This window comes from Myiozetetes cayanensis, unplaced genomic scaffold, assembly GCF_022539395.1.
Source record: "Myiozetetes cayanensis isolate MyiCay16 unplaced genomic scaffold, myiCay2020 scf5-8, whole genome shotgun sequence".
NCBI lineage: Eukaryota > Metazoa > Chordata > Aves > Passeriformes > Tyrannidae > Myiozetetes > Myiozetetes cayanensis.
The window spans coordinates 7741638-8855047 of NW_026087742.1; the positions used below are offsets into that span (position 1 = coordinate 7741638).

General features: G+C 38.2%; 1 protein-coding gene and 2 long non-coding RNA genes across 4 annotated transcripts; 2 read left to right on the plus strand and 1 right to left on the minus strand.

Moving 5' to 3' along the window:
- The first annotated feature begins 142535 nt into the window (after positions 1-142535).
- On the plus strand, positions 142536-845675 carry ROBO1 (roundabout guidance receptor 1). Its single transcript, XM_050332388.1, is given in 32 exon segments — positions 142536-142599; positions 233478-233618; positions 482510-482593; positions 589289-589615; positions 733621-733778; positions 759921-760041; positions 763779-763917; positions 765209-765336; positions 783485-783609; positions 785676-785847; positions 788444-788649; positions 790041-790122; positions 790292-790460; positions 790559-790725; positions 794347-794468; positions 796843-797074; positions 798325-798446; positions 801865-802036; positions 809231-809428; positions 812853-812879; positions 815532-815574; positions 819267-819421; positions 822756-823091; positions 825560-825667; positions 828260-828404; positions 828713-828964; positions 832092-832501; positions 834202-834354; positions 841586-841626; positions 841628-841895; positions 843153-843355; positions 843968-845675. Coding segments are annotated over 31 exon segments (4968 nt in total). The 5' UTR covers positions 142536-142599; positions 233478-233530; the 3' UTR covers positions 843983-845675.
- A 96818-nt stretch (positions 845676-942493) lies between these two features.
- LOC126649262 (uncharacterized) lies at positions 942494-946370 on the minus strand. The gene is made up of 3 exons (XR_007630998.1): positions 946295-946370; positions 944513-944689; positions 942494-942926 (listed from the first exon to the last, which is right to left on the minus strand). It is a non-coding gene; the product is annotated as an uncharacterized LOC126649262 (long non-coding RNA).
- A 10461-nt stretch (positions 946371-956831) lies between these two features.
- On the plus strand, positions 956832-978247 carry LOC126649263 (uncharacterized). Of its 2 annotated transcripts, none has more exons than XR_007631000.1 (3): positions 956832-956882; positions 968895-968968; positions 978154-978247. It is a non-coding gene; the product is annotated as an uncharacterized LOC126649263 (long non-coding RNA). The 2 variants fall into 2 exon arrangements; XR_007630999.1 differs by lacking the exon at positions 978154-978247 and adding an exon at positions 970129-970211 and having other exon boundaries at positions 956842-956882.
- Positions 978248-1113410: the final 135163 nt, after the last annotated feature.

A 1113410-nucleotide genomic window follows, 5' to 3' on the forward strand; every position in this document is an offset into this window, starting at 1 on the left:
AACATTCTCATTTTTGTTAAGTTAAAAAAATTATTTAAATAAATAAACATTTTGTTAAATAAAATCTCTCGTGTGTGGAATCACACTGGACTTCATGGAAGAGTATTTGCAACCTGGGACTTGTTCCATGTTCCAGTATGGAACTCAGGCACTTTTTTGGACACAGAAAGCAACTGATGTGTTCAGATTTATCAAAAAAACCCCATTCATTACACATATAAATATAAAACTTAGAAACTTCAGTCTGGAACAAGCTTTCAATTAGTTGTTTTATTTTTATTGTTATTTGATTGTCTAGTTAATGCACTCTTTTTAAAACTGAATTTAAATAGATGATTATGCACACTTTTGCATGCATGCACTGACATAACTTTTTGTTTGGTTGTTTCTTTAATCTCACATGTACAGTAAGCTCTGCTGTCTTTCAGGCCATTGGAAGATGTCCCTAATCTGTTGTGACTTCTAACAGAAGATGATATGCAACTTGGTAGATGTGGTTATATCCACAGCGTGGAAAAAGGGTAAATCCAATACTGGGCTGCAGTGATGGAAGGAGGAAAAAAAATTGACACAGAAACTCATCAAAGAAGGAAATGCTTATCTGTGGATATTATATATTATTAGCAAGTATCATGAGAAAACATATTAGCACTTTTCCATGTCATACAATCCTTTATTATATGAGAAGCATATTTTATCCTGCCCTGTAGGTCTCACCTTATGAAAAGTCAGTGGCAAAATTCCTATTTAATAGGTTGAAGTAGGGAGAAACATCCTCCAAACTGTAAGTTGTACTGCTTCTTGCATTCTGTTCCACAAAAATCTTCTCCTCCTTGATTTCTTTTTCCCTTGGATTATGACTTCAAAGAACATGAACCGGGTTTCCTTTCCTTGCATACACAAGATTTCCCAGGGGAGTGGTGAAACTTCATTGTAAAAGTCAGATGTCTGGAACAGTAACAAAACATTTGTAGAGGTGCAGCACCTGGAGTTGAAGACCTCAAGGGTCTATTTGTTTTTTCTGCTTTTGTGGAAATCAAAACATCCACAATCCCCCTTATCACTGATATACAAGTTCAGGAATAATAATATGTATGTAACCTCACTCAGAAACTTCTTGGATAACTTGCACAGTTCATCCAGAAAAAAATAAATGTTTTCTTTCATCAATCTCAGAGGAAGAATGATTACACTCATGAACCACACCAGGATAAAAAGATTTAATCTAATTAAAAATTTCCTTTAATCCTAAATCTCCTCTCTCGTGGAGATTTTATCAAGAGCTATTTTTCCTTCTTAGAAAAGATTCATTACTTGTACTCTAGCAATAACATTTTCTTTTCAACTTTGCATGTTTGAACCATAAAGAAAAGTCACAGAGGAACTTTTTCCCTGTGTTTCAAGTGCTAGTATGGCATCTGAGACATCTCAATACACATAAAGCCCCACTTTCCTAGCGTAGATTTTGCTCTAGTAGATGCAAAAGTAATATTAGCTATAAATGTCTCAAGCTCAAATTGTATTTTTTGTGATAATTCTATTTACACATTTACACCAAAAAAAATCATACACAGACCTTTATGTATCATTGTTTAAAGCCATAAATAATTCCTCACTTCCTAAAAATTCTGGGTGTGAATTGCTTTTGGAGCATGACCTTTTGTAAAACAGTAGCATTTTTGGCATAGCTTATGGAGCTTCTTCAGAGGGTCTCTTCCCCAGTGTCCAGCTATCCCTCCAGTCTGAATTGCCTCTCTAGTTTCAACTTTTTTATTGTTCAATCTTGTTGAAACTTTGAAACACTCCCAGTATCTCTATTTAATTATCTGTATGCAAATAGGATTCAGAAAACTAAGGCTGCTCAGTCTGGGGATCTTTCTAATTAAATTTAAAATGCTGTGTGGGAATAATTGGGAGTTTTCTTTTTCCTGTTTCTTCCTTGAGAGGAAAACCGTGCAATGGCACAGTCTGGAATCCAAGGAACCTGACTTAACCATATGAAACCCCTTTTCTGCTGTGAGGGTGGTTGAGCACTGGAACTGATTGTCCAGGGAGGTTGTGGGTCTCCATCTCTGGAGGTACTCAAAGCCCAACTGGACACAACCCTCAATAACCTGCTCTGGCTGATCCCCTGATCCTGGTTGGACCAGATGATCTCCAGAGGTACCTTCCAAATTCATGTATTCTGTAGTTCTGTAATTAATGCAAAACAAGGGAGAAAAAAGTTTTCTCTCTTTCACTTTATAAAAGGAAATGGGTGCAGTCACAGCTAGGGTGGGTGGCATTTAAATCACTGATGAGCTAATACATGTGCTTGAAAACACTGCATTTTGGCCTCAAAAAAGTTTACTACTATAATAATTTCCACAGGATATTTTAGTTTACTTTTAAAGTGATGTTCTGCAACATATGCATATATTCAAGTCAGCTGTCATGAAAATAAATTCCACTTAATCTTAAAAAGCAAAGAATATTCTCTGATTCTATTGTTCCAGGGTTCACCACACTGAATGCTTTCCACTGAGATGACCTGGCCAAGCTGAGAAATAAGAAGGAAAAAACATCAGTATGTTCTACTTCTGCTCTGCCGTGAATTTCCAAAATTGTATTCAGTGTTATTCTGTGTTCTATTCACAATAGGAAAAATTTCAAATTGAGAAGGAAAAGCAGATGCAGCATTACCTTTGTTAGTTTTATACCTCAAGAATTCCTTAGGCATACTACATTTTTCACAAAGCCAATAGTTTTATTAATGACAGTAATCTTTTATTACTAGTTGAAGAGACACAATTTAACACACTTGTTATTTCTGACAGCAAGACTTTCGAGCAGCAACCCTGAATCCCAAAAATGGCTATCCATGCCACACATAAGAAAAATTGTCATTAGAAATGTCCTTTTGAAAAAAAAAAAAAAAAAGAAAAAAAGAGGAAGAAAAAAGCCTGCCTTTCATTCCCAATAACTAAACTAAATATAACAATTAACCTGTTACCTGGCAGATCTACAATCATCGTCATCTTTTTCAAATCTCACCACTGTGCATTTTAAGCTCCAACATTAATGTGTTCCAAGAACATACCAAAGAATAAAGGTACTTTGTGGCTGTCTGGTTTTAGGCATCCTCCCATCATCCTAAAGTGCAATCCCCTGGAGTGATTATGTGCGAATAATTTAGAAAAGTGCACAGTGCCTGAGGTTTGTAGGCATAATGTAATCCAATATTTGTTCAGTGGTATGTCCATAGCGCTCTGGATAGACTGTAATGATCTTGCTGAAGGCACAGCAGATAGTTCACATGTATATGGACCAATTTTTCACCTGAGAGACTTGTTTTTCTTTTCATAAAAGCAAGGACTGCACTATAATGACTATCAAACTTCTTTCCTAGCATACATTAAAAAAAAAAAAAAGAAAAAAAATCACCAAAATGTAACCTAATAAAAAAATTATGAACTGCAAAAGAGAAGCTGAAAAAGCCTACAAATAAAAAAAAGAATTATAATGTCCAATTTCCAATGTCTTTAACACTTAGGAGCTTAAATGTCATTGACTTCTAGAAAGATTGTTCAAGTGCTCAAGCCTCTTTTGAAAGTGATATGTGACCTCCTATGTCATGCAGGAGACATGTTATGTATTTATTATCTTTCATTCTAAGCTGAAATTTGCACAGTGATGTTGTATTATCATCATGCCACTAAAAATAGCTCATTTCTTTTCCTTTCTCTCCTAGATCCCTCTTTTGTGGAAGAGCACTTTTTTCCATATAAAATGTATTTCCTTCAGAAACATCACTGAGAATCTCATCTCTACAGGTCCTAGAAACACCAAATTAAATCTGAGTTGTTTATGGATCTGTGGGAAATTAACATTAAAGGGCAGTAGCAGAGTCAAAAAGCAAATTTATGCTTGTGAGGTTACAATCTAGAATGTTTGGGAAGACTGATATTTTTCCAGCTCTATTTAATGTCTACATCAAATTTTCTTTGTGTGAAATATTTTAGTTATTTTTACAGTAAGTCTCCTGCCAAGATTTCATTTAAAAATAAAGTCCTATGTCAAAAAGCTTTACAGATGTTTGGTTGTTTTGGTTTGGGTTTTTGGTTTTTTTTCCCCCGTTGCTTCACTGTGGTCATTTCTTTTGACATATTTTCTTGTCCTTTGGGTGATCTGGAATGATTAATTTCCCTCATAAATTTAAAGGAAAAGAACTAAAGTAAAATTTTACAATCAAAGTTATTGCTGAGGAAGGAGGAAGAAAAAGAAATCTATTAAAATAATTTTCCGTAGTTCTGGTTTATCAGAAACATGAGAATTATCTCCATAATGGTAAAAATGTTATTCTGTTAAGGACAGGATGTTTGATTCCACCCCACGGAAGAAACTCTAATGGAAGCAAGTGAAATACAGAGGTGTAAGCCAGATGTCACATCCATGGCCTTCTTGTGCTAAAGCAAATTTAGATCTGAATCTTAACTTTTTTTTTGAGAAGCATTGGCAATTTTAGTCTAGATTGGTTATTATTGTTAATATTTCACTGTTTGTACTGGACGATTCTGGGTTGTAGGATCCTGTATCTTCCAGAGCCAGCTTCTATATTCCAAGGTAAAGCAATATTCAAAGAAATTGAGTTAACTTCTTCTGTAAAAAAAAAAAGGAGTGAAAAATCTGGATTCAGGTAAGGTTTTTAAAAGCTGCTCCCAATTTTGCATTTACTGCTTTCCCTAAAGGCTCATATTTAGCTTTTCCTACCATTTAGCATTTCTATTGAAAGTAGGACTTAAATTTCCCCCCTCAACATCTACTGAATTAAGATCAGTGCTGATTATTTATCTCTGGGTTATCTACCATAATCTTTCGGAAAGGAGACAAGATTTTAACAGGCTGGTTGGTGTTTTCTCTGCATAATTATCTTCACATTTTATTTAATACTGAAGTTCCACTATGACAAAATGCTTAAATCGATTTCTTCAGTATTCCTGCATACATTCTACTTTCTACATTTATCTTAATAAAACTTTAGAAATGTTAACAGAGGTTAATACATTTATAGATGCTCCCAAGGTGCCATTTACATGCTAACAATGAGATACTGACTGTGCTTGTTTATTCCTATATGTAGAGTACATAATTATCACAGTAAAACACTTACATTATATCAAAACAATTGTTTATATCAGAAGAGAATCAACTAAAAGATATATCTGACCTTCCTTTCCCATACCGTGCAGTGCCTTCTGAAGTTGGTTTTAACTCATTGTGCTGGTTTTAGATGGGATAGAGCTAATTTTCTTCACAGTGGTTAGTACAGGGCTTTGGTTTTGGGTTTGTGCTGAACACAGCGATGATAATAAAGATGTTTTTGTTATTGCTGAGCAAGGCTTGCACAGACAAGGCCTTTTCTGCTCTTCACACTGCTGTGCTGGTGAGGAGACTGGAGGTACGTGGGAAACTGGGAGGAGACACAGCCAGGACAGGTGACCCCAACTGACCAACGGGATATTCCAGACCATAGGACATCATGCTCAGGATATAAACTGGGAGGAAGAAGGAGGAAAGGGGGAGATGTTTGGAGTGGTGATGTTTTTCTTCCCAAGTCACTGTTACACGTGATGGGGCCCTGCTATCCTGGAGATGGCTGAAGGAAAAAGAAAACTTCAAACACTTGTTTCAAAATAAGGTAGCTCTTGGCTGCATAATTTTATGTTTTACTTATGTATCCTTTTGTATTTAATATTTTGTATTTATTGAGTTTCTGTAAAGGACAAGAGTTACTAAAAGAAATGGGCAAATATTCTTTCTGAAAAACAAAAAATTTTAATGATTATTAATTCACCTCTAAGTTTTCCATTTCCACATCACCTATTTTCAAAGGTATTATTTGTAACATTTGGAATCCATTTGTATGGTTTACTTCAATTTTTTTTTCTCTTTGCTTTGTCTGTCCAAGCAAACAAATGAAAACATATTCCTTTTTCTCCTTCACATGAATCCAGTTTTTTCTTCTCTTCCTTTGATGGACTCTATTGAAAAGAGAATTTTTGAACTGTCATCAGCTCATTTCCCTTCTCTTCTGTTAAGAGATTTTAATCAATACATGCAATTCCTTGCGTAACAATGGCACTTGCAGTTACAAAGGGAATCTCATGCTGAATTATCTACTTTTGCTTTAGAATCTGACCAGGGAGAAATAATTCCAGCCAACAATGTTGGCTGCTGAATACTTTATTAACTTTGCTCACTATGGCTCTGCTCAGTAGAGTCACCAGGTTCAACGCACCACAGAGCTGAGCCTTGTGCAGCACAAAGAGAGCCCCACCTTGGAGCAACCTCCAAAGCCCCACACTGGCTCCTAAAAGCTGCCAGCACCCTAAACAGACAGATCTCCAAGGTGAGGGGCTTTCATCCACAACTCCTCCATAGCAGCAACGATGGTGGAGGATTCTAAATACTGGCCCTGAACCAGCAAGTCAGCTGCAGGTCAAACTGGCAATTATCCCTGGCTTTGACGTGACAAAAAGACACCTTTTTTTTTCAACCCCCAAGCAAAGGACACCTGGAAGAGGACAGAGCTCTTGAGATTTACCCCAGCCTGTTACTTCTCAGTGGTGCTGAATTCTAAGTTCAGATCCCAATCTGACTTTCTTACTATGGACTTTAGTGAGTGCAGGTTCGTGCCGATGTGCACCATTGGTTGGATTTGTAGGGGCTCTCTTAACATCCTACAGTCTTCAAAAGGGAGCTGTGACCCCGAAAATCAGACCCACTAAAACGTCACTGCTCTAGGAAGAGAGTAGATAGGAAATATAAAAACACCTTGGAGTGTACTTTCAAGCCTTCTGATAAAGTCCACCCAGGAGCAGCTGTGAACGGGCTGGATAAGATATATAAAGACAGAAGCTGTGTATCCCAGTCCATTGAGTTACAGTTCCTAAGAGTGTTCAACAATAACCACTCCTTTTTCAAAGGTATGAGTAACGCCAGCTTTGAGCACGGATTTATGAAAATATGGGTTGATCCTTCCCTTGAGAGATGTTTGCCTAAGAAAGCTTATTTAAAGACCATGTGGCAACACTTCAATCATTCTCTTATGCAAAGCAAATTGAGTTCAGAAAGCTAATTCCCCCATTGTTTGGGTTACTTTTCAAAGGGCCTGTTACGTTCTAAACACAAAAACTTGGATTCAATCCAACTTGCACCTTCTGGGCCTTGAATTACAAAGCAGTCAAACTCCAGCTTCCCTCAAAGGTCAGCTTATACTCTGATTCTTCAAGCAGTGCAAAGGAGCACAGTGTATGCCAGAAAGACAAGAAAAAAAAAAAGGAAGAGACAAAAAAAAAAGCAACAAAAGAGAACACAACAATAATAAACTAAACCCGTAACAAACAAACAAGCAACCCTTTGATCGATATCAGGCAGAAACAACTTTTCAACATTTTGCCATACAACACAACATTTTGAGAAACAGCAATTTATTTTGAATTTTATTTTTCTCTTGCCTCTTTTCTAAGCTGCTTTATCTGTATGTTGCAGTAGCAGACAGATAGCTCTCACAAGTGTCATCCCATCACTCACGGGGAAGAAAAACCCTGCAAAACACTTCAAAGTTTTGTTGTCTCAGACATAGAAAATACAAATCCATTAACTCTGATGGGGTTTGAGTAGCACACAGTAGGATAATACTTTGTATGTTTTGGTAAGATCTATGAATGACTGAAATACATTGCTGTGTCTGCTTATATGCATTACAGGAACACACAAGAATAAGAAATGTAAGGAGAAAGCTATACACGACAAAAAAACCTCTTTTGTTTTTCCTAGAAGGTTTTCAGCAATACCTCAAACCTGATTAGATAAAGTAATTAATTAATGACATTTCTAAGCTTCAAAGTAAAATTGAGAGTTAAATCAGTTTCAATAGGTTTGCAGTAATTGTCATTACAACCACGAGGAGTGCTAAAATGAGCACTTACTATTCTGTGCACCTACACAACTTCTTTCTTTGTACAACACATTTTATTAAATCCTTGATTCAACCTTCTGATCTTTAGCATTATAAATCTTTGAGCGAGCTACAGGAGAAACTCGGGCAGAAATTTAATTAGCCAAGATGCTTAAACACAAAATACAATAACACAGTTCAGAATTTGTAACAGCTTCAAACTTAAAAGGTAGAGCTCAGCAAAGACTGATTCTCTGTTTTCATTGCTTTTGACAGAAAGCTAGCTGGGGTCTTGTTTATTTTATTCAATGGTAACATAATATAATAGCAATATTTAAAAAAAAGCATCTCAAAGTCAACAAAATATGAAGCTGTAACAAAGGAGAATTAAACATAGATCAGTCTGAAGAGGACCCAGGCCAATTTATAATTTATGTGTGGAGTAAATGAGCTGTAAACACACACACACACACACTAAATACTCCCAGATTTAAGGAATGAACTTGATGATTTCTTGCTGTACCGCCTTTGCAGAAACTTCCTATGTTCTCACTCTCACACTATGGGCATCATTTTTCATAGTCCAAGAAACCTACAAAAACCTGGGCTGCAGTCCTGGCTGGCACCCACTCCCCAGCACACTCAGGTGTGGCAGCCCCTGCTCACCCCATGCACCCATGTGGTGCTCGGCAGCACCTGGAGCTCCACAAAGTCACCTGTCCTGCCCAGGGACCCCAGAACCAGGCTGGGGCACAGCACTGCCTCGGCGAGGAGGAAGAGTTTGGGTCACCCATCAGAGCCACAGACACAGAATGGACTTTGTTACCTTTCTCTCCTGGCCCCACATGCTATTTTGCTGAAACCTGTCTTAAATCCTGTAACACAGCTTTTAGTTTCTGAAAAGATGAGAGAACTGGTGAGCATGATATTTATCATCCCTCCCATACCAAGAAGAAACCAGATTTTATGGTATGCTGCCTTATCAAATGACTATTTTATTTTATGGGGGGGAGGGGGGGGGGAGAAAAAAAAAAGGAAAAGAGTTCATGACAATAGAAACAGAGGCAGATATAAAACCAGAATCTTTGACATCCATATACTAGACCCCATGCAGCTCTGTAATAGCAATTTTCTCTATTTCTGATTGTTCCCCTTTCCCTTGGTACTCAATCTGAAAGTCCAATTTGCCAGAATAATATATCTGGTGTGAGAGACAATTTCTACGACTGAAGTAACTGTTCCTTAGCAACCAGAAATGCTCTAGGAACAGCTTTCATTTTCCTCCATACCCACTGAGATACAGAATAATTGTCGAAATAATTATAACGCATTTGTGATGATTTACATTGTTTTTATATAATTAATTATTTATAGTACTAGTCAATGAAACCAAAGGGTTAATTTCCCACAGCCAAGATCACACGGTTTATAGATAGCCACCAGAAATGAGAATGAATTGCAGTTGGCCAAGCTCAGAGATTTCAATCCCTGTAAACACATTGCTATTTCTCATTTGTGTCCCTGTAACAGTGAGAGATATCCTTGACTTCTTCCTCTCCCCTCCTCCCCTGAGGTCACAGTGCTGTTGTGCCAGGTGCTGCAGACAGACATGCACCTCACCTGAAAACCCGACTGTAGAAATACAGCAGCCATACAAAGCACCAGGAAAGGAGAGCCTGGTCCTTCTCAGCTTACAGAGCGGGAAACCAGGAGAACGGAGCTGAGGTACCAGGATTCAGGAGTTCTTGGACACAAATTTGGCGTGGTTTGGTTTAGGAAGCTTCACAGTTCCAGTTCTCGCTGTTGGAGACTGCCCATAACACAGTCCTCAGTCCCACGCCATAGCCAGGGTCATGCGGTTGAGGCTGTGTCTCCAGGACACTGTAAGATGATTTTAGCCCCAGCTGCCACCCCCTCCTGTGCTCCAGTGGAAGGCACGTTCCCTTCCCCATCCCCTGCAGCCAGGTGGCTGCGTGGTAAGCTGGTTTGAAGGTCTGTTAGACTGTTTTACAGCCAAAGAGAGCAAATGCAGTGCCAGGTTGGCAAGGTGATCTAATGCACTGCAGAACTAATGCTGGCACAGAGGTGAGGCTGGAATGTCTCATGGGAAGGGCAAGGGAAGACAGGCAGGTCCACCCCTTTATGTGCCAGCCCAGCTTCATCATTCAGGCAGGTTATGAAGCTGGAGCTCTCCAGAGGAGATCCTGTACCCCGAGTGCTGCAAGGGCTGGCTCATAGGTGTCTGCAAATACAGATCTGCCTCATCAGGAGTTGAAACCCCTCTGAAATAAAATCATTTCAGGTGACAGAGTGGCCAGCCCTTCTACATTCCCTCCTGTTATACAGTTTTTCAACACTAAAGCCAGTATAAAAAGTGCATCTTACCATTAAACCATATTTCCCCAATTCCTTCTAATTAAAAGAAAAAAAAAATTGAAAAAGAGACAAGATGCAAACAAAAACTTCATCAGCAGTCACAAAATTTACAGGACACAACAACAGCCGTTAGCAAGTGCCAAGGTGAAGCTGCCACTAAGAGATGAAAAAAATATATTTCCTACTGTCAAAACACTGAAGATACATATTGCATTACTAACCTACAGTAGGGAAGAGTTGTTAAAATCCAGGAGAATTATGTACACAAAGCTGTTTTATTGTCAGAGCTCATAGTGGGGACCTCCTTACTATGACAGGAATTGTTCCTATGTCAATGTTTGCTTTCTTTTTTGTATTTTTTTTAGCCAGTGCAAATCTCCAGGATTAAGCTAACATAAAGAATGCTCACCCTCAGTCTACAGGATATTTACTTTTACAGGTGGATATGACAGCTTGTCATTCCACTGCCTGTGGAAGACAAAAGACTCTGACAGTGTCATTGCATCAGTGTTATTTACTTTAAATTAGTTGCCTTTCACATGTTGACCATTTCTGCCACCTTCTGCCTTCCAAACACTTCTGTTTTGATTGGATCCCAAAACAGTGTATTACTGCATTACAGTTTCCCTCTAGTTTGAGTGCCAAAATGGCCCTAGGCTCTGGTCTCCCAGGTAGCTGTAATATCCTTTTGTAAACCTTCCGTGAATGATTATGGTAAATCTTGCTTGCAGCAGTTTCTGTTCCCTCCAGCACTTTTTCCACCCACCTGTCTGTGCTTTTCTTTTTCTTTCTGATTTTCAATTCCCTACTTTACCCTATACCCTACAGCCTAACAGGCTGTCATAATACACTTCTTTTTCCCCTGCTGTGTCTCCCTATGTCAGTGAAACAGTGTGATTTTCAAACCTCTCAAGATAAGTAATTTTTGCGCTAAAAATATCAGTACTAAGTATTTACCAAAATCAAAATTGCATTAGTTAAATCATTTTAGAAATAGATTAGGTGTTGCTATTCATCTGAATTGCACTTAAAAATGTAACTATTGTTCTTCCTTTCATTGAACTCCTATAACAAAGCCAGTGTTTCAAACGTTGAAATAAAATTGATGCCCAAGTTAATATCAGGCTTTAAAGATACCAGAAGAACTTAATAAGGCTAATAGTGTTTAACTACTTATATGGATTGTTTGGGTGAGTAGTGACTGGATTTTAGCTGGAAGTCCCAGATTAAACTGTGTCTTTTGAAACCATGCATGGGAAAACAAGAATGATTCTCAAACTGAAATTGAGAACTTAAGTAGCCAGTAAATAAGAATTTGATTATTAGCTCTGTAGTACAGAAATCCAAAGTAATATTGACAGTGGGATTTCGTTTTGGAAATGAGGACTTCATCTGATTTTTCCTCCCCATTTCAAAAACTAGCTCCACAATATATATATGAAATTGTAATTTAAGTAGCTAGAATAGTTGCTTTTTGGGTGCCTAACTTATTTTAACTAGTCAAAATTGACTGCTGACATCTCTTTATTTATTCTGTTGACATGAATTGCATGTTGTTATCACAAGCAAGGGACTTCATCCAAGCAGAACTTTAAACTAACCCTATTTTTGTTTTCTAAAATATTTTTTCCTATGAACTAGTTCTGCCAGTTTCTCAATTCTTCAAAAAAAATTGAATTGTTGAAGTTTTTCTGTGGTCTTTCAAAATGTGAGTGATATAGTAAGCAGTTAACTACATTCACTTCTGTATAGACTCCAGAACTGGGGTTTGCTTTCCTCTACTGGGCAAATATCCATTTGCTTTTCAAGAAAAAGCAATCTGAATTCTAGATTGTCAGTAGAAAACTGTATATTTTCCTTTCTTGGGCTTTCTATGAGAGCAAGAAGAGCATAATTTGAATTACTGTACCATCAGGAAATAAGGTTTGTAAAATCTAATATTGAACTCCTCACACTCTGCAGTCTATATAATACATATATATACATATACATATATAATACATTTACTATCACACTGGAGGAGGAGGTGACTGGGGAAATATCATCAGGTAAAACTTTTTCCATCAAGTTTTTACTCCAGATGCTTGGTCATGTTAATGGAAAGTAGTCTTCCTCTCCTGAATGTTGTTAGAAAGGTGGTTTGTTTGGTTTGGGCTTTTTTCCCTCCCCTAAAGATAATGGATTTTGTATGATTTCTCCCTATCTGCTCTTTTGTTTTTCCTTTTTTTTTTGTTTGTTTTGTTTTTATAATGTTTGTAGTCACACACAATCCATTCTTGTTCTTCCTTAAGAGTGCTGCATGTGGGTCTTCAGGGTTTTTTTGGTTGGCCTTTGCTGTGGTTTTATTTTCCCTCCCACAGGAAGAAGCCATTATCCTGGTTGAAAGTCTCTTCTTGCCTCTGCATCCCTATATCAACAAAATTGCACTGTGAAAAGGTTTGTTTTCTTGTTTCCATATTTATTATCAAACTATGGAAGAGTTTATCATATGAATCTAAATATTATTAAAATATCAGACACTAGTAGGTTTAATGTAGCATGAAACATGTCATTCAATCCCGCTAACTCACAGACATTAACCAACCAGCATAAAATGAGAACCATAAAATGCTAATTTTCTTCTTTCTACTTTTGTTTGTTTGTTTGTTTTGTTACAGCACAAGATCCAGTCTTGTGAACATACAAGATTAATCTCCCTGGGGAAAAAAAAAAGCAACCCACAAGCTTAAAAATACAAAGTCAAATGCCTTCAAAATTACAGTTCAGCTGGAAATGCTGGGTTTTAACAACAAAAATTTAAATCCAGGTGTTTAGTTGCTTTCCATTCTGCTGCAAGCATCATGGTTTCTCTTAGTTTGGGCTCCCTTGTGTTTCACTAGAATTATAGCTAGAGCCAGAAGCAGAAAGAGAGTAAATAGGGAAAGATAACAGGTCCCAGCTGTTTCACACTACATGATTAGCAACACCAGCTGCACCAGGTAGTCCTAACAAAGTGCTAGTGGAACTTACCTTGATGAGATGATGGTTGGTGTTTCCTTGCTGTATTTCAAATGCAATCTTTCAAGAAAGCAACATGAAAATGAAATCACAATATTCCTAAAGCTGTACTAAAATTGTCATTTCATATGGTATATGTTTTCAGTATTAATAAAAAAATTCTTGATCTTCTAAGGTAGTTGTTTTGCCTCATTATTTTACAGTTCTATGTAAACTCCCATTTCCTTCTGTGAGTGGTTCATGGTGGTAGAACATGGTCAAAAGGCCCATTAAAAGACCCAAGTTTGTAAAGCTTAAACTGAGAAAACCCTCTGTGTAGTTTAGTTCCTTGTTCATCTCCAAGAAAAAAGTAAAGCTTCCAAATATTCACAGGCATGACAAAATGAGCAGAGGATGGGTACAGAAAGCTGTCATAAGAGTACTCCCAGTATCAAGAAAAAGACATACTATTTTCCCCAACATAATTCTGAACAGATACCTCATCTTCCAGAACAGTAGGAACAGAAATATGAGGTTATGAAAGAGTTAGGACTGGTTATTCTGAAGAAGCTGAAAACTTGACGAGTCCCTAGAGGTCAAATGCTACTTGTGAGTATTAGCGATATGAAAAAGAGCATGAACCCATGGTTGTTTTGTTGGCTGGAGTTTTTTTTTGTCTTAAAATATATTGTATTTTTCTGCTTGCTGGAGCAGGTGGACATGCCCTGAAGGAGCTGTGCCCAGTGAAGAGCCCACACAGGAGCAGGTTTATCCTGAAGCAGGGGATTACAGCCCATGGGAAGTCCAGTCCACACTGGAGAAGGGAAAAACCTTCATGATTCATCCCCCTTTGCCACTCATGCTGGGGGGGAGAGAAAGAGGAATTTGGGGATGAAGGAGTGAAGCTGACCCTGGAAAGAAAAAAGGGGAATGGCAGAAAGCGTTTGTTTAATCTTACTTTCTCACTGTCTAATTCTCTTCTAATTCTCTGTTAATTAAATTAATTTTTCCCAAGTAAAATCTGGTCTGTCCATGACAATAACTGGTAAGTGACCTTCTTGTCTTTATCTTGACATGAGCTTTTTCTTCTTATTCTCTTCCCCTGTCCTGTTAAGGAAGAAGGAGAGTCCAGCTGGATGGGCATTTGGTAGCCAGACACGGGCAACCCACCACAGCACCAGAACAGTGTGGGTGGTTGTATTATGGACCAACTTTCATTACATGGCTATTTTCCAAAAAGAGGCTATTTCTGTAACCTTTATTTCTTTCACCAGGTTAAATCACTGCCCTGGCTGTGTGCATGGTGGAGCTTTATACATCTGAGTTTTCTTCCTCCTTTCCACTCTGCATGCTGTTATCATAAGCAAAGTCTGGGGCTGTGTGTACTTCTTAAAAGACATGCAGAAGATTGATATCTAAATGAGAATAGAAGTTCAACATCATTACTGAGTCATAAGCTAGATTTAATCAAATGACATTTTCTTTTAGTCGCTGTATTGGCTTCAAATGTTTCATTTATAGAGGCAGAAGGAAAGCCACCAATTTATGTGATGGAGACTTAATTTAACACTTCTTCTATAAAACCGCAGTTTATAAAGTTAGCTACATAAATCACTGGTGCTGGAAATCTGCTGAAATATCACAGTGGAAATTGTCAGTACCTTAAAAGGTCTCCATCGTGTACTCCCATCCATGGTAATACCAGATTGGATGGGATATAAATTTTTCTTCTGTGCAGTCAAACTCAAGCTTGACAACATCAACCACATATTCTACAGGTGCAGGCTGTTCCCAACAGAGTGCATTAAGGAAATAATTAAGGAAATGTCTCTAGCACTGGGATGCCAAAGCCAGAGAAGCAGAGTACAAAGCCAATAGCTCTTGAAACATGGTTGCTCTACTGTTGAAACAGAACAAAGCCAAACCTCACAAAGTGCTCATCCTTCTTCATCCCAAGCAATAGACTCCAGAGTGGAAGAAAGAAGGAAGAAAAGAAAGAAGGAAATTCTTGGCAAATAGCAGAATAAAGCCATGAGACCTCAAATTCCTTGAGGCTCCAGTTACAATGGGCAGCATTATGCAGATATGTTGAGCTCTCAGGGAAGAGAATTCATCACCAGATTCCTCTCAGGAAGAACGGTAGGTATTTCTAATTACCATATGTCCACTCAACTTCTTTTTTGGTTTTTGTTGAACTGTGATACTCCAAATATACTGTATTTAAGCGTTTATCATGTTCTGCAATGCAGGAAATATATGACAAAAAAATACAAAATGGAGTCAAGAACAATCCCAGAGATACGAAATTCAACAGAGCAAATGTGTAGGAACTTCTAAATTATCATAAAAGCTATGAAATTTAACTCACTGAAAGTACCCAAGAGATAATTTATGCAATGAAGACTCAGACAACTCTGTGGAGGCACAAAGTGAAATCTTTGAGAATACTTTCCAAGTGACAAAACTTGGCTACTCAGACTACTCCTGAACATTGGCACTTTGTAGTTATATGATATAATGTCTACATTAATTGGTCTAAGTGCATTCTCCCCTGACAAAGATAAGCTACTTCTCTTTTAGCACAGCTTTGATTTTCCTCTTTAGCCACTCTGCCAACAGCTATCCATTTTCTATAAACATTGAGGCAGTCATGAGTAAGATATGGCAATTTTTAGTTTTCACTCAATAATTTCCAGTGCCATGAATATTCAGCTGGGTTTTCTCTCATTCGGCTCAGCATTTTTAGTGAGGTTTCTATTTTTCTTCCAACCATTAATTAATTTAAAAAGATCTACCCTCACTCCTTATCTATGACAGAATATTTTTTTAAAACATAAAAGACATAATTTATTTTTAATTTAATTAAATTCCATTATACTGACTATTTGTATGTTATCCTAGTGATAGCTGACTCCTTCTAAGAACTTGGACATATGTGTGAGTGCTGGCTTCCCTTTACAGAAGTTGTGTTGATTCTCAAGCAATATTATTCACCCTTACTGGCCTCTTCTCAAGGCTTCAGCTGTAAAGAGCTCTGACTCCTTTCTAAAAGCCGCTCCACATTGTCTCATTCTCAGCCTGGCTACTTTCTTTCACTCCAGCTGTTTCAGAGGGCTCATTTAAAAAAAAAATGGTGTCCCTTCCTGCTTGTCTGGTGAGGCTTTTCCACAAGCACGGAGCCTCAGGGATCAGCTCTCAGATATCTGAGATATTGTCTTCCCAATACCCACAAGAGGGGCCTTCCAGGCTCACTGTTTGGTTCTGCAACATTCATTCTGAAGATGTTCTCTTCACCTTTTTGAACACACCATAAAGGAATTCAAGAAACCACAATTGTGTTTGAAGCAATAACATTTTATATCAAAAAATTTAGGTAAGGCAACAATTGTTATTGTTTTAGAGGCACTGTCTGTGAGTGACACAATGAAGTCTTCCCACATCTGAGAGCTGCAGGGACCTTCTTGCAGGCTTAAAACTCCAAGCACAGATGATATCTCATGCTCTGAGTGCTTCCTTGGGCAGGAAAGGGTAGTGAAGAGGAAAACAACTCCCAAAATTAGGGGAGGAAAAGTGAGAGAAAAGAAAACCATGACCTGACAAAAACGTAGCAATGGGAAGCAGAGAGAAGTAGGAGGAGAAATGCTTAAATATTTGAATTAAAATAGCTCTTTGCAAGGGAATTTCCTAAGCATTTGACATTCAGGAAATATTAGTTCTTTCCAAAGTATTTCAAAACATTGGACATCGATGCATTTCTCCAGTTTATAAAAACATGCCTGTTAAATGAAACAAGGAGTTAATGCAATTAAAGATATTTAAATAATAATAAGAAAAACATATTGTCTCTCTTTTTTAAAAAAATCCAAATTAATATAGGAAAATTTGTGGTTTAGACCCACTAAAATAAAGTATTTGAATTATTATAAAAATCTGTTCTTAAAACTGAGACTGGTTTTTTCACCTAGACTCTTCTGTGGTGATCAGTTCCTGTTTTCCTTATAAACTAACTTTTATTATTTTAATGGCTTTAGTTTGCAAATGTCCTCCTAAGAGCTGTGCTTCTTTTTGCTCCGAGGTACTCGGATTATCTTATATTCATAAACATGCATAAGGATATGTGTAATTAGCAGAACTATTAACATTGAGTTTATTTTATGCTTCTGTGAATATCAGTAGAAAATAACTGATTTTGTTTCATAAGTACGGTTGCATAAAATTATCTCTATATTCCTCTTAGAATGTTCATCCAAACATACTGCACATTCTACAATTATACCAGTATATGCTTCTGAAAACTGTAGGCTTTGAATTTATGTCAGAGCAGAAGATATTAATTGATTCACACCACACCCTAAAAGCAATTTGGAATTGATGCTCATCAGATTTCAAATGCACTACGGTTTCCAACTGTCATTAGTAGAAAGAACAACTCATGCATGAAAAATGCTCGCAGAAAACTCTACATGGAACATGAAGATATAATTATATGTCCTCCACTCTGCAGCAATCTCCTGCCTATCCATACAGCGTGTATAAAAATAATTTCAAATTATTTTTGTAATTTTCTCACAACTTGCACATCAGTTTTGCATCAGCCTAGCTGTAGCTAAATCAGTGATGATGCATCAAATCTGTTCTTAGTTCCTAAGCAAACTAAGCTTATTTTCTGGTTTCAGTTCAAGTTTAGTGCCATTGCAAGAAGTGATATAAAGACCTAAATTTTGTATTTTTCTCAATGGCTGTTACAAGTGCATTGTGGTTCCCAAGGATCTGTTGGAGAATACAGTAGAAAAAAGAATAAAATTCCCATAACTCTTAGGTTTTGGGTTGGTTTTTTTCATGTTTCTGATCAACAGTTTGCTCTATTCTAGGTAAGTTTACTAAAATTATTGTATCTGAAACAAAACCAGCTACAGATGGACTGGGCTGTGAAAAATTGAGAAGGAGGCTCAGACATTTATCTTTAGCCTTAGAAGAAATATATGGACTTGTCTACTGCTGCTTTGGTTTAGGTAAGACAACTAATTCCAGGTAGAATATAATGGAAAAAATTGGTTAGAAAACAATTAAGGTTTTTTGGGGGTTGGTTTGTTTGTTATTTTTAACGTAGTCCAGAAGAGGGAAGGATTCCTTCTTTTTCCTGTGCGTGTATTTGTTAGCACAATAACTCAAATAAGCCTGGCTTTCACATTTCTGAATGTTCCCAATAACCTAAGCATTCTTCAGGATTCATTAACACCTATGCAACTCTGGCATCAGTATTTTGGTGCATTAGTGTTTTTCTTTCTCCATTATTAAAAGTAGAGTCGTTATTCCTCTTCACTTCCTCCCACCTTTATGCAGTTATTCACAGATCCCAAGGTCACACGGTGTCATGGAGTATGTTGCAATTCAATTGTTCTAAATTTGCTATTGTTTTACCACTGGACTGCATTAACCTTTATTTTTTTTATTCCAAATGGTGTGCCATGCAGCAGATTTCTGCCTAGACGTAAAACAGTAAGAAGATTTGACAAGTTTTTGGGGACTTCTCTACTCAGCAAATGCATTCACATTGGAAAAATGGGACAACTTAAGTAAATGAGATAATGACAGCCCATAGCCAAAATTCCAACTACACTGATTAAATGAAGCCCATGGTTAAAAATAGACCACTTTGGTTTTATTAAAAGAGATGGCAGCCACTCAACACATTTCTGGAGTCAACTGTACAGAATTTAGATTCAGCCTGCTGTGGAGCTGGAAAGTCCCAGCACCATTATCTTGAGATTTAAGATATCAGGCAGTTCCAATACTAGTATTTTCTGATGATTGCTTGTAGGGAACAGCAACATCCTGAAGCTGACCTTTTTCAGAACTGTGAAGGACAACATATCTGCTTAATAAATCCCAAAGGTAGGAACCATCATTTTGTGAAGTCCATCTAGGATAAGGTAAAGGCCTGAGGTTATAACAAAGGCACCTTAATAGCTGGAGATGTGAATCACACAGTCCACTTGCTATGGTCATAAACACATAATTGAAAGATGTATCACTACCATCATCCTCCTTCAAACCATAAAATCTTGTGAATTTATAATTGTTCTAAATGAGACAGTTTAAAGATGTGTTAAAAAAAAAAAAAAAGCCTAACAATCATTTAGCTAAAGAGCTTTTCAGTGTTGTTCTGTGCCACAAAACTGATGGTGACTCTGCACTGTACCTGTGTAGAAATCTGAACAGCTTGTTACATTCGAGGTTTGTGAAATAGTGATTAATTCAGCAACACCTTTTAAATCATGTGGTAGTATATTGCCTCAATAAATGTGAGACTGAGTTTAATATTTCTGCTCATTTTTGTAAAGAACTCAGAGTTAGCAAACAGCCTGTGGGAAACTGATTTTCATACTATTTACCACTGGCATAATAATACATCTACAGTTTATGATTCATATGAGTTATCAGGTGCTGGATCATATTGACCCAAGAAAGACACGATGCACTTCTTTCCCCTGACAAAGTGGCAGCAGAACCAACTTTCTGTGCCCCAGGGTACTTTATACTCTATTTGTTAACACTGGAGGAATTAGTCAGTCATGAATGAGTAACTCTGCTGCTACTGATGGGATATTTGTTACATAGTTAACCATAGCACTGTGTTATTAGCACCAAATAAAAAATAATAATAAAAAAAAATTTAGGTGATGTGAAATGGCTTGATGGGTCCTCAGGACTGCAACGTCTGCTCTTGTCCTCTGAGCTCCCATGTCAGTGTCTGGAAGAACAGCTGCCATCAGCATTCATTTCCCTCCCCTCATCTCTTTAAGGCAGTTATTTTATTTTTTTTTTCCCCTGTTGTTAAACATCTTTGGTTGCATACCAACAATTCTGTTAGTGAAAGAACAAAGAGTGAAGCATGAATGATGAATCTCACCTTTTGTGTTGCTATCAGCACATTCCCTTACATTTTTTCAATATGTTCACAGAATAAAGAACAACAGGGAGAATTTTGAATAGTAAATGAAATCTAAAGAAGGATCATCATGGAAAAAAAGCCTATACCTGAAAAATGAGTCCTTCAGTACAGGGAGGACAGGCGAGGCAGTGACTGAATCAGGAGACTAACAACCTAATTTTTCTTCTGCCTTGTCTTATAACTAAATTTCCACCCAAACTACAAAGCCTGGAAGCTTCAGAAAAAGCAGTGACAGTTTAATGAGTAGCAGGTCAGATGCAGAAGATAAGTACAAATCAGACAGTACCTAAAGGATGGGGTGGGGAAAAGGCAGGGAAAAGTAAAAAAAAAAAAAACAAATACACACAAACAACAAAAACCAAACCAAACAAACAACCAGTTTTTGTTTCAAAATCTCAGAGAAATTTCCAAGTCAGACATTCTCTGTTAAATTTTGCTCATTCCCCTCATACTTTACTTTCTTATAGCGCAAGCAGTAGGGGGGAGGAAATTGATATATCTGTTTGAACAAGTAGTCTGGTGCCTATTTCACTTATGTTTCTCCTACTTTCATGTACATGACCTCTTGACTATATTGCACAGACAATAGGAGATACAGAAGTGGCTTGCTGAATTCTTGATATATTGGTTTTATTATTTTAGTTGCTTTTTGTCTTTTGTACAGTGAAAATTTCAGGAGCTAGCATGGGATCCATCAAACAAGGGGATTAAGTTCACTAATATAGGCATGGGTACCCGAGTTAGCTACTTCAACTTTCCTCAGTAGGTAAAAACTGCTACTTTAAGGTGTGATTCCTTTCACCCCACAGTAGGCAGCAATCTTAGAACAAGAAGTATCATCTAAAATTTTTGTTTCTCCATTGAGTATGAAGAAAATCTGACATGACTGGCTCAGAGGTAGGTGCTGCATTGTAAATATCTGAACTATCTCTACAAAGAAAATAACAATTTTTATTCTAGGATGAGATCCTTCATCCTGAACATTAGTTATTTTATTTTTATTTTTTTTTTACAATAGGTCTTATTTTGTATTAGATAGGCTGTATTTTTGGTATTGTTTTGTATTAGACAGGCTATTCCCTGTTAATCTCTTTGTTCCATTGGAGCTGTAATAATTTTTGCACTCCATTAAGCACAATCTTCATCCATAAGTACTCCTACAAGCGTTAGAAGAATAACTCTCAAAATACATGACTTTACAGTGTGAGCAAGATTAACAAGACTACGCCAAAGTTCAGGACTAGATTGTTTGCACAGTTCATTCAGGTGAACTCAGTATTACACATATGTATTACTTTTGCAGTTGTCACCATGAATATCCACTCTAATCAAAATCAGACAAGTAAAGATGTAACATTTTAAAAATTTATTGTTTCCTTTCTACCTTCACAGGGTTAAGAAACATTGTATACTGGGATGACTTTCTGACTTCTAAATGAATATGTTTAAGCATCTTTTTAAATATGGAGAGACATTTTTTGACCTGGTGCTGTATCACTCTATAATTACTTCCATTAGGAAAAGAATAATTAGATCAGCAAAAAGCACAAAAACTGGAAGCCAGAATTTAAATACTAAATAATGAAGGCCAACTATTAATTTATAGTTAACGAACTAAACTGTCCCAATCCACATATTAATATTTCATATACATTTTGAAGAAATTAAGGAAACATTGAGCATGCATAAAATTTACAGCTAGCTATTAATATCAAAGCTGAGTATTTAATGCATAAATAAATCAATCTAGAAGTCTGTGCAGGAGGCACAGGGAACATTTTTGATATTTTGAACATATAATGTGTTCAGTCGCTGCTCAGGGATTAATTTAATTTTAAAAATGTAAAGAGGTTTTCCATGGTGCCACCGAAGCAACAGAAAAATTAATTTTTCCAGCCTTCCAGTTTTGCACATAAGGTTGGGGAAGCAGGGAGCATGTTCTATTGAGGTAGATGACTAAATCTGAAATGACCTTTTTTGGCTATTCTACCTGCATACTGCACCCCTACATTTCCTAAAGACTTGCAAAATAGAGGTTTGCTTGCTCTAGCTGGATATTAGTGCATGTTTGAAATACAAAGAGATTTCCAGAGAAGCGAATTTCAGGGTGAATGACAGGAACAGGGATGCATTTCTGGATGGAGATGCAAGAAACAACAGAAAACCAGCATAAAGCCTGGTTGTGTCCAAATGGATCCTACTGAGAAACACTAGGTGAGGAAGGTGAAAAATGAGGCCACAGTGATCAATTCACACAGCAGACCTTCCTGCCAAGGAGAGTGTATAAGTGGATGGTAATTTGCTGCTACAGGGGCTTATGTAGACAAGGGAATCACAGAGAACCTCAAACCTTGTAGATTTTCTGTAGTATTGTTCCAACCTTGATTTTCCAAGTTTAAATCTCCCCATTCAGGCAAGAAGTGTTCAGTGGAATATGTCCCTGCCCATAGCAGGAGACTTGGAATTAAGTGATCTTTAAGGTCCCTTTTAATCCAAACTATTCTATGATTATCTGATTCTATGAAATTGATTATCTATCACTGACTAATTACCAGTGAGTGTAAACTGCTGATGTAATGGCTGGTGACCAAATAGGCTTTGAAGGCTTTTTCTGCTCCTGCTCTAGAGCTGAGGGTGTGGAGTGTGGAAGGGACAGGAGGGAGGAAGATATATCCAAAGAGAAAGGTGCTGCAGAAGGAGTCACAATCCATTACCTATTCTGACAGCTGTCCTGATGACCTGTGTGTGCAGGTATAATAAAGAATCCAGATGGAGTGAGTATCCAAAGCAGAAGCTAAATTTTCAAAATTCCTGCAGTGCTCATGCACAGCATTTAGTATTGACCTAGAATTTGGAGCAAATGAAAGGATTATGCTGATTTTACCACCCTTAATAACTGGACCCAAAGCCAAAGAGAAAAACAGCTTTGTTTATCCATCTGTCTCCTTAATAGCTTCTACATTTAATAGGTCGGATTTTCACTTTTGTTTCTGCTAATTAAGTAAATCTTTCCAAATTGTTTTTTACCCTGCCCAAAAACATGAGCAACCTTTGCCCTGCTGAAATGAACTAACACACTTTGAAGCTGAGAAATATTAATAACCTGCCAGGTTATATGGAGGATGTAACTTGGAAGGTTTTCACTAAAATACCACTGATGTTATGTTATACTTCTGCATTTTGTTTTTGCTGCACATCACTAAATATTCTGAAATGCAAAATTGGAATTTAGTGACTTAAAAAAAAAAGCATAAATGACAACAATAAACCAATATCAGCTAGGATGCCAAATCATCTACACAGAGGATGAATGGCTGATATCAGAAAAGGATATTACTTTTGGTTCTGTTGGTGCATATGGAAGCAGAAAAACCTGAGCTTGGATGTTTTGTAAAGAAAATAATGGGCACAACATAATGAGACAGTAACCAGAGTTACATTATTGCAATAGGAAGATCTGACAGCAATATTAGCAAGGTAGAAGGAAAGAATAGTCATTACTGCATTTAAAATGTAATAATACATTTCTACATAGAAAATACAGGTGAGATGTGAGGAGACCTGCTGTTCTCTGCTTCTCACTGAAGATCCATCTTTCCTTGCCTTCTGCACACAGAAGATAGATGCAAAAACCCCCACGAATCCAATGGTTCTTAAACCCCACTCTGAAGTTTCACTGGATACTTAGTGCACCTCTCTGTCAAAGTGATCTGTACTGGAGCAAGGAAAGGTCTCACTATTTCTGTTGTTATTTATAACTGGACTATATCATGGCTTGATCAATAGAGTCTTCTGTTGAGGTTTCTGGCTTCTTCAAAAGAAGGAGATAATAACACAAGGAACAGCTCTCAGTATTTCTAGGCACAGAGCATTGACCTCTGTATTCCTGCACCATACATCAGCTGAACTGGAGTTTTTAATTCCAGGGGAAGAACTCCATATATACCATAGATTCCCTTCTCCTCTAATGATTCAACTTTCCCCTTTTCAGCCCTCTTCAATCCTGCCTTTTCTTATGATGTGCAGAAGTCATTTGGCTCTCCTAAGAGCTTCTTCAGTCTAATTTAAGGTCTTGATCAAAAGTTCATTGCCCAAAATAATTTAGCAATAGTCTTTATTAATAAACATACCATACACTCACAGATACATTCCAGGTGACCAGAATTATAACAGTCTGGGAAATATTTCACGTTTACTCATTTAAGTACTACACTGAACAAGGAGCTCCATCAGTAACTGTTCAGAGAAAAGGTCTTTCCAATAAAAAGGAGGAAGGAGAATACACACCACAAAATAATGGTGCCTGTTAATTCAAAATTCTGAATGTGACATTTCAAACAATAGTTATGGCTGCAGCGGTTGCAAATTGCAAGAAACTTGTGATATTGACACTATAAAATTAAATTATTTTGCATATTTTTTTTTCTGTGCTCAAAATGAGAATTCTAGCAAATCATTTCAGGTTATAAAAAAAACCAGTGTCTATTTTTTGTGTTGCAAAAAGGACAGCACTCACATGAAAGAGAACTTTTCTGTACTATGGCTCAAACAATCATAAATAAAAAGAATTCTGTAACAAATATGAATGTCATTATGTTTGAGCTTTTTTCATCTTTATTTGTTCCCAAACCTAAAGACAATGACTGATGGATGTGTGAAAACAATATTCCCACAACCAGGGCTGCCCTTTAGCAATCTCTCTGTACTCTTGTGCTATTTCAAACAATCACAGACTCTGGTGAGATATTAATGAAGATGTTTATGGTTGCCTTAAACAAAATGCAATATTTTAATTTAAAACCTATAATAATTCTCATTGCAATAGAAAATGCAGATCTCCAGCCTCACTTGATCCACAGAACCAGATATATTGGACTAGGGAACTGGCTTCTAATACCCCATGTAATTTTTTTCCTTTTTTTTTTGCCCTAAGCATAGACTATGATGAGCTTGGAAAAACATGAAAGGATGGGCAGAGCTTTGTCTTTTCCAAGAGAAAAACAGTCTAGTAGGAGTTATGGCTTTGTAGACTCTTCATGTGTAAAAAATATTTTTCTTTTTTTTTTTCAATCATTCCATCTAGAATCAATGCTAAAAATAGGGAACTTCAATCATAACAGCAAGACTAGTTGTATCAGTGAGATAACTTGCCCTCATAAGACAGGATCAAGTTTTGATCACTGTAGTTTAAGGATGATGACATTATAAGATCTATTATCAGCATCTGCTGCAAATAAAAATGTCCTTTGTTGGAATTTTAACTTTTTTTAATATTATCTGAAATTACATTTAAAACCCAAATATTGTGTTTCTCATTCAGCTTCATGTCAAACTGGCAGACAAAAATAGTTAAATTGTTAATTCAATTAAACTTCTTTCTTTTCAGCTGCAAAAAGTTTAATTATTCAAAAATGTACTTTTTTTTTTTGTTACTAACTTGGAAATTACCTGCCTGGTACTTTTGAAATGCAGCCAAAATGTAAGAAGGTCTGCACATGTACATGCTGATGTCTTAAAGCCTATTTTTTTCTCATAACATACTGAATGGGTTTCATGCCTTTCATGTCTTGTAAGTTTTGCTGCCTGCATCACAGGAGCAGTTAATGGCCTGTCTGTGCTACAAACCACCTTGGATTATAAAATCTTCAGTGGGACAAGAAAATAAACTAGACTTAAAACAGAGAAAAAGAAAATTCAATATTAGCAGGTCAACATTCGTTTACACTTCTCAGAATAGCATCAAGCAACTGGAGAGGCTAACCAGAGTCTGCATGTAAGAAATATATAAGAGTTTAAATGGTAAAAGACTGAAGGATCCAATATGTGACAGTCACAAAGAAATAGTAAAATGAACATTCTGAAGTGATACTTTCACTTCTTCGAGCATTTTGATTTTGTCATTTGTTCTACTTTTCATGGGCTTTTTCTCGCTTATGAATTTAAGTTTATAAGGAAAGGACACACTGAAAAAATACAAACAGAACTAATAACAATAGCCTGAAGGGCAAAATACACAAATGGATGGAAAGAGGCCAAGCAGATCTGCAATACTGAGTGGTTTATACGTTTCACCTTGACTGAGTTCATGGTTTCCAAGGGAATTGATCCAAAGTTGTCTTCCTTAATAGTATTAGAAGAAAAATATAAAACACACATCGTAAATAAACCTGTTGGTCTAAAATAACTTAGACAATTACAAACAAAGGATGCTATGCTATCTGTAATACTCTTCTGTTATTTTAGATCCTCTTACTAAAAGTAGTACCCTGTCTATTTACAAGAGGCACAGCTTACATTTTCAAGGGCAGTGCCGTAGAAGTCTGAAGGATCTTCTTTCTTTTCTGTTCCTCTACTGCCAGGCAATTAGTTGTAGGAGAAGAAATGGAGAATGTAATTCTCCTTGAAACACGCCAAGATTCACAGTGTGAAGAAGCAATTTTGCAATCCTGAATTAGGAACCGATCACATGGCCTTGGAGCTGCCTGAGTTGGGAGGCAGCTCCCATTAGCAGCTGACGAAATGTCATCTTTGTCTCAGAGCAGCAGCAGAAGGGCGAGATGTAAACGTTCCTTTGCAGCAACCAGCCCAGCCACTCATGATCTGAGCAGGTCTGATTCTGCCCAGGACTGCAGGAGCTGACAGCTGGATGCAGAGGTGCTGCTCACCCAAAAAAAGCATCTGCTGTACCTTTGTGAAGGTTTGGACACGTCGCCTTCTCCCAGCAAACGAGGCAAAGCCTGAGCTGCCGGTGTCACTGTCCCAGCATACCAAAAAAAGTAGGGTCACAGCCAACCTCAACAAAATGAACAACTTCAGAAGATCTAGTCCCAGTGGTGGGCATGTTTGCATAGGTTTTCAAGATCAAGAGTTATATCTGAAAATGAGATTTCCACAGAGAAAAGTGCTCAGCTTAATAACATGAGTTTTATTAAAAAGAAAGGGCCTAATTCCTGAGTTCATCACTCCAGGATTACATTAATGAATTTCCATAGAGTTATATCCAGTGAAAAACTCTTCAGATTTGCACCCTCCTAAACCCAGAGTAATGGAATTTTTGCCCATTATGTCTGGGGAGTGAGTGAATAGGAGGGCACTTTCAGTGGTGGAAAGCACTTTTCCACCTTCCACTTTTGAACAGTACGACCACCTTCTTCTTTTTTTAAATAATATTTTAATATATTTAATATTTTTAATATATTAAACACTGTTTGAAATTAATTTGCTGATCAAGTGCCTGATGCAAATATCATTTTAGGTAGTCTGGAGGTTAAGTTACATACTTGTATGAACAATTTTTCACAAAATGAAAGACAGAAGGAACAAATGGAGAGTGTAATAATATCTACTTATTATTATTACTGATAAGATTGACATTCACTGAAATTTTAGACTTTATGACTCAACTGTTTTAATAAGAAATTGTTAATGCAAATCAGTTAATGTTTTATTTTGAGGACTTAGAAAAACCACTGGCTTGCAAATCTGTTGTTAATGTTTAGCTTTGTAATCAAATAAAGCTCTTTTTTTAACTACAACAGTTTCACTTACTGTACCAGAAAACTTTGCTCTTCATCTACAATGTGGAAAGAAGAACTACATATTTGCCATCTGCAGTGGTTTTATTCATAGCACTAAATTCAACATTTATGAGATTGAGCCATAGCACAGAATCCTACCAATCAGGTCAGAAACAGCAGGGAACAGAGAGGAAAGGGTTCTTGACTGCACCAAATCCACAGCAGTAACTTCTCAGAGCAGTGGAATTAGTGTCCACATGTACTCATGAGTAGCTTTACAGATACATTGCTTTTGTTTTTCATTATAGCACACACCCAATAAAATTAAACTACTCCTGGAGTTGGTCAGACCAGGAAATGAAAAATGTTTCCATTAGATGCCAGGGAAGGTAAGATTAAGATAAAAGGTTTCATCCATTTTTGGGCAGATGAAAGTGTGTAAGTGAAAGTATAACTTTTATTTTGCCCTCATGTAGGGAAACTTCTAAGGGCTGAGCCCCTGAGCTGTTGTTGCATGTTGCCCACAACACATGTGAATATAACGAGGTTAAGGATAAAGGAAACTCTCAAAAGTGCTAAAAGTGCACTCAGGGAATTTCTCAAAAGAATACAGTTCTTACTGTAAATCTACAGCAGGAGTCTTTCCCTTGCCTCTTTTCCATCTCTGTGCAGCAAGACAGGAGCAGTTTAGGAGCAGCCCATAAGATGCTGAGAATTGTTTTGGCTCCTAATAGTTCTAGATTTAGCCAAATAATATTCAGTAAGTCTCAATTTTACTAGAACTCATGAAATAAAAGCAAGTAGACTGAAGAAAGAGTTAATTAAATAAAAATTCAGTAAAAAAGGAGAAGGAATTCTAACCAGAAAATGGTAATAGAGAAGCAATATTCTGTGGTTTAACATAGAAATTAATACTGCAAGGAACCATATATTTCTATCAAGTTCCAAGTGCTCTGAACTTTTTAGGCTTACACCATTGATAGGATGGGAATCAACACCTTTTAGAAGCAAAACAGCAAGGGAAATATCCAATATGCTGTAAATAAACATTTAGTGACTTGACAAAGAAAATTTTAACATGGTTTCATCTGTGTAGACAAGAAAATATCACCAGCAAAGAGCAGAGTCCAGATTCTGTTGTGGTTATGGGCATGTGTGGATGCTGTTAAACAAGTAATTGTTTAAAATGGTATAAAAAGCATTTAAAACAACTGGCAAAGAAGAACATAAATACTTGGTTTATATTAGTAGATAGAGCCAGGGTTAAATATGAGTCTTAAAAGGAAAAAAAGTTTCCAGTGAAATTGGGATGGCAAGAGACACTGCTAAAAAAAATCCTAATACTACAAACAAACAAAACCCCAACCACTTCTCTTTGCTGAAAATATAGGCAGACATAAAAATAATAATAAAAAAAAAGCCCAGAACATACATTAATTCTGCCTGCTGAAAAGATAACTCATAATGTTTTCAGTATTGAGACATAACAGCTCAGAGGGACTGCTTACTGAAATACTGTAGGCAATAGAATAAGAGCCAGTAAATCATGGAAAAAACATCAAGTTTTAATCACTTTAAAACAGCTGAGATTCTGACTCTACCTGGAAATACACAGAACACATTGGTTTATATATTCAAAGGAGTCCCACATACAGCAGCACACCTGTGACACTCACAGAGTGCTTTGTGGCATGCTTTGAAAGATGGGCCTCTTCAAGACTAATGGATGACAAAAGCAATCTAACTCAGATAAATGAAGAGTTCTGCTGACTTTGATGAGCCTTTATCATGGGTTTTCACACATCATGCAGTATGAGAAATGATAAGGAAAAGAGCACACTGAAGCAAGGGTGTGTATGTGTGTCTGTCATCAGCAAATACAAGGCTGGAAACACCAGTGGGTGATTCCTAATGGAAATATCTCAGCTTCCCAAGACAAATTTGAAAGTCTTTGACAAACAAGACTCTTAGTCAAAAATAATATATAGTGAATAAAACCAAGTAAAATAATATAAAAGTTGAGGAAACCAAAGCTTCCAGAACAAATGATGAGTCAGACAGGTGAACTATGGATAACTGAGTGAAAAATAGGGCAAAGTAGAAAGCTACCATTACTCCAGAAGACACTGGTCAAGGCAATAAATATCAGGCCTGTGTTCATTCCAATAAAAGCAAATAAACTGTATTTTGACCAAAGCTGAGTGATACAGCCTTGCTGTCTATAGCTTGGAGCAGCATTATCACTCTCATGTGAATGAGAGGCACAAACTTTCCCCATTAGAGGAGGAGTATTAAAGGGAAACATTTTATGTATTGTGGGTTACAGGAAGGCGATTTAATTGCAACATAAAAATCTTCTACGCTTACATAACAATTTACCAACAGGTGCAGACAAAGCTATTTCGTGTTGTTTTTCTGGTCAGGCATCACCAACTCCCTCAAGGGACAGTGAGCAAGTCCCAGCTCTGTTCTCCCTCCCTGTTTAGTGCCTGTCAAGTATCATGTGAATAAGCATATAAATGGCTAATTTTCTTTGCATTTTCCATGGCATTTAAAACTCTGTTTGATCAGCATTAAAAAAATCTAACAGAAGTCAGGTTGAAGTTAATGACAATTAAGCTGTTCATTTTTGCACTAGGTTAGAAATATGAAGTGTGATCAAAGGCTACAATAAAGGCAGTGCCCTTCAGATGTGAGTGATTTTCCTCCTTCACTAGTAAAGAATGAGATGTAAAAGGGTTTTTCCCTATTTGTTGGTAGTATTAAATTATTGCTAAAATTCTATTACTATCTATTACTAAGCAATTATCAAAACGTTCCCATGAAAAATAATTCCTCTGTGTTGCAAAGCACTCCATGTTACCACAGAATAACACAGATTACTGATACCACAGCATTCAGAGAAATCATTCCTGAAGTCCTATTCAACTTCAGCAGAAGTAGTGTGTGTGTTTGTTTGTCCTTAATGAGCATGAAGCAAAACTGTGACTGTTTTAATACAAACAAATGTTTATTTTTATCCCAATTTTATACCTCTACTACATTAAGTTAAAAGAAAAAAAGAAAAGAAGACAGGAACAGGTGTTAAATGCTGCAAGAAGAACTTTTTGGGATTTCTCTAGGGTGAAAAATGAATAAGCCAAGAATGAGTTTTCACATTTGTTCATGCGTCAGCAAAAACACAAGCTTCAAATGTCTCAAGAATACAGTTTAAATGGATATGTTACATAATTTTTGAACAAGTTATTTCTAGTATTACTGACATGTGACTTTTTGCCCCAAAAAACCTAATAACTTTTTGAGTGCTTTTTTAATATCTCATAACTAAAACATAATTAATTAAAAAATAACCCAAACATTATTACGCTGTCATTTACTTCAAATTTAGTACAGTCTAATGGCCTTTGATGCTCCACCACTTTTTAGGTGGTTGTGTTTTAAATCATTACCTTCTGTGAGCACACAGTACAGTTGTTCTTTAAGTCTGCCTAAATAGCAAGACCACTACAAAAGATTCACCTGCTCTGAAGGGAGCAGAAGAAACAGCAGCAACCAGCAGCTCCACTGGGGTCTAGTTCTTTCATGGCTGGGAGATAAAATAAACAGTGAGGAATCAAAGAGCTAAAACACAGCCAATCTCCATTTCAGGCTTCCCCTGTAATTGCACTAATTACTAGGCTGAGCAACTCCTCCAGTCTGGCCCAATAAGCACTCAAGTAATCGTTGCAAACAGCACTTAAGGGCTTGCCTCAAAGTGCCACAGTTTGTTCCGTGGGCTGGGAAAACCATGGAGGTAAATCTTTGTTGCCGTTCAGCCTGAGAAGGCTCATCTCGTATTCCTGAGCTGGAAGGGACTCACCAGGATCATCAATTCCTTTACATTGGACAGCCCCTTGAACCTTGAACCTTGAGTGGGGACATTCTGGTCCATTCTTTTCCTCCACTCTAGAACCCAGAGAGACTCATAAGCATGAATAAATATTACCTGTCCAGTTTTAATGCTGATATTACAGAGTGCAAATGTGTTTGCAGCAGACAATAAAGATTTTCATAGGAGAAGTGGGTGCAAATTCAAAGTTTTTTCATCAGATTTCCTATGAAACCCCTGGAAAGGCCCTTCTAAGTTTTCCTCTTCAATGTGGAATATGAATATGCAAAAGGAATAAGAGTCTTAGGAATTCACCCAAATCTCCTTCCTTTATAAACAACCAATCAAAAGAAGAATAAAGAGAAAATTAAGCAGCACCATTCCACTAGACATTATCTTCAATATTCTTCTTTTTTTCCCCCATACAAGGAGACAATAATGAGATAAAGCAGAAACACAGAACATTCAAAGATGAGGGAAAGAAGAGGATATGTGAAAAAAGGCCTGAAAAATAAAATAAAATTAAATAACCAAAATAAAATAATTTAGTTGATGTAAGAAGGGTTAGCTTAGAAATGTTACCAGAAGTAGATTTTACTCAAAAAAGTAGATGGTGCCAAGATGGTCTCTAACAAAGAGACCTCTTCTGCTAATATCCATAGAAGGAACAGTAAATTAACTTAAACCAAAGGGAAGAATTTAAAACTGATAGCAATTGCCCTTTTGTACAATACATAATTAGCTTTCATTAATGATACCTCCTTTCATCTATTTCCATAAAAATAATAAATAGGTTCAAACCATACCATACAAAGAGTCTAAGGTATAACTATCTCGTTTATGAATGAACATGTCCCCTCTAGTAGAGAAAAAAAAGATGGACGTGACTGAAAGGAGTTCCTAATGGAGAGGAATCATCATTGTCCACTCTGAGATTTTTGCTATAACCTTGGAAACCAGTGATGCTGCTCTCTAGCCTTGAAAATATAGACCTGAACTGATGGGAATTGGCTGAAAAATGTCTCCATCCTTAATGCAGCCTCACCGAAAAAAAAAAAATCTAAAATTTGGATCTTCCTTCTCCAACCCGATGGAAACATCACAATTGAGTTTGCTTAGAGCTGAATAGGAGCTTAAATATGGATTTTCTTATCGGTCATGAATTTTCACTCCTGAGCTGCATGAGTTTCATAAGCAGTATATGCTGAGAAGCTGAGTCAGTAGGGTTGCTTAACTGTTTTAAAGGCCTAAGTTGCCTGAAAGTGCAACTCTGAAATAAGAGTAATTTGGACAGCAATTTTAGTGAAGCTAAAGGTCAACCTAATGAACTAACAATTTTTTAAAAAATTAAAAGGTATAGAGACAATATATTTAATTACAATAAAACCATACATTCATGGCAAAACATGGAGAAGGCAGGGTGCTTGTTATTTAAATCTACAGAAAAATTACAAAGACATAAAATGCCTGCATGAGTCTGTCACCTTGGGTTCTGGGAGAGCTGATCCCTCTGTACATTTGGATGAAGTTACCTTGTACACTGCAGTCTAGTACTTGCTTTTGATACCTGTTTAATACTGAATTGGTCTTTTGAATACTTAGAAATTTTAAAATCCTCTGCAGCAGCGAGGAAAAAAGAACATGTTTCACCACAGCAAGGAAAAAAATTCCTTTTCTATAGTAATTAAAAGAGAGGCTGGGGCACTGAGAAGAGGGGTGTTAAAAAACCATCCCTTTGTTTCATATCTTTTCCTATTGATTTTCAAGCACCTTATAAAGATAGAAATATTTTTATTTTGTACCCTCGAAATATAGTTATTCTGAGAGATAACAGCATGGATCTAACTTTTCAGTACTAAGACATGTTAAATTTTATCTCCAAAACCACTTTATAGTATAATTATTAACTGACTTAATGCTTGTTGCTATAAATAGATTTCTTCACCTTATATACACATATGCATGGTACAAGCAAATACAGAATATGACTTGCTGGACAGAGCACAGAAGAAGAAGAGGAAGAAAAAATAAAAAAAATATAAAGTTTAAAAAGGGTGTTGTACTTCAAATTCCTGAACTGCTACTGTCATCAGACAGGAATCAGATCAAGCCTATTTTCAATGACATGGTAAACTATAATCTCAAAAGCTGATAGGCACTTTCTCCCCAAATTCTTCCCCCTAATTTCATAGTGCTTCCTTTTTCTTGTCTTCATCTGACCTATTCCTGCATCCACAATAAAATCTCCACAACATTTTCCAGCTGTGATATTGTATTTTACTGTTCTGCACTTCCTTTGGGGCTTTTTCTTTTCTAATTATCACACTAAGTAGATCTGGCTTTCTTGCTCACAGCTTGATCACTTTTTTCATGTGTGATACCATCTGCCTAATAGGCTTTCTTATCTGACCTGGGGGAGGGGGACTGCCATTGTAGATTCTGCTGTATATCCCCAGAGATTTTAATCCATGTTTTCTTATCATTAAAAAAAAAAAAAAAAAAAAACAAAAACAAGCAAAAAAACAAGCAAAAAAACCCCAAAACTCTTCTCATTTTATAGCTGATTTCAGCAACAAGTTTCTTACCCACATGTAACAGAATATGCCTTTTCTGCATCATATTCATACAAAACTCATAGCCAGTTATAATTTTTTTCTATTCAAATGTGTACACCCAAATAGAGATAGTCATCACATGCGTGCCCTAAAAGAAGCATATTTCTTTTTTTCTGTCAGCTGGTAGAGCAAAGATCTCACCTAGCACAAATCAGAGTTGATCTGATTGATTTTACAGATATTAATAACGCAATTATGAGAGCAGACCTAATAATTTTATGAGGATTGTTTCTGTTAGACAAATTAATAATAGAAATGCACCAAGAAATTAAGTACTCGGCTGCCAGTGGGGAGAATACATGCCCGGGGCTGAATGGAGATGAGCTTGTACAATTCCACATCCCTTCTGGAAGGAGGATCCTGCTCTTTGTGTGCAGCAATGCCCAGGGCATAAGAGCCAGAATATCACCTCTAATTTATTTACTGTGTGATTCATTGATTAATCATTTCTTTGCATTCCATGACACGGAATACTGCACAGAAATATTTGCTGATGCACACAGAAACACCTCCTCCCCAGTACAACTGTATCAAGAGAACTGTGGGAAAACTAGAGAGACAATAATAGCAGAACAAATTTGTTCTGCAAATTTTACTTTCACGGGGGATTGTCTTAGTGTTTGACTTTGTGAAGGAAGTTATAATTGATTCTTGGAGGTAAAAGACAAAATAATTCAGTCTGTGATAGAAAACAGGAAAATAGTGAGTGGCATCCTTATTTTCTGAGGCTCGCACTAAAAACCAACACTTAGAAAGTCTTGTCATACTTTTCCTCACACTTTATGAAATCCTGACCATCTCAGATTTCATGGCCAAGTACCTCTTGATTTCTAGAGGACCAAAAATGTATTCACAGTAAGCCACTGATGTGTTGAAACCTTTGCATAAATGGCATCATGCTTATATAAAATCTGTGTTAAGAACGTGGCTGTGACCATCTAGCTTCAAACTGAGCAATCCTCACTTTTTTCACTTGAATGTTCTATTTCTTGTTACACCATAGAACCTACTAGACAGAACACCAGATATACATGTAACTTGATGAAATGCCAGTGACTTCACTGATTTTACGTGTGCAAGAAGTTAGGCCTGAAGTTTTGGGACATATCAAAATATATATGCAAGGAAATGGTACTTAAAATCATGCCAATTTATCACATCAACAGCCAAGCAGCAAAAGATTTTGGAAGCCTTTCTGCAGCTCTGATAGACGAGATAATAATTGTTGAAGTCTCAGTTGTGTGGCACATGTCTCACATACGCTTGCTCTGGTTAGGGTCATAACAGGTTAAGACTAACTTCTTACCTTTGACTAGTAAGTATGTATAGAATCATCATTTTCTGTTTCAACTGATGCTTTCATGTTGGAAGAAATCCATTTACCACATTTACCACCAAATTTAAGCCAAAGTTACCTTGTCCTCATTGCTATTTAAACTTAAATCAACCACCCCAAATAGACACACGACAGACAGGATGATCTGCCAGCCCAGACAGCACAGAAATGGTGTAGGGACCACACAAGAATTTGATGAAGCTAACTATTTCTTCACCTGAACGGGAAATGCAGTTGTATTCCAGTCACCTGAGTGCACTACTGTTTCAGCTGAAATAGCTTCACTGCACCACACAATTATTCAGCCACCTGCACAATGCCAGTGCAACACACAGGGAACGTGGATATAGCCACAAATACATTAATTGTACTGGTAAACCTTTTTCACAAATCAATACCGTTCCTCTACACTAACCTGGCTGCAAAGCAACAAAAGCCAGTAAATCTCAGTTATTCATTAGTTCTGTCATCAAAGCTTCCATACTTGGCTCCATTTTCATTACTGTTGCTTTATTTGATACCTCTGTGGATATTGAATAGATTCTCACCAGTATTCTGGTCCACTCGACTGAACTGTTTGACTTTTCACCCATGTTTCTTAAGAGACTACAGCCTGACACAATTCCATATCTATTACCTGTAGGATAGGCTGAGTACCTGTGAAAGACATTCCTTCATTTAAATTTGACTTAGAGGAGCCTGTTAATTTTAGAGCTGCACTGTGAGTAGGACATCTGGTAGGAGACAGCACAGCTGTTCAAATACTGGACACCCAGCTGTATATAACCTTATGGTCATGTCCAAATCATTCTTGAATTTATCCACCATCATGCAAAAAACCAGCACTTTTCTGTCTCATCAGGAAGATTGGACTAAACTTTGACATGGGAAGATTGTAGTAGGCAAAGGTAAAATAAAGTTATAATGAAAGCATAAGAGAGAAAAAACCCACAAGTAGCTTAAAAAGTAAAAATCAAAAAAGAAATGCAAGAGCTAGATTATCAGCATCTGTAAATACAGTATGCCTCAATTAGTATTGAATTTTTCAACAAAATTAAAAAAAATAGGGTGGGAGAGAGGGTAAAAAAAAAGATAATATGGGGAGATTCCGATCACTCTACTACCTTATATGGAAATTCGGCTATATTTCAAAATATTGATATCAGTACTGTTTTGTAAGATAAAAGGAAAGTTTTTCCAGAAATGTCTTAATTTTAGAAGCTCTTCTGCTTTTCAGAATGATAGTTGAAAGTATGGTGATAGCAATAACTAGAAAATAAAGTATAAAAGATAACACTGCTCCTTTCTTCTACACTTTCCTATTTAGTTCAGTTATAATATATTCTGCTGTAGTTCTTCTCCTCTTTTTGGGACACAAATAAATATTCGAGATAAAGAAGGCTGCAAATTGTGCATCTCTTTTTTCCAATGATTACCTTTTAAATACAGGATTTTATTCCTCTCATTGCCTTCCCAATCTGATAAGTTTTACGTAGGGAAAAGTCCTAGTCCCAACAAGGGAGAAGGCCAGAGAAAAGTGTTCTGTCTGAACTAGGAGAAAGTAATTTATTGCAAGAATCCTGCAGGCATTGTACCCTCTGATACACAGCAGTTGCATCAGGTTCTAAAATCTTGAAGGGTACCAGCTGAAAAGCTAAAATTAATCTTTGAATCTATTTTGAATTTCAGAATATTTTTCTGAGGTCTTTTCCTAACCCAGAGAAAGATAGTCAACTTTATTATTCAGGCTTAGAGAGGTGAAGTATTTGAGACAGCATTATTAAAAGCACATAATTCAATCAAACATTTTTAATTATCTTAATGATGACGAATGTGAAAGAAAAAAATTATCAAAAACATTATAACTTCATTATATCTCTTTATAACATATTGAAAACTAAAAACATGTTTGATTTTTAGCACTAGTTAGGTAGAAGAATTTAAGTGCTGATTTTCTTTTTTATTGGTTTTTTTTTGTGATTTTAACACTTATTCAAGCAACTTAATGAGATGTCCAATCTCAAAGAGTCCCAGAATCAAATCTCAAACAGCACTAGCAACTGAAAAAAACTGTGATGTGGACAGCAGGCATGGTGTTAATAACTTAGACCCCAGAGTGAGAGTTTAGCAAGTATGGAAACCACCTGGAAATGAGTGGGCACTCCCAGTGCAGGTGACGTTACCTGCACCACCTCAGCCTGAACAGTGTGGTGCCTGTTGCTGCCAGCCCAGATCCAAACTTGCTCCTCTGAAGCTGAGCCTTCTCAGGAAGCCAGTTCTGAGTGAATCAGAGCTGCTCACACAGGTACACATAAAAAAATGCTAAGCAACGATCTCTGGTACCAAAAATATGTTGGTGTATCATAATAATCAAGCCTAAAAACCCAGCAAAATGAGACTTATGAAACAGGTGGGTTTGTGTTTTTAGGGGTTTTGGGGGGAGAGGGAGGTTGCTGGCTTGTTTGGTTGCCTTGGTTTGCTTTGTTGTGTTGGGGGTTTTACACCAGGAAACAAAAAAACAAGGTTTTTTACATTTCTCAGACTGTGGTAACTCACTAGCTGCCACAGGCAGAACCTCGTCCCAGATTTAAAGGGCAGTCTAAGAAGGAGGATTTCCCTCCTTTCCCACTGAAGTTCTATTTAAAGATGAAGTGGGGAAGGCCAATCAGGCCAATCAGACAGGAATTCTGCTTCTGTGTGACCTGGGAGACACTGGTCCCCTGGGCTGCCCTGTGCATTCATCATCAGAGCATCTTCTGAGACTACAGATATTATCATTAAAACAGAGCAAAGGGGACAGAGAAGCCAGGACTTCTCTCCCTGTGTAAACCCCTGTGCTAGAAAGTTATATACTCTTCCTAAATCCTGAAAGGTTTATCTAAATCTTATATCTAATGCAGGTCCTCTCTACCATGAACGTTATGCTGCTGTAGCACATATTAAGAAAAAATATCACTTATAAAATTTAACAGCCAAAATAGATACTGTTAGGCCAGTGAATATTGGTCCTACTGAGTGAAACAGCACATAGGGCTGCATGGAGCACATCCAAGAACTTTTCTAGAGGAATTATAATAATCATCATATCTGTACCAGTGAAAATTTGCTACGTAATCCTGCAGGTTTTACAACCTGTGTTAGGGTCTGGAACACAGGCTCTAACTGCAGTCCTGACATTGCTTGTAAGCAGATTGATGGTTAGACTCAGTCTTAGGGGTCTTTTCCAACCTTGATGATTCTGTGATTCTATGATTCTGTGATAACACCACAGTCCCCCTTCCAGGGGGAAGTCTTGCATAATTTTTTCCTTAGAAAAGTTCTCAGATGACAGCACTTCTGTGCTGTCATCTGAGAACTTTTCTAAGGAAAAAATTATAATTATTTAAAATAGAAAGAAAGAATGTAAAATTTGTTTATTCTGGTTTTTTTTTTTTACCATATTCAAAGAGATTGTTGGGGGAAAAAAAAAGGCAACTAAAATGTTGTTTTCATTGAGTTTAGTTTCTTCAAAACATTCTATATATTGTAGGGACTTCGATCTGCTAAATGGACCCACTTGCCAGAATCTCCACCACACACAAATGGTAGATAGGCAATGTTACCATAAAAATGGGACAACACCACAGAAAAAGACTGATAATCACATGTGTATCTTGAACAAAGACATACTATCTATGCATGGGAAAGCAGCATGCTGGGATCACTTCCTAAAATGATGATGGAGTTGCCTTTAAAATTGCTGTTCATGATATGTGCAGTGTTTACAGTGACTGACTCCGAGGCACAGTGCAAATAGGAAACAAAAGAAAACCTTCACTAAGACTCCCTGCAGAGGATACACATGGATCAAGTGGGAAAAAGCGGTGTATGTATACTGAGCAAATCATAAGAGTAGAAGAAGGAAAAAAAGAGACTAATTTAAAGAATGAGAAACTGAAGGAATTATGAGTGAAGTGAAAGGGAACACAAGCGAGACCTGGAGGGAGAGTGGAGGATGAGAAAGTTGACAACAGAAAATATAGAGAAAACAGACTCAAATGGGAAAGAAAAATGAGAAGCAGTGCTGGAAAGTGAACAGAAAGAGGAAAAGCAACGATAAGAATAACAAAGAGAAAACCCCTAGGAGAAAATAATAGAAAAAGAGGTATTGACAAGAAAAACAGAGCAGGAAATGCCAAAATTTAAGAGGAATTGGAGCACCAGCTGACGGTGAAGACTGTACACATTCCATAATTTGAAAACATAAAGCCCATATTTTTTTAAAAATATTAATAACAAAGCAATATTGTGTCTCACAGTATCACTTTGTTTTCAGAGTTCACTAATATTAATAACCCAGTAAGGAGAGTTTACAAAATTTAACCACATTTCTGGAAAATGATCCTTCATTTTTTATATAATATTTACCCATGTCTCTGTTTTATTATGTTTCCTCATTAGAGGAAAAAAAACCAAACCAACAAACCACAAGCAAAATCTTGGCCTGAGATTAAAACCCTAAACCCATGACAGTAAGTACCTGGCCAGGTTTTCAGACTTTTGATGGATCCTAATAGGAATTGACAGCAGGATTCTTCTTGCTTATTTACATGCCTAAATAAAGGACATGGGCTCTCTGGGGGGTGTTTGTTTCCTTTTTTTTTTTTTTTCAGTTCAGGTCTAAACTTTACATGGACAGTTCTTAGTGAGGATAAAAGAGCTCATATAATTTTTACAGACAAAACCAAATGTGCTAGTTTAGCTTTTTTTGTTGTCATTGAAGTTTAACATCTTTACAACTTTTCTCTTAAACAGTGGTATTTATTCTTACTCTTTGAAAAATTAGGTTGTCTATATTTTTTTTTTTGGAGGGGGGGGAAGAAAAGCTTATGGTTATTTTACTTTTTAGCTTGACAAGTCTCTGAGTTCTTTTGCCAGACGAGAAATTTTATTAATCCTTTTTAAAACTTTTGTATCTTTCTAATGTGTTTCATAATGAAATAGTGTCATAAAAGACTTTTTTAAAGAATTGAAATAATTTGAAATTGTAAATAGCATAAATTTACAAATGCTTTAAAAACAATAATAAAACGAGAATCAGTAATCAATTTACTTGATTTTACTTAATCCAACCTATTTACCTAAAAAAATAAAGATATATGAAATTCAATAGCCCTAGCTTCACAAATTTAAAAAAAAATAAATAAAACCCCACTTTCTCCTATTATTTCTATGAAAAGATATTTCTGCTCCTTTATAATGATTTCTTCTTGTTTTGACACAACACAGTGTGAAAATTAAGTCCAGAATATCAGACAATGAAAAATTCAGGATTAAAGCATTATGTACCTGAAGGCCTGACAAATGATAAATTAGGAAGGGAACCAATCTGTTAACTTTTCCCATGCTACACTCAGGGACAAATCTCTGAAGGCACTTCCACTGTTGTCAAAGTTTCATTAAGACACAGAATCTTTCCCAGGGTTCTCCAGGTGCCAGTTTGATGGATGGGCACTGCACTATCTGTTTCTGGGCACTGAAGTGGGTTGCAATACCTGCTCTACAGCTGTCAGGTGTTTGTTAACTTGAGCATTTAAACAACAAAGACCATGTAAATACAGGCTAAAAATTCAGAGTAAACAAAGGCATAAAGCTGTGCAAGAAAAACACCACCTGGAGAAGTCCATAAGTCTGGAGAATTAAGATTGCTGTAGGGAGAAATTAATTTTCTGTTCTCTTTCCACTACACTTACATGACTTCCAAAAACAGAGTTTCTGGAATGACTTTTTACAATTTTTATACAGTTTTCAGAAAATTGAATTCATTTGCAGCCCAGAATTATTTCTCAAAAGCATAAATTTACTCTCGTTCCATTTTTATCTTGCTATAGTCTCATTATAAACCCAAAAATACATATAATAAAAATGTTTTAAAACATTAGGTCTAAGTGACAAGTCATTTTCCATAGGCATGAAAATAAATTGTCAGAAGGAAAATCAGCCTAAAAATACATAAATCTTTTTGTAATGTTAATTATCTTACTTGTAACATAGCCTCTGTCAAATTCCCAAAGAGAATATAGTGATAATGAAGGTTTGACCTTCTGCTTGTATAACCAAATATGAAATAGCAATATTCCTTTTCTCCCATACCTATCACTTTAATGTCTATAATTGAAAATACATTTGTTCATTTAGAGAATGTGGTTACATTATTAAAGGTTGAATTGAAAGCCTTATAGAAAGACAGTGCATCAGTAATATAGTTGTCATTGCAATTCCCTGTGAATAGAATTCATTGCAATGCATAAATTAGTTTGTAACCATTGTTATCAACAGCATCCTGATGAAATCACAAATATATTGGGCAGAATTAACAACTCTGGAACACATAGCAGTTATGGTAGTAGCCTTGTTATGCAATTAACTTGCCACTCGAAAGAAATTATATGAATATCTAAAGAGCCCTCAGTAATCTGAAGCTTTAGTACTAGCAAGGTATACAAATAAGATTTACTCAAAGTTTGCATTTGAACAACAGATTACTTTGCAGAATGATGATAGCCTTTAAACTTTTAACCACCCACTGAATGTTTCAAAAATCTGCTCACAGGACATGTTTATGACCCATGCCAAGAAAATACATTTATTAGTGTCACATAACTACGTTTAGTGTATTGATCTATTTAAATGGAAGTGGTTAAACTCTACAAACTTAAACATACACATATGCATTCCAGCTTTTGGGAAGGCAAACACAGCCACTTCTGCTGAAAGATGAAACACTGATTTCCAAAGTATTCATCTTAAATACTCTGATGCAAGTTCAAACTCTCAACAAAATGGGAAATAGGATGAAAGGGACCTTCTCCTGTATCAGGTGAGTACACCAAACATTTGCTTCTGCAATCCTGCAGCAGAACTAATATCGCAAGCAGTTACAATTCCCAGCATACCTTTTTTTTTCTGGATCTTACTGTTCTGAGAATTTGGAAGCTGCTTTTAATTTTCCTCATAAATTCATATATTCTGAGGTTACCCTCATTTATTTTTTGACAAGTGCTATCTGTTAGCTGAGTGAAATTTCCCCCTGCTCCATGCTTGCCTTTTATACATTTAAGCATTGCTTTTATTTTGCTAGGTCCTTTCTTTGCCCCTGTAAGCAAGGCTCCCACTTCCTCAGTCATTCTAATATTCTTTCACTTAATCTTCCTGAACGCAGGCAACGAGAATTACACAAGGTGCTACAAGTGATATCTCTTCTGTCTCCCGTATAAAAGAGAAAAAACCCCTCTGTTTATACTGGAAATAGCTCACTCAGTGCAACTTCCACAACCAGGGGAATAACCTCCCATTTGCTACCCCTGGCTTCAATCCAGAGATAGGGATCTCTGAAGATCTCAAAATGCTGAGCAAAACAATACCAGTTTGGGACAAACCCCTGAATCCTGGGCTGTTTTCTTCCTCTCTGATTGTTTTTTGCTTTCTGAAACTGTAGAAAGAGGCATTCATCCCATTCTTTTTAAGTAGAGGGTGTTTTTTTTCTATCACCCAGTAATTTGCTGTTGGTGAAGCTTCCCTGAGCTTGGAAAATATCTGCATTCTAATTCTATGCACTGTTCATTCTATACGTTTCGTATCATGCTAATTCTATAATTCTATGTGACTTCCTATGTATTCTGCTCTCAAGATGTTCAAGATAAAATTAGTTTCCCAAAAGTTAGTTAAATATTACACTTATTTCCTTATTTATCTCTGATGCCACTCCACATCTGCCTACTTTAGTACACAATGAAAAGATTTGGTGGGACATGTGCATATATTTTATTGTCTTCCAGTCTGGAGTAATTTTGGCAACACCTGTCCATCCTGAAGGCTTTCTGCTTCTACCTAAGAGAAGATGATGTTACACACAAGAACTCTGTAAAGAATTACACTGAAGAACTTTTACTTCTTCAAACATTTCTGCTGGATGAAGACACTTCATAATTCTGAGCTGAATGCACTGTCCCCCAAAATTCACATGGGGTAATATCAAATGCTATATGCAAAAGGAACCATATTTTCCGCCATTTATATACATATACATACAGACCTGTAAATATATATAAATACTTGGAATATTTGAACCTTCCGTTTTTGTTCAGAAGCTTTTAGATTTGCTACTTCTTTACATTGATGTCTGATTTATGATCTAAGGAATGCTGAAATTATTCTGTAAATTTTATGTATAGCTTGAAAATCAAAAAGGGCTATACTGTTAGTTGCCTGTGGCTTCATATTGGCATCACACTAGTTTATTAAAAATCAGGCGTTTTATAGCCCTTGGCTTCCAAAAATTCCTTCCTCCCAAGTATATTGAGCACTGGCTGGAAATTGTGTTTGAGTTGGCAGGTCTTTTCCTGGCACCAGAGGGAAGGGGGCAGGGAATGCCCTTATTCCTCCAGCCTCACTTGTCCCCTGCTTGCTGAAGCAACTTTGAAATGAGAAATGGGGTAGGGGAACTCTGAGATAGATAAAACTTCCCATTTCCTGAGCAAATACTCTAAACATTATGAAATCCGATAAAGACAACTTTGCATGGATAAAGCGTGTGTGTTTATAAACACAAGCACCACATTTTCTTAACAGTGGTCTCATTTTAAAGGGAAATGTGATATTTGGTTATAGCTGTGGATACCCCATGAAGAAGGCTGGGATCTGTCCTAATTCAAGTGCCCATGAGAGAGGGTACACTGCACAATTTTTTTATTATTATTTTTTAATTTTATTTTTAATATCTCAGCTTATAGGGGTGGCAGGGACAGGCCATATGAGTAAAATAATACCTTAGATCACGAATAGTGACCCAGGGCAAGAACTTATTCTCTCTTTGGGATCCTGTTTCCAGCTGTGAACAGCAGATGTTGCTCAAAGTGCCTCCTGACTGTGGTGCCCAAGACCTGTAGATAGACCGACCCACCATGAATCTGTCTGGGCTAAATTTCTGGGTTGCTTAATCCTCAACCTCGGATATCTTTAAGGCCAAGTAGGTGTTGCAGCACTCAGCCAGTAGATTTCTGAATCTTTCAGTGCCTAGCTCTGGGATGTAAGTGTTGGGGGATATTTTACCTTTAGCAAATATTCACACACAAAAGTGGTCTATGCTTCATGAAACGTTCTCTTACCCATGAAAGAAAAAAGCTGCAGGGCAAAAAATGTTCTGCTTCTTTGAGAACGTACAAAGTGTGATTTTCTGCAGGTGATCATTTCTTGCAGAGCTGTAGCCACTGCATGCCCAGCAGAAAGATTTCCCTAGCCAAAGCTCAAGACTTTTGCTGTGCAAATCCATCTCTCTTTTGTTTTCTTTATACTTTACTGTAAATACATATTTAAATGTGCTTTACCCATATCTCTAGTATTCCCCAACATCATTATTTTTGGATAGTCTCATTAGATGGCAGGAAAAAGGATGCCATACATACCATCATACTTTAAAAAAGACTCACATTTGCTTTGCAATTTCCCTTAGAGAAGGATGGATAACAGCAGTGATATGAAAATTATGGCTTCCTATTTTTCCTAATGATCAGTCACCACAAAAAAATTGCTTATAGTCTGAGTCGTAACTGGCCTTAAGTGTGAGCAGAATGGTTCTGATCTGTAAAACGTCTGATTTGTGTCATTTATCCGTGCCTCTCCTACTGTTTACTTTTAAGCTTTGGTACATTTACTGTAAAATAATAAAATTAAATATCATAAACCCTGCTTTGGAAGACCATTCTCCCAGCGGTTTGAATAAATGATCTGAGTCACACGCAGCATTTCGTAATTCAGCAAGAGATGAAAAACAATAAAACTGATAAGAAAGCTAGGCATTCTAGGAACATTTTTGTTCTGTTACAGTCCATCACGGTGGTATTACGCACATTGATGTTACTCAGTTTTAAAGGAGTGACATTTTTATCTAGGCAGTAAGGCTCAGTCAATTTGTGCCAGTAGATTTTTCTGCCTTCTTAAACAGGGACAAAAGTTAGAATTTAAGCTCTGACTCAAGTATGTCAAACATAACGCCCTGCAGATTTAGTCTGCTGCAGGGAATTAGAAGATCTAAATTGTGATAAAACGGGATCAATTTCACTGGTTATAAGGAAGAAAAGTTACTTTCTGAAACAAAAATGAGACGAAAGAGAGAGAAGAAATCACTCTGAGAATTGCTTTTTTCCTGACATGATCATTGGAGTCTTGGAAAAAGGCTTGCAGTTCTAAGAGTAGTACATGACACTTTTGAGTTTCACAGACACTCTTTCTTCATGTTCTACAATTCTACACATGGAAGTCAAAGAGAAAAAAAAAATTAAGTAAAATACTCTGCTGTTGCATATATCCTGGGGAAACTATTTAGAAAACCATGGTAAGTTGCTCTGAAATTTTAACATTACTTATTTCTTCAGGATAAGAACAATTGTATTTTGGAGGACATTTGAATAAGACATTAGTTAACAACACTGGATTTGAAAGAGAATGGAAACATGATGTTCCCTACTTTTTCCTTTAGGTGGTCCCTTCATCAAGACTAATTCTCAGCATCTGTAAACTGCAGTCAATTTGCTTAAAATATGTTACAAGTTTTAACATGAGGGACTCTGAATAGGGGAGTGAATAAGAAGTGAGTGCAACTGAAACATAAGGTTATTTGTAGGATATATTTTCTGCAAAACAAGAAAGTCGTGAAATTAGTGACGGAAAGCTGAATGTTTAGTTTTTGTTTTGTTTTGTTATTAGGTTTTACCTCTGTTTTTATCTGAGACCAAACACTCCTTTAAACATGTATTTCATCAATTACAGATTTATCTTTGGGCAATGTTATATTCAACATTTACTGGAATAATACATGTGTTCTGGAAATGGAAGTAGAAGGCTAAGGTTTACTCTGTGTTTGCAATATTGCAGCTGATGATGAATGCATATATTTAGTATGTATAAAAATTAAGGGAAGAGAGGAGTTTCTTTTGCATATAAATACATAAATTTGTAAATGCATAAATATACAAGAATTATAATAAAAAACAGAAGTACAGGGAAATTTCTGATTGTGAGGCTTATGCTTATCCCCTCAGGTCTCCAGTTTCATCACTATGATAGAGTTTGCTCACAAACCATTGAGTATTTGAGGACAAACATACAGTGGGGTTCATAGTTAAAAAGAAAAACTTCTGGGTCCTTTTAGGTACATAAATTTATAGAAATTTGTATATAAACAGATACAAATATTACTATGACATTCAACAGCCTATTAAAAACCAAAATTGGTTTAAATATTATGTGTAGATTACCTCCTTAACATGCCTGACCCCACTGACTGTGGCCAGAGAAATTATGTCAGCCATTCTCTGTCCTGGAAAGCCTGTCCAGGTCTCACTGCTGTAACCCATACCAACATGTTCCTGATGTATTTCCAGTATTATATGTTGTAAAACTATGCCCTGTGTCACAGCAAGATGGTAGATGTTAGCACTAAAATCTCTGATAATTCTATAAACCTGTTCATAAGTAAACTAGTAATAATAAATAAAATTAAGTAAACCAAAATAAAAATACTAAGAGTGGCATTCATAACCACTTTGAAAAACTGTATCTGGAATAGATTTCTTATAAGTATGTTTTGCAGAAGACAAAATCTTTTGATTTTATATTAGAAATGCATATTCTAAGAAATCACAAGCAAATGCTTGTTTACAGAAAAATACAGTAACTTCTTGCAATTACCTAATGGAGAACATTAAAAAATGTTCTAAAACCCTCTAAAAATAGAGTACAAATGTTCAATAGATAAGAGAAGCGACCATCAAAAAAATGCTGGTATATGAACCCCAGGAAGCTGCAGTAGGTGTCTGAAGCAGTTGATGATTTTCAAAAGAACAAAGAGAATGTGAGGGGCTGTTAATAAGTCTTTCAGGAGAGCTGGACATGAGCCACATAGTGCTTGGTCTGCAAATACTATGTTTAAAAATCAATCCTTTGCTTCACAGGAAGCCAATGTACTTTTGTCAAAATTAGAGCAACATGAACATCTGTCTTGGAGCCAGTTAACCATCTCACTGCTTGTACTTTTCCAGTGTTTCCCTTTCCTCCCGTAAGAGGAGGAGAGTAAAATTATACACATCTGCAGAAACCCAAAGGTTAATACATTTACAGCAGTGTGTCTGGATGAACACACTTTAGGATGAGTGATAGAAAACTCAGGCAGTCATCAGGGCAAGACAGAACTTGAGGATGCAGGGCCTCAGATCAGAGACTGAAGCCTGAACAAAGTTAGAAGCAATAAAATATTTAGGATAAGTGAGAAGAAAGCAACATGAGATGCCAATTCACGTCTTCAAGGTTACCTTTCAAAATATTTCAAATATGCTATTAGAAAGCACTAACTACAAGGTGTTGATACCAGCATTGAACTTTTAATTTCTACCTTCAGTGAGATTTTCTGCCAAACACAGGTTTTGATAGAAAATTTTTTTGTTGTATTTTGTTTGGATTTTATTTTTCCTATTCATAGAGACATTAATACTGTAGGGGAAAAAAAAAAAAAAAAAGAAAAAGAAAAGAAAAGAAAAGGTCTTCCTACCAGGAATATTTTTTTTTTTTCAAATTGTTTCCATACAGAACCATTACTTTCCAAAAGATTAAAGGCCTGCTGCTACAACCATTTTTCAATGGATGAATCCATCTCTTTCTTGAACTCATATGTGACTGCAGGTGACTTGTACAGGGGAGCATGATCAGGTTCTGCTCTGCCTTCTGAATTCTGCCCTGGGGACCACCTGACAAAAAACTTGAATTTGACTCATTCCCTCCAATGGCGTTGCTACTTCCTTCCCTGGGGCAGGATTTCACCCTGGCTATTTACAGAACCAACTGATGTCATGTAAAAAAATCTCATTACAGCATCAGAGAGAGAGAGACATGCAAGTGAAATACTCCTACAGCAAAGCCTGTCACTCTTGGGACTGGAATAGACTGGAATACTGATCCCTGCCTGAACCTCACCCTGTTAACAGGTCTCAAAAACCCTTCAGCAAGCTGCAGATTAACTATCTCAGCCTCAGTGGAGCAGACCCATCATGAATATTGTGTAACAGTGGGCATCCAAGCAGAAGAGATGAGATGCTTCATCTCAAAAACACATCCAATTCTTTTGCAGCAGTGCCTGGCACAAGCTGAAGTTTGCAACAGGCACTGCCACATCTACCAAAGGCATGCTTATTTACCATTGCCCAAGCCTTTGTAAATCACACTTACACACCTGGAATTACATTTGTTAGGGACCTTTCAGTGCTATGTGGCAGGTTTCATCTTGGGCTAGAAATAATAATATTTAAAGTTCTTACGAGAAATTAGCCACACCTTAAGATACAAAATCCTTGTGTAAAGAAAAAAAAAAAAAGGAGTAGGAAAGACCCCTAAGAAAGAATTACAGCTACTGGCTGACTCAGTTGCCCCTTGAAACTAAGAATAGCCAAATAAAAGAACCTTATGGGCTTGCAAGCTCAAGATTAATCTAATGATCATTTTCAATTTCATTTCCTGTTTGCTGCTATTAAGGAGCAGGGTTGTTGTTCTTTTTCAAGAAGGTGAAGAGAATAATGAAACTGAATGTGGATTTTGGTGTTTTGCACAACCCTTTCCTCTTACTGGAGGGAATGAATTGGAAAGACTGCACTGAAAACCACGTAAGTCCATTCCCACCCATGCACACTTGGAAGGAAAACCTATGCAGTACATTGATCACACACCAACTCTTTCTGAGTAAAGAAGAAAGTCAATGAAACAAGGAAGGTGAAAATACAGACCCTTGCCTGCTCTAACATAATTATGTTTTCTTATGGTAAGACACAGTACTTTCATTTCTTCCCTGGGTAGTGGCTCATTAATCATTTTAGAGTATTCTTTCTAAGCTAAAATTCAGCCTTATAACACACCTTGTGGGAGAGTCCCAGGACTTTAAATCTTGGTGCATTAAGGGTCAATAATAAATGATATTAATTTTTCCTCAACACACAAATAAGAGGCACTTTAATAAGTAGAGAAAGCAATAAACAAGGCTGAAAGGAATGTGATTATGACAACTTGTCAGGGAATATTAAATAATGTAACGTTGATACAATTAAGGATCAGAGATAGGGATACATCACAATAACTTATGCTAATTATTTCATTTGAGAGTTAAGAAATATTGCATATGTATCTAGACCCATATTTGTGTCCTTATTTACATATTTATAGCATTTTAACTATACTAGGACAATGGCTATTTCCATTTTGCTCCTTACAGAGCCTCCCTGCAGTGCTAATCAAATCCTGACATCTGACTCCAACTAAGAGTTTTAAAATAATTAAGCACTTTAACCTAATGAACTTGCATTTTAATCCACTGTATTTATTTAGAGAAAACCCAGGAGACCAGTAATGAGATATGGGGTTTTACACACATTTATAGTGAACGTTCAGATTAAGCCCAGGTCTAGAGCAAGACAGATCTGAAACTTCATCTTCACTCATAACACAGCAAAGTGGTGGCAGAGCACATTATATGAGATTAGATTTTCCTTGCTCTAATAAAATGCATTAGTTGTTCCAATAGCACTGCTTGCATGCAGCTCCCCAAACTGAAAACTCCACTGCAGTTGACTTAAATTGATGCTTGCAGCAGGCCAAATACTGAATGGAAATGAAGCCTGTGCAAGAATTTTATGACCGTGGCTGTGCCAGAAAAGGGTGAGCACGCGGTTGAAATGGGGAAGGGGAGCTTGCAACTGCCATTGTCGTGTCTTTGGACATCAGTCCCAATGCCTGTTTTATCAGCACTGCATTCCTTTACCCAGAAGGATAATGCCAAGGGCTCGAGGCAGCCTTCTGGCGTGCTCAAATCCATGTCAGTGGGCAGGTGAAGAGATCCACAGAGAAACACATTATCTGCCTACTTACAGAAAGCCTCACCAAGGGAGCCTCACAAGCTGGCCATGCTTCCTCTGCTTCATAAAAGTTTAGCTCTCAAAGAGGTTAAAAAGTTCCAGGAAAGAGATAGCTTTATAGATTTACCATCCATACCTACTTTTTTTTTTTTTTTAAACCTTGCATCCCACCAAAAAATTTAGGAATTAATTTTTTATATTCTTTGGTACCACTGAAGCAAGCCAAGACTATCAAGCAGGAAGGTAAGAGGCTATCTGCTCTCCAAACAATTACTTCTCTGTATAAGATTCAGAGAGAGGAGTTAAACCTTAGTCTTATAGAAGTATCTCCTAGCCAAGAGGATTTGTTTATTCCTGTATAAACACTCTGGAGATTTCCTGCTCGGAGCTCTTCTCTTTTTTTTATAACAATAAAACACTTTCCATCGTCATGGCTCTGCAGCCCCTTAACACAGCAATGCATCAGAGATTAAGATGGAGACATTGGGGCTGCAGGGTGGGATGACTCCTATGGGACAGATTGAGACATCTGCACTACTGAACACCCAACAGCCTGACAGCTAGAACAGTTCCCTGGACTACAGAAAGCTGGTTTAAGTTTCTGTGCTCCTTCAGCGTGTGCTTTGAGGCAGCTGATGTACCTCTGATGGTATGGAAATGAAGACACCAAGTCATGAATGCACAGTACAGCTTCTAAGCATTCAAAGCTGTTCCCCTCTCCTAAGCATCATAGCAGTACTCATGTCACCTGTCCTGGTTTTATAGTTTCTCCTTTTAGTTACATTTTCACCACACTCATGAAGAGTGGAAGATTTGGGAATTACTGCATTTGCCAGCCTAACCTGTTGAGAAATTTCCTGATTTTTCATGATGGTTTTTAAAAAACACTAACAAATATTGTAGAGCCTGTAAAGAAGACAATGATGCAAATGTGAGCTGGCAACACCAAATGCCAAGTTACCCCTCTAGTAGCACAATACACCATCAAAAGTGGGATGCAGTGGGAAGTAGTAGAGACTACCAACAGGTGAACAAGCAGTAAAAGCAGCAGAGAATACCCAAATCATCAGGGATGTGGCTCTCCTTCCCTTCAAATAAAATAAGCTGATGATATAATATGCTTTTCATTACCTTCCAATACATTTTCCTTTGATAATTTTGAAGCAAACATTATCGCACTAGAAAGGGCTTCAGTGAAATAACAGTCAAAAGAACCTTTTTCATTCTGTTTGATAGATCATAGCAATAAAATAGTGAATTTAATGCAGTTCATTGTACTAATTTTAGATGCTTTAAAGTCCTGAGATGAGACTCATACTGTACTAGTAGCAAGTTTCTTTAAAGTTCTGAGATGAGACTCATAGTATCTTTTGCTCTTCATTTTCAATGTTCTTTATTTTTCTAAAAGATTATTACATCACTTCCATATATTTGTGATCAATACTTCATATGAGAAAAGCTCATTTTGTTTCTGTAACTCTGCCTGGGTACAAGCCTACTGTTAAACACTCCCTTTAGGTTTTGAAAGCAATGAGCAGAAAGATCCCCAAAACTATTCACAAAATTAACCCGCAACAGAGGCAAAGCAGAAAGTTAAATATTTGTACATGTACCTTAAAAAGCCAACATTAACTGATTTTTTTATTGTTAATACAATCACTGAGGTTTTGGTGGAGGAATTGTAGCCTACTGAGATCACTACACAGAGTCAAAGGCTTCTGATAAGAGCACTTATGTGGATTATCCATTTATACTGCAGCTCAAACAGGTTATCTAGCAGAAATATAATCAAAGAGCCCTCCAGCCTGAGTTGCAGATTTAGCTAAGATGTTTTTTTTTCCAACACACTTTTAAATTTTTTTCTCATGTAATCTCAGCATTCTGGTTGCCACCCACAGTCACCATTGTCATGAGTTTTCAAGGCTAACCCAAGTCAGAAATCGAACATGCATGTGAAAAACTGATGCTAAGAATCACACACCACTACATGCACCCTTAAAGCATGCAATACTTTCAGTAAGAAATGAAATTACTCTTTCTGTATTATACAATCATCTCGTGTTTTCAATAAAAAAATCAGAAAAAATATGTTGTTTCTTCCTGATGTTTTTTTAGTACAAACACGAGACGATTTCCAGCTAAATATGAAAAATTGCATCCAATTTAACTTATGAAAATAAATACATATTCTAGATGAAGCATGTAGGCTACTGGCATCTGGTATTTATATATATATGTGTGTGAAATTTTTTGTTTAGGAGCTTTAAAATTGCAAAAATTGTAAGCTTGAAATTAACTTCCTTATGTCATCTCCAGTTGAAATAGTTGAAATACACAGATGAAAGTTGTTTTGTAACACTTCCTTTTTTGCAACAAATCATTCTACTAATGAAACAACGCTATTGTATATTGAATTTTACATTAAACATTGAATTAAGACAAGTCAGTGGTACACATTATCAGAATAATTTCTGACATACTGTGGAGAAGGTAACGTATTTAAAGCGTAGATGAAACTGAACTCCTTGCAGATTAATGATGTGGCAAACATTGATTCCTATTTGATGGTGATCCCAAGAAACCATTACAGATTGAGCTCTAGGTATCAGTCACAGTTCAGCGGCAGTGGAGCTCCAGGAAACCCAAGTGCAACACATCCTGGTGACATTCTGCACTGAAGACCTGATGAAATATTAATCACTCGGGCTCCACATGCAAAATGTAACAAAAAAGAAAGTCAGAATAAGAAAAAAAATAGCTCAGCAGGGGTGCTGTATATTAACATCAACAAGCCACTTTGAAAGGCTAAAGCAAAATGCAGCAACCCCAACCCCACACGTCTGTAATTTTAAAACTCTTGTTGTAGCTAAGTAATAGCATGGTCACAGCAGGAGACACCAAAATTGAAGGTAAAAGCTCTCCTAAGGGGTGAAGAGAAGACGTAATAATACCAAAACGGCACTTAGCTATTTTTTTTTTTTTCCTCCCGAAAGGGAGAGAGAGCACAAAGCAGAAGAACTAGATTCATTACAAAGATTCATTTGATATAATTATTACTCCCTCTGTGACTCCTGAAAGCCTTTGACTATCAGCTGGTGTTGCAGTGATTGGCTGTGGTCCAGACATTTGGTCACTCTCACGTGTCAACTCTTACCAGAGCAGTGCTCTGCAAGTGCCACTGGTCTTCCCAGCTCAAGGGGTCTGTCGAATGAAAGTCTTCCAGAATCTGTGAAGACTCACACTAATAAATCAATCAATCAATCAATCAAATAGTTAAAGGGAATAAAAAAGGAACACAGAGGTTCTGGTTGTGAAAATGGTTGTGTACAAGAGAAATTTTGCAAGTCTTTGCGTTTCCTAATGGTTCAAAAATTTTCTCTCATGGCAAAAAAAAGAAAAAGAGAGATAAAAATGCTAATTTTCACCTTGGCTCTCTCCTCCAAATGTGCTTCTAACACAACATATTTCAAGATCAGGTTAGTATCAATCTCACTTTGATTTTACTGATTATGTAGTCCAGCAATTAAACTATCTTGGATTTTCTGTAGCCTTGGATGTCAGGAAAAGCCTTCAAAATATCTTCAGAAGACACCCTTCATTTCACTACCTTCATTAAAATTTTATTAGATATTGTACAATTATTACATTAGCTAATAGGCTTATATCACATTATAAATTATGTATTAATTATATAGATTATATATATATTATTATATATCAAAACTTATATAATTAAATTTAATTTATATATTTTATATTTAATTTATATATTTAATTATACCCTTCTAGGTAAAGGTCTCCCACGGCAGGAGGATAAGAACTAGATGATCTTTAAGGTCTCTTCCAGTATGGTGATTTTTTTCCCAAATACCAGCCTTACTGACTCATCAGTAGTAAGGAGACAGTAAGCATTGCACCACTGAGGCCATCACCTTATTCCTTGTGTCCACCACAGTTTAGTACACAGGCTTGTTTCTCATATTGTCTGGGCAGCATATTTGCATTAGATGCATGTCATTGTTCTCAAATTATACTTAGATTCTAAAACAATTTGTGTACTTGGAAGATTTCAGCCATTCAACATCATCAGGGTTTCCAGAAAGTAATATTACCCATTATCTGTGAATCTTCCCTCTTAACAAAAAGCTACAGCACATTTTTCTGGATGTGATCATCAGCTGGTGAATTAGATGAGCCAGTGTGTTTTTTCCAGCTGCAAAGCTACATGAGATTATTTGTACATTAATCTCTTACTTAAATACTGATCCCAGTTATAGAAAACACCATTAAGTGAGAATTTTATAGCCACGCATTGTCATACTGTGGTCATCAATTCTTATCTTTGTGTCTTTACATAAAGTACCAATAAATAGAAGCAATTTCAGTTTAGGATTATTGCTGGTGCCCATTGTTGCTTGGAAGGTCTTTACTTATTGTGAAATTCCAACTACAGTAGTCAAGCTGTCAATGCTATGAGCAGTGACACACAGACAGCTTTTCACTCAAAACACAGATTGTTAATTGACCTTGTGGATTTTAAAAACTTTTTCAGGTTGCAGATCAAACCTACTCACTGCTAATGAAATTTAAAATATATAAAAATTATCATTGATGTGAAGGAGGGAAAAAGCAAACATGAGTAGCACCTTTGTCTTTGTTAAATTATGCATTGACTTAACCAAAATCTGGAAGAAAAAAAAAATAGAAAGAAACAAGACAATTAAATCACAGAGGTTGATATTATTTTTTTCTATTATTTGACTTCATATTGGTTGCTAAAGTATAACAAAGGAAGGGTGAGAGAAAAGTGGCTGGACAAGTAATAATTGAGGAGCATCTTGGAGTGTCCAGTTAAATTGCACACAACAGTGAAATTCCCTTTTTCTCTGATGCAGCCTCAGTCAGTTCTGTAGTAGCTGATTATGAAGCCTTGCTGCATCTCGTACTAGATTGATTTTTGTGCCAAATGCATGAATGAAATGGGAGCTTTCAAAAGAGTGAAAGAATATCAGTTAGGGATCAGCCAAAAAAATCATTACAATTCCCATTTTTCTCTAAATTGAAACTCTTCTACAAACAGCACACCAAAGGCTCCAGCCATCTGACCTCCACCCTGTCAATACCAAAAGAGAGATTTTGCAGGCTTCTTGTAGCCCACAGATGCAATGTTTTATACTTCCTAATGAAAGCCCCCCAGGCTTTTTATTCACCTGACAACACAGGGCCACAGGACAAGCATGGGTTCATCCCAGAGCACCCAAGGCACGGTGCCAGGCTGCCATGGAATTTGCTCCTGGCAGGACAATGGTGACTTGCTGAAACCCCTTGTACCCTGTCCTGCTGAACTTTTGGGGTCTGGAGGAGAGGAAGAAAAGCAGAAGAAAGAAGGATCGGTAGTAGCAAATTTTTCCACAAAACTTTAAAACCTATTATCAAAGAGATTTTTCTGCATTAATTACATAATTTGGCTGCAGGCATTAATACTATTGCTACTGGACTGGAAGTAACTGACTGTATTGTCTTGATCAATCTGCTAATATTTTAATTAGACTTAGAATAAATTCTTATCTCTGCATATAAAGTGTTTTTTGCCATAACAAGATTCTGAAATTAATATCCTTTCCCACTTTTCAGTTTTATTTTTAGTAGGTTTATTTACCATCCTTTGTTTTCGTACGACACTGCACCTTCTCGTCCTTTTGTAAATGTCTATCGACTTTCCTGCTTAGAAGACTCATATAGCAATTCTCCTCAGTCAGCTCATGCAAGGCAACTGCCCTGTTAGTGTTTATGAAATCAGGAGTGGCTGGAGATAACTTCTAAAAAAAATTATAAAAGGGAGAATTATTTGTGCTTTTAGGATGACATGACTTTTTTCGAGTTCTTTGGGTTTGATTTTACATTTTTAAAAGGCAAATATTGGCCCATGCTGGCAATCCTATGTCATAAGGAAAAGCACAAAGATTTAAGAGAAATTCACTGAAAGACTCACCATAATGAAACCTATTTTATGAACAAAGAAAAGTATCCCAAATGTGCCAGTCCTGAAAACTAAAGTTTGCAGGAAAGAGCTTTTCAACTTCTTTGTGATGCTTATTATTGTCAACAGTAAAAAAAAATATATATATATATATATATATAAAAAGTAAATCCCACCACAAATAAAACATAAGTAACCCAGTTCTAGAATTGAACCATAATTTGACTCATCACTTTACATTGATTAGGCGTAAAAATTAGCAGGCAGAATCATAATCCACTTATAAATTTATCACAGTACAAGTCTAGGTGGTGAATGGGATTTTGTGATGTTCTATCCCTACAGATTATGCAGACTTCACCACAGTCTGAGTCCTCTGAAATGGAGCAGTTCAGTGAAATTAAAGATTGGCTGTTTTCCTTTGGCAAAGATTCCAGATTTTTTTTTCCCAAATGTGCCATAAAATTATCCCAGCAACTTACAGAGTAAAAAAAAAAAAATTAGTTGATAATTAAATATTACTTATATCCTTCTCTTTTTCTTAAAATACAATAAATTAATCCGTTGTGCTCCTCATATTAAAATTACATATGTACCTAAGACCATCTGCAAAGAAATTATCCATTTTATAAAGAACTCTATGAACAGAAAATAGTACACAAATTCTTATAGGTACTCTTTTATGCAGTGATTTACACCTATACTTAAGTGCAAGTTTCTTACATATCCTGTACATGGAATATTATCTTTAATAATGGTTATGAATCTGTGTGGGTTTTTTTACCAGTTTCATAACCATCATATGTTTATATGATTAATTTTTAAACATCAATTTTGTGATAAAGACTGAGTAGTGAACACAACACCTAAAGATCTCTCAGCTTAGAGGACATGGAGACCCCACAACTAGGAATATGGGAAGTTTCACAAACAAGAGTTTTAGATTGACCAGGGTTATACAGCTGGGCAGTGGTGCAATTAACCAGTAAGGCAAACAAGAGATATGTTACCATAACAGATAAGAGATAACAGAAGAGATAACAAATGCCTCACAGGTACTGGTAAATTCAGAAGCCTGGAATAAACAAAAGAATATATCATTGCTATATGCAATAAATTCGGGTTTATGTTAAGAAAAACAGTAATAAAGCACAGAACTTACCGTTTTCCATCAGAAGAGTCTTGAAAATATAACAAGTAATATTTTTACTAAACCCACAAAAATGGTAATCAAATTAAGAGTACATAAAGGATTTTCTTCATTTGAATGTATAAAAGCTAGCAAATATTTGTTTTTATATAATAGCTATTTGTTAACATTTAGATACTCAGCCTGGAGTAGGTCACTGTGCTTAAGAGCAACCAAAACACCAGTTTTTAGCCATGAATTGTGACAGTGGGGAATCATGAGTAATACCGTTGAAGTTAACAGGATTTTGGTTTCATTTGATTTCTCCATAAACCAAGAATGCAATATTTTCTCAGTTTGTTACCATCTAAAATTGGACATTTCAGTAGAAGAAGCATATTTTACTGTGTAAACTGACCAAAGGGATATTCCACCCCACATGGTGCCATGCTCAGCATATGAAGCTGAGGAATAAGAAGAAGGAAGGGGGAGATGCTGGGACTGATGGAGTTTGCATCTTCTCAAGTCACCATTACCCACAATGGAACCCTGGAATGGCTGCCCATGGGAAGCAGGGAATGAATTCCTTAACTTATGCACAGCTTTTGGTTTCCCTATTAAACTGTCTTTAATACAGCCTATGAGTTTCTGCACTTTTCCCCTCCTGATTTTCTCCTCCAGTCCAATGTGGGGAGGGTGAGGGAGCGGGTGGTGCTTGGTTGCTGGTTGGGGTTAAATCACAACAGACAGGCTCCATGGTGGAGGGAGTGATGAAAAAACAATCTATTGGTCACATCAAGTTTGCATGAGTGGAAAACAGATTAATTTGTCTCTTTGAACTCCTGTCTACAGAACAAAGAGAGTGCTTGCTTGTTCTTTTTTTTTTTTTTTTTTTTTTAGGTAATTTGCATTTTCTCCAGAATCAAAGCAGCTTCTCCCTCTCATGTCACAATACAAAAAGGTTGATCATCTGGAGACAATATACGTGTGAGACAGAATATATCGTTCACAAAGTGTTATTTAATAATTCATTCTGGGGTTGTCAAAGGGAAGCCAAAGCTTTAGAAGTTCTTTTTTTGTGCGTGGCTGTCAGTATAAAACAGGTAACACTACGTAGGAAGAACAACAACCACTGAGTGGGTTCTCCTGAGTACTGAAATTAAGCCTTTTTCTGGTTTTCTTGTCTATATCAGGAATTTACCTGCAGTCCACTGAGTCAAGAATTATAATGAGCTGCCCATGGAGGTGATGGAGTCACTATCCCTGGAAGTGTTCAAGAAATGACTGGAGGTAGCTGTGGTTTAGTTAATAAGTGTGTGTTCAGTCAAAGGTTGGACTTGATGACCTCGGAGGCCTTTTTTACTGTAATGGTTCTATGATTCCAAGTCAGAACCAGATGAACAACTGCACATTTACAAACAGATTGGTGTGTCCCCAACGTCAGATCACAGCTTGGAGGTTGCATCTACAGCCATGAGTTTCTGGTAGGGTCTGCAGCAGAGAGGTCCATTACCTCTTCCTTTCTCATTCTGGACTCAACACACCAGGGCAGCTTGGGGCTCCTCAGAACCTCTTGGCCCAACAGCAACTCCTCCATGAAAGTGGAAAAAGAGCAGCCATCAGCCCACATGGATGCTGGGCCGACTAGTGCTGCTGGCACTGGAGCCTGGAGCCACCCCAGAAAGCTTCTGGTTAGAAGCATCAATGAGAGATTATGACCCACACTCTTCCTCAGGACTGCTGCTGCTGATGTGCTGTAAGTGCTATAAAACCTGCTCCTCTCAGGGCAGCAAAGGAGGAATATGAGAAAACAAGAGACTTTTGATGCTTGTTTCCTGGGTAGGCAGACTATTGCTGACCATATTTGGGACATATTTAGCAGAAGGCAAAAGGAGCAAAACACAAGCTGAAACAGCTGTAGCTTTTATTGCACCAGCTCAGTCCTGCTGCATGTGGTAAATAAGGAATTTTATAAGAAAGACTAATAAGCAGAAAGACTGGTCACATAAAATAGAACAGTTAAACTGGTACAGCTTCCTCTCTTGAGCCATGGTTGTACTTTAATAATAAAAAGAAACTGTAAAAATAAAATAAGAATTGTAGTCTAGAACATGTGAGATCACATTCTAAAACATTTATAGAGAAATGTTTAATTTTTAAACATATAGGTCCTGGGTTACTTAGAAAAAATGGCCTCATACAAAATTAGCAGATAAGGTATAAAAATGGCTGTTTCAGTGAATGGCTCTCTAGAAAATACTGTATAGTAGTGACTAAGAAGTAGTTTTCCACACCAGCACTTTACAGCTCATTGGAGAGCTTTATTATCAGTTATTAAAAAAAAAAAGGAAAAAAATATTTTTTTTAATGTAATGATACATTCACATAAACTTAACATTCACGTTTTTATTCCCTATAAAATCACGTATTTTCTTATTAATATCTTAGATTCCTGGGACCAAGTAAATGGCAATCAGAAATAAAAATGTAACAGATGCAAGGAAATTAATCTAAGTGGCAGTATATGCGGGAAAAAACAAACCAATAAATAAAAACTGTGACATCACTTAAAATAGTCAATGCAAAAGCAGAGAAACAAACAGTAAACAAAAAATTTATTTGGGACATGGGCTAAAGCACACTGAAATCTATAGAAAGACTTCCTTTGACAATGGCCATTTTATTCATGTACCTAATAGGGACAATAGTGGGAACCTTATTCTGGATATATCATTCAAAACTACTTCACTAAATTGAGTCTGAGTAAAATCACTAGGCATTATTCAAGAGAAAATACTGTTTGATTTAAGATAGACAAAACTTTTCTGAAGATCACTAATACTTGAACTATTAAAAACATATATACTGAAAGGTACTTAAAAGTAAAGAGAGCGATTAAGCTGCCTGACCTCTTATGGAAAACAGATTGTTTTCAATATCTGCAAGTACAGCCTATTTCATGGAATTTTGCCAGCACTGAGAGGAAAAATTTCAACTTGGACCAAGTAAAGTCATTTAAGTAATTTACTTTTACTGTTTTTATATATTCGTTCCTGATTTACTACAAAGTCTATGTACACAGTTGGGAAGGGATTTTTTGCCTGTTTAAGGAATTGTAAAGTACAAAAATACAGCTTTAAGTTTAAAGTACACACAGGTTAAATCTGAAACTGGTCTGTTATTTTAAAAATCTATATTAGTCAGACAAAAAGTTTGACTTATTTGTAAGTCACTGAGGATTGATGAATTTTCTTGCTGAACGGGGTAAGCAAGGGCAAGTATGACCATTCATCAGAAGGCAAAATCTCCAACCAAGACCAAGGATCCAAGATCTGGCATTCCTCAAGGAATGCTAACTTGGCTTGTAACTGAAGTAGAAAAGTTGTCCTATTATGTTGTAACAAAATACTGAAGTGAAAAAAACTGTTGTCAATTTTTACTGTTTAAAAATTTAATTATTTACACACCTAAAAGATTCCTAGTCTAAATTCACAGTTCAAATTTAGATCTAAAGGCCTCTCATCAGTAACACCAAACATAAGCTCCTAAAGAGCCTGCAAGCTGCGAATATGTGCTTTGAAAGTCAATATGTTGCATCCAGGGTTTTAAGGATATTGTGATGCAAGACTTCAGCTCCATGGTACATATAATACTTCAAAGAGTGAGATCAGATTTATATCCAGCACCTAGGGGTTCCCACCTTTGGTAAAAATCAATTGTCCTAAAACAAATGTCCTTATGTCCTGCAAAAATTAAATAAGGACATAAATAAGTGCATCTATTTGGTGTATCTATGAGAAAGTACTATAAAATAAATGTTTCTTTTTTCCACTGAAATATGGGAACAAACTCAGCAGTGTGGAATTATTTCCTCCCATTAATTCCAACTCACAAGGCAACAATTTCCTTCTGTACAACCAACATCAACCTCTTCAGGGGACTGCAGCACATACAGTAAGAACAGAGTCCTCTCCTGGTTCAACTTTCTACTATGGGCAATGAGATGGGTTGGCTGGAATCACTAAACTGTATGTTACAGGACAGTGACTCACTGATTATAAAGCGTCATAACATAAAAGAAACCATAGTTCTGTGTCATCTAGGATACCTATTCTGGCCTTAAAATTTTGATAGGTTGACAAGTGGTGTATACAGCCCTCAATTTTCAATAAAGGGGTAAAACAAAGTCATTATAATAATTCTTAATTATCAACAATAGGATATTTAAAAATGGGTTTTCCAAGTTTTGTCTTATGCCTTTCAGAAAAACCTTTTGTTGTGGCAGCTCAGCCTCACATGGATGCTCGCTCGCTTCCCCCCAGTGGGACGGGGGAGAGAACTGGGTGTGTAATAGTGAGAAAACTCATGGATAAAGACAGTTTAACAGGTAAAGCAAAAGCTGCACACAAAAGTGAAACAAAACAAAGGATTCTTGCTGCTTCCCACCAGCAAGCAGGGGTTCAGCCATCTCTGGGAAAGCGGGGCTCTGCCACGCATAGCGGTGATGCAGAAAGAGAAAAGCCATCACTCCCAGTGCCCTTCTTCCTTCTCCTTCACCAGCTTTTATTGCTGAGCAAGAGGCTGTATGGCATGGAATATCCCTTGGATCAGCTGGAGTCACCTGTGCTGGCTGTGTCCCCTCCCAGCTCCTCGTGCCTCCCCAGCCCACCCACCAGCGGGGCAGTACGAGAGGGCAGAACAGGCCTCAGCTCTCTGCAAACGCTGCTCAGCAGTAAATAAAACATCCCTGTGTTATCAGCACTGCTTTCAGCACAAATCTAAAACACAGCTCCATTCCAGCCACTGGGAAGAAAATTAACTCTATCCCAGCCAAAACCAGCGCAACTTAAAACAAAAAATAAATCACGCTTCTGACATGTACCTTCTTAATTGTAACGAAATTTATTTTCCCCTGTAACAGCAGCAGCAACAAGAAGAAGTTACAGACAAACAGATGAGGAAATTAAATCCAAGAGTTATGTTAAATATAATTAACGTCGTGGCATAAACTGACAAAAGCCAGGAAATTGAAAGCTGAGGCTGACACTCTATCTATAACACTCTGTTTTTCCATGGCATGACTTAAAGCCAGAGTTACAGCCTTAACTTTAAATTTCCTGTCTTTTGTCAGTTTGTGTCACAACCTTCATCTTACTTAAACATAGGGTTTGTGCATTTGCCCTTTTATTGAAATGAGAATCAGCAGGAAAATCAGAACCTTTTGAAAATAGTTTTCAAAAAAACCCTGTATGAATTTGAAGTTGCCCAAGCCTCGCATTTGACCTTCACTACTTATTTTGTTCAAATAAAAGTTAGCTGTAAATCTTAATTCCCTACTAAATTGTGAAAACAAACAATTTCTGTTTTCCAACAAAGATATTTCATTTATAAAACTACATGGGATCAAAATAAATCTCTAGGAGAAAATAGAAAAATCTATTTCCATTGGAGAAACTATTTTTCTTTATCATAATTGTTATTTATTGCATCTGTAGATCCATCACATACTAATAATTTTATTTTCTGACGTATGGCAAAAAGTTTCCAGTAACTGTTTCTATGGAGTTCAACATATGACTGCAAATGCTCTGCACTGGCCTCAGATTGCTTGTGTAAATAAGATAGTAACTTTCAAATAAAAATTATTACTGTTGCATCATTTGAAAACTGCAGAAGTAGGTGATATATGTCTCTAAACAACATCAGCAGTTGCAAAGCACTAAAAAAAACGCAGGAATGTTTGTGTATATTCTATTTCCTTCAGAGAAATAAAAAAAGCAAAACCAAATTAATTCCTAAGATATATCTTGCTGCTTGTAACTTTCTGTTTTATTCCCAAGGTTTATGGTTTTCCCACCTCTTTGCAGATATTAGGTTAACACATAGAGGTGATGATTTAAAAGATAAAGAAGATAACTTTGTCAAACTACACTACAGACTGCATTTACAATTGTTTGGTACAGGTATATATATATATATTTTCTAATAAAAACTCCTAAAGATTTTAAGTATACTGAGACAAGCTAACCTTTCTTTACTGGTAAAATATTTCATTGTCTTAAAAGTAGTATAAAGCAACAAAGTAATAATAATGTCTGTGTAAAAGAAGAAAACCAGCTGAAATAATCTTATTAGTTTTAATTCAGCCAGTGAATACATAGGAAAGAGCATATTAGAAATCTCTTTCTGCAAGACAGTGACATTGTATATGAAGAAGCTAGATTATTTCATATATGATTAAAGGGACACATTTATTCAGTGAATTCACTGGAATTACACCAAGAATCTTCCTCTGGGAATAATTTTACCTGGTGGAGCAGATCATTCTCTGGTATAAATCCCCCAGACTACTTTGACTTGATTTATGACCACTAGTAATGAAACCCCTTTATTCTATTGAGCAAAATTTTTGCTCCTCAAGAAGAACTGCCAAGAAAAGTAAAGGAATCTTAGTTGCAGCACTTGATGAATATTTATTGTCTCCATTTATTTATATAGTCAATCCTTTTAAAATAAACATTTTCTGAAGGCCTACAGAATATTATACGTATTTTAAAGAGTATCCTATCACATAGTGTAATAAGTTAATATATTTCCTGAGGAAAAATCTCTTTGACCTTAAAGGAAATTCACTTACATCCTATCTCTGCAGAGTCCAAAGGACTCATCCACACAAGGTGTGTCTAATAAACAGGCAAGTCTAATAAGATGGTCCCAGAACACACCCAGAGCCAAAGATGAGTCTCTCTGTAAATCATCCCATTACTCAGATGAACATGCATGTCATTTGACCTGGGCTTGACTCCTGGCTGCTGAATTCCAGGACAATTTACACTCTCTGAAGGGGATCATGTGTGGAGTAAATAAATTAAAAACAATTAGGCGCACTGTCTCTCAGCTCATTTGTGTCCACAGTATAAACTCTGTAGCGTGACACACCCATGGCTGTGGGAGAAGGATTCTACTGGATAATGGAAACACCAAAATCTGAGTATGCCCTTCAGGCTGCCTGTAGCATCAGTGGAAAAACAGAAACATTAGCAGTTCTCCTCATGCATTGTAATCACCAAAAACAGGTTACCTGGCTTACTAAAGGTGGCAGCTCATCTCTCTTCACTTAAAGGCAGGTCAAGGTGCCAAGCTTAGATACAGATGACAAAAATCCCACCTTAGGTAACTGAAAATACACTTTTTTTTTTTTTGTCCCTCAAACATAAGTCATTGAAAATCAAAAGTGCAGAATTTTTGACTGTTCATCTCATCTTGTTTTTGTCTTCCAAAAAGTCCTATAGATTAGAATCATAGAATCAACTGGGGTGGAAAAGACCTCTGAGATCATCAAGTCCAGCCCTTGCTCCAGCACCGCTGTGGTTACCAGACCATGGCACTGATGCCACATCCAGTCTCATCTTAAAAACCTCCAGGGACGGTGAATCCACCACCAGTCCAATGCCTGATCACTCTCTCTGTAAAAAATTCTTCCTAATATCCAACCTAAACCTCCCCTGGCAGAGCTTAAGACTGTGCCCACTTGTCTTACTGATAGTTGCCTGGGAGAAGAGTCCAACCCTCACCTGGCTACAACCTCCTGTCAGGGAGCTGCAGAGTGATGAGGTCATCCCTGAGCCTCCTCTTCTCCAGGCTAAACAACCCCAGCTCCCTCAGCTGGGCTCAAGTCCCTTGTGTTCAAGTCCCTTCCCCAGCCTGGTTGCTCTTCTCTGGACCTGCTCCAGTCCCTCCATGTCCTTCCTGAACTGAGGGGCCCAGAACTGGACACAGCACTCCAGGTGTGGCCTCACCAGCTCTGAGTACAGGGGCAGAATCAGTTCCCTGCTCCTGCTGCCACACTGTTCCTGATCCAGGCCAGGATGCCATTGGCCTTCTTGGCCACCTGGGCACACTGCTGGCTCATGTTCAGCCTCCTGTCAATCCAACCTCCCAGGTCCCTTTCCTACCTGGCTGCTCTCCAGCCACTCTGTGCCCAGCCTGTAGCGCTGCAGGGGTTGTTGTGGCCAAAGTGCAGGACCCGGCACTTGGCCTTGTTGAACCTCATCCCGTTGGAATCAGCCCAACTCTCCAGCCTATCCAGGTCCCTCTGCAGAGCCCTCCTTCCTTCCAGCTGATCAACACGCTCCCCCAGTTTGGTGTCATCTGCAAATTTACTAATGAGGGACTCAATCCCCTAATCTAAATCATCAATAAAGATGTTAAACAGGACTGGGCCCAACACAGATCCCTGGGGAACACCACTGGTGAGCAACTGGATGCATCCCTGTTCACTACCAGTCTCTGGGGCCGGCCCTCCAACCAGTTCTTTGTTACATGCCACAAGAAGACTCGAACTCTTTATCTGTTGCTCCACAGCATTTGAAGTAATACCATTGTAGAAACAGATATGGGTACGGATTAAGCAAATGGCTCGTTTCAGATACAAACTGCAATGTATGTGAACATGCTTTCTCCAGTCTGAAACGGAATTACCTTTGATTTTACATTAAGGACACAACTGATTTGTATGTAAAACCTATGCTGCTTCTCCCTACAGGCTGCTGTTGGATAACTCGCTCTTTCACAATTTTTGCAAACCTTGCATGTGCAGTAAAGATTTTTTGGCAATAGTTTAGAGGCTTTCTCCTCCACAACTTCTTATGAACTCCATCTGGCCAGAATGAAAGAATCTAAGTTGAACAGTACATCAAATCCCCAAGTGATATACTCCTTAATCCATTGTTTCTCATAATGTTTCAAAGAATTATGTCTGAGTAAGGAAATTGAGGGCTTAGTAATATATTGGTAATTAACACAGCAGATGTTGTATAAGTCTAGGCTGCAACATCATTTCTCTCTGAAAAGAAAATATGTATATTAAACAACAATAGAGACATTTTAGTGTCACTATTTTAGAGGTTTTTAAAACAGTTTAGCCTTATAAATGGCCTATTTCATGTCTGAAATGAAAATATCCAGCAATCCTCACAATCTGCTCTTTGCTTTTATTTTTTTTTTTTTTTTTGCTTTTTGCTTTTTTTCTTCTTTTCTTATTTCATTTAAGTTCAAAATGAATCCATATTTACCGTGATTTATTGGGTAACACTGTAAGAAATGCAAGACAGTAACCTCAGGCAAACCATATGTAGTGAACAGGTTCCAGAGACATTTTATTGCTTTCTACCAGTGGTAGGTTAGCACTGGCAGCCTTCCTTCTGAATAGGTTACAACTGCTATCAGATACATCTGTTCAGCATTTTACTGCAAAGAGAATGTAATGCCAAAACAATGCTAAACCTCGATTGCCCATTTCCTGAGATTACTGCTCTCAAAGAGTTCACATAAAGTTTTTGTCTCTGTAATTTTAACATCTGACAGTATTTTAATTTCATACATTATCCATAAACTTCTGCAGAAAATCTAACTATAATTAGTATAATCACTGTCATCTGCCGGCAAAGGAAAGAGATTCCAGAAATAATTTATGCTGGTTTATTTGGGCTTTTTTGTTGTTGTTATTTTATTTTAATGTGGAAATCTTACTTTGTTATACTCACCTTGCCTGTTAGATTTTCCTTGACAAATTTTTATCCTTTTCTAATGGAGAAATCATTTTGATTTCAAGTTGTAAAGGTTAACTATTTTCAATAACGTTTTGACAGGCATTTTGTTTTGCAACTGACAATTTTAATAGAGACTTTCTACTCTGTTTCCACAGCACAAGCCTGTTCAGCCTTATAACATACACCTGAGACAGTCCTCAGGTGCTGAGACAACCAAAAAAAAAATTACCAATACAGACAATCATCACATTAAACTCAATCTCACTTAATTTTTCTTCCTCAATGTCAATGTTATTCTATCTCTGTCGATAATCACAACAAAGAGACTGCTTTGAGGTGTGATGGGGGTGATGCCCTGAACAAGGCAAATGAAGGGTCAGGGTACATTTCTTAGAGCAGATTTCTAATGAATTTCTGTGCAGTGACAAATACCTGAGCAAACTCTGAGAATTACTTTCATTTCTTTATCACCATGATCATGTTTCTCCTCTGATTCCACCACCCAACCCAATCAAAGCTGTAACTATCTTTTTTTCATCAAATAGATAAATATCAGTCTCTGAATCTAAGAAGTCAATAGACATTTTACCACTGCCCCTGAAATGCTCAAATTCAACCTATTTCTGTTGCAGCTGAAGAAACATCCAAGAAAGATTTTTTGTTGCTCTCCTGTGAGAAAATATCCATAAATTCTCTCTAACCCTACAATTACTGGCAAACTCATACGAAGCAATTAGCACCTTCAACTTCTTTCCAAATCAGTGCAACTCAAAGCTGTTATTGAGGGAAGCACATTAAACAGGCACTCAAACCATAAAGAAATAAGTTGTGCTTAAGCACATAGTTTCAAGGTTTTTCTGAGTGTTTGATTTCTACACATCTTGGCCTCAGAATTTAGTTGAGTCAGGACCTGAAAAAATTTCACAGTCACTTTTGTACTACTCAACATGGCTCTTAATTGATGGCACTCACCTATATTCTAGTCCAAAGCAACTCACACTCATAAAAACTGGGATGAAAACCAGACTGTGCTCCACTCTGAGTTAACATAGTTGTTCATAAGTGAAAGGACAGTGACACTGTCCTGCAGCCACACATTAGATGGTGGCAGTAAAACAGAGACAGGCTATGATGATTCTGAGTCACTGAACCCCAAAACAATGCTACAAACAGTAGCCTAGTAGAAACTAAGACAAAAAGCTTCACAATGCAACAAAAGATAGTACTAGAATGGCTGAAATTACATTAATAACTCCTGTGATAATGCATATTGATTCATTTGGAAAAAATTACATGTGTGATCTACTCTGATCTACCCTGAACAATGTACCTCTTTTGTTTGTGGGAGATTTAGAAGAGGTTAAATCTTTTACATCATGAACTGAAATGCTTTCTCCAGCAGCAAGTGATTTTGGGCAATAGCACACTCTAAATTTTAGGTTTAAATGCCAGAACTGTTGAAAGTTCATTTGCGTACTGAGTAAGGAAGTAATAAATTCTATATATGATCAGGCATGGACCTAGTCTGATTTATTGTGCATATTTATGATTTTCTTGTTTTCATAAACAGTGATTATCTTAATGTTAAGCAGAACACTTTGTGAGTGAAACACATCAACAGACGTGAGCCTAGTCTAATCTCAGCCACTGGACAAGCTGTTAACAGATATTCAAATCTCAGTGCAGCTACACTTACTTTCCCCTGCTAAGTATAAACCTGTTTGGTATTCACTGCAGCTGGTGTTACTAGAATGATGCTAATGATAGTTTATCTGCTTCCCACTCTTGCATAGCTCAATTCCTATATTTAAATCAGCGATGCCAAAAAGAAAATTATACAATATGTCCCTGATCCAAAGTCAATCTTCAGTTCTGGTATCACCCACCTGAACATGGAAAAGTATTCCACCTTTTGGCAGATGCAATTGCTGTCATAAACACTCATACAGATGCCTTGATTATTTCCTCAGTCACTGACTTTTACTCCACAACAAAAAATTCTTCTCTTTGTGCAAATAAGAGGTTGGTTTTGTTGCTCTTTATTAGTAAAACTGGCTTGTTGCCTTACACAGTACGTAACTAATGGTAATTTGATTTTCATTAGTAATTTCAACACCTCTGAACCTCCTCATTAACTCAGTGCCAGGGATCTTCCTGCAACAGAATCCCTCTCCAGCACCTCAACCAGCTCTACACCATCAAATGACAAACTAATCAATAATTTTTGTCTGTCATCAAACCAGGTTTTCATGTCAATTTTGGTGAGGTACAGAATTCTCCCAATAACATAGTTGAAACCCCTTTCATTCAACCAATGCTGAAGTAGCTGCTTACTAACATATGGGTAACTACTAAACCCAGCTGGAAAAAAAAAAAAAGTGGAATTTTCTGTCTTCTCTATATCTATGATCCTGAATGAGCAGAATTTAACTTCTGAAAAGTTATTCCAGATCCAAGGAATGTTCAAGTGGAATACTGGCTCATGAGTGGAATAGTGGCTTATGCTCAAGTCAGCTTGGTTTTGTCAAAGCTAATACCATCCCTACAGAACAAAGACAAAGAGGACATGAAGAGAGATCTAATTTTCTAGGCCTCTGATTCTGTCACAGTGTAAAAATGTGTCTTGGAATTTTAGGAGAACTTGTGATTTCTTAGCCTTACCTGTTACATGCCACTCCAAGCCCAGGACGCCGCTGGAACCATCCAAGTGCACAGAGGTGCATGATGGAGAGCTGGGCTTTGTAACAGGAAACTTCCTCCATTTCAAATCGTGCTAAACTTGGCACAGAAACCTAAATCCTCCACAAAACACCACTGCTTGAATCATTAGGCCAATATCCAAATGAATAAAACAAGAACAACAACAACAACAAAGGTTAATGTTCTCAATTAAAATCAATTTTAGGGTTTTGCTGTATCCTAATAAAGTTCTCCTACCAAAAATTCCAGCAAGGTTTTTGGATACCCAGTCTGTTCCTGGGATGCAAAGTTGTATGGTGAGCTATAGAGGTGTTTCAGCTTTCTCAGAGCCAGCTGACTATGGCTGTTACAACATGAAATATTTCTTGTATTGTTTTGTGCTGTGCACTCCAGGAATAATGTTAGAGCAGCAAAATTATCATTAATCCTCTTCTCTATGAAATCCATCCAGACCTACCTGTTAGTCCCACATCTCCAATGCAAGCATAAATACAGAGAAATGAGTGAATCACTAGCACTGAACAACCAATGTGACCTGGATTTAATTATGATAACTTTAATTTATGAGAAAAATGCTACAAATCTGTTATTAGAACTCTAAAACCTACAAATTTGCCCTATCATGTAACTAAAATTAGTATTATTTATGCCTGTAACATTCCTAAAATTAAAAAAAAAACAAAGAAAGAAGTTTATGCACTTCACAATTGTCATTTTTATGTAATCTTTGTGCATTCTGTTTCAGTTTCAATGTTGATTATATTCCAAACACACGAGAAAGCTACAGAGCTACAGCACACGATTTATTTACAAAAGACAAGTATACAGAAATATGTATTTATAGCATAGCAGTTTGGTAAATTTTTTTTCATTCAACTTGATGAAATTAATAGTATTTTGCAATGCAGTGAATAAAAATCACTAATTCACCATGATGATTGATTACTGTGAAAAAAGGGAAACAAATATACATTTGCATCTCTAACAGTAAATTTTCATGACAATTTTGCAAGGCTATATTATGCAGTAACATTAAAACAGTTTGTAGTAAATAATTTTCTACTCTTCCCATTAAATTAGAATTGGGTGAAGCCAAATACTTTCTTAACTTACACTTATTGACATACTGGGTCACAATGAGTTAGTAATTTTTTCTGTATACCACCATGTATATTCACTATTTATCCACATTATGTGTTTCACTGTAGCCAAAGGAATTTGCCTTCAACTGGAAAACTTGTGTTAAAAAAGAGAATTAGATGTGGATAGTAAGCCATAAAGAGAAAAGGAAATGAAAATTCATGTGTTGGTTAGGTAGCTCTACTCAAGTAAACTTGAGCAAAATATTTTTTCTAATACTAATTCCTAACAGTTTTTGGTTTTCTCTCAAATATTCATCTCTCTTCTCAATCATAGTATAGTACCTTGTGTTTAGTGCAATATTCTTTGGTTTCATCTAGCAATGGAGAAAGACTACTTTTGCTCTTCAAATTTCTCCTTCTACATATTCTGGTATTCCTTTGTGGATAAACTTTTTTAAAATTTTATTTTAAATATCCAACATTTTATAACCCCAATGAAATTATCAAAGTTGAATATGAAAAAAATCTCATGGCAAGCATCAATATATAACAAACAAAATATAAATAACACGTATTTATACAAGGATGTAGAGTATCAAACAGTTTATCATGAAAATGTATCCTTTGAATGACATTTGGAGTCTGGGATTCCAGCCAAAAAGAAAAGGCTTTTAGGTTATGTTGTTTCAAGATCAAAAGATCAAAAGTTTTTTATAATTTATCAAGTAAGAGCCAACAGATTTACAGTATGTTTTGTCCTGTCCTTTCAGCCTTCAAGAAAATATTAGACCAGAAGACAACAGGAACAGTCAGGGAAAGAAAAGTATAATTCAATAAATATATTAGAGATATAAAAATATGTTATAACATTTATTTTACTGAATGATTGTGTAGATTATAAGAAAATAGGTAGCTCAAACAAACAGGGATGCCTTGCTAATTTATTATATGTCTATTCAGACACACATCTTTAGGAGTGCTAATGCAGTTAAGTACATGGGGGATAATTAATTTTATGTCGTACAACTTTGTTTCATCTTGAAAATGGCAACATGAAAGATAAAATAAGAAGTGCAGATGCATAAAACTCAGGTCTAATTGTATAACTTTATTAAGCTGGACTTATGTATCCTTTGTACTCTCATATATTAGTTCATTTGGCTATGGCTCAATGCAAATAAAATACAATTGGAATTGAAGACCCTTATTCTGTCTTATGCTTTCAAGATAACTCAGCAATCCATGCTAGCACACATGAATGAGGACATAATGATTTTTGGGGCCTATGTGAACACAGCATTTGTTCCTTAGTAGGCTGAGGACCGCTCTGTTCAAGGCTTCCATTCCCTCACCCAACCTTCATATGTACCTGGGCTAAGTCTAACCTTCTCACTTCCAGGTTAGATTGTCTTAACAATGGAGAAATCATTAGCTAGCAAATCCAACTTCTTTTCAGACCAAATAAAAGATTCAAGAGAAGTCCTGGCCTAAAACAAACAAACAAAAATATTTAGTGTAGTAGTACAATTTTTAATAATTACAACAGCTTTCAAGACAATAATAATAACTAGGCTAGAAAGGAAAAACTGAAACCTGTAAAGTAAGTAACTTTTTTATAACAACATGCATGCTACAGTAGTTTTAAATGTCTTCTTTTGCTGGTTACTACTGTTTTAATCTCAGACAGCTACAGATGAATTTGCTAGCCAAGAAATATGCTTTCTGCTTATGTACTTGATGACATGGCTTAAGGCTGAAACTGAGAATTAACAATGGGAAGCAATACAAGGGCTGGAGTCTGAACAAAGGGCAGGTACCAGCCCAACTAATCATCTATACTGCACAGACCGTGTGTATATCATTCCCATACCAGGAGTGTTTCATATGGACAGCTCAGGAACAAGCTGACTCCCAAAGTCTTGTTCTTTGTGCAAATTTTACACTCGTGGTGTTAAGGTTATAAGCTCTCTGGTTTGAGGTGTAAATGATGGTCCATGACAGTGGTCTAGGAGATCCCTAACCCTTCCCAGACTACTCTGTTTCTGCTTCTCTTCCCTGCCCAAACTCCCCCAGGAGCTCAGAAGCAGGATGGTGGCATCTTCTGTATTTAGAATGCTCACAGAGCAATAATGAGCCATATAATACATATTTAGCATACTTTACTGGGATTTATTTTTTATGTCTGCCTGTATATTTTAAAATAAGATGCTGCTATGAAAAACAAGTTTGCAGTGAATATAATTGTGAGAGGTTTTTAAACTTTAATCTTATACAGGCAGATTCGAAAAAGATTTCTCTCTGCAGTGTTGTCTTTATCTAGACAGCAGGCTCTAATTCTTCATGTGCTGTTGTCATTTATGTTAATGAAATCTCTTCCAGTACTTTTCTGTATAAAATATTTGTATGCAGAACAAAACACCAACAAACCTGGAATTTTAATTTACATTACACATTAGCTCATTTGTGCCAGATGATGACATCAAGACAGCCTACTAAAAGCACAAGATTTACTTACCCTGGTGTCTAGGATGTCAGAAAACATATCTCAGATGTTAGGGTATATTCCTTTAAGTCCTAGTTCAGTAATTTTGAAATGGTATGGCCATTTCATTATGCCTTAGGCTGGCAAAAGCAAGGTTTGCAAAATCCACCTCTGTGTTAAAAGATGTGATGGAGTTATCAGACCTTCAGCCACATTTCTTAGAATTCAGTTGGAGCAAAAGCAGTCTTTGCAAAAAACAATGTTCCTTTGGCTGTACATTCACAGGTTGGGATCCTGAGAGTGAAAGGAAATGAGCAGCAGTGCTGGAGAGCAACTGAGGAGCATTAAAATGCGTGGATTCCACTTAAAGCCCCTCTGCATTCTTTCATATGCTTTATGTGCATAGGAGACCTCATGCCACACTAGAATATAGTGAATAAATACCTGTTTGTGAAACACATCTCCAATCATACATATAGAATATATATAGAATATATAGATATAGATATAAGTATCAGCTGATTTATTTAGCAAAGGAGGAGAAAATTGAAGGAAAAACCTCATTAAAAAGAATCACATCCTTTCATTTAAACTTTGTTATCTGACACTTCTATTATTTATTGGCAAAAAAAAAAATCAGAATTACTAAAGCCCTTTTAGGTCTTGTTAGGATTTTTAAATGCCATTCTAAAGGGTAAAAGGCAAGCAATGCTATTGACTAGTGAATGCAGTGCTCTGTGTCTCTGTTACATAATCTATAGTCTTTTGGTTACAGTTCCTCTGGTATCTGCATTCAGTATAAACTTATAGAGTATGTGATAGATATACTCACTGCAGCTAAAAATAGCTACAGCCTGAATCAGAGAATCATTCTGCTCACTCTTTTTGTGTACAAGTGGATGAATCAAACCTGGTAGTAAAATAGACTGGTAGCAGATACTTCCTTTCCTTTCTGTGTATTCTACCTGTAAATGCAGAAAATACCTCCTCAGACTAAAATTTAAAACAAAAAGTAAAATTACCATCTTAAAGTTCCGCAAAGCTAAAAATAAGTCATTGTTCTTCCACTGGTAATTCTGTGTTTTCTTTCTTTATATTTATTTTCTAACATTGGAATGTGTATTTTGAGGACTGTAGGATTTTTTTTTTTTTTCCAAATAGAGCCAGTAAGAACTCTTTGGAATTAATTTCTTTTCATCTATAAGTCATGAAAACACAGACATAAAACATAAACCACTTCATGTTTGGTCAGGGAAGTCTGTGAAAGTAGTGATCAGCCTAATAGGTCTCCTCACTTTCTTATTAAGGTAATGTTCTCCTTTTTACTCCTTCATTTTGTTTCTTTTTTTGTTTTGTTTTGTTTTCCAAGGTTCAGTATGTCCAACGTGCCTCTGTGTGCCCAAACTTTTCAGAAGGTGCCAGAGATGCAAGATGCCTTCTTGGTCGTACCTGTACTATGTTGATGTCTAGACCTAAAACCTCATCAAATAGGTTGCATTAGTCAGGTGTCTAAAATTCTAACATAACTATATACATGAAGCAGCTGTGCAGTGTTTGAGATAATCTGTAGACAAAATTTAACTAGACATTTCTCCTTTTAGAGCAAATTTGATAGAGAATAAGAAACTAGAAGGGATAAATAAAGTGAGAAAAACATCCATAAAGGGACTCTGAAATACAGGATCTAGCCAAAATATAGTAACTATTCTAACAGAGAGCAGGAAAACATGTCTCATACATTGCAGAGGAAGCACTTGTAGACTTTAAGACTCAAAATATAGGACCAATCTTAGAAAGTGAAGTTCTGTACAAAAAGCACATGAAAACTAGTTTTATTTGTACAGATTCTAGACTTAATTCTGCTCAGCTGGCAGCTTAAGGTATTACATCCTCCCTCCCAAAACAGCTGCTATTTTTCTTTGCTTTTCCCCTTCCTGATGAACAAGGTGGATTTCTTTTACATTAAAATCCAGCATTGTGGAGGTTGATATGGATTGTCTCTGGCAGCTCAGATAGGGTTTTCTTAATTAGTTGTTTGAAGGTAGGTCCTTAACATCCTACCCTAATTTTTAAATCTGTTGGATGAGCTGTATTTTCTCGTATTAGTGTTACACTTCATGGGCTTCCAAACCTAGGCAAGATTTTTCCTATGTTTTGTTGTTGTTGTTGTTGTTTTTTTTTTGGTTTTGTTTTGTACAGTTGCTAAAGTCTTGCCTTAAAATCAGTATCTAAGGTGACAAAGAATGAAAGGACAAGTCTTAAAATATACTTCAATAAGATCAGTGGAGATGCTCACTTTAGAACATGAATATATCAAGTCATAACCATTTACTGAGATTCCTATGGTATTAATCTCTACAGTCTAATAAAATTAAACCCTGCATTTCTGTTGGCACAAGACCCAGCAGTAAAAATAATACTGTACATTGAAGTGTCCTTCCTCCTTTTTGCAGATCATAAAGGGGGAAGGGAGGGAACCCTACTTCTTTAAAGGGAACTACAGAGTTTAAAAACCTAACTCAAACAAACCAGATCTCCAGAGCAGCAACTTCCTCTGGCTGCTTGTCAAATACTTGAATATTTACGCAAGGTCGAAATTGCGTGGTGGGAAGGGATTTACTTTTTTTTTTTTTCTGTATATTGGATTGGATATTTAAATTCAAGGTCTAGACTTTTTCATTTACATCTGCAGTACCCCTGGCAAAGAAAACAACATGTTCTTTTTCACAGTTTATATGAACATGTACATACTGTTACATTTCAATAAACTGGTGTTTACAAGCAGGCAGTAAAACACTAAGAAAACAATGTTAATAACGGTCCAGATATCAGATTCTGTATTAAATCTTCAGTTATTAGAGCTTGCTGCGGAAACACAGCAGTTTAACTGTTGAGTATTAAACAGTTCATGGTGTGCTATAAATTTCAGATGCATTTATATTATATAGTACTGTGCAAATCATAATCTGAAAGTCACTTTCATTTGTGCAATGTGTGCTTTAGTAGAAGAAAAACAGTTCAAGCATGTGCGTCTTCCATTTTTATTAGGATTTTAAAGGATTATTTAAGCTGAATGAAAAGCAGCTTCTAATGAAATCTGAGCTATAGCATGAAGCAAGGATCACAAGCAATAGCTGGGCTGGTTAAGCACTTAGTAAAACTCCAACTGTCCCAGGTTTATGACCAATGTAAACATTTTTTTTTTTAACATTCCATTGGTGGAGGGGCACACAGCTAAATTGCCTTATGGAGTACTGGGAGCAATGCTATCACTTAACCTGGTTCTGTGTTAGGGGATTTGAGTTCAGTCAGTTCTCAGCTACTGATGACTTCAATTCACAATTACTTCAGCAAACAACGTAGCCACGTTTGATTTGGCCACAGGGAAGGAGTTCCTTCCTTGGTTTTGCCTGCAAATGAAAAGCAGTGGGGAATCTGGAAAGAGAAGGGAAGGTGCAAAGGGAGGAAGGAGAACATTTGATTCACTGCTTGCTCTTTGCTTCTCAAGAAATCTCTCAGTCGAGACAAAAAGAATGGATCCATCAAAACTCTAGTTTCCACAGGAGGCACAAAGAGGACTAAGCCCTGTGCTGATATGGTTGGATGTTAAAGGAACTTCAAAAAGCAACTCAGGAATTGTTCTGCCTGTTGCAGAGATGGATTGTAAAACATACTTTTCTCTGGCAAATATAGAGCATTCTCATCTTTTCCTTTGACAAAATCTAATATTCTTCAAATTCTGGTGCATAATAGATTGAATAAAAAATAACAATAAGAAAGAAAATAAAGGGGGGAAAAAAAAAAAGAAAATGTGGGAAAAAGGGAGAGCAGAAAAAAACCAAACCAGAAGAACTGGGGGAAAAAAGAAAAACAGAAAATAAAACCCAGCATGACTTTTTGTCAAAAGATCATCAGCCAGTGGTATGGGAAATGGAAAAGTTTTATCATAAGATAAGTCAACAATCAAACTGCCAGCCCCACACAAAAGCATTTAGTGTTTCTTGTGGCAAGACAGGAATTAACCAGGAATTAACTACTGACTGAAGTAATCAGGTAATAACCAATTTGTTCACTTAGTTTAAACATATTTAGCAAAATACTGAAGTAAAATTTACCAAGGCATAAATTAAATAGACTGACAGTGCCGGAACTGTAGCAGTACTGGAGCTCCCTGGAGGCAACAATCAGGTTGTGAGGAATGAGGGAATAAAGACCTGCAGTCATAGAGATTTGAGAGGACATAAAGGTACCTCTACAAATAAGGGGTGGGACCAACTAGAGAAAAGCTGTGTTGGAGACTCCAGCAAATAAAAACTGATTTCTAGGAGGGTGCTCTCCCTTCTCCTCCAGGCCACCCTTACAGCCCAGCTGGGGTACTTGTACCTTGCAACACTTACGCCATTAAAGGAGTACTGACACCTGCACTTTTAGTGAACCACAATCTCTTTCTTCTCTGGATGATGCCATTCTTACTCAGCTTTTTGCCAACATCCACCTTTATGAGTTATTCTTCAGCTAGTAATTTCAACAACAACAAAGAAAAAAAAAAGAAATTGGTTTATAATTTGTATCCTCATTCATTATTTCGAAAAAGGATGTGCTTTCCCATGGACAGGAGTTCTGAACTTTGCCTCAGGTACAGGATACGGCCAAAAGAATAGGATCCTGAATAAAATATAGGTTGGCAGACTTCAGAATTAGGCTGGTTTATTTACTTTGAAATAGTATCCAGGGCTCTTTACAAGAAAGAATAATACAGCACTCAGTAGAGGATCCAGCCTGACTGTTAGATCTGAAACAGACCACAAGAATATTTCTTTTATCCTATACAAGACTTCTGATGTTTTGGGATTAACAGATACATTCTAGCAAACTGTGCTGTAGAAATTAACACCTTCCCACTTTTCTTTGCCACAGCTTACCAGTATCACAAGAGAGTCAGGAAGAACTCTCAGTGACAGAGTATTTGAGCTAAAACAATATACACGTTTTCTCCTGCTAACATCGCTGAGAGGCAGAAAGCTCTTGGGACAGATTTCAAACCTGGGGTTAAAACCCCAAACTGCAATAGCAACGTTTGACAGTGCTCATGAACAGCAGTAAACACGTTGGTTCAAGAGCTGTTTTGCCACAAGGTGAAAGTATTGTACATATTAAATGCGGATCGAAATGTAGAGTTTTAACTTGAGGGCTAGTTCCCTTGAGTACAAAAGAATGCAACACCTTCTGATAACTACCCATCTAGCAACACTTGAGAGGTAACACAAGGGCTGACCCTTTGTTGAACTCACCCGACCAGGTTGTCAAAGTCACAAAGAAAATGAGAAGGCAAAGGACCTCAAGGTGGTTTGAGAAGCCAATCCTTTTTTTGGAGAACAAATGCAGCTTAGGAATTTACTTAAGAAATTGCACTCAGATAAAGATCACTCTTCCAGTTTATAAAAAAACCCAAATTCCTAAGTTCCAAGGCAGGGTGGGACAGACTAAAGCAAAATAATGAATATAGATATTTTGGCCGTGCAAACTACCCATAGTTAGTGTATTGTGGTCCCATCATTAAACAATACTTTGATACACCTGTCTGGTCAGCATTTTTGCCACCAGCCATGAACTCCCAAAGCAACGGTTGGAGTTTAAACTGATCCAGGTGGAAAAACTACAAGAATTACAGGTGGAATTTCACTGTCTGTCAGGATCAGTGACAGCCCAGACCTGAGCCTACCTGAGGTATGATCAAAATTAGAACAAAAGTAAAAATAGCCCTGCAGAGAGAAATGCAGTTCAGTAAATATTGGTTTGATAGTACATTTCTTCATGGAGAATCACCTTTAATAACACTACAGATCCTATTCTTAAGTTATGCTTGCCTACTTAGAGTTTATTTATCTTATACAATTTAATCTAGAAAAAAAATTACTTGCCAGAACAGCCTACTCTACTCATAGCAAAATTCCTCATCAACACCACTGCTTATTCTTCTAATAAAACATGTTCTCAAGCAAGTCTGCTTTAACCTGAAGATTAAGGCTGCTGATGGTCTACATACTGGAGTTATCATCACTTTTTATACTTGGGGAATGCACAAGGTATCCTATATTTCCATTGTCCACTTGGCACGTAAGCCTTTGAAAAACACCTGCAAAGTGTGAAATGATTCCTGTGTTCTCAAACAGATTTATCACTGCAGCAATGGTAGATAACAAAACAAGTGGTTAAGGAGTCCAATTTGATTTAGATTCTTCTAATCTGACTTGTTTTGTTTTCTTGACAGGCAACTTCAACAGAGGTAGTAGATTTGTTTCCAATTAAATCACCTGTAATAAAAGGTCACACACATTCATGATGCCAGGCAAGAAGTGTCTAAACTGAACATTAGATACAACTGATTCTCAACTCATGTAATTAAAAATAAGCTAGCTCCATTCTTGGAGAAATTCCTCTGCTGGATGGCTGTGTTTTGGAGTATTTCTGATAACCAGCATCCTGTGACAGGCCAGGGAAACAAGGCTGATGTTACCCATCCAAAGGCTTGGTGTTTAAAATGGCTAGGCCAGACAGCAAAAAGGCTCCTCATCAGACTACAGAAAAACAAGAACAGACTGTTAGAAATGCTTTGTCTCTGCTCCCATCCAAGGGCAATCTGATACCCAGAACTCTCTGTACCCAGCAAAGAATCTCAGAATCTTTTTTTCTGGGGAGAGTCGGGCTGAATGCCCGTGGAAGTCAGTGAAGATTTGCCACTGACACTCTTACTCATGTTTTATGCATTCATTTAACATCACCTAGGGTGCTTTTTTAATACCTACATTGTTATGGCCATAAATATTTTTACACCTAAATATATCTGGAAACACACAAATGCTTATAATGACTATATAGACATGCCATATTAAGAGGTAGTTCTGTGATATAGCTTATCTTTTGCATGCAAAGACTTGATTGCCACTGGGCATTGGCAGGGACAGATCTCTGGAAGCTGCATCTCCTTCCTGCAGGAGGCAAGGCAGCACGGCAGAGAATGACCTGGTGAATGATTAATCCTCCTGGGTCTGCAGAGCCTGTTTCACAGGAGAAAAAACCAGTTTTAAACCAGGAAGAAACCTCTTTTAGTTCTCTTTCAGTGACAGTTGGCCTAGTAGAAAAATTTGGCAATACCCTTAAGAGAGCTACAAAAGTCTCCCACACAGAGGGAGATTTAACACACAGAGGCTAGGCTGCAGTCTGTTCCAGTCCCATCATTATTTTTGTTTATCCAGTGAGAGTTCCATGTAAAAGGCAGCAGCAATCAAAAAACAAGGACACAGATCTCCCCCTTTCCTGTTTGAATTTCCTCCTTACTGGGACACGACACAAAGTCCTGCCCTTGGCCTACAGTTTGGGTCATCTCCTGGAAAGCCAAAAGAAAGGAAATTAAATCCTTTGAGAATGAAGAGAGCACTGAACCTGTCTTCTACTATATAGAAGACAGATGACTGCAGTGGAGTTTTGCTATGACTTTGCTGTGTGAAGAACCCAGTCATAGAGGCACACATTTATTATGCTTTGAGTAGGTCTGTCAGTTTAGTCCTGTTGACAGCCTTCATCACCAGTATGTTTGCTTTTTTGAATAATCCCCAGTGCCCAGAACCCCCACCTGCTCAGGCTGAGCAAGAAGATCAATGGCACTGAGGAAACTCCTCAGTGCTATGAAGCAAGGAAGTGGAAAGATTTGGTGTAGTTTGGCAATAGGGCACACAAAGTCCAATTGCACTTTTGCCAGTCACTGCAACAGGATATTGATTCAATCCTGAGACTGCAAATAAAAGAGTGACTCACTTATAATTAATAGCAGTTCACTGTAGATATTGACTCTTAGCACTATGTTAATGCAGTTATTATAAAATAAACGCTTAAATCTGGCCTATGGATTCTGTGGGCTTAGGCTTGGACCAAAGCCATATTACTAAAATCTCACCTTTAGCAGAGTAGATTTATGTATTTTTCCAGAAAATTAAAAAAATTAGAATTTCAGCCATAAATCAAATCTCTTCCTTGGTAACGCACCTACTGGACTTTTACTGTTCAAATTCCTGAAACTTAAAAAAACCCTCCTAAAATCCCTTCTCTAAAAGTTGTTAACTGCTTTGTAGGTAAATCTCCAGTACCTGGATCATATTTTTTGCTATCATTTGGGACTGAAGACACTGATAAAACAACACAGAGCTAATGAAAACGGCCTCACACCTGGGCAGGAGGACCGAATTCCCAGCTCCCGCAACAGGCAGCGTTCAAATCCTGCAGTGCTGATGCACATGTCCCTGGCTCACCCCATTCAAAAACAATACCAAGGGTTCTGGCACATCTTTTGTAGCAACTCACAGTGGTTATTACAATATAAAAGTGAGCAACTGACTAAACACAGAAGCCAGTTGCTGACAGATGATAGGAATAATTTTTCAAGCAAATCTTTGAATAGTGAAGTCTTGAATTATAAACTGTCGAGCCTGTTTTCATTGACTGACAGTTTTTGGTATTTGAGTAGGTAAAGAGCTGTGAAAATTCTTCACTTCATAAGCATTTTGAAAGTGGTTTCTGACATATAAACTTTTGGCAGCAATTTTCAAGGGGGTCATCTAAAATGACTGATATAGTAGTTAGTGTGATGCAGGCGTAGCACATTTAACAGTCACTGAGCTTCGAATATGACACAGTGTGATACTAATTGCAGCACTGCAAGCAAGGCATAAAGGAGTTGCTCAGAGTGCTTGACATATACTTTATGACTTTGAAAAAAAGAAAGAGGCTTCAACTGGTAAAATCAGGACATGGTACAATACCTCCACTTCATTTTACAGATGAGAAAATGCCATTTCCTAGCATGACCAAGACCGTTGAAAAAGAAAAATAAGATAAATCCCAGCTTATTTTACCTTTTTTTTAGATCCCAGGTCAAATTTATTCCATTCTCAAATGTCACAAAATTATTACAGCATATTGTAGTTTAGATTTTCCTCCACATTATGAAATATGGAAGCTGAAGCAGTAAGGTTTGGATTCTGGGACCAGCTCCCATGCCAAAAACTCAGTGGTGTGAAGAATTGCTTCTGTTGCATGTTGTTTTATTATAGCAATGTAAATGATTTATACTAGGAGAGGCCTTGGCTCTATGGTTTTAATTCAGCTCCACTGATAGATTTTCACTTGAACTACTCAATGCACACGAACTTAGTGAGCTGGTTTTAAGAAGAGTCTGGCAGCCACAAAAGGGCTAATTGGATTGAACCATGAAATTCTTCCTGGAAATAATCTTTCTGAAGGGAACCTGCCGAGCCTTCCTATCATGTTCTGTACAGGTATGCAAAGTCTGATCAAGAAAAACTACCTTAGGCTTTAAACCAATAGATGGAAAATATTTGAAAACTGACCTTCTCTTCTTTCACACAGCTATTGTCAATGAGGTCTCCACAGCATTTCTATATTTTTAAAAGCTTATAGTGCATTTTCTGAATTTTTTTTTTTTTTTTTTTTAAAGAAATCAAATACTTACCCAGAGCAGGTTTTCAAGTCTGGGGTTTTTTTCCTGTCTGCCTCCTAATGAATTTACTCTTTAAAACTCTGAGTTCTATTCTGAATTTTTTAAGCTTTTAGAGTAAGCAATACCTCAAGTCTTAGATTCATTAATCATTTTGAGGCCTGATGTTGGTTTAGCCTGCCTGACAGACCTGCAGGATGTCGTGGCGGTAGACAAAGTATACATTTTATATCTTTCTAGTTTTATCCTAATTCTTCATGCTTCTGTTTACCTTTAGGTGTTTGAGGCTTAATAAAACTGTGGGCAATCACCTTTTCTGTTTATCTTTTGATTGTTTTTTATAAACTACTTTCTTTCTGTGCTAAAATATCTGTTCAGTACAGGGTTGGCCCAATCATTTATTGCATGTAGGGTATGTGATTATCTTTCATCCAGAGGCTCTACTGCTCTAACCTGTGAAGCAGCAGCTCCAATCCTTGCTCTTTCTCGTGGACACCTCTATTTGCTCTGCTAGAAATCTCAGGGGTCGTGTTTAGTGTTTGCTGTTCTGCATGACCCACGAGTAGGTGGCACATGTACATCCATGTAGTTCAGCTCCAGAGCCCGGCCTAAGGGTCAGGGAGCAAGACACTGTTCACAATGATGAAGTGGCAGCAGATCACAGCAGCATTTGAGTGCTGATATGACTTCAGTTTGCTATTAGGGGATTAAAGCCTTGACCAGTGATAAACCAAGTGCAGCAACAGAGCAAGGCTGAACAGGAACTGCATCAAAAGGCAAATAGCAGTGGAACAGGCAAGTGAATTGGTTTGAAATGCCTACTGCTGGTTAATTTATAAAGAATCTTTAAGGTCTTTTCAAGGATTCATTGATTTTCAGCTTGAAAAGCACAGTGTCCTAATCCTTCATGATGGTATTTTTTCCTGGAATTACCACATCTCTGAAGTGGTGAAGACTTAACAGAGTACAGTCTTAACTCTGCCCTTCCAGTTAGTCGTCCTCAGAACAGTGCCTGTGAGCGCTTGTTCATTCACAAATTTGGAGACATGCCTCTGCTGCATCTCACTGTCCTGCCAGGGTGAGAGCCAGTTTGGCACCATGACTCTACATTTATGCCAATTATTACAAAATAATAAAAAAAAGAGACATAAGCCAATAAAACATACAGGGACTGAATGGAAGATCAGACCCTCATCAAGAGAGTGAAGAATCAGGACCCTAAAACATGCCCCTGAGAGCTCTTTACATCCAAGTCCAGGCTCAGCCAAGTCCTTGGTGGTCAAAGTGAGATTTCAACCCTCTTTCCAGCAGAAATTGGGAAACTGTGCACTGTCCTCTCTGTCTGACAAGAGATCTCACCAACCACATGAACAAACAGGTTTTGTGTTTTAACAGAGCTTCCCACAACATGCAGGAGGTGCTGGGGCAGGGCCTGGACCTGGGGCCAAAGCAGTTCTGCAGTGACCAGAGAGACACTTCAGCTGCTGCAGTCAAGGCAGAAATGAAGTTTGAGGTGGTTTCACCTATCAGACAAAGCAAATTTATTCAACTGTGCTTTATCAAGCACACAAATTTCTGTTTCATTCTTTAACACATTTATATCCGTGACCAAGGTCTTAGCATATGTAAACCTGATTAGACTGGAATACTGCATAAGAAATCATTTTTTTAATGATGTTTCTGATTACAGACTGAGCATATTCGTGCACTAATAGCAACAAGGAGCACCCAACCATGTGTCAGGACACTGTGTAAACAAAATGTCCTCTCCCTCAAATTAAATCCCAAATGAGGGTGGGGACAGAAGAGCAAAAACAGTGAGCTTTAAGGAATTATAAGTCACATATAGAGTTTCATACTCTTTTTCCACATGCACTTTAATGATTATTTTCCAGTGCTGTGGAAGTTGCTAAAAAAATGTAGGTTTGTTCATTTTAATATGGAGAAGGCTTTTTTACACTCCAGGGTGATCCATTAGATTAAGCTGTATTTTAATGATCTGATTTACTCAGAGTATTTGAAACACCATGATGACTTTCCATCCATCCTATTAAGCCCAGTATCCAACATTAGCAGCAGAAGCACATGGATAAGCAAATCAAATGAAAGCTGTGAAGAAAGTTGCACAGAAGCTGCATAAATGAGATCTGTGTATCTGAAAGGCTCATGGGAAGGATAAATTATTTCAAGATTGATTTAATGCAAAGACACAAGTTGAACAAGCTGAATGATTTTTCTCATTTTTCAGTTCTCTAGAATGAGGAACAGTGTTGACTCATTAATTTACCTGAAGTGATAGACACATGGAAAAAAGTGAAAGAAATCAGCCAAGATGAATAAAAACACCAGCCATTAATTCAATGCAGAGGAAGGGTAGATGGATGATGTTACTCTTGCCAGTAGTAACCAAAGTTAACAGCCTAGTCATAATATTTAAACTTAAATAATAAGCCTGCTTTAGTCATTTGGCTTTATTTTTCCTTTTATAAAGAGCAAGATATAAATTTTATGGAAAGCAAGGGAGAGAAAATTAACTGAAGTAGAGTTCTGGAGCTGAAACCGATAAAAAATTATACCATGGGACACACTGAACGAATACATCTATCAGCAAGTTTCTCTTACAAACCTAAGTGAGATTTGCTGTGTGGACAGCCTGGAAGATTTTTCAGAAGGCAGGCTGGGAGGCTGTCACTGACACAACAGAAAGACAACAGTGCTGTGGCAAACAAAGCTTTGGGTTTACTCAGAAACAAAGCCTGAGCCTACATCAAGGACTGTGTACGCATTTCCAACCTTCACATAGCTCACAAAAAAGCCTCAAGTCTCGTATACTGTAGAAAGATTCAATAATAAAACCATTAACATTTTCTAATATGTCTTTTGGTTCTTAACACAGGGCTGGAAAAATAAGAAAAATTGGCTTCTTACAGATTCTGGGAGAAGTAACAGAACCTGATGGCAAGAATAGAAGAATCTAACACAAGCACAAATAAAAAGAAACGTGTTTCCAAGGCAGATTGACTTAGTTATGATCAATCATTATTTCATATACTCCTTGTTACACAGAGATATCTTTAGCTTTTTTTAATATTTGGAATCAAAAAGAATTTGAGCATTAGCATCCACTTCAAATATCTAGTTAACAATCCTTACAACCTAATATATGCATTTAATATGCATTTGTGTATGCTTTTACAATACAATTGCTGATTATTTCTTCATGAGATCTTCTATGTTCTCTTCTGGACCTATTTTTTTTTTAAGATGCAGCCTTCACTGACCTTAATTTATCTTAATCTGGGAAAGCATTAATAAACAACCACCAAGTAATTTCTTATGTGAAAACACCATTATTCTGCCTATATGTATGGTTGTTTCCACTGACAGACCCATAATTCTACTAACTGAGAGTTACCCAGTTGCATTTACCCAACTGAAGGGAAGTTATTGATACAAATTTATGGTATTGATTTCCAGATTGTTAATTAGCATTTTAGGAATAGTAGGTATATATATTTCTGCTGGAATTTCATGCATATTGAACAAAGGAGATTTTATCTTGATATTACAATATCTACCATTTTAAGAAACTGAATGTTTTAAGATATTTTCCTAAAAAATAAACTCATTGTTTTCAGTAGCTCGAGAAACCACGCTTAGTGTAAATTGGAAATGAGGATCAATAAATCCAAGCTACCAAACCCAGTCAAAATTTAGACCACTTCCCAAATCAGCAGCAGAATTTCAGGCCTCTCTAGGACTCCTCATATGAGACTAAAATTTTGAAAACTCTTGTGTGCCTGCCCCACCATCAAGCTTCCAGGGTTAAGTTTAAGAAATTAACTCCTGCACAGGCCATTGCGGCCCCTTCTTGCCACGTTTCCCATCTGCTCATCTGCCCTGCTTGAGAGTTTTAGGGGCTGGATTTCTCAGTCACCACAGTCACATCGGAAACCAGCCTTAAATTATTCCATTAATTATGGACTGATGGGAGATGCAGTCTTTGTAGCAAGAGCTCACTCAAAGGTCCTCATCTGAAGCCATGGCCTGTGAGCCACTAGGTTCCAAAATGGATTAAATCCTAAAAAAATTAATGCTTTTCATTCCCCTGGTGCCCTTAGGAATAACAGGCTTTCTTCTCCTTTTCAACAGGAGTGTTTAACAAACCCCTATTTAGCTTAATTGACCAGCTAAACCTGATCCAGCAAAACTGTTCAGGAAACAGAATAGAAGAAAACATATACAAAAGTTCCCTAGTAAGAAAGCTTCCTTTCAACTGTTTAAAATATCTAAATAATTTATTTCAAGTACTGAACGTAAAGAGCTGGTCTTTAACCAGGTAATGCATCAATAAAACAACATCCATTTTCTTGTCAGATTCATCGTTTTCAGTAAAACTAAAGGTAATGACAAAAAGCACAGCTCTAGGCTCGCTTGAACTGATAGACAATGAGAAAGAGAAATTTGTCATGGTGTCATTTTGTAATATTTTATTTTTTTTTATTTTATTTTGTTTTATTTTATTTTATTGGAGGGGGAGGGTGGCAGTCAGCCAGTTCCCCATTTGATTGTTTTTCTTGTTTACCTGGCAACAGATCAGTGTAAAGGCTGGCAGGACTAACTTTCTCTATCACTGGTGAACCTGCCAAAAAAAGGAAGCCATGTCATATCACATCAATAGGTCAGCAGCAATTTCTTTATGGAAAAGCAGATTTCCAATCCCACAAAACCACCCCAGGAGAATTCACCGACCAGATGTCATGTTTCGTCAAGAGTTGCCACAAATGCTGTGCAACAGTCCCTAATCCAAAGTATTTAATGAATTTCAAAATCACTATTTATTAGATTTCTGTTTTCATAATAGAGAAATTTTTCATAAAAGAGTTTATACTGCCTAGGTAACTAGTTTAATGCTATATTAGGGTCTGTATCTTAAGTGACCCAAAGGGTTTGGGGTTTTTTTTCAGAGGTTTTTTGGGTTTGCGTTGTGAATGCAGGCAAGTAGATAAAGGCACAGACACGCAATAATTATGTAGCATTTCATCCTGCTATTGATCTGTGCTCAAAACTCCTATTGATATGCAGGATCAGGCACGTCTTTGCCGGATGGGATTTGTCCAGACTAACCCCTTGAAATTTCAGAGGGCTATGTGATGGCAACGCTTACCACCTTAATTGAAAAAGTAACACTGAAAATTCATTGTAAGCTCAGATTTGATCAAATCCACAGCAAGACAGTCCAGGAGAGAATGATACAAGGTTCCTGTGTACCATTATACACGATACCCTCTCCCTATCCTAACACAGTCAGAAGGATTACAGAGCAGTGTCTGCCCACATGACACTGGCCTGACTCACCAAAACAAAGGAATATTTTATTTTCATGCCTATTTACTTTGTCTGCCTGTCAACCTGTCAAACAGGAACCATCTGTGACTATAAGGAAACCCAGTCCCCTGATCAAAGCACTGAAATACAGTGAGCAGAGAAGTAGTAACATCAAAATGATGATTATGAATGTCCCCATAATCTAGCATGAACCACCTGTGAATTTTCTGGATTGAAATGAGAGTGGGAATAGTTCAGCAGGTGCATTTAGGCTTAGAAGCCAGCACAGATGAAAAAAAAAATAATAATTGGTCCCTTTGAGTTCACATGATTCCAGTGCTCTATTTAAACAGTGCCATCTTTTTGAGCATGCTCCACTACAGGTGCTGAGATGAGCCTTTTTCCAGGTTGTTATGCTACTGGTCTGTTGTGGTGACTACAGTCCTGTGTTTTCCTCGACACTCATTTCTATTAAATCCCAAAGATACCTGGAAATAGGAGGTTTTTCACCTTCCCATAGGTTTCTGCTTTGTCCAGAACATACACCTCGTGCTGAAACAAAAGACATTGTTTCCCATACCAATGCACCAAATTACCATTCCTGGTGTACTACTATTTTTCATTAGTAACACCAGCTGAAGTATTCTGTAAATCAAATTATCCCAGTCCTGTTTACACTTCCTTCTATAGCCCTCCTCCTGCCTTTTCAAAGTTATATCCTTTCCAGATTCCCTCTTAGAGTCCTTTGCTTCCTGCTATTCATGATGGCAGTGAAAAACCCAATAACTTATTGCAGTGGATTATGATTAGTTTAAGTATGAACAGCATACCTTTTCTAACAAACGAAAATCTATATGCCACTGATGTTCTCTGGCCCAGTAAAGAGAGAAAGAGGCACTCCAGGGTGCAGTTCCCTACCATATGATCCCTTTTGACTGCAATGCAGTTGTTTACATCGGCTGCACAGAACCAGACACAAAAACTGCAGACTCTGAATTCCTCCTGTGCACTGTTCTGCCCCAAGGGAAGAGCCAGGCCACGGGAAAACCAAACAAGTGATGAGAATCCCAAGGCCAGGATCACCTTCTACTGAAGCAGGACAAATAACCCACACTTCTGAGGCTCTGTCTGCAGCAACCTGAGAGAATCCATTCCTCCTTCCCATCACTTACTAAGGAACCGGGACAACAATGGCTTTTGCTCTACCAAGAGCCTGTATGGCATCACTGCACCAATGCCGTGTTTTTTCTGTCCATACAATTAATAATTAAAATAAAATACCATCTGCTTAATAATAATTCTTCAGCAGAGGATCTGAGAGTTCTTTTTCTTAACTGTATTCATACCACTTTTGGCATACCTAAAGATATATAGAATCTGTGCAATGGGGGAGCGCAAATAAAGCAGGTACTCAGGTTGGAGGAGATTTGAGCATATTAAAAACACACGGTTCAGTGAAGAGTCAGAAGCATGAATTTGGAAATAGCACATCATACATCACCACAGAATTAGCTGCATAACTCCCAGACTCACCTACCTCGTACAGAAGCATCCTGTGCGTTCAGTTTTGAGGATGGTTGAGGTTTCTCTGCTGTCTCTGCTTGGAGAAAAACTTCCTCTCTCCAGGGAAAAACAACTATTCAGTACCAGTGCCTTGGTAATTGCCAAAGAGCTTTTCAAGTCCTATTATTTAGCCTTTTTCTCAGCCACAATCAACTGTCCCAGAGATCAAAAGACTAAACACAATATCCATGACACCAGTATAATAAGACCCATTCACAGCCACTAATGATGGTTGGTTCAACAAATAAACAGGAATTGGCTGATAGGTACCATTATGCCGTTTTATACCTTATTTACTTACATGTGTAAGTCCAAGAATAACATTTCTCTGGTAGAGTACAACCCAACTAATGTTTTTTTTCCAGGTAAAATAAACAAAACAAAGCAAACTCCTGCACACATTCATGACCAGTGGTAAATATCACTCTGAAAAGCCTGATATATAGAGAATAAATAAGCACTGAGGGATTTTTTTTTTTTTTTTCTGAACCAAACAGCCTGGAAAAGTAATATTGGCCTTTTCTTCTTGCATTCTCAAAACTGTAATCTGTTATCCTCTACTTTCTAATTTTCGATAGCACACAAAAATGTTTTCCTGGTTTTTCCATTTCTCTTCAGAACTGAGAGCCTGTGTTGCAGAAAGCCCTGGGATCACGATTTTTCAGGGATTGAATTGTCTTCCATATTTAAAAAAGTGTTCAATCTGAAGCTGGGATTAAGGTCTCAGGCAGGGCAGGATTCAAAGGATTCAGTGGCTGTGTATCACTCTGGGCTGGTTTTGTGCTGCTGCTAAGATTTTAGTTGCCATTGAGACAGTAGGTTTTCCTAGTTTTAACTCACAACTGGAAAAGGAGAAAAAAGAACAGGGGAAAGAGAACTTATTAAAAGGGATTACCAGGTTAAAAAGAAAATTGACTTAGTTACACCCATATGGAATTGTAGTGTATGAAAATGTGTGTATGAAAATACATTTATTATTAATAGTACTCTAAAGTCCATTTTTACAAATCTTAAAAACCTTCAGCAAGTTCTTTTTCCAAAAAAAAAAAATCCTCATATAAAATCTCAAAGACATACTCATGGATACAAGTAAGTGAGATGCTATTTCACCCTCTCTGAAAGCTATTTCCTTTCATCTTTCTGAATATATTTTTAACCAAGGTGGATCAGGTCTGCACTCAGCAGTGACACGGAAACAGAGGCTAAAAGCTCTGGAATAAGAAATAGCCTGGGCTAGCAAATGGCACTGAAACTTATATGACTGCAGAGTGCTCGAAAAACTCAAGCTACAGCATCAAAATTGCGTGCTGTGCTATTAACAGCCCGGGTCATTGTCAGCTCTGGCTCAGCTCTGAGGTGTAAAACTCACATAGCAAGGCAAACAACACCCCAAAGACCTTGTAACACTGAGAGGTCAACTGGTCAGCACAACGATAAAGGCTGTCTGCTAACTTAGAGGTGCACTGCACTGTTGTGGAAACAGCATTCTGAATCGTTTCCCCAATGCTGTATTTTAGTAATGGTAATTTCTGGTAATGGAAAGGCAGTAGAAGGCCAAAATTATCCAGAGATTACCCTTATATTCTTGAGATAATATCACTGTTTCCAATTGCTCTCTTTTAAGCAAATACAGAGGCAGAGGGAGTGAGTTTGCATGCCCAGGCTTTCTTTCCTGTCCATCACAGCCCTCCTGGACAGACACAGCTATGCCAGAAGAATCAAAACTGCAGACTGAGAAAGGACCAGGCTGACTTTCCCGATGAGCTGCACCAGATGCTCCTCAGCTGCAAGCTGCAATTACAACCTTGCAGTATAAATTCCTGTATGTACCAAAATAATCTTTGCACAACACTAATTAAGTCGGGGGGTTTTGCTGTCTGTCTTTTCACATTATTTTTAAGCTACACTCAGCATATTTAGCTTTTCTGAGTTTCTGAATGGTTGTGAGACAAAGATCACTGTGAGACACCAAGCACTGGAGAAGTTTGGAGCAGGTAGGGGAGAGCTGAACCAAGGAGCAGTACCAGAACATCTGCCTACCTGAGCCTCAAGGCCAGTGCTCCCTCATTTTCGAACTTCTTCCTTGTTGCCTTCCCAACATCTTTTTTTATAGAAGAGCATTAACTCTAACTCCACAAAAATCCAAGCTGCTTCAGTAAAAACTACCAAGAACAACAAAAGGTATAGAAAAGGACTTTACACTGGAAGCAGAGGAAGGCTGATAATGGTATCTCAAGAAACAGATATTGAAGTTAATGTTCTTTGATTATCAATACACTTAAGGATAAGGATAACTAAACAGAAACAGAAGAAATCTGTTTTATCTGTTGAAATCAGCCAATAAAAGAAGGGGGGAAGGCAAGGCAGTTTTAAATCTCAGTATCACTCTAATAAATCCTACTGCAGCCTCCAAAAAGAAATAATAAGATGCAATTTGTGCTTGGAATATAAACGTATAGTTGGGTGAAATATTTGCTGTATTAAAATTAATAGGAAACATCAAGGTCTGTATTTCACACGGTGTGCACAAAACAGATTTACATTACACAACCAGTGACCAAATGTGCTTGTGAATTTGCAGCATTCCTGGGGGATTCTTTCTTTGCTATAGTATTAACCTTATGTTTTTATCCTGTGTTTGTGGAACACCATACAGTTTGTCATTACTACGTTGTGTACTCTTACAAATGTGATTAAAATCTAGAAGGAGATGGTAAACATCAGTATTTATATATTTCATCAGTATTTATACCTTTTTTTTTTTTTTATTAGCTACCTGTCTAGAAGCCTACCTTCTATTACTATCCCACTGCAGCTTCTAAACTCTTACAAACCCTCACATATTCTGACTCTTAAACATTATATGCATCTGTTGCCACATTCCTTCTATCCAGCACATGCAGGTGCAGTGCTGCTCATCCTGATGTACCTTTGCAGAACCTCTGAAAACCATTAATGAAATGTTGGCAAAAGAAAAAAAGACTGCTTAAGAAAGACAGAAAATTTGCTTTTTAATCAAACACAGTTTACTCAGTGGGCAGCTAAAGTCTGTAAGACACTATTACTTGTATAAGAAAAGGTTTATCTTAATATTTTACATGTGTGTCCTCACCCCGTTCTAATCTCCAAATTGCAAGGCTGAAGACTTCTGCTGCTGGTCATTAATTATTTACCTGTTACGAAGTGGAACACCAATACCCCATTCATTAGGTTACATAGGTGCAACCTCAGTAGCATTTTGTCTGCATAAATAAATAGATTACATGTTTTGACATTCTTGCACGCTTTGCCTTCCTATCCACAGCTGAATGAAAGGCAGGAAAGGGCCCTGATCTCTCCCTGTCTGGAGAATACAAACAGATTGAGAAGTGCATCATCTGCACGTGTTACTGCAGCAGCCTTCCCTTTGTTGTCAAACTCAACGCAGATTCATTCCAAAATATCCAAGTCCAAACCTAATTTCTGGCAGGACCTACGGGATATGAGATGTCTCCTTGGCATTCATTTGCTACAGGAAAGCCTCGGAAGGACAATGAATGACAGCCAAAGTGATTACCAGTTTCAGTGAGTGAAGGTCAGCAAGTGTAACATCTGCCTTGCTGGTGCTGGCCTACATATTCATGTGCAGTGTTCTGCTCATCCAGAGGTCACAAAATCTCACAGAATGAACAAGATCCCACTGGAACACCCTGCTTCCATAGACATGCAGGCACATCATTTTTTTGCTCATTCAGTGAGTTGTTTTTTTTTAAAACTGGACAGACTGAAGGAGCCACATTGCTCAAAATTATTCTTTTTTAACTTTTTTTTAAATTTGATGATTCAAAGGGAGAGGAGGACAGCAAGTGTGGTGTGTGTGTATATATAAATTTATATATTTCTTCTGCCTTTCACAGCACATACGTAGATTCACTCAGAAAAGTTGCTATAACTTTCAAAGTGCCTTTCCTACCAAAAAAAAAAAAAGAAAAAGGTTGCCTCAAACTTTTTTAGAACATTATGTTATCTAAATTAACATAACTCTGTCACAGATTAACGCTGAATACCTGTCCTCTATGTTTATAAAAAATAAAATTTTTAAATGACAGTTGTAAGCCATACAACTGAATAAGTAATTTCTACAACAAATCTCAAATGCTTTTGAAAGTGCACTGCTCCCCATGCCATGATCCAGGAGAATGATCTAGTCCCACCATGAAGAACCTGAAAAAATTGCATTCCAAGAGTATTTTTAAAAATTTTTATCGTGTATTGCACTACTTAATGAATCCACATCCAAATTTTACAACCTGAAAAGATAATTTTACATTCAAAGACACAAAATACCAGTGAGCTTCAAATTACATTCTACAAAGGTCAGACTCTTTCCTCTGGAAATGTGGAAAGATGGGACACAGTGGGCATGAAATTTTATAACAGAAAGAAACTAACAAAAACAGGTATTTCTTCAACTGACACCCATTTTCATTTCAAAAACTGGTTTCATAGTTTGAGACAATCTCCCTGAAGTTTGTTACAGAATTTCTCTTTAATAGACTATACAGAAGTCATTTAGTGCATCGGTACTTTCACCACACTTTAAGTAAATTAGTTTTCAGGGTTCAACAGCCCAGACACAGATTTCCACATAGCAGGCAGTGGATTCAAAGTGTCCAAGTTAAAACTGCTCTGAAGGGAGTACATTTTCCACCACAATCTTGGAAAGAATCCTCAGCAACCCAACAGTGACAAGCAGCCCTTCAACACCATGAAAGACGATCCCTGTTAAAACCAGGAAAGACTACAGTGTTCTAACTGCATGTATTTTTTCTAACAGCCTTTCTTGAGTTATCACCACATGGTCTCATTCCATTTCATGCTTTCATGGTATTACTACCATGCATCAAAATTAGGAGAAAAAAATTTCCTCAACACAGGACATAAAATGCTTTGGACTTTTGATGAAGACTCTAAAAGAGACAAGACAACATCGTATGTTAACTAAAACTGAGCACTTAACAGCCAGAAACTTTTCATACTTAAACTTGTCATAGTGAAGAAACAGAAGGAGTACATCCAAGTGTAATTAGAGCATTACAAAAACAGACTGTGAAAGGCACAAGCAAAAGAAGGCATTAACAGTTGTGTAAGGTAACTCCAGCAGATAGGCTGCAGAAATCAGTTTCATAGAGATGGGTGAAAGTTAATTTGAGCTGTGCCTGAGGGCAACAATAGAAAAAGTTACATTCCCTTCTCAGTCCAATTTTGTATTCTTGTAAGAAGTTGGTATTTACTGGTTTTGCATGATATTAGCTAAACACAACAGAACCAAGAGACACCAAAATGAGACAGGGAGATAAGGTCACACCTCCATTGCTGTAAACAACGCACAAAAAGCATAGCAAGAGGCATTCTTTCTATGCAGACAGTGTGAAAAAGAGAATAGTTTTTATTTGCCTAATACAATTTCACACATACACCATACAGCTTCTGAGTGCTCTGACTGAAAATTAAGCAGTGAAGTTTACTCATTAAACACCTGTAGCTTTCCACTCACAAGGTCCTTAATGCACTATGCAAAGTTTCATGAAAATTTCAATTCCAAGGGAAGATATTTTTGTTCTCCATTTACAGTAAATTACAGGAATGGTCTGTTCCTTTAATCCTTATCCTTCAAATAAATAAATGAGCAGCTTTGATTAATTAGCAAATACTAAGTGTTTGTTATTAATGATCATTCTCTTGACATTGTCCTGGATTATATCAACAGTTTATAAGAGCAAAAAATAATGAAAGTCATGATTAATAGTTGTGTTTATTATAGTACATTCTAATTAGTCTACAGATAACGTGCTCTACTGTTGTAGTTGCTTATATAAATATAGCATAAAAGAAAGATGTATAACATAAATAAATTGAAGAATGCAATTGCAGGAGTCATTATAGCTCCACAATATTTCAGGAATGCTCTATTTAGCAAGGATTACCCAGCTGGAAAAACAACAAAAGAAGAAAGGGTGACTACTTCAGAGGAAGAGAGAGGAAGGAGAAGAGAAAAAAGTTGTCGAGTAGGACTCAAGAACAGAGTCAGGCAAAGGACAGGAAGGAGAAACAGCTGCAAGAAGCAGAAAAACTTTACACAGCAGAAGTGTCCAAAACCTATTGATTTCTCTATCTTCTAACTGATACCTAAAACCAATTAACTACACTGCCATCTGATGAATTCCCCTGGTTTCTATGCCAAATGTTGCAAGGTTTGGGGGCAGGAAGTGAGTTTTCTGAAAAAAGTCCACAAGAGATTTAAGCATGCTGGAGGGAAGATATTACACGTGGCCCATTTTGTTAGTCATTCCTGAGACAGGGAAAACGTAGCTTTGGCTTGATTCCCCTTTGCCCACTTTGTTGTGTGCAAAAGCACATTCTAGCTTAGGTTGACAGCTGACTTGCTAGAGACCAAAGACAGACTTCAGGTTACCCACAGGCACAGATAACACCGCTACTCAGAGAGCTGGCTGAACATCTTTTACAGAAAAATTTATTATACAGAAAATGGCTTCTCTGCCAATTTTTACAGTGAAAAAAATTGCTTTCAACGAGCCTCTGAAAAGATAATTTTATATCACTGATTATCCAGTGGAAAAAAAAAAAGGTATTTTATCTCTTTTCATATAAATCTCCATTTTCCGATATCGTTGAAAAAATGTAGCTTCTGAGTAACATGAGTAAAGGCAGGGAAGATGTGCTCCTGAGCAATGGTCCACTGAAAAATGAAAAAGTAGATGAGTTCGCCACTCTATCGAATAAGAAAGCCCTCTCCTTCTGTCTGAGAGAAATAGAGCAGTCACAGTCATTTGCCAGCTTTCAGAAAACAGTTTGCTTCCGTTACTTGAAATTAGATTATTAAGTGTTTCTGTCCCAAACCATCACTTCGGGGACCAAACTCTATGTACTCCAGCTTCAAGGCTTTGTGTAACAGCTACTTTTCCTTTAAAACCAGAAAACTAAAAATATTTGTTTGATCACACATTTCTAGGACCGGAAGCTTTGCTTCAAAATCCTTTTACAAAAATTGCTATATAGTTTTTTTTATACTCCAGCCATTATTTTTTAATCACTGAAGTGCATGGGAATTGAAGCTTTTTGCCTGGAGTAGGTAGCAGAGAGGAAATCTTGCTCTCTCCCAAGCCTTTGGGGCCAGGTATGCCTGACAACGAGTCTTGTTTAGGCAGAGTTTTTGCTCTAAACTTTGAGACTCTCGCTCACATGCTTAACTTTAAATATTTCAGAGGAGTTGGGGAGATTACTGGAAGTATATTTTTCCCTGATAACTCATGACCAGCACAGGAGTCAATGCAGGAACAAGGTGGTGTATCAGATAAAGATATGCTGTGTACTCTTAGGAAGTGGGTTTAGGTTTTTCAGTAAGTAATTTAGCTTTCAGCTAAATAATATATAAGGAAAAATTACTCTAAGCTAAGTATCTTATTAAATCTAAAAGTCTTTGGATGAGTCATTTATATGCAGTGAATTAGGTCAAACAAATTATTTTTTCATTTTATTTTTTATTTTTATTACTACTTCTGAAGGAAACTGTAAGGCCTTCATATTGTGTGTCTGCTAATAATTACCAGTAATGTGATTAAATTCATGTTTAATGCTTATCTAAATTAGCTCATTAGCTTGTATGGATGTTTCAAAACCTCCAAAGACTGAAAAATATTCAGTTTCCATTATAGTCCTGATTGTGATCTCACTGACTGTGGCTACCATGCTCATTACTCTCTGTATACATGGTATTGTATGGAATATCACTTGTTTCAAGCCAATTATTATGCAAATCCCAAGACCTTGCTTGCCACTCCCCGGTGACAACGAAACCTTGTTTGGCTTAAATAATCATTTGGGAGCCATTTACACACACTGTGAATGAATATTACAGATCTTTTATAGCAAGGAACTATATTTTCTTTCAGCAGATTGTAACAGCAAACCGTCAACTTCAATCAGAAGAATTATTTGTTTCCCTGTAAATACATTCTGATGCCTCAATACCTTTTTCTTGACTATGTGGTACTAGATGAAACTAACAAGATTCTATATATTAGTCTTGTTTATCCTTCCTATTTTTCTTATACTGAGAAGCTTCTTACCATGGACTGATTTCAGTGGTATTAACTTGCCTCAGCTTTGTTGCCTTCCTTCCCCATAAAGAGAGTATAAGAAAATACTAAGAGATAAATATTTTCAGAATCTATAGCTATAAAAAATAAACTGATAAAACAACTTACCTCTTCTAAAACCATAACAGATGCATAGTTATATACCAATATCATATAAAACTTTTTTTATAAAAATGTGCCAATACATACCTATATAACTTTAAAATTATTACAATATACAAAATCTATTAATTTTATTTTCTCTCTTTCTTTTAACATACCAACTAGATTTTTCATTCTGTATGACTTTTTGAAGAAGATCTGAATTTTATTCTCAACTTTTATGGGACCAAAGTTTAATCTGTGTGTGAAATCCAGTCTTAAAATCCAGAAAAAAAGCCTTTCACATTTTTTTTAGAGGAATTGTTTAAAGCATAGATTATGATCACACACTATTTATCAACATACTATAATATTCTTTTTTTTTTAGCATAATGCACATTGTAACTTCATTTCTTGGAATGTACTGTACAGACAAAAAAAGAAAAAGCAACAACTTCACTGAACTCATTAAAACTACAAATTAAGGTGTAATTAAGGGGATTCCTGTTGGCAAAGCACTGAAACAAATTGATAGAGGGAAGGTTTTTGCTCTAACTCCTCCGTGGTGAGGAAAACACTAACTGTATTAATAGTGCTCCATTAAAATATCTAACTGTATAAAACTGCCATCATTCAGACCTGCTGACACAGGAGTTTGTTATTAGGTAAGCCTCTAAACTTTTATTTGCCCATTCTCCTCTCTAGCCACTGCTGCTCCTCTCATGAACAAATTTAGTAACCAGTTCTGAAATCCATACTGAAGTAAAAAGAATTGCTAAATCTCTTCCTCTTTACCATCAGTGGTTCCCACATTTCAGTATTTTTTTCTTCAGAATAGCTATTGTATGTAGCATTTATTCAATAGCTTGAATCATTTCAGATCCAAAATACAAAACCAAAAAAGACTGTAGTCGGGCAGAACAGATTCTGTTATCTAGTAACCATTATACTTCCAGCCATTACAATTCAAACGTGATCCACATAACCATGAAAAAAAAAAAAATCAGTCAAAATTACTCCTCTATCTCTTGAAGGTGATTTGTTTTCAATACCTGTAAATTTCAAATCCAGGACCATTCCCTGTCTATGAGAAACCTCTTTCCCAAGTGGGTATCAAAACCAAGGCTTCTTATCCTCTATTCTTGCTGTGGAGGTCACTGGCACTTCAGGTAATCGGGAATTACTCACCTTTGCCAATCGGGAGCAGCCTCTTAAGCTTCTTTGAAACACTTCTATTTAGATGCAGTGATTATTTCAAGAATTAGTGGAATTCATATTGGTATCTTCTTGTCTCTCCCCGTAATATGAAATTTTATAAAATGGAAAGACTGGAAACTTGTGGTGCTTCCCTGGAAAAGATAATTTTTATCCTTCTCAGTAAAACATTCTCAAGCAGCATTCGTGGAACCTAAACCTCTCCCCGAGGAAAAAAGTCCATCTATTTGTTTTCCAGGTTCAATTTTCACTGTAACCATAATTTGGTTATGCCCTCTTTTTGCTATTTGTACAAAGTAATCTTTTATAAATTAGAAATACCATATATATGTTATCCTTCAAATAAATTATTCCAAGCCATTCCATTTGTATGTTTATGCACCCAGGAAAACCCGTAAATAAAAATAATGTATTCTACAAGGGATGTAAAGTATATTGGTCTCACTCAAGCTTGCATTTGTATTTGGATGGAGTCATAGAATCACAGAATAGTTTGGATTGGAAGGGACCTTTAAAGGTCATCACATCCAACCCCTCTGCAATGAGCAGGGACAGTTGCTCAGAGCCCCATCCATCCTGAGCTTGAATGTTTCCTGGAATGAGGCATTTACCAGCTCTTTGGGTAACCTGTGCCACTGTTCTCACCTTCACTGTAAAAAATTTCTTCTTTACATAAAGTTTAAATCAACCCTCTATCACTTTGAAAAATTACATCTTGTCCTGTTGCAAGAGGCCCTGCTAAAAAGTCTGTTCCCATCTTTCTTATAAAGTCCCCTTCAAGCACGGAAAGGTCCCTGTGGGATATCCCCAGAGCTTTCTCTTCTCCAGGCTGGACAACCCCAGCTCTCTCAGCCTGTCTTCATAGGGGAGGTGCTCCAGGCCTCTGATCATCCTTCTGGCTCTCCTCTGAACTCATTCCAACAGGTCCTTGTCCTAGAGATTATCCATTAGAAAACACTAACAAAGTGTTTTGTAGGTTGAAGAAAAATTTCAGCTACAACCAGATACAGATATTTTCATGAATATACTATGGCACTTTTTAGAAAGAGTTGTTTGGCTTCTTCTTGGCTAATGAACTTATATCCTGGTGCCTGGGGAACTTCCTTGGCCTATGTGAGGGGAGGAAGTTGGCTGTTACATGTACTGGAAAGTCTACTTGGATTGAGTGTGGCATAGAGAGATGCTCAATATACATTGTGAAATACCAAAGAGATGCATGGAGGCACAGGTTGGTGTTATAACAGAGGAAATATTTCAATTCATTTTGGGAAGTTGACACACAAAAAAAATTATATTTCTGTTCATTTGAAATGTTTTTTTTTTTCCCTCAAGAACTATATAAATTATACATTAAGAATTTCATAAATATTATTAATACAGTTTCAAGAAACCTTTCGATTTTTATGATAAATATGAATCTTAATTTATTGTCCTCTCTGAAAGCAATGCACCTATTGAAAAACTAGTTTCTAGAAAGATTATAATTTCACTATTCAAAAACCTCAATGATTTTTACCTTTTAAGATAAATACTTCTTCCAGAAAGATCTTCGTATATTTTCTGAAAATTATTCTTTTTATACACTGGTAATAAAAAATGAGTTAGCTTGACTTATTTCCTTATTTCTAAAATACTATATTTCTATTGCCAGAACAGGATTGTAAGGAGATATATTTTAGAGGCTGACTTCTCTAGTTAGTTTTCAATTCCATCAGCGTTCATGTAAAGACCATTTGTACTGAGCTGCCAGAGAACACATCAAAGAACATTTCCTGCTGTTACCAGCAAGAATATTTATCTTATCACCTTACTGAAGCCTGGAGTTTACCTTTTGAATGGAATATCTTGTTTTCACTTCTAAAGCTTAATCACCTGCTATACACTTTTGCTACAAAATGAGACCTTAGGTTCACATTTCACTAATGAATATGCAGTACTACATAGAAAATAATGTTTTCTCTAACCATGTGCAGTAAGTGTACACACTTTAATTGCAGTGAAAGGTTTAAATTATTTTTAACTTGTCTGAAAATAATACTTTTTATTTGCTATTATCTTTTTTAATCAGTCAGAACACCAGTATGTTAAAGATTAAGTAGTTTCCTATTTTATTCCAGGAGACAATTATATGTTTAATGCAAATAAGCAGATTTGGAGAGGAAACATGATTTTTTTTATCTAAATCACAGGCAAACAAATGTTAAGAAAAGAGCTGAATTGTATATGAAAGAAAACGTAAAACATATAAACATGTAAGAACACCTTAATTTTGGATCCTTATACAGGTGTAGTACATACATTTTCCTAAACACCATATGAAAGTCAGGAAAAATATTTATGCCTTTATGTGAAAAGGAGTTTGGTACAGCTGACAAAATCATTAAGAAAGACGTTTGCTCTGTTAATTGTTTCCACTTCTGCAACTATGATTGTAAAAGAAAACAAGAGAATTCAGCAATGTCACGCTATATCTGTGTGGCTGGTGGCTATTTGGCTCTGGTCTGGTGTGTATTAACAGGTCCCAAAGACATGCACCTATTCATTTGAAATTCAAAATGTCTGCAGAACAGTACCACTCTGTAGGAAATACAATCTGTTATAATAAAATATTATTCAATAATGACTTTGATAGTTTAGGACTGTTGATTAATGAGCCCTCTGTCTAATTAAAAAAAAAAAAAGAAGTCAAATTTTGGTCATTATTCATTTACAGGAGCTGTAAGAGACTATGTGTGTGACTATATCACCTAGCCCTTCTTTTGCAGGGAGAGGTTTTCATTTACTCATCACTGAGGTAGGGCATCTACCAGCAATTCTGATATCTCAGTACAACATATTTGTGTATCTAAATGAATAACACCCGGCACAACAAGCATACCCAATGACAGATGTGCCAAGAAGAAAAATTTAAAAAGCCAGTTTACTGTGGTAACTTTAGAAGGGATCATTTAATCTGTTTTGACTCTTAGGATCTCACTATTTTGCCAGTACATGAGCAGGTTTTCTCTTTGATTTTCATAATAAGTAACGGGATCTGCAGCTGAGAAAGGAACACCTGCTGGATTGTGCTGTGCACTCCAGAAAGTTCAAAATATATGCACAGATAAAAGACTACAGGCAAGCTCTGTCTAGCTATGTATCTGAAGTACAGATACAAGCATTTTCCTTTCCATCTGTAGAAGAGAAAGTACCACAATCTTACGGTGCACTTTATATGTTATCCTGCCACAAAGAGGCAACCTGCTGGGATTAATTGGAAATGCATAGGAAAGCTGCCTCAGCCTCGTAGCACTGCTGAGCCTTGTCATCCTAATGCCAGCAAATGTGGAGCTGCTACTGGCAATCCTCCACACTTAGCAAAAAAAAAAAAAAAAAGATACCCTTTGGATGCTGACAGTGTGATATGAAACAGAATAGCAGAAACAAGCCATACACTTCTGCCACCTGCTTCAAACTTGCCAAGTTGTTATTTTCTTCACAAGCAATATCACTTCACCTAGCAGAAACACCATAAATGGGATAAAAAGGAAACAACGTTATATTTACTGGGGTTTTCTTAAGTTGTCTGCATCTCCAAGGCATTTGAGAAATGAATATCCTAATGGAAAATGGAATAGCAGCCTCATTTGCAAAAGTTGCATTTTGCGAAATATTCCGCAGCCCTTTGGGTGATAAGAGAGAAAGTGGTTGTTGGATTTGGATGGGAGTTATCAGAAGAAAAACAGGATTGGCAGCTGGTGTGAAAAGATGGGAGAAAAGATCCATGGATTTGGTAAATACAGGAAATTGGGAGGGGAAAAAAAGTAGTAATTGAGCAAGCATAAGATGACGTTCATGTCTGAAGTTTCAGACAATACTTGAACAAAGGGAAATAAAAGGGGAGGAAAGAAGGAGGGGAATAAAAAAGAGAGGTCTATCAAGACAAGGACACTGTGTGCAAAAATCCTGGAACAAAAGCTGAGATTAAGAACCTTATAGGGAAGAATACAAGCTGAAGAGCACGACAAGGGACCTTCTGATTTGCTCCTATAAACACTGGGCTGCAGAAGCCAGCAAGGAAGTGGTGGAAACAGAAGGTGGCTGGAGTAGGCAGAGACAACAAGTTCCATTTAGCAAGGGCAACAGAAATAGATGTCCACAACAGCATAGCCCATTCAAGTGTTTGGCATGAAATCTTGAACTTCCCACACAGGTCTAAATTGCTACGCCCAGGATTTCTTTCTAGCTCCTAGGTTCATGTGCGTAATGCAGGTGCATCCCAGGCAGTCACAGGACCAAAGTGGCATGTAAAATAAAACCATTGTGTACAGTTATGGCAGAATCCCCAGGATGCACAACACAGTCAAAAAGGGGCAGCACAAGGATTGCTACCATGGGGTACATCGAAGAGAGCAGCAGCCCGACCTCAGCTTCGCGGCATGGAGAGCCTAAGTAATACAGATCCTATAGCACAGAACTGGTGTAGAGTACTCATGAAAGAAGAGTTACATAAAAGGGAAGAGGAGTGTAAAAATTATGAACACACCTAAGCCTGCAATTTTCTATGCAACACATTTTAGCTTTATTACAAGATTTAAAGTGTGCAACCACCAGAACATGCGCTTAAAATGCTTCAAAGGGATGCTTACTGTAGCATTTGCCTAAAGCTATCAGCAAATATTTATGAAATGCACCAGCTGAGTATGTCCAAGCATACCAGTAACAGTTTGTACACAAAAATGGTGAGCTGCTACTCTTATTAGTTATCCTGTTAGGGCTGGTAGCAAACATCCATATAATGGCTTTAGTATGTTCCAGCTGTGCAGGTAAAATATGAAATGTCACTTCTTTTTCATTTACTTTTTTAAAAGACTCATGAAATTGAACCTCTCCATAAAATTTAGGTGGTTTTTTTGGTTTTTTTTTTTTTTTTTTTTTTTTTTTTTAAAAAGAGGAGAAGTGTTGTGGTTGGACCCCAGCCAGTGACCAAGCACCACCCAGCCACTTGCTCACTCTCCCCAGAGTTGGTCTGGGGGAAAGAACAGAAAGAATAAAAGTGAGAGCATTCATGGGCTGAGATAAAGCCAGTTTAATAGGTAAGGCCAATGCTCAGCAATAACAAAAACATCTCTGTATTATCAACACTGTTTCCAGCACGCCAATCCAAAACACAGCTCCATCCCATATCAGCCACTGTGAAGGAAACTACCCCAGCTAAACCAGAGCAAAGTAGGAAAACCCAGACAACAGCTCATCACATGCTTAACAAAAACACTAGATCTCTAAGTGATACTAAGCCAATATTAAAATATTTAGAAGTACCAGAAATCTGTGTGGAAATTGTCCATTATTCTGCATTAAAAAGACGGTGTGAATAGTATACAATAAACACTGTGTACTTAATGGTTAATATGAGTGTTAACTCATCATAATGATCCACCAGTTAGGAACAGACAATGAATGAAAACCAGAGAGCCTTTAAAGGGAAAGGAAATGCATATCAATCTGAAGAAAGGCAAAAAAATCACAAAATACAGGGTGCTTAATCACAAGAGTACTTACCTAAGCAAAGTATGTTTTTACAAACACATTTTATGCAAATGCTATATATGTTTTAAACAAGGGTTTTTTTGTTTGGGTTAGGAGTTTTTTTTGTTGGTTCATTGTTTTTGTGGTAATCTTTCTTTATCTTCCTATCTTGCTATCAATAATGGGAATATTTTAGCCAAGAGAGGTAGAGAAAAGGAAAAAAAGTAAAAGCCACTGCAACTTTTTTAGGATTGGGGCATTTATGGTTGAAAGTTATATCTATGTATGCACACAAAGGGAAATGGTTGAATATTTACCTCATCCAGATTGATGGAGTATCATTTTGGAATTAGAGGATAATACCACCTCCCTTCTAGTCACACATTCTTCTTCACAAGAACAATTCTAGCATGAATTAATGTCAAGCACAGTGGAATGGGTCTCACGCAGAAATTTATTTGTGTTCATATTTTCAGATCAGATACTAAAAAAAGCAGATGCTTCTGAATAAGTTCTCACACTAGTATCAGAAGAATTAAAGGTGGTAAATAGACTTACTGCATTGAAAGTCTAAAGAAGTCTCTCTGTATTTCAGAAAGGACAACACTGTAGATGAGAACAGTCTTGTCCCCATCAGTCATTCATTCCCAAGCTGCTTTCATGCATGTAACTGGCCAGAGATCAGTTTCTTTAGTTTCTGTACATGTAAAGGTCCAGAAATCAGAACTGAGTTTTATATTGATTTTTTCCACCTCTACTTGTTCTTCAGTCAAGATTGTATGACTTCATCAAGAGATAAAGATTTGCCCCCTTGTTGCCTCTCTCTTCAGCTTGTTTTATTTTGTCCTTAGCTGAGAAACTTCCACTTGAACAAACTTCCCTCCTCTTTCTCACTATTGGTTACAACTGAACTGTGACAGCTCTGTTAATTTTCCCAGCACAGCTTTCTTCTTCAGCAGTTGTTTATAACATCAGTTGCCTCTTTTTTAATTGTTACTGTCTGGTTTGGGTTTTTTTTGGTAAGTCATTTATTATGAGTAGTTACGCCATGTAAGAGGCAGAGCACTGGGTATCATGTAGACTCGTTAGATACACACAAACCCCACAGACTCTTTCAGAATTGTTTAGTTGCAGATATCTATAGCCTGAATCATCACAAAGTCTAATTTAAGCAAAGCAAAACCCGTCAATATACAAAGCAACAACTGTAATAACATATATCAGAAAGGGTGATCTTCCTTACTGCTATCAACAGATACAGTCAAATGTAAAAAGTACCAAAATTACCATGGAGTGAAAGAACCTTTATTTTAATAATGCTGAAGTATTACATTTTGATTCATGTTTCATTTTGTTTAATTTTAAAACCAGGATTTAAAGATGATTTATATTATAGTTACCATAAAATTATTATATCATAAGTAACCCAAACATTTGTTTCTCATAGTAATGTACTATCAGTATCAAACATTTTGATATTATTGACACATGGTATCTTAATATAAAAATATCTTTTTCCCACTTCACCACCACCAAGGAGTTTTCTTCACATTTTACTTGCTTCTAATCCATATTTAAATATCCTTCCCTTCACTTCTTATTTCACATCAGGGACCACCCGGGGTAGGAACAAGTGCCTACACTTCTCTCTGATTTCAGCTATTATAAAAAATATAGTATTTCACAGGTAAAAACCTCAACTGGATATTTTTGTTCCATTTAAATCTACTTCCAGCTTTCCAGCTGGTGCAAATGGAATGCATCAAACCAAAGATTGCATTGAACGTGAGAACAGTCACAGTCACTACCCACAACATTAAAAGATGTGCAGAACTGAAGAGCCACTGCCTAAAAATTACTTTTACTTCAGTCTTATGGTTTAAAAAGAATTTATAAGTTAAAGATGTTTACAGAGCAAATGTGTATAAGCTTTACTGCATGCTCTGAGTGAGACCAAGCACTGGAGTCATGAAGCCCAGTTCCCCAAACCAAGACTATACTCGAAGTCAGCTCAATAAGACAGGTCAGATTTTTATACTCTTTATCTTTTACAAGCCATAGGAGACTTGGGCTTTCCACTTTTCATGATATAACTAGGCTGGATATACCGAGTCTACTATTATTCTTTTCTCTCTAACTCTGCAGCCAGCGCTCTATAAATCATGTCAAAATGCTCCTTTTAAACTTAGTATCTTTTAAAGTATTTTCCCTAGGTGTCCATCCAGCTTCATGCAAAAAGGTTTTGAAATTTTTAGTCTCTTCTTTTCATGTACCTAGTATTAATGCTTTTCAAGGTACAAGTTTCAGGAACCTGAGATTCAATCAAATGGTAGGTGAGAATGATTTTTCTCCTAGAGTGCAGAAGTAAAAACCAAACTGTTTTCCTATTCTTAGCAATCTGTCTTCAAATCATGTCTTCTTTGAGAATTTTTGGGAGAAATAAAAAGGGAATGTTTCCTGTTTAACAAAACCATTTTCCACAGAGGAGCATTCCAGTTACTTTACGTCCTATACAATCATTTTTAATACTCAGTAGTACAGTCATTTAGATCAGCAAGAATTGTTCCTACACATAGTTCCCTTTATGTCATGAAAGTTTCTATGGTGCATAATTTAATAATATGACAAGAAATAGGAAATATTTCACCATAAGTATAATCAATAGGATTAACTACATTAGCCTGCTGTGAACACTTGTGATTGAAAGTATTCAAAACTGCTCATTTGAAAAAGAAAAGCTAATACATTTGAGGTGGAAATTGGCTAATACAAGGCAGTATCACAAGTCTATAGAAACCCTCTGCCCCTGAAAATAGGGTGAGATAAGGAAAAAAAATTAATTGAATCACTCTTAACAATGCAGTTTAATGACTCAGGTTATCTACACCATTTTCCTCTGGGTATTCACCTACTTCAAACCAGTTTTTTTCTATTCAGTAAGTGTTGAAGCATGACATAACTTCTAGTCTTTTCCTAACATTTCATTTTGTAATAAGTCAGAGTGGATACTTATTAAAGATTCTCATCAATTTATTTGCAAAGATACAGGCTTTATCAAGTTGTTAGTAGAGAAAAAAAAAGGCATTATAATATTATATTTTGCTGATTGGTGAGTTTTTGCTTTACATTTTCTGCACCTACATTTATGACACTTTTAAAAAATGTATTTTTCTAATTAATAATTTTATATTATTATATTCATTTCTTTACCAATTATTAATAATATTCTGAAGTTCCTTTGCTCTGGACACTGTAAATAAATTAACCCTTTCCAGAAGAATATAAAAGTTGATTGTATGGTTTCACACCTCAAGTGTACATCTTCAAAGTTACTTGACCAGAATGAAAAGAAACCTAAATTTGAAAGAATTTTTTTACACTATATTTGAAAAAAAATGCAATCAAAATCAGCTTTACTTCTTACCAGTGACTGACTTTTCTGCTGAATAGACTTCTGATTTCACTGTGTCATTAAAGTAGAGTATTCACAGGTGTAAAGAACAATTGTTTACAGAAATAATCTGCTTTTAATTCCTTATAAAAGTCCTGTCTTGTCTGTTAACCACAGGATAAACTTTGGCCCATGATGCCCATAGGTATTCAGATTAATAATTCAAAGACTTGACTTTCTTTATCATTCACTGGGAAAGAAGAAAATCAATGCAGATATGGAATTTGAATATCAAGAATGAAGAAAAAAAGAAGAGTTAGTGATGATCACAGTTGGTAAACAGTACTGTGTTGGAAAGAAAAATATACATTTGAAAATTTCAAAAATTATGAGCACAAATGACACATAGAAGCAGAAGGATTATCAAAATTCATTATTGGTTGACAAAGACTATGACAGTTTCTGGTTTGTATATGTAAGCTTTTTTTTTTAAAATCATTTTAGTGACAGCTACAGATGCATTGGAGGGCAACTGCTGTCTTACAAGGATGTTCTTCGATAGTTGTGCTTTTAATAGTGGTTAAAAAGGTAGGTCAGTGTACTTATAAACAGGAAATTTTATCAGTGGCCCAAGATATTTTCTTCCTATGTTTTCCCTCTTACCTTTGCTTTACCATGAGCAAAATGTGCATGCAGAAATTGTGATACCCAGCACAGCAAGAAGGTACAACTCAGAAGATGACACACCACCAATCATTATTGTGTTATGACCTAAATACATTATCTTTAAAATAATATCCTTATGAATTTGAGTAGAGTAATTTAAAAGCAGTTAGCCAAACATTTCATTTTCAAAATGCCTCTCAATAGCAAAGGTTTCATTCTCTATTATAATTCTCAGTCTACTTTATTATCCCAAGACAGAGACCATATAATTAAATTAACTGTGACTTTGCAACTAATTTTCAGATTTTAAAAAAACATATGCTACCTTTCATGGGACATTTAATCTGTTCATTCATTAAAAACTTTGACCCCACAAGTATTTTCCTCAGTTCAATTAAAAATCTATTAGAATACTCATCCATGCATCAGTGTCATGTCATCATCACCACTCAACACAAGCTGAACACAACGAGTGAGAACTGAGCAAACCTCAGTGTTAATTTCAGGATGAAGTTTTTATAGTGAACATTTTTTTTTCCCAATTTCAAATGTTTATTGTTATTTTCATCTTTCTGAGCACATACATGTTCCAAACCCCCATTGGTGAGCATCAAAGCTTAACAAGCCTGTAAGAAAGCACAGGTCGAATATTTGGAGCTAGAAATTATGTTGGACTACAGAGGAAACATGGGTGAATGCCCCTATATGTGTTTACTTCATCACTTTGATTTGGTCCCTGTTATACTCTTATTTGCCAATTTCAAACTGTCCAGAGGCTGTTGTACCCAGTCTGATATTCTCTTTCTGTGTACTTTTCCATGTTATCACTCCATGGCCACTGTGCAAGAATTACAAACATTTGTTCTCCCGTTACAGAAAGAGAAATATGGGTTTGTGAAGCAGTCTTCTCCTTATTCAAGATACATGTCAGTATTAACAATAAAACTACTGAAAACCCCACTGTTTTTAAGTATATCTTATATACAAATATTGTGGCAGCACAATATTGCCTAGTCAGTTCATTTTGAAGAGATTAAACCAGCCTGTCCGGAGATTAAGGACATCAACCCATCAAGGAGTGTAATGTTTGCCAAATAGGCGTATATTGTGCCTCACAGTGCCACACTTCTGCAGATGCAGGGCAAGGAGAATTGACAAGAGATAAATATTATAATCAATATATTCTAAACAATATTATTGAGATAAACAGACTATTATTTAGGGAGATAGTTGATAAACATTTCAATAGAAGCTTCCTCATGAAATGTGCCAGAATTGAATATATAGAAAGTTCAACATAAAGTGCCAAATTTTGGTTTTGTGTGTTCTGATTTAGTTAAAGAATATTTGTTTTGCTCCAATAATTCCTCTTCAAGAAGGAAGTGGAGTGTCCTTACAGCTGCCTTACAAAGGGTCAGTCAGTGAAAATGTGACGTCTTTGAAAGGGTAAATCAAATGCAGATGCAGAAGAAGTTCTCTGGTATGAAAATTCTTACTATCCAACCAGTCACAGGTAAATACTGAAAAGGAAAAAAAAATCAATAGAAAATAATTTGAGACCACAGGGTAGATGAATCTGAAATACTAGAAACAAAGGAAATATTAAAATAGATAAAGCAAAATTGGAAGGCGGGGAGAACAAAACCACATTTAGTTCTGGCAAATATCTGCAGCCAGGGAGGAGACATTGCCAGCTGGCTATCAGCTGTAAATGGAAATATGTTCTAACAACTGTTCTGGGTGGTTTCACAGTGAAACAATTTCTTCTCTCTTCTAAAATGGTACCTATCTTGGGTAGAACCATATGTACAGATCCACAAAAATCTTATCATTTTAGAGAAAACTTACATTTTAGGAATGTTGGATAAAATGAAGAGAGAGTCATTAATTCAGGGAAATACAGGCAGCCAGTGAAAATGGTGTGCTTACAGCAAACTTACAAGCTCTCACTTGAAAGGATTCTGTGGAGATTTCAAAGTTTCCCACAGAATTTTACCAGAATAATATACAACATGACAAGCTGGTTTCTAAACCTAAGCGCATATGATGTGGACAAGGACAACTCTACTGTTTTCAACATGATTTCCAGCCAGGATTGTGTTCAAGAAAAAGGAAGTTTTCTTACCGTTTTCCAACATGGTACATTCTTGGAAAATACAAAATAAAACAAAACGTGAGAACGAAAGTTTGACGCTACTGAAGAATAAAAGGAAAAACATACATCAATAATTACTGGATTATTTACAATTCTGCAAGTAGATAACACTCTAGAATTGTTCATGGACTTTACCTTAAAATTGTATGTCGTACACTGCACACAATTTCTTTTTTTAGATGATTTATACATTTCTTAAAAGTTTTATTCAGAAGTATATTTTCAAAAGCATATAAACACCTATAACCACCCCATTTTCTGAAGTCCATTGAAAGTGTGTTATTTAAATTCTCTAATGAATTTGATATTTGTCCTTCACTGCAGGACTGAGGTACCACAAGAAGCGTTTGACTTGTTGATAAAGCATCTTTGAACAATCAGTATTCAAAGATATTCACCAGTGCATATTCCTTTTTATAACTGACAGACTTCTTAAAATATATAAAAAACAAAAGTGAAGACCTACAGGACAATCATAGTTATTTCCACTTCCCAACTATTCTCAGATCTATTCATGGTCAACGTCCTACTATTATTCTCTACTTTCTTAAAGACACATTGGAAATCACCACACTGAAGAGCAGTAAGCTTCACTTTTTTTGTAGGATTTGAAGTCATTGTGATGCTGGTGCATGCAGGACAAAACTGTCTTTACTTTTCACAGGAGTCTGGGCTTGATATTCAAGGAGCCTCAACTGGTTTGGCTTCAGGGAAAGCAGATCTTTGTAAACAGACTTGGCACATTGAATACTGAGCACTCAGGAAATTCTGACCAATTTGCAAACATTGAACACTTGCAAATCTGCTTGTACAAATTAAAATCTGGTATAGAGGAAAGAGTTCACTGCTCTGGTTAAGGAAACAAGTTTTTTGTGATCATGAACTGATAAAATGTTCCCTGGGTCACCTCTCTCCAACCATTGCATCTGAAGAAGTTCTATTTCTGTCTCACCCTCAAATCTCTCTGCTTGTCATGTAGTTTCAGAAGCACCTTTGATATGAGCCACAGGACAATCTTAAGCAACTGTTGTTTCTTTTCCATAACACCTGCTTAAGGCTGCCCCTGCTTATTAAATTGGAAGGGGAAAGCATAACAAAGGGGAGAATATTGTCTGCTTCCTTGTCCAGTTATGGAATTCACAGAAAAGCAGAATAAGAGTTCGATAAACAAGTTCTTGCTACCCTCTATAAAAATGAGATTGTTCAGATAAAGAAAAGAGAAAAAGAAAAAAGTTGCAAATGAATGACTTACTTACAATTTTCTTGTTCTTTGCCCCAGTCCTTGATTACCTAAAGGGCTGAAGTAACACACTCTATTTTGCAACCGCCACTGTAAAGCACAAGGAGGGGAAAAAAGAGGTATGTTATGCTTTTCTTCTATTTTTCAACATAAGCGTTTTCCAGAGGTTACACAAAATGCAGGTATTAAGTTCTTGGTTTTAACAGCAGTACAGTAGGTGGCTCTTCTGCAAGAAACTGCAAATGTTCTCTGTCTACTTTATAACACCCAGTTTTCAGAAAAGGTGGGAAGCAGAATGTGATGAAGGCAGCTAACAAAGTTTGAGCTACTGCGAAAAAATATAAAGGGCTTTTGATATTTGCAAGACAGCAAACTCCTCTCACAGTAAGACTGAAACAGTTTGAAGGTTGAGCTTCCACCTCAGCACAAATTTCATAGATTTGTGTAATAGATGGCTAGAGACAAAGCTAACACAAATGGCTTTCTTCTGAATTCATACTTTTAATGAGGGTTGCACGTACTTGCAAAACGTACAAGACACACTTAATTGCTAGAAATGCTCCAGCAGGACTAATGCTTTCCAACTGACCTGTAGTTCTGACACACCTCTGCAAAGGAATAGTCTTGCTTTTCATTTCATTTTCCCCCACACCACCCCTCAGCTGCTGACTCAGGAAGACATCACTACTTCAATTACATGCTGGAGATGCTTTCAAGCCTCATTCCTTTTCCTTCACAGAGGTGAGAATACAAAAAAAAAAACCTATTAAAAATGGAAGTTAAGGATTTTTTTTTTTTCCCTGTAAGTTCAGGATGTTGGCCCTGGATATATTTATGTTTCAAGCCTTAGTCTGGACATCCCCTTCCCTCCCCGCTCCCATGAGACACGTATTAGTTTGCTATATGCTTTGCTTGTGAGCAGGAAAGAAACTACCAGTTCTGCCACTGTGATATTATCCAAGAATTTAAGATTTATTTATTTTTTTATATAGCATTCACCCAACTTATCTCCACTTCCCAGCCAGTCCAGGACACTATCAGCAACCCTCATAAGTCTCTCGTCTTAAAACAAAAGTGTCTTTTTCCTCCAGTTTGTCTGGGTATTTTTTATACTTCTTTCTTGGACCACTTCCCAGGCTCGTGTATTCTCCCTGCATTGCTTCACTTAATTACTTATATTTGATGGCCACCTCTGCGAGCACTATTACTTATTGCCACTTGTGAACCGCTGTAATGTAGGGTGTTTGTCACTTACAACCAAGGTCACAGCCAGCCCTGTTATCGTTTGCTTGCATTCCCTATCTGGTAATATTGATGATAGCATAGTATGAAGCATTTTCGGCTCACGCTGACCCTGCACGAACACGCGCCGTGTATTCACCTTACGTTCCTTCTGCTGAGTAAGCCTTTAGTCCTCAGCAGTGCAGTGCTGCAAATGTTAATTGTAAGTCATCTCGGTGAGCTGGGAAGCAGCATAAAAATTCAGTTGCTGCAGATTTTTTTTGTGGCTTGAAAGGTGACATTGGTCATTTTCCCCCTTCGAGTTTTCGCTGCTTACCGCTAATCTTTTCCATCTACTGGTCTTTGCAAGTGGGAGTAGAAATAAAGTGTCTCATTCTTTAATGACAAATATGACACAATCTCTTTTTTTTTTTTTTAATTTAGGAGGACATTGCTAGCACTTTTGCATTCTGGAGATGCACCTTCTTACATTTTCAGGGTCCTGATTACCAGAATTCTACTTTGGTCTACAAATAATATTAAAACAGCTATACTAACAGTTCATAGTTAAAAATTTGAGAGATTTGACTTCAGATGGACTTGCCATGCTCCCACCTGCTTTTATCCTATCCTGCTGCTGTGCTTTAGCAAGCCCTTATTAACCCTTGTATGTATTTTTTTCTACATCTGACTTATACACTGTCCCCAGTTCCTGGTATTCTCCAGCTGTCTGCTTGTTTCATACAGAGTCTCTTTCTCAAGAAGGATGAGGGGTATATAAAGCTCCATTTTTTTCGTGTTTCTTGATACTAGCAAGACAGCAAGCTGGATAAGATCATTCAGAATTTTTCTGAATAAAGGAGGAAAAAAATAAAAAAAAAGAGTCAACCCTCATGGAAGCTGCAGACACCGTTCAGCTCGTGGCATGCTGGCCAAGCAGATACCTTGTCTGGCTCTCAAGTACAGCACCCCTGTCAGCGCTGTTGGACTGACAGGGCTGTGGCACCGGGCCAGTCTCCAGGCTTCCTCATGCCTCACTTTTCCCATCTGAAAACGGAAAAGACAACGACCCTGAATTCCTGCTTTGGATTCCCACCCCAGTCAGCATTTAGGAAAAAAGCACAAAGCAACAAATCACCCTCACAAAGCAGTTTCCATACAAAGTCGTAGCACACGACCTGTGTTCTCAGATTACTTCCCTCTTCTTTAAGGTGTGAGATCTTTAAACAAGTAATGCATTTCAATTTGTTTCAAAAAACATTAGTCAAATAAAATATAAGAATCCACACTCTTAAGAAAAAAAAGGTTTCAGGCTCTACAGATAGAGGAGGATTTTTCTATCTTTAATCAAGGCTACAGGAAAAATGTCAAAAGCAAAGACAGATATGAAATCAGGTTTTTCCAAATTGCAGTCTTATCCACAGGTCACTAGGTTGTAAGTTTTATCTAAAAATTCAAGGCTTTTTATCCATATTCCAGCAGAGAATATGGCACAAAAAGTACAAAGTGAACTCAAATCAAGGGCACGCAGATTATTTAGGAAGGAATATTGAGAAGTTCACTAGTATAAACAGACAAAAATTATGTTTAGTGTGTCTATGGTGATTTAGAAAATCTCAATGTGCCTGAAGAACATTAAATAGACTTTAGAAAGTGCTACTGGAAATATATTATTAAAAGTCAGTTTAAAATTTGGTTGGTACAATGCTTTCCCCAAAATTCAATCATTGTTTAATTTAGTAGTCCACTTAGTTTGAATAGAAGCTCAAAATCAAAGTTATCTATATTAAAAATAACATTTGCTCATTATTCTGATCACTACAGCCAGATATTATTGGATAATTTAATCTGTAATGGTACAAAGTATCTTTTAATATATTTAATTAAGAAAGACGGGAGAACAAAAAGACTAGAACAGATACTAGTGAGAAAGATAGTCAAGGAATTAATAAATAGACATTATTTAGACTATGGTGGTAGCAGGTAAAGAGGATTTGGGCTCAGGCTCTGAAGAACACTGACTTGGGCAATGTGTACCCCTGTACCTATTTAGATTAAAAAGAAGTAAAAAAATTTAAAAAATCAGACCCTGCAGCTGAAAAATAAGTTAACTTTATAATTAGCAAACAGTTTGTGACAGATACAGCATGTAGGCACAACTGTGCCATAAAGAAATGGTCTTGAAAACCCTGGTCATTTTGTTGAGTCACATCTCACTCTTTTAAATAACTTAGGAAAGTTATATTATTCCCTACCATGTTATTTCCTGCATATATAATCAAAGAGACAAAAGGCATAGTTTAGAATAATTCAGGCTGATTTAGAGCAGACCTGTCAACCCAGACAAAGTTCCAGCTACGGCAGCACAGTGACCAGTGTATTGAAGAAATACTTTTGTACATAAAACAAAATGTCATGTTGGCAAACTTTATAATCAGGAAAAAAAATAATAATTTACACCTACAAGGGAGAATACTAGCCACAAAATAACTAGGTTATAATTCTAAAAGTTAACTAATTTCTTTTTTCCAATAACTACTTCTGATTAAATACTACTTTTTTTTTTTTTTTTTTAAGCAACAATAATGTACCAAAATGTTGTCAGACATTAGGCAGAGAGCAGAAATAGAATGACAGAACTCAGTCCCAAAATTATATAGAACTGTATCTCTCTACAAAGCACAAGAAAAAAATATTGGTTACATATTTGCCTAACTCCAGACAAGAGTTCATTAAAGTCTGATAACATGCCTGATTTTAAGCCCATAACTGACCTCAGTCTTATTCACAAAAACATTTTGAATTAGCATCTCAAATACCTAAAATGATCACAAGTATATGGTGGTAAATCTCCAACAAAACACTACTTTGTCATCATCTGTGCTTAGAAAAGTCAAAATTTCCACTCAAAAATTTCCATTTATTAGATATTACACATTCTATCAATAAGAAAATATTAAGAGTGACAAGAAGAACCCCATCAGTAAACATTTATAAAGTTATTGTACATGGTTATTTGAAGGTCAACTTGTTAATATGAGGGCTTTTTCACTGGCTTAGTTATCTTAGTGTATTCTTTATTTCCTCAGTTGGGGTAAAAATGAAGGCATTCCCCCAAAACTCCTAGTGGTGAGTTTGAATGAATACTAACACATTCTTAAGGTTAGGTTGAGCTTGCCCTTTTTGTAATTTGTTTTCTAATCTTGTCAATTATACATGCATTCTATCCATGTCTTCAACCACAGTCAAACTTGCTTAGTTAAATAGAATTATTATTTAATTAACTTTTTTTATGTTTGATGTTTTATTTAATGAGACATGAGGTTATGAATTTACTCCTTGTTATTTCCCTCTTACAAGGTGACATAAGCAGAATATAATTGACCAGATCCTTAACCAATATAAATTAGCTCCATTGAATCAAAACCATTCTACATCAGCTACATCAAGAGTCTCAACATGAAAGAAATGTATCTAGAGCAAGATGACACATTTAATTAGCCACAGTACAATTGTATGTATCATCACATAAAATTAAGACCATTGCTCACTCAAGTAAAAGAAAAATAAAATCTAGTGATGGTGTTTTGCAGCATTAGATTTCATCCTATTCCTGATAAAGTAGTAGCTCCCATCAGCTAACTTGATGTATAGGCTGCTTCCCAAAGACACGCATGAGTCACTGTCTGGAACTCGTCCTTTTAAAGAAAATCATCAACACTTGTAGAGAAAGCCATCTCTATCAGTGTTTCCTTCCTCAAATTAAAGATAGCTAGCTTGGCAACTGCTCAGAATTGGTTGCCAAAGGGTTTGACAGACTTAATAGGGCTACAAACTGAGTGCCAAAACAAAAATGAATGGGAAGATTACAGCAATTTCACTAACTAGAGTGGAACCAGACCCGTCATACATTCTAGGAATACATTACAGAAAATAAAAATCATTTACAATAGGTAATTAGAGGTAGAGCTATAAACAATATAAATCCCAGGTATTTTTTTAAAGTTCCTTGTAGGTCTTAATCTATCATTCCAGGAAAAAAAGGAACACATCTTACAGTCTTGACCTTAAGCACCAAGAAGAACCTAAAGTGTTCCCAAAGGTTCTGTTACAGCTTGTCTTCAGCTTTAAGAAGGTTTGAAGGCAAACAAAACACCATGAGAGCAGAAGAGGTTATTGTTAACTTGAAGAAAATTCTCACTCCTGGTGGATACCTGTCCACAGCTGCTGGCTCTTCACATTAATATCTTTCAGACCACATGAAGGCAAACTGTTGTCAAGTTCTTCTATTCTCACCTGTTTAGCAACTATAGTAAATCCATTTCCTTTGGGTTTTTTGATACTGTTAGTTTTTTCCCCACTGCCACTACCAGTGGGACTTGCTATTTCTGCTGCAAAATACCATCATCAGCAATATCTGTAACTATCTCCAGGAAGGTTAGTTTGATGTCTATCTTGGTTTTCTTCAAATGGTTGCTATTCCTCCAGATGGCCTGATGTTTGTTTGCACTTACTATAAAAATCTTGTTAATTAAACATAGGGAAAAAAATATTAAACCACACAACTATAGACCTTGTGGTCCTTATTCTTCTACTCTGTGAATACTGGACTTCTGCTCAATTATAATGATGATGCCCCACTGGCAGTGTAAAGCCCTGACCTTACTGTAGAGAAAACAGTTCATAACCCTTTGCTTCCATGATTAGGATGTTCATCTTAATGAGAGAGGAAGACTGTAATTGCAACCCTACTCCAAGGACTGGTTTATGTGCTGTAGCTAATATGCAATCATACAGAAAGTAGATTACCAGCATCTCCATCACCTCCCCTTCTGCTGCTGCCTGAGAGGCGTATTTTGGGCTGACCTGAGAGCTTTGCATGGACAAGAGGTGTGCTGGCCTGGAGAAGAAGATTTTCCAGTGTCCAAGTGGCTTTGGCCCCACAGCTCTCACTACACTGGAGCCCTGGGCACTCCCAGGAAGTGCTGTAGGAACCAGGAGAGGCTGCTCCTCACAGAGCCACTGTCACCTTCACCTTCCTTGTCAGCAGGCCAGCAGAATCCATTTTCTCTTTATTTTTCCTTCTCACACAGAGCTGTTCTGTCCCCTGGTCCTTATTCATGAAGAAAAAAAAACAATTAAAAATCTTAAAAAAACCCAATCCCGATATAACATACACTTCCAGAAGAGTTGCTCTGGTGCTATTCAGATAGCTGAGCTCAGAACCCATGAAACATGCTGATCTGTTCAGTTCTGCCAAAGCAGCATTGGTTTAGTGAAGCACATAAATAACAATACTAGATTCTTAGGGATATTCACCTGATAAAACTTATGTTCTTCAAGACTTTAGGAGCTAGAGGACTACTAATTCTTAAACTCACAATACTGAAATTAAGCCCTAAATTTCACCTCTCTGCATGTTAAAGCATCTGTGTCCTTTTGTTAGGATTGTTCAAGAAATATGGATTTCCTAAATGGGGATATGCACTTTGGGTTTCACTGCCTTTATCTGACTAAGCTTACTAAATGATGAGGTTAAGATTTTTGCTGTCCATGTAGAGTTGCAAGTTTATTAAGCAAATTTTATACTCTAGAATGTGTTAATAAAATGGCTTCCTAAATTCACTGTTTTAAAAGTAAAGCAATAATAGTTGTACTGAATTTTTGCTATCTCAGTTTGAATGGGGGAAGCTAAAAGATGTGACAAAAAAAAAGGAAAAAAAAAAGCAGACCTATGATTTCCAGGATGTATCATAGAATCTGTTTCAATCACATTTTAATATCTTATTCAGGATAATGATCCATGTTAGAAGCAGATTCCCACTCAAGCTAAGACAGGATTTACAGAAAAAGAGCCTATATTAGGAAAAGAAAATAGACTTCCAGGCACACAACCTCTTCAGGTTTGAAACAGAGGATATTTCAAAGCTGCATACAAATTGCAAACAGTTAAGTTTAACTGTATGTATTAGTGAGATCATCTGAAAGAAAGATGTTTTCTGACTACAGAGCAGAAAGCACTATAGAAGAGAAAAAGGTTGTTATCTTTCAGGGAGAAAATCCATACTGTCCATAAGCATCAAACAGTAATTAAAGTAGCAAACAAAAGAAGGGAGATAGTAATCATGAAACGGAAAGACTACATCAGTGAGGCTGACAAGAAGCTCTGAGATTATCCACTACAACAAACTTTAAAAGGGTGTTATATCTCTATCCCTCCTAGGGTGCTGTACTCAAACTGTCATTCTAAGGACATTAAAAAACCCTGAGGACACTGAGGAGCCTCTTTTGTCCCTTTTAAATGACAAGCTTTAGCAGAAAACAGTCAGGAGTTTGCCCAGACTAATTTCCATCTCCACAAACACAGCAATTTTTCCAACAAGATGAAAAAGAATTCAATAGATGTATGATGAACCAAGAATTATTACTTGTTGATACTATTACTATAAAAGTTGCAGTAGTAGGTGTACTAATTAGTCATTATAAAATAATTTTTAACAATATAGGTAAACAATAGAAATTATAGAGACATCCCTTTAAATATCACCGTATCTTCCAAGGAGAGTTGTTGTGTTACCACTCAGCTACCTAAAGAGGATTTTTACCTGACTAGGGGAGTGTTCTGGGAAAATACCTCCTACAGACAATTCTTCTTTACAAAAATACAGCACTTGAAAAGTTACAACCAGTGCTAGAAGAAGTTTCAATCTTAAAAGTATATTTCCCAGAAACTTCCACATTTCAAACATGTTTATCATTAACATCCCCAGATACATGATATGCATCAAATGTAACCTGCTCACACCTTGGGAAAAAGCACAAATGTAGACACCCCGCAGGAGATGCCTCTCACAGGGGAAAAAACCACTCCACACCCAGTCCAGACCCTTTCCAAAATGCAGGGTACTTCATCCAAAGCACCAAAGAGTGTTCCCCAGATAGCTTGCATGAAACAGCCTCACAGTGACCTTGCAGAGACAGCTGATGAAGGGCACACGCACCTGGGGAAGGGCATTTATCGTGAGTCATCTCTGACTCCCATCTCCTCCCCACCAGGGAGGCTCCCGAACCTGCCTGCAAAAGATGAACTAATTCACATGTGAACTGGAAACTGGAATTCATAACACTAGAGGATACTCAATTATGTACTCAACAGAAGAACTGCTACATGGAACATTGCAATTTCCCTCTGTTAACCAACAACATCCCACAGACGGTAAATTCACTATCTCCCTTTCTTGTAAGTCAGGAAAAAAGGTAAAGACATGGTTAACACCTCTGTACAGGCGCAGATGCCAATTATCTATTATCCCATGGTCTAAGTAACACAGCTAATTAAGTTGGAATAATTCTTTTCAACTGGTATTTAGTTTTAAAGATTGCTGTTTCTCTTTCAGACAGGAAGAGCACGTATTCCTACAAGCTGCAGGTTTTTTTTCCAGACTACACTGGTTGGTCTCAGATGCCACCTCCAGCCAAAATATTGTAGACCATAACAGCTACAGTAGTCCTGCTGCTGCAACCAAGTGCTACATAAATTTCGGAGACCTAATTGACCTGATGATGTTGTATTTCAAAACATACAGCAGTAAGAGAGACATCTGTGAAAGCAATTTTAGACCAAAAGGGAAATGAAAGTAAATATAAACTGTGAGTCATTGTTACTATGCTAGTCTGCTAACAGACTTGGGAGAATCAGATGGAAATGGATGAGAAGGAAAAAGAGAGAGCAAAACCAATTTCTTAAAGTAGAAAAGATACATCAACTAAAATTAAACTCTTCTTGTGATAAGCTCTCACTATCAGAAGGAAGGAAAAAAGGTAAATGATAGAAAGAAATAGGAGTGAATGAAAAGATAAAATTAGAGGACACAACAAACAAAAGCCTGTATAACTAAGATTTATTTCACTATCCTCCTACATTTTGCTACACATTTCTGGTAGGAAATTAAAATGAAAGCTATTACCTTAACTGATGAAAATTATTTATGTAATTTGTCTTTTGGGCCACAGAGGTTTAAAGTCCTGGGGTTTGATAAAAGAAAATTCTGTCTGGTTCCTGAAAATAGGCAGGTCCTCTCAAAAAAAACACAAAAACCTAAAAAACAAACCCTCACCAGTAATGCTTACATTTGCTAAGATTACTTTCTCTGTTACTGTCTTTGCCCCTTTGTCAAACCATTACATATAGTGGTAATCTCGCCAGTGCCAGTTCTGCAGTATTAAAAAAAAATTCTCAGGACAGTAAAATTCTAAGCAGGACAGATTTAGACTAAATGAAGACAGTTATACTCCCCTCATTCAGACCACTACCCCCATTAAGATCTCATTAGCCAACCAATTGCCTCATCCTACTTAAAATATTAAAGAAATGAGTGGGTCATAAAACTCTCATAACCATTCATTTGTATCAGTGTATCTTTGCAAAGGTATACTTCATACCCTCTGATGAATAACAGAGCCAACTTCCCTGTGCACTCCATTAAAACAAGGTCATTTTTGTTCAAAATTGTAGTTCTGTTGTCCGTCAGATTGGGTTATATAAGATTTCTAGACTTTTCAGGTAACTGTATCCTAGGAAACACAAGTATTTAAGAGAAGGACAAGGGCAAAATGTCTCCAAATCCCAGCACCCTCCTCTTACTCATAAATAAAATGTAGAGCAGGTTCAGTCCAGAACCTGCTGTGCTACTGACCATGAGTAACCTTAAAGAACTAACCTAAGCCCCCAAAACCTCACAACTGGCAAATAAAACCAGCATTTCTCTTTTATTCCCCCTTTCTTTCTTCCCTTGTTTCGTCCCTATTTGGGGAAAATTCTAAGCTTTACGGTGAAAAAGTTTAGCCTCCAGTATAAACCAAGCTTTACCTTGCACCTTGAGTGATGATCTGTTTTTATAAAGGTGTATGTACCTAAAGACTTGTACATCTAGTGGAGTGTTGAAAAGACACGTTGAAAAGGGCTGATTCTATTTCAAACAGAATCACTGATGAAAATCAGTTCTCTGCCTGTGATTTAGGCAGAGCTCTAACAGCCTGACTAATCTACTCCAGATGCTTCAGAGGAAGGAACAAGGGACTCCTAACATATACACACAGTGGATTAGTAGTACAGTGAAAAAGGTAAAGGCAGGATGAAAAAAATAAGCAGCAAAATGGATCATGCTGAGAAAAAAATGAAAGAGAAAAAATAAAAGCAGAGAGGCAGTTTTTAAAAGTGAAGATAAGTACATGGAAATTTCTACCTTTTTTTAGACCTCAAAGATCCCTTATGGGAGCTTCTGCAAGTACTACAGAGAGCCAACCTAACACATGAATATACACTGCAAACAAAACGACAAAATTTTAAGGTTGCTTTTTATGTACACAAAAACTAAGACAGCATTATTATGGATGTTCTAAAATTGCTGAAAGGTATGTGTTCTACCTAAAAATCCCACATAGAATAAAATGGAAAGAGAAAACTGTAGTTACCATGAGAGAAACATTCTAGACATCAAAACCCAAGGAATGTGTGTGTGGGGAGTTAATCCAAAAGGATGTTAAGAAAGTATCAGACCTACCAGATCTCTTTTAAAAGATAGAGATTTTTTTTTTGTTGGTATGCTTGTTTGTCTTGATTTTTTTTTTTTTCATGCCACAAGGTCAACACCACAACAAGCCTTCAGGATAAAAATATTTTAAGAACTGTTCTTGAACTGTCTGAACGTGTCATTAACATGTCAAGGCAAAGGGCATTAACACCTTCCAAAGGTGCTAGCAGTTGCTTCAGAGCATTCCAATCACCTACTGTTCAGCAGGGCAAAAGGCTCCAGAACAGAAACAAACCCAGTTATCCCACAGGAGAGGGAGGAGAATTCATCCTTCAGGAAGATCCTATATATCACAGACTTGTCCAGGTTTTAGCCTTAAAAAAAAGAAAAAACAAAACAAAACCAAAACCAAACAAAACAAAACCAACACACACACACACACAAAACAAACTCCAAAACAAAACAAAAACCCCAAACAAAAACAAACAAACAAAACCCCAGTGGCCGCTCAGGGACAGTCTGGGCATCGGACAGTGAGTGGTGAGCAATTGCGTTGTGCATCACTTGTCTTGATGCATTTTTATCTCTCTCCCCCTCTCCTTTGTATTCCTTTTATTACTATTATTATCATTAGTATTTTTGTAAACTGTTCTTATCTCAACCCACAAAGGTTTTTTGTTTTGATTGGCTGGGTGGTTTTCCCCCCCTGTTCTCCTCCTCATCCCAACAGCAGAGGGGAGGGAGGGAGCAAGTGGCTGTGTGGTACTTAGTTGCCGGCTGGGGTTAAACCTCAACAAGGCCTTAGTTCCCTCTTCTATGATTTTAACTTATAACTAAATAGGATTCAAAATTATCCTTTACCAGTGAGCATTTAAAACACTGAGAGCATTACAGAGTTAACAAAATCCAATGACTTTCAGCAAACAAAGATTTTTCTGTTGCAAGTCTGTTATATGTCTAAATTGTTTGCAAAGCTTCAGCAAATAAGTTTGAGTTTATCCTTATTCTTTTGCTCAAAATGAACTTTTTTTTTCCCTGATCAATAGCAATTTAAATGTCATCCTTCCAAGAATAAAAATGCCAAGCTTGGTTCTCTATTTATTTCATGAGATAACCAATTTTCACTTTTAATCTGCAAAGCAATCAAGTTTGTTTTTTCAGATTTTAGAATCACACAAAGAAGAGAAAGTGTGTGCAAGAAAAAGGAGAAAAGAAGGCCTGAATTTAAATTGAGATGACTTAAACAGAACAAGTCAAGCCTGATGTGTTTAAGATGATTTATAACTTAAAACCACTACAAAATTAATTTTAAAAAATACAATAGATAGATACAGCTCACCATGTTAAGCATTCCCTATATTTTTTTTTCCATTGGTAAATGTAAAAGGAGGCATATGTTAGAGAATACCATATGAAAAGGAGATATCCTTTTCCTGGTATACCCATAAAAGAGAGAGTTCATAGAAATGTTTGACTTATCATTGTAATGGAACTGTATCTCAGAATTCTACCACAGTGCTGTGATCTAGTGAATAAATGTCAGGGTCTCATAAATGCAAACTTTATCCCTGGCTCTGCCTTTGATGAGTTCAGAAAAAATCATTTAATCACCTTTCAATTCAATTTCCCAGTGGAATAAAAAAAAACACCTTTCCTATAAGTTTTTTTTGAGGCTTCTGACAAAAGCTAGCTAAAAGTTATTAATTAACATTGCACATACAAAAAATGACAAAAGTCATGTTAAATTAATTGGACCAGCACAAATTTTCATATTTCCATCTTCTTTACACCTGCACTTGCTGCTTCTTTCCCGCTTAGCACATGAGGTGACTTTTATTCCTGAGCTCCTTGAAGAACATTGGCCACAACCAGAAGCCAACTCAGATGTGGGAGTCTCAGAAATGCTCTAAAACACTGATCATCCCAAAGCAGATGTCATGAAAGCCTCTTCAAAGCATGGGCTCACCACACCTGTATCCTGCGCTCCCTGAAGGTCACTCAACCCATCACATGCACCACAGCACACTCATAACTGTGCTGCTCATTTAAACATCATAGAATGGTTTGGAATGGTTGGAACCTGAAAGATCATCTTGTTCCAACACCCCTTGCCTTGGGCAGGGACACCTTCCGTTCGACCAGGTTGCTCAGAGCCCCATCCAACCTGGCTTTGAACAATTCCAGGGATGAGGCATCCACCACCACTTGTGGCTCAAGGGAACCTCTTGTTCCAGTGCCTGGTCACCCTCATAGAGACCTTGTTTGCCTTGTAGGCCATCAAGCAGTTTTAACCTCTAACTCATGACCTTTTTGTGCCATTTTTGCATTTCTCTAGCCCTCTGCTTTGGAGCAACAAGGAGAAGAGATCTGGACCTCACGCCTCTCTTCTTCCTGCCCTCACCTTCACCTTTCAACTCTTTGCAGCACCTGATTATTAAAAGAGGGAGAAACCCAACACCAGCCACAACATCCTCGTCTTGAGTGGGTGCTGGGACACTCATAGTCCTGCCACAAAGATGACTCCTGGCAGTCCTGCTCTATACTTTACATCTTTCTCTCAAACACTTCACAGTGTCACAGAAATGTGAGTGAACAATCACCGCAGGGACGGATGGAGGTATTACAGGAATAACACAGATTCACAGCGACAAATAAGGTAACATAACAGGCAGGTAGAATGCTTTCCTAAAAAAACATAATTTCCTCTATTTAACAAATAGGGGAGCAGAGCCACCAAGAAATAATTGTAATTATCCAAATCTCACTGGGTAAAAAAATGCAAATTTATAGGATCAGATCTTCTAGGTTTGCAGGTGTTTTATGGATAGTTTTGTGCCACAGTGCTACAGTTTGTTCTGTTTGAATCTTATGGGCTACATTTAAATAATTTATACATGTTATTTAGAAAAATCTTCAGTCATTGCTGCAGCTGACACAGAGAAAACATGCAGATACTCTTGGTGGTCCATTAGATACTCCATTAAAATTTGCAAGTCCTGAATTCTAAAGCAGCTTAAGTACTCTTACACTGAAATATTGTTTCCCTCTTACAGCCTAAATCCTTTCCTATTTTTTTTGCATTATAAAAATGTAAAATGAATATGGAAATATATAACAACTATGATATTGAAAGTACAAGAAAGTAAAAATTAATACTCAGCTACAACAAAATATACCTTGAAATTCTCATAATATATTTTATATCAACCTAATGATTTTTACTAATGTTTCTAAACTATTTTTCTTGCAAAAAGCAATTGTTTCTGACTTAAACCCACAATTTTCTTTTCTTTATTTACAACATTTATATTTTAAAACTATTATACAATACAATAGCATAGCACATAATACAAGTGGAAACACTTCAAATTAATAATTACAACGAGTGTCTTAGGGATTTCTCTGTTGTCCAAAGTAGGAAACCAAACGCTTAGATATGTTTTGGCTCCTACTGAACCCTCATTTAATGTAAATGGTAAACAACATTTCCTAAAACCTTTTTAACAGGTTTTACCAAGAATGGTAACTTTTATGAACCTGCAGAGAGATGTCTGGATATTGAGAACTCATGTTATCCAGGTTCTCAATTTATTTCCTATGCAACAGAAAAAAAAAAAAATCACAAGAACTCATAAAATGGTTCTCTCCATGAAAAACAAAATACAACCAAAAAAATCCCAAACCAAATCAACTAACCAGACAAAAAAAAACCCAAACCAAATGACATGCTGTCACATGTTTAAGTGTCACCTTTAAAAAGAAAAGTTCACATAGAATCCAAAACATGGCAGAGATTTATCAATCACTTTTAGATTAAAATTTTATTTTTTAAGTTGAAGGGGTAAAACAACTCTGAAAATGCTACAAGGCTTGCACATAGATCAAAAGTTTATAATAATTGCCCAATATGTTATACACATTCAAAACCCTGGCTTACAAAAGATTTGATAATAATTATTTCAAGAGGGGGTTTATGGAGGTTAAAGGATTCAAATGCTGCCCAGGACAGACACTGGCAGGGTGTTCATCACAAGTTACCGGGTTCTTTGGAGTCACACTGGCCAGAAGGCTCTGTTCTCTGCCCCAAAGCAGAGATAACCTTTCTACTTTGCAAAATATTCCTGAATTTAAACACTAGGAAATGCAGTTGTGTGTGGTTTTGTAATTTCTGCACAAATATAGGAGACAAACAATATGCTAAATTATTGACAAGGATGGTCCAAACACTCAGTTTTAAACCTACCTTGTTCAGAAACTAAAAACATTTTCAGAAAGTTCAACTTTCTTCTGGCTAAACAGCACATATTAATATCTCAGAATATATGGAAACAAAACACAGAGATTTTCTTATAGAGACCCTAATAACAGCAACCAGCACATTCTGCACAAATCTACCTCCATTTACTTTCTCAAAAGTAATATCCTACGTGATTTGTTATGTCATTTGTTTTCCTTTCTCCAAGGAATTCAATGGATATTCCTGATACAAACACTGAAGTTACAGATATGTAGAAAAATGAGGAGTTGCTGTAGAGCATGTTACACACTTCCCAAAAAAATTTGGAGGCACGAGATGCGAAAAAACTTAAAATAAAGGCACCATGAAACACTTGTGCTTTGTTCCAGCTCACCAAGCTCAAGATCACACTTAGTGATTCACCAGAATGACAGTTCCTCTGAGCTCACTGATAGTAAAACATCTGCTGCCACAACACCTGGAATTTGTTCTACTCTGCAAACAGAAAACTAACGCAGCCCAGTGAGTACCAAGGAAGCTTTCAAAAGAAATCATTATACAATAATTAGGAATTCTGCACCTTTAGCAGAAGTTACTAGTTCTTTCTAACCATGTTATTGGCAGATAGGTGAAAATATATGAAAATACTCTCTCCACACAGCAAAAAAGTTTTAATAATTGTAATGAAACACCAAGCTCCAAAAAACAGTGCTGCCAAATATGGTTCTGTTTTGATATATGATTTCTAAAAGGAGTTACCCATTATTTCTTGTGAATAGCTTGTTTCACTCTTTCCACTATCCAAGGTTTCATAGCCACATTATAAATGAAAAATATTTCATAATGATGGAATGGATGTAGCCTTCCATTGTACTAATTTTTCTGTCTTTCTGTTATTTCTTTGAAACACAGGTGGTTTTCCTTAATAATTTAACTTCTAAGACTGAAAAAAAACCCCATCTCTAATAAATCTAGCAGCATTTTAAAGTGAAATTTAAATATTTGTCTCAAAACAGACAGCATGCTATTCATTCCTTTAAATAAGCTTATGTTGGCAATAAAATTCCAGAAAGAGAAGTGTAAATGGTGGTGTAATGCCTGAGGGAATATTGAATTCAGTTGTGAAACAATAAGATTTCTTTCCCTTGTGACTCTGATTAAAGGCTTTAGGGTTTTGTACAATAGCCATGAGTAATGCATACAAGTGACTTTTTTACTGCATGAGATTCTCCTCATGCACATCTCTTATTTCTTCAAGATAATTCAGACAATCAGCAAGGCAAAGACAATGGATCACATTGTTCTGAGTGTTAAACAGATAATCAATAGTCTAAGGCAATAAAATTAAATGTTTGAGCTTTATTAAACTTGGGAGACTGCTGGTGGGTAGCTGGAAAATAAAACGACATTAAAAGTCAATTAGCATAATCATTATAGCAAAATATTTGCTTTTAGTTCCACTACAATACTGAATTATAATGTAAAATAAGTGAGCCTGTAAACTCATTGTTACAGCCATGTGAGTATTATATATCCATTTAACACCAGTAAGAATAAAAATTTGTTATGCAGATGCAGACTGAGGCAATCTACATAAAAATCCAATAGAAGTTTGGCCATATCAATGAAGTGAAAAAAAACAAAACCCAGTTCATTATGCTGCTTTGTTTCAGTTGTTCTTTCATGTTCCAGAAATTCCCAGGTGATTAGAGGTTAGTATGTGCCATGTAGTCCTGAGTTATTAAGGTATGCAAGTAGTCTATTAATATATATTAATTGGAACTGCTTAGTGTGCACAAATAAACTACACAATCAAGCATTTTAATAGATTTAAGCAAAATGTTTAACACTACAGGCTTGAGACCCAAAGGCTGCAGATCTCAGATAGCTCCCAAATACAGTGGTTACACTTCTTTTTATGGTTGGTTATTGAAAAAATGTTAAAATCACTGAACTGAACAAGTCCTACCATGTTTAAGATTGGAATTCAATTTGAATTGAATCACCTGGTGTAAATTTATATATATATATGTATATTTTAAAAAAAAGTAGTCAAAAAAGGTTTTACATTAAATGCTTAAAGTATACTCAACTATATATTAAAGCTTCAAAATGCTTCAGTCTTCACAGGTTTATTTCTACTGTCTGTAAAATCAAAAACTGAAGCGTGAGAGTGACAAAGATTAACCTGTTTTGGGCAAGATTAAATGTGAAGTTCTTGTGCCAAATATGCTTTTGTATCTTCTCTATGAATCCAGCTTTTCACAACATCTGGTTTTTCAAGAGCTACTTTTATCCATATCCAGATATTGTCCAATGCTGCATAAATAATAATACACATGAAAAATAGCTGCAGAGGTCTCTGAGGAGCTCCCAGAAAATGGTGGCTATAGAGGATGCTGTGATTCAGGAGCTGTTACAGCATCACAGAATCAAAGAATGGGTCAGGTTGGAAGGGATCACAGTGGGTCATCTGGTCCAACCTCTCTGCTCAAGTAGGATCAGGGTGCTGCTTCCTCATTTTAGGTGCTGTTGCTGACAGGTGGTGGAAAATATGAACCTCCCCACTCAAAACTGAAGTGAGTTTTTTAGCTAGATACATTATGATTTCTTTTTACAGAATAAAAAAGAAGGTTTAGATTTAAATTAGCATGAAGAAAATGCACCTTCCAAGGATTTGAAAAGTGACATAAAGACAGCAAAATAGATTTTAGTGCTGTTCCACCAAACAATGGAAGTATCAGCATTGATGCCAGGGGTCTCCAGTTATGCATCAAAATGGGACACCTATTCTTGCAAAATTCATTGTAAAACTGTGGAAACCTGACTTTCCATAAAGGTTTTCCCTCTTCTGTCAAAATTTTTATTCAAATGGATATTTCAAGTTCTATTGTGGGCCTTTGTTTAACAATTAATTCAAGGATTTCCCAGATGCTTTATTCAGTCATTTCCTCATCTCCAGCAACACAGACAGATTAGGATAGGTGAGTCTGAACCTTATAAAATAGGTTGATATGGTTGTCATTAAAACACATTTACCTCAACGCTGAAAACACCTGTAAAATTCAAATGAGAAAAGTTTTGGAAGAAAGCTTTCTTAATTTAAACATTAGAATTTCAGTATAGCTAATATTTTTTTTTTGTAATAGTGGATAATGCTAATCACTTCACATCAAATTTCTTTCCTTGTTTTTAAAGTATTTTAGCTTTGCTACCATAATTCTTGCATACAAGTTTAATTAAGGTATAAGTCCCATATATATAGTTAATACTTTTCTTGATGTCATATGCCATTTTAGTTGACCTAACTTCCCTGAATTGGTGCAGAAGAGGGAGGGAATTGAGCTAATAGCAACTTTTCCCAGACTACTCACTGAGTAAATAGCAAAATCTTACTTTTACATATTTATATGGATGGAAGCTTTAAATTCAGCAACTGTGTAGGAATTATATTTGCATTACTTTAAAAGTAAATATAAACCTTATCGATCAAAATATTTCTATGACATTTTTCTCTGATAAGACTCTACTAATTCATCTTCAGTCATGGTCCTCCTACTTCACAGCAGAACTCTTGAAAATAACCTACTCTTCAGGCACTGCAGTGATGTGCTTATTTCCCAATTTACTAACTTGAAAGCCTGTCTCAAAACAGAAAATTGTTACTCCCCCCACACACACACAAAATATTCACTGCAGAAGACATTATTAGGATTAGCATTTTCATCATTTATTGTATCTGTGGTTTTAAAAAGGAAACTCACTTGTATATCAGGTGCTACCATGGGCTTCACATCACGCTCCATTTTCTTCCATGGTCTGGACATCATCATTTCTTACCTCCTCAGACTCTGGGATTCAGCTTGTCAGTGCTCCTCACTGCTCAGTTTTCCTGCTGAGGCCCAGAGAGATCATGTTTGACTCTCACTAGTCATTATTCATCTCTTCAGTCTGTGCTCTTTCTCTGTTCAAGTTTGACCTCTGAGAGCAGTCAGCCCACTGGCCTCCCTGCCTGCCACAGCTCCCTCACTCTCATATACTGATGTTTGCCTCTTTTTCTTTTTTTTTCCCCCATTTCTTTGATTTTTTTTTTTTTTTTAAATTTTAACCCCTGCCTGTTACCCCCTGTTTGGGATGCCTTAATTTCTTTCCTAAAAAACCATGGGCTGCTTTTACTCATTTCCGAAAACACCCTGAAAATCTCATATGAGATCTGGAGTTTCAGTTCCCCACTTCCAAAGAGCTTCCTTCATCTTCCCAAGTTGTCAAGTCTCTCATCACCAGTATTAACTGTCAGTGGGAAAAGCACAAATCATTTTTTTATTGTGTCAGGGTTTAGATAGTTTTCCCGTAAATCTTCTCTGCAGAAAGAGTTGTGTATTTGTCTGGCTCAAGAACAGATGGGGCAGACTCTGTCCTTACTACTGAAAGCTCCACACTGGGTAACATTCACCTTACAGAAACAGAGCATGGGAGATCATTCCACAGTTGTGAAATCTGAATGGTTCTCAGTTTCAGACAAGCTTACCCCATAAAGTTTTCCAGAAGCCTTTCAGGTAACACATTTCTTTTCCTTTGGATCCCCTTGCTACACTAGGTGATCGTTTTTAAAAGTTCAAAAAGACCAAAAGTGGTAGTAAATTAAAGACAACAGAAAAACAAAGAACACTGATTAGTCACTCAGATTCAGTTGTGTCTCATTTTCATACTATGTCTTCTACTCTCACTAAAAGCAAAAGGATGATATTCAAACAGCAAAGTGGAGCAAAGAGAAATTTATATTTATTCTCTAGAGACTATCATGAGAGGAAAGAAGAGAAGAACATCAGAATGCGCAACTACAGAGTAGTATCATTTGGAAATATGCATTTTTTTCCTTTAAAATATCACTGAGGTTTGTTATTCACATTCTGCCCATCCTCAAAAGCAACCAAACAAGCCTAATTACGAAGAAGAACTAACGAAACCAATCATCATTCTTCTACTGAAAATCAACTGGTAAAAATAGCTTCAAGTTTTGGCAAGCTGATAAAACATATCTTGTGAACTCAAAGAGCTAATGCCTTCACATAACTGGATAACAAGGAAGCTTAACAAGGAGAATTTAATTGAAGAAAAAGGGAGAAAGCAGTAGGAGAATAAACAGGGGAATATAGAATAATTAAACATTTTCTGAAAGCCAGCTCTATTTCAAAAGTCACTTGTTTCATTAAGGAGTATAAAAAGGAAAAGAACATCAGGCTGCTCCTCTCCTCCCACACTAACACCATCCTCAGCACAGGCAACGGGATAAACTCAGGATCCTACCTTGGTGAACCTGTTGGGAGAGCTGAACTGCCTTTCATGCTACTCCAAGTCAAGTTCCTCTCCATTTAGTGCTCCCTCTCTCTGCCTGCTACAATAAGATGCCCTTTTTACATGGTTTTCTCTGGTTAGTGACTGCAGCTCTGACAAGAGCTTGTGTTCCCCATAAGGAGTACATAGGTGAGTGCTCTAGGTCCAAAAATCTGACATGTTTTTTGGTACTCTCATGGGCTGTGCATGGCACAAGTCTGCATGTCACATGTCTCTGATTACATACTAATAACTACATCCCTTAGATACAACCAGTTGGCTCAGGCCTGATTACACTCACATGGTTCTCTCCATATGAAGAACTTTTTTGTTTTTTAAAATCAATTATTACAGCAGGTATATGAAAAGGCATGAAATTCACAGTAAATATTTCAACCTTGTAATGTACATTTTTTTTCTTTCCATGTGTCAAAAGAATGTTGGTGTTTTTTTTTTTTTCCCTCTGTAGTTTTCATCTTGAAAATACCTATTAGGAAATAATAACCAAATAAACAAAGGTATATTTTAAAAAGTAATCTTAATATTATTTGTACACATAATTTTGAGGTTTGTTTGTGCTTGGTATATCACCAAAATAGATACCTTGCCACTATGTTACTACCCCCAAAAGTGTAGTGAAAACACAAGAAACCTTTCTTCTTTTAAACTTATTCCTAAAACTGGAGGAAACTGAGAACACAGTCTACAGCCCCCATATGCTTCTCCATACAGGCCAAATGAAGTCCGGGCACTCTTTCCAGAAACATTAATTATCATCCAATACACCAAATATGATACCCAATAATAATGTCTAATGCTTAAGCAACACTTGTGCACCAAGCACCGTTCAAACACTCACATTTGTAAGCACTGGTATCAAAGGAATAGAGATAAAAGGTGTGGAAAATAAATCTAACCTAATCCAATCAGCTGACACAGATATAGAGACTGTTTACTGATTTCAGTTTATGGTAACCTTAACTTAAAAAAAAAAAAAAAAGCTAATAGGTAGGATAGAGAACAAAGCCAAAAATACAGTTCTGAGCTTTGAAGAAACAGCCAGTGACTTTGTAACCACAGCACAGCAAATGTATTTTAGTGGGACGGGAAAAAAACCCAAAACAACAAAACAGAAAGAAAACAAAAATGCATTTTGGTGGCTCAGTGTAAGTTTCGGTGGTTTTTTTTTTTTTTTTTTTTTTTTTTTTTTTTTTTTTTTTTTTTTTGTTGTTGTTTTTTTTTTTTCTTTTTTTTTTTTTTTAGATGAAATTAAAAGTTATGGTTTAGGAATGGTTTGGCTGATGACCAAACCATACCAATTTGCTTTCAGATTGTTTCAGTAAGACATTTTAAGAGTGAGGTTTGTTTTTCCCCAGCACAGCAGTTCAGAGTCATCTTCAGAAGAATTCCAAATCACATTTTTTTAAAAAAAGCCAACCCAAGTTTAATTCTTAGCTTTAATGTTTCCTCATCAGTTTATTATAAAGTGGATTTAATGTTCTCTAAGAAACATCACTTCTCCCAAGGTACAAGTCAGAGATGAAAATCAAGGAAGCATTACAAAATAAATTGGAAGGCCCCCAACAATTCATCATGAAAAAAAAGAAAATTAAATCTAAAAATCTAAGTGATTGTAAAAGACAATAGAAAAAACATAAAACTCAAGAAAAGAGAAAAATTCCTAGCATCACACATGCTACAACTCACAAGTAGTAATATTATAAAATCTCTATACAAATGTAGAATTGCTCTCTATCAAATATTTGTTGTCATTTGCACAGAGATATTTGTGATGGTCACAAACATGCCAAATTAAGAAACCTTTTTAGTTTGTTTTTTTTTCAGTTCCTATTTCATCACCTAACAGAGCCTAGTTCATGGGAAATCCTTCAAGTCGTTACATTGCTCATTTTCATCCTGTAAAACATATTCATAGCCCTTAGACACTGAAATCCATTTGGCAGTTTATTAGAACTCTTAACATAAACTAAATTGAACAAATTTAGCTAAGTTAATTTCATCTTCTAACCAGAATGAGTTTCTCCTTTCCTGTACAAAACAGCAAAGAATTCACCCCTCAAAGTTTCCAAATTCAACAAACTCTTGTATACCAGAGTAATTTAAGAAAAAAAGCTCATAAACTGCTTGAATCACCTGTATACTTACCCATCCATGGTCTCAGCATTTTTTCCACAAAACCTCTCCCACTTTCCTCAGCCCATCCATCCTGTCTTTTCCCTCTCAAGGGTCTCTCTTAAGGCTCCCCAAACAAAAAAGGAAACACCTGTGCACAACAGCAGTAACTTAATCAGCATTTTCCATCAGTGATTCATCTCAAGAGTTTGGTCAAGAACTGGCAGACCCTTTACTATCATCCAGTTCTGGCTTTATTCATCCTATGTGTTACACAGTGCAGCTAAAAATAAATTCCAGGTTTTGAAAGAAAGAGGGTCCTGTAAAGGTAGCTTCCCACAACAAACTCCCATCCAAACCAGCCTTCCTATTGCCTAGAATAATTTCCTCCTACCTGCAAAAACCCTTTAAGAAAACCCAAAACATTGCCCTCTCTGATGTGTAAAGACCCTGGAGCTAATAAAAATTTAGTTTACATTCAAAAATTTATTTCTGTGTGTAAGGAATGTACGATGAAGCATGGCTGAGAAACCAAGACCAAAATGATGCAGAAGCACTACAGCTGTACTAGGCAGATACAAAGGCAGTATTTCTGAATTTAGGCATTCAGTTAATTTTTTTTTTTTGCTTTTCTAGAGTTCATGTGTTCAATAGGAAATTACTGTTTCCCTAAAAATATCTCCTGTTTTAGTTAAAACACTCAATTCCCTCCACAAAGTATTGCCTTAACAAAACATTATTGACCAACAGCTAAACATATACATTGGTGGAGAAAGAACTGCCTTCAAAATTTATCGTAGTTCTAATGAAAAACTTCCTTTGCTTTCTCTACTTCTGAGCAACAAGGATCTGAAACAAGATAGGGCTTTATAACCAGCAGTAAACTTGCTGACATAATTACTTTGCATTCTAGCCCCTTGGTACATGCACACACACAAAAAAACCCAACCAAACCAAAAAAAGAAATAAAAACCCACAAAAACTTCACCAGCTTTTTAAGTGTGGTATTGAGTTCCTGACAAACTCCCTTTTGCCACACACCCACTTAGAGGTCTTTCAAATAGGATCAGCTGTGGCTGGGGTGAGTCATCCTTTACAAATCACTGATTAACGGGGCGCAGGAGTGCAAACAACACAGGCTGTTTACTCTCCGTCAGCAAGAAGCAAGAATAAAAATAACAGAGAGAATATATCTGGAGTTGCCACCCTTTTCATATTCCCTTACTGCTCCAGAAGGAATACAGATTTTACTGAAATACCACATTGGCTTGTTAGCAGTGGCAAGAGATGCCTACAGTCCTCCCTGCCCTGGGGGAAACTAATCCTGAGGTTCAGACACCTGCAAAATTCAAAATTTTATGTGTACCTGAAACCTTGTGCCTTTATAATGGATATTGTATATGCTTCTGTACTGTTATTTCAGGTCTTTATTGAAGCCAATATTATCTGCATCACATAAAACAGATTGCACTACTTGAGTTTTGTATTTCAATTTACCATAATACACTTTAAATTGGAGGACAATTGTCAAGATTTCCTCTAATGTAGGAAGGTAGATTTGATGGCCAAGGAAGCACTTTTCTAAGTTCATGTTTCAAACAAAAATGTGATTTTTCATGTTGCCATAGCTGTTATGGTCTATGGATGTGAGTGAGACAAATTGCATTGGAGAACTTGTATGTTTTACAGGCTCAGCTTCTCACTCCTCAGCTGCACCAGTACTTTATCTTTCTGTGTTGACTTTCTTAAAACCAAATGTCATATAATCCAGAACTGATATCTTCCATAGATCTAACTCTTTTTTTAGGCATGCTTTTTAAATTTTTTGTAGAAGCTCCATCAAAACTATTTTCAGAATGAACTTTTAGTTTTCTTTATCAGAAGGAAAAAGTATATAGAAAATTAAAGACACCAGTGTCTGGGTCAATTTTCTTTAACCTCCTTTTTACTCCTCATTTGGCAATAGGAACAGTTGCTCTCTGACAATTTGCTTTCCTCTGATAAACACTTCTGAAGTTTTTATTCTCTCCTATAGTTTTTGGAATGTACTAACTCATTTAGCTTTTTGCTGACATTATCTTTCCCCTGCAGCCCTCACTAAGGGGATATATGTAGCTTTCCTATTTTTCACATTTACTTCAAGCTCATTTTAATGTTCAGCCTTTGTGAACGCTCAACTACAGCATATGGGCTTAGTATTTGGTTTTTATATACTTATTTGTTTTTTTATTATTAAGCTCTGAAAAAAACCCACTAAGCATGTAGCATATAGAATGACCTTTCAGTGGTCAGGTCTCCAATTTCACAATACATTTCAAAAGATAAAAAAACCCATCCAAATTGTTAATTTCTCCTACACCTTAGGAAAAAAAAAAAAAAAAAAAAAAGGAACAGAGAGCTTTCACTCTCCCAAAATGTAGGAATCCCATTTTCCTGTGCTTCAGGAAGAGTTTGGGATATCAGGAAGTTTTTCTTCATGGAAAGGGTTGTTAAGCACTGGAGTGGGCTGCCCAGGGAGGTGGTGGAGTCACCATCCCCAGAGGTGTTCAAGAAATGACTGGACGTGACAGTGCTCTGGTCTAGTTGACAAAGTGGTGCTCTGTCAAAGGCTGGATTTGATGATCTTGGATGTCTTTTCCAACCTAAATGATTTTGTGATTCTGTTATTCTGTGTTTCAGCTCTGCATGTCTTCGCATTCAACGAAATGAAAGTGCACATTTTGTCTCTGCTGCAATTTGTTAATCCAGGCACAAAAAGCAAAACACAGATCCTGAGATTGCGGACTCTGGTCCAGGGCCACCTGAAAGCATAAACATGCCAGCCCTGCTGACAGGTACATCACATCCGAGATGCAGGCACAGTGGGTTTGTGGAGTCACGCTGGTTTGCATATACAAAGTGTCCTCACGTTACCTGTGCAATGAGGGCAGACACACACACTACTCAGGGGCTCACATCTCCTTCAGATGCCACTGCTTTGGTCACAGAGGGTGTTTACACAGCTAATGGTTCCCCTCCAGTTAACTCCATTTCCTCTCTCTTTATCTCCCCTGTTTGTGTCCCTTCTCATCTCAGATATCGTTAGTCACGAGTGTGACTGTACTGTATGGATGGGCAAAGCCGTATTATCCACCTACTGGGAGCACCTCATGTCTTTACTAACTGCAAGCCCAAGAGCATCTGGAAAAAAATGCCAACAGTAACCACTCTTATCTGGTGACAACAGTTGTCTAACAGATTGAAAGTGTCTTGAGATTTGGAAAAATAGGATTGTATGGGGGGCTAGGTATGGGACTGTATAAGAGGATAAGGTGCTGAATGACTGTTCCTCTTCAATTACACTCCTTCATGCACCGCAACAAAGATAGCTGCTGCCTTGAGTTGCATGAATGTACTCAATCTTACATTTGTCTTACTTTTCTATTATAAGAAAACTTGGTTTTTATTATTGTCTAATCTTATAGACCAGTGGTTTTGTTCAATATAGAATAATTTTTTTATATATGTGGGTTTCTACTGTTTATCTTCATCTCCTTTTTGAAATCTCGTTTTAGTCATTCTAAATTTTCCTTTTCCCATTCCCTTTCCTTCCTTCCTACATTGCCTGACAACTCATCACTCGATGTCCTGGATGCTGGGTAACACAGAGTACTTGAGAAAGGTCCAGCCCATTATTCTAGAAGGACCTCAAAATCCAGTTCCATGCTCAGATGTCGTTCCCACAGATCATTCTACTGTTTTCCTTGTAAAACTTCCCTATACTGAATTTCTGCCTCCATCAGTATATTCTTTCTGATAGTCAGAAGGCATCTCTTGCTTTTATAGATGGGAAAGGTAAAAGGAAGGAGTTTCCACTTTCCAAGTTGTTTCATACAGAAGTGATGAAGTGACAGTAGCCTGTCAGACTTTTCTTCAAATAAACCAGCAAATACAGACAAACAAGGATAAAAATTACCTGCAAGAACAGAAGTGAAAGGATTTAATGTAGATGCTACCTGCACTTGGGGTAAAAACAGGACATGAGATCTGGTGACGTCAAACCCTGCTTTTGGGAGAGCACAGATTCTGCTCTCTCATTAGTACACTCTAGCAACACCTACATATTAGCAACATACACCTTGCTCACTTTAAGCATGTTCAAACTGTGTATGTTTTCTGATTAGTCTTGCCCTGGGAAAGGCAAAATGAGTTTGCCAAATATATGTAATGTTTTTGCATAAGACAAAGCATTAAAAATGTTAAAAAGAAATCCTAGACACAACTTTCTACAACTGGATATAAGAACTACTTGCCATTAATTTGCATTTTAGTACCTGAGAAATTCACTGAAGCTCACCACGAGCCTGTTTCTTCTCAAATCTTGCTCAACTTTTAACAGAATCTGTGTTGTTACTAGTCAATAAAAGTACATAACTTTTTTCCCATGATGAATAATCATCACAAAATATTTGTTCCCCATGTATTCAAACTATACTATGTCAATACTTCCACAGATAAAATAAGTATTGTACTTGACCAGGGCTTTGGATCAAGGGGACAAGCCTGCTCATTGTCATTGACTTTGGATCAGGCTATCCCAGGGTGCTCATACTATACATCAGAAAGTTATTTGCCTTTGTACACTAGATTTTATTTCATACACACGTATGTGTTAGCACTTCCCTTCCTGTATAGGAATGCACGCTTTGCTGATTACTAGATATAAAAATGTAATGCTGATATATGACAGTCACAGTTTGCTTTGCTACCACCCCGTGTCCACATAAACTCAGGTTATTTTCCAAGGGCAAGTTGGAAACCGACATGTGCCATCACATAAACTGGCCTGGGAAACTGTTCCAAGGGGAAACTCTTCCAAGTCACCTTTGGCTGGTAAGTATGTAAAACAAGGAGATTCTCAGAGATCTAGAAAATATCGAAGTGTGTTGTATCAGTTATCTCACCATGTGTTAGCCATTTACCCACTGCATGCATTATCATGATTATGTATTATTGATGTTTGCTCATATACTGCAAAGGAATAGCTGAACACATTATATACAGCCTTGCTTATGTTCTGCAATGCACTATACATGTATAAATGCATAAATGCATACAATTAAGGAGTATATAATTATACAGATATTATTATAATTATTACTATACTTCAAAGAACTTTGGTTAGCATAATGTTTTATTTATTTGCTTGTCCTTCATCAAGCCATTAGCTAGTGATAATTGATCAAGCAATTGCATTTTAATTGTGGTAATAGAGCAGCTTTGTGATTTATTCCTCTTTGTTTTGTTTCACTACAAAGTAATCATCGTTGCTCAGATGTTTAACCACCCACCCAATTTATCTATTAAAACAGTTTCACAGCCACATTCCATTAATCTCTGTAGGCTCTACAACGGGCATGACAATTTCTCTCCTTCACAGAGTAATTTCTTAATTGTGGTGGTGTTGGCTGTTGCCTCCTTCATTTGCACTTATACTAATTTACTATTTTTGTTAAATTTGCAGATGATGTTAGTGATTTCACATGATTCCCTTAAATAAAACAGCCCAGAGCCTGTTCTTTTTAAACTGATGTTAAACAGGAATCTCCTTAAGGCGATAATGGTGAGTGTAACAGAAGAAATAAACTTAGAGAGGTATATCCTGAACTCTCAGGTAAACACAGGTTGTCCTAAGTAGATCTAAAGAGAAACAAAAACAAAACAATGAAACAATATTAGGTCAAAACTGCAAACAACTACAACATCTTCCTTTACAACTTGTATTTACTGGTGCAATAGTCACCTGTTTTCAAAGTAACATAACTATAACTTAAATTTCTTCTATTTAATAAGAAAAGAATACGTATGTGTAGCTGCAATGACAACTGAAGATATGCATTCATAGAAGAATTTTATTAATTGTTCTAGTGTATCTCCTCTGACAACAGAAAGCTACTGGTTTGAGATATAGTTGTTATCTAAAGGATTAAATACCCAAACCAAAGCAGCAACAGAACTCAAATGACAAATAGCAGAGACTTCTTGCTATGAGATGCATGGCCTTAAAGGTGCAAGCTGTCAGGTAGATCTGAAATGCAGCACTGAAGACCTGATTTTGAACTCATCAGTATGTCTCTTGTCATAGCCTGCTGATGCACAAAATGCTGATTTCCTCCTGTCCCCTCGGTTGCTCTGCTCCAAGGTGTGCGAAGTACTTCATTCAGAGAGTGATCCAGCTGCTACTGTTGATTCTCAATGTGCAAGAGCTGCTTAAACACTGTTTTCTTCCATGTTTTGCTTTAAACTTATTTTGTCTCTTTCTATGTATATACTTGGTGAAATAATGGGCTAGTGACAAGCAAGCTTGAGCTGTGGATATGACTTTTCAATAATATTTGCAATAATATCTGTATTTACTTTGTTAGCTCCCAACTACACCGTAAGGACCTCACCATATAATCAATGCCCTACACAATGGACCTTTTGAACAACGTCCCCTTGTTGCTGATTTCCATTCTTCTATGGAGGACAAGTGAGCATGTTTATACGTCCAACCACATCGTGCTTTGCAGTATATTGCAGGCTCTATTTCCAGATAATCTTCATACACTATTTAAAAGATTTCATTGTATACACAGTTTTAGGCCTATTAACGTTTATTATCTAGATGTATGCTTACATTGCAACGTACATAATCGACAGACAGTAATAGAAGTACTCTTGCATATATATGTAAGTGCTTATGTTGTTTTCAGTTCTCAGTCAGGTTGACCTATGTCGTCATTATCTCATGTTTACTCTCCATGTAGCAGTTGATACATAAAAACTGAGTCTGGGTTTTGTTCTTTTTTACTGCCCTTTTGAAATGGGATACTTTCTCTAGTCAAACGATTCCATACATCCAAAAAAGGACCATACTTTATATACCTTAAATACTACAAATATAATAAATTGTATTTTGTAATGGAGAAAACTTATCCTGATAACTGGGGTTTTTTTTTGGGGGGTGTTTTTTTTTTTTTACTTTACTTTGTTTCTCTTTTTATTAGGAATAAGTTGCTTAATTTTAAAGAATTTAAAATTAAGTCTCTTTTCACAGAGGAGCAGATGTGCCCTCAGAAAGCCTTAACTTGAGGGGGGAAAAAAGCATAGGTAAGTGGAATTCAATTAATAATTGATTACTGTACCAACTACATAATTATCAGGGAAGACGACAGATAATTTTAAAAGGGGGGAGGTTGTAGACAAATAAAGCCCATTTTTTTAAAAAATCAGACACATTTCTCTCACCAGACCGCACGATAGCCCTGCAAGAGCAGCCGCGAAAGAGGAGATGGCACGACATCCCTTCGCAACGCGCCTTTCTCCCGCTTAAACGCTGCAACGTGTACCACAATGGGCGAGGTAACGAATCAATTAAGGGGGGGCTCGGCCCCCGGGGCCGCCCCCGCCCCGTCCCCCAGCCCGTGCCCGCCCCGGAGCCGGAGCCGCCGCTCGGCTTTGTGGCTGCAGGACCCGGGGGGCGCCGCCGCCGCCACTCGCGGCCGCTGCCGGGCTCTGCTCGTGTGCGATGCCGCCCGCTCCGCAGGGTAACGCAGACAGCGCGGCCGACAGAATTCCCCGCCGGAGAAGGATTTGATTTTTTTTTCCTCCCCACCCCCCCCTCCTCCAGGATCCTGATAACTGGGGAGAATCCGGTTTCCTCCTCCCTTTTTACTCGAAAGTCTGCTGAGCGGCTTGTCGACTTCAGCGCGCTTCCTCTCTCTTTCTCTCTCTCTCTCTCTCGCTCTCTCTCCCTCTCTCCATATAAATACGCGGAGCTCTGTCCTCGCTCTATGCAAAGAAAGTTGGGAAGGACTGCCTGGATGATGGAACCGCTAGTTTTCTGAGAGCCTTCTGACCCCGGAGGGTGAGTCCCCCCAAGTACCAGAGTAGCTGCCGGTGCCAGGGAAGGGGTGGCCTCTCCCCCGCTCCGCCGCGCCCGGGCACCGGCACCGGGAAAAGGCAACAGTTTCCCGGAGGCGCCGGGAGAGGTCACCGCGGGAGAAGGGATGCGAGAGTCGCGAGCGCGCAGGGATAGCGGTCCAACAAGTTTCTGTGCGGGTGCCGGCGCCGCGCGTACGGTCGGGAAAAGTTGCGTGGGGGCTCCGCGGGATGCGCTCCCCGCTCTTACCGCCGCCCCTTGGGCTGTGGGGGAGTCACTAACAAAGAAGTTTGACCGCTGAGCAGCCGGTGTTCCCTCGCCGTGCCCGCCGGCCCCGGGGCGATGTCGGGGTGCCTGTCCGGCTGTCCTGCCGCCGAGCGGGGTGGAGGTGTGTGTGTGGGGGGAAGATGCGGGATCCGCACCGCAACTTCTGGCGGGGCGGTCCCCGCAGCCGGGGCGAGCATCGCTGGCTTTGTTTTCGCCGCGCTTGCAGTAACCTTTTCCCTTCTGGCGGGGATGCCGCCGGCGAGGGAGCAGCGCTGCGGGGGGAAGCGCCCTCCTCTGCCCCCGCCGGCGCCCGATCCCCGGCGGGGCGGAGAGCGAAGTTCAGCGGGAGGGGGGTGATGTGTCTGTGCGTTTGTGTGTGTGTGTATATATATATGTGTATAAATACCCTCAGAAATGGCAAGCGCAGCGCGGGAGGGGGGACTGTGACAGCGCGTCCTCCAGCCCTGGGCGGGGGGAGCGCCCCTCTACGCGGGGGCGCTGAGGCGCTCGGAGGGGGATGCGCAGCCCCGCACAATGGAGGGCCCCCAGCACGGCGGAGGAGGAGGAGGAGGAGGAGGGAGGTCGTCTCCGGCTCCTCCGCTGCAGCAGCTGCTCCTGCTGCGGCACTGCCGCAGCCCCGCGCCGCCCCCGCCCCGCGGGGCAGCGCCCCCGCGGAGGATGCTCGGCCCGGCCGGCCAGGGGGTACCGCGCAACCGAGGGGGGAACCGGGCTGACACCCCCGGCCACCACCCGCTCCTTCAGTGCAGGGTCGGCACCAGGCGTGTTTCAGCACCTGAGTGTGAAGGTATTAAAAAAAAAAAAAAAAATAGAAGGGGAGAGAGAATAACGCGGAGGGAGAACGGCAAAACACGTGAGCTAAATTCAGGATGCAATTAAACTTACCTATGACACGATCAGAATCCGTTGGTTTTTTTTTGGTTTGTTTTTTTTTTTTCTTTTGGTAAAGGGTTAATTTTACAATTTTTTTTTCCTTCTTATGTTGACTGGGGCGTATTAAGGTTAATTAATGATTGATGACTCAAAAAAGGATTTAAATAGAGTCAAGGTGTTTTTCAATTTGATTTCACATTTTTGTTATAAAAAGGAGATTTTTAAGTTGCTGACGGTTCTGAGTACATAGAAGAACTTTAGAGGCGTTTCTTTTTGAGGTAAAAACGTTTTGTGGCATACCCACAGTTCAACTACATGAGGATAGAAGGGACAGTTCTCTGATCCTAGACCATTGTGTGGAGACATACTGAGGTTCAACTGAAAGGCAAGAACTGGCATTTGAGAAGATTTCTTATTAAGCTGAAGTTCACCCTCTTCACTAAAGGAAAAAGAAGCCTTTGTTGGATGCAGTTTGCAGACAAAACAGGTTAAGAATTCCCTGTTATATTATGGAGTAATAAGGCTGATGTCCAAACATTATGTCTTAGTTTTACTACATGCTCCTTCTCTACATTCACTTTATATTTGTCTGTATGAACGTTTTCTACTTACATCTTGCACTGCTGTACATTGCAGGGACGTTACACTGGTGTAAACAGGCCATAGGAGTGTAGAGATGTAGCTTTTGGTGATTAGGGGCAAGGAAAGAAGGCAGAAAGCTAATAAAATTATCCTAGTGCTTCTCAGAGTAGTTAATTGCTTTTCAGTCTTTCAGCAAACATGGTCAAACTTCTGAAAATTGTGTAGCAATTTTGTCCCAAGCCCCTGCAATAACAGATTCCTGCAAGCATTTTTGGTACCATGGCTGACGCTTGCCTAGAAGCTGCACTGATTTCCATAAGAATCCTCATAAAAACAAAGGATACCATTGTGGAAACGTGAAACAGCTTGTTTGTTGTTGATTGACTTTTTAGTTAGTGAAAGGAAAATTCAATCCTTTCCTCTTGCTTTCCTGAATCCTCAGGATTGAATATTGACCAGTTGAATATTGGAGAAACGGGGAGGACTCAACCAATTTTGCCACGAGGCATCCACAGGTGTCTTCATCAAGGCATAAACAAAGGTTTTTAAAGAGAACTAGATTCTTAATAAGATGGAAGGCTGTTTGAGTTCTGTTGCTTTCCTTTATCATGTTTATTTTGGGGGCTCTGTGTGTGTGATTGTTTGGTTTGGGTTTTTTTCCCACTTTATGGACTTTTCATATTGTCTCTGCTGTAATTGGATTTAGACCACAATAAGCAACATATTCCCCTTGGACCTTATACATATAAAGTATTTCCTTCAAGTAACTTTTCAGGGCACTATGGGCACATCTGAACTTTACTCTGAGCAACAGTCACGTGTGTTAGTCACAGGGGGCTCAGATTTTTCTGAGGAAACCATTGGAAATTTCAATGTATGCAGGGGAGCAAACGCAATGTGCTTTACTCATGTGTAAAGCATTAAGTAGAACTGAGAGTTGAGATCTGCCTTCTTCTGTCTGGATTTCCCTGACTTGTTTGCTGTGGCACGTGGTTAGGTATGAATTTAGCAGACTTGTATAGTTCAGCAGGTAAGTGTGTAAAAGAGGAGAGGGGAAAAAAAAGAAGGTTGGAGGAGGGAAGGGATTTATATTTGCTCGACCTTTTATGTGAGAGGAATTCCATGGGCTGTGATGTTTCTGGGGTGGGATCAGCTGGCAAGCAAATGAGTCCTTAGGTCAAAACTTAAAAATGAGCAGGAAACTTTGATTTTTCTTTGCCCAAATTTTGCACTTGCCCATCTGAGTGTGTTCTGTGTCATCAGAAACATGTAACAACCTTGTGTTGCTTTGCTTAGAGCCAGACATGGACTCTCAGGTAGCAGGCTGCAGCTGTAATGTGTTAAACCATCAGAGGCTACAAACCTGTGCTTGTGAAAGAGAGATGAATAATTTAATAGTGGGCTTAAACTTTACTTTTTCCACCATTATATTTTTTTTAGATACCATTTTCTGTGGTTTAGAATGCAAATTGTAATCTTTTTACCTATATAGTGAATGTCCTTGTACTAATATAATTCTGTATGTTCTTTTTACCTACATCTTCGTTAAAATATCATGAACTTTCCACATTTTGATCTCTTCTCTTGAGGAAAGTACTAGAATAATTGCATATAAATACTCAAGTTTCTTGCTAACGTTATTTGTGAGCACTTTGTTTTAACATGCATTAGGCAAGCCCTGTGGAAATATGAGTTCAGCACTTGGTTCTAGACTCAGGAGGAGCTTATGGTCTATTGTTTTTTCCATCTCTTTCTGTGTTCCATAACACCATAACTCGACCAATTTGAGTGGATTTGCACATGTATTTGCCTGTGTTGTAGGGATGCATGGTCTCAAGCTGTGCCAGGGGAGGTTTAGGTTAGATGTTAGGAAGAAATTCTTTACAGAGGGGGTAATCAGGCATTGGAATGGGCTGCCCAGGGAGGTGGTGGATTCTCCGTCCCTGGAGGTATTTAAGAAGTGACTGGGTGTGGCACTTAGTGCCATATTCTAGTAACTGTGGTGGTAGTGGATCAAGGGTTGGACTTTATCATCTCAGAGGTCCTTTCCAACCCATCTGATTCCATGATTCTATGAAAATGGCCTCTTCAAGAAAAGTTTAGACACTTCCAAATTTCTAGGTTCATCAAAGGGGGATACATCATAAAACAGAAGCATCAAGAGAATCATTGTGTGTTCTCCTCAGCAATTATCATAGAATCATAGAATCATAGAATAGATTGGGTTGGAAAAGACCTCCAAGATCATCAAGTTCAACCCCTGATCCAACTCTAATTACTATATCATGGCACTAAGGGCCATGTCCAATCTCTTTTTAAAAACCTCCAGGGATGGTGAATCCACCACCTCTCTGGGCAGGCTGTTCCAATGCCTGATCACCCTCTCTGTAAAGAATTTCTTCCTAACATCTAACCTAAACTTCCCCTGGCAGAGCTTGAGCCCATGTCCCCTTGTACTGTTGTTGGTTGCCTGGGAGAAGAGACCAACTCCACCTGGCTATAACTTCCCTTCAGGCAGCAGATTATAATAGGATAGCCTTTAAAAAAATAAATATATTTAAAAAATAATATATGTTTAAAAAATAAATAAATAAATAAGCTGTAGAAAGGGCAGGGAAAATGAATAACCCTAGAGCCCTTGAAAGAATTATAAAGCAAGTACACATACCTTGAGCATGTAGGTTAAACAGCACCATTAGGTTTCATAAAACTCAAGTAATCCTTACCCAGCACATAATGAAATGTTTCATCCAACCTACAAGAGACTTAATAGATTATCCTATGTTTCACCTGTAATACTCTGTCTAAACTACCCAGTCCATAAATCTTTCATTCCCTATCCATCCTCTAATCATCAGTCCCATCAGCCCTCTCTCATCATTGCCAATTTATAGTCTGCCAAACACATCAATCCTTTGCCTCAATTAAGTCTCTCTGTCCTCCAAACTTCTTTACTCATTAATCTGCCCTTGTCCACAGAGAGGTCCAAGTGTCTACCATCCTTCTGCCTCCTCTCTGTGACTTCCATAAGGGCATTTTTGTTTGTTTGTTTACAGTCCTGTATCACCCATTTCCAGGTCTGTCAAGTCATGTTTTCATACAGTAAATTTATTTCCCCAGGGATCCTCTGGCTTTCTTCTTTGTCATTAGTGAACACACTGAGTGTATTTGTCTTCTTTCCATACTCAACTCATCTCTTGCTCATGAGAGTAAGTTGATCCTTACACCATCAAAATGAGTGTGGCAGGAGAGAGAAAATGAGTTGACAGGCAACAGCAGTGTGGATTGGTAACCTCCTGGTTGTCCCCAGCTGAGGGGAGGTATTGCTAGTTCTGGTATGACTTCTCGGTTATACAGCTGGCTTCAGACAAATATCACGTGGTTAAAAGGTTAAAAATTGGTCTAAGGAGTGGGAACCAGAGCCCAGAAAGTCTGATATTTAGTCAAGTGCTCGAGTTCTTAGGCCACAGACTTTTCTTATGTGCTATTTGGGTCCCATAAATCATCCTTTTCTCCTTTCAGCGTGGCAGGGTAGGGATGGAAGATGTCACTTGCCTACCTGTCTTCCTTGAAGCTTCCTTGAACCACAACATTGAATAGTTGAAGTTAGGGCTGAGGAGGTATCAGAGACCTGAATAGAATCATCAGACCTGAATTTCTGGCAAGAGCGTAGCTGGAATGGAGGTCCCTTACTTCCAAATGAAACAATTCCCTCACAATATCTCATTCCTTCTTTTTCTCCTCAGTATTCTGAAGTAAAGTAGCTTCCATGGTTTTTATTGTAGTTCCTGCTGCCTGGATCTTCACCTGTCTCAGAACACAGGGCTTCCTTCCACCAAAGTGTGTCACTGAGTTCGAAAGTCCTTTCATCCTGATTCTCTGTTGCTGAGAGGGTCATCTAAATTCCTTAGGTGAGGAAGTTTTGCATCATCCCCATCCCTCCTGAGAAATTTTCAGGCTGAAGAAAGAAACACCTTAAGTAGCTTTTTCTATATCACTTGCTTCAATTTAGGGGAAATAATTCTTCATAAATTCCATCGTGTGTTCTGGATTTCCCCCTCACAGCCCCTGTATGACAGAAGAAATGGGGAGGCACGAAGAAAGAACTTTAATGTGCATTTTTGTTATTCCCCGTAACAATAAATCTGTTCTGCTCCTAAAAATGGCATTAGAAAGAATTTGACTCATTTGTTAAGTTAGGATTCACTTGCCAACAGTGATGATTTTTTCACACTAGCAAGTTTGCTGTAAAGGTGGCTCTATATTCAAAAAGAACCATAGTTGACTATGTGATCTAATATATCACAGTTCTATGCTTCTAGTATTTTGTGGGCCTGTTTGACATCAGACATGATTATCAATTAAATCTTTGGTTTGTTTTAATTTTTTGGGTTTTGTGGGTTTTTTTTTTAGCTCCTTTTTTTTCTTAAAGTAACTGTAGAAAGGTAATGGAAGAAATTTTGTTAATTCACACTTTTTTGGGGCCTGCAGTACATGCTAGAAAAAACCCCAAGGCTTAAGGAACTTCTTCAGTCTTCATTAAGATTTCTACACTCAAAATAAATTAGTGTTAGAAAGCGCCAAAAAAACCTGAACATGAAAGGTAAAGTGATCCTCTAAATAAATAAATAACATATAAACAATAAACATGTAAGCACAGATCACCTCACTACAGGAGGAGATTCGATGCATATGGTGCCGCCCCTGGCAAACATGGAAATCTAAACAAATTGCAGCAGTGTTTGTAACTTGCTCTTGTTCCAAGAATGCAAATACTTAAGAGTAGGATTTTACTCAGAACAGCTGGACAAAAAGAGTTGTAAACTCATTTTGATTCCTTATAAAACTTTCCCAACTTACTATACTTTTTCTAACTGCAATTCCTGCCACACCCAAATTAATATGTGAAGGTCAAATGCTGTTCTTTGCTCTCATTTGTCACCAGTGGTAGCTGTGACTCAGTTAAGTTACTCTTCAAGTTTATGCCTCAAATCCACCCCAGTTGTTTCAAGAATTTTTCTTACTGATAAATGCATTTAAGGGTATGACTTGAATCTTTGAACCCATAAGTGAGTTTTTATAGCTGACAACTGAAAAAAAAAAATCCTTACTGTGTTAAAAATCTAACAGGAAAATTAAACAAATCGTCTGAAGGCAGACAGGACTGCAGACAGTTCTAACTGAAATATTTAAATAAAATAAAGCCAACTTCAGTCCTCGGATAAGCCCCTGATGCAGCTAAGTATTTTTGGCTAATAACCCTGCGGAATGTTTTTCAAAACAAGAAAAAAACTGTTATTGAGAACATTTCCCCCATAAAGCCTAAGAAAAGTTAAATTGTATCACTGTTTCCCATATCATGGTACTGTAATCAAGTTTGGCTGCCCACAGTGATAAAATGAAGAGCTGAAAAAACTATTTCAAATAACTTCATAGATTGGGTGTGCTGTATATGGATGAAAGCAAGGCATGCTTTTGAACTATCTACATTCTGTTATGCAAAGATAGGAACACTTCCTCTTGGTGAAATAGGAGAGGAATGAGAGAATGGAAAGTATGGCAGAAGGAATTACAGGGTCCAAATATTCTTCATCTTGCATGGAGATCTGACACTGCAAGTTAATTTTATCTCTGTTTGCTGAAGTCTATGTGTACATGTGTATAAGCCTGTGTGTGTTAGTAAACCTCATCTCAGAAAACAGCCCTGGTAAGGAGAGGACCACCATATGAATAATGTATATCTAAATAATGACAATGACTAGATGGTAAGCAAAACCAAGAGGCTTCTAAGCCTCTTCTTTTCCTCTTCTAAGAGGAAATGAGGACGTTTTCCAAAATTTTACAGCCATGGTGGAATGATGGATGTTACATCATCTGAGTTGTGTTTGACACATTACCCAAACCAGGATTTTAATTTTCTGGTTCCTAAATCATATGTAGCATAAGTGGTGTTTGTCTACCCTTGAAGCATTATCTCAGCTGAAAAAGATCAAAAAAATACTTTAATTGAAAGAACAGAGCTCTGTCCAAAACATTTCCACTTGAGAAATATATATACATTTCAAGACTGAAAGTTTTGTAAGGTGTAAGGTGCAAAGTTTAGCTCTGGGACATGTTTTGACATGGTGAGGTTTGTTTTCATCTTAAAAGTTCTGGTAACTAATAAAATGTACCAAGCATGAATGGCTAAGAGCAGGACAGATATTTTCATACCTTACCATACTTAAATATCATCTACATTCAGCCTTACTTGATTAGGGAGGGGTGTTATGTTTCTATCAGTAGCTTATGTAATTAAAATATTTTTGCTTATGTTGCATGTAGATTTCCAATGTGTGATTTCTGTTTTTTTTTTTTTTTATTTTTAATTTCTCATATTATGTTCATAAAATGAACAACCATCCTGATTGTGAACTTTTTTTTCAAATAAGTATTAATTCTTTCAAAATCTTTACTAGGAGAAATTTGAAGTAGGTGGTCTGAATGGTTTTCTCTGGGGGCCATAACTCCTCCCTCAATACCATTCCTTAAGTTCATGTGTGACAGAGTGAATGTGCAACTACACAACAAATAGTCCATTCACATTGACAACATAGTTCACAACTGTATTTCTGTAAAAAAGATGTATTTAAATATTTCAACCTCTTTTTAAGGAAAGGCTATCTTAAATCTGCTAGACTAGATTTTTACTGCTATTAATTTGTTTATTACCTGAGGTATCAGATCTATATATATTTGTAAGGGAAAAGTGCCTACAGGCTCAAAGTGGCTCCCTAATTTTTCACTGATGGAAAGCAACCCCCCTTGGTTATTTTGGGAAAACTCATAATGGGTATGCATTCACTTCACCTGATAAATTACTTCAAGTGCAAATACAATGTTTCTGTTGTACCTATTCCCATTGATTTTGTGCCAATGAAACGATTTCACTTTATGCAGCTCACAGCAATAAGCAGCACTTTAAGAGATGAAACCAGGTGAAACCGATCTTGATCTATGCCAAGATATGCAGAATACTGCAAAGAAAAATGCATCAATTTTGCTGTGACACTTTTTGTAAGGCTGCACAGTTCATAATCTGCTGTTGCTCAAGTGCCCTCCATGCCCAGCGTCACCCAGCTCTGACTAATGAGACCACGAGTTCTGTGCTAATCGACAGAGATCAAAAGAGGCAGTGGCTGTAACCTTGCATTGATCCAGGGAGAGCCCAGCCATAGGTGGATGTGGATGATATTATTCAGAATGTTTTTTCTGACAACAGGAACCAAGTGTGAATCCTACAGCTCTTCTGCTCATCTGCTTATCGTCACAGATCAAGACATTTAGAAGGGAAATCTGTATATTTTAGGAATAGCAGAATAATGCAGATTTCTTCTCACTGACCTCTGTACGACACTGCAATGCATTTTGAATCTCAGACTACACACGTCTTCTTGTCCTGATGTCAGGAATAACCTATAATAAAGACAAGCAATAAATATTTATTGCACTTTGGTACAAGGCAGTACTGCTGTTTTCTACTAAGATGATCATGGATGACTCTAAAATTCTTTCTGGATTTATTCTTACTGTAATACAACATGTTGCTCTGGAGAGTGGTCCAAACCCTCACACATCTCTGGGAAGACAGAAAAATTTCTGCTGACCTCAGTTACTGAGATTTTCATTGATTCTTGGTTGAGCTACAGTAACAAGAAGCATGAAAGACTAAATATTTAGAATAACAAGGCAATATAAAATAACACAGCACATTTCCTGTTGGGGCTACCACAAGCATATTGACCCTACTCTTTGCATCCCATCAAGTTCAAGGCTTCTGTCTGAATATCCTGGGAGTTTAATGTCTTCGGTCAAGGAGAAACAGAAATTTGTCAAGCTCTGTAGGTGATGTCTGTGTCTTTCTGGCCTGGTGGAATGTGCTACAGTAAAACCTCTGTAAGAGACAAGACCTTCTAGGGGCATGTGCAAAAACATTATGAACATGATTGCCTGAAGAGTTAGGAACCAACATTTACCTGCATCTTCCTTTCTGAATACAGCACTCCTCTTTGTTGGAGCCTTGTCTAGGTTGATTACACAACAGAGAGCGGGTTTGTCTGTTTTCAGCCTGTCTTTTAGTCATCAGAGAGAAATTCCATTGTGACAGCAGCTAGTTAAACCCAATCAGAAGACAGTAATATGCTGCTGTGCTTAGTACTGTATATGTTCCTTGGGTGGATGCCATTCCAGAGGCTGGTACCTCAGTCTGTACCAGGGAGGAGGAAAGGAATGCGTGGCAGGTTCCAGCTCTTCCTTGAATGTCCTCCTTTTTTGCTACGGCTATTCTCTGGCAGGTAAGATGGATCAGTTGGACTAAAGCCATGTCTCCTTGTAGCCTTGCTTGTCTGCAGAAGATACAGCTGCTTCTTTGTTTCCACTGTGCTGCACTAAATAGTGACTGGACTTGACCCAACTGAAGTCTCTAAAAATAGTTTCAGTAGTGAATGACCTTAATCTTTTTGTGGCAGTGAGTTGGCAATAGTTATATGCAGGTGAACTGATAGAAGCTCTGATGTGGGGGCTTTGTAGTTCTTGAGTTTTCTTAGGGAAAATTGAAACTTTGAAATCTCTAGGTCTGTTCTATCTCAACTATATTTCAGGGAAAAACACGGAATTAGGAATATTAATATCTTAGAAGAGAGGAGATAAGCTACAAATTACTACTCTGTTCCAGGTAGCTTTATCCTTCTGTCAAAGACAAACATGCTCTAGAAATCTAAATATAATATGAAAGACATGATTTGTAACTAAGCCCACATCACACTTTCAGGATAAACGGGAACAAAATAAGAGAATGAAATGTACCTCAAGTGAGATTCTTCCTTTTCATTTTTTTTTTTAAGATTTTTATTTTTGTTGTTACAAGACTTCCTGTCCCAGTTTTGCCTTTTCAGCACTTTCTGACAACAGACCATCCTTCACGTTTGAATGAGCCTGTTGTTGTAGGTGACATTGGAACACTAGTTGGAAATTCAGTTCCTGAGCCTGCTCCTCCCTCTAGTGGAACAGATACTCTTCTCATCAGTAATTAAGGAGAAAAATGAAGGAAACACATAACCTTGCCAATGTATGTTCCTTCTTCTCAATGGCTTCTTAAAATGGCTCAAAAACTTGAATGGATAAGAGCTGCTTCTACAAAGCAGCTAAAACAACTTAAATGCTGCTCCACCTGGGCCACCTGCTGGCTGGAGCCCCTGCTGGAGTGCAGGAGTGAGGTGCCTGTTTTGCTCTGCTTTGTTTGAGAGCCTTTGGTGCCAGGGAATACTCTGGGGGTGTGACAGCTGATCATGTGTCTGTAACAGAGATGTGGAACCCATCTCCATGACTCTGCTTCAGCAGTAGTACCTTTTTTAATTGGTTTGTACTAATCATCTTGAGTAAAATGATTGTATTTCAGAAGTAAAATGACCATATCAGTCCTTTTCAGTGTGCTTCTAGATTAAAAAAACCAAACAAACAGAAAACCAAAAAAAAACCCCCACCCAAAACAACAAACTGTGTAATTGTTTGTGTAAAGTATTAAAAATGAGCTCAGGAAAGGCAATATCAAGTATTGCATAACCCATTTTTCTGTTAATCTTATATGGGTTCAAACATAGCATTTCTGTTTGTTTAGCAATAAACTACTGATAAAAAATAGAGGAGATTTGCTGTGAGAATGGAGAATGTGCACTTGCTTTAGGTTCATATAATGAATGTAATTTAAAGAAAAAAACAAAGCTGGGTGTACAGTTGCATTATTACCCACCAGCAATTTTCAGTTGTTTCCATGAAAAGTCTTTGAATAATACATAAAGCATTTGAAGAGATGGATCTGAAGGCCTGTTACTTGCCTGGCTCAGCAGTGGCTGGCAAACACTCATTTGTGACACTGAAGCCTCTTCCCACACCTTCATGGCTAATATCTGTCTACAGCTTTCCTTAGACAGTTGGAGACTAAAGGTTATCACAGAATTAAAGACTCAAAAATGTCTGTGTATGTTAATGCATTCAATAATACGCTGTATTTTCCTAATACCACATGATTTTGAAATGTTAGTGTCTTTTTCAGCTAATTACACGTGTTACAATTTTTTTATTATCTTACATAGTAGTAACACAGTAAATAAACACCAGCATGGTGGTTTCAACCTGTAACTAAAGAACCTAATTTTGTTTTTTTCTAGGTTAGCAGGAATATATTCACTAGAAATAGATCATCAAGAAACACCAAGGATCTAGATTCTCTAGATCAGCAAAAACAGCACAAACAGGAAAAAAAAGTTTGAATGTTCCTGAATTTGGCTCATGCCTTTAAAGTTTGTTCTGAGCTTTTGGAATACCAACTTTTAAGGCATGAACATAAAGGTAATAAATAGGAAAGGTATTGCACAGTACTTTGTGAATGTTTCCTTAAGTATCTTTTTCTTTAAGTGGTATATGATTTATGGAGTCTGCCTGTGTGAGTTGTACCTCCCACCAGTAGCTTCTCCACAAGGAGAAAGAACAGCTTATTGCAGCTGTCAGCTAATGAAATGACTCCTGCAGTTCAAGTAGTTGCAGCTTTGGGCTGAAAACCGTGGTTCTGACATTTTTGGCAATGTACACTGATGTCCTGTGGCAGAGGGCTTTTGTTTTGCTGTGATGTACAACTGCTGCAGTGCGCAAAGACCATGAGGACTGGAGTATCAGAAATCATTTTATCATTAATCTGCTGTTAATGTTTTTGCTGAGAATCGGAAAGTCTGCCAAATTTGTGCAGAACATAATCTTTCAGGTCAGTGCAATTTCAGCATGTATGATTACTTTCTTAAAATGCTAAGCTTAAAAAAAAAAAAAAAAAAGGTAGTGAGAAGGAGCTGAGATTGCCTTTACAGAGATCACTTATCCATGTTGGAGCTTCGGCTGTCTGGGCACAGGAGGAAATATCTTCCATATGATATTAGTACTTCTATTTGTAAGGCCTTTGGGTCAAGGGTTGTATCATCTTGAAGGTATGCTTCCCTCAAATTTTTTTTAAATTAGCAAGTCCAAATATCATGCAAATGAATGGATAAAGCAGCTGGAAATAGTCTTATTCATTATTGTACAGTTTATGGCTGTGCATGTAACTCAAAAAGACACCATGACAATCCTAGCATTTATACCTTATTTCTCTGAGTGCAAATTCACCTACAGACCTCTTATTGCAGTCTAACTGGAGGGCTGGTGAATAATCTCAGCATGGTTGAGCAGCAAATGTTGGAGGATAATTGGATCTACAGGCTAAGATAGTATGAATGTGAAAAGTCTGGTAGGAAAGATTGATAGGCAGTTATTTTACGTCGTGTTTGAGATCCACTTTTTGTTTGTAATTTTATGTGAAAGATAAGTTGCCTTTAAAAGTTTAAAATTATAAGTTTTGATTCAAATGGAAGATTGAGGTTAATGTTCCCTAAATAATGTCTTTGTAGTCATAAGCTGGTGAGCAGAGCGTGCTGAAGAGTCCATTCAATAAAGCTTATAAGCCTTTAATTAAATTGTGAAGCCATTTATGCGATGCTTTAAAAGTGGATCTTTGAATGTAAACTTGAGACATGAGGTTGAGGATACTCAAGCATTGTAAGTCCTACAGAAACAGCACACTTGCTTATAGCAGTCTTTTCCCTCTCAAGTGAGATTTTAATGAATTATTGTATATTAAAAGAAAAAGGAAAAAATACAGCTGAAGAGCTCAGGGTGCATTCTGGCCTTTGTCATCTTTCTACAACACTGCTAGTGGTTTGTTGGGGTTTTTTTTTGTTTGGGTTTTTTTGTGTGTTTTTTTTTTTTTTGTTTGGTTTGGTTTTTTTTAGTAAGGATAACAGGCAAGTGCTGCTGCAGTAAGTCCTTAATAATATTATTATTATTATTATACCTTTGTCCCTTGTCTGTCCATTTAGTCTCCTCTTGGTAAGAAATCTGTTCTTTTATTATTGTTTATCTTAGGTGTCCTAACAGGTCAGGGTAGGATACATTCTGCTTGCTTCTTTGCAAAGTTATTTTGTTGAAGCCACAGTCTTTAAGATAAAACTTGTCTAAGAGGAGGGGACTCAATCACACTGTTCTTTAGGATGGGCTTCACAGTGGTGTTGGCCAACATAGGTATAATTCCAATTATACCTATAATTGGAATAATTTTAAATTTCCTCTTCTCACATGCTTCAAATAGATAAAGACAAAACATTTGAGCAATTACCATGACAGTCATTCTCTGTAGCTAATCTTGGAATCTGCTGTCTGACTCTTCAGTTCAATTTGCTAGTGAGACTGGGGTCTCAAAGATATCCAAGTTCCTACCAGTAGCAGAGGAGGAGAGGGAGGGAGACCCAAATTAATGTCCAGATTACCACAATATTTCTCTATTTTTTTAGTCTTACTGAATGACTGAGCAGTGTGTGCTTCTTGCCTAATGAGAAGCAAGCTGCTCCAGATCAATCCCAGATCCTTTCCTAGTTTGTCCCTCTGAGCAACTTTGGCATGTGCTGGTGGGAAATTGGGAAATGTGGAGTTGACCTGATGATGTGCACCATTTTCCACTCTAACTGGAAGGAAGGGGAATGAATTGTAACTGGCATTGTTGTAATGGAACTGGAGAAGGGATTTAGGACCTGAATCTGTAGGAAAGGAGGTTTCACAGCACAAGTTTTTCATTGCAGTCATCCACAGGGCCCGCCTTTACATTTTGCAGAAGCAGCTGAATGGCACAATATTCAAAGGGAGAAAAAGCTATCCATAGTAGTTCCTGAAAATGTGAGAACATTCCCTAGATTTACTGTCTTGAAACAAATCCATGAATTGGCTGTTGCTTTGTTCCTCACAAATGTAGCTACTAAATCTCTCCAGTCCAATAAAAGAATTCTTATGAAATAATTTTTGTTCTGGGTTTGATAAACTATGTGGGACTGAATAAAATGAGACGTATTTAGCCTTTATTACCAGAAGAAGGGAGAATTAGTATGTCTTTAGCTGTTATCATTCATTCTTAGTATTTTAAATGAGTAGTGCAAAACACATAAAGGTGATATTTTTACTTTAATAGACATATTTAGCAGCTGGCTCTGAATCCTGTGCTGTAGCTGCAGATAAATGGCAAAAATTTTGAGCAGTCTGATGTAGAATATTATACTTCTTTTGCCTGCCATAGAAACTTTTCTTTTACTAGTGTTTAAAAAAAAGAAAAAAAAGATAAAGTTTGAGATGGAACTATATACTTCCACCTCTATAATTATGGTCCGTACATTTCAATTCCAGGAGATTTCAGTGTTGTTCCTTCCAGGTTTCAAAATAAAAAGCTCAAAATACTTCAAACTGTTGAAATTGTTAGTCATGAATAAGATTTAGAGAATATGAGAGAGGGAAAATGAGCTTCAGCCTAACTTTGAATTCCTGAGGCAGTAACCTGGGATTCAATTCTTGGTTTCAGCCTCACCCATTACACACTAATTGGCACCCAGGACTTTCTCCTTTCTGGGAATTTAATTAACCTGTGGCTGAAGGACTCCTGTTGAAAAATGTATAATCCATAATTCCCTACTGTTGTACAGCACTGTCATGGAAAAGGCCTAAGCGAGTTTGGTACTGTTCCTTGGTGTTTCACAAATCTCTGCCACATTAGTAATCCAAAGGTGATTCAAAAGGCCTGCAGCAAACTCACTTGAGTTTACAGAAAAAATTTGGTTTCCAGTTGGATGTTAATTGCCATTTTGCTTTCAGGCTTGTCAAGCAACAACCTCCCCTCACTGCATACACTTGTAGTACTCACTGATACTCCCAGTCTGTTGTAAAAGTACCATCTGCAGGGTTATGGAATCTTCAGTCTAATGAAAAGCTAATAGTTGTGTGTGGGGTTTTATTTTGTTTTATTGTGGAATTTTTTGGGGTTTTTTTTGGTTGGTTTGGTTGGTTGGTTTTTTTCCCTCCAAGAATTAAAAGTCATTACACTGCATTAGAAAATGATCCTGTAGAACTGATGTGTTAGAACCGAATTAAGTGAAAGTCTGGAGACAAATATCTGTACGCAGAAATTGTAGCTGGATGGTTCAGTTCACTTACAAGCAAAACATATCAGTGTGATAAAAATCTGCCAGGTATGGGCAATCCCCTAATAAACATCCTGCCCACTAATCAGTATAGGCAAATTTGGTTGGTTTTTTTTTTTTTTTTTTTTAAATTTTCCTGCATAGCATCTTTCCTGTCTTGCCTACGCTTACCCACAACCGTGGCAAACAGTGCTACTGAGTCAGCTTGCCATCATGAAGCCTGATACAAATCTGTACAACTACACGTGCCCAAGGACAACAGTTGCAGGTCCAGCTCTTTTGTCTGGAGGTTGAACTGAGCACTGTTATGTGCAGTCCAACAGACCACAAAAATTTAAGACATACTAGTGAGAACTCGTATGGCTTTGAGCACGATCAGAAGGAAAGTAATGCTGTCACAGATGTAGAAGGATGTGTTACATGTTTGACGGAGGCTAAATTTTTAGATTTTGTTCATTTTGAGGGACAAATTTTGAGAAAACTCAGTGCCACCAAAGACGTGATGATAGTGTCTGGCACCATGATTACCGTGATGTAAAGGCCCATTCCTTGTGCAAAGCGGTTATGGATAACAGTCTGCTGATTTCCATTGATCTCTCTGGAAACAGATCAGTAAGGATGAACAGTTTTCATGAAAAGAGGGTGATAATTGCATTTTTCCACATATGAAGAAGTTGTCCTATTTCTTTTTTTTTTTTTTGGTGGTGTGGTCTTGAGAACTGACTGCTGGAGTTCACAGAAAGAATTGCAGAAAATAAGATAACTGAAAAATTAAAAAAAAATAGAAAAAAGACACAGCAACATAGATTAAAAATTAAAGGCGTACCAGTCAACACTGGACATATACAATGAATATATTAAGCAAATTTAATGGAAAAAAAATTAAAAACCAGTCAGCTCTTTCTGTGCTTCATAAACAATTGAAATGTTTATCTTTGAGGGCAAAAAATATAAAAAGCTGGTGTACCGTAAGTGGAAAAATCAAATTGACTTTGAGTTTATAATTATTGAAATTTATAATTGTTTTCAGTGTGACAAAATGATGAGCACTGTTTGTAGCAGCAAAAACATATAATTTCTAACTTCTCAGCTGAAAGAAGTCACTCTCATTATATGCAAGTTAACAGCTGCTAATCAGAATACTGGAGTTTACATGAGGGATGTTGAAAGACATCATAGTTATTATAATTAGTGCTGAAAGAATAGAAAATAAATAAGTAATCCCATTATCTGTATTGACAGAAATGAAAAATCTTAGACTAAATTATTCCTGTTTTCCAAGTTTAAAATGAGTAAGTGTGGCAATCGATTACTTCTTTTTGCATTCCCTCTGTTGTACCACCAGCCTTATTGATTGGTTTCAATTAATGTATGCCAACAAGTAAATTAACGTAGCACCTGAGGCAGAATTCTCTGGTGGTTCATGTACACTGACTTCTTAGCATTCTTGCTGTTTTAACTCCTACTGAGCATATTGCTGGGAGCTACAATATTTTTCAGTCTGGACACGGACATTACCCATGGCTTTAATGACAGGTCATTTACAGCAAACCCATGTTTCACTGCAGAGATGTCTCTTTAAGTGACATCTTATCAATGGCAATTCAATTAGTCAGCCTTAAGACTTTGAGATATATCTCACACTGTGTCACACAACACTGGCTGCTTTGCATTTTAAATGTTAGCTTTTGTCATTGCCCTGCTCCTTTGGTATACATAAAAAAAAATGCATCTTCAGTGCAATTCTTCATTCAGAACTTTGCAGAAAACATTTTCCATGTTAAAAGCAACTGCCTTCCTTCCCAACAATGCTGTCAGCTGAAGAGACCTGTGGACTTGTACTGTGGACAGGAGCTTTTCAAAGCTGGTGCTCACCCTATCAACATATCCCACTTGTCACTGATTGCTACTGCAATATAAATTGGGAGATGATGCATATATACATATATAAATCCCACTGTGGAGTACACAGTCTGTAGTAGAGGCAGAAAAACAAGCTATTTTAAGGTAGCAGAGTATCAGAGAATTCAAAGCCAGGTCTTGGTTTTTCTGAGGTGCTTACTCAATGAAGATATTCTACTAAGACATGGCCTTACTCTGCAGCAGCCAACTGAACTCCTTAGGGAGTCTTTAAGAAGAAGGTGCTTTCTAGGGTGCCCACTATAGCAACAGTGCAATTACATTTTTCGTTCTTCAAAGTAAAGTCATGGATGTGCTCAACATACACTACTGAGTATGCAAAAAAATAAAGCAAAGGAGATGTGTTCACGAGTTGTGCTGTGTAAAACCCTGAGCAACAGAGCACACTTAAAAATGGAATACTTTTCAGTTACCAAGCGCTCTAGATGCTTACTGCAAACTGTCTGGTGGGAAATGAGCAACACACCCGAGTTTAAAAAGAAATCCAAATGTTTGCTGGTTGTAATTGAGCAAAGGGTCTTCTAAACTAACAGAGAAATCTTGAATAGCAGGCATTTTGTCTCCCTAAATTGTGTCTTCTAACTTTGCTGCTGTGTGAGTGAGAATAAGTAAATACAGAAGCCCTTCTTCCCCTGTATTATATGAGAAAAATTATGTTTCTCAGTCTTTTCAGTAATAATGAAATGTTTTGTGAGTCTGTACTTTCTTATTTCTAAATGAGTATTTTCACACAGTCGTCTTCAAGTCTACTGTTGTAGAGTCAAAGAATCCTGATTTAAAGCTGTTTTTTCCATAGTTGCTGAAAAATAAAACACACTTGTTATTTACATGGAGAAAGTATTGACAAGGCAAATCAACTGGCATATTTGGCAAGACTGTAAGCTAAATGTACACAGATAGTTTCCCTGATAAGCTACGTGGCATTACCAACATGTTTAACACACAACATTTATTTTACCAGTGCAACATCTAATTCAGTATTCAGAATTCCATGCTAATGAACAATTTTATCTAGTTTCAAATTATTGAATCGCTATTTTGAGACCGAATTTTAATGGAGGAAAAAATTGTATGATAAGGTTCATTAAAAGGTTTTAAAATTTAATTAGACTGAAGTTTAAAAAAAAAATACTGGGCAAATTAATCCTGATAGAGCTGTGCTGTTTTGTAGTAAACAAAGAAAATGAATTCATAAAGAAAACAGATAAATTATATCCACCATTTTATGGTAGAAATGTTTTGGGGGTTTTGATGTTAGTAATACATACATGTTTATGTGCATATGCGTGTGGGCTGAGATATGTGTATGTATTTTCAGGGCACATCTTTGTTAGTGTGTTGGTTTGAATCAAGAGCATGCTTTTGAAGTGCATATTTTTCTTCCTTTCTTATTGAGCTTTGGTTGATGTCATGTGGAGCTTTTGCAGTGCCTCAACTTGATTCCTTTCAGATGAAACTAGGATTCAGATTTGGAAGATTTAGCACACTCCAGGAGTGTAACTAATGCACTCCAGCTGCAAATGGGCATTCAGTCCAGAGGGCCAGACTAGAGTTAATCTGAAATGAAAAGCCTTGAAAGGTGTATATTATAGACACGTGTTGTCAGCATCAACTGTTTCTCTCTACAGGGTTGCCACTATCCATCTACAAACCATCTGCTAACCTAGAAATGGTCTTTGAATTCTTCTATGTTCTTTATTTTATTTTTTGTTTATTTGTTTTATTTATGGCTCTCTGTAAAGGATAAGACACTGTTCCTACACAAGCATAGCAGGCACTGCTGTAGCAAAGCACAGTCTATACATGTATTCAGTGAGATAGCCAGTTATAACAGCTTCACTGCTCTATAATATTAGTATATTGCAAAACCTGCATGATCCCTCAGCAGAAGCTCACTTCTCTGGCCTGAGCTCTCTCTTCCCTCTGCCACTGGCTTTTAAACCCTTATCCTGAAGTTTGTATAGGTTAATTATGCAGGTTGCTTTACAATTCTACTAAGATAGTTGGATGCTGTTGGAGTACGTATGAGATGACAGCCCTGAAGTTCACCCATATGAGCTCAATCCCTTGCTCCACAGTATAATTTCAAATATGGATAATATTTCCTATTATTACAGTGAGAAATGTTATGAATTTAAAAGCAGTTATAAGTGTGAGTTGCTTTGAGAGCATTTCTGAGATGTGGCAGGTTCTTCACATTTGCACATGCACAAAGTTTAAAACACCACTGTGCTCCCTTCATGTCCCTCTAAAGCAGTTGGGTTTGTTACTGCTCTGTTCAACAATGCTTCGCTCTTATGCATTTGATTAAAAGTGAACCACTGGGGAATATTAGCCCACATGACAAAATCATCATGTAGTTTGGCAGAAGCACAGCACAGTTGACAGAGCTTGCTTAGGGAGAGCCCCAGGACAGAGCTAGCAGAGGGAATAAATTCACCTTTGACCAGAAGAAAAAGCAATGCCTTTTGGATGGAGAATTAAAGCCTTGCTATAAAACGTTCCATCTGCTCCAGCACCAAACATTCAAATGCTTGCCACAGGAGCATTGAAATCTGAGCTTTTCAGAAATGTATAATAAATTATACTGTTGTTTGTATCCTTAAAATGAAACTATTCAGCTACTCTCGTATTCTGAAAAACCCAACTGCAAGCTTAACTTGATCTGTGTAAAGGGTAACCTGGTGGGCCTCTGCAGTAGGAGAAAATATTTCTTATTACTTTGTCTGATTCTCTAATTAAAGTTGTAGGAGCATGTACTCCTCTAGTTTTGGATATCTGGTTCAGGATAAGGTAACCATTTAAAACAAAAATTTCACTATTTTCCAAAACCAAGATTTTTCAAAATTCACAACTTTACTTTATCAAAGAACATGAATTTATTTAAATTTAGTGACTTTCATTTGTCACGCTGTCTCATTTTGTAGTCAGTATTTTGGGGTAACATGACATTACAGTGTTGTGACTTTCTATTTGGAATTTGATTTAGTGTTATTTTCTGAGACAATTTATAGATATACTTGCTTAGGGTTTGGTTTTTGCATGGTTTTCTTCTCTTGTTCCTATGAATAGGAAATATGAAAACCAGACAAGAAGGATGACATGCTGTTAAAAAGCAATACAGGATAAACCAGCAGTGTATTGGCAGGCAGAATCAGCAGCCAGAGGCAGTGTAATGAGAAAACACTGCTTTCATACAATAGGAGGAAAGAACTTTTTCCTGCTGTTTTTTTTTTTCTTCTCTCTCTCTCTTGTCCAAATCATAGGCCTTTAAATGACATGAAATCAGTTTCCTTCATTGCAGCTTTCTAGGATGTATTTTGCCTATAAACTTCATTTTGTGACTTTGAATTGTTCAAATGGAGCCATGAAAACCTCTGGCTTTCGGTCTTCTGTAAGACCACTTAGAAAGGAAAACATTGGCATGCCAGAACCATAAAGCTGAATATCTGTGGGGGATTCTACTGAATGACTTAACCTGAATGAATCCCCACTTAATCTCTATCTAGTCATGAGCTAAAGGGATACATCTCAGGAGAAAGATGGTTTATGAAACAAAAGCCTCAGCACCAGAGTATGTACATTAAGACACGTGTGTCGTATTTCATGTTTAATTTAATCAAGATGTTCAATAGTGGTAGTACAAGATAAAAATACACTAGTTTTAGCCAGAGAAGTTTCTGGAAGTGATCGTGTGTATATGTCATTTTGTCTTCCAATAATATATTCTCCCAATAATATAGGTCTCCCAAGTTGCTTTTCTCAATGCTTGTTGAGCAAAAGAATAGTTTTCGTAACAAAATAGTTCATGAAATCTGATCATGATTTGTGAAATTCTTTTCCATCGATTGATCCATCCATCCATCCATCCACCAATCTCAGATGATTAGCTTGCTAGAACTACAGGACCATTACAAGTTTAAGAAAACCCAACCACAAAATAAACAAACAGACAAAAAACCCCAGTTAAAGTAGAAAAAGTAGTTTGGCTAAATGGGTATTTTTGAAGTCCACTTGATGGCCATATATATTGCAGGAGCTATACCATAGTATGCTTTATTTTCTAAATGTTTAGCATTTCTATCTTGCATCAGAAATGTGTGTGTTTTTTCTCTTTGTGATATTCACAAGAATTAGAAACTGTACTGCTGTGGAAGTAAATCTAAACAAATAAGTAGCTGAGTAACTGTATAAACATTCACTTCAGTTAGTGCAATACACATTCTCACATCATTTTTGAAACAAATCTGGAAATATTTTCAATTTAGACAGTAAGTTCTCTCAGAAAATCAGTTAAATGTTGAAAAATGTTCACTTTGGAAAAGAAAAAAATCACAGACTACAGCAAAAGGTATAAAAAACTGGCTTATTTGTGCTAGAACATGAAAATGAAGACATGCGTCTGTATTTCTGACAAAAAGAATTTTTCATCTAAATAGGGAAACTTACCAATAAGTATGCAAATAAGATGAAGCTGAGGAAAAAAATCTTTTAAAAATCCCCTCAACTTTGCCTTTGCAGAGGTTTTATCTGAATAGAAAATTTCTATCTTACATATAGGATCTAGCCTTCTTTGTTGTGTTTTGAAAAATAATAATATATGAAAATATTTTACCTCTTCCCCTTCTTTTCCCCTTATTCTTCATATTCAGCTAAACTGCTAATTTTCTTAATAAGGGATTCCATTTGGGGCCATGCTCTGCCAAGCTGTGTTTTGCACAGCATTCTTTCTACAATGTGATTCTATGAACCATGGTGTCTGGACTAAAAGAAAAACTTACGTGATGAAAAGAATGGAACCCAGATAGAGAATATAATCTGTTGAAGACAGAAGAGACAGGAGTCATAGAAACTAAATGAATGTTGTTCCGAGTTAAATTCTGGTTAGGATTTAAAAAAATAATAATAGAAATGTACCAAGAGGACCTGAATTTCTTGCACTTTCAAGTTCTGTTAAGGAGGATGTGTCACAGTCATATCCTATAGCGCTCTGCTGTTGGCTGGATAACCCACACATGTATGACATCAGATAGTGCAGATTCTGTTTCTGGCAAAAGCCAGAAGAAATTTGAGAGTGAATCAGACCTCTCTTAATGTGGGCTCCAATTGACTGCAAGAACATAAACATTGTCAAAGAGAATTTGATAGAAATACAGGTTCACAAATGTTTAAAAGAGGGAAGAAGGGGTCAAGAGGCAGCCATAAGGTAATGAAGGAAAGAGAGAAAATACAGTTTTTAATTAACATCCTTTTATATGTAGAACTTGTGTATTTGTGTAAGTTATGCAAAATAATGTTGTTTTTCCAGGAGAATGACTTTGATCTTTAGTGGTCATAATAAATAAACACCAGTTTTGTAATTTTTAAAAGTTATTTTAAGATGATCTAAGTGCTTGCAGAGGAGTCATCTAAGTAGAAGAAAAAGAAGTCCTAATTTTGAGAGTAGATAACTATAAATTACTCTAGACTGAGACAACAAGTGTTAGAAAATTTTTAACATAGAAATGTAACTTACCCATGAAATTAATTTCTTTTACATTCAGCATGTAATTGATCTGGACAGTAAGTAGCTTGTCTGGGATATTGCTCTTCATGATCATGAATTAACTATGAATAAAGTAAAAACAATCATTTTTTAGGTAATTAAGGTATTATATACTGTTTTAAAACACGAGACAGAATCTGACAGTGGTCTCTGATTCTGATCTAAATGTTTCGTAGATAGACCTGGCTTTCCTATAACAAACACACTCATGTAACTGAAAACTGTTGAGGTTAAGTGAGGACAGAAGAGGGTCCTACGAACATAGGTTTTGACTGGTTTTCATCATAAATCTGTACAGTCAGTGTCTAATTTTTGACAGAGAAAAACTGAGAAAAATTTTCAAGATTAAAAAAAATTATTTTAATATTCAGAACTTGAAGCTATTTTGCTTTGAATTACTTTCATCCACCTTGTATAATGGAGGATATAAGTCCTCACATGGTTTTTAAGCAATGTGTTTGTTGATATCATCTTTTGCTCTTCACATTAGATCATGTTTCCTATTCAACAAATAAAATCACATGACTCCTGTGACAGGCATGACATGTACACGTATCATGGTAATCATATCACTCCCTCCATAACCTCAGACCATATGAAAAGGAATTCAACATCAAGAGTCCCTTGGTATCCCCTATAGTAACAACTGTATTCCAGGAACCTTTCAGGGTTTTGCTAAATGTTTGCTCCTATATTTGAGCTATTGTTAGAGTTGATGGTCAGGAAAGACACATGAAATATACTGGACTTCACCTTCTGTGTACAGATTAGGTTGGTCTTGGCTTTATTCATGTGCTGTCACGTCAGATATTTTAAAAAACAAACAAACAAGCTCTTAAGCTTGCAAAGGTTCTGTAAAAAAACCTTCAGTGTGATATTTCATTTATCCTTCTCAATACCAATGAACAAAAACCCCAAACAACTCCCCTACCTCCCACCAAAATCTGACACTGGTATGGATAATAGTATCCCTTAAATCAGCTGGCCCCATCTCTTAATCCTCATTGAAGTCAGTTGAAAGGCTTTGTCTTCCCAGTGGAGCATTTGTGGTTTAGTGACACCTCCCAAGATAAAAGGTTTCCATCCTTATGGGGCCCAGATTAAGGAATAAACCTGCTGTGTCTTAGTTCAGCTGGTCAAAAATCTATTACTGGATACTTAGGTGAAGATATTATTTTATATGTCCTTATTGTAATTCATTAAAAAATTAAGTAATGTGGAAAAGATAATAGCAGAGATGTCCTTTTTGACTATGAAACTCTGGAATAGTTTTCTGTGAAAGAGTCCTGATGTTTTCTCTCCAGTACAGAATATTTACAGTGCTAATAGAAATGTCTGAGTGGGGAATAGTTCCTCCTGGATGTGTAGAATCTAAAGCAGAACTTTTTGGAGATATGCCAAAGATCTGAGCACTCCGTAGCAGTAGTTTTTGTGAGCCACACAGCATTTAGATCAGGAGAGTATAAATAAAGACATGGTGAAACCAGTTTGAACGGCAATTTACCGTATACTCAACTATAGTCATTCGAGCCAGCTAGTGCTGAAATTTATTTCCCTAAGAGTTTATTTTTTTAAGCATAGTGTGTTACTGTAATTTTGGAACAGACTCTTTCAAAAGTGCATGCAGCTCGTGTACTTGTCAGACATCGCCAACAGGTTGGTCTCTTGGCTTCCCACATGGTTGTGGCTCATGGGATGGCTCCGCCTTTAGGCATTGCTTAGTTATGAATTAAACTGAGGGAGGTAAAAAATGTAGGCCTGTTTATATTTCTTATTAAGCTTTGCTGCTGGAAATGTTCAACAGAGATGTTCAAAGTCAATATATTGGCTGAATTCTGGACTGAGAGAATGGTGGTTGTTCAAATTGGATCAAACACCTCACCTTTCTTATTTTGCTGTATTTTGCTGTATTAGATAGCGTAGTAACTGGTATAACTGCTCTCAAAACAAGTTTTCAAAACAGTCTTTGTCTTCTGTTGATACTAATAAAATATTCCTCCTGTAAGGCTGATGTGTATTTTGTTTTTGTCCTGTCACTTATTTTAGGATGGAGAACTGAAAGGTTGTAGTGTATTAAATTCAACATGTTTGACACACTGTGTATTTCAGAGCTTCATAGAGATCTGCTGCTCTTTTAAACAAGCTTAGTTAAATATTTGGCTTTTATTTCCATCTAAACATTTGAACTGTGGAATGCAGTAAACTCCTACAGCTGCACAGCTACAAATTTCAGTGAAGCATGGTTGTCAGGCTCGGAGAGAAAATGAGCAAGGTATGTTTTCCTGTGCTGCAAAGTGACTGTGTGTAATTTCATCCATCTTAGTTTTTGTCTGGCACTTCCTATGACAAAAACGCCATCTCCAAGTTACTTTGAGACACTTCACAAAATCCACTGCAGCAACAGATGCAGTGTCTTGTCAATACAAGACGCATGAATTTGTGGATGCTAATGATACTTCAGATTAAAGTGTCCTTTCTGCTTTGTTCTTGAATTTCCTTTATCCCTTTCTGCCACTGATCTGCATGTGGAAGAGTTCCCATTATGACTACTCCCCTTGTCTCCATGACAAAATAAGGTTGCTGGCCCATGCTAGTTGAAAAAAAATCACTTTGAATTTAAAATAAATCCCTGACTTTGTTAGGCTCATTGGGTTTGGGTATTTAGGCTTTGACTCAGAAGTACTTAACAAGGAAAAAATTTAAAGCACGTACTGTGTCCATGAGGTCATCAAAGCTACAGATATGTTGACTCCTAGTCTTGAAATGAAAATGGGGACCTTTGTCAACACAGGCCTTCTGCTGTTTGTTTTGGTGAGATCACTCATTAATTTTGGTGAAATGAAATGCTAATTTTATGAGTCAGATTCAGTCTTGCTAGAGTGATTTAGAAATGCATGTCTACCGATCTTTATACTTCAGACATCATGGGTTTGAAGTATGATATTTCCTTTCCTTGACTTCATAAATAATTTAGATTAACAAAATCCAGATGGTTTCAAGTTCTCAGTAGCTACTGAGAAGTTCAAGAAATTGTTTAACCTTTGAAAGGAAGACTCTATACTTTTTCAGTTCTTCTTGCATTTTATTCAGAACACAACAGTTCAGGGGTTTTATTGTTTAGTTTCTTTTTTAAAAAGTCTATTTTCTCTAAGACATCAGTGAGAGGACGTACTTGGAAGTAATGAGTATGCGCTTAAGGTGGAATACACAATATGAAGGTACAGTTTTCAGTACTTCCAATGCAGGATTTCCTGAGGAAACCTTATCTTCTGAACAACAGTTTCAGTATTTAAAAGTTTTTTAAGGGCATATGTTATCCTTTGAAAAACAAAGTACATGTTTGAACCAGAAGGTGGCATTTTTATGTATTGACTCTTCTGTAGGACACATAGCAAATACTCCAGCTTTGATCCCAAATTCATGCAGTTATCTTTCATATTTTTTTGCTGGAAAATAATCTTCAGTGAGAAGGTAAACATCATGGCTGATTTCTGCAAGATAATATAGATATAAAAGTCCCAAGCGCTCTTGTGAGTTACTCCTTTCTATCTAGTTGGTGGATGTTGCATAACGGGTAAAGAACTGCTACACATATTTCTATCAAAAGGCCTACCAAGAAACCATCTTCTATCTATTTCACAGACCATGCTGTTCTTCTCAGTGTTCTCAGTAAAAAAATTTGTGACTTTGCCATGAATAAGTATTATGTTTTGTTCAGTTTTTTGTTAGGTTTGTTCTAGCATTGCTTCAGTGCTACTGTTATTAGTATTTTGACTGGGAAAATAGCATCTTCTTAAAGCTCAAACACTTTGACAATTATGTGTACTAAATTATCATAAGTTTGCTTCAAGTGCCAGGAGTCAGAAGCAGAATTAGATTAGCAGAAGCTGATTGTAACATCTGGGTTTTAAATCAGCTGAAATCTGAGGGGTTTTGGTGTGGTTATTAACTATTCAGACTTTTTTACTAGTTCTATCTAACGTGTGAAACAAGTGTCTCTGAGTCTTGAAGTCTCACGTGTGAAGCTATGAAAATATTATTTCCATAAATAGCAAAAGTGTTTTGGCAGAAAATCAGTCATGAATGTAGGTGTGGACATCTCTGGACTGCTGTGGATTGTATTTTCTCTCTGTGGCTTTATTTCTTAGGTCTCGTTTTAGGCAGCAGTCAGGACGGAACAGCTCTGCTTGCCACAGTGACTGATGAATGATTGCACAGCTCTAATGGGACAAATAGAAAGAAGAAATGAAAGGGTAGAAAGACATCCCCTCATGCCTAGTTAGAGCAGTACCCCATACACTAATGTTATATTTTATGGTTATTTATCCCCTGGCACTGTTTAACACCACCAATTTTGAAGATAAATGTAGTAAAAGCATTTTTATCCTGCTGCTATGAAAATGTGCTTTTAATAGATTTAGGTTTTCTCGGGTCATAGGAAAGAAATAGAAAGATTTTGCAGCTTTCTAAAGGACTTTATTATATATGGAGTTTAAAATGTCATAAAGCAGCTTGAAACACTATAGGGAGTCTGTGCAGTAATTGGAAAAATGTTTCATACTAATGTTTGGATTGCATTAGTGTGAGCTGTTGGCATACATTTTGTGACAATAAACATGTCTTTGCTTAATTGTAATTATAGCTTACAAAAAGGTTTAAAGAAAGAAAGTGAGAAAGCTACTTTGGTGAGTATGGATAATGACATTTTAATGCACTTAAGGCACCAGACAGCACTCCTAAAGACCAGCTCTAGCTTGCATCCACTGTTGATAGATCAGCTTTATGTGTTTATTTAATAATATTTAGCAAGGATGGGGAGTTTGTTAGGATTCCTCTGTCCTGTCCCTTCTCTTCACCAATTAACAACTGGCATAGTTGCCAATATGTATCTCTTCTTCAGATTAAATTGTTCTTAACAACACATGAGCGGATTCTAATCACTGTTCAGTACTGACCTGTCCCAAATTTTCATCGGTGCTGTTGTCTACATGTCATGCCTCCTACAGCAGGTTTAGTCAGCACAGCAGAAGAGAGAAGAGCCAGAATCACCCATTTTAAAAAGTCACATGAGGAAAAAACCATAAGTTTAGAATTTGTAGTTGCATCTCATACCTCCACAGTAGCTCATTGTGAATACAAAGCTGGGCTTTTGTGTGCAGATTTGCACCTTGTGGAAATACCCCAACATCTTCATATATTTAGAGTTTGAGTTTCAGGTAACTTTAGATCCCCTGAAATCTCTTAAGCTTGAATTCTGAGAGTTTATGCTTCATCTCTAACATGCCTAACACCCACGCTTTCCTTTGGGCTCTTCTACTGTTAGTGCTTCACGCACTAGATCAAGCTGGATGGGTGAGATAGCACATCCTGTAGCTTACCCTGTATTTGGATAGCTATATTTTAAATTTTGTGCTGGGCTTGCAGTTCCCCGTCCTACCCCTACCTTTTCCTTTTTCATTTATAGATAAGTTGATGCACAAATACCAAGATGATGCACAAATACCGTGTTCAAAGTTTCTGCACAAACAGCAGTCCCTCGCTGGGCATGATCTGCTGATGAAGACCTTGCATGTAGTGGAACTTACATTATGTGAAGGGCTATCTGTGTGGGATCATTAGGACATGAAAAAAATCTGTTTTCATCCTATGTCCTTTTGTATCTATTGCTTATTTCTGAATGCAGTAGCAAATCCTCACCCTCATCAGCTTTCAGAATTTTTAATTATAGCTGATATTCTTGGTAATAGGTTAACATTTTCTAGATAAGAACCTAGAAATGTGGAAATGTATTTTTAAGCTGTGTTATACCACAGATGCCACAGCACAAATGATTGAAAGTGACTTAGTGGCCAACATTAAATAATTACCAAGTGGAATGATGTTGTAAAATGCATTATCAGTATGAGTAACAGGTAACTCAATCGAGCAGAGAGCACAGGCAGTTCATCACAAATATGATATGAAGGTATCTACCTCTATGTGGAATATGGTGCAGAGTTTTATAGATAAGCCAAACTAACCCTCTCAAGCAGCTTTAGAACAGTGGATTTGCCTTGCAGCATTAAAATTGTTAGAATAAGTCATGAAACTCTAGTAAAGACTTTTTGTACTGTCGAGCAATTCTGAGTAAATGGTTCTCATAATTTTTTTCTTTTTCAAAGCTATAACTACAGGAAATTTAACAAAGCACATGCTATGACAGATGAGACAATTGACCAAGCTCCACTAGGTGAAAATCTAAAAGCTTTTGCATTCCTGGTAACAATTTATGGTAGTTATGTTAAGTGCTTTAAAATGTTCTGGTTTTAATTAATCTTTTATGTGCATGGCATAAATACAGGGTTTTTTAAAGATCTGGCCCTCAGTGAAATGTAATCAGTCTGACTGGATGTTTATGGATCTTTGATTTGCCTGTCCTCTGTCAAAGCTCTGGAGGTGGTAATGGAGAAGAGCCTTTGCCAGTGGACTTAAAGTGTTTTTCAAGGAAGAGCAGCAAAATTGGAGAAAGGAGTGGTGTGCCTCTCCATGAACAGTGCTAAAGCTTTTCCTTTGGTGGTCATGACACTGCATTTTCTTCTACTATATTGTGATTTTTGCTTAAAGAGGCACATTTCCATAATATGAAGCGCTTCTGGTCCCAACTTCAAGTGGAATACAACCTACATATTAAATCATTGTGGGAGCTACGTTCTTCAGAAAATCCCCTGTGGGGGGACCAAGTTGATTCAGGGAATGGCTGAATGCAACGTGAATACTCATCTGTGCCATGAAGAGCAGCAGAGAACAGGTTGGAGAACAGATATTCAATAAAAGATACAGATGGGAAGTAGTCTAGCAAAGGATGTCAGGAGCCAATTCCCCCTATCAGGACAGACTGGGAGACAAGCATCCTGATAAGAAGCTGAGAAACTCTGGCACAGCTTCTTCTTGTCCCTCTTGCTTCACCAGAAAGCTTTTTGATGTAGCCCCATGGTGGTGTTGGTATCCCTGCACTAGGAGCAATCTCTTACTCTCTTTCTAGTAGCTCTTCCACATCGTGCTGGCTGACCTAGATCTAAGAGGTGCTAAGAGGTAGAAGTAACATCCTACAGGTGTGGTGTTCCTATACACACCTGAAGCTCACTTTTAATAACTTTACAGAATTCAAGACACTAGGAAATAAAGGTGAAAGCAAATAAAATGAAATGTGTTTGAAACTCATCACAAACCATTATAACCTGTCTTGTACTACACCCCTGCATGTGTTTTATGCCTATATCTTGAAGCAGATTTTGACCAAATGAAATATCAGAAACTAGATCTAGTTTTGGAATAAGCATTTAATTCATCTCTCTGGACTTTACTCCATAGAAGGTGCCACCTTTGAATGACTCATACCACCTTCAGAGCTCTTAAGATAATTGTTTATGATTGGAGGGAATCTTAATTTTTTCTCACTGAACATGTTAGTACAGCTTGAGATAAGTATGTCTTACTTTTTGTGTCTCTAATATTTTATGGTTTATATTAGTGGATAGAGACTGAAGCTTCTGATAATAAGTCAGGTAATTCCAATTTGTAACTGTTCTTCCTCCAACTTCTTTTCTGAAACTGCTGTCAGAAGCTTGGAAGAAAAGCTGAACTACATTTATTTATCCTCTACAGGCCAAAGCATGTTGGCTCTGCAGCAAATAATAGCTGTCTGGCTGACTTTATTGAGGGTCCATGTCAATTCTTACTATAAAATATTATTTTCATGTACTACAAAGCCTTTTTAAGGCATCTGAGACCTGAGTATGGATGTACTAACACCAGTACTTGAAATAAACCCTTAAGGAATCATCCTCCTGACATGAGAAAATATACTGCTTGATACATTCCATCTAAAAGTCTCTTGAAACACTGGGAAGTGAGTTCCCAAAAGGGAGGAAAGAATCATGTAGTAAGATCCTACTAAACTCTGGGAAATACTGCCCTCCCAATAAAATCCTTTGTAACAGTTATATTTACTTGGAAATTGCTTGCTTATTTGCCAACATAATAAACTCTATGAAGCCCAACTCCCAAATTTAAAGTAAATGGAAATGTTGTAGGACTTACCCACCCACTTTGGTTATTTATATCGAGAAAATATTCCTTGCTAAATTAATCACCTACAGGAGTCATAGCTTGGATTAGCTTTTGCTAATATTTATTAGAAATCAGACACCACTGGGGTGTACAGGTAATGCTTGAATTCAAAGAAGTTGCTATCCTTCCATAGTCCAGGACATCAGTTTGGTGTCATCTTTTCATGTACCATACTTCTGTCACAAGACAAAATGGTTAAATGACTTTATTATCTGTATTACAGGATGAATGCAACTCTTCCATAGAAATACAGAGCAAGAACACTGTGTACTGACATTTTCCAGTGCCTCCAGCACACAGATCTTCGGGTTTCAGTTACATACTCTTTCCTTATCCCTGCTTAGGTGAAGGTGAACAGACCACACATGAATATTTAGACCTTGCCTTTTCTGAAAACTTCATTCATAGTGATTATATGTTCTGCTTCACTGACAGTTTGTGGTAGGGCAATTGATTCAGGCTAATTGAATTCTGAGGGGAGGGAAAAGTAATCTCTGGACATGAGTGTGAATTACTGAGAAATGGTGTAATGCACATGCTTATAATTTTCAGAGGATATAGTAAAGAACATATATGGATTTTTAAAACAACAGAAGTAATTTAACATTTGAAACAATGGAGTTAAAAATCAGTGTGGAATTAAAAATAGTGCCTTTTTCTTCCTCATTAGCAATCGTGATTGTTTAATCGATAGTGGGCAGGAGAAGTGACACAAAAACCTGCATTGCCACTGAAGCAGACAGGATATTGACATTTAAACAAATGCTTTAAACATACTGTGCTTACTCTTCTAGTTTAATATTAAAAGCTGGTGGGGGAGCTTGTCTTATTTTATCATTCATATTAATCTTGCACGCACAGCCAACTTCGTGTGGTTCTTTGCTTTGCTGTTTTCTACATGAAAGAGAATCAAAAACCTACCAAATCCTCCTTTTCTTTCAAGAGATTGATTGAAACCTCTGTAACATTTGAAACTTTGGAGATATTTCCATTGATCTCAGTTTCTATGAGCATGGATAATCACCAGAATAACACAAAATAAGCAATCTGCCAGGCTTTCCTCATTCTAATAAGTCATGTCTGAAACTTTTCAGCAGCACTGTTGGGTAGACCATGTGTCTGCATTGATTTTTGGGAAGTGGGAGTGTTACACTGTATGAAAAGATGAGCTAGTTGAGGTGTGCCATCGAGCTTTCAGCGTCACGGTTTGGGCTCTGTTATTCCTGCAGCTCTGGCAGCACAGCAGTTGCCATGGGCAAGCTGGAAGATGATATACCTGGCTTCCCTGGTGGCTTTTGGCTGTGATCTCAGCCACAGCATTGCTCACATTCAGAGATGTGATAATTCTTTCAAAAAGGAAGAAAGGAAGCTTTTTCAGTTGTCCTATCTATCCCTGACAAGGAGCTATCAGCTGCAAAACCTCTAACACCACTGCCCGTGCCTCTGCTAGTGGGAGTTTTTGTTTGAATGTGAACACCTGACCTGTAAATTTCCTTTCAGGTGACCTCCTTGGGATGAGCACCTTGGATAACTTGTGTGCTGGAAAAATCTCCTCTGTGAGTCCCAGGTTACTGCAGGGGGGATAGGTAGTGACTGCCAAGATTTGGTGCTGCTGAGTGTTGTCAAACAGTGACATTTAGGCACCTCAAGGATTTTATTCTCAAAAACCCAAGTGTCAGTGGACTAGAGATGTCAAGATTTAGGTGTTCAGGTGTTTCAGGAACCTGATTTTTGAAGGCATGCCTGAAGTCCTTTCATGGATTAGCCACACTTGGTTTTCATTTTTCATTTGGCCCTAACTTCATATTTCTGCTTTTTGGTGAAAGTTGTGCAAGACCCTGACTTGACAGCACAAAAGTTATCCTGTTTATCTCAGTAGGGCTAAGGAGACCTGAGAATTATATAATGTGTACTTATGAACGTGAAATATTTTCAGGGTAGTCAATTTTCAATGTGATTTGGGAATTACCAGTGTTGTATTTTGTGATTCTCTGTGATTTAATGAAATATTGAAGGAGAGGTTAACATGTTGGTTTTGTCCTTTCTTATTTCATAAGAATTATAATGCTTCAACTAATTTTTATGCTACAATAAGTTCCTTGAAAGTTCAAATGGCCTTAGTGAAGAACATGCTGACAAGAAATTATGTTCTGCCTATCTTATATCTCCTAAAGTTATTTGAAGAGTTCTCATATATTCATTATAGGGAGTTTTTTGGTTTTGATGCTTTGGAGCCATGTGATTCATTGAAACATTTTGCCTGTTAGTGAAGATGATGAGGGTATTTTTGTCTTTAATTTAACATCAACTGCATTAAATTTGACTTTGACCAAGTTGACAGAACCACTTAGAATTGAAAAGCACTTCTTGTTAATTTACATGAGTAAACAGAATGGAAACACTTTTGAATCCCTACTCGTAAAATTTCCATGTTCAACAAAACCCAGATTTTAGTTGAGCACTGAAAAAATAGTTAAACAGAAGGAAAACAAAATCAAAGGCTTCTGTAATTAGCTTTTTCTTTCTCTTTTAGCCATTTTCCTTTTTAAATGTTCCTATGTTATCACTTTTATCACTTTTAATTCTCCTTTGAGGGCGAGTTCCATAATCCCTTCCCTGGGAGACGAGCTGAGGGGGAGGGCTGACTGCTGTGTTTGATGTCAATGTGTGCAGTTACCCTGTTGCAAAATATGCAGGAAAGGTATCAATTCTCAGATTGTAATTCACTCAGCTTTTCAGGTTATAGGGTATGAACAGGGCCAGCAATAATGAGCTGAAGTCTAGAAAAGAGGAATCTTTTGTGACATGGCTCCCTCCTTCAGCACTTAACTCCAAACTAGCTATAAAAGTATTTAACATATTGGCGAGGCAAAACACTCTTAGCCCAGGGATATTTTACTTAATTTGTTGCCAATTAACACAAACTTCTAATGAGCAATTTGGGTACTGAGGAGAGAAAGAGAGCATAAACAGCCAAGCCCTGAAGCAAACATCGCTCCTCTCCCTGGTTCAGTCACAGATGGAGCTCCTCCACAACCCTTCCTGTCCTCCCAGGGGTCAAGCCCACACTCCCTCCTTGCCAGGGCAGTTCATGACACCTCATCTGAGCGACTGAGGAGAAAGAGCAGCTTTGGAGTCTTCTTGAAACCTTGCTGTCAGGGACTGAAGTCCCTCAGCCAAGTCCATAAGATGGTCAAGCCTACCAAGGCACACGGGGCAAAGCAGTCACCACACACCGTTAATCACAGAAATCTCTTTGGCTGACAACTCATAAATATTTATAGGCAAGTGCTTCTGCCATAATTGCATTTATTTTAAAATAAAGATCTCTGTGTGAAATTGAAACTTAATGTTTCATCGAACTTGTTTGCAGTGCAGGAGAAAAATGAGATTCTTACCTATTAAAATGATGGATTGCATCTCCTTAAGGGATGATTATAATTAGTTGAGTAAACATCTAGAAAGTAATGATCTGTAAAGATACTGCTATCCAACTTTCACATATAGTAATGAAAGTAATGGAAATCATTGGTGTGCTGATTTACCAACCAAAATGATGGCTGTACATGACATCCTTAGTGCTATAACATGCAATAAACCTCTTACAAAGACGCTTCTTTGTAAGTTTGTGCTGTGTTAGCCCAACCTATCAGGAATTAAAAAGAGATTATTTTTAAGTTCTTCAAGCCCTTTTTAGGTGTTGTCTGTCATTCCCTATGAGCAGTTTGAATATGCATCAAATAATCCAATCTGCTCTTGTGAGACCCCACCTGGAGCACTATGTCCTGCTCTGGGACCCCCAACAAAAGAAGGACACGGATCTGTTGGAGTGATTCCAGAGTAGGGCTATGAAGATGATCAGAGGGCTGGAGCACCCCCTACTGTAAAGACAGGCTGAGAGAGCTGGGGCTCTTGAACCTGGAGAGGAGACCTTACAGTACCTGAAGAGAGCCTACAAGAAAGCTGAAGAGAGACTTTTTACAAGTGATAGAATAAGGGGGGATGGCTTTAAACTGAAAGAGCTGTGGGTTTAGATTGGATAGTAGGAAGAAATTCTTTACTGTCAGGGTGATGAGGCACTGGAACAGGTTGCCCAGAGAAGCTGTGGATGCCCCATCCCTGGCAGTGTTCAAAGCCAGGTTGGATGGCATTTTGAGCAAGCTGGGCTAATGGAAGGTGTCCCTGCCCATGGCAGGCGGTGTTAGGGAACACATTTGGTGCAGGTAGCTCTGTGTGCAGCTGCTGTTCAAGTTGCAGGTTGAGATCTTAGTGGCAGGAGCCCAGAAGAAGAGAGATAAAGATTTAGGCTTGTTTTCTGTAAGACTGTGGGGTTTGATTTCTGTGGTGCAGCTGCTGGTTCAGTAATTAGTAGTGCATCCCTCTGTAAGTGTTGCCCCATGGATTATTTGTATACTGCGATGACTATGACACTGTATTAAATAGAAAAACAATTTACATGTGGTGTACAGGTGTGTTTGTTATAAGATCTGATTGTTGGGTAAATAAGGCCAGTTTTAAGCTGTTACTTCTGGCTGTAATTCTTGCCTTTTGGAGGAGGTTTTCTTGTGTGTGTTTGATAGATGGTTTATTCAGTAGAGTTATTCAGACAGTAGAAATTATATTGTTCAGAATTTACTACCTTTGTATCTCAAAAGAGTTTACAAGTTCACACATGACATATGATATGTTTTTATGCCTTAGGGAGGAATACATAAAACAGTACTGTATAAGAAATGAAAAAACAGAAAGGGACTGAAGGGCAGACAAATGGGTTTCAAGACAAGATCTGATGCTGCTGTGAATATTGCAGCTCCTTTTGTTACAAAACAGGAATCTGTTTTATCTAAAAAGGTAATTTTTACCAATTGACCTAAACTAGATTTCAATACCAGTGTAGTTGAATGACTAAAATGTCAGGTTTTGAATAGTTATAGCTTATGACTGTCAATTTACCAATACAAGGTAAATCAATAAATATGACCTCCATTTGAATGAAATTAGGAGTATCAACTAGAGTCTTGTATTGGTTCAACTATATGATTGTAAATAAGCTGATGAAATTTGTGTGAACTAGACCATTTCTGGTTTGGATCTGTGCAGGACCAGCAAGATATGGTAAGGAAAAATGATGCTAGTTGTTAATTTATAGTTTACTTTTAAAGTATTTAAAAGGCTGTGCTAGTACTTGATTCAATTAGAGTTCATGTGGTTACCATCCAAGCTGTGGCTGAATGAGAGACAAATGTCAGTGGCAATACAAGCTAAAGAGTTCCCACTTACCTGCCCATCCTGCGCCAAACACAACCATTTCTCAGGCTCCTGTGTTCCAGGCTATGAACATAATTAAACTTCTGAAAGAAGTGCCTTTCTAAAGTGCTTTTTAAAATGGGAAACTCTTTTTATGGCTTTACAGGTAATCAGTATCAGTAAGTAATCCCAACTTTGGTCATTCTTAAAACCTAATGTTTTTTAATGCTCTGCCTGTCTGTGCCTCTTCCCGGTAATCCAATTCCTACCTCCTGTGGGCCAAGAGGCCACCCAGCTCTGGGATCAATTAGGGTCTTCCCTGAAACACATCCCTGTATCTCCAGAATAGCACAGGAAGGTCCTGTGGGGAAGAACTGTAGTCCAAAGGGGGAGTTTTCCAGCCCCTGGTTAACTCACTTCCCCTTCAGCATATGAGTGGACCCTGCCATTGCAATGAGGCTTCTTTTTGAATTATCTGTTTAAATTTTAAACTGCTTTCTGGAGTGTTCCCCCTGGGTGTTATAGAGAAAACTTTAATCTCATGGCTGTGCTGAGAGGCATGAAGGAGGTCCCGTGGTAGTTGCTTCTGACAGGGAAATAGATGCTGCCTCACAAAACAAGTATGAATTTTAGTCCCAAAGTCTCCAGGCAGTTCTTTCATAGCTTAGCTAACAGGCACGGACAACACATTGAAAGAAACAACTTAAAACAAGCAAACAAAAAATATGAAAAGAGCTTAGTAGGGACTGGATTTCTGTTGCTGGCAACAAACTTTTCAGAATCTTATTTTTAAATCTACATAATTATTTCAGACTTTAACTTTGGATTTCCAGATTGAAAGACATTCACAAAGTAATTTAAGGCTTCTCAGTGAAAATTTACTGGGATGTACAGGCTGTCGTGGCTTTCAATCAATAACCATTCCTTCAATAACATAGTAACCTGTTGACAAGAAAAATAGTGGAAATGTCTTTCTCAAAATCAGTCAAAGGGATAAAGCCCAGAGAAAGAGTAGAAACTAAATTCACCAGATCAATAGCTGCTGTAGTGTATCTGTCACCTCTACTGTGTGGCAGAGAGTGTAGTTGAAACAGGAAGAGTTATTGATGCATTTTCAAATTTCAAATGTTCAGTTACTTGAAGATACCTAATGAGAGCTTTTAAATCACCTGATTGCTGGTCCTGGCTTTAATGATCCCCCTTGGAAGTCAAAATCGATCTTGGACTTATTTTTTTTTCCACCACATGTTTATCCATGGACTGATTTTTCCAGAGGAACTGAATTGACTTGCATAAGATACTATAGAAAAGTCACAGGTGTGCTGGTGCTGCAAACAAGTACCATGATCACCAGTTAGCCCTTCCTTTCTCTGGAGGAAAGAGCCCTGTCCATATCTGGTGCAAGCAGTGTGGTGCTGACTCTGAAACACAGCAGAGCAGGGGCAGAGACCAGGGCAAGGATGAAAGAATCTTTCATTATTGTACTTCCTTTGGTTTAGCCGCCTGGGATGGATTCTTTTTTAACCATATCTGTGAATTGTTCTGTTCTTGGAAATCAGTGACTGTACAACTCTCTAACAGCTTTTGAGAGGTAGAATATTTAAACTAATTTAAAGTAATGGGGGCGGGAAGACAATGAAAAGTAAAACTGGAAGGTCTGGAGAACTGTAGGTCTTTTCTGTAGAGTAAGAATATGCTAGTAGGTAACATTCACTGTCTTTCATGGAGCTCCGTGATTAACGAGCCGATATCTCTTTGATGTTTGCTGCCTCTCCCCACTCAATGGGAGTGTTTGGAAGTCAACTAGGAAAGGTAGGAGGAGAGCATTAGAGTATATTGGTTACATAAAGGTGACCTGCAAATCAGTCTGACATTGTTTGAGGATACATGCTTAGTGCCCCCAGTCGTAACCAAGCTTTTAGCACATTATTACCCAGCCTTGCCTGGGTCACTGCCCTCTATTCATAGACTGACATCGCATCAATTCTGCTGGACCATTGAGGCAAACTTATAGGTAAGTGTCTCCAATTGAACTGCTTAGTTTGGCAAAGCATTCACTTTTTTGCTGCATTAAATATTTATAAAAACCATTTTGCACTGAACTGTGCTTCATAGGAAAGAAACTCAAGACTTTTTTCTTCTTTTTTTCCCCCCCATCTTGATGAAGCTAAATACATGCCCTCTAGTGTTTATGGCCTGCTGGACAAGAAGAATGTTAGTGGGAACCTTAATACTGTCATACAGATGACAATCAGGAAGTTACTTTCTTTGGGACTTGCCTGGTATTGGGTTGTCATAAAAAATAAAAAGGGGGAGAGAGCTTTGTGGAAGAAAGCTAAGGCTTTTCAACACATTAGGATCAAATTAGACTATTCAGAATGAGCATGAGAATCTGCTTGGACAAGTACATATGAAAATACATTTCCAAGGAAGAAGGATTATACAGAGGAAAGCAATAAGAGTAACTCAGAAACAGGATTTCGAAGGGAGGAGGTAAACTAGACTGTTAACTCCTGAGCTGAGAAAACTGAGAGTCATGACATCAGTCTTTGCATATGCAGGCAGATGCAAATAAGCTTCTCCATGACAACATGAAAGGCTTCTCTGTATGTCTGGCAAGTCCTTGAAGTGATAGAGATGGCAAAGCTCCGAAATGGATTAGTTGGGGAAATTGTGGGCTATTCATGGTTCGATAGCCTCCAGAACAGCTTGGGAATACATCTGTTGGGAATGCCATGAGGTTTATTAGGAAGAAATTATATAGGAAAAGGTTTATATGGGAAGAAATTCTTTACTGTGAGGGTGGTGAGGCACTGGAACAGGTTGCCCAGAGAAGCTGTGGAAGTCCCATCCCTGGAAGTGCTCAAGGCCAGACTGGATGGGGCTTTGAGCAACCTGGTCCAGTAGAAGGTGTCCCTGCCCATGGCAGGGGGATTGGAACTGGGTGAGCTTTAAGGTCCCTTCCAATCCAAGCTAGTCTGTGGTTCTATGATTCTACATTTGATGCAGGGTTTGATCAGAGGGCTATACTGTATCATTTCATAGAGTGTTACTCACTGCCCTAGGGAGCGTGTTCAGTGCCCAAACGCTCTCTAGATGAAGAATCTTTTTCTAATATCCAACCTAAACCTCCTCAACATAACTTCAGGCCATTCCCTGGGGTCCTGTCACTGGTCCCCACAGAGAAGAGATCAGTGCCTGCCCCTCCTCTTCCCCTCATGAGGAAGTTTTAACTGCAGTGAGGTCTCCTCTCAGTCTCCTCTTCTCCAGGCTGAACAGACCAAGTGGTCTCAGCATTTTAATTGAAAGTACCAATTTTGATAAAGGTGCCAAAGAGAACAAAGAAAGGATAAGTTCACAAATGTGTCTGCAGTGAATGTAAAGTTTCTGTACCTAACTCTAAAAACAGTCTGTTCAAAAGTGTAGCTGAATCTATTAATGTGCGAACACAATTGACTCTAGATAATAAAGTAAATAATACGTTATATCATAGTATGATATACAGATTTTAGCTTGAGAGAAATGAGTTCTCAGACATGATTGAAATGATTTTTTTATTAAAAATATAGAGTCTTCATGCTTCTTTTTGCTGTTGCAAGATGAAAGTGTTATAATGCTCTAGATATCTCTGGAACAGGATATCTATCAGGCATATATTTTTTTAAAGATGGAGTTCAAAAATTTTCCTTACAATTTTTGTGTAATTTTTCCATTATTAAAAATAGTGGTCCTCTGGCTACATCATCTTGTTGTCATAGAAATGAAATTCAACACTGAAGTGTGACCAAATGTGAGCCTGAATCTCATCCTCCTTCTCCACTTCAGTCTCAAATTCACACTCCACAAACTACAATCAGGTGCAATACTTTTGATTATAAAGTAGCAGTACTTGGAAGTCCAGAACAAATTATTAGTTAAATTTCCAGCTTCCTGTGTCAGGGTTAGGTCATTTAAATCTTTGCAACTGAAAATATTGACAAACGAAAATATTAAATTTATGAAACCCATGAGCTACTATGGATAATACACCTGTATTAACAAGTAGATGGAGAAATTCTGCTTGTGATTTCTGAAACAACCTAGTACATATAGCCTTATTATTAATCCTTATCATATATCTGCTTATGCATTAGTAGAAAAAGTGAACTGTATTGGAATTTGCTGTGCCTCAAGCAAAGATTACTTCCACCTTCTTTGAAGGTGAATTGTCTGTCTCTCTAATCCATCAGAATAGGATGCTCTGTGCATCTGAATTATTAGCAAATACACTGTTAAAAATGAAGTCTTTCTTTACAAAGGTAATCTTTTAAATCCTAGTGCTGCTAAGAACTATAATTTCATACAGTGTTGGGGGTTTATATTTACACACAATCCCAGAAGAAATAATAGCCACACTTCTAAAAAATATACACTGGTCCAATAAACACTGATGAGGTGGGCATTGGCAATAGGATCAGCACTTTATGGAGAAGCAATAAATTATTCAGTATAGAAAAAATGTTAATATTAATTTGGATTTTTCAATTTGGTTGTAAAGTTATACTGAAACCCCTCTGTATGGGTATTGAGGGGGAGAAATGCCCATTATGTGTCCTTAAATAGCAATTTGTTACATTTACATGCGCAGGGAATGGTGCTTTTGTACAATTTCTGAGTTCCATACATAAAATATGAAACTATTACAAAGATATAGTGGCCAGCTTTACAGAGTTGAATTGCCTTATAATTTTGAAATACAACAAAATGACCCAGGGCATACCATAAAAATCTTAATTTAGGAAAACATCTATGCAAAAGTGATTTGATAGCAAATGGCAATTATTTTCTTCCTTATTGCTACAGCCAGATTGTTAGGAGATGGATTTTGTTTTTGTTCTTAGCACAAAGTGTTTAAAAAAAAAAAAGTGTCTTGTCATTTGAAACCTTGTCTGCAGATTCCCAGCCCAGAGCAAGATTTTTACAGTCAAGTTTTAAATCCCCTGATGTATCTGTGTTTGTAATGGAAATGCTAACATAACCTTAGCCGTTACAGGGCAAACAATATTGCGACAATAAATAATGAACAAAGTGGTTTAATAATTTGAAGCAAATCATGTCATGGGCCTGGCAAGATTTTATGACTAAATTATATGGGCAGAAACCTATCAACGGACATGCTGCATAAATACCATAAATAGATGGACTAAGGATGTGTGTTCATGAAGCTGAAACTACAGTTTTCATGATCTAGGGGATAAAATGCTGTAAGAGACTGTAAGAAATTGGGTGGAAGCTTTAGGCAAATCAAAAGCCAGAACAAATGATCAATGTGTCAGTTTTTAATCAATGGCTATTATCTCTAGTGCTAATGAGCTCTATGGTGCCTCACTAAATCTGTTGGGCTTCTGAATATGGATGTATTGGTTAATGATCCATTATGTGGCCTGTTGGTAAAACTTCTTTCCTTCTAATTGTAATTTTTTTTTTCCTTTTCAGTACTGTGCATAACCTGACTGAATGTTTTGCTCTTTATAGCTTAAGGAGCAATGGGAATTTCCCTAGCACAGTTCAGATATGGTTCAGCCAGGCCAGCACCTTCTTTCTGGCAGTTACTTGTACTCACTCTGTGCTTCTAAAATGATGCAACGTCTCACAAAGCAGGAAACGGCTGAAGAACTTTATCCTTCCTGACCTCTGATAGCAAGAGTGAGTTTCTGGGGTTACAGGTTGAAGGACATCTGTTTTCCTTCAGAAGGTTGATCCTCAGTTAGCTCTTTTCTTTGGCAATGTAGGATGAGGGCAATGACCACGGGCATGCCCATAGTTCCTTGGGTTTCAGAGCTATCAGTGCCTTATGGTGTGGAGTTAAAGGGCAGGCAGGACGTGGGAAACAGCCCAGCTTGGTGCACTGTTGGTTCAGGGCCTTCTGCCCAGAGCAAGGGAGCGGAGCAAAAGAACCATGAGCCCATTGCACCAGCCTCATCTTAGTTAGAAAGGCTCTCTGCTTAGGCAGTTTTCCCTAAGGGATAGTAAAATGGGCAGGAAAAAAAAGACTCTGTGATAGTTTGGCAAGAATCTCTTTCATACTACAGCAGAGGCCACAAAAAGTGGGGATAAGGCTGAGATTTCGGAAAGATTTTACTCCTTTTAGGTTTTTCCGAGCAAATGCAGTATTTTAGGTGGAGGTTTAAGCAATGAAAACCTGTGTCTATTTTTTTCTGTGCAGGATTTGGTTTTTCCGTCGCAGCTGGCATTCAGAAATGTCTTGGTGGTGCACGGCAGCTCTTTCCAAATTCCTAGTATGATTTTCTTCTACTTGTGACATACAGGCACAAGCAAATAATTATCCTTGTGCTAATGCATTTGTTTTGTAGCTCCCTGACACTTCTGCAGGTCATACCAATGGGCTGTCAGGCTGCTGTGCAGTCAGAACTGAGGGTGGTGAGAAAGTAATTCCACTCAGTCTGTAAAGCTTAGGGGTAGGGCTGTGGTAGGGCTTAGACTACCTGAAGTCCACTCATGAAACAGGAGTCTTGCATCCAGAGAGATCATTAAATGTGTCCCTTAATCCTTGGATTTGTCTGTTGATTCAGTAATGTCTGTCTCCAACTGTAGCACTTCAGGTAACAAGGCTCTGTTTTAGTTCAGACACTGAGATAGGAAATTCTGGTTGCTGCTCATCTCACTACGTGTAATTTTCTGGCCAAATTAGGTTTTAGAGATTCTAGTTTACTCAGTTGTGACCAAAAGAGGCTGTATTGCCTTAATACATAAATGGAAATATATTGCTATTATTATTCTTCATTATTATTAATAATAATTGATAAAGTAATTACTATTAATAATAATATGTCTCCGTGCTTAGATGCTCTTTGAGAGATCACCCTTTGTCTGTTTGCAAGGCAGCCAAATTAGGGCACTCTGATCTGCTACCATTTAATATTCCCCTCTTAACTCATCTACTTACAGAAAAGCATGGCAGATGTTCTTTAAACTCTAGGGAAGGCTCTGTGAGCCTTTACCAGGAAATTTGTGCTCACACCCTGTCACAAGGCAGGAAAGGGGCCTTTTTGCTGTCCTAAAGACAGCATACACAATGCTAAGAACTCTTTGTATAAGGAAATACTTTTCCAAAATTTCACATCTTGATTTTGCGTGGGGCAGGGAGGGGGGGGTAGGGGGATACACAGTCTGTAGCTGGAAATACTAGAATTCATGTATATTCTTCAAACTTGTTATTCAGATTTAGGCAAGATAAAGGCAGAAAATTATCCTCTCTTAAGATTCTGCACCTTACACTGTATATTAACACTGTGGATTCAACTAAAATTTTCTGTCGTTATAGTTTAATCAGCTGTAATGATTTAGGATCCTGTTAAATCAAAACACGGTTTCTCCTCTTTCTCGGGTCATGGAAGTTCAAACCTATGAAGCCATGTCTGTTATGTATTACAAGGAATGCAAGGATAGCCCCACTTGCAAGACAATTTTAATAACAGGCTGTTGGTTTCACAATTCACTGCCAAATTTGAAGACATGCACTGTTTAGGCCACACTGAAGGAGTGCACTGAATCTTTACAGTTCTTTGTTTCTAACTGGCTGCTGTTTCTGTTACCCATCATCAGTTTGTACTCCAGTGTTTGACAGATTCTCTTACTGTTTCTCTTTTGTGAAGTTCTCATGTGGTTTGGAGCATGATTAATTATGTTCTGTGCTGGAATATTACCTAAGGTTCTGTACTGTTGTTAGAGATAACTTGTTCTGTGCTTTTCGGTGATGAATTCAGTGGAAGTGACTTTACCAAGGTCTTTTGAAGGAATTGGCAATCAGATTGCAATTCCTCCTCCCGTAAACCGTTCAGAAGCTCCTCTCCCCCAAACTATTTTCAGTAAATGAGATTGTATTGCACAGGATACAGAAAGTGTGCTGCAGTTAACATTTTTCAGAGTGGGAAGGAGGATGATAAGGTTGTTGTAGGACAGAAAGAAAATGAGAAACAAATGCAGAGCTATTAAATGGTCCTCTTTCCCCAAATATAAAATTCATGCTTCAAGGCTTCTCTAAGTGAAGACTTGAATAGAAAAGCACCCCAATCCAAGCTTGCACCTAGAGATACCAGGTATATCAAGAACTTAATGCTAGGGATTCTGGAAAATCAAAATCATGTCTTTTTCTAATGAAGGACAGACTTTTACATGCCCTTATAAAGTTCAGTTCCTTGTACAACAGGTACTAGCTACTTCTCCAGCATCAATTAATGAAAATGAATGTTGAGCATTTTGTCAAATGTGCTATGAAGACATTGGAAAAAATATTTTTATTTTGTGGGATTTTTTAACTTATTTTCTATCTCTGAATAATAACAACTCTACTCCCACCTCCTTACCAAAAATACTCTCTTGTAGTGGTAGAAATCTTCCTGGTAGCTGAATTTGACACCTGGAAATGCTGTAATTTTGGCAGAAGAACAAAGACAGGCATTGGAAATGAGGTGTTATTTCCCTGTTTAACACAGCTTTTAAGTAAAGCTTGAGAATGTGAGGGTTATTTGTGTGGTATACCTTACAGAAACAAGAGATAAGAACTGTATTAATACCAAGATGTTCAACTCTCATAGTGTAAAAGTGTGCCTGTGCAACATATTTCCATTTAAAGTGTGCTGCATAAAACACAGTAATATCTCTTACACACTTTCAGAATAGCTTATCTGGCAGTGTTTGTAAACACCTGAGGGTGATGGACCTGGATGAGGGGTGCAGGGCGTTGGGTAAGAGGTTGTAAATGGAGAAAAAGGGAGACTGAGGAGGAGCCGATTGCGTTTGGAGGGGTCGTTGTGTCTGAAAGCTTAGTGTGATGTTGTCCGTGTCCCTGGGAAGGAGAAACCCTGTTATGTGCTCCATCTGCTTATCTTCCAGCTCTGGTTCCAAAAGTTCTGTACACCACCACAGTCTGTAACTCTGACAATCCATAACTGCTCCTTTGTTAACCTGACTCACTTCCCTCTCAGTTCTACCCACACTCAGCTGTTCCCAATAGTTTTTAATTTGGATTTCACACCTGTGAGGCCTGACACGTTTGATATCAGCTGGTCCTATACTGCTGCCTATTTTTTTCCTGCCTTTGCAACTCTTCACTTCTCACCTCTTGCAGTTCACAGAAATTATCAGGTTTTATGTTGTGTTTTTTTTCTATTTTGCTTTATCTCAAGGGAATATATTTTGTAGGAGTGAAAGTGTCCTGGAAGGCTGGAGTAGCAGAGTTTGGAAGGTAGGTAATGAAACAAAAAGAGGAGGGAAATGATGAAGAAATTTGAGTGTCTTTTTTGTCAATGAACAATAATAGCTTAATTTCTATTTTTTTTTTATTCCTTAAACAGTATTTGCTGAAGAATGAAAGCAAATTTCCAGGTTTTGTTTATCTTGGTAACACATTTATTTCAGTAATTATTTGGGAAGTAGCTGGAATGAGTATTACTTAATTGCAACCTGTTTGCCATGGGGGAGGATGAAGACAGAGCCACAACCAACCAAGCTTTTTTTTAGTGTGTTTTGTGTTGTGGAGTTGGTTTTTTTTTTTTAGGGTAAGCATTGCCAGTCTTTCTTTTTACCTTGTCAATCACACATAATTAGTACTTTCTGTGCACAGAGAGTTTTCACTGTCATGCAGATTGATTGGAAAAAGGCACGTTCTCTAAGGCCTCCGTTGTTCTGATGAATTAAATAGTCTTGCTATTCAAGTTAGCAGGAGCAGACTTTGACACGTATTCCATATGTATACTTTCCACAGTGTTTGGAAGGCTACTTTGACTTTCATGGGACTTGGCTCTGACTCGTAATGCCTGCTATCATAAACATAAGCGATCCCTTACAATAAAACAGTTGGCAGTATTTGCCATCAGAAATGCCTCTTTTGCAGAACCTGTGCTGTTTTCTGCCTTTCTGCAGGCTATCACTCTAAATTTGTATTTAATTGGCGCCTACGCCCTATTGAAACCAGCGTTCCACCTTGTCTGTGGGCTGAGTGCCATGCTGACAGATGGACATTAGTGCTGGTATGCTCAAGCTAGGTTTTTGTTGCTTATAAGTCAGGGTGGCTCCATTTTCCTTTGCAGATAGTGAATTTGAAAATCTTAAAAGGGCTTTCACCTCTAAGGTGAAAAGATGCACCAGTGTTTTCCAGCTCCACGGCTGGAGAGTAGGAAATATATTGTGGTAGTATGAAGCAGGTGTTTAGCTGTGGTTAGCCTGAGCTGCTGTTCAGAGGGAGGATTATCTTCATCTCCACCCTCGATTAGCTCTCCACAGGGCACACTCTGACTTTTCAGTGACATTATTTCCATGGCTAAGCCAAGTTTCTTGCAGAATACCTCTGCTGAATACAGAAATCCGATCTGTCCTGTGTCCCATACAGGAGTCTGTCTATTATTTCTACTCAATGGAAGCTTTATAAAGACAGCTTTGCCAAAAGAGCATCATTCTATTTAACTCTATTTAACTCCTCAGTGAAGAAGGTAAGATGTTCAAAAAAAAAAAGAAAAGAAATCAGTAATTATGTTGTCTTATTATTCTTCAGCATTTAATACACATTTCAATACTTCCTGTTCAGTGTTTCTTTTCCTTTCTTCAGGCAATTAGCTGCCAAGATATAAACATAATAAAAGCTAAACTGTACAATAGAGGGGGTTTTCATCCTTTTGCTAATGCAAGTACAGACTTTAAATCTCAACCTGAATGCTCTTTGCAGATTGACAAGGGGCACGTTATTCTAAGTCACTCTGTATTATGTGTGAAGAGCGCCCCAGCTGTGTCACCGCTGAGGTTAAAAGGTGTTAGTGCTTGCTTCTTTTAAATGAGCATAGTAAATGGAAGTGAACAATTAAGTAAGAAATTTGGCTTGCTATCTCTGCATGCTGTGCTTTATTGTGGTGTTGCCAGCTCCTCTGAATGAAAATACAAGAGCAAATTAAACAGCTTTATGAACTCGCAGGAGGAGCAGTTGTTCTAGTGGCTTTCATACAAATGTCTAATTAATTCCTGAAGTAACCCAAATTGTTCTTTTGTGATCTGTGAATGGGAATTTGTGAGGAACCTGTGCAGATGAAACTAAGTGAAAGGAGAGATAGGATTTAATGATTAGCTGGCAGTTTGCACTTGCTGGGGTCCAGAAAATTTTAGTTATCTTTCTCATTAATATTACATTACGAAGTTAATGAAACATTTGGGTGAATATGTTATAAGTAATAAGGCATTAATGTTATTTTTCAAGCAGTCAGTTATGCTAATGGGCATCTGTCATTTTTTTTTCAGCAGTGCTTTTTTGAATTATTTTGGAAAATAAGAAAGGTATATTGCAATTAAACCCCAAAATGTAACAGAAAATCTGCATTTGGCTAGTAGCAGTGGACTTTAACTATTTTGTTAACTGAAAGAAAATACTACTTTAGGAGAAAAGTTTGCAAGTGTATAACTCCTGTTTCCTTCTTTTAAACATTTTTAGGAAGTCTCAGTTTAAAATTCTTAAAAGGTGTGGTGTTTTTTTTACGCCAAACCCATATGAAATTAAATATTTCTTTAAAAATAGATGTAAAATATTCATCATCCATAGGCAAATACGTACCATCTTCATAGCATGTACAGAAATTACTGAATTATCAAAAATTATTTAATAATTACTTATAGTATTCCTGTTCACTGCACCAATGCAGTGTCTTACTCCCCCTGGAGAAAAACTAAACGAATATGGTGTCAGTCAACAGCACCTTCACAGGTAATGTTAATCCAAACTCTCCTTTTTGGAAGTGTGTTTGATACATGTATTTTAAACATTTGTATGCCAGAAGTGCTTTTCTGTTCAATATCTGAAAGTCAGAGTTAACTGGTTTTAGGTAGCAGTTGACAGGGTCACTCTCTGCTTCATTTATAACACAGCACTCCATGAATTATATGTCTATGTTTTCATTAACAGGCCTTTTTTTATGGTGGATGATGAAGTCAGGCAATGGCAAAATTTAAACAGCAGAAAAAAGCTTGGCCAGGGTGCATCAAAGTGCCCATTACAATATTTATACATTGTAGTGTGCAGGCAGCTGTAGGTGTGAAATAGCACCTGCACCTCTCCAGGAGGGACACTGAAAGGAGCTGTGCTTGGACAAGGGAGAGCTTGCTTTCTTCATCCTCTATTTAATGTGTAATACCTTATGATTTCCCCCTGCTGTACTTTAATTTAAACCTGGGAGTTGTTGGTGTTTTTTTTAACTAAGAATCTGACCTCTTTTTGCATTTAGGCCAGGTTTTACTGACTAAGTATAACTCGTATTGTTTTACTTAGCAGTACTTTTTCCTTTAAAACTTCCACCTGCGCCCTTGCAATAACTTAGCTGAAGATTGAATTAAGCTCATCATAGATTTAGAACAGCCTGATTTAATTTGCTGCTTTCATAGTGGAGATACAATTTAACTCCATGTTGTGGTGTGTTTTGATAGCTGAGAAATGGGGAACTGAGTTACACTTCCCATAGACTGCAAAGTCTGATTAGTTATCCATCTGATCATAAAACAGAAGGGGTTTCTTGTAAAAGCAAATCTCCCCACTTTACTGAGGTTTAAAATAAGCCCCTCAACTCCTTGATTTTTATTAAAACTTGTAGCAAAGACTTGCTTTGCATTTTCAAAAACAAACAAAAAAAAGAGGTGCTCTGGAATAATGACATAAAATAGTACTCAGCCATGCTGAAAGTAAACAAAAAGTCTTCATTTAAAAAACAAACAAAACAAACAAACAAAAAACCCAACAACAAAAGGTCTTGGGATCTCCGAGAGAGAAAAACTCTTGCTTCCACAGCATTGGAAAAGGTCCTAATTTAGAGGAAACATCTAAATATTGCCAGAATACAATAAAACCCTTAATGGCTAAGTTAGTAGTGACCCATATTGTAATCTACAGTAGTAATCATTAGTGAATTGGTAAGGGACAGTGTTGTGTGCAGAAATGATAGGAGATGGGCAATGTCTTGGTTTGATCAGAACCTGCATATTTAGCCAGCTGAATTCATACCTGATACAACCCTGGATCTAATGTGTTAAGTGAAGGTAACCTCTACCACAGCTGTAATTGTAACTCTAAAAGTGCTTATTCTCTGACCCTAATGTATGGTTAGTCAGTAAATTCACAATGTCATGTGAAGATCAGGATTTCATGTGTATATGTGTACGATGTATAAAAGCTTGCATCCCAGTGGAGCATTTTACTGAGAGACTTTCAAACTTATGTAAAAGGAATAAGGGAGCTGAAACTGGAAGGAGTTACTCAAAGTCTGTAAATTATATTTTGATACGAGAGCAGACTTTGCTTTTATGTCAAGCAACAACTGATGCATTTTGTATGGCCACCTGCGTGTTGATATAGTGTTCCTCTGAAAAGGGTCTAGAGGAAAAAGAACAAAGTCTGTGTTTCCTGTTTTGTGTAAATCTAGGGTTAAAAATACGTATGAATAAGCATATTTCATAATGAGTAACTCCAAGAATTGAAGATGTTGACAGCATCAGGGACACTTTATGGATCATTATGTTGCCTGATTTAGTGTATTTGACTACATGGAAATTTCTCCACGTTACAGAAGTGAGTGTCAGAAATATAAAATCGTGAAAAGCACTGCTGGGCTTGCTTATATATGCCTACAAGGCATGAGCTGTGCTACTGGGATGTGCATTCACAACTTGGAAGGCAGTGAATAAGTTCCAAAAGAGATTATGGCTCAATTCTCATACGGATAAATGAATAGGCATACACGTCTATTTTATATATACGTATAACGTCTAATATATGTATATATTTATTTAATAGAGGCAATAACTCTTTGTCAGATCATTATTCTAGCAATACCACGGAGTATCTGAAAGGCCAGCGCGGAGTTGTGTGCTTTGAAACAGTCAATATTAGTTCAGTCACCCTTTGCCAAGTGCTGCCATATGTGGTATAACTAATTCCGCGTAACCCCTTCAGCTTTCTGTCACAGTTATTGCTAATGCACTATATTATTTTCCTGGACCCGTGACTTGCCTCTGTCTCCCACAGGGCTGTAAGTGACAGCTCGGTAAAGACACTTAATGCCTTGCATAGCTGCGTGTCAGCTGTAATGCGCTGCTTTGCACCTTTGTTCGGTGATGGTGGTGGTGCTCCATAGCAACGTCGGCTCCCCAGCTGGGCGGGGGTCTGCCGTGGGGAGGTCTGCTGGGAACTATTAGAGCCTATGGAAAATCTCCGGGAAGGATGCAAGGTGCGGTGCACACAAAGCACGGGGAGAGAGAAGCTCTGCTGCTGCTGCGTGTGCCTGAGCACTGTAATCACTGCTAAGCCCTCATGGATATGCTCAAGTGTTGCCAACAGCGTGCCTTTTGACAAAATACTCTTTCCTATTGATTGGAAACCGAGGACAAATATTAATTTATAATGTAATCAAAGGTGTAGCCCAGAGCCGCTACTATGCATGACAACTGTGAGATTTGAGGAAAAGATTTCCTTATGTAAATGAAAGTGTGTTAATCTGCATACAAAGGGATTTTGGGAGCGAATTCAGACCAACTGCTTCTGAAAATCCCTCAAATAGGACAAGAACCCCACCCCCTTTCACTGCCTTTGAAATCTGCCCCGTACCCCACAGAAACATGCTTGTTTTCAAATGAACAAAGGTAAAATTCAGTGAAAATCTCAGGTTGGAGTTCTACCTGATTATGCTGAAATTACAAGATGGGGTTCTAATTAAAGAAAGTAACTTCTGTGAATCAAATCTTAAGACACAAGCATGCTTGTTGTTCTTCACTTGCTCTTCATGAAACTGAATGACTCACTCATTCACAAATCCCTACTTACCTTTTCTGAAAATCTTTAATCTGCAACTTAACTGTAATAATGTGCTTTATACTAGTATGAGACTTCAGTGTAAGTAACTCAATTTAAATATTAACACTGAGAGTAGCTTTCAGGCTTGTTTCTTTCCAAATTTGGGCTAGCCCTGATTGTATCAATAGAAGCTTTTCATGAACAATGTTATGAGGAATTTTATGATTTAAAAATTCCACAACTTGTTGGCTTGTGCTATTCATGTGATTCCCTCTCCCTCTCCCCTCCTCCATCAAGATTTTGTTTTGTATTAGCCAACCCTGATGTTTGAAATCATATAAAAATCAAGAAAGTGAAAACCCTGACATAAAAATAACCAGGAAATACATCCACTGTAGAGCAGCCTGTAGTTAACTTGTTGGTGATTATTGGACTCTGCAGATGAGGAATTCAGAATGTCTTTGTATTTTAAATTTACATTTGTGGTTTTAATTTCTTTCATTTTCTGTACCTTTTTTTTTTTTCCATTTTGCTAAGCTTATGTTATTTATTACAGAGAAGCTTGGGGTTTTTCCTCTTCTCTAATTTTATGCTAACTTTAGGTTGTAACTCACAAGGGCTACTGAGAGGAAACAGAGATCGAAGGCAAAATTACTTTTCATTGTTATTCTCAGTAATAATCTGTCCAGAAGACTTGTGATAACAAATGCAAACCAACTATTTTTGGGAAGAAGTCATTTCCCATGGGAAACCCGAAAGTATCCTAATCAATATCAGTGCTTTCCTGCTTCCTAGTTGGCAGCTGTGGAGGCAGAGTGGTGCAGGGACACCTGCTTTACTATCTCCACTTACAGATCTGAGGCGTCATCAGTGTAAAGTGCTTCAGCCTTCCCTTTGCACTGGAAGCAGCAGGAGGGTGATTAACAAAAACTGACCTTAGATCCTGACCAAACAGCCTTTGGACCCACCTGCTAAGGGAACAGACTTCGATCTGTGGCAGAAGCAGATGAACAAAGCATTTGAAAAGACCCAAATGTAGAAGTTTCATGCTTCTCACACACAAAGCTTCACAAAATGCCAGGTATGGCATCCTAATACCTGTGGTCATGCTGAGCAGCCCCTCGAGCTGCTTGTGCTGGTGTACCAGCCTCTCCCTGCACCACCCATACTGGAGTCAACAAATAAAGGTTTTTCTGTCTATAAGGAGCACCAAAAGAACCAGATAACTTTTTTGGTTCATGGAATCTGCTTTTTCTGTTAAAGCACTACATTTATGAAAAGCAAAGGAATTACTTTTTTGTGGCATGCAGACCACGTTGGCAGATGTAAATGCTGCAGTGGCCAAAATGGATTAAAATATCGATTAAATAAAATCAGGAAAAGAAAAGGCCATACCAAAAAATAAGAGTAAAGATGCAGGTTTGACCTCAGACTTAAGAACCTCCTCAGCCAAGAACTGATATAAGCTGGGCAGTCACACTAGAGAAGCAACTCTGTGTACCTGTGCTATTCTTGTTACTCCTTGTCCTCACTGACTGATTTTCTAAGTACAAAGCTAGAAAAACATCTGGTTTGAAGCATTCTAACTGGTTTTTATATATATATATATATTTCTTTACTTTAGCTGTGTCTTCCCTCTTATTTTGCAGTTTTATAGTTGTTGACTATATGGGCCAGTGCTATTTCAAATAATACCATTCGTTTCCATGGACATCAGAACTTTCTTACTGAGCTCATAATTTCAGTATCTGGTGGCTTTTTCCAACTCTGTTTATTACCTAGAGGATTTAAAATTTTCATCTGAGGCAAAGAAGTTTGCTGAGTAGGAATAGTTGTAGAGCACAAGGTTAAATGCTTTGCTGAACTGGTATTCCATCTACTGTATCCACACTCACAATTCTTCCTAGATTATTAGGGAATAGAATAACTAACAGTTTTTAATATGTAACCCAATTTCAAAATTCCAGAACAACAGTAAATTTGCAGAATAATATTTCCTGTTCATGCAAAAGTCCCTGAACAAGGACTTATCCTCACTTGTTTCCGTATAGTCTTAATGTTCTCCAGTGACTCTGTGTTGTCAAGGAAAAGTTTGCAGGATCAGGTCCTTAGTTCAGTGTTTGGCCTGAAGTGTTTAGTGACCTTCTGCACCAGTAGTTTTGTTTTGCAAGGGCTGACATGAATTTCACTTATTTTGACATGTGCAGATTAAGGTGTTCTTTGCTTCATCACCCACGAGAAGTAGCATCCTGAGTGAAGGATATTGAGTCAGCAGTTTGAGAGACATTGGAGCTCTTAGTATCTACATAAATTTCACCACCATTTTGTTGGGTATTTTAGAATGCCAGGGTGAAGCATTAACATGAGATAAAGAGAGGAAGAAAACCCTTTTGTTGTGAAATATTTTGCTTCAGCCACTTCCAGGTTTCTTTGTCTGGAGTTGGCTACTATGAAGAACACCTTATAGTCTATTATTTCTTTGTGTAGGAATGTATAACAAATAGAAAATACTCTTCATCAGATTTGACAAAAGCACCCTAAACCAGTCCAGAGTCCTAATGTTTGAGAAGGATGAGCTTGAACACAAGCAGAATTTGTATTTAACACTAATTTTGTATTTGTGTACTTGTAGAGTGGTTATGCTTTTATTTGTGAGGGGGCTTAGGAGAGTGGATTTTTTATACTACTGTTAAATCTTATCTTGTTTGCCTAAGCTGCTATATAACAGGGTTATTTTTAAATTGTGGATAGGATTTTGATATGACCTTATCACTCAGCATACGGCAATACAGATGGAAAGTGAAGTCACAGATGAGTGACAATGAGGAAACGACTGGGAAAGAGCAAAGCCTTCAATATGCAGAGAATGGAGAGGAAAACCATCTGGTTTAACAGTTTTCTGGTCGACTCCCTTGCAGGCTGAGTGTCAGATGTGGCTTCTAGATGAGTTGAGAGGAGCAGTTTTATTTCCTTCCACTTTTTAATCATACTGAAATGTTAACCAAGTGTCCACAAGTGGGAAGGAATCTGCTGTCCCAAGTCAGTTATCTTCAGGTTGGACTTGCACTGTTAGACACTAACAGATGATCAAATAGTCAGTGGGGAGCAATGAGTGTGTCCAGAGGGTGACTTCCTTCTAAAATAGGTATTTAAGGTGTCACATACCTGAAGGGACTTGTATTTCTTTAGTAGTTATAGACACTTGAATTAAGGTTAGTTAAAAGCCACTCTTACCTGTGCTCAAAGAAACGTGGAAGATGGAGTTTAAGAATATGTAGTCTTACCTGAAAATAGAATGCCTGTGAAATTATTTTTCCAAGATGTGGGAACTGATTAGCACTGGGGTTGTTTTTCTCGGGTTTTGTTGCTTGAGTTTTTTAGTTTTTCATTTTTGGGGGGCTGGGGGTGGTGATGTTTGTTGTTTGGTTTCTTTTGGTTTTTGTTGTTGTTACCATTTGCTTTTTGTAGAGAGAAAGTATGTTTTCAAGAGTGGTAAATACAGCTGTGAACTTAAATTACTTTTAGGAAGCGGAGTCTGCTTCAACAGAAGTACTTGTACAATAACCATGATGCTTTATTGAAGTTAAAGTGTTTACTGAGGGTATGTATAGACTGGATTTGAATGTCAAGTTTATAATATCTCAGCAGTCTGAGAATTTGAGGCCGGAGCTCACAGATTGGGACTGGGATGTGGAAGATGCAAGAACTTGCACATTATATTCTTACAGTCAAGGACCATTTTGGAGTGCTCTTGAGGGTAAGAGGATAAACTTCATCAGAAAGCAGGGTCAATTTATTTCTAACAGATGTTGGAAGTCCAAGAGCTATAGCAAAGTGAGATTGGTTTTATAATCTCATCGGTTTTGCTTACTAGCCAAGATTCTTGACACGAGAGTGCATTCTCAATGATCAATCAGCTACTTTGTATTATTTGTTACTGCCTCCCAAATGCTGTATCCAAACTGCTTCCTTCACAGCTGCCAAAATCTCCTACTTCTCTCTGCCACATTCTGTGACATGTTCAAAGTACAGGATTCTGCAGCTTTGAGTGTATCCGAAATGTAAATGCATGGTCAAATTCACGGTATGGAGTAGTATCCAGAGTCATAATGCAAGGGTTACCTATGGGTTCTCTTACTCCAGTTTGTTAGTTAGTAAGAATGCTTCCCATTTCAAGCATCTCATCAGCTACAGCTTTTGCTGTACTCCTGCAAAGCCACGTGCTGCCCACTCGTTTCAGGTTGAACTTCTTATTGTAGAATAAATGGGTACTGGTTGTACCCGTTGCAGAACTCTTACTGTGTTGATTCTGTTCTTCATCAGCAGTCCCCCTTTGATTGTATTACACTCTGTTCTTTTCCTTCTTACTATCTTCTTTTCATACCCCTGTATTCCACAGATGAGATCTCTCTGCATATGATAGTTCTCTCACTATTCACCTCAAGTAAAAGGCAGTATCTGTAATGCTCCTGAGAAATAGAAGTAAAAACTAAATGCAGTTCATTTCCTGTTTGTCTTTTGCTTTTCCAAGGGAGTACAAACTCTATTACCACCCTTGCTGCAGGAAAGGGCCCCAAGTCTCCCACCCTTCTCTTACCACCTGTGCAAAGGATGGACCTCAGCTGAGAACTGGCCTTACAGTGAACCTCACCCCCTGTGCTTTGTTATGTGGGGCAAGTCAATCTGCTATCACATGGCACAAGGTTGCTGAAGCAACCTATCACAGGTTGTTTCACTGCAATAAAAATCAATTGATTTTCACCACTCCAGAGCATCTTCAATTTATCCTTTATCTCTAAATTTCTTTCTGCGCTGTCCCTTTTAATTTTCAAGTTGTTTTGTTTACTGAAATAAGATAGCCTGAATAGTGCCAAGAAGAATTATCAGGTTCTGAAAGAGAACTGTACATCATACCGAAGGAGGAAAAATGGAAAGGAAGAGCAGAGCTTTATTGTCATTATTTTTAATGTCATCATGCTCTTGTATACAGCAGCTAATAGATTTAGTTCACATTGGTTCATACAATATATAGAAAACTGGCAGTGGATGTGAAATAAATAAAAGATTGAGGGGAAATGTCACCTTAAATTCAATAAGTCACATTCTCAGTTGGTGTAAAATGAAGCATTGTAGATTTCCACCCATTTAATGTCAGGCCTAATATATTCACAAAAGGCTTTCCTGTATTGCTCTTTTATACAGTCATCTAACTTTCTAGTTGGCTTTTTATTTCTTTCTAAATTCATCCTCAATTGATGCACATCTAAAAAGCTATTAAAGATCAGCAGTGGAACAGTATAAAAATTCAGTTCTTACATTATGACTTTAAGTGAATTCTTCATACCATGTTATTAATAATTTTTAAAAAGTCAAAAAAGAGTTCCCTTCAGAGCTGTGATTCTACCTTAACTTCAGTCACTCAGGGAAATTTTGCACAGAAACTTTGTCTTGTAGTTCTGCCTAGGAGGCCTCAGGCATGCTGTGTGATCCTCAGGTTTTCTGGGATGGTTCCTCCCCTGTTAATTTTAAACAAATTGATAGGCCAGGCTCTTAATATTGTAGATGTTTAAATTTCTTCCTCCCCATGTGACATTATTGGAACTGGAAACTTGGGGGGTTTTGATGTGCATGAAACACAAAATACAGAGAGTGAGTAATTGAGGATATTATATTTAAAAAAAAACCAGCATAAAAAGATTATTTTTTAAACTTGTGAACTGCAGAGCTGTATCTGTCTCCAAGTGATTACATGTGGAAATAAGTCTACTCCTTATTTTGCTGAATAAACTACAGACTGTTGTTTAAATGATCTTTAATGACCTTCTAAATCTTTACTTTAGTAGCCTTCTGCTATGAATAACGACTCTGACCTTCCCGACTTTTCTCGTGGTATGAGGTGCTATCCAATATACCCAGGACCAGCAGGAGTTTATACTTAAAGGAGCTCCACTGAGATGCTTTTTTCCCCCCCCACGCCCCTTCTTTTCCTTCTGCAGTTTAAAGTGGTAACAAGCTCTTTCCCAAAGCATCACTCCTCGTGATGATGTAGGATATTCCCCAACTAGAGTGCTGGAAATCCTTTTGCAGCAGAATACCCTGAATTTCCTGAAGTTTTAAACTGATCTGTACACATAGTGCACATCCATTAAAAATAATTGCTTAGTATGAGATTGGTAGGGTTTTTTTACCACATGCAGGTTGCTATTAAGTTTTCAGAAATGAAAGTTTCAGAAATCAGTTCAGTTCATCCATTAATGTGGCACTCGATTCTAAACCCTTGTATTTTAGGGTACTTTTCATTACTGTGAAGATTTATGTCCTCTGCAGCTAAAAACCTCCCTTGCATTTCATTTTTTTTGAAATGGAACGGTAAAATTTTAATCTAAATTTGAGATGAGAAATCTCAGCCATTGCTTCTTGAGGTGCATGCAGAGTCAGTCTTCACAAGGATCTTTTCAGAAAAACATTCTTTAGAAAGTATTTGTCTGGGTACTAAATTGTTAGGGTTTTCTTGCTTTGGGGTTTCTTTTTGTTTGGTTTTGTACAGGTGACACTCTTTGCATTCCCATTAGTGAATTCTTCCTGTAGCACAGATCAGTCTCTGAGTACTCCCATTCAGAAACCATCAGTAGATCTTCCTTTGTGTAATCTGTCTGTAGCAGGGCAGCTAAAGGCATATCCTAGCCCAAGAGGTTGTTCAATAATGTCAAATGAATCCCTGGAGCCCTGCTCTCTGTCATATTATTTTCTGCAAGTGCTGACACAAATGAAGTGAAGCATTTATTTATATTCATATACCTATTATTATGGTAATAGAGTTGCTATTGTAGTATCAATATGAGAATTTAAATATATGGGATGTAACTTTATGGCCCTTTTCTACCATTACCTCGCAGGTTTTTTTTTCACAAAATCGAAATGGGAACTCAGATGGAGTTAAGAAATAGTCTAGGTTAGTTTTTGCACAAGTAAGGAAGGTAACAGTAAGAGAGATGACAATGGTTATACTTTAGGTGAGGGGATACTTAACTGCTTCCTGCATCTATATAAGTGAAATACATCCAGCAATATACAACTTCAAAGGATACCTTAGACTGCCAATGTGTTGTGAGGCAGAAAGAGGATACAAGTTTTCCTCATTCCCCAGAGAAAAGTGAGTATCCATCGTAAGCTCCATTTATTGAAGTGCATTATTGCACTCATAAAATGCTTTTTGGTTATAGTTCAAACAGAGGAGTGAGTAATTTAACCCTTAGCTTGCAGAAACATCCAAGCACTTTGAATTCCTGTTTAAATTAAATGTTAAAATATAAGGTGGCACCTCCACTTGCAAGAGAGTCCAGATTTAATTTTAATGTCCCAGTTCACTGGAAAACATGCCTCGTTTGTGTGCCTCAGGTCAGACCCTTTGCTGAATCATGTAAGTATGTATTTATATACATAGTTGCTCTATATTGGCTGTGAACTTTGTTTTACACTTCTTTAAAAATCTGACTGTAAAAAATAACAGAAGCCACTCTTTTAGTTGCTTTTGTAAAAATTAAAATAAATGAGAAAAGTATGGTTTAGAACTTTTAACTTACTATTGTATTACTATTCCATGCTAACTCTTATTTAGTCTTGCATATCCATGGAATTAGCTATGCCAGATCTTTTAAGTATAGCTAACTGCAATTTTCTTTCCCTTTTCACCTTTCTACTTTACTTCTTGTCCACTGCATTAAGAAGGATGGCATGAAAACGCAGCTGTGATTTGGGGCTACTAAATGCTTGATTTCCTTTCTATCCTTCCTTAATGATAGTTTATTTTTATATTTCTTGCTCCTTGATGTTTGGCTCTCATCCACTCTTCATTGCATTGAGGATTAAGCTGTTGCTTCCTCTTCCTCTTTTATGTTGTTTCTAGTTTTCTGCATCTCTTATGTAGAAATATATAGTCACTTTTGACAGTCTTCTGTCTTTTGATGGTGGGGGTTTGGTGTTTTTCACTCTAGTATATCTTTCTGTGATTTTTGCAGTTCTACAACATCCATTGCCTCAGGGTGTATTCAGTAAAATCCTGCAGGAGTTTGTTGAGTCTTTAAGAGGTGTCAGCTTCTTAATAACCTTACAGGGCTTGGAAAGTAAGAAAGTGTGATATTTCTAGGATGAATTGTACGTTCGCTGTGGCATTTTGACAAATATATTGGTAAAGAGTTTCTCTGAGCTTAGTGCTTTCCTGTCAGGATGAACTCTCTCTGCTTTTTCTTGTTCAGTCTCAGTGCTGGTAAACTTGGTGTATTTGGTGCAAGTGTGTGTATATGTACATCCATAAAAATGTAGCATTGTGCTTTATATTCTTGTCTTCATTTTGACTTTTAGTGTTCAAGTAATTTGCAATCTGTATCTCACCTGTGTGGTACAAAGTATGTATCCTTTCTTGCTTTTACCTTTCTCATTTTGTAATTATGTCTCTAGCCTGCAGTTGTTCTGTCCTTGGTCATGGGTATCTGAAAGAGATGCACAGTGAGAGCAATCCTACAGGATAATAAAAAAACCATAATTTTGACTGGGAAAAGAAGAAAAGGTGGCGGGGGGGGGAGGAAAGGGAAAAAAAAAAAAAAAGGAAAGAAAAAGTAAGATCTATTCAGTGGAAAGCAGAAGACTCAGGGGCCTTGTTAATGAGAGAATGAAAGATCATGAGAGAGAGCATATTTCACTGCTAGGTCACCAGTTCAAATGCAGACTACCTTAATAGTGTAAGTTGTTACCATCTGACAGCTGTTCCATAATCCATAAGAAATGGGAAAATAGTCACAATCTAGTTTCTCTTCTAGATATCTAAATGTTGACATCCTACAGACAATCATAATTTGCACAGGGATATTAATCATTTGCTTTACCCTTGCAGACACTGAAGTGGAATATTAATATTCTGAATGAAAACAACACTTTAACTTTCCCATTCCTAAATTATTGATCTGTGGGACGAAGTTGAAGGATATTTGAAAGCCACTGTGAGAAAGGGAGAGGTGCCACCTATCCCTGCCATTTGCAGTGTTGAGTTACTTGGTAAATGATTGGGGATAGCAAAGATTCTCAGCGTCAGACAACACAGACCTTTCTGTAAATAAGTTTTACTGCAAGTTTTTAAGGAGTAAATACAGGGTAATAATCCCACACATTACAGATTAAAAAATGAAAAATTTGCAGCATTAATATGTTTCCTTTGAATTCATAACCCTGAGGTGACGGTGTCTGTTCCAAGCTTTAGCTTCTAAAATTCTTAGGTTACTCCATTGTGGGTATTGAAGCTGAGAGCAACACACTCAAATAGGTGTAACATTTATATAAATACTGAGATTATAGTAACAAATTATTGTATTTTTACTTTGCAATGCTTCAAATAGTAAAGTATATGTGTGTCTATATAATATAAAGTATCAGTTGACCACAGAAGAACAATTACTTTAGGATTTATAGGCTTAGATTTTAATAGCAGAAAATGTCAGTACTTATTTGAAGACAGTAAAATTCCTGGACTTGATTCTGGAAGGTTTAAAAAACAAAACAAAAAAGGAAGATAATTCTGGGCTGTAAGTGAGAAAACACTAGAAGACAGCATAAATTTATTTATTTTTCTTTCATTTTTCCATCCAACAAAGTTCTGTGTAAATACCAAAGTCAAATATTACCTGAATGGGGAAAAGCAAATCAAGGAACTAATTACACACATATCACCAGTGTTATTGTTCTGGACCATTTTCTGATGTTTGATTTGGAAATATAAGATCAAAATTTCCTTGTAAAGGATTCTTTTTTAAACTAAAGGGTGAAAAATACTGTCATCTGCTCATGCCAGTTTTGTTATGTGTCTTACTTAGAGGATTTGGGAACTTGAGTGTCTCTGTTCCATTCCTCAAACCACAGCAATCGTAGGTGTTAAATGGCTTAAGATTTAATTGAAGGCTTCACATTTATTTCAAATTAGTGCAGTTTATCCATTTCTTAACGACATAAAGTCACAAACCTTGTGACTAGCACTGTCAAGCATCTGTACATCCTTTTTGACTTGTCTCATAAGTGTTCAGTGCTTTGTGAGGTTCATACTGGTACCCCAGGAGGAGTTTAATTTTCATCCACATAGATTCATTCTGCTCACTGGTGCATCTTATAAAGGCTCATCAGATTAATACAAACCCAACCCAGGTGCTAGGAGTAGGGAAAGGTAATTCTGAACAATTTCTGGCTGTTACAAAACATAAATGATGTGTAGAACTGATGTGTTTGTAAGCAAAAATGACATCTCCTGTCTCAAATGGTGGAGCACATCTGAGCAGTTGCTCTTTATATGCAATTAGAAGCCAGATGTGGTAGAGAGCTGATCATTTAACAGTAGTTAAAAACAGAAATTAAAAACTTCATTAAAATAAAAACACACAGCCAATACATTATCAGAACCTGGAAATTAAAGAGCATAAAATGGGTTTGATTTATCTACACTGCCTTTCATTAACCACATGTTCTTGTTTATATAAATGTCAACAGTTGTAGTCTCTTGGCATTTTCTTGAGCTACCATTGTGAAGTGTTTCTTTTGAAGTAGCATGTTTTTCTGAATTTAATGAGAATTTTAGACTGTCTCTGCTCCTTAAACACCTGGGATTTAACACTTCTGACATTTAGTTAACTTTTTTTTTTAGGGACATATGCTTGGAAGAATCTCCTTGTTAATGTCTCTGGATCGAAAGACTAGATAATCACTTACCTTAAAAATGATTGCAGCTTCCAAACTGAATATACAAGCTAGATTCTTAGTGTAGGTACATAACAGTTAGTTTCTTACAATTTGTTAGTGATCCAAGGCTTCCTTGCAAACAAGACCCAAAATGAAAATTTCTGATGACCAGTAAGTAGAAGAAAGTCTCTTTTCCTCAGATATTTCTACCTGAAGGTGAGAGAGAAAGCAGACAAACAAACCTCAACATTTAAAGTGGCTCTCTGACTTTGCTGTTGGTTAAATTTTCAAGATGCAAGCTCAGTTCTTTATGATGTGATCAGTCTGATGTATAGGCACCTGATGGAACTGCTGATTTGTTGTTTACTGTACCTTGAAAACAGCACAAGGTACTGCATGCTGTATGATTTTTAATTAATTTTTTCTCACCCCCCCCCCTTTTCATCACAAGTGCAACGTTTCTGCTTATTTCAAGCTTGTCAAAGAAAGAAAACAGCAAACAAATTAATTTCAACACTTTATGTGCAAAGTGAAGCAGTTTACAAGTACATCAGTTATTTTGGATAACTACAAGTTGGGCTAGAGGGTGTGTTTCAAGTGTGCTACTTTTAAATTTATTTTGCAGAAGAGAAAATTTTTTTACATAGGCCTGATGATTCATGAAGATTAAATTATTTCTTCTCTTTATCAGATGTAAGCCTGATATAATTTTATACTTCATTCTTGTTGTCTAAAAACATTAGTAAGGGGTTTGTACTGTTTATCATCGTCTTATATATCCACAACCTTTTGTATACATACATATATTCATATATAGGGTGTGTTGTGGGAACAGGCATTAGTTAAACATTCTGAAGATATTAATTATCACCAACATAATGCAAAGTTGAAGAAAGTGATGACTTTGAAATATTTGTGCATTGAGGACACTAAGGAAAGCTGATTTTCAAATACATTTTAAATAACTTTCACTAGCATTATTTACTCTTTTTCTTAGTGTTTTCTGAACAATTTTTTGTCCTCGTGTTGAAAAAACCCTAGAAACTAAAGGCACCCTCTCTTCATTCTCTTTCTGAAAATATATATCCAAATGGCATGTCTATAACCATAAATAAAATGTAGCTTTTGTGGGAAGATGTAGGGTCCTTTACATTTAATTAATTAAGCAAGGCTTAAAACGTAAGTTATGTTTCTCCACATATTCTATTTTAATATGGACAGTAATAAAATGAGCAGTGCAATATGGGAAGAGGAGAAAATACTACTGCAGGCTTAATGTAAGCCAGTGATTTGTAGGGCAAATAGAGCAATGGGGTTCCTAAGTTTTTTTGAAAATAAGTAATGTCTTGAAAAGAATACTGAGTCAATGCAAATGCTTTTTTTTTTTGAATAATCTATTTTATTAACCCAACATCTGGCACCCATTGCATATCTAAGATTTCTTGAAATTTTTATTATAAAAAGCTTGATTACTGTAGTAATAGATGGTTACAGATTTTGATTTGTGTCTCATTGCAGCTTCATTGCAGAATTAAGGATGATGGAAAAGGTGAATTGGTGCCTGTCACCAGCATAATAATGTTCCTTTGAGATCATTACTTACCTTTTTCCTTTGGCAAACATGTAATTTAGGCTTTTTGTAGGGAAATCAAGAATGTTCTTCCAGGTTTTTGTCTCTCCTTTTGCAGCTTGGTCTTGACAGCTCCACCTTGAGTGCAGCCTTGTCCCTCCAAAGTACTTATGGTTTGTTTACAGCTGCCTAGTCCAGCCTCCCCTACCTGCATTTTGGCAGCATGAGGGAGTGGTGGTTGTCCTGAGCTCGGTTGTGTTGATTAATTGACTGGCCTGTGCAGGAGAGATGGTGGTGCTGCTGGCTACCTTTCAGTGAGAGCACTAGGGAAGGTCTCTCCAGCTGCCCACTTCCACCACGTGGAAATTCGGGAGTTTGTTTCTGAGACCCCACCTCTGAAATTTGGTTACAATTCATGGGCGGAGTCAACACCTGTTGTGGTCTTGGATTCAGACTATATGGCATATGATTGCATAAGTCTTGTTTTGAAAGAAACTGGGGTGGGAGGTGGGGGGAAGGAATCAGATTTATTAATTTCTGTTTAGGCAGCTGTTACCAGAAAAAAAAAAGTTTCTATTATATATGGATTATATTTACCTGTTAAGATATATTCTTGCTGTCATTTCCATGCCAGTTGGGCATTTGGTTTAAACAAAAATGAAAGTTACATTTAGATGTATCTGCTTCCATGGGATTTGAGGGAAATTCTGGTTAAAAGAAGTGAATCTCCCTGTATGTCTATGGAAAGCAAGCTGGGAGAGAGTGTTCTTCAGGTAAATGCTGTGAAATGTTTTAAAAATATGGAATCCTCTCCTGCGTGTGAAGGGATCAGCACGCAGATAAGAGGCAAGTGTGAGAAGAATGTTTGCTTAGTACTTTGCAAATAAATTAAAATAAGCAAAGCAGGCACAGTGGGGCGGACTGAAAATCCAGCATTGTGTTGTGCCCTCTATATAAAGTGGTCTCTGTACTTTTTAAAATGCTCTCTTTAAGAAGCTGCTGGAGACCAAACACATCTGAGGTGCAGGCACAGAGTGTTGGCCGCCGTACACAGGTGTGGTGTTGTGGTGGGTGCTCACAGCCTCAACCTCCTGCAGTCTAGAACAGAAGCCTACAAAAACGATGCCATGAAAATGCTAATGGAGCCAATGGCTTATAATGTCAAGAACAATGTGAACAGAGGAAAAAACCAACCTGACAGCCTTCATGCAAAGAGGAAGCAGAAGTGGTACTTCTGGTTATTGATGCTGTTCGGATGCCCATAGCCCCTTTTTACAGCACAGAAAAGCACGTGTGCTGTGGAGATAACACAGCACACATAGTATTTGAAAAGTAAAAAAAAAAAGAGTAAAATTACCATGAAAACCGTGAATAATGAAGACATATTTGCGAACAATATGTATCTATTATGGTGCATTCCAAACTGAATGGGCAAAGGCAGAGATTGCAATATGTGGTTAAAACTACTGTCTAGGATATACTGGAAATTGAATAGAATTTTGTACTTTGAATAGCTAAAGGAAAGGTTTGTAAAAGAGCAGAAATTGCAAGCTGATAAGAAAAGCTGAGAATAGGGAAAAATTACAGTTTTTCACCTGCCCCAATTAAAGCATACAATGAACATTGCATTTCCTGATTGAAATTCAAGCTATTCTTTTTAATAGTTTGAGGCTTAATTTAATGGAAGCCTTGGGTAGCGTAGATTGGATAGTGCTTCTCTCAATCTCTTTCCCCGCATTCAACTTTTCTTTTGTAATTTATGTACTTACAGATAAAACAAAGACGTGAGTTTATAGCTTGCTATTGATTAAACTCCTTTTTTTTTTTTTTTTCCAGTTGATTTAATTAGGTCCTTTGCTCCTTGAAAACCTGATCTGAGACTCAGATAGGGATACATTGCTTCAGGCATTCAGGCGGAGGTGATGGAAGGAAGCAATGAGCCCATTGTGATCGGCTTGGCATGGGAGTGGTGGGGGGAGCCGGGCAGCGATCAATCAGTGCTGCTTGCCTTAATAGAAAACTCTCCCGTGCCCAGGTTACCATCGGGAACAGAGAGATGCAAATGAGAGCACAGATAACTGCAGAAATGCAGACTGATGAAGAGGGGCATTCTGTAAATTCCGGATGCATTTGTATCCAGTCCTCGAAGGTTGTGGTGTTTTTGTTGTGGTGGTGTTTTGGTTGTTTTCTTGTTAACGTGATTAAAAAGAGAAATAAGAGCAGGTTGGAAGACCTGCCTTTCACCAAAGCATGATAAATGAGCTTTATGTACAGTTATTCTAAATGGATGCAAAGGCATTTCTAGGTGTGTGTGACCTATTGACCATCTATCAAGAGTGCAGTACTATAATGCAAGATCTACTGATATTACAGTAAAAATAATTTCTGATAGTTATTTTTAGAGGCATGACAAGTGATGAGACTACGTTACTCTGACTACTGGTTCATAGCATCTCAGACCCTTTGTGGAGGCTGTCTCTCTCCTCTATTTAAAACATCCATTTTTCAACTCATTAGTATTCTTAATCTTTCAGGAAGAAATATGAAACAGTCTTTATACTTCCTAGCACTTTTTCCATGTGCTTAGTAGCAACAACTCTGCATATGTATAGGAGTTACAGTCCTAGCTTTAGAATAGTAATTTCTTACTGCATATTTAAATCAATTTAGAATAGGAAGACCAAATAAGATTACTGAATTTCCTAAAATAATTTTAACAAGTTTCTTAGGTCAATAGGCTGTGTACTTTCAACTTAACTCTGCTATTTCAAGCTCCAACTATCCCTATTAAAATGCTGACATTTATACAACAGTGTATAGATCTACTGATCTCATTGTAACAATTGCATGTACAGTACAAAAACTTTAGGAAGACTCAGGTAAAGCAGTATGAAATGATGTAAATGGATTCAACAGAATTATATGTATTAATGCTACAGTGTAGAATGCCTGTTGAGGAAGGTAATCTTTACTTCAGACACAGTAAAGTATAGGCCTATTGTCCTTTGTTTCTCAGACAGCAGAACTTGAAAACTCGAAGCTGCCAAGTGTCTTCTTTTTGGTCAGATGACAAGCAGAGAATTGGGATTGATGAGCTGCAATCACAGGGAAAGGGAGATTGTTTTCCCGTGTCTTTGTAGCTGGAACATATGCATGTAAGATGAAGTAAGTTCAAACTTCAGTACTTGGCAGTCAGTTCAACCTCCTGCTCAAGGCAGGACTAACTTCAAAGTTCACATTCTTGATACTTTGTTCTATTTCATGGATATTAAAGATCTTGGCTTAATCCTGAGACAAGTTTTCAGAATTCAGTAGGCAGGAGGGAAAGGTTTGCTTGTTTCTACTGCCCAGTACTATACTAGCAAGGTTCTACCCTTTTTGCCCAAACGTGCCATGCCCACGTAATAAACTGGGGCAGGGCAGAGGAAGGGAGAGGAATTGGTCCATCTGTCTCACAGTCCTTCAAGAAAAACGTGGGAGAGATGTGTGCAACAGTAGCAGGTAAACCAAGTCTTTCTGTGGGGATGAAGGGGTCCAGATCTCTAACTATTTCTTGAGTCTTATTTCCCTCCTGTGCTAAGCACAACAATGGATATAGCAGCACAAAGCCCAGCAGAGGGGAGTGGATGGTGCTCTCTGGAAGAGGGAATACAAACCCCTGGGCTGGACAACCCCAACAAGCCTAAATTGTGGCATGGTTGTGGCTGCAGGCATGGACTTTTGGCCCTTAATTGTCTCAGCTCTTAACTACCTGGCAATCCCTACACACAGTAAACTCTGAACAAGTAAATAACAAATTTAAAGACTCATGATATGCAGCCTGTGCCTTGGAATTTTCCCTGCAAATGTCCAATAGGTAACATTATGCAAAAATGAGTAATAATTTCCAGTTACTTATGTTTATGATATTAATTTCTTTTTCCATTGAATTATGGAGAGTTAACATATAGATATGCAAATAGGCAAGAGAAATTCTTACCAATACTAGCTCTCAAGTTGCATCTACAGAGCTGTTTTGCTTACTTTGCGACTGGTTGTAGAATCTTATAAAATATCTTGAGGTATTTTGGTAACTTGGTTCTAATTTGCTACCCTCACCACCAGACAATTACCCAGTCTCAGTAAGGGTTAACAGTTTCAATAGGGGAACAGAGGTGAGTATATGAACATGATGAGGAGGAAAAATTACTGATTTCTGACAGAGTGTGTGAATGATTTGGTATCTTCAGTGCCAACCATAATTGAAAAACAGACTTGCTTTTTCTAGGAAGGTTTTAAAACGGCCTCTCCCTACCGTCTGCCTTGAATTTTGCCCCAAATCACATGGAAAGCATTTAAAAAACTTCTCAGAAGATAAATGTTTCATGTAGGTCTTCATTTTTTGCCAAAATACCCATGTTAAAACTCAACACCTTGTTTCTTTTTCAATTTAGAATGTCTAGAACAAGAATAATGTATTTTAGAGTCTAATTCGGGCATGTATTTTGGAAAACAAATAGGACTTTTAAAACAGGCCATTGCACTGTTACTGTAGTTTGTATTAAGATCTGTACAGGTCTGATAGTGAATTTAGTGCACTCCTAACTACCCTTACTACATTTGTGATACTGTTGGTATCACTCCCTCTTTTGTTCTGGGCACTTGGGTCATCTTCACTCCATGGTACCACATCACTGCCCTGTGTGGAATGGCACGAGCACCCCTAGACAAAACCCCGTGGCTGTTGAGCAGTTACAGATGTACTTTATGGAAATGTGCTTAGGATGTCAGTGGATGAATATCTGTGATAGATGGACCAGAGTTTACTCTGAATTCCACGTGGTGTAAGTGTGATCAGGCAACTCTGAGTGGAGGTTACCCAAAGCAGTGTGGATGTGAGCCACTCCGAGCCAGATGGCACTGGAAATAGGGATTGAAGCAGCTCAGCACACATGAAAAATTTGGGAAGACTGCAAATATTCCTGTAAGATGGAACTAGGCATCGCAGAAACTGAACCCTGCCATGGCTTTCCTATAAAAGAATGCTTCATAGAGGCATTGTTCTGTAGCATGACTTGGGGCTGTATTTCTCCACTTCTTATGTGACTGGCTCTTTCCCAGCTGTTATCTCCAGGCAATTGTGGGTTTTTTAGATGTAGAGATTCTTTGTAGGTCTCCAGGGGTTGAAGTTAGATTGTTTCTTCCTTCATCTGCTTTTAAATATGCAAGCAACTAATTGACCAGTTTTCTCTGCTCAGGAGTTTCTTGCATTTTCATAAATTTGTTAGCACAGTATCTCTTTGCAGGCAAGAGGATAAATACATTTAATTATACTGCTTTGACTTGGCTAGAGATATAGCCTAAAACATTCCTTTTCCCTGATTTTGGCCCCTTCTGTCGCTTCAATAACATGTTTGGAATATGGAGGCATACTTGCACATCTCCATTTTAATTTTGATAGCTGGAAGATAAATTTAATGGCAATGCACATCCAAAGAACGAGCAGACAAGCCCATGCTATTACTCCCACAGACTTGCAGTTAAAGTTTGGGATTTAGTGGAAATAAACTGGGTTTATTACTGTCAGTATTTGTAGTGCTTTTTGTTACAATACAGGACAAAGTAACAAACTTGTGTGCAAGGGCAGGTTATCCAGCAGCATTTGTGACAACTACGTTCACTGAAACTTTAAGGGAGAAATGTGAAGGAAGCTTCTCCAAACATCTGGACAAGATGTAAGAATGTGTGATGTCTAGCACGAGGAATCGCCTTTATAAGTGAGTTGTCAGCAGTGATATTCCCATGAGGAAAAGTGTCTTGTGCTCATGGTTCCTCCTTCTGCCATGAGACGTAAGAAAAACATTCTTGGTCGTAATCATTCTTGATCTGTTGGTCAGAAGTGCTCTTTCATAAGACAGTAAGACGTGCCTCTTAGAGTGGGGGTCATTTCATTGTCTTTTGCTGTCTGGGTCTCTTGATTACAACTTTCAGCAGAAGTGGAGCCTTGAGAGTTGCAGCCAAGATATACTGAGCAGAACACCTGGCAAAGCAGTTCTCTGGTTGTATATTATCATGACCTTAATCCTCAGGTCTCTACTCAGCTGAAATGCCATTTCAGCCAGCAACAATTAAAGGGAGAGGAGTACGTGCTGTTACACAAAAGATAATATCAGATGATTGATACTGATGCTGGCCATTTTATTCCATCATTGAAATGTGCTGAATTAACACTTCTGCCAGAATTTTCTTAGCGCTTCATCCCTAAACATATCTCATGTGAATCATTTTTGGCTTCAGTACTAGAGGTTTTTTCTGTACAGGAGGCTTAATAATACATATTAAAAAGGGCAGTTCATATTTCTCTGATAAGTAGAGTTTTGGATTCAGTGGTTTGTTTTTCTTTAACTGCAGGCTGCAGGAATGCATGATTTAATAAAATTACTTGAGCATTCCTGTCTGAGCACTGATCATGATAGACTAATACGAATGATTGATGTTCTCTTTCTTTATGGTAAGCCAAAAGACCTGATCATGGTATCATAAAAAAAGGAAGAGCATTTTATAGCAGCAATCAGAGCTGAATGAAAGCTAATGAATTAAAGGGGGAAGTTTTAGTACCTCTTTCAAGGAAAAAATTCCAAGTACTTTATGTGATGCATTTATATAGGCTTTAAGGTAAGGTTCTTTTTATAAAACAGATATGGTGGTTTTTATGTCACATTTAGTGTTTATCAAAATCATTCTAATAACAATAAAAATAAAGCATCAGGGTTTACTAAATAAGAGGCTCTGATATTTTGATTAGAATGAAACATTCCTTTATTTTATAAATGTTAATATATAAGTAAGAGAACATATGTATTTTCTGTTGTGGACAGAAAAGAGCTCTGCAATTTTGCTTGAGTAATTTAGTTATGCATAAAGCTTACCTGTGAAGGCTCTTAAATACCCTCTCCCTGGGGTTTAGTTCTATTTTGTTGTGCTGTGCTCATTTGCATAGGTATGCCTTAAAAATCCATCCAAGAGGCAGAGATTTGTTATTAAGAATATCTGACAAGTTCGAGTTGGGATTTGGTCACAGTCTAAACCCATGGCCATATAGTCATTTAGTTTGGCACAAGAGGCAGCAGAGGCAATTCCTCCCTTCCTCTTCCATAGTCATGGCTGCCTACTCTTATTATGTCCTCCATGCTCCCTGTAGCATTTATGTAACTAAACCATCTACTGGGTGAAAAACTTCTCCAATAAAAAGGAAGTGTCTAGCTGGCTGGGTGCCTTACAGGAATAACATCACCAAAACAGAGCAAACAGCTGGGCCTGTTTTTTTTTTTTTTATGGGGACAGAAACTTTAACATGTTGAAGAAAAAAAAGTAGTGATGGTGCTAGTTAGGGGCAGAGGGAACAGGACAGCCCAGCCAGTCCACCAAACTGGAGCCACTGCTGTTGTAATTTTGATGTCACAGGTGATTTGTGTTAATTTGGGCTCCAAGGACAAAACTTGCTATTCATCAAAGCCTCTAAGCTGTTCTAGGAAGTCAAACCTCTCACCCTTCCAGTGCCCTGGGTAGGAAGTGGATGAATGCTGGCTGATGGTCATGGGCCGCTGTGACCCTTCATCCTGTCACCACTTGCCATTTCAGCACAGCACAGGTCCAGGTGTCTTTCCCAGTCCCTAGATGTCCCTCTGTGACATGAAGGCAGAACAGGCTGTTGCAGCATCAGCAGGTAGTTCACTTTGTTCTCTGAGTCAGTTTTGAGCTACTGTTGTTAATGTAGTGCTGCCTCAGGGCACACTGCAGGATCCACATGCATTGGCTCTGGCTAACAACTTGAAACACTTTAGCATTCTTTTTTTTGTTCATTTACTCTCAAAAACTTAGATTTCTAATGGTAAATTCAGCAAAATTATACTGTGTTATATGGGAGAGAGCAGTCCTGGGCAGAAGCAATCAGGAAATGGAAATCAGAATGGAAAAATGGACTGTTTATTTATACCCAAACATATATATTATTTATACCAAACATATACGTATGTTTGGCTTTAAAATTCTAGTGTCAAGTGTTTGATAATTTTCAACATAGTCTTGTGGATATAGTATTAAAAGTTTTGTGTTTATTATATTATAGATAGATGATTTATTGTTCCCAGTGAAGACTCGCTCTCACAGTACAACACACAAATGACATGGATTAAAATGTAAAATCATTGTAAGCAGAATGCCTTCAGCCATGTTTTGTTTATGTACATGCTTTATATAAATAGTTCCTTGTTTTGCTGCTATTGTAGCATTAAACACCTTAACAGCTGGCATTAGTGAACAGCTTCTTAGAGTTAGGTGTACCATTAAGGAGGAAGTACACAGAGGATGTTTTATGCCAAAGGCATGAAGTGGAATGGAATTTTACACATTTATGGGACAAAGTGGGAAAGCTGTATATGAAATAGGTGGTTGCTGAAGAAGTAGAACTTAAAATGCTGAGACAGAAAACAAGGCAGAAAAGGACAAAATTAAGAAATTATACCAAACAAATTGGTGCATGAAACACAACAAGGTGGCAGAAGGATTACAAGAGTGGATGAGTGTGTAAGATTGTCCAATTTTCAAGATTCTTAGGGGCTTATGTGCCATTGTCAGGAGGAGAATCTTTTGTAGATGTTCACGTGTCCAACAATAATCTGCATCCTGAGCTGCATGAGTGCTTACAAAAATGACCTGTAGCCATTTAGGGTATTCAAGGATCTTTGGGTTTTAGACTATTTTATGCTTTTGGAATTTTTATCCATTGTGATGAAACCTAAATGGAGATAAAGCTAAAAAACTGCATTTAGAATGGGCTGAAAGGGAATGGTTGATACGATGTAATGGAGCTTGAGAATAAATGAATCAAAATGAGAACCAAGAGCTTAAGTGAGCATTTAGCTGTGCAGCCAAAAAGAAGAAAATTATCTTTAATGCGTAGAAGAAGCAGCAGAAAGAATTATTTATGATCTGGATTAGGAAAGCTAGGGAAAGGTGAAACAGAAATGGCATTTTTATTACAGGCTTGAGTGATGGGGGAGTTGGTGGTGATGCAGTGCTTGGGTGGGAAGACAGAGAGGTCAGTTTTGGCCATGTGAAGCTGATGGCACGGCAGCTAGCTGAGGTATCAGCGAGACAGCTTAGGTAGGAGATTAGCTAGAAGAAGAAAGGTCAGGAGTGGAGAGGTTAATCTGTGATTTGTCAATATAGCTGCTTATGTATTCTGTGTAGTAAATACTTTTATTAAGCCTCTATCAGAATCGCAAAATAAACCCTCAAAAGCCATTGACAGTGACAAGATATTTTTAATAAAGGGTGCATTTACTGTAGGTGTCATGACTTGAAGACAGATCTACTAACAGAGAGTCTTCTTGTATCTTCTATTACTTATAACACTGGGTTTGATTAATGTTTGAATGGAGACAGTGATCCATTAAAATAAATTGCCTGAATGTTTGCCTAACAGATCAGGTTGACTTTCATGTGTAGAATTTAGTGGCTTAGGCTCACAATTAGGCTGAGAGGTTGCACTAAATGGAAGAACAGTAAAACTGCATTTGTTAGTATTTGTACTGTATTGTTACAGTAAAACTGTATATGTCATTCCTGCACTGTTTTCTTACTTCTCTTCTTCTAATATTGTGTTCTGAATCTGCTGTATCACACTGAACATACAGTTCAGTTTATTTAGTTTCAATGTTTAGAGAAGATGTGTGTTTTTCTATATGGTATATTCTATTTTGTGGGAAACTAAAACAGGTGCTTTGCCAAGTACACAGTGAATAAACTGCTTTAAGAATGTGATGATGTAGTTGGCTTAATTTATATGTAAATGTGAGCAATACTATTTTAGATCAGTTTGTCAAATTGCTAAAAGAGGAGTCTCATAAATACCAGCTTTTGAAGATTGGAGTTTGAATATTTGAACAGGAAAAATTTTTTGCAAGGAAATTTGATTTTCTGAATACCATTTGAGGAACAGGGTTTGGGTTTTATTCTTGCCAAAGACTAGTAGCTTTCAAAAAACTTTTAAGGAACTTTGAATTTTCTTATTTTTCACTGTAATCAAACCTGCTGAAATTTCTATTCATGCATCATATTTTTATTTGACTTAGCTTTCCTTGCCTGCAGTGTTAGAGTGGCATCTATTGCTTTGAAGAATGTCAGCAACTTGTCAGTCATGAATTATTTTGTATTTGGTTAAGTTTTGCCTATGAGAGTATTTTTAAACTGATTTTACTGGGGAGGTTGGGGAAACAGAGAGTTATTTTCTGCAGGCATTCAAAAGAGTAAATTTTTTCCAAGTGTACTGATGAAAGTGCTGTCTTCCAAAACAGCATTAGAGTGTGTCCCAGTGTGTATCTTTGTTGGTCCACTGACGAGCATAACAGTGTACTTTAGCAGGTTCTTTCTCCCTGGCTTCAATTTAACTTTCTTATTTGATTGAAGGCAATCTTGACAAGAACTTTAAATGCCAGGAGAGGTAGTGCTCCTTTTATGAAAACGAGATTTTGATTTGTCATCTGTTGCCACTTCAATTCATGGCTCTTAAGCTATTTGAGTACTCTGAATAAGCCAAGTATTTGTTGATCCAGGAGACATCTTGAGGAACTGAGGAACAGTTTTTCATGGCAGCATTGCCTCAGCCGAGAGGGGAAAACAGTGTTATTGAAGTTGTTACACATATAACAACTATGAAGAATAAGGGAACTTTTTGTAAACAAAAGATATAAACTACTGTGCAAAGACCAGGATAGTTGTAGAACTCCTGCTTATGAACAGATCATCCCCATTCAGTCAGCAAAGTCAGATCAAGTGTTACGACGCTGATATCTATGGAAAAGACATTAGCAAAATTATGCCCACAGGGTGACATAAATGGTGAGAGTACCAGGGAATATTTAAATATTTTGTTTCAGCTACCAAAATTCTTTTATTTCTTTGCAGTTAAAAGAAACTCTCCTGGTATTAATTAATCAATTCTGATCATACATTGTGTTAGAGGTTTCAAGTTGAATGCCTGCTGTGCAAGGTACAGCCATATACTGTAAGTGTGCTGTTGCATATTCATTCTCTGGGAAAATATTATTAATTGTTGCTTTTTTTCCAGGTTAAAAGTTTATGAATATTTTGTACTCTATAGAACGTGCTTTTTGTGTCATTCAACACATTTGCTTTTTGTCTGCCAATGTATATTGAAGATCTCCAAGGCAGGCCGAAAACAAATTAAGTATCCATTTATCAGGAAATGAATAGAAAGTGGCTTGTGATACGTGTTGGCGCAGATGAGAGCAAGGATTTAGAATAAATTTATTTCCCTCTCACTAGCAGGAAAACAACTGGAGAAGGGTAGCTCTGAATCAGTTTAATGTGTGCAAGGAATGTGGCTTTGAGGCATGTTATGAACCTCTTCATCAATACTGATTAGTTCATCTGACTATATGATAAATCATATGCTCAAATTGTGAGCAAATTTACATTGCAGCCATATGAACATCTAATCCACTGCTTTCTTCTCACATGGTTATAGCATTAGTGGGCTGCAAAGAACCCATCTGCTTGGACTTATTTGAAAGGAAAGGAGGAGATGGGTGGGTGTTGAAAAGCCAAGCTAATGGAAATATTAGAACAAAATTATTATTTTAAACAGGGATGAATGAGTATCTTGACTAATTTTTTACAGTGTCTTTCTTTCAGTGAGTTAAGTTAAAGTTGCCTTTTTTTGGGTCTTAGAAAAACAATATTGCTGTACAAAAGGGCCAATAGCACAAATGAGCACATGCATAATTTCCTCTAACATCTAATTAACATTCTTCATTTTAGTTTCCAGTTCAGGGAGAGAGTTGTCTTGCTTCACTGGTATCCTATTTCTGATAGCATAGGGCTTTTTAGAAAGTGAAGGCCACTTTATTTCAGGTGTTTTCAAAGAGGCAGATGTATCAATGAAAGAAAATAAAGCAGTTTCGAAAATCAAAGACAGAAATGCTTCTCTTGAATAACTCTTAACCTTTTTAAAATGTTCCTCACAGTGTCTGCATGGTAGTCAGTCCTCTAGTAGTTCCAGATTACAAGAACTTTTTAAACAAAATATGCAGAAATACAGCTGATTATTGTGTCATGAACACACCATTCCCATGAATCCAGGAGTTTTTTCTGCACCTAAGTAGTTAATAATCCATTAAAGGCTAGTTTTGTTAGTATGGTTTAGTGTTAGGAAATCAACTGTCCACCTCTATAAATTTTCAATTGTCTTTTTCAGCTTAAACTCTTTTAGTCTCTGAAGGTTTAGGAGTTAGTATAGTTGAGTTATCTGGTCCACGTTTTCTAAGTCCTGCTGATGCGGCAGAATTCAGTGATTCAAAATGTTGTATTTTCTTGCCCACATGAGACTGATTATACAGCAGTTCCTCTATTAGGAAAGGTCACACCAGTTATGTCAGGCACATCCATAACTTTTAAAATGTGTTTATAGCCGGTGTCCCTTGTACTTACAGGGAGCGCGATACATGTGTGAGCATCTGATTGTGCATCTGACAGATACAAAATGCATGAGGATCCACGCTAGGAACTGGAGACTTGTCAAAATACTAGCCAGTTAATCTGAACTTTTAGTGCATTAGATGTTCTGATAAAACCAAATCCCTTTTGTTTGAGCTGAATGTTTTTCTCTCAGGAAAGCGCATTGCACTGACAGGAGAAAATATGAATGAAAATTATTGCCAGGCTTTGGTTTACTGTGCTATTTGGGGAGCTGAAACTTCAGAATTTGTTATTGAGACACATGCGTTTGTTTTCTCTCATGTGTAAATGTTATTTCAAGTTTTGCATGGAAATAAAAAGTTTGGATAGCCTTTCTGAGACGTAAATCCTTCACTGTCACTTCCATATCTGTTATGCTTTCCTGGTCAGGACATTTTTAGAAGGTTTATCCTTTTTATTTACTTTTCTACAGTAGTACTTAGAAACAGAGCTTAGAAAGCACACTGTTGTTTACTTCATACATTAATGGACACTAACAGCTTCTGTGTTTCTAATAGGCAGAATTAATGGTCTGGGAGCATCACCACAAGGGAAGTTTTCCAGGGTTAGAATATTCAGTCTATCAATTTAAATTCTCTGCTACTGTTTGCTCTATAGCAGATAACTTCAGACCTTAAACTGTGTTCCAGAACTTGTGTTGTTGTTGTTGTCTATAGACCCTGAAATGATTAAAAATATGCTGTAAAAGTCTTTCCTAAAGGAGAAAGCAAGGAGGATGATATTCTTTTTAGGAGGGATCTTGGTTTTCAAATTACCATTCAGATTATGAAGGAACCTTCTTTTGCATATCCTGATGTTGATCAAGTGAGTGCAATTTCTAAATATATTTTGTCTGAGACTTCAATTCCATAGAAATATTAAAAATGGTTTTTCAGGTCTAGCCTCAGATTCTCTTTCCTCCTGCTTCAAAGAACTCCTGGGAGGAGTTTGCTGGTGGTACCTTAATCATTCATAGGTTGTTGACAGCACATAGACTAAATAAATCACTTCCATCAAGCATGCTCAGAGGATTATTAGGGTTTACAGCATAACACTTTCTTGCATGTAGTCTGTGGTCCCCCAGCCCCTGTTGGCTGTTCTCCTTATAGGAGTCTGAAACAAAAGCAGCAAGACCAGAACGATCAGAAAGATTCATGTCCTGCATCCACTAAACTTTCTCTCTGAAATAATCCCAGATCTCCATTTTCATTCCCTCCCATGTATTTTAAGGCCCACCACTGCACTCACTGCTCTGCCTGTCTCTGCCCTGGTAACACTCTGGAGACATGGGCCCTTTAATCTGGCAGAAGAGGTAAGGATTAAGTCCTCCCTACATTCCACTTAGGGCTGGGAATGATGACATGAGGATTTTTGCCCTTGACTCACAGATATAAAGTCTTGGGAACTGTAGATATGCATTTACTTTAAATCTTCATGGTGGATACTGGTTTAAAAGCCAGTGGGAGCAAAATCAGTGAGATGGGCAAATCTGAGGCATAGCAGGAAGCTACTAGCTTTGGTTCCAGAAAGGCTAGGGGGTATTAGTACCCTTCTCATAGGGAGAAGCTATTATACCTGCTGGGATATGGATAGAACAGGGCTTTCCAGCCAGTCCCTGACACTGCCCTGCAGTGACAGCTCTGCTGCTGGCTGCCCTGAACTACCACTAAATGCCACAGTCCCCTCCTAAGAAGCAGAGGAAAGAGTTGCTATTAACAACCATAACGACCTTATCAGATCAGTCTCAGTTTCAAAGGGATTCTGCCACTCTTCCAGCAAGCCTCATGAAAGCTGGCATCTTCTTCCTTTTCCCCAAGGAGTTAGCATTTCACACAGGTCTATTTAACCAAGAAGCAGACAAGGTTGAAAGTCCTTGTATTGTATAAACTTCACCTTTGCTGGTGACCCCCGAAGGCTGAATGCGCTCTAGGGGAGAGCTGAATGTTCTTTGAATCCTGACATGAATTTCTGTCTCTGAGAAGGACTGTTGGTGGGGCAGGATCTGCAAATCCTTTCTAATTGCTCTTGTTCTTATTAAGGGCAAAAGCCAAGCTATTTTGTCTTTCCCTTCAAGTTGAATCTCAACAAGTAAAGAATTCTGGCAAGCCTTGTGCTGCAGAAGCTGCAGCTCACAGTCCCAAAATGCTTATTGTTTCATAGCTTTGCAGTCAAAAGCATACGCTGTTTTGCTTTGTGCACTGAGACTTTGTTTAGAATTCCTTTTTTTATTTCATAGAGTTTTAAATTTTTGATAGATAAATCATCTAATCATAGATAGAAGCTTAAGCAGTTTGAAGGTTAGAGGAACACAAAGCTTTCACCATGCGCTGGAGTCTGGGTTTTTTATTGCAGTGAGTGACTCGCACTGAGGTCTTTCTTTGCTCTGATGTAGCTGGCAGGAGAATTTATCCAGGAATTTTACTTCCATATTTAAACAGTTTCACAACACTGGTTATGGCAAAGCTGTGACCTGGGGCCAAGCCTTAATTTTCAGACAAGCAAAACCCCAGGACCTTTTGCTGCATGCCCCACTCAATATGCACGCCTGACTGCTGGAACTTAAATGCTAGTGGAGTGTCAGCTCTTCTCAGACACCTTTAATTCATGTTTATGTGCAGTGTGAATAATGACTCGTGCAGAAATGCTGTAACTTACTAGCTGAGAATCTGAAAGGAACAGGTTTTAAAACCTCCCCTCTGTTCTTGACTGTGTGATCACTACTGTGCGAATTCAGAGTAAAGGCAACCGGCTTAGTTGAAATCTTTGTTCTTGAACTGTAGAATTGTTTAGATTGGAAAAGACCCCTAAGATTGTAGAGTCCAACTGTTAACCCAGCACTGCCAAGTTCACCACTAAACCATGACCCTGGGTGCCAAATCCATGTGTCTTTTAAATACCTCCAATGACTCCACCATTTCCCTGGACAGCCTAATCCCCCACATTGCTCAATAGCCATTGACTCACCTCTCTGGTACGCATACGGAACAACTTTTTGTGTCCTTACTTTTAACTGAGTGAGAGACATCTACAGAATTGCATAGATCCATCCCTATTTCACCGCATTTGCAAAATTCCAATCAATTTGCTCCAGTGCGGGAGCAGAGTTAGGTCAAAAATGTGTACTTTTGAGATTACCACCCCGGATCTGTTGCATTTTTCAAAATGCAAACACGTATTTCATAAAGCCTGAGGAATGCATAATTTGGTCAACTTAATATTGTGGAAGCATTATCAGTAATCTTCTCCTTCCCATCTGTGATTCTGAACTCTGCATCATTACTTTGATATTTCAAGCTCTCCGATCCATTAACATTTCGGATATGTAGTAGGGGCCAACGCTTCTCCAAGCACAAGGAATTCAGCAAGATTACAGGATTGGCTTTTACAACATAGAATTTAAAAAGATTCACTGAAATCTGAGGTGCTACCTACACCTGTGGGGGGTTTTAATTAGTGAAGATAAAGTAAAACTACTCTGTATTTTTAGAAAGGAAAACTAGATTACCAGTTCTTTCAAGAAGGGTGAGATAACTGTCAAACTAGAAGGAATTTAGAAATTTTCACCAGTGTTCAAAAACTAAGACTATAATTTTTTAAGATCACAATTGCAATATAAATTACTATAAAACTAATTTCCTTAACAGCATTATGTATCAACATGAGACAAGATTAGACTGAGTAGTGTACAAATGCTTTCAGGAAAAATTAGTAGGTTTAAGGGCTGGAATGATTACCTTTGTGGATTTTGGAATATAATTGTTCTGTAGTACTCAATCTTGTTTTATTTGAAAATATTTTCCTTCTCTGATTAAATATTGGTTCTATTTATTATTTCAAAATTTTATGAGTATTTTGTTTTCTCTGGGGACTTCCCATACATTTTATCAGCTGAATAAATGAAGTAATTCACAAACCAAATGCCTCTTGCTCTCGATGGCTTTAAGGGACCTTGTCATTCCCTGTAGCCTTTTCTTAGGCCCAGCTGTGTGGCTCTGAAATCACTTGGCTGGTAATTAGGTATTTATCAGATTGTTTCTGAAAAGGGATGAGACAGTTATCTGACACAATTATCTTTGAAAATTGAATCCCTCTTTTCTGGTGCTGCTGAGGACATTCAAAGATACTATGAATGTTTAAAGCTAAATGTCTTTGAAAAACCCTTGCTTTTTTAGATCAGGTGTAACAGTGGAGCGAAAATGCAAAGGAATTTTTTTTTTAATCTTTCAGACACCAGATTATTTTTCTATCAAATGCTGTTTCTTTTCCAAAGTGAATCTGTTTGGAAGTACTTTTGACAAAACTGCTTTACTTCTTTAAATGTCCACTATTTAATAGCGTTGGAACACTGACAACATTTCTTACAAATCAAGAAATTATTAATTACATCAAGGCATCACTAAATTTTTTTCCCTGTTAAAAAAGTGATGAGTATGTAGTTCTAGAACAACCATTTGGAAACATGGCATTTCATACTGGGAAGTCTGCAACAGATACATTTCCCATTTTTTTTCCCAAACAGTCTCTTGAGAGTTTTTGATTTAATATTCCAAGGGACAAAAAGAGATAATGCATTAGTAATATAAGACAGGAGAAAGTTTTTGCTTTATTTAAATCATTCCTTGGTTGTATTTTTAAAAAGCACAAACTCTTTAACATTGGGCCAGGGCTTAAAATTTATCTGTTGGAAAACCCAGGACATGTTCCACTGTTACTGAATTTTTCATAAATTGGGATTATTTTGAAAAGGTGGCATCTTTAAGGGAACCTTTTTAAGTAAACGAAAGGTACTTATTTCTTGTATAATATAAGTGCAAGAGAAGTTTGTAGAACTGAAAGGTGGAAGCATCTGATATAATAGGAGTAGAATACCTGTTTCTTCCTGACATTCACAAGTAGGAGACTTGTGACTTGAGAAACTTCCAGACTTGAAAAGCAATGAGAAAATTATTTCATATCATACATGTTGCTTTCTTCTGAGTAGGTATAAACTGATATGTGATATTTGTCAGTCTTGTAATTTGGGTTCAGAATCATGTTGAAGTTTTATTTCCTCGTTATTGAATCACAGAAAAGGAAAAATCTCACCAAAACAAGGCAAAGCATGTAAAAGATAGCAACCTCATAGATAATCCATAAATTTTGTTATAATTTTTAATCTCATGATTATATGTAATTTCTTTGCAGATACCCTGCCCCAATTAGTGATCCAACTACTAACCAAGAATTCTTGTTTTTTTCTTTCCCCTCCCTGCTTTATACCTGGTTTTGTATATGGTACCGCATCCAAATCCACCTCTGAGTTCCATCCATTTTCACTTAGGGTTTTCTCAAGTCCTATTACTAAAGGATTTGCTTTCCATTTGCTTGCCCTTATTAAGACATGGTGCCTTATTACGCAAAAAAAGGAGGCCCGGGTTGATTGCAGGGAATAGAATCTTGAAAAATACAAAACTGAATTAAAAAAAGAGCCCCTAACAAATGTTTCAAAAATATGTTATTTTAGAGTTTCATGGAGTGAGTCAGTTGAAGCTGTTGCTGACGGTAGTTCTGCTCCTTTGGCAGGTTTTTTTAATTATAGTGAAATTCTGTGCTCTATGAGCATGAATTATGCCAGGCTGGTTACATATGGGAAGAACAACCTAATGTGTTGCTTTTCTGTAGGTGTGAAGCAAAAGTAAATTTTATTAGATTAGAAATGTCTATAAAGCTACATCCTCTCACACAGGCTCTTGTGTGTGTGTGCACTCACACAGACTATCCTGCACTGTAAAGCTTTTAGCTAAGACCTTAAAGTCTTTTCCCTCTTGCTCCCTTGAACAGCTTATTGAGAGCGATGATTCAAATGTCTTCACTTCTCCATTCTCTCCCCACAGCTTTTAGCTATATCAGCAGTTTCAGCAAAAAAAGGCTAATTAACAGAATGAAATCACCTTCTGGATTTGAGGAAAGTTTTGTCCAATGAATTCACTGGTGACTGTTACCAATTACCTTTTGGCCTCTGATTGCTCCCCTGAGAGTCACTGAATATAAAATAGAGAACAAAATCTGCAGTACTGCGGGTCTGTGCAAAATAATAGTTTGCAAGTTAGAATTGATTTTTTCATTCCAGGGGAATAATCAGCCTGAACATAACAAGCACAGTGATGACAGGCAATGGCTTACAATACTGCACAGCATATTTAAGCGTTTGTCTGCCTGCATGTTCTGTTTCCCTGTGGGATCATAAGGTTATTCCCCCAAAAATATCATCACAAACCCTCTCAATCATCAGTCAACCTCCTTTCCATTTTTTTTTTTACCATGAATTGAGGACTTTTTCTGCAGGATAAATGATTATTCTAGTAATTATACTTTTTTTTCCATATCTTTTTTTTCTTCTTTTAAGCCCTAAAATACATGCTGAGCATATTTTCTCCATCCAGTCTGCCCCAGGATCCTTTGGTGCTGCCAACTTTTCTAGTCACCCTGCACTACAGCTTCTGAGCATTTTATGACTAGTTTTTAGTGACAGGGAAGCCTTCCCTTTTTCTGTGCTACACACTTTATATATCGTATTTCCCAAAACAGAATATGGATTTCTGATTTTGGTGCTGTGATCCTTAAACAGGGAAGTGGGATAATCACAGGGGAGGAAGGGGGGAGATAATTTAGTTCCATGTCCTGCTCAGAGCAGGGTCAGCCAGGGCAGGTTGCCTGGGACTGACAGGTTTTGCATATAAGGATGGAGTCTCCTCATTTGTCTGGGCTACCTATTTCACTGTCCATTCACCCTCACAGTAAAAAAGTTTTTTTCTTATGTTTAAGTAGAATTTCCTGTGTTTCAATTGCTGCTTTTAGTCCTGTCAATGAGCACCACTGCCAAAACCTTGGCTCTTTCATTCCATCACAGCAAATATTTATCTACATGAATCAGACTCCCTTTGGACTTCTGTTGACTGAACAGTCCCAGCCTTACCCCAAATGACTGTTGCTCCTACCCATTCATCATTTTTGTGCCCCTCTGCTGAATTTTCTCTGCTGTCAGTCTTGTACTGGAAAGAAAACTCAATACTGGACCCAGCACTCCAGGTGTGGCCTCACCAGTGCTGAGGAGAGAGAGAGGACAGAATCTCTCCACGTGCTATCAGTGTTCTTCCCAGAATAGCCCAGGATACTTTTGGCCTTCTTTGCTGCACGGACTCAACATTTTGCCCAGCAGGAGCCCTGGGTCCCTCTTGGCAGAGCTGCTTTCCAGCCAGTTGGCCTCTAGTGTGTACCTGTGCCTTGGATTGTTTCTCACCAAGTGCCAGATTTGGGATTTACCTTTGCTGAACTCTGGATAGTGGTGCAACCATCTGGTGTATCAGTGACTCCACCCAGTTTTATGTCATCTGCAAACTTGTTGAGGGTGTACTTGTCTTCCTGTCCAGGTAACTGGTAAAGATGTCAAACCAGTAGCAACCCCTGGGGTGTAACACAAGGGACTGGTCTCTAGCTGGACTTTGTGATGCTGATAATAATCCTTTAAACCTGACAGTTCAGCCAGTTTTCAGTCCACCTCACTCTCTGCTGTTCTAGCTTGTGCTTCATCAGCTTCTCTATGAATATCTCTAATGGAAGAAAGCGTCCAAGGCCTTCTTATAGTCAAGATAAGCAGCATCACTGGTCTCTCTTTATTTACTCCCTTTATTTACTAAGCCAGTGATCTCATCATAGAAAGCTTTAAGGTTGGTTAAACATGGTTTCTTCTTTATAAAACCTTGTTGACTACTCCTGATCACCTTCTTGTCTTTCCATGTGTATGGAGATGGTCTCCAGAATAGGTTCATCCACCGCCTTCTCAGGGATGCTGACAGGCCTGCTCTTCCCTGGCTCCTTCATCCTCAAGATAGGAACAACACTTGTTTCCTTCCAGTTCTCAGGAACCTCTCCTGATCCTCACAACTTTTCAAAGCTAATCAGGGAGTCACCTTGCAGTGATGTTGGCCAGCTCCCTCAGCTCTCATGGGTGCATCCTGTCAGGTCCCAGGGACTGGGGTGTGTGGCTACAGGTGGTTTAAGTGCTTCCTAACCTGATCGGCCTCCACTGAGAGCAAGTCTTCAAATACCTCAGCCTTTTTCATGTCCTTTGTCTTCAGCTCCTGCACCTCATTTTCCCTGGTCTTTTCGCTGATTATGTACTCTCAGAGGTTAGTCTTGCTGCCTTTCATAGACCTTGTCAGACTGACCTCCAGGCTTTGTTTTTCCCTAACCCCAACCCTGCCTGCTCAGACAGTGCCTCTATTGCTCCTGACAGAGCAGGCAGCAAATACACAGAGCAGTAAGTGCTGGGTAACCTAATTTGAGTCCTTGAGAGAGACCAGCAGTCTGGGGGTCAGGCAGGGGCAGGGGCCTGCAGAGCACTGTCAGATTTCTCGAGCAGCCCCAATTTCTTCCTAAAGACTAAGGCAAAAATCTCTCTGCAGCATTTTCTTCCTTCTAGTCCTTTGTGTTTAGTGTTTGCACTGAGCTGATTTTTACTTAGTGCCATCTAATAAGGAATGGATGCTAACTCACCTTTCCTGCTGCAAGGGAGCCACAGTGTGAATGGCAGTGGTGGTAGGGGGGAACATGGTACATAAACAGACTGGAGAATCTGGAGACCTAAGGAATCTTCTAGGACTGATTGTTTGGGAAGTTTGTGATTCTATTCTGATGCTGTTGAGTGATACCCCTTAAAAGGAAGAGCCCTATCTGACCTGTTCTTCTTTTTTTTTTTTTCTTTTGAGTCACATACTTCTATATGTATGTTTCTGGAAAACAAACAAACAAACAAAAACCAAAAACAAACAAACAAACCCCCACAAGTGAAATTATTTTTTATGTACCTGAAGAATATTTTTAAAAAACCAGACACAGATAATACAATTCATAGGACAATTTTTTTTTCCATTCCATTTACACTCCTTAGCACTCCACTTCATGCTCCTTACCTTGCACTGCACATTCACTGCATTATAAATGTATTGCTTCCTTACACAGAAATCATGTTCTGTTGCTCACTGCCTCGCTTATGTACTCCTTCCTGAGGAAAGTTGTTTTGTTCAAGTTGTCCACTAACCAAGATTAATCTGGGTTTGTATGGTCAGACATGAAGGAAACGTTAGAGATGAGCAGAACTCCTGGTAGGGAGATTGTTTATGAGACTGAGGCTGATGGGAGAAAAAGCTGAGCTTTGATTTGCAGGCAGCATAGTGGGGAGTGTTTAGGGTTTAGGCTACAGTTTATGTCACATACCACATTTGTGAGGCTGATAATGCTACTACAGTTTTCAAGTACAAGGGGATGAGTATGGATGCAGCTTTTTTATTTTTCTTTGACTTGCACTAGGTGAACTATTCCTGTGGTACTGCTTAGGCTGTAAATATACCATACAGAAATCGAATTAGTTAAAATCTGGGTAAGACTGTTTTACATGTAAGTTTGTCATCTCCCAGCTTGGAAATGTAAATTGAGCACATTCGATGCATTATTATTCTTATCAATAATAATTATTTTACTCTTGAGTTTCTCACCACATTAAAAAAAAAAAGGCAAACCAGAGCTTAAAGTAAGTAAAGTGTGAATCTTGCATCATAATTGTTAAAACTGACCTAACAATTGGTTCTAAAAAAGCTAATGTCTGGGAATACTAAAAGATTAAATAAGGTGAGCTTCATGAATGTCTGCTAAAACATTCTGTCACTGAAAGGATTACAGTCCAGATCCATAGATGTGCTATACTGATAACTACTCTGTTTAAATAGATTTATAATTTTTGAGCTACTTTGATCTTAGCAGAGTTGATTTCCTTTATAACAGAAGAGGAGCTGGCCAGACTTTTTTTTCCCTAGTTCATCAAACCCTTGTCATTTTTGCTTCTAAATGGAAACACTTGAGACAATGTATGGCAGTTCTTCCTTCCCATCCTGCTGGAATTTCAAATAAATTTAGTTTAACAAAGACAGGATGTTTAAAATAGCAGAGGGAACTTCCTAATTTCAGTGATATACAACTATACTGATGATAATGCACAGGAGGAGTAAGTTAAGAAGTAGTGTCAGTCTAAACAGAAGTGACCAGCTAACTGGGTGTCCTACTAGTAGACAGAAGGATTGAAAGTAGAGGAAGAACCATCCACTATCAAGAGGCCTAACAAAGCTTTTAAAAGCTCTGCTTTCCAAATTAGTTAACATTGTTTCAAAAGGAACTTTTTTTTTCCTCTTTTCAGTGAAATTTTGCCACTTCACTCCAAAATGGCCTTTGGGTACATGGCAAATCAAAATTCTGTCTCCTCTTGTAGGTAACCAATCTTTTTTTAACATAATGTTTACCAAAGTGTACAGATATTATAAAGGGAAGTTATTTTTCCAAGTTATAGTCTTAATTACCTAACTTTTGTGTCCTTTTTTTTTTCCACTCAACACACTGCCAAAATCTAGTTTTAGGAAGCTGGTTACTGTTTTTAAGAGAAACATCAATAATTATTAAATTCAAAAAGAAAAAGCGATGAAAATAAAACCAGCACTGGTTTTGGTCTTGTCTCAGTGTCTTTGCTTTTGCACTGGCTATACTGATAAATAGCACTATACTTTAAAAGTGGAAAAAATAATTGATTAGACCCTTTCCCTTCATTTACCATAGTGCTTCTTTCCCCTCTGGGTTTGTGCAGTTTAATTTACCATTGATTCTTTAATGATTGTAATGTCATAGAGAAGGCAGTGTTTGTCTTCATTGTGCACTCTGGATACCATGTTAGACCTGAACCTTTCCTTGCACGTTCTGGGGTAGGTCTGTGGTTATTTGAGGTGGAGTTCAGTGAGGTCTCGGACCACCTGAAGAGTGTATGGTGAGTGCATCCTTCTTCTGTCACTGGCAACATCTAATTAGTGCCAGTCCTTATTCTGCAGTATTAGTCTTGGAGATCAGACACAGAAAGATTAATTGCAGAGATGGGCCAAACACAAACCCTGGGTTCAGTTATTGTAGTCAAAAAGGTAAGGTTATGACACTGGGAAAGTTGTACACCCATAGAAGTTCTAAATGCACCTGGCAGGTATTTCATGGGCTTTTAGCATGTACTAAGGGAAACAATGCTTTAAATTGCCAGCTGAATCCCTTTGTTGTGATTACACTTCTGTGGGTTTCCCCCAATGCAGTGTAGTACCAGAATTGCGGTGCAGTGGCAGCAGATGATGATGAGGAAGACCTTGTTTCTCTTTTGTTGAGCTCCACTGCTGTCTGAAAACCATTTTCCATTCTGATGACACTCTTTCTGCTTTATCTTTTCTGTGATCAGTGCTACTCTTTCAGAAGCACTATACCCCAAATATAGAGAATTAGCCCCCTATTCAGGATTGTTTGCAAGGAATATCTACAGGAACTGTTTTTAAATTGTAAACTGAAGAGTTTTGTTTACATATTAAAATTATTTGGCTTAATTAAAGCCATCTTCACTGAAATTTTCTGTAAGAATAATATTTTTAATAACACTGGAATAATTTCAGGTTTTAGAATTATTATATTTCAAACATAAGCCACAAGCAGAATTAGAGGGCAGAAAAGGTTTTAACAAAACAGCCAAGCAGTCATGATCAGGGCTCCACAGGGAGCTTTATCACATACAAAGAGATTAAAAAGCAGTCATAGTCTACTGATTAAGTAAATGGAAGAGAGAGGCATGGAAAGACAAAAATGTTGGATTCATGCCTGGGATGCCTTCACAGAGAGGGTGAGTGCCATAAAGTATGTTGCTGGGACTCATCTCTCCCTTGCAACTTTATGGTTGGGGTGAGTTAACCTTGGCTAAAGAGCAAAATTTATTTCTGATTAAAACAGAGTTGGATACTGCAAAAAAAGGACAAAAATTAAAACAACACACACACACGCTGTTTTTTTCGAGGCCCAACTCCATTGCTTCATCCTCAACTCTTCTACCTATGCTACCCTGCCTTTCACTGGAGTGCTGCAGTGGGGCAGGGGGATGGGGAATGGGAGGTTGTGGTTGGTCCATAACAGCTCCTCTACGCCTCTCCTCCTTCTTCCTCACACTTTTTCCCTGCTCCAGTGTGATTACTTCCCATGGGTTGCAGTCCCTCAGGGTAAATCTGCTCCTGCATGGGCTGCAGTGTTCTCCAGGGAACATCCACCTGCTGCAGCCTGGGGTCCTCCATGGGCTGTAGTGTGGGCACCTGCTCCAGTGTGGTCCCCTCCACGGCATGCAGGGTATTCTGTTCTGGCACCTGGAGCACCTCTTATCCCCCCTCCTTCTTTCATCTCAGTGTTCCTTCACCTCATATTGTAATGCCAAAGTAATACCTTAAATGAAAATGTTATTTTTTCATTTCGGGTTTTGTTCTGGTTTTTTGGGGTTTTTTAATTTTATTTTTGTTTAGTGAAGCAAAATTGAAGGGCTGCCTCATTAACTTGTCATTAAAAACAATACTCAGTCTTGTATTTGCAGCAGAAAGTAAAGATGAAGCAACTGTGAGAGCGTGAAACCAAAGTAGTAAATAGTTTTATTACACGTTAATAAATGTTGTATTACTGTACAGAGAAAGAGACTGATCACCTAAAGGCCTGAGCTGACAAATCCTCGCTTCATTCTTGGAGGCATATCACAAATAGTTTAGAGCAGCATGTAGCACCTTGGCCATTAATTGCCATTAACTCTGCCATTAAGAGCTGTCAAGGTTTTTGCAACACAAGAGCAACCACACAAGTGATGAGGGAAATTAAAAGAATGGGAGTAGAAGGAACTTGGGGGTTTTGTGTGCAGTGCAGAAGAAAGGAGAAAAAAAAATAAAATTTTGTAGGATTCAGGTAAGAGTAGTAGGAAATGAAATATTATTAATTCTGGTTGCTAAGATAATAGAAGCAGAGGTATAACACAAGAAGCAAACACAAAATGCAGCATGTGTAGGGGATTGAATCTGTTCAGATTTAACTTATTTATGCATTTTTGAACATTCAAAAGTGTTGTGTGACACTGAATGCTCCCAGTAATGATGCAAGTCTTCTATCTGTACTTATTAAATATGTATTAGGTTTACATCTGAAAATTCTCTGTCTCAACAGATTGATCAAGTGACTGGTGGCACTATAGTTTTCTTCACTGTTCTGATTCTGTCTGCTGGCATTTAGTAATATAGGAGTCACAATCCAAACTGGTTATACATTCTTAACTACAAGGGGAAAAAGTACAAGGAGAGAGAAACAAGAAGTGCAGTTGTAATGTTATTAAGGTCTGATATAGTTACTGATTGCTGGAGTGGAGTTTGATGTGTCAGCATGCATCCCATGGTTTCTGGTTGTTGATTAGGTTCAGGAAGTTGTGCACATCTCATAACTCGACAGGCACTTGGAATAGCATCTCTTTTGTCCCCAAGGTCTTGATATGAACCCCAGATACCATGCAATATATGGAACATTGCATTCACGGGCATCTTGGCTTGTATTGAGATAAAAACCTTCTAAAAAAACAATCAAAAACCCCACTCAAACTACCTCCCCCCAAATAAACTACTCAAAACAAAAATATACATGTGGTTTACAGATCATGTGTGTTAATTGGATTGTCTAAAAAAAGTCTGTTTTTTAGAAACCTATGATCATCTAAAATACACCATATGTTTCTTAGAAACTTATAAAGAAAGGCATTTTGAACAGGCTAGTGTGCTGTGAACAAGGATCTCCCTCTCTGGACAAATTTAAAACCCACCTGGATGCATTCCTGTGTGACTCTCCCTTGCCAGAGGGGTTGGACTAGATGATGTCCAGAGGTCCCTTCCAACCAATTCAGTGATTCTGTGATTTCTGGCAAAGTCCATACTAAGTACTAATGTAGCTGAAGTGTGACAAAAAAAATAGTATGAGCAGAGATAACTTTTCAGCACTGGTGGAGTTGTGAATGCTTGTTAACCTATAGGTGTGGTGGTCAGAAAAATGAGTTTAAGGGTTGTATTTTGATAAATGTTTTGATTTTTGAGAAACTTTTCCATTCAAAATGTTGTCTTTCTTTCATAAGATTTCATTTTTCTGCCAGCTGGATGAACATTTTTAGCCTTTGAGAACATAAAAACTCATTGAAAAGTTGTCTTAACTGTTGAAGTTATTAATGGGTAAAGTTTTCCCTAATACTATTCAGCAAAACATCATGTCATAAGGGGACTGGTAGAAAGCTTTAACCCTGCTTTCATAGTAAAGCTGAATAACATTAAAACATTTTCAACTTATGCAAGGGTTTAACTATTTCCTTGCACTGAGATGGATCAAACATGCACTTCATTATCTTGCTGAAGTGAAGCAATTTCCTTAATAACTTAACCAAACAACATGCAATACTCTAAAATACACATGTGCACTATGGGGCTCCTCGTGTCCTCCTTTAAAACATCTGTTTTGGGGTTGTCTACTCCGCAAGGATAGTTAATTTTCTGGTTGTGGTTTGCAACTGCTTGGTTGCTCGATAATTTAACAGTATTTAAATAGCTAAAACTGTATTGAAACCAGCAGACTTCATAGAGTTACACTGGACAAAAATATTTGGAAGTACCTTAAATTTATCATTAATTCCTCTGTTCTTATTTCCATTGTGTGTTGCAGGTGACGTTTACGTTAGCGCTGCCGAGCTGGTGTAATGTGAGGAAGGACACATCATGATATGGAAACATTATCCTTTTTTGGTCATAGTAGCTGTATTCAGCCTTTCCAGATGCCATCAGTTACTGGGCCAGCTCGTTCCAGGTAGGTACCTTTTGTTTAAACATAAGTGTTCATGTTTCTATGAGTCATGATATGTGCATGAGCATACCTGAAGTTCTCTCTTGGTGTGTTAATGTGTGTGTGTGTATGTGTGTGTGTGGAGTTGGGAAATTTATGAGCATATCTGCATCTGCAACACGCAGAATTTAATAATTTAATTGTATTGTTTATGCTGCAATCAGTTGCTTTATTGATTGCAAAGGAAATTATAGAAAAGGCGTAGCATGAAAATATAAGTAGGAGAAGGTTACGGCGACCATTAAAGCATTCCTTTGATTAGCATTGTTGGTGGAGGGAAGAGAGTGCAGAAACAGACTTGAACATCAAAGAGAATTGGAAATCTATAGAGAACCTTCCTGAAGAAGGAGCAAAATAGCAGCAACTGTGAAATGCTGAAATGCAGTGTTTCAGTGAGGCCCTAGAGATCGGGGATTGTCCTGGTGCTTGTGTGCAGCAATCGTTACTAGTGCAGGAAGGAGTAGCAAATGTGCATAAAAATGGCAAGATACTACCCAGCTTTATAGAGAAGGTGGTGGTAAATAGTTAGCCTGTATCACTTCATCAAACAGTGGATTTTTGTCAAAGTAACACAGAGGAAACAAAGCAGTGTTTTGTTGTGTTGTTTATTGGGTTTGGCTTTTTTAAGAATAAATCTGTAAAATCTCTAATGTTTGTAAAGAAAAATCCAAACAACCTTTGATCCATGCTGCTAATGATGTACAATCGTTCAGGAAAACACAGTAACTGTGGGGGGTGGGGAGGAAAGGTACATGCTGATTTTTGGTGGTTGTTTTTTTCTGCTTTGAATCTGAATAATAATGCAGAAGATTTCAATGGCTGACTTTCTGAGTTGAATACATTGTGCATGCAGAATTTTGTGGCTATGCAATTCTTCTTAGATATAGACTACTGAATGAAAAGAGAAAGGAAAAGGTTTTCCTCAAGGATTTGTTCACCTGTAAAGAATGGTGGTTCACTGAAAATAAATTAAGGAAATGAATTGTTATTTTTTTTCCCCCCTCCTGGTTTTGCTGGCTTCAAATGCAAAAAGACTCCAGAATAAAGGAAGATGTAAGTTAAAATTATCATTTTAAAAGTTTGACCTCAGACTTCAAACATAATCTCAAAGCAATTTACCTGTCACAAAGACATCTACTGCTCGTTTTAAAAGGAACGCCTGCAGATCCAAATGTATTTGCATGATAGCTACCTCCATCCACTTGCATTGGTTTCAATTTAGTCCTAGTTTTGTAGTCTCCCCTAAAAAGACTGTTTGCATTGTATTACCTTTTCCATCAAATTAGCTTCAGAATAAAATCACAGGTGGCATTTTGATTTTTTTTTTTGTCCCTGCTTTGTAATTTTCATCACAGACCTCAGACTTGAACCAAGAGATTACTGTACTTGGCCAGACATCAGCATGCTCAGCCTCGCTGGCGGGGTGCCAGGAGTGTGATTATCACAAAAGATCAAATAAAGCAGGATTATTTTTTTTTCCTTTAAGCAGTTCATCCCATTCATTTTGCTCTTTTCATGTCTATTCCTTACAAAGGCATATCTTCTCTTATTTTTTTTTTCTCCAATGCACAGAAAGAGCAAAATACCTGTGCAAAATCTCAGACTTTTCCCTTAATTTAATGGGGGAAAAAGAAATAATGGTTCTTTAGAATTCTGCTGTAGCCATACAAAATATCAGTAGAGCAATAGGTAACAGCTTTTCCTGAGGATTGTTAAAAGCATTAAACAGCTAAAATATCTGTCATCATGGTACCACTAAACTGTGTTATCTTATTTCAATAAAAAACATGCTTTTAAAATAACAAATTTAATGAGATTATTTTTAGATCATGTTATTTGAAACCCTTAAAAAATGAAATTTTGTGGTTTCAAACTCTCCATTTCCATCTTACCTAAAATTTGAAAATTGTTCCCAGCTTCCTGATGACATAGTCTGTCATGTGAAATTAAACCTATCAGAAATGTGCTAAAGCTTCCCCTCAGAACTGGAATACTCAGCTCTTGGTAAAATGTGATGAATTTTAATGGCGGTCTCATAACTTTGAAACATTTGTTGTAGTTTCTGCTGAATCTTTTCACATATTCTTGTCGAGTCTCACTCTTTTGCATACGGGGTCCACAGGGATGTACTGTCTCCCCCCTTTATTAAAATCACGGCTGAGCCTTTCATCTCATGTCATTACATCTTACCTCTAATTCACATATAAAATACACTCACAGTTCCACTATGGCTGTCTCCTGAGGCATAAAGTATCTCTGCCTTGGCACATCTTTATTTAATCAGGGATTGAACATTATCTGGGAAAGATGTGGTTTTTTTTTTTTCTTCGTTCTTTCCAGTTGCTCTGCATATTTAAAAGCTGAAAAACTTGATAGCTGATTTTAAAGTGCACTGATCTAAGAAAACATGGCATTAACTGATGCCATGTCATGTTTAGATGCTTATGTTGAGCTCTGTGTTTTCAGTTAAGTCTTTAAAATGTTTTTAAGTTACCAGTTTGTAAAAAAGAAAACAACAAAAAAACCCCAAGCAAACAAAAAACCCCACAAAAAACAAACTAACAAAAAACCCTGACAAAACACCAAAAAACCCAAACAAAACAAAAAACCTGTAAGTTTAACATACAGCAGAATATTTTAATAACTTAAACTAACTTTTTTTCTGTCTCTTTAAATTCAGTAGAAGTGACTGCAAGCTTTCAAATTTGTGGTCTATTAATAAAGACAAAAGAGCAATCCTCATGGATTTGGCTGGGTTTGGGATCAGGTCCTTTAGTGAGTATTGTGGAAGTGCCCTCCGTCTGAACTGGAACAGATGCCACGTACGTGGGATCTTGTCAATCCTTGAGCTTCACAGAGATATCTGGACAAAGAAAGTCTTGTAAAAACATGGAATGACAAATCTTGAATGCTCATGGTAGATTATTAGTAGGCTTTAATTAGATTGTTAGAATTAATAGATTAGTAGGATTCTCTGTAGATCTCAGAGAGAGGAGGATGAGGAAAAAACCTTTATTAAACTCGGGTTTTGGAGAAATTTTGACAGGAGCTTCTAGACCTCTGTTCTCCACAAGTACCATGCACTGTTTCTCCAGGAAATATGTTTCCTTTAAGAGATGCAGATATGTAACAAAGCATAAGATATGTAAAACATACATCATGAAAGATAAATTTGGAAAATGTGTTTCAATAGTGTAGGTTAAAAAAAAAAAATTCAAAAACTAACCCTCTCTGGTAATCATAGAAGCTTACTGAAATCCTGAAGAGAAGCAGTCTAGGATTTAACTTCTTCTGGGGCAGAAAAAACTGTTTTAAATTTCCTTTTCCCTAATACTTCTTGGCTTATTAATGAAACACTGCAGGAAATAGGTTCTCTCTCCTACCTTGTTTGCCTTTTTTTTTAACAGGAGACAGTTATTCATAATGAAATATGATATCCATAAATTCAGATTGCCTTTCTTTCAGTACCTCTAAGATGCTGTAGTGTAAAAGACCCTTTTGGAATCTGGAAAGTCTTGCATTAGAGCTGTTTTCAAGTTAATCATAATTCAGGAACATAAGTAATTAAATTTTTTAGTATAATCTTTTTGGTTTTTTGAAATAACTGTTAACTTTTCAATACTCAAAACTTTGTGATCTGGCTAAGGAAAATGAGAGTTGTAGTTCTGACCTATGTGTGGCATTGTTGACCTTGTTCTCTAAATATAATATTTGGGATTTATACATGTGATTGATACATTTTGACAAAACATTCTGTATTTCTTCTAGTTTTCCTGCAATAATAACCTCGAATAAATGGTTCCTAGCACCAAAAGATCTTAATTTGCTGCTTCATGGAGAAAAATCAGGGTCTTACCATGTATATTCAGGCATTCTTCTGTACTTTTTAAGTGTGTGGATGGATTTTCGATCAAATATTTAAAATAAATCCATCAGTGATCTGAATAAGGCACTGAATAGTTCAGATGAAGAATTTAGCTAGTTTTGTGGTTATACAGGTCTTTTTTGGAGGATAATGTTAAAAATTAAAAAAATTTCAACCAAACCCAACCAACCCCCATAGTTTATCTATTAACCATCTTTTGGGACAGACTCAGAGGCAAAGAGAATTGGATGCTTAAATTTTATGTAAACCCCTGATCACGAAGATGTAAAGTGAGAGTGAAGGCTCACTGAGTTCAGGAAATTAAGTAACCACTGCTCTCTTGACACTTTTAAAGGGGTGGGGGATATGGATTTCAATTCCTTCAATTGGAAGGTAGTTGAGGATAGTTTTCACCCTTTCTGAGAAAGTGATCTGACAGCCAAACTCGTATTTAGAAAAGGGGGCAGGGTTTTTTTGGTTATAAGTTTGTATTACTTAAAAGTAAAACAGTGTTTGTAATTATTTTATGATGAGCCAGTAAACCTTTCAGAGCCTGGTTTGCAGGTCACAGGGGAAATAAGGCAAAGGACAGAAGCCAAAAAAATCCCCAAAACTTACATAAAGCTGTACCTTCTCAGATAGAGAGCTGTAAATCACAGAGTAATGTTAACTTTGAAGAAGGAAGGCCATAATTTAAGAGAGTCTGAGTTTTAAACATAGGTCCCGAAATTCCATGCAAATTCCACTTATTTTCCCTTGACTCTCAGCCCAAATGAAGATAACCTTTATCTACTTTTGATTAAAGACATACATATATAAATATAAGAGTGGAAGTGTATAGCTGTGATGTAGGAACACTCATAGAAATATGGAAAAGATTAGGTTAGAAGGCACGTGGAAATGATTTAGTCTGCACTAGATGCATTATTCCATGCTCAGACTTGTGAATGACAACGAGAGGCAACCGATCAGCCCCTGACCTGCTGTTTGTGCTCTCACTGGAGCACTGAGTATTTTGGTCTCCTCCCCTAGGTCAAGGGCACACTGCCAGCTCAAATTCAGCTTAATGACCATGGCCACAGATTCATCTTGTTGTGTTCTTAACTTTCCATTATATGACTTCTGCTGTAGAAAACAGAATCTTGGAGGATCTGCTGACAGACTGTGGTGTTTTGGTGCACGTTCTCTGGTAATTTTGTTTTCACAGGGTTTATGAAGTGTCACTCTCAGCCATAAATTACATTTTTGTGATCCTAATTTAATGTAACAGTGACAAATGCATCTGTAGGTGATGTGCAGCAAGGGATGATGATTTAATGTGTTGTTTCCAGTTGTAAGTGCCACCAAGTTTGTAGACTGTGGTAGTCAAGGTCAAATTCAGAGAGAGCAGATAGACAGTTTTAGGCCTTGCTGGGGTCAAGGAACATGTGGGAAGATGTGCTTCTGTCATGCACATCCAATTAACTTGAAAGAGACAGAAACAGCTGTCAATTCAGACCTGGAAAAAAAAGAAACATATATAAACCAAACCAAACACCACTCCCATTTTGGGTAGATCCCTCCAAAGAAGGGGCTCTGTTTAGATGGAGCAAACAAAATGAAAATTGAGAAACAGATAAATTGGCATCTGTGCTCTTGTAAAGGCTGTGTTTGTGTTCATGTCTGGCTCTTCCTTCTCTCCTATCCCTGCAATGTGCACAGGCCATACTGAAACCTCTTGTAGAGAGAAAGTAGCACCAACTGAGATCATCTAATTTGACCCTTGTTTTTTTTGGATGCATGTGTATGTGCATTTGTAAATATGCATAATGACATATAGTTATCAGTTAGTAAATCTTAAGACTGAAAAGTCATCTTGCCTCGTGGACCAATCAGCTGTCTTTGAAATGCAGACTAATATGTCATCCTTGCAAACTATTTTTAAAATATCCTATATCCTAATATTCATGAACTGCATCACATTATGCTATGATACAATGCATTTGTTATCAAGGAAACATTATGATGTTGCTGTGGTATAATATTACCATGCCCAATTTCCATTATGACTGTACAAATGAGATTACTTAATAACACAAGAGATAATAATTTCTGTTAGAAGAAAATGGAAAGTGTGTAGTAAATCTCATATAATGTTTTCAGTTAATATACCTCCATAATGATAATGTAATTTTTCTAGTCACCCATGCCTGCTGATAGAAGTTTAAGTAAATAGCTATTTTTTTATTAATTTAGGATATTGTGACCAAATTTTAAGTACTTTCTGACTCAACCAGATATGTGCCAGCTGATTTTTACAGTTTTGTTATTTACCCGTCTTTTTGAATTGGATTGGCACCAACACATTTTCAAAGTATTGAGATTGTTCACATTTGTGAGCTTTACGGTATGACCTTAGGTTTTCCCTGCTGGATGGTGGGTTTGTTTTTTTGTTTTGGTTTGGGTTGTTTTTTTGGGTGGTTTGCTTGTTTGTTTATTTTTTAATTGGTTTTGGTTTTTTTGTTTGTTTTTTGTTTGTTTTTTGTGTGTGATTTTTTTTTCAACTCCTCTCCCAGCTTGAGAGGATGATAAAGGTTTGTAATTGCCATTAGCAGTAGAAACGTTGTGCCTGAAAAGAGGACATATATTAAAACGGGGGAAAAAAATCCCAGCACGTGCCTTGCCTTCCAGAGATTGTCACTGTGTACACTGAGGTCTTAATAGATAAAAAGATTGCCAGCTGTACTTCAATTCACAGCTTCTTTATTAGCCTTCAAAAAGAAATAAATAAAGCATGACGCTTTATTTAATTGTCTGAATAGATGGAGACAAACTGAGAGGCACAGTCAGCCGCAAGACCCTTAATGAAGAAACCCCTATTTTTAATCTAGCTGCAGAAGACACAACTCTTGTGCTCTGATGATCTGACCCTTGTGATGAACCTGGCTGGAAAACCACATGTGCTGCACCATCTTCCTAATTAAGCCATCAAAATGCACTGGAGCAAACGGAGTGACTTGCCTAGACCAGTATAAGTAATTTTAGTTCCTCTATTACTTGGTTAATAGAAAGTGGCACTGTTCTAGATTATGACTGATAGAGGTGAGGTGCTACAGCTGCTGTCATTGTGCTTCTAGGTAGGTGCCTTTATTATGAGCTGTTTCTGTGTGTGTGTATCAAGGAACAATTTTCTTTGTTTTTCTTTCTTTTCTCTTTTTGAGGATGTAATTTCAGAGGCGTTTCATCCACATTTTCTTTTCCCTCAAGAAGTCCAGAGCCTCTGATTTTCCTCAAAATGTACAGATATTCTATTTGTTTTGGATGCACTGACAAGGCATCCACCAGAACTGTTCTCGAAAGTAAGGATTTAGGAAGGCTGTCCACTAAAGCAAATTTAAAGATAAACAAGAAGAAAAAGTTTCAATGACAATCACTATGATATGAAAATTTGAACCTGTATTACGAGGATGTTATCAGTTTTCCTGATCCAGATTTGATTGGCCATAGGTAAAGACTTTGTAGATGTGCAGACCAGATTCTGAGGTTTTTATTGGTAAAATTGTTTGTAAATACTCATTCCATGCTTCATGAAACTCTTGTCTTCTTGGAACCAAAGATATGCCAGCTATGAAAGTGTTATAATCAGGTCTTGAGTATCCATCATATGCATTATAAAGTTACATGGCAACACTTTCCCAGTTTAAATCGCTCCGTGACACTCCGAATTTGACAGCAGGGTTACTGCACAGGCATTTGCATGCTGTAATCTAAGAATAATACATTTGATTAAATTCTTCTATAAAGGTTGTCCTTCATGTGTTTGTGAAGACAGTGGCATAAATGCTCTGTATGTATTTGGAGATAATATAAATAGGATTTTCCCCAGAAGTTATTCCACGTATCTTAAAATTAATAAGAATAAATGGGTTTTTTTTACATAATTCATCAGTTACAAAATTTACAGTAATCTTCAGTTACAAAAGTAGAGCACAAAAAGGCAGTCTCTATTGAATCTAATATTTATTTAGATGATCAATCTGTTAGAACTTCAAAGCAATTTAATGTCTTTAACATCAATTATAAAACTAATTTCAGTCATATCAGTGAAAGAATGTAACAATTTACAAGGGTATTTTCACTTATGACTACTCAAGGGGTTACAGTAGACATATCTTCACTTGCTAATTTATTTTCAGTGCTGTGAAACAGAGTGTCTAGAGATGCTTTATTAGATATTTTAATAAGTGTTGAACATATTTGCACAATTTCTGCCCTGACAAAGGGTGATTTATATGCACCTGTGTCTGCCTATGCAGAAAAAATATCCTTTTTTTCAGTCTACCATATTATTTTTGTATAAACTAAACAGGAAATTACTCCCTTTTGGCTAATCTGAATTTTAAATCAAAGTGGAATTGGTGAAAGCAAACAAGTCTTATTTTAAGCTTATTTCTCAACCTTAACTGTTGAGTTAGATTGACAGTAACCTTATTCTAAGTATGTATACTATACTAATGATGGTGTTATCAGTACTACACTGTGTAAATAACTAGTTGCTGCATCTTCATTCCAACCATTATTTATATAATTTCATAAATGTTTACAAAAATATTTTACTTGTCCCTAAAAGTAGAGGTTTAAAAATACCATATTTTTTTTGATTCAGAAAGAAACCTGTATGTAACCTGTATTCAGAGGAGCTGATATTTTAAATTCAATAAATCCACACTATAAGGCAGCAGGTGCAGTGAGTTTGACTAACTATTTATGTTAATACTTCTTAAATATTTTTCCTACATTAATTATTGTATACTAATGGTCCGAATAACATGTCAAATATTCTATGTATCCTACTATTAAACCAGTCGATTCTCCTTCCTCTGTGGCATGAAAACAAAGGAACACCTATCCTTTACAAATGTGTTTTGCTCAAGGCATTGTTACAGGCTACCAGGAAGATAAAAGAACCCTTAAAAGTGCTGTGAAGCACATCTGGTTAGCCATTTGCTGTTAAGTTTCCATGTTTAGACATTTAGACATCTCTTTAATTACATTTTGGGTGTGTTTTTTATTTGTGGTTTTTTTTTTTTTTTTTACTCTCCCCAGAATTACCCTAAGGGTAAAATTTAATGATGTTATTTAGAACTTGGTTTTTTAAATCAGATCATAAACGACTGAGGTTTTAAGCCTACTTCATTTTGACACAGAGCTGAGGCGACCACCAAGGTCACACTTTTAATACACGAAAATAAAAAGGCAGTTAATGGTACACAACAAAAGGATGTTAGTTTGTTTTGTTTTGTTTTCCTTCTTTCTTCCTTTCTCTCTCCTGTCTTTACAAAATGGATCAGTTATGCCCTTCAGGATTATATTCACTGACACTACTCCCTACTCACAGTAAGATTAAGCAATTTATGTCCATCTGGCACTTAAAAACAGAGGTAAAAATTAAAGGTACCGTTCATGTATAATACCATTTCAGAAAACACACTTTGTTATATTCAGTAATGCTCACCTAAGACCATGGCACTGACCTCACACTGAATGGATCAGTTGCAGTTTTTGTAAGTATTTTTTCTTAGAATGAATGTTACCTAGAACGCCTAGGAGAGGTTAATTCTCGAAATTTGATACACACTTGGACCTCTCTGCTTGTTTTACCTGTAACACATTAACATCCATTTTGAAGGGTCGTGGTGCCCATGACCACTTCTATTCATCAATTTCCACCGTCTCTTTTTTACTGCAACTCTTAAGTACGTCTTTACTTATGAATAGCAGCTGATTAGCTGGATTTTATCTGGCTGTTAAATCAGGACTGAGCATTGTGCAAACTTAGAATTCGAGGTGGCAACCTGTGGGTGTTAACAACTACATCATCCACTGAGGAAGATTGGAAAAAAGTTTACAGATCACCTCTTGTTTGCATATGTTCATTTGTCTGTTTAATCTGGTCTCTTCTAACTTCTACGCAGATTCATTACTTTCTATTCCCATTGATTCACTTCCTATTTTTTACAGTGTCATTTGCTTTAATCTGTTGTTCAAACATGTCAGCATTTTAGCCTACAGTTTAGTTTACAGTTTGTTTACAATTTACAATCTGAAATAGCTTTGATTTGCTTTACTGCAGACCTCAGATTTACTTTGCACAAATAAGCTAAGATGGTTTTAAATTTCAACACTTTGGTGGCCTGTTTCTGAAATAGCGCTTGTGGAGGGGTTTCTGGTTTTTAAGTTGGAGCTGTTGCAGGAGTAAATGCTTCTTAGGCAGTAACTTTGCTTTAGCACTTGGATTGAAGAAGGTAGTTTGGATTGGTCTCATAAATTAGTCATGGCAATTTGATATACATATCACAACTGATGTGTGAATTTAATTGTTTAATTTAAAATGTTTAAAATATAGAGACAATTCTGGATTTGAACTAAAATGAGTGAAACTTAGGACTGGGAAGAGGACAGTGAGGAGAGTGAGTAATGACTACCTGGTTTACTTTTCATCTCTTTAAAGCTTCCTTTTTTTTTTTTTTTTTAGTTTCAAAATTTCTCTGTCCTTGAAAGGGTTTGCTATGGAAAGAGGTCAAAATGTTAACCTAGGTTCAGCTCTTTCCAGCATTCAGACAGCTTTACCCAAATTGAGCTCCCTGCTGTCATGGCTAGATTACTTCTGGGACCTTGAGCTGGCTTATTTAAAGCTAACCTGGCACCTTAACTTTACATTGCAGTCTCTGTTCTTTCACTGTCTTTATTGCATAAAGGAAGTGATGCTTTTCTTGCAGACTTTATGGTGTTTTATCCTATTGTAGACGTTTTGGAAGTTATAATATAGCTTGTAAATGAAATGGTTTCTAATTCCTGATTTCCACCCCTCACGCCCCCTGAAATACTCCATTATTAAGGGATTTTGTCTCCCATGGTTTTTGAAAGGCTGTGCAGAGGGTTTTTTGAACATTGTAAGAGTAAGTTGTGTGTGCTTTAGCAGGAAAGTCTGAATCATCTGGTATTTCAAAAGAACAGAGTACAGTGAGAAAAAGGATGGTCTGAGGTCAGTGGTAGCTTATGAAGGTATTCAGTCAGTGTCAAGTCTGGCTTTGAGCTCTGGTTCGAAATATTTAACCTTTCTATTACTGCAGAAATTCCAATCAATCTGTGTTACAGTCACCTTGTAAGAAATAACAGAAATCCCTTGATCAGCATTTGCAGAACAGCCTGTTTTGCTAATTCAGAAAGAATGACAGAACAGTGACACTACAAATAAACCAACTAATCTATCCTCTTTTCAGTAAAATACTAAATGGTGTGGTATATATGGCTACAGGAATAACATGTTAAAATTCATAAAAGTATGTTTTTCCACAATTTTTGAATCTAAAGGAAGAGGAAAACTATTGCATTGTAGGCCAGTTGTGGAAAATCCCTATTCTGATATTTGATGATATAAGCATTCATGTAAATAATAAATCGTAAGCAATATTTTAATACTCCAATGACAAAGTAGCAAATTCCAGTAAAGGGCCACAGAACAGTGGCAGTCACCATTAAAACTTATTAATGAACTATGCCAAAGTGAAGAGTGATGTGACTCATCTTTGTTTGAAGCCTTTGTCTTACTTCTTATTTTAATCTTTACTATGTCTTCAGTCTTGTAAATGTACATCATGTTTCATTCCCAGCTGTAAAAGACTTGTTTGCAGCATTTTCACTGCAGAATTCTTCATTCCTAACTCTTTTGTATTCTTTATTATTGCTTTATCTCACGTTTGTCTACAGAAAGATTCATTTTTTTTTTTGCCCATTTATGTAAGTAAAATATGGAGGAGTCGTGTCACATTTTTACACTTCTGCAATTATCTTTTAATTTCATTTCTCTGTTCAGTTCAGTTCCAACCATACAGCAAAGTTCTCCATCACCTGGAAAATTTATTCCAGTCTTCAGTTGTGATAAAGCAATGAACTTGATCATATGATTAATAGTTCCAATTATTAGGACCTACCACTTGAGTATCTTAATCATTTGCATGGCATTTTTCCATGTTTCCAGGTGAACCCAAATTCATATGTTCGTTTAATGTAGGAGAAGTGCTTCAGGGTTGTTATTTTTTCAATAAAAGGTCAGATAAAAGGATTCTCTTGACCTTATTAGTAAATGCTTGACATTTTGGAGCAAGAACTTCAAATTCGCAGTGTGGCTTGCTCAACATCTTTTTGTCAGTTCTTAGAAAAGGTAGTTCAAATGAGCCCCAGTTGTCTGTCTGCAGGGAATCTCATATTCAGCAGCTGATGTTGTATTTGATATATTGATGGAATTTGAAAAAAGGCTTTCAGTGTTCTTATATTGGGAAGTATTGGCAAGACTTTCTCTGTGATCAGTGCTCTGGAAGAATAGGAGTTGGATTTAGCTAAGTGATGAGGAAGATTACCCAAATCTTTTTGGGGTCTTAGGGTGATGCCAAAAAAATTTCCAAGAGGAAACTGCCAAATGGAAGAGCCAGTCTGGCAAAAATGATGTGGGAAAAGTCAGAGGATGGTTGTATTAAGGAATTAGGAAAATGAGATGATTATGCTGTGGAATTTGACTTAGGGGGGAAAAAACACAGTAGGACAGGGACAGGAGGAAGAGGTATGAGAAGAAAGGTATTGGTGTTATACACTGTTACTGTAGGCATGGCCATCCTGAGAGCCTCAACTATTTACAAACAAAAGAATTGGCATTTTTGAGCAACATCTTAATCAAGAAATCTCATTGTGTTCTCTAGCTCAGTGCAAGGCTGCAACACATTCTCTGGACCCATCAAATATGCGTATTTTTCATCTCTGTGCTGACACCTGATGATCTTCATCCATTTAAGTAGCATCACAGACACATATACTTAATACTGTAGATACTTGCATCTGAACTGATCGTCTGTGCTCTAAATACTTTATACTCAATAAATGAGGCAATTCAGAGTATAGTGGATGCATCCTTGGTGCATTTTGATGGTTGCCCTCTGGAGTTACCTGTTTTTCTCTTTACTAAACCCAAGAGTACGGATTTACCTTTAGTCAGATAAATCCCATCCATGGTGTCTGTTAATTCTCTTCTGACAGCTGGGCTACCTCTAGACTAAACAGTGGATATGCTCTTGTTTATCCTGTACCTATTTGTCCTATAATTACCCAAATCGAGGATCAAGGCAAAGTGTACTGTGGATGTCCTGTAGTCTGCATATTCCTATTTACTTTCCAGGAAAACTAAGCCTAGAACAAAGGCCCTTGGTGCCTGAAGTAAAGATCAGGCTGAGGATGTAATACTAGCCCCAGTAATTTTGTTGTAGCATAGAAGTCTTCATCAAATTTTAAATGTGAGACCTGTTTCATTGTCAAACTGATAAGAGCCCTAAAGATTTATTACAGGAAAAGTGCTTTTCCCAACCCATTCTGACAGCAGCTCCAAGTTATGCAGGCAGCTTGTAGCACTAGTGCAGAGAGTGTAAGCTGTAGGGGTTCACTGGTGTTTCCAAAAGTAAGCAAGGCTGTGGGAACACACGATGTATTTCATGGCTTTGTTTGCTCTGAGAAATAAGGGCTTTTGAAATAATCAATTTTGGGGTTGAAATCAACATCTATTCTGAAAGACGTTTGGCATTTTCTGTTACAAAATACAATAATAATAAAATAATGAAATGCTTGGCAGAGGACAGGGGAATAGAACACTGCAGAACTGAGGACCAGGCTTTCCTGTTAGACTGTATGCATTTGCAAAAGTAGTAATTTAGTGGGAATCTTTTTTATGCATGGTAGTTAGAAAAGATAATCAGAATCTTTCATTTTCAAAAGCCATTTTAAATTCTGTTTTGTGCCGCAGTTTTTTTAATCACACTGGTGTTTTAAGGTTGTAAAAGAATATACATAAAAATAGATTTGGGTATGCCTGGTCCTATCAAGACTTGCTTCAGGGAAGGACTTCAAAAAAAGGTATGAAAAAATGGGTTTTAAAATAATTAGAAGTAACATAACTAATTTAAGACTGTTTAATTGAACTAATTTAAATTTAAATTGAGAAAGAATACATAGGAAATACTTCATTTTACATGCTGCTTAGAAATTCAAATGTCAATCTATTCATTTCATAAGCATGAAAGTAAACCTTCATATTCCAACTTTACAAGCATATCCCAATTCCCTAATTTACTGCACACTCATTAGCATAATTTTACATTATAGGTGTATTACTCCCACAACAATGTTTCATTTCTTATGTTGTCCTTTTTTAATCTTTCTCCTACACTCCAAACCAAACTTGAAAATGTGTGGATCTTCTCAAAATTACTCTTGGTTTCTCACATAAATTATCAAAGGCCTATGATATATATAAACCCCAGAGTGGCTCACTGAAGTGAAATGGAATGTAGACATGTAATGTTTTCCATACTTGCTTTTATAAATATTTGGTGTGTTTCGGAGTCTATAAAAATATTCACGGACTTCCCCCAGAATTATTGTGGGACCAACAGAGATCACAATCCCTTACAATAAATTGCTACTCATAAATTGAACTTATCTTCTGATTAATGACTCAGCATGTTGATGATGGTGTTTTATTGCTGCTACATTTTTGCTCACTTTGTGAATTATAGATGTAGTTAGCATCCAGTGTTGCAAGCATAATAAAAATATACATATTATTATCGCTGTGCTTTTGATACTGTTTATTACGCAGACTTCTGCATGAGTGATTTTATTTCTCTGTTATTAAAAGCCTCTTTAATTTGCACACGCAGAAGTCATTGCCCCAGCATGGTTCAGATGTAATTTCCATGTTAGGGCTATAATTCAGTGGAGTTGTTTGCTGTGGCAGTGAGCATCCATACCTAAGGATAAGAAATGTGTATTACTTACTGATTTCTGAAAATTATATTGCACAATTGAACCATCAAATTTTAAACTCCCATTTGAATAAGGGAGCAATGATCCCAGTTTATATGCAGATAATGAAAAGGAGGTGAATGGCTTTCCCTACAGGCAACTTACCATTTTTTTATCTCCAGAGTGCTATTTTCTGTAATGGGGTTTTGAGTTTTGAATATTGTTTTTGGGGTGCTGAATTCTGCTTAGCTGTTGTTAGTAGCTTTGTAAGACTAACATTTATACAGCTGCAGAAAACCTATTGAGTAATATCTAATTTTTGTTATTATTTTTATTTTTATTACTATGAGTAAATTTTGAGAGAGAGGAGTTTCTGTGAAATGGCTGTGTCAAGTCTTCAACACAGTATGCATTGAAAGGAAGAGCAGATTACTTTTACTGTAGAGCCCTACTCTCTGAACTTAAAGGGGACAAAGAGCACACAAAATTTATGCATTTTGGGGATTACTAGTTAAGGGAGAGGGAAATTGCTAGATGAATAGCTGAGAGGTGTTTACCAAACTTATCTGTGAAATTAAAGACATGCAGTAACAGAGAGGAGAGAGAATAAAAGATAGAAGTCCTACAACTTTTACCCTTGTAGCAACATTTGTGGCATATGCTCACTAGCTGTTAAAGAGAGAATTTAGAGGCCGGTGAGCAGCTCCAATATGAGAGTTAGAGCTGTAGCCCAAAGGCAAGAGAGAAGGAGAAAGGAGCCCCAGGAATAATACATTTACTTTCTAAGAGAAAAACTAAGCAAAAAGAACATCAACTAAAGGATTCATCTCTGTGTGGTGATGTGCCTGGTGACATGAATTAACCTTGCATGTACCACTCAGGGATAATTTTTAGTGCTCACAGTGCAATTCAAACATGTCAGACAGCCATTGAGCCTTTCTCAGGAGTCACTAAAGTCACTGTATCTTTTTAATATTTTCATATCAAAACACATCAGTAGCTCAGGCATCTACTGTACTCTCAGATAAGTATGCAAGAAGATGTGCTTCCAAACGGATACCTCAGGAAACAAATTCATTAGTGAGTTTATCCAAATTTCTCTGAATTGATAAATTCAGAATAATAAATTGTGTACTGTCTCAATTAGTGCAGTGATAAGGAGTACAGAAGTTTAAAAAAATATTTTAAAAAGCTAGGGGTTAATATTTACTGTTGAACCTACACAGCTGTAACACAAAGTCAACTTGAAGACAAGCAGGATGATGAATGGATATCACTATATTTTATTCCTCTAAAAGAAGACCTATGAGCTTTGTGCCTGGGTCTGACATAGAGAAGCTTATCCCGTAACCAAAGGATTAATGCTTAGAAATAATAGGTAAACTTATTTGTTGTAAGAAAGTCAGATATAATTTCAAAATAATTCCTTTTTTGTTTTATTTCTCAGATGACAGATTGTGGTAACTGTATAGTGCAGTTTCAAATAAATGCTAGAGGAAAATAGACAATGGTCTGATAGTGACCAGCCTTGCAGAAAAATAGGTGTTAGGTTGCTTCTCACATAGAGGGCTAAAAGACAAGGATTAAGTTTCTTTTTGCTTGAAATTTTGAATTTTTGGGGGTTTATTTTAATTTGAAACCAATTTTTGTAGTTTTGAACTACAAATACTTTTCATCATGCCGTTCACAAGCAGTGTAATAGGAATCCTTGTCAGATTAAGAGAAGTAGTAAATGGTCTCTTAAAAATGCGTAATAGATAAAATTGCCAAAGTACCTACTCTATGTATTGCCACATATTTGTGTTGGTAATAATACATGCACACAGTTTTACATTTGCAGAATAGGTATTGATTGGAGGAGAGTACACAAATGTATGATATGTCCCATTCAACATAGTTTAAAATGATACCTTTTATATTATATTCTGTAAAAAAATAATTTGTTTACTTCTCCTTATTTCATGACCTTTCTTTCATGTGCATTGATATCCCATTTTTCTGGATTATACATTTTCTGTTCTTTGAGAAGCTCTTTGCTTAGATTTGATATTTGAAAAATTTAACACAAGATGTAGGAATAAGACAAAACTCATTTTGACTGTATTAAAAATTGTCCTTTCTTAACTACGTAAAAATCACTTCTAACAGAGAGTTTACAGAAAAGAGTTTATCACTTCATAATGCAGGCCTCAGAAATAATGCAAAATGAGTTGATTTAGTACGCTGTTCAGAGATGCACAAATCACTGTTGTGGTTGCTGTGTTCTGAGTCACTCTTCTCAGGTCACTGGAGGAATCACTAGTATTCAGGGTCATAGATGTCTTATAGGATTTTCCACATCTGGAGGTAGAATGATGTTGGAATTATAATAATTTCATGCTGGGTTAATCTTCTGAAAGTCAGCAATGTGGCAAGGAAGTGTTGAAAGTTCATAAACAAGCTAACATCTTTTAACCTATCCTACCTGACAAATTAGTATTCTTCTAGACCTCATCTGGCTATATTTTTTAAGGAACAGAGTGAGCAATGAGGAAGACTAATGGATCAGAAAGTGAGTAAAATAAGAATCCAGCCCAAGAACAGCTCTTTATTTACACAGTCATGCACGTTAAATCCACTGTCTGCAGTGAAGAGCCTCACTAAATGTGAGATTCCATCTTTCCCAGCCAAGTTTCCATCAGCTTGTACCAAGACTGACTTCCAAGATAGCTCAGGGTTTTTTGGATGACTCAGCAGTGCACTGCTGTGAGATGGTCTTTGAGAACATGATTTCCTGAGATTTTCATATAAATCACAATATTATAAGCTAAAATTTCCTAATAGACTCTGAAACTAAGAGGGAAACCTCAGTAAAGAGCTCAGTCTAAAAGATACTGAAGTATGGGAGGAACCCTTTTTGTTTTTATAGACACAGTGGTGAAATGAAATTAGTTCAGACTGGGGAGTTATCAGAGGTAATTGAATGTATCAGTGGAGATAGTGCTTTCTACACTTTACTTCCGTGTAAATGCAACGAGGGATAAAGAAGGGGCAGGGAAGGAAAAAAAGAAAGGTATTTTGTCTGAACCCTTGCCAGCTGTGGAGGAAGCACAATTCAGTGGAAGGGTACAAAAAACTGATTCAGAGAAGGTAGAAGTGAAGTGCTGGGTAGTGACAAAGTAATACTGATCACTCAAGCTAAAAGCAGGAAGGACTTGGACATGGAAAAGAGATCTGAAAAATATACCATCAATAACTTTTAAATATCTATTTCTGAAATTTTCACTGACACATATTCTATATAGTTTTAGAAATATATTTTGTCACCAGTCTGAGGATTCAAAAGGTGTTTCATTATGATTCCCATTAATACTTCCCTGACACACATTTCTCTTAGCCAGGTAACTAATTCCAGTCTGCAGACTAAGCTACCTAATTATTTCAGTTAAAAGTGGGTGAGATTTGGCATAGTTTGAAATGTTCCATAGTAAAGCTTTAAAGTCTTACCCTTGTGTTCCTGCAGCTCACAGAATCACTGTGAAGTCACCCTATGAAAGGAAATCTCCTTCCAAAATATATTAATGCATTATTGATGTAACCTTAATATTCACATTTTTCCCACAGAAGATATCAAAACTCAGTAAAATGACAAGACATTTCTAGACAGTCTTTCTGCTCAAGTTAAATCCTGTGAACTTCAATACACGTGTAACATAAATCAGAACATGGCACTGAGCATAGGTTTTTGAGAAAGTTGTGGTTGCATCAGGTATCATTTAAGAAGAGAGTGTGTGTTGTGTCTATGTGTGTGTTCACACACATGTGTCAGCTCTGCTGGGCACCCAAGAGCTGTTTTTTTTCTGTAGGGAACCAAGATTACATGTTAGATGGGAGCCCTATGATATAACCAGCTTGTAGGCAGTGTGGACTAACACAGGACTGTGGAATAACTCATGTTGGAACAGCCTTGGGAGGTCACTGTTCCAAACAGGGTCAGTCACCAGGTCAGACCATCCTGTTCATGTTGGTGTCTGTCACTTGGAAATCTCCAGACTGAGTTTGCACAACCTGTCTGGGACACCTTCTCCAATGCTTGACTGTCTTCCTGGGGTAAAAGTTTTTCCTTGTATCCAGTCCAAAACTTTCTTTTCAGTCTGTGTCCATTGTCTCTCATTTTCCCTCCACTTTAAAACCTTATTAATGGATCCTGACTTAATTTTTCCATGGTAATGTAGGTTCATCTGTAGTGTCAGAAAAAATGTTATATAACATTTACAATAGCAAGAAAAATCAATTGAATACCTTTAATGAGAATTCTTTTTAATATTTAATCAGAAACTTATTACATGGCTTATTAAAATATAATTCTTGGTCACACACAGACTTTCCAAAGTGGAGCTGTCATATAACAAAGATAATGATACTTTTTTAGTGATTAATCCATTTTTTTAATTAAAGAAGACATGTAGAGTATGTTTGGATGCTGGTCATATTGTGAAGTACTGAACTGTGTCAATTCTTGTTATTTTTTCATTAAAATCAAGAGAATGCAAAATTACTACTCAGCTACTATGACCCACTTTCTAATATTCATGCTGTGAAATTAATTGGATGAAATACTACCCCTTTCAGTTTACCTACTCTGGCCTATCTAATGTACAGTGTGGGGAAAGGTTGATGGGATAAGCTCTTTCATCTGTTCATTTTAATTCTAGAGCTTAAAAGGAGATTTCAAGTGAAAGATGAATGTCCTCACTCACAGGATTGAAACTTTGTCTGTAAATGGAAAAGGAAATTTCTTTTATGGTTTTTCTGCCATGACAAGGTGCTTGTGTGCCATGTTGCACATTTAATTATAGTCATTTTAATGTCTTTTTTTTTAAAGTTAATCTTTAAATAATTACTTGAGATTCAATGTAGCTATGTTTAATACATATTATATTGCTATTAATTCTGTTTCCTCTGGTAGTTTATGAGCAGAGATTGGATCTGCATATGAATATTTGTGCCAAATATCTGCATTGTCTGTGCTCTTAGTGTTTATAGTGATCAAGATTCCAGTTTTATGGCTGTGTATTTAGGGAACCACAAACAATTGCTGGCAAAATCTAAGAGATTAGCAAGGAAAGAGCTGAGAAGGTGAAATGTTTTTACATATTCTTTTGGGGATGCATTCAGGTGTTCAAAATTACTGGTGTGGATAAAGCACCCGGGAAAATTCATAAAATTGCTGGGATGCATAATTTGTGTTTCTCTCTGCAGATGTGAGATGTATATATAAGATGTCATATTAGATTATTTTAAATGAACTGTCAAATGCGAGTTAGTTCAGTGCCTTCTGGTTTTAATGAGTTCTGAATAGCAAGCAAAGGAGACTATAATAGCAGAATAAGGAAAACATTACAGAAAGTACTTCACAAATGACATTCACAGCCAGTTTGTATACATACAAAAATACCTATGGTAACTAAGAACCTCAAGTGCTAAATGGGGTGAAAAAAGCAATGGATTTAATGCATTTCAGAAGTAGCTATTATATGTATTAAAAATACATTAAAAATAGTATTCTCACATTCAAACGGTAGTGGGGGGTGTGTGTGGGTGTGTTGGTGTTTTTAAGTCACCTCATTGCACAGGGAAGATGTGTCATCCTGGTCCAAGGCTTAATTAAGTCAGGGGGCTGGTATTCCATGCAGTGTGCTACTAGAAGGGGTAAGGGATGGAGACAGTAGGATGGAATGGACAGGTCTACAGCTTTACTGGTCTCAGAGGGGGAAAAGGGAATAGCACTGCAGCTAAAATGGACCTTCCTTCCGATTCTGCTTGCAAGAGAGTTGAGAAGGATGGAAAAGACAGCAAAAGAAAAGAGCAATGACACTAATAGCAGTATAGAACTTTAGATCTTCCTGTGAAGGAATGTAATACCTGCAGTAAGTGTGAGCTAATTAAGTGGACTACTTTGCAAGGAAGCAAACTCCCTTGTGTGCTACCTATGTACTTGCTTGCAGGTAGCAGTTGTTTTCTGGGAAGCCCATGTACCTTCATTCTGGGGTTGGAGTCAGCCTGAGTAGTATAAAGAATCTCCTTTTTTGTCCCACAGCACCTCCTGTGAATAGGTACCAATAGAAGGTCTCATGCCTATCCAAGTAAAAGTCAAAGAGAGGAAAATCAATTTTTTAGTAGATTTATATTGTCAATATATTGTGATGAAAGGGTCAGTCATATTATATGTGAGTATTTACATACACCTGAAGCCTGCTGCAGAATGATGCAAATTTTTTTAATAGCTAGGTATTGGAGCTGGAGTTATTCACATTCTAAAAGCATAGAGATTGAAAACAAGTGATGTTGGGTGTAACTCTTCTGAAGAAATTGGCAATGCATTAAGGGAGGAAAAACAAGTGGCACAATACATGGTTCTTCACTGAGTAATTATCCCAATTCTTTAACATGGTGATGTATTGCAGTTTGCACCTGTCATTTTTAGGCTGATTACTTCTGAAATGGAGATTTCCTTTGTATGTATCTGGTGGTTATAAAATAGTCTTGGTTTTTATGTGTGGGTTTTTTGTTGTTTTCCACCATAATAGTCATCAAAAAATACACAGAATAAGGATTAGGTTTGATACATATCCCCGTGTGAGCAGTACCAACCCTCCTATCCAGAAGTTACCTATTTTAGCTGGTTTTATTTTTGCTGTAGAAGGCATCTGGACATGAGTGTAGAATTTTATATGATGATGTTGAAGAGATTTGAGCAGAAGAATGAAAAAAGAGATAAGAGAAAAAACTGAAAAATAAAGGCAGAATTCTAGTCTCCAAGCAGAGTCAAACCAGTCAGGAAATAGAAGGTAGGAATAAAAGGCTGCTCTTGAGAGAGGAAGGAGGTCACTAGCAGAGTCACACACATCTGAGTTGTTGAACATTTTCATTACTACTGGAAAAGAGGATGTGTATGAGTAGACAGAATTTACTGATGACACCAAGTTTTTCAAGACAATAGGAACAAAGGCTGACTATGATGAAGCAAAGAAAGATATTACACTATGTTAAGTAACTGCAGTAAAATAGCAGATGAAATGTAGTCTAGATAAATACGAAGTGATGCACAGGGAAAATAATTCCAACTTTACATATATAATGATGGATTCTTAGCTGTTTTCACATGGAAATAAGCAAACGAGATTTTGGAGTTATGATTGATTGTTCTAAGAACATGTCAGCTCAGTGTTCAATAACAGTCAAAAAAAAAGGAAATCAAATGATAGGTGTTATTAGGAAAGGAACCTAGCATAAGGTACATAACATTGATATGCATATATAAAAGTGTACTGACATTTTGAATACTGTCTGAAGTTAGTTTTAGTCCTGCCATCTCTAAAGGATGTAGTGGAGCTGGAAAATGGAGAAAAACAGCAGGTATGACAGAATAGAAATATTGATTTATCAGTTTAGGATTGTTCAGCCCTTCAGAGAGACAATTAAAAGTAGAAAGGATGTAGATTTAGAAAATATGATTGCAATAGAGAAACTGAGTTTGAAATTATTTTCCACTAGCTTCTCAGATGCAAGAGATGGCAACATTCACTACTATTTGCAGGAGAAAAAAATAGTGGAAAAAAATTACAAAAAAACCACCAATGTCACCTTGTTCTTCTTTGATGTAACATTTAGTCAACCTTGGGGGGGACTCCTTACCACAAGATACCATGTCAAAAATTGACTGGAAAAATTAATGGAAGAAAAAGTGCTCTTCCGTAGCAAAATGCTACTTTTAGCAGTGAAACTCCATGACCTTATAATTCTTGGACACAGGGAAAGCATTTTAAGGAAGGAGCACTACACATGTGCCCAGTGATGCACTCTGGTGGGCACTGACTGGTGTTGGGGGCAGGACTCAGACAGACCTTGGTGAACCATTTATATATAAGATAGGATTTTAGTTGAGACCTGTATAAAAGAACCTCCCTATTTATTTATGCTACAGCTATTTCTTCCACCCACTGCACAGCTAAATATAAAGTTCTGGTCTTAGACTTTAAAAAGTGCCAATTTTTTTCTTGACAATAATGATTTTTGTTTTTCTGATGCCAGGAATTAATATATATAAAATTTGTCGTAGAGTATGTATTACAGTTATTTCTTTAAAACAGCAGCTATGCAGATTGCTGAGTCTACCTTTGCTGGTTATATATATCCAACTGGTTACCTGAATTTCTCTACTTTTTATCTCTGACAAATTGAATGCTTAGAAAACAAATAGCCATAAGACAATTATTAGAAGCTCCAAGCTTTAATGTTAGCTCTTTTCATAACAAAAGCACCACAATAACTTTGTGGCTCTTCAGAAGCACAGCCTTCCTGGGTATTTCTGAGCAATCTTGCTCATGAAGTTAGAAAAGTTTAACCTTTCCAGAGCTCACTGTACAGATTTCTTTGAGTTCTCTCTTCCACACTAGTTCTGTTTTGCATTTATATTAACACATGCACTTGCATTTGATTCAGTTCAACTGAAGTCAATGGATTTTTCACTTTTAGCTTCAGTTGAAGCAGAAACAAACCACAAGCAACAAACACGACAATACCTGCTTTTCAACTTGGGAATCAACCATTTCCTTCTGTGATTGCTAATGTGGAACCTTTAAATCTGCAGTTTGAAACTTAATAGTTTAAGAAGTCTTCTGAGCTAGTACAGACTGCTAAGAGCAGGATTATAAAGCCAGTCTGGTTTTTTTTTCACATTTGTATTTCTGCCAGCACAAAACTTAAAAATAAACCCACCAAAAAACACCCAATTTGTTTCTTATAATAATTGTTTCTTTTTCTTGATTTTGGTTGCACCTAATTTTTTTTAAGCAAGACTTATTGATTTTAAAAACCCCAAAACCACAACCGAAAGAAACAAACAAAAAGGTCACCATGTTCTTCTTTTATGTAGCGTTTGGTCAGCCTGAGGGACTCCTCACCACAAGATGCCATGTCAAAAATTGATTGGAAAAACTAATGGAAAAAAAAAGTGCTTTTCCATACTTTTAGCACTGAAAGCCCATGACCTGGTAATTGCTGGATATAGGTGAAGCATATTAAGGAAGGAGCACTATATCTTTGTTCAATAATGCACTCTTTTACTGGCAAGCAACATGCTTTTAAGGTACAGCTAGTCTGTTCCTTAGTAGTTTTACAGTGTATGCAACCATTTGACAAGTAAATGTATGTGTTAGAGAGCAGTGTCATCTTTATGGGAACACAATAGTGAGGTTGGAAGCAAATGAACCAAAAAGTTATTCAGGAGATCACAGGATAACAGAAATATTTCTGTTTTGTTTTCTCCATATTGTGCGTACTAAGACAGACAGGAAAATATGAGCAATAACATTAATTGGTATCTTTTATAACTCCTACAGAGAGCTTCTGACAACTGAAAGATATATAGTAAGGGCTCTTTTTTCCATCCAAGGTATTCACTGTAGTCATACAGAACTAGGTCATTTTTGCTCAGCCTTATAGGATGGCCCAGAAGCAACATGAGCCCCCTCACTACGGTTGGTCAGGATGTACCTGAGGAGTCCTTTACACAATGTTATATAATACTGTGTATTGTCTCTTGTAGCTATTTCATTCTTTTAGTGAAGATATTAATGTACATCTTCTAATATTACTCTGTTCTGGAAAGATATTTGTGCACTGAACCCTTTCTGGGTGCGCTGAAGTCACAATCAATGGTGATTTTCCCAGGTAGTTCCTGCCCAGGTGAGGTTCTTAAGGCAGAGGCCACAGGGCTTGCAGAAACGGTTCTCACAGAGGTTGGAGTTGTACTGGTCTCTGAATAGCCTGTACTCTGCTGTGAAACAAACCTACGTTGTCTTGATCCTGACTGAGCAGTCTTTGTGAGTTGAACTGAACTTCCTGGGCTTCCTGACTGTGATGCTGTCTGGGATGTTTTTGGAAATGTGGTTCCAGAGTTCAAGGTAACTTTGAAAATATAAAAAGCTTCATTTCCTCCCCACTTGGAAGAAAAGAACAACAAATTTCATTCACTTCAATTCTGCTTATTATAGTTGCCTACAATTTTTATTGGGATGTACCTTTGACTGACTTTCATATCAGCCAGGTAGGGCTGTACAGTATTTTCTGAGAGGCATGTTGTGAAGATAAATTGAAAAACCAGTAGTGATATACCAAAAGCACTGTGCTTATTTTGGGCTGTGGTTGCTCTATATTACCTTGAAATGGCTTCTTGTTGAAAGTCTGGATAGCATCTTATTCAAGGCAAAGCAGGAAAGGTAAGGAAGTAGATTTTGGCTTTATATGACTGTAAGAAAATGAGGCTGTAAACAGGGCAGAATTCTGTAAATCCAGTTATAAAGATACCATTTGATCACTGACTTGCTGAGACACCTTGAATTTATTTTTGTGTATCTTTTTAAAGAAATGTTTCCTTCATAGGCTTCTATATGTTGCATTTTTAACTTTCAAATATGTAACCTAGAACTCAAGTTAAAATTGTTCCTTCTACAAAAGCAAGCTAACAAAAACCCCTCAGAGCAACAAGTAGACAAGATAAAACTGAGGTTTTTATTCCAAAGATATATTTTCCTTCTAATCATTAAATACCAATGCATCTCAGATACATACCTCACCTTTCTGTCATAAAATCAATGGGCAAGGAACACAAATCAATTTTAGACTCAGAAAATAAGTTGTCAGGACTTCAAGAATTAGTTTATCATTATCTGCAGTGTATTTTAGAGTGTAGAACAGTGTTTGTGACCTACAATTTTATGTCCTTTTAAAAAGGGATATGTTATTCAGAACATTACATGTCATTCAGAAGCAAGTTCACAGATGGTACTTTACCAAAGGCAAATTTAAAACATCAGTGCATTTTAGGACTTTTCATGGCTTGTGTTTTAATTAGTTCTTTATTTTACTTTTTTTTTTAGGTTTTATATTGTAGGAAAAGACTTAAGAAATATCATATTACATTGTTATTAGCTGCACTGCTGTCAGATGTTAGGATAATCTAATAATTCTATGGTGATTGTAATCCAGAGTCTTTTGAAGTTACTGCAACCTGTTGAGTGGTTAGACCTTTTGCAATGTTGAGCATCCTTTAAAGTAGAAGTTTAGGAGCCTTATTGTTTTAAAGTAAAATTACAGACAGTCCCCACAACTCCTAGCATATTATTAGCATATACTGGCTGCATAATAATTTCAAGAGTGATATTCAGGACTGATAGGAGACTGCTACCCTGAGAAATCATTTAGAACATTATATGTCAATGGGAGAATGTTCTGAGGTTCTGACAGTCAAAGCCCAGTTCAGGGTTTTACAAAGCGGATATCCTGGAAAAGAGGCATGGCTGAGCCATTAACTTTGTCCAGAGAACAGTGCCTGCAGGGCTGCATCCTTTGGAGAGTGAAACAGTTTGGTAGCACCAACAAGGGTTGCACCACGTTGAAGGACCTCAGTGTAAGTTTAACGCATTATCTGTCATAGGCACACAAGAATCGCTAATCCTTGAAAGATTTTATGAATTTTTTTTATAATTATCTGGTTCTTAAAAGAAGAAATCTGAACCTTAGGAATATTTAATGTTCATCAAGAAACTAGATGGCACCTTTTAGAGATCTGTGTTAATGTTTGCTACGTAATCTCTCAAAGCTCATACCCAGGCACGAGCACCAGCTCTGTGCTCACGTGTGAAGGGGGCCCTGGATTCCTGGCAGTGTTTTTTCATCACAATCATCACCACAGCAAGTGTTGAACCACTCACATGTTTGCTGATCTCCACAGGTGCAAAATGCTATTTTTGTAGCATCTTAGATTTCTTACTGAAGGCAGAATGTGATAGGGTTTTGTATCCCTGTCACCTGCCGTGCTACAAGCAATGGGACAACCAGGGAAAGGCAACATTGCACCAGACAAACTTCTACTGCCTTCTTAAAAAAATTAGTCCCATAATACTTAGAGGCAGCAAACCCATCAGCCAGTGTTTAGTTACAAAGATAGGATTTCTTTTTCTTTTGGCATTGCTAAAAAGAAAAGAAATAACTGAGTAGTTTTTTTAATTTTAAAAAGTTTCAAATAAACATTGTACATTTCAAATATATTTATGCAGTTTCAGTATGATTCATCTTAATGTTAACAATACCAGTTACTTTACAGTTTTGTTTCATTTTATTGTATTTAGGATTTTTATATAAATTTTACTATGATTACTTTAATAAAGTGACTTTATTAACAATAATATTAACAATTAATCAAATGTTTTTATTATATATTATATTTATTTTATAATATTGTAGTATTAGCATATCAGGGCTATGAATATGATATGTCAAGTTAACATACAGTGGTGCAGCTGGTAAAAGTTCTCCTAGAGGCTCTAAAGTAAAGAGTACCAGTTTTAAAACTTCTGAACTCTTCTGTTGAAGTGGGTTTACTGAAGGAGAGCTGGAAGAGAACCAGAGGATAGTTGGGTAGCCAGAACTCCCTTTCTGCATAAGATTTGTTTCTGTAGCTCTATAGTCAGGAGGAATAGGTTTTCTTAGAATAGTGGGCACAAGGCTAAGAAATCAGATCTTTCCTTTTGCATGGACAGAAACCAGAAGAGGTCTATATCTAAATTTATTAAGTCATCATTTTAATTTTTTTTTTTCAGGAGTGGTATGATTAATAAAACAGCAAGAAAAATATTTATTTAGGAAGAAAGTTTTAAGACTGTGTTATATTTGAGGAATGTTTTCTGTACTACTGGCAAGTAGTACTGTCATGAACACTTCTTTGATGCCTAGATAATGTTTCCCAGAGGAAGTATCAGTAAATTCTCATGGGAAAAGCACTCAGTGCTGAGTCTTCTTTCCTTGGCCTTTGTGTAGCCTGCTTGTGCAGCTAAATTATGTTCATTTAATACTCCTATGTTATTTTCAGTTCTTCTGTAAAGAACTGAATAGTTCTTCTTTACAGTTGCATAGTAATACTCCTGAATGATAAGTATATGTGAGAATAAACATAGTAGTAACTGGAAAAGTTGGATGCTATTGTCATGGTCTGGTTTTGCATACCTAGAAAATATCTTAAACATGTAACATGAAGAATACAGTGTATTAAGCTCAGCAAATGCCCAGTGGAAAACCAGTTTGTATAAATGTAGTGACCAAATGAACTATTTATTGATGTTCTACCTTATGCTTCCTTATAGTGACATTTAAACTTAATTTTCTTAGGGAAAAGGAATGGATGTGTGAATTAGACAAAACCAGATTGATAACTTTGACATATAGTGCAGTACAGAGAGTACAAAGATCAAAAGTTGCCCATATGTTGTAACTTTCAAGTCTATTACAAGTATTTATCTTTGGCCTGCAAAGAGTAAAAAGGAATTGATTTCACACTTATCAATTCACTGCTTATTTTTCAACTCAACAGAAAGCTTTTTAATGAGTGAAAGGAAATCAATTGATAGCAGTTGCCTCTCTAGTCTAGATTATCTAGGCACAGAAGTTAACCCAAGAAAAGATAGCTGGACCTTTAAAAATAGGGGTGGTTTACTTCATGAATTAGTCTGACATAATAAGTTTATTTCATAATAGTTACATATGATCATAGACTAAATTAAGCATGTTCCAAGTTCATGTTCAAAGCCTGCAAAAATATGCCATTAAAGCAAACCAACAAACCTGTACACTTCAGGAACTGCATCATGATACTAAAGAAATGAAATTAATGACTCCTGGGACTTGATGAAGCTCTGAAATGAGTACATAGGTATAATCACACAAGTTTTAGAGTGAGAAATTGCACAGTCTGTTGTTGCTTCTGAACACTTCTGGATCAGTGTGTCTTTTTGGACTAGTGTTGTAATTTTACTGTGCATAAATTTTTCCATGTAATGAGGGTAAAAACAGTCCCATTCACGGGAACTGCTCATAGACCTGTGAAATTTTCTTCTTTTGAGACTAATCAAACTGAGACTAATTATACTGAGTTTTTTCCAATAACATATCTTTCAGAAGTTCAAGACTTCACTTTCAAAAACAGTTATTGAGCAGAATTAGTTTTCATTATAAATTATTAGTAAGATAATGAATAGATAAAGAAACTAATTTCATTAGTTTTCATTATAAATTATTAGTAAGATTTTCAGCACTCTTCAATATTTGGGTGAAGTTCATTCTCATTATAGAGTGCAGTAACCATGATTCAAATTTCTGTTACTTATCACACATAGTTTGTATCTGAATATACAGTCTAAATTCTCTCTTGTTATATGAGCTTCTATATATGCATGTTTACATTTTTATGAATATATATTAAATATACCATTTGCATATATTTCTAAAGATATGTATACAAAGAAAGGTTTGTATTGTTAAACACAGACACAGGTATGTATATATTTTAAAGTGTATTCTGTGTTATTTAAGATGTTGAGGTGCATCACTGAAGTGCTCAAGAATATGGTAAAGGAAAGAAAAATGCTGTTTTAATCCAGTGAGAGGTAATAATATGAATTGATGAAGCAATGTACAAGCAGATTGTGCAGTACCTGTGTCTGAATTATTGAGCTTGAAATATGATCAAAGATGGGAATTATTGGAAGCTAGTGTTTTAGAAGTGGAAATTCTTCTTTGACAAGGCAAGACAAGACTGCAATAACCTTGACTTAGACGTGGAATCAGAGTGATTAGAGCCAGTGCAAATTTCAGACCCATTCTCTGACAATAAATAAATGGAGATGTCGAGTCTCATTTCGATCACCTTCAGTAATGACCTTGAATGCATGCAAATGTGGAATTTGCTCAATGGGGACTCTGTGGCAACTCTACGATTCAACTGTGAAATTAAAGTAGCTTGTACTTAAACTGGAATTTCACACCTGCTGAACTAGCAGTCTCTAACTTACTACAGGGAGGGAAGAAGCCCTTTAAAAAGCCGTGTTTTCATGTGTTTATTTGAAATCATATGTTTTTCCTCAGTTATAACTAAGCAGGCTAAAAGAAAAAAAAATTAAAATCCAGCTGGGATAACCTGAGGTGAAGAGACTCGTGGATGTTGTTTGAAAGCAACACTTACTCTATTTTTAAAACATTCTTTCATTGTTGTGGTGGGTTGACCTTGACCTGGACACCAGGTGCCCCACCCAGCCGCTTTATCACTCCCCTTCCTAGTGGGACAGGGGAGAGAGTTAAGGTGGAAAAACAACTCGTGGGCTGGGATAAGGCAGTTTATTTAAAGCAGAAATAAAGTGGAAGTTTGCGCGCGCAAAAGAGAAGTGAAAGAGAACACGGTTTATTCTCTATTTCCATGAGAAGTGATGGTCAGCCACTCCTGAGCAACAGGGCTTTGGCACACATGATGGTTCCTCAGCAGGCAGCCACTGGAGACAATGAATGCTCCCTTTCCTGCTCCTTGCCTCAGCTTTTATATCTGAGCTGACGTCATGTGGTCTGGAATGTCCCCTTGGTCGACTTGGGTCCCCTCCCAGGATCTCACCCTCGATTGAGGAAGGAATGTCACAGTGCTGGTGCTGTGCTCAGCAGCAGCCAAAACACTGGTGTGTTATCAACACCCTTCTAGCTGCCAGTGCAAAGCACAGCACTGTGAGGGCTACTGTGGGGAAATAAACTCCAGCTCAACCAGACCCAATACAATTGTTGAAACAAATATTGCAGTCTTTGTTGATGTTCTATGAATAAGAACTTATTGAGCTCCTATGAGGAGAGGCTGATGGAGCTGGAGTTGTTTAGTCTGGAGAAGAGGAGGTTCAGGGGAGAACTCATCACTCTCTACAACTCCCTGACAGGAGGTTGTAACCAGGTGGGGGTTGGTCTCTTCTCCCAGGCAACAAGCAGGAGGACAAGAGGACATGGTTTTAAGCTCTGCCAGGGGAGGTTTAGGTTGGATATTAGGAAGAAATTCTTTACAGAGAGAGTAATCAGACATTGGAATGGGCTGCCCAGGAAGGTGGTGGATTCTCAGTCCCTGGAGGTTTTTAAGATGAGACTGGATGTGTCATCAGTGCCATGGTCTGGTAACTACAGTGGTGTTGGATCAAGGGTTGGATTTCATGATCTCAGAGGTCTTTTCCAACCCAGCTGATTCTGTTATCCTATGATTGTATGAAATACCTAGTGTGTTCTGGTTCTTAAAAATGAAAAAATGTCAACAAAGTATATATTATGCATTAATACAATTGTTAAAATTACTAAAGTCGAGGATAAGAGATATATACTTCGTTTCATGGTTAGTTCACCATTTTTTTCCTTGACTTTGCTTTAGAGAGAATATTTTTTAGAGTTGAAAAAATATGCATTAGTTGAAGAGCAACACAGTGCCAATCTCACCCTAACTCAAATGCTTTCAAAAGTAATCCATTGAATATTGTCACTGTACTGACAAACAGTGCTTTCACAGCCAGAAATCTCAAATAGAATTCCGTTTTATGAAGCAAGGTTTTTTGTGAGGCAGGATTGGCAGTTTCTGTTTCTGTACATCCCCTAGAATTGCATCATCACAGTGTTGTTTCCTGTCTTGGCCACCAACTGAAAAAGAGAACTGTTACATCCAAGTTCACTGAACACATTGCCTGAGTCCTACCCATCAAGTTTTCTTACAAGGAAACTAAATTAATATGCATACACATTGTGAATTATCAAAAAAATTAACTGAAAAGTGAAATATTTTTTAATAGGATACTTGTTCTTTATTAAAAAATTTAATGGTTAGCTATTTTATCTGGGTCCAACAAATTATCCTAAGTCATGAGCAGCAGTTTCCTTCCATATGTATCTTGTGTAACATTTTGCGTATTTTCTGTGAGTGCATCTTATTGATTATTGTTCAAACACTTTTAATGAAATGAAATGTTTCTATGAATTTTTTAAATGATGGCTGCGTAAAAACTCTGCATGGTACTACACAAGGAAGAGTAATCTCCATTGCATCCCAAAATCTATCACTGTACGCCATTGAGTGACAATATTTTATTGATTTTGTGTGGCAAGGTTTTGGGCATGAGGAGGCTACAAGCTGTCAGATGCTTCCCCCATGTCCACCAGAGACAAAGCCAGCCTGCTCCAAGAGGGATCCTCTGCTGGCCAAGGCTGAGCCCATCGGTGACAGTGGTGGTGCCTCTGGAATAACGTAATTTAGGAAGGGGGGATAAAAACGTGCAGTAGGAACTATGTCAGGAGAGAGGACTGAGGATGTGTGAGAGGAACAGCTCCAAGACCAGTGAAGGATGGGGAGAAGGTGCTCCAGGAGCAGAGATTCCCCTGCAGCCCATGGTGAAGACCATCACGAGGCAGGATGTGCCCCTGCAGCCCGTGGAGGTCCACGGTGGAGCAGATGGATGCCCAAACGAGGCTGTGACCCCATGGGAGGCCTGCACTGGATCTGGCTCCTGGCAGGACCTGTGGAGAGAGTAGCCCATGCTGGAGCAGATTTGCTGGCAGGACTTGTGAGCCCGTAGGGAACCCATGCACACAGACCTACTTTCAAAGGCAATATTTGTTCCCTAAGCCGTATCTTCAATGTAAAACATCATTACCAATCTCATTACCAATAAGATTTACTCCCTAATTTTCAGCAGAGCTCTCTAGTGATACCCAGAGCCAATGCTAGTGGTCTTATCACCATCCCAAAAGCCTTTGTTTTTTGTTGAGGAGATTTCTTTAGTTCTAAAAAGCTGAAGCAAATGTTAAGTGCTGGCAGAGTGGCTATGCTTAAATTTGATTCAACCATCATGGAAATTGTTTCTTTCAATAGTTATTATGCTTCTAAGAGGCACAAATTATGAAAATGAAAAGAAAAAAAGGTTGTAAAATGCATTGTCTCTCTGCAATTAGAGATCAGAGATCTCTTATTTGCTTCCTGGAAAATTTTTCAGATGGCACTGCACGTAGCAGGGATAGAAACATAATCATTTGCATTTCACTAAAACCTTTTAGAGTACACTTTGTTTTAACAGATTGCATTTTAATTAATAGTAAAATATGTAACTATTGCGAGGTAAATGTGTTTTAGTGCAGTTGCACAGAATCCACAGGCCCTAGTTTAGAAAGTGCCTGAGGCAGATGCTTATCTTTAGACTGATGAGGTCTGTTAACTTTGATAAAACTAAACTTAAGCTCTAAGTGGTTTGCTGGATTGGGGCCATAGACTGTAATTGAGTTGGATTTTTATCTTTAATCTTTCGTCCATTTGTTAAAATTTTTGATGAATTTTGTTCTTTTACACAGAATTATCTTTGTTTAATGCTACTGGTTTCCTAATGTAATTATCATCCAGGCTCCATTAATCATGTTTAAAGTACTTTCAGATATTCATGCATAATTTCTGCATGTTAATTTAACTTGGTTATTGGAATTTATTTAATGTCCTTAAATATCACAGGATACACATCTCTATGTGTGTCCTGATTAATAGACTGATCTGATTCTCAACTGTTAAGTACATTTTATTTGTATAAGGCTTAGCTAAAATGACCAGAGAGTCACTTTTGGCAGTGTTTTGCGTTGTAACTGCAGTGCATCCACTCCCTTCTTAAGTAAAATCTACTGAAAGTTGCTGTTCAGAAAGTTTCCAAATTAACTACAGATAGGATCTGTTCAGTTTTTACTGTGAACATTAGTTTATATCAGAATCTATTTCAGCAGTGACATTAGAGAGAAACCAATGTAAAGCAGATCAGATAGAAGCTGGCATTTGAAAACAGAATATAGTGTTTATGCATATGGTTGTTTTTGTAAGCACAAAGATTTGTTATTGCACTCTCAGTCTTAATTTTTCTCATGTTTGTTTTGTAATCATTCTGTTGTTCTTTTAAGTTGGAATGTCAAAGTTTTCAGGCAAGGATCACACCAGATTCGTTTGTGCTTGTATAGTATCTGTCATAATGATTCTAATTAATGCCTACAATGCCTGCCCTTAACCAAATAATTATAATCACATAAGGAAATGAATACACTTTGCTAGTCTTAGGAGACAAGAGCATCCTGACAATTACTGCTGCTTCAAATGCATCATAATAGGTGCTGATCTTGTCCCAATAAGCTAATTCATTATTAACTACGTTAATTATTAATTATTGCAAATTATTCATAATGTCAAATTTGTGGTACACAGAGAATCAGAAACTGAATATTTATTAACAACAATAGCAATAATAATATACCTTGAAATATATTTTCATTATTTCATACTTTTTGAGTGGAAAATTTCCAGGAATTTAGAATATTTTTATACAATTTAATTGTCAGACTTTACCTCTGTTGCTTTTGATCCTATAATATAGTTCTGCTATTTTCTGTCTAACCTATTCTTTCTAAATTTTCATTAGCCCTTTTATTCCTCTACCAGTATACTTGGCCGTGCTCCATATCCTTGCTAGCTCACACTATTACAGATTAATGTGATAACTATAGTTAATGATGAGTGATTAAAAACATCTTTCTAGGTACTGCAAATATTCTTCTAAATTGTCCTTTCAATGCCCTTTAAACATTCATTTGTTGGATTCTGCATTTTTAATGTGCTTCAGTTAGAGAGAGAGAGATGAGAAAAGTGGGCAAATTCCCTCCTTAGGCTACATGTTTCTTCACACCCAAAAATATGCAAGGAGGGAAACTGAAGGCCCAGTGCTCCATGGGTAAAGAAACCTAAGGGTATTGTGAAATTTAAGCATAGAGATGTGTGAATAGAATTTTTGTAGCTTTGAGTATTCCCTGTTTCACTAGTTATCTTCAGAAAAGCTCCTTATTTGAATTATTTCTCCTTCCAAGGTGATTTAATGGGGAAACCGCACAGCATTGTGATAGACAAGTACTTCTACTCAGATGAGGGTATATTCATTTAATAATACTTTTAGCGTTCTATTTTCAAGCATTTTAATTCTAAATACAAAGGTTGGGCTTTGAGCCATATTATGTTTGTCTATTTCTATATAAAATGCCAAAGTAGAAGAGACGTTTTATTGTTGCTTATGGTTCTCATGACTTACGGCCGTGTCTGGGTGAATGGTTCATCCCATCAAATCTGAACCTAGCTAATAAAAACGAGATCGTTTTTGTTCAGTAAATGCTGGTGCCTTGGTATGTATTAGGTTCAGCCTTAACTCTGCTGAACTGTTCACCCCCTCTTAATCGTTAATCAATTTAGTGACAGCTTAAACGTATGAGCAACTTTTTTTATGGCACTTGTATCATGTCTTTAGTAGCAGAGATGAAATGTTTTAGTGTGATGCTTTCTGGAAAATGTGCAGTTCCGTACCTTCTATCTTCGTTTTATTTAATGCATGTAAGGGTATACGGTCAACCCTGCGTAATAGGATATTTAACTGTCAGTCCTCATAAGTCAACATTAAAGATACTATATGTCCAGTTTACTGCTAGATAATTTGCTGATGGAAGAAAGCTGTTCTTGTTGGCTACGTGGGCAGAAATTACCAACAAATTGTGTACAGTGTATAAAACCTTAAAGCTTCCTTTTGTGTCAGTTCCTACTGCTTTATGGCGAGGATGTAAATGGTCGGCCAGCTTCACAGTTAAAGATCAGCACCGCCAGGGTAATTGCTGGGGGGTGGGTGGGGTAGTGTTATATGAACTTAGATTTGGATCCAGTTGATTGAAAAATACATATATATAATTTTGCAGGGCTCAAATGTGACGTTCTTTTTTAAAAAGTTAGTCCTTTTTGCTTGCTGCGAGAAGATTTCCGCCGTTGTGTGTGCACACGTGTATGCATGTGTACGTGAGGGGGAGAGAGAGCATGGTGGCAAAGTCTGAGGCTTTGGAAAAGGTCTAAGAACTTTTTAAAAGAGTAACAGAGGTGTCATCCCCAAAGGAAAACAGGCATGAGCCAGAGCATTATATAGAGCTATGGCTTTGTTAAGTTTGTGTTGAACTTAATATTGCTTCTGCAGCTGAAGGATAAATCCAAAGGAACAAAAATAGAGAAAAATATGTCTTGATACGGGGGAAATATTAGTTTATCGTTATTTTAAAAAAAGATTATGTGAATGGGATGATGTTTTGAATGTTAAAAAAGGACCTCAATTTCTAACAGAGCATATATAGCATTCTCTGTAGTGATACCTGGGAAATGCTGCAGCTTGGAAAAGTCTCCAAATAAAACATTAATTTTATTTTAAAATAAGGTCATAACATTAGCTCTTCTATATTTTAAATAGAGGAAAAAACCCTTATCATTTAGATCCTTTTCTTCCAGCCAGGCCAAGTCAGGTAGACTCAAGTAAACATTGTGTGTGTACTGCAGAACCAACTTATATTGCAGAACTAAATGATATTGCATATAGCAAGATGAATATAACAGTTAAAATTAAAAATTACTAAAACCTTTCAGGTGCTTGTCAAATAGTTTTATTGTTCTGTACAGAAAACACATAACAATGCCACAGAAACACTTTGTTTGCATTAGTTCAGGCTCATCTATACAATTAATTTTTGACATAGCTACCCATGAGTGACAATTCCAACTGCACACTCATAAAATCTGTGTACCAAGCCATGTCATCAGCTACTCTTTCTGAGATACCAGTAGGTGTTCTGAGGGATAGAAATGTGGCAAACTGAAGGGCATTTAAAATAACTGGTAGTACTCAATGTTCATGGGTTTTTTGATAAAGGCTGAATTTACTGCTTTGAAGACAGCAATTAATTTTATATTGGTCCTTCCAAGTTTACTCATTCCAAGAGTATCTGATTGATTTAGAAATACCCTTGAACTTACGTTCACATGACTCTAGCTAGGTAAAAGAGATGTATTATCCTGATTTGTAAATGAGGAACTGAAATGCAGAGGATTAGATCAGAATTACCTACTTTGTGTCCCCCACTAGGGATCCCTTGGACCTAATTTTTGTATCTTTTGAAGTATTAAGAGCTCTGATCTCATTGTCTTCAGTTGCATCTGCGAGCACAGGTGTTACATAGGTAGGTGTAGCACTGTGTGTGAGCAGTGGGCAAGTGTGTGTATATCTGTTTGTGCAAATATGCAGTGCCTTTAGCCCTATTCATTACTGAAAGTTGTAGTCAGAGCAGCAAAGATGCTGCACCGTTCTGAAGGTTGTTACTGACACAATCATAAAAATATGAAGAGCTAATTCTAAGAAATTATTTTAACATTTATTAAAATACAATAATGCATGTATGCACATAGATATATAAATATTATAGAGTTAATAGTATTTCTTTCTTCAACAAAGGGTAAAGGATATTTTTCATTCTTATCCTCTAAAGGAAACAGCATCTAGTGCTGACTATAAGCTAAAAACCTGAATATCTGAGCTCAGTTCTGAGAGAACAGCTTGTCTTTTTTCTGTAACACATATTGTTTTTCACGGTTTGTCTGTGAAGTGAGCACTCCTGTGATGGTATCATTATTAGCATTTACTTTCATAGGACTTTGGTTAGAAAAAGGTGTGATATATTACTTTCTCCTCCATTTTTTAAGTTCATACTCACAAAAGGAGAAAAGAGGAAAAATGAAGCACATTAAGCATGGTGTTGCCAAGGCAACAAGTACTTGAGCCTCCAAGGTGAAGTGTGACTGAAATGCCTATGATGCCACTGCACAGGGACATGTGGTCTCCTACACTCAGAACTAAAATTAACTCTATTTAAAATTAAATTAAATTTAAAACTTGCTTTTAATACCTGTGGCTATTAAGACAGTTTAGTTTCCAACCAACAGCACCATAGAAAGAGCAAATGATTTTGGATATACTGGCAAATATAGCCACTTGTGGACAAATGCTTAATCTGAGTTTTAAGGTATTCTGAGAAAGAGAGGAGGCTCTTTTTTTGTTTTGGCTTGAGAAAACTATACAGGGACAAACACTGATTAAATTAGGGAAAAGGCACTGAGAACTCAAGAAATGTGTGTAGACCTTCTGCTTCAGCAATACTTAAAATCACGGAAACATTTAGGTTGGAAAAGAACTTTAGGATCATTGAGTTCAGCCATAGACTGAAAATATCAGTTTCCAGGCAAATGATGTCTTGTCCAATTTCTCTGTACAAGGCCATTTTCTGAGCACATGGGTTTATACAACTTTCAGTGTGATGTTCAGCCAGTGCTGCTTCACAACTGATTTATAAAATCATTGTTACAATCACTGTGGGCTGTGTGAGGCTTCCCTGTCTAACCTGAAGCATGGTTGCATCAGAATTGATATTTGTTTTTTTTTATTCGCTCTTCACTTGGAAACTGTAATAACATTTATTATTAATATAAATAGTTAAAGCTCAAAGTATCACTCAGATCCAGCACTGTCTGTCCAAAGCTTTAAAAAATCATGAGATAGGCTGATAAAAAATGCCATTTATTTTCCTTTTCAATTATTTAAATTCTGTGTATTTGAGCTTCAATTTTTTTTATCACTCCCTTCAGAGAAATTAATAAATAAAGATTGAGAGCTTGACAAAATCATCTGACTCCAGAACCTGAGGATTTAAAGATAAAATGAAATGCTGTGCAGTTTCAGAGCACTTCCTGACTTCATAACAATGGGCCAGTTTTCTTCTTGCTGTTCACTGAGATAATTCTTAGCTGGATCTTGTTATTTCACAAGAGATCCAGGTGTTATTGTTTCATAAAGCACTTGAGAAGTGACTGTGAGTAGTGGAATCAGTCTCAGACCAAAAGATTATAGAGATCTAGGCTGATGCAGCCCTGACCAAATCTCAGGAAAAAGCTAAGAAACACATGCTTCAAAATGGACTGAGTAGTGTCTATCCTAGGATGACAATTGATGTTTTAGAACAATATTTAAAGAGAAGGGGAGTTTGAGGAAGCAAATCTTATCTTCACAGTATGTTTTACTTGCAGACCTTCATTCAATATCCAGTGCTACAGGGTAACTCTGAGAGAGTAACTTTAATTTTGTGTGTAGGTTATTTTGGGTGAGAGAATTTACCTAATGTGCGTTATACAAAAAAAGGAAAGAGGGAGGAAAAAGTCCAAACTGACATTAGTTCAGGAACCATAATTGATAATTAAGAATCAGAACTGGTTTGGGATTAATTTTGCTATGAAGAAGATTATTAGTTTGCTGTCATCTAGAAGACTGGGTTCGAAACCCTTCAGTAGAAAGAAATCTGTGATGCTGGGGAAAAAAAGGAACTTCGATGGAGAAAACCAAATAAACAGATAAAAAGGATTATTCTGTTACTTACAAAGCACACATGGACTGATAACCACAAATAGAGGTATATAGTTTCTATACAAAAATCCAATTCCAGCATTGTTTATTCTAGAGGAGATTGTGTTTGCTTGGGAAGCTTTGTTATAAGTCTCCCAGTATTATTCTACGCCAGATGTTTTTTTAACTTAGGAAATATTGATTTCTATTAGTGCTTTGTGGTGGAGAATACTCAAGTGTGGTTGGACAAAATGTTCTTTGTTGGAGCTTTCATATGGTTTGGCTTGTTTTGTGGAACAAGCTCAGCTCTTTCTTTCGTCCATGGCACTTTCTAGTGGCTGTAGATTTGGTATAAACAATACTAGTTGCTCAAAAATTTTAAGTTGAATCTCATCAACTTTGTGATAATAGGACAATATGAGAGTTTTTCTTTCTAGTAGTAGATACCTTGCTCATACCTTGCTAGACTAGATAGAATTTAATTTAACATAATTGCCAATTTCTATTATAAACTGAAGAGTTATTTTCTAATGAGAACCATGATAAACTTTGTACAATCCTTTGAATTTTTAAACTGAGCTTTATCTTAAAACCTGAAAACTTTCTACCAAACAGTTCCTAAAAAAATCTCTCAACTGAAAATCAGTTAACTTACAAAAACTCATTCTTGTAAGCTGAATGAGACAGCCCTGCATAAAATAAGCACAAAGTCAAAATTCTCTCTCATTCAGCCAGGTTCAAATATATCTCTAAACACTTGTGATTTTTCAACTTTTTGTAAATTTTATATTTGGTAATTTGCAGAGAGATATCAAGACAGCCATAGACAAGGGTTTTTTTTTTCCTCAATTGTCATCATCAAAAGCTGCCAAAGTAATGCACCTGAACTATACATGTAGTCTGTTGCACTGTGGTGTTCCTTTCCTCCAGAATTTTCAAATACAGATCTTGTTTTGTGTTGCATAGTAACTCACAACCAATGCATTCCTTCTGTATGGCAGAACAAAGAAGATAGGAATGGGAAAATTCAGTGAGTGGGACCAGTGTGCTTGTGTCTAGGAAACATGCTGATGCCCAAGCCAGGAACTCCTTAGACAGCTTTACCTAAGGTATTCTTATTTCTCCCGCTCCCTGTCTGCCCTGCTTGTCCAGATTAGGATCCCTTGGGGTCACACTTTATGAACTGTACATCGAGGATTTCTACAAAACCAGATGAATTTGTTGGAACTGTGAGCCTCAGCTCCACATGGGGATTGAATAAGGGTGGGCAGCTCCAGGCATACTGATTTGCTGTCTTGTTGTGTTGTCCTGTGGCTCTCAGCTCTGGCATTGGATGTTGCTTTCTGGTCAGCTGCTTTTCCATGTCCTCTCTTGAGTCAAGCGTAACCCTGAGATGAGCTCAGTTGGTTAGAGCATGGTGACAAGGACACCAAGGTCGATCCCTGTATGGGCAATTCATGTAAGAGTTGGACTTGATGATCCTTGTGGGTCCCTTCCAGCTCAGAATATTCTGTGGAATCTGTGGGAGTCCTCGAGAGAGGGGACTGCAGTGGGAAATGTACAGACTGTTCCTAGAAGAGTCAGCATCACTGCCCCATGCCTTGAACAGTGATAGAATAAGGAAATGCCATGGGAAGAGGAGAACTCAGTGATTAACTCCCATTCCTGGAAACTGAGGGGACAAAGAGATTAACTACCCTACCTTAATGGCAATCATTCCTGCCTCTGCTTTGTTCCTAGTTAGCACACAGGGAAAGGATGCTTTGCCCCAAATCAGAGCTGACTGCAATAGTTAAGGAGGTGCTCCCACTTCTCTTGAGATGGAATTACTTAAAGAAGCACTTTTCTCTGATAATTTCTTTACCAGTCTTCATCCTACACTGTAAAACTATGTTTGTTATTTGGCTCACTACTATACTAATCTCTTAGCATTAAAAACCAGTATACATTTTCATCTTTCTTAATATTGATCTCCAGGCATTTTCCCATGCAAAGGGAAAAAAATTTGGTTTTTGCTCTTACAGATATAATAGTCCTGGTTATATGTGGTATACATACATAAACCTCAATAGTAATACTTCTAAATAGGTTTCCACTAGCAATTAAAACACACAAAAAAACCTTCCCCGCCAAATAAATAAATAAAAATAAAATAAGCACAGGTGGCAGTAAAGCTTATTTCTACATTGGAGTAAATGACAATTTGTGGGAATTTTATTTTTTTTTCCCCCTGTGAAGCCTTCCAGACAGGCAATTCCTTAGCGTATTGCAGCAGCATGGAGTACAGATGTAAGGGAAAGCTGGGTGTCACTCAGTAAGGAATCCTGTTGGTATGATTGACACATAAAGCAAATTCTTCTGCCATTCTGATGTGTGCTCTCTTGTGGAGGGATATCTCTGATAAAAACCATTGGAGTAAACCCTTTCTGTTGTCATTTGGTGAGATTTTTATTTTAATGAAAGCAGTCGGTCTTGTGTGCGAATACTGGCCTTTGCTGTTTGATATGCGCAGAAATCCAATCAGATGCTTAATTAGATTTTAACATGAGTTCCAAACAGCTGGCTAATTCCCTTGTTTCTGATTAAAGAGATTACAAAAATAAAATTTAACATTGCATTTACATACAGCTCTAAAAGGAAACACTTAACCGTAAGTTTTAGTCATTTAGGAAATTCATGTCTGTTCGATGCTGGGGATCAAAGATTTTAGATGATGAATTGTAGAGTGACAAGAGTTTGGTTTTTTTGGTTTTTTTTTTCCAAAAAAAAGAAGAAATAGCAAATGGAATTTGTCAAATGTTCTGCTTGTTGATTATAGCAGGATTTAACTTGAAGGTGTGAGTCCATAGATGTATGCAGAAAGTATTTTGTTTCATACTTCTTCTTTGTGAAAACACAGAAATTATGTTTGTTCACTAAACCATGACTTCCCATGAGCTCAGAATATTATTTTTCAAACAGGGCTGTTCTGAGCATATGCACTAATTTGTTTCAAGTTGATTTGTTAACTGCCACAAAGTAAGGTGGAATTTCATTTATCTTCTGTCCAGTTTAATCTTCAAGTGGGTTATTTTTTAATAATTTTAAATTCAATTTTTAATCAGAAGTATAGTTATTCCAGTGTCAGGGAGTGTTTGACATTTACCTATGCCTTCAACAGTGATAGTATAAAACTCCTCTGCCACAGTAACAGATAAAGTCCTCTTAGCTGAAATTCTTGTGTCAGTGTATGCACCAGGGGTGAAGCCAGTCTGGATAACTGCTAATGTTGTCATTTAGGCCTAATTGAGATTCATTTTAACACATTAAAAGAACTATTGTTATACGTAGAGAATTCATATGGAAACTTTTCTTTGATATTTAAGTAAGAAATGTGTCGATTATGTGGAAATAGGAAATCAAGGGTGCTAAGGAAAGTGATAAGCAGTTAAATGAACTGTAAGCATGATTTGCTGACACTTGGGTGTGAAGGAGTAACTCCATTTTTTGGCAATAAAGGCTGAGAATTTGAAGAGGTTCTGGGACTATTCACACTTTAAAAAAAAACAAATGGGACAAATTCAAGTCTACTAAGGGAAGTGGAGTATAAAATAAATGAGAGGCTATTAAAAATATGCAGGTTTTTTTAATTCAAAGGACTGGTGAGTGACAGATCATCCACGTTTTACAGAGGTCTGTGTTTGGACCATGGGACTACTGCCCTACCAAACATGTACTTCAGCCTAGTCTATTATTCTAAGGGAAAACCTGGGAGACAACTACATGACAATTCTAAGCAGAAAAGGCTGTGTGAAAAAAGAACAACTCTCCATCCTTGATCTGTTGACTTTTTTACAAACACATTAGTAGATGAGCCTATTAAGAAGATCATAACTGACATTTTGTTTAGACTCTGCTGAGACTTTGAAGAGATCTCTTGAAACACAACAAAAATATTGAATAGTCATGGGATGTGAGCTGTAAGTGTTGTGTTGTGTTATAACAAAAAGTCACTTAGATACAGAAGATAAAAATTGAGAATAAATGCCCAGATCTCACTGGAGATTGCCTGTGACCCTGCACCCCCAATAAACAAACATACTAACCAAACAGACATGCCCCCTTTAGAGCTTCTGAATTATCCCATGCAAGAACAATGTACCAGATCAGGCTAATGGGCCAGCTTGGTTTTTTTTCTGACCAGCATCTTAAGGAAGAAGAACTGTAAGAAGATATTCCTCCTCACATGCAGGTTAAGGAATCTCAGGTGAACAATTGTACTGAATAATAGTGTTTAATAGTCCTTAAAGGCTTTTACTCACATGAAGTGATCAGACCACATTGGACTGCATTAATGCCAGGAGTCCACTTCTCTCTGACCAGGTTATTTTTGATACTCCACACTTGAAGAGTTTGATATTAAATATCAGATTTACTTATTTGACGTTATCTGATGTGACATGGGATTTGGATTTAGTACTGTGCTGCAGCAGTGCTTGTAATCAAATATAAATACACTTCATAATTGAAGGTGCAGCTGGATCCCAGTAAAATGGCTGGGCATTCCCAACTGCTGAGAAGGAATATGTGGGTTCAAACCATTTGAAACCCTTTGCTCTCTCCTAAGTTCTGTCTGGAGTTTGTGTTGGGTTTCTTGGTTAACTTGCACCTCACCAGCTGATGTAGCCTAAAATCTGCTCTCCAGACCCCTCTGCATTGAGGTGAGCTCAACTTTCTTTACCTCAGTCACTCCCCACATCCCACCACAAGCTTCATGAGTACAAAGTCCTTGTCTGGTTAGCCCTTGTCTGTCTCCTCAGAACCATATTCCACTGCAGGGCTTCATTCATTGGTCACAATTTTCCCTTTGATGTTCACAAGGTTTTGTGGCAAGGAGGGTTCTAATTTAAGCATGCATTGGATGAAAAAGAGTTTATTTTTCTTATTATTGGGAAATAAGGGTTGAAAGGTATAAAAATAAAATTTGAAGGAGATTATTTCAAAAGTAATCAACAGCATGAATATAAAAATAAAACATGGATAAAATGGTCAAACCTCAGAATCAAAACCACCTGAAAAGTCCTAGGCTGCCTTATACCTCCTTCTGCAAACTGCTGCCTGTCTCTCATCAGTTTTGTTGCTCTTCCACTATTATTTCTATTTGTGCTTTAAAATACCTTTTGATTTGTATGTAGTACCCAATATGGAAATCCATTGTGGTTTTATACTGTGGCATAGTAATGCTAAGCATTGGACTCAGATGGAGCCCCAGCCACCTGCTGGATTTTGTTCCATTGCCTGTGAGAACTGAGAGAGAAAAAACAAGTGAGATCCCCAGCAAACTCTTCTGTGTGAATTCCATCCATGGCTGATCCATACAATGCTGTAAAAACAGTAAATTGTCACTGTACACATCTCATGAGACCTTGTTCTGCTTTCTGATTCTTACGTGCATCACTTTGTAACCTGGCCAGGATCCACAGCCTTTTGTTTCCATTTCACTGTATCACAATCTTTTCCCTGGCAGCTCAGACCACTTAGTACCCTTAATAGAAATACCGAAGGAGAGCAGAAAGTGGAGGCTTTACTGCCTTTATTTGTAAACAAGAAAACAAGTAAAATGGCACAGAAGCTGATGTAACCTGTCTACTAGTAAGGAGAGAAACCTGCTCCAGGTAATGCATTTACGTGTTCATCATATCATCAATTATTAGGGAATCTTTCTCCGGCCAAAACTTGTTAAATACCTTCTCAGTGATCAATGGAAAGAGTGTTTAAGCTGTTTAAAGATTTATGCGACAGAGTGGAGGTTTAGAATTACCAGTGGGAGACCAGGCTAACTGCGAGCTCTCAGTTCAGGCTCTGAGCCATGAAATGCTTCTTGAACTCTGCTGCTGGCCACCAGGCATGTTCTTATTTCAGGATTGAATCGACTCTTAAAAAAGCAAGAGAAGGAAGGAGATAGATAATACTCTCTAGGGACTGCTGCAGGATGTGTAGGCCCTGTAGTGTCTGTAAATGCTGAGAACTCTGTTGGACTCTGCTAATCACTTGCATTATTTTATTTACTGATTTCATAAGGTCTTTTTGTCGTATTAGATACACAGCTGCAAGCACGCTACAGGAACCTAGTGATTCCTGTCTGAGCATCAGATTTGCCTGGACTCATTCTTTTGTGACTTTGCTAAGTTTTTTCTCATTTCTTTTATCAGTTTAAATGATTTACTCTCCCCCCTCTCTCCCCACGTCCAAGCTATCTTGACTACTTTCTTTGGAGGAGCATCTCGTGCAATATGAGGAAAAAGCCTTTTCTAGAAAGTGTTTGAGACATTCACTCAAGGTTTGGTTCATTTTGGAACCTGTTGCAAGATGAAGAGTGAGAAATATTATCTTTATAAATTAAGTGCAGCACTTTAGGCTAACTGTATAAATTCAGAAGAAGCATATTAGCTTAATGAAACTGCAGTGTTTCAATAAAGTGTTTTAATCTTGAATTGTTCTATTCCATAATGGAATAGAACATAATAAAATGCTCATAATAAAATGTTCATAAGCAGATTGTAAAACTTTGTATGGGAGTAGTGGCAAGAATTAGTGGGATTCAGATAACAGCTGGACATTGAGTAGACCAAGAGCATTAGTTGGTCAAACTCTGAAAACAAGCTTTTCTTACCTTTATCTGACTTCTGGCTACTACAATGAATCTTAAGGAAGAATGGAAAATAATTTCTGATTCATACTTGTGGTACATTTCCTCACAGTCTTAATCTAAAATTATATTTAATTGGTGCTGATTTGTAGCAAGAGTGTTAAGTGCATTAGGACTCCCAAGGGCACCATAGAGAGTTTGTCTTCGTTGTTTGTTGGGGTTTTTTTCCTAGAATACTTTTTCAAGGGTGAAGGTTTAATAATCAAAAAAACAGTGCTCCAGGAACTATATCCACTATGGAAGAGGGATTTCCAAATGTCTTTAAAGCTGCATTTTTTTACTCTCTTTGCTGCTGATTTAGTCAGTGGAGCATTGTTGGTTAGTTCTGTAGTTTCATTCCATTACTAGGAATATCTTTTAATATGTTACTGTACACACAAACTACCATAGTGAATGTTAATTGTTAGTAGTGTCCAACAGCTAAGAGTAACTACGTAGTTGTCATTTCTGTGGAAAACTATTTGAGGAAAAACAAATCCACTAATGGTAGAGAGCCATGAATGCTTTTTTAACACAGTCTTCAACTACATTCCTTATGATGAAGCTTTTCTCTGCATATTGCTTGTTTTAAACTGGCCCTAAATGTGCCATCTGAAGTACCAGACAAAAATCATTCTAGTGGCTTCTTTTGTGAGGAAACACCTCAGAACAGGTCAGGCCATAGCTGATGCTGTAGTGTAATTCTGGTTGCATAAGCATTTCCATTATGAGTTAATTTTTCACCCAATTCTTAATAGTCAAAAATGGATCTGTTTTAACAGCTACCCTGTTGGAAGTAGGGCAACAATGTGCATATATAGGGCTCATTAGGTCCTTTTTCATGTTTCATTAGAACTACATAGTTATACATTTTATATGCAAAGACACACATGCCTCATGATCGGGTTTATAAGATCTATAAGATTTATAAGGTAGGACAGTTTCTTTGCTGCACTGTCAACTATGTGAACTGCTTATATATCTGTTTGACTAGAATTATCCTGTTTTAAAACACTTCTTAGTGTTTCAGTGGTGTGTTCTGCATTGTGGTGTTTGCATGGTATTAAAAAAATTTTTTTTTTAAACAGATAACATCACAATTTCCTGAAGTATCTGAGAATTGATTAATTGAACTCGTGTTTCTTCACAACAGAGCAAATGCCTCAAAAATCACCCCAAAGCCAAGTCCAAACAAGGCAATGAAATAAAAGTATTTGAATTTAGCACAGGAAATTCTAGCCCCCTTATAAATTAGTCCTGGAACTGACTTCAGAAGAGCTGTAATGTCACCTAGAGCTTCAGCTCAGACAGACTCTGGGTGTGAGCCTTCCCCAGAGGAAAATGAAGACAGCACAGTGAGCTGGGGTTACACCGCTGTTCACAAGCATGGAATCTCCCTTAATCAATGTAGATGTCTTTGTGTGCTTATGTTGAGGTTGCTGCCAATTTTACTACAATTACTGTGCCCAAAAACCTCCACTCTAGTGAGTAACTCTGCCTCAGGTTCTGCAGGAAAGGTGTTTTCATCCAGTCAACTTCAAAAGCATTTGTGCTTTGCGAGAGTGGGCGTGTTCAAGTAGTCTCAGAATCTTCAGTTAAATTAATCAGTGGTTTATATTAAAAGCATTTCAATAATATCTTTTGATTTTTAGTTGTTTTTATGAAATGAAACTAATTTAGATCCAAGCTTGCAGAGGCAGAATGGGTCAGGTTGGAAGTGACCACAGTGGATCATCTGGTTCAACCTCCCTGCTCGAGCACTGTTATCCCAGAGCACATTACAAAGGGTTGTGTCCTGTCAGCCCTGAATAACTACAGGGAGACTCCATACCCTCTCTGGGCAATCTGTTCCAGTGCTTGGTCACCCACACAATAAAGTTCTTTCACACGTTCAAGTTGTTGAATGGGTGGATAACAAAGAATGAAACCATACTTCTTAGTGCTATCATTGTAAACATATAAGAGGTTGTATCTTCATTGGTTTTCCTGGGGAATTTGTAATGGTTTTAGGGAGCACTGTTCTTGGTTCCTTTGTGCTCTTCAGCATTTTAGAGATTAGAAGTGGTGTGAATTACTGTGTGGTTATGAAGTGGTTATGAATTACTATGAATATAGTAAGAAGTAAAGGCAGACAAACTCTCAAACCTGTTCCATATACATATGGTAACCATCCTGTAATTCTGATAACTTAGTTTAGAATAATTACATTGACTGTATTTCCGTTTTAGAACTGCAGCAGTATACCACAGATGCTGCAACAGGGCAATGACACAGCCCATTATTTTATGGGCCTACATATTTACTTATTTAGTTTTTAAGACTACATAAAATTGAAAGGATGAAAACATATGGCACATAATTGTACTTAATTGTGGAATTTAGCTTGAAGTGGAAACTGCTGAAATCATAATCCATTCCCTCTGAAGGCCATTGTTTAGGCCCCTGTCAGATAAGGATTGTGTGTAGAAGATATGGGGGCAAATCTCATGCAGGATATCATCACATCAGAGAGCTGACAAGTAGCCAAGAAGGCTGGAATGCTGCCAACCAGGCTATATTTTATTTCTGTATAGTTTATACTGCTACTGGGATGCATGGTACTGTCTTTTCATCTTGTCTCTTATATTTAAAGGAGTTCATTGAGGGGGGAGAAATCTTGGTATTGCTGCTTTAGAGAGTGTGTTTTATTATTACTATAGAGGATAATTTTCAAAATGCTTGATTTTAAAAAGGACTCTTGCTTCCTCCTGCCTCCCAAAGACTCAGAGCAGGCTTACCAGAAGGCTTGGGGAAAGCTGTGAAGTTTAAATTCTGAATGAAGTCCTCCCTCTGCAATTTTTGCTGCAGCCTTCACTGAGGCCAAGAGATGAAGTCCCAGATTATTCTCTCTCTCCTTTGTTATGTTTGGCTTGTGTTGTTTATAACTTCCCCTCAGTTACCAGTTTGCCTTACAGAGTCTCCAGCGTTGACCTACAGTATTAAAATTGTTATGCTTGCATAAGAAAGTATATTTTTCCTGCAGTCCTTTCCATAATAAAAAGAGTATTAGTGCTGCTAATTTGGCAGTATGTATTTTGTGTGATAGCAGAGACTGGCATGAAGTGGGAGTGGGTGAGTCTGTTTACCCAGCTCAACCTAATCTGCCTTCTAGTGATGACCCTTCTGTCTAGGGGGTCATGTAAACTCTCTTAGGCGATGTCTATACCAATCCTTTGTGAGTGTGTGAATTTCAGTGACATTTTACATTAAGGATAGAATAAATACCAAGAGGATGTTTTGCCAAGGGCTTGGTCAGCAGTCTTCAAAACTGACGGAATTAAATTAGAAAGAACAAGGGAAATGTCTTGAAACGTCTTCTCTTTCTCAAGAAGGAGAAATATGAAGGATTCAGAAGAGCTGAGAAGTGTTTGTAGTATCACTTGGAGTACAGGTCTTTCGAGTGTACAAATCAGGATTGGAAAAACACCTTACAATTTTGTACAAAGTATCTATTTTTGAAACTTTCTGCCTAGAAGAGATGTGAGGGAGACAAGCATTAAGTGTATAGCACTATAAAAGCAGTAATATATTAGGAAATCATGAAAATTATGAAATATTTGTCCAAACAACATTTTCACTTGGAAATATTTCGAAAATGACCAGTCTTTTATATGAATGCTAAGAAGGAAGATAACTGCATTTGATACTCTGGAAAGTAATAAATATCTTAGAAATTAAAACACTGTAATAGGATGGTTTCAGGTAGTAAAAAAGGCTGGGGAAATTAACGTTGGGGGCTTTGGCACGTATTGCATTTGACTAATGAATCACTTCCCTGGATTGGGTTTCTAGTCTAAAAGGTGAAGAAAATAAACACATCTAAGTCTGCCTTATTAGCTGGTGTTTGTGAAGTAGTCGATGAATGAGGGGATGTAAATGTTAAGTGGTATTACCACAATAAGTAAGCTTGTTGTGATATTTGAATAGCAAGAGAATCTAAGCCTTCAGAGTTTTCTCATTATTGAAGAATATGACATTTTATTATTTAAATGATTAGGACACCTTTAGGACTTACAGGGTCAGAAGGAGTATGGACTCATTGACCCTATAGACAGAGGTGAAATATTTGTCTCTCCTTTTTTTGCTAAAGAGACAGGCATAAAACTCACTATCCCAGAATATGATATACATGGCAAGAGTTATCACAATTTCTATCTCCTAAACACTAATCTAGCCCCAAATCCAATCTGGTAAATTTTGTTCCTTAGATTTTTTGACAATATTGTCACTTTTTTCATATTCTTATAAATGCGCCACACCACTCAGACCTTTATAAAAGAATTCTACAAAGACATTGAAAAGTTTCAAAAGCTGTAACTGAACAGTTTGCATGGTGCAATTAATAAAGTGCAGGAAAGATACAAGAAAGCTTGTGAAGGTTTATCTCCTTTAATCACAAGAAAAATACCTTCCGTGAAGCTGTTCATTATGTTCAGAATTCTCTCCAATTTTATTTTCCTGCAGGAGCATTCAGTGTCACAAGTAGTTGATGTAGCCATCAACCAATTTTTTTTTTTTTTTTTGTCTTGGGGTCCATTCTTTAAATTTTCCAGAACTCTGACACGAATAGTTATTTCCAGACTGTTAAAAACATGGTTATACTGCTTCCTAGTGGGAAATGAAAGAATATCTTGTTCTCATTTGGTGAAACTCTTTTTATCATTATGCATGTGCGGTTTTCTTTTATTCTTTGGATTTGGTGCAATATTTAGAGTTTTTCTCTTTTCTATTATATAGTTATATATCAGTGTAGATTGACTTCAGTGAATTTGTCCTAGTAGATAGCAGTATGTGTAAGAGAACATAAAAACAGAATACCTTGCTGGTTTACAAGGGTTCTTAAGTAAGGCTGCAGCATGCTGTTTGCAATCCAAGACAATAATTCACCTAGGCTAGTGGCCATAATCTCCCCTGAAGATGGGTAAACAAAACATTCTTTTCCCTTAGCTCAGCTGTGACTTATCTGTGTTACAGAGCATCGCCCACTCCTAAAAAATACGTGTTCTAGGGAGGAAGATAAAATACAAGTAACCCAAAATGTGTAGAGATCCATTAAAAACAGTTTGACAGAGAGAAATGTCTGTCAATGAAAGTGATGATTGCTTTTTGAAGCATTCATGGGAAAGAAGTGACACTGTGTGCTGAACTCCCCAGGAGAACAAAGCTGTGAGTACCTTCAACGCATTAGTGGTGTTTGTCTGGTGCTGCAGACGTTGGGCTGAGACTCAGGAGATCTGCAGACAGCTCCTGCTTCAGCCATCAGTTTGTTGCAAACAGTTGGGAATGCACCACCCAGATCCACAGTTCAGCACTGGCAGAATGGTAGGGTTATTTTTCCACATCTCCCTGCTTTTGGCTGCTTAGGGACAGACTCAACAGAGTTGTTTGTGTTCAACCACTGCTTGTATATTCCCACTAATTTTTAGTGAAATTTTGAAAGCGATTAAGATGCAACTGAGTGTGTGAGTAGTGGGTCTGCACTTCAGAGCAGAACAAGCATTTGTAGTCTGTTTAAGGAACACCTGGATCTGGAGGTCCTAGTTCCTGGATCTGGGAACAGGACTCAATAGTCCAACAGTAAAAATTCTTCCTCATGTCCCTGCAAGGTGCATACTTTGTTTTTCTCTTCATGTTATTTTCTATTTTTTAACTTCGAATCCCAAGTCCACTCAAAATCAAAGTGAGAGAAATTTTAGCAGAATCTGTTTTCATGTTTGTTTTTGTTTGAAGTAGTTCCGATGCTCTAAAACTGCTTTCCGCTGTCAGCTCGTCTTCCAAGACGTGGCTCATGAACCCACCTACGATTGTAATGTCTCAATTTAGATGGTAAGAAAGAGAATTGGTAGTATCTCAGAATAACTATGACTCCTTCTTTTATTTATAAGAAGACCTGAACTCTTGGTTGTATGTCGTTCACAATCATATTTTCTCATTAGACAAGCTTATTGGTTGATTTGTTTTAGTAAAATAGCTGATAAAATACAATATGTCAAATAAACAAAAATAGAATCTGTTCTTAATGCACAAATATTTCCCTACAATATCTGCTGCTGTTAATAGTGGTTGTGTGTATTTCTCCCCTGAGCATTAAAATGACAATATATCCCTCTGTGTTTAGACAGATATATATGCAAAAGTAGTGTTACCTAACATTTAGAATTTCATTATTGAAAATTAAGTCATCCCAGAGTGCATCTAATTTCAGATATTTGGCTAATCAGTTCAAAATAATTGAGTGCATAGGCATCTGTGGAAATTTTATACATTTAATTGACTACAAAAAACCTTGAAAGTCTGTAGTTGCAAGTCTGTAAAGCCTGTGCTTTAGTCTGTACTGACTGATTTTAGCCAATGACCCACACATTTTCCTCTCCCAAATAAAACTTTATTGATTCCACCAACCTTTACCAAAGTTATATGGGTACAAAATTGCTGCACTCCTTACTTTCGTGATAAAGACATTCACAGCAAATTTTAACTACATAGAAATTATCCCACCTAAAGCCTGCAGATGCTTTCAAGAGTCATTCCCCTGCAAACTTTGCTGGGGTGGTTAAGATATACAGTGAGTCAGTCTCCACTGTGTTCTTTGGATTTCTGGAATAAAATCCCTCAAAAGGATTGCAGAGGGGACCATATCCCTGTACTCAAGGCGTGTCATCCACTTTGTTAGTGTGAACTACTATTGCTCTCATGCCCACCTGAGCAAAATATCGCTGCCTGCAGAGCTTTGGCTTCTGCCCCTCATTGTGTTTTGGTGTTGTGTGCCTGCCGCAGCCCCAGCACTGCTCCTGGGTTTAAGCCACTGTTTATCATGAGCAGCACTGGAGAACCCGACCATTTGAATTCCCCTGTCAGAGTCTGTCTGACACACGAGGTTTTCCAGGGCATTTGAATTTTTATTGTGTTTATTTAGAGAGACTGTTCCAAAAGTTGAAGTGGTCCTGAAATTTTTGACGAAGCTGAAGGCTGCAGGCAATTTCTGTAACTACCAGGGACAAGGTGTTCCCTTTCAAAATAAAAAAGCAAATCTCCTGTAAATTGCTAGCAGGATCATTTCTCTCTTTTAAGTCAGAAATGGCTTTCAACTTTCAACTTTTCAAATTACAGCTGAAGTTATTCTTTCAGTGTTCAGAAAAGCAAAATAAAAATGATATGAACTAGCTCATGCACTGACTGATCCTTCTATGCTTAATCAGCTTAAATAATTTTTACTGTCCAAGAGGTCTTACTTAATTTAATGAAACTAAAAGCTGTTTCTGTTTATGCTTGCTGTTAGTGAGGATGACATGTTTTTACCTGTGATTGCAGTGTTAACTGTGCTCAGAAGTAATTTCATCTACTCAGGAACTTACCCTAATCTGAATGGAAATACACAAAAATGCAGGAAAGCCAGGAAAAGCTTGTGATTTTGCTTTGCTCTCTGATTAACTAGGGGCAGCATTATGCACAGACTTTATTAATGAAGTGTTTTCTTAGAAATCAAAATTATAAAATCGTGTTCCTTTAATTAAATTCTATAGCAGTCATTGAGAAAACTGATGTAGGGTAACGTGTCACTCATCAAAATACACTGAAGCTTAACAAGAATGTAGAAAAGTCTACAACAGGACCCATCTCTTTTGATGCCTCAAGTCCAAAATTGCTGACAGCAAATGTATAGCAATACAAGCACAGGGAAAGCCCACCTCCCCGAAACAGTCCAAGAGATTTACCAGCCCAAGATTCTATCTTAAACAGTCTTTAGAGGGGTGGGTGTTGTCCATTAATTTGTCTAAATATTTCTGAAATGTGAACTTTTAGCCTGTTCTCTGTTTTGTGTCAGTCAATGCAATGGTTTCTTTGGCTTTCTAGAAGAAGTAATTACTCCAGAGGATATAAGTCTGCCACCTACTGCCAGCTACTTTTGCTTCTCTTTATCTCTTGTGCTATAGCTGGAGAATACTCTTTTCTATTCTTGAGTAACCTCTCCATAAGTATTACTTTTTCTAATCCAATCAACATGCTAGAGAGCTCAGATTTCCAACAATGAAAGAGGATGTTGTGCTCAGCCAAGTGTGAAGGCTCTTGAACTTAGCAGATGTGTATATGTAAGTAAAAACTGGGGCAATCAACATGTTGCCAGCAGTTTTTGCACTGGTGGTATATAGTCAGGGTCACATTTTGGTTCATCTGTATAATGCTCACACTCAAAAAGAAAATCTGCTTGTAGCCTTATTCTTTTTCAAATATATATATATATTTCTTCTTCTTCTTTTAATGCCGACTGAGTAATCGTGATACAGTAAAAACCTGGCAACTGCTTCAAAGAGACTGGAGTCTGAGGTGAAAAATGAGTTCTCATCGGGTAAAAAACGAGCCTCTGGTTTCTGAAACAGCTGGGAGCGATGTGAGGTGCTGTGAAATTACCTTCACCACAGTGGTTGTGCAATGCTCTCGGCTGGTAAAGAGGGGATTGAAAGGGAGCAGTGAGATGGATTCCTGGGTGTATACGTGAAGTTGTTGGTGCATAAGATGAGACATAGGAAAGCAGGAAAATGGTAGGAAAATTGAGCTATCCAAAAACCTACTCGAAGGTGAAGATTTTTGGGTCTCCCTGTCTTGTAGTACTTCTACACTAGATTGACTGTTTTCAGTTGATGAACAGCTAATTAATCCCAGGAGGGGAAAAAATAGGTAGAAATTAATCTATATTATGTATTTGTAATTTGACATTTTGAGATTTTTGACTAGAAAACAGTGTTTACCTCTTGTTCTGCTTTTAAAGTATATGAGGGCTAAACTTGTACTGCCTCGTTAACCTGACCAATATCAAACTCAAGATATAAAGGCTTGCATAGCTCAGGAGTGAACAACAATGGAAGAAAATTCCTATTAGCTTCCTGTGGCATCCTTTTTAGCCGAAATACCCTTGTGCAGTGCCAAGGCATCTGTGAGGGACAAGGCAAACAGCCATGAATATTCTGGGGTACAGTCATCTGATTTTCCCTTTTTCATAGTGAAAAAATTTCATCTGTTCTCCACCATTTTGGAGCCTGTTCCTGTTTCTGGACATCTGGGCTGCAGAGGGGGAGCTGGGGAAGGGGGGATGGCAGGAGCAACAGACCCCTGGGAATGTCAGGGTATTGCTGCTGCAGTGCCAGGGTCATAGAGGCCCATGGGACAGAGGAGGTGGCAGATCAGACGTATTTTCACTTCAATCCATTTGGGCTGAAATTCCTGCTTAATTCCAGTTAAATGTACCATTTTAAGAATGAGGCAAAAGTGGAACAAAACAGCCAATGAGTGGCATACATGGAGTGAGGTTTTTTTCCTCTCTCCTCCTCCTCCTTCTTCTTCCCCTTCCCCATCTTTTATCTGCAGTTTACATGCTTGTATGTTGATTCTTAGGAGATGATACAATTTCATCCTCCCAAAGCAGCAATCCTCAGCCTATCATTCAGCATGAAGCCTGAAATATTATATATATGATATTACAAGCGTGAGATAATGCAGCGTGAATTACATACTTGATTACAAATGGTAGCTAGGCTGTTACCCAAGCCATTCCTGATGCACATTCCTCCCTTGGCAGTGACAGAAGCAGCTCTGAGTGAGGCAGGCAAGCCCCGAGCAGCTGCTCTGCCTTCCCTGGAGCAGCAGCTCATCAGCCCATCATGACCATTTGTTGCCTCAGTTTGTGGCATTTCTGTGTGCGTTCAGAGACCTCCTAAGGGCTGCAGAGCAGAGCTCTTCCAAAATCTGTGCAGGCTGAAGCTTCCAAAGTGCAGCTCTAGGAGTATGAAGAAATATAATGTGGCTAGGAGAAGGCTGGGGATAAGAGATAATGTCTGTGCTCGTTGCTTGTTTAGTGATGCTACCCAACATATCTAGGCTGTGATGAGTGAATTGCTGTTCTTCTGCAAAGCCTTTGGCTGCCACAGCTGATGCTTAACTGTGCAAGAATCAAAGGCAGAGCTGCAGTGCAGCCACAGTATCAAATTTGCTGTCCCATCTGAAACCTTGTCAGTGCTGTTAGCAGCAAATCACATGTGAAACAGCTCTATGTAACTTCTCCCAGAGCTAACACGTGTGTTTTTTGCCTCTTACACAAAGTATGAGCTGCTCCACTGGAGTGGTGCAGTGGGATTTGCCATAGACATAATGGGATGCAGGAGTCTTTCAGCCTTATTGTGAACAAAATGATATCTTAATAGTTTTCAGTGGCAATACAACTGAACCTCACCCTGCTTTTAATAATTTGTTTAAGTGCATTTGCTTGTTTGGTGAGCCAGTGTGTGTGTTAATCTTCTAATTTCACAGAATCATGGAATGGCCTGTGTTGGAAGGGACCTTAAAGAACATCTTGTTCCAAAACCCTTACCGTGGGCAGGGTCACCTTCCTCTACACCAGGCTGCTCAGAGCCCCATCCAATCTGGCCTTGAACATTTCCAGAGATGGGACAGACGTTCACAGCTTCTCTGGACAACCTGTTTCAGTGCCTCACCACCCTGACACCCTGAGTAAAGAATTTATTCCTAATACCTCATCTAAACCTGCTCTTTTCCAGTTTGAATCCATTCCCCCTTGTCCTGTCTCTTACACGCTCTCGTAAAACGTCCCTCTCCATCTTTCTTGTGGGCTCCCTTCACATACCAGAAGGCCAAAATTGGGTTCAATCCCTTACATGGGCCATTCACTTAAGAGCTGGACTTGAAGATCCTTATGGGTCCCTTCCAACTCAGAATATTCCGGGATTCTGTGGATGTTTCAACTTCTGTCTCTGAAAATTCAGACCAGCTTAGGTGCAGCCTTTTCAGAAGCTCAGCTCCAGCCTTGTTCTGCCATCTAGTGTTTAATGAAGCCAGTTTCAGCTTCAGCAAAGTGATTTTGAAGTATATGTTTAGGGCAAAAGAAAACCTTTAAAAAGAAGGGGGAAACACACCATTTCTTAGTAGTGAAAAAAAACGTAGTGAAAATGGGAGAAGACAAGTGGCATTTTTTGCATTCTAATTAGCACTGCTCTTTAGAGAGTAAATGAACTGGTTGACATCTAGGCTGACATTTTTCACTGACAGAGCTGTAAAAGTTTGTGTTAGTCCCACAGTTTTGGATGCTCCTCTGTTTAGATAAGGGAAAATTTACTTTAAGAGTGAATCCAGCTGTTTCCTTACAGTGTATCTACTACTATAAATAGTCATTGAACCCTTTGGATAATTATCTCTAAGACTTTTTTTTTTCGGTTACCCCCCCCCCCCCAGACTATTTACTTTTTACTATTTGACATCTAAATAATTAGTTGCTTATATAGGCTTTTAAAACTAGAAAATAATTGGTTCTATTTTAGACCTTACAAGATGTTCTTTATCAGAAAGATTACTTGGATGGCACGGAAACTTATTTAACTGGGAGCTGTAGTACAACACTGTTTTCTGTGTTGGTGGGATCCCAGTTAAACTCTGGAACAAAACACATGTCAATTAAATAAATTTTGTATTGTACTTTTTTTAACAGCTTATTTCATCTTCTGGTTAGTAATGTTTCTAGTTAGGAAAGTAATTCTTACTGGCATCTTCAAATGCTGCACAGACACTATTTTCCTCCAGTAAGTTTTGCTTAATTGGCTGGTTGCTTTTATGTGTCGTTTTTTTTTCAGTTGCTTGTGTTTTTGAGGGACTGTTTGTTTGTTTACAAACTTGTGCTAAATTTTAACAAGTAGTGTTATGACTGAGAATAAACCCAAAATAGACCTTTTCAAAAATGTAAAGTATAACAGTGAGCTCTTGAAGAGCAAGTCTGTATCATTTTAACATATGTCTGAGAAAAGGGGGAAGATGGGAAGAAGGGTGCCTTCACTTCTGCAGTAATAATGCTTTTGGATATGGCAAACTGAAGGAAAGGCATTGGCCTTGTAGGGAGCCAGAATGTGATTTGTCTGGGAAAGGAAACTCTGCAGTGCCTTTCCAGGTGTCAAATGAAGGCCATTTGCAGACTGCAAGTAAATCACATGCAAGAAATCAAGGTCAAACTTTAGAAGTAGAACGGAAGTGGTGGAAATAGTTGAGAGTAGTATTATCCCAGCTGTGCTGAGAGGCAAAGAAAATGATGGGAGAAAAACTAGATTTTAAAGAGATACAGAGAGAAATTCTGGGGGAGTTGGGGGCGGGGAGGGGAAGGATACAAAGCTATAAAAATACATAATTTCAACATTTTATGCTTAATAAGGAAGAAATTCCGTGCTCCATTCCACACTCTTTCACTTCAGTGGAGTTACACTACTTTGCAATTACTGGAAGACCTTTTCTTCATACCTAAATACACTCATCTCCTATTTCAAAATCTAAAATTGTCTCTTCATATGCTGCAACCTTATGAAAATTTACGGATGAAATAAAAATGCATAGAATAATTCCATAAAATGGCCTAAAGGCTGCAGAATTTGATGTACAAGATGGATGCTCCAAGATTCTCCTGGTCTTCCTTGTCCAATTTTAATGCTATCTCTGATCAACCTCTGGGCACTGTCCCCTAAAAGCATAAAAGAACTGAAAGGTGATATTATTTACTGTAACATATTACTATAAATTTTTTGATAGTTCTGACAAACTTATGGATTTAAATATCCTGTTGTCATGTTGAGCAGTACAGTATAGCACAAATCTCTAGGAAAAGGATAGATCAGGAAATTGTTCATTATATCTCTTCTGCAATACTAAGCTTTCATATTGCCTTCAGATTTGGGACCTTTCTGGTCTTTGTGGTAACTTGAAGAGTTAGAGACATAAAGAAAATTTGACTGTCCTTCCCTTTCAAAAGGTAAAAAAAAAATATAAAATAAAAGCATCATTAGAAGGCAGTGAAGTTCTTCACAACATTTCTCAGCTCCTTTAGAATGTTGATAACAAGACTTGATTTTGTCTCCTGTTTAGAAGAGGAGCAGGAAAATCATGTTTGCCTACTTTTCTTTATATTCTTTAACATTTTGAATGATAAGTTCCTGTTTCATACACTTTCTTTGTCCAAGCATACCACAAGTTTCCATATTTCTTCTCCTTTGGCACATGGAGTTTTTATCATCAAAGAGCTTCAGGTACATGCCCAACAGCCAACAGAGAATGCAGAAGTGCAGTATTTCACCTCTGAAATGTAATCCCCAGACTTTCCATGGGGGTTTGTGTTTTTCTTTTTTTTTTTTTTCTGCTCTCTGGAAAATATGATCCTGTCTGCTGCTGTTTATAGATTGTATACTTTTGAAGAAAAAAAAAAAAAAAAAAAAAGCTACTTTGTTTTGCTTTCAGTCAGATGTGGCTCATAACCTTAATAGCCAGCTTTATGTTTGTAGAACAGGGTCTTTGCTCCTTTTTGCACCTTCAAATGTGAAATTTATTTGTGTTATAAAGCATTCCATGTTCAATCTTTTTCTCTTTATTTTCTGCTATGAAGCAGCTTACGACCAATAGAAAAAATCTACTACATAAAAACCAAGGAGAGAGTGCTCATTTTTGGTGTGTTTGCAGGTTATCTAAGAAAATTGCCTACTGCTGGTAGAGAAGGCCCTTATCCTGTAAACCACATCTTTGTGAACTTATTCTTGCAACCATTAGTCAGTGGATTTTACTGTAATTCAGACATTAAAAACTATCCCATGCAGTCTGAATTTTGTAACACTCAGCTCCCAGTCTTGTCTTTCTTCCTTTCACAATAATTTCTCAGCATCCAGTCATATCCATATTCTTCCATATTCAGATAAATAGGATTATTTGGGTTTTTAAGTAAAAATTCAGAATTGTCAAGTGTCCATACATTATTTATGCAGAAGTAAAAACTCTGATGGATAAGTATGTTCAGCTGTGTATTGAGATGGCACAGCACAGCTCTGATATTTTTCTAGTCATCTGGAAACAGTTTTTAAATTTAATGTGGAAATTTGCATCTCAAAAAGAAGAGGCAATCTGTTTGCCATGCAATAATCTCAAATCCTTTTTGGTTACACGTATGCATCCCCTATTGATTTGTCATTTTGAATCAAAATTTTTAATTTATGTATCTTGAGAGTTGTCCACATTCACACAAAAATTGAAAAATGATTGCATAACTGCAACTAATGAAGAAGAGGAAAAAGACTGAAAAAACCCGAATTTTTTCAATTTCCTTCTTACAAAAGGCTTAAAGATGTTTTTATATCCATTTTAACAACACTAAAATAACAGACTTTTGTGCTCTTGTCCAGAGAGGAATGGGAATATTTTCACCGTGAGAGAGAGCAAGTGCCCCTCAGTAAGAGTGCACTTTCTTTGGCATTGTGGTCTAGAGCAAAACACACGTCTAAGCAAACATACAGTCCATATTTTGCAGAAAACTTGAAGCAAAGACAATGTAACTCTAAAGGGGTACAAGGTAAAAGAAGGGAGGGAATATTATGCCTTCAGTTCAGAACAACGGAGTAGTTTGTAACGAAGCAGCAGACAAAAAGGAGCTATGCCAACAGGTAAAGCTTACCTGACCCAGACTTCTTTCTCCCTCCTCACCCTACTCTTGTCTTCAAGTGACTGCTGATGAGGAAGCATGTTGAGGGTTTTTTTGCACCTTCTCTCTGTCCTTATTGTCCCTTTAGTGCCTCCTGGAACAGGTGACAATTTGAATTTGACCATTCATTTTCTGTGCTATGCCAGCCTTTCTCCAGCAGTTCCCAGGACATTTAGAGAACAGTACAAAACCTGCAAAGTCATCAGCTTGGGTTAGTTGACACCCTCAAAATGAACAACTTATTTACTGCTATGAACTACCTGAGTTACCTCTTAGCTCTGGTAACACACATATCTATTTTTTCTTAAATGTTTGCACCTCAAGTTATGCTAATAGTCATGTAGGGAGAGAACAGCAGCAGGTTGTCCATGCCTATTTGGCATGGGAATGAATATGAAAAGATGAGGGGGAGGGCTGCCCAAGAATAAAGAGCAGACAACCACACCAGAAGTGGGTGTGGTGGGAAGGAAAATGAGAAGGGGAAATAAAAGAAAATAAGGTATAATTAATTTTTTTCCTATTTCTTGTATAGAAATGGCTCGTTAAGAAGGTAAAAGACAAGGCACCAGGAAAGACTGCTAAGAAATTTATATCAGTTCCTTACCCCGTTCTAGTCAACAGTAATTAAAGAGCCTCATTTTCTCCCAGCATGTTAGTTTTAAAAAACTGTAAGTTCAAAGTGCAGATAAATGCATTGGTTTTCAATCCTTGGAGTGATTTCATCACCATATTCCAAGCATAATTGAGATGTATAATTTTACCTTGCATACTATATGCACATATATCTATGTATGTAGATACATGTATGTATATATACCAAGGGGTATGTAACCCATTGGGCTGTAGCTGTGAAGGAATTCCTGCTGACACCTTCACAAGCTCTGATGCCTCTTTGGTTGATTCAAAACACTAAAATGTAATATTCATTGCAAGTTACAGTTGCAAAACAGTAAATGGTAAATAAACATAGCTCTGACTGCATTGTTTGGCCATTGGTAAAAATGTATTTTTAAAATCAATTTGCCATAATTGGATTCTGTTTTGCATTTTCCCATGAGGGCAAGAAAATCCAATTAGATCTATTTTCTTTCCAGAATGAAACAAATACGTTTATGTGTTTGACCCTCCAAGGTGTCAGCAATGCATCTACTCAGCATTCAATCTCCATTACTCTATAAACAGCTAAAGTTTCTTAATTTATAACATCAGTATTATTGGCATCTTTTTCAATTGTCAGAAGCATTTGTGATGTTAATTAAGAAAACCCTTTTTGACAAAATACACAGCTTACAGACATTTCCACTAAGAGATGCACTTTCTTTTAATAGCCTGCAATTAGCTAAATAATGAAAAGTCTTGCAACTTGTTTTCCTAGGAATGCTATTGCCTTCATCAATAAGTACATGAAGACAAAATATGCTCCTCTTGATAGAAACAAGGGTGTACTCCTGCTGTTAACAGCATTTTCTGAAATACTAGATCAGCAGATGCATGAATCAGTCAGTAAAGCTAACAAATATATCTTGCACTGCTTAAATATCTTAGTTTATTTGCTGATATTTCTTTTGGTGTTATTTGTTTTCTGAAACTCTTCCGCTGTCAACAGGCATTTCACAGATGAGTGCTCAGAAATGAGATTTTGATGTTCAACCCTACCACTGCTGCAGACATTACATATTCTGTGGGAAGCTCAGGTTGCTGTTGACTTGTAGTACCTACTTGGACATGCAGCATACAGAATGTTTTTTTCTTCTGCTTGGGAGATGCTTCATGCTCCTCTCACCTGGCTGTTGTTGCCTAAAGGACTCATTTTGTTTTTAGTGAATTGAGGTGCAATATATTTTAAGATGCTTCACTTGAAGTACTCGGGCTCAGGTGAAATGCAACAAAAATAAGGTGGTTCTGTGAAGTTGTCTCTTCTCACAGTGTCTTTGTGGGTGGGTCCTTGCATGTGGTCTTGGTTCCAGTTGCCTTGGCAGCTCTGACTGGGATCCAGCTCCCACAGTCTCCCAAAAGCTGCTGCCCAGCTCTCTCGACTGCTACCAGGTGGTAACCACTCGTTTAGGACTTACTTGGAATTTCTATCCTTGAACTGAAACTAGTTCTTTGTTAAAGGTTCTAGACCTATTTTTAGGAAGAAAGAAAAGAATGAATCAGAATATGTTTCAGCTAAGATAGGCAATTAATGGCAGATACAGAACTTTGAATTTTCACAAAAGAGTGTTTTAGAATACTATGTATTCCTTTGGAATCTGCATCCCATTGGCTTTTAGAACCGACACATTGCTCAGTAACTCCTAAGGGGAAACCTCATTGAAGCAGTTTCCTCATGAGAGGGAGCAGGCAGGCATCTCTTCTGTGGTGACCAGTGAGAGGGCCCAAGGCAATGGCAGGAGGATGTGTCAGGGAAGGTTTGGTAGGATAATAGGAAAAGGTTATTCACCCAGAGGGTGGTTGGGCACTGGAACAGGCTGCCCAGGGAAGTGGTCACAGCACCACGCCTTCCTGAGTTCAGGAAGCATTTGGACAATGCTCTCAGGCACAGGGTATGATTCTTGGGGCTGTCCTGTGCAGGGCCAGGGTCCTCCTGTGTCCCTTCCAACTCATGATATTCTTTGATTCTATGAACACGTAATTTAGAATAATCCAGATATTTTGGCCACATCTTGACTATGGCTGGTACGGTTTTAGGAAAAAAAGCAGAAACTTGAAGCATTGTCCCAGTTCCTACCAGCTGCTGTGCCACCCCAGAGGGCTTCCTGCCAGCTGAATCTAGGCAGGCACAGGCAGTGATCTGGCATCCTCTGAGCACAGATGCAGCATTCCCCCGTTCCAAAGGCAAGGGGAGGTGTGGAGTGTGAATAGGAAATACTTCCTACAGATTTTGTGCCACCCATAAACAAGTAATATACATAAAAAGAAGAAGAAGATATAAAAATGTGTTAGCATCTAGGTTAGTTCTTCTTCTTGTTTCCTTGTTGATGTGGCAGAAATGCTCTTGGAGATCATAGAGAAAGAATTTATTTATAAACTAATGCAAGGAAAGTAAAGACATCAAAATGAGATCTAGAGAAATCCCCAGGCAAACTGAAGGAAAATGTTTGTATCTGTTCTTTATGAAGTTGTTTCTAAAATACTGTGCTGGAACAAACCATTTATTTTAAATGTTTCTTTGAGCTGTGACTTCTGGGATGGAAAATTGCATTGTAAATTAAACCCCCAAAAATCTGGAGTAAATCCAGTTGTATTTTTTACCCTGACTTACTGCTTGTTTACTGTACCAGCAAGTGGGTTTTTTGGCTGACCCTTCCTTCCCCTCCCACTTTTCTCTTGTGCAGATGGCACTTATGGAAAGCCCCCTTCTCTTATCCATGCTGCTGATTGTCATCAACTGATTGTCACCACAGGCTGGAACCCTGTGGTGGGTGGAGGGAATGGTAATATGCAGGCAGCTGGAAATAGGTTTATTGTTTGATTTACTTCCTTATTTCACAGTCAATTTTTGTGCTTTGCTGACTATTTTGGATGGTTTTGCACATTCCAACATCTCTAGATGGTCACAGCAATTCACATCTGACAGCTTTGCCTTGTGTAACTCACTCCTTCCACAAGTTTGCTACAAATTGCATAGGTGACTCATCAAAGTGATTAAAGCATCTCTTAAAGATCACTATTGATTTGAAGCATTTAGGGATTTGGCTCACCCTTTAAAATCCATCAGTCTTAAAACAAAGGATAGAGGTCTTTAAATAGAGTCATGATGCTCGATACATTTCTTTTGAAAATGATGATGGAGAATGTAAAGCAGGAATTGGGGAGGTTGCCAAATCCAATTGGGAAAAACTCTGTGGGGAGAAGGGAAGGATATTAAAAGGCAGGGAGGGAGGCAGAGCAAAAGCCATGAATTTTTCATCATGAGGGATCGTTCTAGCAGAGCTGACTCAGGGCTTCTCAACAATGTAGGCAAAAATAAATCTTCCTCTCCCAGCTGCTGTGGCGAAGAGCTTTGACAGAGTGCTGGCTGAAGAGCAAAGAGAAAATTTCTAGCTTTATGCTGGCCATGCTAATAGCCATTAGGTAGGCAAAAGTGATAAGGCTAGCACTCTGTCCTGTGGGTGGAAAATTGAAAATGAGAGATGCATCCTACCAGCAGTGTCTGCTACTGCCACTGGCCCTAACTTCCCCTTTGACTATGAGCTGAACTGGTTTTCCAGGGCTGTGGCATAAGCTAAGAACTCAGCAGAACTCATCAGTGTCTGTCCTTTCCAGGGAGTGGGAGGGTTGGCCTGGACAAGCTTTTCCTAATCCCTTCAACGATGTCTTGATATGAGTGAATAAAGTAGGTACTTTATGTAAATAATTTTGTCAGTATAAAAATTGCATTCTGAGGCCTGTGTAAATAACTGTCAAATGGTGGTGAATCCTGCTGTATTCTGCCCAGGACCTCTTCTTTATCATGTTGTTCATGTACCTCTTAAGAGGTGTGACATGGTCACCTCAAGCTGTGATCGTGGCCCATCACATTCCCTGGAGGTGTAGGAGTCAATGGGGCAAAATTGAAGAGCAGAAAATAGAGAAACTGCAGAGAGATGTAAGAAATGACAGACAAGTTATAAATCCTATGAATAAAGAGGTGTAACCTCCTTTTGTTACTGGGCTTTGGGTTCATTTTAATCCTTGGCTGTTGCTGGAGACTAATGCTCTAATTCAGAATCTGCTGATTTTAATGACTTTGTGGAGTTGTTGGGTCAAATGCTGATGATATCCCTTCTCCTAGTTGTATTCTGAATCATATTTGTTTTAAAACCATTATTATAGTTCAGTTTTAGAACAGAAAGAGGATGAAATGCTTTAATATGTTGTAGTAACTCCTTCTTCATATAGGCCTTGTGTTAAGACACAATTAAAATAGCATTCGATATAATAAATTGTATTAGGTGTTGCTCTGCCAAGATGTTACTGCAAAGATGAGCTCTGTGTTAAGAGACTAACAAACAAAAAAAGATATATGAATTTTTTACATTGATTTTAGTTGTAAAGTTGCTATATGTGCACATTTACTATGAAGCAAAGTCAGCAGCAGACTGAGGTACTACATAAATTTTATAGTAGCTGGAAAACAAAAAAGAAGGCACTAGGACTAATGTAGTGGCCTCTCACCCCCTCCTACCATCCAAGAGGTGTGTTCAATAAAGTTGTTTTATTTGAGTTCTGGATATCAAACCCAAAAATTTATCCACAAGAAAAGACTGTACATTTTGAGCGTTAATTGTTGGGCTGTAGTATCTTTGGCTGTAATAGCATTGTACATGGGGAAACTAGATTAAAAAAACATCTTGGGGAACAGTCCTGCATTTAATTTGTTCTTTTTAAAGTGTGATAACTCTTGAAGGTAAAATATTTTAAAGCATATTAATTTCTGGAGAGGAAACAAAAAAAAAAAGGAAAAGCTATTTTAGAAGCTTTTTGAGACTTTCAGCCTTTGGAAGGTCTCTTGAACACAAAGCTTTTTCCACCTACCCTTGTAGAGGAATACGGCTGCTAATCTAAATTTATCAGGATATGAAACACTGATCATGACCCATGAAATGTTTTATCCAACTGAAAATACTTTGTGTGCCCAGAATGACTTTCATTTTTTCCTCAAAGGGACTGTTTTCAGACTCTTTTTAATAGTCCTTGGGCTGAGTAGTGTGTTGGTAAAAGGGACTTGCAAGTAACAACTTGTGTTTCTGCATTAGTCAGTGACAGATAGAAACCAAAAAGCACTTGTGTTTGCCTTGTTTGAAAACCTGATTTTCAGAATATGGACGATGCTAAGGACATGTTTTAAGAGCAAATATATGTTTGACACAGTCATCCCTGCATTGCTTATTCAATTATTAACACAGTTATCAGTGAAAATTTACCAAACCACACGGGAATTACTTTTTGTACTAAGTTGCACTGGTGAAAATCAAAACTTCTATGACTGTCATCTTCATTCTTGATTACAACCACCTTAGTCTTGACCACTGACTTGCTAAGCATGATCTTAGAATCCCATCTTTTTTCTTATCTTTTACATTCAAGTGAAGATAAGGCTTCTAAGATTTATCCTTTTCTTCTCATAAAACTCATGAATTTATGAAGCTTATGTTTGGTAGTCTTTGGCATTTTTCACCTAAAGCTGTGAGGAAATCAGGGAGATGGCAGGGATACTGGAGTTTAGGATCCTCTCCCCACAAAGACTGCAAGATTGGATATTGCCTACATTTTTTCCTTGGAGCATCTCATACCAAACATCTTCACACCAAAATTTCTGCATCTACAGCTCTCTAATTCTCCTCTGCAGAAATAACCTGAAGACTGGGCAGCCCCACCCTGAAGTTCTAACTGCACTAAAATTGTAAAAACTTTGACTGAAGAAGCCAGCAAGGCTGGGTCAAGACCCAAACTGCTAACACTGTTTGGCCTGTGTCTGGATTGCATAGATGCCAGAATCTATTTTAGAGGTTCTACTCAGTTCCCTCTGTGTGTGCATCTGTGTATATGTTGCATGTGAAGGACTGGCATTCAAATTTCTCTGGGTTCTTTTCATGGATAAAACATTTTTGGTGCACTGATGATTTTCTGCTCTGCATGAATCATTTGTCAGAATCAACAGAAATATCAAGCACCTTGTTAGTGCCTTCATGACCCTGGTAAATAGTACCTTTCCTAGATGATATGCCAGATAGAGAAGATGTAATTGCCTAGGCAAGAAACCAGAAGAAACCATGTTTTGCTGTTGGAAAATGATCTTATGGTAATTGCTGCTAAAGTCTCTCGATCCATAACTTTCTGGTGTGGAGATCAGTTCTGCTACATAATGAATAGAGTCACAGGAGCTCATCAGGGCAGGGCTGTGTCAGTGCTGCTGTTCCCTGTGAGCACGTGAGCCTAATGCTTCGTGATGCACGTCGGTGCTTTGGGGTTTAAAGCTGGGGCCTTACTGACCTCAAACCACTAAAGCCTCAATTTAGCTGGGTCATCTAACCCTGGTATTGCTTCACATCTCAGTCAAGTCAAAGTAAATTGGCACTGTTTGAAAAAACAATAGTTGTGTTCTCCCCAGTGCTCTCTGCCAGGCATCCTTTCTGCTTCCCTTGAGCCAGCCTTAATGTTTGTGAAGCTACACCACCAGACAGCTCCAAGAATTGATCAGACCAGCCCTGATAAATAAAACCTAAAAAAAACACAAGCTTTTCAAATCAGCCCTCACAAGCCCTGTGAAATGCTTTTGTGTCTATATTAACATTACTGAGATTATATTTTGTTACATATTTAATGACAGAGAAGTCATAGTGCATTAAAAATTGCAGAAGCTATTTTCCTTTAACACAGTTCTGTGAAGCAAGGGTCACTCGAGGAATTTACATCCAAAAATCATGTATAAGCATCTATTAGAAGGCATATAATATATGTACACAAACACAAGCCTACACATTTCAATACTAAAAAAGCACAGAAGCAAATTTAAGGGATGTTTTAGATGAAATTCTGAGGTAAAAGTCCAAGAAATTCAAGACTCTTCTTAAAAAACTGGGCTAGAAGAAATATAGAATAATCATTTGAGGATACTAACAAGTGGTTTAGGGCCATATCAGTCAACATAGCTCATTAGTCATTGTTTTTCTAGAGCAGGCAGAACCTGTAGCCAAAAACTGCAGGTGGGAAAAAAGAAGGAGTTGCTAGAAAAAAACCAAATAACAAAACAAAGCTTGAAAACTTCCGTTCATCCAAATATTTATCAATGACACTCTGGCCGTTATTCACAGTCTCCGTAAAGGAGTCCCATATATCAAAATAATTTAAACAACCTGTAAATTTACTTTTTATTTTTGAGTGAGACAATCCAGGGATACCAACCAGTTAAACTTTGAAGCTCCCTACCTCCTGGATTGATTTCATCCAAGCAAATGAAGTAAAATGTTTAGTTTGTGCCAGCACTAGAAAAAGGGTCATGGGACAGGGTGAGCTGAAATGTGTTAGCTAATCACAACCTCCCTTCATCCCCTTTTTCTAAACTAAATAAAACCTCAGTGGGTGAAGGATAAAGCAATCACACCAAATCCATCAGATCCTGTGGACACAGCAGTGACACCTTGCTGTCAGCGGTATCAGAGACCTCTGATAACATTAACATGGACACCTGACCTTTGTCCACAGCCGATGGAAATCTTTGATCAAGGGTACAAGTGTTGTACTAACCCGACTCACTTCTGAAATCAAACTGAAACGGCAAGAAAAGCCCCAAAACCCAAACAACAAAAGCAACCACTTGGAGATGTCCAAAATTGCCCTAAATACAATGCCGTGTAAATGTGTTATATATATTTTGCCTTCTGTTAGGAGACATTCTAAAGGAATTAAAATATTCTTATTTTTATATGAGCAGATTTTCACAGGGAAAATTCAGGTACTGTTCAATTTTAACTCTTTTGAAGTATCCTGACACTGTGTTAGACTGACCTTGAAGTTCTTTATTCTTCTCTTTAGCTTTATTAAAATCTATTTCCTACTTTTCTGATGTTTGTTTAAATGTTTAATTCAGGCTTAATTTTCATCTTGATTGATAAGGAAAATATGTATTAAATATGTATTGAAAAAATAGGAATAAATGTATTGTTCTTTGATAGTACTTTACTCTGCATGTAAAAGAATGTGAGTGATTTGATAGTGAAATATGAAGCATCCAAGGGATACTATTTGTGTCATATCTAATACAGGTAGTAGCAATCACAGGTGAGGTAAGCCCAGGTGTTTCAATAACAAACAGATAAAAAATCTAAAATATAATTTCAAATGGTTAGCAAAAATTTTAACTTTGACAAAGATCTAAAATTATATATGATATTTATTTTCTTTTCTTATTTTCCAAATGAAACTGACTAATATTCTTAGGCTGTGCAATTTGCATAAGTCTGGTTTACTAGAGTTAATTACCTAGGTTTGATTGTCAAGTGAAGCCATTTACAGAATATACTCAGTTTTATCATGATAAACTACTCACACCGTGAATTTAATAAATCATTACATTCCAGGCATTAAAATATCACTGCAAAATCATAACAATAAATTCAAAGGATCTTGTACTTTATCACGGGTTCCACAAGAGGGCAACGTGTACCAGGCATTTAACTACAAAGGTATTATTAAAATCCTTTCATTGGCCAACAGACTTGGATGAAACTCACTGATATTTTATTTAGCATTCTTCTGTATGAATTTGTACTGTTATCTAAACCTTGCACATTGATAGGTGTTAATAGAAACCAATCCGATTTTGTGTGGTACTGAACATGGGCGTTGTTATGTGTACTTATAATTAATTGCAATGCATTTATCACTTGGACTGCCTTAACACGAGCATTCTGATATTGGGAATGCCTTCATTGGTAAAGGGAGCGTGCAGTGTTAGAATGGTTGGAGTAGATTAATGACAACACTGGAAGGTTTCTTGGAGGAAAAAAAAAACACCCAACAACACCATGTTATACAACTAAAAGATAGAACCTTGCAGACTATGTAAAAAACCTCCCCAAACTGTAAAGGTGGAAGTGCGCTTTTTGTCTGAAGAACCCTTTTGCATTCACTCAGTGTGTCAGGGGCCTGCATTTCTTACACACACTGGATAGGACTTTTCTCTGCAAGTAATCACAGTGACTTAGAATAGAATAAGGGTGCTCCAACCTAATAACCTAATCCAAAACTGTTAAATCAGTCCAGCAAGACACTGACATCTGATCAATGGCATTGGCATAAAACTCAGTGTCCCTTAGGTTTCTTCAGACTCTCAAAGCTCAGGTCTAAAGGGTGAGTGTTTTTATTTCTCTCCCTACAATGAATGAGCAAGTTAAGCTTCTCGATTTTTTGTGCAAACATTTTTACACAGTCTACCTTTTGGTTTAGAGGAATTGGTACATAGATATTTCAGTATCAAAACTGGCAGTGTTGTTATACATTATGGTCATGATACCTTGGAGGTATCCAAAGGCTTGGAGTCTTTTTTCCCCACAGCCATTTAGGCAACAGTCATAAAAAGTGACCAACACAGTAGGATGCTCAAACTCTGGAAAATAATTTCTTTAAGGTATTTGAAATACTTCATTTTCCACAGACTTGTCTCTGCAACCTGACTGTATGATGGTGAACAATTTCTTGTAACTTAGAATGTCTGACACTTTACATCAGTACTTAGGAACAGAGATTATAGCCATTATTGCCTTCACAGAGCACTCAAGCTGACTGCTTCCTTCTTACAGTAGTCTCACTGAAATGGGCAAAAATTTGCTGGAAAAATTAATCCCACTTAGCCAAAGTCTCCAGAAACAGCAGACAATACTACTTTTTGTTTTATTTTGCTTTGAGTAATGTTTAGTAGTAAAAAAAAAAAAATAGAATATGTACCATTCAATATAGGAACTCGAAGCTTTAAGTCAGTCATGTGATAAAAGACCAAATGTATGTGAATACCCTCAGACTATAGGAGATACAGAGCATACCCAAGCAAGCCCACATATATTAAAAATACAGTCACAGAAGTTATTTATATATGAATTAACTTGTGATGAGCTCTCTGCTGTCACAAATGATTGACTCCTGAAACCCAAGCCAGATAAAGACTGGCAGGTTTATCTCTCAGCTACACAGCCCTGACTGCAGTGTAGACATGACTGGCTCTAGCCTACCTGTTTTGCTGTATTTATCATGGTTGTCTAAGAGTCTTGATGTAATCTTTTCTATTTTTCTGTATGTGTTATTTTTGGCTTGCTTTCTCCTGAAGTAGTGTGGATCAGAGACATTAGAGGTTGCCTCAAGTAGCCCTTACCTGCTTTTGCAGACTCCTGGCCCACTAAGCAACTGCCTGGGTGTTGAAACTCTGTTCTGAGAAAAAGTGAATGTTCTTCCATCCTTAGGTCTTCCAGATGCACCTCAGGTGAATAAAAGACTCCTCTGCTTGCATGCTCTTTCCCATGTGGACACATTCTTAATGCTGTTGCTTATCTCAAAGTGTACTTTGTCTAATGAGAATGAGAATATAGTCACCAGAATTCAAAATAGTCCTCTGAATCCAACTCCCTTTCCTTGGTATCATAGCCACTTTTGACTTCTGTTTCTTTGATAATTATCCTTTGTGCAGTGATGGATTAAGTGTAAAGGAGCTTCATTTGTGTTTTCTCACTAAGATGTTTTTCCAGATTCAAAAGTTGTCCTCTGCTTCTAATGAAAACAAGATTTATTTCCAAGCATCTTACCACTGTTAACCTGGATCAGCTCTAAAAAATTTACTAACACCACATCTGAAGCTGGATGATATGGAAAAACTTTATCAAACTTGTTCTATTCTTACTTTGGAAGTTTTTGGAGTCAGTACTAGTATAATTTGAACCATCAATAGAGAAAGTGTTTCTTTAATCCCTATGAGAGGAAGTTTTATCTCCTTTTTCCACACATAGTTCTTTATATTTGAACTGCCATCTTGAATAAGCATGGCCTGAAACTAAAAACCCTCTCCCTTTGTTTGACCCTGCAAAAGCTACACATCCAGAAAGCTGCTGGTCTTCCTGGGTGAAGAATGTCTGCTGCTATCACTGATGCCACTGTTTATTCCTCATTGATAGGCTGTCACAATAGGTAGTTCATGGAGAAATATCTTGCAGTAAGTGCCTGGATGTATTTCATATCCTGCTGGAGTATTTCTTTCGTTCTGGGGAGGAGGGGATGGGGGCAGAGTGGAGAACTGCTCCTGTGCCCTGCAGTGTGGATGCAGCTCTCAGTGCATCACTCCAAGCCTTTCAAGGTTATGAATAGCCTGCAATATATATTGCTGCACTAGGAAAAGATATGATCCTTTTATTTTTCTTATCTGGGAAACCTTTCCTGATGGCAGGTCAAGGGTGTCCCAAGAGTAATGCAATCTCCCCTGGAAATTTCAAAGAACACGATGATTATCTGCAATTGACTGAGGACATCTGTGCTGGCATCCTGACACCCTACCTAATTGATTATCCCAGATTTGCACAGCCACATTGAAACCCAGGGCCCCAGCTGAACAGATGCCATGGCTAACACCCCCTCACATTTCATCAAAAAGTTCCACAAGTGGTTTGTTGTCTGTCAGAGAGGAGGCTGTGTAGGGACACTGATTGTACTTACAGGTTTTTTCTTTCTGTAGTTGGGAAAATCCTTATACAACTTAAGCCAGTAACCTGGGGGCATAACTAATTGGTTTTTAGTAATACCTGTGACAAAACTGTCCTTACCCCTGGCTATGAGGTAGCAATTTTAAGATGCAGCTTTGTCCTGTAACTAAAAAGTGTCATGGGTTCTGAGAACAGTGCCTGGAAAGGTGTCTCGACTGTTTCCCCAGGGACTTTATTTCTTCTGTTCTCTGAAAGAAACAAAGCATTCAGTAAAACCTTATACTGCACGATGATATCTGTATTTTTCAGTGGGATGGTCACTTTGACCTTGACCCCACTGTAGGAATAATTCTCCCTTTTAGTCTCTGCAGTTGACCACGTGTTTTGATTTTATACAAACAGTTTAAGCAAAATTGTCATAGCCTCTAGTCAGTCCAGTCCCCCTCTATTGCTGACAGGTGTTTATCATCACTTCTACCAGTAGTGAAAATGCTATCAGTCCTTAATGTAACATATGGAATGCTTTTCAATGTATTTTCTGCAGCAATCTATCTAGCAGACGAAAATTAAGTGTGAGCTTATATTACAGTACATCTCTGAAGTTTGCTCTTACATAACTGGGAAGTCCATTGTAATAAATTTTCTGTCTTTAATTTCAGTAGCAGGTTGAGTTTTATGGAAGGGAATAGCACTTAATCAGTTGTAACTTTATGATTCTGGCAGATACAGATCACGTAGTTATGAACATTACAGAAAATATCTGCTAAAAGCAAATGAAAAACACGAAGTGAAAAATTGGAACTATTCTTCCCCAACTTACGTAACTCACCTTGAATTTTGGTGACTAAACAAAGGACTGAACTACTTTTTGGTTTGTCTTGATATCAGTTCTTGATATGAAGCTTATCTGTAACACCTTTCAGGATGCTTTCTGTGAAAATGATCAGGTGGACAAACACAGCAGAGCAGTTCTTACTTTATACTTCACTGCAGGCTAAACTGAGTTTTACAGCTGCTTAATGTACTCTGACTTTCTGTCCTGTTTATCAGAATTAGGATTTCTTTCAGGTGATACAAAGCCCACCATCTGGTTGAAGTCTCTGGTTAAAGTGGGGTTTTGTGGATTATTTCTGTATTTGCAGTCAGGTCACTGCAGTGCAGATATGTTAGTTCATTGATCACAGCTACTGAGCTCTCTGTGGTTGTTTCCATCTGTAGACTGACTATATCATTATTTGGCAAAATCTGTCCCACTCACTCCATTTCAGTAATGGGTAAGAGCTAAAACGAATAGAAGTTTAAGATTTTTTAATGGCTGTATTGATAGGTAATAGCCTTAGGTTGACCTACTTTAAAATTAGAAAGTAGTGCATAGAAATATTCTCAATAGCAAAAGAAGCCTCTTAGAACTTGCTTAACATTTCACTGTGATGGAAGTATCTGTTCCATCTAAGTTTTCCGCTTCGGAGCAGATTAAGTTCTAGTTTGGCAGACATGATCTTGGATTTTCTCCTTGCTAATACGTTAATTCGTCTTGCAGCATAAATGCTAGAGCACTTCCTGTGCTGAGCAATGCTCAGTTAGTGGTTTAGTTCCACCCATTTATTTCGGTTTAGACTTTCTCATCGATCAGGAAGTTTTTTATGTTCAGTAATTACGTTTGACATTGGTGTGTGCTGATATAAAGCAGCTCGGAGGAGCAAGAATGAAAGTTGCCTTCAAAAGATGGCCACTGGGGAGCTTCTGACCTTCCTCAGTTGCGCTGCAAGAGAATGGGAAGGAAACTCCCACTTGTGAAATAGAAAATAAAAAGTTGGAGCATGACTTTGTGCTAAGCTACTTTGGAAAATGCAGAAAATGCTCTCTCGAGTGTTCTACTGTACTGTTGCTTCTTCAAAATGTCGTTCAGCCAATTGCTTACATAAATAAAGTGTTGGAGGTTTTTTGCCCAGAAAACAACAACAAAAAAATTTTTCTGTGCTTATAGAATTAGCTAGTTGCAGCATTTCAGATTACAATAACTTTAGTTCAGCCTTGAGATTTTTAGAGCAGTCTTCCTCTACTTGAAGGTTCTACTTGTTGACCTTAATGCTGTGGAAACACACAGTTTAATAGCAGCCAACGTCCCTACTCCAAAACTAGGGTGGTGTTATCTCTGAGGTTTTCTCGTTATTTGTTCTTGAAGAGGCAAACACAACAACAAATAATTTTATTTCCTCTTTAGTTCTTAATGCACTAGGAATTGGCTAAGGACAGAGAAATTCCCCATAAGCTGTGGGATTTCCTCCCACAGAGGAGGAAAATCAGACTTTCCATGCCTGAAGTCCAGGTCAGTGCAAGGAGAATAAAAATAATTCCCTTCTCACAGGAGTGTCATGAGTAGGTTGCAAAAGTGACATGGTGCTTGGATACTATAGTAAGAGAAGTCAGGAAAATAGGTAAGTCACATTCTAAGAATTTTAAAGGAGAGTTAAAGGAACAATCTCAGGAACAGCCTCCATCTGCTTTGTGCTGCTCTTACCCATCAAGGTGCAGCTTCCCCTGCCCAGGTACACAGTTCAGCCAAGTGCAGAGAGGGGCTGCCATAGGATCCTCATAAATAGACATTGTCCCCAAACATGGGGGCACGAGCACATGTGCAAAATACACTCTCTGGGAGTATGAAAAATGCTGTTTTATTTGGTCAAGGCACTTGGAGGACAGAAAAGAGGCTGTTTGATCAACGTTACTTTATCTACCTGGTGCGAGGGTTGAGAGACAGTCATCATTATTCAGCCTCCCAAATCAGTTCAGCTCAGTGTAAAAGGGCAAAATGGTAGAGAATATCACATATAAATATAATGAGATCTACCAGTAACCACGTAACATTGAATTTTTTTGCATCTTGTCTATATTGCTGTCACAAAAAAAGGGAACAATCACAACATTCATATCAACCCTTGAAAGTGTGAATTGTTACCTGCCTTTGTTGCCTGTTCTGAGTGGGTGGTGTTCTGGAAGGGTGAAGTAATCTACCTGTTTTGACCCACTGTTAAGCAATTGTGGTTGCCTCATCAGTTAGAATGTAAATCCTGAAGCATCCTGCAAATGTTGGCCTTAAATTACAAGGATGAGAGGTGGTAGCCAAAATATATGTTGACCTCTGCATTTTAAGAGAAGCTGCCTTCCCTCACCTACTGGCCAGGGAACAGGAAGAGCCATCAGCGGGGGTAGATGCTTTGTTAGGGATGAGCATGCTATGGAATTGATCATTCACATTAAGAAGGGGTTTTTCATCTGCTGGCAAAGCCAGAGGATGTTTCGTAGAATCCCAGAATAGTTTATGTTGGAAAAGATCTTATCGTCCAGTTCCAACACACCTACCATGGGCAGGGCCAACTTCCACTGGATCAGGTTGCTCAAAACCCCATCCAACCTGGTCGTGAACACTTGCAGGGGTGGGGTAGCCACAGCTTCTCTGGGCAACCTGTTCCAGTTCCTCAACACCCTCACAGTAAAGAATTTCTTTCTTATATCCAATCAAAACCTTCTCTCTTTTAGTTTGAAACTATTCCCCCTCATTCTGTCACTAAAAGTCCTTGTAAAAAGTCCATCTCCCTCTTTCTTGTAGCCTCCCTTCAGGTACTGGAAGGCTGCAATTAAATCACCCCAAAACCTTCTCTTTCCAAGCTGAACAATCCCAGTTCTCTCACCCTTTCCTCATAGGAGAGGTGCTCCAGCCTCTTGATCATCTTGGACTGACTTGAATAGGTCAATGTCCTTCCTGTGCTGGGGACCCCAGAATTGTCTATTGATTCCACTGATATAAAATAGACATCAGATATAGTTGTGTTCTTTGAAATTACTAAATACAGGACTTGCATGTACATAAATGTGGATATATATTTGACTTAACTTCCTTTGAATAAGGTACTGACATCTAGCTAAACTAATAGTCTGGGTAAAATTGAGTATTTTAAGAATTTTTTTAAAATAATACTCTCAGAATGAAAGATTTAAAACCATTTGTTCAGCTATATGTATGAAAATGAGTTTAAAAGCAACTGTTTTAATTAACAATTGCTAACTAATAATGTCTTGAGGTTTTCTCAAACCACTGGTCAGTGGAAAAGCCACTTCAGCAACATCAAACAAAGGATTATCCCAGGGTGTACTGTAAATTGCATTCAGATATCAGAAAGAGTTCACCCAAGCAGCAAAGGTTGCTGCATCCTTGACTGTAATCAGTAGAAAGGAAGTAGCAGCTAAGATTATATTTGAATTTAGTCTGTCTGCAGCAGGAAAAATCCTGTTAGTCATGCATTGATTTGGAATATTCAAGTGTAGCCTATGTTGGTTTGGTTGAGAAGTAATCCTGATTTAAATGTTAAGCTTCTGAGGGCTAGCTTAATTTAAAGATAAACCTCGGGATTGTATAAGGTATTTACTACAAAGAACATGTGCTATATTTGAGATATTGCTCAGCAGTTTAAAGAGACAGAGGAATTTGAAGTTCTGAAGGCCGTGGGAATGCTCGAGTTCAGTAACACTTTTTTACATATTTTTTTTTGGTATATATGTCCCAGCCCTCTCAGTATTTCCTCATAAAAAAGAAGCTCCAGTCCCTTAATTATCCTAGCAGCCCTTTGCTGGTCTCTCTCCAGTGTGTCCATGTCTCTCTTGGACTGGAGAGCCCAGCACTGGACCCAGCACTCCAGGTGTGGCCTCACCAGTGCTGGGCAGAGGGGCAGATCCCCTCCCTCAGCCTGCTGGCAACACTGCTCCTAATGCAGCCCAGGTGCTCTTCTTTGCAGGAAGGGCACGTTCGTGGCTCATGTTCAGTTTGGTGTCCACCAGCACCCTCAGGTGTGTTTCTGCCTTGAAACTACTCTGTCCTTTTGCCAGAAGTGAAAATCTTTGTTTTGAATGTTACTTATGCAGTTATAAACCTTAACGTACATTTCATTTATAAAAGAAAAAAAAAATGATAATTTGGTTCAAAATAAGTTTAAAAGTACTTAAAACGGTGATTTGACATTTTTGGAACCAAATAAATATATTCTTTTTCTGTAAAAAAAACTTCACAATTTAATGCCATTAGGTTTAAGTAGAATTATACAGAAAAAAAAATATTTAAATTCTGTAATTTAGAAAAAATATGCTTGTTTTGATTTGTGTGAAAAAGTTCATGCCATATGACATTTTCCTGGTGTCATTGTAAGGATGATGGAATAAAAAGTATCCCTGTTGTTCTATTTAGAAGGACAATATTCAGTGGACCATAAGAACCTAGTGAAAATTTAAAAGAATATTGAAAAAGTTGGAAGCATTCGAAGGGCCATTAAAATGGCTAAATTCTGTAACCAAACCAGAACTTTTATTTATGTCAATCAAGAACTTTTTAACTGTTATTGTGATAGTATTGTTATATATAGGGGGATCATGCTTTAGCTAAGGGTGTGCTTTAAATTCTAAAATCTTACAGATTCTGGATGGACACAGCTGAATATTTTCTTGGAAATCACCTTTCATGGTATACAAAAATTTCCCTTGTAATACAGTAAAACATACTGAATACATACAAAAAGACAGATATATTATCTAGAAGCTTACTGCTGAGGTGGCAATATTGTACTCTATCTTTCTGGATAAAAAGAAATGGGCAGAAAGGAGTTAAGAATTTTTTATTTCTGCTTATATGGTTTCATATTTCATAGCCTAGTCCAGCAGACTTAATGAAATTCAGAATGCTGACCAGATATCATACAGAAACCCTACTGGGACATTAAAATGAACAATAGCAAACATAAACATAAAGTCTCCTTCAGAATCCAATGACAACACACCCATCACTTTCCATTTGCTTCTGTTCTCATGGAACCTAAGGCAAATACTACACAATAGTGGAAGATACTAATTAATAGCAAACTGTCTCATTCTATTATGCTCTAAAAATACCTTTATATGCAATAGTTTACATCACTCTACCTTGTCCATCTAGGTTGTGGAAAACAAAAAAAGGAATTAGTGAAAAAGATGTAGTATACTGTAAATCTGTAATTTCATTTGATGTGTGGGAAGTTTTTGCATAGACGACATTTTTTGAAGGTCTACTCAGGAAACTGAGCAGAAAAACAAAACATCTATTGTTAATCACAGACCATTCTATGACAGTCGAGACAATAGAATGTGTTTATTTTGAGATTAGTGGTCTTCCCAACTGTAAAGACAGTTTTATGCCTTAAACTGTCTGTGAAGCTCTTTAAAGACTCACTCCTGCATGCAGAAAATTAATAAACACATCTTGAAATAGTCATTCAAGCTAGTGCAAGAGTATTGTAGCACAAACTTGGAGATAGTGCCTTGAGCATTGCACGGCACGGTCACCAAAGTGAAAATTAGAGGTAGTATTTAGCAAAATCTTGGAAGACTAAGAAGTCACAAAGTGCACATTGGAAAAGTGTGATTAGAAACACTGTAAATGCTTCTGTGCTATCAAAAATGAGAAAGATGATGGTAAATTTTTTTTATTTTGTTTGTACTTTCTATTCAGCGCACCCTTTAGTCATCTCACTCCTCGCCTTGTTTTCTTCGTTCTTATCCTCTGTTCTGCAGTTCTTTATTAGCTCCTTTTTTCAAATGCCCTAAATCATCATCATCTCTTACCTTTCTTTTTCTCTTTTCATGTTACTGTTTTCATGTTACTGTTGAGTCTGTGGTTTGATTTATAGATTACATGCTGAATTTTGGAGTGAGCTTTCTGTTTCCACCTCCCAGATGGAAATTATAGCGGTTGCTTTGTGTAAAAGCCTGAAGACCTTTACCTGAGACATCCTCTTTGCTCCCTGGCCAGAGGGGCAGTTAAAGCATCTGATGACTCTTCACCAGGATCATGCTGGAGCTGTGACAGGGCACGGGGGGAATCTGTCATGCTGGTGTCAGGGACCACTCAGGTTTCATACCAACTTCTCCATTAGAAATTCTTCCTCAAGTACCCCAAGAACATCGACCTTCCCGCAGTGTTACAAAGCTCTGAAGTCAGTGGGTGGGAAAACCTGAGACACTGCAGTGTAGATGTCTGTGTAGGAGAAAAGATTGCTTCCCTTTTTTCCTCAAAGTACAAGGGCTGGGAAAATCTTTGGCCTGTGATACTTCCTTTCTGTTGGTCCTTCACTTTTAAAGATGTGCTATTTATGTTCTATTAAAACATTGGTAGGAAAGCCTAGAATATGAAATAGAGGATAATTTTATTATTTCAGATAAAACTGTGAAAGTAAACATGTATTTGCATTACTCTGTATGCCAAGGCTCATTAACTTGCTAATTTTGCTTGAGTCTGTGAATGAAGTTGAGTTGCTGCTTCATAAAGAAAAAATTAACTCTTAGATATTTATTGTAAGCATTAAGTAGTCCAGAAAACTTTCTCACCTGCTATTCTGTGTAAAAAAGGTCCATCCTTTAAGGGCATTTAAGGAAAGGAGAACCTATACTTGGAGAAACAATATGCTTGACGTGGTTATGGAGAAAATAAAACGTGAAAATGGTGTTCAGGTACAAAGTTTTCAAGCTAAGCCTCATGTCAGATAATTGTTAACTACATATTGATCTTTCAAGTAAGGTTTTTAAGACAGAGCAGACTACATGAGGTAAGAGTCCTAGTTAAGTGCAAAGACCTTGTTAAAGTGATGCATTCTTGGTGCAGTAACTCAAACATACTATCAGATGGAAAGTAGAAAATATGTATAACCAAATACTAAGCTCTACTATTTTCTTGTGCATTTCACTAACATGATAAATTTGTGAAAGTTCCTTTTCTCATCTTTTTTAAATTCAAGGCAATATATCTGTATTGCCTTAGATAACTGGGCTTGAATCATTTCAGCTCCTGCTCCCCCTAAAAACAAAACTCAGGTGTCAGCCAGTTCCTATCCCATAAATGAATTTTCCTGCTGAGAGAGGCAGAATATGAAAAAACATATGAATGGTGAAGATAATCCAGGGGTTTGGGCTGCAGTACAGACTAGAGTCCCAAGGTAACATAATGTTGCATATACAGTTCTGCCTTACTTTTTTTCCTATCCATAAAGGGGAGGAAGAAAACTGGATTTTTGCACCAGGGAAACACAGTAACATGTTAAAGGCAAAGGTTCTTTCTGAGAGCCTAAAGTGAAGAATGAATTCTAATCCATAACTGCTTGTCACAAGTATCTCTTTCATGCATGAATAGTAATATTGCACTCAATGAATACACTGGTGATTGGTTTCTCCAAGATAGCTAAGTGCTATTCTTTTTTTCTGCTTTGTGATTCCTGGTCAAGATAGTACATCACGTTGCTGAAGAACACAACTGAAATATTCTAGAAATAATGGTTAATAATGGGACAAGCCTCTGAATATAAAAGAAACAGTGTCTCATATATTTACAGCCTTCTGTGTCTCTTGAGCATCTGCAGAGGTGCTGATATTATTGCACTACTTTCATGCCAACTCCAGCATAAAAAGTTAACTGCCCTGACCAGTAAATGTGTTGCCTCATATTTGTAAGTTCCTTTGGCCAATTCCAATATTTTTTTAGGGAGGAGTGATTTTTATCTATGGCTTGGACTGATTGCTTAAAAAGCAGGTTCTCTTGCTAAGCCAAAAATAACACGGTTGAATAGTGATGCTTCTGCTGTCACAGCATTCCCTGGGACCTAAATCAGAGCGTGATAGGGGTGTGACTGGCACAGCTACCGATACCGCAGTTATGAAAGGACATTTTTCAGAAATGTACCCTGGCCTGCCATGTGTATTGTCATAGTTCTCTATATTAACATTGATTTTAAGTTACCGTCCTTTCTTTTATTGCAATTTTCATGGGGAAATCACGTACCAGCTGCTGATGTGCTGTTTGTCTCCCGGATGCTTGGGCAGCTGAACCTAATATTATTATTTCACTGACCATATAAATTTTACCTTTGGGTTTATTTGTGTTTTGGAATGGATTTTTTTTTTTTTTCTATATTTAAGTTTTAAATCTTGTTTGATGTGTTAGAGGACAAGTAGCCTCTATTGAAACTGATGGGACTGTCCCTTTCAATTATAAAGACAAAGGAATCAATGGGACTCATTTCACACATTGAGCGAGGTTGGTATTATTTAACACTACAATGAAGGACAGTAATTGATGATAAATTACAAATGAAGTCCTATTGGATTATGCATTACTTTACTCATAGTGGTGTGAAGGATTAATTAAATTGAGTAGGAAGCTGCAAAACATGAAGTTTTCTCAACTCTGCCTCATCTATGAAACCATAGGATGAGCACATAAAATATGCATTTTGCCTTTACTTCTTTGAGCAAAAAAACCCCAAATAATGCACTTTATATTTTTCTATACATGCATTTGGATGGACGATCAGTCTTTAATTGTTCATTTTGGCAATGGAGAGAAAAGCAAACACAAAATTAGGAGAGGAGTAATAAGATATATTTCAGATACGGAATTGAAACACTACCAAGGGGAAGTTCTGTTAAACTATGTATCTTAATTTTTACTGTACACTATATGAAATTGTTCATAATCCTCCTCATTGACTGCAAGCTCTTTTGTAAGAAAAGAACTGTCAGTTCTTTTGTAAGAAATAATTAATAAATACCCAATTCACACTGGTCCTGGGTAAAAAAAAAAATTCTACAAATGGTGGATCCCAGCAGTACATTCCAGCAGTAAATGCATTTTTTTGTATTTATTTATTATAATTTATGTGTTTAATTGGGTAAAAATATAAAGCCTGACATTCATTCCCTAAGGATCCATTTAATACTCTTCTCCTTTATTCCCACTGTTAGTGCCCTTCTGTGCTCTGTAGCTTCTCCTGGTACCTCTAGCTCTATCAGATGAGCTCAGTTTCTTCAGCCAGCTGGTTGTTAAGGTGTAAAGAGACCTCTGAAGCTCACCCTGCTCTCTGGGAATGTTGATGGCAATGCCAACCAGGACCGTCATTCCAAGGTGTGTCTGGAGTGATGCTGGATCTTTAGCCAAATGCTGAATTGTTTTGCTCCAATGTCCTGCTCAGTTCTTGTAGGAAGATTCCTTGTTTCTACCTCTGAGTTGGCTGCTCTGTTTCTAGATATTTTCTTTGAATTTGTGAATGTCAGGGGCTGTAGGGAATCAGCCTCATTGCTGACTGCCTATGTCATGAGGAGCTCCCATATTCACCACGTGGCCTCTACAGGTATTTTGTGATGATCTGGCTCTTTTGCAGGTAGAGAATACTAGGAATAGGATCATTTACTGCAGATAACATCTCTCCTGCAATATGATACAGGGTTTTCTCTGGTTGAATCTGACACAGGCTGACCAACAGAAAGGAAATGCTCTGACTAATCTAAGAATTCATTTGGACAAATTACTAGATACTCTTTTATTCTGTGAAATGCCATCTTGTGAAATGTAATGCCAGTGGGATTACCCAACGTTTAAAAACAAAAACCCTGATCAAAACCACACACCTTTTTACATGAGCAAAGATTTGCAAGGAAGTCTCTGTTATTCTGGTAGGCATTATTTATTTCCTCTTCCCACTGGGACAGAAAATAGAAAGTTAAATATGCAACCAGAATATGTTTTCAAGGGGTAAAATTATACCTTTGACTGACATTGTGAGATATTTATAATGTTGGGAAGTAGTATTTCAAGGTTTCCTTGCAACCTGCTTTGAAGACTGTAGCTCCTTTTTTCTTTTAATATTTCTTGTGTAGTGATGACAGTACAGCAAACTGTCAGTCACAACTAACTCATGCACATCCTGCTGTCAGTGTGAGTGTGGAGCACTGTGGAGATCTAATGGAGCAAGGGAACGGAAATCAGAAGGCAAAGTCATCCCTGTGTGACTTTGAAAAGTCACTTAGCCTTTTTAAACAGGAGCTGTCACAAGTGGACTCAGCTGAACTCATTCTCCTTTCTTGTGTCCAGGAAAATATCTCTGTATGTTAATCAACACTTCCACCTCTTCCACTTTTGTTTCAAGTCTTGAAATTCCCATCAGCTCCCAGTCCACACTAATAATATCAGAGTTTTAAGGATTTTTATTCTTATTTTAAAGATCTTTCAGCTCTCTTGTACAGAGTAAGCTTCCAGAGGAATGTTTAAAAACTTCAAGAGTATGCATTTTAATGTCATAACCAGGAAATGAGAAAACAAATTAGAACACAAAATCTGAACTGCACTGGTTTCTTATTTGGGAGGCCTTGTTATTTAGTGTTATATTTTTGTGGACTAATTATAATGAGTTATATTTATTTTGATTGACAAGCACACATTTATTACAAAAATTGTGGAATTATTTAATAAGACGCATAGAAAAAGCTTGGCTTCTGCATGTTGTAAAATAATTTTTATAACTTGGAAGTCCCTGAAAAGAAAAACCAAATTCTATTATGCCACTTAAATGAGAATAAGCTTAAAAAAGGTTAATTGCACAGTGCTGACTCCAGGCCATCTATCATTTTGTTGACATAACATTCTCTTCACTGGTGGGAACAATGATAGGGCGTACCAGCGATGACATAAATTGAATAGTCACTTTTTCATGTAGATGAAAAATAATGCCTTGGGATTCCCAGGTTGTGACAATGTAGGAAGTTGTGATTAGAAAAAAGGGTGAGAAAAAGACTTGAAATGTTCAAGTATATTTCATTGACATGAAATGCAGAACAAATGGTATTTAATAACTGCCTTTTAAAATTATTTGTAATTAGTGAGGCATTTTGGCAGGTGCATTTTCCTTTTCATCTTTGAAATTTTACCTTAATTTTTTTGACAGATTGGTCTCATAATGATTACAAAAGAAAAGGCAAAGCACCTAGGTCATCTAATCTACAATTAACTCCGTTAATTTCCTGGAAGAGTAAAAAAAGATTGATGTACAATATTACACAGTACCTGTTTCAACAGAATTATTTTTAAACCTAGGAGTAGAACATCAAGGCATATTTATTTTGCTTGAGGTACAAACTCTAAAATAAAAATATTATGTGATCATATGTTAGCATGTACAGTAAGGTGAAAAATCAAATCAAACTCCATGACACGCCTTTAGTCTCTGAGGATTTAGTACAAGTGAGAGACATTTATCTTCCAATTATACAACTAAATGTGATCCAAAAAAAGAAAAGTGAATTTTCCACAGGGAAATGTTCTTCACTCTTGGGGAAATCTTCTATGATGTGTTTAACTGCAGTCAGCCTGTGTCTGTAGACTCATTTCATTGTTGCAGTGGTGGGAGAGACATGGAGAATGTTTGTCCCAAATTCTGGATAACCAGCATAATTTGGACTCCACAATTGCAAGTGCAAAATAGATGGCATGGAAGAAAACCATAATAACGCTGAAGCTAAATCATGGCTCAGCTCTTTCTGAGTGTCACTTGCCTCTTTTCCCATATCCTTGGGAAGTAAAAAGGTAAGGACATGATCAGGGGGCCACCCCATCCATGTTCCATTCCTGATGTGCAGTTCTACTCAGGGAATGCAAACCAACAAGCCCTTCTGATTGTGCTGAAATAGCTGCAGGTATTTATCACACAGAGGAAGGCACGTTCTCATTTTAGCATATTCTTAAGACATTTGGAGCTTTTTAATTTAAACCCAAAGCACTGATGTAACATCCCCCGTTGGAAATCTACTATAACCAGAAGGTCCCAGAAAGCTCCAGTGGGTTAAGTTTGCTTTGATTTCAGTGTGACACCTTGCCTAACGTGGGATTTATAGCAGTGAAATGCTCGGGTACCAAAGCCACGAGTATTTGTGTGGCTAATTTTGTACTGTAGAAAAGTTGTGCAGTTTGTCAGAGAGATATATAATTTCTGTTTTTAAAAGGAAGCTATGTTTCAACTCTTTTCTGTTGAAGGCAGCATCAAAACTCCCTGCTGCTTTTGGCAAATCAGTTAAATCTACATTGAGTGCCTCTGAAAATCCTATTTTTAGATGCTTTAGCCACAACTTAGCACTTCTGTTCAAACCCACCATTGCCAGGACCTTGTGTTCCAACTCCATTTACAAAAGTGTTGTGTTAAACACTGTATCTTAATTTTATGCATGTGGCTATTTATGTGTGTGATGTTGCATCGTTTTGTCTTTCTAATCCTCCTGCTCTCTGCCAGAGGAACCAACAGACTCCAGTTTTTCACCGCCATGTCCTCATAAATTCTCTGTAAAAGTAACATTATGGTGTAACACTGAGAGCTCTCTCAGCCTCTAAGATCTCTTTTAAGTTGTCATCCTGTGGATATGGGAGATTGGATCTTCTAATAGGAACAGCCAATGCAGGCTGAAAAACTTACCCTTTCCAATTATTTTCATTAACCACAAACACTTTTGTCTCCATCACAACATTCAAAGCCCAGCTCCACTTCTGGTTTTCTAAAGTATTACTTTTCTCAACTCATTTACTTTACACCATTCATCAATCCGTTCCCTCTATTACCTTGCAAACCCAGTAAGAATCAAACTCACCCAGAAGAAATGAATAGCATCTGTTGGGAGGTATTACTTGTCACTAGGGGGGAAAAAAACCCAAACTGCCAACAATTCCTTATGCCACAATTTTTTTTGGCTTACTATACAGGGAAACACCTTTAGGAAACACTAGCTATGGGCAGATATTTGGATGATAAACTAGGGAATGAAAGTAAGCTCACTAAAAAAAACCAAGACACTTCAGATTTGTGTCTATTACTAAAAGAGAAGCATGCAGCTATAGGTAAGTAGCAGTTTTGTCTTCAGTTCTGAATTCCTTCTAGAGCTTCTCTAGATATCTTTGTCCCCTAGAAAATCATTTCAAAAAAGGAAAAAACTGTTTGTGCAAACATACATTGCCTTGAAGATTTGTGCCAAAAGTGTAGATTATTTGGCTTTATGATTTTTTTTTCAGTGTTCTTTTGCATGCTCCTCATCAAGGCACAGAAACAATACTAAGCAAAAATAATAAATATTCGAAGACACAGGTGAATTTTGGACATTAAATGCCTAAAAGTATTTTGTGAATGTAAGGAATTAATAAAATAAAATTTTTTAAAATAAACATTTGTTTAATAACTCTTATAAACAATACCAGTTTACACAAAATTAACAAAATTTAAATGGGAAAAATCATTAGGCAAAACCTGATGTGCACCCACACGCACAGGCAGGCAGCCACAGAGGACATGAGATGCAGATGTTAAACCAAGGTGCATCTCTACCAGTCTCTCAAGCCATCCCAGTAACAGTAACAAAATCCTAGCTGAAGGTCTGCTGCTTGTTCTTTTTTTCATTTACTAGGCATTGCTGAATAGGGATTATGAATTCTGACCACAAATTTCAACATACTTTTCTATTTTTCCTCTGCCTCCCTGTGACACATTTTTTTTATCAGTACTGGAACATATTCTAGTGAGCTTGAAGTACCTGACAGCTAACAGGCAGGTTGAATAAATTGTTGCTGTGTGCCTGGGGGGTCTACATTTCCCTGACTCCTTCTCTTTTCTTTTTTCCCTGTCCTCATTCTGCTCCTCCCCTCATTTCCCTGTCCTGTCAGCTGTTACAGAATTCCATTTTTAATGCATCATGTGCTATGTATACAAGACTCTGCATGGGGAGGGTCATCTTTGTAATCATATTTTACTCTTCTAGTAGCACACATTGCAATAGCAACAATAATATTTGAATATTCTTAGCAAGCAATTTCACATGCACAAAATTTGGAGGTCTTGTGCTGACTAATACTGCATTCTTTTAGTATCACATTCACTTTAGTGTATGTGAGTTCAGTAAAGCAGGCAGTTGTGCCTTGGCTTTGTTCTGGATTGTCCCTTTGATCACATAATGCTTTAAGGAGTCTCTTTGCCAGCAAACAGGAGTTGCCTCACTGACCTTAAAGAAGAATATTGTCCCTTCCCACTGCAGCAATGGCTTCTTTTTCCTACATTCCCAGAAGGATGGAGCTTAAGAACTGTGTTGGTTGTGGATTATACTGACTGGGCAGTAACTCTCTGCTTCATATGTTAGAGTTTTGCTGACTTTTGATTGCTTTCTTTTTTTTCTCTTTGAGTGAATATAATGTTGAGTTTGGGTTTCTCTCTGCTGTGGCATGATATATTCACAGCTTACAAAGATATGGATATGGTCACTGGAAGGATTTTCAGTTTATTCCTTCAGAATTTTACATGGTGAGTCGCGTATCTGTAACTTAGTTAACTCTCTGGCAAAGATTTGGGTTCTTAATTACTCAGAGTTTCTACCCTTTCTGTTGAGATGGAGAAAGGGAAGAGTGAGAGAGAGGGTGTCCATGGCACTGAATTTATTTCAAGGTCAAAGGCCTTTTGTGCAGCACGGATAAGTGCAGAGACTCAGAAACTGGACATAAACTTTTGGTCTGTACCGTCTCTTGTTTGCTTTAACAGCCCAAAACCTCTGCAAGCAGCTTATGAATGTTTAAATTGGGGTATCTGGTTCTGATCTCCTTCCAGGCTTGATTTACCCAGTCTGGGGGAAGGAGAACACCCTCAGAGGTGTCAAGGAGCTGTCATTCCTCCTCCAGGAGGTTCCTGATCCCCGAGTGCACGTATGGGCATGGGGGTGGTAGGACAGGCAAAGCTCAGGCCTGAATTTGGCTGATGGAAGTGCCTGACTGAAACTGAGGAACTAAAAGGAGCTGTGGAATATCCCTTGTGTAAATTTAAAACCAAAAAACACGACAGTCATATGGCAAAGTAGCTGCTCCCCTCATCTTTCTGTCCTCATGAAGCCGAATAAGCAGCTACAGACATGGTACACTCTCATGCTGACACACTGGACTGTGCACTGTGGCACCTGTGAGTTCACTTTAGGTGTCAGACAGAAGAGATGGATGAAGAGATGGGAAATAAACTGATAAGCTTCCCTGTGGTGACCCATCTTCCCTTCTGCTTGCTGTGGACAGATATTAACTGGTTCTCCACGTCCCTGAGCTATGTGTTGTAATGCAATTTCTGGAGAGCACAAAGATTAATTTCAGTGCTAGTTACATTTCATAATGAACTCTTAGAAAATACAATTTTGACATTCCTGACTTCTATGATGTGTCATTTCAAAACCTCATTTGTCTTGTCTGTATGTAGTAAGAGATGTCTAAGAGACATCTTTTATCGACTGTGCTTTTGTCACTTTACCATCATCTTTGCCATTTTATCTTCTGTATTCTGTAAGTTATATTGAAAACAGAAATTTTCTTCCATAAGATAATTATATAGGATATTTTCAACACTTTTATTTCCTTTTTTGTACATCAAGTCAGTTGCACATTAGGCACTTTGTGAGGTCTGAGATTTTTTTTTTTCAGGACTGACAGCATCAATCCACCTGAAGTTTCCACTTACAATCCACTGAGGACTCTGTGTGGGCAGATGTATGTGCTTATCCTCTATCTTGTTTCTGGAGAAATATTCTAATTATTTACTACAGAACATACACTAAAATTATTGGTAAGGGTTATTTTTATTTATGTATCTGCAAGTTTTGCTGTAAGAACTAGTCCATTTAAGTCTTGCATCTTGATAGCTTCATGGATAAGGGTTAAATTTTAAAACTCTTAGTGAAAAAGAACTTAAACATCAAAGGCAATATTTATTATAATTATAATAGGAATGTGTTTTGTTAGTATATTGTTTGCTGTAAACCTCACTAAATAAGAATTAGCAATTGATTTAGGAACAATGAAGACTGTAGCACATTCTTCTGTATTAAATTAGTTGGAGGAGGAGGAGGATATCAGTAACAGGAATCATGGGTGGGGTTTCTGCTGGAAAAATTCATTTAGAAAAAACTAACAAATCAGATTGAAGGTTGAGTAAATAATATTGCTTTGAAAATTCTATTGGTAGACAAAGACATCAGATGCATTATTGTAAATTAGTTCAATATTAAATTGTCTGTAATTTTAGGGGGAACATATAGAAAATTTTCAGAGGGTGATGCAGTGAAATATGCCTAACAATTGTATACAGTAAACTGAATGTCATTTCCTTAGCATGCACACTAATGAGAAAAAAGCATTATAGGACTGTCTGACAATGTAAGAGAGATCTACTTCACCACATTTAGTAATCCTTTCTAAAATTTTGCAGCTGTCTATGATTTTTATAGAGTACAGAAGATGAATTAATCCAGCAAGTACTTAATTATTAACCATTGTTATAAATGTCATCGTACAAGCTTTAACTGCTTGAGTTCCTTCTTTGGAGTTTTCTAAAATGAATAAATATTACATTAACCTCTAGCAGTCTTTAATAAAAGAAAACTGGAACAATCTAAAACTTTAAAATATATTACAATCTTATTTTTGTACATGGCTGAAGTTTGTCACAGCAAGTTTGTGTGGGTTTTTTTTTTTGACAGAAGACATACTATAGGATTTTTATATTAATGCTCCAACATTAGCTGGGATTTCAATTGCATGCATATTTTCTAGAATTTAAAATTTCTGAGCAGAGCAGAATTGTGTTTTTCTTCTTCCCTAGTCATGTTATTTAAAGATCTTTTTGAGACACACTTCTTTTCCTCAAAGTCTTTGGCTAAATTCCATATGAGACAATGGAAAAACTTCCATTGACCTCCTTGTGGCTAAATTATCTCTAAGGGTGAAATATTCCTAAAGGATGTATTTGAGACTGCCAGCTACATAATTAGTTCATATGTGTGGAGCTTCTCAGCTTAGCACCATCTGGATTGTAGATCCCCTGCTTTCAAAATGTTTGTCTAATATATTTTAAGCAAGAGAAGATTAGTTGAAGCTAAACAGAATTTCATTCAAAAGAAAAATAACTTCAACCTGGTTCCACAGCATCCAAAGTTTGATGTATCTTATTTTGGATTATTATATTTGAAGCTCAGGGTTTATTATTACTGTCTAACTCTCAAATTTCCTTAATTTAGAGATAATCAGAGAGAGTGAGGAAAAAAAATAGAATAGTGTCCATATTTAAGATGGTTAGATTGGTTTTGGTATCGAATGAGGTAGAAACAACTTAAAATACTTTACATGAGCATTTTGTGATGTTGTAGTCCTACTGCCTCACTTAAAAAAAAAAAAATAATTGGAGTTTTATTTTGTGCCTGAGAGCCATAAGATATGCTCAAATCTCCACTGCAGATCTGTGACATCTGGTTTTGGTTTTGTGTTTATGGGGCGAGGAGCAGCCCCTCAGCTAATTGGAGACTTGCTGCCCTGTTTGGATGATCCAAACTCCACTGTGTGGCTGGAGCAAAAATGAACATAATCAGTCCAAAGTGATATTATTCGCCATATATGGCATTCTAATAAAATTAAAACTGGGGAGTTGCATTGTAGAGCATAAACTGCTATTAATTAGTGTTAGCTGCAGTAACCTTGTTTAATGCATACTGAGCATTGGAGCCTAATACTAATGAAAAAAAAACATTATATGTTCAAGCTTTGGCAATTTTATAATTCCTAGCTGGTAATTGTCCTTTTTCATAGTTGAGCTAAGATTGCAAAATCAGGAGTAAAAATCAATTCAGTGTATTGCATTTAATTTTTTTTTTAATAACAAATAATAAAGGAAACCATATATTCATTTCTCAGAACAAAAAATACAGTGAGGTCGTAGTCTCAGTGATGAAAAACTTTACTAGACTTTTGTTGAAACTTTTGGACTGTCATTTTGTACAGCATACAGTAGAGATATTTTAAGGGCTGTAATAAATTTAATGTAGCCTTGCTCCTGTCTAGCGAGTAGAGTATAGATACCTGTGCATTCTGCTTTATTTGTCAGGACCCATGACAAAGCAGCTATGTTATAATTTGAGGAAATAATATTGCTTTTGAAAGTTTCTTGGTAAACAAAGCTACAAACATTAAACTCTTGTAAAGTACTTCAATCTTATTTTGTCTTTAATTATAGACTATAATAATTATAGCCACATAAGCTGCTTCAGAAACAAGTTCTGGTGTCGAATGTCTAGGAAAATTTTACTTAAGAGAATTCCTATAAAAAGAGTACTAAACAATAAATTTTTGCTTTCAGCCAAATTAAATGAAAAAAAAAATCAGGTTATTAGCAGTTAATTCAGGTATTTCAATTGTGAAGAGAAAAAGTTCTTTTATCTTTAATGCTTTTTAACCTTCTGTAAATTAAAAAATGGTGTTCAGACAGGAGTGGCAAACACAGTGCAACTGATGTTACTGGAGTGGAGATCACTGTTTTATGGGAGGAACTTGGTTTAGAAAGTCATTATATTTTAGGTTTCTTGGCTCTCAAACCTCACATTTTCTGTCTTTTTTTGCCAAAGACCATTTGGAATAGCTTATCAGCTTCACAGCTTGACAAAGTTCCTGACAAAAATCTGACCAAAATTAACCTCTTTTTTTCTGCTGTTTTTTTCTTTTTCCTTGTTGATTTTCATTTTGATTTAGAGTATTGAAACTTTTCTTCATTCTTCATTAATCATTCTTACCACTTTACTTTTCAAGTGCTGTCTTATGATTTTCCTCCCTACAGTTCTCTTCTGTGTGCTCAAAGGAATAGCATGTTCTCGTACTCTTTTTCTTTTTTTTTTTTATGAGCAGTTGGAGGAATTCTTAACATTCAAGAAGAATAAAAGAAAATGTGGATGTTCTGCTGCCAGAACCAGAAATCTTGCAGGGAGTACTATTTCAAGAGTAAAAACCTGGGAGGTTGGTTTTTTAGGAACCATCTGCTGGCACTGAAACACAGAATAAAAGATTTGGCTCCTGAAACCACTCATATGTACTCTAGAAAATTTAAAAACCATTACCTCTCCCTTTCGAGAATGGTGAAAAATTTTGAAACTACTGGAAAATGCTGGCTATTTCCAGGTTCATGGGTTCCTATTTGACAAATTGTACCATTTGGCTATGTATAAATTAGATTTTTATTCTAATGAGTCATGGTTTGCCAATAAAAATGAAATATGTTCTACACTTGTAAAATGCTGATGCAGAACTTCACAAGTTAGTTCAAGGCCAAATATTTATTCATCAACATGTAGTGGTTCAAGTTCAAAAGCACAGGCTTCTATCCCAGAAGAAATTTTATGCAATCAATCAATCCTTTTGCAAATATTAATTAATCAATTGCTCTGTATTGCACAAGAAAATAATATTCCCATGTACCAGAGGAATATTTATAGGTCTGGTGAATCTTCACCTTTGGAATTTGAACTTCCAGAGCCAAGTCAGTATTTGATAGCAGAGGATTTAGGAAGTATGCCCGAAACCTTTCACATCTCTGCACTGTAGTGCAAAAAAATGTTTCGTGTTAAGTAGGAATAATAATCTTGTGATGCCTACAGTCACCTGTCACAGCCTTCACTTCAGCTGGCTACACACTTGGAATCCAAATTTTCTTAGATTTGTTTATCATGTAGATTGAATGCAAATGAAAATTGTTATTTCTTCATGTTAAGATTCTGTTGTTTAAAATTAATCTGGCCATATTGGTGCCATTTACAATTACTAGCATTTGCATTAGCAACAGTTGAAACAGTGACACCTGCAGTCTAAATTTCACGAAACAAAACATTAAAAAGTGTTTTAAAAGTCAGTTTTCAAAACTGATTGCTCTCTAGACTTCCTTGGGAATTAACTTTGAAAAGCCAGTATGATGAGCTTGAGTTAGTCACAAAATAAAGTTCAGACATCTCCCTGTAGCTGCAAATTTATTAAGAACTATTTCATTACTCTGTTAAGTACTTCAGTTATAACTCCTGCTGATTTCCAGAAAAAGTGAGTTCCATCTTCCTACTTCTTTCAGTTGTTTGGGTTTTTTTTTCCCTCTTCTTCTTTTATACCATTTTCTAAACTGTTACTTAGCAAGTTGCAGTTCCTGATTTCTGATCTACATTGGATGGTATTGCATAAAGGCCCAGCAAGCATGGTAGTACATGAAACAATTGCCTACATCTCAGAATCATGATTTTAAAATATATCCAATTCAAAACAAATCAGGCAGCAATGTGGATTGCAAATATAAAGTTACTCTGGGGATTTCTGTGTTTACACTGCACAGTGTTGCTGTGTGCTGGCTCCTCAGATTCAGTAAATGGACCTCACAGGGTGAAACTGCCAACATATGTTGTAAGCAGAGAATTATGTCATGTGGTGTTAAGGCTAATAGACTAAATTCCAGATAAATGCTGATGGATCTACAGGTGGCCTTGCAGTGCCTGTTACAAAGTGTAGCAGCTAGTCAGAGGAGTGGCCATCACCTTACAAAACAAGATGTTAGGCTTATGCTTCATTTTTTTTCTCTGGATCTATTTCCTTGCTGTAAACAGTTAGTAAATACAAATCCAAATATATATTGCATATATATAGAAGGAAATAGATGCATCCAAGAAAAAGGCTTGACCTGCTCCAATGAGAGGAAAAGAGCAAAATGTTAAAGAATCCCTACGAAGTTCGAGTGAAGAGGATGGGTTTGTTAATTTAGTTGAGGACAAATCTTTCCGTATAAAGATCCTCCAAATGTGTAGGTCTGATAAACCAATCAACTTTATGTTGAAGGAATAAATTATTTAGACAAACTGAATTGGCATAGCTGAAGTTATGCCACGTGGCTTTCCCAAGCTGTCCAGTTACATGTGTGCCATATGAAGTGTAAGGGATGGAGAGGAGAAGAAAAGGGAAAAAAGATGAGGCAACGAAAGAAAGGGTGAGCAAAGGGAAAAGCTTTGTGCTGTTCTTAAAGGGTTTTCTCTGCCCTCTTTCCTTCTTTCCAGGTGTCATACTGATTGATATATGTGGGATTGAAATCTGCCCTGAGGTGTTCAAACCAAATGCTTTTGATTTCTGTGGAGCTTGTTTCCATCAGAGTTGACTGTGGCTTTTCTTTGACTGATTTTTTTCTCTTTTTTTAACTCAAATTAATGAAGTCCCATTGCATAGCAAAAAGTAATAGTAGGTCTTGGAATATGGTGGGAGAAAATAACCGCTTTCAGAGACAGTGGTTCCCTCCAAAACCAATGCAAATGTTAAAGATGTTCCTGTACAGTGAGGCTGAGATTCATTTATGCAATGGACATTGAGTGTGGATAAAATAAAAAAAAAAATATCTTGGAGCCAGCCCTCTGGGCTTGTCTTAGATATTTTGAGCCAAATTGCAGCAATCTGCAGTGGAGAGAAAGAAATGCTGAGTGGGAGTCAGCCAGGAATGCTTTCACCTACGTTCTGGGCCCCACAAAAAGCCATATTCAGGCCGTTTCCAGCATGAGCTTCCATCGACACCATCACTGCCACCGTGTCAGGCTGGAGCCTGTGCAGGTGCCCACCCTTCCCAAGGACTGTCACTCACACTTAGCACTTGCTCACCTCTTTCCTGGCACTCTTGATCTTTATTTTTGCTAAAGTCAAGTCTTCAGTTTGAGAAGACAGGAATGCTTTCTTTGGGAGGCACAGGCAGATTGCAAACTTCTACAGGCTTCATTTTTTACAGACTGCAGTTTTGCTCAGCAGTGCAAATGCACTGTATGCAAACTCAGTAGATTTCAGAGGTTAATTTTTACTCTTTGCAAAAACCTTCCACATTATACCACGGCACAAGCAAATATACTTGAGTTACATGATAATCTTTAGTAGTAATATAGTTTTTATACTTAAAAAGTTAGCCTTTTATCTGAAAAGCTAACAGTATTTCTGTGACTTCCAGTATTTTAAAAATTGGATTAAAATGCTAAAAAGGAGTTGTTTTTTTTTTTAATTATTGTTTTACAAGCTTTGTAAATATGAAACTCTTGTCTTAACTGTCCTGTCTGAGAAAGTCATGTTAACAGCTTTCATCTTTAAAATAGCTCCAAATGCACTTAGAATAGCTGTCAGCAGAGCAGAGATCTGTGAAATGTATCAGACAACTGGCCCACATAGCAGTGAGAAGGGAATGTGTTAACTTGGCTAACATGGAAAATCAAACAATTGAGGGAAAAAAAAAAGAAACAGAAGAAGGATAATAGACTAGATTTACTAATTAGAGAAAAAATAGATGTTCTGTGGGAAGCAACACCTGCAGTCATTTTATAGCATTCAGGCTGCATTCATTGTAATAAACAGGGATTTATCCTGATAATTCCGAAAGGTGATAATCATCACTCTCATCTTATAAGAAAGTAAGATAATCAGTTTTTCATCTGCCTTTAATACAGTTGAGGGTCTTTACATTTTATTTTGATTATTATTATTTATTTTTGTGTTATATAGAACATATCTGTCTTATCTATAAAAAACCCCACAAACCTGCTGGCAAATCATATTACTATAGCTCTGCCTCTCAAAAATTCATCTTTTCTATGGCATAATTAACTATGTTTCATCCTGATACTGGTGAGGAGAATTTGGTTATTAGAGTCACAGTTTTTCTTAAAACCACATCTTACATTTAAATGTACAATTTTTTTATTCCCATAAAAAACTTCTACCAGTAATTGAAAGGTGCATTTGCATTTTATGGGTACTTCAGTTTTTTCAAAGAAAAACTGAAAGGATTAGATGTCTCCAAGTTGTGATTTTATAATCTTTAAAACAGCTACTTGGATGTTTCCAGTGGTTTCCTTTTTATTTCACATGTGCATTTTCAGTGATTTCCCAGAAGAATGCTTCTCTTTATGACAGATAAAAATAATAACAGCAACCCACATCTTAAGCAAGCCTTATGGTGCCATACAGAAAAATTCAATATTGGAAGCAATTACTAAGTACTATGAGGAAAGTATTGATTTTATTACTGAAGTTATTAATTTCAAGTAGCTCATACACTTAGGAATGTTTGTTTTCCTGTGTCTAAGTTATTATGATATCGTTCTAAGCATCAATATTTTATACTAACGATTTTCTAGATTAGAAAGTGTGGAACTCATTAAAAAACACATACCTTTGTTATTGGGCTGATTTCCATTAACACATCTGTGCATGGTAGGACAACATGAAACATGAAATGAAATGCTGCCCTGAATCAGCTAAGAAAGCATCTTTTAGTTTGAAACATAAACAAAAATCAGGCACAGTGGCCTATGCCCCTAGCATTACTGTATCCCAACCCATAGAAAAATGTGTTCAATATATTTGTGTTTTATTTCACTTAATAATAGAGTTTGCATGAGTTTTTAGGTGGTAATTTTAGCCCCATGCCTTTTATGACATACCAGCTAACGGTGAAACACTTATTTCTGCACATCTATTAAAGATACAATATTTTTAATTCCATCAGCCCAGGGCTTAAATTAGAATTTAAGGTAAATGTTTTCATTTAGCTTATTGATTCTGTTCCAATTTAGGAGATTACCCCGTGGCTTTAATTCAGCCAAAGGATCTCACTGGGGAGATTTTCAAAGGCACAAAAAAAAGTCAGACCCCTAACTTCTATTGACTTCTGAAGATTGTATTACTGCCTTCTCTCTGGATACATGGAAGACTCAGTTCTCATTGTTCTCTTAATAGGAAAGAGCATCCATCTTTCTCAAGTAGGCTTTGAAAATGTTGATCAAAGCAGAGGAGGCCAGATGCTCACAGTTTGCTATAGCTCTGCTATATTTGGGTCAGTGAATTATTTGCACCATTTGGGAGACAAGCCATGTCATTGCTAAAATTATTATAATTTGCTTAGTCTCCTAATAACAAAATTTAACACTGAAGAATTAAGTTTTCCCTGACAAAACGCAAAACCAAAAAAGTTTAAAAAACCAATTCATTAACACCAATGCATTTGCCTGTTAAAGTTGTCCTTCAATTGGGATTTTTTTTTTGTTTAGGTTGTGAGTCATTGACCTTGATTCTTGTTCTGAAGATAAGTACTGAAGCACTGCAGAGGAAATGCCCTCACATGCTTGGATAAGGATACTGTAATGCTTTTACTGCATTGCAATTTAGATTTGAATAGTGTTGGCAGATGCAGAAAAAGTGTAACCAGACTCTTATACCTGCTTTTACACATTTTGTCAAAGTTCTTCTTCTCTACCCATCTGCCAAAAAAGTTCCCCGAGCTTCTGGTGCCACCCGCCCTAGATAAAGTTAGCTGATTTTATATTCCAGCATCATGCCCCATTCAGCAAGAAAGCAAATTCTTTTCTTAAATGAACAGAATGACTACCAGGAATATCTCCCATCTTCTGGCATCAGTTTTGTGGAGTTTATGTACTTGGTAGGCTGGCTTCAGTTTCCAGCTTTTTGATCTGAATCGCAGCACGTTGTATTACATGTTTGTCTCATGTTACCTACTCAAAATCAGCAGCTGAGATAATGCCACCCTTGCCTTGGTTTGTCACCATCAGTTATCCACTCATATTGGCAAAGTTCTCAGCTCAACTACCTTTTCCTTTCACCTCTTCATGTGGAACCTCATTGCTAAGCAGGAGCTGGTTAACTGGAGATACAGGAGATGAGGAATGATAAGTGGAGGGTACACTGGACAAAAAAAAAAAAAGAGTAGTACACTGAGATGTACAATGAAGAAGTTAGAGCTTGCTAAAAAGGAAAATAAGGTTTCGTTAAAGAGCCATTAGCAAAAAGGGAAGAAGTTTTAAAAGAAGAAGAAAAAATGCAACAAGCTTCATCTTTGACCTTGCAACCATAAAATGTCCCAGCCTTTTCTGAATGCTTTCGTGAAGCCCACTAACATTATATTTAAAGTGTGTGAAAAAAAGTAAATATAGAAATGCAAATTAGGCCTGACAGATTAGCCTAACAATCATTTTTTTTGAAAAGCAGAAGGCTGACGACAGTTTAGCAGTTTATTTTAAGAGCTGAGTAGGATGGCATATTTTTACATTAAACAACATTAACTTTAGTTTTCTTGTGTTTATTTTTGTCTGAACATATCCTTATGAATCTCCACCACTCAGTAAACAGTTCTACATTTGCCTGAATTAATAGGATAAATATTGCCAGTTTGTTAGAACAGATAATGAAAAATGACTTGAATACATTAAATGTGTTTGGGACATATTTAATCCATAAGTTTGATGTTAACAGCACCAACATTATCTTATAAAATTTTACTATCAACATGATCTGGGAAGCATTCTTGTGGTAATCTCATTCGGCTCCTCATTTATGCTAACATAAAACACTGGCTATGTTGAAATATCAGCTTGTGTAGAACTGTGAAGAGCTGCTAGTTGTACAGCCACACAGGAAAATGCTAAATAATCATTAGAAGAAGGTGTTCTCTGGCTGCTGGTTTGAGGTCACAGCAGAAAGAGACAGAGTGCCTTTAAAAGACTGAAGTGCCATGGTATGAGGGTCCTGAGAGCTCTTGAGATGTACTCAGGCTTTTTGCTGATTTAATGTGAGACCTAAGGTGGCATATTGAGATGTGATGCTTTCACGAAAGGTGTGATTTCTTTACTAATGGTGTGTTAAGATTCAGAGTCTGATGGTACTTTTTACCTTTGAGGAAGAAGTAGTTTTGTATTGTGTAGAAGTGATTTGTGGCTGCAGAAGGAGAAGGTACAGGAAGGAACAGGACTTACTAGCCTGTGGTAGGATCAGCACCACTCAGATACCCTGGGTCAGCTGGAGTTGGAGTGCCCTGCTCTTTTGGTCCTTAGCTATTTGGCTGTTTTATTTTTGGGTTTTCTTTTCATTTTTTTTTTTCCGATAGTGGCTGTAAATGAATAAACTCTCCTGGGATGCCATGGTATGAAGGACAAGATAGCTATTGAGACTACTTCTCAAATAACAGTCTTTAGATACATGCTCTCATGTAGCCAGTTACAATTTCTGAGATGTCTAGGTTGCTTACAGAGGATGATTCTTTTGCTCAAGTGCAAGTTTGGAGGTATCTCATAGGAACTCCCTTTGTATTCTTAACACCAAGAACAAAAAACCTTCTCTATTATGTGTTCCTGGATCAGGTTTTTCTTCCATTTGCTTCCAGATGGACTTAGAGTGTCTTCTGCAAACAAAGAAAAAATATGTGTTATAAGAAAAAGGTGAAGTCTTAATTCTTGCTTTTCTCATACTATCTAGGCCAGCAATAGGGAATTTCTTGTAAAAGATATAACAGTTGCTGACTTAGCTTTACAGACTTTGTCTGATTCCTAGTCTTCTGCAGCTAGGTGGAAAAAATAAGTCCAGTAAAATTCTTTGATCTCTGTGTTTTGAAGTCTCTTTGGAAAAAAAATATATCTGTGTTACCTTGAGGGCATGAGAATAGATGGCAAATTGATAAGGTGCATAGGTAAGCAAAATATACTTTTTCCCTCAAAAAACTGATCATCTCTTATCCAATTTTCATTAGAAGGAACTTTATTTCTTATTAATTGTATATAATTGTATACAATTAATGTAATGAGTGTGTATATATATATATATGTCTGGTTGACCCAAACCAAGATCAGTTTACCCAAACATAACTTTATTCAAGATTAAAGAACATATATGAGAACTGCTTTTTAATTGTGCAAATCTTTCTCTCTCTTTGTGTTTGTGAGTTTATCAGCAGAAACATCTATGAATAGATGCTTGTACATACACTTAAAGATTTGTATGTATGTCTTTTTATGAAGGACGCTTTTGTTTTCCTCTGCCACCAAAAGCTTAAAAAGGTGCTAGCAAAATGTACAATATTATGGTTGAGAATTTAAAGCCCCAAAAGTGAGGAAATTAAGAAACAAACATATGCCCTCATAGAAGAAATGACTTTTAAAGCACGGTTGTGCTGCACCATGAAGTCTTTAGGGGAGAGGTTATGTCAATTTATATGATTATACAGTGCTCAGTGCACTGTTGGTGTACGGTAAGTAAACAGAAAAAAATAACAGTTATGGTAACAGAATGGTAAATTTGGCATATTTTTTTTAAATTTTATACATTTGGATGATTAAAAAAAAATACTAAGGCAACAGTAAAATTTTGTACACTCCACGAGCTACAGAAAGTCTCAGGGTATTTTGTTCAGTTGATGTATTAATTAGTTCTCTATTACAAGCAAAACAAAGAAACCCTGCCAAGCTGATCTGGGAACTCGACCCTTTCCCCAAGCTTGCAGGGGTAAAATGGTGTGTAGGTCTGGTCCCCACACACGCTGCTGAATTATGTGTGTGTGCCCTCCACTTCACAGAATTACAATGTTTTCATGGCAAACATTGCTGCATCTGAGTTGATCTCCCCAGAGCTTTTAGAGTCGTAGGGGTTGCAAAATAAAACTTGGCCAATGTTTAGCTTTAATGAGTCCTGTAACTGTTGTCCTGTCGTGCCTCAAAGTCTCTGTATGGCTGCTCACAGGGGCTCCCTGATAGTCACCAGATTTCGTCTTTCTTCTAAAACGGGAAACTTGCAGAAACGCGTCAAAGGCAATGTCAGAACTGTGTGTGGCAGCTTTTAAAGTATAGATGTTCTGCAGAAATAGACACTGCTTTGCTTTGCAAACTTGATAAAGATGCCTTGAATTCAAGGACCCTAAAGGGCACCTCGTTACCCTCCACAATATGAGAGGGAGGGAGCAATAGGGGCGCTCACTCGTGGGCTGACCCAGTCCTTGTGTGACTTTCAGGAGGGGATGACTCATGAGCCCGTGCTGTGGGTGCCCAGCCAAGCTCTGCCTTGTCAGTCTGTCCTCCTTCAGCACTAAAGCAGCACGCGGTTTCTGTGGTAAAAAAGCTTTCCCAGGTTGGCAATTTCCAACACAATCAGTGGTGGGTTCTTCAGAAGTGACAGAGATGCCCCTGTGTAAGGAATGGACTTTGGGAAGTGGAGAAGGACTTTTGTGCACGAAAGGGCTGACCTCATAGCCTTGCAGGCTTCCAGTGGGAGAGGCTGTAGCTTTCATCATGTCTTTGTGAATGGATGAAGAAGAAAGTTGTTTCACACCCTCCCTGGAAGCCCGTGTAGAGAGCTCTGCTACCATTTAGAAGAAGGTGAAGGTGAAGTCTGTAATGAAGGGAGAGAGAACTTTAGGAAAAAAGTTCTGCTTTTTAGGAATAAAAAGCTCTGTAGAAAATTCTTTATTCAAGGAAAGAACTATGCAGCAAATTGTCGGTGACTTTTATCTATAGTGCAGTAAACCAGAATTTAAAGGGCTGAGTCATAATGAAAGCTGAGGAGAAAAGAAATTAAATATGTCTGAAGATTTGAGAGAATGATGTGTATTAAAGCTAGATAGAACTAGCATAACACAGGCCATGAATTTATTCTGCAATTTTATCTTCAAGTCCTTAACTTCTGACTGAGCTGTAACATAGAAGTCAGAAAGGTACCCTGTCTTGGATAAGGGGTCCACTGCAATTCTGAAAGAGTTGTCCACCTGGTTAGTTCCAGAAATAATTATCTTGCTTTTGAGTAAGCTTTCAAATTGCTGAGGAACTCATGAGCAGAAATTATACAGCAGAAACTGAAACTAGTTAAATGAGCTATAAAATACTGAATCACAGGCCACCTTTTATTGGGCTTCACACCTCTGAGTGCTTAATCAGTTTTGGTTTACGTGCTATTACTCCAGGGGGGAAGGTGGTGGACTGGCATTGCTTCGATGGCAGTAATTGCCCACTGTCCTGCCAACTGTACAGCAACACTGATAGATAGAGAGATATAAAAACCTTTTTGGTTATGAGTTTTCCCTGTCTGACTGCATTTTTTTGTGTGAATGAAAAATGATCACTCCTGGGGTGCTGCTTTGGGCGTCCCTTCACACCCATCAGGGTACGGCGTAGCTTTTCTGAAGGCAACAGCTCCTTCCCCTGTGAGGAGATAAATGGATGCAACTCGTGCAAAATGCCCATGCAGGAGTCTGTGTCCATAAAGTCCCCTTCCATCAATCTTGTAAGATAAAAAGCCTTCTGGCCTTCAGTTCTGAAACTTTCCCCTAGCTCTGTGTAACATTGCCTTATAGACAAAACATCTGCAGGGCTTGAGAGCTCAGCTGATGGCTGCTGAAACACCAATCTGATGCACCAGTTTACTTTTGCACAGCACAGGGCTCAGTGAGGTTTGGATCTGGGACCAAATAAAAGATAAAAAGCATTAACTCCCAGACAGGGCTTTCTTCTACGAGGCAGCTCAAATTTTTAGCTCAGATTAACTTTTTTCATTCTGTAGTTCCACCCTTTGGTTTGTGTGGGGTTTTTTCCCTTGAAAATCTTTACTTTCTGTCCTTCAAACAGTGCACTGCCAACTGCAAGATCACAAAACCTTTTGGTTTTAGTGCTCCAAATTGCAGCTGCCATTTGAAAAGTCAATTTTTTCTGCATTCAGAGTAAACTATACAATTCTGTATTACTGCTCATGTGCTCCTAAAGCACTGCCTTGTACTGACTGAGGGTTTTTTCCCTCTGCTGTATTTTGGTGCAGTGAACAGTTTGGTACATTCAGGTGTCTTATATAACCAGTAACATGATGAGTCATCTTTAGAGAGTGATTATTGACACGCTTCCCTTGCTTGATTTCAGATGGGGAAGGATGTGCAGTTAGAAAGTGCTTTAAAAAATGACAGTCTGAACCCCTTAACCATTTCTTTTCATGCTGTATGTTGTTTTTGCTATGGGGCAAAGGCCTAACAGCATGTTTAAGAGTGATGCTCCATTGTTCTTCACCCCATAGATGTGACTCCTGATGAATAAAATGATCACAAAGAAACCAAAGCTCTACATCAAGAATTTCCACTGAGACAAGGACGTAGAGACTCTCTCCCTGCACAGTGCTGGGTCCCTGTACATCCAGCACCCCTGGTCATCTGCACTGGGGGAACAGCCATTCAGGGGCTTCTGGGGTCAGAGCAAAATTGGAGGCTGCTTATAATGTGTGAGATGTGGGAGATTTGGCAGGTCCTTTATATCCTCTGCTGTAAATACTTTGCTTTTTATACTGAACACAGTAAACCCAAATTAAAATTAGAGCACGTCTCCCTTCCTAATTTCTCCAACTAGTCCAAACGAAGAAACGAAGCAATCCTTTTAAAGGTTTTGTAGATAACCACTTAAATAGCCATTGAAACTTTCTGGTACAGTATCTCTATGGTTGTCTGAGGTCTGCCAGCTCTGGGTGAAAAAATTCATCCTGGCCTCTTTTGGGAAGTTTCCATCACTGGCATGAGAATGTTTAGAAAGGAATGGCTTCAGCTGATCACACCCTGACTGGTCATTGTGGAGTATTTCAATAACAGTAATCATTCTGAGCTCATAAAGAGCAGTGGCTGGGAACACTGTAAATTAATAAAATGCATTATTAAGACTGAAATAACTTACTTTGTCTCTCCTTTCTTGGTTATTGAAATTATATCTAGACATTTATTCCAGTGCTTTATTCAAAAAAACCCTTAATGCTGCAGCTCAGTTATATCCTTAACATCTATTCAACAGACATCATGTGTGAGGCAGGTCAGCTTATAGAATGTCATTGCTATTCTATTAAGAAAATAAGTTTTACTGTTGTATAAGTCAGTAACAATTTTTAAGTATTCCTGAGGCTGATGATGCTACAGAACTAGATATTTTGCAGTTGCTTTTATTGAATATAAATGTAGACTTCGTGCAGACTAAAGCCTTTCTGTCACCATGAGTGAAAAGCCCTCTGGTCTTATTATAGTGATTTTCAGCTCTCAGGATGAAGCTTTTCTGGGTCTTCACAAGTCGTGTGGAATGATTTCATAATTCTGGTGAAAGGCTTAGCACACAATTTGTGTTTGAGTTTTTCCCTTGAGATGGTTTCAGTCGCCGCGGGGACGTTTGTGATCTGGCTCCCAGCTGGGGACAGATACAGGGTTAAATCTCTGCCCACTGCGCTGCTGGCAGTGCTGCCAGCACTGGAGTCTGCTGGCACTGGGCTCTGGGTGCCCAGAGGCTGGTGGGCTGCAGGGGGAAGGTTTGTTGGGTACCACAGATTCTATACCCAGTTTCTCAGAGCTTCTCTTACTGTCAGTGAACTGTTCCCTTTTATGCAGCATCTGCTGGCAGAAACCTGCGTGGGAGGTGGTATTGTTTGTGTTATTTTCCCTAGAAATAGAAGACACTTATGCTGAATAAGAGACAGAGTTACTGAACAGCTTAAAGAAAAAAAAGTTTCTTTTTTAAGCGTTTCTTTCTTGTCTTGGTTATATTATATTTTTGCCTTTGCCTCCCCTCTGTGGGTAGGGGCGAAGCTTGACAAACTGGGTTTTTGTGGCCATTGATAAATGTAATGAGATTTGAGTGTCAACATGAAAACGTTATGTGTCATCAGCTCTGTGAAACTGCAGTGAAATATGGAAGTGAGGGAGAAAAAACTCCTCCGTTTTCAGCTTGGCTGTGTCCCCTGCTAGGGTGCTGTGGGGAATGTTGATAAACACTGGGAAGGGCTGAGAGGTGGCAGAGGCAGGTGAGGAGCCGGTGGCTTCTGAGGGACCACAGAAAGCTGCCACTGCATCTCCTCATGCATCTGAGTGCCAGAGGCTCCTGGCTAGGGGAAGCCTTTACAACTCTTCTGTTTTTTGCATTCCCTGGATAAAGGAAATAGGCGATGCAATGGAAATTTTGAATAAACATTTCTGGTAGGAATAATGTTTTACATCTCCCTCTGCCTCTGCTGAGTAAGTGCTGTTAGCTCCAATTATTCATTACTAAGGAAAGTCATCTAATTCATCTCTATCAGTACTCCAGGTGGAGGTGATTTTTTTTTTTATTTTTTGTTACCTGGCATGGCTGTGCTGTCACTGCTGCTGCTGCTTGGGCTAGTAGACATAACTGCTGCTGTGGACATCGCGCCTAGAATAAAAGCGGGGTCAAGGTGGAGAGGTGAAAAGAATCGTGAGTAACCTGGGCTTTTCCTTCTCTTCTTCTCAGCTCTCTATTTGAAGAAATGTGTTAGGCCTCGTTTCTCTGTGTAATTCTTCCTCTCTGCGAGGTTGTTCTTTAATAACAGCCTTAAGGCCATATAATTTAAGGATTTAAATATGCATGTGGAAAGCACGGGCCACACCTTCAGTGCGCTCCACACATCTGCAGTACAGTCCTGTGTCTCACTGCAAGCTCTGGGAACTGCCTGTGCTGATTAACTCCTCTCTGTCCAGGAAGTTGTGAGATGTCCAGGCTGTACCTTTTCTATTTCCAGTCGGAACATTTTGCATGCTATTTCAAATGTTGGCTCTGATAAAGGCAGCGGATCTCACAGGTCTGCTGTTTGTGTAAGGGAACCTTGTAACCCCAGTGGTTATACAGGGTGATTTTGTGGGTATAAATGGGTAACTGCGGTTTAAATTCTGCAGATTTAGAAAGGGGGATGTAATACAGCATTGCAGCTTGTGCAGGGTTTATCAACGCTGCACTTAAAAAGAGAAAAGGACATTTACTATTAGAAAAGGAAAGTAGATGAGTCATCATAATATTTGGGAGTGAGACTTCCTACTGCACACACAGCTGCTTGACTGAAATAACCAGATGATTATTTTCATTTAAAGAGCAACTCAGTTCTCACTGACATTATTTTTTATTCCTGTCCAGCTAGATATAAATAAATATGCCCATGATGGGCAATATAGTATTATCATTATGTCTGTAAATCTTTGCAGTTGTTTTGGGGTTTTGTTTGTTTGGGGGTTTTTTTGGTAGAAATACTTATATCACAAAAAAAAAAAAAAAGAGAGAGAAGAAATATTGAAAATGGAATTAAGGTTTTCTGTTTAATTCAGCTAAATGTGGTGTGGTTGCTTAGAAAACATATGTGATGGAAACCCCTAAAATAAGGAGAACTTGGAGGGGTGACTGTTGGTATCTTTGGGATGGGTATTATCTTAAAAGTGCCGTTATCTGGGAGCCGATTTGCAGCTCCAGAAATATTTGTTTTGCCTAAAGTATGAACATACGTATCAATAAATCTGCCACTTAGTCCCCAGATCAGAAGCATTAAGGAAAGAGGTGCTGGAATAAGTGGAACTGAGAACTTCCTCGTCCACCCACAAGTAATTTACACCTAAAAAATACACAGCCCAAAGTTGTAGGCCACTAATGTGTGCATGAGTGATGTGCAAAAATAACAACCTGCGGCTTATAAATATATGAACATTGTGACTAAAAGAGTGCTTTTAGTTGTGGAAACTGAGGCTCAGCTGAAGTTTGCTAATTGAAATCTTTCCACAGTATATTTCTCATACAGTGGTATTCTAAAAGAAGTGTCTGTTTATATTTTATAAAAAAAAAATGCTATTTCCTGGAGTAAAGATCCTGTATATTTTGTTTTCATTAATCGACTTTCAGGTGTTTGGAAGTTTGTGATTCTGAGCATTTAGTCTGATTTTTTTTTCTTTGAAGGATTGAAATAGATAGAGACGTAGATATTAATGTCTCTCAAAAGCACTAATGAAGTTAATCACTTTGGGATGGCATTTAGCCACGATGAGTAAATTACACAAATATTAAGGAGGTTTAAGAGCAACACATCTTTGAAAATTGTTTTGCAACTGTAAGAGAAAATTTAATGCCCCCTGTAGTTAACTATTAGGCTTCATGGATTCAAATTACTTGCTTTCTTCTCTCAGGTCAGAGTGCTCTCAAGCCAGCCCACTAGCAGATTGCCAGTATTTGGTTAAAGGAAGAATAGGATGTAAAATAGTCATTATATCATCTTGCTACTGTGTTACTTAACTGCTTAGAGAGATCAGTTGTCTGAATGTGTTAAAAGTTATGGGTCTGAATCACCTCTTGAAATAAAGATGTGTGGATTAGACTTCATTGTTCCTTTTCTTTAAATATTGGCAGCAGTCTCACTAAAAACAACAAGAGAGATTTTACAGGAATGCTCTTTGCATTGTTACTATTTGGCCTTGCTATCCCTGATGTCAAAATTTCTCTACTAGCAGAATGCAGATATCATGCAGAGCTGGATTTTATGAGAAGCAGATATCTCCTTTCTGAGAAAGGAGAAAGCCAAAATGATGTGTAATTATAGTTAATGGATTATTTGTTGAGTGCTATTAATTTTTGGCTATATTTACCTATAAGTTGACAAAGTACTTAAAGGTGTTCTCTTGATGATTCATTTTTGCACATCATAGTTAAAATTCTAGTAAAAAAAAAATCTGAAAGGGCTTGTGATTGTGTAATGTATGTTCTTATTTAATTGGGGTCATACTTATATTCCATAAACAAAGCCAAAAAATATGCCTTTAAATGAAAGGGGACATGGCTGATTTCTATATCTTTTAACCAGAGTTTTCACTAAAACATTCAGAGGTAGCAGTTTAGAAATGCTCTAAAAGTAAATTATATTTACAATGTAGAGAGATTTCAAAATAGTTTTGCTCTAAGTTGCCTTCTATAAGATAGAATAACTTTGCAGTTCTTCAGATTCTCTTTGATGCTCCTCCAGAAAATGATCATGATATATTAAGAGGCATAAAGAGGTACCCAGAAAAGCTGTCATGATCTGAATTCTAGTGATACTTCTCAAGGGCAGGTCCAAAGTGACCCAGCAAGGACCACAACAAAACTCTCATTTCCTTGAGAGGTATTTGCTCTATCTGAGCTTACACCTCCTCGGACAAAGCTTTGTTCTTTACATTTCCATAGAAGTGTCTTGGAGCTGGGCAATTTGTAGCCTAGTTCTGCCCCACCACAGCTCCAATGAGTGTAATCAGGTTTGGGGAGAGTGGGGAGAAATGATAATTTCTGACAAATGCAACAACTGCAACAAAAAAAATTCTATGGAAGGAAAATAAGGGGATTTATTCCCATATGAATTTGTGCTTTTGATGTTAACAGCATTGAGATGAGACAAGGGGGCGTGGGGGGGCAGGCAGCACATCTCTCAGAGGTAATATTAAAATGTTTAAATACATAAAGGATATAATTTTTAATTGCTTAGGCAATGATGTCTTCTACTGGCACTTGACTACTTTTTTGTATTTACTTCATTTTTAAGGAAGCCAACAATTATTGTTTGAATGCCTGTATTTTAGGACTTACATGGCTATGCACATAGGAAATAGCACAAAGAAATCTCACTGTTATTTTGATACTGAAGTGGCAAAGTATTACGACTGTCTTACTATCTCTCAGAAAAATATATTATAGAGCAATACTGTGAGTACTACTAACTTCTATATACTGCATATAATGTTTACGCTGAAGATTGTAAAAATATATTTTCTAACGTTTGTAACTTTGTATATTTTTTTGTTTTACTATAATTACTAATGTAATTTTCTTACTTTAGGAAAACTTAAAATTGTTTAATCTGTGGATAAAATATATTTTCTCAGTTTATTGAGAATCAAATTGTAATATTTTGGTCAGGTTTTGGCTGTCGTGTAAAGATTGGAATTTAAAGTTGCCCCAGAGTGAGTAGCTGGAGCAGAAATGTGTCTTCCATATTTTTGGTAGAAATAGAATTACGATGTTTAAGATTTTAAATAGCATTAAAACTGTTCTTTCTACTGTTTGATTCATTTTGTATTTCAGGTAAAGATATTGAGATCAGCTTTATTGGCTTATTTACTGTGGTTGGTACTAGAAATATCAAATGCCATAGCCTTTGTTTGACCATTATTATTGTAAGGAATGTCACTAATATATCACTCTCTAGTAAAGAAGAATGATACCTGTTGTTGCTGATTCTTTGTGGGTTGACGTGTATATATATATATGGAAATGTGTACATACATATGTAGTTACATGTAGGTACATAAAGAGCTACTTTGTTAAAAGTTTTAACAATTTTTTTGCCGTGATGCTAAAACCTGTCAGAAAAATTTTAGTCATTTCTCAGTTAGTCCCAGTCCTGTGTTTTCTAGGTAGAGGGATATGCTGAAATTGTGAACTTTTTTTCTGCTAAAAATGTTGTATTTCTGTTCTGTGATTAACTGATTGGTTGCAAATTTATTCTGGTTTTCGACACTCATAATTTTTACCTATATTCCATTGATAAAGAAGCAAGGTCCTATTTCTGTTATAATGCAAAATTTAGCTGTTTCTCTCCAAGTTTCCTCAGACTCATCTCAATTTAGATATGTTGCAGTTGGGGTTTAATATTGCAAGTTATACCATAGTTTATATTTGACTATCAAATTAATATATATTTCAAATAACTTTTTAGCCCTGTGAGCCTAGTATGTGCATACTGGCCATGCCTGGGAGGAGGTGGAAAGGCCACACTCCCCAAGACATCCCGTAGTGTCCATCCCTGCTAGGCATGTCCTGCACCTCCTGCCACACCTGGCAGAGAGGAGCATCCTCTGCTGGCACCATGGGGCCAGAAGTGCTGGCTTTGTGGTGTGTGCCCAGCCCATGCACAGCTCTCACACAGTCTGGACGTGAGTGTAAGACACAGTAAGGTGTAATCAGTGTCACCTGATGGTGTCATGTGCTGCAGGGATCCCAGAAATACTTTTTCCAGGAGGATTTTTAGAATGAGGTGGGCTATAGCGTTGAGGACAGATGGGTTGCTCTGCAGTCACCATCTCGTTAGGCCTCAGGCAACACTGACCAGGCACATCACTGTCCTTGTGCCCGTATCTCCACGTGGCAGCGATCCTGGGATCCCCAGGAAAATAGCACTGGGAGCATGAAATCAACAAGAGATTCATTTCTCTGCACAGATGGACTCTCTTGGTTTGATGTAAAAAAGTGTAAGGTAGATTGCTAAAAATTAATGTTCTTCTAAAAAAACCAGCAAGTTCCTTATCTTACAGAAGAGAATAAAATATTTGTTCTTCTTGAACAGCTAGAGTAGTCTTTGGTGTTCAAATCTGCTCTTTAGTTACAATATCTAACCCTGACGGGTACCAAATAATTTAAATGTGTTAGTTTGCCTATTAATATTATCATCTTGTACTACATACTTCATTGAGAGCTTTAAACAGCATAGCAAGCCAAAACCATTTAGTGATCTTTGGTGCTAAAGTGTAATCACAAAGGTTTAACACAGCCTTTCCTAACCTTGAGGCCACTTTCAATGTTTTTTTTTTTTTTTTTTTGCTTTCAGGTAGTTGTATTTCTTATAAGAAATCTTACTTCACACAATAGATGGAAGTGTTTTATCACAGACATTTTAATGTCCAGTAACTCATTGTCTAATAAGAACTTTGAAGAAGAGAAGATAATGCCTTGAGATGCTGGAACCTTTTTTTTCTCCTTAAGTAGATGTGGCTGATAAGAAACTTAGAGGAATGGTGAAAAGAGAGATTAGGAAAAAAAGGAGAGATGTTTTTAATGGGAGAAAAAGAGGAGAGAAGCAAACAAAAAGGTGACAAGGTGACAGTTAAATAGCTGAAGGCTGAAGGAAAGTAAAGAGAAAGGAAAAGAAAGATAAGAAGGAGAAAAGAAGATTATCTGGAAGAGTATAAAACAATTTCTGCTTGTTATCATTTAACTAATTTGGAGTTTCTCATGCCAACTTGTTAGTCTGTGGTATTAACTTCAGTGTCTCACTTTCATCATACTGTCTGTAGCATCTAGGAAATGACCTCTTATGTCGAGAAATAAATTTACTTAGAAGTTTAATTTGTCTAAGTTATAAGGATGAAATGAACTCTTTTATTTTAAAATGGCTTCAGTAAGATTTTTTGGTAGAAACTGAAGTGAGATGATATTGATTCATAAAAACACAGAGATTTTAAAGTAATTAAAATTTGGAACATTTGGTGCCCCAGAACTTTTGACCTTTAATAAATTTGAATGGAATCGAATTGAATTTCAATGTACAGCATTGCATATGATAGATATGGTCAATGAAGCTGCTGTGAGATTATATTTCTGTAACACAATCCAGTTTCAAGAAAGCCCTAAGTGATTTTGAAGTACTTATATGAAGAGAAAAAAAGCATTATTTTTTGCTCCTATTTGTTCTATTTTTATGTAAAATTATTTAATTATAAATTTTTAGAAACTTTAGTTTTCATTTATTATTTCTCAGTAATAATTTTTGTAAAGTGTCTATTTTCTACCAAAAGATAATTTACTATTTTTCTTTGTGGATCTTCCTGTGCCGTTTTTTAAAGCCAGCCTGTGTATATTCTCCTCTAAATGTATGTGATAATAATTTATTTTAAATCACTCTGTATAACATTATATGTATTTCCTAAGAGCTACAAAAGTAATTTTATTTTTTTTTTATTTGTAACTCTTTATTTTAGTTACACTTTAAGGACAATGGAAGAGTTAACACAATTCTCTGCATGAACTCTGCTAAAATCCTCAGGACTGCATTCCCTTTTATTCATATCTTAGATAGTTAGGCTCCTCAATAATTCACCTCCCTCTGCCTCTTTACTTGGAGATACATGGCATAAGTATTCAAAGAGGAACATGAGGACCACCCAGTTCCTAGATAAGCAGTTTTTGGTGCTCCAAGTCTGCTTTCCTGCCAAGAGCGCCATTATTAACTCCAAACATCTAAAAACATGATTAAGAAGTCTCATGATACATAAAAGAACAGCAGTGAACTGCCTCATTCCTCTTACGGTGACCTCAAAGCCTTGTACTTGCACTCGGCTCCTCCATTTTCAGGCTGTTTCCCAACACAAGAAAGATTCAAATACTCATTGCTCACCTCCAGGGCCGAGAGCTGGAACTGTTTTGTGTTCTCCTGCTAATGAAACCCCTGAGACTTGAGTCTCAGGTGCACTGTTTATGAACCAGGGGAGAACCATCTCAACATCAAAGCCACTTTATCTATTTCTTTTTCTCTTCAAGGGATGCTTTCCTTTTGATGGCCTTTCTCCTCTTCCTGTGAATCTGAAATCCCACTCTCAGCCTAATTTCCCACATCCAGCAAAAGGAAAGGAGACTCTTAACTCCTCCATATCCCCCAAGGGAATAGCAACTGGGACTAGAGCAATGCTGTGTTGCCTGGGCATGTACTGGGGAGTATCTTTATCCCTTCATCTCATGCATCAGTTTCCCTCTTGCCTTTCCCTTCTGCCCTCTTTCTATACCACACCCTTTTCTGGGGCCCCAGTTGTCATTTTTTTAAGCTTTTTCAAGTTTTTCTGATCTGTTGCCTCTTTTCCAGTACCTTCTGTGAGTGTTCCAACCCATGTGACAGTAGTCCCTGGGCAGCCAGCATTCCCATGAAAATGAGCAACCTGGTACTGCTGTGATCAGTGTTCTAGTCTATCCTTGGGATTCTACTTCCTGCCTCTTGGAGAACTGAGGACTTGACTGACATTTCAACCATCAGAGTTACCTTAAGTGGCTCTCTGAGGTACCTGCTGAATTTTAGCAAGATAGAAACTTTGAGTTGCATGTTGAAGGATCAGAAAATCTGTCTGCCACTGCATAAGTTCAAGTTAGAACACAGCAGGGTTTTAAGGGCTGCTTGGGTTGGCTGAGAGAGATGTTTTAGCCAAAATAAAAAACTTTTCTTCTAATTTTATTTTCTTTACAGAAGTCATGAATTCCTAATCATGAGTTGCAAATATGTGGGTGTATGGGGGCTGTTTTGTCTGCACAGATTCTGTGGGTGATGATGCTTATTCATACCTGTCTCAAAGCTTCAAGAGTAAGATGATCATCAGAATCCATTGACACTCTCAAGACTTTCTTAAATCAAAGTCCTTTGTTTATTTTTTTATATTCATATATTTTTCCAGAAAAAAAGTATAAATTTTGTTTTTAATTCATTGTATTTTTATATGTAGCAAATATTTTTCTGATGTGCCATTTGTTTGGTTTGCTATTTGTACATGCTTAAAAGTGAACAGTTGCCTGATTCATCACTGTCCCTCTTCAGGTCTGCCCTCCAGTGAAATAATTGCTTTATAATGATATTAGACTGGACTACTGATGTTATAAATGTGTGCCTCCTGTTAGAGATGGGGAAAAAAATCCTTATGGCAATGAATACTCATAAAAATATTTATTTCTGTGTGAGGGATTGATGAATGAAGAGACCACAATCGCGTCTAGATAATGGGCATGCATTTTTTTAGAAACAGAACTCAGTGTCAATAAGGAGGTATTTCTGCATTGTGAAAGGATGCACATAGGAAAAATAGTGAACTAAAACAAGGAACATGAAGCTTGCTCTACATAGAGCACCTCCACTGTACTATGTATTTTATGTTTCCTGGGCAATCCTTGGATTTTTGTGTTAAACTATAAAACCACCAAATCAGACTCTTCCAAAAGTGGAAAGTCATTGATAATTTCTTTCTTTTGCTATTCCAAAACTACAAGAGAGCAAACTCAAGACAAGCATCTATCTTGTTCAGTGCTGAAGAACTTGTGAGCACAAGTTTATTTTCTAAATGGCTGTTTGTTCAGTGGCCCCACCAGTGCTGTGATTTGCTTGTTTCTTGCAAACTCCCGTTTAACTAGGTTTCCTCACAAATGATTCAGGAATGGCTGTTCTTTGTGTAATTATCCATATTTGCATTCTTTTGAGTAATAAATGAGAGTTTGTTCTTCAGAAGTGTATGGCAAATATTTACAAGGAATATATTTATAAAAATCAGGATTACTTCTTTGATAATGAAAGAATAGATGAGATCATTTATTTGCCATTACTAGTTTTACTTGATACTGTGATAAAACTGACTAAGTGTCATTTTTGTTCGACAGAGTCCCAAAAACAAAACAAAAAAATTAGGAAATTCACATTTGAATTTCACAGAAACAATGCAACCTATAGAAGTGTGTCTCACATTAGGTGGTTTTAGTACCTTTAAAGGCACATGCATGCTTTTAATTCCTTCCTCTCCCATATTCTTTGTGGCAAGAAACTCTGTCCTTGGCACCAACTATTCTTGCAGAAAGAACACTCATAGAGCCTCTCTCTCCTACCCAACGTCCTGTTTTCCTGCTACATATAAGATCCTGGTGTGTCTGAGATATTCCATGACACAGGGCTTAGTAGGAATTTGAGTGAAAAAGAACAAAAGCCTTTTTCATTTGTGTACCAGAAACTTGAGAGAAGGTAGGCACTGACTACTCATAGCCTACTAAAAATCTATATTTGAATAATTAATGTGAAAAATTCATGAATTATAAAAATTAAATCCTGGGTATGCTGTCTAGTAAATCTTTGTGTGAAAAATTGTGATGGCTTGAGCTGAAAAATGCAGCTGCTACAAATACATCTATTTGCTATTCTTTTACATATGTTCAGAATCAATCAGTTTGCTACTCTCAATTATATGGCCTTTCATCAAGGTTTTTATATGTTTCAGCCTACCCAATGGGCTGAATTGTCAAGCTGGGAAATTACTGCTGTGGAATGTTTCCTCTGATATATTGCAGTCCACAAAAAGCACTGGCTTTTGTTCTCTGTGTCTTTTTATTTGCATTTTCTCCTTAACAGGCTTTGCTGAAAGGAGCTGCCTTTTTGAATTCTTACTCTCTTTCATGTCTCCATCCTTGCTCTCCCAAAACTGATCTTGACTCTCAGGTAGCGCACAGAGATGCCTCTTCATGTTTTGGTGCTACCTTGGGTATGTTTGGCTGATGCAGGTTGAGGGGAACTCTAAGGAGTCAGTAGGAAGAAATGCCTCCCAGACCCTTCTTTTTCTCTGTGAATTAGAGCTGAGGAGGCTTTGAGAATTTACCTAAATCCTTAGTTATGAAACCCGTTTTTCTCTGAGAGATTTCTGCAACAGAAACACAACACACAACAAAGTAGGGTATTTAATGAGAAACAGATGGGGCCTGTGTATTGTTAATGGAGAAAGACTACTGTTTTGTGTAAAGAGAAGCCAACACGTAACATTAGGAATAAAAACAGAGTAGGTTACAGGGCATTGTAACAAGATGTTAATTTTATGCTTGGTGTTTAAGATATTACTTAAAATGTGTTTTTAACTTACTCTGTCCAAAATACAGTCTCTCTGTATGTCATAATTAAAAAAAAACCCAAAAGCGAAAAACTGAAGACACTAATAAATATACATCCCAATTTTTGTTGTTTCTAGTCCTTTCGATAAAATTTTACACATATGCTGTCTTTCTTTCTTAACACCAGTTGTCCCTTTACAACAATATCCAGAGATGGTATTTTTCTCACAATCAATTTCTGTTGCTTTAACATTTGTTGGTGTGATTTGTTAATGTTCAGGTACCAATAAAGATTTTTTTTTCGTTTATGTATGTGTGTGTTCAGCAACATAAGAAGAATTTAACTACTTGTTTCCTTGAAAATAAATTCTCACTGACTTAGTTTTTCTTTTTTCCTAGAGACCATTGGGAATATTACAGTTTTACATGTCAGCCACTAATGGTTTTATATCCAATATTTGATTTAAAAATCACATGGCCCTGAATAGTAGTGTTTGTTTTTTTAGCAAAGCCTGCTTAGTTTCACATAGCACTATGACATTAATGTCTTCTTTTTAATGACTGTAAACATTTTAGTTTGTATTTTATATGCAGCACCTTTAAGCTTTAATTGGACATCTGATAGTCTGTGTACATAAGCACCTCCCAGGTACTGTGGAAATTGTAGACTGAGAAGCAATGATGCTATTGTGCTGGTGGATGCAGACTTGAGCCTGTTTTGTCAGATAGTCTCCCAGGAGTGTCTGCTGTATTTCAGAAACCCTTTCCATATGAACTGTTACAGAAATATGAAAATGATGAGGCAGGTGCCAGAGCAAGTCTTTGACATGCATTTTATCCCACACAGATTAGAAAGTTCACACCTTTTTTTTTTTTTTCTTGATCTTTAATATTAAAATCTCAGACTGTGAGTCTTGTAATGTTAGATCTGTGACTTTTGATGTATGTTCAATATATTATCCTGTGTTGTTAAGTACTGTCCATCATCCTGTTGCTGGAGATGCTTTGGTCTATACCATATCTTACTTTTGAGGGATTCTTCCTGTATCTTGAGAACAACAAATGCAATTGATTTGATTCCTGAGATATTCTTTGAGAAGTTCTACACCTTTCCTTCGGCAACTGCAGCACCTTCTGCTCTGTGAAAATGTGTATCATCAGAATGAACCAATTTTCCCTTTCTAACTCATTGTCACTACCTAATTTAACTATAGTCAGTCATCATCTAACTGTGCTGCATCAAAAGGCAATTTGAAGAGTTAGCTCATCCTGGAATTCAGCCTTTTCTGATGGTATTTTGTGAAAAGCATTTTGTTTCTGAAGTAGCTCCAGCCCAAGATATGTAATACAGCAACTTTGTAATAATTGTAGTATCTAAAGATATTAATTGAGCCATTTTATTCACATCACTACGAGGTGCTGGAAGTAGTTTTGTGTTTGCTGTCTTTGCTTCATGGATGAAGCCAATGACAGACAAAATTTTGTATGAGAATTTGAAAAAGTCCCACAGAAAACTAGTAGTCTTACAGATTCTTGTCATGAGATTCTTGCTCATAAGAACCTGGTGCTGCTAAAAAAAAAAAAAGATAAATTGATATGTCAGTATATCGTGTGAAGTCTATAAATGGGTATTCTCTTGTACATGTTTTTGGCTCCAGATATACTTTATGATGGTTACTGACAGTGTTGCCATATGTTATGAGCAGCCAGGGAAATAGGGTCAATCCAGAAATATCTGGGCATATGCGGTCTTTTGAGGACATTGCAGCAGAGGTAAAAAGCAAATGTAACTCTGGATTAGCTTAAGCATTTCTATATTGATAAAACTGCTTTGACACAGTTTCTGATGATAGTTCTACGTAACTGTGTGTATATATATGGCAGCATGTTGTCTCCTGCTGTGCAAGAGTACTTTTCAATATCTAGTTCTTCTCACAGTGTTAGCAACTCATGATGATGAAGATAAGCAAGAGAATAAAAATTTAAGTTACAGTTTCAGGACTTGAGCAGCTCTGCAAAATCTATGGCAGCTTTTTCACAATGGAGGAAAAATGTGTTTCCTCTGAGCTCTAGAAGAATCAAATGATTTAACATTTTGTTTGGAGTCCAAGAGACCAGATGTATAAGTCAATTAAGGTAGTAACTAAATAAGGGTGGTGTTTCTATAAAAGCTGAATTTAGCCAAGCTATCCCAAAGTTTCTCAGCAGAGGGTTTCCTTTGCAGGAGCCAGTAAAAGGAGCCTGGGGAAATTAAGCTCATTAGGGTAAAGTTTGCCTTTTGAACCACTCAGTGTGCAACAACATTTTTGTACAGCGTGTCTCTGCTGTGGGCTTGGAGTCCCCAATAAAACAGGAAAGGTCCTAGAAGCCAAGAACGTATCTAGGAATACATGATTGCAAAGCAACCAGGAAAAATTGTTCTCAGAGGCAGGGAAAACATGCAATAAAGCATGTTTCTTTGGTAACTGAACTTACAGTCAGATCAATGTCACTGACATGTGAATTTGAAGATTTCAATTGCACAGTAGTGCACTGAGACCACCTTGGAAAATCTGAGTCTCTGGGCTCTTATAAAAAGCCCTGCTCTGCATTTAAGTGATATTACTCACTAAGCAAGAGTAAGGTATTACCAAACAGTAAATCAGGCTTAAGATGACACACAGCAGTCTCCAGCACTTACACAGAGAAGGAAATATTTAAAAAATGTAGAATGTGATGGTTAGTAGTCTGCCAAGTAGAACCTGCTCAATGGTTGAGTGTTTACCAAAAGGAATGAATTCTTTTGTGACAGAGCTTGAAAACAAATTTATGTGCATAGCAGCATACATATCCCTCACCAGAAGCATTTACTCAGCTCTTGGATAACTCTTACTTTCTTTAAAGAAAAGAAGTCCTAACCTAGTAAACTAGGTTTCCTTAGTACGATGAAATGATGCTCTGGAATAAAAAGCAGCAGAAAGAAACTTCTCATTAGTGGGTTAGAGAAGATCTGATACATAATATTTCCAAATGTGCTATGTTAAATGTTGGGATTGAAGCCCTCCAGCTTAGCAAAAATTAGACAAATATAAATAACATAATAATACACCTGCATAAAATCTTGAGATATCAGCCTGTACAGCTGTCTGGTTTTCTCAGTAGCTTCCACAGTGTACTTCTTCTGTGTTTTTTTTAAACTGAGAGCAGTCTAGTTGCATTTTACAGCAACTGACTTCTCCTATGAGCAGGAAACAGGCACAACAACTCAGTTTCCACCATTGTATCAGCACAATAGAAAATTGTTTTGTGACCACTGGCAAGGTCAATGGCACTGTTACCATTGAAACACTGAATCCAGGTTCCTCTGTGGCATGTTTTGCACCATTCACAGGATTAGCTGGCCTCAGTGGAAGGCGCAAGTCTCATGTATGAATGCACAGAGATGGGGAACGTAAAGCCAGCCTGGCAGGGTGTTGCTGATCTGTAGAGCTCTTGGAAGATATGTTGCATTTGTACAGGTATAGTATTTTAAATAAAAATGCCAGTGCCTTTCAGCTGAGCTACACCAATTTCAGAAGGTTAACATTTGGAGTAAAATTATAAATTACTAAAGAAGACACCAAAGCTGCCAAGCACGTTGAATGTGATTTCGTACTGAAATACTCAAAATGCTACTAATGTAATCATTGATGGGCATTCTCTGAAAATGCCAGAATTCAGATTAAATATCCAGCATTTGGTTTGTATTTGCATTATCCAGCTGCCTTTGATCACACATCACTTTTTCTGCCCTGTGAATATTCATAAAGCTGTGTTCAAGCTCTTTGCTTGCTGCTGTGTAGTCACTACAGCACTTCAGCACAGCAGTTACAGACTCAGGCTGCAGTCCTGGAGTGGGGGAGTATTCACGGAATAAGTTTTAATATGTGCTCTTTTCTCAGTCCCTTTTGCCAGTGTCAGTGCCTGACAAAACCTCTGTGGCTCGTCCTACAGCAGTTCTGTGTTTTTTAAAAACTCCTGCAAACTTTTTGCACTTCTTCAGTCCTTTCACACCCTGTGCTAGAGCATCTGTAACATCTGTTATCTGTGGTAACCCGCAGTGTTTTTACCCCTTCAGAAAAATGCAGATGCCTAACTTAACAGTTCAGTTCTGCAGTCTAATTATCTCTGCACTCTCACACAGCACATTCTTATGATATAATTCCCAAGTTCAGGGAAATAATCATATTTTCGTAGAATAATAGAAACATTTAGGTTGGAAAGGACCCTGAAGATCATTGTGTTCAACAATGTTTTGTGTATTTAGTGTATAACTTCCATATTTTCATACAGTAACAGAACCAGTAGCTTCCAGAGCTATACAGGCACAAGTACTTGCTGAAATATATGGCTGTGGTAGATTTTATCTTCCAGCCTACACCTGCTGCAGTTATTCAGAAGAAACATACTTGTGTGCTTACTAACACAGAAAAATAGTTCTTTCATTCAAAACGAATAAGGCCGTTTTTGCTTAATTAAAACCACTCACTTTCATGTGGGATGGCAAAATGGAAAAATATCAAGATCTTGGTGGTGAAAGTTCTAAAAAGTTATTAGTTCTTGGAAAAAAAAAAAAAAAAAGGCACTAAAAGAGAGCAGTTGTTCAGTTTTTCCAGATTGCTACTTTGGTTGTTTTCAATAATATTCATACTTTTCTGACAACTAACAAATTCATTTGAGAGTTAGAAAGTACAGAGATGAGACTAAAAGGAGTATTGTGAACTATTTAAAGAATATTTGTTAAGAACTTTAGGATTATTGGAATAATATACTGTAGAATGCAAGCCACACTGATTTCAATGAGATAACTTTCATTACTGTGAGACAGCTTGGTTTTATTTTTGCCCTCGGCATTAGTGGTTTAACTTTGTAGTAAAATGCACATATAAAAGTCCAAAAAGTTCCTAATTCTCAAACTGTTAGGAAAACGTTCAGCTTGGACCTTAGCCATTCAAGCTCCATAGCTGTCAGCTGCAATTGTTATTCTGGTGATTTGAAATCAACTCTTCATGCTTCACAGGTGCAAAGAAATTGTGCTTAATTAGCCAAATGTGCATGCATGGGTTATGAGTTTGAATTTCAGAAGGATGATCAAAATAATGTAGAAAAGCTCAATTCATGCATTAATTCTTTATAATGTCATTATTCAGATGTAGAATAAAGTTACAGTATAAATCTCACTTGGCACAGAATACTTATTTAGACAGTTTCGTTTTAACACCTGAGACCAAAAGCCTTCCATGGTCCTGCTGCAGAAAGCAGCTCTCCCTGTCCTTCTCACATGGGAAATGCCAGTAGTGTATTTAGTGGGATGAGTATCAAAAGCTACTGATCTTAAACCACTACTTGCCCTTTTTAGATAAGTTTTATGTGCAACAGGATCCATATGATCCTCAAATCCAAACGAGAAATGATAGAGAAAGGAAAGGTTCAGGAATTTTCATGCTTTGGGGTAGTCAGCTGTCTGTCAGTCTGGGTTCTGTGTTCTATGAAGGAGAATGAATGACAGCTGCTAAAGTGGCTGAATGTTTTGATTCACAGCTATGAATTATCTCGAGTCCATCAATGGAGAGAAATAAGTGTAAGAATACCCTGAGATTGCAATAATAAACCCCTGCTTGTCATACTCAAAACTTGCATCTGATTTCAATAACTATAATACATATTGCCACAGATCTTTAAATTACTTTTGCTGTCAAGAGTTCAACGGGCAAATGTGTTGTCAAGTGCCATGTAAAGTAAGGAGAGAGGTTGTCTATCAGGAACATAACCATTTCTGGGCTAAGGCTGCTGCACATCAGATGACAAATGGCAGGGTAGATGGAGTGTACTCCAAGCTAGAGAGCAAAAGGAGGCCCCTTCCTCAGCTGGCAGGAATGAATTTTAACGATGATTTTGATTTATACCAGCTGGGGATCTGTCCCACCATTAGAGAAGAGTGGGAACAGAGGCAACAGTGCATCAGCAGCCTGGTCTTGCAGAATTAAAGACTTTGGAATTATGTAGGAGCTGAAGGTAAGTGTAACAAAATTGTTTTATATAATATAAGGTTATCTTACTTATGTTATGAAAATACCATGTGTTGCTTTTCGGCTTGATGGCTCTCACTGTTGGCTTTCCAGTTTGACCTTTGTTTGTTCTTGAGCAGGTTTTTTTGTTGAGTTCTGTAGCCCTAGTGGTGATGTGTAACTGGTGAATATTTGCAATCCAGTCTGGAGGGGTTACTGCTGAATTGCACTGGGAAATAGATGAATCAATTTGAGATGGAGGAGATCTTAATGTGAGTCCCATTGCAGGGGCCAGGAGAAGAAAACAGTGAAGTGGAAACATGGTTCCCAGGTAGTTTTCTCTGAGGAAATAAAAGCATTGTCATAGCCTTGAGTTGGTAACTTAAATTGTCCTGGGAACACAGAGCTAAAATAACTTTTTCTTTTTTTCATAGTTGATCTTTAATCCTTTTCTATGTATTGTTCAAACTTCTGTGGTTAAAGCTTTTCTTATGGACTGGTTTTGGAGTTTCCTTCCTTCCTTTTTTTTTTTTTTTAAATTATTTTTTGTTTAATTTTACTACCATCTTACTTTGTTACAGGGTTCTAGGCATGGTGAGGCTGATGGTTTAACATAGCACATTGCATGATTCTAGTTCTGATCTTGTCAACTAGAGTCAAAATTTCTGCTGTTACCTACTCCCGAATATCAATGTGAGTAAACTCACTTCTCTTCCAAAGCTTCCCCCACTGGTCTTTAGGAAAGTGGTGTCTAAGACTTTGAGTTTTGATTGCAAGGGGTTGAAGTGTACTGGGTGATTTTAACATCTAACAGATGACACTGGGGCCCTGTCATCTGAGTAAGGTACATACAGCTCAGCAAAGAGCAAAGTTGTACCTTGCCATTAACTGTAAGGGGAGTAAATCATAATTGCATTTAGTTGCATTGTATGTAGTTCCTAACAATTTTAAAATTCTGTATAAGTGCCATGGATAGTTGTTATAAAAGTTCTTAAAGGATAATGCATGGTGTATTAGGTTGCTAATATTGTGAAACTATGGGAACAACAACCCTTACTGTACTGGAAAATCTTCCATTATGCTCCCTATAAAAACATACTCAAATGAAGTTCAAGGAGGTGGTTTCACAAAACTGCTGTTTCTTCAAGTTTGTTGTTTTCTAGCTAAACTAGGCATGTTTGCAGGTAATTGGTGTGGGTATGAAGTTTCTACGTGAAGATGACTAAGGATCTCTTTAGCAATTACCTCTCCTAACAACAATTTAGGATTACCTGCTGGTATTTTGTATATTGTTTTCTTTGGTTTGTAGCATCTTTAAATGATTATCAGAGTTTTGTGAAGCATGAGATTGACCCTCCTGCTTCTGAGGGGGGCTTGTTCCTGACTAATCCTTCATCACTTTCTGCTTGTGATGATTCTGAATCCACTTCAGTCTTAAGTTTGGAATCACAGCTGCTCTGCGGTGTGTGTGGTATAGTTACCACCTGGCTTGCTGGTTTGTTTTTTTTCCTTTGTTTGGTTAGTTGGTTTTCTTGTGCTGTAGTGGTGTTTTTCGCATGCAACGTCGTGGTTTCACAGTGCATGGTTTAGCACTAAGGGTTTGGGCGCTGGAGTTCAAAATTGCAGTTCTTAAATCGTATTTCTTACCGTCTTGCAAAGCTTACAGGGAACACCACCCTTTCGTTCTGACACATTAATACCTTCCTCCTGGCTGTCTGTAGGTCTCTACCTTTAACTTATCAACCAACATTCTCTGTAAAGTATCCACGCATGTAAAAAGTCTCTATTGAAACTAAGTCTCTGGTGGTCTTGCTCTATGACATTAGCTCATCTGAGGGAGCACAGGTTCCTTGGCTTAAAGTAAATAAACAAAGTTAGATGTGCTGTTCATAACACTAAAAAACATCGCTGGCCTATCTACCAGTTTGCCTCAAGTGAAACGGGCAGTGAGCGTTGTTTACTTATTCTGCACCAGGGCTGTTGCTTTAAGGTCACTTTTGAATGCTACTTTTGTCTTTTGATCCCATTAACCACGTAATTAACTCACTTGAAGAGCTTCATCTGGTTGAGGGAGGGGATCTCCTTCCACTGATGACAATGGTCAGCAGGTTTACCTTGTTTTCCATTTGAAAGCATACCTACTGCAAAGAGTCTGTGAAAAACCTCTATGCAAATAACCCATTTAAAGATCCCTTGGCTCAGGCAAACAGACTCTAGGAAGCTGCAAATCAAACATCAAGGCCCATATCTCTGTTGCAACATGAATATTACTAAGTTTTTAAGTTAGTTTTGTGGAACCTGAAACTAGAGACCAAGTATTTCTGCAGCAGATAGTATCACTGAGCTATTCAAAGGGGAAACTGAGAGCTGTGAAGATACTGCTGTTGTGGAGATAGATAAGGACAGAATGAGTTTGAGGATGTACCTGGGACTTGCCTTGAGGGAAACGCAGGAATAGAAGTTGCTAAGTGATTGTGGCTTTTAATGAACTTTGAAATATATTCTAGGCTATCCTGAGATGCTACCTCTTCTGTGGCAGGGGTGAAAGTACATGAAATAGTACCTGATATCCTCAGAAATGCTTTAAGAAATGCAACACACTTCAACTATAACAATACTGGGGTTAATTGTCACTTTATGTATGAGCAGAGTTCACAGTTAAATTATATATATAGTTGCTGCAGAAGCTGTTAAGAGAGTATAGGCAGCACATTTTAAGAACATGTTTTTTTGTCGCTGCAACAGCCTTTCACAAAACTTGATTTTGCTTTCTCTAGTACTGAATGCCAAGTGAATTCTCTGGGTAATAAAGACACTTTCGGATGAGCTGTGATGAAGGGCAAGATCCCTGGTCCTTAGTGGTCCCCTTGCACTGTCTGATTGGTATAATCAGTGGAAATGGAGGATTAGCATAGGAATGTGGGCACAGAGGATTGTGCTTCATCCAGCAGTTTCAGATATCCCAGATAAGATGAATAGGTCCAAGACACAGGTCTGGAGCACATGGTCAAGGAGGTGCTACTTGCTGGGAACTCCTTCAAGTGGCCTGAGCAAGGAACGGAGCATAAGCTGTTGCGTTCCTGCAGCTGTAACATAGGGGTCATTTTCAGTGAAACTGGAATAGGCAAATCATGCAGCAGCCTTTCTGAAGAGTTCAATTTCAGCTGTGATATAAAGAAACAAATAGTCTGTATATGACTGGATTATAACAATAAGAATGTAACAGTGATCTCAAAACAGCTTCAGGCTGTAGGTCTTCTTCCTCTACACGTCTCCATTTTCTGCAGCTCGCTGTTTCCTCTCTGATTAAACTTGACTTCAAGTGAAACTACAATGCTGGCAAACAGTGAAGAAGCGTGGAAGTTGGGCTCCCTGCTCCTTAGTGTTATTGCAGAAAGTGAACCGCTGGAACATGAGCTCACCACACTAAATTTCTCAGTTTTTCTTTTGTCTTTTCCAGACGGCTGAGTAATTGCCCACTCTCTTAGGTATATAGAGCCTTGTGAATGATTGTCTTGTTACTTGCCTGACAGATGTTAAACCTGCTATAAATTAAGTTGTCTCCTTGTTTTACCAGGCGAGTGGGGCTGCATTTCTCTGTTAGTTGAGCTAACAGAGGAATGAGGTGGAATGTTCACTGCAACATTAACTTGGTCCTGAGAACCTTCGGGGACTGGGCTGGGTTTGGTTTGGTTTTGTTTGCCCTTGAGGATTTTGTGGGAAAGCTGATGCAACCCTACTGGTAAAATCATCCCAGATTTCTCTCTATCATTGCTTACTAGACAGTAAGCCAATGAATCATCATGAAGTACCTATCTTTTTGCAGGTTCCAGCACTGCCCTTTGGTGATTCAGGGCAGATTGTAGTGCACAACTGCAGGCTAACTTTGGGGAAACTGGGTCAATATATTGTTCTCTGTATATACAGCCACTTCTGACAGGTATTTTCTTGCATGCCTGTCTACTTGGCTTTGATAAAATTGTTGAACAGCCATAGTATTTCCTAATGAAAACAGAGGATGGATGCATCTGCACTAATGGTCTTCATCTTGCTCTTCGTAAGTCTTCAAGCTGCAATACTAAAACCACCGACTAAATACTGTGAAACTCTTTTATGGTAATATTACCAAGTTGAGGACTAATGCTCAGCTTTTAATCATGACTCTAATGTCCTTTTTGTCTACAAAACAGTTGCGCTCTGCAGAAGGCATTGATTAGGCGTCATCGTGAAACTATTCTTGTACGTTTGTTGTTTCCTCAACTATGTCTTTTACCAAGCATGTCATTATCCTTTTCCACAACAGAACCTTCTGGAAAGGAGCAGAAGCTTCAGCAGGGAAATGGAGTGGGGGGAAGCTTTTGTAATTTTAAATTTCTCACAGATTGCTCAGGGTAGCAAAACAATGAATGTTTCATTATTACCACAATAGATTAAAACATCTGCAATAAATAATGCTGATGGCTATTTGTGATGGCACAAAGTATTGTTTTTGTTCTCTTTTATAAAATTACAGCTCATTAACTGTCATAAAGGAAAGATACCATAAATAAAACAACTAGTAGTGTTTCATTTCCCAGAAATGTGAAAGCCTGCTGTTTGAGAACTTTGAAAAGTTTGTTTTCACAGCTGGAACAGTCAAGTATTGGAATATATTGGGGTCTGTCACTTTTGTGGTCAGAGAAATTACGAGAATTCAGACAATTTTGTTTGTCCTCTTTGCAAAGCTAATATTGATCTTGTCTTCCATCTGATCATGAAGTGCTTTTTATTTAGGCCACAGGACACCTGTAGTGATCGGCAAGCACGTGTGTGTGTGTGTGTATATATTTATTTAAATACAGAAATAATTATAAAGGGGTTATTTCCAAAAAGTAATTGGAAAACTTGACCTGACTTTCACTACGCTACAATCCATGGAGTAGTTGCCCAGATATCCCTACACTGGACCCCATAACTCGTATTTATAGTGGTGTTTTAAGAAAAGGCCTAATCTTAAATGCAAGTTGTTTATAATAATCCAATTGGTCCTTCATCATAGATCACCTCATCTCACCTGAGAACTCAGCAGGTTTTAGTGCTCTCAGTTTTCAAGCTGTGAGAATAGACTGGTAGAAGCTCACTTACCTCACAGATGTGCAATGATATAACTCCAGATTTGTTTCCAATTTATTTGCCATAGGCAGGCTTCAGCAGGGAAACAAATCTGTTTGAAAAGTAAAATAATTAGAAACATACCCCATTGTCTCAAGTTCTGAATGATAGTTCAAATTTCCAGACCCAAATGTTCTCCTGTTTGGCTCAGGATTTGTGACAGATCTAATCCTGTGGTAGTTATGGGATAGCAAGGAATTTTTTTTTTTACTGGCCAAGACATGAGCCACGTTCGTGTTGGAACTGCAGACTGCACACATGCTGCGTCTCCTTGTGGGCTGAAGTGTCCCACAGCTGTGCACTGCACAATAGGAAATCCTCTTCTGGATTTAACATTTCTTGACATTAAAGTTAAATTTGTATTTTGGCTATAGCCATCTGTATTTTGAAACAAGAGGCTACAGCACTCTTTGTTCCTGAGGCAATTTAGGATTGGATTAAAAAAACTTGTCTGGAAGTCTGAACTGAAGTTCTTAGTTGCCTGCAGGGTGTAATCCTCCAGTCCAAGGTCCAGCAGACACCAGATGACAGTTTTTTGGGGGTTGTGGTGGATTTTGAAGGTTTTTTTTTTTTGGGAGGGGGGCAGGAGGGCTGTAGGACAGTGAAGGAGAGAAGGGGGTGCTTTTTTCTTAATGTAGGAAAGTAGTTAGTTCTGCTACCACAAGCAGATGCATTGTGTATTTCTCTTCCAAAGGACAGTATGCAGGCTGGAAACTAGCAGGAACTCAAATACTTTTTTTTCAGAACTTATCTTTAGGACTGCACAGAAGGAGGGAAAGAAACAAAACCCTGAGCACATTTAATAAAAAAATTACCTTTGACTAAGAAAGTCCCTGTAGAGCTTATCACTACATCCAGGTCCTGATAATTCAGGGGAAGTATCAGTTCTGTACTGAAGGGCAAAAAGTTTCTTGGACATCTGTCTGAAAGAGGATACTTGGCTCTTGGATCTGATTTACTGATCAATCCTCATCATAATATTTACTCATCTTATTTTTGAGACCGTGCCAAAATAGAAGGATTTTCTAAATTAATTTAGATTTAAATTCATCTTGCTGTTAAGATGCTCAGATGGGAAGTTATAGGTATCCTTTTTTCCTAATAAAGAACAAGCCCAAAGTGTCTTTAATGGATGAGGAAGCCTATTTGATAGATGCAGGCTGTCTGCACTTGGTTCTGCTAATGATGGTGATAATCCCTAGAAATTTCACTTCAGGATGGACTGCGAGAATATTGACCCCCTTTATCCTTCCTCTAGGGCACTGCCTTGATTTTTGGAAGTGTGGGAAACCTCCTCTTGTGCTCTTTTAAAAATGAGGCCAAATTTCAGTTTTGCTGCCATCCGAGGCAGAATGGAGTTCTCAATATTGGTGAAATTAATCTTGGTAGGTTTTATTTTTATTTTCTTTTTTAAAAATAAATTAGTAATATGGCATATCCTTTTGATGCCTTGTCTTTAAAGATGCATGTATGTATGAGGAGTTCAATACAGCTTTCAGTAGGAAAAGATTATAATATGCTTTGGAGATTTGACTAAATATTTCACCTTTAAATTATAGGGAATAAAGGCTGGAATAACAGATAAGGGTCTATACTTTCAGCAGCATACAGCTGTATTTCAGAAAAATTGAGTCTGTTATATGAAGAAGAATGATATATACGGGGATCACAAAGGAGGGCGTAATTTTTTAGGGGGTTGTTTGTAGGGGTTTGTTTCCTCCTTTTCCTTTGCAACAATCGGCTTAACTTCTTCCAGACTTGGGCACAAATTCTGGCTGTGCTGACCACGTACACTATCTGCAAACATACACAAAGAGACCATAAAAGCCCCCACACACAGAAAAAAAAAATAAAATCTGTTTTGAAGATATAAGCTGCTCCAAGTGAATGTGAACACATCAGTGCTGTGCAGCACAGCTTTAGGCAGCAGTAGTAGCCAGAGCCCTGGAAGCAGCCTAGTCCCACTGCAACTGGTCTGAGCAGGGACTTCTCGGCTACTTCTAGGCCTCCAGTGATTCAGCTGTTCAGAACTAGCCAAGATATTTCTGCACACAGATCCATAAGATATAGTGCAGTGCAGATGTTCTGTGGTGTACGAAACTTGGCAAGATCGGGTGGAATAGATTTTTAGTGGTCTGAAACTTTTTCAACACAAAGAGCATCTCTCTCGCTTCAGCAATGTCACAACCTTGTTAAGAATTTCTGGTTTCACAGATAGAAGCTGGATGCAGATTCATATCCATGCTTACTTCAGCGTTGGAACTGTGCTTATTACAAATTATTAATATCACCTATAAGCAACTTTATATCACATGAAACTGTTCACCAGTTCGTAACCCTAAAGAGCCCTTTGCCTTTAATTCCAGAAAGGCTGTGAAATATGGAAGGGAAGTGTCTCTAGGCAGTTTATCCTTAAATGGCTTGTCACTGCAGTGCAGAACACATGACTCTAAGGAGAATTTCTGTGTGTCTGTGCCGATGTGGCGTGATACACCACAATCCCAATGGACCATAACTTAATTTACACCCTGAAATGTGCTAGACAACCTGCCCAAATCTGGGAGATCCAGGCACTGAGCCTTCTACCTGTGCCTTGTCTCCACTATTCTGGGGTTATTTTTATCTTCTTCTATCCTAACAGATAGAAAGGGAGTAATCTCTAAAGGAACACTTGTTCCTACTGAGCAGTCGAAGTGACATCTGTGACCGTGATATGCAGACGCAGCAGTTCCGGTTCGCTTCAGAATCCGAGTGCTCACAGCTAGCTAATTGCAGCTAAGGTTGACTGAGGACATTCAAAGCAGAAAGAGTATTTTGCATCATAAGGCTGCTGGATTTTTCTTTTATTCAGGCAGTATCCCCAAAAAACATTTTGTCTGACACTTGGAAAAAAAACCTGCAGAGAAATCACATGGGATGCAAGAATGTGTGTGTACATACTTTTATTTATATATATATATATAATTAAAGTACAGTTTGATATAGCAAAGATACCTAAAGACATAGGGCTGAGAAGCTGTACATGGCCATTCCTGAAGCTCCAGTTTGCACCTTAATAATCCTCAGAGCAGAGGATAAAAGACCAACTGTGCATCATGGAGAGTGTTATGTCTCTGATGATGATCATGTATCCATAATGATTTGCTAATCAGCTCTTTATGATGTGTACAGGATAGTACTCATGGCAACACTTCTAATTGCTGTCTACTCAGAAAGGCAAACTAATGAACAAAGCAGTCTGAAACGCCAGGAGTAAAGAATTTCCTCTGTGACCTACAGATGGCAGACCAATATAACAGATGAGTGATATGCTTGAAGCCTGTTTCTCTGAATATTAGGAACATAGTGCACCCTATTTATGAAGGTTTTCATGGAGAAAGAAGCTTTAACTGGGTCACTATAAAATGTAACCGCTTTTGCACTAATTCGGTGTTTGTTCAAGGTCTTTTGCTTTGGGCTATGAATTTTGCTTAAAATTCAGTCCAAAAGCTTTTAACCAGAAATATTTTAAGCATTATTGAACTTACCTAAAGATGTTGATAATTGTGCCTAAATTTTGAAAGATAAGACGTGCACAGGAGCATACACTGATTTGCTTGTATGTAGTTTATGCCTTCAAAAGACTTCATTTTCTTAATAATGTTACACTTATTTCTGCTGATGTCCTACTTATGTTTTGTATAAATCTAGATTGCTTTTTTCCTTTTTAAGACACTAATAAATAAAATTTATGGTTGATTTTTTTAATCATTTAATATAAAGAAAAATTCCTTAAGAAGCTTTAGGTTCAGAAGGGAGGAAGAATCACAGACACAGTAAAGCTTTTGTTTTCTCTTCCTCTTGAGCACTGAGCTTTAGTGGATGATTTGATACTCTTCTGCATCTTTAGCTCATAAAAGCTCCAATTCCAGAAGGCGGGGGGGTGGCGGGTGGGGTGGAGGGAAGGCATTTCCTTCAGTTGGAGAAAAAGAAGTTATTGGGAGGGGGAACAAAAAAAGAAAATGTAACTTTTACTAACCTTGTTGTTCAGTGAATATCCAGCAGAAAAGAGATCTTAAACTCTGTGCTCTTTCAAGTGGTTTTTTAAATGTAAAACATCACTAAAAAGGAGTTGGGAGAGGAAAGCTGTTGCAGGTCATACCCTTTCCATATTGTTTTTAAAATGGCTAATGGAGAGAAAATCAAACTTGCTGTAGTTCACCGTTTTAACCCTCTTTTTTTTTATGACTGTAGATTGAAATAGGCATATTTAAAATATTGTGAAGTATGGAAGTGATTACAACCTGCCGCGTAAGGCACTACTCAGGAAATTGAAGAACAGGGGCTTAAAAGTAGTCCCCAAACAATGGGTTTAACAGACTCTCACAAAATACTTCAACCTTTTTTTTTTTTTTTTAAACTAGAAAATGCTCAGTTTCAACCAAGTGGCTGGAAAATATTTTGCTATATTCTTGAACTGTTTTCTATTATGGAAATCAAACAAGCCTTCATGACAGATTACTCTTCAGGCAAGGGGAAGGAATGCTGGCTGAGGCCGCACGCAGGTCTGTGGTCTCTGCTGTGCTGTCACAGCCAAGCCTGCCTGAACTGTCTTCTAATCCACAAGTGTTATTCTGGCTGTTAAAAACCTAGTGAAGCAAAAACTTCTAAGACTTAATTCATTTGGGCAATATATATTGAATACATGACGTGGCAGAAAAATTGTATGTGGTCTTTCTGAGCTGCTCTTGTGCTGTGAAACCACGACAGAGTGGAGTCATGGTCTGCTCTGGCTTCTCTGCATTATCTGCCAGGCATATGTTGGAGTGGGAAAAGAATAAATTTCCCACTATGTTAACTTCACAAGTGATGGGAAAGTGTCTGGTGGCATAATATCTGCTATAAAGATGAAATGTGGAAGAGGCTGCAAAGGTTGCTGCTTAACTTGGCTATCTGTAAATATAAGAATCTTGCTATCTCTGTCATAAGATAGATGTTATTAGAGCAAAACTGTTTTGAAGATGTGCCTGTACTGGAAATCCACATAGGAATGCTCAGGCAGTGTGGGAGTGAGAATATTGATGCTTCATCCCTAATATAAGGTTGACATGTGCCTGGATGCTGGTTAGGTTCCTTTTTGTTGGTTTCTTTTCTTTTTTTTTTCTTTCTTTCTTTTAAAACCTGGAAATTATATGCAATTGGAGGGAAAGGGGGGTGGGAAGATAATCTTGCTTTGAAAATGCCTTCTGTCATGACACTAAGCTTTGCTGTCTCCTGAGGTTTCTCAAACACCAAAGCAGCAAATGAGACTAAGTAATTAAATGCAAAAACTGATGAAAAAAGTTCTGGAAGTCTTTGCTGGCTCATGGGAAGGGCCTTTTGAATCAATGCTAAGGTGATGAATTGGCATCATATGAAGCAAGCAGCATACTAAACCATTTTGTTTTAATGAGTCTACAGTCTGTGACTTCCAGCCTCAGAACTGAGAATTCAGGTGGCTAAGGTGGGACTTGTATTTTCTAAAAGCTTGAGAGGCAGTGTGAGAAGAGACAGGGCCTCTGACCCATTTTCTTTCCTCTTCAGACCGTAGAAACTCTTGCTTTGTCCGCCCTATGCCAGCGCACGGCATTTTTGTAGCAACAACTGTATAGTCCGAGTTGCTTTGAAAGGTAATACTTACAATGTGCTTTTGGTATAATGTGACCTAACAGTTACGAAACAGGAGGTTAGTGAAGATTACAGGAACAGCTGTCTGCTTTATGCCACTCCCACGCCTTCCCCGAGCCAGACTCGGAGGACCTGACAGAGCGAGGCGCGTTGCAGCCAAGATCTTTTCTTTGTGCGGATCCACGTCTACATAAAGAAGTCAAAATAGATTCAGCAGCACTGAATCATGCTTCTTTATAGTTTACTCTGACTAGATTACCATTGCTCCAACATCTCTAGTTTGCAAGCAAAAATATGTGCTGCTGCCTTTTTCAAGCTACTCTGGGGAGACATTACTCCGGGCATCTGTACAGGGAGAAATTGAACTAGGATCAGTTCTGTTATTTCTCTCCAAAACATTCATTTATTTAGACTGCAGGGAAAGTGCAAACCAGTTGCTTTTGCTTCTTTTTGTGCCTTTGATTTTTATTTATTTTTTTTTAAAATATAACAGTAAGTATAAACTCTGAGACTGCAGTTTACTACGTGCATATGGACAGCAGCACCTGCACAGAGCCGGGCTGACTTCAGTGAGGCACCATGTAGGCACAGCAATCTGCCCACCCGTAAGTTGTAAATCTCAGAATGAGGAATTTAACTTGTTTATTTAGTGTTCTTGAAGGAGCAAGGCATTGGAAAGTGCCTGTAGGGTGTTAGCAGGTGCCACATGCATTTTCCCACACAGTCCTGCCAATGCACAGCATTCCTGACCTGTAACTCCCCTGCCTGTGCATATGGTGTGCAAGCTGATGACCATCCGTGAGTGTGCTGCTTGCACTTGGATAAGATTTAAGGAAGTCTTGCTGTGCTTACTCAAGTTTGTAGTCAGTATTATATTGCTAAAAAGCAAATGAATGGAATGCAGTTTCCAAATCTCATTCTGTTTAAATATAGTGATATTTGCTGGCATTTTCTTAGTCGGGCTTTTTATTCTTACTGAGGTTCAGTTTTTGTCTGGATGTGTGGTTCAGAGGACAAGTTGTTATTTAAAGCAAAATAGCGAGGAAGGTACTGAGCTGTAAGGGGAAAGCAGCACTGCTAGTGCACCTTGCAAGAAAACACAAGAAACTGCATCCACCTGTTCTAACCAGGCTGTGCAGTCTCATAGGTGTATTATCCATCTTATCTGAGAGTCACAAGTCTGGCTTGCTTGGGTACCACCATCAAAAGAGGTTGTACCCAAACAGCAGCTGGTTTTGCCCTGGGCCAGGCCTCACACATGCAGAAGAGTAGTCATGCCTTCTGCCCCACCTTTCTGCTCCCAAGTATCAAACTTGCATCAAAAAGTTTGTGATATTCTTTATTGTGTGCAGCTTACCTTCATTCTGCCTGCAGGCTATCATTGTTCCGTCTTTGACTGCAAGTGAACTAGTTCTGTTTCAAAATATTTTCTTTTTTTTTTTTTCTTTAGTGTAGAGGTGTTAAAACAATGATGTGCAATGTAACATGGGGCGAAAATAATTGTTGCAAGTTTTTCACGTACCCGAGTTTCACTAATGTTTTTAGGTTTGTCTCAGGTTTCTCTCAGATTTGTTTCATTATTTAATCAGGATTAAAACTGCTCTCTGTTAATAATCAAGGGTATCAAAGAGGGCTGTATCAAGTTTCTGTGTTTTGAGAAGACTGCAAATAATTTTCAGGAGGCGGGTAATTAAATACATCGTCTTTTGTGTCTCTTTCAACTGAAATTTCAGAAGAGTTCTGTTATCTGAAGATGTGAAGGAGATAAAAGTATCAGTAGTCTATATCAAACAGAGTGAATATGCAGAGGCATACCTCTTGTCATGAAAGAGTTAACATCTGTAGGGAAGCCTGTGTTAAGGTTTTTTTAGTCAAGCAGCCCTCAGATTGACCAAAATGCTTTCAAACACTAACAGATCAAGTTTTATTACAACATAAACTAGACCATTCAATTGTTTAAATAACTCAAAAGAAGTGGACTGTCCTCGGTAGGGCAGAATAAAAACACCAAGGGTTTAAAAATGACTGTCTCCCATGTGCCTGGCCTTGGCCCCGCTGTATTCTGGCTGTGCTCCCTACTCCATTCCGGCCCGAGGATGGACACACTGCTGCCCAATTCCCTCAGCAATTGTTCCATGGTTCTGTGGAACAGCCAGCTGCAAGCTGTGTTCTGTATTTTAGTCTTCAATACTCACTTTCTGTTAACTCTCAGGTACTAAATTCTAGTATGTCCTCCTTACAGGGGAATTAAAAGAAACTCTGACAAGTCTCTGGTACTGTAATTTTGAAGAACAGGATGTGGATGACTATAGTTGAGCAATTCCTTTGATGCTTCCCAATTATCCTTTAATATGCCTGTGATTTAATTTCCATTAAATGTCACTAGCAGATTAATCTCTCTTAAAATCCTGAACAGGCAAACAAATTACTGCCTTATTATCATGCAATTTTAGCAAGGGTTGAGCAGAACCTGAAGCAAGTTGATCTTGTTCTAAATCAAGGATACAACCTGATAGGCAGGTTTATGTGTAAGGACCTTCAAACTTAAATATTTGCTTCTTTTTGCAATTGTTCATTGTTCCTTGTCTGAATAAATAATTATCCTCTGTACCTGATAGGAGAATAGAAGATTACACATTGTACAAAGGATTACCATGGCATATGCAGTAAGCATTTCTTTTTTAAACAGGTCTTTTTTTTTTTTAATAGATTCATGTGCAGTGGTGTGTTTGGTTTGCTTTGGTCCTGCTGTTTTTTAGCCAATATACTAAAGACTTTTTCAGAATAGCCAAATCTAGGGGAAGATTATGATAAATTCTCTTGATGTGTATTTTCCCAAGTGCAAGAGTGCACTTGCTTAACACCAACAGTGACATCTTGAAGAAGCATTACTTCTATGTAACAACTACCATTAAAGGGTGTTTTTCATGAACATCTGTACAACAAACTGGAATAATGCACAGCAATTCTTTTGTTTCTGTTTATCTCTTGCTGGTTTTCATTGCAAGTGCTCTTATATCTCTCTGCAATTCAATTCCACTTGAACTTTGTGTGGTATTTTAAGGAAAATGAAATAGTTATGATCTTTGCTTAAGCAAAATTCCTTCCTATTTTTTAAACCATAGTTCTACAGTTTAAATGTTTGTGTTTTACTCAAACAATATTATAAGTTCTGTAATACTTAACTTTTTACCTAATGTTATTCTTTCCAAGGGCAATGTGCTTATCAAAGGGATGTTACTAGAGTGATAAGCATAATATCAGATTTAATGTTTCCTTTGTTTAAAATCAGTGCTCTGAGAGAGTAGAAACTGTGATCTGAAAAAGTGCTGAACTCCATTCCCCAAAAGAAACCAAGGCCTCTTTTATCACGGGGTCAGATCACATTCAGCAGTGGCAGACTTTGATACTTGAACCACTGGAGTCTTGTTCACAGTCACCTTGCTGCACTTCAGCTAATAACGTTTATACTGTAATTTTTGTACCAGATGGAGGTAGTCTATATGCATATATTAGAAAAGAGGGTAAAATGCAGTATGTGCTGCCATTATTCCTTGCAGCAATAACTTCAACAACAAAGACAGCCAGACTGGGATTTGGGAACCTGTCTTGAGATCCCCATCAGTCCACTACGACTGCTGATGTACAAAATGAAAAAAGGGTTTTGAGCAATGACTAATGGTGTTCCATGTGTAATGGGGATTTTTGCATGGCAGGACAGTAAAGCATGTCATGTGTGATTGCATTTTATATTACTCTTTTTCCCTTCAAATATTATATAATAAGAAAGATATTTTTATATCATAGAATAGGCTTTAATGTGCTTGAATTCCTTGTTCCTAGCACAGAAAACTGTTTGCAAGACTACTGTAGTGTAAACTTTAGTAACCACTGACAGAAACCTGAGGTGTCCTGACTCCTCCTCATACATCTCCCTTGGCTTTAATCACTAACTCCAGACTTGGTTTGTTTTCTGGAGCACAGTCAGGAGTTTGGTAAGTTCTTTCAGACCCTCAGTGGTGTGGGTCCTGCAGCTCACAACGGGAGGCCGTGCTGCTCCGAGGTTCAGGAGGTCATTCCACTTGAGGAAGTAAGTGCTCTTGCCTAATGGGCACTAAGGGCAGGATTCATCTTTTTCAAAGCAGTTGGAGAGAAGCGCTCTGGGAGACGATTAGGGTTGTTTCCTCTGATTACAGAGGGAACCCCAGGAGCACCATCTTTATAAGTTTTTGCAAGGAACTCTGATTCATGTCCACTGAAAAAAAAACCCTCTTTTTCCAGCTTGAGTCTCAAGTGAATCAGGCTTTTCTCACATGTTTAATCTCAAAACATGCACGATGAGTGAAACAGAGTTTTTCCTGTACCTTGCCAGAATTTGTCTGGATTTCTTTCTTTAACTGATTGTTTCCTGTGCTTACATTTGAGAGGTCTTTGATACAAGACCCTGGGTTTAATGACATTTACTACACACCTAATGCCTAGCTTTCTGCTTTACAGACAATGTTGTCCTTGCCCATTATGACAGTTCCATATCTCTCTGGAAAGTCAAGGGACTCTAAAATCATAAAAGCAATAGGTTTCTGCAGTGCACTTTATTAATGATTGCTTAATACAACTGAGTCAAGATGAGGGAAGAATTTAAGACTAAGACTACTTTTATGCTTTCTATTAGAAACACATTCATGGCCTTTTAAGTGACTTTGCTGCACCTACTAATTTTAAAGAAAGCAGACGATACCTTCATGTATCCATCACGTGCACAATTAGTTGCTCTTTGGTATAATCAATTAACCCTTACAGAGGAAAGTTTTTCAATTTGAAGTTATTTGCCAGCAATACTTATGTAAGGGCTTCCAGTGTGAAGTTGTACACAAAGGGACATTTTTGCATTGTGTAAGTCTACCCGTGCTATGTTTGTTTAGTTATTAACTTTTCTCATTGAAATAGCTTAAAGGAACTAAGTAGGAAGTTCAAGCAGTGCTGGACTGTACTTAGTGAAACCAAATTTTCAAGGATTAAAAGCAGGCTTATAGCCAAGTAGAGATAACTTAAGACAGTTTCTGATGTTCCTCTTTAGAGATGATAAGATATCGTTACATTAAAATGTCTTGCTTTGCAGGAAGGGTTGGGAAAATTTCTTCTCTACAAGCTGATGCCAAATGACATGGGATGTATCTGCAGAAAGTGGTCTGCAACTTGACTCAAGAAAGTACATGTAGCACAGAGCCCAACTCATGGCTTGATGTGAAGATATGTTATAGATTAGGCATTATGCAAAAGAAAAAAGAAATAAAACCAAACTTTATTTCACTTAGCCTGTGTGTGCCCTGTTGATCAGCAGAGAAATTGTACTCTCCTGTGAGGAGAAGTTTCCAGTGTTGCCAGAAAGGGCCTTATGAGAAGGGGAATGCTTTTTGGGTCTGTGACTGAAGGCAGAGTTTGGAAGAGACTCTTGGAGCATTCCAAGAATGCATTCCCATTGAGAAACAAACCAGGACGTTGTTTTCTGGCCATTTTGTGCACATTGAGTGGTTAACATGTTAGTTGGCATTAGTAGTCATTCTCCAGGAAGAAATACCTGTAAGATGCAACTCTCCCTCTATGTATTTTAGCAATTACCTATTGCTTCAGAGGAGTTTAGGGCCTTTGAAATACCCCAGTAGCAGAGGAACTGCCAACCTTAGTGTCTTGTACAGCCTAAAACTGCACAGTACTGAAAGTTCTCCTCTTTTATAGACCTCTTCCTGAAAAGCATTTGTTTCCTTTCCTGTAGATCTTAATACATATTTGCCTGTGCTGTTTCTGTTGTGTAGAAAAGTAGCAGAAATTAGTGGTCTTACTAAGCACCTGTGTCTTGCCTTTCTTGTTCTGTGTCTGTTCTTGTTCTGTGCTACCTTTCGTGCTCCCTTCAAATTTTATGGACACCAGTACCAAAAGGACTAGAGACTGCATATTCTTTCTGCTTGACACATGTAGAAATGCTCCATTCCTGATCCTTGCTGATCTGCTGTTGGTCATTATCTTCTGTTTGTGATAAAGGACATCATAAACTCAAGAAAATGAGATTGTTTAGGAACACTGGTATTGGTTTTATTTTTCTGCACAGGGAATTGGAACGTGAAAATATCTATCAAATAAGTTTGTATCTCTGTAAGAAAGTGTTACTTCAAGATAAAGGTTGTGCTAAAACCTAATCAAAATATACATGTGGCTGTGTACTAAAGGAAACAGACAAAAAGCTCTCATAAAAAGCCAATGATTACCTGATTCTTACCAGCTATAGATTTTGAAGGCAAAAATCTATTTTTGCCAGAAAAAAAATCATTATAAAACTTCCCTGATGACTCTTTAAGGAACAGAATATAAATTAAAAAATACCACAGACACTTATTTCAATTAAAAATAAAAATAAATAAATTTTTCAAATCAATAAAACCAGCATTAGAAATACTATAGTAAGAGTATCCAAAATCATTCATTTGGAAAGAACAATTTTTTTTGATGAGCAAAACATCCAGAAGATGCTCTGAGGAAAAATAATTTTTAAATAACTTTGCTCTTGGGGCTTAAAGACAGCTCTAAATAATTGTGCACTGTTGTTTAGGTCATACTATCACTGACATTGGAAATACTACCCATAGTCCATATTTGTGGTTTGCTTTTTCCATGATACAGATGTGAGGTTTTCTCATGAAAACAATCAAATGAAATGATTTAATTCCTGAATTTATTTTTTCTTAAGATGACTTAATAGTTGAAGACTTATTATAATTATTACTTACATATTTAGTTTACATTAGATCAGCCTCTGTATGGGGTCAGGACATTAGGAAAAGGAAAATTTTGAGGTTTGGATGTTAATACTTGGGTTTTTTGTTTTGGAAGTACTTCAGCAGATAAAGATGGAATTTCTTGAATTCAATAGTGGAAGAAAGGCAGTGAATAGAATGCAATTTACCTTAATTCATTTGTCTATTGGGAAGTAACCTCTGTGAATAAAAATTACTGCTGATCATAAAGTAATCCCATGTATACAAGCAGATGTAAGACTTCTGATGTCTGTTTCTGGTTAATGCAGAGGCAGACTCTGTAACTCCTTCCAGGTTTGTTATTGATTGAGGGTCGTTTCTTTCTTGAAGGGAAATTCACTCATACAAAGTATTTTCAGTCTTTTAGAATTTGATGGCCAAATGTTTTCCCCAATGCTAGTGAGGAGGATTTAGACTGGAAGAAACGGTACTTGTTTTACAAAGCAAAAGTTTGAAGGTGGCACCAGGAAGTCAGTAATATTAAGAATCCTAAATGCTAATTAAAGTACTTCAAACCAGTATTTACGGATACTTTAAATATATCATATGGTCTATTTACTAGCAGTGATTTCTTCAGGCTCCTATCCATGGGCAAATATACTGAAACAGTTCAGATTCTCTGTTTACCTCAAACTTTACAGAGTTGCCCAGGAATTTTCTAAGAAGTTTGGGAATGGAAAATTTTGTGATTAACATCTGAATAACTGATAGTAGGTGCATTGGAAAAAAAACTTCACTGAAAGCACCTTTAAGAAACACTGTTTTCAAGAAAGCATTTTAAATAAATGTTAGTGCTAATAAGCTCTAGGAAGTTTGAAACTCAAGTGGAACAGTGTGGTGGTTGTAAGGATCCAGTATAACTTGTTTTTTGTTTACTCCAAGAAAGGAGTGTTGGAGCATTACAACCCCAATGGACAGTATGGTGAACAGCTTTGCATTTCATATCCGTGTATTTATTCCTGATGTATGAGGGTGTTCCCTTCCCTGTGCATCAAGAAGGTAAAAGACTTCCTATCCTGTCAGTTCTGCAGTGAAAGACAGATATATTTCAGGTTTGAGCTCTTTCTCAATTGGAGTAATAAAGTAGTGGCCAGAGTGTGTCTGTGCAGGGCTGGAAGGTGCAGGCCTCCAGGTAGCTCCATCTCTGAGAAGAACAGGGGGTTGGTGTTAATACCATTTACTTTTAAAAAAAAAAAAAAAAAACAACACACTAAGTCCAAGTTTTTGTGATGGTGTAGTTTGTGTGGGGAGAACTGGCTGGGACTTGGGAAAAATCTGTGCCAGCAAAAGCTGAAGGCTTGTGAGGGGGATTAGAAAAAAAGTCACATGGAAAGGGGATAAAAAATAGCTTGTGGAAAAAGATTGAGCACTGTAATACAAGATTCAGGCAGCTTTGCTGTTTATCGAGCTCACTTGCTCACCAGGCTTGTTTTAGTTGACTTGTCTCAATACTTGGACTTGTCTGGCATGCCAGGTTTAGTGCCGTCTTCTGAAACACCTGCAGCCCCAGTGCTTCTCTCCAGTCTTTCCCCAGGAAGGTCAGCTGCCTTCCAGAGGCCCAAATCCCAGGACCCTCTGTCTCCGTCCTGTCTTTCTTCCATGGAGCTCCTTTTCATACACCAGCTCTAACTGTGGTTTTTCATACAACCTAAACCAGTGTTAGTTCTATCTGACAAAGGTTTAATAGCCATCTTTAGTAATGAAAACTGAAATTTTGCTTCACTTGAGTGAGATGATTGCCTTGTCCAGTGTTGGTATTCCCCAATTCCCCCTCTTTGATGTCACTGATAACGGAGCTACGAAAAGTTCCTGTTCTAAAATATCCTGATTGCAATACAAGAACTGGTTATTCATAGCACATAAAATAGAAACCCAAGAGTGTAGAAACTCAAGAGTCTCTTAACATGTATTATTGATGTACATATTGTGTGTGAGAGAAATGCATAAGTGAATTTTATCTGTGCTTCATTTCTTCAAAGAAATTACTTAATCTGTGCCAGAAGTTGCCAAATTCCAGCAGTGTTTGCAATTGAACTCGCAGCAGTTAATCTGAGGACAAGTAAGAATGAAAAGATAGAACATAGCTTTTTTGTTTATTGAAATAAAAACAGTAAATAACTAAAATCCAGATTTCCCATGTGAAATGTTTTTAATTTTCAACTGTGAGCCACTTCTATTCCACCACAACCAAGTACTGTCCAAGATACGTTTGTAAATTTAAAATATTTTAATTGTCTATGGCTCTTTATATGAGAGCATTTTTAATGGCATTATAATGGCTAATGTGTAACTTGGAAGTAATTACTCGTAAATGATTGGAAAATGCACACTAAAATTACAGCAGGTGTGTAGTGTTGTTTAGAAACTGACATTGTGAAATAATGTGTTGCTTTATGTGAAATAATGTGTTGCTTTTATTTGTAAAGATCTCTTGAAATACAGTTATGAAAACTGATTTATTGAATTGAATGGGAAGAATTTTGGAAATACTGCCTATTTCTTATTGTGATCTGTTGCTGGAGCACACAAGTAGTTTGTACAAAGGCAGATAATCTACATTAGGAGATTCACAGAACATGTGGAGGTGAGGGTGTCAATATGTAAAGATGAGGTTTGAAATCTCACTTTCTTACTGTTATAAAGAATTCAGGAGCACGCAAAGTAAAACATCTTGTTTTCAACAGCTCTCTTCTTCCTCGTGCTTTTTGTATTCATAGAAAAGAGCGTTGAGTTCTTGTTTTCTTTATCTTGAGGGGGCCAACGTGGAGAGAGATGTATTGATACTCTGTGTTCAGGTTGATCTGTGTGTGGTAAATGGCATCTGCTGTTGAGACACTTCTGACGTGATGTTGTTTTGGTTTTCCTTGCAGAGATCAGGTACCTTAGAGATCAAGGGCACGTACTGGAGTGTGCCCGTCGAAACGCACAAGCTCTAACATGATGTTTGCGTGTTAATGACAGATCATTCAGAGATGGGAGGTCAGGAGCGAGGTGTGTCAGGCTGAGTGCAGGCCTGCTGCTGCACGTCCAGTGGTGAAAACACCAGTCTTTGTGTTGGGAGCAAGCTGAGAGTTTGTCTACGCTCAGGTTTTGTTGCTCAGCCAGCAAACAATAACTCATTAAGCCGTGGTAGCTCTTAGGTGTGATCACCTCTTTGTCCCTAAGTGTAGTCATTGCTGTTCACACACGTACCTAAAATTCTCATCCAGGTTCTTACGTGCATCTCAGCTAGCACTGCACCTTTTCATTCTTATTTCTTATTTTTCTTCCCCCCAGTCTTTGACAAATACTCTCTCTCTGTTCACGTGTACCATGTTGACTGCAGTAAAGATTTGGATGTCCAGTGACAACAAAAAGGAAAGGCTGAAGTGATAACTTTGAAAATTGTGTAGCTAGATATGAGATATGAGGGCACATAGATAGTCTGGCTCACACACTTCATCCTTAACCTCTCCACTTCAATGTTATCCCTGTGTATTCAGATGACTGATAGAAATGATTTTATAATGCACTGTGCATTTGTGTGGTTTGTGTTTGCTTTTCTTGTGATCCTTCATCTCCTACTCCTCTTCACACTACGGAATCTATGGCAAAAGCTTTTGGCTCTTATACACAGCAGAGTGTGATGGACTTGTGTGTTTTGAATGTGTTCCTGAACATGTTCCTGTCTTCTTCCTAGGGCAGTAATCAGTCCTGCAGCCACAACTCTTTGGTGTCTGATGCTTGGGAGGCCTTGTTTTTTTCTTTTCCATAATGGATAATGGGATTGCATAAGACAAAGACTTGTTCGTCTCCTAAGAAAACCACAGAAACCCGTCATGGATAGGTTGTTGCTCTTGGGCTGGATTTTCTTTTTGTCTTTTTATTTTAATGTGATGCCAGCTGGGATCTTTCTGGCAGATATACAAATTAGAAAGAAGGAAGGGGAAAAAAAAAAGATTGGCACAGTCAGAAGTAGGAGTGCTGTCTACAACCATCAGGAAAATGTTTGCACTCCCCCCAGATACACACACCCTCCTCATGATAAGAGTTTTAGACTGGTTCCCTACACAACAAAGACAGTTGTTCCCTCACCTCTGTTGCACTAACCACTCCCTGATTTACTTATCTGAAACATGAAATATCTGCATTTTCATCATGGAAGCTTCTATGTTTAGAGGTTAAGTAAATTCAGTAATAATAAAAAAAAGCCAAAAACAAACAGATGAGTGTTAGTAATCATTATAGCACTATACTACTCCTAGAATTTGTATTGAAAAATCTTAGAATGGGACTACGAATTGTGATAGGCATAGCAGTTTTTGAAAATGCTTTGTGTACTTGAAAGCTTAGTTGCGCAAGGGGTGGATAACTGAGAAAATCATAAAGTTGGAGTTGTTTTCTGATAGAACAACTACAGTGGCACAAAATTTGGCTAAAAATTAGCAGCAGTCAGAGTGAGAAAGTGTAAGTAATTGGACGTAATCTCATTTTGCTTGATTCCCTGTTTTGATGGATTACGTTGTTTAGGACGTAGTCTAGAAGTGTTCAGATTTTCTGGTGTTCTGCAGATGTGAGGAGGCACATGGAAGTCAGAGGCCTATGAAAAGTGCTTGATATTTGAACTTCACTAACATTTTTCACCTCTCTTGAGCCTGTTACTGTACTGAGTTTCATCTAAATGCATTATAGTACACTAAATATGCTATAGGTGTGGTTTTTCTGATACAGCACAAACATATAGAAGAAGAAAACTTGCTACCCTCTTGCACATCCTTCAGCCGGTACATGGATGCTGTTTTCCAGGCATTTTTACACAGGAGCTCAATAGTAAAATAAAATGGAGACATTCTCACCATGAGAAGGAGAGGTTCATCCCAACAACCTATTTCTGCAAATGCTATTAAATGGAATGTAACATCCAGATGTTGTCTCATGCGTTTAAGCTCATATGCAAAGCATTCCATTAGTAATACGATTCCACAAGAAACCGTGAAACAAGAATAAAATAAAAACCATCAAGAGATGCTAAAAACTTGTTTAGTTTTCATTTCTGTTATAGCCTCTTCCTTCCTGCTATTAATTCAAAATTCTTTTATTTTGTGGTTTTCCAGCCAGAATATGTTCTTGCTGAGGAAACCCACCAGTACTGTGGGCTTCTCATTGGGTGATCTTGAATAATGGGGTGTTAACTTGGGAGTCAGATTAAGTGACTTCCAGCTTGACAAATACATTATCCAAATTTATACCTTCAGCTGTATGATACTTTGAACATAAAAATGTTAAAATATTAAATGCAAAGCACACTTTAGCGTTGCGAGGTCTAGGAGGATAATGCATGATAACTGCAAAATCATGGTTTGATCAGTGATCACCTCTGTCTTGTTACTAGTGGAGTCTCCATCTAGCTGATGGCTTACTGGAAGTCAAGCATAAAGATGTAGTTATACTCTTAAGACTTGTATTATAGCAGACTTTTATTCCTGGTTTGGAGTGGCATAGTATAATTGTTTGTCCTTAGAGGCTACATTTAGAAAAAGAAAGTAACTTAAAATAACAACAATGTAAGGATGATACCGCAGTAATAAACATCTGAGTTAACTGAGCAGTATATGAGGTAGTTGTATCCTTGTATTAATTTTTGATAGTGATGCAGGAAAGTACTTTATTGAACTATACTATATATATATGTTTCACAAAAAATAATATATATTGTGCCCTGCAATGCTCTTATATGTGCATTGTAGTTAATCTCTAATGCAGAACGTCTATATATTTTGTGTGTATATATAACAAAATTGTACACCACTGTAATCCCTTAAGTTTAACAATTAGAGTTTTGCAGGCCCTTTTTCCCCAAAAAACCTCCACATATCCCTTCTTTTCATCATCTCCCAAATAGGAGGAAGTGTCAGAAATAAGGTTATCCATCTCTTCTTTTGGAGGAGTCAGCTGAGTTCTGATGATGCAAGTTTAGGAGTGTGATATTTGACGTGATTAACAAAATGCCTGTCTTACCACCAGCTCTGGCATGGAAGCAAATATTCCCATGCTGGTCTGCAATTCTTAGCCAACAGAAAATTTTTTTCTTTTTATAACTTGCTTTTAACAAATGGTTATATAGGCCCAATGTATTTTCATTATGTAAGGTGCTGGACAAATAATGCAGTAAATTATGAGAAGAAAATTCATAATGAGAAGACGATTGAGCTTTTATGCAATTCCTGGAAAGACTTAAAGTCTTAAACTGCCTTTTCCACAAAGTGATTCGTGCATGAAGTTTTCACAGAAGTCTTGCACTCCAGAAACACGTTTGAAATGAAGCCGTACTGCTGTGTAGCCTGAAACAGTCATGGGCCTGTAGGGATGGGATCTGTTCGTTCAGCTTAGGAAGGCATGCTTAAGAATTTACTACTTTGTGCCACTAATTTCTACTTAATGACTTGAATCAGTCACTAGAATTAATAGTTAGAAAGGCAGTTAATAGTTGGCTAACTAATAAAGGAGAGTTTGAGGAGTAAGATATGCAGAAAAGTGCACAGCCTTAAGAAGGAAAAGTAAACCACAAAAAGAGAAAATCCTCCAATATTCCCATATTTATTGATGAAGGTCAGGCTTCTTCAAAGCAAGTACTTCCAGTCTGATATAGTACTGTCATGTTGATACAAGGTATAATTCTGGTGGTGAGTAGAAATATACCATTATATAAGGATTAAATGCTGCAGTACTGCTGGGCACAATGGGTATATTGTATTGTCAGTCAGTCTTTTAGACATATTTCTTTTCCTAAATATTAAGAGGGATTGAATCATAATATATCGTATGCAAGATAAAATTGTTGTTTTAATGTTAATTTCCCCACGTGTTTAATCTCTCATTAAATTTGGATTTACATTTTTATTGGTTTGGACGTCATTTATTTTTGTATGCTGTGGCACTGGTTTTTTAAATTGCAACTTTGTGCTTTCATGCATAGCCATTTTCATTTGAAAGGGTTAGACTGAAAATGTGCTGAAGAGAGCCAACTGTTATGCAATGCTTTCCAAAGCTTTTTCCCAGGACTTAATGGCCAGCCCTCTGCATTTGACCTGCAGGGAAACAACCACCTCTCTTATCTAAGGGTAGCTCTACCAAGTAGGAAATATTATGTGGGAAAAGCAGTATTCTGGGTTTGTTTTCTTTAAAAATCATTGTGATTTAACTTGTACTGAAGTCAGACTGTGTGGGTTTGCTAAGAAGGGATTGTTGCACATTTGAAGTGAGCATCTGGCACACATGCAGCCGTGCCATATGCAATCCTGGTGTCTTTAGAAGGTGAAAGGCCAGTGTAGTGGTAATTTTGCCCTCTTTGCACCAGATGTTAAAGCTCTGCAGTGTCCCTGAGTGACCATTAGATCACTGGCAGCTGGGATTGGAGGTTTATGTTTAATTTATTATCACACTGTTAATCTATCTGACTGTCAGAACTCTCTCTTCCTCGTCATTTCCAGGAGTCCTTATATTTTAAGGACCATTTAATTTGTCTTATGATGGATCAGCTTTATTTTGGCTGTATATTTACATGAAGCCTGGCATCCATTTTTGGGGCATAGTATTGAGAGGGGCAATACAGAAATCTAACAACTCATTAATGTTTAAAACACACCTGAATTTGTTTTATGCCGCATGCTATGGATTAAAACACATTCCCATGACCACCTTTGTGTTCAAAAAAACCTCCCAAACCAACAACAACAAAACAAAAGCATAAAACAAATTAAAAACCTAATGTGCCACCCCTCTCCTCCATTGTAGATTTTTTTTTTTGTTTACCAGTATATTTAGATTTAGCTGGTGTGTTTCTTTTACTCTTGGCTGGAGTTGGCTTATTGAGTTTTCCATTTGTGTTTTTATGTGGGCAGGGAAGAAAGGGAGAGGGAATGGTGTGGGAATGGAAGAGGTGATGACAGTAATGAGGGAAAGAGCCTTGGCATTTGCTAATGATAATTCTTAGAATATTTTAAGCTAACTGTGGAGAGAAATTGACAATACTCTTCTAATTTATTTTATCATCAAGATGTTTTCTTGCTTCAGTAGTTCATAGGCAATTTGAATAGTTTATTGACTTAAAAGCTGTGGTCTTGACTTACCTTTAAGGGAAAAAAAGGAAAAAAAAATCCATATATTTGATTGCTTTTTTTCTTCCCCCCTCCCTGCCTACTGCTAATTATTTGTCTCATTGGGGAAAAAATGCCTTTTATAATTAATATTTTGCTCCATCAAGTGAAAACCTTAATCCAAATGGGATGTTCATTACATGCTAAAAGTGATGGTAGTGTCTGCAGGAATAAATTATTCTTTACTGCTGTTGCAGCTTCTGACATCCACACCCCTCCCCCAGTCAGTGCCAAACCTGCAGACCAGCTATTAAAGGAATTGGTGATGAGTAACTGGATGCTCATCCCAGGAAGCCACACACCACCGCTTCAAGTGCATCATGTCCTCAGCAAATCTCACCTGTTCTTCTAGCCATGAGAAATTCATACCTCCAGATTCACTTTTTTTTTTTCTTTTGCTTTGGATTCAGTATGCATGTGCCCAGCCTGTGAAGACAGTTTTGAAAGTTTTTATTGGAAGAAGATCCAGTACTCTTGGCTCTGGCAAACTTGTTCTTTTCAGCTTAGAGGCTTGTGGCTGGCAAACAGTGTCACTGGAGCTAGCAGTGGTTTCCTGGGGTCAGTCCTGGGTCCAGTCCTGTTCCACTCATTCCCCACTGACCTGGATGAAGGGACTGAAGGCACCTGCAGACAGTTTGCTGATGATACAAAACTGGGAGGAGGGGCTGATGCACCAAAAGGCTGTGCTGACACCAAACAAGGCTTGGGGATAGGCTGGACAGCTGGACAGAGAGGAACACAGTGGAATTCAACAAAGGCAAAGGCAGGGTCCTGCTCCTGCAGGAGAGTAGAGGAGTCCCCTCAGGCACCAGCACAGGTTGGGGAATGACTTGCTGGAAAGCAGCTCTGTGGGGAAGGAGCTGGGGGTCTTGGTGGACAGCAAGCTGTCTGTGAGCCAGCAGTGCCCTTGTGGCCAAGAAGGCCCATGGTATTCTGGGGTACATTAGGAAAAGCACTGCCAGTGGGTTGAGAGAGGTGATCCTGCCCCTCTGCTCAGCCCAGAGTGCTGTGCCCAGTTCTGGAGGGGGTCCAGCAGAGGGCTGTGAAGGTGATTAGGGAACTGAAGCATCACTCTGGTGGGGAAAGGCTGAGGGAGCTGGAGTTGTTTAGCCTGGAGAAGAGAGGACTGAGAGGGGATCTCATTGATGTGAACAAGTATCTTAAAGGTTGTTATCATGAGGAAGAGGCCAAATGCTTTCCTGTGGTGCCCAGAGACAAGAGACAACAGGCAGAAACTGGAAACATAGGGAGTTGCCTCTGAGTATGAGGAAAAGCTTTTTTTACTTTGTAGATGACAGAACACTGCAGCAGGCTACCCAGAAATGTTGTGGAGTTGTTTTCTCTGGGGACAGTTAAAACCCATCTGGATGCTGTCCTGTGCTACCTGTTGTGGATGAATCTGCTTTAGCAGGGTCCTTGAACTTGAATCTTGAGGGTCCCCTCCAACCCCAACCATTCTGTGATTCTGTGAACTGTTAGAGCATTAAATGCTTGGGCATGGCAGTGTCAGCTGATGCAGTGAAATTAAGAGTGAATATAAAACAACACCCATCAAAATTTCAATGGGACCAAAAAGAAGGGGGGTGTTTATATATATACACACACACACACTAACCAACAAAATACAGCATGAGTTCTGGTTTTTATTACTTGATTATAAACTTGTACTGTATTTTGTTAGTTGATGTAAATTAAAAAAAAAAAATTCCCAATGACTTGTAATGCTATTTTGTATTTACAGCTTATTTTAAAAAATACATTAATATTTCCATGCAATTTTTTTTTCTATGATGAATGGCAATAAGTCTTGCGTAAAACTTGGGAAAAACATTTTTCTCCTTCTATGAAACTAAATGTAGTGAGGTCACAGTATCTTAAAATAATGAGTTATTTAACTTTATTTACAGCAACGTTTTGAAAAACTGGTGATCTTGTTATTCAAAATAGGTTGGTGTTAATTTGTAGTAAGTTTCATGCATGGAATTTGATAAATGTTCTGTTTCCACAAACATTATGACACATTCTTAACAGAGAGCAGTGATCAGGCAGAAATTTGCACAGATGCACAATGATTCATGTTTATTCACTGGGGTAAAGATTACCATGGCATTCTGTGTGTTTAATGCCTTATAAATATTATGTTTGTGTAATTACCTGCAAAATAATTTCTAGAGATTTTAATGGTGATCACTGTAATGCAAATGATATTAAAATTTCCCCTAAATTAGCACTTGCAGTTCACTTGCATCGGTGGCCAAATTTTAATTACTGTTTGAGGTGTCTACAACCCCTGTAGTTCCTGTAATCCTTTGCAGACATACCAGAAAACAGAGTCTCTGCCCAGTGAATTTCAGCAGTTGTTTTTGCTCTTAGAACTGTATAAATTCCACCGAAAATCATGAAAATGTTCATGTTACAATAAGTGGAAGATGAATTTGGCTTACTTAAGTGATACTGTAGTTTTGAATCCTGTTCACTACTTGTGGTTAGGGGAAGCTTTAAACAAAAGTGGATTCATCCACTGCTGAAGTTTTTGTGTGAGCCTGAGAAGAAAAGTGCTCATAGATTACAGTATATGGAGGGAAAAATAAAGGAAATAAAATGAAACTGAAGTTTTAGGTGAACTATGCCCATAGCCTCAAGTCCATTGGAGTAAGATAACTTATCTTTCTTGCCTGTGGAAAGCACAACCAGCAGAGGCAGCAGCTGATGTGAGTGGTGTCAACAACTGAACTGCGGCTGCTCAGGGCTGGTGCTGAGCTACCGTGCCCATCACTGCACAGCCATGGTCTGGACTGGGCAGAGCTCTGGGTGTGGCTGGTTGGGCTCAGATCTCCAAAACTGAGGTAGCTGCAGGCTCCTCACCCATCTGTGGAGGTGCTGGCTGACAGCAGGGCTGTCCCTGCCAGGTTAAGGTGCTGCAGGAGAAGGTGAGCAGACTACATAGCACCAGGGAAGAGGAAAGAGAGAGCACGAGGATCTCCACAGGGACTCTGTAGGAAGGTGTCTGCCCCTCCTCTGCACAGGAGGGGGGCAGATGGAGGCTGTTTGATTGCGACTGCAAATGGGGACTGCTCTCAAGGTGAAGGCAGGAAGCTCGTGGCTTCCATCAGCAAGAGGATGGCTCTGCCTGCCCCCACAGATCAGCACCTCCAGAATGGGTTTGGTGCCCTGGTGATAAACAAGGGGCTGGGGGAAACCCTCTGGGGAAGTATCACAGGTTCTGAGTCTGGACATTATGTCCAGCAGGAGAGGAAATGCCAAGGGATTGCAGTGGGAGACTCCCAGCTGTGGGAGATAGGGGACCCATCTGCTGACTTGACCTACTGTCCAGGGAGGCTGCTGGGCTCCCATCTGGGATGTCATGGAGATTGCCAAGACCAAATGGCCCTTGGATGGTTCCTCCTGCTTCTCTTGTGGGCATCTGCAATATTGCCAGGGAGATCTGCAGAGTGCATCAACAGCAGCTGTCACACACCTGCAGAAAAGATCAAAAGGACCATGTGGGCAACTACAGACATCACTTCAGTCTCTAGGGAAATCACCGAGGAGAAATTTTAGGCCCATGAAGGCAGTGGCTTGCAAAAAAATTGTGTTAGCAAGGGTGAATCATGTCTGATCAACCCTTGATAATAAAATAACTGAATTGAACATAATGACGAAGCACTGCATGTCACCTCAACTTTGGCAGGGGTTTCCCAATGTTTTTTGTTATTATTAATGATTAAAGGGGGGAAGAAAAAAAGAGAGCTAATGTCATAAAGTGAGTATAACAGGGGTACCATCTATCTGTCATGACACCTGAAGCTTCTAAAGACGTAGTTATTTCTTTTAATAAAAGTATTTTTATTCTATTTTTCTTTTCTTTAATGAAGCCTGTATATTAAGACTCTGGTTGTATTTTCTATATAAGGTAATTTTTAAGTAATTTTTATTTAAACTTGAGGAGCAGGAGGAAACAATAGTAGGCTTGAAGTTATGGTTTGAATAAAATTAGTTGTTGGTTTTATTTAAATTCTTTTTACACAGATACTGTAATGGTAGTTCAAAATTTCTCTTTCTTCCTTCTTAAGGTTTTCATATTAAGAAAAAAAGGGTTTGGGAGCTAAAGTAATGGAAGCTTTGTAATTGGGATTTTTTTGTACTTGCAGCAGCACTTATTGTGTTGTACAGAGCAGGATAGAAAATCCAACAAGTTTGTAGTTTTATGAAGAAAAACCAGACTTTTAAATTCACACATATGTGGCCTTGATAATGAATCATACACTAGTATTTGGATTTTCTCAAAAAAACCCAAAGTGGTCTGATACTGTCTCTTAACTTGGAGGTAGGTATTGGTTAGCTCTGACTTCTGAAAAATCTCACCAAAATGGTTATTCGTTCTTAAACTTAGATTAGAGCAATAAGTTGTGCTTCTACAAGTGATGTTGTTCAAATACTCTGAACTTTTATAATCCTTGAGAATTCATACTAAACTAGCTATATTTGGATAGGTGAAAGTTACTATTGCTGTGATATAGAATACATTTCAAACAATCTGTTATCACATAGGACTTGTCTCTTTATTTGCTAAGAACAAGAGACTTGAAGAGAATGAGATTTAAAAACTATAGCTCTTGTCTAAAAACTATGCTACTTATGTTTAGTGCAGACAAGTCTTCCGTGAGAGGCCTGAGTTGCCTCTTTATTTAAACAAAATTCCGTATTTTGGAGCACAGTAGAAGCTTTTGGAAATGCCTTTTTTAGCCAATGGATTTGTAGGCATATTTATACAATGACAGCTTTTAAGTCTGTGTTTATAATGCTGAGTACTTTCAGCTTTCCACTGCAATTACAGCCAGTACATGAGAATCGTTGGGGGATTTAAGAAAGGGGGATTTGTAGTCCAAGTATTATAATTTGGATATGGAATAAATTTTAAAAGCACAATTGTAGCAGCATTTTTTCTGTAAAATAAGTCTTTGAGACGTCTTTATTTTTCAGTGGGAATAGGGCTTTCGGTATAGAGCCCTAACTAATTCTGAGGAAATGTCTGTTAGAATTGTTATCTCAGTAAGAGGAAAAATCACGTTGGTCTTTGAATATCACCCCAAAAGTTTGAAACACCAGAGAAATCAATTATTGCAATTTAGAAAAGGGGAGAAAGTTATTCAAATGGATGTGATTTCTCTTCTTTGTATCAACTGTGTTTGGCAAAAAACTCAAGATTAGGTTAAATCATTATATGCAAAAGGCTTTTGTACATTTTAAGGTTATTAGCATATGCTCAAAATACTGCAGTAGAGAAATACCCCCCAGAACTGTAAGGCTGATAATTTTTCTTACCTTGGATGTTAAAAGAAGAAAAAAAAACCAGAAAAAAACCCAAAACAACAACAACAAAAAAACCAAGAAAGAAAAACAACCCACCAAAACAAACAAAAACCCAAACAAGACAAAACAAAAAAAACCCAAACAGCCTCACAAATAGCAGCAAACAACCAAAACAGCACACCACTTATTTGTGCACCTTTCTGCTACTCAGAGACGTGTGATTTTTTTTCCATTGTCATCTGTCTTCTGTTTCAACATGTCTATGAATTTCTTAATTTTTTTTTATCAAAACCCTTCCGTTTTTTCCCCAATACATGACTCTCTGCTCCTTACTTTAAACCTTATTACACTGTAAATTGACCAGTGTGATACGGTGTGAAATTGTCCATAAAACAGTCAAGGCTTCTCTTTTACCTCTTTCCTTTGCTTTCTGTAATCTGCCTTGTTCTGAGGGCCAAGCAAACATGCTGCATTGAGTCCTGCTGTCTCAGGAGGGTCGGGAGGAGCAAAGCACACCCATGCAGGATGATGAAAAGGGCTCAGCAACACCCGCAGCTGCCAAACAGATGAGCAGTTTTTAACGGAGCTGAGATTCACAATGAAATCTGGGCCCAGAACTAATCAGGTCTAATTAAGACGGACACGTTATGGTCCAATACTGTTGGCAAGGTCAGGGTTCCTGTAGCTCTAAATGAGGCATGTTATAATTATGATCTAATTGAAAAGCTGGGAGTGATACAGAACCTGTGCGCTGCTGGGTCTGAAAGAAAAGTTGCATTTCAGGTCCTGTTGTGTACCTTATTAGATTGTTAATGCTCAATTAGACAGCTGTGCATTTAAAGAAAAAAAAAGGCTGTGACAGTTGCACATGGTTCTAAGAAAAGCTATATGAGTTTTCAATATTTTGGGGGATTTGATTCATGGAGACTTGTTAAATATCCAGAAATAAAGCTGTTTGTTTGTTTGATGTTAGCTTTGCTTCTCACAGCTTGTCTTATGTACAGCAAGGCAAAGAGCTCCTAGATTATTTTGTCATGAGGCAAAAATACTGTGAAGGTTTTTTTAAAGTGCAGTATGTGAATGCTTGAATCTGCAGTATGATATATGAAATTTGGAGGCCATATTTTCTAGCTCTCATCTATCATTATCAAGCAATCAAAGTGCTATGGAGTGGCTTTTCATTCTAGAGACTGTGGTGCCTTCATTTCTGATTTAAGTATGAGTTGACATATGGTCTTATAAATTATCATGTCTTACCATGGATTGTGTCACAAAAAGTTTGCACAGTACTGATCTCCCTTTTTTTCTGGTGGGGAATTTATGGATTTGAATTCATTAAATTCTTTTTATAATGCCATCTCTGCAATGAAAAGCTTTGTTAGAAAACAAGAGTTCTCACTGCACCTTGAGAAGTCATTCATACACACGCCGAGTGTGTTGGAAATTGCTACTATTGTGGAGAGGTCTGTTTTGATCCAGCGTGCTTTTGCATGTAACATGCACATGTATGCATGCATAAGAGAGATTCTGAGCCTAAATCTGCACTGCTTACCATGAGTTACAGATGGAGATCTCTGAATTTTTTTCCCAGTCTGCAGGGAATTCCAATACCACAACGTGTTTTTCGCCTAGATTTTCAATAGAGTTTTCAAAACCATTCCTCAAGAGTTCTCTTATTCTGCATTTCACCCAAATCGAATTTGAAAAGCCCGTGTAAGCTCTGCGAAGCCTTTCCAGTCTGCAAAGCAACGTGGCCACAACAATTGTGTGGTGTTGGATTAGCCTTGGCCAACAGCCAAATGCCCCCCACTCACTCCCTGTCAGATGAGGCAGGTCATGTGTCAAGATAGACAGGAAGATGGCTTATCAGGTACTGTCACAGGCAAAATATCCCTGTGGAAAATAAATTAAGTGTATTGATAATGAAAAAGTAGAGTTAGAGGTTGAGAAACAAAGACAAAACTAAAAAAGCTTCTCTCCATGCCACCCCTTCTTCCCAGGCTCAGCATTACACCTTGGCTCCCAAATTCTCTACCCTCAACCCTGAGCAACAGGCAGTGGGTTGTAGAGAGGGTACTGTCAGCATAGAAAGATTTCTCTGATCCTTCTTCCCTCTCTCAGGTTTCCCCTGCAATGGTGTGGGCTATCCATAGCTTGGGCAACATGGAGCATCTCCTTCACTGACTTTTGGTCTGTGTTGCTCCTCCTGTTTCTCACACTTTTCCCCTCACCCCTGGCTCCAGGCATTGCTCTGTCCTTCCTTATCCAGGCTTTCCCTGGGGCACTGTTGTTGTGCCTGTGGGGCTCAACCATACCCTGCAGTGGGTTGGCTGGAATGGGCTGTGTCCAGCTGGAACAGGCTGTGTTCAGCACAGGGTAATCCCAGCCCCTCCTCACAGAGGCCACCCAGCGGCCCTCCCATGTCAGCCCCTGGGCACCCACACCCAGTATACACTTTAAAAAGAAACACAAAAGGCTGTTACTTGATTTCGTAGTAGTTGCCAACTAAATGCAGAGTTACATAAACTTCATGTCAATTAATGAAGCCATCTTTGGCTAGGTGCTTTCTCTCAGGCTGACAGAAAGGTAGGTTTCTTTGTGCATACCCTACTTATCTCCTGGCTTGTGCCTCCCTCAGGTAATCAGCAGAGTCAACTCAATGGCCAGCTAAGCGGCGGAGCAGGAAAAATGTTCACTACCTTAATGAAAGCTCTGTCTGCTTCTGACTCCTATGCAGTTCAGGCTAGCAGGGTAACTCTTTGATCTGCTGCCAGAAGGCTCTCACTTCCCTATCATCCTAGGGCTGCACAGCAGGCTTGCCCCCTCACTCAGGGGGGATTAGCCAACCTGGGAGACAGCAAATAATTATGTTGAATGTCTCCTGTGCTGATTTAGCAATGCTCGTAGCTGCCTGGGGCGGAGGGGGTAGTAAAAGAAAATCAAACCAAAACTCAAAAAAACCCCAACTCAGAATTGTGCACAACTGCATCGGTTCCATATATTTTTTTGTAGGTTTTGGTTTGAATTTCAAAATATTCTGTGGCTGAGGAGACTGAGTAAGTGGCCAAACAACAAAAGCGCAGCTATTTATAGTTCTGGCTGTCCGTCGGCGGCACAGCCATCCCCACCCATCCGGACAGCGGGAGCTGGAGCGTGCTGGAAGCAGGAAAAAGTTGTGTTAGAAGCAGCAGCTGTTTGGGTTTAGCCAACAAGCCCTTTGCTCTGGTTTGCTGTTGCGTGGTCAGTGCAAGTTGCCCTCCACCAGCTCCACAGCAGCTCCAGGAGGCCGGCAAAGGCAGCCCGAGCAAGGCTGGGTTGGCCAGGGACAGGCAGCTGTGTGGGGCTTTTCCCACAGCTCTGTCTGAGTAGGAGTTATGTCCAGACCTGCAGGACATATGCTTTGCTTCCATCCTACTTAACGCTCTGCCAGCTCTTCGTGCCAGTTCTGTGTGTGCTCTATCCTTCTTTTTTTGTTCTTTTACAAACAATCACAGCAAAGGGACTTCAAGCTGAGTCTTTTTGAAGACAGCATAACTTCTTTCAGCAGGTTTGAAAAGGATCACTGACACTGTTATTATCCCTTTGGGTAACCCTTTGTGCTGATGACTCAAGAACACTGTAAATAATGCTACTTAGAATAAAAAGTGCAGGCCTGTTGCTTGGTTGTTGCCAAACAGTGTCAGTAACTTTTATTCTTCTAAAAGATTGCAAAGAATTTGTTCTTTACCTCTCCTGTCAAAAAATTATAAATACCATAAAGTGGTCAGGTGGATTTTTGAGATTTATCTATTCCAAGAGTCTATGGAGAAGGGAACAGGTAATGATGGGAGTCAGTTTTGTATAGTAAATGTTGGAAAAAGAATGATTCTTAATTGAGAACACTTATGTCTGTAAAAAACCCGACATTTCAAAGGAAACTATTTGTAGAGTGAACATTCTTTTTGAAAGCACAGTGAAAAATACACAGGCAGATGTTTCCATGTACTATTTAAACAATTTCTTAGAGATTTGCATAACTGTTTATTTTACTTAGTATTTTTATAATACGTATTTGTTCAAACAATATTCATCTTCAGAATCACAGAAATTAAGCTCTCACCTCCTTTGCACCTCTGCAACTTCCAAAGTATTCTATATTTTTGTGCACAATATCAAAAGTATGTATTTATTAAGTTAGAGAAAACATAGTTCTAAATAATTTTTCTACAGAACTTGTCATTCCAAAATTATTAGCCAGTCTATGAACTACCATAATTTCCTAAGCCTTTCTATAAAGACAGAAGAGGTTAGTAAAGAAGTTAGAGAAAGATAGAAGAGGGTAAGAAGATATTCTTTTATTCCCCAACTGAATAAATTTTAAGAGATGTTTCCAGTCCCATACATTTTCTTAAAATTCATTCTAATTAGTTGTGAACTGCAGCCACTGAAACCGTGATCGCTGTGTAAAGGTATTTGCAGTTTTGTAGGTCCTCCTGCTTTTTTTTTGGTATCCTATGTGAGTCGAGTTTCATGTCTCACTTAGAAAGAGAAAAAATGCATTTACATATATTTTTTGTGTGTGTGCATTTTTTCTTTTTAATAGCAAATTCACATTAATATCATATCTTTGTGACTATGCCTACCACAGATTAAGGCTGCTGTGAAACTCACTCTTCTTATTGACACTGCAGTCTGCTCTATTTATCATCTACAGTAGTTCCTAATTATTTGGAATGCATCATGTGTCAAGTGCTGATAAACTTCAACATTATATTCTTTTCCACATGAGTTATCATCAATATTTCATGTGGGCTGGCAGGACATAACATTTTCTCATCTGCTTTCCTTCCACTGGACTTTGTTTTGCCTCAGTGAATTATAATGGAGGAAAAAAAAACAAAAACGTGTGAAGGAACTTGGCTGATATGGCAGATTTCTGAATGCTGGTTCTTCACTGGTATATCTCTTTGCTTTGGGGGGTTCAGGCTTTTGTTTTCTTTTTTTTTGTTTGTTCGTTTGGGGTTTTTTTGTGTTTGGGTGTTTTGTTTTTTTTTTTTTTAAACTAGGATTCTGTTCAAGTACTGGCTCTATCCCCAGTTTGTCCTGAGCATCTTCTCCATATTGAGGACCCTCGTGCCAAAAAAAATCCCTTTGGAGGCAACAAAGTGTGCACAATGTTTGATGTTGGCTCTGTGGCTGCAGAGTGGCTACAAGAATAATGTGTGTTGGGATGGGAAAGGTACTGAGTAATGGCTGAATAGCCCTGCACATAAAAACTACAAATCAGGTCAAGGATATACTTTATCATTTCCATCACAAGGCAATACTCAGAATCTTGTTAGATATACAAGCAGGAAGTTGTTTAGTGTTCTTAATCTGTAGGAAAAGTATTTTGGTTTTGGTCAAAGCTCAAGGCCCTGAGAAGCAAAAAGAACAGTGGATGGATCCTGCATGTTCCATCTTGAGGTTTCTTTCATCAGGGCTTGGTTACTGGGGAAATTATATTTTTGGTTTTTCAGCCCAGGGTCATTTTCCCCTCTTTGTATTTTGGGATTCCTTTTAGTTTTATCCAAGTAGCACTATTTATTGAGATACAGTAGAAACAAGCGACTATTCTGTTGGGAGACACTGGATTATAATTACATCATAAGCATCAGGAATTACAGTGGCCGTACTAGGATAGTGGGTCAAGACAAAATAGGAATATAGATGTGTTAGTTATAGACGTGCATCTTTCTGTTTCTTTTTGCTCCAGAAAGCACTTTTAAGATGTGAAAAATACAGGAAAAGTGTGTCTAATCATAGTTTCTTGCAAGTCTTATCAGCTCTCAAGTGAAGATTTGCAAAATAAGGAATGAAAGAGAAAAAAAAAAAAAAAGAGCAAAAGGAAAAAAAAAAAAAAAAAAAAAAAGGAGTAGTGAGTTCCTGACTTTCTAGAAGGAAAAGTGAGACCCTGAATATTGATTGCATTATTAGATGCTAGAGTGGCTTCCCACGAGCTTGGGGAAGGTGCATCTTAGGGAAACAACTGTTCTCCAAGCAGAGAGAGGAAGGAGGATAGTGTGTCATGCAGGTGTGTGCTCCACCACCATGGCTGCCTAGCTCATCTCAACAGATAAAACAGCCCTTACACAAAAGGGTCTGGTGTAAAACCTATTATGTTATTTGTTAAAGCTGAACACTTGAAGGGTCTTATTTAAGCTGAAGAAAATAAATTCTTTGAAAATAAATTGAAAGAAATAATTTACCTTCTCAGTTCTAACCCTAGCCTTAACTACTTAAAAGAATACAATATGTCTTGTCCCAAGATTTATTGGTAAACAAATAATAATTAAAAAAAAATCAGTCATGTTCTTAGTAACTGACATTCCTTGTTACAGATGGAGAACTATTCTCAGTTTGAAGGAGAAAATGCTCAGTGTTCAATTACCTTGACTAAAAATCTCTGAAGGCAAGCACATGGAAAGCACACATACCTGTCAATTTATAATTAAACAATGCTTGAATATCCTAATCACTAATATTTGACTATATTTTGTTTAAATCGTTTCCTTGGTATTTTGATTTTATAACTCATCCTAAATACCTAACAAAAAAAACAAACATACATTATTAACTTACTTTTTAGGAGTGTAATAGGAAATAGGTCCTGTAGAATATAAATGCAGAAAAAGAAAGGGAAGCACTTTGTACTGTCACTGTGTAGTGTTACTCAGATTAAGATGGCCCCTTACCTGTTGTACAAGAAGAAATATTTGAGGTTATCTCTTTCATTTGGCCTGAATGTTTGGTGGGTGGTAATTTTTGTTTGTTGGGATTTTTGGAGGTGGGTTTTTTTTCCCCATTTTCTGAGTCTGTAGTTGGTTCAGCACCTTAATTTTTGCCAAGGTGCCTTCAACTCTGTTAGCCTGCAGCCCAGAAATCTGTAACCAGTTTCTGAATGTGAATGCTTTATGCTGGCATTATCTGCTGTGCACAAGGCCTGCTTTCTCTTGTTCCTTTCATTTCAATAATCCCTTCTGTTTAACTACTCCAGTAGTTCAAGTAAAGCTGGAAAAACTACATGTTGATGCTCTGCTAGACTTTGCCCTAGTGCATCCAGCAACAGGATTTGTCTGCATGAGTATGTATATAATGGTATGAATTACTCCACAAAATAGATGGAGCTTGACATTTCTGTTTCTGAAGTTTAAGTCAGCTTAGGGACTTTAAGATTTTAATGTCTCACTGTTCTCCACTCAAAAATAACTGTTTCCCTCATCTCTCTGTTCTGTGAAACAAGAAGAATAAGTACTGGCTGAACTCTGGAGTGTAATTGTTTGTATTGTGCCTCGTGCAAAGGTTGGTACGTTTTGCATAAAACTTGCTTTTTGAGCGGAACCTCTGGTGAAAGTAAAGCACGAGGGCACAGGGAAACAAACCCAGCCTCCTCAGATCTGTAGCTATTGTACTGTCAGTGAGCAAACACTTGAACTCCTGGTTGCTTGAGCATAAGCTGTAATTGCTGTACTTTCAGGCCACTTTCTGAAGGGAGAATTGTTACACTACTTACCAAAAAAAAGTAGGCAACTCATAGCTTGACAGGTAATATTTGTATAAAGTATTTGTCTGTCTTTGTTGCTGACGGGAATGCTTCATCAGCGGGAGGATGTGGCCTGTGACATCCAAGCACAAAATGCATTCCCTTGAAATCAGTGCTAACACAAAAGCTCAAAATGAAACTTCTGGAGAGATTTGTCTCATGATTCTGTGATTTTGAGTTTCTGAGGAATTTCTCTGGGGATAAAAGCAAGGGAGCCCAGGAACAGCATTGTGACAACCGCGAGGCACTTTAACATTTATGTAGTTTAATTGATGCACCCAGCAAAAGAAAAGGAATGAGAAGAATTAGTAGTCATGGACTTATGAAATATACCTTTAAGGGTTTTCAAAATGTTGAAGGCAAAACCCTTTCATACAATTTTTAGAGATTGGAAAGCTGGCTTCATGGAGTGTGAAATGTAATTTCAGGGAAAGTATAAAATGTAGTATATGGCTAGTGAAACAAACCTGACTTCGTTTGTGTGGGTTGGATGTGTCCATCCCACCCCCTTTCTTTTGCTGGAAATTCTGAAGGAAAGGGTGTAAATATTAAAGTAAGTTTACAAATTGTTATTACATATTTCAAAATAATGCTGTGCTCCAACTGAATCCCCAAAGTTTACGTCCTGAGATAAGTAGTTTGGTTGCATCTTGCCATCCCTAAATTATTGAGAAAAACTGGGGACATTAAGGCTTTAAATGACAATAGATTCTTCTTCTCTTTAGTTTAGCTTTCTTTCCAGCATATACATTCTGTTCCACAGCTTTCTCAGCCAGTGCAGTTGTTGAGAAAAAAAAATTAAACCAAAATTAGAAATCCAAATTTCAGTTGTTATTAGTAGCTTCTGTTGACAGCAGTCTTCCTCTGTTTGTTTTATATTTTGCTTTAGTCTAATTCCCAGTTCCAATAAGTCCTATTTCATGTTAATTTACCTCCAAACCCTGAAGACTCTAGTAAAGTCTTTAATCTCCTTTAGCACGTTGAGGAGGGACACAATTGGATTGGCAATCATTAATGAAATATCTGTATGAAGTGCTGTATCTTGTTCCTCTGCCCTCGCTTTAGTCCTTTGATATGTCTGAGTTTTCTTATTTCTTTGGCAAAAGCCATCCTTTCCTCCTTTCCTTTTCAGACATATTTGCACTAATGCTGTTGCAGATTAGTCAACTAGGTTTTCAAATTATACCATTCCAGAACATATCAAAATTTAAATTCAGGTCACTCTGTGCCTGCAACAAAGTCTCATCCCAAAAGCTGCAGAATGTGGAGATATTTAGTCTGTCTTAGATATATTTTTTTGGAGGGGGGGTGCTTTTTGAAGCATTATACTTTATCAGCCCATTTTATGAAGATACCACTGTTGATGCCTTTTTTTTTTTTTTCTGCTTCAGTGATCATTATCATATTAGCACTTACACACCCCAATAAAGTTGTCATAAAAGCTTTTTGTGGAGTTCCTTCCTTAAGTGAGCAACCTGCAGTTTTCTTGAATGTATCAATGTAGGCTTCACCTGTGTATCTTAGGCTTTTTCAAACAGGAAGGTGACAAACAAAATGAAATTTTAACAACAGCAACCCAGAGGGGAGGGGAGGCGAGGCATTTTTGCTTTGGCAGGTAAAATTCAAAAGGAAATGACTAGTAAGAGTCTGTTAGTGCTCTACCCTTAGTGCTCTACCCTTTGTAATGATTCTCTGTAGTTGCAAAGGCATTGACTATTTCTCTCTTCTCCTCTGACCCCCTTTTCCAAGCTAGCCTAGCAAAAGACTTAATGCCATGAAGAGAAGTTCCATAAAAATAAAAATAACTTCCTGTTAAATAACTCTGCCTGTGCTCTGCTACCTTGTGGAACTCAAGCAGCAGGATCTCTAGAGTCAATTAAAGGCTGTCTGTGCTCATAAGGTAAAATTTAAAATTGAAAAAAAAAAAAAAGACTTTTTTTGCTATTGCTTCAGAAGTAACAAATCCTGCTGAATGATGAAAGGTCATCAAATGTAAGCATCAATATTGTTATGTGTGCATACTTAGCAGTGTCTCAGCTATGCTGCTATACATGATCCAGTCATTCTGGTCTCAGAGACAACTAGTTATACCTTTGATTATACTGAATTCTTTTTTTCTTTTGTGACTACATTAAATATTTGGAGGGATTGTTCTCCTCATCTACAGGAAAAAACTATGAAATCCTCAAGGAGTGATTTCCAGTCGCCTTGGCTTTGGTCTTATGAATACAGCTTTGATCCATGGACACTGTAATGTTGTGTGGAGCCTCCCACGAGAGTCCAGTATGTTAAAAAAGCAGATTTCAAATGTTTGGCCTGTCAGGCTGAGCAATCAGAACTAGATAAACTGTAATGACTTCTATTTTTTGGACAATATACACTCACTTGAACAGATTTCCTATACCTTGTCTCTTTACACATAAAGTTCATTTCTACTCACCTCCCTCGTGCCTGACAACATCATAATATTTCTTCTTCAGCCAAAACCAACCCAATAACGGCTGCAAACTTATTATTCAAATAATGGCAAGATAGGGACAGATAACCTCCTCCTTTGAATAGCTGGATACCCAAGGCTCCATTTTTTATGATAACCATTAGACTGTCTATGTTTCAGTGTAGCAAGGTGGTAAATAGATCAGTGTGTACTGAGATAGATTATTTCATATTTTTTTTCACCACTGAGAGAACTGGTACTTTATTTACAAGTGGTGTTCATTTTTCATGTCACTGTTCCCACGAGAATTAACATAAATCAGACGAGCTCAAATGTTCTAATTTAAGTGTGGGACCAGCAGCTGTTTCCCAGAAGTTCAGACAGGCAGGACTCAGTAAGTCACCAGTCAGACAGGCAAAGTCAGCTATATCCAGTTTCATGCCATGATATATCCATGCTACATGTGCCCGTTAGGGATTATGATAACAAAAGGATTGTGCAGGGCTTCCCAGAAATTAGGAGTTTAAGTAAACAGTTATGTAATTGTCCCTCTTGCACTCTGTAAATCACAGTGGCATAAAAATGCAATCTGTGAGTGCCCAGGTCTTTGGAGGTATGCAGTTGTGAACTGGTGCAAACATGAGGCACTGAGCAGCAGCAACATTATACCCATTTTCTTTGTGTATATATATATATATGTATATAGAAACACATAAATGAATGAGTGGTTTTCAGTCTATACTATCTTAAAAAAGAAGTTAATAGTGCAGCTGAAAAGAGGTAAACAGCTACTTCTTTAGTCTATTCTTTATCCCTTTTGGAGGCAGATTTCCCTGGGTAGCCTTGTCTTTGCATTAGTTCTGACTCAATGGCCAGCATGTGGAGAGAAAGCCAAGCCAAATGGTGGTTCTTTATTACCTGTTTTACTGATCAAAGATGTCGAGGTGATTTGTTTGATTGTTTACTGTGTTTGTTGTGTGGGTGTGTTCTGGGTTGTGCAAAATTGTGGAGAACAGTAAGTTAAAAAGGATAGTTGTGTCTTAAGTTGAACTTCTCCATTTAAGACTCAGTGCCCAGACCTGGAGGTGAAGTCTCAATTCTTATGAATTTCATAAGATTTTTGTCTCTGACACAGGTTAATCTAGGATGTCTCTCCACCTTAGTATTACATGTATGAGAGTGGAGAAGGAATAAGTGAAAAAAAGTGGTAATTATCTCTGTCTTCCAGTTTCACTTCGATCCAACTGGGATCAGATCCTAGGCTCACATGTAGCAAAGTTTATTCACCATAAGATTTGTCAAAAATCTGCAGTATTTAATTGCTATAATGTAAAGCATCATTTGGTCTCAAATTTTGACATTTTGAAATAACCTCACTCAACAACATTTACAAAAATTCAGTATTAGCTTCATATAATGTATACTTTTTTTTTTTTTTGCACAAAGTATTTTTTTAAAAGCCTCTCTTAAGTGTCTGAGATCATGTTGATATGTTTATACACTCTTTCACAAAACACTAGTACATTGTAGCTGTTGATTTCTGGGTTTGGGGGTTTGTTGTTTGTTTGTTTTGGGTTTTTGTTTGGGTTTTTTGTGTTTTTTGTTTTTTTCTGTTGCTTTTTTTTTCATTTTGTTTTGCTGAAGACTTCCATTTACATCACTGAAATCTCTGCTCTTGTATATAGAATATTTCATGGCAATTTATCAGTGAAGGGCATTTCCAGTTTGAAAGTGACCGTCAAATGGCACCGCTCTATTAAAGGCCAGCATTAAGGTTCTGATTTAATGATGTGTGAGTTTGTTGTTGTTGGGGTTCTGTTGTTGTTGTTGGTTTGGTTTTTTGGGTTTTTTTTAAAGACTTGTGTTTTGAATTATATAGTGTGTATAAATGATTAATTTAGCCATCCAATGACCTGGTCCTTGATGGCATCCAAGTTTATTAGCATTTTTATTCTGTAAGTATAAATATTACTTAAAGGGAGAAAAATCATTTCCAGACTCATTACTTCAAGACTAATTGGAATTTACTGGAGATTTACTACATTAGACCTGAAGGTTCCATTTGGCTATTTCATTAATATGACTGATCCTCCTTGTACATAAAGAAAGCATTATCTAACTTTATTTTATTGAATATTTTTCAACAGACTAGTTACAGAGGGTCTATCTCCTTGAAGCGTATGTTTGTGTAATCATCTCTTTTTTTTTTTTTTCCTACTCTCTTATTTCACTTTTTTCCTATTCCAAAAGAAAATTAAGCAGGATGAGATTTGATTAATGTAGGAATAAGGAGGTTAGGCAGACTGCACTTCTGTTGACTTTTGTCTTTGGCCTAATAGAGATATATTGGGGCATTTTAAAATGGCAGGTTGGGTCTAAAGATTAATTTCCTTACACTGTTGCTTTTAAATCTCTTCTCCTGGTCACAGAGAACTACTATAAAATATCTAGTAAACAATTTTGAATTATGCATTCATGGAAAGCAGAAATTTAAGTAGTTGTTTTCATATAGGGAGAAAAAAATATGCTTTAAAGCATATACTAGGGTAGAGAGAGATAATTATTATACTGCAAACAGAATTAGTGTCATGCTCAGAATGGCAGACAATATTTATAGTTCAGAACCAGATTATGGTGATAATCAGTTTAAATAAACAGAACCATAGATAAATTTATGCAAAAAATAGAAAGGTTTTTTTTTTTTACTCATGTCTCTTTCTTTAATCCTTTTAAAGGTTACTAATGATATTTAACAGGTAGTAGTACTGCCATTATGAAAGCATAAGGATGATGTAATAGCAAGAAAAGGAGTCTCTCCTTAGTGGGTGGTACTGTGAGCTTCTCCAGCTTTGTCAGGTAAACCTGACTTGCTCTTCTGGAAAATAAATCTCATAGTGGAAACGTGATCAGATGCAGGATGTGGTCAGGTAATGTCTGAAACCTGCCTGGACTGTTTGGGACTAGTAATTGCAAGATTCACTGATCTGTCTCAAATTCTATATCTGTGTCAACAGGAAGGCCAAGTAGGAGGGAAAGTGTGCTCTTGGTTCCTATGCATTTGTTTTCACTGTTGTGGGGGCAGGGGGGACAGTCAGCAGCCTTTTCCAGGTATTCTTTTATTAATTAAAATAAATTTTAAAATGTGTGCATCAAATTAGGAAAGGGATCTATTAATTTATTCTGAATTGCATCTGCACATCTTGGTCTCAGTGGTAAATAGCAATGGGCTTCCTGTAATCACATAACAGGCTGTTCTCACTCCATTTAGTGTGAACAATGATATAAAAAAATATCAAGTATCAGTACCCCTTTTTGTGATGCACTCATGAGTGATGCAGAAATAAATGCTTATTTATCAACAGCTATGTTTCTGCTTGAAAGAGAAAACAATAATTTCAAAAAAATAAAAATTAAGTGAAGAACTGCTGAGATGCACTGAAAGTGCAAATGTTAATATATTTGCAACACCAACTCAGGCAGAAGGTTGAAGGTCAGGCTCGGAGGGCAGCTGTGAACTTCTAAGGGAGCCAGTTCAATAAAGCGAACCACAGTGCTGGGGGGCAGGGGAGATTTATTGCCAGACCAGTGGATTCTGCATCTGCGCTCTTTGGTTTCATATGGATCCCAAATCAGAGTTTTGGATTGCTTGTCAGCACGTGACTTACACTATTGAGGCACAATTCCCATCCGAGCTTGCTTCGTTCTGTCTTCTGTAGGTAGATAATTTATCTTTTTTTGTAAGGCACAGACACAGCAAGCACTATGGGGGTGTTTTTTTATTTTTTCAGGTAGAATAGTGTGTGTTTGTACCAGAAATACTGATTTCTGTGTATATTGAGGAATAACTCCTGATTTAGCTGTAGCTGACACTGGATTGAAGGAAGGAAGGTAATGCCACTGAGGGGCTTCCTGCATGTGTTGCCCATCTACCCTAGCAGCTCCTGAAGAGAAAAAGGACACCTGACTCTCTCTTCACTTACTAGAAATGGCCTGTAAATATTAAACAAATGAGCAGCATTTAAGTAACTTTGGGGTCCTAGCATATTTAGTAGATTCCTCTTTGCTGATTATAAATGTAGGTAACTTTTAATTAAAAAATTCCTCAGAATAATAAATGTATATAATTTTTAGACAAAATGCTGAGTAAATGGTGTAATGTATTCTGTGAACTGTAGCTGTAGAAATTTCTGTATGTTTTTGAAAAGTAATTTTAAACAGAAAGAGAACTGCACTGAGTGCAATACAGATAATCAGAGTTCATTAATTCTTCTACACCCATTTATTAGCAAAATTAGATGTGTAAAATCCCAACATTTATTTCTCTTGTAAGCACTTAAAATAAGAAGTAAGCTATTTTTTGTGGTGAATTTTTTTAATAGAGTACATTTTAATGGCACTACCCAGCTGCAACTTTATGTATTAGAAGCAAAAGTTACTACAGTTGACCACAACTGATACTTGAAAATATGCTTTGAATTAACTTGCCCTGGTTTTTGCTGGGGCTTTTTGCTTCCTTTTCTTTTCAAAGGCACAGTGCTGCTTGAAGATTGCTAAAATTTCTTGGGAATGTGCTCTAAGGATTTTTTTTTTTTTTTTTAAGCATTCCCAGAAGATTGTTTTAAAGATATTTCCCTCCAGGGTTAGCAGGTGTGAGGATGAAATATCCATGCCTTTCTGCAATATCAGGTTTAGAATTTCTTAAGGGACTGAGACTGCAACCAAGATGGTTAACAGTTTGCTAAACCCTTTAAAGCCTGGACGTTAATGGGGAAAATGGAAGAGTGTCTGCATGAGATTCAGCATTCAGGTTTTCTTTTCTAATTTTAAACTTTGGAAAAGCACGTTGGGCAGACTTGATGTTTGGGAAAGGCTGCTCAGTGACATAGTCCAACGTTTGCTCTTCAGCCACTGCTCCTTCCCTGAGCTGTTTCTGTAAAGTCAGTCAAGGTCTGTCCCGTCTGTCCCACTGCCACTGCGATGGCATTTGGTCTCTTGGTTGCAAGGACAGCACCACGTCTGAGGTTCCACCAGCCCCCAAGGGCTCATCTTCTGCTTTGTGGAGTGTTGCAAGTGTTATTGCATTATATCTTTTGGTGCATATCAGCAGCTCTTGTGCAACAGGCTGCTGCTTCAACAGGCAGCTGAAAATAGTGTTGTTGATTTGTGTGCCCGGTGCAAGTGAAGTAAAAACATGACAATACGCGGTTGACCTAATGCTGTCTTGTAAATTAAACCTTTTCCTTCTTTTAAATCTTCTCACTTACTATGAGAAAAAACAACTACAACATCCAAAGGTACACAACAGTCTGGACTGAACTGTGTAGGAGTGACAAGATCTATTTTTGTACTATAATAAGTTCTTAGAAAGATAGGATTACCTGACTTGAACACAGCTGTATTATGGAAAACTCCCTAAATTAAAGGAAAGCTCTGCAAATTATATTTAATTTTTTTTACCAAATATTTTAAGTTATTATCAGGTTGGGGTTTTTCCATACAGATCCAACATCCTGATTTTACTTTTAGAAAGACTGGTTTTCTCCAATACTTCAAAACAAGCTCTTCTAAATTCTGCTTGGTTTTCAAACCAAACAGAGAGCTATCTAATGATTGTATTGATCATCCCAGTACACAGACTCCTTCTTTATTCACTTCTGGTATCTCAGGGATGACATTGTGGCCAGCTGCCACTGCATGTGGGGATAGTTTCTGTGATTTGGACACCTGTCAGCAAGAAACTGAAAACCACATGGAACACAAAACAGCTGCCAAGTGTAATGATTTAATATTAACATTCAGTAAGGAGTCAGGGCGTGTTACTCATTTTGTATTGCACTACAAATAAACGATGTAGGTAAACCACTTGTGATATCCTCCAGCATTTGATATGCACTGCCAAGTATTTAATAAATAATACTAAGACTACTTTGTGGACTCCATGTTACGTTTTAAACCTCTTTTACTCTCTGGCATTCTGCAGAATGGTAGTGCTCCTCTAGTCCTGCATATTCGAAACCAACTGCCTGTTTTCCAGGACATGCTGTAGTGCATGTCCCTGTGTGTCAGATTGGAACTGAGCCAGTGTCTTATCCATCAGCATTAAGAGCATGACAGGGAGTTGTTCTGTTTTCTGTGTGTATCCATAGACCAGAATGTTACTGCACAGTATTTCAGATCTACTTGTTTTTGGACAATCCTATTGCAAATGTTCTTAGAGTAGTTAAAACCAGCATTTCTAGTTTGACAGTAAATCTTTACCACCCCTCCTTGCTTTCATTAATTTCGTACTCAGTGGTGTGCATTTTCCAAGTCTTAGGGCTGTATCCTTGAAGAAGAGGCTGTTCTCAACTGTTTTCTTTACTGTTTTATCAATTTTTAAACACAGGATTTTTCATATGTCATTGGAAGATGGAATTGAAAATAATGCAACATGCTCAGAAATTTAACATAACAGGATAATAATTAAAATAAAATTTTCAATTCAAATTAAGAAACAGCAATATTATCATCTCACAAGAGACTTTTCTCTGTGTTGTAGAGCTTATCATGTGCTATGTTTCTCAAATTTTCTGTACAGAGGGCAGTGCTTTGCGAAATTCTAGGAAAGAATTTGTTCTACATGTTCAGTGACACAGCTCTTGCTTCCCTCCCTGCTTGTCTAGTAAATTTTTGACCACATCCTTGAGGGTTAAGTCAAGGGTGGAGCATGGCAAGCTAATTCACATCTTGTTTTAAAGCTATCTTCAACAGTTTGGCTTTGGGAATGTTCCAAAATACATCCATTTGTACAGGTTGCCACAGATGATTTAGTGGTTAGGGAGGGTCATGCTTTATTTTGCTTTCTGTTTAATTTAATTTCTGGTTTTATAATTTATAGCAAAGAAATCCAAAAGGTCTGGCTAAAGCTCTTTTATTTTCTTCTGTGCAAATATTGACTAAAATAATTTTAAAGATAAATCTAGTGTTTAGACTTGACAGAACAAGCTGTGTATTACTAATCCCATCAAAAAGGGAAGTTGAAAGACTTGGAGAGAGGAAAGCAACGTCATATAAAGTTGGAAGTACACCAGTTCTGACCTCGCAGGAATGTGAAGGCCAGTGAACCTGATGGTATCTCTGGTGCTTGTGCCACTTTATGAAAATTTGGTAGATAATGTTTATTCTGATAGTCCACAAATATTTTTGTTTGGTTTCTTTGGAGTGTGTGAGATATTCCCAACTACATGTTTCACTGCTTTACTTTGTCAAGCCCACCACGTGAAAAGCAATTGTTTACGGATTGTTAGTCCTGCTTCTGCTGTTCGCTATCTGGAAACAAAGTATAGGAACTATTCAGCAGTGAATATATTTATTTTTAAAAAGCAGCTTCAATTCCAAATTCTAAGATGGAAAATTAGCTTTTAAAAGCCCTTGGGATGCTGCTTTCTTTACTTTTGGGATTCACTCAGATGGCAGTCCGTGCACTACATGTTTTACTAAAATAATGTGGGCAATTTAAGTGGTTCTTTTGATAGACCATGCAGGCTAATGCATAAAGAAAGTTTCTATTTTTCTGGTCTTAGGACTTGTGCTTGTATTCCCAGGCATGGCTCCTTAGGGAAGGGAAAGTGTTGACTCCTCAGTGATGTCATTTTTCACTTTGAAGGGTTACACGTTTTGGGGGCGATAATAAATGTGTCCAAAGTGACAGAGCTGACATCTAGAAATCTGGAAGTGTTTTTGAATAAGCCATTCACAGCACACAGCTAGGTTTTCATTTGAATCTGTAGCACGTTAGGTTTAGACAGACTCAGTTCTAATTCATTTTTATACAGATTATACCTTCCTAAGCTTAATTACCATTCTTTTCCTAACATGTCCCTGAAGAGCAGCTATTTTACTGCAATTACTGCAAATGAAAAGGGGAATAAAATTCAGTGACAGTAAACTAGGCTCCTCAACTGTACATATTCATTTTAGGGATCTGTTTTTTGCTGTTCTTCATTTTTCTCTGCTGAATGAGACAGGTCCCATATTATTATGAATTTAAGAGTCAAGCTCTTAAGAGTCATAAAACCAAATTCTTTCCTGCTTATATCTTAGCACCATAATTAGTAGATAGATGCTGTTGAATTAAACTAATTTATTTTTTTCTTACAGTAGGCATAAGTTACTTTTTAAACACCAAACATTAAATAGGGTGTTTTGATGTAGATGCAGTCATTGCTTGTATCTCCTAAAGTGTCTCTTTTTTTTTTTTTTTTTCTGAACAATCTGGAGTAGAATTATTAGCTAAAATTCTTAATGATGCATTCATTAAAATAATACCTTCAATTAGTGGGAAATACCTGTGTGGAATGCACATCTGGAATTTAATTAGTAAATTAAATTGTGACTATACTGCATTACTACAGATTTTAGTCCAAATATTTACGTTATACTATCCAGGCTCCTGAGGTAAAATCAAAGTCTAAGGTTTGAGCTCCTGGCCACAGGTAATGAGAAAGCTGATGAACTTCCAGCAAAAGGAGTCTTAATGTTAAATTTTGATCAGTCAGACTTGAGGTACCAGTAGAATATAGATGGTCCTTTAGGCTGCAAAACAAAAATAGAAAAGTCTTTTTCTTTTATGTGTACAAATATAATTTCAAATAGCTGTAGCAAGGATGTGATGCTCAAGTCAGGCTATAGCCTTGTTCTTTTTCCACCTATGATTGACAGTAAGTGGAGTTTCTGAATGAGCTGCATCTCTACCATGAGGTGGTGGGGGCAGGGAAGAGGGGTGCAAGAAAAAAGTGTAATCAAACACAACTGCACAAAATGTCCTGTTCCCTTCCAGTTCTTCAGCTTCTTTCTCCTGACATCAAACTTCAAAACAGTTAGGCCTGGATTTCTATTTCCTTGTGTCAAATAATAGTTTTTTGTGTCAAATATAGTCCCTATCTATGTTAGACCAGCAAGCAGAAAGGAACCATTGCTGTTCCAGTCTCTGCCTGGGAAACTTTCTGATCAGTAGATTTTTTTGCCTTCCTTATGTTTTCATTAACTTGGAGTAGTATCCTCAAAGGCACTTGAAGATGGTGGTCTGAACTGCTGGAATATCCCCTTGTGAAGGTTCCATTTGTAATAAGAAAATTCTCAGATGGGAGAAATCAGTTAGTAAAATTTAGTGTACAAAACAGTTTTCAAAGGCTGGTATTCTTCTGAGCATGAGATGCCCAAGTTTTATTTCCTGAAAAAGTGTTAACTAAACTGCATTAGCCTAGGTGATTCCCTAAATTATAGAAGCAACTGTTTAAATATGTCTAGACAGGTAATTCAGCATTTTTAAAAGTCTATAGTTTTTGGGTTTTGGTTTTGGTTTGGTTTTGTTGTGTTTGTTTTGTTTGTTTGGGTTGTTTTTTGGTTGGTTTTTTTGTTTTTGTTTTTGTTTGGGTTTTTTTTCGTGAGAGTTTATTATTAACCTAGAAACACTGGATAATTTATTTAGAGTAAAATCAAGAGTTTCATGCCATGAATCTTAGATTGGTGGGTACCCTGGGAAGCTTTAGTGGTTCATGGAGTCTTAAATAGTTGAGACTTGATGGAAGCCAAAGTGCCAGAGTGTGATGAGCCTGAGCACTCGCTTCCCTTGCCCAGAGGTGAGAATTGTCTTCTGCCATCTAGAGGAGTGGACCCAAGCCTAGCTTTGTAAGGGATGTGGAAAATGCTGAGTGTGTGTCAGATGAAAGGAAGAGAGAAAAACCTGCTCACCCAAACCACTAAGACACACTGCACTGTTCTCCTCAAGGTTTTCAGTTGGGTGCAGGTTCAGAGGAGAGAGAGAAAATCATCACAAATGTACCAAGAACATATTCTGTGTTCACCCCAAATCCGATCAGAGAGATTTAAGGTAATTTTATAGTCTCATCTCTCAATATTCCTACATAACAGGCAATGAAACAGATCATTTTGTTTAGATTTGGAATGATTCTGTTCTCTCATTCATTAAGGTTTGTCTAGGTTCTCTCATCCAATTTTTTTTAAGACATGTATATTGCTTATGCTGAGGATCCAAATTTCAAAGCTGTAAATATTACAGTTGAGAAGGCCCAGCTGATTTCAGAATCAATGGGGATTCTGCAACTGCAAAGCATGTTGATGAGAAGTGGTCATTCAGTGATACCTCGTCCTAATTGCTGTCTCCTTGTATTCTGCATTACAGTCCCATTCACTTCTGAAAATCACCTGCCTTAACTGCACTCTGATAATGCTCTTAGGGAAGAGTTAGTATCACAGTGTTATGTGTTTTGTAATTCTCCATCCCAATTCACTTTCAGTTTCTGCCTGACTGAGACAACCTTATAGATTAACATTTTTAAGGTGTTCAAGAGCTTAACATTCAGTAATTTGATGTGATTTAAATGCCAAAGTTATATATATATATTTTCAAAAATGTATCTTATGCTCTTTGTGTTGTTAGTGACAGAATTCAAGCCATCACATCTTGGTGTCTATAGAGAGTAGGACTTGAACTTTTTATTCTGTGCAGTGCAGGCTATATTAGTGGGTACTATATTTTAAAGTATATCAATGGAATACTTAAGCTATAAGAAAAATGTTTGAATAGTTTGAAACTATTTACATTTGTGTGAAAGCACTGATAATTTGTTTAACTTCTGGTGTCCTTCCATACAACCTGCATGTTGTACGAAACCACTTTATTCATATATTAGTAGGTAAATATAATTTACTGAAGTAGACTACCTCCAACTATGACAGATGAATTCATGTGACATAAGCACCTTAAAAAGGAAAATAAAAAAGATGAAAACAATTGTATAGTTAATAGGAATAAAAATCAATATATAATAAAGGAAGAGGTATGCAGTATAGAAAGCACAACGTCAGCACAAATCAGAAAAGACGCTGTAAACCCATGGGTGGCTTTAGGATGTGGAATCAGCAATTCTGTGGTAGATAAGTAGCTCAGACCATGGTTATATAACTCTTACAAGGTATTAAAAATACATGTTTGCAAAGGACTCTGCAAATCTATGGTATTTTACTAATAAGCTCTAATATTACACGAACGATGGGTCAGCAGCAAATTCTTGTAACGTTAGTGAATTTAAGCTTAATGATTTTGTTGTTTGCTTGGGTTTGTGTGGGGTTTTTTTGTTTGTTTTGGGGGTTGTTTGTTTGTTTGTTTGTTTGGAAAAACTACCATTAGGTTAGCAGTGAAGTCTATTGTTATCTGTCATCACAGATGAGACTTCTCACTTGCTTGTGCTGATGAGACTTGGACACATGACAGAAAAATGCCTGGCTGTGTTTTCCATGGAGGCTGGGCAGGTGTGAGCCCATGAGCCCTGGCATGAACTCAAAACAACGTAATCCAAAGGGATCCAGCACCACAGCCATTAGCTCAGGGCATTTTGGCCACCAGGCACCACAGATGGAGACTGAGACAAAACCAGAACTGCTGCCCCTTCGGTCAAACCTCCTGGTTGGATTTTGACCTGGAGCAAGTTCACTTAAAGAAAACACTTGGGTTTTTACAGGCACTGGGACTGTGAGTGCTGTGTGGACAGATCGTTTCAGACAGAACAGGCTGGATCTGGTTTGATGTCTTTTGCAGGAAGGGAGGAAGGGAGTTAGAGGTGAAGCTAAATATGGGAGTTAACTTAACTGGAAAGCTTCGCCTTCCTACAGATAAATCCATGTTTTAAGTAACTGACTAAGAAACTCAGTGAAGTATAAATGAAACACAAAGGCAGGATGGAGCACTCTGAAGAGCAATGAATGCTTCCCACTCTCTAGCTCCTAAGTTTTTGAAGACTTCTCCGCTGTTTTCAGCTGTGTAGCTCAGGTTTGGTTTTTTCCTTTGCATTTTTTTAGGATTTCAATCCCAGATGAGCTGTCATATCACCCCCAGGTCATTTGCAGCTTTCCCTGCCAAAATAGCCATCACACCAAAATCACACTGATTTAGAAAAGTGTGTCTGACAAAGAATAAATAATAAATTTGGGAGAAAAAATCCTGAAAAACTGCTGTAGATTATGAAAGTAACTGATGACCGTTCTGTGCAGATAATCCTTGTGAAATGGTGGCCCCAGGTGAACAGATTTAGGGTTTCTGGAGACGAAGAAATACAATGTGGTATCCCCAACAAATGAAGGACACTGCAAGAACCTTCCCAAAGGGAAATGGTTTTGTATTTAAGGTACTGGTAAGCTTAGCCTGTCAAAAACATTTTTGTCTGTTGGTCAATGATCCTGTAAGTTGTGAAAAATTCCTTAAGATGTTCTTTCACGCTTAAGTTGAAAAAGAAAAAATACTTTCCAACTCTTTACAGTCTCTCAACTCTGTCATGGAAGTCTTCATTTGATTAATATTGAATGTGATTCTGTTCTGATTAATAAAAATCTGTAAAGAAGGAACCTCTATTGAAAACTATAGGGAAAGCAAACAGTCTCCTCTGTTTAGCTGGAGAAATAAAATCCTCTTTTAAGAAGTCAGCTTCTGAACTTGGATTAATAATGCATTTTATTAAAAATAAATAAGAAAATAAATTATAGTCACTTTATTGTAAACAATTATCAAAACCAAAGCCAGTTAAAAAGCTCAGTCTGAAAGTAATGAACAGAAATTATTTCTGGAATGTGGGGAAAAAAATTTACATTTTTGTATGACGGATTTACATTTATGATTACATTTTAATTTTTTAATTGTTTATTATCTCATATTGAAAAACTAAACTTAAAACAAGCACTTTAAACTACATCTGAGTAATATTAGTGGGAGTAAGAATTGATAAGTAAGTGATACTTGAGAACTCACTTCATTTGGAACTTTGTCTTAGATTAAGACAGAGGCAGTACCTTAAGGGTTTCTGGAAGCTGTCATTCCGGTCCAGTGTTGAATTTGGGATTGCAGTGGTGTTCTGTGCTGGTTTGGAGCTATGGATACATCCATTTGAACCCCTAAAAAACCACCTTCTTTATACATTCATCGTCTCTTCCCCGTCCTGTTTCTGAAATGCAAGGGAAGGTATCAGGAATTTTAAGAAGCTTTCACCACCGTTTCCACACAGCTTCTGGGATATGATAAGCACAACTAGTGGGACTAATCAGACCCGTGTGCAGCCAAGAGGAAACCACACATATGTGCTGTGGGGGTCAAAGGGAAGCCACGAAGACAAGGTCCCTTTCCACTCCCAACCCTTGTCCGGTCCCCGAAGAATCAAGAAGGAAGCCACAGCTGTGGGTCAGAGTTTCTAACGTGGTTTATGGCAAGGCAGACCAGCACTTATATAGGTGTAGTAAAGAGAGATACATAAACTGTAAGGTATATAAAAGCAAGTTTGTGACCCTTCCGCAACAGGCTTTACGTGCTCCCTGTGCAGTCCATCACCAAACACTCAGGTAGAATTCTGTGTGACGCTCTCACAATGTCTTTTTCATTACATTCTCAGCTCAGATTCTATGTTTTCAATCCTCATAATGAACAGCAATGTGTTTAAACAGAAAAATACAATTTGCAGGTGATTTCTCTCTTCTGCCTGGGGCTGGGTGGTTTGCATGGCTCTTAACTTTTCGAGCACTTCCACAATTTCCTTTACAGTACAAAGGAGTTCCTTTTGTGCCTTTACAGACTAAGGGCCATAAACAAAAGGAATTCACATCAAGTGTGCATTCTATGAAGGTGTTTTGGGTTTTTTTAATGCCAGTGCTCTGCAATTACAGTGAAGCATTTCAGTAGTTAAGAAGCCTAGCAGTTTCAGGAGCAAGTATGTTCCTTAAAAATGAAGGATCTGTGGCAAGTCAGCTTGAGAGACATGGTAAAGGCAATTGTGACTAGAAGTCTGTAAAGAAAGAATTCTAAAAAAAAAAAACCCAAATCATATATATATATATATAAAAATTATTACACTTAAATTACATTGTTTACTTATTTTGCAGGCATGAAATAAAATCTTCCTCCACAACTGGTGGATTTGTTTTATTAATATATGTAGAGGCCTTTTCTTACAGTGGTAATAGCTTTACAAATGTTTGTATGTTTTTATTTTTTTATCAAAAGCATTTAAGTAGAAATTTCAGCAACCCTTTGAGTAGCATTAATAATATGAATTTTTGCTGGATTATTGAAATATGAAGCAAAAAATTGATATTGCACTAATTTAAAAAATAGTACACAAGCAGTAGAACTTGTTCTAACATCAGATGATAAGAGTCTGCTCTGTCCTGGAGTTCTGAATATCATTAAGAAATGCTGAGAATGGAATTTCCAAAGTGCATTTGAAGTAATACAATATTTATGATGATAAAGAATGTACCACTGGCTTCCCACGTAATCCCTTGAGGCTCGTTGGCTGCATAATTACCATAGGTATAAATTAGATTTCGGTAAAATTGGGTGACAATTTAATTTTTTTTTAGCATAAGACAAAGATTCTACTAAGAGACAAGTAAGGAAACTTAGAAACACATATCTGCCTCTTTTCTGACTATATATAAAATGGTACACTATGTTTTGTGAAAGATGCAAAAATGGCAGTGGACTAAAACTGCTCTTGTGTGGCTGATGGCTAAAAGGAGATTGCTGACTGTGTGATAAAAAGCAATTGCTGCAGTCATTGATGAAGAGGTTTGAATATTGCACTGATTGATTGTTTGCCCCTGTGAACGTGTGGTATCCCATTAAAAAGCTTAATCATCAAAGTCAAAAGTCACTAACTTATATGGAATCTAACTTAAAATGTGGACTCGCCAGTTAAAGGTAATTGTGCAGTAAGATTTGTGTATAACCTTACATATGGGCTTAAAAATTCCTTTTAGGGCTGGAATTAGAGGAACCAAACCATCAATATGTCAAGTCACTATGGATTGCCTTCTCATCTGCATGACCTTTTATCATGACACCAGCATCCCACTAATCGGAGCCATTCACTGGTGCCAGCCAGAAGTGACACTGGTGGAGCTTGCACTAGTTTTTAGAGGCAAAATCAGGTACTTTGGAAATTAGTTATCAACTACTGGATATTTGAGCCCTTTGGCTTCTCTCCCCATATTACTTTTCCTATTTAAATCAATAGGAATTTTGCAAGTGCCTTAAGATTAATCAGGAGCTCCCTTTCAGTGCCTGATGCCTAAATAAATGTAAGGCAATGAAGTCTTGGAAAGAGTTATTTAGCCTAACAATTTAAGAATGGTGTTCAGTTATGAGGTCCAAGTGTACAAAATAGTTTCTCTGTGAGAAGCTTTTGGGATATGTGTCTATCACTTGTCCATATGAAATAATCTCCTTGCAACATAAGAGGTATTAAATGAGGTGGTGCTTTGTGGCTCATTGAGCAAAAACTCAAATTTTCTGTGGTGTTTAAATCATGGCTGTCTAGAAAGTTTTAAGTTGTTTTCACCTGGTGGATCCTGAGACAGATGCTTTTATAAACTTTAGTGCTGCCTGATAATTGCTTTGTGTGAAATGAATTAAAATGCAAGGTTATGTTCTCATTTCTCACCATAATAAGCAATTATTGACTTCCATGTCCTTGGCTGAGTGTAAAGATTTATTAGCATCAGAAATTAATATTGATTAAGACTAAGATGGTGGGGCAATGAATATTAAATGAAGGTATTTTCATCTTCCCGAGGTTAAACTAAGATTTTGTGAATTCTATCATCAAGATTTTGGTTCTGGTTTCAGATATGCCGAAAATGGAGTTGCAGATGCAGAACTTGAGCTAACTCAAGATGTGCTTTCATTTGCAACACGATATTTCAAGCAGTTTTAAGACAGATGGAAGTGATTATCTAAATCATACAAACTGGTTTTTTTTTAAAAGAGTAGAGGGGAAAGGGACTGGAGCCTTATTGTACGTAAATTGTTTGCCTACACTGCTCTATCATTTCCTAGCCCTGACTGACATGATGGCAGGTGCCCTGGTGGTGGATTAGCTAATCACCATGCACACAAATAAACTGGATATTTGTACCATGGATCTACAGATCTTCTTGAGTCTGCATCACCTTCAGGAGACATGGAAGTCTTTGCTAAGCTGGGAGGCTGTTAAGTTGCCATTGCCTTCACAGATCCTGGTTTCTCCCATTTGTATGTTCTTCAGGCTGCCTCTGCCCATCTTGTTTTATTCTCTGTCTCTAGCCTGCTTTTCTACAAATTATTATCAAGACTGCTATCACTGATCGTGGTCCCTGACCTAAATCCTGCATTTTAGTGTAGATGAACAAAGCATCATTAAGAAAACCAATTTTTTTGTTTATTTATTTTTAAGACAGTTTGAGTCTTAGTTTAAAACATTTACTGGTATGAAATACCTTCACTGGTATACACATCTGTTTGGTTTGACATTTTGAAGTGTTAGTTGTGCACTTTGGCAAATGCTTTCAAAACTTACCTCTTGCAACCTCTTATAACCTCTTGCAATAGCTTCTTTTCCATTACTGTATTTTGTGACTGAAGAAGACAGTATAGAAATTTTATTAAGTGTAGGGAAAAAAAAAATTAAAAAAATCTTTTGCTTAAAATGGTGATCTTGTATGAAAATTCAATTTGGTGCTTAGACCTAAAAAATGTCTTGTATTCTTATTTTGTGAACAAAGAACTATTTTAATTTCTGCTTTCTAAAAATAAATTCTTTCAGCCTTATGACTGATTACAAAGCTAGACAGTCAGTGATCTACAGCTGGTCTGTGGACCGTGATAGCTATTTAAATATTGCCTGTCAAAAGTATGGTGGAGGCAAAATAAAATTTTAAGGTTGGCCAAGATAAAATACTACCAAAAGATAGGACAGGGCAGGGGACACAAACCCTAATCAATAGTTTAACTGCTGGCAGTTAAAACACAGGGTTTGTCTCCCACTTCAGTTGTCAATAGAAGGATGAGCAAGTTTTGTTTCTGCTTTTGCTTTTCTGTGTGTGTTTCTCTTATATTTGTCTTGACTGCCTAGATTTAGAGATGGATCCTTCTCTTGTGGAGTCCTCAGTGCTCAGAAATGTAAAATATTACAAACAAAGGATATTTACGTCTGTATTTAGGTTGGCGTATGTTCATCAGAACAGGTCACTTCAGACTATCTGCTTAGAACTAAAAATGATTTCCAAAGGCCAATGAATTAGGCTGCTGCCCTTCATCCCACTTTGCAGTGTGTGCTGGGTACACAAAATGGGTGAGGATCAGAAGCATCATGAACATTTCATGGTTGAGAATGGGAAACATGTATTGGAGTGGGCAAATAATGTAGATCTGTGGAGGGGTCTATGAGTTACAGCAAGATCTAATTTCCTTGGATATTGTAGTTCATATGAGACTTGGGCAGATGAGTGCAGGATGAGAGGAATGGAACATGGAGTGGAGTCTGTCCTTTTCTTCCACTTCCCTTTCACGGATCCTACTGCCCTTTTCCAGATCTTTGGTACCTACATTAGGACCAGCCCAGTAAGAAGTGGGAAGGGTAGGAGAAGAGTACATCCAATGATGAGGAATTTCACTGTGTGGTTAAATTACATCCCATTATTCATGGCTGTCTCCTGATGTGTGCCTGAACTGTGTCCTTGGAGCAATTAGAAAGGTCACTGAGGTGCCTTTCTGTGGTCTCTTTTTTTTAGCATTTCCTGAAGTTAGGAGAGGGAGGAATAGTCTTCCTCTGGCTGGCACTTCTTGCTTATTTATCTTGATGCATAGAAAACTACTGAAGAAAACTGGGGACAATAAGCAACATGTTTATTCCACTCCATTGCAGGCTAAGGCTGTCTGAACTTCTCTTTTCCTACAAAATGAAATGGGATTATAAAAGTTCTTTTTTTCTCCTTTTTTTAATAGTCAGTGGTAGTACCTGCTCCTGTGTGTCAGCTAGAAAATAGGAGAGGTTTCTATAGCTGAGCCACCCCCCTGTTCTTGGACTGATTTTTGCAGCAATGTAATGACATGCTGTCATATGTATTAGGTTAATTTAAAACACAGTTTTACCCCAGTAACATGCTGACTTAAGAGATGTATTTTGCTCAAAGTTATTAATTCAATGAGAATTCTCTATTTCAATGTCATGTCTAAAAATTAAAGTACCAAAACTGAGTGCAAACACATGGGTTTGAGATGACAGATTTGCCTTTAATGCTCAACTTTGTTCTGTCAAGAAAGCCCCTGATTTGTATTCATTTCCTGTTTCCTTTCTTCATTCTGCATTTGGGTAAAAGCTTAAAAAGTCTCTTATTCTCTCTGACTTTCTTATCTTAATTTCTCTTTGATCCTTTTTTTAGCTCCTTTTTTCCATTTTAACCTTTCTGTAGCTGTACATGTTGTTTAAAGCTGTTATTCTCTCCAAAAATCCCTTCTCTTTCCTCAAGATAATTTCTGTCCTTGAATAAAACTTTCAAAGTAGCTCAAGTCCCATATTGAGAAGATATAATTACTTAGAAGCCTTTTCTCTTTGAGAATCATTGCACTAAATATTAAGCTAATCACTTCAAGTGATTTATGTTCCAAACTCACTTTTGTAATCTTTAAAATGTTGCCTTAATTTTTCCCAGTTATATCTGGTTATTTTCTCTCTCTCTTAACACTTCTTTTACTATATAGCCTTCTGGTTTTTTCATATCCATTTTCTTCATTTCTCTCTCATGTTAATTTCCAGGGTATTTTTGTATCTATATCCTCTATTTTGTTTGTGGTTGGTTTTTTTTTTCTTCTTTTTACCCACTGGCATACTCAGCCTTCCCTGACTTTCATCTGGTGTTTCCTTTCAAGTTTGTGCAAAAGCAATAGTGGTATCTTAACAAAGCAAGGGAGGAAAACAACTCCATGTAGCAGCCAAATCTAGTATTTTATTCAGCTCCCCATATTCTGTTCATAAGGCACCCTCTTCATATCCATCTTTCAGCTCGTTTTCTTGAAATGCACGCTACAGAAATGTCTCTTTAGGGAGAATTTGTGAATCTCAGCAAGGTAAGTTGACAGCCTCAGAAGAGAAAAATTTAATACCTTCATTAAGCATGGCTACAAGGCAAAGACACTCTTTCATTTCTAGTAAATTCCCCAAGCACTGTCTTTCCTAAGTTATTCTTTCTGCAAAACCCTATGAAATTACGAGTCTTTTTTGCATTTACAGTAGCCTTCTACACTATAAATTACAGCTGAGATTTTTAAAAACCTTTTTGTTTCTTCTATGATTTTTTCTTAAACAGCTTTTACAATTGAAAAAGTTATTAGGAAATATGAATGAAATCTAACACTCCCTAAAATTGCATCTGTCTACAAAATTCATAGCATGGATGTTTATCCATGAAAAGAAAATTTTGCATCTATCTAAACCAAAACATCACAGGGAAGTAGTATAAATACAGGTTTGGTTAAGAGATTATTCACCCCTAATTAACAAGTGCTTTTAACTCCCAAAAGAATTGAGAATGAAGCCTATGCGTATTTTTTTCTTCATGTGACTCTACAATATGTTATATTAATATATGTTACTATGAGATTGATTTCAATTTAAAAAAACAGGTCACACTTTCTAATATTTTATGGATTTATTGGTTTGACCTTGCCATTTCCAATGGGCACACCTATATCTCCAATTAGGGCAAGGCAGTTTGTAGTTTTGTTTGGAAAGTGGTAAAATTTATGTGATTAAGCTATGAATTGTAAAATGTTTGTGGGTGAGAGGTCTGTGTCTGAGGACCATCCTGGGCAAGCCTGGAACATCAAAGTTGAAGTATATCCTAGCAAAGATATGGTCCATTGGAAGAACTTCTTCAGATGGAGGTTGGGTAGCCTGGATCCCAGCTGTGAGTTTGAGCACCGGTTAAAGTAGATGGATAGTTGGATAAAGCAGGAATGAAGCTTCTTGGGAATTAACTAAAGTGCAAGTAGTTTGTAAGGGTTGTTTCCTTTTATAGATTTATAGAATAGTTTGAGTTGGAAGGGACCTTTTAAACATCATCTAGACCAAACCCCTTGCATGCATCTGTCTTTCTGTAAACCTTTTCATAGCTGATGTTTAGAGTATATTTAATAAACGGCTTACTTTTTTCTACTGTAACACACCTTGGGTGTCAAGGCTGGTTTCAGGTTAACTGACAAGCTAAAGGTATCATGTGGCAAGACTTAAAATCAAGGACCTGGACAATTCTTGCATTTTGGTATTAGCAGCATAAGATACAAGCCAATGTTGGAAGCAGACTTCCTTCCCATGGGGTTTTGAGGGAGTTCTAAGCTGGAAGGGAAACCACTGGTGTGGAGGAGGACTTCTTGAAGTTCCTTGAACTGCTTTTCAGCACACAGCTGCAGAAGCAGGGACAGCCTCCAGATCCTCTTTCAAGGATGTGTCTATTAAATTGGTCTGCATTAGTCCCCAAGTTAGATAGCAAGTTACTTATCATTTCTGATACCATCACTTACTGAACTGATGAGATGAATTGCTACACGTCAAAGTTTAATTTCTAAAGCAGGGCTGTCAGGTAGAATTTTGGTAAACCTTAAAATATACAACTTTATATGCATAAATTTAAAAAGTTGACTCAGTAACACTAAGTGTGGTTGCAGCTGTTGGAAATCCTATGTTTGTCACTATTTTAATTTCCCCTCGGTATCAAAGGAGATGCTTATACTTTCCATAAAAAGGAAATGATAGAAAGGAGTTTAAAAAATGTTAGTGAAACATTTTTCTAGATTTTTGAAATATCAGTTTGCTCTGTACATGTCACATTTTTCTATTTGTTTATCAATATATGATAAAGGTATGCTGTTACCACTACTATTGCTATGATGTCAGAATATCACAAAAATGTTCTTTTATTTTAGTACACTTTTGAAATAATTGTGAACAGCTGCTAAGTAACATATCCCTCATTTTTTCTCCCACATGTCTCTTGGCCTGAAAATAAATTGGCAGAACTTTCTTATGTAGACATGCATATACATTTCAAATGTAAACATACCCAGCACAATCAAAACTAAATGTAAGGTAATACATTTTTAACTGTAAAAAAAGGTTAAATGCAGTACATAATTGTGAAATCTTTTATTTCTGAAAACAAAATCTTCAGATTAAGATATATTTCCCCATGGGAATGCTCTTCAAGAGTTAGCTGTTTTCCTAAAACATTACCAGAATTAATGCCATCCCTTTTCCTTCCTTCCTCTATCTTTCTCCCATCACCTCCTCCAAAAGGGAAGAACTTAGTACTAGCTTAGCCCATAAAAATACATCTAAATCAAAGATCCCAGATGGTAATTAGAAACCCATCTCCTAATGAAAAAAAGAAAAAATAAATAAAAGGACATTGTGGAACAGTATCAACATTGCTGCTACAGCGCTGTGCCCTGTGGTAAAACAGGTATTGTGGCCATTCTGAACCAAAGGACACTGAGCACAGCTGATCTGTGGCACAGCTTTATTTCAAGCTCTACTTAAAATTCAGAGCTGTTTCTCAGATGTTGTTGCACATCACAGCAACTGCTCTGTGAACTGCTGCATTTCTGTGCATGTCACAGCCCCACTCCCAGGTTCTCCGAGTGCCTCAGCTGTTCAGTCAATACACAGCACTGCAATTACAGTCACTTTTATTTCTCCTGGATTTAGTTGCTTGGAAAAAGTCATCACGTATTGCCCTCACCAGCTCCCTCAGAGAACGTACAAGCTTTGAAGCAGTGGTTCTTTTAACATCACAATTTTCTCATTTCTTCTGTTCTGGGTTAATGGATGCTGGGAATTTACCTTTTTCCTACCTTCCAGGCTCTTTGACCTAGATACAGATTATATGAATAGATTATTATAAATTTAATTTAATATCATTCTTGTTTGCAGAACATTTGTTTTGGAATAAAAGGAATAGATGTTTCTAGACATTCAGCTTTACATTTTTGTGAAAATAAAGCTGACAGAAGTTTTCTTTGCCCCATTCTTGTTCATTTTTAGAGCACATTAATCACTGGTAATCTGATTCATTTAAGTATTATGAGTGATCTGAAGGAAAATCATAGGGATTTTTTGTTGGATTTTTTTTTTGTTTAGTTGGTTTTTGTTAACGAAATAAGATGAAAAAGAAATTCAGAAATGTTAATTTCCAGGATGTAGAATCACACTGACACTCTCTCAGGTTATTATGAACTGGAAAAACTTTCATTCTGCAGCTATACATGGCCTAACAACCTTTTGCCTGAAGAGTAAAAGTATAAACAATTTCAAGCTGGACCTCTGGAAAAAAATCATCTGCAGCATCACAGACCATTAGCAATGAATGCAGTCATCTTAACAAACCATTAGGAAAAGAAGAAAACTTTATTTCCGAGTCTCCTAAGTGCATTCTCAGTTTTGGCCGTGACTTTCATGGTCTCTGCATGGTGAATAAGTTCTTGTCTTTCAGCTGCTCTCAGCTTCCTTCCTACTTCTTAAACACTTTGACTGTTCTCTTTTTCCTGTATTGTGAGGTACAGTGAACTGAAAATTTTGAGGGTTTACCTGTACTGTTTTTCATTGTGGTGTTGCATTGGTTTGGTTTATGATTCCTTTTATTCATCTCTTTTGAAGGCAAGCACAGTCTTCATCCTTGGCCCTACTTCTTCTTACTCCAAACCTTGCTGGATAGCTTTGAAATGGAAAGTTTTACCTATGTTTTCTACAGGCCTATCTGACATCTTGCCAGTGAAATCACTTTAACTGTACTTAAAATCTTAAACTGCAGTCTAAAACCAAAATATGCCGCAGAAGGGTGTGTGTTTTCCAGTATGATGGCACACTCTAGACACATACGGTGTCTAATATGAAACTGCTGGTCCAGATCACAGAACCAGGTGCTTCTGAGATTGTTACATGACTGCAGCAATAAGAGAACTAACTCAGGTACACCAGGTTGTTATAGCTCGATTAGATACTCCAGCTGACTCTGCTGACTCCTGTGTGATGCCTCAAGAGAGAGCTCAGCAGATGAAGGAAGTGGTTTTTGTATGGTGCGCGCTTCTTTTAATGATGGAGATATGATTGAATCTAAGTTCCTAGGAAGAGTTGTATCTGAAGCCTTGTTATCTTAATAAGGCAATTTGCAAAAGAAAATTTTGTTTAAAACTGGAATTTCACAGTTCTCTGTTTCTGGTGACTTAGTAAAATGTCGGGTTATTTTAATCTCCTCTACAAAGAAAAACTGCTGAAAGGGGGAAGAGTCTGGGGTTTGTTGTTGTTGTTGGTTTTTGTGCTTGTTATTGCAAAGAAACTTATAGGCTTTGTCTCTGGCTCTAGTGACAGCTTAAGATCAAAATAGCAGCATAACTGTTTACTCTTGGAAGAAAAGCTTCATTTTGTAACTCTCAGTGAGGCAAAAGGATCTGATCATGTGAAGCTTTCCAGCAGGACAGCACGTTCCTAAGTTCAGTGTGTACTCTTGAGTCTACATGTGTAGCGTTAAGAGAAGCTTATTTCTTCAGAGAACGTAGCCTTCCAGTTAAAATCCAGTCTTTATGCCCCTTTAGTGTTTGTACGTGCATCTGGAGTACAAATTGTGCTCGTTTTTTATCGATTTTTTGTGCTTTTACCTTTTACTTGATGAACATGCCATGAGGCTTACAAAAGATCCAGGGTGGCTTGTGAGCACTGTAGTACAAAGGACTGAAAGCTTTTTTCTTTCCTTCCTCATGGAATTCAGGGCTGAAACTGAGGCATTTAAGTACAGTTGTTGAAAACCTTCTGCTGTGAGTAGAACTTGAAAAGAAAACAATACCGTAGCAAGTCACTTGTTCTTTTATTGCTTCTCCCTGTGCAACCTGCGTTTAGCTGTTTATTTTATGCTGATTAAACAGACCCCTTTCATTAACTGCACTTCCTTAGATATTGTTTCTTCTGCAAACAAGACAAGTGCCAAAAATAGTCATCTTTTGAGCTTTGTTCAACCTGAACTTTTGCTAAGCCATTCCCATGTGCTCTGTAAATAATAAATATAATGTGATTCCATTAGTCTAATCATTCTAGCACAGAAGGAGGATATTTAACCAAGTCAAAAAGCACATTTGATAATACATCCTGGAGAAGTATGAGCAGCTGGTTAGTGTGAGAAAGAAAAGTAAAAAATACTAATTAAAAAAAAAGTGTGCATAGTTTTCAGACCACTTTTTTTCTATTCATTCTTTGCATTACCTTCCACTCTTTCCTAAGTTCTGAAAATATTTCTAGGTTGTGGGTTTGTTGTTTTTTCTTTTTCAGGAGAAAATTTTCCATCGTTCAAGGTAACATTTTATTTGTGTGTTGTACAATTCGGGATAATGGAATACTATGGCATGTGCAATGTGTGCAGTGCTGGATAGAAACCCAGTTTTCCCCAGGAAACGACTGGTAGGGAAACTTATTAAACCAGCCATGAGCTGTGTCTTGCAGAGCCACTTGGGTACTTCTGCACTACACTTCTTGTGTCAGATCTGCTCACAATGGCACGATGACACCCCCAGCTCTGCACCACAGTGGACCACAGTACCAGGTGTCCCCTTGTCCCCCTGGTGTGAACCTGCCCTTCGTGCTGAGTTTGGCCAAACCAGGCTCTGTCCACCACAGGTGTCAGGGGCCAGGATGGGCTGAATTGATTCAGAATGTTTGGTGCTGGTGTTGCCCTGCTGCTGCCTCCTTTGACAGGCTTGTCCTGCAAGCCTGGCTCCTTGTACCAGGTGAGGGTGGCTGTCATACAGAGCTGGATCAGTGGTTTATAAGGGTGATAGGAGGCAGGCATGAGTATCTAAAACCATAGGATAGTTGTGTAAAACACATGTATATCACTAGTGGGTCAGAACCAACTGCCCCTCTAATCAGTAATAAGTGGCAAATTAATAAGTTACTATATATTCATTCTTGTTTATTAATATCTTGCCTTGTGCTTTTCCACCACTGTGGCTGAGGAGTATAATTTAGGAAGGAAAGTGGTGTTATTTAGTATCTGAATTCTTTTCAGTCCTGGCAAACACTGAGCACACTGACCTTGATCCAGCCGATTGTTTAAATACATGCTGGTCCAGTGGTTCTCCTTTCCTGCCTGTGAGAGGGACATTGCCAAGCTCAAAATTAAAGAAAACAATACAGTTGGTTATTTCATTGTTGCTTTCCTCACCCCAACTGTTTCATCACTGGCAGAAAAAAACCTCCACATTCCAAGCCCTTTTACTCTCACTTCTGAATACCTGACTTCGCATTTTTACAGTGAATCGAAGCATGGGAAGTTTTATGCCACACTGACTCTTAAAATGTGTTTGGATATAAAATTAGTGTGCACTTCCTGCAATGTTTCTGCTGTTGTTATTGTAATTTTATCTCACACTTCATTGCTAACTATACCTATTCCAGATAACCCCACGTATTCTATTACAGATGTTAATTTTTTTTAACTAGTCTTCCAGATGAAAGGTCTGTACTTTGCCATCTGCAGTTTACGTCATTTATTTCAAAGTGAATGAGATTTTTCTTTAGGCTTTTCAGGTCTAAATTAAAAAAAAAAAATCTTTATTAAATGCAAAATGAAACTGTCCCCTATAATAATATGTTTCATGTAAGAAAACTTTTGGACTTGTGGGAGTTGAGTAAACCCAAAATTAGCCTCTACAGGTCAATGTATTCTTGAAATCCTACTGAAATGCATCCAACAGAAACTCAAACATGTCCAAGAAGCATTGAACCGTCATTTATTTATTGTCCTGGCTCCATACTACAGTAAACAAGAGTTGCTCAAGTGTTTTGTATTTCCAGTAGTTCTAGAGCAAGAAATGCTGGATTCTTAAAAATGCATGCAAGAAGCTTTGCAAGTACCAGGTGTGTCAGATAAGCTGGCTGAAATCAGTGGGAAGACTACATAGCTGTACTTTGTATTTAGCCATCCAATCAAACATAGAGATATAGGTCAGGAGAAATAAGAATTTGAAAAATTAATGAAAGGCTTCGTTGACTTAAGTCTCCTGTCAAGATCAGTAACAGGTTTACTTTAGCTTTTACAGAAACAATGTTTAGGATAATCTGGAATTATTTAAAACTAATAGTACATTTTATTATCAAGCCATCTGGGGGAGAATAAATATTGCTGTTAAGTCATTAATGAAAATGAGTAAAACAGTTCATAAAAACTTAACTGCATATGTTTTTCTACAGCCACTTTCTTTTTATATTTTCAATAATGGCCTTAGTAGCAGAAGTCCTGGCTGAGGGTAAATTAGATTTCAGAAATACTCTTATTTTCAAGACTAACAAAGTTGGTACATAATTTGTAATCAGTACATCACCAGTACTTAGAAGTGAACTGCAAGGCTTCTGCCCTCCTTGGGCAGGGCTTGGATGTGGTGCAGTTGAGGTGTGTGGAGTGGCAGAGCCCAGCACAGAGAGGGGGCGTGGGAGTCCCTTGCTTGGATTATTTTGGTCCATCTGTTCAGTCTGTCTGTTGAGTTGCTAAGGGAGCTGGGTAAATCACGTCTGCTCCTCATCTGTAATGTGAGGGATGACAGCATTTCTGTCATGAGTGAATATAACCCAGATATGACACACTGAAAGAGGCAAGCAGTATTATTTTGTCTGGGGGTTTAAGATGGAAAGAAGAAAATTCTGGCCCCGATCTGAGGAAGGTTAGTCACAAAGCCCAACATCAGGAGGTGCCTTGCTTGTTCACCTCACTCCTACCCCTGTGATATTCACAAAGTATTCCTTAGGTCCATACAAAACATTCTCCTACTGTTGAGCAAGCATGAGACTTGATGGCTGGAATGAAGTTCACTGAGAATATTGCTGATATTCCAAACCAAGATGAACATGCTTTACTGGCATTTTCAACAGAGTTTGTTTCAGACCTATACACTTTAACACAAACATAGAGGTTGCTGAAAAACTGAAAGGAAGACTTTAGTTCTGTGATTTTGTATTTTTTCCTGGCAATTCTGAAAATCTTTTATTTAATGCTCTTCGTGTAAGGCCAAATGTAGTATTTCCATTCGAATTACCATATTTTTCTAGCACTGTATGAAAGTATATAAACAGACATGCTCTTATTCTAAAAAGATCTGAACAGACTGTTGAAGGTTTCCCTCCCATTTTACTTGTCTGATTTATAGCTGGAGTTGGCAGCAATGTCTATAGCTAAAGTTTCTTAACACTTTCTGTTACCACGTCTGTTTTCAATTGCTTATAATTTTGCCAGCTTCAGCTGCTTCCCAGTGTTTTTAGACCTTTTGGCTTGGCCAGTGGTTTTGAGCTTTTATGATACTGGTGAGTTACTTCAGAAGTTTTATGGACCCCATCCTGAGCTGATCTAAATTTGTGTAACTTGAACACTGGGCTTAGCTATACTTTCCTGGATATAATGCTACAGAAAGAAGCCCAGCTGGTTTTATTTATTTTTTAGAGAGTTGTGATGTGAATGAGAATGAGACAGACAGTAAGGAAAATGGGAGGAAGTTGGGCTGGAAACTCTACAGTCATGACATGTAGTAACTTCTTTCTATTATTCTGCCTTTTCATGTTGCACAAGCATGTGGATTCCATTTGACTGTAGCCAGGCTCTGCCCTTCATCATGCTCAGATTTCTTGCTATTGCAAAAACAAGCCTGAGGGGGTTATCCTAAAGGAGGAAAACTTCAATAAGTAACCTGGTGAATTTTTCACTGAATTCCTACACAGAAGAGGTGGATTGAAAGGGTTTTCTCATTTATTTAAGAAGTCCTGCATTTGTGCTCCCCAAGACCGAGCTCCACGTTTGCTGTAGGAGCGGATCCTTTGGGACACCTGGATTCCTGCAGTTTATGTGCCATAACACAGTGTCTGTACAAGGAGGTTCCCCTTCAGCCTGGGTGCCAGAGAATGGCAGCACTTAGTGGGAGATGCTAAAGTCTGATCCAGCAGAGAGGGATGCTCCACTTCCCGTGGCTGCAGTAAGACTGCACATATAAAGGGGTTGACATGTTCAGTGCCTTAATGGCTAACACAGGATTTTTCTTAATTTTGTGAGTAGAGAATGCTAATTTAACCAGGAGAGTTTTGAGTCCTGCAGTGGTGTTTTAGCTTTAGAAAGTGTACATAATCCATTCATTTTGATTTGGTTGGTTGGTTGGTTTTTTTCCCCATTCTTGTGATTTCAGCTTTTGGACTTCGTGCTGTTTTCTTAACATCTTTTTATTCTTTAGTGGTCTTAAAACAGTAAGCTGTTATTTTCAGTCTGTACTTGCCCTATTGCAGTCACATACAGACCAAGTCTCAGTGTAGTATGCTGTACTTTATTTAATTTCCAGCACTTCACTGAAGGTGTCAGTATTTTCAAGGAGACCCCAGTGTTGCTGAAGTTGTGTCAGTCTTATGTAGTCAGTGCTGTGGCTAAAATACACATGCATCAAGTTGCAGAGGATACTTATTTAAATCCTTTATTAAGGTTCAGTTTACATACCTGAGCTGTTAGTATTTAAGTCACCTGTAGTTAGTAATGCAGCAATGAAACCAAACTGTTGCATTTCTCTTTAAATAAGGGCTGTGGGTAGGGGCTGAGAGAGGTTCTGAACCAGCAGCTTTTTGTTCTTGTCAGAAAAATCTGGTTTAGTTCAACCATTTTAGAGACATTATGTTCTGTAGGGTTAAGTAACTTACTAAGCAGATTTATCCAAAAGAAGAAAAAAGACATGGTCAAAAACGCCAAACAGATTATTTTGAGCCTGAGTCCACTCTTGAGTGTGGTTCTTATGGTGTCAGCACGCTGGGCCTGGCCAAGGACAGGTGGCTCTGGGAGGAGAGGTGATGTTTTCAGTCAGCACTGCTGCTGCTTTGCAAACAGGTTTGAACAGAGCTATCAGGAAGAATTTCTGCTCATGAAACTACTTCATGAGAGGTATGGATGGCCAATGAGCTTGTTTAGACCAACAGATCAATATTTTGATATTATCACTGCACTCAGCTGTTCGCACTGGGCTCCCCAGGAGAGCCACTACCAGAGTGATCTTTGCAAGTGGTGTAACTTTGTAGAGGAGAAATGATCAAATTACCTGGGAGAGTAGCAAAAGCTGCTTCTCAGGAGGCTCCCTTCTTATCAATTTGTAAAATATATAATGCCTAGATTTAAGGCCTCCAGGATGTGTTTGATTTTAGTTGGATTCTTGAATAGGCTGTTCCTTCAGTTTGGTCTTTCAAAGGCTGTTGTAATTTTTCCAAACACACCTCTTCTCTCACCTTTCACCATTAAGGATTGTTTGTTTTCCCTCCCTTGTCCTCTGATAAACTCCTGGCACTGTTTAATGATTGCATCTTTTCGTAATATAATCAGTGCCTCTTATTAGGGGGAATGCAGAACTTCACACTATTGGGTTCAGACAAACTGAGCAGTAGGATGCAAGATGGACCAGCTTTATCATCACTTGCTTTCTAGGTGCTGAGGCCTCCTTTCAGATGAAATTTAAGTTTGTTTTCTTTTTCTGGAAGTTAGTTTAAAAGGGACTTCAGAGCACAGTCATCTTCTCCTGGAACTTGGCTTTTCTGGCCATGACCTATTTCCTCTGACTCTGAAGGACAGCACACCTGGCAACTCCCTTCTGGGAGAATAATCTGTAAAACTCATTCTTCTGCCTAAGAGTCGTGATGAAGGTGGACTCCAACTGAGCAACCTGGTCTGTTTGAAGAAGTCTCTGATAGCTGCAGGTGTGTTGGAACTAGATAACCTTTAAAAGTCAACCCAAATGATTCTGTGTCAGCACCCAACAATGTTCTCTAGAGAGCTGAATAGCGTGCAGCCTTCTGTTACTGGTATATTCCATTTGCTGGTTCTCAGGCACTGAAATCAGGTAAATTAGGATATAACTGGGCAACTAGTGTGTAGCTGATCAACCTGATGCTTGGCTGACCTCGTGGTTAAACCAATGCAGTCCAGAGGGGAACAGAAAAGTAATAAATGGGGGAGGCAGCTAGTGGTGAGCCACATCAGCGTGATGCTATGTGAGATCAGTATCCCAGTCAGTGTGAGAGAGGCACAAGTGCTTATGTCTGGGAGAAAAAGAGGGATAATCAGGAGACACTGATGGAGTAGATGAACTTCCACTTACAGTAACTTTTTAGGTCTTGACTGCAGTGGCCCTGAATTTTATAGCCTTTTTTAAGCAAACACAGACACGCAGTGTGGATTGTGTGACCCACAGTCTGGCCTGTCTTATTCTCACGAAAAGTCTCCTGGAAGAAATAGAATTTGAACGAGAAGGCAAAATGACTCTTAACAGGCCATGAAGTGCTGACAGGCTGCTTATAAAACAAACAAAAGCCCAAACCATCCAAAACTCACACTTGGTTTTGTATGTTTTTGGATTTCAACTCCCCCCAACATGTGTAGATGTCATACAAAATATTACACTTTGAGAATGTTTCAGGTCATCAGTCTGTTACTTGCAGGATTAAAAATCTGTCTTAAAAGACATTATGATCTGTCTGGAAGGCCAGTGAAAATGTATCCTTCTCATAGTTGTTAATCTCCACATCTGCCCCTCCAGAATGCTTTCATGTGATCTGCCCCTGTTGTTCTTTAAGCTTATGTGACTGATGCTAGATAAAGATTATATAGATCAAATGGGAAAGAAGTATGATTATTTTACATACAATATAAAATTCAAAAAGCATGCTTTCATCTACCCACTCTTTAAAAAAAAAGGAGAGGGGGGAAGAAAGGTGTCAGACCTTACTTAGGCGATAATTATCTTCTCCTGCACAGTGAGTTATAGAAGAAACATTGAACTCATCAATATGAGAATATCCCCCCAAGTTATAATGTTGAAAAAAGTAGGGGGTTGAAACTAAGAACAAAGGCTTGTCAGACTAAAATGGATACAGCTGTGTGTACAATTTCAATGCTGTTCATAAGGAATTACACTAAAACTTCTCCAAAAGGAATCGTGGGATCACCAAAGTGGACATCTCTGGAATTTAGAAATACAGCAATAGTGGGGGTGGGGACATGGGGTTTATTCAGTGTGTTTGAACACCTTGTCCTTGTTTAGGTATGTTGTACTACTACTACTTGCATTTTGAACACTGAAACTCAGTTGGCCAAGGCTTTCTGTGAACCTCATGTCTGAGACTGCAGCAGTTGTCGGGATGCTGGAAGGTGCACACACACTGCAAGCAGCCCTGCCCTAAAACCTCAGAGGAGGGTGGAAGCTATTAATTGATGCACTCAAAGTTTTAGAAGAAAAACTTCTTCATCTCTGACTGTTTTTCCTGGGTTTTGATAATATTAAGTGATTTCCTGAGCTACTTCTGTGGTAAGAATACTTAGTAATTCAACACATGCAAAAGCATAGGAGAGATTCTGCTGGAGAAAATCACTTGCAAATTCCTGTTAATTTTGCACACAGTTAACGTGGTGTGTTGGCCTTTCTTAGTGCTAGTCAATATGATTGATGTATTTCTTTCAGGGCAGTCGATTTAGTTTATTGGAGACTTTTAAACAGTGACTGATAGCTCTGTAAGTCAAAGAAAGAAAGAGTAATTTAAAGGACTGTCAGAAAAAGTACTGAATATAAAATAACATTCTTTTGAGATTGAAACTGTACTAAAAAGTTTCATGAAAGCAGTAAATCGTTGCACCTTTCTGAGAAAGAATGTAGAGCCCAAAATTTCAAGTTTTATTTGAAAACCCATTAAATTAGGGGATTTTTTTTGTTGTTTATTTGATATCTGTTAGGGTATAAATAGCTTTGTTTTTTGTGGTTTTTTTTTCATTCCTAATCTCTCAGTTAACATGTTGTACCAGAATTTAAAATAAAAGGTTACTCTTAGAAATAAAGCTGTACATTTACCTGTCAGAAAACAAAATATATAATGCCCGAAGCCTTCTCTAAAAGCATCCACTTTTCACCAGCAGAAGGTATTTTTAAAAGTGAGAGTGATAGAAAAGACCCAAACTTCTGTGGCTGTGGAATGTTGCTTTTGCACAGCTTCCTAAAAGTGCCTTGGTTGTGTGAGTTCCACTGGCAGTCATACACTAGTCAAGGCAGGAAGGCACCTTTAGGGATTGCCTGGTCCTTATCTTGCTCAGAGTGGGGTCAGCCAGAGTGGTTTGTTCAGGGCCATGTCCAGTCGGGTTTTGGTTGTGTCTGGGAATTCTTCAGGATTTCCTATCACTTACTCAAAATACAATCTGTTCTTGCTACTGGCTGATGTAAATATTATTGTGAGTTTAGCTCTCCCCAGGTATTGTACATTGAATTCAGGTGACAAACTTGAGCAGTTCTTCCTGGGAGTTACACAAACAGTTCCACAAGTTTTGTGTTCCTTTGCACCTTGGTATTTTTTGGGGGATGTGATCTCACAGGCAGCCAGGATCTCTTCAGAGGTGGAATGATCCGTGAGAGGAAGTGATCCAGCATTTCTTTCTTTCCACTTTGGTCTGCAAACTGGGTTCTTACCCAATACCACACTTGGTATTACTGTACGGGCACATCTTCTGCCACATATGGGATCTAATCCAGCTATAGAGAAACCCGTGTGTTTCTTGCTTTTGGTTTGTTTTGTGGGGCTTTGTGTTTGTGTGTTTGTGTTGTTTTGTGGTTTTTTTTTTTTTTTAAGGGACTGAGAATTAGTTCTCCATGGAAGCTGTTGAAAGCTTGAAGAGAAGTAACCAAGTGGGCTGAAGCATCTCAAGAAAATTTACCCTAAATACAAAGGCTAGTTAGTAGGCCTTTCATTCCTATGCCCTGCATTTTTTTTTAATTATTACTTATATATTTTTGTCCTTTTTGTTTGTCAGTCTCCGTGTCCTTACAGTAATCGCCCCTGTGAAATAGAGATGTAGCTGGATGAACCTTCATAGAATATCCTGAGTTGGAAGGGGCCCACAAGGAACATCAAGTCGAACTCCTGGCCCTGCATGTGACAGTCCCAGGAGTCACACCATGGGCCTGAGAGCACTGTCCAAACTCTTCTTGAACTCTGGCAGGATTGGTGCTGTGATCACTTCCCTGGGGAACCTGCTGCAGTGCCCAATCACCCTCTGGGTGAAGAACCTTTTTCTAATATCCAGCCTGTGCAAGAGGAAGGGGAACTGTGGTCAGTCCGTAACAGCTTCTCTCTGCAGTTCCCTCCTCCTCGTGCTTTTCCCCTGCTCCAGTGTGGTTGTTCCTGGTGGGCTGCACTCCCTCAGGATGAAGTGCTCCTGAGCGTGCCCTTCGTGGCCTGCAGCTTCCTTCAGGGAACAGCCACCTGCTGCAGATTTTGAGGGGATGAAATTGTGGAGGTCTACTGCCATTTTTGTGACAGCTCCATTTGTGCTAACCAGGCAAGTTCCTTACCTTAACTGATTAGATGTACCAATCTTTTTTTTTTTTTTTTCCTAAAAGCATTGTTAGGATGTTGGCTTTTGTATCAAAAGACAGCTAGCAGACACACAGCAAATTAAAATATTTTCCTTTCTTTAACTTTCTTAATAAGAAACAAAGATTTTTCTGCTTTTTTCAAGATGTGCTACACCATTCCCTGTGGATTTCTGTGGCTTGTGTTTTTGCGACACTTGGGATGGGGATAGTAATGGACTGTGGAAGTTTGGGAGCAGGAATTTTAACCATTGACCTTAGGGCAGGTAAAAAGCCTGTAGAAACAGTCATACAGGATTTCATGTGCACAGAGAATTTCCAAATAGTAAATGTCATTTTTCATCTTATTTCTACTTATTTGAAATAAATGTACCAATATGACAGTAAAAAGAATATATGTCAATTATGTTGGCATTTGTATCTGCTAGCAATAAGTTCGAACACAAGAAGACAAAGCTATTGGATAGCTAGAAAGCAGAAAAATGTTATTACTCACTTTTTCTACAAATTTGGCAGAATATGTGGCTCATTGGTCAGAGTTCCTGCTTGTCCTTCTTGGTGTGACGTTGCATTGCTCAAACAGCTGATCAGTGACCTGTACAAATCGATGGGCTGCCTTTTCAGTGTTGGACAGTGAGGCATGGATGGGTTGCATGCCATCAGTCAGTTTGTCTGTGCTGCTAATGAATATTCATGACCACAAGACACCAACGAGCAGAGAACAGGAGGCAGCCCAAGGCTGCTTTTCTGCCTTATGCATTCTTTGTGTCTATCTTAAACTCCATCAGGTTTACGTGCTAAAAGGAGTGGCAGTGACAGGCTGATAATTTCTGATCTCCTCTAACGTCAGTAGGGCCTGTGCTTAAGTATATGTGAACAGAGAGGTGGAGGAGAGAAAAAAGTGGACATCTGAAAGGAAGGTTTTGTGTTTGAGGTATTCCTTCTCTTACCTCCTTTGAATGTACTTACTTATATAGAAAACTGCTTATATTATACAGGAACCTTCCTGCCTTTTGCTGTTGTTTACATGTTTCTAATGTAGTTCCCTGGGATCTGGATGTGCCTGTGTTTCTATGATAATTTAACTGTAGAAGGGTTGTTCTTCCAGATCATCGATCTACCAGTTTCAAAGCATCAGAGTGTGTTAAGGGCTCCACTTTCAGAAATAATGTATATTTATAAATCACTTTGAATTGGTTGAGAGTTTTGGCTCGGGGGACAAGGCTTTTTGGGGATTCTTGCTTTGCTTTTATTAGACTGGGTGACACAGTTGGAAAATACAGATTCCTTGGCTCTCAGGCACCAAGGTCAGAAACAGCAAACTTCAAACTAATCACAGAAGAGAAGAGTTGCTTCAAGCTCAACTTAATTATATTAGGGAATTAAAGACAAAACTCTTGTTGGTACTTTTTAGAGCAGAGGTGAATGTGAGCAAGTGGAGACTTGATAAGGTCATAGAAAATCTTTAATGCTTTGTAAATGAAAAGTACTGAGAGGAGTGAAATGCTTTTAATAGCAAATCTCTTGCTGTCAGGAAGAATAGTTCTGAGACCAAAGGAGGTACAAAGGCTGGCTTCGTCAGTCTCTAAAGACTCACACACTCCCATTCATCCCTGCAGCTTAACTCCCTGCCCAATTTCTACTATATTTTTATTTAAAGTCAGTTCTACTTGCCTTATCCTCATTTATTCCTTAGTAAACTTTTTAAGCCATCCTGAAAATTTGTTATGCTTTCACCAACTCTTCAAAGCAACAGGTTTTGCAACAGATTGATGGTGTGTGATTGAGGAGAAATCATATAGACTTAAAAGTTAGTATTAGAAAAAATGATTATTGATAGAGGCTTCTTGTGAGTGCTCTATTATTTCTGTAGTTCTATAAATATATTTTTACAAAGAAAAGAAAAAAGCTATTTCATCATTTACTATCTAAATTATACAAAGATATGCTTATTTAATAGAAAAAACTCCAGGAAAAATGTGTAACTTGTTTTAAATTAGTAAAACAAAATACAGATGTATCTCTGCTTTGCCTTTTGCAAAAGGGAAAGGGAACATCAAACAGCTTTAAGTTTGTTTTTATTTGCATAGCTTGGTCAATCAAAGACATTAGTTATTTAAATACTATTTCATTTATATTATACTTAAAGTGAACTTCATATAGGTGGTAGGGACTAGGAATTTTATATGGTAATTGATTAGGGATGAGAAGAAAGGAATACAACAGTACGGTCTGGAAAGAATTTAAAGAAATACTGGAAATTAAAAAGCTGTTGTTGATAACTCTACTCCCTTTTTTTAATTAATTTCACTAAAAAACTACATGCAACCAATATGAGACCTGAGCAGGAGTTAATATGTATACTATAGGGCTGGGTAGAACTTTTGACATAAGTATAGAGACTCCAAGGTAAGAATTCTGATCACTGAAAACTTTTACTTCATGGCACAGAATCCAGCTTTGTGAGTAACACAGATTTTTAGGATGATTTTGTGTGTCATAGCATCATAGAATGCTTGAACATTTGCAGGATGGAACATCTACCACCACCCTCAGTAACCTGTTCCAGTGTTTCACTACTCTCACAGTGAAAAGTTTCTTCCTTATATCTAAACTAATAGCTCTGTTAGGTTAAAACTGTTACCCCTAGTTCTTTCCCCACAGGCCTTACAAAAAAGTCTGTCCCCCTCTTCCTCGTGGAGAGCAGCTTGGCCATATTTGAGGATGAAAAGCAGGGCATGGACCGGCAACATTCAGTGGCAGCCTTGGGAGGCCACCAGCAACCTGGGCTGCAGCAAAGGCAGAGTAACCAGCAGGTTGAGGGTGAAGATTCTGTCACTCTGCCCTCGAGAGACCTCACCTAGTGTGCTGCATCCAGCCCTGGGGTCCCCAGTACAAGAAAGGCCTTGACCTGTTGAAAGCAGTCCAGAGAAGGGGCACTAAGCTGACCACAGAGTTGAGAGACCTCTTCATGAAGACAGCCAAGGTTGTTCAGCCCGGAGAGAAGGCATTAGAGAGACATTAGAGCCCCTTCCAGTACCTTAAGGAGGCCTACGAAAAGACTGGAGAGGAACTCTTCACAAGGGCACGTAGCGATAGGACAAGGGGCAATGGCCTTAAGATGAAGGAGGGTTGGTTTAGATTAGATATTAGGGAGAAGATCCTTACTGTAAGGGTGGTAAGGCAGTGGAACAGGTTACCCAGAGACACTGTGGACTCCCCATCACTGGAGGTGTTCAAGGCCAGGCTGGATGGGGCTCTGAGTATCCTGGTCTAGTGGAAAATTTCCCTCCCCATGGCAGAGGGGTTGAAACTAGGTGATCTTTCAGGTCCTTTGCAACTCAAATGGTTCTGTGATTCTGTGACTCTTATAAGCCCCTTTTAAGTATTGAAAGGTCAGAATAAGGTCTCCATGGAGCCTTCAGTTCTCTAGGCTGAAAAACCCAAACTGTCTCAGCCTTCCATCACAGGAGTGGTGTTCTGTGCCTCTGATCATTTTCGTGGCACTCCTCTGGACCTGCTCCAGCAGGTCCATGTCTGTCTCAATTCTGTGGACTCCAGATCTGGGCACATTACTCCAGGTGGGGTCTCACCAGGGCAGGGTAGAGGGACAAAGTCCTTCAGAAATTGCCCAGTAGACTGATAAAAAACACGCAGTAATTTTGGTGTCAAAATGAAAATCGTAAGAGCTCAGAAAAGGAATTCTTGTGTTTGTAAACACACTGCATGAAGGAACAGTTATACGCAAGAAACTGTCATTTTCCATAAGCAGAAGTTTCTTTCTTATGTTCCTTGTCCATCATTTTAAAAGTTACTACATAAAATTATTGAAGCATATGTGCTTCCTTGTGTGTACAGTAACTTAAGGAATAGATTTTCAAATGCTTTGTGCACCACTAATCCAAAGAAAGCTACTTTCTGCTTTCTACTTTTAAGCAGATGCCAATTAAAAAAATAATTAGACGCTCATGTGTATCTATAGAAAGAAAAGATAAAATTTCTTCTATTTAGTTACATAGGGAGAAAAAGGCTTGTTTCTTGTTCTGACTTGCAGGCTCTAGACTGTACAGATGTTGGCATAGATCATATTTGATTTAGTCCAAAAGCAACATAAACTATTTACACAATAGAATTATTTGGGTATTTCACACCTTGCCTATTAAAGCATTTTAAAGTCTCTTTCTTTCTCAGTTTGTTCTTCTATCCATATTATCAAGGAGACAGGAAGTATGGAATCTCTGTAGGAACCAGAACCACTCCTGGTATTATTACTGTTGTTTCATCTTTGCAGTAATATTAAGCTGCATAAATTTATGTCTCATATCAGCAGAGTTGATGGGAGAGATTGAGGGCATCCCGAAATGCAGTCCTGATTCATCACCGGGAGATTAATGTACAATTTCTTGGATCGTCTCCATAAAAACTGGTAGCGCTATATTGTCATACACTTATTAGAAAAATGAGCAGCGTGGCTCAAAAAAAAGGTGGGCAATTAATTAAATGATATGCTTGTTCATCTTGCAGGTCAGCCAGTCAATTGTGGCAAGAATTGCTTTGAAATCATGCGTGCCTCCGCTCAGACCTTTTACCTCCCTGGAGAATTCCTCAGGTCTTACTGTGGATCACGCTTCCTGTGGATGCCAGTGTAATGCTGGCTAATCCTGTTAGCTTTGATAACAGATACAGTGATATCTGGAAATCCGAATCTGTATTCAGCACTTCTGTGCACCAGCAAATTGAAGTCTTTCGGGCTTCTTGAAAAGGAGAGTAAAACACGATTCATGGTTAAAATTAGCGTCGTGTGCTTTGATAATTCATATTTTACAAGGCAGAGGGATAACTACAGCTAGGATTTAAAGTTTTTTCACCTGCTTGTAATACACTTTAACTGTAGAGTTGAACTGTGTTTAAATGAGTTCTGTGCTTTTCAACTTCTTGTGTTCCTGTATGTATAGTAGCTCACTTATTTAGTGTTTTTCTTTTGAACTTGATGTTTTCATACAAATCTCTATCAGGTGCAACTCCTAAGAATTGGTTTGATTTTTTTTTTTTTTTTTTAAATTTGTTTGAGAAGGCGCAAAAAGATTTCTTTAGGTTAAAGCATGCTGAATCTTTCAGGAAATGCCCAGACAATGAAAGCAATCCAAAAGTTTCAAATGAAACTTTCATAACTCAGAAAGTTTCAAATGAAATAATAATATATAAATACTCTCTTTCAAATGTATTAATATTGCTTTTCACTTGTACTCCAGCATGTTGCACTCCAAACAGATATAGTTTTAATGACTTTGATTTTTTTTTCCTGAAGAACTTTGAGATTAAAATTTGTTGTATCATATTTTATGTATTTCCTGGGACAATTGCTCAAAACCAGGATTTACAGTTTTGTAAATACCTGTGAGTGATGTCAGAGCTTCCTCAGGTGCAAGTAAACCAATTGGTAAGGATGTGAGTTATTAAGAGTCTCCAAAACAATGGCAAATGGACTTGTGCTTGTAACAACAAAACAACTGTGTATTAGGTAAAAAATGTACAGGGCAAAGTACATTCTTGGCTACATCCCAGCTGTTGCAATGATTTTTCAGCTCTCCCTTCAAAGCAAGAAAAAAGATGTTTTTAAATTTCCTGTTAGCATTCCTTCCAGAAATTGGGATCTTTCCTTCTTGGCAGGAGTCAACACGTCTACAGAGATGATGGTGGTGATCATACACCAAAAATCCATCAGGATCAGGAGATCCTGCTGTAATGACTACAAATAATATAAGAAAATACATTAGTATAATTTATAGGAGAATGGAAGGCTTTTTTCCCTTTAAGCCTGGTGTGAGAGGAAAAAAAAAATTCCATACTCTTAAACAAAATTAACCTCATTTAAGTTGAATCAACTTTGCTTTTTTAATCTAGAAAAAAGGAAGGACTAGGTCACATTGTTAAAGCAAGGGTCTTTAAATAGAGCAAAGGCTTAAAAATATTAAATATACATGCAGAAATGTCTATCCCATAACTGAGTGTTTGTTACATAGAGGTTTTTTTACTATCTCTGTAAAAGTGAAAACTTTCCTCTCTCTTTGTCATGCTTTTCAACCTTCACAGTCAACAGAGAGGGAAAGAGGGTGGGGTTTACAAAGATGTTCTGTGGAAGGTCTTTTATTCTTGGCATCATGTCTCACTAATTATTAGTACAGTACCACAAACATCTCCCAGGCTTTGTAAGCCCTTTGGTACAGGCTGTACATATAGTAACAATTCCTGTACAAAACCTTCATGTTATAAAGACATAAAAATGGAAGGAATGGAAAAAAAGGAAGCAGCTTAAGAAGAAGCAAAAATATTCCATTTGTAAATCACTGACGTTTACTGGCAATGGTATTTGTTGAAGGTTTTCATGATGTCATTTTAAGGGCAAAATTTGTTTATTCTGAAGCCTGATTCTCAGAGAGAACTTTTGTTATGCTTTTGCCTCTTCAAGGAGAAAATGTGAAATTCACAAGTTCTCTTTTTTCATGACCAGGTCAGTTTGTATAAGACTACACAACCCTAATGGGGATTCCCATTAAAATAAGAGGAAACTAAGGAAGATAAGTAGGTATTTACTTGAGGTGATTGTCAGAAAAGATCCTATACCCAAGTTTTCTTAGACTTGATGTTCACTGACATGCCAGTCTTTGGGGTCTCTCCAGCCACTGACCCATTTTTCTTTGCTTCCATAAAGGGACGTGAATTCAGTCAAAAGTTCATTGTCTTTGTACAGTTTCTGGCCTTTAGCAATTCTCTTCTTAGTTTTCTTTTGTTTCACCTGTCTCCTTAGTCTGGAGAATGTTTGTAGTTCCTTGAAACACATTAATATTTCTGAGAGCACCTAAGGTAAGTGAGGCTTATGTATTCCTCAGGAAACACTGATTTATCCTTCGTGACAAAACAGAACAGCGTCCTCGCCCCAACAGAGCTTGTTCTTTGTGCTCAATATTTTCAGCAGAGCTGATTGTTGTAAAGATAGAGAGATGAATTATTCATTAAAAACTGATCTGCTCATTCAGATATCAAGGTTTAACAGGCTATCCTGCTACAGCATATCCTGGGAATACAAACTTCTCTCTTGACTCATTTATTGTTGATTCAATGAATTCAAGTTGCCTGTCTGCAAGCTGCATCCCTTTCTGACCTGTTTATTTCTAGTCATTCAGTAAGAATAATTGTAAGTCTGAACCACAAACACAATGTCCTTGATAGCTGCAGTGGTGACTGATACTGTGGTGGGGCTTTTTTGTTTTCTAATAATGTCTATCCTGTGTGTAATGAATCCTAGCCTCCAACTGAATAAATTATTTTAATGTATTTTTAAAGTTGTGTGGAATACACTGCTGCTTAGAATGAAAATAATTATGTGCCTAAAGAGTTAGCTTTTCAGGGTTGCTTTCCTAGATTGAGACCTCTATTGAATCATAGTCCTATTTAGTCTACATTTTGAAATTCTTGCCCATTTCTCTTGTGAATACTTTGCTGTCTTGGTTGTTATGAATAGAGCCCTTTGTTTTCTATATCTGGAATTTAGTCTAAATAATGACCTCCAATGAAGTACTTCTGTAAGGTCACAAATGCCTCTCGGAGCCAAGCTAAAGTAAACATTCTAAATAATGATATTTTATTTTTTATGGACCTAATATATCACTGACAAATATTGAAAGTTCTCCAGTAAGGGAATGACAACTCACCACCTCGGTTTCACTGACCTGCAGGCTGCTTTTTCTTCTGAAGGGTTTGTTTAATTGCAAAGGACGGAAGTCTTGAGTACTCACATACAGCACATAGAGGTAATTTAAAGCCAGTAAGTTGGATTCAGCAGAAGGTGGTTTAAAATAGGCTGATTCTGCAGCAGTGACAGTCACTCCAACACTCAGTGTAGAGACGTTTCATTTTGAAGCACTTTTTTGCTTCTGATGCAGAGGATGATGGTCCTTGTGTAGTCACCCACTGAGATGCCTGAAGCAGACAACCTACTTTTTTCCTTTAAGGAAAAATGATAAACTGAAGTCCTGAAGAGTGTGTTATCTGATCCCACTGTTAGGGAAGTCTGCAGCTGTTCATATTTTTTCCCTGCAGCACGTGTCACTGTGGCAAATGGAAAATATTTTCATCCTCTAGGATTACAGAGCTGCTGAAAAGCCATAAACAAAACATAACTAGAATTGTGCATGTAAGTGACAGTTAATGCAATCTCTCATAAAAAGGTGAGAGAGAGAGGGGGGAAAAAAGACAAGAGAGAATTCATACTTTCATATGCAACAACACACTTCAGAGAGAGTTTCAAAATAAATTTTTACACTTATCAGTGGAGAGATTATCAGTGTCATTACACTTATCAGTGGAAATGTTTTGCTACCATTGTTCTTAAACTAAATACAAAAACATAAACCTGAGGAAAGCTTTTTTTATGAGGAGATGTGTGTGTGTATATGTATTTAAAAGTAAAGCCTCAATGTGTAAAGTGGAGGGATCCATTTGAAGTCATCCACATCAGAAAAGTCACACTGATATTAAGGTTTCTGTTCCCAGGATATCTGACAGGCTTTCAGGCCTTATTGATAAGGAAGGAGAACGTGTCAATACTCCCACTTTAAGAGCTGATTCAGAAGCAAAGCGATTTTTTTCAAGGTCAGACAGAAAGTCTGTGTCTTAAATCTTGATTTCTTCAGGCTAAGGCCCTAATCCTGGCAGTTTTACTCTCTTCTTTTGAGGACAAGGTGGCCTTAGCATTTTTCTGCGTTGCTCATCCTTTCTGCATTCGAGTGTCTCAAAACAGGACTGACAGTTCACACCACAGCAAGAGAAGGGGGTGGGGCTGTTTATTCAGGCTCAGAGGAGATGACACGGCAAGTCCTCTGTGTTTCATACTGAAGATGCTGACAGGGATCATTGAATTTTATCCAAACCACCTCCCATGTATCTAGAGGTCTCCCATCACCCTCACTTTCCACAGTCATGGGTTTATTGGAGTGACATGGCAAAGCAGAAGCATGTAACCAGTGCTTCCCAAACCTCACTTTTCTGGCATCCTGCTTTCTGTCACACACCAGCTGAGTGGGCCTTCTGGTGGACCTCAGTTTTGCAGCCTGTTTTTTTCTTGGATCATCGTTTTGACAGTCCTATACAACAGTGGCACAGTTATTCCTGAATTAACTGCACCACACTTTACTTGGGTGGGTGGTGTTGTGTGCTTGGTTGCTTGCATTGAGTGGGTCTTGTTCCTGCTGAAAAAGTAATGCTTCATAACTTAAATAGAAAAGTGGTGGTTGAAGGATATATGTAAGAGGATGAATTCACTGGGGTGATGTCCTTGATTTTATAAAACACAATGGTGCCAGAAACCACTCCTGTACCTAATTAGGGGTGACCTGATAATCCATTTTCTTCATTTGCAGAGTGTTTGAACAGAGAAAAACAGAGGCATTTTAAAAACAGGGGAGGAAGAAGGGAGGTTTTAGAAACCTGCTTCTAGTCTTGGTATCTATACCTACTCAGCTCCAGTGGGCTGCTGCCAGCCAGCCCTTCCCAAGGCAAAAGGAGCTGTACCAAATTTTCCAGTTGTGCCACCATGCATGAAAGTGCATGTGATGTTTCTTACAAGTACAGATGACCCCAACCCCAAAATAGCATGATTTTAGGTCTTTTTACATCAGTGATAATGCTGTTCAGTGTAAGTACTCTCAAAATAGAAAGATCTTTATAGAAGGAGTTACTTGTTAGCTAAACGTGGTCTGCTGATTCACCTCTGTTGCTTTTTCAAGTATTCAGACTAACGTCTAGAAATAATTCCAGACTTCTAGGCACTGAAACAAGAACAATATTTTAGGGTTTAACAAGTTAATTCAAAAGATATTAGCTGTCTACTGTTTAATAAAAAAAAGAAGTGACATTGTTACTACTTTAAAAATAATCTGATGAATGTGATTTGGTAACCAGCTGGGACTGGCTGTTCACCTCCTTACTGAGAGCATACAATAAAAATAACAAAAGTGGAAAAAGGATTTAAAATGCTCTTTTCCTGTTTAGGTGACAGGAAGGCCACAGCCAGCAGAGCCATTTACATCATGGACATCAAAAACATATGACATTTTTCTAGCATCAAATCAATCCATTGTATCGGATCCCATTCTCCAAAATGTACTGTTGAATTAATAACTTTGATTTACTAAGTGTGTTTTGGTGAACAAAAGCTATGAAATTGATTTTCCCTTTCCAACTTCTTTAATTCTGCCACTAAGAAAGCAGTGTCACAGGAGTACAAAATACCTGGGCATTCTTCGTGACAGAGATCTTTACTTCTTTTGCTTTCCCTTTTGTCTGGGATCAGTTCCTGGGAACATACTGCAGAGATGAACAGTGATTTTACAATGTTAATTCTGGGGCATTAGAGGAGTGTAAACATGCAGAAACCAGACAAAAAGGTGTGTTCATATCTTAGAGTTTGGATGAAGTGAGGGAGCAGCTCTGTACTTACAGTTAGTCCTGGGTTAATATTCTGTTTTATTGGGTTTGGCTATCATGGAATTCAGAATTTCCCTTTCATTTGCCTGGTGACAAAAGGTCATGATCTTTCTTCACGTGCTGGCGCTGAGCTGCTGTTGGCACATCCACAGCACAAAGAGTGAGTGCCAGGACTTGGCACTCTCAGACCCAGCAGCGTCTCCAGGTCCTGTGGTGCATTTGGGACTACTTGGAAGTGCTGGGTTTCACCTTTGACCCACAGTTCCTAAAGGACCCCCATAGCAGATAAGGATTACCATTGCAGGTATGAGCTGTACCTTATCCTGCTGGCTTGTCCTTCATACATTGCCCCACCTTACTGTCGATGTGCACTACGTGCTAACTGTAGTACATTGCCAGAAAGTTTCCACTTAAAATTCCCAGCTGATTTCTGACGTTTGTTACATATCCAGAAGGAGGTAAAACTAAGTGTGTAACCTGTACAATTGACTTGTTTCAAGAGTGTTTTTCTTTTCCGCTTTGGAGTACAACTTCAGCGCTTGTGAGAGGAGCCACAGTGGTGTGGTTCAGCATGGAGACAGCTGAAGTGCGGATCCAAAGTGACCTCACGCTGTCTGATGGACACAACTGGTGGTGTCTCAAGGCAGTTTGATGATGTCACTCCCCAGGGGACAAAGAAGGGCCAAACTTTGGAGCTGCTAATCCTTCTGGAATAGCTAGCATGAAGTTTCATGATGTTGTGGCTGCTGAATATTCTTGTGGCTTCAAAGGCCATGTGATATCATTTATGTTGGATATGGGCTACTCCACAACGTGTGGTGCAAAAAAACATGAACAAAATCTGTCTTTTATTTTTCTTTTATTTGTCATACTCCTGACTTGCAGTTTGAATGTTTTAACTGTACAGTCCAAACGGGGTGACTTTTGAATGACATGATATCGCTTATTGATCTGAAGTATGGGAACACACATCATTTTCAAAAGGGAACGGCTGCATGAACGTTTGGCCAGCATAATGAATTACTCATTTAGAAGGTAGTGTGGAGCTAAGTTCAGTTTTACAAACGGAACAAATGGCTTGTAGGAGCAGGTGGCTGTTCACAGGAATTACTCCAGCAGGTCCAGGTTTATGAAGGAAGAGTATCTTGTGCTCCGTTTTAGTTATGCCTATACAGTTTCACTACAGATGGCAGTAGCAGTTTCCCCAGCAAGGCCTTCTAAAGGCTTCACTGATTGACCATAAAACAATTGTTTAATGTCTTCCCCAAGGCACAAAAATCAGAACTGTGCCTAAGGAATTCTGGAATTCCTTTATAGTCACAGGAACACTGAGGCTGTACAATAACATGTCTAAAATACTGCTTTCCTGTAACTCAAGCTTAATTGGAAATTATCATCTAACTATATATAGTTATACTGTATATACATACACAGTGTTTTGGTGTCAAATCTACTAAAATATGATCTTTAAACAATTGATTTTAGTTGTATTCTTTATGATTTATTATGACAATTATTTCTGCAGATCAGTTTGGAAAGCTATTGTATTCCTTCCCTAGAGACAACAGAAAGAGAGAGAAAGAAGTATTTTCTGTTGTTGTGGTTGGTAAGGAAAGAAAAGATTTTAAAAAGAAGTTTTCAAGGCAAATGTTGCGTTCTTAATAAGTTGTTGAAACACACTTTTTCACTTGGCTTCCTTAACATTCAAGCCACTTCTTATATATAGTTTTTATATCAAAGGGAAGGAGAAACTGAGCAAGGAAAAGATTTAAAAATCACTCTAGAATGAGAAATAAATGCCAGTAATGTTCATTTTGTGGGGGTTTTTTGCTTGTTGGGGGGAGGGGCTGTTTTTTTTTTGGAGGGGGGGTTAGATTTTTTTCCATTTTGTGTTGATTAGTTGCAGTTTTTTGGCAGTACCTGGTAGACCCTTATTGCTGCTGAGGTTTCTCTCTGTTCCCTTATCTCAGATTGCCCAACAAGATGGCTGTTGTTGGTAGAATTTGTATATAGAGGATTGTGGCTATTTCTTGGAAATACACACACATATAATTCTTCAGATAATTAATCACATCTATTCTGTGTCATTTTTGGCACTCTTACAGAACCATGACAGATCTGGCCAGATTTTGGCTCTCCCTTTGGGAAAATACAACTACTGTATGTCAAATCTTGCCAAATTAATGCATGCAAAATCCCTACTCTTGCTACAGTGGTAATAAGTCATATTCAAATACTTTTTTGCTAAGATTTTATTATGGATATTTAGTTAATAAAGTAGTTACTTTGTTATTTTAAATTAGACAATGCCCACAGTGATTGGTGGAAAAGGGTTAATTTACAACATGATTAGACCTCTATTTGTACTGAATAAAAATACATTTTTAGAGGTGATAGTAGTGTAGTTTGGAGTTATCTGAACTCGCATGTTTTGTTTTGTATGAGCATTGTGGACAAGATTTATCTATGACTGTATAGGTCCCAAGTGATGATGTGATGTCAGGAAATTTCTTTAGTTTGTGCAGTCACAAGTCACCATCAAGATCTGAACATTAAATTAGTGAAAGAAAACTAAATAAACTAATTATTTAGTTTAAAATTCAATTTTGTCTCATTTTTGTGACGTGCAAAGAAAAAAATGCTTTGTAGTTCAGTGCCATCTTGATTGCTTGTGAACTACAGCCCATCATCCACAACAGCTCCAACTTTGAAAGACAAATCCCTGTACATGGGGAGGGATACATGTCCCTGCATCCCTCTGATACTTTCCAGAACTGAAAACTGTAGCTGACATTAAAGGCATTCTGTGGTAAAATTCTTGTAAATTTGACACCAGTGCTAGGAAGCACTGCAGCACCCACAGTCGACTGCTAAATTTCAAGCACCAGTGGCATGATGTAGTTCTATGTTTACGAAATTGCCCATGGCATGTATTTCCCTCTTCTTGTGCTCAGGTACCTGTAGGAAAGTGGCTGCCCCCTGTCAGTGTCTCAGAAAAATTAACTTGATGAAAGGTGGGTGCAATGGTTAAGAACAAAACACCATTTAAGAATACTGTAGCATCCAGAAAATTGATATGCTTATTGCAAAGTGAAAAGGAGAAGCCAGTCTAACTACCACTAGAGGAAAGAGCTGATGGTTTTAAACTGAAGCATGTGGGGGACGTTTTATTCCAAGCTCTTCTTGGAATCTTTATTCTGAAATAACATATGTAGGCAGTATGTAATTTCCTTCCTCTATCTACCACCTCATTAATACAGGTTGGCAGGGGGAAAAGAAAAATGAAGAAGAATGTGCAAGGCTTGCTACGTCTGTAGTGAAAGGGGCTTTTGCATTCTGTAAAAATAGGTTTCCTTTGGGTGTTTATTCTGTGTTATCACTACTGAGCAGTGAAAACAGTGCTTTCCTAAATACGTGGTGTTCGACTGTGACACCTATTTGAGCTGCCACAGATCCTACCAACTGACCTGTGACAGCCTGGACTTCATATAAATACCAGTTCTAGTTTCAAAATGCTAGTGAAGTGAAAACCAAAGATTTTTGTCCCGGTTTTAGGGGTGAAATACATAGTCCATGTGCATATCCTTGCGTTTCATGTACAAACACATAATTTGGTTAGTGGGTATAACAACAGATGGTTATTGGTTGGGGGAAGATTTAATAATGCTGTACTCACACCTAATATATCCACACCAACAGCTGTGCAGCAAAGTTGTGCTACTTTGGGCCTCGTCCCCATGAGATGCATGAAGATCTTCTGTCTGAGGACTGGGAGTTGTCAAATGGGGACCGTGGGGAGCTCGTTTGCACAGGCTCCATAACCTGCAGCTGGAGACCTGTGGATTTTGGTCCGTGTCAGGACATCTGCAGCAGGTTTACTTTTTATCTGCAAAGTAGCTGGCTCAGGTTGGAAGTCTCTGCGGGGCTGCAAGGCTCACAAGGCCTTGAAGGTTGTGAAGATTTGACTCTGGCTTTGCCACTGTCATTGCTTTGGACCTGTTGAGCTCCAGCATGGTCATTCCCTCAGCTGTTTCACCCCTTCCATGCGTGAAACACATGAACTCTCCTGAATTCAGAATGGAACTGAATTCAGTGTCTACCTGCTTCTCTCGTACAGACCCCACATTTTATCCAGTATGAGTCAAAATAAGAACTGTCAAAGTAAATGATGGCACATTTCACACAAAGGGTTGGTAAGATGGCTCAGGAAGGTTACAGGAAAATGACAGTGCCCTATAGAAGAGGGAGCATCTCTTACACCTATCCATTGATTATTCTTTGCAGTTTCAGCTGACTTCCCCACTTGATTTGTAAGGTGTATGTCAATGGAATGTGGCTTTTTGATTTTATAATTAGTCTCTCTTTGCAACCTGTGCATGGAAATATTCATAATACTCCCTATTTGACCAAAGGCTTTGAAATTATCTTGCATCATCCATTTGTATAAAGTATGTTCTGTATTTATAGCACATTAGAGTGACTGTAAGTTCTTCTAAGTTAATTTCAGGGGTTCAGAGAGACAGAAAAGTGTTACAGTTTCTATTTCTTTTAGGTCTTTTATGACCTAAATTGTTTTTCATCATGGAACCTCTTGCTAAAACAGTTTTCTGAAAAGAAAACAGTGTTTATAAAGTAAACATTTTTTCTGGCAACAAGATTGTTTGCTGTCCAGGAAGCAAACACATTCTAGTTCATTACCTATATTTTGAGTGTTTGAAAGGAAAATAAGTTTATACATTTTAAACGTGCAGCTCACAGACTTTCCGGCTGGAACCCACTTGGGAGTCATAACACATTTCCAGGACCTCCCCTAGTGAGACTCCTCAGATATCAGAGTAGTAGTGACTCATCGACCGCAGGAGAGGCAATTGAATTAAAACTTAAATATTTATGTGTCTGACTCACTCAAATTGCAAAACAAATACAGCCCGATTGCTGGGTGAGATATCTGCGTTTCTCAATAAAAGTTGGAGCTGGTATTTCGAGAGCTGCAGTGGCCTGAATTTGGCTGTTGGTCCTTGTTTTCGTACCACTTTTTTTTTTTTTCCTTAAGTGGTTTTCACAGCTTTAGAACGGTAGAAGTAAGGCCATTATAGCTTAGTTATTAAAAATGTCTGCAGTGCTGGATGGCAGTGACAGAAATGGAACCTGTAGCAGATGGCTCAGCCTGTTCTCTTGCACTCGTAACTGCTGCTTTTGGATGTACTGAGGCTCTGAGGTAAAGGTAAATGAGGTAAATGCTACTGCAGTTCATCCTCCCATCACTTCCCAGAGACAAAAAGCGACAATCCCAGATGACGTGCAATTTAAAGCTGAGCAAAGGGAAAGATGCTGTAGAGCTACTGCTGCGACACCGCGGTTTTCCCAAGTCCAGAGATTGACAGTAACAGCCACCAGGTCAAATGTCTTCCTCTCCCCAGGGCAGCGTCAAGATCTTTGCAAAAAAAAAAAAAAAAAAAAGCTGAGCTTGATCCTCTGAATTTGTTTCTGAAGTTGGTCTTGCTAACCATGCACATCACAGGTGTTGCTGCCCACACCCCACCGTCAGGTGCTGGGCCCTGGCCCCTTTCAGTCCTCCAGGTCAGTCTGTTTGGAGAGGGCTATAATGCATACTTAATTACCTTACAGCTAAGAAAAGCCCTAGCAGATCCTGCTTGCTGAAAACCGAGCATGTGCTCGCTGCAGTCATAATTTGAACCCAACAATTTTATTATGCGTCTTCTGGTCCAAAATCCTGATTTTACAGCTTGCCTTTGAGCGAGGGGTTCAGGCATTTTTCAGTCATCAGCAAGTCATGAGGTATTTCACGAGACCACAAATAAAGCTGTTGTGCTGCAAACACAAGTACAGCAAGTGTTTGCTTTTCTTTAGACAGCTTTCTGAACAACACAGAAGTGTGATGTGAAAATATAACTAAATGTTCTATTCAGTGTTCTGTATTTAAAGAATATCTCATGTGTTACTGCCAGTAATTATCAGCACTTCATGTGTCATGTTCCAGTTGTCTTCCCACACACACAATATCCTTATTTACCCTTGATTCAGAAATATATCCTGACACTCCTGTTTCAAGGTCTTAAACAAATTTGTAGATTTGGCTTGAAAGATAGCATCAATATGTACAGATTTAAATTCTACATCAGAGGTGGATTATCCAGATGCAACTCATAACACTCTTATTAGGCTCTTCTTCTGATGCTGAATCACTCTGCTGAGCAATATGTTGTTTATCCTTCCTCTTCTGGTTGCAGTAGGGATGATTCCACAAATTAGATACAATCAAATTAAGCTGGAGTTTTGGCAAATCTCGGAATCTTTGATCAGCTTTGCAAATGCTTTGAATTTAATTTGACTGTTCGGCCCCATTCCTAATTGTAGTGGTAACTGCAGCTTTGTATGGGGCAGTTCTTATCAAAAATTCACATTTCAATATGATTTTGTGATTACAGGTGTGTGGGGTTTATAATTTACTAGAAATATTAGGATAGCAAGGTATGAGATTTTTTTCAGCACACAAAGCATTTTGGCTAACTTTGAGACAGCTATTTTTTAGTACACTGGGTACTTTTTTTCTTAAATTGTGCTTGTTGAAGGAGGCTGGGGTAAGGCTTTGGCTGTATCAAAAGCTGTGAAGAGTCCATGCAGTGTAAAAAAGAAAAAAAAAAAAAATAAACCTCACTGCTGCCATCTCTGAAGGTCATGAAAATATTAAGGATTTGAGGGAGATTGATCAGTTTACATAAGGGATTACAAAAAGTGGTTGCCTGTGATACCGGGGGACTCTACTGGGTGACCTAAGATTTTTCTTCTGGTTTTCCTTTATTAAAATCCAGTCACAAGAGAGGAAACAAAACCGTAATCAGTGATGTATTCCATGAGCTGCACAGTGCACAGCCTGCTGCTCAGCCACTGTGTTGCTGAGGCAAAGTGAATTGCATGAAACTTAGTGCAGGAGGTGGCTGGGCAGCAGATGCTGCCCAGGCTGAGATTTGTACCTGCCAGTGTTTCAGGGATTTCCACTTGTGATTTGCAGGTTGTAAAGAGTATATAACAGGTTACACCAGGAGGACCTAAGCTGTAATCCGTGTAAAAATGCCAGGTTTTCCTTTGGGGCCTCTGACATCAATAACCTGAAAGAGCATTCTGTCTGCTTGGCTACAATTCACCGGCGAATCAAGAGCATGTTTTAGTCATGGTATCAGAAGCTGCTTATAATGCTAATAATAATAATAATAAAAATAAATAAATCACTTGAGAGCAGCCTTCCCTAGGCCATTATATTTGTATGGTTTCAGTTCAATTTCCACATCATTTCAGCTTATTAAGAATAAATAGCAAATATTATGACATTTATTTGTTCCAGGAGCTGCATCATTACCACTTCTTTAATAATTCTCTGCAGTCTGGCAACTATTTCATTATTTAGGTTAACAATACTGACAGATTTTACTGGTTTTCATTAAAAAAATCTACCCACATTTTGTTGTAACTGTCCACTCAAAGGAAAATATTCTCAGGCAGTTTGCAATATTTGTTATTTTTCTGGCATTTCTAGATTATATTTATATCAGCTCCACATGTATCTGATGAAAACTAAATTTGTTAAAAGCAGACTAAAACAGCATAAATGGTGCTGGTACAGGGAGGTTATGCTGTTTTCTCTAAAGGCCAAGAAATTAAATTAAAGTAATATATTTTTAATGTGCTTTTCAGAAACATATCTGTGGCTTGAGTGCTTTCAGAGTGCTTCAGTGATGCTTCTAAAGATCAACTGAAAGCTTTAATTATATTATTTTACAGTCATTTTAATCACATCATTATCATTCTTTAGCAGAACTGAAATCCTAATGTATGTACTGTGAATTACTATATTCAGAATTAACCTGAAGAGATCTCTGCATAAGAAAGAGCACAGGTAATGCACCATGTTTTAAAAGTCGTATCAATTATTCACAGGGAGAAGAAAGATAAACTTTAAGCCTTGTGTTTGCTGGGCTCACTTAAGACTATAATAACTTTTATCCTTTTGGCCGATTTAGCACTTGATATGAACACACCTTTTCGGAATTTAGGCAGACAAATTGGAGCCACATATTTTAAAATGCCCTATTGATTTTTATTGGTGAAAAACCAAAAACCCTGACTGCGCCTGTGCACTCTAGCACAGTCACCTAGTTTTAGTCTTCTAAACAGGGTTGGATTCTTGTTTTCTGTGAAGCTGTTTCAAGAAGTTATAATACAGAATAAAATACTGTGTGCTACTAGTTTTATCCACACAAACGTGTTATGCATAATCCACTCCTGGCAAAACTTATGCTTGTAAAGCTTCACTTGGCAGCATCATTTAACAGTCTTTCATTATTAAATTCATCTTTTTTTTTTTTTTCGGTTGATTTTTAACACACCTTGTGTAAAATCTCTTCTAGGATTTCAAATGATACAAATGCCTTCACAGAAAATGTGGTTTTGGTTTTTTGTTTGTTTGGTTTGTTTTGTTTTTTGTTGTTGTTTTGTTTTTTTTTTTTTTTTCATTCAGGATTACAGTTATGATGAACAAAAATTACTTGTTTTGTCAACATATTGTTATTCTGGTAGGGTAAAAGAAGTTTTACAAGTGTGGGTGAATGGCAGGAAAAGGAAAAGCAGGTAGTCACAGCAAAGATACAACTAGGAACTCATGTAAAAAAAAATAAAAATCAATTACAGCCAATGATGGGGATAGAAATAACCTCCCAAGGATCACCACAGACTTATCAGTTGATGTAATGAAAAAGTCTCTCAGGTGGGAAACGAAGGGTTAAGAAAATATGCCAAGGCAGAGAGAGCAGTGTGAATTGTCTGTCACTTTTTGCATTTCTTCTCTGTCCATGGAATTTTCTCTCTTAAGTACTGAAGGTTTTATTTGAGTAAAAACTATTTTCTTGATTCTCTGTTCCACTTTGGGTATTTAACATAAGAGATTGTTGTAGGCATATTCTCCCTGAAGATTTGGCCCATCTTACTGTTTAAGAAGTGAAAAAAAAGCCCAAATGATCAAACACCACAGCTTCAAATTACTTGCTTTTTCATCTTTCCACAACAGGAAGTTGTGCGAGTTTCTGTCAGACAGCCTGGACATCAAATCAGCATGGATATTAAATTAGTTGTCCAGTATTACTTGTTTCATGTACAGGAGTCATTATCTATTTATTTATTTATTTGTCTTAGTGTTGTGATTTGGTTCAGGCTGTTAGGGAATTGCAGTGCATTCTAAGAGTGTTCAATTACTTTACAATGTCACAGTAGCAAAGCACTGAACATTATTTTGGAAAAGCAGTATTTTTAGCTTTGGTTGCTACTTTTCTTTTTCTGTTGGTTGATACAGATGTTAGCATTGTTTCAAGAGAGATAAAGGTGCTAGTGAGCATCTCAGAGCAGTGGAAGCCTCTTCCTTAATAAAAGATCTGAATTTTTCCTTGACTGCAGTGTTACTTCAGCTCCCTAACTCATGTAAGGTGCTGGGGGAAACAGGCTGATGCTTAGGCATTCAGGTGAAAGGACTGAAGAGTTTCTGAACAGGAAGGAGCTTATTTAGCATACCAAGGGTCCGGTGGATCATCAGCCTTCACCCAGGCACAGCAGGGGCAGATCCACAGCCAGCTCTTCCAGGCTCTGAGCGGCTCCTAAGCCAGACAGCTGCCATGAGACTGTCCACAACAAAGGCTGTCATTTCCTGTCAGCAGTCACTGCCACTGTACGTATTTTAGCTTTCTTCTCCCCTCCCCCAAGGTTCCAAGCCCAACTGGAATCAGCTAAGTTCCTAACTGACTGATTTCTGAAACCACCATCCAGTCTCTGAAGAAGCCCAGTGGAAAATCACTGGCAGAGCTTGTCATCAGGAGACGTAAACACAAACATGGTAGTAAGAAGTCCAAGCAATAGGAAAAGGGGCACACTGGAGTGTTTTGTAGGAATGTGGTAGTTAACCTGCACAGGCTGCCTTTGTATGAGTGCACTAATCACACATCACTTCTTAAACGCGCTTCACAGATATCTCACTGCAGATTTGGGACAAAGAAGTTCCCTGCAGAGGAAAAATTCTTTAGGTCTACCCATCTCGTCCTTGGTTTCTTGCAATATTTATTTCTGGGTACAGTTCTTTCTAGGTCTCTACCCCCTGAGAGCATGGAGAGCTGCAGGTGCCCGGGTAGTGAGGGATGGATGTGCTGTGCCTGCTCTGGCTGTGCTGAAGTCCCCACGTCTCAGCTCAGGTTGCTGTTCAAAGCCAAGGCCCTTCAGGAGGTGAAAGCTGAACACGATACCTGTGCACGTAGAAATATTTTGGGTATAAATAATGGGCCCTGGGGTGTTTAGTGGTCCCTTCCCAAGTACAGACCTCCACAACTGTGATCCTAATCATGGTGTAACTCTCACCTGCCACCAGGCTATTGTGTTTGACATCTGTGAAAGTCTGTTTCCTACCTGGGCAAGCTGCCCTCTCAGTGAAGTGAACTAAATCTTCTCAGGGGGCAAAATAACCTTAACTGATAGAGACAACACAGTCTCGAGGCCACAGAGATTTATTATCGTCAGTGCAACTTGTCTTGTGAATTAGCTCTAACATGTATTTTATTCAGCTGATTGTGGCAGTCTGTGACCAGATCCTGTAAAAGTTCAAAAGCAGGAAAGGTGTGTGCATGTAAGCATGCAGGGAATTAAGGAGTTTACAGAAATGAACATTACAGAAATGAATATTACTCAGCTGTATCCTGAATGCTGAGTAATATAAAAATAACACATCTTAAGAATGAAGTTAGATGTGCAGTACAGAATAACATCCAGTCCCAAACTGCAGCGATTCCTGCTGCTTCCAGAGGAGTCCTCCAGGAGGTGTGGCAATCAGTGAGCCAGAGCTGCTGGTTCGTGAGTTGCAACTTGGGATGTATTTCCTCGATTGCCATCACTGAGCATCCTCTAGAGAAATCTCTTTCAAAGTTGGAAATGGAAATCCTCCAGTGCCTTATACTTACACTCTAGGCACAAAAGTTTTGCTTGTTACTAAGCAGCTTAATTGCTACAGATTTTCTTTGCTTTTTGATGTGACCCATCTGAATTCAAAACAAAGACATTTTGTATACTCAGTGAATATACTTATTCCACTTTCTTTTTTTTTTTTTTTTTGTTTAAATATATTCTTCCTTTAGTGACTTCTGCTTCATTTTGCAGCATCAGAGTCTAAGAGATGGAAAGATTTGAGAATCACTTAGCTTGAGAAAAAAGTTCTTGAAGGAAATTAATAACTAGATTGTACCCCTTGGCTGGGAATTACCTCAGCTGGAAAGTGCCATGTTAATGTTTTATTTTGGAAATCAATATTTTTTTTTAGGCTTGCTTCTCACTGTCAAGATTCACTAAGTTAATGACATATGAATGTGTTCACATAAATGAAACGTTCATATTACAATTATTACAAATATTACAGGGAATGTGCTTGTAAAGGATTTTAAACTGTCTCACAGGGCACTGTGACATTTTCCCCTGTGAGCTGCTCCTATGTATAATACCTAATCTTGCTATCAAAGCAGTCCTGTACCAGAAAGAGTAACCCAAGCATAATTACCTCCTGATTAATCGTCTCATTTGCATGTTTGCCTCTCCAGTGCCTGTGGCGATATTATGGTAAACACAGATGGGTTCTCAGGTTCCCCTCACATTTAGATTTTGGTGCAGCTGCACGTGAAACCAGTGGTGGGAATAGCAACACACATGTAGCTGCAGCTAGTCTGGAGAAACCTGAGCAGAGCAGTTTCACCTTTATTATGTGGAGCTGGAATTCCTTGGGGGTTATCTCCTTCCCCACACATATTTGGAATTTTTGTACTAATCTTGCCCTTCTGCATCACATCCTAAATACATTTAACATGTGGCAGTGATTTCCACTCCAAGTGTGTTGTTTGGGACTCATATTAGCAACAGTTGCTGAAATGTTCGGTGTGTCTCTGTGATGTGCAGTGGATTTGGTTTCTTTGTAATGTCTTTTCTTTTTGGGCTTTTCTCTTAAACAAAGAAGTTAACTCATTCTCCTAACCATAACTGGATTCTAAGAAGTCTTCTTACATTTCTAATGCTGTCTAATAGATTGGGTATATTTAAGTTCTCTAAACATCCAGCACAGCCAGAAATCTGGGCTTGATAGAACCAGTTATCAGATTTACTATGGCTGGTCCTGTATTTCATCAGTCTCTAGCCACGTTATAAAAAGATGCCAGGAAATAATGTTGTGCTCCATGATTTAAGACTTGCTTACACAGAGACAGACATCTGTATCCTTTTCAACTCTCTCCATCTCTTCTATCCCTCCCTAGATTAAGTTGGTTTGTAATTTGATGGTTTAGTTCCAGTACTTGTCTGTCAAAAGCAGCCATATCCATCCAGTAGGCTGTAAAAGCAGGTGTTTAATATTATTGTCCAATACTGGAGAATAGAAGCCAGCCTTGACACAGATATCGCAATTTTGTGTGGTTTGAAAAGAGGTTTTGCTAAATATGTGCGCATTGAATTCACAAGTTATTAGAAATTAGGTTGTGCTTTGCCATAAAACAAAGTATTTCTGGCAGAGACATGTTGTTTGATTTTTTTTTTTTTGAGGTTTTTCTTAAATGTTTTAAGCATTTTACATTATCATTTTAAATGCATTGCAAATACTCCTCAACTCCTTGAAAGCATTCCTCCTGTATTATGTCCAGGATAAAGCTACTTAGGCTCTCTTTGTAGTACAAAAAGTTGTATGAGTAAAACTGCATCTCAGCTGTGGTGGAAGAAGTTATCAGTGGTAAAAGTACAGCAGAGGTTTATTTCTTTGTCTTTGAACTAATGGAAAATAAAGACAGTGGAGGAGGCAGGCACTTTGGTTAGAAGCAGCTAGATATACTGAAAAGGAGTGGAGTAACCTAGAGTAAAAATCCAAGGATTTTCACTGAGTAGATATCTGAGGTTCTTTTAAAAACGCTCATAATGACAGTTGTTGCCTTAAAGTTAGTGCAAAATTGAGTCAGATTGAGCCTTTGAGATAAACAGCATTTTAAACAATTCTGAGAGAAATTAACAGTGAAAATATGGGATGAGGAGGGCAATGATGTGTACAGTATGATGAAAAGCATTGATGATATCACTCATTTTTCTCCATTGTTTTTTATTTTGAACCGTATTCAATTTTTTTTTGTTTTGTTTTATTTTAGAGTCACTGAAATCTGTTCCAAATTGTGTCCTGTACGTTCTGATTACTTAAATTATTTAACTTTTTAACTGTGTTTCCAGATGCTATTAGCAGAATCCCTTCAATTATCTACAGTTTCTCAAAAGCTCTGGCCAGCGTGGGAAATTAAATTTAAAAAGCAGCTTGATTTACAGCAGCAGTGAATTTGCTTCCTGGACATATTCCCCACGGCTCTGGCTACACTCACACCAGAAAGTTTTGCTTTGGGCTTCCTGGGAGTTAAACTAACTTGAAGCTTGTCATTCATTGACATACACAAGAGATTAACTTCTAGGATGAAATATCTTAAATTAAAGTCAGAATATTGCTGCTAATAATCAGCTCTCCTTAAAAAAAGTAATTAGAATGTCATCTAGCGTCTTCCTGCCTTTTCTTCCTTTCCCTTTTCCTCAATTTCTTTAAAAAAAACCTTAAAGCTTTTACTTTTTAAGTTTTAAAAAGCCTATTAGTATAGAGTTCTATTAGAATGAAAAACTCTAATAGTGTCTTTACATTGTATTTATATTGAGTAATAAATAATATTCATCTAACATCAAATATAGGCTTTTTGAAATTATCATTTTCATTTATTGCTTTGCAAGAAAGAGCACTGGTGAATACCATTCATTGAAGAGAACATTTTTATGAAGTTAATGTGTTTCCCTGGGCAGCAGAAGTGATCTCTGCAGAGTTCTGGAATATGATGCCTGGTGATATTGATTTTGTATATATGCTCATGCCACATTAACAACATTTGAAGGTGAATGGATCTTTGGAACCTGCAGCACAAATGATGCTTTTAAATGCATAATTTCATAATGTAAGTCTTTGTTGGAGAGGAGTCCAGCCTGACTAGTTTGCTACAACTACCAGCTGTTAGTCATCAGGAATTATGTCGTACCAGGATCTGCTCTTGGACTATTTACCTGATTCACATGTAGTTCATGGAACAGCCATTGCCTTGTATTGACTTTCTGTCACTATTCATCTGACAGAATTTGAACCAGTAACCTACAGGTGATAGGCAATATATTCCTTGATTCTCAGAGTATTTGTATCCTGCCACTATCCTGTTCATATTTCAAGATTCAGAATAAATGAAATTTCAGCATATTTATATTCCACAATTCAATATAAAGAAATGTTCTTTTCCAAACTCTACAGATCAGCCTGGAGGTATTTCCCAAATTTCTCCCTCTGAAAATCATTACACATATCTTTTAGATCATGTCTACACTTTTTCATACTAGAGGCTCAAGGTGACTAGAGTAACTTTTTTTTTTTTTTTTTTTCTATTTGGTGTCTGGAAATACTTTAAGAAAAGCAAGATTTTTAAAACCTGTGTGTCTGTGCTCTACTGTGCTGACAGGTTAACATTCAAGCATGCAATTCCATAGCATAATTCTCATAAGACTTCCAGAGCCTCATCAGCATCCGCTGGTAAAATTGCCAAGTTCCTGCTATGCCAGCACAAGAATGAGAGTTTTTAAGGCAGGCATCTTGTGGGTTCTTTTAGCCCTTTGAAGGGTCAGGGATTGGTTCTTCAGTATCTCTATTCTGAAACACCAAAGCAAGACTTGAAGGTTTTAGCCCACTGTCACAGAACAGGTTTATACGTAAGAAAAATTAAAACCCTGAGTGATTCTAGAAATAACAGACCTATTATAAACTGTAATAATGATTCTCAAGTAATGATATACCAGCTTCTAAGGTTTCTTAGTGTTTTGTTTAGCCAGTGAAACATCAGTGGTGTAGGACTGCACCTTGTTTGTGGCTGTTTTGTCTCTAAAAAACATGTACATACACCTTTATTTTCTTTCTAGAACTGCAAGATAGGGAACAATCATTTGAATGAAATTAATAACGTAGTTTCAACCTTAGACAACTCTGGTATCCTTACTATTTTAGATATTTTGGAGACATTCGTTTCCTGCAGGTGATAAATTATGGAACTGTAGTTTTTCTTTCCTGTGCCTTCTCCCTAGGATTTTACATTGGATTGAGGTATTTTAAGTGGTTTTGCTAGTTTGTTTAAACAAGAAACTAAACCCAAACAGTTCAGTAAAGGAACAGCCTGTGTGAAATCTCAAACTGTCAGTTGAACATTCATTCACTCAAAACTCAAATACTTGGAATTTATCTTTTATCCAAGGGAAAAAAATTAGCGAGTACCTCTACAGTAGGGCATCTTGCATGTCATGTCCACCTCACTGTGCTTGACCTTCTTTAGGTTATGGGTTTTTTTGTCGAAAAGGTTGTAAACTGTCAAGTAATGTGTGGTTTAACAGCTTGTTTACAAACCTATGAATAAAAAGATTTTTCCTTGGCTTCAAAGTGAGGACAAGGAAAAATGTCCTGAGAAAACACAGATTGTTTTGTTAAGTAGCACCGTGGTCTGTACAAATTCATTCTAAGACACAAGTACTCAAGGAATGGTCCATCAAACAAAAGATCAGATGGAGCACAGGCATCTTAAGTGCTGGCATTTTACACCCAAGGTGTTGAACTGTGAATGGTGCTTTTCGGTTCAGTCAGAAAGAGTCTCGCTGCTGGAATAATGAAATAGCATGTTTTTGTTTGTCTTTAGAAGCCACTCGCCTATTTGTTTTGTTGCAGAGAAAACTCCTGAATGCTTAAAGGCAGGGCTTGGGCACACTGGATATAGGGAAAAAAACAAACAAAACCAAACAAAAAATGGAGTCTCTGATAACAGGTTGATATAAAAAGAATCCAACATAATCATATTAGGATGGTTTACAGTGCAGCTTATTCTATTGCTATTTCATTTAGTAACAGTGACATGTGTTTTTTGGAATAGCTCCACACAGGAAAAGGTTCTCGAAATGAGGTAAGAAGAGAAAGGCTCTCTTCCTTATGATGGTCATAAATAACGAATGTAGGTGTTTTCCCTTTTTTTAATGGTGAACACAAGAGAGTGGCATAAATCTCGGCTGGTGTGATGCCTTTGCTACTTGCATTTCTCTGCTATGTCTGAAGAATACAGTTCATACAAGGAAATTGATACATTTCCATGTACAAAATTAGTAGCAGACAAAACTGCTCACATTCATGCATCGTCAGCATAATCACTTACATATCCCAGTTCTAGGAATACCTCATGATGAGAGGGTCTCCACGGCTTTCTTCTGCCACCACACAAAGTAACACAAGCTTAATTTTGAGCATGTGAAGTGAATGCTCTCTGATTGTTCAGAATGCAGAGTAGTGTTTCTGCCAGGACCGTGAGTCTGCATAGCGGGGAATTTCAGCTGATGGCTATCTCAGAGTTGGTTGTGTCAGCAGCCACATAAAAGAGGGACAGGCATGGCATAAAGAGATGGAAGTTGTTTTTTTTTATAAGAAACCATGACCTAGTGGTTTAATATAATCTCTGTTGATTCCACAATGAGTAAATGTGGTAGTAATTTCTGTGTCTCAGTTGTTACATGAAATTGGCCTTTCTAAGACTTGTATGGTTTGTATAAACGAGATGAGTAACACCACATTAAAAACTTGAATTGATCTTGATGAATGCATAAACTGGTATAGAATTAGCTGCTGGTTTCTTCTCTCTTACGCACTTTCATGTGAATATGTTCTTTTTAATATTACTGAATCTTTAAGAAAGATGTGCCCTGGCAAATTCAGGGGGTTCCTAAAAGCATCTATGCAGATACACAAGAATCACTGGATTCTTCTCCCTCTTTTTTAGTGTCACACATTTCACTTCTAGCCATCTGCATTTTGAAATTGTTTCTGGTTTCTCATTGCGGAGCTCTGTTCTGATGGCCCCACGATTCTTCCAAAGTAGATGCACAAAATCATGTTTAAACATGAAGATCTTTTTCATTTTACCTAGTTTTCTGTTGTATGATTGCCTATATTTTTAATTCACATTTATTTTACAAGTATTTACAGTGTGTCAAGAGTGGTAGATCTGGTATAACTGTCCTGAATTCTATAGGGAATTAAATGCAGTTCTTGTTAATTTGTTTTCGGTTTGGATGGTTTAGTTTTTGGGTTTTGTTTGGGGTTTTTTTTTTTTTTAATGTATTTAGAGCTTATTTTCTAGAAATTGACCTCTACATGCAGTTTTCGGAACCATTTTATTCAAGGCATTCATTCTGTGAAGAGAACTGAAAATGTATAGACATCATCTTAGAAACAAAAGTTAGATAAATGCAAACAAAACTGAAGTAACTGATGGGTGAAAAGTCAGTCCCATTGCATGTGGGAGGATTAATCCTCCCTCAGTATCTCAGTGTTCTCCTTTGCATCTGGGTACAGGCATTGTTTCATATACATTGCCCTTTAAAAGTTTAGGTAAGCTTAAGGGAGACCTTCATATTTTATTTTTTTCCTAAATTGGGATAGGAAAGGAAATAGAGCAAGACATTTTTCTGTGTCCTGTAATAAAGTTTTCACAGCTGTGCTGTGATTGTTCACAGACTAAGCATTCCCCGAGGAGAAGTTCCAAATCCCATTTGAGATTAGTGGAAACCTTTGGATCCAGCTCAAAGTAATAGAATAACATGTAATCTTTATGATAAAGTGTGGTAGCTGTTATTTCATCTTTCAAAATAACTTCTCTGCATCAGCGTGAGAGGGCGAACAGCAAACAGGCACTGCAGCAGCAAAGTCCAGCAGATCAAACAACTACCCAGGGTCCTCCAGAAAACTGATAAAACAGTGACAGGAATTGTGTGGCTTCAGGTTATAAAAGGCTTTTGGCTTTGCATGACCCCCAATTCAGACTTTCTATTTGAAAAATAGAACATATTGTACTAGTTTGTAGGGGAGGGTTTACAACAAATTCCAAAATCAGATCCCTAAACTATGCATTATTTCCAGTTTTCAAGCAAAAGCATTTCTGTGCTGTCACTCTGATTATTTTTTTCACAACTGCTTTTGAAACACCACTTAGGTGCAGAAAAAAAAGAAAAAGGCCAAACCATCTGATGTACTTTGCCTTCTTTGTTGAAGTTCCACTGAGTCATTCTGAGATAAATGGAATTTTCTTCTTCAATCCAAAGCTTAATTATGGTAATTAGCCTGTGCAATTTGTAAAGTTTGGCAGTCAATTCAGCTCCTAATATGCATAAGCCTCTTTCTGTTACAAATTGAGTAGGTTTAATCAGTTTTAAAAGGACAGTGTCTCACTATGTCTGCATGGCACACTCTTAGATTTTCAGATTGGTTGTTATTCCAAACTCTGCTACATCATTAGCAGTTTTGATATTTTTAATATTCATGAAGCTTTCATTTTAACATTAATCCCCAGCATCTGTGATTATGATGGGTACTTTTGGGAGCTGTCTATTGTGTGTCTACTGAGAATGAAAAGCCCAGCAGTTCCTGGCAGTAAATTAACCCTCACAATGCCAGTTGGTGCTGAACTCCTTTTGAAATGTTGCCTTCTGCTATGTTCCTTTCTATTCAGATTTCACACTAAGCTCTGATTCCCTCAGCAGACACAAGCTTCATTTCATCCTGACAGCCATCTGTGACACTAAGAATTTTTCCTTTTTTCATTCAAAGAATGTATCTTTCACTGTGTGCCTTTCCCCCCCACCCCAGATTCAGGATGGTAATCAAAAGGAGAGAAAAATAGAGTTCATAATGCAGATTTCTATCATAAGGGAGAGGATGAAGACATTAAAGAACTTTCTTTTTCTTGGATTCAAGGAAGGGAGAAGGGTATGGAGGTTGTTGGTTTTGTGGGTGGTTTTTTTTTTTTTTTTTGTTTGTAGTTGGTTTGGTTTGGGTTTTTTTTTTTAGTATTCATGGTAGAATTTTATTTAGCAGGAGAATTTTTGCGAAACTTCAAAATGTGGTCATACGAAGGTTTTTGGCTGTGCAAATGAAGTCTGATGAATGGAGTGCAGACTCTGGGTACTGCTTCCCTCTCTGCTGCTAATTTGTGGCATACAGCAAATTAATCCTCTGACAGTTTTGCTTCTTTTCTGATTTAGAACTGTAAGCATTTGGGGGCAGAAACCCTCTAGCATTTTAAAGTGCAGTATCATATCTCCTATTTTAGACATGCAATTTTAGCTGCTTGTCTAGATGACAAGTACTTGATGAATGAGTGCAGACTCTTCCAGTTGTGGTTTTACTTGGGGTGCTTTACATCACTGTGGAGGAGCTTCCCACCATGGAGGGTGTAGATGGCACCCAAATTAGGATGGTAGGAATAGATAGTGTAAAATATGTACGTTTCCTTTCCCTGCTGTGCAAAGCAGGAAGATGGCCAGCTGGAAGCATCAGCTGGCCATAAAAGTCCAATGGAATAAAATAACACTATTTAAAGAATGTTTTTATGCTCTATCATGATTATAGTAAGAATTCTTCCCAGCCTGCCATACTTTGTGCCATGCATGGGATTCAATATCCCGAAGAAGTTCTGATAAGTTTGGGGCAGCTTTGGGTTCCTCTGTAGGATCTGTGGAAGCCCCTCTGACATGAATTGCCTAAAGACTGAAGCCTCTCTAGGCAGGAGTCACCTGCTCCTAATTACCTCAGCAGACTCCCCTCCTGGGCTCTGCTACCTGATCACACAAGTGCAGGGCTGTCAGGATTTGCTTTTTCATCCATTGTTCCGAACCCTCTTTGTCTCAGGCTGCTCGAAGGCTCTGCCTGCCTGCTCAGAACAAAATGAAATTTCTGTCTTAAAAATGTCTACAACTGCGTGCCTTTTAGCACATTGCAAAGAAAGGTGAAGGATTCTTTTGTCTCTATCCATCAAGCTTTTTCCCTAAGACTTCTTTGCTATTTACTAAAGACATATGGGTTTAATTACATAGTTTTGGAGAAATATAACTGTGGGTAAATTACCTACCCTCAAAGGCCATTGGCCTGTCATTTGTAGCCCTTGGGTTGGCCTTGCTGCTGAAACAACTGTACAAAGTGTAAGGGGACTTGCCAGCACTATGGGATGCTCAGAAAGAGCCATGTCAGCAGTAAATGCAGTGAGAAAGCTGGGTGTGTGCTGCAAAATTAACATCACAAGCCAGAAACGAGCTGCAGAAAAAGAGAGGGACTGCGGTGTCTTGGTGATGACAAGTGTTTCTGATGCCTTAATGGGACAGTCCAGAATGTCTGGAGCATTAGCAGAGACCAAAGCTGGGCACACACTGGTATGTTTAGTGCTGGATTGTGTGGCATTGCTTCAAAGCTAGTCTGGGCATACCAAAAAGCTTAAACAATGCACTATTGCTGATTTTCCATACTCTTTCGATGGTTATAGCAATTCTGACAGCAGGACCGTGGTGGTATTTGAGTGTCCATCATCAGGTGTGCAGTAGATTATATGTTCATAGTAATGTTCTTGTGTCACAGATCTTTAGATCCCATCTTCTTCTCCCTTCTTGCATCACAACAGTGCAGAGGGCAGCCCTTCCCTTGGTACTGCTAGCATTGTGTTCCTCCCAGCTGTACAGCCTTTTCAGAACAAAGTTCTTAGCTCAGATCTTATGTTTTAAAGTTTGACATATCTCTGTATTCTCTTAGTAGTCGTGCTGTTTGTAATACCCTGGAAACCGCCTATAGGTAGATGCAAGGGCAAGAAAGCCCAAAACCTTGTCTGTTTTCTTCACTTTACTTGTTGCATTGTGTTATGCCTGTAGTTTTTCTCTGCTTTTGGGAAGTACTGGATATTCTGCTCATGTTTATGGGCTTGCCCAGGCTCCCTGGTGCCTGGGAATACAGGACAAGTGTTCAAAATCTTCTCTAGCTGTCTGGACAACATTTTGAGAAGGAAAAGTGAACGTGCTGGGAAAGCTGCAGAGGTATTTCTGAAGCCCCATTTGCCCAACTCTGTGCCTTCCCCAGGATGCATTCTGCATGTGAGCATTATCTGTCCTGCTGCTGAGAGCTGAACTGGCCTCCTGCAAGCTTGGGCATGGCCTTTCACCATGCCAGAGGCTGCCCTGAGCTTCCACTGTGTGGGGCATGGCTTAAAACCTGTCTCTTCAAAGTAAGAATACTCTACTGCTCCCTGCCTCTTCACAAGTGATGTGGCACCTTTTTCACTCGCTTGGTAGAATAGAATACCTGCTAAGAAGTGTGTTCTACCAGTGTAAACTCAGATTCTGCAGTTATCTGATCCTAAGCGCAGCAATCAGGAATAACCTCAACTACTAAGGATGGAATTTAACAGAGGTTCAGTTTTTGTTACAAAAGGAGCAAGAGCTTTGCAGTCTAATAAATGAAAGAAAGGTGACGGCTGGAATTTGATTTAAGGAAGCAGGACTTTAAAACATAATTCCTTCTGTGTAATTTAATAGCCATTGAGGAAGTACTGGAATCTACAGTATGTGGTCTGTTAATCTAATTAATCTACCCTAAAGGTTAAGTCACACAACCGACAAGTATAAGTGGATTTTGATCAAGTTTTACTGGCCCTATAAAATATCAAATATATGAGGATGTCCAGATTTACTTGTGTTTGCATTGGAAGTAGCTCAACTTTGTAAGGTCATGTACTGATGTACGTGCACACACAATTTTTATTTAACTTTCTATTTCCAAACATAACATGCTGTGGATTTAAGAATTGCTCTTTTATGATGCTGAGTGTCATTGAAAAAGTACAGCAAAAATAAAAAAGGGAAGGAGAAAACTGCTGTTCTTTGCCAGTAAAAGGTGGGAGTTAAAATGAGCATTGAATGCTAAAGCCTATTATTTTTAAGGATGAAAAGAGGACCCCAATTAGTCCTGTGTAGCATTTGGTGTTCCACAGGTTGTTGTCCTTGGTTTGCATGTACTCTGTCATCCTGAGAAACACTGAAATCAAAGGCCAACCTTCTGTTCTTAATTTTTCCTCAGTTGAAACAGATTCCTGTGGCAATGACTCTTCATGAGAAAGATTGGACAAAATTAATCTTTCTCCCAGAGTTTCAGATGAGACCAGCTCAGTGTATCTTGCAGTAACCTAAATCCTGCTCTGACCTAAGAGAAAAGTAGTCAGGTTCTTAACCATGCCAAGTCCAGCTATTCAGGTGAACTTTAATATGTGCAAATTTGTAGAGGGCTTTGGGTGACAGAGATTTTCCCACTTGTTTAGTTTAAATCTGTATTCACTCTTCTATCAAAACACAAATTCTGCCTCTCTCTCCATGGCTTTCAATAGGTTTTCTACCTTCCTGCAAAGAGCATAAATATACAACATTAGGATATGTATCCATGCACATCTCACTGAAGCTTCTCATTCATTTGACAGTACATCTGCTACTGTTACTGTTATCATGGTGACACCTCTCAAAGAACCTACACATGAAAGAGGAGTTCAGAAGAAGGGGCAGACTGCTACAGGCTTTTGGGGATCTCCAGAGTTTTTGTTGCCTTCTCCTTCCCTCAAAGGCTTTGGTTATTTACATTTGATACCAAATGTTACTGGTGAGGCTGGTGCTCAGGTTTGTCACAGGGGTCAGTTGTGAGTGTGGGCACTTTCCAGGAACCTCTCATACGTATCATCAGAGTTGTGTTCATTATGAAATGCAAATTCATTGCTTACCATAGGAGAAAATTATGTAATGAGGCTCCAGAGAACATAAATATTTAAACATGTTTTTAAATGCATTCAAATATATGTGTATGGAGAGGGGGAGGGGTTAGTGGGGGCAATATATTCAAATAAACATGTTCGATATTCTATTGTATAATATATCAACCCTGCAAATTCATACTAATTAGTATTTTGAGCTCTCATGGTGTTACTAAATCATTGGCAGCAGATGAATAAAATGTTTAGAAAACTTTTTTTTTATGATCTTATTGGTGCATTCACCCATATCAATGCCCAGAATTTATCTTGCTTTAGCAAATCAACAGATTTCTTTCTTCTGCTAAATGTTTTTTGGCAACGCAGATGGAGAACACAGCAGTCAGGGCACTGCTCAAAGGCACCAGACAACTGAATGGGTTACTTCCTACATTAAAACCAGCTTGTTGACTTGGCAAAGAGCCCTGGTCAAGTAATACAACCATTGCTGCTGCCATTTGTTAATTCTGCATAATTAAACACCAATTATACATAGTATTGTTTTCTAGCAGGCTCCTCAGCTGGCTTTTCTTTATTATGGTTCTGTGCCAGTTTCCTTCCTTATTGCTGAAAAGGGGCTTTTTATTTGTTATTGTAATTAGGAGGTTTAAAAGATATCAATTTTTTCTAAAGAGAGAATAGTAAATGATTATGGAAGTTGGCATATCATTTTACAGGAAAGACATTGCATATAATAGGTATTTTGATTTTTTTGTGTAATCTGAGGAATCTGCACTGTACTATTAGAGGACTCCCCAGAACAAGTCTATTAGTGAATATGTAATAATAAATGAATGTATTTACAAAGCATTTCCAAATCTGTCTCTTTTAAGACATTGGAAATTCAAATGTAGAACAAGTATAAATCTCATAGCACTTTTATCCTCATTTAGCAAGGCTGTTGACCACATGCTTAAGTCCTGTTGAAATGAACAAAGTGTGGGCTTTACTGGTGTTTTAAAGGATAAACCTAAATACCTGTTCAGTGTTCTGCTAAAGTTGGAATATTTCATGCATCTTGTCATATTACTCCAGTATTTGGAGACTGTGTAACAAGGGAGGTTATCCACTGTCTTGGTGCTTTTAAACTGTGTTATGGTCAGTGATGCAGCTCTGTTAGTAATGATGATGGAGAAATATCAAGGAAGGTTTTGCCTGTGTTGCTGGGAACAGTGGAACGTGAGGAGCAGAAAGTTGGAAATCGGTTTTATGTTTGTTTAGAGTCTATGTCTTTCCCTCAGTACTGAAGAAGGTATTTGTTATAGACTCAATATTTTATCTTTCAGCTACTTAAGTTTATAAAAATAGCCTGGAAAATGCCTTTTCCCCCCCTTTCTTTATGATTGTTTATGTAATAATACTACCAAAGGGTACCATAGAGCCAAAATAGACATGGAAACTCCTTAGAAATTCTGTTCTTATGTTCTTATGCAACCCATACATTTTATTGTTTAAAAAAAAAAAAAAAAAAAAGAAAAGAAAGAGAGAAAAACTTTCAGGCTTGATAATCATTAGAATTTCAAAGCTCAGGAGGGATGTTAACTGAGTGTGTTACTCTTAATCCATGGACTGTTCAGCTGTCACATGCACAGACTGACTCTGTATGCAACATCCTCCTGAGCTTTATTGAGAAGTGTTTCTATGAGTCAGCAGCTGGAGCTCATTTCTCAGCCAAATTGTTTTTTTCTTCTTATCTCCTTGTGACTCAGCTCTTGTTATCTACCCTTCCCTTCCACTTAGCCCACATAATTATTGACACCCCAAATAAAAATGCAGAGTTTTAAGCTTGGCAGTTCTTCATTCTTCATTTACTGGATCACAAGTCAACTAAATTATAAAGAGGAGAAGAGGAAGTTTCCTGCTAATGCTGCAAAGTCATGAGGTCAATGGGACTTCCCACAGCACATTACAGAAAGCACAAAAGACTTTATAAGATGAGGCTTTGGCTTCAAGTTTCAGTTTTGTCAATGGAGCCATTTTGAGATGCAATTGTCAATAAAATCTCTCCTTAACTCTCTTTAGGGTAGGTCAGCTGTTTTGAATCATGTTGTTTTATGTGTGAAACATGTATTTCAGATTCCATAAACTCAGTAAAACAATAATGCTTTGTCTTACTTGCTTTAAGGAACACCTTTTTTTGGCATCTTCTTTTGACCTTCTGTTGTCATAGCCCTTATTCTTCCTGTCTTAGGCAGGATAATTAAACTTTCATTTTAATTATGATTTAAACAGGAAAAAAGTGTGATCCCAGAATTTATTTTAAATTTGTATCTAGGCACAACATTACTACATCAGACATGTCTTCATTTTGCAACTACATCCAGCACAGCAGAACTTAACTAGTGAAACATTTTCGCCAGAGAGCTTTCAGAAAGCTTCCTTTTAATCTTCTATGCTGAAAGAAATGTTTTAGAGGACACCAGTGACAATCTTGAGGGGAAGAACTAGTGAGAACCACAATGAGAAAGAGGTAGAAATTTTGTTTTTATTTCTCAATGGCAATCCTTTGAAATGGCTCTAAGCTCTGGGATGTTATTTATTATTGATGTTACAGTAATGTCCCGAATATGGCAGGGGCTGAATTGTTTCCCTGACATGTAGTCAAACCTGTCCCAAGTTTTGAAATGTTAGTTTGTAGTCCAAAGAGCTGGGATTACACCCCAGTTCAACAAAAGCTGCTGAAACACATAGATAATTTCTCTAATAGTTTGTGTCATTGATTTCTATCGTTTTGTTTGAAGAACACTCCCCAGTCATGGCACTAAGATTTTGCTTGAAGCAAAGTACCCACATAAATCCTGTCTTGGATTAGAATAAGCGGGGAACACATGCATAAAAGTGGGTCACAGCAGCACAATGGATGCAGCTTGACTTATCTCCCCTAAATGCCAGTTTTTATTTACATTCACATGTATTTATTCATAATATATTTATATATGCACATTCTGAGTGTATTTTGATACCCCATTGATTAATTGCAGAATGATGTGATAAGGTGCATTTATAGTGCACCTGGGACTTCTCCCCTGCAGCCCTGCTATTGAGGCAAATCTCCTGGTGTCACCACTAATAGTCTTTCCAGGATCAAAGGTTGAAGGTCACCTGGCTAACAAACCATGAAGGTTAGAAGCAGGAGCATCAAACCATGAGAAAGGATGGATCCTCAGCTTTGCTTGGGGAAGAGAGCCTTTAGCCTCAAGCCATGGAAAGTCCCACAACACCAGGCCTTAACAGTGTGCTGGGTTTGTGCCTGTAAAAGCCATTTCACACTGTAGCTGGAGTTTTTCAAGCTAATTATTTTTCTCTGCTTTGGGACTCAAAAATAATGTAATTCTCCTTCTCTCAGATTTTGAAAAAAAGAAAAAAAAAGAACTGGCAAAAATGTCAATATATTATAAATAACTTGGAGGAAAAAAATTGGAAGAGAATGTTACCACACAACAATGACACATGGACCCTCCATATGGCATTTGTAGATGCCAAGATTTTTTTTGTCTGGACTTCTTTGTCTTGAGGATAACCTGGCCAGGCTGCAGCTAGCCCAGCTTCATGTAGCAAAAATATTTAGACCACATGATTTACTCTTTCCAGATTAGACTTTTTGATATATTTAAAATGTCACTAATTCCTTAAACTACAAAAGACCAATCTGTTGTGTCTCTTCACCTAGACATGATCCCAGAAATCAGTTTGGTGGGTGACAAGGAGTGCTTTCATACAACAGAGGATAAAAAACCCACTCATTTTGCAGTTCAATTCTTAATACAAATTAGCAGAACCTGAGCCAACAGTTTTAGAAGCTGCTGATAAGGTTTCTCCAAATGGGGTTTTGCATGCAATGAGACACTGGGAAGAAAGAAAGTATATCCAGCTTGTAACATTTCAGAATCTCACTAAGTGGTATTGTGAAATGTCATGTTTAAATGCTGCAGGGGGCTCCTGTAGTACCTCAGAAATACCAGAAACAATTTTGACACTAACTAATAGTAATACAAAAGCTAATCTGTTGGGATGTTGTGTTCATATTTGATAGGCACAGTTATATTTTGTAGCTTAGGTGTCTGATACTATGAAGTATGGAGTTTGTAAGATTAAATTGTCACTTGATCATTTAAGAAACTTGAAGAAAGAACATTTTTGAATACTTAACATATTAGTATTTTTCTTTTTTTGCCAAAGGAAATCCCTGTTGTTACTTCTAAGACATGAATGGTGTTATGTGAGAAATTACTGTTTTACAAAATAGTGAATATCTATGCAGGCTCAGCAAAGTGCCGGCTTTCAGGAGTACTGGTGAATTTATGCTTGCAAAAGCTATTTCTTTTATGGGGTATAGCAGCTGATGTTTCTGAAGATGTAACTACAATGAAAATAGAGTGCCCTCTTTGAAGTTTCCGATGAGTAAGATAAGAATTGGATTTACACAATTCTTAAACATTCAACATTTAACAAGGTTAAGTGGTTAAGAAGTGTCTTAGATAAATGTATGCTTCATAACTTGGCAAGCCTTCAGATTCTTACTGAAACATTGTGGATATTGTAACTTATGGTAATGATAAAGACATTAAGACAAATTTCAATTTGCTATGGACATGTATATTGTATAATTCATTAGTCTTTTATTCCTAAGATTGTAAGATTGATAAAGAGAGGCTCGGGAACAGATCCACAGAGGTGTCTGGCATCTTAGTGCCTGTCTGGATTTGAGTACTATTGATCTGATTCTGGTAACTCAGCAAGAAAGTGACAGATGAAGATATTTGATTTCAAAAGTTAGCAGCTGAGATGGTTTCCAGGCTAGCAGTCTTTCTTTGAAAATGTCTGTCACTCCTTAAGATTTCCTCTTCTTTAAAGCTGTCTTGATTCCAGGAGTCACAGCATTCTCTAAAATACCTTCTCCTTTGTTTTCTTCCCAAGCAATCAGTCACAAACTGTTTCCTGTAAATTAAAAGAACTTTTGTCAGCATGACCTTATTTGCTGCAGCACATACAGAACTTCGCCTCAGCAATCAATTTTCTTCCACGTGAATACTTACGACTGGCATTAGGGTTTATATTTTCCTTTGTTGGGAGAAGGACTTGGAAGAAGAGAGAAAAATAGAAGACAGCCATCAAAGCCTGCATTTTATATTTGATTTCATATTAGCCATGTAAACATAAACCTAGATTTTTAAAAAGTATAATGTTTAATTAAAAAATATAACGTTTAAAGGTATTTTTCAGAAGTAAACATTAAATGTGAATCTTATTCAGAATGTTACAGACTAAACACATTCAGAGGAAGTGAAAAATTTGGACATGCTTACTGATCCTTTCCTAAAAGTTGGAAATGCTTCTTTGTATGTTAATCAGCTAATTATTTATTGATCTGGAAATGTTCATGAAGGCAGGAGATGTCCCTATTTGGGTTTTATAATATCTTTGGCTTGCTTGGTGCCTTTGGCTAGCTATGCTAAAACTTCGGAAGCAGTCGACCTTGTACTGAGGTCTGAAAGCACCAAAACACAGAGATCATCAGGCTATTGGGACATTTACTGGTTACTTCACTCCCTGTACCAGCTCCAGCATTACAGGCTTTTAAACCTGGAGCTGGAAGGCTTGGCTGTGGAAATCTGAAGAGAGCAACTTCCTTGAGACAACTTGACTCTAAACACTGTGGCATCTCTGATCTCCAGCTTTAAAACGGAGGTGATAGCAATGCCTCCTCCAGCTTGCCAACTTTTGGGGAGAAAGTATTAATTCACATTTGGAAAACATTCAGCCGTGGTGTCTGCAAATTTATTGGTTTTGAAGAAGTCTTCTTCCTAATCAGCATTCAGTGTCTACATACATCAAACATTTTGTACTTCAGTTGCTTGTTGACTGCATATCATCTGTTCTCTGCACTGGGAGAACACTCTGATAGGGTCACAGAATTAATGACTTAAGGTGTGCCTTGGGAAGTTATGGTAAGATTCAGTTGTGTAGCTTCACTTCCACAATATCTGAGGTTTCCAGTTTGTGGCTTTGTGACTATACAGGAGGTTTTTTTTTTGCTTGCAAAGGTTTTTGGTTGGGAGTGGTGGGGTGGGTCATATCATAACTGCGCATTATTTGTTGCTGTTGACTAAACTAACTGAGTCTGTATCTGGCTGCACTCTTTTCACTGAGACTCAGGCAACAGTCTGTGCTGTTTTTAATGCTTCTTCATTATCACTTTATTTCTGTTGTCTCTGGATGCCTGCAAAGACAGAGAGGAATCAGACTTGCAAGGGACGGCTCTCACCCCCTTAAAGTAATTCCTGAGAATATCAGAGGGACGAAAGAGAAAAAGCTCTGTGTTCTCACCCCTTCAGACTTTCTGCTTTTCTCCCTTTCCACGCTATAATTCCACCTCCCCCGGGCCCCTGGAAGGCTCCCCTCGCTGAGCTCGGCGGGGCTCCAGCCCCGGCTGGGGCCGTCCCGTCGGGGGCTCTTCTCCATCCCGGAGCCTCTCCCTGTGCCTGAGAGCTGCATGAGACACCCGCAGGGTTCTACCCAGTGTCCTTGCAAAGCCAGATCCGTCTCTGTTTTCCTCAGATATCTGTTTTCGGGTTTTCCTCAACTTTGGCTTATTTTCAGCTAACAGAACTTAAACAGCGGAGCATTTGAAAAAAAATAAAAAGCAAACCAAAAAAAAGACACAAACAAAACGTTAGGGGTCTTTAGGCTTGATTAGGGAAAATTTTTGCTTTTGAGAAACAGGGGTTTTAAATGAAGAAAATGTATAAAAAGGTCCTTGCAAAGGTTGAACTTTCTAAATACACATCGAATAAAAGAGTAAGTGATTGAATCGGTCTCCGAATGAAGGACAGGTGATTATTTGAGCTGTTTAGTTGAAAAATGAAAACCAGTTGCACAGGAAAGAATGGTTATATTTTGTCAGGGGAAGGTCAAAGAAAAATACCAGCACTGCTTCCAGAAGTTTTAAAAGACATATTGTGTTGATAGGGTGATATTTGATATGTTGTGCTGTGTTTTGGTCTAATACTTGTTTATCTCTCTATACCTTTCTTCACAGACTGAAGTCAATTGCACAAAGTGCAGCACATCCTTTCTCCCCTTGTAAGAAAGATAATTTCCCTTTCTTTCATTGATTATCTTTCTTCAAAACAGACAAACATTAGGGTGAGAGTCATGTTCTCTGCTCTTTGCATTTCACTGAGAGCAATAAGCAAAACCCTGTAAGTTGCCTGTGAAATCAGATGTGTGCAGAAATGGAATGTTTCTCCCTTGCCTCATCTTCAGATACTGGTAGACTGAAGAAACCGTATTCTCAGATACCTATTTCACATTTTCCTCTGACTGAGCAAAGTTTCACAAGCAGACCAGTACCCCTGAGTTTTGTGTAAAAGTGGCACTTAACATGTAAAAGATCCTCAGCTGATACAGTTCTGTTCAAATCCCTTTTAGTTCCTATCAATATACTACTTCCAGGGATCACCTGGTGTGTATAATGTGATATTTCCTGGTGTGATTACATGAATGTGTCCTATAATTTAAGAACAGCAAACCTATTGTATAATAATCATTCTTAACTGCAGTTTCAAACGTTTATCATTGAAATGTTTTTTTCTCTAAAATTAATATCGTTCCTTTCACCTTGGTTGGATGATGCATATAAGAATGAACACAAAAGAGAATCAATATAGTCATTAAATGACTTGCCCACAGGATATGATAAATGAGAGGCCAGCTTAAATTCGACTAAATTTTCTTTGATACTGTATCATCAGAAAAATCTTCATGTGCCTGTGGCATTTCTTATCAAGTGAATTTTTTTCTACTTATGAATAGCCTGTATTTTCAATTGTAAGAATCCAAATAGTGGAATTGGAGTCAGTCATTCATATTTACAAATATGAAATATGTTATTTGTACTCATGTTGCAAATTCAGATTATGAAATACACGTTGATAAATTCAGCTGAGTGGGATGAGGAAGGGCTTGGAGGTGTTTCACTCTAGGCTGAGTTTCCACAGAATGGGGTTTCTGCTGTCACAGAGTCAGCATCTTTTGGATATCCTGCTCTAGTGTTTCCTATCCCCTTGCTAATCTTAACTAGCATCTTAAATAAAGATGGAAGGAGTCTCAAAGCTATGTCTGAACTCATGGGTGTGAGGTGCAGTTACATTTTGTCTGCCTATTATTAGGACGAGAGTTTGCTACGCAATAAACTTCTGTCTTTTGGTTGTCTGGAGAAAGATACCTCTGGTGGCAGGCTTCAAGGAGAGCAGGGAAGGTTTTGTCTAGGACTTTGATTGGGATGACTGAGGGGGCAGGACCCTGAGACATGCTCAGACTGAATCCAGTCAAACATAATTATGTTCAAGTTTCAAGCTGATGAGAAAAGCCTTAACAGTAGCTTACCTGGGGAGCCTTCTTAGGCATGAGTGCCAATCAGTGTAAAACTAGTTAACATTCAGTCAATGCTTATGTAAAACTTTATTTATTTATTTTAGTTTTTAACCCAGTTTGCTTTCATCACTGAACATAAAACTTTACTTCTGTTGTATCTGTCAGTGGATATTTTTCTTAGACTAAATGCATCTTCAAAATCATAGCCATTTGCTGTAACCTCTTAGAAATATAAAAACTATAAGGAAAACATCTTAGACAGCATTTAATTATATTCGTTCTAGTGACAAATGTTTCTGTTTTCATTGCTCAGTGTTTTGTAGCTAAGAAAAAGTTCTAAAATATTTGACAGCTTCAGGAGGTTTTCCTGAGGTACATTTGAAATAGTCTTCACCTCAGATGTAAGCTCTTTTTCAATGACTTGCTTAATGCTTCAGTTGTATTCAGTTTTGAGCACTTACGTACACTTACAGCTTATTTATCTCCAGTGTTATATTTTCAAGATTATATCACAATTCCTTCATCACTCTACAGCTGTAGAACAACAGCAAGGCAAGATTTGGTAGAGTTAGATAAACTGTAAAGCTTGAGCAATGGGCATGATGTGGTAGACTCAGTAGTTTCTTTTGTTTTAAGTTCCCTGACTCTCTTCTGGGGTTTTCTTTTTCTATTTAAAATATAAAATTGTTGTAATAAAACAATACCATTCTGTGTTGCTTTACTTTCTAACTCGTGTTCAATGTCAGATCAGTCTCTAGCTGGATGTGTTATTTGATCCAATGTGTTACTCTCTTTTTTTCACATCTAGCACCTTCTGAAATTACAGTGTTTTTCCAGGAATTTTCTGTAGTCTGGCCTCCTAAAATGAAATATGATTAATTTCCTTCAATATGCTAAATATACTTTTCTTTCTTTGGGTGGTTTTTGTATTATTTTGTGGGTTTGTATTGTTCTCCTGTCTCCTTTTCCCGTAATCTTTCATACCTATATTCCCACCAAATCAAATAAAATAGACTTGAAGCCTGTAAAAATATTAAATGTCTTCCCATTTTGTTCTGTTGTGTGGTAGGAGTTTAGTATGCTATTTGCAATAATCTCAGATATACCTAGAAATATCTAATATCATAATATGCTGAGGTTCCAAACTAGCAAACATTTAGACACAGCATGCAGTCTTTTAAATTTAATAGCAGTAATGGTGTACCACTGAGTTATGAACCAGCAGTTGTTTGCTACTGATAGGTTATGTGTGCAGGTCTGGATCAATGGATCTGTGATTATCCATACCTTGATCTTCGATGTACTCCGTGATGTGATGTACTTAAACTCTGCTGCATGTACACCACCCCTGGAGTGCTGTGTCCAGCTCTGGGCCCCTCAGTTCAGGAAGGACATTGAGGTGCTGGTCCAGAGAAGAGCAACCAGGCTGGTGAAGGGACTGGAGCACAAGCCCCGTGAGGAGAGGCTGAGGGAGCTGGGGTTGTTTAGCCTGGAGAAGAGGAGGCTCAGGGATGACCTCATCACTCTCTACAACTCCCTGACAGGAGGTTGTAGCCAGGTGGGGATCGGTCTCTTTTCCCAGGCAATCAGCAGTAGGACAAGAGGGCACAGGCTTAAGCTCTGCCAGGGGAGGTTTAGTTTGGATATTAGAAAGAAGTTCTTAACAGAGAGAGTGATCAGGCATTGGAATGGCCTGCCCAGGGAGGTGGTGGATTCACCGTCCCTGGAGGTTTTTAAGATGAGGCTGGATGTGGCACTGAGTGCCATGATCTGGTAATCACAGTGGGGTTGGATCAAGGGTTGGACTTGATAGTCTTGGAGGTCTCTTCCAACCCAGTTAATTCTATGATTCCATGATTCTATTTGGGTTTAAATGTTGTTCTTTGTAGTGAACTGAAGTTTTCAGCTGGAGACCTAACTTGATTATAAGCTTCCCTATTGACTAGATAATAAAAATGTTGCTGAGGGACACTTGCTTAGTCTGTTGACACATCTGCTGTGCTCTAACAGCAAGGGTTGGGAGCTGCTGTGTGGGGCCCCACAGCTGGGGCACCCTGGGGCTGAGGTCTCAGCCAGGAACAACCAGAGAGGAACCCTGAGGGCACCAGGGCATGCAGGAGTTGGGAAGGGGCTGCTGATGGCCACTCCAGGGCTCAGGCCGTGCGCCCTTATCAGCATCCTGTGGGAGCATGCAATGCTCAGATGGAAGCCAGGGCATCACCTTCCCTGCTGGAATGCCAGTGCTGGGTAGCAGTCACTCTAGCCACCTAGGGAGAAAGCATCTCGTTCTGATTTTATCCAGTTTGACATGTTTAAGTTTGCTGAGGATCTCTGCTAGAGGTGCTTGAGGGCCCCAACAATATGGAACCAATCACGCCAGAAACATATGATATGTATATGATGTTGCTTCAGAAGTATTTTTTATTTCCTACCCAAAGCAGCTGCACCAACACGTTAAATGAAGGTAGGACAAACAAACAATCAGGGCTTGCTAAAGAAATTTTTCTTTTTTTCAGGCTGTCACTCTTGCAGTGTTGTGCTTAAGGTCAGAGATATTAAAGCTGTGACCTAGTCAGCAATGATACACTTGGGAAACTTTCTACACGTAAATCTGACACAATGAATTCTAAGTCATCTGTGCTTCCATTTTCAGTTCATTACTGTCATGATAAATGGGTACCTTATTACAAGCAGCCTAATTTCCTGGTCTCTAGCACTATGGGTTTTCTGGTTTTGCTTGTTAGGGGTGGCTGAGCTGTTTCCTTCTATTTGCCATTTGGTTATTCTGCATTTACCAATGCACACACTGAAGCTTCTGATAAGGTTATGTCTTACTGGGCAGTTTATCTCAAAGGTCTGGTTGGTTTTTGAACATAGATATGTCATCTGGTCCATCTTTACCACTATGATATCATGTTATCCATCAAAATTTTGATGTGGCTGGGTTTGTTCTTTGCACTGGCATTGTTCTCATTTGTGTAGTTTAAAACATATAATTTTTCAGTGTTCATACTTTATTGCTCTGGGCTTCGTGCTTCCAGTTACAGATCTAATTATTTCAGGGATTCCTGTGGATCTATTGAAGGTCCTATTTTGTTTCAAAATTACTGCCTCTAGCTAGTAATTCCTATGCTCAATGTACACAATATTACAAATTGACAATATTTAGAGAAATCTGTAGATCCTTGTAAACCCAAGTACCCCTTGCTGTGTTGTATGATTTCTTATCTGGTATTAATTTTGCAGAGCTGAATTTTGACAAGATAGAAGAGTTATTGATTGTTCCCCTCCTTGGTTATTTAATTTCATCATTGTTCTCTTTTGACTGCAGTTTAAGTTCATAAACTTGGAGCAATTTTTGACCTTGTGCTTTCTTTTGAGGCTAACATTAATCATATTGAGAAATGAGATTCCCAGCTGGAAGATGCTGAAGAACCATTAGGAACTATTAAATTAACTTACCACTATTTTATGAATCTTTCCTGGTTTAGACTGAGAATTATTAAGTTGATTGGGACATATGTGTATGTTTCATTATGAGCTAGATAGTAATTGCTAATTCTTTATTTGTGGCTCTTTCTCCCATTTCCCTGAAGTATTCACAGCTGTGCTAACAGAACCCTGCATACAGTCAATGGGAGCATTTTGCTGCTTTAACAAGAAAGGGCTTCAGCCTAATATCAAATTTTCCAGGCAAATGCTTCCATGCTCCATCATTTGTTTTCTTAAGGATATGTTTTTGAGCAGTGAGTAGTCAGCTCAGGTAAACAAAGCAAGGAGGAACACCTGTTGTACAGCTTCTCTTCTCTCTGAGGCCCAAACTCAAAAACCTCCTTTGTAGAATACATTTCGTTACGCCACACAGAAGCGGTAGCTCTGCAGAAGAGCTTTACAGCAAAAAAAAAAAGACAAAAATTTTCCAGAAGTCCTTAACTCTACTTAGTATGAATAAAAGAAGAAGTTCTTTGGATTTAAAAAAAAAAAAAAAAAAAAATGGTTTTGCAAGTGAGAATCATTTAATACATTTGAAAGGTGAATAGGAAAGAGAATTCTGGACAGACTCGACTTACTACCCCTTTGCATGGATATGTGTTTGTGATTTGATGATGCTTGTAGCTTACTGTAAATTTATTCTTGTAGACATGGGATGTTTTTCTACTCCATGCCTTTTTGCAAGTCAGTGTGAATATTTGTTTACCTTGCAAGTCACCTTTTCACTTCACTTCAAAATCATCCCTGTGCATTCCCTACCAAATAGCTTTCCTGGTAGGCCACAAAGACTTTAATTGTAAACTGCAACAGGGTTAAACCTTCATTTTTTTAATCCTTGAATCACCCCATAGGCTATAGCATGTTTTTGCTTTGTACTGAGGACAGGTTAAAGACAATATGAGTGGGTTTAGGTACAAAAGGATGGCAACCTTTTGAGCCTGTCCTATCTGCTAGTTTCTCTCTCACAGCCAAAGGGCTGGGATTGTTGGAGGCAAAAAGGAAGGGAAGGCAGAGAAGAGCAACATCCAGACACATTTCCTTAAGAAATCCATGTGCTAAGGGTATCAGTAATCACAGTGTGACTGAAGTCACTGTTGGAAGGTAGAAAATGCGCTGCCAACAGCAAAATGGTTCAAAGTGTTGCATTTCCAAAAGGAGGGGGAGGCAAACCAAAGCAGAATAGCTAGAAATACAGCTAGGAGTGCCTTCTGAAACAAAAGGACCTGTGATTCTTGTGCTATCAGAAAGAGACTTCCTTGCTTAAATATCTGTTAAGCTGACTTAATGTGCCAGTGCAGTCCCTTGCTGGACAGTGTATTAGTGCAACTATGTCTATTATTTCTATAAACAAGCATTGACATACATTGATTTAATATTATTCTTCATGCTGAGCTGTGCAGATAGACTAGTAAAATGTAAATGACACAGCTGTGTTGCAGATATATCTTTGACAACTCAGAAGATGACTTTGCATATTCAGAAAAGCGAGGGAATGAGGAAGGACTTTCTCAGCACTTGAATTGTGTACATCCCCTTCAGTATTCATTTTTAAGGTAGTTTTAATTTTAAATCATGTCACTGTAAGGCTGCTGGTGCGTTGAATTAGTTCCTGCATTTTCTTTGTTAGTCATTAATGAGGGAAATTCATCACTTTCCTAAAATTCACCACTCAGCTGAATAAAATAAGGAGTAATTAGCATGGTAGATTTCTTGCTGTGTTCTATCTCTACAATAAAGAAAAAGTGAACCCATTTTTTTGCTACTATTTTGGGGGCAGCTACTTGTAAAGCAGCTGCATAATTCAGCCTTGAAACCTACTTGTAGGGCTGAAATCATAGAAGCAACAGCTCCAGGGGTTAATGCCTGGAGGACTGGGTGTAGTCTCAGAGAGTTTATTAAAATAGTTAGGGGATTATTGCAAGAAGTCCAGTGGAATTGGAGGATTGCATGGGAAGCTTGCATAACCAGTTCTTCAGCTGTACATGGTATTAGTTGCTATTATTTAAAATGTCTTGATAGTAGTTCCCACCATAATCAGAACTTTCTTGAGAAACACGTAAGTTTACTTGGAAGAAAACAAAACAAGAGATCTCCTAAGAGGGAGAAAATTCCCTAAAGTAAGGCAAAGTTCAGAGCTTGCAGTAAAAAGAAAATACAAAATACTGATAAGAAATCTGTGTCAGGTAGGCCTTATGCATATGCCATATTGAACATAGTCATGATGAGCAGTGAGCACTTCAGAACAACTCATTTATTTTTGTATTTTCTGGAGAAAAGTTGCTTGTTGCCTCGGAGAAGAAAATTCTGTTATACATCTGGTTGTCCCTTCCTCAGAAAATGGCTTCTTGTCCTTAATTAATCATAGGGCCTTACAGAGGCTGGTGATGGGTCTCTTATCTACCCCTGCAACTAAAGCAGCTGGGGCCACCACCTGTTAACTCACTTCCAGCACCATTTAATTAGCTGTTACCTTCAGGTTTGTCCGGCAGGGCAAGGAGTGGGGCTGTGTTGAAGTTGCTAACACCTTTGTTTGATACCTACTTGATAAATAAAGAAATTAATAAGAAAGATGCAACAAGGTTGTTCACTGCTTTTGCATAACTTGAAGTCCTCACTCGTCTCCTTTTTTTGAGTTAAAGATTGATATTGAATGAATTGTGAAAATAAAGGAAAGGAAGGGTGTTGGAATAGCACCCACTACTGAGGTTTTGTCAGGATTTCAGTCACATGCACTGTTCTTTGATGACAGCAAAAAAAAAAAAAATCCTCAAATCGTTAAATAAAAGCTTTATTCTTCCTTGTTTTAGAAAAATTCATTTCTAAGGGGGGTTTTAACACCATGAAGTGTTCTTTTCTAGTCAGAAAAATGTCTTTGGTGCGTAATAAATAACATTTCTGTACCTGTGCATGTGTACCTCTTATTTTAGAATACTGACTGAATTACTAGAACATACTTGTACAAACTATTAATAAAAATGCATTCTTTTGGGTTTATTTGTGATTTACTTGCCCCAGATCCCCAGATTAAGGACATTATGTGAGAGCAAATTCTTGCCTTTTCCTCTTATCTTAAATCTTTCTTAACTTTTAAAATGAGGCAGCTGAATGGTGTAAATTTTTAATGAAGGACTTCTTATTACTTGTGGAGACTCTTAGCTGATGAAAATGGTCATAACTCCCTGAAGTTATCCAATTTAAACAAGTTAACAGACTGAATGTGTAAGTCTCTATACAGGTGCTCTATTAAGCCTTTTGAAAAATAACAGACTATTTCCTTTGATATAAAATGAAACATTGGTAAGGATATTCATCAAATTAACCAGTTATATTGTTCATAGGTTTCTGATATAGAGCTGTGAGTGTTTACTAAACTGTGATAGTTAAAGGGCAGCCTAATTATTCCCAATTCTGCACATAGGTTTTTCCTTTTTGTTCCACATCTGAAAAATAGGTCTACATTCTTGAAAGCTTGTCTGTATTTTTCTAAATAAGCATGTAATTTTAGATAATACTTCCCTGTGCAAAAATTACCTCTCACAGATATATTAATTTGACTTTTAACAGTAGTTCTCCTTTAGGTACTCTCCTTACTTCTTACTTATACTCTGATGGCATAAAATGTTTTGTCATTATGAATAACCAACTGAAGAAATAGAATTAAATCAAATATTCCTTAAGATATATTATAGTGTATTTCTACTGTAACTCCAATGAAAACCTAGAATAAATCAAAATAATGAAAAAAGCCCTGGCTACTAATTTAGTTCCTCATCTTGGGTTTAGGTTTGATGCAGTCCCAGTTGGGCTTTTTTTCTGATGTCTCTTCCTGAATTTGTCTAGATCACTCGAAAGGAATCAATGGGAATTGATCCAATTTGTAGAACACAATTCTAATATTGATAGTAGTTTATATTCATTTGCTTCACCCTAATCTTTTATTAATGCTCATTTGCAAAATGCTGTTCATGCTGTTTCCTCCCAGTTTCGTACCCCCATGCTGATGGTGATAATGAAATTTTGAGAAACATAACGAGAAATAATGAAGTTATAGGTTTTGGAATTAAATAAGGTAAGAGTTACTATTTTTGTAGTCAGACATTTCTCAGTAGATGACTTGAATTTCAGATAAATAATGACCAGTGCAGAAACTCAGATACATGAGTAAGAAGCTATGTCTGTTTAGCTCTTTTCAATTTTTCTTTATGTCCACCAGGAGGATGGGCCAGGGCATCAATACTGAATAACTGGGGACTTTTAAGGATGCAGCATCAATAAAACATGTCATACAGACCTATCTCCTGGTTCAAAAGAAGCGATAACCGATGGCATCCCTTGCTGCTACCAGAGGGAAAAAAATTTACTGGTGACTTTTCTGTGAATAGCAGTGCCATGGTTAAAAGCATGCTTAACACAATTTTTGAGGTTAGGCTTGCACAACACACTTGAATGTAAGTAGCTGCAAAAATAAGTGTGCCTGTCTGGTCTGAGGTGCTGTAGGAGCCAAGAGAATGGGTAACGATGCTAAATATTTAGTATTTGGATTTTCTCATTATTTGGAAGAGTTTAAAGATATGTAAATTAAAACATGAGTGGTGTTTAGTGGTTCCTGGTGCAGCCCAATAAAGTGGAATAATGTAGAGATTTCAGTAGAAATTTTGTAGGGAAGGGTTCTCCACTTTCATGTAAATCTCCTGTGCTCTCCAACTGCCACTGGAGCACCTAAATTTGTTCTGAATCTGTATGATTAGGCAAAATCCTTGCTTCAAGGGTGTCATCTGTGCTTGGGCTGACTAAGCCTGAAAAAATTCCATCAAAAAGCTGGACTACTCAGTGCTGATAAACTTGGCACTCTCCTACCAAGTCAAAGTAAATGCTCATTGGTTTTTTTAATGGCTTGAGGTACTTGCCCCACGTAATGAGTGGTGGCTCTGGGGTTCCCCCTCTCAAATGAGGCATCTCTCAAATACCTCTGTGAAAGAAAAGTGTAGTAGCAATTGTTAAGGGGTGGTGGTTTGCTCCTTATTTTCTTATCACTAGTCAAGGCTTCACTTTTCACCTTCCTCTTCCAAAATAAAGTCATTTGGGAAAAGGAGAGGGCAACTTCCATTTGACTTCTTCCTGAAGTTTTGCACAGTTACAAGTAAAGTAATTTTTTGTTGAATTAAGTATTGGGTTTTGTTTTGTAGAGGTTGGGTGTTGTTTTTCGGGCTTGTTTGGTTGGTTTTGTTGTTTGAGGGTGTTTTTCCATAGTGAATCAACCAGTTACTGCCTAGGCATCTTTTGAAAGCTTAAGGGGTTTTTTTCAATAAAAATAGGGGTTTTTTTTTTCTCTTTTTTTGAACAGCTAAGAGATAAGAGACCTTGAAATCTTCTTGTCACCAAGATGTCCAGCCATATTAGAGAGCTGTTTTGAGGGCCATCTCTGTCGATTCTGTGAAACCTCTTAGGGAGTGATTATGGCATTTCTTTGAGGGGTGGGGCACCAAGTTCAGCCTCTGCTTTGACTCAGACTGAGCTGTAAATTTTTCAAACATCAGGTGAATTGTTCCTAGTTTTATAGTTTGTTTGCTTTAAGTATTTTTTGGCGTGGCAATTAGTTCAAAAAGTTTAATGTTGTAAAATCCTTCGTTATGTTTAGGAAAGCCAAGCTGAAAATTTCCTGATTCTACAGCACTTCAGTCATAGAAATATGTCATGGTCTTAACATTGAGGCCTTTTAACACCCATTCAACAGAGTGCCTTCACAGCAGCCTTACAATGAAATGTGCCATTTAAGTCAAGAGTTCTTCTGTTAAGTTTTAACAGGGACTCCCAAGCAAAGCTGGAACCTGTGACAGAGTTGAAATTAAATTCAGCCCAGCATAGAGGGCAACAGCACAAAACGTGCAGTGACATTGGTAGAATTCACCCACAGCAAGAACTGAACTTCAGCCATCATCGTTAGTAAGTCATTTTCAGCCAGAGACCGTAATTTAACATTAGTTAATCAGGTGGAAAAGTAGCATTTCTCGAAGCAGGAGAGAGCGAATAATGTCTGTGTAGTTTTAGATTGCAAATAACATTGACAATAAGAGATATAATGTAAATATCAATCGTGTTAAAAAGACACTAATGCCCTCATTTCCCTTCAGTGAGGGATTGAAGTCACTATTCTGATGCCTAAGTAACTGCAAGTGGTAGTAGGCTGGTTTGTAAAGCTGCTGCTTTCATGTCCTGTTGGCTTTATTAAATGCAGAGCGTTTCTTAATTGGAAACTGCTCCTGCTTAAACTTCTAAGTGAGCTTTGCTAAAGGGCGTTAGGACTGGTTGTTTTGTGAGGCGCTGTGAGGAGGATGGCCCATTGCTCGGAATGCCATGTCTGAGGAACTATCTTGGGGAAAAAAGTTCAATTTGTTATGCAATTATATTTTGCACATGACACCAGACATTACAGTGACACATGGAACACTTCCAGTAGCTTTCAGTGCCTCTTCTTCCTCCTTCATCATTATGAGCAGTGTCTGGATAAATCTCCTAGAAGGCAATCAATCTTTCAGAATGATCAGCAGGTTCATTGGCTGAAATCTTGGTCTGGGATTTCTGTAGTTGATTATAAACATTTTCCCTAAAAAAAGTGGACACAGCCTCTGCCTTTTAATTCAATAAAAAGTCCCATCCTTCTGTTCTTTACTGCTGTAATTTAAAACTTTGACCCAATCAACCCTTGAATGCAAATGAGAGAGCAATCTGGAGAAGCAGAGTGTTGATTCAGTCACTCTACAGCCATTTTCAGAGCAGATTTTAAAGATGTACGTGACATTGGCCATTAGTGAGCCAGCAAAGATGAATGGGCCAATAAATGAACATATTTCACTTCTTTCATCTGCCAAGATGAAACATCATCTTGGTGCTTGCCTGTTTTTTTTATGTTGTTTGGTCTTTTATTTTCTTAATTTGCACGACACTGTTTTGAAAAGCATGCTATCAATTCTTCAATTGACTTTTTAAAAGAATTATGTTTTGCCAATACGTCCCCTTGAGTGGATTGGTCTTGAGGATTTTGGTTTTCTGTACATTTTTCTCTGTAATTCCTTAAAAAGATTTTGATTTGTAAGGATGCTGTCTCTGTAAGATTGTTTGAAAAACAAATGGAGGAAATGAATGTTTGGCATCAGGTTTTAAAAATAAGATTGACTGAGCTAGAAAATTAGACACCCACAAAAAAATAATCTACTTAAGTTTTTTTCAATTTTAGTTTCATACTTAGGTGCTTTTGGTGTTTTGTGAAAGTTCAGAGTGATTCTTAGCAGCATGTGGGTTTGGTTGAAAAGGAACAGTTACTTTCAGTCATTATAGAATTCCAGAATATATCTGTGTGAGAGAGTAAAATATATCTTTCCTATTCAGGGTCTTTACAATAATTAATAAATTATTTGACACCTGTCAACAGAGAAAAAAGAAATAAGCAGCCTATTGTTGTGGTAGTGATATCATTGCAAAGAGATATGCTTCTTGCATTTTTTTTCTGAACTAAATATTAATATTTCTTTTTAGGTATTATCTGTTGGACAGTGCACTATTGAAAGTAAATAAAATAGGATTGAAGTTTAATAAACAATTTTGCATTAAAAGCAAAAATAAGTAGTCATATTGACAACGAATTCCTTTGGGTTGTGCTTGTTTTGTTTTCAGAGCAAGCGGGATTTTCATTTTATTTTTTTTGCTTGGAATGATTTGGTTCGTTATTATGAGTTATCCTCGTGGTGCTTTGCGGAGTTTGGATCAGCAGTTTTTCTCGGGGTCTTAAAACGTGTTCATTTATGTGTTTAGCTGACCAGCTGCCTTCCCTTTTTTTTAATTGTTTTTCTATGTGACATAAAAATGGATGTTTCCTTGAACTGAGAAAATGCCTCTTGCTCCTCGCGCAGCTAAACTGTTGCCTTTTGACGGAGGGGGCTCTTCCCCTTTCCCCTGCCCCATCTCCCCAAAGAGGTAGAGCAGCCCCCCTTCTGCTTGCCAAGACACAGCCACCCCAATCCCCCAAACCCCCCTCCCGCCTCCTCCCCACAAAGAGGTGAAGTCCCCTGAGCCTGTAATTGCCAGGAGATGAAGCGATGATGGGGAGTGATCACAGTCAATAGCTTTGATTAACAATAAGGTGGAAAATTAGCAATGCTAGCATTCAGCTCCCCTGCCTGCCCGGCCCCATATGCTCCCCGCAGGCTGCGCTGGCTGCTGAGCAGGGTGGCCACTCTGCGGAGTGACACTTGGAGTGGGCAGAGGGGGACGGCGGGGGCAGCATTTTTGGGGACCCCGGGCGATGCTCCCGGACGCCTTTGGCTGGGCTCCACCGGGCAGGAGGGGGAAGGACGAGGTGTGCCGTGCGCTGGCACTGTGGCTCTTGCTGTCATGTGTGGATCTGATTGTGTCTGGGCGTGTTGTGGTCAAAATGGCAACTCCTGTTACTCCTGTGACCCCATCAGCAGCTCTGGTGTTGTTTCCGACAGACTCCGAAGACCCAGAGAGGGGGAACGACAGCGGGACACCACTCCCCACCTCTGATAATGGCGACAATTCGCTGGGCTACACAGGTAGAGTGCACCTTTCCAAAATATTCCTGACTGCCTACTTCTGACACTTTCCACCTACATCTGCCATCACCACCTGTACACGTTTCTTTAATCACCTTTGCTGGCTGGCTATCTTTCACCATCACCCTAGAAGTTGAATATTGTTAATGTCGTTGGGAAATATTATTGTGGCTTTTAACTAACCAAGATGACTGTCCTCGTGTGTGTGTGTTAGTAGTTTTCAATTATTTAAGTGTTTAAAGTAGATTTCTCTTGTTGAAACAATGCACCCATTATTTTCCTTTGAACTGTATATATTAGTGCATGAGGCAATATATCATCCCAGAGAAATTTTTCCAAACACTACAGGGATTTTTCCATGTGTTTATTTAGGGGTTTTTTTTTCTTTGTTTCTGTTGTAAACAGAAGTAAAATATATTGCCGCAGGAAAGAAAATCCAAGTGAGACTAAACTGTGATTGGAGGAGAATCTGTTTCGTTGACTTCTGCTTTGCATAAACTAGAGAAATGTGTCTCTAGGCCAAATAAGAAAAGGCACAGATAAGCAGCACCATAAGGAGTATTGAAGCAGTGATCTGTGAGGGTCCCAGCTCTGTAACTCCTCTGCAGACTGAAATGTTACCCAGCTCCAGGAGTCACGCTCCTGACCACAGCCTGGGCTCAGCTACAGAGTCCTGGGTTTTCATGAACTCCTGGAAGTCCAGTGTGAATGAGATATTCTCCTACAGGGTACAAGAAGATGATAGACAGGTATAAGAGAGAGGGAGCAATTTCTAGTCTATTCATAAAACTTCAGGTCTCTTATATGCCACTTAGAATGATTGCAGCTTTCATCACCTGCCTCTCACAATCATCTCTGCATGTGGTTTTAAACCTTGACATGTAATTCTATTCCAGTTTAAAATACTTTTTTCTTTTTTTCTTTTTTCTGAAAAGGTAAAAAAGCAAAGCAATACAAATTCCCCCTCAGTCAAGATGCTTTCTTAGGAAAACATAGCATGAACTCTGCTGCATGGCGATTATTTAGACTTTTCTACCTTCTGAATATTCCTATTAATTTTTTTCTAAATTCTCTACCCTAGTCTCCAAGTTTCTCAGGTGCATGTCCTCTGATGCATAGGGGATCATCATATTGACAGAATGTAGCTCAAATAATGCTTTTTTGATTCATTGTAAGTTAGATTTTTGCTTTCAGAAAACATGGCTGGGAATCAATGTCCCTAGGTCTTGTGTTTTAACAGACATTCATTTAGTTGGGAACCGTGATCCCTAGGTCCTGTGTTTTAACAGCCACTAGTTTACTTGGGACCACAAGTCATTCCTGTGTTAATAAAGTGGCTTAGTTTTACCCAGAGATGAGCAATCCCTTCCCCTCCAGCCCCCTTGCCCATCCCTGGCTTGCAGCTGGTCCTCAGCTGGCAGATTCCTGCACCCAACAGCCCCACACCTGCCCACAAGGTAGGAGAGGGGTCCCTCCATGTGCCCTCCAAAAGCCCCCTTAGCCACAAGAGCAATGTGGGTAAGAATTTAGAGGCAGACCTCCTAATTTTTTCCTGTGTTTTGGGCCGGAGGCTCGGCACGGAACCTCCCATGGCAGGTGCGCTGGGTGGGTGATGGCAGGCGGAGGGTGCAGGCAGTGCTGCTTCTCAACAGGGATTTTGTCATCCCCCCAGCCTTGCAGGGCCATATTTAAGGCATATAAGGCAGTGTTTAAGACAGTAGCTCCCCTCTGAGCACGGGGACGTGGGAGAATAACCCGAGCAGAGTGCAGACCCTTCTGCATGTGTCCACCCATGAGGATCCTTCACCCTTTTCGAGGTGCACACGAGCATCTGGGCGCTGCATCCCAAGAAAGGCCTCTGTGGGGTGTTGCAGCTGTTTAACCTGCCTCCCAGAGACTAATGGGGTCATTTGAGAGGACTGACAAAATCAAACCAGGTCTAGCAGTTCCCCAGAGGCTCCGGTTCTTAACTCTAGGCCGTATTTTAATAGGCGTTTTCCAAGCTAGCACAAAAGTCAGGATCGAGTTAGAGAGAAACACAAGCTGAATAAAAATTAAAACCTAGAGGATGGTTGGTTTTGTTTAATTGGAGATTTTGTGCCTCTATTTGAATGAGCACTGAATGAAGGAAAGGCCAAGTTCTTCATGTATAAAGACTTAATGATCCAATATTTTTCCTCCACTATGTAACAGTAATCAGTAGTACTATGTGTATATACCTTAGTTTATATGGAAAAGCCCTGAGGCATTTATTAAAATTCATCCAACAGGTTTCTGCAATAATCAGTAAGGTTGTTTAAAAATAACATTAATTGTAATCCAATATTTTAGGTAAACTTACATTTTATTTCAAATTATGGGCCTAATATGGAATTCCTGGATTTTGCAGAAGTATTCTTATATCACTTTTTTTTTGTTCTCTCCTACCTATAGAATTCCTTTTTCCAAATGGAAAACCATTCAAGGAGCTTGTTTGTAGGGAAAATTCTCAGACTCATTCCTAAAATCACTCAGATTAAGTCCAGGATGTCTATTCCCATGGGCAAAATAAACAGTAGTTTATTTTTTAACTGTGTGTTTATCTTCAGGTGGCGTCTGGATGGACAAAACCCAAACAAGCTCGTAACTGCTGTCATACTATATGATCATACATTGTTACTCATGCTGAGAGCAGTGATGTAGGGCACATCTTCCCTCCAGTTCCATAGAAGTTAATCTGTGAGGTATATAAGGAAAGCATTTGCTTGTATGGGAAGTTTGAGGATTAGAGATTATAATTTTTTTCCTTAATCTCTTTCTTTCTATATATGGTTTTCATGGTGAATATATGCAGCAGTTTCATACTGTTCTTAAGTGGACGTATGTGACTCGTAGAGAGTGTTTCAGTGTGTTCTCCTAAAGCCCCCTCTATCAGTATTATTTATTCTCCTAAATCAGGAGAGTTTTGACTATCCCATTAGGTTTTGTTGCCTCTGTTGTGGATATGAGCCCTTAACTCGAGAAGTAATATTGTACCAAACAGTAAACACATCGATTTCAGGGGGAGAAGGAGGAGAAGCTAACCCAAACTGTTTCAAGTTTGAAGTTGTTGATAAATTTCAAGACTTCTATTAGAGAAAAATGATGAACTTCTATTTGACTTTTCATGATTCTTATTATGTTGTAGGACTGAACTCTAGATTATTAGTTTTTTTAATCCCCTTAACCAATGTAGTTAGTAAATTGACACCTTATAGATGTTGCATTTCTTTAAAATCATCAGGGTCTTATTATCAAAATAATTATTACTACTTATTAACAGTAGACTCAACTGGAGAGGCTTTATATGCATCTATATTGAAGATGATCACTTTCAGAGAGTATTTGTAATGCACATAAATAAGGACTGAATAAATAACTAATCAAGAAAGGAAGTTCAGCCACTGAGGATTGTTCCATATGCATGACACTGATATTAGACTGAAGGAGTTTATAGGACAGGTTGCTCCTGCATACTTAAATACCTGAGAAATTCTAAGAACAAAAAAACATATAAGAGCTGAGGTGACCACGTAGGCACCATTTTAAACATGCTTAATCCAGCTACATCTGTAGCTGGATTGATTCATCAAAGGATTTAGGGTTAAAAAAAACCAAAAACTTTTAACTGTAACTCTCTCAGTTTAAAGAAACGAGCCAGAAAGATTACCTTTTCCACACCTTCATAGAAGACCATTCACAGTATCAAGGCTGGATTGGAAAATAATTGCATAGTTAATATGTGTAATAGCAAAAATCTAAATAGCTTTTTTAACTTTGTGCATAAAGAACAGGCTAAATCACAGTGATAAGAGCTTATGATTTAGATACTTTGTGTTGTATTTACTTTGTCCTAAGGGAGACATCCAAAGTACTTTCCTGCAGTGCTGTATGACTATGCTTGTTTCTCTTTCTTTTAAGGGGACTTTAGATGACTAGAAGTGCTGTAGATGCCTAAAAAATTATTACAAGTAATTCCTCCTCTCCATCAATTTAGATCTAGGTTGTCAAATGAGAACCACGTGGCAGGAGTGTGCACCTGAGAACACAACAAGGAAAAGGAATGACAAAGGAAGGCAGTGCAAGTAGGAATTCAGTTCTTTGTCAAGTTTAGGCTGTGGAGATGTTAGACCAAGCCTAGTGCTCAGACAATTATTTTAGAGGGTAAAGAAGCTCTAAAATAATTTTTTTTTTTTTTTAAGTCCTGGAGAAAAATATAGGGACAAACTGAGAAATAAGGGAGGTGAGGAAAAAGATCGAAGAGAGTTCTCACTGTATATCAGAGGAGGAACATGGATAATCATCCCAGCTAAGACACTAGAGGAACTCAGGAGATGGAGAATTTGGAAATAAAAGTCATAGAAGGAAGAGCCTTAAATAAAAGCTGTGTTTCCAAGAGACAGGCTTGTGGTTAGTTGTCAAATGGAGCAGATGATGTGTTGAGTGATGTCCCCTAGTGCTGAAGAAGCTTTGAGAGCCACAACCCTGTAGCACAGAGTGAGGAAACCTGAAGAACACAGGATAATATTGTCTTGACTGAAGCTACTGAGCATACTTCTCTGTTGAATATTTACCTGTTAGAGAAGATTTTCAAGAAAATACTAAAGCAATTAATATTTCCACATCAGATTTCACCTGTGGTTTGCCAACCTGAATAGTTAAGTAAATGTTCACTCTTAGATAATGGGCCTCTTTTTTCCTCCCCAAAATAGTGCAAGGGCAGTAAGTGCTAAGTGTAAGCCTCAGTTATTTTCCATATAATCAATGGCTGCAGAGTAATCTCTGAGTTTGCATTGTGCTGTGCTGTTGAAGTGTGTGCATGCAGGATATCCCAGGAAGTAGCACATTTCCTGTTAAATCAACTGTGACATAAATATTGGGGATCATTTAGCAGATCACAGAGTATCACTTGTGCTACAGAGAGCAGAATGATGGCTTGTTAAATTAACACTCTATATTCAAACATTTGCAGGCAAGGATCACCACTCCTCATTAAGTAGATTCATGACTTTTTAAAGGGATATTTCCAAATACTTTTTTTCCCCTAGTTTTCTCAAATGACTCTTCCAGTATGTGAAGAAATCTTGTGGTTCCCATCTGTGAGCTGAAGTTAGTCTGCAATTTTTCCCCCCCGATTTTAATCATGAAAATATTGTGGTGGTGTTCTTTTCTATGACAGAGGATCCCCTCCCTTTTTCTCACATTACCTTTCTTTTTTTACTGTTATGTTGTTATGTGATCAGGAGAATTGTTTGTAGTGAATCACTGCTTGTCCCACCTCAAATAGGACAGCTTGCCCTCAGTGAGCATTTCAAGACATCAAGAGGAGATCTCTCTTCATTTCCTGGCCATTTCTGAGACATTTCTTCCTTTAACTCAGTAATTTTACACAGGTAATGCTATACACTGAAGAGTACTTGTTTTGGAAAGTGGTAATTCAGAAAACATATTCAAGAAAATACGTCTTTGACACCAAAGGTAAAAATCTACACTAATACTTACACTGTGAGAAATGGAGTTTTTGTTTTTTTTTTTTGAGATTATTAAAGATAGTAAATGTGCATACAAATTCTGTGGCTGAGAGGAAGAGGGGAGAGGAGAAAAAGCTATAATATGCAACAGGATTACAAGAATGTTGGAAAGAAAATTTACTATTTCTTCTAAATTACAGTCTTTTGCTTAAGGATTAGTTAGGAAGAATGAGCAATATTGGGGAAAAAAAACACAAGACAAAAAGCAGTTTGGCCAATGGGGTGCAAAAAGTGTTGGATGAAGATTTATGTTGCGGAGCGTGGACACCTTTGATTTGGAGGAGGCTTCCATTTCCGAGGCGAAGCAGGTTACTAGAGATGTCAAAAAAGAAAACCAAATCACTTATTTCCGTACAGGAATGCCTGAGTAAACTACTGGCATGTCTCATATTGCATTGAGTTCATCATGCCAGCAACCTGTAGAGAAAAACAAACACTTGTTTGCACAGCAGAACCGACAGACATCTGACAGAGCTGAACAGATCGCTAGATCAGAGAGCAGCCACATTAATTTATTTGAATTTAGAGAATCCTTGTTGCTAGTGGTGATACACAGTAGACTTCAGCTTGACTTTTACATCTCAGGATACATGCAAAACTTGCAGTTAAGACCTTTTTCCTACTCTTTCTCTTTTTTAAAACTTACCAGCTGAGCAAGTGTGCTCTTGAGTCACTGGGAGAATGGACAAAGAGCCCCATGATACCAATTTTACAAAGTTACTTCTTAGAGTACATCTGCACTCTAAATCCAGGAACAGATGGATACTGTTATGCTTATTTAAAAAAGAAGAAAGAAAGAGAGAAAAAAAAAATCCCCTGCTCTTGTCTATCAGCAGTCTCTGTTCCCCATGTCAATCTAACCTGTCAGAAAGGTCCTTTCAGCTTTATGCTTCTCTTTCAAGCATTCTTCTGACACAAATACTGAGGAGTTGTTCTTAATATGTATTAAAATATAGATGTAAATAGAACATCCAACAACAGAATTGTCTGTCGATGATAGTGATGTTCCGGCAACACTAATTTAAGTAAAACTTATAGAAGCAATATTGGAGCAAAGATACACTTACATAAATCTTGCACTGTCATATTTTATGAAAAAGTTCTTAGAAAATCTCCTCCTGCAGTTAATATGTTATACTTCAAGGCAGAAATTTTATTAAAACAGGAAGCAGTGGGAACATCCCAAGTTTCTCAACCGGTTTGTGAGTTTTCTTGTAGCCATCAACGACACCCATGCCCCTCATATCCCCTCCCCTGACAAAAAAAAAGGGAAAAAACCGTGCCACAATATTGTGTGAATAACAGTAACAATCACTAACAATTACTTTAGTAGCAGTAAATGCCCCTATATAGCTGAGAATTGTTATAAACAACCATATTTCAGGAAGATAAATTTTTACTTGAGAAGGTGCAAGCAAGGGCTATTAAAATAGGGAATGGAAAGCTTATTTGGACAGAGGCCTGAATGAAAGGGAGATGTGACTGCCATTTGTTGTCAGCCTTCTTTTTTTAGAGAACTAAGAGAAGAAAAGAATTACTTGCAGAGCATGTTGACTATTCAATTTGAAGAAATACAGTTATTGACAAATAGCCTATCTTCAAACAGTGCTCAAAATGTGTGCTTTTATAATGGATTATTCTAAGCTTTTATTCATATGTTACCACTTGATAATAGATTAAACAATAATAAAATGGGCTGTGGTTAATTTAGGATAGAAATTTAGGATGTTATACAGCATCAGGTTCTAGAGGAGTTTTCAGACAGGAGTTTGAAATCTCCTTTCCAAAGACTTAAATTTGTGAGAGGCTATGATAGGCCATTCGAGCTAGATTTGATTCCCCAGGATGGGCATTTTAATCTGGAGTTCACGTGTTCCTGATTAATCACGAGGCAAGTGAAATCAAAACAAAATGCGTTCGCAGCACTTTGTACTCTCTCTTTTCCATTTGGGCTGTCACAGACAGGAACCCCTGGAGCTGATGAGAGGCTTTCTGCTGAGGGCCTCCTAGCAGGAGCAAAGACAGAGCAAATTACCCTCAGCCACTGCTGTCAGTTCAGTGAATTAAGTATGCAAAGCAATTTGTGAAGATGTTCAGAAGTGCAAATTTCTACCAGTAGGTCAAAAGATTACGAATTATCACAGGATGAGCAATGTAAGAGGAGATCACCCCCCATCCTCATCAGGGTGTGTTATACAAGTTAGGGTTTGGGTTTAGCCAGACAAATTGTTTTATTTAAAGAAGCAGGAAGTTAGTAATGCACATGGTAACATTAAATGCATAGCTTTGAAATGCACTGTATAGAGGATAACACTCATTTACTGTGTCTACAGTAATTCATTTTCCTGAGTAGCATAGAAAAATGTTGAAATGTATTTTCTATAATTTAGGTATTAGCATTGCTGTTAATTTATCAAAGGCATTACCATGCAGGATCATGGATTTACAGGCTAATTCAGGTTGGAGGCAATGATTGGAGGTCTCTAGTCCAGCTTGCTGAAGAAGCAGGGTCAGATATAAGGTCAGACCAGGATGCTGAGGCCTTAATCCACTTAGATCTTGAAAACTTCCAAGGGTAGAGCAGGCACCTCTGGACAACCTGCTCCACTGCCTGCCTGTCCTCATAAGGAAAAAAAATCTCCTATTCAGTCTGAACCACTTTTGTTTTGACTTAAGCTTGTTGTTTCTTGCCCTGAGGTGGACCACTGTGAGGAGCATGTCTCCACCTCCTCAGTGGCTTCCTTGTCAGGGCAGGCAGGTGACTCAGTCCCCCTGTCACTGCCTCTTCCCCACACTGAACAAACCCTGGCTCCTCAGCCTCCTAGGCAGGTGCTCCAGCCCTGACCATCCTGCATGACCCTCTGTTGAACTCCTCACAGCTTGTAAATGACTCTCCTGTACTGGGAGGCACAAACTTGGGTGCAGTGCTCCAGCTGAGTGCTGAGTAGAGGGATATAATTCCTCTCTTTGATGTACCACCTGTATACTCACACAGCCCAGGGTGCTGCTGGCCATCCCAGCTTCCAGGGCAGGCTGCTAATTCATGCTCAGCTTGCTGCTGGCCCACAGCCCCAGGGCCTTCCCAGCAAAGCTGCTCCCCAGCCTGGCTGACCCAGCCTGTGCCACCTTCCTTCCTTCCTTCCCACAGCAGGACTTTTCATTTGTCCTTGTTAAATTTCATTATGTTCCTCCAGCCAGTCTGGCTCTGTCAGGGTGGACTGGTTCCCCCAGTTTGGTTTTGCCTGTGAGCATGAGGAAGATGCCATCCCTCCTCTTCTCCAGGTGACTGATAAGGACCTTGAGCAGGCCAGGTCCCAGGATAGACCTGGAGGTCCCTCTTCTTGTTGTTCTCCTCCAGGTAGGCTTCAGCCATCAACCATTAACTTTCGAGGTAATGTCTCATAAAATTTTTACTCATGTGATAATTCACCCATTCAGGCCATAATTGTCCCCCTTGGATACAGGAATCTCGTGGGAGACAGTGATGAACCCAATACATGGAAGTCTAAAAACACAAAGGATCTCTCAGTTGAGGATTTCCCATCAAAACCGATCTCCCCCATTTGCACTGTTTATAATTGCAACCCTTGTCCCAGCATCACAACTTCATATGTTAACATCCATCAGAAGATCCACAGTTATTTTTATCAGATCCCTCTGGAAGTGCCACCAGCCATTTATTTCCAGTGCTTTGTGTGTGTTTGTGATTCCTGTGGGTTGCTTGTCCATAAACCGTAACAAGTTGAACCATCACCTAGAAGTGTTAAAACATTGTAGAGAGCTTTTTAGAAGGAACTGTATTGATTTTCAGTGACCCTTGTATAAGAAAGGAGATGTTTTTTCTGTGGTACAATTTACTGGAGAATATATTATTTATAGGACTTTTGTCTAATCCTTCCTAAAAGGCAGTTAAAAAAGTACTGCTAAACCTCACTGCTGCTTGCTTTATTGCAGAAAACCCAAAATTAATTTGCACTCCTAAATATAAGCAGAACCATATTTGTTTAACTATGAATATTTTGAATTCATCTCTTCCAAATCAGTAGCAGTTTTACTAGATTTTCTGCCTCTTCTTAGACTCCTCCTTTTATTCCCGTCAGATGGTTCATGTGCAATAATACAATTCCAGTTGCTTCACCCTCCTCTTTTCCTTTTTTTCTTTTTTTTTTTAATTAATTTTCCTGCTCTCATGGCTAATTCCTGAATACCCATCAGAAAAAGAAGTGTTGCACTTTGACTAAGCTTGAAATGGAATAACCAGCCCACTCACACACTCATAACTTATCTACTCAAAAAAACCCCAAAACCTCTGCAAAAACTATTTTCTGCATTTATTTCTGTCTAATCTTTAGCAGAATAAATTCCTCTATCTCCTGTCTGTGTTAGTGTAAACCCAAATACAAGATTCTGCTCTTTTTGTTAGGAATAAGTACTTTACAAGGAAAACTCAATTGGTTTTCAGTAGATTTAAATTATTGGATAACAAAATATAATTTGCTTCAATTTCAGTAATTTTTTTTTTTTTTACTTGTGTTCTTGTGTGTAGTGAGGCCTTTCGTAATTTCAAATGTATTATTTTTCTTTAACTTTTTCTTAAAACCAAATGGATAATGTTGTAGTAAGCTTTGACAGGAAGCATAAGACAAAGGAAAAAGAGGGTTGCAGAGATCACAAACTTACTGGTCAAGTGATTATAAAGTTAAGAGTTCTGGATTTGTTACAAAACCTCAAATGGTAAATTTAACATAAAAGTCTGGTGGGGGAGGAAAATGCCTGTTTCACTTGGAAAAACTACTGTGTAGAGTTCAAGTACTACACAGAGTTTAGAGATCACTTTTAATGAACATCCCATTAGTGCATCACAGGAGGCTGGAAATGGCTTTGGGGCTATTTTTTCCTTCAGAATTTTAGCTGTTTAATTATACCTTCCAGACAATTACAGGATGGATCAAATAGATAGTTTATTTGGGAAAGATACTGTAGAAATTTGTGGGAATACTGGGAATACTGTTGCACAGTGTGCACTCTAATGATCTTCAGTTCTTGAACTTACAGTATCACCCATGAGTTAATTGGATTTTTATTCAAAATTTAGATGCATGTATATAAGTACTTCTGGGTTTACTAAGAATTCATTAATCAAATTGTATCCAGAACATGATCAAAACAATCAGATAGTGTGCAATGAGAAATTAAATAAACCCTCTCTTAAAAAAATATCAAATTTTTAAAAGGGATCTGATGTGGATATCACACTCAGCATTTTATACACACACACACATGTTTGTGAGGGGCTTTGCAGGAGTGTGTTGAAGATTTGGAGGTAAAAAAATAAAGCTCTGAGTAATCACAGTGTTTTGACTCCAGACAGCTCCTGGTGAAAATTTTTAAAAATTCAAGATCTTTTAAGGGTATAAAAGCCAGGCAAATAGCATAAGCATCCCAAAGGGGGAAGACTTTATAATGAAGTGAGGAACATTCAGAGGAAATGTTTATTTAGGTAAAGGAATTGTACTTTTTTCTTAACAGATGAGGTTACATGTAGCACAGAGCTAACAGATGGGCAGTCATAAGCCAGGCTTCACTTCAGCACATCAGCAGAGAGAGCCTTTTTTTTTAGGTTGTTAAGAATAGACAGTATGACTTAAAAGTGCACTAAAGTTTGTAATAATACGTGGAGGTCTCATTATTGTGTGTAAATACCTGGAGAGAGGATGAAAGGAGGACAGAGCCAGGCTCTTTTTGGGTGCCCAGTGATAGAACCAGAGGCAATGGGCACAAATTGAAACACAGGAGGTTCCCTCAGAACATCAGGAGACACTTTTTCACTGCAAGGCTGACTGAACACTGGCACAGGCTTCCCAGGAAGGTTGTGGACTCCGCATTCTTGGAGATAATCAAAAGCAACCTGGACATGGTCCTGGAAAACCAGCTATAGGTGGCCCTGCTTGAGCAAGGGACATGGACAAAATTATCTCCATATGTCCCTACCAACCTCAACCAGTCTGTGATCCTACAATATAAGAGCTTTAACCAATGTGCTTTTGCCATACAGGTGCGTTAGAATATGCTTTATTATTTATGTGCTTTATAAACCAATTCATTTATATATAAATTCAGTATAAGTTAATTATAGGCTTATTCACCAGAGTACACACAGGTGTTTCAGGCTACCTGCTCTGTGTTTCTGAGCTTACCAACATGCTGACTATTGATCCAAACCAAGACAGCTACAAATATTATCAAGAGAGTAGAGTCTCAGAGGAGAACAGAATAGACAGAATAGAGGATTTATTTTTTTTTTTAAAACCCACATGACAGTAAATATAATAACTAGAAAGAATAAACTCATTGAGATCTATTTCTTATATAGGTCTATAAAAGTTCTCTGAAGAGTGAACACTTCTAGTTTTAAAGTCTGAATAATTAATTCTTTTGTAACACGCAGATGGCACCTTTATGAGTTTTCTTCTTCCTTGCTTGGAAAGTGTCCTTGTAATAAGGTTAAGGTCTTTTTGTAGCTGCAGATGCTCTTCAAGTCTGCTGTCCAGAAGCTGAACTGAGATAAAGAAAAAGCGTCATGACACATTTATTTTGGCAGCCTGATCAAAGCGGGGACGGCTGTGTTTAGGCAGACAAATGTATCAAAGTGATGCAGTTTGAAATGGCTGAGTTAGCATTCCTAAAGCTGTGTCCCTGTGATAGGCTCTGCAGTGGTGCTGGCAGGGCAGAGCAGTGCTGGGAAGTGTTTTACATCCGTCAGGACACAGCTTGAGCCAAATATAATGAGAAATTATGATTCACTACAATCTCTTGCTGCCTACATTAATTTCCCTGTTGCCACAGCACATCTGTTCACGGTAAGACTGGTCCAATGCCCGTCCAGCTACAGTCAGTTTATGTCAGCAAGCAATGGATTCAGTAAATACTATCTATGGGAGGATTTTAAAACAATTGCTAAAAGCTGAGTTAAGAGCACAAGTCCAACTAGAACAACATAAGTCCTCTAGCAGCTGTTGAAATGTAGTTTCCTTCTTTTCCCTACCAAGGCAGTCCAGTCCTGTGAGGTATGGAGCATTTCCTAATTATATTTTTTGGTTTGCTTATTTATTTGTCTTTTCCATTAGGGGTAAACAATACACTTTTCCAGAACTATGTTAGAGCACTCAAGTAGCAGAAAAAGTGGATTTTACATATGGCCTTTATCAGTATGGTTTAACTGAAATTGAAGTCTTTGTCTTATAAGAAGCTTTTTTAGTAAATCAATAAGAGCCTCTTTTGAATTTGCTCTTCTGTATCTCAGAATCAGTGGGGCTTTTTTCACCTTTTACTAGATAAGAAACAGTGGAATAAAAATTTATTCTGGATTCTTCTGAAATCACTTGATCCAAATATATGCATACAGTACAGAATAATGTCAAGAACTCAGATTATATTGAGCCTCTCTTGTGAAAGAGGGTGTAGTTTGGAATAAATGAAATTCTCCATATAAGAGGAATCTTATCTGTAGTTAAGTGTTACATGGAAATCAGTGAGGGAAGCTCTGCAAATACCCACTGGCCACTTGTCTCTTCTACTGTAATGGAACAACAGTGGAGAGTTACAAGAGCTCAAGTGATTTGCCAATCTTTTCTTTGCCAAAGAGCTCCTTACAAATGATTTAGTTAGCATTTCCTGCTGAGTCAGTGAGTTTGGCTTCTTAGTGTCACTACAAGGAAGAAGGATGGAAGGAAAATGGATAGAATGGGAGTGAAACTGAGGAGGATTGGAAGAGTTTGTTTCCTGTACTTTTCTGTATTCTGTAGAAGTGTTATAAGCTTCTGTAGAAGGGTTATAAGCTACTAAGGGTCATGACATGACAAACATTGTATGCAGCCTTCTGATTTGCATTTATTCATGTCTTTCTTTAAAAATAGCACTGCGCATTTCCTGGTTTAAGAGTTTATTTAGCAAGGTATTTGCCTATTCTCAACTTTCCTCCTGAGGTGTAAAGGGACAGAATCAATTTTCATATTCTCCTGTGTCCCCTTGCCAGGTGTACCACTGCAGTCATAGAAAAGGTCTCCTCTACATGTCCCCATGTATGTAGAGTAGGGGAGGTGGGAAGGAGCGATGAGCAGATAAATCATTGGGGTTATTTCCTTCTCCTCAAACACCTTCTAACACGCATACATCACCACACCAGGGGCTCTGAGCTCAGAGGTTCTGTATTTTGGGGTGGAGGCACAGAAATGCTGCCAGTAAGTGTGTAAGTCCTGGGCCTGTACCCTTGCTCTCAACCAAGGGTCTTTGTCCAACGCAAGGTAATGGTGGAGGGCTGGCACTACACAGTTACCATCTTGCTTTTCCTGCTGTTGGGATGCACCTGCTATGTCTGGCCTTCCCCCAAAGTCCCTCATTCCTCTCCTTTCCCCTTCTGTACTCATCAAACCTGGATTCAGAAGCAGCTCCATTAGCAACAGATACAAGAGAGAGGAGCACAGGACCAGCACAAAATATGCTGCAGGGGGTGACTGGTCTCAGCCAAGTGACAGCTCCCAGACTCGATCTGTTTCTTGAGCTCTTAGATCAGGATTAAGAATGCAGTGCCCTATAAAAAACAGATTGTCCAGAGAAATTGTGGATGCTTCCTCCCTGGGAGTGTTCAAGGCCAGGTTGGATGGGGCTTTAAGCAACCTGGTCTAGGGAAAGGTGTCCATGCCCACGGCAGGGGGGTTGAAATTAGATGATCTTTAGGTGTCTTCAAACCCAAACCCTTCTATGATTCTATAAATGGGACTGATAGAGAAACCACAGCTTGACCTGCACTCTTTGTAACATCCAGTGATATTGCTCAAAACAAAGCACAGAGGAACTTCCTTTTAATTTAGCCAGAGATGACTGTTTCTTTGCAATATATGTAAACCCTACCAAAACTCAAGAATTTTAATAGTGTTTGAACACCTTTTCTTCCCAACACAGTTAAATAAGAATTACACTTGAAAAAAATGCTGACAATTACAACTTCTCATGTCCTTCCTTTGTACAACTATTAATAACATCTGATTCTGTTCTGTTTACATAGTTTCTTTTATTGGTAAACTTCAAAATTTGTTAAGCAAACCTGAAAGAGAGTTAAAGAGAAAATTAATCTTACAGGCTTATATTAAAAGCTCCCAGGGTCGCACTGATGATTGTTGATTCTGTTTGGAGAGACACCAAGGGTGTGAGTTTCCATATGAATGGTTTCTTCCCTTTTCAACTCTAAATAGCTTAAGGCTCACTAATTATACTGGTTCTAGGACTACCCTAACAACAGTGTGCATCAGAACATTTTTTTAGATGGTCAGCACAGAAGAATTAGGTCAGAGACTCCAGGGATTTAATCAAAAGGTTAGCAAACCTAGCAGCACACCTTGAGCACCAGCCACTGAGGCTAATGAGACCTCATTTAAATAGTTTTTCAGAGAAATAGAAAATATAACCTTCTTCTGGGAAATGAAATCTTACTCTGATACATCTAGTAGTAGATCCTTTCCTGTATTTTACTTATTTTACACATTTTCTTCTTTATTCTGGCAAGGATATTAGATTATTACACCTGCCTAAAATATGCTGCCATTGGCACAGCAAACTCTACTTTCCTGATACACTAATGAAAAAAATTCTACATAGCACATAAATTTTCTTTTAAATTAAGTTTATTAATCTTTCATATTAATATTAACATTAACTAGTAAATTAAAGCAATAACCCACCTTATTTTCTCTTCCAAACCAAGGAATTCTTTGACTAAGAGCATTCATAAAATTATCTGAGTGAAGAATAAATATGTTATCTATGGTGTTAAGTTAGTAACATTTTATACATTTCATTATCAGGGTTGCTAAGTGAAAGGGCTAATTATTATTTATCAACATATAAAAATTTACATGAAACAATATTACATGTATTAATTTAATATAATTTAGTAAATATGGTATTTTTTATTAGTCTTTAGCACTGAAAGGTCTTTTAGCAAAACCTAAGGATGCAAAAAAACTAGGCCAGCATGTCTTCAATACCTCTATAATCAATACCTCTATAATCATTTCCTATGTGTGTTTTTTTCTAATTTAAAGTACCTATGGCCAACACAAGTACTGATTTTAAATGTGCTTTAACTCAACCTCCCCTGGAAGAGAAATAAACATTCAAACCAGATATTCAAATAAAAAGTAAAAAAAGAGCCAGAGAGTAAAAGCAGTAAGCAGTAACTTTGTGTCATTCTGAAACTGTTTGTATTTTCAAAGTGTCCTTTCACGTACAGGCAAGAATCAGAAGGGACTTGAAACAATTAAATTCCCTTTAAAGAATGATCGTCTAATGAAAGCCTGGGAATATACAACTAAAATAGTAGAAATTAACTGTACTGTTACACTCTAACTACATTTCACAGCTTTATGTTCCCCAAAGGTACCTGATATACATGTTGTGTTCAGTCAACTTCTGATTTATTGACAGAAGTTCCTCCTGGTTACCAAATCAAGCATACTGCCCTTTTGTTCTTTGTTGTATGGCTCTCAGTGTGATATGATGGAAAATTCTAATTCACCAAAGAGATTTTACTGTAATGCCTGATATATATCAAAAATCTCTTTCAAAAACCTATTCAGGATATTCTGAATTTTATGTAGTAGCTCTGTAGCATTAATTTTCTTAAATGATCTCCCTAGAGATTTTCATTGTATTCAAGTGAGTGGAGTATTGAAGGGAATATATTATTAGCTACCACTTGGAAAGTAAGAATACAAGGATTTCTCAATAAAATTCCTGAGGCTTTCTTTTTTTATCAAGCAGTTGAAAAAATAGGATGCCGAACACAAGGATTAATTATTTTATGTCTTTGGGAAATTGTTATGATTTGTATGAAATGCCAGTAGATGAAGCATTATTTTGGCAAAAGTTAATTACACAGGATCCAAATCTCATTAAAGACCCCCCTTTGGCATGGATAAATTTAGTTAAATTGGGCCTGTTGATCTTTGCCAAGTGCTGGCTGGAATTATTCCATACTAAAATGTTGCATGCATGTTACTAAATGGTGTGGTCCCATTTATATTAATTATTCTAACTTACAGAGTTACAAATGAATTCACAATTGTTTATGGAGATGTGGTTCAGTTCCAAGGTGCCAGCAATTCAGGGGCTATTACCTTTGATTACCAGTCCTTTACTCAGTACTGCTCAAAGGAAGGGTTAAGCCTTACAAAGATTTATGTGGATCCATGCCTAGAATTCCATATAGTTGTGGATCTGACCTCTGCCTAACTCCACACCTCTTCTCCAAATATATTCTATATCAAAACTAGTGGAAATAAATCTGTCTGGATTTAAATCAATAGGAATCCTAGTGAGTTAGGTGTGGAAATGGAAGAGTAACTAATTGTCTTACTCAAGGGGTGAATATCTCATTTACTCTGCAGCTACCAGGTCTCTACACCTCAAGTAACCTCTGAGAGTAGAGAGGAATGAGTGCCCAACAATCTGTTCAGCTGGTAAACTGTAACATTTTTGCCTTAGATTCACTAAGATTTCTCCTCCTAAAATGCAGGCTTTTGTTACGGAAAAGAATAAAAATATGAAAGACAAATAAAAAATACTTAGATAAGTAACCTCTGTGTAAGATGAGTAAAGTTTTAGAATAGTTTGTTTTCACATCACCTCTTTACTACAAGATAGGTGCAGACACTATTGGTCCAAAACACAAAACAAATGAAGCTGTGTATTAAAACATGTAGAATTTCACAGATGAGTGCATTATAGAAATACATTTCCATTGATGATCTGTAAACATAGACAGAAATCAATGATGAAATGAATATTTTTTCTTTGTATGTCAGAATGAATGGATTTATATTTGGGTTGAGCATTGAAAGTGTTACAGTGGACGTAGATTGCCTGGCTATTTTTATTAAAAATATTAGACAACATTTTCATAGATAATCACATAAAACAGTAAGGCAAATACATGAAGTTTCCCAAATCACCTTTGTTTGGAAGTCAGAGAATAGCCCATTTCCTGATATTGCTACCATACATCAAAATGAGTCAATAGAAATCAAGAATAAGTTTCTCAAGTGAAACAAACCTCAGGAAACGTCTTATTGACTTCAACAAGCTGCTGGCAAACTAATAATGTTGTAAGTTTTATACAACATCACATTGCCAGCAAGGTATACAGTGAGGAGCTGTACATTCTGTCTCTGGAATACTGTCTCTTGGGTTCTGGTTAAATAAGAATGAGCTCCACAAGCAGTGAATTACAAGGGTTCAGAAAAAGGTTGCGTTTCACGATTTAATTCGATTACAGTGGTTTCCATTTTTTTCTTGAATTTATGATCTGTATAATTCCAGCTGAGTAGGAAAGAGCCTCTTGTATTCGTAATTCTGAAGGAAAAGCCTCGTTTTAAGTGATGGTTGCAAATGTTGTGTATTGGAGTAAATATGAAAGGATAATATTTATTAAAGGTACACTACATTTTGTTAAGTGACAGACAGTTCTTTTAGAAAGCACAGTTAAGTAATGAAAACAGAATAAATGCTCAGAATGACATACTGGAAATCATGAGACCTCCCTAACACAGTTATGCACTTCAGCCTTTACTAGTAAATCTCTGTGGAAAAGCAAAGGAAGAGGGTCAGGGTTGCTTCTGTGTAGAGCATAAACTATAATAATCAGACATTTTGGAGTCAAAAAAATTTTTAAGAAGACACGTTAAGTAGCAAAGCAAAGAGTGAGTTGCTTCAGAGATAGGATAATACATAAAAATAATATAAATATTTTAGATTTAAGGGGGAAAGCAGTCTTGATTTGTCTGCATTTTTGCACCAACAGAATGTCTGCAATCACAGTCCTGATTTTAACATTTGAATGTCAACTAAATTTGACAGAGGAGGAAATCCTGTATTTCCTCCAAAAGGCAGGTCCCATTCAGTTTGGACTGCTTGCCAAAAGAACAGATATGCAGGTGCAGGCTGCCTACAAGCACGGAGGGACTCTTGGCCAGCCAAAATCTCCTGGAGGGTAAATGGAAGACATAGGAGTGACCTGAGATATTATGATGTGCAAGGAGGACTGTGGGAGAACTGATGACAGTGCCTTACACTGTGAACAGCATAGAGATCGCAAGGAGAGCGAGCACCAAATTGTGCCAGTGTGGATGCTGGGAGAGGAGGCAGGGAAAAAAATCAGTAGGAACCCAGACTTCACTGATCTGGTTGTTCAGGAAGCCATTTGTTCTCATGCCATGTGCTGTCATGTTTTATTCATGGCCAATGATACTCAGGCAATTACTACATAATTTGAAAAAAACAAAACAAAACAAAAAAAAACCTAAAATTATCACCGTTCTAAGGAAAATAACTTTCCCATTCTCAATTTTAGGGATTTTTTTTTTCTTTTCCCCAGAAGCATTATGTTACTCTCTGCTGTGAAGCAAGTAAATAGACAAAATGTCAAGAATAATTATAGAATCATAGAACAACCTGAGTTGGAAGGGGCTCGCTAGGATGATCAAATTCCAGCTCCTGCCCCTGCACAGGACAGCCCCAGGAATCATATCATGTACCAGAGAGCAGTGTCCAAATGCTTCTTGGTGATGTGACCACTTCCTTGAGGAGCCTGTTCCATTGCCCAACCGTCCTCTGGGTGAAGAACCTCTTCCTAATATCCAACCTAAACCTCCCCTGACACAACTTCAGGCCATTCCTTCAGGTTCTGTCACTGCTCACAGACAGAAGACATCAGTGCCTGCCCCTCCTCTTCCCCTCATGAGGAAGTTGTCATTTCAGTGAGGTTTTCCCTCAGCCTCCTCCAGGCTGAACAGAGCAGGTGACCTCAGCTGCTTCTCATAGAGCTTCCCCTCCAAACCCTTCACCATCTTCGTTGCCCTTCTTTGGACATTCTCCAATTGCTTTATATCCTTCTTGTATTGTGGTGCCCAGAACTGCCCATGGGACTCAGAGTGAGGCCACTCCGGTGCAGAGCAGAGCAGGACACCTCCCTCAACCAGCCGGCAGTGCTGTGCCTGATGCACCCCAGTAAAGCCCTCATTAAAGTACTGGTTCTTACTGGGAAGTCAGTATATGTAGCTAAAATATCTCCAGTGTACAAAACTGCTTTGCCCCACAGTACAGCAGCAGTTACACGGAGAGCTCTCTCACTTGAAGAAAGCACCAGAGAGTCAATTGCCCACATGTGATTTTCATTCAAGTTGCAGGGACTACCACAGTGTTTCCTCCTCTTCTCGACGTATTTACAAACCTTGGCAGGCCTACCAAAAAAATTTTGGCTCATCCCGCTGGACTCTTCTAGCTGAAGGATGAAAGGTGGTGATGGGATTGTCATTGTTACCATTTTTACCTCTCGAGCTCTCTGCCAAGTCCAGGAATACCAGAAATCCCTCTGTGAGCAGGTTCTTAAAATGCATCAACTTCAGAACTGAGTCAGTAATGGCAGTGGGGAAAATCAAGGTAAGGCAGACACTTCACTTGTCCTAAGGGGGCATCACTGCCCTAACATATTGCATACAACACACACACTCCACCCACAAGAGAAGCCATCTGTCAGGATGGCTCAGTGCCTGCACACAGTTGATAAGATCTTTGTCCCTACAGCATGGTTGCCAACAACAATAGACTGACTTTGGGAGCCAGGGCAACCCTGTGAGTAACCTGTCATCGTGTAGGGAGCCCTCCTCTCTACTGGCATCGCAGCACTGGTACCACATGCTTCTCTTCAGTTGTTAACAGCTTCTAATTAGCAGTAGTCATACTCTGAACCTCATTTGTGAGATTGTATCTTGTCTAAGCATCCAGCACGCTCAGAAATAGAACTGTTAGGAATAATGTGAAATTGCCTTTTTAAGAGCATCATAGTCCACTTGGCTCAAAGTAAGCTTTTGGGTCTTACTGTAATATAAACTAAACATGATTTTTTTTCTTTTCCTGGGAGAAGAAAACTTTGAATATGAAGTTAAAAAACTGTGAAAAATATATTAGCAATAAAAAATCGTCAGTTTCGATTCTTTTGTATTGCTTTAGTCTGAGAATGGAGCAAGAGCCAATAAAAGGAAATAAGCCCTGACAGCAGGACCCAAGACTTCAAAGCTTCAGTTCCAGATAAAAGTCAGATGAGGAAAAAAAAAAAAAAGTCAGTTGCACAGTGAAGAAGCTGCATCCCTTATACAAGGACAGAAAATCCTATTATTAAGCACCCTTCTTCAAGTGGATGTGGAGAACCGCCAATTAACCACCTCTGCTAAGCAACAGACAACCTACTTGATTGCCCTGAGTACCTGCCTGTCCTGATGAGTAGCACTAATGCAGGATTCCTGTGGTAGATTTGTTTTCAGAGCCTCTTTGAAGGTGCCAGCATCCCAGGCACATCCGGGATCCTCATTTGTAGTCCTATTTGCATTTCAGCACCTCGCTTCACACTTCATCCATCAGAGATGGGGGTGGATGAGCAAGGTCAGAAAAGAGGCAGAGAGTCTGCAACTTGACTTAAGCAGAAGGCCTTGTTTTACACAAAGTACATGAAGGGAATTTTCTGTCTTCTTTCTAGTAAAAGTGCAGAACTCAGTCACGGTCCCAGTTTTTAAGGGTACATGTCTTTTTCCCATTTCTTTTTAATGGTCATGTTGGATCCTAGTTTCCTCTCTGCTGGGTAAAGGTTATATTCTGAGGGGCTGGAATTTTTAAAACTTCTTCCCAAACTCTCACTTATACCTATATATTTCTGGTTTTGCTTTATTTGTCAGTATAGTTGTGATGGCTTCTAAACTGTGTTCTCTGGGATTTTCACAACCAGTTTTGATCATTAAGATGTTAGAGAAACAAATTTTGCTTGCCGTTGCTTAGTCTTACTCATTTAAATGAAAAAATCTAGTCTAACTGCCTAATTAGTTAACATAATACTAGAGACCTAACTTGAGGAATGGATTTGAACAATTTAAGAGGTTCTAGGCCATGTCCATAGCTGTTCCTTGCTTGTATAACATTAGAGGCAATAATGAAATCAGATTTTAGCTGTTACCAAATGCAGTAGCAGGAAGAAGGTTTTTAAAAAGTTCTATGTATTCTTCACAGGAACTGATATCAATGTCTCCCTGTCTATCTGATTTTTCCACTTTGCACAAGAGAACAAAGGAAAGAGAGAGAAAAGTAGCAGATGCCGTAGAGACAGTGAGCAAGGTTGTCCTGGGATGAAGATCTTGAACCTGTCCTCTCCTATTGTGACATCTGGGCTCTCTGCTCCTAGCTGAGATAGCCAGCATGCTTTTGGGCCAAAAGACTTTTACAGTTTATAATTGTAAAACCTTGAGATAACCATGAGGAGAAGTACATTGCACCCTGATCACTTTATAGCAGACTGGAGTTTCATGACGTGATGAAGTAGCTGTTCAAGCCTGACTCCCATAGGATAAAGGAACTGGAAGTCTGGCTTGAACATAAAATTCATTAAATAATGTTATCTCTAATGTGTGGGGGAAATAGAGCTTATATAGGTGTTTAGTAAACTCAGGAATGTATATATCAAAACCTCTTTTTCCGTACACGTGAATCAATTTTAGCAAAGGGCCTTTCCATTAGCAAAGGGGCCAATCATCCCTTGCCAACTTAATTCCCCTTCTGTTCAATATTGTAGGTAATATGAATCAAAGAGGAACTTCCTAATTCATGTCTGGCACAGAGAGATGCTTTCATTCTTATAATTAAATCAGCTGTATATTCATCACGCCCTTTTACAGCAAAATAGATATGGACTTGAAAAGTGGAACTAGAATCCTAGAATATTTGAGAAGCTTGGGGTTTTAGATGTGCAGTGTGGGGTTTAGAGCTCAAGTGAAACACTCCAGTCACTCACATAGAAGGTAAGAGCTGCATAAAAACGCATTTAAGGCCCTTTGAAAAGAAGGAATGAAATTGGATTCCTATTTAACAGTAGACTCTCCCAAGAGCTCTGAGCAGTACTACATTACTCATTTGCAAAAGCAATGAAAACATTAATTGACCTCTTGATTAGTATTTAAATAATAAATACCACAGTGGATTAATGCACTGGCCTTTTACCTCAAAGACATAGTTTAAAACTGGCTTGACAAAAAAATCAATTTAATTACACGATACTAAAATTGCAAGTGCCAGTAGGTGAGAGTTTCCATGCACACAAGGCCACACATCACGTAATCATGCCAAATTGGAATTTATTCAGTGCTTTCTCTTTTTTCTTTCTTTATTTTTTTCTTTTTAATGAATGCATACGTGGTGTGTGTTGAAAGAAAGCAGTCTGCCACCTGCCACAGAACTATCCCACAGAGCAGCTCCCATCCTTGTGAGCTAAAATATTTCGTTTAAATGCTAGAAACCTGAAAACTGACAAAGTTCCATTATCACATTCAGCTAATTAAAACAGATACATTCTGGAAAGAAATGTGAAATGCTTTCTGTAAAGCTTATAATTTGCGGAATCATTGCACAAATATGTGTGGAAAATAAACTCAGATTTTTTATTTTTTTGGAAGATCTTTAAATGCAAACTTGATGTTAGCCAAGTCAACGGAGTCTAGAGGTACTTGTTTATATTAAATTAGTTAATGCAAGGCTTTCCTTATGCCTTTGACAGCTGGGAAACATAAACTGCTCTTAGTAGGCTTCTACACTAAGGAGTAGAAATCTCATGAGGTCATCTATTCCTTTGAGGTTTCTTGTATCTTAATCTGAAAGTCTGAAAACAGCTGGCCAAAAGAGATGAGGAGAAGAATCTGTGCCCCTGTTTGGATTGGTCCCAGAAGATAAATCCTTAGGGCAGGTTCTGACATTTAACATTTCCAATGATTACATGTAGATGGGTGCTCTGTTCTAGGGAAATTAGATCTGAACCCCCCTACTGTGACTGTGATACAATTTTTGGCTTAGAACAGTTAATAAAAAGTACTTTCCCCAAACCCATTCATTAAGTGTGTATAGGCCTGATTGTCCTGATGTGAGTGCTTTGGTGTTAGTGAGCTTGCTATAGAATTTAATAATAACCCTAAATTTTGGAAATATAGGGTTTGGAAACATGGACATTTTTTAAACTTTGATTGTTAGATTTGTCCAGAACCAGTTTATTTGCTGAACATTTATGCATATCTATTTTTTATTAGGTTGAAATTTTCTTGCAACATTATTTTAAAAACAAGATTGTGTTTTCATGTATTTTTAAAGGAAACCATCTGTCTTTAGAAGAATTCTTTAGCTTCTTATTGAGAACGTGAACATTTTAGTCCAAAAAAGCATTTTGGCTATGTTCAAGCTGTTTTTCATTGATGCTCTAGTATATGTAGTTTTACTTGATTTGGTGTGAAAATGAAAGCAAATCAGGTCTAAGTGTGCAGAGACACCTAACTGTGGTAGAAAAGAAAATGAGATCACTTCAATTTCATTGATCTTTGTTAAGAGGTTGCTTTGCTTTACCATATTTGTGTGATGAGCATTCAAATTTTGCCTCTTATGGAAACCCTGTTGAAAAATATAAGCACTGGAGATTTTCATATATTACAACAAGGTGGTTCAGGCAACCAGAAAATTATTGTGGCAAAGAGACCTCATGGTAATTCTGTTTGTAATAATTTTTTTCTTACCCCATTGCTATTCATACTTAGTTGTCTCAAAGAGTAGAAACTCTGTAGAGAAAGAATCATAACTGTTCATTTTGTAAAACACCTAAGACAGCCTTTTTAGAGCATCATTTTGTAACGTCTTCTTCACACTTTGGAAGTCTTGCTAACAGTCTTGGTCAGATATGGACTACTGAGAAACTCAGCAGTTTTTCTGTTCTCTTTCATGCTATAAAATGTGTGTTCTGACAAAGCTTTCATAAATCCATGGAAGCAAGTTTTGGGGTGTTGTGGTTTTTTGGGTTTTTTGTTTGGTTTGTTTTGGTTTTGTTGTTGTTGTTGTTGTTGTTGTGTTTTTTGTTTTGTTTTGTTGGTTTTGTTTGTTTGGAGTTTTTATTTTATTTAAAAGTAAGCAAAAAAAAAGGTCTATTTTGTTACTGACCCATTTTATGCTTCATCACAAATCCTTCCTCGTGCTCTGTATGTCATAGCCATTTGTTCTCTGGCGTATTCTTCCTTCAGATTGACCCAGAAGACATAATCTAGCCATGAATGCTACACCTGCTTTATAAAATTCACTTAATGCTACTTGTGAAAATGACTTACAGATACAAGGTATAAATTAGTGTTGAAATGCTGCATTTTAATGTTATTCCATTGACACTTCTTAGCATTAAGCCTCTAGTTAAGAGGCAGATGCCCTGTAATTGGAGAGGATGAAGGGTAGATTTAAACCTAGCAAGTCCAAAAATCATGGGCACTGTAATTGCAAGTTATGTAGGTGCATAGCTGTGAGTGTCTGAATAATCCTAATTTGCATACAGGTAAATGGATTTTGTGCAGAAGTTCTGAAAATGTGACTAGTAAGAAAATTTGACAACTGAAGGCCCAGTTCACCAAAAGACCAATTTTCAAGTACCAACTTCAATCTCCTGCAAATAAAATTAATCCATTCATACACTTAAATATCTTGCTCATTTGGAAAGATTTTTCTGGGCTTGTCTGAAAATTCACTGATAAATTATCTGTTGACGTCAGTCACAGTTGTCTCAGACCACAATCTTTTAGAAAACTGCAAAATTACATCATCAACACCTGCTATTTAGGTTAAGCTTACTAGATCTTATACCAACCAAAACTGCCACTTAAATAATCTTAGTCATATTTTCGACAAACTTCCTAAGCCCTTTTATGTGTTTTAAAACCTGTGAGAGAGAGCATTAACAATGCAAGTGTTCATTTTTGACAGAGGCAATGAAGCAGAGCTCATCACCTGTAGAAATGCAATCTTCTTTGGGAGTGGTAATCAGCACGACACTTTTAAAGCAGTATAATGTGTTTTGGCAGCACATAAATGAATAGCAATTGGAAACAATGATACTCTGTTTGATCTCTTGCCAAATGATTCAGTGTTGTGGCTTAAAAGTCATACAGGTGTTCTTTTTTTCTTGTTGTTGTTGTGGGAACGAGACACATCATATTATTAGTGGTCTTGAATTTTCACAGCTTCATATGAAATGTTGTGTGTAGTTAAGAGATTATAACAAGACTACACCTTTATTAAAGGAAAACAAGATATTTGGGTCAATTGGCTTATGGGATAAAAGTTGAGTTACTGGAAGAAAAATCTGATGTATTTCCAGAGCTTGGTTCAGAACTGAATGGTAAAAACTTAAAGCTGAGCCTTTATGGCTCAGCTAATTTATTTTGGAAATGTCTGTATTATCAAATGAATTTGTATGGGAAAATCTGGTGGGAATGACCAGATTTTAAACAGCTGAGATATGCTGTGAATTAATTCTGTCCTAAATAAAAGCAGGGGTCATGACAGGATAAAATACACAAAACACCCGGGGCTGCAGCCTGCATAGCACCTCTGTGGCTAAACCAGCTTTCTGTATTAGTAATGCCCAGCATTTCAAATTATCTGCAAAAGGTCTGCAGACAAAATGAGAGGGGTTTGGGTATGTATGGTGAGTTTCCTTCAGAGATGTTCAATGTCTACCTTTTCTGACAGATCTGTGAGCATTCTTACATAGCACAGTGAGAACACACACAAAAAAACCCCAAAACCAACCAACCAACCAACCAAAAAACAAGACAAACAAAATAATTAATTATTTTGCTGTTAACACTTCTCTGGGAAATTAGAAATGCTAACTATTCATCCTACTGAAGTCAACAGGATTTTTCCATTGATTTCAATGAGTCTGGGCTCCCAGTCTTCATTCTCAACAGCACTTGTGTGTTCAAACTACAGAATGATCCACCCCTGTATGCTTGATTATCATAATTTTATATCAAACAATATAATTATACATCTATAAAATGCCTATCACTATAGCTTATATATGACACACTTTCCCACTCATAGCTTTAAAAGGTAGATGAGTGAAACAAATGTCTCCAGTCTAAAAGCATATTTCAAAATCTTAAACAGATAGAAAGCCTGATAAACTTTCCTTTTGTGGCCATTTAGTCTGCCTGTGATATAATTTCTCTAGTTTGGGATTTTAGATGCAAACCTACAGGACAGAAGGAGTTCTATGTTTTGCTTTTTTAGTGTTTGTTACATCAGACAATATTGAAAAAATGGATGCAGGAGAGAGTCAAACAGTCTGTTCTGGTTTCCTTATAGGAAGACTAATAATAACCTTGGTTTATTTAGCTTATTATTAAAGTAAGATGAAGGAGAGATTTAATCACAGTGTGTTACCATCCTCACTAAACAGCTCTTGGTGTGGAACGTGGCAGCATGGAGCTAAACAGTGAATGGTGGTTAAAAAACAAACTTTTGGTTGAGAAAAAGCAACACATTTTAACATAATAACCAGATGAGCACCGAATTCCTCATTATTCCATTGCATTCGAATGCTTAAAACATGAAGCTGTGGCAGTGCAGTTCATTCTGTATCATGGGTTTTAAAGCACAATGGCAGGCAAAAAATTAAATGGTTGTTTCATTTAGGTGGGGGTCGGCCTCTTCTCGCAGGCAACTAGTGACAGGACAAGATGGCACAGCCTCAAGCTGCTCAGGTTCAGGTTGGACATCAGGAGGATTTTCTTTGTGCAAAGGGTTGTTACACATTGGAATGGGCTGCCCAGGGAGGTGGTGGAGTCACCATCCCAGGGGCTGTTTAAGAAAGGTCTGGACGTGGCATTCAGTGCCATTGTCTGGTTTGACAGGGTGGTGATTGCTCAGCAGTTGGACTCAGTGATATTGGAGAGGTTTTTTCCAGCATAAATGATTCTGATTTGCACAACTTGGATGGTTTCATTGTCTTTGGGCTAAAAGTCCAGTCAGTGTTCCTGTGCTTGTGTTAAATTTTAGTGACCTAGACTGTGCAGAGATGCTCCACGAGCAGCCTACACCTGGCTTGTACCTTCCTGCAGAGTGCCCTGTGGAAGTACTGAAAAGGCAGGGATATTTACAGAGATACCCATTCCTAAACCTTTATAGTAGTCAATGTGTGCTGGTGGTAACAACTATCTGCCTGAACTGGTTGGCCTTGTTCATACACCCTCTTCATCTTGCACCTTTGGTCTCCCCTCTCTTTCCCTGCTCTGTGGGAGGGTACGGCAGGAATGGCCCCCAGCGAGCTGCTGGCTCAGCTGCTCCCGAATCAATGAGCGAAGGAGACGAGTGAGTTGCTGCTTCAGCTCCCATCGCTCATTTTCACTGAGCAGGTTAGGGAGCAACTGTGTAGGAACCTGACTTCGAGCTGGGAGGTGTTAGGCAGTGACTCGTGGATAAATCTTCTTCAGCTGACACGGCTTCGGCTGAGAGAAGATTTGTGCGTAAGCACCAAGTGTAAGCTGGGTGAAAATCACCGTGTAAGTTAAACTGACTTGCTACTGCCTCTCCTAAAGCAAGTTAGAGACAGTTCCTTCTGCCCTCTTATATCTTGCAGTGACCTGTTGTACACATTTTGTGCACTCTCAAGTATGTGAGCTGCAGTGTAGTACCATAAATAATGAGACTCCTTTGTGAGTGCACATTAACATCAACACCCCTATTTATGAATAAATATGCTCAGGGATCAACTGAGTGGAGAACACACACGTTTTGTGCTTCTGAAGACAGTAGCTCCCAAGAAAAACGTATTTGTCACTGTTCTCAGGTAGCACAAAAGCTGTACTTCTATTTTCCCTGTATTTTGGTTATTTTTACCTTAACTTTCCCAACATACTTCCCAGAATGAAAATGCTTGATGATTCATCTCTCTGAATGCAAATTCATGTGAATATAAACAGATGCAAAAATGAATTTGCATTGTATATATGCATGCTAATTTTTCCAGGTTACAGCTGTCACCTTTCAGATGGGTAAATTATTTAATTTCTCTCCTTGGCATTCTTTTTAAAGCTTGCCTTTTCGTACCCTGGAAAAGAGTATTTCATATGATAGAATAAATTGTCTTTAAGAGTTTTGTTTTGTTCAAACTTACCGCCAGATTAGTATTTCTGAATTTTCAGGAAATTCTAAAAGTTTCTAATCTCTAAACATATCAACCAAAATTTACAATTGAAAATGCAAAAAAAAAAAAAGAAATAATGTTTCAGAAGAGATTTTTTTAAAGAAGAGCTATTAGGAAACCAGAGCTTATATTTCCAGAAATCAAGATCTAGGATGCCACTTGTGTAACAACTTTCCCAGATCTAAGTAGCATAAATATTAGCAAAATCAACTGCTGGTCACATGTGTGTTATTGCTTGAGTGAGGCAAGGAAAGACAGCCAGGCAGAGACATCAGCTTTTGAAAAATACATCTGTTTGCCAGTAAGTGAACCCAACTGGTATCACATAGCTTTGTTTAACAAAACTTTAGCCATCTGCCTTCCAGAGTGCATTGTCCCTGGTGATAAAACTCCAGTACGCTTGGAAACAAACTCTGAATTTGCTCTTACTAGCTCAGTCGCTGTTCCCTTCGGAAGAATTTACGGTGAAGTGCATTGCCTGTCCCTCAGCTCCAGCTGCTGTGAGGCACAGAAGGAGAGGGGAAACCTCTGAACGTGGCATCATTAGTGCCCTGGTGTTATCTGTGGCACTGGGGGTTGGTGGTAGGACAGGCTGGAGCCACCACCAGCCACAGGACCAAGCTGGACACTTATCCTATGAGATAGAAGGGCAGCCACTGGTTTCCTAAGTCATTTTGAGTGGGAAGCTGATGTCTCCATGGACACAAGTCACCTGACTGGGAGTACTTTGAGGCAGCGTGCCTGGCAAGTGGGTAAATTTTACACCCTCACATAACAAGCTCTATTTTTTTCCCTCCCTACTATACTACTTACTCAAAAAAGAACGGCACCTCTACTAAGCATATTGGGAGGGTGGTAAAAAGGATTCGGAGAGGGAGAGATTTGCTGGGAGAGGTTTGGTCACAGGGTGGGGAAGTGAACTCCCTGTTCTCCGCTGGAACTTGTAGAAGGGTGAGGAACAAAATAGTTTGCTGATTTTAACAACTGAGAGGTGCAGTGGACTCTTTTGAGGGACAAGAAGCCTTGCAGGGGGGTCTGGGTAGGTCGGAGCATGGGGCAGTGCTCAATGGGATGGGACTTAACAAGTTCAAACGCTGAGTTCTTCACCTATAGTGGGATAACATCAGACATAAGTATAAATTAGGAGAGGGGTGGCTGGAGATCAGCTCTGCAGAAAGGGATCTGGAGGTGCTGGGTGGTAAACTATATCCTGGGGTGCATCTGTAGCATTGAATAAAAGGAAATGGTGTATTTATTTTTTTTTTTAAATTGTCTAATATGAAGTTAGGTTGAGTTTTTGTTCCCTGTTACTCATCAGTCCCAGAGGCCATATCCTGGACTAGATAGGCTGTGTTTGATAAGAATACAGAAAATCTTACATTTTTGAAACATCAGAAATTATTTCCTGTTGGTTGGCAAGGACCTGACTTGAAAATGCCCCGAGAATTCTTCCTTTTTTCCAGTTATTTTATAGTAAAAATGATACTGCTCTGGGTGCAACCTGGGCCAGGTTCAGATTATTGCCTAGAGTATTCAGAAGTAAAAGGCAAATTATGATGGAAATATGGAAAATTATCCTTTTAAAACCTTCAAAGATGATTGTGAAATCTCTGAAATAGAAAGGACTCAGTCCTCAGACAAATTGTCACCGAGTACACTGCTTTTGTGATGACCTTTTGTGATCCCCCCATTTGGGGCATTTGCAAAAGAATCATCCCCACAGTGATAGAATATATTTTATGGTACATCTATATTATCAGGAAATCCTTTTGACTCATATGTGTTAAAATAAATGTGTGTGGTTGGCTAATCTCCCAGTTTTATATCATCACTGTTTCACTCTCAGTTTCCAATTTCTAGGCATAGAACAGCCAGAGTTATTGTAACATCATGAACCAACAAAGTCATTACAGTGAGACCTGTACCACCACTTTTAGGAGTGGAGGTTATTCTTGCACAGGCATTAGAAAAACATGTAAATACAGAGCCTAGGGAGACATTCTGCTCTGAAAAGGCAGCGTGGCAGCAACATGGTTATAACTGAATGGTAACAAGGAGTGAAAATTGTAAATTCCAGGGTGTGACATTGTATGTCATTCCCTGTTTTCTTACACCGTGTTTGTGTTGTGTCGGTTTCTCTTTATCAATTGTAAGATACTAAGTTATTAAGACATAATTTCAAACTCTTATTGCCACTTCTATATTCTGCTTTCTCCTCCTTTGGAGAATTATCTTCTTTTTTTCATAAGGGAAACAATCTAAAATCCATAAAAACAGAGTATTTAACATGTTTATTTCCTGAAATCTCAAATTACAATATATGCAATAAAACAGAGAGAAGTCACACAAAAGTAAAACATTAGTGTGATCCAGTAGAGGTATTTCTTGAGTATTTATCTGTATTTTTCATTTATAAGACACATATAAACCAAAATTTCAACATAAAAAGCTAAAAATTAGGTCTTCCAATGTAGGGATTACAGTTTCATACAGAAGACAATTTTGAAACAACTGAAATCCATACATTCTAGCATAAATATGCAAACACCTTGAAAAACATGCATAGGCGGATTCTGGTTACATAAGAATGCCTAAACAGCAACACACCTAAAAACACCAGTTTAGGGGAAAATAGGATCATGCTTTTATCATCCTGTCTGGATAGAGAAGGTTTTTTTCTGCTTTCTACTGATCTCCCTCTAGTGGAATCCTGTAAGCCTGCATGAGATGAAACGAATTTTGTCTCCCCTATCTTTCATGTAACATAGCTGTACCACATGATGCATGTGCTACAAACATCTGTTTTCAGTAATCAAGCCAAATTCTGTCAGTTCCTTTAGGGAAAAAGCAGTGTATGTAGTAAACACAAAGACTGGAATTACAAAGCCTTGAAGCAGGCCCATTAGAGAACAGCTCGGAATGTAATTTGTTTGCTTGCTAAATCCATTCCTTATGGATTGCAATTTTTTTCCTTTTTTCTTTTTTTTTTTAATATATTGGATTAATATATGGGCTATATTCTTCCTGGATATGACAACAGTGGAGAAGGAAAAGGGAAAAACAGGGAAACAGGTGCTCACAGAGAGTTCTTTATCCCTCATCCTTACTGGGTGAGCAAACTCTCAAGGGAGCAGGAAGTAAAGTGTGGCCTCACCTCCCCTAATCTCCACACCAGCCTGCACTCCGTGTTTGGAATGCAGAAGGAGTACATTGCACCCCATAAATCAATGTCATGCCAAATATGCTCCTTCCCTCACACCCATGTTTTGTGCCCTCAGACAAGCGGAGTTCTCCGAAGCAGAATCTCTTCCAGCTCCTGCTGCAGGGTGCTGTCACTCAGCTGCCCCAGGCTTTCCTTGGGTGGCAGGGAATGGGCCGGTGAGCTGCTCTGAAAGCACGCACTGGGGATTTACATCTGTAAATAACAAAGTTGCTTCTGCTCATATCACACAGGGCAGCGATAGAGGAGCAAATCTGTGTTACAGATTGTGTGGATAAATAGATAAAAGGCAGTAATAAACATAGATGTGCATTCATTCACTCATGTACACCCTCAAATGCGAATTGCCAATCATTGTAAAGAAGACAAAGTGGTTGCAAGATAACAGAAGGTTATTCTTCTGATATCAACAGCATTAATCATATATTTCACTGTGAAGTTACCATTAAAACATAACTTTGATTAATGATAGTGTCAGTGTATTTAATCAAGTGCAAGCAACACAGCACTGGTTGACTGGGATTATTTCTCCCCTTGACCTCACCTAGCTGAGGAGGAATGTGAATGATATCAGGGTCTTTCCACTGGTGCAAGGCGATTCCAAGGCCCATCTTTGCCCAGGTGGCTTCTCAGAGCTCAAGAGGGAAAAAGAGGAGCAAGACTGAAGTTTGAACCCACATCAAATGTTACAGTGATTAAGTATAGGCAAGGAAATCATATCCCTGGATCCCAACTAAAAGCAATGTCTTCTTGTCCCAACCTTGCACTTGCATATACTGAGGAACCATTTCAGAGACTTGCCAGTTATTACAGACAAAGGTTAGGGAATGCTTTCAGGTGCAAAAAAAGTTTTATGTGATCAATCTGAACATATATTGTCCCCCTGTACTCGGCACTGGTGAGGTCACACCTCCAATCCCGTGTTCAGTTTTGGGCTTCTCGCTGCAAGAAGGACATTGAGGTGCTGGAGCCTGTCCAGAGAATGGCAGTGGAGCTGATGAAGGGTCTGGAGTACAAGTCTGATGAGGAACAGCCAAGGGAACTGGGGGTGTTTAGCATGGAGAAAAGGAGGTTCAGGTGTGACCTTATCACTCTCTACAACTCCCTGAAAGGAGGTTGTAGTGAGGTGGGATCTGTCTCTTCTCCCAGGTAACAAGTGACAGGACACGAGGAAATGACTTCAAGTTGTGCCGGGGGAGGTTTACACTGGATAGTAGGAAAATTTTCTACACTGAAAGATGACCAGGCATTGGAACAAGGTGCCCAGGGAAGTAGTGGAATAGCCATGCCTGGAAGTGTTCAAAAAAACATCTGAATGTGGCGCTTGAGGGCGTGTTTTAGTGGTGAACATGGTGATGTTGGGTTAACAGTTGGACTCGAGGATCTTAGAGGTCTTTTCCAATCTAAACAATTCCATGATTCTGAAAGACAGCCTCCTGGTACACAGTGCCACGTTAGATCTGTGTGGCTGGACTGTAGCTCTGGCTTTGGCAGGGGTTTGAGCTCTTTTCCACAGTTGCCTGTTTTGTCAATGCAATGGAGCCTGACAGTTCTTGGAGGGTGTGTTACTACCATTTCCATCTAAACCCTCATGAACTGACTCCAGCAGTGGAACAAAACCAAATGGAATTGCTTTCAGATGAAAAAGTTTAGACTCCATGTAGCACAAGCTCACAAAGGGATAGAAGAAAAAGGAGAAGAAAGATCAGGAATATGGGAAGAAGGAAAAAAAGATGGAGAAGGACAGGTCAACTGCAGCACATATTGCTGCTTGTAAAGGAAATGGAGATGAAAATCATGCACAGATTTATTTGAAAGGAGGGGGAGAGGTCTTTACTTAAAGAGTTGGCAAACCATTGCAGTAGCTCCAAATCCACTTTTCCTTCCACCGTCCTGTATTTGATCTTGATGATTTATTGACTTTTGTGCGCTCCCAGTAGTTGTGTTTTTGGCAATTGCAATTGGAAATGTTCTAGAGAGTTGTGGGCATGGCATTATGTCAGTTAGCAGGAAGGAACTGGAAGTATTTTACCTGTCTGTGGCAAAGATAAATAAAATGACTCCAAGGGCAGTTTGCCAGAATATTTTGACTGCACCTTTAAACTGGGCAGCTTGCAGTGTTCTCTGTGCCAAATAAAAATTCTCTTGGTTTCTTTTTAGGTAGCTTTTGAATCATGGTGAAGCCCCCAAAAAAGTCTCTAATAAGTGCTATTTTTTCCACTCACCAGTAACACAAAAATGCTGAACAGACTGAAAGCAGGGGGATGGGAAGGAAGGAGGGATGAGCGAGGGGGAGTTCCATTGTGCTGAGGCCAATTATAGAGGTCTCAGCCCAAAAAAAGACTCTTTCAGAAAGTCACAAACAAATGAAAACAGAAGACTGTGATAAATCGTGGCACAGCTTTAGGCCATGTATCTCTTGTTCCCCTAAAAGCTGTAATAATAGGCAGATTGTAAGGGGGCATATCCCACTGATAACTGTCAATTCAATCAGTACTTGAATACTTTGCATCTTCACTCTTAGATTGTTTTACTAGCAATGAATTATGGGGGTTTTTATGACACAAAAAAAAAATCTGAAAAAAAAAGATACCACTTTTAAAAATGTATTCATCTTTCTGATACCCTGTTGGGAAAACATTCTTATAGCTTCGTGTTGGAAACATAACATGAACTGGAAATAGGGCTTGTTGTCTTAAATATGAATTCATCCACCTCCAATTCTGAAATCCTCCAACATTCTGTTTGTTCCCTTGTGTTTTGCTGTATATTCATGCATCTTTCTGAGCATTACATCTCTTTTGCCCCCTTAAACATGTTTGTTCAATGTATTTCACGTGTCATATCCTTCCTGAGCGTGTTTTCAGAAACCACCACATGGAAAACTCTGTAGAACCTCCAGTTTTTCAAGCACAAGAGGGAAAATAAACAGCTGATAATCATTAGGAAGTGGGAACCGAAGGCATATATGACATAAGTGTGTAAGCTAGCTTTCATTAAAAAATGTTTAAATGGTAACTGGAGTGGATAAATCTGTCCTGCAGATTATTTGGTGATACCTATCAGAGACGATCACAACATACAAGTAACAATGTGGTGTTTTCTTGACTGTATCTCAAGGCAGTTTGGAAGACAGATTATGTCACCACTCCATTTCTGGTTGCCATTATTCATGTTTTTATTGAATTCCATCTATTTCTGTTCTCATCATTGTTCAAAAATACTGGATTGTGCCACCACAGTTGGGAATCAGTAAGGAGGAGCAAGCCAGTTCTAAAAAAGGAAAGCTTTTTGCTTTCACAAAAAAAAAAAGCTTTGTTAATTAGTCCTACACAAGGAGGGAAATGACAAAACTCCATACTTTTCCATTTAAATGTTTGTAAAAGTGATTTTGTTTAAATTTCACTGAGTGTAGCAGGAAATGTTAAAGCTGAAAGAGACCAGACAGAATATACTAATGTCCTTTGGGGTGGGAGTGAAAGAGGGAAAGGGCCTGAGGATTATATTTTCTTTATTTATACTCTTGCCATAGAAATCTGTGAATGTTTAAAGCTTGTAAAAGAAGTATTGATTTGACAGCCCTGAAGACAGAACTCTACTCTTTTAGAGTTAGAGACAGCAAAACACAAGCAGTCACAGCATCAAACCCCTGTTCACTGCTGATCTGGGAACAAAAGGAACAATTACAGAGCCAGGCCAACAGCTACACAAGAGTGCCCTTTGCATACCTTTAGCTCACTATCTCAGAGCACCCTTACACCAGGATACATCTCACCTAACTTTTGGTATTTAATTTGAGGCAAACTATTTACTTACTCTATGCGGGTAATAGCCAAAGAGAGATCCTTCTAGAGCATAAGTGAAATTTCAAATGTGCTTTTCACTGACAATAGAAAAAAACTGCAGGACTCTTACACTCCTAACTTGGATTCTTCAGCTGCATGCCCAAAATTTGGTGGATGAATCTAGATCTTAGCATATCCATACAAGGAATTGGTGTTGAGAAGAATTCACATGCTAGATCCCAGTGCATTCATTTCCTCATATAGACAAGATATAGCTCAGAAATGGGACTGCTGTTCATTAGGATAAATTAGGATAAATTAGTAAGATTCTGCTGCAGCTATACAAGATAATTTCTGGAAACTGTATTATTCCATTACCAAATAATTCATTCTCTGTGCACAAAAATAATGCCCAAAGCACAAGACTTTAGCTTTTTTCTATAGAAGCAGGGTTGAGTTTGTATTTGACTAGTCCTAAGAATGTGTCACACAGATGTGTGAATGTAGCTATATTTGCATTCATGCAGGTATCTGCAATTTATAGTCACTTAGGGGCTCCCAGTATCCACAGAGAGCCACAGGCATTGGCTCCATGCTCAGCAAAGCCATGGAAGCTTTTCCATTTGGACTTCAGCTTCAGAGAGGGAAATGTGGATGTAGCTTTCATTTAATTAATTTCCCTTTCACTGCCTCTTCACTTTTTTGCTTGTTTCATGAGAATCCAGACTCAATCTCTTGTGGCCAACTAACTTTTCTTTTTAGGTCAGAAATTCAGCTGCTAATATAAAGATTAATTTTCACTGGCAAAGCCTGGAAAATAGATTTTGCCTTAAGTCTTTGCTCCAAAGCGGTCTCTCCTCCACAAGGTTCATCCTCCAGCTCTTGCATGGATTGGATAACCTACACTTGCCTGCAAAGTTTTGGAATAAATGTCATGGTTTTCATCAATAGTTTATTGCATTAGAACATGTTTGCATGTTTCCTCTTGTCTTCAAAAGCCAACATACTCTGTTTTGCTTTGTTCTGTTTTGTTTTGTTTGTGGTTGTGACTAATCAACATTAACACTACTGCTATCTTGGCTAAGTGTTTTGGAGTCATCCATGAAAGTCAGGAACATTCTGTAAGAACAGGTTTGGTTCAAGATAACATTAGGAAAAAGTAAATGAGAGCAACTGGCTTGTGCTTGACTTGAGACCACAATTTCTAGGGAAAGTCTGGTCTGTTAGGCTGCATAAACTGCAGCCTAATAACTGCATAAAGAAATCTTTGAATATTGACCCTGTAGAACTTGGTTTAATTCCCTAGAAATTCTTGAGCAAAAACACCCAGGAGTGAGTTACTGCGTTTTGGTCCTCAGCAAACCTGTGTTGCCAAACAAAACTCCATTGCCTGTAAAATCCCATGCATAGTTTATCTTTTTGCTAAATACCTGGATCTGTATCCCATGATTCTAGTATAAATTAGAAAGAAAGTTTTTACAGCTTTTTATTAATGACTTTTTTCTTCTTAAACCACATTATTTAATTGACTCCATTGACCATCCTGTGCCATTAAGTGCGAAGTGTGCAACAATTTACTAAAATAGGTCATGAATTTGGCTCATGACATACAGGTGTAAAGCTGGTGCCTCAGCGTGAGTTCTCACCTTGCTGGCTAATCTCAGGAGGCATCAGGATATGTTAAAGCAGGTTTGCTTCACAGCAGAGCTTTCCACATAAAAAGTTAGTGCTGTATAAATGCTTCTAGATAGAGAAAGCCCCAAAGTACTAAAAGTAAAGTTAATTTAATGCTTCCAGATTAACTACCACATGCATTTCTTGTGGACTCAATCTGGTCAGCCTGTTTTTGATTTGGCTCTGTGGGCAAGTTTCTCTGATTTCTCAAGGGACCCTAAAGTATATTCATTCACTGGGACAACAGCAAGCTGGTGAGCTTTGAAACGTGCAGCTGGGTTTGGGCTCGCATGTGCAAGAATCCATTGCTTATGGTCCATTTATTATTTGATATGAAGTACTAATATACATACAAAGAACAACTGTGCCTCTTTGTCCCGTGCTCCTGCTGCAAAAAGGAGCTAACTACAGCTTTTGAACATGTCCTTTGCCCTGAGTATCTCATTAACACTTCAACCTTAGTTGCGCTGTAGCTATTTAATTTTTAATGCAAAAATTCAGAGTGAAGTAGAAAGGAAAAGGAAAGCGGAGAAGGATTAAAAGGAAACAAAAGGATATGTAGAGACCAATATGGATATATGCACATGCAGATTTTATATGGTGTCTAGATACCTAGAGGGAAGGAGATAACAGCCAAACACAAATGTTCATGTAGCCTGTTGTGAGAGCAGTGACAAGTGCAGTCAATAGATTGATGCAGAGAGAAACATTCACAAAGCCTAAAGTGAAAATGTTTTATACTTTTTATATCCACATATAAGCAATGTGGTATGTAACTAATAAAGGAAGCATTTTTTTGTTGGACAGTGGAAAGCCACTGAGTTGATATGTTTATATGTAGGACTTCTTTAATTCCCTCCATTCATTCATTCCTCTAAAAGGTGTCTCTGTATCATTGTACTGTTTTAGGGTTTATGTCTTTGTGCTTCCACTGTGCCTCCAGTTTTACATATGGCATAATTTTTACTGTTTCGTCTGTAATATATAATAAACAGCCAAAGGCCCAAATTACATACAATAAAACATTAATATTTTCAAAAAATGCAAATACTGGAAAGTCTAAAGTAAAGATTATTGTTTTATTCTACGCACATTTCAGGAATTTCACTGACTCCAGGAGTTTATCCTTTAATGTTAAAATATATGTCAGTGGTTTTGATTTGCATATGCTACTCATCCTTAGACAATCAATAATAATTTTAATTTTTTTCCTTTTTGTATGAGTCAGTACATATGCACTGTGTATCTGCACCTTATAGTAAGAAGGGGGAAAAAAGCTCTGAAAGCCCCACAGTTCATTAAAGATGCATCAGGCTTTATTATCATTCAAAAAAGAGGGAAAGTAAAAGAAAAATGGGTGAAGAGGCCATCCTCCGCTGCGTGATAGAAGCTAGGCTCATATAAAACAAGCCAAAGAATTAGTTCCTTCAGCAAGGAATGACATGAAACTCTAGCCATGGTAGCTGTAAAAACAGTTAAAGGTCTTCTTTGTGCTCATTAGCACCACTGTGCTGGTATTCTGTGTTGGCAGCTTTTGGTTCTGCTGAGGCAATCCTAAAGAAAGTTGTTACCAGCCTATATTCTACAGTTCACAGGCTCTCAAAAAGGACACATTAAAACAGCTAGAATCCCCAGGGCAAGTGGGGAGATTAAGTAGCCCTCTCCCTCGACAGAAGCCCCTGCAGACAAAGCTTGGCATTGTGCATTCAGCACACTATCTCTTTCCAGTACTGAACTTTACCATTGTCCTCCCGGATCCGAGTTTACAAAGTGTTTGGGGGACTTTGGGTAACGGTTCACTGGCATCACCATTGACAGCCCCCTGAGTGTGGGAACTGCTGTAAAGGACGTGATGCCCCCAAAAATCACTGGCCTATTCTACTGGTCCTTAAGCAGACGCCAGTGGCAGTGTTTTAGGGTGGGGGTGTGTGTGTGGTGGGGGAGGTTACTTGGAGTTTTCTTGGAGTCTCATCTTTCACAAGAATATAAATTCAGGCAGGCCAAGCAAACATGGATTATTTGTTTCCCAAAGGGTCAGGCCTTTTCAGAAGTTTTAGCTGTTGCACTGTGCTACAGAAACTACCACTGCAAAGGCCACAAGGAGCCATGGAATACTTGCAGAGTTTTGGGGAGATGCTAAAAACAAACTGGGGGAGGGGGGGTTGGTTACAGCAGACATGAGAAGGATTCATTATCTACTCTTTATTTCTGTTTGCTTCTGCACTGTAATTTGTTAAATTTCTTTTTAGTTACTTTGAATAAAGAATCATTAGCAATTTCATCTGATGCTAAGGCCTGTTTCTTTTGATATGGTTTTTTTTTTTTGACCATAGACTTAAAGACAACCTGGTATGAGAGAAGCAAATTTCCCGGAAAGACCACATTTGGAAAGAATACTTCAGCCAAATCTTGTATTTCATTTACACCTTCTTTGATATTACAAACTGGCTTAACAGAATTTTTTTTCCAGACTCCAAAAATGTTAGCATTGATGTCTGGAAAACTAAAGAGGCTGATTCTGGGTAAAAGGATGCTTAGATGCAGGGTAAGTTCTGGCAAGGGGCACGAGTTTTACTCTTCCCACAACTGCTTTCCTCTTTGTGCTCCACAGCCAATCTGAGAAGCTCCACCAGCAGCTGAGGGTACAGAAATGTGAGCCAAGATAGTGAAATGCAGAAGGGGCAGAGCATGATGCCTGGGTGGAGAAGTTCTGATGGAGCAAGAGGGAATGGACATTGGCTTAAGGTTCTCTGAGGGAGGCAGAAAACTAAAGTAGGAAGGAGATGGTAGAAGACAGTGTGGAAGTGTAGGGAGCTGGAAGCCAGTGTTAAAAGCCCAAGGTGTGAGATGTCCTGCTCTTCAGGTACCCACATGTTCATATCTGTGCCCTGGTAGTATTAGGTCTAAACTGGAGACAAACTGTGGTTCTGCATGGTTTGTGTTTAGAGTATGGTGGATGGAAAAAGACTGCGTGTTGACAGGGACGTGGATTGTTGACTGTGAAAAACACTGTGATCACAGTCTCATTAAATGAGATTCATATTTATGACTGAGAAAGGGAGGGGGAAAAAGGAAAGTGCAATAAGATTTTAAATACTCAGTGACTATGAAGACAGATTATGAGATCTCATATTTTACTTCAATAACTGATTCTTTGAGATGAAAAAAAAAGGCAGAAATTCTATATACCTGGACCTGGGTATATATTCTTTCTATTCTATGTAAATAGAAATTAAAGTATACTGTAGAAGATTGAAACTAGTATAAGTTGATGAAATTGAGCAAGAGCTCAAAGGGTGATGCTGAAAGAACTATACAAATTTTGAAGCTGAAGTAGAGTAACAGTGGAATCTTACAAATATTTGCCTTTGCTATGTCATAGATTCCTAGTTTTCCTGACCACCCTTTTATGAGAATATGATGTATGGTAAGATTTGGGGTTATCATAAATACAGAAGGATATAGGAACATCCTTTAAGGAAAGCTGTATTGACCACAAGGACTACCAAAACTGAAGTGCTACTGAGTATGTGAAGAACAAGGTCATAAACTTGGGGACTTGGATTATCTACCACAAATTTGAGGATTCACGATTGTGAAATGATAAAGGAAAAACACCTGAGTGTACAGATCAATCTCAAAATGGCAACTGGTAAACAGTGATGCAGAAACAAAGTGGAGGGGGGAAGTCTTGCTCCCAAAAGCATTCATCAGGGAAAGAGAAGGTAATGATCAAACATAAAGATGATGTTGGCACAATGCTAAGAAGGCATAAAGTGGCTATAAATACACTGATAAATTTGAAGAAGGTATATATGCATCAGAGGAGTAAAATTCTGGCACAGCTTTCCTGCAGGGATAGCTGGTGCAAAATCAAACTCTTTGGCAGGAAAATTAATGTCTGAAATGAGAGTAACTGTTTAGGCAAACAATTTTGAGTGAAAAAAACCAGCTAAAGAGAGAAAATAAAACATAAAGTGATTTAATAAGAGTGGAATTGAATGAGACATTTAAATTTTCCTTTTTTAAATGCTTTCATAGAACTCATTTCATACTTCAGTAGTAAAGACAAAATCAGAGAATGTCCTATTCAGCCACCAGATACTTCAGGTTTTGTAAATTTTTGTCAATTATGTTCCTGAACAGGACAGAACATAGACTTGCAAAGTTCCTTCTGAATCCATGAGTACAATTTCCACGTACCTCCAGCAGTTCTGCTCGAAGCATCAGGTTTGTGGATGGCCATTCTGCCAGAAGCAGCTAGAGTAGGGGGACTACTCTCTGGCCTCAATCCAGCTTGCCACAGGTTCCCATATGAATAGATGCTGTGGTATTTGGGGAAAAAAAAAAGTAATACATGGCTATTAAAAGCAGGCAATGCACTGGAGAGCACTAGCAGACTGTCTGCTCTGGGCGAGAGCTGCCTCAAAGCAGCCATTTTAAGGCAGGTGGTGTTATTGTGGACACAAGGAAAACCACTGAGTGAATGCTTGCTGTAGTATATTCTGAATCAAAGGGTCTGTTATAAGGCTCTCCAGGGATCTAGCCATTATGCCCATGATCTTAGCGAATTTTCAGTCTGTAAGTCCTGTGTAAACTCATAGATGCAGGACAATAATAGGAACTCTGTAATTTACCAGCAAACTATTCTTCGGAAGTTATTGTTTATTGGTATTAACAAATTAGTGGCGTGAAAATTAACCTGGTCCTCTTCTGTAGTTACTTTGTCTTCTTTTAGATGTGTTCCTGTGAAGGTATATTTATTTATAGGCTCATAAATAAAAGCTTAAACTGGTATTAGTTAAAAAATATGTCACCTCTGATCTTGAAACTAATTGGTTTGTATGGACTCTGTTCAATTTGCATAATATCCTCAGCGTGATGTCCTCAGTCTTCTTTCATTTTAAAGGGAAAAAAGTCTTTATTTCAATACTGAATGGAGAGTTTTTAAAAAATGAGCCTTCCAGTCATTATAGGTTAGGTGTAAAGCTTCATCTTGTAATAAATGGGTGTATTTCTGTCACGTATGTTGAGATGTGGAATTCAGGGGCTGAAAATGTTATTCATAGGCATGGATCCTTGTTAAATAAGCATTACCTTTGCTTTACCCCTTCCACACTGGGAATATACAGCAAAATGTACATTCTAGTGAGTCCTTACTTCCTCGTGGCAATTACTGGAGAAAACCTGACTGGAGAGCCTGTTTTATCCCCCACTAACTCCCTGGCTGGGTTTCCCCAGGCCAGATGAGAGGAAATCTCAGCTCCCTCCTTACAGCTGCCTAAACCTTTTATATACGGCATCTAAGAAAATAACTCTGACCAAACTCTAGCAAAATGAGCCATTTGTTGCATTTCCACTATTCCTCAGTAGCCTGCAGCTGGTGCCAAAGAAGTTCTTTTAAGTAATCAATAATTTCAGAGCTGGTTTTGGCTAGGAGTAGGACTTAAAAGTTCTGCTTAGCAGTGGCACTTGTCATTTAAAGTAGCTTTAGAAGAACTAATACTCTAAAACCTGAGGTTTAGGAAGAAAAATGTCTATAGCCCCAAATCCTCTGCTGCTTTTTATCGCTTCAAAGTGTACTGACATGTTCTGGCACAAATAAAAGGCCAAACATTTTCTTTCGAGGACTCACCACAAAATGGTGGTACAAATAAACGAGGGAGTGTGATTCTGTTCCACATGGAGGTGGAGAGAAATTGTGCAATAGCACACCCATTTCCTTTGCAAGGAAATAGAGTGACAAAAGTGACATTGCTTGTTAGCCAACTGAAACTTTGAGTTTAGCTCTGTTCTTAATGTCAGCCACTATTAAGTCTGTGAAGACCACAGTGCATATATACAAGAAATAAGAGGCCGAGGGTTGTGGAACAGCTCTCCTGTGTCTTGTTAGCTCAAATGTGAAATACTGCTCTTGTTCACTGTTGGAATATAAGCCACCTGACCTGTTGTCATGCAGTCTTGATAAGAGTGTGCATTGGTTTACCTGAACGAATAAAACATGTATTAAACATGTAGTTATGTAAGTGGCCTATTAGGCTTGTATGCAAATCGCAATTTGATTTTGTATATGTAGGTGATGATGTAAAATTCGATTGGAATTTAAGAAGGTAAACTTTAATCTCTTAGGGCTAATCCCAGACCTTAAACAATCCTTTTATTTCTATCCGACACAATGTATTAAGCAATTGGGCAAAATTCTTTCTATTTGTACAACCTACCTGCTTCAGTGAGATTGTTAGAAAAGCAGATTAAGAAACTAGAGAAAAGTATTAATTGAGGAGTAATACTACTGTAATTTTGGAATGTGAATAGAAAGTGTAAAGGATCAGTGTATCAGAAGAAGCAAAAATAGCAGATTCCTCCTTTAGTTTCACCTCCTGTTAGGTGGAGGGGAAAATGTAAATTTATGCTACAGGCATTGCAAAGAAAGTGCTCACCCACACAGCTCTGCCTCAAGGAAAAGGGCTTGGTTAAAAACAGCCAGTATGCCATAAATTTGGAATTAACTTACATTGACATTACCTGAAATCAGCACACTTAAAGGGAAAAGATGATGCAGGAGTACAACCAATCAGAAATTGGATGGACATATAGAAAATTACATGTTTTGAATGTTTGGTGTTGGCTAATAGGTGAGCAGTATGTCTGTGAGCAGGGCTCTATGGCAAGTCCTGATTTCAGGGCAGTTTTTAGAAATGTTCTGCAATTTGGAATAAAGACAGTTCAGTTTGCCAAGTCTCATGTAATCTGACCAGCATGTTGAAATTCAACAAAGCAGCAGCAAAACCTCAGCATAAGGAAACTGAGAGTGAATAAATTAAATGCTCGTTTTATTCATGCATCGCCTCATGTTGCAGGCTGATTAGAAGTTAGGTTTGGCACCGATCTCTGGGGTTTTCTCTCCTGGAAAGGCGACAATGAAATCCAAATTTCTTGATTTTTTTTCTTTCGCTGTTGTAAAACAGAATTCACATGACATGATAATTAATAATCCCAAAGTAGTATTGCATAAGATAACAACTGAAAAGTAGCTCCATGACAGATTTGTCACTGCGCTAGAACACGTGCATGATGCTGCGATAAACACTGGAGAAAGCACTTGTTAAAACAGCCCTTATCCCTAAGGAATTTACAGCCTGGGAGATAGGGAGAGATAAGATAAAATGCACCTGGTAACCAAGATGTAATGCTATTTACATTTTTTCTTTTCTGTTTGCTTTCTTTTCCCAATGTTTCGCCCTCTGTTTTATAATGAGGTGCTGGATTGGTTGATGTGACACTTGTGAGTCTCTACGAAGAATTTGATTGAAGAAGACTGGTGGCTGGCACTGGGTTTGGGAAATCATCCTTCACGAGACAGGCAGCAGAGAGGAAAGTATAAAGATAGTGATGATTGGAGACGATTTTTAAGGCTCAGTCCCTGTCAAACACTGAGCATTTTGACTCCTGTCAAAGAGAATGAGAAGGGGAGTATTACTTAGAAAGGCATAGGAACTCCTGTACATTCAGTAGATGATTTTTTTTCCCTATTCAGATATTTAATGCATAACCCAGTCCTCCTCTCAACAGTTGCAGTCTTTTGATGAACAGCAAGTAACTGTCATAACACTGGAATAAGAACTCAAGTGGTGCTGCTGCTAAAGATTTTCATTTACCTTGATAGCATTCAGATATGAGGCCTTGTTTAAGTTCCCAAGTGCCATTAGGTTTCTCAGGGTTAATGCTATGCTACTAGACTTACTGAAGCTATTCTAATCCTTTCCACTTCTCATTATACAGCATTGCTGTCACTTTTTCTCAGCTTCTGCATCTGCCTGTTCCCTGGTTTCATTCAATGTATTCCACCTGAACTGTCTTCAGTGTTACTTCCATTTCCCCTCCCTCACTTTTCCCCTTCTCTGCTTCTGGTAGCATAATATCATCATGTGAAATTCATGGCCAAGTTTTCTGATTCCTTTTTCCCTCTCCTAGTCCCTTCACTCAGTGAGCACTTTGTAGGGCTACACCTTGCAACATTAGCCAAGTCAGGCCGTATCTTTTCCAATGTGTACTTTGCCACTTGCAAAGGTTTTTAGTATCTCAACTGGATTATCTTTCTATTCTGCCATTAATTTTGTCGGCGATACTTAAAATGACAGGATTGCAACTCAGTGAAAGTGCTTCACCTGAACCTCTGTGTTTTGAGTCAAACAAGGTTTGATTTTTGTCATCTGAATCAATTTGATTCCTGTTGTTCTCTCTCTGTTTAAAACTGTCTTTCCCAATGAAAAATGATAATCCTGTCTTTGGTTCTTCTGCCTCTCTTGCTAACAGCCTACTCCCATAAGAAATTGGAATGAGGTTAAATATGTAGCACAGGCTAAAATCTCACAATAAATACCTAACAATTGTAATATGCGAATATACAGTGATAGTCAAGCGGATGAGACTGTGATAACCATCTCAAAAATATTTACTGTATAGTTCAAGTGCACAGACTAATAATAACATGCTTTTAGGCTTGGTTACTCCAGCACAGTAGGTGGCAATGATTATGAAACAATTCAATTTAATGAATGTTATTCAGACGCATTGTAGCTGTTAAAGTAGAATATTTATGATAGTTTTGAAAAGGTATAATATCTATTACCAGTCTAAAACCTCCTAAACATGCCCTCAAACATGATTAGCAGTAATTTATCTGAACAGAACATGAACAGATAAGCACCTCAGTTGACATAGTTATACTTCCAGCAAAAAAGAATTTGATTAATATAAAGCACCTGTACTGTTTAAATAATTTTCAAGATGGCAACTGTTTTCTTATGAGATTAAATCTATGTAATATCAGTGTATTATCTCTGACCTGTGTGTCTAATAATCTCAAAACCAGCATAAAAAAAAAAGTACAAAGGACAAGATTTGAAAGAAGAAACAGAAAGACAGCAATACACATGTTTTCACAACAGCACTTTCACCATTTATCTAAAGAGCCTTGGAAGAATTTACCCGTGGCTTTGAAACCAAGCAGCAATGATTAAACACTTGCTTGGGTGTTAATACTCAAGAGAGATGTGAAAACAGATTAAAGCAAGAAGCAACTCTTTATCATCACCATCATCATCAACTTCACATTTACTGTACAGAACATGGCAGACCACAGGAAACTCTACTGGTTTCCATAGCCTGAATAACCAGATTTATTTATTCTTTGCTCTTCCTTTCTTCCTTCCTTTCTTCTTTCCTTTCTTTCTTCTTTTCTTTCTTTCTTTCGCCTGCTTAGTGTCTAACATGTAGCATGTTTGGAGGAAAAGACTTGATTTTGGTGCTGATATTTTACATATATCCACAACAATTTCTCTGCCATCTTCACAAATTTCAAAGGAAAATGCATCTTCCAAATGGACAAGAGAAAAAGAACACATTACCTCTGATTAAGGATCTCCTTGCAATTCCAGGGTCATGGAAACAAAAAGTCATCCTAGATATTTTCACTGGAAGAATGAATAGTACCCTCATGTGCCCTGTTTGTTTTATTAGAGTTTTCATGCAAATATTGCTCATTGACAATACAATTTCTATAAGCAAAAAAGTGAGGCAGGTTTATAGGAAAACATGAAAAGATTTTTCCTGTTGATAGACTGTTATGACATTCAACATCAAGGAGCCAGCCACCTTAAAGCAAGTTTAATTAAGCTTTTTTTTCAAAGAGAAATGAAGGGGGAGTGGAGACCTCTAATACAGACATTAGGACAAGATCTTAATTGCACGTAGAGCTCATTATGGTTCCCTTCTGAAATACAAGAATGGGCAAAAGACAAAGGGGACAAAGAGAGAAGTATAAACACTGTGTAAGACTCAATACAAGTCCCTTACCATGGCTTGAGTAATTTCCTCTCGTACTGCAAAACTGATGGCCAGGAAAATAAAGTTGTGTTTGTGTGTTTGTCCTTGCCTAATAGTAGGAGAATTTTAATGGTGTTACAGGAAACTTCAAAGCAATTAGTCTATCCCTTTCTAATAGACACTTCAGTTTCTAATTAATTGGTGTGTGCAAACAACTGGTTTAGAATTTTCTGTGAAATAATCAAGGAAGCTGCTTGATTTAATCAGATGACCCATGATTCAGCCAAACCACTCAAGTTCAGAGTTCTTAGTTAAAAGTTTCACTGCTTCTTCACAGACTTTGTCGGCAGCAAAGACTGCTAACTCAAAGCCCTGTGCTAAATAAATCTAAAACTAGATATTGAATGTACCTTTGTGTAAAAATCTTTTCCGAGCAGATCAAGCTTCTTTACTCAAGTATTACATGCAAAGATTGGATTTTTCTTGCCTAATTTCAGATACATGAAATGTCACTTGGCCAAGTCTAAGTCAGTTTTGTGGTAAGAGGGCAGAAACAGGCACTTCCAAGAAGATAATTCATCAGCTCTAAGATAGATGTTAAAATCATCCATTAAAGAGCCTCCAGAGTAGCCCATTTCTTGTATTGCCTATAGATGGAATCAGAACTTGTTTTTAGACAGCTGACCTCTGAAACCCTATTCCAAATAATGGAATTCTATAATCCAGAAAAGAAAATGCTCTATGAATTTCCAATTTGGTTTTAAGAAAAACTTTTGAAAAACATATGAGTAAAAAACCAACCAAACAAACAAACTTGGAATTTACTGATGGAGGTAATGACTGATATTTATGTCCATGGAAAGGAAATCTGGGTTCACCAGAACAGGTTGTATTGTGTGTGATGTTGCAAATGCACCAATAAACTCTCACTGGGACCCAGTGCTGTACTTTTACCCATCAGAAAAGGTTGTGAGTTGGAAGATTATACACAATACTGTATGAAATGCAGGCTCTTTGCTTAATTCAGTTTTCTTCATTAAACTCTGTACTATCTGTAGAGTTCACTAATACACCATTTACACCTGCCTGTTTTCAATCCATGGAATAGGAAAAAGAAAAGTGGGAGGAATGATCTCACCGAGAACAACTTTTGTTCTCTATATATTCTGGTAATTTTTGGGAGTAGTGATTGTATTTGAAGAATCATGGCAACTTCTATGTATTTTTTAAATTATTTTAGGAAACAAAAATAGATTCTAATTCTGAGAATATATCCATTTAAAGGGAGTTAGTTGTCCCTTTTACGGTAGAAGCTGTATGGTAAACCTAATACCACTGAAATTTTTGGTAATGCTAAATTTAGGTGATATGGTATAGTTTCATTTCATACAAACATTTTCCTACTCAACGTGTTTTATTCTTTTCCCCCTGCCACCAAGTCCCACATCAAAGCATTTTACTGCAAAATAACAAATTGAAATAAATAGTGTGTCTCGCTGCCATTCTCTTACTCATCTTCTCATGGGAGAAGATGAAAAATATTGTCCAGCTTATGCCTATTCCCTTGATTTAACATGCAAATTCATACCCTACTGACAAAGACTTCCTTGTCTGATGGTGTAAGTTATTTAGAAAGTTGGAGAGTATATGCATTTTTATATATAATGTTCATTATCAATACTACTCAACAGTGTAAAACTGGGGTAAGGGCATAGTAATATAAATCTCTGTTGATTTAACACCTTCCAAGAAAGCGATTCTTTGTATCTCAGTCTTTAAAATTCTGGAGCAGAAAGATCATTCTGGTCACAATCTGACCATTATCAAATGTTATCTCATGTTACTTTATACTTCAAATAGTGTCAACTTGACACCCTGTTTGGTTTACCCTTTGCTAAGATGGAGGTTTTACCCTGAAATGACCTCTTTCGCTTTGCAGTGAATTGTTTTAGTAAACAGATGGATCATTTGACTGAAAGACAAAAAAACCCTAAAATATTCATTGAGGTCTGCAAATCATTTCTCTGAAGGAGAACAGTAAATTCTAAGTGCCTGAGGCTTCAGACCTTTTCAGGAGTTGGAGTTCTGCGTGAGATTGAGTAGTTAGTGTCTTGCCTTTATTTTATGTGATTTATTCTTTGTACTCCATGAACACAGGGAGTACATGCTAGAAAACTGTTAATTACTTATTTCATTGAAATATTTGAGGAGTTGTATTTGTTGCACTCTGCTGGCAGCTTTGCTGAGTCATGTGTGATTCTATTTAGTACAACTCTGTGTTACATACTTCATTAAAGGATTTGTTTTCCAATCGTACTTGTAATCAACTGAAGGCATTACTTCACTGAAAGATGAAAATTCCCTTGACTTTCATAATTAGGAACATCAATTTAATCAGCTTGTCTTGTAGTCTGTAAACCACAAACTAAAGGGCTGACAAAGGACTAATTCATTCCAATTTTTTGGGTATGGGCTATCATGATTTGCATCTATGTTCGCTTTGTCAATAGAAGAGAAAAGAATTTTTGCAAGATGTGGTGTGATTGTAGTTGCAGAGACAAATAAAACCTTTTAAATTCATTGTAGTATATAAAATCTTAAAATACTGATGTTCATTTCCTAGATAATCTATTGTCTAGTACCAGTTGTATGATTTGTAACATTTATGATAAAATGAGACCACCTAAATAACAAGTGTAATCTCATAAAAGGCATTTAAATTTCACCCATTTAACCCCTGTACTGGGCTCCATAAGGCACGCTTGCATTTGCTTAAGGCTTCCAGAAAAGCACCTTATTATAATTTGCAGGGATCAAGAAATGAAGGTTTCACTTCTTCCCTTGACTCTTCAGTACTATAAGAGGTTGTTTGCAATACTTGTTTGTTAATATCAGTTCCAGAAGCTGGTATCTGATTTCAAAAGCAGAAATCTATTTCCTATGTCTTACTAAACATGTCAACCTCAACATTTGGCCTAAATTCACCCCATTTATCTGTTATTTGTTTTCCCCTGGGGGTACAAATGGATTGTTTTCCAGGATATGACAGAAATAAGACTTTGACATTACTCCAGAGCTGATGACCTCACAAACTGGTTGTGTTCTTATTTGGACAGGGCAGTGTTTCAAGCTGCAAAGGTCTGAAGGATGAGCGGACAGAACACAAGCACTTTGGATCTTTCAGATTTTCTGGATCCATATTTTGGCTAGGGAATCTAAGTCAGAGTTTTGGGATTCTCACCCGCTTAGCAATAGAGCACTGAAAGGTCCTTCTGTTTTCCTTTCTGCCTGTTGCTCTTGTTGTGTGGTGGTTTGTGAGATGCAGGGAAGACTGGTGTGCCCTCCCTGGAAAAGCTGAAGTTTGCTCGTTACCAAGGCAGTTTTTTTAATTAGTATTTAGACCTGAAGCCTGCGTCCTATGCAGCATCATGGCAAGCCCAGGAGCGTTTGAGGAGGATGGTACATGACTGATATACTTTAATGACATTGTTTAGGTTCTGCAACAATCTGTGTTTGGGTACCAAGGTTCTAGAAATAAGTCCTGTCCTCTCTGTAAGATGGGTTCTTCACCGTGGATCTCAGTCCCTCTGCTATTCAAGTGAGAAATCAGTGTCAAATAAATAGGTTATCTTGAACCCAGTGGTTAATAAAAGAATAGGCTCTTTCTTCAAGGTGTCTTGTTTTAGCCACTGGACACAATGCTAACCTCTTAAGAAGTGGTTACATATAATTGGGGCCAACATTACACTAATACAGTATTTAATAGAGAAGAGTAGAGATAAGAGATGACTCATGAATGTTACTTTGCTAGACTACACTGGGCAATGTCTGCCAGAAAAGTAATAAAACAAATTTCACACAGGCTAGTTAGGCATCACATTATTTCACTAATAGGAATTGTGATCACTAATCTGTGTCCTATCGTTAATATGTTAAGTTTCAAACATAGGCACATACAAATGACATAAAAATAACTACAATTCTCACCAGAATAAAAGAGATTTCAAAGATAACTGCATTGTGCCATATAAAATGAGTCTCTGCTCTTGTTTTCACTGTGGTTTAAATGCAATGGACAATCAGAGATATGGAAAATCATTAAAATGTTGGGGAAGAAAACAGATGGACTCCAGCTTTTCATGCATATCTGGAAAGTGGCAGCAGAGCATCGTTTCAGATGGCAGATTTTGCCATCTGAAATGATGTTGTGACACAACAAGAAGATGCCACCTATTGTATAACAGTTTGTCCCGTGAAAACATTTTAAACTATTCAAACCCGTGTTTATGTTGCACTGAAATTCTCAGGGCTCTGACTGTGAAACATTCTGTGTGCTCAAACATGGAGGAGACAGGCTGACTGTGAACAAAAGCAGCAGCTCTCCAGAGAAATGCTTGTCCAAACTGTAATCAAGAAAATCCTTCATGTCTCCTGTTAATTGGTGATTCGCCCTGCATATCTGATGGGAAGATTTATGGCTTCAAGCAAAAATCTCTTTCAAGGGATTCTTAATAAAGGGTTAAGGGTGGGAGTTTCAAGAATACCGAGGGGAATTCTTTCAGTGGCAGTTGAACATCCCCCTCTGCAAAACACTTTTGAAAATCTCACTCATGTTTCGAAGGTGCCAAATTCAGGCCAGGTTTGTAATTTTTACTCTTTGCTCAGAGAGAAGAGAAAGGCAAAGATAAGAACACCCTAGACCTTATTTTTATCCATATCCTATCTAATTAAGGCGATTTTAATCAAGCATACTTCAAAAGATATGGCACCTTAAAAACCATTACTTGTTTAATCTTGCTGCATAGAGGATGTTTCTGTGTTTGATATTTATTCACACAAGGTACTAATTAACTCCTTGGGAATGGGTAGCATCTCACTTAGATTTCTGTAAGGCAGTAGCAAGTTGGGCAGGAAAAAGGTTGTTTTCCAGTATTTCCTTCCTTTCATGTATTTATATCATAAAGGTTTTGAAGCAGGATCCTCCAGTACATGTGTACTTTACTGTCTAAATTGTCATTCCCATCTTCTTAAAAGCTATTCAAATATAACTAAAGCTCCAATTTCAGTCCTAGTGCACATATTCAGTTCCTTGCTTGAACAGTGTCTTCAGTCTATGGTTATTGCCATGTGTTGGATGGGGAAAATGTAAGACAAGAGCTTTGAAATTCCATTTGAAATTCTGAAATCTAACATGACCAAACTGATAAGATTTTCACAGTGTTGATTTGCTAATTCAGCATCAACTTCTTGAGGTTAAATGAATGTCAGTTGATGCTCTTAATAGTTTCTTTCTTTAGCATTGGAATTTTTCATAGAATTTTGAGAATTTAGCAAGTATTTTTTTTTCTTGAGGAGCCTTGAAAGGTCTTGGCAACTTTGTAAAAAGTTTATGTCTAATTTGGTACTGCTTCAGATCAACTTGGCTGTTTTTACTTAGAAGTCTCTGATAGAGTATCACCAGCCTAGGGCACTGGTAGAAGTTTACAGTGTTTGAGACCTCGGTCTTTATACCATTTTTATACCTCTTCAAGTTAACTGCAATGGAAATCTAAAGTGTTTTTACCAGCTCAATACCAGCAGAGGGCATTACAGCATAGTCCACTAAAACCTGTTATATTTTGGAATTAATCCAAATAAGAACAGAAAAAATATATTGGAGGTGTGATAAGTACTTTGCTGACAGACATGTAGAGTCTTTATTCATCACATTGAACTGATTGAGGATTGCCCCATTATAATGATAAAAATCCCATTTTTAAAAACCTCATTTGCTTCATTAAATCCAAACGCAAATCTTGCAACACAAGTAGTAGTGCATACCAAAATGTGTCCCAAAAAGTGTGTATATTTTCTAAAAGTGGTGAAGCCAATTTAAAATTTTACAATTAAGTATAAAGTTGTTCATAATGAGAACCAACTGAGTATGCTGGGATGAAACCTCTCCAACTTCTACTCAGATTTCCCCAACCAGTTAAAAAGAGTTCCCACATTTTCATGGCAATATGCAAAATTTAATACTGCAAACCCCCTCAATGCCAAGGAAACCTCCCCTGGCCGAAGGTTGTTACCTCTGTGAGAGGCTATCAATCCTGAATACACAGAAGTGACAGCTTCTCAGCTCCATCACTATGGAGCAAAATTTTTAAATGTCAGTTGAAGCTAAACCCCAAAATAAGTAATTTAATAAGCAATGCACAGTTATTTGGAATAATTTTCTTCATGGTTGTGCTTAGGTGTAGGTTTCAAATTATGTTTCTGACACATAATGTTTGTGTCTCACTGCTCTTCTTTTACTTACCTACCTAAGAATTACAGCTACAGGGAACATATATGGAAGGGGGAGATCCTCTCCTATTGTGCTCTGTAAGAACTTTGCCTGAGACTTTCTTCAGTCTCCGTATTTATTTAGTCTGATATTGCTGTCTGAACTATCATGCTGGTCCTGTGCCCTTGCAGCACTAAGACTTAAAAACCAATTTTTCTGTTCTTATTGTATTCTCTGAGATTGACTACGAGCCCATGCAGCTCTGACTGTGCAGTCCAGCTAAAAAGTAAGTTGTTTGTCCAGCAGTACAGTTGAGGGTAAAAGCAGATAAATTGTATCCACTCAGTAGACACAAAAACTTGTCCATTCGTATAAAAGAGAAGGGTGAGTTCTCAACTTTTTATTTGAAAGCAGATTGCTGCATTTTTCCGGCCTCCTCCGGTGCTCAGCGTGTAATTTACTCTTGCATTTTCTCTGTTAAGAGGTGATAGAAGAGGAAATTGAAAGTTGTATTTGATGCTTGCTTAAGGTCGTGCTTTGTACTTGGGCAAACGCCATTTCAGCGTAACAGGGGTGCTCCTCAGAGCTGCCAGAGGCAGTCAGCACTTCACAACCTTCCACCAACCCACGGCTTTTTTTTTTTAAACGCTCTTTTATGCCAGGACAGTTTTTGGAGAGGAGCTGGCTCGAAACGAAATGACAAAATCTCCGGGAAGAAGAGGAGGAACACGCTGACGGCATGTCTGCACAGCCAGGAGCAGATCCTCAAGTGCCTGCTCCCTGCACAGGGCAGAGCCAGCTGCAGTGCAGCAGCCACAGAGCCGTGTTATTACAGTAATGAGCCTGAGCTAATAAGGCCTGTTGAGACACAACCTGTGTTAGCTCAGGCTTGGCACTGTGGTGGAATATTTACTCAGCTTCTGGATTGGAGCTGGCTCGTGTCAGGCCGTCTCGGAGAGTGGGAGGAATAGTTGTGTTACTGGATGCTCCTAACTATGTAGACATACCCTGACAGATTTGTCCTTTGGGAGGTTTTAAGGAGAACACATGCAAGACCAGTTTTCTTTTTAATGAAATATTTAGCAGGGGCCCAAGGCTTTCCCTCTAGTTTCTTTTCCCTTTTCCTCCCCACCCCCATTTCTGAAGGCAGCCTGACCTTCTGTGCAAAAGGAGCTTTATGTGGTGTGTACCATATAAAGTACCAGCCTGGTGCTGCTGCTGCTGCTGGAAGGAACTCTTTTAAAATAAAATAGCCTGGGTATACAAGACTCACTGACAGCATCCTCTCCCTCAGCAGCAATCCTTACTTGCCCTGCAGGTTTAGTACTTTATCAGTGTCTGCTATCGAACTTCACAGTATACATCACCTGGGCACTTATCAGAATCTGTTAGGACCTAGACCAACTGTTTTGAGAAAACAAAACAAATTAAAAAGAAAATCCCCATATAACCCTATTTCCAAAAGAGGGGAGAGATTCTTCTGAGGGCCTGAAAGCATTTACTATCCAGCAGAATAAGATGCTTCTGATGAACAGAGCTCTGTTCTCTGTGTTGAGGTTGAGGGATTTAATTAATCTTTCTTCCTTCACTTCCTGCCTCAAAATGTAGAGGTAGTTTGGTTTTACTCAAACACTTGAAATACATTTATACTCTTTCCCTTTCCTTTTTTTTTTTTTTTGTAATTAAATTAAGTAATACATATTTTCACAGGTTTCTTGAAGAGTGGTTTTGAGAGCTTTTAGTATGGGTAAGGCTTGCCGAGGGTCTTTATACTTTTCCACCAAGGGTTATTTTGCAGGGAATTTTAGATTCACTGTGTGTGTTCTGTATATGCAGAAAAGGCTAAGGATGTGCCAGCCATTATACACAGAGGAAGGCAGATCCACTTGTTCATTAAAACAGACGTATTATGGCAGGGTACCAAGAGCAGGGCCAGCAAAGCATATTGTTAGTGTAAGATTTTTGCTGCTGCTTCCAGTAGCATACTGTGTCTGCTGACAGGTAGGGTGTACTTCTGACACCAAAAAATAAGCATACCATCATAGGGCAAAGACTTGCTCCTCCTCACACGCTGGTCACACAGCACACACTCAAAAATTTCAGGGGGTGTAATAAAATGCATGCTCTAGGCATGAAAACAGGATGTCTTTATCATTTGCAGTTCCATCCTTACTTTCTTCCCTTCCTCCACTCAAGGGCAGAATGCAATATTAAAACGAGAGTAAGCATTTTTTTAATTAAAAGAGGTTAAATATATGGGATCTGATAGGCTTTCATCATGCAATTATAAATTGTATGCTGGTTATTTTAAATTTCAACATGCAATTGAAATGGTACTGGGCGAGCTGGCTTGGGTATCTGCTTTGCATTTGAGTGAGTTAATTCACTGCAGGTATTCAGTCCTTAAGTGGCGTCTGCTTTAAATATGTGCAGTAATTCAATCAAAGAAATAAGATGGATAGTTTATGTAATCCTTTTCATCTCTAGATTGCTAAGGTTAACCTTAACTATTCATGAATTATAAATGCACACAGCAATCTCAAATTAATACATGTAAAAAAACCCTCTTTTTTTGATGGCCTGTTGAAAACCATGGAATAGTTCCTTCTTTTAAAATATAGTTGATGAAACCTACAGCCACAGTATATCATTTCTTCCACTTATTATTTGTAATCTTAAACAAAAGTTTTGTGCAACTCATTTTAAATGGTTGTCTGTGGTAATATTAAACCTTTCCTCTGATCCAGGAACAGAGGTAATTTTCTCTTCAAAATTTTGGATGCATCACTCTTACAGCCCTTTTCAGTGCCAACAGATTCTGTGACATGAATGGGAACCCAAAGGCAGATATTACAGAACAATAACGCTCTGTTGAAGCCTTCACAATTCCTGGAGTAATTAAATAAAGGAAAAAGAATCCTTTCTCTTTCATTTGGTTAGTTCATTCAGTGCCATTTGGATGATTTGTGCTGTTAGCTCTCTTCCAGGCAGCCTGAACAATCCACTAGGTGACACCCTCATACTCTTCCTATGCTCTGTGTAGAGGCAAGGAGATAGCGAGTACTGAATGGCTCATTTGTTAAACATTTAAAGCAAATACTGAGATTTCAGGGACAGGTCTCTCTTTGTTTAGTAATATCAGAGATAACACTGGCTTTGTAATAAATACCGTGTTGTTTGTATATAAATTACATATTAAGCAGATTAGCATTTTGTCATTAACAGGAACAAAACCACAAAGCAGAAGTTGTACGCAATATTTCCTATAATTATAATATTTTTTTAAAAGCGTTTGAGCGTCTGCTGAGTAGACTGAATAGAAAATCTGCCTTTAGCATTTTTTACTGAAGGAATAGACCTTCAGTGATTTTTTTTTTTCCAGTGCACATGTGCTTTAGCATCTTTGAACAAAAAGATGTACCTAGTAAGACCCCTAACAAAAGGATTATTAAAGGATAAACTTCAGTGGAATTTTGCATGTGTTTATGCCAGTAGTGAATTTTTCTTGTAGTTCTTTATGTTGATAATGATGCTTTATAAATCCTTTGAAGAAAGCATCTCTTATCATGCTGTTTTTATACACCTAGTATAACAAGGCTTGAGCTTGGTTAGGATCTCTATCTATGAATTCATCATAGCAAATACATTATTTTATTTTATTGCTAGTATTCCTTGCTTGACAATGACTCTGGTACTATTCTATGTATGTAGTGAAAGACACTGGAATTCTGAACTCACTAGTGGTGTAATTAGGAGTAACATCAAACTCATAAGAGTTACATCTCCAAATAATTGTAAATAAAAGCAAAATCACAGAAAGGCCCTAGCAATCGAACACAAGAAAATAATTTTTTTTTAATAGCACATTTAAACAGTAATCATACAGGTCAAGAAACAGAGAAATTGACTTATATGGGCATGGAAATCATTTCTTTTTTGCTCATAATAATTATCCCAATTAATTATACGGCAACTGTAGGTTTTCAAGCTTTTGCTATTCACACACTTTTTTATATTCAGCTACACTTTACAGTGCTCCTTCTTCTAACAACTTCACTGCCTGTTTAGGTCTAACATAGAAAAATTTTTAACTAAGGAAACCTGGAAAACGCCACTGAAATGATACACTGTTCTGCTGTTGGGTATTGTTTATTGACTTCTGTTAGGATTCCTACCATGGGTTAGGCCCATAACATGCTTAGAGACAAATATGCAAAGATGAATAACTCCTTGTATTTTTCCACTTCATTTCAGCTTATTAATGCTTACGCTTAGAAAAAAATATTTCTAATAGTTATTTAAAACAGTTCACTAAATAATCCAACAGATCATCTTCCCGGTGTCCTAAACAATCTGGAAGAAACAGTTTTTGAAACTTAGCTATATCTATATATTCTCTGTGATGTCAATGGAAGCTTGATCTTAACATGTGGAATAATATATAGTGATTTACTCATCCTCTCTGCCAGTCTCAGAATGATAAAATGCGTGATCTTATGCAGCCAGGAGCGTGTGGGATCATACGATGTACTCACACACAGGTATTCCTGGCAGCCAGGCCCAGAGATAACCGGAAGGCTACACAGTAGTTTTAAGATCAGCAAGGCAAGAGGCATTTGAAGTTCAAAAAGGTTTGTGTAGGGAGAGGGCATTTGCCTCCACAACACGTCCAAGGCATCGTGTGTGTATCTCTGCCCTTACCTCAGAGAAGTATCGTGGGATCTTTAGTACTTAACGAAGTTCAGGTTCTTCTGGGTAACATAAAATGAACAATCTCTCAAAGCTCATTGTCCTTTGCCTCAGAGACATCACTGATTTCAGTCAGTTCGAGGGAAGAGTGCCATCTGCTGAATCACAACTATCACTTCTGTAGAACCTTTTCTCTTTTCTTGCTGGTTTCATGACCAAGTCCTGCGCCTCAAACACAGGAGCGTGTGTCATTTTGTGCATGGGACTGGTTCTGTTCTCTTAGAAATTACATGTTTGTGTAAGTGTTAAAAATGGTGCTACCTATTACAGAATTACCACAGCAAGTACATCTGCTTTTTAATACTCAAATAAGAAATGTTCCCCGGGTCTGAAGAGGTTAAAGCAATATTTCTTTTTGTAGAAACATTTTCTGACAGATATACATATATGCGTGTGTCTCACATACATGCATGTATATCTCTATATCAAGGACAATAAGGATGCTTGAATAGCACACATTTTGTAAGAACATCTGCAGAATTAAAGATGATGTCAATTACTTACAAGACATTCTGATGAAATTCTGTAGGCTTACAATTTGAAGAGATTCATTCAGCCGTGCAGCTGTTATATATTATTACAATCTAAATGAATTTTAAGGAAGATAATTAGAGCAGTATATACTCACTCCTAGCAATTTTTTTGAAGTAAGAAAGCACTGACAGCTAAACATTATGTTCTGAAGTATCTGAGACAGTACAAATTGAACAAGCCTTTGAAGCTCTACTATAGCTACCTAACGTAGAATGACCCTGTACTTCTCAAGGATAAAAATTTCCTTATAGTGATTGTTACAGTCTTAGGTGCTCATTAAAGATGGGGTAACTGTGGCACAAAATCTTTATATGTTTTACTTAGGCTCATCTCATGATGATATGGTAAGGTCATTGAAACTTCAGAACTTTAATGCACTGCTGTATTTAGAATTTCTCTGCAGCCGAATTTGAAATCAGCATCCAGCATACACAAGACTTCAACACAGCATAAAATTTTACTGACCCCTTCTCTGAATTACTTACACAAAGGAGCGTGTGAATCTAGAAACATACAATTGCACGAATGAACAGGAAACAGACTTATCTTGAACAGAGAAAACATCCTGGGAATAAGGAAAATGCTTTATTTACCTTCTGTACACATCATTTATACTTGTTGTCAGTTACAAATGAAATGGATTAATTTATGTTGCTAGATAATACATACGGTATAGAAATGCATTAAAAATTAGGGGTTCATAATTAAAGATTGCAGAGAATATTGACAGTTTCATCTAAAACCAAGGATACATAAAAATGACACCTTACGAGTAAATAAACATATGTGTATATAAAATATATGTGTTTATGTACATTCAGAGAATATGTACATTCAGAGAATATGTAAACCTATATTTATAAGCCCTATTGTGGGTTTGCTTTTTTAATAGAAACAATCAATTAAAATATGTAATTTGGTACAGTGTGAGTCTGTCAAGTATTGATACTACAGAAGGAATTAAAAAAAGGCCTTCAAAATGTTATCAGTGGTGGTGGAGGTGAAGGTTTTCTTCTCTTCCTGAAGGCTATTCAGTCTAGGCTTAAAAAAAAAAAGTAATCTGGCTATATACTAACTGGAACAGGCTAGTTAAAGAGAGTATGAAATTCCAGTAATTAGAAATGGATACTTGCTAGTGGGAATATACTTATATTTGACCCTATCTCAAAACAGGGAGGTGAAATAAATGAATTATTGAGGCTCATTTTCAGCCCTGCACGTGACTCCTGTTTATTTAATTCATTAAAAAAGAACAACTCCAAATCTACTTTGTTGAAATCTCAAACTTCTCACTAGGATTCAAGGATTATCTCAGACCTCTTCACTGTTTTAACTCCAGAGGTGCTAATACATTTTTCTTTCATGAAAATGTACGAGGTCCCTGAACAGGAAGATAAATTTTTGGCCAAGTACAATTTGAAGAAATCTGGTTGTATCCAAAAGTATTCACTATTATTGATTGCACAGTTATGATTGCTTTCTAAATGTGTTTGAAGTAGGACACTAATTTCTTTTTCTCTGTGAAAATTAATGTCTAACTTCTGAGTGTTCTAATGTTTTGGTGTATTATCATAACTTTTAGAGGAAAATGTTGCCAGTTTGGCTACTGCTGCTATAGATACATTGTGTGTGTGTATATATATATATATATATAATTATATTTGTCATCAGGAGCTTCCTTTCCCAATGTAAACCAGTTTTGCTTTACATTATTGAAAATTTGACTTTACAGGCCTCACATAAAAGTGGACTAAAATAGATTTGGTGCAATCCATGTGACCTTTCTGTTGCTGGACTTTTGGACAGTTTACCCTACACCACCCTGAGGGAGACAAACTGGGACAAACACCAGTGTGAGTGAGGGAGCTGAGAGCACCCAAACCAGTTTGGCTGATAACAGTGTGGGGTGCGTATAAATCCTGTGACAGGAAGTACATGAAGGTTCCTTCCCTGGTGTTTTATTATCCCACTGCAAGAAAAGGCTTCACTTGCAATGGGGTTAATATATTCAACATGCTGCTGGGAAATGAAATTTCTTCTTACATCTCATTCAATCCTTATAACTTAATGAATCAAACCCAGGAACAGCTGGAGCTTTGCTGTGAGGAGGTAGTGCTGCTTCTTCAAAGTCCACCTTCCCTTTTCCCTTACACTGTTAAATCTTCTTGCCCAAACGCCACCTTTTGTGGCACAGGATAAAGCTGACACGACCATGTGGAGTTGCCTGTTAGAGCTGCTCTTGTGCTATTTGTCTGTGCACCCAGGCGTGGCAGCGGGGATTTGAGGTTGCTTCTCCTAAAGATTTGGTCCACTCCTGGAGCATAGCCAGGCCGCGGGAATCATCCGGTGAAGCGCTGCTTCCTCGCTCCATCGGGCATGCCAGTGGAGATCCGCGCGGGGTGGTTTTTTTTTGTGCGTTAGCTTGTTTTCGGCGGCGGTGGGTGGGGGAACCTGAACTTTTTTTCTGTGCCCGATGCTGCCCCCACTGCCTCCCATCCCTCGGGGTCTGTGCCGTGCCCGGGGCGCGGTGGGGAGCGGTACCTCCGGCGGGGCAGGGGCGGGAGGCGGTGCCGGGGCGATGCGGGGCGGGGCGCGGTGCCGGGCCGGGCAGCGCCGCCCCGGGCGTGCGGGGGCCGTGTAGGTGCGGCTCCTTTAAGGTGTCCCGAGGCGGCACCAGACCTGCCGCGGCGGCAGCGCGGGGAGGAGGCGGGGGCGGCCGGGAGAGGGGAAGGGGAAACCCGAGGCGGAGGCGGCGAGCGGCTCGACGTGACACCAGAAAGTTCAGGCGCAGCGGGCTCGGCCCCGCCTGACTCCTGCACCCCTGCCCCGGCGGCGGGGCAAGGCGAGGAGCCGCTCCTCCTCCTCCTTCTTCTCCTCCTCCTCCCGCAGCCGCCGCAGCGAGGGCGGGCGGGTGGGGTGGGTGGCTTTGGGGGCGTTGGCCCGGGAAGTTTTGCTCGCCCTGTTTCTGCCTTTCTCTCCCTTTCTTTCTTCCTGCCTTCCATCGCCCCTCTTGTGCCCTCCTCCGGCGCTGGGGAGGGGGGGCGAGCGTGGGATTCCCGCGTGGAGGAGGAGGAGGAGGGGGGGCGGCGGCGATGCTGGGCAGGGCTCGGGGCTGCCGCCGGGGCTCCCCTGCCCGCCGCCCCGCCTGACCGCGGCCGGGCTCCGCCGCGGCCCCCGACGCGCCCGCCTCCTTCCCCCGCCATGGGAGCGGGCGCTGCCGCCGCTCCGCCGCCGCGCTGTGCCCGCCGCTCGCCGGGCAAGCAGTGACTCGGCGGGGGCACCTCTCGGAGGGCGCTCCCCTGCCCCGCCCGCCCATCTCTCCCCCGCGGAGCTGTGGCCGCTCCGTGCCCGTCCTGCCTGCGCTCGCTCCGCTACCGCCTCGTCCCCGGCAACCCGGAGCGGAGTCCGCCGCCGGAGCGGCAACTTGTGCGGCGGGAGGCGGCAGCGGACCTCGGCTGCGGGAACTCGAGGATCTTTTGTTTTCTCCTGTCGCTTTGGATAGTCCTGGGAAGTGTCAAGGCGCCGCTGAGGGAAGCCCGGGCCAGACGAGGGGAGGCCGGCCGGAGTTGGCGTGCGGCTGGAGCCCCGCGGACCTGACAGCGCCGCGCCCGGAGGGGGCTCGCCCCGGGAGCCCGGCGGGATTAGGGAACCTCGCTTTACGTTAAGCTTCTGTGGAATTACAACTGGGGGCTCTTCGTTTCTCCCCCCCGCTCTTCTGGCATGAGACTGCTTGCAGGCGCCACCCGAGGACAATGATCGCGGAGTTTGCTCACTTTTACCTCTTTGGATTCATCTGTCTCACCTCAGGTAACCACCTCCCTCAGGCGGGTCAGATGCGCGGCCGCGGCGGTGGCCGCGCTCCCGCCGCCCTCCTCCCCTCCTCGACCCCCACGGTTTGGCCCCTTCGTGCATCCCGACCCTCGCCTTTCTTCGGAAAAGAAGCTCGGTTTGTAACCCGGCGGGCGTCCGGACCGCCTTTGCCCCGGGAGCTGCCGCCGGCCGCGGGGGCTGCCCGGGGGCCGGGTGTGAGGGGATGCGCGGCGCCCGGGCCGCCCCCTCCCACCGCCGGCGGCTCCCGGGGGTGGTTTGATGTAACCGCGGCCGATGCTGAGCCCCGGCCGTGAGGGGGCGGTGGGAAGCGGCCCCGCGGTCCTCCCGCGGCGGAGAGCTGCGCCTGCCGCCCGGCCGGGGCTGGGAATTCCCCCGGGTACCGCGCTCCCTGCGCCGGGCGGTCCCTGAGCGCATCCCCTCTCCCGGCCCCCGGCTAACCCCGCGGCTGGGGGCACGGCGGCCGGGGAGGAGGGGGGAGTGCTCGGGGATGGGATTTGCTTCACCTTGGCGGTTAAAGTTTACCCACGTGTGTGAAGCGAAGCGCCAGTGGGCGCAGGGGAGATGGCCGAGGAGATAAGGGGGGGATTAATGGTCATTAAGGCGCTGTTTGCGCGGGGCTTACGCGTGTTGGGGTATCCTATCGTGCCTGTAGGTTACAGACGGGGTCGCGCTGATGGGGTGTCGCGGATGGCAGGTTTGGCTCGGTGTGAGCCCCCGTGGTGTCCGGAGAGCGGCGCAGGGCTGGGGGCGCCCGTGGGGGCTCCGGGGCTTTTCGGGTTTGTTTCTGCTCGAGGTTCCTGTTGCTCTCAAGAGGCCGGGTTTTCTCTGCCTGCGGTATTCCTTCCCACTCTCATCAACGCCTTTTGTCACACGCTAAGTAAACCCTTGTGCCTTAGTTTGGGCGCGAACTTTCCTGCCTTAATTGATTTTTATAAGTTTGCGGAGGACCCCTTTGAGGCATTAAAGTTATGGTGGCATGAGACATCTGGTCAGGGAATGAATGAATGAAGTTTTTGAAAGACTTAAGCACACTGCCTGAAGCTTTAAGTCTTAATTATGTCACCAAATGCAATAACTTTTATGTCTGTTTCTAGATGATATCATAAATTTAACTATTAAACTTTTGCTGTTAGGTATTGGGTTTGCTTCTTGTGGCTTTGGATATGGAAAGCTTTGCGTCTCTGAGTAACTCTTAACCCTGTTCACTTTTGACCCTGTCAGTCATGCCGTCTTTAAATTGATTTTTCTCTGTATTGCTGCCTTCATCTAATAGAAGAAACAATTGAAATGGGGAAGAGCCTTTGCACCAGTTTGCTCTTTCTAAATCTTTTATGCCAATCATCTCCACCTTGGAAAAGTCTTCACCAACAGTGGGCTCTATAAGTCAGTTCTGTATTGGGCTTATCTTAAACTCCAAGATAAGAAACAAATTTGTTTAATTTTTTTTTAATTCTCTCATCTACTTTTCATTTAAATGCTCAATAGAATAAGTGGCATATAAGGGTTTTTTTCCAATGTTTTTTTGTTCTTCCCCGCCCCCCACAAGAATAGCGATGCTCTCTCTCATAATGTTGATTCCAGCTGAGCTGGAGAGAAAACAAAAGGAAGAAAGCCATGAATTTTTATGGCGATTTTTTTTTTTAATTTTGCCATGTAAGCAAGCTCAGTAACAAAGATAAGAGACAAGCACCAGATAATAACTCTGTTCCAACTCCCTCACCAGAGGAACTCCTTTTCCCCTCAACTAGAGTGTGATCAAATAGTCTTGTGCCTGGAACAATGGAGATGCCAGAAACCTTTGGCAGGATGAAGTTTGAGGGCAGATGGCTGCAGTGCAGGAGGAAGGACTGGAGTCATCTACAGCAGTTTCCACACTGAAATCCTTTGAGTTCTGCTGACAGCTGATCTTGCAATTTGATTGATCCTTTCCTCCCTCTTCCACTGAAGGTTCTCACTTCCTTCACCTACACCCACTACTGAATCAATGGTTTGTGTAGCCACACTCTAAATAGAGATGTTAGAGACTTCTGCTGAGAGGTGGGAAGTAATTGGGGGATGGGGAAGAGAAAAATTTTTAATAATAGAAAGGTGAGTTAGTATTTGTTGAAACAGTAATTGGTAAACCACTTAGATTTTAAAACCTCTAATTTTTACCCTGGTGTTGTCTTTGTGCAATCCTGTGAAGTACCTTCTTTCATGTAAGCCTGTGGTTAATAAATGTTGAGTAAATTTAAATTTGAATAGTGTTGAAAATTGGAATATAGAAGCTTTCCTCCCTTATTCTCCCGGTGTAATTTCAATGCTCCTTTGCATAAAGAATAAAAATTGCTTTAAGGGATACTTCTCTGGTATCCTTGTTTTCTTCAGTATTTCCCTGTTTTCTGCCCTTTTTCCTTCATTCTGAGGCAGACTTGGCTGCATAATCCATGGAGTTTTCATCTTTGCCCCCAAGAAGCAGCAGCATCAAATTAATACGTTTGGAAAAGAAAAGCTTTCAGTTATCTGAAGGGCAACATGCAGAACCCTTTTGCTGGGAATGAGTGTCAAGGCTCTGGGTTTCCACATGGGTGTTCACTGCTCTAGCAATTCTCAAGGCTAAATATGTTACTGGGTGATTTTTTTTTCTGATTCCCTCCGTGGAAATCTTTACATTTTGACGAGGCATTTCATTGCATTACTGATTCCCATCTGCTATCTGCTCAACACCCACCCTTTCTCCCTCTCCTGTCCGTGTTATCCCTTACTAATTACTGCGCTTCAAATGGGATTGGTACGTTTGCTCAGGAGGGGTTTCATGCAGTTTGAAGCAGGCAGTGCTGACAGCAGCAAGGCAGGCGTGTTTTCCAGTGATAGTTCTAGCCAGTGGAGGGCAAAATTGTCTCTTGTATTCCTTCATGGGAGAGCTGCCTCCTGATGGTTAATACTTTAAGGGTGTCAATGGAGTGTCCCCAAAGCCCTTTCTAGTTGGCTAACCTACCTGCTGGAGTAAATAAATCAGCCACGTCTTTTGATATGTTTTGTTTGTTTGTCTCAGAAGTTTGTATTTATAAACTTCCCCTGTGAAGTGCTAGAGCACTTTAAGGAATGTTTCTACCCCTTTTCCATATTCTCTGTCTAATAGTAATAAAATAAGAGCAATCTAAGAAAATATTACACAGTAATTCAGGGAATTATGGAAGTCTAAGTGCATAATCTGTAAAAGCAAGTAAGTCATCAAAGAACACATGAAAACTGTGTTTTTCACCTACCCCTAATGCATTGTGTGCTGTTTTAAGTAATTTTACTGTAAGAATGTTTAAGAAAGATTGAGCCAGCTGCTTAGAGCTGAAGAAGCTGGCAACGCTTGTATTGTGCTTCAGGACTTCAAGCTAGAAAAGCAATAACCATATGCTATAAAATTGATCATTCCTTACTTGTGATAAAACACTCTTGAAGTATCCAGGTGTTTGACTGATTAAAAACCACTTATCCTCGTGAGTACTGATGGTATCTGTGGAGATCAAACTCTTTTTTTTTTTTTTTTCCCCAAGTGTGCATTAATGTGGGTTTTGTTACCTTGCACCCAGTAAGAGACAATTTTTTTCCTCCAGCTTGGCAATTAAGTTGGATACCTGTTTAGAACAGAAGAACACTGATTTTTGCTCGCTTCAGTCAGTTTTGGTTACCAAATGTTTTCTTGCTTCTGTGTCATGTAGTCCAATAACATTGTCCTGGAGCAGCTCAATGTTTTCATGAGCAGGGATCACCTGTAACGTTCAGGGTCCTGAAGTTTGGGGACATCGTGTGTGCTGTCCATAAGGTTTTATTAGAAAACATGAATGTATGTGAAGGATACTTCTGAGTAAGGTTGTCATTGAATCTTCAAAGATAGATGGGCCATTACAAATATTACCTGAAACCAGTGACACTTAGGTAGCATTGTTATTAAATGTCAAATAGTAATATGTGATATCTGTGCCAAATGGGATGACCAAAGAGGTTCAAATCCAGTTTTGTTTCTGTGAGAAGTGAAAAGAGAAAACATTTACACATTCAAGACAAACAAATACATGGCCATACTTAAGAATCTGAGAACTTGTTCCCTCTCTCTCAAATGACATTGGTTTTACTATTTCCTAAATAACTGGAAGAGTTTTGTTTCACAATGCTGAAGAAGTGTAATATTATGTCACATTAGGGGATAGCTTTGTCTAATGAACATAATAATTTGCTGGGTCTGGCAAGTCCAGCCACTTGCTCCACTTGTGCAGTTTATTATTTCTGTCGTAGGTCAGTGCAATGTGTGAGTAACGGGCACGTGGCTTGGTGTCACAGTAGCTGTTTTAGATTCTTCTTCAGAATTTCTCTTTCGTGGTGGAGATCAGTGTAGTCACTGTAGGAGCTCTTGTGAATTTATTGGGGGTTCTGTGTATTTGGTTAGTAATGAGTCATTTCACTGTCAATAGTTGTTAATATTTTGAGGCCAGAAAAGTAGTAGGAGCCTCGCTCTTTCCAGGCAAGCTAAAGGGCACTTAAGAATTTCATATGCTGAGATCCTGACACATTTTATTTGTGTACTTTGCTATATAACCTCGCTCGATGGCGATAACCTTCCTTTACTTTTCACATGAGTGCCTCTTCATAAAATTGTAAGTTAAATAGTGAAGTTACTGAAGTAGCAACTGAGGTGTATTTTAAGTCCAATAAATTGTGTAAACACGGGAAGTAAGAGTATTTTCCTGTTAGTGATGAGAATCTTGACCAAGAGATGAGAGCAGAGCAACAAAGAAATATTCTTTAGTATCTTGAAAGCCAGAGGTGCTTTTAAGGGCAGATAACTTCCTGGTTTATACCTTCTCTAGGAGAAGGATAGATACAGATATATGCACACCCTCTATCTCAATAATACACTGATGCCTCTTGGCTCATTGTGTCAGCCTTACATCAGTGCTAAATTGGTAGAGGTAGAAGGGTATTCTGTGATAAGAAAGAAAATGTCTTATGAGCACAAATATTTTGTAGTGCTGACATAGATGGCAGCCAGCTACGTTGAATTTGCACAGTTGAGACTATGGAAAATCTCAACAGGGGAAAAAGAGAAACAGTTGGGAAGCTGATAATGAGTTCAGTTTTCAGTCAGATGTGCAGAGTTCTGTTATTCTCTTGTTGTATTGCAGTGTTGGGTTCTGGTTTTTAAAGAGCTAAATCTTCCAGTATCCTGGTCATTAACTTAGGCCAGGTGTTCAAAGTTACCTTACCCTGAAGATGACAGTAAGCTTAATTGAAATAAGGTGGTGATGAATTTAAATCTGTGTGTCAGAATTTCTTTGTTAGTTGAGTATTCATTAGAAAAAACCAGTTCATTTGCACAGGTTTATCCACAAAAATGATAAGACATTGTTGTGGAACATTTCTTAAGAGGTATGAGGGTAGGCCTCTCAGACCAGGAATGTATATGATTTAATTGGTGTTAACAGCACAAAGTGAGACAGAGGGAGAGGTATTTATATGGGAGTATCCATTTCAGGTGTAAATAGTAGGGGAGTTGTCCTGCACTTCAACAAAGCAATGAATAGAAGCTTAAGGAGAGTATATTGTATTTCTTTTTGTGCCTTTTGAAAACAAAGTAAGGAAATCGTCGGGGTTTTTTTGTGGAAAAGGGAAGGAGTATATGAATAACTAAGGAGGTTTAATACTGTTGAATACTTAAAAACTATTTTAGGGCTCTCTGAGACTTGTAAATATTTTCCATGCCTCTCTTGTTCTGAAGCTCAGGGAAGTTTCCGACTAAGACTGGTGTTTGTAAGTGTGTGTCTGTGTATGACTGATTAAAACGAAATAGATAAATTGACAGTAATGTGATTTGTGGGTGGCAGCAGGCCAGTCTTTTTAATTAGAACTTGCTTGCCATCTGAGCAGCTGCAGCCAAGGGGAAGATGCAGAATGCTCTGCTCTCACCCGTGAACAGAGAAGTCATTTCGCCTCTGCTGAGGACAGAAAGGTTTATTGAATGATACAGCCTTAAAGTGGCCTTACCAAAAGGAAGCCAGCTCTGTGCTGGGAAGGAGAATAGAAAATCTCTTGCCTTCACTTTTATTTTGATGGGAAGTCCATTGTGCATTCCAGGAGCAGAAACTTGGAAAATCGGAAAGGAGGATCTACCATTAATCAGCAGAGAGTGCACTTGTAGATTTAAATAAACCATCAGTATGTTTTTTAAGTTTATAAAACATCTTTGTGTCTTTGTGAAAACTGCTTTTCAGGTCCTCAAACTCTCTCTTACAGTTTCTTTCAGCACCACTATCCAAAGAACTACACAGAACTTGAGTACTTTTCCATCTAGCTTTTAGTGAAATGATGTCAGCCTGTGCTGCAGGAGAGGAGATCCTCATGGTGTAACTTGGGAATGCACTTGATCTTCTGATGTACATGTTCAATACATGGATTTTGATAAGGGCAGTAGCATGTATGTCATCTCCAAGCTCATTTTGAACACGTTTGGGGTTTATCTTAGGGGTTTTTTTTAATATATATATATATATCAACTGCTATATTGCTAGTGCATAGAACCATCAGATTTTTTATAAAGGCATCTAAGGCATCTTAGGTATCCATCTTCTCAGTCAGAAGGCTGGCATATATATAAAATGCTTGTATTAGCATCTACACTTGACAAAATAGTGAATATGTTGTTGAAGAATTCTTGCTTACTTGGCATCCAAAGAAATTCCCTAGCAAGGGATTAGATTCCATATTTAAACAAGAGGGCAGTACCTCAATGGGTTTGCTCACTGGTGGTAGAAATAAATCCCAGAAGGTATTGCCGTTTACCTCTTGTTTTCTGCCACCAGGCTTTGTACCTCTGGAAGGGCATAAGTATGTTAAATATTTATGTTTATTTACATTTAAGTAAATAACTGCAAATCAAATTAATAGGGCATTGAATTTTAGTACAACTTGCTATAAATTGAGCTTAGAAAAAATGGCTAGCTGAATACATTAATTTTGAGATGGTATTAATATCTTTAATCAGGAAACAAACGTGTCTTCTGGACTGCTGCAGTCTTGAAGTCCATATACTTTCTTTGAAGAAATGCACAGTCAGATATGCAAAATTATTCAAGCTGCCCTTTCCTGTTGGGAAGTATTTGCTCAATAGGGTATTGCATTACCTTAAGTCTAATGCTAATATAGTGAATGATTAAAATAATATGAACACCCCTTACCGTAGATTAAAGATCTGTAAATCTGACAAGCCTGTGCTGAGCTCCAGTTTTAAAATCTTAAAACTTAATACTTTATTTTCTCCAGCTTGCCTAGTGAATGAGCAGTTGAATAAGCTCAGTTTTGGAATAAACTGTCTCTTCAGATGTGCAGGGTATGGCAAGGATCAGTTTCCAACCAGTGAAGTCTGGAGTCATCCATGACAGCTGTCTGGGAGAACTGGATAGTCTGTATAATTTTGAGGTTACTCAGTTTTGTAGTCTTTGTCCTCTGCTCCTTCCACTGTCATGTACATAAATCAGAATTGTGATTTCTTTGGTACTCTTAAACGATTTCGTGCTAGTATTGCATTAAAACTTGCTTGGCTGGCATTTTTGTGTGCTCTGAAATTTGCATATCCTCGGGCAAGATATTTATTTTACATTCTGGGTTAGTTATATTGCCTCCTATCTAATTGCTTAACTGCCTTTATGTTGAAGATTAGACATATAAAACAGTTTGGTTATAAATTCATATATATAGAAGACTTAATTTTACTATTTGCTTCTACAATAGCATAGTAGATAATGAGAGTTTTTTGTCTTAGAAATTAGGATATAATACGTGGCCAAGGATTTAATGTAAGCCTAAAGATATGTGTGGGATCAACTTCCCTTTCTTCTGGAAGTAGGTAAATGGAGAAAGAAATGGTGTTTTAATCGTGACCACATGGACATATTTTTAAAAGTAGCTTGATTTTGAGTAGACACTAAACCTCAAATTTTTGTAATCCAGGACATTGTGAATTGTTGAAGTTGGGAACCTACAACCCGAGTTTGGAGCCACTTAAAATCAGTAGTGCCTTTTGAAACTCTTGATTGTAGTGTTTAAATTAAATTGCCTAAAGTGTTTGACTTCAGTTGCAAACGTTTATGGATCACTGTGGGTTCTTAGCCTGTGTGAAAGTTGAGATTGTAGTGAACATTGGTTTAAGAGCCAATTGACAGAAAAAAGCTGTATAACTCTGAATTTGCATGTGCCTCTTGAGCTCTGTGTAGGTGAGAAGCCAATCAAAAGTGTGTTTGAGTGTGTATTCTCTTAGAACCTTCTGGGCTTCTCACTTTTATAGTACATTTTACTAACACTGGTCAAAAGCAGACTTTTCAGCCCAGACATCTCCTGTTGGCCAAACAAGCCCAAGCATGTAAGCCCAAGATAAGGATAGCAGCTCCCAAGTCCAAAAATAAGTTGTGCCTGTAGCTGTGGTGAAAGAATAATACAAGGTCATAAAATACTATTTTTGGATCAAATGTTCAGCGATGTTGCTAAGCTTTTGCTTCTCTCAGAACCTCTTGGCACCTGGTATTAAAGTTGGCACTTGCCCTAGCTTTGTCCTAGGAGATCTCTGGGATGCTAGGCAGCTCCAGAACTGGGATTTGCAAATTCTGAGTGTTTCTCCCCTCACCTCCCACTCACAAAACAACTCTGTCAGTGCAACTTTCTGGTTTTGGAATAGAGCTAATGCCCTAAGTACTGCAGTTGACAGATACTTCATAATCAAAGTGTTTAGTGGTAGGAGGTGATAAAGGGGGAAAAAATTAGAAGTAGTGTGAGGAAAAGAGGAGAAATGAAAACAGGGTAAGTAAGGGTAGTAACAGGTTATTTTACTTTTTGCTGGCCAAACCAGGAGTTGTCCGTGGAGAGGGCAGGGTTTGGGACTGTGATGCTGTAGCAGCAGAATGTAGGAGAGAGAAGGTATATAATGAACAGGTTTAACAAAAAAGTGCCTGATGTAACCATAGAATAGAACTTGTGCTGTGCCACTGCTCAGGCATAAAAGTGATTGGCAGGAGGCCCCGTGCACGGAGTAAAATCCTGTCTTCACCAATGTGGAAAATTATGGTTTCAACTGCAAAAGGAAGTAAAGCTTGGAAGGAATTAGCATATCTCTAGCACCGAGTGGCATCTGGAACTGAATGGCTGGGTTAAATCGTTCAGTAGTGATTAATGAGGCTCATTGCTTAGGTTGTACAGCCTTTAAAAATTAAAAGGAGTAATTTTAAACTAGATGCAAAGCAGAAAGAAGAAACCATTGCTGCCATTTACCTCTTGAATACAGAAGGTGGAATAAAGTCTTCCCTCTCTTTTGATACAAGGAGAAAACCGTCAAGTTCTTCTCTTAAGATTAGAAACTAAGAAATGAACTTCTGAATAATTGTTTTGAGGAATGTTTTGGGATTTTTTTAAATGTGGGGGTTTTTTTAAATGTAAATTTCAAGGCAGTCAGGGCTTTGAAATGAGAGGGAGTGTTCAGGATGGGATTTTGCTGCTGGTGAGTACTTGGCTTCTTAGAAAACTTAAAAAAATAATTTGTTTGTCTCCCACTCATGAGTGTTAATCTGCCTTGCTTATAGGGGAAGCAAAATATTGAAACATATAAAGTGAAACAAGATTAGAGACGTACAGAGCATTTTAACTTTACTGGAGCGTGGTTCTGGCAGTTCCTGAGCTGAATGGTAATGGAGCTTGGTATCATATGAGGAATAATGTTCAGAATGTTCAAAGGCTGTTATTCCGTGGGAGGATTACAGTACTGATATAAACAGACTTCTGTTTACTTCCAAGATTTTAGTGGAGCGAATAGAGAAACCAGTGAAGTGTGTGTTCAAGTGTTAAGGGTTTTTTTTTTAAGAATTGTAAAAAGAAACAAACAGTGGCATCATTTATGATGCTTTTGCTTAAAATGGTTGACCTTTCTGCAGCAAGTTCATGGGCATAGAAGATAAAAGGGAACTAGGCCCTTCTAGAATAAGGTATTTATTCATTTGGAGCTTATCACTGCAAATACGAAAACGGAATTCCAGTGCTTGGGACTTAGGTTCCCTAAACTGTGTTGCTGAAATATCTCTGCTCACAACACTTTATGGCTTCTGGATTGGCAGGTTTTTTTTAGTTGTTTATTGTCTACCTTGCTTTGCTTTTAAAATGTTTCTGATTTTCTTTTTTGGAGAGGGGATGCTGATGTGTTCAGCAGAAAATAAGGGAGTAAATTGGTTTATTTTTTGTTTGGTTGTTTGGTTGGTTGGCTTGTTTTTTAAACCTAACTGATTGCATCTTTCTCATCCATACACTTATGTGGTACCCACGACCATAATGTGGAAGAGGGCTATTTAATCATTTAATCCCCATCCCCACCCCAGTACTTCATATCAGATGGGGATTATTTTTTCCCTACTTTTGCTGGGACAGCCAGGGTAGGGAGGTTGACCTCGTGCTTTAATGTTGTGACCAGAAGGAATGAATGTTATTTGCACAGGCAACTTTTGGGTTTTTCTAATTCTCAGACTATGAGGTTTATTGATACTGTGTTTGATTGTGACTAATAACTGTGAATTTTTTGTGGGGAAATTACTGTTTGCATGTCCATGAAGCCAGTCATTATTCCAAAAAGGTTGGGTTAGTGTCTGCAGTAAGATTATCGTGTCTTCAGAACTGATATTTCTGTCCTTGACAGGAATTTGCGTTTTATTTTACATCAACTTCCAGAAGGGCATTTACATTTTGTTACCTTATTGCAGGAAGGAAAGCAGCAACCTCTCAGCTAAAAATTCACATTGACCTACAGTCTAGTAATAATTAGAATTAAACAGAGGTAGTAATTTAACTTGGTTGTTTCATCACGGTTCCTGCAGGCATGCAGCTGGTCATTTTGAAATCTCGTAAAATGAAATTTTATTTTGCTCACCTTACGCAGGTCAAGTAAAAAGCCACATCAAGTTAATGAATCCCTTTCTTTGCAATGGACTGAACGTGGCATTTGTTTTTGTTCTGGCAGTCGTGAAATCACAGGGTGTTGGCGACAAGTCCATTATTGGCTCTGTGCACTGTGTTTCTGAGGGTTTCTACTCCACCCAGCATATTATGTGTGCAGACTGTATCATACCCGTTAAAACTTGTTCTAAAATGAGGATTCCTCTTTTTAAAAGCAGTAATAAAGAGAAAATAAAAATAGCTCCCTCTTCTTTATTAGCATAAGTGAAAGAGAAGCAGCAACTCATTCCTTTTGTGGCCTGAGGAAATAAAAGAAGACCTGGATGAGTTCTCAGCCCCTTAAAGTCAAAGGAAGTTTAACTACTGGTTTTAATTTTTACCTTGTCTTGCAGAAGCTCAAGTTGTGTGTCACTTTTATTCTGCGTGTTGATACATACGAAGCATAATAATGGGGAAAAAGAGATGATTGAGGATGCACTTCTTAAAAAAATGAGAAATTCAAGACTAGTCAGATTCTGCAATTTAGGATCCTTTTTTGTCATCGATTGCAAGGTTGAATTTACGGTGTGTTGTGTTGGTGCTGTTGGTGTCTTTCATGTGGTAGTCAGTCGTTTCCTTGAATACCCAAACTGGTTTTGTTGTAGCTTCTCATTTGTATCTGCTGTCTTTGATTTTTGTTTGTTTGTGTGTCTAATAGCTTCTGCAAAGCATTGCTGGCTTTGAATTTCCCTGTGCTGTATATTTTTGTGTGGCATTTAGAGAAGAAACCAAGAGTTTTTTTCCTATAGTTCTAATTTTTTACATAGCAAAAATACTCAACTGTTACTGTTACTCAGTTTTGAAAATTAATACAATCTAGTTCCTACTAGCACGATATTTGAAGGGAGCCACAATAGATTCTAAACCAAGTATTAAGCACAGATCACTTGTTTAAAGAGAGAACTTAAAATGATAACAGACTCATCAGCTTTTAGAACATGTTATTTCCAAATCTCTGCTTAATTTATTCCCCCCAAGGAGTTTTAAATTACACAAAAAATAAAGCCAGACCTTCCTCAGTGACTAAAAGTACCAGGTGTCAGATCAATAGCATGTGCTTCTGGGAAACAAGAATTTCATCTGAGGAGACTTTAAATGCACTTATTTTCAACTTCCATGAGCTACAAGTTGTACGTCTAGTTTTGGTTTTCTTTTCAAGTGGTCAGTACTAGGTAGAGTTTTGTTATTTTGCTATTGATTTAAGGCAGAGATACCTACATATTTTTCTCCAGGCTTTTAAGGGCTCAAGTTTTAAGTGGTAGATCATTATTGTATGCATCAAAAGTGAAGGGTGATTAACTCTGTCTGGGTGCATGCAGTGTAATTTTAGAGGCTACAAATGTTGTTACAAGTCAGGTTAAGGTTTAAAGGTGAAAGTTTGGCTGAATGAGTTTTACAGCTTTAAGTTAATGTATGCAAACAAAGAAACTCTTGTTTTCTACCCATTTGTGTCTAATGAGCAAGTAGCTCATGTGGTACAGAAAAGAAAATGAGAAGATTGTGCAGTTTGCCATAAAGTTAAAACTACATACTTTTTATTTCAATTTAGAAGTTCCATTAAATAGACCAAATCTAATACAACTTTTATTTAGGCTGTTCATCATCTAATGTAAAGGGAAAGGATAATTGCCTTAAACTAAGTGATAATGATAAACTAAATGATAATGGCTTTAAACTATTATAGCTTAACTTTTAACATTAATGTATTTTTTAGCTTTCCTCATATGCCATTAAATAATTCAAAGAACCTGTTGAGGTAGCACTTAAAACTCTCCTGGTGTGTTTAAGCTTTTTTTCTAGATAGTTCTAAAGTTGCATTGATAACTTGGCTTTTCACTCAATTCTCTGTCTTAACCATATTCCTGAAAGTGTAAGTTCAACAGTATGTGGGAAGAGAATGGCCATTCTTGGATTACAGAGAAGTTACACGGAAAACCTGGAATTTCTTTTAAAGGCATGAGCCTGATTTATGATGTTAAAACTGTAAATAATGAGGCAGGTAAGACCTGTCTCTGTCCTTCGTCCATGTATTGCCTTCTCTCACCCTTCAAGATTTCTTTGCCAAGCAATTTGGAAGCTTTTTTTTTTGAACTTGTAATCAATTTCTGTTTACACTGGATAAAAGCTAAATAGTGTGGGTTTTTATGGGACTGCAGAGCAGCATAAAAAACTGTTCAGCTGCATCTGAAGTGATCCAGTCTGATAGCAATCTGGGTGCAAAAGCCAGGGTGCATAAATGGAATAAAGCAAAATGGAAGTGATTAATGGGAATAAAAATAAACAGCTTTTGGTCTCGGTAAATGATACCTTTAAAGCATGGCAGCCTTGTTGAACATAATTAAAGTTGTAAGAACCGGGGTGGGGTGAGTGGGCTCTATTCTCTGAGGTCATGGTGGAAATACAGAGGTCAGGGTTTTACACTTAGTCTTATGTAAACAGTGTCATGCCCTGGTAAATATAAGAATTGATTTAACTAGGTTAAGCTAATTTAACAAAACCCAGAAAACAAAACCCCAAAAAACCCCCAAAACCACCAAAACAATTAGACAAGCAAAAAACCCAAAGACAAAAAACACACCCAAGGTGCACTCATTTGATATCAAAATTTAGGTGCAGCCTTTATATCCTCTTTTAACCATTGGGTGGGGAAGGGTGAAGAGAAAAATGGGAAGAACAGGCTTCTATTTATGCTTGCTTCGGGTTGCCTGTTGCTGCTGAGTGATTCTTTGGTGTTTGACTTTCTACAGTAACATCTCTGTAGGTTTCCTTAAGCCTGTTCCTTGAAGTCTGTAGGTTCAAATTGACACTTCATAGAGATTTTTATTTCTAGTTACATCCACTGAATATTATTTTCTTTTGCTGCAGAGTTTACATGCTTGTTCTTCTTGTAATCCTGAACCAGGGAGTCATAGAATAGTTTGGGTTGGAAGGCATCTTTTAAGAGGTCCTCTCATCCAACTTCCCCCTGCAGTGAGCAGGGACATATTCAACTCAATGAGGTTGCTCAGAGCCCTGGCTAGTCTGACCTTGAATGTTGCTGTGTATCTCTGAGTAGGTTTAGTCTTTATTTAGTTCCAGTGGTTGTGGGGTTTGGTTGCTTTCTTCATTAGGGGTTTGGATTATGTATTTAGACCTATATTTATGCACGGTAGAGAAGAAATTCAAGGGTGTCCTAGTAGTTCTCCCTTCTGAATGACACAAATTTTGTCTTTTTTTTTTTCCCTGCCTCGTCTCTGTTTGTGTTGAGCCTCCTTTCATTACAGTTCCATTGCCAGTCAGAACGAACCACCAGCTCCGGGCAGAACACGTCTCTGACTGTTAGGGATGGCTGGCAAAACCCATTGAATTGAAAACAGTGTTCTGTAACTTAGTCTGGCAAGCACAGGCACCACTCCCTCCCAGAAGCTTCAAGGGCAGTTGCTCAGGCTCTCAGAGGCTTTGTGTAACCATCCACCAGCTGTGAGCTGGCTGGGCTGCTCGTTTCCAAATGACTGGCTGTATGAGCTGTCACTTTGTCACTGCAGTGTAAGGGGGGGCTGCAGGCTCTTGGAGAAGAGGAGGATGAGTGTTCAACATAATGGTTAAGTATGCAGAAGAAAAACCCTCCAGTTCCTGGCTCCAAGTGTCTCCAGGCAGCTCTTCCTTGGTGTGAAACGCTGCTTTAATGTAGGTCAGCTTTAACTGCTGTAAATGAGTGTAGTTCTAGGGAAGTCAATGAGCCGCTGTTAATTTACTTGACTTGAGAATCTGCCCAAGTAGATGAGCAACTGGCAACCTCAAAGGCGAGTGCTTGTCCCGCAGGAGAAGTGCAAAACCAGTTGGGTGTTTTGTATTTGTTTTCTTCTCCCTCTCTTCTGGGGAAGGAGTTAACATCCCTACATCCCAGCAGTGTTTATTGCGAGTGGAATTTTACTCACAAAAGGAGGGTTTGTAAAGCTGTTGCTGTTTTGGAAATACAGGGTTAAGAGTTAACTTCAGCTTCTCACTCCAGATTGCCTCTTTTACTAATAAAATGAGTGGGTATCACTTCAGAGCACGAAACTGTCAGTCAGAATTCAGCATGACTGACATAATTAGCGGCTTCTAGAGGAGGCTGAAGATTGATTTTAGTGAAGACTGCTGACGTTTGCCCTGCCCTGTTCACAGAAGGAGGCTTCCTGTATCCCAGGGGTTTTGATATGTCTAGTGAGAATGAAATAAACACTGGGTGTTTGCCCCAAAAGCTTACTTTGCACTGTTTTAGTTGGTGTTTGCCTGATGTTCCAGGAGGAACTGGGTGTAGACCAGGAACACCTTTGGTGTGAGGTTTGTGAGGGTAGCTCTGTCCCTTCAAAACTACTTCATTGAAGGCAGACTCAGGTCAGCCCAGTCCCAGTAGGTGCAAATGAACTCCAAGGAATTGCAAGACTGGTAGTGCTTAAAATTTTCTATTTTTTAGAAAGATCAAGTGAAAATGGCGTCCGTTTTAGCAAGCTGGATGACAGATTTGGTGACTTAAACCATGTCAGATAAACTGTGCCACTGGAGTTTCCTAATCTAATGCTATCAAGCAATGTTGTCTCTTAAGTCTGAGAGGGGCCAGATGCTTTTAGAACTAGACTGTGTACTACTTACAAATATGCAAATAAAAGGAAAAAACCTTAATTCCAGAGCATACTGCATATGTATCTATTGGGAGAGTGTGCATTTAAGGAGGAGTGTAGATGCCAGTGACTCAGTTTTGTTGTTACTGTCCTTAACAATTCATCTCTCCTCAGGGACTCTAAACTCTTCCAACTGATGAGATATTTGGTTACCTGGTTTGATTGTTGTTCTAAGTGTTTTGCATGACTGGAAAATTATATTTTGTTCATTTTGAATTGCAGCTTTTTACTGCCCAGTACTTTGGTTTCTCCTGTAAGCTGAATATTGAAGCTTCTTAGGTGAGGTGCTTTGCATAGCAATTGCTCTGTATTTACCCTAGGTGCAACTGTGTAAAATGTTTATTCCTTAATGTGTGTTTCCTATTTCTGTGATCAAATAGCTCCAGGAATAAGGCAGTATTTTTACTTTTTAAACATTCATACACACGTAATCAGGGAAGACTCTCAATAAGCAAAAGAATTACTGTATGCAAAATGCTGCCTTTGGTATCAAGAGTACAAGGAGCTTTGCTACTTTCTGCCTTCCACAGGCACTTCAAATGAAATATTTTGCCTGGAATGTTTTCTGGATAATTCCAAATGGTATCCAGTATCATCATGTTGGCTTTGATTTTGTTTGTCTTTTTCTGGGAATGATTTTGTTTTCCTTTTTTGTCCCAGGTTGCATTCTGGTTGACAGTGTAAGACTACTTGCTATTCGTGGATGAGACTTGTAAGAGAATCTTTGAATCATCAGACATTTAATTTTCCAGCTCTGTGAATTCAGGGGATGTAAGAGAAGACATAGCCCAATACAAAGAAAGAAGGATCTTTCTTTTTCAACAGCTCTGTAATGTGCTTTTTATATATTAAAAAAAACCAACCCTGAGGACTTTATGTGATTTTTGTGTTTAGGGTAACCTAAGCACGGTCTTAAATTCCCAAGGGTTGCAAACAGAGGTAAGTCATGTCTCTGTCACATTTGTCTGCAATGAGCACACAGGTGCCTGTTTTGTTTGGGATCTCCTTCACAGCGTGGGAATTCTCTTGCCTTCTGTACATCCACTGGACAGCAGCAGCAGTGGTGGCGGTCCAAAGGTCTGCCCCGGGCCCTGTGCCTGCTGAGTAGGAAGTGATTTTCTAGGTCCTGATCAGTGGGGATTGGAAGGCACTCAGATGTCAGCAGGTTGGGAAGCAGTGTTTAACACAGCAAGTGTGATAGTGAGGGTGATGGAGGGTTAGAGTCAGAGAGGTCCTCAGCGACTTGTGATCTCTGCTAATTAAGCAGAAACAAGCCCTGTATGCAGGACTTGCTCCAGCAGTTCCTTCCTTCCTGATTTGGGGTTCCCCAGCATGGATAATGTTGTGGGAGATAGCAACAGAGAGTTTCTCGGTTTGACTTGGTTGGTTGTGTGATTGCTCTGTCATTTAATGCTTGGCTTAGTTTTTTCTCTGTCTTATTTAAGCAGTCTGTTCCAGACGTCTTGCTTGCCCTGCCCTACTTATTTTAATTACAGCTTGAGTTAACTTTTCTTTGAACATGTTAAGGTATGTCTCTAAAATACATATGTATTTTTTTTTTTTGGGAAGTCAGATATTATATAATGTATCTGGTATGTTTTGGAACGTGCATAGTTCCCTGGCAACTGTTAAGCAAAATTATGCCTTTCTCTATATTGTAGTGTAGGAAATTATTATTTTAGTCTTTAGTTACATACCAAGTTAATTATTCTATTTTTTTTAAATATGAAGTAATATCCTTGGGGATAAAGTAGGATCAAAAGACATCTCTATTTAAGAAGTTGGGTTAAATGTTGTCAGCGTTAATACTGCAGTTTTGCTAACACTTGTACCCAGTGAAATGACTTGGCAGTCTTGAGGTCTAATACCCAATTTCAGGGAAGGTGAAAGACCAAACTCTTTTCCTCCTAAACTTTGTTTCCTGTGTCATCACAGAACTGGTCAGAGCAGAGTTGTTTGTTTCTGGGGTGAATTAAACTAAAGGAAACCGTGTTCAAGGCCAGGCTGGATGGGGCTCTGAGCAAGCTGGTACCAGTGGAAGGTCTTCCTGCCCAAGGCAGGGGGCTTGGAACTAGATGATCTTGAAGGTCCCTTCCAACCCAAACTATTGCTGGAAAAAGTATCAAAAGGTGTGCTAGTGTGCACCCCCACCTGAAAGACTGCATGTAGTTTTTCAGGTTTTATGGATATGGCTCAGTTTCAGAGATTAATGTATCTGGCTTGTAAGCATATAGACTTAAAAATTTGAAACTTAAAAGCATTCTCCTCATAAATCAGCAGAAATTTTGGGGGAAAGGTGAAAAGGTTCTTTTGGAAATTGTGCATTTAAAAAAGCATTCACATAATGCATTCACCACTTTCACAATCGTGTTATATGTGGGACATGAGCATATTTGTAAGGCAAAGACTTTGTTTTAATTAGCTGGAATCTGAGAATATTAAGCAAAATTTTTCTTCATTTCTGTTTTGCATTGACTGAATAAAAATATTTTTATGGTCAAAATTTGGTTTGACCTAGTGTAAATGGCCAGCTGTTAAACTGAAGATTGAGGCTGGTTTTGGGTTGTTTTTTTGTGGTTGCGTTGTGTTGTGGTTTGGTGATTGTTGTTGTTTTGGGAGTTTTCTTTGTGTTTTTGTTTTAATGGGATTAAGAAATCTCCAATTAGGGTGCTGTGAAAGCCATGGAAGAAGATCACAGTACCTAGCCATCAGAAGCAATAGCAATCTGGGCAGCATTCAGCAGTTGAGCTAATTAATTCTTCTCTTTATATTAGACCTCTCTGATACATTGGTCACCCTTAATTATGTGCATCCCATAAAAAGTAGGTGCTACTCTAGTTGTACTTGGGTTTTAGGGAAATATTTCTAGCATGAAGAAACTTGATGGAGAGTCTGAAGAACAAGATTTATTAAAGTAACTTCATAGTGACATTTGAAATCATTTTACCTTTTTTGGAAGTAGCCTTGGAACAAGACTGCATTCAACAACTTGAATGGAAAATCAGAGTGTAGCCAATATTATCTTGCCATCATAAGGAAGTGGTTTCAGTCTCACAGCTGAAGGAACGTTGTGTTAGGGATAAATATTTTATGTATCCTCTAACAATGAAGCACCAGTTTGTTTTTCTGTGTGTGTGACACATTAATATTAAAAAAAAAAAGAAATAAAAATCCCTCAGAATTCTTTATTTATCCTCACTGCATTTATCTTCTATTAGGGATTATTGAAGTGTATTGGATATTCCCTTCCCTTAATCTCCCCTGCTGATTTCTATTACAGGAAACATGATATTTGTTACAAGTGCTCTTCCCATGGTAAGGTTCAGATACTTAAAGATATGGTTGGGAGTATGAGTTGGATTTGTTTGTCCATGGTAGGAGTGCTGACATAACATCAGGTTTAACAATAGGCAGAACAGTTAGTAACAACAAAAGTTATTGCTTTTATGTGTCGGTATTTCTTACTACCTTATTCTCTTGGAATCGTGTGGGAAGTGTCACACCAGCTTGGAATGTGTTGGTATTAACCATAACTTTCAGTATAGTATTTGTGACTGAAATCTACAAAATTAAGCATTTTCTCAAAATAGTTTAAAATAAACCATTTTCCAATTTTAGGAGCAGCAGGAAGACAAGAATTCTCTAGATTACATTTAGGAATATGTTTCCTCTCACTGTGTTAATACATCCTTACCACAGTGATAAAATCTTAACTATTTTGATTATATTTTTTCATTTTACTTTTTCGCTTTGAAAAGTCTTAAGGAGTAAACCTTGTAAGCAGAGATCATATTAATTTCTAAAGATAAGCTCTTTCTCTCCTTCTTTGCCTTTTATGAAATGAAAACTATTTGTCATAAATGTCTATTCATGGGAATAGACTTCAAAGTTAAGTTTGTAAATTTGATGAAATAAAATCTTGCAAAAATCATGAAGTGCTTGTTAAGAACAATCAAGTTAGAAGCTCCACACGGCAGTTTTGGTGTACTCATATTTCAGTGTGTGTCAGAATTCAGAGAGAAATTATTTGGGGAATAGATGACTCATACTAGATTAGTCTTGTATTAAGGTCCAACATAATTCAGGGTAGGTAGCTGAAACTTTATAGTAATTTTGAATTTTGGAGAAAGGAAATAAATCTTACTTGATTATTTTAGTGTATGCTGAACATAAAAATATATTGCTCTTAATCAATCTAAGTATCAGAGTTTACTATATAATAAGGAATGTTTCTTAAAGATAGTGTTTCTTTCTTTTTGGGTGTACACATGTTCTCGCTGTCCTAAGATAAAAATATCTCTTTCTTCCTTCCAAAATCTTTATCTTGCTTCAGATTCCTTCTCTGAGATAGGTGAAAGGATGTATTTTTTCTTCCAGATCACAGACTGCCTCATTTTATATTCATGATACCTAGTTATGTAGTTTGAAATAGATTCACCCCTGCATAATGTACAAATATAAGTCTGTTGTGTTTTGGTGGTTGTGGTGTGGTTTTTTTTCTTTCCTGTAGCATATTCCTCCTTCTCATGAATAGCCAATAGTTTTGACAATTTTCAGCAACTCCTTTTAGACAGGCCTTTAATCCTCTACTACTGCCTGTCTCCTTGATTACAAATACAAGTTTAGGCATGCTAGAGAAGAGGGCAATGTCTTCCCTAAGAAAATACTCAGCCTTAAAGAAAAAATGAAGTTTCTTAAAGTGTCATTAAAATAAGAAAGCTTATATATAATTAGAGGTAAAAAAGAGGTATAACTCTCATGTGTGCATTTAGACAGCTTTTTACAGTTTGGGAAGCTTCAGCTAGGAGAATGTTGTTTATAAAAATGTATTTTCTGCTCCATTAGAATAGAAAATGCCATTTTTAAAATCTATAATGACAAGCAATTCATTACCCCTCACATCCACATTTCTTGAGCATATTTGTTGGATCCCTTCTATGTCTGTTAAGAGACAATAACTGGAGCATTGCTATGGTAATGCTACAGTTTCCTTAGGAAATGGCACTCCCCCCCTGGAATCCACATCCTTTCTTATTGCTCTACCTTGCTTGACTCTGCTCAGTGTGAGCACAAGGCCACACTGCCCCAATTCCTTCTCTTTCCATAAAGGAAGTGCATGTCCAACAGCAGAAAACTGAATTAATTAAAATTTAGCATAGGATACTGGTTACAGACCAGTATTGGTCTTGTCTTTTGTGTAAACGGCAGGAGCTCCCTTTTGTTTGTGTGTGTGTGTCTCTTCTCAGGTTGTGGTTCAGTAGAAAGCAAATTATGTTTCAAGTAAAGATAGTTGACTTCACACACAAAGTCTGAAATGTAGTTTTATAAGATGATTGATGGAAGTAACAGTGTAGTGTTTTATGAGTTGTTTATAGCTCTCATTTTAGAGCATAGCAAGAGGTTTCCACCTCTTTTGGATTAAGATCCCAGGTAAATGCGAAAAAAATCCTTGTACATGACTCTGTACATCCACTGTAATTAGTGTTAAGATGTAAAGACGGTGATGGTTCCCTGCTGGTTCCATGATATCAGACTGATCCTCCAAGAATGGCTTCATGGGGGGTGACAGGTGCTTGCAGTTTGCAGTTCAGGATCCATCCTCAAGGGAAGACCAAAGATGGACCTATTTTCTAATGACAGATAGTAGCAGAAAGGATTTTTTGAGCTTCATGTCGTGGCTGTTTTACATTTTGTGTTTTCTCCATAGATATGTATTGTTTGTCAGATTTAGAGCTTACAAGCAGGCTGAGGTCTTGCTGCCCTTCTTTGCCTGAGCAGGACTCTGTACTCACCTCCAGGAGCTATTGCCTGTCTTCAGGTGTCCTGTGGATTCTTTGAGGAAAGCTTTCCCTTCTAGCACAGTAACGAAGAGAGGGGAAAATGCTCTTGAAGATACATCTGCTGTGCCAATGGGGGCATAGTAACAACCAGTGCATCTTGTGTAATTAAAGCAGCAACTGTGTGACTCAGATCTTGTGCTAGGCAGGTGGAATGCTTTGTTGTGGGTAATTAAATTATAATTCTTCTGCTCTTAATTCTTGACTATTTTCCAAGGAGTTTTCCGACCATTTGCATCACCTGTGATAAGACCAACCTTGTCTTTGTTTGGCTTATGCATTCCTTTTTACATGACTAACAGTTGAGATTATCTCAATGTCTGTCCTCTCTGAGGATGCAGTGTTCTGCATTAAACATCTGCCTCCACTTCAAAGAACAGGATTCAACTACTGCCTCTTTCACTTGAGTTTCTTACTGGAGAGGTAAAGTATGACAGTGGGATAGACTCGGACTTTCTGAATGTTCTAAATATCTCTGAGAATTAAAAGTGCATCTTTGAGCTCCTTGCCACCAAAAGGACTGTTGAAGATTATTTCTACAGCTTATTTTAAGCAGTGAACCAACAGTCAGGAAGAGAGTAGTCCTAGGAATACATATTTTTAAACTATGTGCAATTTCTCATAGGGTGTCATAACTTGTATTTGTTGAACTTAAACAGATGGATGCCATTTAATAGCTAATGTGTAACTCTGCATAAATACAAAATTGACTTTATTCCTAATGCATTTAGCTATTCTGTCAAATTCCAGCTATTTTTAACCTACTGGTTTTTATGAAAATACCTTGTGTTACAATAGTAATATTTTAATTCCAAAATCTGTTTTTGTGGTTATTTTATTTTATTTTTGGTAGTGATTCTTTCCCCTTGCAAGACTGCCTGTCAGTAGAAACTAACCAAGTTTGATTTCAGTGTTTGTGAAGGATTCTAAATTCCTGCGTTTTCGTAATGTTTCTGCTCTTCTGGCATCAGACATTTCTGTAATGTCACTTCAGAGAAGCAAACCAGATTTAAAAATTAAAAGCATTTAAAAATTGAGAGTTGATTACTTAAAATGCAGTGAAGTATGAACGTGAGCCAGCAGTGTGGCCAAGAAGGCCAGTGCCATCCCGGCTCTATCAGCAATAGTGTGGCCAGCAGGAGCAGGGCAGTGACTGTCCCCCTGTGCTGGGCACTGGTGAGGCCACACCTCGAATCCTGTGTCCAGTTTTGAGCCCTGCACAACAAGAAAGACACTGAGGGGCTGGAGCGTGTCCAGAGAAGGGTCTGGAGCACAAGTCCTGTGAGGAGCTGCTGAGAGCTGGGGGTGTTTAGCCTGGAGAAAAGGAGGCTCAGGGGGCATCTTCTCGCTCACAAGTACCTGAAAGCAGGTTGTAGCCAGGTAGGGTTTGGTCTCTTCTCTCAGACAGCAAGTGGCAGGACAAGAGGAAACGGCCTCAAGCTGTGCCAGGGCCGGTTTAGACTGGGTATTAGGAAAAGTTTCTTTGCAGAAAGGGTGGTCAGGCACTGAAACAGGTTGCTCAGGGAGGTGGTAGAGTCATTGTCCATGGAGGTATTTAAAAGATACCTGGCATTTGGGGACATGGTTTAGTGGTGGACTTAGTAATGCTAGTAAGACTTCATGTTCTTAAAGCTCTTTTTCAACCTAAATGATGCTGGGATTGCATTAGGAGCATCAGCAACTGTGACTTCCAGTTTGAAATGTTATACCAGTGAGAAAACTGTGTTGTCAGTTCCTACACAACAGCAAAGCTGCAGAAAGACTTTGACACAGGAAAGCCATCAGGTCTGAGGTTTTCACCTGGGAAGGCCAGCTGTCCCGTGTGGGGTTTTGTAAGTCCGTGTCTACCACAGTTTGTAAATTAAAACTGCAGCACAAACTGCAGACTCTGCCTTTTACAGTAGCTGCTTTTACATGATATGTGCAAGAAAGTGTCTCCTACTGGAAAGTCGAATAAACTTCTTCATGTACCTCTCTTTTGTTTATATTGAGTTTTTAAGTGGCTTTCTGTAAACCCCATCATCATGCTGCTGCTGCCAGAGTGACTAATAGATCTATTGACACCATCTGTCTGAGGAATCCACAGCCGCTCTTTCCAAGTCTGGTTTAGTTTTCAATAGAAAAGCATTCTTTATAGGAGGAATTATTTCTGCGTTGCTCTTTTCTCTTTTGCTCTCATTCCCCACCCAAGGATCCTTAGTGGTGATTCATACTGGAATTTCCCCCAATTTCTCTTTCCTTTTGCACATCCAGTAAATTTCTCTGTTGATTCTCCAGTATTGTATGATTTGTTGGCAAGTTTTATCGCATTATAGAAGCTGTAGGGCAATCTGGACAGAAATAAAACATGAATAGCTCATTTTGCAGATAATTCTCTTAAATTGTTTTGTTCTTTTGGAAAATACTTGATGTATATAGATAATGTTTTTATAACTGAACTGATGGTGTGTTAACCAGATTTAATAGCGTGTCTTCTGAAATACTTCTGCTTCGTGGCAGAGAAACCTATTTCTGCAAAGGGAAGTTAAATTGTACTTAATACTTAGAATATCCATTTCTTTAAAAATTATTCTAGTTGAGTAGTGTAAGGATGTGGGGGGAGGAGGAAAGCACAGACAAGTTGACATGAAGTGTTCCAGTGTTCCACTGCTCAGTCTTGCCATTTATAGTTGGCGGAACCAGCATGGTGCTCGAAGCAAATGATGTTCTTAATGGTGGTGATTTAGATTTTTATTAAAATGTATATTTCTCTAAGGAAGATATTCTGAAACATGATAGTACTTTTAGCCTGTGGCTCGCTGGGCCCTTCACCATAACCTATGAAGTGAAAATAATATAGGGCCAGTCTGCAGAGTGAGAGTGATCACTTGTGCTTGCTGAAAGTTCTAGCAGGTCAAAGCAAAATTTGTGGTTTGTAAATGAGGACCTAGTCAAGACAGGAGAGTGGTTCTGTCATGAGTTAATCTAAGGAGTTTTATTAAAAAAAAAAAAAAAAGGTGGGGGGGGTGCAAAAAAGAGGAAAAAAAAAAACCAAACCACCAAACCAGGCACCAAGGTAGGTGAAGTTGGGCCAACTGTGGGCAATGGCAGTGAGATAATGATGCCATTGTGAGCGCTAGAGATTGTGGGAAGGGGAACTAACTTCTCTCAGGTAATGACTTGAGGTTTAATTGTTTTGTAATGAACAAGATTCTTGCGTTTGGTTGATGTGTGGTTCTTACTTTCATAATGTTTAACTTGGGTTAATGTTAGACAGTCTGAGTCTTTAGGTTAGGAAGTCAATAGTGTAGGTACTTTGTCGATTGAAGTGAACCCCCTGACCCATGTAATTTAAGAAATTTAAGTTGATCTGCTGAAGAATTTGCCAAGATTATAGTTTTTTGTTAAAAAAACCAATTATAAAAAGAGTTTAGTAGTACTGTGCTCAGCTCTATTCTGTAAGTATGCTCTAACCCTATCAATGTCATTTGCAGTAAATGATTTGAAAATAGCTGTTGTTTGAGTCTATTGAGTTCAAGAATCAGAGAGAAAGAACCAAACTATAAATGGTTTCTAGGGCTCCTGCACTGGTCTTCCTCATGATGGTGCTACAATATCCCAAGATTCTTGTTCTCCTGTCCTGGAGGATTGGTTGGCTTGCTATTTCTGTAGGAGTTCATGGGATTCCTTCATCTTGCTAGGTTTGAAGGACAGGGAACAGCAACTATGCTCTAAATCTAGCTAAACCTAATCTTTTATGGCACTAATATTTGCTACTGGACATGATGATGGGGTCAAAACAACATAATAGATGTCTCTATAGTTCAGTCTTGTATCTTGTCCTCTTATTTGTTTATGCAGACTTTTTTTTTGGACATTTTTTTTTAAAAAATAGATGGATCACATGGGCAGGTCCTATAACAATTATTTTGGGAGCACTTTGGGCTGGACAAGAAAAACTGTGGGTTTTGAAAGTATAAAGATTATAAAGGTTTGGGACAGTGAATAAAAAAATTTTTTTCTCAGATAACTTACAAGTCTGTATCATAAAGGAGCTGATGTTTTGGGGGGGGAATCTTATTTTGGTTAATAGAAGAGTATTTATTTAGTTATTTTTAGTTTCATATTCAGTTTTTTAGAACTGGTTTCAAGAATATTCCTACTTTTTAAAAATGGCTTTGTTATTCAGTCATCACTTGTGCTGAGACCTCTTTTTTTAAACTTCGAGACAATTTAGGGGGGACCTCATCAGTGTTTGCAGGGAGGTGTCAGGGCATGGACCGGGCTCTGCTCAGTGTGGCCAAACAAGAGCATAAGAGACAACAGGCAGGAACTGATGCCCAGGAAGCTCCACCTGAACATGAGGAAGAATTTCTTTGCTGTGCAGTGACCGAGCATTGGAACTGATTGCCCAGAGAGGGTGTGGAGTCTCCCTCACTGGGGATGTTCCAGAAACATCTGGACACAACCCTGTGCCATGTGCTAGGATGACCCTGCTTGAACAGGGAGCTTGGTCCAGGGGACCCACTGTTGTGCCTTCCAACGTGACCCATTCTGCGGTTCTTTCAGTACTATACAGATTATTATGAGGGATGCATAGCAATTTGGCAAGTTCAACTGCATTCCCTTTTCAAACTTTGTCTGGTTTTGTTTTTTTCTCCTTCATGAAATGGTGTCTTGAACATACCTTCGCATGCAAGTCAGAAAAAAGCGCTCTCATCTAAATGCAGCAATTTGTTGACCTTAAAAATAGAAAAGGAGCATGTATAAGGAACATAATAGGGTTTTTCTTAAAGCATTCCCTGTTGTGAGTATCTGTCTGCTCTTTTTTAACTGTGTGAAGAAATCTTTCATCTTGAGAACAATAGCTAACTTATAATGCCATCCTATCATATTTTGATTGCAAGCTCAACTTAAAAACATATTTACTTGGAGGAAATGGGCCAGCCAGCTTTACTGTTATAACTAAGTTATGTTTTATTTTGGTAATGTTTACCTTTTATGATTTATAGAGGTCTCTAAGTTGTATGGAGTACTATTTAATTTAGAGTAGTTTCTGGTAAACACGTACAGTCCTATTGTCTGCACAATTTCTTAAGGAAGGTTTTTTTTTTACATATATTTTACAAATCACTTAATCGAGGAGGGATACTAATTACTTCAAACTTTTAAGAATTTTTGCATTCAGTTGCTGGAACTTGCCTTTTCCTTCTTCCCCCTGCAAGAAATAATTCTTAGGAGTAGATACTCATTTTTCCAGGACTGTGAAACCCCAGTTTCTGTGGATTATTGTCTTTAGTAGTGCACTGTCTTATCTACGTTGGAAGCAACACACTATTAGCAATGCACCATTTGCCACTGCAGTTCTGTCTAACCCTGAAGACTTTCTTTTCTTCCACCAGTAGTTATTAATAGAGTTCTGTCTCACTGGAGAACCAGCATGCTGGAGGGTGAGTGATAGGTGTTTATAAGGAATAAATACTTAAGAGGGGGTGGGAGGGAGTCGTACGTTCGTGAAGGAGAGCAGGTAAATTGCTGCATGGAGAGGGGACTACAATGAGCAGCAATACTAATGAGCACACAGGGCTTCAGGCATTTGCATTCCCAGCAGTGTTTTGTGGAGATGGCCTCTTTAGCATTACTTGCCTTTTTACTTCTCGTCCCCTGCTAATTCGTTCTTGTCATTGCGAGAGCTTTTAACATAAAAGTAACGATTTTTAGTAATTCATTCTGGGCTTTGTGACAGCATTAACAGGAAAATGGGGATTTTCTTCCTCCTGAAGCATGCCAAAAAAAAGCTTTTTTCAAGGTCAGGGATGATCTCTACTATGGCTTGATGATACATGCTTATATGAGTGTTCTCTTTACTCTTAAGCATTAAAGATATTTACTTAAACTAGGCTGAAAGATATTTTTTGGATCTGTTGTTTTGATTCAGAATAGTGATTTTAAGTTTGTGTTTTGTTTTAGAGTTGGATCTGTGGGTCTAAAAAAGGAAGACTATAGTTTGTATTGACCCACCAAACTCCTGTGACTTCTCATGAAAGAAAATAATGTAGTTAAGGTGTGTAATTAATTGAGGCTGAAGAACTGCAATTCTGTTGTTTTTGGTTTTTTGGTGTGTTTTGTGGTTTTGTTTGTTTGGTTTGGTTTTTTTGTTTGTTACAGTTGGAATTTTGAAGTATTATCAGCCGGTATTTTATCAAGGTCAAGCAAAGAAAGATCACTTGTATTTAGTTAATGAGGAACAGAAAACTGAATTTCACATCCTGGTTTCTTTGGGCCAGTCTTGTCTAAAGATGGGAACTATTAGGCCATAAGAAGGATGGGATGAGGTGCTCAGGATAGTATGCTGCATGTGTATTTAAGGAAACACTGAAGCTACAGCTTCCTGTTTAATTTACTTGGTTGCTTCCAGTCATCACCACACAGTATCGTGTTCTAAGAGCTTGAAACTTGTATGAATGTTGGTTAATGCTCACTGGGGTGACCCATTTGGTTTGGTGTGTGTATGTGGGCATACTCTTAAGAGAGTTCTACAGTCAAGGGATAAATAAAAACCCCAAATAAAACCTCTTGATGCTCTTTTTCTAAGCAGTGGATTAAATTTTCAATTTTTCAAATCACCTTTGTGGATTTAGGCACTGAAATGCCATTGAAATGCTCTGGGTCTTAGTGCCTTTTCATTGCCTAAATCTGTAAATTGATGCTCTCAGGATAGGTCTGTAAGCATATTTATTATCACTTGTTTAGAAAATAGTTCTGTTAATATAATGACAAAGGTACAGACAATGGTGACAATGACTTTAATTGCTAGGAACGTGCCTGGATAGGGTCTGTTGCATTTTTGATACAAAGTGCACACTGAGACCTTTAGAGAAGGCTGTGTACTACATGAAACATTCAGTGTGTATAATGTGTGTACAATGGCAGCCTGACTGTGTATTGTCTAGTATATTTAGCTTATGTCATTAGAAGAAAAGAGTGTTAAATAAATGCTGTGCCTTTTTTTCAGTTTCAGAGTGCTTTAGTCTGCCATGTGGAAAAAAGTCCTTGTTTTTCGGTTTATTTTTTAAAGTAATTTTTTATACCTGATTGAAACCCCATCTTCCCTCTGCTGTGTTTTTCAGAGTAACTTAGGAATTCTTGTTTGATTCAACATTTTATCCTATGCTATCAATTTGTGTCCAGTTAAGACATTCTTCCATTTAGAAGGTTTTAGTAGTTCAGCATTTGTGCAGAAGTCGGTCTCTGTTCATATAAATAACACAAGGTGAAAGCTCCAGGAGCTGGGCTTTAACCTGATCCCCTGTGCCTTTCTACATCAGTTAACAGATGACTTTCTGGAGATTTACAAGTACAAACATTGAACTTTTTTCCTCTCATAATGCTGCATGGTCAATTAAGAACTAATGCAGCTAGATGAAAAATGGTCCTGTTTATGCAAGAGAGAGTCAGAGGCTTTATTTTCACTCTTAAAGCTATGTATTTTGACTTGCATTTAAGAAGTTTTCAACTTTGGCTCAGATCAAAGTTTTCTGTCTTTTCAAACAGAATTCTGTGTTGAGTGGGCTTCTGTAACGTTGTTGCTAATTCATCAGCATTTATAATTAAAAAAAATTAACAGTGGTATGATGCCTTGTTATTTTTGGAAAGCCTGTTTAATACACCAAATATCTTTGAGTGGGGAATAAAGCTACGTAACAAAGCAGTTGTGAAATCATAACGTTGGCTTGTAAACAATTTGAGTGCACTGATTGTTGTGGCATGGTTGGATTTTTTTTTTTGATTTAATACCCATGTTAAAGTTAGGATCCAGAAAGGACTTAGATAACTGAAGTGAAACACTGTCTGAAACTACTGTTCTGAAACCTCCATCATCTATTTCCCAATCACAGAGAAGCCTAAACACTGCCAGACAAATTCCCTCCTCCACTCTCCAACTTTCTGTGCCCTTTTCCATGCCTACCACTCTCCCTATGGTCTGTCTCAGACCTAACTGGTTGTGTTTCATAAACAAGTCATAATTGTTTTCTTTTAAAATCGGTGTTTGAACTACTTTATGTAAAATTGATCGATAGCCCTTGGAGCAGAAACTTCTCTATTTGCTGGACTTCTGTGACTGCTGATACAAATGGCCCTCTCACCACCTTTCTCCAGTTCTTCTCTGAAATATTCTTGTCTGGCTTTACAAGAAAGGGAATAAACATCCTGAACACACCTGAAGTCTGTGAACTGCTCGTTCCAGGTGGAAGGAAGTGACTAATTTACCATTACTAAAGTGTCAAGGCATGAAAAAACAAGAGGTTTGATTTTTGGCTTGGTTAGGCAGCTTCACACCAAGTAGGCTAATTCTGCATAATTTTCTGCTTAGAATGTTAAAAAAAATATTATTTAATATTGAGTCATTTTCATTTTGTCTTTCCTCTGCACTCTGTAGGGGTTATATGTACCTAATAGAAAATCTCAGGTTTTATTCATTTATAGATATAATGCATTTTTTAAAAATACTGTTAAATGCAAGCAGTTGGTGTTTATATATAACCAGGGATATCAACAGAGGACATGGCTTCTCATCACTTCACTCTTGAACTGAAAGAAGAACATTTGTTTGAGTGGAACACAATCTTTTCTGAGAGCTCTGAGCTCTCCCTGAAGCCCAATGGCAACAACATGGGATTTGGGCTGAAGTATTCTAGGGACTTCTTGACTTCTCTTGCCTTCTTCTAAGTGTTAGGCAGTAGTTTCTTTTTTTACATTTTTTTTCTTACTAGGTTATAATTCTCAAAGTTGATAAATTAACTCATTATTTAACTGGCTTGATGGTAATGTTTCATGGCGATGATGGTGTGCTGTGTTGGCAGATTGATGCAAATAAAGACTTCCAAGTCTTTCCCCTGTGTTTCCTTCCTAACAATCATGATACTGAGCTGTTTACCAGTGTACTTGGGAAAAATCAACTACAGTTGAATCTGTCCCATGTATCTTTACTTATAATTTAATTCTGTTTATAAAATCCTGTAGCTCTTTCTTGCAGTGTGGTGTTCCTAATGCAGATCTGCCAGGTTATAAATATTTGCAGCAACCACGAAATTATAGAATAATTCAAGAGTAGAAACCCTGTGTAACATGGAGAGGACCGACAATTTGCAGTACAATCTCTTATGAAAAGACTCATTCATTTTTAATAGACCATTTTTTTAGCACTGCTTAGCTTTTGTTCTTAATCAAAACACTGGGGGAGAATTTCCTGTTTATTTAAAGTAAGAATGTAAAAGAAGGGCAGATTAATTGTCGTTAAAAATTCATTTAAACTGATCTATGTGCTATAATGCCTACTAATTAGTCATATAATGGTATATTAGAAAAATGGAAAGATTGATATGAGGGCTTTACCTGTAGAGGAGGAACAACTGATGCCCGTTAATCAATTTAAACCTCTAACCATGCGTTTAATTCTCAGTCTTTGCATTGGGTACTGGTGAGCAGCTGTGAGCCTCAAGGCCTAGTGCTTCTGTCTAATTAGTCCCACTGAAGGCTTTCAGCCTATTCAGGAAGCCTTAATTTAGGGGTTTGTTTCAAATAGCTCTTTATTACATAAAGTGGAAAAGTCTGTGTACTGGTTGCCTTTTTTTTTTTAGCATTTAGAAGCTCTGCTGTGCTGATGATAGAAAACCAGTAGTTTAGCAAAAAAGGGTGCTTAAAACCATGGATAGTCCTTTGCAAGGATGAAAACAACAAACAAAACCTCTAGTTCTTCGTGCCCACCTCTCCAATCCTGTTTGGTGGTTACAGCCTGAGCTGTCACAGAGGTGGGTGTAGCTACTTGAGCAGTGTAAGTTGCAGTGAGATTTATGTTGCATGTTGGCAGGAAAGGTCCCAGCCAACTTCCACCTCTCAGGAGGGACTGAGTAGGTTCTGCATGGAGTAACCATGGGAGGAAGGAGAGAGGGAGGCAGGGCATGGAGGTGGTAAATAAAAGTAGACCCCTTTGCACTTTCCTCTCCAATTTATTCCAACTTAGTGAACAGGTTGTAGTAGCTTCCCTGCGTAACAGAAGTACTACCATAATCCTGAGCAGTAGAAGCTGATGATACATGTTCGTGAAATGAAACTTCTTTCTTTATATGAATATAAGTAGCTTTTTTTTCATCAGCAGCATTTCTACATCCTTGTAAAATACAGTTTAATTTGTTGCAAGGGAAACTCTTAAAATCATACCTTAGTGTCTTACAGGCTAGACAATAGTAGCTTTTCTTAGCTGATGGAGCATTCTTAGTAGAATTGTCTGAATCCAGCTGCCTGTATTTATGGGTAGCTGCTGTTCTTTTTCCACTTGCTTCTCTGTACCAGGGGTATCTTAATTTGTGAAACAAGCCATGGGCAGAGAAGTCGTCTCTTCTACTACAACTGCTGCTGAAGTGTTGGTGTTTTTTGTTTGTTTGTTTTGGTGGTTATTGTTGTTTTTAAAGATGGATAATATTTCTAGGTACACAGATTCCTCTAAGGTTTATTACTTCCTGGCTATAACCAATTTTTCTTTGATCGTGAAACCCCCCTCTCCTGTCACAGTGATGGCTGGTAGAAGTAATAATAAAAATAATGATTCTTTTCTCTTGTTTGCATACAGTTATTCTCCTTAATAATTTTGAAGGCTTGGCCATCATTTGCAGTTCTGTGTGTATACCACAGACACCTCTGCCTGCTTGCCCATGGTGATGTTGTATTATGCATTAAAACCTTCTCAAATTGTACAGTTCTGTTCTTCTGATTTTCACTTGCTGGGGTTTTCATATTTCTTGTGCAGGTCTACAGAGCTCTGTGTCTTTTCCCTTGCTTGATTTTGGTATTCACCTCTGCTTTTGACTCGAACTTCCTGGTTGTGTAACACTGTGTCTTTCTCTTCTGTCTCTCCTTCCTTCTTCTCTTTTTGACTTCTGAACATTGATCTCTGTTTCTCTCTAAGCACTGATCCTCTCACCCACATCCTTTATAACAGCAATTCAAAAGCTAGTTGTTAAGCTATCTGCTAAAGAATAATTAGAAATTAATTAAAATAATGAAAAATGGATAATAGGACTTTGTTCTTTGGATCGAGTAATTGAATATATAACTTTTTCTTGTACTATTAATAATTTTCTTCATTCCTTAAGTCTTATCAACAGACATAAGCTACTGCCATTCTTGAGCTTTTCTTTCTATTATAAGCTTCAGTAGGCAGTTGACAGCATTTTTGTTTATCTGTAAAGTTCTCACACTTAGCATGCTATGTAAGGTATAAACATTGTCTTCATTAGTGTTCTGGATATGTCAGAATTTGCTTTTAAGGTTTAAAATTGACTGAGGTGGGCTGCATTCCTCTAGGGATTTGTTACTAATCCTTTAAAAGACCGTTTCAAATATTTTGTTTTCTTTAAAGTATAAATGACTTCAGACAATTATCCTTAAAATCGTGGTTCAGTACTTTGTCTCGAAGCAGTCAATAACTTGCTGAAAAATGGTGCTATTTAAATATCTTCCTTGAGTGTGTCTATCATGTAGGACATCTCAAAAGCTTTGTTTTACATGTTTTAATACATTTCAGTCTGCTGGACACTTAGGCTATTAGCCTGAACTGATAGTTCAGCAGTCTTTTAGAGATGGTAGGTAAAAATGAAAGTGCTTTGTGCTTTTCTCAGTTCCATTTGCCCCCACGTTTCATTTGGCGGTGTCAAACTGGGTAGCTGGGGCAGTGCCTCTCATAGCAGCTCCTGTGGCCTTTCCTTTCACTGTTCCTAGGGATAACATTCAGCTTGTTGGCTGAAGCTGTGAGATCGTGGAGAGACTTCAGTGAGCTTCTTGTTTGGGCTTCTCCACTGTGTAAAAGGGTGATGTTTCCTACTACAGTCACTTCCAAGTAGCTCTGTGTGGGTCTTACTTTAGTTTTGGGATAAGTGAGGAATTTTGCAGTGTGCACTGGTAGAGGAGGAGCGTAGGAGAGCTGAGCAATTCCCTGCATGGCTTTGTTTCTTGGCATCTCCCAGAGAGCTTTTCTTCATAACAGGATTCAGAGCTCAAAGTGTGAGGACTCTGGTTGCATAAGTGATCAAGATGACTTAAGGTCATCTAGGAGTAAATACAAGCCTGGTAACTGGAACTTCTCTAGGCTCTATTTTTAGGCACTGTATAATATGAAAGTTTCACTGTGATGCATTCAGGTTCTGGCACCATTTTTGCTACAGCCAGAACTAAAACCCAATTGGGAAGGTACAGGAGTGGCAGAGATGTCTGTTGATGTTTCTGATAATTTTTCACAAGGTTTTCAGCAGCTGTGCTCTGGGAAATCAGACCACAGCATGATAATGGTTCTTAATCCATCAGAGAGGAAAACTCAGTGCATAGCAGTCTTCTGGGCACGTACTTTTGTACATTTAAGGATGTCCTGGGATGTGTGATGCCAGACACGTGTAGTTGGATTCCATATTAGCAGTGTAAAGTTGTGCTTTCTGCAAAGGAATAAGTAGAAACAGTTGTAAAACAAATAGACATGTGCAAGGTCTCCCATTTTCGGTTTGGAATCCAAGAAACCTTTGAAGAAAGAAAAAACAAATCCTCCTGAACTGGGCACTGGTGAGGCCACACCTCAAATCCTGTGTTCAGTTTTGAGCCCCTCGCTGTAAGTAAGACACTGAGGGGCTGGAGTGTGTCCAGAGAAGGGCAGTGGAGCTGATGAAGGGTCTGTAGGGTCAGTCCTATGAGGAGCAGCTGAGGGAGTTGGGAGTGTTTAACCTGGAGAAAAGGAGGTTCAGGTGTCACCTTATCACTCTCTACCACTGCCTGAAAGGAGGCTGTAGCAAGATTGGGGTTCTGCAGGGGACGAGTGACAGGACAAGAGGCCATGGCCTCAAGCTGTGCCAGGGGAGGTTCAGGCAGGACATCAGGAAGAATTTCTTCAATGAAGGGGTTATTGAGCTCTGGAATGGGCTGCCCAGGGAGGTGGTGGAGTCACCATCCCTGGAGGTGTTCAAGAAATGACTGGATGTGACACTCAGTGCTCTGGTCTAGTTGACAAGGTGGTGATCAGTCAAAGGTTGGACTTGATGATCTCAGAGGTCTTGTCCAACCTAAATTATTCTGTAACTTTCTGGCCTGTTGAGGGACAAGAAATTCAAACACAGTCGGAGGGAAAAGAGTACAGTGTTTCTCAGAGACAAGATTATTGTGATGGCATGGATAGGAAAGTTTGCTGTTTTGACATATTGTATTGCTGAAAAGTAGCAACAGGAAAATACCTTCAGTCATCATGCAGTGAATATCATGTTGATTGTTATGCAGAGTAACTCAGCAGGAGATATTTATTGCTTTCCCCTGAAAACATGTCATCTTTTATGATTTTCATGCTCATTTACTTAGCTTTATGTTTGGAAAAAAGCATGTTTTGGAAAAAAGGGTGGGGATAGACAGCTTTTAACGAAGGCATTGCTTGATTTAAAGTTTTTAAGCTGTTATGAAATCTCTTGATTGATACAGATCCGTACATTTTATGTAACTGTAAACAACTCACTGACATTTTTTTTGGTTAATTTGGATTTAAATTTCCATTCTTCATTATGCAAGTAAAACACAGCAGTGTTGTGTTACTGCAGTAACAACTTGTAATTGAAAATGCTTGGCCTTTTTGTAATTGTCCAAACTTAATGTTGTACAAAAAGTCAAATGGATTTAAATGGAGTGAAAGAAAGCTGTTTTACTCCAAATTTGTTTACAAATTTTGTTACAATAAAATACAATAAGGAAACTCAACTACTTAATAGTGACTATTTTTATTTTATTTTTTAAAATGTCTAAATTATGAGCAGTGAGTAATTAAAATCAAACTTATTCCTGAACTGACACACCTCACCTCTCCTTTAAATACCTCAACGTTCGGATTCAGGAGGGCAGTTTGATATTTCACTCACTCTTGCATCTGAAACAAATTTACAACCATCTTAAAGTAGGATTTTGGACAGGTGTTTTGAATTATCATATTTCTCTTTAAATATATTTGGGAAACAAGAAAAAAAATTACAGTATCATTTGTATGAGATGTACCAAAACCAGCACAGGCACAGCCTAGGAATGCTGTTGACTGTTATAATACTGGGCTTCTGTAGTGGCAGAGTTGAGGAGTCTTCCTGATAGAGCTGGGAAGAGAAAACCCCTGGCCCTATTGAGAGTTAGTGTTTCTCTGGCTTCCCAGTAGCCCTGTGGAAATGAGGATCCTCTTTCCCTTCTCTCAGCATCTCAGACATCTGAACATGCAGTTGATCAATATGGGATCTGATCTCACACTGAATGTGGAACTGGAAATTAGTTAGAAGTTGATATTCCTAAGCATGGTAGGAGGTGACTTTGAAAAGGCTGGAAGAATGTGGAAGCAACCCATCTGAAATCCTATAAAGAGCATGTTTTATTATTTATTTATTTATTTATTTACTTATTTATTGACTATATGGTTTAAAAGAAAACAACCCAAAACCCACATGTGTCTTTAGATCTGTTTTTATGATCATGATCACCCAAAGGGATACTTTATGTTTTATTTTTTTCGTGCATATAGAATGAGCCTTGGAATAAAGTAGCCTCGTGTGCTGTAATCACACCACAAATAGTTGGAATTTTTTACACTGATGACAGACAAACCTACAGATGAAGTAAAATTTTTCTGCATCAGTGTGTCTGACATCTGATTTATTAACACATAATACATATAAATAAAATATATAGCATATATATAGCATAAACCCCATTGTTTTTGGTGCAGTTTCACTGTTTTTGTCAGAGTTATGTTTTCCTGTCCCAAATGGCAAACCAGTGGTTCACAGCCAATGAAACACCCTTCCTGTCTGGCATAAGACATGACTGAGGACAAAGATGGAAGACAGACCCTGACTGTCTCTCCTTTGATTCCTAATCCTCCCTCTCTCTCTGCTCAATAGAAAACCAAGCCCTGGAAATGGCAATTCTTACGTGACTCACACCAGCCCCTGTCCCAGCACTCCCCATTTTTCTGTCTTCTCAAGCTGCTGACGAGAGATCAGAGCTGTCAGGCCTGCCTTTGTAGGGAATACAGTCTGCCAGGGAAGGAGGAGGACAGGGGCAGCAGTGATTGCTCTAAGCTGTCTCAGATCTTCCTACTGTGTCCCGACTCCACTGTTTAACCTGTGGTCATTTTCGGTATCTCTTCAGCTCTGGTGTCCACAGAGTTATCCAGTTATCATCAAATCCTATCACTTTAATATAGTTCAAGTATCTGTTTCTGTAGTGGTCTTGCAGTTCTTTTTTACTTGAACTCTGCTTAATATTTGCAGCTCTTCCATAATCCTTTTGCCTCCTCTTTTTCCTTGCATTCTTGGCAGCCATTCCAGGGGCTGAGCAGCTCTCACAGTGTCTTTGTGTTCCTGCAGTACCTTTCTGACCCCACTGCTTTACTCTTACTGCAGTTTGGTGTGGTTGTTGTCAGTTTGTCCCATCCAAACCTCCAAAGACAAACTGGCCTTCAGGTACATCTCAGCCATTCTCAGACTTGTTGTTGTGCAGCTCTTCTCAGTGTCATCCCAGTGTAGAAAATACCTCCCAGCATTACTGCAGCCGTTTCAAAGACAAAATGAGTAACAAAATAAGCTTTATTACCATTGTGTGTGTTTTTGACCTTGAGTATACTGAAGTTGCTCACTGGGTCAGAGTTGATTTTGCATTATTAATGAAAGTACTTTTGTAATTTCATTAATATTTTCCCTAAGGGAAAATAGTATTCCCAACTTATTCCCACACCATTCCCAATTTGGTGTGGGATGTTGTTGTTTTTATTGAGTGAGTTTTGGTTTCAAAAGTCAGTGTTGTACATACTGCTATCTGAGACTATTCCAGCATCTGCCAAAGTCAGATGAGATAAATGTCTGACCAGAAAGCAGAACTGAGGGAAAAGAAAAAATAAAACTGACCAGTTTCTTGCACTGGGAACATTTAAGTACTTACTGCCTGAGGTTTTATGTAAATGTCAGCCTCTTACAGAGTGCAATATAAATATTATTATTTTAAATTTATATTCTAGCTAATTTAATGAATAACCAGGTCAGGACTTATTTGTGCTAAGTGCTGGACAAACCAGTAGCATGCGTTCGTGGAGCAAAGGTTGGCTGTCAAGCTACATCTCTTTAAAATAAATGGTTCTTTCAAGAGCAATTTAGAAGAGTTGTATTTAATTTTGGATTAAGAAACTAAAGCATGACTCTTACTGTTGCCACTTCGAGCTTCTTTGTTAAAAGTGATTATTTCAGAGAGCTTGGATCTCTTAGCATCTCCTGGGAAATATGTCTTTAGGTATTAAAACAGAGACTCAGTGTTAATATCTGTGCAGTGCAGTATCTGACAATTTTTTTTTCCCATTCCTACCAGGGAGAGTTTTTAAATAACTATAAGGTAATATACATCTTTCCAGAAGACTTTTTACTTAGAAATTTATGGCTTTTTCTGTATGTCCAGACTTACTGCATAATAAGGAACAGAAACAAACCATTTACACCACATATATGAACTTTATTTTTAAATTATTTTTCTCCCATATTTTTTTTAGCTTATTGCCAATACTCCGCCTAACTCCTGTTCAGTTGACCAGGTCGTGAATGTTGTGTAAATTGAATGTCTGTAGCTTCCAGTGTTTGGGTAAATCTCTCAGTGTAAGAGCCAGGCAAAAGATCAGTCTGGATTTGAGGCATTTTTAGTACAGCTCCCATTTAATCTCTTATTTCAAAGAGACAGACAGACGTGGCTTATAACTCCAGGCGCTCTGTCATTATTCTGGTTTTTTTTTCCAGCCATAAGTGAACAGTAAATTATTGGTTTCTGACATCTCCTGATAGTATGGTAGCTGTGACAGAAATGTAATTCATGGTGTCTTAACCTTGAAGTGTTTTTTGTTGCTGTCTTTTTAAGTGGGAAAAATGTTTTGTGAGTGCCTACAAATTTATTTTAAAAGCCATGGCCCGCATTTTATTTAAGACTTCGTATTTAAAGTGGAACTTGCTTTACCCAATAATTTCCCTTAGTAGAAGAAATAATTAAAAAGAACATCTATTAATAGTTTCATCTCTCGTTGGGATCAGAACAGTAGCAATTAAAGGAGAGAAACAAAAGCATTCCTTCACATGATGATGTAAACTGAAATAAGAACAACTTTTTCGGGGACCATCACAGTGGTTTCATGGTGGGACTGATCAGCTGATGTTCAGGGCTTTTCAGTTACATCTTGCTCATCTGTTTTCCACTGTGTGCTCAGAAAAAGATGTGGGGCATTTCCTCTTCATGGGAACACGTAGGGAAATTACACGTTCTCCTGATCCAAAGTGAGAGCCGCCCTTGTGACATTTTATGGTATCTATTGAAGAGAATTGGACCTGTTTCCCAGATCAGTATTTGAAACCATTAAACATACCTTGAAATGCATTTCAGTAAGCCTGTAGTCCTGTGTGGGCATTAATCAAGTGATGTGACAGTGCTGGTATGTTCCAACTACGCATTTTTCCCCTCAGTGTACAAATACTCACTTGCGGGTGATGTTCGTGTTCCTAAAGGTGGCCTCCTCTTAAAGTAGTTAAGGAGATGTTCACAGTTGTGACTGGGCAAAGTAATGGCAGGATTTGGGTAAAAAGTGCAACTTTATGTTTTTCTAGAACATGTGTTGAGTGCTCAGCTGTTAGAGAGGAACAGCTGTTGTAAATAAAACTCTCTGTCAAACACCTCCTCCCCGAGTCCAAAGTGACACAGTGATCAACGCCGTTCTCCAATCAGTGCTCCAGAAACCTCAGTGAAATCCAGTTTTGACTCCTGTACTTCAAGTCAAAGTAATTAAACCGTGAAATTTCTGTTCTGACACGATTGACTATTCTGAGAAAATCTAAATAGGCACAGCATTACTGTCTTTATTAATAGCTTCATGTCTTTGGTTACGAAGGGAAGATGCAACATCTGCAATCGAAACGTCAAAATAGTTGCTTCTTAATATGCAGTATTCTCCTAGGCTACAAAGCTCAGGAAATCAGATGTTTATTGAACTTGCACAAGGGTAGTGCACCAAGATATATTCTTAAAAACATGGAGAAATTGAGAGAAGGAAAATCAATGGGACAAAATCTCTGTGGATCTTCCTTGGTCTGTTGTTTCTCTTTGCAAGGTATTTGTTGTCTGTGCAACCAGGCAAACCCAGTAGGTTAGCTTAGCTGAGGGTATTGAAGCAGCAAAGCCACTTTGAGAAAAATACTTTGATTGTTTTCCTTTATTTATTTTTCCCCTGTAGCATGATGTGATATTATTTTGTAGTGTCTGCTTGAAACAGTATTCAAAGTCTGCTTGCCTCTGAAGTGTGCATAGTTTGGGTCTTCCACGTTCAAAAAGGATAAACTCAAAGTAGAATTTAAAACAAGGAAAAGGTGAGCGAATCTTGTAGGGGGGAAAACCAAATGAAGGTGATTTGTTGACTTCGAACAGCAGAAAGAACACAAAATCCAAGAGGATGGTAAAAAAAAGGAAAAGGTTGCAATCTGCATGTCAAAGGGATAAAATTCCAAGAAGTGTGTGGAGAGATCTGAACTAGAGGGCAGTTGAAGCCAGAAAGAATGAGGTATTTATGATTTAGGGTACGTTTAACCTGAGGATTAGAGAAAGATTTCTAACCACTATTTCAAGAGAGTTATGGGACATCTTTCCAGTCAACATACTCAAATACGAAAATATTCCCCACCCCCCTTTGTGAAAAGTTTCTGAAAGCAGTTAACAGTGGAAACACGGGAATTGGGAAAGGTCTGATGTACTACTGAAGTAAAGTTGTTTGCAAGGATTACCTAACACTGGTTTTAAACCTGTGGTTTTGTTTGTTAACATTTTACTAATAACTTTGGTATCAATAAGGCAGTTACTCAGATCTTACATAGCCTTTCAGTACTGAGAGGGGGAAAAAAAAAAAGGAGGGATCTTGTGCTCTGACAGTCAGTGTTAAATGCTCTGCCTGTGAAATGGAAAAGGAACGGGGCCAAGAGTGTACTGGCTCTTTGGAATTTGGCTAAAGACGCAGTCTGTCATGGAGTATTTTATAAGCATTGTGATAAATTACAATTTAGATATATGGATCTTGAGAAATGAGGTTTTTCCATATCCATCTGAGCTCAGGTTTAGATCGACGGTAGATATGGTTTTGATTTTGAACTGCCTTAGGCTGCGTGGATCAGATTTGAGGCAGTTTGTTCCAATAGCACATGACTATTTTGTTTTCCCCCTAAAGGGGAAAGTGTTTATACACAAGGGGTACACGGTGCTTGAACCCTTAATATCAGTAGCTTTTGCATAAGCGCATTCCTTATTGTTTTTCAGTAAGTTGTGTTTGTATGTGCTACAAACAGGAAGTTTCAAGGAGGGAATAATGAAGGCAAATCTTGCCTCTACGAGTTTTTCATCTAATGTAAGTTTTCTTTGAACCTGCACATCTGTTTATGTCAGGGTCTGAATTCTTGTAAAAACTGTTGTGGCACAGTCCAAGAAACTGGAAACATAACTTCATCTAATTGTTCTTTTAAGTAGCAGCATGAAGTAATTAGTATGGCATACTTTAATTGGTGGCATCCTATTGACTTTTTATGAAAGACTTGAATTATAATAAAGGCAAGGAACACAAGTTGGTTAGTTCCTCTAACCCAGTGCTGTCATCTTTGGGAGAGAGAAAAAGCAGCTCTGTTGTATATTTAATGGCAGATCCAGCATGTAATAGGTGTTCTGCTTCTATTTTTTTTTTTTTTTAATCAAATATCATCTTGGGAAGGATTTTTGACAAGAAAATTACAGGATTGGTGCCCACTCTAAGATTTATGTTGATAATTGAAGCTGCTTCTTCTCAATAAAACGAAAATGCAGCTTAAATAACTAGCTAAAAGAAAAGAAAGCTCTAAAAAAAAAAAAAAAGGGTAGATATGTAGAAAGATTATAACTTGGTTGTCAAGGCCATTATACCCTTCAGGCAGTTGTCAGTAAATCTGTATTTAATGCTGACTATGTGCCAGTCAACTAATCGTACAACTTTTGTCCCTTTCGGCTTTAAGCAGTTTCATGTAATTTGCCAGAGAAATGTTAGTTTATAAAATGCTAGGATTAAAAAAAAATGAAAATATATACATAAAAAATAAATGTACCTTTCTATTATTTATCTCTTCCAGTGTTAGCCAGCAAAGATAAAATGTATATGAGCATTCCTGGACGATCCTGAAGGAATTTTTATGCCCCCCCCCCCCCCTTTAGAGTTTTGAGTCTCAGTTTCCAACAAAGTTTAGAGGTCAGTCTTTATACTTTCAGTCTGTACAGTGCTTGAAGTTAGCGTAAAACCACTCAAATGTCAGTGTGGAAAACGTTCATACAATACATCTGAAAATGGTATTTCATTTATTTGTGGCCTGGGCCAGGCTGACAGAAACAATAGGAGGTTTGTACTGTACTGTGTGCTGGTTGGCCAGCATTGCCTGTGAAAATGCAAACACCATACATACTAGCATATGTGAAAACTTCCTTTTTTTTAAAACAGTTCTTAACTGCCTTTAAACATCTTTACATTGAAATTGGCCTTTTATATTTCCAGAGTGACTTAGAGGGATTGATTTTTAGCTCTGTAATCCTTTCTTTCTATGCTTTTCCTTGTGAGGGTATGTAGGAAGTGAATAAAAATATAAACAAAATAAGCTTTTTAATCCCTGTCTAGGCATTTTTACCTTGGGAAGAGATCTGAAATTGGTCAGCCCGGTTGTGGGGGCAGAAATATTGAATGGGGGGCTTTTCACAAAAGCTGTGTGAAAGTTACGGATGAGTAGACACAAGTGCAGTTTGCAGTGGCTGTGATGTGTTCTCATGGCACATGGAAGTGTATCAGAGGCTTCTTTAGATGCTGCAAGAGAATGCTTCTGCTTTGCACCATTTTCTTTTCTTCTTTCACTGCATTTGGGCTGTGCTCTGCCTCTTGGAGGTCCAGCTCAAAATCTGGCTTTAGAGCAGTGGGCCGGGTGGGTTGTGCGGTGGTGTGTAGCCAGCAGAAGGGTTCAGGATCTTCCTGACTTCTGTTCCATCTATCCATATCTTGGCTTCCACATCTCAGGCATGTCGGAGGTAAAAGAAATGTAAAATGCAATTACTTGTTTGCTTTAGGTACCAAAAAAATATTGCAATACAGTCAGTACTACATATGTTTTCTAAAGATTAGGTTTATTGCTGTTTGAGTTACTTTTACATGAACATTATTGATCGTTACATATAAACTATCTTCTTTTACTGCATACAAAACACCAACATATTTGAATGTAGTCAAGCCATGCTACCAGAGTGGGTGCTTAATGCTAGCTGATTAGTGCAACATTTAATTTGCATTGATTACCTTGAGGTGAAGAAAATGGGAAATAAAATCAAATTTATATGTTTGAGAATATTTTTATATATATAGAAACGTGTGTGTGTATATATTACATGCACATATTTAGCATATATTGAAAACAGAAGTCCCTGGGACTCTCCCTGCTTTTATATCAATTTATGGTCTATTAACCTGCAAAGAATAGATCTTGCATTTCTTTTTGGTGCTTCACAGCTGTTCAAACCTCATGTTATTAATGTTAATAAAGAATCTTGGCATCCAAGATTTTAATAATCAGGATTTAGTGACCCAAGAGACCCAATTGTATCCATGGCAAAGTTGTGCTTCAAGAAAGAGAGAAATAAGGAAAACAGTAATTTGAATTTGAGTTTAACAGTTCAAAACTCTGAAATTTTGATACCCCTTTATTCCTAATTTGGAATTCTTGGGCGCCAAGTTGCTTGTCATTTTCTTCTGTGGTATATATCTATCCAGACAATTACAGGGTTTTTTTTCATGCCAGTTTTTATCAGCTTGCCTTTTGAATTAGTTTAAAATTGAATGCTTTTCTAGAAGAGTATCTTGTTTGCTTGTAACTTTTCTTTTATCCTGGATGCTCTTGTCTCACATTGGATCAGTTTTCTAGCTTGGAGACAATAACATTTTTATAATGTAAAATGTTTCTCTGATTTACCCTGAGGCATAAGCAGCACTCAGACACTCCGTGCATTTGTACCTCTTATGGTGCTGCCTAACAAGGGACTAAAAAGAGACAATAGTACAAGCACAATAAAGCAGCTCTGTGGGTGCTGGAAATGGCAGAGTTGCTCTGCAGACATTGCATGAATTAATGGACTTTCCAAAAGGTTGAATGAGGTTGACTGTGACTTTGGGTTATGGATCAGCACAGTAGTAGGGTTGCTGGTTGAGGTGGTCTGATGTCTGTCGAGTATCTGTAGGACTAGTTTTTCTGTAATTCTAGATATGCACGTGCAGGGGTGTGTGAATCTGTATAGATGAACAAATAAATAAACAAATTGATATGATTTAGGAATGTGGTAGTTTACTTCACTAATATAGATCCCCTGTTGAAAAATGCTTTTGAACATACTCACCTGGGAGAACCTCACACACGGTGAAGTGCATTAAGGTTTTCCTTTGTTCACTTCAGGATGTTAATAGCTGTCCCTAGTAAATGCTGCTCTTTAAGGTAATAGTTTAGTAGCTGTTTTGCAAAAGTACCCTGACTGTATTGGCAACAATTTCCTAAGAAAACTCTGCATTTTTATTTTTCTTTTTGTCTCGCAGGTTCCCGCCTTCGACAAGAGGATTTCCCCCCTCGGATTGTCGAACACCCGTCCGATCTCATCGTTTCCAAAGGAGAGCCGGCGACTTTAAACTGCAAAGCAGAGGGCAGGCCGACCCCCACCATCGAGTGGTACAAGGGAGGGGAGCGAGTGGAGACGGACAAGGATGACCCTCGCTCGCACCGCATGCTGCTGCCCAGCGGCTCCTTGTTTTTCCTGCGCATCGTGCACGGGCGCAAGAGCCGGCCGGATGAAGGGGTCTATGTGTGTGTGGCAAGGAATTACCTTGGGGAAGCTGTAAGCCATAATGCATCGCTGGAGGTGGCAAGTAAGTACCTTTTTTTTCCTTTTTTCCCCGCTCTTTGGGAACAGCCGCCCGCTTTGATGTTACGTGAAGATAAAAATTAAGTGTGAGCTGCCTCTGAGGCAGCGACTTAAAAGCAGTGAAGGAATTACACAGTTAATTATTATTTATACAGAGGTAGGAAAGTGGAAAAAGAGTCAGAAGATGTATCATGGCACTGGAGAAATTCAGGCTTTTTGTGCGTTCTCTGCTTCCATGCAGTTATGATTGCTTAATGTTTCTTACAGTTTGTGTACTTAATTTCAATTTATAGATTGTTTTTTCCCCTCCAGAGAACCATGCATACTGTAATGTGTAATAGGAGACAGGATTTTATCTAAAAGGGTACGTTTGGAATTTTTCTTCCACAAATAAACACTAGGAAGAAGAATGGCAGATTTAGAAACACAAAATGAATTTTTTTTTTTCTCTGAAAGAACTGGCCCGCAAATTCTCTCTGTAGTTTTAAGTATTTGGCCAGCGGAAGGTGCAGTCAAGTATCTTCACACCACTTTGTAATGCTTATCTCTTCCTGTATACCCTTTAAACTCTCTTTTTTTTTTAGAGGAAGCGAGTGTGCATTAAAGTGTTTTAGGCATTCATATGGAGGGCCAAGTGTAGGTCAAAAAATACCAGTTTTGGGGTACTAAAGTGTGACAGGAAGCCTCTCAATGCAAAGTTAGGTATCTGTTTTTAAGTTGCTTTGATAGGCCTCCTCCTTTGTAGCGTGGAGCAGTTCACCTGGTGTCATGTTGAAGAGCTAACACAGACCTGGGTGAGTCACTCTCTGGAAACACTGCTCTCTGCTGACTAAATGAGTCACTTTGCTATCTAGCTCTGATGAGTCTCCTATCTTTTAGATAAGTTAAACGCCACTGTCTGTGTATAACTTCAGAAGAAGGGCTAGATTTTCATAATTGTCACATAAGGCAAAGGAAATGAGCTATGAATTTGTGAGTTTCCTTGAGCCTTTTTCCTGGTGTTGCTCACATTCAAGACAAACCCCGAGGACTTTGATAATTATACCACAAGGATCTCAAGCTTCACCTGTAGTAGGGTAGATACATATGATTAAGATCTGTGACCATGTTGTTTCCTTGTTAACCACTTTTAGTGATAAAAATAATCAGTGTCTGGGTAGCTGGAAGTGTGCTTATCCAGTAAATGTATAACCTGTTTAAATCCCATGCTGATTGGTTACTTCCAAACATTATATCTGATATCTCGGAGGTGTAATTTCAAGTGGGCATTAATGTTTGTGAGATTTTGATTTTTATCTAATGCTGTTGTTTCGCTTATCACGCTTCTTGTTGATTCTTTAAATGAGTTTTAGTGCCCCGTGCTGATTTCATGGTCTTTTGGTTTGGGATGTACCTTGAAGTAAAGTTTGAAATGCATGTAGTGTTTCTGTGTCTTCCACAACTCTTCGTCAGAACCCAGAAACCTGAGGTGGACTTCAGTGGTTTGTACCACTCTTTTATTAAGAGTTTCTGCCAACACTCAAGACAAAAAAAAAAAAGGAATTCTTCTTAAAAGCATTTAAATATACACCAGTTAACAGTAATGTAGCACTAAATTGTTAAGCTGTCTCAAAATGGATCTCACGAGCCCTTGTATCGAGGGCAAGTGTCAGAAAATAACCACCAACAATGCTGTAAGGGCAAGAAAAAGAACCCCACAATCTATATTTGGAAATAGGATTTGTAGGTATAATGGTGTACAGTTTTAATTGTATACCAGGAGATCAGAGACAAAGAATTCTAACAGTAAAGGTTATTGTTTTGGTAGAAAAGGTAGTGATGTGACAGTGCAAAAGCACCAAACCACTTAAAATAGCACAGAAGAGGTGAGGAACAAGGAAAGAGTTGAAGGCTGGTGGAATAAATTTGCATCAAATTAAAAAGCTCTGCACTGTGGCTGTAATGCTCTCTTCATTATGAACTGTAGCTGCATTCACAGTGGATTGCTGCAAATCAGCAAGTTGTTTTGATTAACTTCTCAGCACACCTGTGCTGAGCAGCACGGCATTTACATTTGTATACATGTACTCCTCCACAACTGCTGTTTTAGAAATCCTTATGTTTTAGTCTAATCTTTGTGTGTTTACAGAGGAAAACTGCCTTTATTTGTTTTCTACTTTCTGTGAAGTACAGAAGATCACTTAGGGTACTCGTTATATGCTTTGATGCTGCAATTTTAACCACAACCCTTTTGTGAAACATAGGAAACAGCAGCATGTTTTGCACTGTACCTGTTAACTCTCTCTGGAGGAGGCAGCTCCTGACTGCATCAGTTTGTTTCATAGCATGATAGGGAATTTATCACTTCTCTTCCATCACCTCATTTAGTAACACCTTCAATTAGATGAAATCCCTTCACTGTTCAATGGATGTTATAGACTTGACTTCAGGGTCACGTTAATACTAAAAGTAAATTTTCAGGTCTGTTAGTCTTTCATGCAGTTAAATTTTACTTTTTTTAAGAGTTCAGTTCTCATCTTTGAGATAGTCCATGAAGAGAATTTGTTACTCATGTGATAAGGTGGACATCTTCCTTAAGTACCCTATGCATAGATTCCACAGTTGCAAAGGAGGAAAATGTAGTGGGATTTCACAAGTATGTTGTATTAGAAGCAGTTTTATCTTTTTTAATGCCTGTATATTTTAAAGGACTCTTAAAACAGCTTTAGATTTGATTGCCACAAGGTGGGAGAGACTAAAATATAAATCACAGAATTGCAGGTAGTTTTCCCTCTGCTTTGTCACTTTCTAGTCCTTGACATCTCTTTGGTGACTTGACTGACATTTGCATGTCATTTAGTCCAAAGGATGCTGCTTTTTCTCCCATTAATGTGTATTTCAGTAATGATAATGTTAGTCCTTAGTTAATACCTTTGAACACGACCTAAATGCAATTTATTATCAGCAAATTGAAGTAAGTAAGCCTCTTATTCCATCTTTGCCTTTTATATTCCTTCCAAAATGTTTGAAGATACCATGTGTCTGCTCACAGCATTGGGGATTTGTTACATCTTTTCCATAATGTTGTTTTATTTGATATAAAAATATTTGTCCAGCTGTATTTCCATAAGTTTCTGGGGTTATTTCTTTGAAACCATGCCCCATCCCCAAAAAAACCTAAAACCAAGATGATCCTTTGGCTGGTGAAGAGTGGTATCTTAAATCTACAAAACATATACTTGAACAACCACTGACTATATTCTGTTTGATTATGTTTCAGGGACTTTAACTTTCCCTAATCAAATAACTAGCCACTTGATATTTCAGGAATTAAAATGTTTCAGACACTTTAGAGACTGGTAAAACTATTCTCTGTTACACAGCCCCGTGCAAAGAAGCTTTGTAATTTAAAATTACATGACGTTTTCTCTGTAATTTAGATCTGTAGGATCTTCATGAAAGGGAAGGAGATAAATTTGCATAAGCAGGAACTCAGCAGAAAGGTGAATTGCAAGTCAGTGAAATGAGAGATGTAACTCTTGTTTAATTGGGGGGGGTATTTTGTTGTTGTTGTTACCTGATTTCATCTGTACTTGAAATCCCATTCCCACCAAATTTTTGAAATGGGGTCTCTCTGTACGTGTTCCAAGTTAGTTTGCAGAAGAATGAAGTTTGAGCAGTGCAGCCCAGAAGGGCTGTGTGGTGGGATAATCAGATAACAGGCTGTAGTCCTCCTCCAGACTGAGGCTGCCACAAGTCCATCTCCCTCCCTCTCCCTGACTTCCTGAACTCAGCCTTTTGATCACTGGAGACCCTCTTAAATCAGCTCCATGTTTTGTTTCTGAGGAATGTAGCTGGGTTTGGATTACTGCCTACCGGTGACACGTTCCCCAGTGCTGAGAGGTCCTGAACCACGTGAAAAGGGCATGTCCTTGTCAAAATGAAACTGGGTAATTCTCTCTATAAATGTCAGCTTTTACAGGTGGGAGAAGAAAGTGGAACCATGCTTTGTCCTCGGAGTAAGGGCTGAGGACTGTTTTGGCTATCACATAAACGTTTGGAAAACAAAGTCATTTTTCTGATTAGGGCAGTAGAAGCAGTTTTGAAGAAGTGTATTAGCAGACTGGAACATGGCTGCAGCTGCTTCATGATGTTTGAATCTCTCAGGCTTGTCTGGTGAATGGATGCACCCAGTTAAGAGCAAATTCAATTACTGGTGTGTGATAGTTTGATTCAAATGCCTTTTTTTTGCCTTTTTTTTTGCCTTTTTTTTGCCTTTTTTTTTTTTTTCCTTTTTTTTCCTCTTTTTTTTTCCTTTTTTTTCCTTCTTTTTCCTTTTTTTTTCTTTTTTTTTTCTTTTTTTTTTTTTTCCCTTTTGTTTCTTTCAGTTACTCCTTTTTGAGGAAAATTGTATCTCTGGATCTTGTGTGTGTCTGTTATGTAGCAGTTTGTAGGAGCCTCTTCATGTCAACAGCAGCGAACAATAGCTGCAGGGGTATATTCATCTTCCTTTCTCTACTTTAAAAGGACGTTAAGAAAAAGTCAAATACAAATGAAGTTGGTTGTGTTTGCTAGGCAGTGACTTTGCAAATCTTTATGTCAAATAATATTTTTCTCAGAGAAACTTATTTGTCTTTTGGTGCCAAAGCTCCAGGGTAACTTTTGATAGGAGTGCTGTTGCTAATACATCTTCAAACCTACCGTTTATCAGTGGTAGGTTTGCCTTGAACCCGACTCTTTCAATGCTTGTTGCAGCTGCAGAGCAAGTCTGGATTAATAGAAACTGCCTCTGAAGCACATTTTACCAAAAATGTAACATCATTTAGGAAAAATTTCTTTGCAATTAGGTCAAAGTTGCATGCAAGTGTGCTCTTTGTTATAACGTAGGTATCTCTACTTAAGGAAAACAAGAACAACTGTTTTAGCTACTTGACAAGTTTTGTGTATATTGCTGGCTCAGCCATTACAGTCACTTGAAGAACACTGAGAGTTTGAATGCCAGTGTCCCCCTACCTAATTTTTGAAGATGCAGAGTCGTATTTTATTCTTTAGATTTTCTGTTTGCCTTACTGACCAAGTCTGTGCTAACTGGAGAACTGAAGTAATTTGTTACTACTATTAGAAAATCCTACTAAGTGCTACTGCTAGGAAAACTAGTTGTCCTTATGAGACTTCAGAGTGAATGAGAAAATGTGGAGAAACTAAAAACTGATTTCTTTGACACTTACTCTGATATTTCTAGATATGTGTGCGTGTGCACACTCAAGTGCTCTCCCTCTTAAGCACAGTAGTATTGGTTACCAAAGATTTGAAATCTGAAGTTCCTCACTGAATTAGACTCTTTACTTTTCTGTCCCCTCACCCCTTGCCTTGGCATAATGAGTTTGGAGAGTAGGATTGTATTTATGACCAGGGAATTTGGCATGATTCTTTCCCATGGAGCATTGTCATGGTTGTAACATAATCTTCAATACATGCTAGAGACTATTCTAGCTTAACTGCTTTTTTGCACTTTTAAAATTACTTAAAAGGTATAAAAATGGTATACAGTCAGTGTAGGTGTCTCATAGTTAAAAACACTTCCAGTTCCTTTGAATTACAAGAAACACATTCAGCCATCCTGTGGAGAGGGTTGTTTCCTCAGCCTCATTACTTACTGTTGATAGAAAGAAATATCCTCTGTTATTCTGAAATTCCTCTGGCAGATGAAGGAAAGGTTGCTGTAGAATCTGAAGATCATTGATGACTTTTATGTGCTTCATTTTCCTGTTATGCCGAATATGAGCTGCTCAATTATTTGCAACATTGTTTCTCACTTTCCATTAATTTTAGGCAAGATTGGGTCTCTCTGAGTTATTGTTTGTATTATAAGCTGCAAGATATGCAATATTGTTAAAATTCAAATGACTTGGTTTGTATAAATGTTCTGTGTTTTAAATTACACCTCATGTGCAGATCACTGGCATGTTAAGAGAATGGGGCAAACAACAAGTTACTCCCTTCTTCAGTCGCATGACAATGAATAAAACATTTTGGATGCATATCAGAATTTCCATCATTTGAGGCACCCATGTGTATGGCAAACATATGCTGTTTGTGTTGCTTACAGTTGTATTTGGCAAAGCCTCACAGAAGTGAGGGCTTTGTTTCAAGTATGTGGTTGGTGTTAAGGTATCACAAAAGGCCTTTCTTTTTTGAGTCTTTTACCTGCACTCATGATATAAATGAATAAAGTAAGGAATGTGCCTTATCATAGTTACTGGCTGTTCATACTGTAGAGAGGGTTACAGGGTTAATTTATGCATTCATGCATCATTTATGCAGTGGTGTACAGATTTAAAGCACAAAAAAAAATTCCCTACAGATAACCAAAACACCGAGGCTTGACTGGAAATGCCATAATTAAATATGATTCTACCTGACAGTTTGGTATGGCAGAACTTCATTTTGCAGTTATGTCTAAGTCTACTATTAAAGGAATTTTGCATGTGTCTTACCTAAAATGCAAGTTGTATGTATTTGGGAATATACAGGGTTAGTTCTTAAAAAGCAGGAGATGGTATAGTCTGGACCTATAAGATTAGTGTTCTAGGATTTTGGGTGTTCTGTGGAGATGACTGGAGGCCTCTTTCATGCTGCATCTGAAGTGCTAAGATTTGCTGTATTTTGGAAGCAGACTGAGAGGACTTTTACTGAGGATATATGTGAACATATCTGAGCATTAAAGCTAATTCTGCGCTCAGAGCAGTTTGCAGGTCAGTGTTAGTGAATAACAATGATACTGAAACAACAAATGAAAGCTTTTTCTAAGTGCTGATACACTACAGTTGGGACTGCTGTGAAAACAGAGCACGCAAATAAAAGATTCTTATTCAATGCCATTATCTAATCCTGCCAAGGTCAGGGCAAAATAACAGGCTACATGCACACTTTGTCTGGACCAAGAAAGCTGTTCTTACTTATCTGTGCCTTCCCAGAAACTATGTACAACAGAGGAATTTAGGAACAGAGTTCTTGATTGGTTGTGATACTGTGACTATACCGATTATTCTTAAGCTGATGAGTAATTCAGGATGTTATGGTGGCCATGCTGGGATGGATGATTAAGCAAAATTAGACATTTTATAGTCTTGCCAGAAATTGCTGTGCAGCTCAGCAGATTCATAAATCAGGCAATGTGGTGGCAGTCTTTTTGTGGAATGGCAGCTCTGATGGGTAAAAGGTTACCTGAAACCAAAATGGGATAGCTGGGTCTTAAAATAAGGTGAAATATATTCCTTGCAGGTTTAGAGTCATCGGACATTAGTTTCAGAGAAAAAAGTAGAATTAAAATTGTTCAGGTTGCAGGACCCTCCCTTTCCAAGCATGAGCCTGAGACAGATGTTTAAGTCATGTTACTGAATCCAACCAACATAGTGAATCCATACCAAAGTTCTCCTTAGTTTTGCTGTTGCCATTTAAAAGCCTGTGGAAGACAATTCAGAGTGATAACATCAACTATAAATAGGAATAAAGGCAGGTACCTAATTATATGAAGGAGGAAAAGGAGGTTTTCAAACTGCAGCCTGTTTTCAGTCTCTGCTGCGTATTCTTCTTCCCTTCCCATTGGGACAGAGCCTCAAGCAGAGTTCAGAGGGAGCTCCTTGGTGGAAGTTATCACATGAATTGGGACCGTTGGTTATCATCTCCTTTCTGAGAGGAAAAGCTCTCCTTTGGTGAGCTTCCTCTGGGCTGTTTTCAACCAATAGATATCTGTTATATTTTCCCCTGTTTCTGCTTTAGACTCTTGATCTTTCTTCCCCCACTGGCACCCCTCCTCCACCATCCCCCAAGACATCTTGGTAGAACTAGATGAAGATCATTCCTGTTTTTTATAAGTGTTTACATTTCCTAGATGATGATATAGGACATACGCCTGTAGGCAGAAGAATAAAGTCAGACAAATAAAATGCTGACTAGTAATCCTCATGCTTTGGTTCTCATGCTTTTTTCTCCCAATACCACATTTTAAACCACATTTGTCTGAAGTACTGAAAAACTTGATTCTGACTTAAAATTTGGAGATAAATTTGTGTTGAGGCCAATTCATTTTGTGCATGAATGTAGAATATTTGGCAAACACTCCATATTGCTGAAATATTTTGAATCACCATTCCCCAGAGAACAAAAGTATCGACTGCATTGAAAATCGTGAAAAAATGGCTTTTTATTTTTCTTTTTACTGTCATCCTATTCGAACCTTCCTTTAAGATCATGCTGCCGACAAAGACAGATTTGCATCTTCGTGTCTGTGAGCTGTTTTGATGAGAACTGTCTGACTTGACTTGCGTCCTGTATGTAAATTGATTTCAGCTGATTGCTTTGAATTTGAAAGAAATTTAATTTGAAAACTGCCCTGTTCCACTCCCCGAGGTAGTAGATGCTTCTCTACGTCATCTGTTAAGCAGTGCGTAGTCAGCATATGTCTCTCCTATTTGTTCCTCTCCTATTTAAAACTGTTTTCTCCAGAGAAAGAGAAATTCCCTTTAGACCAGACAGACATCTGCTGACTCTCTCCTATGAGCAAAGCAACTGAAAAGATATCTTTGCCGTGATTAAAAGAAGTATGTCTGGAGGCTCTTAGTTTTTTTGTTCAATTAATCAAAGATTAAACACATGTGGACTCTCTAAACTGGGGTTCTTTGTGCTTCTGTGCTATCAAAAGTGATTGGAGAGGGGTACTGTGGGTTAGAGCTGGCTAGACTGGCATTTAATTTTTTACCTATATACATGCTTTAATTCAGTTCCAGGAGTTCATAATAAAGTGAAGAAAAAACACACCAAAAAAGGGTTTTTTTATTAATTTACAACTTAAAAGTATTCCAGTTTAAGGGAAAAAAAAAGAGGAGAGTGTCTTTTTTTTTTTTCCTAACACTTGTTTTTTAAAGAAAAAAAAAGAGTCTTGGGGTTATGTGAGTTACCATTTTGGTTTCTGTAACCATTTCCAGATGCAAAGGCATTCTTGGTTGCTTTTGTTCCTTAATTCCTGTTAGTAAATGCTTTCCTGGCAGAAACTGTTAGTGTTCAAAGTCTGGTATTCAGCTTAATGCCTTATCCTTACTCAACAATTATGCTACTGATAGACTATTTAGTCAAAACCTGCAGGTTTTCTTCTCTGATGTCAGAGAAGAACCAAACCTGACCTTAAAGTATACAAAATAGTAGACTCTGCAAGATGGTAATAATTAAGCAGATTCTTTGAATACCATGCTGTTCTTAAATTTTTCATCAGACACTAGCAAGTCTCTCCTGTAGACATCTTTATCTGAAGATAATTTGTTTGGCTCCAGTTTTATTGGTGCAGTAAGTTCTTTGGTGTAGTCTGTGGTGAGGTTTAGAACAGGAAAGGCTCCACTGATAATGTGACTTAACGGAGTTTTGTTTTTTTTTTTTGGTTTTTTCCAAATAGTGTCTTCTTCCTGATTGCTCTTTCTAATAACTATCGTTTTGGGTTATTAACAGGTCAAATTTTCCTCAAAATATCTGAAAACTTACCTATCTACCGCTTTCTGAATAAACATTAAATACAATGGAAAAGGTCTGTCCTTTCATAAATAGGCATCAAGCAGCATTTTTGGCAAAATACTTGATGTGATAGAAAGGTTTCCTTATAAAGTAAACTCTATTAGACCTGTATTAATAATTATTGAAGAAGCAGGCAATGAAGTATTCAAAACTACCATCATGGAATTAGCTAATAAAATATAACAAAAAAAATCTTTAATATGTAGCATTTTCACTCTTAGTGGGCTGAACCAATCCTTTGATATTAATAAAAGGTGTAATGGGAAGCACCCTGAATTATTTCATTTTAACGTGCTAACTGAAGTAATTAGGTTTTTATACCCGAAATAGTCACCGTATTTTCCAAAAATGAAAAAAAAAAAAAAAATCATAATGGTCAGCTCATTTTAGTAAATATTGCCTGTGTACAGAAGAAAGGGAATCAATGCATCTTAGCATCGTTCTGTAGTTTTTCCTTTGCAAGAATACCCTGAGAAGTCCTCCCACCTCTATTTATAAGGAGGTATTTCAAAGCAAGCTCTTAAAAACATTTTATAAATGGTTTAATGCGTCTCTATTTGGAAGGGAAGGTGGTCTTACTGTTGCTGTTCTCTTGACAGAAAAACTGAGGCAGGAAGAAATTAAATTTTGTTCTCAGGGTCACAAGAACGTCTGTCAGCTCTGGAGAGATTGGGAATTCCTGTTGTTGTATTTGTTCCTCACAAGACTGCTCCTCATCACTCTGTTTTAAGGACTATTTGAAATGTTTCATAGCTATTTTTAACACTAATTTTGCAAATAACTTTGGAAACCCTTTGAAATGTTCCAAAAATTATGCCTTTTGGGTGGTGCTGGGATAAAAACTGAGTTCTCTAACTTGTAATTTTCCATTTCCCTGGATTTATTCCTCTAGAGCCTGTATTGTTGATTCCCTATGGTTATGGACCTCATTTTTTTTTTTCCCCTCCCTGCCAGCTGCTCATGGATCAGATGAATATATCAAGATGATTGTGTGTTTAACCCTCTGTTGCCCAGAGAGAGAAGGCCAAAAAAGGATAAATGTTAATAATATGTAAGTGCTGTAGAAGATGCTGGAAACAGAGAGACTTGTTTTTCTGCCTTCAATTTACTGTGTTCCTGCTGGACTCAGGACTGCTCCTGCAGGAACAGATGAGTGTCACTGGTTTTCATTTCACCCATGCTCAGGGAAAGCCTAAAAAATCAAACTCAACCCTTTCTTTTAATACAGAGAAGAGGATTTTGTGCCTAGACCAGGAACACCCAGACTGTCTCTGCTCCAGCAGTGTGACCTCCCTTTGGAAAGATTGTAGCTCCCATGCAGGAAATGGTACTGCCTCTCTCTCCTCAGTCTGTAGGGGTTCTTGGGGCACCAGCTGACTCACACTCTGCTCTGTGGGTTTAGCAAAGCTGCCTCTTCAAACCGTGTTGCAAAAGGCACGTGGGCTCGAGAGCCTGGTGTGGTTGTGGATCCCCCCTCTGGATTAGCCCAGTTTGGGGGCAGACCCTGTGAAGGACCCAGCCTGCTCCAGCCCTGCCCCACATTAGATGCTCTCTGGGGGCATCTTGGGAAGGTGGGGAAATGCTAGAACGGTTAAACTTCCCCTTTTATCCCATCAGCCATCACCCACGCTCTTTTGTTCCTCCCACTCCCTGCTTGTTCTCACTCCTTTTCTTTCTTTCCCGCTCTCCTGTGGGCTAAGCAAATTGTTTAGCACAGTTCCTGATGTGTCGTGTTGCTCTAGGCCATCATGGGATCCAAGTAAAACCACCTTGTGGAGCCGGATTCAGCCTTCAGGCTGTCAATTAGTTTTTCCCGTTCTAGAGGGAGAATCGCAACTCACATATTTCTGCTCTGTCAGGGAATAGATGCAGAGCTTGAAAGTAAAAAGGGTAGAAAATGGGAGCAGTAATTAGCAGTTACAGTCCCTGGTTTCGCTCCTGCAGTATGCTGTCATCCTTTAAACGTTTTGTTACTCGAAAGGAGAAAGTAAGCTTAATCTTTTCTTGACTTCAGTTAGGACAAAAAAGAAACCTGATTTAAAGCAGTCTTCACAGAGGATTAGATGAACATGAGGAGAGCTCGTCTGTGGAAGAGCACTGTAAACTAATGGTGAAAAGCTGATGTACTTTTCTTCAAATTATCTGATGGCTTTGTAGCAAGAGTCAGGCAGTGACCCTTTTCTCTAAACACACACACACAAACCCATTGGTTTAGTAGACAGAGGTGGAAAGAGTAGAAGTCCATAGTTCAAAATGGATTTACACAATAATCATCAGTCACAACTTGCAGGATTTTCACAGGAGACAAATAAGATAAACAAGATAAGAAAACAGCTAAACAACTTGTGGTAAAGCCAAGTCCACTCTCCATATTTGAGCTGAGCTGCCTGGCAAGTGTGTGCTTGTACTGAAAGGCCTCATCATGTATCTGAAACTGAAAGTTGTATGTTCAGAAGGTTTGCATTATGGGACCACAGGCTCTGAGTTAGATAGTCTAACAAGGTTATTCCAAGATATGCTGGGAAATACAAGTGGAGAGGTAAAGTACGGGTGAATAATCACTGAGACCGCTGCTGGAATGCTGAGTCCACACATACATAAAAAGAATGTTGGAGATTTGGAATGGGCTCAGAAAGTTGCACGAATTATTCCAAATTTGAAAAGCTGGGGATACTTGAGACTTCTGTTTAACATAGTAGAGTTTTATTAAACCTAATATTAAAAGGTAACTTGAGGCTACAAGTCAACTAATACTATATAGAAGTTTCAGTTAGTACTGTAATTCTGTGACCACAGATGCAGGGATTCTGTCTCTAAGAGGTCATATGTATATCTATATGCATGCTACCCTGTCCACAGTTACAGCTTGAAGAAGTTCTGTGCCTATGAAGTAAATCAGTAGGTAAAATGTTGCTAATTCTGTTGTAATTTAGCGTTCTCACTGCTCTGGGAACTTAAATCAGCACTGGAGTTTATGTCCTCATTGTCATTTATTCTTCCTTTAAAAACACAGTAAGGGAAGTCACAGGATAAATGGTCAGACTGTTTTGTCTTTCTGAGTAACATTTTTGACTTGAAGAAATACACAGTTATTCCTCCAGTACAGAAATAAATGAATCCAAGCAAAGCAGGAGATGGGACAGAATAGAACTGCAGTTGAAACTTCAGACGCATAGGTCGTCAGAAAAGAGTAGTAGCTTTTAATATGCTTTGCTTTCATGGGAAATATAGGTTCCTTGGGTCATATCTTACTGAAATGAGGAAACGTGCATTTTTAAGGTTTTAGTTTTGTGTTTGTTTTGTTTTTCAAACCCTTCCTTGAAATATTCCTGTATTGAACTGATGATATGCAAGACTGGGCGAGGCTCTGTGTGGTGTCTTTAGAGTTAAAGGGGAGAGCAGAAAATTTGAATTGGTCTGTGGTCTACATCCATAGACATGAACTATTCACCAGACTTTGGTTACTGTCTCTGTCTGTAATTCATCTTGATGGCATCTTGTAAAGCCATGGACCACCAAAAGAGCAGGAAGCAGTTGAAAGTGGCTGGGTATGCATTAGTCTTACTCAGCAGATTTTGTTTCAAAGTGTCTTGATGTGCACACAGTACGCAGCAGATAATTTATTTTTTTTTTTTTATCCCAGCCTGTGGGCGCTCAGCTGTGTCAGATCTGCCAGCTGGGACTGCGTAAAAAAATGAAGCACCCTGCCCAGTGGCAGAAGGTGCCAGGCCCTCCTGGCTCCATTCCTCCTCCCTTTTCTGGGGGCTCTTAATTTCTATTTTATAATTTATAGTCTTATATTTTCTGATAATGCTGTTTGTACCTGCGAATTTAGTCCTTAACAAGCCATCATTTGTCTTCTCCTCTGTATCTCAGGGTTTTGGTGCTTGGCAGCCCTGCAGCTGCAGGGGCTTAACCTGGACAAGGGATCCTGGGATGGGTGGGGCCGTGGGAGAGTTTGGGAAGTGGTAGAAGGCCAAGCCTCTCACAGGGTCGGCTTGGAAAGGCAGCTGTTCCACTGGCCTGGAAACAGGATCATTGCCCCCAAGAAGCCAAGAAAGGTCTTTTTAATGCATCTGTCCAAGCTGGGTAAAATTGTTTTGCATCTGTTATTGCCAGGGATTTATGTTTTTGAAAATTCGGTAACTTCTTCCCCTCCCAGAGCAAGCAGGGGATTGTTCCCAGTGGTCTGTGGTGTTGGCCCTGAGTTCAGGCACTGTATTGTGGCTGAGACCTGAAGCAACGGAGGTACATTATTCCTGACCTTAATTATTTGTGTTCCTCTCTTTAGATGATTTGGAGAGATAATAATTACTCCCCTTGAAGGGTATTACTTTGGCTAAGATGATTTGTTGAGATACATGGCTTAGTGTGTCTAATGCCTGATGATTATTCCATCTGATTGTTCCCACTGTAGATGTATTGGAGATTCTTCTGGTTGATGAGTGGAAATTGAATCTGAAATACGTGTGCATAGTGGTAATAAATAATCACAGGTAGGGTCTTGTGTGAGCATAGCAGAGTGTCAGACTTAGGAACATGTGGTCTTGCTTTTTTTAATTACAAGGGAAACAATTGAATGGAATATTAAAGTATGTCAGTGTTCATATATATTCGATTGTTTGAAGTAATAAACAGTTTATATAACATACCCTACATTTCTTGTGTTGATCTTCTAAATCAGATATATACTAGCATTTTGTTTATTTGTTTGTTTAATTAAACATGTATTTATGCATTATATAGGTTTTGTGTGCATCTCTCTCGAAATAAAAATTCTGCACAAAATTATTTAGGCATCTTTTCCAAAACTATCATTTAATACAGAGAGAAACTCGACCTTAAAAAATAAAATACAAAATGTATTTTCAATTGCTGCATGCAATAAAGACCTTTTATGAGGCTGTGCATTTTATTTTTGTATCTTAGATTTACTGTATAATCTATAAAAGAAGTAATATGGCCACTATAAAAAGTTATGGCAGGCTTTGCAGCTGTATTTTTTAAGGCACTGATTGGGAAATGGTACAGGTTTCGCTTTCTTGAGGAAGTTCAAGGTGTGCTTGGAATTGAGAGAGCTTCTCCAACAAGAACTGGGAAGGAGTAGTGCTATACTAGAGCTAATTGGAGGGAGAAAAGCCCTCTTTATGAAAGAGGATTTAATCCAAAATACATTGGAAAGTACTTTTTATGGGTCGAAATAACGTTAGTGCTGGCAGATGTTGTTCTTTGTTACCGTGGGGTGAAGTAGGCTTTGTGGGGATGGGAAGGTAATTGTTTCTTTGTGACAGGATAAGGTAGGATGATTTTTCTCTGGTAATGTAATAAGCTTTTTTTCGAAATACTGTTCAATTCCAGTGGTGATTGTTAAGATGGTCAGACTACATAAATGTTTTCTGAGCACGCTTTGCCATTGTGTTTAGAGAAATAGTAGTGGTAATAATTTTGAGCTAATTTGTAACAAGAGATTCCTAGGCAGAGCATTCCTGTTTCTCTTGCAGCTTTTTTTCTGGGGTAAGGATTAGTGGTGGTGTGAAATAAGACTTGTTAGCCAGTAAAAGTCTCTGCACTTCATACTGCATATGTCCTGGGGAAAGTTGGCTTTATGGTGTGATTGTGGGCACCTGAACTCGTTCATTAGCGGAGCAGAGGCCAAATCTCTGCAGTTCTGCATTGAGGGTTTGTAATGCATAGGAAGATTTTGGAGGGAGTGTAATGTGAAGTCTCCTTTGGCTGCCATTTAACTATAGAAGTCAGGAAAATTTTAAGGAGGCAGGGAATCTTACAGTTCAAAATACCTGGATCCTAGTACAAGATGGAGTAGAAGAAGGTTGTAGTTGAGGACAAAACTGATTTGTGTGCAGTCTTGTGGTGACACAGACATATTCTTCTGTTAGTCAGTGGAGAGAAGTTCATTTTGATTCCAATAACTTTTCATTTATTCGCTCACTTTCTGGTAGGCAGGAAACAGAACTAGCCTGGGGTTTTTTTTCCTCTTTAGTTAATGGGAAACTCTAATGTGAAAGGTTTTAATTTATTTTAAAGATGGGGAGAATATTTACCTTTAATCCATGGAATCCTGTACCTGGCTTCTGCTTCAGCCTTGGGCACTCTTACAGTAAAGGAGCTGTAAATCTCTATTACTACTACTATTTTTCATTTGTCTTTTGAAGACCTAGTTATCTTGAGAAACTTGTCTGTCCCTAAAATCACTTTCATTTGCTATTTTTCTTCCTTTACATATTTTTCTTCCCCAAACTGGGGTTTATCTCTGCGTGAAGTGATCTATATTAAATTAGTCTGTATGAATAGACTGGTGGAAAGCCTACAAACTACATCTTGGTTTGATATGAAATATGTGCAAAAGAGAAGTAATTGAACTGAGAAGGAAGGCTGTGTCTGCACCAAAGTTCGATCAAACTGCTGCACATTCATAGCATATATCACCAGGATAATGCTAATTACAGAGGCAGTGTTGTGTCAGATCTCTGGGCTGTTTGTTACCCCGTGTGGGCTGTAACCATCTCTATTATGTGTCACGCTGACAGACAGTTTCCTGAAGCAGCAGATAGACCTGCTGGCAGCACACTGCTTGGTTACTCAGCTGGCTTACTTGGCTTTGTCAAGCTCAGTGTAATTTTTGGTAGCATCAGTCAGCAGTGGAGATGTTTCTCGGTTTAGATGGGTAGCAAAAGCATCCTGGGTACTTCCCAGCCTGTGTTTTCAGAGTGGCCAGCACTGGCTCGGTCTTTTGATTTATGCACCATCAGTACAAAGGTCAGTTCCTGTAAATAAATTACTACCTCCAATATTTTACATTACCTGTTTTTAAAGTGTTATTTTTCCCTCTTTGAAGACAAATTACATGTGTATTTGCAACCTTAATGTTCAGGATGACCAACATTTGCACTTATGAACGTACAGCAGAAATTATTGTACTGAAAACCTTGGATGTCTCTTAAAACTCTACTATAAAGCAAGCAATACAATAAAATAATTTCCAGTTGTCCTTGCTGTCTTGAGAAGTGATGAATTCATTAGCGTATTTAGAAAAATTATAAAATATAAATTGGAGTGTGTTGCTACCTGTCTAAGAAGTAACGCAACTTGGTTTTAGTTTTCAGGATTGTCTGAAAACAGTTTGATTTTAGTTTTCAGGTACTGCAAGGGTGTAACTGGCCTAAAAGAAATAGAATAGGTTTTCTAAGGAGTTATGTCATAGAGGACTCTTGAGGGCAGGAAGCCACCCTGTATTCCAGACTTGAATTATTGTACTTCGTGGCTGTGAACTAATAGAGCTTTTCTACCTTGTCCTCAGTAGAATACGTATCTAAAGAGACCTATGGCCACTTAAAAATACCTTTGTGGGGGAGTTTTATACAACAAAGGCAGCACTTTACTGACTACTTGGAGGAAGAAGTGCCAGCTGAGTCTGCAATGACAAGTATTTGAGACAGGCTGGCCATTCTGCTGGTGCGGCTTTACTGAGGTTTGCAATCAACATCATAATGTTGCTTATTGTAAGATTAAAAAAAAAAAAATTAGTTAAAATATTTTCAGTGGCTTTTCAGGTTTTTTTCCAACTAAAAAAATCTTTTCAAAAAATTCATGGAAATGGCAACTAAGTTTCAGAATTAAAGAATAAGGGGTGTTTATATGATTCTTATGTATAGTAGTTAAAAATTAAGAAATGCCTTCTTTTCCTTGAGATAATTTTCAAGCTTCCTTTTGATCTTTTCTTTGGAAAAAATGCCAAAATGTTATTTCATTACACACATTCATGATAAAAAAAAAAATTATCCCTGCTTGCAAATGTTCTAATTGTCCTTTAAATTAAAGCCCTGAAAAATTTAAGTTTGAATTGTAGCCCAGTGGAACACTGACATAGCACATTTCTAGAAATCATACATTTTAATAGTATTTTACTTTCTTGTAATCCTGATGCTTGCAATTGGCAAGGTAAAGGAATAGGTCTCTTGGACTACAAATATAAGCACTGTGTTGGTAGCCTTTATTTCCTCCCAGTCAAGACACCAAATCGTGTTAAAATATACAAAATTTCTTGTAAGTGAAATTATGTTGATACTACATATTAGGGTCCTAAGCTTGAAAGATCCAGTGGAGTTTAACATAAATGTCTTGAAGATGCAGTGATATTTTAGGGTTTATGAGTTTGAGCAGGAGTTTCAAGTTAAGAAACAGAAGAAACGTTGTTGGTGTTTGAAAGTAATATTCCTCTTTTCTGTTAATTTGCAATCGCCAATTTCCCAGTTCATTTAGTTAAAGATGAACTTAAAGAGGGAGAAAAAAAAAACAAACAACAAACAAACAAAAAAACAGCAAGACCAAACTAATGTTTTCAGAAGTAAAGTGCTGCTTTTTGTGGCAGTTTATGAAACCATCTTCAGACTTTTAATTCAAAGATACTCCATGAGGTCATGTCAGGTTTTTTGTATACATCCAGCAATGTTCTGGTCCCTTTTAAAACACATTGAACCTACACTAAAAATGAAATCAATCATAGAGAGCATTTCAGTTTTGTTTGGGTTATATTTGAAATAAGCGAATGCTTTCACTGAGGCGTTTCATTGAGGTTGGTTGTATGAAAACTAGAAAAGATGATTTATTTGAGTTTGTGTGAAGTGGCCTTGAAGGTTTATAACAAAGCTTTGGGACATGGCTGAGTATTCAGTTTTCCAGTGTGCATAAAGGTCTTTTGCACTAAGGTTCATTTATTAAGAATAGTAGTTGAATCATTAAAGTTTTAGCAGAAAGTAAACCTAGAAGTACTTGAGTAATATTAGTATTTAAAGATGTACATTTAGCAGTCTTAGAATCACTATGGCTGGAAGGTTCCTCTGGAGAATGTGTAGTCCAGCTCCCCCTTGTCAAAGGCTGTCACCTCTTAATCGTATGGAAGGAGTTCAGAATAATGTCAATGCCAAACTCTGCCTGAGTTACAAGGGAAGGTAATAGATTGCAGGTTGTCATAAATCTGGTGCACTAAAGCAGCTCTCTCAGCTGTTCCTCACAGCTTACTTTACTACTTTGTTTCTGGGGAGGAAAAGCAAGAGATGCACTGAGGAGGGGCAGTATTGATCCAGCACAGGTCGTTTTAAAGTTGCACTCTCTCAGACTTTTCTTAGTGCATTTTTTTTGTGCACACAGTTGTGTGAGAGAAAATGAAAATTCTGGTAAATGCAGTGAGAGATTACATTTTCTGTTAATTAAATAAAAGTCTTTAAGAGCATAATAAGTTTTTGCTCAAAACTTATAAAGAATATTTCAAAGACATAAATCAGAGGAAGGTCTAAACCACTTGTAAATATGTTTTTATTCTGCCTATGTTATGCTGGGCAACAGGGAACAACCACTTCATATTCTATGTCAAGTTTTGCAAAAATATGATTTATAACCTTTCAAAAGTCACATATTACAAGGAGAAAAATATTCTACTTTATTCTGGTTATAACATCTTTGGTTGACTTATTTATTTTTACTTCATTATTTTCATATGAGATATCTGACATAACTTAATTATCTGTAAGAAAATTTTTCAGTGTGAAAACATATACATTATTCTGTGGCTAACTTTCTTCTGATGCCTTAATTTTGGTTTGGTTTGGTTTCTGTTTGGTTGGTTGTTTCCTAGAATAGTATTAATCAGTATGTCAAAAGAACCCCAGAATTATCGGCAAAGATACTGAGAAAGCCAGGAAGGCGTTAAGAAAACTTACTTGGTTTTCACACCATGGAATAAAATCCAGCATTCACAGGATCAAAACGAGCTTAGGACCAAGCCTAGGAGTGAACTTGGAGAGGGTAGGGAGAGTTGAATAAGCTGCAAGAGAGTTGTAGTTTTTAAGAGTGCTGTTGTAGATACTTTCCCAGGCAGATGTAGCAAGTTCCAGTCTTTGGATGTTGAACTTGAGCTTTGCACTTGAACTTCCCTCTGGTTTGCAGTTGGTGCTTCCCACCTGAAGTGGAGCCCCATGGTCATGTAGAGTTACTAAAGCACATGGGTGTTGCCATAAATAAGAATAACATAGGGTAGATGTTCATATGAATGATTTCGTCTCCATCTAAAATAAGTAACCTGACTGTAGTTTGGAAAGGTTTTTTTAGTATCAGTTTTATGTGAGAAAGCTCAGCCTGGATGTCGGCGCACTTTGTTAAGGCTGCAGAGAAAACCTACCAGTCAGGGACTGGCTGCTGCTCTGGGTTACTGTGTCTCAATCAAAACACAAACTCGAACCTAGTGTAATCTTTGTAATAGTTTTAAAATATAAAAGGTAATTAAATACTTGAGAGACTATATGGAATCAAAACAGAACCACAGCAGTAACAGACAATTCCTTTTCAGATGCTTACTCTTCCCTTGTAAGTCTTCTCAAAGTATAAAAAAAAAAAGAGATTTCTCACACGTAGAAGCAAGCAGAAAGCACAGACTATTCCAGTACTGTGCAGTGTACTTCTCTAGATTGCAGCTGCTGAAGTTTTAAACTGAGTATCCTTGTCAGACAATTGCCATTGTCACTGCGTGGCTCAGAAAGTGGGGAGTGGGAGGAAAACGTCATCTCTGTGTGTGGGGAGTTGGCCGGGTGTGACATGAGCTGCTTTTCTGTCAAATTGCTGCCAGACTAACCATGTATTTGGTAAAAGGGTGGAAAAATGATGTTCCTCCAGATCTGGTCATTTTTTGGTGACTTCTGTCTTCCTGTACGGTATTTATGCCTGTAATTGCTTTTTCTTGTTTGACCTTAACCTAATGATGCACTGAATTTTCAGAATTACACCTAATGATGTTCCTTATTTTCACCTGGTGTATTAACCTTAACTAATGGCATCTGGTAGGGAACTGATGTTTCTTGCCTGGAATTAGACAACTGTGTTTGGTTACTGGAAACAAAAGTCTAATCCAACTGAAGCAATGAAATTTTTGACTGTATGAAAGATTCATTCTTTCAAAGTGCTTAAACTAAAAAGCATTTGTCGGTTCATAAGGCCAGGCTCTGGAAGGAGAGTTTGCTTGAACCGACTGTTAATTTTTGATCTTTTGTTGTTGTTGTTGTTGTTTTTGTCAATTTCTAATAATGCAGGACTGATTGCTGAGTGCAATTAAGTATTATAACCATTTTCCTGCAGGCCACTGCAGTTAGACTTAGAGTTACAAAAGCTGCTGTTTGAAGTTGAAGCAGAGCTGTGCCTTTGACACCCAAGTATTAACTCTGGCACAGGTGGCAGCAGCACGGGCAGGGTGACACTCTGCTGTGGCAGAGTTCAATTAACAGTTGGTCAGGCTTAGAGAGTTGATAGCTGCATGATTAAGTTGTATATGATCCTTTTTACACACAGTTGAATAGGCTCAGAGCAAACATATGGTCGTTAAGTTACATAATTCTGCATATACCTGGACATAGAATATAAATGAATAATGTACCTGAAGTGCAGATATGAAAACCACTTCAGTACATTCACAAGTTGCATTTTAAAATTTAATTTAAGGGTTTTATATTTCCCTTACAAGACGGGGCCAAATTTGAGAAGGTGAATTCATTTATATTTAAAGAAACACATCTTCAGAGCACCTGAAGGTTTATTAAAAGCAACATTTGAATCCCAGTTGCCCTGTAAATCAGCACAAGAAAAACTTTGACTTGCTTCAGCCGGGGGTAAAATAAATCCTGTAAGCTTCAGTAAAGTGGAAGCTAATTAAATGACTACATATTCTAAGGCATTTTGTCAATAAGTTGTGCATCTCTTGCATGATGTTTTAAAATTAAAGGTTCCCTTGGTTTAATTTGATGAAAGTTTTGTGCTTTCTAGCCTGAAAATTTCTAACAAGAAATCATATGTCACAGATGAAAATCAGGTTGTTCTGTGGATTTGTGATTTTGGGGCGGGAAGTGGTATTTTTGGGAGTTTTTTTTTGGTGTTTACTCAGCAACTTAATGCCGAGTAAGTGCCAACAAGGAAGGCATAAAAGTACATATTATGAGTAAGCATGTGGTGAAATTTTATTGTGTGAAAAATTGAGAACTTTGAAATACTGAAAAGACCAGCGGTGGATTTTTGACACATGTTGTGTTTTTTTGGAGAAAACCATGGGGATGGATACGGTGTTATGTTTTCTGCTGAAGAATCACAAATTTCACACCTGATCTAATAGGGTGAGTTGTAGGAGTGAGTGACCAGAGCTTTCAGAGGAAATCTATGATCCTTTGCTTTCAGTGTGAATCTTTCATGTCTCTAGGCCTTTAATTTTTTTTCTAAACCTGAAAGCAGCATAAGTGAATACTTGATTCGGGGTCAAAACCGCAGTGCATTGTCTCAGAGCCTCGCAGTAATGAGCAGCTTAGACCGTGATGCAAGGGCATTATCCAAAATAATTATTTCAACATTGTTTTTTTTTACAAAAATGTGTTCAGACAAACATCTGAACAGCTGCTGGGGTGAAGTATTCACGGGGATTGAGCAAGGCTGGAGAGCTCCACAAGTCTCTGAAGTTTCAGAGGCACTCAGAAGTTGAGGTCCTTCATCCCACTGCTCGTTGATGTATTCCTGCCCCCTAGTCAGGCAGCCTTGCTGTTCCTTGCAAATGATGCAGCTTTTAGCCACTAACATCTGGCTGACAGACAGCAGTCAGCTGTGTTCCATGCCAGCGATTCTCAAGTGGGTTTTTTCTTTGAGGGTTTTTTTTGTTTGGTTGGTTGGCTATGTTTTTGTTTTGTTTTGGTGGTTTTTTTTTTTTTTTGGTCTTCAACACAGAGAATGGCTGAAAAAGAATAAAAAGAAGAGCCAGAATACTCTAATAAAATTTGCAGCTCCTATGGGATCTGAGGATTTGGGTTGAGTCTGCTTTTTTTGGCAGTGCTACGGTTGAGAAGGTGGCATTACACTGTAGATGATTCTTTTTATTCTTATTTCTTTATAAACTCAGAATTTATTATAAAAGTGATGCCATAAGAGTTCAAAGTCACAAGTCAAACATAAAACCAGTCAGTTAATTTGCAAGAATCATGTGTCCAAATCAAAGTTGTTGCTGAGATTCTAGTTATTAGCTCTAAAAAAAAAAAAAAAGTGCTGTTTATAAAACTTTGTAAAACTTACTGGAACAGATTTTTTTTTTTTCTCCCTGGTTGTATAGAATGTGGGAAGACTTTTATTTCTTTTTTTTTTTCTTGTTTTGAAATCTAGAACAGTATTTATGATTTTGTAACACCACTGTTTTGTGTACTGCTTAAAAGGTGAGCAGGACTTGTCACAGTATATAAAGCAAAGCTCTTTTGCCAGACTGTGACTTAAAACAATTCTTCCATAGTTTTTTTTTTAATTTTAATTTTTTTTTTTAAGTTTTTTTTCCTCTCTTTATGCCTGTGAGCACATGTGTTTGCTTTCCATTGTTTGCCTAAAGTAGTGATGTAAGCACAGCACGCTGTAGATTAAAGCTTTGGGGAGCTAAAGTAAGCGTGAAGTTCAGCCTCTACCTAAACATCACCACTGGGCTAATCTACAATTTAGACTGATCCATCACTAATATTTACAAGTAGGCAGAGTGCAGTTCAAAACTAAACAGCATATGGGTGCAGTTATCCCTGTTAAAATGACCAACGTGCCTCGTGTTGTGTGTGGAAGATAACAGGGACAGGTGGTAATCTGTCTTTTCTGAGCAGAGACAGCTGGTATTTTCCTTGGGCTTCAGTGGTGCTTTTCTATATGGTCTCACCTACCAGCTGATATCTTGCTTGTTAGAACAATACCAAGTGTGTATTAACCCTTTTATCTATTCCTGTGTGATGTCCAAAGGGGGAAGTGTCAGACTGCCTGAGCACAAGCTTGGTGATTTAAAATTTCTAAATTTTTCTAGTAACGTAGTTGCATGCAGCTTGTCTTACTGACCTTTTTACGAGCATTGCTGCGGTGATATTTATCAAGAGATGGTAAATAAAAATCATAAGAGTTTATAATTTATATAGCTTTTTTGTTTTAAATGTCTGATGAAGTTTCACACTGAAGGAGTGCTTGAGAATGTACTCACTTTCATTTAATTCTGGAGAATCTGAAAGGTCATACAGCAGAGAAATAAAATTGTTTCGTAAATTGACTTGTGTTTACTTCCAGCCAGATTGCTTAATATTCAGGTGTGTGTAACTTCTCCTTTCTGAACACACTAATTTGGTTCCCAGCTTGAGCATGATGCTTTAATTTTTCTTTCTGTAGAGAACAAATACTGATTACTCACAGTTGGTTTTTTTCCTTTTAAATATTTAGTAACTGTCTGGGTTGTGGGGTAAGCGGGTACTGGCACTCCATGAAAGGCAGCAGGCACCACTTCCAAGGGACTCAGCCCCTGACTCTGGGCCCTGGCAAGTGGGAGCCAAATTCACACGTGTGGCTCTGTTCGGTTAATTGATAAAATTAATCAGCAGTTAGATTGTTCCATCACACCTGATGTTGTGCTTTGAGCCCCAGATGAGCCCCTGGTAACACTGAGCAAGGGACAGCAGTGTTACGGGACACAACATGGATGGGTTGGGAGCGGGGAGGGAGCTCTAGGAATTGTCATAGGTGGTCTTAAAAGCCTTGTCTGTGAGATCAGCTAATGCCAGTCCTGGTGGAAGGAGGGGAAAAAGGAACACCTTAGTGAAGGATGAGACAGGGTGTGATGTGAGAGGGACTGGAAAGCCTAAGGGAGGCCAATGTTCAGATGTCTTGTTTTTAGCTGGAGATAACAAGGAATTTCATGTCTTAATCTGAATGGATCACAAGTAGCGGTGCTTGTTCTTTTAGAAACCATGCTTATTCTTGATTTTTTTAAATTTTTTTTTGCTTATTAATGAAAATGAATGTAATAAACGTGGAGGAAAAAAACCACCCTAGATGTACCTAGACAGTAGAAGGGTTCTGTCCAGAAGAGGAACTTTGGGCTTTGCTTGGACTCCCTAGGCTACGCTGCACTGTGCTTGTCAGGGCTTGAATTTTCTGTGAAGGTTAGACAGATAAACACAGAAATTCTTTAGAAATTCCAGTGAATTACCTTTAGAACTAGAAACTTTCAAATTATTCATATTCACAAGAAAGTGGCCTCAACTCTTTAAGTATTCATTAGCAGTGCAAATGCAGTACCTTGCAAAAGAGTTGGAAAAGGTGTTTTGATGGCTTTCCTGGAATGAAATGATTACCTAGAGAGTCTGTAATAGAGGAGATGAAATGAAATTGCTTCAGAAACTCAACAAAATTTGCCAGCATTTTACCTGGTTAATTGTCACTTGGTAACCTTTTTTATTTTCTTTTAAACTAAAGGTAGTTTAAAATAAAATAAAATAAAAAAAAAAAAAGAAAAACATAAGCATTAAATAAAAGAACTATTGAAACTAACCTTCATTGTAAAAAAACCCAAAACACTATAGATACGGTTTTCTCCTAAACAAGTTAAGTTAGAAAATGTCAACGTAGTTTTTAAGTTTAGGTATGGATTTCTGATTTTTCAAGTTAACCTTTTAAAGGTATTACCCAAGACAGATTTTTATTTTTATTTATATGTATCTTTAGTATGAATCAGCCTGGAATGAAAAGAATATTTATATAAGAAAAATCTTATTTGATTAAATAGGTAAAAGCACAAATTTTTGTAGGGGGCCTTTTAATTCATGAAACCAAAGAGAGATTTTTGTGTTTCAAACATGCTCAAATTAAAGTTCCAGCATGGAGTATTACTTGCAGTTGTTTTATAGAATTATTTCTCAGATTGCCAGTTGTTTGAAACATTAGTTTTGTTCCACGTGCATATTTAGGCAGCACGTGGCCACGCAGGGAGGCATGAGCAGAACTTGGAAGATCTCCTGTTCTAATGGATTTCACTTGACTGTAATTGGTTCCAGCTAGTTAATTGTATGTGTCCTTGGAGAATGCTGGGGTTTTTTCCCCCCCTGTCTGATTACTGCTCCCAGATCCACACTTAGCAGGTATTTCCTAAGAAGAAAAATGTCTGTACTGTTCTGTTTTTCACTCATACAGTGATGATCAGCTACAATGATAAAAATTCTCCTTTTTCATTTCTAAAGCTACATGAGAAACATTTTTCGTTTTTGTTTTGTTTTGGTTTTTTGTGGTTGGTTTTTTTTTTTTTTTTTGTCTAGGCTCCCAGGATAAACTCTGATTGATTTTAATGTGCAATATTTCATGAGCCAATGCACTTATATGATGTTCAGTGCTGCTTAAAAGCTGGGTTTTGGCCTTAAAAGGGAGAGTATAATGAAAGCAGTGGTTCATGATTTAGTCTTTTATGCTTTGTTACTTGCAGAAAGTCAAGCTTGAAATTTATCTAATGAAGCACAGCAAACTAGTAAAAATGATTAAAAAAATATATACAATTTTAAGGCCTCCAGATCTATCAGCTCTAGTGAGAGGAGTTAAAATACATTAGAAATAGAAAATTTCAGAAGTTGGCTTGATGTATTGCTTTATTTTTTCCCCTCTTGTTTGAAATGTGTCTGGTTTTGTTGGTGTCCTGTTTTTGTTTTTCATTTAATCTGGCAACCCTTCATAAGAAGCCTGAGCTTTGGGCCATTGTAGCTTCTTTCTCGTTATATAAAATTCACTGCACCTCAGAATTCAAGTGGCACAGAAAGTTATAATTGGAAGAATATACTGAAATCTGCAGTCTGACATTCTGGACAGGCTCAGGGAGCAAAGTGAAGGTGAAATTTGAGTTGGTCATGCATTAGCTGGTTTTCTTTAATTGTTATTATTTGTTTATTTTTAAATGAATAAACAAAATAAACATCATTGGCCTTATTCTGAACCAGTCCAGATGAGTAAGGAGATGGTCCCTGAGGATGGGACGATACATGGTGAAGACTTTGACCACTGAGTTACTGAATGTAGAGAAAGTGCACTTTTGAGTATTGCTATGTTTGGAAAGCTCCCTTTTCCTTGTAAATGATGAATCTTTTGCACCTAAATCCAGAGGGTTATAGTTTATGAATTCAGTGATGAGAAATAAGCCTAAATCTCTAAAAGGATGAAATTTCATGTGCTTCCTGTGCAGCATTTACTAACTTCAGCAACATTCCTGTGCCATGAAAGTTTTAGTGAATGGGTAGTCTAGATTCATGAAAGGACATCAATGTTTAAAGGAAGTTATACTCAGAATTTATGTCCAGAGTCCAGGAGTGCAGTTATCAAAACGTTTTGCTATGAATCCTGTTCTGAGCTGCCTTTTTCTCTTCTGCAGTAAAATGGGAACTAAGGCACTATGGCAGTAAAGTCCAGTGTGGAATTCAGGCGCTTCAAAAATCAGAAGTCCTTTTGTAAATCATACATTTAATATTATGTGAGTGAAATGACTGTATGGTAATACTTTTCTTCTGAATCATTTAGCCATTTAGCCATTATTCTGTCTGGGCATGAAAGAGGACAAAATGAATAAAATTTGGGATTTGCCTGCAGTAGAGCAAAGCTATAGACTTATTCCAAGTAAGTTTTATACATGGGCTCGTGATCTATGATACCTGACAAGTCATTAAGGCTTTCACGAGGTGTCTGCATCAGAGAAATGAAGCCACAGCCAGTGACAAGCTTTATCCTTCTCCTTCCCATAACGAGTTACTTAATGTATTCCATTTTAATTGTTATCTTGGAGTCAATCGTGATCTCACACTAGAGCTACTGACAGCAATCATCAGTTATGTGCACGGTGTTTTGCAAAATTGCAAATTCACAATACATCTCTCTTCAATGGCAGCAATGTTTAGCAGCTCATTAGCTTTTGGGCTCTACCTTCTGGTCAGTAAATACTGGGAGAGGCAGACAGCCTGGTTGATTTGCAGACATCTATTAGTCAGGATGAGCACTGCAGTGCAACTGAAAGGAAACACAATAGAACAGCATTTAGAGTAGGCTTCCATTAGCTGGAAGATTAAAAAGATAATTAAAATGGGATTAAAAAAGAAATAAAGCTGATTTTTCTGCTTACTACTCTTGCTCAGAAAATAATATCTTTTACTGTCAGGTTTGATGGCTTTGATTATGAATTCTAAAATGGTCCATTTCATCAATTTATATATGAGCAAAAGTAAATATACAGCTAGAAATTCATACTTCTTTCTAAATGGTGGAATACTTGAAGGGAAACACAATATCAGAAAAGGGTCCCATGTGCAATATACAGGTGATACCAATATGTTGTCCTTGGTTACAGTTTCAGAGAGTTTTGTTCAGATTTGATGACTTAATATTGCTTTGAAGACGGTGGATTGGAATAGAATTGTGCAGTACTGAAAAAACACTGGAGATGTTTTCCACTGTTGAACAACTGAATGACTGAGAAGAGGCTCAGACAAATAGTAGGATCAGTAGGAGTTACTACTGGGAAACAATTGGAAAGTGGAGGTCAGGTTGGAATGTTATCTCTGAAAGTGTGACAAAGCTGTGTTAGTTCAGAAGAGATTAGGCCTGGAGGCTCAGGAGGGTCTTGGCCATGTCTGTAGCTACCTGTTGGAAAAGAACAGATAAGAGGAAGCCAAACTCTTCCCAGTAGTGCCCAGTGACAGAGGAAGAAACAAAAAAACCCCACAAAACTTATTTTGCTGCCTGGTATTTTTCTTGGCATACCAGTTATTCTGTTAAAAGCGATGAAATCTCTCATGGGATCATTGAATGGTTCTGTATGAGGTACAAGCATATTATCTTTTAAGTTCTCTTCTGATGTTCTTTTTACAAATACTCATGTCTTGTTGATTTCTGTGTTACACCTTTTTATTCTAGTATATTCTTTCTCCTTTTGCATGTTAATTTTATAGTGTTATGGTCACTGTGTTAAATAGCTCTTCATTAGTGATGGTTTTGTGCTTGAGACCAGGTCAACAGTTGTTTCTTCACATTTTTTAGAAGAATACCACTTTTTTTTTTTTTTTTTTTTAAGGATTCTCTTTGTAAAGATGCTTGACTCTTTGTAAAAAGATTTCATTTGGCTAAACAGTTGTTGCAAAGTATTATATATCTGACTTGAAATGGATGCACTTAAAATGTCTGTCTTGTTTTCTGTGCTTCTGTAGAACCCAGAAGCCATCCAGTCCTACCTCATTACCCCAAAGCCCTGCCCAGTCATACCTATATTATTATTGATGGGTGGTCATCTGACCTGTTTTTGTAGACCTACATTTTGATGTTTGCAGTCAGTAATGCTTTGCAGCGTTCAGTGTTACAAATCTTTGCTGTTGCTGGAGCAGCATATGAAGCTCTGATAAAATGGACCACAAGGAACTGTAGAATATTTAAAAAAATTCTGGATAATCTATTTTTGCAGCTGGTATTTGGTTTTGTATGTGATAAAAATGTGGTGAGTAGGCAGTTGAGTAGATTAAGGGGACACTCTCTCTTACCACCTGTGATTTTACGTCATTCCGTTTGGCTGGATATTCATTGTGTATTTCCAATAGAGACTCATAAAGATTCAAAAGCTGCATTTATTTATAGGCAAGTTAAATATTCTTTTGTTCTATTCAATTTGTCCATTTTAGGTAAGAAGTTGCACTCTAAGCCATTGTGCCTGATTTATTGCTTCGAGGCCTGTGTGAAGTGAATAAGTGAATATTCACTAATTTCTGGTGCCCAGGTGTTAAAGTTGTGCATTGAGTGCTGGGGTAATTTGCATTAATTGGCAAGCTGTCATCAGTGAAACACCAAATATTTAAGCAATAATTTTGCAAAATGTTGAAGCTCATTCTTCTGTCACTTGGAAATCAGAAAGGTTTAAGTATGTGAAAGTTCCTAATAAGTAAATATCCAAGTCATTTGCTTAGCAGACTCAAATTGCCAAATGAGGTCATGAAAACTATCACTGAATCATTTTGCTGAGAAATTCCTCCTTTACAGTTATGGTTTAGACTGATTTCATTTTTAATTGCACCTAAAAAGAAATCTTGTTCTTTACTGACAGTCTTCTGCCTCTATTATGGATAAATAGAACAAAAGATACATAAGATTTCATTTGAAGTTTGATCCCTCTATATTTATTTAAAACTAATTTTTAGTGATGTTATTCATGTAGTGTACTCAGTGATAGTCATCAGCAAGTCTGACATGCTTTTAAAAATAAGTTGTAGTTATTCATGATAATGTCAATGACATTGTGTGAAATGCAATAAAATCTTGAAACTCTTGGTTTACAAATGTTATTAGGAAATTATCTCAGTGTCTGCCACAGCATATCAAACTGCCTTTTCTTTTTTCCGAAAGAACCACCTCTAGCTAATGAATTCAATATTTTTTTAGTTGACTTCACACTGATATTAAGCAAGAACTAAAAAGTAAACCACAATAAAACCTAGTATCACTCTACAGATTTGAGAGGTAACTAAGATCACTCTTTACCTCCCTTTTTTTTTTTTTTTCAACCTTCACTCTCTTTTAAATATATTTTAATATAATGTTTTTAAACTGGAAATATCTTCCTATCTTTTGCTTCCTGAATAATTGTAATTATTTCACACAGAGGAGTGAAATAGTATAATTGATTTTGTGAGTAATCAGCTTCTTATAATGTCAGTTTTGGGTCACCGTGAAAAAATATATGTAGATAATCTCACTTTAAAATAGGGAGTACTAGTGATAATTATGTAGATCTCTTAGAAAAACAGTACTCCAAAATCTTAGGAAAAATGTTTTGCTTCAGACTGGGTGGAGGTTTAAGGTTATCCAACGTGTACTGAAGCCAGCAGAGGATAAGGAAAAGGAAACCAATTATTTGTACTAGTTTTATAAATCTCTCTTTATTGCCTAACCTTTTCAAACAAGAAATGGATTTATCCTCTGTGGAGACAGTAGTATAAATAATGTCATTCTCTGGCTAGAAGTGGCTCTAAAATCCTTTGATCTGATATAGGGTTGCTTAATAGTAAGTACATCCTGTTCTAGTATGTGCACTCTTAACTAGATTTTTTAAAAATATCAGCTCTAAAAATTCCTGTCGATAAATATATCTTATTTAGACCTATTTAATATTTATAACACGGTACAGTTAATAGGTGTATTTAATTTTTGATGATTCTTCTTTGGTGTTTTGGGCTTTTTCTGAAAACTATATTTACTTTTTGTTCTTTGGCTTGGTAAAAATACTAGAGAAGATTTCCAAGTGAAGGATGAACTAATAAGAAAAGTGTTTAGTCTATAAAAGTTGGCTCGTTGACTAGAAAAAAGTTAATATTTTCTGTTTTCTATTTTTAAAATGTTGATAGACAAGCGCTATATTTTCCTTCCCTTGGACATGGATGTCTACTATTGCATTTATTTATTTATTATTAAACCAGTACTGGGGGAGGAGCATGCAGACAGGGCAAAAACTGGCATAATGAGAGGAAGAAAACAAGCATGAAAATGGGCCTTCACAGAGGGAAAACTGGGCTATCACAGAAGGTATCAGAGGGGACACTTGATGTGTTCTAATTTACCAAAGATACGGATGTGAAGAAATGATGGCTCACATGTCTGCTACGTATCAGAAGGCAGGAGCCAATTCATGCCTGTCAGGCAAACATTTTAGGGGTTTAAATCATTTCTGTGTGAGATTCTTCCCTCCCCCATCCCTAAACAAGCATTTTGGTTCAGCTGTCACTTTGGTGGTATTTTTTGCCCACACACTCACGTGGGGTGGGGGGGTTGGAATAGTTGATCAGAACTGGCAAATCTGCTTGCAGTAAGTGTTGCTGCACTAAAACCACCGGTGTTGTGCTACCCTGCTGAATTTTAAATAGTTTTTAGATGCTGCTGTTTTCGTGGTTTCGGAAACGTCCTTTCAGATTTTAAGTCGTTCCACAAAAGATTCTTCGCCTTTACTGTGATCTCGAAGTTCCTTGTTTTTCGAGGTGTTGTGTTTAACGTGAGGCAGGGCTTCCTTTGTGTTCTGATAAGATGTGCCACTGCGAGGCTGTACTTAATGAGGTGGAGCTGGATGATCAGCCCTCCCTGACGGGCAGAGATCGCTGTCACTGCTCGTGGCCGTCAAGTCACGACAATGAAGCTCTGGGTATGAGCAGTTGTCAGAGAGAACTTCTGATTTTCCCTGCTGACTTGGTGCCTCTGGGTCATGGAGATCTTGCTGCAATATTTACACTGCGTGTTAGGGTCATTGCTGCTAGAAAAACACAAGATACATCTGTGGCATTACCTTAAATACTTAGTTATGTGTTAAGCAACTTCCATAGACGTGCATAGTTTAACAACATCCTCTGCAGTTGTTAAAACTAAATGATAATGAAATAATTTTTCTCTTCATTACATCCGGTGAATAGAATTCTTCTTTGGGTTTGGTTGGTCTTACAAGTCACATCTTTAAACTCAGGAACCATCACGTATAAACCAAGAAAATTCGAATGATTGGTGTCGTCATCTCTCATAATGGGTTTTTGCTTTTGTTTTGTGTGTGGTTTTTTAAATTGTTTTATTGCTTTAAAAACCCAGCTGGTAGGAGGAGAAGGAAACATTGTCTATCTTCTGAGATTTAAAAAAAAAAAAAAAAGGATGATGCCATGTAAAGTCAGGAGAAATCATGAGAAATGTTCACAAACACCATGGATGACTGATGGTAATTCAGTAAAGTAGAGCAGTGTTCAGGAGGTGCAGGGACCTATGGTTCATATCACTTCGCTTAATTGTTTTGCACCTATTTGAGGAATGATACTTTGCAAAGGCTTGTTAGAGCAGATATTTTGAAGATAAAAATAAAATTGATATTATTTTTGTAGTCTCCCAACAGCCAGTTAGAGAAACGAAGGAAAGCCACATATCTCTATTTTGTCTTTCCATTTAAATACATTTGAAACACACTCAAATGAAACAAAAAACCTTTTCTCACTTTTTGTAGAAACTGCATCCTGGCTGGACTTCTGGCACATTTAGGACTCGGACTCCTGGGGGGTTTATAAGTGTTATACAGTCACGCATATGCACTTGCTAAGCTTTGTTTACTTTTTAAAGTAGGTTTTGAAGCTGACTTCACTGAATAAGTTTAGTGCCCCAACTGAATATTTGTCCTGGTTTCAAACTGCTTATGTCAGCTTGGCTTATTTCTGTGTATTTACTGACACATGTTAAAATATACAAGTCAGTGGTAGAGCCATTAAAACGTGTCGGCATGTGAAGTCGAACTGATTTATTAAAAGAGTCCAACTCTTATGTGGACCAAAATGCTGTTACCTCAAGGGTACTCTTTGGACAACTCCCTTCTGTGCCTCTTGTCTCCCTCCCTACTCCTTAAATCTGTGCTGGTAGTACCAGAACTGAGAATGAAATAATGAATTCAAACATGTACCTGTCCTAATGTTCAGGGAGGAAAATGAAAAAGTAATCCATTAATTGCCCAGCAGATGAATTACAATTTTTTATTCAGGATACATACCTGAACTCATTCTGTGCATGTTGGAGGGACATGCACAAGAGGGACCTCGCAAGAAGGACTTTTTTTGGAATAAGATTAAATATTTTACTGTTTTATGAAGGCTTATGTGGTAATACTGATATAATTTCAAGAGCCACAGCTATGCAAAACTGCACTTTCGGAGCCCTTGTGGTTTAAAAGTGCAATTGCCTTGTCTTCTGGTTTCTGCGTTTTCCTGGAGCTCTGATCGCATTTCTGGCTATGAAAGCCTAGAAATAATAGCCTTACACTTTTCAAATTCCCACAGGCTTCCCTGCTTGCTTCCAACATGGACTGTTTTTCTTGTGAGCAGGAACTCTTTGTGCTGGCAGGATATGAGGCAAGGCCAGTAGCTACTCTTGTTCTGTTTTTCGAAGATTATTTTTTATGACTTAATTTATTTCTGTGTTCCTTACACGTAGAAATGTTACAGTAGGGTTGATTTACAGGCAGGGCTAGAAATCTTCCTGTAACTCTTACTTCTCTGAGCAGTATCAGTAAAATCATCTGAATTGTTTTGTGACCAGAGCATATGCCTGTGGTGAGAGCTTTTGTAATATTTCTCCCATGACAACCCAGGTAATAAAGACTTAAGTTGCAGCTTTTATGAATTACTGACATTGATTCAAGAACTACTAGCAGTTCTGAACTTGGGAGGCTGCAATCACAGTTTTTTAAAGCTCAAGAATGGTAAAAAACTCCCATTAAAAAAAAGGAAAAGAAATAGAATTTAAATTTCTTTGTCCATTAGTGAGCTAAAACCATTCTTGTCAGTATAAATATATAAATATATATATATGAGCGCTGTGACCAGCTGTGCTTCTCAGAGAACTCCTTTCCATGAGAAGCACTTGAGGCACAGGAAAGAATCAGTTTATGCCCATTTAAATACTTCATTTGCTTTTTGCTAAGAAGTGTTTCATCAGGTCCTATTTAAAGGTTCTACAGTCCTGAACTACTTCATTTCTCACTTACTTGAATAGAATTATTCTGCACGTGGGTTCTTGTACTCTAAATAAAATTTTGGATGAGTGAGATGACCATTGATTTGATTTGAACACAGTGTTGTGATAAGACAAATTCCTTCAATTAAAATGTTGTGAGAACATCACATGACCCATGAAACATTACCAAGCATTGTCTAAGTGTATGGATGGTTCCATTTCACTTTTAAGGGACAGTTTACTCAGAGATTTATAAAGGTTGGAAGAGATCTTACATATCACTCAGTAGCAGTAGTTTTCATGTCTTCAAAGATTCCTCTAGGGCATCAACCCTGTTAACCAGACAACTCCACAGATGAATGGGATTTATAGCATAACAAGACACAGGATTTAAATTAAAGGAGTTTAAATTCAAATATATACTTAATCCCATTTAGGAATTACAGCAAATTTATATTAAGAATTTTCTTTGAAGCTGAAGTTTGTAATGAATATATTCTTTTTACTCGAAGCGCTCCGGTAAAAAGTTCAGTTTCAGGGTTGTTGGGAGGTTTTTTAGCACTACTTTAGAAAATGCCATCTGAGAAGGTTCTTTTTCTTTGCTTTTCAAGAAAAATATTCTTGGGACACATAATTGTGTAGATGATACTTTTGGTATAAACATGGGCTTTTTGTTTCATAACATATTGAGATTTTAGTTTTTAAATATAAAGTGCTTCTTTAACAGCTCTCCAATGAAAGGTATTTCGGTGTCTCATGCACAAATTGTTTTGTTGACTTCAAGTGTCTCTGAAATGTGGATGTGCATCTAGCTGTAAGTGAGAAAAAAGTAGGAGGTGTTGGAATACTTTACCTTTCTGTGCGACAGATTATGTCTTACCTGTTGTTTTCTGAAAAAAAAGAAAAAGATATAAATATTTGAATCTATGTGGTTTGTTGCTCTTTTTCCTGAATTGTACCTCTCACGAGAAGGTCTTTTCAGAACTTCCAGCTTGGTCCTTTAGGCCTCAGGTTACCATTTCGAATGGCAGTCACAGTGATGGTACTCACAGAAATCCCGTTGCTTCAGTGACAGGAGTTGTTTGATTTGGACATTTTGTCATTACCAAAAAAAAAAAAGGTCATTGTGACAAATGCTTTTCTCAGTAGACTCAGTGGAGATCAAGGAGCACCCCAGAGTGCACTGCCCTTGCAATTGTAATTGTGGACCCTCAAGTCCAGGATTCACTCAGTGGTAAACACAGGGCTTGTTCCATGTTTTGGTCTGGGTTGTGGTACCCTAGTTAGAAAAATTAACTTACCTGAGTTTGTTAGTCACTGTCCAAACCATGCTGCAACTGTGAGGCAACCACTACACTTTGTAGGGTTAGTAGGAGCTATGCATCACAATTGTGACCATTTGAAAGGTGTGTAGTGATAGTGCTTTTCTAGACTCTTCCTGTAGTAAATGAATAAACAGCACATCCATCCAGAGCTTCAGCCTTGAGCTTCCTGTCCTGCACCCAAAACTCCAACAGGGAGCTTTGTAACCAGCCAGGGATAGCAGACTAACTAAACTAGATGAAGTGAGGCAAACATCTTTTTATTTGAAGAACTTAGATTGAATTAGTTTGATTTCCTGTGGCTGTAGCTTTGATTTCTAAGTATTAGAAGAGATTTAATAAATTTTATTCTTTGTCGTCGTATTTCATCCTGTAATCTGGTTTTGAAAAGGACACTTGTTTTCAAATTGTTCCATAGCTAGCTAAACACTGGATTCTTGGCTCTTTATAATCCTCTTCATTCTTCCCTTTTTTTTTCCCCTGAGACTGCTGTCACTGGACTAAGTAACATAAATTCTTTATGCTTGACTTCAAAATCTGTGTACTTCATACATGATAGGCCTGAGACTTGCTCTGGTTTTCTTCCCTTTCTCTTTGTGTTTTCCATCATTCAAAACCCAGAGTATTTTAATAAACACCACAGTGAACAGCTCCATACAGATTTGCATCAGCTGCAAATCAACTCAAATAATACTCTCTGCATTTTGTCTCATTATAATTCTAATTTGTACATTCACTTGCACTGGAGAATTTACACTTGTGTCCTTTTCAGTTTCTCTTCGAACAAAGTAAATACTATTGTAGTTAATGAATTCTCATATAGAATACTTTATAATTTTACTAATGACTGCCTGGAGCCTGGAATCCTCCTGGAATCACCACCAATCTTCTTTTCTTCATGTAAGTTTTTCTTGTGAATATGTTGAACGTTTTCCAGGCTTATGCCAGTTTTCCCCCTTTAGTTCATAGTTAAAGTGAATATGTTTTTTTAACCTCAATGCAGAATATATTCCACCCACATACCTGATTTTGTTTATACATTTCTTCAGAGTAGATGCTTTTCTGCTTCTATTCTTCAGTGCTTTTACAAATCTCCTTAATTCCACATCATTTGCAAATACAATGGTTACAGTCCTGCTTTCTTCCAGGGGCTTTGAAGACCTAAATTTGCTGTTCCTCAGGGAGATAAATTCTTCTAGTTTCTGTAACTCATGTTTATTGTTATCGTTTTAATTGCTATACCTTGTTTTATGCTTCCCCTGACAAGTAGGTTAAGGTGTTTAAAAACATACGTGTATGTGTTTGTATATATTAAGATTTACTGACAAATTGCAATGTAACTATTCATAGCCAAATTCTAGAGGTACTTTTTCACTGTCTCATGTTTAATTTGGGTAATCTTAGAAAAATACCCTGAAATTTAAATTGTTTTCGTCTTTAATTCTGAATGAAGTCCCTTCTTTGGGGAATATTTTAAACCTTCAGGTCAGTTGAAGTACAAAGTTACATTAACCAGCCATTGCACTGAAACCTGGTGCTCAGATTAGTGTTGTAATTGCAGGAGTCTCAGTTAGTAGACTTTCAGTACAATTAAAAAAAAGTGTATTGTGCTTTATGTATATTTGTGTGCACTAACAATGTTTTTCCAAGTGAAACTTAGAAATAAAAGGCATAGAGAAGGTTTGGGAATTTTTTTTTCTTTTTTTGTAAAATATCTTAAAAGAGAATTTTTAGAGGAAAATTTATGGATTAGAAATGTTTCTTTAGGCTCTGAAATTTGAAGCTGTTGCTTTGAAAAAAGTTTTCAGTTTTTTTTTTTTAAAACCATATTTATTTACAAAATATAATAAAGTGTTCCTATAAAGCATTGTGAAAATAAAGGTATTGTGAGGTCTAAAAACAGAAATGCAGAGCACCAGGCTTGGATGAAAACTTGGATCAGATGATGTGGAATTTAGAAAGAAGAATACTTTTTTTTTTTTAATATTTAATTTTGTTTTAAGGACACTCAGTAGACACTGAGGCAAATCCAGTTAGTGTAGTATTAATAGCTTTAATGCTGTACAGCCAAATGCTACATCTGGTTTTGCAGTGGTGTTTTTTGGTTTTTGGTTTTTTGGGTTTTTTTTAGCAACCAACAAAGGCACTGAAGGCTCTCTGTGTGTTGTATTTAAAGCAGAATTATCAGAGGGGTCGTATCCTTTAAAACAAAATACAAGCCAACGTGAAGACTCACTCCTTGAATAGAGATCACAAACCTAAATTTCCTAGAAATAGCAAAGTGTAATTGTCCACAGGCTGTGGCTGTATTTCGTTTGAGTTTTCAGACAGATCACAGAAAGATTTCCATGTACACGGATTACACAGATGGCATTTTGCAACATGCATTTTGGGCTGGTGCGAGCGCCTTTTTGGTACACTTTTAAACTTGTGACCTTTGGCTCGTGGTCTTTGTATTTTGAGTTACAGTGATTTCCTTTTTCTTCCTGAAACAATTCCTCATTGTTTCTTCTTTTGTGCATTGAATGTGTGTTAAGAATTCTAACATGTCGTTTTTGTTCTTTTTGTAATTTGTATCTTATGCAGAAACACACCTAAATGTGAGAGTGCTGTGGTAGTATTTTTACTTCAAAAATTATCTGTATATCTCAACGTAAAATTTCAATATTGACCACCTTGTAATAATAGAAATGCCTATTTGTTATTTCTAGCATTAATGAAGAAAAATAAGAAATTAGAATTTTACATATGTGCATTTTTTTTGTCAGAGTGCTTTTTGTCCCTTTTCTTGAGGAGTATTTAAAGGGACTGGATTTGTTGAGAAGATAGTACATTTTCTTATGTCCGCTGGGATATAGCATATGACCAGAGAAAAGGTTTCAGGGTTAATTGAAACTGATAATTTCAGAGATTTCAGAGGTAGTTTTGGTTTAAGTTTTAAATAGAAATTCCCTAGTCAATGAAAGATGCTTTTGAAATTTTGTCTCAGGGTTAAATTAAAAGGACTTACACAAGACTTCTAGAACCGTAGAAACATGAAAAACTGGTTTTCTTTTTCTCTGTATAAGGACCCACGGCTTTAAAACTCCCATGGCCTTCTGAGGGAGGGTGCAGATATCTTAATTTATAGCCTCAGTTCCAGGCACTTCTAAATGACACTTAGGACATTATGTATGTGTGTATAATGGCAGCATTCATGAGTTCGTGAGCTTTAATTTTCCGGCTTCTCGGCAATTACACCCCAGTCTGCTAATCAGGAGGAGCATTCGCTCCCTTGGGATGCTCTGTGGACGCTTTGCCCAGGTGACACCACCCTCCCCTCGCGTGGCAGCCACATGGGGGTGGTTGGACTGAGCCTCCCACTGCCGTGTCCCCCATCTCCTGCCTGTTGGTGGCAGCTTCCCAAGTACCAACTCAGTCCGTGTGGACTGCACTGCTGAGCCTGGTGATAAATCACCAGTGACTAGCCAGCTCTGTACTTGGGTGTTCAAATGGGTCCTGAACGCTGATTAATGTGGCTCTTTGGTGGCAGAACAAGGCTTGGGGCACATAAGCACATGAAAAGCTCTTCTAGTGCAAGAGATAGCTTTGTCCTGGGTGCTCCCCACCCTTCCCTTTAAATGATTCCCCTCCTGGGCTGGCCTGGACCTCTGCTGATTGATTCCCAGAACTTCAGGCAGGACGTTTGGCCTCACCCTGAAGGGCAAATGAGAGCCTTTGGAAAGTCTGCCTCTCTGATCTGGACAGCTATTGGCACAAGTTCCAGTCATGGTCCTCACAGCCACCAGGTCGCCTCCAGCCAGGGGTCCCATGCAGTATTTCATGCATACTCTGAGGACATCTTGTATGTCCAAATGGATGAACAGCTTCAGCTGGCAGATGAATAAATGCCTAAGACTAAATTTAGAGCAAGCTGGTTTGTTTTGGTTGGATTTTTTTTTTTTTTTTGGTCAGTTTTTATTTTAGGCTTGGACAGGGTGTAGAGGTGAGGAATGGGGTTACATGAACTCAGTTGTTCTCTCGCCGTGTGACAAATGCCTGTTCCTAACTTGCAGTTCTTTGGATATTCCTGCTTCTTTGAAAGCAGCCTCTGTGACAAGCCTTGGAGAGCTGGGCCTTTCCTGCTCTTTGCAGGCACCTCAGTTCATTACCCTCGATTAATCTTCTGAGCAATCCTGCACAATTCAGCCAATTAATGGAGCAAAGCCAACACAGAACAGGAGAGTATTGTTACTCTTTCTTAAAACTCTTCCATGCTTTCCACTACCTTATTTGTAATTGTCTTCATGTAGAATTGAAATATATGTAAAAATAGCTATAAAATGACAGCTCCTTCCTGATTGCTACAAAGTAGTGACTATCTAGTAAAATCAGCTACTCTCTCCAACTTTTTGACAATATAGTCAGGAAAGAGAGCCTTCTGTTCTTCAGAAGGCTGAGAATGTAGTACAAGAACTTGTTACCTTACCAATGAACAGCTTAAATCCCTCCTTTAGCTAGTCTACTATCAAATAATTGTTCCATATGACAGAAGACTAAAAAAGGGGAAAGTATCTTTAAAAACCATCATATGCTTACAAATAGCTGCAGTCTAATGTAATTTTTCTGTGATCAGTAAAAGTGCATGCTTGTTTATTTTGTGGGTGTGCTTATAATGTACTTCATGCAGTGTTTGTACAGAACTCAATTTGAGTTTATTCTTGCATTTCCATCATATTTATAAGCAAAAATGTTACTGCTGGAATTGGTAACTGTAACTATATATTTGAATTTTTTGTGTTTTCTTACTGTTTAGTCACTTGTGAGTCATGTATTTATATTATTGCGTTGAATGTACATGAATAGTTTTTTGTCTCTACTTCCAGAAGAATTAGTAATACCAAGGTGTTTTCTTTTATCTGGAACCCAACGTTTTTCTGGATCCCAGAGTTCTCATTATTTCAGGGATGTGCTTTCACTCTTTAATTTCTCCCTCCAGTGTTAATTTGAATACAGAAAAATGCAGCAACTTCCTCTGTCTGTTTATCTTGTCCCTGAATCCAGGAGTCTTCAGTGATACCTTGTTTGAATATGCAGTACATGAAGGAAAATTATTTTTATTTCTTTGCAGAAGTTTCTCAGAGACAAGTATTTTTTGTCACAACTAAGATGGTAAAAATAATGGGATTTAATGTAACTCTAAACTCTGATTCCTTTTGCCTTCTCTTGTGTTCAGTATTCATCTGCTTTATTTGTGATTTTTTTTTTTTTCCTTCTGGAAACCTACATTTTTTATAGGACTGTCTTAATTTCCACTTCTGGGTAGCATTTTGGGGGTTGTGGGTTTTTTTTGGTTGGTTGGTTGGTTTGGTTTGTTTTTTTTTTGCTTGTGATATCTTGACTATGTCTTTAAATCTTTGAAGTAGAGAAAAAGAAAAGTTAAGGTCAGACACACCAATATTTGATTGATGTGCCCATTATAAAAAAATCATCTTTTATATTTATCTAGCAAAATGTTAATGTTCTAATTACGTTTTAATGTGAATTTGACATGACGGAATGCTGTAATTACGAAGTTTTGAAATTACCTGGTGGCTCTGTCTGAACTTGTGTGTAGTTTCAAAGTCTAAGTCCTGTTCTGTGCTTTGAAGTGCAGTGCTGGTGTTTGAGGCTGGAGATTGCAATGTGCTGAATGCATCTTGGTTTGGGAGGCTGGGACTCCACCTTAAATCTCTCTGCTTTTGGCATTTGGTAGTCTGTCTGATTTGGAATCAACGTTCCAAAGATTGTGGATGCTCTTCCAGAGAACTGTTCTGAGGGCAAAACAATCAGAGGAAGGTTCACTAAACAAAATGGTCTTTTTTGGAGTGTCATAAGCTCATGGCACTTCCTGAAGAACTGCTTCAAACAGAAACATATGCCAGTGTTGGAAGAGATGACAGCAGTTTCCAAAAACCAGACATTGTAATATTTCTTCACTTTCACTTAAGAAGAGAACAAAGGGGCTGACTTAGAACATCCCAAGCCTCCTCTTGTCATTCCCATCTGAACCCCTGTTACTCCATCCTCTCATCAGCCCTCTTGCACCTACCCAATGCTGTCTACTTGATGTATAAGAACTGTCTTGGATATGGGATTCAGTTTTCTCTATTTAAACTTTGCCAGCATAAGCCAAAGGACACCTAACAAAACAGTGCTTCCACTGATAAATACCCAGTGCAGCAGGAGTGACAAGGTTTGGGGTAAGGCTCCAGCAGCAGCTGCCTGTGGCTTTTAGGGCTTTTGCTTTAAACTAGGTCTGGTCCAGATGCTTGGCCTGAATGAGCTGATCTCCTCTCCAGGAGCTTGTCTTCTGTCTTAGCTTCTTAGCTTGAAGGGAGTCCAGTTTACACACTGCAGGACTGCCACGTAATGCAAACTGAAATACAATGAGGAGGGGGATGTTTGGGAGTCATTTCAAAAGCAGACTATCTAAATTGAAAAACTAATGTATGCTGTGCACAGCATACACACAGGGTAACAAATGCCTTATTAAGTAGCTGAGCAGTCGTTTTACTGCAGAAGGTGACCTAGGCAAGGAAATCCATCCCTAGTTTGCAAAATCAAGAAAAACAACGGAGTTTGAATTTCATCTAGTCCTAGATTATATTTTTGTTTGTTTGTTTAATGCATTGTCTTTCCTAATAGATCCCTGATCTAATATTTCATAAGGAATGAAATCTATTACTAGGGAGACGGTAGGAAGATTTTCCTACCTACTTCTCTGTCATCGTATTCCTCTGCTTTCATTGTGCTCCTGTAACAAGAAAAACGGAAAAGGCCTTAATGAAATCCATTTATCCAAGGTTATAGTGATATTTTTTTTTCCCTGTGTGAACTGTAGTGATGCAGTCCTGTTGTGAAACATTCAGGGAGATTCCCTTTTACACGGATATTCTGGTAAGGTACTGCAGTCCAAGCCTGGTTTGGCATTCTGTGAATAAAGGGGCCCGTTGCACTGTGGTCAAAAAGGAACTGTTGCTAAAGGAATCCCAAGGCTGTGTCTGAAACTGGATTTTCTGGAAATTAGTACATTATCGTGCCTCCCTGAGCTCTACATAATTAGCTCTCCACGTTTTCATATGTTCATCAATTTACATTCATTGAAGGATTTAGAAAATTGGATAAGATACAAAGTTAAAGCTTAAACCGATACTTAGAAGTGAAAGAGTTTAAAAAAAAAAATCATGTAGACACAGTGGCAGTTACTGGCTGATGCCAAAAAAAGGATAATTTTGCTCCATTGCTGATTTCTGCACCCAGCCATAAGCTTCATGCCTCTCCTAATTAACTTCATGCTGGTGAGCAGATTGGGAATGGCTCTAGTCAGCGCTAAAAAAGCCTGGAAACATGCTGGTTTACAGCCCTATGCAAAGTTGCTGCATTTTTTTTTAAATCACTGCCAAAAGCCACAAGACATAGATGCATATGTTTCATGCTAATCACAAAATAATAAGGTAATTGATATTCAACAATTTAAAACAACAAACGGAGCGCATGCTCTAAATCTGACTGGCTGCTTTTAATTAAAGCTACTGCCCACTGTTTGAGTGGAGCCACAAAGGAAGTGGTGGGAACTTGGTTTTGAAAGAGAGGTCTTTTCCAAAATGTTGATAAAGCATTTAAATAACTCTTTATGTGTCCAGAAAGGCAGCTGAGGGACTGTCCTCCTTTCTTTGCTGCTCATAGTAGATTTCGAAAGAAAAACCAAACTTCTAGGAAGGTTAAACCAGGAGAAGGCCTGGGAAGGGTTTTGTTTCTTTCTTTTCAATTAGCTAGTATCTTCTTAGGAACTCACTTCAGGATTTGTCCAGATGCATCCAGATTTTTTTGAAAATTAATTACACCTGTTCTAAAGGGGAATCTGTGAATCATTTTTTGAGATTGCCACCCATCTACATCACAGAGCAGCTGAGGATAGAAACAGTTGTGTTGTTGATGGAAAAGTAGTAAGAAAATGAATAGGATTTACTAGAAGGGAACAGGGAGAAAGGTCTTGACATCGAATAATAGACACAATTACTATTCAGAATCAGCTCTTAAGCTAAAGGAGTTTTATGGAGGGGTTTTAGTTGCAGTAATTGTCGACTCTAATAGTCAAAATTCTAGGCTACTGTGAGATGTTGCAGTTTTTCTTGGTAGCAGTCAGCCCTTCTAGCAGTTAAACCAACCAATAGTCATATAAAATTTGAATGACACACCTTCAATAATAGCTCACATTTCTAATAATTATTGGAGAGAAATGGAAAATTTTCTTGAATATGTGTCATTACTTTTCCATACTGGACAGTAACTTGTGATAAAATGTTTCCTTTTTTGTCTTCTGACAGACCACCAGCAATGTTTTGAATTACTCTGATGCATAAAACATCATTGTGCTTCATGGCTGAGCTAGTTTTATTTGTTTATTTGGGGTTTTTTTTTGTCTGTAGGTGTTTTTCTGTTTTTCTATAGGTTTGCTTTTAAAGAAAGTGGGAGAGATTGACTGTGGAACTATGATAAAGAACATTTCTCTTGTCCTCATTGCCTGGTCATCCCCTCCTGTGGTGGGAATTGCCTCATAAAACCTAAAATTTTAATACATGAAACGGCTGTGGTGAAGCAATGCAATCAATCAATTATTTATTAACTGGCTACTTCTGGTAAATTGATAAGATTCTTTTTCACTGGAATAACAACTGTGTTAACATTTTTAAAAGGCTCTGTTCAAGGAGGAGCTTGTGTAATTCCCCTCTTGGAAATGCTTTGGAAAGGAAGATTTTGTTCAGACAACTGCCAGATTAAGCAGTGGTCAGGAGCAAGAGGCTTAAGGGTCCAGTAAGGGCATGGAAAGTACATTTTCTAAGCTCTTCTTGTGTTTGGACAGTCAGCATGTGAAAATGAAGAAAAATTCCATCTCTCCTTTTATCCTTTCAAATTAGAATATAATGTCTAAAGATTGCATGATTTCTGAGATGACTGTCAGAAAATGGTTTTTGTGTCTGTTCTCTCACTCCCATTAAATGGGGAAGGATTTACTGTTTTGCTTATTTGAGGCATTGTTCTGGAGAAACTCTGGAGAAAAAAAAAATGCCAGTTTACTGAGTTGGAAAATCTCAACCTGTTTTTTTTTTTCTCTTCTGGCATGATGACCTGGCTTCATGGTTGCAATATACTGATACAAACTGTTTCCTAAAGGAAATAAATAGCTATGAAGAACAGGTCTGTCGATGGCTACTAAATACTTAAGTCCAGATGCAAATTCTTTCAATCCACAATTTCTGGCTGCCAGAAGCTAGAACTCTATGTATTAGGGGAGGGAGGGGGGAAATCAATCTGTTAAATCTGTTAGGTCAGCATCTGCCACACACCACTAATGGGGATGTAATACTGGGGCAAAGCAAGACTTGAGCCTAGTCCTGCAAGGAAGCATTTTATGTTCTGATGTTTTGTTGGTAGAGGCACTTTTCTGTAGAGGTTAATGGAGAAACAACAAAGAAAATAATAGTATGTGTCATTTTTTTAAATATTCAAGAGAGTTCAAAAAGGGGCATAAAGAATAAAGCCTGGAGTCAAAGTGAAGTGACTTTCTGTAGGTCTTTGAGGTTTCAGACCCTCTCTGTTGCCTTGGGCTCTGTTTCATTGCTTAGTGAGCCTGCTGGGTCCTTTGCATGTGCCAGTGTTCCCAAGGGTGCAAAATCTCAGGAGTCTCAATACGGCATTGTCAGCTGCTGAAGGAAACACAGTAGCTCTTCTTAAAGAAAGTTCAAAAGTAGTATTTTAAAATCAGGATTGAAAAGAGGTGGGAAGCATTGTTAAAACTGAGGGACTGATGACTTTACTGGAGGGCAGTCTACAGGGAGAAGTGCTGAAATTCTCCCACACTTCTGTTGTTGCTCATGAATTTCATTTCCCCTGGCTTTTTCTGTAAATGCTTGATAAATGAAGCCTGACTCTTCTTCCTTATACCAGCTTGCCTTTGGGAGAAAGGGAAAATAAGGCAACACTGTTTTGCTACTTTGTCCTTCACTCAAATCCATGGCTGGGGTAAATAACTTGGCTTGAAAGTTGGCCCTTCTGCAACCAACACCTTGGGTCTGTATCTTCTGGGGGTGTTGCAGCAGTTAAAGAAGAAGCAAACCTTGCTCACTGTCACTACTGCCGCAACACTCGAGCACCAACACTTGGCATTGCCATTTAATCCTGCAAAGGCCCTCTGTGACCAAGTCAGGAATGTGGGACTCTTAACAAACAGTGTTGTTGGAGGAAGCTGTAAATGGTTAATTTATCCAGCTTGAAAACATTCTTATTGCTATATTTCTGAGAAAATAGCTGTGTGAAGTCATAGCGATCAGGAAACTCAAGCTGGCAAAGATTAGAATGAGCAGTTCAGTAAGGATGAGTGCAAGGCCTAAAGTGTCAGTTGAAAAACATGCTTGCAGAGTCAGGAAAAATGAAATAAATAGGTTCCAGCTCACCTGTGGAGTATTTCTTTCTGTAAAAACTTTTGGATTTAAAAATAATGACTTTCAACAGATTTCTGACTAATTTACTGGTTTGAATTAGTGGATATTTTAAGGCCAGTTAAGATATTTGGGTTTTTTTAATATAAAAATCCAGAAACTACTGACTAAAAATTCATTATTTGCCAACAAACATCACGTTATTTTTGGATCAGCGTCACTGAAGATTATTTCCTAAAAGATTGAAAAGATTTACCTTTCAGTTGTGTTGCTGACAGAACTTAAGTTACATTTCCTCCCACATATAAGCTCTTGGTGCCCTTGATAAATTTTTGCTCCATGATATTAATTTTTATGTGTGGCCATGGAAAAGCCACAAATGCAGGCTTCCTGGAACCCAAAATACCGTACAAATTCTGCATTGCACTGTTAGATATTGTACAAATACATATATTGTGTGGGAACTGTGTAGCTGGGGTGTAGGAAATCCGTGTGCACAGAAAGAAAATAGAAGTTGAGTATAGAAATTCCCATGTTTCTTTCTTTCTCTGCTTCACTCAGAGAAGACAAACTTTTATAGGTTGCCCAGACTGCAGTTTAGCACTTGAATACTCCCACTGCCAGTAATCAGCATATGTCAAATGAATGTTGAGAAGTTCCTTGAAAGATCAGATTGCAGCTTTCTTAGCATGTGTGTTATTTCTGAGCATTGGCAATTAGATATGTAGGATTTGTCATAGGCTCTGGAGATTTTTTTTCCTGTGTTACTAACCCTGGCTGTCCAACTAAAATAATGTTTAAAATATTAAAGTTGTATTGGGTGGGGGAAAAAAAACCAAACCAACAAACAAACCAAAATTACTGCTGCACTGGCTTTTTCATATATGTGTTAGGATTTTGTTGTGGTGGAGATGAGTGTAAGATGTTTTTTAACATCTACAGTATGGTGGGCAAAAAATCAGGGAAGCAGAGTCCAGTGCCCAGTTTGTAACAGCTCTTTGACTCACCAGTTTAATAACACCTTGGGTCTGGCTTTCAGAACAGCCAGGAAAACTTCACTTTCCCAGTACAGAGCGAGGCATTTCTTCTAGCTGAGGTATTGAAAATGGAAGCAAAGTTGGTCTGCCTTTGCTATTTTAGATTTTATTTTATGATCATAAAATTTTAAACCAAAATCAACCATGCACAAAGTTGAATTTGTAAGGATCGCAGTCATCTCGAAAGAATTTCTGCTGAAAAAAAGTTGTGTTCCTTTTAGTTTAGAGCTTTGGGGAAAAGCTTGCCAATTATTTGATTTTATTACCATCACTGGCTACTTTTGTGTCCTTGACTTAAATGTATATATGCACTGTTAGTCACAGTTTTCTCTCTGTAAACATTTGAAGAGCAAACAGCAGTATCTTGTAAAGGGTAAGTGGATTTTCTGAGGTGAATACCCTGTAGGTAATGCGGACTTGAAAGAGCATTCCAGCAGAGCTCTGGCTTTTCCAAGGCTATCTCCAGTGCTCAGTTACCCTTAACCTTGCTCAGGACCGTGGCATCAGTATTTTGTTGAAACTATTGGAGAAGCAAATAAACCTTGCCTTTACTGGGATTAATTTACTGCAGCCTGAAGCAGCAAAGCAGTTCTGGCAGGAACTCAGGAGCTGAGTAAGCAGCACCCTCACATCTGTTGACAGTGTGAGTTCACTGCAGAAATCTCTGAGAAGACATTAGACTGTCTGGGATGGGAGAGGGAATATTGGTCACTAACAAGTGAGAGCCCTGAATCTGAACACTGTAAGACAACTACTCACCTGCTGGAGTATGGATGTGGGATTTGTTGTCTTCTGCTTCTCCAGTACTTACATAGCTCAGCTGGGAAACCATGCTGGGAGAAGCCTCTCTCCTCTGACTTGGCCAGTTGCAGAATATTTACTTGATTTAAGTAAATTTACTGAAATTCTAATCAAAGCAAGTCTTTCCAGGGAAGTTAGTAAAGCCCTGATTTTTTTTTTTTTTTCAGAGCTACTTTAAGACCTAGCTTAAGTAATTAAATAAATTACGTTTGGGGATTTGTTTTTCTTCTGAACGGCCAGCTGGATCTTAGCAAATCACTTTAAAACATTATTCCTTGTAATCAGTCTTTGGTCCTCCACAGCAGTGCTAGACTAAACAAGGGAGAGCATTGAAAATCAGAATTAGTTTCAATGATGTAATCATGTTGGATACTTCGACCCTTACTGGCTTGGGTAATTTCCTTTTCCAACTTCATTATTGCACAACATTGATCATCTTTATTATTAAGCAGTGCCTTTAAAAGGTACTTGCATTTTATCTGAGCGCTGGTAAAGGCCTGATCCAGTCTTGGCAACGCCACTGCAAGAACCCTGGAGAGCTGCTGTTCCTTGATTATCTTGCACAACGTTGGTGTGGCACTTGGAATTTTCATGTGGCATTCTCTTAGCTCTAAGATTAGGGTAGCAGTGGGCATTACGTTGAATATTTCCATAATCTGAAAAAAAAAAATACTACTCTACAAAGATGTCCAGACTTAGCTTCAAATTGGGAGATGTTTTCAGAATATAGATTTTAGTTGGTGGTAGGTAAGATATAACTGTGTATTCAGTCAAGAAGCAGAGTAGTTGCATAATTATGGTTATGACCAGTCTCACATTTTGATTTCTCTTTAGTCTAAGTGAACTATCAGCAGCCACTACAGAAACAGTAAATTAAAAAATCAACAAGAAAATAAAAGTATTAAATACGTTAAACAAACAGAACCCATCTGTTTGTGAGCATTCGGTGAGCCAAGGAGGAAAAAAAAATGTTTTGAATACATATTTCTGAGTGAGTTCATTGCTTAGGTCTACAAATTTCTGTCAAATTGTTGAATATGATATAAGCTGTTGAAACTTGTCAGAATTCATGTTCAAAATAAAAGGATCTGATTTTCCTATAAGGGCTTTGGTTGCGTGTTGTTACTAGCATTCATAAATTATCCCGTGATTAAGAAAAGTGACGTGGGAAACAGAAACAGTTTTGAACTGATGGTGAGGCACATTAGTGGCTATTGTAATAGAATATTGCTTTGTACATTTATCTCTTCTGTTCCTAAAATTGTGTGGTTCCAAATGGGTCTTTGGTTTTGCGTGGAGTCAGACTTTTTATATATTCAGTACAGCCTTTACTTATGTTTATACCTCATTTATTTTGTTTAAGAAGTACTTATGTGCTTTTATCATTTAGTTTTCTATTGTTGCTGCCAAATCCTGAAAAATTGGTCCCAGTGGTATGCTGCAGCCATTAAATACCAGTTGGTTGCAGAATATCATTTGAACTTATTAAAATGTGATTCATCTGGTGCCAAGTTTACTCACGAGCCTTGTGCTGGGCCAGGCATTATACATCAAGGGAAAAAAATGCAAACTCCCGTGGGTAGAGTTGGACAGCTAAATTCTGTGAGTGTAGTTAACTCCTGTCTGCATTAGATCCAGAAGGGTGCTGCTGTCCCTTTTCTCCTCACTTATGTTTTTTCCTGAGTGGCCGAGGGAGAAGGCACTAAAACACGTGAGCAAGCAGAACTTCTGTGGTCCTAATCCCCTAATTAGACTATCTTGCACAGATGGTATTTAGATTCCTTTTTCTGTGTGGAGAAAGCATGTGGTAACAATATTCATGAATTTTTTTGGAAGATCAAACATGCTGTGTAGGTTTTGCTTGCATATTTCTTAACCTTGTATTTGGGCCAGACCACTGGTTGGAAGCAAATGTGAAATCAAACCTAAATACACAATGAAATTCTTACCAAATCATTTCACAGCATGCAATAAATAATAAATGCATTGCCCCACTCTAGCGGTATTTCTGACAATGCAACAAGTCTTTCCATTATCTTGGTCATTGACCCCAAAAGGTAAAATTCAGTAAATGCTGCAGTATTACACTCATCCCAGTGTTACATTCGAGAGTATATTACAAGGAAGGTATGTTTTACTTTGGTTTAGAACAAAAAATTCTTGATAAAGACATACTGAGTTTTCAACTCTGTATAGCAGGTTAATTTCCTACAGAATGATTTAAGCATTTTGGGCAAAGGGATTGTATAATGTGGATGTCAGAGGGAGATGCATTATTCTAAAGCACTTGCATTGGGAAGTCGTTCGAAGACAATTATTTTGGTAATCTTATCACATAAATAGCCTCAGTACTAGATATAAGAGAAATTGCATACTTGCCTTAAAAATTACTCCACTGATGGCAGTGGTTTTCATTTTCTTTTGCATCACCCACAGAACCAAGGAATAACAAAGAAACGAGGCATCATAAAAGCAGAGACTCGCTGTGGTTAAATCTTATATTAAACTTGCCAATTATAGTGACAGTTTCTCGTTCTGTCTGGCATTTATATGGTGCAGTTGGAATCAAATTGCAGCTTTTAAATTTTCCAAGGTGGACTTTGAGTAAATGAAATGGGAGTTTTCCACATTGTTTTGATAAAAGATTGATTTACCATGTTTTGTTACTGTTAGCGAACATACTGGAAGTGTCAAAGAGGTTCTCGTAAGAACTTCAAAGGAACAAATAAAAGGGAAAAAAAGAAGTGCAAGGAACATCCAGAGGGCAGAAGGAGAAGATAAGGAGAGGTAAAGAAAAGCCAAGAAATAATGGTTATATCAAAATAATGAATCCAGGGCTAATGTAATTTGAGAGAATGTTGTAAGTTCTGGTATTTTTTAACAGAAGAGAGTTGAGGGTTTAGGTGAGCATAGTAATGAGTCAGGTGGAGAAGAAGAGTAACAGGTTTCCTGTTTAGTTTCCTGTAAGAAAGATGAATGTGATCTCACATAACAGTGAGGCGGAAAGAACAATCACAGAGTAGGGGTCAGGAAGAAAAGAAATGTGGACACCAGTCTATCTTTTCCATTTTTCTTCCTCCTGTAAAGATTTAGATAATATGATAAAAATAGCAGAAAGTGGAAGGCTCTAAAGGGATCTTGTGAAAATGTGTAATACAATAATGTTCTAAACTTCTTAAACTGCGTGTAGAACTGCAATTAGGGTACATTAAGAATAAGTAAACTCCTGTGTAAATGGTCACATTGACAGATGGAGTGCTTGTGGGTACCATTAAATCCTTTACAATCATAGGAATATATTTTAGAATTGTAGAATAGTTAGGAAAAGACCCTTCAGGAGTTCAGCCATTAACCCAGCACCACCAAATCCACCTCTAAACCATGTCCCCAAGTTTCACATCTACTTATTTTTCAGGTACCTCCAGGGATGCCATATTTTTCACCTAGCTGAAAAGTAAGCCTGGCAGAAAGCACTGATGGGAGTTGTTCTCTCTTCTTAAAGATTGGCAGTGCTGGAGACTCCACTGTTTCCCAAGTGTAGTACATTCTACTGCTTTGTTACTTCATTCCCTAACATCTCATCTGAATTATTCTTGCTGTTATTGAAATGCTTTACTCCTTATCCAGTCCACTAGGGGCACTGAGAGTCGTCCTCTTTCTGTTTTCAGCAACCTTTGCATAATTGAAAACTGCTATCACGGCCCTACATCACTTTTCTCCCAGCTAAAGGGAGGTTTTGAAAGATCAGTATCGTTTGCATAAATCTTATTTTCACAAGGCTTATGCAGTGATTACGATAGCAAGAGCAAGAACAAATTTTCCCATGAATAAGTAAGCTTTTGAAAACCCAGCTCTGGTTTGGAACTGTGATCGTACGGGGAGATGTGAGGAAACAATGAACTTCTGGTGAGGCAAAAATGGCCCTGCAGCTCTGGTGGCAGCAGGGCCTCTGCTGTTTGCCCTGCCTGCTAGTCCAACTGTGTTATCATCTCAGTTCTTCACACTGGGAAAGCAGTGATTATCCCCTGGTGCCCTTTCCCATTCCATATTGCGCAGAAAGTGTACCCACAGTGGTAACACTGCCTTTGTGCCATGGCAGGGACATGCTGGAATGGAAAACGGGACCCATCCCACTCTCTGTTCATTTCAGCTGCCAAAAAGAATGATGAAAGAATGAACAATGGAGCTGCAAAGAGAGATTTGGGGCAGAAAGTATTAAAACGTGGATGCAAATTGTCCTCCTTAGGCTGATACTGAATGACAGTGCATGGTGATGTTGAGTACCACTGAACCAGATATGGACCATAATTGTCTTCATGGTAGGACCATTCAATATCCCTCCAAAATATTCTGCTTGTGTAATATACCAGTACTAAAAACATTCCAGTGAAAACTATTTTATTCTCAGTACAGTAAGTTGATGAATAGAAGTGCTAAGATGTTCTTAGCTCTCTTGGGAGACAGGTGTTTTCAAACAGCCAAGTGCAAAAGTAGCAAAACTTGTGGCCCAGGGAAAACCAGACTGTGCCACAGTTGTAGCATCATTGAGGGGACAAATACTTGCTTTTATAACAGGCACTTTGCACAAAGGTATTTTAACACATTTGAACGTAGCCATACTGGACAAGAGGAAGATCTCGTCACTGTTTTAGAGATCAGGTATTGCTGCTTCAGAAGCCTGTTGACAAGGCTTCTGCTGTTTAGGTGTCTGATTTTTAACAGAAATAAAGAACTAGCAGGGCTGGATATGAGGCATGAAAGGAACCTTGAAACTGATGAACTTTTCAAACTATTGTTCAGTGATCCCAGTGGTATTGAAATGTTTATACAGTAGCCTGGGAAAAGAAGGAGACCTGGTGCAGGCGTGCTACTGCAGACAGAGCTTCAGTCGATGGACAAAGGAGTACGGACAACCCAGAAATAAGATCTAACAGTGTAGCTAACCCCTCTATTTCTCTTTTGGCGGAAGAGAGACAGCAAAATTTGATCTCTCCAGAGGGAGATAATAGTGCAAAGGAGACAATAAATCCTTCTGAAAGTCACATTTACCTCAGTTCTCTTGAAAGGTGAATAAAATAAATCAGGCATGTAAGAATAACACTCCTTGTCAAGCGAATTCTCTTTTGTAAAGGAAGGAGAACATTGGGATAGAGGAAAATGAGAAGAGGAAAGATATTTTTTTAATCGAGTCTGATAGTTTAATGCAGTGATTTTATGAGTAATTCAATGTTTATAAAGAATTTTTGAAGAAAGATGAAATGAGAAAAGGACTGTGGCTAAATATTTTAGTTCTGTGTCCTTTTTCCTCCAGTACTGAATGATTTACAGGAACATTGAAAGTTCAAAGTAAAATTAGATGGCGAAATTATAAAATCATCTACAGAAAAAGGAAACCATATTGGCTCTTGCTCAATACTATGTAAATGAGCAAGAGGAGAAAAGTGTTTGCAGCCCTATGCAATAGCAGGGAAAACTACAAAGAAGCTGGTTTTTAAAAGAAGTTTGAAAAGTGTGCAGCATCAGCAGATGTAGTTTCTGGTGGAAAAACTTTGAAATTTACTTTAAGTGTGAGAAGGAATAGTTATCCTGCACGCAGTTTTAGTAATTCTCTCAGTATTCTAGACACTTGATTTGCAACAGCAGAAGTTGGGACATCATTCAACAAGTGGTAAGGCCAAGTTGAAAACCACTAAGTAGGTCAGAATGTTATGAAAAGTACAACATGTGTTGCGATCGTATCTTGTGCAGAGGCGACGCTGCATCCAAATCCTCCTCTGCTCTGCAGCGGTGATAGCGTGAATGATGTGAGTTTTGTGTTCTCAAGGGTGAAGCAAACCCCAAAAGACCAGTCTGTGTTTAAATTAGCCTGTGGTTCGTGGTAATGAGCCATTATTACGAATTTGTATCTTTGTTAAGCTACTGGCCAGGATCTCCCTTAGAAAAGGCGAATCCAAGGTGCCTGTTTTAGTGCTGGGGTTTAAGATTGTTTTCCTCAGCGTTTCTGTTACTTAATGACAGGGTGCTTTCTCTGCTGAACATGCTGACTTAAAATTTTATTCAGCAAGATGGCTTTTCAGCATCCTGCTCTGAATATGTTTCTGCCCTGCCGGTGGTGTGTGATGAAAACAGCTGCATTTTGGTGTCAGGGAAGGAGATTAACCCAGCATTGAAAACGTCTCACTTGCCATAATCCTTGTCTTTTGGGGTTTTGTTTCAATAGTGAATACGGTAATGCCTCTATCAAATAGTTTGGGAGTGGGAGGGAAAGTGGGTGTGTGTATGGTCATATGTTTTCAGTTATGGAAACTGTTTGGGATGGTGAAGTTTTTTTAAATTTAACAGGTGAATGTTTTATCATTCTATATTCCCTCTCCCTCTTATTGACAGAATATTTTTAAGGGAAAGATAGGTCATTAAATGACGTTTTTTTCCCCTAATTTTGACTTGAAAACTTTTCCCCTTTGGTTTTGTGTGATACCATGAGTGAGTCTACAGATACTCATATTAGTGCTTCACCCAGCAAAGAGGGTAAAACAAAATTAAATTCAGTGTTGGCCAAAGCTGGTAGCCCTGTGCTAGAATGATGAACAGAAATGCCTCCATTTGAAGTGAATAAGGGAACTGTCATATACAATCAATGATCTCAGGAAGCAAAAGTGACTGAAACTTGGAGGGTCTATGAGGGCACTGGAAGATGACTGATCATCTGGTGAGATTCAGCTTAAAATGTTGTTGTCAAGTAGATAAGGACACTTTTGTGCCGTTGTAGAAAAGACAAAGTGAGACCCTGTCTGAAATACTGTGTACAGCTTGTATCTCATGTGCTCCAGAGGCAGGAATTAAGGCTTGAAGTGATGCTAAGGAGAGCTACAAGAAAGGCTGGGAGAGTGATGAATTAGGGTTGTAAGAAGAGACTGTGAGAGCAGCTTTGCTTGGCTTAGTGAAATTGAGAGCTTAAAAATCGAGCACTGTATGAACAGTGTAGAAAAGGAAAGTGTTTCCTTACAGTTTAAAAGACCACATTTTACCTAAGAACAAATGGATAGGAAATTATCTTAAGTAAAACCTGAGCAGAAATTTTCAGAAGGGGTTTAATTATAAGGGATGTAAGCATTTTGAAGCAAATTTTTCATTAGAGTAGTGAGGGCAAAAGGGTTGCTTTCTAAGATGGATATTAGTAAATACATTATGAAGTTTGTATAGTTTGTATTGAAACTAAGGACTAGGCTCATTAATTCAGAACATCTGTGCTAATTGGTTGTTGTTATAAAGTACATGATTGTAAAGAGACATCTTTGAATCAAATTTAGCAAGGGACATATCTAAAAAATAAGAAACCTTTACAAATTAGTTTATTTATTTAACTTGAATTTTATTAAAACATCCACATTGGAAAACAAAACCTTGTATCCTTCAAAGGAGGATACAAATAATCAAAATAAGCAAATAAACAAAACAAAAGTATCCTTCAAATAGGATACTTGGTGATTTTCATGGGAATTGGACATCCTGTACTGGAAAGAGTAGCCCTGTTGCCTTGTAACATGCATTTAAGTATTGCTCCTTCTGCAGTTCTCCTTCCTGGATAATTACAGGTAATGGAAGACAGCAGTGATGCACCAAACTTTTTTCCTTTTAATCTTTTTGTGTGAATGGGTAGTGTCAGTGACTGTCCCTGACTGTAAAAGCTATGGTTAAAGTCACAAGTCAAATTCCATTGCAAATCTCTGCTTTTATTTCCTTGTGGATTTCTTCCTTGAAGTTTAAGCCTGATATTTTCCTCTTATTTTTCTTCTACTTCTTTTAACAAGATTGCTATTTTTTTCTTTGTCTTGGTATAGCACCCTCTAAAATTTTAGAGCTATTGAGAGCCCAAATACACAGGTTATTTTATAATTTTTTTTAATAAACATTTCATCTCGAAAAAAACAGTCATTTCTCTGGCACTGTCATAGTCCTTATGTGCCTTATTTTGTTGAGTAACTCTCAGATATTTATGATGCATGTTGTCAAGTAAATAAATCGAGGTTTGTTTTTTCTGTATATGCTCAAGATAATAGGTGAAACATTTATTTCTGCTTTACATGCACTTATCTGCTGTGTGTCTGTCCAGTCAATCTTTGGTGTCCATCTTTTGAAAAAAAAAAAAGCAAGGAGATTTCAGGGGCCAGGCATTTCCTTTGTTTCACTCTAATGGAAGTCTGGATAACTGTTTGAGTAACCTGGTCACCTCAGTCAGAAAGTTTAGTCCCCTCTGTCAAATAAAGCACAAGATAAATTCTTTCTGCATTGATGGAACTTGTAGTAATAATGCCTTGTATACAGAGCCATCCTGCAGATTCCAGGTGCTTTTAATTTTCTCGGTGTTGGCAAAATGAAAATGATCCATTAATCAAAATATTTATTTATTCTGTCTTACTGAACTGTACATTTAGCATAGATGGTTATAGCTGACCGTATTACAGATGCATGTGAGTCTTAGTTAATAGATTAACTAAGGTAATAGGATAAATTAATAGTTTCTCTGATAAGAGAACGTTTAGTGAAATGGATACAGTCCAACTTACACATATTCTAGACATTAAAACCTCAAAGAAAATTGTTATATACAGGTAAAATTTGAGCTGATTGTTCCTATTAATCTCTGAATATTAACTATAATTAGTTCAGTATGGTCTCCTAGTTTCTTTGTAATCACCCTTTTGTACAGTTTAGTTTAAAACTCTCTATGGAGAGTTTAATGGTTTCATCTGAGACAAAATATGGGCCCTGCATATTTTATCTCTTGAAATGCATCTGCAGTTAGGTGTGTGCAGATTGCCTTCCTACATGCAGCATTTTCTAGTTGTGAGTGTTACTCTTAAGCAAGTAATTCCAAGTCTTATGAAGGAAGGACTAAAATAGAAGTACTCAAGTATTCCTGACCTGTTTCCTCCAAAGTGAGGGAAGCCCACTGCTAAATTCAGAATTGCACTCAGTTGTTCATGTCACCAAATCTTATTCAGTTGTAATGATTGCCTTACTATTTTTAGAAGGGAAGTTAACCACATTTAACGACAAAGATATAAAAATGAGTGAGTTTTAGCCAGGAAAAGTTTTGGGATTTGTGTTTTGTTTAGCTGGTTTCATTGGAAAAAAACTTTCCTTCTCAGAAAGACTTATCTGCATCAGTTTTTTTTTGTTAGGAGTTTTTTTTTCTTTTTAAGAGCTCCGTTTCACAAATTCAGCTAAAGCTTTGGGTTCAGAATAGGGAAGCTGTTACTTTGTCTGTGTATTAGGATAGTCTGGTATGAAGCAGTGGTAATGCTAAATAGCTTCACTTTGTGTCGAGACTGTCCCTTTGTATTTACTGTTTTCATCTCACAAGTGCCATTCACTCATGTTTTATATTTGCTGTGGCCCTTTGCTTGGTTAATTATATGTCACAAGTGAGCTTCAGAAGCAGAGAGGAGTGGCAGGGAGTGCACCTGAGCAGAGAACTTTCTTCAGATATCTGTCTTTTTATTACCAATCCTGTTCCACTGAGTATTTTCCAAGATATATTAGGAAATTTTTAGTGCAATTGTTTAATTAAAGTATTAAATCTCTTTTTTTATCTCTGATTCTATGATTCCTTTGACTGTCGATGTGGGATGACCTGAGTTTCTTCTGCCTATCTGCTAATGCTGTGTGTCTTCAGGTTGTAGCCTATGTTGTATGAAGCCAGCCAGGCAGTGTCACAACTTCGTTTCTGAGGAGGGACAGCTTATATTGTTGATTATTTAGTGACAGTTCACAGTGCTTGGTGGTGTGCCTGGCTGACACCCAGCTCCTACCAGCCCTTTGACCTGTAGAGATGAAAGTCCAGATTAGACAAATCTTATAGGGAGATATAAAAAAGAACTAGCTTAGGCTGAACTTAAATGAAGTAGGTTTTCAAATACCTGATTTTTTTTTTTTTCTCTACGAAGGTGTAGTCTGTGCCTAGGAAACACAGAGAGGTGGGGAGGCTGGATGATGCCAGCGAGAATTAACTATTACTGAAGTTGTGTAAAACATCATCTCAGAGCTGATGCCAGCTGTTGTAGCACAGTGACGTGTTTAACGCCAGCTGAAAAATCAGCGTATTTGGGTTCTGTCTTGCACTTGTGAAGAACAAAAAGCCAGAGCTGAAGGCAGTGTGCTGTAAGCTGACTTTGTCAGCTGCCTTACAAAGCACAGCAGAGTTTAGGGACAGAAGAAAAGAAGTGCTGTATTTTGATCCTGTTAACTGGAGCTTTTGGAAGGGCTTCTGGAAAGAGCAAACCTAGGACGCGGAGTTGAGAGAGGAAACTTAACTGCAGGATACTTCCCATCTGATTGATAAATAACGTTTAGGCTTGCACATAAACAAATCTGCTTTTCAGTTGGCAGTGTGCTGTAATTGCACAGCTTAATAGGGGCGTTCTCAGAATAGTCCCATTGTCTGCCAGCACAGCATGGACTCTGCCGAGATGACAGGAGAATTCTCAGCTCTGTGTACCACAGCAAGAATAAGTCAGATGTTTCCATTCCTGACTGCTGGAACCAATTCTTGGCAGATTTGGCTGTTAGCGTTTTAGTTGTGGCTTCCAAAGGCCCGGTATCTAATGTGGTGGCTAAGAGGGTGGTCTGGTTTGGGGGCTGCCTCGTGCATTATCTGACTTCCTGACTGGTATCTTTTTAAAGGGAGAGAGAATCGTTTCGTTGAATAGCTCATTGCTGGGAGGATTATGCCGTGAGAATTAAGAAAAGAAGAGAAATCTTCATGAGATCCAGGCCTTTTGTTACAGCTGTTGATATGGATGCTAAAATCAGTAGGCTTGTTTGGGAGCAGTAACTGTAATAGAAAACACCTGGGAATGTTTAATGTGTCCCTAAGCATCCTGTTGATACATAAAGCATGAAATATCTAAAGGCACGGGTAATTATTGTCTTTGTAGCTCAGTCATTCATAATAGAAGGAAAAAGGGAAAACAAAGCCAAAACCTTCCTTCTCCTACTCATCCAGGTGAAAAGGCTATAAACTCTGGAATTTTTGCTTAGCTGTTGGTTTCTCACTGCCTCAGACCCTTCTTCCCTCCCACTTTGTGTTCTCTCTCCTATCCCTTAAGAGATGGGAATAATACAGATAATCAGCCTAAAGAAGATAAAAGTTTTAAGTTCAAAAAGATAGAAAGAAGCTTTTGTGTATGTATGTGTGTATATATATATAAAAATCTTATTTTCACCATTGCATTCCAGACTTTTGGTAAAAAGTGGATAGTATAGTAAAGGTTTTTCTGTATTCTTTTCAGAATTTCATGATTGTTTATTAACAGAAGTAAGAACTTACACAATAAGGTAATTAAAATTACAGATAGAGCTTGTGTAAGCATCATAGTAATTCCTGATGTAATTTAATGGATGCAGGTTACATTTACAGATTTTGCTCTTATATCTTTCAAGAAGTGAATAATTAATTTTAGACTGTCCATTATTTTAATGTACACAGTACTTCCACAGATAGTAAGGTGCCATTGTTCTGTTAGACAGACCTATTTGTGTTTTGAGGTTTTCCTAAATTTAAATGTTACATCCTGTGTTACTTTTTTTTTTTACTAAGTCTCTTTGTCTATATATTGCTTTTATGAACTTGCCTGAGTACATCACAGGCAGTGTGTAGATCCATTCTCTCAGAAAAACAGACTTGTCTTTCCAAATCTGTTTTGTAGATTGTGGGGCTGTTGTGTCAGAGATGTGTTGGCACTGGCCTGCCAGATGAACATGAGTTTGAAGTTGTTAACTTCAGTGACATCAAAGGTGCTATTCCCAGCATCGCAAGGGCAAACTTTGGTGGACAGTAAAGTCATACAGTTAGCACTGGGGGGGGAGGGGGGATAAAATTGTAAAACTTGTATTAATGTGTGCAAGGTGGAGAATCTAGAGCTTGGATGTTGGATTCTGGTTTGATTTTGTAGCTCTAGTAATTAGGTTGGTTGGTTGGTTGGTTTGTATTTCTCCCTGTAAATGAAGCATTTTTTGATCATCACATTTCTGAAAGAGTAATCGTGGAATTTCACAAACACATTACAAACAAAGGTGAACTTTGGGGTATTTAAAGACACGTAGGGGCCTCCTGCTATACATGGATAGATGGCATGTGTGCCTTCAAAAATGCCTTAGTGGGCATTTAGATGAGTGGGCAATTACCTAAATTGGACAGAAACACTTTTGAAAGTGTGTTGCCAACTAACTGGCATTAATGCCTGTAGAAACATCGAGGTTCTCATCACTCTGTTCGTAGGGCTCTCAGCCAGCACCTGACTGGCACTCATCTTGGAGGAAGTAGATAGGCTGCCTGTTTCTCATTATTCAGCTGTAAAGACTTGCCTAGTTTGGAAGCTGCTTTGGTATGAAGTAATTCCATGAGAATCCAGTGTCTCCTTCTCCTGGCTAATGCATCACATTCAAACAGTGGATCGAGCACACGTCTGTTTTGGTCCATCTCCCTCTTCCCCATGCTTCCCTCAACTTAATGACTTTTTTCTATTCTTTTTTGGTTTTGTTTTTTTTTTGGTCAAAACCACCACAAACAGTCACTGTCAAAACCCCAAATCCAATATTTATGTAAAATAATGCAGGTAGGATGCAGCTGAATGTGCTCATTTTCCAGTGCATTCAGTACTTTCTGTGTGCTTGCTGAGCGTGAGATGGAATTTTCACCTGGCAATTTCAGATACACTTTAGCCTGGCAGAAACCATTTTCTGGCAATTTGGAGTGTGTGCAGTATCTGGTTGGGCAGGCCAGAGACTCTGTGTGTTGATGTGATGGTTTGTCACTCTGTTGGTTCGGGAAGCACCTTGTTTGAGGCTGGGGAATGAAGGGTGAGCCTATTAAAGGGAAGATCTTTTGTGTCAGTATGTGTGTGCCCATGCACCTGTGCATATACTCTCAAACTCAAAATAAGCATTCTTCACCCCTGCTAAACTTGTCCTTTAAGCTTCTCATTCTTTCTGGGTTTGTTGGCCTCATCCAAGGGGGAAGCACCTTTGTCTTTTGAAGAATAAAGAAGTTACCTCAAGATTTTACTTTGGTTTTAAGTGCTTATGTTTGTTATACAAATACACAGGTTACCACAAAGCGTTACTGTTTATGTTAAGAGTTTGTGTCTGAAGAACCTCAGTGTTGTGTTTTGAATTTTGATAGCAATATTATAATAATAGAAGGTTGATGGTATGGTGTAAACACTGCAGGCCCTGGAGTACATTGGTTGCAGCTCCAGCATGTGTGCAACTTGCTGCAATTGCTCTTCTGTGTGACTTGTCATCACCTACTGCAATGAAGAGGAAAATCTCAACAGTACTGACTCATATCTGAGGAGTTTCACTTGTGCTGAGTGTCAGATGAAGGCATTTCATGTTTATTTTACAGTGGGAATAGAAAATTATAGAAGTATTTTTTAAAAACTATAGTATGATTCTTTTTTTTTTTTTTTTTTTTTAACCAAGAAAAGTCAGATGATCCTTGAGTTCCCTTCCAACCTGGTGTTCCATTCTATGAAAATTGAAAACCTGTAAGGAAGACAAAGCACATAATAGTTTGGATCATTTTTCCAGATTCTACTGATTATTCTGAAATACAGATGATTTTTATTTCCTACTTTTATTTCCTACTTAAAGGAGAGAGAATTATTCTATTGTGTTTACTGCAACATTGGGATAACTGAGAGAACACTGAACCTGTCAAAATCTGTGCTATGGGCCTGTCATGAAAGATATCTCTAAAATGTTGAATCGGATGTTTGCAATTTCATTTAATACAGTTAAATGATTTTCTTTAAGTCTTGGTTAGTGTCATAGATTGCTTTTTTCTTTTTTTTTTTCATAATTGTTTTTTCTGTTATTTAAATTATTTAAATTCCTATTTCATATGTGTTTCTTCTCAAAAACCTGTACAAGTAGTATTGGCTCAATTTACCTTCTTTCTTACTTATTTCAGAGGTACAGTTCATGCAAATTTGTTTCTCAGTGAACCAATACCTTCCACTACAGATAAAGATCCAAGTTTGTTACCTAAAGGTTAAATGTTTGTGTCAGTAATATCTGACTGTACTTTTGGAAGAAAATGGTGTGAGCACAGAAGCACTGAGAAGGTGTGCTGTTATTTCTACCTCATGAGGGGTAATCAAAACCAACAGAAGAGAAATGTGATTGCTTTGTAATTACAGCATTAGATATTTTACACTTTTGAGCAAAAGACATTGTTTCACGTACAGTGCCAACGATTTTTTTGATGCATCTTGTTGCATCTTCATGTTAGGGTAGCAAAAAGGTGGTCAGAAGTCTTTACTGAGTAGAGGTGGTAGAAATGATAGGTATTCTTCATTTTGTCAATTTTAAATGGGAAATAAAACCCGTTTGGAGATGGGACGAGATTTAATACATGGAAAAACCTGTAGGTTTGTGTGTTGTGCTCTGGAATTCAGGTCGTACCGCCCTCTGGAAGTTACTGTAAGATGTTTGGCCAAGATCACAGGTTCAACCACTTGCTTGCAGTGCTGGCACTCACCAAACTCTCTTACACCCTAGCAATACTTTAGAAAACATCTGCTTGTTAGACAGAAAGGCCAAATATTTCAAGTCTATTGCTCTATTCTAAGCTTTGCTCCTTTCATCTAGAGGAAAAGCGATTTTTTATTTTTTTTCCCAGGGTTTGGAAAGTACATTCTTTCAAGTCCAAACGAATATTTTCTGAATTAAAATATTTGAAGAAGCATCAGTTTAGTCTCCTGCCAGCTGCAGCAGACTCCTGCAGGCTCATCTGGAATGAGCCAGAACAAAACTGCTTCCTTTTAGCCAGAACTTTACAAGTTTTCCTTGGTTTTGAACTGGACAGTATCATCTTTTTTTTTTCTTTTTTTTTCTTTTTCTGTAAACAGTCTCATTTCTCCATGTGAACATTGCCAAGGAGTAATCGTTACTTAATATGCCAAGAGAGAGTTTTTGCACAAATGTATTTTAGCTTTTATCTTGCTTGACACCCTGCCATTTGTCCTTGGCTTGCTTGAAATTATCTTGGTTTCTCCTCCACTGGTATGCTTTTCCTTTCTTTGTTCATAGCTCTCGATGTACAGACCTCCTGAGAAGGCAGTCTAGAAGGGAATTTCTTACTGCACCCATCCAGTAAATCTAAAACTGATTATAATTATTAATAATGCCATATGTGATGTATTGCTGGTTTCAAACCAAAAATTTTGAAGTTTGAAATTTGTTGTTTCTTTATGTCTAACTAAGGACATACCTGATAAAAGGACAGCATAGAAAATTTGCTCTTTAATAAGAGTTCCTTGTCTCTTGTTTCCTTCCATTTTGTTTTTATTCCTCCACCTCTATTTATACAAATGCAAAATACTTCCAAATGCACAAGTGGAGGCTGCACTTTACTGCCTGCTGGTTTCAGTAGAAGTTCCTCTTTTGTCCTAGAAAATCTTCATGTGTAACTGGCCATGTTTAGTTGGAAAATCTCTGTTTTAATTAAACTAGCAATTAAAAATAAGTTTAGATTTTGAACGTAGACAACGTGTTGTTAGCTGTGGAAATCACAATCATCTTTATGGGCTACTTTCACATTGCTAGTTTTATTACACTAACTGTGAGTATTATTTAATTACTGTGAATGTATAACTGTTATTCAGATACAGATCTCAAAGAATGATATAAATCTCAAAGGACTTGCTTATTTGTGCTTCCTGCTGTTTTCTCACTCCATATAAATTCCAGAAACGCAGGAGATGCTGCCATCATAGAAAGTAAAAAGTACTGCTTCCTACAGTGCAAGCTGGGACAGCTTTAATGGTCTGAAAATAGTTACAAATCTGTGTTTCAAAGAGGGCATTCTTCAGGAAGACATCAGAACTCGAAGTTCCCCTTCTGGCTTCTGAGCAATGCTTACTCTGTGCATTAGAAAGAGGGGGTATGGCTACTGCTATTTGGGGTTTTTTTCCCCCTCTGGAACCCTATTTCCACACTCAGGATGAAGGAGGTTCTGTGGAGCCTGCAAGCTTGTTCTATTCAAATCACAATGTGAGGTATGGAGTGGCAAATCCTGTAACAGCTTTCCTTTTAGATGGATGTTGGGAGGGAATGTGGGCAGTTGGTTACAATTCAGCTGGACAATAAGGATAAGTCAGGTTGAGAATTTGTCGTAATTTCCTGTGGAGGGGGAACAAACCCCAAAGTCCAAAGCTCATTATTTCCATTTTAAGTTGTATTATTAAAACTTGATTGGACAAAAGTGAGACAGTAAAAGGGTGTCTAAGGGGTAATGTGCTTTCTCTAAAAAAAATGAGAGAGCAACAATGCATCCTTTAAAGAGGATTGATTGTTTATTGTTAATTCAGTTCAGTGGCTTTGTTCAAATTAGCACTTGCTTGTTCTTCAGTTGTTGCACTTGGTAAGATGCTGAAGTCTGTTTTCCCTCCGGCAAACTGCTAAAAGTACAAGCCATTTTTGGCTTGAAAAACCAACGAAACAATCATCAAATCTGAGTTCAGGAGAAGGTAAGCTACTTACTGGCACACATTGCAAATGATGTTTGCCTTCTCAATCCCTGTTTTGAGTACTGTGGATTTATTAAGGAGGCGTGTTTGGAAGGATTTCCTTAGCGTAGTATTTTTGCATTCACGTAGTAGATTAACTGGAAAATGAGTCATTAAACAGTATTAACATTTAATTTCTGCTAGGTAGAGACAAGCATGAAATAACATTGTGCTTCCCATGGCAGTAAAAGTGTGAACCAAGGGAAGGATGATCTACTGGGTTATGTTTGGAATAGTTTACTGTGGTGAATGGCAGCCTTGCTGTTCACACAACAGGAGCTTCTCATGAACTTTTGTCCTGGTCTTTTCTATATTCTTCCTTATGAAGCCCTTATAAACCCTTGGTCACCATGTAACAGAATCCAGTAGAACTGAATAAGCATTTTATAAAACTTATAATTATTACCCTTGGTTAGATTGATTATTTTGGCTTTCTCAACTGAAGACAACAACCTAAGAAGAAAATAATCTCTTTAACAGTCATTAGTTTTTTTGTGTTGGATAATCTTTACTAGTCATTTCTCCTCTGCTTTTGTTTGATTGCACTACTAAATCTTTTTGTTTGTTTGTTTCATTTTGATAAAGTAGAGTTGGTCAATTTATAATTAAATGTCTTTATTTTTGGAAAATGATGCCACATCTGGAGTTGTCTTAGGAACAGTGTATTTCCTTGCCGGTGTGATAAATGCATGGACATGGAATTTCAGTGAAAGAAAGTTCATTATTTTCACTTCATACGTCCTGTCAGTATAAACTTCTGAATGCAGTAGATCAAGTGTACCTTTCAGGTATAATGAAATATTGCTTAAGAAATAAGGTTATGTAATGCTGTAGACTAAAAATTTCCATATATTTTTCATAGTGACTTATTATTTAAGTATTATTACCATACCTGGTCTCATTCTCTCCAATCACTTGATATTGCTGAATGATAAGAATTTAGGAAACAAAGTTATCATAATTGTATGCAGAGAATAGACTGCATATAATCCACAGGAGCTGGTCTCTAACTGCTGTTTGGCTGAATATTATGAAATATTCATTGCTGGAGAACTCCAGAGTCAGCATCTGATTAGAAAGACCAAGCCTGAAAAATATATTAAAAGCTGTTGAGTGTTTGATCTGTTACCACTTAGTAGGTCAAAGACGTTTAGGGGTCACTGCCCTTCCACAGATAAAGACATCAGAGTAACCAGGGGGCTTGCATAAATTATTATTTCTCCAGTAGCCCTGCTGGAGGATTAATAGGTTTGCTTTCTGGGTTTTGTTGAACAGCGTTTAGGGCGGTTCGATGACTGAACTTCTTCCACTGATTGTTTAGGGGCTCGTTTGGTGGTGGGCTTTGTTCCTTTTTTTTTTTTTGTTTGGTTATGAGTGTTCTCCCAAGTTGCGGTGAATGAAAGGGATGTTTTGTTCTGTAAATCCTGTTGTGAACCTTGCCCTTTCCGCTTTCTCCATTTGGAAACATTTTGTGACATTTAATGAGCTTGAGCACTGGACAGAAGAAGATTTAGCCTTCTTGTACACATGTACTGCTGGGCTTGTAACAGCAGTGCAGACAGAAATGGAAGTATGTGATAAAGAAGCAGAGGGTTTGCCACAGGTCTTGACCAGATTTCCTTCCAGCCTATGGAGCGCCTGTGGCTTTAGTGTTTCCTGTCTGGAAGTACTGGCAAAAAATTGTGGCATCTGTTTTATCCTAATTGCACTCAGTCACACAGTTACATATGTAAAGCTATTGAACAGGAGTTAAATTCTGCAGATATTCAGTGGTTATAGGAAAAGCAACTTGTGCATCTTTCTCTCTTCCATTGGGGTCTTTTTTTTAAGTGTCTTTGTCTTTCCCAAAAGCAAATACTCTCCATTCAGAGCAGCAGAAATGGCCTGATGTTATAAGTAAAAAATGCCAGACTGAGGAGAGAGACGAGCTATTAATAGGCTGGAACTGTTTACTGATATTTATGGGTTCTCAGATGCCATTTGTTATAGCAGAGCAATCACAGCTGAAAGAGCCGTGCAGGATGTACAGGGTGTAACCTGATGTTGTGCCAGTTCAGCTTCTGCATGTCTGGCAGAAAAATGGCAAGTCATCTCTTGCCAAAATGCTAACAAGGGCCTGTGTGTGTATCTTTTCCTCTGAAATATTTTCTGAATCATCAGTGATCCATGTGGCAGGCGCTGATTTCAGAATGCTTTGTTCATGCAAAATCCACTAAATCACAGTCTAAATTCCGAAGTCATGCACTCCATCATCCCTCACTGCTCTTTCATCATCTCAGCAAATGTAAATATTGCAGCACTTCTTTCTAAGCGGTTCCTGGGTGGAGGAGGAGTCCTCCAGGCAATCATGGAGTAAGTCTTGAAATTTCTGTGCACATCCATGATTTGCCTTTTGATATTTTGTGTAAAATCACTGATCTGTGAGTGAAAACTTTCAGTAGTGGGATAAATAGTTTTTACCCATTTTGAACCTTACAGTTTGGTAGATCTTGCCTGGACAGAGGGACCCACTTTGTAGCAATTCCATTGTGCTTTTGTGTAACATAAAGGCACGTTCAGGTTCAGAAATTTACACCATTATAAAAGATTCTTGTGCAACATTATGATCTTATGAAATATGTTTTTACAGAAAATCATTACCAGTAATTAAAAACACAGCCTGATACTTTGCAGGCACATGTGGCGCTTTGCACACATAATTATTATGTGTTATTGCAAAGTCCACCCTGATGTGTCCTGCAGCGGAGATGTTGCGGAAGACTGGCTGGAGGAGCGGGGTTTTTTGACCACTTTTCAGTCTTTTATTTCTTCTTAGCCCGAAAAGAATGGTATCCCAGTGGGTGAAAGTTTTGCCTCATTAGTGCCTGGCAAAGTTCCACGAGTCAGTTGTACGACTGAGACAGCCTTCTAGGAAACATCATCGTGAATGTTAAGCAAAGTATTCACACTCCTGTTCTTCTTAGGACGTTAACTCTCTTGTTGTGTCTTCTGTGTCTCTTGCTCTCTCTCATATATGCATATAAAAGAAAATATGTTGTCAACTGTCATGTGTCTACTGAAGTATTTTTTGCCTGGTTTATTTTTTGCAAGTTAGGTCTCTGTGTGCTGCTGCTGGAATGACAACATATTAACTCGGAGATGATGAACTGCAGGACGGCTCCTTGGCAGTTGTTGCTTGTTCTAAACTCTAAAGCATTTTCTAGTCTCAGAATGCTTTGATGCTTCAGAAGTCCTGTCCTCTCTAAACTGACAGATACAGTGAATAAATTGTTATAGTTTAATTAGAGATAAGAGCAGTGATCAAGTCCTTTTGGACAATAGCCATGACACTTTTTAATGAAAGTGCTGCAACATTCACTTAGCGTCTCTTGAAATCACTCCAAGCACTTGCTCTTCTACATATGAAAAATGTAAGACTTACAGCTCAATTGCTGTTACTCCAAGCTGCAAATTCTAGAAAAATTAAAATTTATTTTATTATCTCATGTAGGAGAGTGCTCAAATATCTCAGTTATTTTTGACTATGTTCGGTTTGATTTGGATTGGGTTTTAAATTTTACAGATTAATCACTTTAGTGTGCTTTTTTAGGAGGGAAGAGGCATTACTTGTGATTTATCTGTGATTGTCTCACAGCCACAGATAAAATTAGTGTTCAGTCTTTTATCAGGAACAGATATCTCTTCTGCTTTCTTCACCCACTCTTCTGCCCCCAATCTGCTGGGGAAGCAGGTGATGTAGTCCCATGGTTTCTTTCTGTGGCTGTTTCCTCATTTCTAAACACATCCTGCCCTTTTCTCCACCTCTTTTAAGTGGCCATCTGATTTCCATGACAAGATTTCCTTTCCCTCTCACCTTGTGTTCCAATGAACTACTCTCCATTTTGCCATGTCTTCCTTCCTCTCTGTTTTTACCCGTTAAATCTTTGCCCCACAGTCTACAAACCCTTTATTTAAAAGAAAAACAAAACAAACGAAAAAAACCCCTTCCCTTGATGTGTTCATGATATCCTAAGGACTTCTAGTGATAGTTCTCCTGAATATAATTTCTGCTAATGATTATTTATAAATTAGATATTATTTAAAATTACGTATTTTTTATTTTAATACTATACCAAATAGTCTTTAATATATAAAATCCCTTAAATACTCTAATCTAATGCTGCATACCTAATTTTATTAAATTAAAATTGATGGGTTGGGTTATTTCAGAAGTCTGAAGCAAAGACTATAATAATCTTTGCTAAACAATGCAAGTTCTATCTTACCTGGTTGAATTGTGCAGATCATTATGAGAGATGGTCAGACTTGTTTTGCTGAAATATTCCTGTAGTGTTTCTCTTGCCTTTCAGTGTTTGCTTTAAGTGATTATTCCAGTGTGGTTTCGTTCACCTGTCTGCACCACAATGCTTCACAGGGCTGAATTTCAGATGAGGTATAAAACAGTTCAGAAGAAACATCATGTCCAAATTTACTTTTTTTTTTTTCTGCTTTTTCTTTTTACTTATTAGCCACACGATACTCATGTACTTCAAAGGAGTTTGGTCAGACTTTAACTATTATACATTTAAATATCAACAATGGTTCTATATGAATGCTACCTTTTTCTTAATTTAAATGGAATGACTAGTTTGATAACACAATATCACTGATGTCTTCTGAATGTTTTAATGGATTTTGTACGAGTCCTAATTTTATAGTAGCTTATATTATATTTTATATAAAGTTTGTATTAGTTAGGCATAATAAATCACTGTGTTTACTTTGTGAAGGGCAATGTAGTAACTGAACATGTGGATCAGTGTGAGATCCAGGGTTCTTGGCTGTCACTAGAAACCACCTGAATGGAAAAAGAGACTGTTTCTCAAGGAAGAGATGGCTGCCTTAGCCTTCTGGGCCAGCTGCTGACACTGCTCAGTCATCTTATCAGCAACTCACTTTTTCAGGCTGAGAAATGGACACACCTGTCTGTTCTGTGACTGGTTTTCTTGTTTGCACTCCCGAGGTGTGTGCCCATTCTGTAAATGCCAGAGCTGCAAAGAACCATTGCTCATCATTTCTGTATGCAGCTAAGAGCAGACATGGTCTCCGTGTTTACATTCTTACCATCTGAAACCAAGAAAAAGGGTTTTAAAATATTTTAAACAATAAACCCCACTAAAAATAGTTTACTGGTTTTACTTCAATTTACTTTAAAAAGAAAACGGAATACATTCCATTATAATTTAATTCTATTTCAGGAGTTTTAAGTATATGTTGCAAACTCAAAATACAGATTGTAGCTTCTTTCTAAGGGAATTAAAAAGCAACAGTGGAACATGTTTCTAGAGCATCAATCTTTATGGGACTGAGGTCTAAAAATATATACAAATGATGACAGTGATAAATGCTTTTGAAATTGCAGGCAAGTTATGGAACAAGTGCAGGTCTACATGATTAAATTCGTTGCTGATTGAAATTAATGATAGTTTTATTATCTCCAGTGAAAGCATGCAGTTTATTTATTTAGACGATGATAAACTTTTGGATGTAAATGAGTGAATAGAAAATGCTAATTTCCAGGCTTTCATCAAATAGCTGCAATCATTGTCAGAGGAGTGTTGAAAAGAATGCAAATAAAATGACATACAAGACTTTTAATGGTTGTATTTTACCAGGTTTGAAGTTGGGGACCTGAGCCATAGTATTGCCATTTATTTTGGCAGCAATTTATTTCCCTTGAAAACCTATGCAGGTTGTTCTGTTGTTAGTGTGCTAAAAATATTTACTCTATCATTTACAATCCTAACGATATTTTAAAAATATTATTCACACACCAAAAAAAAAAAAAAAAAGGTGAAAATCACGGTTGAAAAGAGAGGGGAACATTCAAGGTGGTAATGAATGTAATTTGATTGGAAATGACTGAGCCAGCCAAATATATTTTGAGTGGAAAAGAGTGTGTTGATAAATGATCTTTTCAGCCTTCCTCAAAACATACTAAACCACTTATCTTAAATAGAAATGTGGCACAGGTCTAAATGAGAACCTGAAACGGCTTCAAAGGTGGCTGCAAATTGGTAGTAAGCATTAAAAAGTTGGACTGCCTACCAGAGGTGTCTCCTCTGCCAGCTTCTTTCACCAGGTTAAAATCCTTCACTGATTTGCAGAAGGACCATTTGAACCATAGCAATGGGCTTTAGGCTCATGTTATATATAATTCAGAACATTTGTCAGTTAGTTGTAATATTTATAACAAATGCTTAGTTGTGAAAGAAATGGAGCTGTTTAATGTTATAGCTTTTGGTGGAGAACTTGGGGGGAAAAAAAATCAGTTACAGATGTTAGCCAGTTAGATTGTCCTGTGTTTAGTTCTTCATGTGGCTCTCTTGTAGAGATGGCTTTTTAAAATGTATGGTATTTCAGATATGGTATTTCAGCTGGATTCTGTGCCACCTGGAAATGGAACTGGGACTCCACATACTAAATATTGTAGGCTTTTCAGAGGAGGAGAAAAATAAATGCAGGTGCTTGATGAAAAAATCTGTCTGACTACAATTCTACCTTTGTCCTAGTGTCTGATTTGAAACTTTTTATTTTTCTGCCCATAATGCACACATTTGGAGTGTGGTGATAAGGTCTGTGAAAGGTTGGCTTATCCCATTCACTTGCTATTGTAACCTGTTGAGGGTTAGCAGATTTCGTATGAACACAAGCAAAAATCTGATAAAATCGCACCTTTAGAATTAATTTTAATTCAAGTTCTTCTCCATTAGGTTGTTAAACTTCAGTCTATATCAGTTTATTAGAGAGACTCTTATTTTAATGAATTACCTTAGAGAACCAACATTGGGATCATCCACTTGGAGAGCAGTCTTCTTGGTCTGACTAAGAAGTGTAACTTCATAGGAAGATCTTCAAAACATGGTAGACGAAAATCTGCAGGCTGTAAACTCATGCAAAGCCCAGAATCCTTGCTATGTCAATTGTTAGGTGTGGAATCTAGCATTGATCAAATCCTTCTTCAGCGCTTCAGAGATTTGGATTTAGCCAGTGTTTAACTTTTGACACTTAGGGTGAGATGAGAGGGAGCTTTCAGCTGCTTTCCCATGGCAAAGCCTCATGAGAACTAAAGGGAGACAAAGTTTTGTGTCTGCTGTTCATCTCCATCTCCCAGTACATGACTTTTCTCCTCCCCAGTTTCAACTGTTAAGTCACGATTGCCTAGAGTAACACCAGATTTTAGGTCGTATTTCTCCACAAATAATGGGATTTCCTGACTTTCTTAGTGCTTGGATCATTTTCAGGCTTTTGACTCAGCAGTAGTGTGGCATTAGCTTAATTGTGGACAGTGTTTCTGCTGCCCACAAGATTCTGTACAAGTGACAGCAGAACTTGAAGAATGCTTGCAAACTAAGTGCTGTCAGCTGATGGGGATGCTGCAGTTTCAATTATTATCCTGCTTGTGTCTGCCAAACAGGAAAGTAGCATGAATATTTTAAAACAATTACTTAAATTGTACAGGTGATATCTGAGAGCCAGATCTGCAAAATTTCAGCAGAATTTTATATTCTTAACCCAGATAAAGATCTCGAAAAAGCTCTTGCAAGTTACTGGTAGCCCATCCTGTTATTAGCTGCCTACTTTTTTTTTTTTTTATTGTGGGGACTTGAATTGTCAGTGTCCCACCTGGAGGTGAACATCTCATTTTGAGTTCATGCCTACAACTGCTTAGGAAATGCAAACTAAAGGGTGTGCTGTGCTGTCTGAAAAGTTGGATGCACAGGGAGATATCTCCTTTGTGTGGGATGGGCTCCAAAGCATGGCAGCATTGTCAATAATGACCCTCATTTTAGAAAGATAATAGCTGTAAAAGCCGATTTTCATTGGTAGTCTCTAGGACTGCTTGCTTAGGAAGCAACATTGCAAGGTGTAGGAGAGATGAGTTTGAACCTCTTAGGAATCCCAAAGGAATATTGAAAGTAAGTCTCAAATTGCAAAGGCCCGATCTAACAAAGTCAGAAATAGTTTTATATTTTAAGTGGAAAATTATAAAAACCATTAAAGAAATGCCCTGACTGAAGAGCTGTGCTTTTTTTCTTAATATAAATGATATGAACTCTTGTCTTTCTGCTGATAGTCCCTCATGTAATATGTACTCCTGACCTAAAATTCCAGTAAATGTGTAATTAATAGGATCGTTTTCTGAAAATTAGCTGATAATGATTTCTGAATTCTAACTAATAATGTTATAAATTAAGTAGCATAATTTTAGATTAGTTTTTTCCATTATTTCATCTAAGTTTCACAGGTAGTTTTACTAAGTTTTCTAAAGTTGCAATTTTTCTAGCATGTTTGGCACTCCAACCCATGAATTTCACTGTCATATATAAAAATCTCATTGTTTTCAGCTATTTTAAGCTTAGGAAGATTAGGTGCTTTCTTTTTAAAACTTAACCTGTTGTTTGAAAATAAGTAATCTAATCATAATAGTGTATTATGGTAATATAAATAGATATAAGTAAGGATTGAGGATATAAAAGGGTGTTTTTCACTGTTTTATTTACCAGTGCTTCCACTGAAGTTATGAGGATTTTGTTCTGAATTCTCAAGTCTTAGTACTCGGTATAGTTGTGGATGTTGGATGTGAACTGTTGGATGTATCCCAAATGTCAGTTCTGAGGGAGGTAATGTAATTGTCTCGAAGCATTCCTAACTGAAAATACCACATTTAATGTTCAGTAGCCAAATGGAATTACCTGCTGCTGCTGCCCTTGATCTACAGAAGGGATATAAACCCCATGTAGCAGTTATTTCTGCTAAGGCAGAAAAATGGCAGTGATCGTTTTTTCAAACCTGTTCAACTGCTGTACATTTAAGGGATGGCATTTTAATGTCAGGTGTTCAAAGGAATTATTAAGGTTATGACATGTTAATATTTTAACCCTCCAGATTAAAATACCTTTTCTGATATTTATTCCTCATCTGGGATTTGAAGCTGTGTCTGGATGTACAGCACAGTGTATGAGATTGAAAAATTATTGGGGTTTTTTGGGGTTTTTTTGTGCAGTGAAGTACCAGCAGACCTGCTCATATTGATACAGGAAGTTTCTAAAGTCTGAAGACAGAGAGTCCAAATGTGGGGCCCAGTTGCTAGCTTAGAAAGAACTATACTTTTGAAGATTACAAAGAAATTCTAGGCCACCAATAACTAATTGTTGAGTTAATTACATCCAGAATAGTACTGTAAGTGAATTAATATTTACCTCCCATGTCCACTTTACTCAGGAACGTTGTGAGGGTTTTTTCCCCATTCCTTAAAATTGGAGGTTGTGTCTGAAAGCTGTTTGTCTGAAATTAATTTTCCAAATATAGGCTAATTAAAACCAGCAACACGAAAATGAATCACTTCCCGCATTGCTGAAACAAAAGCTTCAAGAATTTGCACCTGCACTTGAAAGCATACAACAATTATCACTAATTTCTTCATGAACTTTATTTCTTGAGCGTCTGCAATAAAATGTACAAAATCATTTTGTTCACACGAAGATTCTACTTTTTTTATTTTTCCCCCAAAAAGTACGTAATTTAGTAACAGAAAAGGGAAAGAAGGCTAATTTCTGTTTATTTTAAAGCTTGCTTTATGGAGAAAAAACCGTGATTGGATTTGTTTCAGACAAGATAGATTATAGGATATCTGAACAAAGCGTTGCTTTAGATTTATGTGGATGGTACATAATTAAACATATGAGGTTTGTTTGTGTTGCAGCAGGTAGTTTATGCCGTACCTGTTGCTCAGTGGTTCTTAAATGAGGTTTACTGTGGAGAGGGACTTTTCATTTGTTTACTGTTTTAATTAATCATCACGAACCAAGAGCGATGATTTTGTGCGATTCCATTATCCATCCTGTGACATAAACCAGCACTGATCACATCACAGCTAACAAGCAAATTGTCAGTAAGTAGTTTGGGATTTTTGGCTGGCTCAATGTGTACTTCCATGCATACTGACTTGCAGCTCTTAGTCCATATTGATTTCCAACTGCCTGTGTGATTGAGCTGACTTAATGGGACTATAACTGCTTTGATCATTTGCTTTCAGCTTTTTCACTGTTGAGAAAGAGAGAATTTATGAGTAAAGTCTTCAAGGATAGCTTTTGTCATGGCCACTGATGAGTTTATTAAAAAAAAAAGTCATTTAAAACTTATTAGGGGTAATTTAAGAGACAATAAAGTGTTGTTAGTTTGGCTGATGGCAGAGGAATCATCAGCATCATAAGGTATATATTAGATGACTGAAGAAAGGAAAAGTTGTTTTCTGCTAGATCTGATGCAATATCATCGTACCATCCTTCAAGTACAGATGTTTAATTTCAGTCCTTAAGTTTACATAAAATTTTAGCTATATAATATTCTTCCAGAAAAACTTCCATACAAGAATAATTTCTGATCTCCTTTAGAAGAATATTTGTATATTTTTGTATTTAAAAAGCACGCCACATTTGAAAAGCAGTCAGTACAAAATATTTCTATCAGGTTTGGGTTTTTTGGTTTTTGTTTGTTTGTTTTGGTTTGTTGTTGTTTTTGGTGGGTTTTTTTTTGAAGAGGGTGTTTATTTTTTGACAGACACTTGGTTTCTGACTGCTGTGGGTTAATCCCAGCAGGTACCCAGGCACTTGCTCATTCCCCTCAGAGGGATGGGGTATGAGGACTCAGAAGGGTAAAAGGGAGAAAATGGTGGGTTGAGATAAAGACAATTCAATAAGTAGAGCAAAAGCTGCATGGGCAAGGTAAGCAAAATAAGGAATTCATTCACCCCTTCCCACGGACAGGCAGGTGTTCAGCCATTCCCAGGAGAGCAGAGCTCCATCATGCGTGGGAGTGACTTGGGGAGACAAACGCCATCACTCTGTCATGTTCCTCCCCTCACCTTCCTCCTCCTGCCCCTGGTTTAATGTGCTGAGCACACCACCATATGGTGTGGGGTATCCCTGGGTCACTTGGGGTCAGCTGTCCTAGCTGTGTCCCCTCCCAGCTCCTTGTGCATTCCCAGCCCCCTCACCGGTGGGTCAGGCTGAGCAGCAGAAATCACTTTGGTGCTCAGCAAGGGCTGAAAGGTCCCTGTGTTATCACTCTTTTGGTCACAAATCCCAAACTCAGCCCCATTATCAGCTTCTGTGAAGAAAATCAACTCTGTCCCAACCAAAACCACTTCAAGGATTTTTAAACACTCCACACATCGTTGTCTGTCAACGCACGTACTGCCCAGCAGACAGCCTGCTGGGGACCGAAACCTTTTTAAAATAGCTCGAAAATTTGAATTTGATTTTTGGTTATCTACTTTCCTCTGTGCTCTAAAAAAGTTATCTTCTGCTCCAGGATCTGTATAAATTCAGTTTAAATAGATTTACATACTTTAACAACAACTGCAACCATGACACTGTTTTGTTTTAAAATCGGTTCTAGTTTGTTGGTAAATTACGAAATTACCAGTGTTGTTGAAAATCCCTATTTTGTCTGTTTTGTCTCTCTCATCCTCCAGCTTTCTCCTGAAGGTTCCAGAGGGGATTTTATAAGTATCACACAATCACTGTCAAACAGTGATCTAAAAGATCTCCAGTCCTTTGCACTAAGGTTATTACTTCTGATTTTCTTTGGAAATATGCTGCATATCACACTTTCCTGTGATATCTGCCTTGGCCCACATCTAATGGTATCAATTTTTCTTTTTCCCCACTAGTATTTTGCAAGAATCTTGTATAATTATATCACATACATGCTGCTGTATTTCAATTAAATTCGTTTGTGGGGTTAACATAAACAGATGACTGTCATTAAAAAAAAAAAAAGTTAGTGCTGACTCACACCAGTGGGAGTTTTATGCAGAGGTGGTAATTCAGCATGTAACAGAACCCAGCTTCCCCAAAATCAGCCTGCTTCAATTTCCAGAGCTAAAAGCTTAGCGTTTGATTAATTATTTTGGAGTTTTTTTCATTCCCTTTAAGGACTGGTTTTATTAATACATTCCTCAAACTGAGACATAAAACATTATCGCTCTCTCGATCGCCGTAGTAAGTGTTGAGATCTGAGGGGACCAGCTGGAGCAGCTGTGGTTCCCCCTTGAATCTGGAAGCTAAAAAACTTTCATCTCTGTTGCTGTCTCAGCTGCTGGTCTCGGGCTGTGGCCTTCCCATAACTCAAACCAATTTCAAAGCAATGTAAGTAACCTCGCTGGAATGCTTTTGGAAAACCACAGGACGACTGGGGTTTTTATTATTATTATTATTTTCTAGATAGTGCCTGTCTATCTTAAAGGAATGTTTCCATTTTAAGGTAATCTGTGCATGATGTCTGTTGTGAACTGAGAGACCCATCCTACAGCCAGGTTAGGACTCTTGTTGCTACTTTTTTTTTAAAGGAGGAGAAAAAAAAAAAAGCAGTGATTTTCCAGCAAGGCAGATGGCGTGTAACAAGACTGAGCTTAAGAGTTTAGTTTAAATCTTTCTGATAGTTACATGTAAGGGTATGACCTTTGAATCGGGTTGCACAGAGAATTGTATTTCAGACATGGTTTTGCTGTAAAGAGAAGAAAACCTTCCTGAAAAATGTACAAACACTTGTTAAGTTCCATTGACAGGATGGGCAGAAATGCATTAAACAAAAGCAAAGCAGTGGGAGGAGAGCTTTTGAGACCTCATGGTAGGACCATGTGCTTTACTCGCTTCTTGATGTTTCTGACCTCAGAGAGAACCTCAGACTTTTTAACCTTTCTTGACTGACTCCAGTGAAGTGTAAAATAGTAATAGTGCACGACTTTCCAGGAAGGGACAAATTCCTGCTGCTGACCTTCATCAAAACAGAGAAAAGCATCTGTCTTTCCCACTGAATCCTAAGTCTGTGATTGCCAAGCTGACGAAATACAGGAGAAAGGCTCTCCCTCCCCTGCAGTGTAGTGACAAAGTGGCTTACAGTCTTGCTAATAGGAATCTGTCAGTGGGGAAGTGGCTGAGTGGTAACTAATCAGGATGCTAAGTCAGTAGCAAAAAATTGTTGGAAGTAATAAAACTTCAATAGATCAAAAGAAATGATCAGACAAGGCACTGCCCTTCTGAATGCATTTGCAAAGTAAACTCTGGAAACCCCAGTTACAGAATTTTTTCTGATAGAAGACTCTCTGAATGTTATATAATTAAATGTTTTATGGTTTAATTTTACCTAATTATTTGCAGCAATTTATCTTCAGATAAGATGAGTCTGTTTGAAAAGATCTGTGTGAATTATCTCTCTCCTTTCAGTGTAGACAATGAACATGTTCCTGTCTCACAAAGGACAGTCAGAGCTGGTCTGGATTCACTGAGACACTTCTACTTTCAAAATAAATTGTCTTCTAGCCTAGCCCTGAACTTTCCCCTGTTGGGCTCAGAGCGCTGTTTTGTGATGGGGTGATGAGGGAGACAGTGCCATAGAAAACAGGAGCTGGGTGCCAGGAGGGTTTGCAGGGTCAAGACCCCACATCCTCCACACAGCTTCAGCCGGTGTTGCTCCAGTCCTTACCTCTCCTCCTGTGATTGCAGCTGCATCCCATTGCTAGTGCCATCTTTCAGATGCATAAAATTTCTCTAAGCAGGTAGCAAAAGCATGCTTGAGTGACAGGCTGTCACTGCCGACTTTCACTTTCTGGCTGTTGACCCAATTAGTAGTCTCACGGTGAATTCCAAATTAAGTGGTATTTTACAGCACTAGCACAGCGCTAGTAATCGCTCTCTTAGACCAGCAGGGAAAGGCATCACCCTCTTAATTTCTGGTGTCAGGGGAACTTTTGGAGTTTATGGATGATGATTTCTGTCTCTCTCACATTTATGACTGGTAACAGAATGATTTATAGTTTATCATGTCATCTTTCTGTTCAGTAAAGGACTAACAGAGGAGAAGTATATTTTGGGAGCGTAGAAAAACGGGTGGATTTAAGCACAAAGTTTCATTACTATTCTTTGAACCTTTTAAATGATTTGACCTTTATCCATAAAGTGATCGCTGTGGTCAACAAAGGCTAGTATTGATTTACAGCACAGCTAACCTGTCAGTTCTGAGCTCAGCCTTTGACCTTTTGTTTTGTTGCTGGAAAAATTATGGTACATGCCTGAGTCACAGTGTTTAATAGTGGTTTTTTTTTTTTTTCCTATATGCAAAAGGCCAAAAGGCTCATTCTAAATAAATCAACCGGTTTAATAATCTAGGTGGCAGGAGAAAGCAAATTGTCCATAATTAAATAGGTCGCAAAACCTGACTGCCAAAAGCATTTCTCACAATTAAACAATGAGTTTTTTCTGGAGACAGTAAATGTGCCTGTTTTGCAATGGCTAGTTGCCTTCTCTTATCACCTGCATTTTTTTTTTTTTTATTTCTTACTCGTCTTTTAACTCACATCTGTTCCAAGTGGGAGGGAAAAAAAGTGTAGACAAGATCCTGATTGCTGCATTTTTCATGTTCTAAGCTTCCCCCCTTTTTATCTTGCTCACAAGCACCACTGAGAGGGTCTGTTTCCTTCCCATTTCTCCTTCACAGATAAAGTAATGTTTGCCCTCTTCTTTGGAGCAAGGTATACCACTTCACAGCAGCTTTAACCTCAAACACATGAAAGATGCATATTTTTTTTTTAAGCCAGGATGTCAGCTCAGGGAGATAGTGTTTACATTGTTCAGTAATACGGCTTATATAAGTTAAATGTGCTGACTGACCATTTAATTGTGCAGATGGCTTCTTTGCTTTGCTTTGCTTTGGCTGTATTTGGTTTGTTTGAAATTGTTTGCAAAAGGCTGTTAATGGAACTAATGGGAATGAATTATAGTCCTTGCCCTCCTCTCCCTGCTCTCCCCCCCACACCCCAAAAAAAAAAGAAAAAAAATAAAATCAAAAAAGAGTAGTAGTTTTGTACATCAAATATCACTTTTTTATTTCTGCAGAGTAGGTTACAGTGTCATAATTGGCGTTGTATGGAAATGTAGCATTATGCATGTAATAATCATCACAGTCTCAAAGCTTAGTATCTTTCAGTTTATGATTTTATTCTAAAACATTCTACATTTAGAAATGAAAAAATACTTTCATTAAAATGTGGATAAAATTTCCGTCATTGCTATACATCATTTAAATTTAATGTTTTGAAGGGAAGAATGTAATTTTAGAGAAGACAAAAGCCTTAATTGGTAGAGTTCTGAACTGGATCATAATTTCTCCTTCTCAAACAACAGATAACAGAACTATGCCGTGTTCCTGCCAGACACCACTAAGAGTTTACATATGCCTCAATGGAAGTAAAAGGATTGATGATGAGGAAAGCTCAGCAAGTTCACTTTGTTTCACTGGATTTTTTTGCATAGTTTACATGAAAAAACCCCAGCACTGTTCTCTGGTTTCCCTTAAGCATTATGGCAAACTCTTGTTATATGTCACAGGTAACTGCTAGTACCTTCAGGAATATTCTTTTTATTAAAAATGACTCTGTCATTAATGTAATGTTCTGAAACCTGGGCAGCACCCTCACCCCAACTCAGATTGCCCATCCATAGGTGCTACCTATGGGTGAATCCTTTGCAGCTTCATTTTTACTTAGGACTCCCTCTAGGTCTGTATGATAGGGGATTAGATATGCTTGCAGGAGCACACAGCTGTATCAAAGAGTTTGTCAATACTAACCTTCTTTTAATGATTCATTTTGAATTCCAAATTCAAATTGATGCTTGGATCTTGTTTCCATGACTACAGTTGCAGTTCTCTGAGATTGGTAATACTTGATGCCTATTTATGTCAGCAATTCATGTACTAGAAATGTGTAGAGAGGTGTAAATTAATATCAGTTTAGGTTCTCCTTTATGCAAAGACTGGAAGAGAACATCATGACAACCCAATATATGACTAGCAGGCATGATGCTAGAATACAGTGTGAGGATATGTAGCTCTGTTCAGTATTAATATACTGAAAGGAGCCATATCTAGCCTTGGCTGATTTGGTTAGGCAGGCAAAGTCCCTCGTTCTACTTACCCCAGGGAAAACAGATGCCAATGCAGAGGAAGAGCTTTAATAATAGCAGTAGATTTGCCATCTGTCACCTTGATGGGCAAATAATCAAGGATTAAAGATTTAACGCCTGAGAGGGATCTTTTTTTTTTTCCCTCTTTTTTTTTTTTCTTTTAATTTCTCTTCTGGATTTTGTACGTAAATCCCTATGAACACGATAATGGAGTTTATTGTACCTTACATTTTCCTATGGAGACCCACCTTCAAGAATGCTCTTCTGAAATCCCACCTTTTGTAAGCAGCTTTGGGACACGTGTAGTTATCAAAGGGTTTCATCATGGAAGAAATCTTGTGTTTGATTCCTTTGCAACTGGATTTGTCCCTCTTCGAAATTTCCCTGGAAGGAAAAGAAGAAAGCGATTGAGTGTTCATTAGTATGTGTTGCTGTGGAACATGAGATCTGTTTCATGGAGTCGGTCACTCACTGGAATTAAGTGCAAAGGTACACTTAAAAATAAACCCCAAACACCTATTCCTGCTCCAGTTTTTTCATGTGACCTCTTTGTGTGATAAATTTTAGAAGTTTTAACTCGCTGAAAGGTTAGACAATACATTTTGAATGGGGATATTAAAGATGGTTCTTGGTTTTGGGAGGGGCACTGGCCCTGCTCTTATTTATTAGCACTGCAGTGAAAATTTGCTGTAATTTAATCACTTCAGTTGCTACATGGAGAGGGAAAACAGGAGAAGAAGCTTTACAGGGTGTGCTGTATATGAGACCAGGCACAGTACAGGTGGGTCTGGGATGTGAGATAGTGGATGAGAAAAGAAAAAGGGCAAACAGAAGGAATATAAGCTAATAGTGAAAGAAGTACATGACAATGACAACACATCAGCAGCCTAGTAATTTTTGGGTTCTGTGTGTAATTATTACAACAGGACAACTTCAATAAAACCCCTTTGTGACTTTGAGACTATTGTGGGGAGTGTTACTGTTATAGGGATGCTACTCAGAAATCACAGAATTGTGGGGAAAAATGAGCTAAAGGAACTGTTGAGTAAACAGGGGTGAACTGTCAAGGGGCCTCAAAAGTTAAGGTTATCATAGAGAACAGCACTTGAACTTGTTCTCAATAAAACTGCAAAAACGGTCTATCTACACGTGCACCCTTCAATTGTGTGACTAAACTCAAGAGGTGATAAAGAAGGAGAAACTTTCTAAGTTATCCTGACTCCAGTTGTGAAACAGGTTGTGGGACAGGTTCCAGTCTCAAAGAATAATGAGGTTGAAATTTTTAAATCATGTCTTCAGTGTCAGAGGCTTTTTTCTATGCCAGAGATATGATGATATGGCACTGACAGATGATGATGATATGCCGTCTGGCAGTATTTAACTAAATTAGTGTAAAAACCGCAGAATCAATTTTTCTATCGTGTTCTGTGTCTTTGTAACATGAAAGCCTCCAAGTCACCTGTAAAACTTTTTCACTTTGTTTTAGAGACGTTTGACATGGAGAAAATGTCACAGAAGTGTGAGAAAGGTGTGTGTGTGTAGAACAGGAATAGTGTCCTTCTAACTGCAAGAAAACACATCGGTTCACTATGCTGACAGTTTTGACATTATGCTTTTCCCAAGGGAGGCACCACTGGGAGTTCTTTGCAATTCCATCAGGGGACCTGGGGGGAACAGAGTGTCTTGTGTTGCCTTCAGCCTTCTCATAATCCTGACCCTTCAGTCAATGACTGTTCTCTCTGGTCACCTGTGTAGTCAGTCAGGATCTTAGACTATTCCCCGATACGCAGCTGATCAAATGCATTTTATTTTCTTGGTTTATTGATTTTCTCTTTGGCTCTGTAACATTAGAATATGTTCAAAGAGAGGCACTAAAGGGAATGGGACAAAACCCACACTTTCTGCAAATGTAGTTGGTAGCCTTTAGTCGCATGTTTAGGCTGAAAATATTTTCCACATAGAGTGAGGATTTCCAGATAAAGTGGGAAAGGATTGCAAAAAGGTTTTGCTCTTCCAAACAGAGTGAAATATAAGCTGCTTGATAGAGTCCTGGTCATGTTACCTAATCAGTTCTCTGGACATTTCAGTGCTTCAGTGGTTTGGTCTCTCTAGTTCTTTGTGGTACAAAACTGTTTCTAAGAAACAGGAGAGTTTTGGCATAGCTGAAGCTGGTGGATTTGTTCTTCCACTGTAGAAGTCAAAATTAACAGTACACATGCAATGTTCACTGTTCACTTCTTCTGCGCTGTGAAATTCACCCTCTCAGAGGGTATCATCCCTCTTGCTCTTATGACAGACCCTTTCTTTGCTTTCAATTTATTATTTACTAGGGGATTTACAACTTCTTAAGGTTGATGGCAAATGAAGTGAACCAGTATTTTCAGTTGTACAGTTAAATCATGGGATGAATACATTGTAATTACACAAATAATTTTGATTCAGATGAAAATAGTATAAAAACTACCTATTGTACCTGTTGTTGGCTTCCCTTGGTTTTATCAAATAGCTTTGAGAATATTTCATTCACAGGGGTGTAGCTGATTGTGAATTAGTCAGAATATTACTACTTCCCTTAGAAAGAGTCAGGATTCTATTTAATAATGCTGTGTATAACTGTGTGTCTTTGAAAACTGGGATTACAGGCCTCAGCTGAGATGTTCATTGAGAGGACAAGTGGAGTCCTCTGGAGCGAGTAGCCTCATTTAGCCTAGAATTTTATTTTCTCTCCTTTTTTTTTTATTTTTTTTTTTTTTAATTACTGGGCTAAATTTAAGATATTGTGTGCAGAAGAATTAAGGGAGTGGGATTTTCAAAAGACTCAGCAGTGGCCTCATCTGTACTCAGTGAAGTCAGTGATAAAAACTCAAAGCTGGATTTTATAAGATTAAGCCGATTTACACCATCTGTGAATCTGGCCCCCATTAACTCCAGTGGCAGCAGATTTAACCAACATTGAGAGCTTTTGAAAACCCTATCCTAATTTGGTAGTAAATACTCTGACTGTATAAAGGGTAGATGTCAAAGAGGAGTTAAAAATAACAAAGCATCAGTCTAGGTTCCCCCTGACCTTTTAATTATATCTTCTTCGCTGTCTTAGAGTTCTAATAGATCATGTCCATGATGACCTGTAGATTTTCTGTTTTCTTACTACTGTCGTTTTACTATATCCAGCCACCGACAATCTCAAATCACAGGTTTACAAACAGGATTTGTGTGTGTGTAGCCAGACACACAAAGAACAGATATTTGGGCTTTGTGGTGTATGTTGGTACAGTAAAATTTCTCTCTAACAAAACAAGGATAATGTTTGATCACTTTATTTTTATTTCAGCAGTAGGTTGTGTCACAGAACCACATAAACCTATCTTACTTTCTTTGTCTATACATATGTTTGCATATTTCTCTGTGTGTATGTGTATATATTTTTATATATCTGTTAAACATAGCTCAACCATTTTCAGATATTATCCATGTCTGTTTATCATCAACAAAGTCTGAATAAGAGAATGCATGTTATAGCAGTACTTAAATGATGAGTGGTATGGCATAAGAAATTCCATGAAAGTCATTTTGCTTTTTGGAATTATCTTCATTTTCTCATCTGAGAACTAAGATAAAAAGCCAAATGCTTAGTTTTGTTATGCTGTTGTAGAAATATTTGCTAAATTGGTAAGTGGTCAAGTAATGTAGTTACTGTCTGTTTCACCCTTTGTACTCAAATATTTTGTGTTTGGGGTGGTGTACATATTTTGGGTTACTTTTTAACTTGCAAATATTCTGTACTAAATTCAGCAGGGAGGGTTTCCCACGTGTTTGGAGTTGACCACTGCCACTTCTAAAGCTTTCTGTTCGAGGCAGGCCACGAGCAGAAAGAACATCTCAACTGAGATGTTTTCATTGAGTCAGTGATGATGGCTGGTGCATCTCTGTGTCCAGGATTAGAATTTATCTTGAGATATTTAGCGTTGACCAGAGCAGTTGAGAAGCTCTCACCACCAGATTTATGAAAAACATCGTGGTCACTGTTCTGCTGTTGTTGGGATCCACGTTGCTTGCTCCACAGAGAAGGTGTCTTGCTGCAGGGAGCCTTCAGAGAGCAGACGGCATAAACAAACCCTCCATCAACACCTCAATTCTCAGAGTGGTAATTGAGGCTTTAGCAACAAGACTCTGCTTGACTGTAACCAGAGTCAAATAACTAAAACTAGTTTCAGCTCCTTGAACATTTACTCATTAAGGGACTTGGAAAAATGAGCTCTGTGTTTGCTCAAATGAGTAATGAACATCTTTTTGCACCTTGAGCAAATTCAATTCTTTTGGCTACTTACTGTATTCTTTTTTAATCTTGATTTTTTTTTCCCCCCTCAACAAAAGCATATCAAGCATGGTAAAATTGAAACTTCTTGAAACAGGCTTTTTTCAGATGCTATGCCACTAAACTATAAAGTAATTTAACTGCTTTAATCTAACTTCATTGTATTTTTTAATAATATAAATTTCCAAGTCACGGCCATGGTAGAGATACTGCCTATTTAAAAGTAATTTAAAAGTTAACTATAATATAGCACGAGATCCTGATACAATTTTTCCTGCATAGATAAAAAAGAAAGAAAGCAATCAGTGCTACTCCAGAGATACTTTTAAACTGATAGTTTTTCATGGGCTGTAAAGCAGTGGTTTAGTTCAACAGAAGAATCAAACTGTATCTGTGATCTTAAGAGAATATTAATGTTACAAGTATTAAACTTGACTGAAGTAGTTTTATCTTATTCTTTTTTTCTACTATGAATGTAAATTGATTAATTATAGTTAAAAAGGAAATCTAGATTAGGAAAAAAACCCACCCATGAATAAATAGCATCTGCAGGATGGGGCACAGTGCAGCAATGACTGTATTGTATGGCCTTAAAATAATCTGTATTCTCATAGAGGTGACAGAATTATTCTTGTAGGCATACTGCTGCAGAGATGAGACACACTCCTGCTTTCCAGACCTAAAGTGACCTCTCTGGTGTTTTATGCTGTGGGTTTGACAGGACTTTTTGATTCAGGGATAGTTTATGGGTATCTCCTACGTGGTCTTTTGAAAATACAGAGCCTGGCATGCTAAAAACCAAACAATACTTTTACTGAAATCTGATATTTCATTATTTTCCAGTCCTTTTATGATAAAATGTAGCCGTCTCTATGAGTCCTGTTGCCTTACATTTTGAATGTAAGCAAGGTTTCAGGTCCACAGTCTTCTGTTAATAGGCTCTGGAATGGATCTCACATTGAACTTTGTAGCAGAAGATGCCCTTTTGTGGTCCAGTTGTTAATTGATGCTAAAGATGTCAAACTGATAAGTCTAAACATTTGTCTTTAGAAAAACCACAACACAACAAAACAGAGCAATTGACTGTTGTGACTTACTGCATTAATTAAGAGAAATGGAAAACTGGGCTAGGTAGATGTGCATCAAAAAGGACACAAATTTTCCTTGTCCAATCCTTTTCTCATTTCATGTGCTCATTGAAACCCAGTACCATTTGCAGCCCATGAATAACACAAAGCAGTTAGTCCATTAAACCCAAAATGTTTTTACTGTTTTATTGGCTTGCTGTTTTTGAGATGTCAGTAATACCTTGTGTTTCTTTAATTTAGCCTTGCGTTTGCTGTAGACTCTGTCACTCTCTGAATGGACCTGAGCTTCTTAGAACAACAGGGAAAGGGGGTGGGAAGATGGGTGGGTCAGAGGTATTTTCTACCTCTCTGTGGTGGCTTTCCTGACATTAGAGTTGCACTCTGGAGTGTTCTGTCCTGGTATCCTGAGTTCTGCTAAAACCCCAAATCTGCAGGCACTCAATGCAAAAATATGGTTCAAAAGGGAAAACCAAATTCTGGTGGTTGTTTCCTGATTCTTTTTCCACATGTGGATAGGGGCACATGTAACCCCACCTGAATTCTGTAAGGCTCACAGAAGCCATGGGGCTGTTGTGATTAATGCATGTCTGTGCTGATTGGTGAGCCAACTACTGCCTGAAAGCTTTGATTGCTCCTTCCTTGATGGAAACACTGATTTAGGCTCTTCTGGCTCTTGCTGCTCATTTTCATAGAACTTGTAGGAGTGTAATTATCTGGGAGGCCTTAGCTGATGTTAAATTTGGTTGAAAGTGACTGTATTCCACAGCTATTAGAACGAGACGGGTAAGCAGACAGGTAGGCAATCCATCCATATAAACCTTGCTGCTCAAGCTGCTTCTGTTTAAAAGCATCACTCACACAACACTGAGTCTTTGAAATCTCATTATGTCCTGCAGGTATAATAGGTAGGAACTGTGTAGGAACTTGTTCTTGCAGACAGCATCCTGTAGGGTGGAAGTATCCCCTGCAGCAGTGGCAATATTTTAAGTCTTCATTACTGGAAGTTCTGCCTTGGTGTACGTTTTTGTAGTGCCTTCACCACTGAAGTGTTTTAGAGTTATGCATAAGGCCAAACACAAGGAGCATTTCCCTTAGCCTTCTAACACAAAGGACGGTGTAGCAAGTATCAAACTTGACTTGGTTATTCTTAGGAATATCATATATCATATTCTTATGAATTATCATGTATTAGCAGTAAAGGAAAAAATGCCTGCTGAAAGCACGTTGTGTTTGGATGCAAAGGAACTTCATGGGAATAACCCTCTGAATCTGAGTAGGGCACTGTGTTTGGTAAAAGTTGGTTCCTTCAGGTAGCCTTGACTGTGCTGTTCATATAAATATTTTTTATTTAGTCCTATTTGTCTAGTTCTCATTATACCTCTGGTATTTTAGGACTTTTTAATCACCCACACTCACACCGATTCACGTGCACACGCAAATCCGAAATGGAAAGATTTGCTCACTGTGATAATGACTGCTAATATGAAGAAAGTCTTTGGAATTCTCATCCCTGTCAGTCTGCTGCATTCCACGTCTCTGCACTAAAACTTGTTAAACCCCTCAATATAGTCGTTTTGCAAACTATTGTGAAACCTCTGAAATTAGCATTTAACATGTTGACATATATTCAGGTTCATCCAGAATAAATTAAAAAAGGAGTAAAAAATAGAAACAAAATCACTCTTCTGTATTCAGATACTATCATGACAGACAAAACAAAGTTTACTTGGAGTCGTTGCAAAGAATTGTGGGATGCAGTTCTTGGAAGTTGGGACAGCCTCTATCAACAACTTGTTTATGAAAAATATATGGGGTTAGATAAATTTTTTTCAGTTTGTGATTCAAAGGAAAGATATGAAGACCAATTAAAGAAAATATCACAGAAGGTGCATTTTCTGCATTACACAATTCCAATGTTTAATTCATTCTAGACAGCATTTTTGGATCATTCTTCTAATCCATACCTCCAAAAGGAACAAGCCTCAAGGGATCATTCTCTTGTCATCCTGACAGAAAGTTTCAACTTGAAGAATTAAAATTAAGCAAATCAAAAGCAGAGGTTTTGACACTTGAGGATGTCATCCAGCATACTTTTGGCTGTACAGTAATTTTCCTCCTCGTATTTTGCCTGTGAGTCAGATGAGGGATGCTTTATAATAGGATGCAGGACATGTATGATAACCTTTCTTCAACCACTCCCATCAGGTCTGCTCCCAAATCTTAAAACAGATATCTCTGTTCAAGTAAAGCTTCTCAGCAGTGTTTAATAAACTGAAATGTCTCTGATATATTACCAAGTTACAGGAATGGAATTTTTACATAAACAAGGACTGTTATCATGTCTGCCTTTCAGTCTTATCCATTATTTGAAACGCTGTTGCTCCTTTTCCTCTGAAGAAACATCTAGACTTTCAGGTTATCCTTTTCTGGCCTCTTTTTAACTCTGTGGCTGACATCATTTCTGAAGTGTGATGGCAAAGCTCAATCTCCAGCTAGAACCCTGCCAGACTAATTGATTGAAGTGTTTAAGCAGTTTCAGGACACAACCGGATTTTTTTAATTAATTACAAAGTTGGATTAAATATTGCTATATTTAATGAATTCTTCAGTTTAGAGAACAGTATGGGGGAGAGATGAAAAGCACTATTGCTTTTATAAAGCTGGTAGAAATTTCCTGTTCATGTTGATCTTCTTTCTGCTATTCTTTTATGAAATACTACTTTTCAACTATATTTGGTTGATTAGTAGGTTCCCAAGTACACATGAGCATATCTAAATAATATGAATAATATCATAGCTGTTAAATATTGCCACCTGCTCAGGTCAGAATTTGTGGGGAATTTATGATTAGTGGGACATGCACACCTGGGTCCATGAGCACCTATGTAGTAAACTGTCTTCAGAAACAGAGACTCCTAAGCATTTCCCATTTTCTTCTTCATTTCCTCCATTGTCTACTCCTAACAACTCCTAACAGTCTGTGTGATATGGGTTCTGCAGGGCTGTCCCATAGCTGTCCTACATGTGACATTGTTAGAAAAGGACCCCTGCTGATATCCAAGCCCATTTTAACCTGTGGGACAGTAAAGAGAAGCTTTGTTCCTAAACCTGTCGAAACACAATCCAGTGACTTCTTGTTATGCCCAGGTTGATGAAAGTTCCAAGACCAGAAGAACAGTGCAAGTGAGATGGAATTTTGGGGGAGCTGGGTTTGCTAGCAGAACATGTCATTGAAAAAAGGTGGCACCTAACCTGAGCACATCCCATTGTCTCCTGTTGCTTCCTTTTTTCTTTTTCATTCCAAAAAATAATAACGTCAAATACCTTTTGTCTGTTAATTAATCAGTCCTTTCTATTGCACCTGAATTCCTAATGAACACTTAAACTTTCATAGCAGGGAATGTCTTTAACACAATTTTAAGATATATCACTGTGCTGCTCCAAAATGTTTAATTTGACTGTCTGGGTAAATTGAAATACTGGAGATTAATACAGCATTAAAAATAGAGTGAAATGTGCATTTCCCACTCGGTTAAATACAGGCAACTTGGAATTCTTGACTTGGTACAATTAATCAGTTAGACATACTGCCTCTGTAATACTCAGGTTATATCATTTCCCAGTAGGATTTTTATGTAAAAAAATTATTGCTTTATAATTTAACACTAAGTGCTCCCTGTAGAAAAATTAGAGTGCCGTCTTGTAACGTAAACAACATAGATTGCTGTTATGTAGGCTTAGTTCAGTCTTCCTTGTATTTCTGCCATATTCATAAAATTGATTGTGAAGCATATGACAGTGAATCCCTTTTTTTAAAGTCAGTGGACAAAATTTTCCAAACAGTAATTTTTTTTTTTTCCACACTCAATAGGGAACTTCTATTTCTGTTCACTAGAACCTGTCCACACAAAGTCATTGCTGGAGATTTAGTGAGAAGATTTTTTTTTATATAATCAGAAAGATAAAATGCTAACAATGTTTTCCAAGCTACCAAATTAAAGTATGCAGATTTTAGTGAAAGAGACATATTTCCATTGTGTGATTGTAGTTAAAAATAAGGGTAAAGTAGCCTTTCATAAAGACATACAACTGTATACAACCTGTTTGGCTGTTTTGTATTTAGCTATAGTAAGAGAAACCATAAACCACACTTTTGACTATCTCCTTGTTATTGATTTTATTGTATCCTTTTTTCCTTTTTCCACTCCCATTAATCTGTTCATATACACAATTTAGTAAATAGTCTACCTAGACACACTGTAAATAGAACTGCAAAGCGGATGAATGACCTCATTTTTAATCCTCATTACAATTTAATTTCTTTTATTGGAGATGATTTCTGACCTTGGTGTTTTTTTGGTTGTTTTTTTGTGGTGGTTTTTTTTTTTTTTGGGCCACATATTTAAAGCCTTCTGATCTGGGGAACATTTGTAACGTATATTTTGATTTATTAATTTATCATAGCGACAAGAAAAAGATGAGAGTACCTTGAACCGTTGGGTCAGTATAAAACTATGTTCCTGGAAATGAAATACTGTAATTAGAATTCCTTGGAGGCAATGTTTTCTTTTTAACTTGATGTTACAACTTCAAAGACTTTGTGACTTCAGCTGATAGCGGAGCAACTCCCTAAGGCGATCTCAGTTAGACAGCTCAGGGATGGCCATTCAGTGGGAGATAAGGTTGTCTGTGAAGTTAATGAGTAATTCTGCCATTTAAAAATGCACTGGGTTTTTATTCATGGATGAAAATTACAGTTTTGACATCTTAGTTAAAGCTGAGTAGGAATAGGGAAGTATGGTGCTGGTAACATAAGAATGATCAGAGGTGATAATGTCGTAGCACTGGCAAGTGAGAATTTTAAAATAAAGTGCTTTTCCTTCCAAGGCTCACAGAGTAGAGAAACTCTTTAGATCATCCCATCTCCAATGCAGTTACTTCCCAAAGAACAATTAAATTAATGTTTAAGTTACTTAAACATCTGTGCATCTTTCACATCACTGGAGCAGCTTTCCACAAAAATATTTGCACATTATTTGATAGTTTCTTCCCCCCGCCCCCTCACAATTTTTTCCCCCCACTTGCTTTGGTTTACTTGATTCTCTTGTTTTTATATAAATGAGCCCATTTGGAGAATGACCATATCCCAACATACCACTTTCGAGCTGCAAGAAGTGTGTGTGTCAGCACGAATGAGATGCTGTGCGTGGCCTGCAGCCCCTGCCGTGGGTCCAAAGCCGTGTGTGGTAGAGGCTGCTGGTGCTGAGGACAGTTTGGTAGGAGCTGCCAATGCTGAGGGTAATGCTGGCATGTGAGTTGCTGATAAGCTGCCAAGTGCAGCCAGGCTTTTACTGGTGGCACGTCCATGCAGACCGGGCCAGGGCTCAGGACTTGGACACGCAGTCAAACCCTAATCCTTGTTCTCTCCTGTTATGATTCTTTTGTTCAGACAGCAGATTCGCTTTCTCTGTGCTCCAGTGTATATTTTGGAAGTTGGTACGGTGAGAATCAGGGGCCAGAGATTGCTGGGAAGCAACAGGAACCAAAAAATAGGATAAAAAAGAGGGCTTTTGGGGCTGCTGTGTCTCAGACAGAGATGAGCACCTGTCAGTGCTGCAGAGGCTGGCAAGAGGCATGGGAAGTTAACCTGGGAGAACAGGTTATCCTGAGCTGTTTGTTTCTGAGTGCTGCTGTTTGCATGGGCAAGGTCTCCTCTGAAGGAGCCTGCCTTTCCCTGCAAGGCTGGTGTTGCTTATCCTGGCTCCACATCCTTCTGACAACTGAATAGGGATGAGCTGCCTGCCTGCAGCTGCCAGCCTGTTGCCAGCCCACTAATAGCAGGAGTGGAGGAGGAGGGAAGGGTGTTGTAACCCCGTGGACCTCAGGGCAGGCGTGTACCCAGCACGTAGCGCTGAGTCAGCCCAGCCCGGCTCCTCTCCAGCCTCGCAGCGTCTGGGGGGCTCCGTGGCCAGTGTTTAATAATGTATGGGAGTCCCGAGCTGCAGCTTGAAGTTCAAAGCTCAGAGTGTCTAGTGATGTAAATAAGGCTGCTGGACTTGTGCAGTCCAAGCAAACCCTCTCTTTTCTACCCTTGGTACCCAGAGGCAGCTTTCATGGTAGTTCCATTTCATGTTGCCTTGGTGAAGGAAAAAGATAGTAGATCTGCGTGCTTGTGCATAATATTTCCTCTGTTTGTGTAGTCCTGTTTTGTTTTTTTTTCCATCATCATACTACTGATGCTTTGGGACATTTTGATAACTCTTTAAATACACTCTTTAAATATATGTTAATTGCTGCCCTTAAATTCTCATTGGTTTGTTGAGATACTTTTGAGTTGCTCTATGGAATGTTCTCTCTGTAACACACTCAGCCCTATATATAAAGAGATTATAATCTCTGTATCATGTCACAGAAAATGTTTTGCATGCATTTATTAGAAATCTAGTTTAACTACGTTTTGTGCTAATGAAAAAGAAAATCCATACCTGCAACTGATATTTAAAGTAGGTAAAAATCCCTTGTTCTTTAATGGTAGCAATATTACTCTTATCTGTTCCACATAATGGTAGACTAGTAAATTGAGATGCTGTCTGAATGGCACACTGACAAATCAGATGAGTAACATAAATTCCTATTTTAAAAATACTGTGAATGAGTTTTTCTAATGAACTGGCATATTTTCTAGAGCATACGTACGACTTCTAGTACTGCTACAGTCAGAAGAGTGTTGTCATTCAAGAAAGGTAAATAACCCTGTTCATTTAGAAGAAAGAGACTGAAGTCTGTGTGCCTGCATCCTTTCTTTCCTTCTGACCCCCAAGAGCATGCATTGACTTCAAAATTCACAGAAATCAAATTAAGTGCTACTTAGGTTTGGAGTGCCTTTCATCTCCCTACACATGGAGACCAGAAATGGATCTCCTGAATAACACAGGCCGTAGAATTTCCCTCAGTAATTTCAACATCCAACCTGCAATTTGTGGTTTAGTTAGGGCATATCTCTAAGACAGACATCCAGCCTTAATTCAAAGATTTAAAATGAGGGAGAATCTACTACATTCCTTGACTGTGGAGTGTTCTCTATTTTCTGGACCGAATATGTCCAATTACAGCTTTCAGCAGCTGAACTTTATCTTTCTGTTTGCCAGATCATACTTTTTTTTGTTCTAGAAATATTAATATTTTCTCAATACTTCACTAGGCAATAGTGGTTTAGGTTTGACACGCTTCAAACATAATTAGGATGATGTTTAAAAAATTCTGTCAATGTAGTACATAACTGTATTTCTTTAAATTGTTAATAGTTTGTGGTGCAGTTTCAGTGTATTTCCTTTTATTTTCAATACATCATAAATATAAAAAAAGAAAATATATACTTCCTATATATATGTTCACAAAAAAAAAAAAACACAAACTATAAACATACAGTATAACCTCGATTTCAGTTTTAAACAAAAAGGTTCATCTTAGAACAAAAAAAGCTTTTATTTTACAGGCCTTGTCGTGTGCTATTTCTTAATCTTATTTCTTCTTGAACATTCATATAGTCTTACAAATCTGTTGTGACAGTATTTTCTACTGAGTTGCAGGTAAAGGGCAGGCGATACAAATGTAGGAAACACAGTTCAATAGAAGGAATTAGATTTAATATATAACAACTTTGACATACAGCATGAGTGGAATCCTCCAAGATGCAGTGCCCGTGCAAAATTTCATTAGCCAATCACTTCAGTACCTGAAAATTATTTTTTATCAAGTATTATCGTCCTTCCACCTATCTTTGTAGTACTGATCAGATTTTTAAACTTATCTAGCCTGTCTTTTATTTGAAAATCTGATGAAAGATTGCAGGAATTTTCATGTCTGTTGCAGGTATTTTAGAAAGGAAAAACATTTATTCTTTTAATTAAGATAAACTCGCAATAAAAACTCGTTAATGGCATTGCTCTGAGAAATACATCCACAGGCTGTCCTGGCAACAAGAGATGAGGATGGAGAAATACATCTCCTGACACAAATTTCTAAAAGTAATCTTTTATTTTATGATTTTTTAAAGAAAACAGTAAGTTTCAGCTTTGCTTCCCGTGTTCATAAGAAAAGTGTTGTGTTTTTAAAATATACCATTAAAACCCCCTAGAAATTATTTAAAAATCTCCATTACCATTGCTCTGGCTGTAGCACAATCTCTAAGGATTGCCATTTTAATGCTAATTCCAGAAGCAAATGGAGCCAGCTGACATGTGCAGTATCAAGAGAAGAAGGTCAGTGTAGCAGCAAGAGACACAGGAAACAGCAGGAGACTGCATTATTACTCATTACAGATATTACACTAGACCTGAGGGATTCCTGCTATGACCAGGACATTGTTGTGCTTGATCCTGCACGAATGCAGCAAGAGCAATCAATCCATGGCCTGAGTGATCTCAAAATAGGAGCAAGGAAAATGTTTATTTAAATTGTCCTTTTTCGTTTTAATTTTTTTTTTCTTAATTTGCACATGCAGAACCAAAACAAACTGGCATATATTCAGAAAAATGCGAGGTCTTTTGCTGTCCCCCGTGCCTCTGGCTGCGACTCAGATATTTTAATTTGATGAGAGTCATTAGAGAAAGCATGGGACACTCAGTGGTTTATGAATTCCCCCTGATGGTACACATTTCTGCAGGTACTCATGTAAGTACCCAGGCAGTAAAGAGCTTCTCAAACTCTATGGGATGCATGTGGCTGCATGCTCAGCCAAATGAAATTACTTAAAGTGGAAATTATTTTATATTGCATTGATTTTTTTTTTTTTTTTAGCCACCCTCACCCCCCGATTGTCATTAGCCACAATTGTTGTTTTCACCTGGGAATTCATCATAATTCAGCTCTGTCTGCTGTGCACACAAGGTCTGGCTTTCATAATGTTTAAGACTGGGAAGGATCAATAAACCATTTAGTCCCATTGGGACCTTGCATGTCACATCTGTTAGATTTCACCAAGTTAACCTGCATGCTAACACTGGCAACTTTATATAAATAAAATTATTTTTTTTTAGAGCAGCTGAAAACAGCAGAGAGTAGAACATTAGCAATTTTGGAGGTCTAGGCAAAATGATTAGTTTGCTAAGATGATCTCAGCAGGTGTTCCATCGTGCATACTGAATTGTGTTTCCTCCCTCTCTTCCTGTCAGTCAGACCTATGGAATGCATCCCGTCTGATTATATGTGGGGGGATCACCATGACTCCCCGTGGGCAAGCGGTGCACACAGGCCAGTATCTAGGAACAGTAATTCTTTGCTAGTTGGTGACCAGTATGTAAAATTTTAAAGGAATTAAGTGTTTTCCTTTCGTTCCCTCCTTCCACCCCTCAGAAATAGAAACAGAATTATAAAATATGAAAAATTTTATCAGTTAGACCAGAATGTGTATGATCACTTTTACACAGCGATCTAGGCTTGCTGGGAATCAAATGGGATTTCCCTGCAGTCCTAAATTCAGCCTGGAAAAATAGATTTCGCTCTGAAGACTGAGGACTGCCTCTTTGTCTTGAGCTTGGGGAACCAAAACCGGTGAGTTGCCTTCTACCCCTGTGCAGAGGTGTAGCCAGTTCTCCCTTGTATTTGCAGCTATTCTTTGTGTACAGCCAGTGATTGTTGTATTGCTGCTGCTTTGTTTTGTTTGGTTGGGGGTTTTTTCCCCTTCTTTTTTGGTCACTGTATTACATTAGAAACACATGTTATGGCAGTTGTCTGCAAGCTTTGCTATACGGCTTGTTTTTCTTGATGTGGTTCTGGAAGCACTGGAGCTATTTATTGGCTTAGAAGTTGGTCAAAGCCTGCGCTGCTGCTGAGGGGAACGGGCTGTTCTTACTTCAACCACAACCAGACATTCCCATTTCTCCCCCTGTGCTGGCTCTTGCACTGGAGCTGTACCACAGTGAACCAAGTTTGCTCGTCCGACCAAACCCACCACGGAAAAAAAAAAAAACAACCAAAAACCAAAACCGCGCTTTGTCTCGGTTTGAATCGATCCAAGTCCCCGTGAGGAGCACTGCAGCTGCCTTCTGGGCACGAGTAGGGAAATTTGTAACCCTTTTTACAGCGGTGGTGTAATGTTAGATTAGTCTCACTTGCCTGTGTGACCAGATTGTCTCTCGGAGCAGTTCTGTGCCAAGGTTAGCCGGGCTCTGGCCGGGAGCCAGGCTGCTGTGGCTGCGCTTTTTCCCCGTCCAACAGTAGTTTGTTTGGGGCTTTGCAGTCTATATATTGTTTGAGTTGTGCTTCCAAAGTGTAGTTTTTTTATTCTCTTATTACACGAGTTGTATTTTAATCTCCAAGGTGTTATTTTCTGCTTGTCAGTATAAAATACTTATTGCTGAGTCGCAGTTGTTTAACCTGGTGGGTTATACTGTAGCAGTAGCCAAGTTTCTTTAACTCTTTAATTATTTATGTACTTACTAATCTCTGTCATCTGCTTGCTTGCAATAGAGATTTTATGTTTAGATCATTGTTTCCAAAAAAAAAAAAAAAAAATCCAACCAACAACAAACCCAACAAATCAAACCCACAACGCGAAACATTTGGAAATAGCAGCGTACTAAGAATAGGTCCCTGGGGACCTTAAGGCACTTCTGCTTATTCTTTGTGAGCCAAAAAGTCATAAAAGAGAAAAAATATATAATACAAGTATTTAATAAAATCAAGTTCAACTATTAAATTGGAAATTAAAATCTAGGATATCAACACAACAGAGACCACTAACACCATCACAAAAATATAACAGATTGGTTTGCTAGTCCTGCTGGTTGACATTATTGATATTTGTAGGCCCTAACTACTTATTGTTAGAACAGTGAATTTACTTTACTTGTTTATAGTTTCCAAGGTTTGAGTGTTTCACATTTTACTGTGTAACAGTATTTCCTTGGCTTCTTTTCTTCCTGTTTTTTGGGAGATGTTTTTAATAGTAAATATCTTCCAATATTTTAACTTACTTTTAGATATACAGGTAGATTAAAAAATTAGAAATTAAGCTGGAAGATGTAAAAATCTTTGTGCAGTAGCATATCTAAAATGACTGACAAAGAATCACTACATTTTGTCTAAGTGGCCTCCAGCTTTTTCTTAAGGAATATCATTGACTTCTCAGAAGATCAAATCTTCTGTGTATTGCATTCTACATTTTTTTCTAATTACCAATATATATCTAAATTGAAACTCAGTATCTCTAAATATGAATTAATTACTGCAAAAAACCCACTTACTTCCACTGTTGCTGTAAAGAGAGCAGTTTGGATAAGTATACCAGAAAATGCTGCTTATTAGAGATAATTTGAAATTGAGTGCAATTTCACTCCAAGCCACAAAAGAGATTTTGAGCTGTACAGCATCAAACAGAGTTGAAGTTGTTTCATCGTTTTGGTCATAAAATCTGAAAGAAACAGGTCTTCAAATAAACCCATTATAACTGAGAAGTTCTGCTGCTTCCATTCAGGTGATGCAGTTCCTAGAAAATCTAATTTAGCAGCAGCAAATTCTTTAATAATTTCCAGCTGACTGACTTTATCAATGTAAATAGAAAATATGTTCCAGTTTTGTCCGTTTCCTGCAGAATAATCTTACTGGCCTAAAGCCAAGTCAAAACACTCAGAAATAGCTTTTTGGCATGTGTCAAGCTTTATAGAGTGGCTCTGGGATTCCTGGTAGCAGACACATGAATAAGAGATGTGGGAGGAAGTTTTGGGTTGCTGGCAGCAGAATCTTAAGTAAAAGCAAGACAACAGGTTGAGATAATTTGTGTAGGCAAAGTCTTAATACTTTAAAAAGGAATCAATGGTCAGCGTACCTAGTGAAAGTGGTTTTGGCACAGCTGAGGTGAGGTACTTGCAGGCTTATTATATTATAAGTCTTAGGCCATAGTCTTAGCCTAAGCAAACAGAGGGAGCTTTACTGATTTCAGTTAAGCTGTCCATATTTACATAAGGTGAAGTTCCAGCTTTCTAGGTCAAGTTAAATAGGAAGTCATTGCCAATGTCCATACCTATTAGGCAACATACATTTGTGAGTCTCTTAGACAGTGCACAGAGATGTATTGATAAGATGCCAGGTAACTAGAGAGACAAAATGGCATCTGTTAAACAAATCTGCCTCAGTTTGTCATGGCTGAATATGCTAAAAACTCTGGATGAAATTTTAGTTGGGTTTGGGTTTGCATGATCAACCCTGTGAAAAACTTTGTTCAGTTTTATCCCAGATAGAGTGCTTAATTGAATCCTTGATTGACAACAGATCGTTTTTGCAGTCAACACTTTATTATCTAGTTTAGCTGTAGATTAGGATAGTACATAGCTTACAGAAGGAGGAATTAAAATAGCACAGTGGGTACTCTGCGGACTTTATGATTCTTTATGAATGCTGAGGTCTCCAAACCAGAAGAGTTAGAAGACTCATCTGAGCCTTCAACTCAGAAGGTTGTCCTGCTTTCCCTATTCTTCACCAGTTTGTGTGACTGTGGACTCTGGCTCACCTGTGCTTCAGATCTCTGCAGAAAACATATAGAAGTGTTTTCCTAGCCATAATATTATTTTGAAGCCTCCAAGTACTGTAATAAGCAAGATTAGAGCAGTACAATTGTCCTGTCACAAATGGTGAGATTTGCATGCCCTGGATGAATACTGTGAAAATCCTTGTTGGCTCTAACTACATTCTCAGGCGTCAGTCTTCTGGGAAGCTCTTTCTCTGAGGACTGAATAGCACTCCTAGAATATGTCCTTTCCTTTTTGTTCCCTTTTATACACTGTGTGATGAGTATTTCCTTCCCATTTGTTCACCACGAGATTAATTCAATTGCATAGACTTACTAAGATTTACCTGGAACTTTGGCACTTTAATTTCTTTGAGGGGATTGGAAATGTGAGTATCTGATTAAACATTGCAACAAAAGGTGCTTGGTCTTTTCAAATATCCCTTTACTCTTTTAATAGGAAGTGGAGAATTGTGGCATATTCCATTACAGCCTTCTAATAGAATTTTGTACAAATTCTGTGCCTTTTAATAAATGTCTTCAAGGTTATTGATACTAGCACTTCAAAAGTTTCTTTCTTCCTCATCCTTAGGATCAGATCTAAAGACAATAACCTGTTTACAGTATGTCACATTGATTGTCTTAATTCTTTCTCTCATTAGAGTCATATTTCTTAGCTAGCACTGACCTTGGGACTACTTTTTAGTCCAAGACAGCTTCCAGTGTGCCACATTTGGTTTTTTTTCTTCTTTCTTTTTAAACATACTTTTGGTATTGGAGAATGTAGTTTTCTTTCAGATCTTTCTCAGTATGCAGTTCAACACTGGGAAAACTTCTCTTTCTTTCTTTGGTGACTCCCTTCTGTTCTTAAATTATCACTGAGTGTTCCAACAACTCTCTCTTAATGTGAACCTTTCGTTACCTCCAGCTCAGAGGAAAATTGAACCATTCGTTTTTTGCTGTTCCCAAACTGCAACTACATAAAAAAGTTAACTGGGCAAATAGTTACCAGTACGTGTAAAGGAGCTATGGTTATACTTTAGGATCATATACCTGATTTTACAACTCAGTGCTAAAGCAACTGTTTGCCATCATAGAGCACTGAATTTTGAGCCATTAGAAATCCAGTCTGAATGCACAGCAGTGATTAATTTGTGTGTCCTGTTAGGAAACTGTGGTATGTAGTTCTCAATGATGAGTTATCTTAAAACGTTTTCAGCTGTATTCTTGTTTTACTAGATGTCCCCTTGGGGCAGAATGAGCAAGGCTGAATCTTTTTGTTACATAATGTGCTGCAATTTTGAAACCGCTTACTTAACATCCCATGAAGGAATTCTTTGATTTGAACACATTTGAACCAGGGCACCTGGTTAGGTGTAAAACCCAGAAGAGTTTAGCTGATTTCCAACCAATATGTAGTTCTACCCATTTGAGACACAAACTGTGGGGTTTTCTTGCTAGTGACTCAGTGAGGTGCTACATATTTTCAAGGCTGAGGAGCCATATTTATCATGATTTTCCTAAACTGTGACTTGCTTTCATCTTCCATTGGTGTTGACGCTGCTGAAGCAAATCTTTTCCTACCACCTGTGTCCTTAGAAAGGTGTGGTATTGCAGAAGGAAGGATGTCTGAGGTAAACACTCAGTTTTTAATAAATATCTATTTTGCATAGGTAAACCTTCCCCCCCCATAATTTGTTGTTACTGTGATTGTTACTGTAAATTGTTCTTAGTTTTAGAAGTTTGCATTTTAGGGATTAATCAAAGCATAACACTTGAGCCCAGTTTACATACAGGAAATATATACAGCATTGTTAAATGCCTGTGTCTCTTTCAGCATAACCTCTGTGTTTATAAACACATCTGAATCAGGACTGCTGTCCATTTCAGTAACCAATTTTGAGCTTAATGTATATATTTTAATACCAAACATCTGGTTCTTTTGGAGCAGAATCCTAAAATGTACACAGTCCAGCCAAACAGACAATTTTCCTGGGTTTTTTTTTAATGTTTTTTTTATCCTGAGGTCTACTAGTTATGCTATTTTCACTTCATAGTGTTCCCTACCTGTTGTGGAATGTAGGTCTAAAGAACTTAAATTTTATATTATTGACTGACCAGAATCTGCAGCTGGCAGCAGATCTCTGTGGGTATCTGTGAAGTCCACAGAAGTGGGCTTTGAGTACCCATGCAGGTGTTTGTCCCAGCTCTCTTTGGGAGTGGAGACCCCAGTCATTCCTATGAGCACAGATTTCAGATTGCTTATCCCCCTGTGTCCCGCAGCTTATATGTCTCAGTTGGGTTGTTGCATGTGCTGTTGCTCAATAACAGAAGAAAGTCATAAAAGATTTTTAGAATATTTCTCTTCCTAGCATTGGCTGGATGGCAGGTCCAGAGGAGGTTTTGGTTTTCTTGTGTGTCTTACATAGTGGTTGCTACTTTGTTCCATTTATATGTGTAGTTTCTAGAGGTGTATGATGTGTCTTTGGAGTGTTTCACTCCTTGGGATCAAGAGACGTGGCTGATCAAGGGAGGTTGTTCTTCACAGGCAGGGATGTTCTTAGATGAGTTAAACAGATGTGTAAGACTTGCCTGTTCAGCCTGTATTGAACTCTGCCGTGGGGCTGGGGACTTGCTCTCTGCAGTGTGTGAAAGACAGCTATTTCTTCTCATCAAATGCTTTTCTGTTCTTTTACTTTTACAGGGACTGTGTAGCTGTGACTCCCGTAGTCACACCGAGGTTACGGTTGGCACTGTGTTGTCCACAGAACAAGCCATTCAAAAGCCACAGCCAGTGAGAAAAGAAAACCCACTTACTTGTTTTTCCCCTCAGTGCATGAGTTAATGGTGTCCCCTTATTTGTACAGTCTGTCACATCTTCTGCTAGTGAGCTCGTCAGGATAGGAAGTGTCAGGATCGTGACACAGCTCCTTTGGACCTGCATCCGTTCAGCTGTCAGAAGTCTGACACAGGCTTGTAGTCGTAGATGGTTTGAACCAATTAACAAATGGATCTTTAGTTTGGATAGGAAAGAGACAAATATAGTCCCTTTAATAAACATAAATTTTTTTCTTCCATTATTAGGAGTTACCTTTGCATTAACTGTAATTGTAATTGTCCATATCCATGTACAAAATCACCCAAGTCTTTAAGCAGTGCTTGAGTACTTGATTATTACAGCTTTCAAAAGAAGTTCTTTATTAAAATCCATTGCCATTTTTTTTTCCCCCTTTTATGTCTGTGTTTTTCAGACATCTTGTCAAGGCTTGCTGTTTCTTATGAGAATTGATGCTTAATGTGGAATCATAGACATAACATCTGACCTGAAAAAAAAAGAAGTTCTAACAAAGGATTGAATCTTCAGTATTGAAGACATCGAAGTGAAAAGTAGCCTGATTAAAGACAGCAGTATTGAGGTTTTGCCATTAGACTAGAAAGGCTGAATTGTTACAGAAAGCCATGGAGAGGGGGACTCTGGAATTTGCGGTGAAAGGAAATTGAAAAGAAACAGAACATTTGGATTCATGTTTCATGAAATAATGTGTGTGACAGAATAGGAAGGCAGTCTGAGGGAAAATTGACATAATTTTTTCCTGCAACTGGGAAAGGCCAGATAAATATGTCAGTGTGAACAAGTGAACTATTGTGTATGTAGAGAAAAAGATTCAGAACAATTTGTAAATATTAATTTGCGTTAGAAGGGTATTTTATAATATACAAAAATGTACTTTTTCCTCTGTAGAACTTTTATGAGCCCATACTAATTACAAATCTTTCTTTGGTTTTCTTTAGTTTTATAGGACCAATGCGTTATTCAGCTTCACTTATCTTAATTATGAAGCTATAAAATTAAATATTTCCCACTGTATTTTGTTACAACCACAAGAAAAATAGAGAAATGCTATGGTATTAAGTTTTTTTAGATAGAAAAGACTGGAAAGATAAAAAGATATTATTAGTATCTTACGTGTTAACTAAAGAGATAAAATAACCAAAACAACAAAGACAGGATTGTAGATTTATTTTATTTTACAACAAAAGAACAAAGCACATTCCTAATGTTGATGTACACAGAGTAATGGAGACTATGGGTTACCAAAGTAAGAAGGAACAAAATCATGCTTTAATAATTGAAATAAGCTCTGCAAGTAAATAATTGGAATATAAAACAATTGTAAATTAATGTGCATAGAAAAAATTAGAATAAAAGAAAAAAAGTAATTGATTCCATTTTAGCAGAAAGCAAAAGTTGGGAAGTGGTCACTGGACAGATGAAACTTCCTTACAGAAAGTAGCCAAACCCTACAACCCAAGTGTTCGCAGTAGCAGCATCAGGATTTCGAATTCTGTATTTCAGTAGAACAAATACAAATTTGTCATCATTTCAGCCACTCCGTCGTTGCGACACAGAGTAACACTAATGTTTCATAATTATTTTGGTGGTAATTATCTTAACTACTTCTCCTCTTTGTTGTGGTTATTGAACTGCTTTGTTTTGTGTGGTGTTTTCAGTAATTTATGAGAGAAATTAAGCACTTTATTGGTAGGCTTCTGTTCATGGCTTTTATTAGCAGGCTGTTTCAGAGGATTTCTCAAGCGTGATGCTGACTGTAGGAACATTCACATCAGCAGGAGGCTTCACATGCTGAAGTTGCACACGTTTCAGATGTCTAGAAATTAGATTTGTATAAGAAGAGGAAGAGTTGGAAAGTTAATCTATTTGTATACTTGACTAACTGCATAGATGGTCTTTAACTTAATCCTTTCACACAGGTGATGATTGTTTTGAATCTTCTCTAGACCATACGGCATCATGGTTTTCTTTTCAGCTATTTATTTTCATCTCTGATTAAAGAGAATGCCTGTATTCAGATAAAATAAGAAATGTAGAGTTCAGGAATTGCCTTAAAATAAACATGTGCAGGTAGGTAGGCAGGTATTGGAGCGAGGTTTCTTGTTTTCCTGTTTTTCCTGGCAGTCACTAGAGACTCCCATGGACAGAGGGGAGAGCCTGGTTCTCTCCCCTGAAGTTAGAGCCCATGAACCTTCTTGCTCTAAAATTATCTTCTGTGGCTTCTGCTACTGTTTGCTCCCAGAAATCCTGTAGATAAGCACTGTAAATATTGAGCCACCACCCTTGCAGATGGCGTGGTGCTGTTGTATAACTTGCATGACATAACATTATGATGTTGTTAGTTTTATATGGTTGGCCTTGGTGGCTGTAAAGCACAAGGATAAGCTGCTTGCCCATACACTTGTTTTGTTTTCAGATCTGAAGTCCCTTCCCGTGTGACACTTTCCTACTACTGTTCAGGAGAGTGGAGATTTAAATGTTGCTGCAGAGAGAGACAGAGGGGAGAAACAAAGGCACGGAAAATTAAAGTACCAGCAGCACTGTATTGCAAAAGGTTTTTAAAATGTTATCATTTGTCAAGTAAATTCCATTGCTTACATGATTAGCAGCCTTGCTCTGAGGGCACAATGGAGGCAGTGCTGCTGTTCTTCATGGGAGAATTTGTAGATACCAAAAAAACCTTTCCAGTACATCCTTGTCTGTAAAGAGGCAATGTCTTTTCTTGAGAAGAGAACAGAAAGGCTTCTATAATTTTTGAAGAACTTTGGGAGCCCTTTACAGAACATTAACAAAGGTCTGATGGCTGCTGTGTTCTTATAAACAAGACTTCTTTTTTTTTGTCTTATTCTTCTTGTGCTTTAGTCTATAAACTGTTGATATTTCCAACCTCCCAACCCAACTAATGCTGAAGAGGATACATGTTCTATAGTCTCCAAAGAGCTAGATATCACCAGTTACATCCAGGAATTTCCTTTTAAAAGTCTGTTAAATTTACCAGGAATGTTTCTTGAACAACCTTAAGGAAGGCTGTGTTGGACTGGGTTGTTTGTTGTTTTTTTTTTTATGCCGTGTATTAATTTGATTAGCTGAACTTTCAAACCAACTGGAAACACAGTTAACAGTGTAAGTATTAGCAGCACACAGACTTTTTCTCTCAGATTGAAGGTGTCATCATAGATAGGATTCACGATTTTAAGTCACCGAATTGTAGAAGAATTATAAATACGTTATAAATGACCGTCGAAGTGCTCGACATATTGACATGAAAAGTATCTGAAAACCTTGGGAATTTTGTCTGTTCCTTTCTTTCCTTCCTTTTAAGAGAACAGAGTGTAAACTCACTTAAGAAGAACAGCCAAAACCAGTTCTCAGATTGCCTTTAAATGTAGTATTGCCATTGACTCTGCTTACTAGACTGCCCAGCAATCAGATCAATTCTGGGCTATCCTTTCACATAAAATAGTCTCCGAGTTCAGTGTTCAACCTGAAAATGCTGTATTTTTGTCATTGGGATGACTAGCAAAAATTTTCATCTCAGCAAAAACATGTTTGAACTGGAGGGTCTGTTCAATACAGTCAGGTGTTCTCATCTGAAAAGCTCTGGCTGAGTCGAGCATCTACATAGTGGCATGTGAGAATACACAGGGAAGGAAAGCCTCGTTGCTTTTCAGAGGATTTCATGTCCTCCTGTTCACTTGGTACTTACCAGTAAATGCTCTTTATGCAAGAGACTGAAAATACATTAATTTGACTATAGATTAAATTAACCTCTTCTGTATATTTTCATAAGGGGTCAGCATATTAAGTCAGCATTTGCAGTGTTTTTATTTCTATTTGATTTTCATTTGTATGGTTCTTTGTTTTTTTAATGTCTTGGTTATAAATGGAACGTTGTTTTGAAAGCCTAAATGTTGAACTTATTTAATATTATGTCAGAAAAATAGACATAAAGGACATGAAAGGTGTAGAATCTCTGCCCCTTGTATGTAACAGTTAAAGAATGCAATGACAAGAAAACAGAAGCCTGAATAAATGCAGCTTTATAGAGAATTTTTCCTTCATACTTCAACCATTACATCCATACTTTTATTGAAAATACAAGTGAAGATTTGTTCTTGAGGACTTCATTCACATGGCACTTTGTAGTTGTTGCTTGCAACCACAACATATATTAGCATTTTAACTGAATTCTTTTGCTTTAGTTGCTTATTCTGTATCCATCATAGGTGCTAACAGATCTCCTGTGAATCATGACTAAACAAAACAGTTATATGTATAGATTGACAGGAAATTTTGACCCAGTAGTAACTGTCTTCTATAAAATTAGTTGTCAGGGCTTTGTAAAATTTCAACAAGCTAAGCTTGTTTGTTTATTATCACTATTTCATTCTGGTGTGCTTAGTCTATTTATTTATTTACTTACTCAGAGCTAAGAAAACCTGTCTTTCACTCATACTGTGATATTATGTCACCTTTTTTTATTGTTGGGCTAATCTTCATTATCTCTCACATCATCCTTCTTCTTTCTTGAAGTTTGAAATGTTTATTCCCATATCTTCTCCTAATCCTTACCTTGGCCCCAACATTTAGCTGTGCGTAGTCCCCATTTCTCAGCTTTCCACCCACAGAAGAATGCTTCCCTTGCAGAATTAAACAAAGTGACAGGCAGTTGGAAAAGCAGAGTACATAGCAGCAGATACTCCTCAGTTGTGGAAATTCCTAGAATAACTTATTTAAGAAAAAAGCATTAATTCTGGGGACATTAAAATTGTGCTGTCTCATTGCATAAAATTTCTGTAAGTGACGGTTTACTGTGCCTAATGCCCTGAGTTCCTGCAGCCAAGACCAAGGAATCAAATTAGGGAAACACTGTTTATGTTTTATAGACGTTCAAAGTTGAGTTCTTTTGCTCTGGTTAGTGTTAGCAGAGACAGCTTCATTGTTGTGCAGTAGCTTGATACCGTATTTCATTATCTCCTTTTAAAATGATACTCTGTGATTTCAGGAATGAAAAAAAAATTAACAGAAAAAAAAAAAGAGAACTGAAGGAGAAGGAAGGTCTTGGACATTGCTGATTCTTTGCAGGAAGAGATTTTGTGAGGGAAGCTTTGACTGTGCTAAGTGAATACAGTGTTGATTAGGAAGAGGTAGATGGCAGTGGATTGGAAGTGGACAGGCTGAAGAAAATTGTCCCAGGCCAGTTTATAGCCTCAGCCACATCTGTTGCTGCTTTTTTATTGGAAATTTTCACATGAAAACCTGGTTTGCAAGCTGGAGTTTGGAATAACTTTTCTTTACGTTGGACCCTGACTTCCCTGCAAAAAGCAATTAAAACCATATGTATCACTTTTTTTGGATGCAAACTTCCCTTTGTCCCACACAGACCTGGGAGCGTTACGGGTAACATAAGAGCTGAACTATTAAAGTAGTTACAAAATAAAGTAACTTTTCCAATGCATTTTGCAGAGTAATTTTTTCACCAGATGCATTTGCTTACATAGAGCTTTTTCCTTACCTTTTTTTTTTGGGGGGGTGTGTGTGTGTGAGCAGTTATTGACCATAATTGGTTTTCATGTTTGGTTGTTTTTTTTTTTAAAATACCAATCCTAAAATACAGGTTTGGTTATTTAACACCTACTGGGCGATTAGGCAAATGCAAACTGATTTGTGTGGCTTCGAAAACCACACGAGTGGAAGCCAATCATATTGATTGCTTCAGCCAATTATGCTTGTACAACACATGGTTATCCCATTTTATTCACTAACATGCAGTAAAGCAAGCTGGCAGCTAAGAGTTGTTATATGATGAAAGCCTCTTTACTTACCACTCTGATATCACCGCTGTGAAGGACAAGTCTTGTAACATATTTTAACAATCTTTTCAAGAATACAACTCAAAGTTACTGGGACAAGGAAAAAAAAAAAATATGTTGGCGCAATTAGCGTTGGGTTGAGAAGTAGCAGTTCCTGGCCAGCTGAAATGTTTTAGATTAACTTTTGGATTCAGCAATATATTTTGAAAGGAAAACTGTTGACAAGGCTGCAAGTACTGCGAGGGGCTGCGGTGCGACAGGCTCGAGCTGGAATGGAAGTTCTGTTTGTCCCTGAGATTTCTCGTAGCTTTGAAGCTCATGTGGCTTTAATGCCTCCAAAACTAAAACCAGTCTATAGCACCAGCAGTGGCCAGATGAAGAGTCAGGGGCTTGCTTAGCAGTATAGGGGTTTTGCCTCATTTCGGTGGGGATGCAAAACTAGGCCTTTGCTAAACAAAATTGCAGAGGAATTCAGTCAGAATCCCCACAGTCATGGGGATTAATTCCTTTGTCTGTTGTCATTTAGGCTCCCTCTCCTCTTCCGCTGTAGGAGTCACCATTTTATAAATCATTTAGTGACCATAAAATTATTTATAAATCATTTTCGGCTCATTTGAGATACAGTATTAGGAAGGAGAACCCTCCTCCAGAAGGTCAAGCTTGTTGTTTATTGTTGGTGAAGAGGTTTTCTTTCTTTTCCCCTCCTTTAACTTCTAATAACATCCTTCTTTTCCGTGCCACCGACTGGCTTTGTTTCCCTCTGAAATGACCAGCAAGAGTACCGCTAAAATTTATGTGGTTTAACCTCTTCTCTGTGAAAATGGCCAGCAAAGCTAATATCCTGAGGCCCTTTCTGCATGTGCTCTATCCTGGGTAAAATAGTGTGTTTTAATAATGCTTGCCAAAACATAGGTAGGAGAGGGAGCGGAATTACAAGGTCTTAATTTGGAAATAGCATCCTTGGAAAAGCGGATGTTGAGAGTTGTTTAAAATTGTTAAATCCATATTTTATGCAGGGCTGCAAACACCTCTGGTGGGGCGAGGGGAGAAGAAAGGGAAAAAAAAAGCAAAACCCAGCTTAATATTCTCTTTTTGACATATTTTCTTAATGCTTTGTGTACGTGGAATATATTAGGTCTCCTTGCCCATCACTTCTCCATTATGAAATCTCAGTTCATTAAGTCTTATCTGCAGCCTTTGAATAGAATGCAGTCTTCCTTTTTTTTTAGCAGCAGGGCAGGTTACTCTTTATCAGCTGTTAGACCTTGCAGATGTTTCCCATGTAGCCATGTATAAACTGGCTGATATGGCATGAATCTCCGTATGACAAATAACCTTCAAATGCCAGAATCCTATTTTAGATTCCACTTCTCGTCCTAATCTCATACACATCTTCCTGTGATATGACAATTCAGGGTTACAGAAAAGATTGACTAATTAAAAAAATATTTTATTCGGTAAAAGGTGCAGCATTTTAATAAGACATGAAAGTAAGATTGATAGGATGTGAACTGTTGCATTGTAACGCTCAAAAAAGGAAAAAGCTGTGTAAGGAACTGTAAAGGAAGATTGTTGGGATCTTCATGATGGAACTGGTATTTTCAGTGTTTGAAAACATGAAATAGCAAGTTGAACTGATAACATGTGCCAGTGCCACCTGTGCTCCACATTAAGAAGAATGGACTCCTTACATTTTTTAAGTTTGATGCTTGCCATGTTCCTTGTTATTTCGGTGGCTTTGTGACTGTTGCTAAATTCCAAAGCTAGCAGACATTTGATGGCACAGGAAAATGATAGGATGCTTTTTGATACGAATTTTGTGGAAAAGCTGCCTTTAAGAATCTGATTCTGCTTTAGAGGTCTTTCTGTAACAGCAGCAAGAAAAATTTGTTTTATATGAATGTTACTGGATTTATAAGTCAGGTATCCTGTCTTTACAACAATCGATTTTATTTTCTGGCTCCCATTAAGATATTTTTCTTCTTGGTTCTGTATCCTCATTACCAGCATAGGCTTCCTTACATACTTGAAGGTTGAGCAGGTGCAAATCAGAAGAATGAATCAAGGATTAGACTGTTGGGCCCATTAGGATCCCAGGTCAGATCCGTGTCAGTATTCCATAGCCACGTTGACTTTTGGGGTTAAAAAAAGAACGAGAGAAAGTTTGCATGTGCAGGTGAGCGATTCTTTTTGGTAGATGAAATCTAAAGCAAGCTGTGCCGTATTTTCTTATCAAAATGCAACCATTTTCTCAGCTGTTGGCTTTGCCATCTAAGTAGGCACCTACATCTGCAAACTCGCTGGAAAGGTGAAGAAAATCTATCCGTGTTGGAACACTACTTGAGAGAAGGAACAAGCCTCGGAGGAACCCTGAGCTCCAGAATAAAAGGCAGCAAAGCTGCTGCTGACCTCTACAACTCATTTTAAAGCTTGGCCCTGTGCAAGATGCTAAGCAGAGTGCTGCTCGTTAAAATAAGAGGAAGATGAAGGCAGCTGCTGTGCTGAGACTTGCACTACAGATTGACTCATTGCTGGAAAGGAACTGCAGGAAAGTGGTGCCAGAAATCAGCTCGGAAACCAGAGGAGCATGTGAAAGGCAGGAGTTGTGAGAATGCTTATGAGTGTGGGGGTTTGGGGACTTGATCCAAGAAACACAGCGAAGAACTTGAGAGGACTGCAGAAGGCAGGTTAGCCCAGAAATGTCTGAGCTGTCCATAGGAAAAGGCATCAGGAATCACAAGTATTGGAGAGGCTTCTAGGGGAGGGAAAAGGATTTTGCCAGAAACCAGAAAGATGATTTTTTTTAATTATTTTATTTTTTAAATTTTTCTTTATAGTGAACTAAGCAACCAAGCACTTGCAAGCTTTTCCAGAGTGTGCCAGGTCCTGAGGCAAAAAAAGAAAAAAAAAAATCAGTTGTATTCACTTTACTTTGAGGTTTCACTGACAAAACAGAACTTTTTTAGGTTTTGGGTTAGTTTTGCTTTTTTAAACTGGCAAAAGAGTGCAGTCATTATTTCTTCTTCAGATAGGGGCTGAAGTAACATTTTGATGCCAAAAAACATTTGTGTGTGTGTCTTATTGTAGAGAAATGCCTGGTATGACAATTCCTAATAGTTTTTATGCATCAGCATACAAGAATGAAACCAAAAAGAATGGAGGCAGCTTTTTTCCTCTTTTTTCAGGTAAATTGTAGCAAGTATTACTAAACTTTGCAGAGGGATAGACAGCTGTCTTGCAAAGGAAACTTGGTTTTCGTGGCACTGTGATCTGGCTTTGTGTTTTGCGTTCCATGCAGTTGTAGATCAGTTCAGTGTGCTGCAGTGGAGATGGAGTTTCGTTGCTCTGACAGCGGTCTTAAAACTAAAAACCACATCCAGAAGCACATCTGGGAGGACAAAAGCCACCAGCTAATATTAATGTGTTTCAAGGTGAGAGGGATACCTTTCTAAGAAATAATGTGCTTGATGACTATCAGGTCACCTTGATCTTATTTTACGGCAAGATCATAGACACAAGGAAGTATCACAAAGTAAAAGAATAGGCATGTGCTAACAAATTTAGAATCTATATTGAAAAAAAAAGGGCAGGAAGATGTAGTTAGAGCACAGTTTTAATCCCAAACACTACACAGGGTTGGGTACTAGTAATCTTTCCCAACAGGGAGCACTGATAACATCTCTCAAGCACACACACTGGAGACCAACTTCACAGATCAACCTCCTTCTGTGATTACTGGCTTCTAATTATATTCCTGATATATCAGATAAACACTGACAGCAAACAAGCCTTCGGAATCAGTCTGGGCACTCTACTTGTGTCCCTGCAAATTTGGTTACATCACTCATTATGAGTTGAAAATGCAATTGAAATGTTAGTAGAGTCATCCTAGATGGAGCTAATTTTGATGTCTGCATTTCATATCTTCATTTTCTGACTTCAGTTTGTCTCTACCTCCCCTTCCTAAGTAAAGGGAACAGTGAGTCGACGTCTTGGAGGTCACATGTGTTTTGCCAGGCAAAGCTCTTGCTGCATTGTCATCTCCACTGAAGTGCTTAAAATCTTGTATCTTGTAAGAAGTGTTTGCTATTTGGATTCTTAATAATAATCCAGTTGTGCCCCCAGCGTTTGAGAAACTACAAGTGTGACTCCTTTTTCATGGGAAGAAGGAGTAAAACTGAGAATGGTGTTTCAAGCAGGGATGTGTTTACACTCAGTTTAGACTCAGTTTAAGGGACCTTGTCTCAACAACTGGGTTATTCATTCAAATGTGGAAAAATACTGTCTGTTCTACCAAACAGAAATTACGTCAGTAAAAGCACGTGGCCCATTTTAATTTTGAAAAGAGCAAAGCAGTGCTTGGAAACTTCGAAGTGAGCTGAATATATTTCAGTGTAGATATCTAATCCCAGTCATAGCCATCTGGGCTGGTGATCACCAAGGTTGTACTAGACAAGCAATTTGTTTTTTGAGCATTGAGAAATTGTGGTATTTTAGGGTATCTGTGCTTTACTGTAAATCCTAATAGTCTTTATTTTCAGGTTATAGGCCACTATATTCAGTAGTAGATGCATCTTGCTCTTCTTCTCTTTTAACTTTTACCCAGATCACCCTTGCAGTGGTGATTTGAGTTTTATTTGAGTCTCACCCCATACATAAAGAGACTAACTGCTAGGTTTTAGAAAGAAGCCTATAAGCTGTTAAAATTTTGATTGTTGAATTTAAAAAATATTATTATTATTGTTTCTAGATCCACTATTTCAGTTGGGAGAGGAGGGTTGGGTATTTTAGTCAGCAGGAGATCGACCACACAGGTAAAAGTAGCAGTCAAAACTCTCATCTCCTATGAAACTGGTCAGTGCTACTTTTATCATAGATTAAATGAACCCTTTTTTATTTCTGGAAGTGGTATAAATCTAGCCAGTAATGTTTCTTTAGCTGAAACATTCAAACTATGGAAGTTCAGTACAGGAAGCTTTCCTTGAGGAACCCTTGAAAAGGAAACGTAGCTCCTGTGATGGTGCTGGAAACCAATATTGTCAAACCATGTATGAACTACCATTTGGCATAAATTCTTGAACATAAGATGTCTTGAGGGGGCTGGTTAATTAGAGCACTGGTTTTGGTTTCCTCTTGAGCTTTCTGAAGCAGGTGAGAGAACTGAGGGGTGTAGAAGGTGGGTACGCTGTGGACTTCTCTGGATTAAATGTCCCTCATGTAGTGGAAGAGAGGACCATGGGGTTGGATTCTGTTACCCCTCAGGATCCCTCACAGTTATATGTTTTTGTGTTACCAGGATGACGCATGACACAGTATAAATTCCAGATGGCTTTTGAAGATGGATGTAACAAAGTGTTTACTGTGTGGCTCTCGTAAGAGAGGCCCAACTCCGTTCCATTGTCAGAAGCAGTGAAAAGCTCATCTCTCTAGTTAAAACCGTAGGGCTTTGTGGTGATACTTGTTTCCAAATGTCTCTGGGTTCTGAGTCATTTTTTTACAAAGATTTTCATATGTATTTTGTCATTGATAGATTTTGGAGTAGTTCAAGTACAGTCATTGCATGAGAAGATCTGAAAACATAATTTATATAAATGCAGTCAGAGAAAATCCTGACTGTAGATTTAGAAGTCAGAGATAAAGCTTCTGTTGACTTCAGTTGGTAAGAATTAGACCCAGAGAAAATAAGAAACATGCCTTACGTGAACTGATGTCAAGATGTATGTCCTCTGCCCCACAGAGAGAGGATATTTAAAATATTTATGTAAATATTTCAAAGAATTGCCAGTTGAGCTTTGTTATAGGAACCTGCACGTGTGTTGACCTTATGTTTGTTTGTTTCATGGAAGACTCATGCAGCTGCTTTCCATAAGTGTGTTCACATCTGCTGTTGCTAAATCGTTTCTAGCCTGGTTTCCGAAGGAAATGAGTTTTATGTGACTACACTGTGTGTGCATGCACATGTGCATCCACATGCATGTGAGGGTTTCCCACAATGACAGATTTTTTTATCTCTGTGGCCAATTTCAGCCTAAACTGAAGGGATGAGACAGGGCCCAGTTTCTCAGACATCCCTGTCCTACAAGTTTTAGGTACTGCAGTACCTGATTATGAGATACAAATCTGCAAGGAATCAGGCCTCATTAATTTCACTGTTCACAAAACTGTTCTAATGAATTGTCATTTTATTTTAAAAAAAACACCCAAACAAACAAACCAAAAAACTGGTAATTTTTTCAGTAGTAACAACTAGGCTATTTTATAGGAGAGGAAATTCTAGATTTAGGAGAGGAAGAAAGCGTGAAGCGTTGGTGGTAGTTTTTATTGGCAAGAGCTTCTGCTGGTATTGGGTGTGAAAGCCACAAGTTACTTCTGCAGTTCATCCTATGGAAAGGTGAATAAAATCGTTATGTTACATCAAAACACCGTGGATTTGCTGTGAACCACAGAACTTGCGTGGCAGAAAAGCCTAGCTTCAAAAAACTCCCGTGAATTACTTCTCAGTTGCACTGATGCTCTTTCTTATCTCCTTCCTCCTGTAGAACAAATCTACCTGTGTGATACTAGAAAATTACAAGCAGTAGATTGTAGAAAACTTTTAAAAGTTGCCTAATATAGCTGTGGTTGAGGTATACAAAAAGATATGTTTTAGACTGGGTGCATAGCTATGTGTATATATATGTACATGCATATAGTGAGTGAGTGAATAACACAGAGCAAGAGAAGGATATTTCTTCTTGGAAAGGGAGTTTGTAGCTCACTAAATGGTAAAAAGCCTTTCTTTCCAGCCCTAATGGGCTGTGAAATATTATACTTTAAACCTGTCACTATTCTGGGACTGAATCTTTCTTGTCCTGTGCCTTAGGGAAATGTAATTTGGGAGTGTGTGGGGGAGGAGGGGGCATTTCAGGGATGGAGAGGTAAATGGGAAATCTACAATGGAAAGAAGGAAGGAAAAATTTTCTGGTGGAGGGGAGAGGGGATTTTATTTTTATTTTTAAAAATTGGAGATGTTCAAATGTTCAAAAGCTAGGAATGATAGAAATGGCCTTAGGGAAAATGGATTAGTGGGAACTGAAGTATGGAACAGGTGAGTGGTCAGTGGGGCACGATGAATTAAACTTAACGCACAGTTACAGGATTAATTACAAGATTTTTAGGTGTAATACATGAATTTGCAATATAATCATCTTCATAGCAATAAAAAATACTATTTAGACATACCTTATCTAGGATATTATTGGTTCTACCAAGCAAAATGCTTAAATTTTTTTTTGTGATTACATTTACAAAAGTAACCCCACCCCAACAATAATATGTATAATGCTGGGGGAAAGAGAGACAGTCTCTATGGTGTGTCCACACAAAAGTTCCTCAGAGGAGGAGTTCACACATGTACTGTGATGTGGAAATACCCTTTTGAAAGCCATGGGGAAAAGTCTCTTTAAAACATGTCATATCTTAGCTGGAAAGCTTCACGATGGAAGCAGAGCATCCTTTGAATGTAGTTCAAGTAATGGGAGAGAAAGAACTTTAGCAACCCTGCATCTCTCATTTATCTGAACATCAGCAAATGGACACTTCATTTGATATCTTGACATTTCTTTGTTTTTATATATTTGGCTGGTATATGTCAAGGACGACACAATGCAGTTTCTTTGAACTCTGCTGCTGAACATCTGTAAAAGTTTATTTGGCACATGGTAGTAATTTTAAGCTATGTGTATGGCAAAGATGTGTTTATGTCTCTGTACAGAAGTTAAACTACATTTGTCTGAAACATGTCATTTATCCAGCATTTCTAAAAATTATGTATCGAGTTAAAAATGTAATATTTAGAAGACTTTTTTTTTGTGCTTAAGTGTACCTTTGAGCATAATGCTGAACAAAAACCCTACATTAGCTCTAATATTTTGGATGAAGACATATATATGCATATATGTAATCCGCATACACATATATTCCGTTCACCATAGACACTGAGAATCAATTTACTTTTATAAGTGTGATCTGCAACAAAACCATTTCTGGTATAACTGAGAGTTTGGATTGCTAGCACAGAGTGGAAGATGGTGTAAATCCCAGTTTTCTTCCAGAATTAAACTTTGTGACATTTTATTTTAACATGGCCTAATAGTGATCCTTTTCCTTCCCAGGATCATATGACAGATGCTTGTATTGAAAATACACAGATACTTTCTTAAAATCTCCTTCCTATTCTGATCGCTGGAATGAAAACTTTTGCTTGTGAGAGTTGTGTGCTTTGGGATTCAGTCACTGCTTCAGGGGACTTCACATAAAATCCAGTGACTCTGAGAAGATTCAAGGGGCTGTTTGTATGGTAGTCTGTATATTCAGGACCGTATTTTTATTTATTTATTTTTAAATATAGGAAATAGTCAATTCTAATTCCTGTAGTACTTGAGGACATACTGTGGTGGAGCCCAGTCACTCCAAGCAGTGACTGCAGTCACTGATGGAGACTGCCACTGTCTATGGAGCAGGGAAGACACTGGAAATAAATTGAGACTGGAAAAGGAGGACAAAGGGGTGACCATGGGTAAGGTCAAATGTCAAACACTGGCAGAGAGCAGGGATGAAACTCCTCTACTTAGAAGTTGGATTGTTTGGCAGTAAATCATAGAGTTATCGAATGGTTTTTGTATAGAATGGTTAAAGATATGAAGTTGATTCAGGTTGGAGCTTCAGTTCTGAATTTTGTGCCGTAAAAATCTTTTTTACTTGTTGATGAAACCATTAGCAGATCAACCTACTCTCTTTAAAACACTCTTTAATGCCACTCCTCAGACATTTCTTTCGAAACGAGGATTTGGTCTTTGATGTGCTTTACAAATTTATCACCCATTTGGATTGTGCCTGGTGCGAATTTGTAATGCATAGCTAGTGGTGAAATACAGCACTGAAATGCTTGGTGCCTGCAGAAAGTCAGCTGTATCTCAGTGCCAGGCCCATGAATGCAGAGTTCTGTGTTATGTTTGTGTCAATGTTTACAGCAATAGCCACATATTGCTGTAATCTGTTATGCATATTCGAATTTCATGTTAGAAAATCTGCAAGGGCTTCACTGCAAACTTACAGATTTGCCTTTTTAATTCCATATTGGAGCCATCAGAAAATACAGTGCTTAAACTGAGTGTAAAATGCATCACTTTTAATACTTCATCCCTGTGGGGGAAAACACAGTGCAGGTCCTTGATGTCACTGTTCTGAGAGTCCAGTATTTGCATTAGGAAATACTTCGTATCTCCTGGTGGGAATAATTAAACTGGATTCCCGTGGTGTGAATAGATGCCACAGCTTTTATTGTGCCCCATTTTCCATGTGTAATTGAGCAGCTTTGTAGTAAGAGAACAAAGGTTAGATGTAGGCGAGTTTATCTGGATACTAGAATTCAATTAGAGGAAACCCCAATTCCTTCTGCTTTTTCCAGGTTTTCTGAAGCTTGTATGCAAAGGACATGCTGATTTTCTCCTTCAACTCCACACTAACATTTGAGGTGGTTTGTTTTGGTTTTTTTTTTTTAATTTTAACCAGCATTTTTTGGCCTTGGATCCTAATCTGGCAAACATGGAGATGACAAAAAGTGTAGTTAGAAAGAACCAGGACTATCTTACAATATTTAAAAAAAAATTCATAGCAGGTGATACTTCCTTTTATGATTGTTCAAGGTAATATATGACACCACTGAAAATCTCCAGGGAGCAAAGGAGCCCTGTCCTTTGCACAGAGAGGTTTAGTAGATGAACTGTTAATTTTAGGGAGACATTGTTATTATTATTATATTAGCCTGCAAATGTTTTTGATGTTTCTAAAATAGCCTTTGAGGAGTTCCAGCTTCCTGTGTGGTGATACGGTCAGTAGAATAATGTGGTCTGAGCAGTGCTGTGTTCCAAATTATCTGCCTCTAATATCTGTCATTGCTAAAAAGGCGGGTTTGAGTTTAAAGGGTTTTGGGGTTTTTTTTTTGCTCTGTTTTTGTTTGTTTGTTTGTTTTTTGGTTGGTTGGGGTTTTTGTGGTTTTGTTTGTTTGTTTGTTTTTTAAATCTAATGTCACTGGAGCTTGCAATTTATACAAATGAAAAATAAGACACTGAACCTTTATGTATTGTTTTAGAAGAGCTTATCTTGCTTTCATTCTTATTTCACACCTCAAAGGCCTGGCTTATCTGGCTGTAACAACACTTCTGAGTGTTCTTTAAAATAAAGTCAACTAAACTGTGGAGAAAATTGTGGGGGTCAGTGGCTGTAAAATTTACCAAGGCCAGATTAAAGCAGCACAAGTGTAAGGACCCATGGAACAGTAAATCTGGTCACAACTAGGTACAGTAACTGAGTCGTGGCAACCTGGTTCTGCATTTATAGGTGCAGAGAGGTTGAGTGGCCACAAGTGCATGTAGGCACCCTTTGTTGCCCTTCTCTCTCAAAGTGTTGGCTCTCTGCCTTGCTGTACCTTGCATGCTCGGAACACAACAGTCAGAACATCTAGGAATAAAAAGATGTCCAGAGAGGCAATCAGTTTGTAATTCTGCCAAGTTATTTTTTCAGATGAAAGGTACACCTGAAAAGATTGGATTTTCTCTTCTTCCCGTCGTTCTCAGGTCACGAGGCCACCTTAGGTGCGTAGGGCGCGTGTTAGGTTGTGTTGCTGAGCTGAGCCTCAAGTGACTTTCTGTGAAACCAGGGAAGTGAAAACACCTTTCCTATTCTTTGTGAACTTCATGAACTTTAACTGAGTGAAAGCAGCAAAACTTTCAGCTGCTCAGTTATTTTGTGTTCATGGTTTTGTTAGGTTGGGGTTATTTTTCCTCTTTTCGTTTCATGAGAGTCGTAGTGCTGGTGACATTCATTAGACCATATAGCATTGCTTGTGGTAGAACCAGATATATATGGTGACACTCTGAACCTTTTAGTGATATTTAGTGCATTCTGACTGAGAATGCTCACAGAGACAGAGTTTTTATTTAGGCTCAAAAGCTGTAGCTTTTGAGGGATATCACTGCTTCTGTTCTGTTTGGAAGGCGAGGCAGAGGGACGTGACTTGAGTTGTTCAGGACGTCAGGAAAAGCCAAGTCAAACCAGCTGGATCCTCCGACCACCAATCCAGCACCCCTTGGAGCAGAGCCCATGGAGCAGAGCCCGTGGCTACCCCAGAGCTGCTGCAACCCTTTGTTTGACATGGGGCACCCCAGGCCCTGGGGGATTTGCACACTGAGCCTTTGTGTGACAACACTCAAATCTCAGGCTTACAAACACAGGGGTGATGAGTGTGTTAGAAAGTGTTTGGATAGATAAAACCGAAATGAACTGTTAAAATGGCTCCATTTTTTAACTGGTAAAAAAAAATGCTCAGCGAGACAAGATATTAACCACAGCTAAGAACAGCTCTGAAAGGATGTCAAGATAGTGCCACTATCAACATGAGCATTTGTGGTGATCCTTCAAAAAAATAAAAGGCTGAGAAACAATTTTTCTTCATTCTGTCCCCTGGGGACATCCTGACTAGTGATGACTTGTCTGGCTCAGCTATGTGTACTCTAATTCACTTTCTTTGCCAAGATCAGTCAACACTCATTAGAAGTAAACTTCAGCACTTAGTTCAGATTCAGTAAATAGCTTTATTAGTTTAGGTGAAATACTCTTAAGTCTTCAGCCTTACCCAGATGACACAGTAATCTGGGTGTAACAAGGAGAGAAACTACTCATAAATCCTTCTGTTACTTTAGTGTCACTGAAATGGAGTTGAGTTCTATAAATTACTGGTTTAGCTCTCCTTCTATGGAGATTCTGCTATTACAAACCCAAGATTCGCTCATTTTATCTAGGTGTAAGCTTAATTTTAATTCAAAAAATTATTTGATCGCTTGATTACAGCTACCTAATGCAAACGTAAATGTAGACTGGAGTCTGAGTTCTTAAAAATCCTTTAGAATTTGTACTAGAATTAATAAAATGCATTAATTCCTAATATACACATTATCTGTTAGTGGTGATAAATTACTTCAACATGAAGGTCTTCTCCATACTTTTCTTTAAAACAAGCATCCAACATTCCAGTGTCTTGCAATCAGTCAGTTTGTAGCAGTGTTACAGAATCAGAGCCACAACCACAGGAGCAGTCATGATAGTTAGCTGAGAAATGTTCTCGGTAAATGACAAAGGAGGTGGCCTGTGCTGTGAGGCTTTTAAAATTACTTTTATAAAACCAACAGCAAATCACCAAAAAAACCCAATATCCCCCAGTATGCTTGCAATCAGGTTTGCTTGGAATCAGGTTCTTGTGCTTGTGTAGTTGTTACAACCCCAAGGCCCCTTCTGAAATCAGGAGGACACAAAGCCACTGTCGGGATCTTGGGAGGTACCAAGTGGATCTCCTGTTTTTCAGGACTGCTGGCAAACAGTGAGTATGTGTATAGAAGTATGTGATGTGATTTTTAAGCATGTGGAGCTGTTGGAGAGTTGGTTTGGAGATTCTCTGTGTGTGAAATGGATGGAAGGCAGTAAGAACCATTTCTTCAGCTCGTGGTCTGAATTGCATCGTAGGTGCGGATTCTGAGAAGATTCTGAATTTTTGCCTTCTCACTGAAAATTATCAATATTGAGGCAACTGGAAAACATAGAAACCTATGGAAGAGTATAAATGTGTGTAGTCCAGCTCTGTGAATATTTTGAACTGCCATCCTCTTTCTTTGTATTATCTCTTGTAGCTATTCCTGAACTATAATGGTTTGACTTGGATTTAACACAAGTACTTATAAATTTAAAATACAGCAATAGTTAGAGTGAACATAATGTCAACAGGGCTTCAAGGAACTTGTTAACAAATGTAAATTTAATTTCAGCACATATAAGATGGACCCAGGTATGGCAGCAGCCTCATTACCCAGTAAAAATCAGTGATGTGAAGTCGTCATATATTTTGCCCCAGGAATCGAACAGCCATTTTCTCTGCAGCATTTGATAGTATGAGAGCAGATGTAAAGATGAGATTCCAATTATGGTATTTCTTATTTAAATCTGCATCTTTTATTAACCTCATGCACCCATTAGAACAGGTGAATGGAAATTATCAGGTCTATATCACATAAATGCTTTTTATGTTATAAACAGATGATAGGAAATCTCACTTGTACAGTTTCAGTGTGATTTAAATCTATTTAATGACTGGTTTGCAGACTTTCATTACAGAATTTAATGTGGTTATAAATATACAGTGAAGCATCTTGTTAATATTTTCTCAGGTTAACATATTGATAATGTGGTCAGGGAAAATGTCTGTCTGTGGCAAACAGGGCATTAAGAACAGAAAGCTATGAATAAGTTGAATTTCTTAACATATGTGAATGGACTTGTGGCAATATGCAGAGGATGGGAGGATTTTCATTAACATAAACCCATTTTAGTTTCTGAAGGGCTCAGTGATCTAAATCCTCTCAGTATTTATCTACGTTTCAGTATTTATGTCTAGATCTAGGTCACGCTCGACATTTATTTGAGGTTTTCGTGCAGCCTTCGTGTTTCTAATGTTTTATGACCTTTAGCTGTGTGATAAGGTGTGCGTTTCTTTCAGACAGGAATCCAGGACTGGAGAGAGCAAAGGCACGTTGGCATCACAAAGGCAAATCAGTGTGGTTCTGTTCCCAGATTTGTGAGCTCTGATGGGGTTGGTTACTTCAGGTGCTGGGTTTTGTGCCGTCACCAATTTCAGACCTGGAGCGGAATCCCTACATCATTATTTCCCCCCTTCCCCTGAGGATGTAATAACTTGATTGTAGCTACTCCACAGCCTGTCTGCAGGAGACAGGTACACCCTGAGTGACCCATGCATGGTGTGTAGGATATTTGCAGTGGAACAGGAATGGCATGTAGGTGATGCCCTTGCAGTCTGGTGTACTCAGTGGGCAATAATCCTGCATGACCCATTTCTGACACTGCTGATTCTTTGCAAGCTTTCAGACAAAGTCATGAAACAGTAAATTACCCCGAGTCGTGGTACTCTCATTTTGATATAGATAAATATATACTTCTTGATTAAACTTCACATTTCTTGGAAGAACTTAAAGTCCAGTCCACCTTTGTGTCATGAAGCATCCTGTGAATACTGGTGAATTCCACAGTGTGCACACCCAGCTGTTTCTGTGAACGTGGCATCAAAAATACAGGCCATGTCATAGTTCTATTGTAAGCTACAAGTACTACTTATTAAATTAAATGCTGACATGTTTGCTAAAGGAAAGAGTTTTGACAATATCACTGTAAAAAGCCGTGATTTTTAACACTAAATACTTAAAACAGCTTGAAACCTAAATCTACTGCAAGCTAAAGTACTCTGGTAGCATGCCTAAGTTTTTGTGGAGAACACAGCTCACAAACAAGCATCGGATGGAGCTGGCAATACTAGGTTTTTATTGCTTATATAAACCAAAAGCTTCATGTTTGAGATGTTGTTGAGAAAGAAAAGTTAAACTTTTCTCCATGAATCGACAAGAAGGAGATACGAACTTAATTGCTGACCTCTCAGGTGTGAGAGGTAACCTGTGTGTACCACCAGCATGTATACTGTGGGTGTCAGTGCTAATACCCTTTTCTTCTCAGTTTTGTTTGGCAGGCAGTTTAAGTATTGTTGTTATGACATTCCTGAAATTTAAACATGTATTTGTTGAAGTTATTCAGTGATTCAAGTCAAATCAAGAGGTAGTTCACAAATAGTCTGAAGTTGATACTATTTGCAGAAAAAAATTAGGTTTCAGCTGTTCCCAGAGCTGTAGCCAGGGCAAAATGAGGAGAAACACACTGTCCAGTGCTTAGCTTAACCTGACTCAAGCAGCTAAACTCCTGCACCACAAATTGGGGTTTGCACTGGGGAAGGGGCTAAGACAATGCCACAGACTTTCTTTCGTTATGAGAAAGTGAAAAAGTTGCTCTGTACATTGTTCTTCTCTCTTCCGCTCTCTTGGAGCAAATATTTGAAAGTGTAAGAGCATGATAGATCCTGTAGTCATCACCTAAGTCTGTGGGTGTTAGGCTTTTACATAGAAATGGAATGATTCCGAATCCTGACTCTTTGTCACTTGCTTATTCAAGATATGGTCAGCATCTCAGGAGCCTGCCGTGTGTGATGGATCCTTGACAGACTGGTTTACAGAGAAGCACAGCCCAAAGAGTGCTGCATTTTTGTCTTAGTTGCCTGTAAAGCTGAATTGCAAGGTGAGGGTGAGCCCAGCCTGTAGTTCTGGCCACACGCTCTGCAGAGGGAAAGAAATGGAACTGATTCTCCTCCACTTAGGTAATGCTATGAAGTGCTCAGAAATAGTGGATTTGCTCTTTCCATCTGCAACTCTCAGTAATTGTCTGTTTGTTACTGTTAAAACACTTGTCAGATGTTTTCAATTGCTTCGTTCTCAATGAGGATAAATAAAACACATTCTTGAGGCTGATAGGAGGAACAGTTCCATCCCTGTTCCTGGTTAGAGATCATACAGGAATATGCACACATAACAGTGCATATATTATTGCAGTATAATTGCACGTTCTGTTATCCATCAGCATTCAGAAACCCTAGAGAAAGGCCAGTTTCTGCAGTGCTTCTTCTGTCTAGACTAACACTGAGCAGATGGCTTGTGGCATGGTTTGTAAAAAGACATCTGAAAAAATATGGCTGATTTTCAGTTGCAGTTTGTACCCATACATGGATGTTTATTCCCTTTCTGACACGTGATATTTACAGTGAATAGCAAAGCAGCTGCAGAGAGGCAGTGGTTATGGAATCATCGGAAGGAAAGGACTTGGTCCTTGTGGGTCCCTTCAAACTCAGAATATTCTGGGATTCCGTGATCAATAATGCTGTTAGAAACCAGTCATGAAAGGAGTTGTAAAGAGTACCAGCAGGATTTCCTGCAGCAACTACACACCTTGCAAGATACCCAGCTGAGAACCATGAAATCAATACTTTTAAAGTGCTGATTATTGGTTATTTCCAGTTGTTCCTCTTACTTTTTGTAAGGAAGGAGGCTGAGCATGCACCTAGCCTGCAATCTCATGTTTACTTTGAGTCATCCTTCCTTCTCTAACAGTAATGCAGTCCTCGAGATAGATGGTAGCAGCGTGCCAGCCAAGTGTGACAGTGATGCCTCTTGGTCTTTTTCATATCCATGTGGAATATGTTTTGTTTTTGTCCAAGCTAACTCAAACTAGGATGGAAGTCTGCTTTAAGATGTAACAGTAGTAAAGCACTGTTGCTCAGACCGTGGAAGGTGGGCAGTGCTTTTCTCTGGCCTGTGCTTACCTCACCAGTTTTGGACATAACCTAAATGTTAAAAATCCTCATCTATAACAGCAGTGATGCTTACTGGTGGGTTCGGGTACAATGTAAAATAATTACTGGTAAGAAGCCAAAAAAGCCCAAAATTTGGTATAATCTCACTGAACAAACACACAATGGAGAACAGCTCCCAGAGGTAGGAGCAAGCAGTACCTGTGGGGAGAGAAGGACAAGACAGGAGGAGGGCAAGGGGTTGTGAGATCTGGAAAACAGATTTCATGAATTGTCCCTTCTGTGGGAATGTTTCTGCAGCGGTCCCTGGTGAATACATAGCACATCACTCATAATGACCTACCTTCATCACCTTAAAGTGCAATTTCTGGTTTCAGTGATGAGGATCAGTAAATGCAGTAAAAAATCAGTAATAATGGTTGCAGGCAAATCTTTTTTTTATCCTGTCAGGGCTGAGATTGCTTGTCTTTTGTCCTTGCATACAAGTGAAAAAAGATCATCTCCAGTTACCTATCCTGCTTTGAAAACCTCTCCAAAAACTTCTAACTTAATAAGTATCATTCTTGTAGTTTGCAAACATGGAACATTTGTTTTTTCACATGTTGATGCTTTCTTAATACTTTCTCTTCCTGAAAACCTAATCCTTTCCTGTACTGTCAACAGAAGAATGTAATCTTCCGTTAGAGAAATCTGTTGAAAATCCCTGTTGCATTTGTTTACGTGAGTGCAAGTGTGTATAAAACCAGTGCATCTTAAATAGGATTCATTATGAAATGGTAATTCTTTGTTTTCTTTCATTTTGTTTGGTCAACTGAAAAAGAACATCTGCACCCTCATCCTCGCTGCAATTTTCCACCCTGGCAATTACCCACATGAGCAGAGATCATGTGCTGTTTTGGAGAGCGGGGTATGGTTGTGCAGGGTTTCTGTTGATATGGGTAATTTAGTGGAAAAACTCTGATTAGACTAATCTTGCCAAAAGGTAGTAAGGGACACATTAGATGGCTTACCTGTAATTTAGATTTCTTTTAAGTTGGTTACAAATTGGTGTTTTTGTTTACCTAAGAAGACATTAGAAGAAGATGTATTATTCATAGCTACTGCTTCCTAATGGAAGCTAAAACTTTTAAAATGCATAATGCACTAAGGAAGATACATCCAATAGTTCTTAAATGTCAAATATATTTAAATATTTAAAAAAATTAGTTGAAATTTTGCATCATTTAGCAATATATTTTAAAAATGTATTCGGCATTGTGAGTTGTTTTGAAAATGCATTATCCAGTTAGCAACTGAATGAAATATTTATCTGGCATGCTGACATAAAGATGCAAAAATCATTATAGTATAAGTCTTTTCATAGAGGTCTTAAAGTGAGGTCAAATTTCCATTCATTCATTGCCACAGTACAAGGTTACTAGAAGGTCACCCCTTCTGAATAAACAGGGCAGTAGTTACAGGAAAAAACAACGAAAGCTGCTCAGTTGAATCCTTAAGTGCTTGTTCTTTGTGCAACTGCAAAGAATTACAGCAATTGTTGAATCATATTATTTTGTGCATTTCAAGCTAAAGGATCTAATCCAAATATCGTCGCAATCATTGTGAGATTTAGTGCTTAGTAGGGCCTGATCCATCCCTTTAGGTGCTCTGCCTTTTCTTTTCCAAGACCTTTGAGACAAATGAGTCTTCAATCATCAGTAGCAAAGCTTGTTTGTGAAGCTGGAGGTGCTTCTGCCATCAAAACCTCTGAATCCGCTCTCAAAAATTTTGTACCTTGCTGTGATGTGTGTGGCATTCAGCTGTTATCAACTGATTGGGGGAATGGACCTGTCCTGACTTTGGTGAAACTTTCAAGTGCAAGGATATAAAGCCTCTGAAGAGGATTGAAAACATAACCAGGTGCAGAAATCAAGCACAGGTGCAATCAGGAACTATAACTGGAGGTGAAATTAGAAAGGAAGAACCCAGCATACAGACCTCTTCTTCCTGTTTGCTGGTGCTCTCCTGCAGGGGACTAAAGAAAATCTGACTTTTGGGGTCTGTTCCATTTGTCCATTGGACTTTGCTCTCCCCAGCAAATCCTCTTTTCAGGTAAGTCAAGCAAAAATGCTTCTGCCAGAAGGTAGAGACCAGAAAGGGCTTGAAGTGGACACCACTGGTTGTTTGCTCATCCTCAAGTTACCCTGTCCGTCTGTCTTTCCATCAGTGTCTCCCTCTGTGCTGAATGCTGCCTGTGCTCAGAATTTATCTTTCCTGGTAGTGGTGTTTTGAATGACAAGCTTTCTTGGTTTGGTCCATGTGAGTCTTTCCCCAGTCAGTCATGTTGTCCTGTAGAATCTTTGATTACCTCAGCATTTTAGTATTTTACTGTTCCTTCGACAGTCTCTCCTTTGCCATAAAAGACTACAAGTGACAAGTCAGTCAGGAGTAATGCACCATCCTTACTCAGTTGAATTCATATCTGAAAATTCTGCTGACATTACCCAGTTCATAATCTGATCTAGGGAGCATGTCTGTTGTGGACTCTTGACTTTTGAAATTTATTTTTTTTTAAATTCCATTCTTCTCCAGTACCATTGTGTAGGGTTATTTAAATGCTTAGGGACTTGGTTTTCCACGATGCCACTCAGCCAGGTCTTCAATAGTTCACTGATTAATAGGTCTGAAAATCAGGCTCCTTGTGTGCATTCTGTTGAGCATTGACCTCCCATAAAAGACATAATGATGTCTTCCCCAGCCAGTCTTGCAGAACTCCCCCAAAAAAGGATTTTGCTGACTTAGTGAACTGTTCCAAATCCAGTATGATTTCTGTAATCCAAAAATGCAGGTGAGTCTTGCGGGGTCACTTTATTCCTGCTGTTGTAGAGAACAGTGGTAAACCCTTTGTTTTCCCTCTTTCAGAGAAAGATTTCATTTTATTTCTGAGTGTGGCACCAGTGTTTCCATTGCACTCCTTCCAATGACATTTAGGTCTTTTCCCTGACTGCCATAGTTGAATTTATTGCTAGTATGTATACATGCATGAATAGTTCAGATTTCGCTTCCTAGATAAGTAATTTGCACTGCTGGCCTTTAATTTCATTTGCTCTTGAGTTGTATGTTTTATAGTTTCTGACTGGCTTTTCCCTCAACAAAACATTGCCAGCATGAAATAATTGGTATGGGAAAAGGCTGCACACATGGATTATGTATAAAGGGGCTTAATTGATTAGCTTTGCAAAAGATCCAAGCTTTGCCTGGTGTACATTTGCCCCAGTTCAGGCAATGATACCAAATTTCTATGGATGGCTCAGCACATCACAAAAATGCCTTCTCTTATTCTCGTGAGGGTGGATGCTCAGCTTTCCTGAGTTCAGAGCTACTAGATTGCACTTTGTAGTTCTTGAAATACACGGCAAAATCTCAAAGGTTTCAGAGTTTTGATTTTGGATGGTTCTTGGTGGGTGTTTTTTTATACTAATGGTATATTTCTGTTCCCCTCTGCCTTAGTCCAAGATGGCAAAATGCCAAATTAAATTACAACTGCTATAGGATTATATAACAATACTCTTTTAACTTTTCAATGTAGTCTTTTCTGTGTGTATTTCATGGTATAATATTCAAAATTCACTTTGCATTGTATGAAAAATTAGGTGATGACCTAATATAAAATATTGGTAATTTGTCAGTAACAGAGTAGAGGAAATTAAAAAGTGTTTGTGTGGTTAATAAAAATTATCAAGACGCTTCTAAAATAATTACTTCATAAAAATACCCAAAGGGAAAATTCTGTAAAACGTTTCTGCAGAAGCTTTTAAAATCAAAGAAGTATTTCTTCAGTTTGGACTTGTCAAATCATTCACATAGTTACTATTTTTTATTCCCCCCTTTGTGCTTTGGCCCAACACTTGAGAAGAGAATTATGAATGTAAATAAATACAAATCAATAGCAACACTGTTTTATTATTTCACTGGGAATTTCTGTACAATTTGAGAGCAACTTGCTACAAGTTGAGCAGATGATTAAAGTTAACCTTGATCTTAAGCCAGCTAGGTTGGATTACATTCTATCAGAAAGGGATTTAAATTTACTCGGACACATTTTAATTGGCATTTATGCAACGTGTACTCACAGATGCTGAATTCATTGAGAAATACTGAGTACCATCTGTTTAACTCTGTTTCCTCTCTATTAAAGTGTAATAAAATAAGGCCAGGCCCTTCTGGCTTGCTAATATATTTATCTTTCAGAATACAATATTTTAATTACCATATCAATAATGTGTTATTCTGTGCTGGATATTAATTTCTGTGTTTAATTAAAAGTAACCTAATTTTCTCTGCTCTTTTTCATAGCTGTTTCCTCTGTAAAAATGTCTTTAAAAATTCTGGATGACTGTTTCCATGTTTGCTGAATGTAGGTGCTGCTACTATTGATTCACAGGGAAAAATAATTGAAGTTATTAAGTAACATCCAGCCCATTTCTGAAGAATTTGGCTGCCCATAAAACATGATTGTTATTGATTGATCATGTTGCCCGAAGTAAGCATGTATAAATTCTAGATACATTTTATTTTATGATGAACAATACATGCACATGTTAGTACATTCCATTTATTTGGGAACATGACAAACAAAAAGGGATTTGGATTATCTGGACACTATGAATATATATATATATATGTACAAAAGTATTCATGTACTAATTTCCAACCCCATATGGTAAATGTAACAAAGAAATATTTTCTGATGGGTTTTGTTTTTATCCGAACGCTGTATTTGCACTTTAACCAGATTGAAGACCTTTTCCCTGCTTTTGGCATTTAGAGAGAGAACTGACAGATCTCTCCCTGACTGAAGAAAACTTTTAGGCATGTCTTAAATTTATTGTTGCTCCAGAAACATTGGGACACGCTTATAAGCACTTTTCTAACTTGTGTTTCAATATTTCTCTTTTATTTTTGCATTAATGTAACTCATAGAAGGTGTGAATTCTCATGATGGGGAGTAGGAGATTGCTTTTTTTTTAATTTAAAACTAAGAGTTGTCTCCAAATTAGTTACCTTTTCTTTACATTCTTACAGTAGAAGCTGTTTAATACAGTAAGAGGTTTTCCAAATTGCTGTTGAAGTCATACTTCTACTTGTGTACATTCCAGTCTTTTTTTTTAGCACTGTTGCTTCCTGCATGAGAAATATTTTTCTTTTTGATGATGAGGATGATGAAATTTTGATATTAGTTTATCTGTTGCATTTCCATATTTTTCTACTTGATCTTAAATCAGATTTTAGAGTAATTTGGATGTGTGTTACCCTAGGAAAATGTAACATTTTCTTGTAAGTCGATTAGAACGTAGAATATCAAGTACAGTGAGTTAATAAGATGAAAGATGTATGGTAACATCTAACCATGAAATCACATACCTTCTCTCTATCTCCTTCTTTTCTTTCTTTTTTTTTTTTTCTATTTCTTGTCCCCTCCCAAGGTTTTCTTTGTAGGGTGAGCTGGCTGATAGTTGAATGTTAATTGTTCGGGTTATACAGATAATTTGTGAAATCTTCCTGTTTTACCTGTGCAAGATATTTGCCTTTGATAGTGTGTTTGCAGAGCTGTCTTTGTGTACAGCTTGTTACAACAGTGCCTCAGCTTTCATCATTTCTCTATGGTGGGTTATATTGAAATAATAGTAATTCCCTTGCATACTATGCAATTAGCCTTGCTAGATGATATTGGATCTACAGATTTAGTTTCAAAGGAAAGGTTAAGACACCATGAGTATCTTTTTCCTTTGAAGTGTGCTGTTGAGACTTCATCTGGGGATGAAAGGGTGCTGACTTCTAGGGCAGTGGGGGCTAGAAGAAGAATGCCCATCTCAAATATGGGCAAATGAGATCATTTCTATTCTCTGCAAATAGTGCCCTATAAAACACTGATTCTTCAAAGAGCTGAAGAGTTAATCAGATAGATGTTGATGGATATAGCAGGTTCAGTGCCCAGTAAGACTGTAGGGAAAAAACCACAATTCTTTCTGGGGGGAAAAAAAAATCCTATTAAATAGACATGCATGTAATAGATATTTATTTCTTTACTCGTTACCAGCAGGGCTAAGCTAAGTGTATTCCCACTTGAAAAGTATCTTTTTAATTATCCATCTGTTTTTCCCTTACCTTTCATTATTCTGTCTGAATTGGTGGTTCTGTGTGCTTGAAGTGGTATGCAGATTAATTTCAGTTCTGGAAGTCTTAAATTATTTATACTGTTTGGGAATAATGCGCATTCCCATTGTTTACAGCTCTGGTGTTTCTGATTATGTAGCATCAGTCTTGTTTTGCTGAGAGTGTCCTCTGTTGATTAACTCTCTAGATAGTTTGATAATGGGCTATATCCAAATGATGTATGTACAAATCCCCACTGTCTGCATGAACTTGGCAGGGTTTAGTGAGGTATTTGTTCCTGGTGTGTTTTTTAAGATGAATATACAGAGAGTTCCCCCTTTCCTCTTTAAAAATTCTTCCTGTGAGAGATTAGATAGTTTTGTCTGTCATACAGTTCTACATGTTAGAATAGCAAAGGCCACGTGTACAGACTCGTAGTGGTAACAGAAATTTGACACCACGATGGGAATAAATGCTAGTGGCATTTATACTTCTGATATCTGGCTAAAGCACTTTCTGTCTTTCTGCACCAGTGTGTTTTAACATATAGCTGCAGTGCACGTGTGTCGTGGGTTTGGTACTACTGTGTCTTTCAGTTCTGAGACAAGTCTCTTCTCACTGCTGTAAAGCCAACAAGAAATCTAGCAAAGAAAACTGAGTACTTACACACACCTTACAATTTGTATAAACATTAGGAGTGCCTCCTGTTAAAAAGAACTTTCTGCATGAAGTAACTGTAGTGCCTCAGTATTAAAGTTCAGGAAACCTCCCGAGAAATGACTTGTCATGGTAACTTGCTGAAAGATGCCAATCAACTGCATTCAACTACACAAGCAGCAATAAAGCACTTTCCTTAGCAAAAATATCTCTTTTTGCTTTAGATTCTCATCTATAAGTGAACATGGTGATTTTGAAGACATCATGAACATATCCACAGAGAAACTTCATTTTGCTTTTGAGCTTGTTTTTTGCTCTGTTTGGAAGCAAACTGAGGAGAAGCCAAATTTAATTTTTTATTTCTTTTGTGTGTTTATTTGAAGCCTATATAAATACTGGGTACCAGAAACCTAACAAATGAATTGAAATTCTGATGTTCCTGGTACAGCTTCCTGTGCTAACTAACTAGCTAGGATGGGAAACCAGAAGCAGACTGATGAAACCTGTGTTCTTTTGCACTAAAGACACCAAGAATGATGAGTAGCACTAAATAATCCCAGCAGTGCCATTCACCAGTAAGTTTTAAAGTGTCTAACAATGATAGTAATCAGCATCCCACTGGAAAGTCCGATAACAGCAAAAACATACTGTCACAGTATATTAGAAAAACAAGTGTAAGGATCTGGGCAATCCGGATACTGTTTTGAGGTTGATTTTTTGCCCTTAACTCAATTGTTTCTGAGTGAATTATTAGTAGATACCAGTAGCTTTAATTTTACAAGTTCAGTGGCTTCTAAATACCCTGTTTGGCAAAATTAATAGCAATGTATTTACTTTTTTAATTGTCCTGAAAATATATTATTTTCTGCGTCTACTGATAGTCTTGATCAAGTCTTATAATGTTTTCAAGCTTACATTTTGTGCTTAAACATACAGAAAGGAATGAGGCCACTGAGCTGACTTAAAATTTATTCAGAGTTCATGGAGAAATAGAAGAATTCTGGTCTCACACAATACCGCATTTGCTTTTTCTCTCTATAACAATTCTTGATGGAAATCTAAAGAGTCTCGTGGTTTACCAGGAAATTAACCTGTGTGGGCTGCTCAGGATGGGTAGGAACGGAATTAACAGAGTTAATAGGACTTTGTAGAGTGTCTCATGGCACTCCACAGCTGAGGTTTGTAAGGGCAAGGGAAATCAAGCATAGATATTTCTATTAATGCTACCCCAGCTTGTATGGAATTAAGAAAAAGCTTGGTCTGTTGAATTTTGTTCAAACTTCTGTCATTAGTAAGTAGAAATACCATAAAGGAGGGGCAAAAAAGAAGACAACAGTCAAATTACTGAAAGAACATGTTACAGTCTCTTTACCCCAGTAATTTCCTGGGAAGTTTTGAAGAAGTTACACCGCACTGCGGTCTCACAGGCTGTAAAACAAAGGCGAAAACAACATTTCCCCGAAATACGCTCAACTGCCTTGATCCATTTTGACTTTCACAGCCATTTCTGTTACGCTGGGTTGTTTTGTCCCAGATGCATTTATGAGCTCCTATTCCAAACAGTCCAAGTTCACACTACAGCCGTCCACTTTCCTTTTCCTTCGGTGGTGAAGCCCCGCATGCCACAAAGCCCCCACCAGCCCACGGTGCCTCAGAGCATCACAAAGTTGGACAGCGATGGATGCCAGCATCTCTTTTGGAGCTGTTTATTAAAGATGCTATCTTCAGCTGCAAGACTGAAGTTATGCAAGCCCGATGTTCTGTGTGTATTAAAGCATTAATGAAAACACAGGGTAGAAAACAGTGAACGCGGCCTGATACAAAAGGAAGCGTTTAATCAGAATTAAAATCTCCAGTAATGAAATCTGCCTGGCTTTATGCGCGTTTGTGTTCATGCTGAGCATCGCCCTCTGTTTCCTCTTGTTAATTCTGAATCAGACTTCTGGCTGCTGTCGTACCACATGGGGTGATCCAGAACTTCATGCACTCCTTCCTGCCAGCAAGTACAGCAGACTCTGCTCACAGGCAATGTTTCTCTGATTTTTACTCAGTAGCACTTATTGCACATTAAATACTAACATATTGATCAGTTGGCACGCTGCCTCTGACTATCTCATTGGGATTGAAGCCAGAATAAGAGTCCAAATGCAGAAGTACTTTTCTGTATGATGTTACTGTCTTGCTATTTACAATAACATAGAAGTCTCCAAGAGCTGCAATTCAGAGTTCCAGCTTGGTGAATTTGGTGTGTCCATTTGCTTACAAAACCATTTTTCATTGTTGTAGCTTTTAACTTGGCTACTTTTTGTAATGCTCTCTGTAGGATTTTACAGCATTTGAAGCCTTCAGATGTTTTCTAAATGATGAGAATCTGTAAATCGTGAAGACGTCTGTCTTGAGATTTCTCAAATTCTGAACAGTAAAAAAACCCTGAGTTTATGATATTTTGCCATACTTCTTTATAGTGAGAAAGCAGAATGACTCATTTCTTAGAATATGCCTGAAATAGAACACAGGTTTGTGTTGTGCCCTTTGGGATCTAACTGAAAGCAGTTAATTGAATTAGATGAAGACTATATTTCTGTATGACCTCTGTGTAAGTCTGTCTGCCATTTTCCCATGAGATGATTTCTTGCATTGTTTTCCAAAACCAGCAAAAGTAATTTGGAAAGTATATGATATTTGTCATAAAGGTAATTTTGAAAAGGTTTATCCGTTTCTACAATGGCAGTCTCTTGTCAATTTACATCCTACAGGAGGAAAAAAACAATATAGCGTTACCATAAGGATTATATATTCATGCATTTGGACATGCAGAGTATAATTAACAAAACATCTACTGTCTGACTCAGGTATGTCCTGCTGTATACCAGTGTGGAGAGATGAAAAAAGACAGTGGAACTCTGTGGTCTGCAGATCCTATCAAGAGAATAAAATTGTATACAATAAGAGAACAACAGAACACAATAGAAACGCATGCAATAGTTCAGCAACGTTTTTGAGCACGATGGCCTCGCTGCAGTGTGTGGTGCCAGCAAATGCTGTTGTTAGCTCTACTGTTATTTAGAATTAGCCACTCAGCCATATAAAGTTTCTGCATCTTGCCCCTTCTGACTGATGGTTCAGGCTTGACCTCACGTGTAATGGGGGAATGCAATTTTCCGGAATATTAAAGGAGTGACTTAGCTCTTCAAGTGTGATAATGATACTGTGTATTCTCTGATATTAAAATGCCATCTTTTTCAACCACTTCAAGAGCATAATGGGGACTGTTTCCTGGAAATAGAGTCCTTTCAAAAAGCGTTGATGGTAGTGGTACAGTTATAACACTGTAGGATTTGAATGCTAAGTAGGACGTGGATATAATTGTTGTGTTGAGGCAAGACCTTGAGCGAAACACTAACATAGTGAGTGCCTATGCAGATTTAGAGCTATGCATACTGCAGAGACATCATCATGGGCATGTGAATCTATTTCCTTGGAAACGTCTCTGAAGAGTTTTTTTCTTGGGAGTGAAAGGATGGTTGTTAGCAAATGCACAAGCATCAGCCATTTAAGTCTTTCCTGTACTACAGGAACAGTGTTGCCACAATTTCATTGGCAGGTCTCTGGAATAGTCACTTCTCCTCTTTTAACAACACAGGTAAAGACAAATGAGGTTCTTTTAGATATGGTTTACTAAGGGATTTTCCAGTGAGAAATTATGGGAAGAGTCAGTTTTACACAACTCAAGCCAGCATAACTTACTATTCAGGAGCAACACCTTTTAAATCAATTGCAATCCGGCTCCATTTGACAGTGCCATAATATCCCAGCTTTAACCTCTAGTTGAAAATTGGCTAAATTTGTTTGCTTCATGTCCTTGCTACCTGTATTTCTTCCTTTATTTTATTTCCCCTGGAATCCTGAGTTACAGGACAGTGGCATTTCTGAGTTGGTTCTTGTCTTCTTTCATAAAAGGGAACCCTGTTCTGCTCATGAGATAAGGTTTGGTAACTAGTTTAGGAAAACACTGGAGTTTTGGTGAAGTGTCTTTTCACATTCTCTCTTTTTTTGGTCCTTATATCTCTTCTTTCATTTCAGTTATCTCTTTATGCTTTAATTTGGAGGGCCAAGACAAGATCTCACTGCAGCCTCTTAATCTGCTTCTTTTTCTCCATTATAATCTGCTTTCAAGGAAGGCCATTGCAGCCAACAGTTCATTGCAAACTGAACACCAGCACCTTGATTCGAAGTGTACAGAGGAAAATCTTTTATTTCCAGAATGCAGCCAAATCCTTGGATTTAAAGACGCAAACTCTTCTTTGCCTAGGGAAAAATAATTTATGATGTCTGAAAGACGTTGTTCTTTGGTGAGCTGTGTTGTGTCTAAAACCCCTTGGTTTGTGTCCATAAATTTAAAAATACACTGTGTTAGTCATGCTGAAAATATTGTCTGTAATCCAGCATGATTCAAATAACCCCAAAACTCTAAATGAAATTAATACTACTACTACTAGTACTACTAATACTACTACTAATATTAATGGGGATTATGGAAAAAAAAACCAAAGAAAATACCTGTAAATATTTAGAACAAGCAAAGGGAAATTGTCTCTGCAGTCTGTACAATTGAATCTATCCTTCCAGGAGATAAATTCTTACTTACAGGTAGTAAATTCCTTGTCCTGGAGTGTAACGTGGAAGATGTTGAGAGGGATCGTGTTTTCTACACAGTCAGTCAAATTAATAATTAGGTCTCTCTCCTCCTTATCTATTTTCAGTTTTCAATCAACCTAAGGGATACTCTGAGCTTGCGTGCCTGAGGCACCACAGATCCTTCAGGGTTTAATTAGGTTTCCCAGTGCTGCAGCTTGCTCTCTTGGGCCTGTCAGTCCTTCTCATAGGAGTTGAAATTACTCTTTATATGACTTACCAGATTTGGTCATTTAATTGATTCCCAATTCATCGTCTAATCCATTTACAATTTCCTTTCCACACACGGAAGTATTGTTGCGGGTTGACAGCTGTGTCTCCCAGTAAGATTCCTGGCAATACTTAAAGCCCAAATCTTAAACTAGTGAAATAAAATTGACATTGTGAGTGGTTTCCATAAATTTTTGTCATGATCATCAGTAACTTGCAGGCAGTGGTTTTTACTTGGAAGTCTTTTTTCTTGCAACCTGCTCCTTAAGCATGAATTTCTTTCTGTTGACAAGTCTAAGTTTCTTAATTACAGTAACGAATGACAATAAATATGTTTATTTTAGAGCCTTTATGTGCAGTCATATGTTTATTGCCAAACGCCTAAATACCTAACTGCTTTTTCAGTGTAGTATATTGCTTGATTCAACCATTTGACTTGTATTTGTCATCAGCACCTTTTAAAAGATGTCATCTAGTAGGTGCAGCACTCTTGGAGTTCTTTGATTAATGAATTAGAAGGGTGCTGGTTTTGTGTTTGCTAACATGTATTGCTGAGTGTATTAGGGAACGACACTTCCCACAGATGGTAACTATTGACCTTAGTAGATATGAAGATTCCCTGATCTGATCATACTGGTTGGAATCATAGAATGGTTTAGGTTGAAAAAGACCTATAAGATCATTAACCAAGCACAACCAAGTCCACCACTAAACTATGTCCCCAAGTGCCACATATGCATGTCTTTTAAATACCTCCAGGGATGGTGACTTTACCACTTCCTGTTCCAATGCCTGATCATCCTTTCAGCAAAGAATTTTTTTCCTATTATCCAGTCTAAACTTCCCCTGGTGCAACTTGAGGCTGTTTCCTCTTGTCCTTGTCACTTGTTACGTGGGAGAAGAGACCAAGCTTTACCTGGCTACAGCCTCCTTTCAGATAGTTGTAGAGAGTGATGAGGTCCCCCCTGAGCCTCCTTTTCTCCAGGCTAAACACCCCCAGCTCCCTCAGCAGCTCCTCACAGGACTTGGTCTCCAGACCCTTCCCCAGCTCCCTTGCCCTTCTCTGGACACGCTCCAGCACCTCAAGGTCTTTCTTGTAGTGAGGGACCCAAAACTGGACACAGGATTCGAGGTGTGGCCTCACCAGTGCCCAGTGCAGGGGACAGTCCTGCTGACCACACTATTGCTGGAACAGGCCAGGATGCCATTGGCCTTTGTGGCCACCTGGGCACACTGATGACTCATGTTCAGCTGCTGTCCACCAGCACCCTGAGGTCCTTTTCTGCCAGGCAGAGGAAAAGCAATCAATGGAAAACATAATTCTTTGGAGAGCATCTGTTCTCAAACAAATTAAAGGATACAGTAATGGCGACAGTACATTTTGTTAATATTTCAGAAGTGTGATCTAATTTCACTGCTGCTATTTCTATCACCTGTATTTATATTTATATTTAACTCTATTTCAGCTAGTTTTGGATTGTGCCTTGGTTCTGTTTAGCATTGTTAAAACAAAGTTGTTTCTTTGCTGCTTTAACTGTCAGTGCTCTCTACTGGTGTCATCAGCGAGGCAGTACTAATAATGTCAATACTAAATTACATAGGAATGTAACATGAACTTAATGCTGCTTCCTGACACCTTCACTCTGTTAGCATTCTTATAGCAGAATGTGGTGTGAGATTCAGTAAAATCTTTATCAGATCTTCATGTTTGGTGAGAAATAGGCAATTTCCCACTGTTGGAAATCCTGTGTTACTGGGTAGTAGCAATACAGGTTTTCTGAACAACTCTTCCCAGAATTGTTTAAAGCATTCTATGCACACCATTCAATCTCTAATTATCTCATTATTTCTTTTTCATTCATTCAAGTTAAATAATGCTATTCTTTAGCACTCTTAAGTCTTCCAAATTTAAGTTACTGTTAACATTTCTGTATATCTCTTGCAGTGTCTACCAAAATCTTAAAAGTTCTTAAAAATAAATCATTGGCAATATGAAATGTTAGCACAAGAAAGAGCATAATAATAAAAGGCAGATCTTAAATTTTTGAAATGTCTGAAAGAAAGGACCTTTTCAAATCTTTTCTTGCATTCATTAACCCTTCATCATGGAGGAAGTGTTTATGAACCACCTGTTTAAACTAAATTAATTGATCTCAGTGGTAGCAGAGTACAAAAAATACAGTTGTTTTTCTGAGGGGTTTTGATGGTTGTTTCCTTTAACTAAAGGAGATGTTAAAATAGAAGTATGTATGATGCTGTGAGCTCAATTACAGAGATTCTGGTCCAGAGCTGAACTAATTCATGCTAATACATATGAATATTAAGCAAAAAACCAACATTTGACTTTAAAGTACTTTTGTTTCTTCAGTCTTTGGGGTAGTAAGGTTTGCTAAAGGGCAGAGTTTAAAGTGGAGCAAGACAGCACTGTGTGAATACATTACATTGAATGTGTTGTCATAAACGATTAGCCGAAGATTCAGACTTGATCTCTACTGTGAAGATGTCAATCATGGTCATTGCTTTATGATCAGCCTCTTTACAGTGAGCAGTCTCTGCTGTCTGGAAGCCTGTTGAGTGTGAATTCTCAGACTGTGCAGTCAGGGATGTCCTGTGCTGTCAGAGACCTGGCCGTGTGTCTGGTGCTTCTACAGCGTTGAAGCTCAGAGAAGGCTGAAAGTGTATTAGAGATCAAGACAGTGAACTGATTGGCATCTGCTTGCCTGTAGAAGGCTTTTTGTCCAGCTGAGGAAGGGGTAGAAAGAGGTCAAAGTGCTCCAAGTTGGAAAACGTATAAGAAATGGAAATTATGGAAGTGAGGAACCCTGGGCGTGCTGGCTGTGACCCCCTGCCTCTTGGAGGCCTTGTAGAACTGTGACATCTTTTGAAACATTCAGTGCAATTGCAGTCCAGTTGCTGGACTCAGTCACTGCATAAAATTATTGCCTGTATTACATGAGTGGTCTTGTTAAATGATCATAACAGTAATTTCTGAGTATTTATAGCCCTACTCCTTCTGTTCCGTTTTAATGACTGTGTATTGTAGTTAACACCAGTGTTAACCTGGTTTTAACACGTTCAGAAAGGAAAGGAAAGGATTTTTTTCAGGGAACAAGTATTTCCTTTAGTTTTATATGACTACATGGAGACTATTAGGGAGGTTTCTTCAGAAAAAGAATATTTCTCATTTGTAAATGATCAAGGCTTTTGGTAAAACCAGATAACAGTTTAATAAGCTATAAAATATACTGTGGTAACACATATGTTGACTTAAATCTGATAATGTATGGCTTTTTTTTTTTTCTTTTTAACTTAATTAGGTGCTCCAACACTTTCCTGTTAGTGGCATGCATGTATTAAAAACTGTATCCTGACATCTGTATAAATTTCATGCCAGGAAAGTCTTTAAACAAGGTACCATAATTCTGGCTGATGCTTAAGTTAGTTGTAATTAAAATTAAGCACCTGGTCTGAAGCCCTATTCCAACTGACAACCATCTTATAATATATTTGAATGCCAAAAATGTCTGGTGTGTCTCACTAAATTTGAATTACAAGTTCAGGAGGTAGTGGGGAAAAGGGATCATTGCTGGTCCTAAATTACAGGAACAATTCTGCTTTTGAATAACACCTCAGTCCTGACTAAGAAATAATTAGTTTCTCTTTGATTACAGCTTCATGGGATTAGAGGATTTATATAACCACCTGAATCTCATTTCTGTTTTCCTCATTTCACAGCATTTTAAAGCAAGTTCTCATTTTTGTTGTTTTGTTTGTCATATTTTGTTAGTCAGATTAAGTATTAGGTGGAAACTTTGTTTATAAATACTGCTGTTTTGTTGGGGAAGAAAAGGGAAGCATGGAAATACTTTTTAAATATTTGCAGGAGTTAAAATAATAAAGCTGGTGGGTATTAAAGAAAATTAGGATCTGTTACATGGGAGTTTTAACAAAATCAGCCGAAAGACAGGACAGTGGGCCATTAAGGTTGCATTACCCAGCTTTAGCTTGTTTGATGTTGGGATAGTTTTGTTTGCTGCTGGAAACTTGCTCATTAGCTGAGGTGTGGTTGTTTTCTAAAGGAATGTGAGGAATGAGCATCTCTTCTATTTATTTCACTTTTTTTCCTTTTTTCCCCCCATTTTTGAGGCATATGCTACTGCTATTCAGAGAAAGATTCAGATGATCTTCCTGATGAAAGAGTGGGAATTGTTGGGATCTCTCCTGTTACCCAGCTGTGAGATGCTTTGTCTCGCCAGTCTCTAGCAATGTAGACTTGCAAAATAGTGTGCTTTGTCTGGGAGGGTGCAGGAGAGTTAGTGGGAACCAAGTCTGAGTGATGTCTTTTATAAGATTTGAAATTTATTAAGATTGCCTTGGTCTGACTAAGAAACTGTTTCTCCAGCACCTTCATTTCCCTGTCTTCCTCTGGGTGACCATGGCTGTAAGATCTGGGTTGATTAGGGGTCCCAGATGTGTTCTGGTGCACTGCTTTGAACTGATCCAGCATGAAGTGTCTGTGCTAGAATAGACCTGTAATCAAAATTTTCAGGAGATTTTTTTACTTCCAGATCTTGCATGATACCACCTGTTAAGGCATGATATCCAAAATGTATGATGGTAAATAGTGTGTTCCTTAAATATTCATTATTTTCAAGTATTGACTAGAACTTTCTGGTTGGTTAATTTTTTTCTTGTGTTTTCTTTATCACTTTTGAATCACAGTTATTTAAAGATAAACTGGAGCAACAATCTTTCTTAATTATCTATGATGTATATAGGCAAAAAACTCCTGCCTGCCTTCCTCCTATTTCACCCAGTAGTGACTTCATACTCTCTTTTATAGTAGCCAACAAAGACCTGAAGGAAAAAAACAGTGGGTGCTGCATTTTGCAAAGCCTTGTTTAGGGTTTACACCAAAAAAATGCTGTCTCTACTTATGTTGCTTGTCAAAAAAATGTCTCCTCGAGTGATTGCCAGTTCCCTTCTTCTCTGAGAAAGATTCTCCGGGGGAAGTAAAACTTTTTAGGTGACTCAATAGTACACGATATGAAGTAGTTGTGTGAGCAGTTGACTTCTAAGTGGAGTTACAAAAGTTGCTCCTGAAGCTGGATAGTTCAGCATGTTCACACAGCGAGATCATGGATTTGTCCTAGCTGTGCAGTGACAATGCTAACAACCACTGTTCATTATATTTTAGAAGATATTAGGTGAAATGTCAACCTTTATAACTCTGGTCTGTCAGAAATAGGAGGGTGGGGTGGGCAGAGGAGGGGGTGTTATACCTGTGAAGATTCTACACAGAATTTCTTTTAAAACTCAAAAAAACCAAACAGCCTCTTAGTGTATCTATTTTCATTCCAGCTGCACATGTGTAGAAAGAGGTGGCTGTGGAGAAATTTGACCGTTTGGTGACTGAAAGCGTTTGCTGTACTGGATTGCAAAGTGTACTTCTAATATATCTTCAAAAGGAAATGCATTCTCAATTTACAGTGAGCCTTGACTATGAAGGACAGAAAAGAAAAAAAAATAAGGGTTTTTTCAGTTAGGGATGAAAATTTTAGATTTATAACTTCATGCGACGATTGCCAGGGCCTGAGGCAAAAAAAAAAAAACAGCAAAAAACCAGAACATGCATCTAGTTTAGAGCTGCAAAAATAATTACATGATGGCTATCTGTGGAGTAATCTCTAATGGATTACATTTTGTTAGCATTTCATTATGTAATGTTAGAGCCAAAATAATTCATAGTAAATGGGAAAAAAAATACTTGTTTTGATGTATCTGTGGCCTGGACCTTTGAGGTCCTCCTAGGGCGTTCTATTAAGAAATGGTTAATTTGTGAAAGGTCTTGGTTTGCAGACAAAGTACTGTGCTTGTAAAGCTATTATAGGACTAAGGAGTGGAGGAATTACAGAAGTAATTTGTTTTTATTATGCAAGCACTGGACTTCTTTGTTACTTCAGAGATGCTAAAGCCATCTGAGGTGCTTTCCTCTTAGATTTATGGTGTCTCTCAGACTTAAAAAGCAGTTATGGCTCATTAAGATCACTTGATTTAATTTTTTTTAAACTTAAGGGTGCTTCTTTTTATATGTCTCTTAGATTTTATCCAAGTGATACAATCTTCAGCAGTAATAAGAGGCTTCTTACTCATGGTCAAAACACCCCTTTTATTGTGTTGCAATAGAACTGTGGCTTAGCAAATAAACTCTTCTGCACTTTCATGTGCTGTTGGCAAAGGGAACTGGATGTATGGGGTCTTTTTCAGAACTTAGGGCAATTTCTGTTCCTTCTGCTTTTATATTCTTTAGTTTGGAGAATTGGAAGGGGAAAAAAAAAAAAGAAGTAATATGGTGACCAGTGGTTCTAAGCCAGATCAAGTCTCTAAAGTATTAAAGTAAATAGAAAAACATCTTTGACTTCAGTAGAAGCAGTGTCAACTTAGCCACTTATGCTACGTGATTTACTGTGTCTGGGTGGCTTGAGGGTTGCTTGGGAACACAAGAAATTACATCTGGTCATTAATGCCATGTTCAGTATCAATGGAATAAGGATATATAACGTTCTCAGTGTACGTGAGTGGTGTTTTAATGCTTCCATAACTAAAAATAATTTGAAGCATCCAATTTTGATGCATCAATATAAAGGGGAATATAGTAAGGAAGCGGTAAGAGAATGTGGGTTTAAGTTAATAAAGTCTTCTTGAAAGCAGAAGGGGAGCTTAAAGGATTGGTCTTTTCTGAATAACTAAGAGTGACATCATTCTCCTCTTTGTGAACATATTCTTTCCTCTAGATGTAACATCAATTGAAGTTATAGCTGAAAATATTTTCGGTTTTCCCCAAGTTCATATTAGGAAAATATCCATGATTTTTGCTTTTAGAGAGAGAAATTCTTTGTCCTTAGATGGAGCATGCTTTCTCAGGCTTTTGTATGGGAAGCAATAGGTACATGTTTTATTTGTTGTGTTGTTTCTTTCTTTTAATAAACTGTCTACACTAGGTCTCTTCAAGAGCCCTTGTCTGTCCAAGAGAACATGTTCTATCCAGTAGCATCTCATTGTTGTAGACTAGATGACCTCAAGAAGTCCCTTTCAACCTAAAATATCCTATAATTTCTTCATTTGTCCTATCATTCTGATTTATTAGTTTGTGTTATTGAAGTGATACAGACATTTCACCCTTGATTATCCTTTTTTCAGTGCATTAGTATCTCCTGATTCCAGGGCATCCAGAAATTTCAGTCGTTGAACTGAAATATTTTAAAATGTCAATGCTTTAGTATGGAAAGGGATTGGTAAATTCTGATGCTGTCTGGTGAGATCTCTACTGTATTCAGGTCTTACTGGTACAGAGATATTCTTCATTACTTCCAGAAATTGTATCTTTTTCCTATAATAGTGGCAAAATGCCACTATTTATTTATTGCTTTTGATTCCTGTCTACACTCCTGTATCAATGTGGAACTTTCCCTGTTGTGTATTACATTAGAGTGAGACAGACTGGAGACACAGGCCCGTGACTGTAGCTACTGAATGGTGGGGGATAGAATGTAAGGAACGTGTACTTGAGAGGAAAGAATCAAAGACAGTCCTACTGATTATTGACAGGTCGATTTGCCAGTAGTCCTCCAAAACAAAAAACTACAAATAATTTTTTCTCCCCTCCTTCGTTTTGGATGCGATAGCATTGCAGGAAGCAGATGTGAGGAAAATGCATGACCTCTGGCCCGAAGTAGATGACCCATTTGCCTGCTGACCATTTTAAAAGGTCTTAACAGCATGCAAGATCTTAGAGAGAGGAATGTTTTGGTGGTAGTGCTGTACCTGCCAGTCCCTGAGCACAACCACATTCCTTAACAACTGACAGTAAATCACACCTCACTTGGAAGCAGCACTAACAACCAAACCTCTATTCAGTAGTGGATGTCCATATATCTGTGGTCCATGGCTGGGGGGATATATTTTTTTACTGCTGATTCTTGGCACTATTTACTGTTGACACAGGATCGTTGCTGGTAGCAAGAATGACATACAGCTTTCTAAAAATCCTAAGATTGTAGTGTGCATTCCCATTGCCTTATCCTTTTCCAGTATGTGTGGAGCAACAGCAGCAGAGAGAACTAGAATGTTATATTTGTTATCATCTTAGTTATTTTTAGATTAAACCTAATGCCCCTTACTTAGGGATGCCATTATTCTGTTAAACTGTGCCCCTGTGTAGTGGTCTGCTGGGTACAGTCTCTCCTCTCCTCTCCCAAAAAGAAAAACAACCACACAGCTATTGATAAATTTCACAGTGGGTGACTGGAGGAAACTAGAGTTTCCTAGGCCTGGGCTTGGTGAAATGCTGAGAAAGAACAAAGTCTAGTAATGTAGCAAAAATAAAAACCTATGTAAAGGTGGCAAAATTGACTTCTTCCAATTAAGGGATGTGGTCCTGGCTTAGGCTAAGTGATGGCTCCTGGAGATCAGTAAGGATTGTTAATATTTCTCCTTGAAAAAGACACAAGCCAGATTGCAGAGATGAGTTTGGCTGAGGCTGGACAAGTGTTCAGCGTCTTGTAGTGTCATCAGAGAACTGGGAGTTTTGGTTAGTGTATTCATTTTTGCCATAAATTCAGGGATGGGGGCAGTTCATAAGGCCAGCAGCCAATCTTTAACCATAAACCTTTGAGTTATTTGGCAGGCTGACCTTTTATCTCAGAAAAAAAAAGGGACACAAAGCAGTCGCTTCAGTGCTTATCCCCAAGTCACCTGAGCAGAAGAAATTGTGCCGTCTTCAACTGTGAAAGGAATCATAGAATGATTTGGGTTTGAAGGGACCTTAAAGATCATCCAGTTCCAACCCCCCTGCCATGAGCAGGGAGACCTTCCACTAGTCCAGGTTGTTCAGAGCCCCATCCAACCTGGATTTGAACACTGCCTCAGATGGGGCATCCACAGCCTCTCAGGGCAACTTGTTCCAGTGCCTCACCATCCTCCCAGTAATTAATTTCTTCCTAATACTGAATCTGAGCCTGCCCTCTTTCAGTTCAAAGCTGTTGTCCCTTTTTCTATCACTACATGCTCTTGTAAAAAGCCCCTCTCTAGCTTTCTTGCAGCCCTCTGTCGCTTGGCTTGTATGTTGGAAGTTAAGTAAGAGTTGTACATGGGTTTTCTGTGTTACTGTGTGGAAGTACCAGAGACCATCTATAGATGCCAAATGATGTTCATTAACTGATATGTTCACTGATATAAAGTGCAATGACAACAGGCAGCATTAAAGGCCAAAACAAAACACTTTTCTGTACTATTGGTGTATTGTTGGGTAATTTTTTTGCTTCGTTTTCTTTATTCTTTCAGTTCTACGGGATGACTTCAGACAAAATCCCTCCGATGTGATGGTAGCTGTGGGTGAACCTGCAGTGATGGAATGTCAGCCCCCAAGAGGTCACCCAGAACCGACTATATCGTGGAAGAAAGATGGGACCCCTCTAGATGACAAAGATGAGAGAATCACAGTAAGTATAAAAAGTTCTGCAAACAGCACAAAAATCAACTGATCTGGGATTACTCGGCTCCTGAGCACGTGGGCATCCAGCTGAGCTGTGCTTGAGAGGATGTGTTCTTTCCTTGCCTCACAGCCAAGGGCTAGTTTGCATTTAGCTTGGAAATGTATCCTCTCATCTCATCCTACTTCATTGCAGGGTATGCATTCATTTGTTAAAGAGACCCATGCAAAACCTATGTTCCTCTCTTCCTCAGAGGAATTAGAAGCTTGTGGAAATGAAATTCATTATATTCGTCACTGTCCTGTAATTTCCTTACCTTTCATCCACCTACAGATTTCTGCAACCTGTAATATCTGCCTTCTTCGGTTGGAAAGAGGAATTAGGAGTAGTCTCAGTGAGACCTTCTTTTGCAATTCCTTTGAAAATAATACATGCAGAAAATCTGGGTGTTGTATTAGAAAGGCTGAAAAGGGGCTGAGGATATAGACACATTTCTTTAGAGAGATGATGGCTTATCCTGCCATCTCAAATTAAGCTGTTTTCTAATTAGTGGTGTTGTCATACTCATTTGTATCTGTAGCTTGCTGAAAGCAGTGCACGATTAGATTATTCAAGATAAAATAAAGCAGCATCTCAAATCAGAAAACTACCCATTTTTTAGTCTTTGACATGGGAAACAATAAGCTAATGAACCTAAATGTCTTGCAGAAATGGCAGCAAAAAAAGGGAGTTCAAAACTCATTTATATGCTGCCAATGTGGTGATACAAAACATCTTCCCATATGGTGAGAAACTGTATCCTCTGAAAGCACACACGTCTAGGATCCTGTTGGTACTGGAAGGTTTACAAGCGCAAAACAAGATCAGAGGCACATACCATTTATATGCCTCAATTATATACTGAAAGGAGGGAAATGTTTATTGGAAGTACACTTAAACCCCAGCAACCTGAGCAAAAAAATTACCATTTTTGTTTGAGATTTAAATTTCCTGTTATTCCATTTGGGGTTTTTGTTTTGTTTTTTTTTTTGCAAACAAGACAAAGCTCAGGCGTTCTGCAGTTGTGGCGTATGCATACATTTAAATTTTTAAGTACCCTACCAAACCTATACTGATTGCTGGCTATTAACTCAGTTCTTCCAATCATACTTGCTAAGAACTTGCAATTTCCTTTTCAAATATCCTTTCCACTGTGACAAGTCAATTGACCTGAGATAAAGAGAAGATTCTAGTGCTACCTTTTTTTTTTCCCCCAGGAAGTGCTTTCTAACCTTGCATTTTCTATTGCTGTAGTTTATTCTCTTGAAGGATTTTCAGGTGTTTCCTATTAAGTACATTTCTTTTGTTATACATGAAAACTGCTCTTCCAGCTGCTGGAACAAAGACATACCCAGAACAAAAGTAGCTATCAGTGACTGGCAGTGCCACCTGTACTCTTCAAAAACTGTTCTTAGGATGAAATAAAGCCCCTCAGTTTGGTTTTCTTTTCTGGTGATTGTATCAAACACTCACCTACATAGTATTCTTTTCACCGTGACATCTGGGAAAGTTATCCTGTGTCACCAGTTTCTCCTCCTGTAAAAAAAAAAAAGAAATGAAAAAGAGTTTTGATGCAGGTGTAGATATACACTTGTTTCATGTACCCAAGTGAGTGTTTTCAGCGGTGTAAATTAGCAGTGGGGCCATAGCTCAGCAAAACTGCATCCATTTATTTCCTATTTGCCTGGCATTGTCTTAGGCAGCACTATTAATATCATGGGTGCTTTCTCACATGGGCTGAGACTGAACCCACGTTGTAATGCACATTTGCATCCTCTTACAGCTGTAGCAGGATCTTGCCAAGTGGATAAATATACCTTCAGATGTACCTCTTTACAGCTTTGCAGTAACCTTCGGTATTATCTTGCTAGTGCCTGGGAGGGTACAGGAGATTGGGAGCTTGGAATGGACAACTTTCTAAAGGGCAGATGGGAAAAAAAATATTAATTTTGAAACCTGACTTAGAATTATTCCATTTCTGTTCACTTGTCTCCTTTAAGGCATTTCAGTTTCACTTTAGCAATAGGAACATAAAAGATTAAAAGGTACAAAAGCTGAAATGAGGATGAATTGCTGGGGTTGAAGTGAAAGATTTCATTTTTTCATTAAATGAACCTTTTATTTTTTTTTTTTCATATAAGTATCTGTATTTAAAATGAACACCTACATTCACTTGATGGTAAAATTTTAATTGACTTGGTGGCTGTAAATTTCCATAATACAATTTACTTTTGTTACTTTCCTCTTTTTGAGCCATAAAATTACCAGATCAGGAAAGGTGCAACTATATGTGTTGGTGTTCCATATGTATGTAATACCAGTGGGCATTTAATCAATGAAAAAACGTGGATGGCTCCACTTCTAAAGCATTTCCAGTTGTTTTAATTCTTAAAGGCCTGTTGATCTTTGACTCATTGCAGTTTTGAGAGTTCTCTGTCAAAGGCTGTTTGAAGCATTTCATATTAATGCTTTCCTTTCTAACAAGAGATTCAAAATAAACATTAAGGTTGTCCTTTTTTTTTTAATAAGGAATGATGCTTGGCATCTCTTTTTTGATCCATATATATACTTTCTTCAAGAAGATATGTCTATGGAGCAACCTTTTTTTAATATATGGAAGCTTTTTTCTCATCTGCAGTGACACTTGATCTGTGAGTCAGCAGAACTGGACTTCACAAACTGAGTATTAAGGGGGCTAGAGAAACTGAGGTGGAAGCTTGGTTCCTGGCAGAGGGTTTAAAGCAAAATATGTGGATAAATAGCAGATAAATAAGATGCAAGTTAAGGCACAACTTCCTCAGGAATGCAATAAAAAGAAAACATTATTTTGTCCTGGGTAGGGTTAAGGAAATCGATATGTTTATATAGGTGAGATAATAAAAAATCAAAGTAGTCTTTGCATGGTTTTGGTCCATTTGTAGGGCAAATAAATGTGCTTTGAGGAGAAATAAATGTGCATGTCTTTCAGGTTATAAACTAGTGAATGGAACAAATAAGAAGTGAGAGTTAGGGTATGGGCACAGCTTTCTGTGATGGGGATTATAGAAACAGACCTTTTATTTAAGCACAGCTCTCCCAGTAGGGCTCAGTGTTAGCACAAGTGAGGCTCGGCGTAGGTTCTTTAGTGCACACATGATGCTCAGTGCATCTGATGAAGAATTATCATCAAAAAGTTTTTCTCTCAGCTCTTGAATGTGTTGTCTGTAAACAGTTTTCTCAGTGCACTGGACCTAAAAATGATTATTCTCGTGTGTGCTCTTTACACCACGGTATGAGAGCATGTGCTTGATGTGGCTAATCCCTCTCCATATATTACAAACCGAGCGGGAATGACGGTCTTGCCCGTGAAGCAAATGCTTACCTTTCACTTAATTTATTGAGCTGAAAAACAGTTATCAGGAGGACAGAGCAGAACTAGTGTGATTCTGTGCTCATCTAGTTAATTTTTCTCCTGGGATTACTGCCAAATCAAGAATCCCTCCTGTAATATATAGAGCTGAAAAAGAGTTCCTTATTGCAGTCCAGTGAATAGCTCTAATTTCTCGCTGTAGGCAATGTAAAGCTCAAATGTATTTCTTAAATTTCTGAAGTGATCCATCTGCACTAGGAGATGCTGTTTCATGCTCCTCTTGGAGCTGAGACATGGTGGAGAAAGGAGATGCAAGGTTATGCCTGCGAGTGACAGAGAAGGTTGCTCACCAGGGTGGGGAAGTTCCTGGTTCCATTTCCAGCCCCTCATGGTGTTGACACACTTGGCATCTCTGAAGTTCATAGCCCCACTCATTGCTTGGAGTGAGGATCTAGGCCAGGACTCTAGGTATCCTCACCAGGAACAGCTCTGCTCCCAGCCCCATCAGTCTAGCCATCCTTTTTGCATGGCAGCACAGCGTCATTAGGGCGTAGCCACATGTGTCACCTTGGTGCCAAAAGCTGTGAGTTTGCATTCCCTCGGGCTGAGGAGGAAGTGCAATCAGTGTAGTTTCTGCTGACTGCTGTAATCACTAGGTTTGGTCTTTCCCCATGTATCGTGTCTGAATGCAGTTGGCAGGAGAGGCAGTGGCTGGGAGTACCATTAGCAATGACTTGCTCGGGCACTCACGATAATCACAGTGAATACTGGCTGCTTGTAAGCCTGTGAATCCAGTGTGCCTTCATTCACTTCTCACCCATCTTCCTGTTGTACTCCAGAAACCTCCCACTGCTTTTCATATGGTGTTCCCACTGCCTTCCTACCACACGCCATTACCATTACATTTTGACCTCATTCCCCCGTCTGTTTCCTCCACCTCACACCGAGTGCTTGCATCCATCCAGCCTGTCTGGCTCTATCATCTGATTAGTGGTATCAGCTTGCGTGGAGGTACCAATTTGGAAGCTCGGATGAGCAAACTCTCCTGCGGTGTGCTGGGATGTAAAGGCATTCCCCGTCTGGCTCTGCCGTGGGTGCAAATGGCTGGTGTGCTGTGATCTGGGAGGGATGTGGCGGTGCCTGTCTGCATTAGGCTTGCTCAGAGCCTCCCTTGAGGAGCTGCCTCACTGCTCTGCCTTTGTGAATCCCAAATGCCTGTGTAGAAGGTGCTGACATCAGTAATCTAACCAGGATGGTGGGGCCTTTGAGCATATCTTTAGGCAAAAACTGGCAGTAATTACAGGCTCTCAGGAGCGCAGAGCGTTCAGAGAGGATTTTGCAGATCTCCCATCTAGACAGGGCAACCTCCATGTGCTTTTGGATTTGTCTCTCAATTTGTCTCCTATTTTAGCGGCAATGCCTGCATAATTGACTAAGCCTCAGTAAAATCAGGATGCAGTCAGAGTGCCTGTAATTATCAATACTTTCCCAGGGGAAAATGTATACACATCCTGCATAAACTCCAGAGCAAACTGATGTTTGAGCCAGGTTTGGAGGTCAGAGTTTCAAGGCTGCATCTGTCCCTGCCCCATGACCACTGGTAGCCCATGCTTCAGAAAGCTTCCTAATTGTTCACATCAAGTCGTGGTTTAGGCGGCAGAAGAAAAAAGCTATGCGTGAACATGAAATTTTAATAGGTAAAATCTTTTACATATACATGAAAAAGGATACTGGTACCTAAAGAAAAAAATCCTTTGTAATTGAATACAAAAAGCAGAGCCTTTTCACGGAAACTCCGGTGCAGCACTGTGATTGCAATTTCCCCCTCTTTCGTATTAACTCTTATCTCTCATTTATCCTGAATCATCCTCATTTGATTTTTAAAAGAAAAAGCTTGAGAAGCCATTTATCTTTCCTTGTTCAAGTTTCTTAGCTTTAAAGATCAAAGTTACAAGATGAATAATGCATACAGGTTTTCATTCCTTTTTTGTGTGGCTGTCATGTGACATCAACAGTTTTGAATGACTTACACTCTTATTTTAGATAGGTTGTAACTTAAATTCTCAATTCCCATTTCATTTCCTGGCCCTTAAATAATATCACAAATGCAGAGCATTTATTACATCTTACACAATGCTATTTTTACATGTGTGAGTGATGAAAATGTTTTTTTACAAAATGTGAAAACAAAGCCTCTGATCTTCTGCTGTGACAGGAAAACTTCCTGAATGGTACCATCCCGAGGAAGATGTTTTATTTATTTGCCCCAAATTTTTTTGTTAATGAATTGTCAAAGAGAACTACATTCATTCTTCTTGGTGGAGACCAGTCATAGCCTCATTGTGCTTCAGGATGTTTAAAACTACATAGCTGATGTGACCTCGATCATGAGAAGAAAGAAAAAAGAAATGGAAGATGTTAGTTAGAAAGGAAAAGAAAGGGTTGATTATATTGGAGGGAACAGTGGAAAAAGCAGGAATTAATTCCTTGTTTAGGAAAGGGGTCTTTCTTTCCAAAGTTAAATTGCAGTGGGAAAAATTGCAACGGGGAGGTGAATCAAGAGAAGGAAAACAAAAAGTGATTGAATTTGTTGGTGTGTGCTGTGTGGAGTAACAGTCTCAACCCATTAGAGCAGCAATGCTCCTGACAGAAACCATACTGTTATGGTGCCACTCCAAATTAATTCAAGATGTTTATCCTTATTTCTTTCTTCTCCATTCCTCTTTTTCTGGCCTCCTCTCTTTTTCATGTATTTATCAGTTGTTAATCTCTAAACTACTTAGTTTCCCATAATTGTGTATTTTAGATACACAGCAGAAGAATGCATGTTCCAGTAGGGGATGTAATTCTGATGGCAACATTGTCTGTCCTATGGAGAGCTGCATGAAGGATCGTGGCCTGGGTGCACAGCACACAAAGCAGTGGGGGTGAGGGTAAGGTGGGGAGCAAGGACTTACAGTTCAGGGTTTTATTTCATTTTAATTGTTTTTCTTTTTTGGGGCAGATTAGAGGGCAAGCAGCAATTTCCTATATGCCCCTGGAGGGTTAGAAAGAGAAGTGTATTTTTTTTTTTTTCTGATTCCCAATATGTATTTGCTGCCTCCCCCAGCAATTTCCTTTCTTCTGAGTCCTTTTTCTTTTTTCTGTCTCTTTTTTTCACTCCCTGGGAGGGTTGGCTTCCCACTTCACCTCTCTTTTTCCTTCATCTCCTGATCCCTACAATGCTGGCTTCCTTGAGGATCAAGAGTAGTTTTTGTTAATGTTTTATGTTTCTTCTGCTGATAAATATTGTTTCCCCTGGTGACACAGCAGGAGCTGCTGTGAGTTAACTTGGCACCCCAAGGGGGAAAAAATGCAAAAGATTGTGAAAAATAATTTGGAACTACACGGTTGTCCCAGAGGACAGTGAGAATGACTCTCAATCCTGCTGTTTCTCCCCCTTATTTTTTCCAAAATGTGACATTGTTTTTCTGTGTTCACGCTTAAAGCTCTGTGTCAGGGTCCCTGTTGTTCCTGCTGAAATCTCTCTGCTCTCCAGATTCCACAAATCTTTGTGTCTTCTGGATCATTTCTCCCCTGTTTGGTGTTCTGATCTTGGCATGTACTTGTACTGTCCCCTGCCTTATCATCTGGACACCTTTCCCATCTCTCTCCTCAGTTCTGACTGTGTGCCTGCCTCTCCCCCTGCCATGTCTAAACCAGTCCAGTTTCCATATCTGCACAACCACTCTGTTAAGACAGAGTTGTCAGGGTATCTTCTGACTTCTGACTCTGACACTTCTCCTTCCCATGTCATTTTTTTAATTATCATAGGCTTATCCAAGCTCTTTTCATTGGTACATTAATCTTTCATTAGCATTTGTTGCATCACTTTGTACATTGTTTGTGGGGTTTTTGGCTGAGCCCTGAAACCTATTACCTTCTCCTACAGAGGACCATGCTCATCTTGGAAGGCTGTAAAAAAATCTAATAGTCTGGGCTAACACAAAGAGGAGAAAATATCAGACTTTTATTTTTGTATTCATTCTCTTTCACTTCTTCCATCCTATTTGGAGCCTTACCGTACTCACTTCATTTTTCAGGCTTAGCCCTTTGAAACAACACTTCTCATCTCCACCACATCCACGAGTAGCTTCCAACCCTGACCACGGCCATTAAACAGCGAGAGCTTGCGTTCCTGCAAGCGAGCACCGAAGCAAATGTGGGTTGAAAACCCCAAATTATTACAAGATTCTCCCCTCGCAGCCTTTATTTCAGGTTTGCCGTCGTAAAGAGAGCTCAGCTCTGCAGGCAGGCCTCGTCAGGCAGATGTGAGCTCGTTCAGCTCGCTCTCTGAGCCGACCAGGAGCCATATGGCAGCGGTTACTGTGGCGCCGAGCCTGAGCTAACAAGCCCTGCTGAGAGACAGGCTGGGCCGCTCCGGCACGGCACGGGACTAACACGGCCACACAGCTTCTGCTGCGCTGGGGGCATGGGCAAAGCGGGCCTGCCTTGGCTTCAGAGGCTCCACGTGCCAAGCCAAACGACCTGAAAATGCCCGTGTGGACATCATTCCCTTCTCTGTAGCTCAGCTGTCCTGAGTACTTGGTGGGCAAGATGATTTCTCCGTCTGCTGCGGGAACATGGCAAGGAAAAAGCCTGTTGGTCTGAAGTATTTGGGTCATAATCAATGCCCAGCATTGTTCTAGTTGGTTTAAAGGGCTCGTTATTAGCCCTGAAGCTTCTGTGCAGGGTTGCTGGGTGGGCTAAGACGTGCATTGGTTCATACTTGTTGCAATGTGTCTTCTCAGCAGACATCTCCAAAGGATGATGTTGGTCTGTGGAATTAGGGGAAAGAGAAGGAGCATCATGACACAGGCTAAAAGGGTGGCCCAGTGTCAAACATCTGTGGACTGAGGAGTACACCAGGGCTTGTGCTGGCTATCACAGAGACTAGATTTTGCATTTAGGGCTAAACTGACCTTCTGTGTTCCCAAGAACATGCCTGGTAGTAGTGAAACCTACTGTGTGAGGTTATCAGATTTATTGACTGTGTTCACGCTAACTGAAAGTGCTGGAATTAAAAATCATCATAATTCAGCATTAGATTGAATTAGGTAAAAAGGCTTCCTGTGGTCATTAAACTTGCTGGCTTTTTAAACCAAGTTACTGCTGATCATATTTGACCCTACAGATAACAGTATCTGTTCCTTCTAGTTTTTCTCACAACTTTCAAAAATGTTCTTTTGCATCAGTGGAGCACTTTGCTTCAGCTGTTTTTGTCTTCTCACCACTTGAAAAGTTCAGCATTAGACATGCATAACTATGGTTTCTCACTATTGTTTCACCCAGCAGTAGTGAAAAGTACTTTAATGTGGAATAAGTATGTATTTTTCTACAGTCAGCTTTATTTTATGCCAATTTCTCTTTTCAATTATAAAAGTAAAGTGAAAAGAATGGAGTTCTTTTGCAGATACTCTGTGGACTTACTGGAATTTGAACACTCCTCATTGAGTCAAAATTCACCACAGGTTTCTTTTGTCCCTAGTCATGAACTGATGACCTAGATAGTAAAAGAAAATAAATGCCTGCAGCAAATAGAGTATGTGTTAGATATCTTGAGTTTTGAGACATCCACAGGCCTAGACATTAGACTATCAGGATTTTCTTGTTAAAACAGCTTATTGAGAGTTTTGAACCTCTGGGACCATCTGAAATTGTAGAAATGGTGTCTGGGAAGCTTTTCTTTAAAAAAATAATAAAAAGCCAGGTGGTTGGTATCTCAGACTAGGTTACTTGAGCTATGCAGGGCGTGTAGGACTTTATGATTTCGATGGTTAGGAGCAAAGGTGATTTATTATGCTGAGAAAGTAAATTCCTTGTTTTGTTTGGCTGACAGTCTCGTTATTGGGGTTTTTTTGGATGGGCAAGAGAGATGAAAAAAGGATGTGGGAGGGAAATTATTTCTCCATTCATTTTATTCTCCTAATGAAAAAGAAACATTTTTGTTTGGTTAGTTTTTTTAAGCAGTCAGGAAAGGAGCCTTTGTTTATATTACAGACAATAAAGATGGAGATTGGTTTTATAAAGTTAATTCTTCTCTTCCCCTCCCTTCATCAGCTGCAGGGAAATCTTACATATAGAGTGTGGACATCCTCCTCTAAGTTAAAAATCCCTTTCTGGGAACACTGTTCTCCCCACCCCCTTAGGGAGTGCTGTACTTTCTACTTTCTCTGCTTCCTCAGCATGAGCAGAAACAATGACAAGCAAAGCAATATTGGAAAAAATCAGGCTTCCAGAGGCTTTTATGAATCTGTCACACTGAACATGAGGACTCACCCAGGGAAGTGTGCCACTGGTGCACAGGCAGAAAACAGGTTTAGAGTAGAGTTCAGGCCACTGGACGTGGGACTTAGGATCCCTACAGGTCAAATGTGCAAAAAAAAGCAGTACAAATCCTCTGCATTCCAGGGTTCTTTCGCGCAGACTCCTGGACCTCTGAGCAGTTAACTTGATTTTTTACTCTATTTATGTTTACTTTATAGTCATGCAGAGGGATATTTCCATTAGTAAAGCATGAGAGACCTTTTAATACACAAATATCCTACAGAAATCAAAGTATTATTTGTGGCAAGTCTGTAGATTGAAGCAGAGCAACCCTGCTCCTCGCTGTGTTCATGGCTTTCCAAACACTGAAACCCTCTCCAGTTGGGGGGATAGGGAGGGGAGGAAAAAAAAAAAAGTACATTTTTGTTCTTGAAAGTCTCTAGTGGACCTTATAAATTTGATTGTACTTGGCATTTTTGATATTCCTGGTCGCTTGCACACCACAGCAGCCACATGTTGTCACTTAAAATCTAAATATCGGGTAACTGCTAACTGAGACTTTATTGTGTATCATGCTTATTTTAGGAATTACTTTTGTAAAGCAAAAATGACACTAACTCTAAAAGCATGTTTAATAAAACCTCAACAATCTGTGTGCTGAGTTTGCACATATTATGTTCTCATAATCAAAAGAAAAATGTAGAATAAAAATAGTAGAGAAGAACAGTGCCCGTTTTTGGAGCCTTGAACAGATGTAAGTGATTAGAGCTTCTTGTTTGGTTTGCTTTGATTTTTTGGTCTACTTTTTGAAAGTTCTGTCAACTTCACTTTTGCTTATTTCACTTTGTTTGGATAGTTTTGCCTTACTGAGTTTCCTGTGATGCTTCTGGATATATGAAAAGTCTAGTCCAAATCACAGCACTTCAAAAATAATAATTTTTCAGTTCTTGGGTTTCCTCAACCCAACAGAGTACTTCTCTCTCTCCAGGTAATAATATACTCACAATTACTTGCTGCCAAGTTTAGATGTTCACCACGTGCAGCAGTGTGGGACCAGCACACACATTGCAGGGTGTTATTCCAGACTCCTGTGTAATATTATGCAGGACCAAGTCTGCCTTCTTACGGTTGTCCTCCTTAAAAGGGAAAGGAAAAAAAAAAAAGCTGATTTCTTTCTTTGTCTAGATGTAAAATAATTCTTGCTAATACTCATGCTACGCTGAGCAATTAATTGATTTTTTTTTTTAATCCTCCTGAAAAATCGTTGTCTAACAAGAATCTGTTTGGCAAGCGGTCACATAAAGATCGTTCTTTTATTTAACATAGAAGTGTGGGTGGTTAGTTATACTTGGATCTATTTATACTCTTATTATTTTTTCTAACTCAGCAGCTTTGCTTTTGCCTCTGTCTGCTGCTGTTGTCAGTTGTCTGCTTGCCTCTGTGAGGCCTCCTGGTTCTGGCCTCATGGGGAAAGAGTAAATTACACAGAGACAGAGGGGGGAGAAGTGAATCAGTTTAAGAGTGAATAAAACCCACTAATTTTGCAGGGAAAATAATGCTGTTAAAAAAAAGTAAACCATGAGAAAGTAAAATGCTTTCCTGGTGCGTATCTTGAAATATTTCTAGTGCCACATGGAATTTTGAAACTAGCCATGGAGATTTGTATGCTTAAGTAATTTTGCCTTCCTTCACAAAATGTGTAGTTTGGTTCCTTGACCAAAATGATGATGGATCAAGATCTCTTCACTGTAATTTTGTGGGGTTTTTGCATCATTGTTTTTCAAAGTGTCTATGCCATTCAGAATGTCAGGTGTTTGAAAGAAGTTGACATGATGGCTTGGACTTCTCTCCACCATGCCACACGTTTCAAACTCTGCTGATCTTGCTCTCAAGATCCGAATATATGAAATCATTTGTCTCTTAGGACTTCTTTGAACTCTGGTGCCCAGTTGGAACATTTCTCTTGGAGTAAGACCTGATGCAAATCAAATAGGGAAAAAATTGCTTGTTCAGGGTAAAGTGTTACCACAGGAGCTGCAGGTGCCTGATGGAAGCAATTTCATGGTGCATGGTATGTATTCCAGAAATGAGTGGTCCTGCTCTCTGGCAGACCTGTACACTGCATAGAATTAAAGATCTGCTTTTACCATAAGGCTATACAGTCATTGCAACACAATTTCTAAGCTTTGTGCTGCAAAACATTTTCCTACAGAGAAAATTATTGTGCAGTGAAGGAAAGATTGCCTTGAGGTAGAAAGTCTGCCAGCTAAGCAAAGCAGATTGCTTGGGCTGCTGCAATCTTCCTGTGCCATTTTGGGCAAGCCTTGAAGTTGTTTGGTTCTTCTTATTCAGCATTTCACGAGTTGTGGGTCTGAATTCGTACATGGGAAGCAGCCTGACACTGTTGCAACAAAGGTGTGTTATGCCGCGTAGCCAAAGTGCAAAGTGTTATTACATCCTAAGTCATAAATAGGCTCTGTTTTTGGAAGGTAAAACAGTAGAGTCATATCTCTGCTTTCATGTTCAGGCCATGCTCCAGTCTAGGTGCTTGTGATGGTATAATACTTGCAGAATCTAGCCCACCTACAAATACTCAGAGATTTTCTGTAATTTTAAAGAGAACCTCTCTTTATCTTTCAAGTCATGCTGAAGGGTTTAAGTGGTTTGAAGGTTATTGTCCCTTGTATTCAAGGATCTCAGAGGTTTTTAATAAACTAGGAATGTTTGTATAGAAGGCACTTTGCATAACTGTAATCCTGGGAAGTTTTCATTCACAGTGACTGTGGTTAGAGTGTTTCACTGAAGTGCACTTTGCACACATCCTGAACTCTGGGTGTGAAAGTCTGGCATTACTGAAATCAGTGTGAGTATTACCACTGTCTTTCCTGAGACTCATGTTTCACCCTCTCCAAGAAAGTGTATAGTGGAATTTATAGCAAGAGAAAAGCCTCTTGTTTGGTGTGCTAAACGAGTTGATGTTCTTCACCTTTTTGTTGCAAGTGTTTTTACTGCTTCACTTCTTGTTTTTATTGGCTTGTTTGTCATTAAGGTACTTAAGGTATTCCAGTTGGAGGTTTGTGGACAAATGCCATATTGATTCTCAATTTTTGTTCTAATAAGGCTTTCTGCGAAGAAAATTCACGTGTCATCTGTCTTGCCGATATCTTTTGCATTGTCATTCTCAAATATTAGAAATCATGCAACTGGAGGTGACAGCTGTTACTCTGCTTTTGTCATCTAAAAGTGAAGGCTGTTGTATCTATTATTCTTGAGGTTAATAAGTGTAGGTGGTTGTAACAGGTTTTTCAGCAGGAGGAGAAACCTTAACTTCAGCAGTCTGAACATTTTAAGTAGGACATGGGCAGATCACTTTTAAAATTTGCAAAATTAAGAGCAGCTGGAGCAACCAGAGTAAATCAACCTGTCAGCCTGCTTTGCTAGTTATTTCCACTTCAGAAATAGAAGGTGATATTTTAAAATGTTCACTTTTAGGATTTCAGCTGTAGTGAAGCTTGCTCTCCCTACTTTAGCCATCTTAACAAAGGCCATTTCTTCTACTGCTATGAATAAAAAGTTCAAGAAAAAGGCAGTGCTTCATCTTTGTAACATATACATTTCCTAGACTGCAGTGTCAGTTTTACTGGGCTGCTCTGTCAATGAGTCTCAAATTCACCTTGAAGGATCACCCCCAGGGATGCCAGCTGAACCTCTGACCCTTCTATTCTGGCTGTCACCAGGGTTAACACATCATTACAGCTTGTGATGTCTGGGATACCTGTGCTTTCGGAGCCTTTATCAACCGACACTGTTTCACACAGCTTAAACAGGGCTCTGTCTCTCCTTACTTTTTCACAGGAATATGTTTATTGATTTTTGGGAATGAGTTGTATTTCTTCCTAATTTTGCGTTAAAATAGATGTGAAATTTTAAAACTTACAGACACATCTCTTGTTTTTCCTAAATAGCTAAAACAGCAACTATTGGTTGTAGATAAAAATAAAAGATGAGGGAGCGTTCTCTATTAAAATTTGAAAGTTGGCAAGTTCATACCTGAGCTGTTGCTTACAAAACCACATTGCTACACAGTGCAAAAAAAAAATTGTGGTGAGAGACAAAAGGACAACATATTAAGCATTGGTTTTGTGGGATAAGTTCTAGCTACTGAGAGGTTAAGGAATTTTTGTTAATTTGGAATTTTCTTGCTGAGGTACCATGTTGGATAATCAACTGGTTATAATTAAAATGGAGTTTGGTTTGCTAACCTGAAAAGTGGTATTTTCAAATACTTTTCTTGTCTGTGGCACTGATATGTAGCCAAGGGAACTCTTTTATAAGAGAAGCCTGTTGACACAGATTTTCCACATATGTATTACAATATTGTTTTAATATATTGTGCATTAAAGGTTGGACTCGATGGTCTTAACAATTCAATGATTCTAAATGCACTCTTAGTAGAGTTCTTTACTTTTTTCCAAGATTGTCCTCTGATAAAACATGTAGGGCATTTGGCCAGACCTGATTCTGGATGCTGTTAATGGCCATCAGTTTTGTGTTCATGAAATAATGAAAGCAACAGACATCAAAATCAGTTAATTCTAGCTCCTGTATTGTTTCAGAGGACTTCCACATATTCTCATTGGGGAATTGACACCACTAATGTTGAAAAGTCTTAAAAGGTAAAGATGACCTATTTATTCTGGTACACTGGAGAATGCCAGTGGAATTTTTGTTTCTGCTGATGGAGATAACTTTTAATCTCAAGCAACCCACAGCCTACTAGTTTTTACTTTTGTATTGGTTCTTTCTTACTTGTTACAAAATGCAGTCCTTAAAAATAAGTCTACACGCATTACACCTAGGTACCTATCTTCAGGATTCAAATGATATGCAAATGATGTGCAAATTTACTCATTGTCCACATTCAGCTGAGCAAGCTGAGATGATACTGGGACAGGGTTGTATCCACTTTTGTCCTCTCTATAAACACTTTGAATAGTCTTTTAGGTAGCAAACCTTAAATCACTCCTTTCAGTTAGATTTATCTTTTAGGTAACAAGTCTTAAATCACTCCTTTCAATTAGATTTGTGTCATTTTCCTTTTTTTAGGCTTGTCTGGAAACCTTTAATAGCATAACAATTAGGCTAGCTCCAGTTAGGTATGATCCAATGGTTTTTTCCCTGTGGAACTGTTTGAAGAGTAGTTGACAGTGTCACAAAATAAGCTTCTGAGGAGGAAAAATATTGTTTATTTAACCACATGATTGTACAGAAAAAGAAACACTTCAAGCCACTCTAATATCTGTGTGCGTATCTGACTCACTGAGCATATGACATTTCTTTCCATTGGAATTCCATATGGATACCTTCTTTCTTCCAAATCCCCACTTAATGAGCTTCTGGTCTTTCACTCCTCAAGGAAGTGTGAGTCTCATTAAATCCCTCTTCCTGATTTGGTTTTTGCCTCCTCTTATGTCTCAAGAACAGAGCTGCTGTTTGGGCTACAAGCATGTTGAAAAGTTAACCATTAAGATCATATAAACTAATACCTTTGTGGTAAATTTCCAGGCAATTCTGCTATGAAATTAGTTTGCTATGTGAGCAGAATGAGCCTAGATCAAAATCTAACACATTGTTAAAAGTAACTCTAAATACAGCAAAGATATTTTAATATTCAGTGCATCAAAAGCCCTGCATGCCAGCTTGTTCTTTGCAGTCATGTTTGAAAGCATCAGGAGTCATATCAATAATTACAGCATGTATGCTTCAATTCTTGTGGGTCTTGAACAAAATTTTGACTCTAATAGGATTTTTCCAGAACTTCATATTCAGAAATTTAAGAATATTTAGGTGTTTTTTCTGAAACATAGTAGAAATATTCATGTTATAGTCTACCAAACGTTTCTTGCCGAATCTTAGATCTGGAAAAACGTTTAGTATGTCATTGCAATCCACTCAAAGTGAATCTTGTCAAAGGACAAAACTAGTTAACATGTTATGGCACTTTGGTCAAATATGGAACTATTTGAAAGGCGAAGAGAATCATCAGAACAATTTTTTTCCCTCTCTTTATCAAACATTCACTGAAATTATTACTTTTCTGGTCATGATTGACTTCCATTTTCGGTAGAATTTGGCTTTCTTTTTATTTCAAAATCAACAATATGACTGTCTTAGAAAAACTCTGTATGAAACACATGAAGGATAGTCCCTAATAGTATGATGCAAAGTACAATGCCCACCTCATGAAGTCTTAGGTTAGCTGAATATTTCTTTTTGTATTTATCATACTGGAGGAATTTTAGAACTTTTCCGCCTTATTTTCAGAGTTTGAAAACCACTTTGGGAGTCTTCCACAAAAAATGAATTTTCAAGGGTAGCAAGTATCAATTATTGAGCTTTTCTGGACATAAATAAGTGAAAACAGTGGATCTATGTGTACTCTAGGATGAACAAGGGTCATCTTTACTGTTAACAAAACTTTCTATAAAGTTATACCTTGGTGCAGACATCAGGGAAATGATGTGACCTCCTGTAATTTGTTTACATATTGATAAGTGGTTGATCCTGTTAATGTTTGTGTTGGAAAAGGAGGCAAGAAGACTCAGGAAGCTTATTGATAAGGTCTTTTGTTTGCATAAATGCTATCAAGGTAGTCCTTTATTCTTTAGTGTGTTTGTGCATCATTCTCCTTACGACACAGAGTCTAAAATATTTTTCCCATAAATATTTGTATATATTTGAGGCACTGATTGGAGTCATAGAGTGTTTCAGGAGTGGTGAGTTCAGACCTTGGTGGGGCTTCAGCAGGGGGAAACTCTTCCATGTCCCATTTGCAAATGGTCCCTGCTGGGTCAGGATGGCCCTGGGTGAATTGCAGGCCATGGGCTACAGGCAGCACCTCTGGTCAGCATTCAGGACCAGGTTTGGAAACTGGAATTACAAACTCAACTACCTGGACGTGTCAAAATGTCCATCTGATAGGCAGAAGTGTCGAGTACCCCACACCTTCCCCAGCAGCAAAGGACTCCTGGGAATGCATATGCAGGTTTTAACTTCCTACCACTGTCATAAAAAAGCTAATTCATACCAAGCAAACTAAAATCTGATCAGGTGACACTTTAAGTTTTTTGTAAAGATAACTTCTCACTCATTGTGTGTTTTTTACACTGCTCACACAGAGACGTCAGAGCTTCTTGTTTATATTAGGATAGAACTAATTTAAAATGGGCATGCACACAGACACAAGATGAAACAGAAAAGATGTGGAGTAATTTCAATTTCTCTGCCACTTTTCCAAGCCTGTTCCATCAATAACAAACATCAGAAAACAGGAGACACTAATTTCCACAGAACCTGGCCAGCTAGACTGTAGTTTGCTTTGCTTTGTAAATACAGATGGGGAAAGTCGAGCAGCTAGCATTTCCAGTGTCCAGAACAGTTTTTCCCTGCTTCCAGCTGTATTTCTCTCTCCACCTTTTCCATTGGTGCAGTTCACCATACCGTTTCAGCAACAACAAAAATTGTGCCAGGAGTTCAAACCCTCTGTGGCAGCTGAGAAGAATGGCGAGAAACTGCTGCAAAGGAAGCAATTATCCCAGCAGGGCTCCAGAACCCCCCTGAATAGCTCAGGCAGCCCCCCAGCCGTGAGCAGACAAGGCAAGGAGAGAGGCACCGCTTTTCAGGCTTCAGTCTCTTCATTCTCTCTGGCTTTTCACAGGGCAGCCACTTCCATTTACACCCTGAGCAATGGGCGGGTCACTGCTCCAAAGGCCAGGACCGAGTGGGAAGAGCCCAACTGGTAGGCAGCCTGTTCCTGCTGCCACTGGAGCCGTGTTTCCCAGTGGCCAGCCTTGCAGTAGCCCACAAACAACAACTGTGTGAGGGTATCATAGTCCAAGGATGGCAGTGGGAAACGTGTGAGCATCAGGGAGCAGCGATCCCAGTATGTACAGAGAATGGGAACAGTGTACGCTTTGTTCTGCTTGACTGCAACCTGTGCTGGCTTATTTTATGAGGGAAAGAGACTCCAAGGAGCTCCTGGCTTCACTGTCTGCTGCTAAAGATCAGCTTGTACTGTGTAATCCCCCGTGGCATCAGAGGGCTGAACATTTGTGAGCGGACCCGAGATCTGCAGGTCATTCACTGCCTGTTGAGTCTCTCTGGAGGATCCAAAGTTGAGCACAGAAGTAATGATGCTGGGCTGCTGTGCGAGCTGGGGTAATTGGGGGATTTGATCTTTACCTCTCTGTGGCTACATTCTCCTTACTCTTTGTAAGTTTAAATTCTAGCCATCTAGGAGCCTTTCTGTAGCTGTAAGGTCTAGCCCAGTCGATTTTCCAGTGTTCCTTCAATAAAAATGAAGGTTACACTCAGATTTGCTTGTGATTGCCTATGACTGCAGGCTTTTGCCTCAGTCCTGTAACACAAGGCTTGTGGGCAGACCACAGAAAATACAAGGAAATCTGTGATTTATGATTTGCATGTGCTGCAGTCACAAGAGCTGCAGTGATTGTTGACGGAAGGGTGAAATTATGGCAGGTTAATATATGATTTTTGTGTTTAACTGTTCATGAAAAATGATCGCTGTGGTGGATGTGTTCCTTTTTTTGAGAGTGTTACACAAATGATGTGAATTTTTTTATGTTTTCACAACTTTGTATGACCAGCATAGTCCTCCTATAAGAGTTCCACTAAGCTTAGGCTCAGTCAGAGATAAATGCAATAGAAACTTAACACAGATTTATATGCCTCTTTTGCAGCGTGGTCTCATTTCCATGGCATGTCATCTTGGTCAAAAGTCAGAGAATCAGTAGGGTTTTAGTTATGTTAGAAAACACTTCATATTTTTTCAAGGTTAGTTTTGCAGAATATTTGTTTATTCATAGTGTTTACTTGACGGGGCCAACACTTCTTTGGAAACAAATTTGATTATAAAGTTTTGAAAGAAAATGTTTTGAAGGAGAAGTCAAATCTGTCTCAAAATTTCAAACTGTCAAAACACAAACTTGGAAAGGTATGAAAGAATCCGCTGCATTTTTGTCACCTGCGACTAATTTCATTTGCTTGGTTTGGTTCTGTGTTTGTGTTCTCTGCCACAGAGAGCTCAGGTTTACCCCCAGAGGAACACAGAAACTCATTCCTCTCTTGGGAAGCTGCTGTGCCAGCTCCAGGGAGGAAAGCTTTCACAGGCAATTTAGTGCAGGAAGTGCAGCAGTCACGGGAAGGATCCGGGAGCTGTGATTTGCATCCCCTTCAGCAAGGAGCTGGGCAGCCAGTCTCAGAGGGGATGTGCCTTCTCCTCGAGACAAGTGGGAGTCTGAGCCAAAACTGCCGCATCTCAGAAGGTCACTGGATGACTGAAACCACAGCTGAAAAGGATGACCTGCTGTACAGACCATGCCAAGAGAAAAGTTTTGAATAATTCATTTCTATTTCTTGTCCTCTGTTCTCAAACTGTGGCGATTTCGTTGTTGTTTCACAGTTGTACTTTTAACTCTAGGAGAACCTGGGGTTTTCATGTTGAAAGCCTTTCGTTTTCTTGTGGGAGCTCATGGTAAGAGAAGACCTATGAACTTCTACTTCAAATCTCTTGGTAACTCAAGTCCTATCAGAACAGTTCCTTTTAGAAGACCCTATAGAAGGACCTTGTTAAAACTCATATTTTAGAGTGGTCACTGTGAGGGATCTGCAGTCTGAAAAATGTCTTTCTTCAGATCACAAGTTTTGGTGAAGTTTTATCCATCCGTGCTTCTGAGCTTTGAAGTTGAAAGTTAGGACTCTGCTGTTGAAGACTCGGGCTCTGCACAGCTCCTCTTTCCTTAGCAGAAAGCAGGACATTTCCTCCTGATGAAATACACCCCATGATATACAGTTGTCTTAAATCCATGTTGTTGTTCTGACAGCCCTAACCCCAGCTTTAGAAAGGTAAGGCAATGTTGGTTAATGCCTACAATGACTGTTAGGAACTGAAATACCTCCCAAAATCAGCAGCAGAGTCCGTACCCCCTGGAATGGCATGGTAGTTGTACTCCTCCCTCCACCCCTGGTGCTGTCTGCAGAGTTTAGGAGTGCTCTGCACCGTGCAGAGTTACTGCAGAGTTGGGTCTGGTCATGTAAATGGACCCTTGTGCTCACTGGAGACCTAATATGAAACCACCCCTTGGCCTCATCCATGGTGACTTTTTAACACAGCCCCTCAGAGTGACCTGGGCTTGCGTTTTGCAGTGTGGGCACTCTCAGTGGGAAACGGGCTGCTAAATTCCTCTGGAGATTTGGGTTATGTAGTTTCTTTTATGGTTACCAGGTAGGATTTTTTTATGTGTTTTAAAAAATGTGTGGTTTGTTGGTATTATTTTTCCATATCGCATTTGTGATTCTTTAGGTAACATAATTAGAAACTGAGAGTTTTTGTGTGGCAAATTAACCCTGGCTGGTCTGAGACTTTATCCTTGGAGGTGTGTAAATAACACAGTAGTGGTGATGCTTGAAAGAAACTTCCTGTGTAACTGGTACCTCAGATCATCTAGACTTGCTAAAGGGGAGAGAAATGAAGACATGCAAGATACTGAGTTCAGCTCAAGTTCACTTTTATTTCTGATTTCAGTCACTGGTTGCAGTGAAAGCTACGTATGCACCGGTGCATCCAGGGCAGACTCATACGTGAGGTTAAATTTACAGTTTTACAGAAATGCCATAGTCATCATTACAAACATGTCATTCCTATGCTGGGCCTTCTTTGGGTGTTGCACAAAGATTGCTTGTTCCATATATTTTTTAGTAACCCATGGAATGTTACTGTGTTGCCCATTAGTTGGTTTAGTGCATTTTCTGTACTCAGTAAATAACACTGTGAAAAACAGTTTCTGAGGTGTTAGGTGTCTTTTTTTAAAGATTTAAGGCTATGAAGGTAGTTGTCACATGCTTCAGTTATGAGATTTTAATCTTGGTTTGTAATAGGAAAGGAGGAAGTATTACATACTAAATTTTGTATTGTAACTGTGAGAAATATTTTACTGTTCATATATTGTCATATAAACATAACTGTCTGTTCAGAAACTAGTTCTGACTAATGTGAGCCAATATGGATTATTTTGAATTAAGTCTTCCTTTGTGATTAACAAAAGCCTAATGTGTGTAGAAAGTAAGTTTGGGGTCATTACATTTTTAAAACTTTTGAGAATTGTATGTGCTGAGGTATGGATTTTCCTTTTCTGAATTTGATTTATGACATTTTACATATATCTTGGCTGTTTCCATGATCATGTTGGGTAAAGTATCAAACACATATGGAAATTCTGATATTTGATGCCTTGTGATAATGGCAAGGGCTGAATAACTCTCAGCTGCCTCTGAAGTCACCAAGCAATTCAGGACACAGATAACCCTTAATCCTTTGTAGATATCCATCATCTTGTGGTTACAACCATTAATAATGAGGCCATAAAAGTGAGAAAGGGAGTCTTAGGAGCGGACTCGAATCTGATTCTGACTCTGATGTATCCTATCTGGATTGGCAGGGGTGCCAGAAGCAGCAGCTTGAATCTATTGTCATTTTATCTACCTTCAAAGCTCTTTCTTTTCACGTAAAGCAATCTTACTATGCATTCTGTACCTTCCTTTGGACTCTACCTCCAAGCCTATCGGTATTGCGAGACTGTTTTGTTGGTCTGTATGGTAGAGGGGAGCAATTGACTTGCACTTTGTCATGACAGATTTACAGCACAGGAAGACCACTTGAAAGAATGTTTCAGACTACTTTCAAATAGAATTTTTTGTGTGTTTGATCTGGAGGAGGCAGCATGTACCTTCCTGGGGTCCCAGAGAATGGAACGGAAGGCAGGACGGACTCCTCTGTCTGAGCTTTGAAGTTAAACAAGAACAAACTTTAATCATTGGTAAAGACCTGTTCCAAACATGTTTTGATGTCTAGGCGTCTGATATTTAAGCGTATTGTAATAGATAGGGAAGACTATGTGGGATTCACAAAGCTTAGAACGAAATACAAATTTTGAAACAAAAATTTAAGGAAGTCATTTATACTCTTTTTTTGTTCAACTTTGTGGAAACTGCAAAGTTGTCTTCTGTTGCTGACGTTCCATGCTTTTACACTCTATGCTGCAAGTCATTTTATGGATATTTTGGGATGCTAGATAACATAAAGGAAAATGAGAAATCTCCTTGTTTCTCAACTTAGAATTAAAAGCTACATTTTACTTGGTGACACTATTAATTACATTTGCCTGTACTCACCTTGTCCTTTAACTGTTTTATTGTCATTTATAATTAGGTAATTTGCTTTTAAAGCAAAGACCGTGTCTGACAGGTTAATATCACGTGCCCATCACTTTCCATTTAAATAAAATGTGTTGTCATGTATGCTGTATTGTGGAAGACTGAAATAGATGAAATTTGTGGTATCGCATATGCAGAAACCATGACTATACAAACACGTCAATATTTCATTCTTTAGTCCAAATTTCATTTTCCTTTGGATCAAAGTTTGCTTTGGAGTTATTTTGCAATAGAGCAGATTTCATTTCTTAAATAGAACTAAACTAGGAGCTAAAGGAAAGCTTAAAAAAAATGTCTGTCACCTTTATATTTGGACTTCCCAACCATTTCTCTCATTGCTTCATTCTGTCTCATATTTCATAGCACATTTCTGTGAAAAGTAAATGAATCACCCACGTATATAAAAATATTTCTTAACATAGACAGATGGGTATGGATTTATTCATGCAGAAATTTACACGCATATACACAACACACATAGGTATATAAAATATGGTCTTAGAGTAAGAATAAATGTGTGTACAGCTATACTGAATACTTGGTGGTATGTCGTAGAACCCTTGGGTAAGTTTTTATGGATTTGATTTATTGGCTGACTGAGTTGATTCATTATTTGTATATGATTTTTTGCTGCTGGGTGGCCATAATTTCCAATTCTGGACCTAGTTAACTCTGTGGGTGCCTAGAGATTCCTGTATGAACATCTCCGACTATTGTTTAAAGAGATAAATGAAGTGGATTTGCTTGAATGAGCAATTTACTCATGAGGAGCAAAATATGGTCAGGCAGGCAGGTCATAGATAATAGCTTTCAATAAGTCTTTGTAAGTCACTGTACTACCATGCATTCTCTTAACGTGCAGATGATAATCCATACGTGTGTTACAGGCAACTGAGGATCATCTGTGATCACAATCTTTTCCTCTTATTAGAATTCAGTGCTTTTTTCTTGTATTGTCTCTACTTGCAAAGCTCTGATGGATCTGCTGGTAGGCACAGAACAGAACAAAACCCTGAGGAGGTGTGAAAAGTCAAGAAGTGGCTTGGCTTCATTTCCATAGAAATGAAACAGGACACGCACTTTCAGACCAGGACTGAAAGCTCTGGCAGTTTAGTAGAGCGATTCTTTTCCCATGACACACAGTATCTACCAGAGTAGTGTAATAAAACTGTTTGCTGTATGCTGTTTACTGGGAAGAGAGGACTTATCTTTGTATTCAGGAGGGTGACAACTCTTCTGGAGTTTTGGGGTGTAATGGTACATTGCCTATCCCTTTTTCAAACCATTGTACCGTTTGCTGCTATGAAGTCTGGCTGGTGTATGCTGGGGCGGGGGCAAAAATATGAGAAGAGCCAAAGCACTCAGATTAAAATGCCTTCATTAACTATTAAGTGTCCACAGACTATAATTCGAATTCGCAGGATTTCAGATACTGTGCCCAAAGGTGATTGGAGTCTTTATTGCTCTAAATGCTGGAGATGAACTGGACATACTGAATATGAACTTAGTAAGACAAAGAAACATAGCAGGGATTCTGTATGTGTTCCTACCAGGTTTCACACGGATGTGTTTCATCGTGTCCTTTCTGACTCAAAGCCGTTGGGTCTGCAGTCCATAGGTATTTCTGGAGTTTCCTATTGCAAGGAAAAGTGGCAAACATTGCACACAGACAACGTCAGTTTGTCATAGCTGCAGTTTTCATTTCCATTGTCTCGTTAATAAACAGAAGGGCTTGATCAATTTTTCCAAGACGGTGGGTACTTAATTGTTAAAATTTAATGAAAAACTTTAGTAGTTACCCACCACCCACCAGCGGAAGTTTGCTTATTTCTAGCCATCTGTGGCTGCTCCAGTTACAGACGTGTAATTCCACATCCACTTGTGGTACATTTTATTGTAGCTGTGTAATTCATCACTATTCCATGTGGCATAACCATCACTGGAGCTGAAGTTCTAAGCATTTCTTACATTTTAAGGAAAACAACCAAACAAGCAGAAGATCAGCAAAGGAAAACTGTTTGTGAATGCATTCAGAATTCCATCTTGGAAGCACAGCTTCCTTCAGTAGGTGTGTCACATCTTAGGAAGTCTGCCTCAACATCCATAAGAGAATGTTGCCTCTGCCTCTTCTTTCTTATATAAATCTCAAATAACTTGGAAGAAAAGCAGCTTTCAATGATTTTTCAGTTGTTCATATGTTTCTGCTTTAATGCTTCTTCTCTCCATCTATGCTTTGAAGAGAGTCTTGTGGTGATTCCTACAAGAAATTCCTAGGATGGCTCTTGCTGGAGGTTACAATTTGTGCAAGACACACAGTTGTGTCATATTGTAATGGGATTTTTGTTACGTGATAAAATAACAGAGAAGCACAAATGCTACTGAATGTCAGTGGGACTTGGAGGACATATGAAAATCACTGCTTTCAGTTTACATGGGTTTGAAATCATCAGATGAGTTGGTAAATTCCTGTGATATGTAAATACGTTTCTTTGTTAAATCCAGTGCATTCATAATTGATACACATGAAAAATATGCATTTCTGCATGTGCGTTTGGATATACAAATACCACAAGTGGAAGTCTTTCTAAAACTGTTTTTTAAAATTATTTGCATAGATTAATTGGAAAATAAATCACTTTCTGTGATTTAGGGAGCTGTAAAACAGTAATAATTATAGAGAGACTTCTAGTTATATTTTACATTCCCACCTCCTGCTTACCAGTTCAGGCAGTCAGCAATATGAAAGTTCACGAAGATTCTTGAAAAATGTGTATTTGCAGGTCACCTCTGTTTTGGTTTGTTTTTTTTTTTTTCATCCTTCACGCCTCAAATCCCCACTGAAATTTCCACATTACTGGCTTCCTGGATGATAAAGGACATATCTCTTCTGTTCTCAAGCAGCGAGTGCCAAAGGCAACGGAACGACATTTGTATGCAACGCTGTCTGCGTTGCACGTGCGCGCTCATTCATCTCAATAACCGACTGTCATCTCTCTGCGCCCACATCTTGCAATGATAATAAGAGCCCAACGCTGCTCAAGATGTCAGATTTTCGGGGATAGATTTCTAGCTGCAGGCAGCTCCGGCTAAATGCCTCATCTTGAGAACACTCTCGTCCTTGTCACTGACCACATCAGACCCTTTCATGTAGCTGCATATATGGCTTTTATTTGTTGTGGACTTCCACCCCTGCCTTGAACTGCGGTGGTTTTCGCAAGTGATTTGACTCGTACGCGTGTGTTCACTTCAAAATGTAGTTAATGTAATTAAGTAACATTTTTGTGTGTTGAAGTAACATATTCAGCTGCCTCTACAAATTTTGCTGCGTTTTGGTGAACTTTGAAACTTGTTCAACCCTTCGGTCAATGAAATGGGAGAATAAATAGTTTTAAAGGAAAATCAGATCTTTTCATATGTGTCTAATAGGTATTTTTATATAAGATAATAAGATTTGGAATCACAGAGGGTAAGTATGTTTTCTGATTTGTGGGTTATTTGTATTCTGTTATCTTCCAAAAACTGAATCCAAAATTAAGAGCAGAATGTTATTCATTTCCCGGTAAGAATTTAATTGTTTTTACCCATCTGCTTATCAGCCTTTAAAATTATCAATTTAAAGGTGAAAGAACTAAAGAATAAAGAATTTCCTTCACTTCCTTAAGAAATGATAACCAAAACAAACACAAGATTCATAAATAATAATGAGCACAACCAGCAGTAGGATAACATACACATATTTCTTGTCAAGAAAAAGTGATTGCAGCACTTGATGTGAAAATGAGATTTATGTCTAGTAGTAATTTTTACTCTCCACCTGATTGTATCAGTACATAGGAAGGGATTGTAGGTTTTCTGGCCAACAAGCATTTTACAGGCTGTTGAACAGCCAATATTACATTATGCAGAATGAAAAAAAAAAAAAGAGTAATAGGGGTCCAAATCTGAGAGGTTTTAATATGCTGATATAGAATTAAGAGGCAAACTTTTTGTATAAGAGAAAGAAGTTGGGCTAATAGTATTTTTTTTTCACTTTATTTTTGGTATGACTTGGAAAATCACTGATGGTTCGTTTTGTTTCGTTATCTGTAACAAAATATTTTTCAAGTTAATATTCTTAAGTCGCTACTTCATATTAAGGTATTTTTATCATCTTTGATTTGTCCTAGATCAGAGGAGGAAAGCTCATGATCACATACACAAGAAAGAATGATGCTGGAAAATATGTCTGTGTTGGAACAAATATGGTTGGAGAACGTGAAAGTGAAGTTGCGGAGCTCACTGTTTTAGGTAAGAATTCCTCTTTTAAGGCTTTGTTGATGAAAATGTCCAACTTTCATTTTTCCTAGTAAGCCTTTTATTAAGGGTCATTCTCATCTATTGAAAATATTGAAAATGTTTTTAGTCACGGTTGTGTTATAGCAAATAGGAGACAGTTAATGGCTCTTCAGTCCACTTGGAACTATTTTTTCTATCAGAAGACACTTTCATATTTAGTTCTCAAACTGAAAATAATTCCAGTGTCCACTGACTGGATCAGTATTGTAAAATAATAGCAAAACAAAAACATTAAGAAGCAGAAGCTTAACGTTTCCGTCTTGCTGAAGAAAATCAGAAGTAGTCTAAGTTTCTATTTTAAATAATTATTCTTTCGTTTGTAGTTGTGTGTGCTGAGTACAACAGGTCTGCTTAGTCAAGTGATCCACGTGATAGTTCCTCTGAGCATCAAAAAATATGTTTTCATTTAAGATAACTGAGCTTAGCTGAAAACTACATTTTTTGCTGGTATTGCAGAAACAAAGCTGTGACTCCAAATGCAATCTCAGAGTTCCTTCAGCATGGGAAAAGTCCCTCATGTTCAGTGCAGATGCATCTTTGGTAGTTTTCATTCAAAATATGTCCCATTCTACTTTAAAATAGGGGAGGTTTGAAGTAGCTTAATGTGTTTCTGGAAAATAAATAGGTGTTTTATCAGCACTGGGTGAGAATATCCAAGGCATGGTTCATAGCAGACTGGTTTCCACCACAGTGCTGCTGCAGCAATAGCAGTCCTGGCTCTTTTTTTGTTGTTGTTGTTTCTCAGGATGCTGAAGTTGTGTCAGGGGAGGTTTAGGTTGGATATTAGTAAAAGGTTCTTCACCCAGAGTGTGGTTGGCACACGCTCCTCAGGAAAGTAGTCACAACACGAAGCCTGACAGAGTTCAAGAAGCGTTTGGATGATACTCCCAGGCCCATGGGGTGACTCTTGGGAATGTCCCATGCAGGGCTAAGAGTTGAACTCAATGATCCTTGTGTGTCTCTTCCAATTCAGCATATTCTGTGATGTTGTGACTCCTTTTGTTGTTTGGTTTCTAATTTTGTGATTTTTTTTTTTTTTAAATTCATTTTTAATAGCTGTCCTATCAGTCTTTGGCACTTTTATCTGTCTTCACTACTTTGTAGGAGTTAGAACTCAGGCAGCTTGAGGATGTGTTCGGAGTTCTATGTGAAGCAGGGATTTCCATAAAAAAAAATGAGTTTGCATGCCATCTTGAAGTTGTTCTAGATAGTAGTGTGTAAGCCCTGTGATCAACTGCACTGTTTTGGTTTTGGTTTATAAAGGCTTCTGGAGCACTTTTGGAGGAAGTTTGTTGTCAGATAGACTTACAGAACTTTCAAACAAAATCTAAAATTGAAAGTAAGTTGTAGTTACATGAGTGAAGTCCTGGCACCAGGCTCCTGTGTAACTGTACCAGTTAATAGCTCATCACTAGTCTGCTACCAACCAGGGAATCATGACATGGACTATTTGTTAACCTAGGCTGCAAAAATAGTCCTCTTGCTAAAAACACCTAATAAGAGGGGGAGGCATTGCAGGCAGAAGTCTGCCTGGCTTTTTCTTCATCTCATGTTCCCCTCAAACATATTTCTGATTTTCAGCCTGGGGAAACTAGTGAGGTTTTGCTTTCAAACAGGACAGTAAAGCTTTGAATGTCTTACCAGTCTGTGTCTAGAAATCCTTAATACGCCTTTTTTCTTTCAACTCAGACTTGGATACACGTGAAAAAGCACAAGAAATACGCTGACTTCATATATTAAAATCTTTCTACATAAATCTTCTATTTATGGGTTTTGGTTATTTAGAAGTTGAACTTTTGCTTTTAGGTCTCTGCTTTAGATCAGAGGGAGAGTGCCAGAAACTGTAATATTAGACAGTTTCAAAGTGATCCTTGCTAAGCTTGCCTTGTATGTACCAAATAGTCGTGTGACAAAGACAGATACTTAAATCAGTGCTGATTTCCCTTATCCGTTTCTGCATTTGAATAAGAGTGTTATGAATGGGCAGACAAAACCTCGTGGAAGTCCATTAGTCTTCTTTTAGGAAACTGATCTGGAGAACAATGTGCCTCTTGTGGGTTTTGCAGTCAGGCAGCAGTCCTGGACTTACCAGATCAGTCTTTTTTCTCTTGCATAATTGAGTTGAATATTCTCCCCCGAACTATTCTTACTCTGAGGTTTAATCCGAAATGTTCTTTTCTCGCATTCAGGTTTCAGGTTTTTTCAGCACCTACAAGAAAGGGGCCAAGGTGGGGAGGGGAGAGGGTGTCTGTATTTGTGTCGTTCTAAATTCACAGCTACATTCTGTAGATCTCTGCTTTATTTCTTACATCTTGTGTATGAACCCAGTCTAGAACTGACAGCTTAAAGATCAACTTGCTATTTAAGTTAACATTATTTCCTAATATTGCCAGCAAAGTTAAGTTTTCTACAACATAAGTGTCCAGCTGGCCTAGACATCCTCGAGAATAAAGGAAGCTTTTTTAATAGGGCTTTGTTCAGCTCACATTTCCACTTCAGTACTTTTTGAACCATTCACTACGTTTTTATAGTACTGAATATCTATGTCTTTATCTGCAAAGTCAGAGTAATATTTAGAACTGCCGTTTTCAAACACAAATGTGAGACATGAAGAGTATGGGCTTGTCTCTTTATCCTTCTGTCTGGTGCTTCTGTACTTCTGTGAGAAACTTGTGGCATATTTTTGGGTATTCGCACTTCCTGATGGTGCCAACGGCTTCAGACTCTTCCAGTTCCAAGGAGATGATCTTTATATCTTTAATAAATCCAAGTCAAAACATGCAACTGCCTTCTCAACTCCCTCAGAGCTTTCACAGGTTTATAGGCAAAAAGGTCATCTGCCTCAGGCAAAGGAACCTGCCAAGTACTCTCCTGTTAAACCTTCCCTGCACTCTCCAGTTAAACCTTCCCAGTTCTTTTATGGACATACTGTTGTCATCTGGTGCTGCTTTTTTAGATGGGTAATCATTCCTGGAGTATCCCAGAAATTGTTTAAAACATCATCCATGTGCAACAATATATGTCGGGGATAACAGCGATTTTTATGAACAAAAACTACAGAGAAGACATTCTGGTTTTGTTTTTTTTTTTTTTTTGGCTGGCTTGACTTTATGTGTGCTAGTGACAGAAAATGTTGCATTGAGCACTTGCTGCTGCTGACATCTGCAAACAGCCTCCTGGAGATACTGTGCTGGGCCTTACTTAGCCTTCAAATTTAGAGGCTCCATTGAGACAAAACCTCCAGTGAGACAATGTTTGGGTTGTGCCTCCTGTCTCTTTGAAGCAGTGCAGCAGATGAGTGGCTGTTTGTCTGAGTCCTCGCAGCAGGCCTGCTTTGTTTCTGAGGGTGGACATGTATTTAGATTCTGTGTTTAGATGGTGTTTTCCTTTAGCTGTATTAGCTGTGAAAGGGATGAGTAAGAAGTAAGGAAGTCCCTGCTTGGATCCTGAGCCACTGTTGAGAGTGTCTGCCTCGTGCTGAGGTTCACAGTGCTGACCATCTGCAGGGCTACAGATCTTCTACCTGGGGCTGTGAGCGAGAAAAGCGGCGGCAGAGGCACCTCCGTCAGATTTGTCACTCTGCTCCCCTTGCTCTGACAGCCACAGTTCAGTGACAATTGTGATTCAGATACAGAACTGCTGGATTAATCTCTGTGGGTTTTTTTTTCCCCTCTTCTCTTTCCCTTTAGAGAGACCATCTTTCGTGAAGAGACCGAGTAATTTGGCAGTAACTGTGGATGACAGCGCGGAGTTTAAGTGTGAGGCAAGAGGTGACCCCGTCCCTACAGTAAGGTGGAGGAAAGACGATGGGGAGTTACCAAAAGCAAGGTACAGTACATGGAGTTACCTTTCTATGACATCCAGCTTGGTATATGATGTGACCTTCAACGTTTGACAGCCAAAATTTCTTTGTTCTTGAATAGAGAAGGCCTGTCTTGATCTAAGAAGACGTTTCTAATTACTGCTGTGCTCTGCTTAAAGTTACAGTTTATGTTGAAACTTCAGAGCAGCCTCTTCTCAAGTTTTTGTTGTGACAACACATGACAAATACAACAAAATGTAACCCAGTTCAGTCAGTAATATCAGATACAGATTAATTCTTCACCAGAAGAGTCTTTTGTGATTACTAAAAGTTTTGAAGACTGTATAACAAATAGTAAAATAGATTACACCATCAAGAAGTATATACTGGCATTGCAATTGGTATAAAATGTAGTCTGGTAGTGTAGAAAGCTGTCTTGGTTACACATGTTTTTGTGGCCAAGTTTCCAATTAACTGATTTTTCTGACATTGCTTTAATTCAGGACAAAAAGTAAAACACCTTATTAAAAATAAATACATTCTCTGATTGATAGATAGATAGATAGATGGATAGAGAGATACATACATACTTAAATGGATTAATTACTTATTTACTTACTCTGAAATCCTAAGTAGCAGTTTAAAAATCTATTAGGGGAGTGGACTGAAAAAAGAAACACTTTAACAGTTGGTTTCAGCCATCCACATCCAGCTTCCTGTTAGCCTAGTCTTTTGCTTTAATAAAAACTATATTATTTTTAAAAGAAAAATCTACTTACCATAAAGAGAAACACATTGACTGCATTATACAAAGAAGAGAAAAAGGTGATGAAAGGAAAGTGGTAAAAGGCCACATTGTTCTTTAAAAAAATAAATAATGAATTGTGATTTTTCTTGACTTTCAAGCAATTCTGATCTTCTTGAGTACGATGTTTTCTTTTCGACCATATTAAAAAAAAATCATTCAGATGGAAAAATTGTAGGGAGAATAATAACTACTATTGTATTTACTTGTTAGAAGTATTTTAGCAATAAAAATGTTCTGTGTTAGGGCTTTGCAACTGTAATATACTGGTGAAATTCTGCTGCTGTCAGTTAACTCAGGTTGCAAATAATATCAGAATAAAGTTTTCAAATATTTTGTTCTTAAAACTTTATTTTACATTATCAGTTTGTGAGTGTTGATACTTTATTCCCTTATGGGAAATATAGCAATAAGAATACTTGAGAGCAAACCCACCCTATCTTTACCCTTTGCAGAAGTTGTACCAAGTTCCGTTGTTCCTATTCATTGTTTGTTCCTGTGTGCATTTAAAGGTACGAAATCCGTGATGATCATACCTTGAAAATCCGGAAAGTTATGGCAGGAGACATGGGATCCTATACCTGTGTGGCAGAAAATATGGTTGGAAAAGCTGAGGCATCAGCAACTTTAACAGTTCAAGGTAAGAATATTTCTTTGCAAAGCACTAGAATAAACTACTTGAGACCATACACAACTATTAGAGTTGCAGCTTATGCAGGAACTCTCTGCTGTACTGTAGAAAAGAAAATGGGAAAATACAAATTTGGCTTGTGTTGTATGCTGAGGAAATGGAAACACTTCACGTGTAGGATTTTTTTATAAGGAGTCTTTATGGTTTTGGGATGGGGGTGTTTTGAATTTCAGTTCTTCAGGTTCAGAATCGTGTCACTTGCAATCTTTGTTTCTGAAACCCTAACCGAAAGAAGAAAGTCAATTTTTTTCAATTAAATATAGTAAAGAAGCAGTGAATGATAAATCTGTTTGTGTATTTTTTAATACAGTAACCCAGACCACTGGAATTCCTGTTGGTTTTTTCATTATAAGAGCGTATCATGGCACTACTGGCTTCTTTGTAAGATAAAAATTCAGTGGAACTCAGTGAACTAATATGTATAAAAATCCTTCATTGCCTTTATATACACAATCCAGATGTTCACTATTCAGATAATCCCTCTCTTCCTTTCCTGGCTAGCAGACAGGCGATGATGTCATCCTGATGCTTTTTTTCTAGGCACCGATGGTTCTTCTGTCCTTTTCCCTCTTCAGTGGGAATTAGTCATTATGGAGTTCTGGGGAAGGATAGGCTTAAAAGTATTTTATTTGGTAACAGGCCTCTACTTTGACACATTTACTGTAACAGGAAAGGTCTTGTCCTTAACCTGCTTTCCTTTTTCCAACAGAAACATTTGGTGTCCCTCTGTTAGGAAAATAGGAATTCTTTTGTTGAAGTTCTCATAAAACCAAGAATTTTGAGATGTTCTGTTTTGTTAGTCACCGTGATGTTTATACATCAAAACTGATACCTTATGTTTGTAAAATAACCAGTTTTATTGGGCAGTGTTGCAGAATAAAAGATGAACATGTGAGCACTAAGCACAGTTTATTTAAAAGAAGAAGACTGAATTATTTTTTAAATAGTGATTTGTTCTGAAGATCATGTCTTGTATCAGCTGTTAATCCTGTGAAATGTTAGTATTTAAGAGAATTTGCTTTATGAGTGGTTGAGCAGTTACTTTTCTGGAAATTAGCTATTGGTAACACTAATCCTTCATAGTGCTATTCAAAATAATAAGCAAACACGTTCTTGTAATCCCATTTAGGTTAATGGTGATAATAAAATGACTTAAGTATGTGGATGTTAGAGTCAAGTGAGATCTTTCTGATAACACACTGGCATTTTTAAGGAACATGATCACAGCCTAAGTCCTGATTCAGCAAGATTCTAATTTTTTTAAGTACTTGTATTACACAGTAGATATTTACGTTATAACAGCTTTGCTCTGAGGATATTGTTATGGGATAATTTGTTTCCCAGTGTGAATGGACTACCTCCTGAGCCATTTGTCTGCACTAATGTCTTTGTAGAAGGGATTGATGTGAGAAACTGTAATGTGTAAGGCCGGTTTGTAGTTCATGGTGTAGTAAATTATGATTAAAATCCATTTATTAGTGTATCCAGGAGACCCAGTTTTATGGGAAGAAAAAAGTACTTCTCTAGAAAATGTATTTTCTGTTCAGACTTTTTCACATTTTTCCTTCTTCTTCTGCCTTCTCCTCTTCTTCCCTTCTCTTCCCTGCTCTTCCCTTGTTTAAAATGCTTATTTTTGGTCCTAAAGGGTCATCTTCTTGGCTATATTCCATCTAGAGAGGTAGATTGATCTTGTTTCAGTGCTAAGCTGACATTGCTGTGACTGTTTGCGGACACACAGCTCTGTGAGGTTTTGGTTTTTGTGGGTATTTTTGCAAGATTATGTGATTTTTTTTTTCCTGGTGGTATAAGGAATGCAAATGACAAGTCTTTCCTGCACTTTTGGTGATTGTCACGTGATCTGTTGACTGTGGAGTGCCAAATAGAGTTATTTTCGTTATGTATTTGTAAACACAGGGCTCTGCTGCAAATCACAGCCTCAGAAGTTACAGCTGCCACTGTGCAGTCCGGCTAAATTCATAAAAGGGCAATGAGAGGGTTGGGCTTGGTTTTAGGAGTTGAGTGGGTTCGGTTGGTTTTTTTCTCAGGTCTTTGTTTTGGGTTTTTTTTCCCCTTCAGTAACTCGGGAGCAGGCTGTGGTGTTTTTATGCCAGGCCATATGCCCAAGAAAGAATATGAGAGCCGTTAGTGGTGACCCCAGATGTGTGTCCACCTCAGGAAAGGGGCAGTTGTCCCCTGTCAGGTGTCTGCAGAGTGGCAGTGCTGCCCTGGGATGAAATGAAAGGTGGCACACAGCAGGCAGGGCTGTGAGCAGCGCTCCCGGGGACGGGCTCAGGGCTGGCAGCGCTGCTAAGAAAAGGACCCGTCTCCTTCTGTACTCGTCACTTTTCGGGCCTCAAGCACTGTGGTTGACCCGTGTGTGCTCTGTCCTGTGCAGGGTTATCTGGGGTATTAAAAGGTGGAGTGTGCAGCCCCAGAGCTAATTGAGATACGGAGGTGTCAGGGAGGTGTTGATGTAACACGGCCAACAGCCAACCTGGGGTCTGGGCAGAGCTGCCCCTGGACCTGGCAGGGTCGTTTCCTTCAGCTCAGCTCTGACCCTGCTGGATGGAGCAGACCCTGGAGTGCACTGTGTGTGCCCTGCAGGGCTCCCTGTCTGGGGGATGCTGCACAACTCTGCCTCAGAGCTGGTGAGGGGGCCCAGACTGTGTCCCTGGACTAGGAACTGTCCATTTGGATAGTTCAACTCTCCCTCTCTCTATTTATAATAAACTCTTAACTGTAGAAAAATACAAAAGAGGGGAGGGAATATAAATTCCATTTTAATGTTCTTTGTGCTCATCAGTAGCATCCCAGATGCTGGTTGTTGGAATTACTGTTTTCCTCTATGCAGACTCCTAACTTCGGGGATCATAAGTGTTTCCTACGTGAAGCACAGATTGTATTCTATACTTCAGATGTAACCTGAATACACAGTTGTATTCTTTTTGTGACTTCAGTCATGTTCTTAAACTAAATTTGGAGTTCTGTATTAACAAAGAACTTTGAACCTTTCACTTAAGTCTTTTACTGTTACTGCTCAGGAGCATTTCTGTCCCTGAAACTGTGAAGTTATTTTATTTTCTCCTTGGAAAATAGCTAGTAAAGAAAATGTCATCCTGACGTTGTTTGCATTTTCCTGAAATTAGAGAGACTCAGTCTCCTGGTTTCATTTTGCAATACCATGTACTGCATCTATAAGGCATCCAGAGATGTTGCTAAATACATGTGGAAGCATTTCATTCAGGAAATGATTAATTATTACATAAATACCTCAGTCAATACAAAATGCCAGGAAGCAGCCCAGGATACAATACATTTCATTTTGCCAATATATGATATTTTACCGAGTAGCTGATGTGCTCCAGAAAAGGGAAACAATGGCCCAAAGTCCATCTCTGGAGCCAGTGGATTTCTCTCTTGCTCTATCACTAAGCAAGTTGGATATAGTTATTTATTTATATTGTATTGTATTTTATATATATGCAAGATGCTTTTCATATTTTGTGGAGATTTCTATTACATGATTTGCTTAGTTTATGCCTTAAAGCAGGAGTGTAGAAATAATGATATTATGTATTTCATTATTATAGATATAATTGAAGACAATGTTCCTAAAACACACAAAATTACCAAAACTGAAAACCTCAGAACTTTAGTTCTGAAAGAGAATTAGTTTTACTATTAATGCAAATAGAAGTAGGGCTTCTTCAAGGGTGCAAATTCCACATTTAACCATGAAAATGCTTTTAAGCAAATCTAAGAACCAAAGGGTTTATATATTTTCACCTGCTTCCATTTGCTTTGCTCCGATTTGCAGTACTTAGTTAGGTTTTTAAACTAGCTAGTTTTATAATGAGTTTGTAATTTATGGAGAAACGAGCTGTACTCTATGAAACAAATGTAAGTTATGGCTCCAGTGGAAATCCTTCTATGCAGTTGGCCAGGAACCATTGTAGCTGTGACAGGATAAGGCACTACTCAGCAGGAGTTAAGAGAAACAGGTCAAGTAGGTCAATTGGCTTAAGGACTTGACAAGAATCACCAACACTGACTGGTGGTGACTGTGGTCAGCCACCAGCAGGTTGGTAGTGAACAACAGTTCTTCTTAACTCTCCTTATTCAAGCAGTGACTCTGGAGGAGTGTGCAGTACTTGCTACAGTGCCCTGCCTAATATACATCCAGACCTGCAGCAGCAGTGACTGAACTCTAAAATGTAAATTTTACCATTCAAAGGCACTAAACACGTTCAGTGTTATCAGTTTGGCAGGAAAAAAGAAGAATTCCTGTGGAAATTACACTGGCCAATCCATATTTTACAGTGGTGATCTTTAATAGCAAGCCTTTTTAGATTATGTCTTTAATTTTAGGCTTAAGTTAAAGAGCCTGTCTGCAAGGTAGATAGTGAGCGGAGCTTTTGATAAGTGACTTCTGGCTGTGATTTTGCTGTACTAGTCAACTGACAAGGAATTTTAATCTGAAAAGGTGGCACATGCTTCAGGTCTGGAATTTCCTCCTCCTTTTCACCTCCTCTTTGTGCAAAGTAGCTTCAAGGCATGCAGTAAAAGACATCTAGTTGATAAGGCTTCTGGGAAGGGCTGAGGATACCACCCAGAATGAAAAGGAATAGGATTTGTTCTTTCATCTGTCTGATACCATAGAAATGTTTCCACTGTGTCAGGCTGCTGGTACACGTTAGAAGCTGGCTGTAAACGTAATTGCTTTATAGGTGTCTGAACTATCTCCATTAAAACAACAAAGACACAATTCAGAATTTTACGGGATTACAGGAATGCTGTTGAGGTATTGGGTGGTTGTTATGCGTTGCAGTGAACGCCTCACAGCACCATGTGGGAATTTAACCACTGGAATTTTAAAACTAGGATTTGGATTTAAATCTGCACTTCTCTACATGGTCACTCTTAAGTAAGTCAGTACTTCTCCTTTTGGAAGAACTAATTTTAAGCCACATTCTATCTTCAGTGCTGTGAGAGAGGAAGGAAGAATAGTGACTGCTCAATGAACTTGAGGATTGTTTTAATTAATAAGCTTTTGGCATGATGAATGAAGGAGACCATCTCTTGTGATTTGTGTAGCTTGAAGAGCTCATTTCCCCCTTAATGACTGCTGTAAACTGTGACAGTGCTTCAGATTTCTGTCAAGGAACTGAGGAGTTTGACTGCCACCAGTTTCTGGTGAAAGAATAGAAATCTTAAATGTTACTCAGAAGGAACTGGGAAAACTCTCTTCTTCAGAGATTAGTACCCTGCAGGTTCTTGTCCTACTGATGCAAGGGATGAACACTTAAAATTCCTGAAACATTTGTAATATACAGATAAAAGAAGGAATTAGTAAATATATCAGCAAAATATTTTTTAAAAGAAATTGTAGTTGCTTCGAATTGATGTAAAATATTTTAATAAATAATTGCCTCCATGGTTTTGATTGTTTTGAAATGGAGGTTGCTTTTCTTTTTACATAGAGTCTCACAACAGTGACAGCAATAGCTTACAGGAAAATACCATTAAAGATGTTGAGATTCCTTCCTTCAATTTGGTACTTTGAAACAAGAACTAGAGACAGCTGATTCTGAGAAAGTAGAACAGAAGGAGTTCAAATAATTTGGAGAAATGTTTCTACAAGAATAAGTTGAAGTTAGAGGCTTTTTCTCCTGCTGAAAGGGGTTTGTTTACTGTAAAGTTCTTTAAAATTCTACATTTTAATCACTTACTGAAGAGAACTGAAGCAAGTAGATTTGTGTAGCATACTTCAGCACGCAATTAAAAAGCAGCAAACAAAATCTGGAGGCTTTTTCCTAACGTCTGAAATTTCCTAAGTCCCATGGCTAAGGAGAAATCAATTGTTTTTGTATCAGGTTTCACTGCTGCAGACTTTACTGTGTGACTGCTGTTATAAAGATAACATTTCAATACTTCTGTCTTTGGAACAGACCAAATAGAATTTTACTGCAAGTTGTTGAGTTTGCAGATTTTTTTGGTTTTATGAATAAAATTAAATTAAGTGCAAGGAATAGTAATTTTAATCGGTTGTTCAGTGAACAATACTCTGCTGGACATTCATTCTGAAATAAACATAGGCTTTATTAAATATGCTAAACGTCCGTAAAAAGGCAATACACACTTTATTTTGGCCTTGTTTATAGCCTGGAAGTAATTTTAATAAAGACTACACAGTGATTGTAGTACATTCTCTTACTTTTGTTAGTTTACATGCATCAGTAAAATCAGCCATCTCTGAATTGGTCTTAAAAAACCAAATTTTAAAATGCTGACTTACAGTAACAGTGCATTCAGACATTGTTTTGATAAGCTGTTTTGAGTACCATTTGTAACTATGAATAGTGTTTTGTTTGAACACTAAAACGCTGTATTGTTAGGTGCTGAATAACACTGAAGAAGTGGTAATAAAGTATCTTGCAGTCTGGGTATGTGAACTAAATCACCTCACAGGCTCAGTGTCAGAATCTTTCAGTGCAAGAAAGAAATGGCTTCTTCAGGTTAAACTGCTAAATATCAAACATGCTCACAGTGTTTTCTTCAGGAGGTACCTGCATGCTCCTCTTGTCCCTGTGACCACACATCAATTCCCAAACTTTGGGGTGATGTGTTCTTCCCATTTCTGTACAGAGTAGGATGGCAGGACTGAGAAGGAGAAAAACAAAGCTGAAAGGTCGCTTGTCTTGTTCTTATAAATGCTCTGTGCTCTCTGAACCCAGCATTGAAGGGGATTCTGTTCTCTTCATCTTTCAGTGGCCTGTGAGAGCCCACTTAGGACTTGCACCTCCACAACTTAGACAGCATCTGTTCCTTCTGACACAGTTAAGGAAGCTCATTGATACTTAGGTCTCAGTACAGAAGAAGAATTCACCTGAGAGTTCTGCTTTGGTCCAGCAAGGTCTGATGGCCTTTTCTGTACTTCTTCCTTCAGAGTTCCTTGGTGCTCAGAACTTTCCAGATGTTTTCCTCAAAGACTATAACTAAACACTAAACTGCAGAACATCTTTGCTAGTCTGCCGTGCACAAATTCTAATAAGTTGTGGGTTTTTGCTACCTGAAATAAAAATTTGTTGATTTGTCACAGTTACCTTCCTGTTAACATTATGGAAAAGTAAGTTCAGGTATTAGTGTAGGCTTAGATTGTCTATGTGGGGGGTATGGCATCCCTGTGAGAAGAAATCCAGATTTCTTTTGAAACAGTATCTCTTTCAGTCTCCAGTATTCCTCCCTGAGTATTGCATGCCCAAAATAACATTTTTTAATGATCACAACTTACTGCACTGTAGAGATTTATTGTCCTTCCATTTTTAGTGTGTGCTTGGTTTCCATTGATCATGAGGCTTTGGCCACTTTTCACAAATAGCTTTAACTTGTTAGAAGAAGGTTGCTATGGATTTCAAGTTCTTCTTTCCAAGAAGTAATCTGTGCTATCATAAACAGCTGGGAAAAAAATCCCACTCCATTTCCTTTTCAGCTATACTATCTCTAACTGGAAGTCAAAAAATTTAGTAGGAAGCTCCTAAGGTTTCTTCAAATAGTATCCAGCTCTCATAATCTTTTTGTACTTCTGCACAGCTTATTTGAAATTCAGCTTTTTCACTCTTTTAAAAGGCTTTAGTATAAATATTTGTAGCCACGACTACTTAAATTACTGCAGTGCTTAAAATTACTTCAGTAAAACACAGGGGAAGACAACTCTTTTCTGAAAAGAGAATCCTGGGAAACAACTTCACAGTTTTCTGCACTGCTCTAGTTTTTAAATAGATGGAATTAGACTTGTCATAAGTATGCTTTTTAAATTATGTTTGGTTTATAGCATGGTTTAGGAGATCCAGAGCCAAAAAGGGGGCAGGGAGACTAGGAGGGGAACTTTATGGAAGATCTTAAATCCCTCTCTCCCTCTCTCTGTCTTCAGCCTTCCATATTTCAGATATCTCTTGTCACCCGAAGGCAATGACTACAGGATTTATACCCATTTTAAGCTGCATCCTACATGTATTAACCTGAGAAGTGCTACCTTTTAAAATCACATTGCAAAGTCTATTTCCACATTTTTATCATAGAAATCTTCATTGACTCCTGCAGGAGGTGAGGTTATAAACTATCTTATTTTGTAGCTACCCTCAGCAAAATCAGTTGCAAATCAAAAATACCTCGTGTGAGCACATTTCACACACTGTTCTCTTCCCACAAATTTTTGCAGTAGGTTCCTCCCACACGTGCATAGGCAAACACTCTTACACACTTGTGTAGCCCTTTTCATCTTGACTTTTTAAATGTTCTAAAGGGAAGATTCATTATCCTGCTGTGAATCAGACTTTAATATGATATAGTTTCACAGCTGATACACAGCTGAGACAGAGCCAGATTTTGCCATCAGAGTTGAGGAGGGAAACACCTCTCAGCTCAAACTAAATCTCAAAATGGCCAGAAATCCAAAAGGAGTTGATGCTGTTTGATTGCTCTTGAAACAAGAATAGCACCCAAGCAGGACATTTTGTTAATGCACAAATCTTGTGCTGTTCAGCAGCAGAGGGTGGAGTTTAAGCCACCAAAGAGAGAAAAGAAGCTTAGTAACATTTTAATGCCAGTAACGAAACCAACGAGCTGTAGGAACAATTTGCTTGCTCCAGCTGCAGAGCTGGGAACAGAAGCCTTTCCACTTGCTGCAGGAGGGAGAATCCTTGATTTTGAATCCATGGCACTTTAGGCTCATCTCTAAAATTACTTGTGGAGTTGATGCTGCTGAGCTGCCGTGCTGTGTGTGTTATGAGGTCCACGTTTAGGTAGATGTTCTAAAGCCATCTCCTCGCCTGTATCTCTCCCTGGCATGTGCAGCAGCTCCAGATGTGCTTGTGTTTTCAAGGTTTTATTTGTACTGCCAGCACCAAGGAGCGATACTTGCCTTTTTTTGCCTGTCATACTGCTTTCTTCTAGAGCTCATGAGCCCTCCTGAGCACACACAGGCGCCTGCCCTTTTTCTCTGGGTTTCAAGTCAAGAGGCATAAGCTAAATCCAGCCAGCCAGGCGTGTGCCATGTGCTGAGAATGAGTCATGGTCAGAGTCAGCGTCATGGGGATGTGACTACCAGGTTTCCAGACTGCAGCTGTCTTGTTCCTGCTGATTGCAGTGCAGATGGATAAGTGCACAGGGAGAAGTGCAGCTGGCGGCCTGCTGGTCCCCAAGAGTGGCACTGTTTGTGCAGGGCGTAGTCCCCAGCCAGCCTGTTTCTGAGTTACTGCCCAGCACATGTGCCGTGGTTTAACCCCAGCCAGACACCGAGTACCACACAGCCCCTCACTCGCTCCCTCCACACCTTCCTCCCAAGTGCTACATGCAGAAGAATCAGGAAAAAAATGCCCACTTACCTCAAAAAAACCACCCAAAACTACCCCACCACACAAAAAAACCCACCAAAATTTGTGGAATGAGATAAGAACACTTTAACAATTCAAACAAAGTAAAATATATTTGTACTAATAATACTAATGATAATAATAATAATAACAACTTTTATGAAAGAGAGAGAGAGAAATAATAAGTGATGCACAATAGAATTGCTCACTGACTGATGGCCAACCTGTCAGCAGTCAGCAGTTCCCAGCCAACTCCTTCCAGTTTGTATATTAGGTGAGATGTTCTGTAGTATGGAATATCCCTTCGGCCAGTACAGGTTATGTCCCCTCCCAGATTCTCACGAACCTCCTTACTGGCAGAGCATGAGACACTAAGAAGTCCTTGACTTAGGGTAAGCCCTGCTTAGCAACAGCCAAAACATCAGTGTGTTATCAACATTATTCTCATACTGAATCCAAAACTCAACATTGCAGCATCTACTAAGAAGAAAATTAACTCTGTCACAGCCGAAACCTGGACAGCCTGACAGGTTTTTGGTATTCAGACAGAAGAGGGAGTGTGAATCAATTGTAAACAAAAGTTAATAAACATAAATTTTAAAAGAAACTCATTGGGAAGTATGTCGAGGAAAACAGCATTTCACTGATACTGAGATTTTTGCCTTGTTAACTTTTTTGTACATGAACCTGAAACATTATAATGTAGGTTTTCTAAAGGTGATCTTACTATCAAAGCTATTTTTCCAAATAATAAGTCAACTGCTTTCTGCCTTAATTTCATTCTCTTACAGTACCATTATAGAAAACAATTAACCTCTTTCTTTTCCAATCACTTAGATTTTTATCTTCTCAGGTTTGGTAAATTTGAAGTTATTGTAGTCCCTTGTTCCTTTAAACCTAAGAAGTGCTTATCTGACACATCAACGGCAATCTACAACAGAATTTTTCCAGTCCTCATAAATATAAGAAACCACAATCGCTCCCTTGGTGGGGGTTTGGAATTACAAGTCATCACTTTTGATTGGAAACATCAAAAATCTCGTGTAAACATTTTGCCTCAGCCGCATGGCTGTGACATGTTTGGCGCCAGACTGTGAGACCTTTGCTCAGAAGTTTGTGCTGCACTGTGTCACACCTGGGGCTCTGGGGCCGTGTACTGGGGAAAGCATTCACGGTGAGTAAGGGGTGTCCCAGCCTGGTCCTACATCAGTGTGAGTATTATCAGAAAATCTGGGAAAATCTGAATTATTTGTATAGGCATTTAGACCTCGAGAAGTGACAGCTGAAAATAGAGTGAGCAGTGAGGATGAAAAGTGATATACCCCAATTCTTTTGTAATGTACCTGGCGTTATTTTCCTGTATTTTTCACTGGCTGAAGCCAGGAGGCAGCTGAATGGCAGCATTTGTATTTTTCCAGAATAAGAGATTCAGGCCTTTGTTTATTTCTCTGTAGAAAGTGATACTTCCCACAAATGACTGCAGAGAGATGTGCCTATCGAGGACAGTGAGTGTTTCAGATTGCTTTGATAAGAACAAATAGCCTACAAATCACTAGATAGGAAATGGAACATGGCACATTGTCTTAAACTACCTCCCTTAATAATAGTTTTGCAAAACAGCAACATAAATACCTGGTAGTCATGTTGCTAAGAGGCATTCAGTGGTCCTCATTCTGATTCTTTAAGGTAAAAAGTAGCTAATTGGATTTCAGAATTTGACAGGATTAACAGTTAAACATATTTCTGAACGGAAGATTTTGGCAACTTTTTGCTCATTTTTTGTTTGGGATGAGGGAGAGACTTGGAAAGTGAAATTGTTCAGAATTTTTTTTTTTTTTTGAGGCACGAGCAATCTGAAGCTTGACCAGTTTGCTAAACATACTGAGACTCTCACATTTCCTCTGCATGTAACTCTAGTACCCAAATTTTCTGTACCCACTCATTTCAGACAGAGATTATAAACAGTGGGTTTCTCACCCATTCATTTCATACCAAGATGATAAACAGCTGAGCTTCAGCTCCTTTGTAGAACTGCAGTGCTCCATGACAGATAATGCAGCTATCTGTGTACTGTCCCTGTTGTTAGCTCTGGAGTTTCTCCTCTCTCACTGTCCAGTCTGTATCTACCCAATCCCATCAGAAATTCCTGCTCTCTGCTCTGATGTCTCTTCCAGCACACACACTCACACTTGTGTCCCTTCTACTACCAGTTTGTTTCTGCAGGCACATTCAACCTCTGATAGTTTTCACTTGAACTGGGATTAACGGAGCAAAAATTAATTGAAAGGAATCTAAATTTAATTGTGACTCCTAGGTTAGTCAGAATGGCCAAAGATTTGCACAGAGGCTAAAGGTTGTATATGAACTTGATTGTTATATGTTATTATTGGCCTGAAGATTGGGATTGTTTCATTTCTCTGGTGTAAAGTTGTATTTTCTTGCTTCCTTTATAATTGCCTCTATGAGTGTCAAGCAGCCCTTGAAGACATGAAGATTTTTATTTTAAAAATCGAAAATGAAGCACACTGAGCTTAAATTGCAAGTATTCAATTTGTGTCAGTTAAATAACAAGATATCTTCTGAGCACCTGGAAGGTATTCCTAAATAGTCAGACCAATAATTAATGAGTATTTAATATGCAGAACAAAACGCTGCTCGGTAATTAAGTACCACCTTGGATTTCAAGATCTCCAAGCACCTTATTAGTCTAAATGGATGAAAATTTCTATAATTCTGCTCTCTTTGCGATAAATAATTATTACCACAGCTTTCAAGAGTGGGATACTTGAAATTTTTAACTTACCCAGTATCAGACTGAGAAACAGACACGACACTAAATATGACAAAACCGATGAGTTACAGGCAAACACTAGATCAGCATTTACAAACCTAAGCAGTGCGGGGTGGGAGGACAAGAGACAATTGATTTTGAGTTGAAACAAGGGAGATCAAGGCTGGATGTGATGAGAAATTTCCTCACTTGGGTGGACAGCCAAGTGGTGGAGCTGGTTGCCAGAGAGTCTGTGCATTCTTATTCCTTGAAGTTTTTCAAGACCTGACTGGATCAAGCCTTGGCTGACCTTGTAGCTGACCCTGTTTGAGCAGGAGGTTGGACTGGAGACCTCTGAGGTTGCTTCCCACCTGATTCTCGTATGAACCTACAGTGCTATATCTGTCAGATACTGTAGCTGCTCCATTAACATCTGGCAACTATACTGGCCTGTAGTTTAAGTCCTAAAACTGCAAATTCCTACTCCTGTGAGTGCATTTAATGATACCAATAGTCCCAGTGAGGTTGATAGGATTGCTGGTAAGAGTAAGGCATTAAAAGATCACGTCACTAGTCTGGAAACCACTTTTCTTTTGGTTTTTGTTCAGTGACTGGACACATCTTCCCTGAAAAGACCACATGTCAGGGAAGTTATATGAAAGGCAAAAATATTATTCCTTTGGTAGTTGTGGTTTTACATGCTAACTTCCTGTCTTTACAAACAGGTTATTCCTCCTAATTGCCATGTGAAAAGCCATGCTTAACACAGGGAAAATTAATTTACTTTATAATTGAAAGTGCTGTCAAATAAAATATGCCATAATAGAGGAAAACCTCTTTACTTCTCTGTTTTAGTAACCTTAGATATCAATAGACTGCAAATCAAGCTAAGAATGTGGTCTTTGTTGTAGATGTTGCTATTATTGTTGTTCTTTTAAACCACATGATATCCCTGTGACAGAATTGTTTAAATTTTTCTATGAAACTTCACCCTTTGCCCTTTCCACGGATTTGCAACCAATGTGATGCCCTGTTTCTACAGGGATTTATTTTCATGTATCAGTGTCCCCTCTGTTTTTACAGGTGGGCAAAAAAATATATTCGTTTGACAGGGTTACTTTTGACCTACAGTAAGAAATGCCTAGTGAAAAGAGAAGTGGAAATTCAGCACTTAGAAGTTAATTTAATTTGTGGAAATGTAATTGAGCAACCAAGACAGATTTCTGTCAGTTAGAGGTTTTCAAGTGAGTTTTCAGTAGAGGACTTGAGCAGCTCTGCGCTGCTACCAAGAAGGCTGAACTTTCCTCTTCTTGGCACTCCACAACTAATGGAAAATGCATAATTTAGAGTTACTTCCTCTGTGCAAGAGTTGCATCCCATTAAGTCGCTTATCAGGTTGTTTCATGTAGACTATGAGTTGTGCTTTATGGAGAAGCATTTATAATTCCAGAGCAGCTCAGACTGTAACTGCACGTTTAGTAAAGAGCTTTTCAGTTAAAAAGGAACTGTTACTGTGTAGTGTACTTACACATGAACAAGAGAGCTAGGAGCTGAATCTTGGGGAAGAGCATATTTCTCTCAGGAATTCACTTGTATCATTTCTTGGCCACTTCTCTTACGAATCACAGACTTGCAGATAATTTGAGCAGAGTAATGCACGCTGATGTTCCTTTTGAGAAATACTGAACCCACACACCTAGAGAAGCCTAGTGCACAGTCTGGAATAGCACCTTAAAACTGAAACTCAAATGCTTGAAAAATGGTAATTTCGACTTCCTCTGTTTGGGATTATTTCCTTTAAAAAAAAAAAAAAAGTCTCTAATATCATAAAACTCAAATCTCTTTGATCCGGTTTTGGCACATTGAGTTGCAGCTTCTTGGCTTCAACATGTTCCAAATTCCAATATTATATCAGATTCTGTTTCTGCTTCATTTTCATAATACACCTGGAGTCCTCTGTGTTCATTAGAACAGGAAGCCACTATTCCTCATGCCTAGTGAGTGTTGGCAAACTTGATATAACTGGTTTTCTCCGTGTGTTTATTAGGTGATGCTGCATTGAGGGTGCTTAGTTACTTGATATAAAGATGTACCTTTACCCCTGCTGAACAATGTAAAATGAAAATGACAATTGTTTTACTCTCAACATAAAGAGGGAAGACCGAAGTGAAGAAGGTCTCACTATTTTTAACGTGCATTTAAAAAATTATATGGTTTTGGACTTCTGCTGTAATTACCTTACACCAAGTACCCTTTTCTGAGTAACTTTTTTGGTCAGTATCTGTGTATGTTTTCAAAGTGCATTATTTTTAGGGTTTTATTTTCAAGCTGTTCTTTCAATCAGTGATATGTGGTTGGAATGCTTTCTAAGATACCTTTCTTTTTACAAGCAAAGTTAACCTGCCAGGATCTGTGCCATTTCGAAGTTTAAAAAAAATTTCAGCTATAGTTGAAGAATAATTTAATGTTTGATAATTTATCACTGACCATTTCCATTGAAATATCTAATATTTTACAATAAATGTCTGGTTTTGAATATTTTAATGAAACTGAGGTTTGGAGGGCAAAGAAAAGAGTTAAGAATCTTTTCCAATTAATTTTAATTGTGGTTTACTTTTAATTTACATTTAATAGTGAGCATTATGACCTTGACACAGCAATCCTGTTCTAAAGAGATTTGTGTGTGGGCTGAATGCCTTAGCATATTATTAATTTTTTAATAAACTTTCTTTTATAATTGCTAGTAGCTTCAGAAAAAAATATTCAATTTGTAAATGTTTGGATGCTTTAGAAAAGGTGTAAATTGTCACTGTTCCATTTCAGCAAGATTTCAGAGCGATATTTACTAGAGATTTTAAGTTAATTTTACCATGGAAAGCTCTTGATGCAGAGGAATAATGATAATGTAAAAAAAAAAAATTACTCCAGGTTAAACAACAATTTATTAGAAAGGCTTGGAGCAGAACCCAGACTGCCTGATCATGATTTCAGTCTGTTACCCTTTTTCCTCTACCACCTGCTTTCAGTATTTGAAAGACTGCTGCTTAAAAAGAAATTAAAATATGTGTTTAACATTTTAAATATATTTTTCATATATCAGAATATATATATATGTGTGTTTTCTAAGGTCCTTACCAAGGATCTTTTTTTTTCTTTTCTTTTTTTTCTTCTTTTTCAGTTTTGCTTTATTCTTTGCTTTGTTTCATGTCTGTTCAATTTTATTTATTCCATGTTTTCTTTTTGTTTTGTTTTTGTTTTTAGTTGTGTCTGGTAAGTTGAAATTTTATTGGCCATCTCCTAGTCATCGTATCACTGTGACGGGAACTTCTCCTCCCCTTCCCATCCATCCCCTTCCATGTCCTTCAACCAGTCAGCTCCCATCTTTTACTTGTTACTGACAAGACACATCGAACAGAATAAATTCTGCATGAAGTATGGGTAACTTAATGGCAAAGAGAAAGGTAATGGGTTGCAAACTGTCTGTCTGTTTTTATGTGATGTAACGAGTCAAATCCTAACGTCTTCTTTCTTCGGTGACTGCGTTAGTTGAACTTGAAAGTGTGCTATAAAAAATTATGTTCGGTTTAAAGGTCTCAAGGATAAAAGTTGTTCTTTCTTTACGTGGGTTATTATTTTGCCATCTTTTACAGTCTTATCATTGCATGCCACATGTGTGTGACCCAAGGTGTGAAATCAAACTGGCATTAAAAAAAGAGACAGTGAAAATGCTTCCACTGCAGTTAATGTTGAATGGAATTTAATAACAGTTTCACTTAACCCTGTTTCCATTCTTCTGACATTGAAGATAATAAGACTTTTATTATTTACCTTAATGGCAATAGATTTAGAATAGTACACATATGGGTAGTATGCATATATATTTACAATAATATCCATACAAATTCATACATAGAATAATATCTAGAGAAACATGTGCCTATTTACATTTTATAAATTCCACCATGATTGCCTGTAAGACTAAATTCCCCCTTATTTTTTTGTGTTCAATAGTCCCTGAACAGTCATCTACAATCACAACCATTCAGCTGTTTCTCCAATGGCCAGAAAATATATCTCTTTATAACTGTGACCATCCTCAAGTTCAACAAGATGTGAAACCTTATAAACCCTCTGCACTACCACAGGACTTAGGAACCTCAGTCCCATTTTATATGATACTGTGTCACAGTCTAGTACAGAACCAACCAAGCCCTAAATGTAACTAGATGCTAAATTTATTCTCATTATTAGAATCTGAGAGAATAACAAAGGTGCTTCATCCTCATCTCCATTTTCCCCAGCATACCTTACAACCCTGTGGCAAACCCCCAACCAGTTCACCTTCTGTTCTAAATGAAACCTGCTGTCATGTCAAAGTCTTCCCACATCTTCTTCCAGGGTACTGGCTGAACATTTCAGAGCTAAATGTTTTGAAGTCTGCTAATTACTGCAGGTCAATCACTTTGCATAGTTTCTTATCTAAGGAAATGCTAGGGAAGGTAGCATTTGCATCCAAATGTACATAATAGCATGTTATGCTTTAAAAATTCCTCTGAAAGGTGGAGGGTGATAGGAGGAGTATGTTCTGATGTGAACTCACAGGGGAGCAGGAACACAAGGCACGGGGAACAGACAACTGCAAAGCTTGGCCCACAGGAACACTGAAAGTGATTTTTTTTTTAGGAAGGACTTGAGTGTTATTGAATTTATTCTAGCTAAAACCACAATAGCTTGGCATTTATAAAACACATTATTATAAAGCATGTCTTTGAATTATATATATTACACTGTTTCTAATGAAAAATCTTGTAAATAAGTAAATCTTTGGATAAAAAAAAAAACAAAACAAACACCAAAAAACATTTGAGTTATTGAAGTCAGATACAAAACATCCCCTTTATTCTCAGTCCAAAGAAGAGGGAGACCATAATTAGTTTTGGACAGATGATCAGAAGAAATTGGAAATGAATAAGTAAATGGACTTTCATTTAATGCACATTTTTTAAGACATAAGATTTAACAGCCCATAAAACACACTAGATTTTTTTTCTGTGCTAGCACCACCAAGATATCTAACGCTGTCATCTATGCTGATTTTTTTTTTTTTTTTTAACTGACATGATTTTCTGACATTCTATTTACTACTGGATGAAGGGGTTGTTGAAGACTGTACAAGTCAAACAGTTTGGACAATGCTGGCAGTATTTATAATGTTAGGCTGAGCAGATGTTTCAAATTTGCCTTCATTTGCATATATATTTTGTTTGAACATGCTCTTGCCTATGTAAATGAGGAAGACATTTAGCTCTGCTGTTCCTTTAAATTTATTCCTCTTCAGTGTTTGAACTGAAGATTTTAAGTGGTTATAATTTGTCAAATGGTATTTCTTGGGCTTTTAAGTTTTTTTGAGTCCACGACTACATCAAAAGTCTCTTATATAAGCAATTAAGGGCTTTTTCTCTCCTCACTTTTCCTAAATCAAAGATGATGAGTTTTGTACATGTAAACCTGACTCTGTAGTTACTCTACAGTGTTTCCTGCAGTACTTAACAAAGTGTGTCCTGTGGGCCAGTTGTCCCTCAGAGGTTTCTCCATTCTGACTTGCAGCCCTCTTCCTCCTTTAAAAACCAAATGGTAACAGATTTGTTTGTGTTGGTGACTGTTGCTCTGCAAGTTGTCTCATCAAGTTGGTGGGACTTATTTCCTTGAACACACGGTCAGGAGTAAAGTCACATGATGCACAGTTTTAACTGGGAGTTCCAGACACTAAAAAAATTATCTGAGCGATGCCAAGGCCGTTAGAGACTGATGTGTCTTTGTGCTGCCTCTCCTTATTAAAGAAACTTAAACTGCTTCTAGTTTACACCACTTAAAGTCAGTAGGCAAATTATTCTTTTGAATCAGTTGATAGCAGTGTGATTTATTTTTCTTTTTTTTCCTGGTGTTTTCCTTTCAGAGCCTCCACAGTTTGTTGTAAAGCCTCGAGATCAGGTGGCTGCACTGGGGAGAACGGTGACTTTCCAGTGTGAAGCAACTGGAAACCCTCAGCCAGCCATCTTTTGGCGGAGGGAGGGAAGTCAGGTAAAGCAGCCTTTCTCTCCCTTCTTCCTGAGATGATTTCACATGAGAGAAAAGTATTTTCATTATTCTTTTAAAGATGTGGAAAACAGGTTTAGAGCATGGGGTTGCTGGATATTTATTCTTTACTTCGAAGTCACGTGCTTGCTGGGTGATGTCAGCCTTGCTAGGAGGGATGTCTGTGTTTTGCTGTCTCCCATTTTCTTCATGAGTGTAAAAAGATAAATCTGTAACTAGAAACATTCCATGTTTACTGCTATGACAATCTACTTCATCTAACAGGGAGAACTTTTCAGAGATGGAGATGGACATGACTTACGCTAAACTTTGTTCGAACTCCCCCCAAATACTCCCAGATTTTCGGAAAGTTTGTCTCTGGGTTTATGCTGCTGGTGTTAGTTTGCCATGTGTTTTTGAGTGTCTGGCAAACTAACCCATTTGCTGTATTGATCTGCATCACTGCATGGGTAGGACTCTACGTATGGGCTGAGGAAATCTACTTTCCCACTCCATCAGTTGATTGACGGACCATACCTGAATAGGTCACTTTTTCTCCCAGGTTCCGTATTTGAATGGGAGGGAAAATTATTTCCAACCTCTTTGTAAAGGATCTTGAAAGCCAGTGGGTGAAACACAATATAGCACAGCAAGAGAATCACAGTTTTCTTTCAGAGTCATCTTTTGCAGGAGGGATGTGACACAAAGTATTCTTTATTGGAAGGAAAGAAGGAATATGGGATTCTGGTTTTCCTGTGAATGAAGGAATGAATGGTGCAATAGCATATGACAGGGTTCTTTGTGTTACAAAACAATAGGTCAGAGAAATTGAGAACACTTAGAGACTGGCTTCTTTACTCCATTTGCAACATTTCTGTCTGAATACCTAAGTACAGCTAGACTGCAAACATGATAATCTTCAGTGGTATAAGTATACCAGAATATTATGCTTGTATTTTTGTATTTCCTGGATTTTGTTTATTTATTTACTTATTTTATCAAGTGTTGTCTAGAACATCATTTTTTTTGGCTCATTTTTGGCTCTGCTGAGTGGTGACCACTTGTGATGATTGAAGGAACTGAAAGAGAAGGTCAATGGCTGGGGTTTGCTAATACTGAAGTAGAGGATGTTGTGTCCCATTCCTTTGGATGATTGTTGGAAATGCAAACTGTAATTAAGCAAGAAAGAGAAATAAAAAATAGCCTCTGTAACCTTAAAGTATTCCCATTCACAAAGTTTTGAGCCAGCAGTAGAAATTTGGATTCAGTATTTGGTGTAAAGAACATGTATTATTTTGATTGCCGTTTTGGTTTTTGACCGCTGTTGGTAAATACTGTGTACTTCATACCAATACTGTCTAAATAGGCAGGGGATTTCTGTGTCATAAGACTTTTCACAAAACACAAAAACTATGATTAGCAAGAGCTAAAGAGCATCAGTTAAGCATGCATGGTGCTTGTAATACCAAGATTATGGGTTCAATCCCCGTACAGACCATTCACTTAAGAGTTGGACTTGATGATTTTGTAGGTCCTTTCCAACTCCAAAAATTCTATGAACTAAGCTCAGTATCTCTTTTTTTAAAAAAAACCAAACAAACTTCTCCATTCTTAGGAAGGCAGATGTTAAAATACAGATAAGTAAACCAACATCTGCATTTAAATGAAAGAAATCGGATGCCCTGGAGCAAGTTCTAAAAAAGAACATTAAAGCAAATGACTGAGGTTCACCACAGCTGCTTGCACCATTGTGGTATCTGTACATATCACATCTTCACCAGCGTCTGTTAAACTTTGTGCAACGTCTGACATTAACCATAGAGGATGTTAAAACATTCCCCCAAATCTTACACAGTTATATGTGCATATCTGCACCTATTTTATCACAAAAGATCCTGTAGAAGCTGTTCACGTTGTGGTACAGTCGTGCTTAAGACAGGAAGAGAAGAACGTTTTCTGTGTAATGTAAAAAGATTAATTTGTTTAGATGTATTTAAGTTAAGATTACTGCTGTTTGAACTCGTTTAACCCTTTCTTCCCCCCCCCCATCTTCTTTCCTGTGCATCCTGTAGAATCTCCTTTTCTCATACCAGCCCCCTCAGTCATCCAGCCGATTTTCAGTCTCCCAGACAGGAGACCTCACGATCACCAACGTCCAGAGATCCGATGTTGGGTACTACATCTGCCAGACTTTAAATGTCGCAGGAAGTATCATAACAAAAGCCTACTTGGAAGTTACAGACGGTAATCATGGATTCAGTTTATCGTTTCCAAGTTTTTTTGTTTTTTATTTGAAGGCAGCAGTGGAGCGATGTGACACTGCTTTGAAATCTCCTTTGCATAAATGTGGATTGCATGTGTCTTTGAACATAAAAATCCTGTTTTGGCCGTCTCTGTCAGGGGTTTAAAATTCTGGATATTGTGTTACACTCTATTTCCATTTTGTGTTTGGTAAGTATATTCAGTTTATGGATTTTTGTCAAATCTGTTAATGTTAATCAGACTCTTTTTTACCTTCCCCCACTACACTGAGTTTGCTTTCAGATTACTTGCTGACTCGCTCTTTATCTCTGTTATTGTGTGTCCATTTGCTTAGCATCTCCCCTGGTTTTCCCCCTGTTTTTTAATATTCCATTATAGCAATGAAAAAACCTCAACCTATATGGAGATCAGCAGGATAACATACAAATTAAAATGATCATTTTTAGAAGTAGTTGGGAGAAAAATTAGGATGAAAAAGCTACAGGGAGCATGACTACAAGCAGTAATATAGGGTAATGTGAGGCCAGTCTCTAATTATCAGAAATACTTCATATTTTTAACAGCAAAGATACTCAGGGAAAATATTAATCTTAGCACTTATGGAGAAAGAGGATAAGTGCAGAGATTTTAGGAGGAGGGAAGCTGTTGTCTGAGAATAGTTTCTATAAAATAGGCCTTTGCACTATAGAAAACATAGAAATAATGCAATACCAGAAACATGCAGTGAACCTGGAGAATAAAATTTTTGTTTACACCCTGTGGACTGAGATTGGAGGAATAGGACTACATCCTTTGTGGTTTCTCACAATGATAAGCCACATTTTTTTATCCTTCTTTATCCAATTTTTTCACTGGGGAGAAGGCTGTGGCAAGGTGAGAGGTAAATTTAAAATAGAAATTTAAGAAAATTGAGTAGTTTTTCTACTAGTGACCTATGTCATCTGAACTTGGGAAAAAAAAACAGTTTAAATATATTTTCTTTACTCTATACTCTGGATTATATGTCTGGATATATGGATATCTGATATATATGATAGGTAAATATATGATGTATATAGCTAGATATGATTTTAAGGTATAGGGATATCTGATATATATGATATATGGATATCTGACGGGTAGTTATTTTCTATAATGTCTTGGGACAGTAATTTTTGTGGTACTTTCATGAAAGGGAAGGCAGGATCTGCTGAATGATACTCAGGTATTCTCAGAGATAATAGAAGTTTCCATCAACTTCAGTGGCACTTAAATTAACTGTGAATTTCAGTGGCATTAGATTTCTCCTGTGGAGCATAGATGGGTCAGGCTCTTACCATTGGCAACTGCAGAGCTGTTTACAAACCTGTCAAAGTCAAATACAGATTTTAAGTGGGCTTATTTTTGACTGTCTCTGCAGAGAAAGATACTAGTGGCCTCACAGTGCAATGCAACAGGTTGGGACAAGAACTAAAGGATAAATTAAGCAGTTGAAAACAGAGTGTCATTTGAACATGCAAATGAAATTATTAGAGTTGGGATTTAGCCAAAAAAAGCAGTACTAACACCCTGTCTGTTGTTATGAAAAGTAATTTAGAAATATCTGATGTTCACGAATTATCAGAACTTCAGGTTTGTGCTTCAGCTACCAAACCAGTTTTCAAGTTACGTGAGCCCCGTGACACTGCTGTACAGATTTATGTCATTTAAAGTTATGGCTATTTTCGGATCATCAGTCCATGTCATCTTGGATGGTGCAGGTACAGCAGATCACTGAAGCATAACAAGATAACTTCTACCTCTTTTTTTTGATTATCTGTTGGATAATGGGAAAAAAAAACCTTGTGTAGACAATCACTCTTTTCTGTGAATACTGAGACTGCTTTATACCTTCCTCTGTACAGTTATTAAATAACCCATGAAAGATGCATTAAAATTGATGTAAACACACCGTGGGATTTTCTTTGTGGCTTTGAAGTCATATTGACAGATTAAGTCATCACAGAACTAAAAGTCAGAAACTACTGGAAAAATATTTCTGAGTGGAAATTTCTTTAGTATGGTAGTTCTATCCATCAGCTTTGTGTTTACTTTACCCTACTGCTGGGCACCTCCCAATTAGGAAATGGCACCGAGACGAGTTGACGGAACGTGATGAATGTTTTTTTTACACAGTACGTACTTGTCAGGTTATCCCCTGACAGCCCACGTCCTTTTTCTCTGTCTTCAAATGCTGGAAGGATGAGTTCTGGTTATGCAGGCCTGCCACATGGTAAAAGATGAAAGAGTTTGGGAAGTCCTTTCTTTTTCCATTATCGCTTTATAAAGACGTTGGAATTAGAGAGTGCCTAGCGGATACCGCTGTGAAACGTGCAATTCTCTTCACGTTCTGAAAATACTGCGTGGGGAATCGTCTTAAACTTCCGTAGTTCTGCATCATTATAATGCACCCTGCCCTGAATAATGCATGCCTCCAACTTTAATTACTTGTTTAATTATCTTTAGTTTGTTTCAAAGCCTCCAGCAACTGCTGTTGCTTAGATGATTAGAAAATTGCTTCCAGTTGCAGAAATCTCTTTCCTGTTGTTTCTCCTGGCAGTGATTGCAGACCGGCCTCCCCCTGTCATTCGACAGGGTCCTGTGAATCAGACCGTAGCTGTAGATGGTACTTTGGTGCTGAACTGTGTGGCCACTGGCACTTTAATGCCCACTATCCTCTGGAAAAAGGATGGAATCCTCGTTTCCACCCAGGACTCCCGCATCAAGCAGTTGGAGACGGGAGCACTGCAGATCCGATATGCCAAGGTAGCTTGAGCTGACCAGTGGGTTTCCTTGCTGTTCATTTCACTTTGGTTGTTTTTCACCCCCAGGCTTTTTAGATGTGGTAAATCCTACATTTAGAATTAGTGAAACATTACATAAATGTATGGAAATATTTGATACTTTATGTTTTCAGATAGTTCATTCTTTACGCTTAACGCCTGCCTAGGGCACGTTATTTCAGATTTAATAAGGAAAAATGCTTTTTAAAAGGTATTAAGTAAGGGAATTATTTGGTACTTGAAACATGAAAGGGAAAGCAAAACTTGTATTTCAGTAAGACAAATCATTAAATTATTTGGGCTTTAGCACTAATAGATTGACATTATCTAGTTAATTCAAATGTTTAGAAAGAAAACCTTTGTTCAACATAGAGCAGTAATAGAGCTATGTACATGGCTTTTTCGAAAGAGTTTTTAGTGTTCAAACATACTCACTTCTCAGGGTACTGTAGTTTAAAATGGTTAATCACCTGTCAGATACTCCTCAGGGAATTCTAGTACCTGCTCAGCACTGCTGCTGGTCATGCCTTGCACACTGTAAAATGTTAAATTTTGTCATGCTGGTTGTTCTCTGCCATCTTTTCTGTGCTTTGAAATGTAGTAATTTTTTGAAATGAGGCTGAATACATCACTTTACCATATTCCCCAGGGTTGCCCTGTTGCCAATTACAAGTTAGACTGGCTTAGGGCTTGAACCTCTGATTTTTGATCACTTCTGTCCAGCTCATCCGGTGAGGCTGGGACCTTAGGAGGATTGCATTTCTTTTTGGGGAAAGAAGGAAACTCTTTTGAAATGTGATTAAGTCACATATGGACAAATAATCCAACATTCAGGACTGGATGAGAATAGCATATGGAGATTCCTTTTTGGATCTGCTGTAGATTGAAATTTATACTAACACAGGGAACCCCATGTGTACCCTGTGGAATATTTAAGCTTTGATTTAAGGATGACATGTTCTCCAGTGCTCAGTTCTCATAAATCCCCAGGCATTACTGATGTAGGGGGTTGACAGTTGCATGGGGTCTTGTCATCTGAGTTCCTTCTCAATTTATTTGTTAAGACCTCTGCAGAGTAAGGAATAAATGCTACAAAATTTGCTTTCACTTTGTTCATTACAGAACAGTCAACGCTAAATTAGAATGTGCAGCTTTTCCAATTCTGTTGTGACTGCTCAGAAATAAATACCCGTTTTCCTTCCGCAGCACACGAAATCATAACTTCTAATGGAAGAAGTTTGTAGTTCAAAAGTTTTTGCAGCCTTTAATATGTTCATCCATATTCATGGGGGTACATAGAGAGCTGTAATTACTTTTCTAGCCCACTGAGTGCCTGATTGTTTCAAATATTTATTCTTCTCTCTCCCCGTTCAGCTGGGCGACACCGGTCGGTACACCTGCATCGCCTCAACCCCGAGTGGCGAAGCTACATGGAGTGCATACATTGAGGTCCAAGGTAAATCAATTAGGGTTTCTCTGCAAGGAGAGAATACATAAAGGGAAATCAGCAATTGAAATGCAGGAGTCATCTGACTCTGTCATAAATTGCCAGTGCAGATGTGAACGGCACTTTAGCTTAACAGCTGCTTCCTGTCCATACTCAGCCTTTCTCTCTCCTTCGTTAGAGTTTGGAGTCCCAGTGCAGCCACCGAGACCCACTGACCCAAACTTGATTCCTAGTGCTCCGTCAAAACCCGAGGTTACAGATGTCAGCAGAAATACAGTTACATTGTCATGGCAACCTAATTTGAATTCAGGTGCAACGCCAACCTCTTACATAATTGAGGCCTTCAGGTATACGAGTCTCGTGATCTTGCTCTCTGTACCTTTGTGTATAATATGTTATTAAAGAAGCACGTGCTAACCTGCTGGTGTGTGTGATTTATCCTTAGCCATGCATCTGGGAGCAGCTGGCAAACTGTAGCTGAAAATGTGAAAATGGAGAGTTTTGCAGTTAAAGGGCTAAAACCCAATGCAATTTACCTGTTCCTTGTGAGAGCAGCTAATGCTTATGGACTGAGCGACCCAAGCCAAATATCTGATCCAGTGAAAACCCAAGGTAAGCTTTTGATTCTGAACATGTTGGGTGTCCACAGCAGCTGTCACAAGTGGACTAAGGGATACCAGATGCAGGAATTCTGGTAGCTTTTGACTGTCTGCCTATCCTGGCAATAATGTATTCTATAGTAAAATAGTGTGTTTAAACTTGCATTTCTCTATAACACAGACTCTGACAGCATGTTGCATTGCCTAAGGGAACCCTAGTATGTCTTATCCAAAGATAGTTACATCTTGCAGAATAGCAGCTCCTGTTAGCAACAACAGTAATCTCTGTTTTTCGGAGTTACCACACAAATACTCAAATTCCATGGAAATGTTATTACTATGTCCAGTGAATCAAATGAGGCTTAAGACTGAGACAGAGGGAAAAAAATCGTGTAATCTAAGTTGATTTCTCCTGCATTAGGAAAGAGAGAAGTTTAAAATTTGAAGGAATTTGGCATCATGAGCCAGTAAAGAAGAGGTTTTGGCAGTATGTTAAAAGTATTTCAATAATACAACTGTTTGAAGTAAAATAGTAGGGAAGAGAGACGATGCTTACAGATAGCCAAGTGGAAGAAAAGGTTGGGTAGAAGTGGATGAAGGAGTCATCCACCGACTCCAGCTGTGACTGAAGTCCAGCTATGGACTGAATCCAGCTGTAATCTAAAATTAAAAAATAGCTGTGTTCACTGTAGCAAATAAATGACACTTTGGATGATATACAGGGAATAATACGTTGTGGCTTTGAAGCCTGCATTTTCCCAGTCGAAATACTTACATTCTTAAGAAGGGGAAATCTAGAAATATCTTTTTTTCAAAGGAAAAGTGATAGAGATCATACTTCTTTTGTTTGTTTGCTTTTCTGCTCTTCCTAATGACTGGAGAAACTGACCCGTTGGCTTATTAAGAGTGTCCGTGTTGTATGTTTGTTTCTTTGTTTGTATAAGTAAGTGCATGTTTGTTTTTGAAAGGAAGTTCTGTAGAGGAAACAAAGCATTTTCCTTTGGTGACTTCTCATTTTTGGTCTGAAAGCAAGTCTTTCTGATCTCCCCTGGGGAGTGACCACTTTCACATTGCTGTCTTTTGGTATTATGCATTTCTCCTGATGGCTGACAATTTCAGTGGATATCTGTAGACAGCAGAGTCACGGACACGTGGAAAAGAGGGATTGCATCGCTTCCTAAGTCTGTTACCAAGGAAAGATTTAGTAACCTTTTACTGATTCCTGATTCCTGGAAGTAGAGCAACACATGTTATTATGTGGGCAGGCTGCAGTGTTCTACACGAGTCTGTTCTTCATGTAGTGTAGTGCAGTTTCATTCCTGAGGACAAGATGAGGTATTGTGCCTGTCCCAAATTAACTGATCACTGACCTGATTCTGAGAAACAGCAAATGTTCTTTTCACTCAATTGTATGGTTTATAGTAACATGGAAAAGCTTTGCTCTTCTCTGGACACCCAGTAGAACTGAAAACCGGAGGAACCACACAAAACCTCAGTGATAAAAACAACCAATGTATAAAATCTTCTTCAATAGTAAGAAATATAATCAAGTGTCAAGTTCTTTAAAGAGGTTCTGGTCTTCTTCCAATACCATTTCAGTTTTGTATAAGTTGTCGTTAGCTAAAAAAGTTCAAAAATTTCCAAGTTGAGTTTTGTCCAGAGGGTGGTATAGCCTAGCTGTAATGCATGTCCAGTTTGGGAACCTAACCTACCTTCAACTTTGCACTTTACCAGCATTACCAACCACATGTTTGGGTGTTATCACTTGACAGTCCCTGCCTTGGAAGCTTGGAGCTGAAACAAGGAAACACACACATCATTGTATAGCACAGATGTGCAAATGGCTGAGCCTGTGAATAGCTGGATTCACACTGTGGATGACTCATCTTTTAGGACTAGCGAAGATAGAACTAATTATTCCACTGACTTTCCTTTTACATTCTAAGCAGGGTGATGTTTAGGCAACACTCCAAACAGAAGCTTCTATCTTTAATGCTTTCAAACTTTGGGAGGAGGGAAATACTCTGATAAATGGGCTGTTTGGCAGAACATACTAAATGTGGAAATAGCAATGACTCATTGGAGAGTTTTTTTGTTTTGTTGTTTCATTGTTATCAGTGTTGCTTGCTAAGAATCCAGATCTGTCACTCTCAGACTGCATGCTAACCTCAGCTTGCTTCTTTAACTTTGAAGAAATACCAGCTTCTTGTAAATATGTTGAGGAAACCGTATGACAAAAGTTCAAAGTGACATAGGCTTTGTATGGATGGGAACTGTATTTCTGGAAGGAAAGTAGGCCTCATGACTTATCCTTATGCAGCCTTACAATGATTTTATTAATATTTAGTCAGGATTGAAAGCTGGTAAATGGAGACCATGACTACCATGCAAAAAGTGTGTTTTACAACTGTTCACTCACTGATGTAGAAGACACTTAGAAATGCATCAACTGTGCTTGTCCAAACCTCATCTTTCAGGATAGTCTACACACCTGTAGTGACTTATTACAGTAGTTGTACATAAATATATACAGAAATTTGGTATACTCTAGCACTTCTTCAAAGCAGACAGCTATGGAAATTGCCAGGAAATTCCAATCTTCAGAGAACAGAATCCCTGAAGATTTCCTGATGTTGCTTTCTCACTAGAGGAGGTCAAGCAGGGAAGTAGTCAGGCTGGAGCAAAGTTTATATAATGCATTACTCTATATCTGGAATTAGATTAATTTAAAAATAAAAAGGAAAGTAAAAATTTCAAGTACTTTCTCATTAATTTCCCAACCTGTGATTTTTAATGAATGGTATTTGTTTAAATTTGTTTAAAATGAAGTGATCAAGGAGAGAGGTGTGAAATCAGAAGCTATGTTACTCTGCTGTCCATAGTGTGTGTCTCTTTTAGATACCCTGTTAGTGCTGCCCTATAAATTTTATACATCTGACAGTCGTCCATTTCAGTTAAATATGCTTTTCAAGGGCTCAGAATGCAAGAAATATGTTTCCATCATACCAGTGCATATTTTGAGAGGAATTTGTCCCTTCATTCATACGAATAACTCTTCTAGCTATAAGATGGACCAAGTATCAAACAGTGCAGACAGGACTCACCCAAGGCTCTGCCTGCTGTTTACAGAAGCCACTTGCCATCAGAGAAGCTGCAGCCATGTGACTAATTTTTCTTTTTCTTTTGGTCATTACATGATTTTTGTAGTTAAAAACAGCAAGTTTGCCAGGAATTTATCTGAAGATCCAACTTCTGCTTCTGTCGTTCTTTACAGATTTCCTGATCTCTTGGAATTTGCTGAACATTTTTCTTCCCAACAGGAAAGAATAAAGAAATGCAGCTTTAGCCATTTACCAAAGCCTCCTTTACTGTGGAGTGTCTTTTTCTGCAGCATTTACCTCATGTTTCTCTCTGAGGAAGTGCAGTGTATTGATTTGGTACTTCCTCAGCACTGGTGATTTGCTCAGGAAAATATTGGATGTAGTTTTTTCTTACATAACAGGGAAGTACTTAGAGTAAACTTTATGGGTGATAGCATCATATACTTTCTAATATATTCGTTTGTGTTTAAATGTACTTATTTTAACTTATTATTAATATGTACTTGTGAGAATGGAATCTTAAATTATTACAGATGTTCCACCAACAAGCCAAGGTGTGGATCACAAGCAGGTCCAGAGAGAACTGGGTGACGTGGTACTACATCTGCACAACCCTACTATCCTTTCTTCCTCCTCAATTGAGGTTCATTGGACTGTGAGTATAAATCTGTATTATGGTGGTGGTTACAGGTACTGCTGAATTGTCCTACTTTAACTGAGTGGAGTCACACTTTAAGAAGCTGTGTAGTTTGTATGCTTGCAGATCCTTTTTCTCTGGAATGAAGAGACTTGGGCTTTGCTTTCCTGCTTCATTAAATTTTGTCCCGTTTTCCCCATCTATGTCCCCATAGAGAGTTCTGTTCAAAATATGGTGAGAGTTTCAGGGTCATCCTCTGGAAGCTGAAGGACTGATGAAAAGCCTCCTAAGTCATGTCATTAGGAGCCTTTGCACTGCTTTCAGGAGTCTATCAGTCCCCTAATGAGATAGCACGGGCACTTCCCTGTCTGTCAGTCACCAGTGGAGAGAAACACTGCCATAATTCTGTTTGAAAGTGTTACCTCCATCCTACAAACACACAAACACACCCAAATCCACAGAGCCTCATCTGAACCTGTGCTTCCCTACGGTCCTGGGAGTGCATATGGTACAGAGAGAGGAGATGGAAAGGGCAGTGTCACACTGACGTGTGGTGGGAGGCAGCGGGAAGTTGGCCACATGGAGGATATCTCAGGGGAAATGAGGGAGTGAGGAAACAACACTCCAGGAGTCCTGAAGCAAGGAGGTTGGGAACATACAGAAAAAAGGTTCAGGTAGACTTGCAAGGCGGAGGCGTCAGCGTGAGAAAGGATTAAAAATGGCTCACCGTGAGAGACTTTGGGCAATCCAGATCTAGAAATAAAAACAGAGAGCAACGTGGGAAACTGCAAATAGTGAACAATGAGGTAAGAAAATGTAGTTCAAAGAAGAGCTGTTTTAAAAAGAAATGCAGAATGAAGAAAAGAATTGCAAATATGATTATACCAGGTACAAGAGTAAAACCATAGGGAGTGAGCTTTGAGGTCTTTTCAGGACTTCCATCTGAACATGTCAGCATATTGGTGGGGATAGTGTGGGAGAGCAAAGGCTGCAGCCCCTACTGTGTCATGGCAGTGTATTTTGAACAGGAACAAAAGGATTTTTGACTTTGCAGAAGAGCTGTAGCCCAAAGGAGTCCTGGTCCATGACCAGGGCTCCTCAGTGCTGCAAGAATACCATAAATATCTGCTGCACAATAATAGAATAATACTGTTGCACAGTAATTTCACTCTCACCTGCAGCATGGCCACCTGCAGCAGGCAATCTCCTGTTTTAGCTAATAACATTAAAACATCTTTGAGGTTCCTAGCACGATTTTGCTTGACCTTTTCTTATAGAACAACCTTTTCCAGAAAGGCATTTTTTATCAGTCTCTTGGGTAGCCTGTGGCTTCTCTACAATTTCGAAAATAAGCATTACCTCAGTTTCAGCTAACACACAGATTCTTTATGTGATTATTAAAAATGAAATATGTTGCTTTTTGGAGTAAAATTGCAAGCACAGAGTTTTTTTATACCACTGTACGAGATTTTTGAAAACAGGGAAAATCTGATGCACTTTAAAAATTTTTATTGTGGTTGTTACTGGACTTTCTTATCCACCAGAAGCTGAAAATGGTAGTTAAAAGGTAGTGAATACTCCACGACAGATCACACGTATATGATAGCTTTCTGTTTCAGTTATAGTCAAACATATTGAATGCACCCTTATTTACATTAGGATTTTTTCCTCCAGACATTTGATATAAAATTACCTTGGTCTGAAAAGTGCTCAGGAGCACTAAGCATCAGCTTGATCAATGTTTCCAAATCTCAACCACGTTACCATACTGGGTTTTTTGAGCCTCCCCAGAGCCCTCTTGGAACAGCCCTTTCCTACCCAGATCTGACAGAGCCCAGCCACGGAGAAGGTGCCAGCTGGCTGTCCTTTCAGTTCACTTTCTCCAAAAAGAAGCAGGCAGGAAGCAGTGCTCATTGCATGGGTTTTGGGAAGCTTCGACATCTCAGGGCAGTTGGCAGTCTCTCTCTTTGACCTCCATATTCATCACCCTGAGCTGTGGCACTGTAGATCCCCCTTTCCCTGTGTGCCCCCTGCGCTGCTGTGCACATTCAGGTGGGCAGAAGTCTGGCCTGTGCTGAACTGTGTCACCCCGTGGATGCAAAGACTGTTCATTTCACGGAGCCGAGACGTATTATACAACTCCGTTATCCCCCTTTAATGCCTTCCTAAATCCAGGGAAACCAGCACGGTTTTACCAGCATCAAACAGATTAATGCACTTGCAAGTCCAGCCTGTAATTTACTGTAATGGCAGGAGCCTTTGTGTGCTTTGGCAGGGATGTTTACCGTGGGTAACACGAGCGGGTGGCACAGGGGCCGGGCACGGTGTCACGGGCATCTTCCCTGGTTCATGTCTGTTCATGGATGTGTTCTGTGTTCTGCTGTCTTGCCAGGTGGACCAGCAATCCCAGTACATCCAAGGATATAAAATTCTGTACCGGCCTACACCAGCTTCCTACGGAGAGTCAGAGTGGTTAATCTTTGAAGTGAAGACTCCAACCAAGAACAGCGTTGTCCTTCCCGAGCTGAAGAAAGGTGTAAACTACGAAATCAAGGCCCGCCCTTTTTTTAATGAGTTTCAGGGAGCAGATAGTGAAGTGAAATTTGCAAAGACCCTGGAAGAAGGCAAGTAGGAGCCAGACTGTCTTCATCTTTCCTTTTTGAAGTAGCAGTCTGGCCAGCTTTCCTCTGATATGTTCATTATTTGATTTTGTTTGAAGTGCGTGCTGTTTGAGAGCAGCAATCTGTAGGAGAGGAGGCTGTGTTGGGCTGATCATTATGTGAATTGTTTGGTGACACAGAAGTAAATATTCAGAGCCAGGCAGGAGAGACAGAGAGAGAGGGATGTGCAAAAAATGCCCTCCAACACACAATGGGAAATGCGCTTTTTTATCTTCCCTGCAGTGTGCACTCCTCCCTGCTGAGTTCATGGGCTGGTCACAAGTGACTTCTGTCAGATTCAAGCACTTGCTAATCACTATCTTGAGTAGATAGCAGACACCACAGAAATCATCAAAGCCCTGTAGCTGAGGGAATGAAAACCATGCTTTTTAGAAGGCTTTTATATCTGGATCAATCAGTGAGACAAAGTGAAAAGATGAATGAAGGCAACAGATATAGTGGACTAAATTATGCATTTCCATCTCATACATGTGTTAAGAAGAGAGGTTCATAAAGCTCTTCCTTTTGTTGCTGCACAGGCATAATGAGTGTGCAAGGTGGCCAGTGCCTTCAATGCCCCTGCTAGGTTCCACCACCTTTCCCTTTCTGTCCTCCTTCCCCATTATAAATGCCCTGTAACTCCAGTTTATTGCTGCAAGTGGTTCAAGAGGTGTGCATAGCTGCATTCATCCCAAGCATCAGCTGTGCATCCGGTTTTTAGGAGGACTGTTTCAAATGCAAACCATAAATTATTGTTACAAATGTGTTAATATTAACACATGCTGTCCTGATTTTAATAAGTTTCATGTTACTCATTATTATTTACACACTAGAGGAAAATGAGATTTAGGCTGGGGTCAGTTTAGAGGCTTTATTTTTCAAAACTTGATACTGAGTGAGATGATTTGAGACCATTGATGAATTCAGTGCTCAGGACTGTGACATTTGGGTAAAGGGTGTCTGAGCTTGGAGAGTGGGAATGTGACTTTTCTTGTCCTGCACAGCGAGACTACAGCAAAACCCAGGAGCCTGGTTGCAGTCTGACACACTTTCCTTCCATATCATTTTACCCTGTGGTCAGGAGCTGCCCTCGTTGAAGGATGGGGCACAAAAAGATTGCATTTGTATAGCCCAGAAACCCATCTTCCCCTTTAAAAACCTCACTCCCAAGTGCGACAAACGTAACTGTTCAATCCTTCTTTCCGAACAAACAGCTCCCAGTGCTCCACCTCAGAGTGTCTCAGTAACCAAGAACGATGGGAACGGGACAGCAATCGTGGTCACCTGGCAGCCACCCCCGGAGGACAACCAGAACGGGATGGTTCAGGAGTATAAGGTACTGCTGGCATGCCTTGGGCCCCTGGCAGATGGAGCCTGGCCAGGTTGTGAGGGATGGGCTGTTCGTGGATGCTTGGCTCCATCTTCTGGTTACTCAGAGAAAACGGGATAGAAAAGCACTGCTTTGACTCATACTCCATATTTAGTAATTCTGCCTGGATGGTGGAAAGGCAATTAAGACAGCCTCCATAAATCAAAGCAAAGGGTCAACACTCTTAATTAAGGCAGGTACATCCTTGCCTTCATTATAACTTGAGAAATGCACACCCAAGTAGAGGGGGAACCATACCTGTTTGAGAACCATTTTGTGACTCTAAGGCATTGGCCAAGGTAGTAAATATAAACAGGCTTAATGAGTTGAAAAGCTTAGGGATAATAATTAACAGTGTTAAGATCTGAGTAAATTATGCGTAACTGGGTAGTTAAAACAAACAGAAAACTTTCAAGAGAAGAATGTGCTTGTATAGTAATAAATCTATTTAGTGTATAGAAATTCTTCTTTTCTTCCAAACACAGTTCTCATTATGCTGTTTAACTTTTAACAATTTGAAAGTACATTATAAATATTTATTAGTTGATGTTCATTTACAAACATAGACTGTATTTTCAGTTCAAATTTTTTTGTGATAATTTACATAGCAAAGTAAATAAAGCTTATTTTTCATGAGAATATTTACAGATGTTTAAAGTGTCTAGTTGTGGATATCAAGTAAGCTTTGTATCCATAGAGAGGCAGGAGCTTTGGTTTCAGTCTTCTGCAAATGCGCATTACTGAGAAAATCTTTCAAATGAGAATGCCTTGGCTACTTTTCAGGTTTAAACACAGTGCTATAAACATATATTCCTAGCCATCAAAACTCATCCTGATATTTCTTTTCCCTGAGTTGAAATGGAAAAGGGAAGAGATTGCTAAGCTTCATGGTCAATTTAGAATAATAAAACCCTTTTCAGAACCTGGTCAACTGGTAAAAAAATCCGTTTATGGCTTAGTTTCAGATATATAATGTAATTGGAAAAAAATACTTGTGAAGTTATTTCATTTAAAGACAGACCTTGAGCTGGAGAGATGGAATTATTTCCAACAAGAAAGTGCATGAGAGAATGTTAAGGTTGCAAGGACACAACAATAAAAGTCAGGAAATTCCTATTTCCAAGTGGATATAATGCCTACCCCACTTCCTAGCATTCTGAGGGAATAGGCTGTCAGGTGGAGGAGCAAGCATCCTGCAGTGCTTGTGTAGCAGTAGATGGCACACTGGCACGCTTCACATCTACATTTCTTGTGTTGCTGCTGTAATTGTCCTTTGTGCTTTTCACCACGGACAGAAAACAGACACAATGAATGTATATGTCATTGCTCTTTAAGTTGCGACGTGTAATTACTGCTTTTGTCTAAAGTCTAAATAAATGCAGAACTAGTTATTTAAGATTAAAAACTGATAACAAGTCATGTGAAAATTTCTCTTTTTTCTTTCCTTTTTTGCTTTTCTGTCTTCTATGTTTTCTCCCAGAAAAAAAAAAAAAAAAAAGAAAAAGATACAAAAAGATATGCGTATGTGTGGGAATTCATTGTTTTCTTAGCAACTCAAATCAAAGACAAGTATACCCACTGTAGTTAAAGGATAAACTAAAGAGGAAGAAGTATACCATCCTAATTGAAGAGGGGCCAGTATCACAAACAAAAAGCCAGAAATTCAAATTCACAGCAAAAGTCTTTTTTTTTCCTTTCTTACCTTGAAGTTAGAAATTTTCTTGTTATGCTAATTCTTTCCTGGCTTATGTGTCTGTTATAATGTGAATTCATCCTTGTTTTATATAAAAGTTCGTTTTCACTTGCCTATTGAGGTATACAGTCACTATAGTATGGCAATTGTTTCCATTGTTTGCATATGCACCATTTTACGGGCTGGCAGTAACAATTTCTGTGAAAATTGCTGCAGTCAAAATGTAGATTTAAATGTTTTCTTCCACACTTAATCGAGTTCTCATTTACATAGGATCATTTTCATGACCATCCTCTAGGATTTAAGAGCAGTATTACTAATAATTTTACTACAAGTACTGACTGAAAAATTCTCTATGTAGTATCAGAATACGAACAGGAGATTCTCTTTGTGTGCTCTGACCTGCTCTGTGGCAGCACTTATGTATATCCTGTGTTGGGATTCGATTTCAAAGGGACTTAAAGTACATTTCACATCCTCACAGTGTCCCACTAGCCTTGTTTCAAACCTTGGCATTCAGAGAAGGGAAAAGGGTCTTACAGCCTCCTGAAGGTGAGAATAAAATTTCCAGTGTCCAGGCAGTAAGGGCCATGGCAATTGTTCTACCTGTGAAACTGTACCTCGCTCACCTGGCAATCTCCACAGCAGCAGAATTGCACGAGGGATTTAAAGCAGCTATCTGGGTACTAAATCTTTTAGGAGCTCCATATGTCAAAAGCAAAATCTTCCCTCCTATGTACAATCAGCCCAGGCTCAGATATACTGCTGTTCTCAGCCGGGTTTGCTTCTTTACGGATAAAGTACTGAATTTAACTAATTTAACTTTCTGGATAAATGTTCTTTGTAGAGCAATTCATTTGTGGAAAGGGGACAAAACCGAAATCAACACAGCTTTATCATATTTTTTAGCAGATCTAGATTAGCTGCTACTTCACCTCGAATAGCAGTTGGGAGTTCAACCATACTCTTAAAAAGCATTTGCCACATCAGTGGTTCAGGCCTATGGGGATAAAAATATATCATCATCTTATTTCTCCCAGTTGTTTAATGTCACTGATATATAATTTGCGAAGTGATGATTCAAAGTCGCAAGACTGGTCTAGATCTCCAAAAATGAGATCTGATGTCATGCTGTTGTCTCTCAATTAGAAGACAGAAAATCACTCAGTCTTTGCCTCTTGCTGCCATCTTAAAAAAAAAAAAAAAAGAAACCGTTTGAATTCCAACATGGCATCAGTTCTCTTGTGATGTCATGTGATGAAAGACTTTCTCAGGCACTTGAGTGACGAAAGTCTTTCTTGATAAATAATTCCTGAGCAAGAGAATTGCAAATTCATTAAACTGAATGCTCTTACTTAGTTGTTTATGTGACCAGTTCTTGGCTACGGGGCCTCCCTATCCTGTTCTGTGCTATTAATGCTTTTAGTTTTATTAACACCAGTTGAACTCGGAATGAATTATGACAAACCCATCAAATAATGGTGGTAGTTGGACCTGCTCTTTGGAACAAAAAGTACCTTTTCATTATCCGTAGAGTGCCTAGGACAGCAATCCGTGACTGCAGGTGTTGAAGTAGTGACCAATTATAAATTCCTTTATCCAGGAGAAAGGAATGTGTCATCTTTCCTTCCGCCTATCCTTCGGTGTTGAATGTTGAACATTTATGCACACCATGCACTCACTTCCCTGCAGGTTTGGTGTCTTGGCAATGAAAGTCGATACCACATCAACAAGACAGTGGATGGTACCACCTTCTCCGTGGTCATCCCCTCCCTGGTTCCTGGTATTCGATACAGCGTGGAAGTGGCAGCAAGTACCGGGGCAGGACCTGGAGTGAAAAGCGATCCCCAGTTTATCCAATTAGGTAAGCCTGCTGGTAATCCAGCCTGGTGGTTTCCATGATTTCTGTTTGTTTACTTTTGTCCTTTATGGCACCGGAAATACTTTCAAAGACAAGTGAAATAGATAGCGTTACTTGATCCCTGGAATAGCAGGATTTGGCATTTCTGGTTTAAAACTTGCTTTGCAACTGCATTCTAAAGGTGGGGTTATAATAACACAGGGTTTTTTAGTCTCCCAATTCAGGAGTTTGGTTGTTGACTTTTCAAAGTGAATTTTCAGCCTCAAGACTGGTGCAATAAAACATGTAGGGGAGTATGAATCACTAAGTGTTGAATCACTTTAGTTTAGGGATGTAATTTGTCTTGATCAGATTTTATCTTTATTGAGAAAAAAAAAATTCCCAAGCATGCTAAAATTAGGCACAATAAATATCAACTCTGTGTGAGACCTAGTAAATAACCTGAGTACAGGAAAAGGAGGTACCCAGATGATTTACAATAATCTTGACCTTCTAATTTCATTAACACCAAACATCTCTGTCATAAACTCTCATCAGGGGCCTTGCTCCTGGAGCTTTCTGGGAGAAGTGCATCTTTGCTGTTGGTTAACTGAAGATTATTCAAAGTAGCTTTAAGTATAGTCATATGCTGCTTTACTGGTATGCCTGTAGCAAAATACCTTATCCTTACAGTGTAGAGTTGTGAAATCAAGCTCAGCAGGTTGCTTTGGGCTTTATGTCCTGTCTGTCTCTGTATCATTAGTAGATCTTCCTTCTTATTTCACTTGTTGTATTTAAAAAAATCTATAATTAACAGCATGTGAAAACAAGACAGAGCGACTAATATGGAAAATTATATGTACAATTTCCTTGACTATTAAAGTGAATTCCCCCTTTAACTTAGTTAAATTATGCAGGCATGTGGCTCCCCATTACATAGATAGAGATTTTACAACAAAATGACACACCACTTGTATGATATTCCATTAATATGGAATTAGTACAGGGAAACCCCATAGTTATTTGTTGGATTGCTCTCTTCCTACAGCCAGCTACCATTCCCAGCTTCCTACAGTCAGCTTTCCAGTCAGCTTTCCAGGCTTAAGTTTTGAAAATTCTACATTAGTGAGACTCATGAGGATAACCTCAAATGTTCAAAGCCAAAGATTTCATAAACACTTTTTTTTTCCTCCCCCATTTCTCTGATGATAAGCAAATGCCAATGAAGGTGAATTTTATAATGGAACTTAATCATTTTGAGGTTTTGGTATGTGGAAAAAGAAACAAATGAGACTGTTGGGGGAAGATTTCTGCCTGCTACGGGGTTCCTGGCTTTTCCTGGCACTGTGTTAGAAAACAAGAAGCAATCACACACCTCAAAAGGTGTTTAGATGTGCAAGTCTTGTAGAATACGTGTATTTCCTTGTGGTTGGAGTTTGCTTTCGTAGTCTTCACCGCTTGCTTCTTATTAAGTGACGTGGCCAGTTCCAGATATGCTGTAGTAAATCCTATAATTTGGTTGTTTCATGGCAAAGATCTGGAGTCTTGTGGATATCCATGCCACAGGAAGCAGCACAGATAAATACCTAGACAGTCCTGCAGAAGGCTGCTGAAAATTAGTACTTAAATTTAAGGAGTACTATCCTTTGGTAGCACAGATCAACCTAAAATCATACAGGTAGAAGAGTGGCTGCTGTTTATCCAGCTCCACCCTGTAGTACAAGTTCCCTCAAGGAACAAGCCCCCTCAAGGAATCGCATTCTTAGTTTTCAGAAGTGCTCCCAGCATGGGGGTGGAACATTAGAATTTTCTGATAGCTTTCTAAAGAAGGGAAATTAATTTGTTGATTCCATCAGTTGGCACTTTTCACCAGCAGTAAATAACATGGTTCCAGAGAGACAGAAGGGAGGCCAAGGAGGGGGAGGGAACAGGACTAGGAATGATGCTTTTAGAAGGTTTGAAACTGTCCTTACTCTCTGTACCTACATGCTCTAGGAACTATGAGCTTGCTACCAACAGCTTCAAGTTTCTGCATTTCTGGCACTGGCCTCAGCTATTCCTTCAGGAAGTCTTTTCCTGATATCTGAATTAGTACAATCTTTCCCCTTTAAAAAAAAAAAATTAAGAATTCCATGTGCAGAAACAGAACATATTATGTGATTTAGAGGTTCACTTTTTTTTAAGAACTTTTCATTCAAGACTAAGATCTGTCTCCTCATAATGTGTTTTCCTTACAAAAACGTGAGACTGGGTTGTGGCAGGCTCTGTGCTGTGTGGGGTGCTCCCCACAGATGAGATGTGCCTGGGTAGAGTCTCAGCCAGATGTGTGACAGGAGAAAGCTTCACCTTTTGGAGGCCGCCTTCCCGAATGAGAACAAGAGGGGAGGACAGGAGACATTGGATTCCCTGGGAGCTGAGGCGTGCAATCACAGTCCCATGCATCAGCTGAGCTGTGATAAATGACCTTGTGCACACACTTAACCTGTTACAAAGACAGGTACAAATTGTAAGCTCCAAGCTTTTTCATTTTCCACGTCTCAGCTGACATGAAGCAGCTCACTGAGCTGTGGTACCCCAGACTTCCCATGCCACCAGGGACAAGACAACGATATAACTTGCTTGTTATTCATAAAATCACCTTCCAGTGTTTAAAATCATGAGATCAACTGAAAAAATCATGTGCCTTCTTAAAACACACCCTCCATGAGGCTTCTGAATTTTCTTGTAGGCTTTTGAATAACCTTTTAAAGCTTTCTGTGGAATTGCAAGGACTGGAAATCAATTTGTTTGTTTGTTTTAAAAGAAAATATGGTATTTTGCGTAAAGACAGACTGCAAGAGCTTTGTTGTTAAGGAAAAAAATTGTTATTTTTTTAGAACTAGACACAGTACAACTTGCTATATTATGCTTATAATACTGAGCTGTGGACAAACAAAATCGTAGAATTTCAGTACACCACTTTTGTCTTCTCACAACACGTAACTTGAAGGCATCATTTACAAAAATGCTTTATGCAAAAAGATGAGAATCAGCACAACATTTCAACATTTTTTTCCTGATCTCTGGCCTAACTTTTACAAATTAATGGGATACTACCTATGGGAGCTTGGTAGTATTACCTATGCTTATTGACAAGTAAGTAGTGACATTGGAACATGTCTCAACATACTTTGTTACCAGTACCAGCTCTGAGAAGCCCTACAACTGTGGTTAATGTTGCTCTTAAACACACAATTTGTATGAATATATGGTATGCAGTTATTTGTTATTAGGGGTCTGCACAATTACTGCACAATTAAATGTTGAGTGTAATATTCAACCATTGGATGTCTCAAGTGTACAAAGCACAAGAAAGTCTCATCGAATCTTTATTGTTCTAATTTCTTCATTTAGGGGATGTGATTTGGGAACTAGCTAGCATGTCTTCAGGGCATTCTGTCAGCCCCTTTTTTCGTTGATATTTTTGTTTGTGGCCCGCAAACAACTTTTTTCCTCTCTCAGCAAACCAGTTTGGTGCTGTCTCCTCAAACTTTATGTTTTAAGATAGAATTGCAGAAATGATATTTTACCAGTTTTGGAAGCATACATAACTAGAAAGGAGACAAAATAGCATATTCTCATGTTGGTAATATTTTACCAAATAATTTTCATATAGCATCACAAACATATGTTTGAGAAGACACTTAGGCAATATGTTACAGTTTCCAGGTGTTTTGCAAATTTTTATTTGTCAAAATTAGCAATATTAACAGCATTTAGATATTTCTACTTGCTGTTTGTATATTTTGTATACTGAATGAGACACATATGGAAAAGTACCATTCTGTAGGTAGTACATGTGCAAGGCCAAGTTAAGGCTCCTTGCACACCTGTGAACCTGGAATTTCCAGTCTTTTTTGAATCTTTGGTATTCTAATCTTAATTGGAATGTATGTTGCAGTATATTAATCTTTAATTTATGCTTTAGCAACTTAACGATAGCTTTTACGTTATTATTATTTATATGAATATTTAACATTGGAGAATTAGAGGTTCCAGTTCTTCTCTGTGTAAATTCTAATTAGTTTTCATTGAAGTTTGAAACTTGGAGCTTCAAGACAGTCAAATCGAGTAGCTTATGAGCAATAGCCATAGCAACATTATCTGTGATTAAAAGGAATGCTCTTATCTTGGGGTAGAAGAAGGCATGAGTCACTGTGATAATGTGCTGGTTTCAGGGAGTTGTGAGATCAGCCTGCTCCAAAAACTCTGAGGCATTTTCAAGTACATGAAATGCTGCTGCTGCTGCTGCTCTGGCAGTAGGATGCACTTTGCTGCAGAATGTTTATGTTCACTTATTATTTTGGCACATCTCCCCGAGGAGTGCAAGCAGCAACAGGAATGTTCATTATGAACCATTTATATTTCAATCAAAGCTTCCAGAAATTTCCTGGGATGAAGAAAAATTACTTTTTGTTTTTTTCCTTCAAGAACTTTTTTCTTGATTGATCATTGAGGATTTCACAGGGCTGTTACGGAGAGGGAAGATGTCCTTCTCAAAGAAAGGCTCCTGAGATAAAGGTCCTGGAAATTTTTAGGGAAGAGGAGTTCACTAGATTTCATTCCCTTTGCTTTATATTTAGCTTACTTTCTATTTTTGAATTATAAGAGGAGTAGGACATGGGTCAAATGGGACCTCTTGAAAGCCTTTCCATCTCCTTTTCCCTGATGCTGTTTATATAACTGAATGTGAATATAGACCATTTTTCTCTTCCCCATGTCTGTAAATAAATACCAGCTAATGGAATAGCTCTAACAGTCCACCCATATACAACGTGCCATAAGCCTAATGTCTTAAAAGTAAGCATATTATTTTGCTTGCAATGACAAGTCAAATAATAGCATGAAATTACCGTTAATTAAAAAGTAGAATAATAAACGTTCAAAGAGATTCTTCAGGATTTTATAGTCTTCAGGAAGGCATTGACTGAACAATGCAAAATGTTTGTGTATGTAAAAGTAGTGTCTTTCTGTATGGCTGAATGGTTGACATGTTTAAAAAGCATTCGTGTTTGTTTTTTGAGTTTCTGATATTTAAAAAGCATTCTTGTTTGTTTTTTGAGTTTGTGATTATTTTTTTTCTCCTGGATTTATTGTCTTAAATACATATATTTTAAGGATTAGAGAAAAATATTTATTAGTCTTCCAGATTTATTCGGGACCATAGGCTCTCCATAAATCTTTTGCTCTATTCCATTACATTGTATAAGGTATTGTAGCTGTTTAAAAACACAGAAATTACTCATTTTGAAAAGAGACTGATGATGCAAGTTCTCATATCTTAATATGGCCTCAGCTGCAGAGAGACAAAAGATGAGATAGAGAGTGACAGCTTTAATCCATTGGTCACAGTATACTTTATACGTTTAAGCCCATCTGGCCACTTGTGTGGAACTTCACTTGGCTGTCTCCATAAAATCTGAAGCAACCCATCTTAACCTTGCACAAATAGGCATGAAATCCATAAACCCAGCAGACACAAAGGGTGTATTAGGAAGAAAAGAATGTGTCTGCCTGGTGAACTTTCAGGCTAGGCAGTGCACTTAGGATCGCAGGAGATAAAGGGACCCGAAATATGAAATAAGATTTCCAATAAGGTGTCAGGCAGATGCGGGGGTGATTTCTCGGCAAAACAGATATATGACTTCAGTGTTGCAAAAACTGGAATCTGGAATTCTTCCCTGGAAGAAGCTGTTATTAATTTAACCATTTCCCATTCATAAAGGTGTCGTTTTCCCAAGGAGGTTTGTCATTTGTGTAATTCGCTGTGATTCAGTCTCTTGTTTGTATTGCAATTTCTTATATATTGTTTCAGCTTTCTTTGAAGTAACCCAAGGTGTCATCATAAAAAAAATTCTATGCACTACCTAATTTTTAGGGAAAAGGTATTGTTTTTTAAGTAAATAGGTTTTCATTTCTTATATAGTTCATATTATTAGAATTAATAACAGCACCTTTCTCTTAAAAACACTTATCTCTCATTCTGAATTTCATGTCACTACCAATAGTAAAAAACAACTATCTGTTGGATATACACGGGAGTGAAAATGGGTATTTCAAAGAGTAAGCTGTGGAATGTGTAAAGCAATATCCGCTCCGAGTAAAGGTTTCAAATTCTTGCCCTCACCCTGTGCAGTAATGAAATTTCCAGTAAGCACTCACTGTAGTGCTAAAGCACATCAGGAAAGCAGTATTTTGTCTTTTGGTTGCTTCACTTCGGTTAGCAAGCGTTAGTCACTAAACTGAATCTTCTTACTGCTGCTCCTAGAAGGTTCCTGCAAAAGTTCTGTAGAGCGTAAAAGACCAATTCTTATAGGTGTGATCTCTATTTAAAAGAAAAATAATAATAATGTGTGGAAAAATACATGTTCTTTATTTTGACATGGAGTATTTAATGATAAACTGATTTTGAAAAACACTGCTTGTTCAGTACTCATGAGGCTGCTTGGCTTTTTTTTGCCAGTTCATTTTTTAGTTATCCTTTAGCTTTTACATCCATGTCTAAGAGGGCAGGATTGGTTATTTTATACTTTTGCTTTTTTACATCCTTTAAAATATTCAGTCTTTTTTTAATTGAGGTCAAAGTGAGAGACTGAGAGACTGCAAAGAGTACATTAGACTGGTAATACAAGATTTAAGTAATCTGTCAGGAACTACTTGATTAAAAGGTATCCCTCAATACCAACCTCATGTGAATGTAGTTTGAATTTTTTATTCTGTGATTTTCAGTGGGTGTTTGAGGAGCTGATTTCTACCTGTTGACAGAGCCCTGATAACACTACTTCTCATGATTTGAGCTTGAGCTTTCTTTTGCTTGCTGTGTTCTTTGCTGATTTTCTGAATAATTTCATGAAGCTGATATTTCTTTGCTAAAATAAAAAAGAATAAATACATAGCAGTCTAAAAGTTTGTAATTTATGAGCCTAATTTTCTGTTTGTGTGCCTGGTAGCCTGATTTTAGCAGGTTTCATAAACAAACAAAAGTCAGTGATATTGGAGGTACCTGTCTTGTATGGAAAACAAAGCATTTCTATCAAGACCTGTAAAAAGAGATTTTGAAGAGCAGTCTTAAGGATTTGACCTTGAAAAACTGGACTACAGTTATGTTAGTTCTTTCCATGGTGCCTTTTACAGCTGATCATTCAAATTAATTGGCCGTTTCGGGCGTCTCTGTTTCAGATTCTCACGGAAACCCTGTGTCTTCAGAAGATCAAGTCAGCTTAGCCCAGCAGATCTCTGATGTAGTGAAGCAACCTGCCTTTATTGCTGGAATTGGTGCAGCCTGTTGGATTATCCTTATGGTCTTCAGCATCTGGTTGTACCGCCACAGGAAGAAGCGGAATGGACTCACGAGTACTTACGCTGGTATCAGAAAAGGTGCCGTATTCATGTGTTTCGGTCTGCTGGCTGCTGAATGCCCGTTTGCTGGCCATTTACTTGGTCATCAGTCTCTTGTCCTTCTAAGACCCCAGTAAGGAATTATCAGAGTGCTTCGATACTTGCAGGAAGTGTGGATTGGGAACCAGGGCAGAAAGCAGCAAAATTTACGTAACGTGTGAAATCTGCCTTTAAAGCCTAAGTCTTTAGCAAAATACCTAGACTAGGTTTTCATAAAGGTACTCCTACAAAGGAGAAGTGTAAAGATGGATTTAAGGCTGGGAGCTTCCAGTATGCCCTTGCTGTCTGACACTGTACCATCTGAAAAGGAGCCAAGTGGATGGTAGTTCGTTGTCCTGTTCAGCCCTTTGCTTGCTGCTGGGAACGCTAACAGTGGTGTACATTACAGCAACGCTTTTGGTGTGTGTACCTGGAGTTTCTTCTGTTCTGGGGGAATGTGGTGAAGTGGCTGTTTTGCAGAGGCACAGCGGTCAAGTCTGCTTTCCAAGGCTCTTTTCGTAAATGCTGTCGTGAGACCCTTTGCTGGGACTGGATTCTGGGGCTGTCACATCCTGCATCTGCACTTGGTTAGAGCGGCAGCAGTGGGGCCAGCTTAAAGCATCCTCCATTTTCGTGTTATTTCATGTTGTTGACACCTTTTATATCCCATTGTCAGTGGACAAGCAGCGCTTTACAGTATACTCTCTGACAAACAGAGCTAGAATCTCTTCCTGGAAGATCTGCTGGAATAAAAACTGGATTCCTCCTGATCCAATAATCTTTTGATTAAGCCCCAAAGTTGAAGTTGAATTCAATGAGCTGCAGTTCATTACATCTCAAAGCAGTACCTCGTAGGCACTCCTAGAGCGCAAACTATAAAATTTGGAATTAATCAGAAAATGGGAGATCCTGCTTTTGGAGGAATAGCAGGAAAATATTTGATATTTAGCAATCAAAAGATAGGCCTAGGCTTCAAAGGTGGACACATCTTAATGTACAAAAAGTGTCATGCGATTCCATTCTTTAGTCCCTTCAAGAGTGAATGCGTGACGGGCAAGAAAAATAGGCAAATCTAACACAAATGTTTTTAAACAGTAACAATGTGTTGCTATGTAAAAGCAGCAGTGCTAAAAATATCACATGAGTGAGTGGAAACATGGAAATAATTCTGGAGTGTTGCAGAGTTGAGATGTCCTCCCTGCTTATTAAGTATCAATGCTCACTGTAGACTTCAGGCACAGTGGTTGTAGCGGAGTTGTAGCCACTGGAATCAGGAAGGAGTTCCACTGTTCTGCTGGGATTTCTTAGCTAGGACAGACTCCCACGTTGTGCTGCATTGGCCTGGGCTGTTTTGTTTTACTAATAGCATGCTGCCATACTGCCTTCCTACAGTTCTATCCAACTAACATCCCTGTGCTCTCAGCAGTACCTGTGGTTAAGCAAAAGGCATACAATTTGCCCTTAAAAATGGTTGCTTCGGTGACATCAGCTATTGTTCAAAACAGCTTGGTTTTTTTCCCAACATCTATATAAATGTCTTTTGTTTGATTTGGTGGGGATTTAAATGAAACTACGCAGAAAAGTAGGGTCTGTATCTCCAGTATCAAGTGTTCTTCAAGAAAAAAAGCAATCTTTAGTAAAATATAAATTGTGAAGTAGTTTGCCACTCTGCAGGGCATCAAGTCACAACTGCAAGCCCAAACTTTCTTCAGTCTTGCAATTCTTTATTTATTTTTATATTTAGCTTCAGGCCTGACATCTGTTAAAATACTTCACTACTCCCACACATACATATTGTACTAGCAGTCTTACACACTCAGAAGAGTTTATTAATAGACGCTCTAAGAAATAAGTTGTTCTTTCGTATGGTGGTGATAAAATTTCTTTTAGTTGAGCCTCTGTTCATCTGTTCCTCAGTTCCTTAAGAAACTACACTAGATTTAGTACTTAGCTCATAGAAGAGTAACAAGACAGTAGTTTGAGATTTTTTTCGTATCCTTGTGATTGCAAATTAATTTTGAGATTCTTGATTCTCTTTTGAATAGCTGGGGTTTAGATGCACTTTTCTATTTTGGTGAAAGCTTGTTACTATGGTTCTGTATTTTTGAATGTAGCTAAATTATACCTGACTGTGTGAAAATGCCTAGCCCAAAGAAAATACAATGGAATTCCCAAGATAAAGAGCTTTGCTGTAAATGCAGCCTGAAATGGGCAAATGCTCCAAGGTTTTCCTTTCTTTGCTTAGTGTTATATCCGTGGAAATAAATTGGCTTGGTGAAAGAGGGAAAATCTACAGCATATCCTAGATTATAACAACAAGACACTCTGAACTCCCCCCAAACATCAGAGTTGTTACAGAAATTACATTAAGAAGTCATTCTCTTAGACAGAACCTTTTCTTTCTGTAACAGGTTTGCTGATCAAATTCCATCTCAAGGCTATTTTAGGGAATATTTTATTGTTTTTCTTACCTTTCTCTTGCCCTTAGATAGAGAAAAGGCAATGTTAGCCTTATTCTGCCCATCAGTGGTAGGGAAACTATACTATCTTGTCAACAGGAGGGGGAGCATGTGCTAATAGGAAGAGCAGATGCTGGTGCTCTGTATTTGGATTAGAGACCCTATTGATCCAAAGAGGATTTATAGTAGCTGTGAGAGAGAAGATTGTCAAGCAATGTCATTGTTCCATCGTTAACCTTTCCCTCTTAAAGCCAAGGGTTGAAAGGTAGAAAGGTGTTACATCTAGGGAGATATTCTACTCCTTTTTTTGTGATTATTTATGAAAGGAAGAAAGAAAAACTCTGTTCGAGGGTCTCGTCTATGAAAACAGAAATTAATTGCTGCAATAGATTTTAGTGCCTTTATTGCAGGGAGAGTTGGTGCCATTCTTGATTCAGAGACAGTAAAACAGCAGTTCTCTTTGTTCCTTTTTATGATTATTATTTCCTTACTGAATACTTAAGTGTGCCTATTAGTTCAGCGTAATGAGCATTTACTTAGTGAACTGCAGATAAGATTCAATAGGACTTTGATAAGGCTTTGTTAAGGAATTTGTCATTCTGCATTCTAAAATGATTAACAGTGTGGGGGTTTTGTTTGTGCTAGGATTTTCAGGAAAAAAAAAACCGTTAAAATACCAAACTGAGAGGGATTTGAAAGGCTAAACCACAATCAGGTCTTCTCAGGAGCACAATAGAATATCAAGCTTTTTTTTTCTTTTCCTTTTCAGAGTAGTACCTGCAGAGACAAGCTTCTTTCTGAATTGCAATTTTAATTTTATTTTTATATCAGTGTGACTGAACTACTGGGTTAGTTATATACATTTGTTTTATGTTCAGCTGTCTGCTAGGTTTATACTAATGTGGTATGTTTCCCTTTCTCTCTTCAGCTTAATAACCAGTTTGTATTTTGTTTTGATTTTTCAGTCCCGTCTTTTACCTTCACACCAACAGGTATATATTTGCACTTTTCCCCCCTTCTTTGTTACTTAAGCATGTGTTTGTGGTACTGTTTCTCTTTTTTCTGACATAACCAACCAGCCCAGCTGTTCTGAAGGGTTTCTTTGAACAGTTCCATTAATGACAGCTATCATTATTTGTTCTCTGAGTAGCGTGTATTTGCTTTGTGGCTGACAATTTTTTTTCCTGTTTGTGTGTACCATTTTGTAGCGTACCATTTCCTGCCAGCATGCCATTTTGTAGCATGATCTTGTCAGCTTGTACAGCCTGGGCTCTCTTCGTGGGTATTACAATGGAGTAGTGTGGCCTCCTGCATCTAGGGATGAAAAAGGTGCTTTTGATAGAGGAGGAATGACTTAACAGAGCCCAGATGCTGACTTGAAAGGGATTCAGTGGGATTATAGTTGGTGAAACATTTGCTCCTTTTTTTTTTCCTCTGAATCTGCCTTAATCCAGTGACCTAGGAGTTGTCTACTTTAGAAGACACGGAAAATCAAAGTGTTGTAGCTGTTAGATTTCTTTGCCTGCTGCCTTAAACCATATTTGTGCTATGAAATTTTTAAAAAATTATCATGTTCTGCTTAAACAGAGGTGCATTTAAAATTCAGTGCACGTTTACACTCATTTTCTATTTCCTTTTGTTTGGAAGTGTGTAAACATGACACAATCCAAACCATAGCCTACCAAAGTCCGTGAGAGCCTTTCTGTTCTGTAGAGCTGACCTTCAGTGGGTCCCACAGTCTGGCAGCTGAGCAGCTCATCCTCTGCAGTAGATACAATTCAACACATCCAGTACCCACTGGTATATACTGCATTTCTTGTAGCTACAGCCTGAGTGAACAGACAGGTTGTTTCTTCCTCAAGTGTTCTAAACCCTTTATTTTCCCAAGAGGTCTGTGAGACTTGCAGGACATGGATATCCAGGCAGGGTAAAAACCTCCTACCCCCTCCCCTGCACACTCAGGTTTACAGGGCATATTAGTTCATAATCAGCACTGGACTAATTTGGCCTCTGTGCAGCAGCTGAGTTACGTCCTTCAAGTTGGGCTGCAGACAAAGCAGACTCGTGTCTGTCTGTTCTCATCCCCACTGAGCAAACTGTACTGGGTTAGATTCTTATCCATGGGCTTTTCATCAATCCGGATAGTACCTTGTTTCAAAAGTCACCCTCTTATGTTCAGTGGAGTTGCTTCCTGCTCACCACAACTTAGAGTGGCCCTTAATATTTCTGAAGGCCTTTGAGATCCACGGTGCAGGCTTAATTCAGACTGTTATTATTTTGCTGTTACTTTAATTGGCTTAACAGAGAACTCCTATTGCAGTCTCAATTGGAGCACACTACTGAGGTTGGCAGGTTAGCTAACTTGTGTTTTCTCAGTTGAATCCTTAACAATAAAAAAAAAAATATCAAGGCTCCTTAAGATATGCCAGAGCTGCAAAATAAATAGCCCTGAGATTCTTAAAGAAGAGATTGGGAAAAACATAAAACATGTAAAACGTTAAAAGGGGAAAAAAACTGGGGTTTTTTTTCAATCCACAATCTCAGTCATTTGTTCCTTTGACTTGAAATGGAACCAGACCCTCCTCTTTAGCATTACCTATAGTAAAAGACTTACCTGTAGGAATGCATCCTACATTTTAATCCTGTTACTGTAATCGCTGCCAGCATTTATCTCTCTCTTGCAGACTCCCAGTTTGGAGTTCTACTAAACAGCAGAATTTGGCTGCTTGTTTTCAACACATTCCTAGTTGGAAAGCGTAGAATCCATCAGCATTTGCAGGGAGGAAATCTCCTTAACCCTTTGCCAAACCCAGTGCAAACCTGCAGAATTAATAGCACTGTTTCTTCTTGGATGTTTGCATCCTAAAAATGAACTTTTCGAACATCATGCTTCCTGTGAAGGATGAACAATGGCATGTAGACCTGCACTTTGTTAATGCAGAATGCTTCTGAAATGCCAACAAAATCATTAATTCTAACTTAAAAAGTATTCTTTCTGCCAGATTTTTTTTTTTTTAACCAAAATTCACACATTTATAATTTTAGATTAGGAAGTATTGTTTATAAATCCATCTGTAAAATGTTATAAAACGTGGAGCTTCTGTGGACTCGTTCCCTGAGTGTAGTGCAGTAGCGTTCAGAAAGTGAATGTATTTTTGCAGTAGCTTCAGCTGTAATGAGCCATTGTTTACACTGGAAGTAAGACCTGTTATAGAATCATGATACCTCTTTAATCATGCCAAAATAATAAGGTAGAGCAAAGCTTTAACATCTAACCATTCATGAAATAAATATATGACCTAAATTCTTCCACAGAGTAACTCCACTGAAGTCAGCAGAGTTATGTTAAGGATAAGTTCAACCTGATGTATGGCTTCCTGCTTTCTTAAGCAATTCATGTGTGTGTGTGTTTTTCAGAACAGAACTGAAATATAAAACCCTGTTGGGGCTAAGACTGGCATTTAGCAAGTATCACAAATATTATGTATAAACTTTTATTTGAAGCAATAGCTGGCAAAATGAGACTCAGAATTAATGTATAAACAATGCACATTTATTGTCTTAAACAAAGGCAAATGTAATACTGCTATTTCAGGAGTCTTATGATTTTATTTTTTTTTTTTTTTTATCTTTAACTATTTCAGTAACGTATCAGAGAGGAGGAGAGGCCGTAAGCAGTGGAGGCAGGTAATTATGTCCTTTATTCTTAAAGGTATAAATCATGTGCAACTAAATTTAAAGATGCCAGATATACAATTGTCCTTGTAAGTGATGGCAGAATAATCACTTGCAAAGATCTGTTCTAATTTGTTATATTAATTTATAAGTTGTAGCCATCTATTTTTCTGTTTAGAAGGAGGGTAGATGGTTTGAATTTTTAGGTTGACTTCCTAAAAATTGGTCAAAATACTTTAAGCTTTGTTAACCTGTAAAAACTGCATCTCAAAAAATGAGCAGCAGAGGGAGCGCTTTAACTTTGAAATAAAGACCTGGTTTACCACCTGATTAAGGGAGTAAAAGTAATTAAGTCGTAGCATTTATGAAGATTAAGAAATATAGCTGGTTCACAAATACTACAAAGAAAGAAAACGTTTACTGGAAAAAATTGCTGAAGACATAAACGGCTTATAAGGTGACATTTTAAGAGAAAATCTTTCTGTGAATGCAAAATACTTACAGCATTGCTTACAAGAGATGGGGCACTGAAGGAGAGGGAAACAGGTAGATTTTCAATTTACAGCCCCCCACTCTGAGAACCTGGCCTATTCCAAACTGAGGATGTAACTCGATTTAACTTATTACTTAATGAATGGCAGTGGTCAAAACAGTAATTACATTTCCTGCGTAGAGTTTTCTCCCAGAAGAAAAGGGAAGGTTTTAGAAAAAGGCAGGTCAAAGCAGTGAAACTTTAGCAGCACACCACTTTTTTTCTAGGTCACATTCAAACATGCCTTTTTAGAAGCATCTCAGTTAAAGATTTGGCTGAAATAAACACTAAGATCTCGGAGACCAGCTGGGCAACAAATTCCTGTATCAATTCCTGTTTCACAAGTGGCACCTTGTGGTTTCTAATTTGCAAGACCGTGCAAAAAAAATTGGTAATTGTGAAGATTAGGCATAAAATAAAACATTCCCGGTCTAACTGAATGCTGTGCAGAGGTGAGGCCACTCAGCTCCTGCTGCAGCTGAACCTCACATGGTAAGGGCAATTGCAGATATCTCGTGTCCAACACTGGATGCTGCTGCTTTGTCGTGGCCATAAATGCATGGAGGGAAACCTCTAAAACAGTTACCATGTGATTTTTGAATGGACAAATCTGTAAATCACCGGGCTGCTGCCTTCACTCCAGGATAGTGAGAAAATAAGAGAGAGTAGAGATGAACCCTCTCTTTCCCTGACAAGATTGTTCAAGAAGATACGCAGTTAACAGCCTTTGTGTTCTTTGTGCCACTGTGCTTTCTTGCTCTTCCCATAGCACAAGCTACACAAAGCACACTCACATAGACTCAGAGGACAGAAATGAACCCAGAAGTGTCTACATCATGTACAGTCATTTTGGTAGTGCTAGAGAAGCAGCATCAATTTTACTGTCCTAGTTTTCAGCAGCAGTGCCATAATCTAGCAGTGTAGTTGATTCAAGGTGCTGACATCTATGCTGGGTTTGTTCATTTGCATATATAGCATTTACAGCATTTATGATGTATCTTATTTTGTAGATTATGAAACATACTTCTGCAGTGTTAAAAAAAATTCTAAAAAAATGTTATTTTTGCACATGAAACCTTCCTCTGATGTTCAAACCTAAGGTTCTGACTTCCTTATTTTATATATGCAGTGTTTTGGAAAGGTTTAGCGTTTTTGCCAAGTGCGGTTATGTGAGCACGTGAAAGCATTTTTCAGAATTCAGAATGTCACAGTGATATATTTCAACCTAATCCCCACTTCTGTGATGCAGAAAAATATACCCATTTCTGTAGCAATCCCTTTTCTAGACAGGATTTGAGTAATGGTAATTGTGGTGGATTGACTCCAGCCGGCATCTAGGCATCCACACAGCCACTTGCTCGGTCCACTGTTACTCAGACCCAAAACAGAAATTCAGGGATTCAAGGAATTTGTTGCCAAGGTTAAAGATTTTTGGAAATTTTACTCTCAAATCAACACCACGCAAGCATCTCTTGCCTACAGTCCCACCTAAATGGCTCCATTTGGTAGAATCCTCATCTACTTATATACCTCACACCGAATTCCTTACATGACAGCAGGTGTGAATGCAAAGTAAATTTTAGAAACAAAGGATCTTTAACTCTCTATACAAAAATCACGGGTCTTTTTAAAGTGCTGAAACATTCTGGAATGCTTTGTCTCCTCTAAAAGCCTTGAGGTTGTAGTTTCATTGGAAGGGCAGAATGGTAGGGGAAAAAAAAAGCAAGGGTGTTTCAAATCAGCAGGCCTACAGAGCCCTATATTTATTTCAGATTTTTTTTAAAAAATACTTCTTTACTGTACATGCATTGGCTGGTTTGTAAGCCTGACAGCAAGTCAAGCCTCATCACCTCCTATGTTAAATTGTCAGATGACATATGCAGTACAGAAATATATATATACACATATATGTGTAGAACTCTTAAATGTCATTCTAAGACTATGACTTAAGCCTGCAGCACTGACAGACTCTATCCCCCACAACTAACTGCATGCAGTTTACATTCTCTACTTGCTGTTTAAGAGGATTAGCATATTTTATTTTTGAAGATCATCACATTTAATGTTATGGAAGCTAGTTTCTGCACTATTTTAAATGGAAAGTTGCCCGTTAAATCCTATGAGAAAGAGACTGTGTTATTTATATATATCCATATATATATATCTCTATATAGATAGATATGACAGTGGGTAAAACTGTCTATTTTTAAAAGCACCTTAGTTATCAAAGGCAATTTTAAATCGTATCGGGGTGCTATTTATGTGGGACTGTAACATCCACTGCATTTTTAGCGTGAAAACTTCAGAGGCACCGAAGATTCTACAGAACATTCATCAGAAATGTTCAGCACTCACTAGAAAAATTCAGCAACTTGGAAAACAAGAAATGCTGTTTCTTTCTGCTGATGGCAGGAACATGCTTTATTCCAAGTGCAGGCAGTAAGCAGCATTCATATCTGGAATTTTTAAGCTGTTAAGTATTCCCAGTTACTTTAAACTTTCTTAGGAGCTGCTGCTGTTCCGCTCACACAAAGATTAAGAGAGTGGCGTACTCGTTAGCAAGGGTGTGTCACCCACTCAGTATGGTTGGTGAGATCCAAATGCTCCCAACCACAGAGGTTTCTGTTATCTCCTGTTCCCTTTGATCCACTGCAGTAGTAATATCTAATGGTGAGGAGAACTTGGCTCCATAAATCACCAAGAATTTGGAACTATTCACAGCCAAATTTGGCTCTTATTTGTCCATATCCATCTTGCTTCCATGTGTGAATTTTTTGTTTGTTCGACTTGCCAATTTCCTTGCTTTCTTAAAGAAAGGGTGAAGGGGCAGAAAACTAAAAATACAATCTTCCAAGAAAAAGAATTTAAAACAAAATTAAAACCAAAGTGACAGGTAAAGGTTGCTCACCAGTATACATATGTAGTTCAGCAAAATGAACAGATGTTGTCCTTGGCTGTTCACTTTAGCTTTTTAGCAAGGACTAGGTTATATAAGAGGCTAGAAACTGTTAAATAATTGATTCAATCTGCATTTTCCAATGCGTTTTCCAAAGGCCAAAGCCTTTAGACATATGCTATTATTTCGTAATATCTAACCTTTTGAGAAGAGTGTAACTGCAATGTGGAAATGCTTTTGTTTAATTTTTTAAATGACCAAGCTTTGTTTTTAAAGGCCAGGACTCCTAAACATCAGTGAACCAGCCACTCAGCCATGGCTAGCAGACACTTGGCCTAACACAGGGAACAATCACAATGACTGCTCCATCAACTGCTGCACCTCTGGCAATGGAAACAGTGATAGCAACCTCACAACGTACAGTCGACCAGGTTAGATATGTTTCTACCTTGCTAAGGAATCTTCTTTACAGAGTATATGCTTCTAATACCTGAGAAAGTGTACAGGTTTGTCTGCTTTTTATTTCTAATGCATTTAGACTTAATAGAGTTTCTCCTCTATGTCATGGTTATGCCTCTTGTCCCCTTTTGCATCCTTTTTTGGTCCCCTTTGGAGAGTTGTAGCAAGCTGTAGGCTGAGGGAGTCCCTGCAAAGTTCACTGCTACCAAAAGTCACACTGAGCTGACATGTTTCAGCCTCTGAAAAGGGCACATGAGGTCATTTTTAGGTTGTTCTGTACTTCCTTGTTGATTGGATGGAGAAAGAGAAGCACTGAAATGACACTAACAAGATTTTCCTTCTGGTTTGGGGATGACGGGAAGCAAGAAATAAAACATTGCTACAGTACCTGCAGCAAAGTCAGTCTATTTTGACACATTCAGAACTTCCCTTGGAGAGCCATTCCATACAAAAGGGGATAGCTGGTGTTCTGGTTAGGGTGTGTGGATAAGAAAGTTAACTTCACACCCTGAAAGCAAGTATAAAACGTTAGGTTAAATGGTAGTTCCTGGGAGGTTGGACAGACTCACTGCACTTAGAGAAAATCTCATGAGTTCCATGGGAACACTACTGGGGAAATATATCTTGAAGTGCTAATTGTTGCACATTTTCTTTTAAACACACCCTAGGTTCCTTTTGTTTTAACCCAGTTTGTGTTGCTGGTGAGGAATGAAATGAGTCTTTTCCACTACCACCACCTCTGGCTGGTTTTGGCTCGCAGCATGTCCCAGCATTTCAGAGGGGGAGTATGATCACCTGTGGTGAAGTTGCATAAGTGCAAAGCAGCATTACCTCCTGTAATTAATGTGAAACCAGCTCTAATGGCTGGTAATGCATGGATGGTGGTAATGGTAATTCATCTCCTGCAATAATGCTGTCTGGCAGTGACCAGTGCCAGGTTCTTCAGATGAGAGATTGTGACATTAGAGACTTGGATCTCACTCTGCCTGAGGACGTCACATCCACAGCTACCTGTGTAAAAACATTTCTGGTACAGGGGTACTGCACTGTGGCAAGGACAGACATAGCAAATTCTAGTTATTGAAACTTAACACATTCAGGAAAGGAAGAGAACGCACGTTTTTGAGGGTTGAAAACTGTTATAACATCTTGCAATGAGCTGCAGTGGATTCTTCCTCATTTTGGCTTTCATGTTAAGCTTGGTTGTGTTGCAAAGGGAATCCTTCCTTTCAAGTAGAACTTTTGAGCTTGGGGGTCAGAAAACGTGTTCATAAGGGTCTCTTCTGTCCTGGAAAATCTGACAAGTGTTTTTAATTCTGTCAGCTTGGGCTTGGTTACTGCTCTGAGGCAGCAGCGATGGATATCCCCTCTATAGCTGTGAATATGCTAAGTGGCTTCATTTTTAATAGCTTTTAAGTCTTCCAAGTCTACAGAGTGGGAACAGATTGCTCCGAAAGTTAGTGTTATGAAAAAATCTAACAGAATAAATTTTCTGTTATGTAGGTAAATGAGTTTTAAGTACTTTGTTTGAGGAATCCTAATGTGTCTGTGTTAAAAAAAAAAAAAATGTACCTACCACACATACTGTATTGATTATATTGCCTTACACAGAAATCAGAGGTAGCTGCAAATGGAAGGAGGTAAATGTATAAGTGACTCTTACATTATAGAATATAATTCAGTAGGTGAAAGAAAAAGCAGAAATGAAAACATTTAAACAGTAGAAGTCAAGAAGTTGAAGACTGTGAAGCAATAAATAAAAGAAGCAATAAATAACATCTCACGTAAGAAAGAAAAATATATCAAAATAAAGAAAAATGTATCAAACCAGAAAAACCTTCAAGGAAGCACAGGCTGGAGGGCATGAAGTGTACAGTGATAAGCTCTCTGTGGCGTGTTGTGATATTGTTCTTTAGTCACTGAAAATGTGGATCAGTGGTTTTTATCCTCAAGTAGTATTTTATATCTCTTTCTCAGGAAATATTCCTCAAATATATGTATGTATTAGGGAATAATTTTGAAACTGAACATTCTCTGTGTTTACTAATTATTTCAGTTAGAGTAATGGTAAAATCTTGCATTTTTGATGTAGTTTTACTTGACATCCTCTCCAGTAAATTCATTGTGGTCACAGGTAATGGACTTCAGGCTTTGAATCAAATTCATTAGCATAAATACCACATCTTTTAAAAGAGAAAAAGTATATTCCTGGTGAGTGTTATGTAATTATTGATGAATTAATCAAGTGGAAAATGAGAATTTCTGCTTAAGGATCATTGAATGCTAGTTTCACTAAGCCTTCTAACTGCTGACCCACAGACTGTTTTACTCCATTCAGTATTCTCCCAGTGGACTGGATGTGGAGAGGAAAAAAATATGTGGATCTGCTGTCACGCAGAGGCGAGAGAACGTGAAAAGGCAGGGACACTGTTTCATGCAGGAGTGTCCAGAGCATCAGCACATGTCTGATTTACTCTCTGCAATAAGTGGTGATCTCACGATGCAGTAAACTCTTAGAAGAATGAATTCATGCTGTCTTTTTTGATACATTTTTAGCATACAGGACAATGGTATTACTGTGGTATTACGTATTTTGCAATATCCAAAGCGACTAAAAATTAGCAAAAATTCCAGATTGTTTTTCTGGTTTTTTTTTTTCTTTTGTTTCAAATCAAATATAAGACTGTACAAGGAAACGATGATCAAATAAAGACTTGCTACTGGGTACTGAGTTACCTTTTACATTGTACTGTTTTTCTTTAATTCTGTTATGTGTAATCATTTTTCACTCTGTTTCATAAAAGTCTGTGTATCTCTATTTCTTATCACAAATACAAGAACATCTAAATGCTGTTCAGGTGTCATGAGGTGACTGTCATTGTTTAGTTGTTCCCACTATTAAGTTTTGGTTAATTTCTCCCTGCATTGCATATTACTTAAATCACAGTTATTAGTTGAATATCTATGCTGCTTTGAGAATAATGTCTAAAACTGTGCATGTTTCTATGGCTCCTGTAGAAAAGCCCAGCAAGGTAAGTCATTGTAGATGCAATTCAGAAGGTCAGAATTTACAGTGAAACGAAGCAGTGAACCCTGCTTTTGGAGCAGTAGTTTATAAGGTAAATAATGTTCTGTAAATTATTTAGTAAATGGCAGTGTCTCTGCTTAGTGGATGCAAGCCATACAGTTGTGCACTAAAAGAGAAATTTTAAAGGGGGTTTCATTGAAAGTACATTGAAAGTACACTTTCATTGAAAGTGTAAGCGAACAGAATGACCTTTTCTCTTTTCTCTCCTCTGTGGTTAGCCGATTGTATAGCAAATTACAACAATCAGCTGGACAACAAGCAGACAAACCTGATGTTGCCCGAGTCAACTGTGTATGGGGACGTGGACCTCAGCAACAAAATGAATGAGATGAAAACCTTCAATAGTCCAAATCTAAAGGACGGAAGATTTGTCAGCCAGCCTGGGCAGCCCACTCCTTATGCCACCACTCAACTCATCCAGTCAAATATCAGCAATAATGTTAACAATGGCAGCGGGGACACGAATGAGAAACACTGGAAACCCTCAGTTCAGCAAAAGCAAGAGGTTCCACCCATACAGTACAACATTATGGAGCAAAACAAATTAAACAAAGGTGAAGAGCTTTTAGCTTGTTTCTCCTCTTTAGGCATCAGAGGAGCTTTGACCTTCGGGTGCTGGGAGTCTGAAGCTTTCAGGTTCAGCAATTACAGGCTTCTGTGGTGCTTTTAGACTTCTGCCTCTTTAGGTTTAGAAATCCACAGCTAGCAGTGTCAGAAAGTTAATTAGCACCACAATAACCTTCAGATATTGAATTTATTGAAAAAAATAACAAGCTGTATCTTTAGAGAAGAGTTAAATAAAATACATTTCCTATGGATATGAGATTAATTTAAATTTAATAGTAGTTAAGGGATTGGTTAGGACAGAGGCCAGATATTTTATTCATAAGCCAGATGCATGGTAGCCGCATTATACTCTACCTTAAATTTTAAATAGGTCAACCCACTCTTCCCAGTCGTGGATGGAGACTAATTAAATCTACATGTTCATGTAAACGAATGAAATTTTGCATATCAAAGTCCGCACAATTGTATTGTGTTGTACACTGGGGACACAGACGGAGCGATCCAGTTCATTTTAGACTTGTTCCTAGCAAGCCTTCGATTCCTGTATTGAGAGGCAATGCTACCACACACAGTTTTGGAAACTAAATTCCTGTGTTACCCTGACTGAAGTCTGTGGATCCAGAAGCTAAAAATAAATTGATTTCAGTGTTAACGGGAAACATCAGAAGGGGCTTTTGTGTGCTTGAGGGCATGTTTCTTTAATACACTGCGTGGGAGTTGGAAGAAATAGGTATGTGATTTCTTGCTAGTCCTCCAGGCTACCACGCAACCTCTTTTAATAACCTGATTTGCAAAACAGTATCCCTAGGAACTGGACCCATTCTAACTTGGAACTTTTTGCATGGATTGTTGTAACTCAAGTGCTGGCATAGTGATCAGTGATCCAGTAAAAAGAAAACTTTCCTTGCAGGAATGTTGATTTCTCTGCCGGACCCATCTACTCACAGAGGAGTTCAAAGGGCAATATAAAATGTGACACCTTCCCTTGACATAAACATGCTAAAAGAAAATTCAGGGTTTTTGGCTCCTTGCTAGAGGCTGAAAGCTGTATTTTTTGTAATTGTTTTCTTTCGTGAACTGTGTATTACGTATCTGCCTGGGAATTAAAACACGTTTGATTTTTATGCGCTGGAAGACACTGCATCTTTCAAACTGTGTATATTACAGCTGCATATTCTCTAGCATATTGTAGTGTGGAAAGGCCCCCTTAAAGCATTGTCTGCTGACAGTCCTATATACATGTTTCAGAGTGCTGATTTACTGTTTATCCTCTGTGTAAACATATGTGGTATGTAGGGCTTCAGCATGGTCTGTGGAATGCAGCTAGGCTGAGAAACTATTACAGAATACACTCTGGTGTGGAATTTATCATTTTGCTCTTTTTCCCATGCTTACATTATCACTAATATTTCTGCAGCAGATGGGGACAGAATTCTTAGTTTTATTTTTGTTTTGATTTGCTTTTTTATGTGTCAGTATTCTGATCTTGATTTTCTCATTTTCTAAGTCAAAGCCATCTTGCTGCTGATTATACCTATAGCTTTTGTGATGGGAAATAACTGTTCTGATGAGTTACATGCTGTGCTTCATTGTCACTATTTTATGTCCAGTGGTTCTGTTTGTGACGCAGTTTTATTTGCTGTACGAAGAGTAACTCAGCTCCTTTCTGTTCTCTGTAAATTATAATTCCTTCTTAGCGTGAGAGTGTTGTTCTGCCAGATGAGTATTTTACTTCTGATAAATTTTTACAGACCTGGTTGCCAAAACTAGATTTTAAAGTAATATATATGTATCGAGTGCTTTGGAACTGGAGAAGAAAGTTATAGTTACAACCATTAGTGGAAAAAGGCCCTGCCTATAGGACCTGCATGATCCAGTGTAAATAGAAATCTTCTTGGAGTCAACAGACCTGAAACAAACAGATCTCTTCTGTTGCAAACCAAATTCATTGGAGCTGCACTGTTGCTCCAGCAGATCATTCAGCCTTGTCGTACAGGGCTGGCTCCTATGTGGGTTTGTCACCTTTGAAATACAGAAAGTAGATACCACAGTCCATTGGTTGCCCTGCGTGCATAAATTAGGCAGAGACCATGGAAAATCAGTCAAGGTGACAGTGTATTTGTATGCAAAATGTTCACACAGGTCATGTATGTATATCTATATATCCACTGAAACTTAGTTGTTGCAGAGGCTTTGTGAAAACCCTGTGCATAGGATTTCATTTTACTCCATTTTAGACGTGGAGCTACTAAGTTCCCATGATATTCCTTAAGCTTACAACTAGAGATAAATTAAAAATAAGACATGATGGTAGAATGATTTGGCTTACTGAAAAAAAAAAAAAAAAAAAATTGTTTCTTCCTCACTATTTTCAGGAGATCTTGCTTTGTGTTATAAAGCAGGTACATAGATGTGTTTCTGAAGGGTAGCATTAATTATACTGTTGAACTTGCAGATTACCGAGTAAATGACAACATTGCTCCAACTATTCCCTACAACCAGTCGTACGACCAGAACACAGGTGGATCCTACAACAGCTCGGACAGAGGCAGCAGTACATCTGGTGAGTATCTACAGCGTTTTCCAAACTTTAGGCTTTGTGGTATTTGGACACTGTAGCCATGGTTAGCACTGTCTGCTGGGCTTAGAGACGGAATGAGGAGGAGGAACCCACTGACAGTAGAACAGCACAAAAACTAGCCCAGTGGGTTCGTATATTTTTGTTGCATCCTCATGATTAGTGTCATCTAAATGTCAGTTAAGTAATTGATTGTCGAGAATTGTGAAAGTCATGAAATCAAATAGAGGTTGGATTTCCTAATGTTAATACACTACTTGTTAATGTTATGGTCTCCAGATGGGCAAGTCATAGAAATTCCTTTTCAACTGCCACAGAAAAAAAAAAGAGTATTTTGGGTCTACTTACCCAAGGCAACCTTATTCATGAACAGGCTCAAGATACCAGAGCTTTTCATTGATACCTAACAGAACTGCTTTAAGAAATGTTTAATTTTGTAAATTAAACCCATGCATTTTCTTTGAGTAAAAGAATTCAATAGATTTCAGTTGCTCCATGTCAAAATTATTCTTCTACATCGTTCAGATGTAGGCAGTAGATAATTAAAGTTAAATTTTGTTTCTTAGTGTTATCTCCTATACAAACTACCTGAAAATCCTTTGTGAAAATGTTGAAACAAAACAGCTTTTTGTCCTGGAGAATGCTGACCTGGGCACTGAAATTGTACTCTGTGCTTTGGAACCACAGAATATGGTTTAATTCTAAAGTTACTCTTTATCATTGTAGTATAACCTGTTCACTTTCAGGTTTGATTGCTAGTAGAGCTATATGAAATATTCAGAGCTAGACCAGAAATTATTCACAAGCTTGGTTTGAGGCTTTGCTGTAAGTCTGAGACTGTGTTTATTTGCATCAAACCAGTTATAGGGTGAGCTATGGTCACAGTCACTTCTGCCCTGGACTTTACATCTACTCATCAAGACAAGGACTTTTCACATTCTTTTCTGCTGTTGCCTTTGACAGTCCAGTTCCCTCAGTCCTAACCTGTGCTCTGTTTTGACTGATTCTGACTGAGGAACAGCAGAGACATAAATATGCTGATGAACCTGCTGTGCCTCTGAATTCCCAGTGCCTGGGGTGGGATAAGCACAGCTCCCAGTTCTCCCGGCTGCTCAGGGGTGTTGTTCTGGGAGACAGCTGTTTGCCTGTTCCCAGGTTCCACAACATCTGGATGTGGTGCTGAGCCAGTGCTCAATGACGTTAAGACTTGGAATTCAGCGTGGAGCATCTCAGGGGTGTGAACCCGTGCAAATTACAGATGAGAAGGTGGCATTCCCCATGCTGATGCCTGTTAGGGTTATTCAGAAGTCTGACAATTTACAGTCCCATACCAAGGACTCCAGCAGGAATGAAGCAAGGTGACCAGAGTAATAAATCCATTGTGCTGAACCCAGTATATATCATGGTGCTTAGGGCAGAGAATGAAGATGATGGCTGCCTTGGGATAGTTAGGGTCTTGCTTGACACACTGAGATACCAGAAAAATAATTGTACATACCCAAAAATGTGTATCCAGCAGCTGATGTGGGACTGAACTACTGTCTCTAAGAGTGGAAAATCTGAGGCAGTAGAAGTGAGAAAAACAGGCTTCCTAAATCTCACTGCAACGTATTTCATGATGTGCATAAGGCTTAACTGTGGGAATATAAAATCATGCTTCAGTTTAAGAGAGAAATGTGAGGGATTCTAAAACATACTCAAAAACAGTCGCTTTATCTACAATAAAGGAGTAACACCAACAAAGAAGAATTAAAATATATGCTAAGGAACAGTGGTTGAGTCAGTTCTCATCATAGCCATGTCCGAACTTAAAATTCAAGGCCACCTGAATAATTGGCCTATTCAAAGTTATTTGAACTGTTAAAACTGTGCTGCTTTATTATGAGTTGTAATTTTCCAGTAATAGTAGTTGAAAACATTTGTGAAATACTTCATCAATCTTTCTTTTTTTAATTTTCTTCTATTATTTTAGTTCTTCCAGCAATTATTTTCAACTGCACCTGCCATTTAGACTAAAAGTAGTAATTTCATTGTGCCTAAAATGTTTCAGTGGACAAGTACAAATTACATAGATTCAGTGACTTAATGCAACAGTGGAACTTTAATAGATCATATCTGTATAATATTGTATATTAGGTTCTGGCAATTAAATACTATAAAGGCACTTTAGAAAATATGTCTACAGCTCACTTGTTTTAGATGATAATCTGTAATATAATTAATAGAAGTAGGAAGCTCACTCTTAATGACATTGCTTGTAAAATTCATTTACGGTTTTATCGCATTTTGACTGTTTATTGACAATTAAAGTTGAGTATCCTGTGTGCTTTTTTCCATGCTATGTAAAGTTTCTGGTTAAATTCAACCATTTAAAATGTAGACCAATTCTGCAAAGAAGCAACAAGTAGAAATTGGTGTCAAAAGCAGGAATGCCAATTTGCTCCAAACTCAGCACAGGAGTAAATTCCCAGAGAATACAAAAGCATCTGGGAGGGGCTGCAGTTATTTTGTTTTTCATAGCTAGTGCTGAGGAGAGAGTTAAAAGCATTACAAATATGTGCTGCTTTTTATTCACAGGGAGTCAAGGGCACAAGAAGGGTGCTCGGACCCCAAAGGCCCCCAAGCAGGCTGGGATGAACTGGGCAGATCTTCTTCCACCCCCTCCAGCGCATCCACCTCCCCACAGCAATAGCGAAGATTACAGCCTTTCAGTGGATGAAAGGTAAGAAAGATGAAGACATCATCCATTTCTCACTTTAATCACTGGTTAATTGAACTGTAATTTGCCCTGCAAGCTGGCAGTGAGACCTTCCTTCAGCACCATTCTGGTGCTGCTCATCTAGCTGTGGTGTGGCTGTTTAGAGAGCACTTGCTGACAGTGGTTTACATCCACTCAGTGCATCCTTACTAAGCTATTTTCAAGAGCACGTGGAACAATGATTTGTTTCTGGGCTATTTATACATGTAACCGATATGCTAATTACACAGTACAAATTTTAAGTCCTTATTTTCTTAAAAAATTAATTTTAGCTATGACCAAGAAATTCCTTGTCCCGTCCCACCCGCAAGGATGTATCTGCAGCAGGATGAGCTAGAGGAAGAGGAAGAAGATGAGCGAGGTCCTACTCCACCTGTCCGAGGAGCAGCCTCCTCTCCAGCCGCTGTCTCCTATAGCCACCAGTCAACTGCCACTCTCACCCCCTCTCCCCAGGAAGAGCTCCAGCCCATGTTACAGGACTGTCAGGAGGAGCTGGGACACACACAACACCAACCTGACCGGAGGTGTGTGAATGCAAACGTAGCAAGAGAGATGTGATGAGAGTCATCCTAGCCCCCACTGAAAATTCCTGTTGAATTCAGTGAGGGCAAGATTCTCCCCTGGATGTTTATTCTGTGGATCTTTAAGTTCTAGTCCAGGATGCTAGAGCTATTTTAAGCTAAGAAATAGGTAACTAAGTTGCTTTATTATCATACCATGGAAAGAAATGCTGTATATCACTTCAGGGTACGTACGGTGCTGACATAAGTTAAATTCACAGTCATCAGGATATTAAAGTGGTATCGTTAACACAGCTTACCATATAATTACAGTTCCATTGTTTCCAATAGATTTACTGCATTATTACCATAAAATAGCATGCATTATTTCACAGTAACTGTGCAATTAACTTGTCACCAATATGTATGAATATATATAAATATATAATTTATATAACCTATAGATTTTCCTCCTCTCATAAATCCTAATACAGGAAATTACGGCTTGCAAAATTTTCTTAACATTTCCATCTACCCTTATTTAAAGGAATGACCGACATTAATAAAGATAGATATTTGTTACGGGAAAATTTTGTTTCTTCTCTGAGTTGCTTTTAGTACAAACTGTTTTGCATATCCACTCACAGCTTCTCTTCCATAGAGCAGTGAATTTTGAATGAGGCTTTTTATGTATGATGCTTGTCTTGCTTTATTTAAAGAAGGCACAGCATTTCTGTCCCAAATTATGTCTCTTTTATTATTTTTTCCTGCAGTGGTTTGCACATATTGTTTGTTGTCACAAATACATAAACTTAGCTTCAATATTCTATCTAAAGTTTCTATTTTTAGTGAAAACCAGGTCTATTGTGATGAATTTAATTTGATCTTACTGAGTAGACTGTAGAACTTTGATTTTCTTAATACAGCTTACTGGACATTTATGGATGTATTTTCCAGAATGTCTGTTTGAAAAGTTAGTTCACGTTAAAGTTTCCCATTTTATAAGTAAGCAGTAGTTATGAATCTTTTTTGAAAGGGCCTGTATCTGCTTTTACTTTTGCTCCCCAGTTCTACTTGATCTGCCTTGGTTTGTTTTCTTTACTCTTTGTGTTAACACTTCTTGTACTGTGTATTTTTTCCTCTATCTTCCTGAGTCTTTAAAAATCACTCCTTTTATTAGGAGATGGCTAATAATATTTTCCTGTAATTTCCATTGGCCTTGGTATGTTGGTCCACGGAAGTGTGAAATTTGCCTTTTCTTTTTTTCAAACATCATTTCTTTCCTTTTTGCCATATCCATCTCATCAGTTTTAAAATATTCATATCATTCTATTTATTTGATTTGTAAGGCTTGGCTGATTAGCTCTCCCATCTAATGGCATTGATGTGACCTGTGCTCAACAGCTGTAGCCCATTCTGGAAGGGGCAGTTCGGTTTTGAATATGGTGTGACAATACTTGGGAATTAAGAATAGATTCCAAGTGGTGTCTCTCTGTATTAATTTCAGGAGTTTTGTAAATGGTGGCTTTATAGTGAAAATAATGTCTAATATACTGTTTGTCCTACTTTTCATGAGCTTTACTTGTAGTTCTGCTGAATATTTTCTCAATTTGTGATCAGAACCAGGCATCTGGAATAGGATTCCAGTAGTGATGGTGTACTGTAATATTTATCTGTCCGGTCAGCTTGGTAGAAATATAGCAAACTGAAATGGAAATCTGTGCTCTAGAAGAGTCAACAAGGAGAGAAAAAACCTGAAGATTTAGTGGGATAGCAGATGCTATCAATGTTAAAGGGAGAGCTGAGATAGGACAGTGTCCCTGTGAAAGTGAGAACCACTGCATCAGATAAAGTGAAAGAAGTATTGTTAATTCTATATGCCCATGAACCAGCTGCTCTCAATTAGCCTGTCCTCAAAGGTTGGCAGCCAAGCTATATTTTCAGGAACCCTAATGTATTTTTTAAACAGTTGCCTGTCCTCTAATACTAAAACCTGGAGAATAGGAAGACTGGCAAATATGTCACAAGGGCAATTGCCACAGGAGCTTTAAATTTAGGCAGTAAAACTTTGTTGGGCAAGGTCTCTAGTCAAAGCAGGTAGAGGTTCCCAGGCAGCAGTGTCTTCTGGGATTTGGGAGTGGGGAAGTGGTGTTATTAAATGATTATTGGATATATATCTGTAACGACCTGTTCTTCATTCTGTCCAGTGCTTAATACAGCAAGTGAAAGACAGTGGCTAGATGATGTTGTCCAGGGAGGTCCCAACTTGCTCTTGCCTTCCAAAATTAATATGTATTCCTAGTTATTAATTTATTTTTTTTAAATTGCATGTCACACGTGCAAAAGAAAATATTATTTGATAAGAGTCGTCATTTCTGAGATAATAAGAGAGCAGAGTTGACAAATCTGGGACTTCTGAGCAAAGTATTAACTGAACTTGAACATAGATCTAATGATATTTAATACTTTGCCTCTTTAAGCTGGACACACCATTACTGACAAACTAAGATCAAACTAAATTAACCTATACCTCTGTGTGCATTTTGGTATTCCTAACCTCAAGAACTAACATTAGAGAATTCTTTTTTTATTTTATCACCTAGACCAATTTAAAAAATAATGAAATAGCAGTCTCTCTTTTCATGTCTTTCTGAATCAGTGGGGTGGGTGGTGGGAAGATAACTTTCACAGAGCAATTTATTTGGATAGATGCATTTGTTGATGTCAGTAGTTCCAAGCTTATAGAGATATACAGACATTTCTTTTGCTCATACTCTCAAGGGTACACAAATAATTTTTTTAATGGTCACATGATCTGTAACCACCTCTTTGCCTAGTTGCACATGCACTAGCTTAGGGAAATTGAACAACTTTATGCAAAATAAGCCCATTTTCATTAAAATCAGTGATAAGGGAACCATATTCAGATGTCTTTGTGGTAGATATCAAACTACATAGCTGTCAATTCTGATTTACAGCAAAAATAAGAACTAAAAGGCAAACAGTGCTGACCCTTTCAGTTATAAATTCTGGTGATTTAAAAAGGCAAGTCAAGCTTGTTGAGAAATAAAAAAAAAAGTGTTTTCATCAGTCTCCTGTTTCCTCTGACTGTGTTAAGTGACTTCAATTCTTCCCTTGTATTTTTGTGCAGACGTCAACCTGTGAGTCCTCCACCCCCTCCAAGGCCCATCTCCCCACCACATACCTATGGATACATCTCAGGGCCCATGGTGTCTGACATGGATACTGACGCACCGGAGGAGGAGGAGGACGAGGCCGACATAGAGGTCGCCAAGATGCAAAACAGGAGGCTCCTTTTGCGTGGCCTCGAGCAGACCCCTGCCTCCAGCGTTGGGGATCTGGAGAGCTCCGTGACAGGGTCCATGATCAATGGCTGGGGTTCAGCCTCCGAAGAAGACAACATCTCGAGCGGGAGGTCCAGCGTCAGCTCCTCGGACGGATCGTTTTTTACCGATGCAGATTTTGCACAGGCTGTGGCAGCAGCTGCGGAATACGCCGGTCTGAAAGTAGCCAGACGTCAAATGCACGATGCAGCAGGAGGTGAGTTTGATGGGAGGGGAAAAGAACGTGGCCATTGTGAGGTGAATCTACCCACAGAGGCTTTCTGAATTCCTGTTCTTAGAATGTTTAGAAATTCGGGTGTGGAGGCTGTGCATTTACACTTGTGGAAGAGTCAGGAAAAGTAAATTGCTGCCCTACATTGTTTTTCATAAGTAGTTCCTGATCTTTTGGTCTCACTGATTATTGACAAATCTCAACCCTGCTGGTGGGTTTGCACCCAGAACTGAATGAGGGAAAGAAAAAACAACAGAAAAAAGGATTACGGAATTCTATCGTGTCCTAATACAAGGCTCCCAGTGTTTTCAGTCACTCTTCATGAGAAGATTTAATCCCTCTGTATTGAAATGCTCAATAAAGAGTAAACCTATTTTTCAAATCCCCTGGATTTGGAAAAAAAAAAAGTAATGTTGTTCTTTTGAGGAATTCTGTTCAACCTCTTCCTGCTGTATTACTGGGACAAACTGGCTTTGTGTTGGTTTCATAATTTGACAGCTGTTATGAGTTGCAGTTGGGATTATAGATCGTGCATATGCAGCAAGGCTTTATACATATGTTTTTTTTCCTTTCTCCTGAATCACCATTGGTCATATGAAATATGATATTTGAAATACAATATACAGGATACTAATAACACTGGATATATACAGGTAATCAGTAACCCGACTAGACCAAATGGATATTGTTATAGTTCAGCTAAGAAATAAGAGTACAGCAGGCTGCGATGCAAGTTTCAGGCAGATCCAATGAATGTTTTGACAATCAGTCCTATTAAACTGCCAGAGCCGGAGAAGAGGTACTCTGTCACAAGTGTGTCCACCCTGACTCCACAGATTTTCAACCTTCCTCCCATTTCTGATATCCTCTCCGAGTTAACAGTCCTTTGTTCCATTTCAACACAGCTGTTCATCATGAGGAGTGAGAGGGGAGGTAATTTAGTAATTCTGGATGAAATCCTGGCCGATTGAAGTAGGTGGCAAAACTCCCATTCATACCCACATGGCCAGGATTTTATCCATTCTGTACACATAAGTTCATATAAATATGTGTGTTTACGTGTGTGTAGGTTTATGTATTTAGAAAAGGTCTTCTTATACGCAGTTTCTAATAATTTTGCAACAGTGAAGTTCATGTTATATAGTGATTTTTATATATTGATATTACCTGTGCCTCACTGCACATCCTAAAGATGTGACACTGCTTATCTGCAAATAAGCTGTGATAAAATCCAGTCATACAATTCCTGATAATTCGCTCAAGGCGGCAGAGAGGACTTCTGTACCTGAGACCTGCTGGTGACTTGCTCTGCTTATGGCACCTGTGAACTCACGTGGCCCAAGCTAGGGGAGGTGAAACCTGTCTGGAAAGAGAAACATTTTGCTGTTTTCAGAAAGCTGCAGCATGGGAATGCTGCTTGTGCTTGCCTGCCGATGGAGTTCATGCTCCTGGGGCAGGAGCTACCAGCTACTAAGCAGCTGGATAATTTCTGTGCAACTAAGGCAGCCTGCCTACTGATAGAAAATGCTCTGATTTAGTTACAGCTCACTCTAAAACTGGATGAGTTTTATTATTGTTCTGGCAGTGTCTTTCTAGGTTTCGCATAACCAAGTCATTCTACTGTTAAAAAAAAAGGCGAAAGATCTTAGGTAAGAAAAATAATACTGTTCTGTAACAATTTCCAGGCCGTAGACATTTTCATGCATCACACTGTCCTAGACCCACCAGCCCTGTATCTACCGACAGCAACATGAGTGCTGTTGTAATACAGAAGGTCCGACCTGCCAAAAAGCAAAAACACCAGCCAGGACATCTGCGCAGAGAAGTCTACACAGATGGTGAGTCCACTGAAACGGTTGAAAACGTCAGTGAACCTTTCTAAATACTCATTCAGCCTGTGCGTGTGAAATTTTTCCACAGAGATAGCATTATGTTTCAGAATTCACTGATTTGTGTTTCCTGTTGCTAAACACGCTGAACAGATTAATCATTTTAAATGCCAGAGTTCCTTAATACCCTACATTGATGCTTCCACTCCAGAGCCTTGCACCTGTTTTCTATAGTGTCCTAATCGGCTAATTACCGTCATTATTTAAGAGCCCAGATAGCATAAATAGGACAGTCATTGAGAATAATGCATGGTTAGGATTAAAATCTTCATTCACGTGACTGACTATTAAAACCTTCAGAATTTATCTTTTCCTGAAAAAAAAAAAAAAAACAATTCACCATTCCGGTGGTGGACAACACGAATCAGTGAATTCTTATCCTGACCACAGCGCTGTTGCAAGCGGTTACTTTGTGAGTAAAAGCAAAATCTAATCATCTTCTCTCATGCCCTCACACACAATATCAACTCTTGCTGAAAAGGTAGTGCTTGTAGTCTCTTGGGGGTGTAGGAGGATAATGCAAACATTGTGATGTTTTCTAGAGAGAGCCTTTAATGAAAATGCCTCAGGTGGTGCAGCTTTTATTAAAGCACTACCTTCCAGTTTTATAAAACAACCCGCGGGCTTTGTTGGAAATTCATGTAAGGTAAATTCTCCAAGACTTAACTCATCTTGTCAAGTTTGCTGAATTTGCTAACAGGGGAGGATGGAAGGGGGGGGGTTAGGATAAAGAAAGGCATCATTCCCCCGCCTCCTGGTTCTCTGCAACAGCAATCTGATTAGGACTTTCATTACCACTCTGAAATTTTTCAAAGAGGGGCATCATTTGCCATTATCATATGAAAGCCTAATATTATAGATCCTTATCCGGGGTTACAAGAAGGGAGTTTTGAACCACTTCTCCCTGTGATTCCTGCCACTTGATGAAAAAATTTAATACAAAGCTCAAAGCACAATGAGCAGAAGTAATTTAGCAATGAGTGGTTGTCCGTGCCATTATCTGTACTTTATTCTGAGTATTTTCTCTCAGTAGCATCTATCTGATATTAGGCTGCGTTAAATACTGGCATGACACAGTGCACCTGGGCCTCTTGGCTTGTGCCCAGGCCCCTTCTGTCAGTGAAACTGAGCTGCTGGAATATTATCTGATTTCGAGAGGTTATTACAGTGGTTTTGTGCGTGTTTGCTCCTGTGAAAGGACAACGCAAGGTGTAAATCCCAAACCTGTACCAGAAACGTTATGTTTATGAGACCCTTGTAATGGCGTTTCGCGAGATTTTATTGAAGTTTTATCAGCTTTTATTCCTTTGAAGAGAATGCTCTTAACTAAATAATTGGCAGAGCATCAAACCTCAACGCTAACACAACAGCCAGGACATCAGAAATAAAATCTGGGCAGGGGTTTTATGTGGCCATTTGCTTCTAACACAGGGATAAATAAGAGGTGGGTCTGTATTTGATGATGGGTTTTTGTAAAAGTATGATGATATGCAGAGCTAAATCATAGAGCATTGTCATTGCAATAGATCTGATCCTGCAATAGATTTGACAATCATGATCAATATTTGTTTTGTGTTTTGTAGCACCTGCTTACTTCAGCATATTTTCTAATTAGGAGAGAATTTCCACTAACCTCTTTAGAGTGCAATACAGTGTGGTCATTCAGGGAATAGCAAATTATGGCTTTAATTTCTGCAGATCCAATAAAACCCAGTTCAAAGGTTGAAGGGCTTGTTTGGATTTGATTTTTTTTTAAATTATTTTTCCCCTCAGTCTATTTACATAGGCATATTTGGAACCTGACTGTAGATTCTAACCATTCATTTTGATAGCCACATCTAGTATTATTGTGTCCTGTTAGAATCAGCTATACAATAACATTTACTAATTGTTTTCCTTAAGTGGAGAAAAGCAATGTGGATGCATGAATGAAACATTTAAGCACCATTGACCTTTCCCAGGTATACTTAGGTTTTTCCATTGGCTTGATGTCACAATATTATTTATCATCTTTATAAAGGAGTGCCTGATACAACAATATTTTATTTCCTCATAGCGGGTGAACATACATTTTTTTTAGTAGAGGCAAAAAAAAAAGGCAGATATTTTGAATTCAAGAATTTGTTGGTTGCTAGGAGCATTCCATAACTACTAATAAAAGGAGAAAAATACATTGTTTCATTACTTTAAAATGGAATTTACTTTCACACATAAGGAATTTTCTGCTGTTCCCAAATTACCTGAATTCGTATTTGCTAGAAGTTTCATGAAATACCAGTGTCATGAAGAATTTGAATGATTAGTTGACAGAAAGGATATACAAATAAATGTTTGTTTGAATGATTGAAAATGCCAAGAGTATGATCAGCAGCAATATATGTAAGTCTTAAAAAATTCTTTGGTTTTTTTTTTTGTCTTTGTACAGCAAGATTTGTGAAAGAGATTGGTATTTCTGAAGGTGTGTTTGTTACTGATGTACCAGTAAAAGGTCTACTATAGTAGAGGAGAGTGCTCTCTGATCTACTCTGCATTGTACAAGTAGTAACAATTCTGTATTTTCTGTGAACATTAGTTCAAATCAGTTGCTACTTTATGTGAAATGGGATTTCGGCTCAGATGTTTTGCTCCTTGACAGTCATCCAGGCAGTGAAATGTTCTTCATATTTGATGCTAAAAATCTTTGCTCAGTAGGTGGTAAGGATTAAAATGTATGAATTTTTAATTGCTCTTCCTCTAACCTTTTAAGAGAGCTTACTAAGAGTGCATTACATGAACCAACTAGCAAATGGATCCTCCTTCTCAACCTTGTCTGACCTACTTACATATTTAATTTAAGAAACCAAATTTTAAAAGACTACATTTGTCTTTTCTAAATATATATATATATAAAGGTCTCTTCTGAACTGTCTTGAATTGATTTCTCAGTTACAAGCCCTCAGAATTGTAAGCATTAGGAAAAAAGGATAAAAGTACTTTGCCATTGTTTCGATTCAGTAGGTCTTTCAGTAGAAATTATACCATTGACAGTTCACATGAGATTTTAAATCTTGATTTTTTTTTTTTTTAAGTCTCTTAAGTGACAAAAAATACTAAACATTTTCTCAACTGACTGGTTGAGACTGTAACTGAGTTATTTAGCTGTGTTACCAATGACACGACGTGAGGGCACTGAATTTCTCACAAAAGGCAGTTGAACATCTGCCAAATATTCCTCGAATTTTCGCTTGGAAATGTTAAACCATTGTCCTTGCCAACACTATTTCTACTTTTGTCTCCCTCTGCCTATGCAGTACCAAAAAAATCTACTCTGTACAAAAAACAATTTAGCAAGGTAGAAAATAAGTAGGAATGCATTTCTTGCCTCTGCTAAAAATCAACTCATTATTGAATGATAATAATTTTCAGATACCTGCCCTTTTCTCAGTCTTTACTTCTGGGTCCATTGTGAAATATTTGATATTTTGTAAATACTGATTTTGGTACTGAGGGAGGTTTTGTGGAATGAAAATTGTTTTGCTAATTATGTAAATGTACATAAAGGCAAGAAAAAAAAGGCAGCAACCCATTGCTTTTATACATCATATTGGGTTTTGCTGTATCTATTTGTTCATCCAGTTATTGTGCACAATCTGAGCCATGCTTCTTGAAAGACAAAGCATGAAAATAACTCCAGTACATGAATAACTCCAGTAGCTCAGGTTAAGATGAGTCTAGGAATCTTAAATGCTGTTAAAGCTTTTTGTAAGTCCTGAGCAACATTCAGTTTTGCATGCCTGCACAAACCATGCATTAGAAAAAATTCTCTTTGTACCTTACAGAATCATAGAATGTCCTGGGTTGGAAGGGACCTTAAAGATCATCCAGTTTTAACCCCTGTACTGTGGGCAGGGACATCTTCCACTACATCAGATTGCTCAAAGCCCCATCCAGCCTGACCTTGAGCACTTCCATGGATTTTCTCCAATATTGAATCAAATCTGTAACTCTGATGTTATCTTTAGGGTATAATTGTAGAAATCTACAGCCTGATAAAATAAAGAGTTGCCTTATAAGGCTTCATTTGTCACTACTTAAAAATCATCTTTTTGTGCTTATTTGTGTTTTCTCCACTTTAGTGTCAAAGTAACTTACCAGATTATTTTTCCTCTGTTTATCCCATGATTCCTGAATACGTTCTCATGTAGAAAATCATCATCCCTCCTTTCAAAAGACATATCTGCAAGGTTTCTGCTGTAGACCGTGCTGTGAAATGGCATCCATTAGTTGTTTGAGTTACATGGGAAGCAGTATAAGTAATACATGACATGAATGAAACATGTGAGCACAGCTGACCTTTAACAAATACTTCTGAGTTCCTTATATTGGTTTGATGTTGCTTTGTGATTTACTTTTTATTCCTTACAATGGAAGCTTCTGTTTTGCTTTTAATAAGGAGTGTGCCAGTTTGTACTCGAGGAGGCAGATTGAATCTGGATTTTCTCTGTGATCTGAGCTGTTAAAATAAATACCACAGGGGTGTAATAGTGTTGACCTCTGAAAAGGTTTTTTTTTTTTTCCTCTGTAAAGTATTCTTCTCAGCGAGAAGTACTGTGTTATAATGAAGATTTTTATAGTTTTCCCTGCAGGTTGCAAAAATGTTCTCAAAAGAGAATATCACTTTTCTTTAGTTATTACTGTACCATGGAGCTACTGCCGGTTTATGAAACTTTTTATATCAATGCATCTTTCCTTTCCATAGTCAAGATTTAACGCCTCTTTGTTCATTGCCCTGTGCAGCTGGGTAGGATTCTTGAATGCAGGAGTTTGTTCCAGGTTGTATTTCATAGGCTACAGGAAAGATGCTGTTCCTTCCCTTTGGTGTTCAGCCAGCGCACTGCCATGCCACACCTGTTGGACACTGGCTCCAGGGGTGTCTGAAAAGGCTGATGTTAAGTACCTGCACTCCCTGTACATCATCAGGCTCCACAGAATGGCTGTTCAGTGCTCTGGAAACTTTATAACAGAGACAGTGAAGGGGGCATGCGAGACACAAGATGTTGTGTGAACAGCTGTGGTTCCAGAAGCCTACACTTGTGCTTTGAGTGTCTCCATCCATTTCTGAATCAGTGTATCCTCTTCTGAGAGAAGGCATATTGAGAGAACAAAGTTTTCCTCAGAAAGGAAAACACTGTTTGAATCTCCACAGCCCTAACACAGGCTTTATCTTATTTTTTAAATGTTGTCCAAATTGTGTAATTGCTGCAAGTCTGGATCTGATGTGGCCTTTCAAGGAACATCTTACACACTACTCTGAGGTCTCAGTCAGGCTTCACACAGACTTTAACATAGTTGTTGAATTGTGGAAGGTTATGTACTTCTCCAGACCAACCCTTTTTTTGCAGCAGGTATTGTCACTTAAGATCTCATGGACCTCTCTATGGGCCCTTGTGATCTAGAAACCCAAGTTTGCATCTACAGGCCTGGGCAGCCCAGTGAAAGTGGTTTGGTTCGCTCTTTGGTGGCAGGACCTCACAGGGCAATTTTAGGAGAGGTAGTCTGAGTTCTGTTCTGATGGCTGGAATTACAGAGTTAGGTTGCTAAGGTTGTGTACTGAGCAGAGTTTGCCTCTGTAAACCGTGTCTGAGCATTTATGGATAACAGAAGAATGCAACATAACCAATTCTGTGCTTTCTCGCCAAAATGTGTTGTATTTCATACCTTACTGAGTCAGAAGTTGGGTCTCCATTTCAGTTTTAGTTTCCTCAGATAAATAAGTGCAGCCCGTTGCCCAGAGATCTGCCCTTTTATACTGCAGTCTATAGTCTAATATTTCCCATTCCATAAATTAAATTATTTTCTTAGGATCATAAAATACCCTCAGTTGGAAGGGACCCACAAGGATCATCTGAATTGATATGCATATGTTAAATGCATTTTTTTTTTCTTCTTCAGGAGTACTACCGTTATTTTTGGCCCAATTTAGTTGAATTTCAGTTGAAACATTCTTTGAATAGACTGAGAATTAGCTGTATATATAGTGATGGTGTCTGAAAAACACAGCTGCTCCAAGATTTTTGTGGAAGTAGAAAGAATGAATGCATGGTATTATAAAATGCTGAAGTTACATTTTTTAATAGTGCCATTATTTTCTGTTTTAGCAATCTCACTTGAGAATATTAACCTCAGAAACATCTCTGTCATCTCACCTTTTTTAACCTGTTCTCTTATATAAATGTGAATTGTTCCTACAGCTTTGCTGTGAACTACTTTCGTGTTGTTGCTTCCTTGCTTGACTTCTATATTTTTTCTTCACATTTTATATTCCACTGCAGAATATACAGAGCACTGTTGTATCCTGATGAACAATTTGCACATTCTAGTTTTATGTCTTAATGCAGGAATAGAAAAATGTAACAAAGTAAAATATATGCATGCTTTATAAATAGTATTTTAAAATATTCAGAATTCTAGAACCCCTGAAGCTGTGCTAATTTAAGGAGACAAGTTCTAAAGTCCTGTGTGTCTTGTGTTTTTTGTTGTTGTTGTTGTTCTTCCTGAAAGCTTGCTACTTCATTGGCTGACTATATTTATTTTTTTTTTAATATCTCTTGACATACCCACGGACATCAAGGATATTTATGTTAGTTTAAACAATTATTTTGAAAGAAAAATGCAATCATTATTATATAATATATAATGATACATAATTATCCTTATATATGTCAGCAGTGGATCTGATATACATTGTTACACCCCAGCTAATTTGCTTTGATGCTCACTACACTGAAGACCTTGAGCAATTACAGCACAAGCTGCTGTGTTCTTGAATGGACTTAGCAAAAATTATAAATATCAGCAATATCATGTTGGTATCCTTAATTCTGTGTTGATATTCATAACTGACATGTTAATATTTATGTGCTTAAAGTTTATTGCAGGTTTTTTTGGTAAATGATTTTTAAGAAAATATTGGGATTTGGAAAGGCAGTGAGAGGTCTTACTTTGTGTTTTTAGAGCTCAAACTTTAGAAAAATACCCATCAGCAGTTTTTAACAGTAACATAACACTTTTTGGGGTAGAGAGAGGAGGGCAGAGGGAAAGTAAACAGGGCATCTGTTTCTTCAGTTCAAGTTAAATATTATGTCTTAATTTCACTGTGGTGTGATGTCATCATAATCATTATTCCCTTCCAACCCTGCAGACTTACCACCTCCTCCTGTGCCGCCTCCAGCTATAAAATCACCCGACAGCCCAGTCCAAGTCCCAGCTGGAGGTGCGGCCGGTCATGCTGCCAAAACTGGCTTCTATAGAGGCGAGGACAGACAGGTCTGCGGAGAGGAAAGGAGCCAGCTACAAGGGGAGGGACGGCATGGACGGCAGACAGCACTCAGACGTGCGGACAAACTCGGGAGAGCGGCGAGAGCCCCAGGAACAGCAGAGCGACGGGAAACTGCGAGGAAATAAAGCACCAAAACGAGACGGCACACCAGCAAAAACTCATCTTCTTCAAGGTTGTTCTGCCTGCCCTGGGTTTACTGAAGTGTTGGGTGCTGATCACAGGGAACGGGCCAGCTCTTCTCGGGTTGCTGAAGTGAAGTTAGAGCTGCTGAATTGCCACCGTTTGTTGTGATTATACAGTGTTAATTTAGGTCACACTGCAGGTTCTTGTTAGGGTAGGATGGAAATACAAGCTTAGGAAAAGCAGATTTTATATATTGCTGTGCTTAGAGCCACCATGTATTAAAGCTAATGCTGAGGAAGCCCAAACAGAAATATTCCTTGGGAGTTGTAAGGATCAGTGTCCTTGCTCCTACCTATACCCTTGTAATCTAGTTATATTTTATCTAATTATAATCTGATTTATAAGGGAACTGAGTAAAGTCAGATAGAGATCTGTAAGGCAGATACTTAACTTTTCTACTGAAGAATCTGCACTTGGCCCATTTTGCCTATTTGCAGAGGAGAGGAGGACCAGAATGATACCTGGTCCTGCTTAAAGCATAAGAAAGCCCTAGTGGTCAAGCATTAGTTATAAATGCTAACTGACATGGCATGGTATGAGGTAGATCTAATCAAAGAAATCTCTTGTACATGGAAGTTGGTAAGATTCCTAATTAATGGAACATGATTAATGGAACTTGCCAAGTGTTCACTAAGACTTTCAACACAGATTGATACAAATGCCTGGTCCTTGCTACCTGCAGGTATCCATAGATGATATCAGGAATGACTGGATAGTAAGTTGGTTCAATGGACACATGAGTAAGAGTTTGGTTATGGTGGATTGCTATAGAGAAAAGTTATTAGAAGGTTACCATAGCGGATGATGCTGAAGTTTTGAAACAGGACCACTAATTGTGGTTCAAACTCAACCCAAGAAATATTTATATGGAATGAGTTCCTTGTATCATACATATATTGTCATTTCCTCCTACCTAGTCATATTGAAAATATACTACAAGATGTGGTTTTTTCATTTTCCTATGTTCATAGAACATAGAGCAAGGATCCTAAATTGAAATGAAGTGGACAGTAATCATGAATTAGTTTTTCTGTGGAGAATGTTACCATGTAAATACCATAAATTTCCTTGAGAAAGCTTCTATAATGCTGCTTATGGAAGCAGTGTATTTCATATTCCTTTCAGGCATCACTTTAAACCTCCTGGGAATCATAAAAAGTAAAATAAATCAACTGCATGCAGAAATTTTAGGTTCACGGTATCTCTGGGCTTGTAAACATAACAATGTATGCATTTAATTATACAGAGGACATCCTGCCATATTCTAGACCAACGTTTCCAACATCAAATAATCCTAGAGATCCCAGCTCCTCCAGCTCTATGTCGTCAAGAGGATCAGGAGGCAGACAGAGGGCAGATCAAGCAAATCTAGCCCGAAGGAATGTTGCAGAAATGCAAGTACTGGGAGCGTATGAACAAGGAGAAGAGGAAGAAGAAGAAGAGATGGAGGTAACTGTTGTAATACTGAAGATGACAGAATAAGGCTATTTTTTGTGTTTAGACAGATGCCAAGAAAAAACACTTCTGAATCAGAAATATTTCAGTTCAGAAAAATTAGTACATTTATCTGTCTATTAAAGTTATGCCCAACTCAAGAAAATAAACTTAAAGAATGTGTCAAAACCATAAAAACCAAATAATGTGTAGCACAATATAATTGTCAACACACTAAAACTTACGGAATAGAGCTTGCAGAAATACAGCATTTTAAAGTGCACTTTACATTATCCAGATTCTTTTGAAAGTGAAAATAAAGAACTAGAGTATCTGAGAACACCTTGACATCACCTTTAACAGTTTTTGGCAGTTCATCATTCTAGATTTTTTTAGGTGTTGATAAATGAACTTTTTTCTTCTTTTTTTTTCACCTAATGATATTAATTCAGTTTAAATCCTGATTGTAGAAAGGGTGGCAAACATACGGTCATACTGCTGTGCTTAATTAAAACTAGTAGTTATCATGTAAAAGTAGCAGATTTCTAAGAAGTATGTAAAACAAATTTTAAAAAATAAAATTTAACACGTAGTAATTTATGTCCTCTTCTTTTTTTTTTAATACAGGAAACAGAAAGCTGAAGACAACGACATGTACTGTAACAGGCTTTTAAAATATAATCAGAAAAAAAAAAATCACTTAAGATGCCTCAAGTCTGATGATGTTTGACGCCAGAAATGATGTTCAGTGCAATCAGAGTGTACAATTTTTTCCTTTTTTTTTTTTTCTTCATGCCATCAGATTGCTAGTTTTTTATTTTTACTCTTTTCTTTGTAAGCCCCCCCTTAGCGGGAACGGCCCCTGCCCGTTCCGTGACGCTGAAGTGCATCCAAGGAGGCAGGTGAGCTGCTGCTCGTGGTGCCCGGGCCGGCTGCTGCTCCCGGAGTAGAGCAGAAGGGAATTCCAGAGCCTGGGATGCAGAGGTTCCTCCCCAGCCGGGCAGTGCTGGGTGCACCGCCAGGTACACCCGTGAGCCGGTCGGTGACACCGCGGCGGTCGGAAAGGAGGTCCCCAAAGTGAGCACCGTGCACGGCGTTCTTTGGTTCTCGGGGTCCCGTCTGCAGTCGGGGCAAACGGTACCTTGCAATGTCGGTACACACTGTTTGTCTTGTTTCCTGCCGGTCTCTTGCTAACCTATTGCAGATGACGCAGTTTGACGAACGCAAGTGAAAATTAATTTGGGATGAGGTGGCTCTTGTTGTAAATATGTACTCATTTTAAATCCCCTGTGGTACTTTGATTTGTCTTTCCATTTTCATCATTAAGTACGTTCTTATTAAAAATGTCCTTTGGGATAGGCAGGAGGTAAGCCAGTGTGATTGCTGTTTGCCTAATCATAGCACGAGCAAGGTTATCTGAAACTTTTTCTGATTTTCAGTTTCAACAATGCTTATGAAAAGAAAATCAATGGACATTTTTAATAATGATTAGGTAATATCATCAACTGTTACTGGCCCAAATCTCAGACCTCTACTTGTGTCAATTCACCTTAAAGAAGAAGTGCCACTTAAAGAAGTTTTGTTTGATCTTGGCGATGAATTTTTTTGTAATGCACTGCTTATCTTTTTTTTTTTTTTTTTTTTTGGTTTTAAAAGCACAATCACTAGACTTTGTTTGTAAACCATTGTAACTATTAACCTTTTTTTTTTTGTCTTATTGAAAATGTTAAGCATTTGTTTGGGATATTTTTCATCTTTTTGTTAATGCTCTATGTTTGTATTTGGAATATTTGAATGATGACAGACGGTAAAGTAACAAACGTAAACGTGGGCCATAATCAAAACACTTCTCACTTTTTCTGGACTTACAGAAAATTATCAATTTTTCTGTGGCCTCTCTCAACATTGGATTATCATTAAAGCTGAAATAGAGGCATTAGTTGCATTGAATTTGCCAAATGATGTCCTCTGTCTGTAGATTTTATGATCTTTTTTGTAATTATAAAATTTCTTTGTCATTGGTGCTAATGGAAAAATGTGTGTTTGTTTATTGACAGCTATCAGGACTAGCCCCAATGGAAAAAAAAAAAAAAAAAGAAGAAAAAAAAAGTGTTTTGGTGTTTACCGAGGACTGAAATTTTTCATTTAGCTAATTTTTAAAGAAAGGTTCCATAGAAAGGGTGTGCAGTACTAAAGGAAAAATCCATGTGATTAATGTTTTCATTATGTTCATGTAAGAAACCTCATATTTTAGCCATAATTTTGCATACTGAGGATCCAATAATCAGAAAAGTAATTTTTGTCACATTATTTATTAAAAATGTTCTCAAATACATTATCTTTCTTGCATAGTTTCTTGTGTTCCCTGAAACGTAATTTTAGGGGCAACTCTCATCTTATTGGTAAGAGTCAGAATCCGTTCCACTGAAATCATGCAGTTACAGTAGCATGAGCAAAGTGGGAGAGCTGGATGCAGCCTGAGATTTTACATAATTACAATTGATTGCCTTAAAGATCTGATTTCTGGGCGCTTCATGAACTGTGATAATGAAAACTTCTCTTAGCCTGCCAGTTTCCAGAGAGAGCTGATGAAGAAAATCTGTACCAACAAAATCATTCACCTCAGGGGTGAGACACATTTGATGCAAAGGCCAAATAAGTGGAGAGAGTGAATATTATGAGTCATATGTTTGTTGGGACCTGCACAAATGCAAGTTTTCTTACCTGCCTGCTGTCCTCCTGGGCTGTAGCCATTCTGTGCTTGGCAGAGTCCTGCTGTGGATCACAGTCAAGCAGGTGACTGTCCCTTTTTGACTATTGTATTTTCAGAAGCCTGTACTTGTACTGATCACCCCCTTCCTGCTTTTCCTTATCCTATACCCATCATCCCAGTTAAAAAAAAAAAAAAAAAAAAGAGGAAAAGAGAGAAAAAAAGATAACCAGCACATTTTATAAAACAAATATAAATAAGTAAATAAATAGAAACCACAAACAGAAAAAAATCACTGTATCTTTTATTCAAAGAAATATTTTTGCCTCTTTTGACTGCCTTTCCTAAGAGATTTAAAGAGGCTTTAGCTAGATCCTACTGCAGCACCTCCTATCTTTCCACAGCACATGGCTAGAGCCTTGACAGCTTTAATAAGCCTCAGGTATAATTTTTATTTGTAATTGTATTGTAGCTTTTAAGCAGGTATTAAGTAGAATAAGTTACACGTGTAACCTTTCTGTGTTGCTTTTTTGGGGGGATGTCTTCAGTCCTTGTGCCTGAATTCAGACCCCCCCTTGTGTTAGAGGCAGCGTTATCCAGACAGGAGCCCGGAATGTGCCACAGGAGACACCCATCTGGCCTGCACCTTTCCTTTGGAGGAAGGAGGCACGAGAGGTAGTTTCATGGGCACAACTGAATGTCTTTGCTGGCACCAGGAAACAGCCTTTTGGTTTGGGTTCAAGCCCAAGCCCCACAGCAGGGTGTGGGGAACGAGGTGGAGCTCGAGGAAATGTCTCTGAGCACATCAGCCCCTGGCACAGAAGCTTAAGCCGCTGCCAAAGGTGTTGTGGTGCATCACAGAACTGGGATCTGGTTGCAGCTGTGGTGTGTAGACCTCTGTAAGGTGCATGTGCCCAGAAACACTGGTGCTGCATGCCTGAAGTAACAGGTAAGGTACTCACTTCATTCTTGACTGGCACGGTGACAAGCTGGAAACCACACGTTGGATCCCCAGCCAGCATCTGGAAGGCAGCCTCCAGGTGAAGTTCTGGCCTCAAACAGCGGTAAGTGGGAAATGTTGCCCTGTGAGGATTTTTATGGAGTTGTTATGAATTTGTTGATGGTGTTCCCTAAGAAGTTATTTGGATTGTTTTGTGATCGCATTCACCGATGATCAGCAGAGTCTTGAGACAGTGTGTTGCAGAGTTGTCAAGGATTCTTTGACCCACAGTGGGTCCTCTGTGCACTGTGGTCTTACCAAAACCAATGTAATTAAGATAAAACATGCACAAACTTGATTCTAAAATTATAACTCTTGTTAATTGGTATTGAGACACGCTTCACGTAGTCTTTGGCATTCAGGTACAGTAAAACAAAGTCATTTGTGCATAGCTACATCACCTAAAGAATTATGAAAGGATTGAAAAGCCAACACAACAAAAGAAAGTAGTAATCAGAAGTTTTGGTTGTGCCCCATACCTGAAGAAATGAAGTATCCTATGAGAAAATCCATAACTTTTGTCTGCTTGGTTAATACAATGGATGTAGGCATTTTATTTTTTTCTTGCAGTGTATCCTGTGAAATCCTGTATGACTTCCTATTAAGTTTGACTTTACACAATTAATATACTATGAATTATGTCAAAAATAATATTTATAAAACTTTAGAAAATGCCTTGCCTCTATTTTTAGCATTATTAGCCTATTTTCCAATGAGTAATTAGTCTGAAGCATTAGTGGTAAAGTTGGTTTTATTTTAGGGTAATGTAAATATGCCCTAGATCTGTGTTTGCAAAAAATGTGCAGGAGTAGGTTAGCTCTGGCTGATCAGGGAAACCAGGCAATATAATTAGCTTCAACTCCATATTTTAACTCCAAATATATTTAAAATGTCTATCAACTCACTTCCTGTGTTCCAGAGCCAACTATTTGTTGCATTGCCAACCTAGTTAACTTACTGCTTTAGTTAGAATGTAATTTTACAGAATGCTTTGCTTTTAACATTCTCTTCTGTAGTTTTCCATAATCTCTTATCTTCCTTCAATAAACTTAAGGAACAGAGGACTTCCGTGGGAAAACTGTAGGATCTGCCTAACATAGCATCTGTTCTGCAATATGCCTTTTCAAAAGCTAACCTTCAACCTCTGTATTCACAGCTCCTAAAAGAATTTTTAATTATTGGCAACAGAACCAGCTATTAGAAATTAAAAGTACTATATCCCTTAAGTGAAGCTTACAAATTAATGAAAGGATCTACTTACAAGTGGAGAAAATTATTTTACACATTGGTTTTGCTTTTATTACAGATGAAAATCCTTTGCAAAAAAGTCCTACTGCTTACATATAAGAGAAGCATTATAGTATGTTTAGTGTTTAGTGGTATCTGCAAATGCAGATTTTCGTGTGTGTGCAGTTTTGTATTTGCTGAGATTAGAGCTGGGCATTAAGATCCTGTTTTAAACACTCAGATGAAAGTTGAACGTGTTTATGGATTTTTTGGAGGTGTCCCCACACATGAGTAACACCAGTGTTGCCATGGACTTCATCCTCCCTGGACATGCCCTTCAGCATCTTTATTTTGTATTGAACTAACTGAAAATTGAAGAATTTTAAGTCACATGATGAATATCTTTAAACTTGACAACAACTCTGGATCTCAGTGTGAATTGTTTACCCGGGTTTGATTTTCTTTGGACTTTTTTTCGTTGTGTATGATGATTTCTCTGCTGCCTATAAATGTGTTCTTCATAAAAACCGGTGCATTACTGTGCTGTCAGTGACAGTGAGACACTTGAAGATTAGGAATGTTATTTCTTAAACTGCTACTTTCTTTTTACCAAGCCACTGAATTGTGGATCATGGAAGCAGTCAAAGATTTGAGATGACACTGTGGAAATGAGGATCCTTTTACATTTTATGTCCATATTGAGGATGTGTAACAGTCCCATCCTATTCAGAAAGAGGAGAAAGAATCGGGTGAAACTGGAATCCAGTCTCTATGAAAGCTGTAAAGCAGGAAGACAGACTAGAGAGGGAGAATCAAGGGATATAAAGAGAAAAGAAAAACTGAGGAGCTGAGGAACCCAAGTCTCATTGAAGCTAATGGCAAAAATACTATTGAAGTGGACTGTCCTGGAAGTAAATTACCTTCTTATGGAATGGCAAACAATAGCCATCACAGTGCAAAGAACACTGGGAGAAGAGTGAAATCTTTGCTGCATGCTTGTTTTGTTCAGGGTCCTTGCTAAATATACACCAAATGGCCTCATTTTAAGCTACCAGAAGAGAAAAGTGGAAGTTTAATTCACCTTGGTATTCAGCCTGCTTGTCACGTGACGTGATGAGAATGGGACCTACTCAGTTCTAGTCTCTCTATCTGGCATAAAGTGGAGCCAATTGCTCTTCACATTTTTTTTTGGAGTATGACAATCAAAGCCATGATGATAAAAATGGTGTTTATTGATTTATTTTTTTTTTCGGGCCTAAGATATTTTTAGCAAAGGCAACATCAGGAAATATAGAATAAAACTACTTAGTATCGACTTTTATTCTGTGGCTTCCCACAGTCTTAAAGCACAGATATGGTTCAAAGTCAGCAGCAAGGGATAACAGTAAAGAAACACTTATGGGCTTTGATGCATAGAAGGATAAAAGCAAAACAAAGCAAAATGAATAAATTTAAAAAAAAAACCTCCACCCCCTCTTTCAGTAAATGGTGGTAACTAATAAGGTATTTGTAAAGCACTTGGATAGCATGAAAATAATGGCCAAGAACCTTTATTTCTGCTATGTTAGTTGTCACAGAATCAAAGATTTCATTATATTCCTGAAAAAGATGTTTGTGAAAGAAATTGCACTCTACTGAGACAAGTAAAGAGCTGTGCACTTCCTCATGTCTAGTAAAAGACTGAAAAAAAATGGAGCTGAGAACTAGGTCCTGCCACCATCTTGTCAGCAGTGTGCCAAGTCCTTATTCCACTGAAGACTTGTTATTTAATTGCTAATACCAATTAAAATAGGAAGAAAATGTTGGTTTGCATAGTCTTTTGCACAGACAGCTTAAAACTTACAAGCCATCATAGCCCCAAAGTCTGTTTCTTGGATACTAATACCTGAAATAATTGTAGAGAATAACAATGCAAGGTGCCAATGGAGTCCACTTACAGGAAACAAAATCCATTTAGGCAGATGTAAACAATTCATGAGTGCCAAATGACTAGATAGATCTGTTGTCTGTTCCTGGAGCTAACTTAACTCTTATGGGATCTGTTTAGGAGGGACACTGCTACTGTAGGTTGAATTTTTCAGCAGAACTTCACAAGAATCATCATTAGCTTTATGTGCTCAAGGTGTAAAGAGGAAGAATGAACATTTGTTCAGTAATCCTAACCTTTCTGCCCTTCTATGCTTGCATTTTGACGTTCTTTTCACTTGCATTTTACCCTTTGTCTACAAAAATGTCACAGAGTGTACGGGATGCTAAAACCCTTTCTGTTTGTTGAGCACTTCTGTGCCTTTGGTGAGTACTTTGCAAATGCTTCTCTTCAGGAGGAATTTTTAATTTTTCTTTAAAACTCTGCATAGTGCCATGAAACCAAAACCCCATCTTCGTTGTGAGCCTCATCTTTGAGAGCTCACTTGGGCTGTCTGTAATAAAGGCAGGCAGTAATTCCAGGGCACACGCTACAAACACTCCGTCCTGCCTATGTAGCACTCCTGAGAATTCATCAAAATCTCTAAGGAAGACTAGCCAGAGTGCTGGTGTTCAGTTTCTGAAGTCTTGCAATGTTTTCATTTGTTCTGCTTTAATAATTGCCACAAGTACAAGCTCAGCCTTCTGATGCGCTGGGGATGCAGCACCTTGTACGGTTCTTGCTTCCATCCACTTGCACATTTGTACTTCTCCTCCAGCTTTCACAGGGCTTTGTCCACTGTGCTCCAAGGAGGTTAGGTGCACATGAAGTTAGATGTAAGGTGACAGGGGCTGAAGAAACCATTATTTCCAGAATATTAATCTGGGACCATGAAAGGAATCGGCTCGTCAAACCAAAAAACATTTGGTCTTCCTGTCACTCTAAGATGAGCTGATTGAGTGTGTAAGTGCTTGGAAAGGAGCTGGTCAGAAACTAATGTACTGAATGTACTGAATCTAAAATTCGAGGTTTCAAAAGGGAGAAGTGAAGAGAGGGTTTGAAACTGTGTTTAAATGTATTTTGTGGTTTGTTGTGGTGGATTTTTTTGCCCTTGCAGGAGAACATGTAAAGACTGTTATATTCCTACTTTATTGTCTATGAAAGCTTAGGAGTAACATAAAAAATAACAGGTGAGATTGCCATTTTTGGCTACCACAATAACCATCATAAAACTCTCCAATGAGAAATTTCAGCTACATCCATTTTTTACACGACTGACAGATTAAGGAGGCTGTGCCAACAAGATATCAATGAGCACGTCTGAGCCCCATCCTAAAATGTAGGGAAAGAACCTTGAAGGAATATTCTCACTGAAATAACAAACAAGAGCTTAACTGTATTTCCTGCAGTAGAAGGGTGCTACAGACACTTAACTTTTGCAGCAGATATGCCTCAGAACAGTCTGAATCCCTGTGGCAATTAGAATTAAGATACAGTGGGATTAATTTAATGTCTGTCAAGCACTCTGAACATGAACATTTCTGTATAAGCCATAAGTAGTAGTAGCACTTCTGTCAGTTTTGCCTTGCAATCAGTCAGGATGTTTTCTCAATAGCTTTTGGAGAGCTTTTATTTAGTTACTTAACCAGTCCACTGAAGTGCAATAAATCTATACTACAGAAAGGAAAAGGAAAACAAAAATTGATTTTATGTGGATTCTCTTTTTTTCTTCCATGCTCAGTGCTTGTAGGCTTGCTTTCTTGGATGCATGCACACTGTCACTATGTTTTGACATCATACCCACACTGGGGAAATGCAAATTCCAAGTGCTAGGAAAACACATATGTACTAATTTCCAGTTGGTTTATGCTTCTTGTTGACAGAAAACTATAAAGGATGTTAGCCCAGCTAACAGTGGTAAAATTTTGTTGCTATCAGTGATATACTGCTAAAGTTCTTAACAAAATATATGATTCATCAATTCTTTTAAAAAAATCAATTCAGATATTACCATCAATTTATATAAAGGATCAAAGGAAAACTGAGATGAAGAATCTAAATGGTACTTTCTTGAAGTGTTTTCTGGTTGCAGGACTTCAACAATCAGAAGCAAACAGTTCTTCATGGATTGTGGTTATTGTCATCAGACCACTTTTGTGTTGATGAAAGATGGCATAATTTTTTTCCCCAGAAATACTGAAACAAATGTTGAAAAAAAGTGTTTCTATTAAATGCTTAGGAATCTCATTCAACACATCCAGAGAAGCCTTGTGTGACTGATTTGTGAAGAACACCCAAGAAATGTTGTGAATATTTCTTCAAGCGTTATAATGGGCAGCAGAGTATCTTTATCAATTTCCCTTTCCTAAACCATCTGCTTAGAAACTTCAACTTTCTGCTAACTTCAGATCATCATTCTTGTAGTTGAGTAAGACATAGCAGGATATTTTTCCACCCCTCTTAGTCCGCAAGTAGCGGAAATGTAAAATTTTAAACAATGTTATGTTCCTAAACAATGTTCATTACAGCTGCCACAACAATGTCCAGATTTTGGCCCTCTCAAAACAGCAGAGTGCTACTTCCCAGCCTGTCTCCATTTGTCTTGTCAGTTCAGGTGGTTGACTCCTCTGGACAAGGGCTCTCTCTCACGGAGTACCTGTGTGAGCAGAGCACTGAGTCTGGCATCGCTGCCCTAATGTAAACATCACAATGTAATTAGTATTAAAATGTAAGGCCTAATGATATTCTGAGACTATCAGTGGATCCCCTTGAGGATCAATTTTGGGACAGTCTTATTTAATATTTTCATTAGAGTGCTTGGCACGAGAGCAGGAGTCCAATAATGAGATGTGCTGATCGTGGAAGTTGTGAGCAATTGTTGTTATGGAGGAGCAGTGGGTCACCTTGAGGGCTGGAGTATCAGAAAAAGCAGGAAATTAAGCAGTTCCCTATGCAAGGTCATGCTGTTAGGAATTAAAATGAATGTCCATTATATGCTGGAAATTCATCAGTTGTAAACAACAGTGAGGAAGAAAAAGGCCTGACTGCATTTATTGACCACTGAAAGTTCTAGAAGCTCACAGTGAGATGATGTCAATGAAAGCAAAGCAAAATAAATGCAAACCTGAGATATCCAACAAAATTTATTTCCAGTAGAAGGAGAGAGAAATGTAGATTTCATTATCTCAGCACTTATAAAAACCCAAACAGAATGCTCTGTCCAAATCTAGTTGTTCATGGAACTGATATTGTGGTGAAATTTACAGAAAATTAGAAGTATCTACACTCTGTAATCACATCTGTTCCTTGTCAACAGAAGGATTGTAGTGACGAGGTTTTCATTCATGTCATAGTGCAACTTCTTGATAGGAGCTATCGTGGAAAACCAGTTCTTTGACATGTTTATATGTGAAAAATCCAAAATAATCTCTCTTTGTTCTCAGTGTAGTTAGTCTGAACTTTCAGTGAAAGCTAACTCTTCAGTAGCAACCTGTTGACAGTTGGACTCATCAGGAAAGCCACGAAAGCACAAGATGCAATTTTTCCTCTGACTTCTGAGGCTCTGCCTCTGAAACTGGCTGAAACGATTGAGTATCACATTCACTTTCAGAGCAAGGCATTAAGGTTAATACTTAAGTCAGGGGTTTCCATCTAAACCTTAATCTAAAGATAGAAAGAGAAAAGTGAACGGTTGTCTTAGTGGTTTTGGAGAAATGGCAGAGCACCAATAGGTTGAGATAGCCCACAGTGGTCAGCTTGGTTTCACTATTCTTACAATTAAATGGATAGACAGAAAATAATGAACTTCATTCCTGTAGTAACTGATCTTTTTGTTAACCTGGTGATACTTTTTTTATGCAGTGTTATGTATTTCTTTGATTCCTTCCTGTGTGACTGCAGAAGTGATTCAGTGTCCTGAAAGTATATCTTTGTCACACAAGGTGCTAAGTGTGAAAATAAAAGAAATCATTTTCAAATAAATTATTTAGAAGCCTAGCTATTTAGACCCTGAGGATGTTTTGCCACGTTCAAACATTTTAGGCCCCTTAACATGATGGCTATGCAATTTTTAGCATCTCAGTGTAATTAGAGATAATCTCCTCCCCCAGTATTTCAGTGTAGCAATGTTGCTGCTACCGTAGCTGAACCTCACATAGAAAGGGAAAGGAGATTTACAAGTTTATAATGTTTTTATTGATACTGAAACATCCTTAAAGTGTCATGATATGAAAAATACCAGTACAATTGTAATCACAGTAATTTATAGTATATCAACCAGTCTAAATTGAATATCCATTCTGTGCCAAAAAAAAATTGGTGTGGTTTGCATTTAATTTGAAAATTGTATTCACTACCAAATACTTAAATATATATATCCCTGAGATTAGCCCATTTGCTTAGAGCAGGGTGCTACTAACCCCAAGGCTGTGTGTTTGGTCCCTGTATGGGCCATTCACATGGAGTCAATGATCCTTGTGGGCCCCTTCCAACTCAGAATATTCTGTGAAATTTGTGGTTTAAAAATTCATATGTATTTTCTTGACTGTCGTGATCTCTCACATGGCTTTTTTTCCAGTGATGAAAGTTGTAGCATGATTTTTCAGACAGAATCTACCTATGAACACATCCAAGCCCCCCACCCCCCTCGGAGACATTACTTCTCTTTATCCACCTCCTGAAATTGCCTTTCGTATCCAGCTTGTAGCATTGGAAGGGAATTACACCCCAAAGGCTCTGGGGCAGATCTTTGGAAAAAGTGCTTCTCCTGGCAAGTCTTGGAGTAATTGCCTCTCAGCAGCCTGAGCACAGTGTCTGGTTTGGCAGTCTGACCTTAAACTCTAACTTCTAGTTTTTTATTATCATTATTGTCATATCTGCTCCTCTGTCATTAAGAGACTTTCCAGTTTCACTTTATTCAGCTGGGAGCTTTAAACCCTCTGGCCCCCTAATTTCCTTTTCTTTTTTTGGCATTTCTTTTTCTCAGTCCTTTCATGAAGCTTGTCTGCTGAGTGACATGCCCTGTGTAAAACATAAACCATAATCACTCTAGGATGGCTCATACTTGGCATAAATACTGTACTTGCAAGTATGTGGCTTATAGCAACACGTGTCACATTTAATTAAATTGCAAACTGCATCTTGTGTTGTCCTTCAGGAGAAAAGAAGAAAGGAAGCGAGAAGGCAAACTTGTCCATGAGGATTTTTCATCGCAGCCACCGCGTTTAGGCAACAACTTTGCATGAAAAGGGCAGCACATGTGTGGGTGGCACGTGCCTTTCCCTTTTTCACTTGCCAGGGTTAAATGCACGCTTTACAGGTACGGCAGCCTTAACCTGCCTCTTTTTTCTTTTTCCTTGTTGGGATCTGTACCCCAGGGGTGAGGGTCTTCTGACCCAACCAGAGGGGTCTGCGCCGGAGCTGGGACCGCAGCGAACCTTCCTGGTGTGACTCGTTTCATTCCAAGATACACACCCAAAGCAAGCCAGGTAACTGCCTCCTCCTCCTGATTGATGGCCTGTGCCAGTGACCCGGGAGGACCAGCTCAGATTTCCGTATCCGCACTGCTGATGCCTAAATTTGGGTGTGATTCATTCCATCCCTGCCACCTTTACTTAAAAAAAAGATGCTAACTTTCTTTTTACCACTGAGATAACCATCTACGTTACTCTGGGGACACTTGTGTTTGAGCACCTCAAGTAGTTCCTTCAAAAGAACTCTGATTTTAGTTTATTTTATGGGATTGGTTATTTTTTGGTGTTTGTTGTATTGCTTTCATTCTTCTTAGGATAATAAGAATGGCTGTTCTAAAAACAAGACAACAGAAACATAAGCAGTAGTTTAATGAAAGCTGGAAGATTTGTGGATCTGTGTTTCTTCTTCTAAGGCGATTTTTTTCTTGGAAAATGCTGAAATGAGTTATTCTGAATTTCTCATTTGCATCAATTCTGTTTTGTCACTACATGTTAACATGGCAGAAATGAAACATTATTGCTTTGAAAGATTTCAACACTCTCTGGGTTATTAGAGGGTTTTTTAAATCCTATCAGTGGAAAATTTGTGAAACACTAACCTTTGCTTCTTGTAGGGGATAAAAAGAAACTCAAAAAGAATTCTGTTTTCTGTCTAGCTGTGGATTTCTTTAGACACTGAAGCTTAAAAATGCTGGCTTAGGAAAGTCTACAATTTCAACCAAACCCTTCTGGCTTTATACAAATGCAAATATGACTGAAATCTTGATCTTGGTTGGCGGCCTCTAAGCAGAGTTTTCATTCAAAATCTAGGTCTGCACAGCTTCCAGAATCTAATGATGTGAAGGCTGCTTGGATCTAAATCACTGTCTTTTCAGGCTACCCTTCAGATTGAACTGAATCATAATCTATAGCAATGTATCAAGGACAACAGGGAGACGGTTTTAACAGCAAATCCATAGGAATGTAGTTTTATTTCCGAAGAAAAGCACTGTGGCACATTCCTTTTTTAGCCTCCTCAGTTTGAGTTCAAATTTTAACATAATTTTTATTTTCTCATAGAAACACTTAAGTATGGCTTTGTAGAAGTCGTTGTGAACGTGGCAGTTGTAAGGTACACGTTTATCCATCATACATAGCACTTAGTGGTATGTAACTTAGTGGTACATAACTTTTTACGTATTTTTTAGTGCTCTGAATATGTTTTCACTTGGAGCTGGAAAATGAGATCCTAACGGTACTAAATTGGAATCTCGTTCATAAATAATTTTGCCTCAGTTCTTACTGTCGCATCAAACTGATCGTGTGAGAGGAGTTCATGAAGAGGTCCCCAAAGGTGCATAAAAATTAGAGGAGAGTCTTTACTTGCTTCTAGGACAGTGCAAATGCTCTGGTATTATAAGCGCAAATTTCTCCCAATTCTTCACTCAAGGTGGCCAAACTATTCATATTATTTTACTCTTCTGTTGTAAAAAACATTGGCTAAAATTCTGTAACACCTATAAATACGTATTAACATGGTACCTAAACGTATAAAATGTTATCCATAATAGTTTAGCGCTTGCTGGTTTTGAGAAGTCCAAAGCTTTGTTATAAATTGGACTTTTCAGGTGTTTTCTTCTTGGTGCTGTTTTTCCTGTCTTAAGTCCTGCAATTCACATCTCACTAATTCCTTATCGTACCTGAAAACTGAAGGATTAGTGGCTGCTTTTTTTCTATGCTGTTTTAATACTGCCCTGTCTAATTTCATTACAGCTGCATCTGGCTGTGGTAGTTGACCTTTACTTGAATGTAAAAATTAATGCTTTGTCTAAACTAAAACATAGATGATTTCCCTACAAATTGCCAGTAGAGGTCTTTGATAAATAGTCACAGCACTTGAACACAAAATGAGTTTGAACATCATGACAAGAGGAAAGCAAAATATTTGTTAATACATTTCAATAGTGCATAGGCATTTCATTTTAATTCTTGTTGGCTGTGGTGTGTGGATTCTTTAAAAAGCACTAACTCAGTAGTATTTACAGAGCTAATGATATTCATCAGGCACTTTTACAGACATTTTATTTATTTATTTTTATTACATTCCTTCCATGAGCCTATCTGCTAAATGTATCGACATAATACTGTAGCTGAAAGCTGCACAAGCAAGAAAGCAGTTGACCTGAAGAAAAATCTTCCCTGAATTTTCTTCATATATACATATATATGACAAATATTCATCACTTAATAGGTTCTTTTTGCTACCTGGATACTTATAGCTTTATTTCACAAATATTCTGCTTTTCTGGTTTTTAATTATTTGATTTTTTTGTTTCAAGCTTTGGTTTTTTCTAGGTTGGTTATTTTCTTACTGCTATTGTCACCAGTCATCTTTGTGGTTATCTAATTTTTTGTTTATGTACCTTCTAACAGGAAAAGAGATTATTACTTTTTACAGTGTGCAGTGAATGTCGCTTTGGTGTTTTCTGTTCTGGGTAGAAAGCTCACATTTTTTCTCTCTGACTCTCCCCCATGATCCTCATATCATAACCCCAAGTTCAATAACTGGATGACAGTCCCTAGTTGTGTACATCTTATCTTAATAATTTCCTATGTTGAGGCCATGAAAACTAATGGAAAAGTCTGTTTACCAGTAGAGTAATTCTGACTGAGCAGATCTCAGTTTGGATCCCCAGTAGCACACAGAAGTACTTTCCCCTCACACCTCCGTAATAATAGCTCACGTTGCAATCACAGCAAGGATTTACAGTGATGATTTCTCTTTGACAGAAAAGAGCCACAGAACTGGCACTAGGAGAGAAAGATACACTCTGTAGTCCCCAATTCCAGTCACAGCACGGCAAACACTCAGCCTGTGCAAACCAAGTAATATTGATATCAGCATTAAAATAATCCTTTTAAGTCAGACACATAACTAAATGACAAGTCATCTCTTGCTGCTAAGCTTACTCAGAGTCACTCAGATTTATACCTAGTGATGAATAAAATATTGTGTATTAACCTCAAGTTATGCAAGCAGTACAAGCTTGTAGCTTCTCTACCACGCTTTGATCTCAGATTTTTTTGGTCTTGTCTAGGTCTGTCTCTGTCTACAAATCTCCTGGGGTCAGAGACTCTCCTGCTCAGATACTGTGTGATGGATCACCCTGAGCCTTGAGTTGCTAACAGCATTATCACACAGTTCAGGAAAAATATTCCCTCCCAAATTATTTTAAACTATTAGACCTGTGTACTTTCTCACTTGTGTTGGTCACCTAAGAATAGATTCCAAATCAGTCTTAGAAGACAATCCTCTACTTAGTTTCAGCAGAACTTGAGGTCCTGCAGGTTATCATTCATTACTGGTGATAGTGATTATTGTTACATTTTGACATTTTGGTGATGGTTTTGGCGTTTTTTGGGAGGCTATTTTTGTTTTGGTGGTTTTTATTTTTGTAATTTAGTGATCATGGGAACAAAGTTATTTCATTCTTAATGAATGCTTGAAGTGTTTCTATGTTGCTTTTATTTGCTAGGCTTATGGCCCTTCTTAGGGGCAGAATTTAATATAGGCAGAATTTTGTAGCTCGTACACTGTTATCCACTGTTTTGAAGCTAAAATAGAGTCTAATAATGCTCATATAGCTTGTTTAAAAATACATGGATTTGGGCATTTTAAAATACAGGATTATTTCTAGCTGTTCTTTGATAAGTGTGATACCCTCAATAGAAAACAGATGATAACACAGAAGATACATTTTCTAATACCAACAGAGTGCAGCAGAACAAGACTTGTGTACTGGTACCCTAAGCCTGGTTTTACTGGGTGTACTGGGCTCCTGTTTTAAGGTGAACAGGGCAGGCCTGAATGAAGGCAGCAGGGCATGCAACCCCTTTATATCATTTCAAATATTTACCCTACAGCGAGCAAGGGGGTCTGATGATGTGGTTGTACCGACTTGTGTTCACTCACTCTTGTTGTCTGGTAGTGTAGTTCTCTGTTTTCTGTGCACAGTATTATTTTAAGTGGCTGGAATTAATACATCATTAGCAGAGCAATTGCACTGTCATAATTTTCATTATGGATTCTGCTTTCAAATTTCTGTAAAAATTTGCTCTGGGTGCAGGTTTGGTGTGTTGTACGAATTATGATCAAGTAATAATTTTCTTTGTTCCTCAGAAAAGTTGAGATGGGCACTTTCCTTAGGTGGGTAAACATTCATCTTGCAGGTGGTGATCAGGACAGAGAGAAGGTTTTTGTATATCTTCTCACTTTTTCCAACTTAACTGCCACTTGGGCACAAATGTGAGCTGAGCAAGTTAATTTCCAGAAAGATGAATAAACTGCAGGGGTCTCCACAGTATTTTGTACCCCAGTTCCTTGTTTGAACTCCTAGGGAAAGAGCTGTTACAGATTTAGCTGGCAAGATGTTTCTGTGCCCTTGAACATCTTTGCAGCAACATCAAAGAATCTTTTTGCACTCGCGGCAGCAATTTCTTCTCTGTTGAAAGGGGGCCTGAATATATCCCACACCAAGCTGAAAAAGGAAGAGAAAGGAAGAAAAAGAGAATAAGAATGTAAAGAGAAAGGAGAAGGGAAGGCAGAAGGGAAAGGGGGACACTGTGAGCAAAAGAGAGCCAAAGAGCAAGAACAAGGGAAAATGAGAAACTTTCCTAGTTTGAAGATCTCACTGCAGTGTACTGGAGGAGGAGGCAAGGTGTAATCCAGTTAGCAGAGACCCTGTCACTTCTGGGTTCTTCATTTAGGAGGCAATTACAGAAAATGTCCCAGTGGGTCAATCTGCCTCGTACAACTCCATGGCCTTGTTGCCCTCCAGCCCTGCTCCCCTGGGTCACCCGCGAGGGAAGAGGGGGGCAATCCTTGTACTGTGGCAGCAGATTGCAGGGACAAGGTGGGATGTAGCATCTGCTTTCCACTGTTACTTCTCAGGTTTCTGCCCCTTTTCTTGAGGGGAAGAGTTTCTTTAGCTTCTTATATGCAGACTAATGCGAGGGTGTAACTGCAGTCTGAGATGAACAAGTGGTCCTTTGGCACAGGAACAAGAAAATAGGGCTGAAAATCTCTTTAAGACTCTAAGTTAAAGATACATTCCTTCATTCAGGCAATTTCATTTTGAGATATATCTTATGGAACAAATGAGGACTGGACAGACTGCAAACCTTGAAACAAGGCTTTCAGAAAGGCCCATTTGTTTTACTTTAACACGTTGGTTTGGATGGCTTTAAAAGCAGACCAGTTTTCCCTGTATTTCTGGAAGTCACAGATTACTCAGTCTATTAAGCTACTGTAAGTATATGTATGAGCATGTTTTTGTCACAGCTTTTAATTTGTTTACTCATATTTATCAGAACCTTTCACAGCCTTAACGTCATTTCTGGGAGGATATTAACACTAACTGCCTTGTAGCTGAATTTTCAGCTTCCATGCTGAGCAGAATCAGTTCTGCTTCAGACAGAGCTTTTCCACGGTGATTGGCAGGAATGGATGGCAAGGGAAGTTCCAGTTGAGTGCTGTAGGAGCCACTAAAATGGTCGTGCTGATTATTATTTTGAATTAATAATAATGCAAAGATTTGTGTTTCATTGATGCACTGACGAGTGGGGTTTGGGTAGCTATCACCCTATTGAAATCCTTTAGAGGTACAGCCCTGCACCTAGTGCTGAAAGATGTTTCCTTCCTCGGAGGGGCAGACGAGATAAGGGAGCTGAAAATATTTATGTGACTCATTATCCAGTAGAAAAAATTAATGTTTTGTAAAGCTAAAAATTTCCCCATAAGAAGTGGAAGCTTAGTGCCAATTTCTGTAGCATGGAAAATTTAAGGAGATTTGCCTGTTTGGTTTTTCAAGGCGGATGAGATAAACACTTTGAATTCCAAGCAGTGAGCTCTAGCTGGGGGGGTTTCCCATATTTTCAGTAAGTAATGAGGATAGAGTATCATGAGGGTACAAACCCCAACAAATTAGAGTAGTACAGCATGACATACACTTTGTGGTTCTGAAGTGATACAGTCATCAAAAGAGATCTCTGACTCTTTCTAAGTGCTTTTGTTGTCCCACCCTTTCTTAGATTAACCTAAGAAAAGCATACACCCAGAGTACCATTTGATGCTGAAGAAAACATCTGAGCTCTTCTTTAGCTATCTAGCATTGGGTCAGGAGTATTTTATACTTCTTTTTCTCATGCAGAAAGCAAAGAAGCAAACAAACAATAGATCTGGCAAATACAAAATCTAACCTTCCTGTGTCCACAGACATTCTTAAAAATTGCAGTCAAATGTTATTGCCCCCATCAGAGAGAGAACAGAGACACTGTTGGCTTAATGACCCATAACCATATACTTATTTCACAGATATGTAGTTTCTAGCCCTCTGTTTGGCTGGAGAGATCTCATCTGAATAATGACTGCACAACTGCTTCTGCCAAACCACAGTGCTTCTGCATCTCCCCTCACTCTGGCTTTTCCATGTGAGCTTTTCCCACTGGTACTGGCTTCCTCCTGATGTGCCCACCCCACCATCGCTCCTCCATGCTCCATCGCATCCATCATCGTGCCTGTCCACTTCTTTTGCAGATATTTAATTATGGAAGAGTAGTAGTATGCTAGAGCTGTATAATGGAACAGGAGGGCACTTAACCTGTTCCCACACACACAAAAAAAATAAAAAGATTAAGTGATGTATTGAATAAAAAGGCACCAGGAAATTGTCAGAGCAGAGATGAGGTTAAAAATCCTCAGAGAGGATAAAACAGAGGTTTGTTGCCAGGATATGGCTGGGGAATTTTGACGGTGGTAGAAAGTCAGAGCCACATAAATATTCAATAAGCAATGCAGAGATGAAAGAAAGAATAATGTTTTCAGTAGCTACTTATAAGCTTGGCTCTTAGCAAGTTTTCAGTCCAAAATGCAGCACTCCCCAATAGGCAGAGTAGGATGCTGAGCAGTTGCTTGGATGCAGTTTGGGGAATATAAAAAATGAGTGCTGGATGTTGCCATCCCTTTTACCTACGCCAGAGCTCCCAGTATTGTCTTTGTGTCAAGAAAGCATGTTGTTTTTCTCCTAAAGAAACAGGCTCCCTTTGTAACACAAAGCTTGCAAAGATGTCCCTGTTATGGAAAGGAGAAGTTGTTTTATGTTCTGTCTGGGGAAAAAAGAAAAAGAAGTCTTTCCTGAGCTCTGACATTGTGACAGCTAGCTGTCTTGGAGCTAGCTAGTTTTAACCTTATTTCTTCCATTAATCGAGCAACAGCTACCCACAGGCTCATTTCACCTTTGGATTGCACTTGTTCATAAGCTATTTATTTCAGTGACTTTTTGTCCTCCCTCTGCTTTCTCTCCCCTTTGCACTGCAGTTTGCTACTGTTGGCTTCTGGGCCAGAGAAAGTATCTGTGTCAAAAGATTAAATTGGTAGTCTCAGCTACTACTCTTGAGTTCCACTTTAGGAGATGATGTAGGATTCCTTGGTGCATGAACTGAAATGAACCTGAAGCAGGGCAGTCATGTTGCCAGAAGAAAAACAGACAAGCACACATAACTGAGCAGAGTAACAACGAGAGGTGAAATAATAGCTGTAAGGCTGGAAACCTAATCAACCTGCAGAACATGTTGAATTTTCAGTACATTACTGACAACAACTTTCAGTCAGGGTTGCTAAGAGAAAGGTTTTTGGGACACTCTATGAGTGTGCTGCAGCTGACATAAGGAAGCCCTGCTAGAAGACATTTTGAAAGGAAATTGGGATTATTCTTCTTCCTCTGCTATCCTCATTCCTTTATATATTTTGCTTTTTCCATTTTCTTTTCCATTATACTGTGCTCTTCCTCCTTACTTTACTTGCCAATCCTCATCATAGTCCAGTGTTTTGTCTTTGTAATGAGGCCAGTAAGTCCTTTTTGCACATAAAATCATACTCAGTACAAATTATTGTGAATTAGAGAATCAGCTACAGAGGTTTATAAGTCCTTTAGATTCCAGACTGCCAGGTGTCAACTACCCTTTTCTCTTAGTTATCCTGGTAGAGATGGGTGTTCTTAACAAAATTAATAATAGCTGAGATTACAGTCCAAAGAGCATGCAAGGAGCTATTTCCACTCTGGAGCTGAATTTTCTCTTGTCTTTATCTGTATTGTCAGCACAATAACCTATGAATGCACAGAAACAGCAAAAAATCAGCACAACAAGAAGTAAGCCTCCAGACGGGAATGGTATCCTTGTACTGTTGTTGATCGGGAGTATCCTCCTGCCTGTGAGTGAAAGGAATGATTTGTGATTTGGACCCTGTCCCAGTGGATCAGCACTCACGTGGCAAATCCTGGCGCGTCATTTGGGACATTGAGGGCATCATGGGCTTCCCCACTGCGCCAGGCTGGCCAGCGTTGCATGACAAATCATGAAACTCCAGCTGTGAAAATTATGGTCTTAGTCAAACTGTCAATCCAGTGGTGAAAAACAACTGCTGGTAGAAGTAACCTTGGCAAATATTTGTTCCAAGTGTGGCAATATTTGTGATCTGCAGTAGATGGATTTCTGTGGCAAGATACTCGCTGAGCCTCTCCTGGTGACAAAATATACTGCTCCTATCAGCGTCTGGAAAACACCTGTACTCAGCAGACCCTGTGTGTGATGTGATGCTCAGATTTCTTGAGAATCCTTGACTTTTGAGTTCAAAAAACCCCCTCCAGTGTGTGCTAGAATAAACACTGTTATTATGCTGAACTGAATGTACCATTTTCATATTTGAAGCTCCACGAGAGTCCATGTTCTGTTTGAAATTCAACTACTTCAATTAACATATGATAGTTAATTTTCATGCTCTGTGAATTTCTTAGTATTTTTCCTTCCTTACAACTAAATTTAATTTAAATATATTCCAGATTTGCCAGGATTTCATTTTTAATAAATAGATATATTTTTAAGAATGTAGGAGTGCAATTGTTTGCATATGCTTTTCTACTAATAGGAATATGATAGATGAAGAACCATGTTTCAAACAAAGAAAATTAAATGGAATAGCTACAGCATAACAATGTATAACCTAATGGAGTTCTCTTTTGGAGCTTCTAATGTCTGGAGTCTCCTTTAATATAACAGTGAGAAACACCAGGTTCAAGATTTTACATTCTCTTCACTTAGCTAGCAACCTTTTTTTTTTTTAACCAAATGTGGCTTTACTTTTTTTCAAGAAAATTTCACAAAGCTTTTAATCTTTTTTAATTTGACGGATTTGATGTAAGGCTGAACTGAAAAAGCACAGTTTAATCTTCTGCTTTATACTTTCTTGATTTCTCTTTTTAAATCTCTTTCTTTCATGTCCATAACACTAGAAGTAAGAAAGTGAAAGACAAACCAATCAAATATGTATATTTCTGTAACATAGTGGATATTTTATACCTATTGAAAGCATTTTCAGATCAGTCATGATTTTTTATGCCTACTTATGTTCCTGATGCATCCTTCTTCCAGGGTTATTGTCTACATAAATTGTACAGTTTTGTCCTTTCAGACAGTGTTTACTGCATGTTCAGATTTTTATTTCTTTTCCTTTTTTTTCTTAATTCCAAGAAGTGTTCATATATTATAATTATTCTAGCAAATATATGGAAGTCTTTAACAGCAGTCTGAAGAAATTAAAACTTCTTTTGTTCTGAACAGCAGAATGGCCAGTGGAAAAGATGTCGTGATTGTAAGATTATTACACCTTGTAAGAAAGAATGTAACAGGGCCTCTCTAGCTGCACGACCTTTCTCAGCTGAGGTATGTCAGGGCTGTATGGAAACAGTAGAGACATCAGCTTTGAAAGGCATAACTTTGGAATCAGACAAACTGCAGCTTTCACTCATAAATTCTTTCAGAGCGAAGAAAAAGAGTGTATTAAATTGCATTATCATATGAAATTATTGCATTAATTTATTATTGCAATATGGCAGGAAGTGTCACATTAGATAAACTGCTGGTGGATGACTAACATAACCAATTGACTTCAGATGATTGTTCAAGACCTGGAGGACAAGAAAAAGAACACAGCTTGTCACAGCTGAGGAGTACGTGGGAATGGCTGGTACCATAGAGTTGTTTGGAAGCACTGTGAAAATTATACAAATCTGTGGAGAGCAGGGAGCCTTACTACTCAGCCTTTCTGAAGATTTTTGCATTTGCTCACTATGGTTTCACTGATAAAGCCATGTCAAAATATTATGGTTGTGAACAACCTTTTTAACGCCCTGGAAGCACTGTTTGTGTAGGAAAAGCTCCTACATTTTTTCAGACCCTTCACAGGTAGAATGGGACAACTGGGACCATACCTAGTCCATGTGTAATCTGTAATTATTACCTCAGATCTTTAGTCCATCTGGCAGGTTTTATTTTTTATACAGTAGGCGGTTTTAATTGTGAATGCATATGTAGAGAAAGGCCAAACAAAGGCTTACAAAATCTTTGTGACTACACTGTATTTTCTACTAAATGCAATTGTTTGGTTAGATTTTTTTTTCCCAAGTATTCAGAACATTGTGATTATGGAAATATCCCTCAGTATTGCAGTGTTTGAATTTTATAATGGGTTTTATAACCTTTTCATTCTCAAAATAGCAATTCCTGCAATGGAGTGAAAACAGGCACTAATCTACCAGAAATGAAACTGCCATCCACAGAATTTGTCATAGCAGAAAGCATTCTTTGTTAGCACTGGAGCTATGAGGGAGAAGGGAAGATAACAAAGAGCTGAACACAGGCAGAGAAGGTCCTAACATTCCCTTGGTTATTATTCTGCACAGAGCATGTTTATTTTAACGCTGCTGTTGACCAGTATTCATTAGGTCATGACTGTAAAGCACTTCAGTAACAGCAAATTAAAAGAGAATGGTCCCCAAATTGCACCAAAGTTTTGTTCTTGTGAGGATTCACCCAATAACAGCTGGAGTCTGGCAGTGCTGTGGGAGCTGGGGCAGGTTTGGTGTCTGATTCGTGCACAGCCTCGGTGCTGGGAGTGTTTCTGCAGCACCGCAGCGATGGCAGCTGCACAGGCAAATGTTTTAGGTAAGCTTGAGTCACTGGGATCTCTAATTCCTCTCTCACAACCATGTGAAGCATTTTCTGGCCTTGATTATTTTAACTCGTTGGTCTCTGACAAGGAAACAGCAGAGATCATCCCCTTTAGATATGCCTGTGGTCGTCTAACAGCGGGGACACCATTTGAATACACGCATAAGTCCGGCTTTAGGGTTTATGTCACACTTGACTCTGGGACTGGTTTCAAGCTCTCTCATAAAGCCAAGCATCTCCTCCTGTAATTTTTCCAACAATGGGCCAGCGCTGGTGGCAGCAGGCAGCTCTGAATAACACAGATGGTGGTGCATCTGACAGCGTGGATTATTCTACAGTAAAAAAATGGTTGTCATTTTTATGCTTGCTATTATGAGGCCACCTGTATTCAGCCTGCTTTTGGGCAATAGGGAGTCATGGGAAGTATGAGTATGTTGTGCTGAGTGTTGCAAGTGCATGCACTCTGTGTGTGTGTGTACAGAGAGCTAGGTACATGTAAACGGTGTGTGTGCAGAGACACGTAGAGAGGCATATGATGAAGAAGTATTGTGGTTTTTTCCCATGGACAGCATAAAATCTTGATATTTGAAGAAGCATTTGATCACATTTATTAGGAGAGTTGTAAACCACGGCATCATTTTCTGAGAAAAAGAATTTTTTCTTTGTGCTTTTTGTACTTATTTTATAATTGTGTTTCAAAAAAAAAAAGGAATTGTTTGGTATCTCACAGGATAAGAGAGATGCATAGCAGCTTGCAGCCACCAGCATGTTTGAATCCGTTTTCCATGCTAAGTAATTCTGGTAGACATAACTGAACTAAGAAGCAGAAGTGCTATGTTGGGTATAATCAGGCCACTGGCACCGGTCCCCACCCTTATCCAGGTCTCTTCTCTGTGAGAGGTTCATGAGTACAGCATCCTGCTTTCTCTGATAGTTTCTGTCAAGAAATATTTTGACCCTGTGGACTTAGATATTTTTTTTCATCGCATTAGTCTGTTAAAAAGGACTGGAGTCCAATGGTGTGTGTGTTGTGACACTAAGTGAACAGTCATGATTCCAAAAAAAGTTCTTGTTTGGTCCTAAACTAATATTAAATAAATATTATTTTCTTAAAGAAAGGGCGTACACAAAGAGGTCAGTGAGGAACAGTCCAGAAAGAAGAAACATTGTAATCAAAGATCCAGTCATTTGACCCAGCTGCTTCTGTGGATGGACTACATTTAAAAGGCAATGCAAGGTAGGACTTCCAATCCCTCTTCAAGAAAAAATATCAAAATAATGGGATTTTTGACCCTCAAAACCTAAGGTTTTCTGGAGGACAACGTTGAACGTTTGCATTTTAAACAGGATCTGCAGGAAAAGTCAGACCTCCTGCCCATTGTACCCTTGCAAAGAAAGTCGTCATTGCTCTCAGTACAGAAATGTTTTCTAGATTTGTTCAGTACAGAAGACCTCCCCACATTAACATCTGGGTCCTCAATTGGTTCTTCTCTAATTTTTAAGGCTCTGGATGGGTACCTGCTGTTACTACCTGTTGAATGTTTCTCAGTCTCTGTCCCACAGCAAGGTCAGATGACAGGTTGGTCCTGCTACAGCTGTGACACACGAGAGTGATGACCCCAGTGCAAAGACGTTGATCTATTTGAGGTTTGGAGACCCTGCTTTGTCTTTTTTATACTGGCAAACAGTTTTTGTATCCCAAGTAGGGTAACAAGACTGTAGAGCTTTGTTTTTCAGACCTTTATCTGTTTTCCTGAAAAGAGATGAACACCTCTGACCGCAGTCACATAAAAAAACCCTCTGAAAATCAAATGAAGGTAAAAAACATTGTAGTTTACAACCATTTCTGAAAATTATGAGGATTTCACTATGTCATGGTTTCATTTTTAACCATTTGTTTGCCTGAGTATAAGATGACAGCTACAGGATTCTCTTAATTCACGTGTTTCTGAAAATTCAATAACAAGAAATCGATAGAGAGAAACAAGAACATGAATTAAGATTCAGCACACAAGCCTTTACTTGTGTATTGAACTCTGGGAGGGTGATAGTCACCTGTAGGAATTAATTTGTTAATTTGTGGGAATTAATTGTTCTGTAGGGCAGCATAACTGCTTCTTTCACCTTGGACTTCGTGGCAATGGTGTGTTGTCCTCTTTACCCCAGGCCCTCGAAGCCCCCAAAAGGAAATGCCTTTTAGACCTTAAAAATCTACCCTTAATATTTCAGTGAGTTGTAAAACTGCTTGAACTGCAGCAGCAATGGTGCAGATAAGAAGCAACATGAGGGCTAAGCCTTTCACCTTAGAAATATTCATGAACATTGAACATCTGTGGGGTCAAGGGATCATGGACAAGTTACTAAAATGTCTAATGACAGGCAGAATAGTCAGAGAGCTCAGTCTATTCACTGTGGGTTTTATAAAACTCTTTTTACCAGCTTAGGCAATTAGCATGACTGTGTGAGATCTTCATTTGAAAGCCTTGTTAAAGGAATCAAATGTGATGGACACTGATAAGCATTTGCAGCACTTTTTTTCAATAGTGATTCCATGTCTGGCACAACAGATTTGGGTAGATATTAGTAAATTATCTGAAAGTTCCCATAAGACCTGGCTCAGTCATTGTCAACAGCACTGGGAGATCTTCTTTTACTCTTTCAAATGTGAAACTTTGATTTGGTTCCAAACTATTTGTCTAGAGTATGGTTTGATGTATTTAAAATCTGTTATAATATATGTAGGCATGACCAAACCTCAATAGAAAGCAAATGTTGGTTTGATGTAGAGTCTGGATGACTAGACAGAATGAGAGTTCGTTGCTAAGATTATGTAATCAGCAAAAGAAAATCCTCACACTACATTTAAAAACTTGTTACAACTTCATTTAGTAGTTCCTTTTCCCTGGACCCAGAATCACACAATAGAAACTTTCCAAAATAGGACTTGATGTTCTTATGCCTAAGTCGGACTCATTTCCCCAAAGCAAGTGTTATTTCTTTCCACTGAAATAATTTGATTTATGTTTATAGTGATATATAGCAGGACTACAGTGGGATGTAGCTTTGTGTGCACAAACGGTGTTGTGTTCCAAAGTGTGAGTTCACCTTACCTGGAAATGAACATATATCTAACCTTTGAACTGGCCTAAATGAGTCTGACTGTCAGCACATTAGCTGTAGCAGGCCAGAGAGCAGAATGGGTTACCCTTCCTTTAGTTTCCCTGGTCTGTGCACTTAACTCCACATTTTATCTCTACCTGGATCCATATCCAAGCTGGTTAGCTTAACTTGGAGATTGTGAAAAAATTCCTACTGCATCTTTATCTATTACGTAGTGTTTCTCTTTTTAACTATAAACCCACTAAAAGTCATCCATTAAAACAAAGTGTTAAGTGATCATTGTGTCTTCAGACATGGGCCTGTGTCTCTTTTCTCACACCAGACTCAAACCCACTGGGATTGCTCAGTCGAAACTGAACACAGTTCATAATTTTTAAAGTTATAAATGCTGCAGAGCTGCTTGGAAATACGAGGCTGGGTGGAGAAGAGAAACTCTGTAATATCCTTGACTGAAAAAAAAAAATACTACAGCATGAGCTCACACCTACCAGACACCAGAGAATCCACACAGGAGATGTTCATTTAAGCAGTTCCACTCACAGAAAAAAGCTTGGCACTGGAGTTTACATCATCCTAGACGTGAAAGTCAATAAAACTTAATCCAAGGAAACCAAGCCTCATTAGTTCTACTTTTTTTTTTTTTTTCTTTACAGAACAGCAATCTTGGGTCAGGTTTTCTTGCAACATTATTCTGTGAAAAGAGTGGTTAATAATGTATGAGATGGTAAAGTAATAATTGAAGCAACATTAGTAGCACAATTTCAATAAGTTAAAAATTTTATGGTGGGTTTTTTTTGAAATGTTTTTTGGGATGTGTTTGATATAACCCTGTGTCGCAAGGCTGTATCTAGCTTATGTTTAAATTTAAAGCTTTAATCCTGTCTGTGTTTAGCTTTAAAACATCATGGACTAAATCTCCAAATCTTCTTATCTTCAAAATTATGTCAGCAGCTATGACAAAGTGACATCTGTTTGGAAGCTGTAACAAGGATCCTGCTTTACTTGACACTCGGCTCAGTCCTGTTAGAGAGCGATGTCTGCCTCACCCCCCACAAATGCAGCAAGTCCTGTGCTGAATGTGTGTGATTCAGCTGGCAACCACGCTTAGTAACTGCTTAATAATTAGTATCTGCTGCTTCTATTCCAGTGAAAAATTTCAGCATTTTGTACATTTACATGGGTCAGAGGAATGTGAGACCTTTTTCCAGAAGTAGGGTGGGGCAACACTTCTGTTTTTTTATCGTTTCCAGAACTTGAAGGTTGGAGAACTGCACGGCCAAACTGCTTGCTGTCTCTCCTTGCTATTCATTGTGTGCATTTAGTCTGTCAGAAACGCTCTGCTGCTGCAGTTAATGCTGAGCAGAGATTGATTGTAGGCTGTTGTTCCACAAGACACGGCCGAGGCAAATTAATAGCTCGTTGCTACTGAAAAGGAGCAGGGGTCTCATTCCCACCTTTCCTATTCCCACTAGTAATCATGGCCCTGGGCTCTTGCTCCTTAACTTGTCTTGGGAATTAACCTCGTGGTTTCTTCAGGCCCCCACCCCCCATCTATCTTTCTAAAGGGGCTACAGGATGGTGAGCAATGCCCACAAAAACCTGGATGGGTCTCTGGGGAAGAGGAAGAGCAGGAGCAGGATGGGCCCTTCCCTCATGGGAGTGATGTGCTGTTGATGAGCTAAACTGTCCCCAGAGCTGTCTCCCCTTTGCTAATGGCACATCTGGCCAATAGTCTCTCCAAATCAGGGGGTGGGATGTTTCTTGCTTTGTGCAGAGCCTGGCTGCTCCCTGGTGTGTAATTAATACTCCAAGCAGCACAACAGCCCCAGCGGTTCAGCTCCCCAGCCGGCACCGACTTCCTACAGGTACAGCTTCCCACTCCTGCTTTCTGCAGCCAAACACAGCGATATGAACTAGTGACGGCAAAAAGGATGGTGAGGTCACACAGACATGTCCCCCCTATAAACCAGTAACGTTCTTGCAGCCTCTGAAGCGCCACGTGTTGCTCCAGGGACATCTGTGTTCCTCCATGGACTCCAGCAGGGCTATTTTTCTGGCCTCTCCGAGGCCAAGCAGTTGTCAGCCTGTTGGGCTTGACAGACTGGCAGGAACATCACCTCTGGTACTCCTTATTATCTCCCACTGTGGAAAGGGATATTTGCTTTTTCCAAGTGTGCCTGTGAGACTGGGCCTCTGGTGCTAATTCCCTGGTGCTACTGCTGTCCATGACCTTAGTACTACTGACTGTCTTTTTTTGGGAATGAATGGAAGTTTCCTCACCTCCAAATCACAGTGAGAGTTTGGTCTTGCACATCTGGAAGTCTCCAGTGCTTCTCACATAAGTGCAGACGTTCTTATTTTATGATTTCTGCCAAACCAGATGTTATCAGCTTGCAACCTATATTACACCAGTCCCAAACTGTAATCTGGCACTGCTAAATATGGAGAAAAGTCTGCCTTTAGAGTGGTTTTCCATGTTTCATATTTAGATTTTCAGCAGCTTATGTGAAAACATGTAATTTTCTAAAAATTACATAGTCATACCCACTATTTCAGGGATAGTGGGTAGCAAAAATAACTGTTGAACTGAAGCATTGTCTCGTGAGTCTATCTGAAGGAAGTGAGTCTAAGTAGTCTAGAACAAGGACAAACTTTCTTACAACCCATATAAAAATGTCAACCACGACCTGTTAAATTTCTGCTAACAAAAGAGCTCCATTCACGATTCAGTTTTTGCTGTAAAATATCTCTTGTACTTTTGAGATGAACATAGAACTCTGTAATCTTCTTTTTATTGTTTTCTTTTGTTTCAGTCCCCAATAGACTTCAGATTTTCTGTTAGACACCCTAATTTCCAATGCGTTACAATCATCCAACTTATTCTCTTCGGGAGAATTCCTTTCATGTTCCAAGGTCTCATGTTTTGTGCTCCCTAGGCTATTCCTGACACTGGAGGTGTCAGGAGAAAAATCGGTTTCAGTTATCTGCCCTTGGCTATTTATCATTGTATGTAATAACCGAGTTTTTTATATATGTATATATTTTATTTTATTAAACTCCCCACATTTTCCTGGCTATGGAGGGCACTGAGACTCCTGATTCTTACCTTTGCTTTCTGTGTCTTGAAGCTTCAAGAGCAAGGAGAGCTTGACTGTTGACTTCAGCACGTAGTTCTTCACATCCCTTTAACAATTTGTTGAGATATTCTCTGCGCCCTTTTGATTGTTTCTCCAGTGGCTTTATGGCACCTTGCAAATTGTAGTGGGCCAAGGACTGCCATGTTCTTAACCCACAAAAGTACGTTTTTCCTTTGACATTATTCTGAGTTTTCTCCTCTCTCATTCCTATTCAAGAATGTCATGCATAATCTGCTTTAATGGTCATGAACTCTGCCCTTGGTACATTTAAACAATTCCTTCTCTGTTGAAAAAATTAATGCAGCTCTTTCTTCTCACTAAGGGATATTGCCTTGGCATGTTCCTTTTGCAGCAGCCTGTCCAACCTTTTGCAGACCCCCAGCCTTGCACAGCGTATGAGATTCTTTTCATCAGATGTCCCATCTTGGGGCATTTTGGTTGACTTCTCTGATCTCTGAGTTCCTTCTATCAGCTGTTCCTGGTTGATTCAGTCAGAGTAACTTCCTGCTTGGTCAAGTTGGGCCTTTTCTTTGTCTGAAATTGTAGTTCCAGATTCAGTATGCTTCCCCAGGCCCTCTTTATTTTTATCCCAGTTCTACAATGACTTTTCAGATATTCAAGTGTTTTTAAACAGAGTACAACATGGTGGGGAAAAAAAGTGAGTTTGTTTGCTTGTTTGTTTGTTTGTTTTATAAGCGATTTCATGCTTAGTCTCTTTTGCCTGCATTAACCAGAAGAATTTTAAGAAAATTCAAGTATGTTGGGAAAGTCATAGCAGTTACCAGAAATAATATCACTCATTCCTCAGATAAAAGAAAAGTGCAACTTGAACTAAATCCTAACATCCTAAAGCTAACAGCTAGGCTGTACAGACTTTTATGAGTTAAGGAGCTTTTCAGACAGATAAAGAATAAGACACTGGAGGGATAAAGCATGGTAAATTGTTAGAAAAGATATTTTTGTAGCCAGTTGCTCAGGAGTCTTTGGAGTGGATACTGTCAATCATTACATAGTTGAGAGCAGCTGGTGAATCGACTTTTTCAGGAAAATATCACCATAGAAAGTCTTTGCTGCCCTGCAACAAAGAGCGAGTCACCCAATCTTCCAAAGTATTATGGCATCATTTTGCAAGCTTTATAATTACCCTTTATTATAAAGGGGGGAAATTGCATTGAAATGATTTCTATATGTAAGTACAAAGTTTGATATTATGGTTTACAGATGCCTGAATGCTTTCTTTGTGCATAAAATACACTCACTCTTGCTTCCAAAATATATCAGTCTGTGATTTCTAAATAGAGTGGGAATCTAGGTACTGTTATGCAACTAATCAAAAGGCATAATGAAGTTTTAATAACTGGGTTTTGGTGTCCTGTAGTTGCAGCGATATTTTTTACTTATTTTGTGTATGCTAGTATGCAAAACAGATAGTTTGTCTTTCCTTCTGGATGTGGACTGAAGCACGTGCATGTGGACTGGACGCAAAACAGAAGCTCAGGAGGAAAAGCCCTGCCTAAATTAAAGGTATAAAGGAAGGTTTTCACACAAATAGTTGTTTTTATTGAGGGTGCTCTGTTCCCGTGAATGGCCTATTAATTCTGAAGGCCATTTGGGTTAGAATTCTTAAACTGAATTAGGTTTTCATTCATGGCCTCATTTTGTGTCTTTTCATCGACTTCTTTGCCTGATGGCTATTTTAAATAGGTTTTTAAGAATAGGATGGGTGGCAACAAAAGAATGTGTTTACTTTATCCATCATTGTGGCCTGATTCCACCATACTTACCCTCACTGAGGCATGCATTAGCTTTCAAGTGTCCCATTCATCCCAGTGAAAGTAATTGCAGAGCAAAACAGACCAAATGTGAATGAGGACTCAAAGAATCCTTTTTGCAGTGATTATTGAAGCAAATGAATAAATTTTGTTTTGGTGACTTCTCCTCTTTTAGTGCATAATGGCTGGATATGAGTCCTATGGGGAATCACTGGGCTCTTGAATAAGAGGGGCGACCGCTGTATACCAGAAAAGATGTGACTTGGCAAAAAAAGCTGAGCTGATCAGAGAGGACGAGACCTTATGATACTGGAATTGAAATTTTTTCATGTGCTAAACAGTGCCTAAAGTCTTATCTCTGTTCAGTAGCAGGAAACGTTTGCATAGTCAAAATGTTTAATTATTATTTATTTGGTTTTTCATAAAGGTATATATGGAAAAACTGGGTAAATATGAAGTTTTGCTCTGGAAATTCTTAAGGAGGTTAGCTTTCTGCCCAGTAAGATTTTACTCAGAGACAGATAACATCCTTTATTAGAACTGATAGTACAGTTATCAGAGGAGATAAACCATCTTGCACACATTTCAGGTTCAAAATAGAAACAGAAAATTTCAAATGTAAGCTGATTTTAATTACCTGAATCTCAGTTAGACCAGGACACAAAAAGTAGTGGGTCTGTTGGAAGTAGAGGGTATGTCAATGCTGGGGAAGGGTGATAAGCTGGAGGAACAGAAGAGAATTTTTCATACCCTCCAGAACTTGAAGAAATTGTGAGAGTGCAAGTGAACATGAGACCAAGTGAGTTTTTAACTAATAACTGTAAGGGCTGTGAAATTTACAATAGACTGACGAAAGTTTTGGTCCCCAAGGTCATGTCTGGAAATGTTTTACCCTTTTCTCTTGAGGTCAGGGCTGGGAGATCACTGACAGAGTGGTTGCTTTGTGGGAAATACTCTCATTTGAGTCACTTGGGCTTTCTGTACTTTAATAATCTCCCAGGAGTTCATTTTAGTGTGTTACTGCCTTGGTGAAGACTTTTGGTGCCTTGGGAAATGCAGCTGTCAGACCTCAGGATCCTGATAGCTCTGTTTGGAGGATATTTATTATGATTATTTTGAAGGTGTGTCAGCAAGTTTGCCAAAATTTATGGTCTGGAATTATTCAGCACATGTCAGATTGTGACATCCTCCTCCTGTACATAAACATGGTCAGTCCCATGAAGAGCTTACAGCCTAAACAGCTGACACAGGCAAAAGACAGCACTAGTTTTCTTCTTCTCCCTTGAGTAAAATATGCCCTGTGCAGTGCAAGATGGGGCACAGAAATAAAAGCAGGCTCTGAGCAAGGCAGCAGGCTGGTGTGGCGTGCCTTCTGTGTCCTGCAGATGCAGAACAGCCGCTCTGTAACGTAGCAATTACTCAAGGGTGGCACTACATGACGTGGCTGTGCTGCCTCCAGAACCTCAGCTGAAGTGTCTTTAGTCACATAGGGTGTCCCTGAGCCGTCTCCCTGGGCTTAATTTACCCCTGTTGCACTCACCCTGCACCTCCTGCAAGGGAGCTCTTTGTCTTGGTAGCAGTGATGGCCACTTTTCAATTAAATCCTTGAGCAAAGCGCTCTTCTAACGAGAAGTAATCAGCCCAGGAGAAAGTCACATCCACATCTGATGTAAAATGGATTATCTCCATCTGGTTTGGACTCTCCCCTGGTATTTTGTGTCTGACTTCTATTATCTGTGTCTGATTTAGAGGATAAACACCCCAGGGCAATGTTTGCACAGTACCACATGCCATGACAGCACTCAGTAAATTATAGGAGAAGGTGGTCACACAGGGCTGTTCCCAGCTTCACATCCCTGATCCCACTATCCATAGATCCCAAGCAGTGCAGAGGAGCTGTGTTTTCTACACTTGATCAGATTTCTCTTAGAACTAGGATTTTTCTGCTAAGGGGCATTAAAACATATTCATTCATAATTTAATGAGGAGGGTTCTTTTGCTAGTTATTCATGCTTTAATAATTCAAATCTTTTCCAGACATTAATTCACCTAGGACAGTTGTAGACACCCAAACAATTAAAAAAACCAAACCCTAAGCAATCCCCTCGTCCTACCTCAAAATGAAATGCCTTCAAAATTACTTTTTCTCTTCCTCTTGATCTCTTTTTTTACCCCCTTCACTTCCCATATCCCTTTCCTATCATTACACCTTTTTCTGTGATCATTCCCCCCCAAACCCATGCTTCTCATGCAGTTTTTCCTCTTCTTCAGTAACACAGAAGTATAGCCACAAATATCCACAATCATCTCCTTCAACATTTGAAAGTGCTTAGGGATGACTGCAACACAAAAGAAGCCCTTAATTGGGTAGGTTATATTCTTAATTTTAGCTTATTCTAGCTCTCTCACAGAAGTCTGATGTTTACAATTTCTGCATTTTTATTGTTCTTCCTCAGGCACTAATGAAATACAAAACACTGTTGGTTTGAAAGGCAGTGTTTACATTTAAGGGACAGGATACACAAGGTCATCAAAGATTCTGTCCCATATAGTTATTTTAACCTATTTTCCAACTGACCCCTTGGGTTTTATTGTATACTGTGTCGTTTATTTCCATTTCCCTAACAGGCATGAAACACATACAGCAGGAAAACCTGATTTTTCTCACAACCTTTTTCCCCTCTAAAGAGCAAACAACAACAAAAGACATCTCTCTGTATGGATATGTTAAACGTTTGCAAATTATTAGGCATGGGGTCTAATGGGTGTGCTTCTCATCTTAAACACAGAGATTCCTTTAAGTCCCTTGTTAAAATCTCAGCAATACTGAAACATTCATTCTCTGGGTTTCAGAGTGAGTCAGAGTGAATGCTTTTCTACTTACTCTGCAGTTCCCATTAATGTTAAAAGGCATATTTCTTTTTGCTTCCGTTGGAGTTGCCTTGATACACGTGTGGGATCCTTTGATAACCTCTTAAAAAGACACCCTTCTGCTTTACATGCACTTTAGAGCTTTAATGAGCTCACGGTGCTTCTTTGTGTCTCTGTGGCCAAAATGTTATCTAATACTTCTTGTAAATAATACAAGATAGCTTTTTACTCTGTGAGTGACCTCTGTAGCATGTGCTAACTGACTATTTGAATATATTTGCCCACAGGGTGTTTTGCCGGAGTCAGGGGAAAGCACTGGGAAGCAAAGCAGAACAGCCATTCCCTTGCTTTTCCACAGCCCAGAAACAACTGTATCTATTCAGCTACCGGGTAAGACAAAACCTGGGAGAAGGAAAGGTGAAGGAAGGAGGAGCCAATACTCTTATCTGTGCTTTCCAGTTCATCGGCCCAAAGCCGTGTAGGAACAAGTCATTTCTCCTGGGGAGCCTCTGAGCAATCCCTATTGTGATAAAGGGTTTTTTACACCTGCTTCAAAGGCCACTGCAAACACACAACAGTTTATTGTGATGTGTCTGCATGTATATTTTTTCCTACATCTGTTTATATATTCAGTGTTTGAAACTCGGAGTCCTTAGCTCACATCTTATGCTAACCAGGATTTTTGGGTAAATTTTCCGTAAAAAGCATGAAATCAGAGCTTTGGATTCCTTTTTCCAGCTCTGTTGTAGATGCGTAGGAAGTGTTAAACAACTGTTGAAATACAGCCTTATGTGCAGAGCTGTCTGATCTCAAGGTATTCAAAGGAGTGGGCTGCAAGGCTTTTAAGTCCCAGCACGCACGTGCACAACACACACTTTGGAATGGCTTTCCCTGTGAACATTAGGGACTTCTGCCATCTGTGGATCGCTTGAGTGGGATGGCTTTATCAGTGGGACATGAGATGGGCTCATCTGTTCACCCTCTGGCCTTGGCCCTCGCACCAGTGGCGCCCCAGGAGCGCTTGGAGAGCAGCCCTTGCGCCCTCGGCTTTGGCCATCAGACAGCAGCTCTGCAAGAGGGACAAAGTAATGGAAAGTAACGGAAAAAAAGCCTGCCTTCCGTCCCTGAAGGCCTGCAAGCATGTTCCTGTGGTGGGATGCAGGTGGGAGAGGGTGCTCATCCTCCCTCTGTGCTCCTGAGCCTTCTGCTCCCAGACCCCACCCTTGGCTGATGGTGACGGTGGTAGAACTGCAGGATCTGCTGAGTAAATATGAGTGCTCTGCTCTGTACAGTGGCACTGGTGGCTGCTTTACTACTGTCAGCAATGGAACAGATTGCTTTTGCAAATTAAATAAACCAGGAGAAGCATAATTCAGATCTGGGGGCTAATGGAGGAGACTAGAAAGGGTGATACCTGCTGTGCATCCCTTCGCATGCTTGTCACGGAAAGAGCACTAAACACACGCATGTGGCTTTGGATTCCTGCAGTTCCCAAGCTTTGTTTGATGTCAGTGGGAAGTGTGAAAATCTAAAGTAACTGATCATCTGCATGTGTAACATCTGAAAGCAGAGGAGCGAGCTTCTCTTCAGCTCTCCAAATATAGATTCTGTTCTGTTCCTTCTCACCACAGCTGGCCAGATAATTTGCACTTTTCTTTCTTTCCATTTTCTGTGCTTCTGCTAGTGTCTCTAAAAGACTTGAACCAACTGAATACCGAGGTTATTAACTCACAGCATCACTCAAATCTTCCTCCCTCTCTAACCTGTATAAAGCTAGTGTGACTATTATTTAGGACAAAATAAGGTGATTAAAACTGTGTTCACTTTTTCTGATACTTATAGCAATCCCATGTTTAATAAGTTCAACATTAAAACTATGTTTTAGTAGTTGGTAAATTCTGGGGTTTGGGTTTTTTGTAGATACTCGCATATTGAGGCACTACATTATAATGAATATTAATTTTGGTTGCATTGCTCTTCCCCATCAATGACAAGAAGAGATTAACTAAAACAATATTTTATTTCCTACTTTAATGGTGAGTACATAGTATTAATTATATTATTAAGCCAACTAGAAACTCTTGTACAAAGCTATTTCAGGCCATTAGTTGCCCCGTTGTAATTGATGGATTACTGCATTACCATTTAATTTGGTATTGTTTTCAAGGCATTACATTCGGTTTCATTCAAGTTAATTGTATAGCCAAATAAGGAAAGAACTTTCTTCATGAGCATGAGTGATGCAAGCACGGATTCTTCCTGATTTCAGATGTAATGGGATGTGATCCATATAGCAATTCTGTACAAGGCCCTCCAGTTAGCAATACCTTGTAATTTATGGCAACAAGAAATGAGGGAATGGACCAGAAGATTGCATGGCATTTGGATTCAACATTGTGATAGTCTTCTCTGCAAATGGAAATTAACATCAATTATTCAAATCTAGTTATGCTTTCAACCCTCTTAATTGCAAAGTGTTTTCCATTCAGTGATCAAGCGCAATTCCCTAAACATAATAGCAATTATAACTGTGCATCCAGAGGAAAATATACTCTCTTTGGCCCAATTTTCATCTCTGATATGACCTCCTTATGCTGCTTTTTACACAGAGGGGTTGTTAAGCTAGAGCAACCATTCTCTTTGCATAGAACACATCCCAGGGCTCTTGAGGAGCATGGGCTATAATTTTTACTGACCCAGTATAAAACCAGAGAAAACATATTTGGTGGGATTCAGCTGCCCAGATATAAGTATGTAGACCATTTTAGACCGAAGCCCTTAGGTACCTCAGGCACCTTCACAAGGGTAGAGAATGTCCTGTAGGACTGGGGAAGATCCATGGCAGCTGGAGGCAAGGCTGGAGATAACACTCTAGGGTATCTAAAATAGCACAGAGGTTACTGGCCTGAATTACCCTGGTTTTGCCTGGCAACTGGGACAGCTCTTCTGGGCTATGAAAGCCTAAATGTAAATTTTATTACTCTTGGAGCTGAAAATTGCTTCATGCACTGGATTGGATCAGGGCATAATGAAGCTTCTTTCTCCTTAGTGCAATTCCTGTTTTTTCTTAAAGAACTTCAGGCCACTCTTGTCCATCTTCTAGGTGGTTTCTTTTTTTGTTTGGTTGGTTTGTTTTTTGGTTTTGGTTTTTGTTTTTTTTAATTGATTGATTGGTTAGTTGTTTTTTTTGTTGTTGTGAGGGTTTTGTTTGTAAGTTTGTTTGGTTTTTTTGTGGCAGAAGTGATGACTCTGTTGCATTGTCTGAGTGTTTAGTCCATAACTGTTTTAGGATTTGAAAGTACTGCACCCTTAACTGCAAATAAACAATAATGTCCACTGTGTGCCTTGAACTACAGTCAGGTCTTTACTGAACAGACAACAAACAACAAGGCTTCACATAAAGTCCCATTCCCTTGGTTAACCACAATAACAACTTGGTCCAAATGGGCCATGTCACCTCCCAGGCACCTTCCCTGACTATTTTTCTGTATAGAAAATAGAGAAATGGAGAATAGAAAGGTCAGGCAGCAGCTGGTAATACCTTTGGCATAGAGAAAGTGTCCTGTCTTGATACCTGGGGACAAATCTAGGTCTCTCATTCCTTTACTTTTAGTAGGCAGTTGCATGAGACATCAAAAATCAATGACATGTCTACTGACAGGAAAAAAAACATTAACCCTTTTGAACCAAATGTTTAGTTGAAATTGGTATCCTCTGGATTATATTCATTAAAGATAGAAGCAGTTGATGGAGTCAGGTCATTCCCTGTTGAGTTCTCTTTTGATTAAAAAAAAAAAAATTAAAAAAAAAAGAGGAAAAGTCTCAGTTTTCTGAATTCCTGAGGATTCAAATCTAACTTTCATTGTTCTTGCTTACAGTTCATTATTTCTTACAAGTACATGATCTAGAGCTCTGTACGTTTTACCACTTGTGTTTTTGAGAAACAGATTGTTTTCTTGCTGCCTTTTCCATTTCCTGTTTTGATGTTTTGGATTCATCTGACAACAAAACAAAAAAATTCATTGAGTTGTGACTGATTAGATTTCAGCCAGTACTGCTTGGCCTGCATTTGGGCAGCGACTCCTGCTTCAGCTCTCTCTGGCAGAAAAAATACTTATTGTGAACAGAGGTGTGTTGCTTTTACAAACATCTTCAACTAAACTATAACTTCCTAGTAAAACAGTGCAGAGAGATGAGTTGTCAGTGCCAGGGATGGGCTTCAACCAAAATAGTGGGATCCTTATTTTGGAACTCTGGGGCTGTGTGTGCTTAGACAGGAGATTTTATTAGCTACAGTCTACCCTGCTAAAAGAGACAGACCACTTCCTAGTGGTATTAGATGTTGGAACAAGGACCTGTCTTACCTCCAAAAACAATCTGCAGAGACTGGGAAAACTGCCATGGTTGGTGGCACTTTCTTCTTGCCTTCAAAAATGGTCCTTCACTTCCAGAGGATTAGCCCGAGATCTACAAAACACCTCCTGCAATGTAAGCTTCATACTGAAGGATCAGGGAGGATTTCATTTGTGCTCAGAGGATTTATGTTTTGTTTCTCTACAGAGGCATGATTTTCAAGCTTTGAAAGAACTGGAAAGGCCGCTTGACAGAAGGAAGCCTGAATCCCATGCCAGTGCTTGTGCAGAGTCCACTCCTTTTATGAAAGATTGCTGCTCATACAGGCTGAAAGCTTTGTTTTGTTTTACTCTGCAGATACATATGATGGGCTTTCCTGCTTATTATAATTGGAGTCTAGATGTAATGATAGACATAGTGAGCTTATAGTTTAGTTTATCTCTTCTTGCAGCTTACCACAGGGTGTGTATATATTTCTGGTGGAGCGTATTGCTGGTGTCTGGACACTGTTCTACAAGAAATGAGATGCATTAACTGCAGTTGTCAGACTGTTGTCTCCAAACTCATTCAGAACAGTATGATCTACTCATTTTAATAGATGCCTTTTTTTACTCATTATTACTTTAGAATGAATGTCTCATTCAAGGAAAAAAAGAAAAAAAGGGGAAAACTGCAACACAGAGAAATTACTCTAGTGGTGGTAGCACTCGGAAACATTTGCCATGGGCATTGATTAGAGTAGTTGTCATATATTTATGTCATGATATAATGGCATACTCTGGGCTATTCTTGTATGCATTCTCATTCCAAGCTCATTTGTCACTTGTCTGTGTAAATTCAACATCTTCCTCATCTAAGGGAGTTTATATATCTCCTTGCAGTTGACTGTAAACAAATTGCAAGTGCTGCTTGGCAGGTGACAGATAGATCCAGTTGGTTAGGTGAGGCTGTTGCAGTCTCAGTGCAATATGAAAAATTTACACATTTGAGAAATTCCATACGCTGCTGCTTTCTAGCGTACTATTTGGGATATGACAGCAGATGTTAGATTTAAAAAGGACAAGAATGAGATTCTGTGGGGGATTGAACTAGTTCGTTTCATTCTTATGAAAAAAAAAAAAAAAAGCCCAGACACTTTGCTGGCTTGCTGCTGTCATTGGTTGCTTTGTGCACAGCGTGTGAAGTGAGCCCATGTGTGGGGACTGACTTGCTACACTTTGCTGAGGCTGAGGTTGGTTTTGGATTTCCAGCATGTGACAGCCTCTGAGCCTTACATGGCAGCTGAGCAAAGGCCTCCGTTGGGTCCAGCTGGATCAGGATCCCTCCCAGCCTCAGCCTGTCTGTGAACACATTCTGCCACAGAGCTCACTGCAGCCCCGAGGCCTCAGCGTATCTCTGCCTTGGATGATGGAGAACTTTAATAACATGTACAATATTAATTTGGACCTTCTCCTAACACAGGTCTTTGAAGTCAGTGGGAAGCACTGAGGGCTTTTGGCATGGCATCTCTTTTTTTCTGTGTATTCAGCCACTATACCTACTGACTTCGGTTGATGTGAGTCACGGTTGTTTCCATAAGTAGCTCTTCTAATATGTAAAAGCCATATGTATTTGTTACTTCTTCTTGAGCAGCCTCTCACCTCTCAGTTGTGATGAAAGGTGCTATACAAATGGAATAAATTGGTAGTGCAGCTCTTTGTGCCTCGCTGAGATAAGGCTGCAGCCATATGGCTTAGTGTTGGGCACCAAGAAAGCAGCTGAGAGCTGGTAGGTTTGGGGGAGTTCGCTTGTTTGTTTGCTTCCCTTTGATTAAGGCACTTCTTTTAATTATTTCTTTTTTTTTTTTTTTCTTCTGACCATTGAGAGATGAGACCTTGTGGTTCTGTATGTAATGTGCTAGCCTTTATTCAGGAGAAATCATATGGTGGTCTGTAAGAGCGTAGGAAAGGCTCCTGGGGTTGTCAGGGGCAGCCACAGTCCGCCTTGTGTTATCTAATGACATTCACAGGTTTGCTGAATTCCCTTTTCACTCAGGCTCCTTGTGCTGCCTATTACTTCTACTAGACATGTGCTTTAAAACTTCACTCCTCTGGAAATCTCCTAATTTTCTGTGCAAGCTTATTTCTGGCCATGTTTTCCTCCCCTTTGTTCATGTGCCAAAGACGACACCGTCTTCTAATGTAAATAGTTTTTCTTTTGAGTGTTTATCTCTGTCTTCCCATAACACAAACAGACACACACACATTTGCAAAATATACATATCTACTTACATGAATAGTGTTTTTTTTTCTCTGAGCAGAACAAAGGAACCTCTATTACTCCTCACATTAATCAAGACAATGTTCTTCTTTCTGTTCCAGTCTGAAGCTGTCCCCTTGAATGTATATGACTAGAACTATACAAAGTATCCCCATAATATTCTACATAAATCGCTGCCAAAACCTTGCACAATAGAGTTAATGTTGCATATCCCTATGGAAATATTGGGTTTACATTGTTATACAATCACATTAGCTTTTTTAAAAAAAATAAGACATGCACCGATGGTTCATGTTCATCCTACTCATACATTTAATCAATTCATCTAGTTTATGTAGCAAATATACATTTATTTTCTTCTCAGTCATTTGGAAACCCTGATTGTGCATAGTAAGTTATAAACCAAGGTAGATGGAGTAACAGAAAAATATGTAATCCAGTGCACAGCATATGGAGTTGGAGACTGGCCCCAGCAATTTTTCTCCCCAAAGGCAAAGCATGTAGAAAATGTATCTTCCAGCTGCTTTTTGAAAATGCAAATTGTAACTCAGGTTAACAGGTTAACCATTTTGAATACTGTTGTGTAGTTGACATGAACCAACCTAATTCTTACTTCATTAGTTGAAAAAGAGTTAATAACTTCATTGTACATAATTTTGAAATATCAAGCAGGTCAAAACAAAGGGCATTTTCATTAGTGATCACTCTGTATCATCATTTCAGTGCAATATTCAAGAATAGTTGTGCTACAGATGAAAAAGTATTAGAGATTTACTTATAAATGATGTTATTGTATCAGAATCCATCTATTCTTAATAGTATCATTTGTTCAATTCAATAATGTAATTGTAATTTTTTAAAGAATAATTTACATCTTGAATTTATTTTCCACGTTAACCTTTACCAAATATTATTCATAAACTTGACAGTGTACATCTCATTGGCGCAAGTCACACCAATCTCTGTTTTCATTTTGTCCCCTTTGCTTATATTAAATCTGTTAAAGTAAGGTTTCATTATGATCTTGAATTATCATAAATACACTTTGAACAGATCCTTTAAAACCTTCCATATCATTCTAGCGATCCATCCTTAGCATGAAAAAACACACATAGACAAAGAAACCTGTAATATCCCAAGTCCTTTGTTCTAATTCTCTGCTTGTAAGTTTGAAACCTCTGCAAATCAGCAATGTTTAATGTGCTGACCACTTCTTTCGGTGAGAAAGTGCATATCTGTGTGCATATATCTAGATAAATAAGGGTAGTTACCCAAAGGACTGGCTACAGATACATTATTTATTATGAGTTACTGATGATCTTATAGCTCATGAGTGACAGAGCAAAACAGAATGACGACTTGGTATGAAAGCTCATCAATAACTTGAAGTAATAAATAATGTATTTGTTGTCTGCCAATTGAATACATTTTTTATGCATTATTAGTATTTTTTCAATGTGTTTAATAATTATTTTGGAATGAGATGCGGAATTTTATCATCCAGATTCAAGGAAGTATTTAAAAAAACCTCATTTTATTCTATGGCACATGCTTGTTTTTGTTTAAATTATAAGGAGACGTACTAGAGATATGCAACTAGTCTCCATGAATAATTTATTTGAATTTAACCTCCTTTTCTACTGCTGGAATATTCAAACAATAGGCCACAACTTATTCTGATTCATATGTTATTAAAATTTTATTTGACAGATGTCTTTTTGAATTTTTATTTTATGTCTCGACGGCGATTATTTGAAAATGGAGCTATGTACTATAATTCTGCAGAAATAAATGGGACTCTTTTTATCTGATCCTTGATTAGGTGCAATTGGCCTCATGAATCCCACGGTACTTTGTGCCCTGGGTGGATGAGAACACAAGCAATTCTTATGTGAGCATTTTATATACCAGGCATAAAGGCTGGTTTCTGCCAAGTCTCAAACACATAATTTTAAAGCTGCTTTGAAAGAATATATGGGTCAATTGTGAAAAGCTACTGCAGATACAGAATGAAATAACTTTCTCTAAAATGTCAAACATTTTTTCCTTTCAGGTTTTTAACTTCGTTCACCATTAAGGCTTCATATTTTATATTATTTTCCCTACTCTGGATGATGTGGTCTGTCTCTTCTTGTTTTTCCCTTGTCTGGTCCTAAGAGTATGATCTTCCAGTAGCTGCTTCTTCCACTGTGGAGTGAAGGTGAAACTAAAAGTTACAGGTAAGTCACAAAAACCAGTGCTACAGTACTTCATCTATTCTTATTCCTCATGTGTTTTCTGTAAAGACAGATCATTAAATTAATGTGTAAGATTAATGTATAGTCCACAAATCTCTGTTGGACAGAAAAGTCCAGATGGCTTCCACCTAATTCCAGACACTTAAGTGAGAATTTTACATGAGCCTCAAGAGGTAAGCCACACTCTCAAAGTGTTTATTTCATGTTAACCACCAGTTTTGGTTCCCTTTTCAGTCAGTACAGAGAGAGACAGGAACCACACAGGGATAACTGGGATCACAAATAGTCTGGGTTGTTCTTTAGATCATCTTGTTCACTCTAGACCAGGAGGACAAATCCAGGATTTATCTAACTGAAATGTAGAGGGCACCAGTGAAATAGAATTTCTAGAAAAAGATAGCTTTTATCCTAAAGTAGCACAATGGTGACTAGCTGAAGGGGAAATTTCTACATTGCTGGTGTCCGAATTTAGTTTAAATTAATCAATGCAGTGAGGTAATTTACATCACAGACTTTTATTAGTGCAGCGAAGTATGTGAGTTTGGATGGTAGCAGTGAGGACCCGGTTCTGCCTCGGGAAGGCAAATTCATGTTGCCTCACTGGGACAGCTCTGCTACTTACCCCACTTCTGCTTGTTAAGGTTTTAATTAGGTGTTGCAGGTCTGAAGTCCAGGCCAGAGTTCTGAATTGATTTGAACTCAAAACTCAGCAAAGTGGCCCCATGCTGACTCTCCCATCCAGGGTGTGTCCTCTCAGTACACGAAGATTCCCAGGCCATCTTGATAACCCCCTGCTGCACTGGGGCAGTTGTTCACAATTAATATTGTTCACAATACAAATGATCTCATAAAATTAATTTGGACATATGCCCCTTTTTCACAAAATCCCGCAAATGGTTTGAGAAGATGCATTTTTGGGAATATTGGTAACAGGCAGCCTAATAATTTCATTTTATTTTCTGGCAGAACAGCATTCATGGAATCTCAGAGGCAGACTCCCAGCTCTAGCATAATTTGCCATCTCTCCCTTGGATTGCCACTGTTTTATTGCAGCTCGAGAATCTGGCCCATGACTCTTGTTCCACTCTGACTTTTGTGATTCCTGTGTGCCCCATATATCCCTGTTTTATTAAACCATACTGAGGAGGAGGGGAAGCTTTCCTTTGTGCCACTCCAGAAATACAAAACAACTTAATTGGCCAGAGCAGGCAGGTTTACAGCTGCTTTATGTTGACAAAAAGGCACAAAGGAGCCAGACGGTGCTGCTGAAATGAGGTCTGTACCTGATAGTGGCAAGATGTATAAAGGAGCGTGTGAATCATAAATACATTTAGATTTGACAATAAGTCTTCTCGTGGCCCTTTCGTAGAGCTAGATGCTCTTATTCACTGAAAGAAAAAAAAATATTTCTTTGGGGAAGAGTTCTGATCTGAATTGACGTTAGAGCTCTGCTCTCTGCTGTGGGATGCAGGCTGTTCCCACTCCATCACAAAGAGGGCTGGGAAGTCAGAGAGTCTGCAGTAAAACCCAGGTCAGTGTATTTTTGAGTTGTAACATGATGGTCACTCCCCACAGTAGCTGATGCAGCTATTCTGCATGTTCTGAAGAGCCTAAAACACTAAGGACAGGTACTAAGGGCTCCTACCGGAAGATCTGCTGTCTTTAAGGACCTTCTCCTTGGAGGAAGCCCTTTTAATTAGGTTTTGCTCCAGTTCTGAGACCTTGCATTTCAGAATACTGAAAATAAGTATTCTGAGAGTCTGATGTGCATATGCCCCTTCTACATTTCCTTTATTCATAGTACCTCTGAAACTCAAACAAAACAAAATAAAAAAAGATGTTAGCAGCAAAAAAACTAGTTGCATTATGGGAAGAACTTTCTGATCAGTCATAATTCATTTTTCATGACACTATTTATCTGATATTCCCTCCCTCCACTCCCCTCGCCTAACCCTCAAAGGAAAAAGGGAGGAGGAGGGAGGATGGGAGGGAGTTCACAAACAAATGAATCTCTGTGTCTTGAAAAGACTGCAGTTACCGAGGTTACAAATCACATTAGTCCCGAAACAACAAGGAGGATGCATATGCCATCAGCAGCAGTGGGGTTAATAAAAGCCTGTTCTTCTGTATCTACCTTATTTTATAGATCTCTGTGCTTCTTCAAAATTTCTGTAATGAGCATGTTGTGCCTGTCAGGGGTTGGTTTTCTCAGTGAAACCTTCACAGTCACTTTCATCCCCAAAGTCTCAAACTTCTTGTCAAAACCTGTAATTACCTCCCAGAGTCAAACCTGTCATTAATCATCTCAGAAAGACTTTTGCTAAGCCTCATCACTAAGAGTGCTGAAAATGAGTAGGGACCTCCTGTATCTGCCACTTCTTTGGACTCTGTTGTCCTGTTCCGGGAAAACCGAGAATTAACTAAAATAAGCTTTGCTGAAATAACAAGGCTTTCAAACCATAACACTGTACAACAGGAAGGTAATCCAGATGTCCTTCTTCCTCTTTTACTCCTTCCTTTTTTTCATCAAAGGTAGACAGATGCCTTCCATCCTTTGCAATAATACAGCTATAACAATTAGAGGGGGCATAATGTGAGAAATATTTTTCCCAGTGTCTATATTTTACAGAAAAGACCCAGTCAAAAGGCTACAAAGAGGATTCTTTTTCCTGTTCAATTATAGAAAAATCAAGGTAACTGCTGTGAGGCAGCCTGAATATTGACATCAAAATACATGCAGTTATTTTAATGAATAAAAAAGCAGAGCAACACCCCGTTGCCTGTATCCCTAACCCCAGTGTATACACTGAATTAAAAATACTATGAAAATGAGAGTTTCAAAGACAGTAATATTTTGGTACTGTAAGTTTTCATCTACTCCATGTGGATAATTTTCCAGCACAGGTAAAAGAACAATGTGAACCATTAATGTCATTTTCAGGGCATCTGCAGACTGAGAGCTGCATAGTCATGTCTACACCGCAATCATGATGTGAACAAAGGCCAATGATAAAAGAGAAAAAGGAGTCTTGATGACTTTCCCTTACCACCTAGCATTTGTTTTTAGATTCTGGCAAATGTAGTTGATTTAACTAGAGTGGATTAAAGGCAAAGTTAAGTCTTTTATTTATTTTTGTATGCTATTTTTTCCCTTTTGCCCTTTTTTTTTTTTTTCCCTGAGTTCATTGTAAAGACACCAAATTGGTTTTGGTGCTCATTGTGAAGAAGTTTGTGTTCTAAGAAGCAATTTATGAACACATTTATGATTTTTCTCTTTACAAATACTGGTCTGGCATCTCACAGTTGAGGGCAGCTCCAAGTTTCAGATATGCCCTGTGTAGCTGGACAGCAGGCTCAGGACAAAATGCTTTGGGTAAGACCTAGTTCCTCAAGAACAACAATTTTAAATCCTTCCCCAGGTTTTCTGTACTCTACTTTAAGCCATTAGAGAGGAATGCAAAGGTAATCCATATATTCATCCTACCCTGCCTGGGATTTCCCAAGTAGAAAGTTCCCAATGCTGAAATTCTCCCAGTGTATTTCTAAGCTGTTCTTATCCCATTGAACACACGTGAATTTTAAAGTTTTAAAATAGAAGGTGGTGCCATCAGTTTGGAACATCTGGACCTTGATGTAAATGATCTGATAGTTCCCTGAAATTCAGAACTCAGTTGAAGTTTTCTTTCCAAATCCATCGCTGTCTCTGGATTCTAAGACACTAGTTAGAAAAATTGTATAAAAAACTTCACTGTCCAAGTGGCTGAAGATTTTGTAGCCGTTTGTAGGTAACTCAGAGGAAAGGGATGAATGCAGTGAAGGAAGAAAAGAACAGGATTATGTCATGAACCAAGATGGACACTGTGGAAGTTCTGCCAGAATGGAGTTAACTTATTTGCATTTGGATAATCATTTAAGTGAGAACCATAAGACTAACGGGAAAATGATTACTCAGCACAGACCAAATGCTAGTGAAGATAATGAGAAAGTTGATTAGTGAGTTGAAAGAAATCCAGAGTCACAGGGTCACAGAATATTCTCAGTTGGAAGGGACCCACAAGCGTCACTGAGTCCAACTCTTAAGTGAATGGCCTGTATGGGGATTGAACGAGAAGGATGGACCTGGTACCGCCTGTTGTGATCTCTAAATGAATAACACATGGCAAATACAGAAATACTTTAGAAATTCATGCGTGGAATTGTAACTGTTTAGAATAGCACATGGGAAATATACCACGAGAAATATTTTAAAAATTCATGTGTGGAATTGTAGCTGCAAACATGGATGGGAGTGTAAATATTTTTCTCTAATTTGCTGATTGCAGGTGAAGTAAAAGAAGAAAAAAGCATTAATTTAGGGAAGAATCAAGAATATGGTCTGGAGTCACAGAGTACATAATTCCAAGTATTTTTAATGACCTCTGAAATTTTCCACATTTTGTGTTGAATCCTGCAAAAACCCCTTGATTTTGTGCAGGCTCTTCATCCTACCTATGCAGGTAACTTCCCTGCAATTCCTGCTGTCTTTGTGCTCTTCCACTGCCTGAGACAGCTCTCAGTTACTGCCTTACTTCAGTGACTGGGATATTTTTTTTCTCCATACCCCAACTCCCTCACTCATGCATTGCACCCTGAGAGCTGCACCCCCATTCTTCAGTGACTCTGGGATCTAAAATCTAATTAAACTGTCTTCTGATCTCTGTTTCTCTGTCTGTCTGATCTATCAACACCCATTTTCCACTTGAAAGAGTAAACAGATATCCATTTCTACCAACAGCAAGGAAGAATCATGAGTCTGTGACTACAAACCCTGTAATTCGACTAAGAAAGTCAGAGAGACTTTACTATGGCTATCAAATTAAATTATGAAGCAGTTATTCAAATTCTTTTCTGCTGTGTACATGCATCTTGCCAATGTTTTTCTGTGCACTTATATTATGCTTTTATAATTTTATACTTTATATATATGTATTATTTTATAAGTTAAATACATTTACAAATAGTTTTGCAAAGAAATATTTTATAATATGAAGAATACAGAATCTGTCAAAGGGTTAAGTAAATTAAAGCAGTAGGTAAATGAACTTGTTAGGCAGAACGTTGATTTGTGAAAAGAAATATTGTGGCTGACACAGAAATCTGTATAGAAATTAGAGCCATGGAATGGTGAGTTGATTCTAGGATGCTGCAGAGAGAGTTTACATCTCTAGGGTAGTTAAAATAAAATAACACAGAATCAGCAAATGTTTTTATACACTGGAGATTTCTATAACAAGGCAGGATGTTTGATCCTGGCAGAGTTTTAATTACTCAGATGTTGATTTGGATGCCACTCAATACAAAAATGAAGAGGAGGAACACATTTTGAGAGGTATTTCAGGATTGCTTTCTTCCATGGATTATTGAAGCATTCAGATGGTTCGAGGCTATTTTGGACCAAGTCCTAGGAAATATACCAAAGATGATTAATAGGACTGAAGCAAAGAAACACGCAGACATCCATAATATCATTATTTTAAAATATTCTTGGGGGTTGGTGGAAGCAAAGAGAACTTTCTGGACCACAGGAAAGTTGACTTTGAGAAAACATGAAATGCCCCAACAGATTTTGGGTATTCTTTTATTGGTCAAGATTTTATCATGCAGAGGGAGTCTAGTGGAGACTCTAGGAAGTGTTTTAGAAACAGCTGGTGATGCAATTAAAATCCATCCTGGTTCAGTCTAGAGAGAAAAAAGGCAACAGATGCAAGTTTGTTTAAGTGGCAATGTAAAAATAATTATAAACAGAAGACTTCTTTAAAAATATATACCAAAAAAAGTGAAAGGTGGATTGGGAAATCTCTAAAATAAGCATAAGTAAGTCAAGAATATAATTAGCAGTACTGACTGTTCAATTTTAAAGGGTATTTCAACTAATAAAGGATTCTGCTGTTGTATTTACAATAAATGAAAAATAAAGTGGGGAAATGATCTACTTAAAATGGGGAGCCAAAAAAGGAAAACCATAACAGATTTTGAGAAGAAGCGGGAGATGACAAGCTGCTCAGGGTAAGGATTACATTTCCTAATTAAACCAATTATCAACACTTAACGTTGCATTGAATGAATTCTCCATTTTTTGCAAACCTTTCCACACCAGCAACAACTTTCACAGCCACAGCGATGCCAGCCTTTGGGCAGGCTCCCACCTAACTGGAATTGTTTGTGGGAGGGGGATCTAGTGTTCCTGTAGGAAATAGGAACATGTTGAATAGTTTGGGATATGTGAGGAGGTGAGAACCTGCTCACACTCACTAGGGAAGAGAGAAGATGCATATTTGTGTCACACAGAACCCAACCTGTGTGCCTGGGCTGCAAAAAGGCTTCTTTCCATCCTTCCTTCCATTCTTCCATTCTCTCTTCTCTGCTTCTACCACTAACTGACTTGTACAGCCCAAGAGAAAAAAAAAATCAGACCCTGGCTTGTAAAACACATGTATTATTTCAAACTATAAATTTTTCCAGTAGCTTCAGAAAGACCACGTTTCTTCTTGAAGTTGAGAACAAGTTTGTATTCTTAAATGACTCAGGGCCATGGTCTTCATGATGTAGACCTGATCATAAAGGAAAATTTCTAGTATCCTGAGAAAAGAGAATTACTAGAATGCAAATAATTCATAGCTATGAGAGTTCAAGAAGATGAAGAAAGAAATAGATGAAGTCTTTGGGAAATTACTTTCCAAGTTCCTTGATGAGAGAACTAGAAACTTGCAAACATAATGTCATTAGTCTGAGATAGGTCTTTGACATCAATTATGGAAAAATATTAGCAAAAATGTGTAGGGTCATTGATGGAGCATGCTGTAGTACTTAATTTCTTTAGAGACAAGTTACAAAAATTTATGAGAGTTTGATATTGCTTTATTCAATTGTCATTTCCCCCCCATTTTTTTATTATGTAGTCTTGTCTGCATTCAGTATAGAATGAATTGACATAATCTTATTTTTTAATGTATACCATTTTCACCTTGACAGTGATTAAGTGCAGGAAGGAATCATCTCGGTGAAGAAGGCAAAGATGTTCTTATCTTTTTCCTTTGAACACTGAGCCTGTTTCCACCATTTCATGAGGTGATGCTTCTAGATGTATGTTTTGGGCTTACCCCTTCCTGAGTTCTGTCTGTGGCAGAGAGGTGCGATATCACCTTACTCTATTTGGTCCTTTATGGCTACCAACACGGGGCTTGAAGGGTTCAAGATAACAACAGGTTTGCTTGGAATGTTCCAGATAGGATTTATAACTGTTATTGCCATTCAGCTATTAATGGGTGGCTCCTGTGCTTGCTGTGGGGCTCACTTGCCTCACTGTGAGTCTAATGCTCATCAGTGCCGCTCTTTGCTTTCTGTGCTTGCTGCAGTGCTGTGCTGATCACCTCACTCTGCTGTGCCTGGGAATGTTTTCACAACAGCACTGGGGATGCACCTGGGCTGGCAAATGGCCAGGGCACCACTGCTGTTGCTGTCCTGGACAGGCTGGAACTCCAGTGTGACATTGAGTTGAAGAGACTGTGACCTGTGGATGAGTCCACACGAGAGCAGAGATCCACCTGCAGCCCACGGGAGACCCCACAGCTGGGCAGGTGGATGCCCAAAGGAGTCTGTGACTCCATGGGAAGCCTGTGCTGGAGCAGGCTCCTGGCAGGATCCATGGAGAGAGATGAGCACTCGCTGGATCAGGTTTGCTGGCAGGACTTGTGACCCCATGGGGACCCACACGGGAGCAGTCTGTTCCAGAGGGACTGCACTGTGTGGAAAAGACACACTCTGGAGAAGTTTGTGAAGAACTGCAGCCTATGAGAGGGACATACATTGGGAGAAATTCATGCAGAGCTGTATCCCATGGGAGCAACTCCGTGCTGGAGTAGGGGTGAGTGTGAGATTCCCTGCAAGGTGTGGTGAAGGCCATGAATCCTTACAGCCCATAGGGACTCATAGTGGTGACTGTAATTACTGTAACAGGAACCCCTTGTTGCAGCCAGGCTGGGAACAAGGGCAGGAGTTCATTTCATTACATAAAACCTGTTCCAAGAGGACCAGGAGTGGATATTGTAATGGGTATACCTTTAAATTGTTATAATTCATGATATGAGCTGCATGTTATAGGAATTGCTGTAGCAGGACCCACCTGGACCAGTGGAGAACAAGTCTTACAGGAAGCAGTTGCAGTGCAGCAGTGACCTGATCTGAGCTGGCTTTGGTACCCAATAACCCCACAGAACACACCACCTCCCCTGTGGGGGTCCTGAGTCACCACTATAATAGATGGAGCCCCAAGCCATGGATAAATGAGCTCAATGGGCATTTTATGGACATTTTGTAGGTGTGTTCCACAGACTAAGGGAATGACATCTGTGTATGATATCAAAGCATGGGAAGGGTGGTGGTGGTTAATGAGGTTGTATTGAATAGTGTGAGACCCTGAGCATGATGCAGGTGATACGGAGCAAGGGGTGGATAATGTGATGGTTCTTGCTGGGTGGGATTGATTTTCTTCACAGTGGTTAGTGTGGGGCTGTGATTTGGGTTTGTGCTGAAAACAGTGTTAGCAGTGCAGTTTTGGTTATTGTTGAGCAGTTCTTGCACAGCATCAAGGCCCCTGCTGCTTCTCACCCCACCCCACCAGAGTGTGGGCTGGGGGTGCACAAGAAACTGGGAGGGGGCACAGTCAGGACAGCTGCCCCCAGCTGCCCCCAACCCCGTCCATATGGTGTAATGCTCAGCATCTCAGGCTGGAGGAAGGAGGAAAGGGGAATGTTCAGAGTTATAGTGTTTGTCTTCCCAAGTCACCATTATGTGTGATGGAGCCCAACTTTCCTGGAGCTGGACAAACACCTACCTGCCCAGGGGAAATGGTGAGTTAATTCCTTGTTTTGCTTTGCTTGTGTGCACTGCTTTTTTGTTTCCCTATTAAAGTGTCTTTATCTCAACCCATGAGGTTTCTCGCTTTTGTTCTTTCAGTTCTCTCCCAGATCCTGCAGGTATCAGTGTGAGCAACAGGCTGCGTGGTGCTCAGCTCCTGGCTGCATTTAAATGATGACACTGCCCCTCCTGTGTGGCTCTGCATGGCTACAGCTCAGCTCCTCATGTCAGGTGCTGCTGAAACACATTGCTTCTGGCTTTACCATATTACACATCAATTTTGAAAGCGGGACTGAAGCTATCAGTCCATTATTTTTCATCAAAGGTGGTGATTTCAGGGTTTTCACATTGCTCAAATTGTTTCTAGAAAATAGCAGGCAAAGGGTTACTACTGAAGGACCATAATTCTGGATTAAAACAAGCCAAAGGGAAGTGTCCAAAAATCCATCAAAATAATCCAGATTTTGAAACAGATTTTGCTTGTAGTCAGCTTTATGATGCATTTCTCTTTTTCAGTTCTTTTCTTTCCTTCTCTTCAGAAATTTTCCTAAAAGCCTGATGATGCAGTTTACACTGGACTTGGGTGAGGGGATTTTTCTGTCCACCAGACAGCAGGATGGTACTGAGCTTTCAGAAGACTTTTTACTTCACCAGCACCCTCACAAAGCTGTAAAGTACTGATTGTGTTGCTGTTCAACAGGTGTAGAGTGTTCTTGGTCAAGGACTGCTATATATGCAATAGTCACCTCAGAGCAGGTGCCTGTTGCAGGGTTACTGTTTCAGGTAGAAGGCAGATTGGTCTATACATACTCACCAAAGTGTCTGGAAAATCACAGTTGTAGGCTATAAGCAAGTTATTTGTTACTCATATAAATATCTTACTCCTTATTTGTTCTACCTGATACTGCGTTCCATTCCTCTTACATTGTGGCTCTGCTGAAGGCAGCCTCAGGTTTTGTGCTTGAGGAAGCAATGCAGTTCAGGAATCCAAATGACATATTGAGGTAATTCTGGGAACCCAGGGAGATGAATGAGTCAGTGATTTCACTTGCAAGAGTGATTTTTTTAGTGTTGGAGTCTTGCTTTGCTGTTGAGGACTGCACTGAACAGCAGCTTACCTGTGGAGCTCATTGTTTCACTTGCTTTTCCTGTTCCATGTCCTGAGCTTTCTCCAGCTGCTTGCACACACTGACTCATGCTTTCTACAGTACATGGCTCACTGAGGATAGAAAAATCCTTTAATGATGATAAATAACTGCCTTGCAAAAGCTTCATGACCCAGTTAGACATTGTAGCTCACCCTGTCACATTACATCTAGTGCCGGTCGAGTCTCTGACTAAAATCCTTAAATAGTTGTGTTTTAGACATGAATGTGAATTATTGGCTGACACACACTGAACTGAAAGGATTGGTGACACTAATCAAAAAACCAAGTAGAGAATATTGTTGAGAGATGTGAAAATGCTTCACATATTTGACCAGTTTTATTCCCATGCAGTTGTCCCTAGCTTGAACCCCACCTAGTATTTATCATCTCTGGGCATTGTTAGTATGGGCTGCCTCTTCTTCCATGTGACTGATGAACACTGGCCAGCTGCAATACTGGTCATTCTAGCACAGTTTGCTACTGTTTGGGAACACATCTGTAAACAAAGAAAATTTTAAAGAATGGTTGACAACAGGATCAAAAGATATCACGTTACTGGTCAAACAGATGAAAATATAATCTATTTAGTTAGAACATAAAAAATAATATTTTTAATTAGCAACATTTTTGCCTCTTCAGAAAATTGCATAATGGTGAATATGACCTTGATATCCCCCTTTGCCCCCAGTTTCTGAAGCTGCCACGAGTAGGGTGAAGGGCTTCCTTGTGTGTGAGAGGAAATGGACAACAAATAGCAACAGCTACGGGAAACTGAAGACAAAAGTGACAAAAAAGGGTTTTATTGTCTAATGGTCCTTGAATTTCTGACTGCATGTAAAGGCACTGGAAAAGATAAGCAAGCTATAGAAGCATCTCCGTCGGGAAACGGGAATTGAAATGCTATTGTTTGGAATGCAAGCTACCGGCCAGGCTTCAGTTTGCTCACCCTCCTCGGTTTCAGTGACCTTTTCTAACAAAGAGTAGTGCCCTGCTGAAGGTACAGAGCACGGCATCAAGGATAATTCAAAATGATGGGAAGAAGATGTTCTTTATGGTATGTAATAAATAACAGGACCGGGCCTGGGTGGCTATATTGTGGGTAGCTTTATTTATGATCCGGTAGAAGTCCCTGACATGTATGTTTGTGGTGTGCTTTTTAGGAGGAAGCAATTTTCTAACTGAATGGAAATTATTCTTACTGGGAAAGACTGAAGAAAAATGTAAATGAAGCTTCCTTTTTTTTTATTCTTTGTTAGATAAAGCATCTTGTAGCTGAATATTGCTAAGCTCCAAAAAGAGATTCATGGGTTTTAAGCTCCTGACCAAGGAAAGTTGTTAAACACATCGTTTAAGTTCTAGCATGTGAATTGCATTTTGAATTCAGCAGGTTTACCTGGAGTTGTATATTTATTTAAGTGCATGGCTGGACTGGCACCAAAGTTCTGTGGGGAAGGATTCGTAACTTTCTGTTCTTGCTTTTACAGAAATGCAAATAGTAAGAAGTAGTAGTAATTACTGTGCCATTTCACAGTCATTATCAAAATAAAACTTTATGTAGCTTGTTGATTGCTTTGGTTAAAAAACATCTTTTTGATATTTTAGATTATATACATTTGTCTCGTTCTTTCCAGCTTCTGAAGCAAGGTGAATAAAACATTTCCATGCAGTTTCTTTTAGTCTTAACAAGAACGTCACACGCAGCAATTACTTCATAGAACAACTGAAAGAGAAGACATCAAGCAGTAAAAATTTGCAATGGCAAAGATAAACAAAGATATTTAAAAATAACTGGTAGCTTTTACCTCAAAATTTAAGATTTGATAGGATTGGGCTTTTCCTCCCACTGTAAATGGCAACAAAAACACACCAAAAATTTATTAAGTAAAAGACTCTCTGATTTTTGTCTCAGATTTCTAACACAGCAAAGGTGTTCACATAACATATGATATGTTGGCATTGTTTCACATGTCCAGAGCTGATTAGCCACCCAGTGCCTGCTCCATATGATTGATCTGATGCAGACAGACTAACCTACAAGAAGTTCACTCCAGGACCCCCTAATCACATTTACTGCTCATATGCATGCAGTCTGCATCACTTCTGAACTGCACTCACAGTGGGACTTCTGCATTCCAGAGTCAGTTCACACGTGTATGATGACTGCTTGCCTAGGATTTTGTGTGAGCTACCATCTTTCAAGGAGCTTAATAAAAAATTGGTTAGCCAAAGGGGTTTATTGAATGGTAAAACCTACCAGTTAACTCCCAGTGTTTTCTCAGTAAACCCATTACATCTGTGTCCCTCAATTACTTACCAACAGTTCCATGCTTATTTTGTTTCCCTGTGGAATGACTTAGTGTAAAAAGCAGCATTATATTTCACAATAACTAATTATTGCCAATTAATAAAACAATTGGCAATTAAATCAAACACGGAAATAATTTTGCATCGATGATCTTTCATATGTGTGGTGCAAGCAGGCATTCCATCTTATGTGCCCTCATGGGTGAGCTAGGCAATTACAGCAGCAGACATTTTTTGGGAAGGGAAATTTTATGTGATTGGATGAAATTTGGAGTATGTGCTTATCTAAATATAACACAAAGGATGGCACTCCACATAGCCTGCAAATGGAAGGGAAGCAAATTTTTTGTCAGGATTGTACACCTGGAAAAATTATGGAGGTGAGAGCCGTGAGATAAAATTGTGAGCTGCTGACAGCCTTAAAAATTGCCTAATTGAGAATGGGACTGTGAGGCACATCTAAGTGTTGCTAGGACCTTGAAAGGACCGGCACTCCATCTTCTAATTCCATAATATGGAGTGAACCTGCAGTGTTTGTGACCTTGCAAAATCAGTTTGAGCCTAGCTGGCTTTTAAAGCCTTAAATCAAGATCCTGCCAGAATGAGATGATTCTTGTAAGAATGATAACCCGCAGATAAGGTAAAATGAAATCTAGTTGGCTCTTGAAATGACTTGGACAAACTCTGGCAATGGAAATGTCAATCACATGGCCTTCTGCCAAGGTTAAATCTCAGCTTCCCCGTGATTCAACAGTCTGGGCACCTTGGCAATTGTTTCCAGCAGAAATACCATAGAAAAGCAAGACATTTCTGTTAACAGCTGGTGCGAGGTGACTTGAAATAGGCTTTTTAGCTTAACTTGGGAAGTAAGTGTTAGAAAAAGGGGGAAAGTGATTGTTTTGGACAGCAACTGGTCTCCAGACATATGGACCCAAAATGCTTTTCTGCTTGCTTATATATTTGAAATGTAGAGCCAAGTCAGAAGGTTGTGTCTCCCAGGTAAAGCTGTGGGGTAGACAAACACTTTAAAGTGAACCTTAAAGTTCATTCAGGATTCCAGGTAAATTGTCTTTTTCAAATTCTTATCATAAATTCCAATCATCACCTTTTGCTGGCTGGTGTTTTGTTCCATAATTCCTCATTGCTTAATAAATCAGATGCCAATTTTTAAAATGTGAAAACATGAGAACTTCTGTTGATTTACAAGGAGAGTACAGTAATAGATTATCATTGCTGCTCACCCCAAGTTTATTCTGTATTCTAGTATTTCTAGAGCAATGACATCTGTCACTTCCAAGTGTCAGTCAATGACATGTTTTCTTCCTTGTGTTCCTGGCCATAGCTGGAAAGCTATAACTAGAAGCACCTTGCTCTTAAATTAAATGAAATTGCAGCTCAGGAAAAGTTTTTGGCTGGACTCCAAACTTAATTTTATTGAAAGAGAATTGTCTTTCATTACAAGTAAAAGCAGAGAGGTACATAGGACTCATTTCCACTCCATGGCACCTAGTTTCAAATCACTTATTTATCTTTATGGGATAAGAAGGGTGGATAAAAGAAGTAAGCAATATGTTTATTGGGAAGTTTTAAATTCGTGCTCCAGATGTGGATTTACTACTAGATACATTTCCATACTTAGTGGGGAATAAATTTCCCATGGTGAGGAAAATTGTCAGCACAGGTGGTCCAGGTTTGTGTTATCTTCCCTTGCAGCTCTTCACAGAACTGGTTACATGTACTATAATGTCCTGTAATTTCTAGGTGCAGAGAGGTTCATTAGTTCTTAACAAGGGTTTTTGCTTTCGCCAGCCGGGCTCCTCTCACCATTAGAGATCCAGGTTCTCCACCATACCCCACTGTTCTGTCTCTTCCCTGCCACTTCTACCGCCTCTCTACCACACACCTTTTAATCTTTACAAAACTCACACAAATGGAGTGCTCGAATTATTTGAGCCTCTCTTGGGTAACGACTGGCCAGCATGGATCTTTATTGTTGCCTTCCACACCTCAGCCAGGCGTGTCACAGATTGCAACACCTGCCTAGAAATGTGCTTCTCTCCCGTTCCCTTCCTCCCCTGTAATTTCATGCTGATGCCCGGTAGAATGTTATTTCCCAGGGAATGCTTTTAAACCTTTTGCTTCTCTGCTTCCACTTCTTTGCTAAATCTGTTCTAAGCAGGTCAAACCCGATAGATAGATGATGTTATAGGAGGAACTCTGCTGGAGTTTTCTGAGAGGCAGAATGTAGTGCAGATCTGTACGAAAATAGAAAATTCTCCAAGGCAGTTTTTCTGGGTTCAAAATCACTTTGTCTGTAAAATCTTTTTGAGTGTCTGTACAAAGAATCCCGTTGGGCCATTTGATCTGGGATGAGAAGTAAAAGAGACTATATGGATCAGTGAATTTGTTCTCTTTAGGAACTGAGAACTCTCCACATGTTTTGTTTCTCCAGGCACCTATAAACTATTGTGTTTGATGTTTCCCTGTCCTTCCAAGCAGATGAAGTTTTAATTTGTTGTCCAGGATTTTGAACACGTGTCCTGCCTTTTGGAATAGCGAAGAACTGCAAAAGATTATTGATGTGCCTCAAAACTGAGCCATCCAGTTTTTGAGAATAATACTTTCACCACTGCCATGGAATCAGAGTAATGTCTACTTTAACAGGTTAATTCTTTGTTTCATAGCATTCATGAAAACCCTCATTCCAGTTGGGCTGTATTGAAAAAGGCACTGAATGCATTAAAAAAGGTTGGAAGGCATCTCCTACAGGCTTTAACAAGTTTTAAAGCAGTATTTCCAGTGTTTGTTTCCTTATCTGTTACCAGATGTCCTGTGCAACATATGTGCTAAATTATAATGGTTGTGTTATTTCCTCTTTTAGGTGCTGGTGTGGAGTCAGATCAGGATGGCCAACCTGCATCTTTTGCTCTCAGAGATCATCTCTGGTCTCTAAGGTACGTGGGATGTGATAAATGGCCCTCAATCCTATGTTTTTAGTAAGAAGTTCACATGGCTAGAAGGATTGTCTGTCTCTTGTTGGGCCATAAGTTGTATTGGTAAGGAGAACCTCGTGAAAAAAACTTTCCATCTTTCCCCTGCAGGCCAATGTAAGACATGGACATGATGGCTGGTATTGTACATTGTCCCTGCCTCTCCCTTTAGGGAAGAAAACATTGAATATGTGTTCCACATTTCAGGTGTGCCAGGTTTTCTGGTGGAAAAAAATGCACCTTTAAAAATAGGGAATTAAACTCTTATTATTACGTTTGGACTGACTGTTCTCTGTGCCCTTTCTGAATTAATTCTGATCTGCTTAGTGAAAATATGATTGCACCAGTTATTGAAATGTATAATTTTTCAAGCACTAGCTATTTCAGTAAATTAAAAATATTGATCATATGTCATTTTCAAAAAAGAAGAGCAAAAAGTAAAAAATATGACTTCAGTTTCAAATGCTTTGAACTAAAAAAAAAAAAGAAAAAGAAAAAGATATTTTTCCTTTAGCACTGCTTCTAAATATTCGAAGCAACGAAACACTTATCAACACCCCTGGGATTATTCTCTGGAGCTGAATCTATCTTATTCTCAAGTGCTTTCCTGAAGTTCAGTGTAAATTATCCTTTTCTTAATATCATTTTGCAACTCCTACATGTCTTCAATCTGCTTTTGAAGTATTTGTCATGAAGTTTCAGATACAACCAGATACTAAGGTCTCTTTTTCAATGATTGAAAACATGCTCCACACAAGTCCAACCTTCCAGCAGAGCCTGCTTAATATTGGCTCTGGTGGATTTGGATTAGAACTTTCGGGACAAATTTTGGTTTGAGCAAGTAAGTGGAGAGAATCAGTGAAATCCTGTACAAACATTTATTTTCTCTTCTTTTTGTTTCTGAAAACTTGGAGAGAATTTTTTTTTTGTGAGCTCCTGGGTCAGTGTTCTTAGAAAAATACTGACTCATGCTCCAACAGAGGATGTGAGTGAAGTACTGTAAACACCTATCAATTACATTTAAGCTGTTTTATTAAAACCCAGGTAAGTCTTTGTTGGAGTGCTTTGTTGGAGTCTTAAATCTATTTAAAGGTTAAAGCTCCAAATACTTTGCATCAAGCATGGAAGTAATCCAATATTAGATCTCATAAGGACATTTATCTTGAAGTGTTGAGAACATCCTAAAAAAAGTCTCATAGAGTTACAAATTCAGTAAGATAAATCACAGTGTCTGTGCGATTGAAAATAAGTTTTCAGCTGAAATTCTAGCCAAAAACTGGGATTATTTAGAGCAAAAACAGGGAACTGATGATGATTATGGTTTTTTTCTCAGCAAGAATAAATATTTCTGGAGTGCTGAGGTTTACACTCCTGAAGAAAGTAATTAAATATTGGAAAAGGTTCAAAATAAAAATAAAGAAAAGGTTCAAATAAAAATAAAGAAAATTATTAAATAAAATGGATTGTTCTGAGAGATTCTACATGGTCCATTTAGTTTAGCAAATAGACATTTAACCTCATCTCCTTTTTTTTCAGTGGGGAGCAAAAGTTTGGTAAAGAACAAGATCCCATGACTGAAGGCTATAAAAAGAACCAACTGGACATTCAATTTGAATATGGATGACAATTTGTCACTTGGAATAGCCCTTATTGTTTGGCATTCCCTAAAAATTTACATCAGGAGTCTAAGGGACATAGCACTGTTCACATCTGGCTATTCAACTGAAAGTGGAAATCAATACAGTCCTCTGTATTGATTCACAGATAGATCTGATCCCAGATCTTTAATTAGAAAGCTTTAAACATCTAATACTGAGCGCGATTTTTGTAGTTGCCATATTTAAAAATAACAGCAAAGTAGAAAATAGAAGGAAAAATAGAAACTCAACAAATGTGCTTTCCCACCCAGCTTTTTTAATGTGACATTTGTCCTGGCAGGGCAATTTTTTACCTTTCAACTTGTTCTTAGGAAGTGGGTTGCGGTATTTTTTAAACTTTGTATTTCTCTGTCTCTATTCATCCCTCTCTTTATGCTTTTTATTTTTTTAAACCACACACACACACAAAGATTCACTATTTATTTGTGCTCAGCAGTCTCAGCAGAAAAATGTGCCTTTAGCATTTTGCAGAATGATTGCAACAACAGCATTCAAGGGATTGTGGGTAAATAATTGTTCACAGGCACAAGTGATGCTATGTTTAAGATTCAAACATTGGAGCGTATCATTCTAATATCAAGGACATGTAGAAATATTGGTATATATAAAGAGATGCACTGTGATGCACTTTAAGTTTGTTTTCAAATGTATCTCAGCTACTTCAGGAAATCAAAATGTAGTGGCGGCTCAAAAGAAGAGTGAACAGTCTCCATACCATTCATATTACATATGAAGCAAATGCCATTACGAAAACTTCATTAATATGTAAATTACAACATTTTGATTAGCACTTGCAGACCCCTTTTGTTAAGAAAAGAGACGGAAGGAGCTAACCAGATTGCAATAATTTACATAATAGCTCAGTGGTGGCAATGCCACCAAGAGAACCTAAGGAAGGTTATTATGATTTTTTTTTTAAACAGCTTAACACAGTGTTAAAACCAATTGTACGAAAGAAAGGACAATATTTTTCTTCAAACTGACAAACTCTTTCATGGAGTGGTGGGATATATGAAAGATAGGCTGGAGTTTATTTTAAAATAATAGGATATGTATTTGCTCAACAAAGGAATACAATAATTTTGTGTCATTATATGGTGATTTGAAGCCAAATGAAGAGTAGCTTTTGTAACTTGTTTCTCTGCAGTGATTTTGCACTGTGCTAGATCTTGGAAAGCAATGAAAATTTGTCCATTGACTTCAGCAGCCTCAGGATTTATTCCACGCTCTAAGTTTTCAAGCTGGAATATGTCAGTAGGACACGTAAATCTCTCACTCAGGTGATCAAATCACAGTATCATGACTATACAATATGGCATTTAAATGTCTAAATTTGGATAATGCATCCAGATGCGCCTTTTTCTGTCAGCATCTATTAAGTGGGTTTTATAGGTATACTAGGCTTTGATTTTCTTGAGCACTGTAAGAAAGCTACTATATTATGGGTTTGCTCATTTCTTTACACTTCAGATACTCAGAGAAATAAGTTAATGAAGTCTCTAAGTATGAGACTTCTATTCTAATTTCATCATTTGAAAGACATTTCCATATTTGGACACCTTAAAAGGGAGCTCAATAGCAGTCATGTTTGCCGGGCCCTTTGGGTCAAGAGACACTGGAGCACCCACAGCTGGCTTACAGCAGCATAGCTTTTTTAGTGGTAACCCAAAAGATGGTGAGTAGCAGAAGAAAGAGAGAGAAAATCGTGGGGATTCTGAGGACTTTCATATACTTGCCAAAGTTCAGAGACCTCGGGGCAAAACAGGAAAAAAAAGAAAGAAAAGAAGATATTTGAAAAGCAAAGTTCAACAGCTCTGCTTGGTGCTGCTTGAAAGTATATTACAGGCATCACGCCAGATTTATCAGAAAAAATAACTGTGATCTTTTAAAATTAGCAGGCTAGGTGACACATTCTGTTTGTTACAGTTCCATAGGGACATTTTTGCCCCAGCTGACTTCCATAGAAAGTGTTTCATTATGATGTAACTAAAGCAAATATTGGTCTAAGAGTTAAGAATAACAATACCGCTTTTTGCATTAAAAGGGTATTCTGTTACATTGGGAAAAGAGTTTCTATGAAGCAGTGTGCCCTCAGGGAACTTCAGAATAGGAACGGATGAACCTGCAGAGATTTTTTTTTATTTTGCTTTGTTAAACCTTTAAAACATTTACAGAGATTTTTATTGGGTTTAGAACTCATTATAAAAAGCATGAAACTTTTGTCAAACTTTGTAAAGGTATTCAGGATACAGTTAAAAAAATACACCCAAAATAACTTGTCATGCTTATAGGACTGGGCTTTCAGCTGGTGATAATCAGCCTTGCTCCATTAAATTCAGTAACCTTACACTGACTGTCTGGTGTTGCAGGCATCTGCAGGAAGTAGTCTGTCACAGAAACATCAGCCTAGCTCCAACTAATGCCAGATTTTTTTGAGAGGATGGGTTAAGGCTCATTTGCAGCAGATAAGGATATAGGATGCATGTGAGTCAGTACATATGAAGAAATCACCTAAAAAGTTGCTAAATGGCATATATAATAAACCAGCCTTGATAATGGGCATTTGATCAATTTGTTTACAGAAAAAACAGCATCAAATTCCCTTTTGTACCACCTTGATAGAAACAGTTCCTAAACAGATAAAGGGCTGAGGGCAAGTAGTAGTTGGTGACACAGCGTGCCTGGTACCCTCTCCTCCTAGGTGGGAGGCGACCAGACCTTTTAACTGCCTGGCCCAGGTTCTGTGATTTGCCTGAGCTGTGCTTTGTGCAGGCTCAGAGGGGAAAATGTGACATTTCTCTTATCTTTCCTCTTCTTCTTTCAGGACCTGCTGTGTGCCAGTTAAATCTTTGCCATAAAACATTTATCCTCAAGCTTGTTTGTTTTATGACCAACAACCCACAGCAGCTGGAGCTGTTCCAGTACAAAGAAACTAGGAACTCCAACACGCTGGAGACAAAACAACATCTCTCTTTCAGCTGCAGTCATGTTGGCAAAGTGGGTGCTTTAGGAGCTGTTGAGCTGCTGTACATGCAAAGAGGTAAGACTGTAATGAGGGACTCGGATGAATCAGACTTGCTAATCAGGTCTGCTGTCCACATTGCCAGAGCTGCTGCTTCACGATAGCATAAACGTTTCCCCCAGCCCTTATGTGTGTGTAACAGAAGTGGCTGGGATTTTGTTTACATTTTCTTTGTAGCAGGGCTAGAACTGTTTCGAAGGGAATTGCAGATTGTCCTACCTGCCCAGGCATACATTTGGTTCTCAGAGCTAGTCTGCTGTGTGCAAACTCGAATCCTTTCAAGGCGAACTAAGCTGGGAGTTCTCCTTCTGGTATGCACCGAATGTGCTCCAAGCCATGTGGAGGACACAGGGTGCAACACAATGACTGTCTCACAGCAGCACAAGTGCATCCTGTGTGAGAGCTCCTGCAATGTTCAGAACAGCTCCTTTATGGTATGCTGTGGGACAGAAGGCGTATGCTCGTTCATATTTGCAGTCAGTCTTTTTTATTCAAGGTCCTCTCCTTTCCCTAACTGCTTCATCTGTATTTGCTGAACCTTCTTTTGTATTCTAGCACTGTTTTAAAGAATTGTGGCTTCTTTCTTCCCGAACACACCTCCCTTTATTCTCACAGAAGTTGAGGAAATGTTCTGCAGTGACACTGACATCAACCTGCCTCCTAAAGGCCCAAAACTTTGTCTGATGGCAGAATAACATGTTTCATTGTTAAACATCCAAGCAATCTACTAACCTTATGCCAGCACTTACGTACACAATGAGCAGTAAAGTGGTACATTGCGTTCAAGACGATGAAGTCCCTTTTATTGAAGACATGGCACAACTCTGTCCCTACTACAGACACTTCATACAGGTGGTGAGGTGAGAAAACTCAGATGAGCCAGTCAGACTTTTGGGTGCCCTGTGGCTCTTGGGCTCATTCTGTGGGACACCCAGGGAAGCACAAAGTTTTATGGAGCTGAAACAGATCCCTATTTCTGACCCACACAGGTGTCAACAAAGGAATATCTGGAGACTCCCCATCATGGCCTACACCAGGACCCTGTTTGGACCCTGCTTCAGATTTCATCCAGGGCAAGAGAACTAGTTTTGTATTCAAGTTCATAGAGAGTGTGCAAGAAAAAGCAGATGGGATGAAAAGGAATATCCAAGGCTTTTTCTGGAGTTAGGATGTCAGTCACAGAGCTGCAGCAAAGTGACACATATCACTCTCACAGTCTGACTGTGAGGGCTGACATGACCTTATTTGCTTGAAGACCCCTTGGTGCATTGTTGAGCTGCTGTCTGTTAAAGACCAAGGTGATGGGGCCTCACAGAGCCACGGCCACTGTCTTGAATGTAAGTTTGAGCTTCCAGGATCTGTCTGGTGAAGGAGAATTACCAGTGTCATATCACAGCTAAGAGCTTCTGCTTTCTCTCTCCACAGCTCAGTTCTAGACGACATTGCAGTCCCACCTCTCTGGTTGATTGACCCATCCCATTGTGCCTTGGATTAGCTGGTGATGAAGTGGTTTCTGTGGATGGCTGTGATTTAACATGTCTTATTCCTTCTTCTGTAGGAGGATCCCTGTCTGCTCACTCCCAATATTGTCCCACAGTAGCACAACCAAAGTTTTCGTCTGCACTCACAAAACCTTTGTTTGGACATTGAATGAACTCAGAATAAGAAAGGAGGCTGGGAAGAAGTCACCACAAATGAGCAGAAAAAGAAAGAGAGCTTATGGCTGCATGTGAGACTTCTCAGGCAATCGTGGGGGAGCAATGACATGCTTCAATCTTCTGCATGAAAAAGACAAAAAGACCATACAACTTCCTGCAGTTGCCTGTGTAGGGACCTACATCCAACAGAGTCGAGATTTTGATATTGCTTTACTATTAACATCCTGTGTGGGTGGATTTTTGGGCAATAGAAGAAGCCTAATCTGGTCTGAAGTAAACTCCAACCCATATATGATGCAAATTTAAGGGTGTTGTCACCTGCCAGTCTAATAATCCACTCCTATTCCACCAAAATACTTGGCAATAAATGACTTGTTTCCAGGTCCTTCACTTTAGTGATCTTCTAGGAAGACCTGACTAGTCCCAGAGAATTGCACATGAAATGATCCCAGACTCACACCTGTAATACAGCTTTCTATATCTCACCTGCAGGCTCCTCTGTCCTGTCTTACTTTCCATGCTAGAAATTTGCCTGTTCTGTATTTTTCACATATCCATGCTAATTTTTATGATGTACTTTCAAGTGGGATGCTTTTATTTTTTCAGGTTCCTGTGGCACTGTTCTAAAATTCCCAGCAACAAAGCTGAGCTGATACATCCTCCTCCAAGTGACCATGAAGGCATTTATGAACGTCTCTTCCTCACCCTCCCGGTTCTGCGGTGTTTGGAAGCGTGATCCTCATGACCCCGTTCTCTGATCCTGAGATGTTTGAGCTATTTTAGGGAATTTTAATAAGCTTTACCTCTTTGCAATGTGCCAAAGATGGCAGGCTTTTACATTTGTGCTCTGGTAAGGTGACACTTCAGGTTGTGCCTGCGGCAGGGCGTGCCAAGAGAATGCAGGAGGATACAGGACCTGTTGGCGACACAGGACAGGTCCCTGCAGCTGGAGAAAAACCTGGGGCAGACCTGTCTATACCATCCACCTGAGCAGTGCCTGGGCTAATCTAGCCATGGAGCCATGCCTGGGTTTTAGGTGAGAGGAACTGTTTAGCCCCAGAAGGGATCCTGTGGGCGTGCAGGGAGGCTGGTCAGAGCAACAGGGCACTGGGATGAAACAGAGAGTAATCTGAACTGACAGTGGAAGTTCCACCAATGTTTCTACTAGCTGGGATCCAGGGGGATTTATCTGAGACATGCACATTGTGCAAATGCTGTGAGAATAAGAGTAAATGGAATGTGCTTAGTCAGCTCTTAACTTCTAATTTCATGTGCCTCTATATAATTATTTTCACTAAGAAAATTCATTGTAACGTCAGCAATGAATGTCCTAACTTTAAACCAACTTTATTTTCTGTTATTGAAGCACTCAATTGTTTCTTTTTTCCCTCCTCACTCCACAGTACTGATACAGCAAGCCAGATATGATGAGAGGGTCTGAATGTTTCTCTTTCAGTGAGGAAATTAACTTTGGTCCTCTATTTTTATTGTGAAACTTGAAAAAGCCTACCTATATTAATTGTAGGGTTGTTCCATATATAAATATAATACTGGTTATACTGTTACAATATTATTTTCAACATCTCATGCAGCTGTTGTAGCATTCAGTCTTTTCAAATAGAGAGCAGTGCTCACGTGAAAACAAATTGTTGTGAATGACACTCAAAAAACGTTAATGTGTGTGAAGCAACTTAAAGCAATAACTGTGGCCTTGAACATACAGGCAATCATTCACTCAGACTACAAAGCAATCATTTTGTCCAAGAAGAGAGAAAAATAGGTTGGAGCAACAATTTGTTCCTAAAAAAATTGGAATCAGTTAATCAATTTGCAGTAAGTATCTGATTTATTTGTGTAATAACATGACTGACAATTTACAGCCTTTTCCAATAAATCTCAAAGCCATGATTTGCTGCAGCCATAAGCCATTTATTTTATAAAGATGACCTTTAATCTCTCTGATGATTGATTAATCAGTATATCATAAATAGAGTCGTGAGAAGTAAAGAAAGATTTGCTTGATGATGACCAATCTTCTGTTCCTAAAGAGCTCTGCAGGTGTGTCCAGCACACAGAAAGCTTCATTAAAGACAGCAGAGGAGTGAGAGTGGTTATGTGGTGTAGCACTAAAAACCCAATAGCATTGCTTAATATATGTTCATTAAAAACAGCCACGATGATAAAAACAATCCTCCAGTTGTAAAGAGTTGGCCTGTTGTTTTACAACCCATCCCAAATAAGAGGGAGATGGGTGATTAACCCCTGGGCAGAAAAGAGAATGGGCTGTGCCTGTGATTTCAGCATCCTCTTAACCTGCCCCACTCTGGGGTGCTGAGTAGGTACTTTAGCCCATTTGGCAAACATTGTTTTCAGCTGTTCTACCTAAGGACTAAAGAGAGAGAGGGAGATTGCTAGAGCTTCTGCTGCTTGTCTTTTCCTCTACTCTTGCTCCGTAGCTACGTGCGTGGAAGAGTGAGTAGCAGGTAAGTATTGCTTATCCTCCTGACTGTTTAGCTAAATCTGCGGGATTATTCCCCGCTCCCTGGAGATGTGTTTTCGTGACATGGCTTCATGACATGGCTGATCTAATTGCTTTTGGTCTCTGAAAAGGAGTTCCCCTCTCCCCCACGCCCAGCTCTTCCCTGTCAGGCTCACTGTCCCGCTGTTTCTCTTTAGCCTGGTGTGACACTCGGGTGAACGTGCAGCAACTGTTCCTAAAAGAAATGAAGTAAATACTTGGAGGGGGCAAAGGGGTGGTGGGGAAAGTGCATTTGTTTTCTTTCACTCAACAACTCCTGTGCCTGGAGATTGGATGAGCGTCAGATCCAGTACACGGGAGGTGTGTGATGTGGATGGGTGAGTGGTAAGAGTTCTTTCTATGGAGGTGAGCATTCAGCTGCCTCTGTTGCAAGTCTGAAACTATATCCACAGAACCTGTAAAGTGCTGTTGCTGCAGTTCCTTTCCTCCTTGATTGCATCTGCCTCGCCTCCTTTGTGCCTTTGGTCACACAGTCAGCTGTATCAGCATGACGCCCTTGTCCTAACTCAGAGGAGAAGACAGGAAGGAACAAAAGGCTCTGGAGAGTTGTTTGATTGTTTTACAGATTTAAGCTTTAACGGAAAGTGAAAATGGGTGTTTCGGGTTTTTTTGGTCAAAAACTTACTTATAAACTTTATATTACAGGTTTGTTCAAAAAGCATCACTAAAATGAAATAAAAATACCTGCCACCTGGTTTTCACTTGATTTGTAGAGCTGCATATGACTGTGACAGAAGTGATACAGTGAGGAACCAGGACCATAGCATATTAAAATGCTGTTGATGAGAGACAGCTGAGGAAAGCATGGTGATAGTTGGGGAGGTGGTCTGTGAAGTTATTCCAGGGTACTCTCCTCTTCCTGCATTGCAATTTATTTACCTTAAGAGTCATACAAGTGGCAGATTTGATAATTCTTCCACCCCTTATCACTGTCTGTACATGGATAGTTTCTTAGAAGTGGTGGTGTAGAAAGGAAGGAGAAGGAGTGTGAGCTGCTGAGCTGGGAGAGGGGCATTAAACCCAAACCATGACCTGACCCGTGCTTTCCTGCCTTTCAGAAAGCTCTGCAGGACATTCAGACCTCCACAGCAACATCCACAGCGAGTCTGTAGGCTGGCTGATCATTTTTCTTCCCAGTCTTACACTTCTGCTGCTCAGCTTTCTAATGGGGCATATTGATTTTGATGGCACAATCTTCCCAGGTTCTGCTGGCTTTACAGAGACTTATTTAGTAGTGTTTGAGTCTTTGGTGAATGGCTCTCTGCAGCTTTCTGTGTGCAGTCCTAGTGGGCAATTCTACTTAGCAATTCATTGGATTGGGTTCTCTGTTACAAGCTGGATGAAGTGACAGTATCCTTTTTCTGCTCATAATTTTCACAGGCATTTCAAATCTGATTATTTTGCTAGTATATGTTACCCAGGGGAATCATAAATATCTCTCACAAGGTTTTGGATTAAAAAGGAATGCAAAACTTTGGTTAAAAATCACAGATGGTTTGATTGTTATGATTGGTGATGTTATATTTATTTTCCAAAGCCCATCCTCTACAATAGCTGTATGCCATTTAGCAATTTATTTGTGCTAGAAGACTGAATTTGAGCTGAAAAAAACCCTGAATCTCAAGCTCTGGGTTGACAAAATTCAGTATCTGAAACCCAGGAATGCAAGCAGGGCTGGCCTGAAATAACAGCAATTCTTGCAACTCCACCTCCTCTCCAACAGAGTGTATATTTCCAACATATAATTAACTCTGGATTTTGCCTCATTAAGCCTTTATTTTTAGTGAAAAGAAATAATATTATTGTCAGTCCCATCAAACAGACACCGCCATAGGCTCAACAATGCCTTGGAGCAAAGCATTAAGAGATGGAACTATTGCTTTATTTTGAGTCTTAGGAGGAGGAAATCATCAAGTCATTGGGGTTTTTTAATGCATATATTAAGTTGGCTGGCAGAACATTTCAGCGGGAATGCCAAGCCAGCCAAAAGGCCTAACCTATAACCCCTAATCTTATGGAGCTGAACTCTATTATTTGACATTAAAATTAGATGTTACCGAGTTCTAACAGATGTCTTCAGGAGACACATTTTTATTATTGAAGAAATTTAGGTAAATGGAAACCGAGCCCCAAATTTTATTTTGTAGATTATGGGACTGCTGTGCTTTGTGGTTGAAGCTGGCATTTGAAACATGAATTATAAAAGCTCTTAGAAACCACACACTAATTGATGCCTCAGCAGTTCTGCTGCATCACAATAAGAACACAGGCTGCCATGACAAAAAAAACAGTTGCAATAACCAGTTACCCAACACACTGGCTCATTTTTTGCACAATGACTGACACTAGTTGGTGGGTCCATTTTGTGCATCTCCATGGAGGTATTTTAATTAACTGTTATGAGGAAGCAAGGAAGTGGGTAAGGGGAAAAATCTTCCGAAAGAACTTTAATAAAAACCATCTGGAAGATGCATGATGGGATATGAAATATCTTTATGAATATGGCCCAGCACAGGTGTTTGAATAAAAAACAAAAAGAGGGATTAAGACAATCTCTGTATTTGTGCTCTGTTCAACCAAAAAAAAAAGGTCAGAAACCACAGAAAATCTTGTTTTGACAAAGCCATTTAAGATAGAATATTGCATTAGTATGAAATTGCCCTCTTCAGCTTGAAATGTCTAATATAAATCTGAATATATCTTCTGCAGAGTGTGGGTACAGTTCCCTGTGCCTCTAGCACTGGATTAGAGACCCTGGCTTCCAGAGTGCAGTGATATTCTTTTTCCAATTTAACAATACTATTCAAAGGCACTAGACAGTAAAATGAACTTAATAATTTCAATAATATTCCTCTCTCCCCGAAGGTACAAGGGGAATAGAGTCTTAGGTATATGGATCATGTTTGCTTTATGAACTTCTCAGGCAAGAGTTGGCTGTTTCTCCCTCTTTTGCCTCAGGACATGCTATTTCAATGGTGGTAGAGGTAAAGGCATAATTAAAGAAAGGAGGGTCTTTTTGGTGTTCTGCTTCCCAAGCGTGCTTCAGTCTGATGGCAATGTGAGTGAGAAATCTGGACTTTGTGAGCCCTGAATGATACTGTGAATGTTGTTGAAAATCAGCTTTTTCGTTCCATTAGAATTATTTCTGTTACTTTCATAAGCAACTTTAAATTACAAGACAGACTGTAAAATATGATGCAGTGTATGGCAGGTGCTTCTCTCAGTAGTATTTAATAAGAGAGTAAAATAATAAAGCTTCCACAGAAAAGGAGAAATATCTTGGTTATAATTTCAAAAGCCTGCTACTAGGGAGGTCAATAAAATAAGTTAGTGAGGTTATTTGTGAAGTAAATCAACATGAATGAGGTGGAGAACATTGCCCTAGGGAAGCAATTCTATCTTTTCTTCTGTAGTACCCTGAACCAATCAAGGATGCAGTCACTGCATGTGAACCTCTTATGTTACTCTGGTAGTGTAATTAAAATCATCATTTTGCACCTTGACACAATTAATTGTTGTTTTTAATTGCCATGGTAGATAGAACAGAAAAATAATGTATTTTCCATCCTCAATTATCTCCACTAAGGAAGCACTTTATGCAGAAGGATATGCCACTTCTGTAGTGCTTTAGAAAAACTGTGCCTCCAATACTTAAGTTGAAAACCCTTTCTGACTTGTAGGAGATTGTAAAGGATGCATTTGTCAGGGAGCATATTTCAGTGTGCTTAAAATGGCTTTAGGAAACATTTATTCTCTGAGCAGTTTATGAGCAATGGCTTTGTAAATACATATTAGATATAATCTGCCTTACTTCTCTGTGCCTTGTACATGGTACCATACATTCATTGCTGGTGTTTTAAATAGACTTGACCCATAAATCCATAACCTGAAGAAATCATGGTGTGAAGAATGCACTCTCGAAAGCTTCCATGGTTTTGTGGGGCTTTTTTCCAGCTCTCTTATTTTATCCTCATGAAAGATTTTGTCTCTCCTTTTGAAATGGCCCGTTCATTAAAGACTGAGGTTTGATTTATGGTAGCATTGTATTATTTTCTCCAAAAGAGGAGAGAACTTTGCAAAACCTAAGAGTGTTTTGTGCAGTACGTGCATTTTGTGGTTAGGTGGAAAGTGGGACAAGGCAAATGCATTTCATTACCTTATGGATGCAAGAGGAGATACAGATTGTTGTTCCTTGGCCATCTGGAGCACAACAGAAGGGAACTAGGAGCAGCACTGCTCTTGTGGAGGGGATCAGCATTTGAAAACTTGCACTCTCTTGGCTATAAACTCCTTAATTACTCTGGGAACTGTACACTGAAGGGTGTCTTGCATAAGGAAGTTGAAGTTGGCTCCCAGTGAATGAAGGAGATCTGTGTCAAAACCTTTGGCTAAAAGAGTTGAAGATTCTGTCTTCTGAAAAATCAATAGCTGGGTAGGCTCCCTCTCCTCTTGGCAACCAAAGTCCTTGCCTTGGCTTTTCTCAGCTGGTTCTTGGTGTCCAAGAGAGAAAACAAAGACCTATCAGCTCAGGTCCATCCAGAGGAAACACTCCTCTTCCTCTACTGCTGCACCTTCCCCTGTCTTATTTCAGAGGGAGTGATGAAGGAAGGGCAGTACAGAGAATACAGAGGAACCCAGAGATGTAGAGGTGCTGCTGAACAATGGAGTTAGAGCAGCTTGGGGTCCAAAGAGCTGAACTGTGACTGGAGACAGTGGGGAAACCGAGGCAGTGAAAGAGGGCAGGTGGGTGACTAAAGGAAGGAGCTTGGGAGTGGTAAAGACTTACTGGGGCTGTGGGGAAGATACTAAAAGAGATGATATCTCCCAGTTCCTAAAATTGCAAAGGAGACAACTGTCTTCTTTTTCCCATGCAGTCCCAATCCTTCCTCTTCATAAACAAACCTTTATAGCTTTCTGCTTTCTCCTGTGGTAAAGAAATCAGTGTTGCTAGGAGCACCTCACTGAATTTGGAGATCTTGGGCAATGAGAAGGGTGTATAGCTTCTGGCAAAGTTGTCTCTGCTGTGGCCTCAGTGGCCTAAAGAAATACCAGATATTGCTCTTCCCGTGCTGCTGCACTGACAAAATACAGCTTGGCTGAAAAGGCTTCATCTCTGCACAGACCAAGCTGCCAATGTCCAGGTGCTTCTTTCCCAGTGGGTGTGGGTGCTGAGATGCTTTGCCTGGATTTAGGTTAAGGCCTTCTTAATGCTTGAGTCCAGATTCATCCCATAGCCTGAATTTACATTATATTAATTGAGGAAAAAATTTGCCATTAAGGAAGACACTGGGCATCTTTCTGCAGGAGGGAAAAAACCCAGAGGGCTGTTCTCATTGCAGAGATTGTTCTCTCTGTGCAGAAGATATTATTAGCAATTAAGTAGCCTAATTCCTTTAGACTATTTGTAAATATTTTTTCAAGTTTTAATTTTTTTAATTTCAGTTTTAAAAAAGAGTAGTTTTAATTGTCAGGTAATAACGTAGAAACACTGCTGGGCAAGCACGGTATTAAATGAGATGTTTTAAACCCCTGTTTTTATTAATCTTTTTAAATTAGATAACAGCCCTCCTTTTGCCAACATCTGAAATATGGTCTTTACATACAATTATTTCTGCAGTCACATAATTAGTAGTTCAACAGTGCACATATACAAAGAGGAGGAGTTAAAGTTGAACGTACAAATTTGTCATTTTCTGTCTTTTCAGTCCTTGACTTAGTAACCTGAATGCTCATCTTTTAAGGTGAGTTTCATGGGGAATATGCTTAAATTTTCTGTTTCATGACCTAGTTCCTTTGTTCTGAAGATTCAGTGCCGAGGTAAACTGTCAGAGCCCTGACAGCTGGCACCACAACAGAAATACTGGAATTTTTTTTTTAAGCTTCTCTCGTAGATTAACTCCTCAAATAGCTTGCACACTTGAATGGCAGACCCTTCCAGATTCCACTTCATCACAGTCAACACTTTGACTTTTGCTGAGCAGAGATTGCTCAGGATTCATTTCTTCTCTGCCGCTTCTTTTTTTTTTTTTTTAGTACATAAAGCTGAATTTCTAGCCAGTTCTTTCTGGAAATGGGGTTTTCCTGGCTAGAAATGGAAAGAATTGTAGTCCTGGCCAGTGTGGCCCCCTATGTAGGAACTGTATCAGCGCAACTGATGATTTCGGTAGCTCTGAAACTCTGTACCTCCTGCTGTAGGTTTAGCTTGAATTGCTTTAAAATGATTGATGAATTGTGTTTCTGTGCCAGGGTTAATGGGAAGGAAGCAAAATTTTAGCTGTGCCGTATTTTTTTTTATGCATGTAGTTATGAAGTGCATAACACATCATCAGCTTCTGTATGTTGTCATAGTATGGTGACATTTCCACCTGCCCCTCAAACTGAGCAATTTGGGTGTGATTAGGTGCAAAAATCCAAAGTGAGCAATGTAATCCTAAAAACTGAACAACAGGAGCTCCTACCTCAGCAAAGGTTGGGTACCATGGTAAATACGCATTCCAGTGTAACACACTGGTTGTGATTTGTTTGAACTCTACAAGCTACCTTATTACTGAACTAGAGAAATAGCTCTTTGATCTTTTTAATTTTCCCTTTGTCCACCAGCTTTTCTCTCACCCTTTCAACCCAGATAATGCTCCAACCAGGAATGAATACATTACTCTGTTGAAATTTGAACAGAAGGCTAATTCCTAATCAAAATAGGCACTATTTTCTTTCAATCTTTCAATCAAAATAGGCACTAATTTCTTTCACTGCAAATTATCATCATTCATTGCAAATTTGCTCTCCTTGAACTATGCCAACATGTTGTACAAATTTCAGCACTTGGAGCCAGCTGCTTATATACATCGAATCAAATAATATACTGTTGGCTTTTTATTATTTCTGTTGCATACTTGCATGAAAAAAATTTTGTCAGAGACAATGAGTAAATATTACCATTACTGCTATGATGAAAATAAATGTTTAAACTTTTATTGGGTTTTTACACCAGTAACAGATTATTCCATTAAAAAAAAAAAAAAAAAAGAAAAGAAAAAGGAAATCCACTTGAAAATACTGAGAAACTAAATAACATGATACATTGTTTATCTCTTTGTTGCTGAAACAGATCGTCCATAGGGAATACAAAGCTTTCAGGGAAAAGATACTGCTGAGGTACCAGTGGAGATCTTTATTCCAAAACCCAATGGGCATTATTTTACAAGCATGGCCAAGATGGCATTTGATATCATGAAAAAGACATACTGATCAGCCATCCTGGGAAACTGGGCCTTGAAGTTGGGGTACTTACCTGTTTTACATAGCTTTTGTGGTCTTCTAGGTGCCATCACATATATGCCTGCATATATACTATGTTTTCAAACACCTCTTCCCAGACACAATAGTATTTTATAGCACCATCTGTTCAAAGGATGGATTTAATAGATTTATAATAGTGCCATCAGCCAAATAGCTTTGCAAATTGCAAATATGGTTAAAATATACACAAAAGATACAAACATTAAACAGATTAATTATGGATTTCTTTTTGGTCTTGAAACGTGTAACTGGATACAATTCCTTTTTGCTGGTGCTGAGGTATGGTGCATATTTGTATGCAAACAGGATTTGGAACATCTTGTTAATCATGGTTTTTATTCTTTTGTTTGCTGGTTTCTCTTTCAAGATAGAAATCTCTAGTCTAATATAGTGTTCCTTACATGTGAAAAACATTGATTATAGTGTAAATGAAATAATTGAAAATATAAAATGTGTGAAATCTAATTACCTGCTGCCAAAGTGTCTGCTCCAAGTAGTCTAGCACTGGGGCTGTTTTATTCATGGGACTTACTTTTTAGCAGGGAGGAACTGCAAAAAGAGGGGAATAATATACGCCAGAAGTTAAAAACATCTTGGAGTGAGATACCTAAAACTGAACTTCTGCCCTCCTCTGTTTACAGTATGTTAAAATTGATAAAATATTTTCCACTAGGAAGTTCATACAATGCCTTTTGTTTGTTTGCTATTCGGTCCTGGCTTTGGAAAGCTCCCAAACAAAGTATATAACATGTATACAGTTACTGAAAAATGTCGAAGTTTATTGTAAAAGGAGAAGGTGGTGGGATATTTCCTAAATTCAGCCATGGATGCCAAATCACAGAAAGGCAAGGCTGTATTTCACTTGACAATAAGATGATCTTAAATGCTATAATTAAAAACAAGAGTTACTTTCATTAAATACTGAACCCCCATTGTGCCGATTATCCTCATAATGCTTTGCATAATGCTTGTGAATCTATAATGCTTAAAGATACAAGATGAAACACACTGTAAAGACAGCAAGGAAAAAATCGGCACCAACCTCTAAATCATTAATTGAGTGTTTTCCTTTTGTTGTGTTACAAGCTTTCTAGAAAACCGACAGGAAACTTCTAGTTACCTGGTTCACCTATAATGAAGGTGCATATTTACAGTCTGAGGAGAACAAAAGCTTTTCACAAGCAATTTATTTAGCCACAGATAAATTTTGCTGGAAGGAGGAAATAGAGATTTATTGTATTTTTTTTTTCTGGTTTGGTAATGCTTTTTGTTTTCTTTTCTCTGCTTTTATTTAAAATTTCTTTCTGCATCTTTGGGTAAGGATGCTACAAAACCTTTGGGTTTAAGCTGAATTATAATACTGTGTAACAATTTCTCTGCTTACCTTTGAGCTTTTGCCCAGCCAAGCTGCCATAAGAGACCCAAAGTATAATGTTTGCAGTTGTGGTGCATTTGGCCCTGTCTGGATGGCAGGTGCCCACCAAAGCTGTCCTTTCAGTACCCTCCTCACTTGGACAGGGGAGAGAAAATATAACAAAAGGCTTGTGGGCTAAGATAGGGGCAGGGGGAGTTCACTCATTTGTTTTTGTTGTGGACAAAAAAGACCCAGCTTGGGACAGTTAGTTTGATTTATTGCCAATCAAATCAGAGTAAGGCAATGAGAAATAAACCCAAATCTTAAAAGCCACCTTCCCCCCATCCCTCCCTCCTTCCCAGGCTCAGCTTCACTCCCTATTTTCTCTGCTTCCTCCCCCACAGCAGCACAGCAGGGGCATGGAATGGGGGCTGCAGTCAGTTCATCACACATTGTCTCTTCCTTCACATGGGGAGGACTCCTCACACTCTTCCTAGTTTGGTGTTCCTCCCAAGGGATACAGTTCTTCAGGAACAGGCTGCTCCATCATGGGTCTCTTCCATGGGGTCACAAGTCCAATGTGGGCTCCTCTCTCCATGGGGCCAGAGGTCCTGTCAGAAGCCTGCTCCAGCAGGGGCTTCCCATGGGATCACAGGCTCTTTCAGGCATTCACCTGCTCCAGCATGGGGTCCTCCACAAGCTGCAGGTGGATCTGTGCTCCTCGGTGAACCTTCATGGGCTGCACCACAGGCTGCAGGGGAACCTCTGCTCCAGCACCTGGATCACCTCCTGCCCCTTCCTCTTCTTCTTTGTCCTTAATGTCTGCAGGGCTGTTTATCTCACATATTCTCACTCCTCTCTCTGTCTGAAGTTGCCCAGGGTTTGTTTTTTTTTCCCTCTTCTCACATATGTTATCCAGAGGCAGTACCACCATCTCTGATGGGCTGGCCTTGGCCAGCAGCAGGTCTGTCCTGCAGCCGGCTGGCATTGGCTCTGTCAGATAGGGGGGAACATTCTGGCAGCTTCTCACATAAGCCACTCCTGTAGCCCCCTCCCTGCCAAAACTTTACCCTGCAAACACAACACAACAATGAGGGATTAGGAAGGTACCAGCAGAGGGAGAGATCTTTCCTAAAGAACAAGCTAAGCCTTGCAAAGCCCTGAAGAGAAAACAGAGAGAAATGACCATAACCTGTTCAGAAAACAGCAAGAAAAGGTGTCTGAAGGTGATGCATGAGGAAGAATATTGTGAAACTGAGCAAAAATAATATTTAGGTGATAAAGCCATTTCCGGCAGTGAGCTGGAAGTGCCCACTCTAATGAACACCACGGTAGCATCGATTGCTGTGGCACCCAGTGAGCTGGAGAATTTCTTCCTATCACAAACGAGAGGGGGAGAGGAGGCCCTGGGGTGGGAGAGGGAAAGCTGTAACCTGACTCACAGCTGTCATGTTTGTGTCCACAGCTGCCAGCACGCTGTCGGCTCTCATGTCTGATAAGATGAGCTCCCTTCCCTTGGCTTGCTCTCCAGTTTCTGCTGCTGGGAGGCCCATGGTCAGCTTGTCTGCCAGTTAGTTGCAGGATGAATCTTCCCATCATCCCTTCCATTGCCTTGCACTCTCCAGTCATTTCTTATTTTTAGGCATACATGCTTTTGGCTAATTTGCACTGCCTAAGGCACGAGCTCTTTGTGTTCTTTTTCACTGTAATCAGAAAGAGCCTGAACCCAGAAGATGCCAGAAGACATCAGTTTCCCACGTAGGCAGTGTAAGCTGAGTGTGCTCGTTGCCTCCAAAGATGCTCAACACACTTGTAACATGGCTCCCTGAGTACCTACTCATCCAAACCCAGTGCTCGCAGGGCAAAGGGCTGCATTTCATTTTCATTGATGATTAATGCTGTATTTCCAAATTATTTTTTTCCAGCAGCAGTGGATTTTGAGGCTGTAAGGAATACACTGTGTCTTAAAATCAAGCTCACTGTGTCGGCTAGTCCCGATGAACTCCACAGAACTGCAGGCAGTTTAAACCAGTCTCATCAACACAATCTATTAAAACTTTAGGAAACTGTTACAGGCACCTTTTTGGTTTTACTCCCTGAAATTATTATTTTTTTTAATAGCATCTTCCACACATCCTTTCCCTTCTCTTTGCTACTTACTAGACATCATCAGCAGTGATAGCCCAGAGTTGTCAACGTTTTGGAGCATAACACTGTTTAAATTAATTTTATAGGAAAGGAAGATAATTTAATAATTTACATATAGCAACATATGGACTGGTATATGTTGACAGTGGCTACAGTCTGTAAACACAGCTATGAGAGCAGAGGTGATCGTGTGTATGCATCTGTATATCTGTGCAGGAGAAAGTTCATAAATACTAGCAGCTTGCTTCATGTACAGAGTATTTTGCACATATTAGTGTGTTTGTAGAAATGTCTGCGTCGTGTTTCTCATTGCGATATGATGTCAATCGTTTTAGAATCGCAGCACTGTAACTGCTGGGTACTAGAATATGATACCATGTTGCGTTACCTATGATGGAAGTACACAAAGGCAGTGTTGCAACATGCCAAAATTTCCTCAACAAGGGACCTCGTTTTACTTCTCTGAGTTTCTAAATAAATTATGAAAAATATAAAATACAATACATGGAGTACATAAGAGAAGTGCCTACAAAGCATGGCAGATCTCAAGGAAATGTTGATGTTTTTAGTTCTGTCATCCATCACCATAATGAGTGCCAAAACTCCTTTGAAAATTAGCTGTCTGTGATTAGGCAGGTTTCAGAGTGCAGGTTGTTTCTGTATCTGATTCTGAAATATATTAATATGAATGTTATGCTAATTTGTCTACTTTTGACCTAGAGCTTATCTCAGAGATTCAAGAGGATATTGCCTCATTAACTATCTCACTCGCAAAGTAAAACTACCTTCACCTTCTCACTTCATTAGACGGAATCGTTCCTTTTTTTCTTTTGGGGAAGAGCGAATAAACAAGAGTCCTTCAAGACGCGTTGCTTATTTCAACCTCAAGTATAGTTTGTCTTGTGCATACATAATAGAGGTATTAAAATTAGCATTCAGCTCTAATTCTCTCCAGTCTAACCGATAGTGTTTTGATGAGTTTTGGAGTTTCCGTTCTGTCTGGGAATTTTAGTGATGAGGTAGGGGAGACAGACAGCAGCTTGGTTTTCATAAGCTTAGTTGACCTTGCAGGACACAGAAGCGTAAAATGTTTATTGTGAAACTGAATAAATGTTCCTAACGGGCAGAGAGAATTCATAAAGGAAAATAAAAAACACAGACGCCTTTCTAAATATCTCAGGCTGACCAGGAATTCATATTATTACATTTCTGCAGGACAATATCATCCCTCTCAAAATGTATAAGTTGCATTTGGTTTTAATATTGTAATTTTCATTTCTGCATTTTCCTGACATTGCAGGGAGGACGTTTTCCCTCCCCAGTTAGTGGGACAATTTAGCTAGACTGTCCTCCCTCCCTTAAGTCCTCCCTCCTACCTGTGCCCACCTGTGGTTTGGAGTATGTTTACTGGAGAGGGTTGAAAAGTGAAATTTGCATCCATACTTAGATCTAACTTGCCTAAAATTAGATCATGTTGAAACCAGTGGTTCAACCTTGAATCTTACAATTTTTTATTTAAACCTAAAATAAACATTAGAGGAATACAAAATATTTCATATATCCTCCCTGTCTACTACTAACTCTTCCTTGACTCTTACATTTGAATGCAAATTTAGTTAAAAGAAAAATTACAAGAAAACTCTTTCAGCATTTTACCACTATCATTAAAAACAAGGAGTTCAAGCAACCTCTCTAAAAGGCTTCCTTGTCTTTTCAGTCCCATTGGAGGTCTGTTCAACTATTGCACAACCAGAGAGGTTCCTTTCTTTGACTTTTGGCCTACCCAATATACTCAGAGATCCCTCAGTCTTTCTCAAGGAAACTCTCTCTAGCACTGGGGATGCACCCTAATTTTGATTTACTTCTGGCAACAGCCACAGAAATCCAGGGGCTCTATGTGCAACCCTGGTCCCTAAAGTCTGTGATGATTGCTTATATCATTTGATTTAGCCCAGTGAATAGCCCAAAGAAGATTAAAATGTTTCCTTCTGCCTAGCTGAGATATACTGCTTTGCTGAAATATGTCCCTGACCTCTTCTGCTGATCTGTAATATGGAGTCTAATAACCCTTATAACTGTTATCCTACCTAGTGGAACTGCAAAGGCAGTACTTCTTCATATGTTTCAAGTGGTTTGGTGTGACTTTTTATTTTTTTTTTTCCTTTTAATCTCAGTAAAACACCTTCATGCAGTCTCCTGAGGGTAATGTCACATCTCTCTGCTCACATTCCAGCATATATGGCTTTATTTTTTTTCCTTCTTACAGCGGTGCAGCTAACATGAGTTATTTCAGTAGGAATGACTCACAGACCTCTGCACCTGCCTTTAGCCAGGTGATGTTCTCAAGTTGCAGAAATGTCCTACTGCTATCCAGAGAGAGGTGAGACTCTCCTGCTGGCCAACTCATCCTTCTGGGACAGTTCCAGAAAGCTTCAGGGGCAAACCTCTGTGGAAGGCTTTAAATGCATTTGGATACGTCCCTGAATTCACTTGAACCAGCAGGTTGAATACTTGCTGTTTCCAGCCCTGTAGTACTCAAACATCCTGGGGATGTTTTGGATCAGAAATGCTCCTCATCCCCACTAGTAACACAAATTTCCAATCAATGCTTTAAAGATTGTGTTTTGTCCTGTGATTGTTAATGTAAAATTCAGTTGCTGGAAGATCCATGCGGATACACCTGAGCGAAGGTGTGTTGTTCTGCTTTACCCTGAGGGGGAATGTAGACCTGTGTAAAGCCACTGTATAGAAAGAATAATATTTTCTAATTCTATAAGCCTTGGCCTTTATGAAGGAGTCAAGGTAGTATAGCACAGTAAATGGTTGAAGGTCATTGAATGAATGATAAATATCACGCCATATAGAGAGCAGCAGAACCCCCTGATGGAACTGGAGCAGTGCTTATCTATGCAGACTACAATGATGCTGTTTATTTTTGGGATAAGAACTAAATTACTTGTATATCCTCTTGGCTATGCCTTCCTTCATATGCTCACATATTTCTCACGGCTTTTATGGCACAAACCAGCAATACTAAGTGATAAGAATGTATAAATCTTATTTGGGCCACTGGAAATTATTTGCACACTCCTTTTATTTTTTTAGTTACTATGTGTCAAGATAACGTAAAGCAGAAATGCAAATACTTTCACAAATTAATAATTTCTTAAGGAAAACAACCAACCAGCAAACAAAACCAGAACAAAACACAATAAGTAGCAATAAAAAAGCCAAGGCTGAGTCCTGGCTTGGCAGCAGTCACGTACTGTTTCAGTCTCAGATATTCCAGTGGAATCTGCCAGTGCAGCCAGGGGTAATATTTGCTAAGAAGTCAGTCAGATGTCAGCTTCAGCTTCTTAAAATTGCTGTATGTGCTGCTGAGAATGATGGCACAAATCCTATTCTCTCTTTCATTATTTACAGTTCACAAATATTTCTGCTGTTTTAATGATCTGTCCACTCTGTAATATTTGTGTTGCCATGTTCTGGAATTCAGATTTTTGAATGATACATCAATTAATTAGATGCTATTTTCAGGAGATTGGGTGGGGACAGAGGTGGTGACTGATGGAGGGAGTCACTAGTGTTTCTCTCAGCAAAGTAACAATGCCTGGTACTTGTTATCCTCCTATTTCTTATTGCTGCTTTGCAATATGTTCTTAGGAGCAGATGTTATTTACTATGGAAACTTAAATGTCTTTATTGACAAATAGCAGGAGACAGACCCTCAGGAAGAGTGGCTTCATTAGCATGCAGCTTATACTATTTTTCAAGAATATGTTTGAGTCTTTACACTTTTTTTTTCAACACTAAAACGCTGATAGTAAATGACAGTGGGAATAAGTGCAGTTGGCAGGATAAAACCAATGGTTTAAAAAGCCTCAATCTGTTTTCCTGATCTGTTTTCACCATGTGTGATACAGTCTTAAAAGCTATATGTTTTAAAAGATAGATGCACTATTTATAGTGGTGATTTTTATATTTCCTTTTGCCAAGGAAGGGCAAAGAACTTAATTTTATATCACACCATTTACAAGCAAGGTATCACAACATCCTTTTCCAAAGAAATGCTACTGGGTGAGGACAGAAGCTGCGTGGAGGTGACTGCAGTGGTAACTGCTTCATTTTAAATCCTCAGCTTCATTTTTAAGAGCCCCATTTTGTGTAGACTTTTTATTGATGCAAAATGTCAGAAAGGAAAGAGAATGGAAGGAGCGCCTAAAGGGTTTTCCTCCACCTGTGTGGGCAGTCACCGCCCGGTGCTCAGCAAGGAGCAGGAATTGCTTCCACATTTTTCCCCGAGACGATTTCCACTGGCCACGGACAGCAGAGGCAGTCCCAGGGGTGCAATGCACAGCTCCTCTGTGGCACACTCTGCTTTCCTCAGGTGGAATTCATCCTCCTCATCGGGGTGCTGAAGGGGTTATAGTAGAGGAGCTGGGCTCACAAGGCATGGCTAACTTTATAGTGCTGCATTCATGTACCTAACACATTTATTTTCCTCTGTGTAATTCTGAGCACTCCCTAATGCCCCTCTCCCTTATCCAGGAGAGCTGATGAATCAGCACAAGTTACTGTCAGGACCCTATACTGGCTGTGTAAAATCACACTGAGAAGTGAAAAAATCTGTTTCTCACTGGAAACTAATAATCCACCATTAATGTGACCTGTGGGCTACTACCCATGAGCAGTACTTGAGCATCTTCCAGACCGGTTCCTCTTCCTCTCTCTGACAACCAAATGAAAGCAAAGTCCTCCTTGCAGCCTCTTCTGGTGGATTTACATTGAATGAGAGAAGTTATCAACCCAGTGCCTGGCAAATAATCACCTTGTCTATCCTTATTAGTTCCCAACCTAGTTTACTTCTTCCTTGGGGCTGCTAAATATCCTCTCATTCCTTCCTTACCTCTTGTTCTCAGAGCTGCTTGCCTTCCTCTCCAGAATCTGTAGTTCTCCTAAATGCACTACAGTTACAGTCATTTATGTCAAAACTGGCATCTAATCCCTCTGTCATTCTGAGAATTAAGCAGTGCAAAGAGATGAAAAAGGGGGAACATTGATGTAGTTTTGGAGCACTGTTGCTGTAAGCATGTGATGCATGTTTTGTGGCTATCTGCACATGAGGGAAAACAGTTTTTGGACTACGCCATCATGTAGTGACTTTGTACAGTGCCTTAGTTTGTAAAGATGATCATAAAACAGAAAAATACAAGACTGCTGGTTCAAAACTGAATTTTCTAAGTATTAAGAAAAATTAGAAGTGATTGAAATGAAACAGAGGTGAAGCTGGGCAGTGCAGTAAAAATTAGTGTACAGCTCTTTTAGAGGAAAAGGGTATTTTGCTACTAGGCTCTGTTTTCTGAATGTCTTGAGCAAATAACAGTGAGGCCAACTGGAAAGGAAGATTGTGAGTACTTTTAAGGATGATTTTTTCACACTAAAGATAAACTGGACTAGTAACCTAAGGACGCTGGCCTGCTTACAGTGTGGTTTGGTTTTTTTTTTTGGTTCATTAACTTAATATTTAATGGTAAATGTTGAACAGTTGAAAAAAACCCACAAAACAGCTTGATGCACATCTTTGAAAGCAGCTGTGGAAAAGAATTGCTCAGTTTTGTACAAAATAAGGACAATGTGCTTGCTTGCAATTTTGCATCCAGGTTACTCGAAGCTATGATTGCAAATCTAAGGTTGATACGCCCACCGTGAGTTAAACAGTACTCACATTTGGTGGCAGAGGAATAGAAAATATCATGCACAGTTCAATTGCATAAAATGGTAGATTAATTCACATTATTGGGACAGGAAAATGCAGTGGAATTTTCTTTGGGTGTCAGGAGGATGATAATCAAAAAGATAGGTTCCTATTTACTTATTTTATATTTGCAGGTTAAGAGGTAAAATATTATCATATATAATGTTTACACCACCAGAGGTCTGACATGCTGCTTGTGAAAATCAATGAGAGATTGGCCACTGAACTTTGGATTATCTATTAAATCTGTGAGAATCATGCCATTACTGATAATATTGAAGCTGAGAATATGGAAAACAAGCAACTTGATATTTTAACATAGTTGATTAAAATTGTAGTAAACTATATAACAAGATCTGTAAATACATCTACAGTAAAAAAAAAAATATTGAGGGTCTTGGCATGCAGCCTTAATGTAGAATTAAATAGATGGTGTTAAAGTCTGTAGCATTTCTTTATCTTTATTTATCTTTTCCATTTTATCTCTTTTTTTTTTTTTTAATAAAGCTGAAGCAATCAATGAGTTGTGAGAACGTGTCAGCTCAAGTATAAGTTTATAATTGCAAGAGTAGGAATGGTTTTGTCACTGATATTTTATCAATCTAATATATTGAAGTTGGGACAGTCACATCTATTGATATTATAACAGTAAGATGTATTAATATATTTAGCTTAAGACACATTTACTTGTATTGATGCTATGTCAGTATAATGTAATAACAAAGAAATTGATTGTGTCTTAATTTTGAGTTTTTCAGAGAATAGTGATTCTGTTCCATCCTGAACTCATACCTGAGCTTTGAAATGTTTTTATACTTTTGTTTGGAATACAACCTTTTCACCACTCGGGTGCTGAAATGTCTCTCTTTCTATGTGCAGAATAACAAGTTCCTAGTTTTGGGTGACGTTTTTGGCACAAAGTTTGTCCACTTCCATGTGAACACGCTTGCCCTTTCTTTGATAATGACAAAAGCTTCATTACCCAAAACAGTGCTTCCTCAAAACAACAACAACAATTAATAACGATCTGTGAAAAAAACCCCAAACATAAATCTCTGACTGGTTTCAAACCAATGTTTTATCCCACTTATCTGATAATGGCTAAATATGTTCCTCTACTTTCTGTTCTGCTTTAATTCAGCCTACTAATTGTCCAGTAATTCAAAATTCCTGGATTGTTTCTTGATAGTTCCTGATTTTAAAAAAACAAGTAATCCAAGCCCTTGGATTGCAGAATCGCTTTCTGTGTGTATATACCTTTGTGTCAGAAAGGCACAAATGGTATTTCTTACCCTTTTAGGCCCTCACAGGGCAGGCAGGTAGATAACAACACTTTGCTTGACAGCACAGAACAAACTGATATAATATAAAGGAGTTCATTTAGATGTTACCATCCTCTTCTGTTACTGATTTGCTGTGTTCCATCTGCTAATAATGGTATTTGTTTAAAGCAAGTTTTTTCCATTCATCTTTGGCCTATTAGTGGGTTTTGAGAATTTTTGACATGTGGTCACTTCATCCAGAGGTCTCATGGCAACAGCTGGAACACGGGAAAGTGTGAGCAGCCTAGAGATGGTTTCCAGACATTTCATTTTTGTCTCATAGATTGAAGTGGAAAAAAAATCTTTCTTTGTGGTCAGTCTTGAGAGTATTTTTGAGGGCAGCTAATTTCTGAGTATGCAAGGACAAAATAATATGGATAATGATGATTATCAAGTCTTTTTCAAGGACTGGCACCCTGCCTCATCAACACATCTGCCAAGATCAGGATTTTTAATACTAAGAAAAAACAGTCTATTTATAGTGTACAGAGATCTTGCCATTCTGAGATGAATGAACACAAATGAATAGAGAGCACTGTAAACAGAACTGTTGTGCTTCTGGTTGTGTGTACGTTATATCTGAGATGGAATTTGATGTAGCCACTCAAATCAGCGCAATTGGGAGAAGGCCCTTTATGTATGGATGCAACATTTTACCCTGTCCTTAGGGCATGAATTCCACATTTTTCCTTTATTTTTTTGTCTAAAAGGAATTCCAAGTCTCTTCTACATTCCTTTATCAGTGACCCTGCTGTCTCAAAGTTTGTCCTTTAAAAATGGAATTCCATAGTTTATTAATCTTAGTTTAAATTGAATTCACTCATGATCACCCCATTCAAGGTTATTTTCTGCAATCAGCTCTTCTTTTCTATCCTTGCCACTTACCAAAACCTCATCTAAAAATAGCGTAGAATCATCTCTTGCTGACTCAGTAGGTATTTGGTGAAGTCTGTTTACTGTTGCATCCTGAAATACCTGCACTTTATAATTGTATTTAGGATCAATTAGTCAGTCTATACTAGTTACCCTGTTTTTCTTGCTTCCACAGTTTACTGTCTAGTACGTATAACCTTTGACCTTTTTGTTATAATTAAGCTGTTTAGGATTACATTTTGTACTTTTCTTGAAAATTATTTGTTAAAATCAAGTTTTCATTGCTGATCTTACTGGTGAACTGTAATTTCTGGGCAAAGTTCTAGCCTTTCTTCTCTTCAGCAACTTTGGAGATCCAGAAACTCTCCAGAAGTCCACAGCTGCTGCTGTATCGTCCAGGAACTATTATCATGACACAGGTATCCTAAAAACTCAGAAATGGACAATGCAGTGCTTACTGATAGTAACCAATTAAAACTAAATCCTACAAAGCTTGATTCTGTTTCTTTAGCATCTGCTCTTCTCTTTTATAATGGTATTTAGTTTTCCTGTTTCATTTTATACCAGACACATCTGTTGTGTACCCTGCACACAAACAGCTCAGATATTTCTTGCTGACCAACCAATTTCTGTCTTCCAGCTCATTGATACCCCTTTATTCATTGCTGAATCTCTATTTGCCTTGTTATTTTTCCTTTGTATACTAAAACCAGAAGGCAATTTGCCTGGCTTTTTCCCCTAACCTTCTTCTACTGCTGCTTTGTTTCTTTTCTTCATTTGCACCTCATTAAATCCTGTTTAGGTGGATAATTTATTTTTTATTTGTTACCCAGCATTTGTGCAAAGGTGTGTCTGTTGGTGTTTCAGATGGAGCCCTGGGCTCTTGGGAGATGCATTTTGGAATGAGCAGCCTGGATGATTATATGGTAAGGACATACTAAAAATAAATAATTTGAATACATTTATAACTCAACCTTATTATGAGCATTTTTATTTCCTCCAGGCACGTTCCTTTTTTTTTTTTTTCCCCCAATTCGTGCTGACTCCAAACAATTCCAACCAGTTCAGTCCAGTTCCGACTGGTTCACACTGAACTAAACCGTATCTCAGCAGTTCAAACCAGATCAAACCAGTTCACTCTGGATCAAACTGGTTCAAACTGGACTAAACCGTATCTCAGCAGTTCAAACCAGATCAAACCACTTCAGTCTGGATCTAATTGGATCAAACTATTTCAAACTCGATCCAACCAGTTCAAAACTGTTAAACCAGGATCTAACTGAATCAAACCAATCAGACTGGTTTCAACTGGTTCAAACCAGATCCAATTGATTGAATGGCTCATATTCAGATTTTTAGAGAACAAATGATGGGGAGGGGTTGTTAGGATGAATTTGGGGTATTTGGGCAGATTTTGATGAATTTAGGGTATTTAGTTGGCTTCTGATGGGATTTTGAGACACTTAAGGGGGGAATTGCGTGAATTTTTGATGATGTGGGGGCATTGTTGGTAGATTTGTGGAGAACTTGGACACATTTTGGGGTGATTTGGGAGGGTTTTTGGTGAATTTTGGAGAATTCTCAGGAATTTTTGCATTTTTTGATGAATTTTATGATATTTTGGGTGAACTTGAGTAATTATGGAATAACTTTTGGTGGATTTTAGGTGGATTTGGGTGGATTTTGATGGAATTTGGGGGTATTTAGTGATTTTGGAGTAATTTGGAATGTTTGGGGGACATTTTAGGTGAATTGGGGGGAATTTATGATAGATTTGGGGGGATTTAGGGAAATTTTTCTATATTTTTGTGTGGATTCAGAGTTGATTTGGGGGCATTTTGATGGGAATGTTGGGTGCAATTTGGTGGATTTTTCTGGGATTCTTTGGGTATTTTGGGATACCTTGAGATATTTTTGGATATTATTGGGAGATTTTGTGTGGATTTCTGTGGATGTTGGGGCATTTTGGGTGTATTTTTCAACTATTTTGAGGTATTTTGGTGTGATTTTGGTCTGTTTTGGTAGAATTTTGTTGGAATGTTGGGGAATTCAGGGATATTTTAGGATGTTTTGGTGTGATCTTGTGTGGATTTGGTGGCATTTGTGCTGAATCTTGGGCTATTCTGATGGGATTTTGAGAACTTTTTGGCTATTTGGATGGAATTTTGGGCTATTTTGACAGAATTTTGTGAATTGCTGCCCCCATCTGTGCATACCTAGCCCATGTCACAGCAGCTGCTCCTGAGATTTTTCACTTTTCAATTTAAAACAGAAAATAGATAAAGCTCCAATTAAAAAAATGAAGGAAGCTGTGCTTATCTCAGGTTAAGCTGGGGCTTTCAAAAGACATTCCCCCCAGTCTCTTGGAACAGAAGAGCACTAAATCTCTGTAGTGGTCTCTGTTCAACACCTTTAAAATTCCTAACCTTTCACATGGGCTTAAGCTGGAAGTGCAAGGAATGCCAAAGGATGGTTTCATTCCCCAGGGTGTCACTCTGCCTTCTCAAACAGGGCCACCCATATTCCCAGGGCAGTGTCCTGGCTTGTCCATCCTCCTGCCATTGTTACAGCTCCTGGTTTGTGCCCAGTGAGGAAAAATTTACTAAAATCCAAATTCTCATTAACTGGATAGAAAAATCACCCAGATAGACCTGTTGACCAAAGAGTTGGCTTTCTGGCTGCTATGCACATGTTGCTCAGATTTACCCCCTCTTGAAAGAGGGACTTAGGTTTGGAAATGAGTTTTAGAGTTGGGATTAGAAAGGAAGAATTCCTGAGGGGGGGAAAAAAAAACCCAAAATTTGAGGTTATTGGTTCATAACACTAAATGCTTTGCATGTCTCAGTGCCAAGGCATGCTGCCAGCAGCGGTTCTCCATGAAAGACCTCCAGATGTGCTCCCAGCTAGTCATAAGTTAGCACCTTCCTTACCCACTAGCTGTGGTTGGAGATGGATTTCAGAAGAGCCAAGTGTTTCACTATACAAATAAGGGGTGAAACTCAAGGCTCCTCTCAGCAGCATCTCCACATCATGAGCTGGAGAACAGCAAGATGAGATGTCAGTCAACAGGTCTCCACTTATCCAGAGCTCCATGGCCTGCCTGGTGCAGTTTGCAAACAAAACTCAGATGCAGTCCCCAGCCCTACAGGAGTCCAACCAGCATCACTGGAGATGCATCACCCACCCAGGAAGGCTGAGGCAGTGCAGTGGGAAGAACAAACCTGTGTTTATAGATCCCTTCACAGGGCAGACAGCAAGCCATGCAGGAACGCTGCACTGACCTTTACAAACATGACTCCTTCCCCCATCTCGTGCTCTCCAGTCCCAGCCACAGCCAGAGAGGGTCATTGATCATCGTTTACCATCAGTGCTGCAGGAGAGGAAGCAGAAGGGCTCTGGGATTAGATGGCTGTGCTTGGCACTCCTGGTCTCATCTCCACTTCCATTTATAGAAGTGGAAGAATATAACAGAAATTTCTTTAATTTATAGAAATTGAAGAAATAATAAGAAAGTGAAGCTGGCCATAACAATGCAACCTCTTCCTAAAAACAAGCATCACTTGCAGCAGCTTAATAGCTGCCGGTTCAAAGGCAAGACAGCACAGCCTCTGCTTACTAGAGCTTCCCAAGGATATGTCAGACAAATGTATGGAGGAGAGACACCACAGGGCATTCCCACCCTGCAGCACAGAGCCCACCATGGCACCTGTGAAGGGGGATCCCACCAGAACCCTCGCTGCGGGCTGCTGGAGAACGCAGCGATGAGCGTCTGTTCCCCTGGATGAGGGAGGTTAATTACTGTGATCAAAAATATCCAGAGGGGAAAACGTTACACCAGATATTACCAATTAACCCATAAATCTAAACATGACAATTGCTGCAATTAAAACAGTCCTACACTGGCACTAATTACCAGTCTGTGGGAGGAGGCTGGGAGGGAGGGAGGGAGGAAGGAGCTTGCAGACCCACAGAAGCAGCAGATCCCAGGCCCAGCTGGGGATGCCACAGTAGGTACCATCTGGAGTCATGCCGATGTGGAAGTGTCAGAGGTGACCAGATGTCTCAAAGGGCTCTCCTGCTTTGAAAGCTAGGCCAGGGTGTTCAGGTCCTTCACAAAATTATAAAACCAAACCACTCAGAGTAGCATCGTGGTGTGTCCCCAGCTTGATGCAAAGGTAGTGCTCTGCAACGCTGCCATCATGCAGGATTTAAACTGGGAGAGGAGCTGGGGCCACTCCCAGCCTCACCCTCCTCAGTTCAGGGGGCTGCAGACCCCACCACGCCCACACCAAGGGTGGTGGGGGAAGATAGAAAGAGAAAAATGAGGAATTTAAATCACAAAGATTTGTTGGTAGGGGTAGCTGAGCTTGTTCAAAGCAATGCAGTCAGATACAGTATGTGAGCAGTGTGTCCAGACAGAACACTCAAACAACAAGGCTGAATATTTACTTTGTGCTCAGTGTTAAGGATAAATGAGTTCTCTGCTGTCAACTTGTCTTGTGTTATGAAATCAAATCAGTGCTCAGTATTCCCAACATGCCTAAATACAGAAGAATTTTCAAACACACACGCACGCACATATTTTATTCTTTACTTTTATGTTTCTATTTATTATCTTATTAATCAGGGATAGGAGGTTACAGGACTTTAATGGGACATACATCCTAAAAGAAATGGGCTTAATCCATAAACAGACCTGTGTCCTGGAGCTCCTGATTTGATGTTATGTGTGTGCATGTATTTTTACTGCAGTAAGCAAGGCTCATGTGACTTCATTTTACAAGGTTCATATGTCTGTAAACAGGAATATATTAAGAAATATAACTACGTAGAATCTTTTCACCTCTGATCTCCCACAACAGGGTGATTCTGCTTATGATGATGACAGATGACAGAAAGGCTTTGGATGTTGTCTACCAGAACTTTACTAAAGCCTTTGACACTGTCTCCCACAGCATTCTCCTGGAGCAGATGGAATCCCATGGCTTGGACAGGTGCACTGATCACTGAATAAAACCCTGGCTGGGTGGCTGGGCCCAGAGGGTGGGGGGGAATGGAGTCATATCCAGCTAGTGGCTGGTCAAAGTTGGTGTTCCCCAGGCCTCAGTATTGGAGACACTCCAGTTTAATATGTTTATCAGTGATCTGGATGAGGGGATAGGGTGTCCCTCAGTCATTTTGCAGAGGACACAAAATTGGGCGGGAGTGATATCTGTTGGAGGGCAGGAAGTCTCTACAGGGAGGATCTGGACAGGCTGGATTGATGGGCCAAGGCCAGTGATATGAGGTTCAACAAGGCCAAGTGCCGTGTCCTGCACTTGGGTCACAACACCCTCAGGGTGCTCTCCTGGTGAGGAGCAGCTGGAAAGCTGCCTAGTGGAAAAGGACCTGGGGATGCTGGTTGACAGTGGCTGAACATGAGCCAGCATGTACCTAGGTGGCCAATGAAATCTTGGCTTGTATCAACAACAGTGTGGCCAGCAGGACTAGGGGAGTGATCACCCCGCTGCAATCGGCACTGGTGAGGCTGCACCTCGAGTCCTGTGTTCACTTCTGGGCTCCTCAATACTTTGAAAGACATTGCAGGGCTGGAGCAAGCCCAGAGAAGGGCAGTGGAGCTGAGGAAGGCTCTGGAGCACAATTCTGATGGGGAGTGGCTGAGATATCTGGAGGTGTTTAGCCTGGAGAAAAAGAAGGCTCAGGGGTCCTTTTTACTCTACAGCTACCTGAAAGGAATTTTTAGTGAAACTGGGGTCGATCTCTTCTCCCAGATATCAAGCAATAGGACATTTACTGGTGGACTTGACGGTGGTGGTTTAATGGTTGTACTCAATCATCTTAGAAGTCTTTTTTGACCTAAATGATTTCAAGATTCTATGATTCTTCCTGTTCACTGACCTATGCCCAGACTCTGTCTTATCTTTCTGTTTTGAGAGATGAGATTCTAGTCCTGGAGAAGTAGATCCAGGATCTTTCACCATCTATCATTGATAAAAATGTAAAACCAAAACAGAATAAAGAACAATGAACCCTCCCCCAAACCCCATATAGACTGATTCTTAGATTTGTTACTATATAAACCTGTTGGCTTTGTTCACCCTAAATCCTGGAGTATCTTTCCAAAACAGTTTTGTGAACCCATATGTTCTGATAAAGACTGTCACACCAGCTCAACTGCCTTATGAGACACCAGATTCTACACTGGAAGTGCGAATGCCCCACCAAAAAGAAAAAAACTGACAGATTGGGAAAATTCAGAAATAAAACATGAAGACGCAGGAAGGTGAGTTTCTAAAGTTTCACTCACAAAACTACTTATTTTTCTTGTTTGCAGAATTTAAAGACATAGGACTGAGCTGTCAGAGTAAGACAGAGGAGACAAAATGACCACAAATTGTGCTGTCTGATTTACTCGAGTATCTCAGCTCTCCAGTGCTTCCAAGCAACCAAAGCTTCCAAACAAAACTAGTTGCTTTTGTTATTCTGGTTTTGACTTAACTAAGAAAAAGTAACTTCATGTTCAGTTGTACTGAAAATTATAAAATAAGGGACAATGCCCTTCTCTGTTTTAAAACTTCAAATTATGCTTATGAAATGAAACTTGCTTACAGTATTAATCTAAAACCAGGGATATTTAAAGTGATATTATGTTGGATTTGGGGCTATGTCTTCTACACCCTTCTTGATACAGGTTGGATCAGTCCCTATTTTTCAGAATGTAATGAGCTGGGTGGGCGTGGGTGTACTGTAGAAAAAGAGGAAAATGTGTGACAGTGTGGCTGTATTAAGGCAGCCAATGTATATATAGATAGTTGCTTTCAAATCTTCTTAGCTAGCCTTTTAGAAAAAAGCAATGCCACTCCCAAATCCTTAAATTATTCTGTACACAACTGTTTCAGTGTCTTTCTTCAACTTTTTTATTTTTTTTTTTTTTAATTAGGCCAAGACTTGGATGTTTATTTGTGCATTTTATTTCTACCTGATTTATTGTCCCACTAGCTTGCCTTTGCAGGAAGGTGAGTGCATAGTTTTCTTGGGATTCTGTAGTCACTCCACACACTATCTGACAAGTCAGTGTTGGTCCGTGGACCACAGGCAGAGTAACACCACATGAGATTACCCAGGGAGCTTTTCACAGTGATGAATGATAATAAATAGAACCAGAAACTGATGTCAGAAACACACTAAGAGCCACGTATTTTAATAAGTTTGCATTTCTTCTGGTGTGATACCCACATACAAAAATCCTCCAGAGATTTCATTTAATAGTACTTCCTCAAAGTATTTTTCCAATATGTGTTTGAGACTTCCAAAAACAATGATTTTTTTTCTGTATTTAATAGCCACCAACAACCATCTCTTCTAATAATTTATTCAGTTGTCCTTTGAACCTTAAGCACCCTTAAGCATCTTGGAATCTTAAGAACCTTAATCATCTTGGAAAAGATGCTGCAATGCTTGACCACATTGCATGAAAAACATCTTCCTTTTCATTATTTTGAACCTTCCACCTCCCAAGTTTCTTTGGTGTCCCCCCGTTCTTGTACTACAAGAGACAGTAATCAATCAGTCCTTATTAATCCAGTCCAAGGAGCCACTCTAGCATTGCTCTTGTTCCTACTGACTTTTCCAAAAGAATTTCCTTCTATTTTGTAACAGGTAGCACTGTTCATGCCAATATGCTGTATTTTTTTTCTCATTCTCAACCTCCACATCAGTTTGCCCTGCTCTGAGCAGGGTTATATGATACAGAATAATGGGTTGGCTTCTAAATTTATTTTGAAGCTATATTTTGAGTGGTAGTTCACTTTCTCTGTGTAAAGTCAACCAGTGTTTTGTTATGTGCTGGTATTACAGACATATTCACATATATATATATGTGTAAAGTCATACATGTTTCTATAGGGACTCTGTGCACAACAGGCTAAATAGGTTGTATCTCCATTAGCTTTTTTTTTCTTTGTTTGTAATGGCAGTTTTAAAGCAAATAGTGTAATTGTATTCTTATGCTGCATTTTGGTTCAGTTTTCAGAAAATTTTCACATGTCATTCTATGAGCATTTACTCAAGTTCGTTGGTAATTATGTACTTTTAAGTATTTTTTTTTACTGCCTATTTGAAATTATAATTTATTGTTACATCCCATCTCATATAGCTGGTGACACAGTAAGGTTGTGGAAGGAGTTGCCCATTCTCTGTTTTGTTTCAAATGCTATTTCTCTCTGTCATAGAACCTTGTAATTTCCCTGCTTTGTTGGCTAACATGTAGGTGCATAGAAAAAAATATCTTTTCTTCAAAGAAAAGGGACTACAGAAAATAAATTAATGACTTATAATGTTATCAGTGAAAAAAATGTTCAACAATATCTAACCAGAATGCATTGAAATCTCTGAGGGATAAATGATACACCATTTATTGATTCTTTTTGTTATAGCTCTTCATTAGTTCTGGAAATATAAATAGCTGATCACATCCAAAATAAAGTACAAATTGGAGATAGCTGCACTGAAAGAAAGGACATACACATGCAACTTGGTCCTTAGCTATAAAGGCAAAATTCTCCATTAAACTGGTCATCTTGCTAGTTGTGCTTTGTTAGGAAAATATTCTGCCAATGTATGGTGTCAGAGGTCACTGAATTTGTTTCTACAAGTGATCTTCTCCATGATAATGCACATGTGTCAGGCCTATTTATTGCTGGAGCCATGGGCCTGAAGGCTCTCACAGAAACCTCTGTACGATGCAGTTTGTCACCAGTGGCCCCTTTCAAGTGGCCACATTCATTGCAGATGGACTTTGTGTGACCTTTGGTTATAATGCTTGTTTGCTTGGCAAAGGAATTCTATGAGTCCCTTTGGAAGCTGTTTCAGTGTGTTCTGGTGTTTTGCAGATCATCCTCATTAGCAAACACACGCAGGATGCACGGTAGGTTCAAGGACTGTTCGTTCCTTAACCTCAGTTTAGAGATAAATTCATGTGAAACCTTCTAGAGCTGGTTACGGATTTCTGCTGATGCTTTTGTTGACAATATTTCTGAGACTAATTACAGACAAGGAGACTAATTACTGTATTGCAGTTTAAAACCCAGCAAAATTTAAAGAAGGAAAAACCACCAACTTTTGGGGGTTTTGTAACACAGTTCAGTTTCTTACGGGTTTCCAGGCTGGAGATTCATCTTCTCTGTATGTGTTGATATGTAATACACAGTTCCCACAATAGGAAATGAACAGATGAATATTTCTTTGGGTTTTTAAACCTCTTTCTTTTTCAGTAGCAATTTGCAATTTTGATGCTTTCACAATATAATTTTATTCTTCTGTGCTTAACATTTAATCCCTCAAATGCGTTCAGCTATCTCTGATTTTGTATAAGCACAACATAATTCTATCGTTAATCAATGTGTTTATATAGAAAAAAAAATAATACCACTTTATCCTTCATGAAAGGTAAGGACAACACAAAGCAACAATAGTTGAAGATGCGTGTTCTTTGTGTTCTTTCAACTCATTCTTTGTTGTGACTTCATTAAATGGAGCCAAGCATCAAAAGGAAAATAGCATGAACTTTTTATCAAGAGTTTTAACAAAATCCTCAGAAGACATGAAACAACAAATGATGAAACTGAAATCCAATAAATGAGCATTTGACTTACGAATTAGTTATTCCAAGATGAAAGGCTAAACAAATTAAATAAGAACTACGCTAGTCAGGGACCTAAAATACCAGAAGGACGCTCACACGTCTCACAGTTTATAGTACGAGCCTTAACTCTTTATGCCCACATCACGTTATGGTCAAACTCTAGGCCCAAAACCTCTTCCCATTCTCTGTGTGTTCTTGGCAATGAGGCTACCAGGACTTTTGTTGAATTTCACAGTGGTTTCTTCAGAGGTCTCTGTGCCACTGAAACAGCCATTCCACTTCCAACACATGCACTCCTTCATGGACTCTCCCAGCCACCCACATCTATGGACTCTTCCAGCTTCCCACCCACACCTGCCCAGTGACTTGCCAAGAACAAGGATGTAGAAGATGCATACAAGGAGGGAGGAGGGGGAAGGGAAAAAGAGGGAAGCAGAAGTTTGTGTAGGAGAGGGAATATATTTCTCTTACACTCCTCGATCAATGATGGCTCAAAATTTAAATGTGGTTTCCTAGCGGTTTTGTAGCAAAATTAAGATGTGTATGAAACCAGTCAGCAGAATGGAGGAGACCTTCAGCTTGAGGCACTGCTGGCTGGTGGTGGTACAGTGGTTGTCCAGTGGAGGATGGCACACATTCACAGGGTAGTCTTTGAAAGTCACAGCAGATCTGTCACCTTGAATTTTGGGTAGTTTTCAATAGCAAATGGCAGCAAATGCACACGATGTTAGTCTTGTGAGTACTGTGCTGCATGTTTGGACAATACCTTTGATAACATGCTTTAGCTTCTGGGCACCCCTGAAGCAGTCAGGCAGTTTCACTGAATGACCACTGCAGTACTCTCCAAAGGGAAAGTGGTCTATCCTATTCTAAGATTTGGCTGTGTTGGAGAAAGAAATAATGATATTCAAGCCACCTCAAAGTACCAGGTATTTGGGAAGCCACCAAGCAAGGGTGTCATTGATCACAAAAGTGCCCACTGCTGGACTTTGTCACGCCTGTGGAGCGGTAAGTACCTGCCTGCCTCCCACCACCAAATCCACCCATTTCCATGGAGAAGCTGTGGTTGCTGGGACAGTTGGTCTGCTGTCAAAAACTCATCTGACAGAGAGCAGAGCTCTCCCGTGGGCAAACAGTTGGGGCAGCCATAGTGAGGGACCCACATCAGCACAGAGATGGAGGTGAAGACGCACGAGTGACTGCTCCAGGCCACTGTGGGGAGAGCACTTGTGGGGTCTGGCCACAACTGGGATGTAAGAGGGGAATGAGTTTCGAAAGGGCAGGTCTTTGGGACAAGTCTGGTGACACAAAATGCTTCTGCTGCTCCCCCTGGCTGGGGCCCACGATGTGCTCTCTGCCCCAGGAACTGAAGGCTGCTTCCCAGGGGCCTGCCAAGAGAGGAGTGGGTGTGACCTAATGCTTCAGTAAACACTGACTCTTCCCTGGGTTTGAAGTGGAGAATGAGGTTTAAAGTTTAGGATCTGTTAAAGCATTTCAAAAGCTTTAAAACTCAATTTAATGAGTGAGTCAGATCAAATTTATAACCCGTCCTTTCTACTGGAATAAGTTTCTGCATTTTGTTTTCTTGCATCTGAAGAAGGAAGCCCTCAGGGTAAAAATTTAGACTTCAGAAATATGCAGGGTTTAATAGTTGCAATAATAGGGCTTTTTCTTGAAGGATCTGAAATAGATGCATTTAACCTCCTGGAAAATAATTGCAGTCTTCAATTATGCAATAAACACCCTTTTTATTTAGCTCATGCAGTATTTTTGCTTGACTTTTTAAGTATAAATAGCTACACAGAGGATAGGGTTTGTAGGAAATGCAATTTGTTTCTGAAAACTTGAGGAATGGCAAATGACCTATTATTGGAGCAAATTCTCATGTGCTGAAAAAAATAGGAATCCTATCAAAACTATTTATTAGCAGATGAAACTGTTGGCTTTTTGCAGGATTTTTAGCTTTCTCTTAGATGAGCAGGCTTTGGCTGTATTTAACACTTTGGCTGTCTTTGAAAAGGGTGGAACAGTTTATTAAATATTTGCTGTCTCATGCTCTTCTGCTTCTAATAAAATTTCACTAATGAGCAACAATGTTCTCCATCCAGATCTGTTAATGAGTCTTTCAGTGTGTAGTGACTGAAAGTAAGTCCTTCAGAAACAAGGCTTGTAAAGTGTTACTTGTGTCAAGATTATCCCCAAAGGGAGAGTAAATAAGTGTCTGTGTTTTATCTTAAACCTAGAAATGCAGCAGGGTTTGTTTGCTGCATATGGTAAAATTGAGACTGAAAACAAGCAAATGGCTGAATGTCAATATTTAAAAAATTAAAAAAAAAGGTGAGGTTTCATGAATTGAAGATATTTCTCAGAAGCCACAGAGGTTTCTGTAGCATAGTAGGTTGACTTGCAAGAAAATGGGAAAGAGTAAGTGGGATTATATTTTCTTAGTCTCTGCTCCTTGTTTAATTTAATTTTCTAATACTTTCATTTTCAGTGCAAGAGTATCTACTCCTGGTTTTTAAAGGTATTATCACCTTGTCTTTGTCTCCTGTCAAAAATATTTGGGCTTAACTATGGTCTAGGGAATTTAAACAAACAGAACTGGCTATCCTTGTTTGTGTTTATGACCCTATAGGCTGTATAGGCAGTGAATGAGTCAAAAACTTTGCAATTAGGGTAAAAAATTTAAGAAAGAGAGATTTAATATACTATCTTAAAAAAAAAAAAGATATTTAACTGGTTGGTTTTGTATATCTTGTTGTTCTTAAAAAAAGAGATTAATCAGATTATTTCCTGTATTGAGTATGTTCTTAAATGGTTGCTATGACAATTGTCTTCCATTTTCTTCCTTGTAGGCTTATCTCTTTTTGTTTCTATAGAGGGAGTTTACCAAGGTAAGAATTAAGAAGTTTCTCCTTTTTTTTCCCCCTGTATTTAAAGGATTTTGTATTTTGAAGAAAAAAACCCAAAGTTACAGTCAAAGCATAATCTTTCTGCTGTGTCTGTTCTGATTCTGCTTTTTAAGATTTACAAATTAAATACACAGGATTTGAGTCTTTACAAAAGACTTACGGAAAAATTTTTCACTTAAGAGAAATTAAATGTTTTGGTCATCAATTAAACATCTAATGACTATGAAATTGGTTTTTTTAGGAACTTACAGTAGAAAGTACCACATATACAGAGACCACAGTGCCTGTGCAGGATAATTTAAGTGACTATCTTACACAGCTGCCAAGGAGGATTTTCAGTGGTGTGATTATGCAGAGAATCTTGCAGAAATCTATTTTTAAAAAGTGTTTGACAAAAAGAAAGTTGTAGCTGGAAGGAAGAATAAAGCCTTGCTTTACGCTTTGCTAAGCCAAGATTTATTTGTTTCTTATTCCGAAATGTTGAAAGTACAGATACATTAAAATATTAAATTTTAATTTGACTCCTCTGGAAGTTCTGGAAACAATTTAATTAAATAATTTTTTAAGCTAAATGCCTTTAATAGGTTTGGGATCATATTCTTAAGTGTTGGAAGGATGTGGTTCTGCAGAGAGTCTTTTTGAAGCTTTTCAGAGAAGGCTAAAAGCAAGAAGAGGTTAAATCTGTCCTTTCCTGTGTAAGTAGGGAACTTACTGTGGCATCAGATTCACAGTTCTGAAGAACGATAAAAAGATTTTTTATAACAACTCCTTCACCCTTTCTGTTTATAAATATCAACTGTATGTTTGTATCATTCTTCTAGTCTGTTCTTAGATTTCACGCAGTGTTTTAAACTCAGAATAAGCCAACTGTTCTTGGTTCTGAAAATCTTCTTTACAGTTTTTCTTTGTGATCTTTACCTGACCTTCCTTAGCATCTTCACCTTCAGATCCAACTTCTCCCTACAGAGAGTGAAGAAATATTGAAAAAGGAAGTAAAATGCATGTCATTAAATATCTAGTACAAATGGACTGGAAAGTATATTCAGTAAACTAAAATATTCTTACATTTATCTTAAATGCTTCTCTTAAGCTCCATAGGCCCTGGTTCACTTGCTGCCTTTCCTTGGATTCATTGTCCTAATGTGTCTGGGAAATTTTAGGACAGGAACATAAGAATAGTCATACTGTATAATACTTCAGCTCAATGAGGTAGGATTTGACAGTGGCCATTAGTATATGTGGATTGAAGCGTACAGTAATGACATTACATGCAAAATTTCTTCTCAAACTCTGAAAGTTTGTGGCTCAAGGACTGTCTGTATCAGAGGTTATTTTGTTTCATATTAGGTGAGACAAGTTTTTTTCTCTCAAGAATTTAATGTGTAGGAGGCATCTGAATTTTAAGCATTCACATCATCCTGCTTCAGGAAGTTCCACAACTTCATGGGGAGAGAACCTTTGTTTTGTGTTTTGCACTTAACACCTACTAACTTTCCTAGTTCTTATGTAGGAAGTTGTAGTAATTTCTTCAGAATTCTACTTCTGCCACTCACAATTTTTATTGATCTCTATTGTATCTTCTATTATTTTTAACTTTTCAAGCTCAGGAGTCCTAGTTGATTAAATCCCCTTGTAGAAACAATTTCATACCTTTCCCATCCTTGTTGTCCCTGTCTGAATCTTTATCACTTCAGTGTTGCTCTTCCCAGGTTGCAGAAAATCAGACCTGTTCACAGTTTCGAATGGTGTGTGTATTACAGATTTATAGGGGGGTGTAACAGTTTTTCTCCCTTTTCTAATTGTATTTTTTCACCCACTGCCAAGCAGTCAGTTTAGGACTGCTATCCTAAATTATATGTGTTCTCATTCCCAAATAGGAACAACCATCTCAGAGTCGATCATTTCATGAAGCAAGCTAGAATTACTTTCGTACAACACTTTACCTATCTTGAACTTCAGGTGTCATTATCATCAGTTACTGTCTCCCTTGGTAGGTCTTTTGACACGTTCTCTCATACTAAATCTGTGCCACCATCCTTAATAGCTCAGTGTCATCAACAAATTTTGTCGTGCCCTTTTTCCATGTCATTTATGAATATTCTGAAAAGACCCCTGTGGACAGTCTGTGAGTCTGGACTTCCCCTCCAAAGGGTGTGTTGATTTTTCTTTTCCTATTTGTGCAGCAGTCCATCTGTTCCTTCTACTCATTTTCCTGGTAGGTTTATCAATTTGACGTTTCACGTATGTCAGATCCTCAAACCTCTTGATTAGATTTTTGGCCCACATCCCAGTGGAAATGCACAGAAGTTATACAGCACCATTAGTAGGCAAGGTATTTTATTCCTGAAATTTCAGCTACATTGCTGTCTAAGTATCATTTGAGTCTGAAAATTTGTTGGTGTTAATTTAATCTATTCAGTCCACAACCTGCACAATCTGCACTTTGATTTGATTCAGATCTTCTGCTGAGAGAGTGAGACACAAATTCCAAAGTTAAAACCAGAAAAACTAAATACCAAAAAATCATTTAATCTTTCTGCTCTCACCTTGTATTTTGCCAGTTCTGACCCCAAGATGTTCTTCACAGATTTCTGATTTGATGTGTTTTAGGAAAGGATCTTTGATGATATGAAGGAACCAATGATTTTGTTGCTCTTAAAGATGTTAAACATATGCTGCTTTACCTCAATTCTTCATTATAAGGAGTCTTTTAATAGCTGTTTCTGTGAAAAAAATATAAATGTATGGTTTTCAGATATTTAGGAGAAAATAAAGGTTAGTACAAAGTCCAGAAAGGAATGTTTCTTTATGTTTGTACAGCACTGCACTTAATGTATGTGTCAGTGGATTTGGACTGTCAGTAGTGCTGCAGGTCTTTCTCATACATGTTGTAGAATTTGCATCACAGATATTCATTTTGTGTTCAAATTTTTCTTCACATTGATTTTATTCAGACAGGGCATTTGTTCTCAGATGTTTGGTAAACCCAAAAGAAGCTTGGGACTCAGCTGGCAGAAGAACAAACCATGTTTATTGTCGGCATAGTTTGGGGCATCTTTTGAGTTAAAATCATGCAAGTCCTAAAACAACATCTTACCAGTTTTGCTCTGTAATCATAACCTGCAGAGGCAATATGGAGAGTACAATTTGCTCACGTGTTGGGTGGCCCTTCTCTCACCTTCCCAGGATGGGTGAGACCCATAGCATAGGATCACAGAACCATGGAATGACTCCGCCTGGAAAGGACCTTTAAAGATTATCCAGTCCAATCCCACTCTTTTGACAGTTCAGGTAAGAAGGAGATATAAATCTTTTATTAACACTGTATTATATAAATTAGCAAAGGACACTATATATTTAGGAATGCAGCTTCTTGCCTGTATCATACAACTGTCCTATTTTCCTGCTCCAAAGAAAGGCTAGATTTTTCTCACAGCTGCTTTCCACAACTGAAAGGCTCAGATTTTAGAGAACTGCTTTATTTTTCCTTTGCTGTAGTTAAATTACTTAAATTGACACCTTTCAGAATCTATTTCTCCTATATAAGTGTCCTCTGTGGTGGTTCTTTGTTTCTTGTGTGAGCATTATCCCAGATTTACTGTAGACATCGTAACAAAGAGTAGGCAGCTGTAGCTGTGCTTTTCTAATGTCAAACAATCTCTGTCAGCATGCCTGTTCTTCCTGTATAGATTATTTTAGTTTGTGTTTGGTTTTCTGTTCATAGTGGAGCCACAAGGGATATAACACTACCCCACCTGCAAGGTCTAAACCCTTACAGAGCTGAGTTTCTCACCGTGCCTGTGGAAAACCCAAACATGCAAATCCCATATTGGATGGCTAGCACAAATAAGGTTGGTTTCCACAGCACAGCTTTGAACAATTCTAAGGATTCCTGTCATCTTGCATTTTACATAACATCGCCATTATACGTGGAATTAATTTAGACATCTCAGAGGTGAATATAATGGATGTCATGATGAGGAATTAAAAACCTTTAGGAATGCTTGCTGGCCCTAGCGAGATCAGAAATACAAAGAATCAATTAATAGCTCTGCCAGTCAGTCTATCATGCAGATCTCAATAAAGGAATTATATAAAGCATTTTTGCCCAGGTAACAATCACATCTTCTCCAGCATAGCTTGATAAAATTCTGATTACATATTTCTCTTTAAATGAACTCCATATTTTACGTGCTTGCTTTTTCATTACATTCCTAACTAAATTTAAAAAACAAACAAACAAACTAACTAAAATAAAAATCACCAAAAAAACAAAAATCCCCATGCAATCACATTTACTTCTAAAGCAGAGTTCCCCCAGTCTGCACCTGGCTCCTGGTGAGTTGGTGGGTTTACACCTTTTCCTAGGCTCAGGCTTCTCCTGAGACTTGTGGCCAAGTGTGGAGAAAGGGCAGGACTTCTGCTTTTCTAAAATGTGCTCCCCTAAATTTGTAGTCCTCATGATTTGTGAATCACAGCTCTTTAAATAGATGGAAATGATGCTTGCAGGAGAGGTAGCAGCTCCTGCTCTCACTCTACTTGCAGGCGAGTGGGATCCCAAACCTGGGATTTAACTTCCCACGGAGCCAAGGCAGCAGGAGCCTGTTTTTCTGGGGGAAATGGGTTCCTTGCCCCTGCAGGAGACAGGACATTATGCTGAGTGCTGAGTTCAGCAGGAGCTGAGAAAAAGAAGGAGCTTTCTACAGGGAGGAGAGACTGCTGTACAGAAGGGTAGTGAAAGCTGACTCCCAGGAGAGGCACTTCCAAAGTGCCTGTAGGATGGGAGCTATAGCAGTATTCCCCAAATGAGTGGTGGCACTGTAATGTAAAAAAAAACCCAATCCAGATTCTAGCAAAGGTATTGCATTCCTACTCATTACTGAGACTATCCACATAATGGCTTCCTAGAAACACACTGTGCTCTGTACTCTGCTTCACATGTTGTTTCTTGCTTAAAACCCATGGCAAGTTCATGATAAACCATGCAAAAGAAGTCATGTGATGTGAGAGATTTACATTTCCAAAGCAAAGTGTAACTTTTTTAATACACGTAGTAATTTCCTCAAAACATTCCATACAGATTTTTAAAAAAGCAAAGTCTGTATGCAGATATTCAAGTGACTGTGCTATCCTCCCTCTCTTCCTTTGGCCATGCATAAATGTTTCCACAGCTGAATAACATCTTGAAGTGACATCCAGAAGCCTTGACACCTGTTATAACCTCTGTTCTGATTCAGGTAGGTGGCCCTTCCAAATCATGGTTGCTCAGCAGGGCAGGATAGCTCGCCAAGTCTTCCCATGGTAATGAAAGCTGTAAGTACTGAAAGCTGAGCTGTGAAGCAGAGACTTTTCACAGGAGAGATATTTTATTGTGTTTTGTTTATTCTGGTGCACTGAACTAAATGGAACTTGAAATGGTGCCCTTATAAATCATACCAAGATATCGATTCCCCCTTGTGCTGGCAGGTGTGGTGGCATAGGTGGCTGGGTTGGCCACTTCCTGATGCTGCAGGAATCCTGCCCAGTGATATTCACGTCACAGGTAAATAGAATCTGTGCAGTAGAATGCCATTTTGGAATTAAACAGGAAGGTAAATTTAGCTTTAAGCTGGGAAAAAAAAAAAAAAATCATACTGCCTTGAGCGTATAGATTTTTTTAGAGTGGGATTTTAAAAAAAAAATAAGTAGGTCAGTATGCTTTGTAAATCTTGGTGCAGTTCCTCTACAGAACCTTTCAGAGTGGTCTTTTTTAAGGTACTTTATCAATTTTTCTAAATTGGATGCTAATTTTCATCATTATCACTTAAAAGAATTCATAAACATTCGCAGCAATCAATAGGAAAACTCATTTTAATTCCCATTCTTTGGCAAATTCTCACTTGCTAGTGTAGGAAAGAGGAACATTTATTTTAATCTTGTTTGTTGGTTTTCAAATAATCACCGTGGTAATATTTGCAGGAGACTTGCAAATCTTTATATAATATTAGCAGTGGATTTTGCGTGTTCTTTTGGTGGTTACTCTTGTGGATCTATATAAAAGCATCAATAGCTATTCTTCAACCTTTTACTGCAAACTTTTTTTCCTGCCTTTTACTGTAGGTAAGAAAGGTTGACCTAAATAATTCCTTTATAGGAGACTGTAGAATGTGGGACATGCAGGGCCCATTGCAGCATTTCTTAGGTATTCTGAATTGATTGGAATGAGCCATTAAACCCTCAACAGCAAAATAATTGGAGACACTCTCAGCCCAAATGACTAAAATGAAAATCAACTCCAATGACGCGATCAAATGTCTTGCCAAAACCATCATAATAATAAATACTTCTGCTTTGAATGACATGTTTTACTGTGAAATACTTTCAGTTAGAATATTCCAGTGGTGAGTCACCTAGATTCCACCTTAAAGCTTTCATTTTATCTTTCTCTATGTAGGTTATGCAGTGAACAGCATTTGGATCAGAAGTCTCATTGTGCATATTAATCTGAAGGGGATATCTTCACTGTTCATACATGGGGTTTGAGACAATGATTTAAAAAGGGATGGGATTTTTTTGGTATGTCCTCTACGGATAGTTAGTATAATTGTCATTAATTTGGCCAGGTGTGGCTAAATAATGTTTCAGGCAAAGAACTAAGAGCAAACCTTTTTACACAATAATTTCCTGGGTAAGATTCCACAAAATGAAAACTCATCAGAAACCCTGCTGGGATTCCATCAGCAAGCATTTATTTGCAGTTGCTGTTACACCTACTTACACAGTAATAATATAGCAGTGAGTTAAGTCACTATGCCAATGCAAATTAGCTTTATTTTGAATCAAACACTAGTTTTTAAAACATGATGCAACAAAAAAAACCAGAACCCTGTAATGTCACGAGATGCATGCAGGAAAGTGACAGGACTCAAGAAAAAAAAACCGAAATAAACATGCACATTTATTCTGGCCTCTTCTATTGCTGTTTTGTATGCTGATATATCCCATAAGAGTACCTAGTCTATTTATAGTATGTATGTGGAACATATGCTTTTCTCTTCTGCTATAACTAGATTTTCTTTAGCCTTGCCATCTGCAATTTTTTTTTTTTTCAGAGGTGGTCCTGTATTTCAATCTGGGGAGAAATTCCCCCAAGTGGCCTTTTCTGTCTGTTTGTTTAATATGATCTTGACTCACCCTCAGATGGACTGTGGTTTTCCTAAGACCAATATGTCCTGTGTGTGCTTGTTTATTGGCGATGCAATTGCAAATCTTAGAAAAGGATCTAACATTAAGCAATGAATTTCTTAGTGTTATGGACTGAATTCTGGTGTTTGACCCCGAACTATTAAAAAAAAAAAAAAGAAAACCAAACAAGAACAACCTTCCAGAATATAACAAAAACTTATAAAAAGACTGCTAATAAAAACTAGGATTATCTAGATATCATGGGAGAATTCAGGTGCCCAAATCTCACCAAAATTCAGCCTCCCTTGCAATCCTTTGAAAATCTCAGCTGTTGGCAGCAGGCGCTCAGTGATCACAATGATGAAGTGTGGGATTTTGAGCCTGAGCAGAATAATAAGAGTTCAGATGTCGAGCTATGTAACAACAATAGAGATCTAAATTTTATCCTGTATTTCAGTCTTCAACACATTACAAATTTATTCAAACATTCTTTTCCCTTAAGTGCTTTTCCTTTGTTTCCAGGAACTAAGCACAGATCTACCCTGGATTCTGCCAGCAAAGCTATTTCAGTCAGGGGTGTGAAGGCAAAGCTGTGGTGACAGAAGAGCAAGCAAGACACTTGTTCTGGCACTGAGGCCCCTGGCATCTTTTGTGAGCACACATGGAGGGTAACAAATGCTCAGGAAGCATCAAGCTCGCACATGGCTCAGTCAGCCTGAGAAAAACCCTTTCTGCAGAGGGAGTTGGTTGCAGGTGTTTTAGCAGGACCCTGTCATGCATCTGCATGAGTCTGCGAGGTAAAATCACGTAGCTCTGGCATCACTCCTGGATTCTGGAGCCTGTGCTGGCAGCTCCACAGGCACTAGTTCATTCCAGGACTTCTCTTGAGGGAATCTGGGTTTGTTCTTGTTGAATCACTCTTTGTGAGTACTTCTTTACTAGTTAATACAGGTGAGACTGTCAGATCTGGCCCTCTCTTGTCCAATTTCTAATACCATCCTAGCAGACCCTGCACTCAGGCATTTCATTTTTTCTTATGGAGGTATCCTGCATTACTTATCTAAAAACAAACACAAAAATCCCAAAAACAACAATGAACAAAATCCCTAGATGATTTCAAGAGGTCCCTTCCAACTTCAACCAGGCTTTGATTCTGTGGTACATGCTCTCTTACCTACCAACAAAGGTGTGCCTATCAGGACAGTAATACCAAAACTGCTGTTCTATCCACTCTGGAATGGTTTTGCTATTGATGGCTGGACTAGCACAGGGTTAGGCAGAGTTTGGATGCAAAGGCAACACAAGCATTGGATGCAGAGTAACAACGTCTCTCTTTGACTTCATAAGATGTGCAGAGATATTCACCTCCCATTTTCCTTTGTGGTGCTCCCCATGCTATGACAGTTTGTCACTACTCATTTCTACTTTGTAAAGGTAAAGCTTTCAGGTGCTAAGGAAGTTAGTTAGCTTGTTTACTGCTGTTTCATTTCTACTAGGAAACTGCTCTTGGCCTCAGTGCTGATTATTCACACCAAAGAATGCCAGATCTGGCCTTTAAACTATATCCAAAACTTGCCCACAGAGAAGTAATTTGTCGATAGCTAAATAAATAGAAGGGTTTACAGTGTATGTGCAGACAGACTTTGATGTGACACAGGGCTGTTGCATCAGGAAACCGACTGAACCACAGGACAATTTGTGTTTTGAGCCAGTTTCATTTTAGGCTGCTCTAGGAGAGTTCTTGATTCCATGGGAAAATTGTTATCACCCCTTTGTGACAACAATGCACTGGAATAGCTTTTCCTTGCTGGGGCCATGAGTTTCCCTTATTTGGCAGACTGTGGTACAGCTTTTCCACTGTACACCAAGCTACCGAATACCAAGCAACTGACCCAGGGTGGTATCACTTGTAGTCAGCAAGTTGGATCCTCTGTTAAATCTGGCAAACCAACAGAGTCATTTTTAAGAAGCTGGAAATCCTGTTGCTGGGTCAAATTCTTCAAAGAAGCTGCATGCTTGGCTATCATCTTGCCTTTCCCCCGAGTGTACTATTCAAGCAACGGGGAATATTTGTAGCGTTGAAGAGACACAATTGTAAAAACATTTTGACAGTAAGGAGAAAACATTATTCAAAAGTGTCTTTGACTGTACTGGTGGTCTCCAAATTAATTTTTCCAGGCTACTTTGTTTCTCGTGGAAGGGATGCACGCCCCATCTAGCATGTGTCCATAAAAGGTGTGTTCCTGAGGGTCTTTCTGATAGTGGGTCCTTTGTACCATCACAGGATACCTGTTCAGTAAAGCCACTGTGTGATTTCTTTCCACATTCTTGCACTTTATTGTACACATTTTCAATATTCACTAAAACCCTATTGTCATAACCAGTAAATAGGTGTTTTAAGTAAGACATTTATATTCAGCCCATTAAAATAGAGTAGTTTGACAACATTGGAAAATCATCTGCTTTCGCTGTATTTGGGGATGTGAGCCATAGAAATGCATCAGCACTCACATGCTGCTTTTCCACTAATGAATAGCCTTAAGGACAAGATAGCTGGTGAGACTGGCAGCTGGATCTAAGCTTTCTGGAGGTTGTCACCAGCTGTTATAAAATAGCCAGCTTGGTGAAAAGCAAAAAAAAAAAGGAAAAAAATCTTTTTCATGTTCATTGATGAAATATGAGTAGAGCAGTTCATCCCAGTATGGTTCCCAAGGAATAGGAGTGACAGGAAAACTACTACCACAGCCAGAAAACCAAAGATAGAATGGACCAAGGTTGAATAAGTCCCTCCCAAGTGAGAAACAAAGTGAAGGGCAAATCTGTATGGAAGTCCTGCATCTCCACTGACTGGAGAAATATTTTGCTGTAGATGATCACCTGATCTGATTCTGCTTACAGTTAAAGCCTTTACAAAATCTGGTAATGCTAACAAGGAAATTTACAGGTGTGCTTAGGTTAAAGTTAGTTATATTTGCTACAGCTGTGTTGGCTATCAAACAAGTGTGAGGTCCCTTTCTTAATGTGAAACACCTGGCTAAGAACCAAGGCTTGCAAAAAAACAAACAAAGAACAGTAAGAAAAATATGGGAAAAAAAGGAAAAAAAACCCCCATCAGCAACAACCCAACCCTCACTAAAAATCACATCAAAAACCAAATGGAATTTTGGTTGAGTACATTCATCAAAATAAGAGCTACCTGTGGGGGATTTTTGGGTTTTTTCCTGCATTGTTACACCTCTATGGCCAGCATAGAAGATGTAGGGTAAAATCAAGCCAGCGTCACTGTCATCTGGATGGATGGGAAAAACCTTCATCTGACTGAACTCCTACATTGATTCTGGTGTGGGGGCTTGTTGGCTGACAGATTGCCAATTCCTAAAATGAGAATTGTGTGAAGGATGACAGCTGTAGGTTCACGGGTTGAGGGGCTTCAAGGAGTAGTAAAGCAGCAACCAATGTCAACTTTTGTTTTACCACTACGGGGAAATTAGAAATGAACTCATCTTGATCTAAAAAGTAAGTACCTTTTGTTATTAAGGTATGTAGGGCAGTGGTCACATTAAAGAGCCAGACACAAATTATCCCTAATCCAGAAGGCATATTTTTGTGCTCCTGAGACAGATCTTGGCAACAAGATTAGAGGAATAGGTTTTCATTTCTAGATTTGAACTAAAAAGCTCTGTGTATCTGAAATACTAGGTGTTTTGGTTGTGTTTTCTCTATTTAGTGCTCTTTCAAAGAAATTTAATGGTGGCATCAGCTCAGCAAATTTCTTGTCCGAAAGAGAATTCAAGGTGTGTGTTTCAATGTGGTGATGAAGAGAACATGTAAAAGTCTGAAAAGGAGTGTGCATTGACTATGGTAAAACTGAATGTTTTAATCAGCACATGAGCTAATAGTTCATTTTTGGAATCCTATAGCCAATGAAATGGTAAAAAAAAGCAAGCTATCATAGAGTTTTACTGCACATGTTCTGCTGACAAATGGCCTTTGCATATGATACTTTCAAATGGTTTAGTGAGAACATGGTTCCTGCTACATTTTACCATTTTGAAATACATTTTACCTTTCTTCCTTCACAGAAGACTATTTAGCTTTACAAAAGAAATAAACATTTGAAATAATTTTTTTGTTTGTGCAACAGTGGAAGTTGCAAATTATCAACAGGATGACACAAAATTTCTGTCACTCAAATTTCTTTTCCTGAAATGTTGCAGGTCTATTCAAAGCAGGAATATTGGAAACATATATTTAGGATGACTAAATTTAACAATACAATCCAGAGAAAAACTACCCCTAGGTGATCTGCTTTTTATAAAATACATAAATATTTGTTGAGAATTAGTTGTAGAAACAATATGTCTTATTCTTCTTTTTCCCTTATGTAATAACATTGTGGTCCTGAGGGATGACAAGAAAAAATAGTTTCATTTACTAGGGCTTGAATTTTAGTGGTTTTAAATCTATAATTTTGTGACAGAATGGCACAGCAATATTTTCTATTTGCAATTTATGTCCAAGGCAACAAGAAAAAGTCTAGCAGCATTGTTGATACTATAGATCTTTCCATAGCTTTCCATAGCTGTTTGTGTTTTGCTGTTCATTCTTAATACTTTCCTCCCATAAATAATTGATACTGTAACATTTATATATTGAAATCTGCAGTAATGTTTTTCTGAACAAGTGATCAAGTCCATGCTCTAGAACAAAAGCATCTGGATATGGACTGGCTGCAGATATAAGACTCATCACCCCATACAAACACTACAGAACAACCACTCCTGTATAAAGACCTTACAGGACAAGCCCCTTCTGCAAGAGACACAGTGATTTAATTCTTATCTTACTTCAAAGATGCAAGATCAGGTTCTGTGAAGTAATAGTTTGAACATCCACTAGCCGTTCTGGATACACCTATTGTTCATCCAAATCCAATGTTTAGATGTTGCAGACCATTTTTAGTGCATTATTGTTGTTGATTTTATTTCATAGGCCTGGGAGGATGGGAATGGTGGTGTAAAGATATTTATTCATCATATCATGCTTGAGGGATGTTAGCTTGTACTTACCTAGCAAACTGCACCTACAAAGGCAAGTGATGCCATGCTTGGGAATTTTGAAATAGCAATGAGAACAGAGGACTGAGATCTTTGCAAACCAGGAATAGATATTTGAATGAACTGTTCTGCAACACCTTAATTTGCAAATTTTGAATTTCCTGTTGTATTTTAATGTTCATGAATCCTTTTGTGCTACACACTGTTCAGACACTGAAAAATAGACAGGTAATACTTCAAAGAAATTATATGTAGCTCATATTCTATAACGTGGTGGGGGTTTTTTTTTTGATAACTGGGTAAAATAAACAGATAGTATTTTTCAGTGCTTTAGTAAGCATTCAACATATCCATGTATAGAGAATATTGTGTTGTTTATAGCTATAATGCTATTAGATTTTAGTGAAATATTAGCTACAAATAAGGAGTGGAGGGAACCTCACTTGATATATATATCCCAGGAATCACTTTTTATGGTTTTATATATAAAGAATCCAAGAGAACCTCAGCATAACCTCCACAAAGAAAACTCTTATTGTTATGTTTCATCATTGAGAAATGTTTATGGGTCCCATAAGATTTCACTCAGATGTTTAAATAATTTGTGTAACCTTTTGGTCATGTAATTTATTTGATTTATCTGAAATGATTGTAGACTAGAAATTTCATCAGCTCTGCTTTGTTTGAGAGTTTTCTCATAAAGCAATGGAAATAAAATAGTTACCAAATTGTATTAGGCTTAAGATTATTGTAAGCAGCTCCCACAACAACTAGACAAATTGTGGGTTTTCTCCTAATTTCATCTATATTGTGTTTGTCCTAGATGCTTGGTATAACTTGATATGAAAAGGCAGAGTAAGGATTTGCCTGAAAAAAAGCACATCTTTTTGAAGTTGAGGAAATTTGCAACAGCACCTGCATGAAAGCACAAGGGGATCACAGGGAGACACCTCTGGGAGCCCCCACGTCACAGACAGGCACAAATGCCTCCATGTGCTCTCTCAAGTATGGGGACTTAGAGTCTGTTTCTCACAGTAATTTTTTTGCATACAATTTTTTTTTCCTTTATGATATTAGCATTAATATCCAGCCCAGTTACAGGTTAAAATAGTATTAATAGTACCTTATGTATTTACCAATCAAGCATGACTTTAGTTAGCAAGCTACTGCATGCAGCCCTGAACAAATTCTGGAAAGTTTCCTGTCTCTGTGTTGACACTTGAGGTGCCTGGTTATATTTTGAATATGGCACTGGCTGCTGTACCCTCCTGTGGGTGTATTTTCTTCTCTCTTGGTGCATATGGACAAAGTGCTGAGCAGTGAAACCATGGAGGCATGTAACTACAGAACTGGCAAAAGCTGGCCTTCTCTGTCCTCAACCAGCCCCTGGGATGAGGTTTTTTAGGATGTTTTGATTTATATGGGAGAAGAGAGATCACTAATTAAAGGATTGTTTAGTACTAATGACAGGGCTCGAGCAAGTTAGAGGGACATTTTCCAGAGAGCAGCCCTAAATTGTACCCCTTCTTGTCAAGCCATCAGGGGAATTTGCACAGCATATAACTTAGCTTTTCAGTTCAAAGGAGCACACACAAACAAAGGGTGGTCCCATTCATGGTTTCCTCAGAATTTCATGTATGAAAAACGAGGACATTGTTGAAATAAAAGAATTTGGATGCGATTATTTTCAAAACCTGGTACAAAGCAGAAGCAGTCTCAGTAACGTCAGAGGAGCTATTCTGATATAAAATAAGTGTGATATATTCTGATATAAAATAAGAGGAAGACTGAAGGCAGAACTGTCAAATTAGTTTTGTTTATTCTTATAGTGATAAAAGCTCATGACTACTCATCAGGCTTTGAAGAAAGACATTCCTAGTGAATTTATTAGTGAAAAGCAGGTGCTTGAGTTTGTGGTCTTCCCTAGGCAAACATTTTCTGCTAAAATTCCTGAACGACTCACAGATGAAAGGATTCATTCTGGTAATAATATACTCATGTGCCTGGCAATAATGATCATTTTAGACTGTTGAGAGTCTATGAGGATCAACAGGACAAATTCTTCAAAAGAAGAAAGCACAGTTCAGCTATGATAAATTAAAGTCTGTTTCCTCTTTTAAGATGAGTTATTACAAATAGGAGGAGAATATTAGATGGTGATATTAAACTTGAATGTTACTGTTTTGTTTTTTTCACTTATAAGCATATTTTTTGTCTTGAAAACCTATCCAACTGAGTGGTTTTGTGCTATTTCCATTTCTTCCCCATCTTTTAGCACAGTCTTCCTTTGGTGGCTCTGCATGGAATAGAGGCTTCCTATTCTGATGTAGGGCACAGAAGCAGTGAAAACTCTCCTACATACAGGACACTTAAATTCTTCTGTAATGCTGTAGGAAGGAATAACTCATCGGGCTATTAACAGCTAGTAAAAACAGAGTAAAATCCTTATATCCTCTGCTTTTGATTGGCCAGTGCAAAATTCCATATAGTGTCAGTATAGAGGAGAGGAAAGCAAACTGATTACTTTAATTAAACTGTCCTTGGAGGACAGGAGGTTGCTGTTCCTTGGTCAGCTCAGCTTTATCTTCTTATCTGAATTGTGTCTACACAGATCTGCACAAATCTGCTGAAAGTGAAGCCTGGTGACTGAAGTACGAGTTCAAACTCGATTCATCTTGGGTGCATCTGTTTCGTGGTAAGTGTTTTGATGAGTGGGAACGGGAAATGTTAACACCTTGTAAGATGATTTGCTATGTGAGAAAACTCCACTTCTCAGCAAGATAAATAGCAACCCATCCAACTTTGCAACTGCCAAAGAAGTCTCCCAATAGCCTGGGGAGCAGAGAAGGTAGGTTGAACTCCAGTGTACCTAAAAATAATGCAGGAGAGCTGATGATTTGTCACAATGCCTACGGATTACCAGAAGTTTCATTCATGGCCAAAAAGCCTTCGAGACTGAAGCAGTTATCTCTTAGAAGTACCTGTCAAAGACACTGAAGTCTATTTATCCTTTACTACATTTTAGGAACATCTTGAATTGTCATATTCCACCTGTTCTCACAACCACAATGTTTTTCACTAATCAAAACCCATCAGATTTGTAGCCTCAAGGCACGATCAAGGTGTCAAAAAGAATTTGATTTTTACCACTTTATATTCCTCTGAAGTGCAGATGACTCTGACTTGGCAGCAGTATTCCATGCAGAAGCAAATTCTCAGGGCTTCCAGGTACGATAAATGGTCCTCAGCGGAGAGTTTGTGTAATATATCTGGATTTAACATTGATGAAGTAAGCCAGAAAGATTACACTTTGCAATCACAGAGTGTTTGATGAGAGAAGACTAGGAGATACAAAGCATAATTAATATAACAAAGAACAGGTACATTTGGAATAAAATAACTTTTTTTTTATAGTTAAATATATCCTTTTAAGTAGTATGGGTGAAGCTCTTGCTCAGCTGTCTGTAAATTTTATTTTGAAAAGTCATTCAAGCCTCAACCTCAGCAAAGTCAATAAGCCTCTTGACCAAGAGCCAAGAGTTTTTTGGCTGTGACTGTCAGAAGAGACTGGATATCTCTTCTAACAGTCTGTAGAAAATACCTAGGCTGTGATATCAGACACAGACTTCAACTTCTAGGAGTCTAGAAGAAGTCAAAGACAAGCTATTGCCTCCATATTCATTGATATTTTGAAGTAGACAGAATTTGTAGACAGAATGCACAGAATTTTCTGCATTTGAAGTTTTTGACAATATTTATTAGTATAGACAATTTTGGTGAAAATGACTGTTGTTGAATCTTTTATGCTTTCTACCTACTTAATAGCTCTCATAAAACCTGCACTTTGAAATTTTTTAAATCCCCTGCAGTTCCCTGTCCATCAAATACATATTTGCAAGAAGGTAATTTCTGATAATAGTGTATTTACTCTACAGTTGATCTCACTGCTACATGTATTCCAAATCATTAATTATACCTTTTTCGCAGCACCTAATTTCCAGAGGCTAAAATTTCATGGGAAGCTTTATTATCAGCATATAACATTTCTTCTCTTTGCTTGATATTTGCTGGTGCCATTTTCTGCCTCCTTTACGAGAAATACCAAGGGTGCTATTTTGCTTCAGTTACTTGTTTATTTTTGAGCTAACTAAATGTTTAGAGTTTACAGAAGAGAAAGAAATGTCTTCAAACAGCTTAATTGATAGCATAAATGCAGCTCAATAACCCTTATTCCTGTCCCTAGCATTTTGCCCGAATGTGTATTTTTGGCTATTGAAGCAATTGAATTTCTCCTTTCCTCAGAGTTTTCCAGTATGAGGTGTCTAGATGTTAATGATAGAGCACTACAGGAATCTTTCTTCCAGAAGGTATATCCCTCAAACAGCTTTGAATCATACATTTTAATCTTTCTGGGTTCAGGTGGTCAGCAGGCTATCTATTTCAGCCCCCATGCTTCATTATCTGAACATTAGAGTAGTGCTGGAAAGAGGTAGACCCCCAATGAATCTTATGAAAATATTGCAGTGTTCAAATGCATTATATTATTGGTATTAATAAGATGAAAAAAATTAGACAGTACAAAGCACGCAATGACATTTTTCAATTCACGAAAAGAAGCTTTCTTCAGAATATATCTAAAGGAAAATATGACAGCAGGGAAACAGATCTAAAGAGAGTTTCTTTGTGAACCAAAGAGTGATGGTAAAGAATGTAGAGCCTGGGTTAAAATACGTAGGTGAAATGGCTACATATTTCACATAAACAGAAGAAAAGTCTGCATCAAGGTTGCCAGATGATATGTTTTCATATGGAGATGGTCTGCTAAATGAAAGTCCATCATGTTACAGAGGTGCAAAGATTCAAAGAATAATTGAAGCATTTCTATTTATGAAAGCACATAGCATTTCACTCTCTTTAAAAAAGGCTGGAGCCCTCTTTACTGGGAGGGATCATATTGCAACAAAGCAAAAAAAATGACAGAGAACTTAAGTCAGAAAATGGGACTAAAGACTATAAAAAAAAATTGTTTCAGTTTAGCACAGTGCACATAATACAAAGCTGAGGAAAATGTGTATGGTACCTAACACATTTAATGTGGTTAGTAACGAGCTTCTGGATATTTGTGTTGGATAGCAGTACTGGGAAAGGTGGTGTGTAATTTCTGTCTGCCAGGGAAGGCAGAGAGGCTCTGTCCCCTGTACTGGCAATTGAGTCACTCCTGAGGCTATGAGACCTTTCCCATCTTAGCTCCAGGAAAGTGGCAAGGGGAGCAAGGCCAGTTCTTTAGCAAATCATTTGTCTTTTTGTAGTCATTAAATCCTGCTGTTAAAGGCAACTGCTGGAACAAGAAGGCAAAATCTTAGCATATTAACAAAACAGCCACTGTTTCAATGCCAATAAGCAATAGCAAGTCCTGGGTCACCAGCTTTCTTGTATTCTTCTATGTGACAAAGGATGATGAAAATGTTTTCTTATAGATTGCTCTACAATGAAAACTTTTTCTGGCTTGGCCAATTCCATATGTATTTCTTCACAGTGCTTCTCTAACAATGAAAGCCTTCCTGTTGAAGCCACTATGGCATAATTTGAGAAACATATGTAAGCAATACTTATTGGAAGTTCATTATTGTCAACAGGAGTTGTGAGTGCAGCACAATGTTTTCTTAGAGTATCTATAACAGTGAAGCATGCCAGACTTCAAACAATGAGGAGACTTCAACTAACCAGTATTTGTTCTTATACCAAATATCTTTTAAGAGTTTCTCAAAATCCTTAAATGGTTTAGGAGGCAAAAAGTATACCTGTTGCAATTTCAAAGCAGTTTAATCGTATTTGTAAATGCTATCTGCTCAGCTATATGGTTTGGTATTAAAATTCTACTGCTCTTATCTGAAAAGATACCAGCACTGTAGAATAGCCAGTACTCCCCAGTACATGTGAGGATAACTCTTAATGTCTTCTGTCTCTTCTGTCACTGTTGAATGTACTAGTAAAGAAGAAAAGACAAACATAAACATTCCATAAAGAAGCTTACACAAAGCTCAGGCCTCTAATTCAACAGTTCATATGTAGGTACTCCCTTACTGAATGGTGCAATGAAGAAAATAATGCAGCAGAGAAGTCACAGAATGTGATAAAATACAGGAATATTTTATGATATACTAATAGGACTGATTCAGTCAATAAATTGTACCTAATGGTGCAGTTGCTCATCTTTCAGTATCATTGAGGAGAGTTTTACCAAAGTAACTTTATTTAGTCCACAGAATTCCTACAAAATCAGATTAACACAAAGGGCCTGTGCAAATGAGTTATCACAAGTCCTTTGCACTTCACAGTGTACAGCAAGTACACACACTCATACATCCCAACCACTGACTGGGCAAGAAACTGGACAAAAATAATGACTATTGACATTAGAAATTGGAAATCTTTCTTTTTCTGTTTGCCTGCTATTGAGTGGGGTAAAATGGCAATCCCAGCTATTGGTGTGTAAGTATAACTACTAATTCCACTGCTGTGCTGAACTGGGGGCAAAATGGGAATGGCTTTGATCAACGTAAATAGTGCTTTGCTGTGCTTCACACAGTCACAATATTTACCCTGCTTGTAGCCTTCCCTGGTGACAAACCTAAAAGAACCCATATATACTAAGCATACTTTAATAAGGGCTAAGTTGTATTTTATTATATATATATGGAAACTACATAAAAGCCTCTGTCGAAGAGCTTGGGTCATGAACAAAAGGTGGCACCAAAGCTAAAGGTAGAGGAGACAACCTATTTCAGACCCAGCTGGAGTGGTGGAAGTCTGTACTGACCTTTTGCTAGAGGGTAATGCTCTGAGAAGGTCAGCCCATGGACCACAATGTGAAAGCACTCCTTTGTCCACCACAGTGTAAATGTAAGGAGCTGAGTGTCAATGGTTGTGGTACGGGGAAGTGTCTGGGTTTTCAAGGCAGAAGTGATACCTGTGTGCCCTTTTGCAGCCCCATTTTCTATGCACTGGTTGCAAACACAGGAGGTGGGTGGTGGCCGGCAATCCAAGTCATGTATTTTAGAAGTAGTCAGGAGACAGGGAGATAAATCTACCCTGTTCCTGGATGAGAGGAAAGAAAATTCTCTTGTAAAAGAGATTGTTGTTATTGTTGTAGTTGGAGAAAGAGGACTTTCCTCTAATAGAGAAGCTGTTAAGGAACAGGCTTGGAAATGGTGAGGAAGGAAAATGATTGTTTTCCTTTTGTCTTCTAGTTCTGGGGAAGTAATTCTTTATGAGAATTTTTTTTTTTTAAATGGCTAATCTATTCAATTATTATTATATGTAATTCTTCTCAGCAGTTAAGGTATAATGTCCCTTTTTTATAAATTGAAATATGATGCTGTTAAAGTGCTACTTAACTAAGTTTACTGGCAATATTACTATTACAATCATTTGAACAAGACAAAAATCAAAATTTCCAAGAAACAAAATCGTAGTGTGTTACAATACGAGGTTATCAATTATATTAGTCATTTACCAAAGGTTTACAGTTGGTGAAAGGTCTCTCTGTCTTGAGGAGCAACCTCAAGAGGTGTCCCAGCTCAAGGGGAGATCACCATAAACACCAAGGAAGTCAGTCGAAAGTTAGAACACATTGGGCTTCTTTGCCCCTTCTTAAACTTGGTAACAGAAGAAGGGATAAAAGAGCTTGAACACTGATATTATATTAAATAAATGCTCCATGTGTCAAGTATAAAGTTGTAACAAAAAATGTTTGGATTTCGGTGACTTGGTAAAAAAATCTTTATTTTGATTTGTTCCCAGGCACTTTTCAATCCATCTGTGAACAATGAACCTTTAGTATTAACAGGACACTACACAGCATAGTTTTTTCTTTATAACAGTGTAAAAGAATACAGAAGCATTTTGGGGAAAAAAATGAACGCAAGCTTTGAGTGTTTTATCTGGCTCTGCTCCAAAACAAATGGAGCACATGGAGGGCAGTTACTCTGGGGTGCTGAGAATAACTGTCAGATTTGGAGTACTGAATGGTCTTTGTTCAACTCCTACAAGATATACTGAAGGGAGATTATATATGTAGGATATACTTGCATGTTATGTGTGTATATACACTGCTGGTTGTTCCAGGAGCACATTAAAAAGTGAGAAAAGCAGAAGATGATATCATCTTATTTTCCACTGAATGTTTCTAGTCAGCATTTTCTGGGGTAGAAATTGGTGGTCATACATTGTTGAAGCCCCCACCTGTTCCAATTACTTCTGTCTGAAGCTGATTTTGAAGCTGCTGCACACAGAAACATGAAGTAACCTCTGTGGCTTCTGTGGTGGAAGGAGAAAAATTTCTAGCTTAGCCCAATGCTCATGTTTTCTGTATAAATGAAGTTAAAATCTCTATATTAACATTGTTATGGATTCTGGAGCAGAAACAGGTTAGGAGGCTTTAAATGAAGGTTATCTGCCAGGAGGATGGGATGTTGTTCATGACAGCTCTACACCTCTTATTTCTTTCCATGATTTTTTCTAGTTAACTGCGGAGATCCAACAATGAGACCCACTGCTATTCTTCTGAAGAGGACTGTAATCTTACACCGTGATTAATTTTTTTTCTTTGTATTTGTTTTTGTTATTTACCTTGGTGTTGTTGGGCAAGGGTGGTATACTGAAGTCAGTACAAGGGAGTCATGCTAGTGTGGCAACCCGTGTGTAATACATTGCTGTTTCTGCTCAATAAAATGTATGTGCTTTGCTCTCTTTTTTAATGGCCTGTCCATTAAAATGGCCTTAATATTCTTCATGGGTCTGATTTGAGATAGTTTTTAAAATCTAAATACTAGAAAATGTATTCCCTCCTTGATCTGCTTTAATGGAAGTTGTGCCTAAGGATGAGAGGACAATAGATCTTCGTGTGTCTGAGTGAGATTACTCCTTTGGAGATTCAGAAGGGTGATTTGTCTTTAAAATGATGTTGTTTAAAACTGCTTTGTTTGTTTCTTAAATGCAATAAGCCAGAGACCTTAGCTGCATAGAAGTAACCAGAATCTTGGAAAAATATTCAGGTACTTGGACATTATTTGTAGGAATCTTGGAATATGGGACTTATAGGCTTATGGTATATGCAAAAAGAAAATCTTAGAGCTGTAAATAAGGCCAGGCACAAACAGCTTCTGTCTACTTTCAAGTGTTTATTTCCTGTGTCCTTCTAACATCTGGCAATGACATAAATTCTTAAGATTGAAATGCAGCACCAGGGCTTAATTTTTCAGAGTGAATGTAGTTTAAATTACTTGCTGTAAATGCAAGAAAATACCAAAATGAACAGCAAGAAAACATAAAAATTAAGCAACCAGTTACCAGGATGCTCCAGTGCTCTCTCTGCAATAAAGTATCAAGCTTAGAAGTGGTCTTTTAGTCTGGTGGGTTATGTCTTCGTAGGAGGAACTGATGTGGGGTTTGTTTTAATGTCTTAGAGGTATTCAGAGTCCCCCCTTTTTATTGTTTACTCTTTGTTTGCTTGTCCTTCTACTGGGCACTGGTGAGGCAACACCTTCAATTCTGTGTTTGATTTTGGGCCCCTCACAACAAGAAAGACATTGAGGTGCTGGAGCAGGTCCAGAGAAGGGGAATGGAGCTGGGGAAGGGTCTGGAGCCCAGATCTTATGAGGAGTGGCTGAGGGAGCTGGGGGTGTTTAGCCTGGAGAAAAGGAGGCTCAGTGGAGACTATTGTTCTCTACAACTATCTGAAAGGAGGTTGTAGCCAGGTGGGGATTGGTCTCTTCTTCCAGGTAAAAAAAGATATACAAGAGGAAATGGCCTCTAGTTGTTGCAGGGGAGATACAGGTCAGATATTAGGGAAAATTGCTCAATAGAAAGGGTTGTCAAGCATTGCAGAGGCTGCCCAGGGAAGTGGTAGAGTAACCACCCTTGGAGGTATTTATAAGATGTGCACATGTGGCTTTTGGGGACATGGTTTATTGGTGAACTTGACGCTGTTAGACTTATGTTTGGACTTGATGATCTTAAAGGTCTGTTCCAACCTAAGTGCTTCTGTGATTCCATACTTTACAAATATTCATTTTTCAGAGGATTGCCTGATTTGAAATTTGTATCCCAGCAGGAGTACTCAAAGGAGATCTTAAGATTTTTGAAATACTGATTCAGTTAAAATACCGATTCTTAAACTATCAGGTGTTACTGCCTACTGCTCTGAGAAGGAAGTAACTTTTCTTTTATTGATTGAAATCTGATTGGCTACAGCATTCACTAACATGGGGTACACACCAGCAGCTCTCCTGAATAAGATGTGGTGCACATGCATCAAAGAATAAGCAGACCAAATAGACTGTTAAATAGGTAAAATATGTCCTGTGGGGAAAGAATTAGCCCTATGTCAGTAAAATGCTGGTGGCCTTCATTATAAAATATTCTGTGTTAAATGAGTGATTTTTTTCATCAAAGAAACCTAAAAACCAAAATGGAAAGCTATTTACTTCACCAGCTGTCTGTTCTAAGAAATGTATTCAGCATAACTGTTTATTATAGTTCCCTTACAACACAAGATTATTGTACACCCTCTTCCTACCTGGTGTTAAGTTCCAGTATCAGTTCTATTGGGCCCTTCCATTTTTCAATGCTTATTTTTTTTATATATTATTGTTATTACTATAACCTGTAGGGTGCAGTTAGTTTTATTCTCCAGATACCTTATCTCTAGTCATTCCCCAGCCTAACCCCTCTACACAAACCTTTTTTCAGACCACTTCCCCTGAGATGTAAAAACGTTGTTTATGAAAACATCAGGGGGAGAACACAAGGTCTATCATTATATAAATAATTTCAGCTGTGACATGTTTTCAAAGGGAAGGCATATTTTCAAAGAGAAAACATATCAGTACCTGAATAGATTTTGGGGGGGGGAAAAAGATGTTTCTAATAGGAAGCTTTTAAAGCCTTAAGGCTGAGGTTGAGGGGGAAATGTTCCTGGAGCCCCATTTAGCAGCTAGTATGGAATAGGTCTGATTTCACATGCGTGAAACCTACTGTTCATTCACCATATAATCACTTTGGCTAGATGGAAAAAAATCAAGATGCAGATTCCAGCCTCACTGAACTGAATGTCACAGAGCCCTCTCTGCATGTGTGTCTTGCCTCTGTAAGCCCGGCCACTGCTTGTGCAGGCACGTCTTTTGTAGCTACAAAGTGAGACATCAGACAGAGGATGACATTTCCCTCTTACAGAAGTCTGTGCAAATGCTAAGGCCCATGGTACAGTACTTTCCAAGCAGGTGGTACAAGGATGCCAGCAGGAGCACATCCCAAAGGCATTCCTGCAGCACGGAATAACTCACTCAACCTGCTGGAGGCTTCGAAATGAAAGAGGGAGATACTCTGTTTTGGACAGCTGTTGCCAGGGATTCTTATTTTTTGGGTTTGTTCCATTCCACTTTAACCATTTATCAGCGTGGTCTGTATCATTTACATAGTTGATGGTGCTGGAAACAAAAACCCCAAGCTAAATTCTTTCAGTCATCTTAGCACCATTTTTCTGCTAAAAAAAAAGTACTCAGAGAATGATGAATTACACCTCTTTTCTTCTACCCTACCCTGCTGCTAATTTTTCAGTCTCCTTTGAGAACAGCAAGTGATTACTGTATCACTGACTTCTGGTCTTAAATTCGCAATTTCAGAGGGGTTCTGCTAGTCTCACGTTTTCTCAGCTACTGATATTTTGTATCTCTAGGTAAGCTCTGTTTACTAAATGCAATGCAATCCAGCAAAACTTTCATTATGTTGTACTGAACTAAACTTCTCCTGTCAGAAGCCTGTTTATTAATAACACTTTTCTATGAACTGCATTTAGAGCTAAGTGTTACAGCCATTTCCTGTGCAATAACAAAAATTTACTACCCTTTTTTTCTTTTCATTTGGCAGTGTTTTCTCTTCTCCAGAATCACAAAACTAGCCAGTTAAATCATGAGCCTTATATTTCCAGCTTATTACTGGTATCCTTTTGCCTGGAGGATACATAATAGCTTTAATTATGCCCATTGTTTACTAAGGAAACAGCAGCGTGACACCTAAAAAGCCCCTTTGCCTTATAGCTAAAGGACAAAGTTCATACAGTTGATGAAGGAACTCTGCATGCAGGTGTAAAACTTCAGTGCAGCTATTGCTCTGTTTTTACAGCTGTTGATCTTTCACACCACTCAAGCAGACCATGCTGTGCAGGAATTGATCTGTAGAAAATAACTGGGCACAGTGATCAGGTATCACTAACCTCATAATTCTGCAGCATTTCAGGGTAGTGCTCGTGTTTTCCTTCTACTTATTGTAGATTAGGTACAAAAGGAGTGAAATTGGTCTGGTTACTTCCAGTTGTGGCTTGGTTGTTGTTTTGTTCTTTGGGGTTTTTTTCTTCTTTTAATTTTTTTATTATTATTCCAGTTGTGTAATTTTTATTTCTAAGAAGATGAAATTCAGGCAATGACCTTAGAATATTTCACTCAGATCCTGATGAGGACACTGGAAAATTTCAGAAGGGAAACCTTTTTGAAATAATTTAATCCAAATCTTTACATAGCCCTGACGAATATTGTGATGGTGCTAAGAATGAGATATTAGCAGCTCAGTTGCCTGTTTGGTAGAGACTTTTCTCACTAAAATGGTTCATTACGTCATTTAGTGGTGGTGTTAAGGCCAAACAGAGAGTCTTCAAGTCAGCAAAGAACGTTTTCAGTAGAAATAATGGCTTTTGATAAGTCAAAGGGGACTAGAAAGAAAATCACGTATGGAACCAGATCATTTTTACATATGACAATGCATAGAAGGAAGTGAAAGTCGGGAACAGGGTTCCAAACCAGTCTGAAAGTGGTTCTGAAGGAGAGGGAGGATGGGATGGCCCAAAAGAGGTTGTGGAGGTTGCAGCCCCTACAGTCTCTTGGAGAGAATGGGCCAGCAGCTTCCCCAAATCCTGGGAGATGTCTTCCATCACTTGGGATAAAACCTGAGCTGAATCTTAGTCTAGGAATTAAAGCTGTTTCTGCAGAAGCTGAGGCTCCTTTCCACTGGCTCTAGCCATACAAAAGTCATTGCAGAGACAAGGGAGGGCGCTTTTTTTCTGTAATATATTACCAATAATAAACTGCAGTTCATAATAAAGCATAGTAGCATCTCTGGTGTAAAATATTATCAGGCAACTGAGTGCATTCTAAAATTAGACCCTAATGCTGCCAAATCTCATCTCTCTCTCTCTGGCTTTGGGATGTTATAAATGTAATTTATAAATGTTGTAATTTTCACAGAGGGAAATAGTACACAGATGTACATCATCACTCTGAAATATCCGGAACATTTAAGCATAGAGCTCCCATTAAAAACACATTTTTCAGTGAATCACAAGGAAAATGTTCTCTGAACTTACCTATCTCTTACAAAATTGAATCAAATTAATAATGTAAGTAGTTCAATTTTTATGTTATTCCTTGTCCATTTTATTTTAAAGCAAGAATTAATTTTTCTGAGTGTATCCTTAAAGAATGGAAAATATTATCATAGAAAGGGTTGAATTTACCTCCCACTTTCAACAACAAAAGGTCTGGGTTTTATGCTTTTACTTTTATTCATGCCATAATATTTTATGTGACTTTCTAAACTATGCAATCTTGAATATGGAAGCATCTCTAGCCTAAGGGTGGTGGGCTGGTAGCTGAGGTTGAAATAACACTTAAATCTTTTTCTCTTTCCATAATGCACAGTATTCATGCTTCATAAAATTGTTTGACACTTCTCCAGAAAAATGCAGCGTCCTGATGATGTGTCATGCTTCATTATGTCAGCAAGTTCTGCTCCTTAGAGTTAATCAAAAGGCCAGCGGAATTTTCTCACGTCTTTTTCTCGTGTGTTCCTCATGCAAATTTCTTTGCTGAAGGAAGGCGTTTTACAGCCCTCTGAAATTGCTTTTGTGAGCAATTCTGTAAATGACGAAGAGCATGATAAGGTAAAAACTATGGGATGCAGCAAGAAGGTGGCCTAGTTCTCCTGTTGTTTACACAGGTGCTCTGCTAATGCAATCCTGTTGTCCTTGGGGGACTTGTATCTACCTTGGGACCAGGCTGATTTTCAGTTATGCCACCAAAGGAGAAGCCTCCCAGCTGATCTCTGCAACTGTGACCCGTGTAGAAAGATTGCATGAGTGCAGTTCCAAAGCAGATGTAGTAATATGGTAGAAAAAAAGGACAAAGCAGTAGTAGACTTATGCATGTACTGGTGGAGGAATGTTATTTTATAGAAGGCCATAACAATGTATTCAAACTCCAGTGTTCTTGTTATTTTGGTGCTTTAGAACATCACAAGTTCCCAGTGAGAAGGTGGGGGTTACCTGTGTCACTGATGTTTGTGCATGTACTTTTCTTATTCTGCTTTGTATTTACAATGCATGTTTTTCCTTGAGTTAGTGCTGGAGCCAAAATCCAGCTTTAATCAGATATAAAAAAATCCAGCAATGCATTTTTTATGTGAGGAAGGTCAGCTTCTGTTCTTTTGAAAGCTGAGAGACTCTTCATTCAGCATTAATTAAACCTATCTCATCTCACAAGTCCTGTTGAACTTCTGATCTCTTTTCATTTTTTACTAAGAGGTGTGATACTTTTTCAGAAGTAATGAGGTCACCCTGCACGCTGACATCACTCTTTCTACCTTCCTCTTCCTGCAGGAACTGCCAGCAGAACTACCATTGTTGTGAGAGAGGAACTGTCCCTTTACATAGTGCCTGTGGATGCTGCATAGGTAAGGAAAAACTTTGTTTGCACCAAAAAGATGCCAGAATCATAGAATGGTTTTGGTTGGCAGGGACCTTAAAGACCATGTAGTTCCAACTCCTCTTTCATGGGCTAAACCAGGTAGTTCAGGGCCCATCCAACCTGGTCTTGAACACATCAACCTATCTCAAACTCATTTGTGTTTTCCTGTAAACCCAATGAGTGCAAATTTCCTTTTATGAAAACACTATTTATTTTAATTCTCATCTCTTTCAAATTATTTTTAATAGGAAGTCTTTTGTACATACTTTCTCTGAGCATCTGAGTTAAACCTCCAATTCTACTTGGTTAATAAGCCTAGCTGAGGCCTGATCAACCATTAGCTTAGGCTGAGACTGAAAATCTTAATAGCTACAAGTATCTGGAGAGAATTTGCCAATATCTGCAGTGTTGAAAGCTGCTCAGTCTCACAGTCTTGCCCCAAGCATTGGCCAGGAGGTGATTTTTGGAAGGCACCTTTAAGTTCCACCCAATTCAAATAATTAGGAATTATTTTTCTATCGATCTCAGAAGGACAAATGGGCTTTTCTTCTATAAGGGTAAAATACATTTTGCCTTTCCAAATAATTTTTTTAATGAAAAAACTCAGCCACATACAAAACCTCACTGAAAGTCAGAGTTTGTTATTTCTGCTTCTTCATCACTGAACTGTGAGTCTAGCATTTGTCAGTTCCCTGATGCTCCAGAACAGCAGAGGGAGCACAAAACACTTTGTTTTCTTTTAATTGCTCAGTGATGGTGGGATTAACTTAAAAATGACAATCACAAAGGTTGTTAGAACCCATAGGACTTCAGCAAGTTATGTATTTTTCTAGCTGAAAAACCAGAATTGGTAGTGACGGTATCTCTCATCTCCCAGAAAAATCACACACAACTTCCAGGTACTGCTTGTTTTCATCAGGAAATCTGTCTAATCTGTTTGTGTTGGGCTTGACTCTTATTTTTCAGCTGAACTTTAGATACCACATCCTTTCATCACTGCCCAAAGGTCCAAATAAGTGGTAAAATACTTGAGACTACGTGCAATTTTATACTTCAAAGTAGACTATCTTGGCTGATGTAATTCTGGAGCAAGTTAGCATCACAATCTTGTCAATTCAGTTTTTGTATCTTTTCTGCGTTATGCAGCTATGTGTGTGTTCTGCAGCTCTTGAAATATCTTCCAGCTTCAGTGCCTGAGGCCACAAGCATGCAGCACAGTTCTGTCTCCCAAAGAATGTCAAACATAATGAAAAAATGAACTTGCAAAAGAGCTGATTTGTTGTATGCCTTCCTGCTTGCTTCTCCTGCCTGCTCTTTTTGCTTTCCCCGGTTCTCCTAGGTTTTATTTTCTGCTTTTGGAACTGTATCCAAGGCCTCCTCAGAATGAATTGCTTTTAAAAAGCTTCCTCATAATGAGGCTTGTCACACAGATGAATGGAGCATTGCTGAACTCTCACAATGTGGCACAGGCTGACTCAACCTTTCGATGCTCGCTCTCAGAATTAGCATTCTTGTCTAACAATGGTTCTCGCCCCTTCTCTTTCTGCTGCTGAAGATTGTGACCTGATATATTCAAGAAATCACACTCACAAAAATGAATGGAAAGTACGAGGATTAAAGTGAAGGTTAACCTTATAGAATAGGAGAACTTTAGAGTCGGGCTGTCTTCCTTATCCATTGGACCTAAGAATTGTAGTTGAAGCAGAAGAGTGAGTGATCTTGCCTTCTGTGCCAAAGGTGAAGGCAGCTTTCCTCACAAGGGGCAAAGCCTGCATGCTTTAAGAGTAACTTCAATGAAGCTACTTCATGGCTGAGGCAAACGGGGTTGGGCCACTGATACAACTCTTCTGCTTTACCAAGCGGGACAGAAGCTCTCAACGTCTGTTGAACTCCTTGTGCCCCTTCAGACCTCTGAGCAGACGAATCGTGAGGGGAAAAAGGAGATGTGAGATACCTGCTTTGAACTGGTGGATGCTGGAAGAGTATAGGCTGGGCTTGAAAGCCTTTCTGCCAATTTGTCGAAGACAGGAGAAGTAATTAGAATAAAAGAGGGCAGCCTCGCTGCCTGGAGTTCTGGGAACTAAACAGTTCTCACTGGAGCTCAGACCCAAATTACTGCTGCTGAGCAGCCCTAGGGGTTGTGTCTCCTTGTGTCTGTCCCAGAGTGCAGCTATCTTACAAGTAATGCAGAGTTTTTGAGGGCAGCCTTCTTCCCAAAGGCGGCACAGTGAAGAAGAAAAAAGAGTGAACATGTATCTGAAATCCTGAATTTCTATTTTGCATAAAATCTTAAACTTGCAAAGAAGGGAACAAGAGATAACTGAAACAAAGAGAAGAGGGGAATGGAAGGGGAAAAAGAAAAGGTCATCAAGACTCCAACTCAGCATTACTACTGAAATGTCCAGTGGAATGGAAACTCAACTTCTTTTTCTTTCTTTCTTTCCTTTTTTTTTTCTTTTTTTTTTTTTGGAATAATCACAGTGACTTCTTATTTAAACCTTTAGAAATTATGTGTGACTCTCCATGCTGATCTGATAAACTTGCATTTACACTTTCAGCCAGTTATGAGTGCTGGAAGATCCTAGTAGTCCCAGCTCAACTGAGTCTCTGATGTGTTGGGTGGTAGGCAGATATCCTCTGTGATCAGAGTGTAAAATCTGATGGCTACACAAATTCTTTTCATGTCTTGGCTTCTTCTGCTTAATATTTTGCAAAAGAGAACAGTCTAGAAGCATTGTGTATGGCAGACAACAGCACATTTCTTCCATTAAATCTTAATCCCAGTTTGCACTGGTGACCTTGTGCAATCTTTGAAAACCTCCACTGCTTCACTGATTAAGCTGATGGACTGACAATTTTCTGCTTTCTATGCAAAAAATGCATAACACCTTGCTTGATTACAGATACAATTGCACAGAATTATTAGCATTATGGAGTAGAAATTATGAAAGTGCAATTTATGATCATCTGGCTCCCAGACAATTGTTCTTTACAAAAGCAAGAGAATATTTTGGGGGAAAAAATAAATTGGAGGAGCAGGGTAGCTGATGATCTCATATTCAATTCCACTTTAGGCAGAAATAAAGCATATAAAATTTAGCCCAGAATGATTAACATTCCTGGGGTTATAAACTAACTGAAAACCAAATGCTATGAAGGAAATTATTAGACAACCTTAATTAAAAACATCACTACCAGCTCTCCACATAATAAATGCACTTGATCTGAGTAAAAGAAAATGAAGTTAATGGTGAATAAACATTTGAAATAAAAGGAAAATTTTACAACTTAGTCCTGGGGGGAGACTTTTCTCCCTCCCCTCCCCATAGTCCCTGCAGCCGCATTTCAGCCAGTGGTAGTGGATAATCATAAAACTACTTAATTTGGGAAGGACGTACACACCCACCCTGTCACAAAGAGGAAAAAATAGAGCAGAAATACCAATTATCCCTAAGTTAGATGAGGAAGGAGAAGGACAAGTGGCAGAAAGGCTGGACTCCCTGCCAGCTGGAGGAAGGCAGATGAGGGGCCAGGCAGGGCAGGGAGCTGACCTGACACCCCTGTTTGGGAGTGAGCCAAGCCTGGCTGCAGCGGTGAGCAGGACCCTGATGGGGAGCACTGGACAGGTTCAGCCTTAGAGAGGTCCAGGCTGGCTAAAGCAGAGGTCAGGCTGAACAAATTTGATTAACTTCTCCTCGGAAGGGACAATGACAGCTGACAGGAGTGCCACAGCAGACGTACTCTCCTTGGATTTCAAGAAGGCTTTTGCCGTGTCACGGCTTCAAAGGCTGGTTTTAAAAACTGGTGTTGCTGGCAAGATTTTACTAGTTATATCAGCACCAGAGCAAAGGAGAAAGGTTGAAAGCTCATTTAGCTTTCATGCTGTTCACCTTGGCAGCGACCCTTTAAAATAAAAAATAGTTTTAAAATAGACTTTACACTACTTGCAGCTGTAAGTACTGTCTATACTTATACAAGCAAAGGAGGCTGACTTCAGTCAGAAAGATGAGCTTGATAGCTTTAATTAATTCTTAATAAAAGAAAAATAAAACAGATGAAAGAAGCCAGCTCAAGAATTCAGTAGTAAGCCAAGAATTTAATACTTATGGTCTGAGTCTTGTAAGCACAAGCATCAGAATAAATTTATTTCCATGTGTGAAAATCAATGGTCTTTGTCATTGTAATTAAAACCGTACTTGAAAGTATAACTATTTTCATTGGGGGATGTTTTGCCTGCTTGTTTCAGCAAAAGTTATCCCACCACTGGCAGTTTCAGGCTGCACATAAGTTATCAAAGCACAATGGCATTACTTGTTTTCTTGTCGAGGTGTTGGCTGTCCAAGCACATCCCACATCAGGACAGCATCTTGCAGCTGCTTTCATAGAATCATCAAATCATAAAAACATCTCTGGGAAGGGACTACTGAAGGTCTTTTAGTCACACCCCAGCACAAAGCAGGACTGTAGCCACTGCGGGATCAGGTCAGCTCTGTCTAGATCTAGCTGGGCTGTGAAAAGCTAATTTGCAGATTTTACATTCTCTCCATGCAATGTGCTCCAGTGCTGTACTACCTACCCAGTTTTGCTGTTGTTTCTCTGGTTTCCTTTTTTTTTTCTCTTTTTCAATGTTTACCTATAGTGCTTGATGAAGAGGGATCCCTGGGCACTAAATCAGAGAGGGGAAACCTTTATAAAATCTAGACCCATTGTTTTCTAACTCAGAAGTGTGTTAAGGCTGGATTGTCAGCACTGAGTAGAATTTGTTGCCTTTTGTTGACTTCATCCATCCTAATATTGTTGAGGGTTTTTTTTGGTTTGTTTTGTGTTCTTTTTTGCTACTTAATTATTACAGTGCATTGTCTTGGGTCTATTTGAGGCTGAAAAACAAGACTTTAATGATAAAATACAGAAAAAAAGACAGGCTACTCTTGTCACTGTCAGCAAATAAATAGCATTAATCTGTCTTCATTACTGCCATGCATGGTGTAACACAAGAGTCCACCAGGTGGGAAGAGGTATAATATCTTTTAGCCACTCTGAGCGCTAAGAATTAAGCTGAAACTTAAACTGAAAATTTTCCTTTGATCAGCAAAGAATCGTGACAGTCATTTTGTCTTCAGAAGCTCTTTGACATCTTTCCATTAGGATACTGAGAGTGACCAGAATGGTCTGACCTGACCTGTCATCACCAGTCCTTGATGGGAGGGAGGTTCCTCACTACCATTTGTGCCTTTGGGAACTCTGCCTTGTCTGTGCTCTGTAGTGGGATGCTGATTCCAGCTGGAGTTATATCTCTTCCCTGGTATATCATATAGAAAGATGAAGTTTTAATTAGCACGTAGTTATGTTTTAGAGTGCTTCAGAACATGTCATATCCTTAAAGGCTTTCAGCAAATGGATGTTCAGTTCCCCCCTCCCCACCTCAAAAATAAGTTATCCCAGCAATCTGTGCTAAGTGTTTTGAAAATAAGGGTTGAACACACACAACTAGATTATGTGGCAGTGTAAATCAGAACTGTGCAATTGACTTCAGTGATTTACATTATCTGAAGATCTGGACTATTAATTATTGGAAGCCTACCTTTTTAAAAGCAGTTTTTTAGTCACTGTGACATCTAGCCATCTGGCTTCAGTTTCCCTTGGTATGCACTTTCAGGCATGAATACTGGGAAGCTTTTTTAAATATGCAGATTACCCAGGCAGTGTGTGCAGGAGGTGGTGATAGACACAGCTTTGTTTGCACAGCTTTTTTCTTTGCAAAGTTGTCTTGGTTAAACTTTGTATACCAGTCAGTAATGGATTTGATTCGCTGGTCTCTTTACTATGGCTTTTTACTACTGTTGAAGATTTTACCTGATGAGATTAGGAAAAGAAATGTCCTGGCTAATTTGAATATCTGCCACAGTAACCAGTTTCACTGTGATGGCAGAAGGAGAGATTATTTAGATAGCACCTGTGTACTTGGCGACTTTTGGTAGTCTATTGCTCTGACACATCTCTGTACAACATAAGTCTGATCTGTTTTGGGAAGAATAATGGATATTGAAGCAGTATCCATATAGAAAATATCCTAATATTTCTTAATGCTTAATGATGTCACCACTCATGTTGATAAAGTCTGAAGGCAACTCATTTAACTTGATTAGGAATTGAGGGATGATTTGCATATACCACTAACTGAAAAAAAACAAAAACAAAAAAAAAGATATCTGCAAAGCTTTTTTGACAACCTCAGTTTTGTATAGTCTGTGACATCTCAGTTAGACTCAGCTATTTCATCAAAGGTAATGATTTATGGTTAAACAGTTAAGTTTGAGTTCCTTAAGACCTTACCTAGTAAATGCATTTCCTGTTGTCACTGTAATTTTTCTCTCATGCCAGTTTAAAGCAGTTATTGAGTTTCAGTAGCTTAGACTCTTATACATGTTACTAATTCAGCAAGAGAGATGTATGTCTGTATGGAGAAAAATACCCCAGATGTTGTTAAGACCCTCTTCATCCCAAAACCTCTGGCAGCATTGAGAAATCTCTGGTGTTGATGTGTGCAGCTGAATTTCCCAACTCAGCATGTGCATCTAACAAAACCCATCATCAGCCAATTGGAAGTCTGATTTTCAAGGACCATTGAACACCAAACATTTCTAGGGAGCTGCAATTACAGAAACAATTGTGTTAAATAACTTTGGACTGATGGTGTGTGAACATTAGCCCTCCCAACTTTCCTTTTCTTATTTTGGTTGGAATCTGACAGTGGACAGGGTTATGTTAGGAATACTTTAGGGAGTGTTGATATGCTTCAGAAATTCTGGTATTTCTTCATCTATCTGTGATTTATGCATGTGTTTTATGAGTCCATAGGCTGAACAGTGTCATATTTGCAGTTGTGTTTGATGTTGGGAAGAAAAGGGCAGGGTATGTTTTACTGAAGGTGAAGCATCTTAAACTCCCCTCACATAATTCCAATTCCACTTTCAGTCATAGCAGTGTAAGTCAGGAGGTGCAGCATATTTCACATTTCTGTAGTGCTGGACATATGTCAAATATATGAGGCAGTTTACCTAGGACAAGTAACAGGCTGTATCAGAAAATCCACCTTTTTTACTAACCCTGTGAATTGTTCATTTTACATTTTTAGTTGGTATAGTGGAAAGTGTTAACATTTATATTACAGTGAGACCAAAGGGTTCAACTCCCCCTTAGGTGTCCTACAAAGCATGTGAACAGCATTAAGTTTTTGGTCTGAGACTGGTCAATTGATACTGATGCCCAGGCAAGGGTTGTGCACTCATGTGCCGTGCTGACCACCAACATCACCAGAGTGCTCGGGGTCACTGCACCTCTTTATTCAGAGTATCAACACAGGCTGGGAGAGGAGCAGATCAAGAGCAGCCACAGGAAAGGACCTGGGGGTGCTGGTGGGTGAGAGGCTGGACATGACCTGGCCATGTGCACTGGGAGCCCAGAAACCCCCCGTGTCCTGGGCTGCATCCAAAGCAGTGTGGGCAGCAGGGGAGGGAGGGGATTCTGCCCCTCTGCTCTGCTCTGGTGAGACCCCACCTGCAGTGCTGCCTCCAGCTCTGGGGTCCCAGCACAGGAAGGACATGGACCTGTGCAAGCAAGTCCACAGTAGGCCACCAAGATGATCAGAGGGCTGGAGCACCTCTCCTGTGAGGAAAGGCTGAGAGAACTGAGATTGTTCAGCCTGGACAAGAGAAGGCTTCGGGGTGACCTAATTGAGGCCTTTTCAGTACCCGAAGGGAGCCTACAAGAATAATGGAGAGAGACTTTTTACAAGGTCATGTAGCAACAGGACAAGGGGGAAAGGTTTCAAACCGAAAGAGGGTAGGTTAAGATTGGATGTAAGGAAGAAATTTCTTACTGTGAGAGTGGTGATGCACTGGAACAGGTTGCCCAGAGGAGATGCCATGCTTACAGGTAACCCATCCCAGTTGTCTACCCCAGTGAAAATACAATGCAAACATTGCCTGACCTCTGGAGGCAGGCAAATGATCCCTGGTTTAAAACTGCAAACTGGCGACCTGCAGTGAGCACAGAAGAGACTTGGAATATTTGCTATGTAATATGAATATTGCCACATAAACATAAGGTAATCCAGCAACTTTAACAGGTACTTCTCCAATCCCACTCAAGCACAGTGGAAATGCAGACTAAATTGTGCAAACCAAACCTCCACAAAATGATACATAAATGTTGATGTATTGTGACAAGGTAGTTAACAAAGTGGAAGGATGAACACCTGTCTCCTGCATATGGATTGGCAGGTACAGTGAAGACTTGGAGTACATGAAGGCTTATGGAGAAGCTTGCAGAATACTGACAGCATAAAACCTCTCCCCAGCCTTATTTCTAAAACTGGGCTTTTTCCCACTGTTATTCTGGAAGGATGAACTGATTCAGGAGGACAAGGCAGTTTCTGGCATGCCTATCTGGCAGCAGAGAGTATTTCTATTCTGATCACAGAATGGAAATGATTATGATTTAAAGGTAATATTTCTAGAAGTCAGGATTGGAAGACCCAGAGGGAAAACAGTGAAGGAATGCAAAAAGTGAGGCTGTCATTCTAATAAGAAATATTTAGTTAATAAATAAATATATTACATTTGGATATGTTGCATGGTAAATTATTACCTAAAACCAACAGGTGATAAAGAGGTGTTCTGTGTTGTTTTATTTTATTTTTCCACCTCTGATACTGTAGAAAGAAATGCTTATGTTTATTAAAATTAAAAAAAAAAAAAAAAGAAAAGAGAGGGGGAGAGAGATTTTAAGAAATTGCTCGCTAATTTGTTTGGAATTATATCCAGATATTTCAGTTGAAAACAGAAAACAACTTCTTCCCTTTTTGACAATGTTAATATTAATTCTACCTTTCATATGTGCATATAGTAGAAGCAAACTCCTGGTGAGTCAAAGATTACATGAAGCCATTGAGGGAAGAGATAGGAGACTTAAAAAAATGGTAGTTCACTTTGTTGGGCTGAATTTTTGTTCTCATTCTTGAGTGCTATTACGTCCTTTAAAAAACTCATATGAGAAAGATTTGAAATTAGAGAACTTCTAAACTCAGAACAAATAGTAGTGTCTACAAGTACTGAATAGATAATAAATTTATGCCCTTTGTCACACTTTTGCTGACCCTCTTCTCTTGAGTTCTCAGGTGCAACATGAGCGAGGGGAGGAGATTTTCTTAGCAATATGAACACTGGAAAATTCTCCCTGGCAATATCAGCACTTCTGCCTTAGTTCATCTTCAGCTCATGGTAGAACAACAGCAAGGTGAGCCTGGGGGAAAGCCTCCTACTTCTGATCACTACAAATAAGATTTCAAAAGTTTGCTGTTCTTAAAGGCATGGGATCAAAGCAGTTGAGTGGTGCTGGTAAATAAAACGAAAACTTTTCTAAATGTAAGTAGCCTAGGCTGTGAAATGCAACAGCCATTTAAAGCCTTCCTTTCCTCTCCCCATATACAGAATGAGAGCCATGCATGGCCAAACTGAGCTGCATGTGACTGCACAGGATTTCCACTGCTGTGCTAGAGGTCAAGCCACATGCATTTTGCTTTCCAGAGTACAACCATCCCTGATTCTGAGTGATAATGGATGCCTGTGAAGAACAATGGAAATTTAAACAGTACAAACCTATTTGTTTTCAAGTAGGTCATAGATGAGTTTTTTGGTTTGGGTTTGTTTGGGTTTTTTTCATGGTAAAAGAGCACAGGAATACGGACCATCTAGGTGCTAGTTGCTATGGTAACCATAAAATCACATCCTCCAAAACCTTTCTATTTAATTATATACATCACTGACATTATATACATAATTTAATTTTTTTTTTCCTTCAAAACTCTAGATTGAAATGGGAAAAAAGCCCTGTTCATCGCAGTTTAACCTCTTCTTTTGTCACCGATATTTTGGGAAAATAATTTTTTTCCTTTTTACAGGCATTTTTAGCTGATGTTCCATCCAGTTTTATTGATATCATAAATTATTATACTGGGCTGTAGTGCTACACAGTTAAGGGTTAGAGGTTTGTCATTGTTTCTGTGTATTTATAGCCTAATTCTCCAGACTTCTCCTCCTTGATATACATGATTTGTTCCCAACCTGCATTTTATTGGGGTTGTATTTCATCTTTGGAAATACCTGCATTGTGCTGAAATCCATATCTACTTGAGGACTACAGGAAAAACACCACCTGTATACAGAAAACTATATATATTGCCATTGGAAACAAAGTCAAGAGACTAAAATCAAAACTGAGATTGTACAATGGCTCAGATGCACTTTCTGAGCAACTTCTGTGCACCTGGTTGAATAGGCAGTAACAACCAGACCAACCTGTCCCAGGTAATTCAGATACTTCTTCTGTTCCTAAGTTACCCTCTTTATAAAACAGCAATAACTACAGCTAATTTTGATATCTAGGGAAAGAAAGAAAAAAATAACTTATTTAATTTCCCTACTTTTATAGATTTTATGACATATTCTTTTTACCTTAGTAGAGGAGATACATGTGTCACTATCTTGTATACAAAAATCATAGTTCTCTTGCTTTTTTATACAATATATGTAATATGTAAATTTAATTTTTTCTTTTTCCTTTTTAAATAATTTTCCTTAAAATATGTTGATTAAAAAAGGTAATGAGGACTGATCTCTGTATAGATGTTATATATTCATGTTCAATTCATATAATTATTTGTTTATTTTTCTGATATTGCATTACCACACCTTAACAAAGTGAACCTTTTCATGTAAATATGAATATTTTCATTTAAAAAAAGAAAATCCTGGTTCCCCCCCCAAATTTGTTGCGTGAAGTCAAACTGCACATACTTTTGGAGCTTTTCCAGGTAAGAGGTCACATCCTAATAATTGTGTTTATTAGCTACAGTAGTATCACAGTTGCAATAAAAATTGCACCTTGCAAATAATTTATTACTGTTTTGATAAGTAAGTAATAGAATTGGAAGGTGTGTTATTTTGGTTCAAACAGGTAATCTCTCTGAAATCAAGATACAGAATCCCAAAATAGCAGACACTTTTAGCCAGGTAATTAATAAGTACAGTGTTTGAGCTTCACAGAGTGACTTCCACCTAACCTGAATGCTAACTTTAATTCATAATATTTTTTGTATTGGACAAAATAATTCAGTATAAACATAAGGAAAAAAATTCAGGTCAGGAAGTTTAATGCTACAGTGTTACTGATGTAACAAGAGAACATTATCAAAGTTAGTGCCAGTGAGTTTATTTTTTGCCAGAAATTAGCTGGTTGCTGTGATTAACTGTTCTGCTTTCTAGTCACAAAGCAAATTTGAATCAAAAATAATAAGTGCTCAGAAATATATGTTTGTACAACTGGGTAAGCATTTTATGAGTTTATGAATTTGTGACAGACAGATGGAAGGTTCTAAATAATTCTCAGCCCAGCATCATGCTTTGAGCTGCAGATGCCAATAACAGCAACTGCATTCTATTGTGAGGTTGGGACAATCCTGAATTTTTTTTCATTATTGTTCTGCTTCCAAACCAGGGGATTCTTGGATAATTTGGGAAGGTGCCTTCTCTGTGTGTATGGACTTACATATTACTTTTATCTCCTGAAACAGCTCAACATCTTGGTGGAGAGGTATCTTCTCACCTTCTTGAAACACCTGAGGAATGCACTGGGGTATTTATTGTGCATCCTGCAAGTGCTGCCAGTTTGCTGCAGCCAAGTTACAGAGTAAGTTGCATTTATTCTCAGCTGTTTGCTGCCCTTAACATCTTCTAACATGGAAAATAAGAACATATCATACACAAACAGGGATTTTATTGTTACACTAATCAAAGTCTTAACAGATTTATTAAGGAATAGCCATTAGTCCATTTACAATTGTATTGACACTTTTGATTCAATTATATTCAAATTATGTGCAGTTGAGATTGGTACACATAAAGAGTCAAGCATCTCCATGGGTCTTTGGTGTTGCTGTCATACTTCCACTGTGTTTCTAGGTCATAAGGTTCAGGCATTGGTTCAGGGCAGGAGTAAAGGACTAAAACCAGTCATCAGCAGAATAGTTCTTTTTTGAGAGAACTTCGATGCCAATGTATGTTTCCTTCCTCCTCACTTTTGGGTCTGTCTGGAGTAATTTTATATGTTCTATAATATGACCTATGCTCTGCTGCTGCTTCTTCACTGGCTCACATTTCCACATTACTGTGTGTAGCATATTTAGCTTGTGTTAGAGACCTGGTCATTATTCTCTTTGTTATCCTCAAAGCTATCTTTACCCTGCTCACATGGTTGCATTCCTTTAATGACCATTAAGTGATCATTGGTGACATGTTTATAGCCCTGTGGCCCCTGGTGTCATCCTGTGCCCATAGTTTCAACACCCCTCTATTACCCCATGCTCTCATTCCTCTACTCTTTGCTTTATTGTAGAGTGACAAATAGCTCATTCTGCACTGAGTATCTGCTTGCTGTCATCCCATACAGTTGTTCACAAGCTAGAACAAAGTAGGTAATAGCCATCAGATTATTAGAGAATTGTTGTTACCACTAAACAAGACTAAATATGGCTCCAGTTAGGCCAAAAAGAAGTCCAGACAGAGCCTGATAGGTGTCAAATTCTGTGTTATTACCTTGGCACAAAGCCTGTCACAAACACCACCACACACTGTAGGCTAAAAGCCTACAGAAGGTCATAGTCCCAAAGCCCTGGCTTTAAGGATCCATGCAAGTTTGAGTGAAGTACCTCCCTGCTGGTTAGCAGTGAAACATCTATAATACAGAACACAGAACCAAATATCCTGTTTACTTATGGTTTTGCAGTGGTGGAACAGAGTTATAAAAAACAGAATAACAAAGGACATTGTTCTGGCCATACTCAGATCTTAAACACTCCAGTTTCTCAGGCTCCTTTGTTAGTTTGTGTTAGCTCTCCCCAGGCTGGCACACTAGAGAGAGCTCTTAGATCTCAGTGTTTTCTCCTTGAACTACTAATGTTGGTTAGAGAAGCCAATTGGAGCAGTTTCTTCTTTGGCCCACAATCAAAGGACCTGGTTTTTTTCTCTCTTGTTTACCTACTCATCATTTTCCAGTGTGAGAGCACTGAGACATGATATGCTGCCAAGAGGATTATGTAATCACTTTCCCCCATCCTCCCTAAGTTTACTTGATTAACATTTTTATTGCATATCTTAATTAGTAGATTCCTAGCTTTGGGCCTCAGGCTGCTTTCCTCTCCTTGCAGCCTCCTTTGAATGCATTGACTTAATTTTAAAAATTCTCATTAAAAATGAGAAATTTTAATGGTTTTAAATATTTGGTTTGTTACAACTTTGTATATAGAGTACCATAATAACACATTAAAAATTACTTGAGAATTTGCTTCTGAGAATGAACATTCTTCCTCTACATTCCAGTAGACTTCAGGAAACTCAGTTACATGGTCAAAAATAAAAATAAAACTTGAATATCCTTGATGTGAGGGATTTAGAAACAGCTTTTGTCGTTGGAAAAATATGGAGACATATACTTGCAAATATAAAGGGAAACAGAGGGAAATACTGATCCCTTTCTAGCTCAGGAGTTGTAAATGTAGACATTTCTCTGTGTGGGTCACTTGAGGAATCGATCTGCAAAGCAGTGTCAAGCCAATTCCAAATCTGTAGAAAGCAAGCTGGAGTGAATGTGGTCTCTTTTTTTAGCCAATAGTTCACAGATTATAGATCTTACCTGTAAATTATTTTTGCAGTTACTCAAGCACATTTTTCTACAGTGCATGGTGTTTGTTGGTCACCACATTGCACCATATTCTTATTCAGGGCTTTTGTGATCTGTCTTGTTGAATCCTTTGTACATTTTAAAAACCAATTATCTTTGATGGGGCAGGGACTTGAATCCTACCCTGACAACAGTGCTATCAGTATGTTGGTTGTCATTCTTGCATTGTCTCTTTGTTTGTCCCTCAAATATTTCAGGATTTGGAGGACAAGGGAACAGTTTACAAAGAATGCTTCAGGATATTTGAGGTGACTGGAGTTAAGTTGGCCCTTGGCACCTGGTGGGTCCTGGACACTCTGCCCTTGGTGAGATTCCTCATGATAGGGACAGGAATGTCCTTCATACCCAAATGAATTCCATCAGGTATCAGGTTGCTTACAAGTCGTCCAGTGTAATGCTGTTCTTATGGATCAACCCTACTGCTACCAGCAGCTTGTTAATGCAATGAACAGACGTGTTTCCTGTTTTCTTTTTTTGCAATGTGCAGAAAATACACAGAATTCTTTACTCTTGTACTGTCTAGTGAAGTGAAAAGGTCTTTTTCATGTGTTTTCCCTTTCTAGGTATAACTGAGGAAGCATCATTTGCTTCCTGTGGAGGTATGCAGCAAAATTATGTCCTGGGATCTTTAGGTGTGTGTGAGAGAAACCCCTTGTGTCCCTTGTTTCCATGCTACAAATCGGGCAGCAACAAACATAATTTATCCCCAAATCACTTTACCAGTAACTTCTCATATTGTTATGCCTTTAAAAGAACTCTGGGCTTGGCACATATCTGAGGCTCTGCATATCTTTCACCCCAGGAATAATTTCTCCTTTGCAAAACTTTCTGGTTTGTTTTACATGCAAATGATCCCATAGGGTAGAATGAGACCAAATGTTGAGTTGGCCAAAATACGAGGTGATGGGTATAACTGGGACTTTATTTATTATGTGACTTGGCATTATGATATCCAAATTATCTACACAGCCATATAAGAAAAGGATCCTGTTATCTGGATTCTGTGCCTAGAATTAATCATCCACGTGTTGTGTCCTCCTGTCCTCTCTTCTCCTGTCCTCTCCTCTCCTCCCTCCTGTCATTTGTAATTGCTTTTAATACTGATTTTGGATCATGAAAAGTGAAAAATTCCTTTGTGTATGTATTTTCTTGCATTAACTCAGAAACCTGCATTCAACAGATTTCTGCAGAAGCGTTATATTGGGAAATTATATATTCACAGGAACAATAATGCCATATATTAGTTCTAAATAATAAAAAATCCCAATTTACTAAATTGTTCAACTAAATCTTTTGTAAATGTAATTTTTGAACCTGATTTGTAAATAATAATACAGTACACACTAAAACTCATATACTGGTGAAAACAGTTATAGTCCTATGAAAATGCCAGCTTTTTCTATTAATTAATGAACTGCATATTAAAATATAATGGATCTCTTAGGTTCACCAAATTAGAAAAGAAGCAACTGGGAAACTAGCCCACAGCAACTTAAACACAGATTATACTTCAGCCATTGCAGACAACCACAGCACTTGAGGCTGAAAGAAGTTTTCGAATGCACTGCACCATTTCAGTCCCAACAGATAGCCTAAAAATAAAACTGTTGAAATATCTTACTATCTCCCAGAAAGTCTTGCAAATATTCCAGTAGCAGGGCTCAGGGTAAAGGCATCCAGGCCTGGTCCCCAGCCCAGTGATGACAATGATATTTCACATATTACTTTGATTACAATTTGCACTTGAAAGTGTGTGGAAATACCAGTACAGCTCATCCACATTTCTACTGGAAAAGAATTACCAATGCTGATAATTCTTGACATTTTGAGTCAGATACTTAAAAGCAAATTGTCTTATGATTATTTGATAATAATAGTAGATTATTAGATGCGACTACATCTGATAAAGAGCATCACAGTATGTCTCCAGTCCTTAGTGAGATATATTAGAGAAATAGAGATGGTAATAACTTTAGAAACTAGAACATGTCTGTTCCTACAAACATAATTTTCCTTAGGGTAGACTGGCAATCTTCTCTGAAGTCACTGATCTTGCCAGTTAATAAGATTTTAGCAATAGGCTGAATGTCTGTATTCCACTTTTTAAACTTATTATAGAACTAAACTTTTTCCAAGCATTTTGCTCAGTTTACCCAGTACTTTTTCCACTTTCAAACTTTAACTGAAAGAGAAAGCTTTCCACATAAATTACATCATCTGGAAGCTGTCTTCTAAATTCAGCCTTTGCTGCTATGTTTCCCTGAAAAGGGTTGTCACCTACACTGTAAATCCTTTTTAAGCCCAATCACTAAGTTCACTGAATGCACATAACTCCAATTAACTGCAGCCTGCTGGCTCAAAAGCAATTTGGTCTTTCATTAATTACTCAGGTAAACACAGGAAAAAGCTCTTTTAGTTTGCCTGAATTCACAGAACAAACAACCTCCCCCACCCCATCTTTGATGATCCAAGACAATCTTGTCTTTTGATGCTTATCATTTGGTAGTTCAATAAAATGTAATTAAAAACAAAAGCAACATCCCCCTATCACCAACCCTGAGTTGCAGCTAATTGTCAGGCTTTCAAACTTACTCTCACAGTGCAAATCTCATTGCACTTTAGGTCACAAGACTATTTGTTTAATCTCTTTCCTTGTGGACCGACTCTCCTGAGTCTCACAATGGGATTTCTGGAGATGAAATTCAGTTACAGCTGCTTGGAGGTTTTTTTTTTCCACTTGGCTTTGTATTGATCATATGCAAAATTGAAAAGATTATGCATGTTTTTATTCAAAGGCATAAATCAATTCTTCTAGAAACCCAGAACTATTTGTGATGCCTAGCAAGCTGTTTGATAATCCATTCTGCCTTTAAAGGTGGAGAAGAAAAAAGCTAAACTGTTGATTCTTATCTCGATTTAAGGTTAATTCAAATTTCCAACATACTAGCCAATGGAAGGCAACTCAAGTATTCAGTATGATCATGCCAAGGAGCCAATTTGAAGCTACCAAGGGCTTCAGAAACTAAACTGAGCAATGATATGGGCATGCAAGAAGTAATTATAAAAATTAATGGACTGTTATTCATCTAGGGGGTTTTTTTAACGTTAATGAACAAATTAGTCTTGCATGTGAGCGTAGCACACCTGTTTGTGCCTACACACAGAGAAACACATCCACATGTCACACAAGCTGGCTTGATTGCACTTTGCAGGACATATTTGTATACATTTTATCACCGTTTCTGTAAACAGCATTTTCTTTCAGTATGTTCCATGCTCTCTGCCTGTGGAACACTAATGGAAGTGTTAATTAGAAGCGCAGTAGGGAAACAATTTATGCTTCTGTAACATGTCTTGTGTATGGAGTTTGAGTAATGAGAAAAAACAGGCCGGAACGTTTGTATGAACAGATACTAATTACAGTTTCTGAGTGTAGCATGGCTCACTGTTATTGCCAAGAGCACAGCGTAGAATATGAAAGGGTCAGAAGATAAGAGATTTTAAATAATCAAAAAAGGACCCAAAGTCCCACATTTCCATAAAAGTAACTTTAGATGTAAACCTGAAGGTAGAATGATGGTTTGCTTTCTTAAAAATCTCATTCTGCAGTGTCTTTAATTTGCTTCATGTTTAGTATCCACTGAAGTCTCTGTAGGCTTACCTTGATGAAATTCTTACGTATCAGTGGCAGGATTTTACCTGTCATTCTTGTGTCTTGAATGCGGTTTTCATGTGCCCAAATGCACCTTTCCACTGCCAAAAATTAGGTTCAGAAGTGCTCAGCAAAACCTTCTGCCCTGTCCTGTATTCCTGGAATTAGCTGAGGGTCTGTCAGGTTGACAGGATAGAACTTTGTGTGATTAGCAGGAGAGCCTACACTGACATGTTTATAGTGATGGATAATTAACTTTATAAACCTAGTAAATTTGATGAATAACAATTTCAGAATCCCAGAAGGGGGAGAAAAAAGGAACAATAAGGAAAAAAGGGGAAATATTGGTAATATAAATGGCAAAAAGTAAAGGACAGTAGAAAACAAAAGGCACTAACATTGCACGTGGTTTCTTATTGCTTGCAAGACTGTAGAATATTTACCAAGGCTAATGAAGAGAATAGTTTGATTATTTACCACCTGGTTTTATTTCTCTTTTTCCACTGGAGTCCATATATCACACACAGTTGGAGTGGAAAAGTAAGTATATAATTTTCTGCTGCTTAAGTACACTATTTGCTATAAATTGAAAACTTTCAGCTTGCATTAACTTTCCATACAGCCAGACAAAGTGATCAGCAGTTCAGTCATCCAGGAGCATGGTGAGTTGCTTTGGAATGATATTTTTTTATTTAGTTGTCTGGCGCCTGTAAACTTTTATGGAGTGGGGTGATACAGGCTTTGCTCTCTTTCTTCAGAGGTGTAGTCAAATACATGATTTTTTACAACTAGAAGTAATACAGATTGCCTTTCATTTTTTTGTTGTGATCCTTACTGTATTTTGTAGGGTGTAGCTGGCACAATCAAAAAGCTCTAGTTAAAAGTGAAATGAAATTTGAGAGATAGAGGCAGTGCATGTATATATATATAAAAATGTATATATACATATATAATACCAAAAGAATGTTAAATTTGTTATTAACTAACTCTACACAAAACTCTTTTCTGCCCTAGGTATAGGGGTTACGTTTTTCTAATTTGCTCACTGTCCTATTAACTTGGAAATCAACAGTGAAATAATTGGCCAGATTTGGACCAAGTGAAAAATCTTTTAAGGCCTCACTAAGAACTCTGATATCTTGCAGATGAATGTAAACCATAAAATATTTCATCTAGAATTCACAGTAGGTCCCCTTGAAGGGCAAGACACAAGATGAGGTTAGGGTTCCAGGAATACCTGATTTCATAACAATACTTCAAAGGGAGGTATGAGTCCAGAAAAGAAATTTTAAAATGGGGGGTAATGAAAGTGGCATTTCAGGGTTAAAGTCTGAAAAAACAGAGCAATCCTTGCTTGGAGCCATATCTAATGTCATTTCCTACTGAGGATACAGTTTGCCAGGTTGAGGCAATTCCCATAATGCCCATGGTTCCTAAAGTGTTCTCTTTCATTTCCCAATGGTGATGAAAGATAGTCAGCAGATGACAGAAACAGGTGGACACTGTCAACAGCAGGTTCTAAAAAACAGCTATCAAGCTGTGAGGTTTCAAGAAAGAAAGATGGAAGATGGGTGAATAAAAAAGGAAGATGAGAGGGTTAAATGGGAGAAAAGGTAAGAAAGGAGGGAAAACACAGGAGACTAAATAGATCATGAAATGTTGAATGCCAGAGTAAGCAAAAAGAATTTATATCCTCTCCATTGTTCACTTATTCCATCTTCTGGCCTCCTGTTTTGAGACTTTCACATAAATTTTTTTTCTTTTTTGTGAATTATTAAAATGCAGAAACTCATCTCACCCCACTGTTGACATTACTAAGGTAGAATGTTACACTAGCACTAGTCACCTGTTTCCCCTCTAGTCAGTGAAAAGAAATGGGCATTTTTAAGGCATGATTTATCTGACCTATTTTAGGCACTTACATTAGCATGAGACAAATTGTGGCATGGAAGTGCTTGCATTTCTCTATTGCCTGGACCTTTCTCACATTACTGCTTAGTGTACAAGCAGCTACAATAGATCAGATTACTTAGCTCTTTTGTACCTTTGCATTTAAACAGTTTGGTGGCTTGTAATAGTTGACTGTGAGTAGCTGAGGGTTTGGCTCACTGTCAATATTTCTCAAAGTTAGTAGAGTCCCAGGTTATTTTTTATTCTTCCATTTTCTGGGTAAAACGAGTCATTAAAAATAAAGGTATGTTTCAGGTGCACTTAAACATTTTACACATTCTAAAGAAAACACTTTGTTTTTAACTTTTGTCAACTCTTGAAAATATTTTTTCAGCGCCTCTAAAATATATAAAAATCCTAATTGTTTTTGAAATTGAGGAGACATTCTATTGCCTTTTGAAATTATTTTTTTTTTCTTTGAAACTCTTTTGCAAATTTGATTTCATTTTGGCTGGGCTTAAAGAGCATTTTTGGCTAGTAAAAGATTTGCAGGGAAAAAAAATTGACCAGCTCTAATGGCCAGACTAATCACGCCTCTTTTTTTTCCAAGCTTGATCCTGTTTTGCAGAAGTCTCAGTTGTAGGCCTGTGAAATGATTGCTTCCCCTTGCTATGAGTCATGCCCAAACACCGTGCCCCAATTTTCCTGTGAAGTACCTGGCAGACCATCGGCCGCAGAATGGATCTGGCTCCCTGTATGGAGCCCAGAGCCCTGCTAGGTGCGCTAATTAGGGTGCTAATTGCAGCAGAGGACAGGAGAACTGTGAGGAGGACGGGGGTGTTCAAGTGTCTGGGAGAAGCAGATCCAGCGAGTTAATCTGGAGCAGCAAAGGACATCCAGGACATCCCCACCCAACCGTCTGCTACACCTGGGAATGGTTTGGGTGGCTGCTGGGAGATGCAACACCTGTAGCTGATGCCGAGAAAGAGGCACAGCCTACAGATCCTTCCCTTAGAAGAGAGCAAAGGCATTGTCAGCAGGAGCTCAGCTGAGGGGGGCGATGGCAGTGGGATGGGAACAGCAGGAGCTGTGGGACGGCAGTGGGAATGCCGACTGTGGTCTGAGCACAGAGCAAGGAGGAAACACTCCCGGTGTTCAACCAGGCAGAAAGAGGCACCTGAGAATGAGCCACCTATGACATAGCTCAGACGAAGATAAATACATGTAAGTGACTTGTCTCCACTAGCAGCTGCCTGCTCTGAAAAACTAAGCAATCTTTATTTTCCATGTGCCAGCTTGTCAGCACGGTGTGTTTCTTTTTATTTATTCTAATCCTAATATTCTTTGAGAAGTCACCTCTGTTTCTGTCCATATCTTTGCAAACAGGACTAAGATGTCTTCCCCCCTCCCCTTATATTTTTGCTGTAACTGTGTCTGCCAGGTAAACAGCGTAATGACTCATTCTTTGTGTTAAGACTTGGGTTTCCCCAGTTTTGCTGGCACTCAAGTGTTATTAGCATAATGTATTTTTAGTGAACTCTGTCAGCAGAGCACTATATGGCTAATCAAGCACTCATTGGGGATAAATGGTAGACTTAATATTCTTATCAGGCTACTGGAGCTTAGAAGTTAGCGACCCTTGTTCCACTTATATCAAAGCCACTTACAATGCTACCAGCTTGTAGCAAATTCATTTTCTGTTCATGTCTGATTGCCTATGATGGTGCCTAGAAACAGAAAACAGAAAATGGGAAGGAATGAGGGTCCCTGTTGCCCGAGGCCTTAATGCGATTGCAAGATATTGATCACATTGGATACTTCAACCTAATCCTCACAGTTTCACAGGCTTTGCAAAAAATGTTTCTCATAAGCACATTTTCAATTACATTTCAACCTTAGTGATTCAGAAACGCTATTCTTTAAGAGGATCTATTTAATATTGGTAGTGGCTGCCAATTAAACTAGGGATTTTATTAATTTTCTCTAGTATTTAATCTTGTCTGCTGTCCCTGCGAAAGCTGGACAGTTTAGGTCAAGGTAATGCCACGGATCAAACCCAGGAGCTGCTTCCCTCTAGTGCTCTGCCTTTTCCCTAGTAAAGGTCAGGACTGATTGCAGGGACAGTGATGTCTGTCCAAACACTGCAGCTCACCCAGTGGTGCCTGCTGTGTCCTGACACATTTTCCCATTTCTTCCACAGTATCCCCAGTCCTACCACAGTTTCCCTGTTTCTGCTGCATCTCTGGCTGAGCTCCTCCAGCCCCTCCATATCAGTGTCACTGACCACATCACGTTTATTGATCTGTGTGCTGGGCAGTAGATTTGGAATGAGATTCAGTTTTCCTCTGAGAAGAGAAACCATAGCCAAAGGCAAAGCAAATAATTCTTTTTGATACTAAAAGGAAGAATGCTAAAGGAAGGAACTGTGCAGGCTGACACATACGTAGAGATCCCTAAAAAAAACACTTCTCTTGGGAGAGCCATTAGAAATAGTATAGAAACGGGAAGAACAGGTCTCTCATTCTGTAATTTTGGTTTTATTTCTGGTTTGTGTTTTTCCCCCTGGTTTTTGTTTGTTTGTTTGTTTTGGTTGGTTGGATTTTTGTTTTGGTTGGTTGGTTCGATTTGGTTTCTATTATTTATTGGTATACAAAATAAACCATAGGTTTTTCCACTGTTCTGAGATTTTAGGCCAACAAAAATTCGTTCAGAATTCTTATGTGGTAGGTCCAGACAATCTGTTGCCTTTCTGGATGGGATTTGTGTTTGTGCATCTATACATGTGAGCGTCTGTGCATTTTTGGTCATGCAAATGTGGGCACATGTGTTTGTGTTCCTTCACACATGTCCATGTGTATCCATGACTGTGTGTCTGTTCACATGTGAGCACATATCTTTGTGTGTTTTCCAAAACTTGGGCTCTGTCCCTGCAGCTACTTGTGCTGGATGAGAGCAGTTTACATTGAAATACTGATAATCTCTGCTAATGTCTTGGCACTTACCCTCCACAATATGATTTAGCTGTGTTCCAAAGTCACTCTTTAAGTCTGTCTATGCTTCAGTGAGATTTAAAATGAATATAAGTAATAATATAAATTTACATTAAATTTATATAATTTAATATAGAGAAAAAGGTTCTAGAAGCAAATATTTCAGAATGTACCGTGATGAGGACTTTTTCATGAGACATTTCTAAAATCAGTCAATTGGTCACCAGGTGACTCAAGGTAGTTAATACAGTAGCTGTCTTAAAGGCTAGAGGACACTCTACACATTCCTGCTGTAGTCTTTGGATGTTTCTGCTTTGCCCTAGGCAAATCTGATATTACAAGACTGGCAAATTTTCAAATATTGATTGTGTTGCTGGTGAATGTAAGTTTGACTCTCCTACAGTAAAGTCATTCCTTTGAAGGATGGAAGAAACACAGCAGTTATTGTCCTGTTTATCCAGGGCAAACAGCTTTTATCCAGCATTATGTGCTGCCTCTAGTTTTATTTTATACAGTAATCAAATAAATGTCCTAGTGATCTGAGGGTAAAGATACTTTAGGAGAAGTCTTAAAGGTTTCTGAGATTAAATAAGAATTAAAGAGACAAAATTATATAGTTATACAGTGTTCTGCCTCAGACTTACTACTTCATCTGATCTTTGTCTTGGTTTATGTAAGTGAAATAGTTTCTGTATCATTTTCAATCTGATCTTATCTTGGAAGTGAACTAAACTAAATGAAGCTCAGTTTAAATGAATATTTTATGTTATCAGTGAATACTTCAAGTTTAATGTGATTTATCAAAGCCACAGTAAATGTATTTCATTTCTTTAGATCACTCTTTCTGAGTGATCTCAACCAACAAATGAGCAAAACTATTCCAAAATACTCTGAACAAGACAAACAAATTACAGATTCAGTTACTTTGAAATAACTGTGTGCATGCAACTATCCCAAACAAACAAGTAAGATAACTTACTCCTCACATTTGCTGTAGGGTAAACATTTACCAGCTGAACACCTGAGTAAATTCAGTGGAGTATCAAACACATCGTGAATGTCTGGTCTAGTTTACTACTCAGGAACCAACATCTGTAGCTTTGCACTGACAACTCAAGCACCACTCAGGAGTCAACAAAGATCGTAAACTTCTCACTTCTCAGAAAATTTCATTCTTTATTTTAACGTGCACTTGGTTTCCAAATCCTGCAGTCAGTATAAAATGTTATGTTTTGATACAAAGAATTAATTGATCCCTTCCCCTTCCCTTCCCCTTCCTTTCTCTTCCCTTCCCTTTCCCTTCCTCTTCCCTTCCAGTCTGTTCTGTTAAGATGCGTAAGAAAAATGTATTCATAGAATACTTTCAAGAATCATTGTCTCAGGAAGTTAAAAAATATTTAGGATAGCTAGAGTGTTGTTCAGCTATTCTCTTTCATCAGCGTTGATCTTTCAGAAGCAGTAATATTTCTCAAAGACACAATTTCTCCTCTCATTGATTATGTGACATTTGGGGAACAAAGACAATAATTTCTAACAATTGTATCGTGCCTTCCATCCAAATGATTCCTTAGCTTTTCACCAGTTATATACTGCATGATGGTACAAACAGCTACAAAAACAGGTGCCTAAGGTAAAGGACAGAAATAAACTCAGATATTTATACCTCCTTTACAAAAGACAAAAAACCTAAAGACAGCTTTGTGTTTGCTGAAGCACCTGTGGCTCTTGTTGACTGTGACAGTAACAGCTGCCACCTTTGGGAAAGGACTGAAGTTTTAGGTACATATAAAAAAACCTGCTCTCCAGTCCTGACTGAAATCCTGTGGCTGCTTAAAGGAGTCGTGCAAGACTCATTAAATATATTTTTAAAAAAAGGACTCTTAGTATGCTGGGTCTTGTAGAGTGTTCTCCTAGAAGTAGGTGTTGTCTGTCAGTTGTCCTTGCAGGAGGGGTACTGGCCTGTGCCTGCAAAGGGGAATTCCATCCCAGAGCCTGGTACCAGCAGGACCAGTCTCCACTCTCTCTCCACACTTTGGCAGGAGACACTATTCCCTCTCCATATCTAGGGCTGCAAGTCCCCCCCACCAGGGATCTGCACCAGTACCTGCAGCTGTGAGGGGATTTCTTATCTTCAAAGCACTGCAACATCCTAAATTTATTTCTAGAGGTAAACTCTTTTGATTAGTCACATTTTCCTCAGCATATTTGCCAGAGGTGTATTGTTCCCTTTTATGGCAGCTGAAGTATTCAGAACTTAGCCAGAAGTATTTATCTTTCATCTTTAAAGCATTCGTTATAAGTCTGTTTCCAAATCTTTCTTACTTTTCTTCCTAGAAGTTTCCTAAAGTACATTTTTTACCCACTCTTTCCTCTCAAGTAGTATTAAAAAACCATTAAGATATTTACAGATATGTCAAATGTAAAATAAAAAATGAAATGAGAAGCAACTGGGTTTATTTTATAATTTTTGGTATATACCAACTTTTCTATAAAGACTGCGTAGGATGATTTAAAGTGCACTTGGCAGATGTGGTATCTGGGTGCTTGTGCTAAGGAGTCTTGCTTCATTTGCCAGGACTTCCTTTTTTTTTTGTCATGAGTGTGTTTTCCTGCAGAAAGATATCCTGCAATTCCCATGCAAGGAGAAACATGTTGTTTCATCATAAGCATGTGAAAACAGGCCAACAAAGCCACCTGAACAGACATATTAAGTCTTTCCCTGTCATCCTCTTAAGCAGCAGTTTTCTCTTCAGGAAGGCAATGTTGGTTTACAGGTTGCACACAAAGAAATATCTTTCAAAATGGTTGTCGTCTTCCATTTTCAACAATACAACTGATCTTGCCAACTTGCTTTCAGGATTCTATTTTAGAAGGTCATCCAGTTTTGCTATTTTGCCTTAGATCACTGGGAGATAACCTTTGTGATTCTGTCCTGCAGAAGAGATCACACAACCGCTTTTGCTGATTGGTGAATTTCTAGCTATTAAAAATTATGGCCAAATATGATTATCTCAGTGAGGGCCACACTGCAGGTAGATAAAAGGATTTGGGCTGAAATAGTTTGAAGTGAGATAGTGTGGCCACGAAAAGCAGAGGGAAGGTGTTATTTGGGCATATGTATGTATGCTCATACATGCACCTTTCTGGAGATTGGAAGGAAAATGGAGAAAGTGATGGAAAGGTTAAAGCAGGTGTATGACAAGAAAACAAAGGTTGATACCCTCCTTCCTTTTGTGGAAAAAGAGGATTTTTGTTGTTGTGGTTGTTTTTAATATGACCGCTTAAAGAAATTGAGCATTTTATAATTTAATGAATAATAAAACAACACGAGCATTGCAAGATTAGTATGTAATTTAACCTATGGTACATCTGTGGTCTGGAGTGTGTGACACTTTTTGGTTTAGAGACCAGCTTTTAATGAACATGTTTATCTGTAAATCCACAGAAAAATTGTGATTCATTCAAAATGAGTGGAAGGTTGGTAGGAGAGAGTCTGTGCATGATAAAGGGATTGAATTCCAACTTTAGCTTACACATAAAGCTTCAACTGGCACTTCCACAGTGCATGTCCTGAATTCTGTTTGATGTGTATATCAATGTCCTTCAAATACCACAAGCTAAGAAAAACGCTGCTAACTGCCAGGTTTTAAAATTGTCTAGTGCTGGCTGACTGATTAAAGCTACCTTGTCTATAGGCTGCTATCATTTATGCTATTTAAAACTTGGTCCCTTTTTCACTCCCTGTTTTCAGTGCTATTATCCACCTACCCTGTTTGACTGGGAAATAATCTGCATGAGAAATTCTTTTCATGGTGGATGGGTGGGGTTTTGTTTCAACTATTGCTAAAGGATGATGGATACAGCTCTATTCATGTATTCTGTATATGTTTATTCTTGGTGTTGTTTGCCAGACTTTATGTTCTGTAAATGGAAAATTTAAATAGCAACAAAGCATTTAAACAGAAAACAAAGGACTATACATAACCAAGTTGTAATCAAATGGGGTATTAGGCAGAATGTAAGGCCAGTTGCACAACTGTAATGGGTGGAAAATATTCTTTTATAGATGGAAAGAAAAGGTTGTAAATAAGCATTTAAATATATACATTTAAGTAGAAAATATGGTGATGTTGCATGTTGCATAGGAACCTTTCTATTTAATAGGAAATCAGAGATTTTGATGCTTGTCATGATATGGGAGGTTGGAATGTGCATTCATCACAAATATTGCCCCCTTGTCAAACATCAGATTAGGCTTCAAGTATGGCTACATCTTGCATCTCTTAGGAGCCATCCCTCCAAAAATAACTTTGCTATCTTAATAAAACGTGACAAATAGGCAACCTGGTTAACACATTCGAAATAATATCACAGTGCACATGAAACATCACAGAGAGAAGCACAGTATCACATGGGCAAGGACTCAGTGAAAGTCTGTGTTTGTGGTCTTTAAGGACTAATTTCAGCACACCAAGGGAGTTGTTCATGTGAAGCTGTAGCAGCTGGTAGTTCTTTATAAGATATTAAAAGCTCTTACTATTCAAGTAACCAAAGAAAAAATATTCTTACATAATATATCTGTTAGATGTAAAAGGCAGGAGGTCCAATTCTTTAACAACTGTTTAATAATGTTCAAATAATTTTCTGGAATATTTTTGTGAATTTAACTAACTGAATTCCTTCAGATTCAAGATTCATGTCAGATTTACATAATTTTCAAGATTCATAACAGATTTACTGTTATTTTTAGGGAAGGATTTAGCCCAGCATATATTTGCAACTCCAGTGTCTTGTATCATTCGTCACAAACAAGGTTGTGCGTACTGCTTCTTACCACAGTTCTTGTGTTTGTTTTTTGTTTTTTTTATAAAGTCACCATCAACAATATGTCAACCATACACCCAAGATGTTTGTCTTTTAGAAAAAAAGATGTCTTTTTTACCTTAATTATATAAAGTACTTGGAGAAAGCTACAGATCAAAACAAATAATGAGGATCATTATGAAATAACAGCGGGCCTCCAAAGTCCCACTGCTGTATGCAATCAATTGCAGCCTCCACAACAGCCCTTCACTGATGGAAGTTCATTTTAAACTTACCTTCTGTGAACTTTTCATGTACTCAAACAGGCGAACTTCTGAGGGAAAAGGCGTGAGATGAGGTTAACACGAGAGGGAGTGAAAGTGGTCCATGAATGGGCCTGTATGTTAGAAGGTTAGTCACAACACGAAAAATGTTAAAAAGCTGTCTAAAGTCCAAAGAAATGTTTCTTTTGCTCTGTGCAACTGATGAAAACCACACTAAAGCTGCAAACTTGATATGCAGCAACAGTAGAATGCATCTCTAAACACATGAAAGGCACTGGGCTGAAACTGGACAAAGCCTTTCACAAGTCTCACCTTTCAGTTTGTTCTCAAGGGGATTGCTGTTTCAGAAACTGAAAGATACTTTTCCATATTAAAAAGGCCTTTTTTAACTAATGCCTTAGTTTATTGTTGACTCATTCAAGTGGCACCCAATAGAGCAACTGAATTTTATTTGGAAACCCACTTAGGGCTTAACAGTTTTGGCAGTATAACTTTCCCCTGGCTTTGGGAGATTCTTCTACAGCTTTTTGCCATGTAAATGTGCCCACTGAGTGATTCAGTTAGAAATTTCCATGAGAATACACCCTGACAGCAAGAGCCATAGCTATGCCCCAGCATGTAGGTTCTCACAGGATGGGCTGAAAAGCTTTCTGGGAATCACTTACCATGCAATCTGATTACTTAAACCTTTTCATTTCTGCATTACGTTTTCAAGGTGAGCATTTGTTTCAAAGTATACCTTGTTGGTTTTAGCCACTGGTAGTTTAAAGCCATTTTCCCACTGATATTGATTTGATTGATACACACTTAGGGCTCTTCCCGCCTAGAACCTCAGTGGTATTTTCTGTGCTGCTCATGATTGTCATACTTTGTTCTTAAACAGTAGGAAGTCTGTGGTTTTATTTCTCCGAGATACCACCCTTTCTAATATTTCTGTGAAGGTCTGAAAATTTTCTTTTACACTGTCTGGTACTTAATAGAGACCTGTTTCTTCTAGCTGACTAACTTTGCCGTGCCTTTATGATGCTAAATGCTGTTAAGATCTTATGTAGTTTGAGAGTTTATGTCTTTTTAAAAATAGTTGCAGTTTGACTTTTTGATGTCTGGTATCCTAGTTTTAACTTCCTGCATAGAGCTACTTGTATGAGCTAAGTTTTCATAGATGAGAGGTTTGGATACCAGCTCCTTTGGGAACTGGTAGCTGTGGATATAACTGTGTGAGGAGCGATGGGGAGCTGGAAGAACTGACAGACTGAACTGAGTGAGAACTGCTGAATTCAGGGACAGAACTGAACATTTTATTTGGGGTCAGAGTGGGTTGTCTGAAACGGCATAGAGAAACCAACAGATGAAGAAAAGGAGGAGTGGTTTTGTTGAGAATCCTTTGATTAGTAACTGTGGGGTTTGGGCTAGCAGAAGTTCTTATGGAGGAGAATGACAGCTTTCTTCAGCATTTCATCATTGGGAGGAAATAAGTGACATTGACTGGGCAGCAATTTGTTGGCTATTGCATATAAACTTATGAGGAAACTACTTTTTTGTTTTGTTTTGCATGGGAGTGGTATGCCAACTGAAAACAGTCAGCATTGATTTCAGTTAGTCTTCAGGTGAATCTAAAGAAGGCAAGAAAATATATGTCTGGTTTTTTATTTGTTCTTCTAGGAAGCTGTACTTTTTCTGCCACTTCTGATGGCTTCCTGCTGCTTTGTTCCCTGTCAGGGCTACTTGGCCAAATCCACATCAAGGTGTGACCTGTATTGTACCTGAATTGGATATTAATGTAATTCTGTGCATGTAGATATGTTAAAAGTACATCAAAAGCTGTTACCCAACTTATTTGAGACTGAGAAGTAATGGTAACAGTCTAGAATTCCAAAGAACACTCTGCAATATGAGAAGGAGGGGACCTTCTATATTCCTTTCAGCATCATTCAGGCATAACCCAAAGATGTCTGGTTATTCTCAGAAGGTCAGAATTTAGATATGTTTGGTTCAAGTGTTTCTCTTCTCAACCACTTTTTCACATCATTCATGTAAATCTTAAAACATTTTCAGCCATGCAAGAGTGTTGTCTTTTGTTACTGTTGCTGAAATCTCTGCAGCAGTGTTCAACAAAGTAAAGCTTTCCTGAAAGTAACTTGAAGTATATTTTCACTTAACCTTGTAGGAATCACCGTTTAACTCCTATATCCACAAATTTCAAATTTTAACTCCAAGGCCTGAGTGTATTCAGTCTGAATGCTTCTTCAATCCTTTACAGAAGTGAAATTAGTGTTTGGATTTGGAATTAGACTCCATGAGCACTTCAGACATGTTTGGATTCTTTCTTTTTTTTTGGTTAATGTCCGCTTCTTACCACACTGACTTTCAATTCTAATTTACTGCCTAACCTGATTTCAATAAATGCTTTCCACAAACATAATTAGTAGATGAGTGACATATTTATACCGATCAAGGTAATCAGTCAAAATGTGTTGTCATGGTGACCCTAAGGCCAGAGAGCTTTGTGAGACAAAATTAAATATTTTATAGTGTTTTTGAGAGTGGTCACAGATGCAACCCATGACATTGTATATTTGCTTTGCTTTATACTTTTTTTTTTTTATGAGGGAGAATAAAACCCCTTTGTGCTTCCAGGTATAAACCATAGAACAGGGACTGGAGGAAGCTTTGTCTAAGGCAAGTCATTCTCTTGCTGAGCTTTTAGTCTCAGAAACTGCCCAGTGCTATAGAGGGGTTCCCTGGGACCCAGTCCAAGAGGGGCCACTGATAAGTCAATTCATTTGTTATTTTGAATATTTGTACAGCTAAGGAGAAAGACCCTCATTTATGTTTGCTTCCAACATTAAAAAAAAAAAGAAAAAAAAAAGAAAAAAAAAAGAAAATATGTGGTACTTTCTTCTGGAGAACTATTTTACAAGAGTTGTTGCCAAACCACACAACTAATAAATAAACAAAGGAAAAGAAACATCCTGCTAATGAAAAGCTGTGCTACAAAATGTCATCAAAATGGTGCTTCAGCAATGATGAATTTTGCAGTGCTAAGTCCAAGGACATAAATTTTGCTTTCTGCATCTGCAGATTACTTGGAAGCTCTCATTTCCATTGTGATTTTAGTATTCTGATTGCCATCACTTCCATTTGATTGTTGCTCTTTCATTTAAAAAAAAAAAGTTTTTAAAATGGACTTTATTCACTATCTAGGTCATAAAGAAAAGTGCCAGTTAACTGTGTTTCACTGTAAGTGAAATATTTTCCTCTAGTGAGAATAGTGACAATAAACAATATTATTTTCTTTTTTAATAATAGAAGCTACACTTCTATGCATTGACTCCAGTAGGACACTGACAACATGGCTATGACAGGAGAGATTCAAGAGAAAATGGAAAAAAATTTGCTGTTGGGTTTGGTGCTTCTACCCTTCATGGATTTTGCAATAATACTCTTTGCAACATTTATTTTGTTTGATACTGTCCATAGATGGTTAATCAGCTCGCTTTCCTGCCCTCTGCATTCTCTTCCAGTGAACATTTGTCTTCAAACCAAGCCTCATTTCCAGTAGTAAATTACCTAGTTCTGTGTAATTGCCTAGGGGTGCCCTCTGTATTTTTTTTTCTTTCTTTTCTGTCTGACAAAACCCAAAGAAAAAAATTTAGTCTCTTCTCTCGCTGATACCTATGGCAGCACATTCCTGCCCCTGTGATTTTCAGTCTGGGAGAAGAAGCCTAGTTCGATGCTTTTCAGAGCACCAAATTATTTAGCAGAAATTTATATATCTGATTTTCTGTTGCTCCAAGCAGAGGTATTTTGCATAATGACAATTTGCTTTAGGTAGATCTTATATTATAATAATAAATTCTAAATGTGTTTTTTTTCCTAATTTCTAGAGGACAGTAATTTTTTAATACTACAGGTGAAGTTTAAAAGGAATAATGTTGTACCCTTTAAGAGCTAATTTTGTAATTGCAATTAAATTCGTAGTTACTCAACAGTTTGTGAGAAGTTACAGAGCAATGGTAAATTCACTGAGTAAACCTGCTAGGTTAATAAGTCATAAATGTAAATGGGTACTTAAGTGTGCTGCTATCATGGACTCACAGAACGAGTAAGATTGAAAGGGACCAGAGTGGATCATCTGACCCAACCTCCCTGCTCAAATAGAGTCATCCTAGAGCAATGACTCAGGATTGTGTCCAGATGGCTTTTGAATATCTCCAGTGAGGGAGACTCCACAACCTCTCTGGGCAACTTGCACAGTAAAGAATTTCTTCCTCATGCTCAGGTGGAACTTCCTGTGCATCAATTTCTGCCAGTTACCTCTTACTATTTTCTCCATGAAAAACAAAATGCTACAATTAAATACATCACTGCTGAGGTTATTTGTGAAAACTTGGCCTGCTAAGGAGTATTGTTTGTTCTTTATTTCACAGTTTGAGTGCTGTTTCCTGGGTATGGTGGATGTGCCATGGGAAACGCGCTGTACAGGAGGGTGAAAGAGGAAGAAGGTGTGGGTAGCTTGATATGTGCATGAGAGGAGTTGGTTGCAGCTAAGGATCATATCCACAAAAGAGCTCAAAGAGAACCTTATAGTGGGGAGGAAAGCGAAGAGAACATTTGGAAGAGAGCAGTCGTGTTTAGATCCCTCAGACCAGGGAAGTAGCAGGAGGAGCTGCCCACCTGCTTTTTGTATGCCCTTTCCGTCCTTTATGCCATTTCTACTTCAGTAGTATCTGTAGACCTTCAGATTAAGGTGTAGCCTTACTCTTCTAGTTCCAGGTGAGCTGCTGAACAACTTTTTCTTGTAAATCCTGACACTGCAAGGCAGAGTGTTTGCCCTGGCTTCTTGGAGACACAGATGATTTTAATGGAGCTGCTAGCCCAGAGAAATAGGTTTCAGGCACTGTACCTGGGGGTCTAAAAGGTGGAGAGAAAGGACTGGGGATGAAGATCAACAGAGAACAGGTAAAACAGCTTGCCTAGATCATGCAGGGTATATCTTCATTGCTATTTAAAAATAACAGCAGAATTAAATACAAAAATAAGAGCAACTTAGACAAACTAGATCGAACAATCTTCAAGCTAGCAAGCTTGGACAGTGATAACTTTGCCTCCGTTTCCCCCATATGCCTTCAAAAAAGAACAAGACAATACTTCTTGGCTTTTCATAATGAGAAGTCTAGTACCATCTGACGGCTATTATATGATTCAAATAATGTTGCTTTCTCTGGGACAGCAATTACAAGAGATCATCGTATATTCAAGTTTAACTTTATATGACCTCAAGCAGCTTTCAGCAAAAGCAGCAGAATCTCTAAAGACAAATTCCACACCAGAAAGAGAGTAAACAAGCAGAACACAGCAGTTCTTATAACCATGGTATCCTATTGCATTTTCATCAAAACTGAAAGAACTACAGAGCAAAAAAAAAGCCAAGGAAAGAAAACTCTCATGAAAAATACGAGGAGCAATAAGAAAGCAGGCTGATAAAATGAAGTATTCTTTAAAATAAACTACAACACAGATATATATACAGAGGGCAGAAGAGATGTGACACACAGGCTTTTAAGAGACAGACAAGGAATAACAAATGTGCAGTGTTTTGCCCTGAATAAATTAATTTGTCAGGAGCTTCAAGAGTTCTCAGGATTGGTTTTTTGTTTCATTTTGTTTTGGTTTTTGGAAAGAAGGTTGTTTTCACAGAAAACACTGTGTGTGCATAACAAGTCATCTAAATAGATGTTGTACAGTGTCTTTAGGCAATTATTTTCTCTGCTATTTGTCAAAGGCAAGAAGTAAAATCCAAGCAGTTTTGAACTGCTGTTTTGTTGTAATTATCTTTCCCTTTTAAAAAGATACTGTGATTTATGACGCAAAATCAGTGCTTCAGGGTTACTTTCTGGCATTCATTATACCAGAGAGAGAAACAATTAAAACCCAGGTACATAAGAGACTGGTAGATGCAAGAGTGTGCGGTGCAGCCTGAAATTAATTTGAAGACTGAAGATTTATAAATGCGCTTTGTGTACTTGAGGGTAAGCATTAGATCCACGGGCTGCCATCTGAGCACGATGTATGCCTCCTCCAAAACTTCATCAGAAACTTTGCCAACTGTTGTTTGAACAGTCTTGTAACACGCTGTGTGTGTCTGTGTGTACAGTGTCTGTGGGCACGTCTGTGTGCTCTGCTCTCTGCCAGGCAGCAAATTCACAGGAGACAAGAATGGTGCTCCACGGAGTGTGGCTCAGGGGGAACAACATTAGTACTGCTGTCCAGAGATGGGGAAAAAATGCACAGCAATAAGAGATACTAAAAGTAGTAATTGAATCTGCTCTTAGGGTTATGTTTTTCTGAGTTCCTCTGTTTGGAAGGAACCAGCTGTGTGATTTCCATTAGTAGCCCTTAAGAATTTTTACAGCTTCTGGATTACTGCCAACATAAATCCCACTGGAAATGCTGTAACTGTAGCTGTCATCAGCATCCTAGCCTATAATATCCATACTAGTTTATTTTTTACACTTGACCCACCTCCTCTGTCATTCTTGGTAAATGGCACCGATGCCAAGTTGCAGTCTTACAAAAATAAGGGAGGCCACAGACTTCTTTTCATTGCCTTTACTTGAATGTTAGAATATTCTTCAGTCTGGAGTTTAGAGGCATGAAATTAGCCATGTGTCTCTAATCTTTATTTTTAAAAAATTCTTTATTTCGGGAGAAGATTTTTTTGTACAGAGGTAAGAACAACAAATAGTTTGAAAACTACTTTTTTTCTTTTTTTTTTTTTTTTTCCCCCCCCCGGAGTACTTGACATATTGTGAATATGAGAAAATATTCACAAAGATTACTTTTAGTCATTAAGAGGCTAAACTCTCTAGTTTGCAAACACCTTTCAGGGACAGGTCAGAATAAATTAAAGCAAGCCCTGTTTTGACTAAAAGAAGTATCCTCTCTCTCTTTTGCATTCTCACTCTCTTTTTCTTGCCATTGGATACAGAGCTATCCTAAGAGAGCTCTAGTCTCCAAAAATATAATTAATTAGTTGTTGAAGATGACTTTGCTTCAAGTACTGTAGTAGGACCAACAACTTCTGAATCAGACAGAATTATTCTATTATTCTGTTTCTCTCCAACTTCTCTGGGATTACAGGTTGTGATGTTCTTATTGATGATTTTCTCCACTCTTTTAAGAAGTACGTTTCTGCATTCCACCTTAGCTACACACACTTCCACAATTTAGGAGAGAAACTTACTATTTAAATATGTTAGTCAAAAATAACACAATACTTTTCCTCTGGCGAGTATCCTGAAGATGTTTTGGATTAACTTGGAGAGCAGTCAAAAGGAACTACGTGTGCATTTCAGAACACCATCTTGATTCCCTTCCGCACAAGTCATCACTAAAATAATTTTGTTCCCGTCTGTGCCTCTTATCTTTAATTTCTGGTGGGTACTGTTGGTAGCCTGCACATTTCTGTACACTTGAATCCATTACTAATCAGTTTATACTCTCTGATTATACAAGCTGCTTTTCATAAACTCCAGGACAGCTTTGAGAGCTGATGACATCAAAATGAACCACAGCATTTCCTTTTGATGTCAGCTGTCCCACCACAGCTTGTTGGATCTGTGTTCTCTGCTTGTCTAAATTGGGCTTCTTTTTGTCCAAGTTTTAGTATTCTCTGATTTTTCTTTATTTAAAAGAATATCAGCAGTCAGAGATCTCAGAAGTCCTAGTGGTACATTATGCACTCCATATACTAAGCTCAAAGAAGGATATTATTTTACTAATTTATTAAATTTGTGTCAGACTTTTGTCTTACCTTGTTATCATGTTGGATACAAGAAGAATGCTGCTGAATCCAATTATATCAGACTTGCATAATGATGATATACGATTGGCATCTGCTTTTCTAAAGCCCTGAATGCAGGCAAAATAACTCACCTCCTTCTTCTCATTTAATATTTGATTGACTGATTTCTTTATTCTGATCTTTGGTTAAGAGATTCTGTGTTTCTTGTAGATGGATTTGCACACTGAAGGGATTATGTGCATTGTAATCCAGGTCAGTAATGGGTTGGATTGGCTTTTTGTGTTATGTGACCAAGAATTTGAGGAGACTGCCATTCATAGGGTAGCACAGGTTTTCTTTCTATTGTTGGAACTTGTTACATACAATTTATATGTTTGAGATTAATGTTTGTGCTACATCTCAACCAGAAGTTAAAAGGCAATATAACAGGAAAAGGCAGTAACTTTTAACATTAAATCAATTCCAAAACTTTCTCTCTTCCTATGGTTTTTAAGCATAAATGACCAAGTTCACTTTATAAATATTTTGTTGAGCACATTCTATATGGGAATATCAGCCATACAGCTGGATGACATACAGATTATTAGTGAGCCCTGTTGTCCTATTCTCTATTCTTGTAATTTTATTTTTAGTTTTACATTTTTAAGTGATCTTCCAATACTTGCAGTCCCTGTGGAATGTGTCCAGGTGAGTGTGTTCATTCTGCTTTTGTTCATATTCCTTTCTTTGCTCTGCTCTACTTTGAGTAAGAGAACACCACTTTAAGCACCACTTCATCCTTTTGCATATCTGTCTGCAACTCAGCCAACGCTTCAGAAATCCTTTATCTTTCCGTATTTTTTTCTGACTGAAGATAGTTTTTGCTCTATGTTGCTCTAGCTTGCTCTTTTCATAAACCTATTTCACTTAGACTTCAGGCTTTGTCTTTCTCCTGTGATCTTGTCTGTTGCCATAGATCGTAAATGTCCATTTGACATGGACACTAACTTCTGCTTCAGAATGACTTCCTGCAAGTTTGAATCTCTGTTTAGTGTATGGTTCAAGAAAAAAAAAAAAAAGGTAAAGAATTCCAACAAGTACTCTTAATTCCATTTTCTCTAGTAAGACATGCAACTCTTCTTTCATGAACATAATTGAATTCTAAACTATACCATTTCACACCACTAGAAAATTTCAGAGCAAGATAGTCCCAGGGGTCCCTTCCTAATAAAAATTTCTTTCAACTAAGGACTCATTAATCAAAGCTCTGAGAATATGAAAATATGCAAGTCCTTAGCACTGACAGATAGATTCCGGTTTTAATTATTTGGAAATAATTTTAATTTTTTTATGGGTGGAGATATAGATGATAATTCAAGTAGAAAACGAAAGTTGAAATACAGCCATGTTTATGCCACAATGAAAACTGAGCTTGGGTGTTATTTTCCAATGAAGTATATGTACACACACGCCTGTCTACACAAATGAGATTTCCCTCCCATTTTTGTGTGTATGGACACCTTACGCTCTCTTTTCTTAATAGATAAGTAGTTCCACTTCAGAGTGGTACCATTTTATTGCATATCACAAATGGGAGGCAAAAAAAAAAAAAGAAAAGAAAAGTGAATGCCATTCACTGGAATAATATTTACTTTGTCAGTTTGAATAACATCTGCACTTGCTGCTTCAATCTTTCTACCAGTGTTTGACCTCCATTTCCTCTCCTATCTCTACTGATTATGAGTTATTATTTAAGCTCTAAACACAAAAGTCTATTACTGCTTTTGACCTTGGTCATTCACGTATCTTCTGTATCAAGGTCTCGCACTTACCTGTCCTCTCATAAATTAAACTGGATTTCATATTTATCAGCTAGTCAGAAATATAACTACAGCACAACTGACTCTTGACTTTTGACAGACATTAAATAATCTATAATGAAAAAGGCAAACCATTTGTACAAAAGACAATATGAAATACGTTCAATTATAGAAGGTCTCTCTTTTCCTGCCTTTACCTTTTGGATGCCTTCCTATGTATTTGATGGAGGTTCTCTGGAACCAAGAAAATGTGTAACTTTTACAGAAGCAACATTTTAGTAAAAATATACACCTGCCAGGTAATGCTCAAAATTCAGGATCAGGTCTATGCTACTAGAAGCAGGTTTTCCTGCTGTTAATATTTCCGGACTTGGAAGCACATTTCCGAAAAACAGACATCAGCCCTAGAGTTCTGTCAAAAACTGTAGCTATTGTACCAACTGGAATAGCCATGAAGCTGTATGGCAGGAGGGCAAATGGAAAGAGGGAATAGGTCAGGGAAGTTTTCTAAACTGTGAGGACGAAGTGCAGGAAGATATAAAAATATCCATCCTCAAAAGTGTCCATCTTCTTAATAAAGCCTGAGTAAGGTGGCTGCTGTTGTGGGAGAGGTGTCAGAAGAAAGACAAGCTCTACAGAGGAAACTTCAGGCACATAAATCCAGATATTTTCAGACAGGTCTGTACTCTGTGTGTCTGCAGTCTCCCCTCCAGGTATCCAGTGGTTTGGACATTAGGGTACAAGCCTGGTCACTGATGTGATCTCTCCCAGGCAGAGTAAGCTGTGAGTCTAAGTCATCTCTAGATCTGTTGCAAAGTCTGTGAGGGACCCCATGAACAAAACTCCTTCACCTCCCTTTCCTCCCTGACTCCCAGCTCCTGAAGTGGGAGAGAAACATCTAAACAATATTAAGTAATGGGATCTGGAAATTTGCATTAGTCCCAAGTTTTTGTATCATACAAGTAGCTTTTCTTCTTAGTTTATGAAGGAAGTCTGCATAGGTGATGGTCTCTCAGGACAGCAGACAACTGTTCTGCTCTACTTGCAATGGGCAAATAATGTACTCACAAAGGTTTATCCTGGAAAATCACCCATCCTCTTTTTGGAGTTCCATAGAACAGGTCTGTAATGTTCATGTGAATGATTGAAAGACGTCTTCTGAGCATGCTAATGTGATTTCATACATTAACTTGTCTCTTAATAGCAGTAGAACTGTGTTTTCTGTCACCGAGGTTTTATACATTTGCTTTAATAATTATAAGAGCAGGCCATTTTCTAGATAATTGCAAACATTCCCAATTCACATTTAAGTTTATGCATAAGGACATTATAGGTACTGTAAATTTTATGCTTTATGAAAGATGCAAGATTAGTCTGATACGTGTCTTTTATGCACAGCCGTTGATTGATGTGCCAGAGACTAATAAATTGTGTCTGAGAAGTTTCACTGCAATCTGATTCCCATTCATTTGCATATGACTTCATTTTCTGAGCAGTGTGAGAGTGAAACTATTTCTCAGTAGCATTAAACTGACCTAAATCTGACATGGAGACATTAATTCTGGGAGTTGACAGAGCAGAAGTATATCAGCACCACTGATGGTAGTGAGAAGACTCAGGTATATCTGTGTGTGGAGCAACTGATCTTGTAGATAATGCAAGAATAAGGCATAATTTGGCTATTATAAAATTAGAAAATACTTTTCATCTTATTCTCTGAATTCTGATGCTATTTCCAGCTGTTGTGTTAGGCCATGGTTTCTGAAGTGCTAAGATGCTATAGTAAACATCAAGTCAGAAAAATACACAGGGCAATTAACATTTCTGATTCCAGAGAAGGATTGGTCTAAGTGCAGTAAATAAATCCTAGACACACGTATTGGGCAATAATGATAAAAGGCATCTGATTATGTGAACACTGTAGGAAGCAGAACTCATAGGGGTAAAAGAAAAATGTAATCATGCAACTTAGACTGTGTCATATAATTTATGTCAAAATACTTGATATTTTTACCAGAAGCTTATATTATTTTTATTTTCTAAATTTTAAATGTTTCACCCCGAAACCTTAACAAAGTTTTAAAATTGTTTTTTGGCAACTTTTCAGTGATATAGTGGGGAAAAAAATTGACAAAAACAACTTTCAGACATTTAGTTTTAGGTCAGTCTGACTAGGCTGACTCCTGTAGTCAAAAAAGAGATAGAAAAGAGATACCAAATGAGAGAACCCTCCAGAAGTTATTTCAGTGCATTTTTATTAGGCTTTGGTTACTTAAACAGCTAAAATCTCATGTGACTCTACTGAATGTGTTCAAACTGTACATTTAGAATGACTATTCATTTTAGTAGATTTTCTCTTTACTGGAAACAGCTTAGTGATATCTGCCACGGTTCAAAATACTTATTAATACACAAAAACTCTTGAAAGGATAGCATCAGTAATATAAGAACACTTTATTTGGTGATACAATAATATGTAGATTATTATCTGAATTACTAGAACGAAGTTAAAAGTTGGTATAAAAAGTGATGGAAACTAAATCACTTTAATAACAAGAAGGTCCTTATAACTTACTTATAACTCGTGCTGCAAATAGTACCTTTAATTAATATGATTAAATTGTCATTTGAATACCAGTATCCTTTAGGGTAGGTCCATATCTTTGCAGAGAAGCTGCTAAAAATAAAACCTGTTTTGTGAGAAGGCTTTGTAGTGTTGGGTCTGGAGTGTCAAGTGACAAAGAAGGACCATGATTATGAAATCCATTTCTAAGGCCACGGTGTTCAGCTTTTACATAAATAGTGTTCATTTAATGGACTGAAATGGTTGTGCATCCTAAAGCTCCGTTTCTGTATCACATTTTCAAAGGTGAATAACCTGTCACACATTTCTAATGGTCACTCCTACCAAGGGGACCACACGCTACTCTGAGCAACTGTAAACTCAGTTGTGTCAGACAGCAAGTTTGCCACTGTACTTCTCCTGTAGCCTTATTTAAGTGCTGAGAGTTTTCAAGGCTTCTCATTTAACCATAACATGCTTTGAGCTAGAGCTGACATTCTAACTACTGGCAAACATCTACTCCTTACTGAGGTTTTCTTCTTTCTTTCTCCTCCCAGTCCTTGTATATAATATTCTTAAGACTTGAATAATTCAGTTGTAAAATTTAGTTATGAATGGAAAAAAAAGCCTCTGTTCTTGCTTATTGAATATTATGAGGCTATGACTGGGCAAAGTTTGGGCAACTGCTTAAATTTCAGTGTAAGTACCAATTCAATATTGTCCACTGGCATGATGAACAGGAAGTAGGTTAAACTTCATGCAGTAGTTTTATGTAAGGAAACTATTTTAAGTTATCTGAAATAACTATTCATGTTCACCCCACTGCAGTTTCATTTTTAACATCATTTGGTTCTGTTCAGACAACTGCTGAAAGTGTAGCTCATTCTCTTTGTGTGTTTAATTTTGATCTGTAACAAGCAGCCACCCCTCACCTTGTTAAACTGTGCACTGATTTACATATGCTCATGCCTCTCCAGTTCTGAATGAGACATAGCAGTGTTTATGAACAAAGAACATATCTGTCCTTCCTCAAAATGCAGTTGCCAGTGAATTTTTATTTTTTAATTATTTTTTTTTTCACATTATAACCATACAACCCTTCTCACTGGCTTTCAGCATAGTAAGTTTGACCAAATCACCTCTCTGTAAGGAGAATTTCCAATTCCAGTTATTACCTAGATGTTTAGCACCAAAGAATAAGCAATTAATTCTCTTATTCTTTTCCACCTCTATAGAAAATGTATGTATCACCTTGAGTCTGACACATATTTTTCTTCCCTCCCGCCAACAGAGTGAGCAGGTGATGTTTAAGAAGGAAACAGGAACTGTGGGACAGAAACCATCAAGCACAACCTGTACTTACAAAGCATAAATTATGGCAAGAATTAACAAATCTGATTTCGGAGAAGGGTTGGTCAGAGTGCAGTAAATAAATCCTAGACACACCTATTGGGCAATAATGATAAAAGACATCTGATTATGTGAACACTGTACCAAGCAGAACTCAGAGGGAAAAAAAGAGCTGGTATCATTTTCCAGACCAGAAAAAGCTTCATTTAACACACTGCCTATAAAGGGGACATTATTTTATTACAGAAATACGTGCTTGAAAGGTGAGGAGGAAAGTGTTGTCTCCAATTTACACCTAGGGCAGAGAAAGGTGACAATAGTTGTCAGAGATCACAGTGTGTGTGACAGGGGAGTCTTGCTTTTCTTTGATAGAGTATCCTAAGAAAAGTGAACCCCAGGAATTCAGTAATCTGATGGAAAAGGATACCAGAAATCCTAACTTTAAACTAGATAACACAGCTCAAATGTCACAGGTTGAAGACTTGTAGTAAAGTGCTCTGAAATGAGATGCAGACTGGAATTGTTAATAGGAAATATTCGGTGAGTGTATTTATGAGAATCATAAATAACTCACAAACAGGGAGGAGGGAGTGAAATTAACCAAATCAGCAGTTGGTTATGAATTATTTGCTGGCTCTTAAAGGAGAATAACAAGGATCAGGGTCTCCTCCTGTATCAACAGAAAGGTGAAGTGTGGTCGGTCAGCACAGACAACCTGGGGGGCAGGAGCTGTAAGAAGAGCAGGAGCTGTCAGAGAGTTATTCCAGTCTGATTTCCGTGTGTGGGACATACAGAAATACCCAGAAAAATGGAGAAGGAAGGAAGTAAAAAGGGAAAGATGAAAACAAGCAAGCCAGAGTAAACTAAACTCAGACCAAAACCCTTGGAATTATTTTCAAATATTAGAGAGTTTTCTTTTGTGAATTTTTTTTTTCCCTGACGTTTTAGCTTTAGTGTCCTTTCACTTCATGAACTCCAGAAGGGAATGCTCCATCTAAATATCATTTTACCTCTTGATTTTTGGGCAGGTGGGATCAAATGCCTTAAAAATAAATGTTGGGGAAAGAGATGTTGCTTGTTGTATATCTTATGACAATTCCTATGGGTGTAGTGGCAAACTTTTGCTCATCTCCAGACTGTGTCCACTATCTTTGCCTAATCATTCAGCCTATCTTACAAATCATTGTCTTACCCACTTTTTCCTACAGAGCTAAGTTCAAGTCTGTGGTCAGTTGATTTGGATGTTAACTATATACCCTCAGCAATGTTCCACTTCCACTCATGGGAGACCTGTGATCCTGAGGCTCAGGCAAGCTGCCATGTACTACAGCTAATTTAAAAAAACAAACAAACAAACAACCCCCCCACCAAACTAAAATACTAGAATTTGATCATGGCCCTGTTTTTATTCTAATTTTCTCCTTACATTAAAATAATTAAAAATATTTTCTTCAGTTACAGCCAGCTTCTGAAGGAGACTCCATTCTTGATATAAAATCAGCAAGACGTGGAGGGTCTCTGCTAATTTTCACTGCTAATTTTCATTAATTTTTACCTTTTCAGCCTAAAATATATACTATATTTTTTAATTCTCAGTTTCAGCTTTCAGTCATCAATTCTTTCTATACTTCTTTTTTTTTTTTTCCCCCAGCAGATTAAAGAATCCTTTGTTCCCTGGTGTTTTTTTCCCTGTGCATATGGTTATAAACCATTATCAAATCACCTCTCAATCTTTCTTTTGTAAGCTTTACAAAATGAGTGCTTTAAATTTCTCACTGTAAGTCATTAAGTCTCCAGCCATTAAATACTTTTTATGGCTCTTTTTAACACCCTCGCCAACATCCTTTAAAATATGGAGACCAGACCAGCACAGGGTATTGCAATAACAATCACAGAAGGGTAAGCTCACCTCCCTCTACTTCTGTGTTTATATACCCGTGGATGGCATTAACCCTTTTCCCACACCACTGCAAAAAGCCTTTTGGAGTCACACATCTACTGTGACCCCTAAATTCCTTTCAGAGTCACTGCTTCCCAAGGCAAGCTACTCCATTCTCTAAGCTTAACTTGTACCTCTCAGTCTGTTATCTGGCATTTGGTGAGACAGAATGAAACACGTTTTGATTGAAGGGTACCCATTTGCCAAGTAGAGTAGCTCGTGCAGTCATCTTTTTTTTTTTTCCATGCCATCAGTCTTCACCTCTTCTGCAAGATTATCAGAAGGGATTTTTTTATTCACTTCCAAGTAGTTGCTGTAAATGTTTTCAAAGTTTGCTGCTAAGATCTTTCTCAAGTCTCAGGCAATACAAGCATGGAGAGGATGGCACCACAAACTGAGTGTGAGATTTGTTTCAGGCACATTCAAGGTACATTCTCACAAAAGCCTCCAAACACACCCACCAAATGTCTCTGCTTTCCACTCAGCTAAATGAAGAAAGACAGAACAATACTGCTGGAGGAAAAGAGGCACAGAGAAGTCAGTGGGCTAGCTCACAATTATGCTTAAATGTGAGGAATTTCCATTTCTATGCCTTACTATTTGTATTTCTTGCCTAACCATCCATAGTGTGTCTAGAGATTTTTGTCTCTTTCTCCGTGTGTTTTCCCATCTCCTCAGACATAAGAAAAACCAAAACACCAACCCAAAAAACCCAACCAAACCCCCAAAAAACCCACAGAACCCTCCCAAACAAATAACAGCAACAACCAAAAACAAACAACCAAACAAAACAAACAAAAAAAAACACCCACACGAAAAAAAAGGCAAAAAATTGCCATTGTTTTGTTCATGTCTATTTTTCTAAAGGGGATATGTTACCTGAATCAGACTTTCCAGTCAGTAAGAGTTGTATGCTTGAATTGTGTAAGTTGCTTTAAGTAGACTGTTTAAATAAGCAACTAATAAGTGACTCCCTCTGCCTTTAAAAGGACTTTTTTTTTGCATTGTCTTTTAGAAGAATTTGGATGCATTTGCTAGTGGTCACTTTCTGACAGTTGTGGAGTGTTTTTGAGTGTTTGAGTTCTCTGGTCCATAGGAAAATAGTCTGGTTTGAATACAAGGCTGTCAGCAGGCGTGTGGATGTTCAAGTGTTGCCTGTGCCAGTGTCAGCGGTGCCTTCACAGAGAATGAGTGTAAAGGTGAAACATCTGACTGGGAGCCGGGTCTGCTGAGAGATTTATGGACAAAAACTAGAAAAATTCCTGGGGAGGATGAATCATTCAGGCCAGGAAAGGGGTAGGTTAACCTCTGAGAGGAGGTCCTAGGGGAAGAAAGGCAGATCTGTCTAAATGATGGGGCAGATATCCCAATGGGATTAGAGTGCCAGGCTCAGAAACAAAGAGGCTAAGATTAGATTTGGTGCTTATGGTTTCCCCCTCCAGTATTGACTTCATTAAACCTGCAGGAACTGATTCAGTGTGTTGAAGTTACACGACCTTGAGGTCACACAATAAGCTTGTTTCATAAGTCATACTCAGTTTCCATCTCTGCTTTCTCGTTCACTTTCTCTCTTGCTCTCCCCTTCCACACACACTTTGTAGCCTCCAGTCCCAGACTTTTCCTTCGAGACTTTTATCACATCTCACTGTCCTCATCTCTCAGACTTGTCCCACCATCACTAAACCCTTCAGGCCCACACTCTTCTCCTGGCACCCTAAGAACGGCAGTCATTTCCACCCAAGGCTGCCATTCCAGTCTCTGTCTCTCCCTGTTTGACCCTAGGATCCTTCCTCTCGTACTACTGCTAGGCTATATCTCCTGTGTATTTGGATCCAGGAATTTTCTTATTCCATCCCCCTGAAGTCCTTATCAGGATGTCACTGAGAACAACAGACTCCCAGAGTTTGGGCATCTGCTGGAACTGGCATGACCTGAAGCATCTTGAAAGACAACTGTAGGGAAAGTCATTCTTATCCCCAGCTGGAGCATTGCCAGCGTGGATGTACCCTTTGGGAATATATAACTGTTAAAATATTTGACAAATCCCTGCCAAGCATGCACAAACAGTGCTTTCACAAAAATGTAAAGAGTTTGAGTGGACTTTTACAGGTAAGGCAAATCTCTGGGAAAGGCCACTGTATCTGTCTAATTTCCAATTCCAAATGATGAGGTATGCCAGTGTTTTTCAAATAATATATTTTCTTTTTCTAAAAAAAACACCCTATGGCTTTAGAACACCTGTGCTTTGCCTTATGCAGAAAAGGTAAGTAAAAGTTTCTAAAAGGAGTGATAGAATCAGTTTGCCTAATTTGATCTGACTTTGCAATAACAATTTTGATACTAGACAGAAAAAAACCCCAACATTTCAGGATAAAATGAGTCTTTTACTTTATATGTAACTAGTTCTTTGAAATTATGCAGGGAACCAGAATTAACACACTTGGCAGCTGATGAAAAAAATACATCCAACACATAAATCAATGGTATTTTCAATAACATCTCTGAATGCTGACAAGTCACAGGTCCGTGGCATCCTCCCTAACCCAGTGGTGCAACATTGTTCCAGCACTATCTCCAAGGGTCACTGATTCAAACTTCCTGCTTTTCTTAGAGCTCTTCTACCCAAACACTGACAGCTCCAAGGCCTGTTTAGTGTTTGATACATGATTTTAACTTCCAAATCTCCATCTATATCATGTATTGCTTCCCCCTTTAATGGAGACTGGGCTTTGTTCTCCTGGATTTATCATTGTTCTATAACTATGTTTTAACTGCATTTCTAATCTGTTAAATCATATCTTCTGCAAATACAATCTGTATTGATCTAGAATTCAATTTTTCTTAATTTGGTTTCTGATAGTATTGGATGAAAACATTTGCACATGCAATTTAATATGTGGTACAAAAGGATAAGCTATCAAGTCTGATATTTCTTTTGTTTAGTAGATAAAATCTTATTTTATTCTTTTAAATTATCCTTATGATAAAAAAATCTGTATTACAAAGGAGTTTTAAAGAATTAGTTGTGGATACCATTCTTTCTGCAGTTATGCCACTGTTTCCCTCTCAATCTATTTATATAGAGTATTTACAAATACCTTTATTTTTAAATATCTAGAGGCTTGATATAACTGTTCTGATTTTTTGCCCTGAATCTTTATGAAGTAATGCCTAAACGTTATTGTTTGGCAAGGGATACAACACATAAACACTAAGAAATACCAATTGTAAATCTTTGTATCAGGCTAGCCATGGCAGAAGCAGTAAATCCATCATAAATATACTGATTCCAAAGTGTGTATTCTGAGCTGGCAGACTTCTATAAGAGAACAGTGTTTGGCCTTTTGATCTCTGTTAACTGTTTACATTTGCCTTTGTGACCATTACACCAAACTTGTAGTAAGAAATGAAGTTTCTCCAAGTTGAGTCCAGAACAGTTATAAATTATTAGAGTTTAGGAAGTCTCCCAAGTAATAAGTGTACATTAAAATTTTCATTTAAGAAATGCTGGACATGGAAATGGTGCATTTTCTAAAGTCCACTTAGATAACCAAACAGCCTGAGAGCAAATGGAAAAATCAAAAGTGTATCTTGGTCTAGGGTATGGCCTACGAAAGATCTATGGTGGATCACAAATCTAAATTTTTAAAAGTAGGTTGTTTCCAGGGTTGTGAAGAAAGAGATTTCTAGGATAAATAATACCACTCAATTTGTCACCTTGGAGAGCTGTTTGAAAGTTGATCCACTTATTCTGTTGTTTGCTAAGACAAAATTTTGGTCAAATATAACTTTAACAATAGCAAAATGTACAGATCTCCCCTATGACTAATATGTACTTGAACAAATAGATTTTCTGTAACCAAATTTAACTCTGCAGTCAGTAAGCAGAATATATGCACACTACATAAAGATCTTTTTTTTCAAAATTCTGTGACCAAGTTGTTCTGAGGGATCAAATTTTCAGTATTCAGTTAAAATTTTCATTTTCCTTGAACTGCAGTGTATATGCAACATAGACCCCACCATTTTATTTTGATGAACACAAACCCAGTGCAGTGTATAAGAACAGAAATGTGCTTCATGAATCAGAAGTATTAAAAAGTATACTAAAAAAGGAATAACAGTGACCGTATCTTCTAATCAAAACTTCCATGCATCAGGATTTCAGAGGTTTATTCCAGTAAACCTGGAGCCTGCAGCAACAGTGTCTAAAGTTTATTTCCCTAAGATTTAGCTACATTACATTTCCTCCATGGCTAAAGTCTAGTGTCTGAAGGACAGCTGAATTTTCTCCAAAAATTTTCTGCAATTACCAGAAATTGAGGCCATCAAAACTTGTGGGTCAACACCTTCCACCACTATTTCCTGACATGTTTTAATATGCATCTGGCTATCTTGGTCCTTTGGACCATTCCAGCTTTTAGGGATCGTTGGAACAACATAGTTCCTTTGGCTCATACCATTTTCATGGGGTTTTTTCAGTTTAATACTGAGGGCCAGACTCTCACCATCTCTATAGCAACTTAGGATACCCTGTAGACAAAGTTAGCTGCCAGGTTTCCTGTCAAGTTTGACTCTTCAGCAACTCTGTGCAGCTGGGGTGGTGAGAAGTTGCCAGATTGCCGGAAATAATTATAGTAAAATTTCACAAAAAATGCAAATATGTAAACCAAAGCTAATTAAAATAGAGAAATGATCATAGTAATTGACCCTTACAGAACTCATACAGTATGGACTTCAAATGGGGAAATAAGTGCATCCAGGTGATGGTGATGAGACAGTATATATAACTCCATGGTAACCTTCCTTTTCTCTGCATCTCATTTTAATCCTGCCTAAACACATGATGATTTGGCTTCAGGAGTCCTTACAGAAAATTAAAGCTCCAAATCCTCATTATATGGTTTTTGTCATCTTGGGTGTTTTCTGAGCAGATTAAGGTGAAAATTAGCGCCTCAATTCTTTCAGAAACAGCTGTGAAAAATTCTAGGCTGATCTGAACTTGCTTCAAGTCCAGTTTTAACTTTCACCTATCAAATAAGGACATTAAATATCTCTGCCCTTGCCCAGGTTGCTGTGCTGCATGCCTAGTCTGAGCTCACTAATCCAGCAGAAATCAATCCACATCCTGTTCCTGTTGTTTAGTGATTGTTGTTCAGTGTTGTTTAGTTAAACTGACTCACAGCAGTGGTCCATAAGTGGCAAAAGCTGACTAGTATGACCCTATAGCCTCAAGGTGTGGTGGAAAAGGACTTTTCTATCTTCCGGTGGCAGCAAACTATGAGATCACATCTGCTTAATAATAGGGACTTGCACAAAGAATACAGAACCTTTTTTGACAAACTGACTGTAGAAACAGCTCCACAGCCAGTACTTAACTTTTCATCTAAAAGCTGTGTGGTATTTTTAGGAAGAATGCAGCAGTGCTCCAGAAATATTCTGGGTCTAACAAAGAAACTATCTGGTTTTTGACCTCTGGAGCTCCCTGTGCTGTGTCCTTAAAATGAAGTGGGTTATCTAAGAATTTGTAAGGTCTAACACCATCAGAAGTGATCCTGCTCATCCTATGGCTAGGGTAGAAACTCAGTGCAACTAGTCAACAACAAAATATAAGTTACAGGACGTGACACTCCAACACCAGGTGACTGGTTCCTCACATCTCTGCCTCTTAACACTACGAGGGTAGTGCACACAGTGCGCTGTGAAGAACTCCTCCAGTAAAAAAGGGAAAAGTTTCAGTGAGATAAAACACTGTCTTGAAAGAGGAATGCTTTAAATACCCTACTAATGAGGGATGAAATCACAGAATTAAATGATACAGACTTCAGATAGCAGTGATTTTTAGTAGGGATCAAAAAAAAAGGAAGAGAAGCAAAAAAATTAGAAATGTTGTGACTTGGCTCAAAAGAACATACTGAATGAACGTTTTTTATTAGTTCATCTGTCTTTGCAAGTGATATTGGTAGTTAAGTGAATGGTGAAAGACACAAGGTCTATAAGGAAAGACTTAAAAAATAATGAGGGGGGAACAAAGCTAAACCTAAACTCCACTTAGCTGTCTACAGATTAAGATTTGTTTGCAGTAGCAGAGATCTGCCCTAAGCAAAGCTTCCAAAATATGGCCACAAAACATAAAACATGAGGTGAGGAAGCAATGTATCTTTTATTATTACATTAATGTGGGGGAAATAAGTTCATATATTTAAATGTTAGAATTACAGAGAATTGTCTGAGGCTTTGGAAGCACATGCATTGTAAAGATCCTATGGATTGACACAATTCAGTATTCTAAGGATCTTTTCTGAGGTCCTGGTTGGATTCAGAGTTCTTTATTTAAAGTCATAATCAGGTGAGTTTGTTCTGAATCGTCTGTTTACCACCTATGGTATGTCTATGTCTCCTGGCTCTTGTATAAAAAACCTCTACCATAATTTAAAAGATACCATTTCTGGTTTTTTCCTTCTTGCTTAGAGGATTACACTAATAGAGAGTTTATCTTATTTAAATCAACAATTTTTGTGCATTATATTTATCAGAATAGTCAGCAGAGAACTACAATACATTTCTGTAGCCTGATTTCTGACATGCAAAAATTGAGAATTCATTTAATTGCAGAGAAAGGAATGTTTTGTCATTTTTCTCCAGGAAAGCAAGAACCAACACAGAAACGCGACAGGCTATAAATTTGATAAGATGTCTTGTACTGCAATTTTTTATTTGTCCTCATGGGACTCTTTGAGCTTTCCCAGATCTACTTTTACCACAGAATTGCCTGATGGTCTTCATCAGCTCTTAAAAACAGACTTGTTACAAATGAGAGCTTACAGTGGCAGCCCTGGTTTATTTTATGCAATGCTGCCACATAATAATTGTATTACATAAGTTTGGCAGCATTTCACAGCTGCACTAAGTCATGCTAATGGGTGGTATCCAGTTGCTAATGTTGAAAGCTACTTCTACACAGAAGCTGATTGAATAGGTTTGCTCACTACCAAGGGCTCACTCATTTCTTTTGGTTTTTTTACAGAGAGGCCTGACATTATCCAATTTGTATGTCTGATGAAAAGTTTCAATAAAGGGTGGATAAAGTGGTATGGAATGAAATCTGAGTGTTCACTGGAAAAAACCCAAAAACCAAAAAAAACCTGACAAACAACAAAACAAAAAGCCCCCACAAATTAAATTTTCCGTATGCATTATTTTTTCTAATCAAGAGACCAGACAGAAGAGTCTTCTTGAGTTACAAATTTAGAGTACTTCCAGATTTATTTGATACCTCTGAAACTTTACCAAACTTTCTTAATCTTACAAGCCTGTCTCCCATGCAGTTATGGAAAGCTCAGCTGAGGACAGAGTGGTTAAGCTGAGACTTAGTGGAGAGCTCAGGCACTTCAGGAAGCAGAGGCTGTGCAATGCAGTAACCAATAGGTTGTAGGGTCCAGGGTGGTCCAGCTTACAGCTCGTGCCAAGTGTGCTTGTGGGAATCCTCAGGAAACAGATGTTACTGCCAGACTCTGTCTCTGAAAGGAGGTCTGGGCTCAACAGGTAGCTTCAGTGAGTCAAAGGTGTCTGCATCTGTGCCTGAAGATGGTGAAAGCTCAGACACTGAGAGAATTGCAAGCTCGTAAAACCCACCATCTAGGCATTTGGATGGCTCAGGAGGAACGTGGCAAAAACAGAAGAATTCAACACTTGACTAAACATACTGTGTGCAAATCTCATTGTAATAGTTCAGCTTGTTTTATGAGACCAGATCACCTGATAGTAATATAAGAAAGAAAACAAAAGACCTGGGCAAACCTGAAATATTTTAAGATAATAATTATAAATCTAATCATGTACATGTTTACTTCCTGGTTTTTTTTTTTTCCCAACGCTGTGCCTTTCTAAACCGAAAGAGTTAGGAAGCCCCTGTTGCATTTCCAGGTCTGGAACCCACAAGACCAATACATTTCAGAGCATCCTTCATGGTAGATTACAGGCAAGTCTGAGAGGGCCTTGCTTGTGGCACAGAAGTTTTGCCACCTTTCATGGTTTTGTGTCAAACACGGCTCATTTAATGTGGGACAGGCAGGAGAAGAGGGAGCATAATATTACTTCTTGAAAGAGCTTCTCATTGCTTCTTGGGGAGCATGAGGTTTCAGCCAAGGGATAGGGGCACTGAAAGATGAAACACAGGCCACAGTCTTTGCCTGAAGCAGTAACTCTGATTATTATTAGATAAAATAAGTCACTGGAACAGGAGTGGAAATCCAAGCCTTCTCTCTTTCCACGAGTATATTTAAACCTTCAAGATGGATTGGAATTTAAAATCATCCTTGAACTCAGTGACCACTTGCTGGCACACCCTGCTTTAGCACACTGTATTTTGTGGCTCCTCTTTGACAAGAACGTCATTTGCCTGAGAACTACCTTTGAAATACTCAGCTTTATGTTGTCATAGCTCCTTTGCAAAACTGCCTGTCGTACCAACAAGTCTATGCAAGGTCCCACGCATCACTCAGTCTTACAGCATTTTATTGACAGTGCAGGAGAGATACAAGATTCAATTTAAAAAGCATTTGCTGTTTTAATAAAACACAATATCCAAATATGACGTATTATATGGAGCAGACAACACCTTACAGCTACATAGTAAAATGAAAATGAAATCTATAAAACTATGATCAAAAAGTGAAAATGTCATTCACTTATAATTCTAAAGTAAAAAGAATAAATAAGAGCTTGTTAGGCTATGGTCTACAGATCAGGACCAGGCTGAGAAAACGAAGTTCAAATGTCTAGGACTTTTAGTTAAGAAATAAGGGCTACACAAATATAGGAACTTTTAACACACCAGAATATTCTCAAGGTTGAATTAAAATATTGTTCACATTTCAGCACTGTACAAAAGACACTGTTAAAATAAATGGTGCTAATTTAGTGTGAGTATAAAATGACCTGATTGACAGCTGTGGGGAATTTTGTTCAGAAAACAGTACTAGAAAGGCAAATTTCCCTACATTGTCATCATCAATGTGCCTTACCTAAAAAGAGCTATCATAGGGGTAATTACTGCGTCAAACCTACTTGTATTTTTTATCTTTTTTTGGTCACATGGCTTCTGTCTCACTTGGTTTTAGACTGATACTGTCATGCTCGTTGCATCTAGCCCAGCAAGCAGGCATCACATCCCACTGGTCAGAATGTTTTGAGGGTCTGTGACACACCCCAGACCAAATATCAACATTTTTGGCACTCTGTAAGCAGATCTGTGCAGATCCCAGAGGTGCAGTATGGCAGGCAGCAAAGCAGTTGGCGTGGACAGACATCCCGTGCCTGTGCCCGTGTTCGTGCCCATGCCATGCTCATGCCTTGCCCGTGCCCCACTGTTGAATTTTGGTCTCAGATCATCTCAGCCCTACTCCAGAGCTGTGCCTGGGGTTGTCCCAGCCTAGGGGTACCCTGGGGCCTGCCCTGTGGGTGAGGTGCTGCTGCAGGGAACCTGGTCTGTATGTTCTGCGTTTACTCCACCGTGTGAACCATGGCACAGTAAATTGGGGTGATCCCTAAATTTGTTCCCTAAAAACCACGCTCCTGGTACAAGCTAGGAGGCTGACTGTGATGGCTCCTCCATTCCACTTCAGCTACAGATCTCACTGGCTGAAATTACCTGCAGGTGCGAAAAACCCCACAGAAGCCAAATTTTGAAGAACTGGCCCAGAGGGTAAACTTTGATTTAAATATTTTGTTTGCATTTGTATTGGGTGCAGGTGTCAAGGGGTGGTCTCTGTGAAGAGTGGCTGGATCTGCTCCACGGCAGACACAGCTGGTTCCAGCCAGCTCCATCTGACCCTCTACAGGGCATGGCTGAGTCCCAGAGTCACACATAAAAGGAGAGGCTGGAAGTGCCAAATGGAGACAGGAAGGGAGAACAAAAAGAGAAATAGAAGAGGCAGGGTCAGGGGAGCAGGAGGAAGGAGAAGGTATTCCCTGGCGCCAGAGCAGGCATCCACTTCAGCCCACGCAGAACTCCATGTCATAGCACAGTGGCCATTCCCAGAGGAGCTGCCACCACGGAGAGCCCACGCTGGGGCAGAGGGAAGATGTGAGGAGGAGGGAGCTGCAGAGAGAAACTGCTGAGTATGAACTGTGACCCCCTGAGCTGCCCTGCACGTGGTGGAGTCTGGGGAGAAAGTGTGAAGTTAACCCTGGGAAAAGGAGGAGAAGAAATCTTGGTTTAAAGTTTGTGTATTTTTTTTCAATTAAATTTTTACTTTAATTGACAATAATTTAATTTAATTTTTCCCAGTTTGAATCTGTCTGCAAAGGTAACTGATAAATCATGTCCTTGTGTGAACACGAGAACATTCCTGTTCTTCTTTTTCCTATTTTCTTCCCCCCATCACACTGAGGTGAGTAGCTGAGCAGTTGGGTGGGATTTTGGTTGTCAGTCAAGGCTAATCCATACAAATCTATTTTTTTTAAGTGAAAATTACTCTTAAATATCTACTTAGCTTTTTTCTTCCCCCCCCCCCTTTTTTTTTTTCGTTTCTCTTTTTGCTTTGGGGCATTTGCAAATATTCAAATAATTCCAGCTAAAAGATTACTACTTTTACTTTGGGATATTTTGCACTTAAATAAAAGCATTCCCAAAAAATTGAACCGGATGGATAAAAGAGAAAGTTCTTCAAAGAAATCAAGAGAAATTAAGTTACTGAAAATGTTTTGTTAAGCTTTGCATGAGCCCCTTGGGGAAATTTCTAAGCAGAGCTTGTGATGCCTCCATGTTCTCTACAGGTTAAAAGAAAATTTAGAATTGAAGTTAATGCTCTTTGAACCTAAAATCAATACAAACTAGGAAAAACACGGCAGTGAAAAAGTGATTTTAATTCAAACCAGAAAGCAGAATGCATCCCTGGTCGTTTTAGGTTTAGAAAAATTAATTAACTTTGACACAACTACAAGTGAGCTGGCTCCCTGCATGTCTTTCGAAGTCCAGGACAATCTTCTTAACAATCTGCTTAGTATAATTGGAGTAAATGGAGAAATACATTTGAAAATGTCAGAATCGCAATCAATATAATTGACCAGAAAGGGGTAACAGCTTTGTTACTCCTTTATTCAGCCAATGAAATACTCTGTTTTCATGAGACTATCCCAGTGAGTTTCAAATTTAAAATTATAAAGAGTATGTCCAGCAGCCTGCAGAAAGTGATATGGAATCCCATTCAATTCGTGGAGTTCTCACTGCAGACGGAAGTTTTGATGAGAGACTTTGAAAAACATAAGGTTCTTGTCCCAGTGAGACATGAACTGATCTCAATTACCTTAAAGCTAATTAGTGTTAAGGATGCTGAAAGTTAATAGTTTCTGCTGGAGTACCATGGCTTACCTATATTTCCCTGCTACGTGAAAAAACATTTTTGCATGTTCTTTATACTGAAGATTTAATCTTGTAAAAATTCACGTTCTGATGAGGAGTGGAAATACAGGATGAGGACACATGAAGGACTCTGACAGTCATGTAGTGAGTTTGAATATAGATCAGAAGAAAACACTGTTTCAAACTGAAAACTAAAGTTTAGTTTATTTTTTGGTTTCCAGCATATCACCAAGTTTGATGGAGATCTGACTTGGCTCTTTCTATGTGATCTACAATTCCATCGTATAACTTTTGAATCAGATTTTGCTTTTATTTTGAATAGCTCACATGAATAATCTATGTTTTGGGGACAACCCTTGTGCTCAAAATGAAATTACTGATGTTAACTCTTACAAGTGAATTGGTTTCTTTGACTAAAAATGTGCTATCTTTTGACACTGAATGAGCTAAAAATTCAAAATAAAAATAAAAAGTGACCAGCAGCAGGGAAACAAAAGGTCTGTAATACAAATATCCTTTGGTTCTTTTCATAGGAGCTGTTCATCAATATTTGGTGCCTTTTTACTTGTTGCTGCTTCCTTTAGAAGGCAACATTAATTATAATAATCAGGTTTCTTTGAAACAAATCTCATTTTACAAAAACATCAAAAAACAGAAATGTCACCGAAGCTGACTAGTTTTTTGTGCCTTTTTTTTTGGTGGTTTTGTGTTTCGTGTTTTTTTTGTGATCCTCTGACTGTAGCTGTCTGCATCTGCTATGCTTCTGCTGTGTCTGTGCACACAGAGATGCACACTGGCAAGAGAATTGCTTCTTATGTGTATCACAGCTGAAGGACAGCCTGTATGTCCACAAGCTCAATGAGATTTTATCCAACTGTCAGACAGAGAAAACACTGAGAAGTGAAACAAAATTGATTGCAATGGTTATTTTGTGTGCATGGAGAACATGATAAAGCAAAAGCAAAATTAAACCGGAAAGAATTAATGAAAAATATTAATGAAATTAGGACACAGTTTACGAGCAAAAGCATTGAAATAGAGACACTGATCAGAACCTGAGGCATTTGAGGCTTTTTTATCTGTAATGGATAAGGGAACAAATTTTGAAGGCTTTATTCAGTGCTTAGCTGAAACAAGGAAAGCCATGAACTGCTTCCCTGGAAAGGAAGCAAAGCAAAAACCTCTATACAAGCCAGTCACCTCATGCCAGTTTGCACATCTGGTACCCTAGAGATGTTCAGGTGTGCACAGAAGCAAAAAGATGGGTTAAATAGAGAAGAACTTTGTGAAGATATTACATCTTGCACTGACTTTTCTTAGAACTGAAAACAAAAATGCCTTAATTTGCTCCCCCACCTGGCTTGTTATACTTCCATAATGTTCCTCATACTGAAAGGTAACAGGAGGATCCCTTCCCCTTCCCTTTCTCTTTTCCCTTCCCCTTCCCTTCCCTTCCCATTTTCCAGAACACTGCAACATTTTCCAGAACACTGCAACATTTTCAGTTTCAATGTCATCCAAAAAATCTACACCTTCTTTGATCCCAAAAGATCACTTTATCAGTCTCACTGTTTAATCCTTCTACCCAAGTGTGTAGCAGTATCAGAGACTTTCCTAAACTTTGTACAAGTTCAGAAAGCTCTTGAAGACTAGGAAAAACTATAAAGGTATGGATACAAGGAGCTAAAGTTTTAAATAGAATCTCTGAAGTGGAGGTCAGCTAAATTAGTGATCTTTCATCAGTTATTAACCTGAGTTCAGGAAGAGAATTCAGAAAGTTTTGAAATACCAAGTACAAGAAATGAACTTTTGAAATATATTTAGCTGCTGGAACTTTTCAAAGTATAATCCACAGAATAATTCAGTGCATTCCCAATGTCCCCAGTGGCAGTGATGACATTTTAATCTTTGGCAAAATTAAAGAAGCACAGAGGCAAACTCTTGGGGTGTTTGATTGCCAGACAGCTATTAATCTAACATTTCACAATGCCAACTGCATTTAAATGAAGTAAAGCTGTAAGTTTTTTTTTACAGAAAATTTTATAGGATAGGCATAATAAGTAACCACAAAGAAAATTGCAAAGAAGGTCAACATTTGTATTGCAAAGTCTTTACATACAGCCCAACATTCAGTGGCAAAGGTACCTTAACACCACTTCTCTGATGAGCTGAGGTGGAGCCTCCTTACTGTAAGCCAGGAAATCACCAAGGAGTTACTTCCTTTTTTAAATGTCTCCTCACCCCAGAGCTGAACCTGCTGGAGATTTCTATTCATGATCACTTGTACAGTTTGCCAGACTTCTTCCCACTGGCTACAGGATATAAATTACTGTCTGCCTGTTGGTTCAGTCTAAGTAAAATATCATGTGTGAACAGCGACGGTTAATGATGACCAGATGTCTGCATCTCAAACTATGACGACTTTCTTAAGACAGTGTTTGAATACTGACTGACTCTAACATCACCTGCCTCTGTAACTTTGGGCAAGGTGGTTGTGGCAAGAAAACCCTACTAAAAACCCCAACAAACAAACAAAACACCCCTGTACATCAGTTTTGTCTGTCTGGTTTAGGCAATCTAGAGCTTGAATTTTCAAAACTTCTTAAGCCCCCGTGGAAGTTAGAGGGAAAAGTAAATCTTCAGTACATTTTATAATCAGACTATAAATGTTAGAATTTGGTGATTTGACAATCTTAGTTGGAAAAATGATTCTGTCCCTGTTTTACAGAAAACAAACAAACAGAAGAGAACTAAGCAGAAGGGAACAGAGCATATGAATAAAGAGTAGCTCACACTTCCCCAGGATAAGGGCTGTGCAGATGGATGGACATGAGACCCTACAAAAGTGTTCACTTCAACAGTCAAACACAGAGTTGCTCACCTGAAGGAATCAGGCAGATTTGGGAGTTAACAGTTTCCTATAACCCATTTGAAGTGATTCTCTTTGGAAATAGTTCCCAGGAAAAGAGAACTGTTCATCCATCTAGAGAAAAATACAGCTTTACCCCAAAAGAAGGGACAAACCCTCTTTTTTCAAACAAAGGCTGTGTTTGTGCTGCACAGAGAGAACCACATAAGCCAGTCCTACCACTGTTTCCTCTGCCAGATTCAAGTCAGATATTTCACAGTAAAAAGCTGGCCAGCCTAGAACCTGAGTCAAAGGCTGTCCTACAGTGAGAGGTAACTAAGTGCATTAAGATGTGAACCTGTATGCTGGATGTTTATGATGGATAGTGGGTGTCACTAAAATCAATATGGTATTTTCATGACTTTTTTCCCTTTCCTTTTCACCCCTGCCTTTTGAAATGAACACAAGCCTCTCTGAATGCACAAGTGAACTAAAAAACTGTTTGCCACAAAACAAAAAATCTTGAGCCTGCACCTCTGATCTTGATTCCAAGAAATGTGGCATCATTGTATATTCCATTTTATTATGAAAGAGTAACAAAATCTGATGCTGTCACTCATCATAACCTACGAGAATGGTCTTAGCTGAAAACAGTAGCCTGCCATTTCTGCATAGTGAAGGACCACCAGTATTTCCTGCTTCTTTTGTTTTGATTTACACATATAAAGTGTTGCCAAACTCCTTAATAAAAGTAATTATATCCCATTAAGATATTTCTAAGCACAGAATCCAAATGTTGCCAGTTCAGTTCCTGCTTAACATTTATACTAAATGGTATATTATACTAACTGGTCTGAGGTTTTTATTTTGGGTGTAAAAGTCTAATTTGATCCTTCTCAGTATAGATGTTGACACTATTATTTATAGTTAAATTAAAATTCTAAATAGTCAAAAGCCAGTAAGCACAGCAAAGCTTGCTGTTAATAGTTGCCCAGCCCGCTGGAATGATGGGCTATGTTTATCATGCAATGGAATTATGCCATCACTGGGAAGCTCTTTCCCAGGTAATTCATTAATTAATTAAGTATTATGGGATTGCTATTGAACACCTTTTATAGTGCCACCTATAACATAAACAGACCACTATTAAAATAATTTAAGTAAAAAGTAAGTCTCACCCTGAAACTAGTTGTTCAGGAGGACATAGTAAATAAAAAATTATCCAGGAACAAAAAGTCTGTTTAGTTGCTCAGGTTTGACTGTTTTTCCCAAACACCGAGTCTCACTGGGAAAGGCTTTTGTATTTCTCTTCAACCAGTGGAAACTATAATAAAGAAGATAAGAATGACAAATCAACAAGACAAAAATGCAAATCCTTAAAACTAAGCCATCACACTTCCAGCCACAGAAGGTTCATAAAGCTAAGCTGTTGTCCTTTCAGGTGTCTGAAAAATGCTAAGTATTTGTTGCAAAGTGTTAAACATCCTCTGCATTGAAAGTCATGGGTTGGAAAGGGTATTCAAAACTACCAGAGTGGTCAAACCACTACTAAGGAAAGAGTAGGCTTTTGAAGGACTGATAATGCCAGAAAATTTTTTTCTGTGCTGGAAAAAGCAATTTCTGTTTGAAGAAAATCCCAAAGTTATGTACCATTCAGTTAAGGAAGTTGATAAAATAGCAGAATATATAATAAAACACCTAAAAAGGGAGATTATCTTCAGAATACTGACAACCTCTGGTGTTGCACTTTTTCAGTAGTTTTGATCCCCCAAATATTACCTATACACTGTGAATGATCACATCCCAGCAGAAAGGGTGTGATTTCCAGTTTACTATGGGCTTGAGGCTAAACTGGAGGACAAATTGTGCAAACAGTGTCCAGACTAACAGCCTTGACTGAGGTGTTCTGGTCAGCAATAGTCTAGTCAACAATAGTCTAGTCAACAACCTTATTAACATTGCTGTAGACTAAAAAAGCTAAATTCATTAGATTTACTGTCTTTCAGATTTTCTTTCCAATACCCTCTTTGTCTAGAAAACCTGAATAGATTTTGAGAGAAACATAATACAACTGCACTCAAGCCAAAGGACATGACAGAAACTAAATGGATTCCTTTGGGTTAAGACTTCAAAGTAGCTCCTGAAAGAAATGTAGTCCAAGTGAGTTTAAATATAGAATTGTAGCTCTGACCTTTAGATGTGAATTTCTATGCTTTTATTTTAGACTTGTAAGGGTAGAACATGTTGGACATGTTTTGGGGTAAAAAAATAAGCAAAAATTTGGTATCTGGCGATCAAAAAGAGACGTCAATAAACTCAACAGAAAGTTAAAAATAAATATTGGTGACCAGAAAACATATAGGATTATAGCTAAAGGATATATGTCCCTCCTGCATGAAGTTGCTTTCAGATTATATGATATTTTCATATGATTCTGATGTAAGTAGTGTTCCACCTGATTTACAAGTTTCTGTTGGATGAGATAAAGGTAAAATTACACTCTATCGAGAAGGAATGAAGTCACCGTGACTTTTACTATGCTGGTGTTTTTTCTTAAGCAGGAGAAGCTAAAAGTACAGCTATTCATACTGAGGTCATATGCCTCCCATTTGAAATCTATCTTGATATAGGCCTTATAATAATAACAGCTTATAGACAGTAAATCTCAATTTCATGGGAAACTGAATAATAATCATTTAGGTTTTTTTAAGAGCTTTTACTAATCAGTTGAGTGAAAAACATTGCAACAAACATTTGTACAATACTTGCCAGTGCATTTTATGTTATAGAAAAAAAGAAACAGTTTTTAGCCTGTCACTTACACAGGATCTCTACATAGAGCCACTATTTAGTAAATGGTTCTATGTAAGGAAATGCACATGCAGCTGATCAGTTACCACAGGCACAAATTAATTTATTTGAACTACAGAACTGAGGAGAAGAAGCTCCTACTTCTCACATCCTCATGGATGCCTCTTCTCTTACTCTTTCAAAAGAGGAGCTGAAATAGGGTTACAAGAACTGTCTCCATGAAACCAAACAAAAAGCTGCTCAGGAGTTTGTCCAGTGTGGAGGCTTCAAGAACACGAGTACAATTAAAAAACAACCAGTAGTTTTAAACATGTCAAGTGATTACTTGCTTTTCTAGAATTTTTACAGACTTTATAGAAGATGCAGTTTTGCCGTAGTGCTGCTTTTTCTTTCAGAGAGTGAAGGAATTTCCAGCTAATCTCTTAATATAGAAACTATCTTGAAATTGCTTTATATCAGTTATGTTCCCCTTGTCTGTTAAGTGCAAACAAATACCCAGATCTGTTATTCTCCTGTGATTTCAGTTGTGTTCTTTGAAATGACGTGCCAACACTGTGAGTGACATATCCACCCTCTGGTAATTTGTCATTGATAGATTATTCTTTAATTAAAGTTTCAAGATGGATTTTCTTGTACTTGGGAAAAGCGGCTTTACAGTTTTATCTGGAGGCATAAGGTAAAAGTGCAGATCTATAAATAGATGTCATTTAGCAGAATGAAAAATAAATACACATTTTTATATATTGCATTTACATAAATGTTTTTAATATATTTTTTTATGTTATATATAGAGAGAGTAATTTTAACCCAAAAATTTAAACACTTTCCTAAACTAAAAATACTGATGCAAATCATTATATGTTTCAGTAGGCTTGTGTTGGGGTATGTCTGTTCAACACACTGCTATCTGATTCCATGACTTGTAACGTTAATAACAAAATCAATCAAGTGCCACAAAAGTGAATTGAAAGACTACTAGGGCCAAATTTGAAAACAGAATTAAGAACCACAAAACTGATTAACACTGAATAACCTTGAGACCACTTGAACTCCACAAAGGCTGTAGTTTTTTATTTAGAGGGAGACTCATGAAAATATTTTTAGACTATGACAGGGTCAAGCTCATCACAAAATGAGATGGCAGACACACTTGTTTAAAAGATGGATGCAGTAAGGGATGGAGGGCCATGATTTATATCTGCCTAGGATAAAGGAATTTGAACTCATCTCTCTCAAAATGCTGCACTTACCACCAGGTTATCAGCTATTTATGTTTTAATTCATGCTTTTTGGAATCTTGCAACTGTGTAGGGGAGAATTCCAGACAAAGCTGTTCAGGAAGGGAACAAGCAAAAGCCACCCCAAATCTGTAGCTGCCAATTTCCCTCAAGGAAATGTCACACTGGAAACGTGCAGGGCCCTGTGCACGACCCATGAAGTCTCTGAGTGCCTCTCATAAGCTTAGCAAGGTCTACATTAAAGGTCATTAGGAGCACTGGGAGCAAAAATCCTGTAATTTTGATGGGATCAAGAAGCCTTTTGGTGGTCAGAATGACTTGTGATTGTTCATGGAATACTGAAATGCTGGTGCCCTTTACTGAATACAGCACTTCTTAATTCCAGCAATGAGTGGAAATAGTTTTCAGAAAAAAACTATTGGCAGGGGAATGTTCTCTAGGAATCTCTAGGAATAAAGTCTTAGTCAATGTAAGATATCCAAACTACATATACAGCATCTTGATACTGGATATATAATCTGAATATATATCCCGCTGCTGATCTGATGTGCCTTTTTGTTTTTCCCATAAAACTAAATTCCAATGGATGATTTTCAAAAACAATCAAGAAAACAAACAGCCTCCTCAAACAAATAAAAACCCAAAAGCATAACAAGGGAAGTGATACAGATTTATTTTCAAAATAAGGGGCTAGGTGACCTAAAACCAAGTACATCTTGACTCTTTTGAGTTCTGTATTTGTCAAGCCATCCCAGCCAGGCAGTGCTTAACAAAGGAACATTTTTCCAGTGAATTCATTTCCAAGGAGCAGCCAGCTTTCTTTCTGATTTTTTTTTTTCCTTCCCAGTCTCAAGGTGAAGAGTTGGGAGTGAAAGAGCTGACAGATTTTCTCTTCACAGACAGGTGTGATTTAGGGGTATTATTTCTTTTTTCAGGATATTGTGAATCACACAGATTTGGAGTGCAAGGGCTACACAAAATGTAATGAGTCAAAGCCTTAATAAATATTTGCACCACTAGTGTAAAACTAAATAAACTATAGTTTCAGAGTACTGTAACCTTTCATTAAAAAAATGTAAACTAGCCCCCACAGGACATGTCAGCTTCCCATACATCATAAGAAATTCAGCACAAACATTCAGGAGCAGTAGCATGCTTTGCAGCATTTATTAAACTTGCTCCTTTATCCTCCCTCCTTATGATTCTTCTAATAATGTATTATGTGGTAAAAGATTATTGGGTTTGTGTTGGATTTTTAATGAAAAAGTCACAAAATATGTGCCGTGGAGACATGAGAAAATTACATAGTTATTAGGAGAGAGCATGGAACCTATAATGCAACACAGCACAACATAATTGCTGTGCAAGTTACCTTCCCTTACTGATTTCTGTCAAAATCCCAATTCATATCTTGTTTCCTTCCAGCTTCTTTCTGCAATTTTATACTACATAGAAAGGGTTCCATTTGTCAAAGGTTAATAAAAAGCTAGTGATTAATAGAAAACTATATAATGCTAGTAGTTATCAATAAGTGATTATTAGCATGTAAGAATGAACTAGTTATTAAAATATATATTCATCTTTCCCTAACCTTTTAATTAAAGTCTGATTTATAAATAATACCCAAGAAATCACCTATTCCAATTTATGAGGTAGCCTTAACTCTCTAAGGTGTTTATGTTTTCCAGAATTCTGCAACCATGCTCACTCTGATTTGAATATCAAAAATATATTAAACCCCTATTCTCTTGTATTTTCTGCCTGGTTTCCTTTGTCTGCTCACATTTCTCTTTTTCCCCATCCTTTTCTGAGCATTCATTGCAATTCATCAGCCAAAGACCCCACTTTAATTTACACTGGCTACCTTATCCAGAAGTCATTCCATTCTGGTGAGACAACATCTCTTTGCTGGAGACTGAAAAAAAAAATAGAAAAGAAGGAAAAAAGAAAGAATAAAATTAAAAATGTGTTTTAGATTATTGGACTGTTGCCAACAGCACAAAATAGCTCATAATCTGGTCTGGTGACAGTCTAAAAATGGTTTCAAGCACAGTTTTAACACTAGAAATTCGAGTGAACACAAGTTTATATTCATAAAACATACATGATCATGCTCAAGATGTCTTAAATCTCTAGCTTTAACCAGTGAACACCAATGCTTAAGTTACCCTTTTCTTCATTAAATGCATAATGGTGCACTTTTAAGACATCCTGCATTGTAATTACTGCTTTGCTACTGCAGTGTACTTCGGGGAATTGTAACTCACTGAACAAAGGTATCTTGCTTTTAGTTGCTGAACAGGCAATTAGCTTCTCCCCAAAATGGCATGTTCATATCCCAGCAGCCCCATGAAGCAAGAAAAAAAAGTCTATACATCATATCTTGAGCTCTCTCCTGTTTCACAGACTCTGAGGTTCCTTTCACACGTACTGCTGATCTGCATTTGCCGGTGAAAAATCAGAATAACAAAGCAACATTCCACTCCCTCTTGTCACTTGTCATATCTTTTCACCAAAGAAAATTTGCACCGATCAGCTGTAACAATTTAGGAATATTCATCATAGAGGCTGCCTCCTCTTTCCCATCTTTTGCAAGGAAGGTACTGGGTTGTGCACGCTTGGGTAGAATTTATTCTGAGTCTCGGCGTTTGATCCTGTATGTCCCCAAACTTTCCGAGTTTTGAGGGAAGCTTCCTCTATTGGCAGTGCTCCTGCCAGGGTTCCCTGCAAAACATCACTGGAATTTTATCCCCAAGAAAAAAGAACATATTAAATCTGTCACCCATGAATAAAGTTGCAACCTAGTAAGAAGATTTATTGTGACAAAAAAATGGTTAAATCTAGGGGTAAAATGTCAAAAAAAAAATAAAAATACTGCAAAAGAATCCCCAAACCCCATCATCAGTCACCTTTCCTTGCTGTCTCCTAAGATTTCTTGGGAGGGAAGAAAGTCCTCCACACCTGACTCCTACCTTTTCAAACTGACTTCTGAAATGAATGTGGGAAGCTGGAGGCGTAGCCTTCTTCACCCCATCTGCTTTGCTTCAGGGAGCACCTACATATCCTTTCTCTTTTGTCTGTGGTAAAACTTCCCCTCCCATCTTTCCTTTCATCTCATCCTTTTCTTCACCTTTTCAAGAGATGCAGGTTTTTAGATTTATAATAAATATGTAAAACCACTAAGCATCCTTCCTTGTTCTTCGGGATTGGTAACCAAGACACACGATGCACTTGCAGCGAACAGTATATTTCATTTTTGTGAGGGACCTACATGACATTCTGCAGTTTCACATTCTTCATAGTTCAAACAACCTCCATACTGAGTTCAGTGTTTTTCAGAACTCTCAATATGGAAGGAATTCTATAAAGTTCTATGTAAGTGGCCTGAGGATCGTTCTGACTTACCTACACTGAGGACAAGGATTACTATGAATTTAGGGTCAACTTTGGCTCACTGACCTTCAGCAGAGTCTGGACCACATCTGTATCCAGGTAGCCTTTTTCTAGAAGAAAAAAGGGAGAATTATTTTAGTGAGAAGGATCGATCACTGGAAGACTCTCCTCAGGGATGTAGTGGATTACCCATCACTGGAGGTCTTCATGGTGTGATTGGACAGGGTGTTAGATAATCTGACCTGAGCTCCCTTTCCTGTGAAAGGTTGAAGAAGATGATCTTTCGAGGTCCCTCCCAACCTGGACTGTTCTATGATTCTATGATTTCATGATTGTATAAAACCACCATGTCTCTGTGAGGTTGCAAAGGGAGAGGTGTCAGGATTTTGCTTTCCAGTTTGGTACATCTACAGCTGTGCACTAAAAGATGAAATATAATATAGCTATTATATTACCTAAATTGTCAAACAGAATATTAAAGTGCTCATCCTCATCGAATAGACATCTTGATCTTGTTTATACTAAAGAAATAAATTGTTTAGTCCCTCAGCTAACCTTTTTGGGTTCAAAAGGTTATCAGTCATTCCCCTTTCATTATACTATTGCCATTTAACTTTTTCCCCCTCCTTTTGGTCTATAATATTCTCTATGGGAATTTCTTGCACACATGTATGTATTTTAAGTCCAGTGTTATCCACTGGGCCTCATATTTACTCAGTGCTACACCAGAACACCTGTTATTCTGCCTCTCTGCAAAGCCAGGTGTGTATCACAGATAATTCCCCATCAGTGATACAGGTCTAAATTCAAACTAGCATAATTATTCAACACAAACAAAGAAGCAGTTTTTGAAATCAGTTTCATGAATTAATAGAAAAAAATATTTTTTTTTTAATGGGATATCGAAGGGAATGTTTTGGGGAAAATTTGTGCTTCTGTCTAATAAAAATAATCATGTCACACTGACAGAAATTTACCGTGCACGGCTGTTTCAGTGTGCTGCCACAGATTTCCAGGACGATCACATGACATCAGGCAATTGCCATCAAGAAAGCAGCAACTCCTTTTAGACTCTCTGCAAAGTGCTGATGTGTCCACAGATTCAGTGAACAAGCAACTTGCTTTCTGTAGAGCTGAAGCAAGCTGTGTCAACAGGACAGAATTTGAATTATTACATGTTGCTGTTACATCTATAGAAGCAGAAGAAGGGAGTAGATGATTATGGCACAGAGCTTGTGGTTAGGGAGGGAGTAATAGTAGCTCTTCAGCATTAGCTGTTGATGGAAAACATCTGCTTCCTTTCCCATCCTCATGAAACAAGCACTTGGGAAATGTCCCCGGATGGTATCTCTCTGATCTGGGTCATTTCTCTCCTTGGAAGTCTTATGCAACATTTGGATCCACTGAAAAATCATTAAATATCAAAATGGAAAGCAGACGAGGAATCTGCTGCCTGCATTTCTACCTAAGGCCTCTAACTATATGAAAGGTGATGCCAGCCCCTGTTATTACAGCGGGGATCACAAGCAGTCCTTTATTCTTCCTTGGGGCAGGAGGTGGGAAAATCCAGATCCCTGTACTGGTTACATCAGAACCCACCACAGCCCAAGTTGATAGTATTCATCTTCAGTTCCAGCACACCAGCTCAGAGGTTAACTAACCACCCATAATGAGAGGGAGGTGAATGTTACCCATGCTGGAGGAGATTTATTTTCTACTGATTATAAATATCCTTTTTTTTTTTTTTTTTTTTCCCCAGGCACCTTTTTTCTTTTCAGGACTGAAGTCTGTTCAGGCTCTTCAAGGTAAATCACACAATGCATCACTATGCAAAATAAAAGTAAGGAATGTGATGCAAAGGAGTGATGGTTTTGCTTAGCCACCACATTTTCAGAGTTTGTTACCAGCACATTTAATCCACCATACAAAAAAAATAAATGATTCAAGTTGTGAAATAATGATTGAAAGAGAATAAGGATATTAGAGGAGAGGCAATTTTTCATTTTGAATCCAAATTTAGCCAAAAGGGTGGCAGGATTGATTTCATGGTCTCATGAAGCAGCGCTCACAGAGGAAGAAATGGGGGCTTTCCACCTAAAGAATTTCTGATTCCAGAAAGTGTGAATACAGGAGCAGTTCCCCAGCCAGTGTTTTAATCATTAAGAGCCTGAAGGGAGATATATTTGTATATATGAACTATGTATGAACATAAGCATATAGAGAGAGTATATATTCTTACAGATAGGAACACTACTGAGTCTCACAGATAAGCATGCAAAAAGATAATAAGCCTTTCTTTTATGTTCCTTAATGATATACATACAGGAATCTTTTTTTTTTTTTTTTGTATTGTGTGAGTTTATACATAATTAGGAGATAAGTGAGGTGAGGGAGATAAGAGTTTTATTTCAAGGTGCCTTTATTTTATGTGTGTAGAATGTATCAGTGTTAAAATGCCTGTATATAATTGAGCATTTTATTCACATTGTGTGTATGTCAGATTGGTTACTATAATTGTGTTCAAGTCTCAAAGGAACTTGGTTTAAAACCTTTGAGGACTGTAGTAAAATAAAGCAGGAAAGGAACTCTTAAAAGTTTCCCCACATAATGGTGGACAGTATGATAAAACATCTCTTCACAGCTAAAGCATCCAGCCATTATGCTTCATAAATCCAAATCTGTATTACCCACATTTATTTACAATTTTTTTGGGAGAAGTCTGGCACCCAACCAGAAATACAGTTTAAAAAGCAATAAATGTCAGAGGAAAAAAATTCCTTCTGTCATCAAGTGATAAAAGAAGGAGTTTGCTAAATATGTGGTGATGAATTAAAATATTACTAGTAAGACAGAGCCTATACATAATCTTGGAAGAGAAATTCTGGAGACGAAGAGATACCGTAGTACAAGCTAGCTGTTCTGTAAATAACAAAATAAAACACTACAGTGCTCCTTCTGCTTGCTCAAAATGGAGACAATTGGAAATTCTCATACTGTATATATTTATTTACTTTAAAAGGACATGATTTCTTTCCTTTAAGCATTTAGGAATATTAATTAGAATGTCTAAGGAAGGTACCACAGGGGACTAGATTTGGAATAGCAGATTCTGAGTCTGTTCCTCTGCTTGTGAAAAATCAATTTAAAAATACTGATTTGGTTTTCCTGATATTCAGAATGTAATGACAAAGTCAAGAAATTAATCCTCTAAATACAGACTCACCTCTCTTGATTCAGTGGGACTATTGTTCACTTCTGCTGTTCACTAAAGTCAACCTCAAAGCTGGGATTCCAAAAATTCCTAACACCTATTCCTGAAGTATTGCTAGTCCAAAAGTGACTAAGAGCAAAACTGCATTGGCTGCCTGCATCCCACCATAACAAGGTTTGTTGATGTGTGGCAGGGAATGATGGAACTGTCTTCTAAATGCTCTTTCTCCTTCAGATGGGCTGCAACACACTGCCCTCTTCTCTTAAGGTACCCTGAACACCCATAAACTTTGGATTAAGTGATAACCCAAATTTTAAAACACTGATCAGTAAAGGCTTTTCAGGAACCACGATGGAATTTCTCTGCCTGGATTGCAGCTACTCACAGTGCCTCCTCCTGAACATGCTGGGCAACCTCGAGCAACAAGGCTGTCAGATTTTACAAAGCTCTGTGTTGATGTGGGTTAGCTCAGGAGACTGCATGTGAGGCAGTTCCCCAGCTGAAATTGTTTTAGTGGGCATGAAGTAATCAAATCTTCCTGAGACAGAATAAGAGGTCACTAGAAAAGTGCAGTGCAATAGTAAAGATGTAGCCAAGAATGATATTCCAAGGTGTACTAATACAGAATAGCAGACACTTGAAGGAATGTTTTATGGCCCAGTAGATTAGACACACATTTGGTGATGGTAAAGCACGTCTTCTGTATTGCCTGCATTCAGAATGAATGTGTTTATTGTTAGACTGACAGGGAAAACCATCTCTTCATCTGTGTTTTTTCAGGTTGCTGTTACATGCTGAATTTTGACACCTACTTCCAGCTGATGGGTCACAAAGAAGAGTCCCAATCCTGCAGTGAAGCTCCAAAACCCCAGAGAAGGAGGAAGCACAGAACATAATCTTCTCTGCTGCACTTCCCACCTGCAAACTTATTCGGATTTCTGATGTGAGTTGTAAGCTTTGATGCCTGATTTGCAACATGCACATTTCAGGACTGTACAAGCAGCCCAGGAACAGAAGTCAGAACTGTGAATTCCCCTATTTTAACAAAACTACTCATCACTGAGGCCATATTGATGAACATTTCACTGCCTAAGCTTTTGGGTAACTTCAGCTCTGTATCAAATGCAAGGCAAATGATGGAATTATGCAGACAAAACAACTTTTATGTTGCTAGCTTGTTACAAGATGGTAGAAGTATGAATACTTATAGGGGCATGCCTGATATTATTGCTTCCAGTGAACAAGAGGACTTAATGCCCTAATTACCTAAGAAGAGATGAATATTTTCCAGTTATTTTCTTGTATAAACACTTTCTGCTGCTGTCACAAAGATAGTATTGGTAGACAAAGGGGGAAAAAAAAATCTGTGCGATAATGAACGTCAAGCTGGTTTTCATAAGCTATCACACTCCATTAAGATGAAGGATACACTGAAAAAATATACACCCCCACAAGATAAATGAATATGCCCATAGCCAACAGGATCAAAAATCTGACAGCTTTTACTTTGCCATTTCTGATACCATAGACAGGGCTGCTTTGACAGGCATTGTCGAGGCTCTGTCCCACGGTAAGGGCAATAGGACAAGGAACTGGTACTTTGAATGCTCAGACATGAAAAAGCCATTTCATTTCCCCAGAGGTATCACAGAAAGTCGTTAGAGAACACTGGTTACTTTAGCACAATGGAGCCCTGAAGGATAATCCAAAAAGCAGACATGGGTTTGGAAAAATATCCTAGATTCCATAATTTCATCAAGGTAACAGTCAGAGGGCTACTTGAAAAGTCAAAATGGAAAATGATAGCTTTTACCATATGAAGTGATTTAACACCTCTAGTGTTGATAGGAACAGGGCTGAGTGGACAGAGGAAGTTATAAAAGTCAAACCTAAATTATATATGTAAATCTTTAAAAGAAAATATTATGTAAAAATTTTGGTGGAAAAACATTACTGTTACAGAATTGTTCCCAGCACCTAAATGCCAAAAGAATGTATCCTTCTTTAAATAAGAAAGAAACATTAAAATAATAGGGAAAAATATTTGGATTTATGGTTGTTGATGTTTATTCTTCTTTTCTTCTAACAGATCATTAACTCAAAACACAACACATTTCTGAGTCTGCCTTGGTCTACAAACATACAAAGCCCATGGGAATAAATGAAAGGGGCTCTTTCAAACTCTGGTGGACTATTGTCTTTACTTTCTTCCTTTCCTTAAATCCACCAGAAACCTGTGGCATTATTTGCCTTTTTTTCCAGCAGTGTAATAGAAAGTCCAGTCACAAGTGAATGTGAGGGAAATGGCTAATGACACCAAGTTCAGTGAATTGCTACACCTTCAAATGAAAGCAACACATGGTTGGATATCAGAGCACTCTAAATATTAAATTAGCACCACTGAAAGACAATTATGCATTGTTAGGGATGTCTTAAAAGAGAAAAAACTCTTTTCTGATCCTTCCTTTTTCACCTGTATAGCAAGAGTTTCTTCCAGTGGGAAAAATTTCATCATTCTATTGTACTTTACTACGCAATATTCAAATGTAGAAAGTTTTTATGGAGTTATCAAAAATCTCCAGGTTATATTCCAATTAAAAAAATACTCCAACAGAACCAAAAAAGCCTCCACAACTGTCTTTAAAAGTACATAAATAAATATGCTCATAGATGCTTGTGTATGCTGAAGGCTTACCAGTCATAGAAGTGTAGCCAAGATTATTATTTTTTGACTCTTTTTCCTTGGCATCAGTTATGTGTATTTTCAATGCTGTCTTCACAGAGAAAGATATGGTTTTGTTTGCTTCTTTAAATTGAAAAATCCCTTTTTTTTTTTTCTCCTTCTGGGAAAGATGGCTGGAGACCATTAATCTCTGAGCAGAGAAAAAAATATAGGAGAAGTAATAAAAACAAACAAAATAGTAAAATTGTATAGAGCATACATCAAGCACTTCTTTTCACCATTCCCCCTTAGACACAGAGAAGGCGCAGCCTTCATGTGTAAAATGAAATTGAATTGAAATAAGGAAATTACTGGCACAGTTAGAAGAGATGACTAAACTTTTTCCTATACAGCTTCTTTCTGCAGGTTTTCCTGCTCTGTTCTCTGGAGCAATTGTTTCTGGACAGTTCCATACAGGACATCAGGCTCCAGAAACCTGTTGGTTTGCACCAACTTTTGTTTTCTGTTGGTCTGCTCTAAACCAGTCAGTGTAAGCTTTTTCCCTATGAAATTACACATACAAAATTTTCTCCTAAATACACCTCACTGTTTCTTCTGCTCCCCCTGAGTAGGCCTACATCCTTTTAGGCAAGTCCTATGGCACAGTTAATGGAATACTTTAAGATAATTTTAAGTGTTTTGATGAAGTCACTCTCACCTGTTATCAGAGACTCAACACACTCTGTCAGATCTTTGGCAGAACTTGAAAAAATACTAAATTACTACAAGAAAGTTTTAGCTTTATGTGGTCTGAAGATAGATGGCAAATTAAAAAAAGACAGAGTATGCCTGTGCTGGAGTCGTAATTTAATGTATTGCTAACATCTGCTTCCCTTTGTATGACTAGGCACACTCACACTTTTATTACCAAAATTTTTGGTTCTTTGCATGACTATGTGTTACTGTCACATTTAATAAAGAAATCCTGCATAAAAGAGCTCTCAGACATGTAAGTTTAATGCTCCCGTCTTCAATTCCTTTCTCTAAAAGGCTATGAACCCACTTCTCTCACCTTCCAGGTGAAGGTTTGAGTCAGTAAACTACAGGCTTATGTGAAGGCAGATGCTCTCATGCCCTCTTATTGTGATTGTTCCACTTTAATGTGAAATATAATATTATCATTCCATATTCAGTAGACCAGAAAGAGAGGGCGAACAAGTACCTGAACAGAAACATGACCAAATAATTTAGCTGTTAGAGTACCTACCTAAAAGAAGAAGAAAAAAAAAAAAAAAAAAAAAAAAAGGGCTCTTTCTTACTCTCCCTACTACAATGCATTCTTAAACTTTAAATGCTTACCCTTTTACTGGCATTTCACAAGAAACCTAGACTTCTTAGGCAAACACTTTTATAACAAGGCACAGGAAGTGTGTTCACAGGCCTCCCTCTCTGGTCCACACTGCATGGAACTGTTTCAACAGGAAGGATGAAGACTGAACAGTATCATAAAGACCAAGGTTTGAAGTATGGAGTAATGAATTAAAAATATCCACAAGGCCACCAAGAAGAAGGGAAATATTTAAACATCTAAACCTCCCAATAGTGGAATTATATGCCAGTGGTTAATCCACAGAGGAACTGATGGTAAGAATAGGAGGATATTTCTTTTTTACTTTGCTTTGGACAAACACAATATAAAAATATCTCCTAAGGATGAGTCTCTCAACAAGTGAGAGAAGTGAGGACTGCTCTGTATTTCAGTTTCAGTGGTCTTTAAATTAGGCTAAACATGGTCTCATGATAGTCAGATACTTACATTCTTAGTAGAAACCCAAGACAGTCAGTGAGCTTCTGCTGCAAAGGATGTGGCTGAGTTGGGGGTCACTTCATCTAAAATTTACCTCAGGTAGAGATAGGTCTAAGCACTCAAGATGAGCAAAGGCAAGCTGACAGAGACACATACAAAGCCATGCCTGTGTCACCACATTTCAAGTTGGGCCAGCAGGATGCTCTGGACTCCCAGATGCAGCACTGCTCCAGGCTCTGGTTCCCACTGCCCAGAGGGGGCTTTAATGCCAGCTGTTTTGCAATGCCATGGATGTGCAACTCCAAGTGTTATGCCAGCTCAAGCTCCATCACAGCAAATGTCAAAGGGTCTGGAGAGGTTTATGGATCTAGTCCAAGCAATAAGAACATAGAAATTGGGCATGATACTTAAGTCTGAAACTGCAGTTGAAAATCTGAGTAGAAAACTGTAATTATGAGTTCAGATCACAAGAAATAATTGCATTAAAAAAAACCCAAACCAAACCAAAACAACCTTGTGTTCTCCAGTTGCTCTGTTTGTCAGCCTGTGACTAAGCGCTCCAGCATGAACCAAAGGCAGGCTGTATCCTTGATTTGAGTCAGTTGAGCTGGAGGTCAAGTCAACCATTAGCCTTTCAAAGGCTTCTTCACTAACCTCTTTAGACTGTCTGCAGCCTTAGCTTGTGTGCAAAACAAGTGATCAGCATAGCAACAAATTCCTAAAGTAATGGGAGAAGTAGCACCACACATTTAATATATGTCTAGACAATAGCAATAGTGTTAGTTTCTGAATTACAGCATAACAAACAGGGGCATATACAGGTTAATTAGTAATAAAGTTGAACTATTAAAGTGGATCTCAGTTAATTCATTGGTTCTCAAAGTATTTTAGGCTAGATGGATTCTAGCCAAGGCTCCAAGCTTATGAAACAGTGATTCACGGCTAATAAGGGCAAATGCCCTAGAGATACGAATATTTGTTACCCCAACTTGCTGACCTTTTCCCAAAGAGGCAGAAATTTAATTATCTCCTTTGAAAAGCACAATTATAGAAAAAGTCAAAACCTGATTTATATTCAGTTTCTGCATTTTTCACAGATAAATAAGCAGGGAGAAAGAGAAACTGAAGGAACATTTCCATCAACCAGAACCAGAATTAATATGTGTGTGCACATGTATTTGGGGGACAGAGGAAGACTTCTTCTCCTCCTACTCCTTCAAGTTTTGTCAGATCTTTCAAATTTGGCTCACTTTAGCTTATCAGCCACATAAAATAAACTAATCTTTACAGAGAAGTCAAAACTCAGAAAACTGCTTTGACTCCCTCTCTCTGTGTCTCAGCCCTGGTTGGCATCATTCTCTTCACTGGCAAGGTAAATAACTGGTCAGAGGTGTCAGTGGCACACTCCCAGTAGCAGAGCCAAGCTGCCAGTCCCAAATTCACCACCAGCACATATAACCACATTGCCACACTGGCAGGTCTTGCAGGGGCTGTTGGAAACGCCAAGTAAGTGGTTGTGGTCAGGGATCTAAGAATTAAGTTCTGTTTTGTTTTATTCAAAAGAAGTGGTTTTCATCTGTTTATCTATATGTGAAATTATCTGCATTAATTTTGTTTTTCTTACTAAGCCTCCTCCAACAGCTCAAATCATGACACTGTGAAAATGTGCTGATTAAGTCAGCAATTGTCCACAGCTAAGGCATTGACATTAAAAAAAATAATAAAAAAGCCTGCTTAATTATAAATGGCAAACAAGCTGAATGCAGATTAACTGACACACTTTCATCAAGTATACTTCTTTCAGAATGATCTGAGCTCTGATCTGCTGTACTCACACAGGATCTCTTGGGAATGTATCTCCTGTAAGATCATATCTTAATTTGTTCTGGCAATATTTTTAGCAATTTGATGTCTTCCTACCCCCTTTCCCACCAATGAAATAAATCATATTGTGGTCATTAAGTAAACCCATTCATCCAGTTCCATTTGCTATAATTCTGCCTGCTACTGTGCAGCCTAGGGCTATTGATCAAGCATAGCATTCCATCCAAGAGTGTGGATGTGAGCATGTGTTTAATTAGAAACTTAATTTATTGCAATGACAGCATGGAAACTTTTAAACGCAGGAATTTTTAGCCCTGTTTTCAATTCTTAAAAACATAGATGCCTTGTTTGATTGTAGACAGCTTATTTCATTTAATTTAATAAAAAATATTTAATATTTAATTTAATAAAATTTAATTTAATAAAAATATATTTCCATAATTATAATGAACTATGAAAATTTTTCATTCACTTATTTTCATACATTTCCTTTAAGAGTTTATAAGCCTTCCAAAGGTAGAAATGGAAGTTATTTGAACCAGTGTATGTCTCTACAATGTTACAGATCCACAGTTGTCTTACTGCTACACGGGATTTCCTGTATTTCACTTGGTGCCCACTGCCTCTTGACCTGTCAGTAGGCAAAACTAAGAAGAGTCTGACTCTGTCTTCTTTACTTCCTCAACCAGGGATTTATATACATTGAAAAGTGTCAAAAGCCCTGCTGAAGTCCAGATAAACAACATGCACTGCTCCCCTTGCTCACTGAGCCCCTCATTTCATCATGAAAGGTTCTCAAGTTGGTCAGATATGATTTCCCCTTCATGAATCCATCTGACTACTCCCTATCACCTTGTTTAAAAATGATTTCCCAGAGACCAAAGTGAGGCTGAGTGGTTTGTTGTTCCCTGAATCTCCTTCTTGAAGGCAGAGGGGACATTTGTTTTTATTTCAGCCCTCAGAACTCTCCTTCAATCATCACAACCTTTCACAAACAATGGAGTGAGGACTCACACTGACAGAGGACAGCTCCCTCAGCTCCTTGTGGCCCAAGGACTTGTGGGTGTCCAGGTTGTTAAAATGTTCTTTGACCAGGTTCTCCTCCACCCAGGGTAAGTCTGCCTTCCTCTAGACTTCCCCTTGGATCTCAGGGAGGATTCCTGAGGGCAAAACTTACCAGTAATGATCGAGCTGAAGAAGGCATTGAGCACCTCACCGTTTTTCACGTCTCCTGCAAACAGGTCCCCTACTCCATTTTTACAACAGATCCATGTTTTCCGTGGTCTTTCTGAATTACCTGTAGACACCCTTTTTGGTGCCATTCACCACCCTCATCAGGTCCAACTCCCAGTGAGCTTTGACTTTACTAACTGTGTCTCTGCACACCTGGACAACATCTCTGTATTCATCCCATGTCACCTGCCTCTGCTTCCATGCCTCACACACTTTTTATGTTTGAGTTTAGCCATGATCTTGTTATTCACCTATCCAGGATTCCTGCCACCCTTGCAAGGCACGAAGTGGGCCAAAGGAACAGCGTGCCTCGCTGACATCACGATTTCAGAGCAGCAGCACGTTGTCATTTTCCGCCTGAAGCACTGAAGGCTGTCACAATCACTTATTCTGGGCACTGCAAGCCACATAACTGTTATTTTTCCCTGTAGGAGATCACCTCCTGGAGTTTGTGAAGCCCAGCACTGGGCACCCCTGCAGCGGGGACCTCTCCTCTGAGGACACACGACCCCTCCCTCCCCACCTCGCCTGCCTGTGTGGGAGGGAGAGGGAGCCAGGGCACGGTCTCGGGTCGCTGCCTGCTGATCAGCTGCAGCACGGAGATGAGCTGAGTGACAGGGCGAGCAAAAGCGTAAGTGAAGCAAACAAATGTGATAAAAGAGGCTTGAATCATTCTGTAAAGGGAACCGGTTTGTCATCGGGGTACTGAAACCTTAGAAACCTCACATGCAAGGCATGCTGAATTGTCATAATTTCTTGGTCATAACACAGGTCTGCTGCACTAAAACTTGGATTAAAATAGGCAAATTGAGTTTTCACAGTTTTCATCTGGATTATCAGAATTAAACTTCATGATAAACCATCACCCCTGCCCTCTTTCAAACAAGAACTTTCTCTGGATCTCCCTCACTCCTTCCAGTTGTGAAGATCTTACTAATTGTCTATATTTCCTAGTTATTTCCTTATACAAATAATTTTTTTCCTAATATTTTGTATCAAATATGACCACGCTTAGAAACACCTCACTCCTCTCTTACAAGGCATCAGCTAAAGTGCTTCTCCTAAGATTAAAGGACAATCCATGCTAGGTGTGATTTGATTTGAGCATTAGCAAGACATATCTACCAAGATGTTAGCACAGTTATCCAATACAGTACATACTATTCTAATTTACTATTCTATTCTGTTTAATTATGTATTTCCAACATAGATAGCAGTTCATTACTAATACTTCATTTCCAGTAACCAGAAGATGCCATCCAAGAAGTTGGCTAAGAAAAAATCAGAGATAACCTCAAGATTCAGTATCTTCCCAAATAACAGACTCCTGGTAACAGAAGCTACAGGACAGAGAGGAAAAGCTTGTGCTCCTGTAAGGAATATATTTCAATGATTGTTTTGGAAATAATTAGGCATTGCACCAATTCCTCCACATCCCAAGTTTTGTTTCCAGACATTGCATCTTATTATACTGTGTGCTGCTTCAATCAGGAAAAGAAAACCAAAAATGAGCCTAACTTCTAAAATTTTTCTCTTTTGAGCCACTTTATGTCCAGCACTAATAAAGCAACTTAGATGTGGCAAAGAAATGAGAAGTATCTGTGTTTTCTGCAATAGTTTGACAACAATTTTTGTCATCTCAGAGCCCTAGAAGATCCATTTTTTGTAGATGTTTAACACCTTTTTTTTTTTTTCATCAGAATTAAAAAAAAAAAGAAAATAAATACTCATGTAAAATTTTGCCATGCACTAAAATGGGCAGATATCCTTCTCTAAACACAGAAAGACAGTTTTCTACTACTAACCAGATTAAGTCTGATGCCCTTCTGGTAGTCTAATGTTCAATATTTCCTGCATGCACTCCAACTGCTGAGTTGGATTGCAGGGTTTTTTTAAGGATATATTGGAAAACATATATCCCTCTGATGTTTCCTTTCTTGTGTTTGTTACCAGCAATAATTGGATTAAGTTCTCCACCCCCTTTGGGGGAGAAAGCTACCTTTATCACACCATTGTTTTCTGTTTTTCATCTCCACATGTCTAAGAACGTCCATGCTAAGAGCTGCACAGAGGTGCACAGTCTATCCCCTGACTGGGACAGACACAGTAGCAGTGTAACACTTTAAAGATTTAGTCCTTCCCTGTGGTAGTTTGTGGTTTTATAAGGAAGACAGTGAGTCAAAAGCAATGTTGTAATGAAAGGGGTTAGTAAGAATAGGACTCTGGGTTATGGAGAAGGAAAAATTTAAATTTCCCTTGCATTTTCTGTTTTCTTACTAGTTTTACTTATTATTCTTGCCTCATTCTCCACTCACAGGAGGCAGCTCCGTCACAGGGATATTTCCTCCCTCCCAGTCATCCCTCCAGGACAGGCAACAGCAACTCATTTTTTTCTATTTTATTCTTCAAATGCTCTTTTCTACATTTCTTCTGTTTCTTCTAATGACATTATATCTGTGCCAAAGTTTTTGACTCCATGAGATTTTTGCCTTCTCTGTTGTTACTTGCAATTAGCTTAACAACTTATCACTCATCCACAGAGGCTTTAAATAATTTATATTTCAGGTTTTGCTTTACAGTATTTCCTCCCAATCTTTTTTGCAAACTATTCTTTTTTTTCATCCTCAGGAGTTCTTTCCTCATAAACACTGCCAATCTGTTTTACTTCATACGTTTCTGATTGTGTTAAATTGGAACATTTACATGTTAATACACCTGTATTTGTATCCAAAACCCATCCCTAATGATCATGGTACTTACCATATCCATTTTAGTTAATAAAATTCAGTCTGAAGTTTCTTCCTTGCTGAGTTGCCTGTAACACATACTGATATAAAAATGAGTTCTACATGAAACTCTAGTCCTCCTTGTTAATGACTGAATAAATTATACAAATTAAAATTCCCTAGATATCACGGCAGTCACTAATCTAATGCTCTCAGCTATCTCTGAGTGTGCTTCTCTACCTTGAACCACAGGTGGTAAACACTTTTTCCTCCCCCTTTAATACTTCAATTTAAACTGAGTCCATATTTCCACATTGCCCTTCATTTCTGATAATCCTCATCACAAGCTGAAAAGAGTTATTAGCTCACAGTGCCACCTTTCCCAATTTTTACTTACCAAATATTCTGATGCAGCGTGTCCTCCAGATTCCTAATCTAATCACAGACAGCACACACCACACAAATAAGAAGTGAGCCTGTGTTTCCCTAAGTTTTGTAAATATTATTAATAAAATAAAAAGACATACTTACGACCCCTGTCAATAGAAAGACTACTGAGAACTTTATGTACCTATATGTTATTATTTGTAGAGTGTAGGAACCTCAGCAACCAACCTGCACCAAATAGTGGTAAGCACTTCAGAAAATGTTGTTTAACTTGCTCATCCAGCAACTCTGCAAAGCTGTTGCAACAGCATTCTTAGTGTTGTGTTTCTACTTTTTGTTTTCTGTGAAAAGCCATATATCTGTCTCACAGCATTCAACTGGAGATGAAAGTTTAAACAGATAAATGTTTAAATAAGAAATTCAATGAAAAAAATATTTTTTTCTCTGAATTCTAAACAAAGGAAATAGCACTCCTACGATATCCTTCCATGAATTTAAGCCAACATTTTAAAGTTGTTGTTTTACTAAAAAATGTAACAACCAGCCTCGTCTTTCTCCTAACATCTGGAACCAGCAGGGCAAAGGTTTTGGGCTTCAGAAGGTCAGCTTCTTCTAAAACTCTATTTAAACCCCCCGATTTCTGTAGCAGATTCATTGCTATATACCTAATAAAAGGAATATGAAAAGAAATAAAAACCTCCTGTAAGCTGCAGGCCTGCAGCCATGTTGGAGAGTGATTCCTTTTATATTTGCACACTGCCATGAAAATTGCTTTTGCTGCCTCCCCCCTCTCTGCCATTGTCCCACTGCTTATCCCCATATCCTGGGGAGGGTGGATTGGAGCAACGTGCTGCTGATTGATTGTTCATACACAGCCATGGACAGACAGGCAAGTTATTCAGACTTTTCTCTGGTTAGAAGTACCAGTTTGAGTATCTGTCCTCCAACAGTTGTCAGTTGTCATGAAACTTGCAGAATGGAAATAACCTTGGTAAAACTCAGTGTTCCCATTTAGTTAAAACTGGCCCAAACATTAATGGAAAACAGAAAGAGGGCAGAGACACGGGACAGAATGAGAACATAAACTTCCTTTCTTAGAAGTAGGAAAGTGACTTATCACTGTCCAATCTACACTTCATTGTGTCCCTCAGAGGGTACAGCACGCCCCTGAAGTCTATTTTTCATATTCCTTCTCTAAATTTAGTAGTGTCAAAGAAAATCAGGGGTGTGTTCTGATCACTTGGCTGCCAGTGAGAGTAATTCCTTACTACTTCCCTCATATGCCAAAGGCCAGAAATGTCTATTTCTTAGTGCTAAAGACTTATCTATATGACCAGTCATGCACCTGACCAATACTAATGGACCTTAAAAGATGGATAATGAAAAATAAGTATGAAAACCAGGCATTCCTTCTCATTCATGAAAAATGTATATTTTCTTTCCCTGGGAAATGTCGAAACAATATTCTGGGCAGTGAAGTTCAAAAAGAAGTTAGATTTCTGCCTGTCTGAGGATGACTTGAAGCTTCAGGATGCACAAATGAGAAATAACTATTTGGAGAACATCACTTCTCAGACTTATGCCTGCACATAAGTAAGAAAGGCATTTGAAAGACTGTAAAAAAGAGAAGTTTGCCTGACTGGCATAAAAACATGATTATTCCTCTCAGCCTACCCTCTCTTATATTATTAAAGAGAAAAATGCACAGAGTAAAGGTCCCTTGCATTTCTTCTAGAACAATTATAAGCCTTCTTTCTTTTTTCTTTTTCTTTTTTTTTTTTTTCCTGTGGCAGATTATATACTTGACAAAAAGCCTCTCAACTATCCTTTCTTCCTTTACCCTCCTTAAAATAAAGCAAAAGACAAGTGTCCCAAATAAAGCCTTGAAAAAAGTGGTGAAGTAGCATAAGGTAAAGTCTAGAAATATGAACAGAGTAATGGACTGGGACAAGAATACAAAAACACTTTCTGTACCCTGTGTTCATTATCACTCCCTGGCTGCCATTCAATTTTTTCCATGTCCTTACCTCTTCTTTAGCATCTTTTCAGATTTTTTTTCTTCTGGCTCTTCTCCTTTATCTGCAGACTTAAAATACACCAGTGTTTTAAAATGATAAATCAAATTCCCCTTTATTCTCTTTTCCCCTCTAAAATTCATCTGACTGATGTACACTCATAAATTTATAATAATTCATGAACTTCATTTTCTTTATTCTGATCCATTTTAAAGACAAGGATCTTATTTTGAAGTGCTTTCTGCAGTCAGAACACTTAGAAACTTTTTTTTTTTTCTCTCCTGACATTTTATCATGACCATAGGCCTTCCAACTAATTAGAACTTTAGGAGAAACAAAACTCTTCCAAAACTCCAGGCAAAATAGAGTGAGCAGCACAACTGTTCCTCCCATCCATCTTCAATGTGCTAAAAGGGAGATAAGAAAGAAAAGGGAAACAACCACAACAGCCACAACAGAAAAGCACAGCTCCAAGGGACGGGCCAAAAAAGTCCCATTCTCTTGAAGTGATGTGTTAGAAGCATCCCTCCTGTGAACAACTGTCTAACATGCACGTGGTCCTTGGCTGACAGCTCATTTTCCCCCTAGAAGATGATGGATTTGGATTAATATATTCATTGTTTGTTTTGTGTCTATGCTCAGAACAAATGTACACCCACATATTTATGTGTTATCATTTCGTTCTGCGAAAAACATACTGTTTGAACTCACTCGAATCACCAGTACTAATAAATCATATCACAAAATGCATTTGATACATCATTTCTGTCAGTAAAAGCCACGGGAGGAAAGGGGAAAAAAAAATTTGCTTCGTGCATATGTTTTAGGGACATTTTGTTCTTGCTTCTCATTGTCTCACTTTTCCTGACTCCAGACAGAAACTCGGCAAATGAGGACGTGTTTAACACCCTCCAAATGTGCTGAAATGAGTTTAGTCACAGCCCACACAGAATGCTATTTCTATTTACCGCAGTCCAAATCTGCTGTACAAGTGAGGACCGTGGAGCAAAGATCAGCCAGCAGGCAACAGATATTTTATTTCCAAACCTTGCCTGTGGAAAAAGACCAAGAAAAATTTTAATTTGGCAGGCTTTGCATGAATTACATGTAAGCATCATACAAGTAGAGTTTACACAAAATACACATAAGGAACATAAAATGGGTTCAGTCAAAGAGCGGGATATAGTGAGCATAAAAGTATGACAACAAATTTTGACAGCAAGGTGACTGTTCAGCCTTTATAAGGCTTATTTTGTAGAATATTTTTTCAATTCAAGTCCACATTAACTGTTTGCTTTTAAATTATTCTATTAAAGATACAATTTCCCTTAAAGAGCTATCTAAAATGCCTTTAAGACATGTTTATGGCATATCTGATGATATAATAAAGTTCATTTAGTTCCTATAAATATTCTTAAAGGGGTGTTTTCTGCAGGTCTTTTTTTCCACACCAGGCCACACAGTGATATATGATACCATTAGTTGGCTACCTTAGCCCAGTTTCTCCAGCAGATGGACATATTTTTAATTATTCTTCCTTTGTCAGAATGAGTGGCATTTTACTGGTTGCTGAACTGAAAGTGGCAGGCAGTTGATAAAGTGCTCTGTGGACCTGTCCTTCCACTCATCAATTTCTTGCAGGTGTACAGGTTTGCTTTTAAACACTATAATTCTATGTCAGATGAGATGCAGACAAGTTTAGGGGGTCTATTCAAGAAGCCATAAATTCTGTGTGTGGCCCTATTTGGGGTGTCTTTGCTTCTTTCAGCTCACCATACTGCTTTATTTTTTTCACATTCATCTAGAAGCTCACAGTCATAATTTAAAACAAAACAAAACAAAACAAAAAACCAAAACAAAAAAAAACCACCAAAACAACAAAACTCAGAAGCACAGCTTTTTTTTTTTTTTCCCCTCTGCAATGAAATCTGTATTCTCTCCAATCCAACACATGCACAAGCCCTACTTGGGGTGGCAACCTTTGTGCCCCTTTTGCTTTCTGTCTCTTTATCCTAATTGAGTCAGAATAAATGCTGTATTACCCTGTGAATGCCAGAGAGGAAAACATTCTTGAGATTAAAAAAACCAAACGTGACGTGTCAGAAAGGGGAATGAAGAAAGTAGAGACCAAATGGAGTTTTCTTGATCTTAGGGGACTTGCCCAGTTTGAGAACAGACAGTTTAGAAAGAACCTTAGAATTCTTCTAAAAGAAAGTACAAGTTCCATATCAAGTACTAATTAAGATCTTTTTGTAATAGCTCTGTATGTATACTTATTCTTCTATGCACCTGATATTATAAGGATGAGATTTGCTGAAATGTGCCAAGGACTATTGTTTTGGAACAACAAGAAATTTACACATCCATTTAAACTTCAGCTCCCTATCCTGACAGATCACTCTATACATTTTGCTCTTCAGGTCAGATTCTCTCTCAAACACATGACTGGCTTGCAACTAATTTCATTATTGGTTTGGGTCTGTTTCTGTGCTGCCCAATAGACAGTGAAACAAGCTGTCACAGAAGTGGTATAGCTGTGTTAATGCAGAGCTCTGCTAAGGTGAATGCCTTTGAGCCAAGTAGTTATTTCATTAGGACTATCATAAAGACAGCAGAAATGAAAAATCCATTACTGATGCATGTGGTCTATTATCCTGTTAATCACCTTTGCATCAAAACTCTGTGATTTCTCATGTTAATCCACACAGTTAGAGCTTGCACAATGGCTCTGTTTTTTCTCCATTCTATCTATTACACAGCACTTAGTACCTAGACATTGTTCCACTGGAAGAGATTATCAGTATAATCAAAGTAATCTCTCAACCTGCTTTTCCATAAATTAAACAAGTTATCTTTCATAATGTCTCTTAAAATACACAGCATTTTTTGGCTCAGGGCTTAGCTTGATTTTCTCTCCTTTCTCTGTATCTTTTCTAGCTTTTTATTATCTAGCCCTTGTTGGATCAAACCTGTGGTAGATAATCAAGCTAATATTTTTCAGAGGAAAAACTCAGTTCTTTCCCATGTTTGTAGTTCCTTGTGTAGCTGATGCCTCCATAATCACTTCTTGCCATGGCACAGCTTTGGGAGCTCCATTGCAAATCCTACCCCTTCTGAATTGCTGGCCAATAAGAAGCAGTTCTGAAATGAAGAGTGTATACTTCAAATCAGTGCTCTAGCACTATTGAGTACCTCTCAAACAGTTTTTAGACAAAATTAAAATCTCTTTTTGTTTGATCTTATCCACTGATTTATTTTATGCAAACCTCCTACATCAGGAAAAAACATTAATACATGTAATAGACACTTGAAGTGGAAAGAAAAAATTAAAAAAGAGAGAATGGACTAGAGTCTCTGTACAGACTGAGTGATTTTTAGGTCCAGATACTTCTCAGTAATGTCACTGCTAAAATGTTTTGAGGTTAAAATGGAATTATATCGGGTAAATCATTCATGAAATGTTAGTGATGGAGCTGAATTTTACACTACCCCAGGAAATGTGTCTTCCAGCAGCAAACTAAAGTGCCTAAACTAGGAGGGCCTTTGTTCTATTCATGGAGAAACAGACTGCTCAGAAATTCAGCCCACCTAAAGTCTCAGTTTGTACCCAGCCCATTCTATAGTTAAAGTTACATCACTGAAAGCACTTCCTGCACTGAAAAATTGTTGGTCCCCATTTACAGGAGTAGAGAGAGATCCATGACTACCCCATAATTTACCATGTCTCTCTTGGGTAAAAAGTCCGTGTCCACACCGAATGAGATTATTATTCCTTCTAGAGCTTAGCTGAAATGCTTTGGGTGCATCATGAGGTTACAAAGGAGTTGGTAAGAATGCAAAGACTGCAGGAGTCGCGTTGGAGGTGTGCAGAGAGCTGAAGGAGTCCAACCTGCTGCAGTTACATCCATATGGTAGAGGGGTGGTTCTAGGACCATTTCCCAGAGCTACATCATGGTTTCCTCTCAAAAGAAATTAGATGATTTGATGTGAAAGACAGCCTTACATTGTGCAGGGTAAGGAGAGGAGGAGACAGGACTGGATCAGGGTCCAAGTTATCAGATGATAAGGTTTAATCTTACAGGCATCCTATGGAATATCTAGTGTACTTTAAAAGCAAACACACACACACACACACACACACACCCCCTACTGCCAAAACAACAACAAAAAACCCTGAACAACAACAAACCAAACCAAAACCAAACAAAAGAAACAAACCAAAAAACCAACAAAAATTATTAAATAGCAAACCTGAATACTGGTCCCCTGATCTCTCCATGCTTCATCATTTTCTCATTTCTTTACTTTGCTTTAATCCTCACCAATAAACTGCCCAAGATCAAGCCTACCGTATTCTTGATTACTTTAGAATGCCTTACTTTCAGACATAAGGATTGGTCTCTGGTCCTTTTTTAAATATAGCAGGGCATTTCTTGCAGTCTGGGTGAATTTAAGCCTAGGAATTTTATAGTGATAATAAAATTGTTTCAGTTCATATAGTGGTATTTAGTATGGACCATAGGTACACAAAAGAAGTCCTGTTTTCTTTTGCTGTACAGATTTTTGCAGTTAAGCAGCAGAAAACCCAATAAACTTCTTCTCATTAATTATTTTGTAAAGAAAATTACTGCATTTATAATCACAGTATATGACTATATTATTTGTAAACTTTCTCAGTGAATGTGATGTCTCAGAAAAACCTCAAAGCTTTATGTTATGAGCCCATCATTAGCTCAGCATAAAGGTATACTTTTTCCTTTGGCATTATGAGTCAAAAAGGTCTTGCTGTCAGTAAAGACCAATTTATTGCAATATGTGGGTAAACACATTTCAATCAAATATTTATCAGTGAAGATCCTACCTTCTCTTAGCTTAGTCCTGATAAGTCAGATGTCAGACTGGAAAAGAAAGGCAAAATATGATCTATACATATTTTAACTCACTTAAAACACTTCTGCTTGCTATTTCCATTACAAAAAGTGGTTAATCACAATTGGGCATGGCAGAAAAATGGACTCTATATAGTCTAGCCTCTCCATTAACTTTCAAAAATCAGTTGAACTGGAACAATATGTTGTTAAACACAACTAAAGGATTTTTCAGACAGACAACTAAACTTCAGTGAAAGCCATTGAAGGTCAGACCTATAAGAGCCTGACTCACTTTTGAAAAATTACAGTAAGATCGTAGAAATCACACGGCACTTTTGGAAATTACAGCCAAAAAAATATTCTCATGTTCTATAATGACTTTTCATAAACAACAGCAGGAGAAACAGCCTATTTTTTCTGATATATTACAAAATACGAAGAATTACCAAACTAAACAAACAAGCCACAAGCCGTATCTGTTGAAATGCATATGAATTATGAAACATCTGTATTAATATAGTGAGATACTTGTATTAGCAGTTTCATTGTTTAACACAGCGATACATTGCGCCTATTAAATACAGAAATTGTGTAATAATAATCCAGTAGGGAGAGCTAGAGCGTAATACTTTCGTCAAGTGCTTAATGGCAGAGATTCAGACTGCATAATCAATTAGAGAAGACGTTGCTGTTATGATATGCATTTCTGAAGGACCTCTCCAAAATGCCTAAGCTCTCTTATTTACATTTTGGCTTGCATTGCTTGCCTCAAGGAAAGAAACCAATCTTTCCTCTCTCCAGTGGGAATGTGCTGGCTTGCAAGACACTTGCTTTGCAGCTGCCTACAGAGACACACAACTGTGTCCTTCCACAGCTGGTTGTCCAGCCTGCACTGAAATCAGTTTGCATCATAACCCAAGGGCTACAACACTCTGGATTCAACACCACCTCCAGAACAGTGACAACAAGCTGTCAGCTGATTCAGCACCCCTTGGTCTGTAGTCCTGTTTTTCTAACGCTGAACTTTGCAATAAAAATTGAATTTGGTCCAACCACTGTTCATGCCTTGCTTGGATATAGTTGTAAATCAGTTTCAATCATTATGTTCCTACATGGTGTCATGTCAGCAGGGTGCATGGATTTGCAGCTTCCAATAAATAGGTTGTTCGAAATTTGATGAAAACAAGATATATTGTATAAAAATATTCTAGTTCATTACTTGCCCTTATTTGGATGGTTTTTAAGTACCTATGCATTTAATATAGCTATAAAGATTACAACTCTGCATGAGAGAGAGAGAGAGAGAGAGAGAGAGAGACCTGTACAATGGACAAGACTGTACAGGCCAGGATTCTCCAACCCAGAGCAGTGTTATTGCCCTTTCCTGCTTTCTTCCCTCCCCATGTGATTGAACATCATAGTCTGCAGTGTGTTAACAGATCTTCCAAATCTTTTCAGCTCTTCTTGCACACTCATCTAAGAAATATGGCTCAGTTATAGTTACAAGACCTGCTCCATGAAGAAAATTATTTTCCATGAGTCCTTGCAAACGCCAGCTGGAAACAGTTATGGTGTAGAGCAGAAATTCATGTGCAGAACTGTGTTACAGAGCGCTGAGAGGCAGGACACAGACACTACACAAAAGAAATGTCCTACAAATGTCTTGGCTCCAACTGATTGCTGAGCAGCCTGCACTCGTAACAGCAGGAAAATTACTGAGTAGAGAGTGAAACAATTAAAAGCTGTACTGGGTCTGGCACATTCCTGAGATGCAGAGGGCAACTGCAGAAATTTAATAAAGCTGCACTCTGCATTTGTCAACACTAAAAATATCCACTCACAACATTTATTTCTGTCTAATACTAGCTAGTTCAGAGGCACCCAGTTATTGCCAGATTTTTGTGCATAAAATCGTTGCACAGACATGTGGGCAGTTATGAACTGAAGGTAGATCGATGTTTGTCCAGAAAGAGTATTTATCTAGGGAGTTTTCCAGAAGATAAAGAGAATACAGTGGTCTGCTAACACTTGGAAGGAATGATCAATGGTCAGAGATCAAATCTTGCAACGCTGAGTTGTGTTTGACAAGTGTTGTAATGCGGTAGAAGGAAAATATTAAAGGTTAATTTGAAAAATGAGGATCTAATTAAACATGCCCTCTATCTGAAATATTTTGACAGTAGTAAAAACTACACTGTCCACAGGTACCACCAGTCTTTCTGCCACATTATTGTGTGTCTACAAAAAAGTATAAACAAATCCTCTTCTAATGATAAAAAAAAAAATAATTGTACAAGGCAAGTAAAAGCTGAATTTCAAAATAGCATTTGCATTAAAGATGCAATTTTTCCAGGCAGGAATATATGCAATGTAAAGTGATGTACAGATGACACTGAGCTCCATTATCCTTGATGCAAGGGTAGAAATGATGTTCAAGTAACAAAGCACTTGTCGAAAAGAAACATGAAAGTGGACACTGATTCATATTTTTCACTGCAAAATAACAGAACCAGTAATACAGGCACTGTCCCCTGCTAACTCCTCGTTCGAGAGGAAACAGCAAAAGGCACGTCTGCACCATTAGAAACCGATGTCAGGGTGATTTGGGGCTAAATAACAACACAAGAGACGAAACACTGGCTGTAATTTGTGATTCCGAGAGCTGCTATTACTTTGGGAAGGCTGTGCTGTCGGGTGCGATGGGAGGGATGGCAACTGCAGCTGTGCTGTCATAACAAGGTTAACCCCACAGTCAGGGGAAGTTGTCAATCCAAATGGAGACATATTGTGGAGGGACTAGGCTCCACTTTCCTGGCCTCCCCAGGGGAGGGAGACCACAGGAGCTGAGTCACTCTGCTTGGCAAAGGAGGTCGTGGTGAGACAATTGCATCCACAGGCTGAGCCAGGTGGAGGAGCTTGGACCATTTGGGTTGATAAAAAGGCAACTAATGGACTTACACACTTTTGCAGCAGGAGTGCTGCTGAAAGTTAGAGGATAGCAACAGATTATCACAAGAGGATTATGCTTGTTAATTGATATTTCTGATACATTTGACTGGAAAATGACGGTGCCAGGATCTGTGGATGTTGAGCTGTCTCTACCGTTGAAACTGCGGCTTGTGCTATGGCACAGCAGCTCATGGGTGCAAAGTTGCTCAGCCCTACACAGAACAGACTCCTGGGCAGTGAAGAACACCAAACCAGCTGAGGCTCCTCAGCCCCCAGAAGACTGGGACTGTGAAGGGGTTTGGTAGGCCCTTACTTGTCTCTTGCCCCTTCCTCAGCACCTCCAGTCCTATCAGTAACACCCAAGTGCAAGTAAAGGTGATAAACATTCCTCTCTCTCTCTCTCTCTCTGATATTTACCTTAGCACCTTTCATCCAAAATGAATAACATACCTTTGCAGATGTTTCTTTGGAAATTATGCAGCTTCAAGAGATCACACAGGAAATCAGATCACCTTTAACTTGTAATGAAAACTGGTTAAAATTTATGCTATTCTTCGTTTTTATTATTTATTACATCCTTGCCCGGGTATATTGATTTTGTGCCAACCTCTGTTCTCGTCAGAGTTTTTGTCACACAAATGAGGTTCCAGAAATGTAATGCCTATATTTTATGAAATACACTCCTATGCCATTTCAGTATGACCTTTTCAGTATTCTGCATTCTGATGGGTTGCCTGTTTCTGAGGCAGGGGCCTTTTTCCATCTACACCTTATCCCCTCAACACTTATGTTTTAAAAGTAATTCAAACAGAGGCTGTTATATCAATTTCTTTTGTTTGTATTGGCATGCAGAGTTTATAATCTCCTTTCTGAAAAACTGGTGAACTCTGGACAGCTGACTTTTCATTGTATGGGCCTCCATGCAGTCTCCATGTAGAAATGGAGTTTAAACTACAGTATTAATTTAGTATTAGAATGTGTTAAACCGATGAGACTGTTTTGCTTCTGCTTTCCAGCAATTCTAAACGTACATTTGAAACAGCACTATGGAGGACACTAATGAAACAACAGTTTATCCAAAACGGAATCCCTCAGCTTTTAAGTGCCTGAACAAGAAGGAGCAGAGGCCCCAAAACAGACACAGAGATTTATAGAGTCATCATAGTGTCACCATAGGGTTGTGGAGCATACACAAGATGCAGAGAAGAATTTAGCTGACTAGATCCTATAGTGGCAGGGTCCTTACAGCGTCTGCATGTGTAGGCAGAAAAATTGCAGAATAGGAATATCATAAATAGCAATTTTTGGTCATTCCTTATTAATTTTTCTGGCAGTAGCATACCTGGTTCACAGGTCTTTCCCTTCTTGCTCAGCATGATAATAGCTCCTTGCAGGATTCGTGAAGGCATCTGTTCCAGTTGATCGTCCCCTATCACACAGATCACAGGAGCTGCTGACTCTTGATTTCTCTTATGACAACTAGTAGTATGTGGTATTTTCCCAAGGAAAAAATATACTTTTGAACTGAGTATTTTAGAACACACAGCGAAAGACTGTGAAATTATGTATCTTTACGAGACAATCCAATGGGTAAGATATCTAATCAGAATTCAGGACGCTGAGAATTTTTTGTTCGTCCCTACTACGGCTCTGGGAATCCTCTGAGCCCATGCTCTGAGCCTCTGCTCCCCTGGCAGCACTTTCCATCCATCTCTTTCGGCCAGTGGTTCCCAGAAGCAGGAGCTCAGAGGGAGCTGACAGCCAGCCAGATCTCAACGCTGCGGTGCACGTGTAGTGACAATGACTCATCTGTGACAGGTCATCTAGTTTTCTGTGTGCACTGTGGAGACAATTTGTGTATGCTCAGTAAATCCAGTACATCCAAGATGTATCTGCCTTGCTACACACGCTTGTGTCACCTGTGTAGCTTGTGCAGGAATCCTGACACGTCCTGAATAGATCAGATTCATCGTGCGTGCGCACCTCTTGCGTGCATTTGTTTCTGCCTGGAAAAGGGATGAGCTGTGAGAGTCTCAAGGATGTGCAATGGGAAAGCAATCCTAACAGATTTTTACCAACTGAACTCCAGTACATCTCTGCTACGTGTACACAAGGTGGGCAAATTTGGTATAATAGGGCATTTATTGCTGCAAAACATGAGGACACCTGAACGCTTAAAAAGAAACATTTTATCTGGGGGAAGGGGCAGTGGGGGGAATAAAGAGTGGGTTGTTTCCTAGCCTCATTCAGAAGGAAAGCTGAGCAGAGCAACTGGGGGTGGGGGCTGTTTAATTCACCAGCAGTCACAAATTAGCATAGTGCTCTTCACTCTCAGGTGGGTGCCCTTTGTGCAGCACCATGCCATGGCACCACCGCTTTGTTTGGAACATCAGCATCCTTCTGCTTCTCCTGGAGAGACTCTGCCTCACACCAAGGCAGGCAGAGACCCCCACAGAAATATCCCAGGCACAGCAAAGCAGGCCAGCTTGGGCTGATCTGCACTATCTTCCTGGAACTGGAAGTTTCTCTTGGTTGTGAGTTCATCCCACTGTACCTCCATTTTACAGCACAGGGTGTTACAGATTATCCTATTCACAGTTTTCAGGAAAAAAAAAATTACTTTGGATAACATATTTTGGGCATAAAATAGCAGATAGAGCAGCCAAACCAGGGAGGCATTTTCACCTCATGCATTCTCGGGCTGAACTGATTAAACAGCCTGTTCGATCAGTGAGAAGGCCTTCCTGCCCTGCCTGCTTTGCTACTTGGAAGCATTCATTAAGTCAGAGGGAAAAAACCCCACCTTTCTCTAGCAAACAAGCAAACTTTCAAATAACATAATATACTTTAGTCCCTGAGTATATAGTTAGACCTTCGAGCAGTTAGTTATCTTCACACATTTCAAAGCCTGCAAAAAATGCAAGAAAACGTGAGCAAAAAAATGAAAGCGTAAATACATGTGAGGCAAAACCTTTCCTGCAGAGAACAAGAACCCAGAAAATCTTACAGATCAAACAGTTTAAGGAAATACATTACCATTTTGGATTCGTAAGGTTTTTTCTTAGGAGGATTAAACACCTTCTTCTTCAGAAAAAGTTCATCTTAAAAGCTGTCACTTGTCATCCACAATGCCCTAGAGGGTTAATAGAGGTCCAGACAGCACTGTAAGTAAGAATTTTATTCAGCATTTCTAAGTCATAAAATTCAGGCAAACCTAAATGGCTGTTTGGGAAAGATGATTTTGTTGAAAAACATTCCTGAGCTGTATAAATAACAATAGCCCAACAGCAGGAGCAGGCTGTGGGAAGTGGAAGGGCTGTAATAAGTGCAAGCAAGATATTCTGTGAGTAATAACACAATTATCCTGGGATCACCAACGTGGGTACCACCAATAGCAAACATTTTCATAAAGGGATGTGTTGTAACTATAGTAAAACAGTAACATCTCATTGATGTAAACACATCAACGCTGATCTATCCCAGCTGAGCACCTGGCTCTTGAGCCCTCTTCAGATCTTCCACTGTAGAGAAAATAACAGCCAGACAGAACTGGACATCACACTGGTCAAACCCAAACAGCAATTACAATCTGTAAACTGCACATAACATGCTGTAAACTACAGGAGCCAACATGAATACTTACACTTTCCCTGTGAGGACAATGAAACACGGGCTTGTAAACCTCTAAACGTGTGGTCTGAGCTCAGCTGCAGTAGTGCAGGGTCCCAGGGGCACCAGCCAGTACACCCAAGTCCTCCTGGCCTCTTCAGCTTGGGAAACAGAAGCTGTGGCACTGTCCAGAGGGTGAGAGGAGCCAGGTCAGTCAGAGATCACCACAGATGTGAGATGGGTATGTGAAACAAAAGGTGCCACACAGCCAAGATTTCCAAACCCTGGCAGGCAGGGAACTGGCTGATGGCACACTCTCTGAGTTGTTCTTATGCCCAGCTGTCAAATTACATTACAAAGAGCTAAAACACATTAAACATCTCCTAATATGAAGTTGCCTTGAAACAATGGCTGGAGTTGCCCCAGAGATGCTGTATGAATATGGGAATTGTTCCATGTGATCCTGATGTATCCACAAAACAATTTCCCTACTAAACTGCTCGAGCCAGCTGTGCGAAAGGCAAACTAGGCAGATGCTTAGGCCAGTAAAACCACTTTTGAGAAGTGGAATGGGCACTGCCCTGTCCCCCAGAGCTGGGTGGGTAGAGTGTGGTAGCTGAGGGATAGAGGATCCATGCTTGTAAGAAGAAGCAGCTGAATTACCACCTTTCTTGCACCAACAGCAGCAGCCTCAGCATCTGAGCCGTTTCTCCTCCCTTCATATTCCTTCCTTCATCCCAGATAAGCTTTCTCCATACTTTTGTCCAGCAGCCCATCTGTCTATCTTTGACTTATGGAAAAAAAAAAAAAATCAGTTTCTGTTCTGCCTGGAGAACTTTTGGGAGCTTTAAACTAATGCTGAAATTGTGCTCCTCATATTGAAGGCACTTGCTGAATGAACAGAGGTAAACCAAAGATGTGTCCCCAGTACCAGGTTGTTCATTTGCTCCATTTATATTAAAGCTAAAATAATCTAACTTGGGATTCTTCACTAAAGGTTGTTCTTTTTTGTCCTTGGGAATCAAGGATGTTAAAATCTAACCTTAGGTGCCCATATTTAAAATGAGGGAATAAGTGCCATCCTTGATGAGGGAAGGAGAAGTGAAATGGAGCCAAGATGGAAGCATTAAAGATTATGAGGCAGCAGGAGCTATATTATTGCATGCTCTAAACACACCTATATGTTTGGGGAGAAAAAAAAAGGCATAAAAATTTCTACTGTTATATTCTCCCTATCTAGACATTAAATACAGCAGAGAAGCACAATATGTTCATCTACCTAAACAGTTCCTCGTAAAAACAGTTCCAGTCCCTCACTTCTAGCTCAGCATTGCCAGAGAGTGCTTTCCTTCTTCATATGACTTAAAATGTTGATTTTATAGTCTGAGTTTTTTCACAAAAAAGGATGCAAACAAGAAATTTTAGTCAATACCTTAACACTTCTGTCTCAAAGGAGTCTTATCAGAGCTTCATGTAAGCAAAATGTGAAAATCTGAATCAATGGCAGATCTAAAATAGAAAAGTGGAATATTTTACATACATATAAAATGTTCCTCTTTTTTCCTTTTACTGCACATGGGCAAGATTGTCCCTTTACCTGGCATCCCATTGGCCCAAACTTCAGGAGATGTGAAAACAGTGTAGTTACTCACACCATAAAAATCTCCTTTTAGATGTATATATAAAAAATTGTTTTCCTGAATACTTGCAGGAGCTTCCAGCTGAGATAACAAAAATTCACTCAAAAGGGGAACCTCAAGTTCCCCAGTCCTCTGTGCTTATGGTCACACCTGTAATCAGAAGTGGCATAATAACTTCTTTACTTTTGGTACTGATGATGAAGGTGACAGCTTCTACACTTCAGCCGTTCACGGGCAAAAGAGACATTCAGCAGAAATTCCAGGTTTTAAAAATTTTAAGCTACTCACAGCTCCCCAAATTATGGTTTGGGTCTTAAAAAATGAAAATGTTGAGTTTCAGTCCTAGGGTCATGAAACTTCACATTGTGAAGTATTTTAGAGCAACCTGGGAGAGCTGTAAATTTTCTAAAAACAAAACAAAACAAAATTAAAATGAAAAAGGAAAAGGAATAAAAGAAAAAATGTGAGTGTTTCACACAATAACCTGACTCATGGAGCTGACACTTAAGGGGAAAATGAGCATCAAAGAATAACTTATGATAAAGTACATAAGAACATAGAGGACATAAATCCAGTCCAGAAAGAATACTAACTGAGTACCGATTATGGAACTGGAACATTGAGGAAACAATGATTAGAAATCAGTGTGAAAACAAAGAATAGCTCTTGTTTCTTCTAATCCTTTTGTTCTCCCAAGCAAAGTGATTTCCAGAATAAAAAGACTGACTATGATGGTGTTCCCTCTGTTTTGAAAGTGATTATCCTATAGGGATCAGTATTATGCTTTTCCATATATTTTAAAAACTTTTTCCTTCTGCATATGGGTTTCAAATGAAGCGCATTAGAATTGCTAATAACATCCCTTACTTAGCTAAGAATATGCCAGGTCAGCTCAGCAACAGAATGAGTCCAAGAACAGCAGAGCTGGAACAGAAATAGATGTAATTATTCTGTTTTAGTACAAAGTATATTTGCAAGATACTGCAAAGAAATGAATATTCAAAACAAACATGTTGTCAGTAAAGAAAAAAAAGCCCAAACCGCCCTTATTAAGTAAAGAAAGGAAATAAAGAGCCAGTAATCTCTGTAAGACAACAAATTTCATTTCTGACATGAAGGAACCGGGTGAGGAAATGGAAATATCTACCTTTGACAACTGAATGGGAAATGTGACAACTAGTGAATCCAGTGAATGACATGAACTGTGTTTCATGGCAGCTTACACAACCCAAAACCAGTCCAGAATATCAGTAAAATAGTCTGATGACTGTTCAGCGGGGTGCGTGAAATGACTTCAGGGACTTCTGTCTGGAACTTATACCCATGAATTCAAGTTATCAAAAATAAGCTCTCAATAATTTGGTTTAGAGTAAATCTTTTTGGCTCGAAATCATATGATATAGATTAATTGACGGTGTATAGTTTGGTCTACCACATGCAGATGTATAATAAACACACATTGATGGCCACTGTGTGAAATTCTCCATCATTTTACATTGTAATCCCACACGTACCTGCCATCTCTCTGAGGGTAGGCATCATACTGCATCTAGCCCAGCACTTACACAGATGGTACCTCTCCTAGCTCATTTTCCTGGGTTTTCTTTCATTAATCAGCAACAGACATAACATTCATCACAAAATTAGATGTACTTGGTTTCACTGAACAGGGTAATACTCTATCCTTGTACATGGCCTTGGAGCTATAAGCATCAAAGATACTAGGTCTAAATCTGTGGGTCTGAGTATATCTATAGTATTCCTTGTCTGGACCAAATATGGCTCATTATGGTCTGTCAATCATGGTTAATTTGAGTAAAGGAAAAACATATCTCAGCTATCAAAAAGGGTTTTACCCATCCAGAGATCCTAGTCTTATAGTCAGGTTGGGGGTTTGGTAGGAGCACTTGAGCACTTGATTTGCTCATGAAGGTGCCTGGGGTCAGCCTCAGGGAAATGGGCCCTTGTAGCCCTCCCATACCCTTGCACAGGTGGCCAGAAATTTGAAGTGAAAGACCAGAGATTTCATAAGGCTCCAGAAGGAAGAGACACTTGGCAATACTGAGAGGTGAAAATTGGACCTAATCACCTCCTTTGTTTTCAGTGGTTCTTTTTGGAGAGGATACACTGCTGAGATTCTGGGCTCTGGTTGTGTTTATAAGTTAGATTTAAGACTTAATTTCAAGTGCCAAGATATGACTTAGTTTGAGGGCAAAGTTTCAGGTTTTAATAATTTGTAGCCTTTAAAATTAAAACCAGGTGCCTCTCTCGGATCTTATTTTATCTGAGTGGGAAGAGGAGCTTGCCTGTAACAGTAAATTGGACTCAACACCTATACACCACTATTTTATGGTTTACTCTACATTTGTCTTAGTGAAGCCTGCGTCTGCATTACATTAAAGCTGAAAGGAAAGACACAAATGAAACTCAAATTCAAACCCAAGCAACAGTTGAGTCAGCTATGGAGCTGCTAACTGCATTTGTATTGATTAAATTTACATTCTGAAAATAATGAAACTACTTCTGCTGCATTTACCTTATCATGATCCCAAGCAAGGCAGAATTATTATGTAAAAGGAAACAGTAATACAAAATAGTAGGTCCAGGGAGAGACAGCCCCCCCCCCACTAAACCACAACCCAAATGGAGAAAGCCTCTTGCCCTTTTCCTCTCTCTCTCCCCAATGCTACATAATTTACTCCCAGTCCATAAGGTCCTCAGTTCCAGTGATTGGGATGATGGATGGCTCTACTTCAGCTGCAGCAAGAGAAGATACAGCAATGTATCACTCTGCAGGAAGAAAACAATAGAGCGAACAAAGCAGCAGAACGATGTGGTGGGCAGAAAAGCCGGGGGAATTCTCTGCTGGTGGAAAAACAGACAGCCCTGCACTAGAGTGTACTGAACACAGCGTGATGGCTTTGCAAGCATTGTGACCATGCTTGTTGAAAGCAAATAAACAGGGGTGACCGACAACTGTGGAAGGGGAAGATCTTTTCTCCTTGGGTTCTGGTGCTTTTATGGGAGTAAAGACTATAGTAGATGTGCCATAACCTAATTTATGATACTGCGTGCAATTTAAACTGTCTGAAAGTGAGTTGGGTCAGTTCATGGTTAATCTCTGCGAAAGTTAGGTGACTCTAAAGTTTACCTGTGATAACTACTGTTGTCTAAATCATTCTACAACAATCAAGTAAAACGTTTATGTTTTAATGTAAGTCAGTGTTCAGACTCAAATCCAATAAATCAACAATTGTTCTGCTAAAACTATCATACTTCCTACCATAAAACACAGCAGTAACTGCAGTAAAAAAAGAGGAATACTACTATTAAATATTACACTCTTTTCCACAAGAAGCAAAAGCACAAGTGATGGCCTGAGGAAATTCTGAATGCTGAGGTGAAACGACTAAAACAAACAAGACACATCCAAACTATATTCATTATTTATGGATGTTTCCAGCACATAATGCAATAATAATGAATTAATTACAGCTTGTAATTTAGATGATTCAGACGGAATATAAGTAGAGCAATATAACCACAAACAAATAAATTTACATAATACACATCATAAAAGTTCAAGGGCACTTTCTAATGCCTACAGGGAATAGAAAATATTGAAGCTCTTTGTTGAATTAAATGCTGCAATAGGACAGGTTTTCCACTTTTTACAGGAAATCAGGTTCATCATCAAGAGAAACTCATATGGAGCTCTAATGATTTGTCATTGTTAAGCAGATTAATACCACTTCCTACTCAAGCTTTCTCTCACTTTCCATTGTAAAACCTACTGAATAATTTTGCTGAACTTTAAACAATGAAGTTGAGACTTTTTTCCATTCTAGTTGAATTCTTATAGAAAACATCTCTACCATTTCTACAGCAAGGCCAAGGGAATAAATAGGTGGTATTTCATCCACCTGAAAAACTCAGCAAACATTCTTTGAACAGCAACATCTGCAAATTTTAGAGCAGTTTTATGGAATCTGGAAAGGGCTCTGCTGATTACTGGATTTCTCTTTTGGTTTTCTTCTGCAGTTCAACAGCAATTTACACAAATGGAAGACTTTTGTAAATGCAAATGTGACTCCAGTTAAAAATATCTGGAAAAGTCGAGTCTCAAAGAAGAAGGGAGGAAGCTCTCTGAGTACGACACCTGTTCTAGGAATGCATCAACAGCCTTTCTGTAAACCTTCTGTAGGAGAGACAAAGGGAGTTTCATGTTCAAGGTGGAGAGGGCATGCATGCTCTGATTGCACATGCCTCCCACTCCCTGTGTGCTGTAGGCAAGCAGTGGACCAGGATTAACCAGGCATTTCTTCTTGGGGATGGAGTTGATTGAGAAAAAAATTTGAGCCTCACAGTTGCAACCGAATTGATGTTTTTTCTTGCTTTAGCATCCAGAATAGCATTAAGTACTCTCAAAAGCCAATCATATATCTAAAGCTGAACCCTAAAGCGAGTGTACACTTTAAACTTTCATCTCTCTGAGCCAGCTCCCAACATCCCTCAGTCACTGCCCAGGCAAGATACATTCATTATTGTCTCTAAAACACTAAAATATTAGAACAGTGATATGAGACAAAAGCCCATCAGGAATTAACAATTTTTTCTTTGGATCAGAGTTTTAATGTACTGCAGTTAAGGAAAGCCTATGACCTTGTATTGACAATACAAAATATTAAATTGGCAAGGTAGTGCTGTTAATTCTGTACACTGAATAAAGAAAGGTTCCAATGGACATACTCTAAGTGTTCATGTAATTACAGATTAGATTTTTTTTTTTTAGCACCCAAATTAGAATATTTGCTTTTGTTGAATTAACCTGAAATAGCCATGCCTCATCCCCTCCTGCATCACCTATTTGCCATAATCTATTTGTCATAATCTATTTGCAATCGATTGGATTCCCTATAAAGCTACATATCTTCCAGGAAAGACTGTCCATGTTCTGACTGCCATGTGCAAACCTGGTCAAAGCTCATATTTTAATATGAGACAAGATACAGGGAAGAGGCAGAATAACTATCATGCTTTCTTTTTTATAGGAGAGCCAAAATCAACTGTAACTCTACAGTTTAGAAATGAGCTAAATGAAAGAACATGCATAACATAATATAATATAAAATAAATAATACAATAAAGATTTAATCAAATAGGTACAGAATCATGAATGGCATGGAGAAAGAAAAGATGAAAACATTCACTGTACATCATAGGAGATTGAGATGGCAGTTAGTGAATGAAAGTACTACTCATGCTATAATTAAATGATGGAGCTCATTGCGGTAGCATTTTTAAAATCTGCTTAGTAGATAAACAATAAGAAATGAGATAAAATGAAAGAAAGGTCCATGAATATCTATGAAAGAGAGTGAGGTAACGGAAACTTCTGGTTCATCAAATCACAAACTACAGTCTACTTGCAGAAGAATGACAGATTACAGAATTTGGAGACTATGCTGGAGAAAGTTTACTCTTTCCCAAAGCCCTCATAATCTGACCCTGTCAGAGGCCAGGCCTCATTTGAAAGTGCTCCTAACTGATGTATTTACCATGTATTTACTGTGTCATATTCCTGCAAAAAGGTTTTAAGTTTAATGTGTTATCAGCTGAGCAGGCTTCTGAGTGAGACAAAGAATACATTCACTTTAATGCTATAACAGTATTTCCCCTAACTAACAGGAAAAATACCTGCTATGTTCATGAACACCTCAGGTTGTTTCAGTTGGTTGCTTGGTTGTTGTTTTTGTTTTTTTTTTTAATTTCAATATGCAGTGTTTCCATTTCATACACGAAAAACTGTAGATTCTTCTGCACTGCCAAAAAAATCTCACTTTACTTGTGATGTGAAAGGGTTAGCAGCTGTAAGGATGACTAAAACTTTTTGAATACAAGTCATATACCCTTTACTAGGTGATTGAAGGAGGTCAGCTTGGCTCCAGCTCGCCTTTCTTTTATTTTCCAACTTGTTTATGGGTTTTCATGAAATAGTTGTGACCATGTGTTGTGGAACCAAGAGTGGTCAGAGATTTCTCTGATGTGTCCTCAGAGTCAGAAGCCCTGACTCCTGCTGGCTGCTGCCCACCTTGCTGTCAGGCACCTGCCATACCTGACACCAAACTGGCAAAGCCCTCGGGAGGAGATTGGTCAGGCCCCCGCTCTCTAGGTTTTATTTTAATTCCACCAAACAGTTAATGTGAGATTTTAATTCAAACAGCTCCTCTTCCAAAGAGCTCTGACACTGGGCAGCACTCTACATGCTCTCGAATCCCACATTAGGCTTAATGCGCTCTGAGAGGTGGCGTGATCTGACGTGACTCCAGAGGAAGAGGGCGGAAGGAAAGAGCTGATCGAAGTCATTAGTGGGATTCTGAACCCAGCAGAAATGAAAGTCTCACACACTCCAACTGCTCTCTGCTGTCACTGTGATTATTAACTTCATGATAACAATAAGGTTGTAAGCAAATTTGTAGCCCAGCTGGGGAAAAGATTGGACTGGAGTACAATTTTTTTCTCTCTCATTAAACATTTCAAATACAACTGAGAGGAATTTTAATATTTAAAAAGAAAGGTTCAAAAGCTATTTACTTCTGTACAGCTTATTCTAACAACACCTCAGCTTATTTTTCCTCCCATGCATCCCTAATAAGCAAATATATGCTCATAGTTAACTCTAGAAATCTTTGCTATTTAATGAATATGGAAATAATTTAAGTCTCTAAAGCATTCTTCCCTTAAAGCTTCTCTCCTCTACTCCACCCTGGCCTCATTTTTCTTCTCATTCCAACATTGTTAAGATAGGCAGACAAGGTCCTTTCTTGATATTCATCACAAAAATATGGGATATCCCCCTTTTCAAAAGACATGCCACTACTTATTTGGCAAAAAAACGTCACCGTGTGTCAGGCTATTCAAGTCAACAGAACCCTGCTGCAGCTGAAGGTCGTGCTGTTGTTTTACTGTATGTCACTGCTGTTTCAGCTGTGCCACAGAAATCCTCCATTTTTCCAGCAGGATCAGGCAGCTTTGTGAGCTGAGAGGGGATAAGACAGTAGGAGGCAACACTTCGAGGAGGGACCTGCTCCCTGGTCTGTGGAAGCGTACTGGATGAGGGATACCAGTGAGACTAAAAGGCTGATCTAAGCAAGAAAGAGGAGTTCAAGAGACCAAGGGGTGGAGGCTTCTCTAGAATTAACAAAGCCACTCGTTATCTTGAGCCAATGTATACAGCGAAGTGGTGAAAAGAGATAAATATGTAACAATACCAAAATTATTAGCTTAAATATATTGCTAGGTTTTGACTGAATGGCTTTTTTTTTTTTTTCCAATATTTTTTTTATTTATTAAGGATAGAAGTACTTCCAGTAAAACCTCACGGAACTTATTAAACATAAGAATATTTTCTTTTATTTTGCTTCTTTCAACACAATAACAAGTGAGGGAAGAGAAGAAATATTCCCACTGCCTTTACTAAAGGCAGGATTGTATTCAGAATAGTCCCTTAATTATCCTTAGGCTAGCATAGTCAGTATTTAAAAATCCCACTCAATAATTTAGTAAGAAATCTCTTTACAGTTACTAATTAAACACCAATAGCTGCTAGAGCTTACTAGAAGAGTATAACGCCATTTTCAACCATATTTCTTCCTTGAATATCATACATATTTTCTCCAACATTTGGCTAGGCAGGTGGCCAGCAGGCACTGTCAAGATAATTTATGTCTCTTGTTTATTTGAATAATTAAAGTAACAACAGCACTGGAACCCTGCAAGTTTTGCACAACCCCAGCTTACACAACACCTTCCTATTCCTTCTACTCTTGTGCTCTTCTCCCACGGAAGAAATCCCGTGCATGTGGAGGTTCCTAATGAATCACTAAGGTCCAAGGAAGTAGATCTTTGTGAAAGGAATGGATTTCTGTACAGTTAACCATCGAGAGTGAAAAACTCCCATAGCAACTTATGAATCTGCCTCCTGCCCCATTTATCAAACTCCTCACACCCACCTCAGTGTTTCCTCCTTCTCCAGGGAGCTCCGTGGGCATCCAGCTTCACCCAGCCCTGCTGCTCCTGTGCTGCAGGCAGCATTCGGTGACCCACCGTGACTGCACACGTGGTATGTGTGGACAGCTCCAATTCTGCTGCTTCTGAGGGACAGAGGAGAGAACCCAAAAGCTGTAAGCTCGAATTTTTACAAAGACAAGGAAAGCAAAGCAATAGAAATCAATGGGCCCTGAATTTCACTTCAACACTCACCCTGTCATGGCTTCTTTGAGGCTGCATTTGTCCTCATGGGATTGCTTCTGATCCCACCTGGAAGTGAAGGAGCAACTGATTGTGGTCCTGATTGATTCCTGTGACCAGCTAAATTCAGAGCATTCTACCCATTATGGTCAAAAGACTTGGCTAAGCTAAGAGACATCACTGACTGTAGGACAGCCAGAGTAGCTCACAACAGGACTAGACTCTTGACCTATCTCTACCTAATTTTTTTTTATTGTTACCTTTTTTCTTCTAGGCAACTCATATTTTCCCCATGTTTCAGGACATTTTTCGGATATTCACATGGTACATGGATATCTCCCTGCACTACAGCAGTGCTGCTGGCCTTGAAATGCAACACAGCTGCACTCGATGGGTGTTTTTTATATCCCTGTTCCACCTTTTCAAAAACTGTCGGATGGCTTTAAAAGATGAGAAAACAAAAGGATGCAACTGAGGGCCTTTTTTTTTTTTTTTTTTTTTAATGTCTGTAAAATAATTAGGAGCCCCAACTCCTGTATGCACCAGCCAGGGGCAAATTCTGAACCAATATAAATTGCTTTGTAGATAAGCACATTAGCTAAAAGAGGTCTGTTTTTCCCTGCTAGGCAGAATTTTTTTTGCACCATTATGGGGGAACCTAACCCTTGCCATATTAATCCTGGTATTATTGTTTATGTTCTTTGATGAGTAATGTCCAGGACTCTGAATTGTAAGGTAGCAAGTTCCTTTAGTCAGTAAAAGATTTTAGATTATTGTGTTCACAGAATTCCTTCTGGTACATTTTTTCCTCAATATACGTATCTTGCTGTGAACTAAAAAAGAAATAAACAAGCAATCAATAAGTAGTAGTTAATGTGATACTTCTAATATGACAGCTTGTTCCTTTTCTCTAATAAAAAGTAAAGAACATGCACAGCAGGTTTAGAATTTATGGACTATTGCCAGTCAATCACTCAATTTAAAGAGTCAGAATCTTCTGCCTATGTTTTATCTGCAAATTCATCAGATGACTGAATATTTTTCTATTTTTAAAAGGTGACATTTTGAAACTATACATACATTTCTTTGGAGAAGTCCAGAGCAAAATCAGATGTCAAGCATACATAAATGAGAATGCTAAAATATGGTAAGCATATCTGACAGTTCAAAATACATAATTTCTTTGCTGTCTGTCTCAGTGAATTTCTGAAAGAGAAAATAATATTACCTGCTTTATTGCAAATTGTGTTATGAGGCAATATTTTTTGTTCTACAGCCCTGGTAATCTTCTTCTACTTCTACTACTAGGAAAATTGTCTTTATTCGGGGAGATTTCTTGACTTGAATTTGACTTCTTTCAACATATCAAACCACCAGCAAAAATCTTTCATCTAAGTGGGCTTCTCTGTTTTCAGAAGAATGTGTGCTGTCACTTTGAAAACCCGGACTCCATCTCTCTAAGTTTACAGCTGAGTATAACTGTCTTGATCTTAAACTGACCTTTGCTTTAAGAAAATATATTTATTAAACTTCATGGCCAGATTCACCTTAGAAAAAAAAAAAAACAACCAAAAAAATACAACAAAAAACGCCCAGACAACGACCACAAAACACAAAGGGAAAGCAGGACTGAAAAGCACTCAGTTCAGACAACTGGAAAAGCATTTCTATAAGTATTTCTATTCTGTAATTATTTCTATTCTATAGCTCTGTTAAACCCATGCTTTTAAAAGTGTTATTCATTATTAACTGTTGCAGCTATTATTGTTAAACAATTATAAACCTACTTAATCTCTTACAGAGCTGCTACAATTCAAAGTTGTTTACATACATAGGAATGTATACATTCATATTTATTGATAAATATATATAAATTCCTAAAGAAAAAATGTCTCTAATTTCAGCATTAATACATTTAAAAATGTACAAGAGGAATTTAAATATACCTATGGTTACAAAAATAACCCCTTAAATTGATATCTATCTAAAGGAAATCTATTATTTTAAAACTGAGATTCTGCCACTGTAACCAATTTGATTTATCTCAAATGAATTTATCAAATTTATCTCAAATGCAAGCAATCTTACAGTCTTGCTAGAAGCAGGCCAAGCACCCTGTGTCAGTTCAGGACCCTGTTTTGTTATTCCCATTTAGTAAGCAGCAATTACAAGGATTAGAGGCTAAGGCCCAGCTCACTGGAGATGATAGGTATTTAGCCATTTCCCTGGCATTGCTCTGGGGCACACAGACAGGTTCCTGTGGGCCCTGAGCAATGGAGCCTCTTCCACCAGCAGGCACCAGGGCAGGTCCATTCTGCTGATGCTGCAGCTGCAAATGGCACATACCACAGGTGATGCTCATTACAGAAGCTGTGGGGATATAAAGGAGATCAGGGGTTATTGCTGATGGTGGAGTGCCAAAGGTTAGTGAAAAGCTGGATTGTCTGCTGGACCGGGGTAGATAAGAACACAAAAGGGCACGGGAATGGATTTGAATACAGCCACTTATCAGTGTGCCTTTTAAACTACATTATGCTCCGTATAATGGTGTGCTGTTAGCACTAAAACTGGGAGTCTCCTTTTATGAGTGTACTAATTTATTAACATCAATTTGTGTCACCGTTTTAGCAGCTCCTCTACTTCCCTGAGCCAAGAAGTAAGACACTAAGTCAGCTAAATTCAGGCTGAATTCTAGTGGCTCTAGTTCTTTTCAAACAAATACTGCTTTCTGCTGACGTAGCTCTCTGTTGGCTGCTGTATTGTTTTCTCCACAATAAAAACAAAGAAGCCCATATAAAACAAAGATGTTTATGATTTGGAATAAATTGTAGCTTTACCATTCTTTATTACTGGAAGCCATCCAATTATTATGCAAAAGAATAGAAAAAGGATCATTTATATACCATACTGTTAAATTTTATATTGAGTGATATGATAAAATAGCCAACTGGGACAGTGGGTGGGGAATGGGAGGAATGCCAGATTTTATTTATGTCATGTTTATAGTTAGCTATGTTTATCCTTTTTTGTCAGTTAAAGGAACATTAAATAGAATTATCTTGGATTTATGGTAAGTAATAAAGCAGATTTTTTTTCCATGAATGCTCAATTAGATTAAAGTATACAGTCACAAGAGCAAATATGCACCTATTTATGATTCCTTTCCTGAGGCCATCTTCATGTTCCTCTCCTGAGACTGCAAGAATCTGGAAGACTTTGGAGAAAACAGTGCATGTGTTTACTATAATACATGTGTAAGCATAATGCAAGGCTGGTAGGACTGAAACATGGAGTTCAGGGATCATGAAAGAGAATGGAAAGGTACCAAAAAAAAAAAATAAAAAAGTTAGCACCAGACCTAAAAAAACCCCACCAAATGGGGATTTTTGGCAAGAACTAACTCAAATACATATTGCTTCAAAAGAGCACTATCACTGCATTGTATTGCTGTAGGAAAACTCAAAAAGGCTTTGTTTAACCTTTTTGCTGACATGACTCGCTTATACCTAAAAGAATGAGAAACTTGGAAATCACTGGTAGAAGGCACCCAGTGTCTGGTTGTGTATCCCTGGCATAGGCTGAGAGTTTGCTCAGAAAGGGAACAGTCATCTAAAGTCAGGGGACAGATTTACTTCTCTTTTCCTGGCACTTGATATCCTTCAAAACTCTTTTAAAATGGGAAGATACCATTTTGAGCCACAACTGGTATCCTTCTTTCTTACTTTGTGGTGTTCTACTTAAGAGAACACTTTTGTGAAACACGGGAAAGGAAAGCAGAGTCAAGTTTCATGTTTTTCAACAAGGTTAAATTCGCAGTTCAAGTCTTAGGATCTAGTATTTGTTGTTGTGTATGCTCACATACAAGATAAAAGAAAAAAAAGACCAGTTGTTTGAATCAATTAATCTCAAAACATTCTGTGAGGCTTATACTCAAATACTGGCTCAGTCTATTGAATGCTGTTTTTTGATTAGCTGATAAAATGTCTAGCCAGTGCTGTCACGAAAAAAAGCAAAAATCCAATTCATTAAGATCATTTTGTGCTGCCTCACACGCTGCCTTCAACATAATTTTAGAGTGGGTTTCTTGCACAAGGACTTCCCCACACGGCAGTTTTCTTAAGTAGGTAGCACAGTGATGCTTCTCAGCTCCATCACGGAGATGCTGCCTAAAAGGAGCTATAGCTGGGAAAATGCCAGACCTCCTGGGACCTGAGCAAGGCAGGTAATTGATGGTGCCATGGCTCAGGACTCTGAAACCTGCTGTTTCTCCTCATTTCTCTTTAATCCACAGCCGAACATCATTCATGCCGTACTAATAGCAAGGATTATATTATCACAAGCCATACTTCCAAACAGACTCTTCCTACTGACAAACAAGTGCAGACTTTGAGGATTCTGCTTCACTTTTACGCCAAAAAACCTGTAAAGGCACAAACTTCTCTGCTGTTTTATTCCTGAATTTTTCATGCCTCTTTTTCCCTTCCTTTTTACAGGTGGATACAATTGAGTAGCTGTTGTTCAAAATTTTATCATTTATACACTAAATAACTGAAACAGCAGGACAAGTTTTAAAAATCATCTTCCTTGCTCGCTTTGGGGGTAAAGGTCTCTTGAAAAACCCTCTTGCTGCAGACTTTCTTAGTTCCTATTTATTAGAGTGAAACATGTTCTTTTGTTATGGCCTAATTTAAGGATTTAAGTAATTGCAAAAAATCATTTCAAGTGAGTTTTATTCACTTAGTACAAAAGGGTAATATTTATTACATACACAAGTGCTACACACTTCTATTATTCATTAGCTGTAAACTACTCAGTGGTGTAACCCTATGTGCTTCCATTTTTTATCAGTGCAGAAATATCTTTGAAGCTTGTGAGACAAAGGCAATTGTGGTCCTCTAATGCTATTCAGAGCCAAGGAGACTAACAGGAATCTGCATACACAGCAGTCAAGTGCAAAATGCTCAGACACACCCAGCAGCAGAAGCTGTTCTGCATTTTACACAACAATAACTTGTTCCAATACCTTTTTCATAATCCTCCACAGCGCTTTTCTCCAGCTGGGCACACAGAATCACAGAATCATTCTGACTGATCTCCACCTTGTCAACTAGACCAGAGCACTGAGTGCCACGTCCAGGAGTTTGTTGAACACTGCCAGGGATGGTGACTCCACCACCTCCCTGGGCAGCCTATTTCAGTACTTGACAAGCCTTTCTGTGAAGAAATTCTTCCTGATGTTCAGTCTGAACCTCCCCTAGCACAGCTGGAGGCTACATCCTCTTGTCCTGTCACTAGGGAGAAGAGATTCCCCCACCTTGCTCCAGCCTCCTTTTAGGGAGTTGTAGAGAGCAATAAGGTCTCCCCTGAGCCTCCTTTTCTCCAGTCTAAACACTCCCAGCTCCTTCAGCTGTTCCTTGTAAGTTTTACTCTTTAGACCCTTCCCCAGCTCCATTACCCTTCTCTGGACACACTCCAGGACCTCAATGACTTTCTTGTCTTGAGAGGCCCAGAACTGGACACAGCACTCAAGGTGTGGCCTCACCAGTGCCAAGGTAGAGTGGGACAATCACTGCCAGAGTCCTGTTGGCCAAAATACTTCTGACACAAGCCAGGATGCCACTGACCTTCTTGGCTACATGGGTACACCCTGGCTCATGTTCAGTCACTGTCAACCAGCACGCCCAGGTCCTTTTCCACTGGGCAGCTTTCCAGACACTCTTCCCCCAGCCTGTAGCACTTCCTGGGATTGTTGTGACCCAAGTTCAGGACCAGCACTTGGCTTTGTTGAATGTCATACTACTGACCTCAGCCCATCAATCCAGCCTGTCCAGCTCCCTCTGCAGAGCCTTCCCATCCTCCAGCACATTAACATTCCAGCCCAACTTAGTGTGGTCTGCAAGCTTACTGAGTGTACTCTGAATGCCCTCATCCAGATCATTAATAAAGATACTAAACAGGGCTGTCCCCAATACTGAGTCCTGGGGGACTATAGCTTATCATACAAACTGAAAAATTATCATACATACTGAAAAAGAAATACAGAATCCCAGAGAAAATTAAAGCTATAACTAACCAATATCCCTTTGTATCTGAGATACCTACCTCTGCTCTCTTTGCTTTCTCAGCAAACAGCACCAGGGCTGTCAGCACCGGCAGGTGCTGTAGTTCTGTCTGCCCTTCCTGCCAGGGTGAGGGCTGTGCCATCCAGGGGCAGAGAGATTCCTGCTGAAGCAGCCAGCTTTGTTACAGAGCTCGTGCACGGCACAGCACACGCCTGTTCGAAGCATCTGCGGGGTCCTTTGCTCTTCTCTGCTGCTCCTCAACACCAGCAGTGGTGATGCTGGGGGATGGTGCTGAGGGTTACATCAGAGTATTTTAAGCATCTGTATCATTTGCCTGAGAGACAAACACCTCTCCATAATGACTGTAAATAAAACACTGAGGAAAAATAAATAAAACACTTAGGAAACCTAGTTTCCTGACACTGATGAATCCTGCGAATTGTATAAAGCACATACCTCAAATAGCTGAATACTCCTGCAAGATGTCCCCCTTCTCCAGAGTGACACTGTCTGCTGGCTTCCCAGACCTTAGTGTTTTGGCCATTGATAAGAGAATAAGTTAAACAGAGGGAAAAAGGTGGACAAGTTAGTCAGCAAGGCCAGTCAATAAAAAAGTTCTCTCTCCCTCAGCAGTGATTAGTCTGTCTGTTACAAACACTTACAGTAATGGTGCTTTTTCCAAAGAACAATAACCTGCACAAAACTTATTTGTAGCTCCGGCAGTTTAACTGGAAATCTAAGCCGTCGGCAAATCCTCTTTTAAGTTTTAATTTAATTTAATCTTTTCCTCAGGGCATGCAGTGTACACAGGAAGAAACTCTTATTATATTTTTCATGAGAGAGAAAAAAAAAAAAAGAAAAAAAAATTTTTGGTGAGGCTGATGGGGCCGTGGAGCAGCTCCAAGGTGGGGGCTGGGGGGGAGCTCAGAACTCAAACGCCTTCAGGTGAACCCTTGAGAGAAACTGACTTTTCGGCTGATGGCACCAGAGATTGTGGATGGATGGAGACAGATCATGAAAGCCAGATATCAAAAGAGAGATCAGAAGCAAGCTATTAAAATGTACATTTATATTGCTAAATATTTTTTGGGTTGCTGAATTGAGACAGCCAGCAAACAGCACATCATGAAGAACATTGATTGAAAAGCTCACTGAGTTGGGAAAGAATTTTTCATTTCATAAGTCATTTGCTGTAACCATTCCAAAAAGTCAGCAGATTTTTAAAATTAATGAGAGTCGTTCTGTGATGAAGTCTGGCTTGATGGCCACTTCCTTCCCTGGGTTTTCTCTGGAGAACTGAACCTCATCCTTTTGTGCCATTAGAATTTTTCGGTCAGTAATGCTAATTTGTTTGGCATGTATACAGCACGAGAATACTCTTATCCTGTTTACAAAATCCCATACAGATACAATGCTTTCCAGAGATTTTTAAGTCCAGCTCCAAAGAGCTTTTTCTTGGGAGCTGATGCTGTGTGTTGAATAAACAGTGGAGCGGAAGGATTGTCATTAGAAGAGGTTACAAACAGCAACAACTGCATTTTTTTCACTTGTGGAGATCTAGAAGTCTACTATTTTTAAAATTAATACAGTGCTATTTTTTTATTGATTTATATCCTAGTAGCTATTTAAGTCTTCAAACAAAGGATGGAAATTCCCTGGCCATATTCCACATCTGGTGAGGAAAATCAGGCACTGGACAAAAAAAATCAACATGTCTGTTACCCATAATGGTAATTTTCATTGTTTTCCTTTGATCACTCTCCATTACCAGTTTTAATGTCTCGATAAGATACCACAATATACATATTAGTCAAGCCAAAGCTGCTTCAATAAATACCTGCCATGCCTTTGACCTTGTATAGATATTAAAAAAAAGTCTGATTTTCTTAGTATACTGCCAAACACTAATTGATTTTAGCAAATTTTATGAATCTAGACATGCTTTTTCTTATGCACAATACAAGCATTTGTTTCAAAATGAGAGCTAACAGGACATAGTCTCAGTAGTAACTTTCTCACTGCAGACAGAAATGTCTCATGAGTATAGGCTTTCCGCTCGTTGGAAGTTTTCCTTACCCAGAAAACACCTCCAGGACATAACATATGAAGGTGTGAAAGTCTAACAAATAATAATTAACACCTAACATTTGCCAGGTTGTTGGAAATCACCTAGTTACTGACATTCTACTGAGATCCAGCAAGGGTTGTAAGAACCAACCTGCCATCTGCGGCCGGAATTGTTGTCCTGTAAGAGCTATTTTCTCTCTGTTGCCTGTAAGAGAAGTCCAGATGACAGCACTGCAGATAATGTAAGTCAGATGGAATAAACACCGTCCCTAGTCACTTGTGCATCAGATGCAATCTCAGTTACACACTGCATTGTCACTGAATTTACTGCTGCCCACAGCCTCACGAGCGCTGGAGATTTCATTTTCCTCATATTTAGTATGACATTAACAATAATAACATATATTATGACATCCTGGTACTGTTGGTCTTGCCTTTTCCTTCTTTGACTTAAGGGACCAGGAAAAATACTGTACTGATTTGATCAACTAATTTGCATATGTATTTTGCTTTGCAAATTATCTCACTATTCCAGAGCTTTAACCAGTTTGGACCACAATTCTATAACAGTCACAGCAACTGTTTTGTTTCATCAAATGAATGAGCTTTTTCCAATTTATATTTTTGTGTCTCTTACTGAAACAAATGTAATTATGAAGAAAATAAATTTCCATGACAATCATTCAGAGTTGTAGTCTAATTTGTAATGGTTTAATATAAGTTTTAATTTCTAAAATTTATTCAGAGTGAAATTTAAATGTAAACAAAAATAGAAGCTTTTAAGACTATTTAATCCACAAATGTTTCCCTTTCACAAAAATTAAGTCTTTCCAATCCACTTTGTCAACAGTCTCTTTTATATTTACATATTGCAAAATCAGGAATTTGAAATCTAAAAAGTTTTCTTTAGAAAGAAAACTTACCAGGAGGATATACCCAAGGAGAACTAACCTTGGCCAAAATCAGCAAACCTCTTCTACATATTTCTATTTACTTCTACCTTATATGGTCTTCTTTTTGAAGAACCTGAAAAGAATAAATGCCAAGAACCAGAAAAACAAAATTATGGAAATCCAAGCAGAGAAAGCTAACAGAAGGAGAGTGGAAGTGTATGGCTATCAGAAGAAAGCTGGTAAGCACAGAGATACGCAGAGAACTTGCAGATTTGGGCCAAACAGGATCTTCAGGGATAGTGCACAAGTTTCATAAAGCTATTTGTAGGATTCCTGGCAGCTGTGTTTTTCTGGTTTATCTCATCACAGTGTAGGTGCTCTTCTTACCTCAGCTCAGACATCCTTGTTCACGCTTTCTCTGTGTGCCTGAGAGCCTGGGCTACTCATTCCTTAGCAGTCAGCAAGATCAAGGCAAAAGTGTAAAGAAGAAAAAAATAAAGATCTGCATGAAGGCAGGAAGAAAGTGCTGCTGCACTCCTTCCTGAAGTTCCTGATGCTCTTCTTCGGGTGCGGGACACAGACCCTGACACCTCTCTTCCCCTCGACTTCCTCACAGACCTCTCTGCGACACCACAGTGCCTGTGCCTCACACTCACTTTCAGTTGTTGCACCTTCCACTACGATTTTGACAGTTTTGATTCTTATATTGCCAGCTTCAAGGGGAGAAATTCCCCCGTCTCCAATGCTCCTGCAACTTCTGACTGAACAAATCTCACTGCAAAATGGTTTGGACGGGAACACAGAAAATTTCTCTAGGATTGCAAACGTGTGACCTGTTCCGACCAGGATCCAGTTCCTCCTCATTTCAAGGGCTACCCACATGGGGGACCCCAAAGTGCATGTGACCTTTCCCTGCTGCCTCTGCATCAAGTTCTTTGTGTGGTAACATTATCTTTTTAGGCAGTGGGGACACACTTCTAATGAACATCACCTCATGCTGAAACCTGCAGCATCAAGGCACATCCACGACAGTTCTGTGGCCCTTCCTGAGGCCAGGTCTCATCAGTGTCCCCCTGAGTGCAGGTCTCTGCCAGACACCCTCCTCCTAGACCCCGCTTCTCCCCTATCCAGCCTGCCTTTTATATGGAAAGCAGCTTCCCACACGTTGCTCCCGAAGTTGCTGCTCTCATTCTTCTCCCTACCCGGCTGTCTCCACCCTGTCTCTCAGACAGGGTCTAATCCCCTACTCTTTGTCTGCACATAGACTGTAAACCCTACATTTATGATGATGCTGCTGTCACTTATTTGCTCAGCTCTATATGTTGTTGCTTTATAAAGGACCAAAATCGTTGCTTTGCCTTCAGAACTATTAGTCTATTCAGGTACCAATTCAGATGCTATTTAAATGACAATTGGGTTCACAGAATATGGCTTCCAAGTATTTTAATTTGATTAGGAATCAATCCTTCTTAATTACTTTTACAAATAATTCCCATTTTCCAGCTGGAAGTAGAGATAAGCTTGTGTGTATATATATAGTTTGCTTTGAGATTGAGGGGGGAAAAAAAAATCTGTTCCATAATTGTGTATCTGATAAATTGGACAAAAGAGAGATGACAACTTTTAAAGAATTTAAAAGCAGACCTCATTCCGGTAATAATCCCCCCCGAAAAAAAACTCACTAATCACATTAGCAGAAAATAATCTGTAAAGAATAAAGCAAATTAGGTGCATGTCAGAGCAAGGGAGAAGTTTTATAATTTGGGAGATAGATAAGTGATTATCCCCGTGAGATGACAGGGTTAAAAAAAAAAAAAAAAAAAAAAAACAGAAAAAACTAGATTCACAGCAGGTGTCAAAACCCAAAGATGATCCTTTCTACTATTTTACAATAAAGATATGAACATGGTTAATTTAAAGGTATTGGTGAAATAGTCCATAATATGGTAAAACTAGGAAATTTAAATCAATTTTATTTTAAAATCTTTATCTCTATACTACTTAAAAGCCAGTCGTTTGAAAAATTACAAGAAACATTAAAGTATTATAGTGAATGTTCAAGTTTTTTGCCTGCACACTCCCAAATGTCATATTAAATAACTCTGGAGGAGCTATATAAGGAATAACAGATATAAATGTATTCAGTTTTAACCATCAACAAAAACTAAGCCAACCATTGCTGTTTTTCCAGGTTTGTGGTGGATACAGAGGGAGCAGCTACAGTGCCACACAATAAACAGCTGTGGTGCCCATAGCAAAAGAAAGAACAGGACAGGGAGTGGCTGCAACCAAATGTATCATAGAAAAATTATATCTCTGAGGGTCTGTTATTGACTGAAAATGATTCTTTAAAGGAATCATAAGCTATCTTAAATGCATATAAGACTTGTGGTTCTGTTTTGCTCACTCTGAAACAGAGAAAATCTTGTGAGATGTGTATAGACATGTGGAGAGAAATGAAGGCGACTTCTGCTCATTTCTTGCTTTCAAATTTTTAAATCGGTTGAAATTTCTTCTGAAATTACAGGCAAAATGTTCCTATGCATCACACACAATAACCTGTTATAGCTTGGAACAGAGATGATGTCCAGTGCTCACCTGACTCTAAGGTGGAGATCTTTTCCCATGGCTGACAAAGCACACGGGTAAACCATCTACACACAAAGTTATTTTGCTGTTGCAATGCTCTGCTCAAATGCATCATAAACATAGCTCCAAAAAGGAGACACCCACTGTGATCATGACCTTCTGACTCCAGAGATAATAATAAGAAATGGCACATGCTTCTTGTCTGTTTCCACACCTTCTGTCCTCTACAAGTCACTTCATTGCCAGTCTCTTCTCTGGCTGCCCAAGGGTTGTCAGAATAGCCCAGTGCAGTCCCAGTTCTTCACTGGTTCACATGGAGAGAGAATTAAATAAGCCACATTGTGGAGAAGAGAGAAACAAGATGCCACATCCTGTATTTACTCTGTGAGCTGACCAAGCAAGCACAGAGAACCCTACCACAAAGCTGCTCTGAACTGTGGATCCCTTCCACAATTACTATTATACCAAAAGCAAGCACCCTGCTCTAAACTCTGGATTCCTTCCACACTTACTGTTACACTAAGTCAGACTTTTGAGATGTTTGCTTTTCCTTTACTTCTGCTGGGATTAGACATTGACTTAAAGTAATTTTTTGCTAGGATTTAAATTAAATGCAACTATTTAAAATTCAGTGTCAAATGGGGCAGCTAAAATAAGAAAAATCAGAATAAATAAAAGTTAACATTTGTACTGCCAATGCAAATACACATTTAACAGTTGAACCATACAGCCTATTCAGCAAAACACTCACTTCCTAAACCTCATTGAAATGAACAAGACTTAAATATATATGCCTAAAGTTATTGATTTGTTGGCTAATATTTACCTACTTTGAGGTGAGTATTGAGTTTTGCCCAGTAACTCAGCATACAACATACACACGACACACAGTGAATCTTGAATTCTCTAATAATTAAGCACCTAGTCCAAGTTAGTTCATTTATCTCAAAAGTGCACGAACTTTCCAGGTTCATACACCAGGCATTTCCAGAGGCAGTCAGAATGAGGTTCAGGTGAACAACAATACCCCTCTGCATACATAGTTTCGACTGGAAGTGCACTCTGGAGAGGCAAACCAGAAGGAAGACCTCACAGCCCAGCACACCCTAGAGCACCTGCCCCTCAAATTATAGAATCATAGAATGGTTTGGTGAGAAGGAACCTTAAACATCATCTAGTTCTGAACCCTAAATTAGATTCAGTTGTAGACACCTACTGTACATACATACTCATGTCTGTCTCCATTGGTGACAGGTGACAACTTCAATCCCAGTGGTTGTGTACAATGCATCTCCTTCGTTGTGTGGAAGAATAGATTTTCAGTGCTGATTTAAGGGGGAAAAAAAAAGATTTGGAAATCTTAAACAGTCCAGAAAAATTCCATACTTTTAAATTGAAAACTATACCATGTTGAATTACAACATCTCTGTATTATTCCAGTTTAGTCGAAGGAGCCAAATTTGAACTGGGGGAGGTTTTTTTTCTAAGCAAGTCCTGACACTGTGCAAAAATTGAAGTTAAGACACATAACCATACACATATATCTATACATACCAAGTTTTGTATTTAATATATAAAGACATAATCAGATAGATTTGCATTTTTTCTCATTTTGCTTATATGGTAGATGTGTTTGGTTACATATTCTGCAAAATTCAGTAAGGCAACAAAAGCAAAAAATTAGTTAAGTCAGTCACTGAGTGAAAGTGTGAGCATATAATTTCATTATTTCTTTTTTCTCCAGCTGGTTTCAGCACACTGAGACAGTTTCACATGTTCTTTGGACTCCTAAAATGGCTTCAATATAACCTGACATTGACAGTTTCCCTCTAATAATAAAGGAAATCAAAATACATAATGTAGAATCATTCAGAGCTGCTGGGATTTTAAAATCCCATGCCCTTTAAGAAACTTTCAAAATAAATGAAATGTTTTATTAATTCTAACAGCTTAATGTACAGAACTAATAGAGGTGTAGTCCATTCATCATAAAAATCTTTGTCTTCTCCCATAATGCATTAATTTCTTTATACAGACAGATTGCACGGCTATGTTTTTGTGACACTTTTTTCCCACTCAGATCAATTCTAAGACCTCTGAACTAAAGAAAATCATCTTTCTAAATGGAATACTAATTTTAGCTAAGCTGCTTTTGAAGACTACGCTCTTTTAAAAAAAGCCAAAGCTCCATACAAAAGGTAGGGAGAAGAGGGAGAGTGTAGCTGATGAAATGCAAATGAGGCTTTTCTCAGACAGCTGGCTGCTTTGGGATGACATGTGTGATGAATGGCTCTTAAAACATGAGCAGGCATCAAGCTCCGATTCAGTGTCAGACTGGCAGAAACAGCAGCATTACTGGATGCTTCCTTTAATTAATGCAACACTTCTGCATTAGTCCGGACACTGCCGATAAATGGGAAAGAACTGATATCGGTGGTAATATCAGAAATCTTTCAACCTTGAAGCTGGGATGCATTAGCCAAGAGCTGCGGTATCGTAAAAGGTTTAATTGTATTTGTAATGTACCAGTGCACCATGACAAAAATGGGAGATAGTGTAGGCAGGACAGAGTAAGCCAGTGATAAATGAGTGTGAGTGAGCGATTATAAAGCAAGGAGGAGTGTGAAAACAGACAATAGACAGCGGAGGGGAAGGGGGCAGGAGTGGGGGGTTATGATAGCAACAGCTACTCTGATGTGAAAAGCAGGTAACGAGAGAAACCAGGTTATAGTTTTGAGCAAGGCTACAAGCACAAAGCAGTTTAACATAAATCTTCCCTACTAAATAGGTTTCATTGACAAAAGTGAGATTTACCACTGCACCTACTTCTAACAGGACTTCATGGGGAAGGCTTCATGAGCCAGTTATCTACTACAAAGCATTACAACTCACTAAATCAAACACACAGCAGAGGCTTTTCTATTAATTGCATACCAATATAATAGGATACACACACTGTTCATCCATTGTGCTTAATATTATGCTTTCTGCCACAACATACCATAAAACTCCCATGCAATTTTTATGCTGTCACATAGCCAGCAAGTATATGTAATAATAGCAGTAGCAGCTTTCTTGAGATTATTTGAAAATAAAGACTAATCTTCCATTCAAAGTATAAGAGCCTTTCAGATGGAGAGGCTACAAAAAATTCATGTGCAAGGTGTTCATGTGTAGTGTTTGCCATCAGTTGCAAACATTTCCAAAGAGTCCATCTTCCTAGCATGTAAGGCTAAGGCACATAATTAAGATTAACAACAAGTTCTGGTGAGGTTCTTGAAAATGGTCTATGCTTAGTGTTTCTGAGAAAGGTGAAGTATTCCCGTAATGTGCTCAGAGTGATTTGCTGTTTCTTAATGACACCTTTATTCATGTGGTGGCCTTTTGAAACCATTCCAGTTGTTCTCTCCCTTTTCCGTGCACCCAACAAGTATTTACTGTGTGCACCAAGTGTTGGCTGCGTAGTTTCAAAACTGCCTTTTTTTTAAATCTCATTTTAATTAAACTTTGTTCTATGAAGACACAAAGAAAAAAATCTGTTGCTTTATAAAATGAATGCAAAGATGAATTATTGTCAATACTTATTTTCAGACATGAGGAGAAAGCAAAGAAAGAGAGCCATCAGAGAAAGAAACATTTTCAGGTATCAAAACCATATGCTGAAAATGTATAATATGACATACAGAAGACTTCTTTGACCACAGTATAGGAAAATATAAAGTTTATATTTTTTAGTATATATTTTTTACAGTTTATCAGTTAGGAAAGTAATATATATATATATATATATATCTGTTTCCCTGAACTGAGGCTAAAGACATTAAAACATCCCTTTATACTTTTTTTTCTCAAGTATAACACACTTTCTTAAACATAAAGGACTGTATGAAAAGATCAAAATATAGGTGTTTAAGTAATTCTTTTTAGTACATTTATAAATATTTTTCCTTCTTAAAATATTTCTGTATTAAGATTATTGTGCACGGATATGTTTTGATACTGATAGAAATGTCTGAATGGAAGGTAAGCTGGCCAGTGTTTGGCATGAAAGTTTTGCCCAGGGAGAAGGGGATTAGCAGGTTAGTGGTTTTGTTTCTAGTTTGGTACACTATTTTTGTTAAATTTTTTAAGTTAGGTTTTACATTCTGTGTCTTGGGTAAAAAATACAGCTACCATGGTTCCAAAATACCTCTGTAGCTCCAGAAAGTTAGTTGGAAACCCGCTTGGTCAGCAGAGGAGTTGAACAGGGAGTTAAAGAGGTTGGGATCAATTTTTTGTTTGTTTGGTTGGTTTTTTTTTTTTGGTTGGTTGGGGTTTTTTGTTTGGGTTTTTTGGTTTTTTTGTTAAGAAATCCCCAAACAAGTTTAAAAAAACAACAAAACAAAAACCAAACAACATATTAAAAAAAAAAATCACCACATTCACAGACCTCATAAATCACCAGACTTTACAGAAATGCTCCCTACTAGCTATATTTTCAGACTAATAACTTAGCATAGAAACAACAACAGTGAGGTTAATGTTTACCTTGTTCCTCTTTATTTCCAAGGCCTTGTAGGAATCCCAACAACTTAAAATCCTTGATGCAAAGTGCCCTGTCATATCAGGAACTTTCCCAGTGATGTAGGCAAGGCATCAGTCTACCCAGTTTAACAATTTTGCAGTAGAAAACTCCATAATTTGGCTCACTCCTTCTGCAGAGCAGCTATTCAGTGCTGGCGGCTGAATTTTAGCCACCTCTGAAAATTCAGGAGGACAAAATAAGAGGAGGAAGAGAATTTAAAAGGTCCCTAACTGCATGGTTTCACGTCCAGGGGAAGGCCATCAGGTAATTGTCCCTGAACTCAGTGCTGGCTGTGCAGAGAGCTCCTAAGCAGTGCCCCATTGTGTCCTCTCTCATGGGATTTTACTTGGGCAGTGTTTTCCACTAATGGATGCTGGTCATGAACAAACAGCTATAAATCACTTTGGCCAAGTTAACCCGAAGACATGTGCCAAATTCTAGTGTCAAACTGTCTGACACGCATTTCCTAATAAATAGAAATGTTTTTTAACGGAAAACAAACAACTAACAACATGGGCTAGGATGGAATCATCCAACTGCCAGGACAGACCCAGATGGCTCTGGATTTCCTGGTACAGTCCAGAGCTCCAGCGATCTGCCACAGTGAGCCCAGCCCCGAGCAGTTATGGAGGGACACATGCCCCTGCTGTTCTGCTAAAAAAAAAGCATAGAAGTGAGATCAAGTACAAAAACTTTGATGAAAGAGAAACATCCTAAAGATGAAGTGTTTATAGCAAACATTTTGATATAACAATTCCATGCAGAAATAAGATATATATATATTTATAAAATACGTGGCTTATGTAATAAATTTTTTTAGGACTGTGCCATCATTATTGACCAATCCCCTAGTTCCCTGAGATCTAATGGTAGGATGTAAAAATGATCTTTATAACCCAGTTATATGACCTATAATATTCAATACTGAGAAGATGCCAGGAGTCCAGCTTAAGTAAGTTTCAAAGAACATAAAATCTGATAAGTGCGGGCTGAAATCAGTTTGAGGGCAGAAGTTTTGAAGAAAGGTTTCCAAGATTATTTTAATGGCAGATGTTTGACTACAGACTTTCCTGTGTATTTAAAAATTAAAGACCAGACACCTAATCAAGCAGATGGCCCTTTTTTCACTGTACCAATGCCTAACACAAGCTAAAAGGTAAAAGGAATGTGGCACTTTATTAGTTCACAACAGTGTTAGATTTTTATATATTTTATGCTTCAGACACAACAGATATTGGAATCATTACAAAATGAGGCCTGCATTTGGGTGGATGGTGACATTTAGAACAAGCCACATTTCAGCTGGAGCTTCATCATGAAAATTTTGCATGGAAAGCTCTCATGAAAGCTAGAAGGCTTTGCAACAAAAAGGAGGCAGAGAGAAGTATAACTGAATACCTAAAACTCCTTTAAACAGGAATATAGTAATTGATAAATCCTTTGGAGCAGATGGTCTTCTAGCTGATTTAAGAGATATGAGGTCCCTGGGAGCAATTGCTCCTGGAACATCAACAACTAATTCCCATTCTTCACATGTTCCAAATCCTGCATTCTCTGGAATGCTGCTAATTGTTTTACTTTGGCTCTGTTCTCAAGAGAAACCTAAATAATTTCATTTCACTAAGAAGTTTATTCATAATCACCGGAACAACTGAATTGAAATATTTGAAACCAAATTTTCTGTGTTCTGCTTATGGACCATTTTGCATGCTTGGGTAATCACACTGAAATTATTTTGAAGGAAATCAGAGAAATACGCCACGGTTGAACCAGTTGTGTAATGCACAGATGATTTCTCGCCACCCTGTCCTCCCCAGAAGAAATTAGTCAAAGCAGATATGAGATGAGTGCTGCAAAAAGGTGATGTGAGTCCGAGTACGGAAATGAAAATCAAAAAACCTGGTAGTTGGCCTATGGCTAGTTATTTCACTTCTTTATAGACATTTTTATTTAGATCAGTGCCTCTTTTTGGACAAGGAATACCTTGTGCCATGTGTTCATGCAGTTGTTTCCACTGTTCTGTCCTTAAATAAGGTCTCTGGATCCTATTTAAATACAAATAAAAAAGGTCACAACACACAACATAGGTAATAATATTATCATAATTTATCACTTCTTTCTCTTTCTGCATGGCCTGAAAATGTTCTGGGCCTAAAATCCATCCACAATTTTGCGAGAAGTCAGCACGAAAAAATCAGCTTTTTACCACACAGACAGGATAATCAAACTCAAACAGATATGGAAATCAAGACTCAAATAGACATTTCTTTTGTTAACCTAATCCCTCCTTAGCAAAGAAGAGGCATGAACCAACAGGCAACAAAACTGAAATGGGTAGTTTACTTGGTTTAGTCAACAAAGGGCTTTTTGCCTCCTAAGAGAATTCTTATTACCAAGATTACTGCTGTTGTTGTTATTTTTCTTTAACAAGCCTCTTTTGACAAAACGTTACCTGACAGACAGCACTTGCAAAATATAATAAATTTGTAAGTCATCTTTATTATGATAGTTTCACACCTTGCTTGGTATAAAAAAACCACTGTGCTCTCATAATACTACTCCATCCATTTTAAGACTAATCCATCTGCATTGTACATCATTGCATTATATGCATCATTACACTGTAACTGTAAAAAGGAAAATTAAGGTGTGATAAGACCTAAACACCTTCATAACAATTTCAAGCCTGTAAGATATAATTGTCAATTACAACACACATTCACTTCAAATAATAGCCCATTAGAAAAAGAAAAACCAAACACTTATTGTACCTGCTTTCCAGTTTTTCTTTTGTTTTTGCCTCAGGTTTTAACTAAGTCCCTATCCTAGTTACAGTTAATTGGAACTAAGTGGGGAAAAAAAATCAGCATTTTTCTGCATCTTTTCTCCCAGGATTTTTACCATCCCAAAATTTCAAGGTCAAAGAAATACAAAAACTCAGATGAAGAAATCATTTACTCAGTTGAGATGATCTGCAATGCACAGTGACTAATCTAAAGAACAGAATGTTTAAAATTTGGTCAACTTTTAGCAAATGTCTTATTCATTGCAAGACTGAATTACATTCTTTTTCATCAATTAGGAGAGAAGTACTGTTCCAAAGAGAAATTTCCTTTAATTCCAAATAAACAATAGTTTGGAAAAAGCTGGGCCTCTGATTATTTTCTGTGGTATGATATCTGACAGCTGGCTTAGACTGAGAAAATCCTGGTCAAGAAGTTCACTCAGGCTTCAAGCAACCTTCAAAAGCTCCAAAAATTCCAGCAACCCTCAGCTGTTCTTCTATTTCCCTTTGCTCAGGGGTGAAGCTGTGCTGGTTGAAGAAGATGCACTGCTGGGGTACATCTACCTTAATTAACTACTTAGCTCAGTTATTGTGACCATGTAGCAAGATGGATGAACGTTATACATCACCTCACCACCATCAATTGTTCACCCCATTAGAGCAGAGCAGAAGAATATAGACAAATGACTTATTCATCAAAAAAGAACAGGTTCAGCTGACCTGAAAAATAGTTGCAAAACTGGGTCAAATCCATCAAAAGGTTTCTACTGGATTTCAGTCTCTCTCACTCTCTCTTTCTCTCTCTCTCTCACACACACACACATATATTGCCTGTAAAAACCAGAAGGCCTGGAACTCACCTTTTATTAGTATTGTGGTTGGGACAATCATGGAGGAAACAGGAGGAATCAAAGTTTTTCTTTACTCTTCTCCTTGGACCCATATCTGCTGATCCTGGCAGGCCCAAGACAGCAGGCTTCATCACCTTCCACAATGCCCCCTGTTACAGCTGTGGGATAATAACAAATTTGCTGGGGGCCAGAGGAATGAAAATAACTCTCTCAGCAATGACAAGTGACCCCAGTGATGGAGTTGCTGAAATGTCAGTGCCCCAAGCCTGTTCTCAGTGAACTTGGGTCTCCCATTTCTTAACCACCTCCAGGCTGACAAAACTTCCTCCAGCTTTATCACAGCACCTATATCCATCTCTTTACCTCTGCTGGTTGGCATTAGTTAAAGATTCCCCAAACAGGATCGAAATATTTGCTCAGAGTCAACAGAAAGGGCTTGATTGATCCAGACGATGTTAAGCGAGAAAGATGGAAGAGAAAAAGTTCCCATTGAGGACAAAAATCCAACACTTCTCTCTTCAGAATGTTCACATCCCAGGTCAGCAGGAAAAAACATGTACATACATCATCAGTGCTTTCCTGTCCCTTACTGACCTGTTCTAGTGAACAGGAGGGCAGGTGATCCCTTATAAGACATCACTGAGAACACTTGCCATGCACCTTTATTCCCTTGAACAACAGGTAGATTGGATTCTGATTCAAACTAATTTGTTCACTGGTAATGAGCTGTGATATCGTCACCTAAATATAGAAAAAGGGATTCAGTGAATATTTTAATAGATGCAGGAGTGGAAAAGAATGCCTCTTACCTAGCCATAGTCCTTTTGAAAAGCTAGAAGTCTAATAATGGAAGTTGTTTCTTCTAGTGCTTCTAATGAGATGATATTAATAGCTTTCAATCAAATTAATTGCCTGATGCTGAATATCCACTAACTCGGATCCCACACTCAATTTTATTCAGTTTTTTTTCAGTAAGACACCTGGTATATTGACACTTTAAGGACTGTGCTCCTGAAATAAGGCAGAAAATCCTATTTAGATTGTCATCACTAAAAAGCAGCAAATTCTCAGATATTTTTCATGGGACAAGAGAGCACTTTAGTCATTTTGACAATGTATTAAAAGTTTGCACAATGTTGTCCTATTGGAAGATCATAACAGATTCTGCCAGGAATTTCCCAAAAGTATGGAAATCATTCTCTGTGCTGCAAAAATAACTGTAAATGTTCACTGTCTTCTTTTTCACTGTCTGTGAACTTTTTTTGCAAAACATTTGTCAGCTCTACAGTATCATTTGGAAATAGCCACAGGTTTGGGCAAGTCTCACTGTGTAAGCTATAAGAGACTTGAAGTGAGACATGAGAAGAAGTTAGGTTGATGATGACACATTGTTAATGATGAAGGATGACAAAAATAAAGTTAAATGAATTGTTATTCATGGCTCATCTTTTTTTCCTTCATCTGTGTCCCAAATCAGGAGTCCGTCCCAAATCCATGTATCACCACAGGACTGTGTTTGCAGTATACATGGGGTTCACAGAATTATGAACATGGCAAAAATATTATCAAGTATTTATATGTTTTCCTTAGTAAGAATGGACACAAGCATGTAGCCTACTGTTTGGAAACACTTTGTGAACTTTAAATCTTTAAACTGGCACGTCATTCTGTCTCTTGAAGTTCTCCAGCTTAATATCCTGACAAAATAACTAATTTTTTTTCTTCTTCCATCAGAAGTTTCCCCTATAATACTTTCTAACACTTTTTATTTGCACTTTCTCCCTTTCATTTCGATTTGTTAACTAATTTAACAAGAATCATAGATGAAGTTATGTGCTTTTACTCAGAAATTTTAAATCAGGATCAGCAATAGGAAATGTTCTGCCAAAATTTCTCTGATTTGTGATACGTTTAAGAGACAACAAGGAGAAAAAAAGAGTACAACTGTAATAGCAATGTTAACTCAGATACACTTACCTCAGACAGTTTAAATTTTATCAGCTTGATTTGCCCCCCTTTGTTATTCACCAATTCCTATTCCTTCTACTCTCCAAATACTTCAGCACATGTCCTTCATGATGCATGTTTTACAGAAGGAAAACAAATGAACAAACAAAACCCTAACAAACATCTAGATAGTTTTCTATGTAGATTTAAAAACTGAGGAAATTTCTAATTCCCAAATAAAGCTGGGGAAACTCTACTCAGCAAAACTTAGCATTTGTGGTGAATAATGGCTTCTTTGAGCAAAACAAAAAGGTGATAAGAAGAAAAAAACTTAGAGCTTTATATTGTTTCTACTCAAGAGACTCCAGAGAAGTCCAGAATGTATGAGTATTGAAACAATGGTATTCATTTTTGCACAAACCTTTCATATCTGTAATCTCAAGATACCTTTTTATTCTTCATAATTGTTATGACTTTAATTTTGTAGATCACATTTGACATAATTGAGCTGGTTTTGAGAGGAGAAAATTCCTCAACAACTCTTCTTCCCCAATTTTTAGCTGACAACAAGACTTTTCCCTGATTGAAGAGACTTTATACTGGAACAAAACCAAGCTTTGCACAGTCTTCGAGGCCTTAACACCATCACCTAAACTGTGGCAACTGCATTCTGTTCTTACACTCCCTGTGTATCAACAGACCCTGTTGTATAATATTGCACAAATTTGGATTTCCATATATATAGGCCCAGATTCTGCACTCGGATCCATTTGGACAAAAGCCCTTTGTCTGTGGAGAATACTCATGATTTCGAAGTATGGCCATCTGTTCTGAGATTTTAAAACTGAGGCTGCATGACAATAACTGTTCTTCCTCACAATAGAAATTATATGCAATGCTTATTGAGCATTGTGCGTTGCTGCTGTGGAAGTTGTGGCTGAGTTGTGTCTTTGTTTTGTAAGAACAAGTGTGGGGTAAGGGACTTGTTACGCTGTCAGCGTTAAGAACCAATGTTGCAGGTAGCTGAAGAGGGAAAATGCTCCCTACCAAGAAACAACTCATGAAACCTGGTTGTGTAGTAGTTGCCTATCCAGCAGAAGCAGACATAGATGTCAAAAGGTTTACTTTTATTTCTTGTCTAAACAATTATCATTACTCCCTTCCTCTCTTCCATATACATACCCATATGCCTTGTTTCTGGGTTGGGTTTTTTTTGGACAGCTGCATGGTGAATTAACACAGACCTAGTGTATGAAAGTCATGCCACTCTAGTGTTGCATAATCTCCTTCTCCCAGGTGGTATTAATAATCATTAGTCAGTTGTATTGAATAACAAAAGAAAATCCATAAAGGATTAATCACATAAATTAAGTTTGGGCTTGATTTCTGAGTAAATCATAATCTATACTGAAAATGCTTCATCCAGAGATAATTGTCATTTATTTTTTTTTTAAATTAAGTGTGGAACTGAATGGCCATGAACAATAAGAATATTCTCTAGCTTCATCACCAAATGGTTCTTTTCTGGTCAAGATGAAGTCCTTTACCAGTCAAGCTCTCTGAAGTTCCAGTTTGCATCTGTCTGCTCACTGTGCATTGAACTACAAGGAAAAAGGAAGCTTGCACATGCAAATGTATTTGTCATTACCCTCTCAAGAGTACTTTGACTTTATTTTGTAGCTGTGTTAAATAAGCAAGGGCTGCAAGAGGAACATAACTTATTACTCAACAGAAAAATATGCCCAATTTTGCATCCACAAGCACCTCTTTTTTCATAGCCAAACAAAATAAGGATGTAGCTCATCGTTTGTAGAAGATACTATTATTGCCAGAGATTCAGACTTATTGTAAGCAAAAGAGTGAGTTTTTTCTCCACATTACTTTCAACTGACTGAGCAGGGGAGTCTCTTGGTTCAGCACATGTAGAGAGAAATTATTTTGAAGCATAGCATGGGAGTTTTCACAAATAATCTAAGTCTCAGAGGCAAAGGTAGGAAGAATTATTCTGTTTCATTTTTAAGTGCTGCCATTTAGCAGAAAAGCACTTAACAAATTATTACTAAAATAATGGAATAATTCATGAACTATTTTTTCAAATTTCAAAACTTATGTTCAAAAAACAAGTACTGATTCACAAGGGTGCATCAGTAAATTCAATTTTTATCACCTGATTTAGTCCATTCTGACCAGCAAAGCACTGTAGCATAAAGCTGATTTTAGGGCTTTGCACAACTCAACTAAAATCAACAGAACATATCTCATCCATAAAGATATTAGTGAGGGAAGATGGACTTGAGCATGCACTTGAATGGCCTCACTGAATCAGGGTGTAGACAATTTGATCTGCACAGTCAGGCCTCAGTGCCATGAAATCTCACTGATATCTATGAGGTTATCTATGAATAGACTTCCATTTAGTAGGTGGACAAAAATGTGCCATTTTATGCACTTTTTAGATAACAGAGAAAACAAAAAAACAAACAAAAAAGCATAACAGACATAAAACCTGGATGTTTTATGCAGCTACATAAGTATTTTTACATACTGCATATGAATAGAAGCAGTGTTACATCCAGTGGCAGAAATGTGTCTATTGAGGCCATCCACCAATAGAACTTAAGGAAAGTCAGATGATGAATTGCAAGCAGCTGCATCTTTCCTGCACAGTCAGGATTTTATAATAAGCCTGTAGATTTCTATGCATATTTTTCTTACTCAGCCAAAAAAAGAAGGTCTTTCTTGGGAAAACCTCAAGAATATGTACAAAAGACTAGGTCCCATGGGGAATTAAAGGAGATTTGGGCATCTAAAGTATCAATTAGATGCCTGATTTATACCCTCAAAAACTACACCTAGCTCTAATAATGCACAACCACGCAACCCAAACTTTCCAGCAGAATAATCCCCCACGTCCCTTAGTATGGGACAGCAGTTTCCCACCTTGACCATTTGCCCTGATGGTCAGGACATGTACAGGTACTTAAACATAAATTCTGTAAACATAAAATCTGGCAGACGTCAGAGCAGCTCCAACACGAGGTAATGAGAGTGTGAAACCTCAGTCTGGGCTGTCTAGCCCACAGAGTGCTAATTAGGGTACTCTCCTGGGAGGTTTGGGTTCAAACCCTCTCAGATTAAGGATGCTGCAGAGCATTCTGAGTGTCCTTTTCAGCCAGAGACCATACAAAAAGAGCACCCATTCCAGTGTTTCACAATATAGTCCTAATTCCTCACTGGTTTTAAAAAGGAGAGACTTTCACCCAGGCTCTGAGGATATTTCAGAGTATTTGGGGAAGAAAAGGCTGTGCATTAATTATATCCTATCCAAGAGTAGTATTTCCTATTAACTTCTGTAGGTGACTGATTCACTGTCCTGCATTTTTATAGCACCCAAAACTCCCCATGAACAATACATGGAGCCTATGGCCTGCTTTGATATTCTGAAGACTCTTCCATATTTAAGTATGATAACACTCTAATTCTCTTTCGGTAGCTGAATTTTCTCCCCAATATGTCTAAATTGTTCATTTGGCCATATTTCAGGCAAACTCAATATGTCCAGAGGGTCATCAAAGTACCACAGTGTTTCAGACTGTTTAAACATTTTAAAATTTACATTACAAAATAATTGTTCAGGGCCATATTAACTCTAAAATCATTATGTAGAGAGAAAGCTTTTATTTTCTATGTCACATTTATGTGAAAATGTTAAGTGTCAGAGAGAAAATAAAAAGCAGATAGATATGACAAGTCAAACATATTATGATACTCACTATCCCAGGTGCTCTTTTGTCAGGTCCATTTGTGCAGCTCCACAGACGTTCTCTGTCCACGCTGTTGCTCCATGATAAAGCCCACAGTCCTCATTCCTGGATAAGGATCTGATGGACAGATCCTGGATGCATGTCAGGAAAAAACCTGAAAGTGCCCTTCACGTCCAGTTTTGTTTCAGAAGGAAACATTTATTTGTTCCAATAGCTAATAATGCCCATTTATCAGAAAGCACAGATCCGACCTGATCTTTCTTCTGAGCATACTACACCACTGAGTATCCTTTCATTACTCAGTTACTAATTCCATCTGTGTTTATATGTTTATTTGCACATGTAACTGTGCAGTTTCACCAAAACAGAGACTAGTTACAGAAAGCTATTTTCTCCTGTAGCTGTAGGGGAAACTTTCTCTGCAAGCAGCATCCAGAGCAGTCCATTAGTCATCGAGGTATGCCTGCTACCCAATTAAGGGTACAGTGGGAGTAGCTTGTTCCAGGAGGTTTCTGTGGTGTTACAACTGCTCTGTATGTTGGTGACAAAGTTTTGTTGCCTACTAATCCTAAATGCTATAAGTCTATTTTTAAAATCCTCACTAAGAAATTGTTAAGTGATTTTAAATTGTGCCTCGCTCAGGTTGCAAAGGTGCTGCCTCTGATTTTGGACTCAGACTCTTTGGCTGGTAAAATAAAGAAGACATGCAAATAACACAGAGGTAGATAGAAAAACTCATTACAGAGTTAATTGCTAAATAGTCACAGAAACCTAACAGCACTAGAGCTCCTCTTTATAAAAGCGAGTCTGAACAGAAGGTCTGTCATTCCATTTACCACCCCCCTGTGAAAATACCTTTGGGTGCCAGGAAGAACAGTGCTCTCTTTAGTTACTGCCACAGCCACCTCTCTCCCGCCCAGTGACTGAAATCACGGTGTCTCCTTCCAGAAGGGGTGGCCAGCACTGCCACTGGCAGAGCAGCTCTCCACACGTGCCCAGCCTGGAGGGATGCCTCCTCCAGGCAGCCAAGCAGGCCTGCTCCACGGCTGTGATGCTGAAGAAGATGCCCAAAGAAACACACCAGACTGTCAAGCAGCAGAGTGTACATGGCTTGCAAATTAGCAGTAGGTTTTGCAGGGGGAATATCCTTTCAGCAGATATTGAGGTCTGAGTTTAAATCAAGAAATAACCCAGTCGTTTAAGCTTTTTTTTTTTCTTCTCAGAGCCATTTGTGGATATGAATAACACCAATCCCACATGACTCCTGCCACAGCACTGCATTTTAACCACATGAACTCAGTCAAATATCATGTACCTGATGTGATAGGCACACCAATTGCCATCAGCTTCATATTTCAGTGCCCCCCTCCATCATACAGCAGCATGAGGAATCCACAGTGCAGCCACTACAGAGGAACATAGGGTGTATGCTATGGGTTTGGTTTGACTCTTACATAGCCATTCACTGCACTTCCATTAATCAAGCTGCATAAGGGGAAATTCCAGTTGCCAGGAAGTCAACAAAAATTATATTGGATGCAAAAGACCGGAAGAAATATGTTGCATATTTTCAGACTTTTAAGATGGTTGGATATGATCATTTTTTCCACTTTCATGTCACTCCTTATCTTTGCAGTTTAACTAAAGAAGAGTATTTTGTTGACAAAGTGGTTTCAAAGACTGTGCTAATAGCCTAAGCTCTTCTCTCCTTTTCTTCCAGGTGGTTGCTTTGGTTTCATGAGGCACAGCGTGCTGCTCTTGTATTTGCCTTGCAGAGCAGCTTCAAATCCTTAATGCTTTCAGTGTGTTAGTCAATTCTCTCATTGTTTCACTATACACATGGATACATTGCCAGGGAAATGGAAATTTAAACAAGTCACAGGATTTCTGAAAAATAGATGAAATAGAAGTCACTGGCTGAAGTAAATCATACCCTGGCATCTTAATGTCTTGCAGTAATGAGAAAATTCAAAGTTATTTCTAGTGACAATTGATCATACTACTACAGTCTTCATGAGAAACACTAGATAACATGGCAAAATGTCATGTCCATCTGTTGAGAAAATACCTCCAAGGCAAATATAGCAGAAGACACCCTAAATCAATTGACTGAAGTTTTTAATGAGATGATAAACTCAAGTCAGATTTGATGCTAAAATTAGACTGTTTATGGTACTTGGACTTCTGAAAACATTCAGCTTAAAACCAAAACCATCCAGTCTATATCCCTCCTTCCCTCACAAGCAGATTTGTTCTGCTCGAGTGTGCCAACATGAAAGAAAACTGGTATAGAAGGCAGCCACAAACAAAAGAAAACTTCACACTCCACAGTGTTCTCGCTTCTGAAGACAAAGCAAAGGTGTCATGAACAAAGAAAGGAACCTGCAGCTGAATTATTGTCTGCATATACTTTTCATGCAGCATGTACTTTTCATGTGAAGGCTCCACGGTGTCTTTAACAGTGTTGTTAACGAACATCTTTCTTTTAAATAAGATTTTCAGACTCACACTGCTTTTGCCTAAAGCACAGCCACTGAAGAAGAGGAGCAACACAAAAGGAGGTAAAACTGACCCACTCTGCAGTTCCACTGATTCCTATCCCTGAAATAAAATGAGCACAGAAACATAACACCTGTTTGACTTCAGACAAGTTACTTTTTCCCTTGCTGAATGAGGTCACCTGTGACAGGATCAAGTGATATCTGATCCCCCCCCCCTGTACTGGCAGGAGTAGATTTGATCATAGGAACAGGTTAAGTGCACGTGGTAAAGGTACACAGATTTTTCAGGTCAACACTTCAAGGTCACATCACGTAACTGCATCACATGTGGATAACATTATTTAGTGTTTACATCACTTTAAGGATAGGATAGGACAGGATTAGGATTAGGATTAGGCTAGGTTAGGGTAGTGTACAAAAGTAGGTAGGCAAAAGGCCAGGCAGAGATGCTTTAAAAATCTCTCTCCTTCAGCTAAATCCCACCCTGATTGTTTTGTGGAAATCAATGTCTATAAGGGTCTGAAGGAAGGGAGTCAAGAGGATGGATCCAGGCTCTGCTTGGAGGTGCTGAGCAATAGGACAACAATAGGGCAGGAACTGATGCACAGGAGGTTCCTCAACATGAGGAAGAATTGCTTTACTGTGCAGGTGACCATGCACTGGAACAGACTGCCCAGAGAGGGTGTGGAGTCTCCCTCACTGGAGATACTCAAGAACCACCTGATCACAGTCCTGTGAAATGTGCTCTGGGGTGACCCTGCTTGAGCGAGGAAGTTAGACCTGGTGACCCACTGTGGCCCCTTCCAACTTTACCTGTTCTGGGATTCTGTCAGATTGGTGAACATTGTACTTACTGTTGTGGGGCAGGGGAGAAGAAGACACCACCATGTGGGTCAGGCAGTGTGTCAGAAGGAGGTCTCTGGTGGGATAACTGCACCCCGGCTTCATCCACTTCCATGGCTATTGCAAATAGCCGAATTTAGCTTCTGCTCCTTCTAGCAGCTCTCATTCTTGCATTTCCATTGCAGTGCTACAGCAGGGACAGACACTAACGAAAGGTTTCATGGGGGATTAAGTGCATAGCTGACTTTTATTATTGTTATCATATTTTCCTGTGGCAGTCACCAGGCAGGGCCTGGGGCCGCTGAGGTATAATCTGAATAGGCATAAAGAAAAAGTTGGCCAGGGACTTTCTGTTGAAAATGCAGTTTTGATTAAGAGTGTTTAATACTTAAATCTTATTTAGAGGTAGGAGAATTAGGCTTAAATCAGAAAGTCTTGAACATGCTCAAGCAAAGTTAGAAACAGAGAGTTCCCAGTAAAAAACTGAAGTCTCCTCACGTGACATGAATGTTAGATATGTCAGACAAGACAGCAGAGCAAGAAAGCACACGCTTGCAATCAGTTTGAAAAAAAATTTTCATGAAAAAGATTAGATAAGGATTTAACCTGAAGACCTGTAATGATTTATTTTATCTGTAGCACTCTTAATGCAAAATCTTAAACCCCTTGATTCAGTAAATCGTATCGAATCTTACCAAATTGAAACTTTCAGTGTTTTCCTAATTTTTTTAAACAGTCACTACATACGTATGTGCATTTCTTCACAATCCATGATCTCACCTTTGCTGAGATTACAGGAAAATGAGGCTCCAACCTTGTGCTTTGTGGCACTTGCTCTGTTAAGTATAAAAATGTCTGTGCCATAAGACATTTATCGTTATTATTACTTCACCAGGAGAAAAAACATTATAATGGGAAAGTATTTCATTTAGAGCTACCCTGAAACTGTTAAGTTTGCACCAAAGCTGTGCTTTTGGAGCAAAGAGAAGCCAGGCTGCTCCTATGGGCCTCAGTGCATCGTAAATGCTTGGCAGGGTCATTTGGTCATGTTGGATGGTGAGGCCATGCTGAAGGCCATCCTATTGTTTTCATCTCCACTCTAGCCAGCATGCCTGCCCTTCTGATTACAGACCTTACAGCACTTATTGCCACAAAAATAGAATATGGTTTTTGAGGCCCTGATCCACTGGAGCAATTTTCCCTCTTGCAGATCTTCCCACTGAAACCATCAGACCTAATCTCATGACTGGAAGTCACACTAAGAAATAGAGGTAACTGAATTCTTTATGTCTGGTATTTTAGAAGGCACTCAGAACTCTGCAAGATGACTGCTAAAATAATGTTTACAAGGAAATTGTTGCATGTAGCAGGGATTAACAAAACCAGTGAAGGAAATAAACGTACAGAAGAGATGACAAAAGTAAGTGTCTCCTAAGACACAGAGCTACAAAAAAGCACATGACAGTGCCTTGAACTTGCTTGCTTGCTAATCATGTGCTTTCTAAGTGCTGGCTGGCTGCAAATCAAGAAAGAGTAGATGGTAGTTGCCAAGGTTTGTTGTTTTAATGGAAAAACACTGCAAGAGATTTCAAATGGTGGCTCACCGTACAGTTTCCTTTTGTACAGAGTTGCTTTGTGAACATCTTGCAAAAGATAGCAACACATTTCATCTTTGAGTCAGAACACTGGCAGAAATGCCAGGCTAGCCCAAACTGATTTGGTTACCTACAGCATTTCCAGCAGATGTCTTACCAGTGTAGATGCTGCTAAGGTGCATATAAAGAATGGAACATGAGTAGAATGCACATCAGTGAACAGTGAAAATGGCCTATTCCATACATATACACATAAAACTACATAAAAAGAACTGTTCGAAGGACATTGCTAGGATTGCTAACTGTAACACTAAACTAACAGCCTTCCTCTTTAAATTGAGTTCAGTGTCCCCTTCCAAACAGCTCCAGTGCATCATTTGCTTTGTCTCCCCACTCTCCTTGGTGGCTTCCAAAACCTGGAGCTGATGCCAGCCTTCATTACCAAACCCCAGTTTCTATAAGTCCTTTTTTGTGGTGCTTCTCCCACTCTTTGCCTTCCTCTTCCCACTTCTCTTCCCACTCATGGACATCAACCCTTCTTCTGCCCTGATTCCCCCAGTGGTTCCTTCTTTTGGAAAATTCATCACTCTGTATGTCTTCAGGAACTCATTTAGCTTGTTTACCCTGATAGCAGCTGAGGCAGCCAACACACCCCATCACCCCAGGAAGAGCAAGTGGATGAGACTGGCCCTTCTGTCCCTGCCAGCCACTGTGGCAGGCAGCACCTAAATAGGTACAGCCTTTATGATGTTATCTTGAGGGACCTAAGAGAAGATCAGCTGTGTCTAATGTGGGCAGTATTTCCAAAATTTTTAGAAGACATATGCTGAGAAACCTCTCAAGAGAAAATCTGGACGTTTTTTGAGGAGGCCGAAGAAAAGCAGCGTTGATGACAAAACGTCACCCTCACTATCCCATGCACAGCAGCACTCGCACTGTTGAAGGGCAGAGGTGACCAGAGTTTATTTTTTGCAGTGGAAAGCAATCCTTTTTTTTTCCTGTGCCCCCTTTATTTGAAATAGCATAACACTTCTGCTGTACTCCCCAACATGCATCATGGCTTGCACTGTACTATGAACTCACAGCACGGATCACTATCACTTCTACTGCAGGACCAAGTGTTTCAGCTGGCAAAGCTGCTGGCACTCTGGCCCACAGGAAAGGCACACATGAACTGCTGAGAATAACTGTGAGGACCCAGGTGCATTTAAATTCAGCTGTACTTATTACTCACCTCCAGAAGACTGTGGTGCTTCTTTCAGTGAAACTGCAGCAAAGGGCCATGAGGCAGATCAGCACTGGGAGAGATGCTCTCCTTCCCCACTGCCCTAATGATGCCTTTGGCACCTCTCAGGGGTAAGGGAGGCTGCTGCAGGTCTCCTGTTGAAGTAGCAGGACTGGCTTTCCAGATGTCTCCTTCTCAGTTACTTGACACATTGAAATTTCCCTAAGGAATACAAGAAAAATAAGTTGAAATGAAGTGCTATAAGAGTGTAACAGCATCGAGTTTATCAGGTAAAGACTGGGCATTTTGTACAGCCAAAGGGCTTTCTTCCTCCCAGATTTCAAAGGTCTTCTGTGAACAAAAGCAGTAGCAAAGTGCTGAAAAAAGGTTATATGCATCTAAAATGCAGGCTTAGGGAACTTTGCTATAGGAGTTACTCCTGGCCCCCACTAAGATTCTAAATATACTATTCTTTGTGTGAAAATTTTACATATGCTCTTGTTAAAAAAAAAGGTCACACTGTGAATTTGTTGTATTTTTACGTTTCTGGATATAGTGGATTCCAGAGATGTAAATTTTTCTTTCAAAATACAACCCACTATCACAATTTTTTGCCTGAAGAAACAACATCTATGGCTGTTTCCAGCTGATAGTTACAGATCAGTGCTGTTTGAACATCATTTGATCTACTGAGATGGCTCTAAGTGAACAGAGTTGACGGTTTTGTGGAGTTCTAGTTGTCTGCTCCAGCTGAAAGCTAGTTGTCTGCTTCACTGGAGATATAAGCTGAAACAGCTGATCAAGACTGAGATCTTATTTGAATAGTTAAACACTGGCTTCATCTGAGCATTAACTAATTTGCATGGCAAAATTCCAATTTACCACCTATCACTTAAATGACAGCTTGTGAAACAGTAGTTCAGTGTTCTTCACTTGCAGTGTTAGATTTCTATTCAAATCAGGAGAGGAAACATATGTGGAGTGTGTGCATTGGGGCAGTCATTGTAAAACACACACAGAACGCATACTTAACACCAAAAGCATTAGATATGGAATACAGAATATAAACACGGACATTATTCTGTTCCACTTATAAAAAAACAAAGACCAAAAATAAAACAACGAATCCACAACAAGCAACTGTTTGAATTTAACAGAAATAATAAACAATATGTTAAAATCTTCTCTTAATCCAATCCATAGGATCAGAGGCATGTGGAAAGTCTAAATCTGTTTTCTTGAGCGTTATAGAAGCACTCCACTGACTTGTTCCTTAGAAACTACAAATGTGCCACACACACACAAAAAAAGGAAAAGGGAAAAAAAATAAATTTTCCATCCATTTTCCTATAATGCAAAAAGACTGGTGCCTCTTCCTTAGCTTGGGGTAGCTAAAGCACTGAGTTATAGAAGAAGCTTGTTAGAGGTAATCCAAAATCTGCTGTTATGCATAGCCACGCCAATGTCACCCAGGTGTATAGGGCCCAGAAACTGGATGACATCTCCTATTTGAAAACATTATCTGTCTGGGGAGTATCTGAATCCATTACAAAGCCAGCATGATTTAAGTCTGTAAATCGACGGCTTAAAATAGGAGCAATTTTGGGAAGCGGAAACAACGGCGACCGAAGCACTGTTGCATTCAGACTGTTACTGCAGAGCTGCTGGACGCCCCCTCTGAGGCCCACTCACAGCCAGGAGGGTCAGCACAAGTTTAGAAAAAGATCCATTTTGTATTGGAGGTTTTAAAATTTTTTTTAATATATATATTTTTTTTTCTTTTTTTTTTTGCTGTGGGATAATCTAAATATATTGCTACTCTGTTCCATATCAAGGTTAAACAAAATTGCCTCTGAAACCAACACACATTCTCACCGCTGCCCCGAGTGCCTCTGCTGCCTCACACGTCCCTTGGCTCCCACGGAGCACCTCAGAGTCGGGCTGCAAAGGTGTTCCTGGTACAGCACGACTCTCGCTCTATTTCAGACATGTGAACTCAAGAAGAAGCCTGCAGAGAACAATTACGTTTCAGCACTGTGGGGACACCACGGGAAGCCAAGCAGAGCGGTCAGCAGGCTCTGCAGAGCAGCACAGACACAACCGTTCCGCATCGCCTGGCCCCGGGAACGGGGAATTGCTGGTCCTGGATGCAGTTCCCAGTGCTGATGTGCCCAAGTCAGACTCCTAGCACAAGCCTCGGACACCCTTTTACACCAAGGCAGCATATCCCTTCTTTTGTATACAAGGTACAAGCATGAGCCTCCCAAGAGGTGACTTTTTTTTTTAATGTATAAATAGATGTAGCTTTTCCCCAGACCAGATCCTAAGCATTAAAGCAATACCTCTCCTGTTGTCTGGTTGCTCTTGTAGGTGATTCTTCAGCACTAGCAGAAGCTCAGAATCCTGCAGGAGGTAGAAACAAAACCACTTTTTCTTTTTTTTTTTTTTGGAAAAGCCAAACAAGTATGGAAACTCTGGATGTGATTCCACAAAAGAAACCAGAGAGTTCCTGCTCTGAGAAGAATCACATTTTTTTGCCAACACTCCCTGTGTGGCAGCCTCACTGAGTATTGCTGTGCTTGTAGGAGTCCTTCTTCCCCCCAAGGCTCACTCCTGGCCCAGGAGTTCTTGCCGCAGGATCATGGATTAGCCATGCAAGGATAAAACAGTTCCTCCTGCCTTACAGTCCTTAGAGATGATGGAGTGAACTCCTCTTGCTGCTGCTTCTAGTCCAATCTGGCCCAATGGCCATAGAATCACTGAATGGTTTGGGTGGGAAGGGGCCTTAAAGACCATGTGGTGGGGAGGATAAGCCAGATTGCTCAGATCCCTGTCCATCCTGGCCTTGAACACTTCCACCAATGGGACATCCACAGCTTTGCTGGACAACCTCCTCCTGTGTTACACAGTAAAGAATTTCTTTCTAATATCTAATATTTCATATACAAAATGCTGCATTTGGCACTATGTTTACTTTGATGTGTGAATGCTCCTCACCCCACTCACTCAGGTAGATCATTATGAGGAACTGTGCAAGTATCTTGTGCTTGAACTACTTCAGTAGGAAAATTCTACCCTGTGTGCGTGCTGGAATGTGTCTGATTCCAGTAAGACATATATTAAAAAAAATTAAAAACATGTGTGAGAAAAATCGGTTCTTAAAGCCTGTGGTCACATTTCAGTCTTTCCATTCTTGCGAGACACATTTGGAGAGGAAATTAAGAAACCAAAACCAAATACACACAGATGAGGGAAAAATGGGCTTAGATGTAAACACATGACCCTCAAAGAGCAGATGGAAAAAAAAAAAAAAGTACCATCCCTGTATTTGCCTCTGAATTTAACCATCACTTATGATTAAACAGGTAATCACAAAACCACACAAAAAGTGTGCCCCGTTGAGAAGCTCTTAATGCATCAGGAAGACACTTGTGTTCTGTAGGCTGTTTGCTTACAAAGAGAAACTGCTGGCTCTCCTGCCTTTTCCCAGAGGAGATGGGCATTTTGCCAGTGTTTCATTTTCGAGTGCCATTGTTCACCTAGGGCTTTAGCAAAAAAGCTTTTGCTTATTTATTACTAATCCTAGCCTAAGTAATGATCTTTTTAAATCCTTTTACATTTTAAAACAAATTTATCCGACAATGACACCTAAATACAATGTTCCCCAAAACCTCTGGTATTTATTTTTTCATTTAATAGGGAATTCTATAATTTGCACATCCCTGGACTGCTTTATTGGTTCATGAAACCTGCTTCTATGAGCTTCACCTTGTCAAAATATAAATCTTGCTCAGGTTGTGAGGGCTCTTTTCAATATGTTTCTGTTAGTTATAGTCTTGACAACAGAGCAACAGAGAGGAACAGTTTTTATTGCATAATTTATCTGTAAGTCTTTATAAAATTCTGCTGTATTCATATATTAGAATGCATATTTTTAATAAGTAATAAATTATTTTTAGTAATAGAGAGTAATCTTCCTTTATCTTTAGAGTTTGGTATAAGTTCATACTATAATCCTGACCAAAACCAGGGATCAGTGTTACCCAATCCCTCCATTTTGATGATTACTGCTCTATTATTAAGTGATGCTGTGAATATCAGCTGGCTGCTTCTCTAACTTTGCTGGGCTTCCATACAGTGCTGCCAGTCTGTAATCTACACTGTGAAACAATTTACCTCTCATTTCACTAGTTTAGTGTCAACAGAAAACACTTGCCAAGCAATTTGCAATGCACACTTATGAAAAGCTTTTTGGACTTTTTGTAAGGCTTGGAATAAGACAATTGATGTAACAACAAATACCAGCAACAAATCCATCCATTCTTCAACTTCAGCTAGTGCAGCCCTCTGGATAACAAATGGTCAAAAATTCTATTACCTACTTATATAAAAAGTTTTAACAGATTATTTAAATACTTCATGAAAATGGAGATTTCCTTGTGAAATCTCTACGTTCCTCGCTAGCAGTGCCAGAAGACAAGAGCACTCCAGAGACCATCAATGCAATTCTGTGGTTCCAGTCTACACAGAAACCATAATCTCATGCTGGAAAAGGGAAAATGAGAACACAGCAACTCTATTCCATGATTTATTTTGTTTATCTTTGTACCCAGGAGACTTACCTTTCCGCATCCAAGCAGTGAAAATCAAAAGATGAAATATTTCCATAACTTAGAGAAATCGCCTCAAACCCTACAGAATCTGGAAGGGGAGGCAGTGGGAGCGAAAAATACAGATCTGGCATATGGGACAAAGAGAATGAGATTCAGCTTTCTTGTTTCCAACACCCTGATGGCCTCTTAGACCCCTCCAAAGCCAGAACCTTCTTGCCCTCCTGGTTCTACAGGATTATCCTGCAAGCAGTGTGAGGGAAAGAAGAAGCTGCTTTGAGCTATTTTGACCTTATCCAGCCTTACAGGTAGAGGCAAAAGACGGCAGAGAAGTTGATGGGGACTTGCAGAAGCCACTCTTTGTTCAGGAAAACCACAGCAACTCTCCAGGTCTTCAGCAGGACGTAGGATTAAAACTAAATTTGGCATTTCCTGTCTCAGCATAAGGAGCTCAGACTGTCTTCCCCCCCTCCCCAGGAGAAGTGAATGAGTAATCAGCAGATAGGAACCTCATACAATTGACCTAAAGCCCTGTAGGTTGCCCATAACACCTCCACTACCTGTGTGGCCCTGCTGATGGTCGTGGTAGTGCCAAGAGACCTGACTGTCCAATGGTCACCAGTCAAAATAAAAACTCTGCCCCAAAACGGGGTTAATTTGCCAGCTGATTTTCAAAAAATGTCAGAAGATGAGAACAGTACTTTCAGCTGCACTTGAAATCACCTGGATTAAAATATGATCCTAATCTGTTCTCCTTTACAGTTAAACCAGTAGACTAAACCATACTGATAAGGTATATTATCTTTGCAAAAATTCACTTCCTTTTCCATTAGATTTAATTTCCACTTCATCTTTCTCTTATATTTATTCCACAAACAAGCCATTGTGTTATTAATGATTCAGAGTTCCCCAAATCCATATGTTATGGATTTTATGTCAAAGAGGACTCATAATACTTTAATGAGGAAAAAGAATACTATTTTACTATACTCACATTGTACACTACCCAGCCAATGGGCCTGCAAGCAGTTTTAAATATTTCTGTAACAGCACAATGGAAATTATAAAAAAGAAATAGGCATTACCAGCTTGCTCTGCTCCCCATCCCTCAAAAAGACTGATGTTTTCCTGTTTACCTTTTTGAAGACCTAATATGTTTGTAGCAAATTGTTAATTCCTCTCTGATGGTTATACACCTATACATGGGTGTAAGAAAATCCTTTAACATTTTGAAACAAGCAGAAATCAGGTAGATGATAAGACAGGGCTATCAGTCACATTATCAGTCAAGTGAATTTGATTCTCCTCATTTTTCTGAAGACATCTAGTTTCTGTGTGCGTGCTCAAAGACTTAGCTATTCACATATTAGAGTGACACATTTAAAGTAGTGAATTTCACATTAGCAATGCAGATGGAGGAACGGATGATCTCGGAAAATTAGACGGTGGAAAGGTTTGGTGTTGGAGAGTAGCATGAGAGTTGGAAATCCCAGACAAAGCAGAGAGAAAGGTTATTAGAGAGTAGGCAGAATGGGAAAAGCAAAAAAAGATAAAGTTAGAAAAAGAGGGGAAAACTACAATAGAAATAAACACTGTAAGTCTTTAAAAGTGAAAGTGAAAAGTGAAAAGACAAAGATTAGCAGCTAATAGAAACATTAAAATGTTCAGATGGAAGCATTTCAATGACACTAATTAATAAGAAATGCGTCAGTGTGTACAAAGTTGATGCTGTTTTTTCACAGAACAACTTACTGGGCCTGTTGCCTCTCAGCTCCCAGTTGTGCCAATCACTTGTTGGTAGATTAAGAGACCAAAATGCCTATTTGTGCCATTCAGGTTTAACTCTGTTACACACACAGAAACACATGCCCAGAAAAGTGCTTCAATTTCTGCTTATGAGATAAGAAATTTGTATAAATAAAAGAGTAAGACTGGGGAGGGGGAGAGGAGGCATAAGGGAAAAATACATCTGAAAAAAAGGAGACATTGGAGAGACGTCAGTCTTGAAATCAGAAGCTCATTAATTCTCATCTTATTTTCACTCTCTGTAAGATTTACCATATGTGACAGATACTCAGCTTTGGAGTCTGATTAGAACAGTTTTCCAACTACTAGCATTCTAAATTACCACCCAAAAGCCTCATCATCTTCAGCAAAGTTTGATGAACTGGTTACCCTTTAACAGCCGTGTTTGGTGCACTAAATTGCAACTGGCCTGCTATTTTTCTCATATCACTGCTGACAGATGAGTCTGATTATCATCCGAGATCCACCTTGCTCGTGCTCATTTGGACAACAAAGACAGCAACTGAACTGAAAGAAAATTCGAGGAAAAGTAATTGAAGACAAATTTAAAATTTCAATAGGTTTTCCTGGAAATTTGCCCACAAAGCATATTGTTTACGTATCCACCTCCATACAGAAGTTTGAAAGCATGTCCCAGGATGCCTGCTGTTAATGTTTTAGCCCTGCCCTGGCCAGGTTTCTCACAAAGCTCCTGGATGCTCTAGGCCAAGATCAATTTGTCAGTGCCAGGTTGTATGATGATTTATGACCATAGCTGAGTGAGGGTGCTGGCCATGTTCTGTCTCTCTCTAACTAGCTGTGTTGAACTCAAGCCATTCCAAATCCCTGACTGGCTACGTGGATGAATGCTTAGAGAGACTGAAGTTGTTTATTGAATTTCCAGGTATAACTTTTGCAGCTGAAGGAAAAATTTGGAAGAGAAAATATGAAACTGTTAAAAGCTTCATTGCACCGCAGTAAATGTCTCACAGAGGGAGTTAGGCTTGTCTAGGAGAGGTGAAAATTCTCAAAGTCAGAATTTCATTTGGCCAGGTTTTTTCACATCACACTTGTTATCAAAGGATGGAACCTCTGAACACTTTACCCAATATACCTGTAAAAGTGGCAAAAAAAAGTGGCTAAAGAAGCTATCTTAACAGGTACATAAGTGTACCTGTAATTTAGTCTGACCTGGGTGTGAACATTAGGCTCTGATTTTTCTTACACAAACAGGGCAGAAATCATGTATAATCTGCAGAAGAAAACAAAGAACAAAATCATATCCTTAACGAAAAAAATATGAAGGAAAACCAAGGGTAATAAGATTAAGAATTTTGAAGGTAGTAATGAAATAAAGATACATTATAAATGTTAGAGTCCAGACTGTAGGACACAAGAAATTTAAGAACAGTGATGGGAAAAATTAATTACATGAATAAAGAAAGTCCAAGTGGCTTATATGAGCAGCATGGGATAGACATTGCACTCTGACTAAACTCCACCACCTATTGCTTGGGACTGCTGTAGGTAAGGTGCTGCTTAATGGGCATGAAAAGATAAGGATCAGATTCTGTCTGGAAGTCAATTGATGCCTGGATCAAACTGTTTCTCTGAAGGAAAATTTAATTTGTTTTTCTAAATAAGAAAGTAATTTATGGAGAGACATGAAAATTGACAAAAGTTCTATAAAGAGAAAGCAAATATGGCTTCTTTTAGCAGCATTGGCCAGTTGTTTTTATAAAGCTATCCAGGAGCTTTATTAGCAGAATTATGCTGACAATTGGCTACACCTCAAGTAAGATGAACCTGAGTCTATTGCAGGGGAGTAGAAGACAAAAAAAAAAAAAAAAAAAAAAAAAAAAAAAGAGGATCAGAGACAAAAAAGAAACCCCTTATTACCATTTCCTTGATATCACAGAATCCACTAGCAGGTCAGAGTTGCAGAGTTGTAATAATTTCATTTCAGAATAATCAAATCAATGCTGAAGAATGGTGAAACAACAGCTACCATGGCTGCTTCAGGTGTTGTGATACCATGAGAGCACAACAGCCTTATTATCCATTGTAGTTGTTCTTTGCATGTCTCGACCACCTGTGCAAATGTGTTTCTGAAATCTGTGCAGAGACAAAACCCCAAATTAAATCTGACAAACACAGAAAGTGTCTTGAGCTAACTCGGCCCCCCTTTGTAGTTGGTCATTATGGGGTGACCAACTCTTTTTCCTGTCCTGCATGACCCACATCCCTGTAGGTTGTGTTTATTGAAAGCTGATAGTTACAAGTGCTGACATTTGCCAGGTTTTGTATACCAGGGAGTTAAAATCAAAAGAATCTGACAAAGACATTGTAAATAACACAAGAGAACTTTCCTAAACCTGCACACTGTATGAATGCAGAGGAAAATTTACTCTATTTTCAGAGGCTCTTTGTGTGCTCAATTCTCACTGTATGAGTGCTATTAGAAGTGCAAGCACATAACTGCAGATATAATGTCAAAGTCATCCACATTATAACAAGGTTTCAGATGCTCCGTAATGAAGACTTCATCAGAGAGTGAAAATTATTGGCTCCCCTGTTGACGACTTTTACAAAAATCGTAAATGTGTAAAGTTTGCCAGCTGGATTCATCTTCCTGTGCACAGTCATTTATGAAGCTTTGAAATTTTAACCACTGGCAACAATGCTATGTTTGAAAAAACTCCAAGAATATCTGTTCGATGACAAACAATGGTCCGCTAAATAGAGACACGCTGTCCTGACAGCTCCGCTTCAGCTTTATGGTATGATATGTGCCAGCAAAAGCAGAGAAGACATTTTGTAGCATCATAAAACTGCTTCCAAAAATGAGCACCCTGCAGCTATTAGAAACTGCATGAGAATCACCAAATGTCAGCCTCATGCTCAACAACGTTCAGTTTAATAAACGGATTTCAGAAAGTGAACAACATAAGATGCTTCAAAACACCCTTAAGACTACAATGAAAATATTGAGTGCTAGAGAAAAAAACTCAGCTATTCACCATATAAAGAAAAAAAAAAAGGGGGGGGGGGAGAATTTTGTTTCTCCTTGTTGTTTCCTGGGACCAATTAAGAGCATTCATTATTATTATTGTCAGCACTAGGAACAGTTTACGAACGATAATCAATTCACTGACACATCCTAATATTAATAGTCAGAGGCCTGCACTGAAAACAGCCTCACATTGTTCTGGCAGTTAATATCAGGTTTGTTTCTCAAATTTTCTTCTCTGAGAGAAGTATTTAAATTTATCCAAATATAAAGAAAAAAAATGGGCTGTGGGCGAAAGGAGTATTTCTGTGTACCAGAAACATAATGTGCTAAGAACTGTCTGGAAAAACAAAGAACTATTTTTCATCCTGAAAACTGCTGTTGAAATACTGCATGTCCGCATGTTCTTTCCTCAGTTTGCTTTTCTCCTCCTTGCCCTCCACTCCCATGGCTGCTCCAGCTCTCAGTGTGACTGGTGAGGCAAGAGGTGCCAGGCAGGCACAAAACACACCCGTGCCAAACCAAACATTTCCTGGCTTATGCCACACAGAGACCAAACTCAAGGAAATCTCAAGTATTCACTAAAGGATGCTGAGATTTCTTTTTCCCCAAGAGTGCTGCTACTGTTATAAAGGCATGTGGGATTTACTTGTCCCACAAAAGTCCATATATTGGTCCAAGCAAGAATTCCTCATCAGAGCAATTCAGTTTCAAGTGAAGTTTCTTCACCCAGACAACTTACCAGGAATATTACAAAATGCTGTGATTCCATGATCCAAATAATTAAAGAAAAAGTAGTTGTACAAGTACTAAAAGGTTTTAGGTTATGAGGGTACTTACCAGATCTCAGAGGTCTAGTACTTTTACCGTTAGTTTCCAATTATCTAATTGACATCAATTTCTATGAAAATCATGCCTCCTAAATCCCTCAGTGAAATCAGAAGTGTAACATATCAGCAATTGAATGCTAAAATTGGTATATGTTCTCTTTCATGGGCCTGGAGGAGACTGCAAAGAATATGAAAATATGGAAAACATGCTTCTTTGTATATTCTTAGCTAGTGATAAGTGCTTGTGAAAACACTTGGGATTTGGGTAACCCACAAAAGATCAAAAAGAACATATGGACTATGATAGAAGGGAATTCAAAGCCCCATGTTTGGAAACAGGTTTTTATGAACACTAAAGTTCATGTAGAGAAAATCAGAATATGTTTGCATGTCCCAGGGCTGAAAGGCACACAGAACAATCCTCTGATGGGCAAAAACCTTCTAATACACTACAAAGATTGCCCTGCGAACTGAGAATTCACCTTGATTAAAGAAAAGACTAATATTTTACCACAGGTTTCACCAGACCCAAGATTTATGTGCAGGTTGTCACAACTCTGGACGTCTCTCAAGGTGCATTTCTGTGCTGCTGTCAATACCTGAGCACTGACGCAGGGAACCACGTGTGGCACGGCAGACAGGGGCTGTGACACACGGCCGGAATCTTCCTGCAGCTGTGATCCTTCCCCCCTGAGTTTCTCAGGCTCTGGCACACAGGGCTGAACCACTCAAATCAAGACTCATCAGTGGCTCTCCCTTCGTTACAAATGCTCTAAAGGCACCCAATGACCTAG